This window comes from Lepidochelys olivacea (genome assembly GCF_965140295.1).
Source record: "Lepidochelys olivacea isolate rLepOli2 genome assembly, chromosome: 2".
NCBI lineage: Eukaryota > Metazoa > Chordata > Testudines > Cheloniidae > Lepidochelys > Lepidochelys olivacea.
Genome location: NC_140412.1, coordinates 235,275,028 through 236,372,555, shown reverse-complemented (window position 1 = coordinate 236,372,555; position 1,097,528 = coordinate 235,275,028). Strand labels below are relative to the sequence as shown.

At 42.2% G+C, this 1,097,528-nt stretch overlaps 5 protein-coding genes, 3 long non-coding RNA genes and 1 pseudogene across 30 annotated transcripts; 4 read left to right on the top strand and 5 right to left on the bottom strand.

Moving 5' to 3' along the window:
* Window positions 1-14,093: 14,093 nt before the first annotated feature.
* On the bottom strand, window positions 14,094-18,026 carry LOC311516875. Its single transcript, XR_014710525.1, has 3 exons — window positions 17,962-18,026; window positions 16,948-17,137; window positions 14,094-14,423 (listed from the first exon to the last, which is right to left on the bottom strand). It is a non-coding gene; the product is annotated as an uncharacterized lncRNA (long non-coding RNA).
* Window positions 18,027-39,694: 21,668 nt separating this feature from the next.
* Window positions 39,695-101,979, bottom strand: LOC311516874. 3 transcript variants are annotated; one of them, XR_014710522.1, is made up of 4 exons: window positions 101,215-101,979; window positions 87,264-87,504; window positions 42,103-42,166; window positions 39,695-40,550 (listed from the first exon to the last, which is right to left on the bottom strand). It is a non-coding gene; the product is annotated as an uncharacterized lncRNA (long non-coding RNA). The 3 variants fall into 3 exon arrangements; XR_014710524.1 differs by lacking the exons at window positions 39,695-40,550; window positions 42,103-42,166; window positions 101,215-101,979 and adding exons at window positions 85,491-85,654; window positions 100,039-100,101; window positions 100,223-100,290; XR_014710523.1 differs by lacking the exons at window positions 39,695-40,550; window positions 42,103-42,166 and adding an exon at window positions 85,491-85,654.
* A 6,308-nt stretch (window positions 101,980-108,287) lies between these two features.
* Window positions 108,288-117,122, bottom strand: THNSL1 (threonine synthase like 1). The gene is made up of 2 exons (XM_084621246.1): window positions 116,904-117,122; window positions 108,288-112,014 (listed from the first exon to the last, which is right to left on the bottom strand). Exon 2 carries the CDS (start codon window positions 111,965-111,967, stop codon window positions 109,748-109,750), a length of 2,220 nt encoding a protein of 739 aa, XP_084477372.1. The 5' UTR covers window positions 111,968-112,014; window positions 116,904-117,122; the 3' UTR covers window positions 108,288-109,747.
* A 133-nt stretch (window positions 117,123-117,255) lies between these two features.
* ENKUR (enkurin, TRPC channel interacting protein) lies at window positions 117,256-149,920 on the top strand. The gene is made up of 6 exons (XM_084621247.1): window positions 117,256-117,390; window positions 117,708-117,791; window positions 121,631-121,776; window positions 137,328-137,557; window positions 147,291-147,437; window positions 149,541-149,920. The coding sequence occupies exons 2-6, from the start codon at window positions 117,715-117,717 to the stop codon at window positions 149,712-149,714; spliced, it is 774 nt and encodes a 257-aa protein (XP_084477373.1). The 5' UTR covers window positions 117,256-117,390; window positions 117,708-117,714; the 3' UTR covers window positions 149,715-149,920.
* Window positions 149,921-172,575: 22,655 nt separating this feature from the next.
* PRTFDC1 (phosphoribosyl transferase domain containing 1) lies at window positions 172,576-237,985 on the top strand. Its single transcript, XM_084618341.1, has 9 exons — window positions 172,576-172,654; window positions 178,537-178,643; window positions 181,618-181,801; window positions 228,059-228,124; window positions 231,154-231,171; window positions 234,117-234,199; window positions 234,645-234,691; window positions 237,056-237,132; window positions 237,819-237,985. Exons 1-9 carry the CDS (start codon window positions 172,601-172,603, stop codon window positions 237,864-237,866), a joined length of 684 nt encoding a protein of 227 aa, XP_084474467.1. The 5' UTR covers window positions 172,576-172,600; the 3' UTR covers window positions 237,867-237,985.
* A 50,218-nt stretch (window positions 237,986-288,203) lies between these two features.
* On the top strand, window positions 288,204-483,764 carry ARHGAP21 (Rho GTPase activating protein 21). 4 transcript variants are annotated; one of them, XM_084621857.1, is made up of 25 exons: window positions 288,204-288,359; window positions 289,031-289,306; window positions 364,776-364,958; window positions 373,247-373,271; window positions 402,423-402,515; window positions 408,642-408,720; window positions 414,722-414,776; window positions 434,937-436,869; window positions 457,510-457,668; window positions 457,842-457,944; window positions 458,051-458,087; window positions 458,679-458,804; window positions 459,623-459,907; window positions 461,337-461,401; window positions 461,484-461,632; window positions 470,562-470,704; window positions 470,825-470,980; window positions 471,083-471,161; window positions 471,937-472,010; window positions 472,097-472,186; window positions 474,875-475,000; window positions 475,196-475,237; window positions 475,569-475,674; window positions 477,607-477,638; window positions 481,240-483,764. In XM_084621857.1, the coding sequence occupies exons 2-25, from the start codon at window positions 289,232-289,234 to the stop codon at window positions 482,956-482,958; spliced, it is 5,934 nt and encodes a 1,977-aa protein (XP_084477983.1). In that variant the 5' UTR covers window positions 288,204-288,359; window positions 289,031-289,231; the 3' UTR covers window positions 482,959-483,764. The 4 variants fall into 4 exon arrangements, with proteins under 4 accessions (XP_084477983.1, XP_084477982.1, XP_084477984.1 ...); XM_084621856.1 differs by lacking the exon at window positions 288,204-288,359 and having other exon boundaries at window positions 288,750-289,306; XM_084621858.1 differs by lacking the exons at window positions 288,204-288,359; window positions 364,776-364,958 and having other exon boundaries at window positions 288,752-289,306.
* Window positions 483,765-489,488: 5,724 nt separating this feature from the next.
* Window positions 489,489-1,029,807, bottom strand: KIAA1217. 16 transcript variants are annotated; one of them, XM_084619500.1, is made up of 20 exons: window positions 1,029,729-1,029,805; window positions 739,125-739,408; window positions 619,027-619,222; window positions 594,889-595,087; window positions 591,820-591,913; window positions 562,767-563,599; window positions 550,247-550,351; window positions 549,644-549,693; window positions 540,428-540,597; window positions 528,152-528,327; window positions 520,175-520,305; window positions 519,794-519,941; window positions 513,617-514,112; window positions 511,061-511,241; window positions 505,891-506,045; window positions 504,582-504,728; window positions 497,402-497,521; window positions 492,718-494,406; window positions 492,130-492,255; window positions 489,489-490,745 (listed from the first exon to the last, which is right to left on the bottom strand). In XM_084619500.1, exons 2-20 carry the CDS (start codon window positions 739,236-739,238, stop codon window positions 490,563-490,565), a joined length of 5,313 nt encoding a protein of 1,770 aa, XP_084475626.1. In that variant the 5' UTR covers window positions 739,239-739,408; window positions 1,029,729-1,029,805; the 3' UTR covers window positions 489,489-490,562. The 16 variants fall into 16 exon arrangements, 14 of the variants coding, with proteins under 14 accessions (XP_084475626.1, XP_084475623.1, XP_084475615.1 ...); XM_084619497.1 differs by lacking the exon at window positions 1,029,729-1,029,805 and adding an exon at window positions 755,848-756,123 and having other exon boundaries at window positions 489,490-491,054; XM_084619489.1 differs by having other exon boundaries at window positions 489,491-491,054; window positions 1,029,729-1,029,803.
* LOC311515656 (large ribosomal subunit protein eL34 pseudogene) lies at window positions 684,046-684,442 on the bottom strand (annotated as a pseudogene). The gene has a single exon. The product of its transcript is annotated as a large ribosomal subunit protein eL34 pseudogene (transcript).
* Window positions 1,029,808-1,029,833: 26 nt separating the features above from the next.
* Window positions 1,029,834-1,034,822, top strand: LOC311515957. 2 transcript variants are annotated; one of them, XR_014710276.1, is made up of 4 exons: window positions 1,029,834-1,030,085; window positions 1,031,159-1,031,250; window positions 1,033,675-1,033,809; window positions 1,033,992-1,034,822. It is a non-coding gene; the product is annotated as an uncharacterized lncRNA (long non-coding RNA). The 2 variants fall into 2 exon arrangements; XR_014710277.1 differs by lacking the exon at window positions 1,029,834-1,030,085 and having other exon boundaries at window positions 1,031,137-1,031,250.
* Window positions 1,034,823-1,097,528: the final 62,706 nt, after the last annotated feature.

Here is a 1,097,528-nt window from a genome sequence, read left to right as displayed (position 1 = left end):
CTCACAAGCATCCCCTTCTAGTCAGGTGTATCTGCAGCCTTTCAGTTTATGGTGACCCATCAGTGGTTTCTCAGGCAGTTTTTCAGTGACTCAGCCCTCCAGTTGAGTCACATATACTGTCTGTATGTGAAACAGAACAAATCCCTTCTGGGATATACAGTCTTTAACTTGTCCTGGCCCTGGTATGGGGCCATACCCTCAGTGCTTCCTGCCTGGAAACCCTGTCTTCTTGTGTCCCTCCCTAGGTTCAGTCCTACTCAGTCCCAGTAGTCAGCCAGGAGCTACTTCTTAGCTCCCCCATCCCCGTCCACACAGAGCTGTCCATGGTCCTGCTGCTCTTTCAGCCAGCCAGGAACACAACCCTCTCTCCTCCAGCTCCAGGCAGCAAGGAACAGGTGCTCAGCTCTGCAACTCCTTTTATTATAGTGTATGTCTACACTACGAAATTAGGTCGATTTTATAGAAGTCGATTTTTAGAAATCAATTTTATATAGTCAATTGTGTATGTCCCCACTAAGCGCATTAAGTTGGCGGAGTGTGTCCTCAATACTATGACTAGCATCGACTTATGGAGCGGTGCACTGTGAGTAGCTACAGTTCCTGCAGTCTCCGCTGCCCATTGGAATTCTGGGTTAAGCTCCCAATGCCTGATGGGGCAAAAACATTGTCGCAGGTGGTTTTGGGTACATGCCGTCAATCGCCCCTCCCTCCGTGAAAGCAACGGCAGACAATCATTTTGCGCCCTTTTTCCTGGGTTACCAGTGCAAACGCCATACTGTTACACCCCGATGGCCCCCTCCCTTAAGGAGTTTTCTGGGACGGCAAATTAGCATTGTATATTGCTAACGCTGTTGCTTGCATTGCAAAGCATTTTGTGGAGGGTTAGAGGTATCTGAGTGGAGTGTGGAAGGGTTTTTTTTTTTTTGCAGGTATGAGAGGCCGGAGGGGGGGGGAGAGAAACAAGAGAGCAGAGAACAGGTTAACTTAACACTGCAGTTAGCATGCTCAGTCCAAAGATAAGAAGCTGACTTCAGCCCAAAGCCAGCTGCTACCTGCCAAGACAGAACGGGGAAAGTCCAACCCCCCCGATCAGCCATAAGAAGAGAAAAACTAAGTGGAGCAAAGCTGCAAAGATAACAACAAGAACAGGGAGAACAAATGAGACAAAACAGTGAAGGCCAATAGAAAGGAAAACAAAGTCTTCGGAGCTGGGATGTTTTGGGAAACCAAGAAGGCCACAGCAAGCCAGTTTGGACTGACATAAAGAGCACCAGAAACAGAGGTCGTGGAATGGAACACCCCCAAAGAAGCCCAGGACTTAAAACCCAACTGAGAGCTGGAGCAATTCGGAGATCAGCAGCAAACCCGGACAGCCTGGGCCCAGGACAAAAACTCCCATCCACCCTTCCCACCCCCCTTCTTCTGACTTTACACCCAGGCCTGGCCAGCCTTGGGTAGTGCGTATGTGCGTATGAAAGTGGGTTAGGGCTTGCGGCATTAACACTTTCTTTTTTCCCCTGAGTGATGTGGGAGCGTTCCCAGCACTCTCTGCTGTTATTTTATTATTTTATCAATAAAGCTTTAAAATTTAGATACTTGGTGTGCCTCATCATCTCCTCCCCAAAAAAGATCCTGTGGTCCTAGCCTGATCAACTGTGGCCCAGGCAGATTGGTAACAAAAATCTGTCACAATACCACGGCAAGCATGGAGCCCACTCAGCTCACCGCTGCTGTTGTGAGCATTGTAAACACCTCGTGCATTATCCTGGAGTATGTGCAGAACTGGGCTAAGAGACGCCAGCATGAGGACGATTGTGATGAGGACATGGACACAGATGTTCCTGAAAGCACGGGCTGTGGCAATTGGGACATCATGGCGGCAGTGGGGCTGGTTGATACAGTGGAACACTGATTCTGGGCCCAGCAAACAAGCACAGACTGTGTTGCAGGTATGGGATGATTCACAGTGGCTGCGAAACTTTCGCATGAGTAAGGCCACTTTCCTTGAACTTTGTGAGTTGCTTTCCCCTGCCCTGAAGCACAGGAATACCAAGATGAGAGCTGCCCTGACAGTTGAGAAGTGAGTGCTTATAGCCCTGTGGAAGCTTGCAATGCCTGACTGCTACCAGTCAGTCAGGAATCAATTTGGAGTGGGCAAGTCTACTGTGGGGACTGCTGTGATCCAAATAGCCAATGCAATCACTGACGTTCTGCTATCAAGAGTAGTGACTCTGGGAAATGTGCAGGTCATATTGGATGGCTTTGCTGCAATGGGGTTCCCTAACTGTGGTGGGGTGATAGACGGAACACATATCCCTATCTTGGCACCGGACCACCTTGCCAACCAGTACATAAACCACAAGGGGTACTTCTCAATGGTGCTGCAAGCACTGGTGGATCACAAGGGATGTTTCACCGACATCAACATGGGATGGCCAGGAAAGGTGCATGACACTCGCATCTTTAGGAACTCCGGGCTGTTGGAGCAGTTGCAAGAAGGGACCTACTTCACAGACCAAAAAATTACCATTGGGGATGTTGAAATGCCCAGCCTACACCTTGCTCCCATGGCTCATGGAGCCGTAAACAGGCAGCCTGAACAGTAGTAAGGAGCAGTTCAACTATAGGCTGAGCAAGTGCAGAATGGTGGTAGAATGTGCCTTTGGACATTTAAAAACTTGCTGGTGCTGTTTGCTGACTAGGTTAGACCTGAGTGCAACCAACCTTCCCATTGTTATTGCTGCTTGCTGTGTGCTTCATAATATCTGTGAGAGTAAGGGGGAGACATTTACAGCGGGATGGGAGGTTGAGGCAAATTGCCTGAGCAGCCAGACACCAGGGCGATTAGAAGAGCACAGCTAGGCGCGCTGCATATCAGAGAGGCTTTGAAAACCAGTTTCATGACTGGCTGGCTATGGTGTGACAGTTGTATGTATTTCTCCTTGCTGCAAACCCGCCCCCTTTGTTGATTTTAATTACTTGTAAGCCAACCACCATCCCCCCTTCGATCAGAGCTGGCAAAGGAAATAAAATAACTATTGTTTTGAAACCATGCATTCTTTCTTTATTAATTTTAAAGAAAGTGAGATAACTGACAAAGTAGCCCAGGTGGGGTGCGGGAGGAGGGAAGGACAAGGCCACATTGCTTATTGTAGCCACACTACAAATCAAAGCTGTTTGAATGACAGCCTTCTGTTGCTTGGGCCATCCTCTAGAGTGGAGTGGCTGGGTGCCTGGAGCCTCCTCCCCCGCCCCGCGTTCTTGGGCATCTCGGTGAGGAGGATATGGAACTTGGTGGAGGAGGGCAGGCGGTTATACAATGAATGCAGTGGGGGTCTGTGCTCTTGTTGGCTTTCCTGCAGCTCCAACAGATGCTTCATCGTGTCCGTTTGCTCCCCCATTAGCCTCAACATTGCCTCCTGCCTCTGCTATTCACGCTCACTTAATGCTTTCCTGGCCTCTGCCACTGAATGCCTCCATGCATTAAGTTTTGTCCTATCAGTGCGGGAGGACTGCCTGAGCTTGGAAAACATGTCATCGCGAGTGCATTTTTTTCACCTTCTAATCTGTGATAACCTCAGGGACGGAGATGATAGGGGGAGCATAGAAACATTTGCACCTCGGGGGAGATAAAAAAGGAGAGTAAAATTTAAGATGATACATTTCTGAGAACAAAAGGGAGACTCTTTCACAGTGAATTGAGCAATTCACAGCAGACAGCACATGTGCTTTAGGTACAAGGTCGCATATTGCCTTTTATATTGAGTGCCTGCCGGTATGGTGACACATCATAAACAGCTGGGCAACAGAATTCGGTTTCCAGGCAGCCTTGGTAAGCCTTTTGGTACACGGGGTTGGTTTCTTACGCCTTCATAACATGTGGGAATGGTTTCAAACTGCAGCGCCATCCTTTCCCATAGCAAGCAATGCTGGTTGGGGTTTCACATTTAAAAGGAGGGGGCTGCGGTTTTCAGGTGGATGTGCAGCACACACCTCCCCCCACCCCACCGCATGGCTATTCTCTGGGATGATCCCTTCACCCCTCCCCCCCGCTACATGGCTATTGTCTGGGATGATCCCTCTTAGCCAAGTGCAAACAACCTAGTATGAACGGGGTCCTTTTACTGTTCCCTTACAAAAACTCCCATATTTCAACTAGGTGACCATGAATGTTATCACTCTCCTAAGGCTAACTCAGAAAAATAAAGACCAAATATTGCTTGAATGTGACCAAAACCCAGGACCATTCGCTGCCATGCTTTGTGCTGCAATGATTCCAGACTATTTGCTACTGGCTTGGCGTGGTAAAGTGTCCTACCATGGAGGATGAAATAAGACAGCCCTCCCCAGAAACCTTCTGCAAAGGCTTTCAGAGTACCTCCAGGAGAGCTTCATGACACATTAACAGACTTTTCCAGTAGCTGTACTGGCCACGAATGCATCCCAATTCTTCAGGGCAAATCAAACATTAAACACTATTGCTTTTAAACCCTGTAGTGTAGTTACAAATGTGCACTCACCAGAGCTGCCGTCTCCGGCTTCAGGGTCGGGGATCCCGCCTTGGGAGGATATTGGCTCCAGGGTGATTAAAAGATCCTGGCTGCTGGGGACAACGGATTCACCCCTTGCCTGCTGCACATTCTCTTCCTCCTCCTCCTCCTCTTCTTCATCCACAAAATCCTCCTCCTTGTTGCGTGAGACTCCCCCCTTGCAGGTGTCCACGGACAGTGGTGGGGTAGTGATAGGGTCCCCCCCCCAGAATGCCAAGCAGCTGATCACAGAAGCGGCATGTATGGGGCTCTGACCCGGAGCAACCATTTGCCTCATTTGTCTTTTGGTAGGCTTGCCTGAGCTCCTTGACTTTCAGGCGGTACTGTTGTGTGTCCCTGTTGTAGCCTCTCTCCACCATACCCTGTGCGATTTTGGCATATATATTAGCACTTCTTCTTTTTGATTAGAGTTCGGCCTGCACAGAGTCTTCTCCCCATACAGCAATCAGATCCAGTGTCTCCCTTTTGGTCCATGCTGGAGCTCGTTTGCGATTCTGGGGGGACTGCATGGTCACCTATGCTGCTGAGCTCACCACACTGACCAAACAGGAAATTAAATCCAAAAGTTCCCAGGGCTTTTCCTGTGTACCTGGCTAGTGCATCGGAGTTCAAAGCGCAGTCCAGAGTGGTCACATAGGAGCATTCTGGGATAGCTCCCGGAGGCCAATACCGGCGAATTGCGTCTGCACTACCCCAAATTTGTCCCAGCAAGGTCGATTTTAGCACTACTCCCCTTGCTGGGGAGGAGTACAGAAGTCAATTTTAAGAGCCCTTTAGGTTGGCGGAACAGGGTTAGTTGTGTAGACGCATTCATTTTTAAGTCTACCTAATGTGGCTAAATTCGACCTAACCCCATACTATAGACCAGGGCTATGGCTCTTCTGGGTCCTGATTGGCTGCTCCCTGCAGCCTCTCTCATTGCCTGCTTCCCCACAACCATTCTAGGCTGCTTGCAGGACTTCTCTTCTGCTCTTCTCTGGGTTGGGGTGTGGCAGGACCCTGAGGCCTCCAGTGGGGGGGCCTCTGGGCCTAGCACACCCCCTCACACACTATTAAATTGCAGTCTACTCTTGTTTAATTTAAATATCTATTTTGGAATTACAAGAGAGTAGCTGAAAATGACTAGCTAAGGAGGGTCCATATAATCATTTATGTTTTTATACACATAGACACACTGTAGCAGGAAGGTCTGATGACCAGGAAGGTCTGATGACCAGATGCCTTAGTGGTCAGCTCATGGCCTTACAGTTTCTGTCAGCCAAATCATCCCAGAGGGGCACCCACTGCAGCCTCAACCACCCTAACTTGCTCCAATTTCTCCTCAGCGCTGTCACTACAAAAGAACAGGGTGGTTAAGGTAGGGGGACCCAGGCCCTCCCCTTCCACTGGGTCCAAATCCAGGGCCCTAGGGGTTTATTAGAGTGTCCATCTGTGACTGGGGTTCCAGAGGGGGCCAGCTGAGGTCACTCAATTAGGGTGAACTACAAAGAATGGGGCAGATAATCCCCAAAGCTGGTAGATATTTCCAATACTTAGATTTACCAAGACAGCAAAAAACAGCTTCTTTATTACCTCACTGGTTGCCCAGAAGCCAACAACACAGTTCCCTTGAATTAACCCAGCCTCAGGCCTCCATCCAGGTACCCAAATCAAATATGATGAAGATTTCTGAAAATCTTATTTCATCATATAAAAAAAACGGTTCTACCAATCCCAAAGGATCAGACACATTACCTCCCAGGTTAATGAATATTCCAGATCTTACCCAAATACCTGCTTAGAGCCAATTCTTATTAACTAAACTAAAATTTATTAAAAGGAAAAGAGAGTATGGTTAAAAGATCAATATACACATAGACATGAGTTCAATTCTTGAGGTGCAGATATATAGCAGAGATAGTGAGCTTTGTAGTTGCAAAGAGTTCTTTTAGAATTTGGTCCATAGGTTATAGTCCAATGTCCAGTATCATATTCAGGGTGTTTCCAGCTGAATTGGGACCTCAATCTTGCAATTCAAACTTTCCCTGATGAAGCTTAAGCAGATCTGAGATAACAGGATCAGGACCCAAGGATCTTTTATACAATATCAAACCTTCTTTGAAAGGTTGGAGTCCCTCTGGGAACAATAGGTAATTAGGGTGACTTTGAAGTAGGTCCATCACCGGTACTTAACTATACAAATTAACATAAGGCAATTGCCTGTTTCTCCACCATTCACAGGTGTTTTGCTATACAGAGATGAATACAGCGATATCCCATGTTTACAATTAATTTAAATGCTAGAATGTTCCTTTGTTCTCTGAATTATCAGAATACAGCATAGACAGGGACTGTTTATTACATTGTTGACCACTACCCATATATATGTAAATACACAAAAACACAAACATTATCTCCCCATATGTCTTTAAGGGCTGAATTTGAGTCATTCATCTGCAAGATGTTTAACTCTTTGGGATGGTGTGACACATGACCAGAGTTACTGAACTGCCCCCAAACTATGTTTCCGGCTGGGTCACATCCTACCAACTCAGAAGCAATTCAGTTTGAGGTATGATCACTGGTTTAGCAGATTCTCCTCTGTCTCTTAGTGTTCTCTTCAGTCAATTACTCTCTTTTAAGGCTTTCAACTCTCCAAGAAAGCAGGGTGGGGGAAGTCCAGGTCCCTATTTCTAAAGCAACCCTCACAAACCTGTTGACACTCCTCCCACAGCTCTCAGCATCAACTTTGCTTCCTGGTGCCACATATAACTCATTCTCATTTCTCCTGGGCTACCCGTGTCCTTTTAAACTGCTCCTCCACTAGGAACATGTATTGCACCTTGTGAGGGGTTGGGCCTTCTCTGATGGTGGCAGATCAGGTCATGTCACAGTGTATTCAGGCCAATTCACCTGTGTATTAGCATAGATCAAAACAATTGTTAAATGTATAAGTGTATTGAGTGTTTAAACTTCATAAAATTAATGGCATGTTATGTGTATTGTTTTCTCTTATATGTATCCTCTTATGATGCAGCAAACATTTATATGGTAATGTCTTCTGTAACTAAATAACTCAGACATCAACGCAGAATTGGGAATGCTAATGAAGGACTTTATCAGAAAAAGTGCTAATTCCACAGCAAATGGCCATTGTGTTTGATGACTGAAGGTCAGAGACTCAAAGTGAATTCCTCACTCATCAGAGGAAAAACCCACATGGTTAGAGACACTGTCAGCATGTCTTCCGTCAAAAGAAGATATAAGAATGGATTCTAGGAAAAATTCTTCATCTCTGGACTGTTTGGACTCTTACAGGGAAGTGTACCAGATACAAAGTGGAGAGTACCAGAGACAATCTGGATGCCCTGGAAAGACTTTGGTTGGGGAAATTAGCAGTTTATTACATCACTTCCACCATTTAGAATTACAAACTGTGATTCACCTGTACATATATTTTACCTGCTTTAACCTCTGAATAACTCTCATTTCCTTTTCTTAGCTAATAACCCTATAGAATTGGCTGCCAGTATTGTCTTTGGTATGCAATCTGGAGTATCAACTGGTCTGGGGTATGTGACTGGTCTCTTGGGACTGGGACCAACCTGATGTGGGGTGATTTTAGGTTTAAGTGACCTTTTATCACAAAGCCCAGTTTGTCTGGATGGCAAGATAGGCTGGAGAGTCTAAAGGGACTGTCTAACTCCATGGTGAGACTGGCATAGTGATCCAGGAGTTCACATTTGTCACTGGCTTGGTGAAATCTAATTACAGAACACACCATCACTTTGGAGTGTCTACCCTGTTTTCTGACAGTCTGCCCTGAGGTAGGCATTCACAGCTGTGAGCCACTCCAGACAGTGTGACACCCCCATAACCCAGTATTGCTCTACTCCCCCACTACCCGCTTCAGTGTGGCTCCTGTAGACCCCATCTCTCTCACACACACACTCTATAATAAAGGAATGGATGACATTGCTCTCATGCAAAGTATTATAGGATCTAATTTTGAACTAATGATAAAAATATATACCTGCTCCTAAATCACACTTTCAGATTAGAGTCATTTGCATGTATAGCTAAAGGAAGATTCACATTAATATAGTTAAATGTAAATAACTTTGTAGCCCATTTTTCCATAATGTAATACATGTAATCTTTGTTCAATATTCAAATGTATTATTAGCATACAGAAGAGAAAATTATATTTTTTTAAATTTTCCTTTAAGTAGACAATGTGCATGCACATTAATCACCTCAGTCAAGAATAATTTACATGTAGTTAATTTCCCCACTTGTGCACCTCTGTGATTATTTTGAAATTAAATATATTAAGCAACTCAAAAACGGTTGTGTTTAACAGCACAGAAGGCTACATGTTCAAAAACTTGTGCATGAACAAATATTTATAGGCACACTTATTATAAAGTGCAAGTGGGAAATAGGCATGCGTGGACTTTCCTAAAGGGTAGGCTGCATTGTAGACATGGCCTCTGGGATGGGCAGGTGCAGCCTGTTTACAAAATTGCACAGTACTGTCTGGGCCAAAGCTGACAGAATGAGGATAGTCATGGTTTAGGCAGGTGCAGGTCCAGAAGTACTGGTGGAGATGAACTCCTATCAGATAACAATTGCTTTGATAGCAGCGCACTACAGTTCATAAAAGAAATCAGCAGAGACACACTGTTAAATAAAAGGCAGATTCACCAGTGCACCAAAGCAGAACAAAACTGTCAGAGCATACCAAATAGTTAAACTGACCCTCATCATCATCATCAGGGTAGCCAAAAGCAGCCAAATGGAACTGATTGCTCTGGCCCTTAATTTGTAATTGGTGTGTTGACTTAGAATAGATGGTTGTGTTAGTGAGACTGGTGCAAGGAGAGAGGGGACAGGAAGAGCCAAGTTCCTGAGTTCATATATCTCAGTGCTTTAAGGTCTTCCCCTGAACTCCTACCTTAATTCCCCCAGCAGTGCACCCTCAGTGCACAGTGGGGTTATGGCAGCAGTGCAACATATAGCCATGGAAAGCTGTGGCAGCTGAGCCAAGTAATCTGGCCGGGAGAACCAGGGCCGGATTAACCTTTTGTGGGCCCCAGCACCAAACATATTTGGGGCCCCAATGTAGTCGTGGGCTCCAAGTGTGGGTCTGGTGTGGCAGTTGCCATAGTATACCCAGTACTGAATCTCAGACACATTTTTCATTTTGATCACACACCTCTGCAGCGTGTGCACTATAGTTTTGATCACACTATATGCATTGCCATACACAGCTCCCTCAGTCCCCAATTTTTCTCATTGAGCTGTACACCCATGTGGGTTTACCAGTGTCCACAGTGAGTAGAACTTTCATAGTGATCAGGGAAACTCCCCACAGATTTATCACCTTCCTCATTCAGACCTTCTATAGCCATGTCTCCAGTACCACCCTATGTCACCAGTCATAGTATGTGGTCCAGGTCTCCGCTCCCTCAACACCCATCCTGCCATTTGAGCAAGCCACTTACAAACACCATTTCCCCAAGCTGAGGACTTAGGCTGGTGTCTTTGAATTCCCAAGAGCTTTCTCCCTCTGCTCCCAGCTACATGCTAGTCTACTACCTGATCACTGCCACCTCTCCCCATGCTTGTTTCCTTTCTATTTTGGACATGCTCCCCAGCCAGCTGGGGCTATTCTCCCACTGCAAGCCTGACCTGCTTCCTCTTTCTCTGCTTCCCTTGACATTCCTTTCCTACTGGTGACCTCTGTTCCTTGAAGTTAATTCCAGTTTCTTTATCTGCTCTAGCTTAATGGCCCCCAGTAGTCACAGAGCCACCTGCAGCTTCTCTGGCTATAGCCATGGAGCCAATTGCCAGAGGCCAGCCTTAGATAGCTGTAGCTTCTAGTCAAGGGAGGGGTGGCAATTCCAAGGCTGAGCATGCTTGAACCTTTCAATGGTGGCACTAGGGACTCTAAATCCTCAGCGCTGGCCCTATGCAGCTGCAGAATCTGCAGTTAAGCACTTCCCTCCTCTAGGCCATGGCTTTAAGTTCCTGAGATGCCCATCGGCTGCAGCAGAGGCCACCAATTCCCACTCACCTCAGCTAGCACATAGTCATGCAGAAAATGCAGCCTGAATGATTTTGGAGGCTGGGGTGCCAGGAGGTTCCCATCCCTGAGCAGCAGCTCTGCAACAAGCTCACATGGCCCCCCTCTGCTGTGGGACCAGGACCCTGTGAAGACAGTGGAGTTACCCTGTGTATAACCAGTTCTGTCCAAAGCCTGTTGAAGTGCATGGGGGTCTTTTCATTATCTTTAATGGGCTGTGTATAGAAGCAAAGGATGCCATTTTAGACTCTAGGAGCAAAGTGCATTCTATGCTGCACTGGTTTACTATTGTAACAGGAAGGTCTCACATCACCGAGTGAATAAGCAACACCTCCTACAGCACCTAACTTTTTCTGAGAGGCTTCCCACCCAATTACTAAATGTAAACCTGCTTTGCTTACCAGGGCTGAAAATATCAGGACGTATGGTCACAAAAGCAAGGCACTTCAGAATTCTGTAGGAATTTTGGATGTGCACAGAACACAGACCAGACTGGTTCCCACGTGGTTACAGAACTGCAGTAAAGTGGAACAATTTTCAGCTTGTGTGATTGGGGATATCTGTATCCATATTATAAGACTGTCCTACATAAATGAGGAAAAGTTGAGGTGCCCTTGTTATTCTTTTGTTCCACGATTCGTTTCTATGGGGAATTTGCCAGTGCAATATTACTGTCTTCCTTTTAAACAAAGGAAACTAAAAAAATGGTAATGGCTGTTGAAAATAGCAATTCCAGCCCTAGTTAGCGCTTGGGAGATGCCAGCATTTGTTGCTCAATTTTATCCTACTTTTTCTACAGCAAGTTACAGTGGATCAGTGTATTTGATCTGGGAGAAATGAAGTAACAGCAGCCTAAATGGAGCTTGAGTACTCCTGAATTTTGAGAGTGTTCAAATCTGGAAGGCAGGTGCTAGATTCCCTTTCTGAATATTAGATAAACCTGGAAAGGAAAAGCCAATTTCTGCTTCCATGGCTCAGACATGGAAATCCTCCTGCGTGCCTGGTTCTGTATCTAAAGCTGCCCAGGTCCTCTAGTAGAGCCTTCCCTCCCTTACTTTTCATTTTAACTTCTGGTGGGATCCACATACCTCCCTTGCTAGGCTTCAGATAGAGAGGTGCACTGTCCATTTAGACCACCCAGTTCCTTCTTTGGGGCTTGCCAGGCAAGGTCACACCAGCATCCCTAATCCAGTCTGGGGAAGTCTTCTGAGGGTGGTATCTGAGCCAAAGCCTTCTACTCCTTCGGTATACTTATTCCCCATTCACAGTGCCACCCCCTTCTGCAGCCAGCTCTCCATTCACAGCAAGCTGCAGCATATGGGGTCTCAGCTCCCGCACTCCCTTTCCTGTTGATAGCTGCCAAGGGAATGCTGGGAAATGTAGTTCCTTCCCTGCTCCAGGGCCAGCTCTATAGGAAGGGAGCTGGCCAAGGAACTACAGCTTCCAGGGCCCCTTGGGTTCTCAGCTCCCATGCTGGATCCCTGCTGCTCACTCGAGGCTCTACTTCTGCAGCACTGGGAGAGGGAGGAAGTGAGTGTTATGGGCCCCCTTCTGAGCTTGGGCCCGGCCCTATGGAGCCATTGACACCATGGTAAATCCAGTACTGATGAGAACCCTTAAGACCAGTGTCCAGTCTCCCTCATACTGCTGAGTCATTACAACCAATAAAATTGTTTCAGGCAAACAGTTATAGAGGAAGAGTGATAATTGGTTGAGTTACCTCTGATATCACAATGGCCCCACTTAAGAGTTACCCTGAGCTGTTGACCACAGTCTGACTGTATCCTATATAAACATAGCAATTAGCTATACTAAGTAATTAATCACTTCCTAATCACAACCTACTTAAAATATAGCCTATGCAAGAAATTTCAATTAATTTTAAACATATGAAAAGTTTGAAGTCTGAGTTATTCCACTGTTAAGATCACACAGGACAAAGAAAAGACTGACACATATTCAAAGTTTCTTAAAGGGCCCAGCTTTTAATTAATTTTAACCCAAACTAATTAACAGATGTACTTATACATTCTCAGAAAATTCATTCTGTAATTGAAGAGTAAGTGCACTAAATTTGAGGATGATATGCTTGCAAAACAGAAAGGTCAAATCCCTGTCTTAAGTGCAAAATGGAACTCCCCTATGAAGTTGTGAACAGCACCTCCATAATTAACATACTGGAATAGTTTCAGTGGGCCAAATTGACTGTATGGAGTTACACCAGAAATGAATGTTGTGCCAATGTCACACAAATATACGGTATAAGGGCCTCGTCCCACAAGTATTTACCACCAGGTAAAGTGCTTATTACCCTAGTTAATTCCTTAGAATTCAGTGGACTTAGTCATGGTAGGAAGCACCTAGTAGTACTTGTATGCTTGGGCCCTAAGAACTCATTTTGAGTCTCAGATTATGTGTGTATGTCATCAGAACATTAAGATAAAAAACAGCAATACAGTATGAATAGTTTTGTTGAAATTGTCTATAATACTCAATAACATATATAAAGTGTAAAGTTGCAGGGGAAGGGAGTCTATAAAAAGTGTGTTCAATTTTTTCAGGAGTAACAAATTAAGCAAAGTCACTGTTCTAGGTCATTCAAAAAGCAGAAATATCACAGGCACAGAATAGAGGGCTAGGAAAGGGTGTTACTCAGTCTGATGAGAGCTGCAAGCACACACCTGGCAATTGCAGTTTGTTATGCTTATAAAAATTCACGGAATCTTGTTCAGGCGACAAGGCAATGTGCCACCTTTATTTAAAATGTCAAAAGCAGCATATGCTTACACACAAGGTTCAGCAGTAGCTCACGAAAGCTTATGCTCAAATAAATTGGTTAGTCTCTAAGGTGCCACAAGTACTCCTTTTCTTTTTGCGAATACAGACCTACACGGCTGTTACTCTGAAACCAGTCCTTTTTGTTGCCCAAGTCTATCTAGTGGCCAGCTAAACTGAACACAAGGAGGGAGCCAGGCCTCTGTTGGACACATACTGATGCTCCATTGTTATTGCAGAATGTACCCAAAGCCTCCATGCTCTCACCCAGCTTTTATAGTAGTTGATCGCCATGTAAGTCTATGGGTCTTGCTGTGTCATAATTGGATCGTTAATCATAAACTGATTGTTTGCAGGACCATTCTCCATCTCCTTATCTTATACTTTGTTCTTGTTTTCTGGTGGATACCTTCACACTTTAGGGCCGTTAATCTTCACTCTTCAGCCATCAGGACAAGATAGTGGCGTCTTCATTTCTTCACTACCTCTTTTGTGATTAGGCCCATCTGCTGCTGGCATCTCTTCTTATCTACTCACATAGTTGCATACGTCACTCACCCAAGGAACAGCTAAACAATCTCCTAACAAGCAGGTTTGTAACAGAACAGAGTGATTTCATATTACTAGTTTAACTTATAAAACAAAGCAACTAGTAAATTAACAAATCAGAAGAACTTAACAAATCAAGAAGGTTTGGGGTTCTTTGCTCACAAGTTCACATATAATGAAAAGTTCAAATACGCTGGCATAAGAAATCCCCTCAGGATCCAAATGCTCTTGTGGAGGGTGAGGAAAGTGAAAATTCAGCTCCCATAAACAGCTCACAATCCAGCAATAATACTTAAAGTGCCAAATACACTTAGAAACCAAACTGAATTTAAAAGAAAATGCAATGCATACTATATATAAAATGGCAAACACCATCTCTATCAACCTAGCTTTCTGGAAGTTAGTATTCCCCTTTGGATGGGCTTCCAGCCTGGATGACATGAGGTCACATAACAACAAAACCCTGTAGATGATGGAAGTTCCTAAAAATGAAATAAATTAAAACCTTAAATTGAAATGGAAAGTATAGGTGTGAGGGTGCATTAAGAATATTGAGACATTGAGGTCTTGGGTCAAATAGGAGATATTATTCCAAATCTAGTGGGAATTGAATGTCTAATAACAAATGGGATGACTTTTGACTCCTAATTGTTTAGGAAAAAATAACATCTGATCATTCATATACCAGTTGAGAATCTCTGTATAATCTATATATTCCATACAAAAACTATGCTAAGAGAATGTTATGGTTACACAGTTAAGCAACAATCAGGAAATACCAGGTTAAAATTGCAAATACAACTATAAGTCTTCCTCCTTGTGCATATGCATTACCATAGAGCCTTTAATCACATGAAACATTCTTCACAGGGGTGTTAATGCCCCAAGACCCTTTACAGGGAAACAGAGTGTAAGCTACTTACCACATGCTAGTCAGAGCAGTGTTTCTCAACCTGGTGGTCGTGACCCTCAGGAAGTTCACAAAATGGGTTTAGGGGGGTCACCACGGGGAGCCCCACAACATGCTTCAGCCCCAGGCAGCAGGGCTCTGGCCTCCCTAAACTTAAGCCTAAGCCCCAGCCCCAGCCCCAGGGTAGTGTTACAGCTGTTACAGCCCCAGCTTCAGGTGGCTTCAGCCCCAGCGGGCAGGGTTCTGGCAGCTTCAGCTCCCTAGTTTTTCAAGATTTTTAAGTCCAAAGTAGGTTGCCAGCACAAAAAGGTTGAGAAACCCTGAGTTAGAGCAATGCTTTCAACCCACAACATATAGAAATGAACAGTGAAACAATGGAACCAGGGCAGTTCACTCTCAGTGGCTTTGTTTATACTAAGACGACTGAGGAAAACCAAAGCCAGAAAAAGAAAGAGCAAGGATTTTTCCTTCCAAAGAAACTATTTTTTTAAATGAAAAATTTCATGAAAATATTGGAATGAAACAACTTCCCCCCCCCACCCAAGAAATATACCATTTTTTTCTTTTACCAACTCTAGTCAATACCTGTAACTACATAGTCAATTCAGCTAGTGACATTCTTAGATGAAGGAAACATTCAAATCTGACCCCAGGGACAATTATAAATCTGGCAGGAAAACAAAACAACCAATCCCTCAAGCAATTACCACAAGCAATTGCTATTCTCCACAAAGGCATTTCTACATTGATATAATCTAAGAAGGTGTTGATATAATCTACATAGAAAGATTTTGTTACTCATATATAATAAAGACTTTTTTGTAAAGGGATTTTGTTAACCGGACATCATCGATCTACATATCCTGGCTGTTTTCAAAGCCACTCTATGAATACTTAATCTATTAACAGTAATCAAAATAATGTTGAAGAAACAACCTCCCACTTCAAAAAAGTGAAGGGGAAAATGAGCTGAGTACAATGGCAATAACAGTGATTACTGGAGAATTCAGTGTCTCTGGGGGGAAAAAAATCCCTCCAGTTTGTCTATTTCAAATTGATTATGCAAACACTTACTACTAGCTGTAGTGCTTCTTCATGTGAGTATTCTCGCTGTCACACACCAGTGATCCAGGTGTTCTCATTTAACATTTTATTTTAGGATGTTTCAGTTAAGGCTTGTCACTCTTACTGACACTCAAAATCTCCTCCCACTGTTTACTAAAGATACTACTCTGGATGGAAATGCCAAAGACCTTAGGGTAGTATCTTACTCAGTGGTACTGCTTGAGGAATAAAGTACCACTCACTTTGAGCAGGAGTATCAGAATTGGACCCTTAGGCCTTTTCTGTGCACACACACTTACATCAGTTTAATTAAGCCAATTTAATTAAACAGGCATGTGTGTAGACGTTCTTATTTCAGTGTCAAGAGTGTCTTATTTTGGATTAGCTTAATCCCAGTTATAGAATCATAAAATATCAGGGTTGGAAGGGATCTCAGGAGGTCATCTGGTTCAACCCCCTCCTCAAAGCAGGACCAATCCCCAACTAAATAATCCCAGCCAGGGCTTTGTCAAGCCTGACCTTAAACCTCTAAGGAATGTTAAACTTGCTGAGGGTGCAGTCTATGCCATCCTCCAGATAGTTAATGAAGATATTGAACAAAACCGGTCCCAGGACTGGCCCCTGGGAGACTCCGCTTGATACTAGCTGCCAACTAGACATGGAGCCATTGATCACTACCCGATGATCTAGCCAGCTGTCTATCCACCTTATAGTCCATGCTATAATAAGATGTACCCACATGTTCAAGACTCCTATCTCACCTGTGGAAAGGGGATACTGCTTTATGTTTCTTTTAACATTCTGTTTGAGTTTTGTAAGAGACAATGAGTAACATTTTCTAAATTGTCCAAATGACTTAGAGGCCTAAGTCCCATTTTCCAAAGTGACATAGATGGTTAGGACCAAGTTTCAGTGAACAGCAATGGCACTTAGGCGCCAAGTCACTTGGGCATATTGAAAATTATTTAAAATTAATTTGCCCTGACAATGAGATTGAGGGGCAGGCACCCTTAGTCACAAGTGGGGTTTACCTAGAAGGAGTTCTCGTACAACAGCAAGAGCGAATAAACAGAAAAGACGATGATCTTGTCCAGATCAATATATGCAGGGTCCCCACTGTAAACAGATCTTCCTCCTGCTGCATGAAAGGGTTGTCAGCCATGTCCAGAGCACTGTCCTACTGTTCCAGACCTCACAGGTGCCTCTCTAAGAGTCCAGGATCTGTGAAGAGGTTGAGGGCAAAGGGGGAAGATTAGGACAGGGTTAGGAGATTATTCCATTGAGAATCCCCTTTTCTAGGTTTGCAGGGGACAATCTAGACCCAGGGTAGTGACTGACAGCATGACTCCATTGTCAATGTATTTTTAGTACTGGATGAAATACTCGCTCCGTCAAAGTTAATGGGAGTTTTGCCACTAATTCAATGTGGCCAAGATATCACGTATTGGGTCCAGTTAAAAACGATGGGTAGACGTTACGGAGACAAAACTTAATTTGCAAATGTGGAATTTGACTAAGAAACCTGATCTTACAAAAAAGAGACACAGGATCTTTGGCAGCCACAGCGTGCCCAGGCCTTAATTTGACATCTTTTGGAATGTTGGTACTGGGGGTGCATTGAAGAACTGGAGTTGGTTTCTTCTTCACTGTCAGCATATTTTGTATCAAGTGTGTGTTTATTTAGATTTACTGAACATCAGTAAGCAAAGAAATGGAAAACTCACTGATGGTGTAAAAAAAAAACGTTGCAAGTCAGTGAAGATGGTAAATTACAGTATAGGGTGAGATTGTGGCTTGCCCTACATTTCTACCCAGGGGATTATAGGGGATGTGAGATGCTTCCTACGTCCCGTAATCATGGGCATCCTACATCTTGGTGGGGGAGAACAGCCTTCACAGAGCCCTGCTCCCCCTCCTGCACTCGAGTCGACAGGGCAGGGAGGAAGTTGAGTTTTGATTCCACCCCTGCAACTTGCCCTGCCGCTGAGCAAGCACAGAAGGGGAAGTGATCCACCCCAGTTTCAGAGCTGGTTCAGTTTACTCACCCATACCCCAAGCAGGGAGGGAACCAGGGACAATAGTTTGACTCTTGTCTGGTGGTATTTTGGGGTAGACCACTGGACTGCATAAACCAAAGGAAAACATGCTGACATGTACTGGTCAGTTATAAACAAATTGTACATATCCAAAATTACCTTGAAGATGTCATTTTAATATGTAATCTAGATGCATTTTAGAGTTGAACTATTTTAATACAAGAATTGGAAGTCCAGTACAAAAATCTGACTATTGTCTAATTTTTGGGGGGGAGGGGTGGGAGTGAGAAAGGAAAGTCAGTAATTGTAGGGTACTCAGATGACAACCCCCTTGTCTTGCTGCCAGGGAGCAGTAGCAGTGCCTGCTCCCTGCCCCAGGATGTATTTGAGCCTTTGCCCATAAGTGGGGCATGGTAGGGAGACCAGGGCTGTCCCTTTCCGCCAGGTCCCAGCCCAGGGCCCTTTGGGAAGTAACATTACCGGGCTCTTCACCATACAGAGCCTAAATCTGCCACCTTGGGTTACTTCCTACCTAAGTGCCCCTTCAGGTTTGGGTATGGATCCTATATTTCAAACAAAGTCTCAAATGAGCGGGGCAAGACCTGCCTTGAAAGGGGTGGTGGTTGGACAAGGAACTGTCAGTAGCCTGACCTGACATGTGATCCCCTCTCAGGCTCCACCTTCTATCTGGCTTCCTGGAGAAAGAGGCTTCTCTCCTGTAACCTACCACTGCTCCGAATGTGGGCTTCAGCACTCCTTGTAACCCATTCCTCCAGCTGGAGCATGGTCAGCAGACCTGTATGGGCAGGGCTACCTGGGCCCACCACTATTGCCTTTCAGGCTCAGTAACCCTGCTGTCTGTTTGCTGAATTATCCTGGTCTTCTGTTTCTGCAAAATATCTTCATTCTAGAAAAAAGTACATTGAAATGTTCTTCTCAAATAACTTTCCTTTTGATCACATGGTTGTCTTTCCTTTGTGAATGCCCCACATACCTTATGTTACTTAATATTGTTAATTCTGTATTAATGTATGTACCTATATGTGTCAAGACCATGTAATTGTCATATCGTATTAATGACCCAAAATATCAACAAATCTCCCTCCCCTCAAAACCCCCCCAAAACAAACCAAAATAACCCCCTCCCCCAACATTAACTTCCAATATACATAGGAGCTAACAGTTTTTAGAATCATTAGGGACTGAGCTCTTTCTCCCCAGTGCCATCCCTTCTTAGTCAAACCACAGATTCAAGTGCCTTTGATTTTACAGATATTCTCATCTGCTCTCAAATTCACATCTTGTTCCAGAAAGGTTTCATTGTGGCACTGGATTGGCTTCAGGGACTGATCAGGGCAGATGGAGTTTTTCACCTTTAGGGAATTGTTTTGAGTTAATTGCCAGTCCAAAAAAAACAAAAGCTGTATCATCTCATGGCTGCTCAATAACCTCTATGAAATATGATGGTCTCAATATTCAGCACAGGTCCCAGTGGGCAGTTGTCCACATCACTACAGTTGAAACTAATTGGAATTTTTTTGAGGATATCAATAGATTGTCCAGAATGTGTTCTGGACAATCTAGTCTGTTTAGGTTCTTTAGTATGTCCATCACTTTGGAATCAGAAGGCTCTGGAGATTAAACTGACCTCTCTATCCTTTAGGAGATCCCACCATATCAGGGTTAAAGCAAACTCATGGGTAGCCTTACATTTCTGCTGCCCATTCTTTGTGTACTGTGCCTATATTGGGCTTCTGTCTCAAGTGTTGTCAACTGAGAACCTTCCCAGGAACTGACATTCATTACAAATGATTTTTTCTAGAAAAATAAAAGGGGCTGTTGTTTACGCAACAAGAATATCTAGCTAGCATACTGACTTGTTTGTTTCTGCTCTGCTGCCTTCTACCAGATTTTCTGTCTCCCCTAAACTGTTGTCTGGACGACATGTGGAAGTGAAATTTCCTCAGCCCATGCTCCTTCCTACCTGGTTGATAGCATCCATACTTCTCTTTTCTCTCATTGAGGAGCTGGAATTAGTCTTTATCAGCTTTCCTTTGGCTTTGATTAATTTGACGTGCACAAAGATACCCATTGGTGGATGGGAAAAATCTCAGATAGAAAACCAAAATGGAAACTACAAAAGCAGCCTCTCCAACGTAGTGCTCTATTTTGTGCATTTGCTCAGCCTGGTACCAGGGTCCACCTCAGACTTTAAAGGGCACAGTCAACAGCTTACTATTTATTTAAAAATGTACAGTATTTATGAATGAGGGGATGTGTAAAGGTTTGGACTCACTCCTGCGGCACCTCCTGCTGATAGTAGTCAGGAATTAGCTCATCCAGCCACCAGAGCGCCCTCTGCAGGCCAGTGATCTACCTTACCGCTGGCTCCCAGGACCCAGTGCCCCTTTCTCTGGGGTGCTGCCCCCCCCCCAGCAGTACCCCCACCCTCAGGTTTGGGTCTTCCCACCCAAGGGAACCCCCACCCTCTAACCCCACCTTAGTCTGGGCTACTACCAGTCCCCACTTTGCCCCTGATACAAGGGGCTGACTGCAGTATATACGCCACCCATCATAGGCAAGGGGGTTTTGGATCTGCTGTCTCCACCTACCTATGGGCTACCCCTTTGCAACTCCACACCTATTCAGCCTGTAGTTAGGCCTGCAGCCTGAGGCTTTCCATACTGTAGCTCCTAGGGCCCTTCCCCAACCCTGCTCCAATCTAGGTGTCCTGCTTGGCACCTGGGAGAGGGAGACTGACTGGGCTGCTGGCTCACAGCCTCTTATAGGGGACAGCTGGGCCTGATTGAGCAGGCCACAGCTGTGGTTGCTCCCTTAATCAGCCTGGGCTTCTCCCCACAGCCCCAGCCCTCTCCCAGGGCTGGCCTGAGCCCTGTCAGGGCTGGAGCAGGTAGCCACCCCACTACAGGATGGTATACCTAAAGGTGGAGTTAGGCTAAACCCAGTTTAATAGCACAATATAAAAAGAGTACTTCAAAATAGAGTTTACTGTGAAATTGTGAGTAAATTGTTAATATCCTCCCTTTGAAATGTCCATTAGCTGACATCTGCAGCATCTTAGGACAAATGTTATAATGATGTGGAGTTTGGAAGAATTTTTACTAGAAATTTTGAACTCAGTGGAGTTACTCGAAGAATGAATTTAGCCTTCTGTATTAATGCACAGTGGGCCAGAGCCTCAGCATGGGTAAATCAATGTAGTTTCATTTGCTTAGTGAAGGTACAATGATTTATGCCAGCTGAGGGTCTGCCCTGTTTTATTTAATTAAAAAGAAAAGCAGAATACTGATTTAAAGTGATGCAGATGTGTGTAGACATCATTAGTTCAATTTAAGAGCAGTTTTACTTTAAGCTTACAAGAAGTGGAAGATTGGACAAATGACCAGGGAGGAGTATAAAAAAAATATTGCTCAGGCATGTAGGAGTGAAATCAGGAAGGCCAAATCACACTTGGAGTTGCAGCTAGCAAGGGATGTGAAGAGTAACAAGAAGGGTTTCTTCAGGTATGTTAGCAACAAGAAGTCAGTCAAGGAAAGTATGGCCCCTTACTGAATGAGGGAGGCAACCTAGTGACAGAGGATGTGGAAAAAGCTAATGTACTCAATGCTTTTTTTGCCTCTGTCTTCACGAACAAGGTCAGCTCCCAGACTACTGCACTGGGCAGCACAGCATGGGGAGGAGGTGACCAGCCCTCTGTGGAGAAAGAAGTGGTTCGGGACTATTTAGAAAAGCTGGACGAGCACAAGTCCATGGGGCCGGATGCGCTGCGTCCGAGAGTACTAAAGGAGTTGGCAGACGTGATTGCAGAGCCATTGGCCATTATCTTTGAAAACTCATGGCGATCGGGGGAGGTTCCGGACGACTGGAAAAAGGCTAATGTAGTGCCCATCTTTAAAAAAGGGAAAGAGGAAGATCCAGGGAACTACAGGCCAGTCAGCCTCACCTCAGTCCCTGGAAAAGTCATGGAGCAGGTCCTCAAGGAATCAATTCTGAAGCACTTAGAGGAGAGGAAAGTGATCAGGAACAGTCAGCATGGATTCACAAAGGGCAAGCCATGCCTGACTAATCTAATCGCCTTCTATGACGAGATAACTGGCTTTGTGGATGAGGGGAAAGCAGTGGATGTGTTATTCCTTGACTTTAGCAAAGATTTTGACACAGTCTCCCACAGTATTCTTGCCAGCAAGTTAAAGTAGTATGGGCCGGATGAATGGACTATAAGGTGGAGAGAAAGTTGGCTAGATCGTCGGGCTCAACGGGTAGTGATCAATGGCTCCATGTCTACTTGGCAGCCGGTATCAAGCGGAGTGCCCCAAGGGTTGGTCCTGAGGCCGGTTTTGTTCAATATCTTCATTAATGATCTGGAGGATGGCGTGGACTGCACCCTCACCAAGTTTGCAGATGACACTAAACTGGGAGGAGTGGTAGATACGCTGGAGAGCAGGGATAGCATACAGAGGGACCTAGACAAATTAGAGGATTGGGCCAAAAGAAATTTGATGAGGTTCAACAAGGACAAGTGCAGAATCCTGCACTTAGGACGGAAGAATCCCATGCACCGCTACAGACTAGGGACCGAATGGCTAGGCAGCAGTTCTGCAGAAAAGGACCTAGGGGTTACAGTGGACGAGAAGCTGGATATGAGTCAGTGTGCCCTTGTTGCCACTAAAGCTAACAGCATTTTGGGCTATATAAGTAGGGGCATTGCCAGCAGATTGAGGGATGTGATCGTTCCCCTCTATTCGACATTGGTGAGGCCTCATCTGGAGTACTGTGTCCAGTTTTGGGCCCCACCCTACAAGAAGGAGGTGGAAAAACTGGAGAGTGTCCAGCGGAGGGCAACAAAAATGATTAGGGGACTGGAACACATGATTTATGAGGAGAGGCTGAGGGAACTGGGATTGTTTAGTCTGCAGAAGAGAAGAATGAGGGAGGATTTGATAGCTGCTTTCAACTACCTGATAGGGGGTGTTAGGATATAGATATTCAGGCCTGTCTGCAAAGGTCTGTACTTTAAGAATTTAGGTGTATTCTTATCACTTGGCTAGTTCTAGAGGTATAAAAAAAAGAATCAAAATCACTGTCTGCTGGTGTAAGGGCCTTCTCTTACTGTGACAGTCTGAGGCCCTGTTCTTAGGCTAAGGCCTTTGGCGAGGCAGCCATAAGCTAGGAAGCGAACAGTCACATCCTCACATTCCAAACTAGTCACATTGAAATAAGGTGCTATTGGGCTGTTAGGCACTATCAGGACAGGATTGTATTCCTATCACCTCCAGAAAAGGGAAGTGCCTAGAAAATGTAAAAGGAAACTTAGTTTGATAGCATCCTGTCTGGCTAGAACTCACTTATCAATCGCTGGGATGTGAAATCCTCACTTCTGTATTGTCTTGTCATTATAGTTCCCACTTTGCTATTGTTTGTCTGTATAATCTCTGTCTGGTTCTGTGATTGTTCCTGTCTGCTGTATAATTAATTTTGCTGGGTGTAAACTAATTATGTAACCAATTATATCCCACCACCTTAATCATGTTACAATATGCTAGGATTGGTTAGTTAAATTTCATGGCTCAAACAGGATAGCTCAGTGGTTTGAGCATTGGCCTGCTAAACCCAGTGTTGTGAGTTCAACCCTTGAGGGGGCCATTTAGGGATCTGGGGCAAAAATTGGGGATTGGTCCTGCTTTGAGCAGGCGGTTGGACTAGATGACCTCCTGAGGTCCCTTCCAACCCTGATGTTCTATGATTCTATGAAAGGGACAGCTAAGCAGAACTCAAGGTTTACTATATAATCTGTAGTCAATGAGGAAGTGGGTGGGTGGGTGAGATGGGAACAGGGAATGGGGGTAAGGAAATTGGAATAATGTTTTGCTAAAGGGGGAAATGGGAACAGGGAATGGGGGTGGGGAAATTGGAATCATGTTTGGCTAAGGGCAGGAATGGGAACAGGCACACAGGTGTAAGGCTCTGTGGTGTCAGAGCTGGGAAGGGGGACACTAAGGAAGGAAACTGGAATCATGCTTGCTGGAAGTTCACCCCAATAAACATCGAATTGTTTGCACCTTTGGACTTCGGGTATTGTTGCTCTCTGTTCATGCGAGAAGGACCAGGGAAGTAAGTGGGTGAAGGAATAAGCCCCCTAACAGGGGGTTCCAAAGAGGATGGATCTAGACTGTTCTCAGTGGTAGCAGATGACAGAATGAGGAGTAATGGTTTCAAGTTGCAGTGGAGGAGGTTTAGGTTGGATATTAGGAAAAACTTTTTCACTAGGAGGGTGATGAAGCACTGGAATGGGTTATCTAGGAAGGTGGTGGAATCTCCTTCCTTAGAGGTTTTTAAGGTCAGGCTTGACAAAGCCCTGGCTGGGATGATTTAGTTGGGGATTGGTCTTGCTCTGAGCAGGGAGTTGGACTAGATGACCTCCTGAGGTCCCTTCCAACCCTGATATTCTATGATCCATATCCTCCAGGCAAGCACCTACCTTTTATGAGTCATTCCCCTTCTCCAAAGCAAAACAAATGTATTTTACCACACATATACACACCCCGCTATTTCTCTCAATTACTTCTACATAGCTGTCTGTGTGTTGTTGGTGTTACAATGCATTGATTTAAAAAAAGACACAAATCAAATGTATCTGGAAGGTAGAATTCAACCTCAGCTGTTGTGTGCCAACATAGCTGCAAAAACATTTTTACATTTTGTTGGTTCTGTGATATGACTCATGCTGGTTAACTTTACCACAAAATATGCCTTCTACACGTTATATAGTCAGCAAAAGTCATAGCAACAAACAGCTTTTCGTTTAAATATAAATCCTCACAGTAAAATTGGGGACACTAGTGATCATTCACATTGTCAAACCACATACATTTTTCCACAAGGGATCATTCATATTGGAAGGTGGGTGTTTAACAGAATGGGAATACAGGAGGGAATAGTTTGGTTGTTTTTTTTTTTTAATAAAGATCTTCAGTGTCTCAGATGCTCTGTAACAAACAGCGCAGAACAAAATTCTACTGAACATTCTAATGAATAAGTGCTCAGAGTGAGCAAACGAGAGACAATAAGGGGAATCAAATGCGAGAGACATGATAATTATTTCCTCTTCCAGTCATTCTATTTGACTTTATGTAATTTTATTTAAGCAGGAATATTGTAGGTAGAGGGTTTAATATTGTTTTAATTAAATATGCTCAATTAGTTTGTGAAGAAACACTTCCCTGCAAAACTCAACTGTGATGCTTTGTGAACTCATTCTTTCCCTAAAGCTACAATCAACTTTAATAGCTTTCCTAATTCTAACAAAACCTTTATGTAACTTAGTAAAGGCTGTTTAGAACAACTGCAATAAATGAAGGTTGCAGAAAGAAGGTAAGTTGTCTTCAGGGTGCACTTACACCAAAAATGGGAAGAGAAAGGAGGCATGTCTTCGGAGTCTGCAAACTACTGCAGCTTATACATACAACAGTGAGCCTCAAAAGAGTCCACTGGTTGCAGCTGGCTCAAGTCTCAGGATTTGAGTATTTTATGGCAGCAGGAGCCTCCTTTTTATAGTTTGGGATGTATGAAATATGTCTATGTGTTGTCATTTTGATATAACCTGGGGGAAATTCACTTCACCTGCACAAAGCCAGAGTCACCTTGCTCTATGTGGACGAAGTGTGGATCTCCCCATCTCCATCCTGGCAACTACAGACCCACCAACCTGAGCTCAGAAGTACACAAGGCTTTAGAAATTTTGAAGGAAGGACTAATTAAAGATATGGAGGAAAATGGGATGAAATAAAACATTTACCAAAGGTAGATCATGCCAGACTAACCTGGTATCTTTCTCTAATATAACTAATTCACTAGAGAAGGGAAATGTGGTAGATCTAACCTATCTGGACTTCAGTAAAGCCCTATGGGAAATTATTAGTTAAACTGGAGAACGTAGAGATTAGTACAAGAATTGTAAGGTGTGTAAGGAACTAGATAAAAGGAGAAATGGGTTTGCTGAGAGGGGAACTATCAGGCTGGAGGGAGGTTACCAGTGGAGTTCCTAAAGGATCGGTCTTGGGACTGATCTTATTTAATATTTTCATTAAAGACCCACACTCTCTGGACTCCTTATGCATGAGCACCTACCACCTAAGACACACACGTGCATGGTAGCTTGAATTTCTGCCCACTTTACTACAGCTGTTCACCTGCCACATTGTCGTATCTTGATAAATACCTCTTGCAAACAGCAGATACACTTCATGTTTAGCAAATTGGAATTCTACCAAATCTAGTTTCATTTTCTGCTACTCCAGGAATGTTCATTATGCATATAGTTCACAACTATCCCAGTTGGACTCATTTTGTATCCACCTGTTTCAAAAAGTATTACCTTTGTCTGAGCTGGGACATAAGGATTCCAACCCTATAAAAACAATATTTCAGTACATAATTCCAGGCAGCAACTTAATAGCCAATTGCCTTAGCTTTGCTTGGAGCCACAGGGACAAGGGCTTTGTGCGGGGTCCTTGCAATAGAATTTGAGGAGCACAAACTGACAGGCCAACAAGTCACTCCCCTTCTCTTCTGCTTTCCTACCTCTTCTACTACAGAATTGGCCCTTGTTTCTCTTCTCTTTTCTCCACACTCTCTCAGGCCTGGTCTACACTACACAGTTAGGTTGACATAAGCCACCTTAGCTTGGGTTAATAATATATGTGACTACATTATGAGTCTCTTCCGCCTACCTAAGTGGCCTGTAAAGTCAACTTCTGTACTCCACCTCCAGAAGAGGTGTAGCACTTAATTCGACATCCTCGGGTTGACCTAGGGATAGTGTAGACACTGTGTTTTGTAATTTGAATAAATTGGCCTCTAGGAGGTGTCCCACAGTGCTCTGCTGTGACGGCTCTGGAGAGCGCTGTATGTCAGCCAGGTACCCAGGAAACAGCCGCTCCCCTGTTAAAGCCCTGTGAACTTTTGAATTTTCATTTCCTGTTCGATCAGTGTGGAGAGCTTGTCAGCACAGCTGATCATGGAGACTCAAAGCCGCGAACTCGCTCCAGCATGGAGTACACAGGAGGTGTTGGATCTTATTGCTCCGTGGGGAGAAGAGTCTGTGCAGGCAGAGCTCTGATCCAGCAGAAGAAATGCTGATATATATGCCAAAATCATGTGGGGCATGGGGGAGAAGAGCTACGCTGTGACACACAGCACTGCCACGTGAAAATAAAGGAGCTTCGGCAAGCATACCAGAAGACAAGGGAGGCAGTCACTCTGGTTCTGTCCCCCAGACATGCTGCTTTTATGAGAAGATAGCTGCATGCAGTTCTCAGCTGTGACCCCACCACTACCCCAAAATGCTCAGTGGATACCTCCCAGGAGCCCCGGGGATACCTCAAGCAACAACGAGGAAGACATTGTTGAGGAGGAAAATGCGAGGCAGGCAAGTGAAGGATCCATTCTCCCCGACAGCCAAAAACTGTTTTTAACCCTGGAGCCCATCCCTTCACAGGCTCAATTGTCAATGGAGCAGGATTCCAGGGAAGGCACCTCTGGTGAGTACACATTTCCAAACAAACTATAGGGGTTACATGCTATTATTTGAAATGTTTAATCGGAACAAAAAAAATAGATGTAGTGGGTATCAGTGGCCACACCAGCTACGCAGAGGGTGCTCTCCGAAAAAGCGTGTTTATGTGCATAGGGATGGCCTGGGAATCCTCCATGGAGATCCCTAGGAAGCTTTCATGGAGGTACGCTGCAGTCCTTTGGAGAAGGTTCTGGGAAGGGCTGACTTATTTTGTCCTCTATGGTAGGACACTTTCCCGCACCACTCCAGTATTAACTCTGCTGGCATCATTGCAGCTCACAGCATAAGGACCAGGTCTGTATGCAGACGCTTGCAGCATCTGCTCCCTTGCCACCGCTGTTACCTTCAGGAGAGTGATATTGCTTATGGTCACCCAGGGGAAATGTGGAAACTTTTAAATTCTAGCCCTTAAACCACAAACAATTCAACAAGTAATCCACCCGCTTGGTGAAATCTGTGTCACACAGCCACGCTTTCCCAAGCATTCCGTGGGTGTGGTTGGAAGGGATCATTGCACGTGCATTGCAACCAGCATTAAAAAAAGGAGGGGTGCCAGCTTCCTGTTGTCTCCCTTCCCCTTCCCCCCAACCCGGTGCTGCTTTTGTAAAGATCAAACTAGTTGGGTGGCTTTACATTGGTGCCTGTCCTCAAGCACCATTCAGGTTGCTAGGGGGATTTTCTGAAGTTTCAACCAGTGATCCCAAGGATGATGTCTTCACAAAAGCAGCAGCACAAGACCCCTCACCCATGCCCTGTGGCCTGACTCACCATGGCTGGAGCAGCAAACCGACTCTGGCAATAGCCAACAGTTGTGATTACATTGTGGCTTGCAAGGAAGTGCATTGAGGGGTGTGTGTGGGGGGGTTATTAAAAAAAAATTAACCTTGCACCAGAAATAATGTATGCACTGTTAGTGCTACCCTTGTGCTTTGTGTTCTTTGCAGCTGAAACCTTGTCCATCGGTGCATCCTCCACACCAGGACAGAGACTTTCCCAGATTAGAAGGCGGAAAAAGGAGACTCAGGAGGACATGTTCAGTGAGTTAATGCACACCTCCAAGAGTGACAAGATGGAGCTCGCGCATGGAGGATTACACTGTTTGAGAACCTGGACATGGATAGGGAGGACAGGAGAGCATGCAGGGAACAAGCGTGAGCCCCGCAGGAAGAGATGCTGCAGATTATGAAGGAGCAATCTGACATGGTTAGGTGTCTGGTTGAGGTTCAAGAAAGGCAGCTGGATGCTAGAGTCCCTCTGCAGCCTACGTTGAGCCTGCTGCCATCATCGCCCAGTTCTATATCCTCCTCCCCCAAACGTCCTATGAGGGAGGGTGCGGGAATTCGGTATCCCTTGCACTCAACTCCAGAGGAGGGTACAAGGACTAGAAGGCGGCCATTCCCACACCTCTGATTGTTATTGCAGTGCAACTGTAAGCAAGCTGTCCTTGTTTCTCCCTCCCCACAGTGTTATCAGCCCTTTTGCCCCAAGTTATCTTACTTTTCTTTGCTGTCTCTGGGTGTTTGTGTGCATAGTAAAACTCAATGGATTGAGGAGAAGAGACTCTCTTTATTCATTCAGCACACGGTGGTTGGTGGGGGTGGAGTTTATAGGGGAGAAAGTGTAATGAAGGGGACAGCTTGGTAAGGAACAACACAGATAAGTGTCACATTACTCTGGCTCATTGCTGAAACTGGTTTTCAAAGCCTCACAGAGATGCAGAGCCCCTCGCTGTGCTCTTCTTATTGCCCTGGTGTCTGGCTGCTCAAAACTGGCTGCCAGGCGATCGGCCTCAACCCCCCACCCTGGCAGAAACTTTTCTCCCTTTGTTTCACAAATATTATGGAGCACGCAGCGGGCCGCAATAACAATGCAGAAATTGCTTTCACTGAGGTCTAACCTAGTAAGCAAACAATGCCAGAGGCCTTTTAAACATCCAAAAAGGCACATTCCACCACCATTCTGCACTTGCTCAGCCTATGGCTGTAACGGTCCTTATTGCCGTCCAGGCTGCCGGTGTACAGTTCCATAAGCCATGGGAGCAAGGGGTAGGCTGGGTCTCCTGGGATCATGATTGGCATTTCAACATCACTAATGGTTATTTTGCAGTCTGGAAAGAAAGTCCCTGCTTGCAGCTTTCTGAACAAACCAGAGTTCCTAAGATGCATGCATCATGCACTTTTCCCAACCACCCCACACTGATGTCAGTAAAATGGCCCCTGTGATCCACCAGCACTTGCAACACCATTGAGAAGTACGCATTTTGGTTTACGTACTCTTTGGCAAGGTGGTCTGTTGCCAGATAGAGGGAAGGCGTATCCCTATTGCCCCACCATGGTTAGGGAACCCCATTGCAGCAAAGCCATCCACTATGTCCTGCATGTTGCCCAGAGTCACTATCTTTCTTAGCAGAAGTCTATTGATTGCTCTGCAAGCTTGAATCCCAATAGACCCCACTGTAGATTTATCCACTCCGAATTGATTCCCCACTGATCGGTAGCAGTCTGACATTGCGAGTTTCCACAGAGCTATCACCACTTTCTTCTTCATGGTCAGAGGAGCTCTCATTTTTGTATTGCTGTGCTTCAGAGCTGGGGAAAGCTCTTCACACAGTTCCATGAAAGTGGAAAGTTCTGCAGCCACTGCTCATCATCCCATAGCTGCATAACGACGTGGTCCCTCCAGTCACTGCTTATTTCCTGGGCCCTGAAGCGGCAATCCACTGTGTCAAGGTGATGCATGACTGTCATCAGCAATTGCGAATTGCTCAGCTCCATAACTTCCAGCAGGGCTGCTTGCGTGGTATCACATTGTTCCATGCAGCAGCTCCTGCTTCAGCTGAGCAAATACTGCAGGATAAGGTGCAAGGTGTTTGTAATGCTCACAACAACAGGGTACAGCTAAGTGGAGTCTATGCTTACTATGGCATCTGCGCGGGTAACCCAGGCTTAGGAAAAAAAGGCATGAAAAAGGCTTGGTTTCTTTGCCGTTGATTTCAGGGAGGAAGGTAAGTTTATCATGGGAGGCTAATGCCACGTTCCCATAACCAGCCGCGCAAATGTTTTATCCCATAAGGCATTGCAAGCCCAACCCAAAATTTCACTATGCTACATGCACTATAAGATAGCTATCCACAGTGCAGTCAACACAAGCCCTGTTAGCGAGGATGCAGTCCCCCGACACAACGAGCATAGTGGGGACACGCAAGATGGACTTGCTTAAATCGGAGGCGATGTCGATTTACATAAAATTGACTTAACTTTGTAGTGTAGACATGCCCTCAGTGAACTCAGCCATTCTACGGTTTCAACCACCACCTGTATGCAGACAATTCCCAAATCTACTTCGCTACGCTGACCTCTCCCCTCTATCCCATATCCCATCTCCAACCATCTCTCAGATATCGCCTCTTTGCCCTATCTGTCTCCTTCATTCAGTTTTGTGCCTTTGTCATACTGCTTCTTAGGCTTGAAGCAATCTTCCTTCCCTTGTCAGACAAGCACTCACTCTCCCTTTAAATCCTTCAGTAAATTCCAGAGATCCTTCCTACCTTGCTCTCCCCAGTCTCTCTCTCTCTCTCTGTGTCACCCGTGTCATTTTGCATTGGCACAACTCTGGAAATAATTATTTTCAGACTATAAAATATTTTTAGTAGACATTTAAAATCTCATTGTCCTTTTTCTCTTGCCTCTTTCCTCTCAGTCATCTTATCTATTCACAATAATTTACCTACAATTTTATATTCATTTCCCAAACCCTTAGAATTCACCAGCACCCTGCCATTCCCTTTGAAGCTTTACAAGCTCTTGTTCTGTATGTAGATGCCACCCTTAATCTTCCCTGGAACTATTCATCTCTGCAGGTGACTTATCATCCTTCCTGCCACTGCTTCACACTTTCCATGTGCGATGTATTTGCACAGTGTAGTCATCAGCTGAGTTTCATTATGGTGCCTTTTATAACCTTCGCTCTCATTTTTAATCTTGCCTGCTTTCTTTGTGCTGCTTCTCCTTTCCTTTTTATCCTGCTGATAGACAGGCCCGTTAGAGAATTCTGTTCCATATGAAACTCTCTCCACATCAGAGTATCAGAATGCAAACTTTTTTTAAGATTAGTGCATAACTCCCTAGACCCTGGTGAGCTATGGTATTGAAAGAGATTCATATCCCAAAGGTTTCTTATTCTTTCCTGTACTCCATGCTAATCAATCTCTTCCAGCCCCTGAGGTATCTATGTCGCTGAGTGTCTCTCTCTCTCTCTACAGATAGCTCTTTGTCAGTTTTTGAAATCTCTTCCTTTCCCCATTACCTTGTCCTGCTGTTCTTACATTCACTTTCTTTACTCACTAAAATATTTAAAGGCAGTATCCCTGTTGTTGCAGGATTAAACCAGCCCTTTGGAAAGGGGGGTGGGGGAGGGAACAACAGGGGCTACAGGAAGAAAGAAATCTGACAATGTTTCTGCTGGCAAGATGTGCTTAAAAAAAAGTCACGGCTAAGCCACAGAACAGAGTGGGCTGCAAGATCCTAAGAGCATATAAGTGCTTCTAGAAGCAGAGCAAAGAAGATATGGATCACGCACTGGTTCAGCTGGAAAACTTTGTATTTCCTGAATTTTGGTGATTTTGTACAAGGATAACAAACAGTCAAGGAAAATAATAAATATGACTCCACAGATGAAGCAGCATTGTTAGAACCTAGCTCACCGTTAATGCACTTTCAGAACCACTTTCTCCAATGTAATGTCAGTGTTACAGAACCAATTCTCAGAATTACATCCACAAGTTTTAAGAAAAAAAATTGTTCAGTCTTTATCCCCCTATTCTTTCCCAGTTTTAAGCTCCTACTCTTTCTTCTTTCATTTTGCCAGCTCTCATTTTTTCTCTTTGCCATCTCTTTTTATCTTATCATTACCTTGTTAAGAATTTTCATGGACATTTTTATATAGCTCCATTCATTCTGCTGACATAGAATGAAGTGTTCTTCTTGCTATTGGTTTCTGCACAATAGCAAACGTACTAAACCAATTTTAATACAGAGAGAAATTCGAATCTATGTAATAACACACTATATTTGTCTGTATGTCCATTCCCAATATATGTGCACTGTTCCCCTGTAGCAGAGAGAATGTATAACCTGCTCATTGGTGTAGCTTACACATGGTGTGAAACATTCAGCCTTGTATTCCTAACACATACATATGGAGCATTAGTAATACCTCTGATAATATAACCCAGGTTCACCTCACAGTTCTGTCATCCATGCCACTCAGGAGATGACACTTTCATACTCTAAAAGGTACTTCTAAATGAGCATTATCAGTATATACAACTTAGATAGTAAAAAGAAAAGGAGTACAGTGAGCTGTAGCTCACGAAAGCTTATGCTCAAATCAATTTGTTAGTCTCTAAGGTGCCACAAGTACTCCTTTTCTTTTTGCGAATACAGTCTAACACAGCTGCTACTCTGAAACTTAGATAGTGCTAGATTCTTAAACAAATACCTCTGTCTTCTCTTATAGTGTGTTGAACCTGTGAGACCCTCTCTCTGGCTTGAAGGTGTGTTTAGTTACACTGTCAATTCCTGCAATCTTCCAAGTTTTATTCTTTAGTTTTTTATTTCCTTTTTCACTTGTTTCCCTCCACCCTTTTTTGGCTTGCTATTAATTGGCACCAAAAGTGTCAGTAACAGACCCCGAAAATACCATTAGTTATGCAAGGTTATCTAGTTATTAGCATATGTGACTGTGCTGTATTTGAGCTTAAGTATTTTAATATGGGTTTTCTGGATATATAGGGTCATACACACAAATAACAAAGGTATATAAAGCTACCTTCACTGTGACCTTTAAGAATCCAAAAATGCTAAACCATGTTGAAAGAACTCGGATGAAAAATAAGAGCGATAAAGAAAAGCAATATCCAATGTCCCTGATGCAATATTTGTAAGACAAGGCTTTATAGCAGTCATTTTAACCTTTGACTTGTTCAGGACCTTTGCATCTATCATATGCCCACAGTATTAACTTTTCTCTTGAAAGAATTCACATTTGGCCTGGTTTTCTCTCACCTCATTTAGTTCCTGCCTCAAAACACCCTGCTCAGGTTTTTCTCAGTGTTCTGTGTGAATTATCCTGTGACACAATATCTAACACACACCATCTTCCAGGGATTCCTTCCAACTCCACAGCTCTTTGGCATCTTGCAGGAGTTGATGCTGCTCCAAAGGGCAGTCTAGTAAACTGGAACAGCCTCCTAGGAGTATTTACTCTGAGTAGTGCATGAGATTCATGGCTCCATCTGTAAATAAGCATGAGTTAAGACCACCTATGTGAACTTCTGCCTCCCTACTCAGCAAAAATGTCTTCTATATTTCACAAGCGGGATTTGCCAACTCTTAAAACAAGATCATCCATCTGAAATTACCTCCAGATCCTTAAATCTTCATTTTTCATGGCAATATTCACTTTGTTCTACCTTACTCACAATCCCTTCACACTTTCATGGCTCCAACCCTAGCTCAATTTTTGTTCTGAAGGCATATGATATCTTTCTGAAGCTTGGCTGGCCTCCTCGTTTCAGTGTTCAGGAGGCTCAGATTTCCCTTAGCTTCTCATTAGTGGTGTGGTTAACACTAGCATGCTTTTGCAGAATTTATGTAACGTCATTTCCATGGCTGAGAACTCTGTGCTGTGGAATGATCATAAAAACACTGTCACTTGAGCATGGAGCCATTCCTTCCCAACAGCAGATGGCTGTCCTGCTCTACAACTAGTCATGATTGACATTTCAGTCTGCAGGACTTCTACCAACTTTATTTCTTTTTTGGTGTACGTCTCACACTAAAATGCAGTATAAATGAGTAGCATGACTCAATGTGGTCTTTCTTCAGCTCTCCTATTCTTCAGCTAAGACTGTTCACCCTGGGTCCACTTACATTTTTAAAGAGACTCTCCACCTTTTTCAGTCTTATCCGAACGAGATCTGAGCTTCTCTGGCATTTGCTTATTTTGCATGTATTCATACTGGCTACATGTATACAGTCACTTGGCAAATGTGGCATTAATTTGCTGTACATCACTCTTATGCTGGGCCATTTCTTCTATGCCTTTTCTCCACTAACATAGCATTATTCACAATGTGGTAATATGTAAGACCAATCTCTGTTAGTCAACATTTCTGTAAGATTTCATCACTCAGACCATATACCAAATGAAAACTCAAAATGTCATCCAAATTTTCCCCAGATTCACAGCATTGACTTTACTTTAGTTCTGCCACATATGTGCTTATGGACTCCACAGGCTGCTGGGTCTGCTAATGGAACATTTCTGGTTACATAATGACAAGAGGTTTTTGAAGACAAGGGCCTTTGTAAAATAGCTATCGTTACGTTAGAGCTATTCTTTCTGTTCTAGTACTGCTGCGAGTGTAGCAGGCCACAGGTTTTACTTCCCGTAAGACACAACTAGGATCATAACTTTGTTTCCTGTTATACTATTAACATCAAAAAACTATTCCAGCCTTTTGGTATGTGATTCCCAGTCCTTACAGGATCCATCATAGGGCTCTGAGTGTCCAGTAAACCCAACCATTATGCCTAGACATAAAAAAAGCTTTAGGGCTGATTAGAATAAAGTTTACAAAACTCTCCACTGACCAAGGAAATAGCAACTTAACCAATCCTGTTTGTGCTGACAGCTGAGTTTGAACCTTGCACTTTCAGTAATAAGCCTTTACCTTTTGAATTAAATGACTAAATACTCTAGTTGATAGAACGATTAGACACAAACTTCTTATGCAGTCCAGTCATCAGGAAGGGACAAAGATCCACACTTTCCTTGTGTGGGTTACATTGACAGAGACTGATTATCCAGGAATCCCATCCCCATCATCAGTTTGTGGCAGTGTTATGCTTTCCTGAGGAGAAGCTGCAGCATGAGGCATATACACATACACACCCACACCAACTCAGACTCCTTGCTGACCTAAGTTTATTAACAAGAGACTGGGAAAACAGTCCTGTACACACAAAATACTGAAACTTGCCATAACTATAGACACACCATTAGGGGGAGCTCTATTACTTAGTCCAATATCTTACAAAATTAACGTCATTTGTGTCACTGGCAGCATAGAAGCCAATTGTCAAAGAAACCAGTTTTCCTCCAGCTTGAATACTGGACTAATATCAGAAGAGGACAATTTTTGTTAATGAACTACATTTTATTGATTACAGAGTTATTCCTATTGCTAAAGCAGCCTGGAAACTGACAGTCCATATGCTGCTAGTGTCCGAAATGGTGCCAATTATTAACAATATTATGACCCTCTCCAGCAGAAGTCTCAGCAATGCCAAATTTAACTACAGTCTTTAAGTTTAGCAGACTGATTAGCTAATGGGATCGATAATCAGAAACAGAGCCTTTCATGCCAACGCCACGTTGTGTGAAATGTGCTGGAATGCTCATTGCAAATTGTAGGGCTTCTCTACAATTGGAAACTTACCAAAATAATTATTCCAGAATAGATATTTCTGTATAAGCCCCCTGTGAACACTCGTACTGCAAAATAATTAACAGAGGAGAGAAGGCAGAAAAGGGAATGTAGAAAGGAGGCTGTGACAGATATGGTATTTTCCTGCAATATCCTTGGGAGACCTTATTAAATTAAGTTTAAGTATCTGTGGGACCCATTGTATTAAATGAATAGTTATGTATTATTGTGGGCTGGGACTGTATGTAACCTCTGAAGGGAGGAGATGTGACAGATGAGACACCTGGTGGCTTCAAAGGACTATACTGAAAAAAATTCTAGAGAAGAAGGGATTTTTGGAACAAAAAAAAAAAAAAGTGTTAAGTTGGTTTCCTGGGGAATATCTAGGGGAGAGTAAATGCAAATTCCCCATCTTTCATTATGCAAATATCCAGTCTTTTGAAGCTATGCCCTGCAGAGGGACCACTGGCTGCTGATCACCTGTTAAATGAGGCCGCTATCAAAGGTGCAAGCTGCATAGAGGAAAGACTAAACTATTCATGGTTGTTCTGGTTCTGAATCTAGGCAGTCATGAATTTGTAATCGCAGGGAAAACCTACTTCTGAGTTTTGAAGGGCTGTCACCTACCAGAGGCTGAGGTTACAATTGGAGTGACCTTTAGTAAGCTTTCTATTACATGTGTAGTTTCTTATATTGTTAATATGTTTTCCCTGGACTGCTTTCACCTTCAGAATAAATATGATTGCTTAGAAGTTACCAGACAGCTCTTTGTAACTGTGGGCAATATACTGGACATAGCAGCTGGAGAGAAATCAAAGATCAGGCACTGGCCTTTTAGACAGTCTGATTTGCTGGAGATATCACAGTGTAGGCAAAAAAGAGAACTGGGGAATGTAGGTGCAGTTAACAGAATTGTGACGGAGGCACTAGAGGAGAGGGTGTAAAAAAAGAAAAAGAAAAAGAAAAAGAGTTCTTGGTAGTTCCTCCCACAGAGGGCGAGGGAACCTGACCACACCCAGTTATCTACATCTGGTGGTCACGACACAGGCCCTACTTCCCTACCATTTGCAAGGCAGGCTTTGCCCTTTGTGGGCCTACTTAAGTTTCTCTGGCTGGGGAATCAAAATGAAAGTCACAAACCCCACCCATTCATGATTCTCCTTCCCGGCAGTCCTAGCCAAAAAAAAAAAAAAGGGGGGGGGGGAGAAGAGAGCAGGTGATGAGTCTATAGTGCTACCAACAATCCAACCCCAACATAATGGGTTTGGGGAAATTGCTCTTGCTGGATCTCTGAGACAGGCTCAGCCTGTTTGACTTACTCTGGGAACCCCCTGTACTCTCCCCAGGGTTGGAGTGAACGTTTGCTGCCTAGGAGTTCCCAAAACAGGTTTGGGAGTCGCTCCTGCAGGCTGCTGCTTAGGGCAATCCATCTCCTTTCCCCCATACTAACTGCAGTTTCCCCCATATCAGGCATGATTGACAGGGCTAGAGGGGTAGGCTAGCCCTGCTGCCAGAGACTTTCCAGTCCCTGCCTCATCCATGTGGGGCCTAATCTCCCCCTCACAGAGGGAGTGAAGTAGCATTGCAGAGAGTGAATAAAGGCAGATTGTAGACCCTGGTAGTAGAGCAACTGGGGGAGGGAGATGGAGGGAGGATCTAGGAAGATGAGGAGAGACGGAGAGGCTGGGGGAAAGAAGGGATGAGGTAAGCCATTATTAGAAGGAGGTGATCCAATGGTCAACTTGTTTAAACAGCAAAATAAATCTTATTTGAAGTGAAGTCATCTCAGGGGAATGCTCTTACCCCTCTAAAAAGGCTATTACTAGACTAATTATTTCCATAAAATCAACAATGATGTCCTCACAGTACTTTTCAACCACATTTGAAAACACCTAACACAAAGGGAAGAAACCCACATTCAGGTTCTGCAGGCACCATCTGTTAAACAGGGACACTCAGAAGTACTGAAGGCTGCCAGCTGGCTGGCCATTCCTCACTCTTTTCGAATAAACATGCAACATGTTTTCAGTAAATTCTGAACATTACAACTTCTCCTACCTCCCTTTCTCACTTACAGAGTAATAGAAATAGGGTCAGAGCACTACTTGTCTCAGCCATATTGTTCTTTCCCAGCAGGATAAATTTCCTCTTCAGAAGATGAGTTCATAAAACAGGCTGCTCAGCCTAATATTCATTACTCATTTCATGAGCTGTAAAGGGAGTTATTAGCGCCTTGGATGAGGCTAAAGAAATAAGATCTACTTAAAAGATCTCTTTTCAGCACAAACCTTAACTACTTCAAGGATATATTTTAATTTTAAGAGAAAGATTTTCATCCCAAAGCACTTTTGAAAGTATTTACAGAAATTGCTGAATGCAGCGAACTCTGGCATGAGATGTGGCAACTAGTTAACTCTGCACTGCAACTTGTTTGAGCCAACAAATGCCTTACCCAGTTACTGGGGAAGCAGACACCCTCCCAACACAGAATCTGACTGGAACACTAAGGCTAGCACCACAAACTCTTGCTAAAAGTCCCATAGGATCTTTAATAACCTCAAAAAGGCAAGACCTCAGTTTTACTTCTCAGTAGATGCCAATAGCCCCTCTTTCTCCATTCAATATCTAGGAAGCCACCAGAAAAGCTGGTGCTTGCACTTTAAGCGGAATGGAAGAATCAAATTAGCATGGTGAAAAGGGGCTTGTGATCCACCACATGCCCATGAGCAGCTGAAATGCCATGCCACACCTTGTCCATATGTGTACCTATATATTTTAGGGTATTATACAGCCAACCATCCCCCTAGCATCTGAGGGCCTTCCATGTAAAGTCAACTGTAATTTTGGAGTCCCTAATTGATTGGCTCTTCCCCCTTTCTTAATATCTGGAATAACTCCACTAAAGTCAGTGCAGTTATTCTGGATTTACACTAGCATAACAGAATTTTGTCCCAATGCTTTGTGCAAAGTACTGCTTTACCTCTTGCATAAAAGCTTTTTTACATTTTTTTAAAATGTTGCAATTTAGAAGGAGATGAAATATAGAATATCTGTGGTTGTACTCTGTCATGTCATGGAATTATCAGCTTCATGTTGTGTTTCTTCTTCCCAAAGAATGCTTCGGACTACACAATTAGCCAGGCTATAGATTCTTGCAAGTAGAGGGCAATGTGCATGTACATTGCCTAGCACAAAGGGTTCATGATTCCCAAGTGAGACCTCTAGGGTCTATTGCAAGGTAATTAATAATAATCAGACACTCAATTTATATACAAGTAATTAGTAAGAGTTTTCATTGAGTACCAACAGTTAATTCTATGTCCATTAGGGAGCTTTTTCTCATAATGAGCTAAATTTCTTCATCTGGAGTCAAGTTTCTTTTCCTTCATTTATCTTGTTCTAGATTAGCATGGCTTAGTTTAAAAAAAAAACAAAAAACAAAAAACAGCACACCACTCACAGCAATGGCCTGATCCTGTAAATATTTGAACATGTGAGTAACTTAACTCAGACAAGCCATCCTTCCACTTTAGTAGCATGACTTTACTCACATGCATATGTGTTTACAGGATCAGGCCCAAAATTAATCCCAGGAATAATTTCACACCACTCAATAGCATTTGCTTGTTTTTATTTAGAAGATACAAACTCCTGTTTCAAATTTATTAGACACTAGGGTCCAAATTCACAAAGGCATTTAGGCACCTAACTCTCACTAATTTCAGTGGGAGTTAGGCATCTAAATACTTTTGTGAATCTGGGCCTAGAGGCTTGATCCAAACAAAGCCCAATGTATTCCCATTTACTTTATGATGCTTTGGGTCAGGCCATAGGGCACTTACATTTCCAGTGGGAGCTAGCACTTAACAAAACACAAAAACTAAAAAAAACCCCACAATCAACTTTTACACCTCCTAAAAATCTGTTAAGAAAGTTTCAGAATATGCTCATTGCCTTCTGGTGAAGAAAGCAGTAATGTTAGTGGCAGCTTCCACTGAGAGAATGTAGGAGATCCACCACAATTAATTTTGTGGCAATGCCAGAGCCAAAACCCCCTCCAAATGTATAGGAAGGAAATGCAATTCACTTGAATGGCTAATTCCATTGTAAGAAAATGCTTCACATGCTGACACACTCCTGACTACTGCAATTATATCCTCATACAACCTAAAAACATCAGGAAATTACATACCAAAACAAAAAAAGGTCTCAAAATACCTCAGGATGGACTAAAACAATTAAATCAAGGAAATTCCATGTGAAGGTTGTCACTGCATCGTACAAAGCCGTAACAATATAAATGTATATAAGTAAACTGATACATAATAAAGAGCAGATTTACTGCACTGCATCCCACACAACTCATATCCTGTAGCATTATTTCCTGTCATTAATTACATTATCTACATCAAAAAGTTATCAGCAAGCCCCTTGGAAACAAACTTAATGAGCTAAATTTCATATTCTGGGGTCAAGTTCTTTCTCCTTCATTTGTCTTCATTAGCAGCCTCTCTCCAGGTTTTCCAAAAAGAGAAGACAGAAAATCAGTCAACAAATTTTAAAATTCTGTCTCAAGGATGCTCAGATATTAAACATAACAGCTTTTAGGACCAATTTTGGATTGTCATTGTTGAATATGACAAAAACTGCACACTTCTCCTTACTAGTTATTTACATTGTTGATATTAATGGTAAGGATCTCTGTGACAGGTTTCAGTCGGTCCTCCAAGCCCTTTGGGGGCGATGGAAAGCTATGGTCCCACTGGCGGGCCTTAGTCACACCTTTCGGGCGCCCCTCAGGCAGGGGGAGCGCCGGCACGAGTCGGCAGCGCGCCCCTCAGGCAGGGGGAGCGCCGGCACGAGTCGGCAGCGCGCCCCTCAGGCAGGGGGAGCGCCGGCACGAGTCGGCAGCGCGCCCCTCAGGCAGGGGGAGCGCCGGCACGAGTCGGCAGCGCGCCCCTCAGGCAGGGGGAGCGCCGGCACGAGTCGGCAGCGCGCCCCTCAGGCAGGGGGAGCGCCGGCACGAGTCGGCAGCGCGCCCCTCAGGCAGGGGGAGCGCCGGCACGAGTCGGCAGCGCACAGTTTTGCTACCCAAGGCAGGTTGGCCGGGATAGGGGAACGCAGGCCCACCCAACTCCACTGCGTTCCAGCCCAGGGCCCTGACAGTGGCGGGAAACGAAGGTCCCCCCACTTGGTCAGCGGGGGGCCATCCACCCCCCGCTGACCAAATACACCCACCACACGGTGCAGTTCTGCCTCTGGGCTACTTCCTACCCAGTCTCTCCAGCGGGTCTCTCCGGTCCCTCCAGCTTGTCCGGGTATTCCACTGCTGGCAGCTCCAGCTCCCCCTCTGTGTCGGACTCATGCCGGCCTGGGCTACAGCCGGGCCCCTCCAGGTCCTCCGGGTACTCAGCGGCTGGCAGACCTGGTCGCCACAGGCCTTCCTCCCGGGGTCAGGAGCAGGATCGCGAGGGAGCAGCCAGCTGCCTGTGTCTGTCTCCCTCCCTGGTGCTGCCCTCACTGGGCAAAGGGCCCCGCCCTTTGTACTTCCTGTCCCACCCCTCCCCTTCTGGGGATTGGCGTAAACTTGATCTGGCCCCACCCACTCAGGCTGAGAGGGTGGCTCTTTACCCTCTGGTTCAGAGGGAAGCCACCCTGGCTCCCTACAACCTCACATTTACCTAGTACCTCTACCCTCAAGGATACCAAAGTACTTTACAGATTTCAGAGTAGCAGCCATATTAGTCTGTATCCACAAAAAGAAAAGGAGTACTTGTGGCACCTTAGAGGCTAACAAATTTATTTGAGCATAAGCTTTTGTGGGCTATAGCCCACCTCATCGACTGAATGCAGTGGAAAATACAGTATATACAAATATATATATAAAATCAGCCTACTGTATTTTTCACTGCATGCATCTGATGAAGTTTGCTGTAGATAGATAGCGACAAACAACAATTTAGGACAGAAAGTGTTTTAAAATTTTAAAATGTTGAAACGTCCCATTTTGACCATTTCAAAACTTTTTCCAAATTTTCTAAGCTAGAAATGTGTTGAAACTGACCTCTTGCCACAAAAAGGCTTTGCTGGGGGAAGGAGTTGGCTTTGTTTTGACAAATCAGCATTACCTGATGAAAAAAAAAAACAGTGTCAAAAAATTTCTGATCAGCTCTACTAGTCAGACCATCTGTCAGAATCAGGACAAAGAAGAAGTGTAAAGGGCATGTCTGGTAAATCCTAATGCCCCATGTGTAGCAGTGAAGCTCAGTGACAGGGGCACTGCCTGGTAGACTCAGCCATCACCCCCCGCCACCACCACCACCACCACCCAGATTAATTTATTAAGAGACGTCCAAAGGGTGACAACATTGTCTCATCAAACAAGGCTAATCAAAATGAGTTTCAAATTATTCATCCCTGGACACGCCCTTTCATCTTAAAAAGGTTCTGGTCTGCTGCTATGTCAATCTTGTAACCTCGGGGCTTTGAAAACCCCTAATCAGTTATTTTTGTTCAAAAAAAAAAAAACAACTCTGTATCGGTCAGTTCTGCTAATCTAATCTGTTGTTTTGTTCAAGCCACTGGGCACTTACACTTCAGGGACAGCAAAGGCTCTTCAATACCTAGCTCCCACTCAAACCCCAAGAGGAGAGCCAAAATGGATATTCCCCTCCACCCATACTTTTAAAAAATATGGGGTTAGCCTCTCTCTGCCTTCCTTTGCCATGATGCAATAACCGTGTTTAACTTGCATTAAGGCAGGGTTTCCAAAATTTGGGATGCACCTCCCTACTCCCAGGGATGCACCTCCCTGGAGGCATGAACGACCAGCTTGGAGGGGGAGCCAGGAGGCTTTAAGAGCCCATGCTGTCATTCTCCAAAGCCTCTGCTTTATGGATTTTTAATTAAGTCCCTAGCTGTTATAGTTGCAGAGAAAAACCTTCAAAATGGAAAGCAAATGCAACTGGTGCAGTGAAGTCTGCTTGAGTTTGCAGTCTGAACCAATAGTACATGAGGTCTGAAAGTCATTCATTACAACAGGTACTGACCCAGATGCCAATGACAATAGTTAACAATGCTGATATTTAAAGTATTTCACTACTCGTTAGTGTAAGAAAGGGGGCATAGGACCATATTACAAAGTGCTTCACCATCCTGCCCAAAGTGTTTGTGGGGGTGGGAGGTGCAGGAGGTGTACAAATTAAGAATTTTAGGCCTTCACCACCACATTTCAGAGTTGAAGGATGGATACCATTGGTTTCATTTTCCTGAAACAAGGCTCAGCCTTCAAAAATTTGAGAAACACTGTAATAAGGCCTGAATTCAGGCCAATAGTCACATGGCCCCTTAATGATACATAACCAATTGTGCATCAGGCTGACTGATCCTGATCACCACTAAGCCCCAGGTAGAAATGGAGCTGAGGAACTCTACCTGCTCCTGGTCAGGAGACACTTAAGTGAGCAGTAAATTGATACAAGAGAGCCCACGAGCAGCCCTCTCTGGATCCCTGTCCCTTTCTTTCCCTTGAATCATTATGATAACGGCCACCCTAGGGCTGCAATAACTCCTGCATGGGTACAGGAGAATGTGGGGGTGGGAGCAAAGGAGCATCTATAAATAAACTGTTTCCTGACAATTCTCTTATGATCCACTTAGGACTCTGCAGATCCCAGCCAGGCTTCATAGCTCCAGCCAATTTTGCAGCAAAGAGACTCCAAAGGCGAAGATCTGGCAGAAAAAACTTAATTCTGTATGGCTTTAGTTGTGGGCATAACTGATAAAAAGAAAAAAGTTTTTAAATAAACTACAGTTGGTGGATAACAGTCACTCATTTCACATGTAATTCCCTGCAACAACAGTGACTTGAGTATGGAGACATAAGGAGTCTCTTGCACACATTTTCTTTTCCCACTACTTCTAGAATCATTGCCAAAATGTATTATTTAAACCCGGCTGTGCGTAGAGGGTTAGTCTGAATGAATTGGCATGTTTGAACTTGGTACCTCAGTCTATGAAATTGCTGTTCTGCGGGAACAGAATTTGCAAGTTAGTTCAGACAAATTCCTAAAGCAAGCAACAGTTTCAGTTTTGTCACTTTCCCTGAGGAGGTTGCAGGGATGAATGGAAATGGCCTGAAATGGCACAGGTCCTTCCTCTGAGACCTCAGACAGGGTGTTATGGGCAACTGTTGCTCAGCCTCCAAAGTCCTCACCTATAGAGTCCCATAGGGCTCAAAGAAAAGGAGTACTTGTGGCACCTTAGAGTCGAACAAATTTATTTGAGCATAAGCTTTCATGAGCTACAGCTCACTTCATCACATGCATCCAGTGGCTCAGTCATTGAGAGAGCTGATGAGGAAACTGCTGGAGTTCCAGCAGGGGACAGAGGACACCCAGCAGTTCCGCATCTCATTTAAGTCCAATGTAAACACTGCTGCCTCCCAGCACTGCAAACATAGCTCCAAAATCAACCCCGCACCTAGACAAAGCTGAATCCAGGCAAGACTGAGGTGGTGCTGGTAAAAAGAGAGAAGCTCTTCAAGGGACTAGCCTGCCCCAATAATCTCTCCCACTGTCACTGGCAGCAGCCCTCAGATTATCAAATCAGCCCACAACACTGGTGTTATTTTTGACTCCTCAGTATTTTTGGATGCCCAGTTAGCAATGTCAGAAAAACTTTCATCTGTAATTGGCTAGAAAATTAGGTCTGTCTCTCAAAATCTGAAAAAGCTCCAACTTGTACAAAATGCAGCAGCCCATCTGATTGCTAACAGAGGTCTTCATGAACACACCACCCTAGTAAACCACTCTGCACTGGCACACCCCATTGAACATAGAGTCATCTTCAAGGTCTTTCTCTTGATACAGGATTGCCCCTGGCTACCTAAGAAATTCTCCTTCCAATGCAGTGCTCTTGCATGACAATTCCACTCTACTGGAACCATGAAATAATCAACCAATAGCAGGAGGTTCATGAAGAAAGGAGACAGAATTTTAATGGGAAAAGGATCTATACCATGGAATTCCCTCTTGCAAGAAACAGGAATGACCACTGTTCTTAGCAAGATCAAAACAAAATGCAAATCTCACTTGACTGACTTTCCCTCCACATATTTTTTTCATCCACACTAAAAACTATGAAATAAAGGAGCTGTAAACCAAAAATTACTCAAACTACTTCTCCAGTAGGCTGGGAAGGAAAAAGGAAAGAGATTGTCTTTTTTATTTTTAGTCACTTGCAAGGTGCCCAGATGCCATGCGGATGAGGCTACATAAATTCCTAAATAGATTAAACAGAGAAAGTAATTTATCTGATTTAACTCTGAGCTGCAAAGGAAGAACTTGAAAGAATTGCGGGTGTGAAATGTTGGACACACAATTGTTTCTGCGAAAAGCAGAAGTTGAATTTGAACATTAGGCCCTAAATGGACTTGCTGAGTGATATTACAAAGCCTTCCTCTTTGAGGAAGCCTTTCCACTATAAATGACAGTCACACTGTAAACACCCCTTTATTCCCAAATCCATACCAACTCCCCACCCCAAAAAACTCCCTACCCCAAGCAGAGCTCTGATCCTGTAATAGAAATGCCAGAGACTCTATAAAGTCCACTAAAGACTTTGCTGTTGCTATCAATTTCATGAGGAAGGCATTCAGATATTATAGGTTTCAGAGTAGCAGTCGTGTTAGTCTGTATTCGCAAAAAGAAAAGGAATACTTGTAGCACCTTAGAGACTAACAAATGTATTTGAGCGTAAGCTTTCATGAGCTACAGCATCCGATGAAGTGAGCTGTAGCTCACAAAAGCTTATGCTCAAATAAATGTGTTAGTCTCTAAGGTGCCTCAGATATTATAGTGATGGGTGGGCAGTATAAAACCCTAAGACAGATAGGCAGACGTCTGTTGCAGAGCCTGATATAGAGGACAAAGGCATGATCCTCCACTGCCTTGTAGTCATTTATGTCCACACAGAGTGAGTGTAGACTCTGACATGGGTACGAGTGAGTGGAAAGTTCTGTTTAAATAGCATTTTGCAGCCACTTTGCACAAGTCTAAATGACTAAACAAAACAGAGGAGTGGAGAATCAGGCCCCTTGCTTTCAAACCTCTATGGACTTGCTCCAGCCTCCTAGAGTTGCCAACTCACAATTTTATCATAAGTCCCACAATAATTGTTGTTTGCATTACAGTCCCAGCTGCCGGAGTGACATGATTAAAAGAGACTCTCAGCTTTGTTTTTAAAAAAGTAAGTTTTAGCCATTATGGTTGCAAAGAAAAGCTCAAAAATGTGAAGGTTTCTAGAGGCTCAGAAGCCAGAAGGCAAAGAAAGAAGAATCCAGAATTTGTTAGTTAGAAGCATCTCATAGTTTGGAGGAGGGGCTGACTGACTAATTTTGAATGCTCAGGCAATACTGAAGCTGTGTCTATAGGATACCCTTTTTGTCTCGGTCTTTAGACTGTACAGCCTTCCAGGCAGGATTGTCTTAGTTCTGTGTTTGCACAGAACCCATAACAATAGGGCCCTAGGTCTTTGAGTGCTACCACAAAATAAATATTATTACTACTAATAAATCAGGTCTAATCCCACACATACCTAATATTGGCCTCCAATGTCCATTCACATATTCTTGTGATTCTTGGAGACAAAGCCTGCTCCTCTGCAGTTATTGCTTCTTGGAGCAACCTCCCTCTGCCTCTGCTCATTGATTTGCCATTTCTTTTCAGACCTCCCCACAATTAATTTATCCTGCTGAATAGCATGCCACGTCTGGCATTATTTGGCTCTATCATTGTGACGTTTGACTCTAAGCGCCATTTTGGGATACATAATAGGCTAAAGCCTATTATGTAGGTATATTTTATTGATCCTGGGGCTTCTGCTGACATGCTGCATTAGAAAGAATCCACACGTGGTGCTGGGCTCACTGTAAGGATGCCACCAGCTCTGTTTTCACCCATTTCAGTAGGGCTGGTAACAGACAACACTGGAGCTGTTTTAAGCCCTCCACAAGATTAGCGGATTAACAGAGACAACAGTAACATTGATCGGCAGGAACCCACACCTCCTGAATAGTCAGGAATCCCTACTCATTACGCTAAGACTTCTTTAAGAACTTTACACCCTCTATTTCATTAAGAAGGGAAATGGATCATTCACAGCTACAGAGCTAGCAGCTTTTACTAGACAGTTTTGTCCACCCTAACACTAAAGAAACACACCTAAAAACCCCTGCAGGGGCAAGCGCTGTTGTTATCTTAACATATACTGACTCATCCCAATGGAAACCAACTAACAACAGTACATAAAAATTAATGATTTGCCTGAACAAAACAAAAAAAAATGGGCAATCCTGCTCCTGAATTCTCTGGTTCTTCCTCAGTTTAAACTAAACCAGGCTTTTCAATTTGCTGTGACATGGCTAACAGATGCTGGGCAAAACTAGAAACTCCAACCACCAGCAGTGTGTTTAAGGTAATAGAAGCAGGCATTGCTCAAGGACTTACATATATCACTAGTTTTTCAGATGGAGGACAATAGAAGGCCTCCAGAAATGTGCAAAACAGCTGTAACAGACCTAAGAGTCTGGCCCAATGTGTTCAAAACTGAATTTCTCATCCTTGCTCCCATGAATAATCTTTTCCTTTCCTGCTCTGTCACTGTTGACAGCTTCATTATCCAGGCTGACAACTTCAGAGTCATTTTCTACTCCTCTTTCTCATGCTACATCTGGGCATATGAATATTTGCTGAGAGACTTGGACTTGAGAATGTCCAATCACATTTGTGCTGTAGCGATTTTCTGCATAGCTCACACCACTGTTTACTCTGTCCAGGTCCTTCCCATAACAAAATGAGCGGGTCACTATTCAACATGATTCATGAAAAACTTAAGGCTTTTCATCCATTGGAAATAATGGCAGCTAGAAGGGAGAGCTCCTATGTTATAGATGAGTGATGGTGTCATTTTGTATGGTTCACCAGAAGGAGGCAATATAGTCAACCTGATACAACAGGAGACCATGACATTTTGCAAAAAGCGCCATATGGATATCCTAGTGCGTAATTTACAGTTTCCTTAAACTGATAGCCAAGTCCCAGCTCCCATGGCTCACCAACTATCCAAACTGGATTCAGGTACTTTAACATTTCATTAGCAAAGTCTAATTGGATTCATTATAGCAGCATTTGCATACATTAGCATAACCAGCAATACAGAGTAGAATTATGATGTAACTGTTCTCATTTTCAACAGGCTGTCAGTCAACCACCTACAGGCTTGGCAGAGCACGTTTTGTTGGCAGAAAGACTATTCCTACCCCTTTCTACTGTCATTTGACAAACATGATTGTACCATCCAGGTACCTTAGCTATCTGCCACCATGCTGACAAGCATCTGGTCTATCATTAAAGGAAACCTCCAAAAAAAATTACACACACATGATAAAATGTATTTTAGCAACTCACTAACCAAATTATATTCTGAGCAAAGTGAACATATATTTTTTCATTAGGATATTCTTTCCATTTTCCAAGTGGTGATAAAAAGGAATAGGATAAGCATTATGAACTGCTCTCTACTGTTTTGTATCTGTCTTTAACCAAAAAGGGGGAGTTTCAGCCAATTTTTCTAACATCAATTAACCATTTTTTCTTAAGAGAATGACAAGCCCTATATCAAAACTGCCTAGCCAGTGTGGTTACTCAATGATCGGAGTTGTGATGGGACTTGGACTAAATATTGATGCTACTTTTTAATTTTTCAAAAAAAGTAGTTAATCCATTTTGGCAGTTTCACTTTTCCCGGAGAACAAATTCAGAGGCTGAAGCTCCTAGCAACCTGATGTAAATTTGAGTATTGCAAATGACATCTTCATTATGCACCCAGAATGAGGTCAGTCTTGTTGATAGCAGAATAACTAGGGAGTATTTCTTGGTGGGGGATGGGGGGAAAGAGAACACACCACAAGCTTAAATTAACTACTTGACACAGTTGCCTGGAATGCTTTGAATTTAAAAATCTCTCGTTTCTAAAGTTATTTTTGTTTTAGTAAGATACGTTGTCTTGTATTACATGTTCTGCACATTCATGTTACACTGAAAAAAACAGTATTAAAGGACTGAAAAAAGCAGATAAGCATAAATTGGGCCTTCAGGTTCTGGGTGAACATTATGGATAGTGAAAATACAAAGCAGCTATTAAGCCTGTGAAAATCTCTATTGCTTTGCAGAGAAGCAGCTTCCTTCTGCAACTGGCGACTTCATTTTAAAGCACTGGAATTCTCAAGACGCAAGTAATTGACAGTCACACAAACTGTGTGCCTGATGAGTCTGTGGCCTCTTTCCAAGGTTTGGCACATTTGTCACAATCTTTGTGATAACCGCAAAACAGCCCCTGATTTTAGTATCGCTGTGGATAAAACCATTGATGGGGAAATAGAGAAGGTATGAGTTACTGTCAAATACTTGTCAAAGCAAGACACAAGTGTCATTTCCCAGACAATGTTGCTGTATTAAATATGCACTCCGAAACAGCGCATTATGCAAAGCAGGCACAAGATGGAGAGTTTGGCAGAAATTCAGTTACCTCAGGCGGGCAGATTCCTGCCAGTCTGTGTCAGGTAAGTATTTTGCTAATTGATAGGAAAATTCCAGTGAAGAAACCTGTATGCCATGAGCCAAATGCAAATCTTCTTTCCATTAGTAGGACCTACCCCTTACTCTACAGTATGGGAGGCACGTAACACCATACTGTCCACTAGGAGATGTTTGGGGAAAGGCTGCTTTCAGCCAGCTTCCCTCTCCATTCAGACACAGCAGGATTCACATGAGGATTCCATGCGACCATGCGTGACTCACTCTCCCAGGTTGGGACACCTCTTCTGTCATTCCATGGCATGTGCTACCCTTAAACACTACTCCTGTATTAGATTCCTACTTACACTTCTATAACACCTTCAGTCTAGCAGAATCCCAAAGCATTTGACAAGCTTTGTACAGAATTCCCTTCACTCAGAACTGAAGTGCAGTCACCTATGGATTGTAATACATTACAATACAGCATTCTATCAGGTTAGGACAGGAAATGAGGAATCTCTTACCCAACTGATAATACAGGGATTGATTTCCTGATTAGACTTTGATCAGGACACCCTTCTAAATATTCAGGGGGCGGGTATCTTCATGACCACAAGTGGGCAGGATCCTGTTTTTCTCAGCCAGAAGAGAACACCGCCAGCATTACAGTGCAGCCTAACAGCATGCATGTTGCTGCTTCAAAACTCACTCAGAAGTAGAGCTAAGCCTATTGGGAAAAAATCTTGGTCAAATAAATATTTTAATGAGAGTTTTGCAAAATTTGTCCAATAATTTATTCAGCCAAAGTATTTGCAATTTAGTCCCCCAGCTCTGCAATTTGGGCAAATAAAGAGAAGAAGTGTGTTGAAAAATAGCAAGATTCCTCATGATACTTTACAAACTTAAGTAGTAATATGGATTAGCCCATTTACCAAAGGCGTGTCAGACACTAAGTGGATAACAATTTCTGGTCACTGATTTTCACAATACAGGGAGTTTTTTTAAAATAAACCCATAGTTCCTTCTTTGTTTCTAGATTAGAGCAGAGATTGTAGGAACAAAAAATGCTGCAAGTTTTTTGTTGGAAGAAGGTGGGTTTGAACTCTAGGGTGTACAGTTTTCCCCAAAATCCATCTCCTGAGAACATGAGATTATAGAGATAAAGAAGTTGTAGCCTGTCTCATCTCCAAGATAAGGATGACTAATAATTCATCCAGCAGGTTCCATTTGTTTGAATTTACCAATCCAAAACATTAAGCAAGTATGACTGAGGCACAGAGAATTTCCTGGGGATTAGTGACAAACTAGGAGAGTTGGTGACTCAGGATGAATCAATTAATCCCAGTGTCATGACCTGCACATGGGTGTAGTGCAGAAGGTGGGAGCCCACAAGGATTCTAAAAATTAATACTGGCCACTCCAGGCCAGGATTAAACTCCCAAGGTCATAGCTTCTCTCTCATCAGGGAAGAGCTGAGAAAGAAAACAAAGGAAATCAGCTATTGCCACCCGCTAATTAAACAACATATGCACAAACCTCTTGGGACAAAAAACCCAATCCTGTTCTTAAAAAAAGGTAAATTTTATTGAAAACAAAAAGAAACACACATCTGGAACTTAGACCATTGCTAGATTTAAAGAGAGCAAATATAATAAGCATCAAGAATGGTTTTCTTGAGGTCCACCTTAATGGTTACAAGCAAAATATACGCATTTGGGGGTTAGCACAGAGGAGTCCACAAGCCAATAAGAAATAAAAGAAATAACCCTAATCTTCCTAGACATTCCCTGATTTACTTACATATCTGGGGTGTCACATAAGTAGTTCTAGGTATGATCTGATGATTTTCCATACCTGGCTTAAAGCTTCCTATAGCATTGCTGAAATGTGTCTCCTCTCTCCAGAGAGCAGACAGACAAAGGGAAAGTTTTTTTCCCCCAATTTTAAAAAGTTCTACCCCTCCCATTGGCTCTTTTGGTCAGGTGCCCACTCACTTCCTTTTCCCTATGCATGCAGCCAGACTTTTTAATCCTTTACAGGTAAAGCAAGTAGAGAACAATTACTAACAGGGATTTTATAGCTAACTGGCTGGCTGGGTGTCCATAAAAGGGAGCTCCCCCCTTCATTTATCACAGGCGGTCTGACTTAGCGGTCAGAGCAGGAGTCAGGCCAGATCTGATACCAGGAGATCAGCATCCAAGACAGGTCAGAGGGCAAACTGGGAGTCAGGTGTCAGGAGACAGGTAGGGTCAGGTTACTGGGAGATTGGGAGCAGGTATCTGTGGGAAACAGTCCAAAGCAGGGAAAACCTAGATACACAGACAACTTCCTGTCCTGTGCCGCGTTTATACAGAAGCTGACCCCCAGCATTCTGCTAATTGGATTTCAGGAGTGGGGTCCTCTGTCAAAGTTCTGCTCCTTTTCTGATCATAGGTGCTGCAACTAGTGGTGTGGGGTGTATTACCGCACCCTGTGGCCTGAAGTGGTTTCCATTATATACAGGGTTTACAGTTCGGTTCAATGGCTCTCAGCACCCACACTATACAAATTGTTCCAGCACCCCTGATTCTGATAATAGTTGCCAGGTTGCTTATTAGCCCCAAAGAGCCCTGTGGCTCAATGTTCAAGACCCACAGTCCCTGACACCCAGACAGTTAATTCCCAAAGCACTGCCTTTGGCTGCGGTCAGTGTTATGTATGAGAACACATTTTTAGCGTAGCAGGAGCAAGTTTGACTCATACTGCTGCTGCACTGAGCATATTTAGATAATGGACACCCATCCAGCAGCCAATTAAAATTTTAATTTCCTTTTTGAGGATGGTCATCAAGGCATAATTTGTTCCAAAGGGAGATTATCAAGGTGGCTGAGCTTTAAAATGAGTCTGTTTTGACAGATGACCCATTTGGTAAGATTTCACCAAAAGCTAAACCTGATTCTTGGAGAACTGAATGTAAAAGTAAATCCAGCTTTCTCTGTATCACATTGAAGACAGCCAAGACAAGCATAGTATGACACCCTTCCCCAAAAAGGAGAAGTTATATGTTCACTCCTGGTCCATAGTCTACAATTCTTAAATTCAAAGATACCAACTGGAGACAGTGTCTTTTTATCAGTTGTTGCTGAATTTTCTCTAGATACATGGTATGTACAGTAAAATGTCAGGTGTCTGGAAAAATCCCAGCAGCAAGGGTCAGGAGTTATGAATTTGGTTGTTAGGAGAAATACATTCCCTTTTTCTATCCCACTGCTGAGAGCTTTAGCCGAAAGCTGTTTTTGCAGAGAAAGTTTCAAAACAAAGATGGAGAGGAAAAGATTATATGCAACTGTGAGGCTGCTGGGTGGACTCTTAAAAAGAAAGCAGAATGAGGGAGAACTGGCTTCATGTGTATCAGTAAATGTCCTTAGCTTTCTCTCTTCGAGATCCAGAAACACTCACTTCTGAACAAGTAAAATCCTAAACAAAAGATTCCAAGGATAATCTCAGCAACTAGAAACATAAAAAAAGGACTTTGTTCCTGAGGAAGGCCTTCAGGATCAACTCCCATTGATTAGCCAGGGAGTCTGGGTCTGAGCACAATGGGCATCATTCAGATGTTGACATTTACCGTTTGAAAGTAATTCCTGTTAATTATGGTATCACACGTATTCTCTTTACTTATTAAGGGTATCTAAGGAGTACTTGTAATACCACAGCAACAGTAACTACTGCCACAGGGTGACTGTCAACATCTTAACGGCAACCTCCATAAGAACAGGTTTCAGAGTAACAGCCGTGTTAGTCTGTATTCGTAAAAAGAAAAGGAGTACTTGTGGCACCTTAGAGACTAACAAATGTATTTGAGCATAAGCTTTCGTGAGCTACAGCTCACTTCATCGGACGCATACTGTGGAAACTGCAGAAGATCTTTTTATACACACAAAGCATGAAAAAATACCTCCATCCACCCCACTCCAGGGGGAGGTATTTTTTCATGCTTTGTGTGTATAAAAAGATCTTCTACACTTTCCACAGTATGCGTCTGATGAAGTGAGCTGTAGCTCACGAAAGCTTATGCTCAAATAAATTGGTTAGTCTCTAAGGTGCCACAAGTACTCCTTTTCTTTCTCCATAAGAACAGCGCGTTCAGCTCACAAAGAGCATCTTACAGCATCAAATGAAGGTGATTGTTCTTTTCATATTTTTAAAAACTTGTGAAGCCCACAGATAACAGTTGTTATGGGCTCAAGACAAGATTCTTGATAGACAGACTCTCGGTTGTGAGACTGGTATCAGATCAACTCCAGGGTATCTGTGAACTCTTCAACTTTCTCAGTGAAAGCCCATGTACTGAGTTAGAACAATTTCACATTTGTAAAGTGCAAGAAAGAAAAATGATTATGTAAAAATAACACCTTCTTACTCAAAATACATACTCCATCTTGTTTCTCACAACCACATTTGCCTACTTTCTTACCAAACAAGTTTTACTTGCCAGTGCTGCAAAGCCAATACAGTGGAATCCAATGGGCTGCTCCTGTCGTTCTGCTTTGTGCATCAAATTGTGTGCTAACTTCTGACTGCCAAATCTGTTATCAGAATACAATCTGATTTTCAAATCCAGCCTGAGTTAGCAGGGTTGGCAATTAAAAAGAGATCTTTTGGCTGGTGAACTGAGCAAATAGGATATGAATTCCATCATAAGAGAATAAATATGGAACCCACAATGTCATTTTTCTGACTACAGTCATGATTTAAACATTGTCTGTTCTGGGGAACTGTTGGAGGCTTGGGAGGTTGTTATTGGACTACAGAGCCTCTTAGGTCACCAGTTCAAATCCAGGCTAGATGACATATATATGAAATGAGTTGGTGAGCTCCTTCTACTTTGGAGGCAGAAAGTATCCATATTACAAAAATCACCATCAAAACTGGCATCTTTCTTCACAGAGTCAGCCAATGACTGACTGGGCACGGAGACAGAACTCTTCCCACTCACTCCAGAAGTGGTCCCTCCAGATCAGGGTTGAAGTGTGCTGGCAGAAAGGAAAGGAAAGCTTGTACTGCAATTGCATGTGCTGTACCTATCCTATGGATAAACAAAGCAATTCAGTTGCTAGGGCTGTCAGGCTTGCATCTATTGCCAGCACTAAGGGACCAGAGTAGATAAAAATGGATTATTTTTTAAATTTTTTAATTTAAATTTAATACTGGCTTTTAAAAAAAACCTATTTAAATTTAATTTGAAAATAGGACACTATATATTAAGCCTTCAGTTTACTATAATCTATTAAAATATTTTTAAAAATAATATTAAGCAGTATCTGTTTACTGCCAGGTTTTATAGAAAGTGAAACCACTGAACTGGTGGAAGTCATTGGCTAAGCACCTGGAACCAGAGTCTGATGGTGCTAAACCAGCTTTTGACAGCAATATCCCTTATGCAGGTGCAGAGTTTTTTATTTCAGTTTGTTCAACTAGTTCAGGTCAATCATTAGTTCATTCAAAGTTAAAAAAACTAATTGGAGTTGAAAAAAAAGCAAGAAAGCTTGTTTTCATCTTCCAATCCATGAAGGAAAACGAGGCATGAGAGTTACTAGTTCTAAAATCTTGAAGGACATGGCAACCTAGAAACAATCAATCCACTACCCGCAGACAATGCTTCCTTTGTTTAATAAAAAAGTTTTATATGCAAAACATGTTGATAAACTTTAAAAAGTCTTTAAGTATCCAGTACAAAGGCAATTGTTTAACTAACAAACAACTATTTTAAAGTGTTTCTGTGCAATGACTTGAATTTCAATTTCCATCCTAAATTTCATAGAATCATAGAACATCAGAGTTGGAAGGGACCTCTGGAGGTCATCTAGTCCAACCCCCTGCCCAGAGCAGGACCAATCCCCAACTAAATCATCCCAGCCAGGGCTTTGTCAAGCCTGACCTTAAAAACTTCTAAGGAAGGGGATTCCACCACCTCCCTAGGTAACGCATTCCAGGGTTTCACCACCCTCTTAGTGAAAAAGTTTTTCCTAATATCCAACCTAAATCTCCCGCACTGCAACTTGAGACCATTACTCCTTGTCCTGTCATCTGCTATCACTGAGAATAGTCTAGATCCATCCTCTTTGGATCCACCCTTCAGGTAGTTAAAAGCAGCTCATTCTTCTCTTCCGTAGACTAAACAATCGAAGTTCCCTCAGCCTCTCCTCATAAGTCATGTGTTCCAGACCCCTAATCATTTTTGTTGCCCTTCGCTGGACTCTCTCCAATTTATCCACATCCTTCTTGTAGTGTGGGGCCCAAAACTGGACACAGTACTCCAGATGAGGCCTCACCAATGTCGAATACAGGGGAACGATCACGTCCCTCGACCTGCTGGCAATGCCCCTACTTATACACCCCAAAATGCCATTGGCCTTCTTGGCAACAAGGGCACACTGTTGACTCATATCCAGCTTGTCGTCCACTGTCACCCCTAGGTCCTTCATTGTAATTTGACAAGTCACAAGTTAAAAAAATAAATAAAACCTAGTAAAAATAAATGCAACATTCACCATTTTCTAACAGTGTAAATTAAGCAACTACATAGCTTAAATGTTTATAGAGATAATGTATTTTCCTGTTTACCAAAAAGCAGCACCAAATTAAGTGTAACGGCTATATTTAATTTCAAATCAACACTTTAATGGTTAACACCGAATGAGAATCAACCTTTAAGAAAATAACTAAAATACACAAATACAAAACCAGATTAAATCAGTTATTTAAATCAAGCTTTTTTGCTTAGTGATTTAAATTGTTTTGATTTAAATCAATTCATATTGCTAAAAGCCAATCTACATGGGAAAGTTTTCAGTTTAGTTTATGACGCTTTGGAAGTTTTTGTAAAGGACTACTCAGTGGACAAGAATCACACTTTACTTATGGTACTGAAGGCTAGGAAGTGATGCTATATACAGACAGAAGGGGGGAAATAAATTAAACAGGAAATAAGGGAAGTGTGGAGCATGATTCCAACCCATAATGCTCTGAGTCACCCAGTTAACCCTTTGATGACCACTGTACTACAGAAGTAGTTCAAGCTAAACTCAAAAATAGCCACTATTATTCCAGAATAGGCATTTCTATACAGTGTTGGACAGTATAACTATACTAGTGATATTATACCAATATAACTGGCAAAAAAGTCCTGTGTAGACAAGCCCTAAGTTAGCTAACAATAAATCAGATTTTTAAGTTAATAATCATCTTTGGCCTGTTTGCAGGTATATGGAGGCACAGGACTGGGAAAGAGAAGGAGAATTGTTCTGCTGTTGTGCAACTCTGCAGAACAGAATACACTTAGAGTCACATTTTGAACATAAGGTTTTTAGGAGATGCAATCAGGCTTTCACCCATGTATTAGTGGTGCCAGGAAAGCTGATGATACAGTACTATCTTTCTGAGAAAGTGGGTGGAGCTTCCAAATCACAATTTCAGACAACTTAATTTCCAAAAAATTAAACAAACTGGTTTGGGATGGGGAAGGGCATTCAAAGTTTCAAGACTGCATTCTCTCCCATCTTGACTTGATCAAATCCTTAATAAGGTAGCAGCCAGAACACCATTTGACAGCTATGAAGATTGAGTGTGTCCTGTCTGTGATCAGTGGATGGAAGGAAGAGCAACTGATGTAACCCTGGGAGAAAAGTAGGGAGCCCTTATTTGTACTTGTTATAAATATAAAAGGAAGGGGTTAAGAAGCTCTGATACAGTATTATACAATCCTCTTACCTGTAAAGGGTTAAGAAGCTCAAGTAACCTGGCTGGCACCTAACCAAAATGACCAATAAGGGGACAAGATACTTTCAAATCTGGGGGGAGGGGGCAGGGGCGGGAAAAGGCTTTGTCTGTGTGATGTTTCTGCTGGGGACAGATCAAGAAAGCAAGCAATTCAACTCCTATAGAGTTAGTAAGTAATCTAGCTAGAAAATGTGTTAGATTTTCTTTTGTTTTTGGCTTGTGAAATTCGCTGTGCTGGAGGGAATGTGTATCCCTGTTTTTGTGTCTTTTTGTAGACACAAAACTTAAGGTTTTGCCTAGAGGGATTCTCTATGTTTTGAATCTGACTGCCTATGCCTGTGAGATTATCTTCCATTCTAATCTTACAGAGTGTTTCTTTTATCTTTTTTGTTCTTCTAATAAAGTTCTGTTTTTTAAGAATCTAATTGAGGTTTTTAGTGCCCTAAAAACCTAAGGCTGGTCTGGGCTCATCTTGTTTATTCTCAAGCTCCCCAGGAAAGGGGGTGTAAGGCTTGGAAAGATATTTTGGGGAAAGATGTCTCCAAGTGGTCTCTTCCCTGAGTCTTTGTTGAATCGCTTGGTGGTGGCAGCATAGTGAATCTCAGATCCGGGAAATTGTGTGTCTTGGGAAAGTTTTAACCTAAGCTGGTCAAAATAAGCTTGTGGGGGGTCTTTCATGCGGGTCCCCACATCTGTACCCCAAAGTTCAGAGTGGGGAAGGAACCCTTAACAGTACTGTTGCCTGAATTCTGACAGACGACAACTGGGTTTTACTAGTGATTTTGTCAGGGGATAAATTCCATTTAGTTAAGGCAGAAGAAGCTGGAATGTTGTTATGAATTTTCTCAATAGTAAATACACTGGGGTTTTATGCTAATGAGATTCCTCCCCGTTGAACAGAGTAATCTGAGCACTGACTACTTTTAGAAACTGCAAGATGTAAGCAGGCCTGACATTTAATCAGACCCTTCACACTTAATAATTTTAAGGTTCATTTAATTTCAGAAGAGTTGTTCACTCAGTAAGGGTATAAAATTATCAAGCAAAGAAATGACACATGCCCCACCTTTCTTACTGGTTTCCTCAAGAACAAATAATCCCTGTGCCTCTCACTGCTATGTTGGTCAAAAATGTGAAAAAACCCACGTGGCTAACCCACAGAACTATGCCAACAAAACCCCCAGTGTAGACAGAGCTATGCCAACAGAAGAGTGCTTCGTCACCACAGCCAATGCTGTTCAGGGAAGTGGTGTGCCCAAAATGGCAGAAAAACTCCATCTGTCAGTGCAAATTGCATCTATGCTAGGGAGCTATGCCAGTATAGGCTCTGTAGTGTTTAAAAAACAAAACAAAACAAAAAAAACCTGAGTTCAAAGACTGATCTCAGTTCTTCACTCTCTAGTCCAGGTGCAAGGGGACTTTCTGCTAATGCCCTGGCAGCCTACACTGGCTGATCTATGAGGGAAGCAGTGTTCTGAATGTAATCTCGTTTCCCCCCTCAGTGGCACAATGATCTCATGGCATGGCCCTGGGAGTGGGAGAAATATTGTCCTGCCATTGTCTAGTGCTCCTCCTTGTTGGGCATGAGCAGTCAGCAATGAGAGAGGAGAAGTTTAAGGGAGGAAAACTGCACTGCACTGCCATTGGGGTGCAGCTTCAAGATACCTAAGACCTGGCTTTGAGGGACACTGCTATAGAGAAACTATTTCCCATTTAACACCAAATCTAAGAAAATATTTAGATACAAAACTCAAGATAACAGTAAATAAATACCAACAGCCTGATTCAGAATTTAGGGTGGTGCATTGTGATCAAATACTCATTTTTCTGGTTTTGATCAGGGTAATGTATTGATTACACGGGCAGTGTCAGATTTAAGAGATTGTGTTTTACAAGTACTAAGTGGTGTTTAAAAACTTGATAGCTAGTAGGACAAAGGGACTCTACGCAGGTTCTGAAAGAGAAGGAGTTAAAACTCTTCCCCAAACAGATGGGAAGGTCGGCAGGTGCTCATCATCATTCCTGTTCAGATTCTCATTGGCAGAGAGCTGATTCCCTGAGAGGTTGGGTATATAAGTCAACAGAAACGGAGGTGGGAACAAGAGAAAGGTCAGTATAAGGTATACATCTATGCTTCTGCCTGTAGAATAGCTGAAACAAACCTTTTTTTCCCCTAACCCTCACTCACAGTAACATGATCAGCTCATATGTTTTCAATCATAATTGTCTGTGCCCACAGTAGGTGCTAAGTGGTGTGAGTTAAAATGTGTTAGCTGACATATTAAAATCCCACTTATTTTCCCAGTGTAGAGAAACCCAGCAGTAACACTCCAGTTTTGATCACCCTCTCTATAGTGAATGGTTCCTAATGTTCAGTTTCTCCTGTGTAAGACAGGGACTTTTCACTCTTGAACTGTCAAAATTAAATACCAGGTTGTCAACGTACATTGATATTTCAACCCCACCCTCATCCCTCAGATAATGTCATCAATGTGAAGTTTATGTTAGAGCCAGGTATCCTTGTCACGCTGGTGTAAAGAAAGCAAAATGACTCCATACTCACAGCATGACCACTGCCACTGTGCCCTGGAAAGCGATCCCACTGTGATGAACAGACATGTCCACCACACAGCAGCCATCAGAAAAACAAGAGTGCTTCTGAGTTATACATTGAGTGACTTGTACTGCAGATCCTGAGTAGCACTGAAGGGTCAACATTTATTTTGTTCATGTGCTGTAAAGCTCCCTAAATTCACTCAAGGACATTGTTTGAATATCCAGCGTATTGCTGGAAAGCCCATAAATAGCTCCTCTTCAAACAATGCTGAAAGCCCAAAGTAATAAAAAGAGAAGCAAAACATTTCAATGCTGTAGTGCTTATTGTATTTTTTCAGGCCAAAAGCTGCAGTGGCTCTGTTCTGAGTTTAAATAAAAGCCAAAGTATTCAAGAAATGCTATATCATTCTTGAGACTCTTAAAATGGGGCCATTTTCCTTCAGGTATCAAAAATACCCATGGAGCAGTAAAGGTTAGGATGTGAAAACGGCATAGATGAGCGGGGCGTATGTAGTGCTAGACACTTAAACCAGGATGGAGATTACAGCCAGCTGTTTCAAACTTGGATACCTAAGGCCTTGTCTACACTGGCAAGTTTCTGCGCAGTAAAGCAGCTTTCTGCGCTGTAACTCCTGAGGTGTACACACTGCCAAGCCACTTAGTGCGCAGAATCTGCACAGTTGGAGCACTGTAAAAAAACCCTGACGGGAGGTGGTCTGGTGCCAGAATTGGAATATGTGTGCCATCTATTGCCTCTCCGCATTTAGGGAAGCCCATTTGTGCAAAGCCATCCACAATGTCACACATGTTGTCCAGAGTCACAGTCTTTCGGAGCAGGATGCGATTAATGGCCCTGCACACTTCCATCAACACAAGTCCAACGGTTGATTTTCCCACTCCGAACTGGTTCGTGACCAATCGGTAGCACTCTGAGGTAGCCAGCTTCCACAGTGCAATCACCATGCACTTTTCCAACAGCAAGGCAGCTCTCATTCTCGTGTCCTTGCGCCGCAGGGCTGGGGCGAGCTCATCACACAGTCCCATGAATGTGGCTTTCCTCATCCAAAAGTTCTGAAGCCACTGCTCTCATCCCAGATGTGCAGGACGAAGTGATCCCACCACTCAGTGTTTGTTTCCTGAGCCCAAAAGTGGTGCTCCACTGTGGTCAGCACCTCCATGAATGCACAAGCAATCTCATGTTGTAGTTACAATGCGTGGTGAGATCAATGTCACACTCCTCTTGCCTTTGTAGTTTAAGGAATATCTCCACTGCCACTCGTGACGTCTTAGTCAGAGCGAGCAGCATACTGGTCAAAAGGTCAGTCTGCAGGAATGGATCCCGAAGAGGAAGAGCACACAGTTCATAAATCACTGAAAGATGGTGCCAAATGCGGACGGAAGCACTGGGATTGCTGGGATGCGAAGCAATGCATCACGGTGCATTGGGACAGGATGTACGATGCCCTGCGACCCCCTCCGCCTTCCCACAACTCTTGGCAGCAGAAGAGAAAGAGGTGCTCTGTGGGATAGCTGCCCAGAGTGCACTGCTCCAAATACCGCTGCAAGTGCCACAAATGTGAACACGCTATTGTGCAGGCAGCTGACAGTGTGAACACACAACAGCGGTTTCCCTTCAGCGTTCTCTGAGCGGTACTAACTGCCAGTGCTGTAACTCTGCCAGTTTAGACATACCCTAATACTAGAGCAATGGGTGCTCAGAATCTCTGAAATGCTAGCAGCTTTTAATTAGCTTCTCGGAGGGTGGATGCTCAATACTTGCTTAAAATCAGGCCCCTTTAAGGCATCTCAAATGGGGAACTGAAAAACAGAAGCATCCAAAATCACCGGTCACTTTTGAAAGTATTGATTTTGTTCTTTTATGTGCCATTTCATAGGTTTGCACAACCCCTATTATGACTGCTTAGGAAGTATGAAGACAAAACAAACCCTTTGGGAACAACTTTCCTAGCTGGATTAGAATTGCCTCACATGCAATTCATTCAACACCTGTTTCATTCAACCACCTGAACCAAAAACTCACCAAGTCCATGATGACCCAAACACTTTCAAGCCTTCAGAATGAAGAACTGAGATTGAGGACAGAATGATCATTTTCTTTGGATTTCTTATTTTGGCTACACCATTCTGATAGGTTTCTTCAGACACTATCTTCCAGTGTGCAATTCCATGGCTCTAATCCAAGCCTAGGCAACCAAGGGGATAGAGAAAAGCTATGTCTTCATGAAGGCCTCTTACATTTATTTTAATATATTGCTTAACTTTTACCACCCTATACAGGTTTTATATTATAGTTATCAGAATGCAAAAAAGGCATATTTTTGCACTCCTGTTACTTGAAAATATGCAATAGAATGTTTCTGAACATCTGTACAACTAGTGTTAATGAGTTATTTGAACTAGATAATAATTTAGGGAGTGGGGTACTGGCACAATACTTATTCACTTGCCTCTGGAAGAGACATTTTTGGCTAGAAATCTGACTTGGTAATGCCTCTGTAAACGTGTAGGCATCTGTGGCCCTCCCTTGCTGTCAATCTCCAAGGGGAGGCCATGCCTCTTGGCTGTCACACCCCTGGAACAACAGTTTTAGACAAGGGGGAAGTCTGAGCCTCAAGGCTCAATCCCTCTGGTGGGGTTGAGCAGTGAGTGGTCCAGGGGCCCAAGCCTCAGGCAGGGACGAGCACCCAACACAGTCTAGGGAGGCTCAGGCAGAGACAAGCACCCAGCACAGTCCAGAGTCCCAGCTCAGTAGACAATACACTCTCACAGGCCTCCTGGCTGAAGGTGGGGTGGGTGCCACCTCAGGGGTGAGGGGGTAGGGAGACACAGGCCCATCTAACTCCACTGCACCCCAGCCCAGGGCCCTAACAGTGGCAGAGTGGTCTGCCACTGGGTCAGCAGGGTTCCAGCGGCAACACACTGAACCAGACTCAGGCAGCAACCCACCCAGACCATAGTCAGCTGTCTCTGGGCCACTTCCTACCCTTCCCTCAGGGTGTACCTGGATCTCTGGGTTGTCCTCCATCTCCTTTGGGTACATTGCAAGCAGTAATCCCAGCCACTCCTGAGCACCAGGCATGTCTGGTAGCTCAGGCAGTTTGGATGAGTGCTCAGGGCAGCAGAAGTCCTCAGCATGCTCAGGCTCAAGCAGCAAGGTGGCAGCATCTACCTCACCCAATGACTTCCCCCCCAGCTGAGCTACAAGGCCTGACTTTTATACTTCCTGTTCATGTCCCGCCACTCTGCTTCCAGCCTGGTGGGTGTGACTTTCCTGGTTCTGCCCACCAGGAGGCATCTGGCCCTCCCTCACTGTCAATCTCCCAGGGAGGCCATGCCTCCCTACTACAGCCTCAGGTTAATATACGGTTATAAGTCTCTAATTAACAATTTTCATCTCGGCCCTGATGCAAAGGGCCTTAAACATATGCTTAATTTTACAATGTGACAACTCACATGTTTACTCTATGGGATTACTCATGTGATGAGTGTTGAGTAAATCTTTAATTGCTTCATTAGATCAGAGCCCTAATTGGAAGCCCACTTCCCTGTTCTGTGTGTTTGCTTTTGGGAAGGCTAGAATCTCTGTATCCCACTCACCTTGGAGGGGACTCAACTAGGAGAGACGTATTTTGCTCAGTTTGGCAATGTCTGCTGTAAGTGATAAGTAGGTTGTGGGACTGGCAATATCATAAGGAGAATAGCTCTGATGAGATGCCAGGATAAGGTACTAGAACTCCCTCTTGATGTGTCAGCTAATGCACCTAACCTGAGGAAACAAGCACACAGGAGTGAAAAACTGTCACCTTCAAACTGCTAACACATGCATAACTTTGACAGAAGAGGATTGAAGTCTGCATTGTGCAAACAACTCCTTTTTTAACCTTGTATTATCTCTGCTATGACAGGGTACCATCCACTAGAGGGAGCATGTGGCCCCTCCATAGAATAAGGTTCACTCTTAGAGCTTCAAGAAAAGAATATGGTTAATCTTATCCTGAAGTGTGAATAGTATTAATCATGAATGACATTAGGAGCAGAGCATAAGATTTTTTCCCAGGTGACCCAGAGTGAAGCTGACATCCCATTGCTTCAGGGAATACATTACAGTAAGTAGTAGCTTGCAGTGTGAAGCACACTGCAATCTGTGTAAATAAAACTTACATCCATAGATGTTGTGTTACTATCTCCACTTTGTGGGAAAGATACAATCTCTCCCCGCTGCATCAACTTTCGGTGTTATCTGAAATCTCACTGCTACCCAGGTCAGTGCCTTCTGACTCACTGAACTCTTTGTTGTCCCATTTACTTTGGCATTCAGCACTTGGATCTAGACCTTGTACTTTGAAACATTTGTCTAATTCCTGATACTGTTCTCCTCTTTCCACCAATGGTTTGAATGGTAATTGTTTAACAAGGGGAATGCTTCCTTCATCCTTTCCTATATCTATCACATTTGATACTTTATTTTAAGAAGATGAAAACTTGTGTTTTGAGTTTTCAATTCAGTGCTCTTTTTTGGATTTTATCCTGTACTGTGACAGTTTGGCCAACCAATTTAGTCAAAGAAAGTGCTAGATTTCCTAGTATAATTATTATATTTATTTGTATTACTGTAGCACCTAGAAGTCACACTCGTGGACAAGGACCCCTTTGTGCTAGGCACTGTACAAATCAGAACATCCCTACCCTAGTGGGTTATACAAGTACAGAAAGCTCATGACCCAATATCACTTTATGGCCATTTTCTTCCTTCCATAACGTCTAAATTCAGTTTCCTTGCCATTCAGTCTCTCTAGTAGTCTCTGAACCATCAAGATTATTGCGCTCTTTGGAAAATGCATATTACAAAGCCCAGAATCAAGTGTGTAAGAGCTGAGGACAAAGGGGGTCTGACTGTAGAACAAAGTTCCAAAAATTAGGCAAATCCAGAATCTGAACACCTTTAGGAATTGCTGGAAACACCTTCTATCTGACAAACCTTTTCCACAAGAACTAGACCATCAACCGTTCATACACAAAAGAAACCCCATCCCAAGTAGAGCTTCCCATTACTCAAAGAGGGAGAAAAGCCAGAGACTCCAGTCTATTTTATATGCAAGGTATTCAGATGCTACAACGATGGATGATGGTACAAATGCTTAAAGGATCAAAACTGAGATTTCATTGGTTTTGTCATGACTCAAATTGAGGCCTTTTCAGACACTAACCTAAATTCAGTACCTAATTCTGTCTCTTTCTCCCTTCTTTATAACGTGTTATTTGGTGGAGCCCATTCCCAAGGTTCAGTAATTAGTCATATTGGCCCCAAAGAAATAGATTTAGTTATAAAATTGCATTAAGAAATCAGAGCTAAAGATCAATCTGCCTCTTTGCTGGGATGGAGTCTGATAGGTTACACTCCCAGCCTCAGAAAACAGGCTAAGCTGTTGTTGATGTCACAAGCAGATTAGAATGTCTCAGAGTGCCCAAAGACCAAGAAGTGGTAAGGTGGGGGAATAAGGCTGGAAGTTGTTAGAGCAGCAGTACAGAAAAAGGAATCCCCAGCAGGCCAATGTGGAAATGGTGGGTGAAGTGAGAGCATCTTAATCGTGGTGATATTAATAGCTCATTTGCAATTTTTTACTAGAATCTATACACTTCAAAAGCTCAGCTTGGGGACAGAGGTTTTTCAACAAAACATTAGTCTCAATTAACTGAATGTAACTAAGATAAATGAGCTGAAAGAGGAAATTGAAGCAGATAAAATCTGTGAGGCCATTAAATCCATAAATGCAGAGAAGATGCTTAAACTTGGAAGGCTTCCCAATAGATTCTTCCAAAGTATTCCAAAGCAGGGTCAATATGAAGTGCAGGGCGACTTCTTAGACAAATGATAGTGAGAGCCCAGTATTGACACAGACAGCTGAATAACAATGTAGTTCACAGCACTAATTGCACATTATGGGGTTAGTTACTGCTAAGAAGCTTTGGGTATTTGAATGGGTTAGTCCAACAACATGCAAGCATGAAAGTGGAACTGGCACATTCCCAATATTTCTAAAGAGAGCCACCTCACTGAGAGAGTGAACACAAAATCTAAGACTAAGCCATTATGCCTTCTGGGGAGACCCAAAGATGACTATAACTGAAGTTTCTCTGCTTGACCATGATCTGCTTAAAATTATGCATGTGTGTTAGTGCTTTGCTGGATGGGGGCCAAAAAGTAAACAAACTGGAAAAAATAAAGAAATATAGTTTTTGCTCACTTCTGTCAGTGACATCAATCATAGGTGTTACCAAAAATAGAGCAAGACCAACATTTTCAGATAGGCCATTATATTATTAAATTGATAGTACTCCTTTAGGAGGATACTGATCTTTTTGAAGACATCAGGTAAAAAGTCACACAAGCAATATCTTGTGAGAAGGCAGGTTCTGCTCCTATGAAGTATTGCTGAGGAATCGGAGAGTACATTGAGGGCAGAGTGAGCAAAATGATCACCAGGGAATAAGCGTCATGACAATGCTCAGCTGCCTTTTTTGAAATATTTGCAATAGGTTTATCATCCCAGACACTTCCCCCAGGAACCATTATACCCTTAGCAGAAGAACTGCAGGGGTCCAGCAGATGGCTATTGGGTACCTCTTACTGTCTGGAAAAGACAGAATAAAAAGGATGTGCCACAGAAACAGCTGATCTCTTAATAAAAGAATGATCATGTTTCCACCTGAAGTCACGGCAGGCTGAAAGGAGCTACTGAACCCAACAGGATTCCAGTAGGAATGTGTTCATTGCTCGACTAAATACACTACGCTTTAGAATCGAATGGAAGGCGAGTATATTAAACAATGGTAAGTTGATCAACTTGGCAAGAATCACAGACTACTGATCCCATTGTGAGGATGAAAGATGATTACTTGTGTTATTCCCTGAGTTTAGTGTATGATAAACCACACAAACCTTCACGAAAACTAGGATTTCAACTAGTGAGAAATTCTACTGAATGTCCATTTTACTCATTCTGTTATTGTCATGGTTTTTTTAAAATGACGGAATCTCTCACTGCAGGGTAGTTTGATTGTTTTCATTATGTTTTAACCAGTTTTTTATAATGCTGGATCTTCCAGGAAACCTAATAAATGTGTCTGATGGCTGGTGTATGCACCATATGGTGCACATTTTCAGACAATGAAATACCTACTAAACTGTGTATTGACTCTTTGTCACTGCATGTAAAACCCTTTGTTTTTCACGGGCCTTCAGAGAAAACCCCAAAACAAAAAACAACCTCTCTCCAAGCATGTCTAAACTGGTGCAAGAAGTATGACCATCTGAGGCACTCACCCAAGCACTGGAAAAATACAGTACATTTATAAGTGCTTTCAGATGCTGGCCCAACATAAGCTGTGAAGAAATCACTTTAAAGCCACTAAACATTAAAAAGAGCAGATATGCAAAGTATTCCCACCCCCCACAACAGACTTGTAAATGGTGGTGTACTCTTAGCTACTTAGATAAGAAGTTGTTATTTTCGGCAGTATACAGTAGATCTCTTTAAAGATAAAGAACAAGTTGAAATATCTTTCCGAGGTAGCTTCAAAAGTCTTTCAGTGTTTCGTACATCAGTGGCTTCCTTTAATTTTTCATTTTGAAAATGGATATTGCATAACTTATCTAGGTAGATTTCTATTATCTATTCATACATTTTAAATTAAACAAGACTTTCCACTTAATGGAAAGTCATCTTCTGTGTTCCTCACTGAGGAGAGTATCTCTTGTCCCAGAGGCAGACATGAATAATTGCTAGGTTACATCTCGTATTGTGCTTTGTTTTTTTACCATGAGTCTATTCCCTATGCAATGACTAATTAGCTGTTGTGAAAAGGAAAAAGCAGACTGAGGGTGGTGTTAGACCATTCATAGACAAAGCCCTGGCTGGGATGATTTAATTGGGGATTGGTCCTGCTTTGAGCAGGGGGTTGGACTAGATGACCTCCTGAGGTCCCTTCCAACCCTGATATTCTATGATTCTATGATTCTATGATTCATTCTCATTCCTAGCAGATTGTCCTTATTTCCACATGTCCCAGTCTCACACAAGCTAAATCTCTATTCCACTATCTCATTTAGGAAAGGATTGACCAGCTGTTTAGGCCCTCTCAGTTCAGCAATTATGTTGTTTTGTACCAGTGTCCAGGGCAAATAACTATTCCCCTCAAGCTCCAGTTAACACAGCTGAGATCTGACAACTGGATCGGGGCATTCCAGTTACATCAACATGTTGTGGCACTATTGCCATTTATTCAGAAATAATCTGTTTGGCTACTGTTTTCACAACAGAAAAGAATGTAAAATAGGTCTAAATTGGAACATGATTCCATTCTGTCCTACTTAGGTTCTCATACTATTCTCATCACTGGAGTGCTAGAGTATTGGATCTGTTCCACCACCACCACTACTTTAGGGAAATTCGATTTCAAATCAAAGTTCAGATTAGACCTTTAGAATTTGGGCATATTTCTAATGCAATAGTCGCCATCAGGCAGATCTCAGGAAAGAATCTGCCCCCATGTATTTGCATGAATATGGGTATGTTCAGAGTGAATACTAACTTTAGAATGACTCTCTCTTGAGTTCATTAAAGTCTTACTAGGAAATTGAGGGAAATATTTTAGGCAACAACTTGTTTGATGTCCTATGAAGTCTTTTCCAGCACTTTTCCCTATGATTCAAAATCAAAATCCTGCTCACCATGAACTCAGTGGGAATACTCAGGTGAGTAAGTGTAACAGGATTTGGCCCTCATTAAGTATCACTTTTGGGTCTGCAAAAATCTACACCATTGAAACCTGTAGACACATGTGCTCTCCATGGGCCTGATCCAAAGCCCAATGAAGTCAACAGGAATCTCTCCATTAGTTTCAATTGTCTTGAAGGGGGGGTGGGAGCGGTTATGATATGATAGAGGTCTATAAAATCATGACTGGTGTGGAGAAAGTAAATAAGGCAGTGTTATTTACTCCTTCTCATAACACAAGAACTAGGGGTCACCAAATGAAATTAATAGGCAGCAAGTTCAGAACAAACAAAAGGAAGCATTTCTTCACACAAAGCATAGTCAACCTGTGGAACTCCTTGCCAGAGGATGTTGTGAAGGTCAAGACTATAGAATCATAGAATCATAGAATATCAGGGTTGGAAGGGACCTCAGGAGGTCATCTAGTCCAACCCCCTGCTCAAAGCAGGACCAATCCCCAATTAAATCATCCCAGCCAGGGCTTTGTCAAGCCTGACCTTAAAAACTTCTAAGGAAGGAGATTCTACCACCTCCCTAAGTAACGCATTCCAGTGTTTCACCACCCTCCTAGAGAAAAAGTTTTTCCTAATATCCAACCTAAACCTCCCCCACTGCAACTTGAGACCATTACTCCTTGTCCTGTCCTCTTCTACCACTGAGAATAGTTTAGAACCATCCTCTCTGGAACCACCTCTCAGGTAGTTGAAAGCAGCTATCAAATCCCCCCTCATTCTTCTCTTCTGCAGACTAAACAATCCCAGTTCCCTCAGCCTCTCCTCATAAGTCATGTGTTCCAGACCCCTAAACATTTTTTTTGCCCTTCGCTGGACTCTTTCCAATATATCCACATCCTTCTTGTAGTGTGGGGCCCAAAACTGGACACAGTACTCCAGATGAGGCCTCACTAATGTCGAATAGAGGGGGACGATCACGTCCCTCAATCTGCTCGCTATGCCCCTACTTATACATCCCAAAATGCCATTGGCCTTCTTGGCAACAAGGGCACACTGCTAACTCATATCCAGCTTCTCGTCCACTGTCACCCCTAGGTCCTTTTCCGCAGAACTGCTGCCTAGCCAGTCGGTCCCTAGTCTGTAGCTGTGCATTGGGTTCTTCCGTCCTAAGTGCAGGACCCTGCACTTATCCTTATTGAACCTCATCAGATTCCTTTTGGCCCAATCCTCCAATTTGTCTAGGTCCCTCTGTATCCTATCCCTCCCCTCCAGCGTATCTACCACTCCTCCCAGTTTAGTATCATCCGCAAATTTGCTGAGAGTGCAATCCACACCATCCTCCAGATCATTTATGAAGATATTGAACAAAACCGGCCCCAGGACCGACCCCTGGGGCACTCCACTTGACACCGGCTGCCAACTAGACATGGAGCCATTGATCACTACCCGTTGAGCCCGACAATCTAGCCAGCTTTCTACCCACCTTATAGTGCATTCATCCAGCCCATACTTCTTTAACTTGCTGACAAGAATACTGTGGGAGACCATGTCAAAAGCTTTGCTAAAGTCAAGAAACAATACATCCACTGCTTTCCCTTCATCCACAGAACCAGTAATCTCATCATAGAAGGCGATTAGATTAGTCAGGCATGACCTTCCCTTGGTGAATCCATGCTGACTGTTCCTGATCACTTTCCTCTCATGTAAGTGCTTCAGAATTGATTGTTTGAGGACCTGCTCCATGATTTTTCCGGGGACTGAGGTGAGGCTGACTGGCCTGTAGTTCCCAGGATCCTCCTTCTTCCCTTTTTTAAAGATTGGCACTACATTAGCCTTTTTCCAGTCATCCGGGACTTTCCCCGTTTGCCACGAGTTTTCAAAGATAATGGCCAATGGCTCTGCAATCACAGCCACCAATTCCTTTAGCACTCTCGGGTGCAAGTCGTCCGGCCCCATGGACTTGTGCACGTCCAGCTTTTCTAAAGAGTCCCTAACCACCTCTTTCTCCACAGAGGGCTGGCCATCTATTCCCCATGTTGTGATGCCCAGCGCAGCAGTCTGGGAGCTGACCTTGTTAGTGAAGACAGAGGCAAAAAAAGCATTGAGTACATTAGCTTTTTCCACGTCCTCTGTCACTAGGTTGCCTCCCTCATTCATTTAGGGGCCCACACTTTCCTTGGCTTTCTTCTTGTTGCCAACATACCTGAAGAAACCCTTCTTGTTACTCTTAACATCTCTCGCTAGCTGCAGCTCCAGGTGCGATTTGGCCCTCCTGATTTCATTCCTACATAGAATCATAGAATCATAGAATATCAGGGTTGGAAGGGACCCCAGAAGGTCATCTAGTCCAACCCCCTGCTCGAAGCAGGACCAATTCCCAGTTAAATCATCCCAGCCAGGGCTTTGTCAAGCCCGAGCAATATTTTTATACTCTTCCCTGGTCATATGTCCAACCTTCCACTTCTTGTAAGCTTCTTTTTTATGTTTAAGATCCGCTAGGATTTCACCGTTAAGCCAGGCTGGTCACCTGCCATATTTACTATTCTTTCGACACATCGGGATGGTTTGTCCCTGTAACCTCAACAGGGATTCCTTGAAATACAGCCAGCTCTCCTGGACTCCTTTCCCCTTCCTGTTAGTCCCCCAGGGGATCCTACCTATCCGTTCCCTGAGGGAGTCGAAGTCTGCTTTCCTGAAGTCCAGGGTCCGTATCCTGATGCTTACCTTTCTTCCCTGTGTCAGGATCCTGAACTCAACCAACTCATGGTCACTGCCTCCCAGATTCCCATCCACTTTTGCTTCCCCTACTAATTCTTCCCAGTTTGTGAGCAGCAGGTCAAGAAAAGCTCCCCCCCTAGTTGGCTCCTCTAGCACTTGCACCAGGAAATTGTCCCCTACGCTTTCCAAAAACTTCCTGGATTGTCTATGCACCGCTGTATTGCTCTCCCAGCAGATATCAGGAAAATTAAAGTCACCCATGAGAACCAGGGTATGCGATCTAGACTATAGCAGAGCTCAAAAGAGAACTAGATAAGTTCATGGAGGATAGGTCCATCAATGGCTAATAGCCAGGATGGACAGGTGGTGTCCCTAGCCTCTGCTTGCCAGAAGCTCGGAATGGATGACAGGGGATGGATCACTTGAGGATTACCTGTTCATTGCCTCTGGGGCACTTGGCATTGGCCACTGTTGGAAGACAGGATACTGGATTAGACAGGCCTTTGGTCTGACTCAATATGGCCGTTCTTGTGTCTTTTGATCACGTCCCATGATTACCAGAGTTTTCACTGAGCAGTAATCTTGCTATACTAGTAAAATAGTAGTAACATTAAAGTTCCCTGACCAAAGGTGGTTTTCTACCTGAACTGTGCACTTTACTGGGAAAGTGCTGATTGCCAATCACAGAATTCCTCCTCTAATGAAAAATAAGCTAAAGTGAACAATTTTTGATTTCACTATTCAGGCCATTAGCACAAGTACGGTAACTTCATTTTAAATGGGTGCTGCATACAGTGCCAGCAGACCAATCTGAAGTGTGTCCTAGCAATTTGAAATATGACACATTTCAAACATACTAGAGGAAACTAGAAGCAGAAGATTCCATCCAAAGGAAGCAGAGTGAAGCAGGGAAACATAAGAAGAAAGGTAGATGAAAGAAAGAGAGCTGTGAAAAAGAAAAATGTGAAAAAATAAAATTGTAAGCAGAGATGGCAGTGATGCCTGTAGCTAAGGTTGCCTCTCACTTATCATAAAACCCTGTTTCAGTTGCTTAGAACATTGCCAAATTTTAACCATTTAGACTGAAATTTTACATGTTGGATGTCTGCCTCAAGCTAAATTTTTGTAGGTCCGGGGCGGGCGGGGGGGAATTGTGCATGATTATGTAATTAAAGACTATCATAAAGCATATGCACAAGGGGAACATATTAAGGTTGCACAGGTAATTGTAAATCTGGCAATTCCTAACACTTGAGTGCTGAAACCATAACATTATTTTACCATAGTTTTTGTATGTAATAGTATGTAGTTTTATGAGCTTTAGCCAAATAGTTGAGAAGGCTCCCCAGGAATTGTGTCCCTTGCTGTGTTTCTGCTTCATTGTGCATGCTATGTGTGTGAGAGAAGGAGAGAATGAATAAGATATTAAATAAATTTTAAAGGAATCATTTTATTTATATTAAAATGTATATAGTCACTGGTTTGGGTAGTTGACTTTTAGAACATTAAGTTGTTAGTATAAGAATGGTTCAGAGAGGGGACTGTGATGTGTCAAAGAGGGTGCCACCTAGAACTGGGGTATCACTGAGACCCCCGACCCACCAGCCTGGGCTCTCTTTACACTGTACTGTACTGTTGTGACCAACCTAAACTTTCACCAGCACAGATACAGGTAGGGACACACTCAGCTGCAGTTACATGCAGACATTGATCAGCTCTGCATGGGAAGGCTCCAGCTAAGGAACTTCCCAGCTACTCAGGCACACACCCCTTCCTGGAGTGTAAACCCAAAATTATACTGTCTTGTACTGCACAAGGAACTGTACAGCATAAGCTCATGAAATTCACCCCCTCCCTCAATGTGGAGGGGAATACACAACAGCTTTCTGTCCCAAGTTATGACTCCCACACACTGATTTTAGACAAAGCGAAAAAAAGTCTATTAACTACAAAAGATAGATTGTAAATGATTATAAGGGATAGCAAACAGATCAAAGTAGATTACCTAGCAAATAAACAACAAACACAAACTAAGCTTAATATACTACATAGGTAAGGATTTGCTATTCCGATCTGATCTAAGTGATGATACAAGCAGGCTGCAGATTCTTAACGGGCAAGCCACACGAGCTTACAGCTTGGAATCCTCAGGTGTTCCATTCACAGGTTGACTATGCTTTGTGTAAAGAAATACTTCCTTTTGTTTGTTTTGAACCTGCTGCTCTTTTCGGCCACAAATCTCAAAGTGTTTTCGAAAGGTGGGTCATGGACATTATCCCAATTTTACAGGAGAAGGACCTGAGGTTAAATAATTTACTAAGAACTCAGAGTGGCAGAACTGAGAATACTGTATAGACTAGTTAAAGTGGTTTCAAAGCAGTCTCCAAATATGCCTTAATTTTATTGCTCGCATTTGTGTCCCTGTGATAGGACTAATGTGGTTTTAGATACTGCAGTTTCATTTATACAGTCTCATTTAAAATGTGCAATTGATTCACACTCTTCAGGAATCCATATGGTATATTGCACTTGGAAAATGAGAAAAGATTTGTCGGGGGGGGCCAAAGGGGATATCTTATGTAAATTATTTCCAGTGGGTAATTTGTCACCTTTATAATTTACAAAGGAAGTTCAGCATCTCTATCAATTTTGTAAATACAGATTAAAAGCTGCTTTGTGTTCAAAAGAATGGGTTGACTTAATTCCAGAGACGTCTGTTCTAGTGTCTTATTGGAAATGTACAATAGTCTGTGTCATTTATATCTAAATATATAACCTCAAAGTTGTCTCCATCATTTTTAGGTTTGCAGAATACTTGAGAGATTGACAGAGAATCATTCCTACCCCTTACACTGAGATGAGCCCTACTGGTCTGGTTGAAGGCTGAGCCCAGGGCAGGTTGCTGAAAAGGACACCAGCTGAGAGTACTGAGATGGGCCCCAGCTGGGTGGTTGAAGAAGGCAGTGCCTCGGGGAAGAAGCCTAAGAGCTATGGTCCCATACCAGGGCTGTGATAAGAATTCGGGAATGTATACCCCAGAAGGGGGGACAGTGGGTGTGGCTCTGCCGGAGTGCTGAGCTGCTAAAGACCGGCCAGGGTGTGTGTGTGTGTGTGTGTGTGCTTGCAAGAGTCAGGTGCCACCCTGATGTGAGACCGAAAAAGAGAAGCAGGCTCATACCTAACTGAGAGAAAGGGGGCCATCCATGAGAGGTCGGTGCCCCCCATCTCCCCCATGAAAAGAACTGTGATTGCAGGTATATCGACCAGAGAAAAGGGGGTACTCATGAGAGGCAGGTGCTGATCCTGTTACAGCTACCCCTTTGTGTGTAGTATAAATTGGACTCTGACTCTATGGATCTTGTTCAGCATCCATGTGCCTTTCTGTCACAGGAAGTCTGAGCAGAGACAAACTTGGACACAGAAGTTTATCAGTCAGCATCATGCTGCCAACAGCATCCTTGTACATCGCCTCCAAGAGGAAGCAGAGAGCCCTGCAGGGCAAAGCAGGATATCTAAACCCAAACTGAGAATGTAGCGTCTCAAAGGAGAAAAAACTAATAGTATCCTAGCTATTATGGTGGTAGTGGCTGCTCTGAGTGTGCTCTGCCCATATGTCTGCTTGGTCTGGGCAGGTCCTGGGCTCAGTCCCCTAGGCTCAGCCTGCCCGCACTGACCTTTTCATGGGCCTGCTGCTACTCTATCCAGCCAGCCAGGCTCCTGGTCTTCAGCAGCCTTCCCTGGGCTCAGTGCTGCCCAGTGAGCTCTCTGCAGTGACCTGTCCATAGCCTGCTGCTTATCTAGCTAGCCAGGCACCCAGTCCTCCCTTGTCAAGCTCCACACAGCAACTAAAGGCTTGGCTCTGCTGCTTGCCTTTTATCTGGCCCTTCTGGCCCCTTTTTCGCCGCTCCTCTGCCGCCACTCTAGACTGCAGGAGGACTTCTCACTGCTTTTTTTCTGCGCGGCGTGATGCAGGACCACGAGGCCTCCAGCAGGGGGCCTCCGGATCTAGTCCACCCTGCCACAGTAGCCCAAGTATTTGTGTCTAACATTCTTCCCCTTTGTCCACTAACTCTCCCATTTTGGGGAAATGTGTTGGATTATGTACAAAAAGTACAAACAAAACTAACAATGAGTTCTTCTTTATTAATATTTAAATCAATCAGTATTACTGGAAAGGCTCATCCCAGTTACATGTCAATCACAGGGTACGAAACACCCCAAAAATTAACTTCTGATTTGTGATACCCTTTTGATTTTGAGTTGGTGGATACCTGGGCAATGCTACTTATTTTCATTGTACTTACAAAAACCCACCACAGTTAGCTTTGATTTCCTGCCTGCATATCTACACTCCAGAGCACTTCTCGAAGCAGAGCAGTTAGGGTAGTAGGCTTCCAGTAGCCAGCCTGTAAAAACTGGTGATACTTCTGAACAAAACTAGTTGCCCATTTTGCTTTCTCCACCTTGAATTGAGCTGCTGAAACACTGTGAGCTGTGGTACAGATGCCTTGCTCTGCCTAATACTACATGCACACCCCTCCCTTTTCCAGCAAGTATGTTCTACAACCCCATTAACGGGCAAATGTATAAAGAATTCAAATTCATCGGAAGGAAAGTGAGAATAGTGGGTTATGCTCTGAGTCTGTTATAGTGGGGAATCATTAATACACCGGTACTGTGAGACTGTTCTCTACCTTTGCAACAACTTTATCTTCAAAATATGCTTCTGCCTATCTTTTTACTAATGTCGTATATTAATCACTACCCTGTGTGTTGGGCAGTGACTGTTCCAGGTTCAGGACACACAGAACAGCACTTGATGTGCTTAGAGAATGGGTTGGAAGGAAGCCATTAAAGAATGCCGCTCACAATATAACTATTGAATCATTTTATTTCTGGCTGCCATTCTCTCTCTTTCCCAAATGCAGACATATTTCTACAGTTTGCTCCAGTGATTTAATTAAGTATTCTCTAGGCAAGCGAGTTTGTTCACTGAGTGGATTTTCCCCACATCTTGCCCAGATCTAGTTCGTGTAATGTGGTTCTATCTCTTGCCAGCGTCAGATCTCACTATTACTTTGTATCTAACATCCACAGTTTTGTACAGCATAATAAGCAGTAGGGGAAAGTCATCCAAGAACAAAAGTTTATAGGTCAAACTGAGGTCATGTCTTTCTCTGTCCATAATAAACAGCCTTCCAACATGACAGCCTAACTTCTTTCCAGATGAAAAAGCTTATTTTTATGGCTACCCTTTCTTTCCGGCTTTGTACCCAATTATCAGTCTAATGAGCCAACTTTCCACTTATTTCATTACTCTTTACTGTAGGTGTTATACTGTGATGTGAAGCTTTGCCAAATGCTTTTTAAAAAATCCATTGCATTCCATTTCTATACCATAGCAAAAATATCTTCAAACAATTCCAATGCATTAATGAACTCTGACCTTTCTTCCCTAACACTATGGTTGCTTTCCAGCTTTCTGCTCCTGGCTCTGTTAGTTTCCCATAACTTCTTTATTTCTCTCTTTTTCTTACAATAGTTTGTAAGAATTTCTTGACCACTTAGATTGGGAAGTTATAGATCGAGGGGTTTTCAATCTTTCAAGAATTTAATTTGATCAGTACTGCAATACTTCCTGCATTTGCAGTTACAGATCAAGTCCAGCAGGTGGCACCACACTATGCAGCACAATGCAAATACAATAGCATTCCAACTTGAAACTAATTAATCAGATGCCATTTTCTTTTTAAGATAAACTGATTTTACTAAGATGTATTATAACTATCAGTACTCAACATCACAGAACACTAAATAATCCCACTTCAAACTTTGCTCTCAAAGGCAGTGTGTCCCCTCCCCAATGGTATCATTCAGCCAGGGATTTTAGGGTATGAAAGTGAGGGCATGGATAAATGGGCAGGAAACCAGTAGAGATGGACTGGCAATCACAGGAAGAAGTGGCAGAGCCCCTTTCTCAGAATGAGCACTATACAATACATACAGTAACCTTTAAAGTTTACAAAATCCTCAAAAAAGAGGCTTAAGACATAGCAAGCTGTTGGTACCTGGGTATCAGAAGCGGGCACTCTAGGAATGTGCTGGTAAGCTACATTTACTATCACTCTTAAGACTTGCTGTAGTCAAGTCACACACCATGCAAGTACAGCCAAAGTTTTACTGTATTTGTGTGCCATGTTGTATCCTGCAGTGCTTCCAAACAGCAAGTCTAGGAAGGCTATTTACTAACCACTCCTAGCATGGAGTAATCGGTTTCAGGCCAATGGATGCCTAGCAGGATGCCAGTGCAGTAGAGGGCTTACTCCTCCTTACTCCTGCTGGATCCAGCAGGTTCACACAACATGGCGGCTGGCTGGTGTGAAGGAGTAAGGGATAACATTCCTCTGGGGTTAGAGGCCTGCAGCTGACCTGGCTGCCTGATCAGCCCACCCCCTGCACATGAGAAAAGAGGTGGAATGGTATTAGTGGACCCTTATAAAAGAGAGCAGCAGCAATAAGGGGAGTGCAACATCCTCTAGGAAGTAGAAGTATTTGGGTGGGTGCCCGCAATGGACTGTCACCGGGGTTACTGCTGAAAGGAACTGCTCCAGAAACACCAAATGGACAAGAGGGGAAACTGTTTGGGGAGTGGCTTGAGGGTCTTCATGGCTTAGGTGGTCCCTGCTCTCTGACAAATGTGTGTTTTGTTTTTAATTAAAAATAAATTAGTGGCACTTTTGCCTCAGTTGGGAGACCCCGTCTCTTGTTGCTAACATCAGCATTGGGAGCCTTGCTCTTGTGTTCCTCAAACCCTGAAGAGGAGTCAAGAACTGCTAACTAGCCTGGGATCAGTTCTCCTTTCTATACTCAGCCAGGGCAGGTACACAGTTGAGAGGCAGGCAGCACTTCATGTGTGAGCGGCACTCCCAGCAGAGCAGTCAGTGTCAGGAGGCAGCTGGGGGAGCACAATGCTGAATCTAAGGCACACCAAGAGAATTACATGTTTTGGTGGTTGTTCCCTGCCCAGAAAGGGGAGGGAGATAAGTTGAAAATGATTTGACAAGATGGGAGAAAGAGGGTACAGGAGGGAGCAGAGGGAAGATGGGCAGAGAGAGAAGGAAAAAGTGGGGAAAGGAAAGGCAGGGTGGGATGGAAATATAAACATCAAGGGGACAGAGGGTAGGAGGACAACTTCATTTCCCTTTACCTGTTTCTATTAAGTGTTGTAGAGATTAAATTTACACTACATAAGTAAAACTGACTCACCCATTTCACAAAACCAACATAAAATTAGCTAGTAAATCTACAGAAATTATCATTGCTATTGTTACCTACCAAGAAGGGGTGTTCTGAAAATATTTTTAAAATCACAAATTAAAGAAAATTGGTTATTCAGCTGAAACAAACTACTAAAGAGTCATCAACTGTGGTCAATTTCTTATTCCCTAAGTAACATAATGATTGTGGTATACTGAGGACTGTGACAGAATTGCAAGCTAGCACTTTAAGAAGGGGGGAAGCATCTTGGAGCAGTCAGTTCTGGAGCTAGTTAGCTTTAAGCAAGGTTGTGGTGAGTTGTGGCTCTCTGCCTTAGGAAGTAGCCTGCTTTGTTTCTTTCTTTTGGGCGTTTTGAATTCCAAGAAATAGAGCAGTGTTACGTTGCAAACTTCCAGCAAGAATATTTATATCTGCATCAAACTTGTGTGTATGCTGTGAATCTAATAATAATTGTGCACTTCTAGTATTATGCCAGCATGAAGATCAAGAGACAGGTGGATTCTGAGATGACAAGATTTTATTTGAAGCCAAGTGAGCTGGGTGTTACGGTCTTTCATCCGCACACACCCTCCCTTTTCCAGTTTCAAATCAGTGTTGAATTCACAAATCTCTCTCATTCATATTTGTTTTTCTCTTTTCTTCCTTGTGCAGGATTGGGCCAATGTTGGTTTTGCTATATGGAGATGCTGCAGACTGGGAAATCTCTATGTACATGTAACAAATGTAACTGAAATCCTTTTCTTCTGGAATAAGCTTCTTGGCTTAGTGAGAATTTCTATATTACAAAACAAAAGGGAAGATTAAAAGCATCCCCCTGAAAGTATATCTTGTCTTCATCCCTATACAGAGATTGTGACTGATAGAGACCATTTAAGAACTTTTCCTCATATCTTTCTAATGCTTTGTCTTGTCACCTTGCAAATTCAATTATTAATGTAGGACATAGACCATGCCCTTTGGGCCTGAACTCTTAAGGTGCTGAAGAGCAACTAAAAAGTGGTGAGGGACTTCAACTCCCACTAAAGTCAACAGGAGTTATGGGCGCTCCGTATTTTGGAAGGTCAGGACTTCTTAATGAAGATGCAAATCAAAACAGGCTTTGATACTTCTGCTATTTTCTTATTTTCCCATCAAATCCCTCAAAGTTAAAACTTATTTTTTTCTCTTGACAGTCATCTTCCTAAGCAGTAAACTCTGGTCCAAAGATGTTACTTGATGCACACTTATTTTCTCTTACCATTTGTTTATTTGCTTTTACTTGCTATTTCTTGATCTCTCTCAGATCTTCCAAGCCTTTCACACTTTTGCTGTGATTTGAACTTTTGATATTGTTTCCTACTGCTTTGTTGAACTTGTCTAATAACTCTGGTCATTTCTTGATGCTCAATCACACACTGGCCTGAATATGCAATAATATAATCATTGCCACTCCTGATGATCTGTTTGGACTAAGCTTTGCTTTTCATGGTAGATTTGGGGTGGTAGGATAATCATTCATTTCTGCTTTTTCATCTTTTCCTATAAATCTGGACATTGTGAAGCTGTTGTTTTTGAACTTTGCTACATGTAGCTGTCCCATTCACCAGGCACCCTCCTGTGCCCAGAGGTGTTTCCGCAAGGCCCTCCCTCTCCTCCTTTCTTCAGAGGTCCTTGGGAACACAGTATAATCTTTCTAGGGCTAACACCAGCCCTCCCCTGAAACTGGCACTTGATTTTTGGTCCTGGCCAGAACCGAGAAGTGCAGAGAGATGAAAACATGTTAAAAGTTGGCTTTTTAGATATTATAACACACTTTTGTAATACAGTGTTAAATTTACTGTACAGAGGCTGATTTTAAATTCTTCTGCAGGAAAGGAGTAGAGAATTAAAAAGTTATGCTAAAATGACTTTATGATGGTGGATGACAGTGAAGAATTTCCGTGCATTAATAGACATCTGCTTTGCAAACACAAAAATTACCAAGGTAGTCTCAATGACACTCCAAACACCGCTGCTGCATGGATGATTTCTCCACCTCCTCATCTCTCTGCCCAGTAAAAATGATGTATTTACAAACTCCATCCACTCTAACCACATCTAATCCAATTGCTCAAAAAGGGGGAAGAAAACTGAATACAACAGTGAAACTAAGGTGACAGCAAACTCATTAGGGAACAGACATAGGCAGTTAAAGGAAAGAAAATCAATTTCTGCCTTTGTGGTTCATATTAATAATAACCATCAGGCCCAAAAAATTGTCAACTTAGCAACAGCAGATGTGCCTTTAGGCTTTTCCACTGATAGTTTTGGTTTATGAAGGGTTCAAAAGCAAAGCACATCATCCAACTAATACAGACACAAAACTCTTGGGACTGAGAGACCCTGCTCCTGCTCCTAATGAAATCAAGGGAAATTTGGCCTTTGAACTCATTGGGAACAGGCTCAAGGCCAAAAAGTTAACCTTCATTTCTTGCAGTCAGTGCAGCATCTGAGTTCACAGTAGGCATGCCTACACAGCAAGCAGGAGGCCCAACTGTAGCACATGTAGGCATAACCAAACTAGCTTTGATCAAGCCACCCACCTCCTCAGCTTTCAAAGCCTGGGCTCCAGTTAGGGTTGCCAACCTTCCAGGATTGTCCTAGAGTCTCCAGGAATTGAAGATTAATCTTTAATTAAATATTATGTCATGTATTGAAACCTCCGGGAATACGTCCAACCAAAATTGGCAATCCTAGCTCCAGCCCAAGCCCAGACATCTACACTTCAATTTTGTGGCCCTGCAGCCTGAGCCTGACAAGTTTGTCAGCTGGCTAGGGCCTACCACACTGTGTCGCAGATCTTTTATTGCAGTGTAGACAAACCCTTAGTCACACACTGTATCGTGGGTATTTCTGTTCTGTTTTGTTTTTAAAGGCTGGATAATTTTGAGGCCTCTAGCAGCATGAACTTATCTAATTTTCCAATTTAAGCAGAGATTGGTAATAGACACTGCATAAAAACCTAAGACAAATGGATCAGAGAGAAATGTTCCAAATCTGACTTGTGCTGGACTGATAAAAGGGTCTTTTGTCATTGATTACTAGCAGGCCTGCTGACAGCAACAAGAGCTGCAAAGTCTGCACTCGGGGCTGGGGCACATGGAGACCCCCCGCCCCCCAGGGCCACAGGGACATGCTGGCTGCTTCCAGGAGTGAGGGCGTGCAGGAAGTCTGCCTTAGCCCTGCTGCACTGCCACTGCTGGGGGCCCCTGGGCCCTTTTAAATTGCCCAGGCAATTGCCCAGGCAATTTTAAATTGCCCTGGGCAATTGCCCCCGTTGCTTTCCCCCACGCACCCACATCGGCAGGCCTGATTACTAGGGTTACTGTTTTAATCCTACCACATATATTTTCATCTGATCCTCTACCTCAGTGCCTCATAGAAGACAGTATTACTGAAACATTGGGCTCATGCTTTGTAACCCTACCTGCACCATAGTCCATGCTCGGTTGCCTAGTAATATTCTGGAGTGGGCAAATCCTACCACTACTCCCATTATGGCTGCTCTTAACATCTAGCAGAATCTGCACAGCCAGAAGAGACATCCAGGGACCAATGACTGCAACATGGGAGCCTACTGGGATACTTGAGTAACTTTATCCTATGTTTGCACTCCCTGGAGAAAGCATAATTTCCTGCCAAACTGCTACTAGCCAAAGGGTCTATCTGTATTAGGGCCACGTCTTCACTGGCAACGTTAAAGCGCTCTCCCAGCGCTCTAAAAAAACCACCTCCACGAGGGGCATAGCTCCCAGCGCTGGGGCAATTATCTACACTGGCACTTTACAGCTCTGAAACTTGCAGCGCTCAAGGGGGTGTTTTTTCACACCCCTGAGTGAGAAAGTCGCAGCGCTATAAAGTGCCAGTGTAAACAAGCCCTTAGACTGAGATAGAACACAGGAAGACTGTGGCTTTGGAGGAACAGGTGGTTGCCGGATAACAATAGTCGTCATCTTGATTGATCTAGCTCCTTGTCTGGAGCAGAAAACACAGGAATAATTCATCTGGCATGATTGGTTAGCAAAGTGGAGTAAAATAACCCATAGAATCCTATGCACTAAATCTACCTGAATCCACACTTCTAAGAGGCACTGGCCAGGGTGCCAGCCATATACACTCTACCTCCATCATATTGTCATTTTCTGTTTCAGAATGTTCCCTGACAAAACATAAAAACTTATTTAGCCATCCAAAACAATGACTGTAATTGTTGATTTCAGCCCCACTCCGGAATTGGGATTTGTAGACAATCAGCATCACAGATGTGTGTGCATGCATGTCTCAGCATATCCCTTCACTCTTCCTGGCACCTTCATTCTTGCAAGCGGGCAAGGGGTTGAAATTGATAGGATTCATGCTCTCTAAAGCTGTGAGAGCAGGAATCTCATTAGTTTCATTTCTCTCTGGACTCATAAGAACAGAACCAGTTTGAGTACAGAAGACAGAAGAATAGCACGTGTGCGTTTAAGGGACTGAGACAAACTATTGTGCTGTGTCTGCTAATGGATTCGAAAGTCTTGGTGCTGGGATTTTAAGGATGGCGTATTTCATAGTTTGGAAGGCCTTTTAAACACACGTGAAGAATGACATTGTCTTTAATTGTGAGGGAGTGTAAAATATAGGGTCTGTCAGTGTTGAGTTGATGTACTGTAATATTCTGTGATAATGGAACAACCAAAAAAAAAAAAAAAAGACTAATCCCAGTGTATCTGTGCAGTTAATCAGTTTGGGCCAGATTCTGCTACCCTAGTCACATTGAGTAATACTGAGTAATACATTCCTCTACAAAGAGATCCATAAAATCAGTGGAACAAACCCCGAGTCAGGTACTACTCAATGTGAATAATGGTGGCAGAATTCTGAAGTGCTTTGAAAAAGAAAAATGCATCATTCCAGGTCTTAACATGGATGTAGTGAATGCTGGATGATCAATTTAGGTACTGTATAGCTGCCTATCCAATGTAGAAAAATTCAAAACTAATAATTTAGTTTAGTTCATGAACCAGCCTGATTTAGCAGGGATAAAAAATTGTTCCCATCTAATGGATGTTTGGTAGCCCCTGCATGAGATTGGGGGAATACAAGTCCAGCTGCCATGGCACAAACTCACCACGGTTTGCTAATTTATAATTTCCTTGGAGTAGGAACTGCGTTTTGCTATGTGTTTGTACAATGCCTAGCACAATGGGAACCCAGTCTCACTTGGATCCTTTAGCAAGAACTACTGCAGCAGGGGCCAAAATCACCTTACTCACTAACAATGCTGCTAGCCTTCACAAATTTAAATTGTCACATGTGCTTTGTGGGTGAACAGGTAGAGTTAAAAAAATCAGAAGAGGGCAGTGGAGGTTGTGTTAAATCTGCAAGGCTGATTTATGTTTGAACTTTTGTGGCTGGCATAACTTTGAACCTCCGGGAAATCAGGATAATACATGATGACCCTTGACCCACCAATTATTACTTCAGTTCCAGGCTCCATTGGCAGTAACTCATCCAGAGCTGGGAGAAAATGATACAAGCCATCTGCAAACCTCTTTCTGTTGAAAGATTCAGAGACAACCACCACAGACTGAAAAGGAATACCATTGCCTTCTTCCAGAGAAAATCCCAACTTCAAATGCAGCTGAAGCTATGAGTACAAAGGGGATAGAGGAACTGCATCCTATGCACCAGTCGGAGTAAATCTGATCCTCTATTATTCGTCTGACAACTTTGTTGCTCTTAAGTTTGACAATAGCAGATCTTCGATGCATGAGATCTGTGATAGTACAAAGATAGGATCCTTGTTCCATTGTCCTGGAGAATTATGAGAGAACTCTCTCTTTTCTGGCATCAGTGCCATGGTGAGAATTGTGTACAGAGTTCTTCTTTAACTGATTACTGAATTTGGTCTCAACTTTTTCCAACTTCACCTCCACACAGAATTTCATCTTGGCACTACATTTTTCTGTTAGAAAATGCCTGTTTCTGTCCTGGATTTAATGGCATTCTCCTGGCACAATATTACCATTCTACCTTTCTTAAGGGAAAATGAGCTACGTTTCTTCATGGGAGGCTACAGCAATTAATCTGATTAGGAGAGAGGAGAAAAACACAACTACTTCCTGAAGGCATTGTTTTATCAGCAGTTCTCAAACAGTGGGTTGTGATCCCATTTTAATGGGGTCACCAGGGCTGAGGTTAGACTTGCTGGGGCCCAGGGCCAGGGCAAAACCCAAGCCCCACTGCCCGGGGCCGAAGCCCGAGCACCGCCACCCAGGGCCAAAGCCCAAGCCCAGGGGCTTCATCCCTGGGTGGTGAGGCTCAGGTTACAGGCTCCCTGCCTGGGGGTGAAGCCTTTGGGCTTCTGCTTTGGTCCCCACCCCCACACACACACCTGGGGTAGTGGGGCTCAGCCTTTGGCTTCAGGTTTCAGTCCCCTCTCCTGGGGTCGTGTAGTAATTTTTGTTGTCAGAAGTGGGTCAATACATTTCTAAACAAAGACTTGTTGACACCTATTTGGACTCTGTTATACAACTGAATCTGTACAAGTGCAGAATTTACCAAACACACATTCATTATAGTATTATAGCATTATAGTACCCGTTCACCTAGGTAGTTGTGTGACTACTTCTATCATGGGAATGTTTGTTGCCTTCTTATCAGCAATGGATTGTGATCCAACAGATGATGTTGATCAACAAAAAGCTCAACAAATACATTTGTTTATTAGAGGCAAAGAGTCCTGCGGCACCTTATAAACTAACAGATGTATTGGAGCATAAGCTTTCACGGGTGAATACCCACCTCGTCAGATTTGTTTATGAAACTTTAATAAGCAGAAAGTTGCAATGCAATTCCCAGTACTGGAGCAGCACTTTGTATATGTGTTTAGTAGTGTTAACAGTAGTGGGTTCTTCATACATATAACTGAGAGTCTTCTTTTTTTCAGGTTTCAGAGTAACAGCCGTGTTAGTCTGTATTCGCAAAAAGAAAAGGAATACTTGTGGCACCTTAGAGACTAACCAATTTATTTGAGCATAAGCTTTCGTGAGCTACAGCTCACTTCATTGGATGCATACTGTGGAAAGTGTAGAAGATCTTTTTATATACACACAAAGCATGAAAAAATACCTCCTCCCACCCCACTCTCCTGCTGGTAATAGCTTATCTAAAGTGACCACTCTCCTTACAATGTGTATGATAATCAAGGTGGGCCGTTTCCAGCACAAATCCAGGGTTTAACAAGAACGTCTGGGGGGGCGGGGGGTTGGAAAAAACAAGGGGAAATAGGTTACCTTGCATAATGACTTAGCCACTCCCAGTCTCTATTCAAGCCTAAGTTAATTGTATCAAATTTGCAAATGAATTCCAATTCAACAGTTTCTCGCTGGAGTCTGGATTTGAAGTTTTTTTGTTTTAAGATAGCAACTTTCATGTCTGTAATCGCGTGACCAGAGAGATTGAAGTGTTCTCCGACTGGTTTATGAATGTTATAATTCTTGACATCTGATTTGTGTCCATTTATTCTTTTATGCAGAGACTGTCCAGTTTGACCAATGCACATGGCAGAGGGGCATTGCTGGCACATGATGGCATATATTACATTCGTGGATGTGCAGGTGAACGAGCCTCTGATAGTGTGGCTGATGTGATTAGGCCCTGTGATGGTGTCCCCTGAATAGATATGTGGGCACAGTTGGCAACGGGCTTTGTTGCAAGGATAGGTTCCTGGGTTAGTGGTTCTGTTGTGTGGTATGTGGTTGCTGGTGAGTATTTGCTTCAGGTTGGGGGGCTGTCTGTAGGCAAGGACTGGCCTGTCTCCCAAGATTTGTGAGAGTGTTGGGTCATCCTTCAGGATAGGTTGTAGATCCTTGCTAATGCGTTGGAGGGGTTTTAGTTGGGGGCTGAAGGTGACGGCTAGTGGCGTTCTGTTATTTTCTTTGTTAGGCCTGTCCTGTAGTAGGTGACTTCTGGGAACTCTTCTGGCTCTATCAATGTGTTTCTTCACTTCTGCAGGTGGGTATTGTAGTTATAAGAATGCTTTTTTTCAGCTGCCACCTACATCATCTTCTGAGATACTAACTAGGGCAATGAGAGTTTTATAATGACTCCTTAGCCCTATGTCCATTCATCATTTCCTTCCATAGATAAGCATCTCTCAATAGCAAGAGGGTAACTAGAGTCTTGTAGGTGACAGAGCAGGACATTGCCAACACCACAAAGAAGCAGGTCCTTATGCAGTTCTTTGAGTAACAAGGAAGCTGCCTGCATTTGATTACAAATGAAAGAACTGATTTGGCTGTGCTATTCTGTACTGGGATGTGCAGGGAATGGTTTATATATAAAAAACTATTCAACCAACTCCCTATAGTTTGTGTTTATGGGGGGGGGGCATGTTAGAGAAGAGGTATATAATATTTCTATTACATATATTGAGTATATACAGAAAGAATATACAAACCCATCAAAATCATAAATAATCTGTTCTTTAATCTATCTAATCTTCCTGTAAAAATGTGTTAATTATGAGACTGTTTTAGTGAATGACAATTTTTTTAAATATAGGAAAAAATAAATACTCACTTCCTTATCTATGGTTTGAGAGAAGATGGGTGCATCTCAGGATACTTGGAGAAAGAACATCTGCTTAATGCCAGAGTAGCTCGGCAAGAACTTTCATAGTGCCAGCTACAGATGCAGCTACTCCTCTGTCCTCACGGCCAAATTAAATGATAGGAACCAAAAAAAGAGGGATGATGCTTCAACAGGTGGGCTGTACAAAGCAAGGGTATTCTGGGGCCAGGAGAGTTCCTTCAGCAAAGACCTATAAAGAAGAAAACATGGTCAGTCTAACATATCCTTTTCAGCAGCATATAAAACTTTCTTTAAAAAGGCCTAATGGTGGCAGCGCCATTACTTTAGTTTCTATTTTCAGCATAAAGTTTAAGACACTTTTTTTCCTAACTGAAATGCATCTAGGCACTACCAAGAAAGGAAATGGAAAAGATTAATATAATTGACCTCATCTTGCACCCAATAAATCTGACACAAACCTCCCATTGACTTCAGCGGTATAGGATCATGCCTTTAATGTCAACACTCAAAAAAACAGAAGGTTAAAACAAACCATCAAGATATCTGACATTGTTCTTCAGTACTTGTGATGTTATCTGATTAAAATATAACCCCATAGATCATGGTTGCAACCACTGTTATATATTTGCAGCAAATATTGTACAAAGGTTGTCAAGTAAGATGTCTGAGAAAAGGTCATGAGTTGCTGGTTTTGATTATGTTATCTGTATGCATGTATCATTTTTGTATTTAAAGTTATAAGTATTGGCTCTATACCTGGATTTCAAATGTTTGCTCCTGGGGTAACACCCATGAAGTAATCAGCCAAATATGCCATGTAAGATATCTGCAAAGATGTCATAATTTACCAGATATGATAATCTTGTTTATATGTTTCTATCACCTTTTTATTATGCTTTATAGATATGCTATGCTTCTGGGTGACACCCCCAGACAGTTTGGCATCAGCACTGCCTAGCCTGCTTGATGGCCCATTAAGGATCATCAGCTATACAACTGACCCATTGAGAGAAGGCAGATATATCTTATGACTCAGCAAGGCATGCAGGGAAATGCCTAAGGAGAGAACTCTAAGGCTTCCAAGCCATGTGCTGGGCATCTTGTGTTTGAAACAGGAAGCACAGGCCGCATGGCAAGAGACTATAAAAGGCAGCTGCATCGTCTCCATTTTTTTCGATCCTGCTTCTTACTTCTGGAGGAACTTTGCTACACACTGAAGCTCTGAACAATGGACTGAATGACCCATCCAAGCTGTGGATGTACTCCAGAGACTTGACTTAAGCCAGCAGTTTATTCCATCACTGCTACAAGCCTGAGCCAAGAACTTTGCCGTTACTGTATGTAATTGATTCCTTTGACCAATTTTAACTCGCACCTTTCTTTCTTTTTATAAATAATTTTTAATTTTAGTTTAGTTAATAAGAATTGGCTGTAGCGTGTATTTGGGTAAAATCTGAAACATTAGTTAACCTGGGAGGTAATGTGTCCAATCTTTTGGGATTCGCAGAACCTTTTATTTTATATGATGGAATAAGATATACAGAAATTTTTATCATATTTGATGTGGGTACCTGGATGCAGGCCGGATCACTTTAAGGGAACTATGTTGTTTGGACTTCTGAGTAACCAGTGAGTTAATAAAGAAGCTGTTTTATGCTGGCTTGGTAGATCTAAGTATTGGAATATCCACCAGCTTTTGGGGCTTTGGCTGTCCCATTCTTTGCAATTCACCCTAAATGAGTGACCACAGCTGGCTCCCCGCTAGGATCCCGGTCACAGTGCTGTTCGTCTCAGTTCTTCACCCACACTAGTTTAATATGTTGCAGACTTGTACATGTACTTTGCCTGAATGTCTTTATTTTAGGAAATGAATAAGAGTTTTTTGTTTTTAACATGTAAAAAATTACAAAAAAGCTGCCAAAAGAAATAAGGGCTGGGGAAAGACAGGTCAACGTTTAAGTTTCATTTCCTCCCTAGATATAAATGAATTATGAAAAATAGAAACTCCCCTGAAAGCTGTATTCTTTTTCAGACATCTTTAAAGTATGCAAATGAAGATTGTGTACTACCTGCAAATCTTCATCTCATAGGCCATCACAAGTCTCTGCTCCCTTTCCCACTGCAACCTCCTCCAAAAAAACCCAACATATTATTCACACCAAAGCTAAGGGACAGTATGATTTGTGCTTTTGACTTCAGCACTCAGGATCTGAGAGAGAACTTACTGTTTTTTCCCCCTAGGTTAAAAAAGAAATGACTCAAAGCTTGCAGCTGACAAAAAGCCTGCTCCAACAGCATACAGCACTGTTGATCTAATATGTTGTTTTCCTGAGCTGGAACAGCCACATATTTCACATATCAATTAACATGGAACAACAAGTCTCTACGTAAAAGAATAGATGGACACAAATCAGACGTCAAGAATTATAACATTCAAAAACCAGTCAGAGAACACTTCGATCTCTTTGGTCACTTGATTACAGACCTAAAAGTTGCAATTCTTCAACAAAAAAACTTCAAAAACAGACTCCAACGAGAGACTGCTGAATTGGAATTCATTTGCAAATTGGATACAATTAATTTAGGCTTGAATAAAGACTGGGAGAGGATGGGTCATTACATAAAGTAAAACTATTTTCCCTAGTTTATTCCCCTCGCACTCCCCACTGTTCCTCAGACGTTCTTGTCAACTGCTGGAAATGGCCCACCTTGATTATCACTAAGTTTTCCCTCCCCCGTCCCCGCTCTCCTGTTGGTAATAGCTCACCTTAAGTGATCACTCTCATTACAGAGTGTATGGTAACACCCACTGTCAAGGTTCCTCCCCCACTCTGAACTCTAGGGTACAGATGTGGGGACCTGCATGAAAAACCTCCTAAGCTTATCTTTACCAGCTTAGGTCAAAACTTCCCCAAGGTACAAAATATTACCCCCGTTATCCTTGGAATGGCCGCTACCACCACCAAACTAATACTGGTTACTGGGGAAGAGCTGTTTGGACGCGTCCTTCCCCCCAAAATACTTCCCAAAACCTTGCACCCCACTTCCTGGACAAGGTTTGGTAAAAAGCCTCACCAATTTGCCTAGGTGACTACAGACCCAGACCCTTGGATCTTAAGAACAATGAACAATCCTCCCAACACTTGCACCCCCCCCTTTCCTGGGAAATGTTGGATAAAAAGCCTCACCAATTTGCATAGGTGACCACAAACCCAAACCCTTGGATCTGAGAACAATGAAAAAGCATTCAGTGTTTTACAAGAAGACTTTTAATAAAAAATAGAAGTAAATAGAAATAAAGAAATCCCCCCAGTAAAATCAGGATGGTATATATCTTACAGGGTAATTAGATTCAAAAACATAGAGAACCCCTCTAGGCAAAACCTTAAGTTACAAAAAAGATACACAGACAGAAATAGTTATTCTATTCAGCACAATTCTTTTCTCAGCCATTTAAAGAAATCATAATCTAACACATACCTAGCTAGATTACTTACTAAAAGTTCTAAGACTCCATTCCTGTTCTGTCCCCGGCCAAGACGACTACAGACAGACACACAAAACCCCTTGTTTCTCTCCCTCCTCCCAGCTTTTGAAAGGATCTTGTCTCCTCATTGGTCATTTTGGTCAGGTGCCAGCGAGGTTACCTTTAGCTTCTTAACCCTTTACAGGTGAGAGGAGCTTTCCCCTGGCCAGGAGGGATTTCAAAGGGGTTTACCCTTCCCTTTATATTTATGACACGCCCCCCAAATCTCAGCTAGGGTGAAACACTGGCTGGGATTTCTTCCTGGAGCTCTAGGAAAACAGAGTTAATAAGACACATGCATCTCTAAATATACTACCAAGTACATAAAGACTAACAATATTTTCCACATCTCAAGGACGATTTTAACCAGTTGATTCTGGGAAACTTTCACGGGAGAGTGCATCAGCCACTTTGTTAGAAGCTCCTGAGATGTGTTGGATGTCGAAATCAAAATCTTGGAGAGCTAAACTCCACCGAAGAAGTTTTCTGTTAGTTTCTTTGACGGTGTGAAGCCACTTTAGTGCAGCATGGTCGGTTTGCAGGTGGAAACGCCGTCCCCAAACATATGGGCGTAGCTTTTCCAGAGCGTAGACAATGGCATAACATTCTTTTTCAGTGACTGACCAGTTGCTTTCCCTCTCAGACAGTTTTTTGCTGAGAAACACTACAGGGTGGAATTCTTGATCAGGTCCTTTCTGCATTAAAACTGCTCCCACACCACGCTCGGATGCATCTGTGGTTACTAGGAACGGTTTGTCAAAGTCTGGGGCCCTTAGTACAGGGTCAGACATGAGTGTCGCTTTAAGCTTGTTAAAGGCCTTCTGACACTTTCCGGTCCACTGAACAGCATTTGGCTGTTTCTTTTTGGTTAGGTCTGTCAGTGGGGCAGCGATTTGGCTGTAGTGCGGTACAAATCGTCTGTAATAACCGGCCAAGCCTAAGAAGGATTGAACCTGTTTCTTTGACTTTGGGACAGGCCACTTTTGGATAGCATCCACTTTGGCCTGTAGGGGGCTGATAGTTCCTTGACCCACCTGGTGTCCAAGGTAAGTCACTCTGTTTAGGCCTATTTGACACTTCTTAGCCTTAACAGTTAGTCCTGCCTCCCTTATGCACTCAAGGACTTTTTGTAGATGTTCCAGGTGGTCTGCCCAGGAATCCGAAAATATGGCCACATCGTCAAGGTAGGCGACTGCATATTCTCCTAATCCCGCTAGGAGACCATCTACAAGTCTTTGGAAAGTGGCGGGTGCATTTCGCAGCCCGAAAGGGAGTACATTAAATTCATACAGCCCGAGATGTGTGATGAAGGCTGACCTTTCCTTGGCAGATTCATCTAGCGGTACCTGCCAGTACCCCTTGGTTAAGTCCAAGGTAGAGATGAACTGGGCCCTTCCCAGTTTCTCTAATAGTTCATCTGTGCGTGGCATGGGATAGTTGTCTGGGCGAGTTACAGCGTTTAGCTTACGGTAGTCCACGCAAAAACGTATTTCCCCATCTGGTTTGGGAACTAGAACCACTGGAGATGCCCATGCACTTTCAGAGGGGCGGATTACACCCATCTGTAACATATCCTGGATCTCCCGTTCTATAGCAGTTTTAGCTTGAGGAGACACCCGGTAAGGGTGGACCCTAATTGGGTGAGCATTACCTGTGTCAATGGAGTGGTATGCCCGTTCAGTCAGTCCTGGGGTGGCTGAGAACGTTGGCGCGTAGCTAGTGCACAGCTCCTGGATCTGCTGTCGCTGCATACGCCCAAGGGTCATGGAGAGGTTCACCTCTTCCACACCACCAGCACATTTCCCTTCGTAGTAGACACCTTCAGGCCACTCAGCGTCGTCTCCTCCCTGGGCTGTAAACTGACAAACCTTTAATTCTCTGGAATAAAAGGGCTTTAGAGAATTAATATGATACACCTTAGGCTTTCGGTTGGAGGTGGGGAATGCTATGAGATAATTAACAGCTCCCAGGCGCTCCTGGACCACGAATGGCCCTTCCCACGATGCTTCCATTTTATGGGCCTGGAGCGCCTTTAAGACCATGACCTGGTCTCCTACTTTGAAGGAACGCTCTCTGGCATGTTTATCATACCAGGCTTTTTGCTCTTTTTGAGCATCCTGTAAGTTTTCTCTAGCAAGGGCTAAAGAGGTTCGGAGGGTGTTTTGTAGGTTGGTTACAAAGTCCAGAATGTTAGTTCCTGGAGAAGGTGTAAATCCCTCCCATTGCTGCTTCACCAACTGCAATGGCCCCTTAACCTCACGGCCATATACAAGTTCAAATGGAGAAAACCCTAAACTGGGATGTGGTACAGCTCTGTAGGCAAAGAGCAACTGCTGCAATACTAGGTCCCAATCATTGGAGTGCTCATTTACGAATTTACGTATCATGGCCCCCAAAGTTCCATTAAACTTCTCCACCATGCCATTTGTTTGATGATGGTAAGGAGTGGCAACCAAGTGATTTACCCCATGAGCTTCCCAAAGGTTTTTCATAGTTCCTGCCAGGAAATTAGTCCCTGCATCTGTGAGGATGTCGGAGGGCCAACCTACCCTGGCAAAAATGTCTGCTAGTGCCTGGCACACACTTTTAGCCCTGGTGTTGCTTAGAGCTACTGCTTCCGGCCATCGGGTGGCAAAATCCATGAAAGTCAGTATGTACTGCTTTCCTCTGGGTGTCTTTTTCGGAAAAGGACCCAGAATATCCACAGCTACTCGCTGAAATGGAACTTCAATGATGGGGAGTGGCTGGAGAGGAGCTTTGACCTGGTCTTGGGGTTTTCCCACTCTTTGGCACACCTCACAAGACTGGACATAGGTAGAAACATCCTTGCCCATTCCCTCCCAGTGGAATGACCCCCCCAAACGGTCTTTGGTCCTGTTCACCCCAGCATGGCCACTAGGGTGATCATGGGCTAAGCTCAAGAGCTTGGCCCGGTATTTAGTTGGAACTACCAACTGTCTCTGAGGATGCCAGTCTTCCTGGTGTCCCCCAGAAAGAGTTTCCTTGTATAAAAGTCCTCTTTCTACAACAAACCTGGATCGATTAGAAGAGCTGAGAGGCGGTGGGTTGCTCCGTGCCGCCGTCCAAGCTCTCTGGAGGCTTTCATCTGCTTCCTGTTCGGTCTGGAACTGTTCCCTTGATGCTGGAGACATCAGTTCCTCATGGGATTGTGGACCTAGGCTTGGTCCCTCTGGAAGCGATATAGGGGATGGAGCTGTTTCTGTTGACTGTGAACCGCTCTCCGCTGGTGCACTATGTTGGGATTCAGGCTCCGGCTGAGCCTCTTGTGTAGGGTTATCGGCTGCTGCCAGTTCAGGTTCGGTGGGGCCCTCTGGTGTTGAGGTTGCAAGTACTGGATTCAGTGCTGACACGGGGTCTGGTGTTGGTTGTTTGGCTGGTTCCGGTTCTGGGACTGGTTCCGTCTGGGTCTCTGGGACTGGATCCACTACTGCTGTTGCAGACATTGGCCTGGGGTCCAGGTCCATCACCTCTGACTGGGTCCTGATAGAAGTTTCCGGAACAGAGCTAGGCCTCACGGCTTGTTTAGCCTGGTTGCGGGTGACCATTCCCACCCTCTTGGCCTGCTTCACATGATTGGCCAAGTCTTCCCCCAACAGCATGGGGATGGGATAATCATCATAGACTGCAAAAGTCCACATTCCTGACCAGCCCTTGTACTGGACAGGCAACTTGGCTGTAGGCAAATTGAAAGAGTTGGACTTGAAGGGTTGAATCGTCACTTGGATCTCTGGGTTGATTAAATTGGGGTCCACTAAGGAAGCATGGATAGCTGACACTTGTGCTCCGGTGTCCCTCCACGCGGTGACCTTCTTCCCACCCACACTCACAGTTTCCCTCCGCTCCAAGGGTATCTGGGAGGTATCTGGGCCTGTGGACCTCTGGTGTGATTCCGGTGCAATGAACTGTAATCTGTTGGGGTTCTTGGGGCAGTTGGCCTTTACATGCCCCAGCTCGTTACACTTAAAACATCGTCCAGCTGACGGGTCACTGGGGCGAGGAGGGTTGCTGGAGAACGGGGTGGTGGGACGATAAGGGGTCTGGAGGGTTCTTTGGGAGGTAGGTGGGGCTTTGGGCGGCCCCCGGTAATAGGGTGTGGTCTGGGGTGGTCCCTTCTGGTCTCCGCTCCAACTGCGACCAGTTTTCTTCTTCTCTGCCACCTCCACCCATCTGGCTCCAATCTCTCCTGCCTCAATTACAGTTTTGGGTTTCCCATCTAGGATGTATCTTTCTATTTCCTCAGGAACACCCTCTAAGAATTGTTCCATTTGCATTAGGAAGGGCAAATTTACTGGAGATTCAACACTTGCTCCTGATATCCAGGCATCCCAATGTTTTACAATGTGGTAGGCATGTCGGGTAAATGACATGTCTGGTTTCCACCTTAGGGCTCTGAACCTCCGACGAGACTGCTTGGGTGTTATCCCCATTCTGACTCTCGCCTTGGATTTAAACAGTTCATACTTGTTCATGTGTTCTTTAGGCATTTCAGCTGCCACCTCAGCTAAGGGTCCACTGAGCTGCGGCCTCAGCTCTACCATGTATTGGTCAGTAGAGATGTTGTACCCAAGGCAGGCCCTTTCGAAGTTTTCTAAGAAGGCCTCAGTATCATCGCCTGCCTTGTAGGTGGGGAACTTTCTGGGATGGGAAGTGGTACCTGGAGAAGGATTGCTAGGGTTTGTTGGTATATTCTGCTGGGCCTTTATCCTCTCCATCTCCTCCACATGCTTCCTCTCTTTTTCCCTCTCCTCCTCCACATGCTTCCTTGCCTCCATTTCCCTCTTGTGGGCAGCCTCTTGGTGTTGTTCTGCCTCCCTTTCTTGTTCCTTCTTCAGCTGCATGAGTTCTATCTGTCTTTCATGTTCCCTTTGTTTTTCCTCAGCCTGAAATTTGGCTAATTCCAGCTGTAGTCGAGCTGAGGATTTGGCCATTCTAACCTCTCTGTTTTTAACTAACTTTACACCCGACGTTTAGAAATAAACAAACAAAACTTGGCTGTAAAATTTTGCTGTGCTGGAATAGAATACCTATTCTCTGATAGTGATTGTCAGCCTACAGAAAAAGACAATTCCCTTGTCTCTGCTCTGGGCCCAAATTAAAGCAAAAACCCTCCAACTACTTGGAAACCTGCTTACCCAGCCCAAAGAAGAAAAAAATTTCTTTTCAAACCTGTGCTCCTTGTAAAACAAAAAAAAAATCAAAATCCTAAAAAAAAACCCTGCTACTTTTGTCTCCAGGCAAATGGGTATAGCACACACCCCCTATTTACTTTTAGGAAGAAAAGAAAAAAAAAAACCTCTGGGTTGGAAGACTGTGAATTTCCCTGCAGGAGTTAAGTACCCTGCCTCCAGGCAAAGAAAACCTGCAATTCACAAGATAATCCCCTTTTGTCTCTGCTTGGCCACAAAGCAGAGAGAAACCAAGCTGCTTTCAGTTTCAAAGCTGCTTCTGGACTTCCTAAAAATTCCTTTTTAAAATCTGTATTTCTAGTTCAAAAAATCTCAACTGGATCTCAAAATGATTTCAGGTTAATCCCACCGCTGTGCCACCATGTCAAGGTTCCTCCTCCACTCTGAACTCTAGGGTACAGATGTGGGGACCTGCATGAAAAACCTCCTAAGCTTATCTTTACCAGCTTAGGTCAAAACTTCCCCAAGGTACAAAATATTACCCCCGTTATCCTTGGAATGGCCGCTACCACCACCAAACTAATACTGGTTACTGGGGAAGAGCTGTTTGGACGCGTCCTTCCCCCCAAAATACTTCCCAAAACCTTGCACCCCACTTCCTGGACAAGGTTTGGTAAAAAGCCTCACCAATTTGCCTAGGTGACTACAGACCCAGACCCTTGGATCTTAAGAACAATGAACAATCCTCCCAACACTTGCACCCCCCCCCTTTCCTGGGAAATGTTGGATAAAAAGCCTCACCAATTTGCATAGGTGACCACAAACCCAAACCCTTGGATCTGAGAACAATGAAAAAGCATTCAGTGTTTTACAAGAAGACTTTTAATAAAAAATAGAAGTAAATAGAAATAAAGAAATCCCCCCAGTAAAATCAGGATGGTATATATCTTACAGGGTAATTAGATTCAAAAACATAGAGAACCCCTCTAGGCAAAACCTTAAGTTACAAAAAAGATACACAGACAGAAATAGTTATTCTATTCAGCACAATTCTTTTCTCAGCCATTTAAAGAAATCATAATCTAACACATACCTAGCTAGATTACTTACTAAAAGTTCTAAGACTCCATTCCTGTTCTGTCCCCGGCCAAGACGACTACAGACAGACACACAAAACCCCTTGTTTCTCTCCCTCCTCCCAGCTTTTGAAAGGATCTTGTCTCCTCATTGGTCATTTTGGTCAGGTGCCAGCGAGGTTACCTTTAGCTTCTTAACCCTTTACAGGTGAGAGGAGCTTTCCCCTGGCCAGGAGGGATTTCAAAGGGGTTTACCCTTCCCTTTATATTTATGACACTCATTCTTTCATGTTCTCTATGTATATAAATCTCCCCACTGTATTTTCCACTGAATGCATCCAACGAAGTGAGCTGTAGCTCACGAAAGCTTATGCTCAAATAAATTTGTTAGTCTCTAAGGTGCCACAAGTACTCCTTTTCTTTATGGAACAACTGTGATTTCTGAATAAAATTTTCAAATTAAGTGTTTTTCTGTTCATTACATTTTTAAAAATAAAAAGCTCATTGCAAAAAATTTACAAATGTTTCAGCCCTTCATGCAGAACCCCCCAAGAAGTGCTGTAAAGCCTCATCATTAATAAACTTCTGTTAGGGATGCTATTTTGTGGTAGAAGCTGGGATTCTAGCATATCAAAAGCAAATGTTCACTTGGAAAACATCATTTCTACAGAAGTCATCTTATTTTACCATTAAGAGCTGTTTATTATGCCTTTACAGGTCATTTATGGAAGAAAAATGCCCGTGAATATGGTTTCCTAATACCCTATATGTCTAATTTTTTATGTCAAAAAGAAAAGGACACAGGAAGAATGGTGAAAATATTGCCCTTCTCTTGGGGGATTAGGTCCCAAATATTAAAGGACTGTTTATTTTTCAGCTGTATGTATGGGACTGCTCTGCAGTGCTGACCTCTTCTAGCAGTTTAATCAGTGTAGAGTCTTGCACTGTTAAATAATAGAATACCATTTATTTAAATATTTTGGCTGTTTTCTACATTTTCAAATATATTGATTTCAATTATAGAACACAGTACAAAGTATACAGTGCTACCTTTATATTTATTTTTATTACAAATATTTGCACTATAAAAACAAAAGAAATAGTATTTTTCAATTCACCTAATACAAGTACTGTAGTGCAATCTCTTCATCGTGAAAGATGAACTCACAAATGTAAAATTATGTGCAAACAACTAACTGCCTTCAAAAATAAAACAGTGTAAAACTTTAGAGCATACAAGTCCACTCAGTCCTACTTCTTGTTCAGCCAGTCTTTCAGACAAACAAGTTTGTTTACATTTGCAGGAGATAAAGCTGCCTGCTTCTTGTTTACAATGTCACCTGAAAGTGAGAACAGGGGTTCACATGGCACTGTTGTAGCCAGCATCGCAAGATATTTACATGCCAGATGTGTTAAAGATTCATATGTCCCTTCATACTTCAACCACCATTCTAGAAGACGTGCATCCATGCTAATGACGGGTTCTGCTTGATAACAATCCAAAGCAGTACAGACTGAAGCATATTCATTTTCATCGTTTGAATCAGATGCCACCAGCAGAAGGTTGATTTTCTTTTTTGGTGGTTGGGGTTCTATAGTTTCCACATTGGAGTGTTGCTCTTTTAAGACTTCTGAAAGCATTCTCCACACCTCGTCCCTCTCAGATTTTGGATGGCACTTCAAATTCTTAAACCTTGGGTTGAATGCAGTAGCTATCTTTAGAAATCTCACATTGGTACCTTCTTTGCATTTTGTGAAATCTGCAGTGAAAGTGTTCTTAAAATGTACAACATGTGCTGGGTCATCATCAGAGACAGCTATAACAAGAAATATATGGCAGAATGTGGGTAAAATAGAGCAGGAGACATACAATTCTCCCCCAACGAGTTCAGTCACATATTTAGTTAACTCACTATTTTTTTAACAAGTGCCATCACCATGGAAGCATATCCTCTGGCATTGTGGCCAAAGCATGAAGGAGCATATGAATGGTTACCATATCTGGTACATAAATACCTTGCAATACCAGCTACAAAAGTGCCCTGCGAATGCCTGTTCTCACTTTCAGGTGACATTGTAAATAAGAAGCAGGCAGCATTATTGCCTGTAAATGTAAACAAACTTGTTTGCCTTAGCTGAACAAGGAGTAGGACTGAGTGGACTTGTAGGCTCTAAAGTTTTAAATTGTTTTGTTTTTGAGTGCAGTTACATAACAAAAAATATAATATGTATGTTGCACTTTCACAATAAAGAGATTGCACTACAGTACTTGTATAAGGTGAATTGAAAAATACTATTTTTGTTTATCATTTTTACAAATATTTGTAATAAAAATAATAATATAAAGTGACCACTGTACACTTTGTATTCTGTGTTGTAAGTGAAATCAGTATATTTGAAAATGTAGAATAACATCCAAAAATTAATACATTTCAAATGGTATTCTATTGTTTAACAGTGTAATTAAAACTGTGATTAATCGCAATTAATTTTTTTTAGTTAATCGCGTGAATTAACTGCAATTAATCGACAGCCCTACAAACAACACATAATCCATGGTTTGATTTTCACTATCACTAGATACTAGGAAACTTGATTCTTTGGGATGAGGATAGTGGTGGAGCCACAGAGACAGAGGGTAGAATAGTCTCATCTGCTTGCGAATGGGAGGCGGGGAATAGGAATCCCAAAGATCTTATGCAGGGGGAAGGGAATATACAGTTTTCATTTTAGTTTAGGGTTTGGAGGCATTGGTTTTACAGTGTTGATTCTGGCATTTTTAATGTTTTTATAGTTTCCATATGCATCTAATGGGAGATGCATGAGAGTGTTTGGAAAGCACTGTGGTTTTACTGGGTTTTAGTGACATTTATTGATATTTTAAGGAAACTTGAGTCCCACGTATAGCTTATCCTAATACAGAATTTCAGTTCAGTGCCAGGAGAATGATGCCACCTGAGGTGCTGAGATACCACTGAGCCCACCTGTTCTGCCAGGATTGGCCCCCTTTTTACCTGTCTTTCTGAGCCAGGGTCTTACGCCTCCTCCAGCACACACACAGGCAGGACCACACCCAACTGCAGAACAACACAAACACTCAGATCAGCTCTGGGAAGACTCAGCTTAAGGGACTTGCCCCAGCACTCAGGTGTTCTTCTCCCTTGGAATGCAGACCCAAAGGTATATTATGAAACCCACCTCCTCCCTCAATGTGGAGGAAGGTATGCACAGCCTCTTATCCCCCTCCAATTATGGATTGCACAACCTGGGTTATATTATAAACAAGAAATAAGTTTATTAACTATAAAAGGCAGATTTTAAGTGGTTAAAGAGATAGCAAACAGAACAAAGTAGATTACTAAGCAAATAAAACAAAACACGTAAATTAAGCTTGATTCACTAAAGAAGCAGGTTACAAAATGTAATTTTTCACCCTAAATGTTGAATTAGGCAGGATGCAGAGTTTCTGTAGTTCAGAATTCCCCTGTCTCAGTCTGGACTCACCCTGTCTTTCCCTTCAGGTTAGTTCCTTTGTCCCTTCAGGTTCTTTCAGCAGTCCTTCTTCTTGGGTAGGCAATGGAGGAGAGTCCCATTTGCCTTCCTCCCCACCCTTAAATAAGATTTACATAAGGTGGGAATCTTTTGTTTCCCAAACTTGATCCCTCCCCCTCTCCTGTTAGTGGAAAGTTACAAGATAATGTTTAGTATCAGGTGACAAGACCACCTGACCTAGTAGCGTCACAGTTATGTCCCAGGATGCCTCCCAGGAGGGAGAGAGATTAGTATCATCACACTCTTGTTGTTTCTTCCTAATGGCCCATCAAATCTGATGGGCTGTCGTCTGGTGGGTGCCTTCCCAATACACACCCAGTTGTAATTGTTACATAGTCCATATTCCTAACTTTAGATACAGAAATGATACATGCATATGAATTGGATAATCACATTCAGTAAATCTTAACCTTTCCAATGATGTCTTACATGAGCCATCTTATATAAAGTACATCTCAGTTATGTCATATCCATATCAGAAGCATATTTTCATAAAGAATATGGAGTGTAATGTCACAGAGAGTACTTACTTTGTTTTGGTATTAACTTTTAGAGTTAAAATATTTTAAAATCTAACATGTAGGATATGCTCCTGGCCTTTCAAAAATTTTTAGGGAAGACCCTTTTGATTTCCCCACCTTGTGCTTTGCTTCCACTTGCCAGAGCTTCCCTATTTGGACTTGACTGGCTACAGGCCTGGGCCTCTTTTGATGCATTTTCTATTGTAAACATGAAACAATTTTTCAATATTCCACATGTAGATTTTATCATAGACAATGAGTTGAAATGATTAGAGGTATGGAACAGCTTCCGTATGAGGGGAGATTAATAAGATTGGGACTTTTCAGGTTGGAAAAGAGACGACTAAGGGGGGGGATATGATAGGGGTCTATAAAATCATGACTGGTGTGGAGAAAGTAAATAGGTAAGTGTTATTTACTCCTTCTCATTACACAAGAACTAGGGGTCACCAAATGAAATTAATAGGCAGCAAGTTCAAAACAAACAAAAGGAAGTATTTCTCCACACAACACATAGTCAACCTATGGAACTGTTGCCAGAGGATGTTGTGAAGGCCAAGACTATAACAGGGTTCAAAAAAGAACTAGACACATTCATGGAAGATAAGTCCATCAATGGCTATTAGCCAGGATGGACAGGGATTGTGTCTCTAGCCTCTGTTTGCCAGAAGCTGGGAGTGGGCGACTGTGGCACCTAGCATTGGCCACTGTCAGAAGACAAGATACTGGGCTAGCTGGACCTTTAGTCTGACCCCCAGTATGGCCGTTCTTAAGTTAGGTTCTTATGAAAGTAGCTGTTGGGCCACATACTGCAACTGAAAGGGCAGCTAGGCTCCTGGGCAATGGGGAAGGAGAGAAGTGATCTAAATAGTCCAGCAAACTTTAAAGCACATGGGGAGAAAGGGTTAGAAAAAATAATCAATAACTGTATTCAACACAGAAGACAACATTTTCATATCCATTGCCCTACTACATTTCTTGTTCTTCTATTATGGACTATTTTTCAAAATGAAAGGATATAAACCATCACAATATATATATTTATAATGAAATGAGAGACTAATGAGCCATACTGTTTAGGAATAAGTCAGGTCAGAGACTGCATTAGTAGATTATTAGCAATTCTCAAATGATGGAAGGAACACAGCTAAACAAAACCATTAGCTTATTAAAAAGCACACCTGCTTGTAGTTTACTGATATCTAACAGCAAGATGTAAATAGGTTTACAGTGTCTTATGTATGGCCTGCATCCATTCTGATATGATTACAAATTTTGTAAATATATAAATCATCAAATGTTCCATGCAGAGATGGAATTCACAGATTATAAGGCCAGAAGGGCTCATTGTGATCATCTAGTCTGATCTTCTGTATCCAACACAGACCATATAACTTCTCTGAATTTATTCATCATGTTTGAACTATTGTAAGTCTTCTAGAAATAATCCAATCTTGATTTTAAAGTTTCCAGTGATGGAGAATCCACCACAGTCCTTGATCCAGTGGTTAATTATCCTTACTCTTGAAAATGTGCACCTTGAGTCCGAATTTGTCTAGCTTCAGTTCCAGCCACTGGATCTTGTTATATCTTTGTCTGCCCAATTAAGAGTCTTCAGTAATCAAATTTCCTGTTCCCTATGGAGGTACTTATAGATTGTGACCAAGTCCCCCCATAACCTTTTCTGTTAAGCTAAACAGAATGAGCTCCTTGAGGCCATCACTAAAAGGTAAATTTTCCAACCATTTAATCATTCTTGTGACTCTTCTCTGAACCCTCCCCAACTTATCACTATCTTTCTTGAATTGTGATACCAGAATTTGACACAGTATTCCAGTGGTCCAGAGGTAATAAAACTTTCCTATTTCAACTCAATATTCCCTGTTTATACATCCAAGGATTGCATTTGCCCATGCCAGCTGACCTGGGCTCACTGGGCTCAGGCTAAGGGACTGTTTAATTGCCGTGTAGACCTGCGGGCTCAGGCTGCAGCCTGAGCTCTGGGACCCTTCCACTTCACAGAGTACTCAAGCCCAGGCTCCAGACCAAGCTCAAACCTCTACACCACAATTAAACAGTCCCTTAACCTGAGCCCGGCGAGCCCAAATCAGCTGGCGTGGGCCAGCCACAAGTTTTTAATTGCAGTGTAGACATACCCTTAGTCACACCTATTGCACTGGGAGCTCATGTTCAGCCAATCATCCACTATGATCCTCAAGTCCAGAGTCACTGCTTCCCAGGATAGAGTCCTTTAAGTATGGTTTATAGTCTTTGTTTCTAGATGTAAGAGTATATTTTGCCATACTGAAATGCATAGTTTGCTTGCATCCAGCTTCCCAACAGATCCAGATCATTCTGTATCCGTGACATGTCCTCTGCAGTATTTATAAGCTTCTCATAATTTGATTTTTTAAAATCACTTCAATGGACGGTACTGATGCTTATTTTTAATAATTTTTTAAAGATTTTTATCACTTTCATTTTTCACAGTTGCAGGACATTATTGCAGGGAGGTCAGACATTTATTTAATGACGGTAGATGTTGAGCTTCAAAAAGTTAAATCTTTATAACCATTAAAGCACAAATTGTCATCATCACGTCATAATGTACAAACTAATAAGCTCTCAAGCAGCATTTTCTTATTTTGCCTATCTGTACATTTTGATTACTGTATTACTAAAGGAAATATGTTTTCAGCAGTTTGTGTGTGTATGGTGAAATTGTGTACCAACAAAAATCTAATCCTTCCAAGCCTAATTATGTACCACTCCTCCAATCTTTGTGTCAGCTGCAAACTTTTCAGTCATGATTTTATGTTTTCTTCCAGGTCCTTGATAACAATGTTAAATAGCACAGAGCCCACTAATAACACAGCCATTCAATTCCTGATCTACAATTACATTTTGAGATTGTCATTTAGCCAGTTTTTAATCCTTTTAATGTATGCCATGTTGATTTTGTATTGATTTGGGGGATGGGACTATGCTTGTTTTCATAGCAATACTTTATTTCAAATGGAAGAAATCTAAAGATATTCTAAGTATCAGTGGCACAATTTGAAATTAGAACACTGGGACCACTATTTTCCATGCTAGGTAATTGATTTTATGAAGTGTGGGATACTCTTAAAATGAGAAAAATATATTCCCATTAAAAACACAGGAAATGTTCATTATTTTGCTGTTTAGTTTCATTTTATTAAACATGCTGATATGTAAGCAGCTAATTCATCTATTTAATTATCCTTTGTTTAATGACTTCCCTATGTAACTCTTATTGAAGCCTTGTTTCCTGTGTTACATACGTGTAATTATCATCTTAGCCCCACTCTGGTTCCCACACCTACTGCCTTGTGCCACTCTGGCCAACTACAACAGCCGGAAAGCTGGCTTCACCAGCTCACCGGGAAATGATCTCAGAGTCAGGTTTGGGCTCTACATCACACTCCTCCCAGCTGCTAATATAGAGGACACAGGGGGGAGGAGAGGAGAGAGTGTGTGGTCATAAGTCACCAAGGTCCAGCCATTCACAGCAGCTAGAATGGACCCTAAAGGCCATTGGTAGCTGGGCATAAATTAGAGCAGCCTTTGTGCTGCTATAATTGATGCAAGGGACCACACCAGGCCCAGAATCTGGTGGCCACAAAGGCAGCAAAATGGAAAGGGCTAAGAGGGTAGCATTAAAGTAATACAATGTAATAAAACAAACAAAAATGATTGGGAGAGGAAAAACCTGTTGTATGATTTCTATTACTTTCTCTGTATGATGTTTTTAGACTCAGATTTTCAGAGCATAACATCCAGCATGCTGCGGTTCCAATCCTGACCAGGGCCCCCAGATGCTACTATAATACAAATAATAAAATTTTGTTGAAGCCTTGCACACTTTTGACCAATATGGAAAAACATAGCAAAATTTAATCCTTTGCTCTTGGCTGAGGCTCCTAAGACATGTGCTAAAATTGGTGGCTTTTGTGATGAGTATATCTGTCTACCAGGAACCAGACGGAGACTGGCAACTCATTTCACAAGGCCCATTCAACAGCTGTCAGATTACAATAACTTTTGGTCACTACGGACCTGGGCCAATTTCAGACTGCTGACCTTAAAACAAAATATTTCATATCACCTGCATCATTCATTTCCCATAAGATTGTTTAAGAGCAACAAGTTCCCCTCCACAGATAGTAAATAGATGGGTGGGGAGGTTAAATGGGCATGGATTTGCTCATTATTTTCACATAGATTGTGAACTCCTCAAAGAAGAAACTTTTTATATGTATACAGCACCATATAAACCTATTGTGCAATATAAATATGTTTAGGTACATTCTGCATACTGCTAGTAATTTTTTATATTCTTCCTACAATAGGGTGAAAGATTTCTTTTACTTCAGACACGGCTAGATATTCACTACTAGATCATTTAGTATACACCCACTATTCAATAAGTCTGGATAGACTGCTTATGCGGGCCATATATTTCAAATCCTTTTATCACTATGAGAGCTATTCTGAAACCATAGTTTACTTAGTAGATTTCATTTAGTTTTAGAGCATATTGATGAAGGCTTGACAGTAAGACATAGCTGGGACTAAGTTATAAACTGCATCTTATGATTATGCTAGCAAAGGCTGAACTTTAGGTACACTTTTGAAGTACACGGCATGTTTGACAGTGGAAAAAACAGATGTGTCAGGAAAATTTAGAATAGTTGATCTCCCAATATTTGTTGGGGAAAATATATAGTGAATAAGAATAGCTATGTAGACAGTACAGGGAGAGTACAGAATATAGTGTGGTTGAATAATTCTAACACTTACTTATGTTCTTGATGTTCCCGAATAATGCAGAGTGGACATTTTTTGGAAAACTGATTAATGTTCTATTTAGAAACAATTCTGCTAAAATATCACAATTTGTATAATATATACATATCATGATATATGAAAACCTCTGCATTTTCATTACTAGGGACATTCAAATGAAATCAGGACTGCCCCTTAGAAATTCATTTGCTTCTGCTGATCATTCTTTTACTCAAGTCTGGCATCGCAGGTAGTTGTTGATAACAGAAACAGAATGATGACTTAAGATGAGTTATGAGCAACTGGTCAGTTCCTAAGCAACACAGATCATATTTGAATGCAAATAGTCATAGGTAAAAGAAATAATATAAATACAGACAGTATATAAGCAGAACTCTTACAACAATTATCCTTTAAAGTTCTCCATGAGATAGCAGTGGGTCAGCAGAGGCTCATCTACACTCAGAAGTTGTAACAGTTTAACAAAAGATCTGACGCTACACCAGTTTAGGGAAACCAGTGTAACTTTACATGTGGACACTCAGACACTGTAACCCTGGCTCACATCAAATTAACTTCCAACACCACACCTTTATTTAAACCACTGCAACTTGTGTGCAGCCCAGGCCCAAATAGTATTGATATTGTCCACATCACAATGTTGATGTTATGTTTTCCTGCAAATACTCTAAGTGTATCATTTTCCTGCTAAAAGTAAAAACATTATTGCATAGCACTAATAGCGCAACACAGTATAACACTAAATAGGTTTTGGTATACCTTGTGTGAAATGAAAGCGTTAACACATTGGGTTGGTTTTCTTTAAAAAATGAGTGAATTTAATCCTTATAAAAGGTATTGGACAGCTTTAGAAACTAATTATTTAAGGCTATGGCAACACGCCGAAGCTTTTAGCGACACGGCTATGCCGCTACAGCCATGCCACTAAAAGGCATGCAGTGTAGCTGCTCTTTGTCAGCAGGAGACTGCTATTTTGTCCTGCCAACAAAAAGCTTCCCCTCTCCCCGAATGGCAATGGCTTTGTCGGCAGGAAAGCACTCCTACTGACAAAGCACTGTTCACACCAGCGCTTTTCATTGGTAAAACTTTTGTCGTTCGGGACAAAAAACCCTGAACAACAGAAGTTTTGCTGACAAAGTGCCAGTGTAGACAAAGTCTAATAGTTATCTATTGCCAGGACAGGTTTAACACAGACAGTAGCAGAGGAAAGCTCCCCAGGCATTGCCTTTATATGTCTATCTTAGCCTTAGAATTCCAAGTCTGAGGCTATGTATTCATTAGAAATGCTGCAGCTGCATGCTGTAGCACTTCAGTGTAGACACTCACTCCAGCACTGGGAGGGGTTCTCCCATCACTGTAATTAATACACCTGCTTGAGGGGCAGTAACTAAGTCAACAGAAGAATTCTTCACACCCGAGTGACGTAGCTGGATCAGCCTAACTTTTTAATGTATACATAGCCTAAGCATGAGATAATTAAATGTTCAGTTTCTAAATCCATTCAGTTCTTAACCTCTCCCAGTGCCAACTATGATTGTGTTCATATCACAGGAACTGTCATCTAGGAACCAAACTGAATTTTCCCCCCTCAATAATCAATCAAATTTGAGGTACTTCTGTGAGCTCTGAAATATTGGTGTTAGCCACACCACACTAAATCCTTCTGTATGTTGCACATAAAATTTTTCTCTGAGTATAGTTCAGCTGTTGCCTTATTCCCTTATAAATCAACTATACCACTCCTACACAGGCCTTTGACTTTTAACCTAATCTTGTTTATATTCTGTTTTCCTTTGCTCTATATTGTTTATTATATCAAGTTTCTCTTCTTAGATACCTTAAACCGTAATGTAAGTGTGTAAGTTTTAATACTCATGAAAGAGATGGCAAACAGGAATGGTCTGAGTTTCAGTGCTGCAACCACCCCACCCTATCCTGAAACATCCCTATTAGCTTATTGCAGTACAGGTTTTGTAATGAGCACATATGGTAAGACAATCACATTTATTGTTACTTGGGACCAAAAGGAAGAATTCAAACTCAGAGCTCCAGAAGTGAAAGGGTTGTTGTGCACTAACATGATGCACCATCAACGCTTTTCAGTAACAAACTCGCACTACCTTTTTCTAAGCCCCAATGATGTACTGCATTAAATGCCAGCAGTTAGCATTTCATCACTTATTTTTGGGCCCCGTTTCTGAAGATAAGAATACAAAGCGTGATTCTAGCATTACTGTGTTAAAAAAATGTATGTGCGATAGAGCTAAAAACAGCAGAAAAAATAACCAGAGATGTCCTGAAAAGCTATTAGAGAATAGCAAAGGGAAGGAAAAGAAAACTACATATTACATATGCACACATAACTTTGTAGTGGGATACACCTTTAATATACATGAGAAGCTATTATTTGTAATATTTATCATATAACATATACAAACCATTCCTGTTTCAATCAGCTTATAATGTGCTTGGTAACAGTATATCATGTAGCGGGTACTTAAACTTTACCCCTTTGATTGCCAAATACAATCTACAATTAGTAGATATATGGTAATCTCATCTAAGATAGTTTTGCACTTTGACATCCAGATCTATTATTTTTGATGCAAAAAACCTATTAAACCACTAGTCATTAGCTGATACAGAAAGGATAACTTGACCATGTGACCTAAAATAGATTGCCTTAGCAAGGATGGATAAGGTGCAGTAGCATCCAATTTTAGAAGCTTTTTTTTTTTTTTTTTTTTTAAAAAAAAGAAAATTTGCCTCAATCTTCGGCTAATAGTTTTCTGTGGCTTCTCAGATACACAAAAACCACTCAAAAATCAAGGGGAGAAAATTACAGAGGACATAAAAATAAAAGTAATTTTGAATATCCCCAGAAGCTTGGGGGGGGGGGGAGTGTCCCTGAACACAAACATAAAATTTGAGAAAAAGGATGGGAATTCAACAATTGAATATTTTAATTTACACTTATTCAAGAAGGCTTCTGATATTACTATCTTCTACTATTTGGTAAGATGGTGCAATAAACTTGTGAGCTCAAATAGAAAAGCCTCAGCAGAGGCTAATGGAAGTTGCAAGCACATTCAGGGAAGAAATATGCTTTAAAAGGTGATAATAAAACATACAGGCTCGAGGTTAAGGAAAAATACTGTCCCCTATGACAAGACAAAAAAAATGTTTTGACACTGAACAAGAATATGTGATTACATAGTCAATACAAAAACAATATATACAGAGAGAGCATATTAAAATATTGTAGGATTGTGTGGATAATAAGATATAGGTAATTTAACTTCAAGGATTCCAGTTTAAATATATCCCAGATGAAGAGAAGATGAAAGCTGTTACTACACCTGAAGGCTTTTCAATGCCCCATGTGAGATTAATGTTTAGCTAAATTTCCAGTGGAAAGTATTCACAGCACATACCACATACACAACACCACAACTGTAGCACTTGTTAGCAGTTTCAGATAGGATTATTCTTTCACCTTAGAAGTGCTCGCTCTCAAGTCAGGATTGAGGCACACTGCCAGGGTTTTGTGGGGAAGTGTGCACTACTGCACTTTTTCTGTAAAAGAGCCCCTCGGTCTCTTGGGCTTTCAAACAAGAACCGTTCACCCGAATTAGAATTCTCACATGCATGCAAAAAATTTTAAAATCAATGTTAAAATGTTTTAGCTGAACATGAAGATGAGAAAGTATACTCAGAATATAAACTTGCCAAAGACCTTGTGTACTATGCATTTATTAAAACATGACTTTTTAGTGAAGAAAATATTTAAATTGATATAATAAACACCAAGTAAATTTACTTAGAAAACTTTCATAAACTTATTTTGTATTACAGTTTCTATATGTGCCATCATGACATTCACATCAGCAGCACAGATCTGATGTTTCTGCTTTTCGTTCTCTTTCAATGTCTTTAACAGGCCCCTATGGACTGGAGGCAAAGGACTGTAAGAACTCAGCAAGTGAAGCTGACTTAAAGGATTCTGTTTTATTTCTGCAATCCTCAAAGCCCGCAGGATAGCAGGTGCAAACTTGGAATAATGAGCTGTAGATGAAATGATAACTGGACATGTTCTATCCTGTAATCGATCTGCAACTACTTTAGCAATAGCCGTGTGCGTGTCCAAAATATACCCTGTAGTACTGTATACAGAGTGGATAGCAGCAAGACAGTCCTCCTCAGAGCACCACCCAGCCACCAAGTCTTGCTGAAGCTTCTCAAGTAGATCTTTCTGCAACTGAAAGTGACATTGCTTTTCCAGCTCACTAAATAATTGTGTCACCAGCTGTCCATCACCACTAGCAATCAGGTGCAAATGTCGTTCAAGGTTGGAAGATTTCAAAATATCTATTGCTGGTGATGAAGTCTGCATTAATCTTCTTCCCCTTAAATCATAAAGACCTGTTCTTATGAAATCGGTCAAAACATTATTTCCATTGGATGCACAAATACATTTTCTGATAGGGATTCCCATCCTTTTTGCATATAATGCAGCTAATATGTTGCCAAAGTTTCCTGTAGGAATACACACATCTATTGGGTTTCCAAAAGTAATAATATCTTGATGAACAAGGTCAAGGTAGGCAGAGGCATGATAAATAACTTGGGGAAGTAATCGAGCCCAGTTTATAGAATTTGCTGCACTTAAAGCTGTTCCATATTCTACAGTAAGAAAGCCAGAATAATCAGAATTGGTAAATATTTTTTTTATAGCTGTCTGGCAAAAATCAAAATCAGATTTGACCCCCACTGACCACCCATTTTCTCTTTGGCAGCCAATCATCTGTGATTTCTGAATCTGACTTACTCCATCCTCAGGAAAGAAAGTGACCACAGCAATCCTTTGTTTGTCAGTATCACTAAGACGACTAAAACCATCTAGGACAGCACTCCCTGTGTCTCCAGAAGTAGCTACTAGGACCAAATAATTGCATCTTTTGGGAACACAGTATGCAAATAGATGAGGCATCAACTGTAACGCCAAATCCTTAAATGAGGCTGTTGGTCCATGAAACAACTCAAGGAGAAACTGGTTGCCTGTCAGATACCTAAGAGGGGCAATTTTAGAACAAGTAAAGTTTTCTCCATAAGCAATCTCAACAATTTCTCCCAGCTTGAAAGCAGGTATATCAGCAGGATGTATAAATCTTTCCAATATAACCTGAGCTCTTTCAACGTAAGTTGCTTCTACTAAGCTTTGCCATTCTCCAGCAGTGAATGTTGGAAGCCCCTTCTCAGGAACAAAGAGTCCACCATCAGATGCTAGGCCCTCAACAACAGCTTCAGTGAAATATTTAACAGAGCCTTTTTGCTCACATATTTCAGACCTTATATGTCTGGTTGAAATAAAAGTTTCTGATTCTGAGTCTTGATATCTCTTAACTGCATCAAGTACTTTATCTGCTACAACCTCTGCTGTAAGTCCACCTTCACAAAGAACACGAATATCATACCATTTTTTATAAAACTGCTTCCTAAACTGAAGTATGTCTCTCATAGAAATTCCAGAATCCTGCCCCACAATACGATCCACTTTCATTAATTCCAGCCTATCTATTATGTCTCTTGTGGGTACATCCAGATACACAACAATCCCATTTTTCTTCACATGCTGCATGCTGGCAGCATGCATTGGATTCGACCCAGAAAGGGAAATTACACTTCCAGATGCTGAAAACTTTAACAGGGCTTTTCCTTCCTCTTCTATAAATTGTCGACTACCAACATCCTGCAATTTTTCTGACACACTCATATTCCAGGTTGTTTCAAGGACATCATCATCCACATCTATGACACGACAGCCGAGTTTGTGACCTACTATTCTCCCAACTGTTGTCTTCCCAGCTCCAGGAGGTCCCATCAGGACAATATTCTGGTCTCCAACAAGAGAGAGAGTTGAGAGCCATGACTTCCACAGTTGTACAAATGCAAGAGTTCTTGGAAAAATCAACTTTAGATGTACACTAAAACCAATGTTCTGGGTTAATTTTAGATGCTGATACCGAACAACATGAAACATCTTCTTTCCACTGCTTTTTCAAGCTAACTTGACAAGTAACTTAAATACTATAAAGAGGAAAAAAAAGTAATTAGTAATTCATAGAAACATACCTAAAAAACCTTCGAGATGTGAAATTAAAAAAATCAGTCCCTTAGAATACAAAGCTAATTATGAGAGTGTCTCTCATAATGCCACAGGGGTAAATATTTATCAGTGAAAAAATACATCCTGACCTTTTACAGAGTACCATCTCACTTTTAGTGACAAATCTTTCAGCAATGCAAGATTTTAGAAAATAATTTCCCCTCATACTACACCTGCATACAAAATTTAGTTTATTTTTTTTTAAATGTTGAAATTTTGCAGGATTTCTAAAGATGTTACCAGACACCCAAAACTCAATTTCTCAGATCTGATGTCTTTTTGTCGCTGTCCCAAAAGGAAGAGGATCTGTAGTACACAACATAGAGGAATGAGTCTCTTTCTGTGTGCCCTATCTCTGTCAGTAGGCTCAGCTAAGGGTTGTACGCGGAACTACTCACAATTAATTGCAAAATGGTAGGTGTTGGATGCACACTCAATATTAACTTTTGAGGCCGATATCCTCAGGATAAATAAGAATAGTTGGCTGTTAAAACCGCCCTCAAAACCTAATGCTATAATGCTGAAATATATACTAACACATGTTTATTATTCCTACTTGTTAGTATATAAATATTCAACAATTGTTTCCTTAATAGCATAGATTTATTTTTAAACACACACAGCCCCTTATTGACAATGAAGGTAGACTAAATGTTTATCTTTACACAACCTAAAAACGTGTTATAAAATATTTGCCCTACATGTAGATGTTTGGGGTTTTGTTTTGTTCTTTAAGACAACAAAGTAGGGAATGCTACACAACCCACTTAAACTCATAGTAAACTCATGAACCTGCTGTAGGAATTCTGGCTCTAGCTCATCCAATTCCTTTCTAGGTAGACATGATACTGATCAAACAGTATCTCAAGTATTCCAAGGGTGAAATCATATTTGTTTTTACATTTGATGTAGATTGAACAGAATTAAAGAAAGAAAATAGAGTGAAGTGGATGTCACAGAAGTGACTTTACTCTCAGAATAACCTTGGTGTGAGAGATAAATACTGATAAATCAAGCTGTTCTCAATAGCAGCATCCTATTTTGCTTGTTTTGGGAAATCAGTGCGAGTGTCAACATGAATTGCAGAGCAGAAATTCTGTGTGATGTTTAGGGATAGTCAAAATCTTCACACAAGAGGAAATGATAACCACAAAACTGCACAAAAGCCTTACCGAGCCTCTTTCCATTTTATACATAAAAAAAACCTGCTGCTCTGTTACTGTTATTTGCTAATGGATATTAGCTAAAAATTATTATTTAAAATAAACAGGGTTGTCACAGTTTCTTTGGGAAATTAATCTATAATGAATCTAAAAAATAATCATTTACATATTGATGGTTATTAATGACTTTTTAAGGTCATTCCTGCCATGCAATGGCCATACTGGGTATATGGCCATACTGGGTATTTACAATTGCTATATCATTGATTATGTTTGGGATAGCAACATTAAAACTGCCAAGAATATTTTAAAAAGTAACTACAAAATGACCAGTGTTTATTTTCCAGGCCAAAAATTTAACTAACTTAACTCAGGATCACATTTTTAAAAAGTTATCCATAACCTGTACACAGTTACAGTAAAAGCCATGAAAACAAAAAATCTTCAAACCTACATAAAACAAAAATAGCAATAGTTTAAAATATTAACTTTTAATTGCTAAAAAACCCACTGTGCTGGCACAGGATAGGTGGGTTCAGCTGTGGTTTTTTGGAAGGTTTTTGCACAGATTTCTTGACTCAAAAGCAAAATTAGACCCCGCTGTTCCTAATAATTAGATTTTAAGGATTTGGTCTGGGTGCCAGTATTCTGCCTACTTGCTTAATAACATTATATTTAAACACTTCTGAAATCTTCTGGCATTCTAGATTATGCAAAGGCACAAAAATTAGTAGTCTGAAAATTAATGATGATACGATGCTTTACTATTACTAACTAATAATATGGGGAAATAGATACAGTAATAAATTCTAGTCCTGAACAAAGACTTCATGAAGACAGTTAAGATGGTAATAACAAATTACAAAATCAGGAAGCAAACATACTAAAATGCTGTACCTGAAAAAATTAAAAAACCTCTAACATTTGAAACTCTAGAAATTCAAAAATAAAATTTACACAAACAAGTTTATTTCTGGTCTTATAACCTATCACAAACTGTGAATCAGCCATTTTGAGGCGATAATAAATATTAAAACTACTTTTCACATTTTAAAATAATTAACAATTAAAAAGCAATACACTGCATGCATACAACTCCCCACTGTCCTTCATACACAAGAGGCAAAGTTGCATAGCATACACTGCTGTTTTACAGAATGAGATACTCTGATCTACGCCTAGTATTTGTAGACAGGATGAGGTCTGAGTTGGTATCTGTTGTAGGCAGATGACAACACTACAGACTTCCACAGAGAAATAAAATTAAGTGTAGGGGGTTTATTTTATTTTATTTAAACCCTCTATTCGATACAGAGATGAGCAGATGGAAGAGTTTTAAATATGTTGCAGACAGCTGCTTTGACTTTGTGACATATAGTGAATAGTAGACAGTAGTAAATGTTTGGAGATTCATTGTTGTGGATTAGATATAAAAATGTGTATCAGTTACAATGAGCATGGAAGACAGATAACAACACAAAGAGCCACAGGAATGAGGAGCCTGTAAAACATAGAATCAAAGAGATCCTTTGTCCTGATGGCTGTCTCTATCTTGCAGAGTTTATAAGAGCCTAGAGTTCAAATCCTGGGTGGCATTCACTGGCCCTGATGGAGTCAGCTGATTTTATGTACTCACCCAAAGAATACAGCAAAATTCAGCTGGCTCGCAGAGGAAGTCCTCGAGGGTGTAGTGTATCACTCAAAAATTAATCATCCCCATTTTTCAAAAACATGCAAGCCACTAGTCCTCAATGAGAACGAATGAATAAACAACCCAATGTAGAATTCCTAAATACCACATCTGGATGTTTGATTTGAAGTTAATTATTTTAAAAAAGGCTAAGGGATGACTTGATTATAGTCTACAAGAATGTACATGGAGAACAAATATTTGAGAATGATCTCCTCAATCAAAAAAGATATCCAATGGCTAGAAGTGGAAGCTAGACAAATTCAGACAGGAAACAAGGTGTAACTTTTTATCAGTGATGGTAATTAGCTAGTGGAACAATTTACCAAGGGTCACATGCATTCTCCATCATGGGAAATTTTTAAATCAAGATTAGATGTTTTGCTAAAAGATACGTTTGAGGAATTATTTTGAGGAAGTTCTATGGCCTGTGTTATACAGGAGGTCAGACTAAATAATCATAATGGTCCCTTCTGGCCTTGGAATCTATTGATTGTTTTTCCTCATTTTTTAGTGCGTAACTTGAGATACTGGTACCTGATTTGCAGAAGTGCTGAACACATAACTGCAACTGAATTCAATGGGAATTCTGCTCTGAGCAAACAAAGTGCTATAGAATGCTAAATACTCTGAAAAAAATCAAGACTTAAATGTCTCAAATTGGGCACTCACTGGTGGAAGACACTTTTGACCTTAATCTCTGCTTGCTTCAGTTCTTCATCTGTAAAATGGGCATAATACCACCATCTTACCTAACCATGGAGTTGTGAAGATAAATTTATCAATGTTTGAGAAGACTCAGGCCCAGATCCTTAAAGGTATTTAAGTGCGTAACTCCCACTGATTTCAATGTGAGTTAGGCACCTAAATACCTTAGGTTTCAGACCTCAGATACTAAACTGAAGAGCACCATAACAAAGCCCATGAAAAAATTAAGAAATATGTTCAGAGCAGGCTATGAAGGGTGTGCAGTATATAAGCCATGGGGTCATACACTGAATGGTCAGAATACAACCAAATATTGAATAGCTACCTATTCAATGAGCACCATTCATCCTGTACATTGAATGAGGCTGGAGTCCCGTGGAAAAAATAATACATGATCATGAAATTAAAGACGATATCACAATGCATACACACAAGAGGGCCGAATTAAGGATGCACAGACAACCTTACTTCTGGCACTTGCTAACTTCTGAATACTTGATGTTGCAACCTTAATTTTCTCTTAACTTAATTTTGTTGTATGTAATTATATATACCACTACAGGTTTATGTGATGTTTTACAGTGACACATAAAAGGATGAGGTCCCTGCGCTGAGGAGCTTTTCATATTCTAAAGAAAGATCCATTACAAAATGTCAATAGATGTGGAAGGGAGCTGTAAAGAAAAAAAGAGGGAATGTAACTCAGAAGGGTTTTATCATCTCCCCTGAGAAAAAAGCAGAAAATTGATACAACATAGATTCCAGGCTCCACTTAGGGGTATTTTTGTTTTTCAATATACTACAAGAAACAAACTATGTTTCAGAGGAAAATTAGAGTATATAGACCTAACTTCTTCAACCAGGCCTACCAACATTTTCTCTGTTATTACTATGAAATTGAATTTATAATAAACAATGAGATATTGAGCACTTCATTTTAGGCCGGATGGGGAGAAAAGGCAGCTGCCCCGCAGCAATGGGGACCTCCCCCTCAGGGGGATGGTGGAGATACAGCTGCCCCCTCACTGCAATGGGGACCCCTCAAGGGGCGGAGGGATACGGCTGACCGCGCGCGGCTATAGGGACCCCTCAAGGGGCGGAGGGATACGGCTGACCCCGCGCGGCCATAGGGACCCCTCAAGGGGCGGAGGGATACGGCTACCTCGTCACTGCAACGCCCTTCGAAGACGGGCAGAACCCCCGTAACTCAGTATAGGTCCTAAAATGAGTCACTGAGAGTCAAACGTACCCGGGAGGGGCCAGGAGGGAGGTTCAGAACCCAGACATTAACCGCACCGCAGGCAGAGCAACGTGAGATTCAACTGCCCATCCTCCCGTGCCAAGTTGGAATTTGGTCCCCCTCGGCACCGCACCAACCAGCTCCGGGGTGCGCATGCGCCTCCCAACGCAGGGCAACAACAGCTCGTGAGCAATCATTTCTCAGCATCCGTCCTACGTCAGCGCTCGTGCGCCTGCGCAGCCACCGGGGCACTCCCACCCTGCTCAGCATAGTGCGCTTGCGCAGCATCCATCTTCCCATTCTTAGTGTTGAGTACCGTCCCTAACTTGCTGGCGGGCTCAGAGAGACGGAAATGAGGTCACAAATAGCCCCACCCCTCCACACAAAGGCGTTACTAAGCAATAGTTTCCCATAGCAACTGAAGAGACAACAGTAGGCAAATCCCTAGAAGCAGCAGCAGCAGCATCTTCTCTGAGCCGAAACCAAGCGGAGCAGGGTGAGGGAAGGAGGGAGCCACGGGGACGGGTTGGGGGGAAGCGGGGGTGATGTGGATAGGAGGGGAATGAGCGGGAGAGAGGGAATAGTGTGCTGGAGAGGAGGAGGAATGAAGAGATGGTGTGGGAGAGGGTCGTAGGAGAGAAAGGAGGGAGCAGAGGAAGAGAGAAGGGCTGGAAAGAATGAGAATGGTGGAAAAGGAGGGAGTAGTGTGGGGGATGAAAAAAACAGAGGGAGAAAGGGAGGCAGATAAAGAGGAACTGAGATTCCTCAACAGTTCATACAGTGTAAATGTATTATCCCCATGTGCCCCATCAGGTCAAGGATGACAGCGCTGTGTGCCCAAGAGAGCATATATAATCTCCTACCCCGGGTGGAGGAGAAGCCTATCAAACTACCAAGGTACGTGGGTAAGAAAAAATCAGTTTGTTCTGTGATTTTGTCTAATACACTCCAGTTTTTATTAGCTCACATGGGGAATATTAGCTCACATGGGGAACTGATATGGCGAAGCTGTAAATATATATCCAGATAACACACTTGCTATGGCTTGTTACTAACCATTATTATATAAAAACAAACCAAATTTAATACAACCTTTTGTGCGCTCCTTTTATAAAATAAATGGAAGTGTTAATGAGTTACCAGGACAAACATGTCCATTCTTTGCCCAACTAAGGGGTCCACATTGCTAATTTGTCACATTCCTGGGTTCTACACCATTAATATATGAAAAATGGAGCATGTTGCAGGCCCATTCATTTTTCATTATTTATTATTTAATGTATACCAACAATGCTCTTGGCATTATACAAAATAGAGAGGAAGGTGTTTCCTGCCCTGAGGAGCTTTTAATTTACATTCTGTTGCATCACTACCCTCAATAGGCCATTGTCTGCATCCTCCATAACTGAAAAATCATTTCCTTCACTTTGTCTTGTAAGTTACACAAAACATTTAGCACACTAAAAGGGACTTGTCTAATTCACGTTTGGGAAGAAAGAGAGGGAAATCCAATGACATGGTATAAGAATAGTCAAGGAGAGAAGCTATCCTAAGACCCTTCTCCTCCTTCATGTCAAAAGATCTGCATTTCTTTTTTGTTCTCCAGTTTTTAAATTGTATGAGAAGGAAGCTCTATCTCCTACCCAAAGGTCAGAGACCGTAACCTCAATGTCTGGATCTCAGTAGCTTAGCTTGCATGATTGAAGAAGGAAAGCAGATTCTCAAATGAAAAACCCAACAATTCTGAAAAATCCTGTCATCAACTTAGAGAAATGCTAGGCATTTCTTATTTACTTGATCAAAAACATAGGGGACCACTACAGGAAGGAAGTGGAAATTCACCTTAATTCTAACACCACTGTCTCTGGTTTTACAAGCTCTGAGCCATGGTAGTTGCAACCTGTTCTATCCATACACTTTTATTCATGATCTGGTTGTACCTAGAAGACAGCTGTACAGGATTCCACCCGTAAGTCACACAATCAAAGTATTTTTCAGGCAAAACAAAATAGTACAGTACAGTACTATTTATTTGAAATCTCTTGAATCCCAGTCTCCCTGTTAACCTGGGTGATTCCCTGTCTTTTAGATCACCCACATCTAAAGACTGTAATAAAAATAAATGATCTGTCTGACACTTGCAACACTTTTCCTTCTGTGCACATTTTCATTAATGCTGCTACCGTGACTCCCATTCAGCTGAACTTGTTTAACCAAAGTAATTCCTTCTGTTCTTTTTGGTTAACTAAGTTGTACTATATATATTGTCTTTTTTTGCCTTTACCGTACTTGAAAATGCATCACAGATTGTTGGGTAACAGCTTAGGGTTTAGCCATTTGAGAGGACTGCACAGTTCATTCTGTGACTTTGTCTGAGACATTCCAGTTTTAATCTTAATGTTATTATTATGTATTATTATTAACAAAAAACAGTTTGTGGGTACTACAATTTGATACCATAAGAGATCCGTATCTTGAGAACAGATAGATGTGCCAATAAATCCATTAGTCTTTTTTTGTTGTTGTTATCGTTCCTTTTAGGTTTTGTCACACAAGTAAGCATCCCTTTGGACAAACTAAGTTAGGGTGCCATTCTCAAGGAGAATAACCTTATTGCATTATAAATATCATGTCCAGAATTATGGACATATAGTATATATTCTTTCATGCCTTAGATCTAAATCTGCACTCACTGAAGCCAATGACAAAATTGCCATTGATTTCAGTCGTTCAGGATCAGCCCTATGCCATATAAGAAGTCCAGTAACTCCTTGCTTAATGTAGTTATGTAACATAACATAATGTAGTTATGTTCCTGAAAAATCCGAGTTTAAGCAAAGCGATGTTAAGCAAATACAATTTTCCCATAAGAATTAATGTAAATGTGGGGGTTAGGTTCCAGGGAAATTTTTTTCACCAGACAAAAAGCTATATATATATATATACACAAACAGTATAAGTTTTAAACAAACAATTTAATACTGTACACAGCAATGATGATTGTGAAGCTTGGTTGAGGTGGTGAAATTAGAGGGTGGAAGAGGGTGGGATATTTCCCAGGGAATGCCTTACTGCTAAATGATGAACTAGCATTCGGCTGAGCCCTCAAGGGTTAACACATTGTTAATGTAGCCTCACACTGTACAAGGCAGCATGAATGGAGAGAGGGGAGACAGCATGGCAGACAGAGACAGAGACACACACCCTGTGTGTGGAAGAGAGAGAGAGATGCGCATTGCCCCTTTAAGTACGCTGACCCCACTCTCTGTACACTGCCCTGTTAAGTAGATCAGCAAGTTGAGACAGCAGCTGCGGCCAGCAAGCTCTCTCCTTCCTGAGCCCTGTGATGTCCCCACCCTGCTCTATATGGAGAAGGGGTAAGCGGGGGGCAGGAGCAGGGGGAAGGGGGACACCCTGACATTAGCTCCCCTCTTTCCCCACTCCCCCGCACAGCAAGCAGGAGGCTCCTGGGAGCAGCTGCAAGGCAGAGGGCAGGAGCAGCACATGGCAGTGGGGGGAGGTACAGCTGAACTGCAGGCAATTCATAGCCTCCTGGGCAGCTATGCACAGGGAACTTATGGGAGCGGGGAGCTGATGGGGGGCTGCCAGTCCACCCTGGTTCCAAGCCCCCACCACCTGGCTGCAACGGGCTGCTCTTCCTGCAAGCAGTGGACAAAGCAGGCAGCTGCCAAACAACATTATAAGGGAGCTTTGCGCAGCTTTAAACGAGCATGTTTCCTAATTGATCAGCAACGTAATAACGAAACAACGTTAACCGGGATGACTTTGAGTGAGGAGTTACTGTGTATGATATTGAAACATAGAACTTGCTGTACTGGCTCCAACCAATGGTCCTTTTAGTCTAGACTCTGACATTAGCCAGTACCAGATCCTTCAGATGATGGTGAAAGAAACCCTGCAGCCAGGGGGCAATTACAAAATAACACACCCATAGGAGAGGTTTCTACACAACCCCCATCAGTAGGTGGTTAACATATGTTCTGAAGCATGAGGCTGTGTATACCTTTATAATATAATTTTAGCTTATCTAATGTAACTATGGATGCTATCATAGTCAATATAAATGTCTTATCCATTTTTGAAAAATAGTAAGTTTTTGGCCTCAATATAAGTGATTTCAATATCATCTAAAAACGTGTACAGTGCCTAGCACAGTGGGGTTCTGGTCTATGCCTAGGGCTCCTAGGTGCTACAGTAATACCAATACTAATAATTATTAATAATAATAACTAATAATGTGGTTCTTTGCTCTGTCCATTGGCAGAAGCTGCCTTTTTTGGAGAAATGCTATGTAAAGTATGTATTGTATATTGTGGCTTGCTCTCTCCCTATACTGTATATACTAACTCTGGAAAGGTCTATGAATGTAGTGTAAGTCTTCATTCAGAAACACTATATGCATATTTTGAATGATCTTTGAACAAAGTATAATGAAGTTGATTTGCTAATCATACTGGATTGAAGACCCACAAGAAAATGTTATTTTAAGATGCAGATGATTTAAAAAGAAGACCAAGCAATGTGTGCAATGAAAATTATGCCTTAATCTCACAAAAATGTTGCTATAATGTCTTACTTTTTGTATTCAGTACCCAAAGTATTTTTGTGGCGCTACAGAATTTATTTGAATATTAGCTATAGACAAAGAGTGCAATATATACATATAGTACTTTCTGACTTTTAACTACTTTCTGGTTATTTTTTTAACATTAAAGATATATATCGACATTTAGAGCATCTGTGAAACATGAAATAGAAGAAAATAGAGCTCCATGGAAAACTATGGGACCACCAAAAATTGAAGTACCATCTCCAAAAAACTTTCTTCAGAAACATTCAAAGGAACCGAAGCTCCCACACAGTATGTTTTTGGCATAAATATGTGAAAAGTAGCATATGTTTCTTGTATTTTTAGGATTTGTATCAGTATTGAAAGTGAACCCATCAACCTGAAATCTAGTCATATTTATAAAGTTTAAAATAGTTCTATATACTATGAGTGTCCTTGTGTTCTCGCCAGTATTTGCGGTTTAATAATCATTGTTCTTTTAAAAATGTTTTTCTCCCTTCTTTTGCTATGTAAAAGTCATTTACAAACAACAAGAGAAAATGACTAACTGGCTGACTGGAAAACAGTACAAATGATTATATAAAGAGCACTATCAAATGCACAAAGCAAACTGAAAATAGAAAAATAATTAATCTCTTTTGGTTACAGTAATCTGAGATGTTTCAGAGTAACAGCCGTGTTAGTCTGTATTCGCAAAAAGAAAAGGAGTACTTGTGGCACCTTAGAGACTAACCAATTTATTTGAGAATGAGCTTTCATGAGCTACAGCTCACTTCATCAGATGCATGCCGTGGAAACTGCAGCAGACTTTATATATACACAGAGAATATGAAAAAATACCTCCTCCCACCCCATTGTCCAGCTGGTAATGCTCAAATAAATTGGTTAGTCTCTAAGGTGCCACAAGTACTCCTTTTCTTTTTGCGAATACAGACTAACACGGCTGTTACTCTGAAACCTGTCATTATGCAAGGCGCTGCATTTAGCCGTATGGAGTGGAAATCTATCAACTGCATGAAAAAACTTGTACAGATACAGACAGACATCATCTTCCTTTCCAAATGCAAACAGATGGACATCGTACCAAAAGGACTGAAGGTAAAAAATCCATTACAATCTACATACCACACAGACTATGCTGACAGCTTGTGCCACACGCTCTCAAAGAAACTGCGGAATCACCTGATCAACATCCTCTACAGCAAACAGGGAAAGATTAAGAATGAGCTCTCAAAAATGGATACTCTCATAAAAAACCAACCTTCCACACAAACTTCCTCGTGGCTGGATTTTACTAAAACTAGACAAGCCATTTACAACGCACACTTTGCTTCTCTACAAAAGAAAAAGGACACTAAACTTTCTAAACTACTACATGCTACAAGGGGCCACAGCAATGGTTCCCTCAACCCACCTAGCAATATTGTTAACCTATCCAACTATACTCTCAGCCCAGCAGAAGCAGCTGTTCTATCTCGGGGCCTTTCCTTCTGCCCCTCCACCCCCACGAACATGATACAGTTCTGTGGTGACCTAGAATCCTATTTTCGACGTCTCCGACTCAAGGAATATTTCCAAAATACCTCTGAACAACATACTAATCCACAGAGACCTCCCTACCAACACTACAGAAAGAGGGATTCTAGGTGGACTCCTCCTGAAGGTAGAAACAGCAGACTGGACTTCTACATAGAGTGCTTCCGCCGACGTGCACGGGCTGAAATTGTGGAAAAGCAGCATCACTTGCCCCATAACCTCAGCCGTGCAGAACACAATGCCATCCACAGCCTCAGAAACAACTCTGACATCATAATCAAAAAGGCTGACAAAGCAGGTGCTGTTGTCATCATGAATAGGTCGGAATATGAACAAGAGGCTGCTCGGCAGCTCTCCAACACGAGTTTCTACAAGCCATTACCCTATGATCCCACTGAGAGTTACCAAAAGCAACTACAGCATTTGCTCAAGAAACTTCCTGAAAAAGCACAAGATCAAATCCGCACAGACACACCCCTGGAACCCCGACCTGGGATATTCTATCTACTACCCAAGATCCATAAACCTGGAAATCCTGGACGCCCCATCATCTCAGGCATTGGCACCCTGACAGCAGGATTGTCTGGCTATGTAGACTCCCTCCTCAGGCCCTACGCTACCAGCACTCCCAGCTACCTTCGAGACACCACTGACTTCCTAAGGAAACTTCAATCCATCGGTGATCTTCCTGATAACACCATCCTGGCCACTATGGATGTAGAAGCCCTCTACACCAACATTCCACACAAAGATGGACTACAAGCCGTCAGGAACACTATCCCCGATAATGTCACGGCTAACCTGGTGGCTGAACTTTGTGACTTTGTCCTTACCCATAACTATTTCACATTTGGGGACAATGTATACCTTCAGATCAGCGGCACTGCTATGGGTACCCGCATGGCCCCACAGTATGCCAACATTTTTATGGCTGATTTAGAACAACGCTTCCTCAGCTCTCGTCCCCTAAAGCCCCTACTCTACTTGCGCTATATTGATGACATCTTCATCATCTGGACCCATGGAAAAGAAGCCCTTGAGGAATTCCACCATGATTTCAACAATTTCCATCCCACCACCAACCTCAGCCTGGTCCAGTCCACACAAGAGATCCACTTCCTGGACACTACAGTGCTAATAAACAATGGTCACATAAACACCACCCTATACCGGAAACCTACTGACCGCTATTCCTACCTGCATGCCTCCAGCTTTCACCCTGACCACACCACACGATCCATCATCTACAGCCAAGCTCTGCGATACAACCGCATTTGCTCCAACCCCTCAGACAGAGACAAACACCTACAAGATCTCTGTCAAGCTTTCTTACAACTACAATACCCACCTGCAGAAGTAAAGAAACAGATTGATAGAGCCAGAAGAATTCCCAGAAGTTACCTACTACAGGACAGGCCTAACAAAGAAAATAACAGAACGCCACTAGCCGTCACCTTCAGCCCCCAACTAAAACCCCTCCAACGCATTATTAAGGATCTACAACCTATCCTAAAGGATGACCCAACACTCTCACAAATCTTGGGAGACAGGCCAGTCCTTGCCTACAGACAGCCCTGCAACCTGAAGCAAATACTCACCAACAACCACATACCACACAACAGAACCACTAACCCAGGAACTTATCCTTGCAACAAAGCCCGTTGCCAATTGTGCCCACATATCTATTCAGGGGACACCATCACAGGGCCTAATAACATCAGCCACACTATCAGAGGCTCGTTCACCTGCACATCCACCAATGTGATATATGCCATCATGTGCCAGCAATGCCCCTCTGCCATGTACATTGGTCAAACTGGACAGTCTCTACGTAAAAGAATAAATGGACACAAATCAGATGTCAAGAATTATAACATTCATAAACCAGTCGGAGAACACTTCAATCTCTCTGGTCACGCAATCACAGACATGAAGGTCGCTATCTTAAAACAAAAAAACTTCAAATCCAGACTCCAGCGAGAAACTGCTGAATTGGAATTCATTTGCAAATTGGATACTATTAATTTAGGCTTAAATAGAGACTGGGAGTGGCTAAGTCATTATGCAAGGTAGCCTATTTCCTCTTGTTTTTTCCTACCCCCCCCACAGATGTTCTGGTTTAACTTGGATTTAAACTTGGAGAGTGGTCAGTTTGGATGAGCTATTACCAGCAGGAGAGTGAGTTTGTGTGTGTGGTTTTTGGGAGGGGGGTGAGGGGGTGAGAGAACCTGGATTTGTGCAGGAAATGGCCCAACTTTATTATCATGCACATTGTGTAAAGAGTTGTCACTTTGGATGGGCTATCACCAGCAGGAGAGTGAATTTGTGTGGGGGGGTGGAGGGTGAGAAAACCTGGATTTGTGCTGGAAATGGCCCACCTGATTATCACTTTAGATAAGCTATTACCAGCTGGACAATGGGGTGGGAGGAGGTATTTTTTCATATTCTCTGTGTATATATAAAGTCTGCTGCAGTTTCCACGGCATGCATCTGATGAAGTGAGCTGTAGCTCACGAAAGCTCATGCTCAAATAAATTGGTTAGTCTCTAAGGTGCCACAAGTACTCCTTTTCTTTTAGTAATCTGAGATATTAGTTGTAACAATAATCTGAGATATTAGTTGTAACACTAGTAGGTTAAAAAATTCTAACAAGTGTGATTTTAAGGTTGATGTGTTTTATGTAAATATTTAATTTAGATTATACATCAGTCTTTTTATAACTTGGTCATTAATATAAATATTTAAAATCAAATAATACAAATTAGAAAGTTAAAAACAATTATTCACAAGAGCAAGGAAATTACATATTGAAGTTGTCTCAACCCAATGATTTTAAAACTTGAAGAGATCTGGGGAAAGTATGTATGATTTTCTTAGGGATACTATCACCACGGGATTTTCACTCTTTGATACTTGCTCTTGGATCTCAACCTGTAGTGTGAGACTGTCTTGGAATACGCAAAGCAGAAAAGTTTTGGAGGGTTGCATCCCACAAAGCCATCAGTAAGTGGGATATTCAACTTTGAGAGGGTTTTAGTTTTTTTGTTGGTTTTTTTTGCCAGCACTCTGGCTTTGTACATGCACCCCTATCCTTGTTAAAGGGATATGGCAATTTTAGTCTCCACTCTCCTGACCAGTTGTGCCAGGGCAGTTAATCTGCAGAGACATCATTCTCAGTGCAGCCAGACTGCTGTAAGTGTGTCACTGTCAGAATTTGCTGTGGCATTGTGAGGTCTCTGGATGTGTCCTTAAGCCTTGAGAAGTTTAAAGGTTCAGTGTACAGTAAACAATTGTGTCTGTGAGCAACATGGAAGCCCAGAATCTGGACCTACCTGGAGCCTAGGAGCAACTTGGGCATTGAAAATAGCTTTGGGGCTGGAAATGCAGCTTCGGAGTTTGATGACTCAGAAGTTTGGCCCTCAAAGCCTCAGAATAGGCACTGGTGACCTCAAGGCATCTGGAAATGACTTCAATGCAGCGACCAACTGTGAAGCCTCAGAATAAAACTTGGCACAGCTTTAGTAGAGTGTGGTGTGCATCAGAGTTCAGCATATTGGAATGTTGGAGCTCACTGCAACAGCACCTGACCAAGTTCAGTATATCATGCCTCAGAACTCAGGACCTTGGCATTTTGGCACAGTGATGCCTCAGGATAGGCCTTAGAACAGGTGTAGGTATACCTGTACTTCGGGGTAGGCCCTAATGCCTTTTTTAAGGAATAGCACTTCAGCATGACTGGGATCTCTTATTGTTTAAGCACTTCAGAATAGCTCCAGTGCACCTATCTTACTGAGACTTGACACTTCAATGCCCTATGAAAACATGTTGAATCATAACCTCATGCCACAAGGGGCCACAACAGTGGTTCCCTTAACCTACCCAGCAATATTGTTTATCTATCCAGCTATACTCTTAGCCCCGCAGAAGAACTGTCCTATCTCGGGGTCTCTCCTTCTGCCCCTCCACCCCCACGAACATGATACAGTTCTGTGGAGACCTAGAATCCTATTTTCGATGTCTCCGACTCAAGGAATATTTCCAACACACCTCTGAACATCATACTAACAGAGACATTCCTACCAGCACTACAAAAAGAAGGATTCTGGGTGGACTCCTCCTGAAGGTCGAAACAACAGACTGGACTTCTACATAGAGTGCTTCCGCCGATGTGCACGGGCCGAAATTGTGGAAAAGCAGCATCACTTGCCCCATTACCTCAGCCGTACAGAACACAATGCCATGCAAAGCCTCAGAAACAACTCTGACATCATAATCAAAAAGGCTGACAAAGGAGGTGCTGTTGTCATTATGAATAGGTTGGAATATGAACAAGAGGCTGCTAGGCAGCTCTCCAACACCACATACTACAAGCCATTACCCTCTGATTCCACTGAGGGTTACCAAAAGAAACTACACCATCTGCTCAAGAAACTCCCTGAAAAAGCAGAAGAACAAATCCGCACAGACACACCCCTAGAACTCCAAGCAGGGGTATTCTGTCTGCTACCCAATATCCATAAACCTGGAAATCCTGGACGCCCCATCATCTCAGACATCTCAGGCACCCTGACATCAGGATTGTCCGGCTATGTAGACTCCCTCCTCAGGCCCTATGCTACCAGCACTCCTAGCTATCTTTGAGACACCACTGACTTCCTGAGGAAACTACAATCCATCAGTGATCTTCCTGAAAACACCATCCTAGCGACTATGGATGTAGAAGCCCTCTACACCAACATTCCACACAAAGATGGACTACAAGCCGTCAGGAACAGTATCCCCGATAATGTCACGGCAAACCTGGTGGCTGAACTTTGTGACTTTGTCCTCACCCATAACTATTTCACATTTGGGGACAATGTATACCTTCCAATCAGCGGCACTGGTATGGGTACCCGCATGGCCCCACAGTATGCCAACATTTTTATGGCTGACTTAGAACAACACTTCCTCAGCTCTCGTCCCCTAATGCCCCTACTCTACTTGCGCTACATTGATGACATCTTCATCATCTGGACCCATAGAAAAGAAGCCCTTAAGGAATTCCACCATGATTTCAACAATTTCCATCCCACCATCAACCTCAGCCTGGACCAGTCCACACAAGAGATCCACTACGGTGCTAATAAGTGATGGTCACATAAACACCACCTGTCAAGGTTCCTCCCCCACTCTGAACTCTAGGGTACAGATGTGGAGACCTGCATGAAAAACCTCCTAAGCTTATCTTTACCAGCTTAGGTCAAAACTTCCCCAAGGTACAAAATATTCCACCCGTTGTCCTTGGATTGGCCGCTACCACCACCAAACTAATACTGGTTACTGGGGAAGAGCTGTTTGGACGCGTCTTTCCCCCCAAATACTTCCCAAAACCTTGCACCCCACTTCCTGGACAAGGTTTGGTAAAAAGCCTCACCAATTTGCCTAGGTGACTACAGACCCAGACCCTTGGATCTTAAGAACAATGAACAATCCTCCCAACACTTGCACCCCCCCCCCCCGCCTTTCCTGGGAAATGTTGGATAAAAAGCCTCACCAATTTGCATAGGTGACCACAGACCCAAACCCTTGGATCTGAGAACAATGAAAAAGCATTGAGTTTTCTTACAAGAAGACTTTTAATAAAAATAGAAGTAAATAGAAATAAAGAAATCCCCCCTGTAAAATCAGGATGGTAGATATCTTACAGGGTAATTAGATTCAAAAACATAGAGAACCCCTCTAGGCAAAACCTTAAGTTACAAAAAAGATACACAGACAGAATTAGTTATTCTATTCAGCACAATTCTTTTCTCAGCCATTTAAAGAAATCATAATCTAACACATGCCTAGCTAGATTACTTACTAAAAGTTCTAAGACTCCATTCCTGGTCTATCCCCGGCAGAAAACCAGCATAAGACAGACACACAGACCCTTTGTTTCTCTCCCTCCTCCCAGCTTTTGAAAGTATCTTGTCTCCTCATTGGTCATTTTGGTCAGGTGCCAGCGAGGTTACCTTTAGCTTCTTAACCCTTTACAGGTGAGAGGAGCTTTCCCCTGGCTAGGAGGGATTTCAAAGGGGTTTACCCTTCCCTTTATATTTTTGACACCACCCTATACCGGAAACCTGCTGACCACTATGCCTACCTATATGCCTCCAGCTTTCATCCAAACCACACCACACGATCCATTGTCTACAGCCAAGCTCTATGATACAACCGCATTTTCTCCAACCCCTCAGACAGAGACGAACACCTACAAGATCTCTATCAAGCGTTCTTACAACTACAATACCCACCTGCTGAAGTGACGAAACAGATTGACAGAGCCAGAAGAATACCCAGAAGTCACCTACTACAGGACAGGCCCAACAAGAAAATAACAGAACGCCACTAGCCATCACCTTCAGCCCCCAACTAAAACCTCTCCAACGCATCTTCAAGGATCTACAACCTATCCTGAAGGACGACCCATCGCTCTCACAGATCTTGGGAGACGGGACAGTCCTTGCTTACAGACAACCCCCCAACCTGAAGCAAATACTCTCCAGCAACCACACATCACACAACAGAACCACTAACCCAGGAACCTATCCTTGCAACAAAGCCCATTGCCAACTGTGTGCACATATCTATTCAGGGGACACCATCATAGGGCCTAATCACATCAGCCACACTATCAGATGCTCATTCACCTGCACATCTACCAATGTGATATATGCCATCATGTTCCAGCAATGCCCCTCTGTCATGTACATTGGCCAAACCGGACAGTCTCTACATAAAAGAATAAATGGACACAAATCAGACGTCAAGAATTATAACATTCAAAAACCAATCGGAGAACACTTCAATCTCTCTGGTCACTCGATTACAGACCTAAAAGTGGCAATTCTTCAACAAAAAAACTTCAGAAACAGACTGCTGAAGTGGAATTAATTTGCAAACTGGACACCATTCCATTCGGCTTTAATAAAGACTGGGAGTGGATGTGTCATTACACAAAGTAAAACTATTTCCCCATGTTTATTTTCTCCCCCTACTGTTCCTCACACATTCTTGTCAACTGCTGAAAATGGCCCACCTTGTTTATCACTACAAAAAGTTTTTTTCCTCTTCTGCTGGTAATAGCTCACCTTACCTGATCACTCTAATTACAGTGTGTATGGTAACACCCATTGTTTCATGTTCTCTGTGTATATAAAATCTTCCCACTGTATTTTCCACTGCATGCATCTGATGAAGTGAGCTGTAGCTCACGAAAGCTTATGCTCAAATAAATTCGTTAGTCTCTAAGGTGCCACAAGTTCTCCTTTTCTTTTAACCTCAGAACAGTCACTGTCCCCCTATTTGAGTTTGGTGCTTCAGGGCTCCATAGGGGTCCAAATGCTTTGGTATCTCTTTGGGGTGTCTGTGTATCAGTGCTCCTGAATAACCACAACACAACAAAACCCTCACTGAGGCTCAGTATTTGTCAAGAACTCATCTGGCTCAGGGTGTGGTTGCCAATGAGCTTCACTGGGTCCAATAAACCCTCACCAAGTGACTGTTCCCTGATTGGACAGAAGGGTCAACAGCTCACCATTTAAGCCTTTGTAGCAATAACAGCGCTGAGGCTGTTTAGCATGTTTCACATCTGCATCTGTGCCAGACCTGCTTCCTTTACCAGCCCTTGCTCCTGCTCCAGCCCTGGTCCCTACCTTCCTCAGAACTCCTGACTCTTGGCTTTGACGAATGGCTCATCTCCTGCCCTCTGATTTTGCTCCGATCAGTAGGCTAGACTCCTGTTCCAACCACTAGGTCCAATCGCCTACACCCTGGGTATGACAGTATTTCAGTGCTGCAGTGAAGGATTCCCTGGGATTGATATGTCATGGCCTCAGAATTTCTCAGCATCTTTGTTAGGCACCAGTGTATTTATACCTTAGGGTGTGTCTGCAAGCTGAGGGTATGATTCGCAGATCAAGGAGATATACTTGTGCTAGCTTTCATTGAGCTAATGTGCTAAAAATAGAGTGAAGCCCCAGGAGCATGAGCAGCAGGAGGACTTTCTGCCCCAAGTACATACCTAAGATCTCTGACTGGCTTGCACTCAGGGAAGATAGCCCCTCCTGCCACTTGCGTTGCCGCAGCAAAAACATTCTAGTTTTAGCACGGCAACTCAATGAGAGCTAGTGCAAGTATGTCTCCTAGAGCTGGTGTTCACCCCGAGCTCAAATTGTAGATATAGCCGTTTAAAGATTATGGTGCTTAGGCACCTCCTTTGAGGCATGGCACTTTGGTTCCATCCTAAGGCAGCAGTGGTTCAGTTGTCTGCATTGGATCACAGCACTTTAGCCATTAGCTCTGTCATTTCTGTTATTGTCTGGTGTATCAGGGCTTCCTTTGGAGTCCTGGTTCACTACTTTTAATGAAAAAGTGAGCAGTGGGAGATAGGGCTTTCTACAGACACAGGCAGTTAAGCCCTTCATTTGCCTGCAGATGCAATGAGATATTGTCCTTCTTAATAGAGCATGGTCACTTAGTACTTCCTTGTGGACAGTTGGGTCCATAATTGCCTCCATCTATACTTCTGGGCTTGCACTGATTTTGACTATTTGTGCCAAACTCAGTTCCTGGCTGAAGAGCTAGAGGACTCCAGGAACAGCAACTCCATGTCATTGTTCTGAAGATGAGGGTGCATGTACTAGGAGTCTTCTGAGACGTGGTGTCCCAAAAGGTCCTGATTTAAATGGACAGTCAGATCATCATATGTGTATAAACAAACAGGGAAGCAATGATTCATGCCTTCTCTGTCGGCCTTCTACACATGTAGGAATGGGCTCTGTCCCATATTAAATTCTTGGCTGGGGAAGGAGAATATGATTGTAGACAGACTTAAGTCAAACCATAATAGATCCTCCTGAGTGATCGCTGGAGCAGGGAATTTTCTCTGGTGGAAACACTAGAGGTGAATTTTTTCATCACTTATCAGAACAGTGAACTATTGATTTTCTGCTAATGGCAAGGTTAAAAGAGCACACGAACAACCCATTGTTTCTCTGTCCTTTGGAGAGAGAGGCTCATACATGCCTGTTCATCAGCATGTCTGGTAAAAATAGTCCTAACTTAGCTCTGCAGAGACAGGCATAATCCCATACTATTCTAGACCAGTATGATTTTGGACCCTTCTATTTGTGTCAATTAGTCATTTCAGACCAGGGGTCTGGGTTGGGCCTGGGATGTTGGCAACATCCCAGCCCAGGAACAGTGTCCTAATAGAGTAGAGTTCTGGAAACATTTTTTTTTCTGAGTAGGTGTCTCAAATTTGGGTTTATTGGTAGGAGTCTTCCATAAGCATTTATAAGAAAGGTTTGGTGCCACACAAGCCCCTTGATCACCTTCTTCTTTTGTCTGATTCTGGTCTTCAGACAAACTAAATCCTTCATTCATAGGAAACCTACTTCACCCCATCTTATTCTAGAAGAAAGGTAAACCATTGTTTCCAGAGCACTGTATGTGGTTAATATGGGGTTTCACACGCTGAGAAACCTCCCAATAATAACTCCTTATCCTGTGGACTTTCAAGATACTCATAGTTCCAGGGTACTTAGCCTCATTTATGAAAATTGGCTATGGCTTTCATTTGTGCAGTGAGAGGAAGATAGTCCTCTGGTTAAGGCCTGGACTGGGACACAGGAGATCTGGATTCAGTTTCTGGTTCTGCCACAGACTTTCAGTGTGACTTTGGGCATGTCACTTAAGGCTTGATTTTCAGAGGTGTTGGAAGACCTCCAGCTGCCACTGACTTCAGTACAAGTTGTAGATCGGGGTGGGCAAACTACGGCCCATGGGCCGCATCTTGCCCTTCTGACATTTTAATCCAGCCCTCGAGCTGCTGCCTGAAGAGTGGGATTGGGGGCTTGCTCCACATGGCTCCTCAAAGCGGTGGCACGTCCCCCTCTGGTTCCTACATGTAGGAGCAGCCAGGAGGCTCTGCACACTGCCCCTGCCCCAAGCGCTGCCCCTGCAGCTCCCATTGGTCAGCAAATGGGGCCAATGGAAGCTTCAGGGGTGGCGCCTGCAGACGGGGCAGCATGCAGAGCTGCCTGGCTGTGCCTCCATGTAGGAGCCAGAGGGGGGACATGCTGCTGCTTCCCGGAGCTGCTTGAGGTAAGTGCAGCTCGGAGCCTGCACCCCAACCCCGTCCTGCGCCCCAACCCCTTCCCCAGCCCTGAGCCCCCTCCCTCCACCTGAAATCCTCAGTCCCACCCTCCTGCACCCCAGAGCCCACACCTCTAGCCAGAGCCCTCACCCCCACACCCGCACCCCTCCTCCAGCCCGGAGCCCCCTCCCGCAACCTGAACTCCTCATTTCTGGCCCCACTCCAGAGCCCACACCCCTAGCCAGAGTCCTCACCCCCACCCCAACCCCCAATTTTGTGAGCATTCATGGCCCACCTTACAATTTCCATACCCAGATGTGGTCCTTAAGCCAAAAGGTTTGCCCACCCCTGTTGTAGATACTCAGCACAGGCATGTTCATAGAATCATAGAATATCAGGGTCGGAAGGGACCTCAGGAGGTCATCTAGTCCAACCCCCTGCTCAAAGTAGGACCAATTCCCAATTAAATCATCCCAGCCAGGGCTTTGTCAAGCCTGACCTTAAAAACTTATAAGGAAGGAGATTCTACCACCTCCCTAGGTAACGCATTCCAGTGTTTCACCACCCTCCCAGTGAAAAAGTTTTTCCTAATATCCAACCTAAACTTCCCCCACTGCAACTTGAGACCATTAGTCCTTGTCCTGTCCTCTTCTACCACTGAGAATATTATGAGAATAAATTAATTATTAGGAATCACTTGGCTGCTACAGCAGTAGGGAACATAGAAAGTACCTTGTAATGGGGTCTACAAACCCCATACTGAACAAAGGCAAAAGGGGGGCGGGGAGGGAGCTTCTCCTGCCTACAGGTAAGCAGCATCACCACACCTCCATGCAGCTGCCACAACTGACAATCGTGGAGGTAGGCACTCAGCTGCAACCAATAATAGAAACAAGGCCTGCTGTAAAAGGAGAGAGCTCAAAGAAGGAAAGGAGTCAGAAAGGCCTGGAACAATAAAGGGGTCACACCCCTCTACCATGCTGCCTTCAAAAATGCAGCCCATAGGGACTGAAGCAGACCACTGGGCTGAATTAGAGGCCAGAAGCCAAAAAGTGTCCTGAGTGGGGGCGAACCAAAGAAAGCTGGTCAGGGAGCAACAGAGACCCCCTGAAAGACTACAGCAAGGTCTAGTGACATATCTCAACAGATAAAAGGTGAAACAGCCAGTAGAGTTTGAATGTGTCTAAATTTTCAGTGTTTAATAAGTGCCAAAGCTTCACCAGGCCTGGGTGCTGGTCTTGGTGAGATGCTTCTCCCAAAGTTTGACATCAACACATCCTTGGGGTTCTGTGTAGAGCAGATTTGAGACAGTTGAAGTCCATCCAAACTCTTGTTTTTTCCTAACAGTTTCTTGGGTATTGTTATTAAAAAAGAACATGACTAAGGATTGCCTATTACTAGGGCCCTGCCAAATTAATGGCTGTGAAAAATGCTTCATGGACCATGAAATATGGTGTATTGTGTACTTTTACCTTTATACTATACAGATTTCAGGGGTGAAAACAGCATTTCTCAAACAGGAGGTCCTGATCCAAAGGAGAGTTATGGGGCTTTGCAAGATTATTGTAGGGGGGTCATGGTATTGCCACCTTTACTTCTGCACTGCCTTCAAAGCTAGGTGGCTGGAGAGTGGCAGCTGTTGGCTAGGCACCCAGCTCTGAAGGCAACACGGAAGTAAGATTGGCAATACCAGACCATGCTATCCTTACTTCGGTGCTGCTGTCTCCAGAGCTGGGCAGCTGGGGAGTGGTAGCTGCTGGCTGAGGGCCCAACTCTGAAGGCAGCAGTGCAGAAATCAGGGTAGCAATACCGTACCATGCCATCCTTACTTCTGCACTGCTCTTGTCAGTGGTGTTCAGAGCTGGGCTCCTGGCTAGCAGTTGCCGCTCTCCAGCTGCCCAGCTCCGAAGGCAGCAGCAGCACAGGAGTAAGGGTGGCAATACAAAGACCTCCCTACAATAACCTTGCCACCCCTGCCCAACGCCCTTTTTGGTCAAAACCCTTATAGTTACAACACCATGAAATTTTGGATTTAAATATGTGAAATCATGAAATTTATATTTTTTTAAATCCCATGACCATGAAATTGACCAAAATGGACCATGAATTTGGTAGGGCCCTAATTATTACCATCTCTTATTAATATGATCTGGATAGCTGGTACTTAGAAGGTCACATCCTGTCTTACACTATCAGAAGTAGAGCAAACATCTTTCGCTATGAACCTCAGGGATGCAGGTAGACAAATGCAGGTAGCTACATGACCCTTCTGGCTTGCGTTTATGTAGCTTATGTTTCTTGTATCCTTCTGCTACCAGTAAATCCTCCATTGGCTTCCTCGGCCTATACCTCTGAAGTAAAGAGGTGTAAAGTCTCCCACTGTTTAGATATTTGTTTCTTTTGTGCTACCCCTTGTTTAGGTTGGCAAATTTTCTTTTTATTGGATTCAGTCTGGAAGATCTTTGGTTTTTTGGCTGATGGTCTTTGGAGGTTCCTGATCCTTCCTTTCCCTTATTTAAAAAAAGGAAAGAATGGAAAGAAACCTTACTAGTTGTTTATATAACATGGATTGATATTTTCATCACTGCCGGATGCAGTGTGTGAACTTTTAGTAGAAAGCACAATCCCTCAAGCTATGTGCACTATGAGAGTGAGAATCCTGGATGATGGTATCTTTAAAGAAGGAGAAATCACTTACATTGTAATTATGCTTCTTTACTGATATAGTCTCCCAGGATTTTTACTCACTCTTCCACCTCCTAACAGTGTTTGGGGTTTTCAGTTCTGAGGGATTTTGCCTGTATGGATGTACTTAGTTGAATGTTTCACCTTTTTGCTCCAAAAAGGAATGACAGTTGAGTGCTCTACTGTGTTCTGCCACTCGTGCTGCTGGAGAAGAGTGTTATACCTGTTGGCATTGGTGAATGGGTATGCTAAGGGTGCAACTCTCAAAAACTCCTTAGTTTTGAGAGTTCCCAGTCAGTCTCTGTCTAAATGTATGAGACCCAAGAGTGAGAATCCTGTGTAATGACCAGTTCAAAGAAGCAGAATTACAAAGAAGGTATGTACTATATGTGCTGTAGTGCCTAAATGTAATATGTCAAGAATTGAAGGTATTACTAATAAAACAGCTACTCTCTTGAATGACAATACCTCCCAAAAGTTTTACAAAAGCTACTTTTACTGTTAGCCTTTTACCACATAATCCATTGTACAGAAACATACTTCTATTAGTTCTCAAACTCTGGTCTGTGGCCCACTAGTGGCCCACTGAACACTTACTGGTGGCTCACAGAGAGCTGGTTGATTAGTTGGTACTGCCTCTTCTCCTTGCTTCCAGCTGCCTCTGCAGTTGTAAAAGCAGCTGAAAACAAAGAGGATGAGCCATCACTACAGCTTTCACTAGTGGGCTGCTGTCACACAGGAGGAGGAGAGGAAACAGAAGCTACCTTCAGTGACTGAAGCTCCCAGTAGGACTAGAACTGCCAGCGGTCTTTCTGTGAGAGAGGGAATGAGACAACTTGACAGCATGTTCAAGGGAGAAGGAAGCCAAAAGCATGAACAGAATGCGTAGGGAGAGAGGAGGATCAGGCAAGCATTTGCATGGGTTTAGGAACAGGTAGAGGAACAGAGCGGATAGGAAGGTAGATTAAATGAAGAGCAAAATGAGACCATTTGGGTAACTTATTTTTTAAAAAGACAAAACGTATTAATGAGAGCTAAAATATGTAAATATAAACATTTAATTTTTCTCTTCCATGTAAAGTAATGCACATGTTTAATTTTATAAAATATTATACATATTTTAAAAATATTTCTTTGAGGACGGTAAAACATAAGTTAAGTAGTATAATTCTCCTACAGCTAGCAGAAAAAATATGGATCAAGTCTTACACAATAGTACTTTTAAATGGATTTTACAGTGTAAAACCTGATCAGAAGCTATGTAGATTTTCTGTAGGTTTTTGGTCCAACAAACTTTAAGTAGCTTTTCATTACAGTAGTTCCCCAAGCCATTCTTATGTTGTTAACAAAGTTGATTTTCATTTAAGAATAACTCTGTACGTGTTTTCTTTCAGTTTTAGTTGTTTCTCCCACTTGAGATACTGGAGAATGCTGACATTGGAAAATTACTTACTGCTTTATACTAGCTATAAGGATGTTCATATGCTTAATTCCACAGGAAAAAGAGATGAAGGAAGAAAGAGGTTACTAACAATACCATCAGTGCCACATGTGACAGATCACCCACTTATGGGAATTCAAAGTAAAAAGAATTTCATAAATACAAATGCAGCAGATGTTATCATGGGAGTGGCTAAGAAGCCTCAACCTATTTGTGTTGACACAAGACAAGGACACAAATATCTCCTTGAAACTTCAGGACTTGTCCCAAAATACATTAATAAAAAGGTATGTTTTGTTAAATTATAGGGGGAGTTATACTTGGGTTGCCTAACACTTTTCATTTTAAAAGATGCATCTGACTTTTTCTGAGAATTTCTAATAGTCCATTGTTTGCAGTAGACATTTGAAATTCATCAGGGAGAAAGCCCTAGGACAAGAGAAGTGCCTTTTCTTTTTACCATGAAATGTTGTTCAGGTTTGGATCAGATATAAGATTTTGAGTAGTCTCCTTCTCCTTCTCTTGTATTGTCAACAAACCTTTGGCAGCATGCCAAAATAATAACCAACTATGAACATTCTAAAGAGCTAAGTGAAATTGACATGATTCATGTCATCTTCACCACTGTAATCCCTGAATGGCAGTTCTTAAAGAGACTAGACCGGGCAGCAGTGAAACTCAGAAGAAACATATAAGAAGATCCCATGACTTCCAGGGTTTGTGGCTCCAGGGCAGCCCCACCATACAGACTGTCCCAGAGCTGTGGGTTCCAGAGCTTCCAAACTCCTGGGCCAGCTGGCCCTCCAGGCTGCCCAACTTCCAGAGCCACTGGAGCCAGCTGGCCCAAGAGTCCAGTTCAGGACCAGAGAGTCCAGAAGCCCTGAAAACCCCAGCTCAAGTTGGGGCTCTCAGGGCTTTTAGGCTCCCTTGCTGCAGTGCCTGGTGCCTCAACCCTGACAGTCAGGGATTGAGCTGGAGCTATCAAGGCTTTCAGAGCTGCCAGGATCCTTACTTGAAGCCTGAGTAGCAATGACTGAGCTGGAACCTGGGGCTCACAGGAATTCCAGGCTCCGTGCTGCAGGTTTCCACGTGTTTTTGTGAAACATTTTGGGATCCATAGATTGGCATTTTCAAGCTAAACGTTTTTGTTAGGAAACTTCCAACAAACTCTAGTCACAAGCTCCCTAAGGGAAGAATTGCAGAGGCTGAACTCACTCAGGCCTGCTGAGTAATTGTGGGAGATACACAAGGAGCTGTAACCCCAGGATCCTGGTCTAAGAGTGGGAGAATTGTGGGGCTCCACCCCAGGACAAAAAGAGGGTACAGAGTTGCAGATTGTTCTCTACTGTGATACATCAGTTCTGGCATTTTCTAACTGTTGAGTGCATGACCCTGAAAGCTGCATAACATTCTTTTAATGTAGGTTTTTTTTGGAGGGAGTTGTATGTAATAGTATTAATGACAGGGTTGAGATTTTAAATTATTTGAAGTAGAATGGGCATTGCTGTACATACTACCAAGAGCCATATTTTTACAAGGACTATCACCTAACAGCTGACAATATATCTTCCAGTATGAGCCAAATTCAGAAATAATACAATGAAAACTCCATTTCTAGTGAAGCAGAAATGAAAATCCTAAACTTTTTCAGTGTATTGTAGTGCATATTGAAACTCCTTTATTATGAAACTCCATTTACAAGGCCATATCCTTGTGCAGCCTCCATTGGGCTCCAAAGCAGCTAAAAAAAATACTAGTCCTGATTCTCCAGAATTTTGCACCTTGACTAGTCATTTACAACTGTGTAGTGAGGGTATAAAGTGCTATCAAATCAGAAAGGCAAGACTGCAGAGGAGTAAATGGCTGGCTACTCAAAGTGCAAGTCAGTGAAAAATCAGGCCCTACATGATGACTGTGCAGGAGGAAAAGACAAGCATCAGACACTACACAGAGGGACTGTGATGCAGTGTATAAACCCCTCACTGAACGGAAAGAGGTCTAGGAGAGTCTGTGTACTAAGGTTGCTCTGACCCTCTAGCCCTGCCAATCATGAATGGTAGGGAGAAGGGCTTTAAAAGGAGGAAGCTGTAGTCCGCAAGGGAGAAAGCCCCAAGAAGGGAAAGTAGAGTGGCTCCTGAAACAGGAAGAGGAGCCCTTATGCTCAGAGCCCTGCGCAGATACAAAAATGTGGCTCCACATCCACCAGAATCGACCCGCGATCCGCTATCCGTCTTTTATGTGTATCCGCACCTGCAACAGCAACCCGTGTCACAAGTGCTAGCGGGGTGGGGACAGGGAGCAGAGATGAGTGAGTGGAGGGGTGGGGTCTTGCAGGGAAGAGGGGGTGTGAGGGCAGGGACCGGGGGTAAGGTGTGGCGCAAGGGTGGGGTCTCGATGACAAGGGGCAGTGTGGGGGCAGGGGCTGGGGGGAAGGGGCGTCACATCGCATGTTGATCCTGGGGGCTCGCGAATAACGGCACATGACACGACAGCACCAATGCGTGTTGCATCACAGCAGGGTAGAGGGGTGGGGTGCCAGAGCCCCGCCTGCTCCAATCCCTGCAGCTGGGGGCAGGCCCTGCTGCCCAGGAGCTGGCAGGCTGGGAGCGCAGCCAGTGCTTCCTAGGCGGGCCAGGCCATGGTGGGGACATTGGTGCTGCCCCAGGGGCCTGAGCTGCTGAACAGGAAGCAGCGCAGCAAGTGGCTGCTGGAGAGCCCTGACTCCGGCCTGCCGCCCAGCCACTGGCTGCTGGCCACCAGCTCCGAGCACGCTGCCCGAATCAGGCGCCACGGGCCAGGCACCGCCGGTGAGTAGAGTCCCGCACAGTTGGATCTGCATCCAATCCACTGTCCACAAAAATGGTCCACATCCGCGGATGCAGATATGAAGCGGATATCCATGGATTTGCAGGGGGGTGGTTCCTGGCCTGCACCGCTTCCTGCAGCTCCCATTGGCCGGGAAAGGCAAACTACTACCACTGGGAGCTGTGGGGGACCATGCCTGCAGACGGTCAACGTAAACAAAATGTCTTGTGGCCCGCCAGTGGATTACCCTGATGGGCCACATGCTGAAGGTTACTGACCACTGTCCTATCCAGTCATGCTAGGCAGAGACTAGGAACACTTCAGCGAGATCTTGCCAGAACAGGCAAAACCCCAGCCTTGGAATCTAGGACATGCCCCTACAAAAGTAGAGTGGGTTAGGGTAATTGAACTTGAAGACCCTGATGAAGGACCTTCAGACTGGGGGTCTTGCCCCTTACCCCATTCTTGCCCGTTACCCCATTCTTACCCCTCACCCAAGGATGAGACATACAGTGCCTGGGCCAATATCCTTGCCCGAGACACCAGTTTTGTGAGGGAAGAGCAGGTAGATCCCACCCTTTCGTGGATATGCAACAAATTAGCTACAGTCAATGTGGAGGTAGTAGACCCCAGAAGGAGAGACAGTGGCCCCACTTCAAGCTATGAGGGGAATGGCTCTATCACAAAAAGCAAAACAGGGTCCAGCTGCTAGTCCCTAACATTTATCAGTGGGAGGTACTAGGGTTGGCCCATGAGGTCCCCTGTGCAGGACATTTCGGGAGGGAGAAAACCTTTGACTGCTTCACAGGATACTTTTGCTGGCGCAGAGCATTTCAAGATGTGCGGACTATTGTGCTTCTTGTCCGAACTGCCAGCTGTCCAGGTGGTCATCCCTCATTCCACTGCTCCTAATGGAAACCCCTTTTGATAGGATATGATTGGATCTAGTTGGCCCCTTAAAAAATAGTTCAGTGGGCCATCAATATATTTTAGTGGTAATTGGTGTATGCAACACATTACCTGGAAGCCATTCCCCTGTGATCGATTAACATGAGCACAATAGTCAGTGAGCTGATGAAGGTGTTTGCCAGGGTAGGCCTGTTGTGGGAAATCTTGACAGATCAAGGGCCCAACCTTACATCCCAGTTGATGCGAGAGCTGTGTAAGCTTTTGAAGATAGAGAAATTGAAAATATCAGTCTTCCATCCCTAAATAGACCACTTGGTGGAACGTTTCATCAAAACCCTCAAAAAGATGTTGAGGAAGTTTGTCACCACTAACCCCAAATGATGGGACGAACTATTGCCCCCACTACTGTTTGCCATCTCAGAAGTACCCTGCCCTCTATGGACTTTTCCCCTTTCAAGATATTGTGTGGTGGCAATGCAGAAGCATCCTCAATTTGTTATAGGAGTCGTGGGAAAACTGAGAACCAGAGGCAGAAAACTTGGTGCAATATGTCCTCCAGCTGCGTGAGCTTATTAAAAGGTTGAGGACCTTCACTTGCGAAAACCTACAGAAGGCCCAACAATGTGAGGAGGCAGCCTACAAGCAAGGAGCGGGACTACACATGTTCAAGCCAGGCAACTGAGTAGTCCTACTGTTGTCAAGTTTGCGTCCAAGTTATTACCCCAATGGCAAGGGCCTTTCAAGGTACTGCATCAGGTAGGCCCCTAGATTATGTGATACAGCATCCGGGGAAAAGGATAGAAACTCAATCTATCATGTCAATTTACTGAAGGCCTGGCATGATAGGGAGGCCCTTTTAATCACTCCCCTTACCCCAGACCCTGAGCTGGGTACCAAGATCCCGACAATGGAAAGGATCAGTTCTGTCGAGAAGGGGGAGAGCCTAAGGGCATATCAAAAGACTCATCTGGACTTGTTAATACAAGCATTCCCCCAGGCATTTTCAGTCCTTCCAGGACATACCATCACATTCAGATGGAACCTGAATGGATGGTAAGAGAGACTGTTTGACCTTTACTCAGGAGGATGTGGGACACCATCAAGGCTGAACTCCAAACTATGCTGGACTTGGGCATGGTGGAGGAGTCACACAGTGAATAGTGAAGCCCCATAGTTGTCATCCCAAAACCCAGTGGTATGATGAGATTTTGCATTAATTTCCATAAAGTCAGTGCAGTTTTCAAGTTTGATACATGCCCCATGCAGAGGCACCAACTTTGTGATTTGCCGGGGGGGGGTACTCGACACCTGCCCCAGCCCTGCCCCCACTCCGCTCCATCTCCCAACCCCTCCCCCACCTCTTCCCACTTTTGCCCCACCTCATACTGCCCTGTTCAACCCCGTCCCCTGAGCATGCCCAGCCCCCGCTCCTCCCCTCCCCTCCAACACCTCCTGCATGCCGCTGAACAGCTGATCGTGGCAGTCAGGAGGCGCTGGGAAGGAGGGGGAGAAGCTGATCCATGGGGCTGCCGGTGGGTGCTGAGTACCTGCTATTTTTTGGAGCACCCATGGAGTTGGCACCTATTGCCCCATGCCTAGGGTAGGTATGCTACTGGAACATTTTGGGGCAGCAAGGTACAGATATACAATTAATCTTACAAAAAGGTATGGGGTAGATTCCATGGACTCTGGAGTCCAGAGAGAAAACTGCATTTGCCCACTAGTCAGGCTGTACCACTCTTGAACAATGCCATATGGGCTACATGGAGCTGTGGCGACCTTTCAAAGACTAGTGAGCCAGGTCCTCCTCCTATGTGGGCGATAAGCCACTGCTTATTCAGATAAGCCACTGCTATAATTATATATAGCCAAGATTTGGACAGCCATCTTGGCCGTGTTACCGAAATATTGCAGTCAGTCGCCAGCAATAGCCTAACTGTCAACCCAGCTAAGTGCAAGATTGGGAACTCTGATGCCACCTACTTGGGAATATGGTGGAGGTGAACATATATGCCCACTCGTGGACAAGGTACAGGCTTTAGCCAACTATCTGAGGCCCATGACCAAGAAGCAAGTTAGACAATTTCTGGGTTTGCCTGGATGTTACAGGCACTTCATGCCAAACTTTGCAACCACCCAGCCTCCCTCACAGACCTGATGAGGGATGGGAAACCACAGAAGATGCAGTGGTTTGATGCTTGCAGTAAGGCCTTTAGAACATTACAAGAGAGCTTATGATGCAAACAGATGCTCTTCAACCCACAGTTTTCAAACTAATTAGATGGACACAATTAATGTGGGGCTTGGGGCAGTACTCACAGGACATCGGCGGAGAGGAACACCCCATACTGTACCTGAGTCAAAAATTATTTCAAAAATTATTTATGAAAAGGCATACTCAGTAATAAAAAAGGAAACTGTGGGTATCAAGTGGGCCATGGATACTTTACGTTATTACTTATTGGGGACCTCCTTTTTGCTGATTATGGACTGATGACTGCACATAAGGAAAGACACAAACACGAGGATCATGCATTAGTACCTAGTTCTACAACTGTACAGATGTCCCACAGAGCAGGCAAGGCTCATACAAACACGGATTTCTTTTCTCAAGATACAGACACTACAGCTGACAAGGACAGCATGCACAATGCACAACATGAATCCCGGGTGTCATTTTTGAGTGGGAGGGTATGTGAAGGCATGTATAAACCCTGCACTGACAGGAAAGGGGCTTGGGCTGCTCTGTGTGCTAAGGTTGCCCCGCCCCTCTGGCCCTGCCAGTCATGCATGTTAGGGAGGAAGGCTGTAAAATGAGGAAGCTGCAGTATGCAAGGGGGGAAGCCCTGAGAAGGGAGCAACTGGAGTGGTTTCTGAAATAGCACAGGGAACCCTCACGCAGAAACACTCCCAGTGAACCCCAGGGGCAAGCCCTATAGAGAGAAATTGATTTGGCTACTCAGCCATAAGAACATCTGACAAAGCTGCTGCCCAGGCACCCCTGAAGTAAGGTGGTGCCACAGACACTTTTGCTTTTTATTGACGCCAGGAGGAGCTTGTTTTGTGTTGAATCTGAACTTTTGCTTTTCCCCCACCTGTAAACAAAGTAAGCAAGCCCACAAGGGCAGGGCCCGCTGCCAGGGACTAAGACTCTGTAGCCTGTACTGGGCCAATCCCGTGGTGGGAACTGGACCTGCTGAGCAGCCCTAGCCTCGCTAGGGAGGTGCCCCAGAGAGATACTTTTTACAAGGACTCTGCACAACTATGGATGTCATAGAGCATTGGCTCTCAACCTTTCCAGACTACTATATCCCTTTCAGGAGTCTGATTTGTCTTGCGTATCCCAAGTTTCATATCACTTAAAAACTACTTGCTTACAAAATCAGACATAAAAATACAAGTGTCAGCACACTATTACTGAAAAATTGCTTACTTTCTCACCTTTACCATATAATTATAAAATAAATCAATTGGAATATAAATATTACATTTCAGTGTATAGTATATAGAGCAGTATAAACAAATCATTGTATGAAATTTTAGTATGTACTAACTTTGCTAGTGCTTATTATGTAGCCTATTGTAAAACTAGGCAAATATCTAGATGAGTTGATGTACCCCCTGGAAGACTTCTGTGTTCACCCAATTGAGAACCACTGTCATAGAGGAGATCTTTGTGGTATATCACTGCATCAAACCCCAGTCATGGAGGGAGAAGAGTGGCCGGCTACTTCCCCATATCCTATAGTAACATCCATGTCCTAGCCGCTTGGACATGCTTACAAGTCCAATTTTCAGCTGTGTAACATTTTAGGATGTAGCAAAGACCTTTTACTCATCTTTGCTCCATTTCCCAGGGTTTGGCTCTCTAATTACTTTTTTCTGTGTAAATTAATTTTCATTACGTTTTCACCAAAAACAAGCTTGAAATTTGCACAACATGCTATCCTGTGGAGTATCAGGGCATGTCTACACTAAAAAGGTAAGTCGACCTATGTAAGGTCAACTTAACAACCACAGCAGTAATGGGGAGCCCAGTTGCTGCCTGGTGTCTCCCCGTGGGGAGCATGGCAGCTGCCCCGAGACTCCTGATCCCCACGGGGAGCCCGGTGGCTGCACCGAGGCTTCCGGCTCCCATCAGGAGCTGCCCAGACTCCAGGCCCAGAGCTCCCCTCTGGGAGCCCAGCTGCAGTGGGGAGCTGAGAGCCCGAGGGAACAGCTGAGCTCCCAGTCGAGAAGAGCTGGGAGCCTCCAGGCAACACCAGGGCTCCCTGTGGGGAGCTGGGAGCCTCTGGGCAGCTGTCCAGCTGGCAGCAGAGAGCCAGGTGGGCACAGCCCAACGGGAAGCCTGGGGGAAGCCAGGCTCTAGCTAGAGCCCCTCACTTGCCTCCAATGACAGCCCGACTTTCTTATCAATTTCACAGCTTCAGCATGGAGCTGTGAAATTCACAAGAATGACAGCCAACAGCCGATGTAAGTAACACAGTGTCTACACAGACATTACATTGCCCTAACTATACCTACATGGGCCCTATGCCTCTCATGGAGGTGGAGTTATCATGTTGGTGTAGTAGGGCAGTTACATCAGCAGGAGCAAAACTGTAGTGTGTACACCGACCTGATTAGGTCAACATAAGCTGCCTTGCATCAACCTAACTCTGTAGTGTAGACCAAGCTTCAGAGTTGACTCACTCTCACTTCTCTCCTAGGCCAGCTGAGGAGCATTGCAAAGGCAGTATGCTCAGTCACTGGGGAAACAGCGCTTCATGTTGCTCTGCAGTGACCCTGTGCCATTTCAGGAGTGGTGTTGGTAGGCTTCTGATAGAGCCCAAACTTTCCATTCACTGGATGGTCATCATGATATGTAGCTTTGGGCCAAAGGGGGGGAGGAAATAAAGCAGAAAAATATCTGGGATTCTCAGCCTTCAGAGGACCCTGAGCCTCCAGTGTAACAAAAAAAGCTAAAATTGAAATATTAATTGGTTGCAAAATCTCTACCAACTACAGTTTACAATCCACAATGTTACTGGTATATGTCTCCTCCTGATACATTTGCCTAGTATCCATAAATATCAGCTCACATCTAAATCATTGGATCTTTATGAAAGGTGACGTGAACACTGATTAGGATTAATAATATCCTTATACTCTCATCTGCAAAAATTAGATAAGGCTGAGTAAACTGCTGTATGCTGTCTATTTTACCCAGTCACACACATTTCCATACAGATGAGTACCTGTTTTATGTCCAAAAGAGCAGCAATCCATCTTCAAATCATAAAACTTGCAAGAAATGCAGAATTGCTATACAGAACAAGATATTAATTTGAAAAACCTTACAAAATATCGCAAAGGAAATTGCGTTCATTATGTTTGCTTTCCCACCAATTTATGCAGAATTTTACATGTGAAACTACACTAGTACTTATAGCAGATTTGAAAGATCCATTAGAAAGTAAATTTTACTATATAAAGCCACATTCCAGTCAAGGGAATTTTTGTCTGTTTTGTATATTACCTATGGAATTAAAAGGGACCTCGTGCCTAGTAGGTGGGCAAGTGAACAAATACAGAGGAAGGAGCAAAAAACGTTCCTATCCTTTGCACCACCAATACAATAGCCAAGCACGGTCACTGTCCCTCCCAGCACCCATTGGGTCACAAGCCACCCCAAAGATGTAAAGGATGATGTAGTGGGCGTGTTCCCCCTGCACATCTGGGAAGGAAGTGTACCTTCTTGAAACACAATCCTGCCCAGAGAAACTGCTGGGCTTGTATATCACTCCTAATGCAAAACTATGTCTCTCAGGCATAACTGAGACATTGTGCAACACATTATATTAAACATTTTGACTTTTTTGTATGGTATATAATGTTATAACAAAAATCTGTACACATGAAAAGCAAAGGAATGCACATTTCAAAGTATGGCATTTGATGTCATGAAGTATTGATATAAACTAGTTGCACTATGGTTAACTGGTCTAAAACTGTTCAATAGGTGAGTCTTCTATCAATCCTTAGATATGGAGGTTTCCATTTTTACTTCCGTCTGGTTCTGAGGCCTTATACATAAAATTGATGAGAATCATTTTCACAGGCTTTGGACGGACTACAGAAGAATCAGGCTTGATGCTTTTCAGAAGATGGTGGCCCTGACATGATTTTTTTTGTTCAATAGTAATAAACCATATTCAAATCTACCTTGATAAATTTAAAATACCATTACTGATAATATTTATATCATATTGTTCATTGATTTCTTCTTATAAGTTTCTATAGGGAACTTTTCCCTTGATATTTCAGGATTATGGTCTTACTCCCAAATATGTAATTAAGCGAAGCGAGGAAGTAAAGAGAGCCCAAGAAGAGTATGATGCGTATGTCAAGGAGACTCTGAGGCAAAAAGCCATGAAACGGCTCTCTGATGAAGAAAGGGAAAGTCTCCTACAGGTATGCATTTTGATTTAGGTTTCATAGTGGTAAGTACAAAAGACAAATTAGATTTGTATTTCCATATAAGTAACAGAAAAGTATACAATGTATCAAAGTACTATGGTGCACAAGAAACAATGCATTTGGATTGGCTAGCTTTTCACTAGATAGAGCTCGAGAATAATTATAGGTAGGGCTGGGCAAACAATCTGATCTGACTCAAATTTCACAGGTTCAGGATGTTCTAAAGTTCAATTTTACAGGTATCTCCCATCTGGGGCTCCAGTTCTGGATCCCTTCCCCCACAGCTTCAGTGAAGTCAGTGAAGCTCCAGGCAGCTACAGGGATTCAACACCAGGGATCCAGCTGCAGGATTAGTGCCTTTGAGTCTTAGATAAATACAACTTCTTCTTTTTTTCCAAATTCATGACACCCCATGTTTAATGTATAGTGTATTTCATACAACATGTATTCCAAAATGTTTTCCAGTGTTAGATAATACAGGGGAAAGGGTTAGATAACAATAATATCAGAGGGAGAGAGAAATAAAGAGGTATAGGCAAGGGGAAAAAGAGACGTTTTCAGCTGAGACTTGAAACAAGGTGTGAGGTGGAGAGATACAGACAGAAGACTGTCAGAGATGTCAGGAGCTGTCAACAAGAAGGCTCCCGCACCAATAATGGCAAAATTGTGTAAAGCAAAAGAGAGAAGGCTACTACTATTTCTCAGTTTTCACCATGGATTGTGAAAGTGGTGAGTCTTTTATTTATAACCTCACAATAATAGTTATAGAGGAAGCATGTTCATTGTAAGTGCCTATTTATTGGCCCTTTGTAACATTTATTTGGGGGGAACCCTACCATCTGGGCTGGAATTTCTCTTGCTTTTTCTTTTTGTTTGATAACATTCTGTTCTGACATTTGTCAGATATCAGAGTGTGACGAAAGAAGTACTTTTTGCTGGTTAAGAATTTTTCAGATACTTATTTTATTTGGATAATCCAATATCTTCTTTTAAATTCTTTATGATGTCACAACAAATAAATGGAAATAATTAGAGACAAAAATCTGAAATTTCTTTCAATTTCACTTACTTTGGGTATACTCTTTATGAGGAAAAAAAGCTTTGAGAATAGATTCAGTATATTTGTCTCAGTGATTCAGAATTCATAATTTTTTATATAGGGTTAGGTCATCAGTTTACAATCTTGCCCATAAGAAGGATCAGCACATTGTTATGCTGCCTCTGGAGCAGCCCTGGAGGGAGATTTTGACTCTGTGTTTTGGGCTCCCCGCTTCTCCAGGGAGGAAGTAAACACCGATAGGTCTATACACTGAAGTCCGTGTGGAAACTCCCATTGTCTTCAGTGGTGCAGATCAGATCTGAATTGCACACATTAAAAGGTGCCTCTAAATGACAAAAATTAATGACTCTTCTAGGAGGGTTTCAGAAATCCTGTATTCATTTTCATATTTAAATACAAAACAGTAAAGAATGCCTCATGTCTGCTGAATTACTACTAGCTTCATACACATATTTTACTGCTTTTGATTGTAGAGAAAAATAACATTACAAACCAGCAACTAAACAGGTCCAAATTCTGCCTTTAGATGCACATGCTGCCATAGTCTTTTTTTAAAAAAAAAATCATTTACAGATTACATTACCAGATTATCATTAAAGATTTTGAAAATACCCATCACAAATAAAACACAGCCATGTACAGATACATGCTACAAGTACACAGATAAAGCAAGTCTTGTAATGCCAAATGTAGTCACTTTAGAATACCATTTTAAATCTGTAATATATTAATGTTCCATTAAAATGTAAGCATTGCTTAGATCACCCTACTTATTTTAGGACACCAGGCCAAATTCATCCTTGCTATTATTACATTGACTTTTAAGAGATTAATGAATTGTGCCCAGTTATTTGGCCCCATTAAATATTAATCCAGATGTTAATCAATTATTTTAACTTCTGTTGATTGTTACTGGGGGGGTGAGCACATATCATAGGGCAAAATGTTTGTTGAAATTGCTAAATACTTTATATAAATATAGCATTTCAACAAAATAAATTATTCTCATAAGTTTTCTTTTCATATAATGGATTTAGGGTCTGAAAAAGAATTGGGAAGAGGTACATCATGAGTTCCAGGGCCTTTCGGTAGACATAGACACCTTACCAAAGAAGATTCGTAAAGAAAGGCTGGAAGCACAGATGAAACAACTGGAGCATGACATTAGTATAATTGAGAAGCACAAAATTATCTATATTGCAAATAAGTAAGAACTGCCTTGCAAAGAATTTTTTTTACCCTGAGAAGAAAATGTAGATGCCTAGAAGAAGGAAGTGAAACAAGTCCACCTTATTCAGAGAAAGAAAAATAGCTAATTATACAAATATAATAGAATTTTAGCAAGTTCTTACATTTAAGGAATTTTTCATCTATATAATTCACATATTTTTTCAAATAAAATTCTATATTAGTTTAATTTTCAGTGAAGAAATATGTTTTATTTGTTATTTGTAATCTCTTTTATCTAGTTTTCCTGTGAATGTTATATAAAAGACTGATAAAAGACACAGTTAAAAGATACAGATAAAAGACACCCTAACCTAGACAACATGTTGACCTTCTTGTAGCCCAGTGGGCTAGTTTGCCTTTGTTATATTCACTGCTACTGTAGCCCAGTGGGCTAGCTTGCCTTTATTATATTTAGTGCTTTGCATTATATTCTGCTTTGCATTATATTCAGCAGTAATGCGAGAAACCTACAGGCCTACATCCTGTAAGACATTAGCTTCAGCAAGTTAGCATAAGGCTTGAGGCCTATGAACTTTGAACAGATAAACTTTGCACCGATAAATGGTCCAATGGAAAATGCCAAGTATTTGGGGAGCTGAAGATAGAGTTTAAAGGGAAGTTCTGACCACAGGTACATAATTCAACCACAGAAGTGTCCTGGCAATGAACTGACGTACATAACACGTACATGAGATACATCTAAGGCTAGCCTGCTTGCTTCCCTATATATCTTTTCTTATACGTTTCTTATTTTCTTATAGGTTTGATTATTTGTTTTATTATAATAAGTTTACAGGTTTATATTACAGTATATTTTGACTGTAACATAAGGGGCCTGCAGGTTACATCCTGTATGTTGAACTAAGGCAAAGTTAGCATGCATATGTTTGGGACCTTTCACCTAGATAGATGGTGTTGAGCTAAAGCATAAGACCAAACATGGCTGCGACCTTTAACATATAGGTCAGACCATCCGCCCCCCAGTCATGACATGTAGAAAGCTTCTAATGTACTCTTTAGGTCCTGATTCTCATTTTATGCTAAAGTCACTAGTCTGGCAGTGAAAAGGAGCCTTAATGTGGGTGAAAATTATAATTCTACTCATTTTAAACCCTGGTCCTGTGTTAATTGGACACACAAAACTGCCCTTGAAGTCTGCTATGGGAGTTCTGGGTGTGCAAGGAATGTAGGATTGGATCCAGTGACCTTGTTTTGAAGCAAGTTTGTTTATTAATGGAGGATATCATATACCTTGGAAGATGCCAGCAGCTGTTCAATGTGTAATTTACATCCACTTTTTACATAATTACTAATACTGTATATTTCAACAGAGAGCATATGGTATGGCAATGACTCAATGAAGTGACACACTATTTCTGAAGTAAGTACACAGGCCTTTCTCAAAAAAACACAAACTTTATGGTTATTGTGGATGCTTCTAGTTTCCTGAGTGAAACAAAAGTAGTTTCCAATCTCGGGAGGGCTGTGGAGGAACTGCATTCCATCCCAACTGCCTGGAGCATTGGACTGAGCTGGGCCACAGATTTGGATTTGGGTCCCCCATTTGGCAATACATTGGGCGGCCACTAGTCTGTTTGAGCAGCCATAATGATTTTATTTGTATAATCCACAATAGCACTTTTGCATACAGATTGTTGAGACTTGGAATATTCTCCTCTTGGGGAATGTGCATAGCTTCTGTAACCATACTGAGAGGATATAATCTTTCCATTCATTTAAATATATATTTTATGAGTATTATGAGAACTCCTGAGTGTAGATAAAATGTTATAATGAAAACCATTGAAATTACAGATACAAGGAAAACAGTCTTATCCTTTAACTCTCTCCAGGAAGTTTGACAAAATACACTTAGAGAATCCAAAGAATGTAGCTCTATATTAATATGTGCAGGAAATGCCAATGATTGAAGCTGCAGTACACTTGAATCAGCTTTATATGCACTTTCAGTGTAAGTAAAGCTACAAAGGCAAATAAACTTCAATTGTTGTCTCATTAGAATTGTTCCTTTATAAGTGAACAGAACAGAATAACAACAGTAGGAGAGAGGGCTGAGTTGTTTTTATAGGTCAATCTGTTCTCTGATCTGTATGGCAGATCTTGATTCCAATAATCTGTTTGACATGTATGGAATTCGCTAGAGAGCAGAGAGTCTGAATTGGGAGCTACTGTGCAGATCAATGAGCAGAATTTTGCTCTTTCCTTTCTTTTTTTTTATAAATAACTATGTATAAATACTAATTTAGTAATAAAAATGTAAGACCTCAAACATTTCTAACAGCTCATTTCAACATCAGAGTACCTCCTGTGGTTCTCATTTGCAGAGAAATTAATATTCTTCAGCAGGAGCCTGCAGCCTGACCCATCTTGGGTACCAGTGTGATATTCTGACTATTGCCAAGAATGTTAAGAGAGGAAGTCCACTGAGAGTTGTGAAGAAGATCTTGAATTCTGTATTGGTGGTGGGCTTTCCTGAATGACGTAAGGTTATTCAGCCAAGGAAAAGCCTTAAATGTGAAATTCTAAACCCACTGAAGTCAACAGGAATCTTTCTATTGGCTTCAGTTATCTTTGAATGAAGCCTTAAAAGAGCAACTGACAGGACAATTAAAAAAAACACACTCCAAGAATGATAATTAAGAGCATGAAGACTTCCTACAGGTGGCAACTCTGGTTAGAAGGAAAAGATGTATCTTTTTGTTTGATGCTACATTTGGCTTTTCCTATTAGCTTTGCCAACACTGCCCCACTTATTGCACAGGATAATTGAATCTTGTGCTAGAATAAAATTCAGGCTTGAGAAACTAATTATGCACTTCTAGATGTGGAGCTAAAACTTCACAGGAATTGAATGTGGGCTGCAGGTGGAGCAGAGCTCATTTGTACAAGTGCTGCATCTGTTGGTCAGCTTTACAACTTGCTATAGCCTGGTATGGTACCACAGTAAAGAGCTTGAACCATATTCTATCATCTGTCTTTGTGAAACATCATTAAGCTCAATGGGATTTCTGTCCACAGAGTGAGAGCAGTATCACTCTTTTAAAACATTTTATTTACCTTTTAGAAAACATTACATCATGCTCAGGTATTGATAAACCGCTGACAAAACAGAAACCTGTACAAAATTAAAAATAAGGTCAAAATACACATAGTATAATTTTGTCAAACTGAAGTCCTGTGGCCTTCTCAGGTGGTGACTATCAATATTAAAATGAAAAAAACAGGAAAAAATTCACACTGCACTTATCTATAATGTTTCTTTGATAGATAAGAGAGATGCTGCTGCAAATTGAGACTATTTGCTCCTGAAAGTTATGCATAGCAAAACTGTATGCCTGTTTTTAAATACAACATGAAACAATGACAAATATCTAAGTTGCTGTCCTTCTAGAATGAAACTATTTATATCCTGGAAGTATGGAATCAGATATGGCATCATCGCAACAAGGGGAGTCCCCAGTAGTATGGCTCTGATGGAGATCTTTAGATCAGGAGCCCATGCAGAGGCACATACTCTCTGTGGGTATGTCTACACTGCATTGTAAAACAGGGTCTGTGGGAACTTGCACCTGTGGGCTCAGTGTTTCCAAGACTGCACTTGAGTATCCACACTGCATTTTAAACCTGAGTTTACAATTTATGGACCTCCATACTGCACTACTCAGACCCAAAGCAGATCTTCTGCTTCTGGAGACATGTCCGATAGTGCCTAGTGCCCTCACCAGCTGTAGCTTCTCCAGGCCTTTGTTCAGAGTGTATTGTGGGGAAACTTGTCTGTCCATGCCACAGCACTTGAACAGAAGCCCACAAACACATCCAGACGGGCCATTTCTGGGTCTGCATGCTCCCAGCAACTGGAGCCAGCAACATGGGTCCAGCACCAATAGAAGAATTTGTGCAGCTTGCGCTTTCAATCCTATTTCAGGAGTCAGCCAGAATATCCATGAGACTCTGGTGGACATTTTGGCAGCAGTTTTTTCTCCCATTGACTGCACCTTGTGGAGAGTGGTACAGCCCTAATATAACACACCAAATGTAGATGGTGCGTCCTAGTGGTTGGAACAGGAGTCTAGGTTAGTGGTCAGAGTAGAATATGGCAGCATGGCCAGGTGACAAGCCAGTGGTTGTAGTCAGGAGTTCTGAGGAAGGTCAGGACTAGGGCTGGAATGGGAGCAAGCACGGTTTGGAGCAAGGGCTAGTACAGGAAGCAGGTCTGGGGCTGCTGTGGTCATTGAACATGCTGAGCAGCCACAGCCTGCTACTGTTGCTACAAGGCTTAAATGGTGATCTGTTGCCCCTTCTGTCCAATCAGGGAGCACAGTCACTACGTGAGGGTTTATTGAGAACAGACAACCTCATTGGGTTGCTAGGCAACTGTGCCCAGACCCAGGTGAGCTCTTGACACCTGGCAGCTGCGTCCTGTTGGTTGCTGGTTGCCATAACCACAGATTCCCCATATGTAGACCACCATTTTTGGAGCAGGGCCATGAGCACAGACTGGTGGGATCACATTGTCATGCAGACCTGGGGTGAGCAGCAGTGGCTCCAGAATTTTTGCATGAAGAAGCAGATACTCCTGGAGCTTTGTGAGCAACATGAGATGATCCTCTGGCATCAGGCCACACACATGAGGGAAGTCATGCCAGTCTAGAAGCAGGTATCTATAACCATCTGGAAGCTGACTACCTCAGACTGTTACATATCTGTAGCTAACCAGTTTGATGTTGGTAAGACCACTGTTGGGGTTGTGGTAGTGGAGGTTTGAGAGCTGATCAGGACTGTGACATACCCAAAGGTGGTGAGCATAAGCACATCCCTGAAGTAATTGCTGGTTTTGAGAGAAAGAGATTTTCAAACTGTACCAGGGCCATTGAAGGGACTCACATGACCATAGTTTGCCCACTGCATGGAACACATGAGTACATACTCCTCCATTGTGCAGGCCCTGGTTAACCACAGAGCAAGTTCATGGACACTATCATGAGCTGTACTGACAAGTGCATGTTGCCAGATTTTCTAAAATCAGAAGATTACCTTCATGTACAAGTTGGAACATCATTCATAACAATGTCATTTGGTGGGAATAGAGTCACTGTCCGCACTGTAATTCTAGGGGACCCTGCTTACCTCCTTTTACCATGGCTTAGGAAACCACACCCTGGTTTTAGAGGACCTGGCCAAAGAAGGTACAGTGACACTCCATAGTTGCAGGAGAGGGGTGGAACAGGAGTTTGGCAGATTGAAATTCCAGTGGTGAAGGTTACAGAATGTTTGGATGTCAGTGTGATCAGTGCTATCTGCATTATTTGTGCAGAGCACCGTAGGCAATATGGCTATGAGGAAAAAGGTGAGCCATTTCGCCAGAAATGAACTCAAGACACCGCTTGACTTCTAGACTGGTACATACAGCCAGAAAGTGCACCTGTCATTACTGGGGCAGGATCCACATGCACAACAGAAATCAGCAGTGCTTTGTGCAGCCACATTATGGGTGCGCATGTTCTAGTGCACAGGTGGGCAAACTACAGCCCACGGGCCACATGCGGCTCGTGGGACTGTCCTGCCCAGCTCCTAGCCTGGGAGGCTAGCTCCTGGCCCCTCCCCCACTGTTCCCCCTCCCACGCAGCCATGTGGCCGCGCAGGCAGCGGAGCTGCGAGCTCCTGCCACTCTGAGCAGCATGGTAAGGGGGCTCTGAGCAGCATGGTAAGGGGGCAGCAGCAGTGGGGAAGTTGGATAGGAGGTCCTGGGGGCAGTCAGGGGACAGGGAGCAGGGGGCAGTTGGATGGGGCGGAGGTTCTGGGGCGGTCAGTGAACAGTGGGGGTTGGATAGAGTGTGGGAATCCCGGGGGGCCTGTCAGGGGGTGGGGCTGTGGATAGGGGTTGGGGCAGTCAGGGGACAGGGAGCGGGGGGGTGTTGGATAGGAGGTGGGATCGGGGGGGGGCAATTTGGGGCAGTGGGTCCCAGGAAGGGTCAGTCAGGAGACAAGGAGCAGGGTGTGTTGGATGGGTCAGGTGTTCTGAGGGGGACAGTCGGGGGTGGGAAGTGGGAGGGGGTGAATGAGGGTGGGGGCCAGGCTGTTTGGGGGGCACAGCCTTCCCTACCCTGCCCTCCATACAGTTTTACACCCCGATATGGCCCTCGGGTCAAAAAGTTTGCCCACCCCTATTCTAGTGGGTGAGGGGAAATGACATAATGTATGTGTACAGTAGTATGAATGAATAGGGAATGAAATAGTATTTGTAATTGTGCTGCAGTCATCATGTGGGTGTAGGCCAGATCCAGAAGGTGGCTTTTATGAATTTGTATTATGCATTTTATATATTCAGGTCATGTACCTCATCATGCAGTTTGATTTACTGTGATGGCATGGGTGAAAACTTTTATGCAGTTTATAAAAACTGGCCATGTACTTAAACACAACTTAATTGTGATTGATGTTTTGAAACTAATGGGGTTTTATGCATGTTATTTAAACTGGTCATGTACTCCAAGCACAGCTTATGGATTACTGTGATCAAGTTCCTCTGAAGTAAATGTAATAAATCATGATAATGCTACCTTGTGTGCATATGGAATGCTTTATTTGTAAATCATCATGCAATAGAAAGTCACCATGTTAAAAATGTGATAGGCAGACCTGCTGCCAGCAAAATTTACAATACAACAAACAAAAACAGTACAAAGCCCAGTGAACAGTGGATATGAGGAAATGCAGTGCACAGTGGTGCAAAACACTCAAGCTCTGTTCAGTGCCACCCCATAACTATTTCGGGTGTTGACTGTCTCTGTTCTCCTTGACTCTTTTAGTGCGTTTTGCACATGGGCTGCTGCTGGACTGACCTGGAGTGGAGGACTGCAGGGGGGAACGTTTGGCCATTCCAGCGACCATTCCTTTCTTCTGGACAGTACTGAGGTGGTCTATGTCAAAGAGTGCATGGGCTGGAGGACATGGTAACATGGAGGGGACTCAGTATGTGGAGCTGGAACAGGAGGAGCAGCTGGAGCTGGATCCTGTGTCTTGTTGCCATAAGCACAAGCATTCTCTCAAACAGTTCTTTATGCTGTGCTCTAACTTCCTCCCTCAACCTGAATCCCTGCTCCAGAACTGTGCTTTCAATCTCTCTTCACGCTATCCGGCCTCTCTCTCTTTCTTCTTCTCTTGCATCTTTCTCTTTGGTATTCCAGCTGCTGGTTGGTATTCTGCAAAATCTCACTTACTTTGTCATGGATCCACTTCCTCCTTGCTTCCCGCATCACAGTTCATAACCCAAGGCTAGTGGTTGCCTGTGTGTGCCCTCTAGAGGTGGAAGGACCTGCCGGGGCAAATGAAAATGCGTTGTTGTCTGAGTGTGAGACAAGAATTACATTGCATCTGCTGCACAGGCAGGGGCTGCCACCGCTTTAAGGTCAAAAGATGCTACTCTTTATCATTGTCTTGTTTTTTTCACACACAAAAATTCTTACCTCAGCCAGTCCTGTGAGCCCTCCTCAGCTGCAAGACTTCAGACATCATGGTAAGATGTACTTTACCAGTCCAATTTAAATTATTTATAAATACCCACCATTTTCCACTGGAACTAGTTTTGTGGGGTGGGTTCCACTCATTATTCTTTACTACCTATGGTTTTACTATCCTTTTAGGCTGAGCAACAACTACAATATTACAGTCCCGGAGATTCCAGACTGGCAACATGACCTTCTCTTTCGAGCCACTGGAGGTCATCCATCTATGCTAAAGAACTTTTTAGGCATTTGGTGACTGACCAGCACATCTCTAAACAGAGGGAGCTCATGAGCTGCAGAGGTGACCTAATAAGTATGTTCTGCTCTAAAATCTAACCATCTGCCTGGAATTTCTACTCCATGAGAAGTACGCAAGCATAACCAATCAGGAGTGAGTTAAAATCTGTGGAGAAAATCAATAAGGTGCTGCTTTAGGCTGGAGACATATTTAAGCCTTCTTGAAAGCACCCTGCATTCACTCACATCCATGGACTACATACAGCCCCCTTGGAACAGTTTGGATTCATACTATGGAACCCATGGATTACCTACACCCCCATCCCAGTACAGTTAAGAATACCCAGACAGGCAGGTTAGGACCATACAGCATGGTCAGTCCCTACAGTGTGGCATAGTAGCAGTGAAGGCAATATAAAGCTCTTAAATTGGTTGCCCCCAACTTATTTTAGAATCATAGAATCATAGAATATCAGGGTTGGAAGGGACCCCAGAAGGTCATCTAGTCCAACCCCCTGCTCGAAGCAGGACCAATTCCCAGTTAAATCATCCCAGCCAGGGCTTTGTCAAGCCTGACCTTAAAAACCTCTAAGGAAGGAGATTCTACCACCTCCCTAGGTAACGCATTCCAGTGTTTCACCACCCTCATAGTGAAAAAGTTTTTCCTAATATCCAATCTAAACCTCCCCCACTGCAACTTGAGACCATTACTCCTCGTTCTGTCATCTGCTACCATTGAGAACAGTCTAGAGCCATCCTCTTTGGAACCCCCTTTCAGGTAGTTGAAAGCAGCTATCAAATCCCCCCACATTCTTCTCTTCTGCAGACTAAACAATCCCAGCTCCCTCAGCCTCTCCTCATAAGTCATGTGTTCCAGACCCCTAATCATTTTTGTTGCCCTTCGCTGGACTCGCTCCAATTTATCCACATCCTTCTTGTAGTGTGGGGCCCAAAACTGGACACAGTACTCCAGATGAGGCCTCACGAATGTCGAATTTTGATAATAATCATAGTGTTTTGGGTAAAAATTTCATGATAACTGTTTAACTTTTGTTTTAAGTTCCCAAGATCTGTGGTAATTATTGGGGTCAGTCTGTACCCCAAATCCCTAGGGTTCCAGTAGCATGCTGAAGTCTTTTGGAAAATTTGAGACAGAATGTTTCAGCCATTTCTGCAAACGAGGCTAGGAAAAAATATTTTGGTTTGCCCATGTTAAAAAATTCTTGATACCTTTTCTTTGACCAGATCTAGTATCCCCATGCTTTGGAGCAGGGACATGAAATTTGGCAAGGAGGTGGCCTTTGTGTCAGTGATATGCCTTTTGCAGTTTCTGTGAAGAATCTGTCCAAATATGACCAAGTTATAAACCTTTAAAAAAATCGCAGTTCACACATACTCAGAGACTTACTAGAATGTACCAGCTAAAAACTCTGAAAACTCTGTCCTCTCTGAGTACACTCGAGCCTCTCACAGCTCCGAGTGCTGACCAGATGGTGCATGCTCCAGCCCAAGGATCAGAAGGATTTTCCTTATAACTGCTGTTCTCAGTTGCTCTGGGCTGAGGTGAGGCTGGGTATGGAGACTGAGAATCTTTCTCCTGTGCTCTGAATGACGCCTCTAGGCAGCATGGAAGAGGAAGTCAGCTGATTCAAATGCAGAGGGGACAAAAGCCAGAAGGCTGGGAGGGAAAGGAATAGATTAGGAGAAGGAGTGTGGTGAGTCTGGGACTGAAGGGGATGGGGAGAAACTGTGACTAAAAGTTGGTGGGAGAGTCTGGGACTGGGATCCAGGAGGTGAGAGGGGAGGCTTGGAAAGGAGACTAGGACTGGGAGCTGTGGGGAGGGAAGACTGGGACTGGTTGAGATAGGAGGTGGGGAGTGTAGGTTGAGACTGGGAGCCAGGGAGGGAATTGGTGGGAAGACTGGAGACAGTTGGTTGGGCAGGGAACACTGAGATTGGATGAGGAGCTGCAGGGGATGAGGAGAACAGGGCCTAGCTGAACAAAAAGCAATAAGGGGACAAGGGAGGGTTGAGGGGAGACTGATATTAGAGGTGGATCTTAGAGTGTTAGAAACCGGTGATCTTGCCTGGCCGTCACAGCTGGACTGAGGTCTGCTCACCAGGGATGGGAGTCACCAGGCTGCAGTTGGAGGAATTGCAAGGCCAGGTCCCATAAACAAGAGTCAGGATCAGAGTCAGGCCAGGGTCAGAGACTAGAGATCAGAAGCAGTAGCAGGTTGGGATCAAGAGGCAGGAATCAGGGTCAGAGTGAGGCCACAGTCGGAGATCGGAAATCAGAGGTAATACCGGGTTAGAATCAAGAGACAGGAATCTAGGTCAGAGTCAGGCTGGAGTCAGAGATCAGGAGACGAGGCAAAGTCTGGCATTGCAGCAGACTGAGGTCTGTGTGATTGCCCAGGCAACCCCTAGGGTTAAGTAGGGGCACTTAGTCAATCAGAGGATGGCAAGGTACTGTCACTCTGGGTCTCCTGGGCAGTACTTCCTGCAGTGCCTACTCAGTGCTCCCTGGATATGCCTCTGCATGGCTTCCTGGTGGCACTGTGGGAAAATCAGCTTCCCCAGGATCTGCAACCCAGGCTCTGGTCCCTGGGTCCTTATGTAGAGAGGGAGACTAGGCATGGGAAACTTGGAGGAAGGCAGCTACAGATCAGATGAAGAGCAAGAATGGGAAAACTGAGGCTGGCAAGGAGACTGGGAATGTGGGATATGAGGGAGGAACTGGGTAAGGAGACTGGGTGTGGGCAAAGGGAGAGACTGTGAGTCAGGGGGAGATTGGGACTTGACAGTGAGCCCAGAGGGGGAGAGTGGGACTGAGATGAGAAGGCTGAGCAGTGGAGATTAGAACCAGGTAGTCAAGGAGAAAAGCACTAGGACAGGGCTGTGAAAGGGACAGGTTGGAGGGGACAAGGTTGAAAGAGTCAAGCTTCGGGGGAAGCAGGCAGGAGAGTTTCTGCCCACTAGAGTACACTCCCTTCTGGAGGTTGGAAGATTCCTGAGTCTTACCATTCCACTGCTGTCAGCAATAGCTATGAAACACCGTGGCAAAGTGTGGGGCTCATCCCCCTCTAGAGTCGGTCCATATACAGGATAACACCCTACTATTGCTATCAGTTACTCAGCTCAGTAGCAGAGGTCTGTGCAGTAGATCTAAAAGTTCCAACTCTGATGATGAACCATGTGGGTATCAAGATGCACAGACAACTTTAATTCTGACATTTCCAACTTTTGAATACCTGACTTTGCAATCTCAATAATGTTCTTTTACCATAGTTTTTGTGTGTAATAAAAAACGTAACATAAAACATAGGAAAGGCAGAGGTATCTACTGGTTAGAGCAGGAAACTTGGAATCAGGAAACTTGGGTCCTACTATTGATTATAACACTAGTTCACTGTGAACCTTGGAAAGTCAAATAGCCTCTGGGTCGCTATCAACTCCTTTGAAAAATGGGTATTGTAACAATAATATGGCACAACCTTTGTAAACCACTTTGGGGTTCTCAGATGAAAGGGAGAGGCAGTGTAGAGTATTATTATTTATAAATAAGGCTGCGATTTAGTCACAGAGGTCATGGAAGTAACAGAATCCGTGACTTCCAAAGAACTCCATGACTTTAGCCAGCATTGGCTGGGAGCTGCAGGGTCCCCTGCCACTTGCGGAGGCAGGGAGCTACGGGGGAGTCCCGCAGCTCCCTGCTGCCACTCCCAGCCGCCATGGGCAGCAGGGGAGATCTGCCACAGGTGGCAGGGGGGAGCAGGCAGGAGGGGGAATTCCCGCTGCTACTGGCCACCATGGGCAGCAGGGGGGACCTGGTGGCAGGGGGGGATCCCCACTGCTCCTGGCCACTGGGGGCAGCAAAGGGACCCTGGCAGCTCCCAACTGCAGTGGGCAGCAGGGAAGATCCCCAGAGCTCCCGGCTGCCACGGGAAGCAGGAGGGACCCCCACAGCTTTGAACTGCCAGTGGAGGGGGACTCTCGAGCTGCCAGCCCCTCCCACTCCCCACAGCTGCCCAGGCTACCCATTTTGTCATGGGTATTTTTAGTAAAAGTCAAGAACCGGTCACAGGCTTCCATGAATTTGAAATTTCATTATTGCCTGTGACCTGTCCGTGGCTTTTACTAAAAATATCCATGACAAAAACTTAGCCTTATTTATAAATTAGGGAGAACAGTGCATGAAAAGTGTAAATAGTTTTGTCATAAAATTGCACAGGACTAACTTTTATATTTTGTAATGTTACCAATGAATATCTATTTTCTAGCATCTGACTAGAAATAGGATGGACTTGAAAAATACAGTTTCCAAGCATTTGGACATACAATTTATTAAATAATACTACTTGTCTGCATTATATTACTAATTTTGGTTTCAGACCTACTAATATCTTCTGAATGGCAATAGCTAATGGGAAATGCTATACATACCACACACATACGAGGTATTTTCTTTAGTAAGTTACTTTTGTTACTGAAACATTGGTGCATGTTTTCTTTTTGTCATAAATGTAATTGTACAATGGAAATAAAATATGCAAAATTAATTGTCACTTGAAAATGCCTCAGCTTTTGTCCTTTATTCATATTCAGCCACATGAGCTATTTCTCTTAAAATGTATTCAGCGTTATTTTCTCAGTAGCTTGATATGTGCATCTTTGCAAGGGATTATGCTCTGTAAGTCATTATACTAATAACAATACACTCTGGAAAGTCATAATCATTTTTACCACATTTTCTATTTTATCTGTTTTATGCCACTGACTAATACAACTCTCCCTCATTTGAGTAACCCCTACTCATGTGAGTAGTTCCTTTGACGTCAGTGGGATTACTCACATGAACAATAACTTCTCACGTGAGTAAGAGGTTGTAGGAGTGGGTCCCCATCTTCCATTATCTGGGTTTCTTGCCATTCATGTTCATAGTAAAACCTTTTCCCAGTGGACACTATACTTGTGTGACAGGATAAGGTCACTCACTTAGTCCCTGTTCAAGATTTTGCTATTTTGCAGTAAGGCTAGTCTCTTGGGGACCACATTCAACACAATCAGATGCCAAGCCAAGCTATGCAAACCTTGTGATAAGCTTTAGTTTACTGGCTCTGTGGCAGATCACCATACCTGGTGGAAAAACCAGCCCACTAAAAAATTCTACAACAAAAAACCATGTTCATGACTTCAAGTTGTGGAGCTGCCCAACTCCAATAACTGCCAACATCCAAGACTGTCCATCCCACCACCTGATGGTGTGCAACTCACTAATGTTGTTGAGTCACTCTAGCCCAGTGGTTTACAACATGTGGTCGTGGACCCCTGGGGGTTCTGCAGACTGTGTCTAAGGGGTCCACAAAAGGTTGTCATTACCATAGAACAATGGTTTTCAACCTGTGGTCCATGGACCCCCGGGGGTCCACAGACTGTGTCTAAGATTTCCAAAGGGGTTCACACCTGCATTTGAATGTTTTGGGGGTCTGCAAATGAAAAAAAGGGTGAAAAAACCACTGCTCTAGCTTATCATTTGAATCACTTCATTACACGGTCTTGGGTGAAGGCGATGAAAACTTGTGGGTCAGATTTAAAAAACAATTAGCTGGAAGAGAGAGGGGGCTTCTGCTCGCACTGCCTTCTTATCAGCAAAGTGCAGTATGTGGCCTCCATTGCCTCGATCACTGTAGTGTTGTGTTGGGGTGCTCCCTCCTACTGCTAATCACTTTTTTGGAGAGTATTGTCTTTGAGACAAATCATCTCTTTCAGAGTGATCTATGTGAAATTGTTAGACCAGGAGAGCCTATTAACTTTGGGCCATGCTCCCTTTAGAAATTCTTACTTCACTGACTGATACTGTCAGGAGAAAACAGCCAAGATTTTCAGAAGTGTCTCGTGATCTGGGGTGCTTAACTGGAGACATGTTAAAGCAGGGGTTTTCAAACTGTGGGTCGGGACCCCTCAGGGGGTCACAAGATTATTACCTGTGGGGTCATGAGCTGTCAGCCTCCACCCAAACCCCGCTTTGCCTCCAGCATTTAAAATGGTGTTAAATATGTAAGAAAGTGTTTTTAATTTATTAGGGGGGTTGCAGTCAGAGACTTTCTATGTGAAAGGGGTCACAAGTACAAAAGTTTGAGAACCACTGCATTAAAGGGAACAAATTTTTGAAAAATGCTGATCACCTGCCTGCTGAAGATCAACCACCTTTAAACTGTTTCATACCTGGGCACTCAAAATCACTTGTGACCCTTGAAAATCTGGGCATCTGTGAAGGAGATGTCTGTGGCAATTCTAATCTCTGCAGCAGTTGAATTTCAGGAGGTGGCCGCCACAAAAATTTAATATAATTCGATTGGACCTTTTAAAGGAGTACATTGGGCCCAATTCTGCCCTCCAAGACACTTGCATAACCTCACTGCGCGGAAAGGCAAGTATACCCAGGCTGTAGCATGAAGAGCTGAACTACAGTCTGGCATAAAATGAACCCTTATGCTGCTAGTCACATGCTTCTTTAAATGCTTCAGATTCTTATACTTTGGAGATTTTGCAGTTACAGAGTCTGTTTTGGAAAAAAAAACAAAAAAAATCAAATTAATAAAATAATCTGTAAAAAATCTCTATCAGTTACATTCGATATATAAGGTCTGATCCATAACCTATTGACAATTTCCTGATTCTGTTTTTCATGGCCATACATGATTAATTTGTCATGGGATTTGGCAGGAACAGCTTTTTATGGAAATAATGCTTCATCATTCAGATTTAAATATTTTTCTCAAAAGCGGAGAAAAAAATTGTTCACATAATATTGTTATCGGAAATAAATGCAAACAAAATAGACTTTCTTTATTATAACACAAACTTTACATTTCAGCTAAAAGAACATTATATTAATAACATAAAAACATGGATAGCAAAGCAATATCTTCAGGAGCCAGGGACCTGCCAATTAAGGCTGTCAGTCATTCTAACCTAGCACAGTGAAATTAATTAAAAAAATAAGTTAGCTTTGTATTAAAGATGCTTATCTTGGACCAAATAAGTCCAAGATGAAAGTTTTGCCAAGCAGTCTATAATATTCCGATTTAAAGGTCATACAAAAATTTGTTGACATCTTGAATGTCAGATTTCAACCTTCTATTGCAGTAGCTGTGCCATTGTATGATATAGGGCTGGACTGTGCAGCCTTTAACCAGGTTGGTGAGCACTGATACACACACAAGTAGCTCCATTGACTTCAGTTGACTTGCTCTTGGAGTTAGTGTTCATCGGTGAGAGTAAAGATTATACATAGCTGCTAAGTGTTACAAGTCTCACTCGTAGATTTCAGATGTAGTAGTTTTGCTGAAGTCTGGGGTTGAACAAGGTGTCAGGAATCCTCATCCTAGGCTGCAGAGCCACTCTATATCTGATGTCCTGCAGTAGCCACACTAACTGCTGCATCCTCCCTTCTGTAAGTGGTAGGAGGTTGTCCAGACCATCTGCCTAGTTGGACAGCTCTGCCCAACACCCCTCTGTGCTGCTAGATGCAGTAAAACTTCTTGGAGCACTGCAGCATGTGTCTAATCCTCTACCACAGTGGGACATTGGTTTTGATGTATTCAAGGTCTTCAGCAACCACTTCTGTGGGTGCAGGATTTGCTGCATAATTAATATAAAATGTTATCCCTATAATAGTTCAGAATTCTGTGGTATATGGCAGCTAGAAAATCTGAAACCATATCTAAAATTACTGAGTTGATTATGCTGGTATAGCCTGAAATACTGAACCTAGTACAGTATTTATTATTTTACATCTTATTTTTATACATTAACTATATCTTATTTTTTATTGTATTCAGTGATTATTTTGTATGAAACTGCCAAAATAAATGTCTTGTTCAACAACAATAATGGGATTTACCTGCTTTTCCGTGGCCAGGAACTACATGATGTTTTATAAACAGTAAGATTACTTTCTGTGCTGATGCCCCCAGTAAATTAAGAACAGAGTTTCAGCTTTGGCCCTGAATTTCAAGGCTTTTGCCAATTTAAGCCACACACTTGACATACTCTGGATTTTCCTGCTTTCTTTATTTTTAATGCTTATTTAAAATCCACAAAGATAAAACATAACCTTTATTCATGTTACATATTGAAATGGATTTTTAAATATTTGTAATACATACTATTGTCTTTAATGCATAGATTCAAAGGTTACAACCTGCTTAAAATAATAGGTTTTAATAGAAATGCAGAAGTTAATATATTGTGTAACCAATTTTGCCTCATACTTTTATTACTGAAACTCCTCCTCAACCTTCTGTCTTTCTTTTTTGCCTTGAGTTATGGCTATGAATAGATGGATGCTGTATGCATTGCTTTATGACCTTCATTAATAGGGCAGGAGGGGGAAATGACATTAAACTCAAATAAAACAGTTTGTTCTGTGAGGATCCATGAAAGAATTCTTTTCATAAGGGCCCCTCTTACAATACTAGCTGTATTCTTTGGTTATGACTCTGCTTTGTATTTTGTTTCCTAGTATGTATATTTTTCCAACTGCTTCTTGTGGTTTTGGCTGTGTATCGAGATCTTCTTTTTGTATGAGTTCACTGTTGTACTCTCTTCTCTTTATTCCCTTTGATCATATCCCATGATTGTGAATCTACTGGCAGTGTTTATTCTTTTCCTCCTCTTTCTAGCTTGTAAACAGAAGGTAAACAGAGAAAGAAGACTAGGAAAGAATCTCTGGAACTCCTGAAGATTTTCCAGAGTTAAAGCTAACCATCAACAATCATGCTTTGGCTTTTATTATAAAAGGTATTGATGACTTACAATAAGATCATTGTACTTTAGCTGACAAATTAATTAAAGGTCATTATAAATTTTCCTTTCAACATATGCCTAACCATAACATAGAAAATCTTTGGCAGCTTTCAGTTCCTTACAGAAAAAGTGCATCAAAAACACAGGGCCAAATTCACCCTTGTTATTATTCTGTTGGCTTCTGTGGGCTCACACATGGGTGAATTTGTACCACTGAGTTTGTACGCAGGCTAAACAAAATGTATTTATTACATAATATAAAACGTAAGTCAAATATATTGCCATAAATAAACTGAAATGGAAAAAATGTGATAGCCTAGACTGGTTATCCCTGGAGATAGCGCTACTCTTTAAGCTGTACTCCAATTATGCTTAGCCATGACTCACTAGTTTTCTATTTCCATTACTCTTATTTTCTGGCATTGGCAGTACTTGACACAATTCAATACATTTCTGAAATGAACCCTGTTTGTAAAATTGTCCTGGGAAACAACACTGAGGGGAAGACTGACAGAACATTGCCAGTTACCAGATCTTAAAGGAAAGAACAAACACTTCTTGCTTACATTTTTCAGTGTAGTGGTACTAGGCATTTATTTTTTATTCTCTTTTTCATGGTAATCTCGAGAGCCCTGCAAATCCACAGATATCTGCATCCATGGATGTGGATATCTGCGGACCATTTTTTGCCAATCACCAATCAGATGTAGATACAAATTCTGTATCTGCGCAGGGCTCTACTAGTCTCTTCCAGCTGTATTAACCTTCTATCTTTGATTTACTGTAGCTAGAGAAAGGATGATCTCTTGTGCTGCTCTATGCCAGAAGTAGATCTTGTAGTGATAGTGTAAAGCAGGAAGGACTAAATTAAAAGGATAAAAAAATTCCTTTGAATTGCCACATGGTCCAAACAAGCTGAAGAAGAGATTCATATGGTTCCAGAGACCAGCAGATATATATCAATGACAATATTTAATTGCAATCACAGGTGTAATTCAGCAAGCTTTGAATTTGAAAAGCCCAGTTCTGTGACAGAGAAAGCATGGGAGCCATGACATGGACACAATTAAACATGAGTATATTAGATTTAAGAAGGATGACTGAGGCTCTCTGACTGATGACTTCTCACACGCTTCTGGTCTATAACAACTGAAAACCATATAAGTGCCTATGGATTTGGATCAGTGATTTGATTCAAAAATTTAAATTAAACAGATTTTTTCTTAGATTAAGATTTATTAACTTTCTTCCTGATTATTTGCAGGAGACACTGACAGGAAAATGAGAATCCAGAGATCTGATGGCTTTTTATACATCTCTAATTATTAAGAAATATATTAAAGTACATATATTTAAGAGATGGGCACTTGCTTGATAATGATAGTGTGTCTGTGTTTTTTAAGTGACTTTAGTCTTGTGAAAGGTGATAAATTGACAGCTAGCCTTGTAAATCCAGAACAAACACAGCATAAATAGTAGCGGTACAAACTTCCCTAAACCCTAAACTGGAGGGACCACATCAAAAGATGAAAAAAACCCCAGTTCTGCTTCCACGCTCTTTCAACTGTTGACATCACTGCTCTTTCAGCCTACTACGGTGCCACTTGTGGTGATGTTTTTTTATGTAGATATTTATCCATTAAATGGATGAAGACTACACATTTATTTCACACAAACCACCAAAAAAACACCAAATGGTAACTTTTAGTCGCTATACAATTGGACCAGATTTTAAGCAGAGACCTTCATCGTGAAAAATCTTCATTGATACCAACCCCATAGGCCAGCCCCTCCCTCATGTTTTGATAGTGTTCTCTGTTGAATGTCTTATGTTTATTTTCATTACTTGCTACTTTTTAAAAGTAGTGAACCAAATTAAAAATGGCTTTCTAGTCTGCCATTGGGGACCAGTTGTCAGGCCCATACCTTGCTATGGACCAATCTGTTATCACATACTTACATACCAATTCTTTTTCAACTAACCTACTAGGACTTGTAAAATTCTACTAGCCACACATTTATAAAATAAGTAATAGAGCAAGTCATAGCTTGAAAAACCCACTTGACTCATCGCTCTGGGCCATTAGAAATTTTACTCAGAAGATGGAGTGGAGTGGGGCTGTCTCTTCCTCCGGATGGCAGGGTGGAAAAAGGGCAGAGCAGCTCAAAGTTCATTCTCTCTTAAACAGGAAAATTAGAGGTAGACAGTGATCAAAGTGGCCCAAGAGGAGGATGCTCCTTTCCAGGAGAAGGGAAAGGCTGAAAGCAGAGCAGTTGTAGCTATTACAGTTTTCACAGGATCAGAAGAGGGAAGGCAGGGAACAGAATGGCTCCCGAACTGCTGCCCCCTTAAGAGGAGGAGAGGAAGAGTGAGGAAGGAAGACCCTAGGTGGAGAGAAGGAGCTGGGAGGCCAATGTCATTTTCAACACACCTGGATGGAGTAGAGGCAGAAGCAGCACAGCAGCTCTTCAAAGATGGAAGGCAGCATTAATTGATTAATGACTGCAACCACTTGCTATCTGGCCTCCCTGACACCCAAGTTGCCCCCGAGTCTAAACCAAAAGCTACTGTTAATATTATGCTGCTCATCTGTCATTCTTACCATGTCACTCCATTTCATCCACTGACTTCCCTTCCTCCACTACATCAAATCCAAGCTTTCTCCACAACTCTGTCCTGATCTGTCTCTTTTAAGTTGCCCCATCCTGTTCACTCTGCCGATGATGCCAAGTTTGACACATCATTTACTTGCTTCCAGTGATGAGCTGCCAAAATCTTAACAATTGGTTCCCTCCTCACCTCATGAGGAGGTTGTAGCCCGCCCCCACCCCCCCGGATCCCTGCCCCATCCACCCCTTCCCCTCACTGCCCCTGGAACCGGGCAGGAGGGTCTCGTAGGCCACCGTAGTGGGTGCCCACTCCTAAGAGCTAGAGGGACGTGCCGGGGGGCGAGGTGGGGAGTCCTGGCAGTGCTTACCTGGGGTGGCTCCCAGGAAGCATCCGGCAGGTCCCTCTGGCTCCTAGGGATGGGGTAGCAAAGCTGGGGGGGAGAAGGGGGAGTGGCCGCTCCCCCCACTGATCACATCAAAAGTGGCGCCTTAGGTGCCAACTCCGTGGGTGTTTCAGGGCTGGAGCCCCCACGGGGAGAATTTGGTGGGTGCAGAGCACCCACCGGCAGTTCCCTGCCCCACACCCGGCCCCAGCTCACCTCACCTCTGCTCCGCCTCCACCCCTGAATGCACCTCTTCGCTCTGCTTTTCCGGCCTCCCCACTTCCCACGAATCAGCTGTTTGTGCAGGAAGCAAGTGGCGGCTTCGTGCTCAGGCCCAGGGAGGCGGAGGTGAGCTGGGGCGGGGAGTGCTTCCCCTGTGTGCCCCCTGGGTTACCCCTCCTCGTGCCCCCCCCCCAGCTCAGCTCCGCTCCGCTTCCTTGGGCCTGTGCACGAAGTCGCCGCTTGCTTATCAGCCCTCCCCAGCTTCCCACGCAAACAGCTGATTTGCGGGAAGCCGGGGCGGGCGGAGAAGCAGAGTGAGGCGGAGCGTAACTCAGAGGTGGAGCGGGGGTGAGCTGAGGACGGGGACGGGGCAGGGAGCTGCTGGTGGGTGCTCTGCACCCACCAAATTTTCCCCGTGGGTGCTCCAGCCCCGGAGCACCCATGGAGTCGGTGCCTAAGGCGCCACATTTGGCCAGTTGTTAAATTTAGAAGCCTTTTTAGAACCACTTCCACCATGACATCCACCTTGCCACGTGACCTGTTTGATGTCCCTGTGATGGTTCTCAGAGTACCCAGGACTGAGAGGCACCTTGTTACCCCCTAACTCCAGTGTGAGGGACTTTTGCCTGTGATAACTGGGTGTTAGTTTTTGAGCCACTCAAGCAGGGATGAAAGTAACACAGAAGACTTACCAGTATAGGGGCCTGGCTCTGGGCCCCTGGAAGCGGCAGGTCCTCAGGCAGAAAGGGTGGGGCGGGGGGAGTCAACCTCCACCAGCCAGACCATCTGCACTGCCTGGTCCACGCCACCCGGGGCTCTGGTGGCGATTTAAAAGAGCCAAGGGCTTCGGACACTGCTGTGGTAGTGGCAGCAGTGGCTGGGAGCCATGGGCTCTTTTAAATTTCTGGGACCCAGGGCGGCTGCCCCTTTTACCCACTTCCCCTCTCCCTGTCGGCGGCCCTGCCAGTAGCCTCCCTACCGGCAAGGCCGCCAATGGAAGGTGGGGGCAAAAGGGGTAGCAACGTTAAAGCGCTGCCATGGCAGCTGCATATGAGCCGGTACCAGCGGCCACTTCTTACCGATACGCCATACTAGCCTACTTTCACCCCTGCACACAAGCATTTTCTTTTGGTCTTTGCCAGCCCTGTCTTTGCTTTGCAGGTTAACAAGAGGTGCACCCCAGTCCCCAAGTCACTTTGAAGTATTCCCCTGTGATATCCAGCCCCTGATACTTGCTACTCACAGAAATTCAGATCCTCTGCCCCAAAGGAGAAGTGTATCCCAGTTTAGCAGTTTTACCTTAAACCACCATTCCTGTATAGCACACAGCTCTTTTAATTAAACAAAAGAAGGTTTACTTAAAAAATAATAGAGATTCCATTAGAAACAAGAGAGGATGGAAACAAAAGCTTACAATTCAAAACAAAATAGTAAAATGTGAACTAGGGCTTACACTTATTAATAGTTACCATTTGTATCTAATAAATTAGGTTTCCCCCCAAATTTCAGTCTTCACAAGACTGAGAGCTGTCTGGCTTCACAAGAACCAGGATCCAATCTTTCATGAAAAACACCCCTATTCAAGATGTCTCCTCAGTGAATGGCTCCAGAGGACCTCTCCTACGTCTGTGTTATACTGAAACAGCCTTTTGTCTTTATGAATAGACAGGGTGATCCACTGTCTGTTATAATGTTCCTTTTTACCTCCACATGGTTTTAACTGTTTGCAGTTGTCTTTGATGGGTTTTCCTTGATAGAAGAGTAGGCAATTGAACCATACATTACATAATTGGCTAGCTAGGGAGACTGGACACAATTCCTTCCCATTTGAATAGGTCATCACCAAGACAAATGATTCCCTGGTGACTACTCTTTCCTCCATGGGCATAATTGTCAATATAGTTATATTATTTCTTAAATATTGCCTGTACACACATCTCACAATGATTATGAGTATTGATAAGTTTCAGGTTTTCAATTGAGACCTTACATGTTATCCTTTTTGGACAAATACCCTGTAAGCAACGTATTTGATGTAGTGAGTTTGTCAGGCCTGAGACTAGAGTTGTTTGCAAAGAAGAGGGCCTACGTGTCACACTCACCCTCTCCCATATTCTGTGACTCTGTTTTATCTTTTTTTTCTCAGGCTGTAAGCTCTTCCGGGCAGATAACTTCTATGTTTGAAGTGTTTGATGTACCATGAGCAGTAGTGGAAACAAATAATATTTAGTAACAATAATTTGATTGGGGGAATTGAAGCACTAATTAGAGGCATGATTAATTTATTTGGAGGTGCACAATTGGCTTATGGGTGGGCAATAAAAATGTACCAATGGAAATTAAATATACATGACATTTGGAGGGTATAGCAGCATGGGTCTAATTTTTCATATGAAGCCCTATTGTAAGGAACTGAAATATCAGGGTATAGAGCAGTTTAAGTACATTTGTGACATATATTGTAGCTTAATAATAAAGCTTGCTGACTGGTGCTTGTATACACCTAGCACAATGGGCTCCTGGTCAATGAATAGGCTCCTAGGCACTACAGTAACACAGATACTAATAATATAATACCCCCAGACTCCAGAAATGAATTCAAAGGTAGTCAACTTGTGCTTGCCGGAGGCTTTTGCTTGTAGATGCCCAACTATACCCCGAGGCCAGATGTAAACCTAAGGGCTGTCAATTGTTTCTATCTTGGCACATACACAGTGCCTGCTCACTGCCAAGCGGTACGTTGGGGGGTCCTCCGTGGGACCAATGCCCCACCCTCCCTCTGTTGGGGGGAAGGGCTGAACTCTGCATGCTGAGCGGGGCGCTGCCCCTTGAGTGAGGAGCTGCATCCCGCAGGGTTAGGAAGAGGGACGGGGGAGGGGGTCTCCTCAGCCGCCCTGGGAAGAAGGGCAGTAGCGGCCCGGGCCAGCTGAGGGGGAGAGGCCCGGCGGGTAACACCTCTCCGCCGCGCAAGGAGGCGCCCAAGCGCGGAATGCGGCGGCCCCCGCTCCCAGCCCCAGCGGCTGCAGCGGTTCCGCGCCGCTCCCCCGGCCACAGCCTGCCCCGCGCGCGGGGAAAATGGCCGGCCAGGGCGGCAGCAGGGCGGCGCCGCGGAGAAGCCGCGGGGTTGTGGTAAAGAAAAAGCTGCCTAGGGGGCGGCGCTGCCCGCAGGCCCCAGACCGCTGGGGGGCCCTCGTCATTGCCGCTCCCCTTCCCGCCGCGGGCCCCAAGCAACCGCCCCGGTCCCGCCCCCGGCGCCTCCGTCATTGTCTCCTATCCCGCCTCTTAATCGCACCCCAGCTTCCCCAAGCCGTTGGCCCCCTGGCCGCGCTCCCCTCCGCCGCCCATGGCCCTGGGTACCCACCCTGTTCTCCCGCCCTGTGCCTTGATCGCAGTGCCCTCCCCGCCCCCATCGACTGGCCATGCGCCTCGCCCATCATCGTCTCCTCCTCACAGCCTTTGTGCCCTGACCCCCACTGCGTCCCCACATTCCTCCCTGATCTTCCGCTACCATCTTCCCGCCTGGGCCGCTCTGATGCTGCCCCCTGGCCTGGCCCCATCCCCCACATCTTCTCCCCACGGCCTTTGTGCTTTGGCCCTTCTGCAGTATACCCTGGTCTCATCCTGTCCTAGGCCTTGATTCCCCTCCTCTTCCTTGGTCCTTTTACCCCTAGCCTCCATCTTCTCTAAACAGCCTTGCTGCCCTGCGCCCTGCTGGTCCCTCATCTCCTCCCTTCTGCCCTGTTTCTGGTCCCCATCTTGTTCACTCAACCCTTGTACATCTCAATACTCAGGCTTTGCCCGGATGTCTGCTTCTTGGCTGCCTCCCCTAACTTGTACAACTTATTACCATCTGCTCTGCTGTGCCTTAGGCCAACAGTTCTGAGATTCATTCTCCACCATCTCTTCTTGCCCCCTTACCCCTGCTTCATTGACCCAGTCCTGTGCTCTGTCTTTGTATCTCTGAATCTACTTTGCCGCACACCATATTCCACTCTTCTCACCCCTCCCTGTATGGAGTATTTGTGGGTGGCTGGCTGCTGGAGAGAAGTCCTAGCAGCTCACCAAGAGCTGGGGAAGTTTGATTTTGTGTCTGTGCCGTCTGGCTGCAGCAGTTATGATGTATGTGTGCCCTGGGTGTGGTGGAAGCAAGCTGAGCAATGACTAGCAAAATTGGCTTGTGGATTTAATTGTCAATTGCATTTGCTGTAGAAACAACCTAGTGATAAAAATGCACTGTTGGGTTGGTTTTATTTTTCATTTTCTGTGCACAGAAAGTGGTAGTGAACTATGCAAACTATGTTTTAGAAAGCACCATGAACATCTGTGGAGCTTTATAAGTTATGATAATAGTAAATGAATAAGCTAAGTTTCCAAAAGAGAAAAATGGATATTTCTTTGAGCTTATTCACATTGTAAAAAACACTTGGATATACTTTTATTTTACAGTATTCTTGTGACCAATCAATGTTTTAACCAAGTTCTAGAACAAGAGTAGGGACTATTAGCTATGATTTAACTAAAACTTTGGACAAGTCCACACCACAAAACTGTGATGGGGCTACTGTGTTATAAGTGTGTTCCCTGACACTTGTTTTTACAGTTTAGAGGTAGGCCCTTAGTGTACTTAAATTAAACTAATATTGGCCATTTAGATGGTAATATCTGTAATAAATGCTATTACAAAGCTGATGACTTTGTTAGCACTGGAGACATTTCAAAGGAGATGTGCTCTGTAATGACTTCATTTCTTCTGTTCCATACACACATGAAAACAAAAAAAATCATAATGCAACATTATGACTGAATTTAAATTTATGAAAGATAGAAAATGTTATGGTTCTCATATTCATCTGGCCCGATCACACAAAATTACATGGAAACAGAATTGGATCCTTATTACATATATAAATTAAAATTTAAGAGAGAGCCCCAGTTTTTTAAACAAAATTACCATTTTTCCATTCCCTTGTGAAAGTTCTTTCAGTCTAGTGTATCTCAGTAGATGGGGATTATAAGGTATTTCCCTATTTTCACCCCAGATGTTTTGACTGATAGCTTTCAAATATTGCTGTATGGGTTTCTATTTTTAGTCGTTTATTTCTCCACCAACTTTTTTCAGATTTGGCACAGCATTTGTTCCTAATATGAATTCTCTACACACATTGATAAGTTTGTTAGGCCTTCTGTAACTGTTATTGTGAACAGGACTTGCCCCCTACTGAAAAACCTTGAAGTTTTGAGGATGTATGTAATCCCTTGTTCCTGTGAAAATGTGGAATGATATTTGAGTACCTTTTTTTAATAACCGGATCAAAGCCCCTTGCAGTCAGTACAAAAACTCCCATTGACTCCAATGGTCTTCAGGTCATGCCTTTTATTTTCAGGTTTTAAATATTAATTGGAAGCAAATGATGATGTTGAGCCAGGCACATTTCTCTAGGAAGTTAACGTTTGTGCTGCTGCTAAGTAGACATAAAGTAACCATTCTTAGACAAATAATATTTCTTCAAGGTGTAGTTTAGCACCACTATACTGGTGCTAGAGATAAATATGCCAGTGTATGAAGGTAGAATCCTAATAAAGATGCTAATGTAATAGAATAGGTCAACAATCAGCACATTTTGATAGGCAAATTATTTGTGAAGGATTTATGATTCTTTATTCTAGTAGGGAATCTGCTTGCAGTTGTTAGTAGTTTTTACTCTTTAGTTGAGGATTCTGTGTAGCAGAAATGTACACTGTACCGCTTCAGAAGCAGTTCTCTCACCATTTGGTTCAGCCTTCTTGTTGATATTCATGTGTTTGAACAATACAATACTCCTGTGGGAATTCTGCACCACTGCACATGCGCAGATTTGATGTCCCCCCACAGATTTCTTTGCTTCCCTGCAGAAAAATGACTTCCTGACAGGGAAGCAAAAGGAAGCCACAAGAGCGATCATGCGACCCTCCCCAACAGTATGTTTTGCGTGCCCAGGGCAGCCAGCAGAGAGATAAATCACTGTGGGGCAGGAGGCAGGACTGGGGAAGACTGGGCTGGTGGCTCCAACCCAGCGCCGGGCTCAGCTGCTAGTCCCAGCTGGACTGGGGAGGACGGGACTTCCTCTTCCCCCGTACGGCATCCGGGGCCGGGTCTGACCCACCCCCAGATTTCTCTCCCAGCTGCAGGAAGCTCTGCAAACTCCCCCCCCTCACCCCAACACACTTCCTGCACCCATTGCTCCTCAGGTGCAGGGGGAGGGATTCCTATACAGGGAGCAGCTCCCTCATGCATCCAGAACCCCTCATACCCAGACCCTCCTGCTAAGCCTCACCCCCTCTGCACTCAGATTCCCCCCCCCCAACATGAGCCCCACTTCCACTGCACTTGGACCACCCAAGTGAGCCATGTGCACCTGAATCCCCACCCCACCGAGCCCCAACCAGCTACACCTGGATCCCTGCCCCACTCTCCCAGCATCTGAAACCCCCACTGAACCCCCCACACCCAGACCCCCTTGCTGAGCTCTATCACCCACACACCCAGGCCGCACCCCCCACCCCCGCCGTTGAGCCCCAGCCACCTTCACCTGGAGCCCCCGTGCAAAGTCCCATCACCATTGCACCCAGAACCCCTCAACAAGCCCCTGTGTATCCAGATCCCCTCTGCACCCAGATCCCCCACTGAGCCACCCACACCCAGATTGCCCACACAGAATCCTCTCAACCCACACCTAGATCCCCCACATTAAGCCCCTCCAGACTTGGCTCCTGCCTTGCTAAGCCTACCTGCTCACCCAGAGAGGCAAGGCCCGAGGGTGTTTCTGGGGCAGGCCATGTCCTTGAACTTTGTCAGGGTGCAGCCTCATCACAGTCCGTGTCCCAGGGAGGGAGCTGCACAGTGATCTCCCACCTCTGTGCAGCCCAGTGGCCTGTGCTCCCCAATGCCATGCTGGAGCCTCCACATTTATTTGACAAATAAAATTTGCAGAATTTTGCAGAATTTTTAAATAGTATGTGTAGAATTTTAAATTTTTTGGCGCAGAGTGCCCTCAGGAGTAAATACAAGGAATAAAGACAACATGTTTGTGGGTACATATCACTGCAAAGACAATTAAGAAACCCGTGAGGTGGCACTCTTTCCTCAAAGTCAATATTGAAACAAAGCTCCAGTATGGTTGCAAGAAGTCCTGCCCTGTTGGAGGTGCTATCTTTATTATGGAACTGTTGTAAAGCTTGCCGAACCGTTTCCATTACAATCCCTCCTTTTTACATCTTTAGAGCTTTCTGAAACATGGCCTTTTGAACTGACATTTGTCCTGCTTGATTTCTGCCTGACATTTATAAACTTTTTGATTTCTGAGATTCTGGTATTAATCCAGTTCCTGGTTTTACAGGTGGATGGATGGATGTGAAAAGCAGTACTAATACACATTTAAAAATTCTTTAAAACATTAATCTTTTTTCTGTAAATATGTGGCTGTAACAGAGCGAAGACTCACTAGAACGGCACCTCCTGCTGGTTATCCAGGAATTAGCTCTTTTCCAGCCCCAGAGCGCCTCCTGCTGGCCAGTGTCTCTCCTGCCTCAGGCCCCATGTCCCTCCCGGATCCCAGTGCCCCTTTACCTCGGGGTTCTGCCCCCACAGTACCCACACACTCTGGGTCTCGTCTCCCAGGGGAACCCTCAACCCTCTAAGCCGGGGGTGGCTAACCTGTGGCTCTGGAGCCACATGCAGCGCTTCAGAAGTTAATATGCGGCTCCTTGTGTAGGCACCGACTCTGGGGCTGGAGCTACAGGTGCCAACTTTCCAATGTGCCAGGGGGTGCTCACTGCTCAACCCCTGGCTCTGCCCCCACTACACCCCTTCCCACACCCTCCTGTGTATGTGCTATGCCCTCGCTCCTCCCCCCAGCCTCCTCCATGCCATGAGGCAGCTGATCGGGAAGTGTGGGGAGGGAGGGGGAGGCACTGATAGGCGGGGCTGCCAGTGGGTGGGAGGCACTGGGAGCGGAGAGCTTATGTGGGGCTGCTGACGTATTACTGTGGCTCTTTGGCAACGTACACTGGTAAATTCTGGCTCCTTCTCAGGCTTAAGTTGGCCACCCCTGCTCTGAGTCCACCTTGCCTCAGTGGCTATTGCCAATCATCATCTAGCCCCCTCTCACTAGGGCAGACTGCAGTCTGTAAAGGCCACTCATCATTGGCAAGGATCAGACTAGCTCCCTCTGTAGCTCTAGTACCTTTTTGGGCCTTTAACAAGGCTGGGGTTCCCCAGCTCCCTTTGCCCTTTCCCAGCACTGCACCACTTCCAGTACCTTGCTCCCAGACAACTAGCCCTTCTCACTCCAGGGCTAGAGTGAGACTCCTTCAGCTCTTGGCCCCCAGCCCTCTTATCAGAGCTAGCTGGGCCCTGATTGAGCTGGCCACACCTGTGGTCAGCTGCTCTCACTGCTTTTCCCAGCCGCAGCCCGCTCCAGGGTTGCTTTTAACCCCTGCCTACTAGAGTGGGGCATTTGTCCCACTCCAGTAGCATATACAGAATACCCTGTATTCTGGTGAGTTTGAATGTTTTCTGGGCACTCATTTCAGATGACTTGGATAAACCATTCATGGCTTTACAATCATGCACAGTGCAATCTTCTGAGACTTATGCAGATACAATTAGGGAAAGACTGCAATATTTTTGTGACAAGTTGTGTTTTTGTTTTTGTTTTTTAAAAGAATGGTTACTTTTAAGGGTGCTTAGAGAGTTAGATTGATAGAAGTAGACATAATGCACCCATGATTAATAGGCACAGGTGAAATGGTAAATTATCATCATGTATTTTTGATTACATGACCCTGGAGTTAATCACGTGGATATCCCCATATATGGGAAGGTGTGTGCATAGGGCTGGTACAGCTAATAGTAGTTGCTAATAATACTGTCAAATCCAATGTAAAAGGATGTAGTCTAACATTCAGAATATAATAACTTTTTATATTCCAAATACAATGAAGTGTTCTAATTAAATTAACCTAATTTGCAGATTTCAGATGATTGGCCAGGCTACAGTTTGGATTTATTCACATATCCACAACACTACTGTGGAGATCTGGAATATGTGCTCATACCTCATGGTATTATTGTTGACAGGTAAGAGTGCTTTGAATATTACTATATAAATATTTAACAATGTTTTGTATACTTGTTATATAGACATAATTGGATACTCACAAACCATTTATATATTAAACTTCATATAAAAGAACTACTCTCAAAGAATATTATGTAGGTTTCAAAGGAAAGCACTTGAAATTTGGGAAATGCCAGATTTCTAGTAGCCCGTGCAGTCTTAATTCTGCCACCTTATGGCTGAAACTCATTGTGTTGAGAGAGATCAAAACTGCAGAAAATTCTTGTAATGAAAATACAACTAAATGTAGTCCATATTTTATATATAAATTGGGGCTTAATAAGTCCCTGTCTGCACTAGAGTTTAAACTCTTACAAAATATTTTACTAAAGTAATCTATATAGTTATGATTTGTGAAATACTTTAACATAATTCATTCCTTTTCACTCTGATCTGTTAAATTATGTTATCACCCTGCCAGTAAAAACGAAGGTTAAACATTTTTTCCTGAAATAGTTTGGATTCTAGTGTAGGGGAAGCCTCAGGGACAAAATGTCAAGGTCTTTTCAAGTTGGAATAATACCTGATGCAAAGTATACAGTCTTGGACACCAAAGCTGGGGGACGAGCTATTTAAAGGATCATTCAGCTTTTATTTCTGTTTCTGTCTATGTGCTTGAAACGTAGAATTGGCGTAAAGCCACCCATTTCTTTACCAGATCATCAAAATGTTTTGAGTATCTAGCCTAAAAAGTTGTGAAAAGTAGTTTTGTTTATGTCCACCCAATTACACAAAACAACAAAAACCCTCTAAAAAGTTTTAAAAAAAAATTAAGAAGGGAAAGGAGAGGGGGGTGGGCAATTTATAAACAGAAAGCCAGAAAAAATATATGGGTAGACACAGATCACTAAGTGTTTTCCCTCACTGTCTCTGTGAAAAGCTTTCCCACAGTTTCAGACTTTCCTTTAGAGGAGGTGGTGCTGAAGAAGAAGGAGAAAAACGCAATTACCTCACTATTCGTGCTATTTTTACATAAACACAAGAGGAACTTAAATGTATTTGAGATCAGACTAGATGATATAATGGTCCCTTTTTACCTTAAAATCTATGAATATTCACTCTTTTGATCTATTTTTGGTATACAGAATTTATTCTTTGCATTGCATAGATATGAAACTGAAAGAAACTTTGACCTTTTTAAATTGTAGCTAATTTATTGTTGGCTACAGAAATAAGAAAAACGAAAAGAAATATTGTCCTCTTTGGACTATATTCTTCCCTTACACATGCCGTGCACATATAGTAATTTCCAGTGATTTTTTTTTTGTGTGTGTCTATGCAGAGAAAAATGGACTCCTATGTCACTGTGAACCAGCAAAGAACAGTTTATAGCACAAATGTGGTAGTGAAATCCATATGATAAATTACAGAATCATATAATGAATTGCATTTGGCCTACACCTCATTTGCGCTCTGGCCACTAGTCCATCTTTATTGGGACTACACTATAATGCCAAGTAGCTACTGTTTTTGTAAGTGACCTGACAAAAACTTGTTTTTCTTTTCTTGACCAAGTATAGCATTTTTCCTCAAAATTACACTGGGCTCAGGTACAGAATGGCACTCTTGAATCTTGGCTCAATAAGATATTTTCAGATGGGATTATCAAAATATGAGGCACTCAAACTCACTAATTAGTTTTGAAGATTTAAGCCAAGAACTTTATCCCACATAAAAGCTGGGATCCTATTCATTCTAATATGCTGCATCCTGTTGACAAAGGAGACACATTGTCAATAAGAATGCAGATCAGTAAATTATAAGATATTTAAATCCTCAAAGTAATTGGTAAATAACTCTGACTCTTCCTGTCTCTCTTTGTGACCTTGGGCAAGTCGCTTAGCTTCTCTGCATCTAAGTTTGTGTTGTCTACAAAAGGGGGATAATGATTTTACCCTTTGTAAAGTGCTTTGAGATCTCTGACTAACACTATGTGTCACTTGTAAGTATTTTCATTTATTTTACTAAAATGTAAGTGTAGCTTTTTCTTTAGTCTGTGAGTTTATGTAATTTCTGGTGTTTTTCTTCTTGCACTTAAACCATTTACTCTTAGCCGTTTGCGTAACAAAGTGTGTGATCATAGAGAGAGACGTTACATCAGGGATCTCAAACTTAAATCACCACGAGGACCACATGAGGACTAGTACATTGGCCCGAGGGCTGCATCACTGACACCTTTTCATACGAAGATACAGAAGTCCCCTGCTCTGCCCCTCGCCCTGCCCCCACTCCACCCCTTCCATGAGGCCCCGCCCCTGCCCCGCCTCTTCCCACTGCTTTCCCCAACTCCACCCCCTCCCTGCCCCTCTTCCAACCCCTTCCCAAATCCGTGCCCTGGCCCCGTCTCTTCTGTGCCTCCTCCCCGAGCGTGCCGCGTCCCTGCTCCTCCCCCCTCCTCCTGGAAGGTCCTAAGCGCCGCCAAACATCTGTTTGGTGGCGGGAAGTACTGGGAGGTAGGCAGAGGAGTGGGGATGTGGCGCAATGTGGGAGGGCAGGGGTGGGTGAACAGGGGGTGAGGGGTCATATGGCAGGCCACAGGAAATAACTCCGCGGGCCTCATGTGGCCTGCAGGCCGCATGTTTGAGACCCCTGCTTTACATGAATGTGGGATGCTGTGTAAAGCTGGTGACCTAGTTTGCGCAATCACCCGAAAAGTCTCCTTTATAATATTTATTGCAACACATTCTTCCAGTTGTGTAATCCAGGGAATGTGTCTAGTGATAATTCCCAGTCTGTGTTGTTATACACATTTTGAATCTTGTATTGATCAGATTTCTTCTTGTATCTGCCTGTTGTGCAGCTGATCAAAAGCCCACTAATGTCTGTCAGGGAGTTGAATGGGCCATGCTTTAGATCAGGCCATGCATGATTTCTAGATATTTTTGTATAACTCCATTGAAAAACCTATTACATTATAATTATCCTTTATTTCAGGACAGAATGCTTGGCCAAAGGCATCATGCAAGACATTGGAGACCATAACATTGTGGTTCTCTGTGTACTTAAAGGTGGCTACAAGTTTTGTGCTGACCTTGTGGAGCACATTAAGACTCTCAGTAGAAATTCAGAAAGGTCTGTCTCCATGAAAGTTGACTTTGTCAGACAGAAAAGTTACCATGTAAGTCAACAGTTCAGTTATATAGATTATTTATAAATTAAATAGTAATTTGATTCCAGTAATAAAATAGAGGTTTGTAGATGAAGAATTTAAAAACATTTACAATACATTTTACAAAAAGTATCTGTGTGAAAAATTCCTTTGTTTAAAAAGAAGTTTTCCTTTTTCCCTATAATGCATTAAACATATGATTGTACTAACTTAATGGATAAATATGAGTGATGTATGAGACATCCTAAAGATAATTATTTTTCACTTGCGCTGTTTTCATTAATCTGTCAGTCAGCTGTGGCTTTTTAGAAAATAAACTATTTCACATTCTTTCATTTCCCTCCCCCTCCAGTAATTCTAAATCTTTCTTGATTTTTGCTGTTAGTTAAAGAATAGGAAAATTACTGAAATGTTTTACTCAGTGTGTCATAAAAATGGATAGTATATATAATAGCAGTCTATACCACTAGATGATATAGTGCTTTGTTGTAAAATTAAATAAGACATTTGGTCAAGTCCAGTCTTGATGTCAGAGGTTAGAGCCCTCATTAACTTGAGAGGTTAAATAACAGTGATCCACTGATTTCAGTATGGTAATACTAGTAAGAGGGCCTGTTTGGAGCTACATCCTTTTTGGGGACATAGTATGATTTTCTATTTTTATAAGCTGCATATTTGAATTCCATCCTGCATTTCATTATCTATAGTATGAGCCAAATCCTAGAAATAGTTTACAGCTCAAGTGGCAGAAGCTGCACACTAGAGATCTCACAAGGGGGGTTAGGGTGAAGTAAAAAATACTTTCCCCTTCCATTAAGGAGTGGCAGTAGAACTTCTGTGACCTCTGTGCAGCCTCAGGGTTCAGTAACCCCTCATAATACCTGTGTCTCTAATCCATGGGGAATTGTTGGTGTATCCGCATAGTCACAGATCCAGTGATGTCCCCCCTTTTCTGACCTACCATCCCCATCCTGAACACTTGCTGCAGTAGAACACTGATTCCACTAGGTGACCACAGTCCTAGTGGGGTCAAAATGTGGCCCTCGGACTGTAAGTGGAATTTTTCCACATGAGAACCAATTTGAGACATGAAGCACATGTATAGTGAAAAGATGTTACTATTTTCTGACTATTTAACAGTATGCAAATGAAGTCTGTGAATTAGCTAAAAGCAGTGGGGAGAAAAAAACTTTCTTATTTGAGGGCACATAGAAATTAAGTGAATTTTCAAGAGGGCTATTTACTTAGTTTACACAAATACTAGATTAATATTGAAGTACTGATTGTTTACATTGATTTTACTTTAGAGGGGCATCTGGCAGTTGTTCTGTTGGGCTGCCCTTCATCATAAGAACATAAGAATAACCATAATGGGTTAGACCAATGGTCGATCTAGCCCAGTATCCTGTCTTCTGACAGTAGCCAATGACGCATGCTTTGAAGGGAATGAACAGAACTGGCAATCATCAAGTGATCCATCCCTTGTCATCCACTCCCAATTTGGCAATCAGAGGGTAGGGGCACCTGGAGCATGAGGTTGCATTCCTGACCATCTTGGCTAATAGCCATTGATGGACCTATCCTCCATGAACTTACCTGATTCTTTTTTGAACTTCACTATGGTTTTGGCCTTCACAACCTCTCCTGGCAATGAGTTTCACAAGTTGACTGTGCATTGTGTGAAGTAGTACTTCCTTTCTTTTGTTTTAAACCTGCTGCCTCTTAATTTCATTGGGTGACCCTTGGGTCTTGTGTTATGTGAAGGAGTAAATAACATTTCCTTATTCACTTTCTCCACGCTATTCACAATTTTATAGACCTCTATTATATTGCCTCTTAGTCATCTCTTTTCCAAGCTGAAAAGTCCCAGTCTTTTTAATCTCTCCTCATGCAGAAGCTGTTCCATACCCTCAACAATTTTTTCCCTTCTCTTTACTTTTTCCAATTCTAATATGTCTTTTTTTGAGAAGCGATGACCAGAACTGCATGCTGTATTCAATGTGTGGGCATACCATAGCTTTATATAGTGGCATTATGATATTTTCTGTCTTATCTGTCCCTTTCCAAACGTTCCTAATATTCCGTTAGCTTTTTTGACTGCCGCTGCACATTGAGTGGACATTTTTCAGAGAACTGTCCACAGCGACTCCAAGATCTTTCTTGAGTGGTAATAGCTAATTTAGATCCCATCATTTTGTATGTATAGTTGCGATTATGTTTTCCAGTGTGCATTATTTTGCATTTAACAACAGTGAATGTCTTCTCCCATTTTGTTGCCCAGTCAACCAGTTTTGTGATATCCTTTTGTAACTCTTCGCAGTCTGCTTTGGACTCAACTGTCATGAGTAATTTTGTATCATCTGCAAATGTTGCCATATCGCTGTTTAACCCTTTTTCCATATCATTTATGAATATGTTGAACAGTACTTGGCCCAGTACAGATCCCTGGAGGACACAACTATTCACTTCAGTGGATTCTGAAAACTGACCATTTATTCCTACCCATTTGTTTCCTGTCTTTTAACCAGTTACCAATCCATGAAAGGACCTTCCCTCTTCTCTCAGGACAGCTTACTTTGCGTAAGAGCCTCTGGTGAGTGACCTTGTCAAAGGCTTTCTGAAAGTCCAGCTGCACTATATTGACTGGAAGAAAAGGAGTACTTGTGACACCTTAGAGACTAACCAATTTATTTGAGCATGAGCTTTCGTGAGCTACAGCTCACTTCATCAGATGCATATCGTGGAAACTGCAGCAGACTTTATATATACACAGAGAATATGAAACTATACCTCCTCCCACCCCACTGTCCTGCTGGTAATAGCTTATCTAAAGTGATCATCAGGTGGGCCATTTCCAGCACAAATCCAGGTTTTCTCACCCTCCGCCCCCCCCACACACAAATTCACTCTCCTGCTGGTGATAGCCCATCCAAAGTGACAACTCTTTACACAATGTGCATGATAATCAAGTTGGGCTATTTCCTGCACAAATCCAGGTTTTCTCACATCCCCCCCACCCCCATACACACACAAACTCACTCTTCTGCTGGTAATAGCTTATCCAAACTGACCACTCTCCATTACCAGCAGAAGAGTGAGTTTGTGTGTGTATGGGGGTGGGGGGGATGTGAGAAAACCTGGATTTGTGCAGGAAATAGCCCAACTTGATTATAGTGCCCATCTTTAAAAAAGGGAAGAAGGAGAATCTGGGGAACTACAGACTGGTCAGTCTCACCTCGGTTCCTGGAAAAATTGTAGATCCAGGTCCTCAAGGAATCCATTTTGAAGCACTTGGAGGAGAGGAAGGTGATCTGGAATAGTCAACCTGGATTCACCAAGGGGAGATCATTCCTGCCCAACCTGATTGCCTTCTATGATGAGATAACTGGCTCTGTGGATGTGGGGAAAGCTGTGGACATAATATATCTTGACTTTAGCAAAGCTTTTGATATGGTCTCCCACAGTATTGCCAGCAAGTTAAAAAAAGTATGGATTGGATGAATGGACTATAAGGTGGATAGAAAGCTGGCTAGATCGTTGGCATCAACGGCTCAAGGTCTAGTTGGCAGCCGGTATCAAGTGGAGTGCCCCAAGGGTCGGTCCTGGGGCAGGTTTTGTTCAGCATCTTCATTAATGATCTGGATGATGTGATGGATTGCATCCCCAGCAAGTTCACAGGTGACAGTAATATGGGGGGAGAGGTAGATACGCTGGAGAGTAGGGATAGGGTCCAGAGTGACCTAGACAAATTGGAGGATTGGGCCGAAAGAGATCTGATGAGGTTCAACAAGGCCAAGTGCAGAGTCCTGCACTTAGGACAGAAGAATCCTATGCACTGCTACAGGCTGGGGACCAACTGACTAAATGGCAGTTCTGCAGAAAAGGACCTGGGGATTACAGTGGATGAGAAGCTGGCTATGAGTCAGCAGTGTGCCCTTGTTGCCAAGAAGGCTAACGGTGTATTGGGCTGCATTCGTAAGAGCACTGCCAACAGATGGAGGGAAGTGATTATCCCCTCTATTCAGTATTGGTGAGGCCACAACTGGAGTATTGCTTCCAGTTTTGGGCCCCCCACTACAGAAAGGATGTGGACAAATTAGAGAGAATCCAGCAGAGGGCAATGAAAATAATTAGGGGGCTGGGACACATGACTTATAAGGAGAGGCTGGGCTTATTTAGTCTGCAGAAGAGAAGTGTGAGGGGAGGATTTGATAGCCGTCTCAACTACCTGAAAGGGGGTTCCAAAGAGGATGGATCTAGACTGTTCTCAGTGGTAGCAGATGACAGAACGAGGAGTAATGGTCTCAAGTTGCAGTGGGGGAGGTCTAGGTTGGATATTAGGAAAAACTTTTTCACTAGGAGGGTGGTGAAGCACTGGAATGGGTTAACTAGGGAGCTGATGGAATTTCCATCTTAGAAGTTTTTAAGGCCTGACTTGACAAAGTCCTGAGTGGGATGATTTAGTTGGGGTTGGTCCTGCTTTGAGCAGGGGATTGGACTAGATGGCCTCCTGAGGTCTCTTCCAACCCTAATCTTCTATGATTTCATTATGGAGGTGGGCAAACTACGGCCTGTGGGCCATATCCGGGCCGCAGGACCCTCCGGCCCGGCCCCTGAGCTCCTGGCCCGGGAGGCTCACCCTGACCCCTCCCCCGCAGTGGCCCCTCCCATTCAGCCTCAGCTCACTGCACTGCCTGCACAATGCTCTGGGCGGGGGGGCTGCAAGCTCCTGGGGCAGCTCCGCTGCAGAGCCTGACCTGACCCAGTGCTCGGTGCTGCTGTAGCATTGCCAGCCCCTGGCGCTCCAGGCAGCGCGGTAAGGGGGCAGGGAGCAGGGACGGGTTGAATAGAGGGCAGGGAAGTTCGAGGGGGTGGTCAGGGGCCAGGGGTGTGGATAGGGGTTGGGGCGGTCAGAGGGCATGAAACAGGGGGGTTGAATGGGGGCAGGGGTCCCGGGAGGGCATTCAGGAAGGAGAGGAGGGGTTGGATGGGGTGGTGGGGGACAGTCAGGGGTGGGGAGTCTGGGGGCAGTCAGGGGACAGGGAGCAGGGGGTGGTGGATGGGGCAGAAGTCCCAGGAGGGCCATCAGGGAACATGGTGGGTTGAAATTGGTAGGAGTCCCAGGCGGGCCGTCAGGGGGCGAGAAGCAGGGGGGTCAGATGGGGTCGGGGGCCAGGCCACGCCTGGCTGTTTAGGGAGAGACAGCCTCCCCTAACCACCCCTGCTTGTTTTGCAACCTGTCTACTATCTTACTCCTGAAGGTAGGCATTTTTTTAAAATACAAAATTAAAACCAGATTTTCAGATTAAGAGCCTGGAGTTAGGCACATGAATCCATATTTAGATCTCTAAATAGAAATGGATTGATTTTCAAAAATGCTGAGCACACTAAACTGCTATTGACCGTAATGGTAGCTGCAGGTATTCAATACCTCAATTAAATAAGGTAGTTGTTATTTAAGTTCCTAAATATAGATATTTCTGCCTAACTTTAGATTCCTAGTTTGAAAATTTGGGCCTGTAAGGTTGTGAAGAATACGTTTATACAGTTAACTCCGTGTAAATCTATGTAGTTATGTATACGTGAGTTTATAAGTTGACTGAATGAAAAAATAGCTGTGTGTGGTATGACCTGGCCTGTTCATCAAAATGAGGTACAGTATATCAACTTCGTTAACCTTTTCATTGTTGACAAAAACTTGCAAGAAAAAGGCGGGATGGTAATATTATGAGGATCTTTGCAATCTTCTGTGAGTGGTGGTTTGTTTTAGCATCTCACTTTGGTGTATCAGGAGCATTGAACTTGGTTTGAGGGCAGAACATACGAGAGTACTAGTACTCCCGCACCCCACCCCCCCAAATATTCAACCACTGAGTATAGGAGACAAAGCTGAATCTAACAGAGGAAACTATAAATGACAGCTAGTGTTGTTATAGAACTTATTTCCTACAGAACAAAATACTAGTTTTGATTATATCTGTAATACTCCAAGTATTAATGAAGTTACAAAGTGAAGTTCTGATTTTGGCTAAAAGCATATTTCACTCCCTGTGTATTTAGCAATATGTGCTATACACAGCTATGGCATTTTACACTTAGAGCCCAAATAGTTAAGAGAAGTTACATACCATTTAATCTCTTCTTTAGTATGTACAGGGCTTGTCTACATACCGCTTAAATTGATGTAATTTACGTTGCTCGGGGATGTGAAAAAGCCACCCCTCTGAACAACATAAGTTACATCAACTTAAAGTGGTGTCCACACTGCACTACGTTGGCGGGAGACGCCAGAGGCATTACAATGGCACAGCTGCATCAGTGCAGCTGTGCTGTTATAGTGTGATAATGTAGAGTAGCCCTCAGATGCAGACCATATAGAAATAGATTAGACAAACTTCCAGTTGTAAGCAGAAATTAAATTTGCAAATGTAGAAACATACTTTTGACCAAGAAAGAACTGATTGTATTATTATAATTTACATTTGGGGGGGCTTTATATTCAGTAAAAGTTACATTTGTTGAGTTTTTACAGTTACTAACCATCTGATTATCCAAGTTGCTGTGGTACTTAGCATCTCAGAAAATCAAACCCTAAGTAAACTGACACAGGCAAGAACAAATGTTTTTAACATCTACCTGTGATTATCTAACTTCTTTATTTCCCTAAATGAAATCCCCATTATTTTTTCCAGACCCTTTGAAATTATTTTTTTTCCTTTTTAAAATTTTTGTGCTGAATACTTTTTTTAAAAAAAGAATAAATGTTGGAAATTAACATTATTTATAGAGAATCATATTTTAGCCTGGTGTCCTTTCACCAATGTAAAAGTTAGAAAAACCCAATGAAATAACAAAAGAACATTGTAGGAGAGGAGGTGGAATGAGGTCTTAAGAAAGCAACAGTAAACAGAAAGAAGGGATTAGAGGGTGTGGTTTCCTATAGACTTGCAATATCTTGTTTTGCCTATTTCTCTTATTTTTTATTAATTTATTTGGATGATTGTCATTGAAAGGCACCATATGAGAAGGCTTTTAAGCAGGAATTTGAATAGAGGCTGTGTGGTGACTTGAACACATTCCAAGCATAAGGGACAATGTGGAAGAAAGGATGATGGTGAGAGTTAGAAAAGGAACTGAGAGGAGTATAAAGAAATGATGAGAGGTGTAAATGGTGTGAAGAGCCTTGAAAATGAGGACTAATTAAACTGATGCAGAAGACGAATAGAGGCCAAAGAAAGGAGTTTGAATATAAGGCCAGCAGATTGGGCTTGGGAGAGAGAAATTTTGCAGCAGTGTTTTGGATGGATTGGAGAGGAGTGAGGCAAGAAACAAGGAGTCTTGAGAGGGGAAGGCTGCATTTGTCTGAGTGAGAGATGACCAAAGCATGGGCAAAGTCTTTAGCATTAAGAATGAAGAGACGGCAATGGATTTAGGAAACATTGCAAAGAAAGAACAAATTGGATTTGGTGACAACCTAGATGTTGGGGTAGAAGAAAATGAACGGAATTGAATGTGATACTAAACCTGGGTAGTGGAGAGGATAGTGGAAATAGTGACATTGATTGAGAACGTAGAGCTTGAGGGGGCAATCAATGAGTTTAGTTTTTACCATACAGAATTTGAACGCTGATAGGACATCCAGGAGATGTCAGATATGTGAGACTGAACAGAAGGAGACAGACTTTGAAATTACTGACGTAAAGTTGGCCGTTGAAACCATGAGAACAGATGAAGCAATTCAGAGAAGGTGTTATGGCAGCAGAATAAAGAGCTTAGGATAGATCTCTGAGAAGACATTGACATTAGGGGGAGAGGGAAGGGAAGTGGAATCAGAGGTCTTTAAAATTGTTGATGGGGTCATTGGTAACCTTGGTAAGAGCAGTTTCAGTGGAGTAAAAAACCTAAATTGAAAGAAACCCAAAAAGGAACTAGAAAAGAGGAAGCTGAAGCAGTAAGAATACAATATGTGCACAATCATCTTGAAGGCAAAGGAAAGAGGGAACTGGTGTGATAATTGGACAGGTTTTTTTGATCAAGAAAGGGATGTTTAAAGATTGTGGTTAACAGGGTGTGATGGGGCGCATGCCCCACACTGGCAGAAAAGGGCTTAAACCAACCCCAGGGAGGCTGCGCAGGAGGCAGCCAATTAGGAAAGGGCTTGTAGAGACAGCCAATTGGGAGAAGGGTTAGAGAGACAGCCAAGCAGGACCATATAAGAAGGTCTGCTGAACAAAGCGGCTTGAGTCACTTCCTGGAGTTCGAGGAGGGAGGACTGGCTGCCCTGAAGGAGGGAGAGGAGACAGCACCATGGTGAGAGCAGTGCTGGGTGGAGTCAGGGGAGCAGGAGTGAGCTCCCAGCTGATCACTGCCAGAGTGAGGCCCTGATACAAAGGCGGAGAAGGTGCTAGGACTGTGGGGAAGGGGCCCAGGGAAACAGATGGCAGGGGTTGGAGATGACGTAGCACATGACTGCTGCCCCCCCTCCCCCTTTGGCCCCAGTTGCTATTGACGCAGGTGGCTAGACATGGGACTTCAGCCTGCCCCTGAGGCAAGTGGCTGCACAAAGGAAGGCCACCGCTGCCCCTTGCCCACCTCCCACCCCCCGAAGGGGGAAGAGAAACAAATGGGGAACAGTCAGAGGGCTGTGTCCAGAAGAGGACACCGTGGTCCTGTGAGCAACATGGGCCTGGGGACAGAAGTGAAGGTGGCGAGATGCCCCTAGATGAAGATGCACTGGCAAACCAGAGGTAATTCCCAGGATGGACAGCAGGAGGCGCCAAAGTGGTGAGTCTCACCTGGTTACACAGGGCATGCTGAAGACTTTAAAAAAAAGAAAAAGCTAGGTAAGAGAGTGATTGAGGATGAAGGAGAAAGAGGGAACGAAATTTGAAGTGAGAGAAGACAGGAGTAAAAAGGATGGGCTGAAGTGAACAGGTTACTGAGTAGAAGACAATAGTGAGCCCACCTCAAAGTCTCTAAGATTTGGGTGTTGGGGGGGTGGGGGGGAGAGGTCACAATGATGAGGCAGGGATAAAGGAGGATGAAATTATTTCAGATTCCTTCTTTAAAATTTAGCAATTTCTTGAGTGGAGAGGGTTTGAGTGGACTTAAATACTTTGAAGAGTGGTCAGTTTGGATGAGCTATTACCAGCAGGAGAGTGAGTTTGTGTGTGTATGGGGGTGGGGGGGATGTGAGAACCTGGATTTGTGCAGGAAATAGCCCAACTTGATTGTCATGCACATTGTGTAAAGAGTTGTCACTTTGGATGGGCTATCACCAGCAGGAGAGTGAATTTGTGTGGGGGGGTGGAGGGTGAGAAAACCTGGATTTGTGCTGGAAATGGCCCACCTGATGATCACTTTAGATAAGCTATTACCAGCAGGACAGTGGGGTGGGAGGAGGTATTGTTTCATATTCTCTGTGTATATATAAAGTCTGCTGCAGTTTCCACGATATGCATCTGATGAAGTGAGCTGTAGCTCACGAAAGCTCATGCTCTAATAAATTGGTTAGTCTCTAAGGTGCCACAAGTACTCCTTTTCTTTTTGCGAATACAGACTAACACGGCTGTTACTCTGAAACCTGTCGTTAAATACCAGAGCCTCCAGTGGTTGACAGCACAAGAATCAGTCCAGGAAGACAAGTAGAGCAATCTAGCAAGGAAGAAAGTTGAGTTAAAAAAAAAAAACGTTTCAGAGGAAAGTGTGCAAAGTCCCGAGATTTTCTCCAAAGGTGCTAAGCAATCCATGAACTGGAAGAGAAATTCATGTATCAGGTTTGGAGTTTGGTAGGATGGACAGAGTGATAGGATGGTGAACTGAAAGATTCAGGAGTGGTGGTGAGGGTGGAGTTTGAAAGTGTAGAATATGGAATTAACAGGTTTGATGGGCTTTCTGCATCCTCTGTTAATCTGTTTCTGATGAATAATTCAGTATTTCTTTATCAATATCTGGAGCTGTTCAGTCTTCTCTCATTATATGATACAAGGGAAACTGTGCTAAGGATAAAAAAAATCTCAAATTTATTGATGAGATTTTTGTAAGTATTACAATGACATGATTGTATGCAGTGAAGAAATATACAGCACTGGCTAGTAATGAGGCTGAGAAAGCTCTCCTTTCCCCACATTCTTTTCTAATGATTTTAGTTTAATCTTGTTCAGATCAAAATGATAGAAAGTGACCCACTGATAGTTTTGAAAACTGTGTAGTTTACTCTGATTGGACAGCAGCTGAATTGCAATTTTCAGTACATATTGATGCATGTAGACTCCCGCTTATATTCAATTGCAGGTTACTGGGATGACTTTGTATTGTCAATTTGATATCTGAACTGCAGATTCTGAAAACGTATTTTTCAATTGCTGGTGGCAAGAAAGTAACCTTTTAAAATTATCTCCCAAAATATAAATAACTTCAAAAGAAGTGTTGTTTTGCTAAAGTATAAATCTTGTGGAGGATTATGTGGATTGAGCCACTTCACTTAAGCCTTTGAAATTAATCAAAAGTATTTATGGCTTCCAGAACATAACTGATTTAAAAAATGTGACCTCTGAATAACAATCCAGACACAATAGTCACATTGATGTGTGTACACCAGAAGATACATTGACATTATCTGTATCCTCTTCAGCATCCAGTTGTTTGAAATATATTTACAACTGTTGATTATTAATTTTGGCATAAACAGAAGCGTTTGTGCTACAAAACCCTGAAAACAACAAAACAGGCACTGTGCTTTACACAGATCTGAATGTTGTAGTCCATATGAGGCCATTTCAGTGAATGGTTTTGGTAAATCTATCTGCTGTAAGAGTATAGAAGCACAGACATTTTATATATGTTTTAATGCAGTAATGGTTAAATTGTATGCCAATTAATACAAATAGTAAAATTATATTTTTTAGGTTTAATGATCCATGGCTGCATCCAGACTGCACTCTAAAGCTATAGTTGTCCGGCATCCACCCACATGTGGCATGGGAAATAGAACTCATGACCTTCTGCTTCAAGAACACATACCTCTTGAAATAAGGGAGATTCTCCCTTTGTTCAAGTGGTTAGAAGGTTTTTATTTATATATTTTTTGAGAAGGAGCAGAAACTTAGGAGTTCTGTTGACTGTGTCTCATACATGTGGTTTAGTTGATGTGACTGTGTTGTCTTCGTTCACAGTATGTGACCATGGATTAATTACAGATTGGCGCCTGCCTGGTGGAGTGAATTCCTGTAAACCCTGAAGCCAAATTTTACGCTACTTTAAAATGAATTTAATAGGGTTGCATGAGGGGTAAGTCAGTGCAGAGTTTGGCTGTACTTGTTCCAAATCAGCTCTACAGCAAGTTCTACCTTTAAAGTAATTTGCAAATAAATATTTTTGATCTTCGCAAAATGCGTTGTTTTTTGCCTGATAGAAAAACATAGCAAGTAGAAGAAGCCATTCAATACCCAACTAAATTGAATGAATGTAACTTCTTAATTTTTACTTTGGGTCTGCCACTGTTGTATGGTGTGTTTTTTGTTTTTTTTTTACTAAATTTCACACCTTTCAAAGGGCATTCCCCCCCCCATTTGATTTATAAATAACTTTTTAGAAACCCTTTTCAGGTACACAGGTTGGGCCCAATACTGTCAGGTGATAAGCATCTCCTGCAACTCAGTGTTGCAGGATTATGTGCTTTCTTAGTTTCTCATTTTCCTCACAAGTTAGAGTACAACACTTTTTTTTTATGCTTTTATGTGATTGCACTAGTCCACAGGAGCCACTGTGTCATGAAATACTGGACTTTAAAACTGTCACAAAGCCAGGATGAAATACTGATCAATGTGTATCAGTCCAGTGCCATTTTGTAGGAAGAAGGAAACATTTTACGAGCATATTTTTTAAATGGCAGCTGTTGGAAGCAGCTACGGTTTCTGAAATGTTAAAATACATTGCAATGGAGATGGGATTAATAGTGATAAGAATAGATGAGCCATCAAAGTGCATGGTAACATCCATGTATTAATATCTACATTAATATATTCATATGAATATATTGATATTACATACAAAAGATTATATTAAAATAATTTTGCAGTTTTAAAGTCAAGCACTCAAAGGTTGAGAAATGCCAGAATTTAGCTTGCCTGTGCAACCACAATATAGCCCACTTGTACATATACGTTATAATAGTCTTGTTTTACATCCCATAAGAACGTAGTAGAACCAGGAATAGAAATTAGCACTCCTTGGCTCCAGTCCAGTTCTTAAACACAAGAGGATATCTTTTCCTTCTTGCAGCTTTCTCCTGCATTCACTCTCCTTCCTGTGCACTGAATGAAGCAAGGGTCTTGTAGATCAAGCATGGGATCATGTAAGTAAAGTCTGTATGATGTTGCATGTACAAACAAGAGCTGTCGTATGGGCAACCTTCTTTTTGGCATTTCTGAACTCCTGAGAGCTTGATTTTGCTGCTGTCATGTTTTTACCCAAGTATTTTGTATGTAACTTTCTTTGTTTTTTATAAAGCAAACTGAAAAAATCAGAAATTCTGTTTATGTGGAACCATAGTGATCTGCAGGTTTGGACCCCAGCAAAGGCCTGTACCTTTTGAGCTAAAGGAGTAGTAGTCGGTTATGCTCTATGTGGATCAGTCACTAGAGGGGGATGCCACATACTCCTGATTAATTGTTCATTCAACTATTTACTAGACAGCAAAGAATTGCTGGGAATCATTATTCCGGGCTTGAAATCATGGTTCTGGAAAGAAATGTGGTTTTGGGGTACAGACAGCACAGATAAGCGCATAGATTTTGCACGTTCAGCATGAAAGGCTACATAGGCGAGACTTGGGTCTGCCATATTAGAGAGAGAGTGTTCTATTACCAGATCTACCAAAAATGAACCTGTGCAACCTTTCAGGTACCTCATCTATAAAATGGAGGTAATGGTACTTGCCTGCCTCCTAAGGTAGAGTTGTGTGCTCAATAAACAGCTCAATAAACAGAGCTCTAAAGTGCCCACAATTATTAACATTACTGAGTGGAAGGTCTCCTTATAGCTCCTAGGCCAAAGGCAAGGATGTGAGTGGTGCATGTGTCTTATCTGAAGCTCTAGTTGTTTGCATACCATGTGGGAGCAGTTTGGGACCTGGAGCATTCTCAGTGTGGATGAGGGAACTGGACACATACTCAGGGCTGAGTTCAGATTTTAGCAAAAAGAAAAGGAGTACTTGTGGCACCTTAGAGACTAACCAATTTATTTGAGCATGAGCTTTCGTGAGCTACAGCTCACTTCATCGGATGTTCTGATGAAGTGAGCTGTAGCTCACGAAAGCTCATGCTCAAATAAATTGGTTAGTCTCTAAGGTGCCACAAGTACTCCTTTTCTTTTTGCGAATACAGACTAACACGGCTGTTACTCTGAAACCTTCAGATTTTAGCTGTCTCTAAAAAGCTTTACTGAGCATGTGCAAATATTGATTTTTCCAGAGCGTTATAATTTGGTAAATCCAAGCAGATTTTCACATGAAGAGCAAAAGATACCTCCCTGACCTCAGTAGTAGCTGACTGAAAACTTTTGAGTTCCTTCTCCAAAGCTTAGAGGAGCTCAGGCTCTTCAAAGAAATGACTGGAAAATCTTTTAACAGTGGAAATTTTACCTGTTTTCTCTAACCTTGTTGTCAGAAGTGGCCATATGTTTTTGCTAATACGTGAGAAAAAATCTGCATGAGGCAAAAACCAGGCATGGAAAAGTTCAACCCAAACTGTTTAAGTGTGGCAATGTTATAATGCGGGTCGGAGGGCAGGGCAGGACAAGGAGGAAGAAGAAGGATCTAATGTAAAGTGTTAAGCAACTTTAACTATAGGATGCCAGCTACTTCTATAATACTACAGAGATGCATACCTGCTGGTTTGGTATAAAGATTTTATGAGAATGAGTGTGGGGTGGCAAAACCTCAAGTGAGTTATGTAGGTCATCCCAAACCACTGAGAGTAAATGCTTTATACCACACTGTGCTATCTTAGTCTGCATATGCTACACTGCCAAAATTTTCAAACCTGGGGTTCTTGAAATTAGCTGTCTAAATTCAAGCAGCCTAATTTTGAAAATGTGGTCACCTCTAGCAGCATTCATTGATTTCAGTAGGATTTGTGGGCGCTCAATATTGCTGAGAGTCAGGCCACTTACATTTAGGTACCTACATATAAATTTAGGGAGCTAACTTTAGGCACCCTCATTTGAAAATGTTTATCGTTGTGTATATTATTGCTTACTTAGATTGTGATAGTGCTTGGAAAGTGACAGATGACCCCAATACATAGTAAAACACCATTTCTTCCCCCAAAGAACTTACAACCTAAGAAGACAAGCAATAAATGAAGGGTAGGTGAGAGAGATTAAAATATACAAACAATATTTTAAAAGGACATCAAGTATTCCCAAATGACTCTCTCCATAGCTTTTATTAGTTGTGTAATTTCTTCATAATTTCATGGTAGATTACATAGGAAAACAATATCAGAAATGTTTTAAAAAATAATATTGATGCTATTTTTCATACCCTCTGTCCATGAAAATAAATATATTAGTTACCATGAGCCCAATAGTGTGGGCCTCGGAGGAGGGGAGAAATTACAACATATTTGAGAAATTTCTTTTAAAAATCCTGAAATAGCTTTATTATGTACATCATAAAATGTGATTTTTAAGGTTCAGTGTCTTGGGATTTAACAAGAATAGAAACAAGTGCCACTAAAAATCTTTAAATTTCTTCTTTTCAATGATCAAAGCTCACTTATGATCTTATAGCCCTTGCAGAATTGTGAGATATGGGAACTTAAATTCAGCACTGGTCCAAGACTGAATGTTACCCATGCTGCACTTCAGATTAAGTGCAGTCTTGAGGGTAAAGAAGGAAGGATATAGTTCTGCAGAAGTTATTTTAATGACAACTGTTGGAAGCTGCTCAGAGGTTTGGAATATTAGAAATACTTCAAGTGGAGATGAATTAGTGGACATAGTGCAGATGCGGTGATCACAAGTGTATAATAACTGCAGTTTACAATCACATGGCTCCACGATTTCATCTTCACATATGGAGATACATATGTTATAGATATATAATGAACCCACACACAGTATATATGTTTGGCACCCATCTGAATTCTTTATGAATATATTTTTCACAGAAGGAATGAGTCAGTGTTTCAGTGACTCATATGTGAGATTTTTGGGGAAGTTGAACAGAGATAAGGCAAGGCAGAACTGCGTAGGAAGCAGCAGCTTTGATTTCTGTGGGGGCAGAATGAATAGAGGGGCATCAGGAAAGGCAGCTTGACGATTAGAAATTATTGGGAAAATCAGTACATCATACTCCTAGTTATACCAAAGTATTGCCTAGAGCTACTAGTGTGCCCATTAATAATAGTGGCATGATTAAGAAATCTTTATTTTTATGTATTGTTTTCAATTAGTGCATTGCCTGCCTGTATAGTTGAGCATTTTTTCCAGCTTCAGAATTGTTTTTTTCTTGCTTTCAGACTCTAACATAGTCTTTATTAAAATATCTTCTTTGTAATATTTGTTGATATTTTATTCCTCCAAATATCCAGTCTAATGCAAACTCCATTATAGGCTCTCTAATCTTCCATGGGTTAGAATTTTTTTATACATTCTAATATTATTTTTCAAAAAACTTGAAAAATATGTATGCTCGCTGTAGGTAAGATTAAATACCTACCTCTATTCTTAAAGCCAATTTTTCATAATTTTCTCAAACATATTTCTTTAAGGCTGAAATATTCCGTCTTAGCCCAAAGGGGCATTTTACTTGGAATTCTGAGGAAACTCATGCCATTTTGAGGGTTTTTTTGTGTAGGTGAAAAATTACTTTTAAAATCAAAACTACAAAAATAACTGAAAACCAACTGAAGCTAGAAAGGTCAAACTTGGCTTGTACTGTGAGTTCTCAGTGAGGTCTAAAGTGTAAGCCAAGCTTGAAGTAAATTAATTGTTTGTATTTTTTAAATTGTAAACTTCTACAGTAGGAAGCTTTATGTACATGCTATAGAATTTTTACTCCCTGTAATTTTTAAGTAATCTTTTGAGACAACTGAGCATTTGGGACTATGTACATTCATAGATGGACCAAGTTTAAGGACAGCTAGGCTCAGGGCTATGGAAAGGAGCATTCAGGAAGTGTTCAGCTAAAAAATTCCCTATCAATAAATTCACAAATTCTAATGAGATTTTTCTTGTTTGGTTTTTTAACAGGAAATTCTATACCACAGATAGCATTTATTTTATTATTTATTTATTTTGATGTTTGCAAACCATAACAAAACACTAACCAACAGTCAGACCACAGGGTCAGTTACCTCAAGACTTTGTCATAGAACAACAATTTATCATACAATATCTAAAATTAAATCCTATTAAAATATTTGACTTCATATTCTACACAGTGTGATATAGCTACTGTAGATGGATAAATTATAACATCTGCAAATATTCAACATTATACAGATAGGACTTCTGTTCTTACCCATATTTTGAGTTTTATGTATGTAAATGTAGATCTGTTCCTCAAATTTTACAATGCTGTGGAACTAAGAACCTGTCTAGTCGATGGCCAGAACACGAGTGGTGTCCATTCTGTTTAAATAAGACTTGAGGAAGTATGAAAGCACTATGACATGTTTATATATTGACAAAATATCACCTGGTTCCTTGTTCTTATGCTAATAACACAATGGATCTGGGGCAAAAATTGGGAATTGGTCCTGCTTTGAGCAGGGGGTTGGACTAGATGATCTCCTGAGGTCCCTTCCAACCCTGATATTCTATGAGTCTATTTCCTTTAATTAAGACTTGAAAAGGAGGATAGTTAATCAAAAGAAGCCCAGGGGCTCTAATTTTCCCAAGGAATTCCATGACGTGCTCTGTTGGCATCTCTTAATCCCTGTTGCTTAAAACAGATCATAGCATTCGTAATGTTCAGACAGTGCCACACCCCAGCAGTGCTGGGAGGCATAAGACAAAACAGAATACTTTGCTGCTTAAGAATGTGGCAATGCCATGAAGTGTTGTTGTTGTAGCATTGCACTTCCCAGTTGTGTGTGCTTGTGACTCCAAGCACAGAATGTCTTGAACATTACACCATTATACCCAGTAAATAGCAGTTGGCATACTTTATGGCAGTACGAATACAACTTTTATCCCCACTGGCTCTCATGTGAGCAGACAAACCATAGCACAGCTGGGATTCTCATTAAACTACAAAGGAGGAAATCAGGAATTTCCCTAGTGAGCATAGACTACTAGAGCATACTGTTTTTACACTTATATGGGATATGACTGTTTCTTCCAGAAATATTTGTAAGTGTCTTGCTTTACTGAAATATTTTCAAAGGACCTTGATGGTAAATTCTGTGAATAAGTGCTCACTAAGAATACATACACTGTCAGAGCTTGATAAACACCAGATGCCTACTAGCCACAGAATTAAATTTTATAATAGGGGGCAGATATGAAATATGCAGTGATGCCCACCATTGACCTGTAGAGGCCATGAAAACCCCAGCCCTTCTACCCCCAGCTGTTGGAAAGGGGTAGAATATTGGGATTTCTAGAAGGCTGGTCCCACTGGAACATGCTTTGGTGTATCTATCCTTTGTATCAGCCTCTGGCCATTTGACTGATACATTTGAAAATGAGACTTTTGTCTGTCTTTTCAGCACAACCCAGATCCTCCTCACTTACTATTCTAGCTTTCCCCTACTCTATAACAGATTGTGTTGTCTAGTGGCTAGAGGAGGCTCTGAGAGACAGGAGGATTCTGGGTACGAATCCAGACTGAGTCACAAATTCACTGTATGATCTTCAGGATGATCAGTTAACTTTTGTGTGTGTCTGGAAATCTAGCTGGAAAAATGGGTGAAAAGTAGATGCTGTACCCAAATTAAATTTTCCAGAGTAAGAAAATTAAAATGAAACTTAAGTAACAAGCTCTTTCCCAGAAGATCTCCACAGCAGCACTGGTGTGAATCAAGGACATGACGTTATGTGAGTTTGACTGTGGTTGTAGGGTGAGCTAATAATGGTAATCACAATTAACTTTAATCATAAATTGGTATAATAGAATATAATTGTAAAAATGTCAAGATGTGCATAGAAATGATCTGTCACATTTCAAAGAAAATTAATACAAGAATTCACAATACACTGGAAATTATATGTTTGCTCCAGTGTTCTCTTTAGATAGAATTAAAATAAAAATTATATGTTTGTCTCTTGGGCCTAAATTTTCAAAAATTAGTAGTGATTTTGGATACCTGAGTTTTTGGTTACCCAATTTAAGACGTGTTTAAAGGGGCCTAAATTTTAGAGAGCAGATGCTCAGCACTTTTTGAAAAACAGTCCTCTTTAAAGCTCTTCAGTTCGGACACTCAGAAATTGAGAAACGTGCGCACCCCACCACCCCAAATCACTAATTACTCTTCAAAGTGTAAGCCAGAGATCAGCTACCTTTGGCACGTGGCCCGTCAGGGAAATCTGCTGGCAGGCTGGGATAGTTTGTTTACCTGCAGCATCTGCAGGTTCGGCCGATCGCAGCTCCCACTGGCCACAGTTCACCATTTCAGGTCAATGTGGGCTGCGGGAAGCAGCAGCCAGCACGTCGTTCGGGCCACGTCGCTTCCCGCAGCCCCCATTGGCCTGGAACGGCGAACCACAGCTAGTGGGAGCTGTGATCGGCCAAACCTGCGGACGCTGAAGGTAAACGAACCGTCCAGGCCCGCCAGTGGATTTCCCTGATGGGCTGCGTGCCAAAGGTTGCCAGTCCCTGGTGTAAGCCCTTCTCTTTACATGTCCCATTAATAGCTCAATGGAGTGCTTACATTATTTTAAAATGAATTATTAGAGAGCACTAAACATACACAAATTTAATTATAGGAAAGAAGCAATTGTCCTGTAATAAGCCTAAAATGTGGTTTTCTTGTTTTACATTGTCCTATATAGTTATTAAAATGTAAAGTTACTGTTTCTTTCTAAAATGTTAGTTTACATTAAAAGTTCCAAATGAGTAACATACCTCTTGCTGTAATGTCCTACACACACTACAAATGTCATGAAGTCAATAGAAATGAAATCCTGGCCCTACTGAAGTCAATGGGATTTTTGCCATTGACTTCAGCAGAGCCAGGATTTCAGCCTAGGAGTTTTGCCTGTGTAATGATTGTAAGGTCAGGCCCAAAGCTATATCACTGTTAGTGAGATATGTGTGCAACAAAATGTATTTGTGCTTGTTTTTGTTTTCAGCTGCCATAGTACTGGGGAGTTATTTGTGGGGCCAAAATAAGACAAGACCTGGTCTTCTCAGGGTTTCCACTCCTGCATGGTAGAAATGCAGCATGAAAACTGGGCCTCACATTATTTCAGCCCACCGAGGCAAAAAACAAGAGGGAAAAATGAAGATCACAAATGTCCATACAGTACAGAAATATGCAGATTTCTACGGGGACTACATGCACAGCCCGAAGAAGTGATGTTACCTTTTTGGATCCTGGAACATAAAAACATTTTAAATTAAAACAGCATAATTTTATTATGCCATATAATACAAGAAAATCCCCCACTAGAGTTCTTGTGACAGCCAACCTGAACTTTGCTGTTATGGTTTATGATGTCACTAGAACCTCTCCATGGAGCTACATTATTTATCCTTGTTTTAAAGGATTGCTTACCCCCTGCTTTCATTAAGGGTGTGTGTGGTGGGTCAGTCTAATTACTTCAGTTTTAAATGTATAAAATACCCCAATGAACTAATAAAAAATAAATATATAACAAGTAGTTCTGGAAATCATTTATACTATATGGTCTAGAATCCATAATAGCCAAACTCATTTGAGCTAAATTCTGCTCTCGTTTACACTAGTGTAAATTTGAAGTTACTCCATTAGCTTCAATGGAATTACTTCAGTTTTATGCCTGTAAGATCAGATTATATGGTTCAGTTATTTCAAGGGGACTTTTACCTGCATAAAGGCTATAGGATTGGCCAATGTATGCTGTCATATCATTAAATATGCTTCAAAAGTACTGTAAAATGTATTTAATAAAATTATATAGGTTTAATTATTTGCCCTAAACAGATGTTTCTTAGTGGTAGAGAGTCCAGATCACTCCACTTTTCAGCACAGAGTTCAGAATTGTATGGTTCACAGCACAGTGTTACATTGCTATCCTAGCTGACAGATAATCCTGATTCTCCTCCTCTTTATTCATGCAATGAAATGTGGAGGTTAAATCTTTGCTACTAATGGTTGAAGTGCATTCAGAATGCTCTGTCTTCTCTCTTCTTTGCAAGATGAAACTGCTCATACAATGATGTGAGGGAGTGGAAGGTTAATCTACAGTAGAGTGGAGAAACACAATATAACATTGTTTTAGTAAGTATACTGGTCAGTACAATTACAACAAAGTGTGATGTTTTCGAAAGATGAGTTCTTTAGCACGCAAGCTCTCTGTGAATAAGATTAAACTGTAGTTATCGAGAAGAAACCCTAGGAATAACATAATAGTTTCTCTGCAGAGGAGATAGTGGTTAAAAAAATTTATTAGATCATCCAGGCCATATCTCTGAAATGTCAGATTGCTTCCTATTATAATAAGTATAGTACTATTAAGTAGACTTTTTTTTTCCTTTTTGAGATTTTAGCATTGCATCAAATGTTAAATTTTCCTCTAAAGGCCAGTATTAGTGGTACTCTGTAGAGCTTTTCAATAAAATTAGTTTCTATTCTGCCATTTAATTTTTTTAACTATGTTTAAGGCCACAACAAAACATAGATGTCTGTACAAGATGGGACAAAACAGATTTGTAGAGCTGGTGACCCTATTTCCTGGTCAAGAGCAATTTCAACAAAAAACCCACTTAGAAGTGAATTTTTAGCACCTATGTAGTAAGAGAGAAAAACTCTTGGGGTAATGCTAACAACGTAATTATAATGAAATATAGTAAATGCACTAAAATAACAATTGAAATAGTAAAAAGAAAAGGAGGACTTGTGGCACCTTAGAGACTAACAAATTTATTTGAGCAAATAAATGCTCAAATAAATTTGTTAGTCTCTAAGGTGCCACAAGTCCTCCTTTTCTTTTTGCGGATACAGACTAACACGGCTGCTACTCTGAAAATTGAAATAGTGATCACCAGACACATTTGGGGTGAAATTTACCCATGGTGCAGAGGTCCAGTGCAAGACTCTACATCACTTAAACCTCAATAGAGGGTGTGCTGGGAGTGTGCTGACAAAGGGTGTGTCTACAAAACAAGCACTATGGCTCTAGTGTAGACACTTGCTACAGCAATGAAAGGGGTTTCTCAGTAAATTACCCGCTCAAGAGGTGGTAGCTAGGTTGACAGAAGAATTCTTCCATTGAGCTAGCTGTGTCTGCAGTAGGGGTTAGGCCAACCTAACTATGTCACACAGAGCGTGCAATTTTTCACAGCCCTGAGCAATGTAGCCAGTTCAACCTAAGTTTTAGGTGTAGACCAGGCCAGATGATCCACATAAACATTTCGTTCACCCTGTTGCTGTGTTAACGTGTGCAATTCAGAGGATTAGCATAGCCAAAACAAGAGAAGAGCTTACACAAGGCACTAGTGAAGAAGATGATAAATAGCTAAAATGTAGTGCCAGTAAAAAAAGCAATTCCTGAATTATGCTACCTGGTGGTAATGTATTTGTTAGAACAGAAAATATGTGAAATGCTGTAAGCCTTACTGACACTTGTTGAACATATTTTTCCATTTTTAAAATGTTCCATTTTTATTACAAGGCACTTCCTCCTTGCTCTTACAGTCATTCAGAGATATTATGCTTGTGTTTACTTGCTTACAACCAGCAAAGAAAGAAATATCATTTCAGTATTTTTCTATAGAGACAGTGACTTGATTTTTCACTTGCAGTTCCCATTGATTTCAACATGAACTGTATGTGCTGAACACTTCTGAAAATTGGGGCCCTAAAGTCCTAATCTTACTGACTCTTTCCTGGGCTACCTCATCCACTAATCAACCAAAATCATTTGTATAAGCCATTTAGCTGTAGACAGTTTGTGTCTTGGCCTGTCATAAAATACAAATGTATAACTGAGATCAAAATGCTTAATACTATGATTTGTTGAAATATCTGTGAAGTGAGAAGACCAACAACATTTCAGGATCTCATATGATTACACCAGTTTATAGTGCTTTAAATCAGACTTCAGGCTTAAACTCCCAACATGAGAGCTGTACACTTGCATTGCTTTTGTATATTACATTTTCTGTAGACACATTAAAATAAGAAGCATTTCTAATGGCATGACATAACATTGGCCAGTCCTATAGTCTTTACGCAGGCAAACCTCCCCTTGAAATAATTGAACGATAATCTGATCTCAGTTACACTGCCATAAATCTGAAGTAACTCTATTGGAGCTAATGGAATTACTTCAGACTTACATTGGTATAAATGAGAGCGTAATTTAGCCCAGTGTTCAGTCTTCAAACAATATTTTCAAAGTAAAAGGGATGCATTTTTTTTAATGACATGTTATCCATTACAATGCTATCTTTTTGTAGAAGCCAGTGCAAGAAAAATTACTTCCTGTTTTAAATATGATGGGTAAATAAACTGTATTTCCACAAAATATTCATCCTGAAACTGCAGAGAACATATCATCTTTTTAAAATACTGAATTTAAGTACATTTTTTTAAAAAAATCAATTTTAAATCTAAATTTAATTGATTTGCAAACCTAGAGTGGAACTGTGCTTTTGCTGTAGCCCCTGGGCAAGGGGCAGCATGTGGTTGCACTGCCCTTGGAGCAGACTGGAAGGCACGTGGAGAGAATTGTATGCTAGAGTTTTTACCTTGGTTAATTGATGGCGATTGATTTTTTGTTAGCTACCTCTAATTAATTGGAAAATCCTAGAATCATAGGACTGGAAGGGATCTGAAGAGGTCATCAAGTCCAGTCCCCTGCACGCATGGCAGGACTAAGTTGTATCCAGACCATTCCTGACAGGTGTTTGTCTAACCTGCTCTTAAAAATCTCCAGTGATGGAGATTCCACAGCCTCCCTACGCAATTTATTCCAGTGCTTAACCACCCTGACAGTTAGGAAGTTTTTCCTAATGTCCAACCTCAACCTGAATTAACTTGAAATAAAAATGGTAATGTAAACAAGCCTTGAGAATCTCAATCAGCTCTTTGGGTTCCCCTTCATTTTATGGGAGAAGTAGTCTGAGCCAAACCTATACATGGTGCAGCATAACTCCTGTGGTGCACTGGCATAGACACACTAGGCAGTGTGGAGCCAAGGCTTTACCCACTCCCAACCTCAGAGATCTCAAACTCAAATCATCACAAGGACCACATGAGGACTAGTACATTGACCTGAGGGCCGCATCACTGAAACCTTTTCATACAATGATACAAAAGTACAGTCAAAAATGAAGAGTAATATAGTATGCTGTTAAGTCAATGTATTAACTTTTTAAAAACTGTAATGCGAAAAGTCAGTGCTAATTTTGACAGTCATTTCATTTTTGGCCACTTAGCTGGCAGCGTTTTGCATCAACCAGAGCATCCATATTAGGTTTGACATTCTGAGATGAAACCAATCTCAATGTTGCTTGCAAATGTTAATCAGTGAGATTTGACCTTAACACAGATTTGTTAATCTTCGTGGAAGAGAGAAACTGTTCACATATATATATGTATTTCCAAACATTGCCATTAGCCTTGCGGAAGCAGCGGGAGCTGTCATGGGGTCTGATAGGGACTGATGGGCTAAGAGCCCTTGGCTGTGAGCATGCACTGATCCTCATAGAAGGCAACTGGCAGCACCTTTCAGCCTCAGGTCACAGCCCATAACAGCAAGGGCCTGGGATGCGGGTTTTGAATCCCTCCCCCCTTTGGGTCATCTCTCTGTTAGAACTTCCTTTCTACGGAGCTGAGGTGCCATCTCCTCCTACTGATACCAGTGGGATCTCTGGGTGCTTAGCACCTTTCAGAACAGACTCTGATAGCATGTGCATTGCAACAAAGCTCTGAAGCCAAGGGGAATGACAGGTATGATTCAGATCACGCCACAGATGCCCAGATAAACAACCCCCTCTCCCAGACTGCTCCAAGTTAATCCCCCCTCTGGGTCTTCCTGTGCATCCTGGCTCCTGTGTATCTCTGCTAGACTGTAAGCTGTTTGAGGTCTTACCAAGCACATTGCTGGCACCTAATGAAAAGAGGGGTGTTACCTAAGGTGACCAGATGTCCTGATTTTATAGGGACAGTCCCGATATTTGGGGCTTTTTCTTACATAGGCTCCTATTACCCCCCCCCACCTCCTGTCCCGATTTTTCACACTTGCTATCTGGTCACCTTAGTGTTACCATAGCCACAAGAGGTATCTAGCAACACTTCAGTACGTGCCCCGCCCCTGCCCTACCTCTTCCCACCCCTTCCCTGCACTGGTCCCACCTCTTCCCCGCCTCCTCTTCTGAGCACACCGCATCCCCGCTCCTCTCACTCCCTCCTGGACAGTCCTAAGCGCTGCCAAACAGCTGTTTGGCAGCAGGAAGCGCTGGGAGGTAGGCAGAGGAGCAGGGACGCAATGCGCTCATGGGAGGGCACGGGGTGAGGAGCGGGGGTGGGGGGTGTCGGCGCCTATGGCGGGCCGCAGGAAATAACTCCGTGGGGCCACGTGTTTGAGACCCCTGCCCTACCTCATCTTGCCCACCCACCCGCTTGCTGAAGGCACGAGTATAGCAGCACTGTGGAGGCTTCTCTCTTCCTCATGCTGCTACCTGCATTCTGGTATCCTTATTGCCTTGCAAAGCCACACAAGCCCCGCCACAATAAGGCCAGTGGCGTAGCCAGGTGGAGAAAAAGGGGGAGCGGAGATAAAAAAGGCGCCACCCGCTTGTACTCACCCGGCGGCGCTCCGGGTCTTCAGCGGCACTTCGGTGTCAGGTCCTTCACTCACTCCAGTCTTCGATGGCACTGAAGGACACGCCCTCCCCCCCCCCCCGCCCCGCCAACGAAGTGCCTCCGAAGACCGGAGCGAGTGAAGGACCCGATGCCGAAAAGCCACTGAAGACCCGGAGTGCTGCCTGACCGGCCACCGAAGACCCAGAGCACCGCCGGGTGAGTAAAAATTAAAAAGGTGCCAATACATTAAAAAGGCACCACTTGTGCTTGGTGAGGGAGCAGCCACTGCCCCGCTCCCCCACTAGCTGCGCTACTGAATAAGGCCTGTACTTCTAAGGCATTGTTTATGTAATGGACTCAGTTTACAGGAGAAGTGCTAAATTATATCTGTTAATGTGTATGGTTCTTGTAAGATTATTGCCAACTTTATAATTGTTTCCAGCACTCTGGTAATTTTTCATTAGTTGTCCTGAAAAGCAGCAGCCAGTAGATCATCAAACCTGCATTTTATGTTTTTTATTCAGTTGTATCCATATCTAAGAAGGTAGATCATGGCCATGAAGTAGAAGATATTGTAACTGTTTGTTACCATATAGCACACAAAGCAGAAATGTAAATATTTGTACACACCTTCGGCACAGATGGAGCAATCAAAATTCACAGAAAACTCTCTCAAGCAAATCAGATTTATTTTTTTTTAATGTAGAGAGCCCATACAAATTTTCAATTAAAGCTGAGAATCACATCTCCCTCATTTTTCCCTAATCTTCTCTACCACCCTTTCAATGAGTGATTTAAAAAAATAGCGTGGAATGGGATCTGCCTTACACAGGCAGTTTGCTTTTGTGCTTTCATGTTTGAAAGACATTGACTTAAGTAACTTATCTACATTTCTGTTTTTGATCAAGCTTTTGATCAGAACAGTACACTGTTTTTTATTTTTAACAGAAAAACATAACTGAAGGATATTGTAGGATCTTCCCAGCTGAATGTCAAGTATATAGTTCAGTTCACCCTCCTTGTCATTCAGGAGAATGTATTCTAGCCATTGTATTTGACTCATCCCTCTCTCTAAAGTAGACCCATATATCCAGGCCATGTCCAAGTCTTTCCTACATCTTCACTTCTACCTACATAATTCAAAAGAGTCAACATTTTCTTTCCATCGAGATTGCCAAGGCTCTTGTTCAGCCCTAATCATTTAGTGCCTTGACTAATGTAATTCCCTCCTTTCTGGCCTGGACCCCAGCCATATTGCCCCCTGAAGTCCATTCAAAAAGCAGCTTCTAGGATCTTCTTTCTAGCTTTATCACTATGACTACATTATCCCTTTCTTTGGTCCCCTCCTTACACAGTATCAAACACAATTTTTTGTTTGAGTGATTGTCCATATAGATTTAATTCTTGGTTTACATGCACACCATGCATATGAGATCAGATTCTTTTGGAAAGCGGTATCCACTGGAGCCATGCTTCTACCCCAGAGTCTCCCCACACAGTGGCATAAGGGGTTGCTGTGATAACCCAGGAATGTATGTTCGTAGTTCAAATTATTCCTTCCAATGTGCATTACTTTGTATTTGTCAACAGTGAATTGCACCTGCCTTCTTGCAGCTGATTCACTTAGATTTGTTAAGTTCCTCCAGAGCTCCTCATAGTTTTCTTTAGCATTCACTAACCTAAGTAATTTTGTGTTGTCACCTCACATCCACACCTTTTTTGGGATCATGAATAAATATAAACGTAGCAAACAACCCAGTCTTGGTATGGGTTCATGGGGCCACCCAACTGTTAACTTTCTCCCTTCTTCCTTCTCACAAATTTCTCTGAAGACAAAATATGACCCACCCAGCTCAACAGGTGGGAAATTTAATAGGGTCTGCAGGGTGCTTGACAGCCTCAGAAGGAAGTGGAGTAGAGGGCCCTCCTCCCCAGGGGCTCTCGGTCAACCATTGGCCAGCTAGAGGAAGATAGGAGACCGTTGGCTCTTTGCTCTTTATAGGGGGGTTGTTGCCAAATGTTCCAATTCATCTTAACTCACCCTCCCTCCCCATAGTTTTGTGTAAGAGCTGTGGTTTTTAGGATGCTGAGGGTTTGACTGGTTGCCTGCTTTGGAGGTTAGGAAGGATATTTTCCCAGTGGGACCAAATTGGCAGAGGCCTGGTAGGTGTTTTCACTTTTGTCACAGCATCATGAAGGCAGCATTTTTAAATAAAAATAGGACTTAGAAATTAATATTAGTAATATGTATGAACATTTTGTTTATCATGACTTGTGGCTGGTGTCCAGTACAGATAAAAGGGGGGTGGGGAGAAAGGCCAGAAATAAGGGCCTTGGATTTTGCTGGTGTACATGAGTGTGATACAGGAGGGCCAGGGAGCAGTGGGAGAGTGCTGGAGGGGAAATATATAAGCTCAAGGCTAATTAAGGCGTGGTTCCCTGTAGACTAGGGAAGGTGGCTGCAGGTTAATTGGAGCACCTGCAGTCAATTAAGGCCCTGTTAGAAACCTAATAAAACCCCCTGCATCAGGCAGACAGAGGAAGAGAAAGGACAACGGACTGGAGCGTGGAGATGTGTTGAGAAATTTGGAAGACCTGAGAATTGAAGTAAGGGAGACCCTGCCCCAGCAGGACAGGGAGATTCCCTTCCCCCCAGCATCTAAGGACCGAGGGTAACCCTACCTAAGGAGGACGAGGGTAAGAAACCCACAGGGGTTGAGAGGGACCTGGGACTCAGAGCGAGGAGCAAACCCAGACCTCCTTCCCCGCTTCCCTCCTCTACCACCTTCCCAGGCTAGTAGCGGGGCCCTCAGCACCCAAGAGCAGGGGCAAAGGGTGGCATCTTATCTCCCTGTCAAGAAAAGCACAGGACCCACCAGACTAAAATCGGCCATCTTGCCACAATGAGTTTATGGGAAAATGGGAGCCCTGAAGACTTTGCAGTCAAAGGTCCCTCTTCAGTATTTTCTGTCCCCTTCACAGTGGAGAAAGTGAGAGGATTCAGTAGAATCAGCTGAATCCTAAAGGTATGTTGAGTCTATACTGGGTTATGGGCTACATGATGGGAATCCTGAAATCCCTGCACTGGATCCACTTAAATGGCTGGTACAGGGAGACAGGGCAGATAGCTCCCTTCTCCAGAATTGAGTTAATAAAGTTGCGGACTGCTTCTTATATCCATCTCTGTTGTCCTCATTCACCTGTGAGTCCTAATGAATTGGTGCAATGTCACAAGTGCACAGCTCTCTCTCTCCCTCATTTTTCCCTAATCTTCTCTACCACCCTTTCTGCTCCTCACTACAGTTTAGGCCCTGGTCTACACTAGGACTTTAGGTCAAATTTAGCAGTATTAAATTGATGTAAACCTGCACCCGTCCACATGATGAAGCCCTTTTTTTTTACTTAAAGGGCTCTTAAAATCGATTTCCTTACTCCACCCCTGACAAGTGGATTAGCGCTTAAATCGGCCTTGCTGGGTCAAATTTGGGGTACTGTGGACACAGTTCGATGGTATTGGCCTCCGGGAGCCATCCCAGAGTGCTCCATTGTGACCGCTCTGGATAGCACTCTCAACTCAGATGCACTGGCCAGGTAGACAGGAAAAGAACTGCGAACTTTTGAACCTCATTTCCTGTTTGGCCAGCGTGGCAAGCTGCAGGTGACCATGCAGGGCTCGTCAGCAGAGGTGACCATGCAGGGCTCGTCAGCAGAGGTGACCAGGCTGGAGTCCCAGAATAGCAAAAGAGCTGCAGCATGGACTGAACGGGAGGTACGGGATCTGATCACTGTATGGGGAGAGGGATTCGTGCTATCAGAACTCCGTTCCAGTTTTCGAAATGCCAAAACCTTTGTCAAAATCTCCCAGGGCATGAAGGACAGAGGCCATAACAGGGACACGAAGCAGTGCTGCGTGAAACTTAAGGAGCTGAGGCAAGCCTACCAGAAAACCAGAGAGGCGAACGGCCGCTCTGGGTCAGAGCCCCAAACATGCCACTTCTATGATGAGCTGCATGCCATTTTAGGGGGTTCAGCCACCACTACCCCAGCCGTGTTGTTTGACTCCTTCAATGGAGATGGAGGCAACACGGAAGCAGGTTTTGGGGACGAAGAAGATGATAGCTCACAGTAAGCAAGAGGAGAAACCGGTTTTCCTGACAGCCAGGAACTGTTTCTCACTCTGGACCTGGAGCCAGTACCCCCCAAACCCACCCAAGGCTACCTCCTGGACCCGGCAGGCGGAGAAGGGACCTCCGGTGAGTGTACCTTTTTAAAATACTATACATGGTTTAAAAGCAAGCATGTGAAAGGATTAATTTGCCCTGGCATTCGCGGCTCTCCTGGATGTACTCCCAAAGCCTTCACAAAAGGTTTCTGGGGAAGGCAGCCTTATTGCATCCTCCATGGTAGGACTACTTTACCACTCCAGGCCAGTAGCACGTACTCGGGAATCATTGTACAACAAAGCATTCAGTGTCTGTTTGCTGGCATTCAAACAACATCCGTTCTTTATCTCTCTGTGTTATCCTCAGGAGAGTGAGATATCATTCATGGTCACCTGGTTGAAATAGGGTGCTTTTCTTCAGGGGACACTCAGAGGTACCCGTTTCTGCTGGGCTGTTTGCCTGTGGCTGAACAGAAATGTTCCCTGCTGTTAGCCACGGGGCGGGGGTAGGGTTGAGGGGGTAACCACGCGGTGGGAGGAGGCAAAATGTGACCTTGTAATGAAAGCACATGTGCTATGTATGTAATGTTAACAGCAAGGTTTACCCTGAAAGAGTATAGCCATTGTTTTATAAAATGTCTTTTTAAATACCGCTGTCCCTTTTTTTTTTTTTCTCCACCAGCTGCATGTGTTTCAATGATCACAGGATCTTCTCCTTCTCAGAGGCTAGCAAAGATTAGAAAGAAAAAAAACGCACTCGTGATGAAATGTTCTCTGAGCTCATGCTGTCCTCCCATGCTGACAGAGCACAGACGAATGCGTGGAGGCAAATAATGTCAGAGTGCCGGAAAGCACAAAATGACCAGGAGGAGAGGTGGCCGGCTGAAGACAGGGCTGAAGCTCAAATGTGGCGGCAGCGTGATGAGAGGAGGCAGGATTCAATGCTGAGGCTGCTGGAGGATCAAACCAATATGCTCCAGTGTATGGTTGAGCTGCAGCAAACGCAGCTGGAGCACAGACTGCCGCCACAGCCCCTGTGTAACCAACTACCCTCCTCCCCAAGTTCCATAGTCTCCTCAGCCGGATGCCCAAGAACGCGGTGGGGGGGCCTCTGGCCAGCCAGCCACTCCACCACAGAGGATTGCCCAAAAACCAGAAGGCTGGCATTCAATAAGTTTTAAAGTTGTAAACTTTTAAAGTGCTGTGTGGCATTTTCTTTCCCTCCTCCACCACTCCTCCTGGCCTACCTTGGTAGTCATCCCCCTATTTGTGTGATGAATGAATAAAGAATGCATGAATGTGAAGCAACAATGACTTTATTGCCTCTGCAAGCGGTGATTGAAGGCAGGAGGGGAGGATAGTTAGCTTACAGGGAAGTAGAGTGAACCAAGGGACGGGGGGTTTCATCAAGGAGAAACAAACAGAACTTTCACACCGTAGCCTGGCCAGTCATGAAACTGGTTTTCAAAGCTTCTCTGATGCGGACCGCGCCCTCCTGTGCTCTTCTAATCACCCTGGTGTCTGGCTGTGCATAACCAGCAGCTAGGCAATTTGCCTCAACCTCCCACCCTGCCATAAACATCTCCCCCTTACTCTCACAGATATTTTGGAGCGCACAGCAAGCAGTAATAACAGTGGGAATATTGGTTTCACTGTGGTCTAAGCGAGTCAGTAAACTGCGCCAGCGTGCTTTTAAACGTCCAAATGCACATTCTACCACCATTCTGCACTTGCTCAGCCTGTGGTTAAACGGCTCCTGACTACTGTCCAGGCTGCCTGTGTACAGCTTCATGAGCCATGGCATTAAGGGGTAGGCTGGGTCCCCAAGGCTAACTATAGGCATTTCAACATCCCCAACGGTTATTTTCTGGTCTGGGAATAAAGTCCCTTCCTGCAGCTTTTGAAACAGACCAGAGTTCCTGAAGATGCGAGTGTCATGTACCTTTCCCGGCCATCCCACGTTGATGTTGGTGAAACGTCCCTTGTGATCCACCAGAGCTTGCAGCACTATTGAAAAGTACCCCTTGCGGTTTATGTACTCGCCGACTTGGTGCTCCGGTGCCAAGATAGGGATATGGGTTCCGTCTATGGCCCTACCACAGTTAGGGAATCCCATTGCAGCAAAGCCATCCACTCTGACCTGCACATTTCCCAGGGTCACTACCCTTGATATCAGCAGATCTTTGATTGCGTGGGCTATTTGCATCACAGCAGCCCCCACAGTAGATTTGCTCACTCCAAATTGATTCCCGACTGACCGGTAGCTGTCTGGCATTGCAAGCTTCCACAGGGTTATTGCCACTCGCTTCTCAACTGTGAGGGCTGCTCTCTTCTTGGTATTGATGCGCTTCAGGGCAGGGGAAAGCAAGTCACAAAGTTCCATGAAAGTGCCCTTACGCATGCGAAAGTTTTGCAGCCACTGGGAATCGTCCCAGACCCGCAACACTATGCGGTCCCACCGGTCTGTGCTTGTTTCCCGAGCCCAGAATTGGCGTTCCACCACATGAACCTGCCCCATTAGCACCATGATGCATGCATTGGCAGGGCCCATGCTTTCAGAAAAATCTGTGCCCATGTCCTGATCACTCACGTGATAGCGCTGACGTCGTCTCCTCGTCCAGTATCGCTCTGCCAGGTTCTGGTGCTGCATATACTGCTGGATAATGCGTGTGGTGTTTAATGTGCTCCTAATTGCCAAAGTGAGCTGAGTGGCCTCCATGGTTTCCTTGGTATGGCGTCCGCACAGAAAAAGGGCGTGGAACGATTGTCTGCCGTTGCTCTGACGGAGGGAGGGGCGACTGACGACTTGGCTTACAGGGAATTAAAATCAACAAAGGGGGTGGCTTTACATCAAGGAGTATATCAGGCAGGACTTCACTGAGGGTTCCAATAAGAAATGGTGCACCTAAGTAATTGTTCTTATTGGAACAAGCAGGTTGGTCTGGCCTCTGATTGATACATGGCTAGATTTACCTCGCTGCACCTTCTCTGTGAGTGACTAGAGGAATGAGTCCCCTAGATGGGGGGAAGCAAATGAGTACAAAACAAATCTGGTCTATTTCTTGTTTTGATCCATTCCATGTATCTTTTACATCTTTGGCTGGCAGCAGATGGTGCAGAAGGACTGCAAGCCATCCACATCTCATGGCTGCTCGGCAGAAGATGGTACAATAGGACTGCTAGCCATCCTCATCTCTTGCCTGCCCAACAGAAGATGGTACAATAGGACTGCTAGCAATCCGTATCACCTGCCTGCTCACCATAAGATGGTTCAATAGGACTGACTGCAGGACTAAAGAGAATGACCTGGTCAAGTCACTTCTAATGTAGTCCCTGCACCCATGTCTGCCCAGGCGCTCCTGGCTGATGCGGCCAGGAGCACCTCGGACATGACGATGACGGCTGCCAGTCCTATTGTACCGTCTGCTGCCACAAGAAAGGGGTTGCTGCTGCTGTGTAGCAATGCAGTACCATGTCTGCCAGCACCCAGGAGACATACGGTGATGGTTACCTGAGCGGGCTCCATGCTTGCCGTGGTATGGCGTCTGCACAAGCAACTCAAGAAAAAAGGCGCGAAACGATTGTCTGCTGCTGCTTTCACAAAGGGAGGGAGGGAACAGGGGCCTGACGACATGTACCCAGAACCACCCGCGACAATGTTTTAGCCCCATCAGGCATTGGGATCTCAACCCAGAATTCCAGTGGGCAACGGAGACTGTGGGAACTGTGGGATAGCTACCCACAGTGCAACACTCCGGAAGTCGACGCTTGCCTCGGTACTGTGGAAGCACTCCGCTGAGTTAATGCACTTAATGCACTTAGAGCATTTTCTGTGGGGACACACACACTCGAATATATAAAACCGATTTCTAAAAAAACAACTTCTATAAATTTGACCTAATTTCTTAGTGTAGACATACCCTAGGACTCCTAAGTCTCTTACTTCCTCTTACCTTCACTTAAATTTAGTTTATATTACCACTGGGATAATATTAGACTTGCATGTTTACCCTTTGGTTTCTCTGCAATTCCACCAGATGAATTTTCTAAAGACATAACAAATCTCATTCTTTAACCCATTTATCTTCAGAATAAATGTTTGTAACCAGCCTGTTTCTCTCATTGTACAGAGACAGATGATGCAGTTGTGGATTTCACACTTTGATAATTTTTGGGAAGATTTTCCTTTGGGGCTCAAATTTTCCAGATTTGGTCTCTGCATAGAGGCAATTGTTTTTAAAATATGTATTTTTTTTTAAGATTGAAGAAAACTCCTTCAACCCTTTTTGAAGAGTTAGGAGGGGGGACTTATTTAAAGCATTATGAGATAGTTTTGCTGCTTCGTCCTTTTTTTTGTTTGGTTTGGTTTTTTTTGTTCAATGAACAACCTACAAACCTTGAATGTAAATCAGCCTTATTGAGGAATCCATCATTAGTTGAGGTTGGGACAAAAGTTAAAAAGTAAAATATCATAAGCAATTACAGTAAGAGGAAGCACTTGTGAGCATGCTCATTTGGTCTCTGCTAAGATTTTAGCAGAGCCTAGAAAAGGCTGTTAAGGCTAGTACACTTTTGGGTACTGCATTAATTTTAGTTACAAATTTTTTTGTTTTCAAAGCCCTTCAGGGAATTTAGCCACATCTCTCCCATTATTTTTAACTATAATTATAAATTGCTTTGAAAAAGATCAGTGAAAAGCTATACATAATTGGATATTTATGTACCAGTAAATTAAGATCACAAATAACCTATAAATCTTCAAATATCAAATACTACTAGCAGGTCTGTGACTGCAAAATCACTGCTTCATCATCTGTCTCTACAGCGAAAAAAGGTTTCTTGTGAACATCTAGTCTTAAAATAGTTGGGAATAAGAATGAAATTTACTTTATCTTCATTAAACTCCTCCACATGCAATTCACCTAGAGGAAATCAAAACCTTGGGGTAAACATGCAAGCAAACTATCTTGTGGTGGAAGGGAAGTGTTGGGACAGTTTCTTCAAATCAGTGCTCTGGAGTTTGGTAATGAGAAAGTCGTTCATCTGTCTTCTCATGTGGCCCATATCAAGAGTAACAGAGTCATTTATATCCGTGATCAGTGGTCTTTGTGAAATACATTGGTGGTCTCTGTCCAGTTCTTACTGAACAAATGTTAGGTTTATAGAACACCCCATTGCAATAGCATTGACCACAGACAATAGCTGTGAATCTTAATGGAAAGGGAGAGGGTGAGGACTGAGTGAGCACGGAGACTGAACTCTCCTCTCTCCCCAGGGGTGGACTCATTAGGCCAGAATTAAGGCTTATTGGTGGTGTGCTGCTTGTGCTGTACCTACTGTGGGGATAAATGGAAGACCTCAGGGCTAGCTACCCTGCTGTGACTAAGATAAGTGACTTTTACTTTTCACTTCCCTGATCCTGGGGCCACCATGGAGCCATCCTGAACCCAGCATAATTTAGAACAGCCTTGCAGATGTTCTAAACTACATGCAGCTGTCTGAAGTCCCAAGAGGTAAGCAACAGACCACTGTGTTCCATTGACCCCCTGCTTTTCTCTGCAAACACCCCTTATGCCAGGAGATGGGGAGCAAAAGGCAAAAACCTCATTGGGGGAATCCTCAGCGTGGCAGATCTGCCAGATTTGCAACTGCTTTGCACTGCTGGAGACGCACAAAGCAAGTGGAATAGAGGTGACGATCTGGCCCTGCAATCTTCAAGGCAGTGCACAAATTAATTGACCTTTGAACTGAAAATAAGAACTGTCCAGGTTACAGTAAAATGGGATGCAATAAAGTTATAATGCTTCCATTTTATAATGCAAATTTTCACTTGAACTGATTTGCTAGAGCTGTCTTTTTGTCATGATTAAAGTATCTTTCATTCTGCAAGTACAGTATTAATGTAATCCAGATTCCATTCATTTAATACAGACCAAAGATGTGTGCACTGCTTTGTGCAACTTTCTGGTGAGCAATGCTGTTTACAAGACATTTTCCTGAGACCACCCAACTCATTTCACTTGTAGCCTGCACTAGATCCAAGCACTGGTCTCTAGAGAAATAAAAGAAATGTAGTAATTCACGGCTCCACCCAGTTCAAAAGACATGACTTAATACAGAAGAAATTTAAAAGGCTGTACTGCCAGTCAGCATCGAAGTCAAACAAACTGTTAACTTGCAAACTCTGAGAAGTGAAGTGGTAATAGATATATTTTTGTTTCTTTCCCAAGGTCCTCTCAGCATCTCAGGACACACAGGGTTTTGTGTAAAATAAAAATGATAAATCAGTATTGAACAGATGAAAAAAGTTTAGAGTATAACCATGTCTTAATGTTCTACTGCTAATGTTCCTCTGTGTAGCCTTTTCTCCATTTCCTTATATTTCAGTAGTATTCATTTACGTGATTAGCAAATAACACTGAATCACTAGTTCAGTCTTTGTTTTGTTTTTGTTTTATTTTGGCCTACAGTCACATTAGTGCTCTAACAAATTTGCTTTTCATTGAAGCCAGTTAAAATTTTGCTTGAGTAAAAACAGAGGGTCAGCTACAGTAATGAGGAACTAGGCCACATTGAGTGCAGTGAGGAGCAATACCACTCTGATGGCATTTGGGACTAAATGACTGGCTGCTGTACCCATCATTAGAGCTGGTTGGGAATTTTTAAACAAATCATTTTTTTTTTGGTTGAAAAATGCTAATTTGTCAAAACTGAAACTGCATGGGACAGGGTCAGGATCAATCAATTTCACCATTTGAAAAAATGTGTTTAAAAAAAAAAGTTTTGAAATTGTCAATATTAAATGAAAATTTCTGGTTTGAGACAATTTTTCATTTAGAAAATTAAGCTAATTAGACTGAAAAAGTTAAAAAATGAAAAAAGGTCTAAATTGAAACAAAGTGTTTCAAAATTATTGATGTGAAACATTTTGATTGACTCAAAATGGGGGGAAACGTTTTTTTCTGTTTGTGGATATTTTCAACTTTTCATCCTGATTTGAGATGGGAAAAAGTTTCAAACTCAGCTATTCATAGGATGGGAAAATTGTTTCCCATCCAGCTCTGAGAACTAGTGTGGAAATGGTACAGGGCCGTGGCCTCACCTCTAGACCATTCCCTGTAGGCTGCTCTTCAGACCCATTTGTGGGGTTCAGAAAAATGAAGAGGGTTCTTGCACCCTTTCTCCTTCAGTCCCTGCACATCCAAGCACAGGCCCTGAAAGATTAGCCCCTGTAAATGGCAAAGCGAGAAGTCCTCTTTTCTCTGAAATTTCAAGAATAGATTTAAGATTTTTCTGATTTTAGTTTTTGTATTTTGTAAGTGACAGACTATTTTGGGGGGGGGGGTGTCTTGAAAGATGGCCAGAAGACAGTAAACAAGGGGTAATGAGAAATGGCAGTGATTTTGTGTTTAGAGGAGGTACCCTGAAGTACCATAGGGATAGGAAATGTCTTATTTAACCTCTTCATTAGTGCTCTGGAAAAGACAGTAAAGAGCATGTGCATGACATTCCCAGATGGTCCTATTTTGGGGAGGAGTTGTAAACCTCAATTAGAACATAGACATTATAGGAAGGTAGCTAGTGAGATTAAAAACATGGGCTGGAAATAACAAAATGAGATTCCAGTTGGAAAAAAATAAATTATAATTTGGAGTAAAGTAATCTGAAACATAGATATTAAATGGGATGAAGCAAAGCAATCTGGGAAGCAGCATGCTGAAAGAGGCCTAAATGTAAGAGTGGACACAAATTAGACATGACTTTGCAATGTGATAGGTCTGCTGAGAAAGACCAATTCAGTTTTGATGCTGCATAGACAAAGGCATCATGTCATATAGCAGAGATTCTTTGTGGCCACCTGGCATACTGCGTTCAGATTTAAGCACCACTTTGCCAGAAAAAGTTGAATAGACTGGAGGAAGTTCAAAGAAGACCAGATATTGTGTGGGTTTGAGGGCAGGGTGGATTGATTTAAATCAAAACAATTTGAATCACCAATTTTAATCATGATTTAAATCAACAAACAGGCAACCTGGATTTAAATAATCAATTTTAATTGTGTTTTGCGTTTGTGCTTTTTAGTTATTTTCCTAAAAAAAATTTGACTCATTGGTTGGTAACCATTCAAACATGATGATTTGCAACTAAATATAGCCTGTACACTAAATTTCTGTTGAATGATGTAATAGTTTTTTTCATCTGACATCTATGATTCTCTGAATTTTTGATGCTTAAGACTTAGTTCGATGTTAATTTAAGATTCCAAATCCAGAGAAGTCAGAAAATTTGGAAGTGAAATTCCTATGGTAACCATAACGCCATGGCTTTCTGTATGCATTATTATTATTACAAGTTTATATTATGCTGTGCAATGTCACTATTTGTCAAGTATTTGTATTAAAGTCTGAGTTAGCCATGTATGAGAAATATCTTTATCTTCAAGGTTTGTATAATAAATTATCAGATTTTTGTACTGAAATGGAATTTTCCTAACTGCTGGATGATATATAGATACTGATGCATGACTGTTTGTTTTTTCATGGTTATGCAGTTCTGTGCACCCAGATTGATTCTGGGTGTCTGAATTGCCTACTTACTGCATGGTAGTTCCCAATAGCCAAACTGAATACTTAGTCTTGTATTCTGACATCAATTATCAGCTAATCAGAACACAGATTTACATAACTGTTTGCAGTTGTGTCACAATAGTTAGTGTTTGAAGATGCAGTTCTCTTTCTGATTGGCTACTGTAATCCCTGTACTCTGAATGGCTCTCGTGTTCAGACTTACCAAACTATTTGCCAGCAATGAATATGCTGCTCCAGCGTCTTCCTTTCGGCTGAAGCCAAAAATACCAATACGCAAAGGAAATAGTCCTGTGAAATTGCTGAAAGGGATTTTTTTTTTTTTTTTACGTTTAAAAGTCCAGTCTTTCATTAATCTCCCTCCTCCTGGGGATGTTTTTCTCCTTTTACTTCAACCCTGAAGCCAGAAAGGCTCTGTTCCCCACAACAGCCATTGTATATTTGTGTTTTATTTGGGAGAATCCCACCCTCTCTAGTTTAGAAACACAATGTAAAAATGTTGTAGTTATTCTGGTGAGATAGGTCTAATATGTGCTAGAAGTGGTTCTCTTACTTCTTAGGTTCCCATACTTGACTTCCAGTATGTAGGTTTTTCCATAAGGTGCTTCTATAGCATTTGGTGCCAAAACACCTGACCTGTAAGTACTGAAAGTAGCATTTTGCTGCTTCAAATCATAGCAATATATCTTTCTTATGCAGATTGCTTGTTTTATATTCCATCCATCTCCAAGGGTTCAAAATTTCCCAGGAACCTATTTGAAATTTTTTATGTTGTGTAGCATTGAAGAGGTTGTTGGAAGTTGTATGCCATACTGGAAGGATCATAAAAACAGGTATTGAAAGATTTAATCCAGATTGCTACTTTCTGTTCATATGGACATATTGTGATGTGAAATTTAAAACCTGCAAAAATTTCATATATAGTCTTTGTTCTTCTTCGAGTGCTTGCTCATGTCCATTCCATTGTACATGTGTGTGCTCGCCACACGCACCGGTGCTTGAAGTTTTTTCCTTAGGGGACCATAGGGATACCTTAGGTATCCATCGGGGACCTACTGTGGCGCCTGCACTGGTATAAGGGGCTCCGCTGGCTCCTCCCTCCCTCAGTTCCTTCTTACTGCCCGTGATGACGCTGGAACGTCTCCTTGCCTTTGCAAGCTTTCCTATCTCTACTGTACCTAGTAGTGAATTTGTTGTATATAGTTGTTTAAAGTTGTATAGTTAGTAGTTCCTTAAGTGTTGTTAGAAATAGTTAGTCCTGTATGGGACTTAGCCTTCAGACGGGGCCTGCCCCAGTCCCGAGCTTCAAACCTTGTGATTGTTACAAAAAACTTATGCCAGACAGTGATCCGCAGTGAAGTGTTTAGGGAAAAACCCACATGGGTGACAAGTGTCGCATTTGCAAGAGCTTCAGGCCGCAGACCAAGAAGGAGTGGGATGTTTGATACAGAGGACTCCTTATGGAGTTGGCCCTCACACCAGCCACGGACCCAACAAGATCGGACTCTGCTCCAAGCACCGCGGCCTCGATGTGGAGCGTGCCACTGGCACTGATCTCTGACCGGCACCGATCCACATCCCTGGTACTGGCTAAAAAGCAAAACCCAGAGGGGATGTTCTCCTATGTCTTGTAAATGGAAGGAGAGAGCCAAAGGAGAGCAGAGACCCACCAAATGGTGGCTAGGCTCCAACTCCCATTGAGCTGTCGAGCCCAATTCAAGTCCCTGCCACCACCCTGGGAAGCAGCAGAGGCACTCAACACCTGGCAGTGCCGTCCACACCAGAGGCCTTTCAGACCGCTAAGGACATGTTGTGCCTTCCGCTGCTGCCAAGCTGGCCACTGAGGTGCCCTATTCAAGGGGTAAACCTCCCCTGGCACCCTTCCGGTAGTCTCCATCAGTGTGGCACCGCTCCCCACCACAGGGGGTGCTCCACCAGCGCTCGCCTGAACAATGCCACCAGCCCCTGGACGTGGGTCTGCTTACCTTCCAGAGTTCCCAGCATCTGTCCCTGGACTCTAGACAGCATTCCTTGAGATCACGGCGACAATCACTGGCCGTCTGGCGCAGACCTGCAGAGGCATGGCACCAGTTCCCAGTGCCCAGAGCATCCAAGGCATTCTCCCAGTCCACAGCACCATTCCGGAGGGTCGAGACACCGGTCCTTGGAGCCCCATCTCCGGATTGCCATTACAGATCACTACAGGCACCTTGTTGGTCTCCGAGACTGTGATCTTCTCGCTCCCATTCCCGCTCCTGGTCAACGAAGTGACACTGCTGTCTAAACATGAGGCGTCGATCACCGGGGTACCATCGCCAATCTGCCAAACACTGCCACCAGTCACTAGAGTCGCAGCACTGAGAGCCATCACCCCAATCAAGGTCCCCAAAGGAGGTCTGTGGACAGAGCCAACAGGATTGGTGTAGACAGGCAGCCTCAGTATCGTCCTGGTCCCCCAGACAAGTCTCACCCTCCTTGGACTAGGACAGCGAGAAGGAGAACCTGCCCACCGGAGGCGTTGGCATTCCCCTCTAGTGGCCCAGAGGGGACCTTGATCCCAGGGCCATGGCCGGCCCCCTGGCAACTATGGAACCCCTGGGAGTTTCCCCACCCATCACAGGGGCATTGGTCAGTCTCAGGGGCATCTGAAAGATGGTCAGCGACAGTCTCCTGCCCACCCCCTGGCTCGGACGTGGAGTCAGAACAGACTATCCAGGGACAGCCAGATTTGGCTGAGGCTCCCCTAGGCAGAAGCGGTGGAGTTGGCAGACCCACCTGTACCTGCCTCATCATCATCTTCGCCAGATGAGGCGATAGTGGGGCCCTCTCATATGGTCCCCAAGGATAATGCAAGGCCCACTAGGAGCTTTTGAATAGGGTGGCATCAAATGTGGGGCTGGAAGCCAAGGAACTGGCGGAGCCCACGGACTCCCTGTTCGATGTGCTAAGTGCAGCAGCCCCCTCCAAGATGGCATTGCCAGCACACGAGGGAGTGGTGAAAATTTTACTAAGGCCCTGTGGCAGACACCCTCCTCCCTGCCTCCCATCTCTAAGTGGGTGGAAAGAAAATACTATGTCCCTGCCAAGGTGTTTGAGTATCTTTATAGCCACCCTCTCCCAAGCTCACTGGTTGTGTTGGCAGCCAACGAGCATGATAGACAGGGCCAACCGGGATAGATACCTAAGAATAAGGACACAAAGAGGTTCGATCTCTTTGGTAGAAAGATTTATTCTACGTACAGCCTCTAGCTGAGAGTGGCCAACCATCAGGCCTTACTTGGCCGTTTTAACTTTAATATCTGGCAGTCCATGGCCAACTTTGTGGACTCAATGCCAGAGGCTCAGAAAGGAATGCTCAATGGCTATCCTCAATGAGGGCAGAACTGTGGCCTGGATCATGCTTTCAGCCATTTCTATAAGGTGTGTGTCCTGATTGCAGTCGTCGGGCCTGTTGGTGGAGGTTCAGCAATCCATTCAAGACCTCCCATTCAATGGCCTCGCACTGTTTTCAGAACAGACAGACCGTATTGAGACGTTGTGAGCCACTTGTCAAGCTCTGGGCCTGTTGATAAATAAACAAAAATCGAAGTTGATCCTGGTCCAATGGATAGAATTTATCGGAGTGATACTCTACTCTACTCAATCCAGAGCATTCCTGCCAGAGGCCAGGTTCAGAGCAATGTCAGATCTGATTGCCAGCGTCACTGCCCACCTGCTCACCACTGCCCAGGTCTGTCTCAGATTATTGGGGCACATGGCAGCATGCACGTACTTTGTCCGACATGTGAGACTCAGACTACGCCCCCTCCAGATGTGCCTGACATCGGTCTACTCCCTGGCCAGACATCACCTAGACAAGGTCATCATGATCCCGCCATGGGTACTTACCTCCCTGCAGTGGTGGTCTGACCCGATTCTGGTGTTGGAAGGTGTGCTGTTCTCAAGCCTGCGACCCACAGTCTCCCTGATTTCAGATGCGGCTGACCTCGGTTTGGGAGTGCATCTCAGTATACTGCAAACTCAAGGGTTATGGTCTCAAGAGGAGCTCACACTTCATATAAATGTCAGGGAGCTCAGAGCCATCTGTCTGGCTTGTGGAGTCTTCCTTCCCCAACTGTCCAGTAGGATGGTGCAGGTGTTGACAGACAACCTGGCCTCCATGTTGTGTGTCAACAGATGGGGGGAGCTCGTTTGTCGACTCTGTGCCAGGAGGCCCTCTGTCAGCATGTAATCACCCTGGAAGCCTCGCACCTCCCCGGTGTCCAGAACATGCTGGCGGATCGCCTCAGCAGGTCCTTCTTCTCTCGCCACAAGTCGTCCCTCCACTCAGAGGTCGTCAGAATGCTCTTCCGGCAGTGGGGAGCTCCCCGAGTGGACCTCTTTGCCACCAGACAGAACAGAAAGTGTCATCAGTTCTGCTCTCTCCAGTGCCTCAGCTGAGGCTCACTTTCGTTGCCTTTCTCCTGTCCATGGTCAGGAGACCTGATGAATACCTTCCCACCAATTCTGCTCATCAGCAAAGCCCTCTCAAAAATCAAGAGGGATGAGGAACAGGTCATTATGATCGCCCCAGCATGGCCTCGCCAGCATTGGTTTGACATGCTCATGGACCTGCTCATAACAATCCTGTGGCCATTTTCCCAGCCACCCAGACCTACTCTCACAGGATCACGATTGGTTTCTGCACCCGAACCTTGCCCCTCTCCACCTCACAGGTTGGATGCTGCATGGCTGAATCAAGAGGAACAAACCTGCTCTAGTCAGGTACAGCAGGTTTTCTTGGAGAGCAGAAAGCCCTCCACCAGAGCAACTTACCTGGCAAAACAAAAGCATTTCTTCTGCTGGGCATCGGAGCACAATATCCCCCCGACCCAGTCATCTCTGCAGTCCATTCTGGATTATTTGTTTCACTTAAAGCACCAGGGCCTCGCCTTCTCTTTGATCAAGGTGCACCTGGCAGCCATATTGGCCTTCCATTCTCGCATCCAGGGTAGATCAGTATTCTCGCATGAGATGTCGATCAGGTTCCTGAAAGGCCTTAAAAGACTCTTTCTTTCCTCTGATCCGGGACTCGGTTCCCCAGTGGGACCTCAACCTGGTCCTCTCCAGGCTCACGGGTCCACCCGTTGAGCCTATGGCTTTTTGTTCCCTTCCCACTTGTTGTTGTGGAAGGTTGCATTCATCATAGCTATTACCTTGGCGAGACGTGTCTCCGAGATTAAAGCCCTCACTTCGGAGCCCCCATACATGGTATACTACAAGGACAAGGTCCAGCTGCAGCCCCATTCGGCCTTCCTGCCAAAGGTGGTATTGCACTTCCATGTCAACCAGGATATCTTCTTCCCAGCATTTTGTCCAATGCCACACACAACCAATGAGGAGAGGTGGCTGCACACTCTAGATGTCAGGCGTGCCATTGCTTTCTACCTGGAGCGCACCAAGCCCTTCCACAGATCGACCCAGCTCTTCATCGCGATAGCTGACAGGACAAAGGGTCTTCCAGTGTCCTCTCAGAGGATTTCGAATTGGATCACCACCTGCATCTGTACTTGTTACGAGTTGGCGCAGGCTGTGCCACCACTGATAGCGAAGGCTCACGCGACAAGGGCACAGGCGTCTTTGGCTGCCTTCCTGGAGCATGTCCCTGTCCAGGACAGCTGCAGGGCCACGGCATGGTCTTCAGTACACACGTTCACGATGCATTACGCCATCACTCAGCATGCCAGAGAAGATGCTGGCTTCGGCAGAGCTATATTGCAATCAACATGTTGATGAACTCCTATGTGCCTCTGGTGGTACTGCTTGTGAGTCATCTACAATGGAATGGACATAAGCAAGCAGTCAAAGAAGAAAAGAGGATTACCTTTCATAACTGTTTTTGTTCGAGATATGTTGCTCATGTCCATTCTATGATCTGCCCTCCTTCTGCTCTGTCGGAATTCCAGCAAGAAGGAACTGAGGGGGGGAGCTGGCAGTATGCCTTGTACTGGTGCATATGCTCACCACTCCAGAGGCACCGGAGCCGGTCCCCTACAGATCCCACTGAGGGAAAAACTTCCAGCACCAGTGCTTGTAGCAAGCACATATACCTACAATGGAACGGACATGAGCAACACATCTCAAAGAACTCGAGTTACGAAAGGTAACCATCTTTTTCAGTAATCAAGTCCTTAGTAGTGTGCAGATAGGACTCCAAAATATCTTCCGTGTTTTCATTTAATTTTCAGATGAGCAGTTTGTTTACATTAAGTTTTCCAGAAAAGTTGTATAGTGTATTACAAGGCTTTCTCAGCTTTTGCAACCAGAAGAGTGATTAAATTTCCAATTACAATTCTAGTTCATTTCAGATATTTTCAATGTCTTTGCCTTATGTAGCTGTTTCAACCAGTTCACTTGATTTTTAAGGGCTAATCTATTTTGCTCTAGGCCAAATAGTTTATTATTTGTTTTTGATGATTTTTTCATATGAAGAACTTATAGAAAAACACATTCTATATCTTTTCCATTTTGTGTTTAGTATTAAAAAAAATTCCTTAGGACGCATGTTTTTTTTTACTTTGTTTTTTAAGAAAAAAGCACTGAACTTTTTTATTTAAAAATGTAAGGGGTGCAATCCTCTCCCCACTTTGTCCCTGTTTCTCTGGGTAAAGGGGCTGGAGCAGCATAAAGGGGATCTTAAAAGCCCCCAATCCAGCTGGGGAGAATTTTCCCAGCATAGGAACTGCAAAGACGGCTGTAAGACTGTCTTCTGAGGGCCCTCTTTTACATGTCCTGATGTAGGGGTGAGGCTGTGGGTGAGAAGGCTGTCTTGTGGGTGGGACTGCAGCATGTAGCACTATGGAGTGTTTAGAAAACATTGTTATCCATAAGGTAGTCTAGGAAGGCTGCTGTTATTTAGATAGGCACTTAGTCTGAATTATGCCAGCCTAAGATCAGGAGGGTGCAAAAGTGGGCTGAAGCTATCATAGCTCCTCTCCACCTGCACTGCAAGAAATACCTCTCTTTGAGGTGCACCACAGAATCTCACACAAGGCATATAATGGTTATAAGGTTAAGTGGAATATATCCATATTGTTGATGGTGAAGAACTGCAGATAAGGGATGTGTTGCACTAATTTATAACATAAAGTCTCTCTAGTAAACTCCAGCTGAGGATATCGGATGAGTATCCTGCAATCTTTGTACCCAGTACTTTTGAAAAACAGGACACCTATACAGGTGTTTAATTATGGACTTAGAAACCGAATTGGAGGCACCAATTTTTAAAATCATGGTCATGTGATTTTAACAAGTTAAATTTTTTTTAAAGGAAATAGTTTTCTTTTTAAAAGTTGATAAAATATAAGAAAAATGTTCAAAAGTTGCACATTTTGTAATTTTTTCATAGCTGTACAGTTTTCTGATGTTACTAATAAATTAGGTCACGTTAAGAAAATACTGGTTCTGCAGCTGTTTCTTAAAGTTAGATTAAAATTATAAAATTATACAGTATTAGCTTAGTGCCTGTACTGACTTGGCAAAAACTCTATCAATTATTTTTATTTCTTACCTATTCTCTTTCTTTAATTGGGAAGAGTGTACTTCCTCAGCAGGCCTAGAATTACTTTTTTGTTTTTGGTTTGTTTTTTTACTTTAATCTGTGTTACTCATTTAAGACATCTGTGCACTTCCATCAAAAATTAATTTTCTGTCCTGATTGTGTGGTCCAGTCCTTTACTACTGATATTAAAGGGTTTTGACTACAGCTTCTTGGAAAATTTTCAATCTGAATGATTTTCTGATGAAAAATGCAATTTCCGCAAAAATCAAAATTTACCATGGTATAATCAAAATGAAATATTTTGTTTCAGGTCAGTTTGACCCGAATTAGAATATTCATTTTATTGAATTGACCTGACACATTTCATTTGAATCCATTAAAAAAAGATTAAATTGTATTTCCCTATATGTGAGATTAAGACACATGTAGACAGGGATGTCTGTAAAATCAATACATCCTTTTATTTTTCAAAATAAATTAAGTGCATTGGTTCTTAAATAGGCTAGAACTCATCACCAGTAACACCTATAGGTGCGTTCTATCTATATCCATAGTGATTCTGCTAATAAGAAAATGCACTACAGGTGTTTATCAAGTGATGATGTTCTCCTGGTTTTTTCCCTTTTCTTATTGTAAGAGGTGCATGTGGCACATTAAGGGCAAAGATACTGTTCCACACCAGTCAGAATAAGAAAGAATGAACAGGGGAACATCACTTCTCTGGAAAAAAAAATTAAATACCCTTAATATTTGTATATATTGGTGAGAGCAGAAATATAAATAATCTCACATGCAGATAGAGACAAGTTGAGAAAAAAATCTATTAAGGAGAAGATTGTCAGGCCAAAAGAGACAAGCTTATAGAATGATTCTGCCATATACTAGTACTAAGACTTGACATAAAAATAATGGTAATTGGAATTATAGGAGCCAAAGAATCCAAAACTGTTTATTTTTTTCTGTTCTAACACTTACTTTTAAATTGTATTTAATGATGTATTGTCTTTCTTCTTTCAGAATGATCAGTCTACACAAGATATGCAGATAATAGGAGGAGATGATCTTTCAAAGCTGACTGGAAAGGTTTGTTAATTTTAAATAGAAAACTAAGTAGTACATCAACTAAGAAGCTGTTGGAAAAAGGGGTCTGATTCTATATGGAAGAAGAACACAATCTGTATTAGCTGTACATTTGGAAATGTAACACTTTTATAGTTTAACCAATTCATTTAAATGAATGTAGTTTTATTTCATTTCTTTTTGTAAATAAGGAACAAAGTTCTGTCCTGTTATGTCTCTGTAACTCCATTACGTGTAATGGGATTGCAGGGGTATAACTGGGGCAGAATGTAGCCCATATTGAAGATTCTAATATTTTGTTGAATTGTAAAAAATTTAATTGTGGGAATTGTAAGTTAGGATATTTTATTTCCAGTATTTGGCAATCTGAAGAGCATTCTGTAAGACTGAGTTTCCTTTTCCACTATGGCTGAACATACTGATGATGAAAGAGAAATAGAGATTTGATTCATTGAAAAGACTGTTTTGATCCAAGCATAGCTATTCAAAGCAGTACTTAAAGAGGAAGGAAGAATGATTTCATTACGCAGATGGTCTATGTGGAAAATAGGCAGAAAAGTAAGCTTAACTGTGCATTAACACAATATAATACCCATTTTGTTATTTACACTAAAAAGGCAGTTATTCTTGTATTAATTGGTGTTGTATAACATCAGTTTCCTCTGCAAAACAGATTAAAATGTGGCATTAATACGATCATTCATTTTGTTGCTGTCCTATTTCATACTGAGAAAAGGGAGTAGAAAACCATTAAAATAATACATTAATATTAAGTAGATTTTGGTGGAACTAGAACTTGAATGACAAAGTACTATATTCTAAGATATTTTAATAGCAGATATGTCCTCAGTTTGCACTCACAATTCCAACTGGTGGGAATTGTTCTCCAAATCAAGCCCTAAGTGTTAGTCATGTTCGTGCCAAACATTATTTCATTTAGCACTTTCCAGTTAATCCAGCATTAGAGATGCAGTTTTTCTGAGTGACCGTTTTGAGTGAGCGTGTGTGTGTGTGTGTCTCTCCCCCTCTCCCACCCTCCCCGTTACAGGTGAGGCTGGTAGGTTGCCTGACCCTTCCCATTTTAAGACCCTATTTTCAATTACTTATAACTTTGTACAAATTTTAACCATTCAGGCTGAAATTGTTCATGCTGAGAGAAACTTGGAGTGTGGAGGTGAAATTAAAACTCAGTGAGCCCAAAGTCGGAGAAAATGATTGGCTGTGCCAGGAGATAGGAATTGGGATGAGAGGCCTGAGGAGTGGAGACTGGGACTGGGTAGGCAATGAGAATGGGACTAGGACAAGGAGCTAAGAATGGAGAAGAGACAAGACTGGGACAAGGATGAGGCAGAAGGGGTCATGGTTTGAAGAAATGAGCAGACGAATCTGTGTCTACTAGAGCACACTCATTTACAGAGCGCCACACCCCCACTTGGTTCCCGGCCAGTGGGAGTGTGGAGCCAGTGCTCGGGACAGCACACGGAGCCCCGTGGCCCCCCACCTAGGAGCCAGACCTGCTGCTGGCCGCTTCAGGGGCACAGCGCAGTGTCAGAACAGGTAGGGACTAGCATGCCTTACCCGGGCAGCACTGCTGACGGGACTTTTAACGGCCCGGTCGGCGGTGCTGACCAGAGCCACTGCAACCCAGTGCCTTACATTCCGTGACCGAGTAGTGGGTTGAGATCCACCGTTTGAAAACCACTGGCTTAGCCAATACTCAGGGTCTTACAGGTTGTTTCCATTAGGTGTAGAAATTGATAATAAAATTGTGTATTTTTTATACAGTGTTGTTTATTTACAGAGTATATACACTAAATCCTGTTTCCCTGAAAGCAGTAAGAAATCTAACAATAGGAGTTAGTTTCTCTGCTCACAGTTAGAAGCCTATTACTAACCAGCACTCTGCCAAAAAAAATTCCCTATTCACTCTTTCAGAGCAATATTATCAAGTGCTTTTCTTGCCTCTTTAGCTTTTCTGCTGCCTTCTTTGTCGGCTTCTGCTGGCAGACACACCGATGCAATCAAATCAATTCCCCCCCATACACATTATCAGACTCCCAGGAAAACCCTTAATCTACATGGTCCAGCCACCCAAGCTTGCATGCAATTTATTCCTTAGGCAGTGGTTTTCCATTGTTTCAGCTATCACTAAAGAAATGGGCATTTAAGTATTCCCTCATTTAGCTTAAATGCAAGATGACCATCATGCCCAACAGCCTCATGCCAACCCCCAGCATAACAATAATGCATATCTGAAAGGGGGCAGAATTAAAGTTGCTAGCATTAAGGTTGCCTGTGCATTTCTTAACTCTTGGGTACTTGACTTTTCAACCTTAACAATGTTCTTTTAACATAGTTTTTATGTGTATTATGTATATATGATGTATCAATTTAGATATAAAATATAGCATCTCTGATATTTCTTAAAGAACAAGCTTTCGTAATCCATATTTCTGTCACCTCCGTTACAAGACACTTATAAACCTGAGTGACCTCAGGTGACATGATTATATAAAGGTTGACATTTCTGAGGACAAATGTTATGTGCCTTTAAAAAAAAAAAAGATTAAAGCAAATTTTTTTTATGTTTAGGAGACTGGAAGCTTTCAACGACTAATTTCTCACTAGTACATAGTATTCAGAATATTTATCTTTGGCTATATTATGAACAGCCTACTACAGCTTTTGAGCACAATACTCCCAGTTGAATCTCTCCCATCTAATTGCACTACCTGCTGCTATACCCCTTCGTGCGTAGATGACGAGCTCTGCTGCCTGTCACACAGTTGGGGAGGGCAATAGCCTGTGAATGCTGTGCCTGCAATTGGGGCTGTCTCTTATTCAGGCCATAAAATAATACGGAGGCTGTTTCTGCCCCAACCTGTTGCACAGCTGCACAAGGGCCCTAATTTAGCTTTAACGTTTATTTTTTATAAATGCTTATTTATTTTAATTAGCATGTATTATGATTAATTTTGCATTACTTCTTGTATACAATCCTGTATAACTGAGTTTCTTTTGTTTTGTTTCAGAGTGTGTTAATTGTGGAGGTAAAGTGGCTAGTCATATAATATTATACATAGATAATAAAGTCCTAAAATACTGTCAGTGGTAATGTTCACCCTTCACGATGTGGGAGGGCAATAAAGAAAGGAAGCATTTTATTTGGATGTTGACCCCTCCACCACCTCGGATAGGCTTACTGATGACACCATATTTGTGCTGCTCTCACGGGTTAGTGCAGGATCCAGTCTCTTGTGCCCAGGAAACTTCCTGGCTGCATCACCTGCTCTTTTTTGATTGATGTCCTCACAAATTGCTGCTTTCTTCTGCTAGTGGTTCAGTAGTTTGGGGGACAGTAGAGGCTGTCCTAAGCTCCCTGATTGCATGGCTTTGGGATGGAACTGGTAAAATGATATGGTCCTGGATATCCCTCACGGCTTCAATGCTGTGTATGGCTTGTTCACAGACTGGTTCAGACTGTCTTTCTTAGAAGTGACCATGACTGATTATCAGCTCTGTTCATTCTGGAGTGTTCCATCATGCCAGCACTTCAAAGGAAAGTGGCTAGCTTGAAGCAGTGATCTTGAGAGAGAGAGGTGGTGGAAAGCAGGTATCAGCTGGAAGGAACTTCAAAAGCTCTGTCTGTATCTGTAGTTATCTTTAAATGTAGCATATACGTTACAGGGAAGAAAGCCACATAGGCCATATTTGTAAACACATCCGTATGTGATTAGCATACCAGCTAAGGCTGCCCATGAGGGGAAGAGTTATGAGGGTAAGCATGGAAGGTGACATGAGGGAATTTAATAGTGGGCAGGATTTTGAATTTGTCAGTGTGAAAGGAAAAATCAAAAAGTAAAGAGATCCATTGATTGTATGAATAATAAAGCAGGATCCTTGGTATTGTGTAGCACTTGTTTCTTCAACAGTGATTTAACAGTCCCCCCAATACTAGGGAACCCCACATGGCCAGGCTTGGCATTGCGGCTATCTCACTGTGTTAACACTCCCTGCCAACAGTCATCCAGTGCTGTGGTGGTATCTTTCTTAATAACCCATCCAGTCAGCCCGGTCTCAGTCTTTGGTCCTCCCCATCCGGGGTCTCAGTTGTCCAAAACTAAAAGTCCAAAAATGTCTTAACACAACAGAGACTTCCGCTTTCTCTGGGGCAGCAAGTTCTATCAGGGTTTCTCCCAGGCCTTCCTGCCTGGAGCACTTTCCCCTGCTGACTTTGGGCCACTTCCTGCTCTGAGCTTCCTGCCTTTATAGGAACCTCCCTCCAGCTCTTTCCCCCTCTGGGCTTTATCGCTACTTAACCATGGGTCCTTTTTACACAAGAATTACCTGATTCTTCTCAGGTGAGGCCCGTTCTGTAATCGGGTTGGTTTAGCCCCACACTTTCCTAAAGGATAAAAAAAATCTGCAGCAAATTATATTAAAATGGGTAGATATTGTATATCATGATTTTGGAATGGCTTTCGACTCAGTCCCACATGACCATCTCATAAGCAAACTAGGGAAATATGGTCTAGATGAATTTACTATAAGGAGAGTAGATAACTGGTTGAAAAACTATACTCAAAGAGCAGTTATCACTGGTTCATTGTCAAACTGGGAGGATGTATTAAGTGGGATCCGACAGGAGTCTGCCTTTGGTCTGGTAGTATTGAATATTAACTTTAATGACTTGGAGTGGAGAGTATGCATATAAAATTTGTGTATGACACCAAGCTGGGAGGAGTTGCAAGCACTTTGGGGGATGGGATTAGAATTTAAAACAACTTTGACAAATTGGAGAATTGGTCTGAAATTAACATGATGAAATTCAATAAAGTACAAAGTATTTAACTTAGGAATGAAAAATAAAATACATAGATACGAAATGGGGAATAATTGGTTATCTGGTAGCACTGCAGAAAAGGATCTGGGTGTTATAGTGGATCACAAATTGCCTATGAACCAATAATGTGATGCAGTTGTGAAAAGGGGTTCTTATTCTAGGATGTCTTATCAAGAGTGTCCTATGTAAAACATGGAAGGTAGCTGTCCCGCTGTACTTGACACTGGTGATGCCTCAGCTGGAGTACTATGTCCAATTCTGGGCACCACAGTTTAAAAAAGATGTGAACAAATTGGAGAGAGTCCAGAGGAGAGCTACAAAAAAAAGATAAAAGGTGTAGAAAAGCTGAGCTATGAGGAAAGGTTAAAAAAAAAAAGGCATGTTTAGTCTTATGAAAAAAGACTAATGTGGAACCTGAAATAGTCTTCAAATATATTAAGGATTGTTATAAAGAGGATGGTGATTCATTGTTATCCATATCCACTGAAGGTAGGACAAGGCATAAAGGGCTTAATCTCTAGCAAGGGAGTTTTAGGTTAGATATTAGGAAAAACTTTCTAACTATAAAAGTAGTAAAACTCTGCAATAGGCTTCCAAGGAAGGCTGTGGAATCTCCATCATTGGAAGTTTTTAAGAACGGATTAGACCAACAACTTTCAGAGAAGGTCTAGGTATTTTTGGTCCTGTCTTAGAGCTGGACTAGATAACCTCTTGATGTCCCTTCAAACCCTACATTTCTATGATTACATGAGAAAATGCTTCTTAAGGCTAAATTTTGTCCTTGGATGCACAAGTGCTGAGATACTATGATCATGGGCTTGATATAAGAAATCTGATGGTTATATGTATGCAGTGCCCACTGAAGTCAGCAGAATCCCCACTAGTGCATCCAAGGGCAGAATTTAGCAGAAAGCAGGCAATCCTCCAACCGGTTTGTATTTCTCTTGAATTGTATCCAAGTGGGGAGGGTGCCTCGTTCAAAGAATTGAACCGCTTCTCCAGCTTTTCCCGGATATTACTTCCGGTACATTAGGGGAAGAAAACAAAACCATAATTTCCCCAGAAATAAAAATATGAAAGAGTTCTAATTTTACTCAAGTTTCCTGTTCCATGATTATTTTTTCCTTAATATAGTTTTCATGTTTTGCAAAGGATATTATTGGAACTGGGAGGACTATGAAGGCTCTGCTTAATAACATAGAAAAATACAAGCCAAAGATGATTAAGGTGGCAAGGTGAGTAAAATATTCACAGAAGTCATGTTTAACTATTAAAAGAAAATAAATGGTTACTCTAATGGTGGCACAACATGATTTCCTGTGGAGGATCAAGTCTGATTTAATCGTGTTGCACTACACTATCTTTCTGGGAGCTCTACAGAGACAGCTGTCTGAGTCACTAAGATGGGGGTGGAGAAGAGGAGAAGAAATCCTTTTGTACTGTTTTGCAGTTAACCCATTAGCTATTTAAAGAGTGATGGCACTGATGGACTTTGTAGGGAAGCATGCCCATCTCTTCTCTGCTAGGAGGACATTGATATTCTAGAGAGGAGAAGCAGAAATGGAGTGGGAATCCTTACCGTTCTGAGATATTTGGAGAAAATGAATATATTTTTTGATGTAAGTTCTCCAGACAAATCCAACTTTTTATATTAAAAAATCTTTTTTTTTTTAATGATAGTTTGTTGGTGAAAAGAACATCCCAACCTGATGGGTACAGACCTGACTGTAAGTGCTCTTGTGAGAATTTTCTTTACATCATGATCCAATAATCTAACACAGCTCTAACAGTAGCATTGTATGCTATTCTACCACCACTGTGCAGGGTTTTAGCTTCTGCAGTGAGTAATCTCCTGGCCAGTGAGACTAGGGACTGCATAGTCATGATAGAGACTGCTGCAGTTTGGAAGGACTGACCTCATTAGTATACCCTGGCTACTAACACCCTAAACAGTTTTTTTTAGTCTTGTGTTCCCTGCTGAAAACTTTACGAGAAAATCATTAATTTACCTATGACAAGCAAGTGCTTTCCCTTCTATCTTTGGTAACAGTGTGGGTTAGCAAGTCCTTTTCTTCCCACCCCCCATTATGTCCTTAAAAGAGCCACCAGTTTCCTTCTAAACGGAAAGTTATGTCTTTTGTAGCATCGTTATTTGCAAGCTGTTGAGTTTGATGACAATAACAAAACAATTTTGTTAAAACAAGTATCCTTATTTAAAGCTTAGTTTGTTTATTTGATAGACAGTGATAATTATAAGTAACCTACCAAAAAAGCACATGATTTCCTTTTTTTCTTTCTCTGATCATTTGTCTGCCGTTTGCTGCTCTGCTGTCAGTCAGCATGCACTTCTTTGAAATGCTGATACCACACTATGAATAATAAGGTCGATCAGGGGGAAGATGATAGGGGAGGAACCAAGCTACTACCATGATAGTAGGTTCGTTAGAGTAAAGGACACAATGAATAATAGGCATGTGAGCTAAAATTTGAGGGAGCTGGATCTGCATGGGGAAGACCCACCAGCACTTGCTACTGAGGAGGAGAGTAGGTGTCTGTTTATTCGGGAAAAGGAGAAGAAAGGGGGTCTGCCTGCACTAGGTAGATGGTGAAATGAAGAGATCTTGGAAAGAGGGTAGGTGAGTGTCTTGAGGAAGTGTGACACTGTCCATGGGAGGATATTTGTTTGGAATTTGGGGGAGAGGGAGGCTATTGTGGGGTGAAATATGCTTGGAGGTCTGGCATGGACTGCACTAGGGAGAATGCATGTCTGCTGTGACCTGTGTTTCTAGCATAGTATCCTGGTCTATGACCAAGTCATTCCACCCTGAGGCTCTTTCTATACATCATTTTGGTTTCTTGACTCTCTTTTGATGTATGAAATTTGGGCCGTGATATTAAGTATATATTTCATGGGACCCACTATGGTTAAATATGTAAGTAAAATATAATCTTCAATAAGACACTTCCTTAGGGAACAACTTAAACACGTATTTTAACATATTGTTAAAAAAAGGTATGTGCATATGACAAACTTCAAGTAAAAAGTAACAAGAAGCAGATATGATTTGTTCTCTTATTAATTTGTACTGCTGGAGAACTAACCCCAAGAGTACAAAATATTTGGGGTCACTGTCTCCTTAAATCTTCCCTAGTGCTTGTGCTTCCAGTTGTGCTTCCAGTTAGCTGTATTTGCTCTTCCAGAGGTAGTTTATCCACAGACATTAATAGGTGCAAACCCTCTTGTTTGTGTGTATGTAACATTTGTATGCCCACCTGTTTGTGTGTCTTGAAGATTCTGGCCTTATTTTTTATATTGTGAGCAATTTGGAGCAGGGTCTAGATCTTCCTGTATGGGGCTGATCCTGTACTAAACGCCACACGTACAAAGACTTACACTTGCATTTAGCTTTCAGCATGTGAATAGTCTCATTCACTTAATGTGTCTATTCACATACTTAAATTTAGGCATGTGCTTTACTCGTTGCAGGACGGGGTCTTAGTTTATACAGCACCTGGCACATTTTTGATGCTATTGTAATATAATAATATTTGCTGTTCCCAAAAGAGAATACATAGACCCATATATAGGGCTATAAATTATTACCTATGAATTATTCACTAAAAAGAATCTTTCTTTGTTTCCTCTGTAATGAAGTATAGATTGGCTTTACACATTCATGCTTAAGAAGCTGCAACCCAACTTGGGCAGAACTTTTCTGCCTTGATTCTGGCTCCTTCCACACCTGGAACCACAGAGAGATATCTTAGGGCAAGATAATAGGGCTACAAAATTGCAGTGTATTATGCCACTGATTTGACAACTGCCCCTGTGTATCATCTCCTCCCGCCCGTTGGCACAGATCATTCGTGCTCCAGACCCAAATAATCTGTGGCATGGGGCCACAACTGACCAGAATTAAATCTCACATAAGTAATAATGATTTGTACTTCTCTAAGGGCCAAAAGTTAACATAGCCAGAATTTGGCTCTGTATGTATACGTTTTCTTATTAAGAGAACTAGTACATTAAGTAGCTTTATTGTTTGTTTAATGGATATTTACTTTTATACTATTTATTTTTCCCCATATAGATTATGGATTTGAAATTCCAAATTTATTTGTGGTAGGTTATGCCTTAGACTACAACGAGCACTTCAGAGATCTAAATGTAAGTGTTTTCAGCTATAAACAAGATATATTTTTCAGTTTGTTGGAGCCTTGAAGAGCCTGTTATTTTCCTCTCCCTTGAGGCTTTATGTTATGGCCATGGTCCTTCCAGCAGAAGAGCACTAAATAGAACTCCCTTTAGAACCTCAGACACCATTCCTAGAGGAGTCATTGTTTATCATTGTGAGCAATTCTTTCCTCCCCCTTCTCTTGAGATCTCTTCCCCCCACCTCCCAAGAGCTGAATGAGTCACTTCTGCCACACTACCATCTTCTGTGAGCCTGAAGAGTGACGTCTTGACTATACTAGGATTTTTCAGATCTGTAATTCCCAATAAGTGAAGCTCAAACAGTGGAAGATGTAATGTAGATACGGCTCGGATAGCTGAGGTGTTTTACTACTGTGTCTTCTATCCCTGTTCTCAGTGAATCAGTGATAAGAGGCCTGAGACTTGTCTAGCACCTCTACTGGTACTACCAGTAGTGGAGCTTCACCAGTTGGGAATTAGTCCAAAAATTCCTAGTGTAAACACAGCCTGAGAAATTGGGATCATGACTCAAATCTAGGTCTCTAAAGTGCAGAGTTCTAATCACTAGACCATTTAGCTGGTCAAAATCAAATATATTTCTGATTAAAGACAATTCAATAATTAATTATACTGTTGCAATCTGTGTTGTGTTGTTTCAGCACATATGTGTTATCAATGACAACGGCAAAGGAAAATACAAAGTCTGAAGTAGTAGCATCCTAGCCTGAAGATCTGTAAATTCAGTGAACTAGAAATTGGACTACAATCCTTGAAACGTCTCCCTGAAAACTAATTTAGTAGACTTATGTTTCTTTCATCTCAGTATAAAAAGTGGTTTCCTCTAAGGATATTGACTTTGGTATTCAAAAGTGAGTGCTCTTCTCTAAATATGAAGCATTGGGCTTTTAAATTACAACATACTGTGTCTTGTGACTAATAACTTATCTTCCTACAAACTTGTGAATACACCTTTTCTACATTTAGTCAGTCACACTAAATCATTTGTCATTTTTACAGTTTGTATACCTTGGAATGTCATATACAGTTGCTCAGCCATAACTTTACATTGTGTTTTAAATTTGATTTTGTAATGCTGCAAAAATGTATTAACCAGAAAGTTCAGCATCACTTTAGTTCAAATAAAATCCAACTCTAATGTTCAGTTTTAATTCATACACTGTTAGGTTTCAAATGAATTTGTGTGTTTGTGTATTTCTGACAGACCACTATTATCTGCTCCATTAGAATATTTTGAACTACAGTGTACACTGAATCTTAATGATGTTATGAAATAAACCTTTAGAGGACACTCTCTTGATTTGAACTTTCGAGATGTGGTGATAATGGTGTGTCATATATGTATGGATGTACTCAACTGTGTTTAATATACTGAATTTTAATTGAAAGAAAACAATGGTGGTGAGGCTTCAGTTTCTAAACTGCATCCTTTTATTTGTATGGGACATAAGTCACAGAATTAACAATGTTTTCAAGGGCATATTTCCATAATTAAAAATAATAAAGTACAAAAGTTTAATGTTTGCCTGGCAGTTATTCCAATATAAGTTTGGTTTTCGTAAAATTTTTACAAAGTTAAGACATTTCTATAGAGAATTGTCCTATTTAGGAATGCAGAAATAACTGTTTAGAAGAGTCCTACTATAAAAACAGTAAACATTTATAACAACAACTCATTATCCTAAAAAAACAAGTCAGCATCATAAATATTGCAGACTCTAGAGACTTTCTGTTTTCCTTAAACAGCATTTTTGAAAGAAGTTTGTTAATTTACCTGTTGTATTACTTTGGAAAATGTAATTATGTGCTGCATACAGCTGTTCTCAATAACTTCCTGAAGGAAGCAAATGCCAAGTAAATAACTATAACAACAACTGCTTTGTTTTGAATTGTATGAGGTATATTGTTACTAGGCTCTAGTTTCCTTTAAACTAATAAAGAAACAGTAAGAACACTTATTAGATTACACAGTTGTTTGATTTTTTTACTGCTTCAGTATTTTTGCACACCCGTTAACAGCCCTTTAAAAAGTTGTATTTGAATTAGTAATCTAAACATACCCTATGTACATAACCTGTGGCATAAACTTTTCTTAACTGGATAAAATCCAGTATGTTAATGATACAAAATAGTATAATCATAGGAATTATTGGGGGGTGGAAGGAAAATGTTTTAGCACTTCCCCCTCCCTGCCTCAACAATTTCTTTATGTTCATAAAAAGAAAAGGAGTACTAGTAGCACCTTAGAGACTAACCAATTTATTTGAGCATGAGCTTTCGTGAGCTACAGCTCACTTCATCGGATGCGTGTAGCTCACGAAAGCTTATGTTCAAATCAATTGGTTAGTCTCTAAGGTGCCACAAGTCCTCCTTTTCTTTTTGCGGATACAGACTAACACGGCTGCTACTCTGAAACCTGTCTTTATGTTCATATGGATTCTTGTTGAAAAAGGCTTTCCTGCATTTAATATTCTTTTTCAGTTTGCAAAAGAAAACAAACTATACCCAGCTATTCCAAGGGAGAAAGTGGTAAAGGGAGTTGCATCTCATTTTATTCTATACGTTTACTAGTATTGGGATATTTGATAGCTAAGCATGGTTAGGCTCAGTTCTAGAGTTACTGTAAATATTATGTAAAATATGTTATCTTAATTAAAAACACACTAAAACATGATTTGCTAAATACTGAGCGCAAGTATTTAAAATGGAAATAATCCAGATTGTTGGAAATTGTTTTTATATAAAAAGTCATTGATTGCAAGATCAAAATTAGTAACACGTAGGAATTGTCACTGTAACAGAAGAGATTGATTCACTGGAATTTGAGAGATGCATGTTGGTTTTGTGGAGAATATATTCTGGTAAACTTGTGGAATAAACAAGTGCAGTTCACTTTTCTTGCTCAGTTATTGTTCTAACAATGAATTTGAAAAGAATGCAAACAAAGTTAGCAGAAAAGAAGTGTGCTTTTTCCTTTAACAAGACTACATTCTGTCTAAGCATTGTTTTCAGAGTTAGGACTCTATCACAGAATTTACTTGCTGGTCAGAGGTTGTGTGTTTATATAAACTATATTTTATATCTTTTCATTATAGAAATCCTGCACAATTGTGGCATTTAAAATTGTTATAAATCACTAGGTAAATTTCAATTGAACATGTAATCACTGTGAGCTAAAAGGTATTGTCCCTCCTAATTTCATACTTGAATTTTATTCCAATGAACATGCCCAGACATCTCACTTGCCTCTCCACACCTAACCAATGCATTGTTCTTTCTGTCTGCATAAAGCAATTTCATATGAAGAATTCATTTCCAATGACTTTCTTTAATAATCTGATTCCACAATACTGTCTGTGGACGTACACCACTGACTGAACTGTTCAGTAAAGTATATTTCTTTGATTAATGCTGATTTCAGTTTCTGCACAGAAGGATTGCGTTAAATGTGCAGAGACTTTTAAAAGAGCATTCTTATATTTCTAAAGATATCTCTTACTTTAATAATAATGTTTATTCCAGGTTTCACAATGTGCTTTAATTAAAGAGCCAATAAACATTTTTTTCAACTGTGGTTGCACCCTATGACTCATAAGCTTGTTGTATTTTTTTTTTAAATCAGTTTGACAACATCTGGTAAGTTATATAAGAAGAGAGGATGTTCTTTACAATCGGTTATTTTTCTGGACAATATGTTTCAATATTTGGCAGACATCCATTTTTTTCTGAATTTTTCTTGTACACACCAACATTGGCACCCTTTCCCCTGCTGCCCCCCCCCAAATATATTAACATACGCAGTAATTATGTTTAAAGTTACATAAACTTTATCAATGGTCAGTTTTTAGACTTCATTCAGTTCATTCATGCTCAAGAGTTGGTCCAGTCCCAGAAAATCTGAAAGTAATCTTCTGATGATAAAGTAACAACAGGAAAAACCCACATCCTGTGACTAGCTCTAGAACGATATTTTTTAATTTGTGATTTCACAGTATAAAATGCAAAAATATTCCAAATATTTAACAATTTCGGCTTAAGGGAGGATATTTAAATAATGCAAAATGTGTCTGTATCTAAAGTAATTTTTGTTTCTATACAATTTGCTGCTGCATCCCTTTCTGATTCACAATTGTGCAAAGTGAGTATAAAATGTCTATTTTTTTTTCCACTGCTTGCTAGTAGCTTTATCAAGATTATTTAAATTTCAATTCTCGGAGAATTTTAACATGAAATTCTTAAAGTAATTTGAAAATTCAAACATTTTGCCAGGTAGTTTCTGATCTCTCTCAGAGCCAAGTTTGTTTTATTTATGCACAATGTAAGGCTTAACTGGGGATTTATTCATGATACGGGCCATTGTTCTACAACTGGAATTACATTAATTTAACTCCAGATACTGCACTTGTAATTTTTGCTATCATTTCTTTTGACTAAGAAGGATAAAGTGAAGCCAAGTCACTTACTCTGCATCTGTTTGCCTTTTCATTTTCTCCAGATAAGATACTATGGGAGTGAAAAACTGTATTGTAATCAAATTTGGCAGGCATGAAGACTCTAATTCACTCCAGATACCTAGAGGACTTAATTCAGTTTTAGTTAAAAATAAGGAGAGAATACTGAAATCAAAAATATAGTAAGGCTGTTGTCCAGCAGACTTTAATTTGTCATTTTTATGACAAAGTAGTTAGCTAATTAGATTTTTTTTTTTTTTACTGTCGTTTACTGAACCTCTTAGTCACTTTGTTTAAGGTTCTGCCAGCGCTTCTGTTATCCAACTTTGTTGTCAGTGGTTTGTTACTTGGTGCTAATAATTCAGTCTGGACTGGGTGTTGGCATAAAATTTCTTAATCCTGAAGCAATTTTTTAATTATTACTATTTTAAAACAAAATTTAAAAACTGTACTGGCAGTTCTCTTTATAAAAGTTTTGCAAATACTGTATAGAAATGTGGGGTTTATTGGATCAAGAACCCTTTTTTTTTTTTTTGAACAGTTGAATAATGTAATATGATATTGAAATTGGCAAGCAACTTTTGGGACCCAGTAGCTTTTTCAATGGAACCATCCTATTCTCTTTGCAGCATTTGATTTAAAGGGTGTCATAGTTATATCAGGGAAAAGTTTTCAAATGGGAAAAGTGGGAAAACTTGCAGTTGGTTTGGCTAAATGATGTGAAAAACTGACTGGTTCCTGAGAGTTCCAGATAAAACTTGTCAGCTGGGGCCAAGGGTGTATAAAGAAAAGTACCTTTTGAAATGAGTCACAAGAAGATGCTACGTTAATGGGCAGTGACCATTTACACCCGCAGGAAATGTGGGGGATTTTTAACTCTTGCCTGTTCAAAGCCATTGTGTCATGGGGAGAGGTGATTGTAGTGCAGAGACAGGTAATTGAGAAAGGCGGAGGAGAGTACTGCAGTGTTGAGGGCCCGTATAAGTATTTTGAAAGAAAGATGGGCATGAATGAAGGACATGAAAAGGGTATGAAATCAGTACTAACTCCTCAGTTACTGCATTCTGGTCTGTTCATGTTTGCCGCAGAGTAAAAGCATCTGAAATCCCAGTCTTGGGAGTGCCTATACAGAAAGCTTTATGGACTGGGAAGTTAAGTGATTTTCAGCCTTCGGTAAATACACAAAGATGGCTGAGTAGTAGTGTAGTACAGCACAGAAATGGAAAGGACCCAGGAAAGTGGGTGACTAGGATTTCAAATCTTTTTGCTGAAGCAAGAGTAGCAGGGGTCTTGCAGTGCTCTTGGATAAGAACATAAAAATATGGCAGGACAGAAAATACATAGTTTATGGTCTTTCTATAGACTAGGGAGAGATGTTAGTTTCTATATTATAAGTAATATTTTTTCTGGAAGGTTTGAAATAATACAGACAAGTTGTATCAGGGACATGAGAATTTAAAAAATGAGGTGCAATTTGTGTTTAGAAGGTTTCTTAACTTTTTTTAGGGGAAGGGGGCTTGTCATATCTCAAAAGTGGTTTGGCCTAGAAACTACAAATTTGTTTTATTCACTTATACTTGGAAGACTAATGCTTTTGACTAGGTTTGGACAGTTCAATGTCAAACTGCAGTAAATTATTAACAGCAGGAAATCCACATACAGCCGCCTTGAGAATTACATAGCTTTGGTATGCCTTGGAATACTTGCAAGCTACTTGACTTTAAAAGTGGGGACTGAGCCAGGATTTCAAGTGATTGTGTGCATGTGCAATGATGTTTAGCAAAGTCAAATTAATATTAGAACTGTGCTAATAAGAACTAGTCTAAACGAAACATAATTTTGAAAAACTTTGGTGCAGGATGTCCTGATTTTTTTTGGTACTAAAATAGAGAAACAAGATATAACAATTCGGAATAGAAGAGATTACTATACTAGCTATTTCACACCCATGAAAAATGAACCTATGAAAAAATCCCTACTTTGGGAATATGCTTCTCAAGAGTTGTCTATAGAAGCAATTATCCAACCTCTTAATCTTGGCCTAAGAAGAAAGATTAGATAGCACCTCATAAAGTTCTTCTCAAGAACCTTTCTTTCCTCAGTACAGAAAAAGACCTAAGCCTAAAAGGTCTAGGTTCCAGTGGTAGAAGGGGAGAGTACCCTTTCCATTTTCTAAGGTCCAGAAATCTAAGTATTTTGAAATGGGGGGAGGCTTTTTTTCTATTCTTTCCGTTAATCAATAGAAAAAGATTCCCCAAGGAATGGAACTTTCCAATTCTTTATATACAAAACTTCAGATGAGTGCAAGGTCTGGGACTAGCTGCATCAAAGCATGTTAGGAAAGGCATCTCCTACTCTCTTTTCCTTATTCGTGGGATTAGATAATTTTATGTATACAATGTCTCCTACTCAGACAGAAGGTACTTCAGTCAGTGAATGAGCGAGGCTCTGGTCACTGATCCCTCTCAGGCCTACTGAAGTATTTATAAGCCATTGGTTCTTGATTAATGGGCCTGAACATGTGAGAATAAAGCTCCTTCTTTGAGTAGTGTCCCCTACGGGTACTTCACTCTGTGTGTGTTAGTGCCCTTTGTGCCTTTGATAGGAGATTTCTCATAGTAGTGTCTGTGTGGCTCATGCATGTGTGCTTGTCAGTCTTCTGGACCATGCTGCTGCTGCTGTTATATAGCTCTGAATGGGCGAACAGTCCTCAGTTCCCCCTTCGGGCTGCGACAGGGCTCGGGCAGTTGTCCCCATTGAGATTTCCTCAACTTTGTCCTCTTTTCTTATTCTAGTAGTTACTTTTAGTAGCTCTTAGCATTTGTCTAATTAGTTAGTAAGCAGTAGTAGTTTTAGCTTCCTATTTTTAAAAGTTTAAAAAAAAATTCTCTCATATAATATTTAGATAGGTACTACTTAGTAGGTCTTGTTCACTGGATGGTTATGCTTGTTCTCCAGGCTTCAAATGTTGTCTGTCGTGCCGGGAGGCAATCGCAGTAAGCGATGGACACTTCTGCTGCATCAATTTGGCCCAAGGAGTCACATGTTGCCCAGCAGTGTAACTTCTGTCTGGCCTGAAATTAAGAGTCAGAAAAAACAGACAGATAAATCTTCATCTCCATGATGGAGATCTCTTTACGCCCGGCTTCTGACCCAGGCTAAGGGACACCCCCGTATGCTGGTCTCCAAGCAAATCTGCTACCTCCATGATATTTGAGCCCCACCCCTCCAAGGCATCTAAAAGAAAGATACAAGACTACTCTCAGAAGTCCTCAAAGGACCATGTCCCTGGCTCACAAGGTAGGGAATCTACCTCTAAGAAGCTGAGGTCATACATGTCTTCAGCTACTACAGCACCATGTGCTCTTCAGTGAGATACCCAAGAGGCTACTGGTTCCTCAGGTACCCAGGCCACCGTTAGACCAAAAGATGGCAATGCCTTGGTCCCAGAGAGCTCATCAATACTGTTAGCAGACCGAGGCGGCAAGAACTCTTCCTCTCCTTTCTCAGTTCCAAAGAAGCCTGCTTGGGCTCCGAACACACTTGCCTCGAAGCACCTGAGACCCACAGTACCATCACCTCAGTGCAGACCGTGGACTCAGTACTGATCATTCACTCAGTATTGCAGGAGTTCTGTTTTCCCTGGGACCTGGCTGTATCTGAGACACCTGATTCTCTGCTGCTTGGCTCCAACAAGCTGACAGTACTAACAGTTTCTCTTCAGATCTCTCCAAGTGCTCCACCATTCCAGAGTGAGATTGAGGAAGAGGATTCTGATGAAGACCTTGCCTCAGTGTTTCAAATATCAATTCAGGGATCTCCCCCTCACTCATATAGTGGCCCCTTCCCAGAAGTCTCTAATGAGACTATAACTACTAGTGGCACAAGATTGCAAACAACATCTCAGTATATGAGCACCCATAGGTGCCTCCTCCTATGCCTTATGCACCCTCTCCTTGGCCATATTTTGGACCTTTGGGCAGCCTGTCATCAACAGTTCTTCAGGGTGTCAAGCACCTCTCGTTGCAGAGAGAGGCAACCTGCATCACCTGCTCCCTCCAGGAGACCTGTCCATCAAGAGGAATCCTTCAAGGAGCGGGAAGCTCGAGCCGATTAAAAGGTCTCTCCTATGGCCAACATCTCATCTTCATTTCCAGATGAAGCTGCCATGCCTCCTCCTCCATCTTGGTGGATGATTTTAAGCAGTTCCAGGATCTGGTCAAGAGAATTGCTCACTCCTTGCAGATCCCTCTCAAGGATGATAAAGAACCTCATCATAAGCTGCTTGTTCTCCTCCATTCATCCTCCTCTGCCCGCATAGCTTTGTCTGTCAATTAAGCCCTTCTGGACCCAGTGAAGATTGTCTGATACAGTCCAGTTACTGTTTCACCTAAGTGCAAGAGAGCGGATAAGAAATATTACGTCCCAGCAAAGGACTTTGAATTTTTATTTTCTCATTCTCCACCTAACTCCTTGGTAGTTAGTGAATGTGGAAAACAGCAGAACATCTCTACAAGACTCTCCCAATGCCACTGATAGTGCTGCCCATTCAGTCGCTACAGCGGTAGTTATGAGAGGGGCTTCCTGGCTTCAACTCTCCAGATTTCCAAAAGAGGTCCAGAATATGGTGGAGGACATTCCTGTTGATGGGTCCGAGTTGTTTGAGGACAGCACGGACGAATCTGTGAACGTTAAAGGACTCCAGCGCTACCTTACGTTCTCTTATTATTTATACACCCACCTACAAGAGAAAGCTCAGCAAGACCCAGACAGTTCAGAGATCCCATCCTGCTCAATTCCTTACCTCTCAGAGGCCATCTGAACCACATCAGAAGAGACAGACATTCCCAAGAAAGAAACAGTCCACATGTCAGCCTCCTATCTTGCATCTTTCAACCTCCAAGCAGCAATTTTGAAGAAACCCTGATAAATTGGAGAAAGGGCTTGATTTGTCTTGGAAAAATGTGGCTGCTCCAGAAAGTAGTGATTGGAGCTGGAGTCTATAGCTAGGAATAGGAGTCAAGGCCAGATGCCAAAACCAAGGGTCAGAGCTGAAGTCAGAGGCTAGATGCCAAACCTAAAGGTCAAAGCTGAAGTCAGGAATCAGAGCTGACAGTTAGAGCTGAGTTACCTGGAGCAAGGAAAGGCAGGGGCAGGACTGGAACAAGATGTGAGCAGAGGTAAATGCTTTGAGTAGCTGCCAAATTGCTGCTGTTGGGCTTAAGAGCTGGTCTGCTGATTTTTCCCAGTTCCCACCAATCAGGTGGCATAGCCAATCAGGCAGCCTATTACAGGCCAGCTGCCCTTGTAAGGTTGCCCAGAGACTGGTTCTGCTGCGGGCCCTGATTCCTGACAGGTAAGCACTTTGAAAATTCCACTATGTCCTCATCTGCGCCCTTAGATACCTTTGAAAAACTGGCCTTTATCATCTAAATAATGAACTGGATGGACAAGTGAGAATATAATTTAGAGCAGGAAGAGGAGGTGCAAGGATAAACAGTATTTACAGATATGCTTGTACCATTACTCAGTTGAGGCATACATGTGTCGTGGTTACTCAAATGCATACATATGTTTTTGGTTGCTTTGGGATTTTCTAAAGTTTTGCAGAAATGCTTTCAATAAGATGAGTGTGGTGATAACAGATTTTGGAAGAGAAAGAGCATTAGGCTCTTTGCACAGAGATGTTTGAGAGGAAAGAAGACAAAAATGGTATCAACGGTTGGTGTCACTGGTAGAGTAATCAGAAGAAGATGTAAAAGGAGCCCATGATACAAAGTCTTGAAAATGATGACAAGAAGTTTGAAAACAGAAGAATAAGAACTAGTGAAATGACTCGAGGGTGAAGAAGTGTATGTTTGGAGGAGAGGAGGACATGTGGTTGAAGAGACAGCAAGACATCAGCATTTTGGACAGATAAGAAAGGGTCAAGTTAGTATCACAAGACCCAAGAGGAGAGTGAAGTAACAGAAGTGGAAAAATGATTAGGAGATAAATTGCTTGTCTATCTGTTAGAATAGTAAGGAAGGGGTTGAAGTCCTGAAATGTAGAAGCAGCAGCTCTGTGACTGACTTGGAGGCTGGATGTGAATGGAGCATGAGAAGCAGTAGCTGAAAGTGAACTCCTGGTTATGAGCTTGAGTAACAGAGAAGATAGTGATGGTTTTTAACCCCAATACAGAATAAAGGAAGCGGAAAGAGTTGGGGAGAAAAGATTGTAAGCTCACTTTTTGCCATGTTGATATTGGGATGACCATGAGACATCCAAGAAGAAATGTCTGACATTATGATACATAGATCTGGAGTAAAAAAGTGTAACTGGGTGTGGTCAGCACACCTCTGGGAGTAGATGAAATCACCCAAGAAGAGGGAATAGAATCATAGAATCATAGAATATCAGGGTTGGAAGGGACCCCAGAAGGTCATCTAGTCCAACCCCCTGCTCAAAGCAGGACCAATTCCCAGTTAAATCATCCCAGCCAGGGCTTTGTCAAGCCTGACCTTAAAAACCTCTAAGGAAGGAGATTCTACCACCTCCCTAGGTAACGCATTCCAGTGTTTCACCACCCTCTTAGTGAAAAAGTTTTTCCTAATATCCAATCTAAACCTCCCCCACGGCAACTTGAGACCATTACTCCTCGTTCTGTCATCTGCTACCATTGAGAACAGTCTAGAGCCATCCTCTTTGGAACCCCCTTTCAGGTAGTTGAAAGCAGCTATCAAATCCCCCCTCATTCTTCTCTTCTGCAGGCTAAACAATCCCAGCTCCCTCAGCCTCTCCTCATAACTCATGTGTTCCAGTCCCCTAATCATTTTTGTTGCCCTTCGCTGGACTCTCTCCAATTTATCCACATCCTTCTTGAAGTGTGGGGCCCAAAACTGGACACAGTACTCCAGATGAGGCCTCACCAATGTCGAATAGAGGGGAACGATCACGTCCCTCGATCTGCTCGCTATGCCCCTACTTATACATCCCAAAATGCCATTGGCCTTCTTGGCAACAAGGGCACACTGCTGACTCATATCCAGCTTCTCGTCCACTGTCACCCCTAGGTCCTTTTCTGCAGAACTGCTGCCTAGCCATTCAGTCCCTAGTCTGTAGCTGTGCATTGGGTTCTTCCGTCCTAAGTGCAGCACCCTGCACTTATCCTTATTGAACCTCATCAGATTCCTTTTGGCCCAATCTTCCAATTGGTCTAGGTCCTTCTGTATCCTATCCCTCCCCTCCAGCGTATCTACCACTCCTCCCAGTTTAGTATCATCCGCAAATTTGCTGAGAGTGCAATCCACACCATCCTCCAGATCATTTATGAAGATATTGAATAAAACCGGCCCCAGGACCGACCCCTGGGGCACTCCACTTGATACCGGCTGCCAACTAGACATGGAGCCATTGATCACTACCCGTTGAGCCCGACAATTTAGCCAGCTTTCTACCCACCTTATAGTGCATTCATCCAGCCCATACTTCCTTAACTTGCTGACAAGAATACTATGAGAGACCGTGTCAAAAGCTTTGCTAAAGTCAAGAAACAATACATCCACTGCTTTCCCTTCATCCACAGAACCAGTAATCTCATCATAAAAGGCGATTAGATTAGTCAGGCATGACCTTCCCTTGGTGAATCCATGCTGGCTGTTCCTGATCACTTTCCTCTCATGCAAGTGCTTCAGGATTGATTCTTTGAGGACCTGCTCCATGATTTTTCCAGGGACTGAGGTGAGGCTGACTGGCCTGTAGTTCCCAGGATCTTCCTTCTTCCCTTTTTTAAAGATTGGCGCTACATTAGCCTTTTTCCAGTCATCCGGGACTTCCCCGGTTCGCCACGAGTTTTCAAAGATAATGGCCAGTGGCTCTGCAATCACAGCCGCCAATTCCTTCAGCACTCTCGGATGCAACTCGTCCGGCCCCATGGACTTGTGCACGTCCAGCTTTTCTAAATAGTCCCTAACCGCCTCTATCTCCACAGAGGGCTGGCCATCTCTTCCGCATTTTGTGATGCCCAGCGCAGCAGTCTGGGAGCTGACCTTGTTAGTGAAAACAGAGGCAAAAAAAGCATTGAGTACATTAGCTTTTTCCACATCCTCTGTCACTAGGTTGCCTCCCTCATTCAGTAAGGGGCCCACACATTCCTTGGCTTTCTTCTTGTTGCCAACATACCTGAAGAAACCCTTCTTGTTACTCTTGACATCTCTGGCTAGCTGCAGCTCCAGGTGCGATTTGGCCCTCCTGATAACATTCCTACATGCCCGAGCAATATTTTTATACTCTTCCCTGGTCATATGTCCAACCTTCCACTTCTTGTAAGCAGAAGAAGAGGATGATGGGGCCAAGAACAGAACCATAAGGGACTCCCAGCAGAGAGAAGTATGACAAAGTCAAAATGGACAGCTGTAAGAGAGTGGTGGAAGGCAAGTTTATATGAGACCTAGAATGATAAAGGCCCTTTCCTCTATAAGTTGAAAAGGGGTTATCCCAGGTCAACTAAGGACACTGGAGTCCAGTTGAGGACTGCCTGAAACCTTTAATAAACCCCTCCGCTGGTCAGAGTGGAGGAGAGCAGCTGTTGTACGGCTAGTGGCAGCAGGGAGAAAGGCTTCTCCAGGGTGGGAGGCTGCTCTTCTCCCTACAGGGAAAGCTACCTGACTGCCTGCCTATTTAGGGGAAGGACTGGCACCACAGATCCAATAAAAAGGCCAGACACCCCCCAGAGAGGGGGTAGGAAAAGGTATTCCCCTTTGTTTTGTGCTGTGAATTTGTTTCTTTTGTTTGACTCCAGCCCTAACATGGGTACCACTGAGCCGGGTACAGGACGAACCGTCAGCACTGGAGGGGCTGCGCGGCACCAACATCACGGCAGTACGGTCTACGCTACAGGTGGTTGCTGCCACCAGAGACCTGCAAGCACTCTTAGCACTGCCGTCACTAGCAGTACAGGAGTCATCAGTGTAAGTGCCGGTGAGCAGGAGGGAGCACGTCGACCCCAGTTGCCATTTGGCTCTCAGCTCTACGATACTGTTCAGAGGGAAACCAAAGATGTTGGCCCTGATGCAGACCTCCTCACTTCAGTACTGTTCTCCAGCACCAGTGGGAACTACACCTCTGTGGTCACCAGAGGAAGGCTCGTCGTCTGACTCGGCGGTTGGGTTGTACTCCTCTCAGCCGAGGAGTCGCTTCCGTTACCTCTCCAGTGATCCCTATTCTGCCATGGACCCTGGCACAGGAGTGCAATCGAGTGTTTAGCCTAGTGGTCACTGGCCTATGCCAATGCAGTGGTCCTTTTGGAACCCGGAAGTTTCCCCCAGTCCTGGAGCCCCATTTGAGTCGCTCATACTCAGTGGCCTCCAAGAGAAGGGTGCATCCATCCCTTTGGGCAGTACCCAATCCTGACTCTGGTACCAAGTCCTGTGCCGACCTTCAGGAGCCAGCTCTGCATGGTTCTGTTGGTGCAGAAGGGGCAGAGGAGTACCCTCAGCTGGTGCAGGCTGCTTCCTCCTCGGATAAGGCTGTGTCTGGGGCAGGCATGTTGCCTCCCCAAGACAACCATCACGCGCACCAAGAGCTACTGAAGAGGGTAGCCTTGAACTTGGGCTTGCAGGCCGAGGTAGTGAAAGAATCCTCCCATAGCCTGGTTGACATTTGGGCCACAACAGAGCCATCAAAAGTAGCCCTGCCCCTCAATGAAGTCAATATGGATCCAGTGAAAGCCCTGTGGCAAACCCCTGCTTCCCTTCCCCCCACCTCAAAAAGAGGTAAGAGGAAATACTTTTCGTCCAGGGTTATGAGTTCCTTTATATTCATTCCACCCACCCATCCCCCAGATCCCTGGTGGTGTCTGCAGCCAATGAAAGGGAGAGGCAAGATCTGCAGGGTACAACTCCTAAGGGACCTTTTCTTTAGAAAGGTTTACTCTGTGGGGAACTGCAGCTTAGGATCACAAACCAGTGGGTGCTTCTGGGCAGATACAACTTCAACATGTGGGACTCCATGTTGAAATTTAAGAACTCGCTTTCCCAAGAGTCCAGGCAGGTGGAGGAGAATAAGTCAATAGCCAGGGCTTCATTGGAAGCTGCCCTGGATTCGGCAGCCAGGTCCAGAGCCTCCATGGTAGCCTTGCATAGGAGTTCATGGCTTCAGTCCTCCAGTCTCCCGCATGAGGTCCAACAAACCCTTCAGGACCTCCTCTTCGAGGGAGCTTTTTTTGGAGCAGACTGATGCTAAGCTCCATGGGCTGAAGGACTCCAGAGCAACCCTCAAGTCCCTGTGTTTGTATACCCCAGTGACTTCGAGGAAGCACTTCAGGCCTCAGAGGTCCTCCCAATACTTGGCCCTGCTGTCCTATCAAGATCCACAGAGAAGATGGAGTAGGGGTTTTAAGCGCAGACCGCCACCCCCTCCTGCCTCGTCATCAATGCACGTGCCCTGCCCAGACACTCAGGAGGCTCTAAGCAGGCCTTTTGATCTAAGCAGGGATGCTCAAGGTTGTTGTTCTTATGTTTCCGGATCCAGTTTCCCCTTCATTTTTGGACTACCTGTCCTACTTCACAGCGTGGTCCCGTATCACCATAGACAGTTGGGTGCTAAGCACTGTGGAAGTAGTGCTTCCACAATATATACCCTCCAATTTATTTCTGCCCCCCACCTCCCTCTCCATTTCTCTTCAGGGACTCCTCTCACAAGCAACTTCTAGTCCAGGAGGTGGAAACTCTCCTCCGAGTGGGAGCCGTGGAAGATGTTAGAACATAAGAACGTAAGAGTGGCCATACTGGGTCAGACCAAAGGTCCATCCAGCCCAGTATCCTGTCTACCGACAGTGGCCAATGCCAGGTGCCCCAGAGGGAGTGAACTTAACAGGTAATGATCTACTGATCTCTCTCCTGCCATCCATCTCCACCCTCTGACAAATAGAGGCTAGGGACACCATTCCTTACCCATCCATTAATGGACTTAACCTCCATGAATTTATCCAGTTCTCTTTTAAACCCTGTTATCATCCTAGCCTTCACAACCTCCTCAGGCAAGGAGTTCCACAAGTTGACTGTGCGCTGAGTGAAGAACTTCCTTTTATTGGTTTTAAACCTGCTACCCATTAATTTCATTTGGTGGCCCCCTAGTTCTTATATTATGGGAACAAGTAAATAACTTTTCCTTATTCACTTTCTCCACACCACTCATGATTTTATATACCTCTATCATATCCCCTTATATACCTCTATCATATCCTCTTTTCCAAGCTGAAAAGTCCTAGCCTCTTTAATCTCTCCGTATATGGGACCCATTCCAAACCCCTAATCATTTTAGTTGCCCTTTTCTGAACGTTTTCTAATGCCAGTATATCTTTTTTGAGATGGGGGAACCACATCTGTACGCAGTATTCAGGATGTGGGCGTACCATGGATTTATATAAGGGCAATAAGATATTCTCCGTCTTATTCTCTATCTCTTTTTTAATGATTTCTAACATCCCGTTTGCTTTTTTGACTGCCACTGCACACTGCATGGACGCCTTCAGAGAACTATCCACGATGAATCCGAGATCTTTCTCCTGATTAGTTGTAGCTAAATTAGCCCCCATCATATTGTATGTATAGTTGGGGTTATTTTTTCCAATGTGCATTACTTTACATTTATCCACATTAAATTTCATTTGCCATTTCTTTGCCCAATCACTTAGTTTTGTGAGATCATTTTGAAGTTCCTCACAGTCTGCTTTGGTCTGAACTATCTTGAGTAGTTTAGTATTGTCTGCAAACTCTGCCACCTCACTGTTTACCCCTTTCTCCAGATCATTTATGAATAAGTTGAATAGGATTGGCCTTAGGACTGACCCTTGGGGAGCACCACTAGTTACCCCTCTCCATTCTGAAAATTTACCATTTATTCCTACCCTTTGTTCCCTGTCTTTTACCCAGTTCTCAATACATGAAAGAATCTTCCCTCTTATCCCGTGACAACTTAATTTATGTAAGAGTCTTTGCTGAGGGACCTTGTCAAAGGCTTTCTGAAAATCTAAGTACACTATGTCCACTGGATCCCCCTTGTCAACATGTTTGACCCCCTCAAAGAACTCTAATAGGTTAGTAAGACATGATCTCCCTTTACAGAAACCATGTTGACTTTTGCGCAACACTTTATGCTCTTCTATATGTCTGACAATTTTATTCTTTACTATTGTTTCAACTAATTTGCCCAGTACTGACATTAGACTTACCGGTCTGTAATTGCCAGGTTCACCTCTAGAGCCCTTCTTAAATATTGGTGTTACATTAGCTATCTTCCAGTCACTGGATACAGTAGCTGATTTAAAGGACAGGTTACAAACCATAGTTAATAGTTCCACAATTTCACATTTGAGTCCTTTCAGAACTCTTGGGTGAATGCCATCTGGTCCCGGTGACTTGTTACTGTTCAGTTTCTCAATTAATTCCAAAACCTCCTCTAGTGATACTTCAATCTGTGACAATTCCTCAGATTTGTCACCTACAAAAGACAGCTCAGGTTTGGGACTCTCCCTAACATCCTCAGCCATGAAGACTGAAGAAAAGAATTCATTTAGTTTCTCTGCGATGACTTTATCGTCCTTAAGTGCTCCTTTTGTATCTCGATGGACCAGGGGCCCCACTGGTTCTTTAGCAGGCTTTCTGATTCTCATGTACTTAAACGTTTTGTTATTACCTTTTGAGTTTTTGGCTAGCTATTCTTCAAACTCCTTTTTGGCTTTTCTTATTACATTTTTACATTTAATTTGGCAGTGTTTATGCTCCTTTCTACTTACCTCACTAGGATTTGACTTCCACTTTTTAAAAGATGCCTTTTTATCTCTCACTGCTTCTTTTACATGGTTGTTAAGCCACAGTGGCTCTTGTTTAGTTCTTTTACTGTGTTTTTAAATTTGGGGTATACATTTAAGTTGAGCCTCTATTACTGTGTCGTTGAAAAGTTTCCATGCAGCTTGCAGGGATTTCACTCTAGTCACTGTACCTTTAAATTTCTATTTAACTAACTCCTCATTTTTGCATAGTTCCCCTTTCTGAAATTAAATGCCACAGTGCTGGGCTGTTGAGGTGTTCTTCCCACCACAGGAATGTTAAATATTATGGTCACTATTTCCAAGTGGTCCTGTTATAGTTACCTCTTGGACCAGATCCTGCACTGCACTCAGGACTAGATCGAGAGTTGCCTCTCCCCTTGGGGGTTCCTGTACCAGCTGCTCCACAAAGCAGTCATTTAAAGTATCAAGAATTTTTGTGTCTGCATTTCGTCCTAAGGTGACATGTACCCAGTCAATATTGGGATAATTGAAATCCCCCACTATTATTGAGTTCTTTATTTTGATAGCCTCTCTAATCTCCCGTAACATTTCATCGTCACTATCACTGTCCTGGTCAGGTGGTCGATAATAGATCCCTACTGTTATATTCTTATTAGAGCATGGAATTACTATCCATAGAGATTCTGTGGAACATAGACAAAGTGGTGTTGAGAACTCCACAGTTGTTTCTTTGCACAGTAAACTCTTCTTTCTATGCCTCTCAGGAGATAATTCTTCCCTCATCTGTGCACAACATCTGACCTACAAGCTGTGGTACACCTTAGACTTCAGAAGAGCATTAAAGATTTATTCTAAGTGTACAAATGCCTCTAGAAGGTCAGGCACACTGTTTGTCTCCTTCCATCCAAAGAGTGAAGGACTCATGTTCCACAGGATTTAAGAGGGAAGGGGTTCTACTCTCACTATTTCCTAATTCCAAAGGCCCAGGGTGGTCTCAGATCTATTCTAGACCTGCACCTACTCACTGGAAACCTCAGGAAACTAAAGTTTCACGTGGTCTCCCTGGCTTCCATTATCCCCTCCCTGGATCCTGGGGACTGTACGCTGCCCTTGATTTAAAGGATGCTGATTTTTGCATCTCCATCTTCCAAGGCCTCAGAAGTTTCCTCAGGTTTGTGGTGAACCAAGCACACTACCAATTCACAGTACTCCTGTTTGGCCTGTCAGCAGCCCCACAGATGTTTACAAAATGCATGGCGGTAGTGGGGGCTGTCCTGAGGAGTTGGGGTACAAGTCTACCCATATCTGGATGACTGGCGAGTTAGAGGCCGGTCCGGGGCTCAGGTAGAGTCCAGCCTGCTAATAAGCACACAGAAGTCTACCATCACTTTGGTAGAGAGGATAGAATTTATTGGAGCAGTGCTTGACTCCACCCAGGCCAGAAGGTCAGTTTGAGACAATCACGTCCCTGATAATACATCTCAGGGACCATCCCATTACAAAAACCAGTCTTCAGTTGTGGCTGGCCTAAGTATATGCACCAAATCACCACCATCTAGACTCAGTCCTCACTCTCCCCAGTCCTTGCCTTCCTCAATATGTGGCTGGACCTGCTGGCGGTTTACACGGGCATTCCATTCTCACAGCCCCATGCATAAATTTACCTGATCTCGGATGCATCAGTGCTAGGCTGAGGAGCTCACTTAGGGCCCCTCATAACTCAAGATCTGTAGTCTCTGGAAGAGCTCTCACTACACATCAGCATCAGAGAGCTCAGGGCAGTCTGCCTGGCCTGTCAAACATTCCTGCCTCACATTTTGGGCAGGAGTGTGCTGGTGCTTATGGACAACACTGCAGCCATGTTTTACCTCACCAGGCAGGGAGGGGTTTGCTCTTCCCCCTCTCCCTCATGTGAGGAGATAGTCCTCTTATGCGTGTTCTGCATAGCCCACTCAATTCACCTCAAGGTTTCTCACCTTCAGGGAGCAGTGAACAAACTGGCAGATCACTTCAGCAGGTCTTTCTCCAGTCACCATGGGTGGTATCTTTACCCGGACAGCATGAGGATGTTTTCCATCAGTGGGGGACTCCCCAGATAGACCTATATACGATCAGTCACGACAGGCAGTGTCATCAGTTTTGCTCCCTCTTTTCTGGTCCCCATTACATCTGCTAGGTGAGTGTCAGAGCTGGCAGCCTTATCCATGTGGGAGCCTTACTTCCTCTTCCAAAATGACAAAATGGTGCTGAGAACTCCACAATTGTTTCTTTGCACAGTGAACTCTTCTTTCTATGCCCCTCAGGAGATAATTCTTCCCTCATCTGTCCACAACATCTGACCTAGAAGCTGTGGCACACCTTAAACTTCAGAAGAGCACTAAAGATGTATTCTCAGTGTACAAACTCCTCTAGAAGGTCAGGCGCACTGTTTGTCTCCTTCCATCCAAAGAGTGAAGGACTCACAGCTTCCAAGATGTCCATTGTGGAAACCTACAAGGTATCCGGCATCCCTATTCCAGAATGAATCAAGGCCCACTGCACAAGATTTATAGAAACCTTATGGGCTGAACGAGCAAGTACTTCCACTGCTGAGATATGCAGTGTGGCTGCATGGACATCAACTAATACCTTTATCAGACACTCTAAAGTGGACTTTCTGTCTTCCACAGAGGCCTCCTTTGGCACGAAGGAACTGCAGGTGGTGGCCCAGTAATAGTATTGCCTTTTGAGCAAGCTTCATTGGTGGGGGATTCCTTTTCTATCTCATTTGGTTTTCTCTGTATTCCTCTCTACTACTGTTTCACTGTTCACTACTTCCCAGATGTAACAGAATCTGGGAGAACTGGGCTACAGAATGGAAAAATTCTTACCTGATAATTTCCAATCTAGCAGCATGTCCCACAATTCTATTCATCCTGAATGACTCATTAGCCAAGGGGTCAGCTTTTTATTTGGACAATTACTATGCAGACAGTTGCCTGCTATACATAGTTAATGAGTTAGCATTTGTTGTTAATATTTTTCTACAAGTTTTACACAGCTTTGGAATGACTCATTTTGGCCATAAGCAGGAGAAGAAGCGTGGCCAGCACACATGGTGCCACACCTTCAACTGTCTCTGGAAACTGCAGAGTGGAGGAGAGCAGCCCAGATATAAAATAATTGTGGGAGATGCTGCTAGCAGAAAGGAAATGATCCACTCTCCTGCTTCTTTTCTGTACCTTTTGCTCCCTCCCCCTTGATTTTTCACCCTGTTCCTTAGATCCTCTTTTACTTCCATTTCTCTCTACTCTCTCTTGGTCTGCTTTGGATGGAGGTCAGATCAGGGGTTCTAGTCACCCTAGAAATGCAGATACTAAGTGCATTGTGGGGACTGAATTAGGTGCAAGGAGTATAGAGAATAAACAGGAAGCACTGCAAGTATTTGTACATAAGCTAAATTATCACTTAATTGGCATAACAGAGACGTGGTGGGAGAAGTCTCATGACTGGAATATTGGTATAGAGAGGTATAGTTCATTCAGGAAGGACATGGAGGGATGAAAGGGAAGAGGTGTTGCATTATACATGACGAATATATACATTTGTTCTGAGGTCCAGAAGGAGGTGAAAGGCAGACCAGTTGAAAGTCTCTAGGTGAAGGTAAAAGGGGGAAACAAACAAGGGTGATGTCATGGTAGTGGTCTCCTCTTAACTACCAAATCGGAATAAGGTGGTAGATGAGACGTTTCTAGAACAAATACCAGAAATATCCAAAACACAAGACCTAGTAATAATGGGGGATTTAATTACCCAGATAACTGCTGGAAAAATAATATGACAAAACACAAAATGGTCCAGCGAGACTTTGCCCAGAGAGACTTTGTGGCCCCAGAAGAGGGCTATAGTGACCTGGCTGGAGGGCTGAGTCACAAAGAAGGAGCACCCTGAGCTCTGGAGAGAGAGAGGCCATGGTGCGAGGAAGGGGCCATCTGGCTTGAGTGGAGCTAATCTGTCTGGAGCCAGGAAAGATTTGTCCCGAAAGATGTAGACAAATTGGAGTGAGTCCAGAAGAGAGCACCAAAAAAGATAAAAGGTTTAGCAAAACAGATCCATGAGGAAAGGTTGAAAAAACTGGCATGTTTTAGTCTTGAAGAAAAGACTGAGGGGTTACCTGATAATATATTTTGAAGACTGTTAACAGCTATAATTAACAGGATGGTGACAGATTGTTCTCCGTGTCCACCGATGGTAGGGCAAGAAGTAATTGGCTTAATCTGCTGCTAGGGAGATTTAGGTTTAATATTAGGAAAAGCTTGCTAACTAAAAGGATAGTTAAATACTAGAATAGGCTTCCAAGGGAAGTTGCAGTATCCCTGTCATTGGAGGATTTTAAGAACAGGTTAGACAAACATGTCAGAGATAGTCTAGGAGGTATATTTGGCCCTGCTTGAGTGCAGAGGGCTGGACTATGTGACCTCCTACCCTACATTTCTGTAATTCTATGTTTTTACGATTTTGTGGGTTAGTTGGCAGTCCTGGAATAGGCGAAACCCCAAGAGCAGCAGACATTGACATTGTTGCTCGTGGATTTTAAAATAGAAAGTGAATACTTAATTTAATTTGAAAAACCCTCTGGTTTGTTTCCAAAAATATCACAATAGAGAAGCTAACTGGCTTGCAAGGCATACAGAAAGGAACTCTGTGTACCCACTAACATGCCCAAACATCTTGGTTTGTTCCCACAGCAGAGACAACAGCCCTGCTATGAAATAGCTGTGAGCTGGAAGAGTATTCTGGCTATTGACACGCAAATGAGCACACCAAATATCCCTCCTTGCTGTAACATTCCTAGCTTGACTATTCTGACAATTAGCTTTTAAAATGGAATGGAGTTTATGCATGTCAGGTATGAAACTAGAGATGCCTGGCATTCCATTAGGAGTCGTCAACATGCAGCAGTCTAGCCAAAATATATATCAGATATTTTTATATTTTCTCCCAAAGGTCACAAACCAAAGTCCAAAACTAGTAAGTATTTTCCTGACTGTGTTACATTTATTTATGGAAAAGAAGTCAAATATAAGAATACATTTCCTGAACAGAAAGGAAGAAGGAAGTCTAGGTACGTCATGGTAATGCTTCAGGATCTCAGGATTGTTTTTACTGACTATATTCACACAGTCATAGAGGACAGTAACTGATGTTACATCAAACTGTGTTTATAATATTTAGGTTTTGGCACCATTTAGGGGAACATGATGACCTGTTTTGTTATTTAAAAGTATGCAGGCACGAAGACAATAATATTTTGAACATTAAAAATATCTGAAAATGTAAAAACAAAGAAAAATAAGGAATGTGCATGCTCTGTGTGAACGTGGAAATAACATCATAGCAACATCAGTGCTGATCCTTCAAAAAAGCACACACTATTTGTCAATGGGACTATTTATATGTTTAAAGTTAAGCACATGCTTGAGTCTTTTCAGGATTAGGCCCGTAGTTATTAGTAACTAAAGTAGTATTTATAGCAATAATTGTACTTTTCAATGTGGCTATTATGGTACCAAACAATCTTTTAGCCTCTTGACACTGCAGCACCCACATAAACAAAGAAAAAGCATATACTGTTTTATGTTACGCCTGCGAGCTTAAATCTTTGTATGGCATTTACGGAATTGCTAAGACTCTGTTTTCTATAGTACATATGACCATGCCACAACATTTGTGGGTAAGACTCAATAAAAGAATTGCCATGCACCAGCATGTGTCTCCGCTACTTTTAGGGGCTTCCTTGTTTATAAAATGGCTTGCCTGTTTGGACAGAAAAATACAAGGTGTTATAACCGTTCTTGGGAATTTATGTAGCCTAGGACTTGATCCAGGCAGAGTACAATTCTTCTAGGCTTTCCAGAATCTGCTAACAAAAAAGAGGAAGTCAGGACTTAGAATCACAGGGTTAGAAGGGACTGCTATTCTAACCTCCTGCCAAGATGCAGGATTTGTTGTCTCTAAACATCTAAGACAGATGAGTATCCAGCCTCCTTTTGAAAACCAACTTATTGTTAATTTTAAAAAATAGCAGAATTTATATAATAAAGCATAAAAGAACAGTATTGGACATAATATGTCTTTTAGTTCACCCGTAATTAATACAGCACCTTTCATTCACACAAGGTTCCACAGAGCTTCACAGACTGGGTACCAAACCATGATCTTGCTGAAACCAGTGGCAAACTTCAGTGGGTCCAGGATTTCACCAATCACTAAAAGCAGCCACTTCTATGGTAGAACATGGCAGCCATTCTGCACCAGCCACACTAGATGTAATAGGAGAAGGGATTAACTTCTTCAGCTGAAATACTAAAGAATGTTAAGCTGTCATTTATTGGTGTAAATTATACATTGCAAAAATGTGCTAGGTACTATACAAGCATACAGGAATAATGTAATTCAATTAAAAATGGGATCAGGATACTGCATCATCGCCCTGTCATTGGTGGGGGGGGGGGGAGAATGACATGGTTTATTTAATGACCATTGTCTCAGTTCTCCCTGTGAGCTAAAGCAGAGCCACCCAGCAGCACAATGCTCACTCATTTAGCACTTAAACTACCATAGTTCATGAGCTAAGAGAGAACATTGCCATCCACTAGGACAGCAGTGTCACTTCCTGCAGTTTCCTGTGTTCTCTCTTCTAAGTATTGTCCAGGCCCAGCCATGCATCAGTTTAAAACTATATGGATGTAGAGTGGAACTTTTCATTGAAAACTGATTACAAATAGAAAACCATCACCATAATCCATACTTCTGAGTTAACTTCTTTTAACACTGCTGCCTTGCTGCCTGTGTGTTCTACTGCAAGTAGTCATCAAGAGTTACATCTTTTCTACCCTTATTTGGAATCAGTCTTTTTAATCCTTCACTACCTCTTGTGGGATCATACTGTCTATGTCTTTTCTTGTGATGCCCTTTATTGCTTCTTTGCTGGATATTTTACATACATGCTGTGTACGTCCTTGACTCCGACTTACTCACCTTTGCACTTCACCTTTGCAGCTTACCCTTTATAAAGGCATTCCTGACTGGCATTATAACACTTTAAAGCATCATGACTTGGATATTCACCCATCACTCCAATGGAAGTCAATGGGAACTGTAGGTGTTCAGCACTCTGAAAATCGTGCCCCATGTGACTTGCATACTTAAGCTTAACCACCAATCAAAACTGCAGTGTCAGGGCACTTTACTACTGGGAAGCTAGAGCTGGCCAAGTGCCACGTATCTTCCTTCCACAGTCTGAGGTTGGCCAGCTGGCACATGATTTTCCTTCAGGTAGCTGTTTGTGTCATATGGAGGGGGCTAGCCAAATTGTCTTGTCATGTAACAAAGCAGGGGGGAAATCCCAAATTATTAATTTTTCCTTTTATGTTTTCTTTCCAGATTTCCCTTTTAGAAGTTGTCTTCTGCTCTGTTCTAACATAATTTATATCAACAAAGATTCTCAAAAATATTCTTCTCAAAAGTCTTTTAGCAAACTCTGCCAATAAACACAAATAAATTATGGTTTTGATCTCTAGTTTTCCCCTCAGACAGATGTCTCGACAAGTCCTATGAAATTTCCAGTACTACTTCGAGTCCAGTTCAATTCAAATCAGAATAATAATCATACCAGACTTGCCCTTAAATGGTACATTAAGTAAAACATGGATTTAATCATTCATTTCTCACTAAGTTATTTACTGGTACTAATTGTCTTGTGTAAAACATTTATAAAATGCTACATATATTTATGGAGATTGCCTATTTCCATAATAAGAATAATAGATAATTATCAACACAAATATACATGTATGACATTTCAAAATAAACTGTATTTTTGCACATATTTTCATAAAAATGTGTCCAGGGGTGTGGTTTCTTTAATGCTGATGAATTAAAATCCGTTAATTCTCCATGTCCTTCCTCCCCCACTCCCCCGCAAAAAAGAAAAGGTTTTAAACAAGCATGGGTTACCAAGTTCCTGAATTCTGCACTCTGCCCCTCCTGGGTTTCTGGTCATATCTATTTCACACATTTGCTGCCTTTTTTTTTTCTTTTTTGACTTGGGAAGATTTCCTTAGATATGGGTTCTGAAGTTTGTTTTTACTTCATGAGACTGAGTTTTGTTCCTTACTAGTAGGTTGTTCATATTAAATTAAGACCTACTGGAAGGTCCTGGTTAACAGGCTTGTCAATCTTAAATTTAGTTTCTTTTGTTCATATACATTTTCCCCTTTCTCATTGGCTCCTGTATCACCCCACCGACCTAACTTTCCTTTATTTCTGTATGCAGAAAATAATGTATTGTACCTTAGTAAATGTTTCAGATATTGAGTTATAATATTTCTGATTCAGTTATGACTTAAGCGTCCAAGACTGATTCTCAGTTACACTGAAGCCCCTTCATGCCACTCTAGCAGCATAAAATAGCCTTAAAGTGGTAGAACTGGGATCATACACCTTGCATGGCAAGTATCCCCAACTAGGGTAGAGCTAGTATAAGATCTACATTGGTTTGGGTCCCCAGCCCCTGTGGATTTGGTGGCAGCTCCAAAGTGCACTAAACCACAGCTATTCTTTGTTTCTCAGGGCAGTAAGGGTGCCATGGAAAGCAAAGCATCAGTTAGAGAAGCCTGGAGATTGCTCTCCGAGCAGGGCCTGGCCAGGGCCATACACAACTCCAGGGACAAAGGTGGCATAATGTGAACTTCAGTTCCATCCCCCACACTGTCCTAAGCACAGGAACATTGTAACTGAGGATCAGGACTTGGTTGTCTTGGGCCCAGGATCTAGAAGAAACAAAGTTGTTTTTAGTGTTCTTCACCAATATTTTTAAGAATGTTTTTCTGTCTCTCCATCTTTTCAAAAGCAAAACTTTTTCCTGACAAAGCCAGACTCTTGGCTCAATGTCTCTCTGATGTTAGTAGAGATGGACTTAAACAAAAACCCCATAACTCAACACCCTTGAATTTTAAAATGTACATCTGGATCTGAACTTCTGAGTCTTGAGCCCAACTCCAGCACTTTGCAGTATTCAAAATTAAGGAAGGTGAGAGAAGATTTCCCTGCCTCAGAGGTGTTCTTTTTTGCCTTTAATTGCATCAGATGGCCCAAATTTCAATAGTTTCCCTGGGGCAGATAGACATTTCTACTCGTGCTTTATCTCCTGATCGTTACCTGAAAGTTCTTTAAGATTTTGGAGTTTGCTCAAAAGATATTAGTAGGTGCAAGAGTCACAGGCAATCTGGCCCTGGCTGAGGCCTGTCTCTGATGACAAGAGTCATAGAGTTTAATGCTAGATAGGACCATCACATCATCTAGTCTGATTTCCTGTATATCACAGGCCACCAGGGCCGTCACCCAGATAAAAGCAATGTTCCCCTTTTGCCTCATCAGTGATTCAGCTGTGCGAGACAAAGCAGCAAACCCTAGGTACTGATGTGGGGCCATGGAGAATCCAAAATCTCTTTGCTGAGTGTAGAGGCTGTGAGGGAAGGTTGGAGGAGAAGGGTGTAGTTTGGAGGCGTATAGAACAGCAGCCGTGAGCAGATGGATAGATGTACAGTACAGGTTAGGCTACTTACTGGCTGCTATTTGACAGTCTTATGTGGTGCACCAAGGAGGGAGACTGATCCCTGAGCTAGCTCCTTGCCCTGTCTCTTGTCCTTCGCTTTGACAACAGCAGCAAGCTGCCCTTACCAGCTGTTCTTCCAGGGGTATGTATGCATGAGAAAACAGGAAAAAATGTCTTTACAGGAGCAGGCAGGGTCTGGGAAATGGAAAATGAAATCTCTAGTTATCGACTAATTGAAAAGTAAGAAACAAACTCAGCTTTTACTCTACAAGTAATATTAGCAAGTTTCACATCTTACATGGATATGAAAGTTACTTTAAGTATTTTAGAAAATACTTGAAGTGGGGAGAATGGTGCCAGCAATGAAATCACCATGAGTGTTCTGATTTGCAAGCCCTTCCAGATGCTTAGAAGTGCACTAGTGAGGCAAGCTGTGTAGGAACTTTAAATTATCTAGAGCTCAGGCCTTTGATTTAGGCCCAGGTCAGCTCTGAAGAGCCTCCAGCACAGGTTGATGTTAAATACAAGTAGCCAGCTAGTGGATTCAATTGCTGGGAAGGATCAATTCCTCCCAGAGAGGAAAGCTTTCAAAGGGCAACCCAGGTACTAGGCCTGGGAAACCATAGGGCTTAAAATTGCCATTATACCTACTTGTTCGCCTGCCACCCTGTGAATTTATTTAGGATATTTTATATTTTATTGCAACCAACATCTTGTGTATATATGGTATTTCCTTCGTGCCATCCCTAGTAAAGACTTATATTAGACTTGAGGGTGAATCCTTAATAGGAACCCACTAGATGCTATAGTGCCATGCCTTACAGCTTCTCCTTGTCTTGATGCTCCCCTATGACTGTTGTCACTGGCTTTAATGCTAGTTCCTTCAACTACATCCATTTGCAGCTCCCCAGCTTCTGTATTGTCCCATTTTGGATCTCTGCTGTTCCCCTTCCTTGCTGTCCCCCTACCTCCTGTTTTAGATGACCCTTGGTAGGAGAAAGGTAGTGATTTGTATGGAGTCACTATTGATTGGCTCCCAAGAGTACTAGGGGAGAAGAGCAGCAGTGAATTACACTAGAAAATCCCTGTTTAAGGTATGATCACATTCTCATTTCACTGCTGCATATAAAAAGGTGAATACTGTAATATACAGCAAAATCTATCAGCTTCTATTAAAGACAGTTTTGTCTGTGAAGGTGTAAACACAGAAGAGAGAGAGGGATTGCTTAGGATTGTCCAACAGGAAATAACTGGGAGTAATGAGATGGAACAGAACAAAGGAAAACTACAGGAGGCTGAACATCAGGAAATATATCCTGACAGTGAAGTCTATTAGACTGTGGACTAATTTCCCGAGGGAAGTGGTGGAAGCTCTATCTCTTGAGTCATTTAAAACACAAGACAAAGCACTGAAGAATATCGTGGAGGGAACAGCCTTGCTGCAGTTGGAGTGGGATAAACTAGATGGCTTAAAAGAACTTTTCAATCTCAATTTATTTTATTCCACAATAAAATATTATGCCTTATTCAGGGCCAGTTCAGACAAGACAAGGGACCTTCTGGGGTCCCTTCCAACCCTGATATTCTATGATTCTATGATTCTATGAAGACTGGCAAATTGGCAGCTGCAGAGGATTCTGCCTACTTAAGGACAGGTTGAAATGCTAATATAATGTTCACTGATCATTCTCCAGTGCTATGGAGTATGAGCTCTTTCGTGCTGATTTAGAGCTCTGTGGTGATAACTTGAGCCTGTTAGGGAATCGGGAAAGCTCCCCATTTATTGCAGCCCTGGTTGGGATAGAGCACATGTTCCTTCCTTTCACCAACAAGTTCACCAATTCCGGACACATTCCCTATTGTTTTCCCCACTCCTCTGACCCCGTTGGCCTGAGCCCCACACATGGCATAGTTGAGAAATTTGGGGAAGGTGTGAGATGCGCTGAGTCTTGGACCTCACAGAGTGGTAGGGACTGGGGTGGGCAGTTGAATGGTTTCACTGAAGGCTTTGCATTTGCTGGAACCAGCCTTGACTGTGATAATTTACTCCAAACAGTATCTGCCTTTTAGTCATTTGGGGACTAAGCCCTGGACTACACTAGGAGTTGAGGTTGAATTTAGCAGTGTTAAATCGATTTAACCCTGTACCCCTCCACATGACGAAGCCCTTTTTTTCAACTTAAAGGGCTCTTAAAATCGATTTCCTTACTCCACCCCCAACAAGGGGATTAGCGCTGAAATCGGCCTTGCTGGGTCAAATTTGGGGTATTGTGGACACAATTAGACGGTATTGGCCTCTGTGAGCTATCCCAGAATGCTCCATTGTGACCGCTTTGTCCAGCACTCTCAATTCAGATGCACTGGCCAGGTTGACAGGAAAAGGCCCGCGAACTTTTGAATTTCAATTTCCTGTTTGGCCACCGTGGCAAGCTGCAGGTGACCATGCACAGCTCATCAGCAGAGGTGACCATGATGGAGTCCCAGAATCACAAAAGAACGCCAGCGTGGACCAAACGGGAGGTACGGAATCTGATCGCTGTATGGGGAGAGGAATCCGTGCTATCAGAACTACGATCCAGTTTTCGAAATGCCAAAACATTTGTCAAAATCTCCCAGGGCATGAAGGACAGAGGCCATAACAGGGACGCGAAGCAGTGCCGCATGAAACTTAAGGAGCTGAGGCAAGCCTACCAGAAAACCAGAGAGGCGAACGGCCGCTCTGGGTCAGAGCCCAAAACATGCCGCTTCTATGATGAGCTGCATGCCATTTTAGGGGGTTCAGCCACCACTACCCCAGCCGTGTTGTTTGATTCCTTCAATGGAGATGGAGGCAACATGGAAGCAGATTTTGGGGACAAGGAAGATGATGATGATGAGGTTGTAGATAGCTCACAGCAAGCAAGCAGAGAAACCGGTTTTCCTGACAGCCAGGAACTGTTTCTCACCCTGGACCTGGAGCCAGTACCCCTTCCCCCAAACCCACCCAAGGCTGCCTCCCAGACCTGCCAGGCAGAGAAGGGACCTCTGGTGAGTGTACCTTTTAAAATACTATACATGGTTTAAAAGCAAGCATGTTTAATGATTCATTTGCCCTGGCATTTGCGGCTCTCCTGGATGTACTCCCAAAGCCTTTTTCAAAAGGTTTCTGGGGAGGGCAGCCTTATTCCATCCACCATGGTAGGACACTTTACCACTCCAGGCCAGTAGCACATACTCGGGAATCATTGTAGAACAAAGCATTGCAGTGTATGTTTGCTGGCGTTCAAACAACATCTGTTCTTTATCTCTCTGTGTTATCCTCAGGAGAGTGATATCACTCATAGTCACCTGGTTGAAATAGGGTGCTTTTCTTAAGGGGACATTCAGAGGTGCCCGTTCCTGCTGGGCTGTTTGCCTGTGGCTGAACAGAAATCTTCCCCACTGTTAGCCACAGGGAGGGGGAGGCAAAATGCAACCTTGGAATGAAAGCACATGTGCTGTGTATGTAATATTAACAGCAAGGTTTACCGTGAAAGAGTGTACCCACTGTTCTATAAAATGTGTCTTTTTAAATACCACTGTCCCTTTTTTTTTCTCCACCACCTGCATGTGTTTCAAGGATCACAGGATCTTCTCCTTCCCAGAGGCTAGCGAAGATTAGAAGGCGAAAAAAATGCACTCGCAATGAAATGTTCTCTGAGCTCATGCTGTCCTCCCACATTGACAGAGCACAGACGAATGCGTGGAGGCAGACAATGTCAGAGTGCAGGAAAGCACAAAATGACCGGGAGGAGAGGTGGCGGGCTGAAGAGAGTAAGTGGTGGGTTGAAGAGAGGGCTGAAGCTGAAAGGTGACGGCAGTGTGATGAGAGGAGGCAGGACTCAATGCTGAGGCTGCTGGAGGATCAAAGTAATATGCTCCAGCGTATGGTTGAGCTGCAGGAAAGGCAGCAGGAGCACAGACCGCCGCCACAGCCCCTGTGTAACCAACCGCCCTCCTCCCCAAGTTCCATAGCTTCCTCACCCAGACGCCCAAGAACGCGGTGGGGGGGCCTCCAGCCACCCAGCCACTCCACCCCAGAGGATTGCCCAAGCAACAGAAGGCTGGCATTCAATAAGTTTTAAACTTTTAAACTTTTAAAGTGCTGTGTAGCCTTGTCCTTCCCTCCTCCACCACCCCTCCTGGTGCTTCTCTCCTTCACCACCCCTCCTGGGCTACCTTGGTAGTTATTCCCCTATTTGTGTGATGAATGAATAAAGAATGCATGAATGTGAAGCAACAATGACTTTATTGCCTCTGCAAGCAGTGATCGAAGGGAGAAGGGGAGGGTGGTTAGCTTACAGGGAAGTAGAGTGAACCAAGGGACGGCGGGTTTCATCAAGGAGAAACAAACAGAACTTTCACACCGTAGCCTGGCCAGTCATGAAACTGGTTTTCAAAGTTTCTCTGATGCGCACCGCACCCTCCTGTGCTCTTCTAATCACCCTGGTGTCTGGCTGTGCGTAACCAGCAGCCAGGCGATTTGCCTCAACCTCCCACCCCACCATAAACCTCTCCCCCTTACTTTCACAGATATTGTGGAGCGCACAGCAAGCAGTAACAACAATGGGAATATTGGTTTCGCTGAGGTCTAAGCGAGTCAGTAAACTGCGCCAGCGTGCTTTTAAATGTCCAAATGCACATTCTACCACCATTCTGCACTTGCTCAGCCTGTAGTTGAACAGCTCCTGACTACTGTCCAGGCTGCCTGTGTACGGCTTCATGAGCCATTGCATTAAGGGGTAGGCTGGGTCCCCAAGGATAACTATAGGCATTTCAACATCCCCAACAGTTATTTTCTGGTCTGTGAATAAAGTCCCTTCCTGCAGCTTTTGAAACAGACCAGAGTTCCTAAAGATGCGAGCGTCATGTACCTTTCCTGGCCATCCCACGTTGATGTTGGTGAAACATCCCTTGTGATCCACCAGTTCTTGCAGCACTATTGAAAAGTACCCCTTGCTGTTTATGTACTCGCCGGCTTGGTGCTCCGGTGCCAAGATAGGGATATGGGTTCCATCTATCGCTCCACCACAGTTAGGGAATCCCATTGCAGCAAAGCCATCCACTATGACCTGCACATTTCCCAGGGTCACTACCCTTGATATCAGCAGATCTTTGATTGCGTGGGCTACTTGCATCACAGCAGCCCCCACAGTAGATTTGCCCACTCCAAATTGATTCCCGACTGACTGGTAGCTGTCTGGCATTGCAAGCTTCCACAGGGCTATTGCCACTTGCTTCTCAACTGTGAGGGCTGCTCTCATCTTGATAATGATGCGCTTCAGGGCAGGGGAAAGCAAGTCAGAAAGTTCCATGAAAGTGTCCTTACGCATGCAAAAGTTTTGCAGCCACTGGGAATCATCCCAGACCTGCAACACTATGCGGTCCCACCAGTCTGTGCTTGTTTCCTGAGCCCAGAATCGGCATTTCACAGCATGAACCTGCCCCATTAGCACCATGATGCCCACATTGCCAGGGCCCATGCTTTGAGAGAAGTCTGTGTCCATGTCCTCATCACTCTCGTCACCGCGCTGACGTCACCTACTCGCCTGGTTTCGCTTTGCCAAGTTCTGGTGCTGCATATACTGCTGGATAATGCGTGTGGTGTTTAATGCGCTCCTAATTGACAAAGTGATCTGAGCGGGCTCCATGCTTGCCGTGGTATGGCGTCTGCACAGATAAAAGGCACAGAACGATTGTCTGCCATTGCCCTGACGGAGGGAGGGCCGACTGACGACATGGCTTACAGGGTTGGCTTACAGGGAATTAAAATCAACAAAGGGGGTGGCTTTGCGAGAAACTGAATGGCCCCCTCAAGGATAGAACTCAAACCTCAAGAATAGAACTCAAAACTGGGTTTAGCAGGCCATTGATTTCACGGAGGGAGGGAGGAGAAAATGAATTCAAAACAAATGTGGTCTATTTCTTGTTTTGAGCCACTTCATCTATCTTTATACATCTTGCTGGCAGCAGACTGTGCAGTATGATCACTAGCCATCGTCATCTGCTGGGTGCTCGGCAGAAGATGGTGCAGTATGACTACTGGCCATCGTCTTCTGCTGGCAGCAGATTAAAAGACAGTGCACTGCCAGTAGGACTCAATCACCATGAGACGAAACTTAAAAGGGAAATAACCTGGCTGAGTCACTCCCATGTTCGCCCAGGCGCCCCTGACCTCATCGAGGTTGGTTAAAAGAGCACCCAGGACTACGTCAACGATGGCTACTAGTCATACTGCACTGTCTGCTGCCAAAAGGCAATAAACTGCTGCTGTGTAGCAATGCAGTACCACGTCTGCCAGCACCCAGGAGACATACGGTGACAGTTAGCTGAGCGGGCTCCATGCTTGCCGTGGTATGGCGTCTGCACAGGTAACTCAAGAAAAAAGGCGCGAAACGATTGTCTGCCCTTGCTTTCACGGAAGGAGGGAGGGAAGGGGGGCCTGATGATATGTACCCAGAACCACCTGCGACAATGTTTTAGCCCCACCAGGCACTGGGATTTCTACCCAGAATTCAGATGGGCGGCAGAGACTGTGGGAACTGTGGGATAGCTACCCACAGTGCAATGCTCCGGAAGTCGATGGTTGCCTTGGTACTGTGGACACACTCTGCCGACTAAATGCACTTAGAGCATTTGTGTGGGGACACACACAATCGACTGTATAAAAACACTTTCTACAAAACCGACTTCTATAAATTCGACCTAATTTCGTAGTGTAGACATACACTAAGCCTACTCTCAGTGCAGTCAATGCAGCCAGGGTTGGGACTCAAAGGTTGTTGTTTCACAAAAATGACTCTGATTGAAGTTGAAAGCTGTCAGTGTGGGCCTGCTGAGGAAGCAGGGCATGCCTGCCCGCCGTGTCATTCTCTAGCAATCACCATGGTTCAGCTATGCATGGGATTTTTTCAGCTCTGTTATTTGGTATGTGCAAATACACGAAATGAAAGGGCAATAATAATGAGAGCACATAGAGACAAATGTTTAGAAATCTGTGAACAATTCCATGTGATTTTCTTGCCTGTTTGTACTTTCTGAGGCTTTTGCTATGTGAAAAACTCAACTCTTCTTATTAGGAATCTTTGGCCCATAGAGTTTTATTTCCTGTACACAGACATATTCCCTATTAACTGAAATTAACAGTAATACATTTCCTTCTTCCAGGCTGAGATCCTGAGGAAATTTGTGCAGTGCCAGAAAATTAAATAGAATACTAATCTTATGCAGCACATTTTGTGGACCTGTTTTCTCTGAAATTATACAGGTAAATTTCCTGTAACCCTTAGTGACTGCTACAAGTTATTTGACCTTTGTTATCTCTAGAACGGTTCTTGGTCTTTCACAGTTTGTAGAAGAGGAAGAAGTGACAGTGGCTCTTTGTGTGGTGACAAGCAGCACTGACACCATGCAGTTTTCACGAGGTATTATTTTACTGGCCAGACACATGGACTGAATGTTGCCTGTCTTGCAGGCAGAGGCATAATAAATAAACTGCTGTGGTTGTCATAAAGGAGGAAAGCAAATGGCTTCAGAAGCAAGAGAACTGCTTTGCGTGATTCAGAGAGTCTGCTCCTCTTACACACCTGTGGATGTAAGTGTAGATGAGTGAGTGTTACTACCCAAAACACCAGCAGGGTGTAGAGAGTGGCCAGAAAGTCAATTATTTTACCCATGTTACCTCTACTGGTCTCCATTTCAGGTAGAAAACTGTCCCATGAACTTTCTTTCCTCTGACTTGTATAATTTTACATAGTTTATTTGTTGAAGAATTAATTCTGTTATATCAAGAGCCTCGTTTATTTTTTTCCCCCAACAAAGAATGGCCTCATTAACTTCTGGCATCACTTGTTTTACCTGTTACTTCCATCTTCTCTTTTCTATTCCTTTTAATAGTTTTAACATTTGCCTTACTTTTCTAATTTCTACAGGTGGTCTTTCTTTTTAATTTTTCTTCAGTTTACATTTTGTTAATTGCATTTTGCTTCATCATTTTGTCTTCTATTTTCTCATATCTTGTTTTCATAACTTCTGTGTTCCTCTTGATTTTCCACAGTACAGTCTGAGTATGAAATATTCACTTTGAAAAATTTCCCTCACATAAAGATCAACAATAAGTGAGCTGAAAATCGTCCTTATATCATTATATTTGGCAATAAGAAGGGCAGCTTTTAAAAGATCTCCACCCCACAGCTGCATCTCATCACTAATCTATTTAAATGTATTAATCTAACTAGAAGGCATATGTTTCCCATTACAAACTGTCTGTAAGTGATATCTATGAGCTAGTTTTAGGAATAGCTCTTTGTAATTGAACTACTTTGGAGATATCAGGAAAATATATTCTTCTGGTTCAGTGCTAAACAACTATAAGTCTTTAGTTTGAAATATCTGAGGCATATGCTCCCTTCTCCTTACAAGTGTGTAAAGTAAATTTGGATCCATATAATTGCAAAGAATGGTCACTAAAACCAAATGATATGACTTTAAGGGTTATGTATACGCTCAGAACAAGTGGAACAGGAATAACTCAGCTCCTACTTCCCATTGTGTGGATTTTCTACAGAGACAGAAATAAAATTATTAGGAACAGTTTGGATTCATAGTCTGGATTCCTAGTCTGAATGCAGTTATACTGGTATAAAGGTGCCTTATACTAGTATAGCTTATTGCCCTCCCTGTACAAAAATAGCTATGCTGTCATAAAGCACCTTTATATCAGTATACGTGCATCCACACTAGGGGAATTGTACAGCTTTAACAGTAATGGTGCAGTGAAAGCGGTATCACCTTTGTGTGTAGATAGGCTCCAAGCAATATATATACTTGGTGTTGGAAGGTGTGCCTCCCACGGACTTGTTTTGAAGGAAAGTCATACTTAGGGCCTCTAAACTCTGCAGCACATTGGACCTAAATTCTATAGGAAGACCCCCTGTTATCTTCAGCATGGCATTGCTGAATCATTTGGCAGAGTGGAATTTCAGTGGCAGCTTTAGATAAGTTAAACAGAAGGATTTTTGTAGAATTAAATATAATTGAATAATTTTTATGCTAAATCTCCATTTTAGAATGTCTTTCAGTTAACGCTTTCCATAAATTTTCAATTTCTAGTGTGCAACAGGATTTTGTATTGAGAATGCATAATTGTCATGGTAGTCCTGAACAAGTTTGGAGCTTTAATAACGACATAGTGGGCACTCAATAATGGGTCGAGGCTGTTTGGCTTCCTGGAACCCATGCTAATTTGAGGCTTTTGTGAATGGAGAGGAGGATGTATCTTACCTCCACCCCTGCCCACAAAAGGAGAGTGAACTTGAGATTTAAAAATCTGTTAATGACCCCTTCACCTATGACAGCAACCAGAAGCCCCTTTGGCCCTCATGTGTGACCCACGATTGAATTCAACAGTGGTGGATACATTTATTTGATAGATGTTCTGTTAAAATGGTCAACAATTAACATTAGGCTTCAGAGTTAACACCCCAGCTGAGCTGAATGGGGTGATTCACACATCACAGAGCTATTGTTTCATGCTCATTATTTGCAGTCTCAGGAAAACAACTACATTGATTTAAATTCAAGTCACATTCTGAACTAGGTTTCCTTTGCAGACTTAAGGGCTAGAGAGTTATCTTTTTAATGAAGACATAGATTCCAGAGCACAATCCTATGACAGGGACAGATTCTCCATCTAAAGAATCATGGAAAACAACTGCCCTGCTAATTTAATGTAGAGTAGTTTGGAGAGCAGCTGTATTGCTTACCGGTAATTATCTGCCTATGGGGCAAAAGTAACCTTCAATAAGGAGTATTAGGAACCCATCTACAATTTAAAAGGTATAGAACAGATTACCATTGCCCAGTGAAATATGCACAAAACAACTTATCATACGACCCATAGATTAGACAGTATAATTAGACAAAAATTTGGTTTCAATACCTTTGGCATATATGATATACTGGATATAACCACTTACTATTCACCTCAGTGGAGGTCAGTTTATACACATGTTCCAATAATTTCATTTTATCTCGATTTGTGCACAGACAACTAATATGTCCTCTACAAAAGTTTTTCTAATTACCTTTAGAGCTGATGGACAACTCTGCCCAATTCTGTACTACTATTGAATAGACAGTACACTGAAATCAATAAAAATCATATGTACCAGGCAGATTGGTAGCAATCAAAAGCTGCAACACATAAACAGTTCTGTACTGTGATGAATGGGACTATATTGAAAATCAATATTTTCTTTTTCTAAAGCACTGGAGAAGTATTCATTATGAGGATCTTGATCATTACAAGTACTACCCCCAGCAAAAAACTTAACAGACAGTTACAAATGCTGCAGCAAATAGAACCCTTATATAAAACACTCAAAAAGAACATTACAGTTTTTAAAATTCTGGAGCCTTAAAGCATGGAAATAACTCATTACAGTAATTTAAATAGCCAATACAGTTCACACATTTGGTTAATGGCAATAAGAACAAGAGAAAATTTATTGTATACATTCTAGCAGCCTTATCTCTAACCCATAAAAGTTATTTTTCTATATGGACATCATTAATATATGTATATTAGTGATGATCCATGGCTTGCTGCTCATGTTTATGGTTTTATGGTGGCAGTAAAAGGTTCTAGACACCGTGCCCAGGCAACTCACCAGCCTACTCGACTCCACCAGCAGGGGACTGCTGCACTCCCTAGGCAGGGGGCTCTAAGAAACAATGAACTGATGATTTGGGTGAGTGTTTAGTTTGTGCTGGGAGATTTGTATTGAATTGTATAGGTGGCTAATGGGCGGGGGGTGCTACTGTGATGGGCTATGTGTGTTTGTGAGGTTATTGTGTGCGCTGGTTGTGTTGATGTGTCTGGGGGATTGTGCTGGGGTTTTCTGTGTTAGTTTGTGTGTGGGTTGCATTGGGGAGTTTATGTTGAGTTGTACAGGTGGCAGAATCAGCCTTTGAAGAACCGTTGCAGTTGGACCAAATAATCCACTATCTGTGCTGTGTCCCTCATATCACTGACTCTTTACAAGCAATAAGAAAAGGAGTACTTGTGGCACCTTAGAGACTAACCAATTTATTTGAGCATGAGCTTTCGTGAGCTACAGCTCACTTCATTTCCACGGTATGCATCCGATGAAGTGAGCTGTAGCTCACGAAAGCTCATGCTCAAATAAATTGGTTAGTCTCTAAGGTGCCACAAGTACTCCTTTTCTTTTTGCAAAGACAGACTAACACGACTGTTACTCTGAAATCTTTATAAGCAATGAAATTCTTACATGCAAATTAGCTGTAGAGTAACAGTGGTGATTGGTTGAATTATACCTCTAATATCACAATGGTCTAGGGCTCTTGGCACAGATGCATATATGGCTTCTGTTTTAGTATGTATATATAGATGTTCAATTATGTCAAGCAGCATTGCGACAGGTTTCAGAGTAGCAGCCGTGTTAGTCTGTATCCGCAAAAAGAAAAGGAGGACTTGTGGCACCTTAGAGACTAACAAATTTATTTGAGCATAAGCTTTCATGAGCTACAGCTTACTTCATCGGAAAAAGTGAGCTGTAGCTCACGAAAGCTTATGCTCAGATAAAGCAGCATTGCTAAATTGTACTCCTCCACTCGCCCTCGGTAATATATGTAATATCTTGGCGGGGGCTAAAGTATTACTTTAATTGTAGTCTTCATCAGACAAATAGATTTTGTAAGCAGGCCAGTTCATTTTCATTTCAGTTTTGCAAAGCTGATGTAAACTGTATAGGTTTCCATCCTGCAAAGGCTCCGATGTGCTTAACTTTACTCACTGTGAGTGGTCCCCTGAAGTCAATAGGACTACTCCCTGTGTGTAAGCTTAAGCATGTGCATAAATCTTTGCAGGATTAGGGCCATAATGGCGTATATATTGAAAGAGTTGTAAGTTTGTCTTGTGGGTTAGAGATAAGGTTGATAGTTGGATGTGTAAAATGAATTTTCACATTTGTGAATTATAAGGCATATTTCTTTAAACTACCCCGGGTATTTCCATACCCTTTAAGGCTTACATTTCTGAATTATAACTTTCTTGGCACATTCAATGTTTTATATAAGGTTTATATTTACTCTACCTGAAATCTAAGAAAAGGAATTCTCTGTATGGGACTTATATTAAAAATGAATGTATCTAAAATGGATATGACCTGGTGTAAAGTAAAGTTCTGTGCTGAGCACACATGGCTTTCTATGTCATCAGGGTCCTACACTAGGTGTTTTGTAAAAAAAAATATATTAAGCACCAGACACACACAGCTTTCTACATCCGAATTTTTTGTGTGTCCCAGACTTCCAGGAGTTTGTGTTGCTGAGCTCCCCTCCGTCACACCTGCAGGAGGAGATTCTTACTGCAGCCAAACTTCTAAGGTTTGTAGCAGCTTGTAGAGGTAAATTAATTTAAAACTCAGACAGATTAGTGCTGAAGCGCTTAGACTTCTGTGCATAACTTTAAGTGCTGAAGCACTCAGTGAATGTTAAGCCATGTTGGGAATGTCTACATTGCAATAAAACACCCACAGCTGGCCCATGTCATCTGATGCGGTGTCACAGGGATCATTCTGCAGGACTATAAAATTGCAGTGTAGATGTTTGGGCTCCAGCCCTAGCCAAGCCCGAACATCTACATTGCAATTTTATAGCCCAAAGGCAGCCACACAAGGCTGCTGTAAACTAGAGCAGCCCCAGGTGAAAGTTAGAGCAGCCATCTTGACCTGTGCCTCTTAAGAGGTATAGCACAGAATCTGATCCTTACTGTTGTAGAAGCAAAGTTGGTTTACAGGTCACAGAGTTAAGTGCTGTGGGTTTTATATGTGGAAAATTTGAAGTATTTAGTTGGATGAGCACACTTGGTTTACTTAGAATCATAGAATAGAAGATTAGGGTTGGAAGAGACTTCAGGAGGTCATCTAATCCAACCCCCTGCTTAAAGCAGGACCAACCCCAACTAAATCATCCCAGCCAGGAGTTTGTCAAGCCGGGCCTTAAAAGCTTCTAAGGATGGAGATTCCATCACCTCCCTAGGTAACCCATTTCAGTGCTTCACCACCCTTCTAGTGAAATAGTTTTTTCTAATATCCAACCTAGATCTCCCCCACTGCAACTTGAGACCATTGCTCCTTGTTCTGTCATCTGCCACCACTGAGAACAGTCTAGCTCCATCCTCTTTGGAACCCCCCTTCAGGTAGTTGAAGGCTGTTATCAAATCCCCCTTCACTCCTCTCTTCTGTAGACTAAATAAGCCCAGTTCCCTCAGCCTCTCCTCATAAGTTATGTGCCCCAGCCCCCTAATTATTTTTGTTGCCCTCCGCTGGACTCTCTCCAATTTGTCCACATACTTTCTATAATGGGGGGCGCAAAACTGGATGCAATACTCCATATGTGGCCTCACCAGTGCCGAATAGAGGGGAATAATCACTTCCCTCGATCTCCTGGCAATATTCCTACTATGCAGCCCAATATGCCGTTAGCCTTCTTGGCAACAAGGGCACACTGTTGACTCATATCCAGCTTCTCGTCCACTGTAATCCCCAGGTCCTTTTCTGCAGAACTGCCACTTAGCCAGTCGGTCCCCAGCCTGTACCAGTGCAAAAGATTCTTCCGTCCTAAGTGCAGGACTCTGCACTTGGCCTTGTTGAACCTCATCAGATTTCTTTTGGCCCAATCCTCCAATTTGTCAAGGTCACTCTGGACCCTCTCCCTACCCTCCAGCATATCTACCTCTCCCCCCAGTTTAGTGTCATCCGTAAACTTGCTGAGGGTGCAATCCATCCTATCATCCAGATTGTTAATGAAGATGTTGAACAAAACCGGCCCCAGGACCGGCCGCTGGGGCACTCTGCTTGATATCAGCTGCCAACTAGACCTTGAGCCATTGATCACTACCCGTTAAGGCTGATGAGCTAGCCAGCTTTCTATCCACCTTATAGTCCATTCATCCAATCCATATATTTTTAACTTGCCGACAAGAATACTCTGGGAGATGGTATCAAAAGTTTTGCTAGTGTCAAGATATATCACGTCCACCACTTTCCTCATATCCACAGAGCCAGTTATCTCATCATAGAAGGCAATCAGGTTAGTCAGGCATGACTTGTTCTTGGTGAAGCCATGTTGACTGTTCCTGATCACCTTCTTCTCCTTCAAGTGCTTCAAGATGGATTCCTTGAAGACCTGCTCCATGATTTTTCCACGGACTGAGGTGAGGCTGACTGGTCTGTAGTTCCCCGGATTCTCCTTCTTCCCTTTTTAAAAGATGGGCACTATATTTGCCTTTTTCCAATCATTCGGAACCTCTGCCAATCACCACGAGTTTTCAAAGAAAATGGCTAATGGCTCTGCAATCACCTCAGCCAACTCCCTCAACACCCTCGGATGCAATAGATCTGGCCCCATGGACTGGTGCATGTCTAGCTTTTCTAAATAGTTCTTAACCTGTTCTTTCACCACTGCAGGCTGCTCACCTCCTCCCCATACTGTGCTGCCCTGTGCAGCAGTCTGGAAGCTGACCTTGTCTGTGAAGACTGAGGCAAAAAAAGCATTGAGTACTTCAGCTTTTTCCACATCATCGGTCACTAGGTTGCCTCCACCATTCAGTAAGGGCCCCACACTTTCCCTGACCTTCTTCTTGTCGTTAACATACCTGTAGGAACTCTTCTTGTTACCCTTCACATCTCTTGCTAGCTGCAACTCCAATTGTGCTTTGGCCTTCCTGATTACACCCCTGCATGCTCGAGCAATATATTTATACTCCTCCCCAGTCATCTGTCCAAGTTTCCACTTGTAAGCTTCGTTTTTGTGTTTAAACTCACCAAAGATTTCTCTGTTGAGCCAAGCTGGTCACCTTCCGTATTGCTAATCTTTCTGCACATTGGGATGGTTTGTTCCTGAGCCTTCAATAAGGCTTCTTTAAAATACAGCCAGCTCTCCTGGACTACTTCCCCCCCACCCCCCATATTATCCTCCCAGGGGATTCTGCCCATCAGTTCCCTGAGGGAGTCAAAGTCTGCTTTTCTGAAGTTCTGGGTCCATATTCTGCTGCTCTCCTTTCTTTCTTTTGTCAGGATCCTGAACTCGACCATCTCATGGTCACTGCTGCCCAGGTTGCCACCCACTTCTACTTCCCCTGCCAATGGTCTGATGGTCCATAGCAGACACTCACCACGACATTACCCTTGTTGCTCTCACCTCTAAACTTAACCCAAAGACTCTCAGCAGGTTTTTCTCCAGTTTCATACTGGAGCGCTGAGCACTCATACTGCTCTCTTACATACAGTGCAACTCCTCCACCTTTTCTTCCCCGCCTGTCCTTCCTGAACAGTTTATACCCATCCATGACAGCGCTCCAGTCATGTGAGTTACTCCACCAAGTCTCTGTTATTCCAATCACATCATAGTTCCTTGACTGTGCGAGGACAGTGACAATGTTTCTAATAGATTGCCCCTTTTAACTGATGATCTCAAAACACTTAACAGATGTTAATGAATTTAGCCTTATTATGCACCTGGGTGGTGGATAACTATCCTGACCTACATTTTACATAAGGGAAAATTGAGTCTCAAATTTTCAAAAGTGGCTTCTACTATTGATTTCCTTAATTTTGAATTCAAAATTGAGATGCCAAAAATGAGAGGCCACTTCTAAAAATTTGGGCCTAAGTGCCCAGCTTGAGGCCACAGAGGATTCAATGTCAGAGGCAAGAGGAAAACCCAAAAATCCTGACTCTGTGTTGTGCTCTAACTGCTAGACAACACAGACCCCCCCCAGCAAAGCCACTGCTGGATTCCTTTTAGATTTACTTGTCCACAGACCACTGTGATGGTTTATACAGGACAATCGTGTAAGTATCTTTTCCTACATAGTCTAGTACAGTGGTGCATACATGCTGCAGTAGCTAATCCTAAGTAATAAAAAAATCTGCATACAACATTTTTTACACATGAACTGCAGAAAGAAGAGAAAGCAGGCTCTGGCCAACTTAATGTGAGCCTGTGTGGAGTCAGCGGGGAGTGGAAACCCCATCTCTGCATTGCCCCAGTCCATGGGCTGGTAACGTCCTGACACAGTTTAGAGCGATTTTTAGTGATGCTCTAAATTTCACCCAGCATCCTATAGCCCAAAGAGTGGTGCTCCAGCCATGCCCTATTTGCCTAGCCATGCACCCTACATACCTCCTATGGCAGGTACTACAAGGGGTGGGTAGGCTAACCAGAGAGCCAGCATAACCAGCACTATTGCCACAGGGAGATTCCCTTATACTGGGAGAATCCGTAGAAGGCTGGGTAAGCTGTCTTTGTAGCCTCTTTTGCCACCAGAGCAACACAAAGGGTCTGGAGAACCTGGTCCTTTATGGTATAGTTTTGTCACTGGTTTTTGGGCACTCATTTTCTATAAAAGGTGTGTGTTTGTTTCTTTTTTGTTTTGTGAACTTCTCAAATGGATTAATTATTTGACATATTCTAGCCTGTGAAGTTGCATCACCCATGGACAAGAAGGGTATGATCCTGCGAGGTGCTTGGAGCTGAAGTCACAGAGCATCTTGCAGCACTGGACTTTCTAGTGAATAGTTGCATGCTGTGGAGCTTCACTCAGTTCAATACAGGTTCCCCCCCAAAACCTAGCAGCTGAAATGTCCCTCCAGCACTAAAAGAGCTGAAAACACTTGAATCTCATACATCTGTTTTTACCTCTGTTTTCAAATGTATTTAGACTGTGAAGATATTGCTGTAATCTCTGTTTCTTTTCTTTCATTCTTTTTGTTTTCCTGAGGCATGTGACAGTTCAAAAGGCAACATCATTGAATATTAACAAACTGTTTCTTATTGTGGTGTTGGCAATGTTTTAGCCACTGCTTTCTCTTAAAAGAAAGGCCATAAATAAAGGAAAGAAGATTAAATAAACGTAGAGGCTGTCAACACAGTAAAACAGTCTTGGTGAACAAAACAGGTTGACAAATGACGATTAACACAAATCTTGAGTCACGTGTTCTCTGGCTTTTATCAAGATATTTTTAAAAGTTAGTGATCTTCTGCAAAAGAGGAGTCTTGACTTTAGAGAACTCTGGGGGTATGGGAAGGGGAATAAAGTCCTGCAAATGGCAGAGAGCAATATGAGGAGGCTGGTGCCTTAACAAGCGGAACAGGAGTACAGATGAGAATGCAGTGAGGAGTATGGTACTCCCTCCAGATTTCTGTTTTATATTAATTATGTGGATTAATTTAATTTTATACAGTGTGTACAGTATTTCTGGCCTCCATCCTGACAGTTCTTTGCTCCTGGAGTCTAACAGTCTGTCTATACCTCATTAAAAACAAAGACCACTCTTTCTATATCAAGGAACTGAGATTTTATTCTTATTTTTGACTGTTGAAGAAAAATGCTTTGGGCCCATCCATGCTTAGAGTTTTGTACAGTTTTTAGGCTAATGATCAGTGGCTGCCTTGAGTGTTAAGTTAACTTCAGTTGTTTCTCCTGCATCCCTTTTAATACTTTAATAAGGCCGTGATCCTGCAATAAACTCTTGGGGTGGACAGACCCCTGCACTCACATAGGTCCTGCTCCTCCAAACGGATCTAAGTTAGGAGTTGAGATGTTATGATATTGTACTCAAAATAATTCAATTTATTTAATGAGTTAAAACATTTTGGCTGCTGCTTTCTTCAAAGAACAAGCAGTGTTCAAAAGAACATCCAAGGTTGTCTCATTTAGCAGAAGACTGCTGAAAACATTTTGTTAATGTGGCTTTGTTTCTCAGTTCGCTATCCTCATTTCCTCTTCTCAGTCAGTGTTATGTGATTGCTGATCATACTTCTGGGTTGGTCTGGTTTTTTTTAATCAACATGCATTTCAAAGTCTATAGCATATTGACATAAACTGGTGCAGAGTGGTAATAATTAATTTAGTCACATTATAAGCACATTATGCCCAGGCTTTAATCTCTGTCAGTTCAAAAGCACATTTCATCTTTATATACTGCAATCTGCATTGGCAATCAGTATAGCTAGTTTTCAGAGATGAAAATAAAACCACATTTCTGTTCATTAAATGCACTGATCTGCACAGCTGGGCTTCCACACATGCTTTTTTCTTACAGGCAGATGAGCCACTTCGAACTTGCCAAATATTGGTACTCCTAATTCCTGCTGTTGCCTCTGTCAACCCCTGATGCCAGACATTCTATTTCTGTTAGGTTCTACAGACTGATTGAGAAGGGTAGCCCCATGTGCCAATCCAAAGCCCTACTGAAGTAAATAGGTCTGCATTTGGTCGCATGCGTGTTCTCTCAGGGATCTGATTGTAGGGTCACGGACATAGATACTTAAGCATGTAAAATAAATCTGAGATAAGAAAAGAAGAGTGCTGCCATTTATGTAGATAGGACCTTGATAAGTTATGCTAGTAGTGGGCTAGCTGTTTAAATAATCAAATTAAACAATTCACCATCAAGGCTCATTCCCACTAGAGGTCACAGATCCACACATGGGAGCTATTACTTCAGGAGGGAGAAGTAAGGTAACCCAGTTTATCCTGTTTCACTATCTGAGCACCTAAACCTTTTCTAACATGACTGATTTTAAAGAGAATTAAAAAAAAAAAACAGTTCTGAAGAGTAAATAAATGTAAAATGCTTTACATCAGATAAGTCTCACTAGTTTTCTAAAGCAAACTCATCCTCATTTAACTGAATATCATATCATTTAACTGAAAAAAGTTAATAGACCCTCAGCAGGACTGAAGCTGTTCACTTATTTGTTAGGCTACAGCCTCTTTAATTAAACAATGGAGGGAATTTACAGATATTATACTGGCCAGTGGAGGGCTCCTTACTGTTACGTGAATGCACTAGAAACCAAGAGAATTACAGTGAAATATAATTACTACAAAGAGATGGATATAAAGGCTATAAAAATAATGTGCATTCCCTAGTTTGTACAAACATCTAGGTCCATTGAAAAATGTTTTATCTAAATGTACACTGTCTACCTAGTTTTTTTTCTTTTGTCAGTATCCTTTAAATAGAATATTCTGAAGATTTTTTAAAAAAATCCTTAAACAACTCTCTAAGAAGAGTATTTTTGTTCCCCTGTTTTAAAGATTGTCCTGTGGGTCCCCAGGCCTGCAAGTCACAAGGCATGGACAGACCCCACCTTGCATATGGAGCCCCACTGATTGAATGGAGCAGTGCGCACAGGTGGAGATCTGCCGACATGCTTCAACATGTATGATTGGGGCCTTTTATCAGTTTCTTCCTTGATGGATGTCTTTGTACACACTCAGTTTCATTGTTTTCCTATAAAATTCTGTCAAAAACACAGAGTAAACAACAGACTCAAAAAAAAAAAAAACCCAGAGAAATTGAATTTTGCTTGCTAATTTCTTTCAGCTTTAGCAATTGAAGAAGTTATTTTAACAATACTATGACACTGTCAGAAACAAGTATTATTTTCATGTTGATGATGTCCTGTTTATCTTACTGTGTTTTCTTTCAACAAAATATGAAAAGTAAGAGTTTTGTTTATGGTGACAGAGTGGAGCAGTAAATTTTCCTTTTCCTCTCTAGAAATGCAAGTCAAAATTAAAATTAGTTCTGATGGGCACTTTCTAGTCCCAGTTTGTGCATACTGTTGCTAGCTAGAACGTTATCCTGCAACCAGCTCACCCCAGTACACCATGTAATATGAGTTTTTGTCTGTGGCTGGTCTATGTGGTGAACTCCTTTGGATACGGATCATGTCATATTTGTTTGTAGAGCACCCAAGCTCGTTGTTGGGTCTCAAATACTGATATCGTAAAACCCATGTAATCTTGCACACTCAGCAGCCTCTTCTGTACAAAGGCCCAGAACATGAATGGAAGGGATGGTCCTAGTTACGATGAACAGTAGGGGCTCATTCTTGTAAAAGGTATGTATTGATGTAATTTTACTCAGATGGGTAGTTTCACATGGACACTTCTGGGGTGGATTTCGGTGGGATATGTGAAGAATAAGGTACCACTCAGTGTGAGTGACGGAGACAAATTGGGCCCTGAGGATCCCTCTCAAACTGCCATTGGAGGCACCAGAATGCTTTTCATTCATTTGAGAGAAAGCTGTCTGTCTGTTTCAGAAGGACATCATTTGGGGCTAGATAATGAAGTAGCAAAAACCCCTGAAGTATAGCAGTATAACTTTATGTGTAGAACAGTTAGTTCTTCTTTGAGTGCTGTCTCTGTGGTGCTCCATTTTAGGTGTTCATGTGCCCCTCTGCTTGTACTCGGAGACTTTTGGTAGCAGTGCCCGGTTGGGTTGCACATATGTGATCCCCATCTTGTGCTGCTTCAGGAAGTTAACTGACACTGTGCAACCAACCCAGGCTGAGTAAGTCCTGTTAACAGTTCAACATGCTTCATACACTTCAGAAAAAGTGCACATTAACTGGGCATATACATTGTGCATCTTGGGGAAAGATTAGAAAGCCAAACTACATGTTCACATAATGAGGTTTGAAGTCTTGCAGTAGTGCACTCCATTGTGTTCCCTGCAACACTCAAACAAATAATTGTTGCAATTAAAATAAATAAAATACCAGCTGTAGAGGGTTTGTTCTGGCTAGACCATGTGGGTAAAAAAGGCTGGTGAGGACAAACTCCTTTTTATAGTTATCATAAAACCAACCCTACTTTTGATAAAACTGTAATTACTGCCTAACCACACCTGTTTGTTTTATGTAAAACTAGAGTAATTTTTGCTGAGGGTTATTTTTAAGGTTCAAAGTTATACCAGCTTCACTAGTGATTTAAACATTTGTCCAAATTACCTGCTGTAGTTTGTAGTTTAAAAAAAGAGTTCTGATTGATTTTAGTATAAAACCTTAGCAGCCCTGGTTTAAAGAGGGTTTCTTGTAACAAACAGATTGCCAAAATACAACTCCTTGAACTGTTATGTAGTTATTGTAACTATATAGAAGCAAACCTTATGTACTCAACAGGAAAAAGGTTCTGGAAACGTTTTAAATGCAAATATATCTCATTATACAACCAAATATGATGGGCCAAATTCATCCAGGGAATGACTTCATTGAAATCAGTGGACTAACTCTAGGGATGGTGACTCAATATATATTTCTCATGTTTGAATAAATAATTTAAAAGTAATCTATTTTTGATTTCTTGGGTTAGTCTAATGTATCTGATGATATTTTTAATTAGAAAGTCTTTAGGCATGAGGAAACTTCCATTCTATTGCTCAAAATGGAACAAATGTGAGTACACCTTAGGAAGTTTGTATTGGTACAGGTTCACACACACACACACATTGTTAAATATTTTAAGCTGGTGGGGATTAGATGGATTGTTCAGGGAATTGGTAAAGAGACACAGAGCCTTTTGGCTCCAAGCTGCCTGTCTGCATCCACCCCAGTGGCTTACGTTAAATCAGTTGGTTGTCTCAGTCCAATTCAAAATCAATACAACATACAAAAATCATTGTCATAGTGCATGATCCTGCCACTCTTATGAGTAATTCATAGGACTACTTGTGTGAGTAAGAGATTATTCAGATACTATGGAGATGGGTGTGGTATAAGAACCTCAATAGAATTGAGTTCTCCCTGTGAATAATGGTGGCAGAATCAGGTCTGTAACTGGCACCACAGTTAGTAGTTTTGGTAAAGTGACAAAAATAGAAATGGTGTGGAGAATGAACTATCCTCTCACTTCTAGAAGTGATTCCTACAGAATTTGGGCCAGGGGTAGTGTGTGGAAACTTGCAATACCATTGCCCATTCCACACATGTTCTGTGGACAAAGAACTTAAGGCTAGAGTGCATGCATTTACAATCACACTTACCTACACAAAGAAAATAAAAACTGAGGTCTTTTCTATGCTGTGTTTTTCTGCACCCGTGTAGCTACACTGATATTGCTCCACTGGTGGATGTTGCTCACTGATGTAAAAGAGACTTTCAAGGCACTAGCAATCAGGCCTAGAGTTCATTTGTGTTGAAATCTTCCTATTAAAATAGTTTGAAAACTTCCAGTGTAGATACTATGATAATTTAGATTTGCACTTAGTATTGTAGCTGCTGTAGCAGAAGTTACTATAGTGCATATGCACAAACCTGAGAGGTTTTTAAACACAATAGATTGTTTTGAAAATTAGCAAAGTGATTAGTTTGTAACCTTAAAATAAAAGAGTTGTTTTTTTCTTTATTTTGTTTTAGGATAACAGCATCTTAACAGGAAAAGTATTTTTTTTCACCCTTGCAAAAAGTCAAATGCTTAACTTTATGCACATAAGTAGTCCAGCTGAAGTCAAGGGAAGTACATAAAGGTGAGCACCTGTATGAATTGTTGCATAATCAGAGCCCAATGTTGCAATCTAACCCTAACTGCAAGGAGTGCAACCATCCCTTATAATATTTGAGTTTTGAATTAAACAAAGCCTGGTCTACCTAGACATGAAAGATCCTATCCCACTTTTTGTAGGAGAGGAGGTTTGATCCATGTTCTCTTTTTCAGAATTTCCCATTTCCTTACAGTTGTGTAACATGTTTAGTTGGTGGTGATGGCTGTATTTCAGTGGTGGTTCTCACCACCAACCCATATGAAAGGGGCTTCTGCTTAATTAGTGGGAAAAATCCTCTTGGGGAGATTTGCATAGATGCAAAAGGAGTCAATATTTGGATAGTTAGAAATCTTTTCCTCTGGGTTTGGACTGAATAGTATAGACACCTTTCTTGGCATTCTGGATATATTATCAGGAGGAGCAGATATTGTGTGGTGGAGAGGAACAATTGTCTCTTCTCTGGGGGCCCCTAGATCAGAGCAGGAAGAAAGTTATGTAGGGCACAAACACTCAACTAAGGAGACCCTTCTTTGCTTAGGAAGGTGAGGAAAAGGTGGATCTAGAGAGAGAAGAAATCAACGCTGAATGATTTTGGAAGTGGAGAAAGTTTCTGTGTTCTCACCTTTAAACAAAAGTAAAACCAAAGGCCTCACGCCTTTTATTAGGAGAATTATGAGTCCTATTGACCCACTATCACAAAGAACCCCATAACATGGGACTTGAGGAGCACCTCCCGCCAGAGATTAATACACAAATATAGTGCAGCTGGGGGGCAGAAGGTCTGTTTCCAGGAGCGATGAGTGATTAGTAGGGAAAGGGAGTTGGGGTAGTTACTGTTTCCGGATTAATTCACCTGCTCTTGAATACTGGGTAGGAGGTTTTGGAATCTCTCCAGGACCGCGGGGAGAGGAGTACGAGGTTTATTGTTACCTGTGATGAGAATTTGTAGATAGCAAGCTGTGAAAGAGGGCCCTGGTCCCACTGCTGTGTCAGCTCAGTAGGCAGATGGTGGCTTTAGAGAGAACTTGTGTGTTTTAGGGGAGCTGGTTCCCTGGATTGTGAGCCCAGATGAGGCGGCCAAGGGCTCCGGAGGGGAACTTGAGGTAGGTCAGACGCTGCGTTTTTAATGTCTGTCCAGGGCAGGCAGATCTCGGAGAAAGAGCCTGGAAATTTGCGGGAGAAGGGTGTCTGTGTTTTGCTAGCTCAAGCAGTAGGACTGGGCCGCGGATAACAGCGAGTTGGTGCGGGAGGAAGGGGACCGGAGCATGGGGCTACGGTGGTTTCTGTTGCCAGCCCTGGGCGTGAAGAGTTCTCCACAGCTCCCTCTGTTGGCTCAGCCAAGCTAGGAGAGGATCTGAGGGTGGAACGGGTTAGGGAGGCACTTTCTGACGCTATAAGGGCCCGTGTGTTGTTCTCCTGGGCTGAGCTCAGGGTCCCCTCCCCGAGCCGGGGAGTGGCGATTTTGCGCGGGAGCAGGAGCCTGGCCCCTTCCGCTTCAGCCCGGGTGCGGGAGCCCTGCTGCGAGCAGCGGGTGGCGGGTTTGGGGGCAGGTCCCGCTCTCGTTACCCAATGAGGAGCTGGGGTTGTGGGGTGGGGGTCACACCGTGTTCTGTGACTTGTCCGCACCGGGCAAGCGCGGCTGTGTTGGGGGTGGGGGGCACGCCGTGCCGCTCTGGAGGGGGATGTGTCGGTGGTCTCAGGGGAGCCCTCGGTCCCCGAGGCAGCGGTTGTAAATTTCAAGAAACCGCTTATTAAAAATATAAACCAACTTGGAAAAATACCCTCCCCCCAGCCCCGGGCAGCCCGGGAACGCAGCGCCCAGCTGGCGCCGATCTGTGCGCAGCTGGCACCAGCGGCGCGATTGCCCCAGGCACCACGATGGGGGCATTGAGTGCGAGCCTGGCTTTCATTTGCCAGGCGGCACAGACCCGTCTGCCCTGAGGGAGTCGCTCAGGCGGCTCCGGCTCCTGCTAGGCACGGTGCGTGTGCGCGGGCAGCTCGGGGCAGGAGCGGCCGGGTGGGAGGCGTCTGGGCGCGTGGCTGTGATCAGGAATAGCTCCAGCTAATGCAGAAAAACGTGGGGGCGTTTGATACGAACTGCCACCCCATCACAACCCCGACTTTGCTAGGCGTCTCCCGTTGTAATACGCGGGGGGTCCCCCCCACTTCGGGGCAGCGGAGGGGTTGTGGCGGGGACCCTGCAACTCTGCAGACGGCCAGCAGCTGGCCTGGCGGCCCCCGACCCCACCCTGGCTCCGGAAAGCTCCCTGAAGCAGCCTTTGCCGAGACCTTTTTCCTTCTCTCCGAAGTTGCTCAAAGTTGGTGACTTTCCTGCCTCGGCTCGGCCAAGGGCGCTGCCCCCGGCGGGCTCCTGCCCCGCCGTGCCTGGGAGGGGGGCTCGGTGGCCAGCGGGATTTCTTTCCACACCCCTGGGTCACGTACCCACCCCCTCCAGTGGCACGGCCGACTGTGTGTAGCGGAGGCGGTGGATGCTTCCCGCTCCCCCCGTGTCTGGGGCTCCGGAGAGGAGGCGGAGGAGGAGGAGGAAGAGGAAGATGACGAGCCAGTGCAATTAGCCTAACAAGGGACGGGTGGCGGCAGCGGCGACTTTACCCCTGCACTGACACATCTCCCCTCTCTCCCTCGCCAGCCATGAAGGTGGAAGCCGGGGAGTTCAGCTGAAGTCCAGGGGGATCGCCCTGCCCTGCCCCATGGCAGCTCCCTGAAGCCTCCCCCACGTCCCCGGCGCGGGGCCGGCTCGGGTTGCTGCGGGGCGTTGGGCGGGCGAGCGTGTGTTTTCCAATGAGGGCTCCAGAGGATTTGCTCCTCCTTTGTAACCGGGAATGAAATAATGGCGACCCGATGGGCAGCGGGGCCGCCCGGGGCAGATGGAGGCACCGAGGCGCCCGCAGGCAGCAGCCGCCAGGTAGGAGAAGCGGGGTGCGCGGGGAGGGGGGCGGTCCCGTCAGGCGGAGGGGGGAGGCTGGGTGCGCCGCGCTAGGCCGGCTGGCGCTGAGCCCTGGGAATGGCTTAGCTGGAGCTGGTTTAATGGCCGCCCCCTCCCTGCCTCTCTCCTTCCTGCCCGCCCGCCTCAGCATGGGACGCTGGGAGCCAGGATCTGCGGTCCCCGGCAGCGGGAGGCGCCGCCGCCCCTCTAGGGGGGATCGCCGCAAAGTTTAAGTGGCTCCTTCCGCCCCTAACACACGCTCTTGGGGTGGGGGCAGCCGGGCCTCTCCCCCAGGTTTCGGGTGTTGTCGGGGTGAGGGGCAGCCTAGCCTGCCTGAGCCCGCCCCCCATTACTCCCACCCTCCTCCGGGCTATCAGTGGCTGGGACAGCCTGGCCTGCCGGCTTCTTTGGAGCGCTCTTGGTGTGCGGACCCCCCCCCCCCTCCTTTTGCAGGCAAGCTCCAGCACCTTCCAGTGAGAAATGTCTGTAGGCATAGCCTTTAACTCCTGGATATGCTGGTAGCTTGGTCCCTGAAGCCCCACGAACCTGCTGCCCTCAGCTCTGGTTTAAATGTCTGTGTGGGCGTATTTATACGTCCAGGGTTGTTGGTGGAGAGTTCCTGTATGTATTTAGTTTTAAAAACTGTGTATTAAATGCCTTATGGTAGCACTGCCTTTTCAGAGTGGTAGTCCTGGCTTGAAGGGCCCGCACCTCAAACCCTTCATTCTACACTCTGTATTATGCAAAAAGAAAAGGAGGACTTGTGGCACCTTAGAGACTAAGTCTCTAAGGTGCCACAAGTCCTCCTTTTCTTTTTGTGGATACAGACGAACACAGAAACTCTGTATTATAGCATTCAGTGCCCACCAGTGCATCATAATTAATCAGTACTGGGCATCAAGAGTGACTTTATTCAGATCTTCTTGTATATGGCTTCAGTTGAACTGTCTTAATTCAGAGTTCAATAAGAAAATCAACATACTGTATATCTATTATACTGCAGCCTGCACAAATTCTAGCCTCTTTTCCCTGGCTGTCCTTGATGTTAAGGAAGAACCACCCTTACTTTTGAATTTCAGCAATATCAAGAATGCTTTGTTTCATTGAGGTCACCTGAAGTGTTGCAATGTAAAGATGTGGGATTTTATGTATTTATTTATTTTATTTTTTAATACAACTGTTTCTAGTCTGCTGATGGCCTTGACTCACTCCAGTGCCTTGATATAACAGGAGCACCCATGGTATTGTAAGATCATCCTAGTGTTGAGACCCCTGTGATATCTTAGTACAACAGGTTGAGAGGTTGGGACAAAGTGTTAGTCTTAATTCAGAATATGTTTACTTTAGTTTTGTTAGTTATAACCTTAGTGGATAAACTGTGATGCTTGTGCTGGGTGGTGACGTTGTTAACTTTTTTTTTAAATCATCAATGGAATTATCTGCATAACTGAAAGCTTGAGAATTCTTGGAAAATGCATCACTTAACTTTATGGGAAGAGAAGAAACTACACTTTTTTAATGCACAAATGAAACTACTTAGTAATTCAGCTCATACTGACTCTATTGGATCTTTGGCGCTGAGGTTTACATATAAGCCACCCATCATTAGCATGGAAAACCATAATGAGTCCTTTGGAGTTGTTAGTCCATCATGTTAAGGACGCTTGGTAACTGTTTAATATGTACACTATTACCAAATGAACTAATTGTTATGGTTAAATTATATGTGAAAACATTTTTAATCCTTCGATTATAGACATGATAGTCTGTAGTAGCTACATTTTACAGGCAAATTATCTGTTGAAAATAAGCATTTATAGTTGAGATTCTCCACTACAGCAGTCGAATCATCAGTGGTACAACTGTGGATAGCATATGTGATGGCTGAACAGATCCGTCAGAGCTTGAAAAGTTAATGCCATTTACATGCTGCTGGATATTCTAGAAGTAGGAGTTTTTTGCTAGGCTCTAACTTTACAAAATATAATTTTGACCTAAGGCTGCCACAAAAGCGATTAGTGTTTCTAGTTTGGGACCTCCTCCCTTATATGGTTGGTCGAATTAGGTTTGTGTACAGAATTTATTAGGTATAAATGGAATTAAGCTCTTTAAAGTGTGAATTACCGTTTGATTTGCAAGACTGATAATTTGCATTGGGATATTAAGGCATTTCATTAATTTCTTTTCTTAATGTCTGTAATAAAAGGTATTTTAAGTTTGCAGAAATATTATAGATTGCAGCTAACAGTGGGTCTCTTTCATAGTGTGGTCATCTTGACACAAGACAACATGACAGTTATGTGGACTAGATGGTGACAAACACTGTGTCAGTTTGGGACACCATTACCCATGTGCAATTTTTCTTCACAGTTCAGTATTACACATGTACATTTAATAGTTGGCTGCAAATTGATTTACATGCAGATGATGTTGGCATGATGTGAAGTCCTGAAGCATAGCTTGTGCTCACTGTAGGGAGAGGAGTTGAGTTTGAGTTGCAATAAAAATTACAAGAATATAATTCCTAGCTAGTTAATAATACAGTTCCAAACCCTGTGTGACTGTCAAGTCTTGCTTTCAAGTCTTTGGCCTCGCCCTCTGTAAGCAAGGTAATATGATTTGATTGTTATGGCAAGAGAAGAAATATCCCATGAGAAGGGTTGTGTCTCTGTATCCATGCACACACAAGTGGGAGAATGAGGACACGCATCTTGGCTGTTTCAGCAGGTACATACTGTATCAGTAGTCTCCTGCTTTGTTGTTAGTTGGGTGCTCCACTTGTTCTGCTATGTCCCTGCACAATTCCTATTATTTCTTAATTTTTTAAGTATCCATATTTTTCTCCTGTTCTTTAACAGTTTTTCTTCTTGTCTTGGTTTTTAATTGTGTGGTGGCTTTTTCCTCTTTGCTTTTGCTTCCCCTTGCTGAAATGATTGTTGTGAGAGCAGAGATCAGAAACTTGGGCTTTTAGACTTCTGCCAGAATTTAAGGAAGCTGCTTGTATGGAGAGCAGTACTGGGAGCTAGCAGAAAAGGGAAGCGATTTCAGTGAAAGGGCAGCCCGCCACTCTTCTTGAAATTGTAGAAACAGAATTTCAAACTGGGGCAATGATCACTGAGCTTTCTCTATCACCACTGATCCTTCACTTTAAGGCCCTCTCCATCCCCCCTTCCCCGAGCATGTAAGGGAACACAGCATGTTTAAAAATGGAACTGGTATGGTACACTAGAAACTTCAGAGTTATGAACACCTTCGGAATGGAGGTTGTTCGTAACTCTGAAATGTTCGTAAGTCTGAACAAAATGTTATGGTTCTTTCAAAAGTTTACAGTTGACCATTGACTTAATACAGCTTTGAAACTTTACTAGGCAGAAGAAAAATGCTGCTTTAAATTGTCTTCTTTTAAGTGAAACACACACAGAAACAGTTTCCTTACCTTGTCCAATCTTTTCTTTTAAACTTTCCCTTTACTTTTTAGTAGTTTACATTTAACACAGTATACAGTATGTGGCTTTTTTTCTCTCTACTGCCTCACTGTATAATTCTGGCTCCAAATGAGGAGTGTGTTTGACTAGTATGTTCGTAATACTGAGGTTCTACTGTATTATAATCCACACTGGGGTTACCATCTTGGATTTCCTCTGAGAAGAAAGCATCCACACCACCACTTTCATAGCTTAAAAAGCTTCATGTTTATTTTAAATAACCTTACTGCTTCTATATCAAATGTAATACAGGTGTGTGCCGATTATAATTTGTTTACTGCATAGAAAGTAAAAGGCAAAGACGCTCTTTGATGCACCACAAGCTCCGTATTGGAGAACAAACTTGTATTCCATTAGTATTCTTGCTTAAGTAAAAGCTATTAAGCAGAGCTCTGAACTCCAGACGATATTATCACAGGCCTTTTTAAAAATATCTGTCCACTACCTTTCCCCTTATGCTAGCTAAAGATTTGATATGCTGGAGATATAGAGCAAGTAATGCACTGCTTAGTTATAATGTTTCTTAGAAATGTTTGCACTAAAATCTAAAGATAAGAGGTCTCAAAGATAAGTTTCTGTTCAGTTTAACTACCAGCTAAATTGTTAGGAATAGCTGTCTTGGAAACCTTCGAAAGTTTTCTAAGTGGGAAATAAATGCTCGAATAGGGCTAGGTATCTGGAGGGTTTTTGTCTGTGAAGTCTGAAGTACAGTGGTAAAATTGACAGCCAATCAAAGTGTCAAGTCACAAAATACTGTATATATATATTTAGTAAGCTAAGGACTGTGTGTTTCCATAATATTTAAAACTTTATGGATGTATTTGTGGTCAACCCTTTAAACTTTCTTTGAACTTATTACTTTGAAAGCACCACCTCTTCAGGACATCGTTGAATCTGGGACTGTAAAGGTTAGCCGGTGTGTAAAAAAAAAAAACATTAAATAGATTCATAACAAGTTTATGAATGCATGGACAGAACTTTGTCTCTTAGGATTAGTACTCCTTTCAGTAAGTGTGTGTAATTTGTGGTGATATGGAGTTGTGCACATGTTTCAATCAGAGAATAAATATGTATAATATAAATTCCAAAGTTACCAAAAAGGGTGGTGGCCAGCTTTCAAAATGGCTGGGTCAAGTTTTGCTCTGTCATGCTAGAATGACGCTGATTTCAAAGGAGTTATTTTTGACCTACACTGGGGGAAAATAGAGTAGAAGTTGGAACTCTCTTTGTATGGCAGAAAACATTACCTGTTTGGAAATTTAAAGAATTTCTATTTTGGTACTATCTTGGGCTAATATAGATGAGGTATAGGCAGAGCCTTCTAATACAGCTATGGATAACAGGTTAGGCAATCCCCACCTCCACCAAGCCTAGTTGATGGCTATCCTTAAGGATTTTGAACCCTGCGCCATGCAAGGGGCCAAGCAGAGTACTTAGCACTTTTGTAGGAGGCACTTAGGATCCATTCTGCAAGATCACTAACCTCTCTGAATGCAAAATAACTTGGTCTGTTTTTTCTAATGTGTGCTGAGCACAGATAATACACCTGTACACACTGCAGCAGGAGATGTCTAAATAGTTACTGTTTTTTTTAACTGGTTTGGTGCAAACAAAGTTTGAGGTCCAGTCTGGATAGGTTTATGTTCACTTCTGTAAATCTATTATTTAATCTGAAATTTACCAATTAATGTTAAAATGACATTTCACTGCCATCTCTGCCCCATAACTTTTTGTTTGTTCCAGTTACCTTTCTTTCTGACAGATGACTGAGGTGATTACAGGGAAAACTTGTTCTGCTGAAATGGTTTATATATTTCAGGATTATGCTTTTTTGAACTTGGTATACTCTTTAAAATGTGTAAAACATCCTCAGTGGTTAGACACTTCTTGTAGTTTAATGGTAACAGAAATGGCTTTGAAAAAGTAAAAGCTGCCCCACGTATTTTCTAACCATTTGGACAACACAACCCAGTTCTCCTCCTTTGCTGGTTCTTTTCCCCAATGATAAGAGCTGGAAGGGGGCAGAAAAGATATAAGCTTGTTTAATAGATACTGTTCAATGACTTTTTTTCCCTACAGGTTTTTATGTCTATTTTATATAGGCTAGAAATAGAATTACCGGTAAAAATTTTTTTTAGGAAACTTTTGAATAAAAATGGATTTAAGCTGTTAATAACTTGTCATTGTTTTGAATAGAGCAATAGCAGGACTTATTAATGTGAGCTACTAGCTATGCAGTATACTTCCATGCAGGGGTTTTAAGTCCATATTTTGAGCTTAGTTCTTGCTTTGGTGGCAGTGTGCTATTCACCTTGTACAGGTAGTGGCCCTCATTTATTTGGCTAGATTGAAGGGTCCATGGGGATAATTGTCTTAGTCTGTCGGTTTATAAAAACCAAAATAATATATATTTACTTACTTCCGTCCTCCATGCCCTTTTCACAGGTCACTTCTTAAAACTTATGCTCTTTGGAAATGGACCTATGTCTTCGTGTGAGGTTGTTCAGCACCCAGTACAATGGGCTGTGATCTTGTTTTGGGCCAATGGGTGTTACAGCAAAGTAAGCATTAAACAAGACTTGGCTTTTAATATAAACGTAGCCAGTGTATCATTTGTACATGAATATGTCTAAACAGAGAATCCCTTCTTCGCTCCCAATTCCATGCTGATATAAATATTTAATAAATGTGTGCAAAACCCATAAAACCACATCAAAATACACTCTTTTTCCCAGAGAGGGGGTGCACTTTGGTTACATTAGCCATTAGGTCAATGAAATATGCTTTGCATTGTGACTTCATCTTTGTTCTTAAGGTCAGAAAACTATTAGTTTTATTTTTGCATTGTAAGATGCAACATTAATGCTCTCTCCAAAAGTAAGATGTTTAGAAAGTTGCTTCTATGTTTTCTTAGTAGCAGTGCTGCATCTATGTTTTGAGTACATTGCTAAGCTTTCCTTTTAGATCCATGTCCCCTCTGTCAAAGCTTCCTTCTTCAGTTCCTTAGTTTTTGGTAGAGGAACTGTACAAATAGTGCCACTGCTTCTTTCTGGGTTAGTCAGTGGGATATAAATGAATTGCTTTCAGCTGAAAGCAAACTCTGTTTTTGCCTTACATTGTCTGTCTTTAGTTATAACAGCTTGTGTACTGTGAGCTCTCTTATACAAACTACATTACCCAAAGCATTGTGGGCTGTCACTAGACTGAATAGGCATTGTAGTTTGGGGAGCTCGGTTATGGATCACGCTGTTAGTAAATACTTTGTGCTAGACATGCATTTCAATGTCAGTGCCCTTCTTTAATTCTGAAAAATACGAACAGCTGTTTAGGTTTTGAATCTTGCTTGCAGTCATGAGTTTACACCCTTGGGAGGATAGGTAGTGGACCTATTTTTGTTTCCAATTTCTTTATTCCCTTTTGCCAGCTGCTACTGCTTCACTGAGGGTGAATGAGGTGTCTCCTCTGAGGCCGGTACTAATTATGGATAGTCTATTTGCTTTTATATATACATCATTTGCATAATGTGTTGGGGGGGATACTGTATGGTTTGCACAAAGCACTAGAAAATGTACTGTAGGGAATAATCCTGCACTAGCATCTGGGGGTGGACTGTATGTTCTAATCTTTCTCATTTTTTTGATATCTGTGAGATCTTACTCTTAAAAACCGAGTAGAACTCATTAAATCCAATCAGAGGGAAACTCTTAATTGGTTTCTGTTAAACAGTTGCAATCTGTCCAAATGAAATGAAAGGAGAGCCTTGACTCTGCTTCTAAATTAATCTTGCATTTGTACTTTCCTCACTTTGTAGTCATTGACTGAAATGGTAATATGACCCAGTGATACTGGAAGAAAAACTTGTATATATTCATTCACACTTTAATAGACTGAACATAAATATTCTTATTTTGTTGAATTGTGAGGGTTTTTTTAAATGATTGTCTTTTTTTTAAAAAAATCTAGCGAAGTCCTCTAAAGACAATGGTGTGGTGCTTTTTTGGGTAGTTTGTACCACTCCTGCAGTGCAAGGATTTCCTTGGATGGAGGAGATGTTGGTTTAGTCGGGTTGTGGGGATAAGTGAGAGTGTTTGGGGTTCCGTAATTCCAGCTTGTCAGAAGGGCCATTGGCAGCCAGTGTAAATGAGAGCCGAGTAATTAGTAACTTTTACCTTGGGGGCTAACCCAAGGTCCCTGAAGAGAACCGTATGACTGGAGGAGTGCAGAAGTAATTTAAGCCACCCTTGTAGTCTCTTCACACACCCAGCGTTGTGCAGATTGCTTCTTGGCCACAGCGGAGGATCTGGGCTAGTTTATTATATAATAAACATGGTGAATACAAGAGAAACCTATTTTTCTTAAAGTATGTCCATCTATGGGAATAAAGAACAGCCCTAAGTGTATCTTAGTTCATTTTGGTTTGTAGTCATGTGTCTTTCATGTTGCCCTTTCTCTGGTTGCTGGGTTTCTCAAATCAAACCATCAAAATTTTGGTTGGTGGTTTTTTTTGAGGGATGCACACTTTCCTGTTTCTTGACTGCTGGTTGTATTTAAATCTTTAATATTTCCATGAAACCTTATTCAGATGAAATAAAAAGTGGGTGCTGATTTTTTTTATATTAAGAATCCGGGAAGGATGTGAGAGAATAGGCAGTCTTTTTAAAAAATAAAAATAGGTAGTCTCCTTGGGAGGGCTGCTTGGGAATAGTTGGGGCATAGAAGTTGTGTATATCCAAATAGCTTAAACAGTCCATGAGACTTACTGAAGAAAGAGTAAATAGTGGGTGTGTGTATATTAAAAAATTAACTTCGAAATTTTCCCTGTTTAAAGGAACATAGTCAAATACATGTAGAGAAATTATTTCCTCTTATGAGGATCAACATTTGGCAACGTGGCAGAACCTTTTTTCCTATTGGAACCTTTATTCCTTTTTGGTGCCACCTACGCAGATCTGGGAACTGAATTGAAGAATAATGTTTAAATTCACAGTAATACATTGTTGCAGCTAAACTGGCTTCTGATTTGGTTTGGATGGGTCAGCATGATCAGCATGGATGGGTTCAAACCTTCTTAGAACATGGTTTTTAAAAATAATCTGATAGCTTAGATAAAGGCTTAGGCTAAATATTTTGAAATTATTTCTAATGAGGCTTTTACACACCCATGCTGTTCGGCCAAACTGTTAGTCCATCTACAATAATAATTCATTTGCATTAGTACATGGAAACCTACACCTTGTTGAAATGTAGTTCTCTTGCATGGTAGATGGGTCTAAGCATAGCTTAGACCCATCTGTAGCAATGCTGCTGGTGTTCAAGGCTTTCATGTAGTTAAGCACCATTTACCTTGTGGGGGCACTGTGTTTTAACTTTGTATTGGGACGCTAAGACATGGCTATGTTGGTAATTTAATTAGCACCTTAAATAAGTTTGTCTGAAACAATGTTTAAACACTGTTCCTTAATTCAACTTGTAGTCCAATGTAGGTTGACCTGATTTGAACCTGGCTGTTTCTTCATCTTTTTATGATTTAAAGGGCTAGAGTTCATTATATACCTAAAGGGGGTGCAACACTGTGGCCACCAAGGATTTCCCCTTTGCACACAAACAAAAAAAGGTGTAAAATCTTTTCAGAATTTTGGGTGAAGAAGGGAAGATCAGATTTGGAGATGTTCACCACTCAGTCAGTAGCTCCACTTGCTTTTACCCTTATCTTTTAGCACTGGTTAAGGCTCATTTGGAGGAGTTCACCTTTTGATAGTGATCTTCTGGTGAAAAGCAGTCTTGTCACATTACTTCCTTTCTCTTTACCTGTGGTTACTGTTCATTCCATCTCCCTTTAATCCCTTTCCTGATAAATAGGGACCTATTATGATTCCAGTGACAAGTATTTCCATTGTGCAGCCACACAAGCTTTTCATCACTCAACTGAGTCTTGCAAAATTCCGCTTGCTTACTCTTGCAGCTGTTTGTTTTTGTTGTTTCATCATCATTCACCATGGTAGAGGGCAGATAAGTAAACTTTGTGCCTGGATTGGTAAATTTTTATGCCAAATTTACTAGCCTTTCACTCTGTTCCACGTATTCAAGACTTTGCCTTACTGATCTCCTCTGAATAGGGTTGGGCATTTACTGGGTGTTTTCACTTGTTCCGGTGGTCTTTCAGAGGCTGCTGAAGGGAGAGGATGTATGATACAGGTCAACTGGTGAAGTAGTGAGCCATAGTAACTGACTTGTAGGTGGTGTCGTTCATTATTATTATTTTTTTTTTAAAATCCATAGCACTCAGTTTTTTTTGTCGGTTATATTGTGATTAAAAGCTCAAAGTATATACTATACAGAATATGAACTTGTATCCCACTATACAGCATAGTTAAGTGAATTAGGCCTTGTCTACGCTACACATTAGGCTGACATAAACTGCCTTATGTCAACTTAACTGTGGAGGTATACAACTGCAATGCCCCTCCCACCAATTTAACTCACCTGCTATTCTGACATAGTAAAACCACCTCCAACAAGAGGCATGGTGTTTATGGTGATGCAGTGTTGGCGTTGTCACTGAGTAGCTTATGTCTCCCTAAGTGGCCTCCAGGAGGTGTCCATCATGACCACTCTGGTCACCAGTTTGAGCTCTACTGCCCTACAGCCAGATACACAGGCATGCGCCCCTCCCCCTTTAAAGCCCTGGGAATTTTTGAAATTCCTCTTCCAGTTTGCTCATTGTGGAGAGCTCACATTGCATCTGTCTAGCTAATTATGCTGGCTCCCCCGGCATATGCACTCTTGCCTGGAGTACACCGGAGTTGTTGGATCTGATGGGTCTGTGGGGAGAGGAGGCTGTGCAGTCTCAACTCTGCTCCAGCTGCAAGAACTGATTGCTCGTGACATGGAGGAGAAAGGGCAGTGCCATGCCAAGATCAAGGAGTTGAGGCAGTTGTACCAGAAGGCAAGGGAGGCCAATCATCAGTCTGGTGTGTTGCCAAAGAGATGCTGCTTCTACAAGGAGCTGCACGCCATCCTCGGCAGTGACCTCATCTTCACCACCAAGAGCCCGTGGCTACCTCAGTAGGGCTGGAGACAGTGGCTGGTGGAGTGAATTCTGAGGACACCGTGGTGGATGTGGAGTTGAAGGATGGGGGACAGGCGACACGGATGTGCGGTGGCATGGCAAGCCAGGAACTCTACTTAAGTCCTGAAAGGTCCAGCCAGTTTTATGCTGTGGCACGCCTGATGCAGAAGAGGGGAGCTCCGGTAAGTAGTCATTGAGCTTTGGTGCTGCAGGGAGACATGAGGTAAATCTATGGGTAGAAGAAGGATTTAAATAACCAATGCAGGCACTGTTTGTATCTGCTTCTCATTCCCCTAAGCAGCTGGGCAGAAGAGGCCCTGTGGAAAAGTTTGTGGATGCCCTGGGAGTTCTCCATAGAAATCTCTAGGAAAATTTCCTGGAGCTACTCTCGGGAGAGCAGCCTTGTGTCTTCCCCTGCTGTAGGAAACTTTTCACCCCAGTTGGCAGTTATTTCTGCAGGTACCAAAGAAGCACACAGTGAGCAGCATATGGACCCAGTCTGCAGCCATGCACAAGCAGGAACTGCACCCTTGCATCCTTGGTTATCCACAGGAGCGAGAGATCAGCTGCTATCACCCTTACTTGTGGAAAACGGTGCCATTATTCAGAATAATGGCCCTAGGCGCTTGCAGTGATACCTCTCTGAAACCCCTCCACCCTTAGTTTTATCTTCCCCCTCTCTCCCTGGGCTGAACTCACCGTGGCTGGGGCTTGCACCATGCTGTGTGCCTGCCAAGGGGAAGTGAGAAAGTGGTGTTTTTATAACTTGTTTGAATCAAGGCTGTGCGTGCACGCTCAATAGTGTTTGTGTCTATTGTTTAGCTTCTGCAGATGCGCCCTTAATGGTCTCCTCCTGCACACAGACTGAGCGCCTCTGTCAGATAAGGAGAAGAAACAGGAGGATTAAAGGAAGACCTATTCCAGGAGGTGCTGCAATCTTCTAATTGTAAGCAGAGAGGCTATCAAGGAGAAACTGCATATGGATAGCCAGGAGAGGAAATGGGCAGGATACAGCTGCTTCAGGACCAGACAGACATCTTGAGGTTCCTGACTGAACTGCAGATGGAACACATCTTTGCTTGCCTCCCCCTGCAGCTCATGCAGAACTGCCTTCCATGCCCTCTCCACACTTCCCATCCACCCCACGTTCCTTGCATGTTCCTGGGCCATCTCAGTACTCCATGCACTTCACTCTGAGGGACATGTATCACAGTGAAAGCTGGGCATATACCCAACTGTGAGAGCCTCATTTGGAAATGTGTTCTTCATTTTCATGTCCCTTTCAAAATGTAGTTATGTTTGTATCTCTGTTTGAATAAAAATGTACTTATAGAAAGCTAAGGAATCTTTATGGGTCTCCTACAAATGGTGATTGCTGCTGAAATTCATATACAGGGGCAATCAGAGCATTTTCATTACAAAACAAACCTCCTCCTCCACCCCCCCAATCATTACAGGGTTCATACTACGCTGCAAGAAAACAATACCTAGGTAAATGCATTACCTACAGACATGTTACTGGGGCTATTGTCAAACTGCTCCTTCAAAACCTCACTGATAGCCCCCCATTGAGCTCTATGCCAGCTCTGGTATCTGGCTGCTCAAAATCAGCAGCCAGCTTATCCACCCTTGAAAAAATCCCCCAGCTTCACAAATGTTATGCACAGCACAGCAGGATGCTATGACTATCAGGATATTTTCCTCATTGAGTTCTAACCTGCCAAAAAGGCAGGGTCCATGACCCTTTAATTGGCCAAAGTCATTCTGCACCTGCTGAGCCTGTTGTTGAAGCACTCCTTGCTGCTGTCAAGGTTTCTGGTGTAAGGCTTCATGATCCACAGGGGCAAAGGGAAACGGGGCCTCCAAGGATCACTATTGGCATCTCCGCATCCCTGATTGGAATCTTCGGTCTGGAATGAGTCCCTGCTTGCAGCTTTCCAGGTCCATGTTCTTGAAGATGCATGCGTCCTGCACCTTCCGTGACCACTGCACATTGATGTCAGTGAAATGACCCCAGTGATCTACCAGAGCTTGCAATACTATAAACAAGTAGCCCTTTCTGTTGATGTACTCCTCTGCAAGGTACTCTGGGGCCAAAATGGGGATGTGTGTGTCATCTATTGCTCCGCTGCAGTTCGGGAATCCCATTGCTGCAAAGCCATCTACTATTTCTCACACATTTCCCAAAGTGGCAGTCCTTCATAGCAGGAGGTGATTAATGGCCCTGTACACTTGCCTCACTACAACCCCAACAGTGGACTTCCCGACTCCAAACTGATTTGCCACTGAACGGGAACAGTCTGGAGTTGCCAGCTTCCAGGAGCAATCGCCACTTTCTTCTCCACTGTTAGGGAAGTTCTCATTCTAGTGGTCTTTGTGCCACAGTACTGGGGCGAGCTCCACATACCGTTCTAAGAAGGTGGCTTTTACACATCCAAAGGTTTGCAGTCACTCCTTGTCTTCCCATACCTGCATAACGATGCAATCCCACCACTCAGTGCTTGTTTCTTGTGCCCAGAACCGACAAAGCAGCTGCTCCGTGAATGCCAAAAGCAATCTTGAATTGTTTCTTTCCATGGTGCACAGCAGGGCAGACACCACAGTGTCATTTAATTTGTAGCTCATGAAATACTACAGGATCAGCCACGTTGTATTCATAACGCTTGTCACAAGCCTAGAGAGCAGTGCAGGATGCATGCTTTGAGATAGAGGTGGTGGGTGTGCAGTTTACAGGGGCTGTTGAAAAGCAGCATGAAATGTAATTGGAACCCCATGGAATGATGGGACAGAGAACTGCATTATGGGGCAATGAGCCTGCCCCCATGAGACACTGGGAACCCTTCCCAGAACACCCAATGGCAGATGGTGGTGAGTTGCACAATGGGATAGGTACCCATGGTGCACTGCTTTCTCTGTCGATGTTGTCATTGGCTATCCCTTGATATGAGGCTGTCTGCTGGGGGAAAGGTCCTTGCTGAGACTTAAGATGGCTGAGGAGTCCAATTTGTGCTCTACAGGTTTTTCTACATGTGACAGGTGCTTGCTTGGAAAGAACAGGATGCTGTACCCTTTCCTTCCTTCCTCTACCGCTTCTCAGTCTCTTGAACAAGGCGATTCTCTTCAAAATTGGCTGAGTCTTGATGTATGATGGGATGCCATTGCAGTCTATTACCAGCCAGCTCTTCCAGTTCATGGGGTCTCCCTTCTTAAGAGTTACTTTCACTGTGTCCTTGTAGTGTTTCCTCTGTCCCTTACAGGTCCCCTTCTCTTTTCTCAACTTACCCATGGTGACTTGCTTCGGAAGACGAATATCTGCCATCTGTGCACGATGACCACCCAACAAAGTTGATGTTTCATAATCTTTGCCTCAAAACTGGTGATGTTAGCTGCAGAGAAAACATTGGTTTTGGTGCGATGGTCTTCCTATCTGATCTGGAGAATCTTCCTAAGGCAGCGCTGTTGATACCACTTCAGATGCTTAAGATGGCTTTAGTATGTCCTCCATGTCTCACACCATAAAGAAGAGTGGGGGTAATGACTGCATTGTAGACCAGGTTCTTAATTTCCATCTGCAGATCTCTGTTGATAAAGACATGATGGAGCAACTTTCCAAAGGATATGCTGGCACAATTGGTCCTATGTTCAATCTCCACATCAAGATTGGCTGTCTGGGAGAGGTGGGAAATGCTCCTTTTCCAGGGGTTCACCACCAATCACAATTCTGTCAATGCAAGATTGCTAACTGTGGATGTGCTCCGCCATCACAAGGAGAGTTGTGTGGATGTGCAAAAGGAGGTTTAATTACAGCAGAGGATGATCATCAATGTAACTAAGTTGACTTAACTTTGTAGTGTTGACATGGCCTTAGTCAACAAGCAACTCCATTTTCTGCAGTTGTCATGATTCATAATATGTAGTCATTTTGCCTTTTTGAAAATGTTGTTGTGTGAATGAACTTCATTTTCGGTTGAATGATGGATATTGGATTAATGGACAGTCAAATGGAAAAGAACCGTCTGTTTGGGAGAGCAGGTAAGGACTTTAGTGGCCATTAAGATTTTCCTCACAAAACGTTCCCATGAGATTGTTTGTTTATAATATACTATGATTAGTCTGGGCAGGTAACATACGTTACCATTGTTGTCTGTCACTGTCCTTTTTCCAATGTGATGTCTGAACAAGCATCATGTAGTCACTGTTACAGGAATAGAAATAGTAACTGGGGAATCAGGAGCAATGCTGAATGCTTTGGTTTCTGGATTCCAGAAGGTCTGATACTCCTAGCATTTTGTATTTTTTTCCCCTAATTCTTCTTGATTTTTAAACTTTCCCAGAGTAATGTATACTTTCATTGTTTTAACTATTTAGTAGCTGAGGCCAGTGGCCTTTTAGGTGGCTGGCTCTTAGAATACACCTGGTGAATGAAAACTTTTTTTGTTAAAGTGTGCTTCAATAATTCCTTAGTTAAACTCTTGCCTTTGCAACAACACTTTATTTTAATTAGTGTTTGTAGTGTGCTTAAACTTAGCTATATTTAATTGTTAGGATTGGGAAAACTATATTCTCCTTGTCTTGTAAGTAGTTCCTTGCTTCAGAGAACTTTTGTTCAAAATATTTACTGAGCAATATGCAGAGCAAACAATGAGCAGAACAAATGCTGATAAGAAAATGCATAGATGTTGTCATTGAATATAGCTGATTTAATTCCAGGACAACTCTACATTAATTGTAAACACTTCTTTCTCCTACCAAATTGATGTAATTTATTTTATTAAAATGGAGGCCTGTTAAACCTTCAGTGGCAGTGTTTTTAATTGAAAGCGAGACATATGCTCAGGGAGGATTTGATTTAAATCACTAGTCAGAAGACTTGATTTAATCATGGATTTCGACATACAAGTCCATTCTTATTGGTTATGACCTTAATACATATTCTTCACAACTCAGAGATAGATGTAGGTTTCATTTTTAGAAGTTACACACTATACATTTTTAAAGGGATTTATTTTGAAAACTTTTCAGATTAGTTTTACAGCTATATCAGGAAATGACTGGTTATTTCATTTACCAAAGGTAATTGAAGTAGATATTTATGAAGTCATTGGGAGGTGAACTATCTCCAATTCAACAGGTTAATCATTAATATTTGGAGGATTTTCTTGCCATGCTGTATTAGGAGGAGAACATCACCAGACAGACATTTCAATTGTTTTATTTAATTAAAACAACATTATGTATTCTGGATTTTTTTCTTCAACAGCAAACATATAATTTTTTAACAAAACAAGCATATGACTTTTTGAATTTAAACATTCAAGTTTTTTAAAGTCAAAAGGTTTAAGGTTTTTAAAGGTTTGTTTTTGTTTAATATTATTTTGAAATGAAATATTTTAAAAACAACAAAAATTAAATAGACTGTCAGCCAGGTCAACATGAGAAACGTAAAATATTGGCTTCTGCAGCTAACTCAGTCATCTTCACTTTCATTTTCCTGTTCATAATATGGAAAAGGAAAACAAGTTTTCCTGCTTTTTCAGGTCCCAAATGATTTCTCAATTTGGAATGAATTAGTCCAAAGGAAGAAAATATTCTTTCTACACTGGCAGAAGAAGCTACTGCTGTTAAAAGTGAGATCATCACTTCAACAGTCTCTGAATCCAAGTGCTTAAGTGACTTCCACCAGTTCACTGGTGTGACTTTCTTTAAAACCTCATCAGCAAACATATATTTCTTGAATGGTTCACCCTTAGCTCTGAAGTTTATTATAGTTGGCATTATGGAGGGATGATTGCTGGATGTCCATGTCATAGACAACTCTTCCTCTTCAGCCGTTAAGGTTTGACCCCAGTACCAAGTATTGAGTATATTTTGCAAGAAAATGAGCTACAGATAGTATCCCATTCATTTTTTGTTTTAATGCTTGTAATTTAACTCTGTCATTGCATATTTCTCTTTTTAAGATCTCACTCAGTTCCTTCAAAATTTCAACAGCGTCAGCAATAAAACAGCTGTTTCCCTGCATTTTGTTCAAGGCTTCAGAAATGGGCTTCAGGGTACTCAGCATGTGTTCAGCATTTCTCTTATGCCCAGTGTTGAGAACTTTAGCTGTGACCGTGCCATCTATTTTTTCACAATTTTGTTCACAAACTGACATCAGATTAGGCCAGTTCTCGATGTCGTGCTCAAAACAGTCCACTACTGAGTTCCAGCGCACGTCTTGTGGGAGAGTTAGCTTGGTTCCTCCCACTTTTTTCAGAGCAGCTGCTGCAAAGTGGTTGTTATGAAAGTATTTTGCAGTTTCAATAGCATTAGCCTTTATTTCTGGAACACTGAAGTCTTTGGCTAGGAGGAGCATCAAATGAGCACTGCAGTCGTATGCTATTAGCTTGGGACTCTCTTCTAAATTTCTTCTCATCTTGGATACATTTGCCACTTTGTCTGTGACCAAGCTGCGTACTAGACATTTTTTTTTTCAGTTTGTTAGCATTTACTGCTACTTCTTGTAAGTATTCTGATGTGTGTGCATTTCCTGATGTATCAATTGTTTCTGTAAGGAAGACTTCCCGTCCGCCGCACGCGCCCCCTCCCCGTTGTCACATAAGCACATACAGCAGGATTGTTGTGGACATTGATCCACTCATCAAGACTCATGTTAACAATTTCACCCTCTAGACCTTTACGCACTGCTCAATTTCTCTTTCATACACTTTATCCAGCAATTTGCCTGCAACATCTGCTCTGTTGGGTGTGCTGTATCCTGGTCTTAATGACTGAACCATGTTAATGAAATGTGGATTCTCAATCATACGGAGAAGAGAGTTTGCATAAACAAACCTGGCAGTTTTTTCATCAATTACCGCTTTTTGTAATCTGCTGGTTCTTATCACAAACTTATCTATGGTTGTTTCTGGATGATGGGGAATTTTCTAAAAAATGTATTTATTTTGCTACAGGTGATATACTGTGGCTATGTGACATACATGATGTGACTGAAACACTATCACTGGCAGATATCTCTGAAACTATAGAAAATGATGGTGATCTTTGAAGGTGGATAGTCTTCAGAATCCTGTATGTTGAGGATGGATTCTCCTAAACAAAATAAGTCAATGCAGTTGTTTAATTATTATTACCATACTGCTCATTTAGTATTACTCCTAGAATTCACTGAGAGTACTATTTTAAAGGTGAAACTGTGTAAAAGGAAAATCTGCTTATTTCAGCTATTTTTTATCACAACTGCATCTCAAATGACAGTACCCTAGAGTAACAACTATATTTTTTTTTGCTCAAACATGAGAATTCAAGAATAGTCCAGGTGGAAGACAGGCAGTCCTTTTTTATTTCATACTTCTTGCAAAAGTTTACCAGCCTGAAGATCCTGCATATTCAGACACATTCCTTTCATCCTCTTCAACGCAGCTTCCTCCTGAGAAGGAACACTTCTCCTGATGATGTTTCATTTGGGCAATCAGGCCTTGCATTTCTTTGTTGCACTGTTTGCATTTTGCATGCATGCGTGTCTTACCCACAGGTAGAGGAACTTCATTAAAATATTCCCAAACTGGGTCTCTTTTATGGTTTTCCCTTCTAGTGAGAGAATGGTGTGGTAGATCTCGAATCAATGAAGGCTATGCTCAGAAAGGGCTGAAGACTTCTGGAATATGCTGCTCAAACAATTTTCACTTTTGTATCTCCAGACTTCTCCTTGTCCAGATCTATTTCACCCCCAACAATCTTTTATTCATTGAACTTTTTGAAACTGCATTTTGATACAGAGGTAAGGGGTTGACTCTGTGTATACAAATTTGCAGAGGGACAATAGGTTTGAGGTCTGTTATTTCTCACCTCTATTATTTTATTTAAAAACATTTTTGTTATCTATGAAGACACAAATCCACAGTTTGAGTACTGAAAAACTAAGTATCTCTGATAGTACTCAGTCTGGAAGATAAAAGAAAAGGAGTACTTGTGGCACCTTAGAGACTAACCAATTTATTTGAGCTTGGTTAGTCTCTCAGGTGCCACAAGTACTCCTTTTCTTTTTGCGAATACAGACTAACACGGCTGTTACTCTGAAGTCTGGAAGATACTGAGTCCCATTGGATAGATAGAAAGATTAACCTAAATAATCTATACGGAAGCCCCTGGAACCCCATAATATTGGGTCCCTAATCTATGAACTATTGGAACTCGTTTACAAAAGTTTTCGTAAACATTACATGAATATATTGTCTCATACTATAGAATTAGAATTTATAATCCCTATTCCATGATGAGTTATCTTTGAGCTATAATGTATCTTAATTGAAACTATCTTTAGATAGGTATTTGTTTCCCTCAAAAAACCTTTTTAAAAAAAATCCATTTTTGGGGGGGGCTGGGGGTTGGGTTATTTTTTAAAATCATTGATTTTTATCCACCCTGCATATGCTACTGAATTGCTAAGTGTGATACTATCCCAGTAGCAATGTTCATGTTTAGTTGTGGAGAGGCACTCTAATTCTCAGATCCTCTTTTCTGGCACTTGTGATTTCTCTAGAAAAATAACCCTTTAGGCGACTCTTAAGTTTTTTCTCATCCTAAATGCGTTCATAGATTCTGAAAGTCTGCTTGACTGCTTTTGAATTATCTCTGACCACAAAGGTGGATTTTAAGTCTTGAATTCACTAGTTACATAGCTTGTATATCTAAATCTCAGTATGGTGCAAGAAATACTGGCATTTATTAATCATTACATGCATAGCGCATTTTCTTCAATGTGCGGTACCTATTGTTTTCAGATGGAGACTTCCTTTCGGCCATCAGTGCCTTCATTACATCTGAGTTTGACTATTGTAAGCTCTGCCTAGGGCAGTGGTTCTCAACTCGTGGCCCAATCGGCACACATCTGTGGCCCATGTGACATCCTTGGGGCCATACAGGTAGTGTATATATTGTGTGGCTACGTCCTATGTTAACACAGAGAGAGCCACATATGCGTCCCACAATGGTAAATAGGTTGAGAACAATGGATGTAGGGGAAACTCTATGAAATCCCTTCAAAAGCTCCACATACACTCTTCTTCAGAGTGAAATGAGCGCTGTCCAGAGCATGTCAGATCTGTTTTGTTATCTCTGCACTGGCTGCTCATAATCTTTTGGGTGAAAACTATGGTGCTGTTCACTTTCTTCAAAGGCCAAAAAGCATTGATGCCAAATCATCGACAATTTGTTCTGTTGCTTTTGACCTTCTCTGAGAGCTGTGGTTCATCTAAAACATTGGCACTAACCCTTCCTAAAGGTGAAGTTTGCAGGAGCTGTAGGCAGAGCATTCTTCTGATTATGTTTAATCATGAATTTAGCCACATGTAGAGTTACAAGAGCCATTTTCATCCAGATTATTGACTGTGGGTTACAGAATTCTGGATGCTTAGCTGATTATCCTAATCCTTTCTTCTGTCTTAAAGTTGTAAGCCACAGTGTTCTGCTCCTTGTATTTGGAAATATTAATGACCCAACTTAAGACATGTAAAGTGTGCACTGATACTGTTGCGGTGAGAGCCTCATAAATGTGTGTTAAATATGTATAATCACTGATAGCTGCAGAATACTAGCAATGTAATTTTTTTTTTTGGAGTTAAGGTGTAGTTACAGTGTGGGAATTCTAAATTTAAATTTCCTGGCCCCTCTTGGGAGATGCATACTTATCAAAAACTATATATCCTTCCACTGCTTAATGCTCTTATCCTCATTTTCAAGTTTTACAAAGGTTGCAGCTGTTGGGTAGCACACTTGATAAGGGCAACACAATCACTAGACATCAAGACCTAGTGAGAGCAGCTCATCCTGCTGCTGCTTCTGAGTCCTTCTCACAGTTGTTCTGGAGCAGCTCCTCTGCTTCTATTCTAGTACCTCTACTCCAGCCCAGCCCAGCCCACACTACCATACCAGAGGACTGAACTCCAGGGGAAGAGCGTCGCAGATCCTAATGAGCATCCTGTCTTGGCCACCCACTTGTGAGAGGAATCCAAGCCTCTTTGCTCTGGATCTCCTGGGGTGTGTTAAGCTTTTGGAGCCTGACTGGAGTTCTGCCACTGTCCCAATTTTTGGGGGTCCCTAGGCACACTCATGGCACAGACCTTCTCTCTGGCACTCCCTCCCCCCCCTTCTGAGTGGTGGAACTTGCTGTCCAGCCACCTAGCCCCTCTGGCCGCAACGCTGACCCTTCAGACTCCCCTGTACTTAAACACGCACCTCTCCCTAAAAAGTGTGAAACTTCTGGATGTAGTTTAACTCCCTCAGGGCCACGCAGCAGTTGTGAAGAAGTCAACACCCACACACACCTTGTTCAATCTAATGTTATGCTCTTTACTTAACAGGTAAAGTACAGATCCCGCAAAAACAATAAAACATCCTAAACACACTATCCCTCACTACCTCACCCTCCCTTGGGAGTTCTTTTGCGGGGGATCGGTCCTGTCAGGCAGGCAGGCATCGTCCTCTGCCTGCTTACCTACCCCTGTCCTTGCAGCAGCCATCCCCATCTTAATGTGGTTCAAAATGTCTTTTTTCCACAGTTCCCTCAGTGACACCCCCCCCATCCCTTTTCGGCTGCTGCTGGGGTCACCTGCTTCTCTTGGTCTGTCTTTTGGTCTTCTTTCATTACTCCCAAGCCTACCTCTCTTCAGCCAAGAGTAAGTGTCTTCTCCCAGGTAGAGCGAACCAATTGTCCAAGGGGGTGTTATTTTGACCAGACTATCTTTGAGTGCTGATCATTCACCATTGTCTCTGGCCTGGCAGACACATGACACCACCTTTCTTCCTCATGGGGGATCCATGTACACATAGGCTTTCCGTGACAATGTAATTTCATGATACAATTTCATAAAATCATGCAAAGTTCAGAAGTGGTACAGACAGAACCCCGATTCATCACAAAGGGAAGCAGCACTTTAAGGGTATATGTATACTGCAGTTAAACACCTGTGATTGGCCTGTGTCAGCTGTCTCAGACATTTGGGCTTGCTCTGGAGCCTGAGTTCTGGGACCCCAAGGTGGGAGGGAAACCTGCCCCTGCTACTACTTGGGTCTGCAACTCTCAAAATGCCCATAAATAATCCCATTACTCAAATAACTGTGGGGGTTGCAAAGTGATTTTTTGCTGTCTTATGCAGGTGGTGGATTCAAAAATGTTAAGAACTGATACTTTACACTACTCTTGTTTGGCCATTTTTTAAAAACCAGTATCCAAAAATATTAGGTGCCACACAGGAACATAAAGACACAGTCACTGCTCTGAATGACACATGACTTGATGAGGACAATAATACTAAGTTTTGTAGGGCAGTGGAGGAGAGGCAGAGTAAGATGACACAAGGTGTATACAATAGAAACAAATAATTCCCGCTAGGCAGATTGTATTGCTTAGAATACATTTCTCATTCCTCTGCTACTGATAGAGTAGTGTATTTCTACATTTCCTCTATTACAAATTTTAAGATAAGTCCTGATAAATTATTGTGGGCTCACTTTAACATTTGATATTTTAAAGCCTCTCATGATCTAGCTGCCAGTATTTTCAGACCCTTTGTTATCTGATGTGGGTTTATTGTGTGTGTGTGTGTGTGTGGTGGTGTTGTGTTTTTTTTTTTTTTTTTAAACACTCCCGTCCTCCAGGACCCCTCTAGGCATATCAGTCTTTTCCTCCATCTCCTGGACTTGGAGAGTGTGACCATAGCTCCCGTTGGGAGCTATCAAATACCAGTTGGATTGTCTGTCAGAGGGCTCCTTGACCAATATAAAATGTTCCCATGGTGGACAGTGTTGTATCTGCGGCCTTCTTGGCACCTCTCAACTGGGAACGTGAATGTTGGAAACTGAACTCTGTCCATATCTGTCAGCCTTAAAACCTGCCAGTGGGTGGTATGAGCTGTCGGTGTAAAAATCTCAGAAATGTGGAACATTTGTGGTGTTCTTCTGTGTGGTGCAATAATTGATGGGTTTTTAACTTAAAAAAAAAAATTGGGTCACTATGTCCCACAACCATTTTTGCAGTCTGTTACTGACAGAGGGAGAGATCAGATTGCTTGGGAGTGGGGATAAGGTGCCCGGTCTGAGTATCTTGTGTGGGGACTAAGAATGGGGGCTTGGGAGGAGTGAGGTCTATCCCAGCCCAAGGTTGACCTCCTTTTCATTAATGCTGCTGCCTTCTCCCTCTTTAACTAATTTAGCTTGTCCCTACTTTACCAGGGCTCCCTTACTGCTGCTGCCCTCTACCCATTTGACCCACTTGGGGCCCAGAAGTCCTTCAGTTTCTGCTTCTTAGGGGTAGGCCTCCTACTCCTCTTTTCCACTTCCTTCTGGTAGTGGTGGTTTGTGTGTGCGCGGAGGGGAGAGGGGTGAGAATACCCTACAACCTGTGTTAGAGCACAGCATCTCAGGGCCGAGAAACAGCCATCGGCTCCTGAACAGCATGGCTCCTTCCCTCAGAGGGGTTCTCAATGCTAATTGCAGGGGAGAGAGGAGCAGAGGCTCCCTAGAGCTCCTGGAGGACGGTCTATTCTTTCTTTCACGGTTGCCAGGTAGTTGCTCCTTGTCTTCAGAACATCCCTTTAGTTGGTGGGGTAGTGGAACATCAGAACATGAATCCACTGCAATGCGGAATGTACTGAGAAACGTGGGACACCTGAGAGCTTGGATTTCCTTTTGTGATGTGGCAGAAAGTTACATAGCCATGCACCACCGTCAGTAGTGTGGCCATGCTTGACTAAGTGCTGTATATCCATTTATACCTTATTTCTTTCCCCCTGCTATCACAGATCTCTACTTGAGAAGACTGCAGTGTCACTGAGCAGCAACCTAGGCCCTGCCCTCTTACATTTAATGCCACAAATGCTCTGCTTAAACAGAGCAAATTCTTTCCATTTTAGAATTAATTGAAAGAGATGTCTGCATCCTTGTATACTGCACTATTCTTTTAAAAGAAGATCTTAACTGGAATTAGTATTCTTTCAAAATCTAGATTATACTTTTGTCTTTAATTTTACCTTGATTTTTAGTTACTGTGTATTTTTTCCATACCACTATCATATTGTTGGAGGGACTGTATGGTACTATTGCACTATTTGTACTTTGACATTCAGCTACATTAAATCTCTTTATGTATTAAAACAGCTGCAGTCTATGATGCTCAAAATTCTTGGCTCCTGTTGTAGTGGAATGACTTTAGTATGGAAGCTTTCAGACATTGCTGAGAACATAAATATGTAGAAATATTCTATTCCAAGATGGCCTATGTGAATAAGTGTATATCTTTTAATTGCGACCAGGGAGGGACCATCTTTAACATTACATGACTCTCAATATTGGATGAATATTTTGAATTTCTTTCTAAAGTCCTTTGAAAAATTGTATAAAATCTAGGCTCTTTTTTGTAAATTAATATACTGAAACTAGGTCCCTTGACCCAAAGGCTCCCATTGACTTCAACAGGTTTTCTGTTGTCTTAAATGGGCTCTTGGATCTGGACTTTATTCCTTAGGGGAAACTGCCCCAAGACAGTTTGTCAGCATTACATTTGCTACTAGAATAAAATGTACGTAACTCACAATAATGACCTTACGCACGCTCTGCTTTTGTTGATATAAAGCCAGTTTTGTGCCCAGTGACCAGTATTGCGCTCATACTTGGTCAGACCAATTGGCCATCTATTCCAGTATCCTGAGTTCAAACATCTGGCCAGTCAGAGGCTAATGACACCCAAAGCATGGGGTTGCATCCCTGACCATCTTGGCTAATGGTCACTGGTGGACCTATCCTTCATGAACTTATCAAATTCTTTTTTGAATCCACTTATACTTTTGGCCTCCATAACATCCACTGGCAATGAGTTCCACAGGTTGACTGTGTTGAGTGAAGAAGTACTTCCTTTTGTTTGTTTTTAAACCTGCTGCCTGTTAACTTCATCAGGTGACCCCTGGTTCTTGTGCTAGGGGTAAATAACACTTTTTCTCTACAGAAGTCATAATTTTATATACCTCTATCATATCCCCCCTTAGCCATCTGTTTTTCAAGATGAATAGTCCCAGTCTCTTAAATCTTTCCTCAGATGGAAGCTGTTCCATACCCTTCATTGTTTTTGTTGTCATTCTCGTGTACCTTTTCCAATTTTAATACATTTTTTTTGAGATTGGGTGACCAGGTCTGCATGCAGTATTCAAGGTGTGGAAATCGCATGGATGTATTTAGTGGCATTAAGATATTTACTGTCTTACTATTGATCCCTTCCCTAATGGTTCCTAATGTTCAGTTATCTCTTTTGACTGCCGCTGCACATAGAATGGATGTTTTCAGAAAACTATCCACAATGACTCCAAGATCTCTTTCTTGAGTGGTAACGGCTAATTTAGCATTTGTGTGTAAAATTTGTGTGAAAAAATACACAGTAACTAAAAATCAAGGTAAAATTAAAGACAAAAGTATAATCTAGATTTTGAAAGAATACTAATTCCAGCATTGTGTATGTATAGTTGGGATTGGGATTATGTTTTCCAGTGTGCATTACTCTCTGTTTATCAACATTGAATTTCATCTGCCATTTTGTTGCCCAGTCACCCAGTTTTGTGAGTTCCCTTTGTACCTCTTCCCAGTCTGCTTTGGATTTAACTGTCTTGACTGGTTTTGTATTATCTGCCAACTTTGCTGCCTTTCAGTTTATCCCCTTTTCCAGATAATTTGATGATGTTGAACAGTACTGGTCACAGTACAGACCTCTGAGGGACACCACTATTTACCCCTCTCCGTTCTGAAAACTAACCCTTTGTTTCCTATCTTTTAACCAGTTACTGATCCATAAGAGGATCTTCCCTCTTATCACATAGTTGCTTAGTTTGCTTAAGAGACTTTGAGGGACCTAGTCAAAGGTTTTTGGAAAGTCCATGTACACTATATATTAACTAGATCGCTCTTGTCCACATTTTTGTTAACGCCCTCAGAGAATTCTTGTAGGTTGGTGAGGTATGATTTTCCTTAACAAAAGCCATGTTGACTCTTTCCCCAACAAATCGTTTTCATCTGTGTCTCTGATAATTCTGTTCTTTACTATCATTTCAACCGATTGGCCTGGTACTGAAGTTTAGGCTTATCGCCCTGTAATTGCCAAGATCACCTCTGGAGCTTTTTAAAAAAATTGGCATCACATTAGCTATCCTCCAGTCATATAGTACAGAAGGTGAATTTAAGTGATAGTTTACATATTGCAGTTAGTAGTTCTGCAGTTTCTTATTTGAGTTCCTTGACAGCTCTTGGGTGAACACTATCTGGTCCTGGTGACTTATGACTGTTTAATTTGTCAGTTTGTTCCAAAAACCCCTCTGAAGTGTAGCCACTTTGTAAAATGTCTCTTCTCTATATTTCCAGCCTTTTTATTGTAAAATGTTTTTTTTCATAGGTATGTACACTGATTATTAATTTCTCTAATTATGCCATGTGTAGTACATAAAAGGTTTCTTTATAATTGTTTTTTTTTATAATACCTCAACAACACAACAGCAAAGCATTGTAAAATGGAGGTACTTTAAATGCTAATTTTCTTGAACTATATATATCTGAAGCAGAGTTTGAAACTTTTTTCGGGAAAGCATCCTCTCTTCCTCCTTTTCTCCCCTCCCCCATTCACCGAATATCTGATCCTCTGTAGAACATCACTTTCTTTATAAAATCAAAGGTGAAAGCTATGTACAAAAGAGCAGAAAGACTAGCAGGCAGTTCTTGATTTGCTTGATGCTTTGGAAATATACACACACCTTAATTAACAGCTAGGTTTCCAATATACAGTCACTAACTTAACTGGCAACTAATTCTTGTACCTTAAGGATATTAAATAAAGCCTTGAGAGTCACAGAGAAGAGGAAGCCCACCACTATTCATCTAGTGTCTTGATTTTTTTTTTTAAATAATTGAAGTTTAACCTTTTGAATAGGTATCTTGACAAATTCCTGCATTTCTGGAATGTTCTGAAAAGGAAGTTAGAAACTATGACCTGGGCTACACCTAAAACATAGATTGATCTAGCTATGTTTCTTAGGGGTATAAAAAATTCACACTCCTGAGAGATGTAGCAAAGCCAACCTAAGACCTGGTATAGACAGTGCTAGATCGACAGAAGAATTATTCCATTGATCAAGGGGGCAGATTTACTACAGAGACAGGAAAAAACCCTTCCTTCGCTGTAGCAAATGTCTGTGCTACAGTGGCATAGCTGCTGCACCACTGTCTCATGTAGTGTAGATGTGCCTTAGTATATGAATGACTTGGGAAATTTACTTGATACCTGCTAGGCAGAATGCTAAATGTATTGCTCTGAGGCCAATGGAAAACATAGTAGTGAGTGGGAAGGTAGTAAAATGAGGCTAATGGTTTGTTGAGAAACCTAGCCTGCCCCTCCCTGTTGCTGAGAAGTGAGAGTACAAGGATTCCTCCTAGGATCTTGTGTGTGCTGAAAGAACTCCATTTTCATATTGGCTTTGGGCTGATAAATTGAAAGCTCACACTTCAGTGCTTTTAGTTGCTGTAAGGCAGGTGTAGTTTCTTCTTTACCTACACCGTTACCTTTTGGATGGGAGGGGGATTGATTTCACCCAGCCGTTGAGGGGGAGGTGGTCTGTTACACTACTCTTCCCCAGTTTCCATTTTTGTGTGTGTGGGGAGCCTTCTTGCTGAATAACCCTAGCAACTGCCTCTGCTGTCTTTTCTCCTTTTCTGAAGTAGCTGCTGTCTGAAATGGATATGATTCTTGTTGGTTTCACATCCGCAGGCCAGGAATAGCAGTGATGAAACTGATCAGACTGGTGTTAACTTCACTCAATTGCTGCTTTTTGACAAAGCTGTTGACATTATCAGAGAGCAGGTAGTGAGGCTATTCATAAAAAGATCCTCAGCAAAACATGGACATCTGTAGGCGTTACAGCATTGTATGTCTGATAGACTTGGGAGGTACAGCATTATGTTAGGATTAGGATATGTTGAAAGTTTTCTTCACTTAAAAATTAAAGCTTTCTGTTGTTAAAAGGACAGCTTAATTTATGCAGAAACTGATGATTTAACCCTCCATTCCCCAAGCTGTCTCGACAATTTCCTACTTGCCATTGACAAGAGTTTGTGTATCTGCCAGCAGTGAGAGCTTGTTTCTCCTTCTGATTGTTTATAGTGCAGACCTATTTAGCCCAGACATTTTGGGGACATCAAAACACTTCATTAAAATGGGGGTTGGATAAGGGGTTGGGGCCAACAAAGAATGGAATCTCACTGTGCTATAATGTGCAAATGCATGGTAGCAAACAGTCCCTGCCCCAGAGAGCTTACAATTAAATAGGCAAGACAGATGCCGGGTGGTGGAAAGTGTTTGCTCTGCTTGTGTTATATCCCCACTTAATGTGATGGCAGCAAGTGACATGTTAGTTCCACAAAAAGACTTGTTGGGTGGGGTGAGAACACCCAATTAAAGGCAACAATTGTAAAGCTGATTAGAAGATACAATTTACACAAGTTATGCCTTCTCAGTGCGTCCCTTGGGTGGTTATTTAAGTCAGAAGCTTAAGAGAAGGGTACAATGCTTATATGAAAAAACATTTCACAGTTGAATTAGATGGGGGTGGTAGAAGAAAGGGTATGGGCCCTGGTATTGTAGGTCATAAAGTATCCACAAAGCACACATGAATCCCATGAGACTTGGTTGTCATGCCACTATAAATCCAAAGTACTCTCTTGTCTGAATGAAGAAAAGGAGTACTTGTGGCACCTTAGAGACTAACAAATTTATTCAAGCATAAGCTTTCGTGAGCTACAGCTCAAATAAATTTGTTAGTCTCTAAGATGCCACAAGTACTCCTTTTCTTTTTGAGAATACAGACTAACACGGCTGCTACTCTGAATCTTGTCTGAATAACATTTATTTCCTGTTCCTTAAATAATTTATCCAATAGGAACATGAGAACTGCCAAATCAAATAAGACATCTGATTGCTCAAGTCAGGGTCTTAATCAGAGTTATAATACAGTGGTAAAAATGTCTGGACCTGGCCTACCGAGGGTTTCTACTATTGGTGACATGGGTGTAGCTGAAGTAGTGCTGTGAAAACAGGTAGCTATGTTCCTGTTGTAGAAAAGGACTAGGATTAGAAAGAAATGTCCACCATAGTTTGTTCCATAATCGTCTATTGTGGCAATTCTTGTACTTTGAACCATCTGGCCTGCTTTCAGAGACTGCATACCAGACTAAGATCTGGTCTGCTATGGCTATTCCTCCTATTGAATAAGTGATTTGAGACAGAGTAAATAACTGAACTTCAGGGAGAAGGAGTTTGATTGGGGGGGCGGGGTAGATATTCTGTATAATAGGAGGGAAAATGCTGACACCATGCTAGATATCAGGCAACAAATATCAAAAGCGGCAAAAATAGCTTTCATAAACTGGAAAAGATTTGGTGAAGTAACATGTTTGGCACTGATTCAAATATGAATTTTTAATACTGGTGTCACGTCTGTTCACCTCTATGGAGCAGAGTCATGGAAATCTACAAAAGAAATTGGTAAGATGATCAACTCGTTCTAAAGTGAATGCCTGTGTGAAAGATCTTCATAGCTCATTGGAAAGCGTTCCTTGCAATATGTGAGATTCTGAGGGGAGCAAACCAATCTCAAACATGGTAAGAGGATGCTGATGAACATATTTAGGACGTGCTTCAAGAATGTCACCAAGACGACTTCCATGTCCAGTGAGAACATGGACCCACTTTGGAAGAGAGAGGGTGACGTAGAGAAACAGTATGCAGAACAAGAGAGAAAGAAGCCACTCCATGAACATGACTTTCAGAAGCCCATACAAACCAGCATGAGACAGAAATAAATGGCAGGAACTGGTGGATTCCCTATGCAGCTGAGGGTATGGGAAAATGAAGAAATATGGAAAAACATAATTGAGTAAAGAGATGGAATTCTCCACAGGAAATGTAATCCAGAATAGGCTTTCCAGCTTCGTTTGAAAATGAATGCATAAAATAACATTTTTCAGAATATTAGAGAGAAGCTTTGGAAAACGATAAGACTCTGCACATACTCTTTTTAGTAAGAGTGTGTTTCTAGTTTACTTTGTGTTTAAATATATGATGCAATATGTACACATTTTAAAATCTGGTTAAAACAAATGAGCAAAGATTCCTTCTCTCAGTCATTACATGTTGACTGAATCCATGGCTTATGTCCTGAATTTGACATGTTTGCTTTTGGACTTGGTGGTTAAAACTGAGATGTGTTAGAATGGTAAATCTCATCAAACCTTCACAGAAGCATTAATTTTAATCTTCAGGCATATAGAGCCTATTTGAAACTGTTTCTTTTTGGAATAGTTTGGTTTGAGCTACTTACAAAGTCAGGAAATCAGTTGGGGTGTGGGGCATAATTTTCCTCCTCCAAACAAAACGTTATCTGGAACTGTGTGTGTGTGTGTGTGTGTGTGTATGTATATGTATATAGATATTATGCTCATGCACCTTGGGTTCTGCTTTGGCTCATATTTATAGCTTGTCAATCATGGTAGTATCTAGGCATTTTTTTTTTCTTGCTGGCTGATCTCACTGTCTAGTTATCTTTTGATTCCCGTCTGTCAGCTCAGTAGTGATAATAAAGTTGAATGAATTCTTTCCAACATTTCCTGTTTTGTATGAGGTTTGTGGCTTTGTTCATCTTTAAACCTTTTTGTTCTATGTCACTCTTCACTTGTCTATCCAATGCTGCCTCAGTCTTCCTCTATTTCTATTTCCTTGCACTCTGGTATGTATTGCCAAGTGTGGTATTCTTTCCTGGTCCATTCTTGGCACATGTCCAAACTAATGCAGTCACCGTTCTTTGTTTTCTTGTTACTTCATTTTTTATTTTCTGTAGTTTTTGAAACAGTCAGTGTTCCCCTCAGTTCATTTCTGCAATCAATATCTTTCATTTGTCGGCTTTCCTGATACTTCAAGATTCCGACTGGTACAGCAGTATCGTCATAACAGTTTTCATATATGCTGATTTTTCATTTTTATAAATGTCTTTAGCCTTCCAGATCTTTGATTTGGAAAATTGTAATAGCTGCTAGTCTGATGCTTCTTTTTGTCCTCTTCACAATTCAAATTGTTCAGTAGGCCTCTAAGGTACACATTTTTTCCCCACTTCTTCTAGTTCTTTGTCTCTGAAGTTATTATTCTGCTTGTCTTCCAATTGCCATAACTTTTTGTCTTTTCCATGCTGATTTTTCAGTTCGAATTTCCTGCTTTCTAGGTATACCTTGTCAGTTTATTCTCCAAGTCCTCCTTGGTCAGTGCTGTGAGGTCAGTATTGTCTGTCTTCTCACATAACATGACTCCTCTCATTTAATCTCTGTTACAGCCATTACTGCTTCCAGTAACAAGTGAAACAAATCTGGCAATAAAATAAATATATACACACTTGTCTCATTCCTGTGGTGGTTCTAAACCATTCTTTTGGCTTCTTGTCTACTCTCACAGCGTTCATTGACTTGCTATAGATGTTTTCTATCAGTTTGATCAATTTCTTGGGGATGCCATAGATTCTCAAGACTTGCCATAACCCTTTTTGCCAACTACTATCAAATGTCTGTTTGAAGTCTATAAAGTTGTAATGGGTTTGGTTGTGTTCTGTGTACTACTTTGATATCTCTTACTATAAATAGCTGATCGGTTCTACTTTGGGTGTAAACCTGGCTTGTTCCTTTGCAAGCACAGCGTCTGCCTACCTCTTAATTCTCCTCTTCAGTGTCCTGGTGAATATTCTTCCTGGCACACTCACTAAGCTGATTTTTCTGTAGTACTTGCTTTTTTTTTTTTTTTTTTTTAAATATACAGATTGGCACTATTATTGGTTTTCCTCTGTTCACTTGGTGCTGGCTTCTGTTGGTGAATCTTGTCAAATAGCTTGTGCATACCCTTTACTGTGTGTTACACACTGAGATGCTGCAAACAAGTGAGGATGTTGTAATTTCTCACTCTCTTTCTTTCTCTCTCCGAAACTTTCTATCAAGATCTTTACTAGTATTTCTAAGAATTCTGGTACCTGTTCTTTCGTATGTATGGGGGAACTTCTTCAGAATCATTTCATCTGTTGTGTTCTCTTCCAAATATTTTTTCCATTACTTACTCTTTACTTGTATGCCCTTATTTGCCCTTGCTTGTCTCATCGCTGATATCAACTCATGTGTCCCTCTCATTTTATCTTATTTTGCAGTACAGCCCCTTTCATCTTTCTCCATGGGTATTTTTCTGTTTCTTTACATAGTTTCTCTATTCGCTTTCTGTTTTATCTCTCTGGTTAACCTATTATACTCAGCTCTTAGACTTGATTTTTCCATTTTATTTTCCTTAAGTTTCCTCTGTCACTCACCTGCAGCACTTCATCTGTTATCCACCTTGGTTTCTTCTTTTTGGCCTTGTAGCCCAGCGCTTGTTCAGCAACTCTCTCATAATACCATTTTCCCCCCACACTGTTCCATGTCTCTTCAGTGTTCGCATCTTTCACTAGACATGTTTTTTTTTCCCCTTCTCCCCAACTTCTTTGTATTATTTCCTAGCGTCTGGCTCATTCAGTTTGTCCATGTCCTAGATCTTAGTTCTTGGCCGTCTTTGGTTGCTCTCATCCCCAACTTCATAGAAGTCAATGCTGGCATCAGTGACAAATGATCTGCACGATAATGCACTCTGTTTCCATCTGCAGTTCACAAATATGAAGTCCTGTCTTGTTCTTCGTTTGGCCATCTGGTAATTCAAGTCCACTTGCTCTGCAGATTTCTTCATTGAAACAGCATGTTTGTTGTTATGGGGTGAGTTTAAAAGGTAGTACCTTTTGCATAGTAGACAGATGCACCTGCAAAGCGTGGTTTGTTTGCAGTTGGTTCTGGTGACTCATTCAGCTCTCAGCATTGGTACTACATAGTTGCATGTTTGCCTCAGCACCACACGTTGGGTCTTTATTACTATCTAGTAGGGTGGATAAAATTTTTGTGATTAATTTTTTTAACTAGTTTTTTTGTTTTAGTTGCTAGTTTAAATGCTTCTCATTTTGTAGCCTTCTAGCCATGTTGTTAACAAGGATGTTTTATAATTTAGTTTTCTACTTGTTAGAAGAACTTCAAATTTTATGTATTTTTTTTTTCTACAAAGTCCTACACTTAATGTTTGACACCAAAAAAGACAAGTCCCAGGATGTCCAGTGTCCTGTTGTGAGAACAACAAAGTCAGAAATACAAAGGTCCTAAGTAAATAGCTCATGCTGTATTTACAACTGACTCTGCCTTCTGATACGCTGTACTTTTGCAAGTCAAGAAAGCTGAAATTCTTTGACAGATTACCCTACTCTACTGGGGTTTACAGTGGCTGGACCTCTCCCCGATTAAGTGGATTAAAAAAAGACTAAATGTTCTTTTAGAAACTGTCTTTTGTGTGCAAGTATAGAAGGGTGACATGATGTTCACAACAAACCTATTATATGATCTGCAGGGTGGAGCCTGTTGACTTGCGTGACAAGCAAGATGCCTTTTAGATGTCCACATTTGACTATTTTGTGTGTGTGTATAATATATACACACTCTCCCCACCCCCCAATCTTTTGATTGTAAGCAACTAATTGAGACAAACAGTGCAGCCAATATGGCTAAAACAGGGGAGGTTTACAAGAAGATCATATAACCTATGGCTGTTGTGCACTTTTTCTAAATTTGCTATCAGTTGTTCCACCCTAACAGATGCTTTAGCTACGGTTAGTGGGTCAGGGTGTGCCTGTTTTTAGCTGCTTTTCTGTTTCCCCAAAAAGGGCACCTATGCAAGCTCCGGGAGCCCTTTCCATAAATTATGAAAACAAAATTATATCTGCAGAACACCAGACTGTCCCCTCCCTCAAACATTTGATTTTTCTCAAAGGCCCATCTCCACACTGGGCTGTGTAAATAGAAGTTGTGCAGTGTGCGCTGAAGGTTGGTAGCCTTGGGCTATTTTGGTCTAGAGTGGGGAAAGCCTGATAAAAGCTGAGGTCCTTCACGGATAAAGTATATTTAAGTTATAGTTCCTGTCGAGAAAACATCTGTGTGGGATGGGTACTCTGACCCCCATTTTAATATCTTAGTCCAGTGCAAGGGTTGCAGAGAAGGGAGGTACATTTTCATGTTGGTGGTCCTGGTCCAGTCTGAGTTTTAGTTTGGGTATTCTGGGAAAAGATTAGGTCGTATTGTTCTCTCCCCCCCCCCCCCCTTAGCTTTAAAGGACTACCACTGAAATATGATGAGGCGCATTGGTAGGAAATTGTTCTGAAGCTTTGTCATTGAGCTTCTCCATCATGATTTTTGCCAAAATGGAGCAATGCTAGTTGTGCTCATTAGTGCTAACTGTAGAAAGTCTAATCAGGTATGGCTGTAGATTTAAAAAAACAAAAGTATAACATGTTCTCTTGACATGGCTTCTCCATTAGTGTTGGGAGTTTTGTGGGAGTTGTACTTCAGATCAGCTTTTGGGAGGCTCCAGATAGTGAATACCCCAATCCTACATTGTAACATTTTATTGTACATAAACTTGGAGGCCAGTCGTCATTCTTTCGTTTCTCTCAAGAGAATGAAAAATATGAAGAGAGGGAAAGTAAGATGAAAATATAGACTTCTCAGATTCATCTTTTTAATAATTATGAAAAGATCTGTCGTCTGTAGTATCTGACTTTGACGTAGGGTGGTAAAGTTAAGCATGTGCGGAAGTGTTTGTGGGACTGGAGCCTGAGTAATTCTGCTGAAATCCATGGCACTATTTGGGGTAGTAAAGTTACGCACCTGCATAAGTATTTGCGAGATCAAGGCCTTAAATAGCACTTTTATGTACGGTGGTGTGGTGGGAGTACTCCTAATTTATGAATGAGTTCCATCTATGATGTAAGACAGTGGTTCTCGGCCAGGGGAACGTGTACCCCTGGAGCTACGCAGAGGACTTCTGGGGGTACATCAACTCATCTAGATATTTGCCTAGTTTTACAACAGACTATATAAAAAGCACTAGCAAAGTCAGCGCAAACTAAAACTTCATACTTGTTTATGCTGCTCTATGTACTATACATTAAATGTAAGTATAATATTTATATTCCAGTTGATTTACTTTCTCATTTTTACCATATAATTATGAAATAAGCAATTATTCAATAATGTGTTGTGACACTTTTGTATTTTTATGTCTGATTTTTGTAAGCAAGTAATTTGTAAGAGGGGAAACTTAGGGTATGCTACACAAATCAGACTCCTGGAAAGGGGTTACAGTAGTCTGGAAAGGTTGAGAGCCACTGATGTCATATGCCCTTTAGTCTGGGTTTTTATTGTAGATTTAGGTAGTCATCTGACAAAAAGAAAAAGCCTGTTCTTTTACATTGTTTTATGTCAATTATGAGTTATTTAGGCTTCTGCTGAAAACTGTTTTTCAAAAGTGCATGTAAAGCAGTCTGTCTGTAAGTATCTTATTGGTAGCACAAGCTCTAGTATAGTGTCTCAAAATGTAGCCTTATATTGTTGAATTGGAAATGTAGACATGATTCTATTTTGATTACTTCTGAAGAGTTGCTGATATTTTTTGTTTAAAGCCAGAAGTGTTAAATAGAAGCTGTTGAATATTATGTTAACAGTTAAATTGAGAATTAAAAAATATAATTCTGAGCGTCATAAAAAATATTATGATGAGCTATCAGGGGTACACACTGCCCTGAGGTACCGAGTCTGTTGACTTCTGTGGGCTTTTTGCAATTGGAGCCAAGACGATATTTCTTAGCACAAACCACTGAACATTATCTTGGCTTCAGAGTGTAATAGAAATCTTGAGGAAGATATTTTTTTTCTTAAGCCAGATGACGACGCCTGGAACTGTAATGTGGCAGTGCTTTTAGTAGATGAAAAGGCCGGTCTTTAGTTTACCCATAGCTTTGTTTGTATCTTGCATGGGTTTTTTTGCTCTCACAAAATGCTTGTCTGTCATCCCATGGTGAGAAAATACAAGAGACTTTTTAAAATTCTGGTACAATACAAGCATTCAGTATCATGTGGAGTCTCTTTCATGCTTCAGATAATTGCCTATTATATAATGATAAATTTAGCCACCTGGAACTATATGTATAGCAGTTTCTAGGTTTTTGATCATTCAGAGCCAGACTAGAGTAGAATTTTGTTTTACAGAGTGTCTTTCATACACGCTTTCAAAATGCTCTATAACAAATTAAATTAATGAAGGAAATACTGGTAGCAATGCAGTAGCTTTGGGGTGCACTTTCAAAGGCCCCAGTAGCAGTTTTATGCTCAGCTCCCATTTGAAAGTTAAGCACCTAACTGCCATTTGTGACTTTGAAAATCTCCTCTCTGCAGACAATAAAATAAACAGCAACACTTAAATATTAGAATTTACTGTGCTGTGAAAGTGTTGGTCAGAAAAGCTGGAGCTCTTCAAAGAGAACTGTATGGGTAGACACCTTCCCCAATAATTTTATTTTCAAGATTAGGGTCTTAGTCTCTCCTCTTTCCAAAATTGCCATGGGAATTCCCCCCGCTTGAAATTCTGTTTCTCTTTGGCAGATTTACATGATTGTATCATGCTCGAAAGATTTTTTTTTTTTTTTATTGCTACTACTAGAAACACTAGGCACTAATTTCAGTTTAAACTCTTTTGAAAAGTTAAAGGAAAGCATCAAGGTTCTTATGTATATCTGGAAACAATAATTACAGAATTATGTAGAAGCCTAGAGAGAAAGGGGAGTGGGTGGAGTTAATGCTTGGAAAGAAGGGTGTGTCTAGCTGGAATAACTTATTGAGTATTGGAGAAAGGGCAGTTGGCATGACCATTGAGGGGGAGGGGTTGGATTGTTGGAATCTAGTGATTTCTGCAAGGGGAACCACATTGTGTGTGGTTCTATATAGTTAGCTAGCTTGCCTTATACCTTCACAGTATTGAATATACTAGGTGGTCTTGTGCTAACTGGAGGAAATATAAAGTTGCTGATCAACAAGTAAACCTCTAATTAGTTTTCAGTGATTATCAAACATCTATGAATTTACCTTATACAAGGATTCATGCTTCTCTCAAAAGTGTAGAAAACTGCTTTCTTTGTGGGTTTTTTTAAAAACCTTTTTAAAATGCCTCTGAATGAATATTTAGTGGAAGAGCAGAAACTTGCTCAGAGGAAGAAGGCGTTGACTAAAACAGAGCACATTCTGTGCAACAGAGTAGCACTATATTTACAGTAACAACTGAATGAGGAAAGTTGTGGAGGGAAAGGACTACAGGATGACGATACTGTGCAATCTCATTGGAAATCTGGCTTGAGCTAATTTGGAACAAAGAACTGAAATCACAGAAGGACAAAAATAGAAAAAGCGATTGAGGGAAATTGTAGAATCTTTCAGTTGCTTAATCAGCTGACTACATCCAGATAGAAAGGGCATCATCCCAGAACAGAAGGGAGAAGCTGGTAGAATGTAATCTTCAATTTCTCCTTTTCTACCAGTGAAGATTAAAGATCCAGATTTCAATCCTAAATCTGTACTTGTGAAGAGGGCAGTGTATTGTTTTGGGTTTTCTTTTGTTTTTTAAAAGCAGGGGGTTAGTACATTTTGATTGGTTTGATCAAAACTCCACTAGGCTAGTTGTCAAGAAAACAAGCAAATTGGTAAATTTTGTCAAAAAGGACCAGTACAAAGCAATGGTAGGCCTGACTAGTTACCAGACTGTTCTTGTATTTTACTTACCTCTTCTGCACCCTGTTGAGAAACCCAGCCCACATGTCGCACTCGGGCAGGATGATGTTTCTGCTGGGTGCTGTGGCTGTGTCCTCTTTGGGGGCACTGTGTTTTGTCTAGTCTCTGGCTAGTTAGATGTTTGATAAATTTTGGAGTTCTAACCCATTCTAACTTTGGGGATAGGGATGTGGAAGGTACAGTGTTCTTAACTATCAAACACCGCACCCCACGGACCCCCCCATACCTCCCCAACAAAGTAGAAATTACAATGTGGAAGTGAACTGTATCAAAGGATGTCATTGTTAAGGAGTAGCTTAAGGTCTGGTTTTGTATGTTTTCTTGTGAACAAGGAATTCTGTACAGAACAAAAAATGTGAGAAAAATGATGCTCTGGCATTTGGGTTCCCTATTTGGGTAACTTTAAAAATGCACAAGGTTCTTAAACAATGACCTCTTTTGATTTGTTCATAGTGATTTCCAAATGTGACTTTTAAAACTATTTTATTTTGCTTGAAACATGAACCTTGGAGCAAATTATTTTTTTAAGTGAAGTGTTCAAACTGTAATGAGTAATGCAATGCTAATAATGGTCTCTGTAGGAGTTAAATAACATCAAAAATGCTGAAGTGCTGTTCATGCCTTAATTTATGAGATTACAGGTAGGGAATGTAGAATGCAGTTCCAAAGACTTAAATGAAGCAGTGCTTTGAGATCTCTTGCAGCATTGGTCAGATGGTTCAAAGAGAATGTTTAGCATTCCTGGGAGTCTCATGATTGAATGTGACTGCATTCAAAAACACAGTTATCTGTGAGATAGCTCATAGCTATTGCTAAAAAAGAAGCTTACAGCAGTGTGCATGTTCAGGTGGTATGCTTATGGGCTCTATATAATGTACCATTTCATTTCTTTATGCAAGAACTTCTATGATACACACACACACACACACACACACACACACACACACACTTTTTATTCTGCATTTCAAGAAGTAAACTTAAAGAAAATTCACACTTTTTGGTTCTTAAATCTTATTAGAAAAATTTTGAAGAGCTAGAGAGTATTTTGTTTACTGCTTATTTTAATTCCTGGCCCTGGGGTGGGTTGGTGGGTGTGCATGTGCACATCAGTATAGGAATGGGAACATAGTGGGGAAAATTATGAATACCTTTTTGTTTTCCTTGAAATGAAAATTGGAGTCAGGATTACAGCAGTGGAATGCAGTTGTTCAGGCTGTTTCTCTAATTCTTTCTTGCTGCGGATTGTTGGAGGAGCTGCAGGAGTCAAAATGAGCTCTGTGTTAAAGTAATATTTTGTAGGGGTCGTTTATAGGAGTCCAAAAAGGAAAATAGGACTACTGTCATTGGTTTATGAGCAGAAAAGTAAAAATCATTTAAAAAAGCTTGACATCCAAATTGCCTTACTTCTAGACGTTCTCCTCTTCAGTTATGTTAAAATTGGAAAATGACCTTGTTGTAACCCTTTTACTGATGAGCAATAGCTGATTTACATTTTTCAACTTAAACAATTTTTTATTCTGGTTTTCTTATTATATTTAAATGCTATTTTAAAAGAGAATAAAATTACAAGTGTTTTCTTAAAAAATTGTTTATAGATGAAAGTGACTGCAGTTTAGAACATGGTTCAGTCCCGATACATAGGTATATAAGCTGCAGGGCAGATTTTGGCACAGACAGAAAACAGTGACTGAAGCTGAGTGAGCAAGAGAGAGGGGAATTAACTGGCTTTACAGTGTATTCTGTTTTTCAGCATATTGAATGAATAATAGTCACATCTCCAAATCTGGTCTAGTTTTTGCTGTTTTGTACATGTACATTTCTTTAAGCATTCCATATTCTTATATAATTGTGCTCTGAATTTGTGACTGATGTCTTTGGCACTCTTGAGGTTATTTTTGACACTTACACATTTTGAAACGTAGTTACTATATATATTAAAATATATAGTTAAAACTATAGTGCAGATGGCTCCATTTTAGATTTCATAAAATTACAGACATGAATTTACCCTCCAGATGGTCAATTTCATTTTAACATGTGTTTTTATAATGATCTGTGTTTTTTCTTTAAAAACACCCCCACACACATTGGGGGAAAAAAACTGCTTTTCTGAAATTATAAGGTTAAAAAATTGACTGAATAGCTTTTTTAATACTGCCAGGACCCAAGTTTAGGTCTTTGCTTTTCTTGTGCTATTGTTAATGCCTAAAGCAGAGTAGGGAGTTGTGCTTGATATACTTCAATAGATGTTAGTGGTGATGCAAAGTGTGACATGGGGCTGGGGGGGAGGGGAGGTAAACAGGGTCTTGCCAGGCATTCAAGTAAAAAAGAGAAAAATGTTTCTTGTAGTTTAAGACTAGATGACCACCTTTTGGTTTTTGCAGTTTACCTGTAAGGCTTGACAATGTGCTCTTCATTCATTGTGTCATCTTCCTGCCACTCAGTAGGCTGTCCAACATTTGGGGGGTGGGGAGAAAGGAAAGGGCACTTTTCACTAGTTTAAAAAACCTGAATTACTTTTTGTGGCCCGATACCTTGATTTATTTTTAAAAACTCAACTTTTCTTCCCTCCAGCTGGCATCAGGAGGGGCTCAATCGGTTTAGCTGCTTTTCAAGGGTGGTCCCCATTCAAAATTTTCAGTGTTGTAGTATGGCAGGTCACAAAACCCCCCAGAGTGTATGAAATCTTATGAGTGTGAGATCTAATAAACACACAGGGTAACCCACTTACCAGTTTTAATATGATTTATTTTAAATTGAAATACTGTAGTACAGTTAGACTTATGTATGCTGGCAATAATCATTTTGAGTTTTGCTTATTCTTATTGTTTTGCTTTAAAATATCAATGATTGCATTTCCCCCCCCCAATTTCCTTGCTTTTTAATGTATTTAAGCACAAGTTGGTTAGGAAATTTAGGTGGGGTTTTCATAGCAACCATAATGCTATTTTGCAAGCTCACTTACAAGGGTTTACACATTGCAGAATCCTGTGTTTTTTATGAGACCTCCTTGAACTTAACATGTATTGTTAACTTTTTTATTTTATAAAATGCATCCATATCATGCTTTTCCATGATAGTCAGCAAAAAGCTGACTCTTCTCTTTGCCTGTCCCTTTTCTTCCATGACATAAACTAAACGAACCCATCACCCAGCCACACTTCAGGTATTATGTAAAACACTCCTCTTTTCCCAGACTACTGTCTGAAGTCAGTAGACTCAAAAATGTCTGACGAATGGAGCAGGAAACTCAAGAACCTTTCACTGTGAACAGACTGCAACCAACCAGCCCTCTGAGGTTAAAATCTAGAGATGGTTAGCAATACTTCAGCTGACCGCATGTTTTGACAGTACATTGGGAGAGGTATTTCCTTAGCTAGGATCCAAGCCGTAAGCCTTTACAGATTAATTTCAATATCCTGAATTCTTCATCAAAGCAAATAATGAGCCATTGAAGCAGTCTGAGAATGGGTGTAACATAATCGCTGAGGGCTAATGGTGGCAAGCACATGGGTAGCCTCATTTTGCCCAAATTTTACCTTTCAAATAGCTATTGATGATAGCTCTGTTTATAGGATAATGCAGAAATTGTGGTTTAAAAAAAAAAGTGTAAGCTTTTATGAAGTTCAACACAAAATGCATACCAAGTGATTCACTGCATAAGCATATTTATTTCTCAAACATAAAAAGGTACACACATTGTGTAAAATGAGAACCTTACTTACAGAACTGCAAGAATGGAGACCCCACTCTAACTAGTGAGCAGTACCACTCTTCCATCAGATGTTAGAAACTGAGCAATCTTTATTACCTGATTTCCTTTTTTCAGTACTCCGCCAATTACAAAGTTTGGATCAAGCTACAAACAGGCTCAAAAGTTGCTGAGCTGGATGGTCAAGAATACAGGGTTGTGTGTGTCTTAAAAAATAAGTTAAATTCTGAATTTAACTTGCCTGCCATATGTGACTTGATTCCACAGTTTCCCACCATTTTATATAACAAGCTGTCACTTAATTTCCTTCAGATACATTGATTTGTGGCTGAAGCTTGTAGATCAAAATTTCTGTGCTAGAGGGAAGAAAGTCAGAATTACATTCCATCAGTCCATATTTCAGCCTCTTCTTCCTGTACTATATTCAACTTATATGAACTTTTTTGGGGGGATTGGATTTCATAGTTTCTCTGGATCATTTTTCTGTTTTGTTCTTATGTGAGTTTAGCTTTCTCTTTAATTAAGACAGATTTCCACAGAGACTATGATAGTAGCATTATCAGCTTCTGTCTTGTCAAGTACCTCCAAAATCTTCTTTAGTTGCTTTTGTAGGTTTAATTCCTCTCTAAAGTCCTTTTTTGTGTGAGGTTTTTGCTTTTAAATTAAAGTTGTCCTTGTGCTCCGTTCATATTTCAATATACTAATGGTAGTTAGATGCAATTGGAGAATGTGCCTGAGAGTACTGAGTGTCATTAGGGAAGTTCAGGCATCAGACCTCTTTAAGTCAGGCAACCATGAGGCTGATGGCTAGTGCAGAAATTTTTTTGAACTTTCACAGTGTGCTTTATGATGGTTCTAAAAGTTATTGAGAGAGAACTAAAGTTGAGTGTCCTGAACACTTAAGTCAGAAGCTTATAATGAGTGCATCTTGGGAAAGGACCAGTCTTTTCATTTTATTTTCATTGTATGAGCAAATGACAAGGGGCCATCTTTGTCATATTACACTTGGCACTGTTGAATGGCATCTTGGGAAACTGACACACAATTCTTAAGTCTTCTTTTTAAGTGTGGAATGAATAATATTAAAGTATGAATGTTCTTTTCCCAGTATGGGCACTTGTAGCCATTATCTGGTTGGTTCTCATTTTGACCAATCATCTTTCATTAATGTTGGTGACAGTGTCAATTTTTTTTTTACTCTTCCTTTAGTTCTGTCTCTTTTTTTACATGCAGTATACAGTAGTAGACCTGTAAGTTTTAAAATCTGGCTGGGGGAGTACACCCGGGGGAAGTGCTTCATTTATTTCTTTAAATTGTTAACATTAGTTTTAATTTATCATAAAATTAATGTAGAAGAAGGTTTCAACTTCCTTTTCAAGTTGTCTTTTCAGCTGTTTTTATGGTATAATCAGATTTCCGCCCTGTTCCCCTCCCTTAGTTGTTAGGTGTGGGTTTAACAGACTGCTCCTGATGGAAACTAATGTTGGAGGTCTAGAATAGGGACTAAAGTACTGTATTATTGTGGCTATTTTTTGTTTAAGACGATGACATACAAAACCCAGTTACGGGACCAAACTCATCAATATTCTGCAATTCCACTTCAATGGCAAAAGTTCCATTTTGGGATGCCCCTGCCAACCACAGAACCATGCAGATGTTTTTCTTAAAATCAATATGTTGATTACACTATAAGACTCAACCATGACTAACATAGAGGCCAGTTCCTCAAAGTGATATCCCAAGAACATTCCCAATATAGAAGTAAAGTCAGAGTCCCAAAGCTGTAAAAATAGATGAGCCTGTCCAGGGATTTTGCCTTTTAGGGCGCGCGCACATACAAGCAGACACCACTTCCTCACTTGGGGCTGTCTTCCCTACAATTGCCTGAGAAAGAGGAGCCTGTATTATAAAGGCCTCACATTTCTCCCCTTCCCTGGCATGCTTTACCATGAAAAGTGACAGGTAGGCCTTCCCTTTCCCCAGTGTGCTACCAGAATGGCTCATTCAGCCTCACTTCAAAATTGCATATACACTGCAACTTTGACTAGGAGGTCTTCAAACCAGAACAAGAGTGCATCTCCAAATAGATTCAGCAAAACAGGACAGTAGTACAGAGTCTGGTTTACATTAGCAGTATTAGTTGAATATTTCTCAAACCCTCCTGTTTATGAGCTAAAAGGTGTAGAGGAGATAATTGGTTGCCCAGATCTGACCATTCAGTTGTTGCCAGTTAACCAATCACTCCATAAATAAGATAATCTAAGGTGGTAGGTGTGTGCTGCCAGGTTTAGCTGTAGCAGAGGTCTCTGAGTGGAAGCATTCTATGAAGGCTACGTATTATTTAATAGGTGCTACTTGTCTCTGAGTTACTGCTGATCCTGACGGTTTGGTCAATTAGTGATCCAGTGACATCTTTTGTAGAAGTAGGGATGGTTGACACTGATGTTCTGGGTAGTTCCAACGTCAATTACATTTTTCCTACCTAACCTTCCCCAGCAGTTTCCATTTGGAAACTGTATTATTCACTCCAATTGCCACATTTCACTCCATGTGGCTGGCTGAATTGATCCCTGTGTAGAATATGTACATCTGTTTTGAAATCCTTCAGGATGAACATCCTGTGACACACAGACCTCTGGATGCCAACTGGCAGAGGGCACAGGGGTAGATGGGGCTACAGGGATCCTTTGGGTGAGCCCAGTGGATGTTGTATAAGGTCTCTAATGAAAGCCTGTGTCACATGTGTCATCCAGATGTTGCACGCCAGGTACGGATGTTGTGTAAGGAGTGTGTGTGTGTTACTGAAAACTGTTCTTAATGTCTGAGACTTGGGACGGGTCACTAGAAAGATAAAAAGCTGGTTTTCTTCAGGCAAGAAATGTCTATTTACATGTCAGCTAAGTATTTATAGTTCACAATGGGCATCCCTTTACAGTCTGAGCCGAATGCTAATGAAGGAGTGTGAAATCTTCAGAGGAAATTTACAGGAAGAAGTTAACAAGCAGGTGAGAACCTTGCTTACAAGTAAGGATAATGAACTTTAAGGGGTATAACCTAGTGGGTTTGCTTCATGAAAAAGGGATCTCAGCCAGACTTGGTTGAAAATGCTGGGAAGAATGTTTGAGAGATCATCCTGTCTAAAGAAGGATATAATTTGTTACAATAGAACCTCTGAGTTATGGACACTTCAGGAATGGAGGTTGTTCGTAACTCTGAAATGTTCTGTAATTCTGAACAAGATGTTAGACTTCGGCCATAGGGGTGTGTGCGTGGGTTCTGACTCTTGGGGCACAGGGCTTCTGCCCTGCAGGAGCACTGGACTTTAGACCCAGGGGGAGCGCTGGGGCTTCAGCCCTGCAGCTCTGTTCCTGGGTTCTGCCCCGTGGGGGGCTTGCGGCTCCCCATGGCTCTGCTCCTGGTTTCAGCAGGGGTAGGGGCTCACTGGGGCTCGGGGCTTTAGCTACGGGGGGAGCGCTTGGGCTGAAACAAGCACTTCCCTCATAGCTAAAGTCCTGAGCCCTGGCATTCCAGCAGAGTCGCGGGGCTGAAGCCCCAAGCCCCAGCACTCCCACTGGGTCTAAAACCCTGAGTCCTGGTGCTCCTGAGGGTCAGAAGCCCCATACAACCCCCACTCTGGCCCGGAACCCTGACCTCCCCCATGGCTGCAGCTCCACCCCCCTGTGACTGAAGCCCTGAAGCAGTACAGTCCTTGCTGTGTGTGTGTGTGTGGCAGGGGGGGAGGGGTTGGTCTTTGCTGCTGCCTAATCTCTGGTTGACCGGTAATTCTGTAACTGGTGTTTGTATCTTTTAGGTTCTACTGTAGATAAGTTTATTCTCAGGAAAGCATATTTTTATTTTGTTTTATTTGCAACCATTTGTTCCCATCTCCCACTGGTTTTTATTTGCATCTCTGTTCTTTCTTCAGTTATAAAACAAAAGAAAATTTAACTTGGGTGCAGTTCGTAATACAGGAATGGTGGTAAAAGGTAAAATTTGGTAAAGTGTTTGTACACTGTTCCTTTGGGAACAGAGGATCTGGGATTTCTGTGGACAGTCAGTGATGATGGGGCTGGACACCACGGGGGACACTTTGAAGGGACTTGGGGCGGGAGTGCATCTGTTGTTGACCTGGGTGAGACAGGGCTTGTCTATACTGCACGCTAAGTTGGCGCTGCTGCGTTCAATGCAGCCGTGTCAATTTAGTGGGTCTGGTGAAGATGCGGTGAGTCGATGGGAGAGCACTCTTCTGTTGACTTCAGTACTCCACCTCCCTCTCCGGCCAACATAGCACGGTGTAGACACTGTTAGGTTGATGTAAGCTACGTTGTTCAGGGGGTGATTTTTTTCACACCTCTAAGCAACATAACTTACATTGACTTAAGCAGCAGTGTAGATCAGGCCAAAGACCGGACTGGTGTAAACCAGAAGAGCTTATTGGAGTGGGTAACAAGGTTGTTGTGGTGGGGAGCTAACATCCAGCTAGCACAGCAAAGACTGCCTCATGGGGGAGACAGATGGTAACAAGATAACTTTCAGCCTCGGGTGCCCCAAGAAGTGTCACAAGACCCTCTTTCTGTAAATATAAGACTAGTATTACCATTTACAGAAGTTCCGATGAAAGGTTAGATAAGTGATAGGCATACTGTGAAAGGTTCTCTTAGGAAAATCCTGCCTAATCTTTGCTGTCCTTTTTAACCTCCTGGAGCCTAGACCTAAGGCTGATACTATCCTTTGTTTGTCAGTTTTTAGATATTATTGATAGCTTATGCTTTTGATCTAGAATAGACTACCACTGCTGAAGTCCTTGAATCCTAAGTTTCAGGAAACAGAATTTACCTTGATTGATTTTATTTATTTCTGTATTTACATTTACTCCCCTCAGAACAATTAGGCCGCAAGCCTGCAATTTATAACACATGGACAGATCTCTGAATCTGCATGGAGAGCCCCTAGAAGTGAGTGGGTCTCTGCACTTGTGCAAGTGTTTACCCACACTTTTTGTAAAATGCAGGATTTGGACCTAAGAACATAATCAAACAGTGGTTTCTCCTGTGTGTCATAAGTGACCTTCTATTACCCAACTTTCTTTTAAGTTCACACCCTTCTACTCAGCAGAGAAGTCCTCTTTAAAGCTCCTGCTGGAGTCTGGGCTCTCGAATATCATCTTCCCTCTCTTTGGGCAAGGAGTGTTAGATATTCTGCCCTCGGGAGCATAACAATGTTGATCCTTGTGTCATCTGAATGGGTCAGTCTATAGCAATGTGAATTCTTCCTAGATCATGTTGACCTAGGACTTTATACCCAAAATTCTCTCTCTACGTGGCAGCATGTTTCTATATCCACCCAATCAAAAATTCTGCACATTTTAAAAATTAAAATTACTTCACAATGCAGATCACTCAGGTTTGATTTGTTTTTGTATTGATAACTTTTTCAGGGCAGGATTAACTCTTGATCTGTTAAAGTGAGAGAGTGACACTCCAGTATATGAGCGATCATTTAAAGGTGGCTTTGTTAATTTATTCTGTGTGAGTAGTTGCCATGCCAATAGGAACTACAGATAGAAAAAATTAAAAAAAACCCCATCTTTCCAGAGGTACAAGGTTTGGTGAGACATTACATGGGTATTTGAAAAAAGACGGAGATAAGAATCAGGGAACTACATACTGGTTAGTTTCAGTTCACCTGTATCTTGTGAATGACTCTCAATCTGTTGGGGACAAGGTGAAGAAAACAAGTATTGGTGAGTTAGAGGTGGCCAGCAAGGGCTTACGAAACGCAGGCTGATTTTTTTCCCCACACATTTAACTGATGTGTTTTTTTTATTTATTTTTTAGGATATGGCAGTGGGGGAAAGTTGTTTTGTTTTGAGTTTGAAGCAGTTAATATAACTTACTGTCTGTTTAGATCTATCTATCACTGTAGTTCCTTACCTCCCACCTGGACTTCAGCATGTTATGGATGGGACTCACAAAAGCTCTGTGTTGTCCTAACTCAGGGGTGGCCAACCTGAGCCTGAGAAGGAGCCAGAATTTACCAGTGTACCTTGCTAAAGAGCCACAGTAATAAGTCAGCAGCTCCCCATCAGCTCTCCCATCCCGCTCCCAGCACCTCCCACCCACTGGCAGCCCTGCTAATCAGTGCTTCCCCCTCCCTCCCCACACCTCTCAATCAGCTGTTTCGTGGCGTGCAGGAGGCTCAGAGTGGGAGGAGCGAGGGCATGGCACGCTCAGGGGAGGGGGCGGGAAGGGGTGGAGTGGGGGCAGAGCCAGGGGTTGAGCAGTGAGCACCCCCTGGCACATTGGAAAGTTGGTGCCTGTAGCTCCAGCCCTGGAGTCGGTGCCTGTACAAGGAGCCGCATATTAACTTCTGAAGAGCCGCATGGGGCTCCGGAGCCACAGGTTGGCCACCCCTGGCCTAACTCCTCTCCTGTTGAAGTAAATTGGAGTTTTAGCATTGACTTCAATGGGAGCTTAAATAGGCCAATTCTGATTTCTTTTGAAAGTTTCACCCTACAGCTATATATTGACATTGAGTTAAATTCACTGTATTTAAGAACCTCTTGGAGAAATAACTGAAGTGTCTAGGTATTAATGCTGCATAGGAATCTGATGGTTCAATTTTCAATTGAGTTGAAAACAGATTTCAAAAGAGATGCCAAAGAGTGATAAGTTAAGGAGAGTTATTTATCTAGTTTTCAGAGTTCACCAATGCAGTTGGGACAAGTCTAACCCTTGAACTAAATTTTTTCATGTTATACAGTGCTTGAGTATTCAACAAGATTTGATATGAAAGTAGGAGGGCAGATCCATACAAGGGGAAAGTGGGGAGGAATGTGGAGGACTGGGGGAAAACCCAAGGGCCTAGATGATAAGTAGCCTATGAAATTTAAAATAAAAGGTGCAATTTAAAAGAGGAAAGCATAAAGCAATAACGAGGAGACTAATGACAGCAAAAAACAAAAGAAAATATTGTACAAAGTAATCTGGGGGGAGGAAAAAAGAAAACATCAAGTCCCCCAGGCACCCAGAAAATCTAAACTGATAGCATTTTCCCTGCAGTATTCATTATGTGCAATAGGCCATATTTCAGCAAAGATTTTTAACAGCTGCAGTAAGTTTTCCCCCTGTTAGCATCCCTCTTTGTCACTATTTTAAAATTCTAATTTTTCTCACTTCAGCATTTATTCCCTAACTGTCCTGCCTCCTTCGCTCTTGGCTTCTTTTTGCAGTAACTTCACTTCTAGAAGGACCTTCCCAAAATCTTCCTCCAGGTTTTCTCAGAACTTGGACTGGCTATGATGTCTGTCATCTGGAAATGTAAACTTGTCCCACCTAGCAATAGTTGCTAAGTGGGACATTGTTTCTAGCCTCCTGTCTGCATAGGCTGTTAAATAGATACAGAAGGTTTCTAAAGAACTTATGCACCCAAACCTTTAGCTTTTTCCTCCTCTTCCTCTATACTTTTCCCAGAAGCACTTATGATGGCTTTGACAAAAAACACCAATGTGCACCAAAACCTAAAAAGATAGCAGTAAGGGGCTGTAATTCTTGTAGTGCCATGCCATCCTGCAGTCTAGTACACATGGCTGGGTTTTTTAGTGCTAAAAACATTTCATACCCAGCAATTTTCAGGGTGCTATATAATCTATGCCCCATATGCTTCCTGTCATAGATCTGGACAGACTTCTGTCAGAAAGACCTCAGCCATGGTAATCTTGGTGCTTCTGAAAAAGTGATGAACGGGTGCTTGCCTGAACTCAGGTGTTGCCTACCAATGCTCTCAAGTTTAGAAATCAGAATGGAGTATTTTAGTGTACTAAGTAAGGCCACATCTATAATCTTGTGTACAAAGTGCCAGCTACCATTCAGCTAAGCTTTTTTTTCTTGGCTCTGAAGCATAAATCTCTTCTTGACATATATTTTCATGGACCCTGCTTTGATCCCATTGGTTCTCTTTCTCATAGCTATGGCTTCTGCTAAACCACAGGGTGAATCTGTCCCTGCAGCTCTTCATGTTTAATATTTAGATAAAGCAGTCCTCGGCCAGGCACAGGGATTCTTCCTTAAGACAATGCAATGGAGCTATAAGAGAATGTTGACCCCGATCTCTTCATATGCTTTCCTAATGAGGGAAGAACTGGGGTTGGAGACAACTAAATGTGGCCTGAACAGAGGACGCCATTTCTACAAGACTGACTCTTCATGTTTTCTTGGCTTACCAGCTTCAAATAGGTTTTTTACATGCCCTCTTCGTCGGCATATTGGGAAACTGAAATGCACATTCAGCATTTTGGTTTTAAGGTTTCTTGAGCCACTGTTGATTGAGTTTAATAATCTGTGTCTTTTCATTTCCTCCTAGTTCTTTACTTAAAACCTGTTGGTCTTTACCGGTGCTGTTTAAATCTCTGCGAAAATATTTTGGTTGTTTCAAAACCCTTTCAACCTATTCAGATAAAAATCTTTCAAAAGCTAAAGTTTCTGTAGAGAACTAATTGGGTGTGTTCTCTTTTTTTCCATTTTCAAACTTGAAGGGAGAAGAGTAGATGCAGGGTCGACTTTCTTTAAAAGCATAAAAGGAACAGTAAAGATGCATGGCTGCCTGTGGTAGTTGCCCAACAATTGTGGTTATCATCAGTCTGCTTGGTTGCTACAGCTGCATTTAACAATTTCCTTTTTCCATATCTTTCAATTTATCAAAACTCTGAGATTTTCTCATTCTCTGGCAACATGGCAGCCACCATCCTTCTGGCTATGGAGAACTTGGGTACCCTTTGGAGCCAGTGAGTACCACTTGATGATTTACTAGGGAGGCTGCTATTCAACTGTATGAAGGAGAAATTTGGGATAAGTAAAAGGATTTTTTTAAAACTGAGTATATTTTGAGTTTCTAAGGTTGGTGACTATTCTGCTAGGTTTAAAACAACAGTATTGGAATTTAAGGTTCCCTGAGCTCACAAAAAGCTTGTCACTATTGTTTGAATTTTAAAAAATGTTTGAATACATACATGTTAAATTAGATATGATTTGTCATAGCCAGAAGGCTGATACATTCAGACTTTTTTTAGTAGACAAAAAGAACAAATGAGAGAACCTCTCAGGATTTATTCTAGTGGGATTTCTTAAAATTATCTTGTTTCTGCCACCCCATTCCTTTTTTCTAAGAATGTATAATTTAGATGTACCAGAATATATATTAAGTATACTAAACAGTTCTGCCAATTTGCTATCTTGCTGACTTGACAGATGGGGGAGGGAGGGGAAAGTCCTTGTTCCTGAATCTCATCACTGCATAGCTCTGATGCTGTTCAGTACCATACGGACAAAAGCTGAGTCAGAGCAGAGAAGCAATCTGCGCTATAGGCAGGCATGGCCCAGTTCAGGATTTTAGACTGCATGATCAACCACAACTGGAGTTTGATATGTAACCTGTATTGTGCTTGGAGCGGTCAGGTTTGTCTATTCACTATATTTAACTATTTATGAAGAGAGGATTTTATTATAATTTTGTCAAAAAGAAAAAGCTCCAAACAACCTTCCCCTCCTCATCCCCCAAGAATCCTGTTAGAAACATCTTACTATAGAGTAATCCTTTGTAAATGGTAAATTGTTGTGTATTGCATATGCTTTCACTATAATTGCTTGATTTTTTTTTTTTTAAATTCTTAAAGTACTGACTGTAAACTGTCCCTGCAGAGGCTTCAGTTTTGAAGGTTAACTTCGTAAATTGCAGGAAAGAATACAGCATGTAAAGGATAGCTCAAGAAAGAGGGGAAATACAAAACAAAAACAAACGCACCCCCACCAAAAAACATTCTTAAAAGCACTCTCTCTCTTTAATTTACTAGTCTAACATGACTCTCAACTTCCTTGACTATTTTGATAAAGGGAAACGCTGCTCTCTTCTGTTTGTTTGTTTGGGATAGAAGTGCCTGTCATTGCAAGATGAAGTTCAGATACACATAACTATGTTTTAAAAGCACATAAGCTAAAATAAATGAACTTCACCAGGAGACTGTCTGGTTTTTAATAGGGACAGCATGGAGCCTAATAGTGTTCTTTATGGCAGAACTGAGGAGAAGCCATAGATTGAGTTTTAGAAGATATGTTTGTTTATATATCGAGTGCAATTTTTCTTTATTTAAAATACTGCTAGCCAGCTGTCATAATATTTTCAGAGAAGTCTATATTTTACTTTGATTATTCCCAGCAGACTTCATGCAAGCCACTGAAAATAGGACTTCAGGTAATGCACATATTTCACGATCATTCCTGTATAATGTGGGGAAAATAATTGCTATTCATTTGTATAAACCTTTTACTTAACTTTCTAGTTACCTTTTTGGTTCAAAAATAACTCTCAGGCTTCACTAGCCCCTTTCAGCTCCTCTTTTAAAACTATAAACGGTCTTGAATACCTTATTTATACAGATATACTGTTTAATTAAGCAAATATATTGTTGCATGTTAATTAAATCACTTACATTTTTTAACTGATACAGATTTGTGCAATAGCTGTCAACATCTCCATCTCTGTGCTAATGTATTTTTAAAGTCTGATTTTTGAAAACTTGTAATATTTGCAATTAGCTTGATTAGTTGCTCTGATTGTCTAGTAATTTGCAGTCGAAAATGTAACTTTGTTGCTTGCTCATCTACCTCTCCAATAGTACCTTTTTTACAAGTTGTTTGTTTTATTTATTTATTTAAAGAAGCTGCATCATAGCTGGGCTTTTTGCCAGGACACTGAGTTTTCTCGGGAGATTGTCCTTCATATTGTGGGGAAACTTCAAGCCTTATGGTTTCAAAGACTCTCGAGCAAAAAAACTGTTTACATTATGGTAGTAATGGATTCTAGGTGCTCAAAGTGACAAGAAATGACAAATGTTTCTAGTAAGTTAAAATATACACATAAATGGACCTCTCTTCTCTTTGGTTCTCATTATATTCCCTACAGTGTCTCATTACATTTCTGAATCTGTTTTGATTTCTAATCTAGTTTGCTTAGAGGTGGCAAGAAATCACCTGCTTAGAGTTCAGTATGAAACACAAAATCAAAGCTGACAACTGCTACTTGTATTCCAGAAACCAAGAAGAGTAAAGAAAAGGGGTGGGATTGTGTCTCATGGTTTATTTAAACATTCTGACTAAATCATAGGTTGATCTTAATATGTACAAGCTGTGTGGGGATTAGTTTTTATGACTGACAATAGAGAAAAGTAAACAGAATAAAGCAAGCAGGGATTCACATAGCTGACACAAAGCTAGAATCAGATTATTGTAAAATAGGGCTATAAATTAAAATTATTTTTCTAAAGCAAATTAGGCCTTTATTTTGAAATTTGAAGTAAGATGCTTTTATTAATTAAGCATAACTAATGTATTTAATTGAGAAATACTGCTGAAATGCCTTATCTTGCTAACTTTATTTTAAAAAAAATATGGAGGAATGCTGCATAGCTTTTCCCATAAGTAAAATTAAAATCCCTTTGTCGATGGCGCATTCTAGTAAGCACTTGTTTAACAGCTTTTCTCTGGGCCTTCATGTTTGTTTATGGGTAAATAGTCTTTTTTCCTATGGATTTGGATGGTCCCAACTACAGCTAATGCTAAACAGTATGTGTGGTGGAGGCTTGGACGCCCTCAGACAGGTACCTACACCCCCTGTACATTGTGGAGCCAAGCTCTGTTCAAGCTCTCCACTTCATAGTGTTTAAGGAGGATGCAGATGGGAAAGGAGAAGGATGGGGGCAGGATTAGTCTTCTGGACTGTGGCTGCATGTATCTACCAGCTATTCCTCCCACACCCTGTGAATGGCGAGCACAGCACTAGTTTGGGGTACTGTAGCCTCCATGAACAGTTCTGCAGCCTAGTGTGATTCCAGTGCCCCTGACCCCAGTAGAACTCCAGAGCAGTTCCTGATGACATAAGCTGTGTGTTGGCTGTAGGTTTGCACATTCTAGGGAAAAATAATATTTTTGTTCTGAATAGCCACTTAATATATCGTCGATAGAAAAAGAAGCTTGCTAGGTTAGTAGTAAGTTATATGCAATTACTCATTAATGTAATGGAAGAGACATCTGACCCCTGGAGGGGCCTTTTTTCTATTACAACACCCAGAATGAGTGTGTGTTGTGTCGTGTTCCCCCCACTCCCACCCAAGACAGGAAGATATGCTAATATGAGAAAGGCCAGGGATATTTTCTGCCTTGGTGGGTGTCTAAGATTTTAAGAACAAGCCTTATGGTCTTATCAAAAATGAAAGTTAGTGTAACTGGGAACTACTGGGTCTTATGTGGATCTGTAATTGTTTTTACTTTTGTTACATTATGTAGTCAGAATACACAACCTATGTGTTAAAAAGTTACATTTTAAATTTATGTAATGTTTGACGCTAATGTAAACCTATAGGGACAAATCCTTCACTGATATAAATCCGTGTTGTCCCTCTGACTTCAGTGGGTTAGGGTTTTCACTGCAAGCCCTGTGGGATGACGACAACGTTGTGTTTCACAGGGTGTCACCTGTATCTTCACTTGAAAGCTGTCACATCTCATTTTTAATTTAATGTAAGATTAGGCCAAAACAAGCATTTTTTTTCTTTCACTTTTTTCTTCTTTATTGGGCCACATTTTGGCTTCTCCCCCATCCTTTCTTAAAATCACCTCATTTCTCACTGTGTGCTGAGATCTCCTGCTGCTCCTTTCTTGCATCATGTCTGACTGCATCCATCTCCAGGGAGATGGGTAGTTTCAACAGTGGGAGATGCACAGACTGCTTAAAACTTCCACATGATTGCAAAATTTAAGGATTAGTTAAGGGGGGGTAGCAGATGGCAAGCTCATATCATGTGGGAGAATTGTCTTCTAGAAACAGATTTCCATGCACGCCTGTTTGTGTTGTATGCATCTCCAAATTGTTCCATCAGTATAATAGATTATTAATCCCAATGTTAACAGCTTCGAGTCTTTCTGACAGGACTAATAATTCTCAGTCTGTTTTTTGAGGATTTAGCTTTATCTTTTGAAAATTATTTTAAAATTCACAATGAACTGAGAGTGTTGTAAGGAGTTGGTGTACATAGACTTGAAGTCTCAGAAACAAAAATCAGTAGAATGAAGTGTGACCTAAAGAAGCTCTTTCTTTTGGCAAATATATGGAAAATAACAATACAAACTGTACCTTTACTCAGCAACCTGACTTGGTTCTTTCTTTAACATGGAGGTGGAGGAATTCTTCCTCCATGGCTTTTTATGGAGCTTTGAGGATACATAATTTCCGCAGCCTTTGACACATGCATACATATCCTTGAAGGTGATTCTATCCACTTTCTGGTAAAAGTGAACTGCATAGACTAAGTATTTGTGAGTTGATCAATACCTTTTCTATAGTTGATCACAGGGGTTGTTTTGAGTAAAGTAAGGCTCTGTTGTTTTTCCTCGCTCCCTTCACAAACATTCAAGAGACCAGGAATTGAATCCCACAGCAGTGAAGAACACAGCCCCCACTAGGCCATGAGTCTCCCTATATAATAGCTTTAAATAATTTATTGAGGAGCAGAGCTTCTGAATGTTGTTTCCATCCTTTTGGAATTTTTCACTGTAGCTAATCACATGGCTTCATTGTAAAGAATAGGTCTGACTATTTGAATGGGTGGAGTAGGGGTCTTTCTAGTACAGTATATGGAGAAGTAGGTAAATAAAGGAGGCGTGTTATGCTCATGTTATAGGTTGGACTAATGCATAGACTGTTGTGGCTTTTTAGTGTAAAACAGATTAACAATATAATAGTTCTGTTCATTGTCATAGGCTTTCTTTTCATATAAAGTACTGCAGTTCCCTCTGCTTCCAAAACTTGTAAAGTAATTTTGGGGAAAGAGAATAAACAGTGCAGTAGCCTAGCTATCACATTGCATACAAGCTTCAGAATGTAGAAATGCTGCAGAGATTGCTGCACTGCAGGGATACTCTTCTTTAGGAGAGTCTGTTAACATTAAAAAAGCTTTACCAAATTAATCATTTCTCAGTTAATCTAAAGGATAACAAAATAACAAGGATGGTTAAATTCCTTTTGGGAATGACTGCAGGTTGATGGCTATTTTGCAATTTTTACATTTTGCATTGGATATTTTCATACAGTATTCATATTTTTGCCTTCTACCTCCCTTCTCTTCCCCAGAAAAACTATGCATAATGCATTTTCCTCTTTCATTAGTTGAGGGATTTTTGTTGTTTTTAGAATTTTTTTAAAAAGGCATAAAATTATTCATTAAAGGAAACAGTTGATGATTGAATTCCCTGTTGATGGATGTACCTGATACAAAAAGTATTATTTGATGTTTGTAAATACTGGAAAATAACTTGGCAGCAGTAAGCAGTTAAAAAAAGTGATAGCCATGCAAATACGAGTAGACTTAATTTACATATGTTAAATATATTTTATTAATACAGTTTTCTGTTACAATAGACAGTCTTTCCTGGCCGGCGTCCCAAGTGTAGGTTTAGCTGTCTCTGCGTTGGCTGCTATTAATTCCCCAGTTTGGGAACCACTGCCTTAGGTAATATACTTTTGTTTTTGTGGCCTCCGATTTTGTTTGCAATATTCTGGAAGGACAAAAAACCGGCAAAAGTTGTTTGTTTCTCCATCCTCTATGTAGAGAAGTTAGGATGGCTGTGTTTTAGCATCGTGTGTGCTTGTTTTAACTTAGTCTTTGTATACCACTTCAGCTTGTAACGGAGAGCCTACTTGGCAAGCACAAAATGCCTGTTTTTGTGGGATATACCCTAATTTTGTTTTGTATGTGTGGAGTTCTTCAACCTCTTAATGTGTAATCTGGAAACTTTCCTATTGCATTGTACATTGATGACAGAAAAATTTGTTTTAAAAATGTAACCCTTAAAGAGTTGTATGTCTCCAGTTTCTTACACCTCCGTGTTTGAGTACAGTACAATTCATAGATTCCAAGGCCAGAAGGGACCACTGTGATCCATCTAGGACCCAAAATAATTCCTAGAGCATATCTTTTAGGAAAACATCCAGTCATGATTTAAAGTAATTAGGTTTACAGTGTTGTTGATTAAAAACAAGCTTTAATAGGCTGGCTTTTTTTGGCGGGGGGGGGAGGGGGGTTAGGTGTTAGTCTTATTCCCTTAGCTTTCTTGTGGTCTCGAACATTATGTTCTCAACATTTGGCGAATGAATTACCTTTTCCTGGAATGTTTAGGTTTGAAATGGAAAACCTTTCTATAAAATCTGTTATGTAGTTTGTTCTGAAAGCTCTCTCTTTAGGGGCCAGGTAAATCTTTTGACCGTGGAATCTAAAAAGCTGAAAGAATGGCTCAAAGTAGCAATCCAAGATGGTCTCATGGTTAGGGTGTTAACTTGGACTTGAGACACAGGTTCTGTTCCCTGCTCCATCACAGACTTTGTGACCTCAGACAAGTCACTAAGGACTGGTCTATATGCTGGTTTAACTAAATTGTTGCAACTTTGCATGTTTAATTTAACAAGTGCAATTTATTTGTGTATACAAACCCTTAATGTGTGTGTGGTATGTCAATTTCCTATTTGTAAAATGGGAATAAAAATACTTCCTTACCTCACAGTTGGTGTGTGGGTAAATACATTAAAGATTGTGAGATGCTCAGTGCTACAGAAATGGGGACCAACATGAGTACCTACTATAGGTAGGTAGAAAAACGTCCACAACTATTTATAGTTTTGTAGAGGAAACCAGATGCAGAGTCCATCTGTGCTGTTGCTGAAAGCAGAGTAGAACTTCTGCTCAGTGTTCTAACTGTGCAATGAATTACATTAGAAATAAAGTCCTAGGTTAAGGATGCTGCCTCTTTTTGGGTAAGGAGTTGTGGTGAGGCATGGTCTACTTCTGGCAATGCAGCCAGTTGGGAGACATCTGGGCTCTACTGCTGGCTCAGCGTAAATCATTGTGGCAAGACATAGCCTCAAGCTATGATGATGAGACTGGCATGCACAGAAACAGTGCTTGTACTGATGACATCACTTGCTATTTAGTCTGAAGGTGCTTCTGCCTGTGGTTAATGAAGTGGAGTTACTTTCCTGAAGGCCAGATGTTATGCTGTACATTACTTCTGATTTGTAGCTTGTGGTTGTGCAAACCCATCTCAGGTGTGTAGCAGTGTACTTTAATGGGCTTTGAGAGTATAGTGAGAATCGGAACGTAATGGATGGCTTGGCCCCATTCTCAAAGACCTGGTCATTTCAAGAAGGGAGCCTGTCTATCTCCTTCATACCTTCTCAGCAGCCATCTCACCTAGGAGAATTAATAAGTCTTTTTCAGCACTTAGGAAGTGGAGTGGTGCACGGAAGAGCTATGTGGGAGAATGTGGATCCTCTAGCTATCCCTCTGGCACTGGAAGAAAGAGCTGGCAAGGCAGTGATTGGCAGCCCTCTAGGCAAATCATTTGTCGTTATTTCTGTCGAGCCACTGGGAAAGCTTTTTTTTAGCTCCTCTTCTAAGGGTTTTATTCCTTTTCCTTCTCCCCTTCCAAATCTTGTTGCTGGAAACCTCTTTTTTGGCACTAAGACTCTCCATCATGCAGTGATGTTACCTGTTTGTAACAGCTCAGCCTTCACTAATGAAGAAGGTATTTAACCAACTTAAGCTCACATCTGACAAATTTTGCTGTTGATATGCTACCAGCCCTACAGATGTTTCCTTTCTTTCCAATTTGAAGAGGATGTAGCTGTTAAAGAATGGAGGCCTCTGTTAATTAAGCTATAATAAAACAAGGAAGCCCTTAATTTCTTTTTGTTTTGAATTTTTTCTGACCAGAATTAGATGGAATTTTTATATTTTTAGTATTGTGATCTGGCATTGGTCTGTAAAGGGACACATTAATGACCAGACATAAACAGAAAAACTGCAAAAGATATTTTGTTATGGAGGATAGGTCCATCAATGGCAATTGCCAAGATGGTCAGGGGTGCAACTCCATGCGGTGGGTGTCTCTAAATCTCTAACTGCCGGAAGCTGGGACTGGACTCCAGGGGATGGATCACTTGATAAATTGCCCTGTTCTGTTAATTCCTTCTGAAGCATCTGGCACTGGCCACTGTCTGATGGCAGTATGCTGGGGTAGATGGATCATTGGCCTGATTCAGTATGGGCGTTCTCATGTGTTGGGATATCCTGTTCTCCCATGCTTCCCCCTGTGTGTGATTTTTTTTTTTTTTTTTTTAAAAAGCAGTGTTCCATGAAATCCTCTGTTATTTGAAGTATAGGGCCTGATCAAAGTTGCACTGATTTTAAATAAAGTTAGTATAAATAACTGTTTAAACTGATTTTAGTTAAATTGATTCAACTTGTATGTGTCAACCAGGCCTAATTTGCTACTGAAAAAATAATAAAAAAACAACTTTTTTCTTTAATCTCCTGTGGAGAGGGAGATCCATAAATGAAAAGGGATATGTCAATATCCTTTTCTGGTATTAAGAGATGAAACAAAACTCCTGACGTTTCCTGAGATTACCCCCCTACAGATTAGAAAGACAAGATTGGTGAGGTAATAACTTCTATTGGACAATCTTTTGTCTCACAACAACAGACTTTCGAGCTACACAGAGCTCTTCTTCAGATCTAGGAAAGGTACTCTGAACCTGAAAGCTAAATACAAGGTGGAACAGATTATTTAGCATAGGTAGTTAGCACATATTCTAAGGGACCATGCAAGGTGGAGTGCCCTGTTAACACCTCTACAGTCATTGGACAAAATCCTACAGGTTGTCAGAAGTCACTGTAAGGACTTGTCTACACTGCCATGTTACACCACAGCTACTTTCTTGCTCAGGGGTGTAAAAAAAAATAAACGCCTATGCGCTACAAGTTTCAGCGCTGTAGATTTCAGTGCTGTTTTTCAGCTGCAAGTTTCAGCATTGTTTTTCACACCCCTGAGTGACAAAAGTTTTGCTGACCATAAGTTCTAGTGAAGATGGTGAAGGCAGGAATAATATACTAATTAAATAATCCCCATTCACAGTGGAAAACTTACTAGCATGCAAGTGACACACGCCACCCCCCCGGCACAACCACGGTTCTCTCCTGAAATTTCATGGAAGAAACTGAAACAGAGGTTTGGATCTTATTGCATTGTTTTTTTTTCGTGACTTGTTAATTTTTTTTGTACACTGCAGTCAGTGAGTTGGCAATTAATGACCGAACCTTTGTAATAGTGGGAGGCTGACTCATTTGGCTATTCCAACATTATTCCCTGTTGCGCTGTAACAAGTTTCTATGCTCTGGATATATTAGAGTCGAGCAGTATAGCACAGGTAGAAGTAGCTAGTTGCCACCTCTGGTCTTAGTTACACATCTGATTTTTGGGTCCAGAACAAGGAAGAGGGCAATTCCAATTTCCAATTCTTCTGTCATTTAAAATACCTTGCTAATGAGGTTAGGTATCGAGTTGCTTGTGCTGGAACAACAGTGTAAATAAGATGATGTGATGTTAATCTGCAGATTTTATGCTTTTGAGCATGCTCAGTGTGAACTAGATATTTCCAGATGCCTGAGTGGAGACAGACGGGGGAGCATGATTCTACAGCTGATAAAAAATACTGCCTTCTCTGTACACACACCTGACTCCCACGTGCTCTTTAAACATTTATAATTAGGCTTACCAGAATTTGATTTTTATTTTTTTATAATTTTGATAGATCTGTTTGTTTGTAAGCATTCTTTAGAATTCTATCTTTTTAAAAAATTTTCAGTTGTGGGAAATTATGAAAAGATCAGACAACAGGGGTGAGACTGTAATTATTTAATGACAGACATTGAAATTCAAAAAGTTAAAGCTTTATAACAGTTAAATTGTCAACATCACATATTAAAATATACAGAGTAAATATCATTAAATCAGACTAAGTTCTCAAGCATAGTTTTTCTTTGCCATCTGTACGTTTTGATTATTATCGATAGAAATATTTTTTCATTGGCTTGTGGGTACGTAGTGAACTTGACATTTGCTGATTAAAAATCTAATCTTTATAATCTTTATCCTAATACAAATGAGCAGTAACAAAGTGCTTAGAGGGGAGACATTTAGGAAAACACCTAACGTAGTTAACTTAGTGTGTCTTTATTGCAGAGTTAACCAAGATTATTTGGATGTTACCCCTAATTTGGCTTCTGTCCATGCCCAAAACATCTCATTTAAGTTTTGGTGGTGATTTCAACCCAATCTAGCTAGCTGTTTTGGGATTAGCCAAACCTGAGTGCTGCTTTCACTTGTGCTGGTAACCCACCCACTTTGCAGTGGGGGCATAAGATAAACAATTTAAATGCTTAGTTCTTCAATGTTTGCTCACTTTCCCCCGTGTGCCCAGGAGGACAGACAAGTTCTCCCACAATTTACTGGGAAAGAATCAGAGTGGCTCAACTTTCTGCAGGGCTAAGAGCCATGTGATGTGCTTCTAGAAATCCTAGCAACACACATGGTTGAGTGAGGTGCCAGTGAGGAGACTAACTCAAGAATAGCTTTGCTTCTTTTCCCCAAGCTCGGCTAACCCAGATGCTCAGATCTGGGTGCCAATCACCCAGATGAACTGCATTGAAGACATAGTTAAGGCTATTGCTGTCAGTAATAAACTCTATTAAATGTTTCAACTTAATTTTGGGGGCGATTTTGAAAGGCACAAAGGACACTTGGAGCTCAGCTTCCATAGAAAGTAAATGGAAGTTGGGCACCTACCTCCTGTTTGTGCCTTTTAAAAATCTTCTCCTGTGTATGTATGTAATAGACCAGACATGCACATAAAAAATAGGGAATATAACTTTGGATTTTCTGGTACTGTATTTGCTTGTACCTTCATTCAGAGAATTAATTTACACTGTAAGTAGTCCCCTGTAACACTTTACTGTTTATTACATAAACCAAAATGCAGTCAGGGTTGTGAACTGCCCATCACACAGTATGCTACAATTTGTTGACTTGAGTTTGTTGACTTGGTAGACTCACAACCTAAGTGACTCCCTCAAACCTCAATGGGAGTCACAAAATTTGCCACAAAGACTGAAGATTTCTCCATGGTATTTAAACTTTTATACTAGCAGCTGTATACTTGACTTGCAGGGTTGTTTTGAGGATTAATTGGTTAATGTTCATCCTTGAATGTAAAATATGTTGGATATTTTTAAGGCAACTGTTAATATATTTGTTTGTTTAGTGGTGGTCAGCTGACCAGACAGTGTTAGAGTTCTACATAGAGAGAGAGAGAGAGAGAGAGAGAGAGAGAGGTGTATTGTGAGTATGGGAAGGAAGCCAACTGGAAGATTTCTCAGAATTTAGGATTTTTTGTTGCAGTTATCCATGCCTTTGTCACCTCCAGGCCGACTATTTTGTTGCACGGGGCTACCCATACGAAGCACACAGAAGCTTAAAGATAACCTGCTAATGATTTGTAAAATATTGGTTTGGATTTGTGAACTTTATTTGGTCCACTTTTTGTTGTATGAAGATGGTCTGAAAAGTTGTATATTTTATCTTTTTATGTGAAAAATATTTTATTTAAAAACATCAAGAATGCCTACTAATCTTACTTAGTTTAGTTGGGCAGCTTGTTGGAAGGCTGTCAGGATGCTAACTTATTGTTAAATTCAGCTCAAGAGTCTATCCTGCAGTCTGTGGATTACTTCACAGTTCAGAAAACAGTGTTTATTACTAAATGCAATATTCAAGGCAAAGTATTTACTGTAAATTTCAGCATCTCATATGTACAGTAACTCGTCACTTAAAGTCGTCCTGATTAACGTTGTTTCATCGTTAAACGAACATGCTCCCTAATTGAGCAGCAATGAAAAGTTGTGCAATGCTCCACTCTTACGTTGTTAGGCTGCCTGCTTTCTCCACAGCTGGCAGCCTCCCTACACGCCACCCTCCTCCTCCCCATACCACCTCCTGCCTGCTGGCAGACCCCGCAGCTCAGCGCCTTCTCTCTTCTCCCCCCACCTCCTGCCTGCAGCAATCAGCTGGCTTGTGGCATTTTGGAGGGAGGGGGAAGGAGCGAGGACTTGGTGTGCAGGCTCCCCCTCCGTCCCCTGCCTCCGGAACACCGCAAGCCAGCTGATGGCGCACAGGCTCCCCCTCCCTCTGCCTTCTGCCTGGGGCAAAGTCCTCGCTTCTTCCCTCTCCCTCCTGCCTCCAAAACGCCGCAAGCCAGCTGATTGCTGGAGGCAGGGGAAGGATGGGGGAGGTGTGCTGAGTCCTTGCTCCTCCCCCCTCCCTCCTACCCAGGGCAATCAGCCGGCTTGCGGTGTTTTGGAGGGAGGGGGGAAGAGCGAGGACTTGGCGCGCAGGCGCCCCCTCCCTCCCTAACCCGGCAAACCAGCTGATCTCCCCCCTCCCTCCTGCCCGGGGCAGAGTGAGGACTCAGCGCGCGCCTCCCCCCTCCCTCCCCTGCCTCCTGCCTGCAGCAATCAGCTGGCTTGCGGCATTTAGAAGGGAGGGGAGGGGAGGGGGGGAGTGAGGATGCAGCATGTGAAGTAAAGGGGGAGGACTCTGACTCCATCACCTCAACTAAGCTTCATACTCAGAAATGATGATTGTAGTATATTATTGCTTGTTTAAAATTGTTTGAAATGTATATAATGCCATTTGTCTGGCAAAAAAGAAAATTTCCCTGGAACCTTTCCCTGGAATTTCCCCCCATTTACATTAATTCTTATGGGGAAACTGGATTCACTTAACATCGTTTCACTTAGTCGCATTTTTCAGGAACATAGCTATGACGTTAAGTGAGGAGTTACTGTATTATGGTAACTACACAGAACAGGAAATGGTGTTTTGAGATTTGAAAAAAACCTCCTTTCCCTCAGGACTTCTAGAACTGTTTCTTGAACTCTTTTTAGGTAAAGTGTACTTAAACTTGGATTGTTCAGCTCCTGTCTAATTTGGTGTTTCAGTTTCTGACTGTGTGATCTGATAATCCACAGAGATTCAGGGATTTATCTTCTGTTTAAAATGAAACGGAGACACACATCTTTACTAAGATGTATGTTACAAAATAGTCTAGTTTGTCAGAACTTAGTTTAATGAAGATAAATCATTCATTATGTAACTAACTACATTTTTCATGTTTCAGAGTAGCAGCCATGTTAGTCTGTATTCACAAAAAGAAAAGGAGTACTAGTGGCACCTTAGAGACTAACCAATTTATTTGAGCATAAGCTTTCGTGAGCTACAGCTCATAAATTGGTTAGTCTCTAAGGTACCACTAGTACTCCTTTTCTTTTTACATTTTTCATGCTGATGAAATGCAAGTGAAGGCTCTTTAGAGAGAAGTAAATTTAGGAAATGTGTATTCTTTTACGTGACTATCATATTCAGTTCACAAGTAAAAGTGTGTAGAAGCTCTGCCCTCAGTAAGTCATTCTTGTCTATAGAAATCAACATTTTTCCTGTGCATATTTTTTTTTCTTGTAAATCATACAGCTTCATTTTATATTGGAAAACTTCTTTTTCTTCCAAAAAATTTTTTTTAAAGAGGGAGGTTTTGATGGATAGGGTGTAATTTTGGGTGTTTGTCTGGATGGTTCATGGGACTAGTAACATGACATGGAGTTTTTAACTTGTAACTAATTCAGATCCTTCTCTGGTCACAGCAGTGGCTGAAAATTGCTGCCATCTGATGGCTATTCATTGGGTGACATTAAACAAATTGTATTTTGTGACATGACTGCTGCTGTCATTATAATTAATACTTTCAGACCCCTTGTTGGCAGTCTCAGAGAGCTAAAGATTGAAGATGGAGAATTAACTTCCCTGTACGTGCTCTGTGAATAAAATGTCAATCTAACATCTTTCATAGACTTTAAAGTCAGAAGGGACCTTCGTGATCATCTAGTGTGACCTCCTGCACATTGTAGGCCACAGAACCTCACCCACTCCTGAAATAGACCCCTAAACTCTGGCTGAGTTACTGCAGTTCTCAGATCATGATTTGAAGACTTTTTAAGTTACACAGAATTCACCATTTACACTAGTTTAAACCTGCAAGTGATCTATGCCTCATGGTGCAGAGGAAGGTGAAACCCCCCCAGGGTCTCTGCCAATTTGACCTGGGGGAAAATTCCTTCCTGACCCCAAATATGCCAATCAGACCCTGAGCATGTGGGCAATACCTACCAGGGAGAGAATTCTCTCTAGTAATTGAGAGTCCTCCCCATCTAATGTCTCATCTCCAGCAGTTGGGGACTTTTGTTACTGGCAGTTGCCAATGGGCCACATGCCATTATAGGCAATCTCATCAGCTAAATTTTGACATAAATGTAAGTTAATTCCTTTACAATTTTAACTTTTAACTCAGTGTGGATCAAAAGCTTGTCTCTCTCACCAACAGAAGTTGGTCCAATAAAAGATACTACCTCCCCCACCTTGTCTCTTAACTCCAGGGACAGTCTAATCTTAGGTCACTCAGATTGCTATGTTATGACGCTACTTCAGGTCTTACAGGGTTTTTTGTATCTATCGGATTTCAGTTTCAGAAGAATTAACTTCAGTGATCCCTAGTAAATTCATTCTGAAATTTCTATTTGATTAACTAGGCCATTGCTATCTACATAAATTAACGGTGTGTGTGACACTCTTGTAATAAACGGTATTAATTTAAACTTTTGAAAAACATTGGAATATGCATGACCTATCTAAATATTTATCTTACACTTCAATGTGTAACATTCACATCTAATGTGATTTTTTTTCTTATTTCTATCATTTGTCTTGGGCAAAACTTTTCAAATGTACCACCTATTCTGTACAAACTTGACATTTATCTCCACACTACTATGTGGGACTTAAACTGAATCCCCTGCACTTTGGCTTGAAAAATTTAGCAATGAAGAGTTCTGAGGACAGTGGTTCAAGTACTGTCCTGTTTGCCCAGTTAATGGGATCAAACCAGCTCTGTCCTTCTTGGATTGGTTCTCTGTTTTCTCATGAGCATGTAAGAGACTTTTTGAGAGGATACACCCTTAAATACAAGGCAGTCTGAGGGTTACAATTTAAAGCATTTATCAACATTGTTTACAAGATTCAGTTTATTGAACTGAGGGGAAAAAATTGCACAGAAACTGCATAGTAAGGTAGTGGTGTAAAGCGCTTAAATAGATAACTTGATAGCTGTGCTTAAAGGTTGAATTAAGGTTTAGTTAAGTCTATAAATTTCTTGGCCTGGCTCATCACCTCATCCCCACTCCTAGATTGCCCATTTCCACCACACCAAGCACGGGTTTCCTATCCTCGCTTTCAGTGCCCTCCATCATTTAGGCTTCAAGTTGCCAGGATAACTTCTTCTTATGACATTTTATCACCCTCTTTCACTCTGCTGGTGACATTGGCCTTGATCAACCACTTTTCCAACAAGCATCTCTCGCATTCTGCCATGACTCCCTTTATGTTTGGGAAGAGAGCTTCTCACTAAAGTTCACAAATGACCACCTGAGTCTCTTAAATTCTCCTTAAAACCTATGTTTTCTGTGATGTCTGTAGGTACTGCTACTGTTAGAATAATAAATACTGTACAAATAATATACAAATAACTTCAACATGTGCTTCGGGCTTTTATGGGATTCTCCCTTTGGCTTCAGTCCAATTCTACTGGTTTCAGTGGGCATTGGATTAGGCCCACAATATGCAGGATTTTCGTGTTTAATTTCCCACAGTCGATTTACCCACAGATGAAGAGTGATGAATACTGCTATCATTCACATCTCTTGGGGAAATAGCCTATGCAGAAGCCTTCTTTCCCTGGATAGTTGCCTTTCTTCTCTGATTCAAATTAATTCTAATCTCTCTCATTCTTATAGATTAAAAAAATTGTAGAGAAAAGTATTCTATTGGAGACCTAGCCCACTTTTAATCTAAAAGGTAAAGCTTTAATTTTCTTCTTCGTGTGCTTGCTCATGTTGATTCCATTCCAGGTGTGCGCGCGCTTATATGCGCGGTCGTCGGAGATTTTGCCTTCATGGTATTTGTAGGGTTGGCAGTGGTGCCCCCTTGAGTGCCGTTCTCATGCGCTGATATATGAGGCGACACCGACCCTACACCCTCTCAGTTCCTTCTTACCGCCCAGGGTGGTTAGTCAGAGTGCCTTCCCTTGCATTGCAAGGGCTAGTGATTTTTCGCCTACTGATTTAGACTCTTGTAAATAGCTTGTGTATAGTATTTAGTGTTAAGTGTAGTTAGTAGTTAGCAGCTAGGGTCCCAGTGGGGACTTTGTCCCAGGCGGGACATGCCCCGGTCTCCCAGGTTTAAGCCCTGCGCAGAGTGCAACAGGCCTATGCCTATAAGTGACCCCCATAGCAGCTGCCTCAAGTGCTTAGGGGAGTCACAAGTTAGGGACAGGTGCCGAATTTGTAAAAACTTCCGGCCCCGCAGGCAAAAGGAATGGGATATTTGGCTATGGGTCTCTCATAAATATAGAGGGAAGGCTAACCACTTTTAAATCCCTCCTGGCCAGAGGAAAAAACCTTTCACTTGTAAAGGGTTAAGAAGCTAGAGATAACCTTGCTGGCACCAGACCAAAATGACCAATGAGGAGACAAGATACTTTCAAAGCTGGAGCGTATGGAGGGGAGCAAAGGGTTCTCTCTGTGTGTTTTTGCCCGGACCAGAGCAGGAATGCAGGTTAGAACTCCTGTAAAGGGGTAATAAGCAATCTAGTTAAATATGCGTTAGATTCTGTTTTGTTTAAATGGCTGATAAAATAAGTTGTGCTGAATGGAATGTATATTCCGGTTTTTGTGTCTTTTTGTAACTTAAGGTTTTGCCTAGAGGGATTCTCTATGTTTTGAATCTGATTACCTTGTAAGGTATTTACCATCCTGATTTTACAGAGGTGATTCTTTTACTTTTTCTTCAATTAAAATTCTTCTTTTAAGAACCTGATTGCTTTTTCATTGTTCTTAAGATCCAAGGGTTTGGGTCTGTGTTCACATATGCAAATTGGTGAGGATTTTTATCAAGCCTTCCCCAGGAAAGGGGGTGTAGAGTTTGGGAGGATTTTTTGGGGGGAAAGACATTTCCAAGCGGGCTCTTTCCCGGTTATATATTTATTAGACACTTGGTGGTGACAGCAATAAAGTCCAGGGGCAAAAGGTAAAATAGTTTGTACCTTGGGGAAGTTTTAACTGAAGCTGGTAAAAATAAGCTTAGGGGGTTTTTCATGCAGGTCCCCACAACTGTACCCTAGAGTTCAGAGTGGGGAAGGAACCTTGACAGGGTTTTCCTCATGGAGTCCGCCCTGCATCCGGCCTCTGTGCAGCCCCATCAGGACTTGCCAAGTTCCTCGGCCTCACTGCGTAGTGTGCCCCAGGCCTTGGGCTCTGCCTGGCACCATTCCCCAGTGCCCAAAAAGACCAAAAATAATGGATCCCCAGCACTGGGCAAAACAGGCCATGGTCACTGGGCCATGCACTCATGCCTCCCCAGTCCGGTCTTTAGCCTTGTGAAAGGTCCACCACCGACTCCCAGGAGTGGCATGGGACCAAAAAACCTGATGGTACTGACGCCGTCACAGACTCTCTGGTGCTGAGAGAGCACAGGTCTCTGCCCTCACCACCGATGCAGCATGTGCCTCAGGAACTGACAAAGGCCCCCCATGAGGGCAAGCCAGCCACTAAAACCCCTCAGGGCAGTGGGGTGCCGCCGTTCCCACAAGATGAAGCAGTGCTCTCCATCTCTGCTGCTGATTGCTGGAGTCACAGCCCTGACCCTCTGGGGCTTACCCTCAATCGCTGCAGTCTTACACGGATCCCCCAGAGCAAGACGCAGGTCTCCGTATTACTGACGCCACTCGCCTTCCTGCTGGTTGTCATTTCAGAGCAGGTCCCAGTTGCCTGCCTTGTGGAAGTGCTCCCGTCGTGTCTCTGGTCCCCTCGATACTGGCACCGATGACGTCTGGGCACCGGTCTCCGACAGCAATGGTCAGCAAAGAAACCCAGCCGTTCATGGCCCCACTGTGGTCACCAGAAGATGATTCCTCCAGCACAGAAGCCCAGTTCAGTCCCTCGCTTAGACTGCACTGGCGCAAATGGGCACCCGAGGCTGCATCGACGTCTATGGTGCTGATTTGGTAGCATGGCCAGCACAGTGGCCTTATTGGTGCGTGTGGGGAACATTGGTTATGGCAATGCCCCCTTCACATCGCTCATTGGCTGCTGCCTCGTAGTGACAGCTGGTAGCACCGATGGAACCAGGCTCAGTGCACGAGGCACGCTCAGTGGTAGAGTCACAGGGAATTGTGCCCACCCCTGAGCCTCCCTCTCCTGTGTAGAAAGATGTCCAGAGCCTCCCCCAGATGTTCAATCATCATCCTCATCCCTGGATGAGGTGGTTGCGGGACACTTGAGGGTCAGCTGGCCGGACAATTTAAAAATACAGCAAGCCCTGCTGAGTCAGGTGGCTGAGAACTTAGGCCTGGAGGTGGAGGAAATGGCTGAGCAGGCAGACACCTTGTTTAATGTCCTGTTAGCCTCTACCCCAACCTGTGTTGCACTACCGGTGCATGACGGTGTCCTTAAGATTGCCAAGCCTCTGGCAAACTTTCCTCCATTCCTCCCTCCTCAAAAAGGGCTGAAAAGAAATACTTTGTCCGGGCCAAGGGATTTGAATACCTCTACACCCACGCCCCCCCCCAGACTTGGTAGCGGTCTCTGTGGCTAATGAAAGAGACAAACGGGCATACCAGCGCAACCCCCAAAACTGAAGAGGCCAAATGATTGGATCTGTTTGGAAGAAAAATGTATTCATCGGCCAGTTTGCAGTTCCGGGTGGCAAACCACAACTTTAACTTATGGGACTCCCTCCATAAGTTCAAGGGGTCCCTTCCACAGGGTTTGGTCCAGGAATTTGGCACCCTGGTGGAGAGCTCTATGGCTACCAGGTGATCCCTCCAGATGACGTGGGTTGCGGTGGACTTGGCAGCCGGGTGGTTGTGTCAGCGGTTGTAATGAGGTGCAGTTCCTGGCTTCAGACTTCAGGTCTCTCCCAAGAAATGCAGACCTCGATCCAGGATCTCCCATTCGATGGGAGTGGTCTCTTTCTGACCAGATGGCTGTGAGGGTGCATGAGCTAAAAGACACCAGGGCCACCCTTCGTTCGCTGGGCATGCATACAGCCTGTGAGAAAGCAGTTCTGGCCGCCAACGCTGCCTGGGCCTTGGCAGTCTCTTCCGGGATCTTCAAGAAGAAACAGAAACGCTAATTTCAGCTGGCCTCACCCTTCTTCCTCCTGCTTACCCCCGCAGCCCGCCCTGGCAAAACATCCTGGGGGCCAGAAGTGCTTGTTTTGAGGGTGCAGTTGAGAGTGACGCTTTCCCAGTCACCTCCCAGGACCCACCCTGGTCTTTCCTCACCCATCTTCATCCCTTCCGTTCGACCTGGTCCCAAGTCACTTCGGACAGGGGTGCTATACATAATGTCTCAAAGTCGCACCATGCAGTTTTTGGCTGCCCCTCCCTCCCACTCCTTCTCCTTCCTGTCCTTCTCACGAGCAACTCCTGTGTCAAGAGGCTGAGAACCTCCTGCGCCTGGGAATGGTGGAGGTGGTCCCTTGGGACATGAAGGGAAAGGGGTTCTGCTCCCACTACTTCCTAATCCCAAAAGCAAAAGGGGGCCTCAGACCCATTCTAGACCTGCGACATCTCAACAAGTCTCTCAAAAAGTTGAAGTTTTGCATGGTCTCCCTGGCTTCCATCATTCCCTCCCTGGATCTGGGAGACTGGTTTGCCACCCTCAACTTGAAGAATGTCTATTTCTATATCTCCATATTCCAAGGTCCTAGACATTTCCTCCGTTTTATAGTGGGCGAATGCCATTTCCAATTCATTGCATTCCCCTTTGGCCTCTCATTGCCTCCAAGGGTCTTCACAAAATGTATGGCGCCAGTGGCTGCTTACCTCCGATGTCAAGGGGTCCAGGTCTTCCCGTGTCTCGATGACTGGCTCATCAAGGACAGGTCTTGGGACCAAGTGCAGAGGAGCCTCCATTTGGTTCGTTCCACCTGCCATGACCTAGGTCTGTTGATAGATGAGAAAAAAATCCACCTTAAGGCCAGTTCAATGCATAGAGTTCATAGGGGTGGTTCTCGACTCCACACTAGCCTTCCTCCCAGAGCTGAGTTTTTTCCGGACATGTCGGACCTGATCTCCCTTGTGAAGAACCACCTGCTCACTATGGCTCACCTGCCTGGAGTTGCTGGGCCACATGGCCGCCTGTATATACGTGGACAGTCATGTCAGGCTATACTTCTGGCCTCTGCAAGCATGGCTGGCATTGGTTTACACCCCCAACAGACGCGATCTAGACTGGGTGGTCAGGGTGCCAGATAACATCCTGTCACCCCTCGGTTGGACGCTGGGTCGGTGTTGGCAAGAGTCCCCTTTGTGATCTCATCCCTATTGGTGACCCTGGTCTACAACACTTTGGACCTGGGCTAGGGAGCGGTGGAGGAGGCACTGAACCTGGGCGAGGTAAGCACCTAGGGCTGACCCATTGCGGGACAGTCTGGCCCACCACATCGTCAGGGAGCTCAGAATGGGTCATCTGGCCTGCCAGGCTTTCTTACCCCACCTAAGGGGCACGGTGGTGCAGGTCCTCATGGAGAATACCACAGCGATGTATTACATCAACAGACATGGCAGAACCAGGTTGTCAGCCCTTTGCCAAGAAGCTCTCCGCCTTTGGGACTTCTGTGTGTGGCATGCCATTCATGTGGTGGTCGTGCACCTGTCCAGGCCCAAGAATGTGCTAGCAGATCGCCTCAGCAGGACCTTCCCATCCTCCATCCGGAGGTGGCCAGTATGATCTTCTGAAACAGGGGAACTCCCCAGATGGACTTGTTCGTCTCCTGCCAGAACAGGAAATGCCACGTGTTCTGTTCGCTCCGGGGGATGGACAGGGGTTCCCTGTCAGATGCTTTCCTTCTTCTGTGGTCGGTAGCCCTGATGTACGCCTTTTCTGTCTGTGCCATTGATCCACCGAATCCTTGAGAAGATCAAACAGGACAGGGCGAGGGTTAGCCTTATAGCCCCCGAGTGGCCTTGCTTGCACTGGTTCGGCACGCTGCTGTATCTTTCAGTAGCAGCGCCGCTGCAACTCCCTCTCTGGCAGGATCCGTTGTCCCCGAACCACAGCAGTCTCCTGCACCCGAGCCTGGAAGTGTTTAACTTGACAGTGTGGCTGCTGCTTGGCTAAATGCAGAAGAGCAAGAATGTTCGACCTGGGTACAACAGGTCTTGCTGGGTAGCAGAAAACCCTCCACCAGAGTGACCTACCAGGCAAAGTGGAAAAGATTCATGTGCTGAGCCTCAGATCGGTGCGTCAGGGCTGAGCAGGCCTCTTGTAAGTGACCTTGGACTATCTTCTGCACCTCAAACTTCCGGGCTTGTCCCTGTCGTCAGTTAGGATCTGCCTGGCTGCTATTTCGGCTTTCCATTCTAAGGCAGGTCAGTTTTCTCTCACAAACTGACGGCCCGCTTCTTGAGAGGTCTGGATCGTGTTTACCCTCACGTCTGGGATCCTGACCCTCCCTGGGATTTAAATTTTGTGCTATTGAGGCTCGTGGGGCCTCCCTTCAAGCCTCTTGCTTCCTGCTCTCTTCTCCTTCTCTCCTGGAAGGTTGTGTCCCGGGTGGCGATTGCATCCACCCACAGTGTGTCTGAGATCAGGTAACTTGCATTAGAACCACCTTATATGGTATTCTACAAGGACGAGGTCTGGTTGTGGCCGCACCCAGCCCACGGTAGTCTCCCAGTTTCATACCGGCCAAGATATTTTCTTACCGGTCGTCTTTCCAAAGCCCCATGATTCTGAAGAGGAGTGCAGGTTGCGTGCCCTGGATGTCCGGAGTGCAGTGGCCTTCTGTATTGACAGGACATGGCTTTTCTGTAAGTCAACGCAGCTGTTTCTTGCGGAGGCAGACAGGATAAAAGGTTGCCGAGTGTCTGCTCAGAGGATCTCGTCCTGGCTCTCAGCTTGCATCCAATACTGTTATAAGCAGGTGAGTGTGACTCCACTGGCGATAGTCAAAGCATGCTTGACTAGAGCACAAGCATCATCAGCAACCTTCTTGGCTCAGATGCCAATCCAAGAGATCTGAAGAGCGGCCACCTAGTCATCTCTCCACACATTTACATCGCATTACGCACTTACTCAGCAGGCCCGAGACAATGCTGGCTTTGGTAGAGCACTATTGCAAGCTGCATAACCGTGAACTCTGAGCCCACCTCCATGAAAACTGCTTGTCAATTCCATTCTAGGTGACTCATATGAGCAAGCACTCAAAGAATTAAAACCGGTTACCTACCTTTTGTAACTGTTGTTCTTTGAGATGTTGCTCCTGTCCATTCCATTACCTGCCCTCGTGCCCCTTTGTCAGAGTTGCCAGCAAGCACGAACTGAGAGGACATAGGGTCGGCCATGCCTGATATACTGGCGTGTGAGTGCGGCATAAGAACGGCCATACTGGGTCAGACCAAAGGTCCATCCAACTCAATATCCTGTCTGCCAACAGTGGCCAATGCCAGGTGCCCCAGAGGGAGTGAACCTAACAGGTAATCATCAACTCAAGGGGACGCCACTGCCAACTATACGGATACCGCTAAGGCAAAAATCTCCGCACATGTGCATGCGTGCACACCTAGAATGGAATGGACATGAGCAACACATCTTGAACAGTTACAAAAGGTAGGTAACTATTTTTTCCACTAAAGTTGTGGGACTGTTCGTGCTAACTGAAAAAACATCGGAGTGATTACTAGGTCAAATACCCAAAGCAGACACAGAACACTGGATCCGATTTGGAGGGCCTCATAGGTTTTCACATGGTATTTTTTTTTTTAATCTATTTTGACTTTAGCTTTGAGGTAAATAAGCATGAAGTGGCATTGGCTTGGAAAATCACAATGCCTGAATATACAGCTGGATAAAGGGATAAGATATACAATTTATTAAAACTTTATAATTTGAGCTATAGTTATATGAAATCTACATAAATATTTGGGGTTCTTCTTAAATACATGCTTTTGTTTATGCTTGGGAGAATGGGGTGTAACAAGATGGAATTTTGACTTTGCTACTTGTATAATTTTGGGTGACATTGGCATACTGAAACATCTTGGGGGTGAATCACTCTCTAGGAATGAACTCAAAAACAAAGAGGTTGAGTCAGTATTTTCTTGAATAGCAAAGGATTAAACCTCCATCAAGAAGCCTAACAAATGAAATGCCTTTCTCATTTCCATTGTCACATTGCTCTAAATGTTGTTGTAAAGTAGAAGTTGGATTTACTTTTTGTCTATACCTTGTGTAGTTCCTTTTCAGGGACAGAACATTTAACTTGTGAACCAATTATGGCTGAGTCTTTACTGTATGTGTCAGTTTTGTCAGATGGAAGGTGATTGTTGGAGCAAAGTAAAGAGGTTAAAAAGTAAAAACTGATCTGGTTCATCAGCTGCTGCTCTCAGAATACCAATTCTGAGCGCACTATATAGTAAAGAACAGAATTATCAGACAGACAGATGCACACAATATGTTGGGGAAGAGTTAGTATGGCTTTCGTAAGTGGAAATAATGCCTCCTCAGTCATTTAGAAATCTTTGGGCAAGGGTGATCCAGGGGATATACTGTACCTGGACTTTCAGAAAGCCTTTGACAAGATCCCTCATCAAAGATTTTTAAGCAAAGCAAGCAGTCGTGAGATAAGAGGGTAGGTCCTCTCATGAATCAGTACCTGGTTAAAAGATGGGAAATAAAAGGTAGGAATAAATGGTCAGTTTTCACAGTGTAGAGGGGTAAGTAGCGGCATCCCCCAAGGATCTGTACTGGGGCCAGTTGTTCAACATATTCATAAATGATCTGGAAAAAACACATCAGTGAGGTGGCAAAGTTTGCAGACAATATAAAATTATAGTTAAATCCAAAGCTGACTGTGAAAACTGACAAAGGGAATCTTACAAAATTGGGTGACTGAGGAACAAAATGGCAGATGAAATTCATTGTTGATAAATTCAGAATAATGCATGCTGGCAAGCGGAATCCCAAATATACATATAAAATGGTGGTGTCTAAATTAGCTGTTACCATTCAAGAAAGATCTTGTAGTTATTGCAGATGGTTCTCTGAAAACATATGCCCAATGTGCAGTGGAAGTGCACAAAGCTAACAATGTTAGGAACCATTAGGAAAGGGCTAGTTAATAAGACAGAAAATATGCTGTTGCTATATAAATCCTTGGGTTGCCACACCTTGAATACTGCATGCAGTTCTAGCCACCCCATCTCAAACAAGATATATTAGAATTGGGAAAGGTACAGAGAAGGGCACCAAAAATGATTAGGGGTATGGAACAACTTCCATGCAAGGAGAGATTAAAAAGACTTGAACTGTTCAGCTTAGAAAAGAGATGACTGAGGGGAGGGAGATATTAGAGGTCTATAAAATCACGAATGTTATGAAGAAAGTGAATAGGGAAGTATTATTTACTCCTTTGCATAACCCAAGAACCAGGGGTCACCCAATGAAATTAATAGGCATCGGTTTAAAACAAATATAAAGAAATACTTCTTCACACAATGCACAGCCAACCTGTGGAACTTGTTGCCAGGGGACATTGTGAAGGCCAAAAATATAGGTCGGCTAGAAAAAAAAAATTAGATAAGTTCATGGAGGTTAGGCCCATCAATGGCTATTAGCCAAGATGGTCAGGGGGACAACTGCATGCTTTGGGTTTCCCTAAGCCTCTGATTGCTAGAAGCTGGGACTGGTCGATGGGATGGATCACTCAATAAATTGCCCTATTCAGTTCATTGCCTCTGAAGTATCTGGCACCGGCCACTCTCAGATGATAGGATACCATTGGTCTGACCCTGTTAGGCCATTCTTATGCGAATTACAGGCCAGGATAGAATGGTCTATATGTACAGTATATGTATGGGTTTGTGCTGGGTAAATATCTGAAATGGAATCCCAGCAGAGACCCAGGAAGCAGCTCAGTATTTGTACATGGAGTAAATTGAGTCAGACAAGATTTGCAATCTGTGTGGATCTCCCTAGATTAGTTCAGTACACAGTATTAAACTCTAGCACTTGATTTTTTTTTTTGTACAGTGACTTTCTGACATACATACAGCTTCACTTACAATTTAAAAATAGCTATATTCACGATATAACCTGAGATTTAATCTTTGCTGGAACAAGTCTTAGTGTATTAGGCAAATTTACAGCTTGATGATATGATGATCCTGTTTGTGTATTTTGTCTTGTAAATTTTGTTTCTTGTAGATGGATTGTCTCTTAAGAAAAACAAAATTGCAAATTCTGTATTTTTTAATATAGCACTTTTTTCTAACCTATTTTAGGTGTCAAAACATAAAGATGGAAAAGAGCAGAGTGAAGTTGTATCACCATTGGAGGAAGAAGAAACATTCTCTTGGCCTGGTCCAAAAACAGTTGTGTTAAGGAGGACGTCTCAGGGTTTTGGTTTTACCTTAAGACACTTCATTGTCTACCCTCCCGAGTCTGCTGTTCACTTTTCTTTTAAAGTAAGTGAAATGAATGAGTGATATTTTTCAAAACACCTCCATATTTCAGAAACAGAGCATTATGATGCTTTGTTGGGTTTTTGTTTTCTTTTTTTCTTTTTCTTTTTTACTCCTTAGGGATGTGTGGCAATTAGGAAAAATGATCCATGTCAAAATAATAATCTCTTTTAAGATAATAAAAGCTTTCCTGTTTCCGTGAGTGTAAATCTTACACTGATGTGAAAAACCTTCATGCGCGCTAATAAATGTCAGGCTCATTTGCTCTCTCCTTCAGTACAAACTCCTTGATCTGCTTTATTCTCACAAAGTGTACGCTTCCTTAGATAGATTACTGTTGCACTATTGCACTACTCTTCTCACTTAAGTCACAGACTAAAGTCTTCCTCCTGTTTTTAATTCTTTCCCTTTCAAAATACTACGGCCCATCAGTGTGGGCCTGAGACTTTATTTTTGACTTCCGTTGACAGAAACGGAAAATAATTGTATGAAAAGGATAATTTAAAGATCTTCTGTTTTCAAAACATTTTGTTTGGTTACTAATAAGTGCAGTAATACTTTGTTACTGTAAAACTTGAATGTATTGCTGCCAAACTTGGCAAATTTTTGACATAAAATTATTGACACATCTGTCCAGATTTTTTAAAAAAACCCCACAGTTTAATCAAAAGTGTCTGTATCACAATGTCACATTTAGAGAACAACCTGGAAAAAGTAGTAAACAATACAAGGTAGGAAATCTGCTTCACTTTTCATTCATTTACATCTGAAGTTAATGTGTGCTATAAAGACAGTTTTCATGATTCTTTTATTTACGTGTTATCTACTGAAAAGGGCTAGAGCCTTTCAGTTCTCAATTAGCCAGGAGAGACACAAGATATGTATTTGTATATTCTAGAAATGACCCAACTTGATTATCATACACATTGTAAGGAGAGCGATCACTTTAGATAAGCTATTAGCAGCAGGAGAGTGGGATGGGAGGAGGTATTTTTTCATGCTTCGTGTGAATATAAAAAGATGTCCTACACTTTCCACAGTATGCATCCAATGAAGTGAGCTGTAGCTCACGAAAGCTTATGCTCAAATAAATTGGTTAGTCTCTAAGGTGCCACAAGTACTCCTTTTGTTTTTGCGAATACAGACTAACACGGCTGTTTACTCTGAAACCTGTCTATATAGTACGTTGGTTTTTCTCAAATGACATGAATTACTGTCTATTGCTGTAACATTCTAAGTGTTCAGTTGTATTCAATGGGTAAAAAAAAGTGTGTATTTTACTGATAGAAAACAGTGAGACAATTTTGGTGATCTAGTTAGCATTACTTTATTCATAAAATAACATTTTTGTTACTCTTCCAAGGATATGGGTTCACATAGTGCATGCAACCATTGGGTGTTCCTCCTGGCCCTGTCTGCCAGGCAAGGAGCCAGGCAAGAACAAAAAAAGTTTTGGCTCCCAGTTCTCTGTTTGGCTCTTCCTAGACTCTGCTCCCTAGTTGTTTCCTGCCTCCCTGCACAAAGGTAGCTGGAGTTTCCTGGCTGAAGCTTTCTTTTGTATCTGCGTGCCTTGGGTGGCTACCAGACTCCTTATGGAGTAGAAGAAACTGGGCAGGAAAGCTTTGCCACTCTTGCTCCAAATCACTATAGCAGTCTGTTGTGGTTTGCATTCTGTGCCTGAGCCCTTCCACTGACAGACTTGTTGAAGCCAGCCAGCAGCAGAAATTGCTAGCTAGTCGGAATCAGGTGATCATAACATGTTTCCCTGTTCTGCAGTACAGAATGATCAGCAGGGGGTCAGCCAAGAGATTTCTCTGGATGGATTCCAGTTTGAAGCAGAGGTAGAAGGGAGTGAGGAAGTTTTGTCCGTGCTGAACAAGGTTTATGCAGCCTTGTTGCTTCCTCCTGACAGAGACCATTTTTGTAGTCTCCAACAAGAAACCTCAGCAGGTCACTTCTCTTCACTTATCCAGCTCTCCAGTCTTCTCCAGAGGCTCTTTTGGGTTCTCTTGGGTTATTAAACATATGCTTCCAGGGAAATCCCAGAGGAAGGGGAAGTGGACAGATCTACTTTTATCCCATTCTAGTTGTATGTCTTCAGCTCCTTCTGCCTTTGCTTCTGACAGCTTTTCGGAGAGCCAAAGGAGTGTGTCCCCACTGGAATGAGCCATTCTGGTGCCTCACATCTAAGGCTTTAAATATTTTTTCAGTGGAGTTTGAGGCCTGAGTTGAGATGCTAGGATCCCCATGTTCCTGCAGCAGGGCTGTTAGGCGCTCATCTTCCTTAATCCTTTTCTGTCTCTGAAATGTTGGAAATGGTTTCTCCATTCCATTATGACTCTTGCTTCAAACAGGAAATTATGGGATTAGGGAGCACTTACATATTTATGGCTGCCTGCTTATCCTCTTCATTCATAGTGGCCATTCAGTTGTTGACTGAACTTCAGTCAGACAAACTCACAAATTGATCTACAAGAATCTCTCATGCTGGCTTTTGGCAGTCAACAGCCTAAATGACCTGCCTCAGGACTCTGAGTAGGAGCCAATATCATGGTTTCTTCTTCCATTCTGGTTTTGGTGAAGTGGCAGAAGGAAGAGGAATAAGTCTTTAAAATCTCATACATCGTCTTTTCTGGAGACCCAAGACTTCTCATACACCTCTGTGTCTCCCTATCCCACTAGAGATTTATAAGGTTCTTAGTGGGTCACTTTCACTTCCAAAATATCCCTCTGCCAGTCCATCTTATCAATATCCCCTGCCTAAACCCTCACGGAGATCATGGTGGTAATTTCGGCTGCTCTCACACTGGAAGGCTTCTTTATGATCCCATACCTGGATAACTGAGTCATTCAAGCCCAGTCCCTCCAAAAGACCATCCAGGCCCCTTGGGGTCAGGACCATGTCTTTGTTCTGTTTGTACAATGTCTGTCACAATGAGGTTCTGGTCCATGAATGCAGCTCCTAGAGGCCATCGTAATACAAATAAATAGTAATAACAAGCAGTATCCAGATCTCCTCAGGTCATGTTCAAAACCCTGGGATTTGTGTTAAACCTGCATAAAAGCTCACAATCCCAATACCAGAGGCTGATCCTTTTGCGTACAGTCATAGACAGGAAGGAGGCAAAAACATGAACATCCACAGAAAGGATAGAAAAGCTGGAAGCTACCTGACCTGCAAATAGAGAGTTACTAGAGGCTGCCGATCTTGTCATGATCCGGTTCCATGCTCTGTTAAATCGTGTCAGTTCCGTATTCCTTCTTCAGACCCTTGGGGGAGTGCTGAAAGCAAGCTACAGGTTCCCTTGGCAATAAAGGCGTCACTGACCTGGTAGCTACATTGATCCAGTTCCCTAAAGTATTCCCTTCTGTAGGTGCCCCTCAATCTTTCCATTATCACCAGTGGCAACCTGAACTGGTGAGCACCCACTTCCCTTTTAGATTAGTGAAGGAGTTGTTGTTCCTTGGGAAGAGGAGAGGTTTCACATTGACTTGCTAGAACTCAAAGCAGTTAGACATGTCCTGATATCCCTGAACCTTCCAGCAAGTCAGCATGTCCTGATCAGATTGGACTACTCTGTAGAAGCTGCTTTCATAAACCGTTGGGGAAAACCAAGAGTCACTTCCTAAGGGAGATGATCTTCCATTACTGAGCAGAGAGGAAATAAAGATCCTTAAGGATTCCTTTCATCTCCTCAGTTCTTTCAACAACCATTCTGCCTGGTTCAGCCACATGCTGGTCCACCCCAGTGAATGAACTCTCCACAAAGAAGCTTTCCAGTCAAGAGTTGCACTGTTTGACATTTCTTGCCTAGTCACATCCAACCTTAATTGTTGAACCACCACACTCCCTACCTCTGATATTGCAGCAGACATGGACTCTGGTATCCTAGCTTAGGACTTGTTTGTGGGCAGCTTTTTTGGGCAGTGAGTCCTTGCCTCTTCCATCCTGATCTCTCTAAAATAAAATCTAGAAAGCCGTGAAAGGAGGCTGGGAGCAAGGAACAGTCTGGGTCTGCGATGGCTTCACCACATCCCAGATTACAAATGATGCTAAGAGTGTCGTTGTTTTTTCAAAAAGTTGTTGGTTTAAATGTAGTAGCTGCAGGAATCCAGACAGGATGTTGGAAATGAAGTTGGCAAGGTACCTTGAAAACACCATCACATGTGCAAGGGTTGAGTGATCTAAAGACAGATAATTCTCTTGCTTACCCTTGCCAATGTAAGGAGCCAGTTTTACTTGAATATTTTCCAGGGTGTCCATACTAGCCAAGTTGTGCAGTAAGGAGAACTGAAAGGCAGACTGATATTGTGACATTTTCTATTGTAATAGATTTGAGGAGTTAGGCACGTCCTAAATAGTGCACCTACTAACGTGTGCTGGGTGTTTATCATCAAGTCAGATAAGCTCATTCTGTTTAGACCCACGCTGCTGCGATCCAGCAGTTTCAGGGCACCAAATTCAGTTCAGTTTCTCCAGCATTCAGATGTTTTGAAGTCTTAACAGAAATGGGGAAACTAGGCATAGGATATGGGTTGGGATTGCCAGAGAGCACAGAGATTAAGTGGTTAGATTAAGTCAGTGTTTCTCAAACTTTTTATGCTGGGGACCTCCTTTGGTCTTAAGAAGAAAAAATCGTGACCCCTCCCCCAAAGCTTCAAAAGGTAGGGGGCTGAAGCTGACCGAGGCGCCCCCTCTGGGCGTCACGGCTCCAAGGTTGAGAAACACTGCATTAAGCTGATAGTCAATGCCACCCAAGTAGAGTGTCTCTTAGTTACAGTATAAAAAACCAGCACTGCTCAGTAATAACTGTGACAAAGGCTCTTTTGTCCTAGCACATAGCCAATAAATGGAGAAAGATACGATAGAACCAAAATGTGACCTTCCATTATTTATTTGTTCCTACTAAACTTTCCCAAAAGCAAGCAAAACTTTCTAACGTACCCCAATCTGGAATAGCCTGAGAAAATGGATGAGATTTGCAATGTACCATAAAAGCCAAGAGATTTGGGTTGGATCAGTGATGGAAGTGAGCTCCAGAGTTGGGGGTTCCCCACTAAAAATATTATTCATTCTTTCAGGTCTTAGTCGTACAACTCTAGGGTCAGCCAGTTCAAGTGCCTCCATTGACCTCCCTTATCAGATAAAGAAAGCAATTAAGGCAGTTTCTAAGGTAACCAAGACCCTAACCAAAACTGGCATAGCTCAGAACAAACAGCCTGAATTGCACTGAAAACCAAATGTGAACCTTTGCAGAGTGGAGCACGGGTATAATGCTCTGTGGAACACATGAAATAAGCTGGCAACTGTATTAGTTTGGGTTTCAGTAAATGAGAAGTGTAGCTGCAAGTAGAACTAGAACACAAAGTGGTAATTTAGTGAAAATGTGACAAACGCATGGGTCACTTTGGCAACGGTCTGCATCCACAAAGATCTGTTAAAGCTTTCTAGTCAGCTGAAAATGTGGTGGTGATGGTTGGGGAGGATGTGGGGAGAGCCATCATTTATTAATTACAATTCACTACACTGTCTCTATTTTTGTTCCATTTTATTGAATATAATGTTGTAATACCTGAATGTGAACAGTAATGGATCAGTAGTATTTATGGAGTATTATTGTCATATATATTAAAGTTGTACCAGAGGCCCCAGTCAGGATCAGGGTCCCGTTGTGCTAGTGCTGTACAAATACACATAAAGACATGGTCCTTTCCCAAAAGAGCTTTTTATCTGAGAAGGCAGGTGACATGTAAAACAAGTGGGAGGCAGATAAATCCAACACAAAATTTTATATACTTCTCTCTCCCTAATATATTGTTGGAGAGATTGGGCATCAGCTGTCCTCATCTGCTTCCCATCTCGCCTTTATTTATTGGCTGGTTTCTTATTTGCATCATGGCAATGACTGGTCTTGAGGAAGTGTGTGGTAGCCTTATGGATCAGTTCAGCAAGGGCATTCCGTGCGTTAAGGGGCAGTGTGAGAGGAGATGTAAGAAGCTGACAAATGGGCAGGCAAGGCTGGTATCATTGTAAAGGTGCCAAGGGGCAACATGATGAAGCAGAGAAGAGTATAATGAACATTCTAATCTGTTTCATTTTTACTAGTGCTAAGTAGCAACAGAAACTTACTTTTAGAAGTGTAGTACTTTCTGCATGTCTGTGTTGTTATGAATGGTGTAATACAACTGAAACAGTACATGCTAAAAAATGTTGCAGCATGTATGGTGAACGTAAAAATGCTTTTAAAAATTGAGAAGCACTTCTTGTACATTTTTTTTTTTAAGGATTGAGATCATTGCCTTGATATCATACAAAATCCATTTAATATTAATCTTTTCCAGCTGTTTTATGACTCAGCTGTACATGCCACATGAGGGATTTCCAGTTCTTCACAAATTGATACCAATTTTACAATTGGTAATCTATCAGTATTGTGTTTACTATATCCTATATTAAACTGTTCCCTCTCATAGTTTGGACCCATACTTTTATAGCCTTGGAAAACGAGAATCCAAATATTTAAAGTCTCAAACATTTTTTTGTTTTGTTTGGTTTTTTGTTCAGTGAATTGGGTAGAAACTAGATAAATACAGATTGCCATTACACAATTTTATGCTGCAGTCCTTTTGGGTGATCATAGTTCAAAACATGTTGAACTGTTACAGGAAGCGAGTGCTGTAATAATGACTTTTAACACTAGTTGTTCTCTGGGACAGTGTTTTTGCTGAAATACTGAACAGTCTGTATTGTACAAAAAAGCAAAGGTATACACTTGGCTATTCTCAAAATTAGCCTAATTGATACAATTGTTATAGTATATCTGCTTTTTAGAGATAGACATGTGATCCTTACTAGCTCAATCCTTTTTAAAGTTAAATTTTTGTGTTGAGGTTTTTAAAGCTTCCACAGACTCATTGGTAACTTCTGTGCTGTAATGACAATGTATTGTGATACAGCATTTCTGTATAATCTGCACCACAATGAGGTGTGTTGTAGCTAGAGGGACCTTTCCCTGGTCTATATTGTACCACTGCATATTATAAACTTTCAGGCAAAAAAAATAATTAATTTGGAGTAAAGTTTGGGATGAAAAGCTGTCATTCCAGGAAAACAAAATTAATAGAAGAAAGATGTAGTTTTTTTGTTTTTAATGGAAGCAGCCTGGAAATTTGGAACTAAGGCTCCACTTAAACATATTACACAGGTAAGATTACCAAATAACTTTTAGCTTTGCCTTCACTAGTTCACCTCATTCTGAATGAGGCCATGTCAGCCAAGCAAAGTAAATTCCTAAGCCAAGCTGCTTTAAAAAAAAAAAAAAAAAAAAAAGAGAGAGAGAAAGTTAATAGACTTTTGAAGGGGTTGGAATGGGATTTGTTTTTTTCTTTAATTTTCTTTGGCAGGCTGGGAAGAGACTCCTCGTATTTCTTAATGTCTTTTTGCCTTAAATTTTCCAGAAAAGTTCTACTTCATGACATGTAAGCCCATGTCAGATTCCAAATTGGTAGAAGTTTGGTGAAGTCATGGAGTAGATAAAATCAGCCTTAATATAGAATAGGAGGTTGACCTTAACTGTGGAGTTGCTACTGAATCTCCATATTGACTTTATAACGTGATTCTAGACAGGAAATTGACTATGTAAAAAAGGGAACTACTTATTCAACTTCTCCTTCATATTTTCAAGTTATAGCTGCGTACTTCACTGACGCAACTCTATTTTTAGTTAATATTGAAAAGTCAATGCAAGTATGAGAGAAGGAGCATCATCATCATCCAATTTGTTACCTAAGCTATTCTAAGTGTAGAAACATTGATCATATTACAGATCGACAAAGCTTGATTTAGATTTCAGGTGGAGTTTGCAGGATATGCGGTTAGGAAATACTTAAGACTTAAAGTGAACTAATTTTACGATGAGTCATTGATAGACAAAAAATGTGGAACCTCTCCAATTTTAGATGAATTGCACTTTTGCTGTACAGCTTTGCTTTTTGGTATATTTTCTTGAATCAAATAATGCCATGTGACTGCTGCTGTGTGACTTATCAAGGAAGTAAGATGAGATTTGTTTGTTTAAATATACACCTTACCAAGGTTTTCAGTAATTAATGTCTAATTTTAAAAAGTGCTAAACATTCAGCTACCATGAACATCAGACCACTTATTTAGGTGCCTAAGCATGGGTTTGTGAGCCTAACAAGGCACTCATTTTTTTAAAACCTTGTCCATACGTGTTTTCTTCCATTTGGTAAATTTTACATTTTAATTGTATTTTGTTTTTGTTTGGCAGGATGAAGAAAATGGAAATAGAGGAGGTATGCATTTTCATTTTTTTATTTTAGTATTCCTTATTTATCATTCATCAGTGTAACGGGTGTAATGGCTATTTAAGATCTCTGACTTAAAAATTAAGTGTGAGACAGTGCAAGTGTTTTTATTGATCCTCACACGGCTTTGGAGCAGAAGTCCATTAAGCACAAGAGGCGATGTATTCTATCACCCCTAACTCTTTTTAACTTGAAAAGCAGTGTATTATGTAAGTATAGTGGCTATGCTATGAAGTATACTATATAAACTTCATGGAATAACTGTAATACTGTAGCTCTCATATGAGTACTATGTGAGAAACCAACTGGCTTAGCTTTTTAATGCTTAGGCCATGATCCTTCATTATGATCCACACAGATGCAGTCCTGTTGACTTCAGTAGCACTCCACGGAGGTACAGTATACAAATCACAATGCAGGACTGGAGCCTGATTCTGTATACAAACCATTTTCTCTGTATATTGTGGGCAAGTAATAACTTTATGGTTTCTGATCAGTTTGTTCTGGTGAAAGCAAGCCAGCACTTGGAGAAGTCAGAATATAAACCCAGTGCATAACATTGGCTGGAATTGAAATAAGCTGAAACTTACCCACAAATGTGGCATGTAAATTTTAGAAAAATAGCTGCCTATAAACCTAACTATATGCCCCTCAGAATTTTAACAGCATTAATTTGTCTTCTCATCAGCTCTAGTATTCTGCCAGTCTCATTTTTCATTTCCTCTGAAATAAGACCTGTTGAACATAGTTTAGAGAGATTCAAGAAAATAAATGTATATGTAAAAGATTGTACACTACACTTAAATTAGAGGAAAAAACCTTTTATCCATTTGTTTTTCTGCCAGTTTCCATTTTTTCCAGCCTTGTGTATAATTTTTTGCTCCCCCTTTATTTAATTGCAAATATTAACTTATTTTAGAAACCAGAGCAACATCCTGCTTAATTTAATTTTCCCTTTGGCACTTACTGTTGTCTATTCCCTGCTCCCTTCTTCCTCTGTTTTCTTTTTCCTTCTTTACAGTGATAAGTGGTTTTGATCTGTGTGAAGAATTTGGCTTGCAAATTAAGGGGGCCTAATCAGGCTTTCTTTGCTCACCTATAACTCCAATTGATTACTGAGGGATTTTAGGGAATGCAAAATATTTGATTGGGCCCAAAGCAAGTGACTGAACATAACATCAAGTGTTTGGATCAGCATTGAGTTTAATGTACAAATGCGGCTCTCTGAAGATGGGCACATTCCAATACAGATCTCTCTGGAGAGAAGCATGCTTTTTTAAAGAGAGTTAAAAAGACATGATCTCAAATTGGTATTTTGTGTGTTTGATGTGTGTCTGTGGTGCCTCAGGAGCAGACTAGGGAAGGAACTGTGAATCTCCTTGGATCTCCTTTTCTTCTACTGGTCGAGAAGATTATTTCCTTCCTCCACCCCCTTACCCCCCGCCAGCTCAGCTGCATTGGCTAACATGTTATGGGCTGGAGCCAAGCCTGTGCTCAGTCTCTGAGCATCTATTCCGTGCCAACCAGTGCCAGAAAGGAAGTAACAGCCATATGGAGACTGTTTTTTCTCATCTGTGCTAGGATACACTGGACACGCAGCCTGCAGAGGAGAGTACCACCCCATTACTCCCTTGGCACAGGCGTACACAGCAAGGAACATCCTTGCCTTTGGTGCTGAAAGGAGTCAGTCCTGTGCATGGAACAAGTACAGAATATACAATAACAAATGAACCACCACCCTGAAACTAAATGCATTTGTTATTGACAAAGTGCTACAGCACTCCCCCATGTGGTCATAGGGATAACCTGATCAGCTAGAGGCTTAGATCAATATTTATTTACCTCAAATTTTGTTCATCCAAATAGTCTGAGATCTATTTCTCAGTAGCCTGTACCTAATGATTCAGAGGGAAGGCAACAGTCCCAAAATTTACTCAGCCCATTGTATAATGTGGTACAAGGTGGGGACAAGATTCGTTTCCTGAAAGGATTGGTTAACAGTTTACACTAAAGTCATCAGATTATTTATTACAGCAACTTAATATGTACTAGGTGCCTTGCAATACACATCAAAGACATGAACCCTGCATTGGGAAGATATGTAATATTAGAGATAGTGTAACAAGGAGTAGTAAGATGGAGTTGATAGAGAAGAAAAGGGTTAGCATCAGTAAGATAACATGGTTCCTCACAAGAACCAGCGTACAGCATAGTGAAGATTTGTGTGTGTGTGTAAGGAATAAAAACACCTGCAGGTCTCACTGGGTAATTTCTTGTTAACTGCACGGATGAAATGGGCTCCTAAGAAAGGACTTGAATCAGGATAGGGAAGTGGCTTTATAGAGACACTCAGGGAGGTTCTATGTAGCCAGGGACCATGGCTTTTTTGGGAAATGGTTTTGTGTGACAACTGGATGGATTGGATATCGGAGCTGGCATTGTAGAGACTAGTAAAATAAAGACAAGATTGGAAGGACTGTGGGACGTTATTGACATGATCAGATCAACTGGCAAAAGCGTGTGTTCTTAGCTATCCACTTTGCATGGATTATAGGGTGGTGATGTGGGAATCAGAGTGGGTGGATACAGTAATGAAGAAGGAAAACAATGAAAGCATGCACAAGAAGTTTGAACTGAAATAAAAGGTTGGTTATAAAGAATTAGTGGAAGAAGCAATGGCAAGATCTGGACTGTCTGGATGTATGGGGTAAAGGGGAGGCCTTGATGAAGATCCATAAATTATGTGCATAGCTTTTATTAAGAGTGGGTGGGTGGGGGGGAACAGTGCTTTTGAGAGAAGATGTGTAGTGGAAGAAGCCTGTGTACTCATGAAATTTTCTCAGGAAGCATTCAGCAGTGCAGAAAACGAGGAATCAAATACTTGGGGTGAACCAAAACAAAGGTTCAAGATCAGTGGGATGGCCTTTGGGAGAGAACGGCAAAGGAATCAAAACTGAAGGGGAGGGATTTGACTACAGAGTCAGAAGCGAGGAAGGGAAGTGAAAATTGGTCATGAATGGTGATTTGATGATCACAGAAGCAGTACGGGCAGAGTGCGTGGCATTAAATATGATTGTTTGAGGTCACGGTTATTTTTTAGCAAAAGTCAGGCAGATTGTAGGCAATAAACAAAAATCCAAGGAAGCCCACAACCTGTCCATGGTGGGGCTGACCGCCTGGCGGGAGGCTGAAGCCTGAGTCCCACTGCTTGTAGGGATAGGTGTGTATGTGCTTATAGCCCAGAGCTTTGCTGCCTGGGGTGGGGGTGGAGGGGCGCTGACAACCTGGAGCCCTGCCACTGCAGGGCAGTCTGACAGCTCAAGGCAAGGAAGTTACGGAGGTACATTAAAGTCACGGAATCCATGACCTCTGTGACGAAATCATATCCTTCAATATAAGTGGTGGTCGAGGCGGGGAGAAGAACGCAGATGTGGAAAGATTAGAGGAGGGGCAGTATTAGCTGAAGATAAAGTTAAGGTGAATAGCCAGGCTTGCTTGGTATTTTATCTTAATATGTGATAGTGTTCATGTTCATACAGTGTTGCTAGAACATCCTTTAGTACCCTAAACAGTATAAGGCAGGACACTTGGTCCAAACAGCAGAAGTGTTGTTACTATTTCAGCATATTCTACACTGATATGACCTTAGACTTCAAGAAAAGCAAAAGGCACAGCACATTTTAGAGATCATCCTCGATTGTATTTGGGTTTTTTTGGATGGGATAGTTGAGATTAAGATGTTGGATCTGCTTTCACCCAGGGTGCTCTGAAGTCTTGCTGCAAGAAAACTCAAGGCAGCCTGGAGGTGGACAAGCAGGTGGGTGCAGTTGCCAGAGCGAAAAAGGCTTCTGCAGTGGTGCCGAAGCAGTTTCAATTTTATGTTACCTGTTCCCAAAATAGGAGAAGACCTAGCATGCAGGGGCCCAAATCAAGACGCCTACACCCATACACTGTTTATAATTGAATGAATTAAACAGTTTCATTTAATGTCTTAAAGTAGAAATTAGTAGCAAGTTTCTGTTAGGCAAGCTTTAAGCACGAAACTCATGTTAGTTTAGTAAAATTATGATGTGCCGAAATGAAGGTGTGCTTACATAGGCCTTTGTCATCGTAAATAAATGGCCTACCTAAGAAAGCAGGTAATTGAACATGGGAAGTTACCAGAAGTTGCTTTTGCACGTGCAAATTGATGTATGTCTGAATGGTGGTAGGCTATCCCATCTGGGGATCACTCAGATTTGTTGTTTTATGGAACAGAGTTATTGGGAAATATGTAACACAAAGGAGCCATCTAGTGGCAACTTCATTAAATAGGTTTAAGCTTAAGGAAGGGTTTTTTGTTTTATATTAAGGCAGTATCACTTATGACTTTGCAGTAACGTGCTTGCTTATTTTTCCTTTAGCATGTTTAGATTGCTTGGCAAGATAAGTTAGCAGAGTAATTTATAAAATACTTTTTCCAGAATTGGTGTTTTTAGGTTTCATGAGTATCATCAAAGACTCGAAAGGGATTAGGGGAGCAGCGTAATTAACACTTTTTTTTGGTTGGGGTGGGGACAGGAAAAGTTAGTACAAAAACTTAGTGCAGAGTTTATGTAGGTAGAGTACAGTATCACTGATTTGGAGAGAAATCTTTTTAAAACTGAAATTGATTAGGGTTAAATATTTTCTGCATAAAGATTTGACTTGTAGTTTTCTTAATTTAAAGGGTTAATTGTAAATATGAACTTTTTTTGAAGCATTCAGGTAGCATTTTCACTTGAAGCTTAACTTGATCAAAAATTAACCTAATGCTATATAGGGGGTCCCCAGTATACATCGGGGTTGCCTTCTTGAAAAGGGCAATGGATACATGGGGTCCCTGGTATACGTCTTCCCCCTTATCTGTCGTTTCGCGTATCCATCACTCCTCAATAGGGGAATGTGTTCTGATTCACATTGGTCCCGATCCACATATCCATCACGTCACCTAAGCACCCACAGAAAAGTCACGCAAAAGGTGAAGCAATGGATATGCAGATCGGGACTGACATAAATTGGAACATGTTCCCCTATTGATGAGTGAAGGAGATGCAAAACGATGGGTTAAGGGGAGACTTATACTAGGGACCCCCTTTAGTAGCTTTTGTTTCACTTATGCGAAGTGGATGGGCACTGTGCAAAACTGTCACATTGATTGGTGGAATATTTTTTTGAATGGAGGTCCTCCAGGTATTCACATTTTTTTCTCCATTGTCAGGTCCCATCATCTTTTTATAAATAAAATAACTTCACCTTCCTGATACAGATGACGTATTGGGAACCTCAGAATACACAGATGACTTATTGGGAACCTCAGAATAGTAGAAATTTAGGGCTGGAAGGGACTTTGAGAAGTCAACTCCAGCCCCCTGCTTTGTGGCAGGACCAAGTAAACCTTGACCATCCCTGAGAGGTGTTTGTCTAACCAATTCTTAAAAACCTCCAATGATGGGGCTTCCATAACCTCCCTTGGAAGCCTCTTGCTGTGCTTAACTACTGCTATAGCTTTTCTAAATATGTGCCTAATCTCCCTGGCTGCAGATTAAGCCCATTCCTTCTAGTCCTAGTTTGAGTGGACAGCTGTCCTCTTCATAACACCCCTTAACATATTTGAAGACTGTTACCATGTGCCCTCTCTGTTATCTTTTCTCAAGACAAAATGTGTCCAATTTTTTAATCTTTCCTCATCAGTCAGGTTTTCTAAGATGTTTGTCATTTCTGTTGCTCTCCTTTGGACATTCTCTAGTTTTTCCACATCTTTTCTAAAGTGTGGCACTCAGAATTGGACATACTAGAGCTGAGGCCTCACCAGGGCTTAATAGATCAGGACAATTATTTCCCATGTCTTACATACCACACTTCTATTAATACACACAAGAATATTAGGCAGTTGCAAAAAACACTTAAATTGTTTGCTCATATTCAATTTATCATCCACTGTTACCGCCCAGATCCTTTTCAGTGAAGTATTTTGTGCTTATCTTTATTGAATTTCATCTTGTTGATTTCAAACCAATTCTCCAATTTGTCAAGGTAATTTTGAGTTCTAATCTGTCTTCTAAAGTGTTAGCAACCCCTCCCAGTTTTTTGTCATCTGCAGATTATAAGCATATTCTCCTCTCTAAAATCCAAATAATTAATGAAAATACTGAATTGTACCAGACCCAGGACTTCCCACTAGATATGCCCTCCCAGTTTGACTTTGAGTACCATCTTCCAACCAGTTGTGCACCCACCTTTTCAACTACACATTTCCCTAATTTTCTTATGAGGTGCTCATGTGGGACTCGGTCAAAAGCCTTACTAAAATCAAGGTACATCACATCTTCTGCTTTTCCCCCATCCATTAAGCCAGTAATTCTGTCAAATAATTTGGTTAGGGCTCTAATACACATCTGGTGATTGCCATTGTTTAGTTAGCAACATGTTTTGTTGAGGATAGAGATAGGATGAGACAGAATGGCAGCTACTGTGTCAGATCATGCCCTGGTCTTCAAGAAATTCTTTTCAGAGTAGCAGTCGTGTTAGTCTGTGTCCGCAAAAAGAAAAGGAGTACTTGTGGCACTTTAGAGACTAATAAATTTATTTGAGCATAAGCTTTTGTGAGCTACAGCTCACTTCATCGGATGCATGCAGTGGAAAATACAGTGGGGAGATTTATATACACAAAGAACATGAAACGATGGGTGTTACCATACACACTGTAACAAGAGTGATCAGGTAAGGTGAGGTATTACCAGCAGGAGAGCCGGGGGGGAGGGAGGGGGAGAGACCTTTTGTAGTGATAATCAAGGTGGACCATTTCCAGCAGTTGACAAGAACCTATCCTTGCAACAAAGCCCGTTGCCAACTGTGTCCACATATCTATTCAGGGGACACCATCATAGGGCCTAATCACATCAGCCACACTATCAGAGGCTCACTCACCCGCACATCTGCCAATGTGATATATAGAATCATAGAATATCAGGGTTGGAAGGGACCCCAGAAGGTCATCTAGTCCAACCCCCTGCTCGAAGCAGGACCAATTCCCAGTTAAATCATCCCAGCCAGGGCTTTGTCAAGCCTGACCTTAAAAACCTCTAAGGAAGGAGATTCTACCACCTCCCTAGGTAACGCATTCCAGTGTTTCACCACCCTCTTAGTGAAAAAGTTTTTCCTAATATGCAATCTAAACCTCCCCCACTGCAACTTGAGACCATTACTCCTCGTTCTGTCATCTGCTACCATTGAGAACAGTCTAGAGCCATCCTCTTTGGAACCCCCTTTCAGGTAGTTGAAAGCAGCTATCAAATCCCCCCTCATTCTTCTCTTCTGCAGGCTAAACAATCCCAGCTCCCTCAGCCTCTCCTCATAAGTCATGTGTTCTAGACCCCTAATCATTTTTGTTGCCCTTCGCTGGACTCTCTCCAATTTACCCACATCCTTCTTGTAGTGTGGGGCCCAAAACTGGACACAGTACTCCAGATGAGGCCTCACCAATGTCGAATAGAGGGGAACGATCACGTCCCTTGATCTGCTCGCTATGCCCATACTTATACATCCCAAAATGTCATTGGCCTTCTTGGCAACAAGGGCACACTGCTGACTCATATCCAGCTTCTCGTCCACTGTCACCCCTAGGTCCTTTTCCGCAGAACTGCTGCCTAGCCATTCGGTCCCTAGTCTGTAGCGGTGCATTGGATTCTTCCATCCTAAGTGCAGGACCCTGCACTTATCCTTATTGAACCTCATCAGATTTCTTTTGGCCCAATCCTCCAATTTGTCTAGGTCCCTCTGTATCCTATCCCTCCCCTCCAGCGTATCTACCACTCCTCCCAGTTTAGTATCATCTGCAAATTTGCTGAGTGCGCAATCCACACCATCCTCCAGATCATTTATGAAGATATTGAACAAAACCGGCCCCAGGACCGACCCTTGGGGCACTCCACTTGATACCGGCTGCCAACTAGACATGGAGCCATTGATCACTACCTGTTGAGCCCGACAATCTAGCCAGCTTTCTACCCACCTTATAGTGCATTCATCCAGCCCATACTTCCTTAACTTGCTGACAAGAATACTGTGGGAGACCATGTCAAATGCTTTGCTAAAGTCAAGAAACAATACATCCACTGCTTTCCCTTCATCTACAGAACCAGTAATCTCATCATAAAAGGCGATTAGATTAGTCAGGCATGACCTTCCCTTGGTGAATCCATGCTGGCTGTTCCTGATCACTTTCCTCTCATGCAAGTGCATCAGGATTGATTCTTTGAGGACCTGCTCCATGATTTTTCCAGGGACTGAGGTGAGGCTGACTGGCCTGTAGTTCCCAGGATCCTCCTTCTTCCCTTTTTTAAAGATTGGCACTACATTAGCCTTTTTCCAGTCGTCCGGGACTTCCCCGGTTCGCCACGAGTTTTCAAAGATAATGGCCAATGGCTCTGCAATCACAGCCGCCAATTCCTTCAGCACTCTCGGATGCAACTCGTCTGGCCCCATGGACTTGTGCACGTCCAGCTTTTCTAAATAGTCCCTAACCACCTCTATCTCCACAGAGGGCTGGCCATCTCTTCCCCATTTTGTGATGTCCAGCGCAGCAGTCTGGGAGCTGACCTTGTTAGTGAAAACAGAGGCAAAAAAAGCATTGAGTACATTAGCTTTTTCCACATCCTCTGTCACTAGGTTGCCTCCCTCATTCAGTAAGGGGCCCACACTTTCCTTGGCTTTCTTCTTGTTGCCAACATACCTGAAAAAACCCTTCTTGTTACTCTTGACATCTCTTGCTAGCTGCAGCTCCAGGTGCGATTTGGCCCTCCTGATTTCATTCCTACATGCCCGAGCAATATTTTTATACTCTTCCCTGTTCATATGTCCAACCTTCCACTTCTTGTAAGCTTTTTTATGTTTAAGATCTGCTAGGATTTCACCATTAAGCCAAGCTGGTCGCCTGCCATATTTACTATTCTTTCGACTCATCAGGATGGTTTGTCCCTGTAACCTCAACAGGGATTCCTTGAAATACAGCCAGCTCTCCTGGACTCCTTTCCCCTTCAAGTTAGTCCCCCAGGGGATCCTGGCCATCCGTTCCCTGAGGGAGTCGAAGTCTGCTTTCCTGAAGTCCAGGGTCCGTATCCTGCTGCTTACCTTTCTTCCCTGCGTCAGGATCCTGAACTCAACCAACTCATGGTCACTGCCTCCCAGATTCCCATCCACTTTTGCTTCCCCCACTAATTCTACCCGGTTTGTGAGCAGCAGGTGAAGAAAAGCGCCCCCCCTAGTTGGCTCCTCTAGCACTTGCGCCAGGAAATTGTCCCCTACGCTTTCCAAAAACTTCCTGGATTGTCTATGCACCGCTGTATTGCTCTCCCAGCAGATATCAGGAAAATTAAAGTCACCCATGAGAATCAGGGCATGCGATCTAGTAGCTTCCGTGAGCTGCCGGAAGAAAGCCTTATCTACCTCATCCCCCTGGTCCGGTGGTCTATAGCAGACTCCCACCACTACATCACTCTTGTTGCACACACTTCTAAACTTAATCCAGAGACACTCAGGTTTTTCTACAGTTTCGTACCAGAGCTCTGAGCAGTCATACTGCTCCCTTACATACAGTGCTACTCCCCCACCTTTTCTGCCCTGCCTGTCCTTCCTGAACAGTTTATAACCATCCATGACAGTACTCCAGTCATGTGAGTTATCCCACCAAGTCTCTGTTATTCCAATCACGTCATAGTTCCTTGACATCACCAGGACCTCCAGTTCTCCCTGCTTGTTTCCAAGGCTTTGTGCATTTGTATATAAGCACTTGAGATAACCTGTTGATCGCCCCTCATTCCCAGTATGAGGGAGGAGCCCTCCCATCACGTGATATGCCATCATGTGCCAGCAATGCCCCTCTGCCATGTACATTGGCCAAACTGGACAGTCTCTACGTAAAAGAATAAATGGACACAAATCAGATGTCAAGAATTATAACATTCAAAAACCAGTCGGAGAACACTTGAATCTCTTTAATTACTCGATTACAGATCTAAAAGTGGCAAATCTTCAAGAACAGACTCCAATGAGACACTGCTGAATTGGAATTAATTTGCAAACTGGATACAATTAATTTAGGCTTAAATAAAGACTGGGAGTGGATGGGTCATTACACAAAGTAAAACTATATCCCTATATTTATTTCCCGCCCACGGTTCCTCAGACGTTCTTGTTAACTGCTGGAAATGGCCCACCTTGATTATCACTACAAAAGGTTTTTTTCTCTCCTCCTCCCCTCTCTCACCTCCCCTTCCCCCATCCTGCTGATAATAGCTCACCTTACCTGATCACTCTTGTAGCATCCGATAAAATGAGCTGTAGCCCACGAAAGCTTATGCTCAAATAAATTTGTTAGTCTCTAAGGTGCCACAAGTACTCCTTTTCTTTTTGAAGAAATGCTTTGTTTGGTTCAGGATAACTTTGGACTTTCACAAAATTACCATTCCATTCTTAAAGATGTTACCCATTACAACACAAATGTCCCCGAAATGCCAAATCCATTCCCCATGTTAGGCCTCTCTTTCAAATGGAGGGAACATTCCTGTGAATGTATTCATCTCAAAAAGCCTTCCACGTACCCCACTAGAAAACAGAAGTAGTAGTCATAAACCATACTGTCCGTTGGCTAATGATTGTGCATAAGAATTTATAGATTTTTAAAGACAAAAAGAACCATTAGATTATCTAATCTGATTATCTAATCTGAACCTGTATAACACAGGACATACAATTTTCCTGCTCCAGAGTGCCCAGTAACTTATGTTTGGCTAAAGCCTGTTTTCTAGAAAGGTAACCAGTCTTAATTTTGAAGATATCAAGAGATGGAGACTGTCACTTCCCTTCAAAGTTTGTTCCAATCATTAATCATCTTCACTACTAAAAATGCGTGCCTTATTTCTAATATGAATTTGTTGGACTTTAATTTCCAGCCATGGTGTCAAAATTATGCCTTTCTCAACTAGATTAAAGAGCCTGTTAAGTACCTGGTATTTCTTCCTGTGAACTATAAATGCAATATAATACAATCACCTCAGTCTTCTTGTTGATTGAGCTCTTTAAATCTCAGTGTAAGGCATTTGTTTACAGCCCTCCCTCCTCTTTTATTTATACATCCAAGGATTGCATTAGCCACTTTTGCCACAGTTTTGCACTGGGACCTCATGCTTAGTTGCTTGTCTGGTATACCTCTTAATGCTTTTCAGGGTCACTGATTTCCAGTATGCCATCCCGTATTGTCTAGGTATGGCCTGCATACTTTGTTTCTAGATTTATAACTTTGCATTTGGGTGTATTAAAATTCATTTTGTTTGAATAGGCCCAGTTTACCAAATGATCCAGATTGCTGTATCAGCAACCTGTCCTCTTCATTTGCTTTCATCTGCAAATCTTGTCAACAGTGACCTTATATTTACTTCCTGATCATTGATGAAAATGTTGAATAATGCTGGGGCTAACACTGATCCTTGTGGAACCCCACTAGAAAAGCCGCATTCTATGATGATTCCCCATTGACAAGTGCTTTTTCACATCTATCCAGTATCTATTTCTTAATAGAGGTGTGTGGAGGACAACAGATTTGTTTTCAGGTGTCTTTTATGGTTTCAGAATTATTCATTTCACGTTCATTCTTAATCCATTTAATGTGTTTTTATAGTATTCTATAGCACCAATTTTTTAAAATCAGAACATTGTGTAATATTAAGCCAAGTGCCTTACAAAATTAAGTATATTACATTTATGTAGTTCCTTTAATCAACCAAACATCTAATTGCATCAAAAAGTGAAATCAAGTGTGTTGGACAAGACTGACTTTCAACAAAACCATATTGATGTCAGACTAATGAGTTTATAATTACCCAGGTCATCCCTCTTTCTCTCTTTGAATATTGGCACAACATTAATACTTGTCCAATATTCTGGAATTTCCCTTGTATTCCAACTTCTTTTAAAAAATGTTTTCACTGGACCAGAGATCTCCTGAGCCACCTTTGAGTCTTGGGTGGAAGCTATGCAGGGCTGCTGACATAAAAAAGTCTTATCCACAATTAATGTAGTTTAATGTCCTCTTTAGTCAGTAATGGAGTGCACAGTGGTTCATCATCCTCATTATGAGTACATCATCCTGCTTCTTTCCAAATACAGAACAGAAATAACTGTTTTCCTTGAAAATCCTCAGAAAATTCAAGCTTTGCTCAGAGAATGTGCTGAAAATTTGGGGCAGATACAATGTGTGTTCTTTGGGTTTTATTTTTTTAAACAAAAAGTAGAGGTTGACTCCCGCTTCAAGTCCCTTTATAAGACATTCCATTTTCTTACCCAGGATTGATGTCAGACTAACATGCCTACAGTTACCCGGGTCACCTGATTTGCCCTTTTTAAATACTGGCACAACAAGTGTGAAAATCCAGAGTGGTAGCAAAGAAGTAGTAATCTGCTCCATAAATCTCTCAGGATTAAGCAAAATAACTTTCAGGATCTGTGTGCTCAAATAGTTCAGAGGTACAGGATCATTCTGTGAAATCCATTTTATAGCTTCTCCAGAAAATCTAAACCGTGTCTTCTCACACGTGGGTTTTGATAAATAGGAAATGCAGACTGAGTCTGTGATTTCATATTGTTGAACACAATGGCCCTTGCTCTGAGGCTAGCCACCACCATCATTTACATTTCCAAGGCTTCAGTCACATTTGATGGGTAAGTGTAATTACAGAGGTATACATGATACAAATTTTAATGTAATAGCACACAACAATCCTTCATTAGTCTTCATGAAGTTCACACATCAAGTAAAGTCTCATTTTAGTACTAACACACACTTTTGACCTAGGGTTAATTAATTACAGGGTACACATAATGTAGAAGTATTGTAATAGCAAACTACAGATGAAAACAATACAGTCAACATCATCTTTGATCTTTATCAGCATACGAGTGAATTAGTTTGAATGTATACTAACACTTCTTTGATATTCCCATACAAGTGAATTGTCCTGAAACTCTGGCACGTGCTGGCATCTGGCCTGTCAGCATCACATTGTGGACTGACCCCTCTAAAAGAGCTCGTTGTTGCATGGGGCAGGGAAAGGGTGGAAGATATACTGTGAATCAAGATATGTAAGACTTTAACAACATGCTATGGGATTGGATGTTAATAGGCATTAGTTTTCATTTCCCTGAATAGTGTGGGATGAAGTCACCTTTCAAAAGTTTGGAAATCAGTGCTAATCCATACTATAAGAACCTCAGATAAGTGTTGTCATCTTTTTATATCTTTGAGAAAGTTGCTGATTATTTGGCGTTTGCCATCCCATGTTGATTAGCCATGGTTCCATCCACTCTTAAGTAATGTCATTGTGTGTTTTTACTATGGATATAGTTAAAATCAGTAAACAAGGAGTTTAGCAAGTGGAACGCTACTCTGTTGATATCCCTGGAGTGCTGGGGTATGTATACACTGCAGCTGGGAGCATGCCTACCAGTCTGCGTGGGCAGACATGCACTAACTGGTCAAGTTAGTATGCTAAAAGTAGCAGCGTGGATGTAGCATGGGTGGCAGTACAGGCTAGCCCAGTGGTACTCAGCCAGGGATGTGCAGAGGTCTTCCGGGGGTACATCAGCTCATCTAGATAGTTGCCTCGTTTTACAACAGGCTACATAAAAAAGCACTAGCGAAGTCAGTACAAACTAAAATTTCATACAATGATTTATATTGCTCTATATACTATACACTGAAATGTAAGTACAATATTTATATTCCAATTGATTTATTTTATAATTATAAGGTAAAAATGAGAAAGTAAGCAATTTTTCAGTAATAGTGTGCTATGACACTTTTTTGTATTTTTATGTCCGAGTTTTTAAGAGAGGTGAAACTTGGGGGTTTGCAAGACAAATCAGACTCCTGAAAGGGGTAAAATAGTTTAGAAAGGTTGAGACCCACTGGACTAGCCACCCAAGCACAAGCCTGCCTGACTCCCTGGGTATATGTCCTTACTGCAGTGGCCACACTACTTTTAGTCCGCTTACTTGACCAAAGCTAGCACTTTGTGTGCCTGGGCTGGAAAGTATGCTCCCAGCTGCAGTGTAAATGTACCCCTGATGTCAGCCTTAGCTTTTATTTTTCTATATTTTGATGGGATCTGTAAGCACCTTATTGTGTGGGGGACTAGGGAGAGTGGTTATTTTTCAAAAACTTCTGATATTTAATTTTCTGTCTACAAATAGACACAACTTTATGTGATGGCAGGGGTGTGTGGGTGTGTATGTATGAAATAGAAATACAATTTAAAATACTTAGTGGCAGCTCTATTAGTGTCTGGGAGTCATATGTTCAGTGCTTCTTACTACCTTTTTTCATATGCTGTTCATTAGAAAATGATTAAAATGATTCTATCCTGAATTCACACTGTGACTGAAATGATTTAGTGCAGTAACTGCTGTGTGTGACAGGAATGACTAGCAAATATTTATATTATCCTTGTTCATTCACAACAGAAGCGTTTGAGCACAAATTTCACATGTTTAATTCACACAAGAATTCCTTGGACAGTTTACAGAATACTCATTGTCTGTTTGTACTCAAAAATTACTCCCCTGGGTTGCATTAATCCATAAATGTTTCTAAACAGGATTGTAACACTTTTTGAATTATTATTGCTATATATACTATAAGATGTACATCAGCTATATGCACTATATTGCAGTTGCTGGATGTATTAAGTTTGGAGAAACACAGGTTATGTTCTGATATCTCTACCAACAGGACAGAATGAGCATTTTGATTTTCTCACTTTAATTTTGGAAAGGTCAGATTTGTTGTCTTGGACTAATGCTAATAGAAGCTGTAGTTGACGAGGGAACAGTGTAAAGTGTCAATGCATGGATACTTAGGATATTTCATTTGATATATTCCACTAAAGCTATTCAGCATTTGGTTTTCTTTCTTTGACCTAAAATAATACTATTTTGAGATGATTGGCTCATAAATTACAAGTAAATAGTGATACGTGATTGGTCTTTCTACTGAATTCCTCCTTTAGCCTGAGAATTGAAAAAACTTATTTTGTTATATTATGGCACAAAAAAAAATTGAGGTTGGAAATTTAATTCCTACAAGATATTTTTGGTATTATAGTTCATGATATTCCATTTTCTCTCCTATTTTTGTGTAGCAGTATCCATAGCAACTACCGTCATTTCAATTTCTCATCTTTTCCTAACAGTGAATGCTACCTGTAATATGCGAACTGCTCAGTTTACTCTCTTGTAAGGGAACACAGACTGACTAGCTACTATAAGACTTCATGTCTTTGATTTCCTTGGGATCTGTGGGTGCCTAGTACCCTAAAAATCAAGCTACTTACTTAAGAACCTAATTATTGATTTTAGGTGTCTACATTTAAGGTATTTAAGCTATAAAAATTCTAACTTGATATTTTAAGCCTGTGTTTTGGCTTTGGGCAGGTTCTGGTATGATAAACTAAAGAAAGTCAAGCACTCTTTCTTGTTGGGAATATTAGTCTTCTGTATCGTTTCCTGTGTTTTCTTCTGCCGATATAGAAAGTTGACTTAACTTAATTCAGAACAAGAACTGCCACTGAATTCCACCCCCAAACTTTGTGGTTTTGCACTGATAGAATGCTTTTAGAAGTTAACCCATTGTATACTGTGCATGAACAAAAGACAATAGTGGTGAATGTAGGGGACAGAACGCTGAGGAAGAATTCATTATGTGGGAGTGAGTAAGTGAGGGAGTGCCCCTTCTGGATGAAAAGGAACTTGGAGCCTAGGAAAGGGGGAAGATGAGAGAGAATGATCACGACTTTATCCCAGACCAGACCATGTGGACCCTGCTGATGCTCACTAACAGCTAGTGTGGGTTAGATTCCCACCCTGCCATGCTTGCCACAAACTAAATGTTTATGTAGACAAACCCTCTCTCATAATTGTAACATGTACACTTTATCCAACAAGGAAAAATAAATGTATGGTTTAGAGAGAATATCTGTATTTAAGAGCTCAAAGTGTGGAACACAAGCAATTTTTGTTGAAAAATCAAAAGACCAATGCCATACAGTTGCCACTTTAATGTGAAAAAAGATTTTTGGGGAGTGTGTGGGGGAAGTCTGTTAGGTATGCTATCTAGCAGCATGGTAGCAGAAGCAGAGGGGAAGATCTGTAACAAAAAATCAAGCTCTTAATTTTTTAAACTTCATACCGAAAATATTCAAAACTCCAAATCTGGCTTGAATCATAATAGAATATATTCACTTTATTGTCTGTCACGGAATTGGCATAAAATGTTTTCCTTCAGAATCATTTAAATGCTTTTTTTAACCTATGATATCTTCACTTATCTTCCTATTTTAGGGACCTATCCCTTAGAGGTGGCGCCAGGGCTTGGGGCTATGGGCTTCTGTCTGGCGGGTCTCCTGAAACCGGCTTGCAGATGCCTGGTTGAGAACTGCTGCTCTAGAGGGTGCGGGTGTGGATACATTTCAGAGGTGGAGTGCAGATGGCGGGTCGGTTACAAATTAAGTGTTGTGGATGTGGATCCAAATTTTTGTATCTACGGGGCTCTCCCCATTTTTCCAGTCTCCAGTGGCCTGATTAGAATGTGTGCACAGGTTACAATCCAAGCGTTCTGATCTATCTGGATTGTCTTACTGAAAAGAGAATAGGCTCTTACCAAAAGTGTACATTGCTGGGTATGAGGCACTAAAAATGAATGTCCTTGGATATGGTGTTAGGCATGCGTGCCAGTACATCACTGATGTATAAATAAACCAAGAATAATCTTCTTTTTCCACTGGTGATGAAATAATATTCCTATGGCAACTGCAGAAATTGCTTAGATAGAAAAGTAATATTACAAGTGTCTTCAATCTATTTTTAGCTTTTTAAATGTAATCTACTTCTTGAAAAATAAGGAATACTCACTTGATATCCCTCTGCAGACCACCAGCAAGTGCACCCATAGACACTGCTGGTCCTCAGACTGCAGTGAGGAACCATTTACTGAACAGTTTACTATTACTCTTCATTTTCCAAGTAAGCAGTTTTGTATATGATTGCAAACATCAAGAGATCAATAACTGTAAAACATGCATAACTGGAGGACTCTATGGCCCTCCACTCATTGGATAAAACGCAGCTTCCCAAGAGCCAGTGCACTCTGCAATGCCAGATTGTATGGTGTGCAAGCTGCATAGATTTTTTTTATAGAGCCCAGATTTTTATACATCTGCTTGGCAGTATGCTTGTGGAGGAAGTGAAACTGGAGGGTCCATTTGCATAGATTTGTTTTTTTGTTATTTAAATGGCTCTCCCTGAGTCAGAGGATTTTGTGCATAAAAGCCCAGGTAGGCTAATTTAGCTATGGGACTTAAGTAGGCTCTGTGTATTTGGCCCTATGCCAAACTGGTCCCAATTGAAGGTCATTCCAGATGTTGCTTATAAACCTTTAAAATCCTCGGTTCTCTTGCCGGTAGTTTACCTTTGATACTTTTTTCTTTGGCTGGAAATAAACTTATTAGAGACTAATTACAAGGCAACTCTGTGAATCCGATGACAGCAATAGCACAACATATGGTTGATCCTGCTTTTACATCTGGCATCTCAAAAGACGGCCCTGTCCCAAACAGTGTACCAAGAAAGATTATCCTTGTTGTCAGGGTTGTGACTGAGCAATGTGAGAAATTTATTGTCTGTTGTCTGGTGGTGAAGGAAGTGATTGCTGGTAGCCTCAGCTGATCAGCTCATAGATAATATATGAAGCTGTTAGATCAGGTAGGGTTACAGGAAATATTGTTTAAAAGAAACTTCTGACCTAATCTTAGTTGGCCCTCATCCAAACCAAGGTGGCTGACTAATTCAGGAGATACAAAAATCTCATGGTTATTCCTTTAACTGTGGCCTCACTGTAATTTAGGGAAGGCACTAGCAAATCTTATGAGACTGAAGATTCCCAGTTAGACTGTTACAAGATTTTTGTGTAAAATTACAAGAGAGAACTTCACAGCTTTTCCTAGAAAGGACTAAGTGGATCCTCTCACTTCTCAACATAAGCTGTTTTTCTGTGTTATCTGTCCCAGTCTTTGTTACAGACTTTATTCCTTACGTTTCCTTAGGTTTCTTTTCCCAGCGCTGGTAATTTAATGTGTTTTTTTTAAAGTGACTCCCCTAATGTTATGGGAATCAATACTATACTTATTCAACAAGGATTCTTTTGCTTAATACCTGTGACTCAGTTTTCTTGGATTTTATTCCTGGTGGCATTTAACCCTGTCATTAGAATGACAGCATTGTAGAATGATTTTTCCTCCGTAAGGGCTCCTCTTCATGCACTGTCAGCTTGTCAGCCCTCTTTAAGCTAATTTTTTATTTCTCTAAAGAAACTGATTTTTTTTATTTGTCTGCATGTTCTTTATAAACTACCAGCTTTTCAAGTGCACTGCAGTTTCACTACTGTGAAATGCAGAGTCCCAAAACTGTGCATGTGACACTTGGAAAAAGATGTAATTTTTTTTTGCTCTGGGAATAGGAGTTAAATAAAGGAAAACAATTGCCATTCATGTAAGATGTATTGAAACTTTGATTATCTTGTTTATGGATAACTGAGTGACTTTAAACTTCAAACAAAAAGAGCAGAGAACTTTGATCTGTGGTACAGGAAGTCTCTTTTAGATGACCTAGCATAACTGTATGGGTGGGAAAAAAAACAGTATCAATTTACCTATGTTAGGCACGTCACTTTTTTTAATGAAAAATGAGGAAGGGCAGCACGTGAAGGAACTGGAATTTAAATGTCTGATACCTAAATTAACCTTGGCAAACAGTAAAAACAATTATTTGGATTTGGGTAACCAGTACTTTCCATGAAGGTCTCTTGATGTATGTTTGTACATTATCTTTTAAGGTTATCTTAAATTGAAGCTATTGTTTGTCGGTCTTCACTGTGCAAGGCTTTCATCTGATTTAATTACTGCTCTATAAAAGTTCAGAAAAATACTTTCCACTCAGCTGACTCACCTCTTGCAAGCAATTTTATTCAAACTATTTAAATAAGGCTAACTTTAAAAGCCAATTTCCACATAGTTTAATTGACCTTCCCAAATCATGAAGGGGCAGGAGCCTTCTAGTGCATTTGCTTGCTCTGCTTTTGTGATAATTTGTGGCCAAACTCAACATTGGGACCATAAATATAATTGTTTGGAGGATTTTTGCATATCAAAGCAATGCAAAGGCAAATGTGGTAAGGGAAAAATAGTTGTCGTATTCAAAAGAGAAATGTACACATTTGTCCAGCCAAGCTCAGTTCCTTTTTACTTCTGTATTTTTATAACCCATGATACATTGAGGCTGAACAATTTATCAAATGAACAGTTTCCAAATGACCCACATGTTTAAAAATATGGTTCATGCTGAGGGGTTGGAACCATCTAGAAAACAGTGACTCACAAGTACTCTCACTCTCTTGCAGGTTTGAGTGTTCTTTGTGGAGACTTGTAAGGGACAATGACTCCAACTGTCCTCGGTTCCTTTTTACTATTTATGTGAGGTCTTGGCAAAAGTGGGGAAGGATGTTGTGTAAGTGTGAATGTGTAGAGGCAGTACACTCAGACAACTCCAATAACAGGTTAATAGTCTTTCGTTCATGTGACAATAATCAATGTACCTAGTGCCAGTTTGAAAAATTGTAAGAGAGTTTGCTTTAGTCTTTGCTACAGGACAGATTGTTCTTAATTTGTGGGCGAGGGAGGGCAGATGGAGCTCATGCTAGAAAATCCTTGCATCTAATATACTGAGAAATTCTGTGTGCTGCATTACATAGTGTGAATTATATTTGCAAACCTTTCAAGACAGTGGGTCAATTGTGAAATTCAGGGCTTTCTTTTTTGTGCTTTGATATCTTAATGTTCACTTGAAAAGGGTCAGTAGTACTTACTACAAGTCCTGTAGTTGAATTACTTAACAAGAAGTTACTTGCCTAGTTCAGCCTAAATGGACAGTGTAAACACAAACCTGTAATTTGGTTTATAACACTGTGCTTTCACATTTTTATAGTTTAAAAAGATACTTAATATAATCCCTTTCATTTGATTTGGTGAGTTAGGATTGTATCTCCAGCTATTTCTTAAAGAAATTCTGTATTTCTAACTTTGTTAGGGTTGTAATTTAAAATGCAAACATACAGTATTTTGAGGCATACACTTCCTGCAAAGCTCATGTCTGTTACTAATGGGAAGCAGTTTTCGTTTGTGTCCAAACGTATAGCAGACTAAAGAGAACTGAAAAGTATGCATTTCCCAGTCTAAGCCTAGAAAATGTACAACATTCTTTCGTCTCTAATAAATAAAGCTGTGTATTCCTGCTAAGTGTCCTGTGTATAAAGCTACTGCATATATTAAACATAGCAATATATTTACAAAAATTAAGATAGATTTTTGTAAATTTTCAGTAGGATTGCCAATTTTGGTTGGATGTATTCCTGGAGAGCATCACAAGACATAATCTTTAATTAAAGATTAATTCCTGGAGACTCCGGGCCAATCCTGGAAGGTTGGTAACCCTATCCTTCAGTGTTTCTCAAATGTGGCCACCGTGGCTGCACGAGGCCACCAGGGGCTTTTCTTGAGGCCACAGCTTCCTGGGTGGTGAATGGGGCAGAGGGGTGGACAGCAGTGTCCCTTCCCCCAGGGCCACCAGTAAGGGTTTGGGCCTTGCTCCTGCTGGAGGCGCACACGCTGGGGGAGCAGGCCGGCAGTGAGTTCCCCACCTTCCCGGGATGGTGGGCTCGGGCTTCAGCCACAGGGTGGTGAGTGGCAGGCTTCAGCTGTGGGGCTTCAGGCTCCATCTCTGGGCCCCAGGCTCCATCTCTGGGCCCTGGGTGCAGGGCTTTGGGCTCTGTTGCTCAGCCACCCAGCGGCAGGCTCCAGCCTGTGGGGCTGCGCGGCAGTGGGCTCCATCCCTGGCCTCACCTTCTCCCGCCACCCTGATGGTCCCTGTTGCATTTCCTAGCCTGCCATCCATTCCTCCATCATCCTTGGCCCTGCTGTCTCCCTATCCGCCTCCCCATCAGGGTTTAATTTGTCTCCCAAGTCTGCTGTGAAAAGTGATATTTGTGTGTTTGTTAATATCACTTTCACAGCAGACTTAGTCGCTAGCTGGGAGGCTGTGAAAAGTAATATTAACATACAAGCATCACTTTTCACAGTAGCAGACTTACTAGCCAGCAAGTTTTAAAAAAATAAAATGAAATAAAAAGCAACCCAAAAAGCAAAAGAAACAACTAGAACAAAAGACAAGAACGTGCAAAGCATCGTATTTGTGTTTCTATTCTGTTTAGGTCCAGTAAAGAACAGAGACGAAGTGTACGTTATTTTTGTTGAGTCTGAAAAAAAACTCCATCCCCTACATAAATAAATTACAATGATTTGGACATGTATATGTGTATATTTGTTTTTCCTAAAGTTAATTAAACATTTTAGGAAAAATTGTCAGAGCAGCCACCAGCAAGAGTTGGTGGCCGCACTCTGAGGCCACCAAAAATTTGTGAGAACCCCTATTTAGTGGTAACATTACCTAGACAATTAGCTCCCCCCCATGCCTTGTAGAATGCTGTAAATAGCTTTTTCATCTGTGGTATCCTGATATTTAGTCTTGCTAAATTCTTACTTAAAGCAGAATACAGAGTAACTTTGGGTCTCTAGTGGAACATACACTTTTTTCCCTGTGTGATCTTTTGGTCTTGTTTGGATTCTGAGGTTCTGTGATCCTCTGCCTTGTTGTTATGCATTATTCAGTATGTCTTCACTTCAGGGAACTTTCTGGTGGTGCCTTGTAATTGGCTTTATTTAAATTATTTTTTCCCCAAACACAAAAAGCCACGGATATTTCCATGTTCGTGTTCTCCCTCCCTGCCCTTCCTCTCCCCACCCCTCCAGTCTGTTGTTACTTTAATTCAATGTCTGAAAGCACCCCTATTGTGATTTGGGTAGTCTTTTACTGAATCTTGTTGTGTTAGAGCTGCATGAGATGTGAAATAGTTACTTGTGCCATTGGATTTAGTATCACAATCTCTACTATTTTGTGTTTTTATGGAAAAGAATTCATATTGTGGATAGCTTAGAACATCAGGACAGTTTTATTCTTTGCAGCATAACCTGTTGACTCTCCCACTTAATATATGGGCACATTTTACAAGTTCCAGTAACTTGTTGCAATTCGTTGAGTCTCATTTCTGGAGGACTCTTATCCTGACCTCTGTCTTGGGTGCAGATTTGGTGGTGGCTTTTGGAAACTGGGAGCCAGTGTACCTTTTGGTGTCAAGTTTATGCTTCAACCTGGTCTATGTTTGCCTTACAATTTCAGTTAAATGCAATTTATTTAATGCAGTTCTCTTGCAAGTGTTGAGTTTATGGTATAGGTTTTCACTGCTCTTTCCATAACTTCTGCCACTAATGTCTCCGACATTTGATCTGCTTGTTATATTTTAACCTTCAATTTTAATATTGTCATTAGACTCTCATTTCATAGCCGGAGCCCCGAATACTCCTTGACACAGTGGGACCAATTTTCTCAATGGCAATATTAACTTATTTGTTTGCAGCAAAATATCCCTCATTTCCATGTCTACAAAAATAGACAGCTATGTCTTGTTGACATAAGATTTCATGGTCCGTGTCTTCACCATGATTGTTCAAAAGGATATGTTTTTTGTTATGGACTTCAAGCAGCATAGTTCCACTCTTGAGGCTGTCCAGCTCAGAACCTCCTTCTCCTCATGTATTCCAGGGAAGGGAGGAGCTTATAGCTGGCTTCAGCACCTTCTATACGCAGGCCTTGACTGATAGACTCTTCTTCAGGTGACTGAGGTGGCCAGCCTATACTTATCTCTTCTACTCCCTAATTACAAGCTGAACTTCAGTTCCCACTCCCCAGTGTCCTACTGCTTCACTCCATGGAATAATGCATATAGAATGGACTGTAGCCCAACACATTCCCCACCCTCCCCACAAGGAAACCTGCAGAGCAAGCATCAGCTGAAGGCAGGTCCCAGCACAGCAGGGAGCTAGAAACCAAAATGTTAGGCACATGGCTGCTGAAAAATGGTGGATTCTGTGGCAGAAGTACTGAATTCTGTGGCATCTTGGGGAAAAAGCTGGCTAATGCTGGCATGTAATTATAGCATCCATAAGCCCTGGTTTGAAATGAATGGGCCAAGTCACACCTCTCAGAGCTATTGTTTCAGGTTCTCTGCAGATGAGAGGTGTTTTGGGTTCTTTTAAAAAAGTTTCTTTTGGTTGAAGCAAACAGGCCAGAAATGTGAACCAATATAAACCAAAGGAAACTCTTTTGAAAATGGAAGTTGAGTTTCTGTGGTGAATTCTGCAGCAAATTCCACTGATCAAGGAATACTCAGGTCGGTACCTGACCATTAATAGAAAAGAATGTGGGATTTCCTTTTACTATGTTAGCCATTCATAGACCATTACAAGGTGAATGCTGCTTAATCCATGCTAAATGATAAAGAAGTGTTTTGTTACAAATTTCCAAGTTCTCAAAGGGCATGACTTTGGTAACCCAGTGTGGTCTTGCCTAGTTAACTTACCACCCAAGTTAAATCTGCTAAGGACTGCTTGAGAATTACTTGGGTTTCTGTTATCAAATGAGATGTGGACTTTTAGATATGAACTGCTAATTTGCTTGGTGAAAATTCTTTTAGTTCTGACTCTCATGGCGCTCAGTCAAATAGTCTGTTGTTCTTTTGGAGTCCATTTATAGAGTTTAGATTTCATACTGTATTTATTAGGTTTGATTCATTATATTCTTCAGACCTTTGAGTCACAGTTTCACTGGAAGATTTTTCTTTTCTCATCACTGGGATCTCTCCATGCCTACCACCAATCCAGTCAAGACGACACATTTCAACTTCCAGCCTCTGGTAAAGGAGTGGATGGTATTCCCTTCAGAGCTGACCAGTGCCAATCAAAAGGTCTTTTTATGCAAATTCTAATCTCTCCCCCCCCCACTGAGAGGTATTGAAATGCACTAGTAGAGGTAATATGCCCACTAGTTACTGGACGGGAATTGCATGCTTGCATTTTAAATGACTTGTCTTGAAAATGGACCTTTTGTGTTTTCAGTGGAAATTCATTGAAAATGGAAAGTCTGCTTTTGTGTAATTGATACTTTTTAAGTAGTGAGACGGTTGAGCTAGTTGAATTAACTGGCTGAGAGTGCCAGTGTCTCCAAGGGAAAAGTCGGTTCATGCATTGTGGAAGGGTACAGACCCTCCCGTGATCTCAGTTGGCAGAAGGAGTTGATCAGTTTTTTTTTAATTTTTGTTTTTTTAAGTTTCTAAATGTCCTGCAGGGGCAGACAATGAGTTTATTATTTGAGAATTGTCCTCTACCCTTGCTATTTATCCAGGTTTTCTAAAGGCACCCATCACTGTAGTTTCCAACAACCTCCCAAAGAGTTAAAAAACCAAACATGCAAATGCTACATGGCCTAATTTTATTGCTTTATCCCCTCTTTGCTCTCCTCCTACTCTGTGTCCCCTTTCTCTTTTTTCTTCTTTTTTCTCTAGTTCTGATTCCTCTCTTCTTTGCTGTTGGGAATATGGAAGAGCTAAGATGAAGAAGAGAGTTTTACACTTTTCTAAAAGAGATCTGATTTCTGGTTACTCTGACTATTAGGTAGTAAGCTTCAAAGCTTTTGCCCTCTTCCTACGAGTCCTGTCCTCTCTTCTTACATCCTTCACTCTTAAGGATGACCGCTTTCATCGTTACTTCTTGATTAATGTAGGTACCGAGGGAGATTACTACTCAGCTAGTTTCTCAATTATCTCGATCAAGAATGGGAGTTTGGATGCTGGGGTGGTAATCGACAAGGCCTGAGTCAAGAGAAGGTTTAAAAATATGTGGCATTAAGACATGCTCTAATCAAAGGTGCCCTCATTAAAGGTGGCATTTGATGATTTTTACCAGTAAAGGTGCCAGATGCATCTTTCCACAGCCACAGTGATCATGGGTCTGTGTGATGGGTGTACCAGGCTCAGAGGCCCCCTGCTGCAGGCCTCAGGGTCCTACCACACCCTGTCCCCAAAAAGGAGCAGTGGAACTATCCTCCAAGTGGCCTAGAGAGGCTGCGTGGGAAGCAGCAAATCAGAGGGAGGCTGCAGGACGCAGCCAGTCCAGGTCCAGAAGGCCCATACAAAAGGAACTGCGGTACAGAACAGGAGGCAGTTTCTGCTTGGAGCCATAGGAGCAAGGATGGTGTTCCTGTCTGGCTGAAAGGACTGCAGAACCTCAAACAGATCAGTTGCTGTCAGGGACCGGGGGAGCAAGGAGGAGCTCCTGGCTGGTTGCTGGAACTTGGTAGCTGAAGCCCTAAGGTAAGGATGAAGGGGTCATGGAGAAGTGGCCCAAGAAATTGTAGCAGCATCGTGACTAGTCAAAGGGATGCAGCGGGTGGCTGATATTTGTAGGGTCCCTGGGCTGGGACCCAGGAATGGTGGGCAGGCCCAGGTCCCCACCAGCCACAGTGGCGGAGGAGCTAAATCCTTGAGGAGGGAGTTGAACTGATCCCCAGAGAAGGGATTGAAGACCTTGAAGAGGGTCAGTGATATTGGACTTTAGGGACTTTGGTACATCCCCAGAAGGGGACCTGAACTGTTTAGCGACCCAGCTGGAGAACTGGGGTCAGAGAAGGGCCCAGAGAGGGTGAAGATGTCTCCAGGGAGGGAGCGCTGAGGGCACAGACCCATACCAGGGCCAGGACTGTTTAAAGACTGAGCCCAGGGAGGTCTACAGGAAGAGCCGTTCCACCCGAGGGATACTGAGAGGCCTATGTTGGGCTCTTTATCCCGGAAGGGGTTTGTTTTGTTTGTGTTCCATATGTAGACTGTGTGCGACTTGGCTGGAGGGCTGAGTTACGGAAGACCTAGCACAATTACAGAGACTGAGTGGAGGCACATGCACTTGGCCAGGGGGCACTCGCAAGAGGTGCGTGCCACTCTGTTATAGTGTGAATCACTGGTAGTGGTGCAGATTTCTTCCAGCACTCTAGTGTCTTGCTCAGGGAAAATACTGAATGCTGTAAAGAGGGGAGGTTCTGTCTTAGCATGTGACTGCTGCTGTCTGGAGAGGGCATGCGGGATTTATTTGATCTTCTCTGAGAAGCTTGTCGATAGTTATTCATATGGAGTGGAGCTGGCTTCTGAGTTTGTGTGGATGCAGTCTGAACTGAGACAGTCATTCACAGACCATTAAAATTCTGCAGTGCAGGATTTAGCTGCTGCAGTGGCAGAAGAGAAGAGAGATTTTAGTCTCAGCTACAGCCATAGCCTAGGATTCTAGAAAACCTTGTTTTGGAGTTTCCAGCTTCTGATCAGGTTTTCAAGTATTGCCATTTGTTTCCTTCCCTCCTGTGTCATCTGACATCAGTATCTGAGAACTAAAGAGATTTAAGGGTCTGAAGGTGCCAGTGTTTGTCTGTCTGGCAAATGCTCCAAGTTGTCCTAGTCTTATTTACATTAAATCCATTTTACATTGCTCTAGCAATGTAAAGCAGCTTTAGTGTAAATAAGAATCAGGTCTGTAGCATCTTACTTGGTCTTACAGTCTTTGGCTCTTCGGTTGTATATGGATTTTATTGAAGATGTTCTGGAATTTATCTGGGACCATAAATTTACAGGGGCAGACCATAGTGATAGTCCCTTCTTCCAACTTGTGTGCCTGCAGATTGATCTTGGTTTGAAGGAGGTGGTGACCTTCCTGGGAAAAGGGGTGAGTTCCTAATATTTCCTATTTCCATTTCTAGGCCAAAGAATTAGTCCAGTGTGAGACCAACTTTGTGAATTGATCCCAAGAATACCTGTGTAGCCCAAAGTAGAGTGCTTGTGTGTAGAAGAGGCGTTTTTTTTTTATTGTCAGTGTAGATGTTAGTCCCCTGTCATGATGAGCTTTGGGGACTCCACTATTGTCAGTCAAACGCCCGCTCTCCAGGGAAACCTACAATTTATGTGCTCTGAAGATTAGTATGTAATTATCTCCACTGATTTACAGATATGGTGGATACATGCAAAGGATTCTGTTTTTCCAAGGGATCCTTCTCTGCATTTGATGCTGAATGGGAGTAACATGGCTGGTTGGCCACTTGTTTTGTGTATTCGGATAGGGACAATGTATAGGGAGGATGGGGTGAGCCAGCATTGGGCCTCTGCTGCCAACTAACCAGGAACTGGTAAAAAAGGACAAGATGGGAGCCTTGTCTGATAAAAGGATGTGGAGGTCAGATCTGTTGACTACTGATCTTTCATCACATAATATGAATTTCAGGTCTGCGCTATTGGCTGTGTTGGTGTTATATTCACCTGAAGGGGTGGTTGTAAACTGAATGTACTATATTGGTAGTAAGTATCTCTCTGGTTTATTTTCTTTGAGTGTATGTTGTTTCCATCATTTGTTCTTTCTTTTCCTTACCCCAAGTCACATGATCCCATAATGGAGAAGGGAGGAAAATGGCAATACTGGTGGTCATGGGATCTGACCCTACAAAAGATCACCCATTTATAGGTGCTGGCCCCTATAAGTAGCTGGAACAACTTGTTCATGTCCTTAGCTTGAGCAAGTCAGTCTTCGCCTTGCATTTTGACCATGTCCAAAATTGAAGTATTGGTGTCTCTGAATGGCCATAAAAGGTTTAGCAATGTTTTAATGTCTGTATTTTAAGGAGGAGGTAGAAAATGCCAGATGTAGTAGGTATTTCTCCATGAAGACTCTTTCTTGTCAGAACTTTAGAATGAAATGTATTATAGCTGTATCTTGCAAATCACATTATAAAGCACTCCAGGAATGATCAGCAAGTTGGACTGCTCGACTTCTGACATAATCACTTTATATATAAAGTGATCTCCTTTCATAGAGCCAACTTCCTTGATTGTTCTATGGCAACTTAAGGTTTTATTTGTGGTTCTGTTATCACTTATAGTTGTAATTGCTTTTCATTGGGAGTTCAGGGTGCTCAGCAGTTTGCAAAATTGGACAGTTAGGACTTGTTTGTTTGTATACTGTGGGCCAAATTCAGATGCAAGTCTAAGATGATGTAATTTACTATGTTTTACTCCGGCTCTCTTGATATGTTACAGTTAAGACATAAATGGACTCTGACTTGCATCTTATAGATGTAACTTGTCGTACACTCCATCTCCTTATTTTGATTTATAAATGCTAGTCAGTGTTTCCTGCTGCACCCTTCTGGACCTAGTATGGCTATTGCTTCTTAGACTGACTTAGATTTGGAGGACCAAATGCAAATGTGATGTGTAAGAGGGGAAGGAGGTGAGATATTCATGTTTGTGAGTGTGCACAGTGAGGAGGCAAGAAGGTTATAAATTTCACCAGTTTAGACTCCCTGAAACAAACCTGTGACTGTCTCACTCAGTCTGTGAACGTTACACACAATCACTATGATTAACCTTGATATGCACCTTGCTTTTTGAACTTCCATCAAAAACAAATTTTCAAAGACCTTTGGTCAGCTTGGCTCAAGGATCTGAGAGTTGCTGTTACAGAGTCAGTAGTTTTGGGTTTTTTATGGTGCTCTCAGGATACTACAAAGTCTAGACCCTCTTTTGGAGAAATGCCTCATTTTTTTTCAAGTTATAGTACTGTAATTCTGATTGTGATTTCAGTTAGTGTGGTTTCATAAACCTGCCAGATGGGAATCTGAGAAACAAGGGATGGCCCTTATTGAAAGCCATGGTCACCAGTCTGAGGATGGAATACTGATGAGATGAAAAAATAAAGCTGAAAAGTGTCAGACTTCTGATATATTCATGTGCTACAATTTTGCAACTACAGTTTTACAGACAGGTCAAAGATCTTCAGTCTAGCCAAAAGAAAGCAAATGGTTTCAAATAGAACGGATGTTAATGCTCTGTTTGCCAAATGAATTAAGAAATAATTTGGATCCTAATATTTAATATGAAGATGAATATGGCATGATTAAGTTTTTTCAGAATGTTTTTTACAATTCAGCATCATAATACAGCTTAATAAAATACCTTTCCAAACATGTGCTTTTCTTTAGGGAAGCAAAGAAACAGACTGGAACCGATGGATACCATATTTGTTAAACAGGTTAAAGAAGGTGGACCTGCTTTTGAAGCTGGATTATGCACAGGTGCTGTTCTTTTATAGTGCTAATTTAATATAAAAAAAGCTATAACTTTTCTGCAGTCTTGTCATCTTGATTATTGCACTTTCTGGACTCTCTTACTCTCACCTCTCCCTCTGTGGACTGCCCCAAACACTGCTACTATAGTCTTCTCTAGGTCCTACCACTCTGATCACGCAAGTCCACCCCTTTGATTATTTTTCCATGTCTTCCTGTCTCCGCACCACAAACTCATGCTCCTTTTCCTTGCCTATAAAGTGTTACATAAACTTGCCCCCACCTTAATCCTGGCTCCCGTTTTATATTGCTTCCTCTCCCACGGTCAGCTCTTCAGTTCTCTGTTTGCTCCTTCTTTACTTTTTTTCACAATCTTTTCTTTTATGCTGTCAATCATGCTACCTCTCCACCTATCCATACTTTGAGCATTGTCACTAGATTTATCCTCTAAGTTAGTGGTTTTCCAACTTTCTATTTCTGGGGACCCAGTTGAAGAAAATTGAAGCTGAAGACCCAAAGGAGCTGGGGATGAGGGGATTTGGGATGTGGGCTCAGGGCTGGGGCAGGGGATTGTGGTGTGGGAGGGGGTCTGGGTTGGGGGAGCAAGCTCTTCTGGGGCCATGGATGAGGGATTTGGGGTGCAGGAAGGGGTTCCAGGTTTGGGGGGAGCTTCAGGGCTGGGGCCGGGTATTGGGGGCTCAGGCAGTGTGTGGAGCCTCGTGGCCCCCCTGCCTAGAAGCCGGACCTTCTGCTGGCTGCAGTGTCGGAAAAGGTAGGCACTAGCCATGGGGTGGGCAAATTTTTTGGGCCGAGGGCCACACCTGGGGAAATTGTACGCAGGGCAGGGGGTTGGGGTGCAGAAGGAAGTACGGGTGTGGGAGAGGGTGCAGTGTGCAGGAATAGGCTCAGGGCAAGGGATTGGGGAGGAGGAGGGGTGCGGACTGCAGGAGGGAGCTGGGGGTTGGGGTGCACGTGGGGTGTGGCAGGGGGCTCAGGGCAGGGGGTTGGGGGGCGGGGTGTAGGAGGGATTCTGGCTCCGGCCTTGCGCCGCTTACCTAAAGCGGCTCCGGGGTGGCAGCAGCGCGCCCTGGGGCCAGGGCAGGCTCCCTGCATGCCTGCCCTGGCCCCATGCTGTGCCGCTCCAGGAAGTGGCTGGCACCATGCCTCTGCGCGGCCCCTGCGGGAGGGGAGGGAACAGGGCTCCATGTGCTGCACTTGCCACGCCTCCAGGACTTCCCTGAAGCTCCTATTGGCCACGGTTCCCCATTCCTGCCCAATGGGAGCTGATGGGGGGCAGTGCCTGGAGGCAAGGGCAATGCATGGAACCTCCCTCCTCCCCCCCCAGGGGCCTCAAGGATGTGGTGCCAGCCACTTCTGAGATTGGTGTGGGACCTGCGGCACCATGGGGGGCAATCCCGTGGGCCATAGTTTGTCCACCCCTGCACTAGCCTGCCTTTGCTGGGCAGCACTGCCGATGGGACTCTTAACATCCCGGTCAGCAGTGCTGACCGGAGTAAGGTGACCCAGTGCCCGACATGCTGGGACCCAGTACTGCTTCTTGACCCACAGTTTGAAAAACACTGCTCTAAGTGCCCTCTCTTCCATCAGACCTCTACATCAAACCTAACACTTCAAGCAGTCCTGCTCTTCTTCAGTTCTCCTATAATCCCCTCACCCTCCTTTTCCTGAATGGTTGTCCTGTATTTTTTGTGTGTTCTTTGTATTATTTATTTGTATTAATGCCCCAAACCCACAATCAAGACTGGGGCCATATTGTAATAGGTGCTATACAAACATAAAGGAAGATGTGAAGAGCTTATAATTTAAGATAAGACAAGGGACATGTGAGTGTGACAAACAAGAGGAAGGGTTGAGGAAGGACAGGACTTTACATGTGGTTACATAGGTTATGTGCATAACTTGATGGTTCCAAATCATTTAACCCTCCACCTTCCCACTCCCCCAACCTATTTTAAAGCAAGTAAATATGAGCAGTCCCCATTTGGCCCTCTACCTAACCATTATTTTGCTTGTTTTGTCTGATTTAGTCCAAAAAATCTTTGAAACAGAGAAGCCATCTGTTTGTAAAGCACCATTTAAAGTGCATTACAAAGGCTAGGTCTGCACTAAGAGCATTTACCCCTAGGTATACCAGTATACTATGCTGGCAAAACACTCCTGGTCTGGATGCAGCCAAAGTTGCACTTTATACTGATGTGGTAAATACTCGCTAGTCCCCACAAGCAAAACAAGCTATACCAGGATATAACTCTTGTCTGCGCTACAGAATTCTGCCTGAATGCCTAAGTTGATCAGGCTCTCACCTCTTCGCACCACTATGCTGGCACAAGTCTGGTATAGACTTAGCCTAAGTTTTGTAATAATTTGTGGTTCTTTATTTAAATTCTTCAAGAAAAGTTTTTAGAAGGAACAATCGTACAAATTATACAACTACAGATTAGGTAGCTGGATACCATTGTAAATGAGAATTTCTATCCTTAAAAGCGTGGCAAACACTATACTATACAAAAGCAATGCATGTGAGTCAGAGAACACTCCTGACCTGGCTGTTGAGATTTGATTTTTTTTTTTAAATGTATACATGTATTAATTGCTTGGACTAGGGTAATTTTTTTCAAAAGAAATATGAAAACTCTAGGGCATTTAGAAAATTAAAAATCACAGCACTGACTTTCCAGGCTCTGCAGTACATCCTATTTTTTTTCTTCTCTCTTTGATATAGTTTTACAGTAGCAAGCATTCTCTGAGCAACCATGGCATCATTTGATGCTGGTGTATAGAGAGAGACGTTTTGGCTTGATAAAGTGCAACATACGCTGAAGTTGTACAAAAGGAGCATGTTACTTTTCTGACCGAAGATGAAATTCAATATTTGCCATACTGAAAAGGATAAAATCAGTACAGAGAATAGTTTATTTTCAGACTTATAAAAAGGTAGAGAATAAATTATAATTTTTTTTTTAAATTGCCCACGTGTCCTTTTAAGGAGACTACTGATAGTCATAATATCTAATTAGGTCATGTTGCTATTTCTGTTAAAAACTGTAGATTAACATGTAGTATTATGGCTGTGTCTTGGAAATCACATTATAAAGCACTCGGAGAACGGTCAGCCAGTTAGACGGCTCGGCTTCTGACACAATCACTTTGTGTATAGTGGGTATCTCATTTTGTGGAACCAACTTTTCTTGGGTTGTTCCGTTGCAGTATATGGTTTTATTTCATTTTATGGTTACACTAAAGGGGTTAAAAGATTTTGAAATCGAATATGAACTTAAGTAGTTACGTTTCATTATTTTTGTCAGTTTATATTTCATTGCTGCAAGGCACTTATTTTGTATTATTGAATGTCTCATTCACAGTTTGATTGGACAGAAACACCCAGTTTGCAAGTGGATCAGTTGCCTGGAAAAGCTAAATGTGGCATGCTGTAATATAGAGACTTGTGATAATCTTGTAAACTTGAATGAAAGGATATCCTAACTGCAGAATGGTTTAGTTTAAACATTTTTCATAGTTCTATGTAGTTTTGTATTCATAAGTCTAATTGGGTTGTTGCTGAGCAGGTCCATAGTTCCCATGTTTGACACTCAAAGCATTTTACCTCAGAGATCACGTCTGAGAATCCCAAACATGGTAGAAAGCAATTACAATATCTATAACTATAATGGGCCCGATTATGTACACCTATGCAAAGTGGGTATAAGATACTGTCAGGACAGCATTTTGCATGTACTCAGCGCAAGTGTAAATGACTCTACAACATACAAGGCAGAGGAGAATTGGTACCAGTGTGTTCAGATTGAGTCACAATGTTGCCAAAAAGTATTGAGGTGGGTTTAATCATTGGATAACTGTAAGAACAACTTTCACTTACTTCTTCCCACAATAAGTACATTCTCTCCTTCTGTCTACCTATGACAGAGCAAAGCCCCTTCCACCTTATAATCTTCGTTCAATCACTCCATTCCTGAGGCTGATTCTGTCTTCGGTGCCACTTAAACTTCTAGGCAATTCCTTTTCTGAGTCATTGGGCACTTGATCCAGGCTGACCCACATCACTTCTTCTGGTTCCGAGTCTGAGAGCTGAATTGAAAATCATGGGAGAGCAGGCTGGAACCAAAAACTCCACAGAAAGACAGGTGATATGAGGCAATATAAGGATGTTCATCATTACTCAATATTCCTATGTGAAAACAAGAAGTACCAAATAATTGGGCAAGGTTTGAAGCTATAATTTAAAAAAAAAAAAAAAAATCCGTTCCTATTTTCAGTGGCAAGAGGGAAGGCTCTGATGGTATTTGGAAGAAGCCCTACAATATGGCTGAACTTCTTAGAACAGGATTTAAAACTTCTAAGTATGTAGCTCTTGGCCTAAATTATGACAAATTTTATCTGTAAATTTTTTTTTTGTAGTTTGAGAATGATTCAAGCATTCCAGACTAAACTGTGGCTTCAGAAAAATCCAACACTTCAGTGAAATTAGGTAGGGAATTCACAATGATCTACCTACTTATCTGGAGTTTGACTTTCTACCAGCCAAGATTACTCATCGGTCATGTGGATTATCAGCTGCCAGGATGTTTGGCATCAAATTCTCTTCTGTAGTGTTGCTTATTATTCTTGCTCACCTTTGGGAAACTACTTTAGCCAGCAATACCAGTTCAGCAAAACAATCAGCTGAAACAAGGACCCAAATGCACTGTTCAAAAGGTTACATTTGTAAACCTCCAATGTGTGATCCTTTATTCATCATGTGTTGAAAATCATATGTACAGTCTAAACCAGTAAAAAGAGGAACCATTAGGTCAGTTTCTGGATATGGAACTCAGCTGGGTTAGATCTTCCAACTGAGGACAAAGTTCTGCATAATGCCAGGAAGCAGGAGAGGTGATCGCTCAAGAGTGTTCAGCAGTCATGTATTCCAAAGAGTCTCCAGTATATATCTATAATTGGTTAACCTCTTCTACAGGGTATTTGTATAGAGAAGATTCTATCTAAGAAAAATAAGAGTTCTTCCTCTCTGTGTTGTTAGAGTTCAAGTCGTCTTTTCTTCTGTTTCAAAGCCTCTTATATGTTGTTGTCCGTCCTTAAACATTTTCTGTTTCTTTCTTTTCTTCTTCTGAGAGAAGACCAGGATGTGCACGATTACTTTATAATTCCTGTATTGTGTAGGGGGTACAGCCTCTTTTAGCTCTGTTGTGATAGTCATGAGGTTAGTTTCTGTTTCAAAACCGAAAAGGAGCCCACAGTACACAGATCTGTCATGTTTCCTTTATTTTAAGTTGCCATCTATCCGTGGTTGAAGAGTGAGAGAAGATTATAATCAGTAGGACACAACAAAACTATCTAGAGAAGCTCAAAAAAACTGCAGTTCAATTCTAAATTTGATCTAGGTGGCAGAGAATTAGACCACTACACCATATGGATAGATAGATTGGACATCGAAAAGCTAAAAGCATCATACAAGTAACACTAGCCTTTTAAGGAAAAGAAGGAATTGGAGCAGCTTTAGAAACCTTCTCTCCTGATTACTATAACTACTACATTTTAGAACAAAAGAGTATTGCAGTGCCTGTTGGAAAGACACGTGCTACTGCTGGAGGTGTTCTGAATCCAAAATTACCAATTTTTTAAAATCTCTAAACAAAAGTTTATTTGGAAATATTTTTTTTTAAAAAATCAACATATTTCAATATAGAGAAGTATTCCTCAAAAGTTGTTTTGGAGGCCAATTTTTTAAACTAGCCTTTTCTATGGTTTGTGCCTGCTTGTGTGTTCAAAAGAACATTTGTATGAGCAAATGAGTTGTTTAAGGGGTGTAATTTGGGAGCATAGAATTAAGTACCAGATCTGAATATTTGGCCGGAAAATTTTAATTTTTGTTTTTAATATACGTACTATATCTACACATAAAGAAATATTTTTAAGTAGCAAAGAATATGCTTGTAGTTTGTTTTTAAAGCAAGCTAAACTTAAATTCATTATGTTAGTGATCCTGATTATTGTAAAGTACTGAACCATCCTTTTAAAATGAATGGAGAAGAATCCAAAGAACTGGAATAGAAACAAATATGCTGTATGTTTAACTTTTTATTTATTTTTTTCCCATAGGTGACAGAATTGTAAAAGTCAATGGAGAGAGTGTTATTGGGAAGACATATTCCCAAGTAATTGCTTTAATTCAGAACAGGTAAGATATTTGTAAATTAGTCCCTTTTGAGTGCCAGCTTGATAAATTGGAGCATAGGGAGGGATGACTGTTGCATTATTCCGCAAAAATGTGTGTCAACCGCTGGGTGTGCAAGTTTGTGTGCATGCGTGTGTGTATATACACACACACTGCTTGCGGAGGTGGGAGGGATTTTTATATTCTATATATATAAAAAAAAATCCCTCCCACCTCCGCAAACAGTATTGTACTCATAGGAATTGTTGTACTGTATTAGAGCATGGTCCATCTAAGCTAGTATTTGTCTTTAATAGTGGACTACACCAGATGCTTCAAAAGAAGAATAACGGAATAATAGTGTAATAATCTTCTCCTCCATGAAGGTCTCATTCTAATCCCTAATATTTGGAGATTGATTTAAAAAACGAAGCATGAGGTTTTATATCCCTTCAAAATTTTTGTTAGGATTAACTGTTATAATTCTGGATTTTATTGTATACAGTGCTGTTGTAGCTTTGTTGGTCCCAGAATATTAGAGACAGGGTGGGTGAGGTAGTATCTTTGGTCTGAAGAATAGCTCTGTGTAAGATCAAAAGCTTATCTCTCACCAACAGAAGCTCGTCAAATAAAAGATACTACCTCACCCACCTTGTGTCTCTAATCCTTTTTTGAATCTTATTAAATTCTTGGCCTCAATTATATTCTGTGGCAATGAGTTCCACAGTCGAGCGGTTTTGGAAATGGATTTTATTTATCAGTATTGAAAGTGCCACCTTTTATTTTCATTGCATGTCGTCTTGTTCTTGTGGTGTTAGGCAGGGAGAAAGAAAGCTCTTGATCTACCAATTCTATTCCATACATTATTTTATATACTTTCCATGTCTCCTCTTTTTTGTTTCCCTTGTAAAGTACAGTCCCTGTCTTTTCAGACTCTTTATGGAGAGGTTTTCCCGTGCCTTTATTCATTCTAGTCCCGCTCCCTTTCTAATTTTGATTCCAGATACGCTGTACCTTTTTTGAGTTGATAGTTAATTTAGAGCCCTATGAGATGTCTGAGTAATTGAGATTTTTCCCTCTGGTGTGCTTTACTTGGCATTTATTAACGTTGAACTTAGTTTTCTATTGTACTGTTGATTCATGTAGTTTGGTTAGGTCCCTCCAAAGTTACTCAGTCTTCTCTGCACTAGACTAACCTAAATAACTGTCATCTTTAAATTTTGCAACCTTGCTGCTCATTCCACTTTCTGTATTATTATTAAATACATTTGAAACAATACATTATTACCTTTTTGCTATGATGAAAACCAACCATTTATTTCTATTCTGTGTTTCCTGTCTCTTAGCTAGTTTGTTTGACACAAGACAGTACTTCTCTCTGCAGCGACTGCTTAGTTTCTTTAGTAGCTTCTTGTGAGAGACTTGGTCATAGGAGTTTTGAAAATTAAATTACGTCAGCTGGTTCTCCTTCATCTACTACTTTACTGACACGTTGAAAAAAAATCTTACAGATTAGTGCAAAATTACTTTTCTTTTCACAAACTGTGTTGGTTATACCCTAGCATAGTATGACTTCCCAGAAATGTCAATACCCTGATTTTAATTATAATTTCAACCCAATTTAGCAGATCTAAATGGAAAGTGTACTGGTCTGTAATTCCCCCAATCACCCTTAGAAATAGTTTTAAATGTAAATAATTTGCTGTTCTATGGTATATTAGCTGTTTTTAATGACACACAGCATATTTTGCTATCAGCTCAGCTACTTCATATTTAAGCTTCTTTAGAAGTCTTGAATGTAAACAATCTGGGCTTTGTGGTTTATTGCTTTTTAAATTATCCCAACACCCCTTCTCGTGGCACCTCAATCTCTCATAGTACCTCATCTTTATTTCCAGAAAAGATGTAAACTGAGTTTTGCAATGTTGATGCCTGTCCTTGTTACTGAATGCTATGGACTTCAGTAGTGTGACTTTTCCTTAATATAGGGCCCAAACTAATGCTTGTTGATGTCAGTGGAAAGATTCCCCATTGACATCAATTGGTTTAATCCACATGCCTTTTGACTTAGATGAATGCAGTTGACTTCTCTAATGGCTTTGGGGACATGTAGCCCTCTACCATCTCTTACCAGAAACTGAGAAAAAGTTTGATTTATACGATATATCCTTTCTGAAGGATGAGAGAATTGCACTGCAGAATTCCCAGAGTGAATTGTTCCAAATGACACAAGTCCTGAGATTGCTCTTGAATCTAGTCTTGCACCGTTTACCAGAATTTGCCAACCTATTTGATTGGGCCAGCAAAATTTTATCTTTATTCACTTGCATACAAGCAACTTGAAGACATGATGGGCACTAATGTAAAAACCTGTAATGTAAAAGACAAATTATTTTACTAGTTATTGTTGAAAATAGACCAAGAAACAGGAGATCAGTATGCTGATTCACAGTAATGATTTTTTTTTAAAAGTCATTTGGGGGTTGGAAGAGCCACAACCCCATCCTTGGATTCTGTTTCCTTTTAAATTTTTCATAACATAAATATATTGCTAAAACCTTCAGAACTATACACAAGATTAACAGTAGTCACAAAAAAAAAAGTCCATAAAATGTGCGTCTTCACGCTGGTCTAGGTTCTTAATGCTTTTGTTTTGATGCCTCTTCTGATGCAGAGTCAAGAATTTTTAAAATTTGATTAAGAACAGCATATATGACATAAAAATGAGGTTATTTGCTTGATCAGTGCTTTCCATAGACATCTCTAAGAATTAATAATGTTGTACCTAATATTTTGTTCAAACTGTCACTTCCTTTGAGTGTGATGCTTCCGATCAGCATTATACAAGTGATAATCTTACTTACACTTTCATGAGTGTTAAGAAAATGAAGAAAACAGTTTTAAAGATTTCCTCAATATCTCGACACCTGGAGTGAAGATTTTGAGACTTACAGGTATATTTCACAAACTATGAAGATTGGGAGGTCTCAAACCCCTCTGCCACAAGGTTCATATAAATAAACAATCACACTTGGATCAACTATTTTGAGTGAAGCCTTCAGTGACATTTTAGTTTACAAATGTTTGTTTTCTTTTGGTGACTCATTGGAAATCTGTGTTTAAATTTTATTAGAATAGAAGAAAAATCCCTTTACATAGCTCAAATATTGGTTGGCAAGAGTAGGAGAGGGGCTTGATATTCTGCTCTATGTAAGAAGCTCCCCTATCCTCTATAGGAGGTACGTGGGTGGGAACTTTGCATTATGAGCTGCGTGGCTTTCTGATACAGACTCTAAGGTCCTGATGTTGAAGTTGAATAGACGAATCCTTGCATAGGTGTGAACCCTTGCATAATTTGCCGCATGGGGCTCTGCATGAGTCCTAAGGTCAGTGCCAGTACTGAAATCTATATTTTCAGGAGCAATAATGTAAAACTACAGTACCTCGCTCCCTTCCTCCTTTTCCAACTGTTACTTTAGAGTTGGGGGAGTCATCTTCAAACAGTACAACAGAGTATCATTAACACTGTTGTTTTTAAAGATTAGTTTATAACTTTACTGCTTATATTATCAGCTAAAATGGGAATTGTTGAAAATTTGTATTTTAATGTGTGAATAGTCATTACCTGTTAAACTTGTGTTCTAAAAAGTCTTTGAAACTTATTTTCGAAGACTTATTTTTATGGTAGTTTACACACTTTTTCTTTCAGTTTATATCAATCTGCTTCTGATAATAAAATTGGTTTTAAAAGTTAAAGAAACTATGCCATTTGGCATAGTGTACTGTACATTTTCAAATGAATATTTTAGGAAAAAAGCTTTTGAAATCTAATTTCCCACATTATCCTATTTTGAAGTCCTAACTTTTTGTCTGTAGTCAGTAGCAAATGGATAAATGAACTACAGAACAGAAGCATCTTTCATATGTAAAGAATACCTAAACATATGTTGTTCTTTCAAGAATAAGGCTTTGCTTTTGTGGGAAAATACATTTTATTAAACTGAGTTCTGACCTTCTGTTGAAACTTGAACAGACTGGATCTTCTGTGCTCTGGATCTGAAAGTCTCAGAGAGACTCTCATTCTCTGCAAGGACCTTTTATTTTCTTTTGACAATGGTGAAATCTTAGGTTTCTCCATTTTCCAAAACAATGTGCATGGCATTTATTTCTAATGCCTTTAAAGTTGCCCTGTCAGTTTTAATGTTTGTTGACATTCCATTTCAATGCAGTAAACAGCAATTTTTCCAGTAAATGTTCATCAGCCATAGTTAAGTCACATAAGGTAGGTTGTAGATCAGCTCTAATATCATTGCATAAAAGAGTCAAGACACACTATAAAACTGACTTGGAATCCATTCAGCCTGTTGTTTTAGTGTAGAGTGCCTTCTCTGATGCCAAGATAAGGATTTGTATCAAGATCTGTGCACACCAGGAAATGCAACGGAGACTCTTAGGGTACCTCTACCCAGCAAAATAAAACAAAACACCACAGCAGTGATTCTGAGCTCAGGACCACTGATTTGGGCTTGTGCTAAAATAGCAATGTAGACACTCTTAACTCAGGGTGGAGCCCAGTCTCTAAAATGTGCTGGGGGGAGGGTCTCAGAACCCGGGCTCCAACCCAAGCCCGAATGTCTACACTGCTACTTCTTTGCCCTGCAGTGCGGGCACTAGTCAGTAGCCCTGGATTCTGAGACTTGCTGCTGCGGATCTCTTTTTGCGGTGTAGAGATATTCATGGTTCTTGAATTGCCTTAGTTTTTGATGGAGCTCATTGGCATTGTTTCCAGAATAACACGTTCATAGGATTTGCCTTTGTTTGGGGAATGTGAGATAACTGTTTCTCGCCAGGTAACTTCTGAACGTTAGTTTTGGACTAGCTGCATGGATTATACTTATCATTTCTGGCTCTGTCTGACCCATCTTTAATCAATTTTCAGTGTGCATTCCAGACCCATATATGTACCTACGCTTTCTGAAACTGGTGGTCAGTTACTTGAGACTTCTTTATGTATGTTCTTCCTGTGGGTTTAGTAATTCAGATATAAAGACCATAGCTTGACATGAGATGCCAATAAATAGCTGGCAGTTCACCCATTGTCATATGTCTCTTCTGAATGACTGTACAAGTTTTAGCTGATTCCTCCAGGATGATGATGAAGCATGATCATGAGATTGGATGGGGATGCTTGCCTTGCTACTGCCTGTACTGTCTTCTCTGCCAGTTTTCAAGACCCCTAAATTAACTTTCTTAAGACAGTGGAGGGGGGGTAGTTGTACTTGTATTCACATATTTGCAACTTTAATTTTTGCCCAAGACATCCGAGGCAGATACCGTAGTTCATAGATATCCCACAAAAAGCAGATTTTTTTTTTTTTTTTTTTAAAAAGATAGCATAGGTACCTTAGAAACACTCATTGGTGGCAAGTTGCGGTGCATATGACCACTCTTACCTGCTCGCCAAGTAAGCTATGATAGCAGATACTCTGCCTTACCATCCAGAAGGTGGCCAGATCGTTTAGCTCTCAAGCTAAATATGGTTGTTTATAAAAGGTTACTTTTGAATGCAAAAGAAAAACTTGAGTCATGTGATATTGTGAGGGCCCTACCATCCTTGCTCCAACTTCCTTAATAAGAGAAGTTTATTTTATTAAAGATATTGCATTGTGTAATGTAATATTGAAGCAGGAATATTTAATTCTGTTGAATCTGCATGGTCTAACATATCTCTTATGTTTAACATATTGCATATATAAACAAACCTTGGTAAGTAAAATTCAGTGTGTAAAGGGGGGAAAAAAGGAGTTTATTGGTCATGCTATGATTGCCATTATGATTTCATCTCTAGTGAAGAGACTTATTTGAAAGGCTAAGCATGTTTTAACTTTTAAATGGTGAGTGCTTGACAAGTTCTGACATGGGGAAGCAAGCAGACCGTATCTTAACCAGTGTCATTCTCCTTATATTAACTGAACATAAAATCCCCTTTTCAAAATCGTGAGTAATATATTCTGTTGTGTTTCAGTGACTGCATACTGGAACTTAGTGTTATGCCTAAAGATGAAGACATCCTTCAACTGGTACGTTGTGTTTCTGAAAATGAAAATAAGATATACTATTGAAAAAAACCATTGATTTGCTGAAAATATTTGAACAGTGTATGCTGCTTTCTGAATACTTTAAATCTTTGAACATTTGCTGTTAGGAAGTAGTTGGAATTTCAACATTTATTTTTCTGTTACTCCTTAACTCCCACTCTACTTGCTCATTATCTTTGAAATTTCAGAATGTGAAAGCACCAGTAGTAGTTTTTAGGACAGGAGAAAAATACCTCCATTCATAACATTTTCCACTATATTAGTAAAATACTGAAGCTATACTAAAGAGGTATTTTAGAAAGCACAACTCTGGCACTTACGGTTGTCTGACTTTATTTAATGTAGGTTTCTTAACATTAGAACTTGAGAAAGGACTATTTTAAGAAAATTGCTAGATTTTGTGAAATTTTTTTTAAACAGAAAGAACTTACTTGCACTCGATACAGAATTCAGTTCCAAGTCAGAGGTACTTCCAGATTTGAAGAGAAGTATAATGTTGCACCGTGTAAAGGATGCAGTGTCACCTGAAACAAAACCGTGAAAATTTCCATGACAAAATGTAACAGTGGCATATAATTTGAACAAGGAGAACTATATGGTTTTGAAAATGTTACTGTATGTATAGTGCTGCGCATCTTTCCTCAAACTTGTAAAGTTTGCCCCAGACAATACTGTATATACAGTTGCTTATTTTCTAAACCAAATAGTTTTCCAAAACCTTTTTACTCAAACTGTTGTAAATATTTTTATGATGGATCAAAATGGAGATTGAGGCCCCACTGTGCTGGGGACTGTTAAACAGAGGCGTTGATCCCTGTCCCAGAGGGCTTACAGTCTGAACACCCAAGAGCTGTGGGTAAAACACATGTGAATGAGCCTGGTGAAGAATTGGCACAGCCTTGTAAACTATGTGTATTGGAGTTTGTGTTAACTAGGGATTAGGAAAAGGCAAAAGGTCAGAAAAGACTTAGCTATTGACAGGAGCAGGGCTTTTGTAGGCATCACACCATAAGGAAATCTAAATTTGAAGGGTGCTTCATGTGGTCAGAGCAACGAGTCAAGAAGATCATTTTAGGAGCAGTGTTTTGAATAGACTTGAGGGGGGAGTAAGACTACCGTAGTCAAGGCCAGGAAAGAGGAGACTTCAATAGTGAAGACATTAGATGATGGATATGGATGGGAGTTTTGGCTTTGTGGACTGAGAGAAAAAGGTGGATTTTCGGGATTATGTGGGAATAGTGGCAAGATTTAAAAATGGCCTAAATGAGCATATGATGCCCAGGTTATGTCCTGGATGACTCGGAGAATGGTGGCGGTGTCCATAGTAATAGAGAGAAGTTGGAAATGTGGGGGAGAGGTGCAATGAAGAGTTCAGCTGTTAAGTTAAACTCAACATAGGGCAAAAACTGGACATCTGTGAACAGATGCCAAGCTGAGACACTCAAAATAACAAGAATGGATGGTTCACACCACAGACACATCCTACAGAATTCAACTTACTTTTTTTAAAAAAAAATGTTTTAGGTAACTTAAACACTATCCATAACTCATGTTGTCCATTTAATTTCATTTTACATTTGCTAGTGCAAGAATGGACAAATGGAATCTTTCCAAAATTTGTCAAATATAAAGTTACATTAAGATTTCATTAAACTGAAATGTTGAATGCTAAGTTTCAAACCAGAGGATACTTCATAGCATAATATAAATCTTGCACTAGTTAAAGATGATGTTTCAATTTTAAAACCCTTTGTTGTAACACACCCTGCACTATTGTAATGAAATTTGACTTCATTGTTGCTATTTGAGAGTTTTCTTTTAAATTAAAAAAAATATTTAAATAAGTGTTTAATCTCCCAGATTTAAGTGTTCTGCTAGTGTCCATTTTTCTTAGTTACTTGAGGCTTCATTTCTAACCATGTCCCTGATCACTGTATTCTGTAACAATTTATCAGTTAACTTTTTTTATACAATTATCAAAAATATTTGTGATTAACAGAGACTTGTGTAACATGCTGCTGGGGATGCCCACAGCTGTGAGCTACTATTACCTCTCTGCCTCAGTAAGAGTGAGAGTTGCTGGTGATTAGATCATGTATCAGCTCCTGGCCACACCAGTCTGTCTTCCTCACCAGCATACTTCTCAATGCTTTCCTGGCACAAATCTTGCCTAGCAGGTAACAATCTGAGAACTCCAATCCGTGAGCGCCTCAGACATTTCTCTGCAATGCACATCCTCTACCACTGTACATTCGCAGAAGATATTAAGTTTGCTGCTCTGTTAAAGAGTCGGTACATCTCGGCTTATTAATTTAACTGGGGTAAATATGACCTTCCCTTCTAACTCAGAACTGAATTGGTTTATAGTAGAAATAAAACAAGTTTATTAACAAAAGAGCAAGGACTAAGAAATGGTACCAAGTGAGAGATAAAGGATGGTTACAAGCAAGTAAAAGTGAAAAATATGCATCCGAAAGTATAAAACTTAGCCTAGCAAGACAGTCTTTGTTCAAGATAATTTCTTTTACCCAAGTTTTCTTTCCAGTTTTTTAGTGGCTGGGACCCATCAAGGAGATAAAGCAACCAACCAATTTGATTTCCTTAAAGTGAAGGATAAACTTGAAGTCTCTGTTTCTTATATTCCCAAAGGGATTGCCTTTGTCTTACAGATCAGAAAGGTCTCCTGGGGATTGTCTCCTGTGTGTTTCTGGGGTGCAGGAGCCACCTTTAAATCTCTGTGTCTCAGGTTCAGGAGCAGGATAACCCTCACTGGTTTAGCTTGATAGCTTGGTTTACTGTTAATATGTAAATAGAGGTAAACCCACTTTTCTTTGGCTGTCTTGTCTTAAACATGCTATAATAACATCATACAGAGAGAATTTGTAACTTCTCATATAACATTAACACATGCACTTTACAATATTAATAACCAGCGTGTTAGCTTTCATATACCTCCCAAACCATATTTTGTACAGATATTATTGCAGCAGTGTGTAAGATGTGAATACAGGGTGCCTAGGGTCATGTCTGGCAACAAGTGTAATATAGATTATAAAACGTAGGAAGTTACCTTGATTCTTGGATGGATTTCTTTGTGTGACACACAAACTCAGCCCATTTAGTGTTCTGAGTTTGAATTTTTTTTTTGTCAAGTGTTAAGGATTATGTGAACTTTTGTTTAGTTCTCTCTGGAAGCCCAGTGTGACTATCTGAGAATCTCTGTTATTCCCTAGGTCTTTACGGTGATCTCCTAAACCTCTTGGGCCAGCCGTCCTGTCAGGATAGGAGAGCAGAGCGAGGCTTTTTTCAAATCCATCAACACAGCTCAGATGTTAGGTCCCTGTCTGTCTTTTTCTTGTTCTCCTCACCCTGACACTTAAGGTGTGCAGCATTACCTTTGTAGATCTCCCAGGCAGTCATCATGACAGAGTTTGAACCTATACCATTGGATGTTGGCAGGCTCAGCAGAGATGCCAAGAATTGCTTAGGCCATGGAGTCTAAAATATCCTCTTGCCCCCTAAAGTCAGTTCCTTCCACGTCAGGGTTGAAGCATGTTTATGGTCTGATTGTTCTATCCTTCCATTGGCAATGTTACCTCTGTTTGGTCGATAAAAGAGGGCTTGGATCTCCAGGACTGTCAGTACTGGACATCATTTACCAGAGGTCTTACTAGAGAAGCTTCCTTTTCCATTTCTCCAAGTGCTCCAAGGCTGAGCTGCTTGTGCTATTGCTGAGCACCAGGCTGGGCTACTGAAAGAAACTGCTAGTAGGAGGAGTTTGCTAACCAATCAGAAACGTCAGATCGTGGTAAATATTTCCACTATGACCTTAATTTATCTGAATGAAAACTTCAGTGGGACATAATGTTATAGCTTTGTTGAAAGAATTTCTGTGCAGATACTAAAAAATGATTGTGCTATGCCAGAAATGGGTTGGTCTTTTTGTACTTCACAATTTTTTTTAAAAAATTTTTAATATACATGTCTGTGTGTGGCGGGAAAACAATCTCTTGAATGAAGGTTAGTAATAAAATGATTAGTTATTAATTTCAGGAAGTTTAGTTGATGTAACTTCAGCCTTCTTTGAATTAGGTTCCTATAACATCAGCGATTTAGATATTTTTTTTGTGTTTCTTAGAGATGTTCTTTTGTCCCAGCTCCCAGGTTCAGTGAAGGACCTTCCTCCCCATTTCGCAGAGCAATGCACTCTGGGGATTAGAGCATAGTCTTCTTCAGAATAACAGAACAAAATGGAACTTCCTTTCATTTTGTCTAATGGGGAGACAATCTCTGAATGTTTTTTTGAGTTGAGAATCTGCATCGCCTTTCCAACTTCTAAGAATTGTATTTGATGATAAGTAACCTATTTCTTTAAGTTGTGACAAATAAGCCTTTATGGTTAAAATAAAAAGTAAAGTTCAACCTCAGAATTTGAATACAGATTCTCTAAATTTTTCTTTAGTGCGCACAAAGGGTTTGAGTTGACTTTTTTTGCTCTGAGGTAGTTAATCAACAAATTCCATGATGCAGATCTTCAGGTGGCAGTGTTTTCTTGCATCAGAAGCTCTTGTAAACTTTTGTAATTAAACACAGGTCTATTTTGTAGGAAACTTCAGAATTAATGGTGGTTGGTGGTAAGCTGATAAAAGGTTCATTGTCTAGCTGTAAAAAGAAAGAATGGATTAATTATATTCTGAAAATAACGTTGGTTGTGGTAAACATTAGGGTGCTTGGTAGTCTCATCAGTGTGCCGATGACGGTTACTGGGATAAGTATTTGAATAATGTATCATTGTTCTTCTGTTGTTTGAATACTATTTTATAAACATTGTTTTAAGTCTTCAGAAATGTCCATAGTAGTGTGTGAATGTAGATATTTTTTTCATTAAATTTATTTCTTGAAAACAGGACTTTGAATAATCCATTCACCAGTAGCAATTAAGAAGATTTCCAAAGCAAGTGTTCAGTTTCTGTGGCATGTTTTGCTTTCCTTATTTAAAAAGGGAATTAAGGGTGAAAGTCTGGCCTTCGTGTAGTCCATGACAAAACTTTCATTGACTAGGAGTGAACAGGAAACAGTTTTTCCCATCTGTGACAGGGTGCTCAGCTCACTTCTAGGATGGCACCACCTCCTGGTCACTCCGAGGAATAGCTCATGAAGTTGACGCCCCTTCCTGTGGTTGCAAACCATCTCTCTCTCCCACGCTGCAGCCCCTCTCTCACTCCATGAGCTACAGCCTCTTTGTCACTTGGCCATCTGGCCAGGTCACTCTATATATTTTCGCCTTCTGGGGTAGTCTTTCAAAGTTTTTGCTCAGCAGTCTTAGGCAGTTTTCCCTTTCACTCTCTCATGGTGCTACTCCCTCAGCAGGTAGTAGGGGAGCCCGGGCCCGCCCTCAACTCTGGGTTCTGGCTCAGGGACCTTCTAGTCAGCAGCCAAGGTCCATTCCCTTCAAGGTCTTGGTGCCTTTCCCCGTGCCCTTTCCTTACCATCTGGCACTCCCCCTCTCTGGGTTTGCCAGCTTTCCCAACTCACTCCTCCTAGGGAGTAAGTGTAGGCTACCTGCCTCTGCAGCCTCCAAACACTCCTCCCTTCTCACAGGGAGTGACTGCAGCCTGTTTCTCAGCAGACTCCGATGCTGCCAATTTCCTAGCTTTGTAAATCTGGCCCAGCTTGTTCCTCCTCAGCTGGGTTCCCTCACTGAGTTGAGATTGCTTAGCCACCTGATTTCCCTTAGCTGTGGCCTGCTGGGTTATTTAGCACTCTTCTCAATCTACATTAGCCCCTTCAGGGCAAGCGTGGGGTGAACCTCATCACAGAAACCTACAAAAATTTTCAAGATTTTAAAAAACTGTTCCCATTCGGGACAGAATTCAAAATCTCAAACTTTTACAAACGGACAATCCCAAAACAATTTATTTGAGTCAGTCAAAATGTTTTGATAATTTTAAACATTTCTCTTTGATTTTGACTGTTCTTTTACAAGCTTAAATTTTGAAACAATTGTTTTGAACCAAAAATCTGATTTAAAAAACAAAGTTGAGATGGGACCTTTCCACAATTTCAAAACTTTTTTCCCCTAAAGTTTTTGAAATGAGATTTGTCAAAAAAAAACAAAACAAAAAAACAAAACAGCCCTTTCACATGAACAAATTTGGTTTTGACAAATTAGCATTGTCTCAAAAAAAATTTTTTTGGTCAAATTATTCCTGATCAGCTCATTGATTTCAAGAGGGGCAAGATTTCTAGTCTCTATGGTTATAATTTGAACTGAATGAAAATTGCTGAAATTTGTTTGCCTTAGTTTGCAGACAGCTTCCAAAGCCTTGCCTGTTGCTGGTAGCTCTTTTCAGGCTGCATCAAAATTAATAACTGAAGGAAAGATTGAGGGCAAATGCTTATGTTTAGTCTTCTGGTAGAATCCTCTGTCTTTGGAAGACCTTTCTGGCTTATGAATGAGGGAAGTGAGATGGGTAGGAGTTAGGTGATTTGAGTATGAAAATATATGTGGGAGAGTGGTGAGAGGCGGAATTTGTTAGAAAAGAGAAGCGAAGGAGAGGTATGAGTGTTTTGTTCTGGGGGAAGAACTGGGAAAGACTGAAAACATAGAAGAGGAGGTAAAACATGTAATGTACACCTAGAAAAGGGCATATACTCTATGGGGTGGAGGGGAAAAAAGAAAGATACAGAAAACAAAGGAGGAAAATATAAACCTTGGTTAGATATGGGAAAGAAGGTATAGCTAAAGCAAGAGAAACCTAGTAAATTACGTTCTGTACAGTTTATTAAATAGAAAATAGAGCATATGACACATTCTAATCCTTGTTTTTAGTCACTTAAAATTTATTAACTGTTCCAGACTTGTAATTTTCTAGATTGGTCCCATGATGATCTAATTTATTTATTTTTGGCATGTTTTAGCAAAACTGGTTGATCTTTTTTAGTAAAAAGTCTTGCCCCATTGTTTAAAAATAAACAAGTATCTTTTGTAACTAAAAAAACCCTCTATCAAAATTGCTTGGTGAGAAAGCTAAAATGTAGCATAGAAATAGTTCTTATTGAAAAGAACTTTTGAGTGTTCTAGGGAACATTATTTTTTTGGATTTAGCTGTGAGCCTTTGAAAAATCATTCTGTTCACTTAGTACTATTGGTGTGTATTTTTAGGATTTAAAAACATGAGGCAAAGGGAAAAATATAATTTAGGCATGAATAACAAATTACCTGTGCAGTGTAAAATACGGTAAATGTGTAGTGAATGAGATAAGGCTTTATAAAAAGTTCTGCCACCTATTCACATCTTACAAAGTATAAGATGCACTGCTCATAAGGCTTGTGGAAGAGGGGTTCTCGTGTGAACTTCCTATGGGATACAAGTGAAGAGATCCCCCTTGTGGACCTCAGTGTGCATAGCACAGGTGTTTTTTGTCTAAATAGTTCCACAGCTTCATTATACTGTTGCCTCCTCTTTAATTAAATATGATGATTCAATTTAAGGTTGTATTTTTTTTTAATTTTATAGATGGGACGTTTTCTTGTATTTGGGTTTTCTAAAGTATCCTAGGAAATTCTATTTTTTAAAAAAAAGTACATATAGAGAATAGCAAGGTTGCAAAGTTCAGCACTAAACAGGAAGTGACAATGTTGAGGTTTCACTTGCAACCTCAGCTCTTCATCCTTGCAATAGGCTTCAGGTACCTGTTCACATGCAGCACAGTAAATCATTCTTACACAATATACTGGAACAGAGAGTAGCAGTCAAAAGTTGCTCTCCCATACAGGCCACTTAATTTTGGAGCTAAGTTAATTTAACAGTTAATTTCCTCCAGAGGAAGACTGCAACATGTTGAAAAGAAAATATATAGCAAAAGTCTGCGGAATAAAATATAACAATGCATTCCTTAAATACAATTAATTCTTTTTTTAAAATAGCCTATATGTGGGATTTTCAGTGGCATCTAAAGGAATTAGGAGCACATGTCTGACTGAATTTTATTTAAGTGGACAAGTGTCACAACAATGAAAAACGTGTAATTATACAAAGATGACAAAAATATTGCAAACTATTACATGTCTCTAAAAAGGAGCTGTTCTGTTGGATAGATAAAGAGGAGAACCAGAGGCCCAAATAGAGGTGCTTCTGTGGGCATTGGAGGGGAGGAAGGCCTAGCAAAGACCGGAAGAGGATATGTAACTGTACAGGGAGAAATCCGCTTCCCTGAAAGCAGCAATGAAGCCAGCTGTAGTTCTGGCTGGTGGCTTCTGTGTAACAACTCAGCAGCATCTAGAGGAAGTGGGATCAGAACAAAGCCTCTGATGGAGGCGCTGCCAGACCTGGGCCCCTTCAGCCCTTTGCCCATAAAAATTGCCCAGGTATGCATCTCACTTCGTCCCGTAGCAGTGTCCCTAACCATGATATTCAGTTTCAGCAATTGGCACAATTGACAATTATTTTATTAAGAGGAAGGAATTAAATCTTTTGAAAACTAGGATGGAGCATTGTTAAAATATCTAGAAACAGGAATCTTCTACAGTTGCATTGAATTTTAGAGCAGATTCTAGGCAAGACAGATGCTGAACTGAGGCTAGAACAGAAAAGCTACTCAGTGAGTGAGTATCTGGCATGAAATATCAGAGTTCAGCGATACTCCATGTAATCAGAAATCTATTTTTCCTTACCCTAAAAGTTTAAAGGACAGAAGCACAATTGTGTGTTGCTATTTTCTTTACTAAAAGAAGCTCTTTAGAATAATTTGTAACTTTCAACTGATGTAACAATAATCAATCAAGTGCACTGTGAAACAAAGCTATATTTATAAAGATGTATATAATTTAACACCGTACATTCAAAGTGATGTCAATGGAGTCAAACAGAGTTTAGATGGCCCATTGAGTTTTTTTACATAACTCATCATTCTGCCTTGTTACGAAATGAAATATTTAAACTCATTTAATGTTGCCCTCAAACAGCTATGGTTGGAAGCTATTGTGTATAACACTGGAGATAATTTTCTAGCAAGAGCAGAAAGTAGACTGTTGGAAAAAATATACAACCTTTTGCACTTAGCTTGCAGGAAAAAGGTGGGTATGGGAGGGTCTAGGTGTTAATACATGTAATAGTCTTACTGTGAAATTCCTTTTTAAAAGGAAAGCTCCATACATGGCTGCAGCTGCTGCATTTTTCAAGAGCTGCTGCTCCCTGAGAGTTGACTCTGAAATCTGCATTTATTGCCAAAAGACACAGACGTACTCTCTTCCCATAGATCTGGACTTTTTCCCAGAATTGACCAGTTTTGTATGGTGTTGTATAACTGCCGAATTGGCACTTTTTTCCCCCAAAGACCATGTTTTATTTTTTCTGTGGGAGGGAAGGTGGTGGCAGGCTTGTATCCATCTTGGAGCCCTAAGGATCTCCATATTATATTCTCTCCAGCCTTTAAAATCTTATTGTAGCAGCCATCTTCCTGTCTGTGTGTATCATTTCTCAACCATGGGTAGTTATTTTCTGTCATGAGGCACTCTTCATGTATTTTGGGTGTTATGGCTGTAGCACTCCCAACATTTCTCATGTAAAGAGATGCAAGGACTTCTACCCTTTTCTTTAAAAAATAAAATAAAACCTCAGTTTCCTGAATGACCCATTCAGCTTTTTTTTGAATGATAGGAGTGTAAAAAAAAAATTTGATTGGATGTAATCTAAATATCTTCCAGGGAACCAGTAATATGTTAACTTTTAAATCCAGTGATACTTAATGGCAGTGGCTTTTTCTTAAAGGGGCTAATCATTCTGTTTTATGAGGATACCTTCAGGAAAGTTAGTGGCAGTTAAGTTTTGTGTGTGTTGTTCTCATGCTGGTTCCATCCGTTTACTCCTCTAACACGGTTAGCCCTCCTTTTGATGAGATGTATACAGTTTATAAATTGCTTCACCACTCCCATGGTGCTTTAGTTCCATTATTAGTTTTCCCCTTCTGTGCTGGAACACTAATATATAAAGAGCACAGTAGCAATATATTGATTTAAACATAATAGCATAAACAGAGCCACAAATACTACCCTAAATCGACTCTAAATGCAGTAATAGGAGAAGACAAACACTTCATGCTTAGACATAGATGTCTCATGTAATCCAGCCCTTTTAACTATTACCCAGATTCTCAGACTGACTTCACAGTTTCAGAGTAACAGCTGTGTTAGTCTGTATTCGCAAAAAGAAAAGGAGTACTTGTGGCATCTTAGAGACTAACCAATTTATTTGAGCATAAGCTTTCGTGAGCTACAGCTCACTTCATCGGATGCATACTGTGGAAAGTGTAGAAGACCTTTTTATACACACAAAGCATGCTCTCTCTAGTTAGTCTCTAAGGTGCCACAAGTACTCCTTTTCTTTCTTCACAGTGAAAGTTTCACTCCTTACCGGGGCTTGAGAGAGTTTAGGGACTCCCATTTTTCATTCTCTAGAGATTCCATCATCAGCTGCAGAACTCAAAAGGTCATCTATTTTGGTTGCATCACACCTCCAACTACCTTACTTTGAAAGATTCAAAACAGTCATCTCCTCTTGGAAACTAGCCCAAAAGGGAACATAAATGCGTCCTTGTGGATTACTTTGGCAACTTGTAGATGTCATCTTTGAAGTGTCCAAGAGCTACTGACTGTAACTTTGTCAGAAGGGTATTCTACTTTATGTTTAAATAAAACCACTGAGGTTGGATTCAGGAAAAGATCATTAAGCTATTTTTCATTTGGTGTCCCATCAATGGCAATGTATTTGAGCATTTGAAATAAATGGCAGCATGTTACAATTTGCTGTTCCTCACAAAACTGACTGCATTGTACTTTTTGAGAGAAGAGCAATTTATTTATTTGTAATGTGGGTTAATCTTGTTTTCTTTTTTAAATTAAAGGATGTGGACTTTCAGAAAGCATTAGACACTGTACCTCACCAAAGATTCTTAAGCAAAGTAAGCTGTCATGGGAGAAGAGGGAAGGTCCTCTCATGGATCAGTAACTGGTTTAAAAGATTAAAAAAAAGGATACGAATAAATGGTCAGTTTCCAGAATGGTAGATAGTGGTGTCCCCCAGGGATCTGTACTGGGACCAGTGCTGTTCAATATATTTATAAATGATCTGGACAAAAGGGTAAACAGTGAGATGGCAAAATTTACAGACTATATAAAATTACTCAAGAGAGTTAAGTCCAAAGTAGACTGCGAAGAGTTATGAAGGGATCTCTGAAAACTGGGTGACTGGATGATGAAATTCAGTGTTGATAAATGCAGAGTAATGCACATTGGAGAAAACAATCCCAACTATACATACAAAATGATGGATCTAAAGTAGCTGTTACCACTCAAGAAAGAGATTGTGGAATCATTGTGAATGGTTCTCTGAAAAAATCTGCTCAATGTGCAGTGGTGGTCAAAAAGCTAACCATGTTGGGAACCATTAGGAAAGGGACAGATAAGCCAGAAAATATCATAATGCCACTATATAAATGTATGGGATGCCCACACCATGATGGAGGACATGACAGAGGTCTATAAAATTATGAATATTTGGAGGAGATGTTATTTATTCGTTCACATAATTTCACACCCACTAGGCAGCAGGTTTAAAACAAACGTAAGGAAGTACTACTTCACACAACACTGTCAACCTGTGGAACTCATTGCCTGGGGATGTTGTGAAGGCCAAAAGTACAACGGGGTGCAAAAAAGAATTGGGTAAATTCATGGATGACAGGTCCGTTAATGCTTAGGGTTGCAACCTCATGGTCTGGGCATCCCTAACCTATGACTGCTAAAAGCTGGGAGTTGACAACAGCTGATGTATCACTTGATGACTGCCTGTTCTGTTCATTCCTTCTGAAGCACCTGGCATTGACCACTGTCCAAAGACAGGATACTGGGCTAGATGGACCATTGGTCTGACACAGTATGGCCGTTCTTATGTTCTGATGACGTGCAATTTAATCCTTCCCAAAACTGAAAATTGAGGGATTTTGAATTTGAATTTTGGTATTTCGGACATGGGTCATGGTGAGCAGAGGTGCTTCTTTTGTCAAGCTAACTATTGTTCCAAATGGTCCTGTATGTAGTCTGGGAAGGAGAAAACCAAGTAATTGCCAGCTGAACGTATCCAGATCTTAAAAATATACATCTAGCTTTACATACTTAATTATACCAAGAAGAAATAAAGTATTGCTCTCAGCCCCAAAACAGCTTTCAAAATTCAAAGTCCCTTGAACATACCCTTTTTTTTTTTTAATTCTCTCATGTTTTGAGATCAGATTTCTCTTTTAATGAACTGGCACTCACTTCCTGATTGTCAACAAGGGGTGGGAATAAGGACTCCGCAAAATAACAATTCTGCTGCTGCTTTCTCTTCTGCTGGTGGTGGGCCAACTCCCACCGGTTACTCTCCTAGTCGTAGAGTTTAAGGCCAAAATGGAGGTAATCTAGTCTGACCTCCTTTATATCACTGGCCACCAGTGCCACCCAGTTCCCGCAACTAAACCCAACAACCAAAATTACAGCCCATAGGAGGTTAAACTGTAACGTGCTGTGGGCAGAGAGTAGGCAGGATCAAGGTGCATCAATGCCAGGGCATTAATTAGAGAGACCCTGTCATAAATATAAAGGGAAGGGTAAACCCCTTTGAATTCCCTCCTGGCCAGGGGAAAGCTCCTCTCACCTGTAAAGGGTTAAGAAGCTAAAGGTAACCTCGCTGGCACCTGACCAAAATGACCAATGAGGAGACAAGATACTTTCAAAAGCTGGGAGGAGGGAGAGAAACAAAGGGTCTGTGTCTGTCTGTAGTCGTCTTGGCCGGGGATAGACCAGGAATGGAGTCTTAGAACTTTTAGTAAGTAATCTAGCTAGGTATGTGTTAGATTATGATTTCTTTAAATGGCTGAGAAAAGAATTGTGCTGAATAGAATAACTATTTCTGTCTGTGTATCTTTTTTGTAACTTAAGGTTTTGCCTAGAGGGGTTCTCTATGTTTTTGAATCTAATTACCCTGTAAGATATCTACCATCCTGATTTTACAGGGGGGATTTCTTTATTTCTATTTACTTCTATTTTTTATTAAAAGTCGTCTTGTAAAACACTGAATGCTTTTTCATTGTTCTCAGATCCAAGGGTTTGGGTCTGTGGTCACCTATGCAAATTGGTGAGGCTTTTTATCCAACATTTCCCAGGAAAGGGGGGGTGCAAGTGTTGGGAGGATTGTTCATTGTTCTTAAGATCCAAGGGTCTGGGTCTGTAGTCACCTAGGCAAATTGGTGAGGCTTTTTACCAAACCTTGTCCAGGAAATGGGGTACAAGGTTTTGGGAAGTATTTTGGGGGGAAGGACGCGTCCAAACAGCTCTTCCCCAGTAACCAGTATTAGTTTGGTGGTGGTAGCGGCCAGTCCAAGGACAACGGGTGGAATATTTTGTACCTTGGGGAAGTTTTGACCTAAGCTGGTAAAGATAAGCTTAGGAGGTTTTTCATGCAGGTCCCCACATCTGTACCCTAGAGTTATAAGGTTATAAGACCCAGATAATACTAGCAAGTCACCTGCATGCTGTGATGCAGAGGAAGGTGCGGGGAAAAAAAATCCCAAGGTGTCTCTGCCAATCTGACCTGTGGGAAATTCCTTCACAATACCACATACGGTGATTTAGAGCCTGGGCATGTGAGCAAGAACCAGTCAGCTAAGCACCGGAGAGAGAATGCTTGGTGCCACCTCAGAGCTTTAGAATGCACTGTCCAGTGTTCCATTACCAGCTGTTTCTATCTGTGATGCTTCAGAGGAAGGAGACTTTAAAAAAAAACCACCCCAAGAATACATTGGTTATGTGAAACTGAGGGAAGATTTCCACTTCTCCAACCTGCTTTTACTGAGGCTGTAGCTACAGTAACAGCGTCAAATCTAAGGAAAATTTTGGGGTTGTGGAAGAGGAGCACTAGGGTATCAGATGACCCTGGAGGCTGTCAATGTCCTTGAGAGAGGGCCAACAAAGAAATCAATAATGTCAAACTGCGATGGTGTTTTTTGTGGTGCAGACAAGTCCACAAGGAAGTGAACCTAATCTGTCAATTTATTTCATATAGACATCTAGCTATTATTGGATCGTCCCCCTCTATTCGACATTGGTGAGGCCTCATCTGGAGTACTGTGTCCAGTTTTGGGCCCCACACCACAAGAAGGATGTGGATAAATTGGAGAGAGTCCAGCGAAGGGCAACAAAAATGATTAGGGGACTGGAACACATGAGTTATGAGGAGAGGCTGAGGGAGCTGGGATTGTTTAGTCTGCAGAAGAGAAGAATGTGGGGGGATTTGATAGCTGCTTTCAACTACCTGAAAGGGGGTTCCAAAGAGGATGGCTCTAGACTGTTCTCAATGGTAGCAGATGACAGAACGAGGAGTAATGGTCTCAAGTTGCAGTGGGGGAGGTTTAGATTGGATATTAGGAAAAACTTTTTCACTAAGAGGGTGGTGAAACACTGGAATGCGTTACCTAGGGAGGTGGTAGAATCTCCTTCCTTAGAGGTTTTTAAGGTCAGGCTTGACAAAGCCCTGGCTGGGATGATTTAACTGGGAATTGGTCCTGCTTTGAGCAGGGGGTTGGACTAGATGACCTTCTGGGGTCCCTTCCAACCCTGATATTCTATGATTCTATGATCGTAACTAGTCTTCAGTCACTACCCACCTGGTGCTGAAAGTCTGTGTCCCTTTACTAATTACCTGAATCATGTAGCTTCCCTCAAACTAATGGGTCCATATTGATCTTCCATGACATTTTATTATCCTTTCAAACTATGAAATATTTTGTAATCAAGTATATTTCAACAGAAGTTGTATTTTGACTGTAATCTTGGGGTGTTTGGTTAATTGAGGCTTTTAGCTTTTGAATTAAAGCAAACATTTATTGCCCACAGAAGTTAATGTAAAGCTTTACCAGTAAACAGTTGGGGATGGGAGATGTTGCAGGTATTATGCCCAAGGAATAGGGAGATGAAGAGGATAGAAATATATAGTATTAACCTGCTCAGTAAATCCTGTTTTATGGCATTAAGGAATGATATTTAGAAAATATCATTTCCATCACATAAATGACCAATTTAAAGAGACATTTAATATCCTATGAAAACATCAGTAATATGTTGGGGCTTTTTCATTTAAATGAACCCCGTTGAGTTGTATTCTTGGCACAAATGTGATCTTGGCACAAATAAACTAAACAGTGATGCTGCAAGATGAGTGACAAGATGCATCCCTCTTTTAAAAGAGAACTGTCTGATCTAGTGCTCCCCTGTTCATGCAGAATAGTGAAGGGCAGGAATAGGCAAGAGCACAATTAAATGGATTAGTAAAGAAATGAAATCTTAAGAAAATGCAACTGGCTGGGGAGGGAAGAAGCCATGCCAATGGCTCAGTTCTCCAAGGGGGTACCTGAACAAGCAAAGTACTTAAACATGTGCTTATCTTAAAGTGTGCAGGTGGTCCCATTGAAATAATTCAGACTTTTATGTGCTTAAAGTTAAGTATGTGCTCAAATGTGTCTGTGGATTGGGGCCAATGGGCGCAAATTCTCAGGTTACAAAGTTTACCATGATGATCTTTGAAATCGCTTATCCCAGCATGTTGTTTTAGATGTTTCTGAAATGGAACTGTGTGTTTTTAATTAAAATTTGACCAAGTGTGGTGGTTTCAGGTAATAACCCTGGAAAGAAAAAGAAAAACTGGCTTTGCATTTTAGTAGTTCTAGTGCCAAATGGCATAAAAAAGTAGTGAAAATTACAAAAATGAATGAACATCTTATGTTCATTATTTAGTGTAATATGAGTTGATAAAACATTTATTTACTTAAAATAGGATGAAATTTTCTTATTAGAGATCCATTGTGTTAGGTGCTGTACAAATAGTCTCTTTGCTGAAAAGTTTTGCATACAAATATACAAACAAAAACAGGCAGAGGATGAGGGAGAGGGATAGAATTATAGTGTTTTTTATGATGTAGATTATTCTTACTCAACTTGATTAAAAACAGGGTTTTCTTCTAAATAATGGCTGCATTTCCCTTTATCTTATGAGTAGAGCACGGTTTCTCAAAGTTCATTGCACCGCAACCCTCTTTTGGACACCCCCCCCGCCCCCCCCAAAAAAAAAATTATTACATGATCCCAGGAGGAGGGACCGAAGCCTGAGACTGCCCAAGCCCCATTACCCCGGGTGTGGGGGGACCAAAGCCCAAGGGCTTCAGCCCCACACAGGGGGCCTGTAACCTGATCCCCACTGCCCAGGACTGAAGCACTTGGGCTTCAGCCCTGCATGGTAGGGCTCAGGCTTTGACCCTGGGCCCCAGCAAGTCTAAGCCAGCCCTGGCGACCTCATTAAAATGGGGTTGCGACCCACTTTGGAGTCCCGACCCACAGTCTGAGAACCTCTGAAGTTAGGGTGACCAGACAGCAAGTGTGAAAAATCGGGATGGGGGTGCGGGATGTCAGGCGTCTATATAACACAAAGCCCCAAGTGTTGGGACTGTCCCTGTAAAATCAGGACATCTGGTCACCCTAGCTGAAGCAGAGCAACAGATTTACAGGGGAAGTATAATTATAGTTCTACAGCATGCTTTCATAGAACTGAATCATATTTTTATGGGAAGTAGGAATGTATACAAAGATGCAGTTCTTTTGGATCATTAAAAAGAGAAATTTTGTGAGTGCTGTGCTTCCAAAACTCTCAATGCATTCCTATGTGTTTGGCAACTCTTGTCATCAGGGCCTTAAACGGGGTAGCGCTTTTAAAAAATCAAAAGGTCACTACTGTAATTTAAGCCAAACCACAGTGGCTAATTTTTGTAAACACATCTTTTAGTGCAACAGGTTTGAGACACTATATTAGTCTTTCACATATTAAACTATTAAGAGGAACTAAAAGACTGAAAAGAATATGCAAATTTTCCACCAATATATTTTCAACTGTACGCAAATAGAGATATGAATGCCAGAAAATGTATATTGATGCACGTAAGATTCTTGAACCTATTTTTAAAATTCATCATTGACTGGCTGATTAAAGCTGTTAAAATTTTTCAGACTAAATAATAATATTACCAGTATCTCATCATTCATTTCCTCCACTTATAGTATTATTGGGACAGTAATAAAACTCAGTGCTTTCACTTCCTTAAATGTTACAGTATTTCTGTGCAGGCCCGTAACTGGGATTATAAAAGGAAGGATTTAATTAATACAAGTGTGGAAACTCCTCACTCTGTTTTTTCTCCACTGAAAATGAAGCTTGGACTGAATTAGCTCATTAGGGAATTCTCCCAATCCCTCAGAGCCCTTTTTAACCAACTCTCGTTTCTTCACAATAGTGAGCCTGCTCTGTACAGATATTAAGCAGCTGTGATCGTAAATCATATACCTTTGTGTACATAATATGTTTAAAAAAAGTATCAGCCCTATTTTGAGCATCGTCAGACAGTTAGTTATCTTCTGAAGCATGTTAATAGTTCAACATCCAGGTTTCTGTCAGTACATAATTATTACATTTCCAGTCTCTTGTAGTTTGAGGCATCTCCAGATCTTGTCAGTTTAGATCTTAGCATTTTTTTTCTTCAAAGTTCATGAAGCATTGTTGATGGTGGACATATTTTACAAAGATGCAAACTCCAACACAGTTTATAACTTAAGTCTGATGGAGAACGTTAACATTAGCTTAGTCCAGGAAGGAGAACTATTTTGGTTTTTTGCCTTACAAACGGGCAAAATTCTTCCTGGTCTTAATTATTTTGCATGATAATAGTCTGTTATTTCATTTGCATGTTTCTGGGTGTCTTTCCTTCCTTCTCATTTCTTTTTAAATTTTATTGGGAGCCTGTCAAGATCACATATATCCACTTATATAAAAGTATAAAAATAGTTTTTATATTCTGCTATAGGGAAAAACATATAGATAAAAAAACTATTAGGGTGCAACATGTAATGGAAACACAGCTTGTTCCTGTTTTGTGAGGGGTGGAAAAAAATGAAACCAATCACATGGGGAGGATGTTTCTGCAGAATCATCCCTCTAATTTCAGATATATAGTGTGAAAGCAGCTGCAGTCAGCTGACAGCTTGTGGTTATGTTCAGATACATGTGGGGAAGGGGTGCACTGTTTCAAATGCATAATGAAGACCTCATTTCGTCATCTGGAAGCAGGGATGGTAGCAGCTAAGGGGAGATGAGACAGTAATGTTGCTCTAGTGGAAGGGAAGCCTTGTTACACATAACCAGAGCACTCTGCATGCAGCAGTAAAGATGCACCAAGACAACATGGCACAAATGTATTTTGCTTTCCGGAGCGGGTAGAGAATAAACGCAAGAAGCAGGAGATGGACATGTCCACAAAGAACCTGAAGTTATTTTTTTATACTCCACTGCCCTTTACCTCTGTTGGTACCTTCCAGAGAAATTGGTATTAGATGTATTTTTAGCTTGCTGTATCCAGAATCAGTATGACAACATAATTCTGTCTTTACATCTGTAAGCAGCTTTTACTATATTTTCCTATTTTCTGCCAGCTGCAGTTTACAAAGGATGTCACAGCACTGGTAAGAAATGTACACAGTAGCAATTTCTCAGATTTTTGTAAGGCATGTTTTTCTTAAGATTTATAAGAAGCCAGAATATTAAAACCTGCGAGATGCTGGAAATGAGCTCGATATGCTGATCAGCTAAATTCCCTTCATAGCGTATAACCCTGTTAATTTGTAGAGTATGCCTGTGTTACTTGGTTGATTTCTTTTCAGTTTGCTTTAATATTCTGCACTTAACTAATGCTCAACATAATGTTTTTTGCAGCAGTGTTTTAAGTGCCTCGCCCTCCCCCTCAGTACTTTGCTCTCAGTCTTATGTTTATGGCTGCACTATGGCTTTTACAACCTGTCTAATGCTAAGACAAGTCATGTTGATTGTCTGAATTGAGCATGTTATGATTTGAGCAGGAAATGCTGTAATATGATACCACACCTAAACTGTATAAAAGATCTGGGAAATCATTTTAGTCATTTGCTGTATTGGCAAGATTGGAATTGTCAGCTCTCTATTTCATCACATTTTAATTAAACCAAGTAATGCTAAAGTTTTAAAATAACGTAGTAGTTTTTAAATGTTGTTTGACTTTGATTTTGTGTATATGCTGTTGGTTTTGCAATGATTACAGAAATGTCTCTTGATGCAAAAGGGAGACTGATGAAACGTGCAAAATGTAATCTAACCATTTTTCTTAGGAGTCAGGCTCTTAAACACAAGGTAAGATGTGAATTATTAAACATACACAGCAAATTAATTCGAAATTTTAGTTTGCATTTTACGGTAATGGTGTATAGACAATAGTAGGTACGCATGTATTTTCAAATTTATATCTGTCAATTTAAGCAACTAATTTTATAATAGTGTCATTTATTGAATGTCTTCTATAACATGTAAGATTGTTTAAAGGGTGGTGGGTGTTGGCTGGCAACAAAGATGTTATCAGTCACTCTAATTTATTCATTTTACATTTAGCAACAGTGCCTTTTACATATGAGAATCTATATTACAGGAAGAAGTAGATAGCATTTGTATACAATCTTTTAAATGGCAAGACAACAGAGAATATTCTAGTGCTGGTTAAATTTATTATGCAGTCATTTAACCTGTCGATTGCTGTGAAATCCTGGCTCTCAGCATCAAGAGGCTTAAAAGGGAGGAATATTTGAAGTAGTATGGTTGGAGGAAATTGGGTGGTGGTGGGGATTAATCCTTTAGTTTGTGCTCACAAATCTTGGGAAATGTCTCATCTACCTGCATTGATTTTTAGAAATTTGTAATTCATTTGGTTTCTAAAGTGAGTTTTTTGTTTTTTTGTTTGCTGTAGTGACTTCACATGTTACATTTCCAAACAGCAAGGAAGCATTAAGGGAAGAAATGTACTATTTTTATACATTTTTAAACTGTGCTGTTATTTAAGATCAAGTGTAGTATGAATTTAATATCCAAGCTGTCTTCTCTCTAGGGACTTTATCCTGCCATTGCAGGAGAATGGACTCAGTGTGGTGATCTTTCCATCTCTGTTTTCTATGAATTAACACTTTTTTAAATCGTCCATCCACAGGCATATTCCCAAGATGCCTACCTGAAAGGCAATGAAGCCTATAGTGGCAATGCTCACAACATTCCTGAACCACCACCAATATGTTATCCTCGACTAACATCCACAGCTTCTGTCATGGCACAGTCTGTAGACATACCGCCTTCTGACTCTTCATTGGGCAAGCAACAAGCCACTAGACCAGTACGAACATTGATGCAACCAGACAGGGCCTATAGAATGGAAATACAAGTGCCTCCATCACCAACAGACATTGCAAAATCAAATACAGCTGTGTGTGTTTGCAATGAAACCATAAGGACTGTTGTTGTGCCTTCTGAGAAGGCTGTAGATTTGCCATCGTGTAGAACCAATCATGCTGGTCCATCACACAGGACGGAGGAAGTGAGGTATGGCTTAAAGGATCAAACCACTTTAAAAACAAAAGCATGGACCACATCACCACCATCTTCAGTGTCCACTGCCGTTGTACTTCCTCAGACTCCACTTACAAGGCCAGTAGATCCCACTGGAATGACAAGTAAATCTGGAAATTATGGAGGACACCCAGAAGGGATCTCAAGCACTAGACCACCTGCAGGTTCTCCCCCAACCTCTACTAATCACTATACTTCTCCAAACTCCCACCAGCACATAGACTGGAAAAACTACAAAACCTACAAAGAGTACATTGATAACAGACGTTTGCACATGTACGGCTGCCGAACAATACAGGAAAGATTGGATAGTTTGAGAGCGGCCTCTCAAAACGCAACTGATTATGTGGTGCCAAATCGCACTATTTCACAGGTACGACGCAGAAGCACCTCTCATGATAGGGTTCCACAGTCTGTTCAGATCCGACAACGGAGCGTGTCCCAGGAAAGACTTGAAGATCCTGTGTTGATGAAAGAGTGGCCAAGAAGTGCTTCACAAGATGCATTAACTTCGCCATCTATTAGTTCTAGGAGCCACAGAACTCAGTCGTGGGATTACCTTGGCAAGCAGGGTGAAACAGAAAATTTTTGTGCTGAGAATCTTGTTGCAGATTCAAATGAAGACAGAAAAAAGACTTACAAGTGGACTGGATTTACTGAGCAAGATGATCGGCGAGGTATTTATGAAAGATCTAGACAGCACGCATTTCATATGTCCCTTCGAGGTCCCCATTTTTCTGTGGCTCCAGGTGCTTATAATTCAGACAGGCGAAAAAGCAATAGAGCCTCTGTGTCTGCTTCTCAGTTCCAGAAAGTTCCATCAGATGTAAAAACACTGCAGCCGACTAGGGATTTTCAAATAGCTGGTGGCATTTCAAAGCCTACAACCACCTCACAAGAGAGACTGTCTCTTGTGACAGACAAAAGTTCTAAAAGTAACTCTTTGAAGACCTCTGTTCCCTATGCAGAAAAATCTTCACTTCCCATTAATCAGAGCCTGGATATTGTGGCCAAAGACCAAAGAGCAGTAAATCACTTGCATCAGAGTGATCTGTTAAATCAGCAATCAAGGATCCGAGGAGAAGATGCCCCAGACCACAAAACAGAAATTGGCAAGAGCATCCAACCCCTCACTTCAACTGCAGCTTCTGCCAGACTTGTCCAACAGATGAGCGAGAGCTCAGCTACCTCTGATAACTTAGATGTTTCCTTTAGACAAAAAATTCAACATTTTGAAAGGGAAAATGCACAAGAGCCTGAAATTCAGCAACCAGATGTTCCGGAAAATGACACAGAAACAGTTGTCTTCCGGGAAAAATCTCCTTCTGGTCACCAGACTCCACAGCCTTTGAGACAACAATCCTACATCCTAGCAGTAAATGACCAGGAGGCTGTCTCAGACACTACCTGTTGGTTACCTAATGATGCACGTAGAGAGGTGCATATAAAAAGAATTGAAGAAAGGAAAGCATCAGGTTCCAGCCCACCTGGTGATTCCTTGGCATCCATTCCATTTATAGGTGAGCTAAACAGATTATACATATTACACTGATACAATTAAAGTATATTGTTTTACTACTTTGTCTCTAATTGATAGGGTTTAAATCAAGAGAACAACATTCAGGTGGCTAATTAGAAGTCATTTAAACCTTCCCTCTGTGTGGATCTTTTCCAACACTACTTAACCAAATAGACATTTAGGATGGTAAACACTGGAGTATTTTTCAGAAGAGGAAAAATATTTCATTCGTTGTGTGCTGTATAGTATGTCTAGGAAAACCCATTGTGATTCAAAATGTTTCTCTAGAATTTTCTTCAATTTCTTCCACAACTCCCAAAATTATATACCTTTTTCTGGTTTTTACTCCACGATCTGATCTGATCTTATTTGCAGTGGAGCATTGTGCATGTGATCATTTTTTATTCATTAGAAATAATTCAGCAGAATCAGTGCTTATAATGCTTTTCAAAACACTGTAAAATATAAGGTTGCTGCCCCAAGGACCGTTAGTCTTTCTTAGAAAATGATTGGTGGTGTGGTGATATGGGTGAGGATAATTGTAATAACGATTTGTGAAAAAAACCTGGTCTTAAGGGATTTGATTTATAAGTAGGGGGAAGCTGTTCATTGCCAGGACTTGGGGAGGGAGGAGCTGTTCCAGGTGTAAGCGGTGGAACAAAAGATGGTGCAAATCTGCAAGCAGGGAACAATTAATAGGATTGAGTAAGAGCAGGATGAATGGAAGGTCATGAAGGTTGTCATGGGCAGAGACATAAATGGGGACAGAGTTGTACAGAGCCAAGAAGGTTAGAATAAGAAGCATGACGTTGGTGTGGAAGGGAAAAGGACGCCCACAAGGGACTTAAGAAGCAGCAAGTAAAGAGCTTTGCAGTGTTCTGGGTAGATGAGAAGGCACAGAGCGAGTTACAGAGAAGAGGACATTTCAGTATTAAGGGTAAGATGTGTTTCTGTTGTATTCAGGTTAAGTTGCACTCATCACCATATCATCTGAGTTGTGGTAGTTATGCTTATTCTTTAATCCATTGGAAACCTAGGCTCTGCCGACCTTTTCCCACACATGCTGATTTGCATCTGGCTGCATCATCTTGAATGTAAACATGCACAGTATTTTCCATGTAGTAAATATCAAGCTTCGCTTCCCAGGTTAATTTAGGTGAAGATTAATTAATTGACATTGCTTGAAAGGTTGAGTAATGCAAGGGAGTATCAGATGTATTGTCATGCAGCCCTCTTGGGTCATGGGTCCATGGCAACCGTTTTTGTCTAGAACTAATAGGTAAACTTCCCAACCAAGCTGGGAGTCACTTCATGATATCCAACATGAAATAGTGAAGAGAATTTTTGTGTATTGGAGGGCAAAGGTCTCTCAGAGAATGCATATTATTTTCTTCTTTAGCTTTAACAGAGGAACTTTCTCTGTGAATGGACAGGTGGTTTTTCATACTGTCAAGTTGGTATAGAAAGCATATAAGTTGTTTGTTTGTTTTGATTGATTGGTACATCCTCACCATTAATTATTACACAAGCCCACGTTTCTTCTTAGTGCATTAGCATAAGACAGCAAGGCATGTAACCAATAAACATTTATTGTGTGCGGGGGGAGTATATTTTGTATCTCAAAAGCTTAGTGCTCTTTCACTGTTAAAGGTCTTAGTTTGTCACATATGCAAGTTTTACATGAAGTCTGACTTAGGTATATTAAGAGGTTCTGTATGGTTTCATGCATAGATTATATATATCTTGTTTGAGTGGTTAAGAACTCTCTAACCACATACTATTTAAATGTCATACTGTCACAGGCAAATAATGCCACGTTACAATAAAAGATTGTGTAAAAAGGGTTGGGTTTAATTTAAACAAAAAAGATTTCCCAAGAACTTGTGACAAATGTGGCTTACTTCCAGATTTTAAACAGGTATGAAGATTAAAATCCAAAGGAGCTTTCAATTATGACAGAGGTATTTAATTTTGGTAATGGCTCTCTGCAAGATACAAGAAAGAGTTGATGGTTTTTTTTTTTGTCTGCTGTCTCAACACCGTGTGATCCTGTGAGGTTTCCATAAGCTATGCAGCTGTCTCTTGGATGTGAGACCTCCAAAGAACATAAGGAAGTGATGCTATTGATTCAGTAGGGGTACACCCTTGAGTCACCTAATTATTACGCATGATACTAGGAATCCATATGCTGCTTTAAATGCAGTCTTTTGGAGATGATTTTTTACTGAGGCTCCAGCTACTTGTGTTCGTTAAAGATCAAATGGCACTTTTTAAAAGAATAGAGCGGTATTAGTTACTAATAATGTGCCTTGAATAATTAACATTCTATCAACCCTTGAAGGTGTAGGTGGGTACAGTATTCTTCACTTCTGTTTTAAACCATTGTGTGGTGTTGCTACATTTGGCCCCAATGGTGACTATATTTCAATGGATGAAGAGTTCCCTTGTTATATTCTGAATATAATTGGTTAAGCATTTTTTAAGTCTTTTGAGTAAAAGTTACTTGGAAAATCTAAGGGATTTTCTATTTACTATACGGTGGAAGAGAGAAGAATATTGATTTTGTGTAAAATTTTATCCTGGTTTTGGCAAACTGCTTCCTCAGGGCTTTATCTGCAGAAGTATGTACACTGGTATCCACTTGGTATAAAATACTGATCTTGTTAGTACAGTGGAACTGGGTTCCAGACTATCTAGGTGTATTATCCAGACTTAAATGCCTAGGGAATAAAAACTTGCTGATGTTATGTAGAGTTGACGTTTTAAATAGACAGATTTTGCTCCTTCTATTATTATTACTTTTCTGTTCCTAAAACAAAATAAACATGATCCAGTTGTTCTAGATGACTTGTTTAGATTTTGGTGAAGATGGGGGAGGATTTGACCAGGAGCAAAGTACTATTAGCCAGCAGGCAGGGAGAATGGGTTGTTTTCAGGGTATTCTGTGGGATCGCATCTTACTGTTTTGCATCCTTCACAGAAATCCAACCAAACTTTCCTTCAGACTAATGCCTTCCAGTTTCTTGCTACACCTAGGGATGTTCAGCTATAGCATGCCTCTTAAAAGTATTCCTTTCATAAAATTGGCCTCTTGAGGAAGGTGGTTTAATAACTGATTTGAATCAGTAAGAAAGATACATTGCTTTAAATAACCTATTTTAATCTTGCTTTCCATTTGTCCTCTTTAGTAATTTTCCTAAGAATTATACCAACCAATAAGTTGATTCTTATTGGTTGGTATAATTTGGCATATATGCACTATATCTGCACATGTTTATTTAAACAAGTATATAGCTTAACATAATTTTATTCAGATTCTTAATTTGTATAGTGTGTATTGTGTTAAATGGTGAATGATTTTTTTTATATACTAGATAATTGATTTTTTTTTACTTGTGATTTGTATCCAGCTGCATTTGGATGGAAATTGGAATTTAATTGAAAATGCACAGAAACGGCCTTTTACATTTTTATTGGTTAAATAAAGCTACCTTATATGTTCAGAATACATAAGAGGAAAAAATAAGCTTATCAAAATATGATCTGCATTTAAAACTGATTTATAAAACAAAGAAGTGCTATCAGTAGTTAGTCAATTGAACTAATTGTTCCTGGTCACCATGTCCTTCAAGATTTTAAAACCAGTAGATCTCATCCTCCCACCTCTTTTTTATCCTAATCAGTTTCTCAAGCTTTATCTCGAGCATTTCCTGCTTTTGCAATCCCAGATGGTTTCTCAAGCGCTGAATGAATGAGGAACTGAACTAGTTAAATAAACTGATATTAAGAAAATATTTTCAACACCTGCAAAAGAGGCTACTACGGTCAAAAGCCTGATGAGCACTTCAACAAATTCTGGCATCAGATGGTTAGACAGGGAGCGATTTCCACCAGTTTAGCGGTTTGACTTTCTTTAAAACTTCAGCAGCAACCCTGTACTACATGAATATTATTTTTATTTAATGTAAATTATTTGAGTAGATGATAGTAATGTTAGGATTTAATTTCAAATTTAATTTCATAATTTCAAATTTAATTTTAATTAGATTTTCAAAAAGAAAAAGGTATTTAATTTAAATTTAAAAATCGGGTGTAAATAAAGCCCAATTCTTATAAGAAGATAAATTTTTACCTGCCCTGCTCTTGAGTGCATTTCTTTCATGTATACAATAAGCAGCAAATTACTTGTAAAATTTCAATCTTTCTGTCAAAGGCATGCCAGTATTTTTAATATATTAAGACTGATAATGTGTCAGTCTCCCAGGAAGTGGCATCATTTAAGTCCATTACCAATATATGTGGTACTGTAGTTGTGTATAATTTAGAGAAACTTGGACAAATGTACAATAGCTTCCTTTATTTTCTTTGTTTACAGATACAGAACATTGGTAGTCCAGAAGGTTAATAGGAGTCAAAAATATGTTCAATGTTTTTGGTCTCTAGTTCAGGTCTCTCCTGTCTGTTCAGCTAAATTCTTTTCACTAAAAAAAACCCTTGGCCATAGCAAACTGTAATTAAATGCATGTCTGCCCAAGTGACTCCAAACCAGAATGCTGTTAAGTGTGTACGTAAGTGGTTAATAAAACATGCTTCAGTAGGATTCCAAGTTTTTGGCATCTGAATCATCATCCTTATTTTATTTGTATTTTTTCAGTATTTACTCTGTCTAGCTGTTACTCATTATTCTTCTTAAAATGTATTCTGCTGTTCATTGATGCCAGCCACTGTTACACAAGTTCCAAAGCGGAATTGTAAGTCAGTTTGCCTGATTTTTAGGAGCGTTTTATCAAATATTTATCTTCGAGTTTTTGCATGATCCCTTTATGACCTATTTGTCTGTACACTTTTTACTTTATGATGTTAAACAAAAAATATTTTTGATCTTTTGTTACATCACAGCTATGGTTGACTTGTTTCTGTTGTGGTGGCTAATTAATTCTGGCTCATTTTCCCCCTTGCACCCATTTTGATTCCTTTCCTAGTTTCCTGCCCCTGATTTCTTTATAAAGTAAAGTAATTGCAGTAATACTTCTTTTGCTGAATTTCTAAAACACCTTTCATCTGGGGATCTCAGAATGCTTTTCAGTGATCGATTTAATCTCCCAAAACCCATCTATATTGTGCTTGTGTGGTGGTATGTTCTCCTGCAGTGGAGGAGTCAGCAACAGAGCCATTCGTAGAACCCAGCAATCCCAACTGCTGTTTTAAATGCTGGCCTGCACGTATGATCTGACATATTTGACAGTTTCTTATGACCAGGTACTTTTAACTTAAAAAAGTCTTCCCCATTTACCCCTTGAATAAAAATAATAGTTTTAACACCGCAACCTCCCTTCCCAAGGTGTTTGGGCCCATGTATAGAATAGAGTGGTTTCAAATACACTGAAAACACCTATAATAACTATTCTTTTAAAATTGAAAAGTAACTAAAGCATATTTAAGAAATGCAATACAGAAAAGATGGTGGTAGTGTCTTAATGAACTCGGGCACCAGTATATCTGTTTTCACCATCATGTTTTGTAGATGGATAACTTGTCCCAGCCAGTACTTGATGCCCTATAATGAGCGTACGCTTTTGTTGTGTAAGTCCCATATATTGTAAGTTTGGACAATTTATTTGAGGTATTGCTCCATCAGTACACTACTTTTGCCTAGATATGTTTTATTATTAAGTGTGAGTTGGGCTGCAGTTGTCCATTCTTTGATAGTTTTTATAAAGAAAATAAAATGCACTGGAATAGGTAAATCTATACAATGTTAGGAAATTTGGGGGCAAATAGCTGATGTAGTCATATCATATGATAGGTTTCAGTGGTAGCCGTGTTAGTCTGTATCAGAAAAAAAAAAACGAGGAGTCCTTGTGGCACCTGAGAGACTAACAAATTTATTTGGGCATAAGCTTTCGTGGGCTAGAACCCACTTCATCAGATGTATGAAGTAAAAGGTACAGGAGCGGGTATAAATACATGAAAGGATGTGGGTTGCTTTACCAAGTGTTAAGTCAGTCTAATGAGATAAATCAATTAACAGCAGGATACCAAGGGAGGAGAAATAACTTTTGAAGTGGACTCTTTCCATTCCACTAGTATCTCTGGAGGATGTTGAACAGAGACTACTAATGTTAGGAATTTTTAAATCAGCAGGTCCAGATAACTGTCATCCAAGAGTTTTAAAAGAGCTGGCTGGGGAGCTCACTGGACCATTAATGTTGATTTTCAATAACTCTTGGAAAACTGTGGAAGTTCTGAAAGACAGCTAATGTTTTTGTGCCAATATTTTAAAAAGGTAAATGGAATGACCTGTGTGGTTGTAGGCCTGTTGTCTGACATGGATCCTGAGCAAGATACTGGAGCATCTGATACTGGACTTGATTGATTAAGAATGAAACAAGGGTAATATAATTAATGCAAGTCAACCTGGGGTTTATAGAAAATAGATCATGTCAAAATAATTTGATTTTTTTAAAATGAGATTACAAGTTTTGATTGATAAAGGTCATAGTATTCATGTAATAGACTTCTTTAGGGCATTGGACTTGTTACTGAACATTTTGATTAAAAAAAATGAAATAAAACTAACATAGCATGCATTAAATGGATTAAAAGGTGGCTAGATGGTAAGTCTCAAAAATATAATCATAAATGGGTTCATTGTGCGGGAGTGTTCCCAGTGAGGTCCTGCCAGGATCAGTTCTTGGTCCTATGCGAATTAACATTTTTATTAATGACCAGGAAGAAAACAAAATAATCACTGATAAGTTTGAAGATTGCATAAAAATTGGGGGAGTGGTAAAAAGGAAGAGGACAGTCACTGATTCAGAGAGATCTGGATTACTTAGTAAACTGGACACCAGCAAACAATATGCATTTTAGTACAGCTAAAATTAAATGTATATACCTTAAAATAAAGAATGTAGGTCATACTTTCAGGATGGGGGACTCTATCCTGCAAAGTAGTGACTCTAAAAAAAAGATTTGAGGGTCATGGTGGGTAATCAGCTGAAACATTTAACTTCCAGTGTGAGGCTGTGGCAAAAAGGGCTACTGTGATCCTGGAATGCATAAACGGGGTGGGGGGGAGAGGTTATTTTACCTCTGTATTTTGCATTGGTGCAACTGCTGCTGCAATACAGTGTCCAATTCTTGGGTCCATGATTCACGAAGGATATTGATAAATTGGACAGGGTTCAGAGAAGAGCCACAAGAATGATTAAAGAATTAGAAAACATGCCTTATATGAACTGTTGATAGTTTTGGGGCTGCATTTTTATAAAGAATAAAGCAAACTCTATTAGGAGTTTAACAGTTAAATTACACCTAAAAAGTAAGATAATTGTTCCTTTTGTGGGAATTATTTATGAACTGAATTATGAGGAAACAATGAGAAACCATTTGAATGTAAATGTTTAATTTGCAGTAGATGAAACTGATCTTTTGCATATTTGCAGTGATTGACTGAATTATACAAGTGTGTGCCGTCCCACTGCCAGAAAAACTTTTGTGGCTCTTACTACCCCACCAATGAAAAGGATCTATTTTTGTTTTTGTCAATTGTTTGAGTTCCTTGTGCTTTGCCAGCATAGTTTTGTATTGCTCACCTTGCAGCCTTCCACAAATTGCCACCACTCCCTTTACAAAGTGCAGTTCAGTGTTGTAAATCCACAAGACTGATGAGTAACCAGAATTACAGTGCTGATTTATACATGAATTACTGTGGGGGGTATCTTACAACAGACAAAACAAATACATGTATAATATCAGGTGTGGATTTCATAAACCCTGAAAAGTTATAGAAATACAATTTTCCCAGCTCCAATTTCATGTTCTGTGGATTTGAACGTGAGTATAATTATTCTGTGTGCTATCTATGCTCTCATTTAGTCCTCTGCTTATAAACCAAATTAAAAACACTTTTAAAGGTCCATGTATACACAAATACCTCATTAAAGAAAATATGGCATATTTTAAAGCTTTAAATCATGTAATAGGCCTTGTTTAAATTATATACTTTTTAGAATATGCTTCATGACCATATATTAAATTATTATCCCTAATAAATGTTAAAAAAATAACATGCTTTATAATGCATTGAGATAGAGCTGCATTATTTAATAATATTTGTGGATGAATTTCGTAGTATTGAGATACTGATTGCAATATTCATAGAATCAGAGAATATCAGGGTTGGAAGGGACCTCAGGAGGTCATCTAGTCCAACCCCCTCCTCAAAGCAGGACCAATCCCCAACTAAATCATCCCAGCCAGGGCTTTGTCAAGCCTGACCTTAAAAACTTCTGAGGAAGGAGATTGCACCACCTCCCTAGGTAATGCATTCCAGTGTTTCACCACCCTCCTAGTGAAAAAGTTTTTCCTAATGTCCAACCTAAACCTCCCCCACTACAACTTGAGACCATTACTCCTCATTCCGTCATCTGCTACCGCTGAGAACAGTCTAGATCCATCCTCTTTGGAACCCCCTTTCAGGTAGTTGAAAGCAGCTATCAAATCCCCCCTCATTCTTCTCTTCCGCAGACTAAACAATCCCAGTTCCCTCAGCCTCTCCTCATAAGTCATATGTTCCAGTCCCCTAATCATTTTTGTTGCCCTCCGCTGGACGTTTTCCAATTTTTCCACATCCTTCTTGTAGTGTGGGGCCTAAAACTGGACACAGTACTCCAGAAGAGGCCTCACCAATGTCAAAGAGAGGGGAACGATCACGTCCCTCGATCTGCTGGCAATGCCCCTACTTATACATCCCAAAATGCCATTGGCCTTCTTGGTGACAAGGGCACACTGTTGACTCATATCCAGCTTCTCGTCCACTGTAACCTCACGGTCCTTTTCTGCAGAACTGCTGCCGAGCCATTCGGTCTCCAGTCTGTAGTGGTGCATGGGATTCTTCCATCCTAAGTGCAGGACTCTGCACTTGTCCTTGTTGAACCTCCATCAGATTTCTTTTGGCCCAATCCTCTAATTTGTCTAGGTCCCTCTGTATCCTATCCCTACCCTCCAGCGTATCTACCTCTCCTCCCAGTTTAGTGTCATCTGCAAACTTGCTGAGGGTTCAATCCACCATCCTCCCAATCATTAATGAAGATATTGAACAAAACGGGCCCGAGGACCGACCCTTGGGGCACTCCACTTGATACCGGCTGCCAACTAGACACAGAGCCATTGATCACTACCTGTTGAGCCCGACAATCTAGCCAGCTTTCTATCCACCCTATAGTCCATTCATCCAGCCCATATTACTTTAACTTGCTGGCAAGAATACTGTGGGAGACGATGTCAAAAGCTTTGCTAAAGTCAAGGAACAACACGTCCACTGCTTTCCCGTCATCCACAGAGCCAGTTATCTCTTCATAGAAGGCAATTAGATTAGTCAGGCATGACTTGCCCTTGGTGAATCCATGCTGACTATTCCTGATCACTTTCCTCTCCTCTAAGTGCTTCAGAATTGATTCCTTGAGGACCTGCTCTATGATTTTTCCAGGGACTGAGGTGAGGCTGACTGGCCTGTAGTTCCCAGGATCCTCCTCCTTCTCTTTTTTAAAGATGGACACTATATTCGCCTTTTTCTAGTCGTCCGGGACCTCCCCCGATCTCCATGAGTTTTCAAAGATAATGGCTAATGGCTCTGCGATCACATCCGCCAACTCCTTTAGCACTCTCGGACGCAGAGCATCCGGCCCCATGGACTTGTGCTCGTCCAGCTTTTCTAAATAGTCCCGTACCACTTCTTTCTTCACAGAAGGCTGCTCACCTCCTCCACATGCTGTGCTGCCCAATGCAGCAGTCTGGGAGCTAACCTTGTTCGTGAAGACAGAGGCAAAAAAAGCATTGAGTACATTAGCTTTTTCCACATCCTGTGTCACTAGGTTGCCTCCCACATTCAGTAAGGGACCCACACTTTCCTTGACTTTCTTCTTGTTGCTAACATATCTGAAGAAATCCTTCTTGTTACTCTTAACATCTCTTCCTAGCTGCAACTCCAGGTGTGATTTGGCCTTCCTGATTTCACTCCTGCATGCCCGAGCAATATTTTTATACTCTTCCCTGGTTATTTGTCCAAGCTTCCACTTCTTGTAAGCGTCTTTTTTTTGTTTAAGATCAGCAAGGATTTCACTGTTAAGCCAAGCTGGTCGCCTGCCATATTTACTATTCTTTCTACACATCAGGATGGTTTGTCCCTATAACCTCAATAAGGATTCTTTAAAATACAGCCAGCTCTCCTGGACTCCTTTCCCCCTCAAATTAGCCTCCCAGGGGATCCTGCCCATCAGTTCGCTGAGGTTGTCAGTCTGCTTTTCTGAAGTCCAGGGTCCATATTCTGCTGCTCTTTCTTCCCTGTGTCAGGATCCTGAACTTGACCATCTCATGGTCACTGCCTCCCAGGTTCCCATCCACTTTTGCTTCCCCTACTAATTTTTCCCTATTTGTGAGCAACATGTCAAGAAGAGCTCTGCCCCTAGTTGGTTCCTCCAGCACTTGCACCAGGAAATTGTCCCCTACCCTTTCCAAAAACTTTCTGGATTGTCTGTGCACCGCTGTATTGCTCTCCCAGCAGATATCAGGGTGATTGAAGTCTCCCATAAGAACCAGGGCCTGTGATCTAGTAACTTCCCTTTGTTGCTAGAAGAAAGCCTTGTCCACCTTATCCCCCTGGTCTGGTGGTCTAGAGCAGACTCCCACCAGGACATCACCCTTGTTGCTCACACTTCTAAACTTAATCCAGAGACACTCAGGTTTTTCTGCAATTTCATACCAGAGCTCTGAGCAGTCATACTGCTCTCTTACATACAGTGCAACTCCCCCACCTTTTCTGCCCTGCCTATCCTTCCTGAACAGTTTATATCCATCCATGACAGTACTCCAGTCATGTGAGTTATCCCACCAAGTCTCTGTTATTCCAATCACATCATAATTCCTTGACTGTGCCAGGACTTCCACTTCTCCCTGCTTGTTTCCCAGGCTTCTTCCATTTCTATATAGGCACTTGAGATAACTTGCTGTTTGTCCTGCTTTCTTACTATGAGGCAGGAACCCTCCCCTTTCACGCTCTCCTGCTCGTGCTTCCTCATTGTATCCCACGTCCTCAGGGCTTTGGTCTCCTCCTTCCTCCGGTGAACCTAGTTTAAAGCCCTCTTCACTAAGTTAGCCAGCCTGCTTGCGAAGATGCTCTTCCTTCTCTTCGTTAGGTGGAGCCCATATCTGCCTAGCACTCCTTCTTGGAACACCATCCCATGGACAAAGAATCCAAAGCCTTCTCTCCGACACCACCTGCATAGCCATTCGTTGACTTCCACAATTTGATGGTCTCTACCCAGGCCATTTCCTTCCACAGGGAGGATGGAGAGCACCACTTGTGCCTTAAACTCCTTTATCCTCCTTCCCAGAGCCAAATAGTCCGCAGTGATCCGCTCAAGGTCATTCTTCACAGTATCATTGGTGCCCACATGGAGAAACAGGAAGGGGTAGCTATCCAAGAGCTATATGAGTCTCTGCAGTCTCTCTGTCACATTGTGAATCCTAGCTCCTGGCGAGCAGACTTCTCAGTTTTCCCGGGTCGGGGAAGCAGATAGATGACTCGGTCCCCCTGAGGAGAGAGTCCCCGACCACCACCACCTGCCTCCTCCTCTTGGGAGCGGTGGTTGTGGAACCCCCATCCCTAGGACAGTGCATCTCATATTGCCAACTCCAAGTGCTCAAACCATAAACCAGGCTGCAAAAATGATTGGCATGAAATTGCTAAAAATAATAATAGTGGGGTTCTTTTAATTTGCTGTCTGGTATTAGGGTTCGTGCTTTGGAGCTTTTCTTTGCAACCATGAGGGCTAGAGACTTTGGGCACAGCTACAACAGAGGGTTTAGAGCAGTGCAGCTGCACTGATACAGCTGTCCCACTGTAAGCTCTCTAATGTAGCTGCTTTAAGCTGATGGCAGAGAGCTCTCCCATTGGCTTAAGTAGTCAAGCCCCTGTGAGTGGCAGAAGCAATGTCAGCAGGAGAAGGTCTCCTGCCGACATAGCGATGTCCCCGCCGACGCTTATGTCGATGTAACTTATATCGCTCAGGAGAGTGATTTATTCACACCCCTGCAGAACATAAGTTATTCTGACATACGCTGTAGTGTAGATATAGCCTTTCTCTTTTAATGGAGGCTGAGATTCTCACACTGTAAAATGAACTCTGGACAGCTGGGGTGTTAAATATTAACTCCAAATTTTCCAGGAATCACGATAAAATTGCAAGAGTTAGCTTTGCTGATAGTTGTGGGGGTGGGGCGAGAATGATAGAGCTGTATTTTCCCAGCAGGAGTTTCTTGGAAGTGTGCCTGACTCAGGCACACTCTCTCCAGATGCAGCAGGGTTGCGCAAGCCAGAGTTGACCCGACTCTACTCTCTCACAGGGTGAATGGCTTCTTGCTGCTGCCTCACAATGGCCCAGTCCTCCTAACATCATGTGCCAGTGCGTGACGGTAGCCTTCCCTACTTCCCCCCGGGGAAAGCCAGTTAGGGAGTGTTAGGGAGCAAGGCTATCTCCACCATGTTTACTTGTGCAGGGGTGGTCACAGACAGCCCTTTATGGGTATGTCTACATTGCACTGCAGGCCTGTGCTGCCCGACTCAGGCTCAGGTTAAGGGGCTGTCTAATTGTCCTGTAGACGTTTGCTCTCAGGCTGAAGTCCAGACTCTAGAATCCTGCAAGGTGGGAGAGTCACACAGCTCGGGCTGCAGCCTGAGCCTGAAGTCTTCACATCAATTAAAAACAGCCCCTTAGCCTGAGTCATCTGGCATAGGCCAGCTGTTGGTTTTTAACTGCAGTGTAGACATACTCTCAGACTAGAATTTTTGCTAACCTCAGTCAGAGTTTTTAGAGAATCTGAGTTCAGTTCCTGGCTCTGCCAAATGATGCTTGTGTAATCTTGGGCAAATCAATTAATATCTATGCATCAGTTCCCCATCTGTAACATGGAGATAATTATACTCCCTTTCTACCACCCTTTGTCTCATCTGTGTATAAAGTTAAACTCACATGTAAATCTTTACAGGGTCAGTCCTTGAGGCTGTCAGCTCTTTGGCAGGTACTGTCATTTACTTTTTGTATGTCCATTGCCTCGCACAACAGGTCCCTGATCTCAGTTGAGTTTCCAGGTGCTATTGTAATATAAATAATCATTTGTTAATTAACACTGGGTACCGAGACAGTTAATTGAATTGGACAAGTATAATTGTTCTGACCTTTTGTAGGTTTTGAATCTCTGGTTTAAATTGTATTGCACCCGTGTGTATGTACACAACACTTACAGAGCACCTTTCCTTTGTATAAAGGTTTTTGTAATGTAAGACAGTGCAATTTTATTTTAAAAAATCAAATATGATTGTCATGTTTCTTGTTGAAACATGTTTAACAAGAATAGCTGCTGTTTCAACATACAGCTTGTCAATCATTGTAGTCTAGTTTGCTTGCTGATTCATTTTCTCAGTCTTACCTCTTTTATGTCACTGGGCAGACAGTAACGTAAAATAGACTTTAGTCATATTTTGTTTTTAAATAAGGAGACTGGTTTTAATTTTTTAATCAGGTAGGTTTGACCAGTTATCTGTAAGTGCTTAAAAGGATACTGTCAAATGGAAATCCCATTTGTACTTACTGTTATAAGTAACCACTGACATTACTGTAACTGAAAGAGAGAAGATTTTTTTTTAATTACTCACGTTTGTTTGCTTTGTGCATTTGACAGCACTTTGTGTGCAGGCATTTTCATGGTTATGCTGATGATGCACACCCTTCCACAGGCTCTGCAAGGAGCTGCTTACCAGTAACAGCTGCAGCAAAGCTGAAACTGAAGGGGTAGCTCTGTGCACAGAGAGAAAAATAGGAGTATGTGTGGTGGGGGTGATTTCAGGTCTGAGAAAAATACTTATAAAGATAAAAAGATAAGAAAAGCACTTTGTTAAAGGAGGGAAAACATTTTGTGCCTATTTTTCCCCAGCCTTCTGATCCTTTACCAAAAGAGGGGCTGGAGGTGAGGGTGTGGGGGACTGGGGGGACAGGAAAGCTTTAAAATTAATTAATGTTAACAAGATTGTCACTATCAACTTATTTGAGATTTTTTTCCTACTCTACATCCTTTTTTACTTAAAAACAGTTTGTGGGGTTTAGATAAAATCTACATTAAGGTATTAAGCTAGACTGTCACTTCACTGTAGCTTAAAAGAAAAGACAAAAGAGAGAGTGGTTACCTGACAACTTCATAACAATGGGAAGATTTTGATATAGGCTGACTTAAAAGCCTGTTTGCCTTGGGGATAAACTTTAAAATACGATAAAGTAATTAGGGCTATACACAGTTTGCTACAAATGAGATTACTTAAGTACTGTAAATGTCTAAAAGTAGTTTAATTTTGTCTGTCTTAGAAAACAAGATGAATGGACAGTACACAGCTTATTTGAATAAGTGATGCCATTTTTAGCTTTGGTCGGGAAGTAAGGAAGGCCATTTTGATTAGATGTTGGAATAAATGAGTAATGTTCGCACCATTATTTTTAAAGAGACAAGAGTTTGCATATTACAGATTTTCCTGTTTCCTATAAACAACTTTTTAATGAAGTTTTTGAAACAAAAACATTGCTTTTTAAAAAATAAATATTTCTCCTAATTACCCTTCCCCATTTCATTTGAGTGGTGCCAGATAATTGCTGCAAGAAAGGAATCAATATTTTACTCCTCTCAATAAAGCTGGCATTCTTTTCATGCCCTGATCTAGTAATATGTTTTTGTTTAACCAGAAAGGTATAGTTTGCTTCCCTTTTCCCTCATTCGAGAATGGGAATGCCACTCTTGTGGAGAAGAGTTCAGACCATTTTTATTCTGATCTCCAAGCTGACAATATTGTAGCTATGTACTTCACCCCCAAATGTCATGACGGACACCAGGATCTTTATCAAATCTTTGTTTTTCTTAGTTATTTTGTTGTTCCTTTTTTTACATTTTCTGCAGGATATGGTAGTACATCATGTTACAGAGATCATTTGTTAGGGAAGAGTCAAACATGGCTTTTGTAAAGGGAAATCATACCTCACCAATTTATTAAAATTCTTTGAGGGGGTCAGCAAACTTGTGGACAAGGAGGATCCACTGAATGTAATCTACTTAGACTTTCAGAAAGTTTTTGACAAGGTCCCTCACCAAAGGCTCTTAAACAAAGTAAGCAATCATGGGATAAAACGGAAAGTCCTCTCATGGGTCAGTAATTGGTTGAAGGAAAGCAAACAAAGAGTAGGAATAAATGGTTTGTTTTCAGAATGGAGAGAGGTAAATAGTGGTGTCCCCCTGTGGTCTGTACTGGGACCGGTACTGTTCAACATATTTATATGATCTGGAAAAAGGGGTAAACAATGAGGTGGCAAAATTTGCGGATGATTTAAAACTATTCGAGAGAAAGAAGTCCAAAGTAGACTACGAAGAGTTACAAGGGAATCTCACAAAACTGGATGATTGGGCAACAAAATGGCAGATGAAATTCAATGCTGATAAATGGAAAGTAATGCACGTTGGGAAAGCATAATTCCAACTATACTACATACCAAATGATGGGGTCTAAATTAGCTGTTGCCACTCAAGAAAGAGATCTTGGAGTCATGGATAGTTCTCTGAAAACAGCCACTCAGTGTGCAGTGGCAGTCAAAAAATCTAACAATGTTAGGAACGGGATAAATAAGACAGAAAATACCAGAATTCCTGTATATAAATCCATAGTATGCCTGCACTTTGAATACTGCGTGGAGATCTGGTCACCCCATCTCGAAAAAGATATTTTAGAATTGGAAAAGGTAGAAAGAAGAGCAACAAAAATGATTTAAGGGTATGGAACAGCTTCCATATGAGGAAAAATTAAAAACACTGGAACTTCTCCGTTGGGAAAAGAGACGACTAGGAGGGGATATGATAGAGGTCTATAAAATCTTGACTGGTGTGGAGAAAGTGAATAAGGAAATATTATTTACTCCTTCACATAACACAAGAAGTAGGGGGTCACTGAATGAAATTAATAGGCAGGAGGTTCAAAACAAATGAAAGAAAGTACTTCCCCTCTCAATGCATAGTCACCCTGTGGAACTCATTGCCAGGGGATGTTGTGAAGGCCAAAACTCATGGAGGATAGGGCCATCAATGGCTATTAGCCAGGATGGGCAGGGATACAACATCATGCAATGTTTGCCAGAAGCTGTGAGCGGACAATAGACGATGGATTACTCAATGATTGTCTGTTCTGTTCATTCCCTATGAAGTACCTGGTATTGGTCATTTTCGGAAGATGGGATACTGAGCTAGATGGATCATTGGTGTGACCCTAGCTGTACTACAACCCTGTTTTCCTTCTTCCCACATGTCTTCCCCACTTGTAAGCCCCAATGGGGAAAGAGTTAAACCACCATAAGAAAAAAAGGCTAATTATAAAATGTCCCTCCCTCCACCATGTTAGGAATTTGTTTTTGTATTGTGGTAGCATCTAGAAGTCCCAATCAGGGCCTGTTATGCAAGGCACTGTACACATACCTAACAACAACACAAATCTCTGTCCCAAAGTCTCCTTGTTTCTCCTGGGAGAGAGTAAACTGAAACAGATCTGACCATACTGGTGTAATTATGGCCCCAGGCACGTTGTGGAGGCAGAAGCAGTGCTTTCCCTTCTCCCGGGCCCAACCTGTCTGCAGAAGGAGGAGACTTAACAGCTCTGTGGTGCCTACTTCCTCCCCCCCCCCCTCCAGGAAGCAGTGGTACTGCACAATGGTGCCAGGGATTAAAGAGGTGCATTACACCCCTCTACTCCCTTGCTCCAGTGCTCCGGATGGCAAGCAAGGCAATTGCCTAGGGACACAGGGGGCCCGACAAAGCTGAGTTATATGCTTCAACCTCAGGTGGTGGGGCTTGGGCTTCAGACTTGTGAAAGGGGTACAGTAGTTGGGAAGGGTTGAGAAACACTGCACGAGACTATAGCAACACCTTCCAAACATACAGTAAAATGATTTTTGTCAAACAATTGAGGTTTGTGAGTTTCTTCAGATCTCCTTAAACAACACAAACAAAGAGTTCGATTGATGTCAGATTGGAGGGAGGTCTTAGGTGGGATTCCACAGGGATCTGTTCTGGCTGGGTGGTGGTCAACATTGTTACTAATGCACTGAATATAGGAATACAGAGCATATTGATCAAATTTGCAGATGACACAAAGCTAAGGGGGTATTGCAAACACTTTGGAGGTTAGAGCTGAAATTCAAAGGGATCTTGATAAATTGGAGAACTGGGCTATAGAAAACATAAAATTCAACAAAGACAAATGTAAGGTGCTACACTTGGAAGAAAAGGTTTGGCAACAGCACTGCTGAAAAGGATCTGGGTGGTGGTGGATCACAACCTCTGCATGAGTCAACAGTGCAATGCTGTTGCAAAACAAAATAATAAAAAAAATGCATTTTTAGGTTGCATTAACAGAGGCATAGCACGCAAGTCACAGGAGGTGATGGTACCACTCAATTCGGTGCTAGCTAGGCTCAGCTGGGTTACGGTGTCCAGTTTTGGTCACCACTGTATAAAAAGGATGTAGAGAAAATGGATCTAGAAGCGAGCGACAACAATGATCAAAGAGAGGGAATGCAAGCCATATGAGCAAAGGCTGAAGAAATTGTTTGGAAAAGAGGCAATTAAGGGGGGATATGATAGCAGTCTTCAAATATTTGAAAGGCTGTCATAAGAAAGATGGAGAAAAATTATTCTCTTGCCACAGGGCAGAACAAGAAGCATTGGGTTCAAACTACAGCGTGGTAGATTTAGATTAAACCTCCTAACTTGTAAGAACAGAAGGACAAAGGAACAGACTGCCTTAGGGAGGTTGTGGAAGCTCTTTCACTGACATTTTTCAAAAAGAGGCTGGATAGCCATCTGTCTTGGATGGTTTAGATACACCAAATCCTGCATCTTGGCATGAGTTAGACTAGATGCCCTTCCGATCCCTCCTGACCCTATTGTTCTATGATTCCCACCTATTGTTTTCTCACTTTGTGCATAGGGGCATGCAGATGCATTTAATAACACCACAAAAATCTCCCAAGAATGTGTCACTACTCTGTGTGAAGTGACATACAAAAATACTACAGTGGTAAAATAAATGCCAGCAGTATTGTTTAGTACTGTAAGTAACAAGTAGAATGCAGTCAGATATCCCATAAGATTGTTCTTAGACCAGTGGAGAGGACAGCTTTATATCGTATACCCTGTATTTATATAATTGCAAAATTTCCATGAATCCTGAAAAAGTAGGTAAACAAATGGTAATTTTGTATTTGAAAAATTTCCTTTCTTCGTTCTCTTCACATATTTTGCCCTTTCTGCCACCACTCCATCTATTGACTTCATCAGCCACAACTTTATAAAGTAGCCACAGTAAAAACAAGTGCAAGAGTTCTGCTGTGAACATCTTGGACTAAATTAGTAATACTTTCATTGGAGGCTGAGTGGATCAACTGATTGCTTCACACTGCACTTCCAAAGATTACAGATGTTCCCATTTTTAAAAATTCTGTTGCTTAGTTTTAGTTTTTAAGATTTATTTTTATAAAATAACGTAAAATTATTTCTCGTGGTAGTATTTCGTCGCCCCTTGAATTGGGTGTTTGAGCCTTTTAAGGTTAGTAAAAAAGTAAATTGTAAAGAAAGTTGAATTAGTATGAAAATCAGAGAAGTATGAGTCTTTGCTGCCATCTCAAGGGCTTTGTGGCTTGTGAAGTGCTTCTCTTCAACCTAGGTCATGGGTTAAATAGCACATACTGTGGGAAATCATGTATCATCCTGAATATCAAGTAACACTCCAGTATTTGCAGCTTGTGTGGATTTATTCCAAATGCCAGCGTTTCTAGCCTGTTGTAACAGGGATTATTGCATTCTGGCTGAAGTCTGTGGCATAAAAATAAAAAAAAGCTGCAAACTGAGCACTCCCAATTTACATGTTAAGAACCAGTTAAATGAAGCAGTGTTGGAATTGTTCATTTCAAAGTGTGTGTATCCTTTAGTCCAAATTAGAGTATGGGATTTTTCAGGATTTGCTGTTGAAAAGGTTGATCAAAGAACAGTGAAAAAGAAGAAAATAGGACCATGAGGGACTGCTGTAGTTCTGAAAATAAAAATGTAATTACTAGGTTTCTCCCCCCCCCCAACTACAATAGAGAAGTAATTTATTAATATCTCTAATTGCTGCTGTGGAAGTAGGTAGAACTTTGAAATTAGTTAGATAAATATTACTTTTAAGGAGAATATCTTTTACTTCAAAATGTGTTGTAATTACAGAATTTTAGATTGCATTGGCAAGTTCTGCTTCTGCCTTTTACCTTAGTAGAACAGAACAGCTTGTTACAATGGACGTCAGCCTTTTAGTTGAAGACATTGCTTCAGTTTTCATCTGACATACCATTGGTGACATAGAGCAGAGGGCTGTATAAAATTACGAAACTTGTAATAGACTTTTCTACCATTTAAAAAATGTAAGTGTGCAACCAAACTGTGATGGTACAAGCTGACGGTTTTGAACAGAACTGTTAGTGACCATTTGAAAAGCGCAATGCAGGCAGTTGTGTTCACACAAAGCAAAGAATAAACCTCTGTTTATGAATGTTCACTGATTTCAACAGGCTTTTCAGAAGCTCTGCATATTAAAATTCACGGCACATAGAATACATACATATTAATTATAGCAGTACAGTTCAGCAACATGTGCATGATCTGGTTCTCCATCTTTCTCCTGTACTTCTGTACTAGAATAAGAAGTATTTTCTTAGTGTTCCTAGTGTATTTTAGGAGATGTTTATATTCTGTCACTTTGAAAAATCTGCTGTGGTTGATTTTTCAACACTTTTCATCTTGTAAGAAATATATAAAAATCATGGAAATGCTTCAGCTTTTTTGGATTACTGCGTGATGACCCTCATTGCTTTTGAGACTGTGAGGAGTTAGACACGTACAGACGGCAATTGTTTATATGAGCAATTAGTGGAAGGTATAATTGGTAGGTAGTACTAGCAGCTTATGATGTATGAGCAATTGCTTAATTCCTTCCAATTTTTTTTAAATGGGGGTTTGGCTATCTTTTAAGTATGTTGCCATTTCAAACATTGCTGTTTGAGCTTTTTTTGTGATTTTTGTTTAAAGATTAATAACTATTTATTGAGGTTTTATGCATACAGTTTAATGCAGTGAATATTGTATTCCATTTCTCTTGCGTTTAGCCTTCTTACATATCAGCAACTGAATTTAGAAGTATAGTTTTCTGACCAACAGCATGCTGTTTAAACAGCATACCATTTAAACATAGAAATTCTATTGTGACAGTTGTATGAACATTCTTTAGACTTATACCAAATATGTAACTAATGTTAGTATGTCCATGGGGTATGGCACCAAATTTCCTTAATAAAAATGTTTGTTTTAACCATGTGAATTAACTGGATTCATAATGTTTGAAAGGCTGGATGTTTAAGATATTAGTTTCTGATATTCTAATGAAGAGGCAAGTTCAGCCTGCTATTTAGTCTGAGCTTTTTACTGAAGCATTTAACATTCTAATATATTATATATTGCCTTGTAGATGAGCCAAGTAGCCCTAGTATTGACCATGATATTGCACACATTCCTGCTTCTGCTGTCATTTCTGCATCTGCCTCTCAAGCTCCCACTATAACAACAGTTCCTCCCAGTCCCACATCTTCAGTTCCTTTAATTCGACGTCAGCTATCCCATGACCATGGTAAGTTTTTTTTGTTTGTTTGTTTTGTTTATAAACAAAACTTTTTTCTTTTAAAATTTTGTTTTCTTTGCAGGGAAGATATGGCAGCTTATAAAGTTTTATTGCTTCAAACAGTCAAAACATAAAATGTCATTGAAGCTGATTAGTGTTTGATCATTTTGATTGACTTGCAGAATCTATCAGGCCTACTATATTGGATGGTCAATCTCCTGCAAAAACTGAGAGATCCAAGTCTTATGATGAAGGATTGGATGACTATAGAGAAGACGGGAAATTGTAAGTCCTGAACAAATCTGTGTGAGCGCGAACAGGCATATGCACTTTTTCTATTAAAAAGTATACAGACTGTTCATTGATAATACCTACTTCTCTCTCCCAACAGGTCTATTAAACATGTATCTAGTTTAAAGGGAATCAAGGTTAGTAACATATTTAACAATATTATAAGAGTTATGTTTGCTAATATGAGTTTTTGTGCTGGATCACATGTGAAATTCATGGCAATTTGTTTACCTATCAGATCATTCTAAAATGACTTTTTGATGCCAGATATATTTTTTCCTAAAAGGCACCATACTGTGATAAGTTAATAAATGTGAACTGCTCCTCTTCAGTTTCTCTATTTTTTTTTAAAGGTACTTTAAAATGCATTAGACTTGTTTTATAGCTGAACAAAAGGCTTTTTTTCATTTTCTGCAGCATCTCACATCTGAGCAATAATATATGATGCACGCAAAGACAAAAATATCAAAAAATAAATAAAGGTGAAATGTCTCAAGAATTACATAGGCTTGAATAGTGTGTGAATTCACAGTTGATCATTTTGTACTAATGGAATAGTAGAAACCTTCATAGCCTGATAAGTATTTCCTTGCACCATACACTGAGGAAACCTTCACACAGAGATGGGGGAGGGTGGAGAAAAGAGGGGGAAATTACCTAAATATAGACTTCTACTGAAAAATCTATTTAGAGGACCTCTTGATATTCTGACTCTTATTTTTCTTTAGGTCCCAGACAGCCAAAAATCTTTAGAAGACTCTGGATCCAGAAAAGATTCCTCTTCAGAGGTCTTTGCTGATGCCTCCAAGGAAGGATGGCTCTATTTTCGACAGCTTGTTTCAGACAAGGGAAAGGTATTGTGCTTTCTAACATATATAAAAGATAAATATAAAAAATACAACTGCCACAACTGAGGGTAAGAAAAGTCAAGCTGTAGGCAAGAGATGTTCCTTGTGTGCAGTAAAACATTATGTAATGGGCACTAGCAAAAGTGACATTAAACATTTAGCTTTAATCGAGCAACTTCTACATGTTCTTTCATAGATTATATTCATAGCTGCCCTCATTTCTGTTGGTTTAAATTCAGAGCAATAGTGAGTAATTTCACATCTCAGACCTAGTTATTTAGTGCAAATAATCAACTGCTGGAAAGCTGGGAGTGCAGATTTTTCTTATGCTAACAGGGGGACAGATTTGTATTTACATCATTTTGAAGTTGAACAAACCTCATGGACCTGCTGGAAATTCATAGGCCAAGATTTTCAAAGATGAAAGAGCCTGATGTTCAGAGGGGAAGGGAGGTGGCTCAGCGCTGCTTACAATCAAGCCTTTCGAAGGTGACATAAATGGGGCACCCAGTCACTTGAAAATCTTGGTTATAATGCCTGCTAATTCTGTAACCATCCCTTAAAATTTCTGATCCTTTTGCTACTGTCACATTTGCACACACACACACATTATTATACGTTCAGGTAGGAGGGACAGTTGAGAAATTTGCCCTTTCCCTTGATGCAAAGCGGTCAGTGACTAGTACATTTATTATACAAAAGTTGAGTGTTCTGTGCCACCCTGTGTTCAATCTTTGTGTTCTAAAAGTTTTATATGTGGCTTATAACTAGGTAACAATAACGGGCTATATGCACAAACAAACAAACTGGTTCATATTTTCCAGCGAGTTGGTGGCAGCATTCGGCCATGGAAACAAATGTATGTTGTTCTTCGAGGTCATTCACTTTATTTATACAAGGATAAAAAAGAGCAGACAACTCCATCTGAAGAAGAACAACCTATCAGTATCAATGCGTGTTTGATAGATATCTCATACAGTGAAACCAAGAGGAAAAATGTATTTCGGCTTACCACATCAGACTGCGAGTATCTGTTTCAGGCTGAAGACCGAGATGACATGTTAGCATGGATTAAGGCTATACAAGACAATAGCAACCTCAATGATAAGGTAGCTATATAATATCTGATGTACAATCTTACATGCTGTTTTCTTCTGTTGTATTTTCTTTTAATCATTAGACTTTTTTATATATAATAGGACAAATATATTTTTCTGTTTCCGGTTGACGCTAAATTGAAATATGCATTAGGGAGTAAATGAAAAACTGCTGTGAAATTAGATACCCATATAACTACATCTATTTACATAGAAGAATAAATTCTTAATCTGTCTTTGAAGTTTAAATATCCCATAAAGTAATTGAGCTAGTAAAAAACTGGCATTTTAATAAACTGATGTTTAGTTAATCTATACTTAACTTTAGAAGTCGTAAAATAAGTTTTGCCCATTAAAAAGTTGTTGTTTAAAAATCACTGTTAATTTAACTACAAATATATTTTAAGTTACACTGTACAATACCTGTTAAAATCCAATGTAATCAGATGGAAGCAGTAATTTCTGGCCTATTCTGTCCCAGCAGACTCCTGTTGGGAAGTAGCAGTTTAGGAACAAGTATCGGGGGGGTAGCCGTGTTAGTCTGTATCCACAAAAACAAAAAGGAGTCCAGTGGCTCCTTAAAGACTAACAGAAAGGAACAGTTTTCACTTAGATACTTTGCACCATTAAATAGTTACATAGTGAAACAATGACAGGTATTTCAAAAAACTGTTTTGTAACTTTCATATTCATTTAAATAAATTACAATAAACATATTAGAAGACAGAGCATGTTGTATGCATATGCACACATGCATATTCTATATAAATGTTGATATCTGTTTCTATACATATTGAATTTGTAAAACATTTTTTATATGTATTTTTGATAGGTTTACATTTTTGTTCTGGGGAAAAAAGTGCTTCCATGATGCTTTTTAATTACAGCTGTTTGGAATTCCATTCTATTCCGTTTTAGAATAGTTTGCCTTGGGAAGGTGGATTATAAGCAGAATTTTGGTGAGGTGGTTAAAAGCATTTGTTAAGTAGCCAGCCATATGATAAATTGTAGAACTTTCAGTGCCACATATGTGGGTATGGAGGTATTGTATGTGTATAGATTGAGATTTTCAGAACAGTGTCTGGAATATAGTCACACATCTTCTATTAAAATGGCAGCTTATTGAAAATCTGTGGCTAAATCCTCTGCACTTCTTTGAAAACACCTATCATAGCAGTTACTTATAACTGATCACCGCAGCTTTTCTTTAATCTTTCAAACAATGTCTTTATTTTTTCTTTTGAAATATATTTGAATATAGTGTCTATTCCTAAGAATATCCATTACATTTTAGCTGTACTGGAATTGAACTTGACAACTACCCAGTGTATGTTATCTGATTATGGGAATAGTTGTGTGTATTCTAAAGGTGGTTAGATAAGCTTTTGCAATGGTATTATCAAAACTAGGATTATGAAGTAGATCTTGATTGATTTTACAGGATACTGGTGTCACTAGTAGGGACCTAATTAGCCGGAGGATTAAAGAATATAGCACAATGATGAGGTAAGCAGTCTATATGCAGCTGGCAGGTTTTTTTTTTTGCCTGGTTCCTAGCTTCTCTGTACCAAGTAATGCCTTATTTCAGTTCTTCCAGCAGCAAAACAGAGCCCTCCCCCAAAACACCTCGCCAGAGTCTCAGTATCAGGCAAACATTTCTTGGCACTAAAACAGAACAAAGGACCCAAAGTCCTCACTCTCCCAAGGAGGAGTCAGAAAGGAAGCTGCTCACTAAAGGTGTGTATACTACATACATTATTGTTGGCTAAACCTATAAAAAATTAACATTGTAGAAGGCCAAATGTTCAGGACATAAGAGTTGCTTTAGCCCATTTCTTCGGATACGTGAACATACAGATGCAAACAAGCATTAACTATTTTTTTTGAGCTGTATTTAGAATCACTGACCGTCTGTGGGCTTGTCTTCACTACCATGTTACATCAGCGCAACTGCGCTGATGTAGCACATCTGGTCAAGACATGTTCTGTTGATGGGAGAGCATCTCCTGCCAACATAGTGCAGTGTAGACACTGCTTTAAGTCGATGTAACTTATGTCACTCAGGGGTGGTTTTTTCAGGCCCTTGAAGATCTGTATTGAAGTCTTCTTTGAGATAAGTCTTGGCTCTTTTCCTGCAACTGTCTGTAGTGACAGCAGCAATAGACTACACCAGTGTTGTGCTTCTCACAGCTAAGCTCTACTAAGCTTATGCCTTGCTTCAGAAGATTCTTATCTAGCACTAGTCTTTCCCTCCCCGGTTGACCTGCAAATGACTAGGTAGAACCGTTTTTAAACTATTGTTAAGAAAACGAAATTTTTCTGTAAAACCTTTTATAATGTTAGAGGATTTTCTTGCCCCATGGATTTAAAGTACCGAAAGGAAAACGCATTATTTTGGGTGGGAAAAGGTATTATTTTTCCCAGAGCAAGAAATTAAACTCTGCTGAGCTCTTTCTGAGGTGCCAACGTATTAAATTTCACAGATGAGTGAGCTGCAACTGTAAGCGTATATCAATAATTGATCTCCAACTGGTAAAGTCTCAGGCCAACGTTTTTAAAGGGAGTTGTTGGTGCACAGCACTGCTGAAAGTCAGACCGCTAATTTAAGTGACTGAGCACTCAGGTTTGAACATGTGCGCCTGAACTCCGTGAAGGAATTCCGTTTTGTTCCCCAAACAAGTTTTCCTTTATACAGGCTATCGTTCTCAGACAGTATTATATACTAAAACTGCAGTCGCATTTTTCTGGAGAGATAGTGATGAGTAACCTTCAGGATCTTAAACAGCATTATTTCTCCAGAAACCTCTGAATAAGAGGACAGGATTACATCAGGAGAATTATAGAGCTAGTACAGCCTCACTTACCTGTATCTTTGAGGGGAACCAAACACTGTGCATATGACTGAGTTTTAGCAATTGATACTGCATCTGTCTAAGGGTAAAATTTTTCAAAAGCATCCAAGTCCCATTTTCAAAAGTGACTTAAGCACTTAGAAGCCTGAGTTCCATTGATTTTCAGTGAGACTTGGGCTCCTAAGTCATTTCTCAAAATGAGACTTGGACGCTTTTGAAAACTTTGCCATTAGCATAATTAAGTCACATAGTGCAAGCCACACCTCTTCAGCTGTTTCTAGCCCTAAGACTAGAAAAGTGGTGGTTCTTCGAGTGCTTGCTCATGACGATTCCATTCTAGGTGTGCGTATTCCCACATGCAGAGTCATTGGATATTTTTGCCTTAGTGGTATCCATAGGGTTGGCTGTGATGCCCCCTTGAGTTCCACACTCATGCGTTGGTATATCAGGCGCTGCCAGCCCTACGTGCTCTCAGTTCCTTCTTACCGCCTATGGTGGTTAGCCAGAGCGCCTTTTCCTTACACAGCAAGGGCTAGCGGTTTCGTCTCTCCTGACTTTGAGCCTTAGGGCCTTGTAAATTGTTTGTTTATAGTAGTTAGTGTTAAGCACTTGTCAAGTGTAGTTAGAAGTTAGAGTCCCAATGGGGACTTCGCCCCAGGCAGGGAATGCCCCTGTCTCAGGTGTTTAAACCCAGCTTGGACTGCAACGGGCCTATCCCTGTTAGTGACCCCCCCACTGCAGTTGCCTCAAGGCCTTGGGGGAATCACATGTGAAAGACAAGTGTCATGTGTAAAAACTTTCAACCCAGAAAGAGTGCAACATCCGTTTGAGGGCCCTCCTCATGGAGGCTGCTCTCCACCTGGCTTCTGAGCCATCCCGGCTGGACTCTACTCCTAGTACGTTGGTCTCAGTGCATAGCATACCCCCAGCACCGGGCTCTGCCTGGCAGCATTCTCCTTCACCAGTCCCCAGAAAGCAGACCAAGAAACATGGTTCCCTGGCACCAGGCAAGAAAGGCTATGGGGTATTGGGCAAAGGACTCAGTTCGGGCCACCCATCCACATCGGAGCCACATGGACATGCCTCCCTAGTCGGTGCCCTTAGTCCCCCCAAAGGATCTACCGCTGAATCCCAGAAGCAGTAGGGGAACCAGTCTTGTGGCAAGATTGATGCCTTCCCAAGCTCTCCTGGCACCTAGAGAACAGAGGCCTTTACAAGAGCTGCTGGTACCACGTGTGCCCCCTACGAGGGCAAGCCAGCTGCCAAGACCCCCCAGAGGCAGTTGAACGCTGCTGATGTCCTGAGCCAAGGCAGCGCTCTCCGACTTTGCGCCGCAGATCTCTGGCTTTGCAGCTCAGATCTTCGGGGCTTGCACTAGATCACAGGCATTGAGTGATCTAGTGCAATGCGGATCACCTAGGGAGAGGCGCCAGCCTCCATGTTACCGGCACCATTCACCCTCCCGCCGGTTGTCGTCTTGGTACGGGTCCCCATCACCTGCTCTATGGGAACGATCTCCGTCATGGTACCGGTCCCCGGGGCCCCAGCACCGGTCTCCAGCGACGATGGTCAGCTGACAAATGCAGGCATCAACGGCTCCACCGTGGTCACCAGAAAGGGCTTCCTCCGGCATGGAAGGGTAGATTAGCTCCTCACCAAGGCCTCACCGGCACAATTGGGCACCAGAGGCTGCATTGACTTCTACACCGCCACCTTGGCAGCACGGCCAGTGGCCAGCACAGTGGCCCTATTGGAGTTCCTGGGGCATACCTGTGATGGCAATACACCCTTCACGCCACTCATCGGCCACCACCTCAGAGCAGTGTTGACGGCACCGGCAGCACCAGGCTCAGAGGTCGAGTTAGAGTAGCCAGTGTCCACCCCAAAACGCGCTTCCCCCATGGGGGATGATGCCCCCCGGTGTTTCAGTCGTTGTCCTCATCCACAGATGAGGCAGTCACAGGATCCTCGAGGGCCAGCCTGCTGGACAATTTTAAAGAAGACCTGCACTTATGGCCCTGCTTCGATGAGTGGCCGAGAACTTGGGCCTAGAGGTGGAGGAGATGGCCAAGCAGGTGGACACCTTGTTCAACGTCCTCAGTCTCTATCACTGCCACACTACCAGTGCATGACAGGGTCCTCAAAATTGCCAAGGCCCTCTGGCAAACCCTGTCGTTCATCCCTCCCACCTCCAAAACAGCGGGAAAAAAGTGCTTTGTCCTGGCCAAAGGGTTTGAGTACCTTTTTATACCCATCCACCTCCAGGCTCACTGATCATTTCTGTGGCCAATGATGGGACAAGCAGGGGCACACCAGGTCAACCCCAAGAATAGAGGCCAAAAGACTGGACCTTTTCAGGAGGTAAATTTATTCGACAGCCAGCATGCAATTCCAGGTGGCGAACCACAAGGCTCTCTTGGGCAGTTACAATTTTAACTTATGGGACTCCCTCTGAAAGTTCAGAGTCCCTCCCCCAAGATTAGGCCCCAGAATTATGCACCTTGGTGGAGGAGGGTACGGTGGCAACAAGGGATCTCTTCAAATGGCCTGTGACCCCAGATAGCGGTGCAGACCCTAGCCAACTTCAGATGCCGTTGACACCTGAAGCTCTTCAAGCAGCTCAAGAGATCCTGATGCTCCCGCAGTACCTCGGTCTCAGGGAAAACCAGTGTTGGGACCTGTGCATATGTCTCCACCTCAGCGGTACCAATCCCCATCGAGAGGGATGTCCTGCCAGCATTCGCCTGCCCGAAGCAGTCCTGCCTAAGGACTGGAGAGGCAGGCTCAGCGGTCAGCTCTTACACCCCAACCTCAGGTCCCTCCACCTCTTGGCATGGATGCTGTGTGGCTGAACCCCGAGGAGTGGACCTGTTCGGAAGGAGTCCAACAGGTCCTCCTGGAAAGTAGAAAGCCCTCAACTACACTGACTTACCTGGCTGAAGTTTTCCCCCTGGGTGTCCGAATGGGGTATCTCTCCCTTGCTTTCCTTCATACAGGCTTTTCCTGGACTACCTGCTCTGTTTGAGGAACCAGGGCCTGGTGCACGCTTCCATTAGAGTGCATCTTGCGGCCATCTCCACTTTTCACCCGCCGATCCAAGGACAGATTGTGTTCTCCCATGACACGACGGTCAGATTCTTGAGAGGGTTGGAGAAACTCTTCCCACAGGTGTGGGCTCCCGTCCTGCAGTGGGATCTTAGCTCGGTCATCTGTAGGCTCACTGGCCTGCCCTTTGAACCACTGGGTTCCTGCTGCCTTTCCCATCTGTCATGAAAGTTCTCATTCCTGATGGTGGTGATGTCGGCGAGACGGGTCTCGGAAATTAAAGCCTTGACCTCAGAACCGCCGTACATGGTCTTCTATAAAGATAAGGTTCAGTTGAGTCCCCACCCGGCCTTCCTGCCAAAGGTGGTCTCCACTTTCCATATGAACCAGGACATCTTCCTCCCGGTGTTCTGTCCCAAACTGGACAACACCAGTGAAGACGGGCGTCTTCACGCCCTGGACATCGGGAGGGCCTTGGCTTTTTACTTAGAGCGTTCAAAGCCTTTCCGTAAATCGGCTCAACTCTTCATCACTACAGCGGATGGGATGAAGGGTCATCTGGTGTCCTCACAGAGGATTTCCAATTGGATCATCTCATGCATAAGGACCTGTTACGACTTGGCGGAGGTTCAGCCACTGCCAGTTGTCAGAGCCTACTCGATGACAGCTCAGGCATCTTCAGCAGCCTTCCTGGTGCACATCCCTATCCAGGACATCTGTAGAGCCACAATGTGGTTCTTTGTCCACACGTTTAGTGCTCATAATGCCATCACTTAGCAGGCCAGGCACGACACTGGGTTCGGCAAAGCTGTGTTGCAATCTACGTGACCGTGAACTTCTACCCTCCAGGGGTACTGCTTGGGCGTCACCTAATATGGAATGGATGTGAGCAAGCACTCGAAGAAAAGACAGTTACTTTTTCCATAACTGGTGTTCTTCGAGGTGTGTTGCTCATGTCCATTCCATGACCCGCCCTCTTTCCCCCCTGTCAGAGTTTCCAGTAAGAAGGAACTGAGTGTGTGGGGAGCCAGCTGTGCCACTTATACCGCTCCATGCGGGCGCCACTCCAGGGGGTGCCGGAGCCAGTCCCCTACGGATACTGCTGAGGGAAAAACTTCTGGCACCAGTGCATGTGGCGAGCACACACATCTAATATGGAATGGACATGAGCAACACACTTTTTCCATAAGTGGTGGTGTTTGAGATAACTGTCTTTTTCTCATAGTCTCCCCACCCTCCATCCTCCCCTCCTCAGATCCAGGAGACTGGTACGGCACCCTCGATTTGAAGGACGCTTATTTCCATATTTCAGTCACAGACGCTTCCTCTGTTTCATGGTGGGCGGACGCCATTTCCAGTTTACAGCGCTGCCCTTTGGCCTCTCATCTGGCTAGAGGGTGATAACAAAAATGTATGGCATCAGTGGCTGCTTACTTGTGATGCTGACGGGTCCAGGTCTTCCCGTATCTCGATTTGCTCATCCAGGGCAGATCTCTGGAACAAGTGCAGAGGAGCCTCGTTCTGGTGCGCTCCACGTGCCACAACCTGAGCCTGTTGTTAAACAACAAAAAATCTACCTTAAGGCCTGTGCCACGGAGTTCATTGGAATGATTTTCAACTCCATGCGGGCCAGAGCCTTCCTTCCGGGGGTACATTTTCAGGCTATGTCAGACCTGATCTCCCATGTGAAAAATCACCTGATCACCACGGCTCGCAGCTGCCTGTGGTGGTTGGACCACATGGCCGCATGCACATATGTGGTCAGTCACGCCTGGCTCCATCTCTGGCCTCTGCAAACATGTCTGGCATCTGTCTACATTCCCAACAGACACGACCTAGACTGGGTATTTGGGGTGCCAGATCGTATCTGGTCGTCGCTGAATTGGTGGTTGGACCCCAGGTCGATGTTGGAGGGAGTTCCCTTCTTGGCCCCATCCCAGTTGCTGATTCTGGTCTCCGATGCTTCGGACCTGGACTGGGGAGCCCACCTGGGCGAGTTCAGTATGCAGCGCTGCTGGTTACAGGACGATCTGACCCTCCACATCAAGGTCAGGGAAGTCAGAGCAGTTCACCTGGCCTGCCAGGCTTTCTTGCCCCCCCTTTCGGACAGTGTATTACATCAACAGGCAGGGCGGAGCCAGGTCTTTGGCCCTTTGCCAAGAAGCTCTCTGCCTGTGGGACTTGTGTGCTGCATGCCATTGATCTGGTAGCCGCGCATCTGCCCGGGACCAGGAACGTATTAGCAGATCACCTCAGCAGGACCTTCTCGTCTCATCACGAGTGGTCGCTCCATCCAGAGGTAGTCAGCACAATCTTCCAGAGGTGGGGGACTCCTCAGGTGGACCTCTTCACGTCCAGGCAGAACAGGAAGTGCCATGTGTTCTGTTCGATCCAGGGGATGGACAGGAGCTCCCTGTCAGACGCATTTCTCATCTCGTGGTAGGGGGCTCTGATGCACACCTTCCCGGCAGTGCTGTTGATTTACAGAGTCCTCCTGAAGATCAAACAGAACAGGGCGAAGGTTATCCTAATAGCCCCCATGTTGCCTCGCCAGCACTGGTGTGGCATGCTGCTGGACCTTTCGATAGCTACCCCTCTGGCTGGATCTGCTGTCCCAGAACCACTGCAGCCTTCTGTATCCAAACCTGGTGGCGCTACACTTGACAGCATGGCTACTGCATGGCTAAATGCGGACGAACAGGAATGTTCAGCCTAGGTTCAGCAGGTCTTGCGGGGTAGTAGGAAACCCTCCACCAGAGTGACTTACCTGGCCAAGTGAAAAATGCTCACGTGCTGGTCCTCGGAGCAGCGTATCTGGGCCAATCAGGCCTTGCTGCAGGAGATTCTGGATTACCTTCTGCACCTCAAACTCCAAGATTTGTCCCTGTTATCGATCAGGATCCACCTGGCCACTATTTCGGCTTTCCACCCTTCGTTCCAAGGCAGGTCAGTCATTGCTCGTGATGTGATGGCCCGGTTTTTGAAAGGTCTGGAGCATCTCTACCCACACATCTGGGATCCCGCCCCTCCCTGGGACCTGAATCTCGTGCTATTGAGGCTCCTGGGGCCTCCCTTCAAGCCTCTGGCTTCCTGCTCTCCCCTGGAAGGTTTCGTTCTTAGTTGCGATAACGTCGTCCCACAGCATGTCTGAGATCAGGGTGTTTATTTCAGAACCGCCCTATAAGATATTCTACAAGGATAAGGTCCAGCTGTGTCCGCACCTGGCGTTTCTGCCCAAGGTAGTTTCCCAGTTACAAACTGGCCGGGACATATACTTATTGTCGTCTTTCCAAAGCCTCATGCTTCAGAGGAGGAATGCAGGCTGCATGCCCCGGACGTCAGGCGGGCGCTGGCTTTCTACATAGATAGGACAAAGCTGTTCTGTAAGTCAGTGCAGTTGTTCATTGCTGTGGCAGATAAAAGAAAGGGTTGCCCAGTGTCTCTGTTCAGAGGATTTTGTTCTGTATTACTGCCTTCATCTTCTAATGCAATGAGCTGGCAAACATGCCTCCGCCGGCAATTGTGACAGCACACTTGACTAGGGCACAGGTTCCAGTCCAAGAGATCTATAGGGCCACTACCTGGTTGTCTGTCCACACATTCACATCTCATTAGGCACTTACCCAGCAAGCTCGAGACGATGGTGGCTTTGACAGAGCAGTGCTGCAAGCTGCACGACTGTGAACTCCGACCTCACCTCCCTGGACACTGCTTGTGAATCACTTAGAATGGAATCAACATGAACAAGCACTCAAAGAAGAAAACTGTTACCTTCCTTTTTGTAACTATTGTTCTTCAAGAGGTGCATCATGTCCATTCCATTACCCAACCTCCTGCCTTTCTGTCAGAGTTGCTGGCAAGAAGGAACTGAGAGGGCATAGGGCCAGTGGCGCCTGATATACCGACGCATAAGTGCGGCACTCAAGGGGGTTCCACAGCCAACCCTACAGATACCGCTTAAAGGCAAAAATCTCTGGTGACCGTGCATGTGGGCTCACGCACACCTAGAATGGAAGGGACATGAGCAACACATCTCGAAGAACAAGAGTTACGAAAAGGTAGGTAACTGTTAGGTTTTTTTTTCAAGTCACGTGAAGAGACAGAAGTGTGTGGTTTTTATATAGCCTAATGGAGGCTAGCAAAATCCAGTCACACCCTTTCAGTGGAGGCCAGGTTTTGTCTGAGAAACTCTGCATATTTACTGAGTGTGTCTGCAGGGAGTTCGGACAATGAAAGTGGTGAAAATGCAGCAAATCATGAAAGACTAAGTGGTTGGCCTTTTTGGTTTGACAGGTGGTGGGAAAATAAAAATTGACGATAGTGAGTGCCCTTTTAATGAAGACAGAGATTGTTTCTAACAAAGCCTGTGGACATGTCAGAGAATCAAATAAGATCTTACTCATTGCTCTATTTTGAGGTGCCCTAGAATACATGGTGGTGAATCCTATTGAGCGGTATACTACTCCCTTCTGCTGCCTTTTTCCTGAAATGGTGCATGCTGCAAAGAGTAGTAGCTTCAGAATCTAAAATCACTATTCACAGTGGTAATGCGCAAGCTGAATGGGAAGCTGCTTTCAGTAATGGAAACCAATGGGACTGCTAGAGGGAAGAGGGTGAGAGGGAGAGTAGGAAATACAACAGTTGTTAAATGTCCATGCTTTCAAAGACACAATAATTTTGTGCTTGTGATTTTTGTTGCCTTTAATCAGAATTGGTTTTGACTGTATGACTTTAACATTTCCATTTTCTCCCCACTTGCTTTAAAAAAGACGAGACAAGCCCACCAAAAGACAAGGGAACATGGCGAAAAGGCATTCCAAACATCATGAGAAAGACATTTGAGAAGAAGCCATCTGCTTTAGGAACCTTTGGCGTTAAGCTTGATGACTGTCCCCCAGCTCACACCAATAAAGTATGAAAGTACAATTTTTCTTTTCACTTCAGTTTGAAAATACGTGTATGTTCTTACTTGTGTGCGAGACATTTTGAAACAAAACCAACAATCTTCTCCTGCCCCCCCCCCCCCCCCCAGTATATTCCACTAATAGTCGACATATGCTGCAAACTGGTTGAAGAACGAGGCCTTGAATACACAGGTATATACAGAGTCCCTGGAAACAATGCTGCTATCTCAAGTATGCAAGAGGAACTCAATAAAGGAATGACTGACATCGATGTTCATGATGATGTAAGTTGGTGTTTGCTATATTTCCATTTACAATAATCTCTTCTAGAAAGTTTATTATGATTATAGCAATACAGAGTCTTTGTCTCTCTTTTGAATACACAGAAATGGCGAGACTTGAATGTGATAAGCAGTTTACTGAAATCCTTCTTCAGAAAGCTCCCAGAACCACTTTTTACTAATGGTGAGTTGTCTTCCCTTTTGAGCTTGTGTTAGGAATTTTTTCGTCAAATATTAATCCTCATTTGGGCCTTCAAATGATTGAGAGAAAATATTAAGTGAAAACAACCTAATGAAGTAATAAACTTCCACATTTCTTTATTAAAAAGGCTAATGATTATGATTAAAATGGCTTACATGTGTGAGCTGACAGTAAATTTTTCTCTAACTGCCCAGGAATCACTGTAAATGGTCCCAAAACAGGAACATACTTTGTTCATGTCTACATTGCATTGTATGTAGTAGGTTAGTATATAGTTAGTATCCTATAATTTTAGACCTCTTCCAAACTAACCTAACCCATTTTCCTTCCTCCTCGCGTCCCTGATTTCCTCATGCTTCTGAAGTAGTTTGAAATAATGTAACTGTGCATGTCTGGATATGTGTGTAACCACTATTCAACTTGGTAGCACAGCTGTGGGCATGGAATTTGTTGACTTTAACTGCAGATGGAGCATATTTTTATTCTTTATAGGTTTAAACTTTATAGGTTGAATATAAATAGTGGGGGTTTTAAAAAATTCTGTTTAAATTAGTAGTAGGTTAATTTTTATAACCGCAATCCAGTGAGATTCCCAATCAAATTATTAGAATTTATCAATTTAATTTGACATAAATTCTTTGAGCTATTTTTCAGTTACAGCTGCTTGACATATGTAAAAGTTGAAACAGGTTCACTTATGTTTTCTATAAAACTTCTCTCTCACATGCAGTAAAACAGATTTTTTTTCTTTTGTCAGACAAATATGCAGATTTCATAGATGCCAATAGAAAAGAAGATCCTATTGAGCGGCTGAAAACACTTAAGAGGCTGGTATGCTGATGATGAATACATTTTAAATGCAGTACAATTTAGCACTAAAATACTTTAAACTCCATACTAAGATTTTTTTGTTTCAGATTCATGATTTACCTGAACATCATTATGAAACACTCAAGTTTCTTTCTGCACATCTGAAGACAGTAGCAGAGAATTCAGAAAAGAACAAGGTATCAAACCAAATATACAAGACTTTTTGCTCCATTTTACTTATTTAAACAAATTTCGTTGTGTAGGATTATTTCAGGTGATAAACCCATCTGTGTCTACCCAGCATTTTATTGGTTAAGGTCGGTAAAGTCAACATAAGGCCTTTTGTTGTGTTGAGGAGCTTTTGGATGAGACTTGTCTGTCTACAAAGTGTGTACTGATGTAACTAAAATTCGTTTTTATTTACTTAAAACTGGGTACAAACCACCTGTGTGGGCACAATTAAGTTGGTTTACAATTGGCTTTATATACATATTGTTTAATTCTGTAACTTCAACATAAGCCAGTTGTAAACTGATTTATGTGTGCCCATGCAAGATTTCAACTAGTTGAACTGAACAGTTCGAAACCAATTTCCGTTAAAAGGGTACACGTTTTCTGTGTAGACCTGAGAAGTCTGCACAGTCTGTTTACTGTCGGATAATTAACATTAAAGATCTCACAAAAATAGGGGTCTGCCATTATTTCATTTAAAAAATGTCTCGTTCTCCCACTGCTGTATAGTATGTTATGCTGTACTTGATTTCAATGTTCTGCAGTTCTCAAGATTGGGCCAATACTTTGTATAGCGCTTTAGGATCCTTCAGAATAAAAGACTCTGGGTAAAACTTAAAAATTGCCTAAGTTCTATAGTCAAATGTCATTTTGGTGCAAAGTGCCTAAGTCTAGTTAACTTTCAGTGAGACTTAGGCTCCCAAGCACCTACGTCACTTGAAAATTGGAGTTAATCTCCTAAATCACTGAAATGATTTTGAAAATTTTACCCTCTGCCTAATTATGTATGATTGTTTGTTACAAATAATTATCAGATTTTGTGGGTAAATAAAAGCAAACCTGTAAGAAATGATGATAGCACAAACTGTAATATAAATTTCTGTACAATGCCTAGAGCACTGTTCAGGGTGTTGTCTGATAATAATTAGAGATAATTAGACTTTATAAAAAAAATTTCAGCTAATCAATCCTCATAGCATAGAGAAGTAGTGTGGTGGTATCCCAGTTTTACAGAGCAGTGATCTGACTTGCCCAAGGCAACACACTGAGTCAAACCTAGGATTAGGACTCAAGACATCCTGACTTGCAGTCTTGTTCTCATTCTTGTGGACCACGTTACCTCCCATTTATTATGAGTTTATTCCATGTCATGAGCATGAGAAGATAAACTGTAAGCCACAATATATAATAAAGCATAGTAGAAGTGCTGTGCTTCTACTTAGAATCATAGAAGATTAGGGTTGGAAGAGACCTCAGGAGATCTAGTCCAACCCCCCCTGCTCAAAGCAGGACCAACCCCAACTAAATAGTCCCAGCCAGGGCTTTGTCAAGCTGGGTCTTAAAAACCTCTGAGGATGGAGATTCCACCACCTCTCTAGGTAACCCATCCCAGTGCTTCACCACCCTCCTAGTGAAATAGTTTTTTCCGAATTTCCAACCTAGACCTCCCCCACTGCAACTTGAAATCATTGGTCCTCGTTCTGTCATCTGCCAACACTGAGAACAGCCTAGCTCCATCCTCTTTGGAACCCCCCTTCAGTTAGTTGAAGGCTGCTATCAAATCCCCCCCCCCCACTCTTCTTTTCTGCAGACTAAATAAGCCCAGTTCCCTCAGCCTCTCCTCATAAGTCATGTGCCCCGGCCCCCTAACCATTTTCGTTGCCCTCCGCTGGACTCTCTCCCATTTGTCCACATCCTTTCTGTAGTGGGGGGCCCAAAACTGGACACACCAGTGCTGATGGACAAGAATGTGACTTGTGCCTCGGACTTCTTTATCCTTCTTCCCAGAGCCATGTAGTCTGCAGTGACCTGCACACTTGCTTATGGTTTTTGTCATAAAGTGCAGTTTAAAAAGCAGATGATCTATAGAATCAGTGGTTTGTGTGCTGAGGAGATTATCTGATACATTTGGGTGCTTAAGTATGATAGACCCACATAAGGTCCAAAATGTTTGCTGCCTTCTCCAGGGGTGAATGGGAGTGGAATGGGTTCTGTGCATCACAGGCTAGGGTGTGCATGGACAGTGGAGATTTCCATACCTTTTGAGAGAAGTGTTTGATTAGTAGCTGAAATTCTTCCCTGGTCGAATAAAAGTTATAGTTTGGAAGTTTCCCAGTACTCCAGGGTGTCTAGAAGATGCTTAAATATCTTAATTAGAAGGCACTGTGTGTTTACAGAGTTAGTATTTTTACATAATCTAGTTTTTATGGAAAATCAGTAACGCAGGTGGAAGATATGAGAGAGTCCTTTTTAATTTAGCTTTTCCCTGGTTATATACAACAGTTTGGGTTCTGAATGGCAATAAAGGACTTTATGTTCCACTGTACAGAACTCGACCAGGTTTTGTATAGAGGCATCTTGGCCTTTTTATCTGAAATGTACATTTATAAAAGGTTTAATGTGAAAAAGTGATGTATCAGACTTCCGAGGATGATGATATGAGCACTACTGAAAATCTTTTGAATGTCATTAGTTTAACTGGCTTCAAAAACAACAGCAGTAATAGTTATAGACTGGTTGTTATGCATTGCACAAATTAAGAGTAAGTTAATTAGGAAGCCTCAGTGGTGCTTAATGTATTTTATTGTAATGGGTATTTATTGTATATCCCTATTATAAATCTGTAATGCAGATCTACTTCCATTACTTATTAGATGGAACCAAGAAACCTGGCTATAGTGTTTGGTCCAACCCTCGTGAGGACATCTGAAGACAACATGACACACATGGTTACTCACATGCCAGACCAGTACAAAATTGTAGAAACGCTTATCCAAAAAGTAAGTGAATTCATTTCATTATTTAAAAAAAAATTTTTTTTTACATGGACAGATCTTTGCTTTCACATATTGCACAAGTTTGGCTCTGAGTTTTGTCCCTGGAGTTGTTTTCTCAAAACTGTCCTTTTTAGTGCTGTCCACATTTGATTGTTTCACTTCCTGCGGGGTTTTCACTTTTTTTATTTTAAATTGTAGCATGACTGGTTTTTCACAGAAGATGGTGCCGAAGAGCCTCTTGTAAGTATTGTTCCTTAAATATTTGTGTTCTAATTCATTTTAGTTTAGAACACAGTCCAGATATCCTTAGAATGCATAATATTTCTTGCTGCACCATTGTATGCTTTGCTCTTCAGAAACACCTTTCTAGCTCTCCAGTCTCTGCAGTAATGAAAGAACTAATAAGAAGTTCCGAGTGTTTTTGTTAAAAGCAATAAAGAAATATGGAAAAATTAGAGCTCATGAGGAAACTGTGTCCTCAGGTGAAATAGTGCTGTTTTCTAAATGCTGTTGAATCATAATGAACTAATTGTGAAACGATGATGAAGAGATCTTTGTTTATTAACTGTAGACAACAGTTCAGGAGGAAAACACTGTAGAATCTCAGCCAGTGCCAAACATAGATCATTTACTCACCAACATTGGAAGGACGGGAGTATCTCCTGGAGACGTATCAGGTAACTCTTGCCTGGACAGTGTTAGTCCGTAGGCTAGAATAACCTACTCTATTAATTCACTGTAATTTTCTATATTCTTTTACTAATAATTTGGTTTTTCTTCTTCTTCTAAACAATCATGAGTATTTTTAAGTGTCTATAGTGGTGTTTGTATGCAGTGGGGTTGTCGCTGTGTTGGTTCCAGGATATTACAAGGGCAAGGTGGGTGAGGTAATATCTTTTATTGGACCAACCTCTGTTGGTGAGAGAGACCAGCTTTTGAGCTTACACAGAGTTGTATGATCTGTTGGTCAGCAAAGCTTTCCAATCTATAAGTGTAATCATTGAAAGACTGAGGGCCAACAAGCATGCAGGCACTGTTTTATTTATTCACAATTCTCCATGGAATAATCATCACAGGGTCAAATAGATATGTGCTGCTGTATAAGTGGTTGCTGTGATGGCAGAAAGTTTTACCTTCTACACGGTTCTAAATAGATCTTCATCCCAAAGTTAGGAATGCAGTTAAAACTTGTTACTTTGCTTGTCAACAGATGACATTTTCATAAGTATACTGCAATATTTTTATATTAAAGCTTATTTCCTTCTGTTTATCAATTGCCATCCTGTCGGTTTGGCTAAGTACTAGCATTGTAGGCTTGTTCTTGGTGACTCTTTTACCCCTACTGTACTGTTGCACTAACCCAGCATGTTGTTTCCCACAAAAAGGTATCCCTTTGTCTCTAGCATTTCTTTTAGTTTTTCAAGGGTTGTTCAGCACTTACTGAAACAGTCACTCTATACTGACGTTGAAACAGGTGAAGTGGGAGGAGTCTATCACACGGTGATGTCACTAGTGGATTCTGTGATGTCACTGATGGACAGCTGGAACTGTAGGAAGAAGGAGGACTGTTGCCCACATTGTAGCTGCCTTGTCTGCAGAAACCCCCGTTTCTTGTAAATGCAAAAAAAAAAAAAAAAAAATTGATCTGTGCTGTAAATTTTCTTTTAAGAGTATTTTAAACAGATCAATGCTACTTTTTAAAAGTCTTTCTGCTGTTTCTTGTTATTTCTGAAGCAGACCCTGAGGAGGAATAGCATGGTATGGTCCACCAGTTTTTCTAGTCATAAAGCATTAGCCATGTGTCAAAAAGGGGTGTGGCATGGGGCTCAGCTCTTTAATTCTGGGGAAAAAGTCCCACAAAAGTTGGAAAATGTCAAAGAAAACATGTTTTGGTCATTGTGCTAGCCCTTTCCTACCCCCTTTATAACTGTATAACCTCCGTTTTTGCTAGACAATAAAATTATGGTGTTCATTTTTCATTTCATAATAACGCTTGTTATAGAGAAATACAAAACTGGTAGCTGCTGTACTCTAGCTAGGTAAAAGTAAAATTTCACCAATATGTTACTCAGAGGAGAATACAGATGTAAAATTGGGGTTTAAAAAACACAGCACAATGTTAAAATGCTACTCCTTATGTCAAATAACCGTTTGACAAAATGAATGCAACCGTACGAACCTCCATTTGCAGCTAGGGCAGCCAACAACATTAAGATGTTCAGTTTTGCATTGTGTATCACATCAGTCACAGGAGAGTACCCAGGACAATCCTGAAAAGGTCTCTCAGCTGCAGTTTTGCAGGGCTGTACACTTAAAACATGGATAAACATTAGCATTTCTGTTTTTTATTTAGAAGAACAGGGCTCCTTTGCCATTCCTGTCATTGAGCTGGTTCTGCCTACAATTCACAGCATCCTTTCATGGCGGTGGCTTTCTGTGGTGCAGCTTGCATCTTTGTGAGCTCTGATTATCCACTCTGTTCTGGTTTTTATTTGCTCTCACATTTTGGTCTGTGCTTGTTTTTTTCCCCCCCCATAAGTCCAGCATTGTCTGTAGCAAAAACAAATTTTGCACAGAACTGACCATATTGTAACTGATTTTTTCCACAGACTCCGCTACTAGTGACTCAGCAAAATCTAAGGTAAATCTTTTGTGAAATTATAAAGACTAAACTTCTAATCTACTTTAGATCTTTGCATTTTTTTGCATTGGTTGTTTATACATGGATACATATGGCATTATTTAAGATTTTATTTTAAACACGTGGTGTTATATTCAATATTCCTTCTCCAATTAATTTTGGAGCATGAAAGTGGAAAAAGTCACTCAGTTGTAAAGATTGACTCTCATGAAGGGAAGCTGCAAACTCTGAAGCAATGTTTGTTACAATTAGGGTCTATATACTATAAACTACTATTTATTTATACATCATGTTCAGGTTATATAGTATGTTCCTCTCCATTGCTTGCCTGTTGTTGATACTCAGACTAGTGTAACAACTTTTGCATGTCTGTCTCTATTTCAGTCTGTAAAGTATGTGTAGAATACAAGGGCAGCTTCTGCTGACGGTCATGGATCCTAGCTCCATAAGAAGCCAACTGGTATAGCCAAAGATTTCTCTTCTAAAACCCATTAGAAAGCACTTTTGAGGTAGGGAGGGGATGGTCTTATGGGTATGATACAGGACTGGGACTCAGGAGCTTCGATCCAATTGCAGGCTGAGCCACCGACTTTTTATAGGTATGTCTACATTGCAGATAAAACCTGCAGCTCGCCCAGGCTGTGGGGCTGTTTAATTGCAGCGTAGACATCCTGGTTCAGGCTGGAGCCAGCCATTAGGACCCTGCGAGATGGGAGCATTCCGAACATCTACCCTGCCATTAAACAGCCCCTTAGCCTGAGCTTTGCAAGCCCAAGTCAGCTTGCAGGGACCAGCCATGGATGTCTAACTGCAATGTAGACATATCCTATATCAGTGGTTCTTACTGAGAGATCCGGGGCCCCCTGGGGGGCTGTGGGCAGGTTTCAGGGGGTCCTCCAAGCATGGCTGGCATTAGACTTGCTAGGGCCCAGGGCAGAAAGCCAAAGCCCCTCAGCACAGGACTGCAGCCCAGGGCCCCAAGCCCCATCACCCGGGGCTGAAGCCGAAGCCTGAGCAATTTAGCTTCCCGGTGCCCCCTGTGGGACAGGGCTCCAGACAGTTGCCCTGCTTGCTACCCCTTAGTGCTGGCCCTGGCTTTTATATGCATAAAAACAGTTGTGGCACAGCTGGGCTGTGGAGTTTTTATAGCATGTTGCGGGGGAGAGAGACTAGAAATATGGATAGTTAAATGCAAATAAATGGCACCTAAAGGTCTTGTTAGGAGCAGACTGCTCAGCCCTGGAAATGCCAACCTGCAAACTTCAGAGTCTTGCTATTTTAAAGCTTCCCTGACTGATGTAAGCAACTGACTTACCTTATTTATGTAGTCATTTTTTTGATGATGTTGTGGTAATGCCTACAGTGTGCTAGACCATGGTCACACATAGGAGGGGCTTGGCCCTTGCCCCAAAGAATTTATGTTCTATAAATATTGAACAAATAGAGAATATGAGTGGGGGAAAGGATACTTATAAGAAAAGTGACCTGGTAATGATGACAATTATTGAAAATGTTTTCTTATTCTTAAGGTGTCCTAAAAAGGAGGACAAATAATTAGGATCTCCCACCACCTGCCCTTTTTTTTACTTTCTGCTGTGTGATGTACAAAGGCAGACTTAAATTTGTGCCTATTTTTTACATTTGCTATTGTGATGTTAGCATTGTATTGCGTCTCCACTCCTGAGTCTTCCAGTCTAGACACAATCAGAGTTTGTAAGAGTGTGAGCTGGGTAGTTCAGAAGGAGAGGAATTGTGAGTCGGACAGGTTTTTGTTATCTACATCAACCAGTTAACATTTGGAACAAAGGAAGACTTTATTAAATAATCAAACATTACCCCTTCAGTTGATTTATTCATAGTAAAAATTCTCAGAAACCTCCACCAGTGGCTCTTCGGCAAAACCAAAGAAGACTGAACTTGGCATTTTTTTTCCCCTAAGATCTGGTCTACATTTGAAAGTTTTACTGGTATAACTTTGGGTTAGGGATGTGATTTTCTTTTATAAGCCAAAATAGTTATACCAGTAAACATCATAGTGTGGATACCAGTTTATACCAGTGAGACTGGAATAAAAGTGACTTATATTGGTATAGTTATTCCCCTTCTTGTACAGAAATTGCTATACCAGTATAAAGCACCTTTATACTGATAGAACTGCGGAACAACTGTCTAATGTGGACAAAGCTTAAGATAATTAAGCAGAAAAATCACTTAAAAAACCAAACATGTACCACCTAAAACTTTCAGTCTGCCTTTTACTAAGAAACAAAACCAAAAAGGGTGTAAAAAATTTTAAGGAAAATCTTCTGGGTAGCACCTATAATTGTAGTGATGATGAAAACCAACCAAACAAAACATTGTCCCGAAGTACCTCACCACCCACCTTGCCATAAGCAGCCCATTAATGTTTTGTAGAAGTCACGTTGAAAGTGGGCCCTTGGGATGGACTTGAATGTGGAGAGGATAGTGGCCTTGAGGACAAGTTCAGGGAGGGAGTTCAGTGCATAGTGAGTGATCTTGGAGAAAGCCTAGGGATTCTTGTGGCAGAAGCAGACAGATGGAGGGCTGAGGTCAGTGGGATTGGAGTCAGATGGAAGGGCGACACAAAAAGATATAGAGGCAGAGCTATACAGGACCTTGAACGCAAGCACAAGTGGCTTGAATTTGATGCAGAGGAGGAGGGGGAACCAGTGAAAGGATTCCTAGAAGGGGTACCATGGACAGATGAACAAGCAAGGAAACTATCTTAACTATCCCGTAGAGGGGAGTAACTGGTGAGGGAGGCCCGAGAAGAGGTCACACGAATCTAAACAGGAGATGAGGGCATAAGCAAGAGCTTTAGCTAGAGAGAAGGAAAGAAAAGCTGGATCTCTTGAGTGCCTTGAAAGCAGCAGCAGAATTTGAGCAGGGCTTAGGTAATACAGAGCAAGGGGAAAGGAAGAGTCAGATGACCATCTCGCAGCTGAATAACGGGGAGATTTGTGGTGGTGTTATTAGTGACTGAGAACGTGGAGAGCAGAGAATGCTTCATGGCCAAAACTGATCTTCCCTATGTTAAGCTTAAATTGATGATGATACATCCAGGAGGCAATGTCAGAAAGATGTGTCTAGATCTGGGATTGGATGGATGGAAACAAGTCAGGAGTGGAAAGGTATATGTAAGTCTTCAGGCTGGAGATGGTAGCTGAAGTTGTATGAGATCATTCAAAGAAAGGGTGTAAAGTGGGAAGAGGGAGGGACTGAAGTTCGAGCTGCGCAGAATGTTCTCTGTCAAACAGATCACACTAGATTCTGATGTTGAAGAGGGTCTTTTTAGGCTCCCTGGAGTCTCCTTAACTACTTAATATAGCACCCAGTTAATAATTGCAGTTGGACTGTGGCAGACAGAGGGACCCTGCTGCAAAGTAGGGAAAGGGAGGATGTAGGGTGCCTAGTGTGGCAGTTCAGGCCACACACACAGAGCAGAGCAGTATTCCCTGAAGAAACAGGAGTGAGCACTATGGCTTTGGAGACCAGAATACCCACATAAAATCTCAAACCAATGGCATGCTGGTACATGTTTTAACTGCTAACTGTGTTCCTTGATTTTTGTTCAAAACAGGGTTCTTGGGGATCTGGAAAGGATCAGTATAGCAGGGAACTGCTTGTGTCCTCCATCTTTGCAGCAGCTAGTCGCAAGCGGAAAAAAACAAAAGAAAAACCACAACCAAGCAGCTCAGAAGATGAGCTGGATAATGTATTTTTTAAGAAGGAGCTTGCTGAACAATCTCATGGTGATGTAACAAAAGAGGAATGTGAGAGAGAGACGGCAGAAAGAAAACAAAGGATGTTGGTTCTGAAAGAAAAAGAGAACAGCACTAAAAAAGACATGATTGTTGCAAAGGACGAAAAGAAATCATTGAGGAAAGAGAGCATCCATTTAGAGGAGCCTTCACCACCTTACCAACAAAAATATACAAAGTCACCGAATCTCAGCCACCAGTTAACGGTAGGGAACGATAGTCCTAAAATGCCTATTTCACAAGCCTCATCCCAGGTTGAAGAGACAGTGTCTGACTCTGGCACTATGCTTAGCACTTCATCCCAGGCTTCCCTGCACAGATTTTCAGGCAAAAAATTAGCCAGCCCTGAAATTAAATGCATTGAATTTTTGGCTGCTGATGTCAGTTCTATCACCTCAGATTACTCAACCACTTCATCTACTACATATGTAACTGGCTTAGAGTCTAATATGCTGAGCCCTGAAGTGCAATCGGTGACAGAAAGCAAGGGGGATGAGGCTGATGATGAAAGAAGTGAATTGATCAGTGAAGGCCGTCCTATGGAAACGGACAGTGAAAGTGATTTCCCCGTCTTTGCTACAAGTTCTGCTGCTGAAAGGATATTCAGGGGGAAAATGCAAGAAGTGCCAAAAACAAATCGGAGGAACTCCGAAGAAAGCGAAGTAAGTTGTACTGAGGGAAGTTCAACACCAAAGTTAGACAGCCGCAGACTGTTTAGCTCTCATAAACTTATTGAATGTGATACGCTATCTAGAAGAAAGTCTGCCCGGCACAAAACAGATAGCGAAGGATCAGGGGATGCCAAGAGTGAGAAGGAGTCGCCTGCAATGACCAGAATGTTTGATATAATGAAAAAAGGAAGATCAACAAGCAGTTTAACTACATCAACTAGAAGTGAAACTGAAAAACAAGAACCTACGTGGAGACTTAAAATAACAGACAGATTAAAACTGCGTCTCAAAGCATCTGCAGATGATATGTTTGGTATAGGAAATCAAAAATCTAGCTCTGCAGAGACCTCAAAGAGAAAAAATATCAGGCGAAGGCATACACTTGGAGGGCAGAGGGATTTTGCGGAAATAAGTGTTTTGAACGCATGGAAAGCTCAAGAGCAGGGTCAAAGTAGAGAAAGAGAATCTGAGCTTTCAGCTGTGAATCGGTTGAAGCCAAAATGTCCAGCCCAGGACCTTTCAATTTCAGAGTGGCTTGCACGGGAACGTTTACGCACTAGCACAACTGACCTTAATACGGGTGAAACTGGAGAGCCCAAACTTGAGAACACTAGCTTAACAGATGTATCAAAGGCAGATCTGCCTTTATCTGCAGAGATGCAGGCAGATGAAGGCAGTTCTTCTAGCAGCTTGACTTCGATCAATAGAACACCCCCTCTGTCAGGACCACTCCAGCCTCCTGACCAGGTAAATGGTGAAACTTATCAGAGCATGAACAAAAGCAGCTTCAGTGCAGCAGTTGATGCCCATCCTCATAAACTCTCTGGGACCCAGGTGGTTAGATCTCGATTTTACCAGTATCTTTGAAATGGGGAAAGGTCCACTACAGCTTACTGTTACACTTCCCATTAACTCTGTATATATTTTCCTGTACTGTTGTCTTTATGCAGCCTTCATTTGGGCTGGTTTCATCCATATGCACTGTGGAAAGTCTTTCACAATGCATTACTACAGCCAGAAGAACATTTTAAAAAAAGTTAAAAGTATATATCTATTTTAAGAAAAAGTATATTTGATGGCTGCATACAAATGTTGAACAAAGCATCTGATGCAACATGCTATGTAGTGTGTATATGGTTTTATGACTGAAAGTTGGTCTGGCATTAGTATGCAGAAAAATTGTTCTTTTGGGTTAGTCATGAACAAGTGCCTCATCATAAATTCATTTGGTTTGTTAGGGTGCCATATTGTTAATTGTTAAATTAGAGAAACATACTACGAACGAACGAACACATTTTATTGTTAACAAATTTCATTACATTTTACAGATTTTAACACAGGTGGATACAGAGCTTCCATTCTTTAGGCATTCCAGTTGGATCTCTGAGTTTTATATTCCAATTTTAATACAGTTTTTGTGTTTTATGTGACTTGAATTTTTAATCTTTCTGTAAAATAAGTAACTTAAATGTACATATTACATGTGTATCTTTTCTTCAGATACCAGATTTGATATAAATGTTGTAACATAGGCGTGTAGATAGTGGATCCTGGATGGAACTGGTTTCTTTTATTGAGAAGAATATAATTCTGCATGAAGACTTAATGAATTCAAACTTGTATCATGCCTGTGTGCATCTACTTAAACACTGGAAATAAAATTGTTTTTGTGACTCCTTGAATGGCCTGAATTTCATTCTAATGAATAGTTCTAAAATGATTGCTTACAAGTTGCAATCCGCAACTGCACCCAATATCAGAAAACCTGCAATTATTGTCTGGAATGAATGACTGTCTCTGTGTGGAAAGAGGCAATTCAAAGGTTTTGGGTTGCAGAGTGTAAAGAAGCTACTATTACAAATGTGTGAGTTATTCATAGGTAAAGGACTCTAAGGTTTTCAAATCTTCTGTGTCTGTGGAACAGTCCTGCAAGTATAGCATGTGACAGAAAGGTTCAGATGTGTAAATTCCTTAATTTTGATTTTTAAACTCCATTTATAATCTGGCCCTATATCATACACCAAATGAAGTTTATTTGGTTAGGTGGTCTTTCTTCAATGTGCCATTTCTGCGGTACTCAGGAAAACATGAAAATATCAATAATCCTTCAGAATCACAGAATGCTGAATATCTTAACCCTTAATCTCTGGTGTTTTCCATACCACCAGCCAAATCAGTGCTCTTTCATAATTCATTGTAAAGACCAGCTGATGGATTGTGAAAACTCAGAAAAATTTCTATTTACAAACAGAAAAGGAGTACGTGTGGCACTTTAAAGACTAACCAATTTATTTGAGCATAAGCTTTCGTGAGCTACAGCTCACTTCATCGGATGCAAACAATTCTATCTACATGTTATACTTGGTTTCTCCTCTTTTATTGCCTAGCATATTTGTTCCTTACTTTGTCCACTGCTAGGTATTTGCCCTCTAAGTCACAATCCTCTGTTGGTGACATGAAAGTTAATTGCTCTAAAGAGGGTAACAATAATCCTGTGTCACTCATAAGCGGGGAATGAGCAGCAGGAGCACAAAAACTCTGTGCAACAAAAATTCTGTTTTCATGCACATGTTCTCAGTACTAACAAAGTGCGATGTGTAGGCAGTCTTGCTTCCATATAGAGCCTTTCTCATTTTGTTCAAAATGGCTGTAATAGTTCTGTACTTTAATCTAGATCTACCTTACTTTTCACAATGGAAATAAATGTTTATAATTGTTTCTTCACAAGGAACAGTACCTTGTTTGATAATGTTCCATGAAAATTCTCTTTACTGAAGTTTTGTGTATATGTCTGTGCCCAGGAGCAATTGAAATAAAAAGTATTTCTGTTCTTATTGTCCCTCTAACAACTTTTAACTACACCTTTTCCAGATATACTGTGATGCTGGTGCATAAGTAGCATCTCCATTTGAAATATAAGGAAAAATCAATCTTTGCTAGCTTCTCAAAGTCAGTAGTTTGTTGGCAGTTTAATTTCACTCTTCAGTCAGGACCAAAAGTCTCCTTTTTAAAGTGCATTTCAGCAAGGGACTTCAACACCATGGATACTATGTTGCTCTGATATTCACATAATAAAAGTACCTGAAAATATGAATGGAGTGCAAGTGCCCTTTAGACATCTTTTCACGGGTGAAGCAGATTCTCTAACAAGCAAAGTGCGTTCTAATACCTGTGGAACATGGGAGACCCTCCACAATTTATACTTCCTAAATAGATACTTGAATTGATTCAGCAGTGATCAAATGGAAAGAGGACTGCTCTCTCAATGGGAAATAAAGAAAAAATGGACGTTCCTGGGATAGGTGTGAAAAGATGAATAATGCATTTTAGGGCCTGTAATTTTGACATCTCCAAAGCGATGTTCCCCTTTAAATGGGGTAGTGGGGGGGATACAGTTTGGTTTGAGAGCAACCGCACACCTTTCCTTCCAACTTTTTAAATTAAACTACTCTTGAATGTTGATTTTGAGCAGGACCTTCTGTGACATTTACAATGAGCACTACGAAAATGGAACCAAGCTTCAACCACCTTTCTGCTTTTCTCTCTCACCCTGAGGCAGGGAAGACGGCAAGGGCCACCAATAGGACTCCCTTGTTGCTGACCATCCTGTGGAACTGCAGTTGCCCTTAGATGATGCGATTCCTCTGTGTCTTGGTCATTTGGAAGGTAGAGTGAGAGAGGGGCACCCTTGTGGGTCCAGCTGGAGATGGAACCTCCGTCTGTAGCATAGTGACAGCCCCTCTGTTCCCTTTGCCCAATATAGAGTAATGTTCAAGCATTATGGGCCTATATTAAAATCTCAGGGTTATTATTTTATCTTGCAGGATCCCTACCTCACACTTAACTTTGCTTTGATTTTTTTATCGTAGGGGGGAAGCTGCCCAAGGCCAAAATGAGAGTGCATTTCAGGTTCAAAATCCACTGTGCAAAAATGCCTGTTGGGTGGGGGCGGGGGGCTGTTTCCCTTAAACCCTTAGGAAAACAGGGGCCGTCTCCTCCTTCATTCAGAATTTCTATCCAAGCTCTCCCCCATGCTTTTATATTCACTTTCCTCCTCAATACCCTTCCTCTGTTGTCCATATTCTCCTGCATGCCAGATTGCTTTGTCACATCCTACCCCTAACCCCACCCATTTCCCTGTGAGATGGTAGCCTCCTGCACCACATGCTGCTGTGAAAGGCCCTCTTTCCTACACCCCCCATCCTGTTTGTGTTGTTCCTTCAATGTTGCTGCCCCCAGCAACTCTGCCCCTATGTATAATCATCTCTCTCATTCAGGCTCCTGAGCGCCATGTGTCTCTGGCTCCCTTCAGCCTCATAGGGTTTCACCACCTGTTCCCCAACCGCCATGTGCCACAATCTTTTTAAGGGCAACCTGGCTGCAGTAGGGTTACCATACGTCCATATTTGCCCAGATATGTCCGGCGTTTTGGTTCTTGAATGGCCGTCTGGGAGGAATATCTAAAAACAGCTGGGATTTTCCATTATTTTTCCCCCAAAGAAGAGTTGATCAGGCAAGAGCGTGCCTGCTTTTTCTGCCAGTGCTTGTGCCGCAAAACAGCTGTTTTGCGTGGCTGGCAGGGAAGGGGGTGCATGAGCAAATCCCCCCGCCCCCCTCCGGCTGCGGTGGAGTGTACTCTTTTTTGAATGTTCAAATATGGTAACCCTGGCTTCAGTCCCACAGAAAACAAGCTCAGGTTCATGACCCTTGTAAGGACAGCCTCACTGCTGCAGGGAAGGCTACTGGTTCCAGACTTTAGGAAGCTGATCCCTCTGCAATAAGAAAAGGAAGCCAAATACACCTCCTTACCCTAATATCATTTTCCATCCTCCCTTTATTCCCCTCTCCATGCACCACAGCCCATTTCAGTGAGGGGTTGGGATTAGTAGTAGCCCCTGTTCCTTTGGTGGAGGTGGTGGGCAGGTACACTGGTGAGCATGAAGGGAGCGGTCCTGCTGCAAAATTTTGGAGTAGGTTAATATTCCAGGGCAGTAGATGGGCGGAAGTCCTTTCCCCAGCTCCAAGGGAAATGGGGGGCAACTGGGGAATGGGGCATGGTGGTAAATTAAAATAAATGTGTCAAGTTTACCCAAAAAAAACCCAAAAACCAAACCCACCTCATAAGGAGAGATTCCAAAGTTGGCAGGGCAGGTAGGAGACCTGTACCCTATAGAAAGCACCTGCTGAGCCATCTCTGCTTCAGCGCTGGCAGTTGAGATACTGTTTGCTCAGGAATTCCTTTTGCCAGGAAGTGAGTCCCAGAAAGGGTGGCCTGTTGCTTAATAGAAAAAGCCCCACTTTATGTGGTACAGCCACTGCACTCCAGGTCCTTGGAGCCCTTGATCAGAGAAACATGCATAACCGTGTTCTTTTTTTGAACCAAAAAAAAGGTAGTTCCAGTTTGCCTCATGTGTAGTCCATGATTTTTTTTTTTGGTGGCATGAGCGTTTTGTGTTTGGAAACGCTCATCAGTTCCCCAAGAGATGGTGTGTCCATTTTATATGTATTTGTGAATGATAAATTTTGCTTAAAAGACAAGTGGGTCTTGTATATACAGCCTTCATTTTCAGTGCTCAGCACATGGAGAGCAGTTAAAAGGACACATTGGCTGAGTGTCTCCTATCACTTACACTAGTGTAACCCTACAGACAACGAGGTGATTAAGTAAGTAGCCTTTAGCAATAGAATTCATTTTTCCTCTGCACCACACAGTGATAGGGGCTGGGTACAGGATACACACATGGTTACTAGAGGGCTGCTGGGGCTAGTACTGCTGTGTCTGGCTCAAACTGAGCAAGGAGGGGGTGTAGTAGGGGGCGGGGGTAATGCAGGGACACAGAAAGCATGGAGATTAGCTGCAGTGGCACCTAGTGGGTAGGGAATGCATGGTCATGGCTGTAGCCCTGCAGGAGAGATGAGGCACCAGGGGCAATGGATGACTGAATGTGACCCATGGTAGTCCAGCATAGAAGTACATTTGTCAGTGCATTAAGGTGTATGCAGTCATAGATGTTACATAGAAGTAAAGGTAAGGTTAGGATGGTCTCAGTTTTAGGTTTAGTATTTTATACATGAATATATAGTCTGAGGGAAAACAGCCATGTCTAAAAACCACAATTAACTAACTAGCTACTTTCTTAGGTTTGCACAATTAATCATTTTCAAAATATGAGGTGTGCGGGGGGTTGACATGTTTTGTAAAAGATAACGTGTCCCATCTTGGAGAAGATTTGAGTACATCTGGTGTTCTGTTCGTGTATTCATGCTAGCAACAAATCGTCAAGCCTCTGCGTAGGTGTGGGCTCTTGCTTAGCTTATACCAAGTTTCTCTTACAAGCAAATGAAGTGTCAATGCTGGAAACATGGATTCATTGGTGTGTGTTATTAGGTGACAGTGAAAATACCATCAATCCCTTTTCATAAGTGTCTTTACCAAAAGCCTGACCAGTATGTTAATGAAGATCATGTAACTTATTTGTATGTGGAGATCTTTTAAACATTGACCTAACTCCCACCCAGACAAGCTCTCTTCCTGCTCTGACTGACAGCCAGAAACAAATGTGACATTCTGTAAATTAGTTTAAGACCAGAAAATTAGGCCATAATTTTGGGAATAGAAATGCTTTGACAGCAAGAGCACTGTTTGGAAGTGACAGCGTAAAATGTTATAGCAGCAGTCTTAATAAAAGGGTGGATAATGACTTTGTGCTGTCTTGAGCAGTTTCTAAGGCTGCATACAAAGAATAAATCCACTTCATGTTAGAGAGTGCCTCAAGAAAACAAGGGAAGGGAAGCATCAATTGATTAACACTATTGTCTTAGAGGAGACAAATTAGCAAAAAAAGGCAGGGGACAGTACCCAAGTTGCTTATGTCCTTGCCTGCAGCGTAACCTTACACAAGGCAGCTCTGATTAACCATCATATTGACAAGCCTTGCTGCTGTCTCAATTCTAATCCAGAGCAGCTCTACTTGAGCCAGAGTTGGTTCAGGTATTTACATCGATACTGATGTGATTGCTGAAGTCTAAGGCTTCCACTGACAATATTACTGCTGCAAGGGACTCCATGAACCTATCTTTCTGTAAGGGATCAGGGCCTTCACCCTCGAGTAACAGCAACTTTGTGTGTGTGTGTGCGGGGTTGAAAAAAAATAATACACATAAACCAAATAGAAAGAGACAGGTGGTTTCCTCTTCCACTGTTTGGCCAGGTAACTCTTCAATGGCATTAGAAGGTAAAAGTCCAAATCTCAAAGAATTACAATTTTGCTCATTATGTCAGACTTTACATTAAAAGTGAAGATTTTGAACAACCATTTGAGTTGGAACCATTGTAAAAGTTATTAGTGACAAAATACAAAACCATAGCATGCAGCCCTTTATTTTTGTAAAGTTCTTTGCTTAGCATAATTCTGTATATTACATTATGGTGTTAAACAAAGAAATTTATTTACAAAAACACTCGTTATGCAAACATTTTGCTCTTTTACATTTGCTCAATATTCACCTCTCCCCATATATATATTTTTAAAGCATGCATAAAAATTAATTTTGGTGAAGTAAAACTACTCTATGTGCCCAGCCACATACAGTATTTGTTTATATATATATATTTATAGCTATGTACAAAAGGTTGCCAGTATACATAACAGTACAGAAGTGTACATCTTAAAATCCACACTGCAATACAAGTTACCAGGTCTCAATAAAACAAAAGAAAAATGGTGGATTTAGCTAAGAATAAAAGTAATCAGCAAATACTTATATGTAAAAACAAAATTTATTTTTGTTGGATTGGCAAATTATTAAATATAATTTGAATGGCAGTGCAATATGTTAAGTTACCTCATACACACAAATACCAGTCTTATTCTGTTTCTTGTGTAGAGGTTTACTGTCCAGCATAACACATTATAATGTTACATTATAATAGTATCAAAATGTTTTGGCAAAAAGATCTTGAAAGGAACCATGATGTTTTGTTGACAAAAATAGAAATCTGTAACAAAGCTAAATAACAGTAAAAGAAAAGAAAAAATATTTTCATTTCAGTTTTACATTTGTGTATAATCACAGTTCAGTATATCTCTGTTCATTTGTAGTCCCCATAATGAAAATAGCTTTATACAAAAGAACTTACTAAAATTTCTGGAACCATATATTGGTTTTTCCATGCTCTTAACGTTTCTGTGCACACACACCCACACACGTTCACTCTCACACACCTTCTGCACTTTTTGTAACAGGTGCTAGATACAGAAAGAAAATGCTCTATCGTCATTAACAGCAACAAAGTTTTACAAAACAGGTTCACTCTAGTCTATTGTATTAATCCAGTACTTAGCACATGTTTAGTATTAAGTCTCAAATAATAAAACAAAATGATACATTCCCTTGCTAAAATATTGGTTGCAGATTCATTAATAATAAACAGAAGCCGTGGTGATGTTGCGCACACTAGTGTTTAGCCTTTAAGCGGTCTCCTTGGCTGAGGAGGTGAGTTTGCTGGCGTTTCCATTCTGTGACTTGTAGCTGGTGAAGCTAGGTGTATGGATTGTCCTGATGCTCTTCAGGCCTTGGTTCAGTGAAGTGGGAGAGGTAGACGAAGGGGGGGAAGAGGAGGAGGAAGGGGGGGATGGCCGGCCATTTTGAGTCTGTAGTGAGAATGAAAGATGGTGACCTTTACCTGTGTAAGCGGGGTTCTGAAACTTTAAGGAGCCATTAGAGACAGAAGGAATTAGGGAGGTAGAGTGGGCAGTGCGACCTGTTTGAGGACTCAGAAGGTTAAAGGAAGGAATGGATGTTTTAGTAGGTGGATTAAGAGGGTTAGAACTGTCACCACTAGAAGCAGGCACAGAGCTGTTTTTCCCAGAGGTGGGAGAAAAAGCTGGGATCTTAGAAGCAGGTAGGGTAGGGGAAGTAGCTTTATAGTCCCCACCAGCTTTCTTAGCACTTCCATTAGCCTGTAAATAAAGATGGCAGGAGACAGTTTGTCAGAGAGCCAGTAACATAAGTAAACAGGGCCTGGGAAAACAGCCCTGCAGAAAATAAGAATGAACTGTTCAAGGCCTGAGCTAAGTCTTGCAGCTGTGGATTGGACCTGGTACAATCCCCAAAGTGCACAACAAAGAATGCATAGAGTGCAAAGAGAGAGAACAAAGCTTGTGCGAGAAGTCACATCAACCTACGGACTATTCACTACCTTGGTCATGCTTTGAGATTGTTAACGTGAGGATGAATGGAGCCTTAATGTGGATCTAATGCAACCCATTAAACCAGAGGTTCTCAAAAACTGTGGGTCGGGACCCCAAAGTGGGTCGCAACCCCATTTTATGGGGTGGCCAGGGCTGGCGTTAGACTTGGTGGGGCCCGGAGCTGAAGCCTGAGACCCCACTGCCTGGGGCTGAAGCCGAAGCCTGAGACCCACTGCCTGGGGACGAAGCCAAAGCCCAAGGGCTTCAGGGCTCGGGTTACATGCCCCCTACCCAGGACTGAAGCCCTTGGACTTCAGCTTTGCCCCCTTCTCCCTCCTCTCCCCCTCCCTTTCCCCCCCCCCGCCTGGGGCAGTGGGGCTTTGGGGCCCCCAACCCAGGGCTGCAAGCTCAGGCTTCAGTCCCCCTCCTGGGGCCATGTAGTAATTTTTGTTGTCAGAAGGGGGTTGCGGTGCAATGAACTTAGAGAACCGCTGCATTAAAACACAGATTAGTATCCGTCACTTCCTTTAAAACTCTTTTGAACAGAGGATTTCCTAGCTGTCCTGATGAATCACATTTACCAAAGGGAAGTAAACAGGTATGGCATCTTAAGCTGAACACTGGAGTAAAAAGCAGATGTTTCATTGCAGGCATGCAAAGTATGGTGAAAGTGTAATAAGGATCATAAAGAGATTTTCATTCCCCCAAGATCCAGGATGCCTAGTTAGATCTCATTTGAAAGAACAAATCCATTATTTGGTATAATCTATACCAGTGACTTGATTTACATTTTTTTAAGCAGCTTTAAATGTCCATCCAAAGATTTGGTTTAGGGTAAAACTACCTGTCTGTATTGGCGTGGATCCTGTAGCTTGTGCTGTCTGCCTGCTTTATCCAGGCTTCCTTGTTGTCTACTTTTTGTAGCCATGGGTATTGGCATCCTGCTGGTCTGTGAAGTGGTGCTTGAGCCCTGTTAAAAGGATTGTAGGGGCACGGGGGAGACAAGGAAATCACAGTGGTAAATAGGAGTGCATTTAAAGAGGGGAATCACACACCATGCGCAAAGAAGCTTTGTGTGAGAAGCCAAAATATTACATGCAGGGGGAACATCAGAGATTCACGTCATGAACCACACCACTCTTGTTAAGTTCAAGAATCAAATGGAGGCATCTGCTCAACTACTGATCAAACTGGATTTAATGTCAGTGTCATTTCTCATTTCACACAGCGGATTATTGACCCAGCTTCCCTGCATTGCCCGTCACCAAACAGCAGCAGAGGTAAAACAATCTATTAGCTGTTAGACACCTAGTGGGGAGACCAAACAAGCCACCTGAAAGGAAGCAAACAAATCATAAGACACCTCTTGCTTAATGGTGATTATTGCAGATTTTAGAAAGCAGCTGGAGCTTGATTTCTCCTACTAAGGTACCTTACGTGAAGCAGATAGGCTTGATGAAGGGGATTCTGCACCACCATGGCTCTCATCCAATACTACAGGTTCTCTGGGTGCAGCCTCTTGTGTTATATGGGAAGAATAGGAGGCACTGCTTCTTACAGAGGCACATGCAGGTTCAGGGACAGATCTTGGACTCATCTCACTGATGGTATTCTCCAGCTGTTTAATGGTCTGCTCAAGGCTGTCCAGAGTCCTGTACGTATTCTTTCGAATTTCATCAGTCCTAGAACTCTGGGCTGACATCTCAGGAATGGGATCTTCCTTCCCAGAACCATCTTTGGTAACATCCTCAAGCTGAGACCCTGTGATTTCAAATCTTTTGGCCTCCTTGTGTTGCTTTAGAGTCCCATCTTCCTCCTCCTCCTCTTCATAAACCACCACCTGCAAGGTCTTCTTTCCAGTTTTGGTCCCTGTACGTATTGCTTGAGTCAGAGCAGCCAGCTGCTTTTTAGGGAACTTAAATTTAAATTTTTTCTTAGCATCCTGCCTGCTTCCAAACTGATCAGGAGAGTCCAGCTTCACTTCTGAATTTAAACCATAAATTTGACTAAATTTGTTAAAACCGGTCTTTGCAATTTCTTGTTCCTCAGGAGTTTTTGTTTCTGTAGAGTCACAATGAGACTGAAGTTTAAATTCATATTGTTGCTCAAGCCCATGATTTGCTAAATAATCTGCAGTAGCCCTTCCATTATTAATTGTCTGCAGTGCTTCATTCTGTATCACAGGGGTTTCAGATATTTCATTTTCTTCCTCCTCTTCCTCTATCTTCTCCTCTGTCATCATTTTCTCTAACTCCTCCTCACATTCCTCAAATATGGTTGAAAGTCTTTTATAAGCCGACCTAATATCCATTGGTTCTTCAAAGATTATGATGACTGGTTTTTTGTCCAGACAAACTACTGGTGGTTCATTCTCTGTACTCTCTAACACACCTTGTTGGGATGTCTTGTCCTTTTTGGCATCTATATTAACTGTTTGTACATCTCCCCCCTTCCTGCTTACTATATCGTGAACTTCTCCAGTCGACAGAACCTGGACAGTTGTCTTGGTAATCATAAAAGCAATGTTGTCTGTTGGTGGGTTTTCTTCACTAGGAGAGCTAACTGGAGACTCTGTCTCCTCCATATAGTTTACATTGATATTTCTAGATACTTTAGGCCTTAGCACAACCTGACTGTAGTTAATGACAGGCATTTCTTTCTCCTCTGGTGATCTGAAAGCTTCCTGAGTTTGCAACTCTGTTTGCCTGACAAGAGGTGAAACGTTGCTGATTGGGACACATTTGCCTGTACACTCTAGTGGTTTGTTCTGAGGCATGTCATAATCAGTGTGTCGCAATATTCCATACGTCAGCTTTTGTTTTCCAGTTTCAATAGTTGGATAATGCACTCCTAAGACATCTTGACCCCCTTTTCTTCCGTCATTTTCTGGCAAGCTTACCCTAGAGAAGTTTGTGCTGATATTATGGGGGTTCTTGTTGGAATAGTCTTTATTCCCTACAAACAAATCTTTACTGAACACAGAATTTTCATTCATTGAAAAGCTACTTTTATTTTCAGATATGCTGGAAGCATCAGAACTCATCTGGTCTTCAGTTTTCCCTTCCCTCTTCTCCTTAGGGTGGTCACTATCTTTTGGAGATCCTGTTGTATCCCCATATACCTAAGGGGGAAAGTTGGATTATTTAGTTAATCAGAGTTGTTATTTGTAAAGATTTTTTTCTCCAATTAATCACCATATCCTCAGATGAAGTGAAGACCTTGTGAACTCACTGCTCTGTACATTGCTGCACAGCCGTGTCTATAATAGTCTTCTGATTTCTGTACCTCTTCATAGGAAAATTCCAAATTCTGGTAGGACAGGGTGCAATATATTACTGACCAAAACTATGCATGTGCTCAACATGAACTCTAACCAGACTGTCCCTTTTTATAAGGTCTCCAGAATGTGCTGTGCAAAAGCATAAGTTCTCTATCTCCAACATTGTTTTACCTTGACCTGTTTAGACACCAGATTCCAAAAATTCCTTAGTTTGCATAAGACTGAAGCTTGAACTAGATAGAGTATTTGACTAAGATCTGTCAGGAACAAATCAAACCATAAGTGAGGGAGGCTGACTGCCAAACCAAAGGGACTGATTTGTAACTGCAAATATTGACAGTCCCTACAGCCTGTAGGCTCACTGGGACTGTTTCAGTTTCACCTCCCTTCCAGGGGTTGGCACCACCACCTTGTGCGATGGACACTTGAAAAAATTACTGTACTTAGTGACCAACATTGAGGGGTTGTGTCATTCAGTCACTCAATTTTTTTAAACATTACACGTTGCTGATCCCTGCTCCCTTCTCAGTGTCACTATGATACAGTTTGGCTCACCTTGAAAGTAAGCTTTGAAATGTAAACAGCTGTTTTTTAACTGCCTCTAATATTCCTCCTGGCTAAGAGATGATGATGTGTGTTAATGTAACTGTTGTCTGGGCATATCAAAGTCATTCTACAGGTGACTACTGCAGATAAAAATGGTGCTTAAGGCTAAATAAGTGAAATAGTTAGCACCAGGAAAACCCCAGAAAATAAAATTAAACCTATTTGTCTAAAGAAACCAGTCCTATAGGCACATGGTGATTTCATCCAGTACTTCTTTGCCTTCCTTAAATGTTAATTGCTACCAGCAATGCAGGTCTTAAAATGATTCTTTTAACTGGCCAGTTTATATAGGCACATTCCCAGGGAGGCTCCCAAGTGAGGAACCTTGCAGACAATACTTCAGAGCAGTAAGCAGCAGGGCAAGGAAGCTTTTTTTTTTTTTTTAAAGAGCAGATATTTCTATTCCAGCAGAGTGACAAATCCCTGTGAGAAGGCTCGCCCTTCATCACTGATTTGTTGTTACTTATGGTTTTTGCTGTGGACACTGGGGGTGAAGAGGCAACTTGATTATATCTGATGTAAAATAACCATTCTACAATCAGATTTCTAGTAAAAGTATTGACAGGACAAAAGTGTGAATAAAAAACATGGTTCAAATACATTTATACTAGCAACAACTGCTGGATCCAAGCTGCGAACTATCTGTCATGAAATTCAGTCTCCAACACAGAGAATGCATTAGAATAAAGGTACAATAACTTAAGTTAAATCATTTAATGGACTTCAAGTGCACACTGTCTCTTGGTGCATGCTTCTCAGTATTATATATAAAGCTCAGAAAGAAGAAAGTCAGCTAGCAGGGGGCTAGGTTCATAGTTCAAAGTCTTTACTCAGCATGCTCACAGTTTGTTAGCACTAACAGAGATTATGCATTGAGGACACTGAAACTACTGAATGGTTTGAAGAGGGAGGAATTATCATGCAAAACCACCAAAGCCAGAGAGGAATTAAAGTTCAGTGTGATGCTCCAGCCACATTTCACATAATGGTTTGTGTGTCAGAAATAACATGTCAGCTCTTAATGAACACGTAAGGGCCCAGACCTGCAAGTTGCTGAGGGCCTTCAGCTCCCATTACAATAAAGGGCTCTCAGAACTGGGGCCCAATATATTTAATGGCACTTTTTGTAAGAGTGGGGAGGTTACAGCTGGGGCTCTGGCTGCATTTCCCATCAAGTGATTACATTCTACCTACCTCCATTCCCCTGGATTTTCAGTTTTTCCATTCTACACTGCCTGTTCCAAACTTTGGTATAGTGTCTGTAGGCATTATTAAATAGCTATGCACTTCACCCCAGAAATAGTTGCACTCCTCTGGGAAATGAAGTGATACTTGTATAGTTTGTATACCAGTTGGGTTGAAAGGTGCCAGTGAATGTCATGCAAGATGTAAGCTCAATTAAAGTTAATTGCTGGGAGTTTGCAGTTGTCACAACCATTATTACACTGAACAGTATTTTTGAGTCAGTTCTTTGGAAAAAAATGTTTGCACTATACTTGAGAAAATGTGCAATAGCTGAGTGCTGACTGACAGTACAATCATCTGGCCTTTTCAACACTGAATTTACACCGTCAAAGAAATCTGACAAAATTTCTCCCAAAGTCCTGTCACACTTAATCTCAGGATTTATCCGTGCAATGGAGAAAGCCAAAGGCCAGGTTGAAAAGCTCCCCTTGAGCTTCAATGTTGTTTCTAGATATTGCAAAGCTCACCTCACTTGTCATGTGATGTAAAATTTGTATTACACTGCCTGCTGCTGCAGGTTCATGAGCTGGGACCAAAGAGAGAAACAGTGCTGTGGGCAAAACTGGGCCTTCATAGCCGGTTTTCAGAGGTGCTCACCTCTAGCTTCCACTGATTTAAATGGCACCTTTGAAACCCAGGTGACTGGCACCCTGACTTAGTGAAAATGCTCTAAGCTGCCAGCTGGGATGTGGGTTTTAATCCTTAGGCCTCGCCACTCCACTGGGCAGTGGTGGTGTATTATAAAATGAGTCTGTCAAGCTCTCCTCAACCAGAATTCTTATGTAAATGTTGAAGATGAGCTGACCCCCAACTTGGGCACGTGCACAAATATAACTCCTGTCTGCCAGCGTTGGGGGTAAAAGCAAATAAGCCCCTGAGACTGTGTTAGAGGGGAAAGGACACACATGACACAAAATTAGTCTTGAAGCAAGGAAAGAAGGTTATGCAAAGAGTGGGTGGCATGTTTGTAAGTGCCACTTGTTACCTTCTTGTCCTTGTGGTGTATTAGAGCTCCAGGCCTTGTGTCTTTAATGTGTGTGTCATTTCTGGACTGTTCAGCATGACTGTTTGAATTTACATCCATAAAAGAGCACTTCTGAAAAGCCTAAGGAATTAAAATACTGCAAGTTAGCAGGACACCCAGTTGGCTTTTTACAGACACTCCCAAAGGAGTTCTGCTTCAAAGAGGATATTTGTAAAGCATAAGATTTAGATCAGCAAAACAAAAACCGAGGTTTAATTTATTCCTGCTACTGCCCTGAACGTCTGAGTGAAATGTTATTTTCAGATTAGGTAGCATCTCCTAGCTATCAAGCTCAAACTGCATAACAAATAATGAATTTGTTAAACAGTCTCCTGATTCCCTTTTTACAGATGGGGACTCTGTGGCACACGGCGGTGAAAGGAGTTGCCCGAGGTTAAACAGGAAGACCATGGTAGATCTGGGAACAAAAATCACAGCTCCCAAACCCAAGTCATAACCACAAGACTGTCCTTAATGAAACGACTTCATTTCTCAGCACCCCTGTCTTTAACTTGAATGCTTAAGCCTAAACCTGTAGCGTCTGACACAAAACTAAGCTTTCAACTAAAAAGGCCCCATGCAAAGAAAGATGCTTAAGGACATGGCTGCACTGCATCAGAGAACAGACCTTCCGCCCTGGGTCCACAGACCCATGCTCTCAGGGCTCGTGCTAGATCTGTAGGCCTTGTGGCTCAGGCGCTGAAGCCGGGAGGGGAGGGAAAGGGGAGTGGCCTTGAGAGCCCAAGTTCCAGCCTGAGCCACACTGTCTGTACAGCTATTTTTCGAGCACTAGGCAGGGCTGGATTAACTTTTTGTGTGCCTTGCTCCAAACATATTTGTGGGCTCCCCTGGGGAATGATTGTAAAAAGGGCCGGGGGCAAAAGCACAGTGGGCTGTGGCTCCCCAAACAGACAGGTGTGGCCCGTCCCCTCCCCATCTGCCCTTCCCCCCCGCTTCTCGCCCCCCCGGGACTCCTGCCCCATCCAACTCCCCCGACACATGCCCCATTCAATCGCCCCTTCTCCCTTACCGCCCCCGGAACCCTTGCCCTTGACTGCCCCCCGCCGCCCCATCCAACCCCCCCCTCCTTCCTGACTGCCCTCCACGGGACTCCTGCCCCCATTCAACCCCCACCCTCTGACCGCCCTGACCACCACCCCAAACTCCCCTGCTTCCTGCCCCCTTACTGCGCTGCCTGGAGCACCGGTGGCTGGCGGCACTACAGCCGTGCCGCCCAGAGCACCAGGACAGGCAGCCGTGCCGCCGGCTGGAGCCAGCCATGCCACCGCGCAGCACAGAGCCCCGAGTCAGGCTGGGCTCTGCAGCCGTGCTGCCCGGCAAGAGCTCGCCGTCCCGCCGCCCAGAGCATTGTGCCAGCAGCACAGTGAGCTGAGGCTGAGGGGGACAGCAGGGGAGGGGCCCAGGGCTAGCCTCCCGGGCCAGGAGCTCAGGGGGCAGGCAGGAGGGTCCTGCGGGCCGGCTGTGTTGCCCACGTCTCTAGGTGGTGGGATAAGGGTGTGTGATTGTCGCAGAGCCTTAGGCAGGTGTGTACAGAGAATGACCAACACCCTGTCTCCTGGCAACTGATGGCCTGGGCCCCTCCCCTGCAAGGTGCCAGCTGAAGGTGTTGGAGAACAAAGAGATCAGGCAGCCTCCTGGCCCAGGAAAGAGGAGGGGCTGGAGGGGGTTGCAATTTGGAGCTGGCTGGGGAAACAGAGGGAGGTCCAGCACTGGTGTCTGAGCTCCCTACCCCACAAGACGGACCTGACTGAGGGGTCCTGTTTTCCATATCTACAAGCTCTGCTTTGACTGTGTTCCTGTCGCCTAATAAACCTTCTGTTTGGTTGAGAGTCATGGTGAATCGCAGGAAGTGGGGGGTGCAGGACCCTGACTCCCCCGCACTCCGTGACATCCAGCAGCAGCAGGGCAGGTTCTCTTCCAGCCCTCTGGGGTGGGTGTTGGGAATGGGAGGAGCGGAGGCTAATGTGATTAACCAGACTGTTAGTTTCCAGTCAGCATGGCTAACCAGACACCAGGTCCCATTTTCTACTGGAGTTTCCAGTCTAAAACTGGATACCTGGCAACAGGGGTGCCAGAAAAGCTGGGGGGGGGGCAGGGGCAAGCAACCATTTTTAAAAGTGAGAGGGCTAAGCCTTAAGCGGTGGGAAGCAAGGGGTGAGTGGGCTCGGGAGTGGAGAGGAGCTAATGGTCAGGGCCATGTCTGTTGTACTTCCCAGGTAGGTTGGAGACTGTGGGGATCAGCTGACACAGTATCCCCAGCCCAGGTGACAGCCACTGGTGGATTTAGAGTTAGTGGGGCCCCCCGGCCCTGTGCTCAGCTTCATTGGTGCGAGGGGTCCAGGTGGGAATGGGGGTGTGGTGCAGGAGCTCCCGTTTGGTGTCAGGATGTGGGGCGGTTTCAGGAGTCAGGGCATGGGGTGTGGGGGGTGGTGCAGGAGTCAGGGCAGGGGTCTGGGGGTGTGTGGGGGGTGCAGGAGTATGGGGAGGTGTGAGGGGGGTGCAGGGGGTTGGGGGTGTGTGTGGGGGGGGTGCAGGAGTCAGGGCAGGGGGCTCGGGCGTGCTCACAGGTATGCCCCGATTCCAGCCCCTTCCCCAAGGCCCCTTCTCTGAGGCTTTGCTCTTCCACCTCTCTCTGGCCAGCAAACAGTTGATCCTTGGCCCAGAGGGTGGAGGGGAATGTAGCACGCTGGGAAAGAGGCCGGGGAGGAGCTTGGCTGCTGACAGAGCCTGTCCTGCTGCAGCAGGAACCGGCAGCACCAAGCTTCTGCCCCCATGGGGCAACTCCTTGTTGCTATTCTCTCTCTCTGTTTCCTCAGATCCCCGGGTTTCTTTCCCTCCTGAACTACCATCATCTTTCTAGTCTGCTGTGGTCCAGAGTATAAAATTCCACATACACACCCCAGAGCTTTCATTTTCCACTCATTCCTTCAGGACCCAATACATGGCCTAGCTAACAGCATTTCCACTGCCACAAAACTCTAAAACCTGCACCCTGTCACTCTCCTTAGTGCCCCCAAATTTGTTTCTCTCCCCCTCACTGTCCCTGGTCATCTGCCTCCAGCACTCCAGGGCCTGGCCTACCCTAGGCTGTGGGTTCTTCAGGCTGGTATCAGCCACACTACAGCAACCATACTGCAAGGTGGTGAGGACTAAGGAGTTCAGGTTCTTCAGGGCCTATGGACCCTATATTTTCCTCCTGTAGCAATGCTCTGGTACAAGTCAAGTCCTAGGAGCATGGGTCTTCTATTAAGTCCTCCTCCTACTGCACCGCAGAGTGGGGGCTCTCAAGACCTCCACCTTACTGGGCATAGCTGGCTTCTCACTAATTCCTTGGGGGTCCAGCCCAGCTCTCACACTAGCTCCTAGTTCAAGGGGGGGGGCTAAAGGCCATGAGTGCCAGTAGCTGTACAACGTGCAGGTGCACAATGCCGACAGCAAGTCCTGGTGTAGCACACTAGGAGTTCTGCTGACGTGCACTTGCAGGCTGGGTTATCAGTAAGGTAAGTCAGGAGTGCTGTGGAGGAAAGGTGCATGCCAGGGAGAGAGTGGCAATGAGAATTAATTACACCATTGCAGGTAAGAAAGTGATATTGGTGTGGCAAGCTTCCAGTTCTGCTTTTCTCTGCTAGATTAAAGAGCTCTTTCTCCCCATGCAGGTACTTATACACTGTAATCACATTACCTTTCAGTCATCTCCCTGATAAACTAAACAGATTGAGCTCTTTTAAGTTTCTTACTAAGACATTTACTCCAGCCTCAAGTAATTTTTTGGCTCTTTTCTGCACTCGCTCTCCAATTTTTCAACATTCTTTTATAAATATGAACACCAAAACTGACTGCATTAGTCCAGTACTAGCCTCACCAATGCCTTTTACAGAGGCGGAACCACCTCCCTACTCCTATTCAGCACTCCCCTCTTTATACAATCAAGGCTTGCATTAGCTCTTTTTGCCACAGCATCACCCTGGGAGCTCATGTTCTGTTTGCTTATCCACTTGGACCCCCAAATCCTTTTTTAGAGTCACGGCTATCCAAAATACAGTTGCCCATTCTGTAGGTATGGCCTTCAGGTCTTGTTCCTAGATGTAAAACATTGCATTTAGCTGTATTAAAACACGTTTTGTTTGAACAGACATACCATCAAGTGATCCAGATCACACTGCATGATTGCCAGGGCCTCATCATTATTTGCCACTCAACCTTTATGTCATCCACAAATTTTATCGGCCTGATTTTATATTTACTTCCAGATTATTAATGAAAATGTATGAATCCCTAAAGAACCCAAGTAAAAACACCCTCAACTTGATGATGATATCCTTTTGACAACTATTTTCTGAGATCTGTCAGTTGGCTTGTTGTTAAGAGAGCTGTGTGGAGGACAACAATTCTGTTTCACTGCAACTTTCGAGTTCAAACTTTGTTTTCATTTTGTATTTATTAATCCATTTAACGTATGCTCTCTTGATACCATATAGTGCCAGTGTCTTAAATCCGAATGTCGTGCAGTAATAAACCAAATGCCTTTAAAAAAGTCTAACTGTATACAGTTTTATCAATCTAACGTGTAATCTCTTCAAAGAATGAAATCGGGTTTGACTAGACCTATTGTCCATAAAAACACATGGATTGTCATTAACTGTATTCCTATCCTTTAATTCTTTTAATTGAATCCCATAACAGCTTTTCCATTGTTTTGTCCAGGATTGTTATCACGCTAACAGGCTGGGTCATCCCATTTGCCCTTTCTGAGCATTGGTGCAACATTAGCATTTTTCCAGGCCTCTGAATTTCCCCAGGACTCCAAGATTTATTACAAATTAACATCAGTGGAATAGAGATCACCTCAGCCAACTCTCAGGACTCTTGGGTGCAAATTATCTGAACCTGATTTAAAAATGTTTACCCCTAGCAGATATTGTCTGACATCCTCTCCTTCAGTACCCTTACTCTGACTTTCCTTCACACCCTCCTTCCAACCCCCATATTACCCATGTCCCCATTAACCCTCCCATTCACAGCCTATCAGAGGAAGAGGAGTGTGGCAGCTGGGCTGCCTAAAGAGAGACATGACGAGGAGGAGAGGCAGCCAGAAGGACACACAGCAGGGGAAAAAATGATCTCTACCTGCAGCTGTAGCTATCTAAGATGCCAGTGGCTGATGCCTGAGAGGTATGGAGAGGCAGGTTATGTGAGGGTCACACAAGATGCCTATCAACTGGCAGGCCTGTCTCATGTATTAGAAGGATTTTACGGACATACTATACCCAGTGCTATAGTGTTTTTGAATACCTGATGTGCTCCATAGAGCCTGTGTATTGTTACATAACCCCAGTCTGTCCTAACTCTAATCCAAACCCCCATTGCTCAACCTGTTTCTCCTACCATAGTATGGAGACAGTATCATATAGAGCAGTGGTCTCCAACCTTTTTATGCACAAGATCACTTTTTGAACTTAAGATCAACCCAGGATCTAACTCACCCCTTCCCCAAGGCCCCGCCCCACTCTCTCCATTCCCCCCTCCCTCCGTCACTCACTTTCCCCACCCTCACTCACTTTCACCAGGCTGGGGCAGTGGGCTGGGGTGTGGGAGGGGGTCCAGCCTCTGGGCTGGGGCCAAGGGGTTCAGAGTGTGGGAGGGGGCTCCGGGCTGAGCCTGAGGAGGGGGGTTGGGGTGCAGGAGTGATGGGTGTAAACTCTGGGAGGGAGTTTTGGGTGCAGGCATCATATGGTCACACTGCACCTAATCTCATAGAATCTACTGGACATTTCATGAGTTTTACTTTTTATTAGTGTCATTTGTGGTTTATAGATCCAAAATCCTTCAGGGATTGTCACAAATCAGTGTAACATTCTCAACTGTGAGGTGTGCATTGGCTGAGCTTGGGACAGGGGGATGCGGTGAGGGGTGCAAACTCTGGGAGGGAATTTGGAGCAGGAGGGGGCTCCGGGCTGGTGCAGGGGATTGGGGTGTGGGAGGAGGTTCGGGGTCTGGGAGGGAGCTCTGGGCTGGGGTGCAGGACGGGGTGTAAGGTGCAGGCTCTGTCCGGGAGGCGCTTACCACAGGCGGCTCCCAGAAGCGGCTGGCTGCTGGCACATCTCTTTGCGCGGCCCCTGGGAGAAAGGGGGGTGTGAGGCAGCTCTGTGCACTGCTCATGCCTGCAAGCACCACCCCCACAGCTCCCATTGGCCGGTTCCTGGCCAATGGGAACTGCAGGGACAGTGGTGGGGGTGGGGGCAGCATTCAGAGCCGCCTCACCTCCCCCTCCCTTCCCTTCCCCCAGGGGCCGCAGAGACATGCCAGCAGCCAGCCGCTTCCAGGAGCGGCATGGGACCATGGCAGGCAGGCAGCCTCTGAGCCCCACTGGACTTTTAGCGGCCCAGATATCACGATTGACTGGACGAGGCTCCAGGATCGACCAGCTGATCGTGATCGATGGGTTGGTGACCACTGATATAGAGTATACAGCTCGGAACCACTGGAAACTCACTGACTGCAGTTTTAATGTTTGGTTTTTTACTACAGTGTCATTGTCAGCGATCTAAAACAGTTCCACCTACTGCAAAACAAAAGACCATGGAGTGAGCATCTCTTCTCAGAAACTGCTGCCAGAATGATGCATCCCATGATGGAAAGCTAAATTTTGTGACGCTTCAAGACCTTAAACATATATAAAAATGAGTCTAGAAAGGGGACCAAGGTCTAATGTGTATGAGCCCAATCAACCCTGTAAGGGGCCTAGTATCCTCTGTTCCTATCAACTTCCACAAGAGCGGAGGGCACCAGGCACCATGCAGGCCTGGGCCATACATAACAAATTCAGGTCAATGCTGAACACATTGAATATGTACAGCACAACAAACCTATTTGTGTATCTGTCGTGGAGGATTTGTCCACCAGCAGAGCCAATACCCCTGAATAATGAGCCACAGAAACCCTGCTTTTCCAGGCCAGAACAGTGTGGTGGTGGTGTTATGTGAATATATATTTAAAAAGGGGAGTTGGGTGAGACCACCACATTTATTTTCCTTTGTGATCTTAGCTAAGAACAGAAGCAAGGTCTGTAGAAGAGAGTGAGATTGTATACGTATATCCATGTGCATCTCAATGTGCATACCTGCAATTCTGCCATTATTCTGTCTCCTTCCTCTTCCTCCTCGTCCTTTGTGGCAGATGCTGTGACAGGCAGTGGTGCCCGGGATGAGGCTGGATCTTCTTTAGGTACTTTGGACTGTGCTGTTTGCCCAGCATCTTCGCTGCCTTCCTGAAAGGGTGAAGAATCACAGAGAGCCAATATATATGTAACCCCTTGGGGTTTAGAGAGCATGGCTCCTTTAAATCTTTTTCCTAAGCAGGGGGAGGGGGAGAGTGAGAGAAACAGGGAAACTCCAAGTGGGGTGCTGGAGCTGGAGAGAGAGAGAGTGAAGTGAAGTGAAGCAAAGTGAAGCAGCAGAGACCCTGCCTGAAGCCTGGGAAGGACAGGGCAGCCGATCGGGGACACCCCAGGACAGGAGCCAGGAGCAGCACTGTGCCGGGGGGGTATCACCCAAGAAGGACAGGCCAGAGCTGGACCCAGTATCACTGCTGCCCAGGGTTGCATGGGGCTGTGAGTACTGGGGCTTGTGACTCTGCATTGGGAATAAGGAGGGAGGCTGCTAGCTAGTTAAGTGGGGAGGTGGTTGCTCTGTGTGGCTTTGCAGAGAGCGGCAGAAGAGGACACCGGAGGGGTTTGTTGGGGAAAGTTTACTGGCGCCAAAGACGACCAGGAGCACCCAAGACTCAGCACTGGACTGGAACTTTGCTCAGGCCTCCTGAACTCTGTGTGCAGACACATTGCTGGGTGTCTGCCCTTTCAGACTGTGCTACCACTGGGCCTGTTGGGCCTTGGTTTGGATGCAACCATGTTCTACTGCTCCCGCTACATTTCCCAAAAAATATGGTGCTAGATCAATATAATCCTGATACTATTGATATAATGTGTATGAGACAGAGAGGCATCCCCATACTGCCTCCTTCCTTTTTTATCACTTCAAATGTAACAGGTGGGTAAAGTAAGCAACAAGAAACTCTTAAATGTTTCTATGGAAACTCTTGACTCTCTGAGCTGATCTTCCCCATCTGCGTAAAATGGGCTTTTTATTTTTAATCATCTTATGACACACTGGATGAAAGCCACTTGTGATTTGCATCTTACATTGTTACAGAGATAAGTGAAAGGATAAGACTCATGAAAACAGGACTGGACAAATCCTACTGGTTGCTTTTTCTGATTAATAGAATTTCCTGGTGACCTATTGGTCACCTCTCTGGGCCATGGCCCTGTCTCAACTTTTTCTATGGTTTAGACAAACAGCTGAAGACTGAGAATGTTTCATGTGCCAGCCATTAGTCACTAAGTCTGTTAGCTATTGCGTGAATCATCAAACCTTGACAATGGTGCTCTCTTTTCTGACTGCATAGATGACATCTCCTGATCTCGTTGTGGTGAGGCCAGATCCCGGCAGGTAGCTGCGACGTGGCGGTGGAGGGGGTGGCGACTTCACCAGCTTGTCAGCTTCCTGCTCTGCATCAGGAGCATCTTCTGCAAAGTAACATGGCATCACAGAATGATCATTGCTGACAGGGAATGGCTCAGTTTTTTGCACTCTCTACTCCACATTAGAGAAAGAGTCTTGCTGCTATGAACTGTGTGACCATTAGCACATTCGGGAGTCTAGCTTTAAAAGGTGGTAATCCACAACGCTGAAAACACCTGCATTTGCACAGAGAAATCAGGTCACTCCACGTGGAACCTTGCAGTGATATTCTGCTCCCATTAAAGTCAACAGGGCCAGGATTTCACAGGAGGTGCACAGGTTAAGCTGCATGACGTACCTAGGTGCACTTCTAGCTGGCACATTTTGTAAGTACATGTCTGCTTACACAAGCACAAACTGTGTGTTCAGGGGGGTATTTTTGCCATTACCCTGCCTCTCTTTGTGCCCTCCTTTGAAAACCAGTGAGAGATCTGAGCCCTGCCTCCTTCTATTCTTCCAGCACATGGCAAGTTAAAAATCAGCACATAATCCTGCTCTATCAGAGGGGTGCTTTCTGCATTGAGCTAGAAAGGGATTTGAATGCCACTGTTACAACTCAGTAAACATTGGGTTAAGCTTGGACAGCAAAGGCACCCAGGAAAATAAAAAGAGAGTACTCTGCTCCAGGAGCAAATAGGCACCACCTCTCCAATTCATTTAGTACACTGAGTCCTATTAGCAAGGGGAGGGCCGGGGAAGTCCAGCTCACCAACTATACCCTCTCCCCAGCAATGCAAGCTTTCATTTTTAATTTTAGTTACAATTAAATGTTTCAGTAACACACAGGTTTGCCCTGAAATTATAACACACTGGCTCTAATGCGAATGCTTTGCCACCAAGAAAGAGTTTCCAACTCATGGCGGATTAAAGCATAATCCAATAGCTCAGATGTGTAACCCCTGCATTGTGATGGGGGCTCCTGAGTGTTCTGAAGGGGACACCAGTTTCCCCAACCAGACACCACCACCCCTTACAAACTGCTACCCCATAATTCATTCCTATGTGAAGGTGTATGTTTGCACGCAAGCCAAGCAGGACACACACTGCAGCAAGAAACATGCACTCGGGGTTTTTTTTTTCTTTCCTTCTTATTTACAAGCTTCATTTTCAAGAAAAGAGATGGCTGTTACATAAATAGATCGGATAGACATGTACAAGGGAGTTAAAACCTTGTGTTCAGGACTACTAGCTGCTTGGGGTCAAGAAGGAACTTTCCCCATGGACAGGATATTGCATAACTGTCAATTATGGAGATTCAATGCCTCCCTCTGAGGCACCTGATACTGACCACTGTCAGAGACAGGATACAGGACTAGAGAAGAGGTTGGTCTAATCCACAGTAGTAGTTCCTATTTTTCTAATGTGAATAGCCTTGTCTTTGTTCTCTTGTTAGCTCAAATGTTCTTCAGAAAAGAAATGTTCTATTGTATTATGTAAGTCACCCTGTCCCTCCCTAGTTATCTGGCACTGACTCACAGGGTTACAACAAAAGTGAACTTCCAGATATGTTTTACATTAGAGCTTTTCTCTTATCAGCGCTACCATTAAGAAGTATGCTTGTAATGAAATCTGTGTATACTTCTACCAGGGCAACTAGGAGATTTTCTTGAATTCCAGGCTAAAGGAATTAGAGTCATTCTCTTATCCCTTACACATGACACACAGCCGTTTGGCTTCACAGACGCTTACAACTAAGGGGTGGTAGGTCCTGTGGCTTGTCCAATCTGCCAGTCTTACAAATGCAGCAATCCTAACCGCTAGAGCGCCCACAATTTTCCCTGCAGTTACTGAAAATAAGAATGATGAAAGAATAGGAGGCATTGAGGGAACGGAGGCAGATTGATTTCTACTGTGTAACCCACACCAGTGCCTTCCCTATCTTTAAAACTGGAAAATAAAAAGGAAAGAGGGAACCAGGAGGAGGAAAAATTGAGGTGGTAAATGTGACAGGATGAACAAGGGGTTAATGTCAGATCAGCTTCCACACCTGTCTTTGCATGGGAGAGGCTGTAATAGAGCATAAGACTAGGTAGAACCCACTGCCGGGTGTTCTTCTCTTTTCTCTATTGAAGTTATTTTATTTTTATGTTATAAACCTTTGAGGAAACAGCTTTGCTCAAGCATTTTTTCCCCTGCTGAGTCATGCTGCTAGAGTGCAGAGGAGAATAACGAAAAACAAGTATAATTCAATTTGGCTAAGGTTATTAAGAGTGACCAGTAATTTTGGGTTTGAGACACTTTAACAGGTCATGATTTTCAGAAGGCAGATGCTCAGCACTTTGTGAAAAATCAGGCCCCTCGAGGGCATCCCACGTTGGGCACCCAAAATCAAGAGTCATTTTAATAATCTTGGCACCTTTTGTGTCAATTCTTTCCCATCAGGTATAGCAACAGATGAAAGACTGGAACTGACTGATGATTTCGCTTTATACCGCCACTGGAAAAATTAGAGACAACTGTTTCAAAGAAATGCTGAATAAGAATCTCAAAAATACATAGAGCTAAGATTTTAAAAACAGATGACTAAAATCAAGCCCATCTCCAAATTTAGACACCCATGCAAGGAATTTACTCCAGTGTAAGCTGCTGTTTGCTCAGCACTTTCAAAAATTAGGCCACTTATTCAGGTGCACTAATTGGACGTAAAAACCTGACTTCAAGCACTCATTTTTTTAAAAGTTAGCCTTAATTTTCCAGGAATAAATATTTCAATTTCTTAATCTGTTCTGGATGGAGAGCAATCGAAACCATGTTTTCTAGCAACGTGATCCATCTGTGCTCTGTATAAGAGCAAACAAAGCACTCTGTTAATTGGTTGCTAACATACTCAGTGTACTGTATTAGTAAAAAGAAAAGGAGTACTTGTGGCACCTTAGAGACTAACACATTTTTTTCATGAAGTTGATAGATTTCCACTCCATACAGCTAAATTCAGTGCCTTGCATAATGACAGGTTAGTCTCTAAGGTGCCACAAGTACTCCTTTTCTTTTTGCGAATACAGACTAACATGGCTGCTACTCTGAAACCTGTATTAGTAAAGTAGGTGGTCTGCCTTCCCATAAATCACTCATTTTTCTAGCCTAAAGTAGGCAGGAGCATGTTGAAACTTTCTTTCTGAACTGTGGAAGATTTGGGTGGTATGTGAAATGTTTAATCAGAATTAAGGAAAAGCTTTGTTATTCCTTTAAGTTATGTGATGATTATAGGATTCATTATGCAAAACAGAAGGCAGATGTCCTATCGTTTCATCAAATTTCTTCATAAATCGGTTAGCTGGACACCACGCAAATTCTTATTCTAGAAATGGATAAGCTAAATATGTGAGTAACAAAAGCTCCTCTTTATTATTGTCTTTTGCACTTTCTCAGACATTGTCACAGTTCAGTGCACCCATATAATATTTATTTTCTCTGATTCTTTCTGTGCTGTGCCATTCACTACAAAAGCTAATGCTGTTAGAAGCCAGTCATCTCACTGAACTGTGTACAAGAATTCTAAAATGATTTTTCAACATAAGTATTAAACTCTCATGTTAATAAATGCCCAAGAACAACTACTGCTACAAACTATTTAGTGTTAGAGACTGAAACAAAATGCTGGCTCTGAAAACACGTCTCCATAATTCTGTGAAAGTTTATATAAATATCTGAATCAGAATTTTGCACCTGATCCATTTCCAGATATGGGATGTATCAAAATCTTGGATGAGACAACTCTCTCAAAACTTTGGAGAAGCTTAGATGTGAATTTGTATTTTGCAGCTTTGCCTATTGTAATGTACTATCTATAACAAATCCATGTGCTGCTGCTGAGAGACATCCTTACTAGGTAAATCACACACACACACACCCCGCCCCAGATACGTGGGATTATGTGGAACTTGAATGGCACACAGGCCACTTAATGGTGTGGGTCTTTCTGTGGACTCACCCGAAGCTCATACTCTGTTGTATATTCCAATTCAGAGAATTTAAGGGTAGAAGGTGGTGCGTGGTGAGAGGTATATAGATAGGTTGGGGTGAGGGGCAGGGTATGGATTTGTGGTGAGGAGTATGAAGGGTGTCTGCAGGAAGGCCGAGGAGCATACAGGGGAGTTGTGTATGGGTGGGTGGGGTGCAGATGTGTGTGCATCACACACTAGTCCCTGTCCCCATCATTGGCAGGATCCCAGAGGGTGGTGATTTGCTCTGCAGCAGCTGCCTGAGGAGCCTAGCCAGGGGTCTTGGGCGGGGGGGGAGGGGGGGGATTGGGGTGATGTCAGACTGCACTTCCCTGTGGCTGGGGGTTTCAGACCACCCATCACCACCCCAGGAACACCCAGGAAGGGGCACTGGCTGCAGCTCCCTCTGCTCCCACTTCCCACTGTGACCCTGGAAACAACTGCCAGGTGTGTGGGTGGGCTGGGGCATCGGTATGTTGGCCTGACTGGGCTACAGCTCTGCAGCCTGCACTGCCCTGGGCTGACATGGCAGAGCCCGTCCAGGCCCCTCACCTGAACTCTTGCACAGGCGCATCCTGGAGCCACCACCACTCCCCAGTTGAGCTCATCCCCATCTGGAAATGCTCCTAACTCCCCCAGAGCGAGGAGGTGAGGGGGGCGCACATGCCCTGTCAGAGGGCAGCGGGACCAAGAAAAACAGGTTCATAAAGGGTCACGCCATATCCCTTCTGGGGCCGCACTGAGGAGACGTGAGCAGCAGGGATTCTGACCTGCGCCATATACACAAGACTGCTGCATCACCGCACAGTTTACAGGGAACATTGCTCGCATTCGCCCTCTTCGCTACAGCATCTCCCCAGGAGCTCAGGTTTAGCTGGTGAACCAGCATGACCGCTGCATCCTCTACAGAGTCCCTGCTTCCCAGGACATACTCCCCCATTCTGTCTCATAGGGAAGGGTAGGATATTGATAAAGGTGCTAAGTAAATATATAAACTTAAATGATCATTTTAATAAAAAAGCCTTCTCATTTAATTTTCTCAAAGACACAAACCCTCAGTTCAAAACTGCAAACCTTACCTGAAACCTCTAATTTATCCACTACCTCCAATTTTGGCAAGGCTGTGGACTGCGGAGGCATCTCTAAATTAGGGATTGATTTCATGATATTGGCCTGTGCCTCTTCTAAGAGTTTTTCAAACTCCTTTCCATTATAGTGATCAAGATTCTGTCTTTTCTCTTCCCATTTCTTTTCTGCTTTCTAAAGAGAAGTACAGCATTCAGTTAGCGTTCTGATTTCATCGGTCTCTACTCTGTTACTTCTAAACGTCCAAATATAAACATTAAGAATCAAAACTAGTTAGATTTTCTCAGCATTGGTCTGTAGTGAGGCAACAGAAGTTTCTGATTTCTGTTGGTTCCTAGTGAGCAATATTTCACATCAAATATGCACTGCTTACTGTTCAGCACACTTTAACATACTACAAGCATCTGCTGCTCTGGCCTCCAGAACTCAGCTAGCACCATTGTTTCCTACAGAGCGCTCCTTCCAAGTCAAATCAGCCTGAGAAAACTTACATTCTGCATTACCTTCTACAGGTTTCTTTCTGAACTACTGTAGACACAAAACATTTACTCAAAAATTGAAGGAAAGCTATTATTTATTTGTCGTATAATCATAGTGCCTAGGGAGTCCTAGTCATGGACCAGGACTTCATTGTGCTAGGCACTGTATAAACCAAAAAAAAAAAATACAGCCTCAAAGAGATTAAAATGTAAAGGAGCAAGGGCAAATTAAATAAATAACATAAGTAGCTTAATGTATTGTCCATTTGCAGTCCAGTGATTAAAGTACAGAACTGGGAGTCAGGAGATTTGCATTCTGCCACACATTTGCTGGATAATTCTGGGGAAATCTCTGTGCCTCAGTTTCCTCATCTGTAAAACGGGGATAATAATACCCACCACTTCACAAGGGTATATGGTGGGCTTATTAATAATATGTGTGATGCACTTTGAGATACACAGACAAAAAATGCTATAGCCATGCAAAACAGTATTTTATGTTTAAAAACAGACAATGCCGGTTACACATTGTTTTTAAAACACACACTACAGTTATCATTGTGCCCACCTTGGTGTAAGCTTTTGGAGTAACATGTTGCTAGGTACAACCACAAACAAAAAGTGTTGAGAAAACTCCATTCATGAACAATAATTGTTTTTTTAAAAAAAACTGCTGAAAAATGCTCTGGCTTTAGATTAATTTACTTAGTTCTCTGTTTATTTTTGTTTCACCTGACTTGTAATGGAGGCTACACATACTTTACTCATTGCATCAAAAAGTTACCTACCTGCACTGTAGCTTATGTAAGTATCTCTTGTGACTTCTTATAACAATACACAGCAGATACTGACCTACAGGTAGGGTCCTAAATATTTAGCCACTGCTTAAGGAGAAAGCCCTTAACAGCATTTTGTTCTTTTCTCCAACAGCCCCAAATGGAAATTCCATGTTAAAGTGACACAGAAAAATAATTAATCATTAGAAAGTCCAGAAATATGCAGCGCTAAGGTCACCCAAACATCTTTAACTCTGCTCCTGTTTCTTCCCAACCCAGAGCCACCATAAGCCACAAGGAAGTCCTAGACACGCTGTGTATCATCTTCCCATAAGTGACGCAAAACTGAGAGGCGACCTAACTGGGATTCCTTACTCAGGTTGATGGATTGATCAGGCACACCTGTAGCATTTAATGGAAAGTGTTGTTATGGAGCGACAGCAAAATACTCCAGCCATCTTTAAAACCAAATGCAGTGAAAGGAAAAGGAGAGGCCTTTAAAGATCTTCATCAAAAGACCACATTCTGGAAGATTGGTCAAGACATCCCCCAACCCCAAAAGTATACAGGATTTCAAATTAAGAAGTGTGGCTACAATGAGCTGCCTGCCATGTTACCATGAGACTTAACAGACAAATACTTTTAACATGTTAAGGGCTGGATTCAAATTAGGGAGATTACACACCTGGAGCACAGGATGGTGTGGGAAATCATACCTGTGTATCACAAAAATGCAAAGGGCCAGAGCCGTGTACTATAGAGTTCCCCAACTTCACAAAATTCCAGTTGTTTGGGTGACCTTACTAAACATTTCCATACTTTTTTATATATATATAAAATCTTACCGAGGCATTTCCAGGCTGATGTTAAATCCCCCACTCCTGAAAAAATCCAACTTTAATCTCTTAAAACCTGCCCAATAGGAATAGATGGGGATTTATAGGTTTCACTCCTGGTTAACATGATTTTTAGTTTGAGATTTAAAAGAAAGTAATCATCTGGCTCTAGTAATCATTTCTTCAGTGTTAGCAGAGCACTCAGAAATGGCACCTCGGGCTTTTTTTAAACATGGCACTACATTTTGCCTTGGTTCAAAATAAGGGGTAAGATTTTCAGAAGTGCCTATGGAAGTTATGGACCCAAATCCCATGGACTTTTCTTTGGATATCAGACACCTATCTCCACTGGTATTTTGAAAATCCTATCTAAGGTCTCAGATGCATGCTGGCAGATCCCAGTAAAGTCAAGCTCATGCCCAAAGACAATATCCCTGGTTAAAGAGAATACACTGTACCTCAATTGATACAGCTCGGTTCCTGGTACTTGCACTGTGAATTTCTTCAATAAAAAGGCTTTGCATAATGGAACCATTGACCTGCGTTGACTGAGAAGTCTGGGATTGCTGGGTTGCTGCTGTGGACTCCAGTACAGTCACTGGCATAGTGGGGGTGTGATGGCTTGTTGCTGACAAACCTACACAATGGCTGGTGACCAAAGGTGAATTTTGGGTATGGTTGACCAGTGCTGAAGAGTGCTGAGATTGATGTATGACTACAGGAGAGCTCTGTACATGATGAACTGTCATTGTAGAAAAGGGTAGAACTTCTGACTTGACTGAGGACCCTTGCAACTCTGCTGTAACTCCAGCTGTGTTTTGCTGTGGGTATCCATGGACACGTATTAGTTCTTCTTGATTTTTCAGAACTTCGATTGCTGTTGCCTTTTCCATGGCAGTGTACTGCACAGCTTGAGAAGGATCCGCGCCCTTCAGCAGACCTTCTGTAACATGTCTATCAAAACAAAATCAAACACATCATCATTCATTATTTATTAAATTAGCATATAATTAGTCCAGCCATGTGCTATATATTAACTTTATTGGCTGTAATCTGGATACAAAATATATTTTTGGCAAAAACTCATTTTCCCCACCCAGCTGGAAACAGAAATCAATTTGGCAATTTTCAAGTGAAAGGAAACTAGACATTAAAAGGTTATAGGTGTGACGTTGCACTCCATAAGTTTTATGGAAATATGCTAATGAGTGTGAATATAATGTAACTGGAATATGCTTCATGCAAAAGGTCTTCTGTAAAGTATCATTACAAATCTTATAACCTACTGAGTGTGTTCATCCTATTTGTATGTATGTATCATTCTTGTGTCTAAAGCTAGAAATATGAAGTATTACTCTAAAGTCCTATTGTAACTATGCAAAGTGTGGGTCATTAATAATGGCTTGGAATCTTGATGGCTCCCATTAACCAGGACAATTTGTTGTAAGTGGCTCTGTTTACTTATAAGCCTTCCTGTGTTCGTGTAAGTCAGGCCGGGAAGAATGGAGGCTTGGGGTCTCACAAGACATGTGACCATGTCACCTGGTACTGGAATCCATCTTAAACCTGGTGCTTTTCCATTTAGAAGGAGGGGTGGGGACCCAGAGAGACAAAAGATTCCCGCATTGTGCCAAAGCTATAAAAGGGGTGGAACAGAAAAAATGGGGCTGTCAGTCATGAGAAATCCCCTAGATACCACCTGAGCTGGAACTAAAAGAACTGTACCAGGAGAAAGGATTGGGCCCAGACTAAGAAGGAGTCTAGTCTGTGAAAGAAGCTTACTGGAACATCTCTGAGGGTGAGATTTATCTGTATTCAGTTTCTTAAATGTATAAGGCTTAGACTGGCGTGTTTTGTTTTAGTTTGCTTGGTAACTTACTTTGTTCTGTCTGTTATTACTTGAAACCACTTAAATCCTCCTTTTTATACTTAATAAAATCACTTTTGTTTATTAATTAACACCTGGGGGAACAAACAGCTGTGCATATCTCTCTATCAGTATTACAGAGGGCAGACAATTTATGAATTTACCCTGTATAAGCTTTATACAGAGTAAAACAGATTTATCTGGGGTTTGGATCCTATTGGGAACTAGGCGTCTGCATGTTGGAGATAGGTGACTTGCTGAATAATTTTTGGTTAAAGTCTGCAGCTTTGGGGGTGTGGTTCAGACCCTGGGTCTTTATTGCAGCAAACTAGCATGTCTGGCTCAGCAAGACAGGGTTCTGGAGTCCCAAGCTGACAAAGAAAATGGGTTCAGACGTAGTTTTAGCACATCAGGTGACAGTCCCAAGGGGGTCTCTGTGACTGAACCCATCGCAATAGGTATTTTCTGATGTAAGCATGGCGGAATAAATTAATAGAATCAGAGAAATTAGAATAGAAAAGACAAGTTAGATGAGCTAGTGCATCCCTCTGCCAATACAGGAATATCTCTTCATGTTAGTGATGCTTTGGTGTTCAAGGAGTTATGGCATTTCCTGGCATTCCAAGAAATGTTATTTCTTAGTGTTATGTTTTGGGAGATTCATGCTATGCACTCAAAGTGTGCCTGATCTAACACTGACTGTTGAAAATTTGTCTACAGCAGATTGGGTTAGAGATGGGCACAAACACACATTGTATGGCTCCTGAGCCAAATGTCCCCAACATTGAGGGGTGTCTTGGTCAAGGGGTTTGGATTCAACCCATCCCCAGTTAGGGTCTAATAGACTATTGTAGCTGCTTTAGACAGAGACTCTACATGGAACAATTGGAATCATGATTTTCAGTATGCGGTTAGGAAGTTCTAAGAGGAACCCACATGTAACCCCCAGCTCCTGGCACTCCAGACTGAACCTCTAGGAGCCCTTACAGAAGGACTACAACTAAACTTTCTAAACTACTACATGCTACAAGGGGCCACAGCAATGGTTCCCTCAACCCACCCAGCAATATTGTTAACCTATCCAACTATACTCTCAATGCAGCAGAAGCAGCTGTCCTATCTCAGGGCCTCTCCTTCTGCCCCTCCACCCCCACGAACATGATACAGTTCTGTGGTGACCTAGAATCCTATTTTCGACGTCTCTGACTCAAGGAGTATTTCCAAAATACCTCTGAACAACATACTAATCCACAGAGGCCTCCCTACCAACATTACAAAAAGAAGGATTCTAGGTGGACTCCTCCTGAAGGTCGAAACAGCAGACTGGACTTCTACATAGAGTGCTTCCGCCGACGTGCATGGGCTGAAATTGTGGAAAAGCAGCATCACTTGCCCCATAACCTCAGCCGTGCAGAACACAATGCCATCCACAGCCTCAGAAACAACTCTGACATCATAATCAAAAAGGCTGACAAAGGAGGTGCTGTTGTCATCATGAATAGGTCGGAATATGAACAAGAGGCTGCTCGGCAGCTCTCCAACACCACTTTCTACAAGCCATTACCCTCTGATCCCACTGAGAGCTACCAAAAGCAACTACAGCATTTGCTCAAGAAACTTCCTGAAAAAGCACAAGATCAAATCCGCACAGACACACCCCTGGAGCCCCGACCTGGGATATTCTATCTACTACCCAAGATCCATAAACCTGGAAATCCTGGATGCCCCATCATCTCAGGCACTGGCACCCTGACAGCAGGATTGTCTGGCTATGTAGACTCCCTCCTCAGGCCCTACGCTACCAGCACTCCCAGCTACCTTCGAGACACCACTGACTTCCTGAGGAAACTACAATCCATCGGTGATCTTCCTGATGACACCATCCTGGCCACTATGGATGTAGAAGCCCTCTACACCAACATTACACACAAAGATGGACTACAAGCCGTCAAGAACACTATCCCCGATAATGTCACGGCTAACCTGGTGGCTGAACTTTGTGACTTTGTCCTTACCCATAACTATTTTACATTTGGGGACAATGTATACCTTCAGATCAGCAGCACTGCTATGGGTACCCGCATGACCCCACAGTATGCCAACATTTTTACGGCTGATTTAGAACAACGCTTCCTCAGCTCTCGTCCCCTAACGCCCCTACTCTACTTGCGCTATATTGATGACATCTTCATCATCTGGACCCATGGAAAAGAAGCCCTTGAGGAATTCCACCATGATTTCAACAATTTCCATCCCACCATCAACCTCAGCCTGGTCCAGAGATCCACTTCCTGGACACTACAGTGCTAATAAACAATGGTCACATAAACACCACCCTATACCGGAAACCTACTGACCGCTATTCCTACCAACATGCCTCCAGCTTTAACCATGACCACACCACACGATCCATCGTCTACAGCCAAGCTCTGCGATGCAACCGCATTTGCTCCAACCCCTCAGACAGAGACAAACACCTACAAGATCTCTATCAAGCATTCTTACAACTACAATACCCACCTGCGGAAGTGAAGAAACAGATTGATAGAGCCAGAAGAGTTCCCAGAAGTCACCTACTACAGGACAGGCCTAACAAAGAAAATAACAGAACCCCACTAGCTGTCACCTTCAGCCCCCAACTAAAACCCCTCCAATGCATTATTAAGGATCTACAACCTATCCTGAAGGATGACCCAACACTCTCACAAATCTTGGGAGACAGGCCAGTCCTTGCTTACAGACAGCCCCCCAACCTGAAGCAAATACTCACCAACAACCACATACCACACAACAGAACCACTAACCCAGGAACCTAGCCTTGCAACAAAGCCCGTTGCCAACTGTGCCCACATATCTATTCAGGGGACACCATCACAGGGCCTAATAACATCAGCCACACTATCAGAGGCTCGTTCACCTGCACATCCACCAATGTGATATATGCCATCATGTGCCAGCAATGCCCCTCTGCCATGTACATTGGTCAACCTGGACAGTCTCTACGTAAAAGAATAAATGGACACAAATCAGATATCAAGAATTATAACATTCATAAACCAGTCGGAGAACACTTCAATCTCTCTGATCACGCAATTACAGACATGAAGGTCGCTATCTTACAACAAAAAAACTTCAAATCCAGACTCCAGCGAGAAACTGCTGAATTGGAATTCATTTGCAAATTGGATACTATTAATTTAGGTTTAAATAGAGACTGGGAGTGGCTAAGTCATTATGCAAGGTAGCCTATTTCCCCTTGTTTTTTCCTACCCCCCCCCCCCGACGTTCTGGTTAAACTTGGATTTATGCTGGAAATGGCCCACCTTGATTAGCATACACATTGTAAGGAGAGTGGTCAATTTGGATGAACTATTACCAGCAGGAGAGTGAGTTTGTGTGTGTGTGTCGGGTGGGGGGGGGGGGTGAGAAAACCTGGATTTGTGCTGGAAATGGCCCAACTTGATCATCATACACATTGTAAGGAGAGTGATCACTTTAGATAAGCTATTACCAGCAGGAGAGTGGGGTGGTAGGAGGTATTGTTTCATGGTTTCTGTGTATATAATGTCTTCTGCAGTTTCCACAGTATGCATCCGATGAAGTGAGCTGTAGCTCACGAAAGCTTATGCTCAAATAAATTGGTTAGTCTCTAAGGTGCCACAAGTACTCCTTTTCTTTTTGCAAATACAGACTAACACGGCTGTTACTCTGAAACCTACAACAATAATGGCTAGCAAGATCCTCTAACCTCATTTCCCAGCGTGCTTGAAGTTAGGGGTTGGGACAGAAGGAATTAGAAAGCCTTGTTGGTGCGGTCTGGACAAGAAGTTCACTGGATCAACAACAAGCCAGAGCTATATAGCCCCCAGTGAGGGGGTGGCCTGACTCTGCACCAATGAACCGAGTTTAGTCTCAGTTTTAGTTTGGAAGCTGAGAGAGTCAGCACAGCTCAGGGACTTTATGCTAAACTCTCACTCCTCACTAAGGGAGATTTTGCACTGCTATAAGACTTTAACTGCATGGAGCAGGCAGTTCCAGCACTGAAGTGACCAGCATCCAGCAGAGTGAGAGATACACAACCTGGCACTGGCTACGAGAGCCAGCCAAGACCCCAGGAGGATTCCAGACCAGGGTACAGCAAGTCCAACTGGAGTCAGGAGAGGACTCTGCCCACCCAGGGGACTTCAGTCTAAGCTGACAAATGCCACAGCATGGCAACACTCAGTCTCAGGACATTCAACGTCAGCCCTACCATCTGCATCAATGAGGTGCCTAGGAGGGTGGCAGAGGTTGCTGAGTGTTAGGAAATGGAGAACTGGCTTATTCATAAATGTATTAGTTAACCATAACTCTTTCCTTCCCTATTTTCCTGTTCCCAGTAAGGCCCCCCCTTTGTTATGCTGTTATTTTTGGTCTGTTATTTCTTTGATGGGGTATGTTTTTATTTATCTTATTATCCCCTACGTACAGGGCTTTTACACTGCTTTCTCTTCCTTCTCAAGGGACAGCACCCTGTGTATTGGCACACTGAGGAGCCACCAGGGGCCAGAAAAGAACCCAGGACTGAATGCATGCAAAGAGTGGGGAAAAGCTGTTCCAGGTATTGGTGATATCAAGCACAAGGGAGACAAAAGCTATGCCTCAGGGGAGGGGCTACACATACAACCCTATAAACAAGTCATGGCTCTGAAAACCTTTTGGCTCTGAATGGAAAAGGCATTGCAGCACTCCTTAATGGAACTGTTCAGAGTTCTGAAAAACAATTCACCTCCTCAACGTGGTAAGGATATCGGTCATGCTGCGGACTCGTTTCAGCAAGCTGTCTAGTTTATGGGGCTCCTCCTTCAGAAACCTCACGGCTTCCACTTCAATGCGGAGGATTGCCCGCATTTTATTCTGCAATGTTGGAAACTCGCCTGCGAAAACAAGAACCACCAAGTTCAAGAGAAAGCGACAAATGCTATTTTTTTTTTAAAAAAAGAGTTGGATATACGCATGAGAGATGCACACAGAGATCACACACTTAAATCCCCAAGACCTTTAATTGGTTTTTTGAAGAAGGCAAAGATCAAGTCTCAGATCAAGATGCAAACCTACATCACTCCCAAGTGTTTGAACAACCAAACCAAAAATAAAAGGGAAACTACACCTTTGAGGGTGGCGACAGCTTCTCCTACTTGCCGCAGAAGAAAAGCCCCATCTTCAACATCTTTCAATGTCACTATCTTGTTAGTGGCAGTAGAGTCCTTCTTCAGATCTTCAACAAAAGCTTCTAGCTCACTGTTTAAAAAAACAAGCAGAAACAGAACTTGAACTGAACTTCCATATTAGAGTTTTGTTTTATGAAAATAGTTGGAATCGAACGGACAAATCTGGACCAAAAATATCACAGCACCTTAAAAACTGCTACTGACCCTTTACTAGCTTGATACTGAAAATAACAATGAGTGCTTAAAAGAAGGTTGTGTGAGAGAGCTAGAACTCCAGCTTCCCAGCAGGGCGTCTTCCTCTCAGCACACTGGGGTTCTGGAATATGCTGAAGATAATAAAATACACCGAGGCAGCACATGTTACGGGAGGTTTTGCAAGGAACAGGCCACCATGTGAATAAGCTGCCCTGACACCAGGGGGCAAAAATGAGAAACATAAGCCGTAGCACTGTGTGACTTCCTCAGAACAAACACACAACACGTCATGAATATTTGTTCTAATAAAAACCTGCCTTCATTCATACCCACTTCGTGACCACTTTCAGTGAATATTTTAGCTAATGGGTTTACTAGCAGGAATATTCTCAGAAACTGCAAATGTTATGTTAATACTAGAGAATATCCTGAATACAATGAACTGATAAATGTAAGTAATCACACCTGACTCCTGAGTCTAAGGGTACGTCTTCGCTACCCGCCGGATTGGCAGGTAGTGATCGATCTATCAGGGATCGATTTATCGTGTCTCATCTAGACACGATAAATCGATCCCTGAATCTACACCTGTACTCCACCTCGGCAGGAGGTGTAAGCGGAGTCGATGGGGGAGCTGCTGTGGTCAACTCGCTGCCGGGAGGACGGCCAGGTAAGTCGAACTAAGTTACTTCGACTTCAGCTACGTGAATAGCATAGCTGAAGTTGTATATCTTAGTTCGAACCCCCCCTAGTGTAGCCCAGGACTAAGAGTTTCACGCATCCATTCAGCGAGCAGAAACAACAGCATGTGACTTACATGTCCACTTAAAACTGACACCAGAGCTTGACTATCAAATACATGCAACAAACAGCTCACTAACAAGCCACAGACCAAGGCTATTTGTACAAACTATTTGTCAGAAAACTGCAAATACCAAATGTATCTGAGAAAATCATAAGCTGCTCTTGGACAATTCAGAAACAGGAGTGGACACAGATGTGTTGAATTCAGCATTCATCTATTCATGCCTCAGTTTCTCCATTTGTAAAATGAGGCTAATGATACTTACCTATTTTGTAAATCACTTTGAGATCTATGGATGACAAGTGCTATTTAAGAGCTAGGTAATAACAACAACAATCAGTGATTGTATGCGACAGCCAGGCACTCAGATATCACAGTGATGGGCATGATATAAAAACCTAGATAGATATAAGAGAGTCATATTACACTGTTCAGTTGTCAAGAAAAGGGTAAGGAAATTGCCAACAGATTGAAAAAGGCATAAGCAACACAACTAATTAATTATGGAAAGGCAAACAACGAATAGCAGCTTTTTGGGACTCCAATACCTGTGTCCTGCACTCTGCCCTTTCAATGCATGTCTTTGCTCCACAATGTCTCTACACTAAGGACTAATCCTTGGGGCAGACTATCACGAGTGAATATGGCGAGTGTGTGAACTTAGCAGTGCTCCTCTTAACTTCCATCCGGTCAGCACCCAACCGTTGTTATATAGCTAACACTGATGAATGCCTCCCACCAGTTGTTTGCATTGCTGCTGTAGTGACCTGAAGAAGAGAGCCCTGTGTAGCTCGAAAGCTTGTCTCTTTCACCAACTGAAGTCAGCCAATACAAGATATTACCTCACCCCTCTTGTTTCTCCCACCAGTTGCATCCTCTTTGGATTCTACATTAGGGGCAGCACTGTGCTTTAGTCACATTTTAGATGCGGAGAGCTAACTAGAACTCATTATCCCTAAAAAGGGTTTACTTGCTCCTTGTGAGCAGGCATCGTCTGAAATGTACAAAAACGCTGTTTACAAAGATCTGGCGAGAAGGATTTGTGTTATTGCAATCTGCCTACACACCAGAATGGAGCAGATGTGAATAAGGCACACCTAAGCTGAGTGATCTCACTTTAGGACCACCAGCCTGGAAGGTCTCCCAATACAAATGCAGATGAGAGAAAACATCTTGCTTATTAACACAGAGAGGAGAAATCACAAAAGGGGACACTAGGTGGCACCAACTGAACGATATTCTTCTGCTTTTACAGGGAACGAGGCAGTCACATTTAAAATCACTATCACACATATCCCGGGGTGAAAGTAAGTTAAAGGACTTACTTGTACGCTGGAGTCCTGAGCAGGGGGTGTGGCCTGAACTGGAAGAGGCGTGGCCTCCACCGGAAGAGGTAGGGCCTTACATCCCCAGGCCCTTTAAATCTTGATTTAAAGAGCCCGGGGTTCCAGCTGCAGTAGTGGCGGCTGGGAGCCCCAGGCCCTTTAAATCACCCCCGAGATACCAGCTGCAGAGGTGGCTGGGAGCCCCGGGGGTGATTTAAAGGGCCCAGGGCTTCAGCTGCTGCTACCACCATGGAGCCCCGGGCCCTTTAAATCACTGAGGAGTCCTGGGGGCTTCCAGCTGCCACCGCTACCCTGGGGCTCTGGCAGAGCTTTAAAGGGCCTGGGGCTCCACTCTGGTAGCGTCTGCCAGAGCCCCAAGCCCTTTAAATCCACGCCTGAGCCCTGGGATAGCGGCAGCCGGGCTCCATCAGGAATTTAAAGGGCCCCGGGGCTCCAGCTGCCACTACCGCCCCGGCCCTTTAAATCCCTGCCAGAGCCCTGTCGCCGCTACCCCAGGGCTTTAAATTGCCATCTGGAAAAGCTGGTCCCGATAACTGCACACCGGCTTACTTTCACCTCTGCACATATCTACTTCTCCTACATTTGCCTTCACAATAAAGATGACACAAACATCAGGATATCATCTGAAGAACAGAGCCAACACAGGAAGGATTTTGCAAAAAACCCTCAGCTTTCCATCGTCAAGCCCAGAAAATGTTGCTGTGAGACCATACCCTCTGGGAGGAGGTTGCTCCACAACCAAGGACAATTGGACCATTGCTCCACAACCAAGGACCACAACAAGCACTTGTGAACTTCATCTTGGAGAACAATGGCTTCAATGGCCCTGATACACCCAGCTGTCTCTGTGAGTCAGGAACAGAAAAGCAGCTTCTCTGGAATCTGGGCGCTATGCTGCTGGAGACCTCAAAATTAGGACCAGAACTTTGAATTGGCTCCTGGCCTGAATGGGGAGACAGTAGGAGGCATGGAGCAGGATAATCATCTTTTGGCATGTAAGGGACACTGTCACATAGGTAGGGATAGGAGACAGACATCTAAATAGCAGGGGATGGTGTCTGTCCCACTTTTGTTCATAAAGAGAGAGTTCTTTCCAGACTTTGATAAGAAAACGTGGGTTCCCAGACAGTAACATATAAAAGTTTTTTCTAACTGCATTAGGAGACAATTACACACTATAATAAACATTTGAACATAACAGGGAAATTTAGAATATATTTTAAATATATTGTTATATCTGGGTTGAAATAATATATTCATACCAAATGTGGGGATGCTGGAACAATTTTTATAGTGGGGGTGCTGATATTCATTGAACCAAACAAGCCACACAAACCCTGTATATGATGGAAATCACTTCAAGCCAGGGGGATGCAGCAGCACCCCTAGTTCCAGCACCTATGACCAAATTTGGCAAGTGTGTGGAACGCTGGGAGAAAATACTGATTCTCAATCTACAGTTAATGAGAATGTGGAGAAGAGGACATTTCGTCAGCACTCGTAATGCTAAGGATTGCCACCTTGCAGGCTGATGGAAACCAGATGTCCTGATTATGCAAATATGATTTTTTTTCCCTAGAAAACCTGCTTACTGAAGGTAGAGATTCCAAGAGGCTATTCAGCAATGCTGATGACACCTTCTCCAATTACAGATGCAGGATGCTCCTAGAAATGCAGAATTGTTAGCGTTCTTTAAAATTATTGTAAAATCATAAAAACTAGTATTTAATTCTGATTCTGAAATCTTACTTTAAAAAAATAATCTGAGCGTTTTATTTTTATGTCTGTTTGAAATGTTCCAGAAGGGGAATGATTATTCTATTTTACTGTTATTAGAAGTGCTGTCAGTTTTCATCTATACTTCGTGTTCTAACTCTGAGAGAGAACTTTGTACAATATGTACCGCATACCATGCATTGTAGTTTTACCATGTAAAGCATTGGTAACTAATACATTTTTACTGGATACATCTGTGCATTGTGGCTATCACAATTTATAAATAGGTTGCTTATAAGTATGGTTTATAACCAACTACAACACCTTCTATTCATGTGCCTCTAACCATCTATAAAACATACGACTCATGTCTGTAGTATGCTTATCACCTCTATTAATCTTATATTAGCTTTTCATAACCTACTTATAAATGTAACTTTCACTTAAAGTGTGACTGACATATCATATTATCCCAATTTGCCTTTGGTATGTAGCAAACTTTGAGGCTGGTATTTGGTAACTGACATCCAAAAAAGGTATTGTATCACATCTTTGGCTTAGATCCAATAGAATTTACTAAAAACTTCTGCCTGAAAGTACAATCATTAGGCATGCAAAATGACTTGATTTACATGGAGTGCGCTTTCTGCATGCCTTCAAGGCAGACTGTCTAAGAGTGCTCCTTGGACTTCACTGGATATCTCTATTCTCTGAGTATCAGAGGGGTAGCCGTGTTAGTCTGGATCTGTAAAAGCGGCAAAGAGTCCTGTGGCACCTTATAGACTAACAGACGTATTGAAGCGTAAGCTTTCATGGATGAATACCCACCTCGTCGGATGTGCATCTGTTATGAACAAAGAACACCAAAAGGTATCTCTACACTGCAATTTAGAAACTGTGGCCAGCCTGTGCCAGCTGTCTTGGGCTCACGGGGCTCAGTCTAAGGGGCTACTTAACAGCGGTGTAGATATTCAGGCTCAGTCTGGAGCCCAGGCTCTAGAACCCTGTGACGTGGGAGGGTCCCGAGCCTGAATGTTTACACTGCAATTAAACAACCCCTTAGCCTGAGCCCTGGGGAGCCTGAGTAAGTTGGCATGGGCAGCCATGGGTGTCTAATTGCCGTGTAGATACACTGGAAGCACAGGCGGCGAGTTATATGAGCCCGTGGTGCCCGTGCTCGAGGAATATTCAGGGCCCAGGGCCCAGCTCTGCCAATGTTTGCCTCCCCCATGCGCCTCCCCCGGAGCGTCTTCCAGCCCCTTCTGCCACCCCCGCACAATTTAAAAGGGCCCAGGGACCCCTGGATGCTGCCGCCACCACCAGCACTGCAGCAGGGCTAAGGTGGCTTCCTGCCCAGCCTTGCTCCCTGCCACTCCCAGAAGCAGCCAGAACGACCCTATGGCCCCAGGGGTGGGGGGTGTCTCCCCGCACTGCCCCCATCCCAAGTGCCGACTCCACAGCTCCCATTGGCCGGGAACTGCAGCCAATGGGAGCTGCAGGGGCGGTGCCTGCAGGCAGCAGTGCGTGGAGACCTCCCGCCTAGAAGCTGCTGCCAGAGGGGTGTGCAGGTCGCTTTCGTGAGCCACCTGAGGTAAGCACCACGCCCCTCACCCTTTCCCACACCCCAACTCACTCTCCTGCTGGTAATAGCTCATCCAAACTGACCACTCTCCAAGTTTAAATCCAAGTTAAACCAGAACATCCGAGGGGGGGGGGTAGGAAAAAACAAGAGGAAACAGGCTACCTTGCATAATGACTTAGCCACTCCAAGTCTCTATTTAAGCCTAAATTAATAGTATCCAATTTGCAAATGAATTCCAATTCAGCAGTTTCTCGCTGGAGTCTGGATTTGAAGTTTTTTTGTTTTAAGATAGCGACCTTCATGTCTGTGATTGCGTGACCAGAGAGATTGAAGTGTTCTCCGACTGGTTTATGAATGTTATAATTCTTGACATCTGATTTGTGTCCATTTATTCTTTTACGTAGAGACTGTCCAGTTTGACCAATGTACATGGCAGAGAGGCATTGCTGGCACATGATGGCATATATCACATTGGTGGATGTGCAGGTGAACGAGCCTCTGATAGTGTGGCTGATGTTATTAGGCTATTACCAGCAGGAGAGTGAGTTTGTGTGTGTATGGGGGTGGGGGGGGATGTGAGAAAACCTGGATTTGTGCAGGAAATAGCCCAACTTGATTGTCATGCACATTGTGTAAAGAGTTGTCACTTTGGATGGGCTATCACCAGCAGGAGAGTGAATTTGTGTGGGGGGGTGGAGGGTGAGAAAACCTGGATTTGTGCTGGAAATGGCCCACCTGATGATCACTTTAGATAAGCTATTACCAGCAGGACAGTGGGGTGGGAGGAGGTATTGGTTCATATTCTCTGTGTATATATAAAGTCTGCTGCAGTTTCCACGATATGCATCTGATGAAGTGAGCTGTAGCTCACGAAAGCTTATGCTCTAATAAATTGGTTAGTCTCTAAGGTGCCACAAGTACTCCTTTTCTTTAGACCATTTACTGATTTTAGTTTGAGCGAGACCTAATTACATCACATTTTCAAAATCAGGGCTGCACTAAATCACTGGCCATCGTCAATCTCAGTAAGCCAAAGAATTGAGAAAGAAGCCTTTTCTACACAGTCTTCACTTATGGCATCTTGCAAATACTCTTACAAATAGAGGGGTGTGCATGGAAGATCCCAGCACAAAATGGCTAGAGGAACACTTATAGATTCCAAGGCTAGAAGGGGTCATTAAGATCATCTAGTCTGACCTCCTGTATAACACAGGCCATAGGATTTCCCTGAACTAACGTAACTGACATAATTTATTTTAATTAACCTTTATTTTTCCTTTTCGAGTCTCCCACATCATCAGTGCCCATTCCATGAGATACCTAGCATGCACTATGGAACACTGTCTCTATACAGTACTTAATGCTAAGAATATTATCTCCCACTGCACCTCTTTCTCTCAAAGAAAATTTAGTCCCTCCTATTCTTTTCTTTTACAATTACACCTTATTTGATATCTGGGTATATGGAGGCCATAGACAGTATCTGAAATTGAGGGGTCATGTTTGTTGTGGGTATATGGATGGGGAGTTCTGAAGACAGAATCTAACCATCATCACTTAACTAAGAACCATCACCCAATTAGAGACCACTGATTTACACAATGTACGCCGGTTTAATTTTTTTTTTTTTAAAAATGAAGATTTGGTGACACCAACGTTTTTTGTGAAATTTATGTTGATATTACCAAATTATTTCAGTTAAAAAAAGGCAACAAAAATTGAAATGGTTTGCTTTGACATTTTAAAAATGAAATATTCTGATTTTTGGTTCAAAATGAATAGTTTCAAAATTTCCTTGAAATTTTATTGAAAAAAACAACCAAATGGTTTAAAATGCTTGAAATCTAAATGAAATATTTAATTCAACCCCAAACATTTTTTTTCTGACTTCTGATTTTTTGAAAATTTCAAAAATAAATAAATAAATAAATAAATAAATAGGGTTTTGGTTTGTCCCAAATGAACCGCCCCCCGCCCCCTACTCTCCTCCCCCCCCCCCCCCCCCGGCTTGTTCAGTAGTGCCAGCAAACCAAAAACTCTGTTCTTTGCCCAGCGGTACTTAGATATAATTCGACAACCATAATCGGACGCTCCCTGCTCTCTTTCAGCCTATGAGAGGGCATGGAATTATGTAAAGGAGAAAACAGTGTGCAGGCTAAGTAGCACTTACCCACATGAGCAGTCCCACAGTGAAGTCAATATTCTATCAAGGGAAAAGCCAAGCATGAACAACACACCAGCTCAAAGCACTAGGAGAGGTTTTCCCACCCACCATAACTTCTTCACAATCTTTTCCTCTTCGTGAAGGTATTTCTGCCTTTCTTGCTCCACCAGGATGCGCTGTCGCTGCACAGGATCCTCCAGCCTCTTCATTGTTTCAATCACTTTGCCATTGATTTCCAGCTCAGCTTTCTTCATCATTGCCCTCAGCATCTCCTGGTTCTGCAGCTGTTGCACAAAAGAAATCAACTTCAATTTTCCTGCCTGACTAACATCCCTGGCAACTGAACACATTGCAGCACTCAGAAATAGGTTTGGATAAACAGCCCTACAGCTGAATGAACATACTCCCCCCACCCCTTCACTTTATCCATAAACGTTATTTCAAGGAGAAGGGGGAAAGAGCACAAATTCCATTAACTTCTAAAGCGTGTGGCTGACGTACAGCAGCAAGCTGACAGAATGTGTAGACTTCATTATAATGTACTATGTCTGCCACCAATTTCACCACATACTTCTGCAGGGACTGAAACCTTTCTCCACAATTCAATGTGACATTAGAAGGTGTTGTGTAAAATATCAATGCTGAGCTTCCTGCCTTGTGCCGTGTAATAAGAGTGCAGCCGCTCCTCCAGGGGCTGTCACACTAAAGGGCATGATTCCCTTCTGTATATGCCTCTTAGTAGTCCTTCACTGAACTTGCTGGACCATCATTTGAAAATATCACGAAAGCTGAAACATATTGCCATTCTTTGAGGGTCACTTTTCAGTGTTACAAGCAGTGGATAAACCACCCAATGTGATGGAATGAAAGACATACAACTAATTTGCAATATACATCAACAACAAAGACTTTTAAAATGTGTTTTTTCTCCAAAAAGTGACTTTTTAAAAAGGAGACCTCCTTTCTCCAGAGATCTGCTATCTATGCATACTCAGCCACAGACCTTCTCACTTTAGTGGGCAATGTAAGTTGTAATACCTTTTATTCCCATTAACCTTGCAGAGCCAAAGCAGTTAGGAGAGAGTGAACTGGAGCATACTTCTACTCGTGCATCAATTGTGCACTGAATTTTATCTACAGGGCCAATCAGTTACATTTGTACAAAATGGTTTGAAGGCACTGGGAATCCACAGGTGTCACTGAGATCATAATCAGAAGGTAATCAGGGTGCACAGATATTATTAAATACCTACTTTGGCCTGGAGAATCTTCATTCATGGAAAAGGAAAGAACCCACCTTGGCTGTACTGCGCAGGATGAGCTTGCAGGGCTGGCAGTTAAAAAAACTATCTTTTTACTGTACTTGCAAACCTATCACTTATTCCTTTAAAGAGAGAGCATCTTTTAGAGTAGAGCTGCTCTTTAAGATGTAATTTTCCACACTACAAGTAAAAATCTTCTGTTAGAAGATGTTGCAAATTACAAGGCCGTGGGTGACTCGTATATAGGCACTGAGCAAGTTCCTCCTATATTCCCAGTGAGGTGAACACTTTTTATATGCTCTTTCACAAGTATGTTTATGAAATTCCAACCACTCTTCATTGGGCATGGAGTGCTGGAGAGAGGAGACAAAGTATCTATTTTTAGGTTCAACACTGGGGCATTATCTTCTGTCTCGGCAGTAAACATTTCTCAACACTATTACAAATAGAATTCCTGCTGTAACTGCCCCCTGGAAGGCCTGATATTACCAACTTTCCATGGCTAGGGTCTCCTACTTTCAGTTTTACTGAGGTCATAACATACAAAGCAGTAAGTGAGGCTCTGTCCAGTTAGCACATTTAGGATCTGTGTGGGCATGAGAATGATTCTGTGATCGTAATAATGTTCTAGATACAGGGTAATGTTTTCAAAAGTGCCTAAGTGTCTTAGGAGCCGAGCAACTTACGCACTTGCCACTGTTTTCCCAAACCTTATCTGGATTTCCACCCTACTGAACAAAAAACATAGAAGTTTTCATAAGAGCGTTAACAATATGACTTGAAAAGAAATGCTGCTGCCTGAAAGGCCTGGGAATAGTCACCCAGTCTTGCAAAGTTAGTAAAGATGCAAGTGGATTTTCAAGACAACAAAACCACCTCAGAGGCTGATTTAGGAAGATTGTAAGAGGAAAATAGAAATCAGAGATAGAAAAGGCCTATTATGTCACTGTTCATCTTTCCAGTCCGTGAAGAAACTAAATAGACAAATCAATACATCGCTTCTGGCTTTCCAGATTTGTATGATCTAATCTGTCCTCTGCTGTGCACTCCTACTTCCCCATTAACATGAGTGGGATGCACACTGAGAGGAAAGTCAGCTCTTTCGTGATAAGGCTCTGGGTGTCCAGTGTGTTTAGGCTGTGATAGGCACTAAGCACTATTTCAGAACTATTGGAGGAAAAACAGAGCCGAATGCAACAGCTGCAAGGTTAAACAGAAAAGCAGGGAAGTGTTCCTTTTTTTTTTTTTTTTAATTGTATGGAATTCTAAAAGTTTGCAGCTGCTAAATTCCATACCAAATCATTTAAAAGGCATTTTGTATATGTAATCGCTCAGTGTAGGATCAGTGTTTTGATTTACATTGGTGTAGGCCAGCATGGCGATTTGAGACACACAAATATGCTGTGGTGCAAGGCATCGGACTTGGGCGCTTGTCTCTGTATTCATAGCTCATATACACATACATAGCTGAACCCTGAGGTCGGCGCAGAGGTCAAGGAAGGGGAACATAAATAAATACATAACTATATATAGCCTATATATAATACCTCTTTTATAGCACTTTTTACCATAGGTCTCAAAGAACTTAACAAAAGAGATAACTATCATCTTACAGATGGAGAAACTGAAGCACAGAGGTGATCTGACATGCCCAAGGTCACCCAGCAGGCCAGTGGCAAAGTCAGGAATAGAATCCATGTCTCTGGAGTCAAAGTCCAGTGTTCTCTCCACTAGATCACATTGCCTCAATGATAAAAGCAAAACAATGAGGGAAACGGAAGGTGCATGTTATGTTAGGTTTCATATTTTTTATTACCATTACAGGTGACACAGGTAGTGACACGGTTTGTTAAGGCTGCCCAACACTTCCCATTATAAGATCCTGTTTTCAGTTGCTTATAACTCTGATAGTCTTTTGCCACTGGGGCTATAGTTTCCCATGCTGGATGTCTGCCTCAGGCTGAATCTATTAATTTATTTATTTAATGGAAAGTTCCAGCTAAAATAGTGCAGCCATTTTTGAGAACAAGATTAGAGAAAATAAATTATTTTGACCTTCTTAAACAAAAATTCTTACAGCTGTTTTGTTGAGATGCTCTAGCACCTTTATGTTTTGGGCCAGGGTCTTTAAATTTGGCCAGAGGGGACACCCTGGTGCCACCGATGTGTCTTTAACTATCTAAAATTTGACCAAGTGATAAACCACTGAAAAATCTCAGGTCACGCACAGTAGAAACTTGTTAGAGTCTGCTCTGAGCATGCTCCTTCCCAGAGCTGCAGAGGCTGATCGAGGCATGGTCTACATTACAAAGTAAGGTAGCTTATGGTGACCTAACTCTGTAAGCGTCTACACTGAAATGTAGTTCCCACCGATGTAACTCGCCCGCTACATCGACTTAACTCCACCTCCACAAGAGGCATAGTGCTTAGTTCGATGTAAGTTAGGTCAATGCAGTGTCGTTGTAGACACTGTGTTTCTTCCACCGACTGTGGCTGCCTTTCAGAAACCGTCCCACGATGCTCCACACTGACCGTTAAATCAGTGCAAGTGCTCCTAGTGAGGATGTGCACCGCCAACACAAGGGGTGTCGTGTGGACCTATAAAACCGATTCAATTACTACAGTGGCTGTAAGTCAAAGTAACTTAGCTCAAATTAATTTTGTAATGTAGACTTGCCCCAAGACTTTCTCTGCAATTGCTCATCCTGGCTGCTAGGGACAGCAAGGGCACTGCACACAGAAACTGAGAGCCTCTCCTCTGTGCTCTCAGTGTTCCCATGGCTGGTGCCCAGGCAGCGAAGAGGAGAAGGAAGAAACATCTGAGCTGAATGCAGAGGAGTAAGAAAGGAATAAATGGGGATGGGGGGAGGCGCGGAGGTTGCAGGAGCCAGAGGACAGGGTGTTGGAGCAAACGGGGAGGGAGGAAGGAACTGAGCAGAAGGAATGAGGAGCAGAAGCTGGAGTGTAGGGGGATAGATAGGCACCGGGGTGGGAGGGTAGGAACCAGGAGATGGAGTGAATACATACATGCAGAAGGGGAAGGAGTTGATAGGTGCAAAGAAGAAAAGGACACAAGCCAAGGAATGGGGGTTGGATAGGCAGAGCCCTGCGTGGATATAAAATTTATATCCATGGATGCAGATATTTGCAGATATTAATCAGTATCCGCGGAGCTGCTCCCAGGAGCCAGCACCCCGTGCTGGCAGCTCCTCTGGCGTGGCTGTACTGCCCCAACCCCTCCCACTGCACTGCTGGTGGGGCTGGTGCCCGCCCCAGTGGGTGGGGCTGGGGGCAGTACAGCAATGCCAGAGGAGCTGCCAGTGCAGGGCGCTGGCTCCTGGGAACGGTGGCCCGACAGGCTGCTGCTTTCGCAGCTGCAGCTCCTGGTAGAGCGCTGAAACTCCATGGATACTGATTTATATCCGCAGGCACAAATTTTGAATCCGCGCAGGGCTCTATGGCTAGGAGCGGAGTGGGACAGAGACAGGCTATGGGCACGGGAGCAGAATAGCTTATAGCCACTACAGCACTCTCCCCTCCAAAACCTGGAACTGAACGCATATGTCCCAAGTCTCCACATTCCTCTGCTGTCAGCAAACAGCTGTGAAACCCACTGGCAAAGTATATGTCTCATCCCGCTCTAGTGGTTGGCTCTAACAGGTACTCCATTAGCTCAAGCGGTAGAGGTCTATGGTGTGGTTCTGAATCCTCCTGATGCCCCAGGCTGGGGGTCAATATGGGTCCACATGAAAGAATTCCTGTATTTCAAGTTTGCTTTTAAAAAAACCCCAACAACTTTGGAAATTACATTAAAAAAACCCACATGTTAAAAGAACATTAAGGTTGCATGGGGGACCTGGATTCTGGCACTTCCTAACTCTTGATTTCACAAACTTCATGTTCTTTTAATATAGCTCTTTGGATTATATGACACAGGTTTTGTATCGTTTTTAACTAGCGTGGAGGGCAGAGGTGGGGTGAGGGGAATGGCTGGAGGGGATGAGTTAGATTCAAAGGATCCCGAGAGAAGGAAGACGACAACAGACTCTGAGGAGAAGGGGAAGTGGGAGGGAAGGATGGAGAGGAGCATGGAGCGTGAAGAGAACAGGTCTGGTGGCAGAAGGTCTGTGATAGAAAATGGGGGTTGGAACAAACCACCAGTTTGTAAAAATAATAATAATAAAAAAATAAAGGCCACGCATCAAATTACAGGTGTACAGTTTGACATCCCCAGGAACATGGTGGTTGCTGTGGCTGTTCCCAAGTATGGGCCCTTTCCCTGCTTATGCTGCTCTTCCTCCTCCATCCCTCACAGTTCGAGAGGCTGCTGAGGCCTTTTGTCCAGGTGGGATAGGTCCTCCCTGCCAGCATCTGGACCAAGAGGACCAGCCAGGCCTCAGTCCCTGCACTGCTGCCGCTCTTGGCTCTTGCTGGAGAGTTTCTGCTGCTAGCCCAGGCTTTCTTTGTACCCCAGGCTGCCAATGCGCTAGGCATTAGCAGGAGGAGAACCCACATGGGATAACTGCAGCCTTCTACTGAAACAGCCCCTGGATCCCCCCCAGGCTACATCTATGTTGAAGTATATTTCAGCACATCAGCTCCAAAAATGAAAGGCACATCCACAAATAGGATTTGGCTACAGCTTGGGACTTTCATATGATTTAATTATCTAACTGCTGTAGTTTGCTGCCAAGCACAGATTTCACACAGTTTTGCCACTTTTATAACACAGCTGAAAGCATATTTGAATTTGTAATTCAATTTTATACTTGTGATACTATTCTAGTGAGTACCATATACCACTATAACAACACTAGTGTCATTGAACTTTTTTGAAGGACTCATTTCCCTGCATGTAACAAATTTACTGAAGGAAAATACACACACACAGACACACACTCCCTGTAGCTTAGTAATGTTTTTCTTTTTAAACAGGATACATGAAAGAAATTCTCTGAAGGCAGGCATGGGGGTGGGAGGAAGAGATCACAACATACAAATGAGCCAACAATGCTTTATATTGTAATGAACAAGCTGGCCTGCCATAGTCTAAAGTACTTTTCAGACCTGTTCTATAAATGTTCTGATTATCATCAGTGCCACTATTCTAGGAGAGCAGAATGAACTACTTTATATAATTATATGGTTGTTTGTTGTTCGAGTCATTGAGGCAACAATTACAATAGGATCCAGGCTGTGGTTATAGTTCATTTCCTCGCATTGACAATAGAAATCCTGCTGTTCCTCTAACACTGAACTATTGTTAAAATAGTGGTAACTACTTGCAGAATAGAGCCTGATTTTCAGGGGCACTGAGTGGCTGCAGACCCTTGGACATCTATTGGAATTGAAGTTGCTGAGCAGTTCTGAAAAATCAGTCCCTTAGTGGAAGAAGATACGGCAGTAGTAGGAAAAATATCTAACTTTAGTCAACCTTTGATACAAAAATCACCATTTCGTTAATGATAGTTAATCCCTAATCAGTGGGCTGACATAGCCCTGACCTCAGTTTGCCTGTGGCTATACTTGCTGCTAAACCAGGTTCTGAACCAGTTACTCACAGTCACTGTTAGCATTGGATAGTTCTTCCAGCATAGACAAGGTGTCGCCATCTCTTGGGTGGTCTCAGCTTCTCCTGACTCACCCTCCTTAGTCTGCTCTCACTCAGGTCAGTACCTGGACCCTCACCTTCAATTAAGTCTGCTTGGCCTTCACTTTTTGGGCTTGCAGTCTCCTGGCTGTTTTCCTGAAGATGGTCTGGTGCAGAGCTGTTACCAACTTTCTGCTCCTTTTCCTTCTCTGTGCTCTCCCTTTACAGCAGGCCTTGTTTCCTCTATCAGTCGCAGCTGTGGAGGCCTGCCTCCATGATTGGCAGCTCTGGCAGCTGCATGGAGTTGTGATCAAGCTGCTTGCTTGTAAATAGGACATACTTTCCTCACTAGAAACGTCTGTGAGGGGAGGGCTCCTACCTCATACTGAGAATGAGGGGCAATCAGCAGGTTATCTCAAGTGCCTATGCACAAAGCCTTGGAAACAAGCAGGGTGAACTGGAGGTCCTAGTGATGTCAAGGAATTATGACGTGATTGGAATAACAGAGACTTGGTGGGATAACTCACATGACTGGAGTACTGTCATGGATGGTTACAAACTGTTCAGGAAGGACAGGCAGGGCAGAAAAGGTGGGGGAGTAGCACTGTATGTAAGGGAGCAGTATGACTGCTCAGAGCTCCGGTACGAAACAGCAGAAAAACCTGAGTGTCTCTGGATTAAGTTTAGAAGTGTGAGCAACAAGAGTGATGTAGTGGTGGGAGTCTGCTATAGACCACCGGACCAGGGGGATGAGGTGGATGAGGCTTTCTTCCAGCAACTCACAGAAGCTACTAGATCGCACGCCCTGGTTCTCATGGGCGACTTTAATCATCCTGATATCTGCTGGGAGAGCACTACAGCGGTGCATAGACAATCCAGGAAGTTTTTGGAAAATGTAGGGGACAATTTCCTGGTGCAAGTGCTGGAGGAGCCAACTGGGGAGGAGCTTTTCTTGACCTGCTGCTCACAAACCGGGAAGAATTAGTAGGGGAAGCAAAAGTGGATGGGAATCTGGGAGGCAGTGACCATGAGTTGGTCGAGTTCAGGATCCTGACACAGGGAAGAAAGGTAAGTAGCAGAATACGGACCCTGGACTTCAGGAAAGCAGACTTTGACTCCCTCAGGGAACTGATGGGTAGGATCCCCTGGGGGAATAACATGAGGGGGAAAGGAGTCTAGGAGAGCTGGCTGTATTTCAAGGAATCCCTATTGAGGTTACAGGGACAAACCATCCCGATGTGTCGAAAGAATAGTAAATATGGCAGGAGACCAGGTTGGCTTAATGGTGAAATCCTTGCGGATCTTAAACATAAAAAAGAAGCTTACAGGAAGTGGAAGATTGGACAGATGACCAGGGAAGAGAATAAAAATATTGCTCGGGCATGTAGGAATGAAATCAGGAGGGCCAAATCACACCTGGAGCTGCAGCTAACAAGAGATGTTAAGAGTAACAAGAAGGGTTTCTTCAGGTATGTTGGCAGCAAGAAGAAAGCCAAGGAAAGTGTGGACCCCTTACTGAATGAGGGAGGCAACCTAGTGACAGAGGATGTGGAAAAAGCTAATGTACTCAATGCTTTCTTTGCCTCTGTCTTCACAAACAAGGTCAGCTTCCAGACTGCTGCGCTTGCAACACAGCACGGGGAGGAGGTGGCCAGCCCTCTGTGGAGAAAGAGGTGGTTAGGGACTATTTAGAAAAGCTGGACGTGCACAAGTCCATGGGGCCGGATGCGTTGCATCTGAGCATGCTAAAGGAATTGGCGGATGTGATTGCAGAGCCATTGGCCATTATCTTTGAAAACTCGTGGCAAACGGGGGAAGTCCTGGATGACTGGAAAAAGGCTAATGTAGTGCCAATCTTTAAAAAAGGGAAGAAGGAGGATCCTGGGAACTATAGGCCAGTCAGCCTCACCTCAGTCCCCAGAAAAATCATGGATCAGGTCCTCAAGGAATCTATCCTGAAGCACTTACACGAGAGGAAAGTGATCAGGAACAGTCAGCATGGATTCACCAAGGGAAGGTCATGCCTGACTAATCTAATCGCCTTCTATGATGAGATTACTGGTTCTGTGGATGAAGGGAAAGCAGTGGATGTATTGTTTCTTGACTTTAGCAAAGCTTTCGACACGGTTTCCCACAGTATTCTTGTCAGCAAGTTAAAGAAGTATGGGCTGGATGAATGCACTATAAGGTGGGCAGAAAGTTGGCTAGATTGTCGGGCTCAATGGGTAGTGACCAATGGCTCCATGTCTAGTTGGCAGCCGGTATCAAGTGGAGTGCCCCAAGGGTTGGTCCTGGGGCCAGTTTTGTTCAATATCTTCATAAATGATCTGGAGGATGGTGTGGATTGCACTCTCAGCAAATTTGTGGATGATACTAAACTAGGAGGAGTGGTAGATACAGTGGCAGGTAGGGATAGGATACAGAGTGACCTAGACAAATTGGAGGATTGGGCCAAAAGAAATCTGATGAGGTTCAACAAGGATAAGTGCAGGGTCCTGCACTTAGGATGGAAGAATCCAATGCACCGCTACAGACTAGGGACCGAATGGCTAGGCAGCAGTTCTGTGGAAAAGGACCTCGGGGTGACAGCGGACGAGAAGCTGGATATGAGTCAACAGTGTGCCCTTGTTGCCAAGAAGGCCAATGACATTTTGGGATGTATGAGTAGGGGCATAGCCAGCAGATCGAGGGACGTGATCGTTCCCCTCTAGTCGACATTGGTGAGGCCTCATCTGGAGTACTGTGTCCAGTTTTGGGCCCCACACTACAAGAAGGATGTGGAGAAACTGGAAAGAGTCCAGCGAAGGGCAATAAAAATGATTAGGGGTCTGGAACACATGACTTATGAGGAGAGGCTGAGGGAACTGGGATTGTTTAGTCTGCGGAAGAGAAGAATGAGGGGGGATTTGATAGCTGCTTTCAACTACCTGAGAGGTGGTTCCAAAGAGGATGGTTCCAGACTATTCTCAGTGGTAGAAGATGACAGGACAAGGAGTAATGGTCTCAAGTTGCAGTGGGGGAGGTTTAGGTTGGATATTAGGAAAAACTTTTTCACTAGGGGGGTGGTGAAACACTGGAATGCGTTACCTAGGGAGGTGGTAGAATCTCCTTCCTTAGAAGTTTTTAAGGTCAGGCTTAACAAAGCCCTGGCTGGGATGATTTAAGTGGGGATTGGTCCTGCTTTGAGCAGGGGGTTGGACTAGATGACCACCTGAGGTCCCTTCCAACCCTGATATTCTATGATTCTACCACGCTGCCTATGTTCAGTATGTGGTTTGTAGACCCCATTACACAAGCCTTGTGTGAACTAATGGGTCTTTTTCATCTCCGATCTCTAGGATTCCATTATGTTAATTAATGGTACCTTGAAGACGAGATGCTGAGTTGATAGTGGTGTACCAATATTTTTAAAAAATTGGTACACCAAGTACTGCATCTGTCCCTGAGTCAACATGCCAATTTTTGTGCTTGTGAGATGGTAAGCTCTTGGGAGCAGGGACTGTCTTTTTGTTCTCTGTTTGTACAGTGCCTCGCACAATGGGATCCTGGTCATGACTGGGGCTCCTAGGTGCTCTGGTAATACAAATAAATGTTATTTTTTCTAATCCTTCAGAAGTATTTATTTTTATGTTGCTATGTGAAAGACTCAGAAGCAACAGAAGAAACTGACTGACTGTACAACAGAAATAGTGAAATTGATAAAACACAAAGTGCTGTCAAATGTATGAACTAAACAAATTGGAGAAAAAGAGAAAAATACTTTTTTCCTTTGATGTCTTTTCAGGCAGAATTGTGATTTGTAAACAGAGGGTGCCTCTTTGGGTTAAACCTGTTAGCCCTGTTTAAAGAACATGAAGGAAAAAAACTGATGCATTGAGTGAACTTAGGACAGAGAATCTCCCATTATAGTAATTTTAAAATACTCTGTGTGAACAACATAGAGTGCATCTCAAACACAGGGTCTCCCAGGATTGTTAATATGCCCAGTCGCTACTGGAGTGACCACCAAGAGAACTGCAGGTGCGCCATCACTGAAATAAATAGAGGGGGTAACTTGTCATAAGTGGCTGCGGACTCCTAGAAACCTTTCTCAGAGGCTGCCCTGGAAGGTACATAGTTGCTAGAATAATGCAAATTTACTTCCTGGGAGAGAGACTGTGAAGTGCAACACAACGTCCAGGTGGGCATACCAAATAGGTTGATATCTGGATATAGGTGGGCAACACTACTAAGAAATATATTAAAATGCATTTGTATTCCAGGGATTTATTCAAGCCTAAATGAAAGAGTAAGCACATGGATATAGCAGCATCCACAAGATCACCTGCCTGATCCCATCTTCTCCTCTCCAGCAAGCGGAGCAAAGGATATATGACCACCTCTTCATTAACAGGCGCACTTTCTTTACTATTATTAATCGGACTCTCCTGTCCCCTCCTCAGCTAGTAGTAACCAGTACTACACTTCCCATCTAGGTAAGAGGGCAAAAGGCAAAGCATACTATGTATTCTAATCTGTGCTAGTATCACTCTGTTCCATAATAATAAACCAGAATTGCAAAAGGCTTGAGGTCACTTTCAAGGCGGGGTGTCCTGCATGGCGGAATGTTAACTGGTTGTTCCTCTATCCAGACTGATTTACAAGAATAAATTTTACATTTCCTGTGATGAAGTATTTATCTAATATATATATGCTGCATTTGTCCTTCAATTTTCAGTTAGGCAAAGGACTGAAGAATTGTACAAATATTTCTACAGCGTTTGGGGTGAGCAATATGTATTTACATACTGTACAATGTGTGTGTATGTGTCATATAGCCTGCTAGGACTTCTGAACTGTAATCTGCAGTCATCAGTAACATTTGAGAATCTCCCATCGCCTCTGAAGTGCTGACACTGTGTAGGTCATGAAAGCATTGATAAAATACAGATATACTATAACAGAAAGAGTCTTTTCAGCTCTGACTACATTATTCTTTTTCTTTTTGTCCTAGAGGAGGTTGCCTACTTCTTTTGGTCTCTGAAAATCAAAGGCCCTAAAAATTACACAGCTCATTCACAGACCCAAAATTATTATTTGGCTTCCTCACATCTGAAGTGTTCATTCAGGAGGGTGAAAACTGCTAGATGATAAGATCTTTAGCAGGGCAGAGACTGTGTCTTCATACAAGTTTATGTATGGCACAATGGGGTCCTGATCTACCTGGAGACTTTTGACACTACTATATTATAAATATTGAATTAATAACTAATAATAATAGGCAGGAAGTTATTTTTCTGGCTCTAACCAATACTATAAAGTGAGATACTTTTCTTCTGAAAGATGCATACGTTATAACAGTTTGTACCTGTGTCTTTTTGCCTTTTGCTTTTCCTTTTTCTCTATAGCTGTAGTACTTAAAACAACATTTACACAAGCAGCAAAAAAAAAGAAAAGGCACTGAAAGGCAAAAATGTCTTACACTCTAATCCACAGGAAAAGGCTTTCAAAAACAGGACATGTGCTCATGCAAATGAAGGGATGTGACCATACCTGTAGCTGCTTCATCTGACGCAGCTGCAGCCGAAGGTCAGACACATTGCATCTCATATCATGTAGGCTGACTTGCATTGCTGGGGAGCCAACGGGTGCAGGGTGATTGATGATGGTAGTTGAGTCAATAGTTGCTAATGAATTCTTTCCACCAGACACGTGAGCAGCTCCTGCAAGTAATGCCAGCAAAACTCTTTAGATTACGAAAAGTGAAGGTCCAGCTGCATTTTCCTCCCCACTGCGAGCACAGCAGATTCAGCTTGTATCTTAAATGGGTGAAGATAGCTAATTGCAGACTTCAGTGCTCATTATCTGTCCAGTGGCTGTGATTTCCACAACCAATACACAACTTTGCAGTGAGATATCTGAGGGCCTAACTGTGTTGCCACTTCAGCCATGTCAGAGGATCTGGTTACCACATGGTTCCATTTTACAGTATGGATGGGAGATTAACTGTAACTGCAAGTCATGCTGACCACCCACTGGACCATTCCCTACCAAACAGAACTGTGCTGGATCTAGGTTTGGAGATAGCTATGCTCTAACTGGGCCCTCCCAACATGGCTAAAATTGTAGTGTAGGGTTAGGCAGGCTATTTGTTCAATTTAAGCCAGATAGTCCTTTTTTAAAAAAATATAATTTTGTCCTCTGTCTAGTACAAAAATAAAACTGGACATGGTTTTGTGTAGTATCATGAATGGACAATGCCATTTTGAAGAGCTCGCTGCTCTGCACTCCAGTATGACCACGTGAGGTTATGCTGCCAGGGATGAGGCAGCACACTCTTCAAAATGGCATCCTTCATGCAGCGTGACCGTGCATGCAAGGTCATGCTGATGGGGGTGGGGGACCCATGCAATTCCTGGAAGTATCGGAGTATCTAGCATTCCAGAGATGTGGCAATGCCCACCCTATGTAGGGGCCATCAGAGACTGACTTGATCAGTACACATAAAGATCCTACACTACCTATTTGTTGACTGGTTGGCATGGGAAAGAGATTTAACCAGGCACACAGGTGTGTGGAAAACAAGCACAGGAAAACATCCTAGTCGGCTACTCAATTACCAGTTACATGTTCCCAGCTAGCAACTCCACAGGCTTATTCTTAAAAAGTATAAAAAGAGTAACCACCATATTCCCAAACCAGAAATAAAATGGTGGCACAACAGACACTATCCAACTGTATGCTGCCCCCACTAATCTGCCCATCCCCTCATCTTCGATTGCCATCTGTACACAGAACTGCATTTAAAACCAGCGCTGGTTGTGCAGGACTCTACACATGATTTTTAAAACAATCACAAAAAGCTGTGAAACTATGTTCTTAACAAAACATTATTCCTTGATCAAGCCATCATAGTTAGGCCAGTTCTTTTTACGTGCATAGTAGTTTTCTTCATGTAATACAATCAAATCTGAAATCTGCAGCCAGTATCCACATTACATCTGCATTTTGACATTTCTCATTTTTAATTGTCGTCTTAGTGTGTTTTTCCCTGGAAACAGGCAGACTGAGAGACTGTAAGCAGGACCTGCCTCATTTTTTGAATGACTCCACAGTATTATGTTGCCTTGCACACCCTGCTGGTCACAATGGCAAGTCAGTCCCTGGTGCACAGAGTAAGAGGACAGTATGTCTGCAGGGTTCCCTGTCTGTCATACATCTGTCACTCCCATTCCTCCTCACTCCAACCACCTCCTCCACTCTCAGGAAAAACGTACAGCCTGCATAAACTGAAAGCAACTTGTCAATGAAGATGGGAATCCTTCCTGTGCATAGTAGCTTAGGTCACTATTTGCTTCACCCATGCCCCGCTCTATGACAAGTTTAATGAAATCAAAGCTAAAGCTAGAATTGCAAGCTTTTCTTTGCTTTTTAAGGATAAATCCTCAGTGTAGAGAGGGACACTCTGCACACCACACCCACTGCATGAAAATGAACCCTGTGGACTTATATTTACACCCAGTCCACTAATCATTAGTTGGTTGAGTCAACTAGCAAAGCATACAAAGATAAAGCACAGCCTGCTGCAAACATGTTGTTCTTTTGGCAACAGGTGTATGTGCCTTATCATGTTATTTCCGCAAATCCTTCCCACATGGAAGATGTTTGAAAAAAAGGCAAACTGTCCATTTTCTGATGTGTGTCTTTGTTTCCATTTAAAAAGAGGCTGGGGGATTTGTAAAAATCGTCTTCACTGGTTTATTTAAGTATATAAAATCAGGAAACAAAGGAGCAAGTCCTGTCCATAAAAGCATATGCATGATGGACTGCACCCACGCAGTACACTGCTGTACCATACCATCGACTTCCTGATACATGAAGAGACAAAAGGCTGTTCTAACCCACGGCTTGAAGCTGTAATGCTATACCTTACTTAAACACACTCCAGTTAGATCTTAAATAACTTAAACAACACCATCTTCATTTCCTTGCTGAGCAAGCTATCACATATTTTTGCTACACTTCAGCATCATTCAATACTCGCTTACCTTCTAAGGAGCTCCTTTACAAAATGCAATGCTTGAGAAACAAGCAGCCTTTGTGTTTATTGCTATCCTGTGCACATTTCACACTGCAGTCTAATATACATCAATACTTATCTATGCATCTGCCAATATGTATGATGCAGCTTTCTTTGTAGGGACATCTCACTTTCTCCATCCCATATGCACCATTTTTTTTGCATTTTTTAAAAAGACGAATATTAAATTCACAGACAATACAGACAGGATTCCCAAAAAGTTCTGAAAGCTGTTCTTTAACAGTTCAGATTCTTAGCTACAATTCTGGGCTTTTTATTTTTTTAAAAGCCTACCCTTTTAATCCCTGCCCCAGGCAATAGCTCCCACAGTTCAATCACCAAACCAGTGATCAGACAGGCAGGCGTATGCCTCGTACCCATAAGCACTCACGAAAATCTGGCCCCTAACCAGTACATATACCTCCCACACTTGCCTGTCCTCCTTGTAACTAGAGCTGGATTGTGATCCACTTCCCGAAAAGACAAGTGCCCACCCCCTGCCCAACCTAATCTCCCTTCCTGCCACTCCCTCTCACAGGTAGGTCTTTTTCTTGTTCTCTGATGTGCCACTCCAACCACTGCCATGAGCCTGCACTAGCCACCTGTTAGCCACGGTATCCATTCAGAGGTGAAAGTAAGCCGGTATGCCCTGGTACGGCGTACTGGTAAGAGCCCGTGTGCCATACTGGGACCGGCTTTCCCAGATGGCAATTTAAAGCCCTGGGGTAGCAGCGGCGGGGCTCTGGCGGGGATTTAAAAGGGCTCGGGGCTCCGGCAGATGCTACCACAGTGGAGCCCCAGGCCCTTTAAAGCTCTGCCAGAGCCCAGAGCCCCGGGGTAACGGTGGCAGTCAGGAGGCCCCGGGGCTCCTCAGTGATTTAAAGGGCCCAGGGCTCCCAGCCGCCACTACCGCAGCTGGAGCCCCGGGCCCTTTAAATCAAGATTTAAAGGGCCTGGGGATTTAAGGCCAAGCCTCTTCTGGTTCAGGCCAAGCCTCTTCCAGTTCAGGCCATGCCCCCTGCTCAGGACTTCGGCGCACCGGTAAGTCCTCTAACTTACTTTCACCCCTGTATCCATTGCTTTCTCAAGCACTACAGGGAAGCACTTGGAATATGAAATATTAGTATAGGGCAGGCTCTCAGCAAGCGTGCAAGTGCTCTGGTGATCAGTAGTTGGTTTCCACAGATTGGCATTTCATCAGAAAGGAAGAACAAGACAGCTGAGTGAGCAGATAGTTGGTATGGGGAGTGTAGTTCTCTCTCTTGGAAGCAGGCCTAGGCTATAGACTGGTGATTAGAAGGCCAGCTAGGCAAGAGCGAAAAGACATTTAATACAAAATATACTTTGCACTTTTATAGTGTTTTGTATTGAAAACATCCAAGTATTTTACAAAAGTTAGTGAACAAAGCTGAACAGAAGCCCCATTTTTAAACAGAGGCACAGAGAGGTGAAGTATCTGTAACATGTTCAGGACCAGACAGGTAGTCTGTGGCTGGGCATGGAATAGGACCCAGACTTTCTAACTCACAGTCCTTTGCTATAGTCACAAGACCATCATTCTCCTTCCATTTTACTATCCTTCAGAACACCTTTATTTATCTATCCAGGCCGCTAAAGGAGGTTTGGGTTTGATCCAGGCTTGGCTGAAGAGAAAGATAAGGCCAAATACAAAGATTTTTTGAACTGGGTTGCCCATCCACTCATTAAAAATAGCCCTCTTGTATTCAAATATCACTAGGGAATACAGTGTCACAATCATTTGAATCTCACAAATACTGGAATAGAGTCCACTAAACAAAATAAGAACATTCAAAGTTAAAGCTGCAACTTCACCACTAACAAGCTGTGGTTCCCAGATTTTGAAAGGTTCTCTAAAGAGCACATTGTCTTATGTGCCTTCTCTATCCTGGCCACTTGAAAAGAAAAATAGGGTGGAAAAGAGTGAGGGTTGGTGGGTGTTTGTTGGTGTGCGTATGTCTGGGAGAGATATAAATCAATAGACAGAATATTTCTAATATTCTAATTTCTCTTAGCTTTTGGGGGCTGAAGTAGTTTATAGGGACATAGTTATAGGATTCCCATTCACGTCAGTGGCAGTTGCATAACTAAATTTGTGGAAGATCACTGTTTTTTTAACCCTGTTGTGCAGTTTATTATTATTTCTGTGATGTGTGTAACAGAGTTCTGTGAAAAAAACAGAGTTGAGTCTAAAGGAAAAAAACATGATAAGCAAACTTTATGACCGTAACAGTCTCATTTTATTTATTTAATATTTCAAGCTAAAGGACCCAAAATGTTGGCAAACTAAAAGGATACTGCTTTTTGGTTTTCATGAAATACCATATTCGAGATAACAATATTAAAGCACGGATAGGTACCTGTATATACAATTTAGAAGGTTTGAGTTTGTTTCCAATGAGCCTTTCCCATATTATTTCTGTCTGATCAAAGTCTCCTGTCATCAGGATATGTGATGTACAATATAATGTTGTACTATATTTCTGAGTCACTTTTTATCTTCCACAGCTGTTTCTTTGTTAAGGATGGGAAGCAATTCCCATTTCTGCTTACCAGTGCTCTAGAAGGGATTGCTCAATCAATGTTTTTCTATAGCTCTGTTTTAAAGTGTTATTTGAAATTACTAAAGATGATGGCTATGTATGCTGTAGTTAAGTGAAAGTGTGTATTTTAAGAGGCTATTGCCTAATGGCCATACCTAATCCATGTCAGGGATCGGTCAAAACCAAATGAGAGTCAACAAAACTGATTTTGGAGGGTGAAGGTATGTTAAAATTCAAATATGTTTGGAGAAAAATAAAGGCATTATTTAGCATATGCTGACAAGCTGAGCAGAGCTATAAAGGAAATAGGAGCTTGAATTATCCACATACCTTGGAACATGTAATGCCTTGAACACCGGCAGTCCTTGCTTTGTCAGTCCAAAGATTATTGTACTATGTGAAGTTTTCATATATATAAACATAATTTATAACTCAGTAACTAAGCAGAGCTTTTTCTTGTAGAGTGTATTTTACATACCCTTTTATTTAAGCCCCCCCCCTTTATTACTACCCTATGCGAGTAAAATCTGGTTTTATTTAAGATAATAGGAGTTGGAACTTGGGCTTATGTAGCAACCCTCACTTGTGGGTGACATGCATAAACCTGACCTAGGGGGAACTTAGTGACTTAGTGACCTAAGGGGAACTTAGCTGCATGAATACAAGGTCTCAGCCATGGCATGAGTCATGATCTCCATCCCTAAACAGTGCTGCAAAAAAGGTTTGTGTGAGTTAGTAAAGGCACAGGGACAGCCAGAAGGCCTAAAAGGTACACAGTGCCATTACAAGAAGTGAAATACAAAGATGGGTAGATTTCAAGTTTCCAGTTATTATAAATGCTTTTTTAATGTGCATGTGCTATAATATCAGAAACAGAAACCTTTCAAATTGTTCAAAATATAGGATATATCAGTCTAGTGGGAATGGGCACAGTATTGGCTGCCAGGAGAGATTCAGTCATAAGACTGGTTTATGTGGTCTTGGGAACATCTCCCTACATCAGTTTCACCATCAGGGAAAAGAGAATAAATAATACTTGCCATGGCTACCTAGTACGGACATTTTGAAGGTTAATTAGTTATTGTTGTTACAGTGCTTTGTATTTGACAGGATCTATGTGACTGCAAAATATTATCTATTTTTATCATGTAATGACTGGGGAAGATAATAGGAATGTTATTGAATATGATCCTATTGCAGTTCCTAGAAAGACAGATTATTTTTCTCCAAATTGCCTGAAAGTATTGAACAGCCATTTTTTCTTTACAAACTGTACTGTTTTTATACCAAAGAACACTGTCCTACCTATTTAGGGTGAGATCCTGACTTCAGTGGGGTTCCATGCAGTCTCAAGGGTTCAATTGGAGGGATCCAGTTCTAGTATCAGGCTCTTAAATTGTTCTCTGCTGCATATGTTCAATATTTTTTAGTTCTGGTCTGTTTCTCTATTGGCCATGTTCAATCTGAGGTCACACTGCTATTCTAGGGAAACGGAATTCTTGGAGCTGAATTAACATCACCACTGGAATGGCTGGTGAGTGGTACAATAGATTTGCTAATAAACTGCAAGGTTGGCAACCTGTATTTCATGCCAGACCAGAGTCCTCTTAGTTGGAACAGTTGCTAGCAATTACAGAACTGCTTCTGCTTGCATTCAATCCACTGCAATAGAGACACACAGGCCCAGAAAGAGACAAATTAACAAATGCTGCTGAAGACTGCCAGAGCAACTGACACTTCTGCAAATAATTTAAAGAACTGTAGTTGCATGGGTGCTTATGTTAGCTGGCATGTTCTTTTGTAATATCCTTATCCTGCCCCTCAAAATTGCCCAGAACTGTGACTCTAAATATGACCTAATCCTGACATATGCTGAGGAACCTCAAACTTTATTGGCTTCATAGGAACTGATGACTACCCAACACATTGTAGGAGGATGCCAATAGTTAGTAACAGATCAATGTGGCTTAATAAGAGAAAATGCTATCTTGCTGACTGCTATGTTTCTTAGCATCATTATATCTACAGCATCTTATTGCCAAACTACCCTTACAGAAAAATCCTACAGAATTTAATAGAGATGAAATCTATAGGTTTCTTTAGAAATGTAATAGGGGTCTGTAGCGAGTGACTAAAAATCTACAGAATTTAATTTAGAATTACACCTTGTCCGTAGGGCTGGTTTGTTTGCTTTAAATACCACCAATACAATTCTACATCAGGGCTAGAATTATCTATTTAATTCTACAGGAATGTTTAAACATCCTACAGAAAGGTTGTAATTCTCTACTAAATTATATAGGACATTTCCACAATGGATAAAAACCATTTTTTCTCTTACTAGTTGACAATTTGGATAGGTAAAAAGGTATTCAATAATATTTTAAACCATCTCAATATGCATAAATAGAGTTTTAGTAACAATGCAAGCAACGAGAGCCTGGTCTGCTCTGGAGCTGAATGTGGGATCATAGAGTCTCCTCACTGACTCTACTGGCTGCTGCGCCTCTCTCTGCAGGAGCTGGTCTGCACACTCAAGCCCACATCACTGCATTGGTTACATTTGGGTCACATTTTCAAGTTCCTTTCCAACCATAAGGGACAGAAGCAATTTTTAAAAATAATGTAACCAAGATGCTAATACCCTCATATGACTCAGAGCTATAGTCATAGGCAAGTTCCTATGTCTTAAACCTGCCTTGCCTATAGCTGTATCTAAACTCTGCAGAGGGAGGGCCCAGCAGAGCACATGCGATCATATTCTTAATATCTGCACAGTCTGCTGTGAGCGCTATGGGATTTTGGTACCTCACATAGGAAGAGCTTGTCTTGGGTGGAGTTTGTGAGGATACCACTATTTTTTTCCCCTGTCATAAATATAAAGGGAAGGGTAAACCCCTTTGAAATCCCTCCTGGCCAGGGGAAAGCTCCTCTCACCTGTAAAGGGTTAAGAAGCTAAAGGTAACCTCGCTGGCACCTGACCAAAATGACCAATGAGGAGACAAGATACTTTCAAAAGCTGGGAGGAGGGAGAGAAACAAAGGGTCTGTGTGTCTGTCTATATGCTGGTCTTTGTCGGGGATAGACCAGGAATGGAGTCTTAGAACTTTTAGTAAGTAATCTAGCTAGGTATGTGTTAGATTATGATTTCTTTAAATGGCTGAGAAAAGAATTGTGCTGAATAGAATAACTATTTCTGTCTGTGTATCTTTTTTGTAACTTAAGGTTTTGCCTAGAGGGGTTCTCTATGTTTTTTTAATCTAATTACCCTGTAAGATATCTACCATCCTGATTTTACAGGGGGGATTTCTTCATTTCTATTTACTTCTATTTTTATTAAAAGTCTTCTTGTAAGAAACTGAATGCTTTTTTATTGTTCTCAGATCCAAGGGTTTGGGTCTGTGGTCACCTATGCAAATTGGTGAGGCTTTTTTTATCCAACATTTCCCAGGAAATGGGGGGTGCAAGTGTTGGGAGGATTGTTCATTGTTCTTAAGATCCAAGGGTCTGGGTCTGTAGTCACCTAGGCAAATTGGTGAGGCTTTTTACCAAACCTTGTCCAGGAAGTGGGGTGCAAGGTTTTGGGAAGTATTTTGGGGGGAAGGATGCGTCCAAACAGCTCTTCCCCAGTAACCAGTATTAGTTTGGTGGTGGTAGCGGCCAGTCCAAGGACAACGGGTGGAATATTTTGTACCTTGGGGAAGTTTAGACCTAAGCTGGTAAAGATAAGCTTAGGAGGTTTTTCATGCAGGTCCCCACATCTGTACCCTAGAGTTCAGAGTGGGGGAGGAACCTTGACATCCCCCAATACAAGTCCGGATTTGGAATATGCCTTATAGGAGATATGCATATGCAGTGAAATTCACCCCTTTTCTGACAACCAGCACAAGGGCTATGCCTTACCTAAACCTTGTGCTGGCTCCCTGCACAGGTGTGCATATACTGTCCCTTTCAAGTAACCACTGGTAACAAGGAACTGATTGGTTCTCATATCCTTTGCCTATAGCCTTGCTTCTGACACTATAATTACAGTTGCATTAGCATTCCCATAAGATGTTAATATCTACAGGACTCTGAGTTACAGTGTAGATTTGTGTATTCTGTACAATTAAAAAAGAATGGTCTTACCTGCACTGTCAATATTGCTTTTACTGGACATGGTTTTCACCATCTTCTCACTAAAGAAAGAAAGAAAAGAAAAGTCAGCTTTAAAATTTCCAAAACGGAATTTTTCTCGCAAATAGCTATTTAAGCAACTTTCAAGGACTAGCTTTACTGTAGATTTGCAGTGAGGTTTATCATAACTAAATAAAAATTACCCTGTTGACCATACAAACTGGGTTTTTGTTGTTGTTGTCAGGATTTTTTTGTTTTGTTTTTTTCATTTAAGTTGCTGGTGGATTGTAGATTTGTGGGTTTTTTGTTTGTTTGTTTTTCAAAATAAGCTTTTAAATACAGGTTAAGCAAAGGGGTACATTTCCAGCACTAAGCACAGAGATTTAACCATATTATTCCTATTAACATCAACAAGAACAATGCAGTTAAATCTCCATTCATTGGCTGGAATACTTTTCCCACTCTGCCTAACAATCCAGCTCTTATCAAAAGTGATAAAAAAGTTTTTAAATGTTGAGCATTCAGTCTTCTGTTATTACATTAAATGTTTAATTTTGCTGATTGATCATTAACAATAATTACAGAGAAACAGATTTAATGAATTCTTTTTTTTACCTAGAAGCATCTTTGCTATTACTTGTATTTGGCCCTTTAAAAAGCGCAGACTGAACAAGACCAGTTAAACTGGCAATCTGTTTCTCCATGGCTTGCATCCTCTCTCTGTAAGACAAGAGAATCGTTTGTTAAAGCCAGATATATTTGCTTTCAGACTCATTTTTCTAGATGAATGATTATCACAGGATTGGAAAGATGTTTGTGCAAAGGCTCATGGGTATCAATTTGCATACACCTTGTTAAAAAGGCTGGCCACATCCTGGTTTTAGACAAAGTGTCGTATGATAACAAACAGACAATACAAAGACATCTGCATGGGATAAAAAACAGATGATAAAAAGTATAGTTTTAATATAGTGATCTCACGAAAAAGGCACTTAGCTCGTCAGCTAATAACTCCTGGAAACTATTGAAAATCATCCTCCCCAGAAACAATTCTGCAGCTATACATACATTTTCTTGTGTTTTTTTAATCTCCATTGGACTAGAGTTCTACCTGAGTATAAGGACTATACGATGAAGGACTTCAGGCTCCTTGTTGTTAGTATTTTAACTATGCGCAAAACCAGAATCTTTGCTTCAGAAGCATTTAATTTGCTCCAGCTGCCTGCTTCCCACCCAAAATCAGAATTCTTTGCATTTGACATCATAGCTATCTGCTGTGAAAATGATTGCAATGTCACAATCACAGGCATAGGACTTCAGGTAAAGCAAGAAGACATTAACTCTAAAATAAAGAGATCCCATTGTCATGCAAATGTCCTAACTAATTAAAAAAAGTAGATGAAAAGAAATAGAGAATAAATATGGTACATAAGGGCTATTGTCAATATTTTTCTTGAGGTGCCGGTCTGTATTAAACAACAAGGACCACATTTTTGGACAGGGAAGCTGGAGGTTCACACACAATTGTGTATCTATATTTGCACGTGTATTTAACAGAAGTGTACATAAAAATCAGGTAAATGCCCATGAGACCAGCTCAACAGGTTCCAAAATAGCCATTTGCACACAGAGTTCCTTGATTTTCACATGTCATCATGGTAACTGCTGGCCTGTAGATACATAACAGTGTAATACCTCAAGTGTGCCTTTCTGAAAATTTGGCCCTAAATATTTAATACATTTAATGTTTTACACATGTATAAAATGTGGCATGACGCTATATTTTTATCTTTACTTCCCTTGAGCAATCAGTGGGAAATCAGACTAATGCCATTCCAGAACATGCTAAGAATCATCCGAAAAACAAGATGGCCAGGAACAACCCCTTCCAAACGATGAGTGGCCTGATACAGCAGTAGCAATCATACTACTTTGCAGAAGATGTGCACAAGAGAAATTGGGACGTTCATACTCTGGGCCATTGTAAACTAAATGGTCGGGGGAACACATTCAGAGTTAGGTTTTTATTACATTACCACATCCACATGCCATCTTACAAGTGAGCTAGGCATATAGCAGTGCCTGCTCCCAGTATCAGGTCCCAGTACCAGCTTCAGGTTGGTTCCATAAAGAATACTAGTTGGTATGGGAAAATCAAGCATGGGTGTCAATAAATGGCTGAAGCTACATGAAATGATTGAAAGGATGCCACCACCTCTGCAACTAGTCACCAGGGGTCGCCTCACACCTACTCTGGACATGAAATTCCACTTTGTTGGGAAGCAATGAGCTGTGGGGAGCTGAGAGAGATTCTGCATCTCTGAAGCCTCCATAAGATGATGTCAAGGAAACAGGACACCAGAAACATCTGTGACAGAGAAGATCCTTACTGAAGGCAGAGGAGACACAAAGAAGGAGAGGGCTGAGTCAGCTGGCATCAAGGGATAAACTCTGGTGTGTCCGATCATTGCTTTAACCCACACACACACACACCCCTTTCGTTTTCAAGCAGAAAGGCCACTTTAAGAGCACCCTAAAATGTTAACGAATCTGACCTAATTTATTTTAAATTGAGAAATATGTTGCATCATTTTCTGTTTCCACCATTATTGACCTCAGAACTAAGAAAAGTGCTTTGGACCACAGTAACCTTTGAAACCATCTAGTGGAACAAAGAGCAAGCACTACATGTCTGAAGTAAAACCATTCTAACAAACTTTAATGCAGTGTTCCTGTCACTTAATAATGAAAGCAGTTTTCAGGTTTATCACCAAAAAACCTTTCTGGATCCAAACTGAACTGGAAGAAGACTATCTGCTTTACTAACATATAAATAACACTGTCTTTCCATCTCACACTTGACAATCTGGAAACAATTTTATTGTTCAAATTAAATTATGGCAATACAAAACTGATAACGAAAGGTTAGGAAAATACATTTTTATGGGGGGGGGCAGGCTGAGAAGTAGAAGATGATGAGGAATCAACTTGTGCGATCAAACCCATAGCCCACGTTATTGTCACATGGTAAGAACATTAAGGATGCTAAAGAACGCTACATACAGTCCAGAATTCTTTATTTTGCAAAAGACCAGGCAGGATTTTTTTAAATGGTTCCATTCTTATGTCCATGTATTTATTATGATCATCTAAGCCAAAAATGTCTTAAGTAGGTGGCCTAAAATTAAGCCTCTAAACTGATATTTAGTCAACACAATAAAATTAGCCTGATTTTCAGAGAACTCACAGGTCCCAGTGAAGTCAATGAAAGCTACAGGACCTTTGAAGATCAGACTACTTTTATTATGGTGCTGAATATGAAGTGCCAGAGTTTGATAATTTTTCCTTTAATCATTAAATTTTTGGAATAAAAGATTGCCATCAGACCCGGTCACAGGATTGTACATAAACATTATGACAGCTGGGTCTAAACAGACCAGATGATCTATAGCCAGTGATGCCTGTGACTGTAAAACCAGCTACGGTCTGGAGAAGAAGAATATGCTTTGGTATCCTCTCCCCCTCCTGTCTCCTACAGAGGGAATGTGCTGGCAAGCTTTCCTCCCTGAGTCAGAGGGGGGTTAGAAATAATGTGCTATTGAGACCCCAGTGGCAGGATGGGATGCAAAAAAACCCCAGGAGAGGAGGAAAGAAGAATGTGTTGCACGGGAGCAGGAAGGAGAAGAATGTGCTGCCGCAGCCTTCCTGAGGACCCCTCCAACCATCTTAGCATGAAGAAAGAATGTGCCCTCATCACCCCATGTCCCAAGATTAGCCTCCATCTCCCCCGCAGCAAGGGAAAAGGGGAGGGTTGCTTGTTTTTCAGTGTTACCAAAGCAACTGAACATTTTGACTGTACAGGAATAGAAAGGAACTTGCTTACATTGTTTGGTATGATTTTCACAGGAACACGGGGAGAGCCAGTTGTTGTGTGAGGAGAAGGGCAGGGCAAAGACTGAACGTACACCCAGTTCCAACAGCTTTCTCAATCATACTTGGCACCTCCTGCACAAGCAGCATGGTGCCTCAGCAAAACAAAGTACTGCTGGAGAAACTCCTCAGTTTCATTCTTCAGGCAAGCAGTTTATAATTCTCTTCCTAGCCAGTTGTTCAGAAAACAAGACTGTCACACCAATCTCACTCTCTGAGAGAAGCACAACTAAACCAAAACCGTGTCTTTCTGGAGCCCAATCGCTTACAGCTCTGAGGCTTTAGATTCTATCATTAGGTTTATTTCTTGCGATTCAGTTGATCTTTGTGTGGAACAAGTCATCACCTGTATTGTAACTGGTTGGGGGTTGTTCTGTGCTGGGCACTACACTCTGCCACAGTGATATTCTTTTCCCACTGGGAAATATCCAAGCATTACTTGCATGTTCCTTCCCTTTCCTGGGGGTATCTTTTATGTTCACACTGTAGAGGAGCTGCTTCATGCCCGGTACAGGCACAAACTAGAAATTCAATCATGCAATCGTTCATTTATGTTCATCACCTACCCTAGGCTATGTGTGCACACCACTTTGAATACTCGTATTCAAATGGCTCTTCAGATACCACCCCAGGAGCTACTTAGCATGTTATCCCAGAGCAGGCTTTTTCAATGTGATGACATTTTATGTTTAAACCAAGGTACAGATTCTATATGATTCACCAGGAACAAAGTCAGATACAGGCATAGACATATTTTCTCCTGTTTAACCATGGGAGAAGAGCATATGTTAAAAATGTTAACATCATAAAAATAGGCTGGTAATTTTTGTATGAACTGCTTCTATGCAGTGGGAGAGCTTTGCATTTCTCAATTCCCAAATAGGAGTGGTACTGACAGACCTCACCTGAACCCTCTTCAGCAGGCAAGGTGGCTGGATGCAGGAACTCCAGGAAGGTGTAAAGTGAAGTGTAATGGGAATACTCTGCTTGCTGTCCCCAAGTAAAAGGATGAGCACAATTAAAGAGATGTTTGATTTCCGGCGTACATTATCATACATCTCAATCATCTTATAATAAAACCAGAATCAAACTCTCTCACCTGCACGGTAAATTAAGAGTAACGCTTTTAAACATTACTGAGTGCAATAATCTTTGCCAATCCTTATACATGAGCAATTATCCCACATCAGCTATAGGAAGTGGAATGTCGTATCTTGGTCATATTCCTCAACTAGCAGGATGCCAAAGTGCAGGTGCCATTCCCCTGTACAAATCATATGGGTTCAGCCACTTGGCTTGGCTTTCACTGGATGAACTGCATGCAGAGAAACTATATGTGATTCTGCCCAAACACAGAGAGATATCACTGCTAGCATTCTTTCTGGAGCAACCCAGGATACAAATTAGCACATGCCTTTTAAATGGGTGCAGCCTGCACTGCCTTCTGTAGTTAGCCAACTCTACTGGCAGGTATGGGGACAGGGCTGTGGCCATTACACCACCCCACTCTTTTTGGAGAGGCTGGTGCTAACAAGTGGCAATAGCATGGAGTAGCAGCTCTCCTCCCCACCCTACAGTCCCTGCGCAGGAGCCTAAGGTAGGGAGAAAACTTCTCAGAGACTTTCTATCACACCAGGTCAGAGCCAACCACAAGCAGGAGCCACCTATCATAGCCTTTTGCGTGCGGGAGCCAAAAGTGGAAGCCTAATCAGAAAATACTCTTAGCACCAGTAAAAGCTTGCTTATAATTAGATACTCTACTACATTTGATTGCAAAGTGTAAGACAAGGAAAGACCCCCAGGATGTAAATCGGACTGGTCAATTATCTCAGGTCGATTTTGTCCAAAGTTATCCAGTAGCTAGAGAGTCATCTGGCTAAAGGGCTGGGGGATGGGGCGAGTTTGCAAGATCTTTAGGCCACATCACTGTAATACTTCCTCATAAATGCATTACTTATTGCATTAGTGATGGGGCTCCCACCGTCCACAACTGTGCTGAGGACAAATTAGATAAACAGCTTTTCTGGTTCACTGCTGGGGCTGCCCATACGCAGTTGTGTCATCCAAAACAGTGGTTTTATGATGGGAATAACATCCAATATGGCCTTGGATAAGGCCATCATACTTAGCTTACTATCTAAACACAAGCGTCAAGGTGTGAAATGTGACTGCATTAACTAAGAGAACCACTAGCTGCTGCTTTTTTTTTTTCCCATTTGACCTTAACATCCATCAGGATTCTTAGGTGGCATAAAAAGGCAAAGGCAAAAGTTGTGAGTTCAGAAAAAGTTTAATAAATCTCAGAAAACTGTATTTTTATTGCAGGGAGAATGTGTTGCATAATTAAATTGACATTTCAGTATCTGATGATAGCTGAGTAACAGCACTGAGTATTTATATAGTAATACTAAATATACTGGAATTTTACAACACTTAAGTGTTGTTTTATAAGCAATGTAAATAAATAATAATGCCATTTAATCAAGTTAATTCAGACTAACTTGAAAAAAATCAACTTTACTTCCAATCTCTCAGGATTCGTAGATTTGCACTGCCTACAGTAACCTCCAGAGTTGGCCACCATGAGCCAGACAAATGTGCCATCCAAAAAAATATGAAGCAAATCATCTTTAAAATTGCACATGGCCACTCACTAACAAAGTCAATTATTCTTCTTCTGAGCCTCAGATTTAAGGGCTCATGATTCCTTAAAGATAAAACAGTTCAATCTGTTACACTGTTTCCATTACAATCAACATGGTAGGAGACTTTTAATATCTCTTTTGCATAAGAAAGTTCAGACATTTTAATTATTTTAACTTCCAGATGACCCTTGAACCTTTTTTGCATCATTGTAAAGCAGAGTTTGTCACACAATTGTTTTGACAAATGAATTAGTCCAAGAATGAATTAGGTGCTCAGGTACCATGGAAGGAGATGCCTTGTGTGGTTCCTTCCCCACTCTGAACTCTAGGGTACAGATGTGGGGACCTGCATGAAAGACCACCTAAGCTTATTCTTACCAGCTTAGGTTAAAAACTTCCTCAAGGTATAAACTTTACCTTGTCCTTGAACCCGATGCTGCCACCACCAAGCGTGTTAAACAAAGAACAGGGAAACAGCACACTTGGAGACGTCTCCCCCCCAATATCTCGAAGTTTTCTAAGAGGGCCTCGATATCATCGCCTGCCTTGTAGGTGGGGAACTTCCTGGGATGTGAAGCGGTAACTGGAGAAGGATTGCTATTCTGCGGAGCCTTTGCCTTCTCCATCTCCAATGCATGCTTCCACTCTTTTTCCTTTGCCTCCATTTCTCTCCTATGGGCAGCCTCTTTTTCCTCCTCAGCATGCTTCCATCCTTTTTCCTTTACCTCCATTTCTCTCCTGTGGGCAGCCTCTTTGGCTTTTTTGCCTTGGGTTCCGTCATCTTAGCCTCTCTGTTTTTAACTAACTTTACACCCGAGAGTAAAAAAAAAAACAAAAAACTGGCTTGTAAATTCTTTGTGTGTGCTGTAATGTGATACCTATGTTCTCTGATAGCTATTCTGAGCCTACAGAAAAATCCTTTGTCTCCAGGCAAATAGACAGAAAAACCCTCTAGTTACTCTTAGCTTAAAAAAAAAAAAACTTTTCAGGTCTGTGAAAACTTATGAATTTCCCTGCAGGAGGTTAACTACCCTGCCTTGAGGTAGAGAAAACTCCAGCTCAAAAAAGACAAATCCCTTTGCTACACTTGCTGCTTTGGCCCCCAGGCAGAGACAAAAAAACTCTAACTGCTTTTAGCTTAAAACCTGCTTCCAAGCAGACCAAAGGAAAAAAAATGTCCTTTTAAATCCTACTGTGCTTCTGCTTCAAAATGATCTAAAAAAAAATCACAAAATTATCTAAAAAAAATCTTAAAATGATCCCAACGCTCTGCCACCATGTCAAGGTTCCTTCCCCACTCTGAACTCTAGGATACAGATGTGGGGACCTGCATGAAAGACCACCTAAGCTTATTCTTACCAGCTTGGGTTAAAAACTTCCTCAAGGGACAAACTTTGCCTTGTCCTTGAACCCTATACTGCCACCACCAAGTGTGTTAAACAAAGAACAGGGAAAGAGCCCACTTGGAGACGTCTTCCCCCAAAAATATCCCCCCAAGCCCTACACCCCCTTTCCTGGGGAAGGCTTGATAAAAACCCTCACCAATTTGCATAGGTGAACACAGACCCAAACCCTTGGATCTTAAGAACAATGAAAAAGCAATCAGGATCTTAAAAGACGACTTTTAATTGAAGAAAAAGTAAAAGAATCACCTCTGTAAAATCAGGATGGTAAATACCTTACAGGGTAATCAGATTCAAAACATAGAGAATCCCTCTAGGCAAAACCTTAAGTTACAAAAAGACACGAAAACAGGTATATACATTCCATTCAGCACAGCTTATTTACCAGCCATTTAAACAAAAGGAAATCTAACGCATTTCTAGCTAGATTACTTACTAACAAATTCTAATACTCCATTCCTGTTCTGTTCCCAGCAAAAGCGTCACACAGACAGACAGACAGACCCTTTGTTTCCCCTCCAATCCAGCTTTGAAAGTATCTTGTCTCCTCATTGGCCATTTTGGTCAGGTGTCAGCAAGGTTATCTTAGCTTCTTACCCCTTTACAGGTGAAAGGGTTTTGCCTCTGGCCAGGAGGGATTTTATAGTTCTGTATACAGAAAGGTGGTTACCCTTCCCTTTATATACCCTTGGAAATAGCAGAGATAAAATAAATAGAAGAAAGAATTATCTACAGCAAGCCAAACATTAAACCCCGAACATTAACCTTGACAGACTTGTTAGTTAGGAGATTGATTTCCACAGCATATAATCAACATGGGAAACTCCAAAGGGGGAAGATGGGAAATATCTTTGAATACCTTTTCTTGGCCCCAGTTCCATCCCTGCTGACATCAAAGTCCCAAAAGCAAACGCCCCATTGTCTTCAGCAAAAGCAGGATATGGTTATTAGAGGTCAAACACACACAACTTCCAAACATGCTAGTGTAGCACCAGTTTCTTTCTACCTGCTCATTTCATCCCAGGAAACAGAATAATTCAAGGAGAATTGCAGGGGAAAGAGAGAATTAGTCAAAATTCTATCCACATAAATTTCTTCTCTGCATTTATGCTTAATCAATACATTTTATGTGGCCAAGAAAGAGCTTAGGATAATATTACTTCAAGGTAAGTTCTAAGAATAGGCAGTGCAAATCACACATTTTTTCTTTTTAAAGCAAGTTAGATTGTACAGTATTAATAGCAGCTCTTAGAGAGCTGGTTTGAGGTTTTCAGAGGCCTCAGACCACTTCTAGTCATTTTAAAGGGGTCTGTTAACTACAGAATATCTACATAAAAAATGACGAGACCACTGAGGCCTCCACTGCCCGGCCCCTTAGGAACTGTTTATATATGTACAAAATGAATGTAAAACGCTACCATTCTGATGTGGCAAGGCTTGCACAGGGGTCAATGAGCACACAAGGTACATGGCAGTGCAGAATCTGATCCTCCAGATGGATTCAGTCCTCAGGTCCCCAACCACTGAAGTTAGGGTTGCCAACTTTCTGATTGAAGAAAACTGAACACCCCTGCCCCGCCCCCTACTTTCTCCATCTCCCGACACCCACCCTCGCTCACTTGCTCATTTTCACTGGGCTGGGGCAGGGGGTTGGGGTGTGTGAGGAGATAAGGGTTCTGGCTGGTGGTGCAGGCTCTGGGGTGGGGCTGAGGATAAGGGATTTGGGGTGCAGGAGGAGGCTCCAGGTTGGGGCCAAGGGGTTCAGAGTGTGGGAGGAGGCTCCAGGCTGGAGTAGGGGGTTAGACTGTGGGGGGTGTGGGCTCTGGGGTGGGGCTGGGGATGAGGGGTTTGGGGCACAGGAAGGGGCTCTGGGCTGGGGCCACAGGATGCAGAATGCAGGAGGGGGACAGGAGGTTGGGGTGTGGGCTTCAATGAGTTTGGGGGGGGCTCAGGGCTGGGGCAGGGGTTGGGAGCGGGTTCGTGATGTGGGCTTCAGCCAGCACTTACCTCAGGCAGCTCCCGGAAGTGGCAACATGTCCCTCTGGCTCCTAGGTGCAGGGGCAGCCAGGGGTCTCCATGAACTGGCCCTGTCTGCAGCCATCTCCCCCGCAGCTCCCATTGGCTGCGGTTCCCAGCCAATGGGAGCTGCAGAGCCGGCGCTCAGGGTGGTGCCTGTGCCACAGGCAGGGGCTGCGCATGGAGACCCCTGGCCACCCCAGCGCTTAGGAGCCAGCGGAACATGCTGGCCGCTTCCAGGAGCTGCGTGGAGCATGCCGCTGCGGCCACCTGGACTTCTAGTGACCCAGTCAGCTGTGCTGACCAGAGCCACCAGGGTCCCTTTTTGACTAGGTGTTCCGGTCAAAACTGGACACCTAGCAACCTTAAGTCCAGTTGACTTCAATTGTTCTTGCTTATATGGGTGAAAGTCAGTCCCATGCATAGGGCTGGCATGAGACCTGTGCATCACTTAAGTCCCACATAAACCCTCACCAAAGGGCTTATGTAGAACTTAAGCACTGTGTAAGCCTGTGAATTTTGCCACATGACTCAGGCCTGGTCTACATGGGGGGCGGGGGGGAAAAGCTAAGTCGGTCTAAGTTACGCAACTTCAGCTACGAAAATCGCGTAGCTGAAGTCGACGCACTTAGAGTTACTTACCCCGGTGTCTTCACTGCAGTAGGTCAACTGCTGATGCTCCCCCGTCAACTCCACCTTATTTCTCATTTCGGTGGAGTACCAGAGTCGACGGGAGAGTGCTCAGCGGTCAGCGGGACCCCCGCTGGATTGATTGCTAAGGAGGTAAGTGTAGACATACCCTAAGGGCTGAAGTATCAGGTTTGTTATTTTATTTTCTCATTTGATAGTACCTGTGCTGCTGATAAAACAAGTGGGGCTTAGACACCTTCTGATTAGACGATAGCTGTGCCACCTCCCATTGCCAGATATAAAGATGCTTCATCGCTTCCATTATAATTATTGCCTGTCAGCCGTTTATAACTGAGCTGTAAAAATTCAGCTTAAGCTGAAACAGAATTCAGCATCCTCAGCCAGGAGGCACTTTGTATTATTTATTTCATTTAATACAATTGCAATAAAAATTGGTTTTACTGTTTATGAAATTATGAAAGGATTATTTCAATAAGTCTTAAGGCTCTTCATAGTTGTATAACTCAAAAACATTTCCTAAAGTAACATTTCAGAGGTTAGACAATAGACTAATTTGCACTGATTGCTTTTGGTATTTAGTATGATTTTTTAAAATAGCCCAGACACTCAAGGTTTCAAGAAACAAAATAAAACACGAGCACTTTCCAGTGTAATTTTGTTAATAAATAGTGGGTTGAATTTTAAATACATGTATATATTTAGAAGTGCTATTATGCAAATATTGTATTCATAATTTTAAATGCACTGTAGGGACAATACTCAGATTGCTGGTGCAGAATTATTTGTAAATTCACTAGTGTGTATGTGTGTGTGTGCACACATGCATGTGTGGGCATGCATGGGATTACACTTGGAGGTATCCTTAAGTCTCATGCCGCGTTGATCCTCTCTCTAGCTAATTACAGTTGGAGGAGACTCATTCTGAGCCTGTCAATCAGATGTGTGGTAGAAGTCTGCTCAGGCCTAATTTTAAAGCCCAAACTGGACCCAAACCAGACTGGAGAGTGTTGAGTTGTTTTCAGACCCGATATTTCCCCCTGAGCTTGTGTCAGCACCACTGCTGCCGACTCATCCTTGGGGCTCAGTCTGGTGAGGATTTCCTGCTCCTCACACCCCATGATTATGTGCTCTGCAACTCATCAGAACGCTCACTCTGTAGCATACACAGCGCAGTAAGGTGGCAGTGGCCAGCAGCAGTTGGGACACGTAGCCGCCACTGCACCAACCCCACAGGCAGGAGGAGATGATCGGAGACAACCTGAGCAGGTCGGGTTGCTGTCAGACCAGATTCACACTTGACACTCTAGTTGGGTTCTGTTGGGTTCCCATCGGGCTGCAAAACTCTACGTAGTGGGGGCACTTAAGAGAGATGTGAGGCACTACTTCTCCCCCAGCGCTGAGTCATTAGTTACCTTTCACAGCCTTTACCCTTTGAGAGCCTAGCATTGTCCAGCTAGCCTCCTTCAATCCCCTAAAGAGTTCTGTAAAAGTTAGCAGCACAGTCAATAGCCTATCATTAGTACAACTGTACTGGTATATCTTAGCCAATTGCCAATATAATCATCTTTCTGCCCTAGGGTAGGGTCTATGCCAGCAGAAGTCATCATAAGACCTTTGTGCAAATCTGACCCTTAAGAAGACAGGAGAGATCACCGTCAGGTGATAACTAACAGGTAGGTCATCAATTAACCATTTGTTCTGCTAGAAAAAATCAGCAGAAAGAACATTCTTGTTTCACAAAAAGGAAAGGAGGACTTGTGGCACCTTAGAGACTAACCAATTTATTTGAGCATAAACTTTCGTGAGCTACATCATCGGATGCTGTGAGCTGTAGCTCACGAAAGCTCATGCTCAAATAAATTGGTTAGTCTCTAAGGTGCCACAAATCCTCCTTTTCTTTTTGCAAATACAGACTAACACGGCTGCTACTCTGATTCTTGTTTCAGTTTCTTCAACAGGATGGACTTGCTGATCTCAGCAATGCTCCCCAAAGAGTATATTAAAAACAAACTATTCTACTTTTATGCAAATCCATGTTTTACAACAGATAAGACAGCCAGTGATAAATTCTTCCATTTCCTCACACTAGATGAGAAAAACTCCACTCCATAAAGAATAGAAATTGTAATATCAGAGTGTCATTCTTAACAGGTGTGAAATATATTCCCTTAATAGCACTAGCAGTATAACATTTGTTCTTGTAACATGATTTACTTGTCTGAAAAAAAAATCCGTTAATCATTTTATTTTTTCAAATGACTGAAATGTACCATTAATTAATATGATCCTGGATCACCATTAGGAGGCAACACTTTTTTGGAAGTAAATTTGGTTCTTTTGGTACATCAGCCCCTTTAAATTACTTACTGCCCTAACAGTTCCCTAAGGACCACACACCAATATATTGGGCTCCAGTGTATTAAATGAGGCTATGCACACAGATCAGGACTCTCTCTCATTTACATACCTTACATTCTTGCTCTGTCTTACCTTGTCTCTTTGTCTTTGGGCACCGCAGCGGATCCATAGCCAAAAACCTGTTTGTCAGCCGCAGACGGAACTACCTCGACCATGCCAGGTGAACCCATAGCATTCCGTGCTTTAGTTTCCACAAACATCGGTGCTCCTGGTTCTTTTTTAAAGGACTGGCGACTAGGAGAAGACCTGTCTGGCTGGACAACATGAGGGGGCACATGAGTGTTATGCTGAGTATGAATATCGATCAGTCTCATGTCAGCGACTCTGTGAGGAGAGGCAGGAGGAGTTTTAGGACCAAGAGTTGGCAAATGGCTGTCAGGGTATTTTCTTGGTTTTTGTCTGTACAATGATTGCTCCATCATTTCAGGTTGCAGAGAAGGGCTACAGTAAGTGTTTGAAGACCTCATTGCACTGCGATGATAAGCAACAATGTGATCAGGAACGTCAAGAGGGTGTCCAGTATGGGGAGCAGCAACACTCATCCTCCCCTCGTGATACAGGTAAGGGTCGGCATACAGGCCTTCATTTCGAAACAGTGCAAGGTTTTTGTTACTCAGGTCCTCATCTGGTTTCACGTCCCTTCTTTCCAAAATGGCACTAGGGCTTGGTGATATGGATCTTGATGCTGACACACTTGAGAGCCTGTCTCTGGGAATTGTTGCATTGCCTGGCCCGCCCATGGGCCTGGCCCCACCATAAGGAATTCTGGATGGAGACGGGGGCATAGAGTGGGGCACAGGTGTAATGGGAGATGAGCTTGGAATTGCATGAGAAGGATGTGTAGCAGATCCTGGCCGGGGAGCATTTGGGCCGTCTCGGCCTATGTAAGCAATTTCTCTCTGCATCTGAAATAAAGGAAAACCATATGAGACACATCTTTACTCATTAGCCTACACACCACATTAGCTGCTGCTTAGACATCAACTACAGTGAAAAGAATTTAACTTAAATTTCTTTATCATATATTTAAATAAAATAAACTCTTTTGAGACTGCAGCTCCTAATGAAAATATGATCTGCAGAAGGCAGGAAAATTGGCCCACGTTAATAGAATATTAGAGAATTTTCTAAATTCATTTACTAATACAAGAAATATATTATGAGCATTCTCACTGATTATTTGGACTACAGTAGCATGGAGAGGCCTGAACTGAGATCTGGGCCTCATTTTGCTAGCTGCTGGACATGCACATAATGACAACAGTCCCTGCCTTGAAGACCTTATATATCTGTCTGAAATAAAAATACAGCTATGAATGATTGATTCTAAATTTTGTCAGTGGCCATCAACAATTTGCTGGTGCTTTTACTTATGTATCAAAAACGAAGCTTAATTAATGCCTGTGATGAGTCTTGAATGATAAGTAGGGGAGGTTGAGGACCAGCTGGGATCCATCAAAGATGCAGAGGACCTCATTTCCAAAGGAAAAAAATCTTTGCTTTGCTTGAGAATGATCGCTACCTTAACTTGTTTAGCAACATGCGACCTACGTGCCTTGCTACGCACCATCTGTTTGAAATCCTTGTCCAACGTTTACTCCTTCATATTATGATAATGTGGCTGGATTTTGCAGCAATCACAATGCATGCCAGCTAGTGAAGCAATGGGTTACATTCTCTCCCTATCCCACCCACAAGTTTTTCCATTGTTAAGGAAATTGCCATGCCTGTATATACAGTAAAACTGTTCCTCTCACAGCAGATGCCACACTTTGGAATTACAAATGACTCGCCCTAGGACTGGAGTTCAGGGATTTGCAACACCAGGCATCAACAAAAAGAAAGGAGAGGAGATAACCTGGCGGCAGCAGCAAAAATACAGAAATAAATAAAACAGAACAAAGAAGAGCACAAGGATGGACCGTGAAAACAACAACAAACTCCAAGCCAGACTGTTTCAGCCACAAGGAGAGACATGGACAATTTTATCATTTGTTCAGTGAATTAATATAATTTAGGATTTTAAATAAAAACACTGTACAATAAAATTTAATATGCACAATCCCTACTGAATAAATGATAAAATGAGATGACTAACATTCTACATACACAGCTGTCTGTCCTGCTTTGAGAGACAGGGTTAGCCTTATAGGTGGGCACCGTGGTCAGGGGGATGCTGTGGTCAAGCAGATGCTGCAAGGTAAGAGGCTAGCGCTCATCACCTGGGCTCTGCTCTCCACTTGTGAGTGGCTTTGTTGCTGGCGTGGTGTTCCGGCTTGGCAGAAGGGGCAGGAAGGTCGGGCTGGCTCCCAGCTGGGGGTGGGACTAAAGTTGCAGGGGGCAGAGAGGGTTGTTTCAACTTGTGGCTTGGGAGGGTCTGCCCTGGGGTGAGCTGCAGGAGCGCTACTGGGCCTGGGGAAGTGCCCTGCAGGACGGGCAGGGGCCAGGGCTGGCCTTGCCCCTGGGGCGATACCATGCACCAGTCTGTGCTGGACTGTGGGGAGAGCTGCTTCTGCCAATCGTCTCCTGCTCTCACTCCAGGCTGCCTGGCGCAGCCCGCCCACCAGGGTAGCTGCTCACTTGCCCCCAAATGCCTGTGAAGCAGGGGTGGATGGGGCGCGCCCGGGCTGGTGACAAGAGCTCCTGCACAACGGTGTCTGTCCAAAGTTGGGCAGTGCTGAGGAGTGGAGGGGGCGGGGCTCCCTGGGCAGGTTCCCAGCTGCTCGGGGAAACAGACCCTGTGCTGGGTGTGTGCTGTGCTAGTCTTCAGTTTGTGCTTTGCTGCACTCCCATTCTTCCAGCACTTTGCACGGTTGCCAACCCGGTGTTCTCGCCGCAGCTGCCAGAGGCTCGAGTGCTATAGCAAGCCAGTGCTGAGTGTACAGGCTGCCCAGGCTGTTTGCAGGGGTCTCTGCTGTAGGTGCACACAGTCCTTAACGTAACTTAAAAGCTTCTCCAGTAAACTTAAGGTGTGTGACCATACTGTGTATCTATACTTAACCTCAAAGAAAGGGTGCCAAAATACAAATATGCCCATAGCGCCATTTTCCCTAAGGCCAGCACTGTTGAGAGAGACAGCCACACACTGTGCTGTGTCTTCTGAAGCCAGATGCTATGCACAGGCCTGATCCAAAGCTCATTGAAGTTAATGGAAAGACTCCTGCTGACTACAGTGGGCTTTGGATCAGGCTCCCCAAGTGTAAATCGGACATGTGGCAATGGGTGCCTGTGACTGTGACAGCAGGACTGAGACCAAAGTCTATAATCATTGTGCACAATAACAGTCTTCTAAGGTGAAGAAACATAGATGCTGGGATTCCCAGGCAGGCACACACACGAGAAATTTGATAATATGAGGCCGAGAGGAGAAAAGTGTCAATAGGAAACTTGAAAAGCCCAGAATTAACAGTGACAGGTCTAATATCCCCTAATCAATCCAACACTCATGCTGAATGGTCACTCATTTCTCCTGAGGCAGAGGACTCATTCAGCACAAAATTCCTGTTTTCTGTTTGGCTGCGTGAAGACATAAATGAAGAATTCACACAGAAATGGAGTATTGTTTGTTAGGATAAAGATATTCTGGCCTGTCTGCAAAGGCCTGTACTTTAAGAATTTAGGGGTATTCTTATCACTTGGCTAGTTCTAGAGGTATAAAAGAAAGAATCAAAATCACTGTCTGCTGGTGTAAGGGCCTTCTCTTACTGTGACAGTCTGAGGCCCTGTTCTTAGGCTAAGGCCTTTGGCTAAGCAGCAGAGGCAGCCATAAGCTGGGAAGCAACTGGTCACATCCTCACATTCCAAACTAGTCACATTGAAAGAAGGTGCTATTGGGCTGTTAGGAATACAATCCTGTCCTGATAATGCCTATCGCCTCCAGAGAAAGGGAAGTGCCTAGAAAATGTAAAAGGAAACAGCATCCTGTCTGGCAAGAACTCACTTATCAATAGCTGGGATGTGAAATCCTCACTTCTGTATTGTTTTGTCATTATAGTTCCCACTTTGCTATTGTTTGTCTGTATAATCTCTGTCTGGTTCTGTGATTGTTCCTGTCTGCTGTATAATTAATTTTGCTGGGTGTAAACTAATTAAGGTGGTGGGATATAATTGGTTACATAATCATGTTACAATATGTTAGGATTGGTTAGTTAAATTTCAGGAAAATGATTGGTTAAGGTATAGCTAAGCGGAACTCAAGTTTTACTATATAATCTGTAGTCAATGAGGAAGTGAGGGGGTGTGGGTGTGGGCATGGGCATGTGGGTAAGGGAGATGGGAACAGGGAATGGGGGTAAGAAAATTGGAATCATGTTTTGCTAAAGGGGGAAATGGGAACAGGGAATGGAAGTAAGGAAGTTGGAATCATGTTTGGCTAAGGGTAGGAATGGGAACAGGGACACAGGTGTAAGGCTCTGTGGTGTCAGAGCTGGGAAGAAGGATACTAAGGAAGGAAACTGGAATCATGCTTGCTGGAAGTTCACCCCAATAAACATCGAATTGTTTGCACCTTTGGACTTCGGGTATTGTTGCTCTCTGTTCATGCAAGAAGGACCAGGGAAGTAAGTGGGTGAAGGAATAAGCCCCCTAACATTGTTCAAAATAGGACTGGCCAGTAGCTGGCATTTACAGTCCTTGCCCCATATCCATTTGTGCCAAGTACTGGCACATTTATTAATATTTATTCCCTATTTGTACTACAATAGCACACAGAGTTCTCAGTCAAGACTGGGGCCCGACTGGGGCCCCATTGTTTTGGGCATGGCACTAACACATAGAAAGACACTGTCTCTGTCCTGAAAAGTTTATAGTGTAATTGAAGACATGACACAAAAAGTGGGTGTAACAATCAGAAGAAGGGAACGGCAGGGGTGGAAAGAGAAGGAGGGAGAGCATGGGTAACAGTGACAGGACACAGGGTTATGTAGACGGGATACATGTACAGCTTGATGAATTGGAGTCATACAATTTTTATGTGTTTGGATTATAGCTTCTGCTTTCACCTGTCCAGTTTCTTTCTCTCCTGTTGTTCTGTCTCTGTTCCAAGTACCCAGGTTTTTTGCCCATGAGTACTTTAGAACTGCATACAATGGTCTCTTTTTTTCCTTCTCATCTCTGTTCTAACTTTTGTGAGTTTCTACTCTCTCTCTTTTTAATTCTTTTTTGCTCTATCCTTTATCCATCCTCCTTCTGCCCCCCTCTTCCCATACACTGGGCCTCCTGTTCTGGTGTGAAAGGCAAATGCCTCAGGAACAAAGTAAAGAGGAGACTGAGCTGGCCCGAGCCAATATAAGTGATCTCCTGCCACAGCCAGCCTGCAATAAGGGTGAGGTAGCAATGCTCCTAATGAGCTGTAATGTAATGTCCCATGCTTCACAACTGCAGTCACACTAGGGTGACTAGATAGCAAGTGTGAAAAATCAGGACAGGGTGGAGGGTAACAGGTGCCTATATAAGAAAAAGCACCACCACAATCTGCCTGGCTCTCACACAGTTGCATGTTATGGAATGGAAGCCATAAAAGAGCCTTTACTCTTCCTTGCATAATGCATGTATGGGCTGTGCGGAACTGCAGTCTCTGTAATCCGTGGAGTGCAGGGCCTGGTCCATCCCTATGTCCCTGAATCACGTGGTACCCCAGAGGAGAGGATGGAGGCCTCTTGGACAGCAGAGGACAAGCTGCAATTCAGTAAAGGGTGCAGTAGTAGGTATGGCATGTTTCATGATGCATTTTGCCTTCCAGTGCTCCAGTTGAGACTGCTCTGCCATGCTGCCCCTTACACTAAATGGCACTATCTAGCCCACATGGCTAGCCCACATACCTAAATGGCACTATCTAGCCCACATCTTTTGTATTTTTCCCTTGCATACACGTGAGAAGGAAATGTTAAAACAAAGGACTGATACTCTGAACTCTGTTCCTTGCTCTACTATCAACTCACTGTGTCCTTAGGCAAATCACATCACCTCTCCGTGACTTGGTTTACTCAACTGTAAACTGCATTTAATTATAACCAATACTTTTCCAGGGCTTTGAGATTTTTGAATGAAGATGCTATGGAAAGTGCTAATTATTATTACAAAAATGATTAATATATTTATATATACATAATTTTTAATGAATAGGTTCTGTAATCATTCCACTAGAAAAAATATCTTATTACTTTTTTAATCAAGTGAAATATTTAATTTAAAAAAGACAAATGAATTAGTTAATTTATTCCTTCATCAGAATAAAATTAGAACCAAACTGTCCTAATTAACCTGAAATCTTAGTTGTAGTAGTTACATTATAACAGAGTTTCTATAGCTGAGTTACTGACCTTCCATTCTGGCTTTGCACTGCTGAAAGAATAAGTCAACTTTACTAAATTTTGCAAATAAATGTCAATATAGTTCTGCACTGGCTGAAATAATTTAATCTGAAATAAGAAACAGTACCTCTGAAAATTACAGAGTTGGTAAATGGTTTGAAAAACACCAGTGGCCTCTAAGCACAACCAAACATGTCACTAGCGCCTATAAAAAGTATTAATTTACTGGCTCCAGTGACAACCCACCATTAGAGTACCTAATCGACTGGTCGCTGTAGATTGCAAAGTAGTGGTTTCTCCTCCTCTGCCCATGCTACCATTCCATGTTTCCATTCTTCTTTAATCACCAACCCTGCAGTCTGCCAATGTTAATCAGTACTTTGGATGCTCCAATTTATTGTAAATGAGGTAGTCTTCCAACTCTCCTGCTCTCTGTGCTCACAAACCCTATGTAGGGCTCACTTCTAAATGGGGGTGAAGTGGGTGGGTCATAGGAACTAATGGGAGCTGCTCAGCTAAGTGTTGAGCTGTTCACTACTCTGGAAACATTGAGGGAGGTGTTATGGTGCATAAGCTATAATCCTTCTACTAGCAGGACAACTTGTTTTCCTGGATAGTGGCTGCCGATCACACTCACCTTCATACTGTGGTGTACCATAGGCAACATTCAATCCCCATGGCCCAACACAGACCTTCTTCGGTGCTATGCATCCATATGAAAAGGGGTATGGGCACAAGTACTGGCTAGCCATGAGAAGCATAGTGCACTTTTTCAATGTACTGTATGGTTGCTGCTTGCTTGCTGGCTGGCTGAGGTGGTGTGTGCAGCTTAGCTGGTACACCATCTCTCCTTCCGTATGGCACAGGATCAAGCACATACTTAACATTTTTCTTGATTATACCCAGTTCTTTCATGTACACCTGCACATAAGCCTAGCCTCTACAGCTATACAAATGTTTATCTCATGGTATTTTACATGTTTGGCTCAGATGTTGCCCTTACGGATCCCTGCTTACACATAAGTTTAATTCACACAGTATCCTAAAAGTCCTATGGGGAAGCAAAGAATACCCATTTAACTTTTTATTGAATATAGAGCAAATCTATAAAACTCCAAGCTAGCCACAAAAGAAACTTAAGAGCAAAAATAATGGCTGACTGCTTAAACTCATCTATAGTCAATGTGTACATTAACCATGGCATCTATAAACATGTGGCGAAGATTTTCAGGACATATTTTAGACTGTCTGTTCTTTCAGGCACAAATTTAAAAAATATGCTTAAGTACTCTACCTCTAATCCGTGTATTTGTGCCTACTGTTCCGAGACTGCTATTAAAAACAATACTATTTTTTTTAACTAGACACCATTGCAACTCAAAGACAAATAAAAATATCCTTGCTAAAGGTTTTTATTCTGAAATAATTAAAACCACTTACTTTTACTTAGGGAAATCACCTGCATGGATACAGCAGTAAGAAGAGCATTTGGTTCCACTTCATAAAATACAGTTCTTTTGTTTACAGCCTTGAATCTGAATCCTCAGTCTAGAATAGGACATTTTAGGCATCCAGAGTTCTTGGAAAAAGATTTTAAACCTTAAAAAGGCTCCTCATTCCCTGTGCTCACAACAAGTATGGGCCATTTTGTTTTACTGGATCATCCAAATAGTGCTGCTTCAAGAGACTTAAGTACTTTTCCACAGAATAAGTCTGCAATTTCCCCTCCCCTTAGAAATTAGTCACTAAATAACCTTTGTGGCATGTCACCCAGCCACAAACTGTGCATCCTACCGCTATGTAATTCAATCACTGAACAATTTCTTTAATGTGTGTGTATAAAACATAAAGAAGAGACTAACATTAAACAATGAAGCAATACAGAGTCTTGCAAAGGAGTGAACCATAAATAAAACAGCAGGTAACCTTTATTAAGGGAGAAAGGCTTATTCTAAAAGAAAACAATATGAAATACACATGTTAATTATTCAGTAAGAACTCAGTAAACTCAGCATTGCAGAAAACTTAGGAAAAACACAGAACGCATTGATCTGAGCAACCTTTAAAGTAATCAGATTGGTAGAGACATTTAGGGGAATGAAATGTGAAACTCTCCCTAAGATACAGCACCTGAGCAAAACAGGAGGCTGTCTACTAATTAACCAGTTACCTTAGCAGCTTTACCAAGCTGAACTTTGGGACCATTGTAAATCAATTTCATTGTTATCTCATTAGAACATTGTACACGCAATTAAGATCACTTTTGGAAAAAAGAGACAGTTGAAAAAAGAGACAGTTAAAAAAAGCAACTGTCGATTATTTATTTAGAATGATTACAGGAAAACGACCTTCCCTCCGACCCCCATACCCAAAATATCCAATAATGTTGGAAATACGTTTTTAAAAATACAATACTCACTCAGGTCGGAGAGATGGAACTGAAATGACACAGGGAAAACACACAACATAAGCACTTTACAGCACTGCAGTTATCTGCTGCATGTTTATTTTTTAAAAATGCCACCTGTGTCATTATAGTGGGCATTTGTGGGCTAGATCTAAAAGGGATTTAGATGCTTAGCTGCCACTTTCGGTGCCCAAAGCCAAAATCTCAAATCCCTGCTCAACTGCCACCTAACCCTGTAGGTGCCTAAGTTTCCAGCGGTGAAATCCCCTAGCTGCCTGAATTTCTGCCAGGGGGCATGTGCACAGCTGCCTAAGCCCTGACGCCAAGTCCCCTAAGCCTCAATGGAATTCACAAACTAGGTGTCCTCCTGCCTATCTTGCCCGCGGGCCCCAATCTGGTAGGCATGCTCTGAGCACGCCTACTGCATTGGGCCTTGGACAAAACACAGCTGGAAGAGGATGAGAAGATAGTGGTGGTGCTGGCCCCTTTATAACTTTTGCCCTGTGGCTAGAGCACCCATGCAGGATGACCCAGGTTCAAATCACTCCTGTGCCTAATGTGGAGCAGGGATTTGAATCTAGGTCTCCCCTTCAAAGAGTGCCCCTAATCACAGGGGTATGGGGTACTCGGGGGTCAGAAATCTCTCTCAATCTGTCCTGCTGAAGCTGTTCCACTTTATATAAACAATTAGTCATTGGAACAGGGATTGGGGCCTGTCTTTCCCACATGCTAGCTCAGTGTCCTAACCACAGGGCTATAGAGTTTCTCTTACACTTGCCCTGGCCCAGTGACTGTTAAGTATTTTAAACAAAGTGGAACAGCTTCAGCAGGAGAGTGAAAGAGCCCCACCCCAGAACACCCTATAGCCCAGTGGTTAGGGCACTTACCTGAGAGGTGAGAGACCTGGGTTCAAAGCAGGCAGAAGGGGAATTTAGAGGGAGTTCACAACGGCAATGCCTGAGCAGAAGACACCTCCCTTCAGCCTAGACTTAGGCACCTCAACTCCCTCTCCTTGGCATTTCTTATTGGCTGGCTTAGGCAGCTCCCCACTTAGCATGCTGGCTTTTGTGGATCTCATTATTAGGTGCCTATCTCTCCCCATACATTGCATAGGAGCCTGGGCACTGAACTCAGGGCTGTGGATTACAGTAGGTGGCACAGCACCTAAAGGAGCTGTCCATAAAAGACAACACACAGGTTTTGGTGATTTTCAAGACCCACACACCCCTTGTAATGCTTGGTAACAGTGAAACAAATGCACAAACTTAAGGACCCACCCACGCACCCCCTTAATATGTTACTTAATACATAGACAGCCCCAAGCATTAAGCCTTGCAACACTGAATACAAGTCCCCTTTTTTGTGGTCCTAGCCCTGTGGGTTTTTTCAGCTGGAGGAAAGGCATAGTGTTCTTGATGAGAAAGGGAAGAAAGTGAGAGCTGTACTAGCATAGGGAAATTTGCTGGCTTACATGTATGGGGTTATATGACTGACATCTACTCAATGTGCAGCGGCAGTCAAAAAAACTAACAGAATGCTAGGAACCATTAGAAAAGGGATAGAGAATACGACCGAAAATATCATAATGTCTTTATAAAAATCCATGGTATGCTCACATCTTGAATACAGCATGCAGTTCTCGTGCCAAATCTCAAAAAAGATATACTGGAATTGGAAAAGGTATAGGGAAGGGCAACAATAACGATTAGGAGTATAGAACAACTTCCATAAGAGGAAAGATTAAAAAGACAGGGACTTTTCAGCTTGGAAAAGGGATGACTAAAAGGGGTATATGACAGAGGTCTATAAATCTTGACTGGTGTGGAGAAAGTGAATAAGGAAGTGTTATTTACTCTTTCACACAACCCAAGAACTAGGGGTCACACAATGAAATTAATAGGCAGAGGCTTAAAGCAAACAAAAGGAAGTACTTCTCCACACAACACACAGTCAACCAGTGGATCTAGTTGCCAGGGGATATTGTGAAGGTCAAAACTATAACAGAGTTCAAAAAAAGATTTAGATAAGTTCATGGAGGATAGGTCCACCAATGGCTATTAGCCAGGATGGGCAAGGATACAACACCATGCTCTGTGTATCCCTGGCCTCTGTCTGCCAGAAGCTGGGAGAGGACAATGGGATGGATCACTCAAAGACTGCCTGTTCTGTTCGTTCTCTCTGAAGCACACGGCATTGGCCACTGTTGGAAGACAGGATAGTGGACTAGATGGACATTTGGTGTGACCCAGTATGACTGTTCTTATGACTCTGTGTGTATGTGTATTAGTGGGGGGTCATCCATGATGAATTGTGATTGGAATAATACTTTTCTATTCCATCGTGCTTTCCCCAAAGAACTTTGCAAAAATTAATTTAGCTTCACAACACTTCAATGAGAAAGGTATTATTACAACTGTTTCACAGATGGGCAAACTGAGGCACAGGGTGGTTAAGTGACTTGACTAAGGTCAGTGGCAAATCTAGGAACAGAGTCCAGGATTTCAGACTCACAGTCTCATGCTCTAATCAGTAGATATAATTTCTGTTTCAATAAGCAGATGGAAGAACTCTTTCACATTCGAGACAGCTTTGGTATGTTGTGACACATGCACCATTTTTTTTTTAAAAAAAAGTACAAAACATCACCACTGGTTTTGATTAGAATTTCACAGTATTTTCACACAACATACTTATATTTTTTAAAAATATCTTGATTAAATATTTGCACTAGAAATATATTAACAGAATGTCATGGCATAAAAAGACCATTAAATCAATTTATTTGTATTTTGAATTTAATCAGTCAGGGTTTGTTGTTTCTTGTGGCTACAGGAAGCAAAACATTCTCTACCATTGAGGCATCTGGTTTACATTGGGCAGCTTTAGCTAGCCCATCAAGCACTCACTTTTTTAAAATGGGGATTTGGATGCTTGATTTAGTTATAACTAAAGTCAGAAATGCTGACCAACCGGACCCCAGAAACACCAAAAGTGGAAAACAGACCAATTGTTTAATACATATTGATAACACAGGCGCTTCCTAACAAGTGCCGTGTACATTCTACCAATAGCCTTTTAAAAAAAGTTTAACAACCCCGCAGTAAGAAATCCCATTAATATTGTTATAATATGGAGTATATAGGGGGCTCACTATGTCTTACTGTAGTTGATCTGCAATGAATTACAAACTGGTAGGACATACATAAGAACAGCCATATTGGGTCACACCATATTGGGTCCATCTAGCACAGTATCCTGTCTTCCGACAGGGACTAACACCAGGTGCTTCAGAGAGAATAGACAGAACGGGCAGTCATTGAGTGATCCATCCCCTGTTGTCCAATCCCAGCTTCATTTTCCATAACTGGACTCTAGCATAATAAATTATACCCCAGAACACCAGATATACTGTGACTGGGCTCCTGGGCATCAAACGCAATATACAATAAGCTTCAAGTATGTCTGATGCACAGGAAGGCTTTTATTACTTAAGGAATGAAGCCTCTTTTAATTTGAAAATATGTCATAGAACAAATTTATAAATAATGCATGGACATGTCATTACCAAGGCTGCAATTCAATCTCTGGGTTCTTATAATACATACAAACCACTCAAGCATCACTCTCCATTTTAATTACTTTATCAGAGTCCTCAAGGCTTGTCTATCTTGCCATGACTTACCCTGCTTTTACTTGGTAGCTATTTACTTGTTTATAATGTTCCGTATGAGGTTTCTTTTTCAGCTCAACAAACAGTACACAAAAGGGCATGATCCTGAGAGGTACCGAGCTCCAGGCTTCATCAGGATCAGGCACAAAATTCTGGGCTATTTATTGCTCTAAAATCCATGTTAGTGAAAGGCTGAAGTCACCATTGGGCACTTAACTGCACCACTCTCCCTCATTTCTTCTAAAACACTGATAACTTCATTAGTCTTTTGGAGCTTCGCAGCTATTTTCCCTTCCCATTAATTTATCTCTCTTTTTTATTAGTTGAAAAAATGTTACAGACACCAGGGAAAAAAATACCATTTATAAAGTTGGACAAGATTTTTTTTTAAAAGACCTATTTCAGTGTGTGTGTGACACAAGGGTGGTTCCATTTTATCATCTGACCATTCTGACAATTATTCCTTTTCTTTTAATATTTTTATAGCTGGAAATAGTTACATAGCTAGTCTCTTGTTTTCATTTCTATAAATAACTGTTTCCTTGAAAAAACACAGACAAGCTGACTTACCCACTAGAATGTTTATTACTAATTTAGAGCCTGAACCTGCACTCCAGGACAAACTTTGCCAGAGTATGGAGTCAATGGGAGTTTTGCTTGAACATGACTAACTAATACAGTCCCACAAAACCCAAAAACTAAGGTAATTTGTCAGAGATGTTTTCACAGATAAATACCAAGGAAACTGTTGATTTCTGCTGTTTTTGCCACTGAGGTCCTCATGTGAATACCAAAAGCTCCACCACATACTAGCTAGCGTAGAGTCTAATCCTGATCCAAGAAATTAGAAGTTACAGATGACAAAATCCTGTTATAACATTTAGATCAGGGGCTCTCAAGTTGTGGGTTAAGGTCCATGAGGACTGCCAAGGGGATCTGTAGCACCCATCTTTCTCAGCTTAGTGGAGCACTGGGAGCCTATAAGTAAGGCCATCTGCTCCTTGTTCTAAGAGGAACTGTTCCCCAGATCTGTACCCTTCCATTCCTCCGTAGAAGAGGGAAGAGAAGTGCTAATGGCCCATCCTGACACCGCACATCACCTTTTCTCCGTCCAGTGAAAAACAAGGGACAGTGAAGGGTAAGCACAGGCAGCTGGTACTCAAGTTTATATGCAGCTGGCAGAGTGGAACAAGCCAGTGCTATCTTTATGCTACTGTATCCTGTGAATTATTTCTCATAAATTGGAACAAACTTTAAAATTAGTCTCAAATTTTCTAAAGCAGCCCTCCAGCTAAACATCTATATTTATAGCCACAAAGATTTCTGTGTTTCAGAGTAACAGCCGTGTTAGTCTGTATTCGCAAAAAGAAAAGGAGTACTTGTGGCACCTTAGAGACTAACCAATTTATTTGAGCATGAGCTTTCGTGAGCTACAGCTCACTTCATCAGATGCATGCCGTGGAAACTGCAGCAGACTTTATATATACACAGAGAATATGAAAAAATACCTCCTCCCACCCCATTGTCCAGCTGGATAGAAAACCTGGATTTGTGCTGGAAATGGCCCACCTGATGATCACTTTAGATAAGCTATTACCAGCTGGACAATGGGGTGGGAGGAGGTATTTTTTCATATTCTCTGTGTATATATAAAGTCTGCTGCAGTTTCCACGGCATGCATCTGATGAAGTGAGCTGTAGCTCACGAAAGCTCATGCTCAAATAAATTGGTTAGTCTCTAAGGTGCCACAAGTACTCCTTTTCTTTTTATAGATTTCTGTGGCATCTCCAAAAAGATCGAAAAATGGACCCATCAGAATTCTTATTTGAATTCTGATGGCAGATTCAGGTGCATGGGGAGATAAGAGACTAGTTCTAGCAGTGTAAGGAGGCTTAAGCCTGGTCTACAATGGGGGGGGGGGAGGAGGGGTCCGATCTAAGTTACGCAACTTCAGCTACATTATTCACATACCTGAAGTTGACGTACTTAGACCTACTCACCACGGTGTCATCACTGCAGTGAGTCAACTGCTGCTGCTCCCCTGTCGACTCTGCCTGCCCCCTCTCGCGGCAGTGGAGTACAGGAGTCAACGGGACAGAGCTCGGGGGTCGATTTATCGCGTCTAAACTAGACGCGATAAATCGACTCTCACTGGATCGATTGCTGCCCGCCGATCCGGCGAGTAGTACAGACATACCACTAGAGTTGTGACAGCCACAGATGATTTAGCTTCTACGCTCTTAGCGTACCTTCTGATTTGTATTACCTCTTAACAGGGTCTTCACAGATTCCTAAGGCACTTGCTAAAGCAGAGCATGTCCTGTGGTAAACACAGGTGCTGTAAAGTTCCATCACCTTATATTCATTCCAAACTTCCTATTTCTTTTTTAAAATCACTTAAATATCAACTAGTGTGAACCACTGTAAAGAGCTCTGTAGTACTTGTGCTTCAGTACTGGCACAGATGGACTTCCTGAAGAAGAGATAGCTCTTACAACATTAGGCAAGCTGTGTCTGAACCCACTGACCCACGGGCACCTGAGCCCCAAGCCAGCATTTTTTTTGCAGAATATATATTTTAAATGTTTTAATATTGTAGCTTAAATTGTGCGCTCAGTTCTTTGGTGGTGGCAGCATTTCGGCAGAATCAAGAATTTCACATTATGAAACATTTATCAGAAATGAAATACAGGCAAGTAGGGGTGGGTGAATCTTGTGGGGGATGAAGATTCTGCAAGCCTTTCCAATTATTTCTGGGATCACAAAATTAGGGTCAATAAAACAAGCCCTTTTCTGAAGCTGCATGAGCCAGGGACTATGGGATCGGCTGTTATTTCAAGCTGCAATCCTCCCACTCCCGTGTAATTTAAACCTCACATTTTCTCCCAGAGGTGATTCAATATAAACAAACATGTTTTTCTAGCTAAAAGGAAGTCATTGGTACACACGTATATGTATGAAAAAGCCCCCCCAAAAGCTAGGCTGGCACCAGTGGCTGTGCTAAACTATACACATCTACAATTGTGCTGATTTCATTGGCATTTTTCTCTTCTTCCCTACCTGTTACATCTCTATATATAGGATTCTCACTCAATCTACTCTCTGCTCCGTTTTCATCTTTTTTTCCATTGTGTTTTTCCTCTGCCCCAAGACTCGAACCGAGATGATATAACCAGAATGGGATACTCGCAGCTCCTTCTGCCTTCCTTATTAGCTATCCCACCTCATTTTTGAATCCCATGCTTCCTCCCTCTTTCCTAGACAAGACCTTGACCCCATCATACACTAGCCAGCCCTGGGAGAGACAGCAAGACAATAAGGGAAGAGGAAGGTCGGCAGCAGCAGGCCAGGGGCAGGGAGGGGCTCCTGTGGCTGGCACATCCAGAGCTCAGAGGTCGCAGGAGAGAGGGCATGAGGAAGGAAAACATAATACTTAAAGGGGTGACAATGAGTCTAAATGACCTAACCTACCTATAGGAGAGAGATTAACAGGTTTAAGGCCTATGGACTCTAGGGAACTATAGGGAAAGGTTTTAAACCTTTTACCTGGGGTTGCAGTAGAAAGCACCCAATGCCTGTTGGATCCTTGCAGAACCCTGTTGGAGAGTTGAACTTTTGTTGACATGAACTAGGACTGCTAAAACAGGCATGTTTTGAAATTGCTCAATATTTTCTTGTTTGCAAGTTAAGTTTGTTTGGGTTATAGGAGCTACTGGAAAGCTCTGGAAGGCCAGCTGTGAAGAGCCTGGTAGTTTTCCATGGACTGAGAAGTGTAAAACCTAGAGCTCAGGTCTGCTCTGCTTTTTGTCTGTTTGCTTTGTGTCTGTCGTTTTCATGTGTTTCCTTATTCTTCCAAGTCATGGGACTAAACCATGCCTACTACACCTCAGCCCATGGGGATTTTCTCAGCACACCAGAGCCAGTCCTGGATTTGATTGCTGCCTTCTCATTTGATGCCAGCCCACTGCTTCCAGACACTGAAGTCTTGTCCACTCTGGCAGCAGTGTGTAGGGAACACGTAGCCACATGCCACAGTGAAAAGCAGGCTGTACCCATACCGTGCTGTGTAGCTACAAATGGCAGCAAAAAGAGGGGCAGCGGGTGGAGGGGCAGCCTTTCTCTGCTGCCTCCCCTCGCCAAAGCCCTTCTCTGCTGCCAGAGCTTTACACTGCAGTGGGGAAAGACTCTGGCAGCAGAGAGGCAGAACACTATGCTGATAAAAACAGCAGTATAGATGGGGGGGGAGCATGAAGAGAGCTATGAAAAGTACATTCCCTAAGGTTCTGATGTGTCTTTATTCCCCACAGCAGTGCCTCACCGTTTACACTGCTATTTATACCCATGTTAGGGGCATGCAGTGCATGTACTCTACATACCACTGTTAACTGTAGACACAACCTGTCCACTAGCTGAACTTTACCTTGATCCACCTTCCAACCTGGCATAAGGTCTCTGCTTGCCCAGGTAAAGAACTATACCTCTCTTCTGTAGCTAACAACCACCATCACCCAGACACCAGCAGACCAGAAAAGATTCATAGATCATAGAATATCAAGGTTGGAAGGGACCTCAGGAGGTCGTCTAGTCCAACCCCCTGCTCAAAGCAGGACCAATCCCCAATTTTTGCCCCAGATCCCTAAGTGGCCCCCTCAAGGATTGAACTCACAACCCTGGGTTTAGCAGGCCAATGCTCAAACCACTGAGCTATCCCTCTCCCCTAAAAATTCACCTATTTTCCTGTTTCCCTTTTCCTGTCTTCTCTTTTACCCATGTTTGTCTGCTTGTGCTGGGCTTGCCAAAACTCCCAACACTGTAAATAAACTGAGAAAGTTCTGATTGTTATATCATCAGTATCATTTCCATCATTAAGGAAAAACAACTGTTTCAGTAACATGCAATTTTTACTGCAGGGTTAGTAATTAAAGCAGGAGGGTAAATGTTACGTGTGGTTATCAGAAAGCTAAAGAAGCTTAAAATACAGCAGCAGCCATGGAGTGCAAAGTAAAATCTAAATAATCCATAAACCATGATAGCGGGGAAGGAAGAGTGAAAGGAAATGCGGGGTGGGAAGTAGGGAAGTGAGGCTGGGAGACTATGAAAGGAAAAGAGAAAAACATTGTAGGTAGTCTGTGAGAGAGATGGGAGGTGAGAGACAGAAAGAGAAAGAGAGAGAATCTTGGGGTAAAGAGAGCCTAATGGGCAAGTCAGGAAAGGGTTAACAGATTGTGAGGACAGAGGTACAAAAATAAGATTAGGCCTTGGAGAGAGAAACAGTAAGAGTCAGAGGAAGAGAAGAGAACGAAGTATGAGAGAGAGATTCTGGGGAAAAAAACTAAGTCAGATGGTTACAATGACAAAATGGAAGGCGAGAATGGAGAAACTGAAGGAGGGGAAAAAGCAAGAATGCACAAAAATGTTCTTGAAAGCTACGAGATTTTGGTTTATTGACTGCAATCACAATCAATTAGATTGTACCTACCCAGCAGAAAATAATGGGCAGGCGGAAGGAGAGGAAGAGAGAAAGTGTGTGTCCAATTTAAGCCAGTGTGTTTAACCCAGCCTATGGGGGGGAAAATGCTTCAGGCTCTTCCTGGCCTGAGAGAGTGAGGGTGTGGGGAGCAGGATACACCAACACTCTCTGCTGCAGTCTGAGCAACGCTCTAGCCCCCTCTGTCCCTTCACACTTCTGTAAACCAGAACAACAGTGTTTGAGTTGCACTTTCAAGGCTACAAATGGCCTCCAAACTAAGCATAACGAGCTTGTCCAGTTCTATTGGTGAGGAGGCTTGAGGGGGAAAGAGACATGCTCCCCTTGCGAAACGACAGAAAATGCTTATGTTCTACAAGTTGTATTTCAGTGCAGTAGCCCAGAGACTTTACATTACTTTACATCTGGGTGCAGTGGGAATGGTTCCCAACTGGAAATGCTGAAACAGATGTTCCAGCATGTGTACAGGCACTTGTGGTTAAGTGAATACGCAACTGCTAATTCAACTCTGATTATTCATGGAGGACTTCAAAAGGTTCCAAGGTTATACAATGGCAGGATAAGCTCTAACAAACTCTCTGTGTGTGTGAGGAGTGGCAAGTCCCCATCTTTTGCAAAAATGGCTCTGTCCCATGCCACTCCCAAAATACAATCCAATTCCAGACGACACATACATATGATCACTGTCCCAACGGCACTTGTGGCAGCTTGTCCTTGTCCATCGTCCCACCCAATTGTCTCTCCCACTCCTGTAGACCAGATTCCTGGGAATACAGTTGTTTCCTCAGGGTAAAACAGGAATCCAATCTACAGGTGAGGGAAATGCAGCTGGGTTGCAGGAACATTTAAAGCAATGGATAACAATAATAATGATGCTAATACATTTAATTTCTTACCTAAATTGAGTTCAGGTTGGAAGGTATATTGGTCCAGATACAGGTAGAAATGAGTGCTCTAAATTTCCACAGGCTGTTCATATTTTCCCTGAACCCATTTTCACATCCTTAGCTCTCAGTTAATGTAGATTAGTTTTCAATGAAATAGCTTTCTTGGTAGGCTTGTGGAGTACTATTTAAGGTGGGAGAGAGGAATGAGGATGAATTCTTCTGTTGCTCTTAGCATCCATCTAAGACACTCCAGTAGGAGCTTCTGGTCTAGCCATGCTTAAGACAAATGGAACATCATGTTCCAAAGACACGGATGCATGTGTGAGATCCAGAACATTCTGCATCAACATAACCACACACAAGCATGCCTGAAATCAAAGTCTGCCTGTGTGGGGTTTTTCTCTCATCACCAACCTTAATTTTGCTGCACAAGCTATCTCCCTGGTACCAGACTGCATAATTCTACTCCAATCACAAAAGCAAACATCCAGATCAGCCAGCTTAGCATGAGTTCATTTCTGAGTGTTTATGAGCATGTTTCATGGAGCTGTTTTCTTTTTTTCACAAATAAACAGAATGTGAAAGTAAAAAGAAAAAAAAAACCACCCCATTTTAAACTACCAAGTTTAACAGAAGGAAGTTAACAAAGCTCTCATTTTCTTCCTTAGTGCACTTTCCAGACAAAATAGCTTAGATGATAGCGAGTGCATTTCAGCCAAGATATGTCAGGATGTCATTGTGAATGAAAAAAATACAAACACATTGAAACGTAACACATTTCTATCCTGAAAAGGTTGGTTTTACATAATTATATCATTGGTTTGCCAATATCCACATTTAACTCACCAGCATACTTTGGCACACCCAAACCAAAAGCTTTTATTCTTTTTGAACTGAACATATAAAAGTTGTCACTGATTTTTGTAGAATTAAGGTAGGGGCCCTTGAAATGGCTGGGAATTAGTGTTACAAACAAATAGCTCTGTTTGTTTGATTTACTTTTGTACTGTTGCTTTTAGATAGGATTTTAAGCACATAAACAAAAGTTGCCTGCTTTGTGCAGATGTAACAAGCATTTCCTTCCCTTTCCCCTTAAGAGATCAAATGCATTGTCAAGAAAATGCATACAGTTGCTATCAGCCTTGAAAGCCAAATCCTTAAAACCATTCTGGATTCCAGCACCTCCTTGGGGCACTGCTGAACTGATGGATTCATCCATTTTTTTCCCAAAAAAGGAATAGTTTCAAGCATATATAGCTCTGGTACAGATCAGCATTTTTATTTGGTTTAAATATGCTGTATATCAGATTTCAACTCTTTTAAAAAAAAGGAGTCCTGTGAGTAACTGATCTCATAAATCAAAATAAATGCATGGCTCCTTGACTCTCTGATCTACTATTCAGCTTTTATTTCTGTTCCATATTTGTAGCTTTTCCTACTGTGCCAAAGCCAAATAGAATTGAACAACTTCTTATGATTAAACAAGAATAAGGAAAAACATAACCTTTAGTCTCATCTGGAATTATCAAATGACTGAGTCAAAACATGTTTTCTATTACAGGAATATGGAATATGTTAGGATATAAATAGTAAAGAAACAGTATACAATATAGTTGGTCGTTTAAATCCTACGCATATTTACACCTGTAACCCACTGTTACCGCTAAATAAGAACGCAGCAGATAAGAAGGAAAATATTATGTCATAAGTTTTGCACCCAGCACTATTTGCAGTCCTCATCTGTAGGAAGGAAAGGTTCAGTGGATGAGTATAACAATGGATCCACTAGCCCCTTTCCTCATCCCATACAACAGTGCATAGGGAGCCCCCATGCAACTGGGCTTTGTGGCACATGCTACTGTGAACCTGCTGCAGAACTGGTTTGCTTCCTTGTGGGCTGAATCTTCCACTCCTATAGAGGAGGCCAGCGGGAGTATTTGCATTAACACCTCTTTTACCACATTAACATAATTGCTATCACAGTCTCAAGAGTAGTTGTTCTGTTCTGTGAACATTTATTCTCTTTCAACTTTACTTCCTTCTGTTCAACATTTGACAAATGCAAAGACAATCTAGTGATCAGTGTACCAGGACAGAGAAGTAATATAATGAGACGTGGGGGGTCTCAGGGCTCAACTAACTTGCTGAGTGTCTTAAGCTTGTTAGAGTTACCTGTAAATACAGGGAAACCTGAAGTAAAGGCCACCTGTAACCTGCAATCAATTTGAAGACTGAACAAAATTGTATTTGAAACCTTGGGATACTTTAGTTAGAGACAAACTCTTCCAGCCTACACAGTTTTGGTAGTTCATTGAGTGGTGACTTAAGAGAGGTTTCATTGTATACAGAATGAGCTGTTGTCACTGGCCTAAGGAGAGAGCCATTTTTGACAAAAAAACCTGTACTTGTGAGGTTTGATTCCCAAAGGTCCTTCCTGCCACTGTCTGAAACCATGTTGTGTAAACAGTCTAGACCACAGGATCCAATCAGAGGCTATTAATAAGAGGACTGTTTGGGCTTCCTGGATTACGTTTGCCATAATGGATGAATAAAATGGGGTGTGTTGGAGGAATGAGACATACATCCACCAAGAACAGACTGCAGTTAGCTGACTGGATGCAAAACTGCTTATTTGGCTGAAGTAAATAACTAAGGTTAAAAGTAGGGATCCCCAGGGTAGAAGTTATCCACTGTGATTAAAACTGAGTGGTTGAGGAACCAAAGTTATCCAACAAACTTTTTGGCCTGTTCAGCCACTTAATTTGCATGTTAAACTTCAATCACATGCAAATTGTCCTCAAGCCTAAAGATATGTTTCTGTACATGAAAGAAAGAGACAGGATTCCAATACCATATACTTTTTCACGGTGCCCTTTTGCCAACTGATTTTTGCAGCTGTCTTGTTTATGCCAACTCAGATTATTTTTACCTTAGATCTTATGTGTATCCAAGGAGGGCTGTTCGTACTGCTCATATTTTCAGGAGTCTGATCAGTTTTCTTGACTCCAGATTAGAACTGACACCATCTAATCAAAGACCACAGCTGTGTGTGTGGATTCTCCAAAAATATCAGGAATTAGATCTCTTTTCTGCTTCTATAGAAAAAAGAGGATGAAGACAAAGTAGGCCTTATCTCCCTTATGGAATCTGGCCCTTTGGCTGCTATATTTGCCTAGAGGAAAGCAATTGGTTGAACAAAGAACTGAGGACTCAGCTGTGAGCAGGGAACTCAGATCCTGTACAAAGAGTTGTACTTCCGGATAATGTAATACGGAAGGACGCTAGGGAAGGCTAAAGTAAAGTCCTGATTAAATAAAGCAATGTCAGGCTTAAAGAAAGAAGAACTGGTTCTTCCAACCAGGCTGATGTCACAGAGAGAGCACAACAGACTACATTAATCTCAGCAAGGTGATTTTTAATCTCTGTTGAGGTAAGAGCCGATGTACAAAGCTGTATGGAAGACTGAAACTCATCTTTGGTTCGAGTGCTATCTCAGAGCTTACGAGGTCTTCTGAATTCTCTTATGCTTCCTTATTTACAAGGGAAGACTGGTTTCTGACAATGGTAGACACAGCTGTGAGTAGCAATGTCTGACTCTGCCAAATACTTAGGAAATGGAGGTAAATAGCCAGACTATTGCAAATTGATTTGTCAAACACAAGGGCTGTGAAAGAGTAAAACATCCAAGGAATAGGAACCAGGAAACTTTCTGTAAAAGTTTGTGGATTAAGAATAAAAGAAGCAACTAACGAATACTAAAAATGGACCCAAATGTCCTTATTCAGGGAAAACTCCCATTGAAGCCAATGGGACATTTGTCAAGAAGGCAAACTTCACAATCACACTTTGTGTTAGAGGCTTGACCTCCAGACTCAGTCACAGGCCAACAGAAAACTTGAGTTGCTGTTAAATAATTCGATCTGGATGACCCAGGAGGTGTACTGACACGCTCCAGAGCAAGCTGCTTGCAACCCTCAGCCAGAAGGAGAGGCCATTAGAAGGAAATAAAAACACTATTAAAGTGAGTGTATCATGGTGGGAGCATGGATCTATTTTTTCACAGAAAAAGTTACTGGGGATTTCCAGATGACAGGCTTGTGATATCTTAATCTAAAAAGAGAGTAATATATAACTGGAAGACTTCTGGTATTTGCAGAGTGGGTGGGGCATACTCATATTCCTAGACTAGTTAATGTTAGCAAAAATACTTTTTTTCAGATCAAGTTTGATATCATTTAACTTGAAAATAAGTAAGCAGAACTTGCTTTTAACAGACCCATTTTATTCTTTGGCAACTTTTAAAAATGCTACTTTTAGATTGTTACTATATTACAGAATCTATATGATTACATAGAACATGAATGATATTTTGTCAAAATAAATATAATTCAACAATAGCACATTACCACTTAATTATTTAAAAAGCCACAATGAGATCTCTATCCAAATATAGCTTAGGATCTGTACATTTAAACAGATCGTTATATGTGCGATACTTGAGGTTTATATTTTGTTTTATTCATAGCTAAAAATAAAAATTAACTAATTCTTAATCTTCTAGCCACCTTCTCAATAATCTAGATCATTTATGGGGTAATTTTTATAGGATATGAAAGACACATGAATGAAAGAGCACAGGTACATTTATTATATTTCATAACAGTTTGATTAGATACAGCTACCTCTCAATGTCTTCTTCCCTACAGCAGCATAAATAATTGGCAGCTTAGTAATAGCTCATTCATTAAAAATAGTAAAACTCATGTCACAGAAACAATTCCAGAGCATCAGATACTATATTTATATATTATGTTGAACTCTCAACCAGATTTCAAATGACAAGTTAGAAAGTAATCAAATTATTACTTTCAATACACAGATTTTAAACTAGACATAAAAAGACTAGTTTTGGTAGTCAACAGGGGAATAAAACATTTCTTCTTCTGGAAGATTTTAAAAAAATCTAGTTTTGATCTCTGGTTTAAATCCCCAGTTAATCTAAAAATATCCTTTAGCCAAAAAGAAAAAGGAATTCCATATTCACTACGAATAGGCATCTTACCTTACCTCTTTTGGTGAACTCCTTTTCTAGAAGCATCTGGCAGGTATTAGAACACAAAAGTACTTTCAGCTAAGCTTGTCTTTACATTGTCTTAAAACTAAACTTCTTTGCTTTTGTTTTGCTAGAAGAAGCTCTGAGACAAAACATGTGGATTAAAACAGCAGCAGCCTCTCTGTTCAAGAGATTTCATGGATATTCACAGGCTTTGCTTCCACTGTCCGAAAGTTAAGTCTGAGCAAGAAAGGCATTTTTCCTGTCCCGGAAATCAGTATAACCAAAACCAATGCTGAGCTAATGAGAAATGTTTCTTCCATGTGTTCTGCTTGGCAGACACTGCAAGTCATATCAAGGAAACACATGATGTTTATAAATACAATATGGCTCATGTTGTCATAACCTCTCAATGACAACAAGAGCACTAGAAAAAGCAGGCAGCAAAACAGCAGGAAAGATGATATTTGTATCATTTAGAAGTTCTGTATCAGATATACATATATTAGTTTTTTTCCCTAAAGAAAAAGTTTTATGGTAGAGGGATCAGGAAGGCAGTGTTTGGCACCTTATAAACTTACTATGGGTATTCCTAGCATTATCATGCATTCAAACAACTACGTGTTTAAATATTTGCTCTCAGTTTTAGGAGCTACACTCTAAGCGGATGCTTATTGCAGTCAGAGGGTGTGATTACAGTTCAAGTAAACATACCCAGACTAGCTTGCATTTAGCTAGCTCAGGTCCTGGAGCACGGAAGCTGAAGCAGCGTGCACTTCAGCGTGGCTGTACAAGCTGCCCAGGAATCTCTCGCAAGTCTAGTGCACTCTGGAGCACAAGCTGCCACAGCTTGACTGTTCTGGTACCTGTGCTGCCTCAGCCTGCTCCGAGTAGAAGGGGGCTTCACGCACACAGTTGCCCCTTTTAAACCCTCCCACCTGTCAGGTTCCCAAGGGATGCGTCAGTGTCACCATGCTGGCCCCTTGTCCCCTTTTGCAGTAGTTTGACCTCTCCCCTTCAGCTTCCCCCAGCCATAAAGCATTATTCCCTACTTTCGGTCAGCCAGACAAATCCCTCTCCCTGCCCTAAATGGTACGGTGCAATCATTCTGGTACCTGAGCTAGCTAGATTAGAGCTAGCTCAATATGTCTATATACCTTGTGACTGCAGTATAGACATACCGTAAGACTGTTACAAAAAATCAGCAAGTGGTCAATTTTGGCAATACTTGTATTTTTACTTTTTGCATTTAATGACCTGAAGATTTTTAACTTGAACACAACCCAATGAAACACCGCTAGGAATCTCCCATAATCTGGAAGCCTTTGTTTAAAGTATCCGAAGAACTCAAAAGGATGATCTTGCATTTATTATCTCTGTGTCTTTCTTAAAAAGGTTGTAGAGGGTTTTTTTAAACTAAGGACTAGGGGAAAGCTGACAGATGCAGATGAGCACACAATGCAGGCAGACACATCTCATAGGGATTAAGTTATTAAAGAAGGAACTCTATGTTCTCACAAAGAGGATAGGAAAGAAGTTGGTAAAGTACACCTAGGAGCTAGAGAGGAACAGTCATATTTAAATGAGATACTTTTACATGAAGGAAAGCAACTGAATATTGACAAAATATACAAGTCTAAATACTAATGGGAGAACTACAGTGACTGTCATTAAATGAGGATATTGACATAATAGACATCACAGAAACTTGGGGGAATGAGGATAACCAGTGGGATGAGTAATACCACGGAATAACATAGTAGGTTGCACTGATGGGGGAGTGCCACTATATGTGAAAGAAAGCATAGAGTCAAATTAAATAAAAATCTCAAATCAAACTGTGCCATAGAATCTCTATAGATAGAAATTCCATTCTTGAACAACAAACGGTACAGCAGTAGGAATGTATTAAGGACCACCTGACCAGGATGGTGACTGATTGTGAAATACTCAGGGAGATTAGAGAGTCTGCAAAGAGAGAAAATGCTGTAATAATGGGGGATTTCAACTATGCCCATGTTGACGGGGTACATGTCACCTCAGGACAGGATGAAGAGATAAAATTTCTTGACACCATAAATGACTGCCTCTTGGAGCAGCTTGTCCTGGAACTCACAAGGGGAGAGGCAATTCTTGAGTTAGTCCTAAGTGCAGCACAGCATTTGGTCCAGGATATCAATATAGCTGAACCACTTGGTAATAGCGACCATAATGTAATTAAATTTAACACCCTTGTATGGGGACGAATGCCAAAGAAGCCCACCACGGTAGCAGTTAACTTCAAAAAGGGGAGCTACACAAAAATGAGGAAGCTAGTTAAACAAAAATTAAAAGGAACAGTCACAAGGGTGAAATGCCTGCAAACTGCATGGAGACTATTTAAATCTACTGATAGGCAAAGTAAGAAAAACGTAGCTTGAGAACCTATTAGACTTTGATTCAAGGATACTAACTTTGTATATTTGGATATGTGATGATGGCAATTTAAGTTTTAATGGCTATAAAGCTTTAACTTTTTGAGTCTCAATGTCTACTGTCATTCAATAATTATTGTCTGATCCCCTCCATAATTTCCCATAACCGAAAATTTAAATAATAAAAATAGGAAAAAAACTTTAAAACAAACATCAGTATTATCTATCAACATTATAAAAAATAAACATCAAATTCTGCCAGCCCTAAGTATAACACAAAAGATGTGTGACAAGATCTGCCTTCATAAGGTGTTGATTCACATTTCAAAAGTAATCTCCTTAAAACAGGACAGGCAATAATCGCTTTATCCCTAGATTTACTGAAACAGATGCTAATGCAAAGCACTGTGTTTACAGTAATTATTCCTTCCTCCCCTCTCATTTTAGTATAGTTAGTTTCAATTTATCTAAGCACCATGGGAAGGAAGACTGGAGTGATATCTTTCCCACCATCCAACTTCTTCCATATCCTACATCTGCCTGCCTCAATGCAGCTGCAGAACGAATGCCTTCTTACTCTTGGGTTCTCCCTGTCCACCATATATATTCATGTGATCACATATATAAGCAACAAAACAAAAAATCAGGTGCTTCTTTTTAGGCTTCTCCATGCTGACTCACCAGTGTCCTGAACTCTGACTTGCAGGGACTACCTCTCAAATTGAAAAGGTAGTTAAGTCACCCATCCAAGAGCTGACCAAACCCAACTCTGCTGAGCTTGTGAGAGCTAACAAAAGCACATCTCCAGGTGAGCTGGCTACAGACCAGGAAATAACTATTCTTGGGAGATGTGAGGATTTTGAAATGCCACCTCTGGTAAGACACACAGAGAACCACCTCAGAGAGTAGAGTGTAATATGGTAAAATAATCACAGAATTGTTGAAACCTTGGGCTAGAAGAGACCTTAAGATGTCCACTAATCCAGCCTCCTGTGCTGGTACAGAGGGAGCCAGCCACCTTTATTTTTGAATTATCCCACTTTGGTCCGAGGGAGGGAGTTTCGCCATATCAATATGTATCTGTGGGCATAATCTCAGTTTCACAATTTTATATTTTAATGTGAATAATACAAATGTTAACCACTGTTTTTACAGAGAGACATTTGTATTTGAAACAACTTTATTAGATAGTAAATATCTGACACAGGGCCAAAGAAGTAATCCAGATTGCTGATATTTTGGTTTTGTGTACACATTAGCAAAACAAGTCTGTTTACCAGTCCAGCACACAAAAAAGTTGCATTTAGCCCCCCTTTCAAGTGGGACAACAACAATTTAGACCTAATGATGCAATGTCAACACATTATTATTACAATGGATAACATTACTATAGGTACCAAAAATGTGCCCTGCCCTAAGATATTAAGGATATATTTCAGATACATCCGGTTACTGCTCCACAGAAGTCAATAATATTTCAGGATTTTCAGCACCTTGCAGGAGACACATAGCAATTTATCAGATCGGCCCCTAAATGAGCTGCTATCACTCTATATACAGATTTTTAACATGCAGTGAGGTGAATAATAAGATAATTGGATTTTATGACCCATCAGAGAGATTGTTTTATGATGTTTTAAAATTCAAATATTTAAATGAAATAATTACAGGAGAGGTGGTTGAAAATACTGCAGGAAACTGAATGACTGCCACAATTGCACTGAAACAACAATGCCCTACACCATTACAACTGCAAAAGTACTTAAATATAATTAAACCAAAAAAGCAAAGATCTGTGGCAGATGCAAAAGAAATTGTGAAACCAAGAACCAGAGGCACAATTATAAACTAATATTTTTACAGGAGTTCCTCAGAACATTTGACATCCGCTTTGGAGCATGTGTAAGTTACTAAAAAACAAGCAGCACACTTGTTAATAACGGTATCCTTCTTGAAGGCTTAATATGATTTTATTATTTCCTATATATTATATTTAAACAAAAAAGAAACAAAGGGAGTAAATTTCAGAAGCTTTTTTGGCAAATTCAAAAGCAAAGATTTCAACTTAACAAAGGTTACTATATATATGGTATTTTTGACAGACACAAAAATTGATGCTCTTTTCAAAACTGCAAAGCATTTATTAGTATTTTGAGTCTGAGATAGTCATTTATGAAGCACATCAGGAGACATGGAGCTCAACTGGAAAGCTTTTGAAAATGGTGTTGCGAGTTGCACTACTAATAGAGTAAAAGTTAAACCATACTCTGCTTTGTTGAAAAGAAGAGTTTGGTGCCCACTAATGAATGAGACTTCAAATTGAAATCTGAAACAAATTACTAAAAAAGTTGTGCTGTGATTTCAGTTCTTTACTGTGAATGAATAAGGGATCAGAGAGTGTTAAAGTAAATAGTGACAAGGAATAAAGTAATAGATCAGGGGTCAGCAACCTTTCAGAAGTGTTGTGCCGAATCTTCGTTTATTCACTCGAATTTAAGGTTTCGTGTGCCAATATTACATTTTAACATTTTTAGAAGGTCTCTTTCTATAAGTCTATAATATGTAACCAAACTATTGTTGTATGTAAAGTAAATAAGGTTTTTAAAATGTTTAAGAAGCTTCATTTAAAATTAAATTAAAATGCAGAGCCCCCCGGACTGGTGGCCAGGGCCTGGGCAGTGTGAGTGCCACTGAAAATTAGCTTGTGTGCCACCTTTGGCACATGTGCCATAGGTTGCCTACCCCTGTAATAAATCAATAAATGAGTTAGCAGCATGGATCAGTGTATTCCCCTTGCAGCATGTGTGTATTCACACTATATACGTTAATGTAAACATTTCACATAGAAAACAGCAGATCAAATAAAAACTAATATAAATCAACTCTGGCACTTACCCTTAAATCTCCATTTACAGTTCTGGATGTATGATTAAATGCTTGTGCAGGATCTTTGTTATAAACTTTAAGGAAAGATCTGTCCTGAATGTTCCTGGAATCAAAAACATCGAGAACGATAATAGATGAAAGGAGTTTTATTTTAGACATTTCCTTTGCTTGCCCTAAGGATTCAGGCAACAGACATCAACCACCATCAAGACATTGCTGCAACTGACCAATAAAAAAACCCTACTGCTATAAAATAGACACACAAATAACAAAACCTACTTCAGTTCTCTTTCCCATGGAAAGTATCATTCTTTCAGCACAGCTCCACACCCATAAAAACCAGGTGGTACTGAGTTTCTTTCAAGATCCCCCCCACGGAGTGAAAACACTTTGTAAGATAATAAAGCTGCAATATTTACAATGCACCCAAAAAGGTTTAAGTTAATATTTAAATACTTTATTGTGTACTCTACACAAACACATGAATTTCTGCTATTCTAATGAGCACAAATCAAAAGAAAAATACTTTTGAAATTATTCTTGAGGCAAATGTAACTTAGTTTGTTCACAAAACTGAAAACATTCCATAGCGATTAAGAACACATCAGCAAATGTAAAACCAAACTTTCAAGCCTCCAATCTTTCATAAAGCTTTTTTTTTAAATAAAAAAAAGCACAGCTTTGATAAAAGCAACTACAGAATTTGATGCAAATTGTTGGAAGAGAAAACAAAAAGATTTTTAAGATTAGCACAAAGAGCCTTGTCATTCATACGTCTTTTTATAAACTGACCCATTCAGACAACAATCAGACAACAGATGTTTTACATTAGTCTCAAAACCTACCTTACAATAATTTCATAGATTAGAAATCTGCACTGAGTCCTGCTGATTTCTTGTTCAGGACTAATCAGCAACAATCTAATTAACGGCAACAATCTAAACACACTAATGTCCTTTCAAAACTGTGATTCCTTTCATTTCACAGTAGTGATTTCAAGAGAATTTGCACAGAAGACTGAATTCCTTTCCTCCAGGTACAGCTACAAGTTTAGTGGACTGATCTTACTCATTGGGATTATCATTTTAAAAAACTGAAGTGAAGCATTCTTGGGCTGGTCTAATTTCTTTCTTTTAAAGTCATATTACAGTCAGCGATTGCTTTGAATCTGTAACTAGTCAGAACTTGCACTGCTGCTGTAGACTTCAAGTAGTCTATTAAAAAAACACATAGCTGTACAGACAGATCAGTCCCATCTGTTTAAGAAATGTATGGTTAATGAGAAGTTTAGAGTTGATGAGAGTTAACTACATGTAGAATGTACAAGAAAATACCTACCCTGTAGCAAATTTATGTTCTTAGTTTATTTATGGCAGCATAAACTCTTTTCTGTCTTACTAATATGGAATTTAAGATAATATCAATATCTAAAAAAAGGTGACAGGTCTACGTTTAGTTAGTGAATAATTTGGGAACAATGTTTATGGTCTGTAAATTAAATAATATTCAGTGCCAACAGTGCAGATGTTACATATAAGGTAAGGACAAAATTCTGCTCAGAGATCTGCATGAAGACTCTAAACTACAGAATTCTGCTCTCCATATGGACATGGAATGATTCTTGGTTAATGTATTTTTCAATGCAAGGAAAGTTCTCTCATTTTCCAGTTCATTCTTAGCTCACAAATGATGATGGCATATACAGAGGCAAGGTGGGTGAGGTAATATCTTTAATTGGACCAAACTTAATCTACTCTCTTTTCTATCTCAAAAATGACGGTTGAGAGAGGTTACTCAACTAATGTCAAGTTTTGTTTAAAAATAATCTCCATAGCTATCTTGTAGAAATATGACAGCTTGAAGTAAAGTAGTAAAAGAGAGTGCATTTGATCTCTGAATTGAATTGTATTTGCACCATAACTCCATTCCACTCCACCTGAAACTTTTCTGATAACAGGTACATATTTGTGTATTTTTTTATTTGCACATCTGTTTTGCATTCACTATTTGACGGTGTTAGAGCTGAACACTTTTCCTTCTGTCCCTCCTTCTCTTCTGCTTTGCTCTTGTCATTTTGTGTCTGTTCTGGAATTTATCATACACTATCTTACGAACAGTCTGGTATAAATATATGCCACATATCCCTAACTATTTTTCACACCATAACAAATCTGTGGTCAGCCACATGGTTGTAACTGCTGTGCAAGTTGGCCATTGGGAACTTCTTGGTGGTTATGGGTTAACATTCTGATCCTTCTGCTCCAAAAGCACAGATACCAACTGGTGTCAGAAGTTCAGGGCTTAAGAAACATGGTTGAGCAGCTCTGATTCCATCCAACAGAGGACACATACATACATACATACAAACCAGGTCTTTACACTATTCTTTGTCTGCAGTATTGGCTGAGTTCAGAAGTATTTTTAATTATTATTATTAATTATTTGTATTAATGTAGCATCTAGGACCAGCGGCAGGTATTCAGTTGCCCAGTCCTGATGGAAACTAGAGCAGCAGTGGGTGCACTCCAGCCTCTGCCACTGGCATAACGGATTGTACACTGGTGGTAGATCATAAATAGTGGAGCTCTGCTCCATGACACTCCCTCCAGCCCCCACTGTGTCCCAAAACACCCATGACACTTCCCCACTACCCCTCACATCAGACTTTCTGTCAGTGGAGACAGGGATCTGTTTTAAGGCCACTTAAATTGTGAATTTGGCCTATAGGTTTTGTGAATTTGTGGCCTATAGGTTTATTTTATGTTTAATATTTCAAATATACATGTTTTGGTAAAAACACAATAAAATATTAATTGTAAAAGCTAACCAAACTTATCTGTACTGAACGAATATTTAAATCAAGTATATCATACATCTACGGCTTGTGCAACAGATGTGGTACATATAGCTAAAGGCATGTGTCAAACTGTGAAAACCCCAAATTACTCAGACACCACTGAACTTGCCTCAATGTGTCAGACCTGATATTTGTTAGATATTTATCAGCTTTACTCTTTTTCATGCTATTGATGCACTGCAGAAAAAAACCAAACCAACCGTAGTTCCATGTTTACCTACCTTACATCATTTAGTTCATAGTATATGTTTCTGCTCTCGTCCTTGATGTAAATGGCAACACTGGGAGACTCCAGCATTTTCATTGTCAGCTGCTGGGGGAAGGCACTTACAAAGAGGGCACGAATTGTGTCTGTGCTTGTAATTTCATTCGGCATCCTTAACTGTTTTGTTTCATCTCCATACTGAAGATATAAAACTCCTAAAAGCAAAATACAATTGAAGATTTTTTTAAAAAAAATGCATGGAATAAACCTAGACTCCAAAGTCCACATAGAAAAACACATCAAATATTTAAATCTATACTAGACTAAGCAAAGCTAGATGTCTCTGTCTCACACACAGAGTATCTTTTCACTACAATACTGGAATGAAGAATAAAAACAGTCTTATGGATATTGATTATTTGTTTCTATACCACAGAGTTTTCCCAGAGCAGCATGTTATTGCAAGGAATCTATTTTTACTGTTCTTTAGTTAGATCAAAAGTTTACATTAAAAGAGTTAATTTAAAAATAATACTAAAATGAACCCATACCAGAAGGAAGATGCAGGTAACTCATGGGAAATTTTCTGTCAGCTGAGGGAAAAATTAATCCTTGTATCACTTAGGTTCTTTTAAGCATAAACTCTTTGTTTTAACTTCACACTTACTCAACAATGGGTTTGATTTTCAAAACCAGCTCCCCGTTTTTTCAAGCATAATTTTGTGCCCACAACTGATTTATCAGCAATTTATTTATTTATAAAATTATAGGTGAAATTCATAGTAAGAACAAAGCTGAAGTCACTAAAAAGCACATCTAGCCTGAATATCACCCACTTTAATTTTTAGTGTTTCTGTTTGACATGGTTTGCAACCTTAACAGTAACCTCTAACACATTATGTTATAGTATAGTAGAGGGGGGCGGAAAGAAAGTATCTGAGTCACATATCGATAGATTTATAGATTTTAAAGCCAAAAAGGATAATTCTGATAATCTAGTTTGGCTTTCTGCATAACACAGACCAACAAACCTCCCTTAGCAATTTCTGCATTAAGCCTATAACTTTTGGTTGAGCTTGAGTACATCTTTCAGAAAGGCATCTAGTCTTGATTTAAACATTTCAAGTGATGGAGAACCATCATACGTAGGTAAGTTGTTCCAACAGTTATTTACCATCACGGTTAATATTTTGCACTTTATTTCTAGTCTCACTTTGTCTAGCTTCAGTTTCCAAAGACTGGATTTTGTTAGGTCTTTTTCTATTAGATTAAAGAGCCATCTACTATCAGAAATCTCTTTTCCTATGTACATACTTGGGGACCATGATCAAGTCACCTCTTAAATTTCTCCTGGATAAACTAAATAGATTGAGCTTCGTAAGTCTCTCAGTACTAGGCATGGTTTCCAGACCTACTTTTTTCTCATCAAAAGTAAATGTCAATATTTTGCAATTATATACTGCAGTGCCTTTCATCAAAGGATCTCAAAACAAACAGACTTTAATTAATTGTGTCCAACAATATTCCCCTAAGGTAGGCAAGTATTGTAATATATTCATTTTACAGATGGGCAAATGGAGACACAGAGGCAGTCCTCCCCTTGTGGAGTCTCCTATTTTCTCCCACTGGACCTTGCTCACTAGGGGTGAGATTCTCACTCCAACACCATCCCCTTTTGACAGAGTGACATAAAAGGGCATAAAAAGCCTTGGAGAGGCTGGCCAGGGGAGAATTCCCCCAGTGTAGGAGCTGAGGAAGACAGCCACAGACTATCCTGCAAGACCTGACATCAGGGCCATGCCAGGGGTAGGAAGGACATGTTGGGGGTGGGGCCACAGCCTGTCTATAGGCATCTGAGGACAGGCTGATATGATGTTAGAGAGCCCTGAGGGGCTACCTAAGTTACACCAGTGGCCTCTTCAGCCCCCTGAATCAGGAGGGCACAAAGGTTCTTGAAGAGAATGACAGATCTGCTCAAATGTGACTATGTTGCTCTTTCTTGGTTAGTCCTCAGAAGATATAAGCCACAATACTAGCAACTCATTTTCTCCTTTAAGTCACCTGGTTTTTTTTGTAAGGGAACAGAAATGCCTAAATAATATCCCTACTGATGATCATGCAGTCTATGGGGCTACAGCACAAATTACAAAACCTATTTAGGTAGTGATAGCTTGGTTTAAGGTCAAAATTGGTTATACCACCAATGATGGGGTGGTGGAAGGGTTTTTATTTTATATATTCATGAGCTACCACCAGTAACTAAAAGTTTGTGCTGAAGTCCTGGGACATGAAGCCATTTACTGAAAAATATAGAAGACATATTAATCTAAAATGAGTTTTCTTTATACTCAGCTCTTCGTATTTTTCTCACTATGTTGCCCATAATTGCTATAAATGAGTGAATGCACATTTTGGCAGCTGTTCCCACAATCAGTGAGTAGATAATTGTACCTGGAGCAAGAGAAGGCAGAACATGTTAATTTTATGCATACTAATCAGACTCCTCAACACCAGCTAACCATTATTTAATATTAGGCTGCTTTTAAAATGACACTGTCAGTACCTTTTCTATACTATTATGAATGGATGATATTGTTACGAGCTGGGTTAAACCTTGTTATGGGTTGAATTACAGCCTCATTGAAAATGAGGTGTGAACATGCCCTTCAATTAAGATAGGTGTAAGACACAGTTAAGGGGCCATACCTAAAACATTGACGTAACCTAGTCTGCCCAGTAACTAGCAACACATGGGTGCACAGCTCCATTGGACATTGTTCTGGCCAGATGCGCTTGTGGCATAGGTGCTGGAACTAGGGGAGCGGGGGTGGCATAGAAGAAGGTGCTGCAGCATCCCCTGGCTTGAAGTGGTTTCCATCATATACAAGGTTTACAGTTTGATTCAATGGCTCTCAGCATCCCCAGTATACAAATTGTTCCAGCACCACTGGCATGTGGGGAAAAAGTCTAGCTGGAGGGGACAGTCAAGAAACAGAGAAACCCAAAGGCAGCAAGAAAGCCAAGCAGTAGCCTGTAACCACAGCATGACCCTGAAAAAAGCCTAGCAAAAGGTTCTGGGTCAGGGTTGCTGGATGAGGGAAGATTGGGCCTGTAAACTAAGAAACGACTCCTTTTGTTTCTGGTTCCTCCTGTGTTTGGAGAAGCAGGACATTATACATTCCTTGTAAATGAATAAGATTGCATCCAAGAAAATACCAGACTCCATCATCAGTTTCTACTTCCAGCTGAAACATCCCCAGGGTCCTGAATCGACTAGCTGTTCGGGTCAAAAAGGTGTAACAATATCATCCTGTGTCACTAAGGTTGCACTCAGGTTTCATTACAAACTCTATTTTTAACCTTTTACTTTAGCAGGCAAAACTAGATTGACCTGAAAATTGCCAGATTTACTCCAAAGGTTTAGGAGAATTTTTCCGAAAGTTTTTTTTTTTTTTAAATGGCCTATACCTCAAAAACTGTTAAGTTAATTTTCTTTACTCTGAATTGAAATTATGATTTTTTTGTTAAACATCCTTGAGAACTCATGTAGTAGATATATTTGAAGAAAATAAGCTGTAATTAATCAACATTTTAATGACTATATCTAACCCCTGCATTCACTGTTCTTAAGCAAACAAAGTTTTTGCGTGTGATTACTTCAAGAGTATACGAGAATTTTTCTTTGAAGGTGTTGTTCAAAATATTTTTCAGTTGACAAAAAATGCTTAAAATGACACTTTAAAAGTGATATATCGATACCATATTTTTAAAGAACTCAGTACACAAACAAAAATGTTGTTAACTTTAAACTAAGTTTGCTACTAAGTACGTATGAATATCAAGAAATGTTAGTTTAAAACAAAACAAAAAAACCCCTTTAGGGCTTAAAGGGTTTGGAACATTCCCAAACAGCCTTAACTCTGCCCTTCCTCACACACCCTCAACCTATATATCAGAAACTCACTTACAGTTGTTTTAATGTAGATTTTCCAAATAAACTTGTATCTAGTCTGGAATGATTGTTCCTTAACAATATAGAGGTTTTATTTAGAAATCACAGAGACCTTTGGTCCATAAACTTATTAGCATGGGAAAGAACATTTTCAAAGGTATTATGGTAAATTCTCCTTCTCCTATTCTCCCTTATATTACATACTTTTAAAAAGCCACTGCCTTTTCCATTGAGTTGCCTGATCCGTGTCATAATATAGCAGTTGTCAAGGTTCCTTCCCCACTCTGAACTCTCGGGTACAGATGTGGGGACCTGCATGAAAGACCCCCCATCATAAATATAAAGGGAAGGGTAAACCCCTTTGAAATCCCTCCTGGCCAGGGGAAAGCTCCTCTCACCTGTAAAGGGTTAAGAAGCTACAGGTAACCTCGCTGGCACCTGACCAAAATGACCAATGAGGAGACAAGATACTTTCAAAAGCTGGGAGGAGGGAGAGAAACAAAGGGTCTGTGTGTCTGTCTATATGCTGGTTTCTGCCGGGGATAGACCAGGAATGAAGTCTTAGAACTTTTAGTAAGTAATCTAGCTAGGTATGTGTTAGATTATGATTTCTTTAAATGGCTGAGAAAAGAATTGTGCTGAATAGAATAACTATTTCTGTCTGTGTATCTTTTGTGTAACTTAAGGTTTTGCCTAGAGGGGTTCTCTATGTTTTTGAATCTATTTACCCTGTAAGATATCTACCATCCTGATTTTACAGGGGGAATTTCTTTATTTCTATTTACTTCTATTTTTATTAAAAGTCTTCTTGTAAGAAAACTGAATGCTTTTTCATTGTTCTCAGATCCAAGGGTTTGGGTCTGTGGTCACCTATGCAAATTGGTGAGGCTTTTTACCAAACCTTGTCCAGGAAGTGGGGTGCAAGGTTTTGGGAAGTATTTTGGGGGGAAAGACGCGTCCAAACAGCTCTTCCCCAGTAACCAGTATTAGTTTGGTGGTGGTAGCGGCCAATCCAAGGACAACGGGTGGGATATTTTGTACCTTGGGGAAGTTTTGACCTAAGCTGGTAAAGATAAGCTTAGGAGGTTTTTCATGCAGGTCCCCACATCTGTACCCTAGAGTTCAGAGTGGGGGAGGAACCTTGACACCCCCTAAGCTTATTCTTACCAGCTTAGGTTAAATGCTATCACCACCAAAGTGTCACACAAAGAACAGGGGAAGTGCCCACTTGGAAACGTCTTTCCCCCCAAAAAAATATTCCCCCAAGCACTACACCCCCTTTCCTGGGGAAGGCTTGATAAAAATCTTCACCAATTTGCATAGGTGAACCCAGACCCAAACCCTTGGATCTTAAGACCAATGAAAAAGCAATCAGGTTCTTAAAAGAGAATTTTAATTGAAGAAAGAATAAAAGAATCACCTCTGTAAAATTAGGATGGTAAATACCTTACAGGGTAATCAGATTCAAAACATAGAGAATCCCTCTAGGCAAAACCTTAAGTTACAAAAAGACACAAAAACAGGAATATACATTCCACTCAGCACAACTTATTTCATCAGCCATTTAAACAAAACAGAATCTAACGCATATCTAACTAGATAGCTTACTAACTCTTTACAGGAGTTCTGACCTGCATTCCTGCTCTGGTCCTGGCAAAAGCATCACACAGACCGAGAGAGACCCTTTGTTCCCCCCCCCGCCCCCCCTCCTCCAGCTTTGAAAGTATCTTGTCTCCTCATTGGTCATTTTGGTCAGGTGCCAGCGAGGTTATCTTAGCTTCTTAATCCTTTACAGGTGAAAGGGTTTTTCCTCTGGCCAGGAGGGATTTAAAGGTGCTTACCCTTCCCTTTATATTTATGACAGCAGTACTTTAGGGTATTTCCTGTTTGAGAAAACTAGCTGTTCATTCCGAAAAATCCTCCTTTCGGCATAATAGAAGAAAAAGGGACTTTCAGATCCATTATTTTAAATCATTCACATTGTTCCATACACACATCTCGTCAGGCTGAAACTGGGACAGCTGGCAACACCCTAATGCCCAGCTTGAGGGAAGCAGCTGCACCCCTACAATCATTTCTTATTGTCAACTAATAAATTACTCATATTAAAACTAAAGCAAGAGGAAATAGTGTCTAACCCTGGTGCAGCTCTCATTAGGACAACAGCATAGCTGCCAGCAAAGCCGATGGAAAGGGAGCCAAAGGAAACAAATGCTAATGTTTTCATGCATCCTAATGCTCTTTCTGCACTTACTCTTCTGTCACAACAGATTCGCCAGAAAGATTAAGATTGTGCTGAGTTTTTACAAACACAAAACAAACAAGACAATAATGCAGCATGTAATAGGCTTAACTTCAGGAGGACAGGTAACATTTATGTGAATAATGAAGGCTATACTATATAGCACATCTGAAAGTAGTAACTTGAGTCAGGTTTCAGAGTAACAGCCGTGTTAGTCTGTATTCGCAGAAAGAAAAGGAGTACTTGTGGCACCTTAGAGACTAACCAATTTATTTGAGCATAAGCTTTCATAGCTCACGAAAGCTTATGCTCAAATAAATTGGTTAGTCTCTAAGGTGCCACAAGTACTCCTTTTCTTTTAACTTGAGTCAAACCATGCTACTGCTGCTAATTCTAGGCATGTCTATAGCACCTTCAGTTTTAGAACTTGTCTACATTTATAAACAAACTATACTGGCAAACCCTCCTAGTGCAGACGTAGCTTATTGTAGCAAAAAAGTCCTTTTGCCAGTAAAGCTTATACCAATTTCCCAAGTGAAATAAAGCCATGCTGGCAAAAGGCCTTTTTTTGCCAGTTTAACTGTGATTACAGTAGGGCTTTTGCTGCCTCAGCTATGTCAGCAAAAAATCATGCCCCTAAACAACATAGAATATGCTTGCAAAACTTTTAAGCATAGAGAAGGCCTTAGGTTTCTTAAAGCATTTTACAAACATTATTTCATTAAAGCTTCATTAACAACATTCCTGTGAGGTAGGAAAGTGCAGTTTACAGATGGAAAAACTGAAGAACAAGGAGATGAAGTGATTTGTCCAAGGACACAAAGAACAGCTATGGAAAAGCTAGAAGTAGAAACCAGGTCTCCCCGATTGCCCTATGGTCTAACCATAAGACTCTCCTTTCTCCACATATAGATCTCTACAATAAATGAGATCCTAATTCTGCTTTTCCTTCTAAGAAGGTTCAGTTAGAAAAAGGTTTTCAAAAAGTTCATCCTCCGTCTCAGGGTTGGTCTAAACACAAATTTTCACCAGTTTAACTTAAGATGTGCCATCAAACTGGTTTTATTAAACCAGCATTAGATGAGGCTTCAGTGTGAGGTCATTCTTATATGCAAGATAAACAGATCTAAACCAGGTTTAAACCAGTGTAAGGGTATCCACTAACAAAGTTGTAAATCAATTTAACACCACAACTTTACTTAAACCAGCACAACTTTGTGAATAGACCATGCATCATCAGGCTTCCAAATCTCTCTCTCTCTCTCTCTCTCTCACACACACACACACACAGAGAGAAAATATGCACACAATTGAATCTAGACAAATTCCGAATGGAAATAAGGTGTAGATTTTTTACTGTGAAGATAATTAACCATTGGAACAATTTACCAAGGGTTGTGGTGGATTCTCCATCATTGATAATTTTCAAATCAAGATTGGATGTTTTTCTAAAAGACATGGTCTAGGAATTATTTTGAGGGAGGTGTATGGCCTGTGTTACACAGGAGGTCAGGTGATCACAATGGTCCCTTCTGGCCTTGGAGTCTATGCATCTCTGAAGTAGTGGAGAAAAACAAGTTAAAATACTTGATAAACCATTTAAGAATAATTAATAATTAAGAATAAATAATAATAATAAGTAATGTCAACTTCAAAGCACTTCACAAACATTAGATAATCCTCACAATATTCATTTCAAGTCGGTAAGTACTATTATCCCCATTATACAGAAGGGGAAATTGACGCAGAAGGGTTAACCAACACTACAGAGGGAGCCACAGCTAAAACTGGAACTCAGGAATTCCTGTTTCCACTAAATCACATCTCTGCCTGTCTCACTAAATCACTGTGTAGTCGGACACTTTCTAAGGCTACATTTCTGACACCCCTACTGATGTTGAGCAGCAGCTTACTCCACAAGTGGTCTCATTGACATCAATGCAACAACTATTTAATATCAATAAGGGTGTCAGAATCTGGCCCAAAATGAATATTGGAATATTGGTACTAATGCTCCCCAACAAACAGATCAGATTTCACCATGAATGTTATCTGAGACAAATATAGTATAGTATTTAAGGGTGTAAGAGAGGTCAAAACCCATATTGTTCTTCTTAGACATGTATCAGACAAATAGAGATAACACACATTGGTGTCCTTATCAGTGAATTCTGCAGACACACACATAACTTTGCTACAGCAACACTTCTTGTAATGGAGAAGAAATTCCTTAGTATGCAGTTGTTACTATCCCCATGCTCAACACTAGCCTTTCCAGCTATACAACACATTCTTTCAGAACTATTCTGAGGTCATTGCCACCATCCTTGTGGTATTTCTAGCCTGAAGCTCTAGTACTATTTCCTTTAGCTACTCTCTGCTGATATCAATCCTCTACATTTAAAAAGGGGTCTCTTAATATTCTTAGCTACCTTCACAGAATCAATGGGCACAATCTGTGGCATGAAATAAATCTAAAAGTATATGTTTAATTTAATTTTCTTTCTACCAGAATAGCCTGAATAGTTTTGTTCAAGGTTCTTCAGCTGTCTGGTCGGGTTTTTCAGTAAAGATAGAAAAAATGTCGGGTTTAGTTCCTTAAATCTACATACTGCTAATCTGTCCATAACCTGCTATTTACTGAGACTAGCTGTAATAGGTCTGTTTTTATCACAAAAAGAATACACAGAGAATGCTAGGGTTATATATTATTTCTACCAGTGTATCCCATGAAGTTGGGATGTGTATTCCACGCACCACTCAAATAGGAAAGACTGTAGAGTTTTATGTGTGCCTACTGCAAATGGATGAGTTTAGCCTGGATCACAGGAAAAAAATTTAAATAAAATACTAGTACTTTTGCTTAGAGAAGAATGGAAGAGAATCCAGGTGGTCACAACTAAAACCTATGATGCTTAAACTGTCATCTTTTTATATGTCAAAGTTCACAACTCAGTTAGATGAATGGGGCAGTTCATGCTTCTCAAAACCATTGTTTCAGGCTGTCAGATTTTGGACACCACTGCTTCAGTTTACTCAGCAAATTGTACAGTATCAAGGAATACAGAAGGTTCTGCTTATCACTATAAAGGACAAATATCCATGTTCATACTTTCAGATCTCATGGCAGACTTCAGCACCATTAGTGATAAGGAGCTGCTGACCCATAAGACCTGGCATGGGACTGGGCTGCACAACCGCAATGCAGTTTAGCTGGGACTGACTGGGAAAGCCACGTGTAGGTTTCAACCAGTTCAGCATTCAGCAGCCCACCTTCTGAATGTGACAGATTAACAAGAGCGTATTACACAGGGGCTAAGCATATTACAATGGGTCCGTGATGCCAGATATGATTCAAGGACTTGTTAACTAATTTTTAAAACACTTTATGCTCTAGTAAGTGGTCTGGATACCAGTGAGAGACCATCCTTCACTCTGCATTTTACTGCAGAAACAGCTATGGGCAGGGACATTAAAGCTGATGGTCCCTCAGACCAAAATTCTTAGGGGCTTGCAACAGGTATTGCTTGGGGATAAGGAGCAGTAGGGAGTTCAATAACCAAGGGGCTCTCTCTGTCATGGTAAGCTCCAACTTTTCCACATTAATACCTTTGGACCACTGTGCTAGACTTGCCACTTGATATTAAACATGGAAGGGGGATTTGCATGTATGGTGGAAGGTAGGATTTGGCCTGTTTTTATTGTTTTTCAGTGGTTATCCATAAATAATTTGCCAATTTTAGTGTACAGATGTGGATAGAGCACTGGACTGGAAGTCAGAAGACCTGGGTTCTAATTCAGGCTCTGCTACCGACCAGCAGTTCAACCTAGTACCAGTCACTCCATTGTCTCTGTGCCTGTGTTTCCACCCTCCCTCCTCTCACCAGGCATTTTGGTCTTGTTTGTTTAGATCACAAGCTCTTCAGAGCAGCAACTGTCTCTCACTACATGTTCATATATTACCTAGCACAACGAGGCCCGGATTTTGGGTCGGGATCCCTTGGTACTACTGTAATACAAATAAATAACAATAATGAAAAAGTCTTGCTCAAGAAAAACAACAGGGGAAATAAACAGTCCCAGAAATGTGCCTATGTAGCTACATTTCAAGCTAAACCTGTCTCTGAAGGCGTGCTCTGACTCGGGGGCCTGATTCTCCCCTCCATTTCAGCTGTTTTACACCACTGCAACTGCACTGAAGCCATTTCAGACTTACACTTGACACAAACTGTTGTACCAAAGAGGAGATTCAGGCCCCATATCATTTGACCCACAGTATACACTGAGCCTATCATATAATGGTTTTCAGCACAATGTGTATGTGCCGAGGCTGCAATGCTAGAAAGGATTCTGGCTCCCTGGAACAACTTTTTCATTCCTCAGGTGCACATAAGAGATATCCGCTCACACATAAAGGAAGAATAGATTAAATAAACACCACATGTGATTACCCAGCTTCTCTTGGGAAGGTGTACATTTCACTCTTCCCCTGGGTATAGTCCAAGAAAATGTGTAAGTACAGTAAATGGAGCATGACAGCTTTTATGGACTAGCATATACTGGTATGGTTGTTTACCTCGCTTTGTTTTTTCTGCTGCAAAATGTTTCAAGTAAGATAAAATATTTCTTTTGAAGCCCAATAAACGTCGGTCATGATTTTAAACTAAGGAAGGAGATGAAGTCTAGAAAGAACTGACCAGAAAAACTAGAGTTACCTTAGGATATTTTCATTTCCTAGGATTCCTGTTTCAACCCCATAATTGAAACTGGTTGTTTCAGGCTGTTTTTCCTGCAGAACTGCCAGCCAACTCTAATTTTTCTGACTACGATAGCAAATAAGTACATGTTCATTTTTGCATGTTCATGTGCTTTTCATGCATTACAGAGTCAATAGACAGGACAGGGGAAAATGATTTGAGAGGATTAACTACATTAAAGCCATACACAGTCCTTAATTTGAGATGCAATTCCCAATGTCTTCCAGGAGAGTTCCTCCCTATGGTTCACCAGCTGTATGATATATGGCCTAAAGGCAGTGGTGGATTAAACCTAGAGGCCTAATCCAAAACCCAGTAAATCATTGGGATTTGAATCAGATCCTAAATAGGGCTGGATCCAATCTTAGCAGAAAAACCTCAAAAACAAATCAAGGGCCTCCTCCCCAGATTTTAAAATTTTATAGAAACCTGACAACATACATTGCATGCATACACACACAAAGCTAATCCCAAACATAAAAGTACATAATCCCAGTTAATCACATAGGATGGAGCACTACACAGAATCAGGAGACCTGGGGTCTATTCCCAGCTACACCACTGGCCTTCTGGGATACTTCAGGCAAGTCACTTCCGCCTCTCTGCTCCAGTTTCCCCATCTGTAAAATGGGGATAATGATACTGACCTGCTTTGTAAAAAAGCTTTGACATTGTGGCAAAGTTCCTCCTCTGCCTTGGTGGGTCCTGCGCTTTTTGGCGGATTTGGTCACCTCAGAGGTTAACGGCAGCCTGCAGTTTGGCCGCTTCTGCTAGAGGCTCAAACCTGCCATTCACTCAGCTAACCTCATCACTGGCCAGCATGGGGGAAATGGAGAACAATCTCCATAGTCTCTCGTCCCACCAAGTGGGTCGGAGACAGGCCAGATCCCTTTCCAAATTAGACCTTCCCTTCTGGTGTTGCTCACAGACCGGGTCAACCCCTTCTGTGTCTGATCAGGGGATGGGGGAACCCGGGCCCCCCCTCTACACCGGGTTCCAGCCCAGGGCCCTATGTCTATGTCTCCTGTATCAGCTGCATGACAGCTACAGCTGCAACTCCCTGGGCTACTTCCCCATGGCCTCCCCCCAGCACCTTCTTTATCCTCACCACAGGATCTTCCTCCTGAGGTCTGATCCTGCTTGTACTCCTCAGTCTTCCAGCAGCACGCCTTCTCACTCCCTGATCCTTGCACGCCCTCCACTAACTGATGGGAGGTCCTTTTTAAACCAGGTGTCCTGATTAGCCTGCCTACCATAACTGATTCTAGTAAGTTCTTAATTGGCTCCAAGTGTCTTAATTAGCTTGCCTGTCTTAATTGGTTCTAGCAGGTCCCTGATTGCTCTAGGGCAGCCCCTGCTCTGGTCACTCAGGGAACAGAAAACTATTCATCCAGTGACCAGTAAATTTTAATTCTACCAGACTCCTGTACCCCACTGGTCTGGGTCTGTCACATAATCTATTGATGAAATGCACTATTGGCTGCAAGGGCTAGGTGTTATTCAATTAGTTATTATAGAGCTAAATATTTATGATGATGATGATGTCTGAATTATGTGGCAGTGAAATCTTTACTCAAACCACTGAAATCTGTCTGTCCATACTGAAGTAGAGAGTCATGAGATAAAACATTAGGGAAGATTTTAAAAGTCCAGTCCCCCCACTGTGCCATTACTTAAGCATGTGTGTAATGCTACTCTTATGAGAAGTCCCACTGAAGCAAACTGAAGCTTAAGTACTGGCAGGATCAGGCAGTTTCCGGTTAAAATCACTGCTGACAAAGTCAATTGACTACTTAGGTGAGCAGGCGAAAACACCTCTCACAGTAGGGTTATTGTATTATAAGTCAAAATACATCCAAAGGTCACCCTGTCCCAAAACCACTGACCAAGATTTAGTAATGATCTGTCACCGTGGTGGTATAACTCAATATAGCTCTTAAGACATGTAAACTAGCATTGGTAGTCAGTAGAAAAGGCAGCTTGACATCTGGACATGCCAGAATAGAAGCAGTCATAAGTCTCCTTTCCAACTCTTCAAAAGCCCATTGACACTCTGGTGTCCACTTAAAAGGTACTATCCTAGCCCTTCTTTTTGGGCTTCCCCACTAGCTAATGCAAAGGACAGGGGATCTGTGAAACTTCAGTAGTTACTCATAAAACTGAGCATTTTCCTAACTTCAGTCAGACTCTGTGGTGTTGGCCAATTTTCGAGTGCCTTCATCTCTGGACTAACAGCAATTCCCTGAGCCAACACCACATGTCCCAGAAATTTAACTTCAATACTGAGTAATTTACATTTAGTAGGTTTTAACTTTAGTTCGTGTTTGACCAACATGATCAGAACCAAATCTAATCACTCCAAGTGTTTGTTAAAATTCTGTGAGAACACGAGTATATTGTCTAAATAAATTAGGAGAATCTTAAACAGCTGATCTCTTCATAGTGTCTCCACCAATCTTTGTAAGGTGGATGGAGCATTACATAAACCAAGGGGCATGTGAATACACTAAAACAGTACAAATGGGGTAGTCATGGCCATTTCCCCAAAATCTGCAGGCCCCATAGCCACCTGGAAATATCCAGCCCATTAAATCAAGGGCGGAGAACAGAATGGCTTGTCCCAATGCATCTAGTGATTCCTCTATCCTTGGCAATGGATAGACATCCTTCCTTGTCACCATGTTCAAATTTCTGTAATCACAGCAGAACTGTACGCACCCATCCACATTTCTGATGATCACAGAAGGAGAAGCCCAAGGAACTTTTTCTGAGAATTCCTTGAGACACTAATTGTTGTACATGGTTCTTGAATTCCTTGTACACATACGGAGAAACTCTTCTATGTCTGTGCTTTATGGGTACTGGATTTCCAGTGGGTATATAATGCACCACTACTTCAATATACCCGAGACCACTATCAGATTTGGAAACACATCTTTATGTTTCTGGAGTAGCTCTCTTAAATATTGTTTCTCAGTAGGACTCAACAGTTCCCAATCTATTTTCATGGGAACAGTTTCTGGCTTCTGCTTTTTGTGATGGTCTCTCTTTCTCTTTTCCTGAGCCTCTTGAACCCTCACTACAGCTCCTTCTTGTCTATACTCCAAGATTTCTGGAGGCTCTATCCTGACTAGTCATATGATCTCAGCCCCCCAGGTCCAGGGAGATAACCAGGCTGCTCAGACACTAGCATTCAACAATCAGACTGGCACCACTCCTTCCTGAGATTTTGCACTGCATATGAGCTAAGACAACCCCTCTGGTAAGCTTGTTATCATAGTTGGACTGATTAGAACTTGCCTTGAGGATAGTCCCTCTGGGTGAAAACAATGACCTTGCACCACTCACTCGTAAGTGGAATTGTGACATTTTAATCCCAGCTACTTGCACATGTCCAATCTTCCCTGGCCACCAAACCTTCTGACACTGAGCATTTACTCTCGCCCAGATGTGTGACCCTCTCCTTGTGGTACAGTCCTCCTGAAAGCTGCAATAGGGTCCAAAAAGGCCATCTAAATCCTTCAGGATGCTCCAGGCCAGAATCCTGGGAACTCCAATCACACTGTCTTCTGGACTCAAATAATCATCCTGCACAATGAAAACACACTTCTGAGACAATACTTGCCCTAAACACCAAATATCTGCCTCCAAACATCCAATTACCAGAATATCTATTAGCTGCCTCAATTTTACCCAGCTGGCATCCGCCACAGCATTAGGTCTCTCAAAGTTCTTATAAAAGTAACTTGCCATCTGAGTGGTGACTTTAAACCCAAGGTCAAGTAAATAAAATGTGTCTTCATGTCTCCGATCTCCACTTCCACAATGGGGCTGGCTCCAGAAGCTCTGGCCCTCTGTTCTTCTATCCGTAGACCTGCCATATATAAACCTATTCTAGGTGAAATATTGGGTGTCTCATCCCCCTTTCAAGAGTATCTTCTGCCCTGACTTGAGTTTCACACTTCAACTGTCTCTCTATCAAGAGAGGAAATTCTTTCTTGATCTTTTCAGTTACGTGGTCATTCTCTCCAGATGTGACTGGACTCACGGCATCCATAGCAAACCAGGTTGACCTATCCATCTTGTAATGGAGACCTCTTGCAATTTTCTGCCCCTCAGAAAGCACTGTTTGCTTTGGTCCAAGTGAAAGGTTTGGTTGATGCACTGTTAAAAAGCTCTTCTTATTGATCACTAAATCTTTGTACTGCTTTCTTCAAACTCTCCAAGACAGTAGGGGTATTCTCCAAATCAGCCATGAAGATTCAGTTGGCTACTTCATTTTTTCCTCTATAACTACTTTTATTTGCAACTCCTTCCAAATTCTTTTCATCCTCCTCAGACCACTCAATAGTTGCCCTTAACAGGTCAGGAAAAGGCAGTGTATGCTGCTCCTTGAATCTCTTCTTCATTTCATGTCTTAACTCATCATCCCTCAGTCCTATCACTAGTTGATCCTTCTGGATGGCATCTGGGTCTGTCACTTGGCTCTTATCTTGATTCCGCACTTTGGAGAGTCTCTCCTGTAGATTGTAGGCAAAATTCCTGTTTCACCCTCTTCCTGCTTTCTCTCATGAAATTCTCATGAGCGATTTCCAACAGGAGCCTTGTCCCCATACACACGAATCAGCAACTTGAAAATGTTCTCTGTGCTCTCTTCTCCAGAGGAATAAGGTACTTTACAGTGTCTCTGGCTTGTCCTTTCAGGTGGTCCTTAACAACCTCAATGCCTCGGGCAGAGTGGACATTTGCCCTGTAATGTCAGTCAATAAGGTCTATAGTGCTTTAAACTGTGCCTGTAGCCCCTCCATGATGCATTCTGTTGACTCAGAGATACCATTCACCAGTCCAGAGATAAAATTACTACAATACTCAACTCTGGTCCCCTACACTAAACTGACCTCATCTGTTGGTGATGCCAAACAGATGTAAACAGACCTCTCAGTGTAGGATTATAGTGTTACATTTGAAATACATCCAAGGGTCACTGCATCCCAAAACCATCGATCAAGATTTAGTAATGGTCCGTTACAGTGGTGGTTTAATCTACTCAGCAGGTGAGAGCTGGGGGTATGTTACACCATAATAAAGGGTTATTTAATGGTAGCCAAGATAATACAACTAGCTGTCAAAAAATAACATAGTAGGGACTCTATTTAAACCAGAGCAAACAGAACTGGATTCTACCTACCTACAATAGATCAAATAGATTAAGAATATATATATCATAAAAATATATAATGATTTGGAGATATATATATATATATATAAAAATACACACACACACACACACACACACAGAGAGTAACTTACTACTGAGTGTACTTAGCTAAATATAACCTCTAAATACAGAAATATATCTATATCTCTATATGCACAGGCTAGTATCTTATAGGTTATTTTTTTTCTAGTTCAAGGTTCCCCTTTCCTCAGCTACCTCACTGGATGCTGTCTGACACCCCGGTCAATCTTTGAGTCTCACATACTTCTTGTGACTTCCTGAAGATATAGCCTTAACTCCAGTGACGCTTGCAGCAGTGCAAATCAAATCAGACCCACTAGATCTCAAGGCCCTTGGCTCTCCTGTTCTGGATCTAGGGAACCACATGGATCAATGATAGATGACCGGAACCAATGGTCAGGAACACACCATCAGACATGGATTGACTTAACCAACCAGCTTTAAATGAAAGGGACCCTCTTCTGCACATCTGTTTGTCCTGCTCAGTCTCAGTCTCTCCACTTACTCTTGGTTTCTCTCAGCCCTGATTTCCCTCTGTCCCTCTGGCTGCCCTCTCATCCTCTGCCTGTTTCTCTCAGTTTACTTACAGACTCTGTTTCTCTCTCTCTCTCTCTTTCACTGGCTTCCCCAACATGCCTCTGTCCCTCAACCTTCCCCCTCCTCCCCTCCAGCTGTCACTTCCCCTCCCATTGAAGGTCAGGACCACCTCCTATAAGTTTCTCAGAGGGATGGGCTAACCGCTGTCCATAAAAGTATGCATTCATTCTGAACATCAACTTCCCCCAAATGATATAACCGCACACAGGGTCAAGTCCTTTTATGTTTATTTAAATAAGTTATGCAATGTGCTTATGTGTTTGCAGAACAAGGGCCCAAATATAAGGACCAGTGGATTTTTAAAAGACATTTCAGGGAAGAAACTTCTCTGAATGGTCCACTTCAGCTGCTCTGGCTCCTTCTCCCAAAGCAGGGAGCCATGAATATCACCAGCTATTGTATACCAGCTTTCCAAGCAGGCAGGCTGGCTGCTGGTTGTCCTTAGAATCATAGAATATCAGGGTTGGAAGGGACCCCTGAAGGTCATCTAGTCCAACCCCCTGCTCGAAGCAGGACCAATTCCCAGTTAAATCATCCCAGCCAGGGCTTTGTCAAGCCTGACCTTAAAAACCTCTAAGGAAGGAGATTCTACCACCTCCCTAGGTAACGCATTCCAGTGTTTCACCACCCTCTTAGTGAAAAAGTTTTTCCTAATATCCAATCTAAACCTCCCCCACTGCAACTTGAGACCATTACTCCTCGTTCTGTCATCTGCTACCATTGAGAACAGTCTAGAGCCATCCTCTTTGGAACCCCCTTTCAGGTAGTTGAAAGCAGCTATCAAATCCCCCCTCATTCTTCTCTTCTGCAGGCTAAACAATCCCAGCTCCCTCAGCCTCTCCTCATAAGTCATGTGTTCCAGTCCCCTAATCATTTTTGTTGCCCTTCGCTGGACTCTCTCCAATTTATCCACATCCTTCTTGAAGTGTGGGGCCCAAAACTGGACACAGTACTCCAGATGAGGCCTCACCAATGTCGAATAGAGGGGAACGATCACGTCCCTCGATCTGCTCGCTATGCCCCTACTTATACATCCCAAAATGCCATTGGCCTTCTTGGCAACAAGGGCACACTGCTGACTCATATCCAGCTTCTTGTCCACTGTCACCCCTAGGTCCTTTTCCGCAGAACTGCTGCCTAGCCATTCGGTCCCTAGTCTGTAGCTGTGCATTGGGTTCTTCCGTCCTAAGTGCAGGACCCTGCACTTATCCTTATTGAACCTCATCAGATTTCTTTTGGCCCAATCCTCCAATTTGTCTAGGTCTTTCTGTATCCTATCTTTCCCCTCCAGCGTATCTACCACTCCTCCCAGTTTAGTATCATCTGCAAATTTGCTGAGAGTGCAATCCACACCGTCCTCCAGATCATTTATGAAGATATTGAACAAAACCGGCCCCAGGACCGACCCTTGGGGTACTCCACTTGATACCGGCTGCCAACTAGATATGGAGCCATTGATCACTACCCGTTGAGCCCGACAATCTAGCCAGCTTTCTACCCACCTTGTAGTGCATTCATCCAGCCCATACTTCCTTAACTTGCTGACAAGAATACTGTGGGAGACCGTGTCAAAAGCTTTGCTAAAGTCAAGAAACAATACATCCACTGCTTTCCCTTCATCCATAGAACCAGTAATCTCATCATAAAAGGCAATTAGATTAGTCAGGCATGACCTTCCCTTGGTGAATCCATGCTGGCTGTTCCTGATCACTTTCCTCTCATGCAAGTGCTTAAGGATTGATTCTTTGAGGACCTGCTCCATGATTTTTCCAGGGACTGAAGTGAGGCTGACTGGCCTGTAGTTCCCAGGATCCTCCTTCTTCCCTTTTTTAAAGATTGGCACTACATTAGCCTTTTTCCAGGCATCCGGGACTTCCCCGGTTCGCCACTAGTTTTCAAAGATAATGGCCAATGGCTCTGCAATCACAGCCGCCAATTCCTTCAGCACTCTCGGATGCAACTCGTCTGGCCCCATGGACTTGTGCACGTCCAGCTTTTCTAAATAGTCCCTAACCACCTCTATCTCCACAGAGGGCTGGCCATCTCTTCCCCATTTTGTGATGCCCAGCGCAGCAGTCTGGGAGCTTACCTTGTTAGTGAAAACAGAGGCAAAAAAAGCATTGAGTACATTAGCTTTTTCCACATCCTCTGTCACTAGGTTGCCTCCCTCATTCAGTAAGGGGCCCACACATTCCTTGGCTTTCTTCTTGTTGCCAACATACCTGAAAAAACCCTTCTTGTTACTCTTGACATCTCTGGCTAGCTGCAGCTCCAGGTGCGATTTGGCCCTCCTGATATCATTCCTACATGCCCGACCAATATTTTTATACTCTTCCCTGGTCATATGTCCAACCTTCCACTTCTTGTAAGCTTCTTTTTTATGTTTAAGATCCGCTAGGATTTCACCATTAAGCCAAGCTGGTCGCCTGCCATATTTACTATTCTTTCGACACATCGGGATGGTTTGTCCTTGTAACCTCAACAGGGATTCCTTGAAATACAGCCAGCTCTCCTGGACTCCTTTCCCCTTCAAGTTAGTCCCCCAGGGGATCCTGGCCATCCGTTCCCTGAGGGAGTCGAAGTCTGCTTTCCTGAAGTCCAGGGTCCGTATCCTGCTGCTTACCTTTCTTCCCTGCGTCAGGATCCTGAACTCAACCAACTCATGGTCACTGCCTCCCAGATTCCCATCCACTTTTGCTTCCCCCACTAATTCTACCCGGTTTGTGAGCAGCAGGTCAAGAAAAGCGCCCCTCCTAGTTGGCTCCTCTAGCACTTGCGCCAGGAAATTGTCCCCTACGCTTTCCAAAAACTTCCTGGATTGTCTATGCGCCGCTGTATTGCTCTCCCAGCAGATATCAGGAAAATTAAAGTCACCCATGAGAATCAGGGCATGCGATCTAGTAGCTTCCGTGAGCTGCCGGATTCCGTGAGCTGCCGGAAGAAAGCCTCATCTACCTCATCCCCCTGGTCCGGTGGTCGATAGCAGACTCCCACCACTACATCACTCTTGTTGCTCACACTTCTAAACTTAATCCAGAGACACTCAGGTTTTTCTGCAGTTTCGTACCGGAGCTCTGAGCAGTCATACTGCTCCCTTACATACAGGGCTACTCCCCCACCTTTTTTGCCCTGCCTGTCCTTCCTGAACAGTTTATAACCATCCATGACAGTACTCCAGTCATGTGAGTTATCCCACCAAGTCTCTGTTATTCTTCTCTCAGATCCCAGCATAACCTTGTCCCCAAGGGTAAGGTAAGAATCAATCAGATCCCATGCTGGGTCTATCTGTTGTGGCATGGCTGCCCAACAGAAGTGAGTGGGAGAGTCCACTGGGCTGGGCAGAGAGGGAGATGGGGTGTGTGAAGTTGCCCCCTCTTTTGAGTGCCTACAGACTGCAGCCAGCACTCAGTGGAGATACCGTCAGGTAGGAGTAAGGCCAGGAGCCAGCTATGCACTGGTGTTCTTGACCCCCCTCTTCAGTTACCATTCTCTCCTGCTCCCAAGTCCCCATGGCAGACCCCAACACTCTTTGTCAGTGCTTTCCTCCAATGGCTCCTCAGATCCAAGCCTTTGTGTGTCCATGTACCCCCTTCCCAGTCTGGTATCCAGAGCTATGGATTCTGCCTTAATCCAACCCTGTTTATAGTGCCCAATCCTGAGAAACACTGAGAACCTGCAACTCCCATTGTCTTCAGTAGAAGGTGGCAAACACATAGCACTTCTCAGAAATAGGCCTGTTCAGCCTGATTCTGTGAAGTGCCTAGCATCCTCCGCTGCCCCGGAAGTCAAAGAGGATTGAAAGTGCTTGGCACCTGACAGAGTCGCATCTCACTGTTTGCAAACCACAAACATTTGTCAGTCTGCATGTCTTTTGAGAAGCATTAAAACAATGACATCAGTGCAATCCAGCACATACATGCACATACTGCTGTTTTTGACAGGTTGCATAATATAATTGTGTACTTGTCAATTTTTATTTCCTTTAGGCAAATTGCAAGTGACTTTGGTGAGAGCTTTGGAGCTCTGTCCAGGTTTAAGATGATTCTTGTTCTGACAGTTTTCCTAGAATTTCCCCCCCCACAGTTATCAAGCTGGAAGAAATCCCAGCTTTCAAATACATATTTTAAAATATATTTTATTTTGTACCTCATGGAGGATTAATTCATTTTAATGTTACACTTTGTCCTCAGGTGGCATACTGATGAGAAATGTGCTGATTCTGATAGACCCTTTTGTCAAGAAAGACCTTAATTTCAAGAACCATGGCCAAAGTTTAAAATGGATACAGACCTAGAATGTCACATGCGCTGGCTCACCACGGCGTGAATTGGAGCCTGGCATGTCATAATGACCCACAGTCATCATTAGTAAGGCTACATTTTAGTCACGGGTATTTTTGGTAAAAGTCATGGACAGGTCACGGGCAGTAAACAAAAATTCATGGCCTGTGACCTGTCCATGACTTTTACTATATACCTCTAACTAAAACTTGGGCAGGGGGCTGCGGGTGCTCTGGGAGGGCAGTCCAGTGGCACTGCAGTTGCTGGGGTGTGTGTGTGGCCTGGGACTCCTGCTGGTGCTGTGGGGGGAAGGGAGGGGAGGGGAGTGGTGTGCAGCCTGGGACCCCCGTTGGTGCTGGTGTGGGGGGGGGGGTGGGCTGGCAGGCTCCCTACCCAGCTCCGCGTGTTCCTGCAGCTCCTAGGGGGAGGGAAGCCCAGGGTGGCTCCACACGCTGCTCCTGCCACAAGCGTCGGCTCCACAGCTCCCATTGGCTGGGAACTGCAGCCAATGGGAGCTGTGGGGGCAGGGCCTGCGGGCGCAGGCAGCATGCAGAGCCCCCTGGCCCCTCCACCTAGGAGCTGCAGGGACATGCTGGTGGGAAACAGGGAGCCCCCCACCTCGAGATAAGCACTGCCCCGCACCCCAATCCCATGTCCTTAGCTTCCTCCCACACACCTAAACTGCTGCTGCTGGCCCACTGGCTCCCCGGCTCAGGCAGCCCTTGAGCCAGCACCAGCCACTGCAGAAGTCACGTGACCGACACACAGCCTTAATCATTCATCGCTGACTGACAAAAACATGATGCCCGGGTAGCCAAAATGTATTGCCACTACTCTCATTCACTCCACCTCCGAATAGACCTTTATTCAGTCTGTAATTTGAAAAAACAACCTGACTCAACTAGACTTGGAAAAATATGAATGTCTATGACAATAAGATTTTTAAAAGAACACTGTAAAGTTTATTAGACTTAAACCCATCAAAATGACCATTTTTCCTGTGTCTTAAAAGAACAGTGTTCAGTAGTTTAGGATTAATATGTAGGTTTTGTTTAAAAACATGTAAGTTTGGGTGGAAAGTTCAGGCTCTCCCCTCAAAGTGTCCTGCATCAGACCAACCTGTCCCTTCCAGCTGAGGTGGATGAAGCTTCCCATGGAGTCCATCTCCTGGCTTTGGCCAGAGTGGCCCACTGAGGAGTGATGTGAGCCACTCTCTCCCACATCCTCAGATTTGTGTGCTGCCCTTTTTAGCACTGCTAGTGCCTGCTGGCTTGGAGAACCCTTTTTAGTTCTGTTTTCTATTTTTTTTTAATTTGTTCTGTTTATCAGATATCAAAACACTCTTGACAGAAATTGCCTTGGATCACTGAGGAATAAATAAACTCCTGTGATCAGTTTATGAGCTCTCTGTGATGTATGGTGCAGCCTTTGGTTTATGTCATTCTGCATGTAGGGGAATGAGATCCTACAGAAAAGAAGCAACATTTCAGTTTATTACCCTTGAGAAACATGCCTTCTTCATCAATCTGCATGCAAGTTATGCTGTCTTCCAACAGCAGTCTACCTGCCCTATGGCATTATTCTTAAAAAAACTAGTTTCTACCTGTGCCATCCATCTGTTGCGAAGAGAATCTCTCTAAGAAAGTAAAATGTATTGCAAAACCAATTTTAGTTTAAAATTAATTTTGTGGACAAATTGGGCTAAATTCAACCTTCAGGTGTAGGGGAATTCAAATTGCAGTGACAGGAGGAGCAGCTTCCCCTGAGAAGAGCCCCTAGGGGTGAAGGGTGGAATTGCTGTTGATTGTGCCTCAACTCAAATCTGAAGGTACTTCCTGGGAAAAGTAGAGTAGTTCAATCACCATATCCATTCAAATCCCTATTCTCTTTACAAAGGCTGCCATAAAAGATTCCAGAGGTAATGTGAATACCATCCCTTTTCAATAGGAATTGGGCCACCACCAATCAACCATCAGACATTAATCATTTTTGCTTATTACAAATCGGGCTGGATTTGAACATGTAATATACAGACAAAGGGCTCTGTATCTCATGTCTAAAATTAAGGTCCCATCTTGTAAAAAACTCATCACTTAGTGCAGTGTTTACTACCACGTAGGAAGAATAATACTTGGTAATATGTATTTGCAGTATTGGGCTGAGCTTGTTAATAGACTCTTCAGGGCAGGGTCCACATCTGTCTGTCTGTCTGTCAGGTGTCTAGCATGCTTTTGGAGACTGCAGTAATACTCTCACTACCAATTCCCTGGGCCATCCAGTACTCCACACTGAACTAATCTGAAAAGAATAAACTTGCAGAGGAGTGCCTGTCCTGTAGCACCTCCTGCTGGCTAAGTGTGGCGCTGCTGGTGCTCCTTGTCTCCCTTCTTCCCCAAGGCGGGTCTCCTTGGCTCTTCACACACCAGTCTATGCTGGAGAGGTGGCTTAGCCCTCTGGCCAAGATACATACAAACCTAACACAGGGTAGCAAGAGTCCAAACTAAAAAGTCCCAACAAACAGAGAGGCTCTTTTGCCCTGTGGGGGCTTTCCTTCAGTCGGATTTCTGGGCTACCTTTAAGAGTCTTTCTGGCTCTTGGATAGAGCACTCAGCCCCCAGGGTGGTTTCCCTGGAGTACAGTTCTCAACCCCTTCTGGGATATGTTCCTTATGTCCTTCCCTGCTCCAGTATAGAGCACTGGGGCCCTGGGCTGGTTCCCCTGGAGTACCCTGCCTCCTGCAGACCCTGGCTGAGAGCCTTCCACTTTCTGTAGTACCACTTTCCAAACTGAACTTTGTCAGCCCTCTTTAAGGCCCAGGTGTCCATTAACTACCAAGTGACCCTCCTTCATCCCACCCCCTCAGACTGGGAAGCAGATAATAAAAATTATGGCACACATACAGCTTGCCCCCATCGCCCCTTAAAGGATCCAGTCTCCTTGTGACACGCAGTAACAATAAGGTGCTGCAAATGTCCATATTTTGTTAACCCCAAAACACTGTAAAGACAAAATTTTATTTGCAGAGAACACAATGCCAAATTTACAGGCAAAGAGCAGAGCACTGAAGGATCCTGGAAGATATTTTACCTAGTGATCTCTCCTTTGTTTGGTTCGCTGACCTCACCACTGGAAGGCTTGCTCGTGTACGGCTGCCTCTGGAAAAAGGAGTTGGAGAATCTCCCTCAGACATGGCTTCTAAAGAATCGGCAGATGCTTCGGACAGATGTTCTGCCTGGTCTCCTAAATTGGGCTGTGGGCTTTGAGACAGCTTTGGGCTCCTTGTCTGTAAAAATAAAATAAATATATCATTATTATATTGCAGATGTCACTAGGAACATCAAGATCCAACTGTTTGGAAAAAAAAACAATGAAAAAGAATTCATTCAGCCTCTAAATGCAGCATTCTGCAAGGCCTTGTGTGCTCAAGGTGACTTCTGTGTAAGTTATTTTAAAATATACTGTCCCTGGATATTCCATTAAGGTTTTTATTGCTGTACATCTACTGTACAAATTTCATTTCTAACAATGACCGGAGGCTGACATATTATAGGGTGAATGTATGGCAATTCCATTCCCCTGTTGCTCAGACAACTGTTAACATTGGTTGTGACAACAAAGGTGCACCACACACAGAGAGCCTCAACCTGTAGGATTAGAAATTCATCCAATAGGTTTTCTTAGATCTGCTCTCAAAACCAGTGAGTGAGTTCTGTAAAGAGGAAACTGGCAGCTGAGTAGCATAGAAGTATTTACATTTTTGATAACTGAAATGCTATTATTAATAATTAAAATCTCTAAAATGTTGCACTTACCTTGAGAAGTCTGTTGAGAAAAATGTCCTGAAAATAAATTTAGCAGTAAAGCTGTCAGAACTCAGTATCAGAACTGCAGCTACATATGCCGTGAAGAGTAAGGGTTAGCAAGGCCACAATAGCAGTCTAAAATTTTTATCCAACATACTAAAAAATTATGAGTTAAACTCTGCTTTCATTTATATCAGCATAAAATGTGGAAAAACTCCACTGATTAACTGAATTACTTGTAATTTCCAGTGTATAACAGCAAACAGAATTTAGCTGCATACAATTAACTGTAACTTCCGTTAACTGCTAGATACTGTATGTTAAAGATAAGTCTACCTAACCATCTCTGCTGGTACCAATCCAGGGTTTTATATTTGCTCCTATTATTGGAATTTCTGGATAACAAAAATACACTCAGTAGGAAATACAATGCCCTGAACATTTTCATCGTTGACTTCAAAAAGGGCTTTGTGTTTTGTGAAAGAATATATTTATACATTTTACAACTTATAAGGGAAGTTGCATTGATAAATGTATAAGGGTTCCGTTTTGTCTGTTGCAGAGAACAACATAAACTTCTGCCACTGTAACTGAGACTGAACTTGGTAGGGTAGTAATTTTCCATAATTTCTCAAGCAAATATAACATCCAAAATAAATAATATACCTACTCTAAATACAGCAATGCAAAACAAGAAAGGTTTCCCCCCCCAGAACCTTCAGTGGAAATATAAACTTTTTAAAAATAAAGGCCTAAAGACTTGTCAGTTTATATACCCAGGCATAAAATGCCACATATCATAGCCGCCTTTCTTTCCTCTCTCATTTAAAGGTCAGATACTTATATTAAAAATACCCTATAGTTAGGCTAAAAACAACTCCCACACTGGGTTTGAAAAATCAGTCAAATTAAAGATAAGTTCAAAAAAAAAAAAAAAGAAAAGAAAAGGCCAAAACAACACATTTTGCTGACATGTGGCTCTTTCAGCAGTTTCTCGTGTGAGATGGAGAGAGCTCGTTGCAGCAATGGCATAGATCATGTAATATTCCCCATGTGACCTTGAATGTAAGCAACAACTCTTAACTTTTATGAGATTTTCATTAGACTGCTCTACATCCCCAGCCTTCTCTGCTGCCAGCCTGTCCAGTTGCTCACATATTATAAGAAGTTAGAAATATCTAATGAGAAAGCTAAATTCTCTGGAGCTTTGCACTTATGAAAGGTTAGCTATTATCCAATGTCCTGCAATGAAATGATTTTGAAGCATTGAATTTTTCCAGGAATTAAAGCTAACAACATTTATCCCTAGCAAACCAAGGCATGCTTTGAAATGCCTCTGACATGATCAGCTCTAGTCTACAACGTTGTAAACACAGAGACTGGTGCATGTACAATACTGCCTGAGAGTTTATAGAAGTAACAAGCGAACTGCATACATGAAGGATTTCAAGAAGTCAGTTCTTCTTTCATTCAGTTATCTGAAATGTCGCTTGGCAACCATCATTGCTAAAATATTTTAGTTACATAGGTATGCTTGTTAGAGGGTGTTACCAAGTAATGTCAGTGTAACTTAACTCATTGAACAATAAAGGGGACTAACGCACATTATGAAGCTCAGTTTATTATTCTGTTAATAGAAAAACCATAAAGAAAATATAAAGCAAGGTGCAATATAAATGAATCAAGATAATCTGGTAGAAACACTTCATGGTTTAAGTTTGCTTTTTGAAAAAAATAATTTTGATAAACTAATTTTGCTTCATGTTTCCTCCTGTTACATTTTGTTCCATCGCTCTTAAGACAAGCAGGATGATGAAGTTGTATCTGTGCGGTTACCAATATCGGTTAAGTTATATTCTTGTTTTGAACAATCCTTTAGCATTTAATATAAAACGACTCAGATCCCCCTCAGGATTAATGCCAACTTCACAGTGACTCACACACAGTAGCTAGCATTGCTTAATGAAATCACTGCAATGCTAAGAGGCTTACAAAGACTAATTAAGCAAGGGTGACTCATACAGTAGATTCTGTAAAAACAAGAAGCCTGATTCTCCTTTTACATGCACTAAAGTAAGTCTGGAGGGGCTCCACTGAGGTCGATGGAGTTACACAAATGTAAAACCAGCAGCAGTGAGAAGTGAATCAGGCTATATGCACTGTAGAAAGTACAGCTATATGCCCTGTAGAAAGCCTCGGGCCATTTGTGGCACTCGACTAATGTAATAGTTTTAATTTTAAACAGATAAAAAGAACTATCACTAGGGAATGGTGGCCATCCAAATAGTTCTGAGATATCAGTGCATATAAGGACTGGGGTGCAGTTTTCTTTTTGCCAATGGTGAGCAAGCACCAGGTTGGATATTACAGTGACAGTCAGAGCAAGTTTCTGGACATATCAGGTATCTGAATTGCTTCCTAGAAAAATTTCCCCACAAGGGAAAAAGAAAAAAAATGACACTTTCCATGTCTATGGAGCCATAAACTACTAGACTCATTGTGAAGATAGCTGGGTAAGGCAGTGGGGAAACTGGCAGTAGTATTTCAGTCCAGGTGTCACCAGTAGGCATGTTGTTGCCAGACTGAAGAAAGGTAAGCACGTAGTAACTGAGATGACAGAGAATCATAGAATATCAGGGTTGGAAGGGATCCCTGAAGGTCATCTAGTCCAACCCCCTGCTCGAAGCAGGACCAATTCCCAGTTAAATCATCCCAGCCAGGGCTTTGTCAAGCCTGACCTTAAAAACCTCTAAGGAAGGAGATTCTACCACCTCCCTAGGTAACGCATTCCAGTGTTTCACCACCCTCTTAGTGAAAAAGTTTTTCCTAATATCCAATCTAAACCTCCCCCACTGCAACTTGAGACCATTACTCCTCGTTCTGTCATCTGCTACCATTGAGAACAGTCTAGAGCCATCCTCTTTGGAACCCCCTTTCAGGTAGTTGAAAGCAGCTATCAAATCCCCCCTCATTCTTCTCTTCTGCAGGCTAAACAATCCCAGCTCCCTCAGCCTCTCCTCATAAGTCATGTGTTCTAGACCCCTAATCATTTTTGTTGCCCTTCGCCGGACCCTCTCCAATTTATCCACATCCTTCTTGTGGTGTGGGGCCCAAAACTGGACACAGTACTTCCGATGAGGCCTCACCAATGTCGAATAGAGGGGAACGATCACGTCCCTCGATCTGCTCGCTATGCCCCTACTTATACATCCCAAAATGCCATTGGCCTTCTTGGAAACAAGGGCACACTGCTGACTCATATCCAGCTTCTCGCCCACTGTCACCCCTAGGTCCTTTTCCGCAGAACTGCTGCCTAGCCATTCAGTCCCTAGTCTGTAGCGGTGCATTGGATTCTTCCATCCTAAGTGCAGGACCCTGCAGTTATCCTTATTGAACCTCATCAGATTTCTTTTGGCCCAATCCTCCAATTTGTCCAGGTCCTTCTGTATCCTATCCCTCCCCTCCAGCGTATCTACCACTCCTCCCAGTTTAGTATCATCCGCAAATTTGCTGAGAGTGCAATCCACACCATCCTCCAGATCATTTATGAAAATATTGAACAAAACCGGCCCCAGCACCGACCCTTGGGGCACTCCACTTGATACCGGCTGCCAACTAGACATGGAGCCATTGATCACTACCCGTTGAGCCCGACAATCTAGCCAGCTTTCTACCCACCTTATAGTGCATTCATCCAGCCCATACTTCCTTAACTTGCTGACAAGAATACTGTGGGAGACCGTGTCAAAAGCTTTGCTAAAGTCAAGAAACAATACATCCACTGCTTTCCCTTCATCCACAGAACCAGTAATCTCATCATAGAAGGCGATTAGATTAGTCAGGCATGACCTTCCCTTGGTGAATCCATGCTGGCTGTTCCTGATCACTTTCCTCTTATGCAAGTGCTTCAGGATTGATTCTTTGAGGACCTGATCCATGATTTTTCCAGGGACTGAGGTGAGGCTGACTGGCCTGTAGTTCCCAGGATCCTCCTTCTTCCCTTTTTTAAAGATTGGCACTACATTAGCCTTTTTCCAGGCATCCGGGACTTCCCCGGTTAGCCACGAGTTTTCAAAGATAATGGCCAATGGCTCTGCAATCACAGCCGCCAATTCCTTCAGCACTCTCGGATGCAACTCGTCTGGCCCCATGGACTTGTGCACGTCCAGCTTTTCTAAATAGTCCCTAATCACCTCTATCTCCACAGAGGGCTGGCCATTTCTTCCCCATTTTGTGATGCCCAGCGCAGCAGTCTGGGAGCTTACCTTGTTAGTGAAAACAGAGGCAAAAAAAGCATTGAGTACATTAGCTTTTTCCACATCCTCTGTCACTAGGTTGCCTCCCTCATTCAGTAAGGGGCCCACACTTTCCTTGGCTTTCTTCTTGTTGCCAACATACCTGAAAAAACCCTTCTTGTTACTCTTGACATCTCTCGCTAGCTGCAGCTCCAGGTGCGATTTGGCCCTCCTGATTTCATTCCTACATGCCCGACCAATATTTTTATACTCTTCCCTGGTCATATGTCCAACCTTCCACTTCTTGTAAGCTTCTTTTTTATGTTTAAGATCCGCTAGGATTTCACCATTAAGCCAAGCTGGTCGCCTGCCATATTTACTATTCTTTCGACTCATTGGGATGGTTTGTCCCTGTAACCTCAACAGGGATTCCTTGAAATACAGCCAGCTCTCCTGGACTCCTTTCCCCTTCAAGTTAGTCCCCCAGGGGATCCTGGCCATCCGTTCCCTGAGGGAGTCGAAGTCTGCTTTCCTGAAGTCCATGGTCCGTATCCTGCTGCTTACCTTTCTTCCCTGCGTCAGGATCCTGAACTCAACCAACTCATGGTCACTGCCTCCCAGATTCCCATCCACTTTTGCTTCCCCCACTAATTCTACCCGGTTTGTGAGCAGCAGGTCAAGAAAAGCGCCCCCCCTAGTTGGCTCCTCTAGCACTTGCGCCAGGAAATTGTCCCCTACACTTTCCAAAAACTTCCTGGATTGTCTATGCACCGCTGTATTGCTCTCCCAGCAGATATCAGGAAAATTAAAGTCACCCATGAGAATCAGGGCATGTGATCTAGTAGCTTCCGTGAGCTGCCAGAAGAAAGCCTCATCTACCTCATCCCCCTGGTCCGGTGGTCTATAGCAGACTATATCTGTATATCTGAGAAATCTGTATAGAAATGACACTACAAAGGTTTCTGTTTGCAAACCCCCCACCCCCAGTCAAAATGTATTTACAAGTTACCTAAATACTTTAGGCAGTATATAAGAATGGGCTAGTATCCCTTTAAATAGCTTGCGAGCCCTCTAGTGGAGATCATTGTGTTCTGTGTTTTAGAAGCTTCCAGAGCCCAACCAGAACCATGCTCCTATATAACTAAGCCTTACATATTATGTATATTCAGTAAAAATTATACAAATTTACATCAGTAACGATCAGCTAATAGCTTGAGAGACATGCTGGTTCTGTGGCCCTAAACATTACTTGGGTCAGATTGTCCTGTCTGACTGGTGCTCAGTCAGTGCTTCCTGAGTCTCAGGCAAAATATGAGGAATGCAAATCACAGCAACACCCCCATGTTACCTGAGATATGAGTAATTAAATAAAGCACAGAATGCAGTGTAACTGGACCTGCAACACAGAAGCCATGCAGATCTTTTCATGCTCCAAGGAAGAGAGAAAACTAAGCCACAGGAATTTCCCACTTAGGTAAGAAGGGTGACTCTCTTCCCATTTAGTAACCAGGATGGGAACATGAACTTATGCAATGATGTCAAATTGTCATAGGATGATGTTGCATTAAAACTTGATAATGTTCACTCACAATGTCATGTCACCACCCATTACTAATGCAATGTCATGAAGGAAATGTCAGGATCCTGCATGGAGTAATTATTTTATGCATCTCTGCAAATCTATTTGAGGGTGAAACTATTCTCTGCTTGTTGAAGGTCTATTAACACTAACTGCATACTTACTATTGCTGACCCCAACTTTTTTCATCTGGCCTAGACAATATGTTTACTCAGATCCCACAATTTATCATTTACATTTTTAGGGTGGAATTATAATCAGATCATCCTAAAAAGCTGCAGAATTTTCCATCAGCCTTCAGAGCTCCTACTCATGACTGGCTTTGTTGTAACCAGCCAAAAATATATCTTGTAATTCGACTGCTGTGAAGAAATGAGCTTGAAATATGCAGGTTAGTTATTCCTACTCTCCCTTCTCATCACCACAGACTTATCAGGGGTGATCTTCATAGTTACAAGTGAAACTTTTTTTGAGGTTCCTATATAAATCTGTTTGGTCAGTTCAAACCTGGGTGCCTAAAGTTAGGCACCTAAATAAATGAAGCCAGATTTTCAGGGCTGTTGAGTGCCTGGAATTAACACACTTTTGAAGTCGATGGGAGCTGTGAATGCTCAGCACTTATTACCACCAGGCTCTTATCTAGGTTTAATTGGAGACACTGAAGTTTAAAAATGTTGTCCTAGGGAACTTGGCAACAGGCCTATCAGCAGTTTTCATCACGACAGACAGGTCAGGGCTGAAATATGCAACATACTTATAAATATTTAAACAAATCCTCAAGCAATCAAGGAATCCTCAATTTTAAGCTTCCTCCAAAAAGTGCATGATGGGTGGATGGTGCCTCAGTTTAATTGAAATGGCACACTTTCCCTCCTCCCCTACTATCCCCCCAAAGAAATTCCTATTGAGAACAATAGGATGGAGAGCTTAAAAAAGAGATATTCGAACATATACATATTAAACTTTAATAATAGCTCTTAATCCATGTATGTGTAACCCAAGGTTTTCTATTGCCACAAAGGACACACTGGGATTTGGGGAGGTAATACACAAAACTAGAACAAATTCTATAGGTAATATTTTAAATGTGGTGGCTGTAAAAATACAGAGCAATGGTCTACCTTGCTATTCTATCCAGTGAAGAATTCTGGGATCCTACCACATTTGCTCATGGCAGATAAGTTTTACAGTCTTCGTCATCTCATCCCAGGTGGACTCAGGATTACTATTCTGCTATTTATTAAAGGTGTCCATAATTTCCAACTTGGATATTTACACAGGTATTATCTAAATTCTCACCATAGTTTCAGTTGGAACTTATTTATTTTCCTCAAAAAATACATGCTGAGGTGTATTCATGGTGCAGAATGACCCATGTTCCATCCCAGAGGTGGCTGCAATTCCCATCTACACAATCTGGAAAGTGCTGTGGGAACTCTAAGGATGAAAGGGATAATTTAAATAAAAGCTGACGTTACACTTATTAAAGGGAAAAGATCCTCACCCACTCAAGTAGCCATAAAACCACAAGCAAAAAGAAATACTTAAATATATAAACAGATGCCTAAGTGCACCTTGGGGATAATGTGTTCTGAACCAAGTGACAGATTACAGTCTCACCCCCTCTCCCATGCGCACACCCAAGGAAAATAAAAGGAGTTTCCACACCTTTGGTGTTTGCCCACCAGAGCTAATGAACAAGCTATGCAGAGTCCAAAGCTGTACTTGTCAGACCTATTTCAGTGGGTTCTAAATGGCTGGAAAGAATTTTTCCATGTGCTAAATAGTTTGGGGTTTTTTTTGGGGGGGGGGGAAGGTGAGACAACAATCACCAACACTAAGTTGCCTTGTAGGGTGGTGAGCTCTTCAGGGCAGGGTGTGAGCCGTGGCCTTCTGTGTTTGGAAAGAGACTAGCATCTGGTGGGCACTACCAGGAAATAAATAAATAGATGGGGAAAAGAAGCATAACAAAGAGCATTGCGTAGGGTCTTAGGCAGCACTTCACTTACATCTGTCTCCTTATTTGAGATTCCTCCCACCCCATGCAAATAGACATGCATCATTAATGGCCTCTGAAATGTTACACTTGAAATAAGAAAAGGAGTACTAGTGGCACCTTAGTGCATCCGATGAAGTGAGCTGTAGCTCACGAAAGCTTATGCTCAAATAAATTGGTTAGTCTCTAAGGTGCCACAAGTACTCCTTTTCTTTTTGCGAATACAGACTAACACGGCTGCTACTCTGAAACCTACATTTGAAATATTTATCAGAGCACCTATGAAAAATTACTGGGCTGGCGAAATTTTGATATTACAGTAGAGTGACCAGATGTCCCGATTTTATAGGGACAGTTCTGATATTCTGAGCTTTGTCTTATATAGGCATCTATTGCCCCCCACCTCCCTGTCCCGATTTCTCACACTTGCTATTTGTTCACCCTATATTACAGCAGCTCCCTTTCTCCTCTCATGCGATTTGTCACTCTTCCTCCCCCCCTTCCTCCCCACCCCTTTCCCTCTCCTGCTGTTCTATGGGCATCTCATTGTTGAATGAGAAGTAGGCTGCCCCTCTCTTTATCATCCTCTGCCCTTTTGCTTCTCCCCCTTTTCCTTTCGGTCTGCTTCCTTGATTTATTTGCATACTTAAGTCCTATTGGTGGAAATAAAATGAGTCAGCAAATGGCATAATATCAGGGACAAACAGACCAACAAGGCTATCATGAACTGTACACAGAGAAAAAAATATGCATAATATCCCTGTTCTTATCCCTGTAAAAAAGAACACAGAGTATGATCACTCTCAAAATGTTTTGTCTCTTACCCATGGAGGGTGATATTTATGGGATTGAGGGATTATACATTTGACTGCAGCATAAAGCATTCTGGGACACCCTTTAAATCTGCATTCATTTATAAACCAGACAAAATATGCTGGCAAAATAAACTATGAAGATGCAGTTGAGACACCCATAATTATATATGTCATATACAAAGTGGAGGAAGAGCTCAATGGAGGGCACAGAAATGTAGGGTTAACTTTCTAAGTGTGAATCTTTTGTGTGTGTGTGATTGTGAAGGCCATGGTTTAGTCATCTCAGGGTACTCTTGCGAATATCTTATATTTCTCACTAGCAATTTCAGGGATACATAAACATACATGTTTCTAAATCCATAGGATCTAAAAGATTAAAATTTTGATGAAAGTGATCATGAAAAGAGAGATTTCATGATTCCAAGGAAAGGAAGGAGTGAGAGCAGCAGAATAAGAATAATGGATTTCAAAAACCAAACTCGGAAAAATAGTAGGTAAGGTCCCATGGGAAGAAAATCTAGGGGGAAAAGGAGCTCAGGAGAGTTGGTTGTTTCTTAAGGAGACAATATTAAAGGCACAACTGAAAACTATCTCAGTGTGAAGGAAATATAGGAAGAATAGTAAGAGGCCAATATTGCTCCATTAGGAACTCTTTAATGACCTGAAAAATCAAAAAGGAGTCCTACAAATAGTGAAAACTTGGACAAATTGCCGAGGAGTACAAAAGAGTAAGCACTCACAAGCAGCGACAAAATCAAAAAGGCTAAAGCACAGAATGAGTTACATCTAGCAAAGGACATAAAGGCGATAAGAGGCAGCTCTTTAAATACACTTGGAGCAAGAGACAGATGAAGAAAAGTGTAGGTTCTCTACTTAGCAGTGAAGGAGAGCTAATAATAGATGACACCAAGAAGACTGAGGTGTTTAATGCCTATTTTGCTTCAGTCTTCACTAGACATCTGAATGGTGACCAGATACTTAACACAATTAACAGTAACAAAGGGGAAGGGACACAAGCCAAAATAGGGAAAGAACAGATTAAAGAATAATTAGATAAAATAGATGTATTCAAGTCACCAGGTCCTGATGAAATTCACCCTAGGGCACTTAAGGAACTAATTGAAGCAATTTTGGAACTATTAGCAATTATCTTTGAAAATTCATGGAAGATGGGTGAAGACCCTGAGGACTAGAGAAGGGCAAACATAGTATCGATCTTTAAAATGTGGAACAAAGAGGATCCAGGGAATTATAGACCAGAGAGCCTAACTTCGATTCCTGGAAAGATCCTGGAACAAATTATTAAACAATCAATTTCTAAGCACCTAGAGAATAATAGCGTTATAAGGAATAGGAAGTATAGATTTGTCAACAACAAATCATGCCAAACCAACCTAATCTCCTTCTTTGACAGGGTTACTGGCCTGGTGAATGTGGGGAAGCAACAGATGAGATATATCTTGATTTTAGTAAGGGTTTTGACACAGTCTCACGTGACAATCCCATAAACAAACTAGAGAAATGTGGTCTGGATGAAATTACTATAAAGCGGGTTCACAACTGGTGGAAAGACCATACTCAAAGAGTAGTTATCAATAGTTTGCTGTCAAACTGGGAGGACATATCTAGTGGGGTTCCACAGAGGTTAGTGCTGGGTCTAGTACTATTGAATATTTTCATTAATGACTTGGATAATGCAGTGGAGATTATATTTATAAAATTTGCAAATGACACTAAACTGGGGCGGGGAGAGGGTTTGCAAGCACTTTGGAGGACAGGATTAGAATTCAAACCAACCGTGACAAATTAGAGAATTGGTCTGAAGTCAGCAAAATGAAGTTCAATAAAGACAAGTGCAAAGCACTTCACTTGGGAAGGAAAAATCATTTGCACAACTACAAAATGGGGAATAACTAGCTAGGTGGTGAAACTGCTGAAAGAGATCAGTGATTATAGTGAATCAAAAATTGAATGAGAGTCAACAATGTGATGCACTTGTGGAAAAGGCTAATATCATTCTTGGGTGTATGAACAGAAGTATTGTATATAAGACATGGGAGGGAACTGTCTCACTCTACTTGGCATTGGTGAGGCCTCAGCTGGAGTTCTGTGTCCAGTTCTGGGTGGCACACTTTAAGAAAGATGTGGACAAATTGGAGAGTCCCCAGAGGAAAGCAATAAAAATGATAAAAGGTTTAGAAAACTGACCTATTAGGAAAGGTTAAAAAAACTGGACATGTTTAGTCTTGCGAAAAGACACCTGAGGGGGGACCCGATAACAGTCTTCAAAATATGTTAAGGGCTATTACAAAGAAGACGGTGATCAACTATTCTCCGTGTCCACTGATTTAGGACAAGAAGTAATGGGGTTAATCTGCAGTGAGAGAAATTTAGGCTAGATATTAGGAAAAACTTTCTAACTATGAGGGTAGTTAAACTCTGGAGGCTTCCAAGGGAGGTTGTGGAATCCCCATCATTGGAGGTTTTTAAGAAGAGGTTGGAAAAACACCTGTCAGGGATAGTGCAGGTTTGCTTGCACACAGGGCAGGACTTCAGGAGTTTTCAAGGTCCCTTCAAGCCCTAGATTTCTATGTCTCTATGATGTAACAAGGGACTATGAAGTGGCACAAGTGTGAGGAGGACTGAATAAAACAGATGAATGTGAAAATCCAGTCTGGAAATTGGGCTGGAAACCACTGGAAAAGATAATAAGTATATGTTCCCATTTCCTGTATCCCTCTCTATACGCCACCCAATTGGTATGCTCCATAAGGAAGTCCCTCCAAGGGGCACAAAAATCTAATGCCCTATTAAGGGACATCCCTGTAACTTTCAAAACCACAAGAAAGAGCAAACTACATGATAAGCATCCTCATTTCCACAGGTCAACTTTGCTGCAGCTGTTTGATCTCTCAATTAATTCAAAAACAGAAAAATCCTTCAAATATCTAATGCTATATAGAGAGAGAATTCAGCACATTTTAAGGTGGTTATTAATGTATTGGGGCCACATTCGTCCCTCAACAACATGCACTCAACTCCCACTGAGTTGAAGGAGTTGGGTGCATCTAACCAAGACAAGAGCGTGGACATTTATGCCTAGCATGCCATTAGAGGCAAACTCGGAAATAAAAACAATGTCAAAGGATGCACATGCATCAGATTGCTGTACCCATTTCGCTTGATGTGATCCATACTTCATCACGGTGGAATACAAAGGGAAAAGCATGCATGTCCAGATTTACTGAAGAACACTGACACTAGTTGTGAGGCAAACCACACACAGTTAAAAGGTAACAGGCTCAATCCAAGGCAGAGTGCAGAAAAAGAAAGTACAGTACTAACTCTCTGAGAGGATTCAATTTTCATCAAGTACCTTTGAATGTCAAGTTCTGAATGAAGGGAGACCAACATACACTGCAGAGCCTGTAGATCAAAGAAAGAGACAGAAAGAGAAAACTGTTTAAAGGAAAAATAAATCAAAACAAAACAAAAAGAGAATGGCCTGTGCATAATGAAACTGTACTGCAGCATACCAGCAGTGGAAAGGAAAGATGAGATATATATTGAAAAAATATATAGAACAAAAGGCAGCATGTACACAGTGAGCAATATAGTCTTATCAATCAGTAACACAGTTTCACTTCAGTATTCCAAGAAGCAGTTCTACAGCATTGAACTCAGAAGGTGCACTAGGAACTGGTGAGTTGTGAATGTTGACAGTGATCTTACCATAACCCCAGTTTAAATGAAGACTATGCCATCTTGTTAGCCTGTCACTCCCCATAGCGGCCAGCGTCACTGGTGGGGAGTGACAGGCTAACATGATGGCATAGCGCTTCTTGATCACACTACGAAAAGCGTTGCCTGATCTCGTGAATTTACTGCAAGTCTCACAATAGCTGGAGTTTTGCATAAAGCTCCAGCTTCCAGAGTCATAGGATTATGACTTTCATTTAAAAACAAGTTCCTAGCCTTCATAGTTGTGGAGAAAATCTTGAAAATAGGAGGTTTAAGACCCACGATACAATAAAAAGAACCCCAAATGTAGTATTGTTAACAGCTCATGATTTTAGGGGGCCTGACATTATTTTTGAACACTTGGAGTTGTAAATGTAATGCTACATGTAATTTAAATGTAATTTAATCTTTCGTTTGTTTCTAAGAAAAGAAAAGCATTTTACTGTATTTCTAAATCTTCTCTCCTTTCAGCCTGTGTCAAACTGCTATTACAACTGTTACAGTGCTTAATTTGTGCCAGGGCTTGCCCCGGCACCTCTAGGCTTGACAGTTCATATCCCTGGCACCCCTGGGCTTGCCGCATCAGTTATGAATGTAAAAAAAATGCTTGAGCCCCAGCACCTCTTTCATTACAAATTAAGCACCGCAACTGTAATGACCCCGCTATTGCCTATTCTATACTTTCTGCTATTAGTATGAGCCAAAGTGAGCTGCAGTTTCCACGGCATGCATCCGATGAAGTGAGCTGTAGCTCACGAAAGCTCATGCTCAAATAAATTGGTTAGTCTCTAAGGTGCCACAAATACACCTTTTCTTTAAGCTGAATGGATAACTATTAACTACAACAAATATCTTATTGAGCAAATGAGCACATCATATAGTGCCAACACTATAATTAAGACAGTAATTCAAAGAATCTTTCAATTCTTGTACACAAAACCCATGACAGACATGATTGTATGATATTTGATTCCAGGGGCAAGCCTATTAGTACAAAAATATTCTATATTTCTTCAAGATTTAGTCAACTAGATAATGTTTTTGTGTGTGGGGGGGGAGTTATACCTCTTTTTAAAAGAAAACAATAGAACACTTCCCCCCGACGACAAATATTGTTCAAGTAAAATAGGATTTTTACAAGTAAGTTATTTGTGCAAACACAAATACATACTAACTGCAACCTTGAAGCACCAACTGGATAAATTCCAATCCTAATCCCAGCACAAAGGCACAGACAACACGGTCAGTTGCCATGGTCTCTGCACTATTGAAATCATGTCAGCTTTTGCATTTGTTTCTGAAGTCACCCTCCCTAACACACACACACTCCAAAAGGTTTTACTTTATTTTTAATTGAGAAATCATTCAGATAGAAAAATCCATCACATTACTTCATTTTTTTACATCAAGTGCTAAATCCCACAAGGCAAAGTAGCTGGATTGTGTGCAGGGCTTTCTATGGGAAGGAATTTCTCCCATGCTGCAGAGCTTCCCTGAGGTTTCTGTAGCTCTCATCATGCACGAGACCCTAATTGTGTAGAGTGCAATGATCCACATACTGGCAGATTCACCAGCTCTGCTCACACTCTGACCTCCAGCTCTTACCCAAGCTCCACGGAACAGGGTGGAGTTGAGCTCCATGCCCAATGGGTTCCTCAAATCCTGTCACCCCACACAGTGAAACGAAACTGGTGTTACTGCCTCTGGAGCCTTCCACGTCACAAAGGAAGGGGCCGCATTTAACTCTAAAGTGTGTCTCATTATTAAAGTTAGGAAGCCACTTGAATAGTGTATCTTTTTAGGGGGGGAATTTCTCTGTTATTAAATTACTCTTTTAAAAATAATCAAATTGTTATGTAAATTCTACAGCAGGTAGGCAGGTCAGAATACAGTTAAAAGCGATCAATCAATTTCATGGACATCTAAAAAATCCTCTCCTCTTAGTACGACGACATATTCTCTGCCCCTCAGTATCACATGTCGTAGCATGTGCACCAAGGATTGGAGCTAGAAGTCTTTGAGTAAACATAATCTGACAGGGAAAAACCCCCACACAAAATCACAACGTGGACAGTCATATGATATAGGAAGTCTCCCAATATAGTAGACAAGTTAGTGCTATAAAGGCAAGTGAAGACTCCGCAGTCTGTTGCAGAGAAGACTTCAGATCATATCAGACTTCAGTATCAGGAGAATACTTGGACAAGGTAATATGAGAAGAATATTACTAAAACTACCTTTAAATGCTGTGATCCCAAATCAGGGCCTCACTAGAGGTAAGCCTAGAACAGATTTTGAAGAAATTCTGGTCGGAATCCAAACTTTGAGGCTTGGACCCATCACTAATATTAACCTAAATATTTCTTAGGTATTTATATGCCCTCCGCTCCCTAACTCATCACCATAGCATCCCGAGTACTTCAGAAATATTTTAAAATATAGAACAGTACTAATCTGTTCCCTTCCTCCCAGCCTGTAGGAGAAACAGCTTGATTTTTATTTTATTTTTCATGTGTAGGTACAGTATGTGTGTGAATGTACACAGACCATACAGAGGGAAAGCTAAGTTGAAGAGATGAGCTTCATATTATAGTTCTCAATGCAATGAGGACTGTAATCCTTCTTTTCTGCTACAGGAAGAAGTTTAATAATGTAGGGTCAGCATCTGTGAAAGTTCTGTCTCTCACACACCTCCTCCACTGGTTGACCATTTAATTGGCCCACACTGGAATGTAGCTGTCATGGGACATCATGGCCATGGAGAAAGAAGCAGCCTCTCAGGTAGCTAGGGAGAATCCCATGGACAATTTACCTTTCAGAAGAGAGATCTTGAACCGGACTCTCTATTTAATGGAGAGCCAGTACAGAGAATAAAGCACTGGGATGATGCGCTCATAGCAACCTGTATTGGCAAGCAGATGAGCTGCTGTGTTTTGTACCAGCTGGGAGCTTTTTCAGGGCCTGCAGCTTCATTCCTATATATAATGGGACAGAGCCTCAGCTGATGTACATCAGCCTGGCTTCATTGACTTCAATGGCAATACACTGATCTATACTAGGTGAGGATCTGGCCCAGTGAGTTTAAAGAATTTATATGTGACTACAAGGAATAACACACGCTCTATCGCCCTAGACCCTCAAAGGAGAGTAGCTTCTGTTGAAAAGTACTGTGTCTCTAGGAGCTGAGAAAGTAAATAACCCACAAATATATAATATAAAGTGCTATGTCCTGCCAATGCTGGATTAGCATAGAAAGGGATAACTGAACACAAGCTATAAGGAGGCAGTAGAAAAAGCTGCAGAAGGAAAACAATTTCTAATGGGAAAATGTGGAATCTGTAAAGAAGGAACAGAGAAAGGAGCAGTGTGAGATACTGAATATATAGTCAGTAGAATCAAGTTTGGAAAAGCCATGGCTGTAGACATATCAAGACACACTCACAGGCAAGTATGAGAAGGATTTACTATTACATGGAGAAAAACTGATTTCAGGAGCCAGTCTTTACTATGATGAGAAAGGTAACAGGAACAAAGGAAGCAGCTGTAAAACATGCTGGTTTTGAACTGTAAACAGAAATGGAGACAGCAGTGGCCTTGAAAAGGTGTAGAAAGCTGAGACTCAAAGGAGGAAAGCAAAGATGCCAGGAATGTGCTGACACTCGTTAACTGGAGTCCTGAAAAACATCCAATGCATGCAATTGGCAAAGTAGTATCCAAACGATCAGCATGCAGTAACTTAGGAAGAAAAAAGTTAAATACTTTAGTGCTGAATGTATTAGTAATTATCCCAATGCCTGAGAAAAGAGACTGAATGAAGTGTAAGACTAGCTTGTGGGATCAGCTTGCTTAGTAGCCCAAGGGAAAGTATTCACTATACTAAGCAGGATCAGGCCTTTTGAGCACTCAGATTCTAGACCTCCAAAGAAAAATCCAAGTACTTCAGATGCTGCTGTTGGTGATTCAGTAGGAGGCCTCCTTCCTTCCAGATTAGTCTGAAGCAATGCTGCAGAATGGTGTCAGGAATGCACGGTACAGTTAGAGGGTTTTTGGAGGAAAAGTACCACTGCTTTTCTTACTGGCTGTGGTCATTAAAATCTGGGTGGAGCTTTTCACTAGAGAGTGGGTGTTAACCTCAGTTCCCCAGATCACAGGATAACTGAGAAATCACGCAGAATGTTAGGGTTTCCAGCATTTTCAATCCACCTCAAATTTAGGTCCTTGTTTTATGGTTTTGGTAAATTTCAGAAAGGAAGCAAGTCCTTACAAAGAGAACAAGCTGAATTTATACCGGTCACCTAGGAAAATTACAAGGCTGCTCAGATGTTTTACAAGAGATTTCTAAGGCCAGGTCTAGAATATACTACTAAGTGTGAAGCAAAGACATGCTAGCAAGAAGGCTGGAGTGCTATAAAGCAATCATGGAAATTGAATGTGCTTACAATCTCTTACCAACTACCCTTTTCATGATCATGCAGAATCATGTCATAAAGTCAATACTGGAAGGAAACAGTAACGGGAAAGCAAATGGCTGGATATGACTATGTAGATGATAATATATTACTGGGAGGGTCACTGACTCATATGTCCTCTTAAAGAGCTTAGAACTGAAGGAAGGAAATAGGGATCAAATATCTATTTCCTGCAGACAAGGATTTTGTTGGAAGTATGTGAGCAAGCCAGGATGGGAAAAAGTAAGGATGGGCAGCATAGCTGGGTTTGAGCCAGAGAAGCTGTTCTAGTAGTAATTTAAAAACAGCAGAAATTTGTCAGACAAGGAAAATAACTTACTTAACACACATATCAGGGCAGAAAAGGTGATCTCGGATGAATTGCAAGTGGTATGCAAGATAGCCATTTGGGCAGCTTATGATGAAACAGGGATGGGCAATGACAAGTGGTTTGAAAGTAATCATAGAGACAATAAAGTCAGCCAAATGTAGATCAAAAATGTAGACAGAGGGAGAGAACAAAGCAAGAATACTACATGAAACATTCAGATTCAGAATTTCAGCATGTTTTTACCTGTACAGCATCATACAAAATGCATATGTTCTTTGGCTGTTTGCTTATTTAAAAAATCACAGATGAGAACTATGTATATATGCTACCTTAGCAGAAACAACTTTTACCTAATTACCAAACAAAAAGCAACATGAAAGAGTTAAATTCTCCTCTTCTCTCTCAAAGTTATTGCTCTCTCAATATATATATGTAAAAATAACTTGTATTGTCAACAATTCTTTATTATAAAGAAAGTAACTAGAAAGCTAAATCTGAAAGTGCTTCTCAATGGAATTCAGCGAATGCCCCCTAATATTTTTTATATATACATATATAGGTGGTATTAGGGGGCATTAGCTGTCTGTGTGTTTGTGTGTGTGTAATTTATTTAAAAATTAAATTTTAAAAGAAATGTTAAACCAGTGGTCTCCAAACTTTTTACCTTGCACCCCCTCTTACAGCATCCATTCCACCCCCCAGTTGGGGCCGGGAGCGGAGCCGTAGCTGTGGGGGGGACGGGACTGGAGGGGTGGGACAGATGGGGTAAGGAGGCCGAAGCTGGGGCCACAGCTGGGGGCGGGGCTGGAGCCTCGGCCAGGGGCTGAGGCAGGCAGCTGACACACCAGATGCAGAGCCCCGGCAGGTGGGGCCAGCAGCCAGGGCCACAGGTGCAGGCTGGCAGTTGGAGCCAACAGTCAGGGCCAGGAGCAGAGCTGGGTGGCAGCTCCTTCCCCATCTGGCCTGGGCCCCAGCCATACCCCTCCCCCACAACATTCCTCCACGCCCCACTAGGAGGGCGTGCCAACAGTTTTGGGGACCCCTGTGTTAAACAGTCTGGAAACGAAAAGTGAAGGGATCCAACATGTTCCCCAGGACCATATATTCCTTCATCTTTCACTATCACTATACCCCTTGTTTTGTCTGTAATAGAAATAAGCTAATGGATATACACTATTGATTATGTATCTGGGATGAGGGAAGAGAGTTTCCAATTCTCCTTAGAAATGCTCCCCAGCCTTCTCTTTGATCCTTCAAAGTGCTGAGTGCTCTGGCCTGATCCTGCCAAGCACTTAAGTATATGCATATCTTTAAGAAATCACTGGGACTACTAACATACTTGAAGTTAGGCACATGCTTAATTTCTTGGCTGGAGTGAGACCAGAATGCTCAGCACCTTGTAGAACTGAGCCCTATATCCCTGCTCGATTGAGTCCTAGCCAGCCCCTTCCCCGACCACCTTTTTATAACCATAAAAGATGACAGAGGTTCAATGAAGTGAGAAGTGTATCTTACATTCTTACATGATTGTCTTCTCTACAGTTATTCAAGCACCATCTTGAACAATGTAACAGGCCAAACCAAATTCTTTGTGCCATGCTGGAACAAACTGATTGGGTATAGTTCCTTGAGACTAATGTAAATCCAGTTCAAGGAGCTCTCTTGTGCAGGAAAATTCTGCACACAAGAAAGCTTGCAAATTATAGACATATAATATGGCATGGAAAATTTTGAAAAAACACTGTCTAAAAATGTCAAACATGGATGCCTAAAGTGAGTCATGTAAATCCACATTCAGGCACCTAATTAAACAGCCTGATTTTAAGAGGGGCCAAGCACCATTGCTCTCATTAATTTTAATACGAGTTGTTGGGTGAATGGCAACTGAAAAATCAGATTCTTTTATTTATAAACTTGATTTATATAAAATGTTCAGCTGCCTAAACATGGATTTATGGCCCTAACATTAGCAAGTTTGAAAATGTTAGCAAATCTCTTTGGAGAATGTTCTGTCCTGATTTCCTGTATTTCTCTTCCACTTTTGTTTTAATAGCTGGGATGCTTGCACAAACATAGATTCTTTGTTTTTAAGAGTCCATCTGTTCCTGTTGTTGATTCCCTACCTGAAGTTATTATCCTCTCTAACATCACAACTTATTACTGAGAAAACCATTGAGATTCCCCATAAGAAGATTATGGTTTATGGGAAGAAAGAAGCATGCAGAGATAAGCCGTAAAGAAACAAAGATCACGATTTCATGGAAATGTCCCCAGTAGTATAAAAATATAGGGAAGAGGAATAAAACAAATAATCTCTCTCTCTGTCTCTCCACACACACGCGCACACACATACGTTTTCAATATACAATTCATCCCTTTTATTTTCCTCTGGTGCTTCCCTCTCAACATTACATCGACAATTGGCTGACCTGGTTATTCATATGACAATCAGTGGTATATGGCACATTACAGAGTACATAGTGACAACTTATGGCCTAATGTGAACACCATCTTCTGAAATATTGAACACATGCCTTGTCATTTTCCATTAGTTATATCTATTTGTGATTGATCTTCCATGAGTTCTTTCTCCTTAGACTTCTTTCTTACCTGCACTGTTAATTAAATGGCCATTATTTTCTTGTCTGTGATCAGCTCATTCAGATAAATCTGATAAAAGCTATTCAAAGTGATGGAAATAAATGTGAAGATTGGGTTACTTGCAATTCAAATTGTACCATGTTCCTGTAGTTGTAACAAAAGAGGGAATGACTATGAGGTAATTATTCAGAAAGAAATGCAGAGAGACCCCTGACTATACACTGTAACATGGTTCCACCTTTATTCTGGTCTCCCATGTGTGGCTTTAAGAACGCTAACGGTCAGATTTTCAAAAGAGCCCAGCAACTCCAAATAATGGCATCTACAGAGCGCTAAACTTGTATGGAAATCTGGCCACTTCAGACGACTAAACGGAGGTTGAGCTCTTCTGAAAAACTGGCTCTAGAAAGGCCCAATATAGCCTTACTGGTTTCCCATTTAACATGATTTGGTAGGCTGATCCCTGCACCCATGCAGAGCCCTGATGAAGTCAGGAGGGTTCTGTCTGGGAACAGAGGTTGACCTGCAAGGAACCCAGTGCAGGATTGGGGCCCAAAGGGTTAACTCTTTTCTTAGGTGGCTGTTTTTCTAGCTATCACATCTTCATATGCTAATGAGCTCTCATACAAGCATTGTTATTCAGAATCCCCTATATCATAGAGCAATGAATTAATAAGCCTGCTTGCTCACATTAAAGCATGCAAAATATCCTTCTTCTGACAGCATTCCAATCTGCTCCAAAAACTCTGTTTAATCAGCTCTACAAAGAAATCTAGGCATAGAGTTCTACAGATTGGGAATCTGGAAGTCCTGAATCCCAATACCAGGCCTTGATTAAGACACTCTGCTTCTGTTGCCCTATCTCAAAGTAAAACATAGTGAATGATATCTACCTAGCTCAGAGGAGTTCTTTAAAGATGAATTAGTTATTGCTTTCTAGCTCTCTGAAGATAAAAACTGCTATATAAAAACTGATTTTTATTGTGTCATATTAAGCTTGTTTTAAGTATCACAGTTGTCCTGCTATGGTAAGTTTTATATCAAAGTCTCATGTTTTTCTCCAAGGGAAAAAATAACAATTTTGAACTAAAACATCAAATTGAAAAGGCCTCTAAGTCTGCCTTAGTATTCAAATATTTGATTGCATTCTTCTCTTCCTTTAACAAGTACATGCCATCCAAACAATTACATTAGCAAATGCCATTGTACAGCATATACTAGATTATACTTGTCTAGAAAATACAGAAGGTAGAGTGGAATTCAGTTTATAAATCATTCTATCTTAAAGCAATGAGTTAAATATTTTAAGCGCAATGACAGTATATGTAAATAGACTGTGATTTTGCAAGATACTGAGCAAATCCTGGAGACTCTGAGGGTATGTCTATACTGCAGCTCAGAGCAAGGCTCCCAGACCATGAACACAGACTCATCCTTTTGGGGCTCAGGCCAGAGCACTAAAAATAGCAGTGTAGATGCTGCAGCTCCGGCTCTCAAGCCCACCCAGCCGTATTGGTTTGAGAGCCCAAATTGCAACCAAAGCCACAATGTCTACATTTAGTGTGCTAACTGGAGCTCCGCCACAGCAAGTCTGTCTACGCAGGCTGGGATGCTCACTACCAGCTGCAGTGTAGACATATCCTGAGGGCCTTCAACTCCTGTTAAAAACAACACCAGAGCTAATTAATGCCAAACAACATGGATTTATGAAAGACAGATCATGTCAAATTAACTTGACATAATTTTGATATGATTATAATTTTGGTAAGTAAAGATAATAATGCTGATGTAACATACTTAGACTTGTATAAGGAATTTGAATTGGTACCACACAACATTTTGATTAAGAAACTAGGACAATACAAAACCAACTTGACACATACTAACTGGATTAAAAACTGGCTCACTGATAGGTCTCAAAATGTAACTGCAATCCAGGAATCAACACTGAGGGTCTGTGTTTCTAATGGGGTCCTGCAGGGATCAGTTCTTGGCCCTATGCTGATTAACATTTTTATCAATAACCTGAAAGATAACACAAAAGTCATTACCGATAAATTTAACAGATGACACAAAGATTAGCAGAGTGGCAAATAATGAAGAGAACAGGTCACTGATACAGAGCAATATGAATCACCCAGTAAACTGGGCACAAGAAAACAATATGAGTTACAATATTGCCAAATGTAATGTCTTAGAAAAAATATTGTATGCCATTCTCACAGAATGGGGGACCCTATCTTGGGAGGCACTGACTCTGAAAAAGACTTGGGGTTCCTGGTGGATTATCAGCTGAACATGAGGTCCAAGTGCAACAATGTGGCCAAAATGGTTAAGGTGATCATTGGCTGTATAGACAGGGGAATACTGAGTAGGAGTAGGGAGGTTATACTATCTTTGTATTTGGAGCAACTGCTACTGGAATACTGTGCCTAGTTCTGGTGTCCACAATTGAGGAAGGATATTGAAAAATCGGTGAGGTTCAGAGAAGATCCACAAGAATGATCAAAGGACTGGAAAACATGCCTGATAGTGAGAGATGCAAGGAGCTCAGTACATCAAAGAGAAGATTAAGTCTATAAGAACCTACACAGGGAACAGAAATTTGATAAATTTGATGAAGGGCTCTTCAATCTAGGAGATAAAAATATAATGAGAGCCAATGGCTTGAAGTTGAAGCTAGACAAATTCAGACTCAAAATAAGGCCTAAATAGTTAACAGTGAGACTAATAAACCATTGGAAAAACTTACAGAGGGTTGAGTTGGATTCTTCATCACTGGAAATCTTTAAATCAAAAATGGATGGTTTTGTAAAAGATATATTTCAGTTAAAACAGGAATTAATTCAAGGATGTCTTATGGCTTGTGTCCGGCAGGAGGTCAGATTAGATGATCACAATGGTCCCTTCTGACTTTATAATCTATTCATTTAAATTCAGACTATATCACCAGGGAAAACAAAGCACATATACAAAATAGCTCCTTTTAAAATAATCAGATGTTTACTGGTATGGACCATTCTTCCTTATGTTTTCTTTTCAAGAAACAGTTCTGTTGCCTCTGCCATTCCAATTGCTACAGTGAATTATTAATTATTATTACTAATTTCAATGCCATTTCAAAATGTACTGTTGTTTCAAATGTTATATATCAGCATAGACGAGTATTGCAAAATGGTGCATCACATACTATGCACTATCAAGATACATAACAAAAAACATTTTTTGGAATACAATGATTAGCTAATAAATAAATAAACAAACAAATAATAGTAATAAAATCACATTCTAGCTACTTCAACAGAAACGTTAGTTCAAATGTTCTCCAGCCAGAAACACTACAGGGATGCTACTGGCTTCATAAAACATATAAAGCAGGGGCAGAGAGCTAGACTTGAAATTCAGGAGTTGATGTCATAATTGTTCAGCAGCCAAGTCAGGACTATAAAACCAAAAAGAATCTGCAGCATATAAAGCAGTTTCAACTTATAAGGCTTCCAGCACCTTTGCCAATGGATAATAACTTGCTATACAGTTCCCCCATGCACATTTTAGGTACAAAGGAATGCAAGTGCAACTATGAAATATGTCTTTTAAAAAATCTCTTTCTTTTCTGCTCCTGTTGCTATTTCTTCCCTTCAGAATTGAAGATGTTTCTTGCATGGGGACCATCTGCTTTTTAACAACTTTGATTTTCAAAAGTCTCATCCTTCCCCACTTTCAGTGGTGGCACCACCAGAGCTAACAAAGTTTATATGGACTAGCAGTCTACCAAACAAATCAGCTTTCAGCAGTGTCAGTCGGTATGAAGCAGACTGGTATGTGGTTTTCCGATGAACAGTAAAAAGATCACATATGCCTCAATATCCCTTTCATTCTCTTTCAGCCGACGTACTGCTGTTTTAGCATATTAACCAGAGGTGGCCTTAGAAATACTGAAACATTACAAACATAAAGGTTAAAAAAAATCCCTAAAGTGACATGAATATTTTATACACACCACCAGATGAACACACATTAGCCTCTTCTGCATACCCCACCCCCCAAATTATTCTCCGTCTACACTGGAGCACCCCATATTCTTTAATCTCTCTGCCCAGTCAACAAAAAGATGTCTGTATTTATTGGAGCAGGGAAAGCATATAATAATAATATATGGAAAGACTGTGCTGCGTCAGTCTCCTAGCCAGCAAGGCACAGTTCTTACTACTTGACAAAGTTCATAGCCAGAACATGATGAAGGTTTTATTCTTTGCACTTATCTGTTTGCTTGGTTTCTCTGCACGACAGGAAGAAATCCTGGTGCACTGAAGTCAATGGGAGTTTTGCCTTTCACTTCAATGGTACCAGGATTTCATCCACACAGTCTTATTTTCCATTATTGGAATTCCTTAAAGTGGGAATTTGAAAGATTCTATATGGAGTAAAAAAATTGTATTCCAACATATTGTTTCCCACAGGGAAGTTTCTCACAGTAATTTATTTCCCAACAGCTGTTGTTCTATTGAAATTAGTTGTAATACTTAATCACTTTTAAGAGAGAACACACTAATAGCTCTATTGGCCACCTATTTAGGTGTCTAAATATAGACTGAGGTGTCTAACTTTTATGAAGAGAATGGCCACAGCCCTTGCAAATATAATAGTGATATTTTTGCAGGAGTTTTTACTAATTCGGTAAGAAAGGTGTCTCGGAAACTGGAAGGAAAGACTATTTCTTGTCTTCTGGCGTTGGGGCAGAAATTACATCCATTTCTTTTGTACCTAGTTCTCAAAATTAATCCACCTAATTTTATTGGTTAGAATGCAGGAAGTTACAGCAAAATGTACCTCCCCCATTTCCCAAACAGACAGATCTCCACCCCGCTGCTCTAATTGCGAGTGGCGAGAATTCTGTACTTGAAATTTACAGTAGCTAAGCATTCATTCCATAAGTATATTGCTTTGTTTTCCTTCAGTGTCCTGGAATGCATGTCTTCTTACATGCTTAAGTAATAAGAAGTAGCCAAATTGTCAGTTCCGATCAAGACAGATGAGCCCCCTAGGCTATCTTCAAAGTGCTATGGTGTTAGATATTTTGTTCACTGCAAAGATTGATGAAACAACTTGGAACAGCTATATTTGGACTCAAGAATGTTCTCTGGATTGACTATCTTCAGGATATGGATATCACTGTCATTCAGGCAAGGAGAGATTCCAGAGAGTTACCATCTTGTTGAAGATTTTAACCTAGATACCACCACAAAAGAGGCAGGGAGAAATAGCTGGAGTCTTCTGCAGAGATCTTGAGGTTCTCTCTCTGATCATCAAGGTTTTAAAATAAGAATATTCTAATACTGAGGCGCTCCTCCAGTTTTGGGAAGAAACTAAGATCTATGAGAGGAGCTATGTAGCTCTTTACAAAGACAAGAAAATATTTCACACTTTTAGTGGCTCATAGAGGTCTTCCCCCCAACCCCCATTAAATATGTTCTTTGATTACAGTCAGTCATTCACTGATTACAGAAATTCCCATCAGAATTTTAATTTCTTCCGCTGTAAAAATAGTAACTTGCTGAAGAAGGAGGGCCATAAATTGCTGTTAACAAAGAGGTAATGCTTGAATCCAAAAACTGGTGAGCTTGACCAGGGGACAGAAGTGAGGAAAGCTAACTTCTGCTCCCAGCTGCACCACTCACTCACTATGTGATGCTTGGCAAGTCTCTTAACCTTTCTGTGCTTCATTTTACACATCCATAAAATAGAGATAGGAATACACTGCAGGGTTGTTGTGAGGCCTAACTCATTAATGTTTGCAAAGCACTTTGAGATCCTTGGATGGATGAAGCTATAGAAGTACAAAGAATCTAGTAGTAGTGAAGATGTACAAATCTGCATGATTTTTCATTTTCAGTAAATACATTAATTTATATGTCTGTAGAGAGATGGTAACCTTACATGCCAAAAGCTTTGTTGCCTCATTGATGTCAGAGGAGCACCAGGATATACCTTGGTGGAATGGGTAGTCACATAACAGTGTAATTACCCCAAAGGAACTTTTCATAGGCTGGGGGTTCGGGGGAAATAGTGCAGATCTCTCAGGGGGTGTCTTCACAGTAGCTTGGAGCTAACACATGTCTGCCTACCCAGACTGGGAGGCATGCTCATGGCTGCTGTGTAAACATGCCCTCATAGGTACTGCAGCCCCATGGTGAATCTCCTATGGAAAGCTCATACTTTTAGGAGACTGCCACTGACTGTTAGCATCCTGTAGCACAAGAGTTATGTTTTTTTGAGCAGCCCATCCACATTCATTTAACTTAAGTGAAGTTATTAAGAACAGTTCTGTAAAGGCAGAAGCTAAAAAGAGTTCACCTCAAGTTAGCTAGTGTAAGAAAGCCAAACTGAAAAAAACTAATATACTACCCTACCAGATCTGCTGTCCATTGATTGAGCTTTCAGTTTCCACTTAAATCTGGAATTTAATAAATGGTTAGTTATTTTGAAAATATCTGAAAAGGGAATTGCATCCCAGACCAGTTCTAAATTGCTGTTGAATAGAACAAAATTATGTCTAGCTAGTCTTAATTTGTGCAATATTTTGCCTGAATGCAAAATTCAGAAAAAAACTACTTGCTTGATATTTTCCTACAGTATTAATAATCTCATGGTATTTGGTTGTTTTGCATCAGAAAGGTCTAGTGAAAATACTCATGAAAATAGAAGGGCACGACTAACATTTTGGTAGCAGCAAGTACCAAAATGCACCTCAGAATCTATTGATGTAGTGGAGGAAAATTTTTCTTTCTATTATAATCATAGTAGATCTTGGGATGCAAATAGAGAGAATATTTATTTGTTTATAAAAAGAGAGGGAGCAGTTTTCTTCCAAGTGTCTGAAAATATTTTACTTAGAACTGGGAGTTCTGGAGAAGAGAGATTTGGAGAAGAATGTAAAAGGTTTAGCCCCTAGGGAAATTCTTCTACAGTAGTTTTGGACAATAAATAATATTCCTCGGCATTAAGACAACACCTGTTGAAGTTCAGAAATGGAGTGTCTGCAGTCTGGAATGCACCCCAGGGATTCTTGCAGATAATAGAGAAATAAGGTTTGCTATCTCTTATCTCGAGAAGTTACTGTTTATAATATGTTATCGTAGATTCTATTACTTGGCCATGGAAACTGTTAGTTGTATAAACTGTTCAAGTCCTGGGAGTGTTCGTATCTCACTGATGGTTAAAATTATTCCTGTACTGTATGCATTTTGTAAAGTGCTTTGGGATTCTTCTGGATAACAGGCACTATATTATAAACATAAGATCATGTTCATAAAGTGTATTGCCATTAATCCTTTCTGGCATCCACATTAAGATATGGACTTCCATTGTCTCTCAATGAGAAGCTGAAGATAATACTTCTTGCATGGAGTCGGCCTTTTTTCTCGAGCCTTCTAAGCCACCACAACTTTTAGATCAGCACCTAACAACTAACTAGTCTCAATTTTCCCAAATACTAGTTAATTTAACCTTGAAAAGCAGGTATCTGCTCTGGACTGAAATTGGGTCATTTCTGAAAATGTCATTGGGTCATTTCAATACATAATCCAGCACATAATCCTTTTTTCAAGAGAAAATTATGAGGTGTCACATTTTTTTTTTCAAGCCAAATGAGACAATGGTTTGTGCTGTACTGGACCAAGAAAATGGCAGGCTGATCCAGCCATAAAAATCCATGACCCACAAATGAACCATTTAAAATAATGTTTGAATGATAAACTTAGTTCTCCCAGCCCAGAAGCTATGTTGTGCTGTACCAAAAATTAGATTAGGAAACTCAGAGGTATCTCTGCAGCAGCAGTGAGTAGGACTGTAAAGATCCACAGAAAGTAAATTCTGTGTATTAATGAGGGAAATCAAAAAGGTTCCGACAACATGAGTGAGAAGAAGGCAAAGAGTAACCATGGAGAAAAATGGGAGGGAGCAAGAAATCAATTTAGGTTATTTTGCAATGCAGAGAACTCTAATATTACTGCATGAAATAATATGAATTGGAAACACTGTTTTTATTGGTCCCAACATTGATTACAATGGCAGTTGATTCTAGAAGATGACATCATCATATACATGATGAAGCAGACGAAATTTAAACTAAATGCTGACAAATCCAAATCTGATTTTAGTCCTTTCAATAACTGAAGAATATTCAGAGAATTATTCCTCTAGATTAATGAGAACCAATATGCTTTTCAGCTACAAGCTAATGAAAATGAAAAGAAGTTTCCGTAGCATAAAAGTAGAACAGCCACTGGTCACTTAAAAACATAATGCTAATTTGGAATGTTGCTGTCTCATGTTACAAAGCCTTTCAATCTAGATAATAAAACCTTTGTATTTTGTTTACATAAGACATTTAATGGAAACTTGGAAGAAAAACAAACCTGAAAGTGGCATCTCTCTGTTTATACCTTTTAAAATACCTGCTGAATAACGAAGTATGGCTTAAAATGGATTGTGCCTATCTAAAATCTAGACACCTAAAGGTGGTACTGACCCTCTGAAAGCTTTTACCTGCATTATATTCACACCCTGGCTGGAGGGGGAGCAGAAAATATTAGGCTATGAACTGCTGTAACAATAATTAGAGTGTTTGTATGTGGGTAGAGGGAAGTGTGTAAGGAGAGAACATGGGTTTAAATAACAGGAAAAATAGTTAGCAAACTTCAACTACTTCCTCAAACCTAATAAAAGACACTAAGAGGGTCATCAAAATGTTGAACTCCAAGGTTTATCAACTGCAGTTTAGAACCGGGGTTCTCAAACTTTGTAATAGTTTGGACCACATCTTACTAGAGGGAATGGGCCAGGATCCTCAGCCTGCAGAAGGGGAAATGGAATAAAGGTGGCTGTATGTCAGTTTTACGTGCCCCCAGACTCCTGGTCCTGAGGCTGGTAAGGGGCCAGTTGGTGCCCTAACAATTTAGAGAAGGCTCTGAGCTGCCCCAAGCTGCACCTGGCGGCAATGCTCAAGAAGCATTTCCAGAGATCACCAGAGTGCAGCAACACCACAGCCACAACCCTTCTCCAGCCAGAGACCACACACACCTTCTATGCAAGGGGCTACGAGATGGGGATGGGGTGTGTAGAGCCATTATACTGGCTGTAGTCTACTGGGGCATTCCTCTTACAATAGGGAAATCCTCAGGTGGCCACTCCTGCTGGCTTTCTGGCTGCTTTGTGCCACAGCCAGAGGTGGGCAAACTAGCTGGGGAGACAGAACCTAGAGCTTTGCACTGTGAATCACCTGCCTTCCCCTTCACAATCATTTCCCCCATTTCCTCTCCCATTTGCAATCACACAAAATCCTTGTAGTAACTTGAGTAATTGCTTAGATGGAAAAGTAATAAAAGGACAGTGATGATTTTTAGCTTCTTTTAATGAAATTTTGCACCTGGAAATATGAAGAGCCAGGATTCTCCATATTACCACCAAGTGCCCCATGGATCATAGTTAAAGAACATATGCATATTCTTCATCTGAACTTAATACATTATGTGAAATTTCTCTAGAGTTTTGAATATTTGTCTTTCTTGCTACAAGGAATAATGAAGTAGTAGTTTAAAAGTGCAATCACAAAGCATTATGGCACAGAAGCAATATTCCTGGGGCCTGTTCTCCTCACATAACATGCCAGTAGTGGGTCTTCCAAATTAGCAGCCATGAAAATCATGTCATGGACTGTGAAATCTGGTCTCCGGACGCCAGCTCTCAAGGCAGAGCGAAGAGCGGCAGCTGCTGGCCAGGCGCCCAGCTCTGAAGTCAACGCTGCCACCAGCAGCAGCGCAGAAGCAAGGGTAGCAGTGCTCAGACCGCCCCCTACAATAGGCATGCGACCCACTTTTGGGTCAAGACCCCTGGTTTGAGAAACACTGCGGAGAAATCACACATCTTTCGTGGGTTGGTCATAGCATAAATAGCAGTTTTCACAGATGTGTTACACATCCACTAGATTTGCTATTTATGCTGTGATCAGCCCACAAAAAAAGTGTGATTTCTCTGTGGTTTATGTAGACCTCTGTAAATAAGTAACACTTTTGAAGTCAGTGGGAGTTATTTATAAACTGAGGCTCTGGTGCCTCTCGAATCTTTGTCACGTCAGTCATTGTCATCTTAAACGTCTTATTAGTTCATAGTTATAGTTCATGTAGAATACTCAGTGTATGCATGCATGTGCATGGGTCTCTCTCCCCCTTCCTCGGGACTGCATAATAAAAGCAGCTCTTTTCTTTGCCAGAAAAAGGGGTCTTCCCTTTGATTACTAAAACTGCCGAAATGAAAGAGCAATGATAAAAGGAAAATGAGGCAACATTACAGAAAATGCTATGCAAATTGCTGCAGATGAAGTCACGCTCTGCCACCTCAACGTGTTAAAATCATAACGTATCAGTCTGCTGAAAACTTAGTGCCAATTTAAACCACCCTGGCTGTTTCCATGTTAACAACACCACCACCACACTTCCAAATTGTCTCTCTTTCTTATATGCAGGCTTTCAGGGCCAGGCTTAATCAATCAGGCAATTTAGTTTTCCACTCCCTATTGGAAAAATAGAATCATCACAATAAACATTTTTAGGGGGTATTATTGGGAGGGCTAGGGGCAAGAGATTGGATAAAATCCTTTTAGACTTCTCAAAATTAGCAAATTGAAGGAACAACATCTAATGCAACAGAACATGCTTTACCTCATTTTAAAATGTTATTTTCTGGTTAATAAACATAATATCCATAACACGTATCATAGTTTTAGTAACATATAAAAGCATTGTAATTTGGAAGACTTGGATTTTGGTAAACCTACTGGCAAAATACATGTTGTTTTCAAAAATAAAGTATGCAACATTTACCAATATAGTGTCAGGGTGTACTTTTTTTTGTTTGTGTTTTTTGCTTTTCATATATTAACTTAAGGGGTTCAGAAAAACACACAAATGCATTCTGTAAAGTAGACATTTTGCTGGAAGGAAGATGCATATAGTTGAATGTAGTGAAAGAGCTGATATAAAACCTAAAGCACTAATGTTATACTTGCATAAACTTTAAACAAATACAAGGAAGCTTTAAAATAATGTAGCTTTAAGGGTCTGGGTCCTGAAACCAACAAAACCCAGAAACTTTCAAGTTTGCTCTGATTATTCATTCTTTCTCCTCTACCACTGAGAGCAAAATAATGCATACCCAAAATACTGTCAGCCATAACTTGGTTTTTCTGCACACTGGTCATTTTATTCAGACCCTGGGCTTTTTCAAAGAAAGTTGTTTGTATTAATTTCCTTTTATTTCATTTATAAGGTCAGTGAATGGATCTTATTGCAGGGATCAGTGACCAACTGTCTCTTGTCTGCAACCCCTATGCTTCCCTAATCTGTCAATACATGCACAGATCTTAAAAAGAAACTTGTGTATGATTTTCTAGCCTGGGGGACAGATTCTGATGTTGTTTATGGTCTCTAGAATAAATATATATTTTTGGGTCTAAAGTATTTGCAGAGGCAGATCCTGCCACCCCTACTCATGGTGAGTAGCACTTAATTCCTTCAGTAATCTGACTGATTTCAGTGCTACTGCTCAACATGAATAAGGGTGGTAGAGTATAGCCTCAAATAGTATATATCCTGTTGACCAGGATGGCTCCTTTGAATCCAGCATGATATATTGTATACATCCATATTTAAGCACATGTTTAATAAACATTTGACCTAATGGTAATTAGTCCATAATATGAATCATTTTCTTCACATGTTATTGTTTGCATTTTACGATATTTTTGAGACATGCATCCCTAAAAAGGGGCCCTAAGGAGTAATATGAAAGGCCAGGGCCCAAAGCTTCAAAACTACACCCACACAGGAAGATCCTGAGAAGGAATCAAGATGCATAATTATTTTATGCTCACAGAATCCCATTGTATTGGACAGGATTCTCTATGGGTAAGCCATGTGGTGGATCCCACTGCAGGACTGGGGCTAAAAATTGGGCAATTACTGTGATTATTCACACAGAATATGTCCATGCAGTTTTGCACATGCAGCAGGGCACAAGTCAACAACTTGCTGAAATCCCTTCACTGAAAAAACAAACACCACTACTGTAATTAAGTACAGAAAATAACAATAGCTATCAGGGCTGTGCACAGGAATAAAAATGTGATGGCTTTTGTAGAGGCATATTCTGTGCCCCAGCCACACCCCTGGGTCCAAAGGTGCTCGCTCTCCCTGCTGAGGCCCTGGGGTCCAGAGGAACTTGCTCTCCACACCGCAGCCCCAAGGCTGGAGGAGCTCTGTGCCCCCGCCAATTCCTGGGGAGGTCCATGCCCCTACTTGTCACCACCACCCGTGCGCACACTGATAGCTATATTATTACCTCAACCCATAAGGCCTGATTCCACAGTCCTCACATATATCTGAGGACTCATCACAGTCAATGGGAGCTGTATCTGTGGAAAGACTGAATAACTTGGTCAGCAGAGCTTTTAGCACATGCAAACGGTGGTACGACAAGAGTCAAGGTTTATTCCATTGCTTACTTTCATGAAATGCCAGTCTTGTGTAGCTTTCAAGGACCAACCTGCAAGAACAGCTTTGATAAGAGTGGAAACCAGTTTTTTAAAGTCCTCCTCTCTCCTTCCATTATAAAGCTCACTTTAGTACCAATCAATTGCTTCTCACCTCCGTTCCCCACGAGGCTTCACCTGCTTCCAGGCCCTGCTATAAATATAAACCCGAAGCTCAGGTTCCCTGTAGAAGTCATAACTTACACCAGACAGAAAGCTTCAAATATTTTCCCATATGAAATTCTTTAATTAGTACTTTATCACAGTGAAATTATAAACCAGATGGAATACTGGCAACTAAAAGCCACCATTCTGACTGCAAACCATCTCTCAGAGAGAGAGAGAGAGAGAGTACTGTTGTTGTAAAGAAAAACTCATTGTAAAATAATTGAAATCAATAAAGGTAGCACTATGCAGACTAGCTGGAATATTATTCCAGTGTTACTAAAGGAGGTGTGCAGCTCCCCCATGAAATTAGGGTGGCTTCTATGATGCCTATAAGCAATTAATCAACTAGTTATGACCAGGTTAGAAAGGCAGTTGGGAGGGGTGGATGTTTGTTTATTTTTAATGGTATATTTTGACTTTAAATATAGACTTACCTCTTATTTTATTCTCCCTCATATATTGTCTTCCTAAATGATAAGTTCTTGGGGACAGGCGCTGTCCCCAACATAGCTACCAAAACACAAATAGTAAAAGCTTTCCACAGCTTTATAGGTGGCTGTTGCTACCCACAACTAATCAAGATTGTTCTGAGGGCCCCTGCAGGGGCACTGAGAGTGAGATTCTAGCCATAGGAACCAGCAAACAGCCACCAGTAGCAAAATGAGCCTCAGTTCCAACAAACAAGAGCTACCATTTTATTTCAGGATTCGCACTAGCTGCTGGATGAAGCACTCCACAAATTTTATACAGGCCAAAATATTTTAGCTTAATTTTGCAGCATCTAGAGCAGCGGTTCGCCACATATTTACCATTGTGGGCCGCATATGCAGCTCTCTGTGCGTTACATGGGCCACATCCACACAATATATATACTACCTGTATGGCCCTGAGGAAGTCACATGGGCCACAGCTCTGTGCTGATTGGGCTGCAAGCGGCCCGGGGGCTGAGAACCAGTGATCTAGATTAAGAGGAGGGATGGCTTTATGGAACATTATTGTATTAGTTACATAAGAAAGGAAATAACCTATCTAGTCCTTGTCTGACAGATTCTTTCATGTATATTTGAAAGGAAAAACTGTAATTTGAGAGAGAAAAAAAGCAGAAATGGAAAACTATATAAAAAATACCAATGAAATACTTCAGACTTTTAGCATGGCTGGATTATCCTGTTCTCTACCCCACAAATATACCCCAGTATATTTAGTCAAAGCTAGATATTCCTTTGGCGAAGAGACAGTTCTAAATTTCAAAGCTAAGTCAAATACCAAACAATTATTCACTTGGAATCAAAGCGAGAGTGTAAGCACGACAGAGAGTAGATTTCACTGCAGACACTAATGATCTAATCAGCATGAGCTTAATTGCATTTGGTTTTGCAACCAGAGTGGTGCACTCAAAAAGGAAAGGGTTAAGGTTCTCCCAGAGTTTCCAGCTATAACAGAACTATGTGTATAACTATTCACACAGCTCAAAGAAAAACTCCACTCAGGCAGTCGGTTGCCATAATATGATCATTTGGAATTGCAAGTCCAAACAAGGTGACTATTTTTGGAGGTATGTATGATTTATTGCACTGTGGAGGATCTGGACACCTTCTGTGTCAAAAGAAATGATGAGGCAATGAAGATTTGTGAAGCGATTTGTTTAAAAGCTTAGGAAATTTATGAATAAATAATCTGTGCTAACCTTTCAGTAGTCACTTTCCTCTCACAATATAAAATATATTATTTCAATACCACGAGTTCTGTTGTGAGGCTCTCTCTGAGCTCCTCATCTCCTATATAGGCCTGACACACAGCAGCTGCACTCTCAGGTAAGGTTTGAAGATTGCCTTTGCTAATTACTTTTATAAACCTGAGACTGTAAATAAAATGCAAATAGCTCTTTATATTCATTGTTAAGAAGGGAAGTAATTCCAGTTTTCTTTTTAAAATATGGATGTTGAACTTTGCTAGCTTCTTGCAAGTGAGACTAATATCATCAACCTAGTACACTATTACCACCATGTTTTGATATATAAATCTCAGAAGGGTTTTCACCTTTAAGTGTCAGTCATAAAAGCAGGAGGTCCAGTACCACTGACATACTGCAATGTATTACAATAACTTCTATCAATTTCAAGAGTTGTAAACAAAAATTGCATAGATTATAAGCCTGTGATCATCTTGTCTGACCTCCAGCATAACACAGGCCATAGGACCTTCCTAGATTAATTTCTGTTTGAAGGAAAACATATCTTTCAGAAAAACATCTAATCTTGATTTAAAGATTTCCAGTGATGAAGAATCTCCCTCAATATTTGGTAAATTGTACCAGTGATTATTTACCCTCATGGCTAAAAATGTTAGCCTTATTCAGAGTCTGAATTTCTCTAGCGTCAACTTCCAAACATTACATCTTGTTATACCTCTGTCTGCTAGACTGAAGAGCCTTTTATTATTTCTGTTCCCTATGTAGGTACTTATACACTGTGATCAAATCACCCCCTTAACTTTCTCTTTGATAAGTTAAATAGACTGAGCTCCTTGTGCCTTTCACTGTAGGGCATGTCTTCCAATCCTTTAATCATTCTTGTAGCTTTCTCCAAACCCTCTCCAATTTCTCAACATCCTTCTTGAACTGCAAACAACAGAACTGGATACAGATATATGTCCAAAGATCGTGTTCTATGGGTTCTCAAACTGGGGGTCATGACCTTTCAAGGGGTTGCAAGGTTATTACTTGGGGGGGTCGCAAGCTGTCAGCCTCCACCCCAAACCCTGCTTCGCCTCCAACATTTATAATAGTGCTAAATATAAAAAAGGTGTTTTTTCATTTATGGGGGGGGTCACACTTATCGTCTTGCTGTGTGAAAGGGGTCACCAATACAGAAGTTTGAGAACCACTGCCCTTTTGGCCACCCTGTCATGTTCAACTGATTATCCACCACAACCCTCACGTTTTTTTTCGGAGTCACTGCTACCCAGGAAAGAACCCCCAATCCTGTCAGTATGAACTACATTCTTTCTTGCTAGATGTCTGGTGTTACATTTGGCCATTTTAAAGTGCACAGTTTGATTGTGCCCAGTTTACCAAGTGATCCACTCTGCATTACTGAGCTGTCCTCTTCATTATTTACTCATTCTCAATTCTTTGGGTCATCTGCAAATATTTTCAGTAATGATTTTTTATTCCAGGTCACTGATAAAAATGTTAAATTGCATAGGACTAATAACAGATCCCTGCAGAACCCTGCTAGAAATACACATGCTCAATTATGAGTCCCCATTTATAATTATATTGTGAAACCTACCAGTTAGCCAGTTTTAATCCATTTAATACATGCCAGGGTGATTTTGTATCATCCTAGTTTCTTAATCAAAATGATGTATGGTACCAAGTCAAATGTCCTATAGAAGTTTAAGAATACTACATCAACACTATTACTTTTATCAATCAAACACAAAATCTAACTAAAAAAAAGATATCCAGTTAGTTTGACAAAATCTATTTTCCATAAACTGTGTTGATGGGAATTAATTATATTACCCTCCTTTAATTCTTGATTAATTGAGTCTACTATCAGCCAATCTGTTTTTTGTGCCCAGGATCGACATCAGGCTGACAGGCCTATAATTACCCCAGTCATCCTGTTTAGTCTTTTTTGAATATTGGCACAACACTAGCTTTCTTCAAGTCTTCAGGAACTTCCCCAGTGTTTCAAGGCCTCTTAAAAATCAATATTAATAGTCCAGAGAGCTATATGGAGTTCGCCTAATTGGAACTTCATATACATACTGGTCAGACAAATTCTCTGAAACATTATATCAATCCTAAGCACAATGTCCACTCCTCTGACTCTCAACTTTGGGCTTCTTCCATGAGGCATATCAAAATTACATAAAAAATTGTTGTCACCACCCTACCATAAAATAAAAACGAACAAACAACTTATCCTGTAAGAGGTCTATAGACATCTAGACATCATTCTGTGTGTGCATGGTTTTTGTCTGTTTGGATGGGGCAGGGACAATATAAATGTTCAGATACCATGGTGATGGTTAGGATCTAGAACAAAATGGATATAGAACAAAATAGATTTTTCTGTGTTTTGTAGAAGCCGGAGTACACTGTTGCTGCTTAAATAATAATTAAAAATAAATAATAATAATAAAGAGAACAGCAAGAAGGAGGATAAAAATAACCAAGAAACAAAAGATGTGCTTAATGTTGCCTTTAAAAATATTTGATTGGCTGATACAGTGGCGTGTGTACCAAAAATGTCTCAAAATAGGCAGAAGCAATAAGGATCAAATAATCTGGTACCACTTCTAGCCTCAAATTAGAAGCAAAATACTAAAACACGCACTTTTAAAAAATGTTTGCTGTTGGTTCAACTCAATGAGAAAAATCAGGTTCCAAGATTAAAACAATGAAGACATGTAAAGAAAATACTGTATATGGAGGAAAGAAAGCAGCTAGTTTTGATGCCTGATTAGCACGTCTTTGATGTATACGTGAAGGTCTTTGGCATAGACTTAAAATGTGAGTTCATTAACAGTGGTCTCTGCTCCCCTCCTTACAACTGTACTGCAGCAATATATAAACTCCCTTCTTTTTTCTATTTCCATATGAAACACTAATTAATTTACACGGCTCTCTACAGCAATTTTTTATCAGACCAACAGGGATAAAGATACCCTACTGACCTTATTAGACAAATGAAGGAATGATCCCAAGAATCTCATTGCTATAAAGAATGCATGTATGCATATATATTAGTTTAGTACAATGTTAAGACTTTTTGGGACACAAGACACATCAGTGGTATGAAAGCATCCACTACATGTCACACCCACAGTCCATTCAGATTAGCTGGGTATCAAGAGGATTATTTACGGAAGCTGGCAAGTTTCTGCAAGCCAATGGACTTTTGGGAAGGCCAGTGATTGCTCTTGGTCCTAAATCCAGCAATTTTTTAGTATAAATTTATGGTCCATTTTAGTTAAGGACTGTAAACTTGCCAATATATAGATTGCAGTCAACACCTCAGCAGTACAATCATCTTATAATGAAGATTTTACCTCAATTAAAAATGAACCACCTAAAATTAAGTGTTTCTGAGTGTACAACCATTACCAATTCCCTGCTGAAAGTTTTGAACTAAAATGTTCCAAGTTCCCCCAACTATTCATTAAGAATAAGTGTTGTGTTTCAGAATCACAGACCAGCTGCAATTAATCCCAGTTCTAGGGCTCTACTTGAGCTCCGCTATGCCACTGAAGTCCCATTTAAGCCATTAATGCAGGGCTTACAGGATGCTGAAAGCCTTTTGCTATCCCTTTGCAGCTGGATGAATTTCACTCACAGGGAATATAAATTTAAGGTCCTGATCCTGCAGTTGGAAATGCTAAATTTTGACTCCTGCCTCCCAATGGCCCTATTCCAAATCCATGAGTCCAGGGGTCTGCTCTAGCTGATCTGATTGCAGTACTGAGAGGCCTTCTTCTGGGAATTCAATCTATGTTTTTGGACAAGTGTCAAGATATTAATATCAACCCCTCAAAGTCGCATTTTTTCACTTGTGTATCATCCGTAACTTTAATTTGACAGATATTTTGATCATATTTCACACCTTAGTCTCTTTGCCATGACTATTAACAACATACCCTTGAAAAATGTCTACCAGATGAGTTAAGAATGACACAAAATGTTGAAAGGAAAAGTTCATTTGACCAAAGCAAGTTCAGCCAGTTCTCCTCTCTCTACCCTTCCCTGCAAAAAGTTGATGTTATCAAAAGATCCGCCTGACATGAAGATGGGTCATTAATTATAAATCCATATATGACTTTGTAATGACTCCTTTTCTATGTGTCTTACTGCATAGCAGGTCAAACGTTATTTTTTTAACCTACTCCAGACAGATTAGCTGGGAAGTTAAAGGAACTGCTAAGAGTTTCTGAACGGAACTTTCTGCTTCAAATCAACATTTCAAAATCATTCCCAGCTGTTAGATCTGAATTCTTAAGTGTACATGAATGGTTGAGGAGAAAGTAATCAGCAGTTGCGCTACAATTTGTTATATAGAATGGATAATCATAGATAGCTGAGTTATGGTTTTCAACCATTTTATAGAGATATGGGCACCAAATTTATTCTTCCAATACTATTATCTAGGCAAAAATATTTAATTACAGATTCCTTCACACTTTCTATAGAAGAATTTTGAGTTCAGAATGATATGTTTCAATTGCTGAAGCTTTCACTCTTTCAGAATATGAAAATCAGGGATATGTGGTGAAAATTCAAAACAGTTTAAAGCTTAAAACCAGTTATTGGCCCCGATACTGTGTTCTTCCCCCACCTGATATATTTGGAATCTAACAATAATTAAGGGTTAGATTTAAAGTAACAAAAGCAGGAAAAATTCAGAGTTTAGTCTGTCACTCCTTTTCCACATCACCTCATTGTGCTCCACTCCTATATTGCAAAAGTCTCAGCTGAATGAATTAAGATATGTTCTACATGTGCTGCAAAGTGTTGGCTGACTGAAGAGAGTTAAGAAAGAATTCAAGCCTAACTCTTAGAATGTTCCTCCATTTGAGATCTTTTAATTAGAATATCTTCCAACTTACTTCCAAACATATCAGCTTGAATACATGTTGCAATGTTTCTAGATGTGCTGAAATACATTGGGTCTTAGATGTTTAGTACATCCTTGATGTACATGTGAAGGACAATGGCATGGACTTAAAAGTACATGAGTGTGTGAACAGTACAAAGCCTGGGTCTAACATAAGTGCATATCAGAGAGATAGAAAAAGTGGATATTTAACACACTAAATTGTGTCAGTTTGTAACATGGAAGCCACTACGATATGGGTGAGATGTGGACTCTATTAAAAGACATGATGGAAAATAAGTTAAACACATACATAACTCATCCATTTGGCATTTCTTTTAGAAACATTGGAAAGCATCAGACACAACCAAGATTAAATGTCTGTAAAATTTATTTTTAAATGAGACATTTTTTCACCAGGACATACAAGAACAAAGCAGCACTTAAAACCTCAACAAAGAGAAGCTTTATTGCTGCTGTCTAGAAAGTTTAGACCCAAGCCTTACTTTATTTTTTTCCTCATGACTGTGGTTGGAAACTACTGCAGTTTACTTGGCATGAACTGTATCTGTTCTGGCAAAATATTCAATGAGGGCTAAAGATGCCAAGGAAGTGCAGCATTGTGAAGCTCTCAGTCCAAAGCTCTAAACATTTTAGGGATACATTGAGAATATCATATGCTTCATGTGAGGTACTCCTCCATGACTGAATAATATACTACATATTTGAGGCCCAGTTGGCACAGATGGATCAGCCTTAAAAAAATATTATATACAGAATAATATTGACCAGTAACCACAAAATACCAAAGAAAACTAATGCCAAGATGTTACATTTTATGTGGAAGAACTTAAGTCTCAAAATGCTTTTAAAATTATTTCTCTCATTAAATTATTCTAATGGTCACTAAGATATTTTTTGGAAGCCATTAGAACAAGAAATATACATACACATGTATTATGTATTTATTCTATGACATTGATTCGGTTAAACTTTAGTGATATATTTTAGCTGAAATGGCTACATATGGAAAGCAGATGAAGCAAGTTGAAATTATTTTGGTAAGTTAAAGTTCTAATTAAAAACATACATTCAGTAGAAAAGCAGTTAAATGTATCTTCTGTTCTTCAGGGAACCTGTGGGATATTTCTCTGACCATGTATACATTTCTGAGCACTGAACTAAGACAGAAATCTGTAAGACTACTTAAATAACTATGGTATATAAACTCCTCCAAAGGCACTTTGTTTATAATAATTTATAGTTCTAACATTTTCTAGACTACACAATGCTTGTAGCTTAACATATTAGCCAAACTCTGGACTTCAGACATTTAAAACAAACACAGCACAATGATATTTTAGCATGGCAGTTACTAAAAATAAAAAAGGGCCACACAGTGAGTAGCATCTCTTCCACAACATCTTAACTGCTCAGACAATACTTTAACTGAAGATGCCTTAAAACAACTCTGTTAAAAGCAGAAGGAATATGAGACTAATGGGTAATGGATGTGAAGAGATGGGAAAAAGAAATTTACTCTTTCTAGTCAAAATTTGAACCACAGTTTTCTTTAATAATCCCTTGCAATGAGGATCCTTGGGATTCTGGAAGGAAGACTCTGGGCCCACACTATCCTGTTCCAGAGAGTATATCTTAAAGACAAACCTGTAGGACAAAGGAAATGACCAATGAGAGAGGAAGAGGTCCAAGGATGGCAATTTGTGGTTTGAAACAAAACCCAGGCTTCTAATGCTGTGTAGAGATTAGCACCAGAGTCTTGGAGGCAGGACAGAACATGGCTCCTTCTCTCTCAACCAGAAGGGATCCTGCGAAATGTAGTCCTAGGGGCTGCTCTGGATTTGCAGACCTTCCCAGGAGGGGATGCTGATAATAGAAGCAGAATATAAGCTTGGAGGGAGGGAACTCTACACAGGGCTGCCAAGTGCCCACCATCTCTTGTGAGAGTCACGCATTGCCAAATCTCAGCTAGATTCTCATGCACCTAACTGACCGCGGGAAGGTAGCAGTCCTCCTTTGTGGTCACTAGGGGCTGCTTATGCTCCAGAAAGATAGGCAGTAAGACAACTCCTCTGTTTCCCCTGCTGGATCGGATCACAGCTCCCTGGGAGGCCATGGCAGTGCTAGGCTGCAGTACTAGGTAAGGGGCCCGATAAAGATCCACGATACCCTGGCACAGGTCCCTACCTCCCCAGCAAATACCCAGCCTCTGCTATCTGAACAGCCCCCTGCACTCCAGGAGTCTATGCATCCCAACACCCATTTACCTCTGCACTCCAGGAGCCCTAACAGTTCCTGATCTCCCCCAGAACCCACCTACTCCCTCAAGGAGTTCTCTATCCCCCATCCCAGTACTACTCCCAATTTCCTACTCAGAGTCTTCTCCCCATGCACATCTGACCCAGCCAGAGCTGCCAAGTTTTGTGTAGCATCATGTCCTATTTCTCCCCCTCTGTGGGGGGCAGGGTATTCTGATCATAAGCTTATGTTTATGGCTATATGTGAATGACTCAAAATATGTAAATGAACCATTAAATAATTTGCATAGAATGTCACACATGGAGCTACACCAAAGGTCCAAGGCTTAGCATGGAGGGATCTGGAGGTGCTAGCAATGTCTTCCAGTGACTGGGAGAACTCCCCCTGCTTACATTCATCTGTAACTGCCAGATTTCCATGAGGACTTTGGAAGCCCAGCAGTGATGCCTGGGAGAAAGATGCCCTGGAAATGGGTTGCTTTGAACTTTATTATAAGACTATCAGTTTGTTTGGACTTTGGCACCAGACCTCTGGGGACAATCAGGGTTCTTCAGAGAAAGTAATTCCTGAGGATCGGGGGGGGAAAAAAGCTTCATTGTTTGTGTTTTAAATAAAGAGAACTCGGTACCTGTGCCCTTCAATGGATGTTAGAATCATAGAAGATTAGAGTTGGAAGAGACCTCAGGAGGTCATCTAGTCCAACTCCCTGCTCAAAGCAGGACCAAACGCAACTAAATCAATACCAGCCAAGGCTTTGTCAAGACGGGTCTTAAAAACCTCTAAGGATGGAGATTCCACCACCTCCCTAGGTAACCCATTCCAGTGCTTCACCACCCTCCCAGTGAAATAGTTTTTCCTAATATCCAACCTAGACCTCCTCCACTACAACTTGAGACCATTGCTCCTTGTTCTGTCATCTGCCACCACTGAGAACAGCCTAGCTCCATCCTCTTTGGAACCCCACTACAGGTAGTTGAAGGCTGTTACCAAATCCCCCCTCACTCTTCTTTTCTGCAGACTAAATAAGGCCAGTTCCCCCAGTCTCTCCTCATAAGTCATGTGCCTCAGCCCCCTAATCATTTTTGTTGCCCTCTGTTGGACTCTCTCCAATTTGTCCAAATCCTTTCTATAGTGGGGGGCCCAAAACTGGAAGCAATACTCCAGATGTGGCCTCACCAGTGCTGAATAGAGGGGAATAATCACCTCCCTCGATCTGCTGGCCACGCTCCTACTAATGCAGCCCAATATGCTGTTAGCCTTCTTGGCAGCAAGGGCACACTGTTGACTTGTATCCAACTTCTCATCCACTGTAACCCCAGGTCCTTTTCTGTAGAACTACCGCTTAGACAGTTGGTCCCCAGCCTGTAGCGGTGCATGGGATTCTTCCGTCCTAAGTGCAGGACTCTGCCTTTGTCCTTGTTGAATCTCATCAGATTTCTTTTGGCCCAATCCTCCAATTTGTCTAGGTCACTCTGGACCCTATCCCTACCCTTCAGTGCATCGACCTCTCTCCCCATCTTAGTGTAACCTGCGAACTTGCTTAGGGTGCAATCCATCCCATCATCCAGATCATTAATGAAGATGTTGAACAAAACTGGCCCCAGGACAGACCCCGGGACACTTCGCTTGATACCAGCTGCCAACTAGACATCGAGCCATTGATCACTACCCACTGAGTCGGACGATCTAGCCAGCTTTCTATCCACCTTATAGTCCATTCATCCAATCCATACATTTTTAACTTGCTGGCGAGAATACTGTGGGAGATCGTATCAAAAGCTTTGCTAAAGTCAAGGTATATCACGTCCACTGCTTTCCCCATATCGATAGAGCCAGTTTCTCATCATAGAAGGCAATCAGGTTTGTCAGGAATGACTTGCCTTTGGTGAATCCATATTGACTATTCCTGATCATTTTCCTCTCTTCCAAGTGCTTCAAAATGGATTCCTTGAGGACCTGCTCCATGATTTTTCCAGGGACTGAGGTGAGGCTGACCGGTCTGTAGTTCCCCGGATCCTCCTTCTTCCCTTTTTTAAAGATGGGCACTATATTTGCCTTTTATATCATACGGAACCTCCCCCAAATCACCACGGGTTTTCAAAGATATTGGCCAATGGCTGCACTATCATATCAGCCAACTCCCTCAGCACCCTTGGATGCACTGCATCCAGCCCCATGGACTTGTGCATGTCCAGCTTTTCTAAATAGTCCTTAACCTATTCTTTCACCACTGAGAGCTGCTCACCTCCTCCCCATACTGTGCTGCCCTGTACAGCAGTCTGGGAGCTAACCTTGTCTGTGAAAACCGAGGAAAAAAAAGCATTGAGTACTTCAGCTTTTTCCACATAATCTGTCACTAGGTTGCCTCCCCCATTCAGTAAGGGTCCCACACTTTCCCTGACCTCTTCTTGTTGCTAACATACCTGTAGAAACCTTTCTTGTTACCCTTGACATCCCTTGCTAGCTGCAACTCCAATTGTGCTTTGGCCTTCCTGATTACACCCCGGCATGCTTGAGCAATATTTTTATATTCCTCTCTAGTCATCTGTCCAAGTTCCCACTTCTTGTAAGCTTCCTTTTTGTGTTTAAGCGCTCTGAAGATTTCTCTGTAAAGCCAAACTGGTCGCCTCCCATATTTGCTATTCTTTCTGCATACTGGGATGGTTTGTTCCTGCACCCTCAATAAGGCTTCTTTAAAATACAGCCAGCTCTCCTGGACTCCTTTCCCCCTCAAATTAGCCTCCCAGGGGATCATGCCCATCAGCTCCCTGAGGGAGTCAAAGTCTGCTTTTCTGAAGTCCGGGGTCCATATTCTGCTACTCTCCTTTCTTCCTTTTGTCAGGATCCTGAACTTGACCATCACATGATCACTGCTGCCCAGGTTGCCACCCACTTCTACTTCCCCTACCAATTCTTCCCTTTTTGTGAGCAGCAGGTCAAGAGGAGCACGGCCCCTAGTTGGTTCCTTCAGCACTTGCACCAGGAAGTGGTCCCCAACACTCTCCAAAAATGTCCTGGATTGTCTGTGCACTGCTGTATTGCTCTCCCAGAGAGATTTCAGGGAGATTGAAGTCCCCCATGAGAACCAGGGCCTGTGATCTGGAAACTTCTGTTAATTGGCCTGCTATATTTCTTTATGTAGTCCAGTCTCGTTGGTGGGTTTCAGAGATGACTTACTGTTAGTAAAATTAGCATTAAGGGCCTTCATGACTTAGCTTCTCGTTGCCTACTTGCTATTGGATTTTATCACATTATCCTTTCCCTTCCTCCCAGTAACCTCTGTTCTGCCGATACTGTTTGTTTGTCCACTGCTCCTACAAGCCACTCCCAACTTTCTTCTCTGCTTCCCCTTACCACGTAGAATGCCCTTGTAATGCTAACAGACCCCACCCCACCCACAGTCATCGTCAGTGGGCGGGGTCAAACCTGGAACCTCAAAGCATGAGCTAAAAGCCTACTGGCTGTTAGCTAAGGCTGTAGAGCAGACTCATTTTATCTCTCTCTCTAAGTGGTCTCGGTGCCACTGGATGGGACAGAACACCACACCCAGCAGATGTTTGGGTTATACCCTCACCAAACTAGTCCACAAAGCCACACCTCACGTCCCCTTTCAAGTCCCTCAAGACAGACTTCTACTATGAGAACTATCAGTTGATAATGACTAGTCTGGTAGCTTTAAGAAAAATGGACATTGATATTTCTTGTTTATGTATTTATGATTTTTTTAAAGACCTACTAATTTATTGTCCACCCAGCTGATCTAAACATGTTCTTATCATTGTTAGCCTCATCCTCCCACAATCCACTTTGATCCCTTGCTACATCCATTGTTGAGTCTTGTCTTAAATTAAATTGTAAACTCTGTGGGGAGCAACAATGTTTCTCTCTGTTTTTGCACAGTTCCCATCACAACAGGGCACTTGAGCACTACTGGAATACAAATAATACATCAAAGTCCAGGACAATGAGAGAAAAGAGTGAAGTAAACCAAGTGGGATAAATTGTAATGGAGGCGCACTAAGGCAGAATTCCACTGGGACACTTACGGATCCATACTGCAGAAGACTCCTTGTATTTACTGCCAAAAGAAGTAGCCCATATTCCATCACAGCCTGCCTGCCAGAAGCCAGAGTAATATACTCGTGTAGCATGTATGAACATCGCACCACTTCCAGTGAGGATAACCCTGTTGTTTAACAACAGCTAAAAGTTGTTAGTCCTTTAGCATCAACAGTAGGTGAGATTTTGCTTTTGATGCTGAAGGTTCCAGGTTTGAAACCCACTGAGCACCTGAGTGCATATATGTTTTTAGCAATGACTCTTTATCCTGGCAAGTATGCAGAAGGGACTGTACCAGGTCCATGTCTCTAACCCATCTAACCACACATTCATTACAGCATGAAGCTTCAATAAGTGAACAACAGTGCTTAGCTAGCACTCGTGCCTATGCTTTGCATGAACACACTGTTGAAGGGAGATAGGAAAGAAGAACACATGTGCAGGACAACCCAGAATTTAGCCCTAACTGTATGACTGATTACTAGAATTTTTGAAGGATGGAGACATGCTGTTGAATTGGGCACATTTCTTAGACTAAAGACAGACATTTAGGTCAGATATTTTCTAAAGAAGCAAAACATGGTTAGTTGAAGTTTGGGAAACCTCCATTAAAAATGACCTTCCAAATGTACTAGATGCATAGGATTGGGCAAGATTAGACAAAAGGGCATTTAACAGTTAGAAGGATAAAAGAGGAAATAAAACCTCCCCTACTGTATTATATCATTCTGAAAGAGGCAAGAAACTGAAGAGGTGGGTGGCAATCATCACTAACATGACAACAGCTAGGGAATGCCATGACTGAACTGCAGCAAGCAACAGAAGAATTGGGGAGATTCTCATGAGCACACAGTTCGCTTGCATGGACATTTGTTGCTTGATAAAAGTATGTTCCCTCACCATTAATTACTAGTCATGCTACAAAAACAAAAGAAAAGAAAAACAAACAACAAGAAACAGCTCTAACATATGCCTTTTATCAGTCATCTACTTAAGGTGAAATATAGGACTATGAAGACACTAGCCATGTATAGCAACAGCACTATCCTGTTATTTGTGACAAGGAATTCAGATCTTCTGTTGCACTATTTGACTCATGTTCACAGGATTCCTTTTCTTTGAAGCACACAAAATACTGTTGTTCTGCTCAGTGCTCCACCTCCTTCCTGTTCATTGCAGTCACTAATCCATTCTGGGCCTCACCACATACACACACTTATTAAAAGAAAAGCATATTTAGAATGAGATCATGCTGAAGATATTTCATCGGGGATAAGACATGAAGTCTCTACTCCTCATCAGAAAGATGGTTTAGTGCAGTGTTTCTTGACCTTTTTCATACTAGGGACCAGCTTGCTAACTTCCTAAATGGTGATAGGGAGATCTCAGGGACCAGCGCCGGTTGTTGAGAAACACTGGCCTAATGGATAGACTGGGACTCAATTTATGGTTCAACTGCAGACTTCTTGTGTGACCCTTGGCAAGTCACTTAATCTATTTTGTGCCTCAGTTCCCCATCTGTAAAATGGGGATAATACAGGGGTGTTGTGAGGATAAAAATCCATTAAAGATTGTGAGGCACGTAGGTTCTCTGGCAATGAGGACTGGATAAGTACCGAGATAGGCAAAACACTCATTAAAGCTAATGGACATTTTACCTTACAAAGAACAAATTACAAAACCGAATAAGGACTTCAGAATTTGGACCCTCTGAGCATAACTTTAAGTTTAGAGAGTTTAGAAGGGCTTGCTGTTGGTCATGTCACTATATATATCTATATCTATATATATAAACACTGGAAAGGACTGCTGAACATGAGCTCTCAGTGCAACATTGTAACTACAAGGGCAAGTGTGACTCCTGGATACATAAGATAATGTTGGGGGAATTCTGCACTGAAAAATTAAAAATTCCATGAACAATCTTTTAAAATTCTGCAAAATTCTGACTATTGTATATGTGAAAAAGAACACAATACAATCATGCCAGTTTCAGTTATCTTGGTTATTTATTTCAAAATATCTGTCAGCAACTATGTCTGTAACAATACAGACTCCAAAAAAGATTCAGGAAATGTTTTTTGACAAATAGATTCCTTACTAGGCATATCAATACAGAACTTTGAGTAATAATTCATTTAAACTACAATACAGAAATGTATTTCTAGCAGCCCTCAGAAGCAGTGCAAAGGCTTGGGGGTGTCAGGGGAATGGAGGAGCTGATGGAGAAAGAAGTAATTGCTAGGAAGGAGCCTGGGAGTGAACCTGAAGGGATGCTGACTGTGGGTGGCAGAAGTATGGAACAGGTTGTTTTTTGTGGGGGAGTGATTATTAGGAGTTGGTGAGCCTCCCCCATGCAGACCCTGGCTGACCCCTAGCGACTCTCATTCAGTCAGGCACATCTGCCCCATCCCATGTGTCCCTGCATCACCCCTTCCCATCCCCATGTGCCCCTGCACCCCTCTCCCCTCCTCCCCATGTGGCCCTGCACCCCCATTCCCATTCAGCCCCTGGCTCAATGCTGACACCCCACTAGCTCCTGTACCCCCATCCCAGTCTATTCCCCCCACTAGCCTTTCTGAATCGCAGTCTGAGAGAACCCCAGCAGCACCTTGTGATCCACTCTGTCCATCCCACCCCATACCCTGTACCTCCTCACCTGGTCCCATGGGCAAGGTGCTGTGAGGAAGACAGAGGATATAGAAGATAGGAGGAGGATGTTTCATTGGCTCTGTACACGGGGTTAGTGAGACCATTACTGAAATACTGTGACCAGTTCTGGTGCCCCCACCAGCAAAAAGGACGTTGAAAATTTGAAAGGGTTCAGAAAAAAGCTAAAGGAAATATTTGAGATCTGGAAAACCTGTCTTACAGTGAGAGACTTAAGAAGCTCAATTTATATAGTTTATCCCACAGAAGAATAAGAGGTGACTTAATCACATCAACAAGCACCTACATGGGGAAGAGATTCCTGATAATAGATGGCTCTTTAATCTACCAAAAAAAGGCATAATGAGAACCAATGCTGAAAACTGAAACTAGACAAATTCAGACTAGCAATAAAGCGTAATTTTTTAAAAAAATAGTGAGGGTAATTAATCATTGGGACAGCTTACCTGTGATGAAGTCTCCACCAATTGAAGTCTTTAAATGAAGACCAAACGTGTTTCTAAAAGGTATGCTCAGACTCAACCAGAAATTATGGTATTGATGCAGATATTGCCGGATGAGATTTCTGCCCGGAGGAAGTCAGACTAGATTATTATAATGGTCTATTTGAGCCTTATAATCTATGAGTTTATATTTTGTAGGTGAGATTTGTACTTATGGAAGTAAGGGACTGAAGTGGTCACCCGGTAAAGATTCAGGAATTCGGTGCAGCAAAATCAGGCCACAAGGGGACAGCAATTCTCTCTCACCCATTTTGATCAGACAGAGATTTAAAGACTGATCAGGCAACTATTTATTTATCATTATTAAGTCTGATTGTGATGGCAAGAAGATGAAAAATATATAACTTTAAAAAGGAAATGAGGGAATAAAATATTTATGTTTGTCACTGGAAATGGAGAAAAATCAAATAATTATTTATTTTACAATAAAATTGTTTAGTGCCTCTTAAAAATGCTGAATTACTTATTTAAAAGCTTGATACTCCACTGGACACATCAGGACACTTTAGTATATTTTCATGGAGGAGACAGTGACAAAGACCAGAACTTTGTATTAAATTATTTTTTTTTGTCATGACCATGATTTTTGTGACAAAAAGCTAATATTTGGGGCCAGATTCCAACCTACCCCGCTTCACACTGTACACAACCTTACCAGGGAAATTGTCCAAGAGAGGTCAACAAGACTATTTGTGGAGAAAGGGAGAACTCAGCATCGGCACTAAACTTTTACCTGTTCTACTTTGCAGACTCATGGCAATTAAATTATGTTATTCTTCACCCAGCTGGATTTATTGTGGGTTTCTACAGCAGATGGGAGGCTCTTGCTACCCCGTGTTCTCTTGGTTTGCATCAAGTTCTGTGAAGTAAGATCACTTCAAGGCTTAATCTGAGCTGGAAGTGCCAAAGTGGAGCTAAACAACTATTTCTCTTTGTATCCTGCTCACTGTGTTTTTCTTTTCATTTGCACCATGAAAATAGGCCTCTATGTAAACAGAGCTGAAGGCAGTCTACAGCTTGGCTTTATTAGGAATTGGTCAGGAGCTAACAGGTCAGCAAGGATTTGTTTTGAAAACAGAGGTTTGAAGTTATCTGTGTTTTAACAGCTTTCTGCTGAGGAATAAAGTTATCTTTCTGTTGTTCATATGGCTTAATTACTTATAGAAAAAACCCTAGATCTCCCTCCATCCAAAAAAACCAACAACCCCCAACAACAAAAAAGGACTGTGAAATCTATGAATGGATAACTAAAGTAAATACCAGTCAATAAAGCACAAGAATCATTAACCAAAGCACATTTATGAAGATAAAACTTTAAGGAGGGAAAAGACATTTGTCCAGAGAACCAGCTTCTAATGTTCCAAGATCACTTGGTTTACAAAAGCAACAGACATACAGGGCAAAAATTGGCTCTCAGTTCCACGTGTCACCCTGTTGACTTCAGTGGGATTGAACAGGTGCAGCTAAGGGCAGAATTTGGCCCAGAGAGACAATATGAAATCATTTCTGCAGTGATGTGCAAAAGGAGTGATATAATAGTCTCCTACTAATCTTATTTCTGCAGCAGGTTATCCTGCATGAAAAGAGTGAGAATGACTTCACACTGAGTTCACAGCAAAAGGCCAAAATTGGCTGGTAAACTCAGACAGTTTGAACAGTAAAGCACACAAACATTTGTGTCTATGATGCATATTCTGTTGAAATGGTCTGTGGATGTACCTTGTTGTCAGTTTAGTGAGTTCTCCCCCACAGTATTGCACTGCAACTGCTGTAACAGAGCATTTACTCTCCAAACAACCCAACCCTTATAATTCTGCAAACAACAGAACTATTTTAAGCCAGAAATATCTATGTCTAAAAGCAACCAATTAATAAAATACAAAATACTGATTTTTGTCTTTCCTAGCAGCCCAGGATTCTACATAAAAGACAGTCAAAAACACAAAGTCTGGAGTTGACTCATCTGTTCTATGAACTGAATAGTGAAATCTCCAAAATATAATGCAACAGACTGCCTGCTAAGAAGAGGCTAAAGGGATAAAAAAAAAAACCCTATGAAATGCCTCTTTCTACTTTACCCAGTATTCATGAACCCCTGACTCTCTGCTTCATGTTTGAAACTCTGTTTAGGCCAAAGAGGATTGAGGACAGCACTGGCCCATAACCACAAAGGCATCCAATCTATTCGTGATTCCCAGTCATTTCACTGAAAATGTCCACTTGAGAAAGCCATGTCAGCATTCTATTGGAACTTTTATTGCAGGGCCAAATCCCAGCTCCTGCTCCATCCTCACTGGCTGCTCCAGTCCAAAGGGGATGTTAAGATGGCTTAAAGAGCTAGCTGGGATTCCCATGCATAAAGCTGACACATCAGACTCTCTAGGTGTTATTTGCTCCTGGTCCACACAGTGTAGAGGCGTTCTGAGGACAGTTGGAGACTCAAGTGTGTTGTGGCCCACGTAAGCTGGCAGAACAGTCTTTAGCAGACCATTCCAGCCAGCACAAGTTAGAATGTTCCCTGAGGCTGCTCTAACTTGCAACTGGGACCAAACTGGTCCCTGACTGCCAGCAGTAGGAATGCTGCTCGATATAGTGGGAAAGAACTATTGTAGAGTTTAACCAGAAGGAAGTAGGAAACAGCATCAACCTTGATTTCCCCCAGATATCCAAACTGCATCACACGAATTACCAATGAAAGACCCAATAATAATATTTTTTCTGACAGGGCTTTTGTTCAATCTCCAAAATGGAGTTTGAAATGGCAAAACAACAATATGTAATCAAAGGGAGTTATTTCAAACAGACAGAAGTTATTTATAGTTAAACATTTCCCAAACTACTCGGTGTGCAAAACACCTCACTGTATTATCTCAGTGAAAAGTGAACTTAAAAAAACCCCAAGACCGTTGCTCCTACAATTTGGCATCAGAGTAAAAAAGAAGTGTTGTGGCTGTCAGTGTAGCATTCTGAAAGAATGTTCTTCCTGCCCACACAAATAGTACTGAAGATTTATTTGCACATAGTTTATCATTATCCTCTCATAGAAAGAGAAGTTTGGGCCTTAAAAGGACCAAAGTAAGATTGATAGTTTGGACCTATGGATAGTCAAAGATTTGTTTCTTTCCTGTTTAAACATAGCAGTTTAATCTATAAAGCACTACTGAGACACAATAGACTATAGGTTAAAGCACTTTAAAACAGAGACAATATTAAATCTGCCAGTCTTACCCAGCGTTTATTCTATGCAGATGCAGGTCAGGGGTGCTATGGTTACAGAAGGTGCATGGAGAAGCAGGGAGTGAGAGTCCCCATCCTGCTCTTAAAAGTATTGTCAGTCTAGACTGGAATTAATTATTTCACAGCAGCTTTAAATGCTATCTGACTACCTATAATTTCCCCCTAAAACCATTTTTTTACACTTGCCTACTATATAATACATATTAAAAATATGACTTTGCTTTATGGAGGCAAGAGCTTAGGGATTTATGAAAAACAATCTGCAAGGTAGGGCTAAAAACAAACAAAGATCTCAGATCCAGGAAACTTAGCAAGAAGCACACAAACAGTTTGGAGGAACTGCATCAGGAAAAGTACTAGCAGCAGTGAGCAGCACTTATCTTCCCCCATCCGCGGTCCACCCTGCGGACAGTGGCAACACGACCATCATACAGCTTCATAGATGTGGTGTAATCTTTGAATCCTCTTTCTTTTTTCCTGGAGTATCCAGGCGCTGAGGACCAGCAGGACTCCTGAGCCTACTCAAAAGATCACTGAAGTCAGTGGGAGTCTTTTCATTGATTTCAGTGGCCTGTGGATCAGGTCTTAAGCGATACAAATCCTAAACTAAAGATCCCAAACTCTACATACCCATTTAAAAGATGCATTAATTTAGCATGAGGAGATCAACAAACAAAAGGGGACAAATTGGCTCAAAACCTATTGCCTTACATATTTATACAGGTTTATTTGGTCCTGCCTCAGCACAGAGGCTGAACTTGATGTAAACAAGTAAGGCAATATATTCCAGAGACCTCAAGCACCAAATGAATCTTCAGTGATGCCTCATTTATCTTCCACTGCAAAACATAATACCAAGTAGAAAGAACAGTTCCTTTTCTGCTGAAGTGAAGAATGAAGGAACACACAGTCATGTTACACATTTATGACTTCAGCAGCAACAAAAAGAGAAGATAGGCCTTTATTTCATGTTGCACAATGAAACTAAGATGCATGTTTATCCACTATAACTATGGTCCTTCTGAGTTAATGCTTAACTTTATAATGTACATTTACTTCATATAGAGATAAGCCAGAATTCAATCCCCTAATCCATTCATATAAGTATAGGTTTTATTGGCTACTTCTTTAACCTTTTACTTGTGTTTCCCCAACAGGAATTGCTTTGTTAAACCTCAAAAAAATCATGATAAAACGCAGTAAGTCAAACAGGAATTCTAGCAACCAAAAAACCTTTCTGAATGAGGACTAGAGAAAAATGAATGTGTTAAATCATTTATTTGTACTGGATCAGTACCAACAGGCTCCAGTCAGGGATCAGGATCCCTGTTGTGCTAAACAGTGTCCACACAGTCTCTGCTCCAAAGAGCCTGCAGTCAAAGTAAATGACAAGCGAAAACAGATGGATACAAGAGACAGATGTGGGGAGCACAAGTGATCAGCAAGACCATTATGAGTGGTTTAACAAGCAGCAGTCACTGTGAACCAGCTGCACAGTCACTGCTGAATGCTGTGTAGGCATTGTGACAGATGTGAGTTTTAAGGAAGGATTAGAAAGAGGATAATGTAGTGTCTTTGCAGATTTTTATGAGGAGCTTCTGATAAAAGTGGGAGGAAGTTCAAAAGCTTTTGACGATGCAAATGTCCTACCCTGGGGCCATTCAGCATTTGTTACAGCCACCCTGTCAAATCAAACATAATATGGAGGAGTATGAGACATACCAGAGCAATGTCAGCGTGTATGATTTTGTTGTACAGTGGACTGAACACTACTAAATGTCACTTGAAAAGGTAATTATGGAACCCTTAAGTGGCTCCAGAGTGAAGGTTGTGCTGCTGCATGCAAAGGGACTGATTCAAAACCCACAGAAATCAATGGGAGTCTTTCCAGTGACTTCAGTGAGCTCTGATTCTTAAAGCAAGGGTTCACCTTTTCTCCCATACTAATTCATTAAGACTTTTTAAAAAGTGTTAATAAAACAGACTTGAGTTTTCTACCCAAAAAGTTGTGAGGTCAGAATTCAGGCTGTGCATCTGAATGCAATCATGAGGAACTGGATGTGTGTATTATGAATGCTTAGATTGTGGAATTCAAAGGGAGTTTTTGCTGGGGAGCTGAGCAGTCTGAGTCTGTTTGCACAGGAGGATGACTGGGAGATAAGGCATGTGCACAGACCCTTGTACAGATATTAGTTTTTGCCTAAGGGGTGACTTCTTTGATTTTTAGTGATTGTGTTGTATGGACTCTAATTAATGAGTTTGTGTGAGTGGGTGCATTAGATGATAAGAGGAAAGCATTACTCGATACTATGATGCACTGAAGACGCATGCATGTCTACAATATCCAAAATTCATCCCTCTGCCTAGCAATTTCCTTTCTTTTATTTTTAACAAGGAATTAACCTTAACCTCAGTTTTCTCCCAGCAAGACTGTTTCTAGAGTGTCCCCTCTGCAAAATCTCCCGTCTCACCCCCTACCCTCTCTTCTCATATTAGAGATGCCTCATCTTTTATCCTCCTGAGCTGGGATCTAATGAAATCCACCCATTCTGGGTGGTGGATAAGTCAGCAGAACAGCAGTATCTCCATGCAGGGATCTGGAACCTGACATCCTGTCACACGCACTTTAAAAAGATCTCCCTGGGCACTGGGCAGGAAGGAAGGAAGATTGTTTATATGAGCAGCTGTTCAATGGTGTTCCAATAATCCATGAAGAATCGTTTATTGAAGCCATGTTTATAAAATGTAGGACTCCTTGCTCAAACGCTTCATTTTTGTTTTATGGGACAGTTTGACATGTTCAATGACTCCACTTAAACATTCATTTCAAAACTGTCATCAACTGCCAAGTGCTATACTAAATATACTAGGTTCACTACTGTAACAGGATTGAATTAGGAACTCTTAGAGCTGAACATGTGATGATGAACCACTGAACAGATAACATCCACCTAAATGATGAGCCATTCTAAGAAAATAAGTCAAATGGATTTTTCATCAACAAAGGCTAAGTATGCAATTCTCGGAAAGTATTGCCAAGCTTGAAATACTGCCAAAAAAAAAAAAAAGCAACAGCCTTCAAATAGATGGCTTTGTGGCTATGCTCGTGTGAGCACAATATTACTGCAAGGGCCCTTATATATCTAGCTGCTTTCAGTGAAAACTTGCTGGCCAATGCACAAAAGCCTGAGGACAAGCTTCTGTAGTCAGAGTTCATATGAAAATGGAGTAAAAATGAAGAAAACACCTTCAGTGAAGACTTGCTGCAATCTCTTCTATTTAGAATTCCCTCTGCAGTTTCAGTGAGATAAAATATATATATCCATGTAACATATATATGGTTATTTGCAATGATTTAGCCTATAACCATAAACTTTAGCTTACGGTCAATACACCTACCCTGAACAGGGAGATGCGCAAAATTTGGCAACTTTACATAAGGCTGCTGGGTGTTTGGAACTGGATGTGTATTGCATCGGTGGAGGTAAGGTGCCTAAATACCTTTAAAAATCTGACCCTTAGACTCAGTGCCTAAGTTCCTCCTATAAAATAGGGATAATTTCCAATCTCACAGGGATGTTGTGAGGATAAATACATTAAAGATTGAGAGGTGCTCAGGTACTACGGTAACTGGGGCTATATAAGTACCTGAGATACAGAGTCTATGATAGGCACTGAGTAAACACAGAGTAAAAGATGGTTCCTGATCCAAAGTGCTTTGTAGAGCTAATTGGATCCTTGTAGATGAAAGGTAGAGAAGATTCAATAATTTTAAAATCTCCTTGTTATATGAACATCAAACACAATTTTATATATTTTAGAAACAAAGGTACAGTCTACTATGCTGATGAGAAAACTGGAAAGGTTGGACATTATCTAAGAAGAGACTGAATACACAGGGAAATAGAACAAATGGTGTCATGGTCTGAGATTTACTTAATGCCTTAATATCTAGATCTGAATTTACTGCTGGGACTCATTGCTTTAATGGGTCTCAGCAACTGCCAAACTTGGAGTGGTTTAAAATCTGCATTTGAATTTCAAGGGTTGGGCCCATTTTGATTTAGAAAAGGGGAGATTAAAAAGGAACGTGATTAAGGTGTATATATTACGAGTGATAAAGAATGGAAGAGAATGGAATGGAAGTTACAAAACCGACAGAGTCAAAATTAAGAGAGGATGAACTGAAGTAAAGAAAGGGGATGGTATTAAGGGAATACAAGCAAGATACCTTTATGCAGGTATCATTAATGTGGAAGGGGCTGTTATGAGCTGCAGCAGAAGGTGAATCTGTGAAGATATTTAAGAGAGAATTAGACAAGCAATTAGAGACAATAATGTTTACAGGGCATGAATGCCAGACTGAAAACTGGATGGACCAAAGTTTGGTTATATGGTCTCCTTTTGTCTGCAATTAGCGTTTCAGCTTTCCCAAAAATCTGATAAGAGTAAACTTGAAAGTCTCTCCTTCAAAGAGAAAAAAAAAATACCCAACTCTTCTCTTTAACATAGAGATGCTAATATAATTATAAAAGAGAATCTGATGATACTAATCATGTGGTGGTGACTCACCTCATTATTACCAAGTGTGTTGTTATTTCAAGACTTCTCATTTTCTTTGATTCTAACAAGAAATACATACTGTAGCTCTGAAACAGCTCAGTTCGTCTTGGCCAGCAGCAATTAACATTTACCACTGCTTGTTAGAATACCAAGGAGGCAGAACACCAATACAGTAATTGGCTAACAGGGGTGTGGCTACTCTTCCTGGAGCGCAGAAACTATTTCCGTAATACCTTCCAGGCAGAAGCAATTGATGTGGAGTACAGTATTCATTGTCTATGCTTTCTGTGTCTGAAATACAATGGGTATTGAAACACTGAGCAGGAAAGAGCACCTCAGGGACAGAATGTTCACGTTTAGAGAAGGCATCACATAACTATCTAATGACTCCCCCTGAACTGCAGCTTACCCTAATTTTCTTTTTATCAATGTATATCTGTGTAACCATGACTCTTCTGATTGTCCATTTTATTTAATTCAGAGTCTGAAAAGCAACCTCTGTTCTTTTATCCTAAGTCCAGGTACATTAAAAAAACAAGAACGTTGCTTACGAAGATAACCAATGCTAATTATCAACTCTCCTCACCTCTTCAACCTTTGGTCATATAGCCATCTAGCATAACTATACTACAGCCATTGCATCCAAGTGTCTAATAATGAATATTGCTCCCCCTTTAACACACTTGGGACTTGTCTACATTAACGCTAAAGTCGATGTAACTATCGTTGCTCATGGGTGTGAAAAAACCACTCCTCAGTGACCTAAATTACATCAACTTAAAGAGGTGTCTACATCGTGCTATGTCAGTGGGAGATGCTCTTCCGCTGACATAGCTTCCACCTCTCGTTGAGGTGGAGTAATTACATTGACGGGATTACGTCAATTATGTTGCACCGATGTAGCATAGTAGTGAAGACAAGCTCTTGGTTAATCCACTTAGCTTGCTCCTGTCGACACTTACACAGGCGCTTAACTTTTAAGCGGTAGTCCCACTGAGGCCGATAGTGCTACTCTTGCTTAAAGGTAAGTACATGTGCAAGTGCCTGCAGAATCAGAGCCTTAGATAGGACTAAGACAAAATGGGGAGTAAGGGAGAAGATGCACTGTAATGGAGCGTTGTGTAGAACAGGATATTCTGCTCTCAGATGACAACACTTGAGGCAAAGTCTGCCCTTTTCTTTTCAAAACTATATTGCAGTTTTATACAGGTTTTCATATTATTTTATGTCCCAAAGGACACTAAATGAACTCCCATTTGAAATACATAAAAATGGAATAGAAATGCCTTTTGAAAGGAATATATCTGCTAAATTAAATCATTAAATCTCTATACAGTAATCATAAATAATTATTCTTTAGCTTATGAACATTAATGTGTCTATTTCCCCTTAACCGGTATATATAACTCCAGTTAGCTAGCATTAATGAAATTCACATCTGTATTGAAAACAGTATGTCCCTTAAAGTACATTAAACATAGTAAATCAATTATTCCCATTCTTCTGGAACCACAAACAATGCAGACCTCGAAAATGAATGCTTATTAACGGAAGCAATTACTTTATGACATTTGTCAATGTTCCTCTTGTACAAGAGAAGGAGATGAAATCACATGAAACAATACCGAAGTAAAAAAAAATCAGAATAAACCAGAACACAGAAAGATACATGAATAGAGACTTGTGGCACATTCCAAACATAACAGAAGGGATAACAGGGGAAGGGGAGCAAAAGGAGAACAGTCACACCTAGAGTGACATCAGATTGGACATGACCTGCACTGTCCCAGGAGTTTGCCACAGCACCAACAGTTCTCTCTTAGCTGAGGAGGCCACACACCCCTGACTGCCGGCGGCGGGGAAGGAGGTGTGTCGCTAGCTCCTGAGGGAGGACTGCCTGCATTCCAAGACATGGAGGCCAGCCAGTCGGAAACAGACCCCAACATACTGGCATGGGGCGTTACCGAGAGGGGAGAGACCGGAGAATCCCAGAGACTTGGGTAGGAAATAACCCAGGAAGTTTTGTGAGGAAACAGTTACAGAACCAGACCAAGGCTTGGTGTGTTTTGATTGGAGCCCTGGTGAGCTGGTAGCAGGCAACCCCACCACCGATTGGGACCTAGTGGAGAGGGCGGGCCCAGGTCCCCCTATCCTGGCCACCACCCACCCTGAGGTGGTGGCCCCACTCACCATTATTATGGACTCTGGCTGCTAGGCCACACTGCCCTGAGAGCAAGGGCTGTATCGCTGACTCTGGCCATTGGGCTGCTCTACCCCGACAGCAAGGGCTGTAGTATTGACTCTGACCATTAGGCCACACTGCCCTGAGAGCAAGGGTCATAGTAAGGACTAAGGCCAAGAAGCTGTGCTGCCCTGAGATGCAGTGCAGCCCTTCCAACTTGACCATGGGGCTGTGCTGCACCTCTCCCCTGCCCCCACGGGGTGAGGGGGTGTATCAGCCCTGTGACAAGTCCCAAACATGGAATCCTGTACTCATTACTTGACAGGTAAGTAAATGGTACTAAGTACATTGAGGGAGAAAGTGCATCCCCACTGAAGTTAGTGGGAATTTTGCCATTACCCTTAATGGAGCTAGGATTACACTCTAAATGTTTAAACCATATTTTGTTATGTCTCTCTTTTCTGAGATCTCAGTATGGGATTTGTAATGACTATAGTTTGGTACACAGCATGTCACTGGACTTGTTGCCTCATGTTTAATTTTTGAAGTCTGAGTCAAATGTATCAAAATGCCTTGAGGACTAGTATTAAGCTCCCATGAACTGCAGCTAACAATATAATGCAGATGTGGAACTGCACTACTGTATACTGGCCTCTGCCTTTAGTTATGGATGCACAGTTCCCATTTACTTCAATGAGAACTACTTAGGTGTATCTGAGGATGGAATTGGACGGTTGGATTTTATGTCTGAACAAAGATGCTTTGCACTTTCAAACTAGGGATTTCAAAGTTGTGTTATAAATATTCATATGTTTTGCCTCCCAAGATAGATGGAGAAACTAAGGCACAGAGGGCGAGATCCTAAGCTGGTGTAAGCCAATGGAGCTCCATTGAAGGCTAGGGGACTAAGCGGACACCAAGGCAGGATCTTGGCCAGAGTGATTAAGTGACTCGCCCATCATCACAGAGGAAGTACAAGTTAGAGCTGGGAACAGAACCCAGATTTCATGACTTCCAGTCTTGTGCCATCCTTCCTCCCTTAGCAACCATATTTATACAACGGTTAGCCTTGAAAGCTTTCCAATTTTTACTTTCTTAATTGGATAATAGTGCCCTTAGTATTCAGGGTATTCCTTATAATAAGTATGGTTAGTATTGTAAAAACTGAAAAAATTACTTGCCTACAAGTTTTTAATGGTGACCAATGCGAACGATAAGATAAGGAGAATCAAATATCTCAGGCGTTATGGCAGAAGCCAATGGTACAGACGGCTCAGGCAATTCTACATTCAGAATTTTGAGTGTGTGATTTTCTTCATGGCCCTAACATTTTCCTCCTGGGGGTGGGGGGATTTTTGCACACATGGTTGTATTAATTTTTTTTAACTTCCTCAGAGCTTGCATTTGTCTGTGTGCACACAGAGAAACAGAGCTGAAATGGAGAATGGATTTGGAACAGTTTATTTATTCTGAAAAGCAGAATGACTGCATTCATTTGATCCTTGATGTAACAGGGTTAAGCTCTGTGTTGCAGCGTTTTTATTTCTGCATATATATTTTATATTGCTTAAAGTAAAAATACCAAATGTCCAAACACAATAATAAAATTTGTTCATTTAAAGTTGATGGAGGACTCAATGCAAATGCCTCAAAATATTTTGTTAATGACCCTTCTTGTTTATTTTTATGTATACAAATTTGTAGCACAAAGTATTTCCTCAGGCAACTAAGTGCTCCTGAAAATACTTTGCATATGTAAAATATGACTGGGCCCACTCGACACCAGATCTGGTTTGCTAATACATTGGTAGAAATTTTTGACATTTTTAAAGGGGTCTATAATTTCAGAATGAGACTTATCTATGCCATGTTCCTGGAGATCTGTAAACATCTGTGCTCCTCACACCACGCATTGTGATTGTTCTGTTCTTATGAGGCATTCAGAGGCAGAGGACTGAAAGATGGAAATTCTACTATTGAAGAACCGCTGCAGAGCAGCAGCGTGACTCACACTGGTGTCAGAAGTATATATGTGTCTGCAGTCACAGAGAAGCCAGATACCTTGGCTCTCTCATTGTAGGCTCCTACAGCATAGTAATGCAAATTTTATCTCATTTGCAGATCTGGTTTTGGACAACCATAGAATGCAGAAGGAAGCCTAAATAAAACTATGATAATTATAATGGCCTCCAGCCACACACCTCCAGGGATCCAGTCAGATTCTACAAACTAAGCAGGATTGCACCCGATTAGAATTTAGCAGACGTTAACAACTCTTGAGTTTCTTTGGGAAGTGGTACTGGCTATCACACTATGTGGAACCCTTCCTCTCTGCTAGTAGGGAACAAATGCCCCTGACATTTGGATGCCCTATTCTCCCTGAGGTGCTCTCTTCAAATGAGACATAAACCAGAGTTAGAAAACGCTACCAGACATCAACTAGCAAGGACACTAAATCCATTGGCCAGAGCAGGGGTGGGCAAACTCTTTGGCCTGAGGGCCATATTGGGGTTGCAAAACTGTATGGAGGGCTGTGCCTCCCAAAACAGCCTGACCCCACCTCCTATCTGACCGCTCCCACTTCCCAGCCCCTGACTGTCCCCCTCAGAATCCCCCCCACCCATCCAACCCCTCTGCTCCTTGTCCCCTGACCGCCCCTTCCCAGGACCCCCTGCCCCTATCCAACCCCCACTGCTCCCTGTCCCCTGACTTTCCCCCTCCTGGGGCCCCCCACCTCTAACTGCCCCCTGGGACCCTACCCCCTATCCAACCCCCTTGCTCCCTGTCCCCTGACTGCCCCCTTCCAGGGCCCCCCACCCTTATCCAACCCCCCATCCCCTGACTGCCCCAACCTCTATCCACAACCTCTGCCCCCCGAACAGGCCCCCCGGGACTCCCAAGCCTATCCAACCCCCCCCATTCCCTGTCCCCTGACCGCCCCCCCAGAACCTCCGCCCCATCCAACCACCCCCTGACAGGCCCCCCAGGACTCCCACACCTATCCAACTGCTCCCTGTCCCCTGACTGCCCCCCAGGACTCCCCGATCCCCTTACCATGCCGCTCAGAGCAGCATGTCGGGCAGCCACACCGCCTGGCCAGAGCCAGACGCACTGCCCTGCAGGAGTGTGCGGCCCCGCCGTCCAGAGTGCTGCCCATGCCACAGCATGGCTGCGGGGAAGGGGGAACAACAGGGGAGGGGCCAGGGGTAGCCTCTCTGGCAGGGAGCTCAAGGGCCGGGCAGGACAGTCCCGTGGGTCGGATGTGGCCCGCGGGCCTTAGTTTGCCCACCTCTGGGCCAGAGGTAGATAGAAAAGACAAGGAGAGAGGGCATTCTTCTCCCCATCAGTGAGATCTGGGTCAGTGCCCTGATTGGAAGTCTACCTCACCCACCAAGCTGCTGGGAAGAAGGAGAATGTGGTAATTTTTCCTGGAAACTTCATTAGTTTCAGCCTCTGACTCACGGGTGCCGGATACGCATGAAATGCTCTGAGGAGCTTTTTCTCTTCTTCCTATTACAGTACTTGTAACAGTCAGGAGACTTGGAGAGGACAGGTCTCCCATACTTTATCTTTCCCCCATGAAAAACTTCAGTGCTTGCTTCTGTTGCTGTTTAGAACTTTCCTAAGTAACAAAAGAGCGAAACTGACATGATTCCTACCTGTTTCACTGCTGCTTGAAGAATTTTGGAGTGCAACAGTGAAACTAACCAAGTTTGCTAATTTCACACTTTTGGAACTTGGGAAGCTATGAAGAGCAGTCCTGGCAGTGGAGCTGTGTGTCTGTTTACTCAGGAAGATATCACTGTGTCAGCTTACATTTGAAAAGTTATCTTTGTAACCATAAGTGAAAAGAAAAGGAGTACTTGTGGCACCTTAGAGACTAACCAATTTATTTGAGCATGAGCTTTCGTGAGCTGTAGCTGTAGCTCACGAAAGCTCATGCTCAAATAAATTGGTTAGTCTCTAAGGTGCCACAAGTCCTCCTTTTCTTTTTCCGAATACAGACTAACACGGCTGTTACTCTGAAACCTGTCATTTTTAAAGTGACAAATTCTGCAGAAAGTCATGCCACACTTGCCAAAGAGAGTTTCCTACTCATCACTTCGGGATTTTGCAAGCCCTGTGTAAAACCAGGTAACAACCATTTGTGGCTACTAATGAGCCTATGGCACTTTTCACAAGCTGGTGTCTTGACCAAATTGAAACACAAATAATTATATTCTAAATCCCCCCTACAGTTTCATTTGGATAAGGTATTCTTTACCTCTTCCCCTAAATGTTGTAAAGTGTTGCTGTGAAATTTTGAACAGCTACAATGTTCCAACTCAGTGAATGCTTTTCTCTGGTGGATGAAGTGATTTCTGTGCATCTTTGCCCCATGGGATCTTTCAAGAAGGAAGGAACTATAGGCATGATTCAAAACCCACTCTAGTCCAGAGAGGTCTTTCCATGAGCTTAACAAGCCTTGGAGCAGTTTAAGATATAATACGTCAGAGTAGGTTAAATTTTGGTATGGCAGTGGTAACTTCCATATAAAATGTGTCCAGGGCTATATATCATTTTGATTAAATATTGACATAAAAACTAAGGCTGTTGATTAATTGCAATTAACTCAAATATTAATCGTGATTAAAAAATTAATCACACTTTTAATTGCACTGTTATACAATAGAATACCAATTGAAATTTATTAAATATTTTTGGATGTTTTTCTACATTTTCAAATAGATTGATTTCAATTACAACACAGATACAAAGTGTACAGTGATTAATTTATATTATTATTACAAATATTCGCACTGTAAAAACAAATAATATTTTTCAATTCACCTCATACAAGTACTTTATCGTGAAAGTGCAACTTACATAAGAAGATATTTTTTCTTACATAACTGCACTCAAAAACAAAACAGTGTAAAACTTTAGAGCCTACAAATCCACTCAGTCCTACTACTTGTTCAGCCAATCGCTAAGACAAACAAGTTTGTTTACATTTACGGGACATAATGCTGCTCGCTTCTTATTGACAATGTCACTGGAAAGTGAGAACAGGCATTTGCATGGCATTTTGTAGCCGGCTTTGCAAGGTATTTATGCACTAGATATGCTAAGCATTTGTATGCTCCTTCGTACTTTAGCCAGAGGACATGCTTCCATGCTGATGATGCTCATTTAAAAAAAAATGCTTTAATTAAATTTGTGACTGTGCTCCTTGAGGGAGAACTGTATGTCTCCTGCTCTGTTTTACCTGCATTCTGCCATATAGTTCATATACCAATCTCAGATGATGACCCAGCACATGTACATTTTAAGCAGATTTGATAAAACAAAAGGAAGGTACCAATGTAAGATTTCTAAAGATAGCTACAGCACTCAACCCAAGGTTTAAGAATCTGAAGTGCCTTCGAAAATCTGAGAGGGATGAGGTATGGCGCATGCTTTCAGGTGTCTTAAAAGAGCAACACTCTGATGTGGAAACTACACCAAAAAAGAAAAACAACCTTCTGCTGGTAGCATCTGACTCCGATGATGAAAATGAACGTGTCAGTCCACACTGCTCTGGATCATTATCAAGCAGAACCCGTCATCAGCATGGATGTGTAATCCATGTGCCTAATAGGGAGAAATCTCTTTAAGAGACTCATTGGGGGGAGGTAGGAGAGAGTTGTGTCTGGGATCATTGTGGGGGTTTTTTGGTTTTTTTTTAAGTTGAATTTTAATTTATTAGGCAGACAATACAAAGAGATTCACTTAGATTTCTGACTCTGTGTTTGTGACTTCAACACTTTCACAACAATCTTCTGCTCCTCAATAAGGAAAGCTCATTTGATTCTGTCACGGACACATTTAGCACACATGGAACTGCCATAGGCTCTGCTAACATGCTTCTTTGTTTTTGACAACCCCATAAGGACTTTAGGGCTCACAGCACGAACATCGCGAAGTCTTCCTGGACACACACCACATGCAGACTTTGGTGCCTTGCGAACTTTCTTAGTGTAAAGGTAAACAATCCTGGTACCTGGTGTCTGGAACAGCCTGGTCTTGTTAGAGGCTGTGTTGTAGGACAACCTACGACAGTGTGTCAGACGCTGAACCAGTTTTTATAGTGCTAGGCAGATTTAGCACTCCCCATCCAGAAACTTCTCAAATTGGGTGTGGTAGTTTTGGGTCTGTTCCAATAGGTTCCCTGTTGCAGGAGTCAGACTCCATGAGGGCAAGCAGTCAGGGCAGCTGCTTTACAATGGGCCATGTACCCTTCGTGAGTTGAGAGAAGCTGAGCCCAGGAGCAGAGCAAGCTGTTATCCCTAACTCTGAAGCATTTTGCAGCAGGTTAGTGATATTGTTAACTCTCTAACAGGGAAGCATGGGCAATGTTAATTATAGCAAGGAGAAATGGGGAGGGAAAAATAACTTCTGTTTTAATTGTATGCTTTGAATGTTGTTTTGATTTTAGCTGAACTGTGATAGTTAAATTGTCTCAACTAATACGATTCACCAACTTTTCTTTAAATATAGTAATGGGGAAAGAGTCATTTATATTTTGTTGTTCTCAGGTTTGTGTTTTCTTTAAATCTATACACTTGTGACTTAACTGAGTGATTGGTTAATTAGTTAGCTGACGACTTGCTAGCAGTGATTTCAGAAGAGGAAGAGTCTGCATGGATTTCAACTGAAGATTCCTACAAGCAAGTGGAGGAAAGATGTTTTAGACCAGGGGTCTCAAAGTCCCAGCCCATGGGCCATCTGCAGCCCGAGAACCTCCCCACTGTGGCCCACAGAAACTTTTTTAAAAGTTCTTTCATCCAGCCCTCATGGCTGCCAGCTGAGGGCAAGGGGCGGGAGGGAAGCAGGCAGGAGAGATTCACATGCCCCACCAACATTGCTCCATCCTGCTGCTCCTGGGACCCTTCCAGGGGTTGCACTCAGCAACGTGTCATTCACCTTGGTCAGCTCCGCTCCCTGCAAGCGGTTCCCTATCCCTGCTGTTGCTGTTGGAGCCACAGAGGAGAGACCCAGGCAGCCATGCTGCTGGCCGTCTGCTACAGGCGCTGACCCCCGCAGCTCTCATTGGCTGGGGGGGAGGGATAGAGATACCATAACTAGTTGCCGGGCAGAGTCAGCCATGGAGGCAGCATCATTAGTTGCCAGGCAGAGTCAGCCATGGAGGCAGCATCAGTTGTCACTGGGCAGAGTCAGCCGGGGCAGCAAGAGGCCAAGGGCGTGAGGGAAAAGGGTGGGAAACGGGCTGGGAGGTGGTGTGAACACCATCTTCAGTGACATTATTGGCCCGCTAGGAGGATTTGAGGACTGGCACTGGCCCTAAGGTAAATTGAGTTTGAGACCCCAGATTAGCAGATTATATAGATTTGGTGATCAAAGACTAACTGAGACTTAGGTGAACTAAACCTAAGGTTTTGGGAACTCAGTTTTTCTCACTGTGCTTCTGTGGAGACTGAACTACTCAGATTTTAATTTGTTTTCTTTATGTTTATGTATAACTGTGACGATAATGTCCGTGGACTATAACATAGCCATGTTATGCTGTAAAAATTAGATTTGTTACTTTATCATAAGATTTTATAAAGTTATTTAATTAAATTCATTTCTTTAGTTCCTTTTGGGACCTGAATGTGGGGCAATCCTTGCTGAAAATCCTTAGAGACTGAACTGTGGATCTCAGCTACTTTTCTATGGAAGTTGGGGAGGGTTTGGAACTGGAGAAGGGCAATGAAGTGAACTCTTGCCCACCCAAAGGTTACAGACGCATGTCCTCTGGAAGAGTGCTTGAAGCATGAAGGGACATATGACTCTTCAGCACATCTGACACATAAATATCTTGCAACGCTGACGACAACAGTGCCATGCAAACACCTTTTGTCACTTTCATGTGATGTAAACAAGAAGCAGCAGCATTATCTCCTGAAAATGTAAACAAACTTGTTTCTTTTAGTGATTGGCTGAACAAGAAGTAGGACTGAGTGGATTTGAAGGTTCTAAAGTTTTACATTGTTTTATTTTTGAGTGCAGTTTTTTTTAATGGTACATAATTCTACATTTGAAAGTTCAACTTTCATAATAAAGCAATTGCACTACAGTGCTTGTATTATGTGAATTGAAAAATACTATTCCTTTTGTTTTTTATTGTGCAAATACTGGTAATAAAAATAATAATATAAAGTGAGCACTGTACACTTTGTATTCGGTATGGTAATTGAAATCAATATATTTGAAAATGTAGAAAACATCCCAAAATATTTAAATAAATGGTATTCTATTATTCGTTAGTGCAATTAATCAAGATTAATTTTCTTAATCACTTGACATCCCTAATAAAAACACATTGACCTGTTTTTAAAAATTCTGGTGTAATTTTGTACATCTACATGCTAAATAAATAGCTATTTGATCATATAAACTGTAGCATAAAAGAAGTTACACATGTTCATTAGCACTAACCAACAGTTCTAACATGACCTACTAATCAGCTATTTAGATCAAGGCAAAATAGCTTCATAAGTCTCATTAAACATATAGAAAGTTTCCTTATTTAAAAATTAATTTAAATGAAAGGCTAAGTTGCAGTGTAAGCATGAAGGAGCCTCATATTTTTGATAACTGGTTTTGGAAAAAAATACAAAAATGTCTCTAAAAAGAGTACTTGTGGCACCTTAGAGACTAACAAATTTATTTGAGCATAAGCTTTTGTGAGCTACAGCTCACTTCATCGGATGCATTCAGTGGAAAATACAGTGGGGAGATTTATATACATAGAGAACATGAAACAATGGGTGTTACCATACACACTGTAACAAGAGTGATCACTTAAGGTGAGCTATTACCAGCAGGAGAACAGGGGCAGGGGGGAAAACCTTTCGTAGTGATAACCAAGGTGGGCCATTTCCAGCAGTTGACAAGAACATCTGAGGAACAGTGGGGGGTGGAGGGGGAATAAACATGGGGAAATAGTTTTACTTTGTGCAATGACCCATCCACTCCCAGCTATCTTCAAGACACCACTGACTTCCTGAGGAAACTACAATCCATCGGTGAAAATCCTGAAAACACCATCCTGGCCACTATGGATGTAGAAGCCCTCTACACCAACATTCCACACAAAGATGGACTACAAGCTGTCAGGAACAGTATCCCCGATAATGTCACTGCAACCTGGTGGCTGAACTTTGTGATTTTGTCCTCACCCATAACTATTTCACATTTGGGGACAATGTATACCTTCAAATCAGCGGCACTGCTATGGGTACCCGCATGGCCCCACAGTATGCCAACATTTTTATGGCTGACTTAGAACAACGCTTCCTCAGCTCTCGTCCCCTAATGCCCCTACTCTACTTGCACTACATTGATGACATCTTCATTATCTGGACCCATGGAAAAGAAGCCCTTGAGGAATTCCACCATGATTTCAACAATTTCCATCCCACCATCAACCTCAGCCTGGACCAGTCCACACAAGAGATCCACTTCCTGGACACTATGGTGCTAATAAGCGATGGTCACATAAACACCACCCTATACCGGAAACCTACTGACTGCTATTCCTACCTACATGCCTCCAGCTTTCATCCAGACCACACCACACGATCCATTGTCTACAGCCAAGCTCTGCGATACAACCGCATTTGCTCCAACCCCTCAGACACAGACAAACACCTTCAAGATCTCTATCAAGCTTTCTTACAATATCCATCTGCTGAAGTGAAGAAATAGATTGACAGAACCAGAAGAGTACCCAGAAGTCACCTACTACAGGACAGGCCCAACAAAGAAAATAACAGAACGCCACTAGCTGTCACCTTCAGCCCCCAACTAAAACCCCTCCAACGCATTATTAAGGATCTACAACCTATCCTGAAGGATGACCCAACACTCTCACAAATCTTGGGAGACAGGCCAGTCCTTGCCTACAGACAGCCCCCTAACCTGAAGCAAATACTCACCAGCAACCACATACCGCACAACAGAACCACTAACCCAGGAACCTATCCTTGCAACAAAGCCCGTTGTCAACTGTGTGCACGTATCTATTCAGGAGACACCATCATAGGGCCTAATCACTTCAGCCACACTATCAGAGGCTCGTTCACCTGCACATCTATCAGTGTGATATATGCCATCATGTGCCAGCAATGCCCCTCTGCCATGCACATTAGTCAAACTGGACAGTCTCTACGTAAAAGAATAAATGGACACAAATCAGACATCAAGCATTATAACATTCAAAAACCAGTCAGAGAACACTTCAATCTCTTTGGTCACTCGATTACAGACCTAAAAGTTGCAATTCTTCAACAAAAAAACTTCAAAAACAGACTCCAACAAGATACTGCTGAATTGGAATTAATTTGCAAACTGGATACAATTAACTTAGGCTTGAATAAAGACTGGGAGTGGATGGGTCATTACACAAAATAAAACTATTTCCCCATGTTTATTCTCCCTCTTCACCCCCCACTGTTCCTCAGACGTTCTTGTCAACTGCTGGAAATGTCCTACCTTGATTACCACTACAAAAGGTTCTCCTCCCCCCACCCCCGCTCTCCTGCTGGTAATAGCTCATCTTAAGTGATCACTCTCCTTACAATGTGTATGATAAACACCCATTTTTTCATGGTCTGTGTGTATATAAATCTCCCCACTGTATTTTCCACTGAATGCATCCGATGAAGTGAGCTGTAGCTCACGAAAGCTTATGCTCAAATAAATTTGTTAGTCTCAAGGTGCCACAAGTACTCCTTTTCTTTTTGAGAAAACAGACTAACATAGCTGCTACTCTGAAATCTAAAAAGAGTATGTCTTTAATTGCACATAAAGCAGTTTGATTATTTTCTGTACTTAGAGCAATTATTTGCTGGGTCTAAGCCTTTTTGCAGATGAGCAAGATCTCTTTCGACTCACACAATCCACACTACACCAGGAAAGCAGAATATCTGGACTATTAAAATACAAGAGCATGAACTTGGTTTTCATACATTATGGTAGAATTAATGTAAATATAATCCTTTTGTTTCAGATTTAAAGTAGTATTACAGGGCCTACTGCCTGGCCCCTGAACTAGCACTCTGCTGTACCAGGTGCTGCATCCCAGTTTGATTTCTGGGCCTGATCTCTCACTCTGTGAGCCAGCCAGCTAGACAGACAGGCCAGTAGAGGCAGTGATCTGTCGCTAAAGCAGGCCTAGAAGTGGTGTTCATGGGATGAAAGGTTTCTGAAGGGGAGGAAATGGCAAGAAAATACTCTAGAGAGGATACCCAGTAAGAAAAGTGATGTTAACCTCAGGTGGTCTAGAATTCTCTCCAGGCATATACCAAAGTAAATGAGAAAGAGGCATGGTATAGTAGAAAGAGGTCTGGGAGTCAGGTCTCCTGCATTTGTCACTGACTTACTTCGTGGCCTTGGGCAAATCTCAAACTCTTAGGACACATCTACGCTGAAAAAAAAAATCCTGCAGCAGCAAATCTCAGCCCTGGTCAACTGACTTGGGTTCACTGAGATCACGGATATAGGGCTAAAAAATAGCAGTGTAGCTGTTCCTACTTGGGCTGGAGCTTGGGCTCTGAGATCCTCCCCCCTCACCAGGTTTCAGAGCCCAAGCTCTGACCCTAGCGAGAAAATCTACACTGCTAGTGTCAGCCTCGTACTGTGAGCCTGAGTCAGTTGTCCCCAGTTCTAAGACTCACTGCTGCATTTATTTATTTATACAGTGTAGACACATCCTTAGCCCCAGTTTCTCCATCTCTGAAACACAGATCATCACTTATCTCCCTCCCTCATGAGATTCTTGTGAGGATCAGGATTAGTTATCTCATGTATTGTAGCTATCCAACACACTCCTAGGGCATTGGCTCTAATTCACTGAGGAGGGGAAGACTCGGCTTATATTTAGGGCACTGTATCTAATTTTAATACAGAGAAAAGGTAGCTCTGCTCACTTGATGAATATTTCAAGGGTTAGGTGATCACTTAGAAGTGAAAGGCTTATCAGCATTCCCCTCACACAGATTTACTTCAATGACTAAAAGCAACATTCTGAATGGACATTGGAGCCCTGCATTTTTTCAGGTTCTCCTATAACCCGTATCTTCCTCTTACAGCATTCCAATTCTCATTTCCACATGCTCCAAGGCCTGGTAAGAACAACTTGCTTTTAACACCAGGGCTTGATCCTGCAGTGGGCCAGTGCCATACTTGGTACACCTGGAAGAGGGGATAAAGGCAGCATTGTTACATTTTCCCTTCTGGCTCCCCTCCCAGTCATGGGGGCATGTTGCATTCTATTTTATATAGTTACTTAAACCACACTCATCAAGGTAGTATCTGAGCACAGTTACAATTTCTTCATCATCTGGGTGTATTACAATGCCTCACTTTCTCCTTAGAATCAATCTCACACTCTCTCTCTCTCTCTCACACACACACACAGGCTTATCATTCGAACACACAAACTCTTGTCCAACAACAGTCTTTCACCAGTCCCCAAAGCTCAGCAGTTCTTCTGGTCTGTCCCCAGGACTTCACAGTCCTTTCCCCCTCTGTGTACGTGCTTTCTTCTACCCTTGTACCAGGGACCACACAAGAGTCCCTGCTTACTGGCTTTGTTCTCAGGTCTCTCTCCTAAACCCTCATGGAACCATTCCCAGGCCACTTCCTTCCCAATCATGGAGCACCTCTGCCCAAGTGTGCCTTGACACTAGTCTCTCCAAACCTGAATAACTGCCTCTGAAATATTCCCCAGCTTGTCTGGCTCTTGGTCACAAACTCAGTAATATGATCCTTCCCCAGAGAGTCTCATAATGAGCAAATAAACACAACACAGGTTGGTGCCTTGACTGGCACTCTTGTTAAAGGCCCAGCTCACCCTCTCACAGGGTAAAAATTAGAGCAGCCAAGTTGGTAAAGATCACCAGAACCTCCCATATGCTGGGGAAAGATGGGGCCCAAGCGCAAGTCACTTAGAGCATGTTACATCGGCTTTCCATCTCCTGTGGACTCTCCCATGCAAGGGGGATCCTCATCAGTCCCTTTGGGACAGCTTTAAGTCAGCAAAAGGAGACTGGACCAAGGTCTGTAGCATGAGAATGTTAATGCTGTAGAAAGCAATACAGATTTTATATGAAACCCCAAAATGTATGGCTGGGTCAGAAAGCAACAAAGTCCAAGGGGTGTACAGTTAAGGCTGCCACAAGGCTTGTGCTTCAGCATACCACAAGCCATCATATATCAGCCACAAACACAGGATAGGTGCTTAGATAGATCAGACAGACAAATGCAGCATTCATGGTCCTCTGTCAGAGCTTTCTGCAACACTGGATAAGCTTCTTGAAGAGCAGGGGTGGGCTAAGTTGCCTATCATGAGACTCAGTCCATCCAGATCTCTGTTCCAACCCAACACCTTCCCACCTACATCAGATAATCTTCATGTAATCTTCACTTTGGTGTCTGAGGCCTTCCTGATGAAGGCGCATTCCAGGATGGCTCACAACTGTTCTGGCGAGTACTTCAAAGCAGGAAGAACAGGAGTGTGCATGCCTGGATGTGGGGGCAGAGGCCTGCAATACAGTTGAGCACTTTTACAAATCAGAAGTGAAGACTGTACATGCAGGGTACAGTTTAATAACCTGCCTATTAGGAGTGTAACAGAAGCAGCCAGCAGGAAGGAGTGGATGTGTAACACAGCTTCTGAGTGGCCTTCTGGGTCCCATCTTGAAGTTACTGCCTTTAAATGTCAGTAGCCAGGCTTACTGGTGTCACCCCTGGGCCAGGGCAGCAAATGTAAATAGTTCCAAGTCTTTGAAAGAGAAACAGACCTTTGGCCTCCATACTTAAGCCTTACAGCATGCAGGGCACCTGCTCAGAAACGGGATAAGCAGCCACAAATTCCTGGGGATACGTGTTTACAAACAGAGCACTAAGCAAGGTGTGCATTTGAAGGCAACAGCTTGGGTGCATTGTGGGGCATGAGGCCAAAGACAACAAGGCCTTCAACTGCTTGAGGAGTGCACCAATGACCTACATGATGCAGATTCTACTGTGGGCTTATTACTACTATAAAAGGAATTCTCTCTCTATATATTTGTTAAAAGCACTTTCTATCACAAATTTTATCTGAGGATACAAATTTCCGTTTTAAATGGTACTTGCTGTACATTTACCATGGACGGTGGTTACACTTGTCAGTTCTGTGTTTGTGGTATTTCCCATTGGGCAGGGAAGACCATGGTGCAGTAAAATGTCGTTTTAAATTCACCCACTGCATTCTTCCATTAAGGACAGTATTTGCTAGTGGGCAGACAAGAGGAAACAATAGGGAAACATTTATAAACACTTCTCACTACTATTTTGAATATGTTTACTGATATATTAATTATTTAAATGTCTCTTTTTGGGAGACCCTCTCCTCCCTCCAGTCTTTGGTCCACAAACTGTGGCTGACAGAGAAGCCCTGGTTCCTGGAATAAGTGGAAGAAGCAGCTTTAAATGAGACATTTTTTTCCTCTCCAGCAGCCCCCTCCCTCCCTTTCCATCTAAAATAGTTCCCACTTCAAGCAACTGAAATTGCTGAACTTAAATCAGCTCTGTACTGTATGTGTTATTGTTTATGTAGTGCGAGAGGTGTTTTCATTTAAATGAAGCCCTGTTACCTACAGGAGTGCTGCTAAAAGTTGCAGCCAGGCTGGGAAGGGAAGCAGCAGTTTCCCAATGCTTCAAAAGGTCTCACAACTCAAGGGAAGGACAGGAATGGGTTTGGGAGAGGAGAGTATTTTTAAAAAGCAAAATTCCTGTGGCCATGATGTTAATGGGGGGTAGGTATGAAACGTAGTTATTCCCCTTTCTTTTAATCTGATACAATGGCCATAAAGATTTTTTGCTGTTTCTTCCAGCAATGAGGTCCAAGCTATAGTGTCCCCAGTGAAGTAGTCCTGGAAATGAGATGCTATATAAATGGGTGGTTACTGCATTAAATGCACTATTAAAAAGCTACATTTACATTGATGCAAGAGCTAATCTACAGAGCCGCTGGGATTTCCCAAGATCTGATATGGGAGTTAATTCTTTTCATATTACAAAATTACACAAGTTCTTTTTCATTCACATTGTTCTCTTGGACCTCTTCTGTGAACCTTAGTGAAACCTTATCAAAGCATCTCTTATAAAACATCCCTAGCAAAGGCAAGTTGCTTTGCAGAGTGAGTATCTGAAAAGTATAACTGTGTTCAAAAAAGATTTAGATAAGTTCATGGAGAATAGGTCCATCAATGGCTATAAGCCAAGATGGCCAGGGATGCAACCCCATGCTCTGGGTGTCCCTAATCCTCTGACTTTTAGAAGCTGGGACTGGATGGCAGGGGATGGTCCCTTGAAAAATTGCCCTGTTCTGTTCATTCCCTCTGAAGCATCTGGCACCAGCCACTGTCAAAAGAGAGGATACTGGGCTAGAGGGACAATTGGTCTGACCCAGTATAGCCGTTCTTATGTGAGAGGGCATCATTCAAGATCATCAAAAAGGGAAGACAAAAAAGCATAATAAGGACACCAAGCTACATAATCTGTTTTCAAGTTGGACCTCCAGGAAACCAAGTGCAGCTCTTTATACACCCTTGAATACCAATGTTCTTGTACATAGCTTGCTACTTTTATTGTGCAGACATAGCTGAATTCCACCAGTCAACTTCTGTATACGATTACATGCTGCTAAAAGTATAGAAGATATGTTTCAACTAAAGTTGAACCATATATCAACCTACTGTCAGTTTAACATATTCTATCTTACTTAAGGTTTGACACAACGTTTTTAGTCTTCAAGAGCCAAATCCTATGCTTACTCCCCACTGACCTCTGAGCAACCCCTTTGGCAGTAATATAAACCAGTGAGGAACTTGCTCACAGAAGTGCAACTGCAATTCAAACGCACACATTTCTTGATCTGCAAATCAGCAGAATCTCAGACAAAGTCACTCACAAATAAGCAAGCCACAACATACACAGACTTCATGCTCTTTGACTAAGATTTTTAAAGGAATTGCTAGGCATCCCAGCTGACAGAGTTATCCAGCTACCAGTGTTCTTTGTGGAACATTAAATAAAGTATCTCAAAGGAAGACACAATTCAGACATAATAAAGGAAAAGAGAGATGATACTTCAGTCTTTTGCCCGTTATTTTGTTTCCTGAGATGCTTGACCTTCTGTGACCAAAATAATGGCCCTATTTTAAAAGAAACTTGCAAGTACAAAGTAAGTGCTGAAAATCCACCTATCTGGTGACACAAATTTCTCTGACATGCTATAAAGGCAACTGGGTATATTCTGCACACCAAGATCTTTTTAAAAGGTGTATTTCATTTACATTTCTTAGGCTTTGATATCACCTTGATCAATCGATCCATTACCCCTCACAGAGAGGGCACTGATCACAATACTGATCACATTCATGTTGTTCTAACCAGTCCTTCAGTTTACCCGCTGGCCAGGCAGTCCGTGGCACTGGACACCTGATTGGCATAGCACACAGCAGCCCAGAACCCCTCTGTGATCCGCCAGCCTCAGACTCTCAAAAATAGCTGGGATTACAGGCACGCATCACTTCACTCAACAGGCTTTAATATAGATTTGATTAAACAGTTGCAGTTTGTGAGGAGAGAGAGATACTTTAAAAGAGAAATCCTACTGGCATACATTTCCATTCTAAAATCAGATAAGAAAGAACTGTCAACTCATATAGTCTCTTTAGCATTAAAAACTACACAGATGAATTAGTACAAACCAATTATTATAAATTGACCTACTTATCAATTATCTCTATACAGGCACTCAATCTAAATCAGGAACCCTCTCTCTTCTGACAGAGATTTCAGTAAAATGTGAGGAAAGTAGTTTTAGGTATAATACCTACCCGTGGGTTGCCCTGCCAATTTCTTTGGTTTTATTATCATATTTCCTATGTAAAGAAAAATAATTTTCTCTCCTTACTGCTGTATGAAAGAGCCACACAAATAAAAGAGGAACTGACTAACTGCACAAGGGAAACAGTGAAGATATCAAATGCAGAAAGTAAATAAATGGAAAAGTAGAAAAATATTTTCTCTAATCTCTTTTAGTTTGATAATCTCACATGTAGTTGTAACACTAGGCATGCCCCCTCAGAAAGAAGTATAATTTCTTAGTTAACAGTGTCCCTTAAAGTGCAGCAGCATCTATGTATGATAAAAAATGTGTAATAGGATGGCCAACTTTAACATACCCCCTCCAACTATGCTCCTCTCTTCCAGCCCTTGACATTTAAGTTACAGCAACTTAGTCTCAGTAGGCAAACTTTAGAGGTGATATATAAGAGGGTTACATGTCAGTAAGTGGGTGAGAGTCTAAGTTAGTGTGACTTACATACTGAGTAAGGGCACTGGAAGTAAATTTAAATTATGCTTTTTAAATACTCTCTTCTGTTCACTTATACCCCAGAGTCTCATGTTTAGGAGAGGGGGCTGCTGAATTCAAGCAAAAGAAGTACTTGTGGCACCTTAGAGACTAACCAATTTATTTGAGCATAAGCTTTCGAGAGCTACAGCTCACTTCATCGGATGCATAAAAGTGGAAAGTGCAGTGAGGATGTTTTTATACACACAGATCATGAAAAAATGAGTGTTTATCACTTCAAAAGGTTTTCTCTCCCCTCACCCCACTTTCCTGCTGGTAATTCAAGTGATAAACACCCATTTTTTCATGATCTGTGTGTATAAAAACATCCTCACTGCACTTTCCACTTTTATGCATCCGATGAAGTGAGCTGTAGCTCACGAAAGCTTATGCTCAAATAAATTGGTTAGTCTCTAAGGTGCCACTAGTACTCCTTTTCTTTTTGTCAATACCTAATGCAAAAGGCAGCTTGTATGATGGGAAAGGGATAGCATGGGATTGCAATTTTTTTTGTAGAGGAGAGCTAGTTAGAATAGTGTTTGTGAGGAGAAAAGAAACACAGTATAGCTGAGGTTTCGAATAGAGAGCACCAGATTTTCTGACCTTCCTGAGTTGTGGATGGTGCAAGATTGAGGTGGCAAAGTTAAAGGTTTCCTTATGTCCTTTTTGTAGCCTTTCCCCCAGTCCTGGGATCATCTTTCATGGTGGGCTAGTCCCCAGGGTAAAGCAAAGTAGCCTCAGAATTGCTCTACTTTCACTTTTGTAAGAGGGAAGATTCTGTAATAGAATTAATCTCCAGGAAATGTGTTTAAGAAGAGGAATTTAACAATGATACTTATTGTTGTACTTAAATATCAATGTAATAAGTTTATTACATTTAATGACAGCCTTATCTCTCTATTACATAATGAGATCTTAATAAATGAGTTTATTATGAAGGTTGATTATATATTAAAACTTTTACACTATTACATGCATTCAGAACTCTTAAAGGGGGTATTTTACTATAAGAATTTCTAAACATACAATATTCAATATGTAACTGGGTTTGTAAGTTGGTCTTGACCTAAGCCACCTATGAAAAACATATGTCCATTCATTAATATGCCACCTTTTGAATGGTATAATTCATAGCTGTAGTTTCACATATGTACATATCCTTATCTGGATCCTATTAAAACAAATATAAGTGTAAATAGTCCTCAGTAAACACCAAACACATCTACCGGAAACCATGATTCCTATAAAGAGATTGTCTTTCATTGCAAACAGCTGTTTATTAATAAACAGCCACAGGAGAAGCCCTTGAAGGAAATGTTGTAGGAGAGAAATGGTATTTTCTCGCTGAAGAAAAGTAGCATGTAACTAAAGGCACTGTGGAACTGAAACCTTAGATCTTCTTGGCAGACTTCCCAGCTACCACTTAATTCTATGTCCTGTGTGAAGTTTTACATATCTTCCTATTTAACTAACCAAGCCATATTTTGTTTCCTTGTCCTACTTGTTTTTGAACTACTGTCGCAATGGGTGTTACTACATAAAAGAAACATGTCATACCATAGTGGTTCACACCTTCTATTAGTAGTCTGACTGAGGGCTGCTTTTCCTAAATCTATAATTTATCTAAAAAGACTGGCTGGTGCTTCAGTATTTTGTCAATTACACAGGACAGAAATATGACTTGGGTCATTGGAACTAGTAAGAGTTTGGAATTCTCAGCTCAATTTCTGTAGACCTAACGTAACCCTGGAATACATGTAGCTTTGGGGGGGCTCAACCCATATTAGAAATTATTACATCTGTAATTAATTTATATTATAGCTACATTCCACAATTTGTTAGGTGCTGGCCAAACAAATAGTAAGACAGTCCCTGCCCCAAATAGCTCATTGTTGAAGAAAAGCAACAAATGAATGATGACGAAGAGGGATAAATCATACAACCAAAGGTTTTTGGGTTGTTGTTTCCCCCCCTCCCCAATAGATGGCAACTATCTCCAACTGGCCACTATTAGTTCATGAGGGCCCCATGGTTGAAGTAGATCTTGAGGATGGATTGGAGCAGGAGAGCATACACTGCAGCCCGGGGTGCAATTTCCATCTTGGGTAGACATACCAATGCTAATTTTGATCAAGCTAACATGCTAAAGATAGTAGCGTGGTTACAGCTGTGCAGGTGGTAGCACCAGCTAGGCATGTGAGTGCCCACCTAGAGGGTCAGGCGGCTAGCCTGTGATGCTGTCCTGCTATTCGTAGCATGCTAGCTTGCGTGGGTCAGTCTACCTGAGCTGAAAATTACATCTTAGGCTACAGTATAGACACACCTGTGATGCTGGCAGACCCAGTGCCAGGTCATGCCAAGGCCCAGGGCATTGCTGAACACTGACAAATGTATAGCTGGAAACCAGTCTACCTTACCTGGGGCTTAGTATAGTTAAAACAGCTATTACTGTTATAAGAATGTGTTTAGTGTTCAGACTTTACAGAATGCTTGTAGGATGCTGCATGTATTAATCCTACTTACAGTATTTGTATCCCATGGTATAAAGTCATATTGAGTGTTTGCATCATAAACCTTTGTAATCCTGTAACTCTCCAAAGAGGAAAAGAATCATTAAGTAAGGTAAAGTCTCTGTCCTGCATGCAAGATGGCCCATTGAAGGCAAATGAGGCATTGTTTAGCATCAAAGGACAGAGAACTTGTTAACTGCATTCCTCATCCTCTCTAGGAAGAGGAGGCCTGTGCATGAACTCATCCCATCAGCTTGGATTCTGGGGTAAAGGGGGATAAAAATCCACGACAGGAGAAATTTGGTCTCTTTGTGCCGGACTCTGAGGGGCAAAGATTTCTAAACATAACAAGAAATCCCCATACTGCTTGGCATGGGTCAGCTCTAAAGGACATACAGAGCTGCTTATTATAGAAGTTTGTTACCTTTTTAAATCTGAGACTAACTCATTTGGGTGTATTATTTCCTGTTTGAACCTTGTAAATAAGTTTCTTATTTCTTTTCTAAGTTAATAAATCTTATGCCAATCCTGTAATAAACTAACTACAGGCCTCATTGATTTGAGATTTGGGGTAAGTGACTGGTCCTTTGGGAATGGGAGTAACCTGAATTTTGTTGTGATTTTTGGTATAAAGTGACCATGTATCACATATTCCAGCTTGCCTGGGTGGCAAGATAGACTGCAATGCCCATGGAGAGTGTGTGACACTCCACGGTAAGACTGTTATAGTGCTTTAGATGTTACTAGGTTGGTGAAGTCTAAATACAGACCATACAATCAGTTTGGGGTTTCTGTCCTCCTCTTTGACAGTTTGCTCTGAGTTTGGCACTCATGGTCCTGGGCCACTTTAGACAGAGTGACAGTACCCACAGATTAATCCAAGCAGGGAGTCCCATTCCTAAAAGGTTGTGTATAAGAAAGTAAAAATGTGTCTGTGAGAGAAGTAGGCAGACATACATATTGCAAAGTATAAAAGCACAAAGTAGAACAGACTGAATAAGAACAAATTGTTTTTCTAAACTAGTTTGACTGGGGGGGGGGGGAGAGGGAAGCAATACAGAGAAATTTTTCGAGTGCTACGCCCCATCAGTAAAGAAAGACAATCACAGGGCAACAGGAAAATTATTAACAGTTCAACAAAACTCTCCTTACAAAAGAAAAACATGCTAATAAACACTGATTAAATTACATTAAACATTCCCTCTGTTTAGCTAAAACTTCAATTGGCTAAAATGACTCTGTCATCCCACTACAGCGGGATAATCAAAGTGCTGTGAATTCTGAAGAGATGCTTGAAAATAATTACAAGCTTTACTTTATGCTTCCCCCACACCATTCTTTACCCTGTGCTACCAAGCATGACATAAAATCAATTTCATGCTTCATTTTGTGATTTTCCCTCCTCCCACCAACAAAAATACAGTTATCCGAAAGTACTGAGTTCCATCTTCTTAAGCTATCTCAGACGTGAGAGATCCCACACTGCAGCATATATACACACGTAACTACATCAGCAGGCACAACTACCTCAGATCATTAAAACACAGGACAGTTCAGTGAACTCAGAAAACACTGTTCAAATCAAGAAAATCTTTTCCCAAAATCAGGGACCAGGAGTACATCATGCACCTGTGGCAACATCACCACAAATGAAGAAAGGAAGGAACAATCATTTCAAATAAGAAGTGTGTGTAGAAACGGGAGGCCAAAACAGAAGTCATGAACCCAATTCCACCTCCACCCCCAAAATGAAAAACAAACTAAAAAACTGGTGCTTCAGATAAGGGGGGCTCAGATCTCAGCCATTCCACTTTTGTTTTTTAAAAAGTAAAACAGCCCCTGGTTTTGCCTGTCGCTAGTTGAAACCCTACAAGGTATTTTCAGAACTACTGTTCCAAGGTTTTAGATGGTCACTGTCTTCATCATGCCTTAAAAATTTAACCTCTGTGCCTCAGCTTTCCAGTCTGTAAAATGGGAATGACAACACTTACAGGACACAATCCACATGTCTGGCCAAACTGTATTCATCACAAGACATGAGTGGGGAAGGAGCCCCTCTTTGCTCCCCAATACACTCTTCTGCTAGGGACCAGTTTAGCCTCTGGCACAAGTCAGCTCAGTGTGGGGGCTGCTGTAACTTATATTAGCTAGTAACAGACCATCAGGGACAGTCCAGGGATTGCTGGAGCACAGTAGCACTCCAGCCAGAATCCCTCCCTCGCTGGGCATACTCCAATACACTCCCTATGCTGGTGGGAGAGCCAGGAGGAAATGGTGTAGAGTTGGCTGCACTGGCTCTGTATACCAGGGGAATTTCTGCTGCCTCATCAAAGCAGCTTTAGACCTTATTGTCATTGCTACAGCAGTGGGCCAGTATCGGGCCCCCAGTGCTTATCACACATAGGACTGTTTGTACAGGGCTCTGAAATATCATCTCAACAGTGCTGCACACACTTTACAGGTTTCCTACTGATCCTAGGTGAAAAGCTGAGACAAAACTCTCTCCTATCTGACAGGAAACCTTGCGGTTACAACTGGCCGCATATGGAAGTCCTTTTCCCACCCATGCAGAATTCCATAGCTCTCTGTAGGCGTATCATCCTTTCATTTTACTAATGTTAGCTTGGTAGACAAAAGAAGGCGGACATCATCCACTGCTAAGAATCTGTTCTATTTATGCTATTATTTCACAGAAGGCTATCATACTGAGATTTATCAGCCGAAAGAACATTAATACTAATTCCATTGACCTCACAGCCAACAACACTTACATTAATAGCTGCAATATATGTGGCTCTTTCTACATACGGAACACTAGAAGATTGTATAAAGTTAGTTACCACTTTTTAAGTGACACACAAAAGCTATTAAAATCCTCAAATGATTCCCAGTCAAATTCCCTGTGATTTATACCCCATATAAATACCTCATTGTTTTGGATTTGCATGGGTTGTAAATTAGAGCAAAATCTGGCTCATTAAGGAAAGTGTATGGATTAAAATCCAATTAGCTTCAAGAACCATGGAAGCTGTAAATATAAAGAAAAAACATTTGTTACACTGATGCTCACTAGACAGACAGCTCAACTTCTGTGCTAGATGTGTGTGTGTATATATCTCACACACACAGAGATTTTCATGCAGTTTAGTTTAATTGAGGGTTATGCTGCTGTGTTTCCTTAGCTTGCAATGAAGTAAACAATACAAAGTAAACACTTTCTAAAGTTTGTTTCCTATAATAAGTATGATTTCCCATCTTTATGTTTTTAGTATAATAAAGGCCACTCACTCCAGGTACAATCATGGTCTGTGAAGTTAGCCTAATATGGTAAAGTTCTTGAACAGTTCATTTTGCCTACTACTTTCCTGCTTTATTTCAGTCTTATAAGAAAGATGAAAATATTTTTGAGGTCACAAATAAAATTTTTTGTTGTTTAGTTATTGCAACACCAGAGCAGACAGACATTCTTTCAGATAATTAGTTTAGTATTTAATAATGTTATACAAACCCTAAACATGTATAATCTCAGCATTTCTCAAACTTTTAATATATGCCTTTATTACTCCAATAGCAAAATGGTTTGTGAATTCTGGCAGCTTCCTCATTTGTGTACTACATGACTAAAACTGACAGGTCAAAATCCTGCCCCCTGTGCACACGGCTAACATAGGAGAATTTCACAAAGATTCAGAGGAAGAGATCCTGCCACAAGAACTCAGAACAGCAGCAGCGACCCTGTGATTTGCACCCCTTTCTTCCTCCAGCCAACCGCCGCTCACAGAGAGTTCCCACACAACACAGCTCCATTTTATTCAGGGAGTTCAGACACACTAGAGAGGACTCACTGCTCAGCAGACAAATGCTGGTTCCACTGAGTTCAGGGGCGTCTACATGGTGGGACTTGGGGGGCAGCAATTCCCCATTAGTATTTTTAAAGGAGCTTAGAAAAGTAGCTTCGTTTTTCATGGAGATACTTGCATTTCATGGATAAGTTCAGCGACATATATTAAATAAATGTCGGCTTTAGCCTCTTGCTCTGCCAGGGGCATGGAGCACTGCAAGCACTGAGACACAGAGAGCTCCTGCGAGGGAAGGAAAGCCTTGCATTACTTAGTGGGATGAAGGAATCACAGCTAAGAAGTTGTGTTAACTGATGCCAGAGATAGTCCTGTTCAGTCTCCAGTTAGGGGGATGCTGACTGCAGTGTGGTGCTTTGAGAATAGTAAGAGGTAAAAGGAGAGATTGTGAAGGTTCTGCAAAGGTAAGATCTTCAAGAGCAGGGAGAAAACACTCGCTTCTCATTCTAGTGCGTCTTCAACATGCTTTTTCCAAGGAAAAAAGAAAAGCAGTACTTGTGGCACCTTAGAGACTAACCAATTTATTTGAGCATGAGCTTTCGTGAGCTACAGCTCACTTCATCGGATGCATACCGTGGAAACTGCAGAAGACATTATATGCACAGAGACCATAAAACAATACCTCCTCCCACCCCACTCTCCTGCTGGTAATAGCTTATCTAAAGTGATCATCAAGTTGGGCCATTTCCAGCACAAATCCAGGTTTTCTCACCCTCCGCCCCCCCCCCCCCACAAACTCACTCTCCTGCTGGTAATAGCCCATCCAAAGTGACCACTCTCTTTAAAATGTGTATGATAATCAAGGTGGGCCATTTCCAGCACAAATCCAGGTTTTCTCACCCACCCCCACCCCCCTCCAAAAACCACACACACAAACTCACTCTGCTGCTGGTAATAGCTTATCCAAAGCGACCACTCTCCTCACAATGTGCATGAAAATCAAGGTGGGCCATTTCCAGCACAAATCCAGGTTTTCTCACCCCCCCACCCCACACAAACTCACTCTCCTGCTGGTAATAGCTCATCCAAAGTGACCACTCTCCTTACAATGTGCATGATAATCAAGGTGGGCCATTTCCAGCATAAATCCAAGTTTAACCAGAACGTCGGGGGGGGGGGGCGGTTAGAAAAAAACAAGGGGAAATAGGCTACCTTGCATAATGACTTAGCCACTCCCAGTCTCTATTTAAGCCTAAATTAATAGTATCCAATTTGCAAATGAATTCCAATTCAGCAGTTTCTCGCTGGAGTCTGGATTTGAAGTTTTTTTGTTGTAAGATAGCCACCTTCATGTCTGTGATTGCGTGACCAGAGAGATTGAAATGTTCTCCGACTGGTTTATGAATGTTATAATTCTTGATATCTGATTTGTGTCCATTTATTCTTTTACGTAGAGACTGTCCAGTTTGACCAATGTACATAGCAGAGGGGCATTGCTGGCACATGATGGCATATATCACATTGGTGGATGTGCAGGAGAACGAGCCTCTGATAGTGTGGCTGATGTTATTAGGCCCTGTGATGGTGTCCCCTGAATAGATATGTGGGCACAGTTGGCAACGGGCTTTGTTGCAAGGATAGGTTCCTGGGTTAGTGGTTCTGTTGTGTGGTATGTGGTTGTTGGCGAGTATTTGCTTCAGGTTGGGGGGCTGTCTGTAGGCAAGGACTGGCCTGTCTCCCAAGATTTGTGAGAGTGTTGGGTCATCCTTCAGGATAGGTTGTAGATCCTTAATAATGCGTTGGAGGGGTTTTAGTTGGGGGCTGAAGGTGACGGCTAGTGGCGTTCTGTTATTTTCTTTGTTAGGCCTGTCCTGTAGTAGGTGACTTCTGGGAACTCTTCTGGCTGGAAATGACCCAACTTGATGATCACTTTAGATAAGCTATTACCAGCAGGAGAGTGGGGTGGGAGGAGGTATTGTTTTATGTTCTCTGTGCATATAATGTCTTCTGCAGTTTCCACAGTATGCATCCGATGAAGTGAGCTGTAGCTCACGAAAGCTTATGCTCAAATAAATTGGTTAGTCTCTAAGGTGCCACAAGTACTCCTTTTCTTTTTGCGAATACAGACTAACACGGCTGTTACTCTGAAACTTTTTCCAAGGAGTTTCATGTGGTCATTTCCTTTTCCCTTTCCACTCCCTTTCCATCTCCTACCTGACTAAAAGGCAGTTTTGCTGGAGGTTTTGTTACACCCCCCCAAATTCTATGGCAGACTGCAGTGCACAATGTAATTTTTAAAGGTATTCCATCAGCATAATATTATTATTAACATTTCTATAGTGCTATAAATGCATTAGAAACGCATACAATACAATGAGTGTAGGGAGAGAAATACAGAACTCCCTGACTGATGGCATGATGTCATCTTGATTTATTTCTTAAATAATTTAGTAGTTGATTCCATCATCCATATCATGTAGATTTATTTTTATCTGACTGCCCTGTAATTGCTGTTAGTGCAGCTAAAAAAGTCTATGCAGAAAAGCATTCAACCCCAGCAGAGAGTGTAGTATACATGAAGCATACAGTTTACTAATTAGCCTCTTCCCAAGAGGCTCTGTTTTTCTTGTAATTATATCTTTCACAAAAGGTGGGAAGCTATAATACTTTTAAAGTGAACCGATACTTGCACAGTTCTTGCAAATTTGATGAAAATCAGTTTCCTTAATTCTTCGTAAGTATGATAGAATGGCTGATTGAAAAGGAAGTTGCAGGGACATATAAATATTATGTACAAAAAGAAGACACTTTAAATCACTTTTATCTTGAAAAGAAGAGCAATATATTCCTGTAATTGGAAGGACATATAAATACAGCAAAATATACCTCTTCTTTTCCAGATAAAAGTGATTTAAAGCGTCTTTTTTTTTGTATATAATATGGATATGTCCCTGCAACTTCAGATAATTGTGATTCAAAGTATCTTCTCTTTAGGACTCCAAGTTAGCAAACATTTTTATTGAATGCTAGATCAGCAGCAAATGAAATGCCAACAGATAATAGAAAATGGAAAGACCCAGTTCTCCTCACAGGCCTACTGAGGAATAACAGTTTCAGTGGATCATCCTCAACAGGTTCACAGGTTTAGTTCAGGATTCAGAAGGAAAAAATGTGGATTTTTTTCACCTAAAGCTTATCTTTGTCTTTGTGGCCTAGAAATTCAATTGGATATTTTTCAAGACCAGACTCATTTGCAAGAATTCTGGTATTCCTGCCTTTGGCTAGGATGAGAATACTATAACAGAATGAATCTGAAGAAATGGGTTTTTTTTACTTACGAAAGCTTATGCGCAAATAAATCTGTTAGTCTTTAAGATGCCACCGGACTCCTCGTTGTTTTTGTGGATACAGACTAACATGGCTACCCCTCTGATATATCTCAGAATACATTATCTCACAGCATTTCAGAACTTCTATTTCCAAAACCAGGAAGCAAATTAAAGTAAAAATTAACAAAAACAAACAGAAGTTAATCACATTCTTTGAACATTAAAACAGGTTCAGCCTGAGTTTGGGGCAAACTTTGCATTGGCTCTTATTCCAAGTGAACTGGTTCACTCAGCCATAACAGAAATTGGAGAAGAAAACTTTCTCTAAATTCCTACGGGTGACATTCCAGATTTTTAAATTAATACTTCCCTCAACACACACACCTCTGTGAAAGGTCCTGAACTGAGAAACCTGGAGACCAACCCTCTCTCTGCTCATTCACAGAGTGAATACAATACTGGCCCCGGGAGTGTAAGCTTCTCTAAGGTACCCAGCTGGATCATGGAAAGACCAAGCCCTGGGAGAGAGGCCATTCATGCATGGCCCCTTTGCTAAGACTAATAGTTAGTACGATAACTGTGGTTGTGATATGGACATCTATCCAATGAGACCTAGATTGAGTCCACTAAATTAATTTTACATAGATCAACAAGAAGCCTTCATGTGCTACCAAAATCTGGTCATTACCAATCTGGGGTTAATTTGAAATGAATGCCAAGACAGATAAAGAAAAAGAGAATGGAGAAAAAAAGAGAAACCTTGGAAGAAGGTGGTATAATTAACCAGTAAATTTAGAATGGACTATATTAAACTCTTCCTTCACATAATCTGAATGCACAGTTCATAAAAAAATTAATGTGTGTTGGATGGTTTCAATAAAGCATGCTTTATGATAAAAAATATCAGCACACATTTAGTTAGGATTAAATGCATTTTGTAAACAAACTTTTTTTATTCACTCTGGAATAATCATCAAAAAATATTTCCCCTTCACAGTAAGGGAGAAAGTCACGCCCCTACCCCCACACATCTCCATGCGCGGCTATACAGAGCCCAATTCACCACATACAAGAGATGTGGAACACTCTGAACACAGTTCCACAGTTACCCATCCTGTGCAGCGGAACTATGTTTTCTCAGAAGTGGAGGCCCTCTGTTGCATCTACATTAGTGGGTGGGTTTCACACTACGTGCAATATAGTCTCTCACATAACAACTTGATCCTTTCCTAGCCCAAGCCTAGTATCACCTTATTCTTATATTCACTAGGGCAATTTTGAGAAGCACTTCTCTTTATTCCCTTTCAAAACTACAAATACCTCTGTGAGATCCCCTCTTCTTCTAGTAAAAGAACATGGTGAGATTAAGTATAGATCATTGCGGTTACCCTGTGTTGTCCTGTCCACTTGTTTTCATTACTATTTTACATACTTTTCTGAAACTATAATTATCTTCTGTCCGGGACTTGCAGCCTCTCCGTGGTAAGAGCAGTGTTTCCCTTTTCTTGTTTCTGGCCCTCTCTGTAACCAATATTCCTCATCACTGAACTGCATAAGCCACTTATCTTTCCTAGCTCTTTCTCTGCCTGAGTTGTTCTGAATTCTATTGCCCTCCTTCTTCACCCTGACATCCCTTCCCAGTTTTGTAATATCAGTAGATCACTATCAATTTACTACATATTCCATCTTCAGGACCTCATTGATACACATCAGAACCTTCTTTAAGTGACACTTTTCCCCAGAATAACTTCACTATGGGCTAAATCCTGATCTCTGAAGTCCATGGCAATTTTCTAGTGACCTCAAAGGAATCAGGATTTGGTCACATAAAGAGAGGTTCTGTATAACCATGTCCGTATTTTTCACACTACTGTGCACTGAAACAACGAGGAACTTTAATGCTACCTTACATAAATAGAATTCCAGAATGGGGCAAATCCTAAAATCCTTAGTTTGGCAAAGCTCTCATTAAAGTCAATGGGGATTTTGCCCAAGAACAGATTGAGTAAGGATTTAAGGATCTGGATCAAGAATGAGGTTTCACTGTACTAACAGTGTACTCAGACTGAAAATTATTTGGGGCGGGAATTATGTAGTCTTTGTGTGTTTATAATGCCTAGCACAATGGGCCCCAATTCCTGACTGAGACCTGGAGGCACTGCTACAATACAAATAACAAAACAACAACAAAATAAATAAATAAATAAATTAAAAATAAATAATAATAATGAAATAAAACAAATTAGTTCTAATTTTGGCAGTCCACCAGTCACACCTTATCCTATCACAAATTTAAAATTAATCTCTGTTTCGAAGCGTTAAGGCAATTCTTTCTCAGGTAGCTCATTCTCTTCATAGCTCCGTATATACTAAGCTTAGATCCTAATACACACACTTTTAAAAAAAAAACAAAAATTGCCACTTTTATTAGGTGCTTAAATATGGATATAGTTGTTTCCATATAGGCACCTAATACTGGAAAATTTTGGTCTGTATTTGTTGTATTAATGCTTACCAAAGGTCCAAATACAGCACGTTCATGGCTATTAACTGGTTTTGTTACTTTATATTAATAAAAAGGTAATTAAGCAGCTAGAGCTATGGTTTCATATTAACAATTGCAAACCTCAGCCACACCTAGAACTGTAGTTTCAACCTATTTTATGGTAAGTATTAAATTAATTATTGTGATATTCTTTACAAGGCAAGATTCCTAGCCTGTGCCTATGGGCCAATGAAGAACAGGGCTCCATTGTGTTAGGCACTGTACAAATGCAGAGTAGTAGATGTTCCCTGCCCTGAAGAGTTTACAATCTAAACAGACAAGACAGACAGAGGGTGGGGGAATGGATATAGCACACAAGCAAAGTGAACAATATAGCAGCAAAAAATCATATTAAATCCATAATTTGCGGGAGGGGGAAGTTAGGAGGGGATCAGCTCAATGGAAAGGGAAGGGAAGGGAAGGGGGAGGGGAACAGGGCAGAGAAGAAGATGGTAAGAAGGGCAGGTGAGTGAAGTGGAGGTATAGAAACTGTGAAGGTGGGGGGACTGGAGCAAACAGCCAATCATCACAGGGAGGAGAAAGTAAAGTTAAAGCTGTAACAAGTTCTCTGAATGTCTGAAATGTGTTACAGTACCAATATAGGCTACATACAGAAATTGCTACAATTCCTTAGCTCAGTGAAGTGGTTCAAGCACAGATTGCTCTTCCAGATTTCTAGACCTCTGAACCCTCAAGTTTTTGTGGATTGTTGGACCATTAACTTAAAATGTATTTATTTGTGTGGTTGCAGTTCCTTTAAAAAAAATCTTAAACACATTTTAAAACATGGAATTGGTAATGGGATATTGAATCTTACAACTTCTGGATGTATTTATTTTCCACCAAATCAATCTATGCTCCAACCAACCAAAAACAAAAACAAAAGAACAGGGATCAAAACCTGCAATGATCTGACAGCCTAAAAATAAACAAATCAGGGCATATATACTATCTCCCATCACTGCCTGCATGCACTAGTTTGTTTAATCGTTAGGCTGACAGACAGTCACACATCATACTTTTTGTTATATTAGCAGATGGACCTTAGCTCTTTAGTGAAAATAAATCCATTACTGGATTCCAGAAACTAAGCTCTTCCAGTTGGGGTCATTGTCCAGGTAAGTCATTTCCCCCCTTCCCCTTAATTAAATAATATGGGACTTTCCCTTCAACATTAGGAACTCTTGAGTATCACCTTATGGAGCTACCTCTGCACTCTCCAAACGCCACACCACCTCAGATTCCACTGATAAACTAAGCTTTGATCCCAGAAGGTGTCAGACCCTGTGTTAAGCTCCCTGATCATCCCCCACCCACCCCTTGACATAACAGCTCCTGAAGGAGCCATACATTTGAAAGTCTCTCTTTGGGGCCTATGTTCTCCCACACTTTTGGTTCATTATTCATGGTGGAATTGGAGGATGGGGAAATGGAAATTACACTCACGTCATTAACCAATGATTACCATTTTGTGTATATGAGGCATTGGACTTGTTTAGATGGTCCACCCTTGAAGGTTAATTTATCCCAAGCCCTTCTAGAGGGCTTTTGGGGAAGGAATTTCATCCCTCTGACAGATTGCTTGTCTGATAATTTACTAGAATATTATAATCAACTATCAATACAGTGGTCCCAAGGCAGCTGCTTCCACCAGTTTGTCTTCACAGGTTGCCATGGTTTTCAGGTGACTAGTGGTAGATAATACAAGAGGGAAGACAACTATGACACATTAGCAGAAATCCCATGATGAAGCCAACCAATTGTGTCATAAGATTTTTTTAAACTCCTATTCTGTGGCTGTGCAAATGGCAAAGGAAAGTCTGATTAATCCAAGCTGCTTGGAGTAGGACTGAATTGTCTGTACCTGAAGTAGCATAGCACTATGCCAAAGGCACAAATGTGAAGTTCTCTTTTCTTGATTTTCAAGTTGCTGAGAGGAAAACTGTTCCACATCCTTCCTGCCTGGTGCAACCTTTGCTATCCCTCCTTCAAAGAGGACATGGTGGCTGCTGTCCTTTAGGAAGCACTGGTACCAGCACACCCTTTGCTCAAGAAACCCTATCTTGATCTTTGCAATATGGCCAATTATTAACTTGTTTCAATCTTCTCTTTTTGAGTAAGATTGCAAAGAACATGGCAACATGTTCTCACAATATCTAGATGCCTCAGCATTGCCTTGCCTCTAGTCATTCTGGGTTCAGGCCTGGGTATGGTAAGCAAACCACACCTGTAACGATAGCCAATGTTTTCTTCCTGGCAATGGATGAAAATCAGCATCCATACTGATAGTTATATCAGTGGCATTTGATACCATTTATCATGAGACATTATTAACTCACTAGTGAGGCCTAGAAAGAATTAATGAGGTCAATGTTGTGTTCATGTGTTCCCTTCTTTTTGAGACCTCCCAAAGAATAGTGGTGGTTAATTTTATGCCTCAAGAGCTCTTTTTTTGAGCCCAGCATCATGCCACCCCCTTGTTCAATGTTTATATGGGGGCTCTTAGGAAAATTAGTGAGGAAACATGGGATTGTGGTGACTTCATTACGTTGTTGATATCTGTGTTTCCATCTTGAGGCATTTGAACATCTTACCTAGTGGATGGTTGAGACTGAAGCCTGGATGGGAACAAGCTGGCTGAGGCTCATCCAGACAAGACCAAAGTGATATTTGTAGCTTGAGTGAGCTAATCAGAAGATATGGCAGACATTACCTCAGCCTACCGGACTGAGTGGGAGCATGTTTGCTATCTATATCCTCAGCTTCTATCAGGTGATCAGACGGCAGTTGTGGAAGAGTGCTTATTACCATCAGTTTTTAGGCAAGTGATCTTCCTTTATTTTGCAAACTAAGGAGCATTTGTCACCTTGAAATTGGGTGATGGCATGGCACTATATATGGGGCTGACTCATAAGACAATTTGGACAAGTAAGCTGGTGTGCAATATAGAAGCCCACTTGTTGACAGGCATATTGCACTAACAGTACATTACACCACAGCTCTGTAACCTGTTAGTTTTCAGATGGAGATTTTTATGCTGGTTCTGATTATACTTAAAATGATCTGACACTTGGCTATTTCAGAGACTGTCTCTGCGCCTATGTGACACTGCCATAGTTGCAAGCAGAAGACTCTCTCAAGCTATCAGATGCCAGTTTAAAAGGCAAGGTATTTTCCATGTCTAGTCCCTGATTTAAGGATTCACTCCCCACATTTGGCATGGAATAGATGAATTTTAAGAGCACATTACAAGATGCATCTATTTTCAAGGGTTTAGTGGGAGGGTAGAGAGGCAAGGGATGACTGTGGCCTTTGGAGAAGGTAGGGCATTTTCATTTTTGACCGACTGGTTTGTTAAGTGGTTTGGAGGAGCGAAATCAAACTGGTTTGGGCTGGCTGTTTTAATTTTTATTGTACTGTATATTTAAATATGTACATGAGCCTAAGGTTTTGGCATATATTAAAATAAATGGTAAAATAATAATAGAGTATCACCCTGTACTTGTATTGCCTCAGTTATTATTATTTTGAAGAGGAGAATGATGAATAGGTTTTTTAAAAGAACTCTTTGAAAACCACAAAATCTAGATATTCAAGATGCCTTTAAAGCCCTAGGAAAGATAAGCCAAAAGCAAAGCAAAAGTGGCTAGATAAGTAGCTCTTTAAAGGCTTGATAGTTCTTGTAAATTGCTAAACAAGAAACACCACAGACAAATGTTGTCGTGCTCTTGACACCAAATACAACATTCTAAAAAACACTGGACAGGTGGTAGCTGAAAGCACAGAACAAAACCAGAATGCATTTAATTCCTTTATTGCAGAGGCAGAGCTAAAAGCTCTGTGCTGAAAGAGAAAGATAATGTTTATTGTGCTACTACACAAGTTATTGAATGATTGTCTAAACCGAACTCAGACTGCCAGGTGGCAATTGCCAGTAAACCTGCAGGTGAACATTTCTCATTATTACAACCTGCAGTAGCTTTAGTTTGACACACTGAAAGTGCAGCTCAACACCACAACCTAAATCAAAATGCTGTGTATGCCTTGGAAAAATAATCTTCACAATGACCCTGGTACAGATTAAAATGGTAACTCTCTTTCTTTCAAACTACATTTGTAGTAGTTTAATTTAAAAGGATTGAATTATTTTTTCACTTTGTACAACTGAAACTTGTGCCACTGTGATAAATCAAAAGGGCCTTATTCTCCTTCTACAAGTGTAACTCAGCAATATCAACTGGAGTTAAGGCAGGAGAATCTACCCCCAAAATATTTAACAAAACAAATGTCTCTCACAATTTTTTTTTTGAGTATTTGTGAACTTTTAGTCATAATCCCCTTTTTCTTCCTCTATAGACTACAAAGGAGTTGCCTAAATTTCAAGCTGGGTTTGCCAATCTATAACAGTCACAAAAACACATCTTCCAGACATACTGGATGCATGGTAATTCTTGGCAAACTAACATCTCCTGTGTGGCTGGGTTAATTAATGCAGAAACAAGATTCAACATGTCAGTTCACAGTTCCTTTTAATATAAAGTGATATCTGCTGGTACGGCAGCAGGAGGAAAAATCTTCCAAGTCAAAATATTATAGCAGTAGCAACAGCAAAAAAGAAAGTTATATATATATAAAAATCAAACTTCAATGTCTAAGTGATTTAAGAGTAGAAGACTACAATTTTCTAACCGTTTTAATGATATCTTCAATTCAGAAAAAGCCCGCAAACTACCAATTATTTCAGTTATGGAAGATTTCCAATAAATGGTGTACACCTTTCATGGGAATGTTTTCTATAATGAAAAGAACAATGTGCCTTTGGTTTGGTTTTTTTGTTTGTTTTTTTAAATAAAAAAATGACAGATTCTCAGAACCATGAGATGAAACTGAATCATAATGTAATATGTTCAAGAGAAGTTTTCCATTCCAGACTACCAACCTCGCTCTCTATCGAGAATGTATGTTAAATACTGTAACAGCCAAAGGTTCATCTCATATTTTAAAAAAAAGTCTAGAAACATTCAATGCTTTTGGTTTTTATTTCAAACATTCACCCTTTGTGGGAAAAACCTTTTTGGATAAACTAATCTGTCTCAGGTATCCATTAGTTCCATCTACATAATTGAAGGGAAAATAGACTCTTGCTTTCTATCATATATGTACCTGGTTTATCTGAGATGCACCCCAGGAACAACAAACTTCTTGTTTCTGCTAGTGGAGAATTAATGGGCTGCTCCATGTCAAAGTCTTTAGCCTTGCTATTAAAATTTTCTCAAACCCACTAGTGCAGCTGAGTCACTGTTTCTCCCCTGTGAAGATTTTCCAACTGCATGTCTATTCAGTACATACAGGGACGCTGGTGTAGATCTAGATGTAAAAGCTCTTGCAAATCAGGGTGTGATTCATAAATATAAAAAGACCAGTTTTTCATGGGTGCATACTTACATGTGGGTGGGGTTTAAATGAATACTGATTCACATATTAGGTACAAGCAAAGGGGAACTTGTCCTTTTGTGCCAGGATTCATTTCTGAAATATATAAAAGTGGGGTACCATTCAGCAATGAATAGTAGCTTTCAAATCTGAACAGCTAAAGGGCTATGAAAAAAGTGGGATCAGAATAACTCAGTTAATACCCCGGTCACAAATGCAATGTATTTAAGCTTATGTTTCCTCAGTTACAACCAAGCGTCATACATTATCTTCTCAATACTCCTGCCCATAACTACATTAACATTAATGGAAGTTACACACTGGTATCAAGAAAGCCTACCCCTATACTACACTAAAATCCCAGCCTCTGGATGAGATTAACCCAGTTGTCCAATTACTGGATTAGAAAAGTATCCCTGTGAAATCATCCTTCTCAGCAGCATCTAGCAGCTGAAGAAAGGATTGGCGAGGAGTAAGACTCCTTAGTGACTGACAGCAGCAGGTGTGTGAAGGAAATGAAAAGACAAAGTGTAGGTCACAACATCCGGTGCGTATAGGATTTACAGGATAAAAATAAAATAAAAGGAAAGTACACGAGCCAGGTTTAAAATGCTATGTCTGACATCAGAGGAATGGAGCCTGTCAGACCATCTATCAGGGGCCTGATCCTGACTTACTGAAGTCAATGAGAGTACTGCTATTGACTTCAGTGGGAGCACGATTAGCACTAAAAGGACCTTGCGACTTGACCTGCCTCTCCTAATTTTCAGCTTCTAACATTCCCAAAGACCTGAGCACTATACTGACTTCCAGAAGCCCTTTTGCTGCTGTTTGTTTGTTTTAGAAAAATTCTTCAGATTTTAATATATATTTTAAATAAAAGTTGAGGTCATATTATTGGTTGGTACGCTGCACTAAGCATTTGCACTTAGATACTATGGTAATAGGCACATTATAAAGACCTATGGTAAAACAGACAAGATAGATAAATTAGACAGAATATACATCCTTCTTATTCCTGCTCTCTCACACAGGGGCAATCAGACTGGCGGAGGGTCCCTCCAGCCTATACTCCAGGCTGTCGGGTTTTGTGATGGGTAAAAAAATGGCAATTTCTGTGCACAGCTGAAAAACTGAGAAAACAAGGATGTACTCCATTAAAAGTAATATGCCAATAGTTACTTCCACATCATGATATCAGAGATACTACAATAATTCCCTCTTCTAACTGTGGGGGAACAATGTCATGCTCTCATATCACTGGATAGTAATTGTTGAAATAATGTTGGCTTTTTAATGGCAATCATTGTAAAAAGATGATTGTACTGGGAAAGCTCATGCATAATTAATGTGAAATGGGCCTTTTTCATAAAAGACTGCACAATGAAAGCATGAAAATTAAAGAAATGCACAGATGATTTGTGTTAAGTTGATTCTTTAAAGGGCACAACGTACCTCACAACATGTACTGCAAAGATTTGCTGAAATGGGGATTTATTTATTTTTTAAGACAACAGATTTTTAAGATCTACAGTAAACGTTACCTCTGTCTTTGTGCTACAGTTACACACTCCTTAATGGAGGTGTTTAAATTATATATTTTTAAACATGTCATTTCTTCACATTCCAGCTAAGGAATTGAACAATACAAACTGAGTGTTATTTAAATCAATCTTCTTATGTCATCCAATTATGTATTTATTCAGTCCATGGAACATAAGTGGCACTTATTTTTACTTATTCTAATCAAAGTCAAATATTTGTTCCTTCTGCAAGTAATTTATTACTAATTACAACAGACTGATGTATGACATTATGTAGAATAAAAAAAACAGGGGTAGGCAAGAATAAATGGAGTTGAAAAATAATGCTTGCAAGGACCGAGAAAAAAAAAAACCTCAGGGCGCGTGCACACATGCCCAACCCTCACGGTATATTGTTAGACTTTACACACTAGCACCAGCATGTCCACAAAATAGCTGTGAGCTGGAAGAACATTCTGGTTATTAGTTGGCAGGAAGTACATGAAGAAAGCCATTGAATTTCAGTCATCATTTCCTTCAAATACTGAGCTTCAGCCATTTTATTATCAGCACTTAGATGCTATGGTGACTGACATGTTACAAGTATGACAGGTACATAGATGCCTCCTTCACAGGGACTCCACCCACTTAACTCTAAGCAGGGGTACAGTCTTCTGAGTAGCAGTCATAGAATCATAGAATATCAGGGTTGGAAGGGACCTCAGGAGGTCATCTAGTCCAACCCCCTGCTCAAAGCAGGACCAATCCCCCATTTTTTGCCCCAGATCCCTAAATGGCCCCCTCAAGCATTGAACTCACAACCCTGGGTTTAGCAGACCAATGCTCAAACCACTGAGCTATCCCTCCCCCCCTAAATGTTGTGGCCTCCCCGTCAGGGAATTGAACCCCGGTCTCCCACGTGACAGGTGGGGATACTTACCACTATACTAATGAGGATTAATTAGTCCTTAGGCTTTAAGTGATAGAAAAAAGTCCACTGGAACCTCATGGCGTCTCTCCAGGAGGATAAGTCCAGTACTAGATTCAATAGACTAGACAGTGGAAACAGCCTTCATACTAGTGAGCGTAGCCTCTCCAGGAAATTTTACAGAGAAACCCCCCACACACCCCTGTTCACATAAATTGGTTACATTTGTCTGCTGACATCTCAGGTGTCCAGGGATCATGAAGATCAGGAGAAGGGAGCAAGAAACCTCCGCTGAGCCTTTCTGTCCTACTAGTGTTGTTCCTTTCAGACGTTCCTCAAAAAAGTCTCTGCTATTCCTAGAGGATAGCTCCAATGCCAGGAGATTCTCCTCTGCTTGGGCTGGAAAGAAGGCTTGGTGCCCTGGAAGAAGACCCTTTGCAGGAGGGGGCATCCTTACTAAGCTTGGCCTTCAGTGTGGGCAGGGAGCCTCAGCAGGGCTTTTCCTTGCCCCATTGCTTATGGACATTGCCTTTGAGCGATGCAGACCGCTCACTACCCAACTCATTTCTAGAGCTGATCAAAATGTTTGTCAGGAAGTGTATTTTTATTTTGGGCATCAAATGGCTTTTCAAACTATGTGGAAATTTTTTTATTATTCAAAATTTTCCAGTATTTTATCAAAAAAACAAAACATTTGTTTCTATTCAAATTGACAATTGTATTGCTTTGTTGTCCCTCTATCCTCTTCTTATTTTCCCCCTTTCTAGTCACAAAATGAGAGGAAAGGAGAGGACTTCCAAAGTGAAATATTTTCATTTTGATTGGAATGAAAGTGAATCAAAATTAGCATTTATATTCTGAACTGAATCAAAATGAAAAAAAAAATCTTTTTTTTTAAACAAAAATACTGTGAAAAATGTTGAAGGAAACAAAATGTTTTTGTTTCCTTTTAAATTTTTCACAGGAATTAACTGCCATATTTGACCATCTCTACTCATTTCCTATAAAATAGACAACCAAATAGCCATCAGATGCACAGCAATAACTTTCATTTCCAATTTAGGCTGTACTTGAGCTAGCAGTGGAGAGATTAAAAGCTTTATATGGTCATTATCCATGAGCTAGCGCCCCAACATGTGCTTCCAGACTTGCCTCTTCTGACTTGTTTTCCCTCAATAGTTCTGTGCTTCTCCCAGTTACTTTCTTTTCACACTCTCTTTTGTGGCTCACTCCATGGGCTTGTCTACATGGTCAGACAGTGTGCGGCAAGCTGGGGTGTAAAGTTACAGCACTAGCCAGATGTGCACTAAGGCCATGTCTACACTAACCGCCAGATCGGCGGGTAGTGATCACTCTATCGGGGATCGATTTATTGTGTCTAGTGTAGATGCAATAAATCGATCCCGATCGCTCTGCTGTTGACTCCGGAACTCCACCAGGGCGAGAGGTGGAAGCAGAGTCGATGGGGGAGCGGCGGCTGTTGATCCCGCGCAGTGAGAACATGAAGTAAGTGATTCTAAGTTGATCTAAGATACGTCGACTTCAGCTACGCTATTCTCGTAGCTGAAGTTGCATATCTTAGATCGATCCCCCCCCCATAGTGTAGACCAGGCCTACGTTACCATGAGAAGAATGCTACTATGCACTAGAAGTTTGACTATTGCTGTTGCAAACAGCAGCAGAGGAGTGTGTTGTACATTTAGAGCCTAGCTGGCTGTGCACTAAGTGACCATGTGGACAAGCCCCATGTTTAAATGCTACCAAGTGGAATGAAGTAATATTTTAAGTAAGAAGTTGGGATGAAAAGAGAAAACATTTTCCCTTCTAGAGACTTGGTGGGATAACTCACATGACTGGAGTACTGTCATGGATGGTTATAAACTGTTCTGGAAGGACAGGCAGGGCAGAAAAGGTGGGGGAGTAGCACTGTATGTAAGGGAGCAGTATGACTGCTCAGAGCTCCGGTACGAAACTGTAGAAAAACCTGAGTGTCTCTGGATTAAGTTTAGAAGTGTGTGCAACAAGAGTGATGTAGTGGTGGGAGTCTGCTATAGACCACCGGACCAGGAGGATGAGGTAGATGAGGCTTTCTTCCGGCAGTTCACGGAAGCTACTAGATCGCATGCCCTGATTCTCATGGGTGACTTTAATTTTCCTGATATCTGCTGGGAGAGCAATATAGCGGTGCATAGACAATCCAGGAAGTTTTTGGAAAGCGTAGGGGACAATTTCCTGGCGCAAGTGCTAGAGGAGCCAACTAGGGGGGGCGCTTTTCTTGACCTGCTGCTCACAAACCGGGTAGAATTAGTGGGGGAAGCAAAAGTGGATGGGAATCTGGGAGGCAGTGACCATGAGTTGGTTGAGTTCAGGATCCTGACGCAGGGAACAAAGGTAAGCAGCAGGATACGGACCCTGGACTTCAGGAAAGCAGACTTCGACTCCCTCAGAGAACGGATGGCCAGGATCCCCTGGGGGACTAACTTGAAGGGGAAAGGAGTCCAGGAGAGCTGGCTGTATTTCAAGGAATCCCTGTTGAGGTTACAGGGACAAACCATCCCAATGAGTCGAAAGAATAGTAAATATGGCAGGCGACCAGCTTGGCTTAATGGTGAAATCCTAGCGGATCTTAAACATAAAAAAGAAGCTTACAAGAAGTGGAAGGTTGGACATATGATCAGGAAAGAGTATAAAAATATTGCTCGGGCATGTAGGAATGATATCAGGAGGGCCAAATCGCACCTGGAGCTGCAGCTAGCGAGAGATGTCAAGAGTAACAAGAAGGGTTTCTTCAGGTATGTTGGCAACAAGAAGAAAGCCAAGGAAAGTGTGGGCCCCTTACTGAATGAGGGAGGCAACCTAGTGACAGAGGATGTGGAAAAAGCTAATGTACTCAATGCTTTTTTTGCCTCTGTCTTCACTAACAAGGTCAGCTCCCAGACTGCTGCGCTGGGCATCACAAAATGGGGAAGAGATGGCCAGTCCTCTGTGGAGATAGAGGTGGTTAGGGACTATTTAGAAAAGCTGGACGTGCACAAGTCCATGGGGCCGAATGCGTTGCATCCGAGAGTGCTGAAGGAATTGGCGGCTGTGATTGCAGAGCCATTGGCCATTATCTTTGAAAACTCGTGGCGAACGGGGGAAGTCCCGGATGACTGAAAAAAGGCTAATGTAGTGCCAATTTTTAAAAAAGGGAAGGAGGAGGATCCTGGGAACTACAGGCCAGTCAGCCTCACCTCAGTCCCTGGAAAAATCATGGAGCAGGTCCTCAAAGAATCAATCCTGATGCACTTGCATGAGAGGAAAGTGATCAGGAACAGCCAGCATGGATTCACCAAGGGAAGGTCATGCCTGACTAATCTAATCGCCTTTTATGATGAGATTACTGGTTCTGTGGATGAAGGGAAAGCAGTGGATGTATTGTTTCTTGACTTTAGCAAAGCTTTTGACACGGTCTCCCACAGTATTCTTGTCAGCAAGTTAAGGAAGTATGGGCTGGATGAATGCACTATAAGGTGGGTAGAAAGCTGGCTAGATTGTCGGGCTCAACGGGTAGTGATCAATGGCTCCATGTCTAGTTGGCAGCCGGTATCAAGTGGAGTGCCCCAAGGGTTGGTGCTGGGGCCGGTTTTGTTCAATATCTTCATAAATGATCTGGAGGATGGTGTGGATTGCACTCTCAGCAAATTTGCGGATGATACTAAGCTGGGAGGAGTGGTAGATACGCTAGAGGGGAGGGATAGGATACAGAAGGACCTAGACAAATTGGAGGAATGGGCCAAAAGAAATCTGATGAGGTTCAATAAGGATAAGTGCAGGGTCCTGCACTTAGGATGGAAGAACCCAATGCACAGCTACAGACTAGGGACCAAATGGCTAGGCAGCAGTTCTGCGGAAAAGGACCTAGGGGTGACAGTGGACGAGAAGCTGGATATGAGTCAGCAGTGTGCCCTTGTTGCCAAGAAGGCCAATGGCATTTTGGGATGTATAAGTAGGGGCATAGCGAGCAGATCGAGGGACGTGATCGTTCCCCTCTATTCGACATTGGTGAGGCCTCATCTGGAGTACTGTGTCCAGTTTTGGGCCCCACACTACAAGAAGGATGTGGATAAATTGGAGAGAGTCCAGCGAAGGGCAACAAAAATGATTAGGGGTCTAGAACACATGACTTATGAGGAGAGGCTGAGGGAGCTGGGATTGTTTAGCCTGCAGAAGAGAAGAATGAGGGGGGATTTGATAGCTGCTTTCAACTACCTGAAAGGGGGTTCCAAAGAGGATGGCTCTAGACTGTTCTCAATGGTAGCAGATGACAGAACGAGGAGTAATGGTCTCAAGTTGCAGTGCGGGAGGTTTAGATTGGATATTAGGAAAAACTTTTTCACTAAGAGGGTGGTGAAACACTGGAATGCGTTACCTAGGGAGGTGGTAGAATCTCCTTCCTTAGAGGTTTTTAAGGTCAGGCTTGACAAAGCCCTGGCTGGGATGATTTAACTGGGAGTTGGTCCTGCTTCGAGCAGGGGGTTGGACTAGATGGCCTTCAGGGGTCCCTTCCAACCCTGATATTCTATGATTCTATGATAAATCACTACATACCACTTGCAGCACAGGTGCCATACCCTAGAGCAGGGGTGGGCAAACTATGGCCCAGGGGCTGCATCCGGCCCTTCAGACATTTTAATCCAGCCCTCGAGCTCCCTCCGGGGAAGATAGCCAGTGCTTGCCCTGCTCCACGTGTATCATGGCTCCACGCGGCTCCTGGAAGCAGTGGCATGTCCCTCCTCCAGCTCCTACATGTAGGGGCAGCCAAGGGACTCCGCGCACTGCCCCCACCCCAAGCTCTGACCCCGCAGCCCCCATTGGCCGGGAACCACAGCCAATGGGAGCTGCAGGGGCGGCGCCTGCAGACGAGGCAGCGTACAGAGCTGCCTGGCCACACCTCCACGTAAGGAGCTGAAGGGGGGACATGCCGCTGCTTCTGGGAGCTGCTTGAGGTAAGCACAGCCAGGAGCCTGCACCCCTGAACCCCTCCCATGCCCCTACCCCCTGCTCCAGCCCTGATCCCCCGCATGCCCTCCGAACCCCTTTGTCCCACCCCAGAGCCCCCTCCTGCACCACAAACCCTCATCCTCAGCCCCACCCCAGAGACCGCACCCCCATCCAGAGCCCTCACCCTGCCCCACAGCCCAACCCCCTGCCCCAGCCCAGAGCCCCTTACTGCACACTGAGCTCCTCATTTCTGGAGCCACCCCAGAGCCCTCACCGCCTCCTGCACACCATCCCCCAATTTCGTTAGCATTCATGGCCAGCCATACATTTCCATTCCCAGATGTGGCCCTCGGGCCAAAAAGTTTGCCCACCCCCGCCCTAGAGATTTAGATTATTTAATCTAAATATGAACATAAAAAATGAGATAGGCAAGTAATTTCAAATTCTAAAGAATCAGGTCTCATGGTACTGATAAACACATACAAATTATATCTAACATAATAGAAGGAATCTTGAATGCTCAAGAATAAGAAACGGCTAGGAGACTGAAAGCAAAGAATAGGATGAAATGGCCAATTTTCATTATGGCAAAAGGTTCGCAGTGGGGTCCTTCAAGGTTCTGTACTAGGTCCCATGTGGTTTAATATCTTTATTAATTATCTGGAAATGGTGAATAGGAAAGCAAAATTTGCAAGTGACAAAGTTATTGTGAAAAGAAAAGGAGTACTTGTGGCACCTTAGAGACTAACCAATTTATTTGAGCATAAGCTTTCGTGAGCTACAGCTCATTTCATCGGATGCATTCAGTGGAAAATACAGCGAGGAGATTTATATACACACAGAACATGAAAAGAACATGAAAAAATGGGTGTTTACAGTGTGCATGATAAACACCCATTTTTTCATGTTCTGTGTGTATATAAATCTCCTCACTGTATTTTCCACTGAATGCATCCGATGAAACGAGCTGTAGCTCACGAAAGCTTATGCTCAAATAAATTGGTTAGTCTCTAAGGTGCCACAAGTACTCCTTTTCTTTTTGCGAATACAGGTAACACGGCTGCTACTCTGAAAGTTATTGTGGTTAGTTATGATCAGAGAGGACTCCGAGGAACTTCAGAGACACCTAACCAACCTAAGTGAATGGGCAACAAAATTGCAAAAGAAATTCAGCATAGATAAAAGCAAAGTTATGAACATCTAAGAGAAATATTTAAATTACTTATGGACCTTACAGGGTTCTAAATTAACTGTTTCAAGTCAAGAAAGGAAAAAACGGTTGCTTACTTTCTCATAACTGTTGTTCTTCGAGATGTGTTGTTCACGTCCATTCCACATTAGGTGTGCGCGCAGCATGCACGAGCCTCAGAAACTTTTTCCCTTCGCAGTTTCTGTCGGGCCAGCAGGCCCCCTGAGTGACTCCACTGCGCCCCGCATATATACCTCCACCAGCCTGACCCCCTCCAGTTCCTTCTTGCTGGCGACTCCGACAGAGAGGTAGGAGGTGGAATGGATGTGAACAACACATCTCGAAGAACAACAGTTACGAGAAAGTAAGTAACCGTTTTTTTGTCTTCAAGTGCTTGTTCATGTCCATTCCACTTTAGGTGAATTACAAGCTTACCTCAGGAGGAGGGTAGGAGTCATGGAACAAGTGCTCAGAGGACCGCTCTGCCAACTGCCACATACATCCTCTCTGGCCTGATGGTTGACCGCATAGTGGGTCGTGAAGGTGTGCACAGAGGACCAGGTGGCTGCTCTGGAGATCTCCTGGATTGGGACGTGTGCAAGGAACGCCATGGAAGTCACCTGCGCCCTGGTTGAGTGGGCCATGACCGCCGGGGCCGGAACACCTGCAAGCTCATAGCACGCCTGGATGCACCTTCTAATCCAAGACGAAATCCGCTGCGCTGACACTGGGAGGCCTTTTAACCTCTCGGCCACAGCCAGAAACAGTTGCACGGATTTGCGAAAGAGCTTGGTGCACTCCAAATAGAACGCCAGCGCTCCATGCCCATCCAAGGTCCATATGGGGTTTCGGGAAGAACACCGGCAGACAAATGTCCTGGCCCAGATGGAATTGGGACACCACCTTAGGGAGGAACTTGGGGTGCGGCCAGAGCTGCACCTTGTCCTTGTGAAATATGTGTATGGTGGCTCAGAGGTGAGGGCCCTCAGTTCGGACACCCTTCTGGCCGAGGTAATGGCAATCAGAAACACCACCTTCCAGGAAAGGTGGAGGAAAGAACAGGTAGCGAGGTGCTCGAAAGGGGGTCCTATGAGTTTAGAAAGGACCAGGTTAAGGTTCCGTGGAGGGACTGGGGGGCAGGAGTATGGGAACACCCTCTCCAACCCTTTAAGGAACCGCCCCACCATGGGGTGGGAAAACACCGAGCCCCCCGAGAACCCCGGATGGAAGGCGGAGATGGCCGTCAGGTGCACTCTGAGTGAGGACGGGGCTAGCCCTTGCTGCTTGAGGTGCAGGAGGTACTCCAGAATGGCCTGCACCGGGGCCTGGCCTGGCCGCACCTGTCGGGGTTCACACCAACACGAGAACCTTTTCCACCTGGCCATTTAGGCCACCCTGGTAGAGGGCTTTCTACTGCCAAGCAGAATCTGCTGCGCAGGAAGGGAGCACTGGCTCTCCAGGGCATTTAGCCACAGAGCCTCCACGCTGTCAGGTGCAGTGACTGCAGGTCGGGGTGGAGAAGCCGCCCACCATCCTGTGTAATGAGGTCCCGGTGTAGGGGCAGGACTACTGGAGCGTCCACCGACAGCTCTAGGAGCGATGTGTACCAGTGTTGGCGGGCCCAGGCTGGGGTGATGAGGATCACCACCGCCCTGTCCCTGAGCACCTTGAGCAGGACCTTGTGCACCAAGGGGAATGGGGGGAAGGCATACATCAAGCCCCCTCTCCATGAGATCGCAAATGTATCCACGAGTGAGCCCGGGCTGTGGCCCTGGAACAAGCAGAATGGCGGGCACTGGGCATTGGCCCTGGTGACAAACAGATCTACCTGGGGAAACCCCCACCTGCGGAAGAGTGAAAGCATGACATCCGCCCTGAGCGTCCACTCGTGCATGCGGTACGACCTGCTGAGGGAGTCCGCCAGCTCGTTCCGCACCCCCGGGAGATAGGACGCCTCGAGGTGAATCGCATGGGCTATGCAAAGGTCCCAGAGGAGGAGAGCCTCGCGACAGAGTGGCAAGGAACGAGCTCCACCCTGCTTGTTTATATAAAACATGGCAGTAGTGTTGTCTGTCAAAACTGTCATGCTGTGACCACTCAGAGTAGCGTGAAAGGTCTGGCAGGCGAGACGAACAGCCCTGAGCTCCTTCACGTTGATATGGACCGACCGCTCTGCTTCGGACCACAACCCTTGCGTCATGAGGTCCCACAGGTGAGCCCCCCATCCATGGTCTGACACGTCCGTCACCAGCGTCAGGTCCGGAAGTGAGGCGGCAAAGGGGATGCCTTCGCAAATGACAGGTTGGGACCGCCACCACAGCAGGGAGTCCAGCACATCCCTTGGGGCTGTCACTACCAAGTCCAGGGGGTCCCTGCCTGGGCGGTACACCTGAGTGAACCACGCCTGCAGAGTCCTGAGTCTCAGTCTGGCATGCCTGACCACGTGCGTGCATGCTGCCATGTGGCCCAGCAGCCGCAGGCAGCACCTGGCCGTTGTTGTTGGAAACTGGCACAGGGAGGCCACTGCTTGCTGGTTAGCCCGTGATCAGGATACCGGAAGGCTTGCCCTGGCCTGCACCATGTCCAAGACCGCCCCTATGAATTCCACTCTCTGCATGGGTATGAGCGTGGACTTGGGGATGTTGACCAGGAGCCCCAGCTCGCGGAACAATTTCAGGTCCACCTGCACATGGCCCCGCATCTCCACCTCGGATCAGCCTGCCAGGAGCCAGTCGTCGAGGTATGGGTACACCCGGATTCTCTGTAAGAAGGCCGCCACCACTGCCATGCACTTCGTGAACATCCTTGGGGCCGCAGCTAGACCAAACAGGAGAACCACAAACTGATAATGTTCTCGGCCCATGGTGAAGCGTAGGAACCACCGATATGCTTGGAAAATGGTAATATGAAAGGACGCGTCATACCAGGGTGTCATACGAGGGCGACATACCAGTCCCCTGGATCCAGGGAAGGGATGATGGTGCCCAGAGAGACCATTTGGAACTGGGCCTTGACCAGGAATTTGTTGAGCCCACGCAGGTCTAGGATTGGGAGAAGGCCCCCTTTGGCCTTGGGAATAAGGAAGTACTGGGCGTAGAACCCTTTTCCCCTTAGGCCATGAGGCACTGCCTTCCGCCCCCGCCCATAGCAGAGAGCGGACTTCCTCCTCTAGGAGATGCTCATGAGAGGGGTCCCTGAAGAGGGACGGGGAAGGGGGGGGGAGGGAGGCGAACTGCAGCAAGTACCCGTTCCGCACCATGCGTAAGACCCAACGGTCCGAAGTAATGGTAGACCACGCATGGGAGAAACGGGACAGGCAGTTCAGGAAACAAAGGGATGGATCCGGTGACTGGTCTGGTACGCTGTCCTCAAGCGCACCTTCAAAAGCCTGGCTTAGTGCCCTGCTGGGGTTTGTGCTGGCCTTGGTTCTGGCCTGGCGCGTTGTTATTATTTTTGTTGCACCGTCGCCTGTTATCCCTGCCTCGCCTACGGTAAGGCTTATGCCTTTGGTGAGGCTGGTACTGGCGTTGAGGGGGAGGCTGTGGCTTAAAGGGCTTCCTCTGTGTCACCGGGGTGTGTATACCCAGCAACTTGAGCGTAGCCCATGAGTCCTTGAGGCTATGCAGCCTCGCGTCTGTCTGATCCAAGAAGAGCCTGGACCCTTCAAAGGGGAGGTCCTGGAGCATATTCTGGACCTTGGGGGCAGGCCTGACTCCTGGAGCCACGCTGAGCACCCCATGACCACTCCTGACACGATTGTTCTAGCCGCCGTGTCTGTCGAATCCAGGGAGGCCTGGAGAGAGGTCTTGGCTACTGCCTTTCCCTCATCCACCAGGGCCGTGAACTCCCGTAGGGAACCTTGCGCGAGGTTGTCCTTAAAACTTCCCCACCGCCGCTCAGGAGTTGAAATTGTGCCTGTTGAGGATGGTCTGCTGGGTAGCAATCCTCAACGGAAGGCCCCCAGATGAGTACACCTTTCTACCAAAAAGGTCCAGGCGTTTCGCCTCCTTGGTCTTAGGGGCCAGGGCCTGCTGTCCATGGCGCTCCCTTTCGTTCACCGCCGAAACCACTAGGGAGCATGGACTCAGGTGGCAGAATAGGAACTCATAGCCCTTAGATGGAACAAAGTATTTATGCTTTAGCTGTTGGCGCGCTGGAGGCCGGGGTCTGCCATATAGCCTTACAGTTAGGCTGAATGGTCTTAATGAGCAGGAGCGCTATTCTGGATGGCCCTTCAGGGCTCAAAATGTCCACCATGGGGTCCTCCTGCTCAACCATCTCCTCGGCCTGCAACCCCAAATTTTGGGCAACTCTGCGCAGCACTTCCTTGTGGGCTCTATGGTCTATTGGCGGATGGCCGGATACCTCTGTACCTGCCACCGCCTCATTGGGGGAAGACGAGGAGGTTAGCTGCTGCTCGACCCCCTCTGGTTGGTTCTCCTGCTTCTCATCTCCCGTGGCGGGGGCAGGAGTCCATGGGACAGCACTGGGCTCGGTGCCGGACTCTCCGGTCTAAGCTGGGGGGATGCTCGAGGCCTGGATACTGTTGCCTCCGGCACCGTCTGGCGTCGGTGCAGGGACCAGGAGCGCTGCACCGAGTAACTTCCCCTGGACGGGGCCCCTTGGCACTCCTGATAGGCCCAGGGGGCCCAGAAGGGCCAATGGCCTGGCAGCCCCCATTGAGGTTGCCAGCTCCCCTGAGGGTCCCTGCTGTCTGGGCCCCGGTGCGGGTAGCTATAGCAGCCGGAGCCGGCACCAGACTGCGGCGACACCGATCGTGAAGGCCATGGCAGTGCCAACAATCTGCGCTGGCAGGAGACTGAGCGGCTCCTGGCTGAGCAGGACTGGGAGTGGTACCGGAACCCCTGGGACCGGGACCGGTGCCGGCATTCCCTGGACCGGGACCGTCTGTGGTAGACCTCTGGTGAGGGCTGTCTCAACTCCTCCCGGTGCCGGTCTCTGGGAGGTGCCAGAAAGCAGTGTGCCCTTCCTAGTGCTTCTTCATGTCGACCCGCTGCCGGTGCCACAACCTCCTTCTGGGCCGCTGGCAAGTGCGAGTCTGCGGAGTCAGAGCTCGACCGGGACCAACTCCAGGAGCGGTGCCGGGATGGTGTCTTTGAGCGGCACACTATTGCTGGCTTACCCCTCGACGGCACCCGTACAGAAGGGGGCTCACCGCCAACAGCTCGATGAGGTCCTTTGTGGTCTCAAAGGTGCCAGGCGCAGAAGGCTGATCCGTTATGCCCTCAAGCCCATCGTCCGCACTGAGCTCACTTAGGTCTGGGCTCGGTGGGGCTTGTGCCGCCAGGACCGCCTGTGTCAGCACCGGTACCGTGGCCTTTCCACTCTTGTCGGTGCTCGGTGCCTTGGGAGGCGCCAGCCTCCTGTGCGGGGAATGACCGCACCTTCCTTTAGGCTGCGCTGGGGGCCGCACCGGGGAGGACGATCGGTGCCGGGGCCTAGCCTGGCACTCTGGGGCTGACAGTTTATGGTACTTCACTGGTGCCAGGTCTCCCGACGGCTCCGGGGCACTACGCACCGAGGAAACCTGAGCCGGCGTCGGGCACTCTGGGCCCGGCAGCTGCAATGCGGCCTCCATCAACAGTTGCTTTAGGCAAAAGTCTCTTTCTTTCCTTGTCCTTGGCTTGAACGCCTTGCAAATCCTACACCCTTCTCTGTCCCCCAGGCAACGTAGACACGAGTCGTGGGGGTCACTAACCAGCATAGGTTTGCAGCACATAGCGCAAGCCTTGAAGCCGTGGGCCTGCGGCATGCCCCACGGAAAGAGGTTGTTCCAATGCCACCGCGGACGGAAAGAAGGAACTGGAGGGGGTCGGGCCAGCAGGGGTATATATGCGGGCCACAGTGGCACCACTTGGGGAGCCCGCCGGGAGCCACGAAGGGAAAAAGTTTCCGACACTTGTACATGCAGCGCGCGCGCACACCTAATGTGGAATGGAAGTGAACAAGCACTCGAAGAAGAACCTGGCTTACTGTAAACAGCTCAATACAGACTTCTGCTCAATGTACAGTTACAGTCTTAAAGACTAACAAGATGTTAGGATGCATAAAAGATACGATAGAGAATACTACAGAAACTAATATTATGTGCTTATATAAATCAGTGGTGCGGCCTCATCAGGAATAGTGTGTGCAGTACTGGTCACCCAATCTCCACAAGGATATTGCAGAGCTAGAGGGGTTTCTGAAAAGAGCAACAAGAATGATCAACGGTGGGAAAAATGCTCGTATGAAGAGAGATTGAAAAGACTGGGACAGTTTACTTTAGAAAAGAGATGCATAAGAGGGGACAAGATAGAAGTATATAAAATAATGAGTGATATAGAGAAGATAGATCAAGAACTTCTATTCTCCCTGTCTAATAGCACACGAACAAGGGGACAGTCAAATTAAAATGTGAGAAATTCAAAACTATTAAAGGGAATACTTTTACACTCAGCATGTAATAATACTATGGAACTTGCTGCCATAGGAAGTTGTTGAGGTGAAGAACTGAACAAGATTCAAAAAGGGATTGGACATTTATATGTGAACCAAGAAAATCCAGAGTTGTCATAATGAATAATGATACATTTTTGGAAGGGATATTAAACTTTATGGCTTCGGGGTTTAAGCCAGTTTCTAACTATGAGCAGGCCTGTCTCCAAGCACTAGCTTTCCAAGCAGATGCTTGGGGCGACATTCAGAATGGGGCGGCAGTCCGTGTCCCACGGCGGCAATTCGGGGGCAGCGGCAATTTGGCGGAGACTGCTTGGGGCGGCAAAATTGGTAGAGCCACCCCTGACTATGAGAGATCATGATAACAACTAATGTGGGGGAGATTAATCCATCTGCCTATTCTGGTGTTCTCATGGCTTCCTCTGAAGCATCTGGTACTAGCCACTGTCACATACAGAACACTGGGCTAAATGGATCTTGGATTGGATCCAATATGGCAATTCCTGTGTTCAAGAATTCTTTAAAAGATTGTTTAAAACAAACCCCCAAACCTTGAAGACTCAGTGGCAGTACATCAGCCAAGCAGTGAAAACCTTTCAAACTACAAAAAGAAAAGGAGTACTTGTGGCACCTTAGAGACTAACCAATTTATTTGAGCATGAGCTTTGGTGAGCTACAGCTCACTTCAACTAATGTGTGTTTGCTCAGTGATTACTAGGAGAATAGGTTTTTGGTTGACTGAATGGGGTCCCTCAGGTCTTTCAGGAGGGAGACCACACAAAATGCAGAGGTATGGAAGGTACTTGCCCAATGGTGCAAACAAACGGTATCACTACCTCCCCTCAAAGAGCACCCACATCAAAGCACAATGCCCTTGCTTGTTTGGTGTGCTAAGATGCAAAAACTCACTTCATTTCCAATTCTGTATTGGTGCAATCAATCAAGCCATGCTCTTAAATCTGAGAGAATAAATGCTAGAACACACAGTACTGGAGAGGCTCCGATTGCCCCAGTGGGTGATGAATGCAATGTTTAACAGTAGTGTTGTTTCAGCTAGCCTATTCATGAGAAGAGAAAGGAAACTGAAAATGCTCTTTCATATGAGATTTGCTTGAGTTGTTTACTTTCGCTATCCTAAACACAGCTCTGAAAAGGTTTTTTACATCACAGGGATTAGGGTAAAATTGAGCTTGCTGCTCCTGGGAGTCCAACTCAACCTGCCTTTGTTTAGAAAAACAAATGAAAAATGTTGTTATACAATAATAGTCAGAAGATGTGTGAGGTATGTTTACTTTGCTAATGACTGACACGAATACATGTCCCACTCCCATGTGATCATATGAGAAGAGCATTAACAAAAACGTCCCCAGTGTAAGGCTAATGGGACTACTCGTGTGCAAGTTACGCACATGCATAAGTGTTTGCAGGATCAGAATCAAAGATACAGACAATGGTACGAATCAGTAAAGACTTTACCTTTTTCTATATAGTCAACTTTCCACCTACTAGCTCAAAAAGGTTTTGTATCCCATTCATTTCAATTTAATTTAAAGGGGGTTTCCTATTTTCCCCCATATATGCCTGTATTAAAAGCTGTACAGTGTTGGCTGCCATGTTCTAGATCAGTGGTTCTCAACCTTTTTCCATTTGCAGACCCCTACAAATCACTTGTCTGAATATACAGTTGAATTCTGTTCAGACAGTTTTCAGCCTAAGACTTTCGCAGACCCCTTAGACGGGGTCCACAGAACACAGGTTGTGAACGGCTGTTCTAGATAGGTAAAGAACAAGAGTTTGGTTTTTTTTAAAGGTTCATTGCAAATGCAAAACATAAAACAGCCTCCTTTTAAATAGCTGAGGCTGATAGTTGAACAGGTAGCTCATAGTGAAGTTGAATGCTTCTAGCATAAAAAGTCCTTCCTGTTATAGCTCTTTTTATTCTTTTCAGGGCTACTTCTTGTTTCACATACAAACCTAAAGAGAAATTGAACTGTTTTTCAGTATGATTTATTTTGAGGGGAAATAGCTTTATTTTTCCTGCTTTTTTCATACTTTTTTTTTTCATACTTTTTCCTGCTTTAAAAAAAGGAACAGTTACTTTATCCCTTTCAACTGATAAATATAAATGAAGAAACCACATGATGTAAATATTATGCGGCAGAAGCTATTTCTACATCAGTTAAACTCCACTTATACCATTCATGCTTTTATTGCTAATAGTTTAACATGTAATAGAGCAGTGTACATTTGCTCACTACTTCAGTCTCTTACTTTTACAGTATGAGTGAAATTAAAACACTTTCCACTCGTGCATCATATTCAACATTTTAACCCACCAATACACAGTAAATCCACTTCATGACACGAAGAAAATAATACTTTGTTCATATTAATGATTTGTACATATAGGACAAAGGCAGATGTGCAGAAGCAGCATGGATTCCATCTTTTCTCCTGAAACGAGTGGAAGCTCCCTCCACAAGTTTGTGGCTCTGTGAGTTCATAGGGTCATGCAGAGGCCAGAGGGGGTAGGACTGACTGATCTCTGCATTATCCCATTTAGTGTGTGGAAATGTACTGTGCAACATAATGCTGCTCCTCTCAGAAATATGAGAGTGGAAACAACCTCGATGCTTTGGAAAGTGCTCCACCCACATCTCAAGGTGGTGTTAGAAGGTAGGCATTGGTGGAGATCTCATGACAGACCAGCCTCTAATGTCTACACTGCTTTGTAGACCCAGGTCTGTGGAACCCAGGATTATGGACTGGGTATTTACTAGCCTGCACTTAAGCATCCACATTACACTGTAAACCTGGGCTTACAATTGCTGGACCCAGATCTCACAGATGTGCTAACATGTCCATACTGCACTACACAGACCTTCTAACTTGAGCCTGTGACCTGAGCTGCAGCCACACTGCAAAATGACAGGCATTGGTCTCAAGTCACAGTGGGACTCAGGCTCTCGCCCCCCTCCCCTTGCCTTGCAGAGTTCTAGGACTCGGGTCCTGAGTGCTTGCTGACCCAAGTCAGACTGATGTGTGTGTGGACAGAAGGGGGACTTAGGCTCAAATCTGAGTCAGACCCCAGGCTTAGTGTGCAGTGTAGATATACCCTAAGAGGGATCAAACTGTCAGACTTCCTTACCACAGTGTGTACTCCATGCTGGGCAAGCCTGAAAAGACCAAAACTGTGCAACTATAACTAAGATATAAATTAGTAGGCTTTTTTTGGTTAAACAAAAAATAATAATCAGCTAAATCAAAATCTGTCAGACAAGAAAAAAATGCTAGAAAATGAAGCAGTTATATACACCCCAATTAAAAACATTTATTCTTAACACACAATATTTACGTTATAATCAAATGCTGCTTTTCTACATATCAGTTCAGACCCAAAAATCTACTTACATAGCATGAGCAGCACTGAATCATTTTTTCCCCATACCCTTTCCACATCATCAACCAGCATCGGTGTAACTAATGCAAATATGCTAGTTCATTTGACACATAGTTCAATAAAAAAAAAAAAGGAGTACTTGTGGCACCTTAGAGACTAACCAATTTATTTGAGCATAAGCTTTTGAGAGCTACAGCTCACTTCATCGGATGCATACTGTGGAAAGTGTAGAAGATCTTTTTATACACACAAAGCATGAAAAAATACCTCCCCCCACCCCACTCTCCTGCTGGTAATAGCTTATCTAAAGTGATCACTCTCCTTACAATGTGTATGATAATCAAGGTGGGCCATTTCCAGCACAAATCCAGGGTTTAACAAGAACGTGGGGGGGGGAGGGGTAGGAAAAAACAAGGGGAAATAGGTTACCTTGCATAATGACTTAGCCACTCTCAGTCTCTATTCCAGCCTAAGTTAATTGTATTTAATTTGCAAATGAATTCCAATTCAACAGTTTCTTGCTGGAGTCTGGATTTGAAATTTTTTTGTTGTAATATCGCAACTTTCATGTCTGTAATCGCGTGACCAGAGAGATTGAAGTGTTCTCCGACTGGTTTATGAATGTTATAATTCTTGACATCTGATTTGCGTCCATTTATTCTTTTACGTAGAGACTGTCCAGTTTGACCAATGTACATGGCAGAGGGGCATTGCTGGCACATGATGGCATATATCACATTGGTGGATGTGCAGGTGAACTAGCCTCTGATAGTGTGGCTGATGTTATTAGGCACATTATTATATTATTATTACGTTATTATTACATACCACACAACAGAACCACTAACCACTAACCACAAAGCCCGTTGCCAACTGTGCCCACATATCTATTCAGGGGACACCATCACAGGGCCTAATAACATCAGCCACAAGGTGCCACAAGTACTCCTTTTCTTTTTGCGAATACAGACTAACACGGCTGTTACTCTGAAACCTATTGTTCAATAGTACATATTTTAATATTAAAAACTAACACCAGAGGTTAAAAAATGTGTATCCCCTTAATAACTATTTCTAAAGATTTTACTGAATGAAAAACAAAACAGCTGTGTAATGAACTAATGTATATATGTATACATGCAGTTAAAGATACCTCTTCACTTTTTACTCCTCTCAGACTCATCCCTACTTACTTTGGTAATCAATATTTGTTAACGGCAAGTTTATTTTAACTTGCATGATCAAGTAATGCAGAACGTCCAACGTTCTTATACACTGGTTTTTCAGCTGGAATTAGATAAAGTGTTTAAAACATTGTGCAGCCTGCTCATTTGCTAAATCCTACTGAGGGTTTACATTGAACTGATCAAGTTTCTAGCCTGAGTTTACATTTCACAGGTGTTTTTAGACTGAACCTATGATCTTTCTGGTTTCAAATATCTATGCTTGGACACTAATTACTCAAACCGCACCCTTCCCTACCTTTTAGCTAATCTTGTAGATGTAAGGCTGCTTCGAGTAATTTTATTACAGCAGTGTCAATGAGGGAACCTTTCCCTGATTATAATTGTTTACTTGGTGTAACTTGCTGATTGATGTAAACGCAACAGCAGTTACAGCTAAGCACAAAGAGATTTTTTTTCTTTCTTAAAACAAACGTAGAAAATCCAACACCCTGGTTTTATCCCCAAAACCACAGAGATAAAGTAGAGTTTACTTGTGCTGTTGGATTTCCGCCCCAAACACTGTTGTCTACTTCCTACCAGATCTGCGTTTATCCAGGACAAGCCTTTTTTTAAAAATCACTCTCACAAATTATGTTGCAATTATCAGTGCATATATTTATAAAAAGTATTTCATTGACTGATTCTATAATCTACTAAAATAAATGCTTCTGCATTCTGCAGATCTGAAATGCTGGAATAAATGTAGTTATAATTTTAATGTCTTGTTTTAGCAGTTAAAGGAGACACATCTGGCAATGATCTACAAATAAATACAGTGTCTCCGTTCTTGGTTTCTCCTCCAAAACACTACCTAGAACATTTTTGCAGCATTATTCATTTAATCAGCATAATGCATTACATTGCCTTTCAAATTATTCAGAATTCTCACTTCATTCAAAAAAGAGCTTGTTTTAAGAAAAGAAAAGAAAAGAAAAGAAAAGAAAAGAAAAGAAAAGAAAAGAAAAGAAAAGATGCCATGCCAGAAAGCTCAGTTTATTGATTCAGATCTGCTGCCAAGAGGAACAATGCAGTAAAGCAGACTTCGGCATTTCAAAAATGTTTTTACAATAAGTGCAAAGGGAAAAAAAAGAGTTATATTTACCTAAACCTAGAATTCCACAGGTGAGGCAGGAGATAAGTTATGGAATCCTTTTCCTTTAGTCCCAAAAGTTTTAGTTTAGAATGAATTCTGTTGTAATCCTTTACGGCTGTCAGGTAAAATGCCCTCCATGTCTCTGCCGTGTTTTCTTTTGCCCTTTTGCAGCAAAACTCAGTCATTTGCATAAAACCTACTTCTAGCCTATAAGAGTTTTTGAACAACTACATGTTAAATTAGCTGTCCTGACATGCTCTTGCAAGCATGACATCATAAATCTCCATAGTTACCTTAACCCCACCTGCCTGCATGCTGCCAAAGTTACCTGTCAGGTTCAGACCTACCACTTTGCTTCAACTGTACATTTTTTTAAAAGAAGCAACCCCATTTTGTAGTTATTCTGAATTTCACACCAACAGGGTTTTTTTAAAAATTAATAGAAATCTAACTTCATTTGCAAATGGATTAAATCATTCTTCAGAAAACACTAATTGAAATGCTAGGCATTGCTATCTGCCCCTCCCTGACTAACAATGTACGTGATTAGTTAAAGAAAAATCCTACAGTGCCACATGTGTCTCAGATTGTACTCTAAAGTTACACGAAAAACTCAGCTTTTGAAAAGCTTCAACTGATATGGCTTCTACAGGTTCATTTTCTTTCTCTCTCTTTAAAAAACTTTTTACTGGTATAACTTGTAAAACAGGTTCACCTCAGGGATTTTTTTACCTCCTCCCCTTTGAAAGAAGTTTAGCATTTTTAACCTTTTAACTGCAAATACTTTTTCATCCTCAGAGCCATTGTCCTTGTTTATATACTTTTTCCTGGCCCCTACTAACCACAGTCACTCCCCCCAAAGCAGGCAGCAACGTAACTCAATGGGCTCATATAGAGAGTGAGTACTCCAGTGTCATATGTTTGGCACCGCACTCTCATTGGAGGATAAACACATGTCACTCCAGAGCTGGAGAAGGTCCGGTCCGGTCCTCTCCTTTCCAACCTTGTTGTGGACCTTTTTAGTCCCTCACTCTTATGAGCATGTAATATGGTCTCGACAAAGGCATGATACATGGAGGTATTGAAGAAGTTTCCACTTCACCTCTTTGCTCTGGTTAATATACATAAATCCTGAGCTGCAACAAATCCTGGCTACTGTACTATTCTTGAGACTATTAATAAAAGTAGTATCTAGCTCTTACATGGCTAACCATGCAAACAATTAGAATGAGACCACTCACTATTATTTGTTATTTCTATTACAGCAGAGCCCAGAGGCCCTTGTGCTAGGCACTGTACAAACAAAGACAGGCAGCCCGTCTTGGTGAGCTTTCTGTTTCAAGACAAGACACAACAAATGGGATGATAAGAGAGAGAGGAATACACAGTTACAAAGACTATGTGCATAGCTGGGAGTTTTCAAGTAATTAAAAATTATAAGATACAATTATAATGATAATTATACAATGACAAATTATAATGAACAATAGATCAGCAACCCCTCTAGCTTTTTACTTAGCCATTTTCAGGTGGTATTTTCCTGTAGACATTATGGAAGAATTTACAAAAGCAGAGCAGTGGCTTTAAAAACTGCTTCAGAGAGGGCTTTCTATGCATAAAGCCAGCATGGACGAAAGCATTAAGACACTGTGGAAAAAGCAGATGATCAGCCAAGGCTGGTATCATTCGCAAAGTCGAGGGAACAACATGACACGATCATCAAAACTCATTTTCACCTCTAATGTTTCACCATAAACTAGAGGCCAAATTCTCTATTGTACACATTGCCTGGCTGCAGTGAAGAGCGAGAGAGAAGGCCCAGAAGAGAGCCAATTAAAGCCTCTTGATTATCTGACCAGTTTTATGTTGGTCATCACCCTGGTAGAGATTAGAGCAAACTAGGAGCTGCTCCAAACTCTGCCATCTGATAATGGTCCCCAACAGATCACCTACCGACTGGGAATATCTGGAGTGTAATATAGCCTAACCATATCATTTTGAGATTGGGGTTGCCAGGAACCTGGTGGTATAGTATCTGGCTAAGACTGTAAGGGACTCCCCACACACATTGGAGTGCAACAGGAGTCAAGTTGGATCATGTAAACGTTCAAAGTCTGCATAGGTGTAATAACCCATGTTGGTATTTTGTATATATAATCTATGTGTGTGTATATAGTACTTAGCTCTTATATAGCATGTGTGCACATATGTGTATGTACCTTGTAAACACACATGGTACACACACACTGAATATTTTAAAATTATAATATATACACACATATATAAAGACAAAATTGCATTACAACCTTCACTATGGAGCTGCTAACATATTCCCATTACATGCCCGCGTGCATACACAAACAAATGGTAAGGAATAACAATTAGCTCTGAATTGTGTGTCTGAGATTATAACAGACTGTTCTGACACATTTCTATTAAAAAGTCGCTTACTACCAAATAGATACTTATTTTTGCATGTTTTAAGGTGGTTCTTTGTTTGGTTTATGGATGTTTAAAAAAACGAATGACGAATGGATGAGATCCCCATTCCTGAAAGCACCCAAGAAATGTGGCCTGATCCTTTGATAGTAATTTCAAGATAATTTTGTTTTAAAGTTTACCCTCATTACAGATAGTACGTATGTCTAATCATCAAAAAAATAGAAACAGGCTATATTCACATAGATTTCATTCCCCAATAAATTATCAGATATGACACATTTTAAACAAACAGTGAGAATGGTTACTGCATTCCTTCTGAAACGTGTGGGCTTCAGAGAGAGATCAAGTTACAAATTGTGTAGGGTGTCCTGCTGCGTAGGCTGTTCAAACCTAGGTTTGCAGTGTCTGCACCACTGGAACTAAATATTTACATGACTCAAAAGATCTTATCTTCGGTCTCCCCCTCCCCCTTTATTTAATTTGTATGCTATCTTTATCTACCACCCAGCACATTCCACACAACCATGAAAGTTCATGAAAGAGATAAAAAGTATAATCACTGAAAAAAATCCAAGACTTTCAAAGGAAGGAAGAGGCCTGTATAAAAATAGGGCATAAATCATACCAGTTAATGCTGAGGACATAGATAAATCTGAGCTCATTTTCTTTTCTTTTACCCACAATTTTATTTTGAAGCACTGGAAGACTATGATCCTAGATTCCTTGGAATAGATGGGGGAGGGGGGAAGGATCAGAGAGAGAGAGAGAGAGAGAGAAGAGGCCTCAATTTTCAACACAATGTGCTGACCTAAGGGAAAACCTCCAAAATGGTAGGACTTTGAAAATGTTGAGCAAGAATCTCAGATACATTAACACCCTAAGCTAATAAAGAAGAGGTGGCTTATATAATAAGTACCTTCCTCATCACAGGCATACAATATGAGGGGCCTTTGAGGAAGAAGTATTCACAGATGTGAAATAAGAAATGTCTCTATATAAAACACGGACAAGCATATGAATCCATGGGAAGTCGAATCACAAGGACTACAAATATGCTGCTAAATTACTTTGATTTTTACTCTTGATTTGCTGGTAGCTAGTGCTGGAAAACCTACAAGCACTAAGAAAAAAACCTTTAAAAAAGGTGGCCTCCCATCATTTGTCAGATTGAGCACATTGGACACAATAAGAAAAGGAGTACTTGTGGCACCTTAGAGACTAACCAATTTATTTGAGCATAAGCTTTCGTGAGCTACAGCTCACTTCATTGGATGCATCCAATGAAGTGAGCTGTAGCTCACGAAAGCTTATGCTCAAATAAATTGGTTAGTCTCTAAGGTGCCACAAGTACTCCTTTTCTTTTTGCGAATGCAGACTAACACGGCTGTTACTCTGAAATTGGACACAATGTTTTTTTCCCCACTGAACAGTACCCTTTCTCCAGGTTTGCCAGCTTCTGAATTTTTCAGCTTACTTGGCATTTAACTACTTGGACCATAAATACAGAGTTGGGTTTTTGTTGTTTTTTTTAATTAAATCATGTAGTGAAAAATTAATTATGGACCAAAATGTTTATTTTTCTGCTTTATTTACAAAGTTGAATGCTGTACTCAGCAACAGAGCACACCACTATGTCCTGAACAGTTTCATTCACTACATTCTCTGTGTTCAAAGGTCAGCATGGCAACATTTTCAACTTGTCCTGAGAAATACATCAAGATGCCACATCTTCTATGGGCCCAAAATCTGCTTCTCCCTGCTGAACAGTCACTGCATGCAGCCAAGAAACAAAGCAGTGTGAGGCACATTTCTTAGAGACCAGTACCTGCCGTCAAGATAGTCTGGAGAATGCAGATACTTGAGGATGAATCCACTCCGTTCATCTTAGTGGATTCAAAAGCAGAAAAGGCAGCAAATAAGTGGGTAACAGCCATAGATGCCGGAACTAGAGGTGCTGCCACACCCCCTAGCTTGAAGTGGTTTCCATCATTTACAGGGTTTACAGTTTGGTTCAGTACTCTCAGCACCCCCACTATAAAAATTGTTCCAGAGCCCCCGGTAACAGCTCCAGCTGAGGTAAACCTACACTGTCGACAAATGTTTTCTTTTCTGCTAAGCGTGGCTTCCCAGGTTGAAAATGTAGCTAAAGCGAACAGCTAGTCCCACATTTTTAGGCAAGATGGTTAGCTATCACCTGAAGAGGAGATAAATGTTCTCTTTGACTATTCTGGTTTCATTTTTGTCCTGTTAGACTCTAATATATAAACTCTTCAGAAAATTATTCATTTCAGTGAATGGCACAAAAATGGCATCAAATAGTCATACTCTTCCCCTTTAAAAAAATCTAAAAAACAAAACAACAAAGCCAACCCAATTACATTTGTTTAGGGTCTGCTACATTCCCATTTTTTCTAACCATTTAACATTGAATTTTATAAAAGTTAGAAATATGTTTTGTTTTTTTAAACAAAAAACAATAAATTACTTTGTTTTCATACCTGATCTCTCAGCCTTTCTTGGTGTCCCATTATTGCTGTAGCGTGATGGGGATATTTCTGCTTCAGATGTTCCAGAAAAGCCTCTCTCTTTCTGTCCATTTCTGATGTCTGCATTCCCAGTATTTCTTTGGAACTGCGAGGTCCACCTACAGTATGTCTGCGAGGGATGTTGCGAGTAGGCTTTGGATTGGATGTATTATTGTTTCCAGTTGCAAGGAGTTCTTTAGATCGAAGACATTCTGCATCGTCTAATGATGTTACATGCAAATTGTTTTTTCCCTGGTCTGAAAAAAATAAAGAGTATAATAAGAACATAACACCAACAGTCACATTTATAAGGAAAAAATATAGTGAGGTCAATTTAAAAAATACAGTAGTATACAATATCCTGTTCTACACCACTGATGGGGAAAGACGTGTTATTAAGCTTTAATAAAATACACATACAGAATTGCTTATAGCAGCTGTATTATACAGTACTTAATGCCTCACAGAAAACTGATCATTTAAGAAAGATGTCCCTTTATACTATTTTCACTATTGTCTGAAGTAAAAAGAAGATAAGGCAAAGCCTTTACTCCCTAACCTTTAAAAACTAAAGGATGCTTTCCACAAGAAGAAACAGTTTTCTTCAGTATGTTCCAGTACATCTAATGAGCCTGTAACTAGTCTCCTTAGGGATACCAACTGATAAAATTCCATTGACAAAGCAGATTTGAAATCCTTAATCTTTTCAAAGTATGTTTTCCACATGCTCGGAAATGCCTATGAAATAGTAAGAGAAGCACTTGGGATTTGTTTCTGTTTTCTGACTGTAGCCAGGTTTTAAATGTCATGGATCTCGCTTCGATTTTATACCTCTCTGAGACAGCAGATTGGAAAATACAGCATCGCTTTTTCAATAAACCACTCCTCGAGAAATAAAATAAAAACAAGTTTTATGTGATATAAAAGAGGAAAAAAGTCAGATAAACTTTACAACTTTAAAGTCTTCTTTAAGACATCAATGGCCATGGATACTTTCACAAAAAGACAGCTAGACACAGAGGGTATATTAGTGTTAGCTTATCTGAAGGTAACTGTGTAACATGAATCCTCCGGTGCCTGAAGAAGTGTAGGTTGGAGGTTTGTTACCTAATACCTATGAAAAAATCCCCCTCTCTTTTGTCAGCAAAGGGGAATAACAAACAGCAGCATTGAAAAGGCCTCCTAAGTCCATTTGCAGCCTTATGCACCCTTGAATGTCCTTATTAACATTAACTCTTTATGTTCATCCCTTTAAATTTCTTGCTTCATTTATTCTATATACTGCTATTTCACTAAAAGTTATTTCACTAAAAGTTCACTAAAAGCACTCCCAGTAGATCTCTAAACACATCCCTTTGCATGTTACTGTATTTTGGGAATCGATACATTCTCCCAACTTTCATAGATTCATTAATATTAAGGACAGAAGGAACTATTAGATCAATGAATTGGACTTTATGTTTTATGACCTCCTGCACACAGGTCACCCAGTTGCTCCTGATACCATTCCCACTTGTCTGACAAATCCACCATTTAGGTCCTCACCATGCAGTAAGGTACACGTTGGTGGACCCCCATTGATTTCACCTTAAATTGCATGTTCTTCAGAGGAAAGGACTTTTCTGTGAGCTACCTAGCACAGTGGTTCTCAACCAGGGGGTACATCAATTCACTCATTTAGATATTTGCCTAATTTTACAACAGGTTACATAAAAAGCACTAACAAAGTCAGTACAATCTAAAATTTCAAACAGGCAAACTGAGAAAGTAAGCATTGTTTCAGTAATAGTGTGGCTGTGACACTTTTGTATTTTTATGTCTGATTTTGTAAGCAAGTAGTTTTTAAGTGAGGTGAAACTTGGAGGTATGCAAGAAAAATCAGTCCCTGAAAGGGGTAGTACTCTGGAAAAGTTGAGAAAAAATGGTTACCTACCTTTCATAACTGTTGTTCTTCGAGATGTGTTGCTCCATGTCCATTCTAAGTAGGTGTGTGCATGCTGCATTGCAAAGTGGTTGGGAGGTTTTTCCCCTAGCAGTACCCATCGGGTCAGCTGCGGAGCCCCTGGAGTCGTGCTTTCATGGTGATGTATATAGGTCCCTGCCGATCCGCTGACTCCTCAGTTCCTTCTTGCCAAAATGCTCTGACAGAAGGAAGGCGGGTGGGTCTTGGAATGGACATGAGCAACACATCTCAAAGAACAACAGTTACAAAAGATAGGTAACCGTTTTTCCTTCTTTAAGTGCTTGCTCATGTTGATTCCAAGTCGGTGACTCCCAAGCAATTCACCCAGTCGCAGACTGCAGCACCGCTCTGCCAAATGCTGCATCGTCTCTAGCCTGCTGAGTAATGGCGTAGTTGATATAAAGGTGTGGACTGATGACCATGTTGGTGCCCTGTAGATGCCCTGAATGGGGAGCTGTGCCAGGAATGCCGCTGAGGATGCCCACATCCTTGTGGAGTGTGCTGTCAATGCTGGGGCAGGTATCTTTGCTAAATTGTAGCACGCCCTGATACAGGCCGTGATCCATGATGAGATCATTTGGGAGGACACCAGGAGCCCCCTCATCCACTTAGCAATTGCAATGAAGAGCTGTGTTGACTTTCAAAACGGCTTCATGCTTTCAATGTAAAAAGCTAACACACATCTGACATCCAGGAGTGGAGCATCCATTCCTGGTTTAACTAGCATGTGGCTTAGGGACGATCACTGGAAGAAAATGTCCTGATTTGCATGGAATTGCGAAACTATCTTTGGGAGGAAGGCCAGATGCAACAGCAACTGTACCTTGTCCTTAAAAAAAGCAGTACAAGGGGGCTTGGATGTCAAGGCCTTGAGCTCAGACACCCTCCTGGCAGAAGTTATGGCCACTAGGAATGCCAATTTCCAGGAAAGACAGAGGAGCGAGCTGCTAGGGACTCAAAAGGAGGGTCCCATCAGCCTTGAAAGCACCAGGTTGAGATCCCATGGTGGGATTGGATGTCGTACCAATCCCCTGGATCCAGGGAGGAGACAGTGGAAGCCAGGGAAACCATGCGGAACTTTATCTTCTTCCTGAATCTGTTGAGGTTTCACAGGTCTAAAATGACAGGTTTCAGAGTAACAGCCATGTCAGTCTGTATTCGCAAAAAGAAAAGGAGTACTTGTGGCACCTTAGAGACTAACCAATTTATTTGAGCATAAGCTCTTGTGAGCTACAGCTCACTTCATCGGATGCGTACTGTGGAAAATACAGAAGATGTTTGTTTTTATACACACAAATCATGAAAAATGGGTGTTTATCACTACAAAAGGTTTTGTCTCCCCCCACCCCACTCTCCTGCTGGTCTAAAATAAATCTGAGCCCACCCTTGGCCTTCGGGATTAGGAAATACTTGGAATAGAAACCCCTACCTCTGAACTCTAGAGGGACCTACTTTACCATCCTGAGTAGTAGCAATGATTGCACCTGAGAAGAGTCTTTGAAGAGGCATGGGGAAGGAGGGTGGGAAGGTAGGAGGGAACAGAATTGGAGAGAATATCCCAATTCTACCATGCTCAAGACACATTGGTCTGAGATGATTTGTGCCCAGGCATGGTAGAAATGGGACAGACAGTTCACAAAGGGAGGGGAAGGATCCAGGATCTGAACTAGTGCGTGACCTCTGGGCACACCCTCAAAAGCTGCTTCGCTGAACCCTGGCCCTGGTTAGAGGAGGACTGAGAGGTCCTCCATCTATTATTCCTGCCCCACTTCCTGCTGTAGTCCTGTCTAGGGGGAGCAGGGTAGAAGCGAGTGGTAGGCTGTGATGTAAAATGCTTCCTCTGGGCAGGACTGGCATATGAAGCCCCAGAGACTTCAGAGTCTCCCATGAGTCTTTCAGGCTGTAGAGCCTAGAGTCTGTTTGCTCCAAGAAAAGCCCTAAACAGTCAAAAGGCAAGTCCTGAATTGTCTGCTGGACTTCGTGCAGGAATCCCAACACCTGAAGCCATGAACTGCTTCTCATAGCAATGACTGTCGACATAGTACAGGCTGCCGAGTCCACCATATCTAGGGAGGCTGTAAGGAGGTCCTCGCAACTACCTTGCCTTCCTCAAGGACAGCAGCAAACGCAGAGCGGAGTCTGCCAGCAGTAACTCCTTGAATTTGGACATGTTCAAAGCATTAAAAATGTACCAGCTAAGCACTGCCTGCTGGTTGGCAATGCACAGCTGGAGCCCCTTGGTAGAATACACCTTCCTACCGAAGAGATCCAGCTTCTTTGCTTCCTTGGACTTAGGAGTTCATCCCGGTTGTCCTTGCCTTTCCCTTTGTTTGGCAGCATCCACCACCAGAGTGCCCGCCTGAGGATGAGTGAACAGATAGTCATACTCTTTTGAAGACACAAAGTACTTTCTCTACACCCATTTGGCAATGGGAGGGAAGAGAGGTGGGCATTTGCTACAACGTTTTCGTAGTGTTATGGATGGTCTTAATGAGGGGTCCCTCAAGGGACCTTCAGGCACAAGACTGTCAACTACGGGGTCGGTCTCCTCCGACACCACCTCTGCCTGCATTCCCCAATTCTGTACCACCCTTCTGAGCAACTCCTGGTGGGATCTGTTGTCCAGGGCCAGCAGCGTGGTTGATGTGCCCACCACTGCTTCATCAGGGGAGGATGATGCCCGTGGTGGCACTGGGTCTTCCTGATCCTATGGCTCGCGGGGATCCCCTCTGCACTGAACGACCTGCGTAGTGCTGGGAGCGGTGCTGGTTTCCAGGCCCATGCTCATCTCAGTACTGGCCCCGGAGCCAGGTCATGCTGCGGTCTCAAAACATGCCAGCCTGCATACCCATCTCTTTGCCTTGTGGAAGTTCCCAGACTAAAGACGATGATGATGGAGGGGCCCGGGCTTCCGAAACCACTGACAAGAATCTGGACCCCGACCCTTGGGCTTGGTGATAGGCCCATGGGGTGCAGAAGGGCCATAGAGTCAGCACCTGCCACTGTGGTGGCCATGGCATCATAGACCATGGCTACCCTTCCTCTTGTCTGGAGCGATGCCGAGAATAGTGCCGGCTTTGCATAGAGACGTATGACTCTGCCTCCAAGTATGACGAGGACTCCGACCTTGGTGCTAAGGCAGCGCGGAGCGAGATGGTGATGGGGAGCAGAGCTGAGGTGAGGGCGAGCAGTGTCGCATCATCACTGGCTTGCCCTTAGAAGGCACTGTGCCCCTTTGTGATGCTGGTGTTGGAGCCGGTGACTGTATGGGGGACTGCGCCGTTATTGCTATGAGGTCCCTAGCTGCCTCAAAGGTGTCCGGTGTAGAGGGAAGGTCTAAGTCCTCCTCCTGACAGTCCCATATCAGGGATTCCACTAGAACTGGACTCGATGGACTTCCCTGAGAGTCCAGAGTCGACGGTGCTGGCTGAGTCAGAGCCGGAGCAGGGTGTCCTGGCATGGGACACACCCCGCTGATGCCTCCTCGCTCCACTGCTCTAGTGGGAGAGCAACCTCTGTCAGTCTGTCTTTTGTGTGGGACCGGTGAATGGGAGTGGTGCCGGGCACTTGCACTGGAGGAGGTCTTTGGTGCTGGAGAATGATGGTGCAGAGGGTCTCTGGAGTAAGAGTCCTTTCTCAGCGCCATGGCCTCTCTTAGCCCTGGTCTACGCTACGAGTTTAGGTCGAATTTAGCAGCGCTAGACTGATTTAACCCTGCACCCGTCCACACGATGAAGCCATTTTTGTCGACTTAAAGGGCTCTTAAAATTGATTTCTGTACTCCTCCCCGATGAGGGGATTAGTGCTGAAATCAACATCTCCGGGTCAAATTTGAGGTAGTGTGGACGCAATGTGACGGTATTGGCCTCCGGGAGCTATCCCAGAGTGCTCCATTGTGACCGCTCTGGACAGCACTTTCAACTCCGATGCACTAGCCAGGTACACCGGAAAAGCACCGGAAACTTTTGAATTTCATTTCCTGTTTGGCCAGCGTAGCAAGCTCATCAGCAGAGGCGACCATGCAGAGCTCATCAGCACAGGTGACCATGCAGTCCCAGAATCACAAAAGAGGTCCAGCATGGACCCAACAGGAGGTACTGGATCTGATCGCTGTACGGGGAGATGAATCCATTCTATCAGAACTCCATTCCAAAAGACAAAATGCCAAAATATTTGAAAAGATCTCCAAGGGCATGAAGGACAGAGGCTATAACAGGGACCCGCAGCAGTGCCGCGTGAAAATTAAGGAGCTCAAGCAAGCCTACCGAAAAACCAAAGAGGCAAATGGCCGCTCCGGGTCAGAGTCCCAGATATGCCGCTTCTATGATGAGCTGCATGCAATTCTAGGGGGTGCCCCTATCCCTTACCCCACCACTGTCCATGGACACCTGCAATGGGGGGAGTCTCACAAAACAGGGATGAGGATTTTGGGGATGAGGAAGATGATGATGAGGAGGATAGCACACAACAGGAAAGCAGAGAAACTGTTCTCATAGCCAGGAACTATTTATCACCCTGGAGCCAATATCCTTCCAACCCTCCTAAGGAGGGCTTCCAGACCATGAAGCCAGAGAAGGTAAATATTTGTAAATATAATACATGGTTTAAAAGCAAGCATGTTTAATGATTAATTTGCCCTGAAGACTTGGGATGCATTCGCAGCCAGTACAGCTACTGGAAAAGTCTGTTAACGTGTCTGGGGATGGAGCGGAAATCCTCCAGGGACATTATTAAGAGGACATTCAGAGGTGGCCATTCCTGCTGGGCTGTTTTCCTGTGGCTGAAAAGAAATCATCTCCGCTTTTAGCCACGCAGTGCGGGGGGAGTAGGCGTTCACGCTGAGCTGTTCGCGTTTGGCTGGCAAGGATCTTCCCTGATACTAGTCATGCGGTGGGAGGAGGGGTGAAGTGATCACCCCAGAGAATTGTGCGGGGAGGGGGGTTAGTTGAGTTTCTGCTGCACATTAACCAGAAAACCGCAGCCCCTCCTTTTAAATGGCCAACCCAACGGGTGCATGGTATGGAAAAGGAGGGTGGTGCTGTTTGAAACCATTCCCGCATATTATGAAGGTTGAAGAAGCCGAAAGACTGTGGCTTACCATGGCTGCCTGCAAGCTGAATTCTGTTGCCCGGCCCTGCGTGTGTGATCTCTCACACCAAACTGGCAGGTTCTCAATATAAGAGGCAAAATGCGACCTTGTACCGAAAACACATGTGCTATGTAATGTTAACAGCTTGGTTCACCATGAAAGAGTCTACCCATTGTTCTCTAAAATGTGTCTTTTTAAACACTACTCTCCCTTTTTTTCCTCCCGCAGCTGCAAATGTTTCAACGCTCCCCCTATCATCTCTGTCCCAGAGACTAGCGCAGATAAGGCAGTGAAAAAAATGCACTCGCGATGAAATGTTTTCTGAGCTCATGCAGTCCTCCTGCATTTAAAGAGCTCAGCAGAATGCGTGGAGGCAAACAATGGCAGAGTCCAGGAAAGCAGAAAATGAACATGAGGACAAGAGGGACAAGCAAGACGAGAGGTTGTGGGAGCAATAGGAGAGGTGGCGGCGGCGTGATGAGAGGAGGCAGGATGCAATGCTGAGGCTACTGGGGGATCAAACAGATATGCTCCGGCATCTGGTGAAGCTGCAGAAAAGGCAGTAGGAGCACAGATCGCCACTGCACCCCTGTGTAACCACCCGCTCTCCTCCCCAAGTTCCATGTCCTCCTCACCCAGACACCCAAGAACACAGGGGTAGAGGGCCCTCCGGGCAACAAACCACTCCACCCCAGAGGACTGCCCAAGCAACAGAAAGCTGGCATTCAATAAGTTTTGAAGTGCAGTGTGGCCTTGTCCTTTCCTCCTCCCCTCATCCACCACCCCACTGGTACTTCCCTCCTCCCCGACCCCTCCTGGGCTACCTTGGCTATTATCCCCCTATTTGTGTGATGAATTAATAAAGAATGCATGATTTTGAAACAACAATGACTTTATTGCCTCTGCAAGCAATGATTGAAGGGGGGAGGGTGGTTGGCTTACGGGGAAGTAGAGTGAACCAAGGGGGCAGGTTTTTATCAAGGAGAAACAAACAGAACTGTCACACCCTAGCCTGGCCAGTCATGAAACTAGTTTTCAAAGCTTCTCTGCTGTGCTCTTCTAATCACCCTGGTATCTGGCTGCGCTTAATCAGTGGCCAGGCGATTTGCCTCAACCTCCCATCCCGCCATAAACGTCTCCCCCTTACTCTCACAGATATTGTGGAGCACACAGCAAGCAGCAATAACAATGGGAATATTGGTTTCACTGAGGTCTAACCAAGTCAGTAAACTGCGCCAGCGTGCTTTTAAACGTCCAAATGCACATTCTACCACCATTCTGCACTTGCTCAGCCTGTAGTTGAACAGCTCCTTACTACTGTCCAGGGTGCCTGTGTATGGCTTCATGAGCCATGGCATTAAGGGGTAGGCTGGGTCCCCAAGGATAACTATAGGTAATTCAACTCCAACCATTATTTTCTGGTCTGGGAAGTAAGTCCCTTCCTGCAGCTGTTCAAACAGACCAAGGTTCCTGAAGATGCGAATGTCATGTACCTTTCCTGGCCATCCCACACTGATGTTGCTGAAACGTCCCTTGTGATCCACCAGTGCTTGCAGCACCATTGAGAAGTACCCCTTGTGGTTTACATACTGGCTGCCAAGGTGGTCTGGTGCCAAGATAGGGATATGGGTTCCATCTATCGCTCCACCACAGTTAGGGAATCCCATTGCAGCAAAGCTATCCACTATGACCTGCACATTTCCCAGAGTCACTACCCTTGATAGCAGCAGCTCAGTGATTGCATTGGCTACTTGGATCACAGCAGCCCCCTCATTGGATTTGCCCACTCCAAATTGATTCCTGACTGACTGGTAGCTGTCTGGCGTTGCAAGCTTCCACAGGGCTATCGCCACTTGCTTGTGAACTGTGAGGGCTGCTCTCATCTTGGTATTCTTGCGCTTCAGGGCAGGGGAAAGCAACTCACAAAGTTTTATGAAAGTGCCCTTATGCATGCAAAAGTTTCACAGTCACTGGGAATCATCCCAGACCTGCAACACTATGCAGTCCCACCAGTCTGTGCTTGTTTCCTGGGCCCAGGACCGGCGTTCCACAGCATGAGCCTGGCCCATTGCCACCAAGGTGTCTAAATTGCCGGGGCCCGTGCTTTGAGAGAAGTCTGTGTCCATGTCCGCATCACTCTCTCTGCCGTCGCCTCCTCGCCTGCTTTTGCAGGTTCTGCTTCTGCACATATTGCAGGATAATGCGCGAGGTGTTTACAATGCTCGTAACTGCTGCGGTGATCTGAGTGGGCTCCATGCTTGCCATGGTATGGTGTCTGCAGGAGAGCAGAGTTGTAGCAGAAGCGGTGGTTGACGACAGATGCCACAAGAATAGATATTTACAGAGAATGACGAGAGAAACTGCAAGGTGGATTCATAAGAGCAGGAGAGCAGAGTTGCAGCGGAAGTGGTGGAGGACGATGGTTAGTACCGCGCACATTTCCCAAGGAAGAACACACGTACCCGGGAGCCCATGACAGACAATATGAAGAAATCGCTATTGAGACAATAGCAGCAGAGCAGAGTTGCAGCAGAAGTGGTGGATGATGACGGTTAGCAGTCCTACTGCACAGTCTGCTGAAAGCAGTATGGCGTCCGCATGGAAAAAAGGGTGTGAAACGATTGTCTGCCATTCCTTTTCACGGAGGGAGGGGTGACTGACGACATGTACCCAAAACCACCCATGACAAAGTTTTTCCCCGTCAGGCACTCGGCGCTTAACCCAGAATTCCAATGGGTGTCGGAGACTGCAGGAACTGTGGGATAGCTACCCACAGTGCACCTCTCCGTAAGTCGATGCTAGTCACGGTAGTGAGGACGCACTCCGCCGACTTAATGCGCTTAGTATGGACATACGCAATCGACTTTAAAAAAGGGAAGAAGGAGGATCCTGGGAACTACAGGCCAGTCAGCCTCACTTCAGTCCCTGGAAAAATCATGGAGCAGGTCCTCAAAGAATCAATCCTGAAGCACTTCCATGAGAGGAAAGTGATCAGGAACAGCCAGCATGGATTCACCAAGGGAAGGTCATGCCTGACTAATCTAATTGCCTTTTATGATGAGATTACTGGTTCTGTGGATGAAGGGAAAGCAGTGGATGTATTGTTTCTTGACTTTAGCAAAGCTTTTGACACCGTCTCCCACAGTATTCTTGTCAGCAAGTTAAGGAAGTATGGGCTGGATGAATGCACTACAAGGTGGGTAGAAAGCTGGCTAGATTGTCGGGCTCAACGGGTAGTGATCAATGGCTCCATATCTAGTTGGCAGCCGGTATCAAATGGAGTACCCCAAGGGTCGGTCCTGGGGCCGGTTTTGTTCAATATCTTCATAAATGATCTGGAGGATGGTGTGGATTGCACTCTCAGCAAATTTGCGGATGATATTAAACTGGGAGGAGTGGTAGATACGCTGGAGGGGAGGGATAGGATACAGAAAGACCTAGACAAATTGGAGGATTGGGCCAAAAGAAATCTGATGAGGTTCAATAAGGATAAGTGCAGGGTCCTGCACTTAGGACGGAAGAACCCAATGCACAGCTACAGACTAGGGACCAAATGGCTAGGCAGCAGTTCTGCGGAAAAGGACCTAGGGGTGACAGTGGACAAGAAGCTGGATATGAGTCAGCAGTGTGCCCTGGTTGCCAAGAAGGCCAATGGCATTTTGGGATGTATAAGTAGGGGCATAGCGAGCAGATCGAGGGACGTGATCGTTCCCCTCTATTCGACATTGGTGAGGCCTCATCTGGAGTACTGTGTCCAGTTTTGGGCCCCACACTTCAAGAAGGATGTGGATAAATTGGAGAGAGTCCAGCGAAGGGCAACAAAAATTATTAGGGGACTGGAACACATGAGTTATGAGGAGAGGCTGAGGGAGCTGGGATTGTTTAGTCTGCAGAAGAGAAGAATGAGGGGGGATTTGATAGCTGCTTTCAACTACCTGAAAGGGGGTTCCAAAGAGGATGGCTCTAGACTGTTCTCAATGGTAGCAGATGACAGAACGAGGAGTAATGGTCTCAAGTTGCAGTGGGGAAGGTTCAGATTGGATATTAGGAAAAACTTTTTCACTAAGAGGGTGGTGAAACACTGGAATGCGTTACCTAGGGAGGTGGTAGAATCTCCTTCCTTAGAGGTTTTTAAGGTCAGGCTTGACAAAGCCCTGGCTGGGATGATTTAACTGGGAATTGGTCCTGCTTTGAGCAGGGGGTTGGACTAGATGACCTTCTGGGGTCCCTTCCAACCCTGATATTCTATGATTCTATGACTGTACAACATCGATTTCTAAAAATTGATTTCTATAATATTGACCTAATTTCATAGTGTAGACATACCCTTAGTGAGACTGGTGCGCTCCACAGCTCCCAGCTCCTGTGCTGGCTGGGGATGACTCCACGAGGAACACTTTCAGCCTAAAGTCCCTCTCCTTCTTAGGCCTTGTTTACACTACTGCAGTAAGTCGACCTAAGTTAGGCTACTCCAGCTACGTGAATAACATAGCTGGAGTCGATGTAGCTTAGGTCAATTTACTGCAGTGTCTACATTACGCTCTCCCGTCGACTTATCTTACTCCTCTCATTCCGGTGGAGTACCAGAGTCTACCAGAGACCACTCTTCACTAGACCTGCAAAATTGACCCCCACTGCATTGATCACAGGAACATCGATCCCTGATAAGTGTAGACATGGCCTTAGTCCTTGGGCAGAAGCCTCTACAGATTTGGCACTTCTCAGTCTGATGTGCTTCCTCCAAACACTTTAAGCAGGAGTCATGTGGGTCTCCCTTTGGCATAGGCTTCTGACAGGACCAGCATACCCTGGTCAGGAAACATGCGGGGGGGGACCCCCAACTAAAATGTATCTAAACTAACTATGAACTATTAGAACTAACTAATACTAAGTTGTCAAACTATTTACAGGTACAACAAGAAAAGTCCACTAGGAGATCGCTTGCTGTAGCAAGAGAAGAGCTGTTCCAACGACCGTCACTGGCGGTAAGACAGAAGTGCCGAGGTGGTGGGTAGGCAGGGACCCTATATACACTGCCATGAAGGCGCGACTCCAGGGAGCGCCACAGCTGACCCGATGGGTACTGCTGAGGGGAAACCTTCCAATGACTGTGCATGTGGCATACACACACACACCTACTTGGAATCGACATGAGCAAGCACTCAAAGAAGAACCACTGATTTAGCACACTTGTGGACACTATAGTAATAACAGTGTTCTCTACTTATAGATCATTATACCTATTATAGTAGAGATAGGCCTGAAATAAAAGCCCAAATCCAAACTTTGAGAAGTATGAATTTGGCTGCTCTCTCTGTGACAGGCTGAACCTAAATCTTGAACCCAAACAGCTCCACACCCATCACCATACTCTGTGTGTCCCTAGCCTCTGTTTGCCAGAAGCTGGGAGTGGATGACAGGAGATGGATCTCTTGATGATTGTCTGTTCCGTTCATTCCCTCTGACACACCTGACATTGGCCACTGTCAGAAGACAGGATAGTGGGCTAAATGGATCACGGGTCTGACCCAGCACAGCTATTCTTATGTTCTTAATATTCCTAACCCTGGAGAAGTTTAGTTCTGCATCCAAATTCAAACTTTCTCGTAAAGAGAAACACTACATAAAAGCTACAGAAAGATAACGTGCTGCAGACTCAGAACATCACACTCCTTCATAGTGATAAACATTTTTTTTTTACCTGTCTTGCATACATGTTGGGAACTGGCAATACACTTCTTCCGTAGGAAGCCCTAGAGTTCAAAGCTAGACTTTCATACTAAATTTGCCTCCTTAATGTGTTCCTTTAAATATGTGCAAAACCAAAAACACACAATCAATGCAGTTTTTAAATCTTTAGCTGATTTTGAGCAAGCCAGCATTCCTAAAGTGTCTCCAACGTCAGAACATCAGAGCTGCAGCTACACATGTTGAGATCTATTGGACAACGCAAATTTTCCATGTGTAACTTAATTACAAAAACTCCCAACCTCAATAACTTTGTGATGATGCTTTCTGAAAACTCAGGGAGAAATCCTACCACCAGATGCACTGAGATTTGTTGGAAAGAAGTGGCAAAAATGAGTATTTTGTTTGTAATAAAGAAATGTGCCTATCCCAAATGCATCAATGGTTCAAAAGGTTTTTGTAGGCTGTGCACCCACATCAGTGGATCTCCAGTAAGAGGGATAATCTGGCATTTTTAATCCATCACACTCCAAATATAGATATTATATTTCTGAACTTGTTGAAATGGAAGTGCCAGGCAAAAAGACGTTCTGCATTTCTGGTTGAATAGGGGCCATCTCAGATGTCTGAGTATTAGGCATAAGCATGGCTACGTATATACCCCTCACACACAAACCCCCTAATGTAAGGGTCACAATAGCAGCTGTGAGCACCTCCTTGAGGATACAATACAGGCCTTTTCTACATTTGCTGTGGCATGTAGGGCACGTGTAGCTACATGCCACAGTGAAAAGCAGGCTGCGTTCACATTTGTCACTGTGGTGTGTAACTACATGCAGCAGTGAAAGCTCTGGCAGCAGGGAAAAGCTCCGGTAGTAAAGACTCCGGCAGCTCCCCACCTGTTGCCTCTCCCAGGCCAGAGCCTTTCCTTGCTTACAGAACCTTTCACTGCAGTGGGGAAAGGCTGTGGCTGCAGGCAGACAGTGAGAGACTACACTGCCAAAAACAGAAGTACAGACATGGGAGGCACTGCTTGGGCATGTAGAGAGCTGTGTTTCATACACACCCTAGGGTTCAGGCACGTAGGGCACTCTACTCACCTAAGCTGTCCCTCACTGTCTACACTGTTATTTATACCGATGCTATCCAGGTGTGCGGCATCTGTACTCTACACACTGCCATGAGTGTAGATCTACCTTAACGTGTACAACACAAAACACAACAGAAAGTTCATTAATTTTGTAATCCTGCTCTACATCTCATGCAAAACCTATCCATGCTCCGCACCTGAGTTCTTAAGAGATATCTAAAGATTCATCTATTAGCATGAAGAGACTCAGAAACACCAAACCAAAGTGTTTTATCATTATTTGTTATATATGAAGACTTCAAGAAGGAACCAAAAGACATGGTGCTATGTCAGCCTTTTTTTAGCCTTTAGCACTGCATGTAAGAGAAGAACACTGAATTCCTAAAATTATCCAAAATGTAACAGTTTTTACCACACATAACTGAAAAGAAACAAATGCAAACTAATTGTTACCTTTGCCATGTCTAAGTTATGTTATTAATACATATGTTACATGACACATTCTTTTCATGGCATCGACAGACATGTAACATACTACAAAACACTGCAGTCCCTACTGCTTTCTTTTGGTGCACAATTTACATTGATTAAGAATCCGGCAAACTAATTTGGATAAAATAACCCCCCCAACCCCCTGCCTGAAACTGACCAAACTGAACTCTAACCCTTTCTGAAGCTCTGGAATGTCTGCATTACAGAGCCCCTTCTCAAATCTCCTCCTAAATGTACTTCCCTTGCACTTCTTACCTGGTGGCAGGTCACCTTGGGGGAAGGCAAGAGAAGGGATTGTGAAATACTACAATGCACACTGGGGCATTTTAGCTCCAGGTGCATGTGAAGATCACAAAAAGAAAAGGAGTACTTGTGGCACCTTACAGACTAACCAATTTATTTGAGCATGAGCTTTCGATGTGCATCCGATGAAGTGAGCTGTAGCTCACGAAAGCTCATGCTCAAATAAATTGGTTAGTCTCTAAGGTGCCACAAGTACTCCTTTTCTTTTTGCAAATACAGACTAACATGGCTGTTACTCTGAAACCTGTGAAGATCACAGTATCAGAAGCAGCGGAATCCAACAGCAAGTTTCTGGATCCTGCTACTACTAAGTAGCAGAATGGGCAGGCTTTCCACACCTTAGAAAATACATATGGAATGAGAGAGCATTGAGGAAAGTGTCAGCTTAACAACCATCCTCCCAGAAAACTTTCTAATGGGTAAAGGATCATCTGATTGTCCCTAGAAGACTGCATGGGTTGTAGGCAGGAGGAGGATAAATGTATCACCCCTTAAAAAGGGGTAGGTGAGAGAGAATTTTCTGAGGATGCCAGAGGTACGAATATGATAGCCTATCATGCTCTTGAGGAGGAGACCTTTTACTTGAAAAATTAGTGGGTTGCTGGACCTTCCTCTTTAAGAAGGTCTGCTATCATGGTGGCTGGAGGGAGGACGAATGGGATGTGTTGCATGACTGGATAAAGGCTTTGTGGGGACTGGGATAGTGCTCAAAAGGCTTGAAAATCTGAACTGGGTGCTTATCTGAATTAAGCCCGAATTCAAAATTTTCTGAGATTCATCCATCACTACAGGAAACATAATTTAATGGAGAAAACTTACAGGAAAAATTAATTTAACTTAATTTTTGGCCTACAAGTGGTATGTCCATGATAATCCATCATGATAATCTTTTGGATTAATTGTTGTGACTTGGATCTTCCAGTTTCAGGAGCTAGTCCAGACTTACTTCGGCTTTCTACCATCACATGAATATCAGTATATTTTGCATGGATAGTATGGTAATAGCATGTTATTTCTTTTTGCAATTCAGGAACACATTTTAGTGAACATTTTGTTCTCCATACACACAAAGGTGCGTGAATACACACACCTGAACGATATGGATGGACTATGAGTTACCCATTGCTCACATATTCGCTATGATCTGGCAGAATGTCAAACAGTACTAATGACCACATTGGAGTTTTGTTTATTATATGCTTTTTCCGAGTATGCTACATATTCACAGATATTACTGACTTTTAATACTGTGAAATACCAAAATATATTTTCAATTGCCATTTATACCCAAACATATTATGTTTATTTTATACAAACACAGGAGCATATATGTTTCACTGAAATCTGCATGAGAAACACAATACAACATGCATGTGTATTGGAAGTGTTCAAAAAGCTACCATGATTGGTGTTCTATAAATACTTATAAGAGATAAATTTAGATTAGATATCTGTCATGCCACCTGAATGTTTGTACAGAGTGGAATACCCTACATAAAAATTCATCAGGAAACTGTTTGCATTAGGTTTCAGACAAAATACAGTGCAATGGTAATTGTACAAATGCACCACAGCTGACCTTACATGAAAACCATGCTCGTAATTTCTTGGCTTCATTCCAAAATCAACCCACCTTGTTCCACACAAAGTAAATTCATCTCATGACAATATACTGTAGATCTGTGTGTTCTAAAATAGGAATCGAAAAAAAACTGTAATCTCAGTACTGCTTCTATAAAATGAAGTGTTTCTCTGCTTCTGCTGTTGGAGTATAGAGAATTTAAAAGGTAGCTGATAGTATTTATCCTTCCCTAGGGAAGTAACACACTCCATATCACACTGCTTAGTGTGTCACAAAATGTGACATCAATATACACTCTGCTTTAGCTCTTAAATAAAAATCTCTCCAAAGAGAAAGTTAAACATAAAAATCCCCAAAGTATCAGGCAAGCCTTCAAAAGTCACATGCACAAGAAGCACACTTTTTATTCCCTCTACTTCTAGTTATAAAAAGCAGCAATGAGGGACGTGTTTAAATGTAACTCCATCTTTGACTGATTCTGTTACTTACCCTTCATCTGTCTGCTGTCTGTTGAACAAGCCAGGCACAGCTCAGATTTCTGGCTTTCATTTTCCTCCATTGTCCCTGCCTACTTCACAAGCTTTCCTTGAAAACTTTTAAACTGCAGGTTTAAAAACTACCAGAAGCAGCCTCCAGGAGAAAAGAAAGAAAACTAGCCTTCTCTACAGTACAAAGTTCATTTAAAAAATGAAGTGCATTCCAGAAGTACAAGTATCCGTTATGGAATGGTGGGCAGTACTTTCAGAGGCTGCTGCTTTTGCTGCTGTTGCTGCTGGAATAGTCCCTGAACACTTCTCAGTGAGGGCCCCAACAGGTGATGGTCTTTTCTGCGGGAAGGACTCTAGCCGGCTTGTTTTCCACTGCTCCCAACTAGAGATATACTGCAGCCAAGTAGTATTATGAAAGGGAACATTTCAAACAAGATTATAGGCCTGAATCTCAGCTGGAATCTGAATCCTTAGCTTTCTAAATCTCTGTCATGGGACAAAGCCATTCCACAGAATATTTTTTAAACACATAACCACTGAGCCCACAAACATCCTGATAAATGCTCCGGTGTCTTTTTTTAATGTGCCGTTTAAAAGTAATTCATTATGTAAAAACTGAGGGATTTTTTTCTGTTGAATACTTTCAAGCTGCTCAGGAACCAAGCAGAATGTAATTAAGACATATAAATCCTACATTAGTGAAACCAATAGAACTGAGTGTAAACCACAGCGAGCAATATATAAGATGGAAATCTGGCTTAGATAGAATTTGAAGAGGAAAGTCAAAGATATACAAATAAATATCAAGTGATTATTTTTCAGTAGTTCAGAAATTAGAAGTCTGTATGAGATACAGTAGACACACTGTGTCATGAGGCAGTTATTGAGGAAGATAAAGATGTTGCATCAGTCTCCACCACAGTTAATTTTTGGGAGCATACCAAACCTGAACCTACTCTTTTAAGGTAATAAAACAGAGGTGTTGTCAGATATTGAGATGTGAAAAGACAAGGTGCTGGAACAAACTGATAAATTAAGGCACAAGCAGTCAACAGGATCAGATGGGAAATCTGTCCAAGAGTTCTGAAGGAATTTAAGAATGAATGGGGGGGCTGAGGTGCTAATGAAATGCAATCTCTCAAACTCAGATACTGTCCTGGAAAAACAGAGGCTAGTTAATGTTGGAGATATCTAGGACTGATTTCTAGACACCTCATCTCAGAAAGTTTAGAGAAGAAATTGAGGTGGTTCTGAGATGGGTGATGAAAATTATGAGAGATATGGAAAAACTTCTTCATGAAAATAGATTGTAAAGACTGGGCCTATTCAGTTCACAGAGGAGACAAATAAAAGGATGGGATAAAGATATGCAAAAGAATTAACAGAACACAGAAGGTCAATCAGAGGGTCCAGTCTACTGTCTTTTGAGGAGGTATAAAGGCAAAGCCCATAAAATAAATGGGAAAACTCCCATTGATTTCAATAGGCTTTAAGTCGATGAAATGGAAAGACAAAAATGTAATAATAATAAAAAAGGAATTCTTAAATAAAAACCCTGGGGAACATTGCCACAATACATCATTGAGACCAACAGTTTCACAGGATTGAGAAAAGGACTGAACACTGATATGGATAGAGTGACCAGACGTCTCATTTTTAAAGGGACAGTCCTGTATTTAAGCCCTCCTGCAGGTGTTCTGACTTTTTCTTAAATATGGGCAAATTGTCCCGTATTTTCCGTCTCCCCCCAGTCAGTACTGGTGGGTCCTGCTGCTGGCCGGATCCCTGCTCGCCAGCCACCCGCCCACCAGCGGTGAATGGAGGGCTCCAGTGGCTGACAATGGGGGTGGGTGGGCGGCCAAAGCTGGGGGTGGGGCGAAGATGCAGCATGCGGGGCTGGCCACTCCCCCGGTGATCTGTCAGCACAGCCCCAATACGTGCCGGCTCTCAGCCAGCAGGGCCCCGTCCCCGTCCCGTTTCTGGCCTGCACTGGCTGCGCGCTCTGAGCTGTGGTGGCTGGTGAGTGTGGGCAGGCGCCAGGCGGCGGCCGGTTACGTGTTGCCTCTGCTGCCCACCCATCAGCCCTTTACGTGCTCCCCCTCTCACTGTCCTCTCCCTGCTTTGCCCCTTCATCCCCCAGAGCCCCACTGCTCCTCCATATCCCCCCTGGTGGGACGCATCCCACTCTCAGCATTGTGTGAAGAACCAGCCCCTGGTCAGAGCACTCAGCTCACCAACAGCCTGGCTAGCAGGCCCCTTCCTTCCTGCACTGCCTCTGGCTGGGCCACCACCCCGGGAAAGCCCAATACCCTCTGGCCTGGGGTGCTGGCCAGGAGAAGCCAAGTCCTGAATGAGCCAAAACCCTGCACAGCACTGGCATGGGGAAGCTTCTCCACTCCTCAACTAAGCTCTGGAGTGGGAGGGGGGAAGCAATTTCCAACCTATTCACGCTCCACAGCAGCAGGGGCTTAACACCCTCTTCATCCCACCCCAACCCCCGGGTCCTGCCCCCAGGAAGCACGGGGCTACTCTGTCCTCCAGACACCCTCCCCTGCTGAGCCACCTCTCTGTCTGGGTTTGCTGAAGGCCCTGCAGTCAGGTGCCCTGGGCCTTGGTGCACCATGCTGCCTTAGGGCTTAACCCCTTCCTGCCTGCATTGTAGCCAGAGGCGGCTGGCTTATGTTGGTGGCCAGCAGCAGCCTGGAGGTGTTAGCTGCTCAGAACCATAGAGCTAAGGGTAGCCTAGAATTCCTCCTTACCTGTATGGGGTTAAGAAGCTCAAATAACCTGGTTGGCACCTGACCAAAAGGACCAATGGGGAAAGAAGATACTTTCAAATCTGGGTTGGGGGGAAGGCTTTGTTTATGTGTTCCCTGGGGAAGCAGAGAAGCATCAGGTCAGAAAACTCCTTCTCTTAAAATCATCCTAAAATGAGTCTCAATATTGCAAAAAGAGTAAGTAAATAAGGCAAGGCATGTTAGATTATCTTTTGTTTTTAGATTGTGAATTTTCCCTGTGCTAAGAGGGAGGTTTATCCCTGTTTTTTTGTAACTTTGAAGTTTTCCCTAGAGGGGAATCCTCTGTTTTGAATCTGATTACCCTGTAAAGTTACCTTCCATCCTGATTTTACAGGGGTGCTTCTTTTGCTTTTTTTTCTTTATAATGAAGTTCTGTTTTTTAAGAATCTGGTTTACCTATTTGTTTGGAAGATTATTCTCAAGCCTCCTCAGGAAAGGGGGTGTAGGGCTTGGGGGGATATTTTAGGGAAACAGGAATTCCAAGTGGTTCTTCTCCTGAATCTTCGTCTAACTCACTTGATGGTGGCAGCAGTACCCATCCAAGGACAAGGAAGGATTTGTGCCTTGGGGAAGTTTTTAACCTAAACTGGTAGAAATAAGCTTAGGGGTCTTTCATGTGAGTCCCCACATCTGTACCCTAGAGTTCAGAGTGGGGAGGGAACCCTGAAGCTGCCTTTCAACACTGTGTGGGCAGGAAGGGACAAGCTGCTTCCAGCCACACTGGACTTGTGGCGGGAAGAGATGAGTTCTGCAAAGACATGGGCCATGTCATCCCTTCTCTCCCTCCTCTTCCCCTGCGCCTGGAAGTAGCTCTGGGCAGAAATCTGGGAAGCGTGGGGGGGAGGGGGGAATGTGACCCTGCGTGCCCTCCCCTGCCAAGTGTTGCCTCGGGAAGATGTGGCGCCAGGTACCAGGAGAGGTGGCTCCATCCTGGGGGCCCAGTCAGGCATGGAGGGAGGAGCGCCAGGCAGGGAGGATCGGGTTGGTCGGTCACCCCCTGTGTGAGAAAGGTGTACATGAGTGTGTGTTTGTGTCACCTCTCTCTGTGTGAACCCTAAAGCCTTAAAGATAAGAAGGTAAATAAAAAGAATCAAACTACGCAGTACTTCTTTTTAACAGGGGCTCAGACAACTTGATGTTAATTTGAACATTTGCACTGCAAAGTTCTGATGGATTGTCATTGAACTCACTTGAATATGAATAATTTTACCAGGTGTCCCATATTCAGCATAGGAAAATGTGGTCACCCTAGATATGGATAACTAGAAAACCAACCCACAGTTACATTAGACGGGCAAGTTCTTCCTGAATAGCCCACTTCAGGATCTGTTGCACCTTCCTCTAGGCAGCTACTACTAGTCCCTGTCAGAGAACAATGGAATAGATGGATCACTGCTCTGATTCAGATTAAAAATGTTTATGTTTCTACTGTGTGAACAGTGTAAACGTCAGTCATGTATGGAAAACGAATTGTCCCATTCCTACTGAAAAACAGAGAATCCTGTTCCCAAACCCAACAGATCTTGGGCACCTGGCCGAATTACAGGCTGATCTACACTGGCCCTGCATCCCTCTGCATCCCCTCCTATCACCCACTGGGAGATGAATTTTTAAAGTATCTCTCACAGGACACAGCTTCCTCTGGAACGCCCTCTTAAAGGTGATTCCTTACTGTGTGTAGATTTCCCAGACAGGACACATAGACCCAACTAGAGAACCTTCTGCAAAGTCTGAGGAAGGTGATGTGAAGGAGACTGACATCTCTACATCCCTCAAACCAGAAGAGATTTGCTTCTGGAGGTTCTCTTCTGTATGTGTATCTGGGTGAAATGGTTGAGCTCTCAATTTGGATTTTTGTACACTGAAAATTTTTAATTTTTTGAAACAGAAATTAAAAGAACACAACTTCTCCACTCCCCGTATCCAATGGTCCCAATCATAGTAAGAGAAACTCCAAATCCTTTGAGTTCATTACTATTAACAACTGAAAAATAATCAAAACCACTGTTCTTTATATGCTCTGGATTAGATCAGACACACATATTCTCTTATTAAAACTACCTACAAATATTTATTTTGTTCCTTACCAATAATTTTTACTCAGTCTTGGAAACTGGCAAAGTTCCCAGAAACTCAAAGTAGCACACAAAATGTCCATAAAGAAAAGATGGGGAAAGCAATCTAAATGTGTGTGCTGCTATTTAAGATTTCCAACAAAGCATACTAATTACTCTGAATAAAATTATTCTATAGCAGCCCAGCAATTTAAAGAAAACATTTAGTGGGATGTACAGTATATCTACTGTAGTATTTTTATTGACTCCAAGTTATACTCCGCCTATTCTGATTTTTGCGTAAGTTAGGCCCAAAAGTTATGGCTGTCCTAAGTAACTGTGTTTTTAAATCACATATTGAGGGTACACCTTCTGTACACAAGGAGAAGATAACAGAAGTCCAAAAGAGGCAGATAATGTGGGCAAGAGGGAAGAATTAATCAAAGCAGGCAAGTTCCACACAAAGAGAATGGAAAACTTTAAGAGCATTGATCTAAACTTCAAGTTAGCAAGATGAATCTTCCAGCAAGTTAAATTGGCCCCTTGACAACATTAATATGCAGAGTTGGACCTACACAGCAAATAAGCCAAGGTCTCACTGACTTTGCAGCAGCATTACCTGGCAATCTACATATAAGGATGAGCTGTTTTGTTTTGTTTTTAAACAATCCTGCCATGTTCTAGGTACAAACAACAGACTTTCCTTCAGCTTTGGAGATGCATGTAGTCTTGTTCTAATTTTCTTTTAAACAAATATATCCATTGTAATCAATACCATAAAGTTCAGCTCCACAATTTTTGAATGCATCACCACAAAGTCATTGTCATAAATATAAAGGGAAGGCTAACCACCTTTAAATCCCTCCTGGCCAGAGGAAAAAACCCTTTCACCTGTAAAGGGTTAAGAACCTAAAGATAACCTGGCTGGCACCTGACCAAAATGACCAATGAGGAGACAAGATGCTTTCAAAGGTGGAGGGAGGAGGGGGAAACGAAGGGTTCTCTCTGTCCATGTGTTGCCTTTGCCGGGACCAGAGCAGGAAGGCAGGTCAGAACTCCTGTAAAGGGTTAATAAGCAATCTAGTTAGATATGCGTTAGATTCTGTTTTGTTTAAATGGCTGATAAAATAAGTTGTGCTGAATGGAATGTATATTCCGGTTTTTGTGTCTTTTTATAACTTAAGGTTTTGCCTAGAGGGGATTCTCTATGTTTTGAATCTGATTACCCTGTAAGGTATTTACCATCCTGATTTTACAGAGGCGATTCTTTTACTTTTTCTTCAATTAAAATTATTCTTCTAAGAACCTGATTGCTTTTTCATTGTTCTTAAGATCCAAGGGTTTGGGTCTGTGTTCACCTGTGCAAATTGGTGAGGATTTTTATCAAGCCTTCCCCAGGAAAGGGGGTGTAGGGCTTGGGAGGATTTGAGGGGGAAAGACGTTTCCAAGTGGGCTCTTTCCCGGTTATATTTTGTTAGACGCTTGGTGGTGGCAGCAATAAAGTCCAGGGACAAAAGGTAAAATAGTTTGTATCTTGGGGAAGTTTTAGCTTAAGCTGGTAAAAATAAGCTTAGGGGGTTTTTCATGCAGGTCCCCTCATCTGTACCCTAGAGTTCAGAGTGGGGAAGGAACCTTGACGTCTTCCTCCTCAGAACCCCAGTGCAGTGAAACGCTACAGGAACTTTTTCCAGCCAATATCTGCTTTTTGGGATCAGTCCTCAAAACTCAATTACCACAGAGAAGCTTGTAATACTAAGAATAACCTTCACCATTTGTTCTTTTGTCTGCATATTTACACTGATTTCTTCACATTGGCATGTAACAATTTCAATGTTACACCTACGAGTCACCTCTCAGCATGCAGCTTATAAAATATCAAAACCAGCAGCATAAAGACCATTACCATGGACTGCACAGATTGTTATACACAATGAGCCGCTCTCAAACAAATAAATTCCTGTGCAAAATGTTCTTTACTGAGCACAATGTAAAATGCAGAGCACAAATTAATACATTCATCATTTCCACATGTAGGCAAAACAAGGTACCCTTCACTCGTATTTGAAATTTTCATTTATGTAACACTCAGCCAAGCCAGTATCTATCTCTGTGTTCTTGTTCGCTAATATTCTACAGCAAATATAGATGCTCCATGTGGAAGCAGAGTTTCGGGCACTGTGTCAGAAATAAAACCTGCAGCCCTGCAAACTTCTGATGATATTAGGAGGATACCAAGGTAGCTGGAGAAGATGTAGAATTGGCAATTTTTATAGAGCTGTTCCAGAAGGCTGACCAGGCAGAGACCACTTGGCTGAGGTTAGTGGTGTCTGGACTAGACCCACGGGAATTTGGTGGTTTTGGGGCACAGGGATTTATGCATCTCTTTTTGGGTTTTAATTCACATGCGTTTCCAGCACCAGAGTTTTGTTTTGAGTCTGGATTGAGTCACAAATTCAAACTCATTCTAAACTGCCAAGCTTTTGCCTTTCAAACTAAAACAATGTGAAGCCTGCAGCTTTCAAATGACTTCCATCCAAAGCCCTAAATTACCTATGGCTACACTACAGTCTATGTCAGCAAAACTGTTGTCACTCAGGGGTGTGAATATTCCACCCCTTGAGCAACATAAGTTACACCGACATAAGCACTTGTGTGCACAGCGCTATGATGGCGGGAGAGCTTCTCCCACCGACATAGCTTCTGCCGCTCGCAGAGGTATTTTTTTTTATGCTGACGGGACAGCTCTCTCCCATAGAATGTCTTCACCAGACGCGCCGCAGTGGAACATTGCAGCACTACACATATAGACATGGCCTTAGTTGTGCTTAAAATTCCACCCAATTCTGCCAAAAATCTAAGAAAAGGATACATTTGATTTTTCCTGGATTTCAAAGAATAAGATGTGGATAACATGTAAAATCTGAACATGCAATGATAAATTTTCAGGTGAGCAGGTGTGGTAAACTTTTAATATAGCATGTGTGGCATTAAACACACCATTCCTGTTAAACGTGTATCTGCTATTATTAAGCCTCCAAATACAATAGCATGCTGAAAATGTACCCCTCAAACTGTTAAGTACAAACCATGTGTTATCTACGAGTAAAGAGAGCTATGAGATAAAACCATAATGGCAGATAATGATTTTGTGGTCATGTTTAAACATTTTTGACGTATCCAATTACTATTTTTGATAGTCAAGTATTGGGGGTAGCTGTGTTAGTCTGTATCCACAAAAACAACAAGGAGTTCGGTGGCACCTTAAAGACTAACAGATTTATTTGGGCATAAGCTTTCGTGGGTAAAAAACCCACTTCTTCAGAGTTTTGATAGTGTAACTTAAATAAACTCCCCCCTAGGATGATCACTAATCATAGACAAAATAATCCTGATTCATCAGTTCACATCATGCAAACTAACTTTGTTTATCTATAGGACCTACAATAAAAAGCAATTCTTTTAAATTACTGTATTCCGATCTGGGTCTATCATTATAAAAAACAAAGCATGGGCCTAATTAGGAGAACAGAATATTCATCTTTAATTATATTTATATTTAGCAGTCCAGAACTTCTTTACATAAAATACTTCTATTTTAGCATGAACATAAAAGTAACAACAACAAATGCTGATGAGCTCAATTAGTAAAATGTATCTTATGCAACATTGGTTGAAGTGGTTACTTCAAAAAACTGGAGAGTTAACTATCAATAGCTATATCACAAGATATGTTGACATCACAGAGACACCTCAATTTGAGTGAAATCATGTAACTCTTGACAAATATATTGTATAATTACTCAAAATTAACTAGCACAATGTAGCATAATCTGCACTAGAGAAACCCAATCAACAGTATACCTTTCTGGGTAATTCACCACTAAATTTGAGAAATCCTGTTCTTTTACCCCTTTTGTACAACATACAAGTAACATACATTTAAACTCAACATTCAGGCAAACTAAAACATACACAGTATTTGGGTTTGAAAAGTGCCTTTCACATGTTATTTATTTCAAAGACACAAATTAAATTTGGTAAGGCCTGAATCTGTGAGAAGTCTGTGGGAGATGAGGCCAGTCACTTTGCAAGATCAGACCCTTGCTGCAGTGTTCGTCTAGGCCGTTAAACAGTCAGCAGTTGTTTCTACATAACCTTGAGGAGTTGAATAGCTGAAGAGAGATACAATTGGATACTGAACCCTTCAACTCTAGGGGACTGATAGAAATCTAGTCATTCTTGGTAGTAAACAAAAGTCATTCTTACCAGACAGATTTGGTAGATTAGATTAAATACGAGAGAAAACAACTTTCAGTAACTATAATAAACTGGACTAATTATAGAATCATTCTGCAAAAACAATGCGCATGTTAGCGCTAATTTCTACCTTTATTAATAATCTCTGCAGAAGTGCCTGGGGCTGAATAGGCTTGGGAGTAAACTGATCACATATTCCTAGAGGTTATCTTGCCTGCTCAGTGCTGAGGCACATTGACAAGCAACATGCAGATGTTCATATGCTGTGGTACATACTCTATGGTTCGGGAATGAACTTCAGTGGCCAACACTGTCTGGACCTAATTCATTCCTAAAAAAAAATGACTGTGTTCAAGTAGTGTCCAATGCTAAAGTTATGGGAATTAGCTCACACAAGCAAAACAAAACAAAAACAAAAACAAAGTCAGTAAAGTCTATTGACGTTAGTTCACCAACAGTATTGCAAAGGAAAATTGCTTTTTTTTGCTACTGTTTTAGATTGAACCATTTCTGGTTTTGAGGTATATTACAGATTAACAGATTTTAAGGCCAGAAGAGATCACTGTGATCATTTAGTCTGACCTTCTGCATAAAACTGGCCATAAGACTTTCCTGAATTAATTCCTGCTTCTAATTCCAGTAGGTGTGCTTGAGCTAGTGCATATATTTAAAAAGAAAAAAAAATCCAATCTTGATTTTAAAATTCACAGTAATGGAGAATTCACCACAACCCTTGGTATGTTGTTCTAATAATTAATTGCCATGTCTGTTAAAAATCTACACATTACTTCTAGTCTGAATATATCTAGGTTCAACTTCCAGCTATTGAATTGTGTTATGCCTTTGTCTGCTAGGCTGAAGAGTCCTCTGTTATCAAATTTTGTTCCCGATGTAGGTACTTACAGACTGTGATGAAATCACCCCTTAACCTTCTCTTTGATAAACTAAATAGATTGAGCTCCTTGAATATTTCACTATAAGGCAAGTTTTCCAATCCTTTAATCATTCTTGTGGCTCTTTTCTGGACCCTCTCCAATTTTTCAACATCCTTCTTGATGAGAGGACATGAGAACTGGACAACAGTATTCCAGTGCCAGATACTGAGATAATATAACCCCCCTTGGATATTCACCATTACTACATCCAAGGACCACACTAGCTTTTTTTGGCAACAGCGTTACACTGGGAGCTCATTTTCAGCTGATTATCCACTATGACCCCCAAATCTTTTTCAGAGTCACAGAGTCCTGCATTCTGTATGTGTGGCCTACATTCTTTGTTCCTAGATGTTTGACTTTATTTTTGGCCATATTGAAACACGTATTGTTTGCTTGCAACCACCTTACCAAGCAATCCAGATCTCTATCAGGGATATGTCCTCTTAATTATTTATCATTCCCCCAATCTTTGTGTAATCTGCTAATTTTATCAGGAATGACAATGTTTTCTTCCATAGCATTCATAAATATATTAAATATAGTAGGGACAAGAACCGATGCCTCCAGGACCCGACTAGAAACACACCCAACTCTATGATGATTTCTTATTTACAATTACATTTTGAGATCTGTCAGTTAGCCAGCTTTTAATCCATAATATGTGTCATGTTAATTTTTTTTAACATGCTAGTTTCTTAATCAAAATGTCATACAGTGCCAACACAAATGCCAGATTTATAATTACTTGGGACACCCATTTACCCTTTTAAAATGGCACAGCATTAGTGTTTTCAATCCCCTATGACTTCACCAGCGTCCAAAGAGTTATCTTAAAAAAATCAACATTAAAAGTCCAGAGAGGTCCTTGGACTGCTCTTTAAAAACTCTTGGATGCAAGTTATCTAGACCCACAGATTTTAAAACATCAGACTTTAGTAGTAGTATTTTAACATCCTCCTGAGTTAATTTTGGAATAGAAAGTATTTCATCATCATCAATCACCATATAAATAGATCACTTGGCTTTTTCCCAGATACAAACCAGAAATATTTAACACTTTGGTCTTTCTGCATTATATTATTGACAATTCTAGAATTTCGATCTAATAATGCATTAATCCCATTATTAGGGTTCCTTTTGTTCCTAATATCCTCCTTACTGTACTTAGCTCAGCCAGCCATCGATTTCTCCTTGTGTCCCTTATCAATTTTCTACAGCTTTTGTCTAATTTGTATTCATTGTGATCAATTTTTCCTTTTGACCAATTTTTACCACATTATATATTTTATTGCTGCTTTCACTTCCCCTTTAAGCCCATATGATTTGTAGCCGGTTTTGGCCAGATTGGTTATATGTTCTATCAATACTGCCTATGTAATGTTGAATCTAAAATCTTTGGGTCAGAGACTCTGTCTTTAAATTACATACAGTGCTGAGTGCTCTAATGTAAATATGGTAAAGGAACCTGACCCGGTATGGGGATATATAATTTAGGGTGTGTTCAGGATGAATGCACTGTCATTGTTTTATGGAGAGGAAGTCACCCCTCCCTCTGAGAAAGTGGGAGGAGGTGACCCCTCCCCTTAGAGGGAGGGGGAATGACAATTGGAGGAGTAGAGGAGAAGAGTTGAGGGACAGAGGCAGGCAGCGGGGAGCCTGAGAAAGAGACACCCAGAGCACCAGAGTCTGTGAGTAAACGGTGAAAACGAGGGAGTGGGTGACAGGACAGCTGGAGGGAAACCGGGACTGAGAGAAACTGAGAGTAAGTGGAGAGACTGCAACTGAGTAGGACAGACTGATGATCACAAGAGAGTTCTTTCAGTTTAAAGCTCACTGGTCAAGTCAGTCTGTGTTTCATGGCATGTTCCTGAGCATCTATTCCTGTTTGTTCCTCACCATTGGTTCCAGACGTCTCCTGTCATTGATCCATGTGGTCCCAGAGATCCGAAACAGGAGAACCAAACGCCTTCAGATCCAGTGGGTCTGGTTTAATGTGCACCCGCACAAACAGGCATCACCAGAGTCGAGGTCACCTCTTCAGGAAGTCACGATTGGGGCTCGAGGCTCAAAGATTGACTTGGGCATCAGATAGAACCCAGTGTGATGCTTGGGGAAAGAGGAAACTTGAAGTAATAATAATAATCTATAAGATAATTTCCTGTACATAAAGAGATACAGATTTTTTTTAGAGGATTGTGTGTAGTTTTACAGTGTGTGTGGATTCGAATTTTTTTAATTATATATATTCTTTGTATATTTAATGTTATCATAGGTAGGTGGATTCCAGTTCCATTTGTTCCAGTTTAAATAAAATCCCTGTTCTGTTATTTTTGACAACCAAATGTGTTATTTTATCTATCACTAAATAACCTTTAATCATAGTGCAACACACCCCAGCTCTCATCTGCCAAGTAAATTATACCACCACTGTGATAAGCCATTACTAAATCTTGATCAGTGGTTTGGGGACAGGCAGGCCCTCAGATGTATTTCAAATTATAACACAAGAACCCTACTCTGAGAGGTCAGTTACAAAAAGGTTGTGTAACAGTTCAATAATACTTTTGAAGCCAATATTCGATAGTGCCAAACCTTCCCGTTTTTGCGCCAGTGTCATGGGGCTATCTGAATACATTTGTGTACCACATGAACGGAACCATATGAAGAACCAACAATTTTTTTAGAAATATTAGTATTTACTGAGGGACTGATAATATTGCAGCTGAAACTAAAATAAAAGAATTCAAAAAAATAAGCATCCAGTATGAGCTTCTCTGCACGGTTCTGCAATGGATCTAAATCATGACCCACTACTCCTCCAGAATTTAGTTTCTTTAGAGCAGATTAGAGGCTGTCAGTTGTGCCAAATTATAAGATAGTTCTTAAAAATCACAGAAGTTAGTTATAGAACGATATACTGGAGCACTGAATCCAACTCCCTGCTAAACCAGGCTCTAATCCAAAAACAGAGTGCATAAAGAGATACTGCACTGCAACATTTCTGCACAGAACATTCTCTGATTTTTACGCAATTGTAACATGCACTGTTATTGGCAATGAGATCATTCAACTTATCTTCCTGCTAAGGCAGGAGAAAATGAAAGGAAGATCGATCAGTTTTTTCCCGTGATCATGTGTGACACTGGATCTGTAGGCAACCATAGTTGATTCACTAAGGCCTGGATCCCACAGATCATTTTGTGGAGCTCAGCAGGTTCACAAGATGGTTATGTCTTAGTACAAGTTCATGAAGAGGCTATATGTGCGTGCAAATATGGTTAAGCTCTAGGTGAAATCCACTTCACTGAACAGGAAACCCTTGCACACTGGCTCCCTTACTCACAAATGTGCACTGCAGGGGTGTCGGAACAGGGAGGGCCAGGGAGCCATGGCCCTCCCACTTTTTACTGGCCATAAGGGCAAGTGATGGGTGGGAGGAGGGTGTCTTGGGGGAAGAGGCGGTGTGGGACCGGGCTTCTGGGGAAGGGTACCCGTGGGAGCGGCACCTTGGGAGAAGGGGAGACATGAGGACAGGGGCTTGGGGGAAGGGACAGTGCAGGGATGTGTGTCCAGTATTACAGCTACTATTAAAAAGAGTGTCTAGGTGGTTCAAGATTTGATTTTATATTGTCCATTCAAATAAAGCCTATGTACGTTGTTATCTGTACTGTTTGGTGGCCTAAGTGGAATGATTTGGTGATCTTCCTCCAGTACCGAGAATTGAGTGGTTCTAATCCATCTCCCTGCCAAAACAGGACTGCAAGTCATAGTGCCCTCCCCAGGCAAACTTGGAGCTTCCTTCAGTTCCTTGCCAATGGGGCTTCCTTCAATTCCCTTGGAAGATATTGCACAAGTCGATACTCCTCACAATGAGGAAGATTTTCTTGATATTCAGCCTATGTTTTTCGTGTCTGAATTTCAGGATGTGTGCCAAATTGTGTGAGGGGCTTTTATGGACTGACACCTGAAACCGCTAGGGAGTAAACTGAGACCCCCAAATACTTTTGTATGAGACCGTGAGGCAGATTTTTTTCAACCCACACGTCAACCCTCATGGGTTTGAATAAAATGATGCAGCCTTAAAAACAGTAAACACTTGTGCATGCTGTTTGTTTAGTCACAGAAAAGGTTTCGGTCATCGGGAATCAGCGTTACTACTTGACCCGAACAAAAATTAACACAACTCATAGTATAACAAATGTTCTATTTCCTACTTAGCCTTATCTCCCTCAATAAGCCTGGACAACATCAACAAAGCTAAACTTTGAAGCGCTGTAATAAGGCTTTTGTTTTTACGGTAAAATAGAACAAAGATAAAGTAAGATAATTAAATTACATTAATATCTTTGTAGCATAAGGCTACCCTTAATTTGGTCTTGTCTTCACGTACTTTTATGACTCTGAACTAGGATTATATTGCTGCATTGCTGCCACCACCAGGACAACACTGTACTCAAAACGTGAGAGAGCTGCAATTTCTCCAATCTTTCCCCACCCATCAGCTTAACTGAATTTTCTCTAGTTCAGTTTAAAAATACGGCAGAACCTCAGAGTTACAAATGCCTCGGGAATGGAGGCTGTTCATAACTCTGAAATGTTCACAACTCTGGACAAAACATTTTGGTGGTTCTTTCAAAAGTTTAAATCTGAACATTGATTTAATACAGCTTTGAAACTTCACTATGCAGAAAAATGCTGCTTTCGCTTTTCTTTTTTAGTAGTTTATGTTTAACACAGTACTGTACTCTATTTGCTTTTTTTATTTTCCCCCCTCTCTACTGCTGCCTGATTGTATATACTTGTGGTTCCAAATGAGGTGTGTGGTTAACTGGTCAGTTTGTAACTCTGGTGTTTGTAACTCTGATGTTCTACTATACATAATTCAGAACAAGTGTTAACTCCTGCTTTTGTAGACACCAACAAATGGCTGTAGAAATAAAATGACCTTTTGTTCTTGGCAGTTGCAATAAGTACAGTTTAATCAAATAAAAAGCTGTCCCTGGGTGGGAGGGAACACAGCGTGGGGTTGTTCTTGGGGGAAGCAGGGAAACGGAACTTCTAGCATTTGCAAAGTGTTTTATGTATTTTTCAACTTGCACATTTAAGGCAGGGGAAGGGAAGGTCACTTTAAAATCCATCTGCTGTATCTTCAAATTCTATTTTCCCCCAATGTAAAAGCATTTTGGTTTTGAAACATTCCGTTTTGGAAGAACTGCAAGGCTGTGGTGAGCTCTAAAGGTTCAGCTTTTGGATAATGCTAGAACAACAGGCAATTTCTGAAACACAGGCTAATTCTGGCTTTACTGATGTCAGCAAGATCTGTTTGCAAATGTACTTGCAGACATGCTCTAGTGATCAAAGGTAGTGAGTCCATCTCTATAAATTACAATTATATTTGTAAAAAATCATGACAGACGGTTTAATGCAGCTCTTACGAACAGCACATGGAGGTTATGAGATCGTCAGAAGATGGCATTTCTCTTCAGGCACAGCCTGAAGAATATCTCTTGAATTAATAAAATATAAAGTGTACTCTGATGGCCCTTGGATCTTTTTTTAAAAAAGAAATACAAAAATAACAAAACAGAGATCAGTCATGTTCTCACTACTGTGCTAATATGCTTCCATGTTTTATCTGCCTTCTGCTTTCTAAGCACTAGGTCCACATTTTCAAGCTTTTCACCACAACCAGGAGGGCTAGAAATATACTTTGTTTTTAAATAAAAGCTGAGATCCTCATGCAATCATTTGACTCCAGGAGCTGTGACTTTAAGTAAAATTATTAAATATTGTGAGCCTCATGATAATATCATGAGACTCAGCAACACTGTGCTAGATTTAATGGCAGTAAGTTAGACGTTTATTTTAAGTGGTCTTTATTGTAATTTCTCTCTCATTCCTACTCGGAATGATACATTGCAAATGATAGAAAAAGAAGATAAAACTTTTGAAAGGAGATTAAAAACTAGGAGAACATGTCCTTACAGATCTGATTCCATAAGGATCTGATTCTAACCTAGTTTGGAATGTGACAGGGGTAGATTCTGGCCTCATATAAACAGATGCAGCCCCACAGGCTTTCATTTATAAAAGTTCCCTTTGTATTCTTTATAATGCATGAACTCCATCTAAGGACAGAATGCTACTGCACCTCCTTCCTACTTGTAAATACACATAACTGATGGCTTCTCCCACATTCTGCACCTTCAGTAAACTTCCAAAAGAAAAAAAATTGCCCTTTGAACCTTCCCACTGTATAATGATGCCATCATTAAACTAGCTGATTAGTGGGAAAGCAATCACAGCTGACAATAGAGGGACTCATATTCTGTTTAAATGCTACTATCTCTGATCTTTAGGGATACCCACCTATTTTAACTAGTCAGCCCAGACATACCAAAACAGTTCAGTATTTAGAATGGTCACAATCCTTATTTTCCAATTCAATATATCAACATGAATGAATAAATTACCAGGAATTACCTCTGAAAACATTGGCATACAGCAGGGCTAGCTGGGTGGTCTTCCAAGAGTGCAGTATAGTGCTACATGGGGAAAATAAACTCAGGTCCCAAGCTCAGAATCCTACTCCCTCACCAGCTGGGACAGGAAGTACTGTGGAGGAAGCACCCTTGGCCACTTGGGGAATAGGAAGCATACTTCATACCAGGTGGTCATGGGCCCATCCATCAGCACTAAGCTGCTCTGACCAGGCTTAGAAAATGCCACTTTCCATTTTTCCTCCATTGGAAGGAAGGTTCCTATTGTATAGGGCTTTTGTGGAAGGGCAATAAGATAAAAGGGGAGGAGCGGGAAATTTAGAGGGATCCACAGAGTTCCACGAGGAGCACAGAGGATCTCCCAGGATGTGGGTCAGCAGTGGGCAACAGAATAGGTACACGGTGAATACTTTCAAAAATTTCAACACCATGCCAAAATATACCAAATAAATATTCTTTAATCAAACTAAGCTTTAAAGTAGGATTTTTCTTACCTTGCCTATCTGTAAACTTCAATTATTATTGATTGAAATATTTTTCATCAATTTGTGAGAGTATGGTCAAATCAACATTTAACTGTCTTTTACTGATAATCTAATCCTTTTAAGCCCAACATGAATAACTGTGAATTTTAAGGCTATTAATTCATTGAGGAGGTGACATCTCAATAAACCATAAGCATAAAGTTCATCTACTTACAGACAATTTAAGAGCCTTCCATTCACCATCTATTTTTAAAGTGTGCAATATATGGATACACATTTAAACTAAGAGTGTATTTTTAAATTTTCATTTATTTTTTATCCTCTGTCCTGCTTCTTGCTTCTGCGATAATGTATCTTTGTTAATGCCTGTGCTAATAGCCATGTCATTTTAAAGTTTAAATTGCTTATGTATTAAAAAAGCTAAATCATGGGATGTTCAATGTTCTTGCAATTCAGCTTCTTTTTTAATAAAAGAAAGTCGTATAAAAAAAAAAGTGAGGCAGCCACACGGGGTGGAAAGCTTTTGAAAGCTGCAGCTGCAGCTAACAGCTGATTTTTTAAAATCAGCCATTATCTTATTTTCTAATCATGTGAGCTCGGACACAGCTTTCAATAAACCACCAATTTACCCACACAGGCGCCACCACTTATAACTCATGTTTTTTCTTGAAGGAGCTAAAATAGGAACTGTAAACACTTCTTCCTGACTCCAGAAAGCAGTATGTGATAATCCACAAAGGGGCCGTTAGCACATTGCAGGTGGACAAGTGAAGCCTGATACAAGTGGAAGGGGTCAGTGTAAGATAATAAACACAATTAATCCTATTTGTGTTATTTCTACATAGCACATTGTGTCAGATAAAAAGTGACAAAACCTTAATGCAGTGCTGCCCTTGGGAGTACTTGGAACAAGCAATTCCATGGGGTCACCAAGGTAGCAGGAGAATTTAAAGTGCAAACTCTCCCATTTCTTATTCGATATGGGACAGAGCCGAAGCTCTAACGCTCATTGTTCTCTGGCCCTGCCTTCTCTAATATCAGCATATAGGAGCACATACATTTAAAAAAACAACAACTCAAAACCCAAACAAAACACTACCATTGCACACACAATTCTCCCCCGGGGAGAGGATATGAGAGAGAGAATGAACCACATATGACAGATGTTAGCCATGTCACTTAATGCACTACTGAAAGATAGTGCACTGATGGTGGTCAATATAAGAACCTATACAGAATAGACTAGAACCCAGTCTTGAGGAATGTACCTGGGAAGGTAACGTGTTCACTCACTGATGATTCAAATAGTCAACTGATTCAAATAGTCAACTCTTATTTGAGAAATCTCATCCACTCAGAAAAGGTGCCTAAAGGTAACTTCTCCTCACCAACTCAAACTTTTAATCACAGGGATTGGACTATTCTGGGGATTGATTGGCAATAGGGCTTCCAGGTCTTTCACTTCAGTCATTCAAATCATAAAATCATTAAAAGGCTTCAGCCTGGTAGGTACCGGGTGTGGTAGTACATTCATAACCCTTTCATCACAGAGCAATACTCCATGTTCCAAAAAGTTGGCAATTTAGATAAGCCTCTTTAAAGGTGACCAAATCTGCATTTCTGCTTTCCCACCAACCCTGCCAAAGTAAGTCAGGCAGAAGGGAAATTAAACTGATAAAATAAAATAAAAACCCCAACTTTAAAAATAAAATGGTAATTCTTTTAAACAAACATGTTCTCAGTCTCCTGCAGGCATACAAACTCAAATGGCTTTGTGGAAATGCTGTCACCACACACAAGATTGTACCTGTAAACACAAGCATGTGTGTGACAGCATACTCCTAACCACTCACTTGCATGTGGTGTACTTTGTTTGTAAATTAAGGTGATAAGGAAACCCAACTAGCTTAAAAAGCACTTCAAACAAAAACTGCAAATCTAAAGCAGTTTACCATAGGTACTGTTCAGCAGAGATAGAGTAAATACACACACACAGAGAGAATACTCTTGTTTATCCAAAATGCTGTTATCCAAACCTCTGCATTATCTGAATCCCTTCCTTGTCTGTCACGTATCTCATGCTGGGGGATAAGAAAGAGATTCGGATAATGTGCAGTTCAGATAATACAGCAGAGACCCTGGCCAGGACTCTGAGGATGATAAGTAGCCCCCAACTATGGGGGAGGCCACCCCATTGCTGAATGGCTCCTGGCAGCAAAGGGAGCCCTCCACAGCCCCGCTGTCAGGGGAGTGAGGGAGCAGGGTCATGACAGAGGAACTGCAGAGGACTTCTGATCCCTGTAGGCACAGGGTGCAGAGAAGTCTGCGGTCCTGGTGGGGCAGAGCCAAGTCCTGGCCAGGGATCTCTGCTCTGCCTCACACCTTGCCCTTGCAGGACTGGGTATCAGAGGCCCTGAGGCAGTGCAGGGAGCATTCCGCAGTCCTGTGGTCACAGGAGTGAATGACCCAGACAGAAAAGAGAGCCAGCCAGGACTGAGAGAAGACAAAAGAGCCCCAAGTCATAGGGGAGGCCAACCCACTGCTGAATGGCTTCTGCCCTCTCGATTATCTGAACTCCCTTACAAGAATAAATATCTTGTTGTTTTTACTGAGTAAAATCTGTGTCCCTCATGCTATTTGGATAATTGGGAGTATAATGTGTACACACACAGAGTTTCTTAAATTTGCATTGCTTGTTGAAAACTCTGTTCTAGCCTCCTCTTTTTATTTCTTGTTCCACCATGAACACACAACTAAGATGATGCTCTTACTCTTGAAACACCATATGTTTTGTCCCTGAAATTCCTCCACGAATTAATTTGCCTTCCTATTTCCTCAGCTTATTGTAGCCAAGGATAAAATATCTCAAATATATTTAGGATATAGAGATGAAATATAAGCATTAATTAAAGTTGTAACACAGGGCCTACAGGCCTCAGGCCTATAAGATATTCAGCTTAGCCACATAAGGCCTTAGGTCCAAAACAGGCTGACGTGTAGTTCACTGAGCAATAACCCTGTATCCAAAAATTGCAAAATTCCAGTAAAAGATGTGTTAACTGCTGATGTTTCGGCCAATATGTTGCAGTGTCTCAGTTAATATCGCAAGATGATTGGTAGTAACATCTTGAGGAATTTTAACTTGACAATTTGTTATGGTAACTGTTTGATGTAAATGACAATGAGTAAAAACATAACTAATGAGGTAGCGTAGGAAAAACAAGGCAACCCAAAATTAGTGGGCTGTAAAAGTACGGATAAGGAAAAAGGGGCTGGAACCCTTACGCTTGAGTCTGAGTGGAGGTAAGGATAACTCTGAATATAAGGTGTTGCCCAGCCTCTGTGCTGGGGGGCAATGCACAGGGAGACACCAGAATGAGAACCCTAGGTGATGATGACAACGATGATGAAAATGAAGAGGAAGATGATTGACTGACACTCTGGGGTTCCCCAGTAGGAGATATGAGTGATGCCAGTCATAGGGCTAAACACTTTGCACCAGCTCTCTGTATGTTATTGTATTTCAGTTTTTATGGCATTGTCTAGTCTATCTGCTTAGCGGATTTGTGATCAATTGCAATTGTTTCTCCTGTGCTTCTAGGGCCTCTCATTGTGATGATAGCAATAATAATATTCCTGGTTTCAGAGTAGCAGCCGTGTTAGTCTGTATTCACAAAAAGAAAAGGAGTACTTGTGGCACCTTAGAGACTAACCAATTTATTTGAGCATAAGCTTTCGTGAGAAGCTTATGCTCAAATAAATTTGTTAGTCTCTAAGGTGCCACAAGTACTCCTTTTCTTTTTAATAATATTCCTGATGCTGTAGCCCTCAGGAGACTGAACTTTTATTGACCACTAGGGTCTAAGAGATTAATCAATAATCAATACATCAATCCATTAACTAGGCTACATTATCAAGGTTTCTAACTTACTTCCCCCTTCCCTTTTCAAGAAAGTTTTTGTTAATCTAGAGGTTGTGGAAGGGCAAAGAATAATCATATTTTATTAAGCAACTATGCACAGTAAAGAAACTTTTACTAACAATTTTCAATAAATGTTATGACTGACTGACTTGAAAGAGGCCTATCCAGAATATTGGCATCAGATTTTCAAGTTCTTTAGAAAACCCTTTACACTGAATTATCAGACGTGCAGGAAGCTGATGGGAGTTTAATATCGGAGATTATGTAACGTACTTCCACCTTAATATGGAAGGCGATCAGACCAATATGGAACATTTGAGGGGGCGGAGGGGGGACCTATTGTCACCATAGACATCTTTATGTTGAAAAGACCAGCTTGGCTTAACAGTGAAATCCTAGCGGATCTTAAACATAAAAAGGAAGCTTACAAGAAGTGGAAGGTTGGACATATGACCAGGGAAGAGTATAAAAATATTGCTCGGGCATGTAGGAATGATATCAGGAGGGCCAAATCTCACCTGGAGCTGCAGCTAGCGAGAGATGTTAAAAGTAACAAGAAGGGTTTCTTCAGGTATGTTGGCAACAAGAAGAAAGCCAAAAAAAGTGTGGGCCCCTTAATGAATGAGGGAGGCAACCTAGTGACAGAGGATGTGGAAAAAGCTAATGTACTCAATGCTTTTTTTGCCTCTGTCTTCACTAACAAGGTCAGCTCCCAGACTGCTGCACTGGGCATCACAACATGGGGAATAGATGGCCAGCCCTCTGTGGAGAAAGAGGTGGTTAGGTGACTATTTAGAAAAGCTGGACGTGCACAAGTCCATGGGGCCGGACGAGTTGCATCCGAGAGTGCTAAAGGAATTGGCGGCTGTGATTGCAGAGCCATTGGCCATTATCTTTGAAAACTCGTGGCGAACGGGGGAAGTCCCAGATGACTGGAAAAAGGCTAATGTAGTGCCAATCTTAAAAAAAGGGAAGAATGAGGATCCTGGGAACTACAGGCCAGTCAGCCTCACCTCAGTCCCTGGAAAAATCATGGAGCAGATCCTCAAAGAATCAATCCTGAAGCACTTACATGAGAGGAAAGTGATCAGGAACAGTCAGCATGGATTCACCAAGGGAAGGTCATGCCTGACTAATCTAATCGCCTTCTATGATGAGATTACTGGTTCTGTGGATGAAGGGAAAGCAGTAGATATATTGTTTCTTGACTTTAGCAAAGCTTTTGACATGGTCTCCCACAGTATTCTTGTCAGCAAGTTAAAGAATTATGGGCTGGATGAATGCACTATAAGGTGGGTAGAAAGTTGGCTAGATTGTCGGGCTCAACGGTAGTGATCAATGGCTCCATGTCTAGTTGGCAGCCGGTGTCAAGTGGAGTGCCCCAGGGGTCGGTCCTGGGGCCGGTTTTGTTCAATATCTTCATAAATGATCTGGAGGATGGTGTGGATTGCACTCTCAGCAAATTTGCGGATGATCCTAAACTAGGAGGAGTGGTAGATACGGTGGCAGGTAGGGATAGGATACAGAGGGACCTAGACAAATTGGAGGATTAGGCCAAAAGAAATCTGATGAGGTTCAACAAGGATAAGTGCAGGGTTCTGCACTTAGGACGGAAGAATCCAATGCACCGCTACAGACTAGGGACCGAATGGCTAGGCAGCAGTTCTGCGGAAAAGGACCTAGGGGTGACAGTGGACGAGAAGCTGGATATGAGTCAGCAGTGTGCCCTTGTTGCCAAGAAGGCCAATGGCATTTTGGGATGTATAAGTAGGGGCATAGCGAGCAGATCGAGGGACATGATCGTCCCCCTCTATTCGACATTGGTGAGGCCTCATCTGGAGTACTGTGTCCAGTTTTGGGCCCCACACTACAAGAAGGATGTGGAGAAACTGGAAAGAGTCCAGCGAAGGGCAACAAAAATGATTAGGGGTCTGGAACACATGACTTATGAGGAGAGGCTGAGGGAACTGGGATTGTTTAGTCTGCAGAAGAGAAGAATGAGGGGGGATTTGATAGCTGCTTTCAACTACCTGAGAGGTGGTTCCAAAGAGGATGGTTCTAGACTATTCTCAGTGGTAGAAGAGGACAGGACAAGGAGTAATGGTCTCAAGTTGCAGTGGGGGAGGTTTAGGTTGGATATTAGGAAAAACTTTTTCACTAGGAGGGTGGTGAAACACTGGAATGCGTTACCTAGGGAGGTGGTAGAATCTCCTTCCTTAGAAGTTTTTAAGGTCAGGCTTGACAAAGCCCTGGCTGGGATGATTTAATTGGGGATTGGTCCTGCTTTTGAGCAGGGGATTGGACTAGATGACCTCCTGAGGTCCCTTCCAACCCTGATATTTTATGATTCTATGATTCTATGAATAATGGTTTCCTCAAACTAGGGAAATATGGGATCTACTGGGATAAGAACATTTGCAATCCATTTATCAGTGTGACTAAAGATTGGTTTCCAAAATGCAGTGCGTATCACATCATTTTATGTGACCAAGTATCTCCACAGCACCATTTCTTTATTATCTGAAACTGAAGAAGTGTTTATGGGACTGTTCGCTGGAATATCTAAAAGCGCCAAACGGGTGCAACCGACAACCATGTAATTTTTAGAGCAGCCAAACCTGCACTCTGCTGGAGGTCACTGCATCTGAACACAGATCTGAACCAGGGGATGTGGTTGCAGGAAAAAGGGGAGGTCTCGCCAAAGCAGTTTACTCGTTGTCTGCAGTACGGACAGTGCAGATATGAAGAAAATTAGAGAGCTAACATCCCCATAAGGGCTGGCTGGAAAAACTTATGCTCAGAAACATCTTCCCCCCTTGCCCCTAAGAGTTAAGGCACTATTTAATTCTGAAGGGACAGGAAGGTAGATCAGATCACTTACCCCTCAATTGGGCAATGTACTGCCCCTTGTCCTCCTCAAAACTTTCCACAAGGGTGGGGAGGTGGACAGTTTCTGGGCGGTATAAAGGCTTCTTCATGTTTTAGGGTAGAATATTAAAACAAATATTTAAAATGTTATTTTGCCCTCCACCAGACACCAGAAACATTTCCCTGTATTTTTAGACTGCAATATGATACGTTTGCTGATTCCAGCATAGATCATCTTCCTAAAGAACCATGTATACATTTGACCCTGAAAAGACCTGCATTCTAGGGTCACACTATTTACTGTATCATGCTTTGCAACTTCCATTGCATTTCACTGCTTTAATACCAATTTGCTTTGCAACAAACAGACACAAATCAACTTAATTCTTTTTTTAAAATATGCTTCTTTCTAGGAGGAGCAGCCCCCAGCCATCCTCTGTGTAGCTATCCAACCCAGAGCATATGCCAGGGATGCCATAAAGCAGAGAATTTACAAGGACTGTAGGACCTTCACCTCATTAGAATAGATTTCTGTTTCCAATCCAATAGCAGATGGAGCTGCAGCGTTTCAAGATTTACTCTCATGGCTTTAAAAAATGGAGCATGAAACCCACTCAAACTTCTGTGTGTAGCACTTCAGAAACTCACAGTCAGGGCTGTGCTAAATGTAAGGGGACTATTGTCCCCTTACTAACATTCAGTGGGGGTGTTTTGGTTGGCTAGCTCCCAGTACTAAAAGGGGAAGGGTCTATGGGAAATCAGGACCCTGAGTATCAATGGGGAGAGGCCAATGCTCCAGGTCAGGCAGGCTAATCAGAGAGTCAGGAGGCCAGGGAAGTCCCATCCTCCGTGTAAGCTGGATTTGCCTGGGTCAGACAGAGTGGGGCCAACCGAAGGAGAAAGCAGGGGCCCAAGCTAAGCTGGGGAGCAGAGCTGTGCCAGATCCAGAGGGACCAGAAAAACAGCCCAGAGAGAGAAGACCCTGTCCTGGGAGCAGAGCTGCAGCCCCAAAGCTAGAGGCACAGCCCAGAGAGAGCAGACTTGTCCTGGGAGCAGAGCTGCAGCAACCAGAGCCAAAGGGGCCAGAAAAGCAGCCCACGAAGCAGGTCAGTGCTGGGAGCAGAGTCACAGAAGCAGCCTCCAGAGCAGACCTGTCCTGGGAGCAGAGCTGCAGCAACCAGAGCCAGAGGGGCCAAAGAAGCAGCCCAGGGAGCTGGAGGCAGAGCAGCAGCAGTGCAGAGACAGAGTGGTGGAGCTGGGTGTGGTGAGCAGCTGGGGAGAGCAAGGGGGACCCTGGGCAGCAGGCCCAGCACAGGGAGACGCCTCAGCCAAGAGCCTCTGCAGGCCAAGCTTGGATTGTAACCCCGACAGGGCGGGGGTGACACTGGGAAGAAGGGTCCTACCACTTAGAGCCTGAGAGCATGTGGCCACCACCAGAGCAAGTGTCCAACCTACAGCACAGCCAGGGCCTGAGAAGAAGGCCTGGGACTTACAAGGAACAGACTGTGAACTGCCCTGATATTCCAGAGACACTGTTTATGATGTTCCCTGTCACAGAGCGGGTTGATGTGTTTCCTTTAACCTTTCCCATTTTTCCTTATTCTTGTTAAAATTAATTGTTGATTAAATAACTTGCATTTGCTTTAACTTGTATGTAATGGTTAGTGGGTCAAGGAAGTGCCCAGTGCAGAGAGAGTACCCCAGAGTGGGGACACCCTAGCCCCTGTCCTAGGTGACCACAGCAGGGTTGGGGGTCGAGCCCCCCAGGAATCCTGGGCCCAGCCTTGCTGGGGTTATGAGAACTCTGCCAGATAGGAGAGTGGAAGGGGAGTCCTCAAGGGCAGGGAGGACACTGGGTAAAGGAAGTGGGAGCGAGGACTCAGATCCTTTCGCTAGCCCACTTCACCAGGGTAGTGCAAAAGCCAGGAAAGTTCCCCACAATAGCGAGACTATTCCCCCACGTACATAAAGGAGGTGCAGACAGTACTCCCTTCCACACTAAGGGCATGTCTACACTGCCCCAGAGTTCAGTAACTCCTCCATGTGGACGCTGGAGGCATGAATTTAGAGGTCCTGAGTGCACACTGCTAATCATACCCGCTTAGTCCAGACTGCAGGGCATTGTAGATATGCCCTTAGACCCTGATTCCACAAGCTACTTCATTCAGACGGATCCCTGTACTTTCCCCCCGAGCACAGCAGAGCCCTTTGGCCTATACAGCATATGGAATCAGAGAGGGCACTGCTCATCCAGATAACCACACCCAACCCCCCACCTCTTCCCGCCAGCTCATGAGTTGGTTCTCTTCTCCGGTTCTCTTCTCATCTCTCCGTTCATTTTCTAAAATGTATTTTGCTGCTGACACTGCCTTCTTCCTCAGACACCTTCCAGCTCCTGTATGAAAGTGGGTCACCAGAAGCTACAGTGCTTTACACATAACTGAAGAGATGATGAAAGATAAGAAGTGGCCAGGGGTTCCATGGACATTTGTAGATAAATGAAGAGGAGGAGGTGGTCACAGGTGTGGGGGAAGTTGGTTTGGGCCTTAGGGCTTGTCTTCACTGCAGTATTAGTTCAAGGTATAACTCAAATGCTGTCCCAAACTGACTCCGCTCCGCACACAAAAATCTCTAGTTTGAGTTAAACATTGGTGCTTTAAACATGAGCGAGCTGGCCTGTCAGGGGGCGTGGATTGAAGCTCCAGTGCTGCTGACTCTTGAGCTCATAGTGCACTGGGAACGCAGCTGCAGGCTGCAGACTTGAGTGAGTACAACTCTTCAGCTGCTGATCCAATCACTCCATGTAGCTTGACTGTTGTTTGGCTAGTTCAAGTGTATTAACTCACCCCAAATGTTGCTGTGAAGACAAGCCGGTTAGGTCATAAGTCTGGGAAAGCCAGCTTCTCTCTGCAAAAAAAGATGTTTTCTTTTGTTTTTTGACTCAGGTTAGCTAAACTGAATTAGCAAACACTGGTTAAAATAGCTGTAAAGACACAGCAACCCAGCTTTTAACTCCAGTGAGCAGCTTGAACTCAACCATAGGCTCCCTTATAGGCTTTAACGCAAGCTGCTCACTCAGATTAAAAGCCGAATTGTCATGTCTTCATGGCTATTTTAACCAGCGTTAGCTAATTCAGTTTAGCTAAGCTGATTTAATAAAAAAAACTCCACTTTTTGCATTGAAGACATACCTTGGGGTCCACATCTGCTGTCTGCATGCTCCTGCCAAGCCTTCAGGCTAGCCATTTCACCATTTTCCCCGTACTATTTTTCACAACTATGTCTACTTTGACACTAACTCCATGCCATTTCCCCAAGGCTGACACTTAACAGATCGATACAGTTCTCTCCTGCTTTGAGGACAAAAGGATATATCTAGTCTCTACCTTAGATCTTGAAAATATAAAATACTGAAAAACCTGAAAGCAGCAGACTGTCAAAATGACTTTCCACGACACACAATAAAACCCACCACCTATCACAAGCAACTGCAGTTTAAGCAGAAAATGGTGTAAGTACCATACAAGGAGCAAAGGGAATTAATTCACATTTTATTTGGTTTAATATTGATCCCTTCTCTTTTGCTGTGTACTAATCCTGACGGTATCACTCTTTAGTTCCTACCAATAAAATACACTTCTTTTACATAAACAAACAAAAATCTCCTATCCTGGAAAGTCCCAAAGCACTCAGAGAAAACACATTGGCCTCCACCCATTGTCTGCTTTAAAGCTTCCTTTGCAGCTTCAATTTACAGCACTCTAATGGAAATAAGGGGAAAATCAGCTGAACAAAGATGTCAGATTTCAGCCATAACAATAATACTCAAAACCCACAGAGTTGTTTCAAGACCAAGAATCTTTTTGATGAATATTTCTCATCTCCAAAAACACAAAAGAAAGCTTACATAAAACTAAAGTATATTCTACCATTTCCCCCTCTGGCTATGAACGATGTAGAAAGATGGGCTGTGAACTGTATCACTGAATACCTTCTAGAAACTCAGCACCATGGCTTGTCAACTTGTGTAATGCTGCCCTCTACTGGATGGAATACATCTCAGCTTCATATGAATGTTTAGCAGTTTCCTCTTGGGGCTGGAAACATCTGCCCCCCTCCACATAAATGGGCTTTGCAGAGAGGTTATTATTTATTACTGAGATAATGTCATAGAAGTTCATGGCATTTTACAAAATCAAGTGAAGACAGAGTCCTCACTTCAAAGAGCTTAGATTGTTTAGACTGAATGACAAGTCAATAGTTCCTCTAATTGAGTTATTCAGCAATAAAAACAGATCTCCTGAAATTATGATCACAGATGACATTATTGCAGAGTTACACAAGACCGGGGGTGTCTCAAGGTACATCAAAGCAGACAGAAAAAGAGTTGGTTCCAACAAAGAGAGACAGAGACATGTTGAGCGCCAATAGCCAGTGTCCTAGAGCCGTTTCACTGCCTGTATTTGTAAACTGAGCTTTCCTATCATGTCTCTGAGAATATCCACAATCCAATAAAAAAAAATTCATCAGGAACCAACAGGAAAAATATTCTCCCAAAATAAACCATCCCCACAAACCTGACCCTCCCACACTAACACATGCTCAGAAAACTTTTCTTTCTGTTTTTCAGTTTGTATGCTGTATGGAAAAAAACCCAACAACAGCAGCCTTGCACTTCATTCAGTCTAAAGGCCAACAAGCTCAAGTTCTGTCAGACCAGTAGGGGAGATGAATTCCAGAGAAAGCCAGTTTCCTGATATTTAAATCTAGGACCTGTTAACTCTACACCTTCAGCTGCTACTGCGGTGCATGGGGACAGAAGCAGTCACTCAGGTAGCCAACCACATGTGGTGCTTTATCAATCAAAGTCAACATTTTGATTTAGCAAACAGGGAGTTAGTGCAATTCCTAGAGAGCTACTGTGATATATTCCTTGTTTCCCACACCATCTAACAGCCAACCAAATTCTGTTCCAGCCCTAGTTTCCCAATGGCCTTTGGAGACAGCCCCAAATAAAATGCATTGCAATGATCTAGTCTTGAAGTCACAGAGGCTTTGAATGTTAAGGCAAGATCCTGATCAGAAAAAAATTAAAAGTTCTCAAATTTTTTATCAGACTTGGATGACTCCTAGGCATGGCCACTCTGGGATAACTGATATGGATGTGGAATACAATAGCTCACCCTCCAATTGTCATCTTCTTGAGCAAAGAAATGTCAAAACTTCTCTAATAAGGGGGGGATGACACAACTTTAGAATACCTCCCCTCCCTGTTCCCTAGAATCCTCTGTATCTTCTCAGGTTTCAGCCTCAGCTAGCTCAACCTCATCCAACTTCCAACTGTGGCTAGGCACGAAGGGTAGAATTCACCCCTGTGCTGAAGGCCAGCACAAGACCTATGAACCACTTATGTCCAGTGATCTTAGTTACTTGGTTATGTGATTAAGGCCTTGTGTCTGGCTTCTCTACAGGGGTGAATGTCACTCTATTACAGCAGACACTTATTTGTTCTTTACTCCTGAGGGAATTCTGCGCCACGGCATAATGCAGAATTTTGCAGAAATTAATGTTGGGCAAGCAGAGTTTCCTTCCCTCCCCCACCCCCAGAAATGAGCTGCAGAGATGTTGGCCACCACTAGGGGCCGCTGGACCCAGCAGAGCCCAGCTCACAAACAGAAGGCAAGGCCAGGGAGAGGGGGAGGGAACTGGAGGGTTCCCAGCAGCTGCAATTCCCAGCATGCCCTGAAGGAAGGAAGTAGCAGTGCGCAGGAAACTCCATGCAAACCCAGGACCCAGCAATTTCTCTCTCTGAACCTCTGGGCTCTAGGATGACAGGGTCTCTAAGTGTCTGGGGGTGGGGGGTGGTGCGTGCAGCTGGCCTCTGGGGGGTAGGGAGAGTGAGTATCTGGCCCTGGGCTCTGGAGGGGAGGGGGCAGAGAAGCAGGAACTGAATTGTCATTGGGATTTCATTAACTCTCTACACCTGGGGGATTTTGTGTGTGTCTTTATTGTTACAGCGATACTTGCTGATAAGTATTTTGAAATAAATTACCAAAATAATTGAGACTGGTGTGATTATATAGTGTTATTATGATAAATGAAAATTTGCAGAATTTTAAAATACTATGTGCAGAATTTTTAATTGTTTGGTGCAGAATTCCCCCAGGAATAGTTCTCATATTCCCATTTATGATGCATATTTCATTTTCAAACACCACCCGTAATGCCCTCAATATGAACTACGAAGATCAACCTTTAAAGAGACATTCAGCTATTTTTATTACTTTCTTTGGATACTGTCATTTCCCACTGGTTGAGGGTAAAAGTTTTTAATCAAGCATCAAATATAATGGCAGATACAACATAATGCAAAAACAATTTTGAATTGCATATGAGTTATTCCTTATATATTGCATATCATGTTTTAACCTTACTCCATTTGCTTTTCAGAGATGTGGATAAGTTTAAATCCCAAGAGCACAGTAGAGTTGCCTACGGAAGGAAAAATACTCAAGGAATTTATATCCGATAAACAGAAAAAGCTTAAACCTGGCAAAGTCTTCAGACATATTAGATAAAGGACTTAGAAAACAGATGCTCCTTCTTCCTAGCAGCCAAGATCTTCTAATATCCCAACAACTTGTTAATCAACCAACATATGGTACCACTTTGCAAAGTTATACGGGTGTGTTTTGCTATTTACATGGTCTTTTCCTAAGGAACTATTGTTAAAATCCAGCCATTGATGTGGAATCGTTTGATAGTCATTTTTCATTCCCACATTTTTAAATTTATCAGGAAATGAAGAAGTGACTAGAAAAGCCATTTTGATTTTTCAAAAGATTGAAAAATCTGTCACACATTTAGATACTTATCAAAACCACATTTTCATAGAGCTTCATACAATGCGTGAATTTAATTAAATATATTTTTATAGGAATTAGGTGATTTTTTCACCACTCAAAAGCTGCTGAAAGTACATTAGAATTCACTTCAAAACTACAACATTAAAATGTTGCTAAGAGTTTTACTGTAACCAGATAAATTAATAGTTCAGGTCAAATATCCACAATCAAGGCAAAATTTTATGTAGCTGGGTAGATGGTGCCGCATCTTTGAATACACAATAGAGGCTAGATACTAAACTATGCATTTTTTGGCTTGTACTCTAAAATAATGTAAAATAAATAGCTTTTTATTTCAAATATATTTTTATAAATGTGAATTTTGAACCATTGGACTACCTATTATCCATATGGTAGACCATACTGTCTCCTGAAGAGCCATTATAGTTCATCAGCAATATGATTCTTGTAACATTCACCTAGTGAAGAAAATCATTTTTTTTAATTAATCCTAGAAATGTTTTTAAATGCTAAAATAGCACTGCTGATGCTGATCTTGCCTCCCTCAACCCTCTATCTGTATAATTTACTTACCATCCATCTGTTGGACCTTAATGGCTTTTGATATTGCTGTCCGACTTCAATATAGCTCTGTTCCACATCCATTTTGTTGTATCCATATACCGCACACTTAGTAGATGGCATAATCTCTCTCTAGGGTCTAAGGTAGCTCTTTCAGCTACATTTATTTTGTTTGTTCTGCCCAGTGACTAATGACGTAGGAGGGAAAATGCTGAGATTTTTCATTTAAAAATCACTGTGAATAATTTTAGGGGTAGGAAAAATCACCACGATGGACACCCAACCGTGGCAAGCAGAGGGGTTTTAAGCTATTTGTTTAAATTGAAAGAGCCAGAGGCTTTCATATTTTTAATGAAATCTTAGGTTAGATGTAAAAGCACAAGAACAAATCCACACAGACACACCCCTAGAACCCCGACCAGGAGTATTCTATCTGCTACCCAAGATCCATAAACCTGGAAATCCTGGACGTCCCATCATCTCAGGCATTGGCACCCTGACAGCAGGATTGTCTGGCTATGTAGACTCCCTCCTCAGGCCCTATGCTACAAGCACTCCCAGCTATCTTCGAGACACCACTGACTTCCTGAGGAAACTACAAACCATTGGTGATCTTACAGAAAACACCATCCTGGCCACTACGGATGTAGAAGCCCTCTACACCAACATTCCACACAAAGATGGACTACAAGCAGACAGGCACAGTATCCCTGATAATGTCACAGCAAACCTGGTGGCTGAACTTTGTGACTTTGTCCTCACCCATAACTATTTCACATTTGGGGACAATGTATATCTTCAAATCAGCAGAACTGCTATGGGTACCCGCATGGCCCCACAGTATGCCAACATTTTTATGGCTCACTTAGAACAATGCTTCCTCAGCTCTCGTCCCCTAATGCCCCTATTCTACTTGCACTACATTGATCATAGAATCATAGAATATCAGGGTTGGAAGGGACCTCAGGACGTCAACTAGTCCAACCCCCTGCTCAAAGCAGGACCAATCCCCACTTAAATCATCCCAGCCAGGGCTTTGTCAAGCCTGACCTTAAAAACTTCTAAGGAAGGAGATTCTACCACCTCCCTAGGTAACGCATTCCAGTGTTTCACCACCCTCCTAGTGAAAAAGTTTTTCCTAATATCCAACCTAAACCTCCCCCACTGCAACTTGAGACCATTACTCCTTGTCCTGTCCTCTTCTACCACTGAGAATGGTCTAGAACCATCCTCTTTGGAACCCCCTTTCAGGTAGTTGAAAGCAGCTATCAAATCCCCCCTCATTCTTCTCTTCTGCAGACTAAACAATCCCAGTTCCCTCAGCCTCTCCTCATAAGTCATGTGTTCCAGACCCCTAATCATTTTTGTTGCCCTCCGCTGGACGTTTTCCAATTTTTCCACATTTTTCTTGTAGTGTGGGGCCCAAAACTGGACACAGTACTCCAGATGAGGCCTCACCAATGTTGAATAGAGGGGAACGATCACGTCCCTCGATCTGCTCGCTATGCCCCTACTTATACATCCCAAAATGCCATTGGCTTTCTTGGCAACAAGGGCACACTGTTGATTCATATCCAGCTTCTCATCCACTGTCACCCCTAGGTCCTTTTCCACAGAACTGCTGCCTAGCCATTTGGTCCCTAGTCTGTAGCGGTGCATTGGATTCTTCCGTCCTAAGTGCAGAACCCTGCACTTATCCTTGTTGAACCTCATCAGATTTCTTTTGGCCCAATCCTCCAATTTGTCTAGGTCCCTCTGTATCCTATCCCTACCTGCCACCGTATCTACCACTCCTCCTAGTTTAGGATCATCCGCAAATTTGCTGAGAGTGCAATCCACACCATCCTCCAGATCGTTTATGAAGATATTGAACAAAACCAGCCCCAGGACCGACCCTTGGGGCACTCCACTTGACACTGGCTGCCAACTAGACATGGAGCCGTTGATCACTACCGAGTGAGCCCGACAATCTAGCCAACTTTCTACCCACCTTATAGTGCATTCATCCAGCCCACACTTCTTTAACTTGCTGACAAGAATACTGTGGGAGACCGTGTCAAAAGCTTTGCTAAAGTCAAGAAACAATACATCCACTGCTTTCCCTTCATCCACAGAACCAGTAATCTCATCATAGAAGGCGATTAGATTAGTCAGGCATGACCTTCCCTTGGTGAATCCATGCTGACTGTTCCTGATCACTTTCCTCTCGTGTAAGTTCTTCAGGATAGATTCTGTGAGGACCTGCTCCATGATTTTTACGGGGACTGAGGTGAGGCTGACTGGCCTGTAGTTCCCAGAATCCTCCTCCTTCCTTTTTTTAAAGATTGGCACTACATTAGCCTTTTTCCAGTCATCCAGGACTTCCGCCATTCGCCACGAGTTTTCAAAGATAATGGCCAATGGCTCTGCAATCACAGCCGCCAATTCCTTTAGTACTCTCGGATGCAACGCATTCGGCCCCATGGACTTGTGCACGTCCAGCTTTTCTAAATAGTCCCTAACCACCTCTTTCTCCACAGAGGGCTGGCCACCTACTCCCCATGCTGTGTTGCCCAGGGCAGCAGTCTGGGAGCTGACCTTGTTCGTGAAGACAGAGGCAAAGAAAGCATTGAGTACATTAGCTTTTTCCACATCCTCTGTCACTAGGTTGCCTCCCTCATTCAGTAAGGGGCCCACACTTTCCTTGGCTTTCTTCTTGTTGCCAACATACCTGAAGAAACCCTTCTTGTTACTCTTAACATCTCTTGCTAGCTGCAGCTCCAGGTGTGATTTGGCCCTCCTGATTTCATTCCTACATGCCCGAGCAATATTTTTATACTCTTCCCTGGTCATTTGTCCAATCTTCCACTTCTTGTAAGCTTCATCATCTGGACCCATGGAAAAGAAGCCCTTGAGGAATTCCACCATGATTTCAACAATTTCCATCCCACCATCAACCTCAGCCTGGTCCAGTCCACATAAGAGATCCACTTCCTGGACACTACTGTGCTAATAAGTGATGGTCACATAAACACCACCCTATACCAGAAACCTACTGACCGCTAGTCTTACCTACATGCCTCCAGCTTTCATCTAGACCACACCACATGATCTATTGTCTACACCCAAGCTCTACAATACCACCGCATTTGCTCCAACCCCTCAGACAGAGACAAACACCTACAAGATCTCTATCAAGCGTTCTTACAACTACAGTACCCACCTGCGGAAGTGAAGAAACAGATTGACAGAGCCAGAAGAGTACCCAGAAGTGACCTACTACAGGACAGGCTCAACAAAGAAAATAACTGAAAGCCACTAGCCATCACCTTCAGCCCCCAACTAAAACCTCTCCAACGCATCATCAAGGATCTACAACCTATCCTGAAGGATGACCCATCACTCTCACAGACCTTGGGAGACAGGCCAGGCCTTGCTTACAGACAGCCCCGCAATCTGAAGCAAATACTCACCAGCAACCACACACCACACAACAAAACCACGAACCCGGGAACCTATCCTTGCAACAAAGCCTGTTGCCAACTGTGTGCACGTATCTATTCAGGGGACACCACCATAGGGCCTAATCACATCAGCCACACTATCAGAGGCTCGTTCACCTGCACATCTATCAATATGATATATGCCATCAATGTGCTAGCAATGCCCCTCTGCCATGTACATTGGCCAAACCGGACAGTCTCTACATAAAAGAATAAATGGACACAAATCAGACGTCAAGCATTATAACATTCAAAAACCAGTCGGAGAACATTTCAATCTCTTTGGTCACTCGATTACAGACCTAAAAGTGCCAATTCTTCAACAAAAAAACTTCAAAAACAGACTCCAACGAGATACTGCTGAATTGGAATTAATTTGCAAACTGGATACAATTAACTTAGGCTTGAATAAAGACTGGGAGTGGATATGTCATTACACAAAGTAAAACTATTTCCCCATGTTTATTCCTCACCATGTCAACTGCTGGAAATGACCCACCTTAATTATCACTACAAAAGGTTTTCCCCCCACACACCTGGTCTCCTGCTGGCAATAGCTCACCTTACCTGATCACTCTTGTTACAGTGTGTATGGTAACACCCATTGTTTCATGTTCTCTGTGTATATAAATCTCCCCACTATATTTTCCACTGAATGCATCCGATGAAGTGAGCTGTAGCTCACGAAAACTTATGGTCAAATAAATTTGTTAATCTCTAAGGTGCCACAAGTACTCCTTTTCTTTTAAAAGCAGAGAGATTCACCAGACCTTTCACTGAAGTGAGCACACACGTAGAAATTGCCATGCACCTGCCTCAATGGGTGGGAAACGTGATGGGCCCGATAGCAACTGGGACAGCCTCAGGGTCTAGCAACTCATTCGCTGGCTTGAGGAGTAAGGAAGTCCCCCTCTTTCATTAATTTAAGCCCTAGCCCAGGCCATGTGGGGCCTCTTTTTGCTCCATTCCAGCAGCCCCACCTTGTACGAATAGCCTCAGACTGCGTTCTGGAGATGCTGCTGTCATAAATATAAAGGGAAGGGTAAACCCCTTTGAAATCCCTCCTGGCCAGGGGAAAGCTCCTCTCACCTGTAAAGGGTTAAGAAGCTAAAGGTAACCTCGCTGGCACCTGACCAAAATGACCAATGAGGAGACAAGATACTTTCAAAAGCTGGGAGGAGGGAGAGGAACAAAGGGTCTGTCTGTAGTCGTCTTGGCCAGGGACAGAACAGGAATGGAGTCTTAGAACTTTTAGTAAGTAATCTAGCTAGGTATGTGTTAGATTATGATTTCTTTAAATGGCTGAGAAAAGAATTGTGCTGAATAGAATAACTATTCCTGTCTGTGTATCTTTTTTGTAACTTAAGGTTTTGCCTAGAGGGGTTCTCTATGTTTTTGAATCTAATTACCCTGTAAGATATATACCATCCTGATTTTACAGGGGGGATTTCTTTATTTCTATTTACTTCTATTTTTTATTAAAAGTCTTCTTGTAAAACACTGAATGCTTTTTCATTGTTCTCAGATCCAAGGGTTTGGGTTTGTGGTCACCTATGCAAATTGGTGAGGCTTTTTATCCAACATTTCCCAGGAAAGGGGGGGTGCAAGTGTTGGGAGGATTGTTCATTGTTCTTAAGATCCAAGGGTCTGGGTCTGTAGTCACCTAGACAAATTGGTGAGGCTTTTTACCAAACCTTGTCCAGGAAGTGGGGTGCAAGGTTTTGGGAAGTATTTTGGGGGGAAGGACGCGTCCAAACAGCTCTTCCCCAGTAACCAGTATTAGTTTGGTGGTGGTAGCGGCCATTCCAAGGATAACGGGGGTAATATTTTGTACCTTGGGGAAGTTTTGACCTAAGCTGGTAAAGATAAGCTTAGGAGGTTTTTCATGCAGGTCCCCACATCTGTACCCTAGAGTTCAGAGTGGGGGAGGAACCTTGACAGCTGCACATCTCACCAGTCGCCTGTTTTGGGGTCAGGAAGGAATTTTTGTTTCCCATAGGGGGCAAATTGGTGCAGGCCTGCACAGGTTTTTGCCATCCTCACAGCATTTAATAATTAGTGATAGTACTTGGTAAGGATGTTAGTTTGTCACAACTTGCAGCTGGTTTCCAGTGCAGTTAAAAGCCATGGCTCCAGAAGTAAAAGACTTGAGATTTTAATGATGCTCCTTGTGCTCATGGGATAGGAGAAGACCTTGTGGCCTTCACAGGTTGAGGTCCCTCCTTTTAGTACCCTCTGTCCCCCCCATGGGATTTGTGAGTGGTAGGACTCAGAAGAATGAGCCGAGTCCTACGGGTAAGTTAAATAGAGTCCCCTCCAGTTATATTTATGGTAGGAGCCCCGTAACCTGTGTAGTTGAACCAATTAAAATGCCTGGTACTTGAGTCTCTGGGTGATGGGGACTTAGCACTCCTCCCCTGTGTTAAGTTTAATAAATTTGTGGCCTGCCCCTTAAAATCCATCCCTCTGTTTGTTTTCATTTGCCACTGTCTACATCAACACCTCTAATGCTGGAAATTATTGGAAACCTTTTGCTATGGTAGAATCAATCCTATGTGTTAGTTCTCATTGAGGATTAAAATACGGAACAGATTTGACATTTTTTTAAAGTCATTTTTGAGTTATAAATGGACAACTTAATGTTAGAACAATTTTCAGAAGGTGAAAAACACCAACTTTTCAAAGTCTCATAATTGGGAAATAGCATGTCCAATTTAACTCTATTTTTTAATTGTTTTTTGAGCCTAAACAAAAAGAAAAGAAAAGATGTTCTTTCCATTTAGAAGGTCAAAATAAAAAGGCTGGCTAATAACTATAATTACAGCATCACTGTTGGATTGTGTCTCCTTAATGTTAAAATAATAAACATTTTCTGCAAGATTATGAAATCTAAACAAGAGTTCTAATGTAGAAGTTCTCAAACCTCCCATAACATCAACAATATCTTAATAGAGTGAGAAAGAGTACGTCTGGCTACCTATTTGCAATCTCATAACATCCCTGTAGAATTACAGCAATTACTTATATGGAAAAGTAACATTAGGGAAATACTGGATATATTTTAAGTGGTCTTTAATTCATTATTTGTTTCATCTCCATTTTTCCATCTTTTCTGGTGCACTCAGTTGGAAAAAAGGGGAATGAGCCAGCACATGGGACCAGCACATGGGACCAGCCTGTTCTCCACGGACATCCAGCAAATCCTCCACAAACTTCAGTGTGCAAGCTTCCACTCTACTGCATCCCAGTTTTGAAACAGCAGTACAAATGAAATTAAAACATTACTAAGTATTTTTAAAATCACAGCAAACTTATTTTAGATGATAAAACTGCTGGTGCAGTAACCTTGTTTTACACCCACCTATAATAGGATGGCAGGTTTTGGAAAGTACACTTCAGTCATCCTGATGCTAGGTGGTTGTGTAACCCGCAATGGGTGTGGTGTTCTTTCCCACCTAGTGGCATCGAGACCACTTAGAGAGAGTTAAATGAGTCTCCTCTATAGCCTTGGTTAAGAGCCAGTTGACTCCAGAGGCCCATGGTTCGATCCCACCTGCCAACAACTGGGGTCTGTCAGTGTTACACTTGCAACCCTGTATAGAGAGGTAGAAGTATTTTGCAGACAAACTCTGGTGTTAGTTCAGGTGTGTGAGTCCAAACAGCACCAATCTTGGAGAATAAAAGGGAAGCTTAACAAAGAGAAGGTTAAGGAGTGACCTGATCAATCTATAAATATCTACATGGGGAACAAATATTTGATAATGGGCTCCTGTCTAGCAGACAAAAGTCTAATAAGAGCTTATGACTGGAAGTGGAAGCTAGACAAATACAGACTGGAAATATGGTGTAAATTTTTAACAGTGAGAGTAAATAACCATTGGAACCAAGAGTCCCGGTGGATTCTCTATCACTGGCAATTTTCAAATCAAGATTGGATGTTTTTCCAAATGACATGCTCTAGGAATTATTTAGGGGAAGTTCTATAGCCTTCATTATACAGGAGGTCACACTAGATGATCAGAATGGACCTTTCTGGCCTTGGAATCTGTGAATATATGCAGGGGTTCTCAGGACAAATTTTTTGGTGGCCTCCGAGAGCGGCCACCAATTCTTGCTGGTGGCCGCTCTTGCACTTTTTCCTAAAACACTAAATTAGCTTTAGGAAAAACAAATAAATATGCACATACACATGTCCAAATTGTAATTTATTTATTGCTGGCTAGTAAGTCCATTGTGAAAAGTGGTATTAACAAAAATACAAGTATCACTTTTCACAGCAGACTTACTCAGCCCTGGCAAGCCTAGGGACAAATTATGCTCCGGATGGGGGATTGGGGGAGGCAGCAGAGGCCAGGGACAATGAGGATGGGTGAGTGGGGAACTAGGGAAGCAGCAGGGGACTGGAGCTTGAAGCCCCATGGCCAGGAGATGGGGCCTGGGGATGGAGCCCAAAGCCATGTTGCTGGAGCCTGGAACCTATCACCATGCAGCTGGAGCCTGAGGATGGAGCCTGAAGCCCCATAGCCAGAGCCTGCCACCTTGCCACCCCAAGGCTGAACCCCAAAGCCTGAACCCCACCGCCCCTGGGAAGATGGGGAAATCATGGGCTTCCTGCTCCTCCAGTGTTGTTCCCCAGGTGTCTCCAGAGGAGTGGGGGTGGGGCGGTGCATCCAGGAGCAACAGGAGGGGAGGGGCCGCTACTTTACCCCCTTTCCACAATCACAGCCCAGGAGGCTGTGGCTGCAAGAAAAGCCCCTGGTGGCCACATGCGGCCACGGTGGCTGCATTTGAGAAGCATTCATATAGCAACGAAGTATAATAATCCTTTCTTAGTAAAATGATTGGTTCCCATCTAAAGAAATTCCGTCATAAATCTTGTTCAATGTCCACATGAATGAACCTGTATCTGTCTAATAAATATAGCACAAATAGTCACTGACATTGGCACACATGCTACAGCAGCCTTTCAAAGCAGCTGTTTGATGTGCAAGATTAAAAAAAAGTCTTGTCAGTCATGCTTGGTTTTAGTTTACTTTGTGGGGGGAGGGGAGAAGAGAGAACTCCATTTGCTGGCTAACACATGCGAACAGTGATAAATGTCAGAGGGCAGCACACTGGCACATAAGAGCAGCTTCAATGTGTAAAATAAACACTGGCAGCTTGAAGACAATGTCAGAGGATGTTTTGATAAATTACCTGGCCTAGTTTGTTTTTTCAATCTCACTTTTTCTTATTTATTTATTCTGCTGCAACCAGAAAAGACAAAAAGATCCCCACACTCACAAAACCTTGGCACCTTCAAAATTGCAGCAAACTTATACCTCCCAGAGTTTAAACTCTTTGTGGCAGACTGTGTGTGTGTGTGCGTGTGCATGTCCATTTGTGTGTAAAAGAGAGAGAGAAAGAGAAAACTTAATGACAAAGCCACAGGGATGAAAGAAAATGTCATACTGACAGGCAAGGAGGAATGCAGAACTGACTGCATGGGATTTTAGACCTGTTCTGATTTTTACCAAAGCTGTTTACCTGCTCACACTGAAAACAGTACAAATTGCTTATGCCATTAGGACAGATATTTCTGAATAAGGTCAACAATTATTTATTCATTTATCATCTTGCTAGTTTTTAATTAAGATAAGAGAAAAGTATAGCTATGTGAACACTAACTTTAATAAGGTCTCATCCAATCAGTTATCCTGGGCTTGCTTAGAGGGATGGGTATATTGCACTAATTCTTTAACAGATATTTGAACAGAACCATCTGACTCATCCAGGCACCCAAAAAGAATCTGAACAATCTAAGAAGAATGTGGATGTTCTAGGTGCAGAGTAGTGATATTACCGGTCTCCTTTCATCCTGGCTCCTGGATGCTGAAGCATATTCCAAATGTCTCAGCCAAGCACCTAGGCAGCCTGTCTTGATGTTTTACATTAAAAAATGCAGTTCATGTGCAATAGGTGTATTTTTTCATAAAATGTTACACCATTCGCAGATCCCCAAACTATTTTTCTACTGAGTTCACTGTAATTATACACAGGATTTGTCACACCCTTGTCCCCCAAGAAAGCAGATAAATCATTTTAGATTTACAGCTCAGGCTGCTTAATTTGCAGATAAAATCAAGCTGCACAGAATCAAAAGCTACATACTGAACTGTTAATTTACTTAACTATCATCCTTCTCCAACAAATCCTTCTCCCCCAACTATCAGCAAGAAAAAGTGAATTTCCTCCTTTTTAGACTATTCTTGACATGGACTTCAATAACTCTTCCTTTTCAAGTTAGCCTTCAACAGCAACAGGAAGCTAGTTTCAACCCTACACTCATCCACAGGCAGGAACGATACACACACACACGTACGTTTTTGGCTGCAGCTTCTTTACAAGTCAGCATAGCAACAGAACTTAAGAAAGAAGATCTCTGAGCTTTGAACAAACAGTTTCCAAAACACTTTACAACTGCAGAAGCATGAAGCTATGGCATAGTGCTCACTCTTCTTTCCTCTCAGGTCCAGAAAAGGTCTTTGTTGAGATCAGTTTTAATAAGGAAGTCAGTCTTCCCTGACCTGTGGATGCATACAACTGCACTCTTATAAATCATTCCTGATAAATAATCCAGCAACAGTTTATGGAGGGTAATAAGGGAGAGATTGCCTCACCTCCAGAATGTTAATTAAACATTAAATTAAGCCAAAATAGCTGCATCTACACTCTGTCAGCTAAAGCCTCCCACTATTGTATGAGCAACAGTGGTTAATAAACAAAGGACTCGGGTGTTTTTACCTCTGTGTACTAACCCTGCTCAAAGAAGGTCTCACTGCAGGGCAAAGCAGGAAAATATATTCCACAACCCTATTAACAGCTGGCTTTAAAATCTGAACTACACAGTCGAGAGTAGCCTTGATTTTAAGAATGCAGTGATGTGGAAACCCAGTCAATCTCTAAACAATCTACTGGACTCTTTACTGTGGGCAATATTCATCTTTATGTCTGAGCATACACAACTGTCCAGCTCTACAGGAAAACATTTAACATTTCACATGAACTGGCAATTCATTGTGTCTAGTAACAGAAAAATAGTGGTGTCCCCCTACAAGCAATGCACATAATGATCAGCATTTTATTCTCTCTCGCCCCATTCCTCTAAATCCTCTCCTGTGTTAAAAGATGAAGGGAGCTCTGTAGGAACAAATGTCCATGAGGATCTTCTAATGGAGATGCCCTCACATTATATGGTAACTTCTCTTGTTCCCTAGCAGAGAGAGCCACAGGGCACATTTGCAAATCTGGTGTAACCCAGGAGATAGGCGAGACCATGGTCATTTGTGGAGAGGCTCTGTATCTCTGCCCTGGTATTCGCCTTTTCCAGCTCCACTAGAGCTGTGCTATGAGGGAATCAGGCCCAGCCTATATGGACCAATACATACCTTTTTTCCCCAGGGATTTTCTGCAGTGTTTATCCCCCTCTGGCCTGAGGACTCCCCCTGCTACCTCTATCTTTTTCATCTCTTTCCTATGGGCATGGACCTGAGAAACATACAGGGGCACCCAGGAGATGGGAGGGCAGATGAAGTGCCACAGCAGTAAGGAATCCATGGGGAGAAGGAGGGCACCACCTGCGAAGACAACCCTCCATATATAGATCTGTGACAGTTTGACCCACTGAACTCTAAGATACTTTGAAAACAAGCTAAATTGAAGTTGATCCCTGAATCAAAGCTTCATTCTAACAATTACTTCTTAAAATGGAAAAATGCAGGGTATATAGGCAGATGCTCACCAAGCACAGAGGCAGTGATAAACTAGAAACAGAAACGTAGAGAAACAAGATATACAGGCAACCCAGAAAGAACGGCATTATCATCAATGTGACGAAGGAGAGAGAGTTGCAATTAAAAGATACTTTTTACACCATTGGGGAAAATATGAAGAAATACAGGAAAGATTCTTCCTCAAATTATCTGGCAAAATAAGAAATCTTCCACTAAAGAGCAAGGAAATAAAACTGAGCATACTTCTAGGACAAAACAGAGAGACAGCAGAAATGACTTGATAATGTGTGACAACCAGCTATCTGTTTTGCATGAATGTTACTACCAAAGGGACTCAAAGTACAAACATTCACGATACACTGAAGCCTTATCCTGGGCTGATACTTGATTGTACTTTATTTAACATTGGCAACACTTGTATTTCTCATAATCTCAATAAAATATGGTACACATGAATTCAGATTATGACTGTTATTTCATCTGAGAAAAAGAGGTTACACCTCGGGCTAATTTAATTTCCATACTAAAATCAAGGATTTTCTAAATATTGTGATAAATGCCAACACATCTAAATCTAAGATATAGGCTGCACCTAAAATCCTATATAAAAACTGCAATTTAAAGCAGTGACAATATATTTCAATTATGTCCTTTACTAGACCCTGGCTCTACCAATCTTCTGAACTGTGCCATTAAGGTACATCAAAGGATTTATGTATTTATTTATTAATAAAAGTCATAAATAAATAAAGGAGATGTGTTCTTAGCAAGTTACCAGAAACTTAAACAGACCCATTTAGTATAATATGGGGTTTTTTGCTGTCAATAAGAAATATTCACTGAAGTCTCATGGTATTAAAGACACACTTAGATAAAGAACAAGAAAAACAGCAAAAAAGATATAAGGGCCAATGGCCAAGAAAACCTATTTTATAGTATTTACAATGCTTTTTTAGCCAGTGAGGTAAACAGAATAGAATTCTTACCTAATGGAAGACAGACTGCTACTTTCTCTGTCAGAAAGTTTACCAGTTGTTTATCTAGGAAGCAGAGGGAGAGGGGCGCGGGAAAGAGAAGGAGTTACTATACCCTGATATGGAATTATTCTTTGAAGAAGTAATTCTGCGGTCTACAAGAAACCTCAAACACTTTCACAAGTATCCTGTGCAGATTCATGTACTGTACAGGAAATGTGTAAGTATCATCGTAACGACCTACATCTATTTCAGTACATTTCAATTAATTCTTTTCTTACCTAAATGTTAATCTTCTGATAGCAGTTCATTTTTTACACTTCTGGTTTCCATCCTCCTTACAACATGCACAGCAGTATATTTATACAGCACCAAAATCTATATTTTAGACAACATGTGCTTACATATTTTATAGCATAACACAAGCAGTACTTAGATTTTGACTGTGAACCAGAGGATATTCATACTGAGTGCACAGATAAGGATTCAGTATTCTACAATCTTTATGATGTCAATCGCAAGGGTCATTATCCTGGCTAAGTATACATGCTCATTATTATTATTTGCTATTTGTTTATGGCAACACTCACAATGTGCTTTCTATACATTCAAGAAAGGATGGTGTCTGCTCCAAAGAGCTCCTGTCTCATACCAGACAGAGGAAGGTGGAAGGGAACAACAGGAAAGTTTTACACACATCAACTCAATTCATTGCAAATTGAACAGCAGCAATGGGTCTTTAAAAGGGATTGCTTAAATGTAGACAAAATACAGCCCTTTCAGGCAGATGAGTTCAAGGAGCTACCTTGCAAAAGAGAGCGCATGGGCGAAACTGACAAAGGGGAGGACAAGCCTGAGAACATGGGCAGACCAGTGAGGGGGAGAATGATGTAAAGCTTGACAAGGGAGGTTAAAGAGAAAAGAGCTGAGACTTGTAGAGCTTTGAAGGCAGTAACAAGAAACTTAGAGAACAGTGGATGGAGGAGTCAATGGAGGGATTCTGGGTGGGCAGTGACATGATCTAATTGATGGGAAAGGAAGATGTCCTGAAGATAAACATAAAGCTTAGGTCACAATTAGAACTGCACCACAAATGGAGTTTCCAATCCAGACTTCTTCGAATTTGGGGTGAAGCTTCATGAATTCCCTAATCTGACCCCGACCGTACTGTTTCGGTTTTATGATGGATTCAAAATCTGAGAGGGTTCATTTTTGATAATGCTTTGTATAATAATTGCCATTTGTTTCTAGCAGTGCCCACAATGCTTTAGACATCTTACAAACACAGAAGGAGGTACATCTGCTGCGCTGAAAAGCTGACAGTCCAAAAAATCAAAACAGAGCAAGCGATAGAGAAATGAGAAAAACATAAAAGTAACATGGTCAGTTAGGGACTTCCCATGTTCTAATAATAAACAATGTATCATTTTAATATGAAGATTATTTTATATATATTTCTCCCCGAGTATCCAACAACCTCAGTGAAATCAACCAGTTAGCTACCTGTAGGAGGCACAGTAGAAATGGGTCTTCAGGCAGGACTTGAATGCAGAAGAAAAGCGGTTCAACACAGATGTTCACAAGGATGTTCCATGTGATGAGGGAGGCATAGAAGATAGCCAAAATGTCCCAAGGTGTCCATTATTTAGTGCCAAAATTTCACAGGAGCTGTACAACCTGATTTGGGCTCAGACCCCCAAACCTATCCTTAACCTATTATGAATCTGAACCTCACTTCCTCATCCCATTGCTACTATTTATTCTATAGCACAATGGATCTGCATAGCATTTTATGGACAAAGTAAAGTGACAGGCCCCAGCCCAGAGAAGCTTACAATCAATATTAGGGCCTGCTCCTACTGTAGTAAATGGAAGTTTTTCCATTGACTTCAAAGAGAGCACGATCAAGGACTAATTTAAACTGAGGACACTGAGGATGGGTAAAAAAATGTGTGCGGGGGGGAGAGGGGAAGGAGCAGGAAGAGGATGGAAAAAAGGAAAGAAGAAGTCACAGTAGAAGAGAGTTACAGTGAAAGTGTAACAAAGAAGTATGCCTCTGTGATGTACACAAATTGTTGGGAGAATATTTTAAATAATATGAGTATTTTAACATAATATATATTATATTAAAGGTTTGAAAGGAACAAAGACAGGCAGGAGTGGGAGGGGGAGTTAGTGGTAAAAGGCTGATCACCTGTGAGCTGTAGGTGTAGAAATTATCACTGTCACTTTAAGAGTAGATATAAGTCATGCAGGTATAGGATGAAAAAAGTAGGGGACCCTGGATTCTTGAGGCACACTAGCAAAGTGGAAAAGGAGCAGGCACAGCCCCTGAGGGAGCAGAAGCTGTGTCTGGAGCAGCAGGAGGCAATGAGTCTAAGTAGAGAACTTAAAAATCCTAGGAACCATTTGGAAAGGGATAGATAAGACAGAACATAACATAATACCACTATATAAATCTATGGTACGCCCACACCTTGAATACTGACAGAGAAGGGCAACAAAAATTATTAGGGATATGAAAAGGCTTCCATATAAAGAGAGATTAAAAAGACTGGGATTGTTTAGCTTGGAAAAAGAGATGATAGAGGTCTATAAAATCTTGAATGGTGTGGAGAAAGTAAATAAGGAAGTGTTATTTACCACTTCACATAACACAAGAACTAGGGGTCAGCCAATTAAATTAATAGGCAGCAGGTTTAAAACAAACATAAGGAAGTACTTCTTCACACAACACAGTCAACATGTTGAACTCGTTGCCAGGGGATGCTGTGACAGCCAAAAGCATAACTGGGTTCAAAAAAGAATTAGATAATTTTATGGAGGATAGGTCCATCAATGGCTATTGGCCAAGATGGTCATGGATGCAACCCTGTGCTCTGGGTGTCCCTAAACCTTTGACTGCTAGAAGCTGGGACTGGATGACAGAGGATTCATCACTTGATAAATTGCCCTGTTCACCCACGCTCAAGCATCTGGCACTGGCCACTGCTGGAAGAGAGGATATTGGGCTAGATGGACCATTGGTCTGACCCAGAATGGCCATTCTTATGTTCTAAAGAAAGAGAAGAATGAGTCTAGTAGTAATTAAAATACCATATTATATTCTCAGATATACTAGGCATGTTGGAGATTAGAATTTAGTCTCCTACAGTAAAATTCTCTCTAAACCCCCATGCCTTCATAATATGCAGTGACAGGCACTCTTCTTTGCAGTTTCAGATGAAGGTCTACAAACTGAATTGGCAACATGCCTAAACGATCTTCTCTACTCTGCTGGAAAAGTAATCCCCTGGTGAAGCACAGCGGCACAAAAGTGTGGAAAGTTTGCACTGTTGCTGCCAGTGTGATAATGGTTCTGTGACAGTTAACCTCTAGTACTATTAATCTAATATCTTGTGAGACCACTAACATTAACTCTGAAAACATATGGGTCTGATCACGTTGTCTTTTTCCCTTTTTTTGTGTGCTCTACAATATTGATAATGTACTTCCATACTGGGCAATAATTTATCATCAGGGTTTTAGAAGAATAACAAAGGGAAGAAACAAATTCAGAGCCCTAGGAGGAGCAAAAGGCAAGTAGTCAGGCACTAAGGAAAAAGGAACCACAAAAATCTAAAAATAGAGGGTCCAGTAGGAAGTTCCTGTGGAGAGATTTGATCTGCTATTGTGTTCAGATCCTGGCATTACAAGTGAAGGTCTAGAAGAAGTCATCATCTTTAATACATCATCTCCTTCCTACTGTTCCTTAAAGCAAAGAAGCTGATTAAACATCCTGCCACACTCTGGTAACCCTAACAGTACATTTTTTCATTTCACACTGTAAAAGGTCAGTTACATGTTAAATTGCTCTTCTCTTTGTGAATTTACAAAACTCAGTAACAGTTGCACTTTTGGTCTTTTCAACCAACCATGAAAGCATTAAAATGTAGCATCAGACAACCAGTTACACACACACACACACGTTAGAAACAAATATTTGCCGCTCTTTAAAGAGCTTGACTTTTACATTAATTTAGTTAAGCGGCAGTTCTTCACATCTCCACACCTTTTCTTTCTTTACACCCACATGGACATGAATGGAGGTGAGATCCTATTATAAATATTTAACCTGTCTTGATCTCACAGCTTTGTTAAATAGTATAAAGAGCAGATGACTTAGACAGGGATCTTAGTGATACAGTGCTACATTTCCTTCAAAATGTAATTTTAAATTTGTTTGTTGAAAAAGGTATAGGGCTTTTAAATGGAAAGAATGAAAACAATATAAATTTGAAAGCATTAAGAATTTAACTTCTATTAGCATTTATTTTCCTCTTAGAGCCAATGTTGCTCCAAACACACACATTTGTAAGCACCTAAATTACCAACTGGAAAGAAACCATTTATAAGCCGCTGCCAAGTTAAACATGCAAAAAATATATACTTTTTTTTTTTTTTTTTTTTTTTACATTTTATGAGAGATAAAAGTGCCAACAACTAAATACTGTAGGATCTCTGCTGCAGTGCAGTTTGTGAGATCCCTGGCACTGCTTGGTGGGCTCTTTACAGACTTTTCTGCAATTTTCTATTAAGTAGTAGTTCGACCTCATGGGGATGTTGGGGCTAGGTCATTTGTGGGTTCACATGACTCATCTGCTGGAAATAAATGGGACCCAGACAACTCTGCAAACTCCCAGTGCAGACAGTGTGGTCCAGTGGATAGAGTACTGGACCGGAGAGTCAAGGGACCTATGCTTTATTCCTAGCTACACTACCCTCAGCAATTCACTTCAACTCACTGTCTCTCAGTTTCCCTATCTGTAAAAAGAAGGTAATTATCCTTTACCCTGCATTGTGATATATTTTGAGATGTACAGATGATCCGCACCGAGTATCATTACTTTTCGTTGTCCATCACAACTCATACACTTCACATTCAGTGACTCTGTGTGTGTGTGTGTATTAGACATTACCTGAAACCTTGCTTTTTCTAAAATGTTTTTAACCAATTGTGGAAACTAGGGCTGTAGATTAATCGCAGTTAACTCACGTGATTAACTCAAAAATTAATCACGATTAATCACACTTTTAATTGCACTGTTAAATAATAGAATACCAATTGAAATTTATTAATTATTTTTGGATTTTTTTTACATTTTCAAATATATTGATTTCAATTACAACACAGAATGCAATGTGTAAGTCCTCACTTTGTATTATTATTTTTATTACAAATACTTGCACTGTAAAATGATAAACAAAAATAGTATTTTTCAATTCACCTCATACAAGTACTGAAGTGCAATTTCTTTATTGTTAAAGTGCAACTTACAAATGTAGATTTTTTTGTTACCTAACTGCACTCAAAAAACAAAAAAAAATATAAAACTTCACAGTCTATGAGTCCACTCAGTCCTACTACTTGTTCAGCCAATCGCTCAGACAAACAAGTTTGCTTACATTTATGGGAAATAATGCTGCCCTCTTCTTATTTACAATGTCACCTGAAACTGAGAACAGGCATTTGCATGACACTTTTGTATCCGGCATTACAAGGTATTTACGTGCCAGATATGCTAAACATTTCTATGTTCCCTCATGCTTTGGCCACCATTCCAGAGGACATGCTTCCATACTGATGATGCTCATTAAAAAAAAAAGTGTTAATTACATTTGTGACTGAATTCCTTGGTGAAGAATTCTGTGTCTCCTGCTCTGTTTTACCCTCATTCTGCCATATATTTCATGTTATAGCAATCTCAGATGATGACCCAGCACATGTTGTTCATTTTAAGAACACTTTCACTGCAGATCTGACAAAACACAAAGAAGGTACCAATGTGAGATTTCTAAAGGTAGCTACAGCACTCGACCCAAGGTATAAGAATCTGAAGTGCCGTCCAAAATCTGAGAGGGATGAGGTGTGGAGCATGTTTTCAGAAGTCTTAAAAGAGCAACACTCCGATGTGGAAACTACAGAACCCGAACCACCAAAAAAGAAAAACAACCAGATGGTGGCATCTGACTCAGCTCATGAAAATGAACATGTGTCAGTCACCACAGCTTTGGATCGTTATCGAGCAGAACCTGTCATTGGCATGGACGCACGTCCTCGGAAAGGTGGTTGAAGCACGAAGGAACATATGAATCTTTAGCGCATCTGGCACCCAACAATGACATGCAAACACCCATTGTCACTTCCAGATGACATTGTAAACAAGAAGTGGACAGCACTGTCTCCTGCAAATGTAAACAAACTTGTTTGTCTGAGCAATTGCTTGAACAATAAGTAAGACTGAGTGGACTTGTAGGCACTAAAGTTTTACATTGTTTTATTTTTGAGTGCAGTTATTTTTTTGTACATAATTCTACATTTGACAGGTTTCAGATGTATCCGATGAAGTGAGCTGTAGCTCACGAAAGCTTATGCTCAAATAAATTGGTTAGTCTCTAAGGTGCCACAAGTACTCCTTTTCTTTTTGCCAATTCTACATTTGTAAGTTCCACTTTTATGATAAAGAGATCACACTATATTATTTGTATTAGGTGAATTGAAAAATACTATTTCTTTTCATCCAAAATAGTTAAATAAATGGTGTTCTATTTTTCTTTAACAGTGCGATTAATCACGATTAATTTTTTTAATCGCTTGACAGCCCTAGTGGAAACACCTGCATTTTCAGATGATCATGCTGGGATGTAGTCAGAGTACATTTCAAGGAGGAAGATAAATAATAAATAGAAAAATCCAACTCCATGTTCCCTCCTGCCTTTGCTGATAGAAAGCCCACTATCTATCTGGCAACAGTTCAGAGCACTTTGACTGAAACTGCTCCCAATGAAATTAGAGTTTTGTCATAATTTTCAATGGGAAGATGTTCAAGAAATGGACCTACTGCCTCAGGCCTCATGTCTGTTCCTCCCACATTCCACAGGTAGGAAGAAGTTAGCAGGCCCCTCCGTAAACCATAGCTCCGCAGCCCCTCCACAGGCCATAAAGTTAGCAGGCCCCTCCGTAAACCATAGCTCCCCTCCGCAGGCCATAGCCTCTCCCACCTTTCCTAAGGATTCCTTTAGTATACAAGACTCCTCAGTTGGTGCAGGGTAAGTAGTCCTTGATGCAGACCCTGGGGAGAAGGGGCATGTTGAGGTTTAGGCCAAACAAAGTGGGGGCATGGCCAGACCACAATTCCTAATGGTGGAATGGCCATTTGAGGATCAAAATAACCAGGCAAAACTTAGAGCAGTCCCAAGGCTGCCTTAAGTTGCTCTGAGGGCTGTAGCAGCTGGCACCCAACCCATGTCAGCCGCATTGAGCAAAGTGAGGCTTCCTTCACTGAAAATTGTCAACTTGGAGAGCATAAGCCTGCAAGGATTCTGTAGCTCAGCTTGATGTTTTAGTAATAGGGAGGGAGGGAGAGAAAGGTTTAACCACAAATTCCTTTGGAAAACTCTGAAATGATAAATTTGAGAAAATATATTTCTATATATTATATCAGAAAATTAAGCAATCATTTTCCTGCTCTTTTGGGTTTGTGGCAATATTAATCTGCTTTGAGTTAGAGCAGTTCAATGTAAGTGTTATTTGATGTTGCCCCTGAAGGAGACACTACGAAAAGCTCTAGAGTTAATGTTTGAGCTTTCCTGCAATAATACACATAAGCATGCATTAAGTGTGCAGCAATGATGGCCGGCAGCAAAAACCCAATACAACTATGGATTTACCTCTGCTTTCCTTTAGGTAGAGCTGGAGGGCTGGGACACTTGGCCAGTATGTACAGTTCTCCCTGGCTTATGAATTTGAAAACGTTAACATAAAGTAAACCTATCTATATTCATTTCTCAATTACTTTGGTCTGTTGAACAGGGAAGATGGTAAGACAGGGATTGATGATTAGGACATCTATGTTAACAATTTCCAGCACATTTTTATTTATTACTACTCAGCTCATGCCATTATAGGGATTTTTTTTATTTTATATTTTACTGTCAGTTTGTACTCTGAAATGCTTGGTTCTTTACTAGCTGAGCTGTTTTATTAATAAATAAATAAATAAATAAATAAAATGCAAAGGATCTGACACAACAGTCCTGACTCAGGTCTGCAGACAGTGCATTTTTGACTGTTTACATTTAATCTGTCCCATCTTGTCTCCTGTCTATGTTGATTTAGTGGTATTCAGGCCCAAAGGCAGGAGCACAACCTTCCCAAATTGGCAGTCAGTATTGAAGGACTAGGTGGACTCGTTTTCATTAATGTTAGAAATCATCCAGGCTTAACTCACATAGCCCATGTCATCTCCATCCTGTCCAATACACAGTCATCTTACTTGGTCCACCCCTGGTCCTTGGAAGAGATATGTTTGAAAAGGTCTGTTCACATGCCAAAATACATCAGTTTGAAATATATCAACATAAAGTCCACTTTTATGGTCACACTTTCCTAACAAACTGGTCCAAGAGAAAATCCTAGACCAGTGAGCTCAGGATTACTGTATACGTCGGTGATAATGTCTTCCTATTGTTTCCCATTACTTTCTAACTGTAAATACAGAATACATTTAATCTCAATTCAAACTAAGTGTTTACTATTCCCTAGCATTAGGAAGTGCCCAACCCCCTGAAGACTTCAAACTAGAAATTGAAAGCTGCTATCAAATCTCCCCTCACTCTTCTCTTCTGCAGACTAAATAACCCAAGTTCCCTCAGCCTCTCCTCGTAAGTCATGTGCCCCAGCCCCCTAGTCATTTTCGTTGCCCTCCGCTGGACTCTCTCCAAATTGTCCACATCCCAAAACTGGACACAATACTCACAATTTTTTTCTGAATACGCCCCACAGAAATGCAGTGACCTCTGGGTTGCAATGTGGCCGCTGTTCTGTGCTAGATTCACTGTACACAGGTTTTTAGGAAGGGAAATTAATAATAATAATAAATAATTGTTATATAGCACTTTTCATTAGTAGAGCTCAAAGCGGTTCATTATCATTATCCCCATGTTAAAGAGGCAAAGTGAAGTGAAGTGAAGTGACTTGCCCAAGGTCACCTAGCAGACCAGAGGCAGAGCAGCCATGTGAAACCACAGGGGGATTTATTCGCTCTCTCTCTCTCTCTCACACACACACACACACACCCCGTATGCAACCATGTAATTACCCAGACTGGAATTAGGCCAGGAAACCAGCATTAAAGTACCATGGGAACTTTAATGAGGAGTGGTGAGGGACTCTGTTTAAGTCTGACACAAAAGGCAACTGTAGTTAAAGCAATACTATTGAATGTACAACACTGGTTAGCTAAAAAAAAGTGCAATATATGGAAGCAAAAAATTCTACTATTAGGCCCTATTTGGAGCCTCTGACCCTGGCTCATCCTGGAGTTCAAGTCCTGATAATCAATGTGCTTGAAGCTCATCCTAGTGGATAATAGAAAATTCTGCTCCATTTCCTCTGGGACTTCATGCTCATTAGTCACAGCATACCAATTAAAAGCTTTGTTAGAAAACCAGAGGAATGTGACATAGCACATGTACAGACCAGGAAGCTTCTTTCACATATAACATGGATGAATGGCTTTGTATGGAACGCCGAGCATCACATTAGTAGGTCGTGTGCATCAGCATGCAAGATCAACAAAAGAAGCACAAGAATTTTTAAGTCAGCACTCTTAGTAAGCAACTGTTCTAAATTCTGACTGATAAGAATTCAAATATTTTCCACAGTCAACATCTTCCTTCTCGCCAAAGCAATGTTAAAGAAAACTTTAAAAAAAAATGCATTCTTATGCACATTATCACTCATGTGATAATCCTCTAAAATTATTAAACATGACCTCTGGCTATTGACCAGATTCTTTTCTTAGCCATCAGAGGTGAAGTTGGGGTTAATGTCCCGGCAAACTGCTTATGAACTATAACAACAACTATTTTCAAAAGGGATTATTGCCATTATAAACCACTGTCAAGTGTTTGTAACAGCAATTCTTAACTAAGAAAATAACAGGACTCAGCGTCTGTGCTCAGATCATGCAGCTAACAACTGACTCTGCCTCAATCAAAATACAGAATGGAAGACAACACACACGCAGATTTATTTTTGTAATGATTTGTGTTTGAGATCTAAACTAAAATATTTAATGTAAGACTTTAAAAATAACCATTGGCAACAGCTGCCAAAAAATTTACATTACATTTTTATGAACCCGTGGATTTTATTTCAGCATTTCCCTATAGTAAATCAGTTGCTTCCAGAGAGGTCTTAGGGTTAACATCTCATATTGGCAATGTGCTATAAACCTTAGTGGAGGCAATAAACTCCACCTTTCAGCTTATATTTTCATTTCTACAATTCAGAGGCAGGATAATGGTGCTGTTTTGCATATTTTTATACTACAGACAGAATATTTTGTAAAATATTCCGTATGTGACAGATATCATCACAAATTATGCTCCTACACCTTGAGAGGTGCATCACAGAAATATGCACAGAATAGAAGCTGATTTTGTAGCATGAGAGGGCCTTCACACCTCTGGGGAGGGTGCAGGCAGAAAGGCTGCGCATGGGGACTCTTAGAGCTGGCTAGCGTCTAAGGTGGGTGTTGGGACTGGCAGGGGCAGGGCTCCTGGATCCACAAAACTTCCACACACAAGCTCTGGAATGGTGATGACTGCTATTCTAATCTGTTGGGTTTAAACAGGAGGCTGTAAACAGGTTTTGCTACCTCACAGCCTGCCTGAAGAATGGGGCAAAAATTCATTCCCTGCTCCAATCTTGACAGTATCCCACACTTCGAGTATGGTGCAAGTTTCACTCTTTGACTGCACTTCTCATAATCAATGCTTAACCTAACAGCAAATTCAATCAGAACAGTGACTCTGTAGGTTAATGCAGTAGCCATTGTGTTTTCAGCAGTAGGCCACAAAGAGCCTTGGTTGTTAGTCAGTTTGATTGAGTCTGAGGATATGCCTAACTCTTTCCTCAAAAGCCTCATTTATAAATGTGCCTTAAATTGGCCCTTTTTTTGTACCTTCTAATAACTGTGGCTGTAAATGAGAGTCCCTGGAATATCCAATTTTCTGGTGCCATAATTGTAATCATTGATAGGTGTGAAACAGAAAGGTCCTGTTTAAAATATTGGGCCTGAAATGTTCACCTGGATGTAGGCAAAAAGTTATCACAATTTAATGTGAAGGGCAGTGTCTTCCACACCACAGCACACCCCTCAATGTGCAATGCCAGTATCTAAGGAGGTATTTAAACTACTCAATTCAGTCTTTACTCTGGAGCCTACATAATACCACACATCACCACAGTACCAGAATACTGTTGCATTGCAAAACTTTGCTTGGCAATAACAGGGATTTCTTGACAATTTTGAATTTGACAGTCCACTACCTCAATCCCCAAGTGTCAGAAGAACTATGCAAGGCCCACCACTACACAAATGAAAATACAAAGGAAAGCTGCTAAACAGGCAAAGTGAGTGGCTGAAGGGGTAAACTTAACCTTCCCCCCATACCACCCCCACAAAAAGACTTGTTTTCTCTTATTTTCTTCAGACCCAGACCTAATGAAGGTTTTTTGCCAGGAGAGGTGTGGTTTTGTGACGGTAAAAGAACAAAACTGCCTTTGCAAGAGCTAAAAACCATGACAACAAAATACCAGGTTTTTCACTTTTTGTGAATCCAAAGAAGTGTGAAGGGGCACACCATCACACTGGTCAGGAGGAGGCTAATGAGCTCTTCTGGGCCTGTGCTACCCTAACGAGATGCATCTGCAAGGCCTGTTCAGTAGGAGGAGGAGCTTAAAAGGGGAAACTTACCACAGGAAAGGGTGGTGAACGAGAAGAAGGCTGCTCCACCCAGAGATTGAGGGTAATTGAGGCAGTCCTGTGGAGGAGACAGCTGTGGGATACACCACTGTTGGAGCCGCCCTGGCTGACAGCAATGCAATATGCCCCAGGAGGAGGAGGAGTAGAACGTAAACCCCACAAAGGGGCAATAAACTTTGAGAGACTAATGCCTGGTCTACACGACAGAGTTAGGTCTTACACTACAGAGTTAGCTGCCTTATGTCAACCTAACTCTATGTGTCTACACTATAATGTTGCTCCTGCCAATGTAAGTCATCCACTACACTGATCTAATAACTTCACCTCCACGAAAGGTGTTGTACTTCAGTTAATTATAGTGCCCATGTAGACACTGCATTGCTTACATCGCCTGTTGCTGCCTTTGACAGCCCAAGTCCCACTGCCCCAGAGCTGGTCAGTGTTGCTTGGGCTGTAAGCTCAGGGAGGGGATAGGGGGCAGGACTTGGGTTGACAGTGCCCCATAATACCCTGCTTAAGTCAGTACAAGCGCTCCTGGTGAGGATGCGCACCGCCGACAGAAGGAGTGTAGTGTGGACACGAAGAGCCAATTTAATTACTGTGATGGCTGTAGGTTGACCTAACTTAACTCAACTTAATTTTGTAGAGTAAGCCTATAAAGCCCTAAGCCTGTAAAGCTAAACAAACAGGGCTGTCTGAGAGACTGGCCCTTGTTCTAGCCGGATCCACATCTCTTGCAAGGGGAAAGGAGGAAGAAGAATCAGCCCTCTACCTGGGTGCAGTTGCCTCAGAGAGCTCCCCGAGTGTTACCACATGGAGTAGAAGAGAGCATAAATGACGGAAAATAGGACCTTGGGGGATGGGTCTAGGGAGACCCCACACACACACAACAGGATTTGGGTTTTCTGGGATTTGGGGTTTGTTTGCTTGGTTTTTTTGCCAGTTTTGCAGCTCTCTAACTATAAATCTATGTCCTGGTGTGGGATTGGAATCTACTGCAAAGTGCTACAGTAGTGACTAACACAAGTGTTCATAAATTATGAGTCTGGGCCCCCAAAAATATGAGAATAAACATTAAAAATTGTATTTGCTTTTTGGTTTCTGAGCCTTTAGGCTATAGTCAGGTCACATTTTCAAGCTCTTCTCTGCAACCATGAGGGGCTAGCAACTTACTTTTATTTTTAAATGAAAGCTGTGATTCTCATGTATTCACATGACTCTAGGAATGGGGGCTTTAAGAAAACCAACACATTTTGCAAGACTCATGCTAAAAACCACAAGGGGCTCAGTATCAGAAAGTTCTCTTTATACTGACGTTTGTGAAAGAGAAAGCAATAAAAATGTGCATTTTCTTTGAGTGACTGTAAAAGCCATAACACCTTGATTAGCACTTTAGTTTAACTTTCCAATGCACCAAGATGGACCAAAACCACAGTTTTTGGGCCAGCCTGATGGCAGCTAGCAGCATCTTTACTGATTTTTAAGAGGTTGCAGTGAGCCAGTTGCTGGTTAGTGCTCAGCAGAGCAAGCCACAACCAGATACTGAAAACTAAATGCATCAAAACTTTAAGAACACTAAAGACAATTTGGGTTGCATGAAAGGAACTGAAAGCAAAATTTGATGCAGAATCTTGAGGGGACTGAGTTTTCACTAAATAACATATTAACAATGTTTTCATTTTTGGTGGAACATAAGTTTTTTCATTATTTTGTTTCCTAGTGAAACAGAAAGCATCTAGCTATATTTTTAAAAGATAAGGCAAAAAATAGACTTATTTAAAAAGTGTAATAAATACTAGATTAAAAAGAGGCAGTCTAAAAAGTTGATACATACAGAAAACCAGCACTTACCAAAACACATTTTTTAAAATAAAAAATACCTGTATGTATATGTACTTATATAAATACCTATATGTATATGTACTTATAAATAGGTTTTGGTGGTGAATTATAAATTCTATTTCAATTTACAACATACAAACTACATTTAAACTCACTAATTTACAAAACAGATTTTTGCTGCACTGTAAGATTAATTCCCCATTTCATTTACAGTAATGAAAACTCAAAGAAAATCTACTTACTTGCAATTTTGTTGTTAAAATAATGCAGAATTTCCAGTTAGTAAATAAATGTAAAGAGTTTGAGAATTTTTGTGCTTTGCTCCTCAGGTGTGTGGAATCTTTTTGGACTTCTTCACATTAAGTTTCTCATCATGCCACAGTTTTAACACTAACACTTTGTGAAAGCACTGGATTTTTTTTTAAACAAACTTATCGTAAGGATGAATATTTAACCCAGCAGAATCACAGTGCCCTTTTGAACAGGTACCTTGTATTCCTAGTGACATTTATAGTCACCCAACTCATGTTATGTTACAGCACCATGTGGACATTTGGAGCAAAACGAAACAGGCCTCTGAAGTTGTATGTGTTAAAGAAAAACATGTGGAGGATTTCTTGCTGTGGACTCCCCACTGAGGCACGAATTCAAGGGGGTGTGGAATTCACTTGTTAAGGCTCTCTGTCTGCTTGTATCCACAGTACCGTGTCTAGCAATGAATGGATGAGTTGATTACTATTACTCTTCAGGTAACTTTTAATACCACCCCCATCCTTAAAAAATGCTCATAACAAATATGGATAACTGGGGAAAAATAAAGAATTAGCTTCCTCTGTCTTCTAATGTCGCTAATGGCAAGTGGATTTTTATTTTTAAGATCCCATTTAAACTCATAAGAGCAAAAGAAATGTATATATGTGTTGCATGCAGATGCTGAGCATAGCCATGTGTTTCTTTCTTCCTCTCCCGCGACCTCCCTGCCTCCGCCTCCTTAGCTAAGATAAGCAGCCTCAGGTTACATACACAGTACCTTGTAAAAGCATGGTCTGGAAAATTAAATCATGAAAGGATTAATGTATTTTTTCTCCCTTCACAAATACGTTTTTGCTTCTAGAGACTACATTTCTATTTATGAACCGAAGCCACTGGCCACTTTGGCATAGAGGAGCACCTAACATCCACACAAAACGAAAGCTACACAATCATACTCCAGGGATACTTTATCTGCCAAAGTAACAGTAGTATGGTTGAGCTCATTGATCTAGATAAACATGCAGAAAAGTAAACAGAACAACTCCTTAAAGAAAATAAGCTTCTGAAAGGCACTGTCACATTTTTAATGATTTTTAAACTGGGTTCTTTCACTCTCTATTCTTTGTAATTCTAGTTAGGCATTTGAAAAAAAAATCCCTACCGCTTTCCTTGTCCCATTTTCAAATGGTAAACACTGTTGTCCTTTTGTGTTTTGAATAGAGCGGAAATATAGGACTGTTCAACATATTAGAGACTGGAAGTGTTTGGTTTTTATCTCTGCCCTGCCCCATCTCCAAAAACCAGCCACCATCAAAAAACTCATAGGTAAATTAAATACTACTACGAGTCAAGAAGAAAAAAAACCCTCTCCTTACACAAGGTCTTAAACTATGTTAAACTCAAACCTGGTGTATCCCATAACTTCATGATGTGGAAAAATGGAACCAACTTCCACAGAGGGATCAGCACTCCAATTCCAAAAGGGGCTATTTTGTCTCTCTTTTCACAGTAACAGCTGTGTTAGTCTGTATTCGCAAAAAGAAAAGGAGTACTTGTGGCACCTTAGAGACTAACCAATTTATTTGAGCATAAGCTTTCGTGAGCTACAGCTCACTTCATCGGTTGCATACTGTGGAAACTGCAGAAGACATATACACAGAGACCATGAAACAACACCTCCTCCCACCCCACTCTCCTGCTGGTAATAGCTTATCTAAAGTGATCACTCTCCTTACAATGTGTATGATAATCAAGTTGGGCCATTTCCAGCACAAATGCAGGTTTTCTCACACCCCCTCCCTCTATTTTTTCCCCAAAAAACACACACACAAACTCACTCTCCTGCTGGTAATAGCTTATCCAAAGTGACCACTCTCCTCACAATGTGTATGAAAGTCAAGGTGGGCCATTTCCAGCATAAATCCAGGTTTTCTCACCCCCCCCCCCCACACACACAGACTCACTCTCCTGCTGGTAATAGCTCACCCAAACTGACCACTCTCCTTACAATGTGTATGATAATCAAGGTGGGCCATTTCCAGCATAAATCCAAGTTTAACCAGAATGTCTGGGGGGGGTAGAAAAAAAAAGGGGAAATAGGTACCTTGCATAATGACTTAGCCACTCCCAGTCTCTATTTAAGCCTAAATTAATAGTATCCAATTTGCAAATGAATTCCAATTCAGCAGTTTCTCGCTGGAGTCTGGATTTGAAGTTTTTTTGTTTTAAGATAGCGACCTTCATGTCTGTAATTGCGTGACCAGAGAGATTGAAGTGTTCTCCGACTGGTTTATGAATGTTATAATTCTTGACATCTGATTTGTGTCCATTTATTCTTTTACGTAGAGACTGTCCAGGTTGACCAATGTACATGGCAGAGGGGCATTGCTGGCACATGATGGCATATATCACATTAGTGGATGTGCAGGTGAACAAGCCTCTGATAGTGTGGCTGATGTTATTAGGCCCTGTGATGGTGTCCCCTGAATAGATATGTGGGCACAGTTGGCAACGGGCTTTGTTGCAAGGATAGGTTCCTGGGTTAGTGGTTCTGTTGTGTGGTATGTGGTTGTTGGTGAGTATTTGCTTCAGGTTGGGGGGCTGTCTGTAGGCAAGGACTGGCCTGTCTCCCAAGATTTGTGAGAGTGTTGGGTCATCCTTCAGGATAGGTTGTAGATCCTTAATAATGCATTGGAGGGGTTTTAGTTGGGGGCTGAAGGTGATGGCTAGTGGCGTTCTGTTATTTTCTTTGTTAGGCCTGTCCTGTAGTAGGTGACTTCTGGGAACTCTTCTGGCTCTATCAATCTGTTTCTTCACTTCCACAGGTGGGTATTGTAGTTGTAAGAATGCTTGATAGAGCTCTTGTAGGTGTTTGTCTCTGTCTGAGGGGTTGGAGCAAATGCGGTTGTATCGCAGAGCTTGGCTGTAGACGATGGATCGTGTGGTGTGGTCAGGGTGAAAGCTGGAGGCATGCAAGTAGGAATAGCGGTCAGTAGGTTTCCGGTATAGGGTGGTGTTTATGTGACCATTGTTTATTAGCACTGTAGTATCCAGGAAGTGGATCTCTTGTGTGGACTGGACCAGGCTGAGGTTGATGGTAGGATGGAAATTGTTGAAATCATGGTGGAATTCCTCAAGGGCTTCTTTTCCATGGGTCCAGATGATGAAGATGTCATCAATATAGCGCAAGTAGAGTAGGGGCGTTAGGGGACGAGAGCTGAGGAAGCGTTGTTCTAATTCAGCCATAAAAATGTTGGCATACTGTGGGGCCATGTGGGTACCCATAGCAGTGCCGCTGATCTGAAGGTATACATTGTCCCCAAATGTAAAATGTAAATTAAAAAAAAGGGGGGGGGGTGAGAAAACCTGGATTTGTGCTGGAAATGGCCCACCTTGATTATCATGCACATTGTAGGGAGAGTGGTCACTTTGGATGGGCTATTACCAGCAGGAGAGTGAGTTTGTGTGTGTAGTTTTTGGAAGAGGGGTGGGTGAGAAAACCTGGATTTGTGCTGGAAATGGCCCACCTTGATTATCATACACATTGTAAAGAGAGTGGTCACTTTGGATGGGCTATTACCAGCAGGAGAGTGAGTTTGGGGGGGGGGGGGCACGGAGGGTGAGAAAACCTGGATTTGTGCTGGAAATGGCCCAACTTGATTATCATACACATTGTAAGGAGAGTGATCACTTTAGATAAGCTATTACCAGCAGGAGAGTGGGGTGGGAGGAGGTATTGTTTCATGGTCTCTGTGTATATAATGTCTTCTGCAGTTTCCACAGTATGCATCCGATGAAGTGAGCTGTAGCTAACGAAAGCTTATGCTCAAATAAATTGGTTAGTCTCTAAGGTGCCACAAGTACTCCTTTTCTTTTTGTCTCTCTTGTAGTTTCATAGTTTTCATGGCTATCATCTAATCCAACCTCCTGTGTAGCACAGGCCATAGAACTTCCCTAAAATAACTCCTAGAGCAGATTTTTTAGAAAAACATCCAATCTTGATTAAAAAATTGTCAGTGATGGAGAGTCTACCATGAACCTCGGTAAATTGTTCCAATGGTCAATTACCCTCACTGTTAAAAATTTATGTCTTATTTCCAGTCTGAAATTGTCTAGTTTCAACCTCCAGCCATTGGATCAGGTTATGGCTTTCTCTGCTAGACTGAAGAGCCCATTATCAAATATTTGTTTCCCATGTAGATACTTTTAAATCCTAATCAAGTCACCCATATCCTTCTCTTTGTTAAGCTAAATAGATTGAGCTCTTTGAGTCTATGTTTTCTAATCCTATAATCATTCTCATGACTCTTCTCTGAATCCTCTCCAATTTATCAATATTCTTTATGAACTGTGGACACCAGAATTGGACACAGGATTCCAGCAGTGGTTACACCAGTGCCAAATACAGAGGTACTATAACGTCTCTATTCCTATTTGAAATTCCCCTATTTATGCACCCTAAGGATCACATTAGCCCTTTTGAACACAGCAGCGCACTGGGAACTCATGTTCAAATGATTATCAATAAGGCTATGTTTTACTCACGGGTATTTTTAGTAAAAGTCATGGACAGGTCACGGGTGGTAAAAAAAAAAATTCATGACCCTTGACCTGTCCATGACTTTTACTATATACCCCTAACTAAAACTTGGGCCAGGGGACCGCAGGTGCTCGGGAGGGGGAGGGCTAGGGGCGGCAACAGGTGCTGTGGGGGGAGGGGTGGCCCGAGACCCCCGCTGGTGCTAGAGGAGGGGAGGGTTGGCGGGGCTGGCAGGCTCCCTTCCCGGCTCTGATCAGATACAATCTGGGAAAAATGAGGAAAAAGGAGAAGTTAAAATGGCAGAGAAACAAAAAAGAAAGATGCAGAAAGCTGAATGGAAAAGAGTAAAGAGGGCGAAAAGAGTTAGGAACACAAAAGAAAGAACAAAGCAGAAGTGAAGACAAATGTAAGAAAAACAAAGGAGAAGATAAGGAGACTGTTTTACAAAATTTGAACCTTTGAATCCCTCCCACAGTTTGTGACCCATCTAAAGACAAATGAAACATCATCTCAAACCTATATACATACATCTTCACTGGCATGGCCATTTTCTGACATTGGCTATTGCTACCCCTTCTGTAGAGTGTTAATGCTAATCTGATCAGAGTTAGTGACCTAGGCAATTTGCTGTGGATTTCTGTCCAGTCCTTCCCAGGACTTCCAGTAGTATATTATAGATCAAATTCTGATCTCAGTTACACTGCTGTAAGCCTGGAATAACTCATCTGAAGCAAATGCAGTTGCACTGATGTACCCAAGTTCAGAGTGATGCCTATGTATGTAGAACAGGACAATTCACTTGCAAAGAAAATGCTAGCATAAAAACAGAATAATCCAAGAAGAGGAGATGCACAGCTGGCTGATATCCCATGCAATCAGTCATAAATATTACACTCTAGTGGGAATCATTCTGCAGTAAAAAAAGATGAAAATAGCTTTGCTAAAATGCCCTAGCCCTCAAACAAAACTATGCATAACAGTGACACTCTAATTCACTAAAATCACTCAAGGCTGTGTAAATTGCCATCATTTACCTAAAATGAACTGAATTAAAAAAAATTAACCAAATAACATTGTACTCCTGGGGAAAAAAGTATGTCTTTATCTTCTTCCACAGAGGCTTTCTACCCTATCAGCAGCAAAGGACAGACATTCTAGGAGGAAAAGCACACTACAATGCCATCAAAGTTAAAGCTGTTCCTTTCACTCACAGTTCTGACTTCTACGTTTCACAAATCAAAAAACAATTTGAGCTATTTTAGATATTGGTCTTTTCCAGATCAATGGGACTTAACTCCTTAAAGCTGAAAAAGAAAATCCAAAAAACTGCATAGCAAAAATGGCATTACAAAATACAGCCTGGGGCTGCAGATATTTTTTACGTGCATTGAAGAAAAGATTGCATTACTGAGCTAGACCAAAAGTCATTTCCAACAGTGTCCCTTCATCCTCATTTGCTCCATACATTGTTGCCATGAAAGGGATTACATTATATAGCACTGCACTAAACCCATTGATTCCCTTATTTTTTTTAAATCATGTTATAAAAATAATCAGCTCAGCTCATCATATCTTTCATAGAAAGATTTATAAAAGATGCTATTCCTTTGCTCTGTTTTTTTTCTAGATGCTAATAGGACAGCAGTAAAGTTTATGTTCCCCGTAAGTTGCAAGAAAATGTATTTTGCTTCAGATACCTAACATAAAAAGTAATTGCTGTTGCAAACATATTGCAAGATGTGGTCACATTTGGCACATAGCCAAGATTTTATATGAAAAATTTAACATAATACCAGCTCCAGTGTGTTTTTTTTCCAGATGTATACTGTCAAAATCACTTGTGACAAATAATAGTCATTTGATGAATGAAGCCATAAAATGTTTAGAAATTTTAAAAGATTTTAGTTTTGTTTCAGCAAAAAATATCTGCATATTAACATACCTCACATTGTGAAGAGACTCTCCAACTAAAATGTAGAGCAGTACTCAAAATGCAATTATTTATATTTATTTTTCTTTGAGGGATGAGAAATATACAGCATTTATCTCCCCATCCTTTTTGCTCTTCCCCTTCCTCCTCTCTCTGAACACCTTCATTTCTCAATTTAAATGGACATGGTCATTCTATTTACATAAATATTATTTGAGGCAATCTTGTTTCCTATTTTCTTTCTTGATTTATAGCTAGTTACATATCAGTAACTTAACTTTAAAATTTTTCAAATTAAAGTTGTCCTCTAATTTTAAGGCAACTTCTTTTGTACTAAATTTTCTGATAATTACGGTATTTAATACATAGCTCCTGGAATCTGTTTGCATGCACCAGCATGGTGACATCAGCATCACACCATGCACTGATCTGGAAGCCTATGCTGGCCCTTTTATTCCCTAAAACAGTATCTGATGCACCTGAATTGCTGATATCCAGAGATGGGAATATGACACAAGCATTTCTTTTTCAACATATTACATTTTAGTGTTTACGAATTATTTTCATTTTTAAAAAGAAAAAAAAAAAAACCACCACCACCGCATAGACCCAGCCAATAACTTTGGTCTTCCCTCTGCTCCTCTTTTATAATCACCATGGCTTCAGGCTGATTTTTGCCATCTAATAAAACCCATTCAGGGCTCAAGTCCATCTTGCCCTCTCAGCCCATATCGTATCTTTATCTGCTCGTGCTGTCCTCTGGCAGTGCAATGTGTTCAGGGGCTTGGGATGAGGGTCGTAAACCCTTCTTTCACACTGCAGAGAAGTCTCACTTAGTCCATCTTCCTTTATGGCATTCCCTTTGTCCTCTGCTTTCTTTGAAGATGGGATCCCAACATTGCTCCTATCATGTCATGCTGTGGGTGCTGGCAGACACAGAGAGAGACGTGTGTGGTTCCAAACGAATCATTTTATTAAAGATAACGCAGACATGACATGGCGAGTCAGCACTACTTCTGGATATATCATCTCATCTCCCAGCCACCTGGTAGGTCCTGGTTCTTTCCCCACCGCTCGGCTTCCTAATGGCTACAAAATACCTTCCAGCAAGTCCCAATCAACCCTGTATTCCATTAATTCCACATTAGCATCTTTCATGAGGGATGTGGCCACTGCTCCCCTCCCATCCCAACACAAGCCAATCCACCACAGCAGAAGTTGTCTTAGAGTGGCAAGTGAATCGATCAGATGCCCTTCCACTATCCAAAAAGAAATGTTGCAAGGAAGCTTGTTTCCTCTTCACTGCATCCCAGGAATATGGTTCAGAAGAAGTGCTGGATCCCACTCTTTTATCCTAGGATAGTGGTGACAAATATTCAGCCCATAGGCTGGACCTGGCCTTCCTGATATATTTTTTTGTGGCCCACATAATATTCAGGTGGTGCAGATAAACAGCTTTCATTATAGGTGGCATGGATAGCGATGCATATAGTTACGGTTGCCTGACTCTTACCAATATAAGATTCTGCTTTCAGCTTGCTTATAACTTTGTCACACTAACAACTTGGGCTGAAATTTTCTGGAGTGGGTATCTGCCTAAGGCTGATTTTTTTTACGTGTGGGTTTTTTTTTCTCCTAGAAAAAGTACTTCAGGTGTTTCTCAGAACAAGGCTGCAGAAAAATACACCATTTTATCCATGTTAAAAACCTTTTGTTTGAGAAGTTCTCATACCTCCTTGCTTTGGAAATAGGACTTAAAATTTGGTAGAGACGCCCTGTGTCAGGGATGTGTCTTTAGCTGTCCCTATGAAAATCCACCCAAATTTGGCCATGTTATGAACCTCTGAAAATGGTGGTTGGCACATGCTCAGTTGAGATGTTAGAATATGGGAGCTAAATCCTCCAAAGATTCTGTCTGCACTAACCATGCTCCATCGCAGGGCTGCAGGGAAAATTTCCCTGCAGTTGTTCCCCCAGCAGTCAGGGGCCACTGTGGCACTGGACTTGAGACATGACAGCGGGGCGACTGTCAATCTTGTTCTCTCAATCACTCAGTGTCCAACTCCCATTGGCACCAATAGGATGCTGGGACTGGAATGTGAAGCTGAGTGAGGCAGAACCTGGGACTGAAATGAGTTGCCAAGTGGAGAGAATGAGACTGGGATGAGGACAGACTGAAGAGGCCTGGGGACTTTAACTGTTCAAGTTCACTCACCTCTGATCCTGGAACAGAATCCAAAATTCCTGAGTCGCAAGCACAAGCAACCTTAATAATGGCATTTCCGAAATTTTGAGTGCTTTGCTTGTCAACCTTCATGTCCTTTTAATGAAGTTTTTTGATGTAATGTTTGAAAGGAGTAAGCTTCTACTCTTCATAGATGCAAAGAAAACTTTCAAAATTCAGCCAGAGTAAACTGATGCAATGTTGCCTTGTTGAGTCTGCAGGCAGCCTGAACTAGCTCAGAGAGGTGTGAACTCCTTCATTGCCAGTTAATCTCATTGGACAGTCAACTCAAATGACGACAAATGAATGTCAACATTAACTATTGCATTGATGGTCATTTTAGCGGATGGAATGAAAAATGGGAGAGATGTCCAGGAGGGTGGTGCAGGAAGAACTGGTGCAGGGAAGGAAATGGAAGAACAGAGGGGATGGACAAATGGATGGACATACACAGGGAAGATGGAGAGAAATGTATAAAAGAGTACAAGGACGAAAGAGAAACGAAGTACAAGAATAGTGGTGGCCCTACGTGGGGGTGGGAGTGGAGCATATTTTCCCACTGAATGATTCTGAATGTGACAATAAAGTACTTAATAATGAATACTAACTAAACAGTCACTATATTAGAGCCAGACTCTACCCTTGATCTATGTGCAAACCTCTTATCATCAGTGGAAACTCTGCTGTGGGTGAAGCAGGGCACAGAGTCCAAAATTTATCCTGTGGCCCACAGACCATAACTAAAAATGGAATTTGACCCTCTCCATTCAATGAGTTAATGCATCCCAGACCTAGGAGCAGACTTGAGGAACCTACAGCACTTTCCCAAGCAGGAGCGGTTTACAGGGAGAAAGCTGTCTGGAGAGTAGCAGGCTGGCCCAACTCTCCTATCTGGAGAGATTTCTGAGGGGAATGGCAGTTTTCAGGTCTCAGACTGCAAAGTGGTTCACAGAAGATTATTTTGTGTCTCTCTCTCTTTTTCTCATGCAGCATGGACCAGTGGTCCCAGCACCATGTACTTCTGCATTAGTTCTCAGGCATATAACCAGACAAGAACACGTTCCCACGAAGTGCATGGTTATTTTAATGTCAATGTAATCACATTCCTTTAACAATGTTTGGGTGGCAGAAAACCGGTATTTGTTATTTCACTACAACTGTGTTTAAAAAACAGAGATTATCCCTCCAGGGATACTCCACTGGATTTGCCTTCCTTTAAGAAATGGCACATCTGGACTACATAGATTGGCAGTGTTCCTTTAAAATAGTGTAACACAGAAAGAGTTCAAAAGATTTTCTTTGAAGCCTACTGCATTGGGAAAAAACATGAGAGGAATAACACACAGTCTTTTAAAAGGTAATATTCACAATACCACATTAAGAGGGAATCTTACATAACATACAGTTCTATGGTTAGATTCACCAAGCCACACATTTTTAAACTAATGTTAGAGACAATAAATATACCTTAAACCAGAAAGTTTTAAATTATTTTGACACCTTGAGCATGTTGATACTTTGACGGTCAACGTTATTTACTATCATTAAGTAGATATCTCCTAGACAGACACACACACGTAAGTGTTAGTGTTCTCACCGTAGTTCCTCTTAGAGCTCATCAGTTGCTTGGGTTCCCGCAGGCAGCGCTGAGGATGCAAACATAATTCATCGCTGCCCAAGGGATGCTATCTACGACAAGCCTTTCGATTCTTTCATTCCTCAGCCAGAGGAATTGATGTGTGCAGTCCTCAGGAGTTAGCTGCTTCATACAGAAGCACTCCCTGGCTGCTAACCTAATAGCAGCATTATAACAGTATTAATTATACAAGACAATCAGGCACTTAGGCATCCTACTAAAGACAAATAAAGAGCTTCCCAGGCTCCATGAGGCAGATGAGATTGAGAGGAAAGGGAGAAGCATAAAGGGACTTTGTTTAAAAAGTTATGTATATTGGGAGAAGCATTTTAGCAATTATTATTTTTTAAATCTTAATTCAACCATCAAGAAGTGCACATACCTCATGGCCCCAGAAGGGACCATTCAATAGATGATATAATCAGGCCTTCTGTATATCACAGGCCATAGAATTTCACCCAGTTACCTCTCTACTGAGCCCAATAACTTGTGTTTGACTAAACCTCATCTGAGTAACATGGGAATATACCGCTGTAACATATTCTTCCCTATCTTTCAGTTTCCTGTCCCAACTCTCCATCACACCAAAAATAAGATTCTGAGATCTTTAAAGCAGGGACTGTTACTGTTTAATTGTACTATAAAGTGCCCAGCACACTTTTGGGTGCTGTAAAATCAATAACCATCATCTACAATAAACAACTTCCTATGAGGGATTAAGCTTTAGTACCAAAAGGAAAAAAGCCCTGTTTAAAGTGGATATCAGTGTCATCTGACAAATAAGATTAGTTTTTAAAGGTTGGGAATGGGTGTAACAACTTCACAGTATCCCATTCTTAGCAACATCCATCATCTTTCAAACACGTTCCCTAGGTCACCATGCTCTCTAGATTCTTAACACAAGGGTGATTCTTAAGGGCTTTCTGAGCAAAGACCACATAATAAAAAATAGTTTTATTCTGAAGAAGGTGGTTGTGAGGATGATTGAGTTTTTTGTCTATTTAAAAAATACTTGACCCAATGAACTGAGAAGTCTGTGAAAGAGGAAAGGCCAGGGCTTACACATATTTCTTGCAGTCTTTGTAGAAAATAAATATTTGTCTTTTCTCATTACTTAGAACAACAAAGCTAACATATTTAGAAACATATTGTAGATCTATTATTGAATGAGTCTGGATTCAAATACACGGCACACACATGAAAACAAACACCTCTTCTGGGAGGGCTGAAGGTGGAATCAAATCAGATCTTTAAAAATTATTCCAGACAGATTCTGTGTGTGCTTTGGGTGCTGGATACACTAATTGCACAATACTACTGATCCAGCCCTAAATGTTAACGTTCTAACACATATTTCATGCATGATTTGCTGGGTGCAGCAACACTACATTGACTTACCCCTAAAGTATTTTATTCCCCAATTACCCTGATTCACTAGCAAACAAATCAGGCAGTACATTTTTTCCCAATATATTTTACCCAGTTTAATTAATAATAAAAATGAAATAGTCCTGCGTAAAGGCAATAGGACCATTTTTGGCTATTGTTCCCTAGGAGCATCAGAACGCATCTATAATTTGGCAAGATAACAATCCCATTCATATTAATACTCAACCCACCTTCAGAAAGATTCAAAAGTCACTATCGGCATTTTTAAAATGTATTTGTATTGATCTTTTGCATGAATAATGTTGCAATATCCATTAAGAGAGACATTACAGTATTTTCAACACATCCTACACAAACAACTTTCTTTGCACTTTTGGGATACTTCCATCCTAGCATTATTGAAGCTATCTGTTTATATTTCCTCCATTAAAAAATAGTAATATTGTCCACATATATCACCTTTTATACCAGGATCTCAAAACACTTTACAAGGAGGGTAAAAGATCATTATCCCCATACTAGTGATGGGGAAAACTCAGGCACAGAAGATAAGCAACTTGCCTCAACTCACACAAGTCAGTGAGTCAAGCATCAACCAGGTCTCCTAATGCCTTTTCCTTTCCACATATATCATCTCTCAAAGATGATTCAAGAGCCCTGCATCTTCCTAAGGAACTCCTCTCTATGTCTAGGCTGTACCCAAGAGATTATCTTGTGGCTAAACTCCCCTCCCATTCACACTCACATAACATCTCAGTAGCAACTACAGCAGTTGTTTATATGAAACTAACAAAAAAACCTTAAAATGAATCTGGCTACTTTTAATGCAATTTAGGTGCCGGAAATAAGGAGAACAAGCACCAGCTCTCTGCAGCTCACAGACCACAGTTAAAAGAAAAGGAGTACTAGTGGCACCTTAGAGACTAACCAATGTTTGATTAGTCTCTAAGGTGCCACTAGTACTCCTTTTCTTTTTGTGAGTACAGACTAACACGGCTGCTACTCTGAGACCACAGTTAGAAATCTCTGTCCTGACCTAAGGGACCCTTCAGCCCATAAATCAGCTTCTTCAAAGTGCAAGTGCGTCCAATTCCATTTGTGCACTTTCAGATTGTGTTGTTCCCTTACTGTAGTTAGACATAATGCACCTCCTGGCAAAAGACAAGGTAGCCCAGCAAACTTTATTTGGTATCACGCTAGATCAACACCAGAGAAGTTATTCAACAGACAAGTGCTGTGGGGTGCACAGACTTTCTGTACGGATTTAAAATGATCATAACTTTTCACTATTGACTTTCCAATAAGTAGGCTTGAGTTTAACAAATTACATCATTGTATCAGAGTTAATTAATACTCTTCGGAGCAGCGCAGAACAACTCAGATTGTCACAGGCATGATATATAATTATACTTTACAGCCACTAAACAACTATTGAAAAGATTGGGGGCCACATTAGAGCTAAATTAGATTAGATCTATAGAATGTCTAAAACTCTAACACCCTAAGCATCTGCAGGTTAAAGTGATTTTCCATACAAAAAAAAATTAAGTTAAGGAACATTAAGATTGCATGGTTAAGCACTCAATAATCAGTGCCAAAGTTAAGGTTGCCGCTATCACAGGCTGCCAATATTTTAAGAAGGGACTCCTACAAAAATGTTCTCCCAAAAACGTTAGTCTGAGGTCAAACCTGTGTACTGCATCTGGGACATCTGTGCTTACAGACAGAGAGGGAGAAAGAAGAGAGACTCTCACATGTATAATTCCCACTCATGCTTTCAATTAGAATTTATTATCTGATATTTGAGGGATATAACTTTCCTCCAGCTCTCTTTAAATATCTACTGTTTGTTTGAAGAGGCAAATGCAAAAACCTTTAACAAACTATTAAACTAGCTCACCTCTATGAATCTTTGTTAGTTACCTTTGATGGAATAATGATTCATAACACATGCTAGAGAAGTGGTGTGAAATTTCCCACACTTCTCTTTTTAAAGTCTTCAGCTGTGAACTGGAGACAACTTCTGTCTTTCTCTGGGGGGTGAAAGATGATCTATTGTTTTTCCAGAGGTTATTTGACTGAAAAATATAATCCATATTAAATTATGTAAAATTTACAGTAGTTATGGAATACTGAACTGGAACTATTAAACTAAGAAGAAAACTAATGAACAACAATTTCAAACCTTGGTGCCTAAAGTTAGACTCCTAAATCTACTTCAAGGCATTTAATTAAAACTGGCTCATTTCCAGAACTACTGAGTACCCATAAAGTTGTTTTGCTCCTGTAAAAAAACAAAAACAAAAAACCCACAATGCTAAACAGAAGGCGACCATTGTGTCTAACACTGACTCAGCCGGTGCTGGGTAAGCCCCACTGGAACCAAAAGGTTAACCACAAGCAGCTAACAATATTAATTAATTGTTAATTAATATTAACAATGTAGACTTTTCCCTGTCTACATTGACTACACAGTCGTGCTTAGCATTGGGATAGCTTTCAAGACTCCTCGGAGTTGTGTTCTAATGTGAGAGGAGGTTACTTACCTGTAACTGGGTTTTTTTTCAAGCTCTGTGGTTCCTATTTGGATTCCAAACATGGGTGTGCATACACACCATGTGCCAGAGCCAGTAGGTTTTATAGCAGTGTCCGTTGACCCGCTTGCACTGTGCTTCATCTCATGCTCCTGTCCAACGTTATATTAGGCCACGTAAGTCAACACCTCTCCAGTGCCCCTCTTACCACTGAAGAGACCAGTCCAGAGCAGAGGGGATGGAGGGTGGGTATTGGAATCCAAATAGGGACCACACACCTCGAAGAACCTCCAGTTACAGGTAAGTAACCTCTTCTTCTTCTTCTTCTTCGAGTGAAGGTCCCTATCTGGATTCCAAAATGTGGGTGAGTAGCAAGCAGTGATCAAGATGGATGTGGGTGTGAGGATATGGTTGAAAGTGCTGTTGTGTCCACTGCCAATGAGTGGGTGATGGCATAATGAGAGGTGAGGGTGTGTACAGAATGCCACGTTGAAATGCAACAGATGTCCTGCCAGGAGACATCAGTGAGGCAGGCTGACATGGCTACTTGAGCCTGGGTAGAGTGCTCCATGATGACATTAGGTGGCCTCACGTTGCTGAGTGTGCAGCGTTCTTGGATGCACCCAAAGACCATTTAGAAATGAGTTCCGAGGAGAGGGCGTAGTCCTTGCATCATTCGGCAATCACTAGAAAGAGTTGGGTTGAGGTGTGGAAATTGCGGATTCGTTGCAGACAGAATGCCAGCACAAGTCAGAGATCTGGGGAGTCGAGGAGTCTGTTTGCAGTAGAGACGTGGGGTTTGGGGCAGAAAACTGGGAGGTGGAACTCGGACACCACCTCAGGAAGAAATTTAGGGTGTAAATGCAAGGATCTTTGTCTTTGTGAAATATGGTGTACGGGGGCTCAGCCATCATGGATGCCAGTTCACTGACCCATCTAGCTGAGGTAATGGTCACTAAGAATATTACCTTCATGGAGAGATGTGAAAGAGAGAATATCACCATGGGTTCAAAGGGTGGTTTCAACAGAGTGGTGAGAATGAGATTAAAGTCTCATGAGATTTTTGGACTGGCAGGAAGATGTGGAGCAGGCCTTTAGTAGGTACTATGGTAGGGTGTGTGAACATGGAAGGGCCATCCATTGTTGGGGAAGGGGGGAGAGGGAGGAGGAAGGCACTGAATGTTGCCAGGTGGACCTATATGGAGCTGAAGGCTAGGCCCGAAAGTCTTGAGTTCAACAAGTTAGTCCAGGACGATTGATATGGATATTGTCATTGGTGGGTATTGGTGGTGGAGAGCCCAGGAAATAAAGCACTTTCATTTTGCTTGGTAGCAGGCTATGGTGTATGACCTTCTGCTTTGGGTAAGGATGCATTGCATTGGGGTGGAGCAGGTCCTGTCTATGCTTGAGCTCCATTCAAAAACCAAGCTGAGGTAAAGAGAGACGGGATTGGAATGCCAGAGAAAGCCCCGGTCTTGTGTGTGGAGATGGAGCGGTATACGGGCGGACTGATTCAGGAGGTCCATGAATGTGGCCATAATGGGGCTATGAGATCACCCTCACTTGATCCTGACTAATCTTGCGGAGGACTTGCGAGAGGAGGGGAAAACAGGAAAATCCAGGGGATGAGAAGGCTATCACACTGGGAGTCTTCTCCCACTGCCCCTCTGGAGCAATAAAGTTTGTGGTTCTTGCAGGCAGCAAAAAGGTCCCAATGCAGGGTGTCCCACTCGCGGAAGAGGCATTGGAGTGTGGTGTCATGCAATTCCCATTTGTGGTTCATATAAAGAATCCTGCTGAGCGCATCTGCGAGGGAGTTTTGGGTGCCCAAGATGTATGTAGTTTGCAGCGTGACCTGGTATTTAATACATCAGTTCCACATGTGGATGAACTCTGAATAAAGGGATGGAGATCTGGCATCTCCCTGTTTGTTAATATAAACCACTGTTGCAATGTTGTCAAAGAGTAATTGGATGTGCTTCACTCAGATGAGGAAGAGGAGTGCCTGGCAGGCAAGGCAGATTGCCCTCACCTCCAGGACATATATGCGCATCCGGGCCGATTGAGGCATCCATACGCCATCTGCTGTGTGACAATCCAGGTGAGCTCCCCAACCTGTGAGGGAGGCAGCTGTTGTGATCATGTCTCATGGTGTGGGAGAAGGGAAAAGGACACCGATTAGGACCTTTGAAGGGTCAATCGACCAGTTAAAGGATGTCAACACCTGCTGTGGATCAGGACTTTGTTGTTTAGCTGGTCTGTGTTTGGTCGGTGGAAGGAGAGGAGCCAAAGTTGCAGGCAACATGTGTGGAGGCAAATGTGTGGTGTAACTAAGGTACACACCACCATGTTGCCAGCAAGGGAGAGACAGTGGCAGACGGTGGCTCGGGGCTTGCGGTGCAGGTCCAGGTTAGGGTCGTGAGGGTGGCAAAGCAGTCCATTGGAAGGAAAGCTCATGCAGCAACAGAAACCAGCCATGCCCCAACGAAGGCAATGGTCTAGGTAGGTACAAGGACCAATTTCTCCTTGTTGATACAAATGCCAAGAGAGGCGAGGAGAGTGCAGAGTGTGAGGAGGTGGTGAGGAGATTTTGACAGAAACATGTGACAAGGATAAGGGAAGACAGCATAGCCAAGATGGTGCATGTGTTTGGCAACAATGACAAAGACTTTGGTGAAGTGTCGTGGAGCCATCGCTATGCCGAAAGGCAGGACCCTGAACTGGTAGTGGCTGGCTCCAACTCAGAACTGGAGAAACGTTCAGTGGGTCAGGTGAATATCGATATGGAAATAGGCATCTTACATGTCGAGAGCTGCGAACCAGGCTGTGCGGGGATGGGATGGGATAATCAATGAGAGCATCACCATATGGAATTTGGACTTCCAAATAAAGCCCTCTGAGGTCCAGAATGGGATGGTGCCCTCTGCCCTTCTTTGGGGTGAGGCAGTAGGGGAAGTAGAACCCTCAGTCCCTGTAGGGAGGTGGGACTGGTTGTATGGCACCATGGAGGAGAACACTGACTTCCTTTTGGAGGGGCATCTGGGGGACATCTGGGGTTGGGGCTGGTGGTATGGAAATGGCAGGAATTCTATGGAGTATCCATGGCAAATGACCTCCAATACCCAACTATCTGTGATGATCTTGCTCCAGTTGTGGATGAATAGGGCAAGGTGGTCCCCAGAGACAGGAGCTTGGTGCGGGAGTCCTTGAGAGAGTACAAGAACTCCTCAGTCTGTGCACTAAACAGCTTTTGGGCATCAAAGGGCAGGTCCTTTACGGTGGTCTGGACCTCTTTGGGGAATGCACAGGATGAAATCCAGGAGTCCCTCTGCAACTCCACTCTAGTAGCAAGTAAGCAGGAGGCCACGGCAGTGGTGTCCACGGCAGCCTGATGTCTCACCTTGGTGGGCCTCATCGTGGAGTGCCTGGAACAGCTACTGTTGGTTCAGTGGGAAGCAATCTTTAAACTCCATGAGTTTAGTATAATTCTTGAAATACTAATATTTTGCCAGAAGAGCTTGCTAATTGGCCACCCTGAACTGGGGGCCCACAAAGAAGTAGGCCTTGTGGCTGTACAGGTCCATCTTTTCAGCTCTTTCATCCACGAGGGTGGATTTTTGAGGGTGTTGTCAGGCTTGCTATTCTGTGGCATGGATCACGAGGGAGTTTGTGGGAGGGAAACTAAAGAGAAATTCTTCATCCTTGGCAGGGGCAAAGTATGTGTCTCAGCCTATTTAGGAGTGGGGATATGGGAGGCTGAGGTGTGCCATACCGTTTGAGCCAGCTGCAAGATAACCTTGTTGATGGCAAGAGTAGTTCTCGAGGGTCCATGGCATTGGAAGATGTGCAGCAATTGGTGTTGGGAGTCCTGGACGTCCTCTAACAGGAGTGCAAGGTCCATCACCATGCACTGTAGAAGCTCTTGGTATTGGCGGTGGTCATCAGACAGGGAGAGGGAAGTTGGGATGTCGCCTCATCTGGGAAGGAAAAGGCTGCCATGGGAACCAGCAGCACTGGCGGTTTCGGTTCCACTTCTCCTTCCTTCTCCTCATACATTGATGGCACTGGAGGGCACTCAGGGGACAGGTGATAGAAAGGCACAGATTGAGTGGGGCAGGTCCACTAAGGGTCCTAAGGCGGCCAATGGTAAGGGTTGCCAGCGCCAGAGGGCCGTGTGGGTAGTGGTACCACAGGTCTGCGGCAGGGTCATAAGCCAAGGGGTGAGTAGGTCGGTGTCATGAGTCCTGACTGTGGTGGGGGGCCTGGGAGAAAAAGGTCTCCGGTTCCAAGAAATGCTCAGACTTGGAGGATGGTGCCAGGAATGACAGAGCCATTGGTACCATCAGGGGCTCCAGCAGAAGCAGTAAGGGTTCATCCACTGGAGAAGAGACGACAGAGGTGACTGGTGGTCCCAAAAGCAGGGGGAAGGTTAGGGAGAAGTAACTCCTCAGTGGACAACAGTGGGTCTATGCAGCCGGCAGTGAGAGGGACCTTGCGGGACAATCCCAAGATCCAGGTAGCAAAACTTATGTTGCCCAGGGGTGTGTTTTTTTCACATCCTTTAACGACAAATGTTTTGCCAACATAAGTGCTAGTGTAAACATGGCCTATGAGTCTGCCTCTATAGAGTTAAGAAAAAAATTCATTAGAAAATTTTTTCTGTTTCAGGCAGTATAAAAAACCAGGTGCTTTTTTCAGGTGAAGTTACAAAGTAATGAGTCATTCTTAACCTAACTCTGAACTATGCCTGGTGAACATCTACTCATGTGATTTTTTTTTCTTAACAATACGTGATTTGACAAACATCCAAGAAGGAAATATTAACCTTTCTGGATTTCTCTTTCAGTCATCAAATTTGAGATTGACTATAAAAAATATAATATGTAATGACAAAGCTTTAATATCAAACAGCTTAGTTTTAGAACAGCCCTCACTAGTGTCCTATGGCTGACTTCTTCATTTCATTGCCATAGGGAATAAGCATGAAACAAATTTCAGGCATATTCTTGAAAGGGAGAAGGAAATCAATACACAGAAAGTTAATAGCGGGTTTAATCATGGACTGTTTAGTCCTCTGGTTTTCACATCCCCAGAGTCAGTGAGAGTAGTGACTTAAAACTGGGGTAAATTGGTCAGAATGAGTGTAAGAGGTTAAGGTATGTAACAAAATAATTTTGCATTCAGTGGTTGTGCAAAACCAGTTTAAATTTACACCTTTTTAGTTTTCTAGGGAAAAAGCCTAAACTCAGTCCCTGGTGAAGCAGGTGCACCTCTAAATATAGGCAATGGGGCTGGATTTGGCCTAAGAGTGCTGGAAATAGTGTAGTTTAAACTAAAGCAGAGGGCTTGCTTTATCATACACATTTCTGTCAGTGGCTGGGTCTTCTAAACCCACTTCACTTGTAAATTATGCTCATTTTGCATGCTCACTTAATGGTAAATCAGTCAGTTATTGTACTATTTTTCTACTTACAGCCTTCTCCTGACTTACTTACACCAACAGGAAACTTACACCAGAGTTTACATCATTGCTGAATTTGTCCCAGAGACTTCCACGGGAGTTGCATCTGCTTATTTCAAGCTGCACGTGGCTGCATTTAGTACATGTTCAACAATTTAATCTAAATTACAGTAGACTTTACTATCTCCGCTGCTGCTGCTACCTTTCAGCTCAGTGTTACTGGGTTACTGTCTGTCTAAACAACAATTTAATGGCACAGAAAACTGTAATGCTAACGACGAATGATGGGATGTCATTTATCCCAGTGATCAAGGTTATAAAAGACCAAAAAGGAGCTGTTGTGTAGGTAATAAAAAGTAAAGACGTGACACCACATGGTATGAGCAGTGGCAGAAGAAGTGCTACCAGCCCTTGTGATTTTATCACAAGTCTCATGATATTTGGTGGTTTTCATAAAGCCCTAGCTCCAGGAGTCATGTGAACACATAAGAATCTCCACTTCCATTTTAAAAAAAAGTTTCTAACCCACATGGCTACATAGAAACACTTGAAAACATGACCCAAGTGCATCCCAAAGATTAAAAAAACAGAAGGCAAATATTAAGAACCTAAAATGTTTTATTTTTCAAATCTCATGATTTTTAAGTCAATCTCATGATTTGGGGGGGCCTGATACATGATTTTTTGTATTCTTAAGGTTAGCAATACTTCAGAAACTCCTATGGCAAACTTTGCCTACAGCTATACCACAGCGGGCTGCTGTCCTGATCCAGCTTGTGAGCTTTAACAAGTATGGTCAGTCCTCAGCTGAGAAACTACCAAGAAAAAAAATCCCAGGTGCTGCTTTGAAACTGTGGTTTTGATTCAATATGTGGCACTCTTTCTTGTAAGTCAGGACTGAATCAACGCTCCAGCATGGTATTAAGTTTGTGGGTTGTGTGTGTGTGTACGTGGGAGAGGGTCACTGTGCTGATGGGGGTTCATCTTTCAGATGCAATGCAAAACTGGACTCCTTAAATATCCCCACCATGCTATTTAAAAGAATATGGTGCTAGCCATAGAGATCTGGACAAATTTTAATTTCAGTAACTAAATTCCAGGTACTGTACTCCCTACAATTTCAACTGGAAAGAGAATTTGTCTTCATGTCCTAAACAGTTATGCTTTGTTGCTATGCACTGTTAAAGGACTGTCATGTTCACAACCCCCTTAACACTGCTCCCTGCATCTCTGCTTCTCGTCACTTCTAGGTTCCTCCATCTAAGGTATAAAAACCTGGGACATCTGGAATCCTGAACACACAAAACTGGACAGCTAGCAGTGTAGACTGAGCACCTGTACAGATTTCCCAGGACAGCTACCTCAAAAGACGGATGATCCTGGGAAACCTTGGACTGGTGGCAACCCTGTCACGTCCCCTTCCTGTCTCTTAAAAGTAGCAGCTCTCAGAGGCCAGTTTGCTTCTCCTTTAACCTTCCCATGAAAACATCAGCCACTGCAATTGCTCCCCTCCTGGAAAAAAACACCACAAACAAAAAAAAAACCTGTTGGGCCTGGAGATGCTCCCCCTCTCCTTCTATTTAAAGGAGCAGCAGCCTTGAGCTGCTCTGCTTCTTGTCTCCTCTCTCTGGTACTGAGTGTTAAGAGATGACCAGATGTCCTAGGGTTTTAGTGAAACCAGTACACACACTCAGATTCACCAAGGGCTTAACTCTGCATGAAGTTCTTCAGGAACAGCTATTCTTGAACAACTCCATGTGAGGACACTTATTCTGAAACAAGAGTGCCTTGTTCCTGTTTATCTTAACCCAACTGACTAACAGTCCCTCCAACCAGGGCAAGCCCAGTAAACCGAGTCATCCAATTACCTTAATTACACAGTTACACAGGTTAGCTATGCACAATTTGATGATTCCTAATAACTATGGTGCAGGAGTATTGTTTTTTGTTGGGTATCTACCGTATATTTTCAGAGAATAAATACCTCCCCCCTCCCCCCGCAAAAAAGTGATTATTACTTATTTTTTATATTTCCCAAATTCCTTCTTAGCTGGTCTGGTTTCTTACCATCTCTTTTCCCTCCCAACCCAATCCTACTTATTAGTACCATTTGCTATCAAGAAGCCTTAAAATAATGGGCAACAATGTCTACTCAAGTTTGTTACTGTTACATGTACAGTTAATATTTATCATAACAGCACAAATTCAGATGCCCTGCACTGCTCAGATATTCAGTTCCTTCCACACACAGTAGTTTGAGAAAAGGCTTCCTTTTGTATGATGATTTGAGATTTATATTTTCAAGTCCATGCAGTAGGGCTGCAAATGCTCTTGGGAATTAGGATTTAAAAAAATAGTTGAAGGGATTAGAATCAAAGAATTATATTTAGAGAGAATGAAAAAAATCCAAAGAGAGCAGACGTATATATATAGAAGGTGGCCATTAGCAATTCTACCAGATAAGGGAACATACAAAGAAACATTTTCCAGTTTAATTGTTAAAGGTGTTGTGGGTTGTTGTTTTTTATTATAATATTATTATTCCGGCACGCTGCCCTTTCTTCCCTCATCAAACATAGGAGCATACTTCCTAATAAATAGCCAAGGTTGCCTAATAAACAGCCAATGTGGGTTAAAGAAAACCTGTCCACTGCATAACACCTTGTTTGAGAGGTTCACAGCTTTTCAACACTACACAAGTAAAATTATCCAAAATGAACTTGACAAGTGATACTTAAAAATCCATTCCCAATTCGGGGTCCACTTCAATATCCAGTTAAGGTTTACAAAGCACTTAACATTGAGCAAACCTGAAACTCATATAGGGGAGGGAGGGGAGAGGATTCAAATCTCCAGATCCAAACTGGACCCTGTGGTTTTGGTACCAGGACAGAACCAAAATTAGGAAGGGCCTAGATTCAGGTTCAAGTCTGGAAGGAGGCTGAACTCTCAGAGAAAACATCTGAGTTTATGAGATTTCTGCCAGTTTGGGCTCAGATTTAGTGTCTCAAACCCAAAATTTATTTTAAAAGTAATCCACATTAAGGTGGTGTTTGACTGATTTTTACTATATACCCTAATACTAAAATACAGTGGACCCAATTCAGCCCTGGCAAAAGGGGATGCACCTACACAATATACAAAATTACTATAAAATTATACATAAAAATGTTGAAAACTCTATACAGAAATTATACGCACATTACAAGTGTGGAAGTGATATCCATAAGCTAAATTGTAGGACCATGTGGTAAATTTAACACACACCTTTAAATACCTCACCCGCACTCTGCCCACCTACTCATCTGTCCATAATTATTCTAACATTTCAAACCTGGGACCAGTTTCAAACAGCCACATTTTTAAGATAACCAACCTACCAGAAGAATGTTACTTTCTTCTCCCCCCAAATGTGGCATTTCCATCTCTTACCCCTCCAAAATTACCTCTGCCTGATCAAGTTGTAAGGTAGCAACTGCTCTTCTACATTAAAAGGATTATGGCTTGTAAATCCAGCACCATGGGACGTTATAGAACCAGAAATGAGTGATTTATATCATTAGGAAGGGAGACTGCTAGTTTCCCAATGGGATGCATGGCATTCTCCTTGTAGTTCTAGGAGGTCCCAAGAGAAAAGATTACAAAGTGGATATATGTTTATGGTTAAAGTAAGAGTGGATGCTTTTGTGTCTCCCCCGAGTCCTACACAGCCAGACCCCTGGTAACTAAGGACAACAATTTTAAACTTCAGTGCCTAAAGTTAGGCATCTAAATCTGCAACCTAATTTCTTCTCAGAAGTGCTGAACTCAATTTAAGAAATGTATGTATAATCTCAAAGAGAAATATGTTCTCCTTTCCCCACTTCTCCGCTTACTCCACATTTAAACCCATGCATCAATAGATATACAAATAAATTTATATTGTAGATAAAAGAATGCATTCTGCTTCAACAGCTGCTTTATGATAACTGTCTCAACTATGCGATTGGACGTTTCCTAAGTCATTTTAATAAGACTCTTCCCCAGTTCAACAGTCGGAAATGCTTTTATCTAATGGTCTTTATATTTAGATAATCAAATATCATATAGACCATTTGATCCTCTTCCAACGTTAATCTTTCTCAAATAAAATTACTGATATAGTTGTGCAAAATATGCAATTGTGTCTTGAGCAAGAAACCTTTAACACTTAAACTGCAACTGTCTTTGTGTTCTGTGTTTGTGCAGCTCCTAGCAGAATGGGGTCCTGGTCCAAGCCTGGAGCTGGCAGGTGCTACAGTAATACAAATAATAATCATGTTTGTTTATAGGGTACAACTCCTAGTTTTCTCACTGGTTCTTAAAATATTACCAAATCTTATATAATAATGTCTCATAATAGCTTACTTTTTAAAGATCTCTGTACAAAATTCCCAGGATAGAAGTTTATGAATAAAATAGTACATAATGGCAATAAAATGAAAGGAGAGCTAAGATGAAGTTTGGGAACTCCTGAATGTGTGTCTAGACAAGTGGTTATTAGAGGATTATCTGCATACAGTAGCTTGATTAATATTAAACAGTGTCAGAGAAACAAAAATACTGTAGGCTAAACATAAAAATTGTTGCTCCCTTATTCTTTTTGTAATGAACTTCCTCCGAAGGCTACCCTATAATCTTACATGTGTTCTGTATTTGTAGGTATATCTCTGTCATAAAATAGCGTGAAATAGAAATTCCTGACAGATGTAGAACTTGGCCTTAAAAATTTCCACAGATGTTACCTGTACATCAGAAAGGGTAATTTTCTAATCTAGGCCAGGATTTAGAATTTCTTTATAAAAATGGTAGAAAGGGGATGGTTAATTGCTAATGCACATGCACTAACTGACACTCTTATTTTGCATCCTATAAAAATGTACCAGAGAAGAAAAAAAGTGTAGTCAGTAACTTGTTCAATTTCTCGCAGAAGATGTAAATGATAGTTTTGTACCAACAGTGTGACCCTCCCTAGGCTCCTTTGGTTTAGACTCAGAATCAGAGATGGGCAAACTGGTTTTGTCTAAATGTGGACCCACTTGAACATGTGGATCCAGGAGTTTTACTCTGATGTTACTGGATTTGCATTCCAGTTAGTACAGATTACAAAACAAGATGCAGAGGAGAAAATGAGAATATGATAAAAAAAACAAAAAAAAACCTAGGGTAAAAAAAGGAGCAGAGAGCAAATAAAAAAATACAGAGACTATGGAATAAAGAGTAACTGGATATTCAAATAGGGTTATTTTTTTCCAATAGGACTTTTAGTGAAAACAATAAGAGAAAAAAATGTTTTCTAGTGTTTTATGTGAACTAACTTTGTGTAGTTTAAGTGCCTTTCCAGCTGTGGCATGCCTTTCACTTCACTGATATTAAAGTTACACACCACAAGCCATAAAAATTCTGCAAAACTTTTTTTTTTAAACACAACCCCTTAATGCTAGTAATCATGACTAGATGGAAGGTCCAGAACACGAGCTAGACATTATTTGGTTTTAATGCAATGTTTAACATTTGTCTTTTCTCTCTCTCTCACACACACACTGGAGAAGCAGGTGATAAATTGTACAGGAATGTCACAAAATTGTAACTGTTGTAGCAGTGTTGTTGTAGCCATGTTGGTCCCAGGATACTAGAGAGAGAGACAACATGGGTGAGATAATATCTTTTATCACACCAACCTCTGTTGGTGAGAGAGACAAGTTTTTGAGCTGCCACAGAGCTATTCTTCAGGTCTGGGAACTGTACTCAGAGTGTCACAGCTAAATACAACAAACATTTTGTCTAAACCATGAGAACAGCCATGAGTACTAGGATGGCTCCCAAAATGCCAAAATCTTCATGGGCCACCTTGAGGAAGAATTTCTGGACAAATCGACCAAGGATATACCTGAGATACATTGATGATGTTTTCATCCTCTGGACAGATGACCTAAACACGCTCACAGATTTCCATGACAACTTCAGCAACCACCACCTGCCCATTAAAACTCTCTAGATATTCCCACACTGGACACCACAATCAGCTTCAGCAATGGAACCCTACATTCAACTATATACAAGAAACCCACGGATCACCACACCTACATTCACAGATCTAGTACCCACTCCAGACATGCTAAGAAATCTGTTCTCTACCCCCAGGTGCTCAGATATCACAGAATATACTCTGAGTACAAAGTCCAGTATATGTACCTTAACATACTCAAAACTCCTTCACCAAATAATGACACTCCCTCAGAGAAGTAGATTGCATCATGGAACAGGCCATCCAAATACCACAAGAGAACCTACTTCCATATGGAAAGAAAACCCTCCAACTGCACACCCCACAATGGAACCATACAGGATATCATTAAACAATTTCAACCCATACTTGATGGGGACCACATCTTGGAAGAAATCTTCCTTGAACCCCCTCTTCTGGCCTTCAAACACCCCCCTCTCCAAACTCATTATCAGAAGCAAACTCCCCACAGACCAGGATACACCAATTCAAAGTGACAGCAGACCCTGCCAGAACAACAGGTGCAAAACCTGCATACATATCTCCACAGCTACAATGATCAACCACCCCACACATACACAATACAACTTCAAGATCCAAGGGTCCTACACACGCCTATCACAACATGTGGTATACCTAATCCAGTAGACTTAAATAAAAAATCCTACAGACCACAGCCTACTTCACTATACAAACCAGATTAATCCCCAGAGCAGGCCCATCCCGCACACTGAAGAAGGCCAGGGGGCTGTGGAAAAAGCAGTATGTGATCATGTAATTAAAAACAGTATCAAAATGCATACACACAATGAAGGGGCACATTAAGGTTGCATAAGCAACCTTAATTCTGCAAAACATAATTCTGAATGCTTGACTTTGCAACCCTAAAATTCCTTTAACACAGGGGGTTTTGTGTGTAATTTCCTAGTTTAAAAACAAACAAATAAAAAAGAAATCCCAAAAAACCTCTCCATCATGTGGCATCTATTAACATCCACAAGGTTCACCAGCAGGGTTGGAACCTTATATCCACCATACAGACCTCTGCCACATGTGCTAAAAAGGTAAGAGATCACAGTCATAGGTGGTTGTTCTCTGTGTGGATTGGCACTAGTGGGATGAGAGACACACTTTGCCAGTGGATTTCTCCGCTATTTGCTGACAGCAGAGGAATGGTGAGACTCTTGGGTTCTACTCTAAGTGGTGGATGGCAGTGTGCTCTAGTGGTCGCAGACCCATTTGCCCCCATTTTCCTGAAACACAATCCATTCTGCCTCTAGACACTCCAACATGTCTCTGTTCCAGTCCTGCCTCCACCCTTCTACGTGTCTTGTTCCAGACCCACTTTCTTAAGAACAGCCACACTGGGTGAGACCAGTGGTCCATCTAGTTCAGTATCTGTCTTCCAACAATGATACTAGATGCTTCACAGGGAATTAACAGAACTGGGGAATTATCGAGTGATCCATCCCCTGTCATCCAGTTCCAGCTTCTAGCAGTTAGAGGTTTAGGGACACCCAAAGTATAGGGTTGCATCCCTGATCATCTTGGCTAATAGTCATTGATGGACCCGTCCTCCGTGAACTTATCTAATTCTTTTTTGATCCCCATTATACTTTTGGCCCTCACAACATCCCCTCGCAACAAGTTCCAGAGGTTGACTGTGCATTGTATGAAGAAGTACTTCCTTATGTTTGATTTAACTTGCTGCCTATTAATTTCATTGGGTGACCCCTGGCTTGTGCGTAAATTATGTGAAGGTGTAAATAACACGTCCTTATTCACTTTCTCCCCAACAGTCATAATTTTATAGTCCTCTGTCATGTCCCCCCTCAGCCATCTCTTTTCCAAGCTGAAGAGTCCCAGTCTTTTTACTCTCTCCTCATAGAGGAGCTGTTCCATAACTCCAATCATTTTGTTGCCCTTCTCTGTACTTTTTCCAATACTAATACATCTTTTCTGAGATGGGGCGACCAGAACTACACGCACTATTCAATGTGTGGGTGAACCATGGATTTATATAGAGGCATAATGATATTTTCTGTTTTATCTCTCTCTTTCCTAATGGTTCTTGGGATTTTGCAATTCTGTACTTGGACTGGTTCCTTCCTATTGCTTTTAAGCACACCATCTGCTCCCTCAGGGGAATCCTACTCTCTCTGGAGCTGATGGTTGGAGTATATTCAGGAGCTTATGCATATTCTCCTGGAGGAATTCTGCTTGGATAGCTAAGGTAGCAGATATATGCCTCAAGAGGTCTTGATTCGCCTTAAAGTCCTTGGGTACCAAGGGAGAGGAAGATTCCAGCAGAGTAGAATGCTCCAGGAAGGACGAGGAGGCAGTCTGCTGCATCAGTGATGGATCCTGTTCTTGTACCACTGCATCCAGTCAGAAGATCTGCGTAGCACCAGAGGGAACAGACTTGGGAGCCACCATCAGAATCAGTGATCATGTTCTGGAGCAGGACCTCAGGGAGACACATCTCAGGGATTCCAAGGAGGCCACTAGGCATATAGATAAGGCCTGGAGCCCACTGGCCACCAATGCCAAGAGCCTCTGTACCAACTGCGGGACAGATTTTGATCTCAGTATTGATAGTGATCCAAGGATGACCTCTAGCGCTTGTCTGGCGAGGAGTGGGAGGACAACCCCAAAGTGACTCTTAAAGAATCCTGGAGGTTCTTTGATGACAACGGGGGAGCAAGCCTTGATGGGGTAAACAACCGGTCAGATTCATCTGGAGAACAATAGGAGGTGGCATCACTGCTGAAGAGGACTGGGGAACTGGCTCTGGCGGCACTAAATGAGACATGCTTCCACATAGTGCTGAGGAAGGTGTCAGCTCCAAGGCCGGTTCCAAACTTGATGATGGGATCTGACACCAAGAAAATGGTAGTGCCGAAGGATGTCCCAGCATTGAGGGGGCTGTCGGTGCCAGGCCTGGTCTTAACTCCATAGTCTGCAGCCCAGGCAGTGTGAGCTGCTATGCCAGTGGACCTGGCAGCTCTGAGACACAGACAGAAGATGCCAAGGGCACAACATAGGATGAGCCGGTAGACACCATAGCACTAGAAAACTCCTGAAATGGTGGCGAGCCCAGAACTGAGAGGCAAAGTAGGTCTGATGCTGCCTGGTATGCCACTGGCAAGGAGATGGTCAATGCTGGTGCCATCATCATCAGTACTGGACTCAACAGACGCCCAATGGCTGGAACTGGAGTCAACCATACAGGCACTTGGTGCTTCCTGGAAGCGGTTTGGATGGATTTGCTCCATGCCGTGTGCCAGAAGGAGTATGGTGCCAGTCAGCGCTCCTCTTAGAAGAGGCGGAGGAGTCTCTCCAAGTCCTCAAATGATCCTGGGTCATTTTATGGGACCTTTTCCTCGCCGTACCAGAGGATCTGTGGGAAATGCCAGAGCCCAAACATGAGCAGCAACATTTGTTGGGTCCCAAGGTGACCATGGATCAGACGAGGGTCTTGGTGCCAAAGTGGGCCTCATGGCCTGCTCCAGAAGATGCAGTTTCAACCACAAGTCTCTCGCCAACAACTTTCAGATGGAGCACCTGTCTTTAATGTGTCCCTTGCTGAGACACAACAAGCATCTCATGTGAGGGTTGCTGTTGGGGACAGCTCCCTACACGACAGAATACCTGAACCATCATAAGACCATCACACAGGGCAGCCAACTACTCTAGCTAACCTAACCTAACACTTAACTAGACCTAAGGTTCTACTATTACTATATTCAAGAAGGAGTTTTCAGGAACTGAGACAAATGTGTGAGGTGAAGACACCACACAGAACTCTGACTCTAGGCCATGGATGGTGAGAAGGAACTGAGGTGGTCAGGGAGGTGCCACATTTTTACGGCATGGAGATGGGCTAGGCCGCAGAGCGGGAGTGCCACCCCTATGGGTAATGCTAGGCAAAGTTTTCTGGCTCTGGTGTGCAGGGCGCACAAACCCACATAGAATACTTGGAGAACATCATCTTCCAAATCACTATGGTCCAAACTCCATAGCCTATTGGCTAACACAGCCTTGAACAGCACCAACCATATAGTCAGAGAAAATGAGCATACCACACAGTTCCATGTATCAAACACTGGGCTCTTTCATAAGTATGAGTAAAAGGCATTGTTATTCAATATGTTTTATAAAAAATAATTCACAGAAACATTTTGCTTAATTTAACCACATAATAAAAATTCATAAATCCATTACTTAACAGGGATTAATTCATGCTCCAGAAAACAGCAAGCGGAGTGCTATCAATATTGAAAGCACTTACAAGATTTCTACTAGGTTTGTCTTTTATAGAAATCACATCTAAAATACTAACCAGCGTGTGCAGCCATTATTATTGCAGAGCATTATGTAGCCCCACAAACATTTCAATAAAACAGGTACAAACATGCCCCAAGAGCTTCATAAAAGTCACAACCCTTAAAAGGATCTAGTTAATATGCTGTTAAGTCTGTATAACTTCCTTTCTCAAGGCACCAAATAAATGATGAACAAAGGGGACAGACTACTGTTTAAAAAACCCTAACTGTGTTTCTGTTTGCAGCACTGACTTTAAAAACAGGCAAAAGCTGTAACCTCACAGTTACATAGGACATCTGGTGGAGTTTTTAAACTTTATAAAACTTTGTTGGGAAATACAGGGCGCATATTGTATCATCTACTGTAGAGCCAATGTACAGCCAGTTTAAGCAGAAAATATTGCCCCCCCCCTCACACCTTAAATAAAGGTTTTAGCTCCTTACATACATCAGAAGATCAGAGAAGACTTTCCTCATTATGCACCCAAATACACAAGATGGTCTACAAGTGAAACCAGGAGCTTAAGCCCCCCCCCCAGACACAGCTGTTACATTTGCTATTTCTGTCTTTTATCAAGTGCTTCAAACCCAATGTCCTTTCTACAGACGAACAGATCACCCATCTCACTGGATAAGATGAAGTGTCCTCGCCTCTTTTTTCATTGTGTAATAATTAGGGCTATCACAGGTAATTCACATGATTAACTCAAAAATATTAATTACGATTAAAAAATTAATCGTGATTTATCGCACTGTTAAACAATAGAATACCAATTGAAATTTATTAAATATTTTGTATGTTTTTCTACATGTTCAAATATATTGATTTTTATTACAATACAGAATACAAAGTGTACAGTGCTCACTTAATATTTTTATTACAAATATTTGTACTGTAAAAATGATAAACAAATTCACCTCATACAAGTACTGTAGTGCAATCACTTTATTGTGAAAGTGTAACTTACAAATGTAGATTTTTTTTTGTTATATAACTGCACTCAAATACAAAACAGTGTAAAACTATAGAGCAGAGGTGGGCAAACTACGGCCCTCCAGATGTTTTAATCCGGCCCTCGAGCTCCCACCGGGGAGCAGAGTCTGGGTCTTGTCCCGCTCTGGCTCTCCAGCTGGGGAGTGAGGTAGAGGGCTTGCCCCACTCCGTGCAGCTCACAGAAGCAGTGGCATGCCCCCCTCTAGCTCCTACGCATGGGGCAGCCAGGGGGAACCGCAGCCAATGGGAGCTGCAGGGGCAGTGCCTGTGGACAGGGCAGTGGGCAGAGCTACCTGGCCGCAGCTCCACATAAGAGCTGGAGTGGGGACATGCCACTGCTTCTGGGAGCTGCTTGAGGTAACCGCCACCCAGAGCCTGCACCCCGATGCCCTGTGCCCCAACCCCCTGCCCCAGCCCTGATCCCCCTCCTGCCATCCAAACCCCTCAGTCCCAGCCTGGAGCACCCTCTGGCACCCCAAACCCCTCATACTCAGCTCCACCCCAGAGCCTGCACCCCTAGCCGGAGCCCTCCTCCCCTGCACCTAACCCCCTGTCCCAGACAGGAACCCCCTCCCATACCCTGAACTCCTAATTTCTGGTCCCACCCCAAGCCAGAGCCCTCAACCCCTCCCGCACTCCAACCCCCATATATTCATGGCCCGCCATACAATTTCCATACCCAGATGTGGCTCTCAAGCCAAAATGTTTGCCCATCCCTGCTTTAGAGCCTACAAGTCCACTCAGTCCTACTTCTTGTTCAGCCAATTGCTAAGACAAACAAGTTTGTTTACATTTATGGGAGATACTGTTGACTGCTTCTTATTTACAATGTCACCTGAAAGTTAGAACAGGTGTTCGCATGGCACTTTTGTAGATGGTTTTGCAAGGTATTTATGTGCCAGATATATGCCCCTTCATGCTTCGGTCACCATTCCAGAGGACATGCTTCCATGCTGATGATGTTCCTTAAAAAAATAATGCATTAATTTTAAATTTGTGACTGAACTCCTTGGGGGAGAATTGTATGTCTCCTATTCTGTTTTACCTGCATTGTGCCATATGTTTCATGTTATAGCAGTCTCAAATGATGACCCAGCACATGTTCGTTTTAAGAACACTTTCACAGCAGATTTGACAAAACATACAGAAGGTACCAATGTGAGATTTCTAAGGATAGATACAGCACTCGACTCAAGGTTTAAGAATTTGAAGTCCCTTTCAAAATCTGAGAGGGACGAGGCATGGAGAATGCTTTCAGAAGTCTTAAAAGAGCAACACTCCGATGAGGAAACTACAGAACCTAAACCACCAAAAAAGAAAATCAACCATCTGTGGTGGCATCTGACTCAGATGATGAAAATAAACATGCACTGTTCCACTCTGCTTTGGATTGTTATCAAGCAGAACTCATCATCAGTATGGAAGCATGTCTTCTGGAATGGGTGTTGAAGCATGAAGGGACATATGAATCTTTAGCGCAACTGGCACATAAATATCTTGCAATGAGAGCTTCAACAGTGCCATGTGAACGCCTATTCTCACTTTCAGGTGACATTGTAAACAGGACTTGGGCAGAATTAACTCCTGCAAATTGTAACCAAACTTGTTTGTCTGAGTGATTGGCTGAAGTAGGACTGAGTGGACTTGTAGGTTCTAAAGTTTTACATTGTTTTATTTTTGAAGGCATTTATTTTTTGTACATAATTCTACATCTGTAAGTTCAACTTCCATTATAAAGAAATTGCACTACAGTACTTGTATTAGGTGAACTGAAATATACAATTTCTTTTTTTTTACAGTGCAAATATTTGTAATCAAAATAAATATATAGTGAGCACTGTACACTTTGTATTGTGTTGTAATTGAAATCAATATCTTTGAAAATATAGAAAACGTCCAAAAATATTTAAATGTTGTTCTATTATTCTTTAACAGTGCAATTAATCACACGATTAATCGTGCGATTAATCACAATTAATTTTTTAATCGCTTGACAGCCCTAATAATAATAAAAGTCATGTTGCAGAAAAAAAATCTTTTAAACCTTACTCAGGCAAGAACAATAGTTTGATGCCATGTGAAGTGCCTTTGATGCCGTGTGAAGTGAAACTCTACAGTTTCAAGTTACAATAGTCTGTGGATTTACTTTCTTTCTACAGGTTTTATAATGGAAAGAGCAGAAATTTCCATTATGAAGTGAAGGGGATTCTATAGTCTATACACATTAAATTATGATAATGTGTTTGTTTCCTAGTACATTTGTAAATTCATCACTGGTTATCAAAATAAAGATTAAATGTGTACTTTTCAACACAATTATAAAGATTAATATAGTAAAAACTTAGTTATAAAGACATCATAGTAACATTTCTTAAGCATATTGCTTAATAGGCCAATGAAAAATATCATAGCCTTATCAGCAATATTGCTATTGTCCTCTGAATAATTATTTCTTTACCTGTGAAAGCATTCATTTTTGAAAATGAATCCTTCTGTGGTGTTTCACAAGAAGCCATCTCAGACTGACTTGCTGCGACCTATAAACTGGAATTTTACCTACTATGTCAAATGACGCATTCCTGCAAGGAAACAATCAAACTACTTCAAATTTTCCGATATTATTTTATAATTCTGGTCCTTGTTGACATCATTACTTCAAGATGAAGCTTTATATTAAAGAGTCACAAAAATATAAAGGTACATCTAGGCTGTAGAAAACATTCAATGATTTACTAGCCTTTGAGAAGTGTTTAAGAATATGTTTGTTATTTATTTTTAGATTGCATTTAGTAACAGTTACAGATGAATAAAAAAATAAACTTATGTGAGTTTTTTTAGCTTATGAACTGTTAAACATGACTGAAGAATCTGTAATTCAGAACTATATTATTTTGCACATGCACAGTGGTGTTGTGAAATAACTAGTATGTGGGTGTTTTTTAATGACTATAACTGAAGGGTCATTTATTTAGAAGAAGGAATAAATTATTACCTTTCAGAATGGAAGACCTCCGATGAACAAGCACTTCTTTGGTTTGCACCTGCTGCTGCTGCTGTTTAACCAGGTTTCCTTCACTGCCGGCCCTCAAAATCTTTTCACCTAAACTAATTTTTCTCAATCTACTGTTAAAGTCTTCTTTTCTAGATGAAAGCAATTTAGATGACGTATTAACTGATAACGGTCTAGCTGTGCGAGAGGGTTTGGACATTTTGAATATGCAGAAATACTACCTGCTCCAAGAGCAAATTCTAAAAATCCTTTTCAGCTTTACTTCTCAGCAGGCAGACTCTGGAGTTACTGTATGCTGTGCTCCCGGCTTTAAAATGATGTGCTGCCAGTTTGATCAGTTTTAAACAAAAGGCATTTGTGTGGTCACACAGACAATTTACCAAACCTGTGGAATGGCAAATGTGTGTTAGGATAGAACTGATGACTGTTCTCCAGTGGTGAATTCTCAAAGTAGTAGTGAAGAACAGATGCTCTGTCATGGACTGTAAAAAGCTCCTGGCATGTAGACTAGACACTGAGCAGCATTACAGTGGAACAAGAATGCCCCACCTACACAGGTAAAATAATAGAAAATAATCCAGATGTGTGGTTTATATTTCAGTGAAGTGTGTTACTGCATTCTATTTCCAGACGTTAACTTCAAACAAATACTTCCTGGGTTTAGCACATTTCTCTATCGTATACCAATAGCTGACTGTTTAAGCACTATACAGTAACTGTTCAATGTCAAGAATACTTATTTCTCTTGCCGTTAAGCATGATAGAAGCTTGAACTGGATTAAAAGATGTATATCTTCCTACCATCATATCGACTAATTCAACAAAGTAAAAGAGGAACTGATACCGAATATCATCTTACATTTGAGTATGCTCTGGGTCCCTTATTATTAACAAACTAATGCTCACAGTGATTATTTGGTACAGTAATGTCAATACCATCACATAGAAACTGCAATGAATGGAATTCCTTCATTGAGTTAATATATATACACGCATACCCACACACCCCCCATCAAAAATGTGACCTCTTCAACACTCAGGATAACCATTTTCCTCCTTTCCTCCCCACAGAAATCATTTTATGACCTCAAGCGAAGTTATTTCAAACCTCAAATGCTGGATGTTCCCCTTTGAGACTGCCACGGGAAAATCTATATAAATGTCCTCGGCACATTCTGTATATGTGATTGGTGGCAAGGCTCAGAATGTGTGTGGTCAGATGAGCAGAAAATTGTACTCAAAACGTAAGCATAATGTAATTTTCCCAGCACTCCTCAATAACTGTAAAACCTTATCAACCAGAGAGGTCACCACAGCTGTACTACTAGAGCTACAATAAAATCTACAAGCTACATCTGAAAATCTTTTCTTCAGTGCCACAAAGAAAGCCAATAATATTCTACCTCATCAGGAACAAGAGAACTGTGGACCATATTATTACACAACTAAAACCAACATTATCTCCCCTCATGCTGCACTGCGTAAGTATTAGTGTAGAGTAAATATTTAACTAGTAAAAATAAAACAGTAATAGGAAAAAAACTGAGTATGAAATGTGACTAAATTATTGTTGCTGGAGGAAACTTAACGTCTGTATATTCTGACTTTCTGGGAATTTAGCAGTGCAGCCTTAATGTGGTGGTAATTTTTTTGCATAGAAATTTCCTGAATCATTTTTTAAAAAGGAAAGAAAATTATCAATTCCCACAGTAAAGGGGCATTTATGCCTCCTCAGTGAAACATTATTATTTCTCAGCACCAAACTCAGGCCCGTCGACGGGAGGGGTAAAAGGGGTCAATTGCCCAGGGGACCGGTGATTTAAAATGGATGAGTTAGGTACATTTTTATTAATAAAAATTAAGATTTTAAAAAAGAAAAATCTGGTTTCCTGCCGCTCTGTACAAAGCGCGGTCCCTCACTGTGACAGTAACAGTTTGCCAGAGAGCTGTCTGGCAGAGCCTCAGCAACAGCAGCCTGGGAACCGCGGAGCCTGCTGACTCCTCTGGCTGCTCCGGAGCCGCTGGGCCTGCCATGCTGGTTCTCCAGCTGCGGGGCTGAGGACAGGGAGACTTTAAAGAGGAACAAGCTCCCTCTGCACTACCAAGATTTCCTCCCCCGGGGCTGCAGCCCCTCGCCAAACACAAGCCAGCAATTTCAGCCACCCAATTGAGCCTCTCTAAGTTTGCCGAGAGGCAGCTGGATCTAGTCCCCCACACCCTTTTGCGGCTGCTAGCACTGGCTGATGAGCTGCTATCAAAAGCGCAGGGCCACCTCCACTGCTTAGACAGGGAACAAGGTTCAGGTTTTCCCTCCACCTTCGCCCATGGTTGCCTCCTCGGAGATCCTCCGGTAGATGTGGCGCACCATGCCTTCCGCCTCCTCATTGCTCTGGGTGTTGGTGTCCCACAGCACCAGCAGCACAAGCACTGTATATTTTAACTTTGCTGGGTCATATTCAGTTACCTCTTGTATATCCGTTTTGACTTGTCTTTAGATTACACATGAATCACAATTAGGTGTTTAATGAGCCTACTTGATACTTTAGGTGTTTTCTTACTTTGTGCTTCTTTAAGTGTTTTATATATTAATTAATTTCATTCTATAATGTATTTATTTAATTTAAATATAAAATTCAAAATAAATTCTACATCTTATATTTAGGGTCACAATTTGTTTAATACTGGTGCTGTAACTGGAAAAAAAAGTTAACTAGTAGTTAACACCACAACTTATGCACAGTGGGTTCCAATGTGTTATCCATAGGATAAAAAGTAGTGTCCTAAACCTCAGCCATCCCTTTCTAGGGGACCCCATTGACTGTTCTGCCCTGGGGCCCAGAATTGCTGTCCGCAGGCCTGACCAAACTTGCATGAAGCACTTTATATATACAGGCAGGCAAGCAAGGTCCCCCAGCCCTGATGAGCTCACAACCTAAATAGGCAATGCATAGATGTGGGAAGATAGCTGGGCCACATCAAGAGTGACTGATTAAATCGCAATGTGTAGCACGTATCTTGATCGTTGTAATTTGTTGGTTTACACAAGTATGTATGTATATGTATTTATATATGTATAAATACACATGCACTTTCGTTAATACAGGTGAAACAATAAGGGAGTGGGAAGACTAGGATGTAAAGACCTGGTGAAAGATGACATGAGCCCTGTGGTAAGTGGGAAAGCGGGATACCGGGAGGAAGCACAGGCAGGAATGTCTGTGAGGGGAGGGCTCCTGCCTCATACTGGGAATGAGGGGCGATCAACAGGTTATCTCAAGTGCTTATATACAAATGCACAAAGCCTTGGAAACAAGCAGGAAGAACTGGAGGTCCTGGTGATGTCAAGGAACTATGACGTGATCGGAATAACAGAGACTTGGTGGGATAACTCACATGACTGGAGTACTGTCATGGATGGTTATAAACTGTTCAGGAAGGACAGGCAGGGCAAAAAAGGTGGGGGAGTAGCACTGTATGTAAGGGAGCAGTATGACTGCTCAGAGCTCCGGTACGAAACTGCAGAAAAACCTGAGTGTCTCTGGATTAAGTTTAGAAGTGTGTGCAACAAGAGTGATGTAGTGGTGGGAGTCTGCTATAGACCACCGGACCAGGGGGATGAGGTAGATGAGGCTTTCTTCCGGCAGCTCACGGAAGCTACTAGATCGCATGCCCTGATTCTCATGGGTGACTTTAATTTTCCTGATATCTGCTGGGAGAGCAATACAGCGGTGCATAGACAATCCAGGAAGTTTTTGGAAAGCGTAGGGGACAATTTCCTGGCGCAAGTGCTAGAGGAGCCAACTAGGGGGGGCGCTTTTCTTGACCTGCTGCTCACAAACCGGGTAGAATTAGTGGGGAAAGCAAAAGTGGATGGGAATCTGGGAGGCAGTGACCATGAGTTGGTTGAGTTCAGGATCCTGACGCAGGGAAGAAAGGTAAGCAGCAGGATACGGACCCTGGACTTCAGGAAAGCAGACTTCGACTCCCTCAGAGAACGGATGGCCAGGATCCCCTGGGGGACTAACTTGAAGGGGAAAGGAGTCCAGGAGAGCTGGCTGTATTTCAAGGAATCCCTGTTGAGGTTACAGGGACAAACCATCCCAATGAGTCGAAAGAATAGTAAATATGGCAGGCGACCAGCTTGGCTTAATGGTGAAATCCTAGCGGATCTTAAACATAAAAAAGAAGCTTACAAGAAGTGGAAGGTTGGACATATGACCAGGGAAGAGTATAAAAATATTGCTCGGGCATGTAGGAATGTTATCAGGAGGGCCAAATCGCACCTGGAGCTGCAGCTAGCCAGAGATGTCAAGAGTAACAAGAAAGGTTTCTTCAGGTATGTTGGCAACAAGAAGAAAGCCAAGGAATGTGTGGGCCCCTTACTGAATGAGGGAGGCAACCTAGTGACAGAGGATGTGGAAAAAGCTAATGTACTCAATGCTTTTTTTGCCTCTGTTTTCACTAACAAGGTCAGCTCCCAGACTGCTGCGCTGGGCATCACAAAATGCGGAAGAGATGGCCAGCCCTCTGTGCAGATAGAGGTGGTTAGGGACTATTTAGAAAAGCTGGACGTGCACAAGTCCATGGGGCCGGACGAGTTGCATCCGAGAGTGCTGAAGGAATTGGCAGCTGTGATTGCAGAGCCATTGGCCATTATCTTTGAAAACTCGTGGCGAACCGGGGAAGTCCCGGATGACTGGAAAAAGGCTAATGTAGTGCCAATCTTTAAAAAAGGGAAGAAGGAGGATCCTGGGAACTACAGGCCAGTCAGCCTCACCTCAGTCCCTGGAAAAATCATGGAGCAGGTCCTCAAAGAATCAATCCTGAAGCACTTGCATGAGAGGAAAGTGATCAGGAACAGCCAGCATGGATTCACCAAGGGAAGGTCATGCCTGACTAATCTAATCGCCTTTTATGATGAGATTACTGGTTCTGTGGATGAAGGGAAAGCAGTGGATGTATTGTTTCTTGACTGTAGCAAAGCTTTTGACACGTTCTCCCACAGTATTCTTGTCAGCAAGTTAAGGAAGTATGGGCTGGATGAATGCACTACAAGGTGGGTAGAAAGCTGGCTAGATTGTCGGGCTCAACGGGTAGTGATCAATGGCTCCATATCTAGTTGGCAGCCGGTATCAAGTGGAGTGCCCCAAGGGTCGGTCCTGGGGCCAGTTTTGTTCAATATCTTCATAAATGATCTGGAGGATGGTGTGGATTGCACTCTCAGCAAATTTGCGGATGATACTAAACTGGGAGGAGTGGTAGATACGCTGGAGGGGAGGGATAGGATACAGAAGGACCTAGACAAATTGGAGGATTGGGCCAAAAGAAATCTGATGAGGTTCAATAAGGATAAGTGCAGGGTCCTGCACTTAGGACGGAAGAATCCAATGCACAGCTACAGACTAGGGACCGAATGGCTAGGCAGCAGTTCTGCGGAAAAGGACCTAGGGGTGACAGTGGACGAGAAGCTGGATATGAGTCAGCAGTGTGCCCTTGTTGCCAAGAAGGCCAATGGCATTTTGGGATGTATAAGTAGGGGCATAGCGAGCAGATCGAGGGACGTGATCGTTCCCCTCTATTCGACATTGGTGAGGCCTCATCTGGAGTACTGTGTCCAGTTTTGGGCCCCAAACTACAAGAAGGATGTGGATAAATTGGAGAGAGTCCAGCGAAGGGCAACAAAAATGATTAGGGGACTGGAACACATGAGTTATGAGGAGAGGCTGAGGGAGCTGGGATTGTTTAGCCTGCAGAAGAGAAGAATGAGGGGGGATTTGATAGCTGCTTTCAACTACCTGAAAGGGGGTTCCAAAGAGGATGGCTCTAGACTGTTCTCAATGGTAGCAGATGACAGAACGAGGAGTAATGGTCTCAAGTTGCAGTGGGGGAGGTTTAGATTGGATATTAGGAAAAACTTTTTCACTAAGAGGGTGGTGAAACACTGGAATGCGTTACCTAGGGAGGTGGTAGAATCTCCTTCCTTAGAGGTTTTTAAGGTCAGGCTTGACAAAGCCCTGGCTGGGATGATTTAACTGGGAATTGGTCCTGCTTTGAGCAGGGGGTTGGACTAGATGACCTTCTGGGGTCCCTTCCAACCCTGATATTCTATGATTCTATGACATTTCCGAGCATGGATTTGAAGGAAAAGATGTATGAAGTATGGCGGTTGGGTCAGAGTGGGGTTTCCAAGCATGGTGGTTCATATGTAAGAACCAAAAAAACCAAAAACCCCACAGAAATGAAGTCAGAGAATGACTAGAGTAAGTGAAGAGGATGGCAGGTAGCAAAAAGCAGAGAACTGAGAGGTGCATGGGAGCTAAATTGTACAGGGCTTGGAAAATGCTTTTAATGACTCTCTAGCACTGTGCACGGTTTTGTTTTAACAATGGATGGATCTCTGCATGTAAGAGATATTAAAAGCACAATATTATTTATACCTGATTAGAGTTGGTTAGCATTAAACAGCAAACACAATCTTACCTCTGTTTTCTGTGGAAGACGCCTATAAGGACTATGACTAAATATTACCTTTTCATGATCACTCAGTATTCTAGCCTGTTTTGCAAGTGCAATTCCTTGAAAAGTCTTCCACTAAAGCTTGCAACAAGCTTTACAAAAATCAAATATTCAATGTTTAAGAATGATTGTTAAATATTCCTGTCTTCTATAAATTATACTGTGTTTATCTTCCCAACCATAGGGCACATGCAGTCTGAAATCCAGTTCTGTCAACATAAATGATAGTGCTTTGATTTTGGAAATAATTAATGCTGAAAATATGAACATCTATTTAGATTAATATTGGTTACTGCATACACTTAAGATTCATTAGATAATATAGACATGTTTTCCACAAATATACAGTATTTCAGCAACACACATTTACAAAGCTTAGATCTAAGCAGCCCTCATGTTAAATTCTTTTTAGGTTACAGGTAATTTCAAAACAAAGTGAGAAAGTCCTGTATTCTAATCTTCCACCAGGAGCTAGGTTTATACCCAGTGAGGATACAGCAGTATTGTAATGATGAGAGTTGGGGATGAGCTCAGGATATTAAAAGTGAGGTCTCTAGTTGCTGTCCATGCAAATCTCAAAGAGGACATGGCACTTTTGAAAAAGTAAGATAGCACAACGTCCTGACCAACATGCCATCTCAAAATAAAACAGGCTCTTTGGTCCAAAGCTGAGCAACCAATATTGCCAAGTACAAACTGGATACTTTGCTTAGGGCCACTGCAGCAAGTGTCTGTATGTTCATTCTCTACAGGGCACTTCAGGATATGCTGAATATTTCAGTCGCTGAGGGACAGATCTTTTAAGCTATTTAGGCACTTAAAGGTGCAGATAGGAGGCTTTTGGGATTTTCTAGCGTACCTAGGTAGCTAACTCCCATTGGGAGTAAAATATCTGGCCCAGACAGTCTGATACAGAGATTCCCCACACTTCTGCCTTGATCTCCAGTAGCACTTTATGAGCACACACCAGCTTTCTACCTATGGTGGGAGTGGCTTCACTTCTGTCCCTTACTCCAGCTAGCCCATGACTGGGAAGGAGCTGGGGAGAGTTCCGTTCCTCCTCCTCCCCAATGGATGACTCTTTTCCCTTTTCTCCCCTCCAGGAGGGGAGTGGGACAATGTTCTGTAAAGATCTAATATTTTTTCAGAGATCAAGATATGTCACTTACATTAACTCTGACCCTCACTTTTCTCAAATATGTAGCTGGTAGTCCCAGCTACCCATTAATGTCTCTCTCATTTCAGCCTTTCAAAAAAAATTGTAGGCTCGTCAGCTGGCATCTTTATATATTGGACAAGCTGAAACCCTTAAATAAAGCTTTATCATCTCATTAATGCGCCAAGAAAGCATTTGAGAGTGTGTGGCCCAGAGTCATTTCCTTCTCCCCATTTCTTTCATTCAATGACCAATTTCTCTAAGGAGATGAGTGTTCCTTTCCAGCCCTGTCAAACTCACCTTTTCTCAGAACCCTCTCTTTCTCACTACAGGGTCTAATGAATCTCCCCAGGCATTAATCTTCTTTCATCAGCTCTCTCAGTCTTTTAAAGCCCACGTTTTTTTTCTTGAACTCCTAAAAACAAAACAACCGCCGTTCCGAAATGTTTCCCTTAGACTTTAGAGTTCTAATGCAAGCTATTTATGAGGTATACATCATATTGATGTAACATACCATTAAGCAACAAAGTAGTCCAGATTGTCAGGTTTACGTGAAATATTGTGGGAAGTTTTCTATTGCTTTAGGTCAGTGAATAAGCTCTGTCATTACTTTACAAACACAGCAGAACTAATGACAGAGGATTACCAATGCAGCCTTTTCCTTCCAATAACCAAATGCATATAAACAAGTAGTATTTTTAGAATACAATGTACTTTCCATATACTGCTTAAAACAATGTTCTATTAGTTTCAAAATGCAACTCTTCTTTCCTGCCTAGAAAATAAATTACTTCTGAAATATGACAACAAGAATTTGCTACAAGTTAGCTAACAGAAGGCATTTTTACCATAGCATATTAAATAGGTTATTATAGCCCCATTAACTTACGTACGCATTTGTGCCCCCTGGCTTAGAAGAAACACTACTGCAGATGCTATTAATCAAAACAAAGAATTTGCAAAGTTTCCTTTTTTGGATACTCAAAGATTCAGTTTATATTAGAACATAAGGGTGTGTGTGTGTGTAGGGGGAATAGTTCAGTCTGAATCAGAAAAATGTAGCTGAACCCAGTGGCAAAGTCTATTATCTGGCATTTTCTGGTTCTCTAGGAAATACACTATGCAAAAATGACCCTCCTTCTCCTCTCTCCTCTCCAAACCCCAGCCAATACTTTGAGATGCATCCATCTGAAGAAGTGACACAAGCACACATACGACATTACTGTCTCTGAATATATTTTTCAAAATAATGACCTGATCCTAGGAGGCAGTGACAGACTGCAATTGCTACTGAACTAAATATTGCAGGTGCTCAGAAGAATAGGCCCTATGTAAATGAAGTCTTGTCCACACAGAATTAAGTAAATAACCAGATGACATAGCATTTTCAATCAGAAATGAGAAATAAATGTATATGTTCAGAAAGAACAAGATCTATGATGAAAATAATTTCAGATGTAAATCACAAATAGGTGTAACAAAAAGCTTTAGTGTTTCAAAAAGATACATTTTCTGGTAACTGAAGCGATGTAAAATTAGTGACAAGTAACTTTTGCAGATGTTGAAGCTCTCTTAAAACTATGTGGAAGTGCTTTATTTTTCCCTATATGATTACAGAAATGGTTGTATATTATACATAACACATAAGGTCTATAATGTTCCATATATTATGGCTCATTTTAAAACATTTCACACACAAACTCAGATATTTTTCTGAGGAAAATAACCCATACAAAAGCCAGACAGTCATTCTGTGACATCACAACTCCTCCACCCTACCCCACAACAAAACAAAAGCCCTAATAAGGGCAAACAAGTTCTCTTTCATTTTTTCTAGCAAAATTTTGTTTGGAGTTCTGCTGTAATATAATATCTGCCTTGAAGAGGCAACAATAATTAAATCTCAGTTGCCATTTCTATCAGAAAACCCTATTTTCAGAGATTTATTACTTAGCCGTAAAAATTCAATTTCAGATTCAAGACTTAAAAAAAAAAAAAAATTAAAACAAAGATTTTTTTTCTTAATTTGATTTATTTTTTGAACGTTCAGAAAATTAAATAAAAGTTAACTTAATGCTTGCAAGAAGTACAAGACTTACAACCCTGAATTCTGTGCAAAAATTGGTACAGTAGTGGAAGTGGCAGTACCAATTACTCTTTATTAACCCACCACCAAGTTTCAATCTTAACTTTGACCTGAAATATTATATCTAGAAGGTAACACTGTAGACTTGTCTCAATACTCAGCCTCTTTGGCCTGGTCTACAGTTTTTGTACCAGTATAGCTATTTCCATTAGGAGTGCGATTTTTCCCAGCAATACATTTATATTGATATAGCTTATTCCCCTTCCTACAGCTATACCATTATAAGCACATTTATATCGGTATAACTGCGTACACATTAGAGGGACTGTACCACTTTAGCCATACCAGCATAGTTAAGGCAATACAACTTTTGTGCACAGACAAAGCCTACTATATGTGACCTCTTTGGCAAGATTGCTAGTAAGATTTTCAGTTAATGCCAACTGTGATAGGAGTTTTTGTGATGGTACTACCCATTTAATGGTAACTAGACAAATCACTAAATAAGTTCACAAGGGCCATCAAATGGTAAAAGCCACTACAATAGCTGAGCACGCAATTCATAATGAATAGTTTGAGCAATCTGACCTTACTCACTTTGTAAACTGCCCACAATCACACTGAAAAATTCACCAGTTTGTTTCTCAACTTTATTTACCAATCTCTTAAAAACTGTGCTTGGGAGAATATTTGCACTTTTTGCTGTGTTAGCCGTTACATGGCATTGAAATGAGAGTAAAAGTGTTGAAATGGCAAAAATTTTAGTATAAATTATTTGTTAATCGAGGTTTTGATCAAATTAAATGAAGGAAGTTTATCACAGATCCCTATAAGGGTATTAAAATTAACTAGTGACAACTATGAGTTACTAAGTCACTAGTGATTAAATAATAGTAAATAGTATAAACAACATTACTTTGTATGCTTATGGTGCGCTTCACCTGAGGAATCTGAAAAACAAAAATTGAATTTAAATTTTTAATAAAAAAGAAAACTGATAGTTTCATATATTTTCTGAAATTATATAAGATAGAATATGTCTAAACTTTTCCAATGCTATTTCATGGGTTATTAGTCCTTAATGCCATTGGGAACTTGAAAGGGGGAGGGAGAGGAACCACAAGAAAAGCTGCACAGATGTTAGTAAACAAAAATATTGCTTTCAAAAGTCAGTCTTTTAGTGTGGCTGTGGCTTCCCATAGTTCTTCTCCCACATCATTTTCAAACCACCACTCTTCAATAAAAAAATAAAACCTAACCCTGGGAAGATTTCTAACATACCACTGCTACAGTGTGAAAGACCGGACAGCTTTATGGAAATGAACATGCCTTGGAGAAACAATCGCAGTACTCAGCAACACAAAGAAATCTCTGCACCTGGACTGGAAAGACTGTTGAGAGAGTGCTAGGGGAAGGATTGGATTTGCCAAGAAAAAGAGACAAAGCATGGCTGATAAAGTGGCTCAAGTGCAATTCTGTCCATGCAAATGATGCACTCAGGCCATTTTCACTGTTTCAGTATGCTCCTGTTTTACCCTGGTGCTCTGCTTTACCCATATGGGCAGAAGAGCTAAGTTAGGGGAATAAGTGAAATAGACCCTGTTATAAGGGCCAGCCACAGATATGCTTTTGATGGTTCCCATGAAATAGTGTCTCTGACAGCCAGCTGCTCATTGCCTCATGACTTACATTGAACCCAGTGTTCTTGCTATCCCATCAGCCTGAAGCACAACACAGCTCAGTCTATTTCATCTAATAGGATTATGAGTTACAATGTACCAAGCTCAGCAAACCTAGCCCTGGCTTAGAGCTTGTCTATACTGGCAATTTACAGCACTGCAACCTTCTCACTGGGGTGTGAAAAAACACCTCCCCTGAGCACAGCAAGTTTCAGCACTGTAAATTGCCAGTGTAGACAGTGCACCAGCCTTGGGATCCAGGCTCCCAGAACTGGTAGCTATGCCCCTCATGGAGGTGGGTTTTTTAGAGCGCTGGGAGACCTCTTTCCTAGTTGCTCTGCCATGACCACACAAACCATGTTAAAGCACTTTAGCATCGCCAGTGTAAACTTAGCCCTCAGCATGACACACATCTCTCATCTACGTCACCTCAGGAGAGACTGAAGTGAAAAATAAGCTGTAAGAAACATTGTCAACTAATCCTGAAATTTCTGTTTCATAACAGCTGTGAGTTTTTGCTCTGCTGCTTTGGCACATGTGTCATAACTATTAGGTATGCAGATGCATATAGGTATACACAAAAAGAAAGACACACTTCTATATTTCCATAGGACCCCTTGTAAGATGTGCTCTACATTTAAATGTGTGAAGTCTCCATCAGAAAGAAGAACTTGCCATGCCTTTTCCAGATTTTTACCAAAAAAAGCAAAGAAATCAAAGCACAGGAGTATTAATACTTAATACAGTCACTGGCTAATTAAGTCTTCCATAGAATCATAGAACTGGAAGGGACCTAGAGATCATCTAGTTCAGTCCCCGGCAGTCAAGGCAGGACTAAGTACTATCTAGCCAGGGGTTCCTAAACTTGGTTCACAGCTTGTTCAAGGTAAGCCCCTGGCGGGCCGCGAGATGCTTTGTTTACACCTGAGCATCTGCAGGCACGGCCGCTCACAGCTCCCAGTGGCCACAGTTTGCCGGTCCTGGCCAATGGGAGCTGCGGGAAGTGGTGGCCTGGCCTGCGCCACTTCCTGCGGCTCCCGTTGGCCTTGAATGGCAAACCACAGCCGCTGTGAGCTGTGAGCGGCCATACCTGCGGACGCTCAGGTAAACAAACTGTCTCGCGGCCCGCCAGGGGCTTACCCTGAACAGCCTGCGAACCAAGTTTGGGAACCCCTGATCTAGACCATCCCTGACAGGTGTCTGTCCAACCTGCTGTTAAAAATCCCCAATGATGGAGATTCCATAAGCTCCTGAGGCAATTTATTCCAGTGCTTAACCACTCTGACAGTCAGGAAGTTTTTTCTAATGTCCAAACTGAACCGCCCTTGCTGCAGTTTAAGCCCATTGCTTCTTGTCCTATTCCCAGAGGTTAAGAACAATTTTTCTCCCTCCTCCTTGTAACAACCTTTTATATACTTGAAAACTGTTATGTACCCTCTGAGTCTTCTCTTCTCCAGACAAAACAAATGCAATTTTTTCAATCTTCCCTCATAGGTCACGTTTTCTAGACCTTTAATCATTTTTGTTGCTCTTCTTTAGACTTTCTCCAATTTGTCCACATCTTTCCTGAAATGTGGCGCCCAGAAGTAGACACAATACTCCAGCTGAGGTTTAATCAGAGCGGAGTAGAGCGGAAGAATTACTTCTTGTGTCTTGCTTACAATACTCCTGCTAATACATGATGATGTTTGCATTTTTTGCAACAACATTACACTGTTGACTCATATTTAGTGATCCACTATGACCCCCAGATCCCTTTCCACAGTACTCCTTCCTAGGCAATCATTCCCATTTTGTATGTGTGCAACTGATTGTTCCTTCCTAAGTGGAGTACGTTGCATTTGTCCATATTGAAATTCATCCTATTTACTTCAGACCATTTCTCCAGTTTGTCCAGATCATTTTGAATTTTAATCCTATCCTTCAAAGCACTTGCAACCCTGCCCAGCTTGGTATTGTCCGCAGACTTTATAAGTGTACTCTCTATGCCATTATCTAAATCATTGATGAACATATTGAACAGAACCGATCCCTGAGGGACCCCACTTGCTATGCCCTACCAGCATGACTGTTAACCACTGATGACTACTCTGTGGGAACAATTTTCCAGTTATGCATCCACCTTATAGTAGGTCCATCTAGGTTGTATTTCCTAGATGACAAAAAAGTCATTAAGCACCTCTGTCATTTCCACAATTTCTGTTATTGTCTTTCCCCTTCATTGAGTAATGGGCCTACTCTGTCCTTGGTCTTCCTCTTGCTTTTAATGTATTTGTTGTGAATGTTTTCTTGTTACCCTTTATGTCCCTAGCTAGTTTGATCTTGTTTTGTGCCAGTTCACATTCATGTCAGCTCTGTGTAATGGTGCCTCACATTGGGACAAATATTCCACCTCTGTGGTGAAAGAAAATAGCCATGAAGATTCACCATCTTGGTGGTGGGAAAAGTGGAGTTTTTCCTTTCCATGGATATGGCTATAGGGCTTGGCTCCAAATCTGGCAGATACTCAGGAATGCAAACTCCATGCAGATCCCAGAGGATAGGTGAAGGATGCCAGGTTCCCCTAACACCAGCTCCCTGGTAGTGTAATTCCAGTGGAGCTGCACTAAAAAGGACATCCTCAGCAGTAGTTGCCATCAAGAGAAGTGTAGGGAACAAGCTACATAGAAAAGTTATCACAGCCTGAGGAAGTACCATCTCCCTTTCAGAATTCTCCCCTAGGAAGAATAAAGACTTCCTGGCCCCACTCCCAGCTCATCCCCCAGCTTATCCCAGCGTCCACCTCTTCTGTGGCACAATCTTTGGCTTTAGGTAAACCCTTCACACACAACATGCACACCCCGTGCACAGGACTCTTCATAGACAGGTGTTAGGGCAACAATCCAGGCCAGAGTCTTGTCAATTTCATTCTGCTGTTTCTTTCAAAAAAGTGATTAACAGCAGCAGAGGTATTTAAATGGCCAGCAGATTCAGGAACAGAACAACACCTCATTAATTCATATTCAGGTGGTTTTCTTTGCAGCCACAAGGGAAACAAAACAAACAAAGAGAAAGCTTAAATTCCACAGCTAAGACTTAGCTACCCACCCACAAAAAGTTTGCATGTGACTGAAATTTAAAAGTACCAACATCTTGGTAAAATAGTCTGATGTTTGTCCAAAAGTTATGCTTTGGTTTCTTTGGACTTCCATCTTTCAGAGCAACAGAACTTATGTTTTCTTTCACTTATTCCTATTTAAGATTGGTGTAGTCATTTTACAAATTGATTTTATTCTTTATACTATGTTGCTTAACTTAATGCAAGACATATTATGCTCCAGACTGTCTTGTAAGATAACTGATGCTAGACTAGATACGTTCTCTTGGGTAGGATACTATTAGCATCTTACAGTCCTATAGTACTGAGTGTGATGGATTGGTAATGAATTAAGCATCTATAAATAGTTGGCTGTTTGATCTCTTCTGTCTGAGCATCTTAGCGCACACTGCAATGAAGATGGTTAATCAAAAGTAAACAAAAAAATGTTCATGACAGTCCAGTTAACATTAGCACAAATCTTTTAAAGACCAGCCAATCTAAGTCTTCATGAGCATCAGCCATCTGGAAACATATTTCTTATTTTCACACTACTCATACTTGTAAAGACTGAAAGTTCAGAAACCTATAGATACTATGCAGATTACTTAATGTCATAATTTGCATAATTGATGAATACACATTACTTTATTTACATAAAATGACAGCAGATGTCCTGATTACCAGAGTTTAAGCCTGATAAGGCCGCAGCATAGAATAATACAGGAATTGCTAACTTTCTGGCTGGCTATGATATCAACTTGGGTTGGCATCTAGATAACTTTGGTGGCTCCTTGAGGCTTTGCCACTGGTTATGTCTAGTCCTTGATGGGGAGGGAACACAAACTAACTAGCAATGCAGCAAAGAAAGCATGATATTCATAAGAGCTAAAATTAGATAAAGCAACTGATAGCAGCTAATACTAAAAGACAAGGATATATAAAATACTGTATTGATAACTATTTTTTGCAAGGAAAACCTAACTGGTCACCGTACTGACTGAAATATGTACACACTAAATGTCTTTAGAAAGGGAATTAAATATCCATTTGTGAGAAGAGGATAAAACTGGGAATGACACTAGAAGAAAGGAGAGGCTGTGTGCCTGTAGAATTTGGACATACAGTAGCTCAAACTGCTAATGAAGATAGTGCAGATTTTGATCTCTCTGGGTATTTAATTTCCTAGACAACCCCAGTTAATTGACCTTTCAGTATATGATTAAACCAAAATTGGGAGATGCAAGTAAAATAGTCTATGAAGCTTTGTATGATTGCTATACAAAGTAAATCAGAAAAGCATGCATGACTAGGAGGACAAAAGAGAACAGAAAAGGTTGGGGGAGAAGGCAGAAAATGGGAAAGAGGACAATAACCGTGTGAAACCATAGTGTGCGGGTAGTGGACACCTGACCACAAATCAATTATAAGGGAGACTTAAACAAAAAAGATTGGAAATCGTGGTGGGTTTTTTTGTCATCTAATACACTCTTCTTAAAGAATTCCCAATTTTCATTCACATTTTTGTCTAAATTTTTCCTCCTACTCAATTTTGCTCATAATTTCCCTTACCTTTGGGAAATTTGCCCTTTTGAAGCAGCAAGTATATATACTTGGTTGGGACTGTCCTCTGTTCACACTGAACGTTATCAGATCATGATCACTCATCCTTAGGAAACCACGAACCTCCAGTCCAGTGATTAATTCACTCATTCATAATACCTTATTCCAAATGAAATTACACAGGGAATTTTGGGTGGACAGAATTTAATTATGCAAATCAGAATCTGGATGGGAGTCAGGACTTAACAACTCTACAATAGCACTTCTTGCAAGGGTATGTTTAACAATCTCAGTTGTCTGCCCATTATGCTTCTCTAATCTTGGTCCCTTCTCTATCAGAGTCACTGGACTCTCTACAGTTAGGGACATTCTTTCACTTGCATTTCCCCATCTATTTTAGGATGCATCTAATTGTACTGTGTTAAATACATTGATGACATCAGCCAACAGTGACACTTCAGACAGGAGTGCTGATTTCAGACAGGTTCCCTGGGGTAGCGCTTCAACAGGTGCTGTAATGGGGACAGGAACAGCTGGTTTAGGAAGGAAAGAAGAAGAAGAAGGAGAAAGCCAGAAAATAGAAGAGGTTAGGGATGAAGATAAAAGGATGTGGGGCAAGATTTAACACACACACACGTTATATAAAATAACCAGATTTTTTTTTTAAGTAGGAGGCTCTGTATTATTCAGTCTGGGAGCTCCAGAAATTATTAGAGAAATATATTTTGTGGCTATTTGAGAGATTTTTATTTGGCTTAGTTTTGGCTCCAATTCTCAGCTGCATCCAAGCAGCTGTGTATCCCACCACCAACACAACATAGCCCTGAAAGCCAAGGTAGTCAAACACAAGAGGCTGGCTGCAGGGTGGGGGATTTCTCTGGGAGTGTTGTGCTGGTTTAGCAGTTCCTACACTTTTTCCCCTCCACATGCCTAGCATCAAGATGAAGGACAAAAAGGGTGCAACCCAGGCTTCCCTCTACCCCTGTGATCCTGGGCTGCACCAACGGATTTGACAGTATGTATGGTGTAGAGTAGCCCCCAAGATGCTCTAATTAATTTCTAAGGACCAGCCCAGAATCAAGGGAGCATAGTGGTGGTTTAAAAGGTACCTTTACACATGTACATGTACACACACACGCACCCCCCTCTCTCTCCAGTGAAGACTACTTGGCTGCAGCCAAGATTCAGGTGGTTGGTCATAGAATGTTGCCAACTGACTGAGCTTTTAATTTTGGTTATTATGAAATAACCAAGCTGAGACCTGTATTAGCAAGTGTATGCCCAGTCTGCACACACCAGACAAATTTGGCCTTGCAATATTTTATACATTTTGAAACCAATTTTAAAGGCACATTTCTTTGTAGTTAATTAATTCTATTCATTAATGAAACGGAGTATGAGTGACAGATATTTGTACCCATGACTATGTTACTATGATGAATATATATCTAAGTACACTGTCACGTGAAGTCTAATTAATGCTCAGTGTTGAGGAGAAAAACTTTCCCAGTAATATTCCTGATAAGCACGAGTGAAAGTGCATCCTGTGGTGACTGTATATTAGGGCCTTTTCTTTTTGTTCAGCAACAATAGGTGCAACGTACTTTACTCAGCAGATTGACTTTTCTTCTGCTAGTTAACAGTAGGCTGTCAGTTAAATGTATGTCTGCATAGTTTAGGTTGCGTACAAGGAATTAAAAAAGTTGATTTATTATGTGAGAACTTTAATTGTAGCTGGGCGTAGAATTCAAAGAACTGTTGATTAGATCCTAAAAAACAATGTGTTCTTAACTGGAGGGGGGAAATCCAATTCCTATTATATGCACAATGTAGCAATTAGTGTAAAAGACAGACCAATAGGTTTATATTTATTGATTGCTGTTATTCACCAAATGAAATTCAGACATTTGGATAAAGAGTATTCAGTTTTTGCTTTCCTTAATTACTATTGGCTTACTTTTAATTAACTTCAAGTGTAGTAAGAAACAGTGGTGAATCTTTGGCGACACTATTGTTGACAGCTAACAGTGACAGAAGCTAAGCACATTCTTTGTTTCATTAAAGACATCCATCTTTATATATCATTCCTACATCATAGCAACACACAAATCAAAGATCGAGCAAATAAAAGGTGGAAAATAATCTGTTTAATTTTTAATTGAATCTATATAAACTACAGTTTTTAAAACCTTGCAGCAGCTCTCAAGCTAACTCAAGTGCACATCAGACTCTTAAAAAAAGAGCAATGAAGTATGACAAATATGCACTGACTGTTTAGAAATATGTACAAAGATAAGGCACAAAACCTACAGTTATCAAACAAAAGAGGAAAGCTATTGACCAGGACCAACTCTTTATTCTATGTTGTGTGTCATGATTTTCAGAAATAGTTCTAGGCCCTGCCTCTGAATCTTTTGAACTGTAGTATATGTGGTAGAAAAATTAGGCACAAATTCTTATATCCCCAAAACAAACTATACAAAGCCCACTTTAGACAGTGAATTAAAATAAATAAAAAGCCTTTTATCATCGATTCTGCTCCCTAAAGGTTTGTGTTAGTGTTAGAGAAGTCTAGTGTAGTAAAGTCTAGTAAAAGGCAAAACTCTCTGAACTGGTTAATTTGAAGACCCATGATATTTACAGACGCTTTATGAGATAGAACAGAAGTGGAGATGAATCATAGAATCATAGAAGATTAGGGCTGGAAGAGACCTCAGGTCATCATCTAGTCCAACCCCCTACTCAAAGCAGGACCAACCCCAACTAAACCATCCCAGCCAGGGCTTTGCCAACCTGGGCCTTAAAAACAGTGAAGGATGGAGATTCCACCACCTCCCCTAGGTAACCCATTCCAGTGCTTCACCACCCTCCTAGTGAAGGAGTGACTTTAGCCTTAATTATCTTAGATGAAGAGACTTCAGCCATAGATAAGATTTTTGCATTTACGTACGGATGCTTTCTTAAGGCTTGTCTTCACTACTGGGGTAAACTGACCTAAGTTATGCTACATAGCTGGAGTCGACATAGCTTAGGTCGACTTACCCGGTGTCTTCACTGCGCTGCGTTAACGGGAGATGCTCTCTGGCTGACTTACCTTACTTTTCTAGGACAGATGGAGTAGTGGGGTCAACCAGACAGCACTCTGCCGTCAATTTAGTGGGTCTTCACTAGACCCGTTAAATCGACACCCGCTGCATCAATTTATTGGACCAACTTCTGATGATGAGAAAGACAAGCTTTCAAGTTTACACAGAGCACTTCTTCAGTTCTGGGAAACAGCTGAGACACTCTGAGTAAGTTTCTCAGACCTGAAGAAGAAGAGCTCTGTGTAAGCTCGAAAGCTTGTCTCTCTCACCAACAGAAGTTGGTCCAATAAAAGATATCACCTCACTCACCCTGTGTCATAAATATAAATTTTTTCCTGGCCAGAGGAAAAACCCTTTCACCCGTAAAGGGTTAAGAAGCTAAGATAACCTCACTGGCACCTGACCAGAATGACCAATGAGGAGACAAGATACTTCAAAGCTGGAGGGGGGTGGGAAAACAAAGGGTCTTCTCTGTCTGTGTGATGCTTTTGCCGGGACCAGAGCAGGAATGCAGGTCAGAACTCCTGTAAAGAGTTAGTAAGCAATCTAGTTAGATATGTGTTAGATTCTGTTTTGTTTAAATGGCTAATAAAATTAGTTGTGCTGAATGGAATATATATTCCTGTTTTTGTGTCTTTTTGTAACTTAAGGTTTTGCCTAGAGGTATTCTCTATGTTTTGAATCTGATTTCCCTGTAAGGTATTTACCATCCTGATTTTACAGAGGTGATTCTTTTACTTTTTCTTTAATTAAAATTCTCTTTTAAGAACCTGATTGCTTTTTCATTGTTCTTAAGATCCAAGGGTTTGGGTCTGTGTTCACCTATGCAAATTGGTGAGGATTTTTATCAAGCCTTCCCCAGGAAAGGGGGTGTAGTGCTTGGGGGGATTTTTGGGGGGAGACGTTTCCAAGTGGGCACTTCCCCTGTTCTTTGTGTAACACTTTGGTGGTGGCAGCTTTTAACCTAAGCTGGTAAGAATAAGCTTAGGGCGTCTTTCATGCAGGTCCCCCCATCTGTACCCTAGAGTTCAGAGTGAGGAAGGAACCTTGACACCTTGTCTCTATAATATCCTGGGAACGACATGGCTACAACATTGCAGTTAAAGGATTCTCACTTAACTACAAAAAACCTATTAAGGTTGTCATTTTTTAAAACAGTGTTATGTTTGGAATAAAAAAAACATACATTTTAAAATAGTTTTAAACTTCCCTATACTTTTCTTTTAAACAGTATTTTTATTCTTCTTCAGTTGTAGTTGAGAGCCTGTTTACATTCATTTTAATGAAAAACATCTTCAAATAGATTTAAAAAATAATGCTTTTCTTTTAGTTTTAACACCACTTCTCCTAGAACAGGATCAGATACCAAACAACAGAAGATAATTTCTTCCCACATTTTGAAGCTGTGTTTGTGGCTGTGAAGCACTCTCTGAATGTGTTGTATTTTTAGGCTGCTGATACATCTGGGCTGCTCTGAGCTCCTAGTTACCCATCATCCTTCAAGTCTGAGAAATATTTGTTAGTTTGGGATTTTGTCTCATTGAGACGTCTTCCTGAAATTTGTGGATTATTCTGAAACACACATACGCATCCACATGCTGACTAACTGAACTCAAAGCTGAAGAGACTGTGTAGGTTTTTTCCTACAAGGAATACTAGTTTAAATTAAATCCACATAAAGAGATTCATCTGTGTAAAATAATATTGAAACAGAAGTCATAATTTTTGCTTGCAGCACAGAAGTTCAATTAAAGGGAAAAACTTTGTAACTTCTTGTGTTCAGTGATTGGATTCTGCACTCTCTAAATATTTTGTTGAGCTAACTAATGGAAGTTTTCATACTTTGTATGTGAGAGAGGGTAAGTGTGTGTGAGAGTGAGAGGCAATATTAAAAGATATGGTCAAAATATGATTATCTTCTGCCTTTGACAAAAATCAATCAAAAAGTGAGAATCTGATTCCTATGTCAAAACCCACTGTGAACATCACATATATTTTGTAATTCTACTACCATGGAATTTGCTGCAGGATCCATCTCTTGTTGTAAAACTGTGCTCCAGAATTGTGCTGCACTCAAAAAATTACATTTCTTGTCTCCCTGGTTGTAAAGATGTCTTAAAAATGTGAACTAGTATGTAAGTCAATCCAGTGTTGCCTTCCTGAGTCTATAGACAACATGAAACAATAGCTCAGAGAAGCTCAGATCTTCTTAGTAGGCTGTTCATTCTGAAACCTAATGATAGATACACATGTTGACAAATTATATCCTATAATTATTTAATTGCTGCTCATTTTATGTCAATCTCAAACTGCCTTCCCACGTACTGAAATCACATTAGTTCATACTATATAGGTACCAAAACCTTTGCCTCCTAACAATTTTAATCTGCAGCAAATTGAAAAGTGACCAACTATTTGGGGACTGCATAAAATAAAATTAATTTAATAGCAAAATAAACAACATTAGGGCTACTGTACTTATTCATTTTCATACATGGTTAAAATTAAAATGTCCATGTTTTAACTTAAATGGAGCGTCACAGAATTTGGGTCCAAGTTGCTGTTGAGACAAATGTGCCTGCAGAATTTTGATTCTAGTATTTGATCTTTAGCTAAAAACTTTTTTTAAAAGTCTAGTATCATCCTGTATATTACAGATACAAGTGTCCCATTGGGTTTGCCCATGTTGCATGTGGATTAGCCAGCTTCACAAAATACCCAATGGTACTTGCTGGTAAATCTAAGAGCAGGATCAAGACCCTAAGGATATAGCATAGAGGATTATGTTTTCCTCCCAGCATGTGAGCATGACTCCCATTATTGATAATGGATGCAGTATGACCAATTAATGACTGGGTTACATCTGAAGGAAATTTAGAGGTTTTACAAGACTGCAGATTAATTCAGTTTCCTGGGGAGTCTTCACAGGGTTTGTGGGAGAAAGATTTACATTTCCTCCCATTCCCCAACCCTTCCCCCAGTCACGAGTCCAAAAACCTGGAGAGCTTTCCACAGAATCCTGGAGCAGGCCAAGGATGCTGCCACAGAGGCTGATTCTCCTCTCCATGACTGGAGGCAGAGATCTGCACAATCTGTCCCGTAGTGTTTAAGGATTTTACAATGTTGTAATTATAATGGCATACTGTACAATCATCTCTTGTTATTTCACTTATATTCTAACACTTTTATCCACACTACTAGGATTAATGTTGTTATTAAAAAAAGCAGATGACCCTAAACTAACTAAATAAAAAGACTACAGATAAGAATGCAGCGTCAGTGCCATAAAGATCTATAGTATCAAGTCAGAGCAAGATCGGATGGCTGAAGACTGCCATACAGATTATGTTTCCCAGCTAAACATCTGTCTTCAATCACACAGGCTGCCCTTTCTTTCTCAGCATTATTAATCTCATGAAAGATAGTCATTCTCCTGGACTCATGCACACTCCATGTAGCTGCTCAATATCATCTCAGGTGGTCAGTTGGGTCCTGTTACACAATTGATACCATATGAGAAGTTTGGACAGACAAGTGATGTACAGTTTGGGCAAAACTAATAAACACTAACTCTACTCAGACAGTATGTTCAAACCTGAATGGTACAAAGGAAACTGTGCCATTTTAATATATTCTGTGTTGACTGAAGTGGCTCGTATGAGGCTGGGCTATGTTTCTTTGGTACTGTTTTTAATGTATGAATCATAACACAGACTCTAGAATGAAAAAGACTTGCGGCTACAGTTCAGGTAACAGACTGCTGATCTCCATGACAGACAGCAGCTTTCAATCAAGTAAATGCCTTTTGGAGAAGTTTATCTTTATTGAAAGGGAAAAATGAGCTAAATCATTTTGGGGATTATGAAAGGGAATACCACAAAGGCTGAAACTGCAAGGAGATAAGCTCCTTCCATGAGACAAGCAGCACCTCACAGGATCAGGCCCATAATTTGAAAGCCTCAACAGATGCGTGCGAGTGTCATGGCTGCATGCCTGCTGCTGGTCACATCTAGACCATACCAGATGCTTGGTATAGTTCAGAAATTCTAATGGAGTCAAAATAAAATTTAGAACATATTCTACAAACATGGAGAAAAAAGGAAATTGTGATATGACTGTTATTAAACAATATTTATTAAATGGTATATATATATATATATATATATATATATATATATATAAAACTTTCAACCATACATTCTCACTACCCTGAGTAGTTTCTGTTGGTAGAGAATAGGAATTGAAGGTGAATGGCACCATACAGGATTGGGCCCCAGACGAGGAATTTGCTCTAGGAAACTATAATGTGAGAAGTTAGTGCTTTCATCAGCTTTTCAATATGCCTGTCTCTGGCAATCACCTATAGATAGGGATCTGGAGCAGTAATGTTAAGTATTATTATTAATAATAATAATACTGTACCTACATATTATATAGCAGTTTTCACCAGTAAATCTCAAAGAGTTTTACAAAGAAGGTGGGTATTATTATTCCCATTTTACAGATGGGGAAACTGAAGCATGAAGAGGTGAAGTGACTTAAGGTCACCCAGCAGATCAGTGGCCAAATCAGGAACAGAACTCAGGTACCCTCGTTGCCAGTCTAGTGCTCAAAGCATGAGGTCTGATATGTAACTCAGTACACATATGGCTTGCTTAACTCAAAGTTCAGTGAAAACACAGAACCAGATAAAGACGGAATAACTTTAGTTAGAGGAAAGGCAACATATTGATAAACATCAATGGAGAGTGAGAAAGAAGAGGATGAAAAGCACTGATTGCTGCCAAATGGACCCACAGGGAACTGATAGAGTGACCTGATGTATTAAGGGTAAGCAAGTAATCCAGGAAGCCGAGATCCCAGTGGACTCTGGAGATAACTGTTTTTGTTGCTTCCATTTGGCTGAATGGCATCTCTTGGTGGAATCCTTCCTGCTCTGGCTGAAGATATGGTCAATAGCGATTAAAGCTGAGTGCTCTACATCGTATGCCCATCCAAATGCCAGGGGGGCTTGAGTCGTAGTGGCCCTGGGTTGGGATGCCTGATCATGCCATTGTATCACAGATGCAGAAATGGTTGGATGTCAACAGGCAGACTTCCTTCTCAGAAAGTCCAAGAGACAGAAATGTCTTGACCAGTTAGGCATAATGAGGATGACCAGAGCCCTGTCATGATGGATCTTTCTCAGGATTTGTGATATCAATGGGATGGCAGGGAAGGCATACTTGAGGTGGTCCATCCAACTTAACAGAAAGGTGTTGCCCTTTGTGCCTTGGCGCAGAGCCACTCTGGAGCAGTAGAGGGGAATTTTTTGTTCCCTAGCAAGGCAAAGAGATATCAGTACTGGTCTGTGGTCATCCTGCACCAACAGGTCAGTTACCAAGTTGTGTTCAAAACAGGAATTGCAGCAAAAGAGTTAAGCTGGGTCAAGATGCCAGGAGATCAAGATCAGGTGCTGACTTGTACACAAGAGGCAAGTCTCAGAGTCCGGGTTGACTCAGATATGGAGCCAGAGTCTGGAGTCACAAGGCAAGCATACAGTCTGCATCGTTGCTCAGAGAGCTCCCTGGGATAACTTCCCAGTTTATATACCAGCATGAGCCAATCAGTGGGCTCCGGGCAGTACTTCCTGCAGTATCTAGCTTCACAGGCTCCCCCAGTGGAAACCTGGCTGATCTTCCAGCGGCAATGTGGAAGTGTCGGCGGCCTGGACCACCCAGGTTCTAGTCCGACAGGTTCTTACAAGAGATACCAGGATGGTGTTCCCTTCTAATTAAAGTTCTCATTGAGAACAGAATCGTGAATCACACATTTGTGATCTATAGAGACTGTGTGCCTTCTAGCAAGCACTGTGTGCATGATAGATAAACTGCTGAGAGGGTTATGTGATTTCTGATACACCAGTTCCAGAGGTTGACTGTGTCTACACACAGAGGGAAGGATCTTGTACCCCCACTGGTTTATGTAGAAATTGTCTGACATATCTGATTCAGGCATATCCAGGTTGAGTGGAAGGAATGTGTTGCAAGCCCAATGGACCACCCTTTATTCCAGTAAGTTGATATGCATCCTGGGCTCCTAAGGGATCCAGATGCCTTATGCAGTGGGATTGTCCATATGAGGACCTCAACCTAAAAAGAAGGCATCTGTTATTATAGTCACTTCGGGTGTAAGTGTCAGGAAAGAAATTCTCACCCAGACTTTCTCTGGCTCTATCCATCAGGCAAAAGAGGCCAAAATTTTGGTTGGGAGCATTACTTTGGAACTGATAATCTATGATGAGATTACTGGTTCTGTGGATGAAGGGAAAGCAGTGGATGTATTGTTTCTTGACTTTAGCAAAGCTTTTGACACGGTCTCCCACAGTATTCTTGTCAGCAAGTTAAAGAAGTATGGGCTGGATGAATGCACTATAAGGTGGGTAGAAAGTTGGCTAGATTGTCGGGCTCAACAGGTAGTGATCAATGGCTCCATGTCTAGATGGCAGCCGGTATCAAGTGGAGTGTCCCAAGGGTCAGTCCTGGGGCCGGTTTTGTTCAATATCTTCATAAATGATCTGGAGGATGGTGTGGATTGCACTCTCAGCAAATTTGCGGATGATACTAAACTAGGAGGAGTGGTAGATACGGTGGCAGGTAGGGATAGGATACAGAGGGACCTAGACAAATTGGAGGATTGGGCCAAAAGAAATCTGATGAGGTTCAACAAGGATAAGTGCAGGGTCCTGCACTTAGGACGGAAGAATCCAATGCACAGCTACAGACTAGGGACCGAATGGCTAGGCAGCAGTTCTGCGGAAAAGGACCTAGGGGTGACAGTGGACGAGAAGCTAGATATGAGTCAACAGTGTGCCCTTGTTGCCAAGAAGGCCAATGGCATTTTGGGATGTATAAGTAGGAGCATAGCCAGTAGATGGAGGGATGTGATCGTTCCCCTCTATTTGACATTGGTGAGGCCTCATCTGGAGTACTGTGTCCAGTTTTGGGCCCCACACTACAAGAAGGATGTGGAAAAATTGGAGAGAGTCCAGCGAAGGGCAACAAAAATGATTAGGGGACTGGAACACATGACTTATGAGGAGAGGCTGAGGGAACTGGGATTGTTTAGTCTGCAGAAGAGAAGAATGAGGGGGGATTTGATAGCTGCTTTCAACTACCTGAGAGGTGGTTCCAAAGAGGATGGTTCTAGACTATTCTCAGTGGTGGAAGAGGACAGGACAAGGAGTAATGGTCTCAAGTTGCAGTGGGGGAGGTTTAGGTTGGATATTAGGAAAAACTTTTTCACTAGGAGGGTGGTGAAACACTGGAATGCGTTACCTAGGGAGGTGGTAGAATCTCCTTCCTTAGAAGGCTTGACAAAGCCCTGGCTGGGATGATTTAATTGGGGATTGGTCCTGCTTTGAGCAGGGGGTTGGACTAGATGACCTCCTGAGGTCCCTTCCAACCCTGATATTCTATGATTCTATGATATTTTTTATGGTAAGTAGGTTTGTAGGCACCAGAGGCGAAGCCTGGTGAATGGTATTACATGAGTGCATGAGGCTACGTGCAATGATGAGTTGCCAAAATCTTAACAACGGGTTCCCTCCTCACCCCACAAGGGGGTCGTTACCCACCCCCACTCCCCAGGACTCCTGCCCCCTCCAACCCCCCCGCGTTCCTTGACACCCCCCCCAGGACCCCTGCCCCATCCAACCCCCTCCCCTGTCCCCTGACTGCCCCCAAAACCGGGCAGGAAGGTCTCGTGGGCCACTGTAGTGTGTGCCCACCCCACCCCTAAGAGCCAGAGGCACCTGCCGAGGGGTGAGGTGGGGAGTCCTGGTGGTGCTTACCTGGGGCAGCTCCCAGGAAGCATCTGGCAGGTCCCTCTGGCTCCTAGGGGTGGGGGAGCGTAGCTATCGGGGGAGCGGCCGCTCCCCCACTGATGACATCAAAAGTGGCGCCTTAGGTGCCGACTCCCTGGGTGCTCCCATGGGGAAAATTTGAGGGTGCAGAGCACCCACTGGCAGCTCCCCGCCCCAGCTCACCTCATCTCTGCTCTGCCTCCGCCTCCTCCCCTGAACTCACCGCCCCGCTCTGCTTCTCCGCCCCCTCCCCCAGCTTACCATGAATGAGCTGTTCGGCGGGAAGCCTGGGAGGGCTGAGAAGCAGGCCGCAGCTTCCCGCTCTGGCTGAGGGTGGCGGAGGTTATCTGGGGTGGGGAGCAGTTCCCCTGCGCGCCTCCCACCCGGGTTACCTGTTGCGGCGTGGGCGGCCTTTATCACGCTCCCCTGCCCCAGCTCACCTCCGCCTTCCTGGGCCTGAGCGGGAAGCTGAGGCCTGCTTCTCAGCCTGCCCCAGCTTCCCGCACGAACAGCTGATTCACGGGAAACCTGGAGGGGCAGAGAAGCAGAGCGGGGCGGTGCGTTCAGGGGAGGAGGCGGAGGCTGACCGGAGGTGAGCTAGGGCTGGGGGGTGGGGAGCTGCCGATGGGTGCTCTGCACCCACCAAATTTTCCCCTTGGGTGTTCCAGGACTGGAGCACCCATGAAGTTAGCGCCTAAGGTGCCACTTTTGGCCAGTTAAATTTAGAAGCCGTTTTAGAACCGGTTGTCCCTCGCAGAACAACCGGTTCTAAAAGGGCTTCTAAATTTAACAACTGGTTCTAGCGAACCAGTGCAAACTGGCTCCAGCTCACCACAGCTACGTGGCCTAGGAGTGAAAGACAGGTCCTGACTGGAGCCCAAGGTCTGAGGGTGGTCTGGTATCAGCTGGGAGAGGAGGGCCAGTGTGATTCCCACACAGATCCAGATCATCTGCTGTATGGATCCATCAGGTCCCATTAAGGATTGACAAGTGGTGATGGAGTATCCCAGGCATCAGGTACCAGTGACCCCCTGATTATCTGTATTGGAAGGAGGAGGACGGTTCCAATACCTTCCATGGTCTCCAACCAGGCTTGCTTCCCTTGAAGGGAAAGCCGCAGATCTGCATGATGAGATGCAGATCTGCATGATGAAATGAAGTTTCTGTTCTACCAGCAGTGCCATCAGTAGGATGTTCTAGGTTGTAGATGCAGTAGGCGAGGACACTCTTCCCCTCAAGGTGGTTTTCTTGGGCCGGGGGATGTCTCGTAGAAGAGCTGAGCCCAATAAAAGGGGAGACTGTGGGTAGGGCAGAGCGAAGATATCCTCCAGCAAAGTAAATGCTTTGGTCCTCCCTGGTATTTGGGGACCCACTGAAGAAGGAACTGGTGGGGCCAGGTCATCTGAAGGTCTAGCGTTCGGGGGATCCCGCACACCGGAACCACTGAAAGGAGTCCCAGCATTGAACTCCCTGACAGAACCATTGGGTACCACGCCAAGAGATCAATCTCGGAGGTTCTGAAAATTCAGCCTTCCCTCTGTTGGCTTGTGTCAAGGTTCCCTCCCCACTCTGAACTCTAGAGTACAGATGTGGGGACCCGCATGAAAGACCCCCTAAGCTTATTTCTACCATCTTAGGTTAAAAACTTCCCCAAGGCACAAATCCTTCCTTGTCCTTGGATGGGTACTGCTGCCACCACCAAGTGAGTTAGACAAAGATTCAGGAAAAGGACCACTTGGAGTTCCTGTGTCCCTAAAATATTCCCCCAAACCCCTTCTCTCCCTTTCCTGGGGAGGCTTGAGAATAATATACCAACCAAATAGGTAAACCAGATTTAAAAAACAGAACTTTATTTTTAAGAAAACAAAAGTAAAAGAAGCACCTCTGTAAAATCAGGATGGAAGGTAACTTTACAGGGTAATCAGATTCAAAACACAGAGGATTCCCCTCTAGGCAAAACTTTAAAGTTACAAAACACAGGTATAAACCTCCCTCTTAGCACAGGGAAATTTCACAAGCTAAACAAAAGATAATCTAAAACCTTTCCTTGCTTTACTTACAATTTTTGTAATCCTAGATCTTATTTCAGGCAGGGTTTTAAGAGATGTTTTTTCCTGCCCCTGGTCCCTCTCTGGCTCCGAGAGAACCCACACAATGAGACAAAGCCAAAACCTTCCCCCAGAGATTTGAAAGTATCTTCTCCCTTTATTGGTCCTTTTGGTCAGGTGCCAACCAGGTTATTTGAGCTTAACCCTTTACAGATAAAGGAGGTATTTTATGCTACCCTTAGCTGAATGTTTATGACAGCTCGTTAACCTGAAAGGGAATGCTTCTTGATTCTTACAGTTTGTGAATTTAAATATTTTAGCCTTATAGCGCTTCCCTCCCAAGTCGCCAGACAATTCAAGTGTGAACCTTAACTTTGTGTTATGCAGCTTGATCCAATCAGCTTTGAATTAGGTCATTCTTAACAAGCATCAATTTGGAAAAGTCCCATTTAAATCAGCAATGTAAAAAATATTTGGGGTTATGCATATCACACACTGGTGTCTGTGACTACCAAAATAATCCAGATACATGAGACCACTTTCGAGGAAACTGGCATAGTCTAATCTGGCTAAAAGGTCTTTAGATGACATTATGTCAATGATTTACAGAAAGTTCAGCATAAAAAAACCTAAAAAAAAAAGATTGAAAAACAAACCCAAGCAATAACCAGTCACTCAGCAAAATTAAAAATAAATTCAAACTTATAATTAGTTTAATCATCTCTGTTTATTACTATTCTTGAAAACAAGGCATTTACAATAATCTTTCTATTTTGAAACTGGGCTATAAGTCAAACAGCTTATCTTCTAGAATCTTCATCTTCATACAGAAAAGTTTCTTTAAAAGCATATCAAGATGAAACCCCTTTGAAATATAACATTTAAAATTTATATAAAGGTCTGTATACCATACAAGCTATTCCCCTCACAGTAGCATCCTGTACAATGCTATCTACCATAGACTATACCCCAAAATATGCAGTATTTAAGGTGTCCACAGACGCAGGGCTGAGGCGACACATGGACTACAGTAGCAATGGTTCAAGAGTCCATTTCCCAGATTACCCAGGGTCCACGACACAGAGAACACTGGCAACCAACACTATCAAAACCATTCATAGGCCACAACTCAGAGAAAAAGGATTTGGTTTTACTTTCCATTTTGGCTGTGTTTGACGTGTAGCACAGAGAGAAGCATCATAGCCAAGGAGAACCTTTCTACCCTCCGCATTCCTGCCCAGGGAAGACTCCGAGCCCTTTTGAGATTTCTGAAACATCTAACAGTGTCATCTCTGTAGAAACCAGAAACCCAGGAAGCTGAGGGAAGAAGGAGGATCCTGGGAACTACAGGCCAGTAAGCCTCACTTCAGTCCCCGGAAAAATCATGGAGCAGATCCTCAAAGAATCAATCCTGAAGCACTTACATGAGAGGAAAGTGATCAGGAACAGTCAGCATGGATTCACCAAGGGAAGGTCATGCCTGACTAATCTAATCGCCTTCTATGATGAGATTACTGATTCTGTGGATGAAGGGAAAGCAGTGGATGTATTGTATCTTGACTTTAGCAAAGCTTTTGACACGGTCTCCTACAGTATTCTTGTCAGCAAGTTAAGGAAGTATGGGCTGGATGAATGCACTATAAGGTGGGTAGAAAGTTGGTTAGATTGTCGGGCTCAATGGGTAGTGATCAATGGCTCCATGTCTAGTTGGCAGTCGGTGTCAAGTGGAGTGCCCCAGGGGTTGGTCCTGGGGCCGGTTTTGTTCAATATCTTCATAAATGATCTGGAGGATGGTGTGGATTGCACTCTCAGCAAATTTGAGGATGATACCAAACTGGGAGGAGTGGTAGATACGCTGGAGGGCAGGGATAGGATACAGAGGGACCTAGACAAATTGGAGGATTGGGCCAAAAGAAATCTGATGAGGTTCAATAAGGATAAGTGCAGGGTCCTGCACTTAGGACGGAAGAACCCAATGCACAGCTACAGACTAGGGACCGAATGGCTAGGCAGCAGCTCTGCGGAAAAGGACCTAGGGGTGACAGTGGACGAGAAGCTGGATATGAGTCAGCAGTGTGCCCTTGTTGCCAAGAAGGCCAATGGCATTTTGGGATGTATAAGTAGGGGCATAGAGAGCAGATCGAGGGACGTGATTGTCCCCCTCTATTCGACATTGGTGAGGCCTCATCTGGAGTACTGTGTCCAGTTTTGGGCCCCACACTACAAGAAGGATGTGGATAAATTGGAGAGAGTCCAGCGAAGGGCAACAAAAATGATTAGGGGTCTGGAACACATGACTTATGAGGAGAGGCTGAGGGAACTGGGATTGTTTAGTCTGCAGAAGCGAAGAATGAGGGGGGATTTGATAGCTGCTTTCAACTACCTGAGAGGTAGTTCCAGAGAGGACGGTTCTAGACTATTCTCAGTGGTGGAAGAGGACAGGACAAGGAGTAATGGTCTCAAGTTGCAGTGGGGGAGGTTTAGGTTGGATATTAGGAAAAACTTTTTCACTAGAAGGGTGGTGAAACACTGGAATGCGTTGCCTAGGGAGGTGGTGGAATCTCATTCCTTAGAAGTTTTTAAAGTCAGGCTTGACAAAGCCCTGGCTGGGATGATTTAATTGGGTATGGGTCCTGCTTTTGAGCAGGGGGTTGGACTAGATGACCTCCTGAGGTCCCTTCCAACCCTGATATTCTATGATTCTATAAACTCAAGATGTGGCTACCAAGAGCGGCTTAACTGCACAGACCAGAGAGCCACGAGGACAATCTGACCATTCATGTAAAAACATCCCTGTTTATTTATTTTGATATTGTGTTCTAAGCCAGTCACTGATTTCAGCGCTGCACCACCCATCAAAGACTGAACCTAAACTCAATATTTGTCTTAAAAGATTCAGGGAAGGAGCACAGGATGGTTTGTACTGGTTGTTAATGTTGGAAGGAGTAAAGTTTATGTATTGTTGTCTTGTGTTTTATTATCCTAATCCCTTTTTTCCATTGTCCCCTATACCTAATAAAGCCTCATTACTGTTTTATTACTCTGGGAATTGTGATAGCTAAGAGGTTTCCTTAGATGGAGGCACCAAGTGCTCATCTAGCTGACCAATACACCTGAGGAGAAAAGGTAGAGGGCTAACACCATACTTCAGGGCTGGGTTACAACTGGTACCAAGACCCTTCCCTTCAAAAATAGCATCCTGCCCGTTAAAGGACTAAGCCAAGTAACCAAGTCTTCCACACATGTAGGGGGGAAAATGAGCTAGGTTTATCTTAGCCTTCCTGATAGCACTAGGAATTGTTCTAGTTGAGAAGCATCCTCCCTATCTCTCTGTTCCACTTTGACAGTGACTGGAAAGACTCATGGATGCCCCATGACTGACCCCATCTTACTCCCTTGGGGATCCCTGCAATAAGTGTAGGCAGCTGTGGGTCTTTAGTAGAGAACAGGGTTAGTTAACCCATTCCTCACTTCACCAGGACCGATATGTATCACCCTTCCACAGGCACTTAGATAAGATTTTCAAAGATGCTGAGCAATCAAAACTCTGGCTCAATGGAAGCTGCACATTCTTATCACATTAGCCAGTCAGGACACATATTTAGAAGTGCCTAAGTACCCAGTCCTGCAAGGTTCAGGAAAAGCTTTTATTTCCATTAAGAGTGCTTAGCACTTCTTAGTGCAGGACCTATACATGGATTTAGGTACCTAAATTTAAGCAACCAAGTATGAAAATTTTGGTTTATTAAAACTATCTTGTGTCCAGTTCCTTTACTCTTTTAGTCACACACTCAATCCCTTGTTTTTAGACCCTTATCCTTTGTCAGTCATTTTTTGTACTCGTACTTTTTCATGTCATAACTATTTCTTTGTTTATACTGTGGTTTTAGTAAGTCTATTTTTATCTTGTTGACTATCTGATGTTTACAACTCCTTCACCATAAATACTGCCCCTTAAATAATCTGCTACTGAAGAAATGATTGTAAAGATTACTGCATGAGATAATGAGTTCCTTAATGAATAATCAACAGAAGCAGCACATTCATGACAAACAATAATAACCTGAAATAGGAAGAAGAAGAATTGATATTTGAACAGAAAATATATTTATATTTTAACATTATAGGGTGGGGATGTTCATATTCTGCAAAATACTTAGTTTGAAATGGACAAATGCAGTGGTGAGCTGGAGCCAGTTCGCTAAAACCGGTTATTAAATTTAGAAGCCCTTTTAAAACTGGTTGTTCCGTGAGGGACAACCGGTTCTAAAAGGGCTTCTAAATTTAACTGGCCAAAAGTGGCACCTTAGACGCTGACTCCATGGGTGCTCCAGCCCTGGAACACCCAAGGGGAAAATTTGGTGGGTTCAGAGCACTCACTGGCAGCTCCCCAGCCCCAGCTCGCCTCTGCCTCCTCCCCTGAACACGCCGCCCCCCCCCGCTTCTCCGCCCCCCCCAAGGCTTCCCGAGAAACAGCTGTTCATGCAGGAAGCCGAGCAGGCTGAGAAGCAGGCCACGCCTTCCCGCTCAGGCCCAGGAAGGCGGAGGTGAGCTGGGGTGGGGGGGCTGCGAGGAGGGCCGCCTGCGCCACAGCAGGTAACCCGGGGTGGGGGGGCGTGCAGGGGAACCACTCCCCGCCCCAGCTCACCTCTGCCACCCTCAGCCTGAGTGGGAAGCCGCGGCCTGCTTCTCAGCCCTCCCAGGCTTCCCGCCGAACAGCTGATTCACAGGAAGCCGGGGGGACGCGGCGAAGCAGAGTAGGGCGGCGCGTTTAGCGGAGCAGGTGGAGCTGAGGTGAGGTGAGCTGGGGCCGGGCGTGGGGTAGGGGATCTGCCAAATTTTCCCCGTGGGGGCTCCAGCCCCGGAGCACCCAGGGAGTCGGCGCCTAAAGCGCCTCTTTTGATGTGATCAGTGGGGGAGCGGCCACTCCCCCTGCTCCCCCCCAGCTACGCTCCCCCACCCCTAGGAGCCAGAGGGACCTGCCAGATGCTTCCTGGGAGCTGCCCCAGGTAAGCACCTCCGGGACTCCCCACCTCGCCCCCCAGCAGGTGCCTCTGGCTCTTAGGGGCGGGGCGGGCACCCCCATGGTGGACCACAAGACCCTCTTTCCTGGTTCTGGGGGCAGTCAGGGGAGGGGGGTGGATGGGACAGGGGTGGGCAACGACCCCCTTGGGGGGTGAGGAGCGAACCCGTTGTTAAGATTTTGGCAGCTCATCACTGGACAAATGGAGAAGCGTAATTCCAAATAACTACCAGCCTGTCAATCGCATACATAGCATAAGTTCTGAGGAAAAGCATAAACACGGCAGGACAAATTCTGCTGTCACATATAAAACTCTACGGGACTTTATAACATGATCACCGACTTTAATGGAGTTACATGTGTGTAGCAGAGTAGAATAAGTCCAGCACACAGACCTCATCTAGAACCTGTGCTATATTCTGCATGCATCTACTGTCACAGTATAATGTACCAAAATCATCCCAGAGGAACAGGAAAATAAGTAATTGAGTAATGTCCTCCTCTCTATCAGAATGTTAATGGAGTGTGAACTATGCCAATGAAGAACATTCACTACATATTTTTACTCAACAGCAGTTCAAACTATAATACATCAGGAAATGAAAATAAGAGGTGAAGAGAACATATTTTATTACATCAACAATCTACCGTACTAATGGAATAAAAACCTTCCCTCGTAAAAACACATTAGTCTATGCTGACCACACACTTTCCCTTTTCCCAAGATTGAATTCATACACAGATGAGTCTATTTCAATGCCCACAAAATGAAGTGATACCTGAAAACAACTAGTTCTCTTCCACTGTGTTTCTAAGACTTGTTTTAAGACTTCTATTTTATGACTCTTAAGTGAAAAGTACATATCTATGGCAGATGACAAACATTCACTATATGACCTTGATCACTGTAGAAATTATATTGGACATTTATAGTCAAAAACTTTGCTAACATCTCTGCAGCACAGACATGCCTCTATTTTTCAGCAACCAGATGAATGCTATTTAGTTGCTTAATATATTACCTATAAACTAAAATTCCAAGCAGCAATAGAAAAATGAGCCATTGCAAAACATGGAAACAAGATATTAAAAATATGATAAGGACTTGAAGCTCAGATATTTCAAAAATACAACCACTGCTATATAGTTTTGGGGGCAAAATCGCTAGACCTTTAGGATATTTTTCACAAGTCTGTTGAAGATCTTTGCAGATTAGGATTACTGAAAATTTTCAGCAGAACAGGTCCTTACAGCTGTATAAATATTAGTAGAATGTATGTGTTACTCATACTGATACACTTATTTTTTCTCTCATTTAGCCCTGGTCTACACTATGAGTTTAGGTCGAATTTAGCAGTGTTAGATCGATTTAACTCTGCACCTGTCCACACAATGAAGCCATTTTTGTCAACTTAATGGGCTCTTAAAATCAATTTCTGTACTCCTCCCCGATGAGGGGATTAGTGCTGAAATTGACATCACCGGGTCGAATTTGGGGTAGTGTGGACGCAATTCGACGGTATTGGCCTCCAGGAGCTATCCCAGAGTTTTCCATTGTGGCTGCTCTGGACAGCACTCTCAACTCGGATGCACTGGGCAGGTAGACAGGAAAACCCCCGCAAAATTTTGAATTTCATTTCCTGTTTGGCCACTGTGGCAAGCTGATCTGCACAGGTGTCCGTGCAGATCTCATCAGCGGAGGTGACCACTCAGTCCCAGAATCACAAAAGAGCTCCAGCGTGGACCGAACAGGAGGTACTGGATCTGATTGCTGTATGGGGAGAAGAATCCGTGCTATCAGAACTCTGTTCCAAAAGATGAAATGCCAAAATATTTGAAAAAATCTCCAAGGGCATGAAGGACAGAGGCTATAACAGGGACCCGCAGCAGTGCCGCGTGAAACTTAAGGAGCTCAGGCAAGCCTACCAAAAAACCAAAGAGGCAAATGGCCACTCCGGGTCAGAGCCCCAGATATGCCGCTTCTATGATGAGCTGCATGCAATTCTAGGGGGTGACCTTACAACTACCCCACACCTGTACGTGGACTCCTGCAAGAGAGTCTCACGCAAGAGGGATGAGGATTTTGGGGATGAGGAAGATGAGGAGGAGGGAGAGATTGAAGATAGCATACACCAGGCAAGTGGAGAAGCCGTTCTCCCCGACAGCCAGGAACGGTTTATCACCCTGGAGCCAATACCCTCCCAAACCAGGCTCCCGGACCTTGAAGGCAGAGAAGGCACCTATGGTGAGTGTACCTTTGTAAATGTAATACACAGGTTAAAAGCAAGCATGTTTAATGATTAATTTGCCCTGAAGACTTGGGATGCATTTGCAGCCAGTACAGCTACTGGAAAAGTCTGTTATCATGTCTGGGGATGGAGCGGAAATCCTCCAGGGACATCTCAATGAAGCTCTCCTGGAGGTACTCCCAAAGCCTTTGCAAAAGGTTTCTGGGGAGGGCAGCCTTATTGCGTCCTCCATGGTAGGACACTTTACCACACCAGGCCAGTAGCACATAGTCTGGAATCATTGCATAAGAAAGCATGGCAGCAGTGTGGTCCCGGTGTTTGCTGGCATTCAAGCAACATCCGTTCTTTAGCTCTCTGTGTTATCCTCAGGAGAGTAATATCATTCATGGTCACCTGGTTGAAATAGGAGAATTTTATTAAGGGGACATTCAGAGGTGGCCATTCCTGCTGGGCTGTTTGCCTGTGGCTGAAAAGAAATCATCCCCGCTGTTAGCCACACGGTGGGGGGAGGGGTGAAGCGATCATCCCAGAGAATTGGGTGTGTGTGTGGTGGGAGGGGGGGGTTAGCTGGGATTGTGCTGCACATTAACCCGAAAACGTCAGCCCCTCTTTTTAAATGGCCAATGTGTCTTTTTCAATTTTACTCTCCCTTTTTTCCTCCCACAGCTGCAAATGTTTCAATTCTGCCACTAGCATCTCCATCCCAGAGGCTAGCACAGATAAGGCGGCGAAAAAAACCACACTCACGATGAAATGTTCTCTGAGCTCATGCAGTCCTCCTGCACTGAAAGAGCCCAGCAGAATGCGTGGAGGGAGACAATGTCAGAGTCCAGGAAAGCACAAAATGAACGCAAGGACAGGAGGGATGCACGAGAGGATAGATGGCTGGAGCAACAGGAGAGGTGGCAGCAGCATGATGAGAAGAGGCAGGATGCAATGCTGAGGCTATTGGAGGACCAAACTGATATACTCCGGTGTACGGCTGAGGTGCAGAAAAGGCACAGACCACCACTGCAGCCCTGTGTAACCATCCGCCCTCCTCCCCAAGTTCCATAGCCTCCTCACCCAGATGCCCAAGAATGCGGTGGGGGGGGCACCCAACGCGGGGCCTCCGGGCACCCAACCACTCCACCCCAGAGGACTGCCCAAGCAAAAGAAAGCTGGCATTCAATAAGTTTTGAAGTGTAGTGTGGCCTTGTCCTTCCCTCCTCCCCCACCCCACCCGATGCTTCCCTCCTCCCCAACCCCTCCCGGGCTACCTTGGCAGTTATCCCCCTATTTATGTGACGAATTAATAAAGAATGCATGATTTTGAAACAACAATGATTTTACTGCCTCTGCAAGCGGTGCTTGAAGGTGGGAGGGGAGGGCGGCCGGCTTACAGGGAAGTAGAAGGGGGGCGGGTTTTCATCAAGGAGAAACAAACAGAACTGTCACACCGTAGCCTGGTCAGCCATGAAACTGGTTTTCAAAGCTTCTCTGATTCACAGCATGGACTGTGTGCTCTTCTAATTGCCCTGGTGTCTCGCAGCACATAATCAGCGACCAGGCGATTTGCCTCAACTTCCCACCCTGCCATAAACGTCTCCCCCTTACTCTCACAGGTATTGTGGAGCACACAGCAAGCAGTAATGACAATGGGAATATTGGTTTCGCAGAGGTCTAACCAAGTCAGTAAACTGTACCAGCGAGCTTTTAAACGTCCAATTGCACATTCTACCACCATTCTGCACTTGCTCAGCCTGTAGCTGAACAGCTCCTGACTACTGTCCAGGCTGCCTGTGTACAGCTTCATGAGCCATGGCATTAAGGGGTAGGCTGGGTCCCCAAGGATAACTATCGGCATTTCAACATCCCCAACAGTAATTTTCTGGTCTGGAAAGTAAGTCCCTTGCTGCAGCTGTTCATACAGACCAGAGTTCCTGAAGATGCGAGCATCATGTATCCCTTGTGATCCACCAGTGCTTGCAGCACCATTGAAAAATACCCCTTTCGGTTTATGTACTGGCTGCCTTGATGCTCCGGTGCCAAGATAGGGATATGCATTCCGTCTGTCGCCCCACCACAGTTAGGAAATCCCGTTGCAGCAAAGCCATCCACTATGACCTGCACATTTCCCAGAGTCACTACCCTTGATAGCAGCAGCTCAGTGATTGCGTTGGCTACTTGGATCACAGCAGCCCCCACATTGGATTTGCCCACTCTAAATTGATTCCCGACTGACTGGTACCTGTCTGGCGTTGCAAGCTTCCACAGGGCTATCACCACTCGCTTGTGAACTGTGAGGGCTGCTCTCATCTTGGTATTCTTGCGCTTCAGGGCAGGGGAAAGCAAGTCACAAAGTTCCATGAAAGTGCCCTTACGCATGCAAAAGTTTCGCAGCCACTGGGAATTGTCCCAGACTTGCAACACTATGTGGTCCCACCTGTCTGTGCTTGTTTCCGGGCCCAGAATCAGCGTTCCATGGCACGAGCCTGCCCCATTGCCACCAGGATGGCCAAATTGCCGGGGCCCGTGTTTTGAGAGAAGTCTGTGTCCATGTCTGCATCACTCTCGTCACCGTGCTGCCGCTGCCTCCTCACCTGCTTTTGCAGGCTCTGGTCCTGCACATACTGCATGACAATGCACGAGGTGTTTATGTGCTCATAACTGCTGTGGTGATCTGAGCGGGCTCCATGCTTGCCATGGTATGGCGTCTGCAGGAGAACAGAGTTGCAGGGGAAGCGGTGGTTGGATGACCAGTTTTGCAGACCTACTGCACCATCCGCTGCCAGGACACAACAGCTGAGCGTGCTGCACGCTTGCCGTGGTATGGCGAGAGAAGAGCAGCCAAGCAGAGTTGCAGCAGAAGCGGCGGATGACGACAGTCATATAGAGGACCTGCGAGACCACCAGGAGAGCAGAGTTGCAGTGAGCAGAGAGACCTGCAGCTCCTCATAGCACCAGGCGAGCAGAGTGGCAGCGGAAGCAGTCGTTCAGTGACAATGGTTTGCAGCCCTACTGCACCGTCTGCTGAAAGCAGTATGGCACCCGCACGGAAAAAAAGGTGTGAAACAATTGTCTGCCGTTGCTTTCATGGAGGGTGGGGCAACTGATGACATGTACCTAAAACTACCCACGACAATGTTTTTGCCCCATCAGGCATTGGGAGCTCAACCCAGAATTCCAATGGGTGGCGGAGACTGCGGGAACTGTGGGATAGCTACTCACAGTGCAGCGCTCCGAAAGTCGACACTAGTCTCGGTTCTGTGGATGCACTCTGCCGACTTAATGCGCTTAGTGGGGACATACACAACTGACTGTATAAAATCGCTTTCTAAAAAATCGACTTCTATAAATTTGACCCAGTTTCGTAGCGTAGACATCGTAGATTTCAAGACATCAATTCTGCAACAGGAACTGCAAGCTTAAACCCTTATTCTAAAAACAGAGCCCTGCTCACACTAACAGGACTCTGGGCAGAAATAAGAATCCATGCTTGTGGATCCCTTTGAAGAATTAGGACCTGTGTTTCCATTCTGCTCCCTACACACAGCACAGATAAATAGGCTCTATACAGTGAAATTCTGCAAAGCTTAAAGGGCAGAAATCCTAGCTATACTCTACCATATGCAGAGAGGTTTGACTAGTTGGTCTGCACTGTGAAGGATCCATAGGCCATGTACTTAACCCTTGCATGAAACTTCCATCCTCTCCACGGTGGACTGAGCCTCTCCTTCCTCCTTTCCCCATCACCCCAATTGAATCTTTGATTCTCCTCTCTCTCTTTCTCTACACACTCTTCTTGCTTCCCCACTGACACAGTCTTTTTTCCTTCTCCTACAGATCCCTCATGTTTTCTGTACTCTCCTAACCTCTTTCTTAACTCTGTATTTCTTTTCTCTCTGTTCTCCCTTCTGCTTATTCTCACTTCCCTCAGCAAATCCAGTTCTTCCTGTCCACCTGCAGCAACTAAAGTGTTTCACTATAGGAAAAGACTTGCATGGGCCGCATGAACCAACTTTTACGATCTGGAGGACAGACACCGACATGGATTTTAAGTGGCAGGCCAAAACTTTATTAAAATTTAACTGCAGAGAAGGACACTATGTGCCCATCTCCCCATACCAGGCATTTAGATGGATCCAGTGTGGGGTTTACAGAGATCTGTCACATAGCTCATTACTCAGGGCAGACACTCTACTGCCTACCCCTAAGATTTAGAGTGCTCTGTTGAATCCTCTCACTTTTCCCCCTGCAAAGCAGACAAAAGGTACAAAAAGCAGTTCCTGTCTGCAAGTACTTCAGGTCTCCCCTTTCCCATAGATTTGAGGTCTACCAGAGAAATCCCACCTGATTCTCTGGCCTTTTATCTGCACTAGACATCAACTGCAAGTTGCAGAGAAGTAAGGTTCATTCAATTCCTAACATAACATTCCTAAATCTTATACCTGTTTAGCCTAAATGTGTCTCCATGATGCTACCAGGAAGGCAAAAAATCCACAAGCCCATTGCCAATTTGTCATTAGTGAGAAAAATTCCTTCCTAGCCCCTTAAAGTATGATCAGTCAGATACACAGCAAACAAAAAACACAATTCCTATACTATATAACTGTAGGCAGGGAGGGTGGGTTCAGCTAAAAATGGACAAGAAGCCTGAGAAGCCCCAGGCCAAGGTTTAAATAAATGATTGTGGGAATAAATAAATCGTCTCACATTTCTCTGGCTCACCAATGGGCAGCGGAGCAGCTGGGGGAGGAGGAACCTATCCCAGTGTACACTCCCTCTTTTATCTTAAGGCTGTCTCACACTTTGCAGCTCCAGTTAAGTTTCTCATCTCTTAAATCAGGGGTTGGCAGTGCTACAAAGAGATAATCACTCAGTAGTTACTGCAGCCTACTGTGGGAGGCACAAGACAAGATTTCTCACTCACAAACACACATTTTCGCTACTGGTGTTAGCATGTCTTGTTTTCTTTTCTCTCTAGGTTTGGAAGGTGAACAATCCTCTGTATGAGCAGGATTACTATTCTCTTGAGTCTGTCTAATGGAGGGTCCATACCCTAGATCTCTCCCTCCACGCTCTCCCTACCACACACATGCACATTGGCAGTATAAAGGTTTTCATGTGAGACTGGGTAAGGCAAAGATATAAGTCTCACTCCCACAATGTAGCTGAATTGACAGAGCTGAATCACTATATTTAATTCCAAATAGCATGCTGCAGAGACATTTTACACACACACACACACAAAGTACAATGGAACAAATTTAAACATAATTGTATACCTCTAAGAGAAAAAGAAATGTAGAATATTAAAACTTGGGATGTGTGTCAAAAATCCAAATATATGTGAACTTAAATTTTTTTTTAAATTACAAAAATTAACTTGCAGACTCTTCTACCCTAACTATTTTATGGGCTACAAAGGAATATCAAGTTACAAGAAAATGAATTGTGTCATATGGATTAATTTAAAAAAAAACTATCCTCATGTAATACAATATTTGGCAATCTTTACAATTGGCCTTCAAAACACATATAGCAACAGCAATGGTATGTTGTGAACTTTTTAAAATATGCTTGACTTACTTGGGATGTGCACAATGAATTTTAAACTATGCCTAAAGCCAAGCAGTTCTGGAGTACAGCCAGCTCTTCTCTCTCTGCTTAATCCTATGACAACTTCTAAGGCACTGCTTTCCTGTACCCACTGTCTGAATGGGACACCATTAAGGTTCACTTAAGCTCAAAATTGAATCTAACCTAAACATTTTAAAATGTCTTTATTCCAAAAACTTGACCAACTTCTTCAAACCAAGAGCTGCAACACTGATAAAAGGAGAAGTTAGCTACCTTACATGAACTTGAGTTCTTAGAGATATTTTGTGCCTGTGGATGCTCCACCATAGCATGTGCACACACCCATGCATCCTCGACCAAAAATGCAATGCAGTGTCTGTAGGCCCATACCTGTGCAGAGCAATGCCTCCTGCCTTCAAAGAAGGGCATCTGAGAAGGGGTGGACCCACCGCCACTCAGTTCCTTCTTGACTGCGAAATACAGCTTCCACAGCCCAGGGGAAGGTGAGCAGGAGGTGGAGAGCTCATAGAGACAAAACATCTTCAAGAACTCAAGTTACTGTAAGGTAAGTAATCTGTCCCTCTTGAAGTGTAAGTTCCTATGGGTGCTCTGCTGTAGAAGACTCCTAAGCAGTAACTCAATAAGAAGGTGGCGCTAAGGAGGCAAGTCCAAGACAGTTCAGAGGACTGCATCACCAAAGCAGTACCATCCCTGGAAGCAGGCAAGATGGCATAATTCTTGACAAAGGTATGAATGGAAGACCAAGTTGCAGACTTATACCTTTCTGTTAGGGGAACGTCCTTCACTAGAGCTATAGATTCATAGATACTAAGGTCAGAAGGGACCATTATGATCATCTAGTCCGACCTCCTGCACAACGCAGGCCACAGAATCTCACCCACCCTCTCCTGCGGAAAACCTCTCACCTATGTCTGAGCTATTGAAGTCCTCAAATCGTGGTTTAAAGACTTCAAGGAGCAGAGAATCCTCCAGCAAGTGACCCGTGCCCCATGCTACAGAGGAAGGTGAAAAACCTCCAGGGCCTCTTCCAATCTGCCCTGGAGGAAAATTCCTTCCCGACCCCAAATATGGCAGTCAGCTAAACACTGAGCATATGGGCAAGATTCTTTCTATAGATGTGGACTGACCTCAAACACAATGGGCTGCATCCCTGTGGAATAACAAACAGGTTAAAATGCAACCTGAAACCCACTTTGACAGTCTTTAGAGTGGAAACAGGTTGATCATTCATCCTCTCCACAAATTATGCAAATAGCCTAAGTGAGGCCTGGAAGCTCTGAGTCCTGCCATGGCTGAAGGCGAGAGCCCTTCTGACATCTAGTGCACGTAAGCTGGTCTCCTCTCTGGAGGCATGATGTTTTGGGTAGGATACCAGCAGGTGAATCTCTTGATTAATATGGTATTCTGAACAGACCTTCAGAAGAAAGCGAGGATGGGGATGCAATCTAACTTTGTCTTTATAAAAGGTGATATTTGGCAGGTCAGTCTTGAGGCAGAGGTGGAGAAGAGGTAGCCAATGGTTCAAAAAGGGATTTCTTCAAGCCATTGAGGTCCCACTGGCAGTCCAGATTCCATATGGGGTGTGTGTGTGTGTGGGGGGGGGAGAACAAGTTGTGTAAATCCTTAAGGAATCTAACTGTGGTAGGGTTGACAAAAACTGAGAAGCCCTCAAATGGGTGAGTGGAGGGCTGTGATGGCACCAAATGTACTCTGAGTTCACGGATAAATCTTGCATCTTTAAATCCAACAGGTAGTCCAAGATTCGGAAAGCAGAAATTCTGAGGCTTGGGAAGAGAAGAGAACACCAGGAGCAGAAGTGTTTCCACTTCTGAAGGTAAGTTTTGTGAGTAATATGTTTCTTACTAGATAGGAGAACTGACTGGACCTTATCCAAACAAGTTAGCTCCATACTTGAGAACCATCTTGCAACCATGCTCTTGGGTTCAAGGTGGAGGCATTGGGATGGATCAGAGTCCCCGAGTTCTGTGACAGGAGAGCCTTCCTGAGAGGAAGTCAGAGAGGTTTTGCACAAAGGCCCCAGCCAAGATTGGGAACAGATTGTCTGAGGTACTGTACAAACACATGATAAGAAAGAATCCCTGTCATGAAGAATTTACAGTCTAAAAAGACAGAATAGATGATGTGTGAGAAGGGAAACACACAGAGAGGTCTGACAGTCCCACAGCAGGTCAGTGCCAAAGCCAGCAATTGAACGCAAATATCCTGAGTCCCAGTTTAGGGGCCATGTCCACTTGATCACTTTGACTCTATTAATATATGGAGCATATTATTTATACAGATATACATACATTTCCAAAACTGTTTCAGTTTAGAACCCCGACCAACGGTATTCTATCTGCTACCCAAGATCCATAACCTGGAAACCCTGGGCACCCCATCATCTCAGGCATTGGCACCCTGACAGCAGGATTGTCTGGATATGTAGACTCCCTCCTCAGGCCCTACACTACCAGCACTTCTCCCTATCTTCGAGACACCACTGACTTCCTGAGGACACTACAATCCATTGGTGAAAATCCTGAAAACACCATCCTGGCCACTACGGATGTAGAAGCCCTTTACACCAACATTCCACACAAAGATGGACTACAAGCAGACAGGAACAGTATCCCCAATAATGTCACGGCAAACCTGGTGGCTGAACTTTGCGACTTTGTCCTCACCCACAATTATTTCTCATTTGGGGACAATGCATACCTTCAAGTCAGCGGCACTGCTATGGGGTATCCGCATGGCCCCACAGTATGCCAACATTTTTATGGCTGACTTAGAACAACGCTTCCTCAGCTCTCGTCCCCTAACGCCCCTACTCTATTTGCGCTACATTGATGACATCTTCATCATCTGGACCCATGGAAAAGAAGCCCTCGAGAAATTCCACCATGATTACAACAATTTCCATCCCACCATCAACCTCAGCCTGGACCAGTCCACACAAGAGATCCACTTCCTGGACACTACAGTGCTAATAAACCATGGTCACAAACACCACCCTATACCAGAAACCTACTGACTGCTACGCTATACCTACATGCCTCCAGCTTTCATCCAGACCACATCACACGATCCATGGTCTACAGCCAAGCTCTAAGATACAACCACATTTGCTCCAACCTCTCCGACAGAGACAAACACCTACAAGATCTCTATCAAGCGTTCTTACAACTACAATACCCACCTGCTGAAGTAAAGAAACAGATTGACAGAGCCAGAAGAGTAACCAGAAGTCACCTACTATAGGACAGGCCCAACAAAGAAAGTAACAGAATGCCACTAGGCATCACCCTCAGCCCCCAACTAAAACCTCTCCAGCGCATCATCAAGGATCTACAACCTATTCTGAAGGACAACCCCTCACTCTCACAGATCTTGGGAGACAGGCCAGTCCTTGCTTACAGACAGCCCCCCAACCTGAAGCAAATACTCATCAGCAACCACACACCACACAACAAAAACACTAACCCAGGAACCTGTCCTTGCAACAAAGCCCGTTGCCAACTCTGCCCACATATCTATTCAGGGGACACCATCATAGGGCCTAATCACATCAGCCACACTATCAGAGGCTCGTTTACCTGCACATCTACCAATGTGATATATGCCATCATGTGCCAGCAATGCCCCTCTGCCATGTACATTGGCCAAACCGGACAGTCTCTACGTAAAAGAATAAATGGACACAAATCAGATGTCAAGAATTATAACATTCAAAAACCAGTCAGAGAACATTTCAATCTCCCTGGTCCCTCAGTTACAGACCGAAAAGTCCCAATACTAGAAAAAAAAACTTCAAAAACAGACTCCAATGAGAAACTGCTGAATTGGAATTAATTTGCAAACTGGACACCATTAACTTAGGCTTGAATAAAGACTGGGAGTGGATGGGTCATTACACAAAGTAAAACTATTTCCCCATGCTTATTTTCCCCCCTACTGTTACTCACACCTTCTTGTCACCACTTGGAAATGGGCCATCCTGATTATCGCTACAAAAGGTTTTTTTTTCTCCTGTTGATAGCAGCTCACCTTAACTGATCACTCTCGTTATAGTGGGTACGGCAACGCCCATTTTTTCAGGTTCTCTGTGTGTCTATCTATCTTCCTGTTGTATTTTCCACTGCGTGCATCCGATCAAGTGGGTTTTAGCCCACGAAAGCTTATGCTCAAGTACATTTATTAGTCTCCAAGGTGCCACAAGTCCTCCTCGCTCAGTTTAACATGTTCCTCTCGCTGATCCAATCACGGTGTGGATGAAAGTCACAGTGAGCACAACACTACCAAAATATATATTTATATGTAGTACTTTTGACCCTTTCTAAAAGTATTCTTCTCTGCCTTGAACCTTTGTAGAAATGTCATGTACATTTTTCCCTTGAATGCCCAACAGGAAAAGAAGTGTAAATTTATCTGCTAAAGGTGTGATCTTGTGAGGCACTGAGGAGGAGCTGACTGTAAAATACAAAGAGGAATTATAGCCAGAGTCATTACTGAGGTGACTGTGGAAATGCACTTAGCAGATGAAAACACACACACACACACACACACACACAAAACAAATATCCTTTTCCCTTGTGCAAATGGAAGCCACATGCTGAGCATTTTTCAAATTTAAGTGCACCCTAACTGGCTGTATTTCAGCACAGCAGCAATAAAACAGCGGCTTGAAAGACATCATACCCACGCTTCAGCTATTTCATTTGCTAACAACTCCCCAGCTCCTTAACCAGATACAATTAACTCCTTTCCATTTTCACAAAGGGTATTGAGTCTCATAATGAAAGACAAAACTGTCATCTCAGGACTTTTTGATTTTTCTATTGTATTTAGGCCAAATTGTTTAGTGCTCAGAGCACAGGACTGAGAATTGGAACCCCTGGGTTTTATTCCTAGCTCTACTACTGATTCAGTGTATGTCCTGTGACAAGTGTCTGAACTCCACTGTAACTTTTGACGGTGGGGGCACTTATTTTGAACCCACTCCCCACAAGAAATAAAAATATAAACCCTGGCAGAAATCTTGGGGGGGAGGGGCATGTGACCCTGCATGCTCCCCCCACACATGCCTCTTCTTCATGGTGCCTGCATTTCCCATCTGGCAAATGGAGATGATACTTATCCACTTCACTGAGGCATTGAGCGTCTTGTTTGTGAAACACCTTGAGAGTGTCATTTTGATTCCCCTTCCCCAAAAAGCTGCACCATCCCAGAGAAAACAAGGCCAGAATGCAAGAAACAGTAAAAAAAAAAAAAAAAAACTTCTGGGACTTTATTTCATTTAAACTAAGGACTGATCTACTGGTAAAAAAGTTCTATATTGGCCGGGGCGGGGGGAGAGGGGTGAGGAGAATTTGTCCCAGCGAGTAGATTTTTTTTTAATGAAATGGTGATTTAAGCTGCTCAGAGGTCTGGAATGTAACAAGTATATGTAATGGAGATGGAGTAGTACACAGAGTGCAACTGAGGTTGCCAAAGGTGCATGATAAATATACAGCCCATGTTCTGCATGTTATCTATGTGTGTACACACACACACACACACACACTTACACTTCAAAAGCAGGTCAGATTTTAACAAAATATGCATGGTTATATCCATGCGTTCACCAGAATTACTAGTTATCTACTATTATGTTTTAAAAACGAAAAATCTTATTTTGTGCTGCATGACCTTCATGTTTAGAGTTTCTCTAACTTCTCTTTGTTGGTCAGCCCTTCAGTACATACTGCTATCTGCAACTGTTTTAATGCTTTATGGGAATATTGCTTAATGCCAATTTAAATATTTTTCTTGTTAACTGGGCTGAAAAAAAAAGCGGTGAAAAAGGCCACATGAGGTAAATGAATATTAAGATTTACATCTGGTGAGAACTATTAAAAAGTTATATAAACTAAAGGTGGCATAATTGTTATGTTACAGCTGCCAAGACACACAGATAAATAGTCTAAAATAGAACACAGAATTTTACAGAAACTGTATTTTATAGGATTCTGCTGAAGTCCGTAGTGACCCATGAAAATTCCTATCTTTAATATATTCTAAGGAATTTCAGATAATGATTTCCAATGAAAATTCCATAATTCTCAAGAGTATCTATAAAAATCTTCTGTATTCTAATACTTGTCAGAGTATAATTTCAGTGTGATAGAGTTCATAATGCATTATAACCTTCTAAAGTTATAATACTCTATTTTAACCTGTTAGTCCTAGATGCTTTCACCAAGCAAAGTTTGAATTACTGCGATAACCCTTTTTTCACCAGTTTTACTTTTTTCTCATTGTACACAACGTTGTGAAGTGACTGGACATTAAATCCAGTTTCATTTAATTTGCATTCACTATGTACAGCATTCCTGGCTTTGTTTTTAGAAGAATATTTTATAGATGAATAATAAATAAGACGCATCAATTAAGGAGCTGTTTTAAAGTTATGTTCACTACTTATTTTTATATTGTATTTGCCATTTTTAGACCCAACCTTCATTTCTCAGTTATCTGTTACTGATGACACCATCATGGAAGGAGCAAGCAGCTGTAAGTTTGTAAGAGATTTTTATATAGTTTTGTTTTTTGGAGTGCGTTTACTTTTCATAGATGACGCTCAGATACCACATTGCTGGGTGACTTGATAAAAACCTAGAGACAGCTGCGCCACCACTTAGCACTTCAGTGCAGACGCTCACGGTAGAGACAGAAAGTTTCCCCCCTGCCTGTAGTTCATCCACCTCCCAAGAGGTGATAGCTAGGTCTTCAGAAGAATTCTTCCATCGATCTAGTGCTGTCTACACTGGGGGTTAAGTAGTTATAACTACATCACTCAGGGGTGTGGATTATTCACACCGTTCAGGGATGTAACTGGGTCAACCTAACTTTTTAGTGTAGACCTGGCCACCCAGTGGCTTTCTGTAATACCCTCACATATTCTGGGAAGGCAGACGGTAGAGATGCAGATAGATTTACCAAACGGGGAGAAGAACAGGTCAGTTCTGCAACATTCACAGTGTGCGCCAGCATAGACAGGACACTACAAAGAGTGAACCAACCATACATCTATGAAAGCCTAAAGACGCCACTGCTGTGGTTTATATTATGGTATGTAAACTGGTATATGCTGGTATACAAACAGATGCAGTGCAATACAGATTAATGTGTCTCACCTGTTTGCCATGTTCTCTGGGTTAAAATTATGTGATAGGGACAGAGGATGATAAACAATGAGAGTAAATCCTGTTTTTCCAATATTGTGTTGCTGGAGATGGTGGTGTTCATTTTAAGAGTTTCCTGACTATTTTATATCCTATAGGGTAAGAAATAAGAAAATTTAAAACAAATTTTAAATGTTGTGGGGGGCAGTTGCAACTTCCTGTGCTGAAGGAATTTTTGTATTTATCTCATTCATACCTCTCTAATTATATTTTCCTTGTAGTACCCTAGGCAACAAATATTGTTTTGTTCTGCATACCATATAATTCTTAATAGATTAAGGATTTGTGGATATTTGATCATATAATCAGAAAATTATACTCCAGAAGATTCAGTGGTTAGCATATGTTAATATTAGAGGAGAATTATGGGTTACACTGTGAACTAGGTGATTCAGTTATGCATTCCAGAAATCCTCATTTAGTGTAGCTTTAGAAAATATATGCAATACATATGCCACTGTCTCTCACTGATTATGGGGTAATTTAACATGTAAATATGGATTAACCTTGATTGTAGGTACAGTACAGAAATAAATTATGTCTCAGGTTTTGTCACAAATATGAAACAGGAGGTAGAAAATGTTTCTGAAACCTATAAAAACTCTTTACATATTAATTTCACCACTGACGTATAGGTTCTGTAAAGCCATTTACAAATTCTGTTCTTTCCTACGGGGCTTGACTACAAGGAATTTTATTAAAACTTGCATATTTCTCCAATGTTACTGGTTAAAACAAAAGAAACAGATTTTAGTCTAACCTGTGAATTCTACCAGGTATCTTGATTATGAGATTGTAGTGCCTTGGGGCAGGAACTGAGTCTTCTTTGAAATCTGATATAGAGCCAAAAGTAGTGCTGATACTTAAAGAAACAATAAGGATGAAAGTAAGAATAGAGGTCAAAGCAAGGAGGAAGGGATAGAATAGCACTTGTATTAATTAATATTGTGACCACTCTGCATTCTATAGTTTAAAATTGGAGGGGAAAAAACAGAAAAATACACCAGAATACATACAAAACCAATGATCTGATGGAGAAGGCTTGCAGGGGTTTGGCGGACTTCTTTGTTGAAAAATCTGCCACCAAATTAAAAGTTGGAGTGATTTCCTTGGCTCAGATGGAATCAACCCCTCTCTGGTTATTGCGGTCATACAATCATAGAATCATATCAGGGTTGGAAGGGACCTCAGGAGGTCATCTAGTCCAACTCCCTGCTCAAAGCAGGACCAATCCCCAATTAAATCATCCCAGCCAGGGCTTTGTCAAGCCTGACCTTAAAAACTTCTAAGGAAGGAGATTCTACCACCACCCTAGGTAACACATTCCAGTGTTTCACCACCCTCCTAGTGAAAAAGTTTTTCCTAATATCCAACCTAAACCTCCCCCACTGCAACTTGAGACCATTACTCCTTGACCTGTCCTCTTCTACCACTGAGAATAGTCTAGAATCATCCTCTTTGGAACCACCTCTCAGGTAGTTGAAAGCAGCTACCAAATCCCCCCTCATTCTTCTCTTCCGCAGACTAAACAATCCCAGTTCCCTCAGCCTCTCCTCATAACTCATGTGTTCCAGACCCCTAATCATTTTTGTTGCCCTTCGCTGGACTCTCTCCAATTTATCCACATCCTTCTTGTAGTGTGGGGCCCAAAACTGGACACAGTACTCCAGATGAGGCCTCACCAATGTCGAATAGAGGGGAACGATCACGTCCCTCGATCTGCTCGCTATGCCCCTACTTATACATCCCAAAATGCCATTGGCCTTCTTGGCAACAAGGGCACACTGCTGACTCATATCCAGCTTCTCGTCCACTGTCACCCCTAGGTCCTTTTCCGCAGAACTGCTGCCTAGCCATTCGGTCCCTAGTCTGTAGCTGTGCGGTCATCCTTGCCAGAAATGACTTAACCCTAAGGCTCATGAAAAATACTTCAGTAGAGCAAATTTCTTGCCTTTGGAATATATTAGATTGAGTCAGGTAGCAAATATTTTCAGAAAAAGTTTCCCCTTGACTTGCCCACAGGGTCTTAGCCTCCACAACCACCTTCTTCAAATTCAGTGTTATGCCATGCTTACAACATGCTCAGTGCACTATTCAGGAAATAAGTATAAACTTTTCCAGCAATTGCACTTAGTGTAAGTATGGTTTGTCAATTGGAATTGCATCTTGCCTTGGTTATTGTTATTAGGAAGTATTTTTGTTTGAATGGGAAGACAAAGCGTCCCCTCCCCCCCACACCTCCTTCCTGCAGCACATGCAGCCCTGCAACATGGAATTTAGCAGAAGGTAAAGGGGAACACTTTTGTGGGAATCCATTATTAAATTAGCATAATACTGCCCCAAACCCCATAGCAGATAGAGGCCTGATGGACCTTAAACCCACAGCTTAACTGGGGAAGTCTCATTGGAAGAAAAATTAAAATACTGCAACTATGCACAGATCCCACCTTTTTTAATTTAAAATAGCTAAGTTGCAGTTTAATTAGGGACCTCAAGGAATCACATCCATCTCTTTCCAAAATTTTAAGGCTGACCATGACCTATATAGGCTATGACACCCAGTCACTTCCTGGTCAGTTATGCAGTTACAAGTCTCCCAGATGTTTGGAGTCCCACATGACTGCATAAATAGTATACACTTGAGGGAAACACCATATACAGACATGATGGGGTAGTACACAGGTTGGGGGTAATAACAGATTAGTAGATATTCAGCTTTGTATCTTTCCAGCTCCTCCTCAAACCTGATGGTGGCCATTATCACACTGCATTTAACCAGTCTAGTCCAGTTATCAGGAAGGAGAAGGAAGCATTACAGAAATCATAATCACTGTGCTAAGAATGCTGGATGGAATTATGAAACTGAAAAGAGTGGGCTAACCGTTTTTATAGTCAGAGTTTAAATGGGATGCAACCTGTCTAGTAGTTGGAGAAAGGAGCAGCCTGTCAGGAGATGGGGTTCTGTCACTGATTCTGCTATGGGCTCATTAGAATCATAGAATATCAGGAGGTCATCTAGTCCAACCCCCTGCTCAAAGCAGGTCCAATCCCCAATTTTTGCCCCAGATCCCAAACGGCCCCCTCAAGGATTGAACTCACAACCCTGGATTTAGCAGGCCAATGCTCAAACCACTGAGCTATCGCTCCCCCCTTTTCTGTCCTTGGACAAGTCACGTAACTGCTCTGTGGCTCAGTCTCCCAATCAGTGAAATCTTAATAGTAATAATAATTACCTACCTTACACAACTAAGCCACTGATGTTTCAATACCATTGTGATAGGTACCTGGAATAGAGGGATTTATGAATCACTGACATTCTCAGGTGAAAGAAGCTATGCAAATGAAAAACATTACATATATCAGGTAGGATTCAGCAGCAAAGTGAGAAAGAAAGACAGAAAGAATTCATAGTTAGACTGAAAACTCTTTGGGACAGGCACCATCTTTTTATTCTGCACATGAACATTGACTAGGAAAGTGGGGCCCCAGTCCCTGGCTAGGATCCAGGTGATAATGCAATACAAATGAATAAATAAGGAATAATAACCCTGCTTTTCAATTCCATGTCAGAAGAGTGGTGGAAGCTTTTTGAAATAGTAAAGTAAAATATTAGTTCTAATGTAGCAAAGATACCTCCCTTGAGATAGATAATGTGAGTATTCACACATGCATGCAGAGCATTCTTCTAACAAAAAGAACTCAGTGTGACATTTGTCTTCTTTGTGTCTCCATGTTTGCCTGAAGGTTTTGATAATTTTTTCCACAATAACTTATCCATCTCGTCCCTGGTCAATATGATGCATCACGTTTCAATTTAGCAGATGTTTCCTCTTTTATTCTTTTCTTTAAGATTCATTATTTATTCTACATGAATCTGTATTGCACTGCATCTGCCATCTGTTAACCTAGGCACATAAAACAGCTATAATCTTCTGAATTTGTCTGAACTGTTCCTCAGAACACACTGTTTCTTGTAGCTGAATGGATTGGATCTTTCCCTTGGGCACAGATTTGGGAACCCTTAGTCAGACCGAGTAGTACTTATTTAGACAAGTATTCCTGATGAGTTTACAGTAGCTCAAAAGACTATTCAACATTAGTAGGGGTTGCAGAACTGGACCCTTAATGGAAATGTTGTTTTCATGTTTATCTTCAAGCTCCCTCAACTAAAAGGAAAAAAATCTAAAGCAGAACATCGTGAAATACTCATATTTTGTCAGGCACTCAAAAACAGCAATGATGTGCATGGCATTAATGTCTGGATGACAAATAATATAAATTAAAGCTTCTAATCTAATTGAAAAACTATTACAGTGTGGGTTGTCTGGGTTCCTAGTTTTCAAACCTTAAGAGTTCACATAACTAGAAGATTTATGAACCCCACTGGAATATCCGACCCCCAGCCAGCCAGTCTTCCTCCTCACCCCCCCACCCCCATCACCCAAATTGGCCTCCCCTCATTGCCAGAAGCTCCATGTCTTCCTATTCCCAAACACCACAACTACTATTTGCTATTTTTGTCTCCTGGGCTTGGTGGCTCAACCAATGGGTCTTTTGGAAGCATGGTGGAGAGAAGGTATCAGAACTCTGGTCTCCCATTTTACATCAATTCCAAAAATAAGCTGGGAGGGCAGGAAGCCTAGTCCCTCTCCCCAACCATATGACTTTGGAAACCCTTCCTGTCCCACTTCATTGGTTCCTCACTAACCTGTAGGGGCAAACCCTACAAGACCTAGTGCTAAGCATAGGAGACCCTCCAGGGCTACAGAGCCACCATTCATTGAGAAGTGAAGCTCCTTAATTACTAGTGTATGGTTGCTAGGAAAACCTTGAAAGGTCTCGAGCTACTGTACTAGATCTTGTGGTATGACAGCTTGCCCTGTGACTTCATGCAGTCAGATGCAGCAAGAGAGGGAGGGGTTCCTTCTCCTGTTATTATGTATAAGGTTGTTCATTAGCCCTGAGACAGCAAACATGTCTAGCTGTCCGCAAGCCCACCCCACCCACTCACAAAGACAGCAATAGTAAATAGATAGACCTTGTGGTTTCACATGGATGATAAAGAGGAGCAAAGAGTGGGTAGGATAACCTCCTGGATGTCTTTGACCTCAAACCTCCAAGCAAACATGTAGGGTCTGGGCTGCTGCCAGATCCTCATGAACCAAAACTACAGGTTTTAGCTTCCAAACACCTTTGAAAACCAAACACTGCTTGGTTCACACAGCTCTAAAGAAGAGTTTTCTCAACAGAAATTCCTAAAACGAACAGTATGCCACTAGCAACCTCTTACCATCTGGGGCATATTATATTTGTGGCTAGTGCATTTTACTGAGTGAAAACAAAATTTGTGTCACCCCAGAGGAAAAGGAGCTGAAAGTCAATTGGTAAATTCCAACTGCTGCTTTTAATACATTTGATCAGACTCACTGTTAAACACATGATGATCAGCAGAGCCCACATTCTGAATGGGAAGGCCAGGAGAAGGAAAAAAAGACATGAAGCAAAGCTCAGTGTGAAGAACTTGGCTGGGGAGGTGGGGGAAGGGGAAAATCAAAGTTAAGAGGCTATAAATGACATAATTTAAATTAAGTTTAAAAATGTTTATGATGAAGTATGGGGGACAAAAGATTCATCCCCAAAATAATCTATAAAAATCTGAACTAAAAAAAACACAAGGAGGTCTACAACCATGCAAATATATAGAATTCAATATGGCTACCCATAGCCTATTGTCTCCATCCAAAAAGACACACACAGAAAATGTGATTTCAATCTGAATACTGAAATCAAGAACTTTATCTCAAGATTTCTAGGCTAATTTCTCAAACAAAGAGGTGATGATAAGCAGTCTCTCTCACTCTCTCGGTGTGTGTGTGTGTGTGCGCGTGCATGCATGTGTGCACGCATTTTCATTGTATTCCCTGAACACTAAGTGATGACTCCTTGAAAATTAAAAGTTTAAGGTTTCAATCAAAATTTAAGTTATAATTCAATCAATCATTCTTCTATGATGCTAGAGTTGAAATATAATATATTTCAAGCCATGTCAACATTTTAAAAGCCTATTTGCATTATCAAAAAATAAATGAATTTCAGATGTTATTTTTCACTAAGTAATCTTTTATTCAATTTTATAAAAATAAAGTCTCCAGAGAACCAAAATTGTGTTTGCTTAATTCTCCAATTTACAGCTACAATTTTACCTAGATAGCTGAATTTGTGTATCTGCAATTTTGCACTGTATAAGTAAAATAATCACTATCAGAGAAATAAATCCACAACACATGTGTCAAAGTCCCTAAGTCTTTTCATAAATTAAATGCATAAATATTTCCAAAAGGTAAAACACAGCTTGAACCATCAGCTAATTAACAGAATAGTGAATAAAAACTAGTTCTATAGGCTTTGTTCCTCTAACTCAGCTGCAAACTCCAAAGAGTGTAATTGTTTATTTACCAAAGATAAACACGATAGGCAATTGCTATCCTCATATACTACAGAGCTCCCTTACTATCAGGCTTCCTGTTACATAATCCTTATGTTTCTTGTTTTCAATTCCATTAAAATGAATCCACCTCAAAACAATCACCTTCATATAGCACACAACAACTTTATTTTTCATTAGACTTAAAACAAAGAAGAATCATCTTTGGAATGTTTCTGTTAAACCTCGGCAAAACCAAGATAAGGTTCCTCTGCCCAAATATTAGATCCTATCTAAACCTTCTCCAAGAATAGGAACCATTTTTTTATATAGTTCAAAGAGCATTTAGTTTTTAAAAATGCTCCTCTGTCTGCACTGGGGAATTTCCAAGGTCAATGAAGATTAAACATACTGCAAGACGAATGTGATTGGCCTTCTAAAAACTTGAGTGCAAAGGGAAGACAGTCATTCATACTCATCTTGTGTAAGTCCTGGCTTGGTCCTGTACTGAAGGCACATATTTTAGCTTTCATGAAGACTTTCTGTTCCATCCTCCAAAATGTGAGATAGCAAATACAGTCCTTCAGAAGTCCTGTAGCAGGCTGGAATATCTAACTCCAAATGATCAAGTGCATTCAATATCATGGAAACATATAATGAAAGCAGCAAGTTTTAAGGAGGAATTTGAATGTAGAGGTGACAGTAAATTGGCATGCATGAAGTGAGAGTGCATAGAAGCGGATGTGCAAATAGTGGAAGAACCATTCTAAAATGTGACACAGTCAGGAGGATCTGTCCTCCATTTTCTATGTTTCCTTCACAAAACTGGAAAAGAAAGTCACTTGAATATGTGACTATATGAGTACACTCACAATGAAGAGTGTTAACTTGCCTCTATCACCTTTTGGTCATGAATTTTACTAATTCCTTTACAAAAAAGTAGACTCCCACCAAACAACATTATATGGGGATGAAACAATATCAACAAGAAAAAGACTGAACAAACTTAAATTGAGTTAAATTTTTACTGTATTGGAATTGATAGAGCTCACTCTAATGATGCTTCTGTATACATAAGCAGAGTTACAGGATGTGCTTGTGAACTGTTCTTTCTGATTGTTCATAAAGATCATTCAAGATTGGCTCAGTCCAAAACCTGGCTAATGTAGCATTAATCTGGTGTCCCCATATCTCAAATTTCCTGGGCTCTGGCACTTTGCACCCCAGAATGCACTGAGACCACAGGATATTAGGAGATTTGAAACACGATAGGTTCACAGGGACTCCAGCAGAGCTGTAAGCTCCCAAACATCTCAAACCCTCTTTGAACTGGTTTAAAACAGGGTCCCATAATTAATCCCTGGCTCCTCTTTCCCACTGGATCTCATGCTCCCTAGCTGATTTATAAATACCACAACAGCACATCTGTCAGGGTTCCTTCCCCACTCTGAACTCTGGGGTACAGATGTGGGGACCCACATGAAAGACTCCCTAAGCTTATTTCTACCATCTTAGATTAAAACTTCCCCAAGACACAAAATTCCTCGTATCTGGGATTCAGTATGCTGCCACCACCAAGCGATTTAACAAAGAATCAGGGAAGAGACCACTTGGAGACGTCTTCCCCCAAAATATCCCCCCAAGCCTTACACCCCCTTTCCTGGGGAGGTGTGAGAATAAATAAGATGAGCGCAGACCAGCTTTGGGTTTTTAGGACCCTAAAAACCCAATCAGATTCGTAAAAAACAGAACTTTATTAGAAGAACAAAACAAAGATAAAAGAACAACTCTGCAAGATTAGAATGGAAGATAAGCTCACAGGCAGTCAGATTCAAAACATAGAGATCCCTCTAGGCAAAACCTTAAGTTACAAAAAGACACAAAAACAGGAATACACATTCCCTCCAGCACAGCGAATTTCACAAGCCAAAAACAAAAGAAAATCTAACACATTTTCTAGCTAGATTACTTACTAACTCTATAGGAGTTGGATTGCTTGCTTTCTTGATCTGTCCCCGGCAGAGGCATCACAGACAGACAGACAGACAAAGCCTTCCCACCCCCCAGATTTGAAAGTATCTTGTCCCCTTATTGGTCATTTTGGTCAGGTGCCAGCCAGGTTACTTGAGCTTCTTAACCCTTTACAAGTAAGAGGATTTTATAGTACTGTATCAGAGTTTCTTAACCCCTTCCCTTTATATTTATGACAACATCCAATAAGTGCACATAAGTTAATTCTTGTATTTAAATGATTACACACTTCATAAAGGGACCATTGTGATAATTACAAAGAACAAGTCTCTTCCTCCTGGATCAAAAAACCTGTGGTAGCTTTTTTTTGGTTTTGTTTTATTTGTTTATTTATTTATCTATTTAAAGCCCAAAGGAAGAGTAAATTGGTTTTGTGGTTGTTTGTTTCCCTTCATTTGGCCATTTCATTTGCTGACCTTTTGGAAACTTGCATGTTAGGTCTCCACAACAAAAACACCTTACTATTAGGCTCTGATCCTGCCCATTGGAGTGAATGTCAATGCTTGCATTGACTTCAGTGGTGCAGAATCAAGCCCTAACAGTCTTTTGTACACATCAGATGTTTTTGATCATTTCATCAGATACCCCTTTTCATCAGATAACCCTTTATATTATATATATAGCTGGGGAAAAAAGAATGGAATAGTAAGAAATTACCCATCCATGACATACCTAGAAGTGGAAAAATTTTGCATAAAGATCTTATCTCCCCAACCCCACACAACTGCTTTCAGGGTTGGTACACACAGCAAAGCTCACCAGGCCAAGTCAGGAATCACATATGAAAATATGTGGCTTCAACCTCTTGTAGTTTCACGACAGGCCACATTTTCCCTTCAATATCCTCATCCATCATTTCACAGAAAACTGTTCCTGCCTAACAAAGCAAACCACCAGCTCTCCTCGAGGAATATCCCAAGTCCCTCCTGCATAATTTTTCCTGTCATGTAAAACATAAAGCATATGCTATACATTATATTAACAGTAGTCCTTGTCTAGTGAGGCTAGGCCCAAACGTTACTCTAGAGTTGACCTCAAATTGATGTATACACTTTACAGTTATACAATTAATTCAGTTATAAAGTTTAGAAGATGCATTTTTAAATAATATACTATACACAACTGTAACAGTCAGTTTATTGACTATCAGATAAATGCACATACAGCTGGATTGGAATGCAGTCACATACACTGGCTGAATATGAGGAAAGTATTCCCAGAAGGTACAAATAATCTCCCTGATTATTTGGTGTGAATTACACTTTTCAGAGAGAGAGAGAGAGACAAGATTGTCCCTGCTGCAAAGAACTTTCAATCTAACTAGCAGTAACAAGTTACAGAAAGAGAACATCAGTCAAGGGAAAGAGAAACTTTTACACAAAACAACGAGATTGGATTTTTTAAAAAAGCAAAGTATACATTTAAAAAAAAATTAATTTAGTAAAACTATATTGGTCTGGGGGCACTGTAGGGTCCAGACCAGAGGTGGGGCACATCCGACCCATGGTACCCTCCTGCCCGGCACCTGAGTTCCTGGCCCGGGAGGCTAGCCCCCGCCCCTCCCCTGCTGCTCCCCACTCCCCCACAGCCTCAGCTCACTGCATCACAGGCACAACGCTCTGGGCGGCGGGGCCACGAGCTGCGAGCTCCTGGGGCAGCATGGCTGCAGAGCCCGGCCTGACTCGGGGCTCTGTGCTGCGCGGTGGCGTGGCTGGCTCCAGCCGGGTGGCATGGCTGCCTGTCCTGGTGCTCTGGGCAGCGTGGCTGTAGCATTGCCAGCCACCGGTGCTCCAGGCAGCGCAGTAAGGGGGCAGGAAGCAGGGGAGTTCAGGGTGGTGGTTGGGGGCGGGGGTGTGGATAGAGGTCAGGGTGGTCAGAGGGCGGGAAACAGGGGGGTTGAATGGGGACAGAGGTCCTGGGGGGAAGTCAGGAAGGAGGGGGGGTTTGGATGGGGCGGCGGGGGGCAGTCAGGGGCAAGGGGTCCAGGGGCGGTCAGGGAAAAAGAGGGGTTGGATGGTGCAATGGTCCAGGGGGGCAGTCAGGAATGAGAGGAGGGGTTGGATAGGGTGGTGGGGGGCTGTCAGGGGTGGGAGGTCCTGGGGGGCCGTCAGGGGACAAGGAATAGTGGGGGTTGGATGGGGCAGGAGTCCTGGGGGGGCCATCAGGGGGCAAGAAGTGGGGGGTGGGGTCAGGGGCCAGGCCACGCCTGGCTGTTTGGGGAGGCACAGCCTCCCCTAACTGGTCCTCCATACAATTTCAGAAACCCGAGGTGGCCCTCAGGCCAAAAAGTTTGCCCATCTCTGCCCCAGACAGCCTACAATTCTTGCTCTACAATTCTTCTCCAAGCTGACAGCTAAAAAACTCTTTTCCGCACCTCATTCGTTCTCAGCCTCAAATTACACCTTTCATCTCAACACACACACACCTCCAATCTATACAAAACATTGCTGCTGTAATCATTTTCCTGTCACATCAGTATGATCATGCTGTGCCCCTCTTTGAATACCACCACTGACTTCTCTCACCTTCTGTATTAAATTTGTGCTTCTCCGCACAACTCCGGCTGCTTACTCTCATTTCCCCTACTTCCCCTTCCAACAACAGGCACACCGATAGAGGGAGGTGAACAGGTCATTCCCCCACCTGCCTTGCCAACATTTTAGACAAGGTTTCTTGTCTCACTACCTGCTTTTGAGAAGGTCCATTGCTCATATAAACTGCCAAATCCTGGCCAGCATGGCATAAAGGATTCCGTCCTGACTACCCTGCATTGTAATGAATGAAGTTTCTTTTGCTTCAAAGTAGCCTGTGGTTGGGGAGAAATAAAATCTTTGAAGAGGGCTGCGCTTGGGGGGACGGGGTGGTTAATTGATTCTACTTTCTGCTCCTGATGTTTATTCTTTTCTGGGATTTTCTTCCATTTAATATTCGTTTGTTTTGTTCATTCTGTGGCAAATAATAGCATCAGTTTTTGAAGGGTCTTAACATTTTAGTCATAATCGGGCAGTATTACAGAAGTAGCAGATACAGTGTGTGATCTGCTTTTTTGTGTAAATTTGCCTTAAGAAAAGCTTAGAAGAAAAATCCACTACAGAACCAGCAGCATGCTAGGTGGACAGTAGTGCACAACCAGAAAGCACCAGGAAGCAGCACCTGATATTATTTGTGCACTATATAATGCAGCATGCGCACTGCATGACAACAGAAGTAATGGAAGCTTTAGATACAAACTGCAGTACTGATAGAATGGATAAGGATGAGGATGCATTTTGCAATTGGGCAACAAATTTATCTATTTAAGAACATAAGAACAGCCATACTGGGTCAGAGGACCAATGGTCCATTCAGCCCAGTATCCTGTCTCCGACGGTGACTAGTGCCAGATGCTTCAGAGGGAATGAACAGAACCGGTGACCATCAAGTGATCCATCCTGTCGCCCATTCCCAGTTTCTGGCAAACAAAGACTAGGGTCCCCTGTCTGCGCAGGTCAAAAACATCTCTCTTGTGGAAAAAGAGTGCCTGAATCATCTGGCTGTTTGTAATGTATATAAGGAGAAACTGGACCTTAATGATCATTTTTAAATACCAAAGGAGTTTGTCCAAAAAAGTGATTCCTAGCATGCTACTGTTGAAAGTGTCCAGCTAGAATTTCAGAGTATTAATGTAATAATACTTACCATTTACTGAACCTTTTTTTGCTGTTTCTGCTTTGCTTTAGTATTTTTAGTATAATATATTGAAATGGCAGCCTGAATGACTAACTGCACTGAATTGGATACTGTAATTTGCATTTGTTTTACCACGAATCAGTCCTACATGCATTACCCTTGGAAGTTTTTTATGACACAAGGTAGGTCTTCACTACTCCACACAATCATACCTTCATGCAGGGGGCCAGTATAGCACATGATGGTTATCACTAAATCAAACAGTCAATCCTACATATACTTCTTGTAGGACTGTACGATGAAAAGTAGATCTCATACACCCTTCATATGCACAACTCCATGAATCCTTCTTGTGGGCCTTATATAGTTCCTGAGTGCAAATATTTGGCATTTTGTAAGTCACTGCAGATATTTTTCAGCAAGTTTTTTAAATACCAGGAAAGGGCCATTTAGTCTACAGGACAGTTATATACATTTTTTTCTTTATGCAAGGTTTTAAACCTAGTATAGAAAACTGGTAACTACCATGCTCTCTCTCTCCATCCATTCTCGCTCCCCCAAATATTTGATGTGTCGTGCCTCCACCTAGATAAGCCCTTCCCGGGCCTCCCTTGTATATCCATGCCACTCCCTGGGAACTCCCACCCATTCCTTTTCTTTTTTTTAACCAATCTACCACCTCTTCTTAATTCACACTTCTCCTTAAAACTTACTGAAACATTTTAATAACACTCCACTAAAAAGGAAGACAATTTAAAACCAACCAAACAAAAGAGGACAAGACTGGAACCTAATCTATTGTACAGCATGATTGTTTGAACTGCCTAATGATCCTTCAGATCAGGTCTTAGGAACCAACATTCCATGTTCTCTCCATGAACATTAGTGATTCTGTGATATGTCTGGTGAGAGTAGTGGCTTACCAGAGTAACCTTGGCCAAGTGTATGGGCCCTGACTGAAAAGTTTTTGGTAAGCGAGAGCCTAGCTTGGCTTAGAAACTATTAGTCTCCTAATAAAATATATTTAAATGGAGGGACTCACATTGTATTTAAAGGACAAAGTCTTTACTTACAGGCCACACACAGGAAAAGCATGCAACTTGCAAGGATAATCCGATGCAGCAAATGCACCACTTCAGAACATTGTTAGCAGACACTAGTACAGAAACACACAGTTCCAGAGTGATCTATCAGCATCCAATGTGACAATTGGAGAAGTTATCAATAAAGGCGAGTGGAATTCTGCACAAAAAAATCTGGCAATCAGGATTTCTTCCTCTACTATTTATATTCAGTGCTTTATATTCGCTTATGCTAGACTAAAGAAATGGTTATTTCATAACAAGTAACATTACCTACAACAAACAAACTATGTTTTTGTTTCAGTGAACCAGAAAGTAAATAGTTTTGAAATACTCATACTAAATTTAGCATTGGTTCTTGAACAAACAGAAAGGCAGATACATTGTATTCATTTTTCTCTTTGATGTTTGTTTTGATGTCTGCAGGCATCAATCTATGAGAATTCTTCATGAGCGCCCTTTTCTACTGGAAGGCAACTTTTTGTTACCTCCTCTCTAGCAGAAAGTAAAATTATATTTTCACTAACCAGCAATATTTGCTCAGTCAGCACAGTGCAGATAATAATCGACCACTGCTCAGTGACTCCCTCTATCTAGGGCTCCCGCCTCTGGTTTGATTCCTTGCTATCTGAAAGAACTCTGTCAGCCTCCTCTACTTCTCTAACTAAGGAGAAGAGTTCTTTCATAACCTGTGTTTGGAAAGCCTGCTAGGGTGAGAGACTGCACTCACCACAGACAGCAAATTAGTCAATAAATGAGGAATGTTGTTTGCAGTTTCATGCTGGTCCCAGGATATTAGAGAGACAGGGTGGGTGAGGTAATAATCTTTTATTGTACCAACTTCTGTTCGTGAAAGAGTCAAGCTTCTGTGCTTACACAGAGCTCTTCTTCAGAAGTTGGTCCAATAAAAGATATTACCTCACCCACCTTCTCTCTAATGAGTGAGGAATACAATTTGGCTTTCTGTGATTTGACCTGAAGCAGAACAGACATTGGGCTATGCATAACAGTGCTCTCCCACCACAGGCAGGAGAGCAAGTGCATGGAGCCTGAGAGCAACTGAAGGGGAAGGAGGCAAATGGGAACTTTTGATCCCTTCTCCTACTTCTCTGAAGGGAGAGCTTCTCACAGAAGTCCATTTTTAAGCACCTTGCAGTTAAGGGCTGTATCCTCAGGTATCTGCACATTCAGCCGATAGTGCCTAACCTAGGGAATACTGCACAACAGCTTTGCAAGGCCTGTCCGCTGACACTTCCCTCTCTGGCTCAAGAGGTGGCTGTAGATTTAGTGGAGCAGACAATAAGTCTTATTGGACTGGGAACTTCTGTAGCACTGTAAGCCTCTGGGATAACAGATTTGACCCCTTTCAGCGTGATGTATGTGGATACACTGAGGCCTTTCCTTGATACTTGGAAGAGAACAAAAGAGGATCCGTTCCCCTGAAGGTGTCATCTGATCTGTCCAAGGGCATCTTGGGCTTCAGAAAGGCCTTCAGGATGTCCCTGGTTTGATCCTTCCTGGTACAGAACATGGAAGTCAACTCAGAAGGGAAGACTCCTATGTTATTTAAGAAAACCATCAGAGACTGCTACAGTTAATATATTTTGAAACAAGTTGCTCTCTGAGGCTATCATCAGTTGTGCTGGATGCTAGTAAAGCTGGGGTGAGTGATTACCAGATTACTGCTTGTGGGTGAGGAAAGGGAGTGACATGTCAGCTCACAAAAGGTTCCACTGAGAACCCTAAAGTTTTAGAAGGGCAAAGCAACCTCAAAGTGATTGGAATCATAATATCCAGTTTCTTACTGTGCATTTGCATGAGAGTTTAGTCACTACAATTACACCACGATATGCTTTCGGAACAGATGTTATTCTTATTTATCCCTGCTCACAAATAACTTTAATGTATACTATATCATAACAGTCCCGTGGAGAAATCAAAGAATATCCATTTAACTTTTTATTATTAAATATAGTGCAAAAGTGCAAGCCTCAGAACTACAGTAGCCACAAAAGAGACATACTGACATAAAAATAAGTTACTACTTTAATTCTTTTGAAGGTCATCGAACATATTAATTTTGAATCTCACAAACATGCAGAGTAAATTTTCACTACAGATTTCAGAATGTCTGCTTTTCTAATGCATTATTTTAAATGTATGCTTAGTTATTCTAATACTTTGAACCTGAAGTTCCTAGACTGTTGTTAAAAAGTACTACCTTTTACTACACTATGCTGCAATCAGAAGAAAAATCTAATTGTTTTCTTCCAACTTTTCATTCAAAAAAAATAAAAAATAAAAGCCACTACCTTTTACTTATGGAAATCAGCTGTATGAGAGTTGAAGAAACAGAAAAACTGAAGTCACTTAAAATAACAGTTTTTTTCTTTTCCACTGTTGAATTTAAATATGCAGTTTGAATATGGGATTTTATGTCACTTTGTTGGGAAAAGATGGAAAAAAACCATCTCCAAAGTTCTCCATATTCTCCCTGCTCAATGACATGGGTCATCTACTGAAAGCAATGTTGCTTCAATCATAGCCTGAGCTAGTCCCCCCACACACACACACACAAACCAATTTCTCTACCGAGTATAAATTAGATAATTAATAACCTCTTTGCATGTCAGCCAACCACAAACTGTTTATCATATATGACTCAATCCCTGAACAATTGAGTCTTTTAAAATAAGCAACCCACATTAAAGTCTGAAACCTCAAAGCATCTTGCAAAGTGATCAACTGGAAAAAAAAGTGATTAAGGTAAATGGGTTTGCATTTTTAAAAGAAAACAATATTAAAAACCCTCATGTTACAGACACCCTATACACTGCACTGATTGGACACTATCCATACTATAAATTGAAAGTCCTCTGCCTGATTGCTTCAAGACAGACAGCACACATGCAAGCTTCCTTCTTACCTGTAGGCCAGCAGCTTACTCACATACGCACTCTAGGGTGCTTGCATACGCATGGTCATTATTTTGCTGTAAAATTGCTGGAAGGCTAAAGGAAATACAGAGTAATCTGAAGGACTTGAAAAAGACTCCTTTATGAAAATTTAGAACTGAAGGTCGTGCCTTTTCAGACCTGTTTACAAGTGATTTTTTTAGGCCTTGATATATGTAGATTTTTTTTAAAGTCTCATGCAAAGAGTACTCTTATTTTTAAAAAGTTTTAAAACAAAGTTATTAGAGATTATTCATCATTCATATTCTATTTATCCCACGATATAAAACAAAATTAGACCCCCATCCTACAAACTCATGCATGAATAATCCTACTGGTTTATGGATAAGGTAAGTAAATTAAATGAAGTCTCTGTTCACCAGAGGTTCCTTTAGAAACTCAGAAGGTGGAAAAGGGAAAACAAAATTATAACATTTTCTACATGAAATGCTATGCTTAAATTTTTTTAAGCCAAAACTCTATCATCAGCTATTTCCCAAAAGATCATGCGGGAAGAGAAGCAGGAGAGACTTGCAGAACACGGTGCCTGCTCTATGGAAATCCAAGCTGTTCAGAAGAAAGGTTCCTGGTCTGTCCTGATAAATGGAGTCACAGACCTTCTTAAAAAGGAGGTTTTTATTCAACAAAGCAGCTACAACTACAGACACACCTAGCCTTTCACAGTCAGCTTGAGTTCTAGCTTCATCTCCCTTGTTTACCGCGTACTACATCCTATTTGGCACGGTATACAGCACATAGAGCCACAGCGGCTGAATCATATAATTAAATACCCCAGTGGAGCTCAGGTACTGCACTGATGAGGCACCATCCCATAAGCATCTCAATGCAAAGCATTTGAAGGCAGCTCAAGCTATTGAAATCTTTCCATGTCCTGTCTACGTATTTTCTATTGTAGCCCATTTTTCAAATCTTTATCTTCATTTTATTTTTAAACATTTTTTCACACTCAATTGTTGCTGAATCACAAAGAACATTGCTAGAGTAAGTAGTATAGTGCCTTTATAAAACACATAAGAACACCACAACTAAAAGCTAAGCACTAAAAGGATGGAAGTGACCACTTAAGGTAATTTAAATATATACGCTGCTACTCTTACAGTTCATATATTCTGTTAACAATATAAAGTACTAATTTCACACTTCATATAGACAAATATATATCTATATCTACCTGTCTATGTATAAATGAAAATGGACACTGGGCCAGATCCTCAGCTGGCATAAATCAGCATAGCTCCATTTAAGTTAATGGAACTATGCCAGTTTAACACCATCGGAGGATCTTCCATACAGTTTGACTTGGTAGATGTCAAATTACACCTCGCATCTGCCTTTGGAGATCATATTCCCACTGAGTCAGCTTTTTACAACAAAGCTCATTATCTAGAATTCCCAATACATTGAAAAATACTACATTTATTATTAATACTGAGCCATAAGGATGTCAAACTACTCATTCCTGTTGAGTGTGCAGGCACAGTAAATCCTATTTATGACACCAATAATGTTTGATCTTCCCCAGAAATTATCCGCATGTATTGTTAAAACACCACATTCCTGAAGAGAATGAGCCAGATTCTGAGTGGTGATGAACACCCAGAACCTCTGCTTACACAGGTCACTCAGGGCACATCTACAGTGCCATGGAAAATCCATTGCACCAAATCTCAGAGTCTGGGTCAACTGACTTGGGCTCACGGGGCTCGGGCTGAGGGTCTAAAAATTGCAGTGTAGACATTTGGGCTCAAGCAGGAGCCTGGGCTCAGACCCTCCCAACTCGCAGGGTCCTGGAGCTTGGGCTCAAGCAGGAACCTGAATATCTACACTGCAATTTTATAGTCCCACAGTCCAAGCACCAAGAACCCAAGTCAGCTGACCCAGGACAGCCACGGCTATGCTGTGAGTCTTTTATCTCAGTGTAGACATACACTTGGAGATTCATGCGCTCAGTAATGGCCTGACTTTGGAATCAATAGCAAAACTTCCATTGACTTCAGTGGTACAGGATTAGGCATAAGGGCTGAATCCTGCAAGGTCCTGAGCAGTCTGTCCCTGATCCAGCAAAACACTTAAGCATGCTTTAAGTATGCGAGCGCTCTTAGTAACTTCTTCTTCTTCTATCATGCAGCATTGACTTCAACGGGACTACTCACATACTTGGCAGAATTTTGCTGGATCAGGACCAGATAATTATGTGCACTTTACAGGACTAATCGTTATGCTCTGGATGTGTTTATCCAATGTTACCATATCAATCCATGCTGAGAAAGATTTCTATTTTTCTGGAGTTTATTTCAATACCTCTTTACATGCATTTCTAATGCATTCTTCACTGTGCTATCTAACGGAGAGCTTAATCACTTTATATTCTGTATGATACACATAAATACATATCACAAAACTTTGTAAATAGGAAGCTGAAGGGAAATACTAAGCTATAAGGCTCTGTCTACTTAATAAAACTGCCAAAGACGCTGATTCAGCAAGGTATCTAAGCATATGCCTAACTTTAAGTGTGGGTAGTCCCACTGACTTCGCTTCAGCTCTTCACATGCTTACGGTATGCATGTACTTAATTACTGAATCAGGGTATAAATGCCAAAAATTGGTCACATTAAAGTCAATAGCAAAACTCTCATTGACTTCAAGAGGAGCAGAATTTGCCCTAAGCACTTTTTTAGTTTTATTTTCTCCAGTTCTTTACTGTGTTCAAAACTGGGCAACTGAAGTCTATTTGAAAATGCTGTGATATTTTTCTGGTTCTTTAATTATACTTTTTGCATGAGATTGGGATTCACGAAGCCTCATGGTCCATCTTTTTCACCTAATATCAGAGGATATTTTTCACTACCATGGAGATGAGAATGACAACTTGCATAGTGTCTGGGGTGTACTGTTGCCATAATCTTACTTACGTATGTATGGTATGTAAAGCACATAAAGGACTTTATTTTTCTCTTTACAAAATGACTATTTCCTGCATTATTTTTGTGCAACATCAAGCCTGTGATAAGTAAAGATGAATAGCCGGTAGCTGTATTGAAATTAGCTCATTAACAACAACATGAACCCATTCATGAACTGTTCTTTGATTTTTTTAAAAATCAAAGAACACTTTAAAAAAAAATCAAAGAGCACTTCATGGACGGACAATAAAAAGGCAACTTACAACTCTCTTTATGAATAGGACTCCATACCATATGTCAGCATATCAATTTTAACAAGAATACGGAGAATGTTCACTGGACTCTGGTGTCATAGCAATATTGCTCATATTAATTCAGTACTTATTATTTTTAAGCAGCCAAAACCTATACACCAGTCTGTATATAAAAAGGTAATCAAATTATCTGATCAAATGCTTTCAAAATTGCGCTAAGTAGCTTGTTCTCACTTTGGCATTGTAAAAGCTTATTAGAAAACTTATCTGAAGTACTGACCATCAGAGCTTTTTCCTCCTCAAAATGTAAAATAACTGATGTCAGCCAGAATCCTGTGAGTTTTGAATTGCTTTCAATATCTACAGACACAATAAGTATTTGTTTCACACCAGCCTAATCCAAAGTACAGAAAATACTGATGTAATTTTTAGGGCTGTCAAGCGATTAAAAAAATTAATCGTGATTAATCACACATTTAATTGCACTGTTAAACAATAATAGAATACCATTTATTTAAATATTTTGGATGTCGTCTACATTTTCAAATATATTGATTTCAATTACAAACAGAATACAAAGTGTACAGTGCTCATTTTATATTTATTTTTGATTACAAATATTTGCACTGTAAAAAACAAAAGAAATAGTATATTTCAATTCACCTAATACAAGTACTGTAGTGCAATCTCTTTATAATGAAAGTTGAACTTACAAATGTAGAATTATGTACAAAAAATAACCGCATTCAAAAATAAAACAATGTAAAACTTTAGAACCTACAAGTCCACTCAGTCCTACTTAAGCCAATCACTCAGACAAACAAGTTTGGTTACAATTTGTAGGAGATAATGCTGCCCACATCTTGTTTACAGTGTCACCTGAAAGTGAGAACAGGCATTCTCATGGCACTGTTGTAGCCAGCATCACAAGATATTTACTTGCGAGATGCGCTAAAGATTCATATGTCCCTTCATGCTTCAACCACCATTCCAGAAGTTGTGCTTCCATGCTGATCACAGGTTCTGATCGATGATAATCTAAAGCAGAACAGACCGACACATGTTCATTTTCATCATCTGAGTTAGATGCCACCAGCAGAAGGCTGATTTTTTTTTTTTTTGGTGGTTTGGGTTCTGTAGTTTCCGCATTGGAGTGTTGCTCTTTTAAGACTTCTGAAAGAATTCTCCACACCTCATCCCTCTAAGATTTTGGAAGGCACTTCAGATTCTTAAACCTTGGGTCGAGTGCTGTATCTATCCTTAGAAATCTCACATTGGTACCTTCTGTATGTTTTGTCAAATCTGCTGTGAAAGTGTTCTTAAAACGAACATGTGCTGGGTCATCATCCGAGACTGCTATAACATGAAATATATGGCACAATGCAGGTAAAACAGAGCAGGAGACATACAATTCTCCCCCAAGATGTTCAGTCACAAATTTAATGAATGCATTATTTTTTAAGGAGCATCAGCAACATGTCCTCTTTAATGGTGGCCGAAGCACAAAGGGGCATATGAATGTTTAGTATATCTGGCACATAAATACTTTGCCACACCAGCTACAAAAGTGCCATGCAAATGCCTTTTCTCACATTCATTTGACATTGTAAATAAGAAGCAGTCAGCAGTATCTCTCGTAAATGTAAACAAACTGGTTTGTCTTAGCAATTGGCTGAACAAGAAGTAGGACTGAGTGGACTTGTAGGCTCTAAAGTTTTACATTGTTTTGTTTTTGAGCGCAGTTATGGAACAAAAAAAATCTACATTTATAAGTTACACTTTCACGATAGATTGCTCTACAGTACTTGTATGAGGTGAATTGAAAAATACTATTTCTTTTGTTAATCATTTTACAGTGCAAATATTTGTAATCAAAAATAATAATGTAAAGTGAGCACTGTACACTCTGAATTCCATGTTGTAATAGAAATCAATATACTTGAAAATGTAGAAAAACATCCAAAAATATTTAATAAATTTCAATTGGTATTCTATTTTTAACAGTGCAATTAATTGCAATTAATTTTTTTTTAATCACAGTTAATTTTTTTGAGTTAACCGCTTGAGTTAATTGTGATTAAATCGACAGCCCTAGTAATTTTAGAAGACATCAAAACACTTATACTTTATTGACACATTTAGGTGCAAAGTTCTGCATCCTTCATCTGGGAAAGAAAAAATAAATTGAGCGTCAAAGCCAACCTATGCTTCATGATGGTATTAAATGCTTACAAGTTTAAACATAAGGATTTCCATGGAAATAAATAAGAAAGATGAAGATCCACACAGGAAGCCTGAAAACTGGAAAGACCCATCTCCAAAATACTGAAACAGAATCTATTTCACTAAACTGAATATGATAGTTTAATTGGAGAAACAAGGTGGGCAAGGCAGTATCTTTCATTGGACCAGCTTCTGTTGGTGAAAGAGACAAGCTTTTGAGCTACACAGAACTCCTCCTCAGGTCTGGCAAAGGCACTCAATGTGTCACAGCTAAATACAAAGCCAAAACAGATAGTTACACTTAAGTAAAAAGAAAAGGAGTACTAGTGGCACCTTAGGGTATGTCTACACTACGGAATAAAGTCGAATTTATAGAAGTCGTTTTTTTAGCAATCGGTTTTATATATTCGAGTGTGTGTGTCCCCACAGAAAATGCTCTAAGTGCATTAAGTGCATTAACTCGGCGGAGCGCTTTCACAGTACGGAGGCTAGAGTCGACTTCCGGAGCGTTGCACTGTGGGTAGCTATCCCACAGTTCCCGCAGTCTCCGCTGCCCATTGGAATTCTGGGTTGAGATCCCAATGCCTGATGGGGCTAAAACATTGTCGCGGGTGGTTCTGGGTACATATCGTCAGGCCCCCGTTCCCTCCCTCCCTCCGTGAAAGCAAGGGCAGAAAATCGTTTCGCGCCTTTTTTCCTGAGTTACCTGTGCAGACGCCATACCACTGCAAGCATGGAGCCCGCTCAGGTAACCGTCACCCTATGTCTCCTGGGTGCTGGCAGATGCGGTACGGCATTGCTACACAGTAGCAGCAACCCATTGCCTTCTGGCAGCAGACGGTGCAATACGACTGGTAGTTGTCATCGTCATGTCCGAGGTGCTCCTGGCCACGTCGGCTGGGAGCGCCTGGGCAGACATGGGCGCAGGGACTAAATTTGGAGTGACCTGACCAGGTCATTCTCTTTAGTCCTGCAGTCAGTCCTATTGAACCGTCTTATGGTGAGCGGGCACGCGATACGGACTGCTAGCAGTCGTACTGTACCATCTTCTGCCAGGCAGGCAAGAGATGAGGATTGCTAGCAGTCGTATTGTACCATCTTCTGCCAGGCAGGCAAGAGATGAAGATGGCTAGCAGTCGTACTGTACCATCTTCTGCCGAGCAGCCATGAGATGTGGATAGCATGCAGTCCTTCTGCACCGTCTGCTGCCAGCCAAAGATGTAAAAGATAGATGGAGTGGGTCAGAACAAGAAATAGACCAGATTTGTTTTGTACTCATTTGCCTCCTCCCCTGTCTAGGGGACTCATTCCTCTAGATCACACTGCGGTCACTCACAGAGAAGGTGCAGCGAGGTAAATCTAGCCATGTATCAATCAGAGGCCAGGCTAACCTCCTTGTTCCAGTAAGAACGATAACTTAGGTGCACCATTTCTTATTGGAACCCTCCGTGCAGTCCTGCCTGAAATACTCCTTGATGTACAGGCACACCCTTTGTTGATTTTAGCTCCCTGAAGCCAACCCTGTAAGCCGTGTCGTCAGTCGCCCCTCCCTCCGTCAGAGCAACGGCAGACAATCGTTCCGCGCCTTTTTTCTGTGCGGACGCCATACCAAGGCAAGCATGCAGGCCGCTCAGCTCACTTTGGCAATTAGGAGCACATTAAACACCACACGCATTATCCAGCAGTATATGCAGCACCAGAACCTGGCAAAGCGATACCGGGCGAGGAGGCGATGTCAGCGCGGTCACGTGAGTGATCAGGACATGGACACAGATTTCTCTGAAAGCATGGGCCCTGCCAATGCATGCATCATGGTGCTAATGGGGCAGGTTCATGCTGTGGAACGCCGATTCTGGGCTCGGGAAACAAGCACAGACTGGTGGGACCGCATAGTGTTGCAGGTCTGGGACGATTCCCAGTGGCTGCGAAACTTTCGCATGCGTAAGGGCATGTTCATGGAACTTTGTGACTTGCTTTCCCCTGCCCTGAAGCGCATGAATACCAAGATGAGAGCAGCCCTCACAGTTGAGAAGCGAGTGGTGATAGCCCTGTGGAAGCTTGCAACGCCAGACAGCTACCGGTCAGTTGGGAATCAATTTGGAGTGGGCAAATCTACTGTGGGGGCTGCTGTGATGCAAGTAGCCCACGCAATCAAAGATCTGCTGATATCAAGGGTAGTGACCCTGGGAAATGTGCAGGTCATAGTGGATGGCTTTGCTGCAATGGGATGCCCTAACTGTGGTGGGGCTATAGACGGAACCCATATCCCTATCTTGGCACCGGAGCACCAAGCCGCCGAGTACATAAACCGCAAGGGGTACTTTTCGATAGTGCTGCAAGCTCTGGTGGATCACAAGGGACGTTTCACCAACATCAACGTGGGATGGCCAGGAAAGGTGCATGATGCTCGCATCTTCAGGAACTCTGGTCTGTTTCAAAAGCTGCAGGAAGGGACTTTATTCCCAGACCAGAAAATAACTGTTGGGGATGTTGAAATGCCTATATGTATCCTTGGGGACCCAGCCTACCCCTTAATGCCATGGCTCATGAAGCCGTACACAGGCAGCCTGGACAGTAGTCAGGAGCTGTTCAACTACAGGCTGAGCAAGTGCAGAATGGTGGTAGAATGTGCATTTGGACGTTTAAAGGCGCGCTGGCGCAGTTTACTGACTCGCTTAGACCTCAGCGAAACCAATATTCCCACTGTTATTACTGCTTGCTGTGTGCTCCACAATATCTGTGAGAGTAAAGGGGAGACGTTTATGGCGGGGTGGGAGGTTGAGGCAAATCGCCTGGCTGCTGGTTACGCGCAGCCAGACACCAGGGCGGTTAGAAGAGCACAGGAGGGCGCGGTACGCATCAGAGAAGCTTTGAAAACCAGTTTCATGACTGGCCAGGCTACGGTGTGAAAGTTCTGTTTGTTTCTACTTGATGAAACCCCCTGCCCCTTGGTTCATTCTACTTCCCTGTAAGCTAACCACCTGCCCCTCCTCCCTTCAATCACCGCTTGCAGAGGCAATAAAGTCATTGTTGCTTCACATTCATGCATTCTTTATTCATTCATCACACAAATAGGGGGATGACTACCAAGGTAGCCCAGGAAGGGTGGTGGAGGAGGGAAAGAAAATGCCACACAGCACTTTAAGCACAGCACTTTAAAAGTTTACAACTTTAAAATTTATTGAATGACAGCCTTCTTTTTTTTGGGCAATCCTCTGTGGTGGAGTGGCTGGTTGGCCGGAGGCCCCCCCACCGCATTCTTGGGCGTCTGGGTGCGGAGGCTATGGAACTTGGGTAGGAGGGCGGTTGGTTACAGAGGGGCAGCAGTGGCAGTCTGTGCTCCAGCTGCCTTTGCTGCAGCTCAACCATACACTGGAGCATACTGGTTTGGTCCTGCAGCAGCCTCAGCATTGAATCCTGCCTCCTCTCATCACGCTGCCGCCACATTTGAGCTTCAGCCCTGTCTTCAGCCCGCCACTTACTCTCTTCAGCCCGCCACCTCTCCTCCCGGTCATTTTGTGCTTTCCTGCACTCTGACATTATTTGCCTCCACGCATTCGTCTGTGCTCTGTCAGTGTGGGAGGACAGCATGAGCTCGGAGAACATTTCATCGCGAGTGCGTTTTTTTTTCTTTCTAAGCTTCACTAGCCTCTGGGAAGGAGAAGATCCTGTGATCATTGAAACACATGCAGCTGGTGGAGAAAAAAAAAGGGACAGCAGTATTTAAAAAGACACATTTTATAAAACAGTGACTACACTCTTTCAGGGTAAACCTTGCTGTTAACATTACATACATAGCACTTGTGCTTTCGTTACAAGGTCGCATTTTGCCTCCTCCCACCGCGTGACTACCCCCTCAACCTTCCCCCCTCCCTGTGGCTAACAGCGGGGAACATTTCTGTTTAGCCACAGGCAAACAGCCCAGCAGGAATGGGCTCCTCTGAGTGTCCCCTGAAGAAAAGCACTCTATTTCAACCAGGTGACCATGAATTATATCTCACTCTCCTGAGGATAACACAGAGAGATAAAGAATGGATGTTGTTTGAATGCCAGCAAACATACACTGCAATGCTTTGTTCTACAATGATTCCCGAGTACGTGTTACTGGCCTGGAGTGGTAAAGTGTCCTACCATGAAGGACGCAATAAGGCTGCCCTCCCCAGAAACCTTTTGCAAAGGCTTTAGGACTACATCTAGGAGAACCGCAAATGCCAGGGCAAAGTAATCCTTTCACATGCTTGCTTTTAAACCATGTATAGTATTTTAAAAGGTACACTCACCAGAGGTCCCTTCTCCGCCTGCTGGGTCCAGGAGGCAGCCTTGGGTGGGTTCGGGGGGTACTGGCTCCAGGTCCAGGGTGAGAAACAGTTCCTGGCTGTCGGGAAAACCGGTTTCTCCGCTTGCTTGCTGTGAGCTATCTACAACCTCCTCCTCCTCATCATCTTCTTCGTCCCCAAAACCTGCTTCCGTATTGCCTCCATCTCCATTGAAGGAGTCAAACAACACGGCTCGGGTAGTGGTGGCTGAACCCCCTAAAATGGCATGCAGCTCATCATAGAAGCGGCATGTTTGGAGCTCTGACCCAGAGCGGCTGTTCGCCTCTCTGGTTTTCTGGTAGGCTTGCCTCAGCTCCTTCAGTTTCACGCAGCACTGCTTCGGGTCCCTGTTATGGCCTCTGTCCTTCATGCCCTGGGAGATTTTCACAAAGGTTTTGGCATTTCGAAAACTGGAACGGAGTTCTGATAGCACGGATTCCTCTCCCCAAACAGTGATCAGATCCCGTACCTCCCGTTCGGTCCATGCTGGAACTCTTTTGCGATTCTGGGACTCCATCATGGTCACCTGTGCTGATGAGCTCTGCATGGTCACCTGCAGCTTGCCACGCTGGCCAAACAGGAAATGAGATTCAAAAGTTCGCGGTTCTTTTCCTGTCTACCTGGCCAGTGCATCTGAGTTGAGAGTGCTGTCCAGAGCGGTCATAATGGAGCACTCTGGGATAGCTCCCGGAGGCCAATACCATCGAATTGTGTCCACAGTACCCCAAATTCGAGCCAGCAACGTCGATTTAAGCGCTAATCCACTTGTCAGGGGTGGAGTAAGGAAATCGATTTTAAGAGCCCTTTAAGTCGAAATAAAGGGCTTCATTGTGTGGACGGGTGCAGGTTTACATCGATTTAACGCTGCTAAATTCGACCTAACGTCCTAGTGTAGACCAGGGCCTGGAGACTAACCAATTTATTTGAGCATAAGCTTTCGTGAGCTACAGCTCACTTCATCGGATACGAATATAGACTAACACGGCTGCTACTCTGAAACCTGTCATTAAACTTAAGTAGTTAGCACATATTCTAAAGGACCATTCAAGGAGAAGTGGCCAGTTAACAACCTTGTAGTCATAGGGCATGAAGAGGGGTTAGTGGGTTACAGATTGTTGTAATAAGCCACAAATTCGGTGTCTTTATTAAGACCAAGAGATTTAGTGTCTAGCAAATTTATAGGTTCATTCGAAAGTATAATGTCTGGTTTCACACATATTTAGTGTATTGTGTGAGGTACATCACATATGATATGCACAACTTCAATGATCAGCATCTATCCATTAAACTCTCACAAGAATTCTCCCACACTAGCATCAACTTCCTGGACACCAGGATCAGCTTCAACAATGGAACCCTACAGACAATTATAGGCAAGAAACCCACTGATCACCACACCTACCTTCACAGATCCAATAATCACCACAAACACATCAAGAATTTTTTTTTTTTACAGTAGGCACTCAGATACCACAGATATGCTCTCAGGAGGAAGTCTGCAGTACACACTTAAACACACTCAAAACCACCTTCACCAAACAAGGACACGCCACCAGAGAAGTAGCTCTCCTCATGGAACAGGCCACCCAAATACCCTGAGAGAACCTGCTGCAATACAGAAATAAAACACCCCTTGTTGTCATCTACCACCCCACACTGGAACCCATATGGCAAATCATCAAACAATTACAACCCATACTTGTTGGGGACCCATCCTGAAAAAGATTACTTACCATGTGCAGTAACTAAGGTTCTTCTGGGTGGTTGTCCCTGTGGGTGCCATCAACAACTACAACCCTCAGCAGGAACCTGCACACATTCCACCTGAGCACTCTATATCAATATGTGCAACAATTATGCCCATTATGGACATCTGCAAAGCATCAACCTGTGTGTCAGCCCACATGTTCACAGAGCATTACGCCAGAGAGCAACACTTGTCATCAGATGCTCTACTTGGACTTACAGTTTTATCATCTGCCACAACTGCAATTCCAAAGCCCCTTCCTTCCACGGAGGGGCACTCCTCTACAGTCACCTAAAATGGAGCGCCCCTAGGGACACTCCTCGAAGAAGAAGAAAAGGTTACTTACCCTGTGCAGTAACTGAGGTTCTTCGAGATGGATGTTCCTGTGGTGCTCCACTACTCTTTACTTTGGAGTTCATGCTAAACACTTTGAGGTAGAAATGCAACCGGGGTGGGGGTTTTGGCACACAGCACTATGTAACCACCAGAGGCAGCGTGAAATGGTGACAGTGCATGTTTGACCCAACCAGGTACTACTACTGAAATTCTCCGATCACAGGTGCACACGCGCAGATTCACCTAAAGTGGAGCACCCACAGGGACACTCCTCGAAAAAGAATAAAACTTTCCTGAACCTTCTCTTCTTGCCTTCAAACAATCCCCCAACCTCATCATCAGAAGCAAGGTCCCCACAGACCAGGACACACCAACTCAAAGCAGCATCAGACTGCCAGAATAATAGATGCAAAGCCTCCAGATATATCTCCACTGTTACAATAATCAATACCCCCCACAATAACCTTTCGAGATCCATGGGTCCTACACATGCCTATTAAAACATGTGGTGTCCCTTAGCCAGTGCACTAAATGCTCCAATAACTGTGTGGGTAAAACCAGAAAAACACAGTGCTCTTGAATCAATTCACATGGGAAAATAATAAAAGACAAAGACACCATATCACCTGAGGATGAACACTTTTCACAAAGCAATTACTCTGTACCTGACCGATCAGTCTTCATCCTCAAAGGAAACCTGCCCAAACACTTCCAGAAGACAAGCCTGGGAGTTTAGTGTCTAGCAAAGTTATGAATTTAACAATCATGGTCTAATAAAGACACTGGGTTTATGGCATGAAAAGATGGGAGTTACCTTACCAAGTTAGCACTGACCCCGCACTTGGTAAGGCAACTTCCATCGTTTCATGGGCTGTGTATTTATACCTGCCTACTGTATCTTCTACTCCATGCGTCTGATGAAGTGGGTTTTAGCCCACTAAAGCTTATGCCCAGATACATTTGTTAGTTTCTAAGGTGCCACAAGGACTTCTCATTGTTGTTGTTTTTAAATATACATATTTTTTAAAAACAACAATATTGGTTACTTATCCACAAACCCTCACTTTTAAAAACTGGATATAGGTGATTCCAGACATACTCTAATAATGTTAAACTTTCATTTCCTTCAAACATAAGTATGTTTATTAGTGTTTATTAACAAAAGAAAAATTCCAACAAAAATTATACTTATTGTTTGGATGACTTATAAGAACAGCCATACTGGGTCAGACGAATGGTCCATCTAGCTCAGTATCCTGTCTTCCAATAATGGCCAGTCCCAGATGCTTCAGAGGGAGAGGCCAGGCCAGGGCAACTTATTGAGTGTTCTATCCTTGACATCCAGTCCCAGCTTTTAGCACTCATATGTGTAGGGGACACCCAAAGCATGCATCAAAACATTGCATTTTTAATGCAGTCTGCCCTGCAATGTTTATTCCTATTTCCACTCCTCATTGTGCCCTAGCCTGCTGCTAACCGTATAAAAGTTGGGCTCTAGCAGAGAAACCCACTTCAAAAAGAGGTGTGCCAACCAATCTGTTAAGTGACTGAAACTATAATAGTTCTCTAGTGAGAAGCTCAGAGCAAAATAAACAAAACAAGCCCCTAATTACTTTAAGAAACCTACAGGAAAATGTGTGTGTGAGGGGGGAGACTTTTCCATTAAAAAGAAAAAGATTTATAAAAAGAAAAAAAAGTGATGAAACTATTAAACAGTTTCCTAGTTAATAGCCAGAATATATTGCACATGTGTATCCCAAAGGATACATGGGATTATGTATTTTGTGTAAATTAATTATATATCAACTACCAAGTCTGCTTAGCACATCTTTGGAAAACAGAACAATGGTATAGATGACAACGAGTAGTATTCTGGTTAAATTTTTAAACGAGCATAAAGAAATTAGCAGCCCAAACTCTACTGAATTTCAATGAAATTTGGCTGCCTAATTCTCTTCGGCTCCTCTGAACATTCCCAGCCATAACATATGTAATGTTTCTAGAATCAAACTTAAGAGACAAATATATTCATTAAAACAAGTGAATCTGAGGGCCTCCTTTGGTAACATTCAGACAAAAATTAATTATTAACATAAACTTTGCTTCATTTTGAGATATTAAAAAGAAATTTGTTAGGAAGGCAAGTAGTTACATGTTAGCATTTCAGAAGATGGAATGTTAACCAGAAAACTATGGCGCCCCAGATGAATTACTCATTAAACAGTAAAGGTATTAAAAGGAGACTGAGTCAGACAATGGTTGTTAATAAACAAGCTTGAAAATGCAGAGATTTAACCTCTGTTTGACAACAGCTTTATTTTGCTGGCTGTTTTTATAAAGCAGAAACAGTAAACATGATTGCTGATTCCTTTGTCTGGGCATTAGCACTGAGACATCTTGGATAAAGTCAACAGAAAGTAGCTATGAACTAGCAAACTGTTGTGTAACTTTCAAAAGGAAGCAACTTATATGCACCAATCCTGCATTTGTGCATAGAAAATGGGGACTTGGTTGAGAAAAATCAGGTAACTAAACACTTTTAATGGCCAATTTTCACATTCAAAGTGGGATTTGCTCAGTTAATTTTGGCATCCACTCAGCCTGACACTTCAGGAATTGGCATTTACTGTGCTTTTTCATACCACAAGATGATAGCTTTTCATTGCCAACATCAGCACATACAATAAACTAAATTATATCTCCACACATGCAGATGTGTAGAAGAGATTAAAAGGGTACAGGAATTCTCTCCCACCTCCACCCTTCCAGGCCAGAACACTGGCTTCTAGTGTTGGAGAGTGGCTAGCAGTGGCATGGCCAGCATGGGATATTTGGGTGGGCCCCAACTTCAGGTGGGTGAGCAATTACGGGGTGGGCTGGGAGGGTGGGAGGGATGGAGGCCCGCCTCCCTTCACCCCCTGCAGCTGGCCTTGTCTGCAGGGGATGACAGATGGACCCTCTGGCCAGGGGGCTCCCAAGGGCCCCAGGCACGGACCCAGCTCCAGGAGACACTGCCCTCCAGCGTGCTCCCGACTCCTTTCCAGGTCCCACTGCCCCACACTGGGCCTGGCTCAGCCAGGCAGCAGGCCTACCCTTTTATTTATTTATTTTTTAAAGACCTCCTCTACCGCCGCTGGCTGCCTGCTTGCTCACCCTCTTCATGGTGGCAGATTTGCCACTGGGCTAACTTGGGGCCCTGGAAAATGGGCGCTCCCATGCCCCCACCAGCTCCGCCCACAGGAGCGGGGTTGGGGCACAGGGGCTTGTCCCACTCCACCTGTCCGCAGGAGCGTCAGGCGAGCAGAGCACAGCAAGCCCCCATGCCCTGACCCTGCTCCCCCGCGCCCTGAACCCACTTCCCGTCTGGAGCACCAGGACGGTGGAGCAGGGCAAGCCCTCATGCCCCAACCTTGCTCCCTGGCAGGAGTTCCAGGTGTGCGGACAGAGTGGGGCAAGCACCTGCGCCCCAACCCCGCTCCCCGGCAGGAGCACCAGGTGGGCGGACGAAGCAGGTCAAGCCTCTGTGCCCCGACCCCGCTTCCCAGCAGGAGTGTTGGGCAGGTGGGCGGAGTGGGGCAAGCAATGTGTCCAAGGCAGAGCCGGCGTTGGGCCTGGATGCTAAGTAGGTGGGCCACGCCCCATCTAAGCCCACCCGTGGCTACACCTCTGGTGGCTAGTGGCTCCAGTGAGGGCATTTCTGGATGAAGTTAGGGTAGGACACTAAAAAGGCTGTGCTGTGGAGAGTGCTAGCTGCACTAGTTGAACAGACATAGCAATGGATCTTCCCTTCTTTACAGCCCCCTGACACCTAGAAGAACTATACTTCCAGGCACCTTGTGAGTGAAGCTGCTGTCACCCCCCAGTATGGGTCAAGCTAACAACACCCATAATAGTGGCAAAAATATTCAGAAACATCTGGATGCAGATATTCCAAATATGGTTCATAGATTCCAAGGCTGGAAGGGACCATTGTAATCATCTAGGCTGACCTCCTGCATCACACAGGTCATAGAACTTCCCCAAAATAATTCCTAGAGCATATCTTTCAGAAAAACATCCAGTCTTGATTTAAAAATTGCCAGTGATGGAGAATCCACCATGACCCTTAATGAATTGTTCCAATAGTTAATTACTCTCACTGTTAAAAATGTATGCCTTATTCAGAGTCTGAATTTGTTTAGCTTCAACTTCTACCCATTGCATCATTTGACACTTTTGTCTGCTAGACTGAAGAGCCCATTATGAAATAATTATTCCCCATGTATGTAGTTACAGACTGAGATCAAGTCACCCTTACATTTCTCATAGGTTAGAGATGCAAGACAGCAGTATGACTTCCAGAGTGTTTTCTGTCTATTGGGAAATGAGGTTATCAGAGACTTTCCTTCACTAGGCACACTATGCATTCCAGCATCTTGTTTATTCAGTCAACCACCTACTGAATTTAAATCCCCAAGTTTATTCTTAACCAAGAACATACGTTGGGGACAGAAAGAAAAAGACTTAATATATTTTCCATCCTTTCTGTTATTATAGTTAACGTAAAGCCTGATGAAATTGAAGTGACCTGATATTATTTATATATAATGGACTATTTGGCTCATAATTTTCAAGGTGCTGGACACACATGTAAAAGAGCGCGACACCTGCCCCAAAGACCTTACACTCTGAAGATACCTGTAAAACAATACTACAGTATTCATCCATAACATGCCAGTTATACTATTTTAAGATGTCATGTTTCCCCCTCCCCCACAAAAGAGAGTCAGTAGCACAGCACATTATAATGAGTCTGATTTTCAGAGGTAGGCACACCTACTTTCATCTGCCATTTTGTTGCTCAGTCACCCATTTTTGTGAGATCCCTTTGTAACTCTTCCCAGTCTGCTTTGGGCTTAACTATCTCGAGTCATTTTGTATCATCTGCAAACTGTGCAGCTTCACTGTTTATCCCCTTTTTCCAGGTCATTTATGAATATATTGAACAGAGACAGGGCAAGTGACTTGCCCACAGAAGAATGTAGCTCAATCTAAATGAGAACATGTGCACACGCACACACACACACCTTTGCCCTAATGAACCAGTTTCCTTCAGATACAGGACTAGCTAGGATACAAATTACAAAGCACTCTATACTCTCCTTGCTTAGGAATCAAGCACTTCTCCTGTGGATCTATTTCTCTTGCAAGTTGCGTATATTTCTTGATCTTCTGATCAAACACAATCCCACAGATTGATACTAGCATGCAGTGGCTTGTACTAAGCATGTTGTGGTGTACAAGAACCAATTACAAGCAAAGAGAAACAACTCTGTTTGCAATAAAAGAACAGATCCTATGTGTAGAGCTGGAATTTAAGTGAGCCTGTTCAATAAAACGTGAGCAACCACTGTTTTCTTGCACTCCCATAGCAACAATTGAAATACTGGCAAAGGTGAAAACTGCCACAATTTAAATTCTTCAAAAGTTACACGCACACACACACACACACACAATGTGGCTACATAAAGACCCCATCAATTTGATTTAAAAGAGAACAAACATACCGGTTGATTAGGATAAAACCCATATATGTATAAATAACTGCATTGAGAAAAAGATAATTCATAATACAATAATTAAACATAATACATTTAGGTTGGGATTTTTCAGCGTCAGCTTAACACTGCTCCCACGGAAGTCAATGGTAAAGCTCCATTGGTTTCAGTGGCAAGGGAGAGTTAGGCCAACGTTGAGTGCTTTGGAAAATCCCACCCCTAGGCTCTTAATTTCTTATCTGTAAATAAGATCCACCAATCCAATGCTGAGAGATTTCCTGCCCCACATCAAAACAGTAAGCAGGACAAGAGACATGTAAGAATTTGTCATTATACCTGTATCAAATACCAGCTCCCTCTCAAAACACCCTCTCAGGTGAACATTCTTTGCCCTAGAGAAAGTTGACAAAGCACAGCTTTCAAAGGGGAAAAAAACAAAAAAGAGTGTACCTGCAACTGGATTGATGGATCTCAGCAATAGAAACCAGACACCCTGAGAGTGGATTAGTCATAGTAGTACAGATCAACTTTGGAGTCTATGTAGTATAGTACACAAAAGATTATTGGAGTAGATACAAAACTATTCAAAAAGCTGTCTCAATCCTTCTCCTATCCCTGTTTCCTAGGAAGAGGCTAAAACAGCATGCAAATTTGCCAGTTTCCATATCATACATATAGTGAAGAAAGGACTTCAAGGAGATTCTCTATCATCTCTTTTGCATCAAGGGAAAATAGATATACTAGAAGAAGAATACATAAAGGAATTACATGTACATGTAGTGTTCACCTACTCAAGATTACTAACATGTTAGAGAGAAGGTTTGGTAAATAGCTATTTCTGAAAAGACCATGTAAGGAACATTATTAAGCCATGTATCTGACCTGCATTTAAGACTCTACAGAGGAAAAAGTTATAATGGCACTGATTTTGACTCTATGATAAACCCAGTGGAATGTTTCTCTATTATAACATACATGCATGCACATTTCCTACATGGCCTGTGTACTCTGTTCTTGCATAGAAAAAAATAAAGTGATATTTACAAAGTTCTGCTTTCAGAGCACTTCACGCTTGGATCACTGCAACCTCTCTTCCACAAATCTAGTCCTTAGTTAAACCTTACATCTTTACATGTTCTTTTATCCATTTCAAATTATTATTTCCAGTATCTTCCTGAAGGATGAGTCCAAAAGAATTACCATTCATAGATTTTTTTTAATTGGATGCGGTCATGGCCGATTAGTTAAAAGTGTAACCTACCAGTTTGTATTATATCAGGCACATGAATGTAATATGAATGTGTGTATCATTGTTTTCTATTATGTATCTTCTCATTCATAGGCAGTACCATGAAATGTCCAAGGATCTTGTATTATTGGACATTCATGTGACACTACACCCCATATTCTTCACAGTGATATTAATGAGATATGGTTATAGCATAATTATGATGCATTTTATGCATGATAAGTCAGGTGAGGTGTCATTGGAAGTTATGATTTTCTGAATATGATTATCCTATTTGTATGAATGTATCATTTTTGTATCTGAAGTTATAAATATTGACTATGTATCGCTATTTCAAATGTAGTTACACCTGGGTAACGCCCACTAGACAAGATGCTTTCAGTCTAGATAGTGGGTGGGGAAGGGCCTATTCAGGGCAATGGGGCCTTAGAAAAAAAACAGTAGGCCTTAGGAGAAGCTTATCTCCCACCTGGGGAGCCTTCCTGAGAACACTACAGACAGCCTCCGAGTAATGACTACTATGATTCTACAAGGACATGTGATGAGACCACCTGTCTCTAGCCTCCATCTTGAGATGTCAGTATTTTTCCACAGACTGGTCTGGGAACCAAGCTTTGGGAACATAAGCGCCCACCATAAGCAAAAGCTATATAAGGCAGGGAGTGACATCACTTGGTGTTCTTCACTCCCCACCCAAGACAACTCCTGGAAACACCTAAGGAAAAAAGACTGAACTGGGGGAAGTGCTGGACCCAGGCTAAAGGGATTTCTAGTCTGTGAATGGAACCCCTGGGGATTCCAAGCTGTAAAGCAAGTGCAGCTTGCCCCTTAAGAATCTGTAACTGGCTTGTATCATCTCTTAGGGTGAGACTCTGCTAATTCATAGCCAATCTATTTAGTATATTAAGCTTAGTTTGTGTTTTTTGTTTATTTGCTAGGTAATCTCCTTTGATCTGTTTGCTATCACTTATCACTCAAAATTTGTTTTGTAGTTACTAAATTTGTTTTTGCTTTATCTAAACCAGTGAGCTGGAGTGAAGTGTATGGGAATCTTAGCTCAGGGGCAGAAGGCTGTTGCATATTCCTCTCCACATTGAGGGAGGGGACAAATTTTATGAACTTATGCTGCACAATTCCCTGTGCTGCACAAGACGGTATAATTTTGGGTTTATACTTCAGAGGGGGTGTGTGCCTGAGGAGCTGGGAGTTGGCCTTAGCTGTAGCCTACCTATGCAGGGGCTGATCAGAGAGCCTGCATGTAACTGCAGCTGGGTGTATCCCTACCTGTATGTATGTTAGTGAAAGTGCAGACTGGAGGGCTTTGCAGCTTGTCACAGTAGTACAGTGTGAGAGAGAGCCCAGGCTGGTGGATCAGGGGGCTCAGTGATATCCCAGTTCCAGGTGGCACCCCAGGGGGAATCCATCACAGTTCATATGCTCATTTCATTTATTATTATATTACTATTATTTATATTTTGCTATCACCCACATTGTGCTAGGCACTCTCTAAAGTTATAGGGAGAGACAATCCCCAATTAAAAACATTTTGAGCAATAAAAAAAGTGGATGATGATGGGGTAGGACAAGGATATACCACAGAAGCAGAGCAGTCAGAGTGATGCCTGGCACACATTATTATTTCCAGTGTTTTGGTGTTTGCGGGCAGCTGGGGGGTTGATTTGTATATGCATAAACTATCAAACTGCTTTTCTATCTAGTGAGTATTAGCTGTCTAATTTCTTGTAGGCGTCAAGGCAGAAGTAGATTTCAAGGAGAGATTTGCATTGGTCCAAATGCCAACAATGAAATATTTATTCTAATTTCATACTGTACATGCCTACTTAGAGATTGGCTGAGGAAGAGTTGCCAATGGTGAATCAAAAATTTATACTTCTGCTGCATCTCTTTCAATATGAGGACTCTCCAACAGGTTACTTACTATGCAAGCATCATAACCATGTTTATGTCAGAAAGGCTGGGGAGTGTGCTTTGTTGAAAGTAACATAGCTGTTTGCATGAACATTCTCTACACATAAAGAGAAAGCCGAGACTCCCTGGTGCGTTCTTTGTGAAGCCAATCTGGAGCCAGATACACTAACATTCTTCAATACATTTCTATTTATGTACAGAAAAATGAGGAATAATCCTCCTGGTGTTTAGAATTACACAGGAAAAAGCAGATGAGAACCTCTCATAATAGAGTCAAAACAGAGCAGTAAGTAGCTGATGGAGAATGAACTAATTAATTGTTGAAAATAAATCCATTTATTCATGTCTGAATATCATTGACATCACAGCAGAATTTTCTAAAGCTTTCATGATCAATCATTAGTGATAGGGTGGAATGAAATTCCCTGAATTCCTATTCATGGTTTTGGTTTGATGGACAGCAAGGACAATAACTATCTAGATTATTGAAAGCTACAATTTTTTAGGAACTCACCTTTTAAAAATAAAGATTTGTGTATCTTTAATAAAAACAAAATGACAAACTTTCTGAAAAATGAAAATTTAGCTGAGCTTGCAGCTTTTCCCATTCTAGCTCTGAAGAGAAGAAGATATCCATCTAGACTTTATCCATTTGTCTCCAAGACCACCAATGGCACCATTTCACTGGAGCAAGTCAGAAAGAGGTACCTTTTACATTATTTACACTCTCTATTATGAATCAATGTCCAAAATGTACATTAAAACTAAGATAAACAACAAGGCAGACGTGATCCACCACACAAGTGAAACAATACAACAGCAGCCATCCGCAGGACATCTGTCTGCTGCACTGAAAAAATAAGCTATTGAAGCCTCCAGACAACATGAAGATTGAAGGTGACAATACAGTTTGATGGAAAAAACACATATATACAGTCTGCAAAGTGAATTTCTATTTAAATATTTAAATTAAGTTTTCCAGTGTTAAATGAAATAAAATCACTATCTAAAACATTGAAGTAGCATGGTTTCAGGGAATTTTCTGTTTATTCTGAGTGATGAATAATTAAGGTGACAAACACAAAAGTGAGTCTAACTATAGCTAGGATGTTTGAAACCTTTAAAACATGCATGTGCACACATGCACACGAACACTAACACGCACACCCCCCAGTGATAGTGGAAAACAAGGGTTACTCAATTCTGAAACCTGTACTACTATTAATTGAAAGTGGACAGATCACGTAGACATCAAGTTGGGGGCAGAAAAACAACAATTTCTGCAAAAAATGACAGATGGGGTAAGACAGCAGGTCATGACATTGAATGCAGCAGCAAATGCTTAACCACAATGATGGTGCACGTACAAAGTCTTAACTATAAAGATAAACAAGAGCAAGGAAACGATGGAGAGAGAGAGAGAAGATGCTGCTTAAGAACTGCTAACAAGAGCTGCTGTCACAAATCATTCCCCCCAGACAATCTGTCGATGTCTGGCCATTGGAAGCTGGACACTGTCCATTCAGCATTACCTCTGATCGTATGTAATTGTGATTCCATGTGCTTCTAACTTATGGCAATAAGGATTTTTGTGTTAATAAAAGGCTTTGTGTGTTTGAACTGTGTGTGTCAACCACTTATCAGATGGAGGTGCCGTGTCCTTGGGGAATTCCTGAGACCACACTTGCATAGGGAAACCCTTGGAAGGGTAACACGAGCAGCATGTTATGGTCTCACCAGAAAATCCCCTACAGTAAACAAAGTTACTTTTTCTTTTGCACTGCTCATTCAGTTACATTAAATAGGCAAAGTATTCATTGATCCTCTCTTTTAATCACAGAGTCCTTGAGGAACTATCAGTTTTACCTGAGAAGTCTTATTTAAATATTTTGTAATTATTTTCAATATATTTGTCAGTATACAGTCCATTTATCCCATTGTGCTTTGTCAGCGGGAGTATTATTGTTTCCCAGGAGAATGCAAGCAGACAAGTTATGCACATGCTTATGAATTATTAATTTAAAGGCTGTTCTAGTGCACACATGTGCATGCGTGTGTGTGTGTTGTTATGAGGGAGCCAGTCATTTGCAAACAGGACTCTTGCTCCCCAGGCAAACAGAAAAATCATAACAAAAGATGACTCACTTAGATTTTCAAGATGTACTTTTAAAACTCAACAACACTCCTGATAGATTCCCTTGTTGACAAAAATAGCCCCACTGCTTATTGAAATGATCGTTTTATTACTGTGTAAGCAGTAAGAGACATTACAGATAACCAATGTTGGGGAAAAGAATCTCAAACAAGCCTTTCATTATCCAAGCTAATATAAAGTCACATAAAAACAAAGAACCACTTTATACTGATGTTTTCACGTACCATCAAACCACAATGAGAATTATTTTTAATAAAGAATGTGCACTAAAGCACTCAATAACAATGTCGGCCTTATCCAGCTAATATTAAAGTTTCTCTTCTTTTAAACATAAAAACACATTTATTTGCAGGCTATCTATTTAAAATCTTCTCGCCAAGAAGATAGGGCCTGTACATTGTAATGAAAAACATTTTTTGCCTTAGGATGACATTTTTGGACATTAGAGGAGATGTTACATACTTTAGCCAACTTTCTGAGATACTGCTCATGATATTCCTTTGGAGATGTATACATCCAAAAGGACATGAGTAGTTGACTATTATTGCTGGGTTTTGTTTTTTTAACAACATGAGTAGAGATCAGCCATAATTATGCTCTTTCGAAACACTCTCACTACTGAAAAATTAACAAGAAAAGACAGAAGAGAAACCGATACAGGGGTAAGAAAGAAAAAAAAGATGGGAGAAGGGGAAATATAAAGAGCAGAAGATTGAGAGAGATAAAGTACAGGAAAAAGCAGGAAAATGGGGATTAATATTGTGAAAAGAGTATTTGCATGGAAAAGAGTTATTACATGATGAAGTTTTCAATCTGTTACATATTTCTCAATGCATCTATGTTAACTCAAAAACACATTCTCTCCACTTCTCATGAGAACATCTGATCTGCCATTAAATACAAAGATAAAATCACATGTGTGATCACTACATTATTGTCTTTGATTCCAGAGTCAACCAATATCTACACATGAATTTTATTGCTTATGTTTCTGTTGTTATTTTTAGATGGGCATCAGTAGCAAAAGGGACTCACTAATTCAGGAGTATGCACAAATGAGTAGAAGTTACAGAGATTCCTTGCAGGCCGAAGGACACAAAACAAATTTCACTAAAAGATTTAAAAATCCTAAAACATTTCTGAAACAGTTTTTTCTGTAAAATATTATTTACAAAGAATACAAGTTGGTGTGCTGTGGTATAGGCCTGTGTAATGGGGTGTTCACCCCACACTTGCTCTCAAAGGGTTAATATACACCAAAGAGGGGGACAATTAACCAGCCAGGCCACAGCTGAGAGAAATCAGGTGGCTAAGCAATCCAGTGACTCAATGAGGGAGCCCAGTTGAGAAGGAATCCAGCTGAACTGGGTTTATGAAGACAAGAAACTGGCAGCAATGGGACTGCAAGGAAGTAAGCTACAGTCACTCCCAGGGATGAGGGAGGTGTGTTTGGGGCTACAGAGACAAGTAGCCTACAGTTACACCCTGGGATGCGGGAGTTGAGAGGCTGACAAACCCAGAGCCGGGGGGAGAGCCAGAAGGTAAGGAAACGGCTCAGGGAAAGGCAATAAGGTCCAGGAAAGAACAGACCTTGGCTGGTGACTAGAGGGTTCCTGAGCTGGAACCCAGAATAAAGGGTGGGCCTGGGTTCCCCTGCCAGCCACGGAGGATGTGGCACCATGGGGCAAGTGAACTTGAAGACTGCTTGGGACTGCTGGCAAGGAAAGACTTTGATACCCTGGAAGAGGAATATGTGTATGGTGACCTGGCCAGAAGGCCCAGCCATGAAGAGGCTACAGAGCCTGGAGTGAGAGAGGGGCCACACAAAGAGACACAACAGGAGGGAGAGACCACCAGGAGAGGTATCAATCCTGAAAGGAGTTAATCCCTAGAACAGCAGGAGGTGGTACACCTAGTGGCGAGCACCCCACCCCCCGTCACAGCCTGTATTCAACTTAAACGCCTTGATAATTCTATCCCAGTTCAGGTAAGCACTTTAGTGTAGGCGTAACTGAATAGTCTATCCTATTACTCCTGGGTGAATTCTGTGCCACTGCGCACACAAAGAATTCAAGTCCCTCCACAGATTTCCTTGCTTCCCCGCAGAAAATTATGGGGAAGCAAGGGGAAGTCATAAGAGTGGTCAGACACCCCTCCCCAGCAGCTCTGGTGCCTCATTACTGGTGCCTGGAGCAGCCAGCGGAGACGTAAATCACAGCGGGGGCGGGGGGGGGGAGGCAGCTGGGGATGCCTATGGGCATAGTTGGAGGGAGCATTGCTCCCCAACAGAGGCGAGGTATAGAGGAGCATGTGGGGCCATGTGCCACTGCCCCTCCCCCAATTTCTGCAAGCACAGAGCTACCTGGCAGCCCTGGCTCACTGACTCTGCAGCTGGATGCGGCCTCCTGGGTCCTAGAGCCACTCAGCTTCCTCATCTGTGTGTGCCGGGCACCCTGTTTTCTTTACAACGGTGAGGGACCATGGTGGGGTGGGGTGGGGCAGGGCAAGGGGGAAGGGGTAGGGACTGAAGGGGCCATTGGGAAGAGGCAGTGGGGAAGGGAAAGAGAAGGAGATGGAGAATAGGAGGGGAAGTACGAGCCTTGCATGCAGCATTCCTTCAGCAGCAGCAGCTGGGACTCCCCTGTTAAGCAGGTCCATCAAACCCCCAGCCCGAGCCGCATCCTCCTGCACCTGGACCACCCCAATGACCCCCGCACCCACACCGGACCCCCCACCCCACTGAGCCTCAACCAGCTGCACGTGGATCCCCACTCACCAAAGCCCCACTCCCCCACCACCTTGACCCTGCGCTGACCCCTCCATACCCAGATTCCCCCCTCTGAGCCCCTTCCTTCCATGCCTGGCCCCTGCTGAGCCCTAACCACCTTTACCTGGAACCCTCTACAGAGTCCCATTTCCACTGCACCTGGAAACTCCAAATGAGCCCCTGTTCATCCACATCCCCCACTGAGTTGCCCACGCCCAGATTGCTCCACACAGAACCCTCTCACCCACATCTGGATCTCCCCGCACTAAGCCCCTCCACACTTAGATCCTGCAGGGCTGAGCCTGCCTGCTCACACCTAGTGCACCTAACACAGAGAGGCAGGGCCCCATGGTGTTTCTGGGGCAGGTCTGGCCCTTGCACTGTGTCTGGGTTGGGTGCAGCCTCACCGACGAATCCCAGTCCTGGAAGGGCTAGGAGCTGTGGGATGATCTCCCACCTCTATGCAGCCAGTGGACCATGCTCCCCACCGCCATGCTGGAGCATTCACATTTATTGATTGACAAATAAAATTTGCAGACTTTTAAAATATTGTGCACAGAATTTTTATTTTTTTTTTTTGTCGCAGAATTCCCTCAGGAGTAATCCTATATAGGTTCTTCTACTGCCTTCATCACAATAGTATCCAAGTGCCTTCCAACAGTGCATTAAGCAACGTGTCATGTGTGATTTGTGCTCTCTCATCCTCCCCACGGGGAAGAAATGTGTATGCAGTGTAGCGTTTTGTTTTGGTTGTGTTGTTTGTAATATTTTTTGTACTTAACTGCTGTCCTGAATAGCAATATCTTTCCAGAACCATGGCAGTCTTATGGGATTACCTGCATAAACAAACTTTAAGACGGCCACCTATGCATAATACAACCATTCTGAACTCATGCTGATCAGAACTTTACACCACCATTAATTTATCAACTATGTGTGTGCATACATACACACACAGTATTTTTAAACAAAATAATAAAACACTACAATGATTTAATTTATACCAATGCAGCATGTTAAGAATGTCCTTGAGCTTTATGGTGCGGGTATAGCTTCATGGTGTGGGTATACCTTTGAATGTGAGTTTATTGCTCTGTCGCCAAGTTCTAACAAGGTACTTGAAGGACATCCGGTTTGTTTATATTTAGTTAGCTAGTGAAATTAGTCATACCACAGAAAGCAAGCTATGCTAGCTTTATCTTTCTACTGCTGCTCTCTAGTGAGCAAGTTGAAAATTAAATAAAAGTTCAAATGCCCATATATTGGGTCATTTTAATTTCAGTTTTTAGTCTCGCCTAATTTTTTTTTAAATCCTCAACTTAACAATAAAACATGAAAAATGTGTCAGCACCAGATTTTTGCAATTGCTGTTTCTGAATTTACCTTTCCATAACTTCAAACATTTAGACTGGAAAATGCATTACAAAACACACTGGAACAATTCTGCCCTACCAAAGAGATGGACTAAATTGACATCATTTTTTCCAGGGCTACTCATCTCTTTTCATTCTAAGGTATGTGCTGTGGGGAGGGGATTTTTGGATTGTTTTGGAGGGGGTTTTTTTGTTTGTTTTGTAAATATAACCTGCTATGTACCACACTAAGTGCACACATCAAAAGAATATTTCCCATCACAAGGGACTACTCGTCCTCCTTCCTCAGAACAACATGCTAGGGGAACAGACAGAAAATTTTCAAGTATAACCGTAGAAGCTTTGAATATTTTGGTATCAACAGTCAGAGGCAGGAAAAGATGTTTTACACTAACTACAGGGGGTAAACAACATCCAGGGCATCCTATGAAGGTTACCATATTATCACTGGTTTTTCATCCTCTGCCCCACACTTAGCTCTTTCCCTATATCTTTCTGAGGATTAAACAGATGGTAAACAACAGCTAATGCCAGTATAACTCCCCATCTGGCTCATAGATGTATTTTTGCATAGACTCATCAGAATCCCTGTTCCATCCCAAATCCTCCATGACGCAGGTTCATCTCCATACAAATCTTCATAACATAGTTAATAAATGCAAACTACGAATACTAAGTAGCAGCTCATTTGGAACATAATAATGATTTTTAACTAACCAAAATACCAGAAGTAGGAATAGACCCAAGCCTCCTCAGGAACAGCTCCCCCATTATTTTTCTTGTTTAGATATTTGCCTTTTTTAAATAAAATCCAGTGATTTGGCATTTTCAAACAGGTCTCACAAACAAGTAAAGAAACAGAAAATTGCTGATCATAAAAAGGCAAATCATTAAAAAGTGTATAAAGACAAAAGCTTATCTGAGGTACAGCTTAACTTGCTACATGAGTTATTACTGAGAGATTCCCAAAAGCAAGAGGAAGAGTGACAGGGCCAATTTTTTCTCTTCCTAATCAACAGCATTAGGGCTGTGTCAGTCAAACACCATTTTGTTCTCCTGTCAATGTCAAAGAGTAGTAGTCAGAAAATTCACAACTTGGATGATTTAATCAAAAGGTTTAAGCACTGGAATCAGTGGAATCTTAGAAGGCTGATAGATTTCTTCACATAATCTGATGTATTTTTTGTCCCTAAGGCAATGGGTTGAAGAGAGGACATATTGGCATCCAAGTGTGGGCCAAGAATGCTAGTCATGAATGGTCATTAGTTCATCCAGTTAGTGCCCTCAGATCTTCTAGGTATTTGTGAATAACCAAACTGATAAATGTACACAAAGGCTGCAATGAAGGATAAATCTGTTAGAACACTAACTCTCTATCACATAAATGAACATAAGACATTAGAATGGCAATATAAGAGCATGAAATTAAGGTTAAATCCTGGTGGAAAGCCAACATAACCAACTGACTGGGGATTCTCCCTGCATAGGAGAATCTAAGTAGTGTACGGCTATAGCCAGCTCTGTGCCATCACCTTCCTGGCCACAGTGTAGGGGCTATTTCAGTGGGGTAGCTGGAGCACTACTGTGCTGCAGTGATCCCCAAACACTGGCATGGCCCTTTATGAGCCATATCAGCCAATGCATGTTAAAGCAGTCCTGAAATTATTCTAAGTTTCTCCTAGGGGATAGAACAGGGGCGAGCAAACTTTTTGGCCTGAGGGCTGCATCGGGTTTCAAAAATTGTATGGAGGGCTGGTTAGGGGAGGCTGTGCCTCCCCGAACAGCCAGGCGTGGCCCAGCCCCTGCTCCCTATCTGACCCCTCATGCTTCTCACCCCCTGACGGCCCCCCCCCGGGACCCCTGCCCTATCCACCCCCCCTGCTCTCTGTCCCCTGACCACCCCCGGACCCCCTGCCCCAACTGCCCCCCGGCGCCCCATCCAACCCCCCTCTCCTTCCTGATTGCCTCTCCGGGACCCCTGCTCCCTGACTGCCCACAGGACCCCCGCCCCGACTGCCCCCCGCCGCCCCATCCAACTCCCCCTCTCCTTCCTGACTGCCCGGGACCCCGCCCATCCAACCACCCCTTCTCCCTGACGACCCTGGAACCCCTGCCCCTATTCAAACCCCCTGTTCCCCACCCTCTGACTGCCTCAACCCCTATCCACACCCCCACGCCCTGACCACCACCCTGAGCTCCCCCACTCCCTGCCCCCTTACCGTGCTGCCTGGAGCACTGGTGGTGCCGCCCAGCTAGAGCGAGCCACACACCGCACAGCACAGGGCACCAGGTCAGGCCGGGCTCTTCAGCTGTGCTGCCCCAGGAGCTCACAGCCCCTCCACCCAGAACATTGCGCCGGCAGCGCAGTAAGCTGAGGCTGCGGGGGAGGGGGAACAGCAGGGGAGGGGCCGGGGCTAGCCTCCCGGACCAGGAGCTCAGGGGCCAGGCAGAATGGTCCCGTGGGCCAGATGTGGCCCGTAGTTTGCCCACCTCTGGGATAAAAGGAGAAAGACAGCTAGCAGAGAGAAGGGAAGGAGACCACTGAACCACTTCTGGGAGAGGAGTGTGTATGGGATACAAAGATCAGCCTTTGGATGGTTACGTCTGCCATGTGAAGACAGGCAGTAAGGAGGGAAGAAAGAGCTGGAAAGACAGCCAAAACCCATGAGGGAGAGAAAAGCAGCCACAAAGGAGAGGGGTTTAGGAGAAGGAAGCAGAAAGGGGGAAGTAGCCAAAATACTAGAATGGGACAGAGTCAGGGGAAATCTCAGGGTATATGGTAAGTCATAGGTGCAGGTGGCAAAAGGTAGAAGCCATGGGGATAGAGAGGACCAACACTTTTCAAGCATTGATTTGAAAATCAGCCATGGATGTGAGGCAAACTTATTTTTTCTCTACATAAAATCCATCCAGAATTGAACATAACCCCTGCCAGCTTTCAGACCTCTAGCTTATTTAGAAAATTGATCTTGGCAATACTCTTCTCACCTGGACAGCTATATGTGTGAATAGTTCCTGCTCATGTGATTAACCCTACTGATTTCCATGGGATTTCTTACATGAGCAAAGTTTTACAGGCTTTAGCCCTAAATCTGTTTAACATGAGTTTTTTATTCCTCCATTTGTGCTTGTACGCTGGCTTGGAAGCACAGTGGTTTTGGTCATGAGTACTGAGCTACTGGTATGAATAATGTTTTAAGAGCACTGACATATTCACTTTGAAAAGAAACTATGTCAAGAGCCACATGAACTATGCAAACATTTGAAATGTGTTTTGGGGGCCAAATTTGGGGCCTGATTGTGCAAGACTATGTGCCCTCATCTTCAATTGAAGATGTTACTTGTCACAGGTGCTGAGAGCCTCAAGGCTTTTTTTTGTTCTCTAAAATTTACAAATTTACTAAAACTCATAATTCATGACCAATCCACTGGTCCATTTGAAAACATTTTCTTAAACATGGCAACGTATTGCTTATTTTCACAATTCAATGACAAGCTACACTGCAAGCCAGGTTTCCAGTTGTCAGAACTCCCTCGCCAGAAAAATCAGAGGGTATTGTTGGCCTCTCTTTTACAAAGCTGATCATTAAAGTCTCCAGGGATTTTTCCAGCACTGCATTGTGTGCTGATCTGTGAGCGTGAGCAGAACTCGTCATTGGCCATCAGCTTCATGCTGCTCTTCAGCACAAAACTTCCAAAAAGCACCATGAAACTGATGGCCAAGGGTGCAATGATTAAGACCTGTTTTTCTCAACTCAAGACCCTTAGAACTGGAACTCTGTTTCAGTAAGCTTCTATCAATATCTGTCTACTTATACCTAAACTGGAAGTTTTAGTTACACACCACGTTCCCCACCCCCCATTCACTCCAGGGTCTATACAGGCAGAAGCCAACACAGACTGCAGCAGAAAAAACCTCAAGATAAAAAGTTTGCATGGCGGGGAAAGGGAGGGTTTAGAAGCTTCAGACACTCATATTCTTGACTGCCAGGGGATCCACAGAAAACCAACAGAGACACAGAATAAGGTAGCACTGCCCAGGAAACTGGCATCCTCGAGCAGTCAAGGAATGTGCTGATTCAGCACATCACTACTGCATTTTCCTTTGGCCAGCTTCCAATGGAAGTCCAAGCAGAGATTTAAATTCTCCTCAATCAGCATCATTGGGGCTTGTTGACACAAAGAGGCACTGTGCACCTCCCTGCTTCAGAGTCTGTGAATCTGGAAGGATATATAGAAGGATTCACTAGCTAAACTATGAAGACTTAAATAGCGTTTACAGGACAGGACTAGCAATATTGCTAATCCTCGTAATATCCAGCCATTTTATACAGAATTATATGAACTACAAAATCCTCACTAGTGCCTGTGCACTCAATCTAACAATGAGTTCTGCTCATGCACACTTAGGATTGACACTTGTGAACGTGTGTCTAATGAGATAAACTCAGTAACACTATGGCTTCATGCAGTTACAATACACAATATTTTGGCACATCGCCACAGTGCATCAGAACATCACACCATGGAAAAACTGCACTCCACTACATTGATTCAAATGTGGGGTTTTTTGGAATGTAGTGTTGTAGTACGATTTTTTATATTTTGGTACCTTGCTTCCAGAAACCTGGAAAACCAAGAAACACAAGCACCTATGACAACAGACCACTTACATAGATCAAGATTGAAAAATGTACTCAGTACTAGACCAGGAACCAAAATTTCCATTTCATGGGAAATTCTGCAGTTTTGAAATTTTTGTTGCAAATCAGAATGAAAATAAAGAACTTAGAAATTTCTCACAAAACCATTTTGAAAAACATATTAATTTCAGCTCAATCAAACATTTCATTTCAATTTTGATATTTTAAAATCTGCTGTATTTTTATGCAATATAAAATAACTTTTGAAACAGTAATTTTGATACAAAAAATGTAAATGTTCTATCTTTAAAAGTTGAAATGGAACATTCTGACATTATCAAAATGCTTTAAACCCCCCCAATGGAATGCTGTCAAAATCAACCAGTTCCTACAGTAAGTTTTTTGGATTTAACAAAACCATTGAAAAATTTTGGAACAATGTTCCACCAGAACACTTTTGACCAGCTTTGTCCACTACCTATCAGCATGAAGACTCAGCCCACTAGCCAGGGTGAAAAGTTTTTGGACAATCACAAATTCATAGACTTTAAGGCCAGAAGGGACCATCAGGATCATCTAGTCTGACCTGCACATTGCAGGCCACAGAACCTCACCCACCCACTCCTGTAATAGACCCTTAACCTCTGGCTGAGTTATGATCATGCCCTCCAAAGCCATATCCATGGCAATTTCTAGGAATAAAGCGGTTGCATACTGTTTATTGTATAATTCCAAGTGCCTCTTTTAGCACTTTATTTTCTACTTCAACACACATGTAAAACATGTATATTTCCTAATTCTCTTAGTTCATTCATAACCTCCTGCATTTGAGTTGGGCTAAACTGCCTAAGCCATCTGGCATCATTATGATCACCCTTTGCAGAGAGAAGTCTGGCAAATCTTCCCAACCCCTTCAAAATAGGGCATGATCCACCACTGTTTCTCTGTCGAAGTTTTTGAAATGTTTTTCTAGAACAAAACAAGCCAAAAGGGTGAACCACTACTTTCAAATGAACTGCCAAAAACACAACCCACCAATTTACAGCCCCTAGTATGAACAAAACTGTATGCTTTATGAACAGTCTATACAAGCTTGGGGATGAGCGGATGAGACGAGGGTAATGTCATCCAAAATTTATGTGACAGACTCAAAGATAACCATAATTTGTTTAATTCAACACATCTTATCCATCAAACAAAAATGTAGATCTTTATCATCCTGAAGTTTCAAAAATTATAAATTACCATGGAAGTAACAATTATGGGTTCTGTGGACACTTCTTCACATTAAACCAATATATCCAGATACATGTGCTACTGCATACATGTCAACTGTCCCTATTTAGGAGGGCCAATTCCTATTTTTCATTTACTATCCCTCCATAAAACTCTTACCCCCATGTATTTCAATGGAGGTAGGTGGTGTGTTTTCTATTTTAGAGATTTCAATTCATGGCAGGTATGTAGATGCACCACTTTCTGGTAATATAAATCTCCTTACTCCACATATTACTATTACTCAGAAGCATTATAGGGAGTTAGAGCACTCAGAAAGCTCTATTTTTGTTTAACAAGTTATAGCATTTTAGGGTATGCAGTAAATAAACGTACTCCCACATTTTTCAAGATATTTTAGAAGGAACAGGACTTAATTTCTTCAGCACAGCATTCTGACATTTCAAGAGGGAAAAAAAACACCTCAGCATGAATATACTCAAGTTTACTTAAATGTACTTAGCATAACTTCTGAAATGTCAGATTTCTGGGATGAACAGCATGAGTACAGTTTTCACAATTTAGATTACTACAAGGAGCAGAAATACAGTAATATGAATATATGTTTTATTGTGTATCCACAAATTCCGGCACTGTGCAGCATATTACATGTGCTGTATATGTTAATGAAACAAAAAGGAATGTTGCATACTTTCATTCAAGACATGCCAGCTGAGATGTGCTGTGCCACTACTGCCTTTGACTTGGACCACTAAACAGGTACAAGCCCTGATTAGTATGCCATAAAGTGAGAGGTACGTCATATACTTGTGTTTTGGTTGCAATATGCCACCAAAGAGCAGCACCATACTACAGTTTTAGTATTACACCCAACCTGAAAGCAGGTATTTGACATGCTTTTTATTACATGATACACAACTCAAACCCGTCTTAAGGGATCTAACCTCCTGATGACCATAAACATGACTTGACATAGAACCCAGTATATGGAGTTACTTGAATGTTTGTGATTTTGTGGCGTGCAACTTGTGGAAAACACCCATAACAGAACCACCTTAAAGGGCAAAATTTAGACCTAAACTAGAAGAAAAAAAAATCATATATAATGGGAAAATCATTTACCATACACAGCATACAAGGAACCCACTTACACACACACAAAGTTCTATTTAAAAAAAGTATCCTCATTAAAATAAAACTCTTTTCACTTTTTATATAAGTATCTGCAATGTTTCTTTGAACATATGGTAAAAGTGATTAACTTTATTAGCAACTATATATAAACTAAACATTTGAGCAAGAAATTGGGAGACAAGTTTCTCAAGCCTGGAAGTATCTGGGCACTGAAGCACTATCGTATAGGTCTCCACAGCATTCCCTTATAAGATGATTTGTGCAAGAAATTTGTAGCAAGGGTTAAATAAAGGAGCCACTTGCTGACCTTTTGAGCAAGAGGTAAGGCATTGCACACTGCAAAGGTGGAGATATGCTAAGGATGAATAGATGCAAGGAAAAAACTTCAGTCTCTTTGTGCTTAGCCAGTACGACAATAAAAAGCTGCTTTGGAAAAGAAGGATGGGAGGCAAAGGAAGAGCCATAATGAACAAACTAGGGGTGAGGGTGAGCACAAAGACAATATATTGTTTCATTTACTGGGACAAATCTGTGTCTCTGTTGTTTTTGACTCAATTTAAATGTTTGTTTCTTAGAGCCCTTTAGAATCAAAAGTATTTAAATTGCATCAGTCTGGCTTTGAAGTTAACACAACCTTTGCTGATGATATTGATTGCTTATCTGCAGACACTTTTCTGTAAGAGTGGCTTAGCTGAGCTACAATACATTTGGATCAATCACTTAGTTATGGAAACAGTTAGAAGGAAAGAATGAAGGAAGTGATCGTTCCCCTCTATTCAACATTGGTGAGGCCTCATCTGGAGTACTGTGTCCAGTTTTGAGCCCCACACTACAAAAAGGATGTGCAAAAATTGGAAAGCGTCCAGCAGAGGGCAACAAAAATAATTAGGGGCCTGGAAGACATGACTTATGAGGAGAGGCTGAGGGAACTGGGATTGTTTAGTCTGTGGAAGAGAAGAATGAGGGGGGATTTGATAGCTGCTTTCAACTACCTGAAAGGGAGTTCCAAAGAGGATGGATCTAGACCGTTCTCAGTGGTAGCAGATGACAGAATGAGGAGTAAGGGTCTCAAGTTGCAGTGGGGGAGGTTTAGGTTGGATATTAGGAAATACTTTTTCACTACGAGGGTGGTGAAACAGTGGACTGTGTTACCTAGGGAGGTGGTGGAATCTCCTTCCTTAGAAGTTTTTAAGGTCAGGTTTGACAAAGCGCTGGCTGGGATGATTTAGTTGGGGACTGGTCCTGCTTTGAGCAGGGGGTTGGACTAGATGACCTCCTGAGGTCCCTTCCAACCCTGATATTCTATGATTCTATAACATTGCACAAGTATTCCCCCCACCCAGGGAGATATTTCCCAATTCTTCCTTCAGGGTGTATAGGAGAGTAAAAAAAAGGCAACAGATCTGGGATGAAATCTTGGCTCTACCGAAGTCAATGGAAAAAACTCCCACTGACTTCAGTAAGGTCAGGATTTCATCCCTGATCTCCAAGCCCTGTGGATACCTGGAGTGAGATTTTCACCCCTGGTTCTGGCTCCTTTACGCCAGGTAAAATGGCTGCAGTTGCATCAAGGGAGCCTAAAACCTCCATATCATCCCAGGAGAGAATTCACCTGGTGCAGGCTCTGCAGAGACAGCCATAATGCTGCCTTCCAAGGATCCCCTCACAATCACAGGCTTAGGGGCAGTGATGGGGGTGGAAAGGGTTTGTCAGCCAGCACACAGCACTGCAGAGATTTCCAGAAGTGCTGCAGCGCACAGGGCAATCCTGAGAGGCAGTTGTAATTTAGGCAGCACTGTGGGCATGTCTAAGCTACATCCAGGGCTGTAGAGCAGCCCAGAACCAGGCAGGCACTAAGGTGGCTAAAAACTACCTCAACCTCCCCTTCTCCCAGGGCTGAGAGTTCTGTGCTGCACCTCTTAGAAGTGCAGCATAGAACAATGAGGACCAGTTAAAATGGAAGGAGGATCAACTGAGGACAGAGCTATCTGTTCCTCTATACAAACTCCAGGGTCCCCTACAGCTCCCGGCAGCACACAGGGAACTGTAAATGAGGAGCAGCCCTGGTCTCCCTTTAAGGTGGATCCCAGTGCACAGGGGACTCAGCACAAAATAAAGTATGGCGCTGGATTGCCTTTGGTGCAGTTTCAACGGGACCTGGGAGGGGTCTATTGTGTATCTTCCTGTTCCTGATCCCAGCTTTCCGCCCCGTACACAGGTCTGAGAGACAGTCGAACCCTTCCCCTACTTTCTATGCAGAGAGATCTGTGTGAGAGTTCTAGAAGAATGATCACCCCCACCCAGGAAAGGATATAAGGAGTTTAGATCATGGCAATAACTGTTGTTTCATGTAAATTACAATCTTAGTTTTCAGAGGTCTGTGTTGTAACTGTAAAACTTAAAATTACTAAAAATTCTGCTGACTCTTTGATTATTTAAATTAATTATCTGTTTACATGTTGATAGATCACAGCTGTTTCAGAATTAAACTACAACATCAAAATGCATTAAGGGTTACATTTTCCATGCAACTCTGGAAAATTTTACCATACAACTTCTATTAGCAATAAGGATGATTAGTAGCTAAAATCCTGTGTAATACACTGGAACTGTAACCCACAGAACTTCTTATACATGCAGTTGAATTAGCCTGTTTTATAAAACTATGAAGTACCAATGGGCTGTTTGTTTTAAATTAATACTGTAGGGGGACAACTCTGAAACAATACAGGAAGTACAATAGCAGGAGAATCACACAGAGAAAAATCTTACTTTTAAAATATTTTGGTACAAGACCAATGTCTAACAAGTGAATATCTTGATATGGTACCTTAATGCTACATATGTGAACTCAAATATTCCCAGATCTACAGTACAACAGAAAACAGTTAATAGCAGCAATTGTGTACCATAAATATCTTTAGGTAATGACAAAACTTTGAGTTACAATCTTCCATGATAGAGACATACTACTTTATGATAAAACTAATTGTATCTATGGCAATAGGAATTTTAAAAAGGAAAGGGAAAACCTATAAGCTTTATGAAAGCCAACTCCTTAAAATTACTATTTGTATTACATTATCAACTTGAAGGTCCAACTGAGGTTGGGGCCCCCATTGTGCTAAGCATTGTACATACATATAGCAAGAGACAGCCTTCATCCTGAAGAGTTTACAGTATAAATTCCCAATCCAGCAAAGGGATGCTGACAGGAGTCTGCCTGCATGCTTTACTTTGCAGGACTGGGGCCTAAACAGATAAGAAGGAATAGATCTAATATTACCCTCATTTATCAGGTGGAAAATTGACACACAGAAAGATGACGTAGTTTTCCCAAGGTCACACAGTAAATCTGAGAAATGAATCCAAATCTACTGAATCTTAGTCCATTGCCATAACCATAAGACCAAACCTCCTTTTTCTTTAAATTCAGAAAACACAAATCAATCCATCGGCAACAATTATCTTAAATCCCAAGGAGTTTGTAATCCTATAGTTTCTCCTTTAAAAAGCAGAGTGCAATTCCCTTATAATATAAACGATAACTTCTACTGCTAGTACTGGTAGTTTATTCCATATATTAACCACCATGTAAAATAATTTTACCTGAATTGCTTGTATACTAGCTCCCTTCCTCAGCACTGGTCCACAACTTTTGCTTTTCCAAATAGTTTCCTCAAACATTCTAGTCACGACAACATGTTCCTTCCAGAAGATTTCCCCTCCCAGAAACCTATGCTACTGAGTCTCTTTCTAACTTGTAAAAGCCAAGACAAGTAATCGTGTCTTTATAGTTTATACTCCCAAACCCTGACCTATTTTGGATTCACATGCTGCACTTTCAAACGGTGTCTGTAACATGAGACTTCAAAAGTTTTGTTTGCTGCTTTTTTAAAAAAAAAAAAAAAAAAAAAAAAAGCTTGGGTACGTTAGGAAAGCCATATACATGTTATATCCTTGCAACAGCATTCCCAAGAACTAACCATTCTAATGTTGAGTAAATAACAGGCCACAAGAGTCTATGATTTACTTCAACAAAATATAAGTGTTGGTTTGTCTCTGCCTTCCACCAATGTCGTCTGGTTAATATATTTCATAGACAGTTACGGTTTACACAGTTTTAAACATCCTCTCCCTCCAAAAATAAGCTAAATGGTTTCACTGCTTGGAAAGGATTCACGAAAGTACCTGCAACCTATTTTTAATAAGCTTCCACACCTCCATTGTTTTCAGCAGCCCTGAAGATTCAACAGGAACAAAGCCTCAAGGCTAGAGATGAGCGTGTTGGTCCTGCTATGAAAAGTGTTGGCAGCATGTCAAAATTTTAATTAATTATGAATCCCTTCCTTGACCAGCATCATGCCCAGACCCATCATATAGACCCAGGGGCCCATCCCACCCCCTGGAGGCACCACATGTGGGAGCTCCTGCCCTTACTCTCAGAGGCAGGAGAAGACAGAGAGATGTGCTAGGCTTCTCTCATAAACCCGCGGGATGAAGCACATGGCCCTAGCAGCTCATCCCCAATTGAGGGCAAGATAGAGGGGAAGAGTCACCCACCCCCTCGGAGGAGTAAAGAAACAGACTGTCTGAGTCAGACCCAGTCCCACCCCAATCATCTCCTTAGACTCAGTAGCCGATTCTCCCCACCCCGGATAATTGCCTTCTCCTGCTATCAGCCAATGCAGCTAGTCCACTAGCTGAGATGGTAGTAGTCTATGCTGCAATGTTGAAGGTTCAAAGCGAGATGGCTGATGCATGAAGGAAAGGACTTGACTATAATTGCTATAGGAGGTTTGTGTGGTTTTTTTTAACCTTTTTCTTTAGGAACAATCTAGAGATTACTACAAAAATACATTAAAACAAAAAAATCTGGTTGCAAAGTCAAGCACTTGAAAGTTAAGAAATGCCATATTTATGGTTGCCTGTGCAACCTTAATTTTTTCCTCTTCTGCATATGGTTTGCAATAGAATCTAATTACTTGATGACATTTTTTCCACAAGACAACTGCCTCACTCAGTGCACAGGATGTACAGACAAAGTAGTAGTAGTAAAGGGGAATGGGCAACTATAAATATGGCATTCCCTAACTTCTACAGCCAAAATAATTTTCTTTGTTTTTTGGTATGTAATTGATATATAAACAATGAAATAGTGAACTGTTAGAGCAAACCAAATTGCACATGCATCTTTTTTTTTTAACATGCTTTCCAAGCATCTCTTTTTCTCATTTTACACAAGAGCTATTTTAAGAGGTTCACAGGGATATTGAAAGCACAAACTATCTCAGTACAGTGATATCATTAGAATTCTCTTCCCGGCTGAGCGCTCTATCTTCAGGGTCCTGTGTATCCACAGACACAAAAAAAGAGTTTATCTGTATGTTCCATCTGTTGGAAATTAAGATGCTTAATTTTGGGGGGGCTTCTTATAAAATAAAATAGCTGAAATCAAAGAACCTAAAGATATTTTGTATCCAGTCTACAGTACCGGAACTTTTCTTGCAAAAAAATAAGACATACTGCCAATGAAAAAGCTTTAAGTGCACAAGACTGTTGACTATGACAAAGACTTTCATGACAATAAAAATTAATATATGTATGAGTGTTTCACTATAGCTACTTCTATGCACATTTTGAAGTCACAGCGACTCAAAAACATGTTTATTTCTAGTGTGCAAAAAGGGTAATATATAACAAGTCATAACTTTAAAAAAACATTAATTAATAGAAAAAATATAGTCCACCCTCTAATTAATTATCCAAATTTTCAACTAAAATGTATCTTTCCTTTTTTAAAATCAGAAGATAAAAAAATTGGGCTAATAATGGATCCTACATTTGCATCCACAATTGCATGGGCAACCATAATTGCAAAAAGCTGACAGTCTCACCACGATATGAAATCATCTTGTAAAATCACATTTTGACTGTTGGGGTTTCCTGAACAGATTTTAAACCTTTTTTCCTGTTTGAGTACTCTGTGCATTTGACTTGGCATTTGTATATAGTCAGTTTCACTGTTCACCCTCCTCAGTAATTAAATTTCCTCCTATTGTTGGTGTGGTTCTTCCACACAGCAACAGGATGAGAAAAACATTTGTAAAAAACAGGAAAAATTATTATAAACCAACAAAAATAAGCAGCTGATCTCAGAGGCACATTTAGTACCCAAAAGTACTTTTTAAACTAATTTTTTTGAGAATAGTTACATTTGCACTTCATTGTATCCCTTTAAATATTATCCACCATTCCCCTAGAGCAATTACAAGTACTGTCAGCATCTTTTCTAAACAACTCGTCCTGAACTGTGAATCCACACAAACATTCAACATCCTTTTCATCACAGAGTTCTAGTTTAGACATATGTTCATTTTGGTAAACATCCCTACATTAAATATTACTAACCTCTTATGTGGACATTTATAAAATAGTTTTTGCCAACCACAGTATATGAAGCAGACACAGCATTCCAGCTTCCCAAGCAATAACAGCCTCAAAGTTTAACCAGTCAGTAAAACTGGACTTGTCTTATATAGTCAGCACATCTGCTTGAGGAAGATAAATGTGAATGGTTATCCTATGGCCAAATAAGTGCACACCATACTCTGCAGTGCAGCTGTCTGACAATTTCCAAATGTATACTTTACTAAGAAAACGACAGGACCATTGCAGGAATCACGAGACTATTCTGCTATATACCACAGTCACAGAACATTTCTGAAGACGCAGTGCACATCTGCTACAAAAGTACTTCTGAAATTCAACTCCTACCCTATTAATTCTTCCCCTTCAACTCCAACCCAAATCAATACTGCTTTTCCTAAAACTATGTTGACTACTCTTAATGAAGCTGTGGTTTCCTAAGTGTTCTCCTATGTGATCTATTAAAACAGTTTTTAATAGTTTGCATACAATTGAGCGCCTGTAATTTCCTGATGCGTCCTTGGGCTGTTTCTTAAATACTGGCATTCTGCTGACTCTTTACAAGCCTTCAGGGATCTCTCTGAAGCTAAATAAGCTTTTTTAAAATGGTAGCCAAAGCAGTCCCCTTGGCATTTCTGGATTTAGGTTATACATTGGCTGCTTAGTATTAATTTGGGAAGGTGAGAGCGGTGATTGTCGCTTTTATATTTTTTATCTTTTCCAGTTAATCTCATTTGTAATTTAAAGGAAGTGATCCACCTCCTCAAACCTCCGTCCCTTTATTGGTAAAATAAAATAAAGACTAATATCTTTTGTTTACATTCAAATTATCCACTATTCATCTTAAGATGATAAATATTTTTCCTGAACATGTTATGAAGAATTTCTTAAACACGGCTATTATGAGTTTTGGTTCCTGCCTTACATAATTATTTTCTCTTCATCTCTTTACTTTAACTCAGCTTCAAAATATTTTAGAAAAGAAAAGCAACTAACTCCCACAGCAGTTGAAAAACCAAAAACATGACATTTTATCAAACTGATTATAGAATAATCTCTCACAAGGTTACAAGAGTTGACTCCAGTTTTCTTTTGTTTGTGTGGGTTTGTCTGATTTTTTTGTATTTCCCTCTATACAACACTAACATATTAAAAATGACAGGCACTATATACACCACTATCTTGCTAACAGTACAGAACTTAGAACAGCAGTACGGCTTTTCTTCTCTTCAAATATGAAATGCAGAATTTTTCCGAGCTTCTTGGTGTTAAAAAAGAGAATTGGTGCCTAAAAATTACTAAGTAAGTTAAAATCCTGACGGACAAATCTTTTTTGCAGGCTGATCAAAATGTTGATTATTCTTCCAATGTGTACAGTATAAAATTATTACTTTTTAAAAGGACTATCTTTTATTTGCCTTAATTTGTGTATTTATTTCAAAACAACAAAGTGGAATTTATCCTGTGAGCCAGAACTTAGTTTAACTGATTAAAATCTATTTTCAGAACTACTTGATGCATGAAATAACATCCATAATGTGTAAATTTCCAGGATTTTTAGTCAATCAAACTATAGTTTGGGGCTCAAACACTGGCTCTAATTAATAGATAAAGTGTTCTGGAGGACACTGAGTTATAAGTGTTCCAGTCTGTTCATCTATGTAAATAATCATTTTAAAATAATTTCTGCACTTTTTACTTTAGTAGTAACACATGATCATAAAGAGTTAAATTCTCCACACCCACATCATAGCTGTGTAATGAGACTAAGAAGACAAAGTGCATGGTCATTCTTGGGAGAAATCCACCTGCCCCCTACAACAACTGCCCCAGCCTATGTATTAGAAAAGCTGACATAGCTCCTCGGTACCACTTGTTCAGGCTGTCGCAATTATTGAGTCAGCATTGTGAATCTTGCGACCCAAACCTTGCCCAGCACTAACCTCCATCCTGGCCTACGCAGCACACCTTGTAGCATGCAGGGGCTGTTGAAGTCTCTGCTGCAAGACTACCACTTCCCATGATTCTCCCAGAACACTCAGACCATGGGGTTTAAACTGGCCCTAATATGAATGTCACTCAAAATGACTTACCATTACCAACAACTCTGGTTCTATGGCATCTTCTCATTCAACCTGCCTGCTTCCTGTGTGCATCAGCTCACTTAAATGGCAAAATGTTTTTACTGCTTTGTAACCCTGTCAGCACTGCAGAACCAACACAGCAAAAAGAGAGCTAATCTAGCTCCTACATCGCAGATTGAACCAACGTCACAATTTTGCTTTCAAGAGCATCACTGTAACTTTGGAATTAACTCAGTGAATTTGATACATTACTACACATTTAAACTGATGTCCCAGAGTGGAATTTGGCTCAGTACTGGGCCAAATCCTGTCCTCAGTTACACACTGAAAATAGTGAGTTTCCACAGGTATAACAGAGAAAAATTTGTCCAGAGAGACGTTTACTATTGGAAAAAGTTATTGTTGCTCTTGCACAAATTAATCTAGCACAACTTGACTCTGAAATCTTAGGACTGAACTGGCAGGGCTGGCATTTAATGGGGGAAAACCCTTTTTTAACTTGTAAACTGGCCAAATTTGATCTGACAGTCATGGCAGACAATTAACATGAAACCTCATTGTATCATTTTTATTAAAACTTTTCAGAGCAGGGTCACATTTTAACTGGTATTTTTAGGACTTTAGGGACCAGTCTGGAAAATTAAATATCGACTCAGCCCTAATCAGCAAAACTTTTCATTTAATAATTTTACAACGTGTTTAAGAATAAAGAGGATACATTTGCAGTAAGAGTTACACAAAGCATTATTATTGAATAGAGAATCAGTAATATAACAATTAATTTCTTTTCCCCTCAGCAAAGGGGAATATACATTTGTATTTTCACTATGGAGTTAATTTACCTGTAACTGGAGGTTCTTGTGGTCCCTATATGTACTCCACACATAGAATAGGCATGTGCACTATGTGTCTGAGTCTAGAATTTTTTTGCAAGCAGCATCCATTGGCCCACACATGCGCTGTAGCTCTCCTTGCATTCTGAATCAGGGGCATAAAAGGTGGTGGGCCAATGCCTCTCCAGTTTCTCAATCTTAACACAGTTCCAAAGGGATGGAGGGAGGATAGTGGAATACAGATAGGGACCACAAAAGAACTTTCAGTTACACATAAGTAACCTCCATTTTTTCTTTGAGTTATGGTCCCTATGTGTATTCCATGTGATAGATTAACAAGCAGAAGTCAGACAGAAGGTGGGTGCAAGGTCACAGAAGTGATAGATGACTGTAGTGCTGCTGTCCCCACAGTTGACAATTGGACCAGAGCATAATGTCCCATGAAGATATGCAAAGAGCTCCAAGTAGCTGCCCTATATATCTCTAAGAGGAGTACATCTCAGCCAAATGCCAGGCCCTAAATTGCAGTGGTCCTGATTGGGGTGTTTGAACCTGCCCTTGTGCTGCATTAGAAAGTGTGCCAATGTGGGGATGTTCACGGGTGGGCGAACAGAGAGTTTCAGCGGACCCATTAATCAGACCTGTTTCGGCCAGTTGTGCACAATCAGGATGACTCAAGCTCTGTCTTTGCAGATTTTCCATAGAACTTGTGGTATCAATGGGATAAGAGGGAAGACATATCTTAGGCAACCCTTTCATGACACCAGTAGGGCATCTCCCATCTACCCTGGAGCACTACTAGGGAAGTTTCCTGTTCTCCCGTGAGGTGAATTATGCTGCTGATGGAGTTATGTGCTGGCTGATGCACCAATTCCCGAGAGTGACTGCCTCTATGCAGAGAGGGAGAGATTTCACTCCCTCTTGCTTGTTATATAAAATACCGTCGTCATGTTGTCTGACACTGTTTGGATATGTCTGGATCCGATGAGTGAGAGGAAGGTGTACCAGATTCAATGGACTGCCTGGAGTTCTAGTAAATTGATGTGCATTCTGGACTACCATAGGGTCTAGACGCCTTGGGCCATATGATCGTTCATGTGAGCACCCCAAGAGGGAGGTGTCAGGAATGACGGCTGCCTCAGGAGTTGCTGTGAGAAGGGTCCTCACCCAAACCTCCTCCGGTTATGTCCGCCAGCTGAGAGAGTCTAAAACTTTGAGCAAAATTGTCACCTTGCCATTAATGTTATTCTTTTCAGGCGAGTACACTGAGAGAAGTCAGGCTTGTGGGCAGCAAAGGTGAAGCCAGGAGAATGGCACCACGTATGTATGAGGCCATATGGCCACAGAGGGGAAGACAAGTTCTGACTGATGTCCTGGGTCTGATAGTGACCTGATGTATGACAGCGCGCATAGCCCAAAGCTTCTCAAGAGGTAGACAAACTCTTGCTGTAGTCAAGTCCAACATCATAGAATCATAGAATATCAGGGTTGGAAGGGACCTCAGGAGGTCATCTAGTCCAACCCCCTGCTCAAAGCAGGACCAATCCCCAACTTAATCATCCCAGCCAGGGCTCTGTCAAGCCTGACCTTAAAAACTTCTAAGGAAGGAGATTCCACCACGTCCCTAGGTAACGCATCACCCCTATCAAATTTATGAATCTCATGGGAGTCAACATGGATTTTTTTTTGGTGATTAACAGAGACACTGAGGGAAGGCAGAAGCCTGAGCAGAACACTGGTTGCCCACTGGACTTCCTTATAGCAACTGCCCATTCCAAACCAATTATCAAAGAGGAATTTATAGTCTTCCCTTACTTTTCATCCCAGCTGCCACTACTGAAAAACTTTTATAAAGACCCTAGGTGCTGTAGCTAGACTGAAAGGAAAGACTCTGAATTGGCAATGCTCTTTATTGAAGAGGAACCTCCTGTGGAGTGGGAGGATGTCTATATAAAAAATACACATCCTTCACGTCAAGAGCCAAGAACCATGTGTCCTCCTCCTTACTAGTACTTTGAATGCTACCATAATATAAATATTTACTACTAATAAAGAGAAATTCTGAGGGGAAAAAAGTCGCATGAAAACCATAAATTTGAATGCAATAAGTCAGCAATAAGTGAAATGAATATCTGCTCAGTCCTAAACAAGGCATAGGTGTCAAATGTACAAAAGAACCATGCTTTAACAATAAATTCATTTCAACTGCCTACACAGTCCTATATAGAAGTCCCTAAGCTTCTTTCTCCTGTAGAGAAGATACCTGCAAATAGAACTCACAGAACTGTTATTGTACTGAACTCAAGTGCAGCCCCCAGCTAATGTAGGCAATCAAATCACTAGGTATGAACAAAGCTGTTACATATGCAGAAAAAATATCAAAAGAATCGGACAACATAAATCACCTTCATTCTCTATTTACAGAGAATCACTCACATCCATTGTGACCTTCCACAAATTTGTTTTGCCAAGTCAGGGTTATCCAGCAAGTAATCTATTCTGAACAAGCCTAACAGCAGCAGTACCTGTTTCTATAAATAGGCCTATCTGGTAAAGCAATCTAATCTTTAACCTTCCTGTGTGTTTCTGCCCAGACTGACTGGCTTCAGAACAAGTATCAGACATGATTAAAGAAACAAGGGCAGTTGAGATAATGATGAAGCATTGGAGTCTTACCCATCATTGGGGTCAACTACCTCTGTGTACCACAGAACCACTGACTGATGCTGACAGTTTTGTAACTAATCATCCTTGAAACATGTAGTGGGCTAAGTTTACAGTACAATGATAGACTATGTTAAGCATTTTAGTATAACATTTTTGTTTTATAAAAAAAAAGTATGAAGCACTTTCTGCTTCACAAAGGAATGGTAAACACAGGGAACAAGATAACGGTTTGCCTTTTTTAAGTGGTTGAAAATTAGAGGTACAAGAAACAAAATCTTCAGTATTAGTTTTTACTATATATTTATGCATTCACAGCTTGTGCAACCCCAAAAATATGTGGAGAAAATGCTATATATTTCTAGGCATGCACACACATCGTATTTTCAATCATCAAAACTTGTCACCAGCACTGAGCATTAATAGGCCATTTGGGTATTTCAATTCAGAGAGATTACATATTTTAGAATCCACTCCTAAATCTCCACCTCTTCTCTCTCCATCTACAAACAGCCAGGTACTTTACCTCATCACCTCAATGTGTACAAAGGCAGCTAGTTAGTGAAACAGCCTTTCCATGGAGGTAATACATTGGTGGTTTAGTGGTCCCTGAATTCCTACTCATCACACTCTCCTAGCATTTAACACACTTCCCAGAATCCTCTTGCAATGTAGAGGCAGCCATACTGACATTTCCTAAAATCCATTGGTCAAGCACCAGCTAAGGAGGCACTATGAGACAGCTACTTTGATATCCCAGAATGCACAGATTATGGGTACAAACAGTGTTGCCAGGAGTGTTGTGTGTGACTGGAGTCTGCTTCTACAAGAAAACAGCATGACTGAATGGAGTCACTGTATTAGTAAAACCCCCAAAATCAATTTCAGAAACAATTGTTTGAAATCCACAATAAAATGCCCCATAAATCCATATGAATACCTCAGAGAGGCAACTTGGAAAATACAAGTGAGAGCACTTTAGCTCGTTAATAAGTGCTCATATGAAACTGATAAGGGTAAGTGCAACTTTTAAAATATACAGATAGCAAAATTCCTTCCCAGGTTAAAAAATGACAGGTTTCAGAGTAACAGCCGTGTTAGTCTGTATTCGCAAAAAGAAAAGGAGTACTTGTGGCACCTTAGAGACTAACCAATTTATTTGAGCATAAGCTTTCATGAGCTACAGCTCACTTCATCGGATGCATACTGTGGAAAGTGTAGAAGATCTTATTATATACACACAAAGCATGAAAAAATACCTCCCCCCACCCCACTCTCCTGCTGGTAATAGCTTATCTAAAGTGATCACTCTCCTTACAATGTGTATGATAATCAAGGTGGGCCATTTCCAGCACAAATCCAGGGTTTAACAAGAACGTGGGGGGGGGGGAGGAAGGAAAAAACAAGGGGAAATAGGCTACCTTGCATAATGACTAAGCCGTTCCCAGTCTCTATTCAAGCCTAAGTTAATTGTATCCAATTTGCAAATGAATTCCAATTCAGCAGTTTCTCGCTGGAGTCTGGATTTGAAGTTTTTTTGTTGTAAAATAGCGACTTTCATGTCTGTAATCGCGTGACCAGAGAGATTGAAGTGTTCTCCGACTGGTTTATGAATGTTATAATTCTTGACATCTGATTTGTGTCCATTTACTCTCTTACGTAGAGACTGTCCAGTTTGACCAATGTACATGGCAGAGGGGCATTGCTGGCACATGATGGCATATATCACATTGGTGGATGTGCAGGTGAACGAGCCTCTGATAGTGTGGCTGATGTTATTAGGCCCTGTGATGGTGTCCTGGATTTGTGCTGGAAATGGCCCACCTTGATTATCATACACATTGTAAGGAGAGTGGTCACTTTAGATAAGCTATTACCAGCAGGAGAGTGGGGTGGGAGGAGGTATTTTTTCATGCTTTGTGTGTACATAATAAGATCTTCTACACTTTCCACAGTATGCATCCGATGAAGTGAGCTGTAGCTCACGAAAGCTTATGCTCAAATAAATTGGCTAGTCTCTAAAGTGCCACAAGTACTCCTTTTCTTTTAGGTTAAAAAATATAGTTCTCTGTCAGCCTGTAAAATGAACCACCACCACCATCTCTGAAGAAGAAATTACCTTGCAATACCTGAATGCATTACATTTTGAAATTTATAAGCCCACTGAGCCTAAATTGCTCTGTATCTTGACAAATCTGGTATGGCATGCATATGTGTAAATGCACTATTGGACTTTTTGACACATCTCGGTAGATACCACATACGAGATTGCAATCTAGCCCCAAATATGGAGTAGCATGTGGTTGTGTGATGCTGAAAATACAGTTACAAGTTTGAGTGTTACAATACGTACACATCAAGCATAACTATTTAAAGCAGCCCAAAATGTAAAGTTTTAAATATGGTTTGAAGGAACTGGAAAGGTGCAGAACGATGCTCAGTGAAAAAAGGCTGGTAAGATTATGATCAGAGTCAAAACACCCCACCTAAATACAGCTGTACCATCTACTTCCTCAGGAAAAAAAGCAAATAATCATTATGTACCAAAAAAAAAAAGTTAGTCCTATTTGGAAAAAGCTCTCTGTTCTATTCTCTACATCACAGAAGAAAGTAAATAAAATAAAACAAATAAAGTATCCACAGCACTATGAAAAGCAACATTTATGAAATTCAAAGGGTGATAATGTCCGTCCATCTTTTGTGAGGAAAGAGGTGAACAAGTCAAGGGAAACAAGTTGCAATTATAAACAGAGGAAAGAAAAAGAAAAAGCTTATAACAATGCCAGTTCCAAGTGTCAAAGTTTGACTCAGACTCACAATTTATCAGACCACTCTGTTTTATTAGCAAAGCTGCTCTGCTAATACATTTAGAAGTGAGCCCCCCGAGTGGGGCTTGTGTCTTTTAATTTATACAGTTTTTTGGAGAACAAGTTACAGAGAAGTTACAGACAAAGGAAGAAAAAGATTTTAGTCACCACCCTTCAAGATCCCTGAGACCAGTCACGTATCTTCAATTACCTGCCACCCTTAACAATCTCCTTTAACAGCTTCCAGTTAACTTAACTAATTGCCCTTCACACCTTCCATTCTGATGCCTGCTTCTTAGAGGTGCTGGCTCTATCTTAATTGCTTCTCCATTCAAAAGCTAACTGTCCGTACGTGTGCTCCCTCAGATACTTTGTAACATGTTTTGACATGCCCTCTCATATACAATGTATCCAGCATGTCCCCTTATACAACCTTATACTTATACAATGTTTTACTTCCACACAAGACAGTGCAGACAGAGATAAAGGGAGTCTGTTGGAGCCATCTAGTGAAGATGAAACTATTTCAGAATCTGTGCTTAGCACCCTTTTCTCTAACATTCATTTTCTTCTGAAGTTCCTGTGCAGAGAACACACATCAAAACAGAAAAGTCTTGTACATTTCTCTCATATTGGCTGGAAACAAGAAAAATGTTGTTCATAGATGCTTAAAAAAACGTATTAAATATTTTCCTGCTTTAGTTTCAGTACTCAAACAAGGAAAAATTGATGACGAGTTGTAAATTATTTGATTTAGAAAAACAGGATACAACACTAAAATTATTTCCCTGTCTCTGGAATCAAAAGAGTGACCATAACATTAAATCTGCAACAGTTTTACATACACCCCTTTAGGGTTTTTTCTACCTTCTGAAACAAAACATTTTGACACAGGATCAACCTTGCTATCCAGATCCAGAGGAGCAGGAGTTTCCTACATTATCCACCACTTGTGTAGGATTTTTTCCCAGCTAGAATTCCGAAGTTCTTAGATATAATTTTGTTTCAAGTTGTTTTACATACCATACAGCCCCCTTTCTGGTTTAGAGGTCCAGTTGTTCTCTAACAATATTTTTTCTACAGTCTTAGTTATACATCATAAAAGTATATCTTAGCATTCGGTCAATGTTTTTAATTTTTTCAACTGACGGAAAGGGAGTGGTCTAAAGTTCAAGTGAATTAATTTTTCAATAAGAAAATGTTCACTCTTTCTAAATAAAAATTATCATGCCAAGGCACTGATCTAATGTGGCATAATGAAGCAACCTTCAGCATACTTCAGCTACCTCAAATGTCAATTCTTATTCCTGGGGGAATTCTGCACCACGGTGCATGAAGTCCCCCAGAATGTGTGTCCCCCACAGAATTCATGTCCCCTGTAGATTTCTTTGCTTCCCCGCAGGAAAATGACTTTTGATGGGGAAGCAAAGGGAAGCCACAAGAACGTAGCATCCAAAAGGATGTGCTCCATGAAGCCTGGCCTGAAAAAATTCATTTCCACTCAGAAATGCCCCAGGAGCAATGGCCTTTTCGCTACTCCTAAAGGCTCACAAACTAAAAGTGCACAAGCATTGCCTGCTCCTTTACAGCCTTTGGCCCCATAAAAAAAGTGGGGGCCCTGGCTATAAAAATTCAACCAGGTCTTTAAAAAGGCTGCCTCTGGAACTGGGTGGTCCATCGCAACGTATAAAAAATGGCTCCCCCCAATAACACAGCTAAGTGGTATGTGCTGACTACATCCTCCAACTACCAGCACATATAAATTGCAAAAAGCAACACCTGGCAACTACTGCCTATAAAGCCCCCCCAAATTTTATATATATAAAAATAAAGCAATGACAGGCCGCTTTTATAAAATAAATCAACACATCTGCTAAACAAAAAAAGGCATCAAAATACACCCCCACTAAAGTATACGTGCTCACCAACACCTCAGTGTGTGTTTAGAGGACCACCTACCCCAGGGTGCCCCTTAATTTGCTGTTGCACTCTCAAGCGCAAAATTTTTCGGTGCATTGGACTGCAGTTATGCAAAATATAATATTTCTAACTATACTGTGTCTAATTTTTCATAAATTATGCCCAATATGTTTCTTCCATTAACGCACACCCAAAAACAACTAACCATGTTCCAAACAAATGCCTCCTCCTTTATAGTATTGCAACACACATTTAATCTAAAAAAGCTGCCTTTGCCACAGCCATCCAAATGGGGCATCTATGTCAACAAAAAAATGTGCTATGCTATGTTACTTATAAAGCTAAAAGCCATTACTGGCTAATGTATGCAATTATTGCCACCCTAACAATTTATTTGTGCTATAAAACCAACAGTAACACTAGCCACCATAAAAACAAAACAAAACAAAAAACCTAAATGGTGACCCCGCACAACAAAAGGTTAATTTGGGGTCAAGGGGGGGAATGTCACAATATAACTCCACCCCCATGGGGACTCCCGGGTAAGCAGTTTAGCATTTGCATGTTGCTAGCGCTTGTATATGTGGTAAAATGTATTGTGGGAAGGGTTGCAGGTGTGAGTGTAGAGTGAAAGGTTCCTTTGAAGGTTACAAGAGGCCGCAGAGGGAGGAAAGGAGAAGGGACTGGGTTAACTCGATGCTCCAACTAGGTCCAAAAATAAAACACTAACTCCAGCCCAAGGCCACAGCACACAACCAACTCTCGGCTGCCTGCCAAAAAAAAATGGGGGCCTAAACTCCAACCCCAACCAGCCATTAAAAAAAAAATCAGCTAAACAAAACTGCAAAAGCTGAAAAAACTAATAAAACAATAAAAGCCAGCGAAAAAAAAAACCACAAAACCCACAGTGTCATGCCCCTAAAGCTGGTGTGTTTTAAAAACGCTAAAAAAGCCACAAAAGGCCAGTTTAAACTAGTACAAAAAGTACAAAAAAACAAGTCTCTAAACAAAATGCCCCCCCAAAACCCCAAAACTTAAAACCCTCCCAAAAGCTAAAGCAAATCAAAAATCAACAGCAAACCCTAAACAGCCTGTGCACAAAACAAAACTCTTGTCCACCCTTCCCCCTCTTCCTCTAGCGTTACACCAGGCTTGACCAGCCTCAGGTTGTGTTTGTGTAAGTATAAAAGTAAGTTAGGGTATGGGCACTAACACTTTCTTTCTTCCCCTGAGTAACATGGGAAGCCCCAGCACTCGCCGCTATTATTTTATTAATAAAACTTTAAAACTTAGTCACTTGGTGTGCTCCTTCATCTCCTCCCCTAACAATCCTGAGGCCTCAGCCTAATCACCTGATGCCTCTGGTAGGTTAGTAACATAAAGCTGTCACAATGTGTCCCTCCCCAGCAATATGTTTCAGGTGCCCAAGGCAGCCGTCAGAGAGGTAAATCACTCTGGATCAAGGGGCGGGACGGGGGAAGACCCAGCTGGTGGTTTCTACCCTGTGCCGGGCTCAGCTGCTAGTCCCGGCTGGGCTGAGGAGGATGGGACTTTCTCTTCCCCTACACAGCATCTGGGGCTGTGTCAGACCCACCCCCAGATTTCTCCCCTAGCTGTAGGAAGCTCTGCAAACTCCCCTCCCAACACTACCTTCACCCATCACTCCTCAGATGCAGGGGGAGGGATCACTGTACAGGGAGCTGACCTCCCATCCACCCAATCCCCCCGCACCCAGACCCTCCCACCCAACCCCCCGCACCCATAACCCCCCCTCATGAGTCCCACTCCCCCTGCACCTGGACCACCTCAATGAGCCACCCACACCCGGATCCCCACCCACCTGCACCTGGATCCCCCACGCTACTGAGCCCCACTCTGCCAGCATCTGGACCCCCCCACTGAGCCCCCTCACACCTAGACCCCCTTTCCGAGCTCTATCCCCACCACACTCAGGCCCACCCGCTGAGCCCCAGCCACCTTCACCTGGCAAGCCCTGCAGAGTTCCATTACTGTTGCACCCAGAACCCTCCAACAAGCCCCTGTGCATCCAGATCCCTCCCGCACCTGGATCCCCCACTGAGCCACCCACACCCTCTCAGCCCACACCTGGATCCCCCCACACTTGGATCCTGCCTTGCTGAGCCTGCCTGCTCACACCTGGTATACCTGGCATGGAGAGGCAGGGCCCTGGGATGTTTCTGGGGCAGGCCTGGTCCTTGCACTGTCAGGGTTGGGTGTAGCCTCACAGCTGAGTCCGTGTCCCTGAGGGGAGCTGCACAGTGATCTCCCACCTCTGTGCAGCCAGTGGCCTGTGCTCCCCAATGCCATGCTGGAGCTTTGCAGAATTTTAAAATATTGTGTGCAGAACTTTTAATTTTTTGGTGCAGAATGCCCTCAGGATTAAATTGCATAAATGACAATGACTGCTAAAGTAGCAGCCACATTTAATTAAGAAGAACATGTACTGTCTGTATGGTTTAAAGTACTTACCCTTTTCTTCAAGCAGAATTCCAAAAATCCAAAGATTAGTTTATGGAAATGAGATAGTCATCTGAATATATAACTTGTCATACCAATTTTACAGTTGCTGATGAGAAATAACTTGCTAAAACATTTTTGTGAGGAATTGTAATGCAGCCTGTTGGCAACTACCAGTTTTAAAAGTGACAACGCTTAAATATACTAGGCTTAAATTCCAAAGTTGCCCCAAACAAGCCCCTAATTTGCACACTGGAACATACAAATAATAAAACTCCATTTGAAAATTCATTCCCATGTGTTATAAAATAGTGGTCACATGATTTATATGAAATATATATCTGTAACATATGGAATGTAAATACTGTGTATCTGTAGAGGATTCCACGGAATTGATTATTATTACTGAAACAAATGACTAGAGTATATATTTTAGCATAGAGTAGTCATCATTTTTTTTCTTCCCACTCTTTTTGCATTTGGCTATTTGAAATCAATTTAATATAATTGTAGAAGTTCATTGATAGACTCCCTACCTTTAAAATTATGAACCTCCTACTGACATTATACACATAGTCTGTTGTGTTCTTAAGGTACCATTTAACCTGAAGTCTCTACACTGCCTTTATTAAGGTATAATACAATAAACATTACAGATTAAGGCAGATTCAACATCTCACCTCAAAGAATGCTAAAGATGTTTTCATAGATTCATAGATATTAAGGTCAGAAGGGACCATTGTGATCATCTAGTCTGACCTCCTGCACAACGCAGGCCACAGAATTTCACCCACCCACTCCTGCGAAAAACCTCTCACCTATGTCTGAGCTATTGAAATCCTCAAATCGTGGTTTAAAGACATCAAGGAGCAGAGAATCCTCCAGCAAGTGAGCCAAACCCCGTGCTACAGAGGAAGGCGAAAAACCTCCAGGGCCTCTTCCAATCTGCCCTGGAGGAAAATTCCTTCCCGACCCCAAATATGGCAATCAGCTGAACCCTGAGCATATGGGCAAGATTCACCAGCCAGATACCCAGGAAAGAATTCTCTGTAGTAACTCAGATCCCACCCCATCTAACATCGTTCAATTTCTTGACCTTAAATTACTAATACATCAAATCTCCACTAGATGCCAATATACTACAGTAGGATATGTTATTTTGTATCTTCACTAAACTATTACCTCAGATTGTTTAACTTACCTCACCAGAATTTGGGTTGCAAAACCCAAAATACATAGTTAGTTTAAAAGAAAGTTATGTCTCTACAACTTAAGAAATGTTAATCTAAACCTGAAAAAGTGTACAAACAGCTCCTCCTAGAGTGCAAAAGTAGGAACAATTATTCAATGCATTAAAGGACTGAGCATATAAATTTTGATTTTTTTCAAAAGAGGAAATGAAATGATCACCAGGAAATATACTAATACAGCAAGGCATTTTTCAGAATACAAAACTAGATAGTCCAACAAAACTGAGAGACTAGGAGTTGATCAGTTCAGTATTACTTTGTATTTGAAGTGGAGATCTCCTTTGAAACAGTGACTATGAAGACATAGTATCTTCTTATTCTTATGCAACCAGTCATATCAGTAAACTTCAGTGACAAAATAAGTTTTTACTGATTTTCACAACTATTAGCACTGCACTGCTAACAGCCATGAGAGCGAGAGCTACATTTGATATTTTCTTGCGCCTCATCATCAGAGCTGATCAAGTTCCAATCACTTATTCTTATGTAACGCCATTGGCTTCAGTTGGTTTGCACAGGTATTGCAAAGGGCATAATATTAAGTGACTGGGATTATTACATAGATGTCAATGAGTACATAATCAGTAACAAAGATTCTGCAGGTGAAATTATATAAGTAACAAAGCAAAAACCCAGCTTGACTCTCAGATCATAGATTGAGTTTGCAGGGCTGGATGTCATAAACACACATTTTTATTTCTAACCTGAGCAAAATTTCAAATGGAAAGCATTCAGACACAGTAAGCATGAAACCCTACAATGTCATTTTTTAATCAATTTTCAGAGCAGAAAAACACTTTAAGGATATATATTTAGAAGGCATTTGAATCAAGTCACTCAAAGTCCTAAGGCGGGGGGGGGGATTCAAATTATTCCATAGTAAATTATGTTCAGCGTGACACACAGTTACCAAATTATGCTTTGACGACGGTTCTGTTCTAAAAGAACAAGGGAGACAGAGAAAAAGTGTACGTGTCCCAAAGCTTACATATGAACTATAAAACAAAATCTGTTTTCAGGAGGAAAGGTATAGTGAAGCGAGAAAGGTCCTCAATGAATCTCAAGCTATTGAGGAGGTAGTGTTTCTATCTGTCTGTCACACACACAAAATATCAAGGTGAAAGACCACCTATGCAACCAGGTGGAAACAACCTCTGCAAGAGTTTAACAGTGAGGCTCAGGAACAGAAGTCCCATACACGTTCAGAAAATGCATTTTCTTTTTAATAAACAATCTTGAAGTCCCCCACAGCTATGCAGAGAAAATTATAACAGCCCTAGTGGAAGGTGCAGGAGAGGATCTCATTTAAATTAACTTCCTATCTTTCAGCCAGCTCTGCAACTGTGAGCAATTATTTGAGAGTGATTATTTCTGAAGGATACCAACAGGAGGAGACATCACTGATGGAAGTCTAACCTTTCAGCCAAATAGGTTGACCTGCCATGGATGGTTCTCTACAACTCTTGGAATCGCTGAAGGATTGGCTTCTACTCTCAGGGCTTGTCCATACTTGATGCACTGCTTCAGCTGTACAGCTGTAGAGCTTCCGTGTAAACACTACCTATGCCAACGGAAGAACCACTTCTGTCAACCTAACTCTGTCTACACTGGAAGTTAGACTAGATTAACTGTGTCACTCAGGGAGTATGAGATTTTTCACTCCCCTGAGTGACGTAGCTGGGTCAACCTCACCTTTTCATATAGACCAGGTTTCAGTGTTTTGGCCAATGCAGTATAATGGCCCAAGCAATTAGCCTTCTACATGCCTTATGAAACAATTCCACAACCTACCAGACATCTCACCATTTAAAAGTTCTTCCTCATTTCCCATCCACAACATAATTTTCTTTTCTTTCATTTCATTTACTCCTCATTGTAATGCAGAGATCAAACAGGGAAGGGGGGAAGGGAGAAGCTGCCACAAAAGAAGGGAAAAGAGCAGAGACAAACACCTGTGTCAAGGAAGCATAGGAGACAGTTAGTAGTCACCAACAAAGAAGAAAGGAGAACTGAAGGGAGCTATCCAGGGAGAAGAGAAAGGGAAAAGGAAGGACAGCAGCCAACAAGATAGGAAGAAAGTGAAAGCAGAAGCATCAGCAGGAAATGGGATGTTGTGAGTGTAACACAGGTAGCATTTTACAATCCCTCCCAGATCCTGGATAGAAGATACTGCTCAAATTAAGATAAAATAGTAATTCCAAATAGCAAGGGCTAAATATGAGTATGGAAGTAGTATATCAAAGCTTACATAGACTCAGGTGTATAAACCTGAGTCACTAGTGTAACACTGATGACAGAATAAGATGCTGTAAACTAAATGTTAGTACAAACAAATGCACATGATAGGTATTGTTTTTCCCACACCATGAACCACAAAGATGTAGAATAGCATGCAGAAAAGGCTCAGACACAGAGGGAAACAGAAGGGCAAAACTCAAGTATATGGAGTTTTTGTAATTAAAAATGACTTATAAGTAAATGAAAAAGGACATCACAGATTCATATTCTGATACAAACAGAAAAAGATTCTGAGAATTTGATTCAAAGCCCAAGTAGATTCTATAGCACTCCATATAATTTTCCTAACGTTTAATTACAGCTTTCAGTAATCATATACATTAGGACTATTTCTTAACTTGAAAAAGCATATACAGTATTATGTAAGAATAAATAACTGAACATTTGACTTTTTCCTAGGATTTAAAAAAAAAAAACACAATACCATGTAGTCTTGTACTTTTTACGCTATATAGCACATCACTTCACATTTGCATCATCATTTAGTAAATATTGCCCTAATAAATTAATAAAAATTCTCTCATAGTTGAGGCTGCACAGAAACAAAGCTGACTACCAACTCCATAGGAGCAGATTTGATAACTACTTTGTTTGTGTTTTAGAATTACTCTCAGAGCCATGTCAGAGGGTGTTTTATTATTACTTTATTGCTCACAGCCAAAGAGGTCAGTTGTAGTATTGAACTAAGAGGTCATTTGCTTTATTAAAAATAATCAGTTTTAAAGACAGATAACATACAGAATGCAACCAAAGTATTTGACAGAGTCCCTTTAACATAATTACTTTTCCAGAGGCCATTTTATGCATTGTCTAGAGATCAAGTATTTAAATTTCATTTTTTAAAGAATTAACTGCATTAAGTGTTGGCAGTTCAGTGAGTAACTCACCTTTCCCCTCTGCAATACGACTCTGAAAGGGAAGCTATATGAAAACAGTTTGGGTAGCATCAGTCTCACTCCTTGTGAAAGAAAAAATAATCCTAAACTAAGCTCAGCTGCAATAAATTGCAGTTGTTGTGCCTTGTGCAGATGCAAAATGCCATCCATATTCTACCCTGAAGGTGACTGAACTTTAGTGGCTGGATAGGCTTATTTGCAATAAATATCTTTCAGAGGGTGAAAGTCACTACATAAATGTCTTAACACCCGGCTAGTATTAAAATAGTTTATATTCACCTGGCTCCACTACAGGCCACTGAAAACACCTGACAAAATCACCTCTCTTGTCACTCTGACCATATCACCCTACTCTCCTGCTGCCCACTGTGCCAAGTATCAAGTTCAAACTCGTCTTTGCTTTAAAAACTTTATATCAAGCAGCTCCCACTTACTGCTCTGACAAGGTACTCTGATCCTCCCTATGCTGGCAATGATGCCAGCCTTGTTATCGCTTTCCTCTCCTTCTCTTCATACATATCCATGGTGCCTCTTATGCTAGGAATGCCCTTCCAAAAATCTATTAACCAATCCTCCCGTTACATCTTATTACAATTACTCCTAAAAAAAGCTCACAGTAGAATTACTTATTAAAAATAAATAGTCACACTTTAATTAAACAACAGCAGCATTTGAACCTCCAGGGCATATGCCTTCATAAACTGAGTAACAATACAATCTTATTTGTGTAACCTATGTCCTTCTTCCCCAGCCCCCATCATGTGGTGTAGTAGAGCCTTGCATATCTGTTAAGTTCATAATTTAAGGCCAGATTCGGCCACCCTTACCCCTGACGAGTAATACCTTACCTGTGCAAACAGTCCCTTTGCTTTCAATTTTGTAAAGTAAGGTATTACTCAATGAACGGGTAGCAGAATCTGTCCCTTGGAAAAAGCTCTGGAGACACACAAGCTGGAGCTCCCTATGTACAGGAGAGAGAAGGAGGAGGCCGCTGACAGGGCATTTTCCATGGGCCCTTTGTCTTTGGAATTCATGCACCACAGTGGTCCAAAATAACCCAAATCTGTTTATCTTCAGGGCACACTGCAAAATTCAGCTTTTTCAGCTGGCATCTGGGGAGGGCTCAGGTGGCCAGCTTTGGGAAACGTGAGGGTAGAGAGATTTTTATTTTATTTAAAGTATCTTTTTGCTGCCTAATAGCTGTACACATGTGGGAGCGCTCCTGTTTTGGTATTGCACGACCAGGTAGAAATCAGATATTGTCCAGATGATTCCTAATGTTAGCTGACACACTGAGCAGGGCATATACAGCATCGGTGACTTCAGGGAAGGGGAGCAGGACACAGTACAGCATGTTAATCGATTCAATCTCCCAGTTTCAACAGCAAAGCTGATGGAAACCAAAGAGGGTACAGAAGAGGACATCCAATTACAGGCAGTCAAGAAAGCAATACTGGAGAGCACCCAGAAGACAAATGCTACGTACCAGTAGGAACAGAACCATATTTTCAACTTAAAGATGAGCTGAGTGTACAGGATGGAATCATATTTCAAGGACAGAGAGCTGCTGTCTCCACCTTGTTACATAGGGATGTCATGTAAAAAATACATGCTTCACACCTGGGCATTGACAACTGTCTTATATGAGCTCAAGTTGTGTTTACTGTCCAGGAATAAACACATGACTCCATTGCTTAATAGAAGGTGCAGAGGGCAAGGGGGGGAGGTCACCTGCTGGTCATGTGATAACTGCCAGCAGAAAGAGACTTTTTTTACCACATGAGCTGCCCACCCATCCACAGGGAAAGGTAGGAGCAAACTTATTTTCCTTTCATGGAAAGCAGTGCTTGGTTACAGTGGACTACTATTCAAATTTTTGAGAGGTTGATGCCCTAATTCAGGGTTGGGCAAACTATGGCCCATGGGCGCATCTGTTCCATCAGACCATTTAATATGGCCCTCAGCTCCTGCCAGGGAGCAGGGTCAGGGGGTTGCCCTGCTCTGGTGCTCCAGCTGGGGAGCAGGGTCAGGGGCTTGCACTGCTCCACGTGGCTCCCATGAAGCAGCCGGCATGACCCCTCTCTAGGGTGAACAGATGTCCCAATTTTATAGGGACAGTCCCAATATTTGGGGCTTTGTTTTATACAGGTGCCAATTACCCCCCACCCCCTTCCCGATTTTTCACCCTTGCTATCTGGCCACCCTACCCTCCTCCAGCTCGACCCCCCTCTGGCTCCTACGTAGTACGCGGAGGTGTGGCCAGGCGGCTCTGCGTGCTGCCCTGTCCACAGGCGGCACCCCCGCAGCCAGGACCAGCTCTAGGCACCAGCAAAGCAAGCATGTGCTTGGGGTAGCACAATTCCAGGGGCAGCATTCTGGCCATCCCCCCCCCTCTTTTTTTTTTTTTTTGGGTGGCAAAAACCTAAAGCTGGCCCTGCCCACAGCTCCCTTTGGCCGCGGTTCCCAGCTAATGGGAGCTGCAGGGGTGGTGTCTGCGGATGGGGCAGCACACAGAGCCACCGGGCTGCGCCTCAGAGCTGGAGGGAGGACATGCTTCCGGGAGCTGCTTGCGGTAAGCACCGCCCGGAACCTGCACCTCTGAGCCTCCCCTTGCAACCTAATCCCCTGCCACAGCCCTGATCTCCCTCCCGCCCACCCTCTGAACCCCTTGATCCCAGCCCAAAGCCCCTCTCTTGTACCCCTGATCCCCAGCCCTACCCCAGAGCCTGCACCCCCAGCCAGAGCCCTCACACCCCTACCCCAAACCCGCCTCCCACCCTCTGAACCCCTCAGTACCAGCCTGGAGCCCCCTCTTATTAAGCTGGTATTAATATAAAGTAATCTCATTGCCACAACTTCTCAGACCTTAAGTTGAGAAGTTGTGGCAATGGGACTACTTAACCAATGAGATGCTAACCAATGTGAGAAAAGGTGTTTGTGAGTGGGCGTTAGTTCTAGCATACTAAGAGACATGAAAACGCATCACAAAGCTACCCATGTGAGACTGGTTCTTCTAGAGCAGAGGTGGGCAAACTACGGCCCGCAGGCCACATCCGGCCCACGGGACCATCCTGCCTGGCCCTTGAACTCCTGGCTGGGGAGGCGAGCCCCCGTCCCCTCCCACTCTGTACCCTGAGTGGCATGGTAAGAGGGCGGCAGTGGCGCACGGGGGGGGTTGGGTAGGGAGTCCCTGGGGGCAGTCAGGGGACAGGGAGCAGTTGGATGGGGAGGAGGTTCTGGGGCGATCAGGAAACGGGGGGGGTTGGATAGGGTATGGGAGTCCCAGGGGGCCTGTTGGTGGGGGAGGTGGATAGGGGCCGGAGGGCAGTCAGGGGACAGCAGGGGTTGGATAGGAGGTAGGGGCACGGTTTGGGGTAGGGCGGTCAAGGTACTAGGAGCAGGGGGATTGGATGGGTCAGGGGTTCTGAGGGAGGCAGTCAGGGGGCAGGAAGTGGGAGGGGGCGGAGAGGGGCTGGGGGCCAGGCTGTTTGGGGGGCACAGCCTTCCCCACTCAGCCCTCCATACTGTTTCATACCCCGATGTGGCCCTCGGGCCAAAAAGTTTGCCCACCCCTGTTCTAGAGCTTAGAAATCGGAAGTTCTTAATGCATTATGGTAAAAAAGGATGGACTGATAACACTGGAGTCCTCTATTTAGCAACAGAACAAGAACAACATAAGCCATGGTAATATAAGAGTGCCCCAACTCTAACCTAAACCACCACATTAGGCCCAAAATGGCAGTGCAATCTCCATGCCCATTTAAATCTGTGATGTCTACTGAGAATTCCAGCAGGGATGTCAAATATGGCAATTTTTTTATAATGTGGACACATGTCCACTAGAAACTGGACTGAGACCAATAGTTCATTTTTCAGACCTCTAACTAGTTTTTTTCTGATAATGGTCTTCAGTCACTTCAGTCATGGAGTGAATTTAAACTAGTGCCCTAAAAGAAAATAATATCATTTCCTCACTATCAATCTCATCAAGACATCTAATTCTCCTCAGAGCACTATATATTTTAAAGTATAGATATCTCTATACCTCAGTCCGTTGCTAACAACACTGGGTCTTGTATTTCTTAGGAAAGATGCTAAGGAAATTGGACTCCTGATCCTCATCTTAACTATTACTGCCATATCTGCTATACACTGGACCCTTGCTAGAACGCGTGTCTATATAACGCGAATTCGGATATAACGCGGTGGCGGCCATGGATCCCAAATTTAAGTACTGTACAGTACAATTTTTTTTTTAGTATAGACGCGATAAATCGACTGCTGAGCGCTCTCCTGTCGACTCTAGTACTCCACCAGAACGAGGAGCGCAAGCGCAGTCGATGGGAGACCGTCAGCTATTCACATAGCTGAAGGTGCGTATCTTAGATTGACCCCCCCGCAGTAGTGTAGACAAGCTCTAAGGCCTAGAACACCATACAAATGTAATGTAATAAAAATTTACAGGTACAGTATTTATCCTTAGGAAGATGTCAAAAATGTCGGGCAAAAGGAAGACTTACTCAGTGCAGAAGAAGCTGGACGCTATCGAACGACTTAGAAATGGCAAAATCCAGGCAAAGATTAGCCGCAATATTGGTATTAACGAGTCCACCTTTCCTGGGTGGCTAAAGAATGCTGACAAGCTCGGAAATCATATTCATAACCTGAATGAAGAGCATCGCCTTCAAAGAAAATGAGCCCGTTTAGCGAATGATGCCGATCTTGATTCTGCGGCGTACACATGGTTTGTGCAAGAACAGCAGAAAGGCATTCCGATCTCTGATCCGCTTATAGCCATGCAAATGGAAAAATTCGACTGGGAACTTAATGGCAAATTCAACAACTTTAAGGCGAGTTCAGGTTGGCTATGGCGATTTCAGAAAAGACACGGAATCTCTCAGATAGCAGTTTCGGAAGAAAAACGCTCAACTGACACCAACGCCAAGCAATCGTACCCTGCGAAGCTGAGGGAAATTTTACAGGCAGAGGGTTACTCGGAGGAACAGGTTTACAATGCAGACGAAACAGGAATTTATTATAAAATGTTGCCCGATAAAACACTGGCTATCAAAGGAGATGACATAAGAAAAGAGGATATAAACAGGCAAAAGATTGCCTTACTTTATTGTTGTGTGTGAATGCAACAGACAAGCATTGTGTATTGGAAAGTCTTGCATGCCTTGATGCTTTCATCACGTAAATGTGAATTGCCTGCCATTTTTGTACAAGAACAACAAAAATTCCTGGATGACAAGAGAGATTTTTGAACAATGGTTCTTCACTAATTTGTCCCTTCTGTGCGAAAGCATTTGCAGGCAAAACACTCAGAAGAAAAGGTTGTTCTTTTGCTAGACAACTGTCCAGCACATCCTCCGGCCAAAAGACTCAGAACCCGTGATGGTAAAATACAGGTTGAATCCTTACCTAAAAACACGACTTCCAAAATCCAACCACTTGATCAATGTGTTATTGCCATTTTTAATGACAGGTTTCAGAGTAACAGCCGTGTTAGTCTGTATTCGCAAAAAGAAAAGGAGGACTTGTGGCACCTTAGAGACTAACCAATTTATTAGAGCATAAGCTTTCGTGAGCTACAGCTCACTTCCTCAGATGCATATCGTGGAAACTGCAGCAGGCTTTATATATACACAGAGAATATGAAACAATACCTATTCCCACCCCACTGTCCTGCTGGTAATAGCTTATCTAAAGTGATTTCCAGCACAAATCCAGGTTTTCTCACCCTCCACCCCCCCACACAAATTCACTCTCCTGCTGGTGATAGCCCATCCAGAGTGACAACTCTTTACACAATGTGCATGACAATCAAGCTGGGCTATTTCCTGCATAAATCCAGGTTCTCACATCCCCCCCACCCCCATACACACACAAACTCACTCTCCTGCTGGTAATAGCTCATCCAAACTGACCACTCTTCAAGTTAAAATCCAAGTTAAACCAGAACATCTGGGGGGGGGGGGGTAGGAAAAAACAAGAGGAAACAGGCTACCTTGCATAATGACTTAGCCACTCCAAGTCTCTATTTAAGCCTAAATTAATAGTATCCAATTTGCAAATGAATTCCAATTCAGCAGTTTCTCGCTGGAGTCTGGATTTGAAGTTTTTTTGTTTTAAGATAGCGACCTTCATGTCTGTGATCGCGTGACCAGAGAGATTGAAGTGTTCTCCGACTGGTTTATGAACGTTATAATTCTTGACATCTGATTTGTGTCCATTTATTCTTTTACGTAGAGACTGTCCAGTTTGACCAATGTACATGGCAGAGGGGCATTGCTGGCACATGATGGCATATATCACATTGGTGGATGTGCAGGTGAACGAGCCTCTGATAGTGTGGCTGATGTTATTAGGCCCTGTGATGGTGTCCCCTGAATAGATATGTGGGCACAGTTGGCAACGGGCTTTGTTGCAAGGATAAGTTCCTGGGTTAGTGGAACTTATCCTTGCAACAAAGCCCGTTGCCAACTGTGCCCACATATCTATTCAGGGGACACCATCACAGGGCCTAATAACATCAGCCACACTATCAGAGGCTCGTTCACCTGCACATCCACCAATGTGATATATGCCATCATGTGCCAGCAATGCCCCTCTGCCATGTACATTGGTCAAACTGGACAGTCTCTACGTAAAAGAATAAATGGACACAAATCAGATGTCAAGAATTATAACGTTCATAAACCAGTCGGAGAACACTTCAATCTCTCTGGTCACGCGATCACAGACATGAAGGTCGCTATCTTAAAACAAAAAAACTTCAAATCCAGACTCCAGCGAGAAACTGCTGAATTGGAATTCATTTGCAAATTGGATACTATTAATTTAGGCTTAAATAGAGACTTGGAGTGGCTAAGTCATTATGCAAGGTAGCCTGTTTCCTCTTGTTTTTTCCTACCTCCCCCCCCCCAGATGTTCTGGTTTAACTTGGATTTTAACTTGAAGAGTGGTCAGTTTGGATGAGCTATTACCAGCAGGAGAGTGAGTTTGTGTGTGTATGGGGGTGGGGGGGATGTGAGAACCTGGATTTATGCAGGAAATAGCCCAGCTTGATTGTCATGCACATTGTGTAAAGAGTTGTCACTTTGGATGGGCTATCACCAGCAGGAGAGTGAATTTGTGTGGGGGGGTGGAGGGTGAGAAAACCTGGATTTGTGCTGGAAATCACTTTAGATAAGCTATTACCAGCAGGACAGTGGGGTGGGAATAGGTATTGTTTCATATTCTCTGTGTATATATAAAGCCTGCTGCAGTTTCCACGATATGCATCTGAGGAAGTGAGCTGTAGCTCACGAAAGCTTATGCTCTAATAAATTGGTTAGTCTCTAAGGTGCCACAAGTCCTCCTTTTCTTTTTGCCATTTTTAAGCGGCACTATCAACGGAACTTGGTACAACATATGATACAAAGCGAGTTGTATCACCGATTTTCTGAAGAAGTTGACTATAAAAGACTTCTTTTACATTGGCGGCATTTATTACGCGCTGAAACAATAAACCACTGTTGGATGGTGGGACTGAGAGAGTCATTTGGCCACCCGCTCCTGGAAGAAAATGAAGAAAGCAGATCACAGTCTGACTAGGAATTCAACTTGGAGGGATTTGCAGAGGAGGAAGTTGGAAGAACAGACATGGAGTGGATGCAGGAGCTGTGCCAGCAACTGTCCAGGCTTGGGGTAACTGTTCTGCTACAAAATGTCGAGTCCTGGACAAGAGGTGATGATGAAGCAGAAGAATTTTGTCCCATTGCTGAAAGTCTAACGGATGACCACATTCTTCAGGCAGTACGACCAAACAACATTCCAGAAGCATTGGCCTTCGCAGTGGAAGAAGAAGAGGAAGATGAAGTGGACATCATTCCAACGTCAACTGCGACCGTAGCCGGCTTAGAGACTGCTTTGAGATGGTTTGAGATGCAAGACATTGAGCCTATAGAAGTTATGCAGCTACATAGTCTTCTGCAGTTTGCTAAGCAGAAGTGGCACAGCAGCAAGAAGCAAAAGCAACTCGCCAACTTTAAGAAAAACTAGACTAGTTTATTGTAATGTTTACTTTAAATCTCTACTAAAGCAACACTTTTTTCTCGTTTATTGTTTCCTTCAAGTAGGAGTTTATTTTCTAAGGTTTTCTATACTTTACTGATGTGACATTTACTGTATACAGTAATTTCATTTTAACGCAGTCCCCGCTATAACGAGGTACTTGGCATGGATCCCAAATCCCACATTCTAGCAAGGGTCCAGCATATATGATTTAGACTAATACTCACAGAGGAAGCCAGGTTATAGTTTTCAACAATTTACTTTTAGAATCTGGGCACTGTTCCAAAGTAATTCCTTCATTTAATATTTAATTCTTTTTTGAACATGACCTGCCCTTTAATTTTAGGAAAAACCATTTGAGTTTGTCATTCAGGTATATAAAAGTCATTTTGCTTCACAATTACCTCTCAACATTATCAGATGTGTCTTAGGGATAATTATGTTTTATGGTTATAGAAGTTAGCATCACGAGAATGCAAAAGTATTTTAAGGATAAAGTAGAGAACATATAATATACCAGAAGACACCTCTCTAAAACCAATGAAGTAAAAGAATTCCATTCTATAAATCAAAGAAATAACTTGTCATAGAAATTATTAATCTTATAACAAATTAATGTATTAGTAAATGTACATCCAGGAAAGAACGTGTAGTGTTTCTTTATGCCAACAGACTATTTCTTGTTACATAGATTCATTTTTAAGAGCACCCCTAGATACTCACTTTCATCAATCAGACGGTAAACTCTGCAATAAAAGACCTGGATTCTGTTGAAATGGATTGCACAGCTGAATTTTGGTTTGTAACTGCACAAATTAAAGTTTAGAGTTTGGTCATCCATATTATATGTATTGGCGACTTAGTGGGACACTGTGCTGAATTGAGCCCTGATTCAAGAGGGCACAACTGGCTTTACTGAAAACATGTTCATGAATATCATAGCTAAATTTAGCCCACAAGGAGTGGTGTGTACTTAATGGGTTACTAAAATCCCTGATCTAAGAAAACAGAACATTCCTTACATCATCGGCCAACTGATTACAAGAGAAAAGAAGGGAAAATACTGAAGAATATGCTAACATTTTATACATACATATATACATACTATCAGAGGGTGTCTCTTACGATGTGCCACCACATGACTAGTATGTGTGAAAGAAGAAAGTGTAGCTGTGTTTTGGTATATGTGCTGGAAACCAGAGGAATCTCTTAGCTACCCCTGCCAGTAAGAATTAAATTGCTGCTCAGAAAACGCAGTAAGAACATAAGAATAGCCATACTGGGTCAAACCAATGGTCCCTCTATCCCAGTATCCTGTCTTCCAATCTGGCCATTGCCAGATGCTTCAGAGCAAGTGAACAGAACAGAACAAGTTATCTAGTGATCCATCCTCTGTTGTCCAGTCCCAATTTCTAGCAATCAGAGTTTTAAGGACACCCAGAGCCTGGGTTGCATGCATGACCACCTTGGCTAATGGCTCATGCCATCTTCCATTAATTTATCTAATTATTTTATGAACCCAGTTATATTTTTGGCATTCACAACATCCCTTGGCAATAAGTTCCACAGGCTGACCATGTGTTGTGTGAAGAATTACTTCCTTATCTTTGTTTTAAACCTATTACCTTTTAATTCCATTGGGTGACCCCTGCTTTGTGTGTTATGTGATGCAGTAAATAATACTTTTTATTCACTTTCTCCACTCCACTCATAATTTTATAGATAGGTCTATCATATCACCCCTTAGTCATTTCTTTTCAAAGAACAGTCAAAGTCTTTTTAATCTCTCCTTATATAGAAGTTATTCGATACCCCTATTCATTTTTGTTGCCCATCTCTGTACCCTTTTCAACAATAATGTATCTTTTGAGATAGAGTGATCAGAACTACATGCAGTATTCAAGGTATGAGTGTACCATGGATTTATATAGTGGCATCATGATATTTTCTGTTTTATTATCTATCCTTTTCCTAATGGATCATAGCAGTCTGTTAGCATTTTTGACTGCCACTACTCACGGGGCAGATGTTTTCAGAGAACTGTTCACAAAGACCCCAAGATCTCTTTCTTGAGTGGTAATACCTAATTTAGACTCCATCATTTTGTATGCATAGATGGGATTATGTTTTCCAATGTACATTACTTTGCATTTATCAACATTGAATTTCATCTGCCATTTTATTGCCCCGTCTCTCAGTTTTGTGAGATCCCTTTGTAACGCTGCTGGCAGCTTGGGACCTATCTTGAGTGATTTAGTATTATTTGCAAACCTTACCACCTCACTGTTTACCCCTTTCTCCAGATCATTTATGAATATGTTGAACAAAACAATTCCCAGTACAGATCCTAGAGGAACCCCACTATTTACCTCCCTCCATTGTGAAAGCTGACTGTTTATTCTTACCCTTTGTTTCCTACCTTTTAACCAGTTACTGATTCATGCGAGGAGCATCCCCCTTATCACATGACTTCTTATTTTGCCTAAGAGCCTTTGGTGAGAGACTTTGTCAAAGTTTTCTGAAATTCCACATACACTATGTCCACTGGATCACCCTTGTCCACGTGTTTCTTGACCCCCTCAAAAATCTAATATATTGGTGAGGCTTGATTTCTCTTCACAAAAAGCCATGTTGACTCTTCCCCAACAAACTGCGTTCATCTAGGTGTCTGATAAATCTGTTCTTTACTATAGTTTCAATAAATTTGCCTGGTACTGAAGTTAAGCTTACCAGCCTGTAAGTGCAAGGATCGCCTCTGGAGCCTTTTTTAAAAATCTGCACCATGTTAGCTATCCTCTGTTATCTGGTACAGAGGCTGATTTAAGCAATAGGTTTCATACCAGAGCTGTTAGTTCTGGAATTTCCAAGAACTCTTGTGTGAACACCATCTGGTCCCTAAGGCTACGATTTTGTCATGGAGGCTGTGCAAGTCACAGAATCTGTGACTTCTGGAGACCTCTGACAGTTCAGCCCATGCACCTGTGAGCTGCAGGGTCCCCCACCCATGATGGCTTGAAACTGCAGAGTACCCGCCCACCTGGCAGGGTGGGGTGTGCCCTGCAGCTCCTGGCCATAGGGTGGAGTGTGCCCCACAGCTCTCAGCCACCACGGGTCGGGAGGAAGGTGCGTGTCCCACAGCTCCAAGCCAGGGCCACCTGCAGGCAATGTGGGGACCTGCAGCTCCCCAGTTTATCATGCATATTTTTTAGTAAAAGTCAGATAGGTCACTGGTAATAAAGAAAAATTCATGGAAGCCCGTTACCTGTCTGTGACTTTAATGAAAAGTATGTGTGACAAAATCTCTTAGCCTTACTTATTACTGTTCCAAAACTTCCTCTATTGACATATCAATCTGCTTAGTTCCTCAGATTTTTCAGCTAAAAAGAATGGGTTAGATGTGGGAATCTCCCTCACATCCTCTGCAGTGCAGACCGACACAAAGAATTCATGTAGCTACTTCACAATGGCCATGACTTCTTTAGCACCTCGATTGTTCAGAGGCCCCACTCATTGTTTGGCAGTCTTCCTGCTTCTGATAAACTTAAAAAAAATGTTTGCTGTTAGTTTGTGTCTTTTTCTAGTTGCTCTTCAAATTCTTTTTTGGTCTACCTAATTATACTTTTACACTTGACTTGCCAGAATTTATGCTCCTTTCTATATTCCTCAGTAGCCCTTTAAAAATTGGAAGTCTTTTTGTCTTTAATGTCCTCTTTTACTCTGTTATTTAACCATGGTGGTGGTTTTTTGCTCCTCTTACTGTTTTTCTTTTTTTTAATTTTGGGTATACTTTTAATTTGAGGCTCTATTATGGTGATTTTTAAAAGTTTCCATGAGGCTTGGAGGCATTTCATTCTTGTGACTGTTCCTTTTAATTTCCATTTAACTAGCTTCCTCATTTTTGTGTAGTTCCCCTTTTTGAAGTTAAATGCTACTGTAGTGGGTTTCCTTGCAATTTTGCTTACTGCAAGGATGTTTAAATTTAATTACGTTATGGTCACTATTACTAAGCAATTCAGGTATGTTCACCTCTTGGACCAGATCCTGTGCTCCAACTAGGACTAAATCAAGAATTGCCTCCCTCCTTATGGGTTCCAAGACTAGCTCTTCCAAGAAGCAGAAATTGATGGTGCCTAGAATTTTATGCCCGCATCCCGTCCTGAGGTGACAAGAATTCAGTCAATATGAACTCAGTCAACCATCTTAGTATTTAGATTTCTAGCATTTGTATCCAAGGACATATAAAATTTTTCAGTATTTAGTTGTCTGCCTGCATGTGATGTAATTGAACGGAACTCTTTTTCATTTGACTGTTTCTCTCCAGTTCCTACATGTACTTTATCAACTTCTATCCTCTCCTCTTTACTGAGATATAGAGTATTCTCTTAATAAATCTTCTCCTAAGGCATGTGTCTGTGTGAATTGTGTGCTCCTCCGCACCTATGGCTCCCTACCCCCCAGCCCTTAGTCTAAAAACTTTTCTACAGCCTTTTTAAGTTTACATGCCAACCTGGTTCTGTTTTGGTTTAGGTGAAGACCATTCTTCCTGTAGATGCTCCTCCTTTCCCAAAAGGTTCCCCGGTTCCTAATAAACCTAAATCCCTCCACCGAACACCATTACCTCATCCACACATTGAGACCCTACTGTTCTGCCTGTCCAACTGGCCCTGTGTGTGGAACTGGAAGCATTTCAAAGAATGCTACCATGGAGGTCCTGGACTTTAAGCTCTTTCCTAGCAGCCTAAATTTGGCCTCCAGGACCTCTGCTACCTTCCCTTATGTCATTGGTACCTACATGTACCACAATCACTGGCTCCTCCTCAGCACTGCACGTGAGTCTATCTAGATGTCTCAAGAGGGCCGCAACCTTCCCACCCAACAGACAAATTCACCTCTCGTTCTCCCAGTCATCACAAACCCAGCAATATATATTTCTAATAATCAAATCCCCCATTACTATTACCTGTCTCTTCCTAACAACTGGGGTTCCCTGCCACAGAGGGGTATTGTCAGTGCAAGAAGATACAATGACATCATCTGGAATAAAGAAAAGGAGTACTTGTGGCACCTTAGAGACTAACCAATTTATTTGAGCATAAGCTTTCATGAGCGACAGCTCACTTCATCAGATGCATACTGTGGAAAATACAGAAGATGTTTTTATACACACAGACCATGAAAAATGGGTGTTTATCACTACAAAAGGTTTTCTTCCCCCCCCCCAAAAAACCACTCTCCTGTTGGTAATAGCTTATCTAAAGTGATCACTCTCCTTACAACGTGTATGATAATCAAGGCGGGCCATTTCCAGCACAAATCCAGGGTTTAACAAGAACGTCTGAAGAATAGTGGGTGGGGGGGGAGAAAACCTTTTGTAGTGATAAACACCCGTTTTTTCATGGTCTGTGTGTATAAAAACATCTTCTGTATTTTCCACAGTATGCATCCGATGAAGTGAGCTGTAGCTCACGAAAGCTTATGCTCAAATAAATTGGTTAGTCTCTAAAGTGCCACAAGTACTCCTTTTCTTTTTGCGATTACAGACTAACATGGCTGTTACTCTGAAACCTATCATCTGGAATGAGGGTCCCAATTATGGGATCATTTTCCTCTGCTCCAGTTTGATAGTCTCCTTCCCTGAGACTTTCATCCTCCTTATCAGCACAGAGGCTGTCAGATTGGAGGAGGGACTGTTTTACTGTGTCCCAGAATGTCTTGTCTATGTACCTCCTGGTAAGGGGTAAAAGTAAGTCGAGTGACTTACTGGTATGCTGGGGCCAGCTCTGGCCCCTGGAAGGGGTGGGGCTGAGGGGGGTCACAGCCAGCCCCAGCCCACCCTGTAAGGTAAGTGCCCCCTTCCCCCGCCCAACCGGGGTAGCAGCAGCAGCATCTCGGGGCTCCGGGGGTTATTTAAAGGGCCCGGGACTCCCCTGCTTCTACTGCCCCGGTCCTTTAATTAGCCACCGGAGCCTTTGGGGAGCGGCAGGGCTCCAGCGGCTATTTAAAGGACTGGGGCAGTAGAGGCAGCTGGAGCCCCAGCCCTTTAAATAGCCCCTGGAGCCCCCGCTACCCCAGGGCTCTGGGGGCTATTTAAAGGGCCTCTGGCTCCCCCGCTTTTACCACCCTGGTCCTTTAAATAGCCCCCAGAGCCCTGCAGTAGTGGCGGCAGGGCTCCAGCGGCTATTTAAAGGGCCGGGGCAGTAGAAGCAGGGGAGCCCCGGGCCCTTTAAATAGCCACCGGAGCCCCACAGCTGCTACCCCAGGGCTCCAGCAGTGGGGCTCTGGAGGCAATCTAAAGGGCCTGGGGCTCCAGCCACTGCTGGGAGCCCCAGGCCCTTCAAACTGCCCCCTGGGGAAGCCGGTTTGTCCCAGTACGGCGCACCGGCTCTTGCCTGTACGCCGTACCGGGGCATACCAGCTTCCTTTCACCTCTGCTCCTGATCTCCCTTAGCTCCTCCAGTTCAGGCACTCTGGTCTCAAGAGCCCATACTCGGTCTCTGAGAACAAGGAGTTGCTTGCACCAAATGCATATATATATGCCACCTGCCCGCAAGGCAGTCAGTCAGAAATGTGGCTTTCAGTGCAATAAATTTGCTAGCGCCCACTCTGCTGCTGGAATTTTGCCTGCATTTTTCTTTTACTCTTGCATTGTTTTTGGTTGTTTGTTCATTCTGTGGGGGGTGGTATTGGCCTAAATTTAGAGAATGGTTTATTAGGTGTATCTGGCTCTCATGATCCCTCTCTCAACTCCCTCACAAAACTCCCCTGTTTGCTAGCTCCTGGTTGCTTATGAGCTGGCTTTTTAAACCCCTGTTCTCCTTGAGTTAACCCTGCCCCTTAATCAAGGTATCCTAAAGGGATTAGAGATCAAAGGACGGCATTCTAGAGCACGGGTGGGCAAACTTTTTGACCCAAGGGCCACATCTAGGTGGGGAAATTGCATGCAGGGCCGGGACAGGTGATTGGGTTGCGGGAGGGAGTGTGGGGTGCAGGAAGGGGCTCAGGGAAGGGGCTTGGGGTGCAGGAGGGGTGCATTGGGGGCTCAGGGCTGGAGGAATACAGGGTATAGCAGGTTGCTCAGAGTAGGGGGTTGGGGTGCAGCAGGGGGTTGAGGTGTGGGGTACAGGAGGAGTTCGGGGTGTGGGCTCCGGCATGGCAGCAGCATCCACCGGGGCCAAGGAAGGCTGCGGTTCCCTGTTCCCAGCCAATGGGAACTTCAGGGGAGGTACCCACAGGCAAGAGCAGCGCACGGAGCTCTCTGCCCCCTCTCCCCAAGGGGCCACAGGGACGTGGTGCCGGCCACTTCCTGGAGCAGCACGGGGCCTGCGGCATCACGGGGGTGGCACGCACACGCACACACACACCCCACCAAACTAACAGACAACAAACTTATCCCAAGGGTCATGTAGTCACCCCTCCTTCACTTGGAGAATTGCCTTGCAAAACTCCCCTCTTTGTTTCTCCTGTTCTCTAGCTCTGCTGGTTGCTTATGAGCTGGCTTTTTAAACCTCTGTTCATCCTGAGTTAACCCCACCCCTCATCAAGGGATTCTAAAGGGATTAGGGATCAAAGGATGGCATCCTTCAGCCTCATTAGGAAGCTCTCAGCCTTGCCTAGCAGGCCACTAGGCTCACAACATAGGTCCCCAAATGGACCACCTATAAACTTCAATCAAGCAGGCACACAGCAAGCAAGCAATCACACATCCTAATTTTTTTTTAAAGGAGAAAACAACTCTGCTATAATGATTTTTTCTCTAGGAGGAAAATAAACCCTTACAGGAGTTAATCAGGATCACCCAATGTTCCCAGAATTGCACAACATTTTCCTTGTGCTTCACTTACAGTAACTTCCCAAAACAACTTCCAGTAAAAGCAATTTTGTTTTAATTTCTCATCCCCCTCAAACCCCAGATCAGCAGGCCTTTCTTCAGCATGAACTGAGAAGTGCTTTATATATTAACCTTATTGGAATAAGCTTTTGGTCATGCCATAAATATTAGAACATATTTGATTAAAATTTTGAAATGAAAACAAACATCAGAACAATATAAGAAAACAGTTAGTTTAGTAGACCAGAACTACATTTGGTATTTTTCAGGAAGCAGGACTACAAAACTGACATACTGTATATAAAGAAAGATTTTTCATAATGCTTTACAATAAATTACAGTAGATGAACAGTTTATTCTAATCAGATTCCCATATCAGGAGTATCCCCTCAGTATCTGAGATCCTTACTAGATGTTACTCCTGGGGGAATTCTGCGCCATGGCACAATGCAGAATTTGCAGAAAATTAGTTTGCAGAAAATCTGTGCAGAATTTCCTTTTTCTCTTGTAGAAATGGACTGCAGAGCCGATGGTCGCCACTAGGGACTGCTGGACCCAGCAGAGCCCAGCTCTCCATCTCTCAAGTAGAAGGCACTGACAGGGGGAGGGGTATGCAGCTGGAGGGTTCCAGGCACATGCAGTCCCGGCATGCCCTGAAGGAAGCAGGAAATTCCATACAAGCCCAGAACCCAGCATCAGACTGATTCTCCCTCTGGAACCCTGGGCTCTAGGGGCAAATGGGTATGGGTGTCTGGGCTCTGGGGGTGAAGGGGTGCAAGTGTCTAGGCTGGGGGTGGTCCCATGGCTGGGTTCTGGGGGAGAGGAGGTGCAAGCGTCTGAGCCAGGAGGGCCCATAGCTGGACTCTGGGGGAAGGAATTGTGACTGTCTGGGCTGGGGGGTGCCCTGCAGCTGGGTTCTGGGAGGAGGGGTGTAGGTATCTGGCCCCCCAGCTGGGCTCTGGGGGAGAGCAGACAGACAAACAAGAACTGGGTTGTCATAGGGGGTTAAATCTCTACTCCTGGGGGAATCTTTTTTTGTTGTCTGTATTGTTACAGACAAAGTTACTGACAGGTATTTTGAAATAAATTACCAAAATAATTGAAAAGGAGTACTTCTTGAAACTGGCATGATTATATAGTGTTATTTTGACAAATAAAATATGCAGAGTTTTAAAATATTGTGTACAGAATTCCCCCAGGAGTATAGATGTAATCAACGTTGTAAATCTAAAATAAATTGCACTGGACAGTTTCTGCCAGCATGCTTACTGCTATGAACAGGGAGGAAAAAAGCACTTCAAAAGAGACAATTTATTCCCATTACACAGTTTTGTCATGAAAATAAGTGTCTTAATTCACTGAAAATTAAAGAGGGATGATCTCCAATACATCATTTCACATTTTTAAGATGCATAAATACAGCTTTTATAACAGGCTCATGTAGCTCACAGCTTTTATAGCATACTGCCAACTTCAAACATTCAAAAACCATGAGATTTTTAGAAAATAAATGTCAGGGGGTTTTTTTTGTTTTGTTTTTTTTTTTTGCTTGCAGTGTTTGAGCTTTAGAGTTCATGTTTTCAAGCTTTTCTTCAAAACCATGAAGGCTAGAGATTGACTAGTTTTTAAATCAAAGCTGAGAGCCTTACATAATCACAGGACTCCAGAAGCTGGGGCTTTAGAAAAAACTCAAAATATTATAAGACGAATCATAAAATCATGACAATTGGCAACATTAGCATGCAGGGACACTCTAGGACTCCTTTTCACTCCATCTCCACCCCACCACCAGCATTGGAGGGGTCTACCTCCTCCTCTACATCAATTGCAAAGGGGTCTACTATTGCCCCCAGAAGCAGCAAGATAATATCAACTGCACTTTACTTTGCTATCCAGAAGCCTCAAAGAACAGGTCAGCTCCTCGTACAATAGCAAACCTCTGCACATACTCCATTCCACTAAGCCTTCTGTTCTCTTACCTTTGCTACAGCTAAGTTAAGGACGACGGGGAAAGGGTGACAAACTGACTCTCTTGGAATGTAGCATTTATCCCCAGTCAGCAATTGTAGCATGAAAATTCACCATAAGCAGAGTGATGCTCCAAGTTCCAATCCCTTCTCCGAGACACACACCACAGTAAAATTAGCATGGGAGAGTGGTGAACCTGGGCTTTCATCTAACGTGCTTTTCTTCAATTTAAAAAAAAAAAAAAAAAGTGAGAACAAGAATTTTCATGACACAAGGTAGATGAGGTAATACATTTTACCTCACCCACCTTGTGTCTCATGGCTATAACACTGCAAACAAGAACTTTCATATATTTTAGCTATAAATTTTATTACTAACAGGGCACTTAAGGTGATTTTTTGAACTTCAGTATTAATTTAATTATCTGGGTAAATAGGGATAAAAAAACCCAAACAGAATGAAGGTTCAGTATTTGGTATGGTCAGTCTAGAACCTCAGATTCATTGCCAAAGCCTTATTTCTTACAAGTCTTACTCTTACAAGTAGTGCTACTCTATCACACATCAAAATCTGAAAATATTGCTACAATATTTTGTGTATTTGAAAAACAATATACTTACCTTCCAGAAGGGTACAAAGTGTTGCTTCCCCACGCACATGCTGGCCAGCACTAAGTTAACACCTGAATAATTTGCCTAGAAATGCATTTCCCTGCATGCACACTGATTGCTCTTGGAGAAGCTTTGGAATGTGATGTGTTGCCCAGTAATGCACTTTAAGTAAAATGAAAGAAGTTGCAGGTAATATTCTGATTACCAGCTAGTGTGAAATTTAAAATATACAAAATATACTGCTTCCTTCATTTTCTAGTTTTACAATAAAATAATGGAAATTACTGTTAGCCATTTTATTAAAGTACAAAACTGTTTAGTCCTATAAATTCTTTAAAAATACATTTACACATTGTTCTTTTACGGTTTTGATATAATGTGGTCAAAAATGAAGTGTAGTGTAGCGTAGCGTATTTCTTTGACAACATAATCTTAAAAATTATCATGTGAATTTCAAAATCCTTTCTTCCTGCAGATTTTATTTAGGATTATCTTTTAGAAATCTTTTAGCAGCCAGAAATGGACAAGAGCTGTTTTATGCCAGCTATTTCAACATTCTTTGGCTACCACATGGGGCCCCTAATGACTTGTACAACTAGTAATTATTCCTTTTTTTTTTTTTCTTTTTGGACTAGCATGGAAAACTCTCCTGTGAAGTGTCCAGCATCCTGCTAAGGTAGAGGGCTTTAAATCTGTCCTCAGATTCAAGCCTCCTGTAAAGCAGTTGACTGATGAAATTGTTTCTAATTAAAGAGCCTCTGACTGAATAACTTAGTTTAAAAGTAACATTTTCCATGCCATTCCACTTATAAGAGTCTGCAAACCTTCAGTAAAGTAAGAAATGTAAATTATTGGCTAACCCTAATTGGACCTTAAAATATTAAGTGGCTTGACAGTGTACGGCATAGTAGTGAGATGGTAATTGAAAATATTTTTAACTGTAATTGTGACTTTATATCAAAAATATATGTTCTCCTTAGAGTCAAGATTATTGTACAACTGTTCACGATATTGGGCCCAATATCACAAACACTACTGGAAATACAGTTTTTTCTACATTTTGGCTACATCTACACTGCAACCAAGGGTGTGATTTGCAGCTTGTGTTAAGGTATCCATGTTAGCTGTACTCTAGCTAGATTGCTAAAAATAGCAAGGAGGACACAGCTACACAGGCCGTGGTACAGGCCACACAAGTGAGTATATACCTGGTGGGGGCAGGCGGGCTTGTGCAGCCTTTGCTGAAGCCAGCACCACTAGAATAAAGCTAGCACAAATAAGTCTATGCGAGCTGCAATCACACCCCTGTTCCAGTGCAGATGTATCCTTAGTTCTATTGAATTTAACACAACTACACTTAGTAGTGTTTGCTAAATAAGGCCATAGATTAGTTTTAAATAAACAAGCTGTTTAAGAATGTTTAAAATAAGTTTATTTTAAACATGTGTCTGTTTTTTGTTTGGGTTTTTTTGTTTGTTTGGGTATTTTTAATATTAGCCCTTAATGAAACACAACTAAGGAAGAACCTGATTTTTAAAAAAATCGTATCAGGGACTCCCAGGAAAATCAAAGAGCACAAAAGAAGGGTAACCTTTTGGTCTAAGGATTCCTTATATTTTAAAACAAATGTAATCTCAAAAAAATCAAAAACTTCTAAACTGAAGTGCACATTTCTTCAGGGATTATAAAATAATTAGTTTCTTGACATTTAATACACTTTTATTTTATAAACAACACATGTTGCTCTACTTGAGGGAGTCAAAACAGCAGTCTTTCTGATAAAAAACGCAAACATTCATCCTCTTTTCTTTAGACTAGTCTTTCACTTAGCAGTGAACTCACCACAGTATCACAGATGACAAATTTTTGTTTTTGGAAAATATTTTTGAGCAATATAGGATGTTGCAACTATTAGTGTGAAAGATCAAAAACAAGAAAACAATCAGTTCCTAAATATTTTATTTTGCCTCACATCTTAGGCCATTGAGTGTTTGGAGGGGGGATATATAGCAATGATCCTTCAATTTCCCCCCACTCCTTTTTGTAGAATGACAGTCAGGCTTCGCAAAAGTCTAATACTTATAAACACTGTTCCTTCACCTCCCTTCCCCATTCACACAGTATTTATTCACTTTGCTTGTTCACTCTTTCACTTTAAATCTAATCCAATTATCCTCACCCCTTCCCTCTCTCCTTTCTGTCTCTCCCCCCTTTCATTCACTCAGTGATGGCAATTCTTGCAATTTTATCATGAGCCTTGGGATATGTGGTGTGTTTCTTAAAGCCCCAAACTTCTGGAGCACTGTGAATATGAGAGAATCACATAAAGCTTCATTGTAAGGTCAGGGTGGCTTGCCCTTGGGCTGGAGAGCTTAGGGCTAAACCAACCCTGATTACTCACAGTCGGGGCTCCTGCTGTAATCAAGTGATTCCTGTACAAAAGGAGCCAGGATTCTATGCTAACAGGGCTGAGCTGGAGGGAGTAAAAAGGCTCCTGAGTGAGGAGTTGTCAGAGCAGGAAAAGAAGCTCACCGCAGGGAGGAAAGCTGTCCAGATAGGAAGGCCTTGGAGGATCCTGACTAAACAGGGAAGAGACTGGGAGATCCAGAAGGGGTGCAAGAAGCACTGAGACAGGAAGGTCTCAGGGTAAACTGCAGCACAGGTAAAGAGGATGGATAAAGTCCTAGCTGTTTCCGTACAGGACTCTAGGCTGGAACCCAGAACTGAGGGTGGGACTAGGTTTTTCTACCAGAGCCAGTAAAGGGAGCTGCAGGCTGAACTTTGACAACAGGCTGAGGAACAGCCCCAGAGAGAGCACAAGGATCTGTTTTGCATTAAGACACTTTTGGGACTTTTTATTTGGACAGCTGTGATCCCAAAAGGGGTGGTCTAAAGACTGTGACCTAGCTGGAGGGCTGAGTCACTGCCTGGGTCACTGGATGAGATACTGGCAGAGAAACCCCCACTGCACCAGAGTGACCATCACCAGGGGGCACTAGCTCTGCAATACCATACCTGACCAGGAGGGGGTGCCTAGTAGTGAGTGGGGCTAGTTTTACATTCATATACATTATATATATAAATATAATAATTTTAAAAAGTAGTTTTCTAGCCCTCATGGTTGTGTCTACAACTCTTGTTATTCCCTGCTATCTTCTTTCATTCTTCTTCTGGGTGCAACTGGAAGAAGGTAAAAAGACAAAGCTGATTAATCAAGAAAATTATAAGATGCTAAGAAACGGGCATGCAATACATGCATCTGCAATGAAGGCAGCAAACAGAATAGGGTGGGAATGGGCAGGCTAGTTCATATATATATTGTCCCAACTTCAGTACTTTTGCCTCTGTGCTTCCTAGCAAGTGCCACCATAATGCTTGGTGTAAGGATCAGGATACAGCGCTGTCAAACTTGCAGCTGAACAGGGTCCCACCACCACCAGTGACAAATGGCTAGTGTGATATTTTCTGCTCATGCAGTGGTATGACTGGTGTGGCCCATGAGCTGATTCATGCAGACTGAGCTCCATGGAGATAACTTGAGCCTTTGGGAAACCGGGATCTTTTTGTCTGTCGTTGCAGTCCTAGCTAGGGTACTCACAGGCTTCTCCAGCCCTTTGGTTTAACAAGAAGACTTCAAATCTCTCCACATGTACTCTCATCCTGTACACATACCTTATTCTCCCACATTCCTGCTTCTGTGGATTTGAACCTCTTCAACAGACAAACAAAACAGTTGGTATTAGATGGGCAGAAGTGGTAAAAGTTGCACCCTGAATATTTGTCTGCACATATGAAAGGGAGTCCCAGTAGAATGGCTTCTCAGCAGACCCACAGATATGTCCTAGCAACCCTTGAGAAGACATGTGAGAGATAACCAATTGTGAGGTTTTGGTGGGGGGCTCCTTTCTAAGTAGAGGGTGCCTCTGACTTTACAGAATCTGTCAAAGAAATTAAATGCTGTACTACATTGTTATTGTTAAAACATTTCAGCTTTATCAATACTTTGATTTGAGATTTCTAACTCAGAACCTCTTTTGCAGTTTTCATAGAATGGTTAGTGAAAACATAGTATAAAATTCAAAGCAATTTATAAACTACACTTTTGAAGCTAAAAAATAATTTCCTTTGCTGATTTGAGTTACAGAGACTACAGTAAACCCTATTTCTCAGATCAAAAAAGATATGTCAGCATTAATAGGCTAAACAGATTGGGTTTTTTTAAAAACCCAAAAAACGAAAGCCTCTTCGGTAACACTGACATGCCCGGGTGCGCTGTCAGTAGCAGGGACTGAACCTTGGAATCTCTTAATACATGAGCCTCTACTGCCTATGCTTGAAGGCCCATCTTTCTTGTCTACACTCGCAGTGGCACATAAGATATGTGTAGCGCAGCTACATGCTGCAGTGAAAAGCAGGCTGCGTCCATGCTGTGGTGACGTATAGCTACACACAGCAGTGAAAGGCTCTGGCAGGGGGAGGCAGCAAGGAAAGATTCCGGCAGCTCCCCACTGTCGGAGCTTTTCCCTGCTATCTTCTTGCTGGCAGAGCCTATTCCCGCTGCCCCTCTGCTGCCAGAGTCTTTCCCCACTGCCAGAGCCTCTCCCTGATGTGGAGAAAGGCTCTGGCATTGGGACACTACACTGCTAAAAACAGCAGAGTAGATGGGGGGAGGAACTGTTTGGGCATGTGGAGAGCCATGTAGGGTAGATAAAGGTTCAGCAGTGTCTTTTCTTGCCTAATCAGTGCATCACCATTTATGATACTAATTATACTCATGCTGAGGGGGAGGGGGAGGCGTGCAACATATGTACTCTACATGCAGCCATAAGGCATGTGCAACTTAGACATACCCTTAGCCAGGGCTGTAGCAGGCTCATCAATCTCTAGTTGGCCTCGCCACCACTAGAGGGAGACAGAGTGCTACACTGGCTTATATTCCTGTCACTCCCACCATACCAGACTGCGGTATTTAACATGCTGGGCAGAACACATTTAGCACAGCCATGAGGTGCACTGCCAGGAGAGTTTTGGATGGCATTCGGCCTCATAACTCCCCTTGGAGTTCCCCAGCTGTGCTGGGGAAGGAGAAAGGAGTAATTCTCTACAGCCTTCAGAAGGGACAGGAGTTTGGCTAGCATGTGGGGGAGGGAAAGCTGCAGCTCTACCTATTCTCTGTGGTATTAGCCTCTGTGCCATTAGGAGCTGAGATTCCCAGACAGACAGTCTGGGCAGGACGCTGTGCAGCTCTTGCCGTTATGCACAGACAGTTGGGACTACACAGCATACAGCAGAGCTGTTGCCAATCTTGGTGATTTTGGATACTTTTGAAAGGCCTTGATGGCACCACCAACAAAAATGTTTAACCAGCAACAGGTAACCTTTGGGGCTACAAATTACTTTCCTGTGGCAAAACTGGGGTGATTCTTCTTGGAGCCCGACTGCTCCCCTGTACCTGTTGATTTGCTGCCAGCAGGTGGCCTAGGGTTGCCAACTTTCTACTCACACAAAACCGAAAACCCTTGTCCCACCCCTCCTCTGATGCCCTGCCCAGGCCCCACCCTTTCTCTGAGACCCCACCCCCACTCATTCCATCCCCCCTCCCTCTGTCACTCACTCTCTCTACTCTCACTTGATTATTTTCACCGGGCTGGCTCAGGGAGCTGGGGCCAGAAAAGAGGAGTTCAGAGTGCGGGAAGGGGCTCCAGGCTGGGGAGTGGAGCTGAGGGGTTCAGAATATTGGAGGGGGCTCCAGGCTGAGGCAGGGGTGTGGTTTCCAGGGTGGGGCCCGAAATGAGGAGTTCAGGGTGCAGGAGGGGGCTCCGGGCTGGGGCAGGGAGTTGAGGTGTGGGGGAGTGAGGGCTCCAGCTGGGGACGTGGGCTCTGATGTGGGGCTGGGGATGAGGGATTTGGGGTGCAGGAGGGGGCTCCGGGCTAGGGCTGAGGGGGGGTTCAGAGTGTAAGAGGGGTCTCTAGGCTGGGGCAGGGGTTGGGGTACTGGGGGTGCGTGAGGGCTCTGGCTAGGGGTGCAGACTCTGGGGTGGGGATGAGGGGTTTGGGGGTAGGAGGGTGCTCCGGGCTGGGACTGAGGGGTTTGGAGAGTGGAAGGGGGATCAGGGCTGGGGCAGGGAGTTGGGGCACAGGGGTGAGGGCTCCAGCTGGGGGTGCAGACTCTGGGGTGGGGATGAGGGGTTTGGTGTGCAGGAGGGTGCACTGGGCTGGGATTGAGGGGTTCGGAAGGCTGGAGGGGGATCAGGGGGGCAGGCTCCGGGCAGCGCTTACCTCAAACAGCTCCCGGAAGCAGGACCATGTCCCCTCTCTGGCTCCAACGTGGAGGCGCGGCCAGGCAGCTCTGCGCACTGCCCTGTCCACAGGTGCTGTCCCCGCAGCTCTCATTGGCCACGGTTCCCAGCCAATGGGAACTACGAGGGCGGCGCTTGGGGCAGGGGCAGCATCTGGAGCCCCTGGCTGCCCCTATGCATAGGAGCCGGAGGGGGGACATGCTGGCTACGTCCTGGGCCCATGCAGTGCGGAGTCTAGCAAGGAGCCTGCCGGCCCCACTGCACGGTGCCACCAACTGGACAGTCAACAGCCCAGTCAGCAGTGCTGACCGGAGCCACCAGAATCCCTTTTTAACTGGGTGTTCTGGTCGAAAACTGGACACCTGGTCACCCTAAGGTGGCCTTTCAAATGAGCAGCCACCAACGCACACGTGCAACAGGACCACATCCGTCTACCCTGATTCAGGGTTGCCAATCCTCCAGGATTGGCCTGGAGTTTCCAGGAATTAAAAATTCATCTTTAATTAAAGATTATGTCATGTGATGAAATCTCCAGGAACATGTCCAACCAAAATTGGCAACCCTAAGCAGAAGCCATGTGGCACATGTGCTGTTGGAAGGAAAGCCCCACTGGCCGCAGCATAGTGAGGCTTCCTGTTGGCCACGGGATGTATCCGATCAGGCAGAGAGGCAGCCAGTGGAGTGGCAGGGTATAATCCCAGAAGCAGCCCACAAGTGAGTGACTGTAGCTGCAGTACAGCATTGCAACCTTCAGCAACTTCTTTTGAAACGGCGAAAATTCAGGTTTTTTGAAGCAATCTGTCATTTTTAGGCTATTTTTTACATGCGGTTAGTAAAACCTTGACCTTTCAGGAGGCTGGCAACACAAGCACCTCAAGCACTCAGTGATCACTGATCACGCCACTCTCCACTCCCTTTTCAGTAAATTGCTCCCAACGGAGGAGCAACTCAGAAGCAGCCTTTATGCTGGCTTCTCAAGAGGTTGTGGGGGATAGCTGCTTCTTCCCTTTCCTTCCATTGCAATTTAGCCTGCAGCATTTCAGATAGAAGGCCTGACTCTGCAATCCTTACTTGCAATGAACAACAATAAAAGATTACTCAATATTAACAAACATTAAAGAAGCAGGCTCCTAACAACCTTCAAAGAATCTTCTAAGGTAGTCAAAATATTCATGTAGCAAACATTTATCTTCATCTTTATAAAACAAGTCCGATATGTAATATTACAATACTTTAATAGTAATATTTTATTTATCTAACTAACAACACCACCACTACCTAGCTCTTATATACCATTTTACATCATTAGGTCTCCAAGTGCTTTACAAAGAAGGTCAGTGTCATCCACATTTTACAGATGGGGGAACTTCAATCCCCCATTTTTTAAAACCTTGGCCACTTTTTTAAAATTACGGTTCCATTTACTCTGAACTACGCCAAAGACCACAGACACAATAAAGAGTCTGCTAATTCCATCTCTCAAAATGTTTATTATATTAAACAAGCACTGTGGTGCTGTATAGACCTTGAATCCCCGGAAGTACCTCTATTTTAACAGCACCTTTCCAAAAGCATGCCCATCTCCCCAAAAACAAATTTTACAAACTCTTGTTCAGTATTAATTTTGCATGCAACCAATTCTTTCAAGAAATTTACAGTGACTTGTTATAAGAATTACATTTATGAAAGATCTGCTGGTTTGTGTTCCTTGTGTTCCTGGCACAAGGAATGTGAATGGGCAGCTCTGTAGGGATTTGGTGGCCACTCCATTTTGGCCAATATACAGATGCAAATTTATGCTGGAAAGCATTTTAATAAGGAGGTTATTGGGGTGGGGTAGGGAGGTTGTTTATGCTGATCCTATTGAAAGGTATCACAAGAAAGAGAAAGAAGTAGCTGCTGTCAATTTTGTTTTAGAAAAAATGAGGAAGATCCTCAGTGTAGGGAGATGGGGAGGTAGGGAGAAAGTTTCAGAGAAGTTGGAGGTGGAGAAGACTCAGCAGGGGTGAAGGCAGGAGAGCTGTAGCATGGGGCACAGCTCACTTGCTGGAGGATTCTCTGCACCTTGAAGTCTTTAAACCAGGATTTGAGGACTTCAATAACTCAGACATAGGTGAGAGGTTTATTGCAGGAGTGGGTGGGTGAGATTCTGTGGCCTGCATTGTGCAGGAGGTCAGACTAGATGATCATAATGGTCCCTTCTGACCTTAATATCTATGAGTCTATGAGTCTATGCCTGTAAGTTTCTCCCCATTATTTCCTCCTCCACTCCTTCTGTCCCAAGATCATAAACCTCAGTTTTCCTTTCTACAGAAGCCCAGATTTTTCATTCATATTTTTAAGACAATACAACAGGGATCTCTGGCAGACACACCCTAGAGAGGTCTAAAACAATACATAAAGGGAGTCAGGTTAAAACTTTTTGATAAATTAGTCTGAACATGAATACTCTACTAGACACACACAAATGCAAAATACATTTAGCTTTTTGAAACTGCTAGCCCTTAATAAATTATTACGGACACTCATAGCATACTCTTATTGTTGATAAGGAAAATATGTTCTAACTTAACTAAACTAGCTTAGTGACATAGAGACAACATAGGAAATCCAATCTCCTGAAGGAACTTTTTGACTTACACGCTGGGCTAACAAAGACCTGGAAATAACTTTTCAAATATAGAATACACACACAAAACTAAATGGCTATTTTTAGGATGTACTCTCCATGCACCACATTGGAAATCTACCCCACACTTGCCCCAGAGATGTGGCATTCTACCATGAAGTAGCTAGGTCAGTTCAACACTATACTCTCACCAATGGTTGGCCTTACTTAGGCCTGGTCTACACTATAGAGTTAGTTTATGTCGACCTGACTCTGTAAGCATCTACACTAAAATGCAGCTCCCACCAATGTAACTCGCCCACTACACTGAATTAAGCATTACACCTCTCACCGAGGTAGAGTTAAGTCGATGTAGTTAGGTTGACACAGTGTCAGTGTAGACACTACGTTGCTTATACTGACTGTTGCTACCCTTCAGAAACTGTCCCACAATGCCCCACACTGGCAGTTAAATCGGTGCAAGTGCTCCTGGTGAGGATGTGCACCTGTGACACAAGAAGCGTAGCGTGGATGTGTAAAACCAATTCAATTACTGCAGTGGCTGTACACATCGATGTAACTTAGGTCAGCTTAATTTTGTAGTGTGTCAGAGTAGCAGCCGTGTTAGTCTGTATTCGCAAAAAGAAAAAGGACTACTTGTGGCGCCTTAGAGACTAACAAATTTATTTGAGACTTGCCCTTAGTTTTACCTCATGGTAAAACTACAGTATCTTGTCTCCACCAGGATTTTACAGAAGGATAGCTAATATGTTTGTTTCATCTGTGAAGACAAAGTCTCCACTGAGGATGCTGGAACTGTGAGGCAAACTCACAGCCAAACCAGAGCTGCTCACTCAGCCGCTGCAATGAGTCAGCACTCAGCAGAGCCTGCAATGAGTCAGCCCTCAGGCTTGAAGCAGCAACCTATCACTGAACAGAGTGTGGATCAGATCACCCCAGACTCAGGTATTCCCACAACCCCAACAGAGCTGCAGATCAATATGTGCAACAGTGCTACCCAGCCAAGACCTCTTGCTGCTGCCTCTCAGTGCACCGGCCTCCAGTGACTCCCCGGCTGCTCCTTGGCCCAACCTCGCCTGAGCTCTGTCCTTGCCCTGCACTAGCCTCGCTCCAGCCTTGTCACTGACCTCCTCCAGCTTTCCCTCTGGATGCCCCCTAAACCCTCAGACTGACTATCCAGTTTTCTCCCTTTGGCGGGTATCTGGACCCTGGCTTCAGTCCCAACTTGGCTTGTCTTTGGACTCTTGGACTTTGGACACTTTGGCTTCAACCTCTGGCCTGCACCTGGACTCTGGCTGTGGTTCTGATCTTGGTTTGACTACGGACACTGATCTCACTGTTGACCCTGGCCTGTCCCCAGATCTCGATTCCAGGACCACCTTTGGCTCAGACCCAATCCTACGCCTAACTGTGACCCATGCTCCAACCACTAGGCCTGATTATTGGAGGCAGTGCCTGACAGAAAGCTGTTGTTCTTGTGCAGCAACCAGACCAACACTAGTGTTATCGCCTCTCCCCTCCCAAAAAAATCACCACCTTATCAATAGGAAGTTGAGCATCACAAGAGCAATAGTCACTAATCTGCACAGAATGAACTATTGTGCCCCTCATAAAGGATTAAAGAACTCCACTGAGAAAGAGATGGCTAGGTCAGCTCTGAATAAGTAAGAGACACAAAGACGCTCAAGGTTAATCTTAGTCAACACTGAATATTTAAATAAAAATATAATGTTGAAATGATAAAGTAGGGCTGTAAGTGAGACAGGTAGCACTTTAAATGTATTGAAATTAAGATTTAGACATAAATTTCTGCTGGTCTTCTACAAAGAACACATCTCAGCAAAGTGTCACCAAGTACAGACTCTCATAAAGGCTACTAGTTTGTGTCTCCTCCTTAGCTTTCAGTCCTTGTGAGAACTACTGGGATAGAAGCCCAATAAAAGCAAAATCAACATCAAGGTTACCATTCTGAAATGAACTCACTATTGTGCCTAAATGTTGCAACACATATGACCGTATGCTGTTCCAAAACCACTCCTGCTCAGAGCTCACTTCACTTTCAAAGTACAAAGTGACCAACTTAACTTGAGTAATTAAGAAATTCAAAGTTAATATTTTGAAGTAATTTCTATTTAAACAGCAAAAAAAAAAAAAAAAGGTCCAGAGAAGGACAATAAAAATAGAGGAATTGTGACAGCTCTGGAGGGGCTTCCACACAAAGAATAAAATTACCAGGATTATTTAGTTCATAAAGGAGAAGAATAAAGTGAAGATATAAAAATAGCATATAAAATACACATTGTATAGTGAAGGACCATTGAGCACTCCCAATTTATAGCAATGGCCATTATGAAATTAAAGTTTTTTTTTAAAATGCACAACATATTAAGCTGTGGAATTTAACACCTATACTCAAGACCATATTTTAGAAGGGACCACAGAAGGCTTAGACATCACAGTATCGGCAATTATTATGTAGCTAGGCTTCCCGTGACTCAGGAAGGAGCTTCCCTATAGACATAGAATCATGCAGCAGATTTTGTGCCATCCTCTGAAATATTTATTATAGGTCTGTAAATTAGTGAAGTAACTCAGCAAAAGTGATAATTATGGGGTCAGCCAATCACATCCTTTTCTCAGGGACAGCTTTATATAATCAATGGCACAATAATAGTTAATGGAGATACCAAGAATTCTTTAAAAGCTTATGTTGTGTTTGTGCAGGAGATAAAGGTTTTGTTGCCTCTACCACAGAGTTTGCAAAATCACAAACAGCACACGGTCCCAGGTAAGAATAGCTTTAATCCAAGCTGCTTGCACCTGTGCTGAGAGGAATTTGTTTATTTATTTTGGGGATAAAATTGTTCATGTTTGAACGTTGCTTCCTGCATCCAGAGCTGCAATGCAGTGTCTCTAGGGAACAAATCCAATGTTTTCTCTGAATTTCAGCCAGTGATGCTCATGAATGTTGAAAGAAAGCACTAGGGAAGTCCTTACTCAAGCAACTGTCATTTGAAGTTAATGACCTTGCTGGTTATATACTATTACTGACTACCTCACTTTTGGGAAAGATTACCGGGAAGTGGCCAAGCAGCTATAGCAATATTTGCAGTCTTCAGATTTCCTAGTCGATCTGGCTTTGAACCCAATTATGGGACAGAAACTAGACTAAAGGTGTTAGCTGATGATCTCCTGGCTAATGATGTGGATGTGTCCATGATGATTGTTAGATCTGCCAGCTGTCTCTGATAGAGTTGATCATGAGATGTTGTTGAAAAGGCTGTAGGCTTTAGACGGAGAGGATGGAACTGCTTTGAAGTGGCTTTTCTCCTCTGCATATGGGAGGATACAGAGGGTGATTTTGAGTGAACATTTGCCCACCTCGGTCACGGTTCCTCCCCCACTCTGAACTCTAGGGTACAGATGTGGGGACCTGCATGAAAAACCTCCTAAGCTTATCTTTACCAGCTTAGGTCAAAACTTCCCCAAGGTACAAAATATTACACCCTGGACTGGCCGCTACCACCACCAGACTAATACTGGTTACTGGGGAAGAGCTGTTTGGACGCGTCCTTCCCCCCAAAATACTTCCCAAAACCTTGCACCCCACTTCCTGGACAAGGTTTGGTAAAAAGCCTCACCAATTTGCCTAGGTGACTACAGACCCAGACCCTTGGATCTTAAGAATAATGAACAATCCTCCCAACACTTGCACCCCCCCTTTCCTGGGAAATGTTGGATAAAAAGCCTCACCAATTTGCATAGGTGACCACAGACCCAAACCCTTGGATCTGAGAACAATGAAAAAGCATTCAGTGTTTTACAAGAAGACTTTTAATAAAAAATAGAAGTAAATAGAAATAAAGAAATCCCCCCTGTAAAATCAGGATGGTAGATATCTTACAGGATAATTAGATTTAAAAACATAGAGAACCCCTCTAGGCAAAACCTTAAGTTACAAAAAAGATACACAGACAGAAATAGTTATTCTATTCAGCACAATTCTTTTCTCAGCCATTTAAAGAAATCATAATCTAACACATACCTAGCTAGATTACTTACTAAAAGTTCTAAGACTCCATTCCTGTTCTGTCCCCGGCCAAGACGACTACAGACAGACACAGACCCTTTGTTTCTCTCCCTCCTCCCAGCTTTTGAAAGTATCTTGTCTCCTCATTGGTCATTTTGGTCAGGTGCCAGCGAGGTTACCTTTAGCTTCTTAACCCTTTACAGGTGAGAGGAGCTTTCCCCTGGCCAGGAGGGATTTCAAAGGGGTTTACCCTTCCCTTTATATTTATGACAACCTCTAAAACACTTTTATGGAGTGCTGCAGGCTTCTACTCTGTCCCTACTCACACTTAATGTGTACTTTTAGCCTCTAGGAAGTTTAATAAGGGGACAGTAAGCAGACAATACTAAGTTTTACATATCCATTACGGCCAGTCCATCCGATGCAGTGGGACGAATGGCCTGTGGTCTGTTACAGAAACTGAGGCTTGAATGAAGGCCAACTGGCTCAATCTAACACAGAGAATATTTATAAGTAGGGAGAAGCAGTGAGAAGATTTGGCCAGAATTATACCAGCACCATTAACTGATGGTGAGCTGTCTTTATTTATTAATCAGGTTTGTAATTGACAGGTCTTTCTAGACCTGGGCTGCTGCTGGATGTTGTGAAGAGTGCATTTTTAAATGTGTACATTGGGGCACCAAGTGCGACATTTTGTTTTGAATGTGGTCCTTGCTATGCTTATCCATGATTTGTCACCTCAAGATTAACGATCTATGCTCTACATAGAACCACACTTTTGGGACCATTCATAAATCGATATTAAAACTGCGTGTGGCTACCCATCTGGTAAGTGCACTTTTCATTGGAAGCATATTAACATTGTTTCTCTGGGAACTGCAATGGCTGTCTGTGGGCCTCCGGATGGAATTCAAGTTGTTGATTTTTGACCTTTAAAACCCTAAATGGTTTGGGTCAGGGTTACTCAAAGGACTGCTTCACTCCTCATTCAAGACTGTCATAATTGCTGTCTGCAATAGAATTCAGGCTGGAGCACCATCAACAACATGGGGAGCTGTCAATAGGGAGTTTTCTGTGAGGGCTGCTAGTCCTGGAATGCATTTCCGCCTTAGTCTGCCATTGCCTGAATTTGTTAAGCTGCCAGGCATGTTCCAAGACTCACCCTTTTTGCACACAGGGTTGTGAGTTCAATCCTTGAGGGGACCATTTAGGGATCTGGGGCAAAAAAGATTGGGGATTGGTCCTGCTTTGAGCAGGGGGTTGGACTAGATGACCTCCTGAGGTCCCTTCCAACTCTGATATTCTATGATTCTGTAACCCCCCCCCCCCCAGCTGCCTTTTTTGCTAGGTTAAACAAGCCAAGCTTTTGGAACCTCAAAGACTCAAAAGGCAGTAGTAAAGAGAACTCAACATTTTAAAAATATCTTATGAATTTTAAGTTTCACGACTTTGAGGGACCTGATTCATGAGTTTTTAATACTTCAGGTAGCAGTGTAAGCCTGAGTTATTTTCCCAACATTTGCCAGAGACTCTTAGACATAAGATTTCAGGAGAAATTAACCATTAGTATGCTTCAGCATGGCAATGCCTATGTCCATATACTTTATTTTTAATACCCTTTTTTAAGTGGCAGATTTGTATTAAAAAACAAAATTCTCAAAAAATACTAGGAATGTTTTAAGGACTTTCATTCCTAACAGTAATAGGAGACATTTTCGGAGTAAAAAGAGACACCCCTCCCAAACAGCCCTCCAATTAGCACAGCACCAGACTCCAAGTTGCATCTCGTAGATTCACTTTGCATGAGTGAAAATATTTCATAGTCAACCACTAATAACAGTTCCATTAAATTCTTAACAGTTAATAAGTGTTGCATACATATCCACTAACATCAGTTTCACCAATATGCTATTGTGCCTGAAATACTGCACACGCATTCTATGTCAATGAAAATATGTCATATGCTCCCAGAGATAAGGATTCCAAAAAGCAAGAGACAAATGCTACAAAAATGCATACCCTACATCAGCCACATTTGGAATCTGTTATGGAGCATTTAATCACTGACCTTTTTCGTCATTTACTATGAACTCTTTGTAGGCTCCAGTTTTATTTTCAATAAAGTGACTGTCTCAAGGAAAGGAAAAAGGGAGGGACAGGGAAAGATTCTTCAGTTTTGCTGCACAAGTACTCTTTGCTTCTTGTTTTCTCAGAATAATTGATGCAGATGTTTTTAATTCACTCTTTTTAGTCCAGTCCATGTCCATGACTAAACTTCCTGCTCTCACTCCCATTTTCTTTCTAGTTAACCATCTATTTACAATTCTGTGATCTATCATTCATTTTACAATGTACACACTGAAAAATGCCTTAGCTGTCTGTCATTTTTCCTTAGGCTAAAAATTATATTCAAGCCAGATGCAGTCCCAAATAACCAAGTCTGACTTGTTAGGAAAATATATCATCTGACTCTCAAAAGTATTTCAGTTTGCACACTACTGAACTCTTAAACTGCATGAGCATTTTTCCAATGCAGAGTATTTCTTACCACAAGTGTGGTTGTTGGGCATTCATACCAATTGTTCTTTTGTACTTTGGAGCTGCAGGCCTGGTCCAAACACTCTCTAGAGAGCTTCAAGAATAGAAAGGTAACATGAAAAAAAAAAAGAGGAGAAAAGCAAGTACTATGTAAGAAACTTCTACTGAAGTCAAACTGGATCCAGTGAATCCAGGATGTGATTGTATTTCAAAGGAGCTGAAAATGTTATCACACTCAAAATAAAAATGCCATGAAAGGGCAGCATGAAAGGAACACTATTGGGCATGGACCTGCTTTGGTGATTTTCCCATATTGTGAACTTCTGCTTCAAATTCCTGCACTGAATTTTTTTTAATCTCATCTTCAGAGTAGCCCAAAATTTTTAAAACAAAACCAAAGGCATTAAACCTAGCCCCAACATAAGCAAACAGACACATTTGCACTCTCTGCTATCATAGGAAAAACAATATATTTGAAAATTGCTAGAAGTCATGAAAAAGCCCTCAGATCACATACATTTGATAAATGATAATAATTTGTAATGCAATCATCTAAAATTATGTGCTGAATAACCCAAAGCAAAGGTAAGAGCAAAAAAAGCACAAAGTTTTATAAATTTTCCTTCCAACCCCTACCACAAGTTCTCTGAAGTTCCAGCTGTTCCCTTCTCCTCTGTGACAACCCAACATGTACCATGCTCTTTTGCCTCAGCTACCAGGCTTATAAACCTAGCCTGCAGAATGGTTAGGTAAGTTGGGTTTTTCACATTTATGGCAAGGTTGTACACTTACCCAATTCCCTATAGGAGAATTCCATTCTCCAGTAGGATTGCCTAGTAGTTCTGACATCACAGCATGGGGCATGCTTTTGTATCAGAACAGACCAGTTGCTGGCTAAGTGTGACTTCATGAGACCTACAACAGGGAAAACTGAGTTTAGAGTCAAATTGCAGAATGCCCCTCTTACAATTGGTGTTTAGAGCTTTTCACACAGTTTTACCACCACATTTTAAAACATCATAGGTTAACAATAATCAAGTTCCACTAACAATTTTTTATTTATTTCTGTCCAACCAAAAAAAAAAAAGCTATGTTAATATTGGAAGTACATGTCAACAATTTAATGGTGAAAAACATTACCGGAATGTTGTAATATTTCCCAAACCAAACATTATAAACCCATTAGTGATATCCTGAAATAACTATGCATTATGATTAAGGCACTTTGGTATTTGTTCAGTACTTACATTAAACTTTTTTTTTTTTTTTAAAGATTTTTTTTCTCCTCATTGTTTCACTACTGGGCAGAATTAAGGCTGCTTAGGCACCTTAACATGTTTGGATTTTTTAAGTGTAATTTTAACTAGGGCTGTCAAATGATAAAAAAAATTAATTGTGATTAATAACAAAATTAAAAAATGAATTCCAATCAATCAAGATATTAAACAATAGAATACCATTTATTTAAATATTTTGGATGTTTTCTACATTTTTAAATATATTGATTTAAATTACAACAGAAGACAAAGTGTACAGTGCTCACTTTATTTTTTATTACAAATATTTGCACTGAAAAAACCCCCAAAAGAAATAGTATTTTTCAATTCACCTAATACAAGTACTGTAGTGCAATCTCTTTACCATGAAAGTTGAACGTACAAATGTAGAATTATGTACAAAAAATAACTGCATCAAAAATAAAACGAACCAACTGCTCAGATAAACAAATTTGTTTACATTTGCAGGAGATAATGCTGCCCTCTTCTTGTTTACGTCACCTGAAAGTGAGAACAGGTGTTCACATGGCACTGTTGCAGCCTGCCTTGCAAGATATTTACGTGCCTGATGCACTAAAGATTCATATGTCCCTTCATGCTTCAACCACCATTGCAGAGGACGTGTCCATGCTGATGACTGGTTCTGCTCCATAACAATCAAAAGCAGTGCGAACCAACGCACGTTCATTTTCATCATCATCTGAGTCAGGTGCCACCAGCAAAAGGTTGATTTCTTTTTGGCTGATTCAGGTTCTGTAGTTTCCACATCCGAGCGTTGCTCTTTTAACACTTCTGAAAGCATGCACCACACCTCGTCCCTCTCAGATTTTGGATGGCACTTCAGATTCTTAAATCTTGGGTCGAGTGCTGTAGCTATCTTTAGAAATCACACATTGGTACCTTCTTTGCCTTTTGTCAAATCCACAGTGAAAGTGTTCTTAAAAAACAAACAACATATGTCGGGTCATCATCTGAGACTACTATAACATGAAATACATGGCAGAATATGGGTAAAGCAGAGCAGCAGACATATAATTCTCCCCCAAGGAGTTCAGTCTCAAATTTTATGAACACATTTTTTAAATGAGCATCATCAGTACGGAAGCATGTCCTCTGAAATGGTGGCTGAAGCAAGAAGGGGCATACAAATGTTTAGCATATCTAGCACGTAAATACCTTGCAATGCCGGCTAAAAAAGTGCCATGTGAATGCCTGTTCTCACTTTCAGGTGACATTGTAAAGAAGCAGCAGCATTATCTCCCGTAAATGTAAACAAACCTGCTTGTTTTAGCAATTGGCTAAACAAGAAGTAGGACTGAATGGATTTGTAGGCTCTAAAGATTTACATTGTTTTGTTTTTGACTACAGTTATTTTAACAAAAAAATCTACATTTGTAAGTTGCTGATTAATTTTTTAATCATGATTAATTTTTGAGTTAATCGCGTGCATTAACTGTGATTAATCAACAGCCCTAATTTTAACTCTGAATTTCCAGTGTTTGCAATGCTTGGTTCTGGGATAATTTCAACATCGCTATATTTTTCACCTCTAAATTGCTGGTATGTGCTTCCAACCTTAATTCCAATTTTATGGATTTTTGTCAGGGAATTTAGACTCTTAGATTGCTCCCCCCCAACGCAGACCAGGCCTAAGATACGCAACTTCAGCTACGAGAATAGTGTAGCTGAAGTCGACGTATCTTAGATCAACTTAGAATCACTTACTTCGCATCCTCGCGGTGCGGGATCAACGGCTGCTGTTCCCCCGTCAACTCCGCTTCTGCCTCTCGCCCTGGTGGAGTTCTGGAGTTGACAGCAGAGCGATCGGGGATTGATTTATCGCGTCTACACTAGACACGATAAATCAATCCCAAATAGATTGATCACTACCCACTGATCCGGCAGGAAGTGTAGACATGGCCATAGACTTTAAGGTCAGAAGGGAGCATTGTGATCATCTAGTCTGACCTCCTGCACAATGCAGGCCACAGAACCTCACCTGCCCACTCCTGTAATAGACTCCTAACCTCTGACTGAATTACTGAAGTTCTCAAATCATGGTTTAAAGACTTCAAGCTACAGAGAATTCAACAATTTTCATCCTTTAAGTTATTATTAATTTCATTCATGAAAACTAAACAAGAAACCCAAGAATACTACCATGTGATATTTTCAATTATTTGAAAATATGAAGTATCAACCTCAAAAGTTTAAATTTAATAAAAGAGCAGATTCATCAGTACACCAAAATCAATGAAAAGTAGCCAGAGTGTACCAGTTAATCTGGGTTTACAGCTGCTTTGAACTGCCAGAGCAGTGGAAAGAAGCTGAAGCACAGTGGCGAATTGGACCTTTAATTTGCAATTGACTGATTGGTTTAGAGAGCTGTTTGTGAGATTGCCACTATGTGACTGGGGAGAGAAGGGGACAGGGAGATCCCAGTCTCTGAGGCCCAGATTTTGAAAGCTATTTAGCCATTGCTGAACTCAGGCAATGTCTACACCATGGTAAGTCGACCTACACTATGCAACTCCAGCTACGTGAATAAAGTAGCTGGAGTTGATGTTCCTTAGGTTGAGTTACAGCAGGGGGTCAACAGGAGAAACTCTCCCGTTGACTTACCTTACTCTTCTCGTCGGGGGTAGAGTACAGGGGTCAACTGGAGAGCCATCTGCTGTTGATTTGGCGGGTCTTCACCAGACCCGCTAAATCGACTGCAGGTGGATCGATCTCATATCCAGGCTGTAGTGTAGACATAGCCTGAGTGTCACAAAGCCTAAGAGGTTTAGGCACTTAGGAGTGAGATTTCCCTTTTGAAAATAAGGAAGTGAGACACACACACCCCTTCACCCCCTACATGCAGGCCGGTTTGCAAGGTTGCAGACAGGGAAAGAAATGCGGAGATCTGTCTTCCCTGCCTGCAGTCCCAGAAACCTGCCTGTCACTAAAAGAAAAGGAGTACTTGTGGCACCTTAGAGACTAACCAATTTATTAGAGCATAAGCTTTCGTGAGCTACAGCTCACTTCCTCACGAAAGCTTATGCTCTAATAAATTGGTTAGTCTCTAAGGTGCCACAAGTACTCCTTTTCTTTTTGCGAATACAGACTAACACGGCTGTTACTCTGAAACCTGCCTGTCACTGTGCACAAGGACCGCACAGGAGGTCGGAGCTGTGGGCTGGGAGGGGAGAGAAGGGGATGCTGTGAGCAAGGTGGTAGTGGGAACTGGGGCTGCAGCCCAGAAGCCAGAGCTGCACGGTACTGCTCCCTGGACTGCAGGGAAGAAAGTACTGGGGCACACTTAGCCCCAACAATCAGAGAGCATAGTGAGAGGGTATGGTGCAGCCACAAGGGGTCCCTGCGCTTCTGCTCTGTGTAGAAAGCTCCAGCCCCTGGGCTGCAGTTCCCCCTCCCCGTAGGCACATCTGTAGGGCTGCAGCCAGAGAAGAAACATCCCAGTGCTTCCTTCCCTGGCTGCTGCCTCACAAACCTGCCTTCCGCATATTAGCAACAGCCGGACAACAGCAACTTTTTGCCATCAACTGAGGGGTTACTAATAAGCAGAATCTATTGTTCCGGTAAATTCTCCAAAAAAAAGATCATTCTGTACTCAAAGAGTAATGCTGTAAATTTGAGGCAGACATGCTGTATTTTTTCATAAAAAACAAAGGCTAAATGCCCTTTGCAGTGAAAACTGGAATTTAGATTGGACTACCACCTGCATAATATATTACGTGGATACAAACAAACTTACTCTTCTTGTTGAGAACTCATAATGGTACCTATTAAACTTTGAAAGTGACCTACAAGGGGAACCTGAAAATTGAATTAACTATAGAAACATGTGATGGAGAGAGGGAAATGCCTTTTAAAAAAAAAAAGGCAAGTGGTATGATTTTTACACAAAAAGGAAGTACTTTATTTTGAAGTAACAAGTGCAATATCAGCAGTATGCTTTCCAGTAACGTTAGCATATTAACACTAACAAAGATTATCTTTGTTCCCCATTAACTTACATTTTTTACAGATGGTTATTTATGTAAATTTAAGCACAGAGGGATAAGGTTATCTATGGTCATGTCGTAGTAGCAAACAGCTGCTACTGATTTTGGTTTTGTGTTTGCATGCTGCTCCTGAAAAAGCAACAGCTTTCAATAAATACCAGACATAACCCCAAGTGTTCAAAGTAAAATGCTAGTAGTTCTAGTACAACAAAAGTTTAGTGAATAAACAAGGCCTGCATTAAAAACATTTTTCTAAATATATTACCAAAGCAACTAGCTTACTATTACTTCCATTGATTATCCTAAATTATTTTTAACTTATCTGAAAAAAAGCTGTGTGTTTATTTTGTGTACTACTAACCTAATTATTTCTTGTTTTAGAAATGACACGATTGCAAGGGGACAACCATGAACTTAGTTTGAACTTAAAAAAGCAGAAATGGTTATGTATTTAATGAAGCGAATCAACCTTTTGCTTTGGTGCAGTGGGGTTTATGCAGTAGCCTTTAATCTCAAAAGACAGGAGGTCAAATATACAAGCAATGGCAGAGCAAGTTTACTAGTCTCCATTTACTCTCTACCTAACCTCACAAAAATACCACACTACTTTTCAAAGTACAGAAAAGGCCAGGTCTGGAACGGAAAGGTGTTTCAAAATGAAGGAGCCCAGGGGAAGCTGTATGAAAAGTTAATGTCGTTTGGACCAATACCGTACTGTTTTAAACCATCTACAACCTCAATGAAATCCATGGGATTGAATAGTGTATAAAATATAAGTGAGTACAGAACTTGGGCCAATCTGTCCATAATATACTTGTTTTTTTGCCAACATCATGAGCCTCCCACTTACATAATTACCGAAACTCTTAAATATATAATTCACTGTAAAAGTCAGTAATTATATAGATGTAAATGTAACTATATGTATGTCTCAGTATATATCAGAGTGTGCGCGTGTGCGTAACAGTGCCTAGCACAATGGGGCCTAAATCTCTTTACCAGGGCCTCTAGGCGCCAATGAAATATAAGTACTAATAATAAAGCTGAGAAGAAAACTTGAAGTCAGAGAGTGCTGTCAGAAACAAAAGAATCTAGTTCCTAAAGAGTTTAAATACCTTAGGAATACTTTATAACAACATATTTACTTTTTTAAAAATTCATTCTCATGCATACATACCTCACAGGGACAGTTAAAATATCAAGCAAGCTTTTAATAACAGAAAAGGATCTGGAGTTAAAGCGCAATTTATAACAGAAATTCCAATTTTGGTTTTGTCAAAAAAAAATGCCTTGTCTGTTTCTCTGTTCACAAACCTTATAACGAATGGAGTCTATGATAATCAGATAACGTTTCTAAAGGTTTGAAAAACATAACACAAATATAACCATGTGTGGTTATGAATTAAACCTCCAGCATTAAGGATGACCTGATTTGGGGACTTTCCTGCAGAGTCTCATTATGAATAAGAATCTTGGATAATGAAAATATGACAGCTCAGAATTTCTCTGCTAGTTTTGAAAACTGCCCTTCAGGTGAGCTGCTCATACAAAAAAATTGTATACAGAAACGCACTTCACATATAACCCCAATAAGTTTTCAAAGGCCTATAATGTCATGTCAGCTGGCTCCTGCTCCTCTGTGACAACCCATCATGTACCATGTCAAGATTCTCCAAGGGCACTCACTGACGCAGCCTGGCTAATTCCCCAGTATATTTTATCACATGACCATATCCCAATTCCAGACCCTATTTTTCTGTTTTTAAAAATTAGTTCATAGATTAAATATAATACCGAACTGGGAAGCTGACAACCCTAATAATGTTTACAGTAAAACTGTGATATTCACAGAACTTCAATTAGTAGCAGCAGTTAACAGTGCTCTTTCACCTTTTTATGGGAGCAGCATTCAGCATTACCAATCCCATGCATTCAAAATCATGAGCTTGTTTTAAAAAAAAAAAAGACGACATTTTAAAATACATTTTGATTTTTTAATTTGCCTTTTGGTTTCTGAGCCCTTAGGGTATACATTCAAATCATATTTTCAAGCTTTCCTTTGTTATCATGAGATCTAAAAAAGTTAAAAATTAAAAAAATGAAAGTGGAGATTCTCATGTAATCACCCGACACTTTAGTTAAAACCCCAAATATTATGTGAGACGTGATAAAACCATGAGAGATGACAATACTAAGCTATTACGATATACATCTGGGTCTCTAGATTGTAATCTTTAGACTTTAAATCAATTATGCTACTACAAAAACAAATGACCATCTATTGCCCTCTCCCTAGATTTAGATCTACTTGCAGACAGTGATGTCTAAAAAGAAATTGTCCAACATAAGCCTCCCTCACTTTATACTGTACATTTTCCATTCTACATCTGACTCCTCTCTAATGTATTCAACTTCCAATTTATTTAATATTTACTTATCCTTTTTCTTCTCAAACCCTAATCAACAGATTACTACTTTTTTCTTAACTAAATCCCGTATCAGCATTTTGCCATGTCACAGAGGTCCTAGTAACTATGTAGATATTTACCTCATATAATGGACTGAAATTAGGTATACATTTGTATGATGCAGGTGCAGTTAATTTTAAACACAATAACCGGATGATGGCCAAAGAGTGTTCCAGTTTCCCTTATACAAACAGACTGTAAGAGGAAAACAAAAATATAACTATCTTAAAATCATTAAGGCTCATGATAATGTTTTAAAAGCAGATCTTGTAATCAAATCCTTTGTCTCTCAGAAAGGCGGGACTTCTTCTCCAGGAGCACCTTCCTTTGTGACTATCAAGACTTCGTAGTATGTGTTCATCCTCTTAAAGGAATCTTCCCCAGTGTACGCTTTATGTGAAACAAAAAATGAGGTGGAGAGCCCAAGTCAGAAATTAAAGTCCTTTAATAAAGAAATGAGAGAGATAATCAAATGAAATTCAATTCTAAATTTTTAAGCTTCCATTTGCACCTCAGAACACCGGCTTCTCAAAGTGTTGTGAATTTCCCTATATATTTACTGTTGGGCAATGCAGCATGTTTCCCTTCTCATACTCCATCAAGTGCACAAACATTTTAAAAATTCTCAACAAGGCTCCTAAAGAGGAAGATTGAATCACCATCGCCAACCTCGAAGGCATGAGATCTTTGTCTTGTCTGGACCAGAGTGAGAATGGTGTAATTTAAGGGTCTCTCCCCCAACCCCAGGTGGCTACGGTGGGAGGAGGACTCATCACCTGATATTGTGATCCTACTGGTGGGGCTCAGGTAAGGTACTGGCCCCAGAACAGCTAGGGGAGGGTATATAAGCCTGTCCCTCTGGCCACTCCCCTCCTGAAGATTTATAGCTCCCAACCCTGGGATTAGAATGGAACCAGGTTGTTTGGTCCACTGTGGGCACTGCATTAGTGACCTTTTTGGGGACTGTGAAGGAATTTTTCCCTCAATACCAAATTGGCCAGGGTGGAGTGGATTTTCCCCACAGCAGCTCAGGGATCTGATGGGGTAGGTCATTAGGTACAGTTCAAACCGTTTAATTTAGGAGTCAGGTGTCCCCCAGGGGGGTCTGATTCCCAGATAAACTAGAATTGGAAGTGTACTTAAGGGAAGGCATCCCTTCAAGAAGCTGGGGAAAGAGGTTGGGGTTTCTAATGTCTGGTACAGTGAGGAGATAACCCCTTTTCCCCAGCCCTTTAACCCTCATTCAAGGGGAGGACAGTGAGGTCCCAGCAACAGGCTTGGGACCAAGTGCAAAGGGGTGAGGGTGGGAGAGGGGGTTGATAGCAGCATTCAAACAGGTGGAAATGATTAGGAAGGAATGACGATCTGCCTTGGGTTATTTTCAACAGTAAAATACCATTTGACAATACTGTAACCATCCCTTCTTTTATATAAAATATAAAAACATTAACTTGCAATTCTTACTGAAGTATTTTATATCTATAATAGACTTTCGTTAAATTGTTTTTTAATAAAAGGCCACCTTCATGAATTAAGTTACTACCTTTATCTTTTATATGAAATCATACAGAAAGTTAAAAAATTGGACAATCTAGTTTTTCCATTCAAAGGAAAATTTCATCAAAAATATGTCTTCCTTCAGGATTATCTCCTGCTAACATGGAAAATATCACAACCAATGGAGGAGAAAGAAAGGATAAATGGTATTACTGTTTTAATATTCACATAATCACATTTACATATCTGATTCTAAACCATCTTAAACTCAATCAATGCCCTTCACAGGTATCTGTTCAGAAATTTTAAAATGAAAGCCATAAAAATGCCTGTAACAGTAAAACTAGAAAAATTAGACAGTCGTTCATTAAAAGTTGCTAGCAACTATTCAGCCCTAATACATGCTGTCAGGCAGTGCAAGAAAGAGACTGCTGTTCCTGCCTCGAACATAGTGGTCCTGCTCCAAGTAGCCTTTAAAATTCCCTTGAATGCAGAAAACAATGTTGAGCTCAGATCACTGAGAAACAGTCTCATAAATAGGAGTGAAAGCCACACAGTATTCTGTAAAGGCCAAATCCTGCTTCCTGCACGCAGCCCAAGTAAACAGGACATACACAGGGGAGGCCTGTGAGGGATGGGATGGAATGCCTACCCTATACCTCTAAGGGTAAGTACTCATTCTGCTCCCACTACGGAAGCCTCAGGGTTGCAATAGCCTCTGACTTTGTTGGGCCCCTTCACAAGGTTGGAGAAGGTTTGAGGCCAATGGAACTACAATGTCATGAATTCCTCCCTCCATCGCCTCTGCATTCAACACTGTGTACGCTAAGGGAGCACAGCTCATCTTTAGCAAGTGGTTGTGGATCTCGTCCACAGGCTCCTGCAATTTTCCTCCAAAACAGAACTCAACTAGTTCCACTCCCTATCTGGCCTTCTATGCACACAGATGATGGATGGGAGCAGGATTTGTCCCCTGCATGAGCAAAAGAATTTGAATCAATCCACTGTCTCACTAGAAGCCAGTGAATGGCCTGCACTATTAAGTATGATATGTAGTCTTCAGAGGTCTTGTTTCCACTGAGCAGTCAAGGCCTAGTTTTATGCTAAGTAAATATCATTAGGAGAATTAGTGCAACATTCTATAAAGCAATCAGTTACAATCAATTGCAACCACCTAACCAGGCAATTATGAAATCATAGGCTAGCAAGTCCCAGAATGTTTCTTGGAAAATATCAGTGGAAGCCTTAAGATATTCTACACATGGTAAAAACTTACTACAATAATTGGTATATACTAACCAATAGCTTGAGGCACAATGGCTAGAACTCTTGAAAAAAAGGAGAAACAGAACTACCAGGAACACAGGAAAAGCGCAATAACCTCGAACCAAAGCAAACCAAGAAGAAACAAGTTTGCATTGCCTCCATTTTAAATTAAATGCGGACATCACACACACACAAAAAAAATCAGAAGACCACTTGAGCTTGACACATTCATTGTACGATATGAAACATCTTAACTAAATATAAGGTTTCAGACAATATACTTATAAACCTAGTATGTTATTTCACAGACTATAGTGTAAATTATAAAAATATTAATAATATTACAGCAGCATCCAGAGGATCCAGTCCAGACTGAGACTCCATTGGTAGATGCTATAAACACACTACTCCTGGAGAAATCCTGCGTCATTGCATGTGAGCAGAATTCATGACCTCCAAAGATTTCTTTGCTTCCCCACAGAAAAATGACTTCTGATGGAGAAGCAAAGGGAAGCCTCAAGAGTGGCCACACACCCCTCCGAGGCAGTGCAGGCAGGTCACTTTGGGTGCCCATAGCAGCCATAGACAGGTAGAGACATAAATCACTGCTGAGATGGAATGGCTGGGCAGTCATGTGTGCGAGAGACACACACACACACACACACACACACACACAGTCCCTCTCCCTTGCTACTGCAGCATGCTTGGTGTGGAGGGGCAGGGCTTTGGGGTGTTTCTGGGGAGGCAGGCGTGGGGCAGGTTTTGTCCCCTCAGGCAGAGCAGAATGTAGCAGCCTACCTGCTTAGTGAATTGTCCCCATTGTTCTTAGTGAATTCCCCCAGGAGTATAGAACAGGTGTAAAAATTTTAAGGCTCCTTTACTTTGCCAGAGTGTTGTAAAGGAGCCTTATTGTAAAGGACAGTGTGGCTTTATAAATGCTTATGGTGCTTTTGTGATTAGAACTGGTCTAAATTTTTGGACTGAAAATATCTCCTATCAAAATGTGCTCCATGAACTGTTTGCAAATGATCTTTCTGGGGATTGTCAGTAACCAATATAAATTGTGACTTTGAGTCCCCAGCCCTTGCTTGCTCTTCTGTTACCTACGATATAACCCCGAGCATATGGCTGCATATATTTGTTGACTAATAACTAGAAGTAAAGGGTCAATACTAGCTACATTACTATTAGAAGAGGGGTTGGGGATTTTCTGTAATGCTTCCCACTCCCATTCTTCATCCATTGTATTGTAGTTTAAATAAATTACTGAAATAATTGAAACCAGGGTGATTATATTGTGTTATTTTAATAAATAAAATATGTAGAATTTTGTAGAATTTTAAAATAATTGTGCACAGAATTTTTAATGTTTTGGTGCAGAATTCCCCCAGGAGTAAAAGATGTACGAAGAGACTCTGACTCTCAGACTTTGTCTTAAAATCTCCCACCATTAGTAGCAATAGCAGGAATACTAGCATAGAAAGTCAGCCGGCGATCACTGGCATTTTAAAAGCCATGTCATCTACCTGCTTTGTGCAGGTATACTACTGTTCACACTCTTACTACTACTAGTGAAACTTCACCAGTGGTAGCAACAGTGAGAAAATCAGAGAAATTCTAATGTAGACACAGCAGGATTGCCAACTTTCTGATTGCAGAAAACCGAATATCCTTTCCCTGCCCCTAGGCCCCATGCCTCACTCTCCGCCACCCTCGCTCACTTGCTCATTTTCACTGGGCTGGGGCAGAGGGTTGGGGTGAGGCAGGGGGTGAGGGCTCCGGCTGGGTGCAGGCTCTGGGGTGGTGCCAGGGATGAGGGGTTTGGGATGCAGGAAGGGGCTATGGGGTGGGGCCCAAGGGGTTTGGAGTGTTGGGACTCCAGGGACTCCAGGCTGGGGCAGGAGTTTGGGGCATGGGGGGCTGAGGGCTCTGGCTGGGGGTGTGGGCTCTGGTTGGGGCCAAGAGGACGAGGTGAGGGCTCTGGACAGCATTTACCTCAGGCAGCTCCCGCAAGCAGTGGCATGTCCCCTCTCCAGCTCCTAGACGGAGGCTTGGCCAGGCAGCTCTGCACACTGCCCCATCTGCAAGCGCAACCCTGGCAGCTCCCATTGGCAATAGGAGCTGTGAAACTGGCACTTGGGGCACAGAGTCCCCTGGCTGCCTCTACACCTAGCTGGAGGGAGGACATGATGCTGCTCCAGCGCCACACAGAGCCACGGCAGGCAGAGAGCCTGCCTGAGCCCTGCTGCATCGCCGACCAGACTTTTAACAGCCCAGTGAGCTGTGCTGATCAGAGCCGCCAGGGTCGCTTTTCGACTGGGCACTCTGGTCAAAAACCAGACGCCTGGCAACCCTAAGACACAGCCTAAGAGCCAGGGATTATGTCTCCAATTTCACAGAAACATAGAATATCAGGGTTGGAAGGGACCTCAGGAGGTCATCTAGTCCAACACCCTGCTTACCAATACCCAATTTTTGCCCCAGATCCCTAAATAGCCCCCTCAAGTGGCCCTCTCAATGACTGAACTCACAACCCTAGTTTAGCAGGCCAATGCTCAAACCACTGAGCTATCCCTCCCACCCAAGAGTACAGGGGGTCCTGAGCTCAATTAAGGCATATGTGAGCTACTATGTTATAATTAAATAAATAATAATAAAAGGTTGACTCCATGAACAATTATGGAAACTTTAAAGAAAAAAAATTAAAGTTTCAAATTGTACCATAACGTGTATCGTTGTTGGAGGTAAGGGGTAACCTAAATAACTTTAAAAGTGAATATCATATTGGCATGTAGCTATATTCTGTTAACACTTTATTGCTTTGTATGAAATGAAAACTGAAAAGGAGGTTAGTAAAGCTTGGAAACTAACCTGGCACACTATAAAATACTCTTTGTCTTCACCAAACCTTTGTCTAACCCCAAACAAACTACTGAACAGATTCTACTGGACAGCTACCAGATCACAGGCCACAAAAATGTTTAGTGGACATAACAAGCATAAGTGTTTGCAAAATTACAGCTCTGTGCAAAGCCACAAAACCCTAGACTCAATTTGTTGTTTTGTGTTAAACATTAACTTTGTTAAATGAAAAGACTGTGATTCTTTGCAAGTCTCAGAAGTATGGAAACAATGTTGCCTTTACCTAAATATCTACTACATAACAGCTGAACTTTAGTTCCATATCAGCTATTTATATCTGCTGTTCTTGGCCCCTGCTGATTTTTGTATCCTCTTGAAAGATTTGGCCAGGACCTTGCCCTATTGGCAAGTGCAGAGTGGAAAGAAAATATAGCTCTTAGCCAATTATGTCTCCTTGTTGACCTTGCCACCATACATGAATCTTGCAGAGACAGTTGTTCCTGATGACCTCACCATGAATAAAGCTTTCATTAAAACAAATGCAAATAATTAATGATTCTTGGGGGCGTTCTCCAACTTTTGATACAGTGGTATTTTAATAACATACTATAATTATCCTAAAAAAAAGTGAACTCTTTCAAAGTAACAAGATACTGTATGAGTAATATAGCCTATCAATTGTTCTCCATGTCCACTGAAAGCAGGACAAGAAGCAATGGACTTAATCTGCAGCAAGGGAGATTTAGGTTAGATATTAGGAAGAACTTTCTAACTACAAGGGTAGTTACACTCTGGAATGGGCCTCCAAGGGAGGTTGTGGAATCCCCAGCACTGGAGGTTTTAAGAACAGGTTGGACAAACACTTCCTAGGCATGGTCTAGGATGGATTTACTTGATCCTGTCACAGTGCAGGGACTTGGTCTTGATGACCTATTGAAGTCTCTTCCAGCCCTACATTTCTATGATTAAAATATATTATAACTGTAATCAATATTACTATTACATATTAAACTACAGCTTTTTGTTTTTACTCTAAACAAACCATTTTTTCCCAACTATAGCTACAACCAAAATAGTAATTATATACCACTGGACTAAAGTATACATATAATCCATCTCTGCTGATTCTGACATAATGTGATAGCTAATTCTGCATGACCTTTCACAACATACTGTAAGTTACAAAGTAATACCCAAACAGGTTTTATACTTGTTAAAGACGGAAAAGACCTATTAAATCAGAGTCATTCTCTTGCCAGACAGAACACAGGTCTTCCAAAAGAAGGTACAACACTTACTGAAGTGATATTACATTTAATCTTAGCTGACAGTCTGCTTGTTTTTTGCTTTATGTGGTCTCAAGGAAACCATGTAGAAATTTAGAATTTTTTTCCCCCACAGAAAAGTACCCAATGCCAGCATAATGCCAAACTTCAAAATATTTGTACAAGGTTCAGTTGTATTTCTGAAGGATAAATGCTTTTGCTATTTTGTGTAACACATAGGCAAATGCTTTTAAAATCAGGAAGTAGTTACTGTATCAATGAGAAAACCCTGCTCTACTGCATTTCACTATTAAGAGCACTGTTCGACCCAGATGTTGTGCACAATTCATTAGTTTCTAGAGCAATTAATAAGTGCTGTACTATTCTGCACATTAGACCTAAATTATGCAGCAAGGCTCTTGATTTATGCAGCACAACTCCAATGAATTCTAGGGCAAATAGGGAATTATGTGGCCATGTTAATCAAGCATTAACTTATTCAATAACCTTCAATGTTACTGAAATTCTAAAAATGCATCACAAATTGAAAAATAAATTAATGCATGTTATTTATTTGCACTATAGCAGAGGAATACCTCTGATCCCTGGATCAGGAGTTCCATAGGAGAGGAGCCCGTTTGAATTGCATGTTCAGCAATGGGAAGGTGGAGCAGGCATCAGCATTAGAGTCAGAAGGGCTGCAATACTGTGTCTGGAAAGGAAGGCTTGAAAGAGGCGCTACTTTCCAGAGCTCTGAGCTACATAAGATCAGAGCATGATTTTTGCAGAGCAAGGGGCTCCTATGCTGCACTATCCAAAGCTATACACAATAAGAGCAAGGCTTCACTCCTTCACAGGTACACAGTGAAGAACGGTGGTTGCCGTTTAGAGCATCTAAGCCCCACAAGAGTGCTTCACTTCTTTGTGCCTGCTTTCCAATTAGAAAAGAGCCATTGGACCAGTTGAGTTCATCTTTGTTTCCCTGTGTCAGAAAGAATCTCCCTCTGGCTGTCCTCTTGCACTGTCCTTTAAAGGGCAGTAGCATGGAAATAGACACAGGAAACTCACTGAGTTGCCCTATGTGGGGAAACACAGAAAAACCAGAAATGCAAAAGGCAAAGTAGTGGGCAGACAAGGCAAGCAGAGGAAAAGTGGCAGGAAAATGTCAACTTGTGTAAATTTATGCAAAACAGCTTTAGATGGCATCTTAACAAAAAGATAAATTATGTGGCCATTTATGGTGTTGCATCACCCATTATACACAGGTCCCTATTGATCAAGTTTGCATGAACTCCTGTAAATTCCAACATTATAAAACCCACATTATAAACGTTATAAAACCCACATTATAAACGTTATAAAACCTTTGTTAGCTTAGTGTTAAAATTGCTAAAGTGTATTTCATCTCTCTCCCCCCCCCCTCAGACACACATGCATGCTAAAAAACAAAGATATCACAAATTTAAGCAACATTCACACTCAACACAATACCAACCCCCACACCTTATCCCACTGCCATCATGATACTCTCTTTAACATGTTCAATTAATTCAACAGTACTGTCACCCCAATGCTAATATAAAATGTGATCATACTACAACACACATCCTTACCTTCCATATAGTACTTTGTGAATTTATATATATTATATAATTATTCATCCCTCTCATGCTCACCATATATGGAGTGGCCCCGTGTGTTTCCAATGGCTCCTGTCTGCATGCTGTGTCAGCAAGGTTCCTGTGGAGCTGTGCTGACATTCTTGTAACCCATAATTCTCTCCTAGAATCTCTATAAGTAGAGAGGTTCCTCAGAGTGAGGGGGTTTTGCTTAAAACTGATGCAGCTTGAATTGTGTATTACATTTTAAGCATATTCTCCACATGGTTAGTAGGAAGATAATACATGTATCATGTTGCCCCTCCCGACCTGTTCCACACAGATCCACAACCTTCACATGACCTGTACAGGGTCCCAGGAGATAGGGAACAGTGCCATGGAGGCAGCTACCCCTTGGGTGAAATTATGGCCCGCCCACCCCGAAGTCAATAGCAACACTCTCATCGACTTCACTGGGCCAGGATTTCACCCCTTGTGTACAGAAGGGGAAGACTGACATATGGATCTCAGATTAGGAGCCTCGGAAAAGTAACAGCTGGCCCTAAAATCAGTGAGAACTACATGTTGCCCTGAATCTGTATGCTGTACCACTTGTATTTACATCAGTGGGAGTTGCAGCTCCAGCTAGTTTCTGGCTCTAGGTAAATAAACACAACAGAGAATATGATTTTAGAAAAACATAAAAAAGCTTCATTAGAGAGAACAGATCCCAGATTTAACAGCAAAGGTATCAAGGCTTTTCCTTATCTTTATATGCTTATTTGGTGCATATATGGCTAGGCAGCAGTTCTGCAGAAAAGGACCTAGGGGTGACAGTGGACGAGAAGCTGGATATGAGTCAGCAGCGTGCCCTTGTTGCCAAGAAGGCCAATGGCATTTTGGGATGTATAAGTAGGGGCATAGCGAGCAGATCAAGGGACATGATCGTTCCCCTCTATTCGACATTGGTGAGGCTTCATCTGGAGTACTGTGTCCAGTTTTGGGCCCCACACTACAAGAAGGATGTGAATAAATTGGAGAGAGTCCAGCGAAGGGCAACAAAAATGATTAGGGGTCTGGAACACATGACTTATGAGGAGAGGCTGAGGGAGCTGGGATTGTTTAGCCTGCAGAAGAGAAGAATGAGGGGGGATTTGATAGCTGCTTTCAACTACCTGAAAGGGGGTTCCAAAGAGGATGGCTCTAGACCGTTCTCAATGGTAGCAGATGACAGAACGAGGAGTAATGGTCTCAAGTTGCAGTGGGGGAGGTTTAGATTGGATATTAGGAAAAACTTTTTCACTAAGAGAGTGGTGAAACACTGGAATGCGTTACCTAGGGAGGTGGTAGAATCTCCTTCCTTAGAGGTTTTTAAGGTCAGGCTTGACAAAGCCCTGGCTGGGATGATTTAACTGGGAATTGGTCCTGCTTCGAGCAGGGGGTTGGACTAGATGACCTTCTGGGGTCCCTTCCAACCCTGATATTTTATAATTCGGTGGTTTATCAATAGAGGGTAGTTAAATTAATTACAGTGTGAGTAAATTCCCAGAAAAAATACTGGAAGAGAAGTTAATACCAAGTCCAACTTGTAATAATTAGAAAATGGAGTTGCACAGTACATCATATAGTAATAGGTCTCAGACAACAGAATACTGTTGATATAGTGGTTGTATCCACATTCTCAGGAACAATTAAATATTAAAACTAGTATAACTCTGACTTAGAACAACGCTTCCTTAGCCCTCATCCCCTAACGCCCCTACTCTACTTGCGCTACATTGATGACATCTTCACCATCTGGACCTATGGAAAAGCAGCCCTTGAGGAATTCCACCATGATTTCAACAATTTCCATCCCACCATCAACCTCAGCCTAGACCAATCCGCACAAGCGGTCCATTTACTGGACACTACTGTGCTAATAAGCGATGGTCACATAACCACCACCCTATACTGGAAACCTGCTGACCTCTATACTTACTTGTATGCCTCCAGCTTCCATCCAGGACACACCACACGATCCATTGTCTACAGCCAAGCTCTAAGATACAACCGCATTTGCTCCAACCCCTCAGACAGAGACAAACACCTACAAGATCCCTATCAAGTGTTCTTACAACTACAATATCTACCTGCTGAAGTGAAGAAACAGATGGACAGAGCCAGAAGAGTACCCAGAAGTCACCTACTACAGGACAGGCCCAACAAAGAAAACAACAACAGAACGCCACTAGCTGTCACCTTCAGCCCGCAACTAAAACCTCTCCAGTGCATCATCAAAGATTTACAACCTATCCTAAAAAATGATCCCTCACTTTCACAGATCTTGGGAGACAGACCAGTCCTCGCTTACAGACGGCCCCCCAACCTGAAGCAAATACTCTCCAGTAACCACACAACAAAAACACTAACCCAGGAATCTATCTTTGCAACAAAGCCTGATGCCAACTCTGTCCACATATTTATTCAAGTGACACCATCATAGGACCTAATCACATTAGCCACGCCATCAGGGGTTCGTTCATCTGTACATCTACCAATGTGACATATGCTATCATGTACCAGCAGTACCCCTCTGCCATGTACATTGGCCAAACCAGACAGTCTCTACGCAAAAGAACAAACGGCCCATCTTTAAAAAACGGAAGAAGGAAGTTCCTGGGAACTACAGGCCAGTCAGCCTCACCTCAGTCCCTGGAAAAATCATGGAGCAGGTCCTCAAGGAATCAATTCTGAAGCACTTAGAGGAGAGGAAAGTGATCGGGAGCAGTCAGCATGGATTCACCAAGGGCAAGTCATGCTTGACTAATCTAATTGCCTTCTATGAAGAGATAACTGGCTCTGTGGATGAGGGGAAAGCAGTGGGCATGTTGTTTCTTGACTTTAGCAAAGCTTTTGACATGGTCTCCCACAGTATTCTTGTCAGCAAGTTAAAGAAGTATGGGCTGGATGAATGGACTATATAATGGATAGAATGCTGGGCTCAATGGGTAGTGATCAATGGCTCCATGTCTAGTTGGTAACAAGTGGAGTGCCCCAAGGGTCAGTCCTTGGGCCGGTTTTGTTCAATATCTTCATAAATGATCTGGAGGATGGTGTGGATTGCACCCTCAGCAAGTTTGCAGATGACACTAAACTGGGAGGAGAGGTACATACACTGGAGGGTAGGGATAGGATACAGAGGGACCTAGACAAATTAGAGGATTGGGCCAAAAGAAATCTGATGAGGTTCAACAAGGACAAGTGCAGAGTCCTGCACTTAGGATGGAAGAATCCCATGCACCGCTACAGACTAGGGACTGAATGGCTAGGCAGCAGTTCTGCAGAAAAGGACCTAGGGGTTACAGTGGACAAGAAGCTGGATATGAGTCAACAGTGTGCCCTTGTTGCCAAGAAGGCCAATGGCATTTTGGGATGTATATGTAGGGGCATTGCCAGCAGATGGAGGGACGTGATCATTCCCCTCTATTCGACATTGGTGAGGCCTCATCTGGAGTACTGTGTCCAGTTTTGGGCCCCACACTACAAGAAGGATGTGGAAAAATTGGAAAGCGTCCAGCGGAGGGCAACAAAAATTACTAGGGGACTGGAACACATGACTTATGAGGAGAGGCTGAGGGAACTGGGATTGTTTAGTCTGTGGAAGAGAAGAATGAGGGGGGATTTGATAGCTGCTTTCAACTACCTGAAAGGGGGTTCCAAAGAGGATGGCTCTAGACTGTTCTCAGTGGTAGCTGATGACAGAACAAGGAGTAATGGTCTCAAGTTGCAGTGGGGGAGGTTTAGGTTGGATATTAGGAAAAACATTTTCACTAGGAGGGTGATGAAACACTGGAATGCGTTACCTAGGGAGGTGGTAGAATCTCCTTCCTTAGAAGTTTTTAAGGTCAGGCTTGACAAAGCCCTGGCTGGGATGATTTAGTTGGGGATTGGTCCTGCTTTGAGGAGGGGGTTGGACTAGATGACCTTCTGAGGTCCCTTCCAACCCTGATATTCTATGATTCTATAGCACAAATCTGACATCAGGAATCATTACATTCAAAAACCACTCAGTAAAAGATTTAAGGGTGGCAATTTTGCAACAGAAAATTTTCAAAAACAGACTCCAATGAGAAACTGCTGAGCTTGAATTAATATGGAAACTAGATACCACTAACTTGGGTTTGAATAGAGACTGGGAGTGGCTGGGTCATTACACATATTGAATCTATTTCCCCATGTTAAGTGTCCTCACACCTTCTTGTCAACTGTCTAAATGGGCCGTCTTGATTATCACTACAAAAGTTTTTTTCTCCTGCTGATAATAGCTCATCTTAACTAATTAGCCTCTCACAATTCGTATGGCAACTTCCACCTTCTCTGTATATGAACATATATATATTCATTCTTACTATATGTTCCATTCTATGCACCCGATGAAGTGGGCTGTAGCCCACGAAAGCTTATGCTCTAATAAATTTGTTCGTCTCTAAGGTGCCACAAGTACTCCTGTTCTTTCTACCTAAAAAGAGCATAACTCTTCCGGTCAATTGAGCCCTAAGATCCAGATCCTGCAAAGACTTACACATATGCTTAAACTTAAGCACGTTTGTAAGTCTATATAGAATCAAGACCTAAGATACTGACGTTTTTGTTCGGTTAGAGGGATGTTCATAGTTGCTGAAATCATCAGCGCACCATTTCCTGTTATCAAAGTACAACACATTTAAGGAAAGGCAATTTATTTTCTGCATAATTAAAGAACAACTGATGCCTCTTGGAAAACTAAAAATATTCTGTTTAAGGAGAGTGGATGGCTCAAAGGATTGTAGTGGGTTAAAGAGGCTTTCATCTCTAGGTTAGGGATTCAGATTCATCCCAGGCTGTTAATAAGCGAAAACAGTTACTGTCTCATGGCTGTCTGAAAGCCTAGGTGAAATGACTTGGGTGATTTCAGTTCAGTTTCCAAGAAACAGGTATGGCTATCACTCTTCTGAACAGTCTTAGCAAAGAAGGAACTATCTTTTCACTGGAGCTAAATTTGAGGTGGGTCTGTAATACAATTTTTCTCCCCAAGCTTGAAATCCTGTCCACCAAGAACACAGAACTGTTTGCAGAACCTGCATTGAGGAGGGTCAGTAAGATGATTCTTTCACCCTCAAACAAGTTAACTCACTTTATTTTATGTAAAGAGGGCTATCCTATCATCTTTGGGATATCACCAGCATTCATGGATGTAGTAATGGAGCTGGCAGCCAGAGCTGGGGTCTACGCATCTTCCAGCTTAATTTTTTTTCCCCCAATTCTTGTGAACTTTAAATTATTTTCTATCTTTTTCTCCAATTTTTTAACCACAGAATTCAGATTAATATTTCCAGGTAAATATAAACAGATGTTCAAAATAGCCTTCCATTTCATTCCCCAACATTTGCAAAGATAAAGGACATCTGGTAGAGAAGTACACAATATGACAGCACAAATCAAATTAGATTAAATTAACTAACCTAAAATTGTTCATTTTCTTGCTTAGTCCCTTCTCTTATGTCTGACCCATTCTGTACATTTCCGTACCATATTTTTTCTAATTTACGTCTACAAAATCAAAGAAAACAGTCTGTCCTCTCTCTCTCTCTCCTTCCTCCTTCAACAAGCTCTCTCTCCTTTCCTTTCATTCTTTCCCAAACATGTATTCCGTTCCACTGGCCTCTTCCCCCATTACATTTGCTCTAAGCCCTTTCTCCTCAATTGTTCTGGTCCCCTGCATCTTTTGTTCATTGTATTATACTCTTTTGGTACTATTTGCTTCCATGTGCATTCTGTGGTCTCCTCATTGTCTTCCCCATCACTAATAATTGATAATTTTTAAATTATATAATGTTTTCGAAACTAATTAATCAACATAACACCTATCAAATAAGCAAGTTTTATCCCTGTTTTACGACAGGAAAATCAATCTAGATCATAAACTCTTCAAGAAAAGCACTCTTTCTTTCTATGTTTGTATTATAATAAATAATAATAATTTGATATAGTGCTTGTCATCAGAAGATCTCAGAGCACTTCACAAACTTTTATGTATTTATCCCCATAACAGCCTTGCGTGTGCACATACTGCCCAGAAAACTGGGGCCCCAATGTACTGTAAATAAGAAGAAAGGTAGTGACTTAACCAAGGACAACCAGACTCAGGGTCAGAACTAGAAGTAGAGCAAGTAGAGCCTTTTGCTCTCAATTTTATGCTTAGTCCACTGAACCACACTGCTTCTTCACAACAGAGAACAGACCCCTTTTCTTGCAACCAGAGGCCTCATTAGGTGCTCAGCAGAGGAGAGAGCTAGCTCCCAGCAGAGTATGTTTGCAAAGGCCCAAGCACCATCAACAGCAACCTAGGTATTCCCACCCCCAGCAATGCCATTGCCCATGCTTTGCCTGTTATGTCGACAGAAGACTTCAGTCTCCACGGCTGGCAAAATGGGACATTCCAGGAGCACTAAATTCACACTAAAATAAATTAAGTTGTTCTATGTAGAAACAATTCTACTTATGTCATATATTAAGTTTTCTTTAATTGCTCAGGAATCTTTTCATGAAAATAGATTTTTTATTTTTCCTGAAGTCATCTCTTCCTACCACTTAATCCTAAAGTCATAATTAGTCACGTTTGTGACATAATAAACATTGTAAAGTCATAAACAGAATGTTATGATTTCAGGTGAGGGACACCCTAAAAGCAAGCTTGCTTTTCAGAAAAAGACCTATTTTACGAAGAGACAAGGATTAAGAGAAATGCATAATACATATAATGGCAAAGGCCCACTGACATTTGCTGGAAAACTGAAAAAATTCTAACATCTACTACTTTTTCTTGAAGGCTGTCTCAATTGTAATTTGAAATCATCTAGAACATGTAGCAAGTTTAATGTACAGCAAATTAGCAAAACAGTTTTTAAATAATTCATCAGCAGTGCAAAGTCAGGACATATTTTCAGGCATAGTAGCATTAAAAATACTCAGTGGCACGCCTAATCCTATAATTGGTAATGATCTGCTGGTAAAGTTTGGCTGAAAACCAGGAACTTTAACAGTGATCTAACATAATGTATACAAACTTTGGGCCCACTCCCAGTATGCACAGAATGCAGGATCAGACCCAACATGTCCCAGTCCTGAAGAGACTTATACAGGTGCTAAACATTAATCATGTAAGCACAGGTTCAATAAGAAAAGGAGTACTTGTTAAACCCTGGATTTGTGCTGTTTATGGCCCACCTTGATTATCATACACATTGTAAGGAGAGTGATCACTTTAGATAAGCTATTACCAGCAGGAGAGTGGGGTGGGGAGAGGTATTTTTTCATGCTTTGTGTGTATAAAAAGATCTACACTTTCCACAGTATGCATCCGATGAAGTGAGCTGTAGCTCATGAAAGCTTATGCTCAAATAAATTGGTTTTCTCTAAGGTGCCACAAGTACTCCTTTTCTTTTTGCAAATACAGACTAACATGGCTGTTACTCTGAAACCTGTCACAGGTACAATGACACTAGTTTCAGGAGTACAGTCTTTGCAGGATCAGGGCTTTTATTAGGAATCCTCTTGAGGACTATATTTACTCAAAGACCAGAAAATGGAGGTAAACTAAATCTGTAATTATTTTTGATTAAGTATAAAAAGTTATAGTATTTAGCCAATAACTTCCCTAGCTTAGTCACTGGATATCAAAATGTGGCTCTTAAAGACATATCTTTGTTCTCTGGTCAAACTAATACCCAATTCTATGTGGTAGAATAACAGTCACTGTATATTATTTTACTCAGTTCATGAGGTCAGAAGAATGACAAATAATGTGGTTTTGATTCTTGTCCCTAGATGTCTGATATTGTTCAATGTTTTTATCTTAACTACTATTCTCACTACACTTTTGCTAATGAAAATATGAATACTATGTAAGTATACCTGAGGTCAGGAAAAAGTGAACCTCTTGAATGTCCTCAGATATGAGAGTAACCATCCAGTAAATAATCTGCATAATATGTAGTGTTTTTGTATAGCATTCAAAACTAGTAGTATTTTTGGAGTGTGTGTGTTGAACTATGAAGGAAAAAGTGCAAGAAAACAAGAGTTGATTCTTAAAATGCTCACACACCATACAAAGACAAAGTTGAGAACATGAAATTTAAACTATGAAAAGTAAATTTTAATATTACGTAGCACCACCCATACCCATGACTATGAATCCTAGATAAACTGTACCACACAAGGAAGGGCCCAATTCTGCTTCCATTCATGTTAATGGCAAAACTTTCATTAACTTCAATGGAAGCAGCAGAAAATTCAGTTCAATGTTAACAGTCAGTAGTAGAAGAACCTACCTCTGCCTATACAGAGAGACAGCCACTCATAAATCTGCACACCACCCTAAAGGCTTTTCCTCACTCAGAGAAACTAAATACCAAACAACCATCTAGTCAAGGCTTGATGCCGTCAAATCGTAGGGTTATTGAAAAAAGCCTTGCTCACTATTCTGAGAGCTCCTCTGAATTTCAAAATGAAGTTTGTTCCTTATGTATATATGAAAAAATATTTTATAAAAGGCAGAAGTTAGGATTACAAAGCCTTTCAAGGATGGTCAATGTATGCAACACAACCTTCTTCTATACATGTAGCTGGAAAATTATTGTCATTTTTGCAACAATCTACTTTTACAAAGGAGGAAAGCCATTTAACCTTGCGTGCATGTAAAAAGCAGCCTAACTATTCAGTTCTCAGGAACAGCCTGAAAGCCTGACCACAATGACTAAATCGTTTTCAATTCTCAAGGGTAACCAATTAACTCTTTCTCAAAAAGCCTAGTTATAACTAAAGGCTACATTTCCTACCACACTCACTGGTCCCCTTCCTCAGTCAGGGAGCCAGTTGGGGAAAGCAGACTACCCTAGCCCCCTGCGGCTTCAGCTGGATCCCCTGCGGATCTCAGCACTTATCCGTCGGGCAAGCAGCAGCGCTCACTGCAGCAGGAGCCAAGGAGCGAGCACACGAGCTTTGAAGTTTTCCCCTCAGAAGTTTGGTCAACTTAGCAGCACCACTAAGCCGCAGGCAGAGGCTGAAATCTCGCCGCCTGGGACACAGCGGGGAGTCTCTGGGGTTCGAGCCACTGCTAAAGGGCTTGGCCAAAGTCAGCAGCCCAGCCCCAGGCTGAGCGGACTCCCGCACACGCGCCACGCCAACCCAGCGAGCTCGGCGGAGGAGACGCCCCTGCGGGGCTCGCCTGCCCCAGGCTCGGAGCACCCCAAGGTCACCCGCCCTAGGGACTCCCCTCACTGCTGGGTCACGCTCCTCACGAGCCCCTCACACCGCGCTCTGCCCGAGCGGGGGATGCTCTTCCCCCTCCCGCTGTGCCCCTGCTCCCGACCCGCCAGCCCCGGCGATATGAGGAACGGGGAGGGGGACCAAGCGCAAACTTTCGGTGCCACTTACTTGGCGGCTCGCGGCTGCCTCCCCCTTCCGCGCTGGCGAGCCTCTGGGCGGGCGGCGGCTGCACTCCAGCTAGCGGGACTCCCTGCGCGGCAGACATGCCCCGGGCAGCGGAGCGGCTCCGGGTGCGCCACTGTAGGGGGCGGCGGCGGCGGGGAGCGCCCTGCTGGGAGCGGGCTGCGCGCTCCGCCTGCCCCAGCCGGTGCCAGGTCTGCAGCGAGCCCGGCAGCCCGCGTCCTTCCCTCCCCGCCGACCGACGACTTTCAATTCACCTGCAGGCGGGCCGGGCGGGAGCGGCGCGGAGCCCTCCCGGCAGGCGGCGCGGCGGGAGGGGCCGAGTGGCGAGCGCCCCGGCTGGAGGTAGCCCCGTTCGCCCCTCCTTCTTTCCCTCTCGCTTGCCGGGGCGCGCACTCCGCTCGCCCGGGCCGCTCCGCAGCTCTCCCCGGGACTGCAGTCATTGCGTCACCGCCATCCCCACCCTCACCGCGGGGGGAGCTGCCGCTGCGGGAGCCGGGGTGCTGGCTCGGGGGGGACTCCCGCTGGGGGAGCTGTGCCGGGGTAAAGGCTGGCGGGGGCCGCGGGCTCTGGCCTTGGTGTGGGGATGCCGAGCCCTCGTCAGGGGAGCGCTGCGTGGGGGGCTGATGCCCCGTGCAGGACCCGCTTCGCGCGCGGGTGGGGAGCCGGGGCTCGTTCCCTCCGAGGTGCGTCTCGGGACGCGCAGCCGGCGCAAGGGGCTGCCCCCGAAATCTCAGGTGTGATGAGATCGTTCGCAGCCGCGGCGAGTACCCGGGGCCCTGCTCCGCGCTCTCAGACGCCGGGCTCTTGTTCAGCCCTCGCAGGATCGGCCCCCGCGGGGTCCTACCAGGTTCTCTGGGAACAGACAAAGCCCAGAACAGTTCAAACGTTTGGCTCCCACAGGGGCCGGGTGACCGGGGGCAGCCAGTAGCTCGTGGAAAATCTCCCAGCCGTGGAGCCGCTGACAGCACTAGCTTTCGCCCTGAAAAGACAGTCTGAGCAGATACGTACTTTAAGGGGTAGAAGTTTAAAGGGCCGTAAAGAGGCTCGGCCTTCGCTTCCCGTTGTGAACAGATACAGAGGGGAGGGGGGGCTTGTTTGGTCTGAGGTTTGTCTGTTTTGGGGAGAAGACAAACCTTCTCCTTCCTGCCCCCTCGCCGAGTGGCCACTGTTTGCATTTTCCATTCTGTTAACCTTCTCATGTGACGCAGTGCACTGGGTTGGTTTGAGGGGTTTAATGCATGTGCGTTTACATAGCTAAGAGTTCCTCTCGGAGACTCCTTCCAAAACAAAACCAAGCCCTTTCGGGATGCCCGCGCTGGGCAGTATTCGAAAGGCCTGACTGTGCTGATGTGGAAGGCACTTGGACAATTAAAGTTGGCACTTGGCACTCCCCTTTTTTCCCCTTGTTGTTTCAGAACAGTCTTGTGATGCCACGTGCAGAGTCCTCGGAAGCTAAGTCCCCCTGGCTGCAAAGGGCGAGGTGGCTAAGTGGGGAATGCAGGATCAGGTAATATCTCACATCCCATTTTCCTAACATTCTCGTCTTCTCTGCCTCTCATCTTTCAGTAGTTGCTGAACTTTGCCCTTCCTTATAGCCTGGGAACATGTGTTAATTCTGTGGGCAAGTTAATGATAGAAAGGTAAAGGAGGCTCATTTGAGTCCTAAAAATATGCAGTATCAGAGCAGAAGCAGCCTGTCAATTTCCTTCCTCAATTACAAGCTCTGCAGTCACCTAAAAGCCCCCCTGAATTTTCCTGAAAAAAGTTCTTGCTGGTTTCCTTGTGTGCTGCTGCTGCCTACCAATACTTTAATTGCCCCCACTGTTTTGTAAATCACTCAACTAATCTTTAAAATATAAAAAAATAATTTCTTAAATCTCATGTGAACTAAATAAAGCTATACTGAGTACTTCAGGCATGTCAGTTTTATGGCCTAGATCCCTCAAACAGTTAGGCACATGTTTAATCTTAATTCCATTGGCAGTGTCTGCACTGGTAAATATATCATGTTAGAACACATTTTTTTAACAGAAATATTAAATAATTTTTCATCTTTTGCAGATAGGCACAATTCTTGATCACCATGACAAGCTAACGTGTTTAAGTAAATCTGTCCCTGACTGCACTTTTGATAACATTTTTAAATATTACTGTCCTTGTCTACACTAAGGGCGGAATAGCATTAAATTAATTTGAACCAGTTAGTTAATGTGGTTTCTTACAGGCTGTATTTTCCCCGTGTAGACATGGCCATTTTCTTCCATGGACCAACTCACAGAAGTAAAATGAAGCATATACATGAATGTTTGCAGGATTAAAAACCTCTACGAGTAAGTAAAGTTCTGAAAAACACCTTAAGCAGGAATCACACTAAACAAGGAGTGCTGGAATAGTATAGCATCCTGGATTAATTTTAACTGCATAATCCCATAGAAAATACTGCAAACATAAATTTGTTTACTCTGTTTTTAAAAAAATCCATGTTTACCCTTACCTGGAAAAACTGAATGTTAAGGGGTGAAGTAAATTCTCCCCATTACTTTTTGTTTTTTAAAAGCCCCTTGACATTGCCCATGGCCCACACAGTACCATATTGAATATGGATTTTTTCAAAACCAGCAATATCTCCTACAGGAGCTAAAAATTTTGTAAGTACTAATGGAGCTCTGAGGGATGAAGTGGCAGTGGTGGGTGGAGAGAAGACAGGAAATATTTAAAATCCCTAATATAAGAGTGGCAGGTTCTTTTAAAAATTTACAGACACAGCTCATGTTCTAAAATGTGGACAGCTAGAAACCTTGCCTTCCATTGTAATTGGCACACTCTGTTTCCTACCAACAAATATCTCTCAACAGACTGGACACTCTAGCCTTTTATAATATGTAGCTAATTTGTTTATATAGTTTATGACTATGCCAAAAAAGTAAAATCTATGAAATTGAATAAATTATGTTTAAACAAGAATTTAGAACTACACCAGAACATTGTTAATCTATATTTTGCTAAACTGCACATTTAATGATCCCAAAAAAATGTGATGTTTGCCCTCCACTCAGACATATCAGATATTTTAGGGACCAATCCCATTACGAGCAGTTCATTTTTGCAAAGTATGATACACTGCATTTAGTACTATGCCAAGAAGTATTCTATTATTTCTGCTATAGTAATGCCTAGAGACTGAAACTGAGCTTGAGACTCCATTGTGCTGGCACTGTACATACACACAGTAAGAGAATTCCTGCCTGAAGAGCTAGACAGACAAAGAGTTAGAGGGGAAACAGAAGCACAGATAAGTGAAGTAACTTGTCCAAGGTCACACAGGTCAGTGGCAGAACCCAAGTCCCCTGACTCCCAGTGTAGAGCCATATTAAATAGTCTGCACGGTCTCTAAACACAAACCAACAAACAAAACAACAATTAAGAAAATTACATGTACAAAGTACAGTTTATGATGCAGTATTTCATTTTCTTAGTGCCTACATTTGTGATGTTTTACTCTCTTTTTGGGAGATGCTAAACATACTGAACTCCCACTGACGTTAATGGAATTTGCAGGTGTTTGACATCTTGCATGATGGAGCCCAAATTCTGATCCCAATGGAGTTTTGCAAAGTACTTGTGTGGTACCTAGATTTGACCCGTAGTTGCTGACTTGCAAAATTCATTAATTTACAATGAGCGTCCCAGACATTGGTACAAGTTAGTAAAACTGTACTGTAGATACTTATAAGAGGAATAATATTTGGATGACCAGAACCAGACAGGCCATTTAACTTTAAAATAAAAATCTTTATATATATTTGTATAACTTGTACTCTGGAAGTGACAACAGCTGCGCTAGTTATAAATGTTTAATTTGTGCTATAGTTCTTAATTTGAATTCACTTTAAATATAATTCTCAAGAGTATCTGTTTTGCTTTTGTTAAGTTTGTAATGCTTGCAGGGACATAGCTCCATTCAAATGAGCAGATGCGTCATGAGCAATCATTATACTGATGAAATTGGCCTACAGTGCAAAGCAGTTTTATCCCAATATCAAGACTGAGGTGAATCTGAACAGAGGTACCCTTGTAAGGTATTTTTACAATGAATAAAAACATGAAATAGAAACAGTAAATTAAATGGAGACAAATGTCTTCTGTTTTCATATTTAAGAAGATACAGGGGGTTATGTATATATAAAAAATCTACATGTGGAAACAGCTGATGAGAAATGATTCCATCTTTTTTTTAAAATGATACAGGGTGTGGCTGAGACCAAGCCTGGAAGATTCTTCCTAGAAGGAAAGTAAGTGAGTGAGTGAAACCAGGACACTATAATGGAAACATCTTCTCAGATCTAAATACAGTGTTAGCTACCATAAAGACTTAATACTCTAGCAAAGAACTTCTGTAGCTACTCCCCAGCTGCTGAGTGACCTCTACTCCCATTGATTTCAGAGTCGAAGTCTCCTTGAACCTTACAGGAAGCGCTGTGTGTGTGTGGATCATCATGCAGGACCGGGGCATTGTAAATACACATACTTGCACCATCTTAGTTAAACCACTCCAAAATCATGTGCAGGCACTCATTTTAGCTTAGCTTAAATCTGTTCCTAATCATTTTAAGCTGAACCGAGTAAGTGTCCACTCAGCCTTTTGCCTTAACTAATCTGGTCAAAATAACCCCTTACATTAAAATGGTGCAATTCTATGTGTAGACAAGCTCTAAACTGGGACCTGCTCCTACTTCTATTGAAGTAAATGTCAAAGCTTCCAGTGAATTTACTGAAAGCAGGATTGGAGTCCTTGCAAAGGAGTTAAGCAATACTTCTGCTCTGTTGACATGGAATTCTTCAAAAGGAATCTTCTTCTTGAAAAGCATGTCTGTATTCGATACAGGCTTTGTTAGAGAAAGAAGCTCTATATAAACTTGTACATCTGTTATGGACAGCAAGATTCTATATTGATATATAGCTATTCTCAAGGAGAGCGCAGTAAGCAATAAGTTAAGAGGATTGGATACCGGTACTCACCTAAAGATCAATGTTTTTAAAAATGCTTTTTAGATGTGATATGCCCCTACTTTTTGAGGTTTGTGCTACATTAAAATTTTCCATTTATGAACCATTTCTGATTCTGAATGATCAAATGTAGAAATGGAGGAAACTATTTAGATATACTGTCCATAAAACTTCTGTATCTGGACTGTTGATTTAATGGCTCTGCTTTTGCTTTAATTAAGTTTGCACTTCATTGGAAGCAACTTAAATCATTCAGCATTTGGAAGACATGCCCAAAGGAACCCTTTTGCACTGTGGGAGAAGAGGAAGTGATGGGGAGGGTAGATGAGTACTACCAAAAGTTAAACTTTCCACACTTTGACCATTTAAGAACAGTTTAGAAATAATATGATGGAAGACTCCCCTCACATAAGAATGGCCATACTGGGTCAGACCAAAGGTACATCTAGCCCAGTATCCTGTCTTCCAACAGTGGCCAATGCCATGCGCCCCAGAGGGAACGAACAGAACAGGTAATCATCAAGTGATCCATCCCCTGTCGTCCATTTGCAGCTTCTGGCAAAAAGCTGACTTTCCTCCTCCTGCTGTCCCAAAGGATTTGCTGTTACAGTAATGCTATTTTTTGTGAATCAGGACCAGAACACACGTTTGCTCTGTTTCTGCAATTGTGCAGTACTGATCGTTCTGTGCAATGAAGAATTTGTAAGTCACCTGAATTGATTAAGTATAGTATTGCACTGCTGCAGAATTACTTAGCAAAGGCACTGTTCCCAGAAAGCACCATTTACAGCAACGCAGAGCCACTGCAACAGAACAAAAACCCTGTGGAGGTCAGGGAGCTTGGAATTCAGACTCTGAGCCAAATTTATCCCCTGGTGTAAGTCATCCTAGTTTTGCAGTCAATGGAAAATTAGTTTAGCGCTCAAAGTTTTCTCTGGTCGTAGACATTTTGGGAGGCAGAGAGGGGGATGTTTTGTTTCTTCCTTTTGAATTTCTCCCATAGATATATCCTTTTGTATTTTGTTGGACTTAACTTCAGATCTCCACAGTGAGGAAAAATTGCAGAAAAACTGTCCTTCAGTAAGTCCCCAATTAATGTCTGCAACGGAGGGAGAAGAAAGGAGTACTGCAACAAACTACAGTTCATCCTAGCAACAGTCTCTCTCCTTTCAGAACACAACCCTTCACTAAAACTACTATCAGAGGAAAATAATGTAATTAAAAATGGCATATATGTAAATATTTATCTCAGGTTTATAATATCCCCCATCATCATAGTATCTAATCTCTGATGGAAATAATACCATAAGAATGCAAAATTCTCTCTATAATAAATGTAAAGGAAAACTGTCACAAATTAAGAATAACACATTTCTTTACATATATAACACCATGGATTATTAAAACTGAAATAATTTAAAAAATAATCCAACTTCAGAGTTTATGGTATTTATCTTTTTCTGTTTTACCATGGTTGGACAAGAAAATTAGTGATCTGTTAATGGTGACCTATAAAGGGAACTAAAATAGATTTGTGTTTTGCTTCATTAGGATTTAGAGAAGAACGGGGAGGTTTTTCTGCCTTTTATAAACTTTAGGAATACCATGAATGTTGTCTCTTTTCTTTCCTGGCTTTATAGAGGTCTCCTTTAAGGATCCAGAGACGTGGATTGGGAACTTTCCTTGCTCCAATTGATAGAAGGGGAACAAAAATACTTTTTCTAACTGTTTGGCAAAACCAATTTTAGATAGTCTGAAAAAAATTACTTTCCCTTTCAATCCAGTTTCAGTTTATACCTATAATGTAATTCATTTATACCTGTAATGCAACTGGATTAATGAAAAACCCAAGCAGATTGTTATTGCATTACAGTAATGTTAATTCTGCCAAGTACTGCATATAGAAAAGCCAATTCCTTCCCCAAAGAGGTCATTTCACCTTATTTACAGTTTAACTTTCTGGTTCTCACACACGGTCAACTCACTGTTGGAGTGGCTGGGTTTTCATCTGCAAGATAGCCTTGACGCTTTAAAAATGTTTTGGTTTTGAATTATGAAAATTCTTAATTTTTTTTTTTTTTTTTTACACAAGACCAATATTTTTGGTCTGAACTACCATACTTCACAATAAGAGACAAGATGGGTGAGGGGTAATATCTTTTATTGGGCCAACTTCTATTGGTGAACGAGACCAGCTTTTGGGTTACACAGAGCTCTTCTTCAGGTCCACGGGGCTCTAAAGTTTCTCTCATTGTACCAACTTCTGGTGGTGAAAAATATATTGCCTTTTGCCCACCTTGTTGCTCTAATATGCTGGTATCAACACAGCTATGACACTGCAAACATACTTCACAATGTCCATTTAATTATTGCTGAAAGCGTAGAAAGCCAAAGCTTTTTGTTACCCTTTAGGGTGGAAAATGGAAATGGTTTAGCTTGCCAGTTAATTCTGAAATGGAATCACTAACCCAATATCCTGAAATTCTGTTCCAAGCTCAATTTAAATAAGACTACCATTGTCTACAAAAAAAGTGGAATTAAGTCCATAATGTATAACTGAAATGGGAAGAGTAGCAAAAGGACTTGTTTAGTCAATCAGATTTATTTAGCAAGCCATTTAAAGATTGCAGTTATCACCTACTCTTTAGGGGCAACTTGATGCCATATCCTTGTCTATACAGTACTACTAAAAATACCCATTGCTGTCAATGTGCATAAGTGAGCCAATGCTGAACGTTATTTAACAGCAGCTGTAGGCCAAATAGCATTCTGTAATGTGGACAAGGTGACAGAAAAAGAGGAAAGTGTTTGTTTTCTAATATAACTTGCCCAGAAACGGAGAATGGCTGAACAGCCATGTAAGACGGGCTCAAGAAGAACAATACAAAATAGACAGAGCATCTTTTCCCACCACCCACACACAAATACTACTCAGTACTTCACAGTGCTCTCTCTCAGTCATCGTGCTACCAGATTTCTTGAAGGAACAGTGGCCAAACGTGGATGGTGACAGCTAGGAACCTAAATCCACATTTATGTGCCTGTTTTTAAAAAGGCCTGATTTTCAGAGGTGCGGCACACAGCTACAGACATACTCTTAAGGCAATGAGAGCTGCAAGTGCTCTGGAATTTTTTTTTTTAAGTCAGACGACAGGTTTGTTTTAGGTGCCTAAATATGGATTTAGGTATCTAATTTCAACAATCCAGTTTTAAAAATTGTAATTCAGAGTTAATATTGTGAAACCAAGGGCCCATTTTATAAGTCTTGAAAGTAAGTTACATGCCTGCTGCATTAGTTGAAATCCATTAATGCAAATGGACAAGTTATACAAGGAAAAGCTAAGCTTTGCTGGGACCTCTCAAAGTGTTTAAGAGCCCTTCTGTGTGCTGTGGAGATGTTTGTGAACCTCTGACTTAGTATTTCAGATCCCAAGTCTCAAAGTTTACGATTAAAATAATAGATACAAATTTTATTGTCCCATCCCTACAGTGAGAAATAAAATGCAACGTACATCTTCCTTTTACCTCAAGTAACCTCTCTGCATCACCCACAGAACGAATTTGCCCTTAGTGCCAAGCACTAATTTCTCTAATCCAAAACTAAACTACAAGGGAGAATCTCTCCAAAAAGGATGCAGACAATTCAGTTCAATTCAGTTCAGGTGAACAGCGATTAGTCCACAGTTTTGTTGTATTTTCCTGGACTGATGCACAAATGCCTTCCTTCCTTTCCATCCCCTCTCCTCCTCCCCACCCCAAACAGTGGTTATGAAAGTCAATGTAATTCAACCATCACATAAGGTACTTTTAAAAGATGATTTGCCAATTCAAACTAAATATGTTAAATAGTGACTTAAGGACTTTATTAAAGTGTTCAACTACTAATCCCTCTATCTTCAAATCACTCATCGCCCACAAACCAGTGTCCTATTTTGAAACTAGTGGATTCTACATACTTTGCTATCCTAGACAAATTGGAAGATGTCTGTTCCTTGTAGCCCCTGAGTTAAGCAAACTATGGCTTATGAAACTGGATATTCCCCCCAGATAATTTTTTGTTTTATTTTTAATCTAGTATAGCCCCTTAATAGTTTAATGTAGCTGCCCCAGAATTAAAATATTCCACTGTCAGTATAAGCAGTCACTAAATATTTTGCTGTCCCTAATATTTTGTTGCTGTAGATGACTGCCCGCTTTCCCTTTATGGAAAAGGCTCCTTACATGGTATCATGACATGGACATGATAAATTATCACCCCAAACAGCTGAAGCAGTGCAAGAATTTATTTGGAGGCATGTTTAATTTTATATAATTTAGTACCTGTGAAAGGTGCCAGATTTTCAGGGTCCAGAGCTGTCACTTTCCATCCACAGAAGAGATACTGCACATTTGGAGCAATAAGAGCTCCCCAAATATGGCCCAGTGAGTGCCTCAGCCCTGACCTGGAGAGGTTACATTTAGGACTGATAACATAGTCCAATTACCATGACTACTGAATGCTTCATCTGTCTAATAGTGCCAAGTACACCAATTAGTTCTTGTAAAAATAGTGATTTTTTTTTTGTAGTGTGGACAACTTTCCGGAGATTTTAAGGCTAGAAGGTATCATTAATGATCACCTACTCTGACCTCCTGCATAATCCAGAGCACCTCACCCAATAATTCCTGCATAAAGCCCATAACTTCTGATTGAGCTAGAGCAGAATGCACTGAGATCAACTCATATCATAAAGACCACTGAATGACCATCAGAGAATAATGTATTTGTGAATCTACTCCAGGTCAGTAATAACAATGGTGACCTAGATATGTAATAATCCATATTCATTTCCAATCCCCAGGTCTGTTTCAGAACCTTCAGAGGCAAGTTTTAGATTATATATGTGAACCACTAGCATTTCCATTCTAAGGATTCGTACGAACATCAACGGATTCAGTAAGTGATCAAGCAGAAGCAAATTCTGGCCTTGTCTACTCCAGCCGCTTTCGGAAAACCTCCCATTACTTCACCTCCCTGATGGTACCAATGGCAGTAGCACTAATGTTTTTAACCACTGTTACATAAACCTGGCACCTAAACAGTGTGGTAAAAACACTGGTACCCGGAAAACGCTAACTCTCCAACTGTTGCTATGATCAATGCAGCTGCACCAGTGCTAGTGAAATGGTGGTAGACTTCCCAAAGAAGGATAGTGCAGACCAAGCCTTTGCAAACAGTCAGGGCATTCTTTTGCAGAGGAGCAATTTGAGCTGGAAAATCTAGAGAGGAAAATAAAAGCATCTGAAAAAGTAAACATTATTTTGATAACTATTACAATTTTGATAAATATTTTGGTAAATATTATATCTTAATATTATAGTAAATATATTAGCACTGTCATTCCTGTATCTTGTTAGCATAAAGGCTTTTAAAAAGCACCTTTTATCTGCTAAGTCTGTACAATTATTGGAATATGCCAGAACTCTATGAAAGAATATTGCATACATACACAGTAATAAGAATAACTATTACAAAATATGCTAAGAGTATTTCATTATGGGCAGAGGAAAGAATTCTTTAAAAAACTCCCACATTTTCCATTGTAATATACATTTGAGTCAGAGTGTGAAATATTCTCCATTATACACTGGCTTTAGGTTCTCTGAATTGGTTACGTCTGTAGTGTACTCCTCCAAGGATTCCAGCTGTCTGGCTGCCTACAGAGGAAAAACTGAGCTTGAAGAGTAAAAAAAGAAAAAGAAAAAAAAATACTAAAATTGCCTGTTTTGCTTGAAGTTTATAGTCAGGATAAACTATTTTGGTTGTGCCCAAGGCCTGCAAATAACAAAGTAAAGAGCACAATACAGAACAGAATATACCAGCAAGTACATAGCATTGTCGAAGTTCTCTTGTGCACTGGATAGAAATTCATTGTTTACATACATCAATCATGATTTGCCACAGGGTATTTCTTGAGTTACTACATATCTTTAATACAAAGGAAAAGAGAGGAAAAGAAAACAGCTATTTCTATCTGCTTATTTCTGTTTTGTTGGTTTATGACCTTTTTAAAACTAAGAATAGAGTTCAACTTGCAAAGCTTAAGTAAAGTGAACTGATTACAAACTCGCCTCCCGTTATCCAAAGTAGGGTGATTTTAAGGTTCTCTGGACATTCTCAAATCTCATTAGCATACCACAAATTCAATGATATAGCCAAATATCCTTAAGGGAATACCAATCATCATTTAAACTCCCCATTCCTTTAGAATTTTGCCATCTATTAAATGTCCAAAATCCACTGTAGTGGCGATTTCTCAGCATTATCCCTCCTGGCACTGAAAAAAAAAAATCAACCCACATAATACTGCATGAAATGAGATTCTTAAAAAAACAAACTAAGCTGTTCACACACTCTGGTCCCAGCCTATACCTATTCTGCGTGTAGAGCTCTCACTGAGTCAACAGGACTTCCAAATGCAGAGTCCCTCTAGTCCTGGGGGTGTAAAGCCACTCATCATAGCATAACTAAACATGCACTTTTATTGGGGAATTATATCAGATGATACTTCTGATGTGGACACAAGATAGATAAAACAAACAGCGTGGTTGAACACAGGGTGGATTTGATTTAAATCAAATTGATTTAAATCACTAGTCAGAAAGACTCTGTTAATCATGGATTTCTACATAAAAGTGCATTCTTGTTGGTTGTTATAACCTTAATACAGATATATCAGAAAATGAATGATTGTTTGGTTATTTTATTTACCAAAGGTAATTGAAGCAGATATTTATGACGTCTTTGGGAGGTGAACTATCTCCAATTCAACAGGTTAATCATTTGGAGGATTTTCTTGCCATGCTGTATTAGGAGGTGATCATCATCAGACAGACATTTAAATTATTTTATGTAATTAAAACCACGTTATGTACTCTTGGTTTTTTTCTTCAACAGCAAACATAATATTTTTATAAAACAAGCATATGAATTTTTTAATTTAGTTTAACATTCAAGTTTTTTAAAATCAGGTTTCTTTTTGTTAAAATTGTTTTTAACTGAAATAGTTAAATGAAATATTTTAAAAAACCACCAAAAATTAAATCGACTGTGTCAGCCAGGTCAACAAGAGAAACTTAAAATATTGGCTTCTGCAACTAACTCAGTCATCTTCACCTTCATTTTCCTGTTTGTTCATAATCTGGAAAAGAAAAAAAAACAAGCTTTCCTGCTTTTTCAGGTCCAAAACAGTTTTTCAATTTGGAATGGATTAGTCCAAAAGGAAGAAAATATTCTTTCTACACTGGCAGAAGAAGCTATTGCTGTTAAAAGTGAGATCATCACGTCAGCAGTCTCTGAATCTAAGTGCTTAAGTGACTTCCACCAGTTCACTGGTGTGACTTTCTTTAAAACATCATCAGCAAACATTTATTTCTTGAATGGTTCACCCTTAGCTCTGAAGAAAGAAAAGGAGTACTTGTGGCACCTTAGAGACTAACAAATGTATTTGAGCATAAGCTTTCATGAGCTACAGCTCACTCTGCTCAAATAAATTTGTTAGTCTCTAAGGTGCCACAAGTACTTTTTTTTTTTTTGCTAATACAGACTAACATGGCTGCTACTCTGAAACCTTAGCTCTGAAGTTTATTATAGTTGGCATTATGGAGGGATGATTGCTGGTTGTCCATGTCATAGCCAACTCCTCTTCTTCAGCAGTGAAGGTTTGACCCCAGTACCGAGTATTGAGAATATTTGCAAGAAAATTAGCTGGAAATAGTGCTTGTTCCATTCATTTTTTTAATGCTTGTAATTTAACTCTGTCATTGCATATTTCTCTTTTTAAGATCTCACTCAGTTCCTTCCAAATTTCAACAGCGTCAGCAATAAAACAGCTGTTTCCCCGCATTTTGTTCAAGGCTTCAGAAATGGGCTTCAGGGTACTCAGCATGTGTTCAGCATTTCTCTGAAGCCCAATGTTGAGAACTTTAGCTGTGACCGTGCCATCTATTTTTTCACAATTTTGTTCACAAACTGACATCAGATTAGGCCAGTTCTCGATGTCGTGCTCAAAACAGTCCACTACTGAGTTCCAGCGCACGTCTTGTGGGAGAGTTAGCTTGGTTCCTCCCACTTTTTTCAGAGCAGCTGCTGCAAAGTGGTTGTTACGGAAGTATTTTGCAGTTTCAACAGCATTAGCCTTTATTTCTGGAACACTGAAGTCTTTGGCTAGGAGGTGCATCAAATGAGCACTGCAGTCGTATGCTATTAGCTTGGGACTCTCTTCTAAATAATTTCTTCATCTTGGATACATTTGCAGCATTGTCTGTGACCAAGCTGCATACTATACATTTGAATTTCTTTTCAGTTTGTTATAGATTTTACTGCTACTTCTGGTAAATATTCTTCTGTGTGTGCATTTACTGATGTATCCTCATAAGTGCTGACTCCGTGGGTGCTGCAGCCCTGCATCACTTACAGCCCCTAACTAAAACCTCTCCAACGCATCATCAAGGATCTACAACCTATTCTGAAGGACAATCCCACATTCTCACAGACCTTGGGAGACAGGCCAGTCCTCGCTTACAGACAGCCCCCCAACCTGAAGCAAATACTCACCAGCAACCACACACCACACAACAAAAACACTAACCCAGGAACCAATCCCTGCAACAAACCGCATTGCCAACTCTGTCCGCATATCTATTCAAGGGACATCATCATAGGACCTAATCACATCAGCCGCACCATCAGGGACTCTTCACCTGCACATCTAGCAATGTGATATATGCCATCATGTGCCAGCAATGCCCCTCTGCCATGTACCTTGGTCAACCGGACAGTCTCTGTGCAAAAGAATAAATGGACACAAATCAGACATCAAGAATTGTAACATTCAAAAACCAGTAGGAGAACACTTCAGTCTCCCTGGACACTCAATAACAGACTTAAAAGTGGCAATTCTTCAACCGAAAAAACATCAAAACCAGATTTCAATGAGAAACTGCAGAACTGGAATTAATTTGAAACCTGGACACCATCAAAAGAGGCCTGAATAAAGACTGGGAGTGGATGGGTCACCACAAAAAGTAGTTTTCCCTCTGATATTCACCCCTTCTTGTCAACTGTTGAGAATAGGCCACTTCCACCTTTATTGAATTGTCCTTGTTAGCACTGACCCCCCACTTGGTAAGGCAATTCCCATCTTTTCATGTGCTGTAATATATATACTGCTTACTGTATTTTTCATTCCATGCATCTGATGAGTGGGTTTTAGCCCATAAAAGCTTATGCCTAAATAAATGGGTTAGTCTCCAAGGTGTTTCCAGTTCAGTACTACATCTGAGGCTACATATCTGAAACTCCACTTATTGGTCAAATTTCTTCAGTATAGATCCTCGCAAATTTCCCTCCAGGTACCAATTAACAGTAAATGTGGCAGTGGTTTCATGTGGATTACCAGACAACTTCCAGGTGGTAAAGACTTTTTGACCCTACTAACTTGGACTGAATTTGAGCCAGTGCCCTAGAGTTGACAGGCACTGTACATTATTACCAATTCTTTTAATATAATTATAAAGAGGACTGGGTGGTTATCAAAAATCTAGGCAATTTCTACACAGGAAGTTTTTGCATTTTGGCTCGAAGACAAAAATGTGATTTTAAGTCTCCAATCCAGGATGCAAATGAATAAAGAGATGAATGTGCTGGGGACATATTATGTGACAAATAAAGATGAATAAATAAAAATGATGGGGCTACTACTATATTTTCAGTTCTCCAGTCATCGGGTATGACCTGCCAAGTTCATGGTTTCATTAAAAAATCCTTGTGTGATGCACGGCCAGAAAGGGTTAAGCATCCTGCAAAATAAATGACTCAAATTCAACCCTTAAAGGCATATGGGGAGATAATGTTTGTGTTTCTGTATATTTACATTTATAGGAGTAGTGGTCAACAATGTAATCAACAGTCCCTGTCTATGCTGTATTGTGATCATTCACAAAAAGAAAAGGAGTACTTGTGGCACCTTAGAGACTAGCCAATTTATTTGAGCATAAGCTTTCGTGAGCTACAGCTCACTTCATCGGTTGCAAGTTCACGAAAGCTTATGCTCAAATAAATTGGCTAGTCTCTAAGGTGCCACAAGTACTCCTTTTCTTTTTGCGATTACAGACTAACACGGCTGTTACTCTGAAACCTGTGATCAGTCAGAGATCAAAAGTACATCCTAGCATTTAAATGAATTGTAAACACAGGAAATCACTGTATTCATCTCTCTTTGAAATGTACAGCAAGTCATCGGTGAATGGTGGAGGAACAGGCAATTGTCTTATGTTAATTCATATAGCTAAGTACCGGTGATAGACTGCTTTATGTTAATCTGTGTGAATAATTAACAATGATGTTTAGGAAATAAGAGCCTTTTGTTCCCCGAGGGACTCCAACTTGTCAAAGAAGACCTGAAATTGTATAAAAGATCCTTGGGTCCTGATCCTTTTAAATCTCACATCTGTTTGAGGTTTCATACAGGGGAAGCCTAAGCCACAAGGACTGAGATCCCCAGTTCTGACTGGACTGCCCTGAAATATAACCATTGGACAATAATCTATTGACTATTTCTGAAAGAACTCTTTGCAACTACATACATCTCTGCTATGTATCTGCACCTCAAGAACTGAACTCATGTCTGTATGCATACTGATCTTTTAACCATACTCTCTCTTTTCTTTTTTAATAAATTTTAGTTTAGTTAATATGAACTGGCTGTAGCATGTATTTGGGTAAGATCTGGAATATTCATTAACCTGGGAGGTAATGTGTCCGATCCTTTGGTATTGGTAGAACCTTTTCTTTTATATAATGAAATAAGGTTTTCAGAAATCTTCATCATATTTGACTGGGGTACCTGGATGGAGGCCTGAGGCTGGATTACTTCAAGAGAACTTTATTGTTGGCTTCTGGGCAACTAGTGAGGTAATAAAGAAGCTGTTTTATGCTGTCTTGGTAAAACTAAGTATTGAAAATATCCACCAGCTTTGGGGATTATCTGCCCCATTCTTTTCACCCTAATTGAGTGACCTCAGCTGGCCCCCACTGGGACCCCGGTCACACCTTGCTATTGGGCTTACAATTTCATGTGCCAGTTCCTTTAATGGTCTTGGATGGGAGATTATTCAGGCCCCTTGATTTGGTCACATTAAGCTGTTTGAGTTTGGCTTCCACCTTGGATGTGATCATTTCAACTTCTGTATTCTTGTTCCCATTAGCCATCCTGCCACTTCCCCCAAGCTCCTCATTACCTTTATTAAAAACTGAGGCAATTCCAAACCTCCTCCAGATTCAAATCCTTGGGTTCTTCAGTTCAATCCTCTTCCCTAATTTCCTTAATTTTTTAAAGTCTGCACTTTTAAAATCAAGGATCCTATTCACAGACATCTTTTGGTTTATCCTTCCATTTAGTTTAAATTGAATTAACTCATGATCGCTTGAATCAAGTTTGTCCTCTATAACCAGTTCTTCTATGAGGTCCTCACTGCTTACCAGTATTAAATCTAAAATGGCATCCCCTCCTGTGGGTTCGGTGACTATTTGTAGATAAAATCGGTCAGCTATCACATCTAGAAATATCTTGGTGCTACTAATATTAGTAGCACTCATCCTCCAGTCTATACATGGGAAATTAAAGTCTCCCATAATCACACAATTCTCAGCAGTATTTATACACAGTGATTTACCTTTTTAAACTTGACTTTCTCCACAAGGTTCTGATTCTCAAAAAGTGCCCTTTAAAGGCTGCATGTTACAAGCCTTTACAAACTGCAACACACTGCCTCCATCAGGGTGATTTTGCAAAGAATTACTAGTCAGCTAGTAACCACCAGCACAACTAGTAAGCCTTAGATGTAGCGAACTGCTCTTGCTTATTTTTGTGAATAGACATTTTAAAAGTGTAAACTGCAATTCCTGTCAGAACTATCAAAAACTGGGCTTACTGGTTAGAGATTCGTGAGAGCTACAGGTAGCATTTATCACTAAGTCACCTGCAAAGTATCTGGGGCCAAATTTGGGGCCTTATTTACTGCTCTGCACTCTCCCCTGTGCAGACACAACCTAGATGATGCAAAGGTATCTTTAAGCCATATTTTTTCTCCTTCTGCAGCTGCACTTTCCAGGAGGCAAAGCACAGAATCTAGCCCCTGGACTTTTCAAGGTGATATTCCTAAAGATAGCCTGGAGATTCAGATTTATGATTGTAATGGGAAATGTTTTAAGGAAAAGTAGGAATTTCTATGATCCTGTTACCTATTCAGCAGCTCTGAATGCAGCAGAAAAATAATTAGTTTACTAACAATTAGTTAATGGGGTTGTGATGGGGTTCGACTCACCACACTAGCACCTCCTCCTGGTCATCTTGCGGATCAGCTCCACAGGTCAGTATGTCAACTCTTGGTGGTGTCTCGCCCGCCATCACTTCTGCCCCTGGACCCATGTCACTCCAAGAACCTCGGTATCCTCTTCAGGACACCACCCTCTGGCTGTGCCACATTCTGGACTCACAGTATTGCAGTCCAATGGTCCAGCCACTTCCTCAATGGCAAGTGGTGTGGGGGGAACCCAGGCCAGGGACCCTGTAGATGGCAGCCACGTGCTGTGTCCCCTCGAACCCCTCAGTCTACTTTCCTGGGCCACTTCCCCGCAGCCCTAGTACCTTCTTCACCTTTATCTCAGGGCCTCAGCATTCCAGTCTTAGCAGCCAGCCAGGAGCTCTCTCTAGCTTTCCCGGTCCCTGCTGGCAACATTGCTCTGTCCAGGGTTCTGGTGCTCCTTCTTCCTGCTAGAAGCCTGTTCTTCCCTCCTTGAGCTCCAGAAGCCGCTCTGCCCTGCAGTCCTTCTTATATGGGCCTGCCCAGGCCTGACTGGCTACTCCTCACAGCCCCTCTCGAACTGACTGCCTCCTGTACAGCCTCCCTAGGGCTCGATTATCTCTTATGGGCCAGTGTGGGGCAGATGCCCCATCACGAGGATCTAAAATACAAATCATATCAATTCTGAACTTAAATTTCCCTTGGAAACTTTCATTGAAAAATTCATTATTGCAGATATCTGTGCCTTCCTTTAAAGATTTAGGGCTAGATCCATGAAGGGATTTAAGTGACTCACTGCCAAATCCTCCTCTGCTTGATGTGGTGCAGGGATCTGAACTCAGGTTTGCCCCCTCCCAGGAGAGTGCCCTTACTCCTGGGCTATAGGGTTATTCTCATGCTTTCCCTGACCCACTGATCATTAAGTATTTCATACAAAGTGAAACAGCTGGAACAGGCAACACTGAGGGAGTCAAACTCCTACCCTGCTCTTCTTGGGACTTCCACAAACCAGAAGGGAGACATAGTAGCAGCCAAAGTTAATCTCTTGTCCCTCCGTTGCTATAAAGATGGTGACTGACAGGACAGTTGATGAGAAGCTACAGTAGGGAAAGGACAGCAGAGCTGCTGCTAGGGATGCATTGTCATGTACCCTTCCCTTTAGACCTGGTCTACACTACAAAATTAGATGCCTTGCATTGGCTTTGTTGTGCAAGGGTCTAAACTTAAATTTGTCTCCCACTGATGTAAGTGCTCCATTACAGCAACGCAGTAACACCACCTTCCTGTGCAATGTTGAGCCATGACTGATGTACTCAGATAGACGAGGCACAATTGTAGACACTGTGTGACCTATGTCGACCCTAACAGTCCTCCAGAAGCTGTCCCACAATGCCTGACACTGATCACTCTGCTCACAATTGTGAACTCCACTGTCCAGGGGTCATAGGAACAGAAACCCCACCTCTACCACCTTTAAAACCCTGCAAATTTTTGAAATGCCTTTTCCTGATTGTTCAGCTTGGTGAGCATACCTAGCAGCTGTCCACTGTTGTGTGCAATTGCCCAGCTGACCAAGCCAGCTACATGATCCAGATGCACTCTGGTTTGGAGTAGACAATAAATATTGGATCTCCTGGGACTATGAGGAGAAGAGGCCGTGCAGGCACAGCTCCAGATCAGCCACAGAAATATGGACATCTGTGAGCAGATTGCATGGAGGATGCAAGAGAAGGGGTACAACAGGGACCAGCAGCAGTGCTATGTGAAGGCAAAGGAACTGTGGGAGGCATACCAGAAGGTCAGGGTGTTGACACACCAGTGCCAAGCTTCAGACCTGCCACTTTTACAAAGAACTACTTGCCATACTTGGCAGAGACCCCACCACCACCCTGCAGACCACAGTCAATACCACCGAAGCCCAAGACACAGATCACTGGTGTGAACAGTGATGAGGAGGATGGGAGACATACAGCCAGGGATCCATTGATGCTGTGAGCAAGGACCTTGTGTAAAACTTCAGAGGAACAAAGCTGTGAACCTTAACTTTCACATCCTGTTGTGATGATATGATGAGGGTGTCCACCCAACACAAGGCCTGAAGGAATTAAGGTGGGTAGGTGGGCCAATTATCCACCTAAACTGCACCTGAAGGAGAAGCCAGGGAGTGAGGACTAATTAGAGATGAGGCTCAGCTGGACAGGACCAGGAGGGGCCTGTATAAAGCCCATTAGCTGAGAGTAGAGGGGGGCTGCAGAGAAAGAGGCTACAGTCACTGTTAGGGTGACAGCAGGCAAGGTAGAAAGTAGCTCGGTGATACAGCAGTAAGGGATAGAACTGTGCAGACCTTGACTCCTTGTTGTAGGGGCCCTGGGCTGGAACCCAGTGTGAGGCAGGTCTGGGTTCCCCTACCAGTCACTGGACAGTGGTGCAGTTTGGGGGCAGTGAGAGGAAAGACTGCTTGGGACAGTGGGTCCTGAGAGACTTTGATACCCCAGAAGGTAAGGACAATGGTGACTTGGCCAGTGGGCTAAGCCACAAAGTAGAGGTGCTGCAGTTCTAGACCAGCGAGAGAGGGGCCACAGGATGAGTGACTGAGGTAATGGGCTGAGTGACCACTAGACAGGGCGCAGACAATGGCAAGCTGATTCCCCAGATGAGCACAAGGAGGTGTCACTGCGCGGAGAGTGGAGCAAAGCCCCTGACAGACTATATTGACATGGTACGTCTGTTTGTTTTATCTGCAGCTGCTGCGGTTGCAGCCTTAAGGCGTTCCCCGTCCACACCCATGGAATGCCTGAGCCACATAAGGAGAAAGAAAAGGACTTGGGACGAAATGTTCAGCAAGATTCTGCAAGCCAGTGCTGCATCGGACCACAAGCAGATGGCCTGGAGGGTGAATACTGCAGATTGTATGGAGAAGGAAAGACCAGACAGGAGAAAGTCCCAGCAGAAAAAGGAGAGGGAGACACTTCAGGACATCATGGGCTTCTCTAGCAGCATATACAGACGCCGCAGACTCTTGTGGACCTACAGATTCAACAATCCCAAGCTCATCTCCCTTTGCAGTACACAGAGAACTCCATTTTAGCACCTCCCGACACCCGTTCTCAATATTCCACATAGCATCAGAGGCCACATCCCTATCCTTATTACTCCACCCCAGGGGACAGTAAGGGCAACCACAGCTTCACATACAGCAACTGTGGCCTTCCACAGGTCAGTGTATGTGGAACCAAAATGGACATGAATGTTCCTTCCCCTTGTTAAGTTCGGTTCTATTAAGTTTTTAATATATTTTCTTTTAAATTGCACAGAATTTTCTTTGCACTGGTTTTGTTAGTCAATAAAATTCAATTCTTTGGAAAATAACTCACCTGTATTAGTTCCCTACATATGCTGCAGAGTGTACAGCAGTACTGAAGGCTCCCACTTGTTACCATACAGTGTGAGACAAAACCTATAGGATCAGTGGCAAATAGTGTAATGATCATAAATGTACAGCAAGCACCATAAAATTGATAGGTACATTGACAGTGTGATATTCATATGTACACGAAGCACCACACAATTTCTAACAGGCCCCAAAACTGCAGGGTCAGTGTGATGGGGTGTGCATGCCCCGCACTGGGATGACAGAGGTCAATTCCTTTCTTTGGGCCGAGGAGGACACGTCCCCTTGACCCTGCTGGGTGTGCTCTGGCTGGAGGCCAGGTATAAAAGGGAGCAGCCCAGTTCCTTTGGGGCTGACCACCGGAGAGGAAGGAGGTGTGCTGCAGGCTCCTGCAGAAGGACTGCCAGCACTTCACGATGTGGAGGCCAGCCAGATGACAGCAACCCATGATCCCCAGGCTCTGGACACCATAGAGGGAGGAGAGAATGGGGGAACCATGAGAACACCAGCTGCGGAGAAGCAGGTAGGAAGTAATCTGGGGAGGTGGTGGGAGAACAAGAGACTAGCTTGACGTGGTTTGGCCGGATCCTTGATGAGCTGGTGGTGGGCAACCCCACCACTGATAGGGCCATCCATGGTTTGGGACCTGGTAGAGAGGGAGGGCCCAGGTCCCCATATCCTGGCTGCTGCCCATCATAGGGTGGTGGCCCATTTCACCAGCTCTATTGACTCTGGCTGCTAGGCCACAGAGCCCTGATTGTGAGGGCAACTCTACTGACTCTGGCTGCTAGGCCACACAGTTGTGAGAGAGATGGTGGCGAGAGGGACTCTGACTGTTAGACCACCCCGGCCTGATAGAGAAGGCGAGTAGATTGCCTTTGGCTGTTATGCCACATTACTCCGAGACCCAGAGGGGTCACACAAACCGGGGGCCTATAACAACCTGTGCCCCATCCCAAAAGGGGACAGGTGTGCATGACCCGCGACAGCCAGATAGAGCACAGTCCACCACATTGCATTACTGTGGCTCACTCTTAAAGTGCTCTTTCAAGGCCTCCCTGCGCTCTATCGCTCTGCACTCAGCTCTTCTAATAGCCCTTGTGTCTGGCTGTTCAAACCCAGTAGCCAGCCACTCCACCTTCACCCTGGCTGAAATTTTCCCCCCTTTACCTCGCAGATATTATCCTGGAGGCATATTATTATTACAGCAGGCAGCTATAACCATTGGAATATTTTTCTCACAGAGATCCACTCTTGTGAGTAATTAATGCCATTGTCTCTTCAAACTATCATTGTGCACCTGCTGAGCTGGTAGTAGAATATTCTCTTGGTGCTCTCGGGGCGGCCAGCATCTGGCTTCATGGGCAAGGGGTAGGCTGGGTCCCCTAGAACCATTACTGACATTTCAATATTGCCAGTAGTAATCTGCTAGTTGGGAAAGAATGCCTCTGCTTTCAGCTTTCTGAAAGACCTGACCAGCCAACATTGAAGTCAGTGAAGCATCTCTAGTGTCCCACCAATGTTTGCATAATCATAGGAAAGCAGTGCTTTCTTTTTATATACTTTGGGGCAAGGTGGGCCAGTCCCATAATAGGGATGTACATGCCATCTATTGCTCCATGGCAGTTTGGGAACACTATTACTGCAAATCCATCTATTATGTCCTGCACATTGCCAGGAGTCACAGTCCTGTGTAGCAGAAGACAATTCATGGCCCTGCACACTTGCATGACAATGGCCCCCACAGTGGATTTTCCAACTCCAAGATGATTGCCCACTGACCGGTAGCAATCCAGCCTTGCAAGTATAAATGTGATCATCACTCACTTCTCCACTGTCAGTGCAGCTCTCATTCTGGTATCCCTGCACTGGAGGGCTGGGGTGAGCTCAGCACACAGATCCAGGAACGTGGCCTTTCACATCTGAAAGTTCTGCAGCGACTGCTCATCATCCCAAGCCTGCATTACAGTATGATCCAAGCAGGCAGTGCTCGTTTCTCAGGACCAGAAGTGGTGCTCCACCATCTGCAGTTGCTCTGTGAATGCCACCAATGACCTTGAATTGGTTTTCACTATGTCATAGAAATCTGTACTCCACAACAGCGTCATGTTCCCCACTGACCTGGTTCTTCTTGCTGCTCTGCCAGTACTGGAGGATTGTGTATCCTATGCTTGAAATGCTCATGACAGTAGTGCAGAGCTGTGCAGGTTCCATGCTGCGCTGAGCGATGGGAGACAGAAAGGAGGGCTGGGCAGGTACATGGGATTTTTAAAACAGGCACAAAAATTATCGGATATGGATGACATTATAGGATGGAGAAAGTTGCATTAAGTTGACCCCTTGCTCCCAGCTCTGAGGGACTTGTTTCTGCCCCACCATGTACTACCAATACTTCTCAAAAACAGTCCACCGGATGGTGGTGAATTCCACACTGGAATAGCGATCCACGATGCACTGCACTGTGCAGTGACACAGGCACTCCTGGTGAGCATGTGCAGTGCCAAAACAAGGGGCCAAGTATGCATGCACAAGAGCGATACACTAGCTGCGACATCTTTATGTGACATACTTTGTGTTAGCCAAAGTTTGTAGTGTAGACATGGCCATAATGATTGGGCTTGTTCAAATATTCCATTTACAAATTGCAGGGCATGCCTCAAAAAACTTCTATTTGTAATCAAATAGAAATTTTCTTCATAACACAAGTTGGGGGTCACAAGTGGGCCCTGGGCCACGGGTTGGACGCCATTGATTTACATGCTTGATGTGTGTTTGTTTCACTAGTAAGTTTCACCTCAGCGGTCTAGAAATAATTGAGTCAGTAAGTGGTTAAATTCTGAGATGGGAAAATTCATTATGCTAGTTCATCAGGGCACTACTTTAATAGGAAACTGTTTAGAGACAGCACAAAAGAAAGCATTCATGGAGCAACTAGAGAACTTTCAGATATCATCATTGTCACTTTGGACCAAGCAGTCAGCCAATATTTGGGGCCTTGCCAGGTTGTTTCCTGTAGGAAGAGAAATTGATTATGCAAGTCAGGTATTTCTTTGGTGCAACCCTGTTCCTTTACAAAGCCTGTGCAGAAAGTTCTGCTTCATGAACATAAAAGAAAAACGAACAAACATCTAAGTCTTCCTTTCCAGAGAGTAACGTCCCCAAAAGATGCGTCTCAGCTTTCTCCCAGGGCCACATACCACTGCTTCTCTTGCTTTCTGCCTCACACAACTACAGCCATCCCCTAACCACTGCATTTTGCAACTCATCACAAGGAAACCCCTCTTATTCTCCCTAGATAAGTTCTTGCTCAGGTCTTATCATTTTAAACTGGAAATAAAGCGTAATTTTTTCTATGGTGAGAGTAGTTAACCATTGGATCAATTTACCAAGGGTTGTGGTGGATTCTCCATGACAATTTTAAAGTCAAGATTGGATGTCCTTCTAAATGACCTGCTCCACGAATTATTTGGGGGAAGTTCTATGGCCTGTGCTATACAGGCGGTCAGACTCAATGATTACAAAGGTCCCCTCTGGCCTTAGAATCTCTGAGGCCCAGTGACTTGGACAGTGGCTTGTGTTTCAGCTATCACTACATAAAGGGCAATTAAATGCCCCTTCTATTTAGCCTGATTGAGTGAAGGATGATTAGTACACCCATCAACTTTAATCAGGTCTGTGACTGATGGCAGCCATTAACACCTTGCAGCATAAAAATACAGTTTGTGATGTCATATAAAGCTGACAGCATCTCAGTCAAGAGGCAGGAGTATTCATTAACTCAGCTCATTAATTCATGAGTTTACATTGTTTTAACATTTGATTAAAGTAACAATGACTCATTAAGGACATACTTCAGAAAAAGAGTTGGCTATGAATTATCATGGTCTCAGAAGGCAATTTTTAATTCAACTGATATTTCAAGATTTAATTTAGTTACTGTTTAAATGTCTACATTTCTAACTTTAGAATTACTTTTGGTTTAACTATCATTGAAAGTCCCATAACCTTTTTGATTGCTAGAGAGCTTGACTGGCAAATTAATCAAGACCTGTATTAGGCAACAATAGTTTCATATCAGTACCAAAAAGGAATAGTAAACCAATAATTTTCTCCTGGGTAATAAGACTTTGAAAATTGTCATTTGACGTAAGTTCTAGAATCCTACATAAAATCATTCATTTAAACTTTGCAAAGAATATTATAACAATCTTTAAAGACAAACAAGAAATTACCTAAAATAAAATATTTGTTTAAAATAAATTGTAGCCCCATGCAGAGTGTATTACAATAGTCAAGTCTTGAAGGCATGGATGATGGTAACAAGATCTGCATCTGAAAGATAAGGCAGTCAGATCAGATGTAGCTGACCAAACACTTGCTTGATCACAGATGCTTCAGATTAGGGTGACCAGATGTCCCTATTTGGGGATCTTTCTTATATAGGCTCTTATTATCGCCCACCCCCTGTCCCAATTTTTCACACTTGCTGTCTGGTCACCCTAAGCCAGACCCCAGGTTATAAACTTGGTTGTCAATGGTCATTGAGTGTCCCCAATCTTAGGGGCAGAAATAATCTCTAACATCTCTTTCAGCAATTGCCAATTGGAGAAGGTGGTCCGTGCAACTGCGAATGTGAAGGAAGGTAATCCACAAGAAAGTCTCTGTATTAAAATGTGATACACACTGAAAATTATTGAGATCTAGATGTTTTTATCTTTAAGCTGTTCTATTAAATAAACAAAAAACTCATTCATTGCAAAGTAAAGCCCTATGGAAGATCTTTAGAGTCCATTGGGAAAGAGTTTCTTGCTACGTCAAAAATTCTAAGTACAGCAAACCAACCTAAAGGCTCAAACATTGTAAGACAATAACAATCGACATATTTATACTGCTTTTAACATACTGCCAACATGATTTCTACATCAAGTGATAATATGGACACCAACCAGGGAGAGAAAAAGAAAGCAACCTAGAGAAACATTATGAAGAACAATAGAGAAAGAAGCCAAATCCATCAACATGACACTTGGAAGCCTGAAGAGACCAACACAAGACTAAAATAAATGGCAGAAACTGATGGATGCCTTATGCACCTGAGGATGCAGGAGAATAAAGAAAAGAAAGAAGACTTAAATAAACAGTTCTAAGTTCTTGTGTAAAAGTTGAGGAGTACTTGTGGCACCTTAGAGAGTAACCAATTTATTTGAGCATGAGCTTTCGTGAGCTACAGCTCACTTCATCGGATGCATACCGTGGAAACTGCAGCAGACTTTATATATACACAGAGAATATGAAACAATACCTCCTCCCACCCCACTGTCCTGCTGGTAATAGCTTATCTAAAGTGATCATCAGGTTGGGCCATTTCCAGCACAAATCCAGGTTTTCTCACCCTCCACCCCCCCACACAAATTCACTCTCCTGCTGGTGATAGCCCATCCAAAGTGACAACTCTTTACACAATGTGCATGATAATCAAGTTGGGCTATTTCCTGCACAAATCCAGGTTCTCTCACATCCCCCCCACCCCCATACACACACAAACTCACTCTCCTGCTGGTAATAGCTCATCCAAACTGACCACTCTCCAAGTTTAAATCCAAGTTAAACCAGAACATCTGGGGGTGCAAGGTAGCCTATTTCCTCTTGTTTTTTCCTACCCCCCCCCAGATGTTCTGGTTTAACTTGGATTTAAACTTGGAGAGTGGTCAGTTTGGATGAGCTATTACCAGCAGGAGAGTGAGTTTGTGTGTGTATGGGGGTGGGGGGGATGTGAGAGAACCTGGATTTGTGCAGGAAATAGCCCAACTTGATTATCATGCACATTGTGTAAAGAGTTGTCACTTTGGATGGGCTATCACCAGCAGGAGAGTGAATTTGTGTGGGGGGGTGGAGGGTGAGAAAACCTGGATTTGTGCTGGAAATGGCCCAACCTGATGATCACTTTAGATAAGCTATTACCAGCAGGACAGTGGGGTGGGAGGAGGTATTGTTTCATATTCTCTGTGTATATATAAAGTCTGCTGCAGTTTCCACGGTATGCATCCGATGAAGTGAGCTGTAGCTCACGAAAGCTCATGCTCAAATAAATTGGTTAGTCTCTAAGGTGCCACAAGTACTCCTTTTCTTTTTGCGAATACAGACTAACACGGCTGTTACTCTGAAACTTGTGTAAAAGTTGTTTCACATTTTCCAGTCTATCATAACTTGAAGGTCTGAGATTTTTCTGATATTTATTAACTATTTATAGGTTCTGAATCTGTTTTGACCCTTGACTCTGGCATTCAGACCCTTACTTCAGTTCTGACCTCTGGCTCTGGTCCCTGGCTCTGACTCCACTTTGACCTTGTAGGCTTGGCATTTGGACTCCAACCACTAGGCATGACTGCCTTTGACCTGGTGGCCTGACACCAGAGAACCTCCATTCTGGTGAACTTAGCATAAGATAGCAAAATGACTGCTGCATACCTATATTTTTATTCCAAAAGAGTGAATCTCTAGCCCCTCTTCTTGCAGAGAGACAGCAAGTGAGCTTAGTATAGGCCAATCATTTGGGAGGATTAGTTAATAAATAAGAGATGATTTTTCCTGTAAAAGGCCCTTTGGAGGAAGCCGAAGGCTCCTAAGATTCATGAAGGTAGGTGGGTGGATTTAACTAATGTCTTAAGGCTCGTGTGATGAGTCAACAAGCCTTTCAAGGCTTGCTGGGGGTTTGCATCTCTTGCAGATTTGATACAATCTACAGAAAGGAGGGGAGTGCTCTATGCCCCCACCCCAGTTCTAACCTAGTCATCCTGCTTGTGGACCTCTTGAGGTCTTCTGTGGCTTGTACCAGTGGGACTTCTCTCTGATAAACTGGACGGAGAAGACAGAGAAGTGATATTGCTCAGAGTGTCCCATTAGCATAAGGCCTACAGAGGATGACAAGCCACTACAGGTAGTAGGGAATTGTGTAACCCGATATCTTTCATAAGACTTCTCATGGGGTTGATGCACTTACCCAGATATAGCTCTATTCTTTTTCATCTGCTCACGTCTTCAGGAGATGAGCTCCCTTCTTCCAGATCTAAGGAAGTCAAAAATTTAGAGTGTGGGAAGCACCTTGCCCACCACCCTAACCATCTTCACTCCCCAGTACCATATTATGACAATTTTGTAAAGCAAAGGAAATTTCTACACAAATCACTTCAAAGGAAAGTTGAAAGTTGTAAAGGCGTATCCACGGCTTGAGAGCATATTTCTTTCAAGAACATTAGAGCTAAAAGAAGTAAATATTAGAACCCCAGTAAAGTGAGAGTCAAGGGTGCATTTTAAAAAGGCACTCAATAGACCTTAATTCCACTCCCCTAGTACTGCACTGACATCACAGAGTAACACTTTGCACATTCAGCCTGGTCCAGTCCACACAAGAGATCTACTTCCTGGACACTACAGTGCTAATAAACGATGGTCACATAAACACCACCCTATACCGGAAACCTACTGACCGCTATTCCTACCTACATGCCTCCAGCTTTCACCCTGACCACACCACACGATCCATCGTCTACAGCCAAGCTCTGTGATACAACCGCATTTGCTCCAACCCCTCAGACAGAGACAGACACCTACAAGATCTCTATCAAGCATTCTTACAACTACAATACCCACCTGCGGAAGTGAAGAAACAGATTGATAGAGCCAGAAGAGTTCCCAGAAGTCACCTACTACAGGACAGGCCTAACAAAGAAAATAACAGAACGCCACTAGCCGTCACCTTCAGCCCCCAGCTAAAACCCTTCCAATGCATTATTAAGGATCTACAACCTATCCTGAAGGATGACCCAACACTCTCACAAATCTTGGGAGACAGGCCAGTCCTTGCCTACAGACAGCCCCCCAACCTGAAGCAAATACTCACCAACAACCACATACCACACAACAGAACCACTAACCCAGGAACCTATCCTTGCAACGAAGCCCGTTGCCAACTGTGCCCACATATCTATTCAGGGGACACCATCACAGGGCCTAATAACATCAGCCACACTATCAGAGGCTCGTTCACCTGCACATCCACCAATGTGATATATGCCATCATGTGCCAGCAATGCCCCTCTGCCATGTACATTGGTCAAACGTAAAAGAGTAAATGGACACAAATCAGATGTCAAGAATTATAACATTCATAAACCAGTCGGAGAACACTTCAATCTCTCTGGTCACGCAATTACAGACATGAAAGTCGCTATTTTACAACAAAAAAAACTTCAAATCCAACTCCAGAGAGAAACTACTGAATTGGAATTCATTTGCAAATTGGATACAATTAACTTAGGCTTGAATAGAGACTGGGAGTGGCTTAGTCATTATGCAAGGTAGCCTATTTCCCCTTGTTTTTTCCTACCCCTCCCCCCCAGTTGTTCTTGTTAAACCCTGGATATGTGCTGGAAATGGCCCACCTTGATTATCATACACAATGTAAGGAGAGTGGTCACTTTGGAGAAGCTATTACCAGCAGCAGAGTGAGTTTGTGTGTGTGGGGGGGGAGGTGAGAAAACCTGGATTTGTGTTGGAAATGGCCCACCTTGATTATCATACACATTGTAAGGAGAGTGATCACTTTAGATAAGCTATTACCAGCAGGAGAGTGGGGTGGGGGGAGGTATTTTTTCATGCTTTGTGTGTACATAATAAGATCTTCTACACTTTCCACAGTATGCATCCGATGAAGTGAGCTGTAGCTCACGAAAGCTTATGCTCAAATAAATTGGCTAGTCTCTAAGGTGCCACAAGTACTCCTTTTCTTTTTGCGAATACAGACTAACACAGCTGTTACTCTGAAACCAGTTTAATTTTATCACACAAACTAGAATGTCTCACTCATAACCATAGAGTGGATGGTCTGCTTTAGAGTCGTATACAGTACACATACAATAATCTGAGATTCCTTATGAGAAAAATAACATACTAAAGGCAATCATTCACACACACACACACACACACACACACACACTCTTCATTAAGAGCCCAATCCTGCAAGGTGCCAAAGGCACTCAGGGACAGATTTTGAAAAGTATTTTAGGCACTAACTTCCATTGATTTCAAATTTAGGCACCTAAATATCTTTACAAATCTGGCTATCAGCACCTCAGAGGTTTACAGCACCTCACAGAATAAGTCCCTATGATTCCATGTGACAGCCAATTCTCCAAAGAGCTAGCATGTCTCCATATGTACACTTCATATACCAAGATCACACATTTAATTGTTAAGTAGATGAAAAATCACCACATTTAATATCAGACTAGCACATAAAACAAAAAATACAAAATCTATGTGCTGTGATACACATTTTTAATACTCAGCATGCAAACAAAGGAAAATGGTAGGCTAGCGTATCCTTGGAGGCAGAGTTTAAGTTCGGGTTCTGCGTTTTTAAAAGACAACCTTAACTCTACATGTCCTGGGTTTCTAACATTTGCAGTTCAGAGTCAATTACATAAAATACTGTTCTTCATAAGAAATCAATGCTGATTTTCTTTTGTGGGTGGAAATAGAAATGCCAATTCACTGTTTGGAGCAAAAAATTGTCTCCTCCTGAAGGAAATAATGGTTGGGCTTAACTTGGAAAGGCTCAGTAATATTTACAAAATAAATCAACCTGCTATGCATTGGCAGGAGAAGAGTAACTGAAGACAACAGCAATAAAGAACAGGAATAAGTGAATGAAGATGAGACTGGGTGGAACACCACATTAAATCCAGTTGAGATCTCAGAAAGATATTCCAAACAAAATATGCAAGCAACAGAAACTAGTTCAAAATACAAATGAAAAGGCAGCAAAAGTAAAGAGTCAAAGCAGAAGAGAGGGGCTGGAAAAGAAAAGATGCTCAATGACTTACTAACCCTGCCAAAGCCAGATTCTCCACTGCAATGTCATTAAGGCCACATATACTAACAATTAATCAAACAAACAACATTAATCCTGAAAAGATCTTCATTATACAAAGCAACCTATCTATGGCACTTTAACAAGCAAAACTTACACTTTTGACTTGTCTCCAGTTAATTCATTAGTGGATGGTTTTGAATGTGAAGGCTTAAAAAATGATACAAGCATTAAACAAAAAAAATCGTGTAAAATACACTTTATATGTTGGACTTCAAAGTTAAAGCATGTCATCATGTGTAGAATGAAAGATTCACATTTTGTATCTTCTGTTCTGGCTATGTATTTCAGTGTGGGTGTTGCAATAGCTGCCTGCATGGATGCTAACATTATATGCAGAGAGAAGCAAACAGCTACATAGCCATTTATATGTAGATAGCTATTGTCATCATAATTTGAAAAGGTAGCTAGTAGAAGTGGAGCAAGTTTAAAAAGTTTTTTAAGCTTCTCCAACAGTTAATGACAGGGGGCCTAGGCATTTAATACAGAGAGGGGAAGGATGGGTACTACCCTAGGACCGAGGAGATCCCTTGCTCTGCCTCAGCCTTCCTGTGTAACTCTGGGCAAGTCACTTAATCAGGCTGTGCTTCCATTTCTCCTCTGCAAAGATGGGGATAATAGCACTTTCCTACTTCACAGGATGTTGTGAAGATAAATACATGGAAGAGCATGAGGGGCTCAAATACTGTGGTAACTGGTGTCATGTAAATACCAGAGAGAGCGTCTAACTTGAGCCTTAAAGCCAAGCAAATATTTGGAACTGCCATTTTGCTTTGAATTATAGATACTGTTGTTTAACTTGTTCCCTCATGGAGTCGTTAAGTTGAGGTTATTAGGGACAACATTAATGCCTCTGGAACAGGTGGTGTGATTGTTCAGGAATACAGTGTGATTTTAGGTTAACGTTAATTTATTTTAATAAGATCTTTTAATTTTGTAAACTCATCTTGCACCCATGCTGTAAAGAGGAATTAGTTGATTATGTAGCTCTTAATTCAGATTTATGCGCTAGACATGTAGCAAAGATTAAAAACCAGTAACATTTAATATATAGGGGGAAACACCATAAGCTCCTGCAGCGTGTGTGTATTAATATACATTTAGTTTGCTTGTGACAGCTACCCCTAGCAAGCAAACCTTCTGCACACACCTGTCATAAACAGTCGCTTACAGCAACAATCTGGGGCGCTATTTTTTGTCTGTGATCTTTTAAGAAAAAATGTCCCAAAGTGCCGAACTAAAAACAAACAAATCAACCTAAAGTCACTATGGGCCAATACCTATATAAAGACCAATGTCTTCTGTGCCGTGTTATAGCCTTCCTAATTAATCTGTTGACATTTTCATTTCATATTTTTACTACAGATGTTGTGCCTTCACCCAGCCCTATATGGCAGAGTCAGCGTATGTAACGCAGTGAGTCTAACTCAACCCTTTTTTTTTCCCCCACAGACCACTTGAAAATTGCTGAGGATCACTTAGTGATCTTTCCAAACGTTGTCTGTACCGTTAGCTAACTATTGTAAAGCACTTTGGACAAAAGCGCTGTACAAATAAAAATCCTTAATAATAAATGTTTTTTGTTCTACAAATAAAAGCACACAACTCATATTTTAATATCAGTAGACTTACCTTTCTCATGCGATAGATGTGCCCTCTCTCCCCTGCCACGGCAGCCCCTGAGCTGGGGCTGGGAAGGAGGGCTCTCTCTCTCCGGCAGCTGCAGCCCTGGAGCTGGGGAAAGTCACCTCTTTCTCTGGCCGTGGCACCCCTGCATGTCCCAAATTCCCCCCACCCCCTCTTCTCACCCCACTGCCCCCTCCCACCTATTCCCCCCCAGGCCACCACCTCACCTTACATGTGCGTCTTCTCCAGGGTCCAGGCACCTAATTAGTGGATCCACACCCGTGCGGCTCCACTAATTAGGTGGGTGGGTCTTCATTCTCTTATGTGCGGCCACCCAGGTGCGCACCTTAGAGGGAACTATCCGCGGACCACCTGCATGGAGCTCGCGGACCCTGGTGGTCTGTGGACCACAGTTTGAGAACCTCTGGTCTAAATGACCTATCTGGCTATTAGTTTAGCAGTGACTACTGCCAGGGACTGGAGGAATTATACATAGTCATTGACTAAAAGAACATTGCTCAAGAAACCCAGACCAGCATGGTTTGATATTGTCCAGATCAGTCCCCTTTTCCATCATATCCATTGGGGGATTATTTTACATGAAGTCTCTGATAACTGCTTTTGTGGATCTTATAAGCAGAGATAAGACATTATAAAAATCCATGTGATACACATGTTAGAAGGATACAGTTTGACACTGAAAGAAAAAACTTAATGGAAGGTTTGAAATAGGAAGAAGCATTTTAAAAGGACAGTAGAATATTCCATCAGGAGCTGAGACGTTGCTCTTTGTATATTCTCAAAATCTCCAGGACTTGGCCATAACTGACCCACAGAAAAGGGGATGAGTAGTACTTGTGGCATCTTAGAGACTAACAAAATTTATTTGAGCATAAGCTTTTGTGGGCTAAACCCACTTTATCAGATGCATGCAGTGGAAAATACAGTAGGAAGATATATATCTACACAGAGAACATGAAAAAATGCGTGTTGCCATGCCCACTATAATGAGAGTGATCAGTTAAGGTGAGCTATTATCCGCAGGAGGGGGAAAAAACAAGAAAACCTTTTGTAGCGATAATCAGGATGGCCCATTTCCAACAGTTGACAAGAAGGTGTGAGTAACAGTAGGGGGAAAATAAGTATGGGGAAATAGTTTTACTTTGTGTAATGACCCATCCACTCCCAGTCTTTATTCAAGCCTAATTTAATGGTGTCCAGTTTGCAAATTAATTCCACTTCAGCAGTTTCTCGTTGGAGTCTGTTTTTGAAGTTTTTTTGTTGTAGTATTGCCACTTTTAGGTCTGTAACTGAGTGACCAGGAAGACTGAAGTGTTCTCCGACTGGTTTTTGAATGTTATAATTCTTGACGTCTGATTTGTGTCCATTTATTCTTTTACGTAGAGACTGTCCGGTTTGGCCAATGTACACGGCAGAGGGGCATCGCTGGCACATGATGGCATATATCACATTGGTGGATGTGCAGGTGAACGAGCCTCTGATAGTGTGGCTGATGTGATTAGGCCCTATGATGGTGTCCCCTGAATAGATATGTTGGCAGAGTTGGCAACGGGCTTTGTTGCAAGGATAGGTTCCTGGGTTAGTGTTTTTGTTGTGTGGTACAGGTAAGTGAGTGTGTCTTTCCACTGTGCATCTCTGAAATGAGACACACTAACATGAGCCAGACAGAGAAGAACATGGTAATCTTTTATACTCCGCCTTGGCAATTCAGGCATCATTAACTGAAGAATTCTGCTAATACTAAACGTTGTCTGACAGTTAGGAACTGTGTTTAAAACACTTTATTTTTTCATTTTCCCCTACCCTTCTGTACCTTAAAAGAAACATCTTTTCTGTTATCCAATCTGAAATTAAACAGATTCTTCTGTCTGGAGGAAATATGGTTAGTATTTTTGAAGAGTTCATTTTCTCTCGTCTTCAATTCTGGAAGAAGGCAATAGGAGATGGGGGAACTAATTGTTGAGTTGCTGGTTTGATGGGGAGAGAATACTGGGTCCAAAATTGGCCTAGCACCAAGAGAGGCACCGACAAAGGGGGAAAGAATGTTTAACCTTTTTCCTCTGTTATACATTTCTCTGTTAGGGGAAAAAAGCCAAAGCAGCATACAGATGTACCTTCGGTATAGTGATCACACACCACACATGCTGCATGAAAGCACTGTACACTCTGAAAGATTGTGAACTATAGCTGAAGAAGTCAGGTTACAGTTCATGGTACACAACAGTTTCATGGGTAAGTCAACAACCCAGGAATCTGAGAAACAACTGAAGCATAAGGGGCATGTTTTTAAAAAATGTATCCTGACATTGCTACAGTAGGACTATCACAAAAATGTTTGAGGCAAATCCCTTGGTCTAGCTCAGTAAGAATAACTGTATAGGATCTATGCTCTAAAGGGGGCAAGTCTATTTACTGTCGCTGAAGAATCTGACTTGGATAGATCTTGCCTTTTTTGCCTTTTGGGTTTTGTTGTTGGGTAAGCCAATAGTATTTCAGATTGGTGCTTGTGTTCGGCTAGAGGCATTTATCAGTATTTGTGCCTTTTCTTCCCCAGCATCTCAAACATTACTACAAAAAAACCCAAACCAAAAACATATTATGCATCAGAATTGTGGAACAGTAACTCCTCGACAGCACCGAACAAACTAAAACCCATCATTATTCTATGTTTTTAGTTTGTTGTAAAAATCAGACCTTACAAAGTTTTTCTATCTATATAGCATCTCTCTGTTCAGTTTAAATGCATGAAGTACTTAAGAATGTGTCGGGGTTTTTTTTTTGCAAGACTGCCCATGAAAAAAATTAATAGTTACAATTTACTGGATAACTCCATGTCATTTAATCTAAAACTGACTAATTCAATTCCTCTGAAGTAATTGTCCTGAAACTATTACAGGAGGAATATTAAAATGCTAAAAAACATTCAACACTCTGCAAACATGACAGAATAATACAGCCTTACATTTATCAGCCATCCCTTATACTACAGAATGCTTACAAAGAACCTCACTGGTTATATAATGTCTCAGTGGATGTTTGCTTCTTTCTATAAATCTAATTAGGTTTTGATAGATGCATCCATTTTCATTGGAATTCTTTTTGGTGGATTGTAATTGGTTTCTGCTGTGGTTTGGCAGTCACATAACTAATCATATGCCTGTTTAATCCACTCATGGGTTATTTAACAAATTGTTAGCTATTTCACTGGTCACTGAAGTGTGGCTGTAACAATTCCTTTTTCCTGCTATTGGGACCATTACAACAGCCTTTGTGATTTATTTTGTGAAATAAATTTGAAATGTTGCAAAAACAACAGTACATCATCATCTTCCCTCAAATTGTAATAAGGCCAAAAGATATCCTCAAGATTGTACAAGCAAAACACTGACACCTTCATTTCCAATTTATTGACAGTATTTTGACTTAATATTTTATGGCATTGGAAGTCCAATTGCAATTAAATAGTTCTATGAACATTCAAAATAAGCACTTTAGGAGGAAAATAGGCCTAGTTATCAGATGCTTAAGCTTCATATAGTGCAGCATACTATAAAACAGCTTTAAAGCACATAAAAACATACCTTTTATGTAGCAGAAATGCTCATCTTGCTAGCTTTGCTAGGGCAGGAAGCAGAGGAGACATCTTCTGCTTGGGAAGAGATCTCAACTGGGAGCCGCTGAGGCAGTGTTCTGCATTCTCCCTCTCCCCACAACCCCTTCAGTTTATGGGGCCTGTTTTCCCCCCTCTTTTCCCACTGCTTCATGCTGCAGGATGGTGGAGGAAGGCGATGGGGTCACATGCTGCATTTAGGCCCAGGCTCTGGACCCATCCCACCCATTTCTGCCACCATTGGGTGGTGGGGTGGGTGACTGACTCCCATTTGTGGGAGTATAGTGTGAGGGAGATTGTTACAGTTCACTGCCTAGTTAGGACGACTATTGTGGATTTCCCGTTTCAGCCACACCCTTCCCACCATAATTCTGGTACTGGATCTCTGATGATGCCAGGGGCTTATCTGATCTCCAGTTTGGGGGTCTGAAATGATTTCTCCCATATGGCAAAACTGGCAAACTGCTGTGTGAATTATTTCACCTGACATCTGTAAAGTATTAGGGGATTAAATTACAACTGTCACAACTTTGACAGGGTCCAGTGGACTGCCTGGCATTGGTCTTGGCCACAGCCTAGCATGGTGAGAGAGATGGCTTCTATGTCTTGCTCAGCTTGCAGCTGCCATCATCTTAGCTCTTCTCTGTCTGGCTAAGAGGAGGTGAACAGGTCAGGACTATGGCTTCCAATTAAGCTTTCTGGGGAGGCCTGAGGGTATAGAGGAGGCATGGCCTCATAGAGGTTTATAGTACACCAGAGGCCATTTGATGCCAGTTGGAGCCACACTGGAACAACCCTGCTGGGTAGTTGGAGTGGTTACTCCAGTTAGTTAATAGTTTTAAATAAACTTGTTAAATGCAGAGGGCACCACACCATTGTGTCTGTCTCATTGTTTCAATGTCCACATAAATAAATATGATGTTGTACATTGTAAGAATAATTATGTGAACCATAACGTTTATGGATTAGGCATTTAACATGTTGCAAAGCATGAAAATTAAAACATGTATAAAGAGTAATCAAAACCAGGTGCTTAATTTAGGTTTGGGGTATTTTTAACTGGTGCTTTCATACTACAGTGCTAGACACATTACAGTATCATACCGTAGACAGAAATCAGTGCAATAAAAATAGTCCTTTACCATACACTGTATGGGCCAATTTCTGCTTATTTTAGGGCTACCTTCATGAGTAAATTGACTAGAATACGGTTCTCTTCCCAAAGTTGGTGTTTGAGGAAATGTACAAGTTAATTGGCATAGCCTGTGGTGGTTCAACATGTAGGACTCCCCGTGATGCCCAAGGGAATTGTATGTATGCAACATGTGTAAAATACTGGTGGTCTACCAGAGTGTGCTTTTCCCTCCAACTCAGCACTAGAGTTTCCAGTGTAGTTGGCTGGATATATTTCAGCAGCACTAAACTCACCAGGCGGGTGCTACGGCATTGTGCTGCTAGAGATGCCATCTTTGAGATAAAATATAAAAACAAGGTCCTGACCACTGAATTTCATATGGCAAACTTTGCAAGAGTAAAACCTGGTTAACCCTGGTGTCTTTCCCATATTCCAGCTCAGGTAGTTCTGTCTACTTAATTGCCCCTGTTAGCTAGAGGATCCTTATTGTTGCCTTCTAAACCTATGTGTAATGTTGCTGCATTCCATTCCAGAAGTAGCATCATTTCTAATGGAAGCTGAAGTGATCCTTATGCATCTTTTAATTAAATCAAAGTAGTCAGGTTTGTAAAATGGTGTGAAAGTTTTGGATAAAAGGCATGGATATGCAAATTATTAGTTTCTGAATCAAAATGTCAAATTCCCATAATAAACTTAAGGTTGCCACAATATCCCAGGGGTTTGAGTGCCTAATACTTTTCAAGAACGTCAGAATTAAAAAAACTAACCCTAAATATTAGCAACTAAGGAAATGCAGAGTTAAAGTTACACTTCTGAAACCAATTACCAAAACTCTTCTTATTGGCTTTAGAAGTTTACAGACATACAGGAACTCGTGAGTGCATATTTTTCATTAACTCGGTTCCACAAACTCAGATCTCACGCCATCACCATGTAGCTGGTGGGCCAGCAACAAATTTGATAAAGGAATTCTCAACAACACTATTAGGGAAGACAGACCCGAGCAGATTAAGCCATGGCGATAAGGTCAGTGGGCCTGAAACTTGGCTAATGATGTCATGCCCATGTCAGCTTGCATTGGCGAAACACATTGAGGATCTAGCCAAAAAAAACGGTTACTCACCTTTTTGTAACTGTTGTTCTTCTTCGAGATGCGTTGCTCATATCTATTCCAGTTAGGTGCGCATGCGCGCACGGATGTCGGAAACTTTTCCCCTAGCAGCTACCTGTCGGGCCAGCTGTGGAGCTCCCTGGAGTGGCACCAATATGGTGCTCTATATATGACCCTGCTGGCCCGACCCACATTCAGTTCCTTCTTGCCGGCTACTCCGACAGAGGGAAAGGTAGGAGGGAATGGAATAGATATGAACAACACATCTCAAAGAACAACAGTTACAAAAAGGTGAGTAACCGTTTTTCTTTAAATGCTTGCTCATATCAATTCCAGTTAGGTGACTCCCAAGCCTTACCTTGGAGGTGGGGTCGGAGTCAAGAAATTGCAGGCTGGAGAATCGCCCTGCTGAAGGCTGCATCGTCACGTGATTGGTGGATGATGGCGTAGTGCGATGTGAACGTGTGCACTGAAGCCCATGTGGCAGCCCTGCAGATTTCCTGGAGGGGTACATGTGCCAAGAAGGCTGCTGACGAGGCCTGAGCCCTCATGGAGGGAGCCGTGACAACAGGTGGAGAGACCTTTGCTAAGTCATAACAAGTACAAATACACGCCGTGATCCAGGAGGAAAGAGACTGGCAAACTGGGAAGAGACCAGCAAACCTTTCATCCGCTCCGCTAGAGCGATGAACAACTGGGTTGTTTTGTGGAATGGCTTCGTTCGGTCTATGTAGAAGGCAGGTGCCCTTCTAACATCCAGCGAATGCAGCTACTGCTCACGGACGGTGGCATGAGGCTTTGGATAGAAAACCAGCAGGAAAACATCCTGGCTGACATGGAAGTGGGGCACGACTTTTGGTAGGAAGGCAGGGTGAGGCCTAAGCTGCATCTTGTCCTTATGAAAGATGATATACGGGGGCTCACATGTAAGGGCTCATAGTTCAGAAACCCATTGTGCTGAAGTGATGGCCACTAGGAAGGCAAACTTCCAGGAGAGGTAGAGGAGCAAGCATGAAGCTAATGGCTCAAAGGGAGGACCCATGAGACGAGACAGGACTAAATTGAGATCCCAGGCAGGGACAGGGGGCTTCATTGGGGGCTGGATCTTTTCTAGTCCTTTTAGGAAATGCCTGAGTGAAATGCCGAAATAGCTGCAAGGTGAATCAGGTGCTGATTTTTCAGGTGCATCAAATAGTCCAGGTTGCATGGGATTGAAGCCTGGAGTGGGAGCACCTGCCGTTGGGCACACCAGATAGAAAACCTTTTCCACTTTGCTTTGTAAGCAGTTCTGGTAGAAGTCTTGAGGCTTTCCAGGAGCACCTGACTTACCAGGTCCAAACAGGCGAGCTCTGCTTGGTTCAACCACGGATCCTCCAGGCCATGAGGTGAAGTGACTGAAGGTCCAGGTGGAGGAGGCGACTGTGATTCTGCAAGATAAGGTTGGAAGTGAGAGGTAGACAGATCGGTGACCGGATTGATAGGTCCACGAGGATGGGGTACCAGCACTGGTGAGCCCAAGCTGGGGCCACCAGGATGATGTCCGCCTTGTCCCTGCGGACCTTGAGAAGCACCTTGTGGATGAGAGGAAATGGCAGGAAGGCGTATAGTAGTTGACCGGACCATGGAATCAGGAAGGCATCTGCAATCGAGCCCGGGCTGTGACCCTGGAAAGAGCAAAAGGTTGGACACTTCCTGTTGGCTCGCGTGGCGAACAGGTCGATTCAGGGAAACCCCCAGCTCAGGAAGATGGAGTGGATGACGTCCGGCTGAATCAGCCATTTGTGTGTGAGGAACTGCTTCCTCAAGCTGTCCGCCAGTATGTTTTGAACACCCAGCAGGTATGAGGCTTGGAGAAGGATGGAGTGGGCTAAACAAAATTCCCAAAGGAGAGCTTCCTGGCAGAGAGGAGACGACCGGGCTCCGCCTTGCTTGTTTATGTAAAACATGGCCATGGTATTGTCCATCAGCACCACTACACAGTGGCCCTGCAAGCGGGACAGGAACGCCTGGCACATGAGGCAGATTGTCCTGAGCTCTTTGATGTTGATATGCAGAGCCAGTTCCTCTACTTGCCATAGGCCCTGAGTCGTCATGCTCCCGAGATGTGCTCCCCAGCTGAGCGCTGACGCATTTGTTACCAATGTCAGAGTGGGCTGGAGGGGGGGTGGAACGGTACCCTGGCGCTTACCATGTGGGGGTCCAGCCACCATTGTAGGGAGTCAAGGGTATGTCCTGGAACGGTCAGCACCACGTTTAGACTGTTGCGACCCAGGCGATACATGGATGCAAGCCACGCCTGCAGGGGCTTGAGCAGCAACCTGGCATGTTGCACCACGTCGGTGCAGGACACCATGTGGCCCAGCAGCTTGAGGCACTGTCTCACTGTGGTGGTGGGAAAGTTGCAAAGGACAGTGATTACATGCATGAGGGCTAGACAACGGGCCTCTGGGAGAAACGCTCTGGTCTGGTTTGCATCCAGGACTGACCCAATGAACTCTATTGTTCATATTAGGGTGAGAACAGACTTGTTGACATTCAGAATAATGCCTAAGCGGTTGAACGTGTCCCTGACCAATTGTACCTGTGATTCTACCTACTGGCGAGACCGGCCTCGTATGAGCCAGTCGTCTAGGTACGGGTAAACGTGCACATGATGGTGATGAAGAAAGGCTGCCACGACTGCCATGCATTTGGTGAAGACGCTGGGAGCCATGCACAGGCCGAATGGGAGAGCCGTGAACTGATAATGCCTTTTGTCTACTACGAAATGGAGAAAACAGGTTGATTGAAATGTGAAAATAAGCGTCCTTCATATCGAGGGTGGCGTATCAGTCTCCCGAATCCAGGGAGGGGATGATCGTGCTCAAGGAGACCATGCAGAACTTTGAGTTGACAATGTGCTTGTTGAGTTCCCTTAGGTCCAGAATGGGCTATAGACCCCCCTTTGCCTTGAGAACAAGGAAGTAGCACGAGTAGAAACCCTTGCCTCTGAGCTCCTGAGGTACCTCCTCCACTGCTCCTAGAGTGAGGGGGGACTGGATCTCCTGAATCAGGAGTTGCTTGTGAGAGGGGTCTCTGAAGAGGGATGGGCAAGGGGGCTGGGAGGGTGGGAAGGAGCAGAAGTGGATAGAGTAGCCCGCCTCTACTCTGCAGAAGACCCACTGGTCCGGTGTAATAAAGGACCATGCACGGTAGAAGCGGGATAGATGGTTCAAGAAGAGAGCATGACTGGCTGGGATATGAACTGGAAATCTCTTCTTGTGCACATCTTCAAAATGGGTGCTTAGGGCCCGGAGGGGAATTGAACCGTCCCTGGCCCTGTCCAGAGGGAGGATGCTATGGTCTGCGCCTGGTGTATCTACTACTCCTGTGGGAGAAGTCCTGCCTGGGCCTAGTGGGGAAAGGCCGCTGCTGGGTGGGCTGGGGCTTAAACAGCTTTCTTTGAGTTGCTGGGGTATGCGTGCCTAGAGACTTAATTGTGTTCCTTGAATCTTTCAGGCTACGCAACCTAGAGTTGGTCTGTTCAGCGAAGAGCCCCTGACTGTCAAACGGAAGGTCTTGGATAGTTTGCTGAACTTCCAGCGGAAGACCAAAGGACTGAAGTCAGGCGTTCGGCCAAATGACGATACCAGATGCCAGTGTATGCGCCACCATGTCCGCGGCATCCAGGGAGCCTTGAAGAGCAGTCCAGGCCACAAGTCTGTCCTCCTCAGCAATGGCTCCCAGTTCCTGCCAAGAATCAGATGGGAGGAGCTCCTTGAACTTTTGAATAGCAGACCAGGAATTATAGCTGTATCTGCTAAGGATCGCAAGCTGATTAGTGATCCGTAGGTAGAGGCCACAGGTGGAATAAACCTTTCTCCCAAAGAGGTCCAGACGTTTTGTGTCTTTTGATTTAGGGGCAGGCCCCTGCTGACCCTGTCTTTCTTTCTCGTTTACCACATCCACCACCAGGGAGCATGGGGCTGGGGGGGGAGGTATTCGTACTCCTTAGTGGAGACAAAGTACTTTCTTTTGGCCCCTTTGGCCATGGGGGGAATGGAGGCCGGAGTTTGCCAGATTGTTTTGGCATTCGACTGAATGGTCTTTATAATGGGCAGCGCCACCCTAGAGGGCCCTTCTGGTGTCAGAATGTCCACAATGGGATCCTCTTCTTCTACGACCTTCTCCACCTGGAGAGTCACGTTTAAGGCCACTTGCCGTAGGAATTCCTGTAGGGCCTGATAGTCCATGGTTTGGGGGCCGGATGCAGATGTACCCGCCACCGCCTCATCAGGAGAAGACGAGAAGGAGGCAACCGGCAGGATTGGGTCCGAGATAGCCTCTTGGTCCACTGGTTCCGGTTCCTCCTGGGCACTGGGTATAGTCTCCACCGGGGGTGGGGCTGGATCCAGGGTTTGTGCGGGGTCTGGAGGAGGATGATTGATAGTTGCCTCAGGAATATAGGACCCAGAACGTGATGGCTGGGGGATGCCTGGAGGGGCGCCCTGGGCTTGGTGGTATGCCCAAGGAGTCCAGAACTGCCACTGGGGCATTGAAGCATCCCATCCAAGACTGCCTGGACCTAATCAGGGTGCCTCCAATGCTCCCAATGCCCTACCCGACCCAAGGGAGCATGACTGGGAGCGGGATGGTCACGGAGGGGCAGTACGCTGTGCTAGGGGAGGTTCCGTGTCCCCTGACAGGTGGAATGGGTACCGGGCGGAGTGGCGAGATCCAGACTGTGATCGGCGGTGCCATTGTGGAGAGCAGTACGGGGAGATCAACCGGCACTGAGATGTTGGACTTCACTTCAGTGGAGAGCGGCCACGGGAGTGCGACCGTGACCAGTGTTGGGGAATGGTGCCATGCCGGTGAATGGGCCACGATGGAGAGCAGTGCCACAATGGAGAGTGGTTTCACAAAGAGGTGCGGTGCTGCGATGGGCAGAGGTGCTGCTGCGCGGAACAGTCTCAGTTCAAGCGGTACCGTGAGGTCTCGGACCTTGACCTAGACCTTGAGTGGGACCACGACCTGTCAGCCGATGACCACCTTGAGTGGGAGCGGCTTCGAGGATTGGGGCTGTGAGACCAGTGCTGTGAGTGGGACCGGCGCTGCGAGTCCGATCGGCACAGAGTATGGGTGTGGTGCTGGGACTCAGAGTGGCGTGGCGATGCTGGTCTGGGGGAAGATGGCCCAAAGATTGCCGGGTTGCCTCTTGACAGTACCGGGGCTCAAGATGGTTTAGGCCTTGAGACTGGAGACTTGGATGCCGTCATCTCCATGAGCCCTCTGGCAGCCTCAAAAGGTGTTACGTGTGGAAGGCAGCGTGACCTCCTCCACCTGCAGCTGCAGGGAGTCCGGAGGTACAGGGCTTCCTGGGAAGGCATCGGCTCATGGACGACGAGGCCTACTGGAAGGTCTGTTGGCCTTATGTCCCTGGTCCACACCGTGTCCTGTCTGGGGTGCGACTACCGCCTTGGGCCTTTGTGGGGGCTTCTCCATGGCCTGCTTCTTATGGGTGGCCGGGGAGTGAGAACAGTGCCAGGGAGAGCGCTTTTGGGCCCTGGGAGACCGCCAGGCCCTAGAGGGGCATACAGAGTCCTTTTTCGATGCTGTAGATGGCACCGCTGGAGGAGTGCTCCGCACCGAGGTGCTCGCGGCCGAGTGTTGTGGTGGACAGAGAGCAGACTCCATGAGGAGTTGTTTGAGTCTAATGTCCCTCTCCTTTCTAGTGAGAGGTTTAAATGCTTTGAAAATCCTGTACTTATCTGTCTGATGGGCCTCTCCCAGACACCAAAGACAGGAGTCGTGGGGGTTGCCTGTGGGCATAGGCTTGCTGCAGGAGTTGCAAGATTTGAAGCCCTGGGACAGCATGCCCCGGAGGGCACTCATTGAAGGGGAAATGAAACCCCTTCAAGCGTCAATGACTATACTCAACACTAAAGATAACAGATAACTAACACTTAACTAACAATAGGGTAACAGAGATAAGTACAGTAGCTAGGGAGTAGTGGAGCACTTGTGAACAAGAGACCACTGTTCCAACTGTCACTGGCAGGGTGGTTATGTCCAAGCAAACTAGATCAGCTCCTGAAGACTTTTTCCAAGGCTCACCACTAGATGTCAGGGGAGAGTTCATTCATGCTTACACATACACATTCGCATGCTACCAAACTGCATCTTTGTGAATGGCAGAGACCTCCCTATACCTGATGCTTCAGACAAGCAATCATCTCTGAGATCCCAGTTGCCTTGCAAATGTGCCAGTTGCACTTTCTATCAAATTGTTCTTCTTTTTGGTCAACTCTTGATGAATAAACGTTTAAGGGAGTTCATTCTAGTGGCCCTCAGTCATTGCAGGATTGTTTTCCACGTAAGCAGGATTGGAAAAAGAATCCTCCCTTATTACCCATTAAGCAAATATACTTCACACTTTGCAACTATGGTGAGAGAATATTGGATTATATTCCTCTTCTTGCCAAGATCACCCCCATTGTTTCTCAATAGACACAGGGCTAGATACTAGGCTGCTTCTGAGCTCTGCTTGGAATAGTTGAGGAGAGGAGGAGCAGTGGAGGGGAGCAAAGGTGACATATATAATGCCTTTCTGGGGTTTAATTGTCTAGAAATCAATTTTAAAACATATGATTAAAATAAAACCCTTGGGCAATTTACTTCTAAAGACAGCTTAGCTCACTGAGAGCACTGGAATCCAACAGAAAGCTTGGACTCTAATAGAGCTCTTAGTGCCATTGATTATGAACAAGGAAAAGAGATCCCAGCCTGGCACCCAAATCGCAGGTTTCATTTACAATAGGGTGGGTAAACATTGATTTTTAAACCTGGCTTTTATTTGAATCACATTTTTAATTTAAATTAAATATTTCTTTTTAGAATAAACCTGTTTGAAACTGACAACCTATGTTGAGGCCTAACCTTACTAGAGTCTATTAAAATCATGTAAATAAAAAATAATTTTTAAAAATATGCTGCATCAATGAGCCCTCGACACATTTTAAGGAAAGGGTGCTGCATTTTTATTACCTACAGAATCAGGGGAAAAAAACATCTTTAATTTTTGAAGTCAACTCAAGCTTTATAAATATGTCAGTGTCACATACTGCATTAAGTATATATTATTTTCAGTCTTTTCAGTGGAGTGAATGCTGGTACAGTAAAAGCTGGGTTATCCAGCACTCTACCAACCATAAAGCTCTAGAAACCAGCATTTCTGATATCTCCATTAAAAGTACGGTTGGCATGGGGCTGGCAGGCTCCCTACCTGGCTCTGCATGGCTCCCTGGAAGCGGCGACATGTCCCTGCTGCTCCTAGGAGGAGGAATGGCCACAGGGGCTCTGTGTGCTGCCCCTGCTCCACTCTGCCGTGCCCTGAGCACTGGCTCTGCAGCTCCCATTGGCCAGGAGGCTTAGTGGGATTTTCAAAAGCACCTAAGCAGGCTACTTGCCTAACCCCCATTGAAGTCAATGACAGTTAAGCACCTAACTTCAGGCATTTTTGAAAATCTCATTGGGCACCTATCTGAATCTTAGACAATAAAATCCCAGCCCATGATTACCAGAAACAATCCATTAATTTACTAACTACCATTAATACTTCCTTTAATAAATCTTTCAGTTCTATATGCAAAACATGTTGTGATAAACGTTTTTCTTAAGTATCCAGCACATTTAAAGCAGTTTCATTTAACTAATAAAAAACAACTTCAAAATGCTGTTCTGGGGCATTTTAATTGAATTCCAATTTCCATCCAAATTCAGTTTGATGCACTTCATGAGAAAAAAATCATCTAGTAAATAAGAAATGCATCATTCACCATTTTCTAACAAAAATGTAAAAATTAATAATCTGCATTTCCCCCTCACTCCCCACCCAGAGCAAGGAGAGAACCAGGAACCAGACTGTTCCTCATTCTGGGTCTCTGTTCCTTGGCCAGTACAACTACATGCTGCCCCTTGCAAAGGCTTCGGCCAAAGCCATAATCTATTCCTTAAATGGTAAACTCCTCAGTGCATGACATGTCTGTATGTTTATTGGACAACACGGAACATGTTGTCAGTACTAATTAAATAAAATCTGATCATCCACATCAGAATGAAATAGGTGCCTATTTAAAGAATATATTGATAGACAAAAAGACTGTATAGATAATACTTAGAACAGACTCTCTCTAGTTGTCACCATAGCACCTAATCACCAGCCCAATTAGGAATACAGTGTTAATTTATATACGGTATTACAGCTTCTTGTTATGGTCTTTGTGAACCTCTCAAGAAGGATTTAAGAATTTTGGCAATTAAACCAATGGTTCAGAAACACCAGTATGCTGAGCTGTTTGTATATTTAAATATCTGCATCTGTCAGTTCTTTAAAAAACAACCAAAAAACCCAAACCACACACCTCTGCCAGATAACTGAAAACAATTTGCAGACTATGATGCATTTTTTGAACCTGCACTTCCCTTTGCTAATTAGTGTTAAACTGTGACCCTTACTGGGCCATTTGCTAGTAGAAAAAGATTGTCATATTAAGTTATTATGAAATATAGCCTCATTCATATTCTGATTTTAGTTTGCATTCCTCCAGTGAGGCATACAAAATAGGAGTTTTCTGTGATTAAAGTGGGCACTCAGAATGCTAATGAACATTTGATTCTGCTTAGACATTTTTATAAGTCTGACATTTGGATTGCACTGACAAAAAGTTAAGCAGACAGCTGATCTCCCCTCATATCCTACCATTCAAAATAAGCAAACACATAAAGAATCGTATTGTTAAAGATTACAGCAATTATTGTTCCAGTTGTTCAGAGCCAGAAAGAGGAAAAAAGGGCAGGGTAGGGGTCACAGCAGGCATGCACGCATTCAAATTTTGTTTGATGATAAAATATTTTATGAGAATTACGGTTGTGCTGCCTACACTGGATTTGGAAGACAAAACCGTGTGGGTTACTCATTCATGCAGCAGCATAGTATAGGAATTGAGTGAAAACACAGTCTTTTCTTTATAGAATAGAACACATGATAACCTGATGCACAACACATGAGAGCTTTTTCAGTGCAATAGTACATCACTATCACTTAAATGATTTTGTATTGGGCAAAACCAAAATCACTCAGCCTGATTCTCCCATCTTGTACTTTGTATAATCAGGCCTGCTGACAGCAATTCTGGGCCCCAGGGCAGAATAGTCAATGGGCCCCCTAGAAAGGGATGACTGAGGTTTACAACACTACTTTTTATCCTATTGATTACACATTAGAACCCACTATACATAAGTTGTGGCGTTGCTTGATGTAGTTAATTTCTTTTTTCAGTTACAGCACCAGCATTAAACAAATTGTGAGCCTAAATACAAGATGCAGAATTTGTTATTTTAAATTAAATTAATACATTATGGAATGAAATTGGAGAGAGTCCAGTGGAGGGCAACAAAATTATTAGGGGGCTGTGGCACATGACTTATAAGGAGAGGCCGAGGGAACTGGGCTTATTTAGTCCAGTGGTTTTAAAACTTTGGGTCGCAGAATGTAAGGCACTGCGTCACAGCGGCTCTAGTCAGAACCACTGACCGGGCCATTAAAAGTCCTGTCGGCAGTGCTGCCCAGCTAAGACAGGCTAGTCCTTATCTGTTCTGATACCATGCTTGCGCCCTGGAAGCTGACAGCAGCAGGTCCGGTTCCTTGGCTGGGGTGGGGGGGGGCACAGGGCTCGGCGCACTACCCCAGTCCTGAGCACTGGCTCTGCACTCCCATTGACTGGTTCCCGGCCAATGGGAGCTGGGGGGGGAGGGAGCTATGTGGAGCTACTTGCACGCCTCCACCTAGGAGCTGGACCTGCAGCAGGCCGCTTCTGGGGTGCAGCATGGTTCACGGTACCAGGAAACGCAGGAAGCCTGCCTTAGCACTACCGCTGACTGGGAGCTCCCAAGGTAAGCCCCCGCCCCAACCGCAATCCCCTGCCCTGAGCCCCACCCCAAACCCCTCCTCCCCAGCCCCACTCCAGAGCCTGTACCCCAGCCCAGAGCCCTGACTCCCTCCTGCACCCCAACCCCTTGCCCCAGCCCTGAGCTCCTCCAAAACCCAGAGCCCCTTCCTGCACCCCAAACCTCTCCTCTCCAGCCCCACCCCAGAGCCCTGACCCCCCTCTTGCATGCCAACCCCCTGCCCCAGCCCAGATCCCTCTCCCACACACTGAACCCCTCATTCCCAGCCCCACCCCAACTCCCTGCCCCAGCCGTGAGCCCCTTCCATACCCCAAACGCCTCATCCCCAGCTCCTTTGGGTCATGGGCATCAATTTTCTTCAACTGGGTCATAAGAAAAAAGTTTGAAAACCACTAATTTAGTCTGCAGCGGAGAAGAATGGGGGCCAGGGAGGAAATTTGAAAGCAGCCTTCAACTACCTAGTATGAAATTAATTCCTTATAGGACATGAAGGATCACATACAGTACATTTGCTATGGCAGAGGAAGCTGAAATAAAACATACAACGCAAATTGTCATTGCTAGGAAAAATATTGGACTTTATCTGATCTTGAGAGGAAAAGTCATTTCTATCTATGTGCTGAATGTGGGGCTTTGTGTCTCTGGACAGAGACCAATGTTATCGAGAGTGATATACTGAACTGCCTGAAAACATCATTTCCAAAGATGCCTTCCTGAATATTGCTAGATATTTTTTTAAGATACAAATATGTGAAGTCACAATGGCATTCACTGAATTGTGTGTTCACGCACGCACCGTGCTGGGCCTGCTCTGGCTGGTGCCCAGCAAGCTGCTGCCAGCTACGCTTCTGGGCATGCTCTTCCGGCACAGCCCGGGCTTCCATATGCCCGCCCGGCTGCCTTTGCCGCTGCTGGCACCACCCTGCGTGTGCCTAGGAGCCCTGTGGCCCACCCGGGAGATTGCCCCCTTTGCCCCCCTCCTGTTGGCAGGCCTGCGTATAATCATTTACATTGTGCAGAGTGAAAATGTTACTAAATCAGAATAGTGGTGCTTGACATATGCTTTGCTGGCACAGGTGCAAATTACTATGCAAGATGAAAAGCAGGTGAGAATCAGGCCATCCTGTTTTGTCTGTTTTTATGGCTTGAATTTTCAATTCACAACCTACAGGAATATGGTGCATTTTACACACACTGATTTTTTGCTTCTCATGTATCACATTACCAAGATAAAATAATCTCTCCTCTCTATAGGATTCTTGACCTGGTATGGAACTCAAAGGGAATAAACTGAAATTACACTATAGATCAACATACTATGTACAAGCGTGCATTAAGGCAACCTCAATATTGCCAAAATACAAACAAGCAGTAAACTAAAACACCCTTCTGACCTGGAATGGGCAAGGAATAGGGATGAAATCCATTCTTAGGGATAGGTGAACAGGTTGAGATGAAACAAGAACTGACCAGAAGCTTTACTCAAAGCTTAAACCAGATTGTTCAGGGTTTAAAAAAAATTCAGATAGATTTATGTTTTAAGTGCCTTTTGCACTTCTCCTTCCAGCTGGAAGGAGAAATACCAAAACACCTCGAGAAAAGCTATTCTTGTGTTATTTCTGACCCTGCCCGAATCAAGCAGCACCAGAATTCTTGAAAGAAAGCTGGGGTCTCATGCCAACATTTAGAGCAGAGACATTTGCATAAGTTCCACTGAGATTCAGATCTGAATTCAACTAAAGTTTGAAATTTATTCAGCACTAAGCCATATAAACATAGTTTGCCTGGCTGCTGCTGTTTTACACTGGTTTTCAGTTAGAAGATGATGAATGGTATTACTTGCAAAAGAAAAAGAGGGGAAGTATTACGTAATCTTTATGTCAGGCTCAGACTTGATTTCATAGTATGGCAGTGAGGAAAAAGTCCAGTAGGGTAGTTCAACTCTGTACTTGATAAAAGTAATCATTTGCATTCAAAACAAGTGACAGAGATTGAAGTTTTATGAACGGCTATATTAGCAGGAACAAGTATTCTCTTAAATCACATATTTATAAGTGGATAACTGGATGCTAATTAGTGAACTGCTCAGTATAAAGCAAAGGTGTATATTAATGAATTGTATTATTCAGATCACAAAAAGAGTATCACTTTCTTCATTTGTCTGATTACTATGATGTTAGTGTACAGTGCAGAACTTGGTACCTCATATATGTTCCTGTGAGACAGATGTATAATAGTCCAAGACAAAAACCGTACAATCTGCATGCAAATAATGGATGGACAGATATAAACTTCACTGAATGCTTTATTGGCCATCTGCCAGTTTTGAATGGCAGACTATGAACACAATTAAGAAGTAATCAAAGTCAGCATTAATGCTGCTGTCTAAACCGCTTAACTGCCTTTGATTCACTTCTCCCAAAACTACTTCTGCCTGTATCTACAGATAAACTAAGAAAAAAAAAATGGAGGTCACTGATCCTGAGAAGTTTCTTAATTATTAAGGGCTCAAGGTGTTTTATAAATGCACATTCTTCTGTGTCTGCTGCCAAACAAATGTAAATCTGTGACATCTTGTAAAAAATAAATAAAAAACTCTGAAGGGTTCTGCTAATAATCTAAACATGGAACTGGAGATGCAGAATGAGAATGAAACTCTTAATTACTCGCCCACGCTCATACCTGTTGTAAAATCAAATCTAGCTGCAGAAGTGAACTACACTTAATCAATTGAAGTGTGAGACAAACTTGCACTTCATGTCATCTAAAACTAGAATTTAAAAAAACAAAAACAAAAAACCTTATTAATGCTATGTATGTGGACCATATATATGAGGCATAGAATTCGCAGGTTCTGCTATCCTAAATAAGACCCTCAACATTTAATTAACTATTTTACATTGCAAACATTTTAAAGTGATTGTGCATAGCTAACAGCTGATCCTGCCAAAAAGACATCCTTTCTCCATCAGGCGGGGTGGGGGAAGGAAATCACATTTCAACTCTTTAAAATAATTTTAAAAGCAGAATGTGATCATCATTAACTCACCAAAACGGAGATTCATTAAGCAGTACTGCTGACCAAAATATGCAATATCAAAACTTAGCAAGTGACTGAAGAGCTAAACTTACCAGTAGGCCACACGTCGAATTATTAGTTGCAATACACTGGTGTCAGCAGTGTAGGTTAACATTACTTGTTTCTCAGTGTCCTTAGTGGTTCATTTTGGATAGAAGTAGAGAACTGTGAGCCAGTCCAATACTTCCCCTGCACCCATCCCAACCTGGTCAACAATTATGATCTATTTACCTTAAATGTGTTTTAGTCTCATGCCTTCTGGATTTTGAATATGTAGTTTTAAAGAAACTCCACCTGTTTTATTGCAATCAATTATCTAGAGTTATATATCATTTAGAAGTACTTATACTGTAGCTTGTGTCTTGTGAAAATTGTTGGTTGGAAATTACAAAATATATCCACATTTTACTAAATCTTTATTTTGAAAAAAATAATTTCAGTAATGTGCCATAACTTTTGTTGCTGCAGAGATATAACAAATAATTATATGTGAAACCAATGGACCTAATCGAAATGATTGTCAAAATATGCTAATCAATCATTTAAATTGCACTGGGCTGCCCTAATGCCTAACCGGGATAGTGAAATTAATTGCAACTAACCAAGTACAGGATGATGTGGGAGTCCACAGCCAGTACTATAATTTCACATACAGTATTGGCATAGTGTGGACTACTCAGTTTAAAATCGGAGCGACCATGCTAGCCCATATTATCTATACTATAAGAGCTTTGTATTATGGGCGGGTCTGGTAGTCTGACACTTCCCATTATAAGACACTGTTTTGCAGTTGCTTATAATTTTGCCAAACGTTAGCCTTTTGGGCTGAACTTTTCCATGATAGATGTCTGCCTCAAGCTTTATGTTTTTGGAACGTTTCAGCCAAAATTGTGTAGCCATTAGCAGAAAAGAATGAGGCTAGGGGAAAAATAATTTGTTTTGCCCATATTAAAATTTTCCAGCAACCTTTTCTTTTAAAAGGCCTGCTGACCCCCTACTTGCAAGCTGGGACTAAAAATTTGGCAGAAGCATCATGCCTTTTTTTGTCCCCATGAAAATCCCAAATTTGACCAATTTATAAACCTTTGAAAATAGCAGTTTACATAAGAACCGCCATACTGGGTCAGACCAAAGGTCTATCTAGCCCAGTATCCTGCCTTCCCATAGTGGCCAATGCCAGGTGTCACAGAAGGCATGAACAAGACAGGTAATCATAGGGTAACCAGACGTCCCGATTTTAGGGGACTTGTCCCACGTCCTGACCTTACATCGGTCGGGACACCCTTTGTCCCGCTATTGGGACCGATCAGACTGCAGCCGCGGCACCGCTGCTCACCACTTCCTGGGGCAGCTCCTGGCCCCCGCCAGCCGGCAGGAGTGCCGTGTGCTGCAGGGGTGGAGCCCGCAGGAGCTGGGAGCAGGCAGAGAGCCCTCTGCCCCCCCACCACCACCAGACCCGACCCACGACCCTAGGAGCCAGAGGGACCTGCCTGCTGGATGCTTCCCGGGACGGGAGCAGCCCCAGGTAAGCCCTGCCAGGACTCCCCACCTCGCCCCCTGGCAGGTCCCTCTGGCTCTTAGGGTGGGGGGTGCTCTGTGTGCTGCTGGCGCCTTCAAGCCTCGCTCCGTGGCTCCAGCAGTTCCCACTGGCTCTTTTCCTGGCCAAGGGGAGCCACAGAGCTCGCACTTGCGGCGGGCGCAGCACGTGGAGAGTCTGGAGACTCCCCTCGCCACTCTCACCCTAGGAGCCAGAGATCTCCCAGCAGGGCTGGTGAGTGCGGCCAGGGAAGGGGGCAGGGTGTGATGGCGAGTGTCTGAGAGGTGTGTGGGGGTGCTGGGCAGTGGGGGATGTTTGTGTGTTTTGGGGTGCTAGACAATGGGGGCCTGTTGAGGGGTGCTGGGAAGTGGGGGAGATCTGTGTGTGTCAGGGCACTGGGGGCCTGTGAGGGGCATTGTGTAGTTGTGGTGATGGGGCTGTGGGGAAGGGCACTGGGAGGGAGGGGCAATCTGTGCGTATTGGGAAACTAGCGGGGGGGTTCTGTGTGGGTGCTGGGCGGCTGTGGTGGGGCTGTGGGCAGGGGAGCGCTGGGTGTGTGTGCACAGCACTGTGCATTTGTGGTGGAAGGGCTGGAGGGGGGCTCTGGGCATAGTGGATCCAAGGGGCCCTGCGCAGGGGAGCTGTGTGGCACAGCATGGGCCCACCCCCAACAGGAAGGGGCATGCTGGTAGTACAGGGCCAGGCGGACCAGTGTGCCTCTGGCTCTGTTTGGGGCCGTGCACTTGTGTCTGTCTCTTCCCCCCCGCACCCCCTGCTTGCCCAATGTGTCCTGATATTTCACTCTTGCAATCTGGTCACCCTAGGTAATCATCAAGTGATCCATCTCCTGTCGCCCATTCCAAGATTCTGCAAAGAGAGGCTCCTGACACTGTCCCTGCCCATCTTGGCTAACAGGCATTGATGGAATGGTCCTCCATTAATTCATCTAGTTCTTTTTTGAACCCTGTTATAGACTTGGTCTTCACACCACCCTCTGGCAAAGAGTTCCACAGGTTGACTGTGTTGTGTGAAGAAGTACTTCCTTTTGTGTGTTTTAAAGCTGCTGCCTATTAATTTCATTGGGTGACCCCTAGTTCTTGTGTTATGAGAAGGAGTAAATAACACTTCCTTATTTACTTTCTCTACACCAGTCATGATTTTATAGACCTCAATCATATTCTCCCTCTAGTCATCTCTTTTCCAAGATGAAAAGTGCCAGTCTTATTATTCTCTCCTCATACGGAAGCTGTTCTATATCCCTAATAATTTTTGTTGCCCTTTTCTGAACCTTTTCCACTATATATTTTTTGAGATTAGGGAGACCACATCTGCATGCAGTATTCAAGATGTGGGTGTACCATGGATTTATATAGAGGAAATATGATATTTTCTGTCTTATTATCTAGCTCTTTAACAATTCCCAACATTGTTAGCTTTTTTCGCTGCTGCTGCACATGGAATGGATGTTTTTAGAGAACTATCCACAAATACTCCAAGATGTCTTTCTTGAGTGGTACCAGCTAATTTATTACCCATCATCCTATATGTATAGTTGGGATTATGTTTTCCAGTGCAAAAAGAAAAGGAGTACTTGTGGCACCTTAGAGACTAACAATTGATTTGAGCATAAGCTTTCGTGAGCTACAGCTTACTTCATCGGATGCATACTGTGGAAAGTGTAGAAGATCTTTTATACACACAAAGCATGAAAAAATACCTCCCCCCACCCCACTCTCCTGCTGGTCATAGCTTATCTAAAGTGATCACTCTCCTTACAATGTGTATAATAATCAAAGTGGGCCATTTCCAGCACAAATCCAGGTTTTCTCCCTCCCCCCCCCCCCCAACCCACTTTTCCAGTGCATTACTTTGCATTTAGCAACATTGAATTTCATCTGCCATTTTGTTGCCCAGTCACGCAGTTTTGTGAGACACCTTGTAGGCTTTCACAGTCTGCCTGGGACTTAACTATCTGAGTAGTTTTGTATCATCTGAAAATTTTGCCACTTCACTGTTTACCCCGTTTCCAGATTCATTTATGAATATGTTGAATAGGACTGGTCCCAGTACAGATCACTGGGGGATACCAACTATTTAGCTCTCTCCATTCTGAAAACTGACCATTTATTCCTACCTCTTGCTTCCTGTCTTTTAACCAGTTACCAATCCATGAGAGGACCTTCCCTCTTATCCCATGACAGCTTACAAATTCTGACAGTTTGCAAATTCTTAGCAGAGACTTCAATTTTTAGTAGCTAATATCTCCAAAGATTCCATCTGTATTGAGCATGCTTGAGCCTCTGACAGCTTCTAGTTCTGATGAGACTGTGTACACTTCATCCCTACAGAGCAACTGAGTATGATTGGTTCTCTCACAGCTCCTACATGTGACAGGACTGCACACATGCGATCACCACAGAGCAAGTGAGCATGCTCCAGCCAAGAGTTACAGGTTGAAGTTGGACTTTCCCTATTATGGCTGTTCTAGGCCAGGGTGGGGCGAGATGCTGGAACTGAGAGTAGAGAACATGCCTCTCCTATGCTCTCAGGGTATCTCAACAGTGTAATAAAAGACCCAGGAGTAGCCTGTGTCAGCTGACTTGGGCTTGCAGGGCTTGGGCTGTGGCTCTATAAAACTGCAGTGTAGATGTTCAGGTTTGGGCTGGAGCCTGGGCTCTGCGACCCTGCAAGGGGGAGGATCTCAAAGCCCAGGCTCCAGCCCAAGCCCAAATGTCTACAGTGCTATTTTTAGCCCTGCAGCACAAGCCCTGCAAGCCCAAGTCAGCTGACCCAGGCTCTGAGACTCAGTGCTGTGGATATGTTAGTCACAGTGTAGATGTACCCTAAGTGACCACTCTGCGGGCGCCTAGACAGTGTAGAGGAGGAAGCAGTCTGCAGAGGGGACAAAAGTTGGACCGGGGAGGGACTGGGACAAGGAACCACAGAGGATGTGAGGAAGGAAGGGGAGAAAGGGAGATCAGATGAGCTGGGAAGGGGGAGTTGGGACTGGCTGGGCAAAAAGACTGGGGACAAGGAATTGGGGTGGGAGTGGGGGCGTTAGGACTGGATGCGGTAAGGGGGAAAACTGGAAGCGGAGAGGGAGATTAGGACTCAGACAGACAATGGGACCAGAGCAGGAAACTAGGTTAGGTTGAGCAAGGAGACTGACTAGTCTTAGAAGCCTGAGTGGTGAATGGAAATGGGTAAACAAAGAATCAGACAGGCAACCTTAATTCTTGCATTTCCTAATTATTGCATGCTTTACTTTGCAAGCTTAATAATGTTCTTTTTACAGTATTATATGTGTAATAAATAGTTTATATGTACTATTGTCTTGTACTAGAATGGTCCATTCAGCAACAACATGCTTTGATTATTGCACTACAAGACACTTCAGCCAACAGACATCTGTGTGTATTTGTAACATCCTGAATGGATTCTCATTTCTTTAAATGCGTCTCAGATTCACATGGCCATCATTTTAGGTCTCGGTCTGCTCCCTGCCTATATTCCTTCTTTCCCTCCTGGTTCTGTCATTACAGTCTACCTACCCACAGATTTCCCCCACCTGCTCCCTCCTGGTGCTGGGATCTTTTGTTGACAGTGGTTAGCAGTTTCTGAGAATCAAAATCAGCATCTGACAAAGTGATGGCCACATGGGTCCTGATACCCAGCAAATGCAAGATAACCTCGGTTTATCACATTCTGAAAAATGACTCTTTAAACCATTTGTACAATTTTTGTATAAGGATGCAGGAAGAAATAAAAGCAAAGGATAAACTATAATGCAAATGTGCAGTCAGCCTCCAGGATGGGAATATCAGAAGAAAGAAAGTGTCCTGGAGCTAATTATTGTGAAACTGAGGATTAGCTACCTTGTTAGGTAACAATTGCATCCAACCATGCTTCAACTCAGATTTCCTATACAAAGGGTCTATGTGATGGGGTGTATCAGCCCTTTGTGGACCTCTACTGGAGACCCAGGTGCTCTGCTATGCCCTGCCCCAGACAGCAGTGAGATGGGAGGAAAAGAACAAAGATGGGTTATCCAGGCCTGCTTAGAGAGGCCTCACTGGAAACACCATTGTGATGCTAGTGTGTGTGTGTGTGTGTGTAAGAAATGCTAAAAAGGTAATTGTGTGTTCAAGCCAATTCACTTGTCAGACTGGAACAAGGGGGATGTTATCACATTACATTTATATGGCCTATGCCCTGGTAAATACATTTGCAGTAAATTAATGAAAACTAGTGAAATGTTAATGGCATTGTCTTCACTTATCTATAGACCTGTTTACTATCACATTTAATTAAGTATGGGGTATACATAATGTAATCTAGATCAAAAGTGTATGCTAGTGAGAATTTACTTGATGTGGAAGTTTCATGAAAACTAATGAAAGATTGTTTGCTGTTGCTCCTCAAAGAAACCTTGTGAATGTAAATGCAGGAGGTTGTTAACTTCAAAGCAAGGGCCATTAAGCAACAGTGGGAATTCAGACTGTCTGCATTGCTTATTCTTCCTTAAATAAAGGATCAACATGGGTTAGGGGACCTGAGAGTTTGTCTTCTGGGAGCATGACCTACACACACACACAAGCTTAAGGGAATGATCTGGCATCTCTGGACAGATAGTTCCCCAAAACCATTTTGGGTAACCCTGAATGACTTATGGAAAACTAGCAGATATTACATCTCTGCTGTCATTTGGACAGCAGACTTAGACTCACCTGTAATGTATTTTTCCTGCTTTAGCCTCTCAATAACTTATTTCTTTTTCTTAGCTAATACATCTTTAGTTAGTTTACTAGAGAAATTGGCTACAGCATTGTCTTTGGTGAGATCAAGAGTATCCACTGACCTTGGGGTTGGGAGTAACCTAATGAGTGGTGAATTTTGGTTTTATTAACCTTTCATCATAAAGTCAAACTGGATAGTAAAGTAGGGGCTGGAGAGCCTAAGGGGGACTGTCTATGGCTCCATGGTCAGACTAATAGTGATCCAGGAGGTCACACTTGTTACTGGTTTGGTGAAATTTACTAATAGAATACACCACCAGTTTGGGGGTGCCTGCCCAGTTTTCTGACAGTCTGACCTGAGATTGGCACTCTCCGCTGTAAACTGTACCAGACACTGACAGCCATCTTGGAAGCCAGAGAGACCTGGTCCTCCAAGGGCTAGCGACAGCCAGTCAGAGTGCAGAAGGCCTTCAGAGGTCAGTTCCTGGCTTGGACCAGAGGGGTGAGGAAGGGTACTCTGCTCTGACCAAAGGAGTCAGACACTCAGTGTTTATGGTGGGCTGAACAGAGATTACAGAAAGAACTAACCTGAGGATGCTGGCTGTCAGGTAAGGCTTGAGATACAAGGGCCCCTAGGAAAAGGCCACAGGAAATAGTAGTGACAGATTGAGGGAAGTGGAATCTGAAGTAGTAGGTGGACCTGGGTTCCCCTACTAGCCACAGGTAAAGTGGCATAAACCCCAAGAAGGGGACCGGGCTTATTTGAAAGTCTGAATAAAGGACTGATTTTAAAGGGCCCAGAGGTGAGGCTAAAGGCAAAGGCAAAGGCAAATAGACTATTTAGTTATTGGACTTGAATATCCAGAAGGGGTTCACTCAGACTTTGTGACTTGGTCAGAATGCCACGCCACTGAAGACCCACCAAGGTTGACTGGCAACCTGCAGTGGGCACCAGGGCTGAGAAAAGACTGCTGTATCACATCTAATTTCTGGGGAGCACTCATCTCCTGAGCACCTCTTAATACAGTCCATTTATGTTCTCTAAAGTGAGAATATAGAATCAGTAGAGAAGGCATCTTGAATCTAATTCTTCTTAAGAATTTATTACGTGAGATTAAAAAGGAAAATATTAGTACTAGTGGCCCTGAGTAACTTAAATTCAATGCATACTTGGAATTGCCTTCTTATCCCAGTTCATCAAGACAGCACTCTTCATCTTCCAGTTCCTCCTTAAGACTCACTTTCTCCAGGCTGCCCACAAGAAGTGAAATAAAATAAAAAATTATGGTGCCTACCATACTGTTAGTACTTAAAAGGATAGGTTCATATAGCATAGCAGTACTGGAATAGTAGAATTGACTAAAGCATACTTCAAGGAATTATAATATCTACTATACCTGCACACACATAGTAATAGTCCTACTTAAAACAATGGGACTAAGCTTGAGGGTAAGAACCACTCCCATGAGTAAGAATTTGGAGTACTGTGGCCCATATCCACAAAGCTATTTAGGGAGTCAGTGGAAGTTAGGAGCCTAACTAGCTTTGTGGATCTGGGCCTGTGCCCTTATTAATGTGGTCAAAAGAAGTGACTATGGGATTTGGCCTGCTCTGCTTAAATAGATGCTAGAAACTATTGCATTTGTTTTCTCTAAAATTCTAAAAAAAAAAAAAAAAAGTGTTTTGAAGTCATGCTCTCTTTTTCCAACCATTGTTTTAAAATAGTCTGTGCACTAATGCAATTGGCTTCTTGTTGCCCATTCTTTTCACTTAGTGGCTGCATTTTTAATGCTTAGTAAGTATACGGGAGAGAAGGCACATCATTTTCTAAGTACAAAAACACTCAGCTAAGTCTAGCTTCTCAGGCTACTAGAAACATCTACTTCAAACTGGGCATTTTCAGAGACTTAATACATTCATTATCATAGCCATTTTATACTGGCATTATGTTAGAGAATATGGATAGTGACTCCCATAGTAGTAAATGGATGTCTACCCTTGAACTTTGTTATTAATGATAGCTGTGATAATAGTTGTGCTCACGTGTATCTTTGAAGTATGGATTCTCTCCCCCATCTAGACAAATCCAATCTATTCAAATTTAGGGGAGTGTCTTCCCTCCATTCTTGAAAACTATCATTGCTTCCCCCTTCTCCTTTAGTGCCCCCTCCCGTGGTATTCCTCTGCCTTTTCTGGTGAGTTACAGAGTCACTTTAGCATATTATTTTTCTAACATGCAACCAACCATTCTTACCCCGGAAATGAAAGAGGCCTTGTTTCACCGGAATGTACATCTGCTTTATAATCCATACTCAGGAAAGCCAGAAGAGAATCCATTTTCATATTCTACAGTCATTATTCATTTAACATCGGAGTTTTCCCTAACACTCCCGATATGGAACTTTAAGACTATTCTGCATATTAGAAGCATTTCCCATGCCCCCCCCACCACAAGTTCTTTATTTCACCTTTCTTCTAGGATATTATCCTGTTCATCTTGTTGCTGGATTAAAAGGGGGGATTGCCTATACAGCTCATTACTGTTTATGTGTTTTCCCTTTAGTAATATTTTATGTTCTGGTTCAAAAGGTATTAAGAATTCTTTATGTATGTCAATTTAAAGGAGTCTCTCATATTGTTCCTGATTTGATGTCTATTTATAGGAGAAGTCACAAGCTAAGGATGTGCAGTTTTTGCTAAACAAAATAAGAATCAAGATATACTGTGCTTCCTCAATAGGCAGGGGAATGGCACAAAGCTTAGAAGGATACGTCAGATGTGCTTAGTCACCCAAGGACAACACTGTCTATGTAGGCCTCTATTCTGGTCTTTTACTCTTCCTAGTCTTAGGGCTGATCTACATTGAAAAGTTAGATCAGCATAGCTACGTCTCTGAAGGGAGTGAAAAATCCACACCCCTGAGACACGTAGGTCAGCTGACCTAACCCCAGTGTAGACAGCGCTAAGTCAATGGAAGAATTCTTTTGTCACCCTAGCTACTGCCTCTCAGGGAGATGGATTCCACACAGCAATGACAGAACCCTCCTGTCACTGTTGTAAGGGTCTACACTAAAGTGCTCTAGTGGTGTTTTAAATGTAGACATAGCTTCAGCTGGTATATAATTAAATTCATAGGGCCAAATTCTGCCCACATATCATCACCACATTTAAATTTTCCAGTAATTGCCTTGGACAGCTAGACAAATGCTACCATGTCTGCTGTATTCCTTAGGCTATGGGAAATACCTAGAAAAACTAAAATTCTTAGTGTTTGAAGTAATCTATGACAATTGCAAAGATTAAGGGTGACCATTTTCAGCACACAATTCCCATTTACTTCAAGGGAAGTGGGGAGGTTTTATCTGAAGGCTAATGGCCCTATAGGTTATTAGAATCATGCTATGCTGCTACCAGTGATTTTAAAAGCATCCCACATTATGCAGATTTAGATATCCAGTAATAGTCTGTTTCATGAAATATATAAATTAGGTAAGTTCTACTGACCTTCATATTTTCTAGCACAAAACAGTGATTACATATTAGCTTTAGAAGACAGATTCTGCCACACAGTGTTTGTGCAGGCTGTGAAATGCTAGCAGCTGAGGATTTATTAAATGAAGCACTAAACTAGATTTACACTTGTTGTTAGAGGTGAAAGTCAGCTGCAGTTGCTATTACAGCAATCCCATCTTTTTTTTTTAAAATAAAGCACAGTAAGCCTCCACTGACAAGTTTTATACTCTTTTAATGAACTCCATATGCTAAAAAAAATTAGTTTGAGATTAAAAGTGAGTTTCATGCTAACTTTTTGTTCTGTGACAAAGCTCTGTCCTTGCCTCTGTGGGTCCCATGTTTCCTGGCAGATTTTGCTAGCCTCAGAGGCTCACTGTGGCCCTCCATGTAACCCTTCTCTCTAGAGACAAGGGTCACAGTCTGCTGAGCTGTTTTCATCATAAGCCAGTGAGGGAGGTGAGGAGAAGTTATCCTTCCTTGCACAGTCTGTTTCCCAGTCTCAGTGATTAATCAGGGGACTAAAGGGGGGGAAGCCCAGGCCCACCCTCTACTCTGGGCTCCAGCCCAGGGACCCTAATAGTATCCGCTATGGTAGCAGACCTTTTAGAAACATGACATGTACAATTCCCTGTGCTACTTCCCCCACAGCAGCCCTCACTTCCTCAAGCTCCACTTCACCCTTACCTCAGTGCCACCTTCCTTATGCCTGATATGGTGTGTACTACTCAGCCTCTCCAACAGCACAACTTCCTTCTACAGCTCCTGACATGCACCCCCACCTGACTAACTGGGAGGCTTTTAACTAGTTTCAACCAGCCCCTGATTGGCTTCAGGTGCCTTCTGGAAAGTTCTTAATTGGCCCCAGGTGTCTTAATTGACCAGGAGCAGCTACCATTTCACTTATCCTGGTACCAGGGATTTGTTTAGCCTGGAGCTAATATATCTCCCACTATTTTTCTATAGCCATCTGGCCTTGCCCCATCACAGTTCATGTTCGTAAACTCTCAGAGGGTCCATTCTTACATTCCATGTGCAAACTTCAGTTTGCTCATATGATTTCCCTACTTCATTAGATACATACAAACAGAAAATGGGATGTCATTCTGCATACAGAATACCACAACTTGGACCTTGCCTCTAACTCCCCGCTTCTCCCCACCCATCTGATACTAGGCTTTTCTTATTTCTTCAGTCTCTCCTAGCTTCAGCTGTGGACTGCTCCAAATGCAAGAGCTGCAGTGGAGGAGGCTTTAGCACCAATGTTGCCATTTCTTTTAAAATATAAATACATAATATATATATTTTACTACTTCCTTGTCTATGCCTCTCCATTTCTGTCTCTTTGCTATTTAACTATGTAGCATGTTTTCAGATATATGGTAAAATTCTTAAAATAGAGAACCCACTCAATCTCTAAGCTATAGACAGTCAAATAATGTGGTCTGTTATTTTTAGAAAATATATACAGTACAGAAGAAAGATCCATTCCCTTATTGAAGGTATGAAGTGTATAAAACATTTAAAAATACAGTCCCTCATAGATAGAGGACTACCAACAGTTCATGGTCAGGGACAAGAAAGAGACCTTATCAGGGGAGATTTAAGGAGAGACTAAGTTACTAGTAGTTCACAAGAAGAAGAGTTTAACATGTCACTGGGGCAGCACATATAAGAGCAATTTCCCAGCTAAGGAAAGCTGTAGGAAGGGGAGCAATGGGGAGTGGGTGGGGGTCTGAAAACCAGGAGGGAATAAGTTTTAAAATCAGATTCAGAAATGTGTCAGAAGCCATTGACAGTGCTGGAGGTTGTGTGACCTATTTCAAGAGTAGCCTGGATGCTGCATTATGCAAAAACTGTAAACAAAAGAGAACTGCAATAGTCAAGACATATAGTGATTAAGACACGATTAAAGATTTCAGCCTAAGTAGAATCAAAGCAGGGATGAAGACTGGCAAAGTTCTACACATGACTAGCAGAATTTCAGACAGGTCAGAGAAGGAGGGGGGAAGGAGGCCCACAGAGCGGACTCCAAAACGTCTGCCTTGGGACTAAAGTTAAAGTAAAAATCTGGTTTAAGAAAAAATGAGTGGACTCAGGAAACAAAAAGGAACTTTTCCGTCAGGAGGAGCATGGTCCAGCATCTTCACTAACAGTAAACTCTGGTGTAGGCAGGGAGCTGACAGCATCAAGACTGGTGGAGAAAGGAGAGGGGTCACCTGCATATAGATGCTGTTCAAGCCAGCATTTCACTATAGTGCTGAGCACGCCATTCTGATCAGCATTAGAGACCTGAATAACTTCTGAAGCAATGGCTTGTTACATTCAAACTTTGTGCTGCACAGTACAAGAATTACAGCTGGAATTATAGATTTGATTTTCTCAGTGTTTTCAGGATGCAGCTTGGAATGCCATCAGCTCCTTTTACCAAACCAATATTTCTTCTAGTAGCAGCTATATTTCTAATCATTCTAGCCTGCTGGACTCTGTTGGATAACACAACTCACTCATTTTTCCCTGAACAAGAGCTGAGCTGAAATGTAGCTATGAAAAAATAAGTTACATGAAAGGGGAAGAAATAAGTGAGCAGTGTTATTGAACTATTATTGAGAATGCAACTCAGCATGAGTTTGGTTAAATAGCTGTACTCCAATGGGTGGCCAGTGTCCCATACTTTAAAAAGTGGTCTGACAGGTTCCTTGCCAAAAATGGAAACTGTATTGGCCATTAAATTCTGAATGAAATAGTTCAAGGGGGAATCCAAATCTTCCCTGCTCACTTGACATTTTATAATAGCCTATTTTATCCTTGTATAATTCCTTACCTTATCCCTAAGTAAGCTCTCCATCACTACAAGTTTCCTCTGGTCAAGAAGGCTGCTGGACTCCTTTTTGATCAATGATCTGGAAAAAAATATATAAAATCACTGCTGATAACATTTGCAAAGGACAAAGACTGGTGGAGTGGTAAGTGAGGACAAGCCACTAATACAGAGTGATGTAGGTCACTTGATAAGGTAGGTACAATCAAATATGCTCTTTAATACAGTCAAATGCAAGGTCATACATCTAGGAACAAAAAAAAAAAGGTAAGCTGTACTTGCAGTCTGCCATCTGGCATCCTGGAAAGCAATGACTCTGAAAAGGACATAGGGGACATTTGATTATCAACCAAACTCCCTGTGAGATGCAGTAGTATAAAGAGCTACCATGATCCTTGGATGGACAAACTGGGGTTATTGAACAGAAGTGAAGAGGTGATGTTGACTCTGTTTATGGAATGATACAGCCTCTTTTCTGACTCTAGACATGCTGTGAGAGATGCTATGGCTCTTTTGGAGTTAAGAGATATCACCCTGTTATCATGATTCCGCAATTATCCTGCGTCTTACTAAAAGGTTCAAGCACCTGCCATTCATGATTACTTCAGAAGAATCTTGCTTTCCTTTACAGAGCCTTCTGTTACCTACATCTCCCCCTATAGCAATGCCCTGGGCATGCCCTCACTCCTTTTTTGTCCTACTCTGCTCAACCCCTTTTTACACTCAATTTCAAAAGTTTCTTGTTCCCTCTGGTTCTTGTTTCCCCAGATACATGTTTCCTCTTCTATGTTAACAAGGATGTTTCATGACCCCCTCAACACCTTGAAGCTGAAAGACCATGAAAGTCTCTCCCCAGATTGATCTGCCAGGGTTATGAGTGGGTCACGCTCTCATCTGGTGTCAACATATCTGATCCCTTACCTCTTCTGTAATTCCCTAGAAGTATCTGTCCAGGCATCATGCTGAACACAGGTGATCTGAATGGGTTCTGCTACCTGAAATAGCTCTGTTCTGACTAAGCTCTCCTGCATTAAATGTTTAAACTCGTGCACTCCAAGTTCACTAGGCCAGATGCTATCACCCTTTCTAGCATCTCTGCAAAGCCATAGTCCACGAAGGGACAGAATTTTTATATGTGCTTCTGTTCACCATAAAATGAAAGAGTCAGAAGGGCTGGTAGCTGCCCTGTAGAGTCTGCTTGAATGTTTTTGTACTTTTTTTGGTTCCTCCTTTGCAGTTTCCAGTTCCCTTCATTTTACTCTGATGGTTCCTCTTCTGTTCCACTGACTGTCCCTCAGCTCTTGGTTGGAACTCTGCTGATGCTCTCTGGTGGCTTAGCCTCAGGTAGTCCTCTATTTGCTGCAGTGCCTCTACCAGAATGCTGGCTTGTGTTGGCATACCTAGGCCTGCAGCTTCTACACAGACTTTCCAACTACTAACACTATGCATGAGCAGATGGTGCTTCTACCTATTCTGAGCAGAATATGCACATCACTGTTGGCTTGGTTGTAATGAACCTGATGCACCCGCCATTATGACTTGGCAGTAGTTACCTTTCTACTTAATATTATGTAGACAGTATTGTATTCAGAAGGGGGAAAAAACCTGAAACAGAAGTTGGCCATGTCAGAAGTTTGAGAAATCATGTAACAACTAAAATGGCTAAGGAAGTAGGGGAAAATCTTTAATTAAACAGAAGGGTTTCTGTGCTAACTCCTCCAGTGCTATTTTGACCAATCTTAACCTTTAGTAGTCTAGTTAGCTAATGACCAAAAAGGAAGTGTAAGAAGTTAGCAGAGTATGAAGGTGACTGTGGCTTCTAATGTGCAAGATTAGCAACAAGGATTTAGTGATCTGGTTGCTCTTGAGATTATTATTATCTGTAACATGGACACAATGGAAGATACTTTGATCTATGGTTCCCATTTAAAGAAACCTAAAATTAGCTACAGTATATTTTTGGTACTGAATGTATCTCATACACCACTGAGCAGGTCTGTAATTAACTTTGCTGTTTTGAGTGCACAAGGACATGTGATTGATCATCGAGACAACAGGATTGGAAAAATGCAGCTCTGTCGTGAATATATAATGCTTGCTGCTATTTCTAGCTGTCACATTCACACTTTGCAAAATGCTCCTTTTTAAAGATACTTGTGTTAGCAGCTTATTCACATTTACAGTGTATCAAAATGCTTTTGGGGGAGAAAACACACCACTGAGCCCTGGTGACATCTGTGACAAAGCCCTGTGCCACCACATCAATGTCAAGGCCTTCAGCCCATTCCAGCTCCAGGCAGCATAGCTCTAGTGTAGGTGAGCTACAAAGGAATCTCATGAGTGGCTACTTTTCAGACCCCTAACCTTTAAGGAGGGAGCTCTACACAAAAGCTATAAAGCATGAGGCTGTATTACTTTGCCTGTATTCACTTCAGGGTTCTCTTTGTAGGGCTGGATACAGAAATGGATTTATTTGCACCCCTCTCTGCATCCCCCTCCCAAGGTTCACAAGCAGGGAGTGGGGTACCACAGAGATGGCTAATGACCTTTCAGTGCAGGCCAGGGAGCTCAATCCTGGAGGATGTTTTACATGAACTGATCTGAGGTAAGCATTCTGCCTGTTTGTTAAGTAGCATGAAAGCTTTACTATGTTTCTGACAAAGCTGTCTTTGAGGGGAAAAAATGAAGGGTTAAAATATATAGTTCAATGTATAATACCCCAGTTCTTATAACAAAGTTCAATATTAGAATGGGAACCTTGCAGCATACACCAATTTTGATTCACTTTACTGAGCTTGGTCCCATTAAACTGTACATAGTTGAGAAATGTTCAACTACTCCTGAGTTTATTTTATATATTACCACTAGGTGGCTCAAAATCAAACAGCTGAAATACATTTCTCAATATATGATCAAAATACACAGTTTAAAGATTGATACTACTTCTCATATTTGTATTAATAGTAAATACAAAGATTTAGAAGTAACTATAATCTCTTGAGAGGGCAGAGCTGTCAAACAATCTTAAACAAGCACAGTCTGTCTCAAAGAAGTATATGGGGCAGATGGTCAGACAGAAATGAATGTCAAACAAAATCAATTGCTCTCCATGTGAAGTCACTACCTAACAGGATGCTTTGTTGCACCCGAACAGCAGTCTCAGTACTGCATTATATTTTAGTTTACTTCAGCAAATCATTTATACAGCTAACCTATTTTGTTTCTCAGTACTTACATTTATTTATGCCTTAGATGAGGAACAGATCTTGCAAATCAAAACAGTCTTTACTTGAAATACCTTATAGATACTTCTGTCCCCAGAGGCTAGCCTATGTCTGCAATCAGTCAAACCAGTTGGCTTTGCTCTTTCCAGGTCAAATAAAGTAGAAGAGACATTTTCTTTTAGAACTTTAGAAAGGTGGGTTTGTTATTTGCTGACTTAGTCAAGCTATATCCTACCATTGATCTGTGTAAAATTCCTAGTGAATTTGAGATTTGGGTGGTGGGAGGCAAGAAGTGAAAGAAGTCAGGAAAGGATCTATATTTTGCACCAGTCATGCCCTCTGCAGTTCTCCCCATTTCCACACAAAGGGGATATCTGCCACCTTCAGTGTATTCCCCTCAGTGCTGTCTCTGTACCACATGTCAGAGCTGGGGATATATGTGTGGGGAGGTCATGTGTACATGTATACACATTCTCTGCCAGCCCCACAGAGAATTCACAAAAAGCTTAAATGCAACATGAGAATGTCACTAACCACACTGCATTCAGAACCAAATGCAAAATCCACCTTTTTATCCCAACTTCCTGCATTAGTACCCTATTCACACCAATATTCAATATTCTTATTTCCTCTGGCAGCTAGTTTCCATAGTTTTGGACTGTCTGTCTTCAGTTCTTGCCTGTCCTATTTCATCCTCATTTGTTTTTATTTTTTGAAAGGTTGACATTGGTCACTTACTGGCAAAGTGAAACA

What these genes read in the sequence shown, in the direction of transcription:
- KIAA1217 (XM_084619497.1), bottom strand. Translation starts at nt 755,917, where the DNA reads ATGGAGGAAAATGAAAGCCAGAAATCTGAGCTGTGCCTGGCTTGTTCA. An exon ending in AGCTGTCGCCACCCTCAAAG is followed by an intron (nt 519,942 to 520,174) that starts GTGTAGTTTCCC and finishes TTGTTTTCGCAG; the next exon opens with GCGAGTTTCCAACATTGCAG. An exon ending in ATCCACGCCAATACAGACAG is followed by an intron (nt 491,055 to 492,129) that starts GTAGTTTTACCC and finishes CTTTATTTACAG; the next exon opens with GCTAATGGAAGTGCTAAGAA.
- ENKUR (XM_084621247.1), top strand. Translation starts at nt 117,715, where the DNA reads ATGACAGCGCTGTGTGCCCAAGAGAGCATATATAATCTCCTACCCCGG. An exon ending in CAAAATACATTAATAAAAAG is followed by an intron (nt 137,558 to 147,290) that starts GTATGTTTTGTT and finishes TTGATATTTCAG; the next exon opens with GATTATGGTCTTACTCCCAA. An exon ending in AAAGGGAAAGTCTCCTACAG is followed by an intron (nt 147,438 to 149,540) that starts GTATGCATTTTG and finishes TAATGGATTTAG; the next exon opens with GGTCTGAAAAAGAATTGGGA.
- THNSL1 (XM_084621246.1), bottom strand. Translation starts at nt 111,967, where the DNA reads ATGTTTCATGTTGTTCGGTATCAGCATCTAAAATTAACCCAGAACATT.
- PRTFDC1 (XM_084618341.1), top strand. Translation starts at nt 172,601, where the DNA reads ATGGCCGGCCAGGGCGGCAGCAGGGCGGCGCCGCGGAGAAGCCGCGGG. An exon ending in GGAGAAGCCGCGGGGTTGTG is followed by an intron (nt 172,655 to 178,536) that starts GTAAAGAAAAAG and finishes CCTAATTTGCAG; the next exon opens with ATTTCAGATGATTGGCCAGG. An exon ending in TCAGACAGAAAAGTTACCAT is followed by an intron (nt 181,802 to 228,058) that starts GTAAGTCAACAG and finishes TTCTTCTTTCAG; the next exon opens with AATGATCAGTCTACACAAGA.
- ARHGAP21 (XM_084621857.1), top strand. Translation starts at nt 289,232, where the DNA reads ATGGCGACCCGATGGGCAGCGGGGCCGCCCGGGGCAGATGGAGGCACC. An exon ending in AAGGAAGCTGCTCACTAAAG is followed by an intron (nt 461,633 to 470,561) that starts GTGTGTATACTA and finishes GCTTTAAAAAAG; the next exon opens with ACGAGACAAGCCCACCAAAA. An exon ending in ACATCGATGTTCATGATGAT is followed by an intron (nt 470,981 to 471,082) that starts GTAAGTTGGTGT and finishes TTGAATACACAG; the next exon opens with AAATGGCGAGACTTGAATGT.